The sequence below is a fragment of the Phacochoerus africanus genome, chromosome 1 (assembly GCF_016906955.1).
Source record: "Phacochoerus africanus isolate WHEZ1 chromosome 1, ROS_Pafr_v1, whole genome shotgun sequence".
NCBI lineage: Eukaryota > Metazoa > Chordata > Mammalia > Artiodactyla > Suidae > Phacochoerus > Phacochoerus africanus.
In genome coordinates, this window is record NC_062544.1 from 71,401,695 (window position 1) to 72,555,127 (window position 1,153,433).

The 1,153,433-nt window shown below is 34.5% G+C and overlaps 1 protein-coding gene and 1 pseudogene across 4 annotated transcripts; one reads left to right on the plus strand and one right to left on the minus strand.

The window, feature by feature from the left end:
* Positions 1–68,553: 68,553 nt before the first annotated feature.
* Positions 68,554–790,228, plus strand: CDH18 (cadherin 18). 4 transcript variants are annotated; one of them, XM_047767725.1, is made up of 12 exons: positions 68,554–68,595; positions 447,297–447,780; positions 541,928–542,222; positions 570,943–571,062; positions 655,607–655,774; positions 680,262–680,449; positions 694,805–695,058; positions 711,842–711,978; positions 743,869–743,990; positions 757,775–757,892; positions 780,183–780,434; positions 789,471–790,228. In XM_047767725.1, exons 2-12 carry the CDS (start codon positions 447,553–447,555, stop codon positions 789,959–789,961), a joined length of 2,373 nt encoding a protein of 790 aa, XP_047623681.1. In that variant the 5' UTR covers positions 68,554–68,595; positions 447,297–447,552; the 3' UTR covers positions 789,962–790,228. The 4 variants fall into 4 exon arrangements, with proteins under 4 accessions (XP_047623681.1, XP_047623690.1, XP_047623699.1 ...); XM_047767734.1 differs by lacking the exon at positions 68,554–68,595 and adding an exon at positions 302,987–303,157 and having other exon boundaries at positions 780,289–780,434; positions 789,471–789,527; XM_047767743.1 differs by lacking the exon at positions 68,554–68,595 and adding an exon at positions 302,987–303,157 and having other exon boundaries at positions 780,292–780,434; positions 789,471–789,527.
* Positions 199,690–200,000, minus strand: LOC125120048 (U6 snRNA-associated Sm-like protein LSm3; annotated as a pseudogene).
* Positions 790,229–1,153,433: the final 363,205 nt, after the last annotated feature.

Below are 1,153,433 nucleotides of genomic sequence, written 5' to 3' on the forward strand. Positions count from 1 at the left end.
GCACATTCAGATCTTTATGTAAGAGCAAAGTCAACATAAAAATGCTATGGAATAGCCAAAGCAAAAAAGAAGTCAGTTTTAATAAGGCATAAATTGCAATAACAAAGAGGTACTGTCTCTGTGGTGTTCTGGTATATTTAATGCAGCGAATTACTGATAAGTGCCTTTGGCATTAGAGAGAATATAATAATCAAACAGATACATATCAAAAGTCCAGATTTTCCATGTCTTTATCAAGGTTAATTAAAATGTATAATTGAAATGTAGAATGAGATAAGTAGATCATCAAACCACGAGCATGAACAAGCCATACTTTCATGGACTGTACCTACAAACATTATTGTTCTATTTTCGCATGTAATTTTTCCCCCAGAACTATACAAAGTTTATATATTACAAAAGTGAATGTATAATTCTGTAGACCACTTTTGAGAAAGTCATGTATATAGCTAAATTTGGATGGGCATCTGAAAGATGCTAAGTGGTCACATAAACCTCAAAAAAAATTTTCCCCTACTCTTCCATGATGGCATAACAGAGTTTATCATCAAGATTAAGATATTTCTGCCATGGGTATGGCCCTAAAAGACAAAAGATAAAAAAAGAAAAAAAGACTAAAATATTTCATTTTTAGGCAAGTCCCTAAAAATGCAAATATGCCTAAAACAAACAGTATATTTATAGATAAAAATTTAACAAATGGAGATGAGTTCTGGAAGCCAGTAAAGAATACAGGGAAGCTTATGGAGGAACCAACGTTCAAAATGAGTTGTGGAATATTAGTAGGGTCCATGAAGTGATCATGGATTTGAAATTGAATCAACAAAGAATAGGAGGGGAAGAGATACAAGTGTATTGGGAAGAGTTGTACTTTGGTTTTAACTTGATTAGAGACCCCCCAAATTCAAATATTGAAACCTTGGTAAAATACAGAGAGCTTCAAGTTTCAGGTTAAGATATGTATACATCATCTATAAAAAAAGAAAAGAAAACATTTCTAGCAGAGGAATAACAGAATGTGTTTTATGGACTTCAGTAAAGAATGAAGTAAATAGGAGGTCCTGTCGTGGGCAGTGGAAACGAATCTGACTAGAAACCGTGAGGTTCAGGTTTGGTCCCTGACCTCGCTCAGTGGGTTAAGGAGCTAGAATTGCTGCGAGCTGTGGTGTAGGTTGCAGATGCGGCTTGGATCTGGTGTTGCTGTGGCTCTGGCATAGACCAGTGGCTACAGCTCCAATTAGACTCCTAGCCTGGGAACCTCTATATGCCACAGGTGTGGCCCTGAAAAGAGCAGAAAAAGAATGAAGTAACTAATAGTGCTAGAAATCAGAGAGGTGTACCAGGATCATGAGGAAGTGATAAAACAGAGCAGATGAGTTTTCATGAGATAAACACGTAGAGGGTACAACACTGTAAAGAGTTTCCCATGGGTGCCTAGGCTATGTGTGAAGAGGGAATCTTGGAGGAAATGAGGAGAAAGCCTGATGGCAGAAGGCACATTTTTACTGCTTCACATCCTTGCTTGGGACCTTTGGACCCTGGTCTTTTTAATTCAGACTTGTCTGAAGAAATGCCCATGATTGTGTGGAGAGATTTTAAAACTCTGATTTTGGTAGAGTAAAACCGAAAGAAGAACAACAAAAATAAAAAAAAGAAAGACTTGGCCACTTCTCTTTCTTATCTTGCCCTCTTTTGCGCTTTGTAAGCTGGAATTTTCCATTTGCTCACTTAAAATTAGATCAGCATTTCCCAGAGGTCTACTACTGTTCCATTAGGTGCTAATAGATGTTATAAAATAAAGCAAATCAAACAAAACAATAGCTAAAACAACGATAGCACCTTTGTGGTCAATAAAATTGTGAAAGTTATGGGTTAAAACTAAATAGTTTCTATCACTACAATACCTTCAGTGCCTTTAAATAAACCACTTTACATTTTAAGATGCAAGCAAAGAGTATACTATGCAACATTCCCCAAAATTATTTGAACATGAATGCAGTTTTCTTTTATTGTTCGGTAGAATGTTGCATCGAAGTAGACATTCTCAGAACACTTTTGAAAATTCTACATTTCCATTATTCTTATAAGAAAATGTCTACATTTGTGAGTAGGTATCTGATTATCAACTACTTAATTTAAAACATGGCATATGAGCTATCCAGCTATATAATATTTTATTGTAAGTAAAATATGTTTTCATTGAAGATATCATTTAAATATGCAGAAATGCATACATTAAACTTAATATGTCACTCCATTGTTCATTTTGCACTCATAAATAGTTGTACTAGCAAAAGTATATTAAACATTTTAATGCTAAATATATACTCTTAAATCGTTCCTTTTTAAAAGCCTAAACATAGAAGGATAACACCTGAGGCATATGGAGGTTCCAGGCTAGGGGTCGAATCAGAGCTGCAGCTTCTGGTCTACACCACAGCCACAGCAACACAGGAGCTGAGCTGCATCTGTGACTTAAACCACAACTCACTGCAATGCTGGATCCTTAACCCTCTGAGTAAGGCCAGGGATAAAACTGACATCCTCATGGATACTAGTCAGGTTCATTTCCACTGAGCCACAAGGGGAAATTCTAACATGTCTTTTTAGTATAGAGAAACAAAAGATTTATCCTCTAATATAAAAATACAGATAAAGGTGTCTTTATTTTGGAATCTTAATTGTACTTCCAAAGTCAAGGAATATAAAATTTCATTTAAATATGTGCTTCTTTACACAGCTGTCAGCAAAGATTTATCCTACACTTAGAATTTATTCTTCTCTGACTTTTGTTGAAATTTAAAGATGCGCCTGGACATTTACTGTGTGATTACCTGCATATCTGAAAAAGAGGATGAAATTCTGAAAGCAAAAAAACAAACAAACAGACAAACAAAAAACAGTTTATTTGACTTAGGATAGTATAGACCAGACAAAAATGTTAGGTTAATAACTTATAGTATTAACTATTGTTAATAGAAAAATTAATTTTGCTGCCTAAACATTGGCATCATTCTCTTTTTATTAAATGTGTGACTACATTCTGATATCTTGTAGGATATTTTTTTCTTTATAAAACTCTCAACTGTCCATAAAAGAAAGGGTTCATTAAAATCTTCAGTAGGAAAAAAAACTCAGTGTATAAACTATCCAGCAATGGAAATGTAGATCATTATAAGGCTTATTTAAATGCTTTCTTCAAGGGAAAGTACAAACACTCCTTAGGAGTTTGACTTCTATGTTGCTATTTGGAATAGAGTTATAAGACTCTATAGTATTAAGCAAAATACTAGGTAAAAAGCAAGGGATTATAATGATGTGGCTCTTTTTACTTCTAAAAGACTATATATTGATACCTGGAAAGTGCTTTGAGGTAGAATAATGCTGGGTTTGGAAAGACAATTGAGAGCTATGCATGAGTTCACTGGTAGCCTAGTAGTTAAGGATCCGGCATTGTCACTGCTGTGACACAGGTTCATTCCCTGACCCTGGAACTTTTGCATGCCATGGGTGGAGCCTAAGGAAAAAAAAAAAAAAGAGGCTCCGCAAATGATAATAGAAGTTAGAACTGGCAGCAATGAAGAAGTATAACCACACATTGGGTTAAGATAGAGCTTGGGAGTGCAGCCCACAGAAATAAACCAGGAGAGTGACAAAAAAAAAAAAGAGAAATAATGAGCTTCTCCTAGAATTTTGGCTTGAGACACTAGGTATATGGAGGTGTATTGAATAGAGCTGGGAGTGTATAATAACGTGTATTTAATAGAATATGCAAGTAAGTAAAAATAAATTTAAAAAGTAAAGTGAACCTTAAATAACGACTTTTAAATTTATTTCTTAATTTTTATTTGCTCCTGAACATATTAAAATATTTTTATATATGCATAGTGATATGTTTTTGTCAAATACTGCTTTCTTTACCTGGTCATCGTTATAAGGAAGTATCGTTCCATGACTCATGTCAGTTTGTGAAAGGAAGAGACATTATTCATGAAGAATATCATTGTGAAATACTGTAATTTTTAAATAAAATTTCTCAACATTTTTCTCTAACTTTATCAGGGAATTATTGGATTCTAATAAGTATTATTATCATTATGGTTACTGACTGCTCTATACTCTTGTGCATTCGTTTATAGAATTCAACTTAAAATATTCAGAGATATGTGTTAATAAACATGTCAATTCACAGGAAGGTAATTATATGGTTTACTAAGTTAAAAATGCGTAGTATATTATTTTTTAAACTTCCCATCTATCCTAAAACCTTAAGCTCCAAGGAAATGAACTTATATATGCTCAAAAGATAATGGGATCAATGTTGGTAGTTCCCACAAAGAAAAAATACCACAGAATATTTATCAATAAGATAGATGCACACACAGATATCCCCAAGTAGCCAGTTTTTAATTTGCTTTCATTTAAACTGATGTTAAGTGACCAAAGTGTTTTGGAATTTTCTTAATCAGTTGTTCCTCTTTCAAGTTGCATGAAGGAAAAAAAGAGAGATATAGAGGATAAGACAAATGGATACAGAGAATACAAAAATTAGCGATAATAGAGAATTCATCACTACAATAGGAACTTTTTTCTAACGTTTATATAGTGTGTCCTGTATCTTTTAGATAAGACTAATCAAAATTTAATGAATCGATTGATAGAAAAATAAATTGCTGTCTTAGTTCTGGCGTTAGTGTTTAAGAGGAAAGGTGATTAATTTAAAGGAGAGATGGGAGGATGTCCCTGATGGCCTAGAGGTTAAGGATGTGGTGTTGTCACTGCTGTGGCTCAGGTCACTGCTATGGTGCAGGTTTGATCCTTGGCCTGGGAACTTCTACATGCCATGGATGTGACAAAAATAAATAAATAAATAAATAAATAAATAAATAAATAAATAATTAATTAAATAAAAATAAATTAAGGGGAGATGACATATGAGAACCATATATGAGAACCATCTCATGTAAGAATGAAGTTTTTTTTGTTCAGTAAGGCAGCATGTCTGGGTTAAATAAGCTAAATGTGACTTAATAAATGTAATAGAAATAAATTTTTCAAACCCATTTAAAACTCTTCAGTATCTGCTAAATGTCTTAATTACATAACCTATACTCTAAACACTTAAATTATAAACTATTATCATGTTTTTCCAGTTAAGCAAGACTTTTTTATCAAAACTATTAATATTTTCTAAGAATGCAGCTGCTGCATATATAAGAATCTCCTAAACTATGGGATGGATTCATTTCGTTCATCAACAGAATTTTAAGAACCTGTGTATAAAGAATTTCTCTAGAGCTGCAGATTTTAAGTACCTTGTCTATAATTGGTAAGATCACAGTTTTTTATTTTTTATTTTTTTAATTTAACATTTAAAAATTTTTTAATGTTTTTTTATTATTCAAATGAATTTATCACATCTGTAGTTGTATAATGATCATAACAATCCGATTTCACAGGATTTCCATCCCACAACACAAGCACCTCCCCCCACACCCCAAAACTGTCTCCTCCAGAGACCATAAGTTTTTCAAAGTCTGTGAGTCAATATCTGTTCTGCAAAGAAGTTCAGTCTGTCCTGTTTTCAGATTCCACATATCAGTGAAAGCATTTGATATTGGTGTCTCATTGTATGGCTGACTTCACTTAGCATGATAATTGCTAGGTCCATTCATGTTGCTAAAAATGCTGGTATTTAGTTCCTTTTAATGGGTGAGGTAATATTCCATTGTGTATATGTACAACATCTTCTGTATCCACTCCTCTGTCGATGGACATTTAGGTTATTTCAATGTCTTGGCTATTGAAAATAGTGCTGAAATAAACATCAGAGTACATGTGTCTTTGCGAGTTGTGGTTTTTTCTGGATAGATGCCCAGGAGTGGATTGCTGGATCAAATGGTAGTTCTGTTTTTAGTTTTCTGAGGAATCTCCATACTGTTTTCCACAGTGGTTGCACCAATTTACAATCCCACCAACAGTGTACTAGGGTTCCTTTTTCTCCACACCTTCTCTAGCACGTATTGTTTGTAGACTTTTTGATGATGGCCATTCTGGCTGGGGTAAGGTGGTACCTCTTAGTGGTTTTGATTTTCATTTCTCTAATAATGAGTGATGTTGAACATCTTTTCATGTGTTTTTTGGCCATCTGTATGTCTTTGCAGAACTGTCTGTTTAGATCTGCCCATTTTTTGATGGGGCTGTTTGTTTTTTTGGTATGGAGCTGCAGAAGGTGTTTATAAATTTTGGAGATTAATCCCTTGTCAGTTGATTCATTTGCAAAGATTTTCTCCCATACTTTGGGTTGTCTTTTTATTTTGTTTAGGGTTTCCTTTGCTGTGCAGAAAATTTGAAGTTTGATTAGGTCCCATTTGTTTATTTTTGTTTTTACTGTCATGACTCTAAGAGGTGGAGCTGAGAAGATGTTGCTGTTGTTTATGTCAGAGAGTGTTTGGCCTATGGTTTCCTCTAAGAGTTTTATAGTGTCTGGTGTTATATCTAGGTCTTTATTTATTTTTGGAGTTTATTTTTGTGTATGGTGTTAGGGAGTGTTCTAATTTCATTCTTTTCCATGTGGCTGTCCAGTTTTCCCAGCACCACTTCTTGAACAAGCTGTGCTTTCTCCATTGTATATTCTTGCCTCCTTTGTCATAGATGAGTTGGCTGTAGGTGCGTGGGTTTACTTCTGGGATTTCTATCCTGTTCCACTGATCTAGATTTCTGTCTTTGTGCCAGGACCATATGGTTTTGAAGATTGTTGCTTTGTAGTATAGTCTTAGGTCAGGGAGCCTGATTCCTCCAGCTCCATTTTTCTTTTTCAGGATGTCTCTGGCTATTCTGGGTCTTTTGAGCTTCCAAACAAACTTCAAAACATTTTGTTTGAGTTCTGTGAAAAATGTCCTTGGTGATTTGATAGGGATTGCATTGAATCTATACATTGCCTTAGGCAGTATAGGCATTTTGATAATATTAACTCTTCCAATCTATGAGCATGGTATATCTTTCCATCTATTTGTGTCATCTTTGATTTCTTTCGTCAGTGTTTTATAGTTTTCAGAGTGCAGGTCTTTTGCCTTTTTAGGTAGGTTTACTCCTAGGTATTTTATTCTTTTGGATGCAATGGTAAACGGGATTGCTCCCCTAATTTCTCTTTCTGATCTTTCATAGTTAGTGAAAGAAATGCTATTGATTTCTGTGTATTAATTTTGTATCCTGTGACTTTGCCAAATTAATGGATGAGCTCTAACAGCTTTCTGGTAGAGTCTTTAGGATTCTCTAGGTATAGTATCACGTCATCTGTACATAGTGATAGTTTTACTTCTTCCTTTCCAATTTGGATTCCTTTTATTTCTTTTACTTCTCTGATTGCTGTGCCTAGGACTTCCAAAACTATCCTAGGATTCTCTAGGTATAGTATCACGTCATCTGTACATAGTGATAGTTTTACTTCTTCCTTTCCAATTTGGATTCCTTTTATTTCTTTTACTTCTCTGATTGCTGTGCCTAGGAGTGGCAAGAGTGGACATCCTTGACTTGTTCCTGATCTCAGTGGGAATTTTTTCAGCTTTTCACCATTGAGAATGATGTAGCTGTGGCTTTGTCATATTTGGCCTTTACTATATGATGAGGTAGTTTCCGTGTATGCCCACTTTCTGCAGGGTTTTTATCAGAAATGGGTGTTGGATTTTGTCAAAGGCTTTTTCTGTGTCTATTGAGAAGATCATATGGTTTTTATACTTCAGTTTGTTAATGTGGTGTATCACACCGATTGATTTGCAGATATTGAAGAACCCTTGCCTCCCGGGGATAAATCCCACTTGATCATGATGTACAATCCTTTTCATGTATTGTTGGATGTGGTTTGCTAGTATTTTGTTGATGATTTTTGCATTGATGTTCATCAGTGAAATTGGCCTGTAGTTTTCATTTTTTGTGGTATCTTTGTCTTGTTTTGGTATCACGGTGATGGTGGCCTCATAGAATGAGTTTGGGAGTATATTTTCCTCTGCAATTTTTTGAAATAGTTTCAGAAGGATAGGTGTTAACTCTTCTCTAAATGTTTGATAGAAATCACCTGTGAAGCCATCTGGTCCTGGACTTTTGTTTATTGGAAGTTTTTCAATCACAGTTTCAATTTCAGTTCTTGTGATTTGTCCATTCATCTTTTCTATTTCATCTTGGTTTAGTCTTGGAAGATTGTACTTTTCTAAGAATGTATCCATTCTTCTAGGTTTTCCATTTTATTGGCATATAGTTGCGTATAGTAGTCTCTTATGATCCTTTGTATTTCTGTGAGGTCCATTGTTAACTTCTCCTTTTACATTTCTAATTTCATTGATTTGAGTCCTCTCTCTTTTTTTCTTGATAAGTCTGGCTAGGGGTTTATCAATTTTTGTTTCATTGATCCTTTCTATGGTTTTCTTTGTTTCTGTTTCATTGATTTCTGCTCTGATCTTTATGATTTTTTTCCTTCTACTAACTTTAGGTCTTGTCTGTTCTTCTCTCTCAAGCTGCTTTAGATGTAATGTTAGCTTGTTTATTTGAGCTTTTTCTTGTTTCCTGAGGTGGGCTTGTATTGCTATAAACTTTCCTCTTAGAACAGCTTTTGCTGCATCCCATAGGTTTTGGAGTGTCCTATCTTTGTTGTCACTGGCTTCTAGGTATTTTTTAATTTCCTCTTTGATTTCTTCAGTGATCCATAGGTTTGCTAGTAGCATGTTGTTTTGTCTCCTCATGTTTATGTTTTGTACAGATTCTTTCTTGTTGTTGATTTCTAGTCATATAGCCTTGTGGTCAGAAAAGATGCTTGATATGATTTCAATTTTCTTAAAGTTACTGAGGTTGGATTTCCAGCCCAGGATGTGATCAATCTTAGTGAATGTTCCATGTGCACTTGAGAAGAATGTGTATTCTGTTGCTTTTGGATGGACTGTCTTATAAATATCTATTAAGTACATCTGGTCTAATGCTTCATTCAGGGCCTGTGTTTCCTTATTGATTTTCTATCTGGTTGATCTGTCCATTGCTGTAAGTGGGGTGTTAAAGTCCCCACTATGATTGTGTCATTGTCGATTTCTCCTTTTAAGGTTGTTAGCAGTTGCCTTATATATTGTGGTGAACCAATGTTGGGTGCATAGATATTTAAAATTGTTATATCATCTTCTTGGATTGATCCTTTGATCATTATGTAGTGTCCTTCTTTGTCCCTTAAAATATTCTTCATTTCAAAGTCTATTTTGTCTGATATGACTATTGCTACGCCAGCTTTCTTTTGATCCCTGTTTGCATGAAATATTTTCTTCCATCCTCTCACTTTCAATTTGTATGTGTCCCTAGAAGTGAAGTGGGTCTCCTGAAGACAGCATATATATGGATCTTGTTTTTGTATTCATTCAGCCAGTCTATGTCTTCTGCCTGGGGCGTTTAGTCCATTAACATTTAGGGTAATTATTGATATGTATATTCTTATTGCCATTTTATTAATGGCTTTGGATTTGTTTTTGTTGCTCTTTTTTCTTCCCTTTTCTTGTTCTCTCTTCTGTTTTATTAACTATCTTTAGAGTTGTATTTGAGTTGATTTTTCTTTGTGTATCAAGTGTAGATTTTTGGTTGGCAGTTATTCTGAAGTTTTGATATAAGAGTCTATATTATATGAGATTGTTTTAAGTTGTTGGTGTCTTAATTGCAAGATCATCTCCAGTGTCATACATTTGTACCCTTCTCTTCTCATGATTTCTGATTTTGGTGGCATAATTGTGCATGGATGATTTTGTATCTTTACTGTAAAGATACCTTTACTGGTGAGCATTGTCATTTGTGGAATTTTGGTTTCCTGTTGCTGTCTTTTCTTTTCTGCCTAGAGAAGCTCATTTAGTATTTGTTGTAAAGCTGGTTTCGTGTTGCTGAATTCTCTCAGCTTGGCTTATCTGTGAAGCTTTTGATTTCTCCTTCAAATCTGAATGAGAGCCTTGCTAGGTCAAGTAATCTTGGTTGGAGGTTTTTTCCTTTCATCACGTTAAGTATATCATGCCACTCCCTTCTGGCCTGCAGAGTTTCTGCTGAAAAATCTGCAGATAACCTTATCGGGATTCCCTTGTATGTTGTTTGTTTCTTTTCCCTGGATGCTTTCAATATTTTCTCCTTGCCTTTAATTTTGGTCAGTTTGATTAGTATGTGTCTCAGGGTGTTCCTCCTTGTGATTGTTTTATAAGGTAAGCGTTGCGCTTCCTGGATTTGAGTGAGTGGTTCCTTTCCCATGTTAGGGAAGTTTTTGGCTATTATCTCTTGGAATATTTTTTCTGTCCCCTTTCTCTCTCTCTTCTCCTTCTGGCACCCCTATAATACAGATGTTGGTGCATTTCACGTTGTCCCAGAGTTCTCTGAGACTCTCTCCATTTGTTTTCAATCATTTTTCTCTTTTCTGTTCTGCATTCCTAATTTCTACTAATCTGTCCTCCACCTCCCTTATTCATTCTTCTGCCTCCTGTATTCTGCTGTTGGCTGCTTCTAATGAATTTTTTATTTCAATTATTGTATTTTGCATCTCTTCTTGTTTAAGTTTTATGTCTTGTATCTCTTTGGTCAGTGTTTCCTGTAAGTTATCCATCTTTGCCTCCAGTTTATTTCCAATGTCTTGCATCATCTTCAGCATCAACAGTCTAAAGTCTTTTTCCCTGGAGGCTGAGAATCTCCTGATCACTTAGCTGTTTTTCTGGGGTTTTTCCTTTCTCCCTCATCTGAGTTATAGTTCTCTGTCTTTTCATTTTGATAGGTTTTTTTCTGGTGACCTTTTTACAGGTAATTGAGTTGTAGCCTCTCTTACTCCTGGTGTCTGCCCCCCTTGTGGCTGAAGTCAGTACAGGGGCTTGCTGTAGGCTTCCTGATGAGCAGAGCTGCTGCCTGCCCCCTGCTAGGTGGAGCTGATTCTAATCCCTCTGGTGGGTGGGGCTTAATCTCTGGATGGGATTAGAGGCAGCTGTGTGCCTGAGGGGTCTTTAGGTAGCCTGTTTACTGAAGGGCGGGGCTGTGATCCCACCTGGATTGTTGTTTGCCCTGGGGCTTCCAAGGGCTGACTGACTGGTGGGGCCAGATTTTCCCAAAATGGCCACCTCCAGAGAAAGGCACACTGATGAATATTCCCGAGAGCTCTGATTCCAATATCCTTCCCCCACAACAAGCCACATTCAGCCCTGTTTTCCCAGGAAGTCCTCCAAGAACTGCAGTCAGGTTTGACCCAGATTCCTATGGAGACTTTCCTTTGCCCTGGGACCCAGTGCACGTGAAATTCAGTGTGTGCTTTTTAGGAATGGGGCCTCCATTTCCCCCAGTCCCGTGGAGCTCCTGCACATAAGCCCCACTGGCCTTCAATGCCAGATGCTCCAGGCGCTCTTTCTCCCGTGCCAGATCCCCACACGGGGGAGTTTGATGTGGGGCTCAGGAATCTTACTCCTGTAGGTGAGTCTCTGTGAACCAGTTAGTTTTTTGTCTGTGGGGCTTCCCACCCAGGAGGTATGGGGTTGTTTATATCACGTAATTGCCCCTCCTACCTCTTGATGTGGCCTCCTCTTTGTCTTCTGGAGTAGGATGTCTTTTTAAAGGTTTCCAGTCCATTTGGTTGAAGATTGCTCAGCCTTTGGTTGTGAATTTTGTTTTTTTTTAGGAGAGAAGTTGAGCTCCAGTCCTTCTATTCCACCATCTTAATCCCATCTGAAGATCACAGATTTACACTGAAGAAATGAATTTATTAAAAAAAATAAAAATGGCATGAACCACATCTTCTTAATCCATTCAAATGTTGATGGACATTCAGGTTGTTTTCATGTCTTGGCTATTGTGAATATTGCTGCAATGAACATAGGGGTGCATGTGTCTTTTTGGATTGTAGTTTTGTCTGGGTATATGCCCAGGAGTGGAATTCCTGGACCATATGGTAGTTCTATATTTAGTTTTTTGAGATGCCCCCATACTGTTTTCCACAGTGGTTATACCATTTTACATTCCACCAACAGTGTAGGATGGTCCCCTTTTCTCCACACCCTCTCCAGCATTTGTTATTTGTAGACTCAGTAACGATGGCCATTCTGACTAGTGTGAGGTGGCACTTCATTGCAGTTTTTATTTGCATATCTTTGATAATGAGTGGTGCTGAGCATTTTTTCCTTTGCCTGTTGGCCATCTTATGTCTTCTTTGCAGAAATGTCTATTCAGAACTTCACTTTTCTGTGCCGCAGATATTGACAGAATGTTGTAAATAACTATAATAAAAATGTAAAAAAAGTAGCAAGAAAGATAGCTCAAATTTAGAAACATATAATATGATGGTGAGGAGTTCCTGTTGTGGCTCAGTGGGTTGAGGACACAATGTTGTCTCTGTGGGAATGTGGGTTTTATCCCTGGCCCCACTTAGTGGGTTAAGGATCCAGCATTGCTGCAGTAGGTTGCAGATGCGGCTCAGATCTGGCATTGCTCTGGCTGTGGTGTAGATCTAAGCTGCAGCTTCAATTTGACCCCTAGACTGGGAACTTCAATTTGTTGCAGGTGTGGCCATTAAAGAAGAAGAAGGAGAAGGAAAAGAAGAAGGAAGAGGGAGGGAGGGAGGGGGGAGGAGGAGGAGGAGGTGAATCACCTTCTGATTTGAAGAACAGAATGAAAAAAATTGAAAAATGAGACTGTATTTTCTCTAGTTCATCTAAGCCATCATACAAACTGAAATAGAAGTTATGAATTTGCATCATTTATTAAAGGATTAATAACCATGCAGAGCACTTTGGCTTTGACATGGCAGACTTTAGGAGGAATCTAATGAGTGGTAAAAATGTAGAGTCAAATGCCAGTCCATGTGACTTTTTTTTTTTTAATCTTTAATTTTCTGTCTTTTACTGAAACAAATTAACAAGAAAAATGAATGTGGCATCTTGCCAACTTAATTATAGAAGCTAATCAGAAAGGAATGAAGGAAGTCAAGGTAGAATCATAGGAATAAGCTAGATTATGCTGCAGAATCAAACTCAAAATCTAAGTGGTTTTTCACAATACATTTATATCTTGTTCATCACATGTCCAGTGTCTCATCTGAGAACTTTTATTCCTGTGTTCTGTTGTTATCCAAGCTAATGGAAGAACAGTCATCACCTCACAAGTTGACAGCTGCTGTAACAGAGGAAAAGAGAATACTGACAAGTACGTAAAACATGGGATATCTACTCAAAACTGAAAGGACGTAACTATTACATATCTGCACCCATACTCCAGGGATGAGGAAGTGCAGTCCTGCCATTTGGTCAGAAAACAGAGAGCTGGGATTGTTTCCTAGGTTTCTATAATGAGGTAGAATGAGATATTTTAAAAGAGGTGAACGTATTTCCTAACTTTCAAGGGACAGGGATATATAAATTATTATGTTAGATGTCTGATAAATTTAGAGACTCTTCTAAAACAACCAAGCGAGCATGGCTTGATATTGTTATTAATAGAGGAATTGGAGAGTTATAAAGTAGCTGGGATGGAAATTTGGTTGTCATGCAGTACAATTTAAAGATGAAGCTATAGAATTGGAATTTACGAGGGTCTAAGAATCCAGAGAGGGCAGCAGAAGGGTGAGGATGGATGTTAGTAATTGGTGTTGAGGGAATGAGGAAGAGGAATACTAATAACCAGCAGAGAAGAAAGAATAGGAGGGAAGAAAATGAGCAATACATATAAGTGTGCTATAAATTAAAAGGGGAGTTTCAAGAAGTAAATGACAGTGTCACATACTAAAAATGAAGTTGAATAGAGACAATGTCATTGGAATTGGCACAATTATAATAATAGCTAACATGCAGTCCATACTTACTCTATGCCAGATTCACATTTAAGAGATGTGCATGTATGAACTCATCTCATTTTAAAATTCTTGGTGATAAAGACACAATGAATGAGGTTAAACAGAAGCAAAAATAATGTGTCACATGATCAGTAAATATCAAAAACAGAGTTTGAACCAGGCATTCTGGCTGTAGAATACCGGTCTGCTCTTAATCAATGATTTATATTCTACTATGAGTTGTGAAACATTTTTCCCCAAATAAAGTGGAGGACTAAAATCTTGATAACAAACTAGTAATAACGGTAGATAGGACATAGAAACAAGAAGTATATATAGTCTCTGTGCTTGTAAATTTTAAATATGAAAAGGCATAGATTTTATATGATTGAATAGAATACATGTAAGAAAAAGGTGAGGCTTTTTGACCTGATTTATTTTCAGGAAAGAAGACACTTAAATACAATTAGCAAAAAAAGAAGGGAGAAACTGAGTTAAACTTTGTGGTACATCCACTATTTAGAAAGTACTTCATTAAGCATTTAATGCATTTCTTTATTCACTTCATTGAAACCTTAGACACCTTCCTTAGTTTACAGAGTAATTAAGAGATGACATCACAATTCACATCCTGATTCTTTGGCTTCAGATCCCATATTCTTTTTACTGTTTCATGTCAGAGGACACAGCAGGGTTGGTGGGTGGGAAAATAGAGAGAATTCATTTATGTGTATAATAGAAAGGTAAAGACAAAGTGGAAATACTAGAATTCGATGCAATGTAGGGCATAATTTTATTTTTGAAACAGGAAAGATATTAAGAATATGGGGTTTATAATGTGCTAAAATGACAATGGTTGGATTTTTAAACTTTATGTTTTTGTTATTTTTGTTAGTATGATGTATGCCAATTTAAATTTTGGATGCTTTGCAGATTTTATTTTGGTAGACAATAAATTACAGGAAGTAGGACATGGACATTTCTTGCCTATTAAACAATATTTGACGTAGGCTTGTATAAGATGGAGAGGCAGAAATGAAGGGAAGGGGGGGTATTTTATTTGCCTAAAGCAAGATCCCACAGGCTCTTTTCTTTTTTTTTTTTTTTTTTTGGTGGGTTTTTTTTTGCCATTTCTTGGGTAGCTCCCCTAGCATATGGAGGTTCCCAGACTAGGGGTCTAATCGGAGCTGTAGCTGCCCGCCTACACCAGAGCCACAGCAACGCGGGATCCGAGCCGCGTCTGCAACCTACACCACGGCAACGCCGGATCGTTAACCCACTGAGCAAGGGGCAGGGATCGAACACTCAACCTCATGGTTCCTAGTCGGATTCGTTAACCACTGCGCCACGATGGGAACTCCCTCTTTTCTTTTTTTTCCCTCTTTCGACATGTGAGCAAGACAATTTCCTTTGCAAATTAAATGAAATAGGACATCATCGTCAAGCAAGTCAACCTGTCAGTACAACCTGTCTCTACCCTAAGAAGTTTTGCCCAGAGCAATTATTTTGCATGTCTGTATGTGCGTGTGTGTGTGTGTGTGTGTGTGTGTGTGTGTGTTCACACGCACACACATGCATGATGTATGCATGCACGTGTTTGTGTGTTTAATTTTCTGGTGAGTATCCAGTATGCTATGGCATTTAACTTAGCATTTTATATTGGATTCAACTTTCTATCTAATGTCAATAAATTATATAAATACCCAATTTTATTGCTGTTGTGTGTGAAAACAGTAACGTGATTAAAGGGGTATGTGTGATCGGTGTAATCATGGAATTTCATATAGGACAAAATGCTATATTTTAGAGAGTAAGGTATGAACTTGTCCACATCTGGGCACAGTTGCTGTGAATTCACATGATGAGATAACCAGAGCTCTCACTACTCAAGGGAAAGTCATTTAGTACATCCAATTCATGGACCTTTAAGACTTTTGCATATTAGAAAAACTGTAACTTTGTCAGCAACTTCTTTGCTGCTTTCTAATGCTTGTTTACCGAAGTACTTTCTTTCATCATATTTTAGTTATTCTTGGTGTTTTAAAGTCTACTAAATCAGGGCACTACTTCCCCTCCCTGTTTGTATTTCCACCTACAAAAATACTTTAGAAACAGAACTGAAATCCTCATTTTGACTTTCCAACTACACAAATTTAGCAGATGTAAACTCTAAATAGTTTGCTGTGAAATATTGTTTGGAATTCAGTCAACAAAAGCAGCAGTCTTCAAAGGGGCAAATAAACAACTCCAGGCATTTTTAATATGTATTTCTTTGAAAAAAAAAAAGTCTTTTCATCCTAAGTTTCAGTTTTCATTAAAAAAATTCAATTTAGCTAAAGGCAATACAAATATGTATCCTTACTTCCAAATTAAATAAATCTGACTTATTGATATATATGTAAAATATGAATGTTTAAAGTTAATATAGAACAAACTGCTCATTGTGAAAAAATAAAGTTGAAATATTGTTAGATTCTGTTAGTGGAGACTGACACACTCAGAGCATTTTCTGAGTATTTGTGAACATTCTCAATGATTACACCTATAACTGTATCCTATCTCTTGGTTAATCCTTGGGATATCTGTTGCTTAATGTGAAAATAAATAAATATCAAGGGAGAGGAAATATTGTTTAGTTTCTTCTTGGCTTCTGTTTTCCCATTTTTACCCTCCAATTGGTAGGCAACACACGTAAATGAAATATAACATAAGCAGTTCTCTTGAATCTCTTAAAGTACTCCTGCTTTCTTATTTTAACATGAGTGAATTAGATAATCCCCTTTTTAGTTCTGTTCTAACTTTAATTTGTGTGGCTGGTTAGGATTTTATTTTCTTTGATGTGAAAGAAAATCTCCAAATATCATATTTTGTATTGGCTATTTCTCATTGATAAATTATTTGAGACCCAGCGATTATCAGGCTACTAACAGATCTCTCACACCCACTCTGTCCCCTGGGATCTATTTTCAAACCTAAAGTCCAAAATATCACTTAAGAACTTAAATCCACTCATGCCATAGGCCTACCAAAACCTCCTCAATGGATTTTTCATTACTCTTAGGATAAATGATTTCATGTCACGAACACTCTCCTTGAACTTGCCCTCTAGTCATATTGACTTCCTTGTCTTTGACTTCTTTAAACTGCCATGCACTTCCTGCCTCAGGGTTCATTATTATATTATATAATTTAATGTTTTTCAGTAATTTACCTATGATCTTCAATACTAGATTTGAGCTCCCAGTTCCATATTTTAAACGCATCCCATATCTTCCTCATAATGTATCAGAGTTGGTAAATATATATTTATGTGGATGATTACTTGAGTAACTCTTTTGCTACAACTAGGCTGTAAGCTCAGTAATAATAACGACCTTGTTTTTTGCTCATCCTTTTATTCCTAGAACCAAGCAAATTACTAGACCAACAATAAGGAACCTTCCATAAATTAATGAATCTTACTTATGTGCACATTGTTAAACTTAATATACTATGTTTCTATGTGATTTTTTTTTCTCTTTTTTTTTTATCTTTCTTAGGGCCGCACCTGTGGCATATGGAAGTTTCCAGGCTAGAGCTACAACTGCTGGCCTACGCCACAGCAATGCCAAAGCAGGATCTGAGCCTACAGCACAGCTCACAGCAATGCCGGATCCTTAACCCACTGAGGGAGGCCTGGGATTGGACCTGCGTCCTCATGGATACCAGTTGGATTTGTTTCCACTGAGCCATGATGGGAACTTCCATGTGTGGATTTTTAAAGAATGTATCTCTTGAAGCTTGAACTTATGTAACTTTTTTTTTCCCAAAAATATATCTTTTCTGAATGTTGCTCTCATGGATTACCACTATTTTATGTAGTATTTTTTAAAAGCTAGCTGATTCTGAGAATATCAGAATGTGCTTAGACTTTTACAAAAGATCTGTCAGCTAATATTATAAAAATTAAGACATGTTAGGAAGAGGAAGCACTAATGGGTGGTAGGCAGTGGGGTGGGATGACCACAGGAGAATGAGTTATAAACATGAAGTGATTATATATAAACTAGATAACTCAGGCTATTCAGCTATAAATTCCATTTGCAATACCATTTACTAATTGTCTTTTATAAAACCTGTAATAAGTGTATTTTTGACCCATGGAAATATGACAATCCCAGATTTCATTACTAAAATAGAATTTGTTGAGTTCCCTGGTGGCTCAGTGGGTTAAGGATCCAGCTTTGTCACTGCTGTGTCTCAGGTCACTGCCATGACATGGGTTCAATCCCTGGTGTGGAACTTCTGCATTCTATCGATATGGCCAAAAGTAAAGTTAAAAAATAATAATTAAATGTAATTGTTACTGTCACATTGCATACTCTTTTAATTAACTGTCTCCTCTGCCTGGGCTAGATTTGAACCCTTTAAAGGAGTGCATATAGTTGATGTCACTTTAGAAGATGGTGCAGTCCTTGTGTGCCTGAGCATGGTTTATCCCCATTTCTCAGATGAGGAGTCTGAAAAGAGACTAGAGTTACAGCCAAGTGGCTCCTACATTTGGAACAAATTGTCTATGTGTTTGGTGCCAGTAGCCCTGCCTGATGCCCTAAAATCTTAAACAGACTCAAATCAGCAGTAGACCTTGGCAATAAATGTGTCATAAAAAAACTGTCCATTTGGTGCTTACATAGCATCTCCCAGACTATCACACTCTAAATGCAGCAAACTCACATTTCCAGACTCCTCTAAACACTGGAACTGCATTGTTTGCAAAGATTTTTCCTCCATCCTGTGGGTTGTCTTTTCATCGTTTTATAGTTTCCTTTGCTGTGCAAAAGCTTTTGAGTTTCATTAGATCCCATTGGTTTATTTTTGTTTTTACTGTCATTCTAGGAGGTGGTTCAAACAAGGTGTTGCTGTGATTTATCTCAGAGTTCTGCCTATGTTTTCCTCTAGGAGTTTTATAGCATATGGCCTTACATTTAGTCATTAATCCATTTTGAGTTTATTTTAGGGTATGGTGTTAGTGAATGTTCTAATTTCATTATTTTACATGTAGCTGTCCAGTTTCTCCATTACTACTTATTGAAGAGACTGTCCTTCCTCCACTGTATGTTTTTGCCTCCTTTGTCATAGCTTAGTTGACCATAGGTGCTTGGGTTTATTTCTGGGCTTTCAATCCTATTCCTGTGATCTATATTTTTGCTTTTGGGCCAGTACCATACTATTTTGATTATTGTAGCTTTGAATAATAGTCTGAAGTCAGGAAGCCTGATTTCTCCATTTATGTTTTTCTTTTTTGATATTGCTTTGGCTATTTGAGGTCTTTTGTATTTCCATGAACAGATTCACAGATGTAGAGAATAGGCATGTGGTTGCCAAGGGGGAGGGAGAGAGAGTGGAATGGACTGGGAATTGGGGGTTTGTAGATGCAGACTCTTACATTTAGAATGCATAGGCAATGAGGTCCTACTATATAGCACAGGAAACTATATCCAGTCTCTTGGGATAGAATGTGATGAAAAATAATATGAGAAAAAGAATATTATATATATGTATGACTGAGTAACTTTGCTATAAAGCAGAAATTGGCACAAAATTGTAAATCAATTATACTTTAATAAAAAAATTAATTAAAATAATAATAATAAAACACTGGGGCTATTTAGACCTTGGGAAATTGATACATCTTTTGGTTCTTCTGTGAATAACAAAGGGGCACTCCAGGAATCCTGTGCCACTTCTTTCCTTATAAACTTTGCACTATTGTTTTCACAGAAAATAAAAGAGTAAAGAAAATCTTAGCTGTGAATTATGCTGATCCTTATGCAATTCTTGTATTAGAGTTTCTCAGCCACTTCAATTATACCATACCCAATTAAATGCTTTGAAATAGAGACAGAAACATGGCAAATACTGAGCTTTATGCTCTACATGAAAAAATAAACACATTAAACAAAAGAGATTTAAGTTTGTCTTCTCCCCACTGTTAAAAACACACCTCTGGGGTTCCCCCTTAGTCCTTGTAGGTATGGCTCTATAAAATCTTCCATACAAGACAGTTCAATGGGCCTGTGGTTTAATTGCCTCCCCAGTTAGATATTTCTCACTATAGACATCATATTTGATTTAGTGCAATGATGCTGCTACCTGACATTTCAAATTGGTTCAAGTCACAAACTAATTTAGTGTTGAGTAAAAGTGCATGGTTTCTAACATATACAGCAATTAGATGAGGCAAGTCATATCAACAGAGTATCAAAAGCCAAGAATGTGGGGAAGCATGGTAGATTAGGAAAGCAAAACTAAACAGATGCCTGTGTATCAAAGGTTCCTTGCCTTTGGGATTCTAGGAGCTGGATAATTTGTAAGGAACATTCTTAGCAATACTAGTACTACTACTGCCTCTAGTTCTATTACCATGTCTACTCATAATAATAATGTTCCCAACAATTATTTTTCTAGAGAAGAAATTAAATATGGAAAGAAAAATATTTGAATATGACCATGACTTCATAATTTTGAACATTTTAAAACCCAAGAGTCATAGAGCCATGATTACAGATTAGAAAAGAGGGTTTTTGTTTTTTACATTGAAGTATATTCCACACATTTTCCTTTATATATTGATCCCAACAGATCAGAGAAAATTGCAGCAAGAATTAGCATTTGTCTGGATAGACTTTCAGGAACCAAGTCTCTCTGAAACTGTCTGCAGAACTTCTTGATTGTACTTAGTCTCATGTCATCAGCAAGAGATTTCACATGTTTCCCCAATACATGTATGTTTTGTAATAATAAATTATTGCATGTGTACTACTACACTCATATATTATGCAAATTATATAGCATAGGACAAAATAGAATAGAATGTTAAAAGGATGAATTGAAATAGATATAATTGAAGTTCTAATATATTTTCCTATACACCCATGGAAAATTTTAGCATACCTGTGCTCAACCCAGTTTAGAAACTTTTCTATTCAATGACTCTTCTCTTGCCTTTGTCCCAAAGTAAGTACTTTGCTTCTCAAAAGATGCTCAAGGAAGGAGACAGGAAGTCATTCATCAGGTTTTTAAAATAACAGCAGCCTAATTGTAAATTAACTACACTTAAAATAAATAAATTTAAAAAATCAAAAATAATAAATAATCAACCTATTCCTAATAACCCATTTCTGTGTTTTCCACTTCACTTCTGATCAGACTTAAAAAAAAAAAAAATCCGGAGTTCCCACCATGGCTCAGTGGTTAACGAATCTGACTAGCATCCTTGAGCATGCAGGTTTGATCCCTAGCCTTGCTCAATGGGTTAAGGATCTGGTGTTGCCCTGAGCTGTGGTGTAGGTCATAAATGCAGCTCAGATCTGGAATTGCTGTGGCTGTGGCATAGGCCAGCAGCTGCAGCTCCAATTCGACCCCTAGGTCAAATATGGGACCCTCCATATGCTGCGGGTGCGGCCTTAAAAAGCAAAAAACAACAACAAAAATCCTTCCAATGTATCACCTCCAATTTTCTTTATTGAGGTGAATAATGTGTGCTCAGATTAATCTTGTAGAGGCTTTAATTTTATTTTTTCTACATATACCACAGAAATTAATTCCTTCTATCACTCTATGTATAAAATGGGAAAAAAAGATATGTTTTTTAAAAAAGCTCTTGTTTAAAATAATTTATTTTAATGAAGAATACTCTTGTTCAATGCTAGTATGTGACATAAATCTAGGACTCGTTAGATGTTAGGACTTGATATAGATTTGCCAAGCACCAGTTCAAAAGCACAGCCGTCTCATAGATTGCACAATCTATTTGTTAGACCTAGGTGGCTAGCCTGTTGTGAAAATTACGATGGTCGAAGGTGGTTTTATGTTCCTTTGATGACTGACCCATTTATCCCTGAAGATGTGTGAAATTGCATCTAAGGGCTACATTAAAATGCTCTTTCTCTCACTTCTTATCAATAGTGGTAACTGGAAATCAGTTCTTGTCCCATATTCCCTATAAAGGGTGTAAAAATCGTGTTACTATAACGAAGTGTGACAAGAGCTCTTAGTTGGAAAAATATATTCTGGTCCTTTTAATGTGGGGAGCGATAGCAGGAAAAGGAAGGAGAGGGTTGATGTCAAAATATTCTATATGTGTATGTAATATTACATATATGTGCACATATATGATGTGTATATAAAGTGCATACACACTTTAATCTAGGTAGAAATGTCTGAATGGCTCAGTGGTAAAACAGGTTCAGTTTTCTATTAGAAACACTTATGTAAATGAGTCTGGGGCAGTCTAGAGCTTTTGACCACAAGAGGGCTCACATTTTCCTACTGTGGAAACCAAGCTTCAATTACCCTAACAGAAAAGGATATATATAGGTGTGTAAGTGATTGACTTTAATGCACTTTGGAAACTAACACGTTTCTAAGTTAACTATACACCAATAAAATTTATTTTAATAAATAAATAAAAGAAACCCCAAAAGGACGAAGAAAAAGATCCTGGGATATTTTCAACATCATATTGCAGAGTTAATTATTTTTTTTTAAATCTCAAAATTCAGATATTCAAAAAAATTCTTTATCCTATGGAATGGTGAATTTCCATTCATGAAAATTATTTGAATATGTGAATTCACATGGAACAGTCCTGTCTGTCTAAATCCCAGTTGTAGAATAACCTATTTTAATTTACTACCCTCAGTTAAGATTCTTTAACCTCTAAGCTATTTCATCTAAAATATATTCCTTGCTGATTATTTGCAGAAATAAGATCCCCAGGGTATTGTTTAGAAAACATGTTTTATAGAAATGTTTTGTAGAAGTGGACATAAGTATTCTACTTCTCAACACTTTTGTGTTGTATACCTTCTTGAGGAGAAATCAGCTAGAAATAACCCATGGTTTGTTATCATTAATGTTTTGTTTGGATATGTACCTCGTGTTGACATTTGTGGGCCTTCAAGTATCCTCCCCTTCCCTTCAGTTGCTTAGGCTAGATGGTTTGGAATCATCCTGGTTGCCTCCATTTTGATGCCAAACCACATCCAATTTATCTAGAATCTGACAATGTCTCGAAACCAGCATTTCCAACCAGAGTTAAGCCATCCTGATCTCTCCCTTTAATACTGCACTCCCCTCCTAATGGACCTCTGTGCTTTCTCCATTGCTCCCCTAGAATGTTGATAGAAGTCATGATGTTTCATCTAAACCTCCCTCAGACTGTTCTGGAACCCTATTCAAACACAGCCAAAGTTTACTCATTTTAGAGTAAAAGTCTGTTACATGTTCCATAATGCTCTGTTTTGCCTTCTACTGTCTCTTACTCCTTATGTTTCCAGATTTATTTCCTACTACCTTCTTCGTTATACTGCTCCAGGCTTTCTAACTGCTCCAGCCACACTACTCACTGCATACTAACTTTGTTTCTGAAAATCCAAGATGTCTCTCTTCTCAGAAATCCTCTCTTCCCTTATCTAAATTGCTTTTTCCTCAGTTCCTTCAGTATTCATCATACTGAATACTGCATCTCCACTGATATTTTTTGTTCCACTTTTATAGATTTATAGTCACCACATATACCATGTTTCATAGTTAACTTTTCATTAGATATTATTGTTTGCCTTTCTCACTGGAGTATAAGGTGGGCTATCTTGGCCTATTTTAATTACTGCTGCATTTTTTTGGAACATGGCCTGGCATGGAGTATTCACTCATTTAATATATGTGGACTAAATGGCGTTGTTATTTACAGTTTTGAATTCCCAGGGTGTTAGATCTTAACACTGTTTTAAAGTCAAGTATATGGATAGATACTCCCTGTTTTGTCTTTTAAATTTGAAATTTAACCCCTTTGTGGTATTCTTGATGTGTTAATTATGTATAATAAGGCAACTCATGTCATTGAGTAGACAGCTTGCCCAAAGGAAGGATTATCAGTCAGCTCCTTTTGAACCTCAATCTTCTAGACTCCCCTAGAACCTTCGATTTTGATAGCAGTCAATACCTGGATTTCTTTTTCCATTCTTTGTAGTACTATCAGTTGCATAAGCAAATATATATCATTAGGTTATTGGATGGGATATGACTTGAGAAAAAAAACACTATATTTTCTGTATTAAATCTTCTTTAGTTTTTTTAATTTTTTAAAAAAAATAAATTTAGTTGGTTGAGAGATCTTATGGTAGAGAGAAACTATGTCTCCCCCCATCACTATGAAGTTGAATTACAGTACTTGTGAACATACCTCTTCATCTGAGAACTGAAAACTCTTTTTTTTTTTGTCTTTTTGTCTTTTTGCCATTTCTTGGGCCACTCCCGCGGCATATGGAGGTTCCCAGGCCAGGGGTCAAATCGGAGCTGTAGCTGCCAGCCCACGCCAGAGCCACAGCAACGCAGGATCCAAGCCACGTCTGCAACCTACACCACAGCTCATGGCAACGCCGGATCCTTAACACACTGAGCAAGGGCAGAGATCGAACCCGCCACCTCATTGGTTCCTAGTCGGATTCTTTAACCACTGCGGCACGACGGGAACTCCTGAAAACTTTTTAAAGGAGGCTCCTGGCCCTGCCCAGAGCACACCTTGCTGCCAGGGTAAGCAGGTTTTCTAGCCAGGTGAATACCCTTCTCTTCCATTTTCCTGAAGAACTAGAAGAATTCTACAGTTGTCTAGCTCAGATGACTGTAGAGTAATTTGGAAAGATAGATGCCTTCTAGTTACTTAAAAAGTAGTGTCAGTATTGTCAAGGAGAATGACCTCAAACTCACTGCTGCACAATTATTTTCCAATGTTTGGTTCAGAGGATAGTCCGAAGGGAACTGTGTTATTCTCTATTTCATCCCGTAAATTAATCCTGATTTCAGCAAGAGTTCGAGAGAGTTTTTTATATGAATCACACCACTTATTACCATCTCCTAACTAAAACCCCTCTCAAATGTTCCTTGTCTGAGAATTGCACTGTCATTGCTTACACTGAAAGGTGTTGTAAGGAAAAACGACCGGACATTAATTCTATTCACTGTGATGATGCTTTTGAGAATCTTACTGTATATTTTGTACAATCCAGTTTATGAAGACTCATGGGTAAAGCTTTTTATGGTCTTAGTGTTCCTCCTCTTTGATTGGCCTGGTTTTCAATGGTGGTCTCTGTGGCACCTCAAATGGAATCCATTTCTTTTGTTGCAACAAAAATTAAAGCCAAGTCGTGGAAAAAGTTTGTCTAGGAAAAAGTTTGAAGCCTTCTGTCCTGGTTGAGATCACGCTTTGGAGTCACACTTGGTGAATTGCAAAGCAGCCTCTACCACGTGCCAGCAGCAGGACCTTGCTAGTGACTCAGTCTCTCTGTGTATCAGCTGAGTCAGTGAGAATAGCTCTTTGAGGAAAGTTGTCGTGATTATTTGTGGCAATTTGTAAAAATGCTTAAAACCATAACTTATCAAAATAGAATTTGGGAGGAAACTATGGGGTCATTATCATGTATTTTTATGCTAATATTTTGAGGTTTTTTTAAATTTATTAATTTTTTTTTCTTTTAGGACCACACCTACGGAATGTGGAGGTTCCCAGGCTAGGGGTCCGATCGAAGCTGTAGCTGCCGGCCTACACCACAGCCACAGCAACACAGGATCCAAGCCGCATCTGCTACCTACACCACAGCTCATGGCAACGCTGGATCCTTACCCCCCTTAATGAAGCCAGGGATCGAACTTGCGACCTCATGAATACCAGTCATGTTCATTAACCACTGAGCCACAACGGGAACTCCCTGAATTTTTTTTTTTTAAATAGTGCTCTTGCATTTTTACTTTCCCCTGTTTTCATTTACTTCTTTTAAGACAATTATCCAAAGCATATTACATTTTTGTATATATAATGAGTCCTTTCTGTTAAAAGACTGAATTAAATTCTTTCTGATAAGAGATTGTAAATAGAATAGATGCAAATAGATGTATATATTTATCCATCTTTATAGAAATGTAAAATAAATGTAAATACAACTAATAATAAATTCTTATTTACATAGTAAAATCTGTCTTTACATAGATTTATGGGTTTATGTTAGTAATTTGAAGAGTTTCTTTATTTTACTTTAAGCAAGATGGTGAATATCTGAATACCATAATCAGTTTTTTTTTTTTAACGTTTTTATTTTCCACTGCCCCTGCAGCATATGAAAGTTTCTGGGCCAGGGATCAAATCCCAGCTGCAGCTACAACCTATGCCATGGCTGAAGCAATTCAGGATCCTTAACCCATTGTGTTTGGCCAGGGATCAAACTTGCACCTCCACAGTGACCCAAGCACCCAAGCTGTTGCAGTCATGTCCTTAACCCACTGTGCCACAGCAGGAACTCCTTTTTTTTTTTTTTTTTTTAATGGTGAGATTATTGTTTTTCCAAACCAGGAGAGAATGAGTTTGCTTTCTGGAATTGTATCCTGAGTTCAATGTATTTTAAATGTGTACAAAAGTTTAAGTAAACTTAAGAAGCCCCAATAGCTTAAAGAATAATACATTATATACATTATAAATTAGTTTACCTATAGCATGTTATACTAAAGTTGATTTGGGGACATAAAAGCAGCTTTGATTTTACAGTAATTTAGTAACATTATAATCTATTATAAAAAATTTAGTGGGAGTACTGCAAATTTAGTGACACTCTATTATAGAAATCTGTCAGCAGATTGATATACTCCTGTCAAGTGTGATTATAAATATAGATAAGATAATTCACGGTGAATCTCAATGAATATATATATCTGAGGTGGTTGTAGATTTTCCATAACTCACTGTATGCCATAATTCTTATGTAATTGTAATCTTCTGAAAAAGTGTTTCAAAATTATTTTTTTCTTTATTCACTGTGTGTTATGGGTCATCTGGCTTCCTGCCAACCAAAATCTTTTGTGTTTATTCACATCATAGTTATATTCTGATATTAAACTCCCTCACAGAGATCTAAAAGTCCATGGTACTAAAATTTGATATACGAAGTGACACAAAATAGCCTAGAATTATAAAACACCTTATTTTTTATTGATGCTATATATAATGTCCACGGTACATTTCAGAGGATGCATGTGTCATTTCTTAATCCTAATAGTGGAGAAATTTGACAATTTTAATTAGTGGACAATCTAAAATATTATAGTTTTCTTTTTTAAATTATCTTTGTCTGACAAAAAATATCAAGTAAATTGCCACACCCACATACAGGATTCAAAGTTCACTTTGAATATTTCACACATTGCTCATGTACAATAGCTAAACTGAATGACAGTTTTTGTTAGTATGCCTACTTGGTTGTTCCTGTAATTTTTTTTTTTGAAATTTATGTAATTATCTATCTATCTAAAGACAAAGGAAATGGATTAAATATATTTACACTAAAACACTTTGACTTTTTTCTTTAATTTTTAAGCCATGATCTTCAAAAGGCCATGGGTCAGCTTACTATATACATGTAGTAGACAATTTTAAAGCAAGGTAAGATAAAGAGACATGGAAAACAAGAACAGGGCACATAAGATGAAGTTAGCTACAACACAACTTGAATATTGTGACTACTTTAAATTAAGATAAATAATGTAGTATACATTTTGTTGGGATCAATAATCTACTTTTCTTTTTACTAAGATTTTGTCATCACACCTAAGTAAATATTTACCATTACATTAATCTATAAGGTTTTAAGACTATCCTTTAGCAGCCCATTTTATCATCTCTCATTTAGGGAGAAACCAAATCAAAACCTACAAACCACACTGAAAAGCAAACAGTATATATTTGTGGTATATACTGCTTGGTTGAAAGACATTATTGCTTTCCTGCCATGGGCTAACAGGATTCATTAATTCACCTTTGAGGCTTAATCATGTGCAAGGATAGTGCGACAATGTTTGATAATAACTTGTATGGGTTATTGGTTGTAAAGTTGCTTACTTATTCAACAAAATAACCACTTTGAGTAGTTAAGAAGATCAATAATGATCTTAAAGTGCTTCCTTAATTGTTCAACCAAAAAGTTATATATGCAAAATATGACAGGTGGTAAATAATAGACTCTAAAGCAATGGATAGTTACTCAAAATATGTATGAATCGATTATGTGATTATTTAACAATTAATGCACATTCACTTAAAAATGTTTATTGAGGGCCTATTAAATGCACTTTAATTAGGGGAAAGAAGACAGAAAAGATTAAAAAATGTGCATTATGTAATTATATACTTTAGTGTAGGTAAGTCTAACCTAAGTCATTGTAAGCCAAATGATAACTTCTATTTATAGTCATTTTAGGTTTTGATAAGTCTTATGATTTTTATACATCGAGCTTCAGATTTTATAATACAGTATTTCTTAACAATGCATGAAAAGAGATGGTTTATATAAATTAATTATTTGAAAACTTTAATCATGCTAAAAAGCAATATTTTACTACCATTGTCATTCATTTTTTAAAATATCTCAAATTCTTTTCTAAAATTGATTAGTAAGACAAAAGTAGAATTGCTGAGGGTCATATATAAAGTGTATTATAACTTTATATAAGATACTGCCCAAACGTTTTCCAGAATACCTATACCATTTTGCATTCATTCCTTCCAGCAATGCTTAAGAATTGTGGTTACTTTCAAACTTGCCAGCACATGCTGTTGTCATGTATTTTTATTTTAGCTGTTTTAATAGATATGTAGTATCATCCCCTTGTAGTTTCAAATTTCATTTCTATAATGATTAATGATGATGAGCATTTTTTTCATGTGTTTGCTATTCATATCTTCTTTGGTGAAGTATCTATTCATATTTGTTAACCGTTTTTAAAAATTGAGTTGTTTTCTTATTATTGCATTCTTTTTCAAAATTGGGGTTTATTTATAAGATAAAATGATTCTGTATATGTATCAATATAAAGTAAAAAACACTGATGGCCCCAGCTAATCACCAAACATGTGTGAGCTTGTCTGGACTGCTGAACCACCATGGAGCCACCAGGCAGCTGCTGCTACATGAATGACCCCATATATAATTAAAAAACAGCCCAGCTGAATTCAACTGACATTGAATAATCAGGAGCAAATAAAAAGGGCTGTTGTTTTAAGCCAACCATTTTGTAGCTCTGTGTCCCAGCAGCCTTAGGAAACTAATATAACTGCCACCAGCCTCAACATCGACAGTCATATGTAGAGCCCTTTCAAAGGCAATGGCAAATGGCATTGAAGATAACTCCACCACAGCTTTACTACAGCAGTCTGGGCATTTGGGGATCATTCTCTCCATCTTTGACTAGAGCCATTTCTCTCCTTTATTTCTTCATTTCAATATCTTTCTCTCCTCAATCCCAGTTACATTTGGCAGCAATAATATTTCCCAGTCTCAGAAAGTGACGCATCAAGTAAGAACTTATTGTCTCTCAGTTTGTCCATATTCATTCTTATCTCCTATTTTCACAACAAATTGAAATAAGACAAACAAAAATCCTCTCTTTTTCTGCCAAAAGCGGATGCCTCCATCCCTGATGTAATTCCTACCTATCAGTATCCTAATTCTGACCTTTGCAGAAGATCCAGTACGGAGCTCAGTCTGCTTCAGCTGAGCAGGGCATCCATGGACTTCAGAGAGTTACTGATTTAGAGTTCTAGAAATTGGATGTGATGACCTGACAGAGAGGAGGCTGTGAAAGAAATTACAGGAGAGTGGAGGTCAAATCACTGAGGTGAATCCGAGAAAGCAGTAGAACTAGAAAAGTCAGTATGGCCAGAGGAGATCTTCTGTATGTAAGAATCTGCCCTATGGTAAAATAAATAAAACAAAGGCAGCTTGGGATCAATAGGTGCCTTGACAAATTGCTTTAGACTGTTTTGCTTTGGGGGCCTACTTGTCATGAAAAATCAAAACTGGATGTTTTGATGGTTTGCCTTCTATCTTTAATTATTTCCTCTTTCTGGAAACTAAACCTTTTCCCTTTCTGCTAGCTCTTTTGACATGCAATAAACCTCTTTAAAATCCTCCCATCATTTAAAAACCAGGCTTTAAAAGCTATTCCCTCACCAGAAATAGAAATAAAACAAAACAAATCCATGCCCTTTCTAAATTATGCCTTTCTATTCAGTCACATGATTTCTTTTCATTCCTCAACCTTTTGGAATATTTGCTTAGCTTCTTCTGCTCTACTGAACTGATTCTGTGAGCTGATTTTTCTATGGTCCTTATATTGTCAAATGCAATGCAGTTTTGGGGGTGGAACCTTTTGAAAACTTTACATATTATGTCCATACTTACCTACCTATCAGTACTCTCAAGACCATCTCTCATTCACTTTCACTCTCTTCCTTCATGTTCTCCCTCCGCAGTCTGTTCCTCTTTGTATTTCTGGTGGCCAACCTCTTTGAGATGATAGCTATGTGATCAGCTGTCATCTATTTGCTAATGGCTCTCAAATTAATATTTCTAACCCATAATTTTCCTCTGAATTAAAAACTCTTGGATTCACTGAGACCCAAGCAATGTGAAACTTCACATGCTCCAAACTAAATGTATTTCCACTCAAGGATATACCTTCCTTGTATTACAAATTGTATTCATGGCATGGATAACTATCTCTGGAAACCTACTTTTTTCCATTCTTACCACCAATCTCATAGTTTAGGACTTTGTTTTCATTCCCCCTTATCTTTTTCAATAGCGTCTTAATTGGAGCCTTTGACATTCAAGTCTTGCCCTCAAATTCATCTTACATTCTGCTCCTAAGCCTAGAACCTTAACATATTGCCATCCTTCTTGACACTTCTCAGTGGCACTAATAAGCAATATCAAATCAAGTCCATATTCATAGGATGACGAATAATGTACAGCACCATTCTGAACAGAGTCCACATCTCCAATTCCTATCTCACAACTTTTGCATCTGCTTTTTTCATTTTGGAATCTGAAACTACTACTGGTGTTTTTCCAAATTAGCCAACCTTCCTCATGCTGTCATGGCTTTGAACATATTACCTCTGCTTGGGCTGCCTTTCTAATCAAACATTGTTCATTAGATTATCTCTAAGAGCTGACACGCTCATTAAGATGATGCTCAAAAATCACCTTCTTGGGATTTATTTGAATCCCTCCAGTTTTGATTAGGTGTCATGATTTGGGAACCAGCATTACTAGGTTAATTTCTTGAGTTATGCAAAGGCAGGGCTTATGTTTCATTTACTTTTTTGAACCCAGCCCTCAACCCAGGTCCAAGTTGAGAGCAGGCCTTTGAATATTTGTTGAACAAATGTGGCCATCTCTGCTCTCTCACACCTGGGACCTTTATATAGATACACATCCAGCTGGAGAGCTACAGACACACTATTGGCACACTTTGTACTCTACTGCAAGACGAGCATGGTTTCTTTGGTGTTGGGTTGGTGTATTGAGGAGTCATTTTCAAACATTAGTGTGTATAAGAATCACCTAGGGAACTTGTTAACGTAGTGAATTTGTACTCATCCCAGATTCAGTGGTCAAGGTGGAGTTCATGGCATCCTAACATGCCCCCAGGTGCTTCTGCTTCAACAGGATGATTCTGAGAACCACTGGTGTGGAAGGTAGTTGAGAGGAAAAAAAAAAATCATTTCCCTTGACTTTGGGGAACAGTCAGGCAAGACACCTGAAGTCTCTTTGTGCAGTTATGTTACTTTTTGTCATCTTTAAAGTTTCAGACTTAGATGTTTTTATTCCAATCGTCTTATGGGTATAGTATGATATTAGCAACAGGGTTAGGTGATGAAGATATGAAAACAGAAGCAGCTAAGTATTCCTTTCTGCAGGCTTCCCTCTGCCCATTCCTTTTATTTTTTTATTTTTTATTTTTTGCTTTTTAGGGCCACACCCACAGCATATGGAGGTTCCCAGGCTAGGGGTCTAATCAGAGCTACAGCTGCCAGCCTATGCCACAGCCACAGCAATGCCAGATCTGAGCCAAATCTGTGACCTACAACACAGGTTATGGCAATGCTGGATCCTTAACCCGCTGAGTGAGACCAGGGGTTGAACCCGCAACTTCATTGTTCCTAGTTGGATTCTTTTCCACTGTGCCACGACGGGAACTCCTGCCTTTCCCCTGTGTATTATTATATAATTATTAAATCTATAGGTTAAGGTGTATCTGGTCTATAGAATCTTCTTTGGTTGCACTACACCTACTGCTAGTACAAATTTAAATTTGAGAAAATTTTAAGGTATATTTTTAAAAATATATTTTCTTCTAGATCTCATTTGATGTCACAACAAATTAGTAGGTTTAACAATTTGGATATTTTTATGCACATTTCACAAATGAGAATTTTGAGATTCGTAGAAACAAAGATGTTGGCTGTTTTCCTATGACTAGAAAGTCCAAAATTTGATACTAAATTCATAAACTGTCACTTACCGTAGTGGGCATTTAAATGCACCACACATCAGACATAATGGGTGCTGATGTATGTTGGTCACATTTGATTTATGTAGATCAAATTGGCCACAGGACATGCTGACACTGCTACCTTCAGTGGCAATATTTGTAATTGTGAAGAACAGAGATTTTAGAGCCAGACTTCACAAACTCAGGTTTAGCTCAACAAATAACTACTCACTGTATATCACTGAGGGTGTGAGGTAACATTTCATGATGTACTTACGGTTAACTTCTCATAATTATCACTTGTAAGATGGAAACCAGGATTGCTGTGAATGTTAAATGAATTACTATACAGACATTGGAATCTGGAATATATCTTTAGTTCAGAAGAAAGATTAGACAAAAATATTTTTTATGAATAGGAAAGAGGTTGATTAATTGAGGCCATGATTTGATGCCACTGATCAGGTAGAATGTTGACAAAATATGACATGACACAGGTATCATGACAAGTCATTCAATAGAATTCGTATGACTTGCTAAAGATAACATCACAACTTTAAAACAGTCTAATTAAATTAAAAAAATTGGTTAATTTATGGAAAAGTCAAATTAAGTTCAAGAAATGTGAAGAATTATTCTTTTGAAATGTCTTACTTACAGTTATTTTAAAATACATGTTTTACAAATTTCCATTCTCCTGAAGTAAAATCCATATTTTCTCCTGAAATAAAATACATATGATTTGTTTTTCAAGTGTAAAGAGATATGTCATTTGTGTATATGTAGGTGTGTGTGTATGTATTTGTGTATATGTTACAGTCACAACAAAGTATTTATTAAGATAAAATTATGTCTTTCTTCTTTATACTCTGTGATTTTTATTTACATAGGTCTCTTTTTCTTGATAAACAAATTATTTTGATGTCACAATATACTAATTTATGTGGCATGAAATTAGAGTGGGGTTATGCTACACTTAGGGTAAGAATAACAAAAGTTCTGATCAGGAGGGGAAAAAATAGTGGCCTAATGACCATTAATTTGTGTCACTGGGTCTTTTTTTTTTTTTAATTCTGAATTTAGAAGGGAAATGCTTGGCTTTTACAGAGCAGACTAATTTCAACTAAATCGTCATATTTAAACTTGGAAATTCACTTTTACAGACATGCTTAAATCTCTCATAAATGATTTCTGTTAAAGATTTCAGTCACCTGAGACGATGCAATGAGGTGAAATTCTGCATCTGAACAGTAACAGTTCATTCCTTGTATGTTGCAAAGTACATTCTCACAGAAACAGAATTTATGCCATCATTTTCTATGTAGGTTGCATGGCATCTGATCCATAGTGACAGAAAACAAAATGATTCCAGAATATCTGCAGTATATTTTGCTGAATGTTAACAGCAGGTTCAGATGTATTTCATTTCTGACCTTGTGAGATGCTTTCTTGCTTATGCAATGCTTTATACATCAAATGCACAAACTGCTACCAGGGCTCCAGCTGCTTGCACAAGGATTCATTTCTGAAAACAAATGTTGTTCAGGTCAGTTTCACCAATGTCATTTTTCTTCTATTATTCCCTGGCATGAGAAATGCATGATATATTTTATTACATTTTAAATGTGATACAGAGAAGTCGTAATGCTGATTTGTTTCATGTGAATGCTCCTTGTTCTATAATGTTAAGGAACACTTTTTCAAGTTATCAAACCAGCTGATATTTCCAATCAGATTTAGAGAATATTGTTTCTATTATGAACTGCTGATAATAAATCAATATGTGTGTACGTACCTGTCTGCGAGTATGTGTGTGTGGGAATGGTATGTTATTTGAGTTGAAAATCCAAGTATCTAAATATTATAAATATCAGCAAAATTCTGAGGCTGTGAGTTTTTAACGTTTGTCAATGTTGAAGATAGTTGCAATACTTATATTGAAAAAAATATTTAGGACTCTAATAAAAGCAGATAAGTTTTAGACTACTTTTTAAACTTGTAATGAACAGAAAAGTAATCAAATATTAGAATCAGGGGCGCCTGTGGAGAATGAGGCACAGTTTTATCCTTCAATCACATTTGAATAATTTTTTTTATTTTTCTGTATGTCTAACATTCTAAAGTGTATAACTAAGAGACCATGATCAATTCTTTACAGATAAGGCAAGTTGAACTTCTTAAGTATTATTTCAGAGTAAAGCTAGTGAAATTTTCTACAATTGAAAAAAAATACACCTCTAGTTGCATTATTTTGCCTAATATACCAACCCACTTAGGCACAGAGTCACCATTCATATACAATAACTCTTAGGAAAATTTTCCAAAATGATACATGGGTGAAAATGTAGTCCATATTAGCAGTAAAATCTCAGGATGGCATGTTGCTTATTTAATTTTGAAAGGAAGATATTCAGTTTAAGTGGAGGAAAAAAGTCTCAAAAATAGCCGTTGTCTAGGTTGTAGAATCTATGAACAATGAATGCAGTTTGCAACTTTGTGAGAGACACTGTGATGCAAGTGAATGGTATTTATTTTATCCAATCAGCATCCTGGGTGCACAGACCCTATGGTATGTGTTTGGGGAATAACCAATATCCCCTTAACAGTTTCAATGAGCTGCATCATGAACTTGGCCACTAGAAATGATGGCAGGAAATAAAGAAATATTGTGCAAGCTGGTCTGCTGAGTCACCTCCTATTCTGGGATCCCAAGACCGTCACTGATGTTTGGGTGAAATTGCCATAGAGCTGGAGAGTCACGTTAATACAGGGTACAGTAGAAAAGGATTAATGCACACCATGATTTTCATTATTTTCTCAAGCAACTAATCAAGAAAAACTATAAATTATTCTCACATGAAATACCCCCAAAGAGTAGGGTTTATTTTTATGTATCAATTTTTCTCATTTAGTTGCATATTCGTTTTGCGCTTGAAATATACACTTTGGTAATTCAGATTACTAGTGCATTGCACTTTTTTTCTCACAACAGAAACCATTATTTTCTCTTTAGCATAAATATATAAATAGTTATTGGCATTTAGCTACTGCTATAAACGGCAACTATACTATATATAGCTTATTAAATACTGTTACTTGTATATATAAAAAAATTACCTAATATTAAACTTGTCTGTCTCCATTAATACCAAAATTTTAATTTTCAAAATACTTACTTTGGAGTTTCCACTTTGGCCTGGCAGGATAAGGAGCCAATGTAGTCTCTGTGAGGTCATGGGTTCAATCCCTGGCCTTGCTCAGTGGGATGAGTTTCCAGCATTGCCACAAGTTGCAGCATAGGTCGCAAATGTGGCTCAAATCTGGTGTTGCCTATCCCTATGGTGTAGGCCTCAGCTGCAGCTCTGATTCAATCCCTAGGCCAGGAACTTCCTTATGCCACAGGTGCAGCCATAAAAAGAAAACATAAATAAAATAAAATACTTGTTTTAATGACAGCAGTAGCAAAGTAAACAATTACTTTTTAGAGTTCTCACCTCCAATGCTATATTTGTATTTTTATTACAAGTCTATATAGTTTGCATGTAATTCCTTGCTTACATACCTGATTCTTTCATTAGACTTTGAGCTCCTCAGTACAAAGATGATATATAATTAATATCCTTATTGCTAATACTAAACACAGTATGTGGTCTATAATAGGTAATAAAAAGTAAGATATGTCAAAAATAGCAAACAAATATACAAGGGGAAATAAAATCGATATATTTATATAATTTCATATAATATTTTTTAAAAATAAATGTGATTCAGTTGGAAAATTGAATGACAAAATATATTTTCATCTTAATAACCAGGCTAAATCTTCAATTCTAAAGATAAAGTATGTAATCGAAGTTCTAGGTTATCATTGAGATCAGTACACATTAATTATGAGGGAGTCTGCAAACTGTATTTTATTTGTGCTGTACTACCACCAGAAATCCAAATGAATGCAAAAAGACCTCTCCCTTTTTGAGACAAGATAACTGCAGTATAACTAGGCAAAATGCAGAAACACTGTTGTCTTGAAAAAATAACTTCTATGATAAATTGGCTCTCAAAAACAAAATAAAATATACCAATATTTATGCTTGTTTTTGCCTTGGAAGAGTTTTTCAAATAACCCATAAAGATGAATTGTAGTACAGCATTACAAATCATATGCTATCCTTGAGAATTAACTTTGCACAATAGAGCCATGGCACAGAATAGAGTTTACTGGCCCCAAAGGCATTTTGACTTCTAATTCTTACACTGCATTATGAGTTCTAGAATAATTAGTCTCTGATAATTGAAGTAATGAAGGTGTTAGTTAAAAAAGAGAACTCCCTGTGAAATCAGAAAGGTCTCAGAAACAGTCATTAAGTCAGTGAGGTCAAGTTGGTTTGTGGTCCTGTACTGAATATTTTAGTGGCAGGACAAAATTCAGATTTTCGTACAGACCATAAGCTGTTGATTGATCTAAGGGGAGTGCCTAACTCAAATGTCAATCCTTCCAATTTTAGTTAGAAAAAATAACACGGAGTTCCCGTCGTGGCGCAGTGGTTAACGAATCCGACTAGGAACCATGAGGTTGCGGGTTTGATCCCTGCACTTGCTCAGTGGGTTAAGGATCCGGCGTTGCCACGAGCTGTGGTGTAGGTCGCAGACGCAGCTCGGATCCTGCGTTGCTATGGCTCTGGCATAGGCTGGTGGCTACAGCTCCAATTCGACCCCTAGCCTGGGAACCTCCATATGCCGCGGGAGCGGCCCAAGAAATGGCAAAAACACACACATAAAAAAAGAAAGAAAGAAAAAATAACACAAGAAGACCATAATATACATGTATGCTTTCTGTCTCATAAAATCCACTATAATAAACCCAAATTATAATCTAAAAGATTCTTAATGGACTCAGAACAAGAAAATTAATTGAATTAGTCTTAGTGGAAAATGCCTTTAAGAAGTACTTGTCTCCTACAACTGTCAAATAGAACATACATTCACATGCCCCAGCATTTTTTCTCCTTAGGAGCACTGTGGAAAAGCTGATTCCTAGAAATGTCATTAAAGTTTTCTTTTGTTTGGGCTCCATGTAGTTGACAACTTATTAGTGAACCCAGCATTCTTTAGATATGCCAGCATTGACAGCGTCCTGGTGTCTTCCAAACCAGGAAGACACCTTGGAACAGTCTTTGGGGAAATGATAATAACAGTAAAGAAAAAGGATCCATGGTCAAAAGATTAGGAAAATTATTGCAATCTTTATAGTCCTCTTAGAGAATTATGATGCAAAGGAGGCTTCTAAATGTTCAGGCCGGAATTAAAACAAACAAAAAACACATGACATTTAACATTGTTTAATGAAGTATTTCCAAACATTTTTTTTTTCTCCCATGACAAGTGGTAACATCCCAAAAATATGTTTCCTAGAATAATATTCTTGTGAGGTAGTAAAGGTTGTACTTTGCTTTTGCATCTATTAGCATATTCATATTCTTCTCTAGCAAAAGCACACACGTGTTCTTATTTATTTATATGGCTTTACTGAAGTGCAATCAACATTCTATAAACTGCAAACACTTAAAATTTACAATTTTTTTGACATTTATTCATATCCATGAAACTATTACCTCAATCAAGGTAACGAACATGAAAAAATGTCTATAAGCCTCTTTGTAATCCCTCCCTTCTGACCCAGGTAAACACTGACCAGATTTCTCTTACTTTCCACTTAATGATTTGTGAAAATTTAACATAAATTGAGTCTTAACAATAGTTTGTTTGGTGGAGGGAGGGTCTAGTTTATTACATTAAACATACTTAGTCTGGGATTCATCCATGCTGTTTATTTGTTTTTATTGCCAAATTGTATTCCATTGTATAGATAGCTAGAACACAGTCTGTGTGTTCATTTATCTGTTCAGGAACATTTGTTTGGTTGTTTTTTCTGGTTGTTGGCTATTTCAAGTAAAATTCTATTAACATTTGTTTACAAGTCCATATTTAGGCATATGCTTTCAGTTCTCTTGGATTAATGCCCAGGAGTGGAATGTCTGAATTATATTTCAGAAGTATGTTTCATTTCTTTAGGAACTATCAAAATGTTTTACAAAATGTTTTTACCATTTTACTTTCTCAACAGCAGTGTATGAGAGATCCTGCCTTTCCATCTCCTTATTAACACATGCCAGGACATGACTTTTTAATTTTAGTCATTCTGATATGTGTGGCTATAACTAATCATTTTAATTTTCATTTTATTAAAGATTATTGATGCTGCTTATCTTGGCATGTGCTCTTTGCCATTTGCATGTCTACTTTTGTGATGTGTCTCTACTATTGTGATGTGTCTATCTTGTGGCCATTTTGAGGGGGTATAAAGTGTTTTTGTTGTTGTTTGTTTTGTTTTCTTACTAACTTATGTAAATCTTTATATATTTGAGGAAAAGTCTACTTTTAGGTTTTTGCTATGCAAATATTTCCTCCAAATCCATGGTTGGTTTTTCCATTCTTTTTAGAAGGCCTTTGAAAAGAAGTTTTTAATTTTGATGAAGTCCTAGTTATCAATTTGTTATTTTATAGATTATTCTATTAGTTCTCTATTCAAGATGTACATACATACATATGTCACACAAGGTCACAAAATTTTTCTGTTATATTTTTATCTAGAAATGTTATGCTTTCAACTTTCACCTTTAAATGTGTAGTACATGCTTTATGTAGTGCATTTCGAGTTGTTTTGTTTATTGTGCAAAGTATGATGATATTCTACATTTTAGCATGAACATGCACATGTTCCAGCAGCAATTGTTGAAAAGACTACACATTTTTACCCTGAACTGCCTTTGTACCTTTGTAAAAATATCAGTTCTCCTTATACATGTGGGCCTAGTTCTGGACCCTAACCCATTTCAGAGAGCTATTTGGCTTTCCTATATAAATACCATATTCTTTTGATTACTATAGCTTTATAATAGCACTTGAAACAGATAATGTTCTTATTCCAAATGTGTTCTTTCTCAAAATTGTTTGCTATTGTTTGCACATAAATTTCCATATAAATTTTAGAATCATTTTGTCAATTTCTAAAAAGAAACCTATTGAAAATTTGATTTGAGTTAAATCTACAGGTCCATTTGAGAAAAGTGATATCTTATAAATATTGAATCTTTTACACACAAACATAATATATCTCATTTATATAGAATTTCAATTTCTTACACCAAAGTTTGTAGCTTTTATTGTAAAGTCCATTCACATCTTGATCTTTTTTTACCCTAAGTATTTTACATTTTTGATGCTAGAATTAATGGCACTGTGATTTTTTTTTTAAATATTTTCAATTGTTTATAGCTACTGAATACAAATATAGTCGGTTTTTCTATGTTGACCTTATGTCCTACAGACCTGCCAAACTTGCTTTTCAGTTTCTGTGGCATTCTATTATTTTTCATACATGGAAAATCATGTTATTTGCAGATAAAGGCAATCCCACTTCTTACTTCCCAGTATGCTTTTGTATATTTTTCTTCTTGCCTTACTGTACTAGACGGAGCCCATAGTGTGATGCTGAATAAAAGCAGTAAGTACAGACATCCATGTCTTGCCCATAATTTAAGTGAGAAGGCATTCAGTCTTTCACCATGCTGTGTTATTAATATTTATCTTTATCACTTTTGTCCCAAGTGTACGCATGAAGTTTTCTGGATCAGAGACAGAGGTACTAATGTCCTAGCTCTGCCATAATAAAATACCAGAAACTAGATGGCTTAAAGCAATAGAACTTTGTTCTCTAGAGTTTCAGAAGATAGGGGTTTGAAATAAAGATGTCAGGAGGGCTTGTCTCGCTCTGAGTACTCCAGGGAAGGATCAGTTTCATGCTTTTCCCTTAGCTTCTGGCTTGCCAGCAGTCCTTGGTGTTCCTTGGCTTATAGATAGATCACTGAAAATCTCCGACTCCTTTGTCACGTGGTGTTACCAATATACATCATGTCTGCAACCTTCTCTTCTTTAAAGACAACAGTCGTATTAGATTATAGCCCAACCTCGTAATCTCATCTTAACTTGTTTACATCTACAAAGATCCTATTTCCAAATAAATTTATATTCATAGTTACTAAGTATAACCTGCAACTTCAAACCTTTTTGTAAAACACAATTTAATCAATAGTGCTGACTTCTGCAGATGTTTAATCTATATTAATATACAGAGTATACCTTGTTTTATTGTCCTTTGCTTTACTGCACTTTGCAGATACTGTGTTTTTTAACAAATTGAAAGTTTGTGGCAACCCTATTCTGAGCAGGTCTATCAGTGACATTTTTTTCAATAACATTGGTTCACTTTGTGCTCTGTGTCACATTTTGATGATTCTCACAATATTTCAAAGATTTTTATTATAACATTTGTTATGTAACTTGTGGCCTGTGATCTTTAATATTACTACTAGGACTTGCTGAAGGCTCAGATAAGGGTCAGCAATTTTTGGCAGTAAAGAATTTCCTAATTAAGATACGAACATAGTTTTTTAAAACATAATGTTAGTTCACACTTAGTAGACTACAATATGATGTAAACATAACTTTTATATGCACTGGGAAACCAAAGATTAGTGGAACTTGCTTTACTGCAATATTTGTTTTATTGTGATGGTCTGAAAGAGGACCCATGATATCTCCAAAGTGGGTCTGCTATGTCCTAGCATAACTCTGAGGTGAACACTCTTGCCATCTTTGGGAGTCCTTTATGGTAGTCGTCTATTTACTAATAGCATAGATGATAGGCAGCTGACACCCCCAGTGGCTAAGCCAACAAATGCTAACAAGGTGCCTGTAACAAATGTAAAATATGTATTTGTTTGCTTTACACTGTAAATTTTTTGAGTTTTAATTTTTTGTCAAGGTTTGCTAATTCAGAAATTTCACATAAATGTCACATCAAACTTGAAAAATCAGTGACTGAATGATGGTGGTTCTTCATTATCACATTGCATGTGTTAATTGAAAGTTTTAATAACTAGCACATTCAGTCAGTAATCTGGTCTCCAAATTACTGTCTTTCCTATTAATTCACAGTGCTTCTTAAACCAAATCCACTTCTTTTCCTCATCTTATCTGCCTCAACCTCATAGGTAAATGTTAACGTGACAATAGACTACACTAACTCTCTGTGCTGTTGAAATAGAACAACTTCATAAAACCAGCATAATAAACTCATAAGAACACAAAGCCCTGAACCCAGAAGATCATGTTGTATTAATTGTTATAGATAACATGTTGTATATAATAGGATCTCATACTTGTTTGTTGAGTGGTGGCATCTACATGTACTCATAGATAAGACATGGAGTGGTGGTATCTATCATAATAGATTATAATTAACAAGCCCCACCTAGATGAGTACAAAACAATTACAACTTTAGCAATAGAAATGCTGAAACAGAGTAATAACAATGCTGGTTTACATTCTACTACAATGGTTGTTCTTGTAAATAAAATATACTTTTGCACAGTCCTAAATGTTTATCAAAATATAGTAAATTATTTGAATCCAAATAATTAAATATAAATTAGTTTATTCTTAGTGTTGTTTCAGGTACATTCACTTTATTTCATTTCCATAGAATATAACTATCACATTGAAAAAAATGTGACATTGGAGTTCCTGTCATGACTCAGTGGTTAACAAATCCAACTGGGAACCATGAGGTTTCATGTTCGATCCCTGCCCTTGCTCAGTGGGTTGGGAATCCAGTGTTGCTGTGAGCTGTGGTGTAGGTCGCAGACGAGGCTTGGATCCCATGTTGCTGTGGCTCTGGCGTAGGCCAGCAGCTACAACTCCTAGACCCCTAGCCTGGGAACCTCCATATGCCATGGGTGCAGCCCTGGAAAAAGACAGAGCATAATAGTGACTATTCAGAATTTCTTGGAAATCCTTGCAGTTTTTACATCAGCAAAATTATTTTATTAACCTTAATTGTTGCTGACTTCCTATACAGCCATTAGTGTTTTTAAGTGGTGTGCTGAATATGCTGAGGTAGAACGAGGCAGTGGAAAAAAAAAAAAAAAAGAGTAGGCTTTGGACTCTGACTGACCTAATGCTATTTATTACTAAGTTACCTTAAGTAAAATTATTGTTTTACATTTTAGCTTCTGCTTTATCTTCCCTGTAAAGAAATAATATTATGAGCTGTGTATTATTATTGTACTATTCCATTTGATTCCATTCCAACCAATATGACTTTGCCTCCCTAGTGATTTTCTTTCTTCTATATTTTCATCCCTTGCTCTATATTGACTCTTTACATGCCACATGTAAAATATTTTTCTCTCTTATCTAAGATAAAGAAAAGAAAAAAAAAATCATCCACAGCCTCTAGATACTATGCTAAAGCTGGTCCTTCAATCAACACCATCCTATTTGAAACAAGCAAAGAAAATTAGTCATCATCTTAGTTCTTTCAGGTTGAAATATAACAAATGCCACAGACTGGGTAGCTAATAAGCAAACAAAATTCACTTTCTCACAGTTCTAGAGGCTGGAAGTCCAAGATCAGTTTACCAGCGAGGGTGGGCCATGCACTTTCAGCTTGCAGACTTCTTATATCCTCATATGTCAGAAGGGCAAAGAATGTCTCTGGGGTGTTTTGTTTTTTTTTTTCCTTTGTCTTTTTGCCATTTCTTGGGCCGCTCCTGTGGCATACAGAGGTTCCCAGGCTAGGGGTTGAATCGGAGCTGTAGCCACCGGCCTACGCCAGAGCCACAGCAACGCGGGATCCGAGCCACGTCTGCAACCAACACCACAGCTCACGACAAGGCCGGAACATTAACCCACTGAGCAAGGCCAGGGATTGAACCCGCAACCTCATGGTTCTTAGATTCATTAACCACTGTTCCACGATGGGAACTCCTCTGGGGTCTCTTTGACAAGAACACTAATCCCATTCAGGAGAACTCTGCCCTTATGATCTAATCACGTCCCAAAGGCTCTGTCTCCTAAAACCATTACCTTGAGGATTAGGTTTTCAACTATAGATTCTAGGGAGACACAAACATTTATATCACAGCATTCTTTCCCCCCAAATCCATGTCTTCTCATATGCAAAATATATTTCTTCTAGCCCAGTAGTCCCAGGAGCCTTAACTCATTCTAGCATAAACTCAAAAATCTCATCTAAATATCACCTCAATCAGATATGGGTGAGACAGTTCATCAAAGGAAAATTGCTTTCCCGCAGCAAAACTAAGAGAGCAAACAAGTTATGTATCTACAAAAACAGTGGCCAGACAGGCACAGGATAAAACTCCCATTCCAAAAGGGAGATGGAGGAAAGAAGAAAAACAGAAACTCAAAGGCTAGATTTGCATGCTTGCAGCTTTCACAGGGCAGAATTACACACTGGTTGCTCTACTGGTCGGGAGTGGGGTCAAGGTTGTGACATTGCCCTAGCAGGGGCCCTCTGCAGTGACCTGGCCATCAAGTCAGCCCTCTTCCTGGCAGCCCACATACATGCGTTGCATGCCTGCAGCCCCCAGTCACTCTATGCTTAGAAATCTAGGTAGATGTGACCACATTCCCAAAGCTTTACTGGGCAAAGTTCAGGTCCCCAAGGCTTTGAGTAAGGAGTTAACTGGCCCATTGAAATCCAAGTGTTGTCTTCTCCCCGTCCACCTCTTTTTTCCCCCAGCTTTATTGAAATATAATTGATAAATAACATTGTTTAAATTTTAGGTGTATAACATGTTGATTGGATACTTTTATGTATGGAAAAATGATTACCACTTAGTCTTAGCTAATACCATATCAGATCACATACCATTTTTGTGTGTGCTGAGAACATTTAAGATCTATTCTCTTGGCAACTTTAAAGTGTATAATAAAGCACTATTAACTATAATCACCATGCTGTATATTAGATCCCTAGAATTTATTTATCTTGCAACTGAAATTTTTTACCTTTGACCAACATCTCCCCATTTCACCCAATCCTTAGCCCTTTGTTACCACCACTCGATTCTCTGTTTCTATGGGTTCAGCTTTTTAAAGTTCAGTATATAAGTGATATCACAAAGTATTTGTCTTTCTCTTTCTGACTTACTTCACTTAGCATAATGCCTTCTAACATCAAACTTCATCCATGTTGTCATAATGACAAGATTTCCTTCTTTCTTGAGGCTGGAAAATATTCTATTTTATATATATATATATATATATATATATATATATATATATTTTCTATTTCATATATATATATTCTATTTCATATATATATATAGAGAGAGAGAGAGATTTATATGTGTATAAAACACATCTTCTTTACCTATTCATCCCTTGATGGACACTTAGACATTTAGGTTGTTTCTACATCTTGGCTATTGTGAACAGCACTGCAATAAACATGGGATGCAGCTGTTTCTTCTAAAACCTTTTTACATTTCCTCTGGCTATATCCCCAGCAGTGGGATTGCTGGATCATATAGTAGTTGTATTTTTAATTTTTTGAAGAGCCTCCATACGGTTTTCTATAGTGACTGAACCAGTTTATTTTTTTTTTAAAAGGAGGTCACAGGGATTCTCTTTTTTCTACATCTTCCCCAATGCTTTTCTCTTCTTGCCTTTTTGATGACAGCCATTCTAACAGGTATGAGGTTAAATCTCATTGTGATTTGCATCTGATTTTCATTTCCCTGGTGACTAGTGATGTTGAGCCCTTTCCATGTACTTGGCCTTTTGTTTTGTTTTGTTTTAAAAAAAAATCTGTATACTTCCTCTAGTCATTTTCTTTTTTTGTCTTTTCTAGGGCCACACCCGCAGCATATGGAGGTTCCTTTCTGGTGATTTTCTAATAATTTTTTTTTAATAGTTAAGTTAAATGAGTTCGTTGTATATTTTGGATAATAACTGCTTTTTAGATATATGATTTGCAAATATATTCTCACATTCCATAGTTTTTTGTTTGTTTGTTTGTTTTGTTTTTTTCTGCGAGGAGTTTTGAAAGTGAGGAGGAAGCCCTGATGAACTCTGATTCATCTTTGAGTTCCTCCTTCCTTTGTCTTAAAGAATAACACACGGTCACAGCCAAATAGCTCCATGCTTTCACCCTACAAAATCTAGGATCAAAAATTTTCCCATCTATCTCTTTTCCCCTTCACTTCCAACCGGCCGTTTTACTGCTGAAGTGGTTGATTAAATCCATCTTTCGCTCCTAAACTAATCTCCTTCTCAAAGGTCATGTGGCCATACCCTTAGTGTTCTTTTCCTCATATGGTTCTCATTTTTTGCAGTACAAATAAGCTGAGAATTTTCCATATTGCTAAGTTCTGCTCACTTTTTGAAAATAATTGTCTTTAAGTGATTTCTCTTTTCTCAATTTGTACTGTAAATTTTCAAGAGAAGCCAAGCCACACCTTCAACCCTCTGATTAGATATTTACTCAGCCAAGTACCCAATTTCATCACTCACAATATCCATCTTCCATGGAACATAGGACAGGAATACAATTTAGCTAAGTTCATTCCCAGTTTGTAATAAGGATGCATCTTCCTCCATACTGCAGTAACATGGTTCTCCTTTCCATCTGAGACCTCATTACCATGGCCTCTACTGCCCATATTTCCACCACAGTCCTTCAGGTATTTTTTTCTGAAGACAGAGGCTCTCTCTACAAGTCTACTCTTTTCCTTCTGGGCTCTCACCAGAATATTTTAAAGTCTGTTCATAGCATGTAGGATTTTTCTTTCATGCACCTCTAAACTCTCCCTGCCTGTACCTCTTACCCATTTCCAAAGCTGCTTCCACATTTTTAGATATTTGTTATAGCAGCATCCCCACTTCTTGATGCCAATATTCTGTCTATCCCTTTGTGCTCCTGTAACAAAACACTATAGACCATAGACTGTAGACTGGTAGCTTATAAATGTATATATTATGATTTCCTTCCTACTCTCAATCATATGTCCCTTTTTTTTCTAAAATACTTTTTTTTTTTTTTTGGACATACTCAGGACAAGCAGATGTTCCTGGTCCAGAGATCAAACCCACACCAGAGCAGTGACAACTCTGGATCCTTAACCCACTGAGCCACACAGGAAATCCCAGTTCTTTATTAATAAACTTTTCATTGCTTATTCATAGAAAACATAAATCTATAGAATAGTGACAAAATCTTCCAGCTCATACCCTCCTATATTAATTTATTTAATTTTGTATATTATGCCTCTAAATATGTCTGACGTGTATCTTCCCCTTTTTCCACTGAGTTCACTTAAATCATATACATGTATATTTTTTCTGGACTATGCCCATAGTCTAATTTTTCTGTCTTCATTTCTCATTCCCTAAGTTCCAGATATTTACCAAAGAGAAGTTTTTAGAATTCAAACATTGTCTTGTTCTTCCTCTGTATAAAAAATTCTCTAATCTTTTATTTCTACTAATGTTCAAGGAGGGATTGATGTCTTTTGGCATTCACTAATGTTAATTGTTGTACAAAGATAAAGTAATAGACTATTTAAATATTTACTTTTCTTGTTTTGCTTTTATGAATTATAGGGGGTAAGCATATTAGAAAATAAGCTCAACTTTCTACATATGGGATATAATTTTTAAAATATTTTGACATCCCCTCTGGCCCTAGATTAATTCCAGATTCTTGCTTCCTATAATCTGTTGCATCCTTCCTCTGCCTTATTTCTCTGGGCATTCTCAAATAAGCTGGTATTTTTATTCTGAATGCTTCTGTTAAATAGAAATAGTATAGTTGGGGTTAAATAGAAAACTGCAATCTGTTTTTAAAGAGATAATTTTTTTTAGGGTGTTCAATTCTTCTTTCCACACAAGGAAAAAGCGTGATTAGTAGTCGAAGAAAAAAAAAAGTAAAAAAGAAGTTTATTTTCTTTTCCTTGGACTTTTTTTTCTTGATTTTTAGGGATATATAGTTCTAATGAAGGACATTCTTTCTATACATTGCCAAAACCCAACCCTGTGCAAAAAAATTAAATTAAGTTAAATTAAAAATTACCTTTATTCAGAAATATAAGCTCTAGTAGGGAACATGGTTAGAAAAAAAGGGCATAAACATTAAAAAGTCAATATAAAATAAATTTAATTTCCAAGTTGCCTGTTAAATACCATCCAGTGTAAATGACTGATGTTGTCTTTGCTTAGGTAAATTTCGAGCAATGATAACATTTGTCTTAGATTGAACTAGGTTTATTTAGATTCTATCTCCATGTTACATAGGCATCTCTTTTAACACTCTCTAAATATATCCTGATATCAATCTTCTTTTCTTCATATCTTTCTCTTCGTATCGCTAGCAAATCATTCTTGGGAGAACTAGACATCCCAATAGATTTGTCACTAGTGAAATGGAGAATTTAAGCTCTACCTGATGAATATCTCAGCTCACATCCCCACAGAGAATAGAAATATCTCCTTGCCTGACAAGGAAGCATTCCTTGTGTGTTACTGTTCAGTGACACATTTTTTTTAATACCAAATATTTTGAAATTTTAAGATATAGGACTTATGCTATTCTGTGTGTATTTTTTAAGAATAATTATCAAATAAAAAATTCAGTCATTCAGAAAAGTTTACATAGGTAACAAGATCTCCCTATTTTAGCATTTGTGGTTTTTATGTCTCTTTTTGATATGACATAAAATAATTAAAATAAGCATATTACCAATTGCCAGATTATGGGATCAAACGAAGAGCAAGATCTTTCTTCTAGAACTGATGCAATAAAGGTGGTGAGCATTTTTGATATTACATTGGTAGATGCACTATTAAATTGTTTCTTTGGTATTTAACTCCTATTTGCATTTTTACTTAAGGTAAATCTTTCACAACTAAAAATTATTTGTTGAAGTGATTGTGTACATTAGTATTTATAAGTTTTACACCTTGAGATCATTTTAAAGTGCTTTTTGAATAACGACTGCTGAAGGGTTCAATATGCAAACCAGCAAATAGGTCACAAATATCAGTATCATCATTGGCAACTTTCACTATTTCATTGAATATCAATGGTTTGGTTATAGCATTTAAGCTTAGTGATTATCATCTCTGTAACTGGCATTAAAAGTCTTTTAAATAGTCCAGGGAAATGATCACATTATATTATGATAACATACTACATTAAATTAAAATTATAATGACTTTATAAAGCATTATATTTTTATAGTTAGGTAAGGAAAGTTAAAAGAATCATGATATTTTTTCCTCAAGCAGTTGTAAACAATGAAAGAGCTCACTTTGATGAAAATTATAAAGCCTCCTTCTCCAGCCCATGGCAAACAGAGCAATAGTTTTCTGATCCCAGCAGAAACATGAAAAATATTCAGAAAAAATATTATTTATATTTGTAGTAAAATAGATTAAGTTTCAACTTAATGGGTAGATTTACAAAGTAACAGATGATAAGAGAAAGTGAGCGAATAAAGGACACTGGTAATTTTTTTTTTTTTTGACACTGGTAAATTTTAAAAGCATTAAATTTGTGGGAAGAATTTTCTAGATAATTACAAATTTTGATTGTAAAGGTCACATCTTTATGTTACACAACTAATAGAACAAGAAAACAAGTACATGACTTCTTCAAGGTCATTTTTCCCCCAGTATTATAGTTTTCATGTACAAAGTTCTATTGTCTTTGAATGATCCATGAAAAAAATGTGACTGTTACTTAAATGTGACATGAGAGGAAAAATTTAATATACTCATACTACTTTCCCATATCTTTCTCTTAGACTCACACAAGAATGAAAAATTGAATTAAAAAGTGACTTCTGTGAACATTACTGGTGTATTTCTCTATACAATGGCATAAAAGTTTTCCTATTTTCTCAGCTTTAAAATTCATTTTCTCAATTACCTTATCTTTCCCCTGAAAAGTGAGAGTCAGTTTGACTGAAATATTTTGGAATTATAATAAGATTTAGGAACTGGAGGAAACTTCCATGGGGAACATTGTGAACTGATCTTGTATACTTGTGCCATCTCCTTTGAATGACGCAATTTAAAAACAATTACTTCATTTCTTTTTAGTATTGGATGGAATTTTACACTTAGAAATTATGGAAACTCAGCTTTAAAAAAAAAGAGAAAAGAAAAGCTACTGGCTGTGCTTTTCTTTTGGACAGAAAATAGAGTGTTCTCTCCTAAGGAAAGAACATGAAATTCTGGAAGAAAAGTGTACCACTGCACTCCAGGATGCCTTGCTATTATGATGGCATCAGAGCTGCCAGTGTATCAATAGATATTATTCATGTAGAACCTACATATCCATAATGAAATAGATAATTCATTCACTTCCTTTTTTAAATATTTAAATAAAATATTTAATATCTCCAAATGAATACTTTAAAAAAGGATGATGAATAAAAAAAAGAGTAAAATGATAATTCCTTTATCCACTGACTAGCTGAATTTTCACAGATCTCTGATCTCATTTCCCTCCCTCTCCTCTTGAATAAACAGTAAGCTGAATTTTGTGTCATTGACTCCTTTATTTTCTCTGTAGGTTTACAAAATTGTATCTGAAATCCGTGTTGTTTTTTTGAAATTTATGTAAGTAAATTGGTGTATATTTTCTCTACTAACTTCCCCACCCGAGATACTGCAGTTGATCTATATAGCTATGTTTCAGTCATTTTCACCTCTCTGAAGAATCATATCATATGACTCTGCCATATTCTCTGTGTAATGAACACAAGAGTGATTACCACACAGATACTTCCCATTCTTTTTCTATCTTAGTGAATTTGTATACATCTCTTGGGAGTAAATGCTGAGAGTATATTTTCTAATGTCACTTTTCCCCCTTGGTATGAGAGATTTTCACATCCATCTGCCATTTTAAAAATCAGGTTGTTGGTTTTGTATGATGATATATAAACTCATTTTATAAGTGTTTTTTGGTCATATTTAATGCCTACCGATCATTTAAAAGCTGTTTCTGTTGAACATATCATCTAGAATATGTAGTTTGCTTTCACTTTCTTAATACTGAGTTTTGCTAAATTCAAATTAGAGTTTATTTTTGCATTTCTTTACATTTAGAAACATGATGTATATTAAAAAATTGCCTACTCTGAAAGTATATATGCTTTCTATGGTATAATATAAGGATGGTTTAATTTTCTTCCTTTATGTTTAGACCATTATCTAAGCAATTTTGCTAAAAAGTTTATCTTATTTTGCTAATACCACCTCAGTCATATATCAGGTGCCTGCAAATGCTTGAATTTTTTTCTGGGCTCTCTTTTCTTTTTGGCTAGTGTACATGTCTTTCCTAGTGTCAGTACTGCACTGAAATAACTACCGTTGTGTTAAAATTACCTTTTTATGTGGAAGAAGTTTGTCCTACTTATTACCCACACTTATTACACATTCTTCAAGTGTATTTTGACTGTATTTAAATATTTGCAAACCTATATGATATTTCGAAACTAGAGAATTCCTAAAATAATTTGAAATTTCATTGAAGCTATTGGTGAATTTGGAGAAATGAGATCCTTACAAAAATTCAATCTTTGTTTTTTCAACAAGATAGAAAAACTTATATGTAGCAGTATAAATGTACTTCTGACACTTTCTTTCTTTTAAGTTGAAACTTTCATCATGACTAAGTTTTTTTTTTTTAAATCTCAAAAAAGTCTTATGTTCTTTTGGTCCTAAAATCAACATTTTTGTGGTGTGTGTGTGTGTGTGTGTGTGTAGCAAGACACCAGTTTAATTTTGGTCATTTTTGTTCTATTTTTTGGAACTTTTTTCAGCCTTATGCTTTAGGTAAGTCTCCTTTAAATAATTTTCAATTACGCATAATTTAATTTAGTATGACTTTTTTAATTTAGCTGAATATTTACTTTGACGTATTTTATTATGACTAATTTTGTCACAATATATGAGGTTGGATTTAACAAAATTATCACGGCTGATACTGTGAATTTGGGCATGTTTGTTGCTATAAATTCTTGTGAGAATCTTTCTTTTTTTCCTGTATTTTCCTGTTGGTGTCCTAGGAATAGAGGGAGTTGTTATATTACAAATTCTATGGTAATCTGAAACTATGGCCCCTTCAGTCCTGGTTTTGTAGGATGTGTGTATGTGTGTTGATGTTGTTGTTTTGTTGTGATTGTTTCTTTGTTTCCTGTTTCTCACTTAGTGTATGCTCATAATAAGGCCCTGGATTTTGTTCTCAGACTTGATTCCCACAAGTACACACATATTTATGTGCTGATTCCATAGGATCAGCTAATTACCTCCTGAATTCCTACATGACTCACCCTACAGTCTGAGTATTTCGTATCTTGGTACCAACTCATGGGTATATTTATTTTATTCTAACATTCTCTCTAGCTTTTAAATTGCTTCCTGTGGGTATGTAGTCTGCCGTATTTCCGGAAAAGTAATTCTATTATTTTACATAGTAGTACATATTTATAGTACATACAGATAATAGAGTAACCATTATAATTTTTAGAGGGGAGGGTGAGGGAAAAACAGATAACTTTATTGCTTTGCCAGGTAAAGGTGGTCACAGCAGGCTATCCCCAGCTTGGGAGAGACTGGGAGGTGGTTTTATAGTTTAGGAGTGAAAAATAGGACTATTGATAAGAATCAGGGTAGATGAGGGCTTGCATTGTTTTTCAAAACTGGTGTTTAGGTGGTCCAAGAGTTGGGTCTGAAGATTTCTTTTGGAATGAATAAGGCTTCATCAACATCTTCTGTTTGTTGGGGGTTTCAGTTCTGTGGAAGAACTCAAAGATATTGTTATGTATATTCGTTGAGGAGGAACCAGAACCCTGCCCCAAGGCTTCACTGTTTTCTCTTGACTGTTCCTGCCTGGTCTCTGCATCTCCTCCCTTTCCTGATTAGCAACTGTTTGAACCTACTTTTTGGAACTCAGGAAGTTCTTGGAGGCCTGAAGTCCATCCCCCAAAAATAAGAAGTGTGAGACACAGAAAAGCTTGTGTGCTCAGAAGCCCTACAGGGCCCTGCTCAGTTTTAATTCTCCCCTCTTCTGTGATTCTCCTCAATCTTGAGAAGAACAGCTATTAGACAAGAGAAAACCATAAAAAGTATTTCTTATTTGTAAATCTGACATTAAAAATTCAAATACTTTAAGAATAATTGAAGAAAATGTCTTTTTCTCACAAATTATTCTTACTCGGTTGCATTTTTTTTGATATTAATTGTTTTTTGGGTTTTTTTTTTGACCATGTCCCCACCATTGGAAGTTCCTAGGCCAGGGATTGAGGCCAAGCTATAGCAGTGACCTGAGCCATTGCAGTGACAATTGTGGATCCTTAATCCACTGTGCCACAAGGGAACTCTGAGTAGTAAATATTTTAGTGATAAAAATTTTTGAAATTATTTTCCTGATTAAAAAACAGCTAAATATATGTTTCTAGATCTCATAAATAAAATCATTGATATTCTTGTTGTATGGCAAACAGTATCATTTTGATGAAATAACTTGTCATTAGTATCTTCATCTTATCTAATATAACCCAAATTTTTGACATTTAGTTTGAGTGTTAATTTCAAACTATTGTTTTTTCTCAACTTATTATTTTAAAATATTTCAATTGAATTAAAATATTCTAAATTGGTCTTATCCTGCTGTTGAAGCAGGTTCTTTCCCTCCAAAATTGAAGGGACATGTCAAATCACAATCTTGTTCCTAGAACTCAGGTCACATCAACTTCCAACAAAGAGACAAACACATTTTTCTTCCACATTGTTCAATATTCACTGACTTCTAATGAACTCATTTAACCAAATGTTCATGAGGTTAAAACAACATTCATAACTGTGATCTTTTGCTCTTCAATAATTTTTCCATCAAGGGGTCTACATGTCTACTGACTTTCAGTTACCAGGAGGCAGGACTCCTTAGATTCTTAGAATTGAAGTCCCAAAGATTGTTGGTTCATATGACTTGCATAAGTCAGTATTTACTATTTAGAAATAAAAAGAGGAATTTTTTAAATTAGTTTTTAAAATGAATAGTAAATTTGACTTTTTCAAATTTCTTTAGTATATGGCTTATCATTCTTACTTCTATATTCAATCTGCTACACTCTATTTAGTTGAAGTATATGAAAAATATCTGGCCTCACGCAAATCTGTAGTGGAGAAAGGTGACATTTTAATATATATATTTTTAGATAATGTTGAATTTATCTGATACTATACCAAAACTCAACAAATTGAAAAACCTCTTATCTATGCATGATTTTGTAATATTATGCATTGGTCACTTGAGAAATATTGGGTCACCAAGATATGCAGATCTTCCAAATATTGACAAATTTAATTAAAAAAATCATATTTGCTAATGTTGCCATTAATCTCATCAGAAAATTTTTAAGATATGAAATGCTGTCAAGCTTATGGGGATAAGCATAAGTTTTCCAACATTTTAATTTGTGCTTGAAATTAAAGCAAAAATTTAATTTCAAGCAAAAATTATTCAATGGCAAAAATCAATGACAAGAAATACTATCAGATATTTTTATTGAAGTGCAGGTCCCTCTGTTCATATTCAAGGAAAGGTCTACAGATAGCCAAATCCAACTATTCACAGTTTGTCTAATACTCTAGTGAGTAAAAATGGCACTCCATGAAAAAAAAAACAGCTAATTTACCTCACAACTTAAACAACCACAGGTATACCTTTATTGGAGATGACCATCACACTTCAGACCTTAGAGGAAGTCCTACAATTGCATTTCCTGTTTCTTCACACAGAAGAAAATATAAAAATGCATGTGTACCCAAGGGTACAGGTTTATTTATACATTTTTTTCCTAAGGAAAACTGAACATTTTTCCCTCCCTCACTTCCTTTCTCTCTCTCTCTCTGTTCCTGTAAGTATAGAGTGTTTAAGGTTATAATAATTCTTAGTACAGTAGGGTGTCCCTTCCTTGATTTACGCTAAGAAACCACCATTTTTAAAAATTGATTGATTAATTGATTTTTTGTCTTTTTTTTTTTTGCCGTTTCTTGGGCCGCTCAGCAGCACATGGAAGTTCCCAGGCTAGGGGTCGAATCGGAGCTGTAGCCATTGGCCTACGCCAGCAACGCGGGATCTGAGCCACGTCTGCAACCTACACCACAGCTCAGGCAACGCCGGATCCTTAACCCACTGAGCAAGGCCAGGGATCAAACCCGCAACCTCATGGTTCCTAGTCGGATTTGTTAACCACTGCGCCACGACAGGAAGTCCTATTTATTTTTTATACATCAGTAGCATTAATCAACATGGTGAAAATAGTAAATATAACTATTAAAATAGTTCCAACCTCACACATCTCCTGATAGGGTCTCAAGGGTCTCCAGGGCTCCAGGGACCACACTCTCAGAGATGAAGCCTTAGTGCAATTTCCATTTCAGATTTTCAGTACCCTAGGTTTTATGCAAATATATCATATGGAAAAAAACATGAAATCCAACATAACTTAGGTAGACATTTTTAATGACTAATATTATACATAATTATTGCTCTCAGTTAGTATGTCTCTTCCAACACTGTGAAAACACAGTGAAGGGAACATGCCTAGTTATTGCTCTGTGAGCCCTTTATGCCAAGGCCACTAAATCATTATCATTTAAGAAAATAATTAGCACATCTCATCAGCTAATGAAGATAATGACCATTAAAATTCTTCCCCAATTTATGGTTTCCCCTTTATCACAGTTTAACAACAGTGTCATTTCAGGGTAATAACAAAAATTGGCTTGCAAATGACCCATATACTAATGAACGAGCATCACCTTGTTTCAAGGAGCGAAGGATTATTTATTCATTGCACTCCTAATTATAGTATGTAGTGAGGTTGTACTGCTGATGACCTTCCAATCTGATTCGGTCAAAATGTTTATTTTTCATTATGTTAAAATTACTAAGCTAAACCTCACAGTGTATTATTATTTTCCTTTAGCAATCTTTACTTATGGAACACAGTCTATTTCTACATACTTAGTTGTAAAGTGAAGGGTGAATTATAATGATAATGCATATAGAGTATAAAAACCTTTCATTATTAAATATTCCTTTTTAAATTCAAAATTGTTCAACTCATTTTGTTTTTCTATTTTTTTCATATTTTAACATATAAGCATTACAGATATCTAAAAAAAAATTTGAATGTTCTTTTGATAATTATTCACATTCACAAAATGAACATTATAATCAGTTTTCAACACTCCTGATTTACAGTGACAGGGCAGGCACAGAATAACAGTTATGAACATTCTGCTTCAAAAAAAAAAAGAAAGAAAGGAAACATTAATAACTGGTCCATAACCATTCTGAAATAGGTTTTTCTTCATTGGATATTAAAGCTGGGAAAAAAGCTTTTGTGACTCTTGACTTCACCCCATGCACTTTTGATTGAGAAAAAACTGTAAGCACAAGCTTAATCTCTTGAAAGGCACTTAGTGTGACTAAATCTTCCAACCCTTTGATCATTCTAAGGTTTTAACTAAAGTTTGTACAGTTCTCCCCTCAGTCTTTTTTCAATGCCAGATTGCCAACCGCCATTTATGATTTTTAGCATTTTTTACCATCTGGAGAAGCCAATAACTTTAAAGCCATCCAATTCTGCTTCTTTTTGTTTAGCAATTCTTCCTTCATTTTCTCTCTCTCCTCTCACACTTTACTGTAATCAGCAAAAAAAAAATTACAGGAAGGGGGACCTTTTCCAGGACCCAAGGGTTGGGTATTATATAACACTGGGAAATGAATTAACTGAGGAGATACACGTGCTTACAATGCAAAAGACTTTACCGGGAAGGGGCACCTAGGCAGAGAGCAGCAGGGTAAGGAAACCCCAAACTGCTCTGCTATGTGATTCACAGTCTCAGATTTTATAGGAATAGAGTTAGTTTCTGAGTTGTCTCTGGCTAATTGTCTTGCTCAGTCCATACTTGGTCTGGCTCAAGGTCCTTCTTGGTGGTGTGTGCACTTCTCATCAGGATGGGTTCCAGTGTCAAGGATTCTGGGAGTTCAGTTATTCCTTCCCCCCTATTGGCCCCTCCCAAATCCTCCTGGTTAGTCTTCAGGGCAGAACCATGTTCCTTATCAGGGCCCCCTGTTGTGAGACAATTCATGCAAGCAGCTATTATCATGTCTGGCCAAGGCAAGCAGTTTTAGTCAATGGTCCCCTAACAAAACTACACAGCACTTTTGGCATTTAGCTAAAAGTCCAAGTCCACCATGCATAAGTTCTGATTCCTGCATAACTGCAAGACACAGTTTTATAGATCTTCTGTCAGAGTATAACAGAGGTTTTCCCTTGTCTAGTTTTTAGTAACATGTTCCTCCTTTCTGAAGCCTCCCTAGCTTCCAATCCAGATTTCAAACTAACAGTCTGTTCAAGAGAATTTAGGCTTGTTATAGCAGGCAGATAGCTAGGTATGAGTAGACAAAGGGGACCACAGGCCAAGTGGTCAGGAAATTACACTCTAAAAGGTAACCTGTTACTCATTATGCCCTCTACAATAAAATTTGCCTTGTAGATAAGAAGTACCCATCATGCACTGATGCCTTGACACTTCTGTGATCAGGCTAAATGAGAACAAAAATCCTTCCTCCCTTTGTGAAGCTGGAGCTGGAGTGAAAATCAGGGAATTTGACACCTAAACCCCTCATTTCCAATGAATATTCTTCCTATTCATTTGTATGCCCCTCATAACTGGCTTGTCAAAGAAACCTAGGGCAGTCGATCACCTGCCTACTTTTTCAATTTCTGTCTTATTTCTGAATTTCTTCTGCAATGAGATGAATACTTTTCTGCAGGAACACTTTCATGCTCCTTACATTTCTTTCTGGTCTCCATCAACTTCTTGGTTTCAAAACCACTCATACATTTTTTTGTATTTTTGTTGTTTTTTGTTGCCTAGACTAGCTAAAAGTCATTTTTGACTATTCAAGTATCTGAGGACATGATTTCTGATCTAACAGGTATGATCTCAAGCATTAGTATGATAACAATTGTAATCACAAACATTTACATCATAGGCACTGAACATTGTATTGAAAAATAATTAAAAGTTACTATGATTATAAATGCCATGGTGAACTTGTTCATCAATTACTTGCAAATTATTATTTGCATTATTGCAAATTCAATATACTATCTGAATTATTTTTTAGCAGTCAAACAGAGCATGAATATATCCATGCTTATGTGGGATTTTAACATTACAAATTTTTACAACTTTTCACATGGTAGACTTGCCCATTCTATGTTTAAATTCAGTCATTAGAATGTTGAGAAACCAATATGGTATAAAAGACAACAGTTAGCAAATGAAATGAGTGAATAATTGATGAGGAAGTAGTTTCATTTCTCTCTCTTTATGCTTCATTAAAAAAAAATCTGGTTGAAAATTATTTCTTTTGTGTTATGTGTTTTCTTATTTTGAAAACATCTCGCCTAGTGGCCCATCTAATAAGTTGCCATTCTAGTGGAACAAACTCCATGAAGCCTTCCTTAACATTTCATACATTTAACTTTGCTTTGCTACTTTATCACTATTATACCATGACCTCCTTGAAGACACATACTCTAGTCTCTCCCTTGTATATTCAGGTCATACCAGCTTACTTGACTTCCTACTTAATTTACAACTAATGTGCTTACTTAAATTAGCCATAAATATGAATAGATACAGGAATGAACCATATATGTATAGAATTTGGTTGTTTTTAATGGTTAGAATTGTAACATTTTGATAAAGAATGGAGTCTTATAAGCCAAAATCTATGGTACATCTGACCTGCTTGAGGTCAACAAAGGACTTTTAATTTACCCTCAGGTTTGTTTTCTTTTGTTTTTCCTGGATATAGATGTGCCTTATTTTATTCTCTGATTATCTTTTTTGGCTCCTTTTAAAATGGAATTTCACTAAAGAAAACATTGTTAACCTCTCTTCTCTCCCAGATTTTCATCCATTTCCATGGCTATATTATTATTTTGATTTTGACTTATTTTTATATTTACACCCATATCTACATCTATCAATGTTTTAGTCCTTTTTATATGTCTACATGAAGATACTTTTATCTTGAAATCCCTCTCTCTCTCCTCACTACACACACACACTCACTTACTTTGCCTTTCCAGTTCTCTTCTCTAACCACCTTTTTTATTTCATGGAATTATCACAGCTTTTCAATTTTAAGGCTCCCTTGTTTAATATAGTACCAAATTGTAGAGATTCTTTGTTAACAAAGTGTTCTTATTCATCTTTTCTTCATCATTTCCATTTCTATCACCCCAATTAACATAATTGTTTATTCTTAAATCTACAGTGATTGTGGTGCATAAAACAATGGGTCTGCATACCCCTCTCTGCTCCCTCTTTCTTCATATACATACCACCTGCTTCTCTTCCACTGCTATTACAAATCTCTAATCATTCAATAAATCAAAAACTTTTAATCCTGAAGTAAAACCTATAGGCAGAGTCAGAAATGAAATTTATAAAATTGCTATAGATTGTTCTCATATATAGTTAGGCATTAAGAATCTATAAGCATATTTTAATCTAGAAAATATGTGATGAAAATATTTTGAAAGAAAACTTTTTGATTAGTACCCTAGTGTTAGAATAAAAACAAATTACTTTGTCAGGTGTTCAAGAGTCACTTTGCCAATCTAACATTATCTTTCACTGCTTTTTTTTTTTGTGATCCTTCAACCATTTTCCTCTGACATTTTGGGAAATTTTTCCTCTTTCTATAAATATTAGATATTTGCAAAAAATAACTATGTAATTTTCATATGTACCTCCTTACTATTATGTCATAAATATTATCTCATGTCTTTTAAATCTTTGGATATTATTTTATTGGCTACAAGCTATTATACTTTAATTTTGAATATTTTATATTGGTTTAAATGTTCTCTTTACCAAAAAAGATTCTCTAAAGAATCTTTCCATTGGTAAATATCTGCCTTAATTTAAAATCTTCCTTGTGAAATCCCCCAGTTAACTGACATCAAAACATAACCTGGTGTTACACAATTCTGTGCATCTACCTGACCCCCTAGTCTCATGATATATATTGTTTCATGTTCATTTGAAGTAGCTTCTAAGTTAAAGTTTACTAAAGTTTACCAAACCAGAGTTTACCAAAACAGAAAAGGTAAGTAACTTGCTGACAGTCATCCAACTAGTATGTGCATAACTTGAGCTCTTAAGTAAATGATCAACCTCAGAACCTATTACCTTCCCACCATATGTGCAGTGAGTTGCAGAGTGTACTGGCTATATTACAAGTTGACTTACCTGTGAGGAAGTCTAGGAGATGGAGATTATTGTATAGGGGATCAATTGTCCAGTAATATTTGCATAAAATCATGTGTAAAGAAAAGGAAAAAAATGGGATTGAGCAGACGAAGTTAACTTCTAAGGTAGTGGCAAAATAGGTCTCAACAGACTATATGAGGAATTTTGATGATAGGATGATGCTTTAGTACATTCTTCACTTGGGATGAGGAGAACAAGTCTTTATATCACAAGGACATGCCTTTATTAAATACAACCTTTTCTGGAAGGAGGATATGAACTTGGAAAAGAAAATTACTTCACCAGAGACCTTTAAATATGCTATTTTCTTACTGTGATTCTTATTAAGTCTGATTCTTTAAACAAAAAATCAATGTAATGCTGGAATTTGTTTTTGGCTTGGCATGGTTCTTAAAAAGCATAATCAAATAATTATATCATCAACTTAATCATGAGAAATTTGAAGCTTTCCTACTAAGATCATGGATAAGTCAAGGATGTCAGCTCTCACCACTCCTCGTTTGAATCCACAGAAAATTCTAGGTAATGCAATAAATAAAGAAAAGGAAATAAAGAGGTATATATATTGGGAAGGGAGACGAAAACTGTCTTTGTTTGCAGTTGACATTATTATACAGAAAATCTCAAAGAAATGACCAGAAAACTTCTATTAATTGCTTTGGATGTGTTTTTGTTACTCTTTTTTCTTCCCTTCTCTTGTTCTTTCCTATTATGTTTTGAAGACTATCTTTAGTGCTGTATTTGAGTTGATTTTTTTATTTGTTTGTGTACCAATTATAGATTTTTGGTTTGCAGTTACTCTGAAGTTTTGATATAAGAATCTATATATATATGAGATTGTTTTAAGTTGTTGGTGTCTTAATTGCAAGTGCAACTCCGGTGTCCTGCATTTGTACCCATCTCTTCTCACGATTTCTGATTTTGGTGGCATAATTTTGCATGGATGATTTTGTATCTTTACTGTATATATACTTTTACTGGTTAGCCTTGTCATTTGTGGCATTTTTGTTTGCTGTTGCTGTCTTTTCTTTTCTGCCTAGAGAAATTGCTTTAGTATTTGTTGTAAAGCTGGTTTAGTGTTGCTGAACTCTCTTAGCTTTTGCTTATCTGTGAAGCTTTTGATTCCTCCTTCAAATCTGAATGAGAGCTTTGCTGGGTAAAGTAGTTTTGGTTGGAGGATTTTTCCTTTCATCACGTTAAGTATATCATGCCACTCCCTTCTGGCCTGCAGAGTTTCTGCTGAAAAATCTGCAGATAACCTTATCGGGATTCCCTTGTATGTTGTTTCTTTTCCCTGGATGCTTTCAATATTTTCTCTTTGTCTTTAATTTTGGTCAGTTTGATTAATATGTGTCTTGGTGTATTCCTCCTTGGGTTTGTTTTATATGGTACTCATTGTGCTTCCTGGATTTGAGTGAGTGGTTCCTTTCCCATGTTAGGGAGGTTTTTGGCTATTATCTCTTGGAATATTTTTTCTGTCCCCCTTCTCTCTCTCTTCTCCTTCTGGCACCCCTATAATACAGATGTTGGTGTATTTCACGTTGTCCCAGAGTTCTCTGAGACTCTCTCCATTTGTTTTCAATCATTTTTCTCTTTTCTGTTCTGCATTCCTAATTTCTACTAATCTGTCCTCCACCTCCCTTATTCATTCTTCTGCCTCCTGTATTCTGCTGTTGGCTGCTTCTAATGAATTTTTTATTTCAATTATTGTATTTTGCATCTCTTCTTGTTTAAGTTTTATATCTTGGATCTCTTTGGTGTTTCCTGTAAGTTATCCATCTTTGCCTCCAGTTTATTTCCAATGTCTTGCATCATCTTCAGCATCAACAGTCTAAAGTCTTTTTCCCTGGAGGCTGAGAATCTCCTGATCACTTAGCTGTTTTTCTGGGGTTTTTCCTTTCTCCCTCATCTGAGTTATAGTTCTCTGTCTTTTCATTTTGATAGGTGTTTGGTGTGGTGACCTTTTTACAGATAATAGAGTTGTAGCCTCTCTTACTCCTGGTGTCTGCCCCCCTAGTGGCTGAAGTCAGTACAGGGGCTTGCTGTAGGCTTCCTGATGGGAGGGGCTGGTGCCTGCCCCCTGGTGGGTGGAGCTAATTCTAATCCCTGTGGTGGGTGGGGCTTTGTGTCTGGGTGAGATTAGAGGTGGCTGTGTGCAGTGCCCTAGGGGCGGGGGGGGGCTTATTTAGGTGGACTCTTTACTGATGGGCAGGGCTGTGATCCAACTGGGATTGTTGTTTGGCCTGGGGCTTCTCAGCGCTGACTGGTGGGTGGGCCAGATTTTCCCAAAATGGCCACTTCTGGAGAAAGGCAGCTGATGAATATTCTCAAGGGCTTTGATTCCAATGCCCTTCCCCCACAACAAGCCACAGTCACCCCCTGTTTTCCCAGGAGATCCTCCAAGAACCGCAGTTAGGTTTGATCCAGATTCCTGTTGTCGGAGGCCTGCTCTGGTGGCCAGGGAGTGTACACTTTCCCAAAGAAGATGGACGGCATTGGTGAATGTACAAATATGGAGACAGCCTATTTGTCCCTTCTTTCAGGGCACTGTATGGCTCAAACTTTATTGGCAACAATGGTTGATTATATAGACAGTTTTTTACTATAGATTACATTACAGTGTTAAAGGTACTTTGGTTAACTATTACTTGGTATAGCAGCCATACATCATGTTTTAAGATCTTTGTTTTAACTAAACTTAGTGAGTACAATTTAAGGGCAATTAGGTACAATACATCATGTGGAAAGGAGGAGATAGTACAAATCATCCCATGGCCAGCCAGTCTTTACAATTTGAAGAGTTCACAAACACAAGAATTTGGCATTCACAAACCTTGTTTGTAGACTGTTGCTTATCTTCAAAGCATTATGGCAGGGAGATAGTGTAAGTAAATATAAACCAACTTAACTAAACTAGCTGTCACTTAAAAGCTTTTAAAATCGAGGACAAAACTCATAGCTAGGTTTTTTGGATAATACATATCTAACTTTTATGAACCTCATTAAAATCCTAACTCTAAAGTTTACTATATAACTAGTTAATAGATAAACACTATGTTTTAACTAAGTTGGATTAAATAGGGGAAAATCCTTCAGGATGAAATTCTTATTATATTATTGTTGTAACTTTGTTAAATCACAAATCACCACAGGAAAATAAGAGTGGGAAATAAGAATAATAAGTAGATAATCAGGAAAGACTGAGAAAAACTGAATAATAAATAAAACAGCAGGAAAAACTAGGTCACCAGAGAAACAATTCATGGTCTCCAGTGCAAACATGGGAATTGTTTTCCCAGGAAAGCCCCAATTCTTCCCCATCAACATCAAAATGAGAGCTGTGTAACCTGAGGCCTGCCCTCGGCTTGTACCATACAGGCAGGCTTTTATCCTGACCAGAAACCCACCTTCAGCTTGCACCATTCAGGTGAGCTCCCTTCCTTGGTTAGGAATCTGCCTTCAGGTTTTTCTACTATCAGGCAAAGTCCTTTTTCGAGTCCCTGCATTTTCTCAGCTCCCCACAGATCCCTATGGAGACTTTGCTTTGCCCTGGGGCCCAGTGCATGCAAAAATCTGTGCACCTTTTAAGAATGGGGTCTCCATTTTCCCCAGTCCCGTGGAGCTCCTGCACACAAGCCCCACTGGCCTTTAATGTCAGATGCTCTGGGGACTCTTTCTCCCAGTGCCAGATCCCCACATGTGGGAGTTTGATGTGGGGCTTAGAACTCTCACTCCTGTAGGTGAGTCTCTGTGATACAGTTACTTTCCAGTCTGTGGGGCTTCTCACCCGGGAGGTATGGGGTTGCTTATATCACATAATTGCCCCTCCTACCTCTTGATGTGGCCTCCTCTTTGTCTTCTTGAGTTGGATATCTTTTAGAAAGTTTCTGGTCCATTTGGTTGAAGATTGCTCAGCCTTTGGTTGTAAAATTTTGTTGTGTTTAGGAGAGAAGTTGAGCTGTAGTCCTTCCATTCCTCCATCTTAATCCCATCTCCCAAAAAACTTCTAGAACTAATGAGTTATTATAGCAAGGTTGCGTTATACATATTTAATACATAAAAGTCAATTGCTTTTATATACCAGCAATGACTGAGTGGAATTTGAAATTAAATATTGCAATAACATTTACATTTGCATTAAAAAAATGAAATACTTCAGGACAAATACAACCAAATATGTACAAGATCTAAATGAAGAAAACTACGGAAGCCTGATGATCAAAATCAAAAAATAACTGAAGTAAATGGAGAGATTCCATTCTCATTGTTAGGAAGACAATACTGTCAAGATTTTAGTTCTTCCCAAATAGTTCTATAGATTCAAAGCATTGTCATCAAAAGCCTAGAAACTATTTCTGTGGGTATCACTGAAGTGATTCTAATGTTTATGTGGAGAGGCAAAGTACCCAGAATAGCCAACAAATAATTCAAGGAGAAGAATAATGTTGGAGAACTGACACTTACTGACTTCAAGATTTGCTATACATAGTCAATAATCAAGATAGTGCAGTATTAATAAAAGAGTAGATATGTAAATCAATAGAAAAGAATACAGACAGGGTATACATCTTCCCCTATGTATATAGTCAATTAATCTTTAACAAAGGATCGAGGAGTTAGCACAGTTTCTACAACAAATAGTGCTGGAAAAACTGAATTGTCAAATGTAGAAAAAAAAATGAACCTAGACACAGACCTTACACCTTTCACAAAAATTAACAAAAAATGAATCACAAAAGTACATGTAAAATGCAAAGTTATGCAGGTCTTAGAAGATAATATAGGAGACACTAAAATTATTTTGGGTGTGGTGATTATTTCTTACATACAACATCAAAGGCACACATGTTGGAAAAAATAATTGATTTGCACTGGACTTTATTAAAATTAAAAACTGCTGCTCTACAAAAGACAATGTCAATAGAATGGGAAGACAAACCATGGACCAAAAAGAAATATTCCTAAAAGACTCATCTGATAAAAAATCCTTGTCCTAAATATACAAACAACCCTTAAAACTCAATAATAAGATGACAATCTGTTTTAAAAAATGGGCCAAAGACCTTAATAAATATATCACCAAAGAAGAGATACAGATAGCAAATAAATATATGGAAAGGTGTTCCACAGCATATGTGAGCAGGGAAATGCAAATTTTAAAAAAATGAGCTATCACTACATATCTATTAGAACTGCCAAACTCTAGACAATAGACAACAGCAAATGATAATGAGGATATAGAACAATAAGAATTCTCATTTATTGCTGGTGGGAATGCAAAATGGCATAGTCACTTTGGAAGACAATTTGGTGATTTCTTACAAAACTATGTATACTTTTAGTATATAATCCAAAATTACAGTCTTGTGTATTCACCCCAGAGAGTGGAAAACTTATATCCACACAAAAACTTACACATTGAGGAATTCCTGTCGTGGCTCAGTGGTTAATGAATCTGACTAGGAACCATGAGGTTGAGGGTTCGATCCCTGGCCTTGCTCAGTGGGTTAAGGATCTGGCATTGCTGTGAGCTGTGGTGTAGGTTGCAGGTGCAGCACGGATCCTGCGTTGCTGTGGCTGTGGCGTAGGCCAGCAGCTACAGCTCCGATTAGACCCCTAGCCTGGCCTGGGAACCTCCATATGCCATGGGTGTGGCCCTATAAAAGGCAAACACACACACACACACAAAACTTACACATTGATATTTACAACATCTTTTTTTTTCTAATTGACAAAACTTTGAATCAGACGTCATTCAGTTGATGAGTGGATAATTAAACTGTGTACATCCAGACAATGAAATATTATTCAGCACTAAAGGAAATGAGCTATCGTCATGAAAAGACATGAAGAAAACTTAAATATGTATTACCAAGTGATAGAAGCCAACACAGAAAGGCTACACTATATGATTTGAATTAATGACATTCTGAAGAAGGCAAAACTATGAAAACTATAAAAAGTTCACTGTTTGCCAGTAATTGAGAATGGGGAATGAATGATTAGAGAACAGAGGATTTTAAGGGAAATAAAAACACCCTGCATGATATATAATGATGAATAGATGTCATACATTGCTCCAAATCCATAGACTGTCCAATTCCAAGAGTGAACCATATGCAAACTATGGACTTTGGGTGATTACAATGTGTCAATGTCAGTTTATAAACTGTAATAAATATGTTGCTCTGTTTGGGGGTAGTGATTATGAGGGAGACTATGCATAAGTGGGCACAGAAGGTATACTGAAAATCTCTGTACCTTCCCTTCAATTTTGCTGTGAATTTTATACTTCTCTTAAACAATAATGTCGTAAAAAATACAATTAAGTCAAGGATTATAGTATTATTGTATTATGCTCTCATGTTTCTTTTTGGTTATTTTTGGATAACCTGGAAAGACTTTAGTTTCTGTGAATATATAATAGCCTGTAATTTGGAAAGAGATTTGAAGTCAAGTGGAATACAGTGCAATATGAATTGCTTTGAAACAGTGACCTATATAGTAAGAATACATTTTAATGTGACTACATATATTTTCTATCATAATTCTTCTCTAGTTAGAAATGTGTGGTTTTTTTTTATTCTTATAAGAACTCAGAAGTGCAAATTAGTACTTATTGAAATTGTCTCTAAAATAATTGTTGCATTTTTAAATATTAGGTAAGTAGCTGAAGCAAAGGCAAGAGAGTGTGATTTAATAGGAAAGTGAAATATATGTTTCCTAATAAGGGAACAATTTTATATATCCTTTTCAGAAAGTATTTGACTAAATTGTTCCCTTAAATTTGGATACATGTTTGCAACACAGGAATATGGAGTTATTCACTGCTGACAATTACTGGATGCTGGAGCAGTTTTCACTAAGCTAAGAATAACTATAACCTAATTTTATTTTGCCAGATTTTAAACAGTTAAATCAGAGGACTGTGTCACAGTTAAGGTTAGTGCCATGCATTAGAAGACAGTGCCATGAAGCAGAGATGAGGGGATCATCCATACACTATTGTTCTTATTTCCAACAGGCCTAGGTTAACTTTGCAGACAATGTAAGCTACACATAAGTAAGTACCTATGTACCTACATATGAATCTCCATCTGGTAGAACTTTCAAATAACCCAGTACTTCAAAATTATCCCTTGCAAACCTTTTGTGGCTCCTTAAATCATGTACACAAGATTCCATGCATTATGCATTATTAGTGAGTTATTCTAATTCCTAACAACAGGGCATCTGAACACTATCATCACTAGTTCCTAAACCCATTCTCAAAGCTTCTGAGTAGTGGGTGTTCTAAAGGAATCCCAGACTTCCTGCTTTCCATAGATAGACAGATAATAGATAATCAAGATCTCCAAATCTATTTCAAATCTCTTTCTCTTCACATTGCTTCCAAGTTATCTTCTGGTGTTCCTATCTTAATGATGGCTCCTTTTCATTCTTCTAACCTTAAAGGTATTAGTCTTAACTTTCATCTCATGGAATTTATACTCCGTCCTTATTCAAATATTTTTATTTGGTTCCAGTATTTCTCCTGGATGTCATTGTCGTCTATCTTGATGTTTTCTCCTTGGATCCATGTCAATAATTCTTAACCCCTTTCTGCCTAATTTTTATAGCACTTACAATTATCTGACATACAATGTATATTTACTTATTTCAGTATATATTTTTATCTCTCCACCCTCTCACTCCCCAAAATGTAAGCACCATGAGGGTGGGTGTATTGTCTCTTTTGTTCACTGCTGTATATCCCCAGTATGAACAATAGTGTCTGGTAGATAATATGTGCCCAGTAAATAATTGTTGAATGAATAATATATCCCTGTTAACTTATTCCTAAAGTATTTGAGCCATGTATTTAATCTTTATAGATGTCATTTATATGAATTTTTTTAAAAAAAACATCAAATTAAATCATTTAAGACTTATTAAGATGATTTTAACTAAAAATAGGAATAATTCTCATGCCTTTTACTTTTAGGTTCTGAAAGATCTTTATTACTCTCTGAGATGACACACTTACCTTTAATTTTTCTTCTTTTAATATTATCTTTTCAATGTTAACACTTCAATACAATAGAAATTATGCTATGCATATTATAAACTATGAAAAACTTATTAATTTACTCAAATAGCTATTAGTCACAGTTCTAAAACAGTATGGCTGTCATTGACTTCTTATAAAATTCCCTTGTTTTATATATTATATTTTAGTTAAATTCTACTAGATTTTGTGTACTTCTGATACATTTTTCTGATATATTTTTCATTTTCTGTTGAGTTCAAAGTATATTAATTATTGCATTTGTAATGCAAATTACTAATTACTATTATCATAAATATTTATTATTTACAATATCTATTAATACTTTATATTTTACTATTGATTATGCATTAGGCACAATAAGTGTTTCAAATAGCTTATAACATTTAAGTTAATGTATTGCCTCTACAAAGGAAATATTACATCTATCTTTAGCAACTGAGATAACAGTAGTTCATAGAATATAACTAAAATGTCCCAGTAACATAGTTAATATCTCCAAAGAGATGCTCTAGATAACAAAAATCTGGTAGTTCAAGTCCCTCAATTTTTACCTCTTCAGAAACCCAACTTAATGTTACCAAAGAGAAATGTTGGGGGGTCGGGGATAAATTAGGAGGTTGGGATTAACATATACACACTACTATATATAAAATATGTGAGTAACAAGGACCTACTGAATAGCACAGGGAACACTACTCAATATTGTGTAATAAACTGTATGGGAAAAGAATCTGAAAAGAAATGGATATATGTATATGTATAACTGATTCACTTTGCTATACACCTGAAAGTAACACAACATCCTAAGTCAACTTTATACTCCCATGAATTTAAAAGAAAAACAGTATTTGTTATCCATCCCCTGTTTTGTTTTTAATGAGTTGGATTCTTGAATGTTATGGAAAAATTTGTAATAAACTATTATCATATATAACTATGCATAGATTTATATCAGGGTTGAAAAGTTTTTCATACATTTTTTTTGCTTTTTCTTCCTCTTCAGGACACAATCACAGCAATATATAAGAAAATATATCATCAAACATTCCTAAATTGAATTTCAAGGTAAAATTTTATATGTAACATCTACTAAAAATGTTATAGAAATGTAAAAAACTGTTGTCATATAGTTTTTCTTAAAGATCTTTATAGCTATTCTGAAATATTTAGAGGTTAGGGTAGAGCAATTTTCTTTTGTGTTTTAAAATCACTCTTTAAATATAATATATTATTATTATTATATTATATTATTAATGGATACTATATTACCCACTATTTTCTCTAATAAATTTTGGGACTCTTTTTCATGGGTAACTTTTCAAATGCCATAGAACCATTAAATGTCTATTGACATTAGGCTGACTTTTGTGTTTCTAATTTTTTTTAAATGAAAGCTAAAGAAAGAAACTGGTAGGTAAAATAGATTATCCTCAATGAATGTTATATTAAGATATTTCAAACATTTAAAAACTATTCTAAAATGTAATTTTGTATATGTGTATGCTTATAATACATAGAGAAATGATTATATATATTTTGTTAATCATTTGGACTTGTTGCTAGATATAAATATCTTTCCTGATGAACACTGAATTTATGTTTTATATATCTAAACATCAGAGACTAGAGATATAACTGTTTCTAGATATTAATAATCATTTATCTGTATAAATCTGTTTTATATATAGGGTATATTAAAACAATGGCATTTATATTTGAATAATAAGTATAATAGGTATAGATATTGAAAAATTGAATAGATAGTAGAGAATAATAGTACACTGTCTACCATTTTGGTGAGTGACTAATGAGACCTGATGCAAAATTGTCTTTTTGAAGAAACTTTTTGAATACTTGAATCTTTTATGAAAAAATTGAAGGATACAAGCAATGAGATCAAAAGTACTATTTTAATTTACTTTGTATAAAGTACACTTCACCACATATACTCTGTATAATTGCCTGACTCTTTAGGGAAGTATGCAAGTATCTTATTAAATCCTGCTCATTTATAGCAACAGAAAGGATTTAAAATATCGATATGTCTAGACATTCAATATTTTCAAAGGCAAATTCTATTGCGTTATATTATATTGTGCCTGCTGTTATTTTAGACCTAAATATGGATCTCCCTTGTGATAGTATTTTAATTATAAAAAGGAACAAAATCTAAACCATTGTGTTCAAAGAAAGATACAAAGTAATTACAATTTTCAAATTGTATTTTTAATACAATTTTCAAATTGTAAAGTCCCTCTTGCCACTTCCACACCCCCCTGATCTTGACCATGTTGGAAACACTTAGCAAGGGTTTAAGTTTTCTTATCACATAGGTTCAAAACATTTGTTTTACAGACAAATTTTATTTGAAAATGCCTTTTTGGATTTAGGAACCCATGGGAGCAAAAAAAGGAATAAGTAATTGTATATGAAAGGCTTTGTGTCATACATAGCTTAATTATCTTAATAATAAATAATCATTAAAAAAATAAGACTTTACCTATCATCATGAGGATACTTTATCAATACAGAAAAAAAATTAGAGGGTTTGTGTGGGTGTGTGAAGAAATTTACATCCATTTTTATGCTGCAGGATGTGAATTAAACATAAATAACTTTGAAAATTGAAACACTAATGTACAATTTATTATTGCATTATTTATTATGTTTATATTTTACAGTGCCATTCTTAAGATTGTAGGTAATTGTAAACAGAATTATATTTACACTGAATCATTTGTCCTGTATGTGAGAGCTAAGATTCATAGCACGCCTTCAGAGAGGGTTTTATTAGAGCAAATAGGACACCACATATTTTATTGTCAGGTAAAGCTTAATTAGACTTTTAGTTTTAGTCCAAGCTTCCTGGCTTCAGGGCAGAGGTCTATATGGTATAAAGATGGAGAGTATGATACTGTTTGCCAAGTGAATTTAAGCATTTTTGTCAGATTCAAAAATAATATAACTTACTAAAAAAAAAAAGAAGAAAACTTGTAAGAGATTTTAATTGCTTGTCTTTGTCAGTTAAAACCTAATCATATATTTATATCTATTTTAAAGTTAAATTTCACTAAAACTTTTGACTATTTTAAGTTATTCTTTAAAGTTATCATAAATATAACAATTGAGGATTTAAATATCAAGGCAATATCAGTATTTAATGAATTAGGACAGATTTAAGATCAAGATCCTTGAAAAAGTAGTTTTTACGACTGCATTAGTTAGTTTATAACTTTCCTCTCAATCTATATCTTTTGTTAATTACTGGTTTACAACCATCCATGTCCTACATAAAAGGCTTATGTTTCAGAAAAATGTTCATACTTGTCTTATCTTCTATAATATCACAGGAAACATATTATCAAAATTTTCTTACACAAAATTTTCAGAAAGGCATTATGTCCACTTTAAATTTATGATTAAATTATCTTTAATATACAAGTCAATTAAATACAAAAACAACAGAGTTTAAAATATACCTGTTGGGAGTTCCCATCATGGCACAGCGGAAACGAATCTGACTAGGAAACATAAGGTTGCGGGTTTGATCCCTGGCCTCACTCAATAGGTTAAGGATCTGACATTGCCCTGAGCTGTGATGTAGGTAGCAGATGCTGCTTGGATCTGGCATTGCTGTGGCTGTGGCATAGGCCGGCAGCTGTAGCTCTGATTTGACCCCTAGCCTGGGAACCTCCATATGCCGTGGGTGTGGCCCTAAAACAAACAAACAAACAAAATAAATAAATAAATAAATAATAAAAATACCTGTTGAATATTTAATGGAACAGAACCAAAGTCTTCATTCTAAGTTATAAAATAGTTGATATCTGTACCATTGTTTTAAAAATTATCTCAACTTTGGCAGACAACCAAATATACAAGTTTTATATATTTAAATGACATTAACATGAGTACATAATTTATACATATGGATACTCAAAATTTACTTCTTACTATTTTCAGTGTATTATTATTTTTTATAATTAATAGGAAATATCATAATGTATCTTTACTTAACTTTTATTTAATATTTACCTTTCTCTTTTCTCATTTCTAAATATGAGTACTGATATATTTCTATTCTATAAATTTATCCAATCATACTATTTCATACAGTTTATATTATAAAATATAAAAGCTATCTGTTGTACTTACCCAATAGTAGTTTTAGGTTTTGTTTTGGTTTGTCTTTCATGTACCTTTCTTAGTTCAGTAAATATTCCTTATATGATCACATTATAAACCAAGTAGGAAAAAAAAAGATACAGGTTCCCATCATGGCTCAGCAATTGAAGAACCTGATGTAATCTCCGTAAGGATGCAGGTTCAATCCCTGGCCTTGCTCAGGGTTAAGGATCCCACTTACCACAAGCTGCAGTGTATGTAGGTGGCAGATATGGTTCAGATCTGGTGTTACTGTGGCTAAGGCATAGGCCTGCAGCTGCATCTCTGATTCAACTCTTAGTCTGGGAACTTCCACATGCTGCAGATACAGCCATAAAGAGAAGAGAAAAATACAAGTAGTTTGCATAACTTTCTGATGACAACAAGTAATAGACTATATAGTTCTACAGTCATCAATATGACTACATTTACAAATGACTAATAATGAAAGCTCCCACTAAGTGATTGGTGTTTATAAACTCATTTACTCCTCAAAGCTATGTATGATTATTACTTTAGAGAAGAACAGTGAATATACTAGAAATGGCATATTTTTATAGACCTTTAGATAGTTATTAAATATTGACTAAAATATGATTATATTAAGTTCAATATTTGCTCACAGGTTTATCCTTAAGTACAGGGGAGTAAATCATATCACAAATGATGCCAAACAATCAGCACAGAGACTACCTACCAAAGATCACCTGGGATTGATGCTTATCTGTATTTGGTTTGAGCTGATAAAAATTCTTATTTCTAGTTGTGATTGTTTAAATATGTGTATTCTGTAAAAAGAAATAATTCTGCAAAGGAACATCAAGGGCTATCCTGCTAAAGAGAAAATGGGCCCTTGACATTTTCATTGATTCTGCTGCCACTTGTTTGGATATTAGGGTCCATGGCAAGGATACTGTGTGTTTATTACTCTCAGTTGAATGTTTTTGTCTTCTCACATAGCCATGACAGATTTATGAGCATCTTCTATCCTCTGAAGGATGGAATTAAGTTGACACTTCTTAAGGAAGAATATGATTATGTACGTTCAAGTTTCTTTCAGCTTTGTTGATGAACGCTATCATCCAAGTTGCTTAAAGTCAAACATTTATCCCTTTCACTGACTCAACAGCATCATCTGTTTGACGTCTCACTGAAAAAATAACCTTCAACCAGGCTGCATTAAATCCATCTCTTCTATATTTCAATTCTTACCAAAATCTTCAACTTCATAAAAAAAATAAGCTCATAAGAAACATTGTTTAATTCAGTGATTATACACTTAAAAGTTTAATTTACATAAATCAATAAAAAATGTTTATTGCGTGTTGATAATCATATTTTCTTAGAAGATAAAGTGAATTATCTATTTGAAAAAAAGAATGAATCTTTTGAAATATCATGTCTTCTTTGAGTTAATTGCAGTTATTCTCAACCATTTTCCTTGTTTCTAAATATTCTATCACTTTTCTTAATTCAGTTTTCCCTTTTGCTATTATACCAATCTCTACCTATTATTGTCATAATGACTAAAAGCTGAGATTTAAACTACTAGAATTCTCCTTTTCCCAAAAAGTTGTTTCTGTCTCACCTTTTACAGACTGCTAATTCCTTCTTACAGAGTCTGTCTTCAAAATGATAGTGGTGGAGGAAAGTTTCTTTAACTTACTTGCGTTTGTATTCTATCTTTGTGCATCCCTGATTGAAACTCCCTCCTCTCTGGGTAAAGCTCATTTTTAGCATAAATAGATTAGTAAATATTAATTAAATTGAACTAAGGGATGAAAGTGATGAAGGGCTAGTTTAATAGAGTATGGCTTCAGAAATACACAAAGAAACTCCCTCCTCTCTGGGTAAAGCTCATTTTTGGCATAAATAGATTAGTAAATATTAATTAAATTGAACTAAGGGATGAAAGTGATGAAGGGCTAGTTTAATAGAGTATGGCTTCAGAAATAGAGTATGGCTTCAGAGAACAGAGGTTTGGTGAGAGATGAGGAAGGGGTATCTTGATTCAACTCATTAGCATTAGCAAATTGTTAGGCTGGTTGGTTTTGATGACAGTAACAGTGAGGAAATGATTTGTGATTGACATAGCTCCAGTGGATGAGAGGAGGGGAGAAAATGAGAAGGATGTGAGGAGGCTAAGCTGAGCTCCAGAAAGAGAGTTGAGTATACAGTAGCTGGTAACCTACCATGTGATGTTTCCTTAATTAAAGAAAACAATCAAATGCTGAATATTTTCACTTTATGCATATAAATTATCAGATGCCTAGACCAAGCCAGTTACTAAGCGATTTGAGATTCACAATTCCATTTATTATTTAGAATAATACAACTGTATTGTCTCCATCTTATTGATAAGGAAGCTAAACTTGGATTGATTACGGTCCTTCTGACACCAATCCTTTGCCCATGACCATCAAGAATAAATGGAATTTTATCCGATCAGATATGTACCATGGTTGAGGCACTCTGGTATTTAAAATTATTAGTTTCTTTATAATTGTAGATTCACATTTTCACTTTCTACTTCCCAGTAAGTAAAATTCTAGAATTCCTATTTCAGATTCCTTCAAAATTTTTGTCTCTTTATGCATTTTTTGCCTATAGTTTGCATACCTTTTAGTAAATTATCAATACATTTGTGACTATGAAGGGTTTTAAGTAAATATAAACAAAAACAAAGAGATATAAAAAATAATACTTAACTATGGATGGTTTTGAAAACACAGCTGCACTTGTAGACTGTATGCTAATTACAATACAAAATCATTGATATATGCAAATAATGAATAATCACCTAAAAACAGTTTATGAAATCCAAGAGGGGATTTTTATGAAGGAGATTTATAAAAACATTACATGGCCTCTATACACATCTTCTCACTTAACTACTATGTGTTTAATTTGATGTTTTATAGAATTAACTCAAGGGCAAATTGTGTGGTAAGCAATGGTAATTTATCTCTACCACATTTTGTGCTTAGCATCATTATTACAATCTATGGATATTTTCTATAATTCCATGTACTGCTGTTCTACCTTCCCCAAATATTAATAGTCATTCTGGCTCACCATCTTTCCTTAAAACAACAACAACCATTAAAACATCTAGATATTACTTTGTCATTTTTCTTATAGTCTTGTAATCTGGGAGTCAAAATAGAGGTGACATTAGTCATTGATGTATTAGTGGTCTATTATTCCCTTTTGAAATGAGATTCCATATCACAGTTAAGACTCAGAGCCAAGGATGACTCAAATACTGAAGGTTTCTGTTCTATAATAGCCCTTGTAGGTTTTGTTGTGCTTTATATGTAAGGCGTTTTTAATGTGTGGTGTATTGTGTTTAAATAGGGCCCATGACTCATCTCAAATCATGTTATTTAACCCTCATGAGCATTTTTGCATAATTGCAATATCAGGCGCTGTCCAGGGTGCTGCAACATGGGTTATTTTCTGGCTGAGTGTTTTTAATAATCTGAAAGTATTTATATCCCCATTTCTTCAGAATAAATCTTATTAATTCAATCTAGATCCAGTGGGCATTCATTCTTAGATTTTCTGGCTATAATTTTGGTATTTTCTCTTTTCACAACTGTCCTGTTTGGCTTCTATTCTTTTTACTTTCCCATTGCTGTGACTCCTAATTTCCCTCAGAGAAATAAATTGGTTTTGGTTACATTTGTTTTGAGATTCAAATCCAGGCATATTTATGGGGATATAAAAATGCTTTAGAACCTCTTTTGATATAATTTCATTTGTTTTAAACTAAAGTATACTACAATATAATGACATCTATTTCAACATTATTGCAAAAAATGGTGTACCCAGACTCTTTTATAAGAAGGTAAAATAAAGTTTGGGACCAATTTTAGTGTGAATGCAGGTTTTATTTATTAAGCCTGGGCTGCAAGGACAAGAAAAGCCATTGTGCAGAGCTTAAGACCTATCTACTAACAAATGGCCATTTAGTTCTGATTTAATGTAACTCCTAGGCACCGGTGAATCACCAACTGAGATACTAAGCCAAAGCATAAGATTTTTAAGTTTTGATGCTCCTTGTCAAACTGATGCTTTATACAGTTAGGCATTTCTGTTGCTTAAAGGCTGAGTAAATTATTCAAGGAAAAAAAAGTTGATGTAACTGTTTTTTGATTTTTTTTCATGTTGATTCAGGAGCTATCTAGGTTCTTCATTTATCCATTGGTATATGATTTTAAAATCTGGATGTGAAGAAAGGGACCTTATAAGTAACAACATTTATTAATATCATAGTACATTATGTAAAATCCTGACAATTTAAAGAAACTTGATGAATTTTAATAATCTCAAGTTTTGAAAATCATAGTGTCAAAAACTATAACATTTGTATCTCTTTATCATACATCAGCTTTATTACTTTCATTTTTACCCAGTTCAAAATATGCAATTCTGTAATTTCCTCAGGCATAAATCAATTTCTTGAATCCTTTTAAACCTATCAAAAATTGAGATTTTTCTGTTCATTATGAAAGTATACAATTTCTTTGAATGCCTTTTTTTTTATTGTTATTTTCCACAGTTGAAATGATGAAGCTAGTCCAATATGGACATATGGGCCCAGGGATACTCAGTAAAGATGACAAGTCTGATTGTCCTCTAGCAGGACTCATAATCACATCAGAGATACTTTTTTGAACAGAAAAATATTTGGCACATGCCTACATATCATCAATTTGATTGACAATCTCATTATGAAAACTTCTCTATTACATGAGGTTAGATCATACAAAATGAAATTTCAAAAATAAAATTCTAGTACCCTTCAACAGAGGTTGTTATTTGATAGCATGTTGTTTGTAATTTATGGTAAATTCTATTTACTTGCTTTTCTCAATTACATGTTAAAAATATCTTTATTTGAAATGTCTATACTCTGAGGAAAATACCTCAGTATTGTATAATGCTCACTATTTCAATCACTGGTCATACATTTTCAACTGAATATTATCAAAAGTTGTCAACTGAGAACCCTGAGGTCTAGCTTTATTGGCAGCTTTCTTTTTGACCCTTCTTAGCTGTGTGGTCTTGAGTAATTTTTGTACCCTTTCTAGGTCTTAGAATCATCATTTGATAAACAGAAATAGAAATGGATTTGTGGTTTCCAAGATCAAATCCTTGAACTGGGGCCTTTCTGATATAAAGTTTCACTAGTTCAGGTTACAGTGATAAACATAAACTGAGTTTATTATTTTAATATATTTATTTTATTTAAGAGTTCTGATTTATGCTGTTATTTGCTTGATGTTAATTTTTTTCTTAAAAGATTATAAGAATATCTCAATCACATTCAACTTTTAGACTCAGAATTTTGTTTAGAACAACCAAAATGTAAAAAATATAGTTGGAAACAGACCTATTTCTGTTTAGACAGCATACTGGATAATACAGAATGACTGGTCATTTTATTAATTAGAATAATGGTATCACACTTGTCATTATGTTAAGAAAATATCTTTATTTTTTAAAGCTTCATTCTAACTATAAGTTTTTTTTTCAAATATGGGGTTCGTGATAAAAAGAGTTCATTAAAATATGTAGATAAAGTATATATGCCAAAATGTTCATGATTTTTAATCAGGATTATGGATAGAATGTGATTGTCCACCAATATTCCATAGTATATTTTCAGTGCTGGAATTACATTTATTTGGTAACTTTGCAGCTAGGGATTGCATTGAGACAAAGTTCTAGTGTTTGAAATGTGTCCTATGTATATCCTTGACTGAATCTGTCACTTTCACTTCCTCAACTTCTGCCTGACTGATCTTTCAGATAACAGATTTAGATAACAAGCATTTACTGAGAGTTTAAACAGTGCCTCTCAGTATGATTTTTAAACCTATGTGAACATCTCTAGGGAGTTAATAAATTATTATTTTTTGGATATAGAACTCCTTTTTTTGTCATCAAAACATCAGTGAGTCTTTGCTTCTAAAATCTCTCAGCCAGTAAGATAAGTACATATAATACAAACTTACCTGGGGTCAGAGAGACCCGAGGCCTCCTGGGTTCAATTCGCAGTCATGGCACTTACTAGGTATTAAGATTAAGAATATTACCCTGGAGGAGTTCCCGTCGGGGCTCAGTGGTAACAAACCTGGCTAGTATCCATGAAGATACTACATTAAGGATCCGGTGTTAATATGGCTATGGCAAAGGCAGGCAGCTGCATGCCTCTCTTATAATAATTTGAATCCAAATAATTTGACCACTAGCCTGGGAACTTCTATGTGCTGCATGTGTGGCCCTAAAAAGACCAAAAAAGAAGAAGAAAGAAAGAAAGAAAATTATATCTGAATAGTATCATCTATAAAAAAACAAATTAAATAAAAAGTTCATTTTGAATAGTTGATAATGCAATACCTGACACATATAAATATCTCAGTAAAGATAATCTTAATTTAATATTTTTGTCATCATCTGTTACCTAAAGGTAAGTGGAAATGAAATAGTCTTTTTTTAGATTTTCAGAAAAATTATAAATAAAATATTAAGAAAAGTTTCTAATGTAAATAGCAAATTATTTACATAAAGGCAAAAAAAGAGAGAAAAACATAATTATTCCCAATCTCACTGTTTGATTAACTATGTAAATCTTTCTGTAATTCCTCTCTCTCAACTTTGTGTTTTTTCTATGCCATTAGATTTCTACAGAATGATTTTCCAGTTATGGTAGTATGAAATAGATCTTTATTTTGCAAATAAGCAGCAGCACAAAATAAAAGACAACATTTGGGAATAACACATTAGGTAACTGAGCTTTAATAGATTATGCATCCTCAGCCTTCACTGGGTAGAGCCTCTAGGAATGGAAGACAGCATGGATTTAATATAGCTTTACAGATGTTGTAATGGATCCAAGTAGAAAAGCATATAATTAGAGACTATTGTTAGTATGTTGCTTTAAAGCTTAACACATTTTAAATTGTATCTGAACTTATAAAATAAATTCAAAGATTGATACCTACTTAGCAAATCCTCCAGAAATCAATTTAAAATTATTGAAAGTTATCACAATTTACAGATTGATGCATAGAGTTGCTAATCTATCAGATCTAGTCAATAAACATTTTTAAACACCTATGTGTGAGGGATTCTTCCATGTAATAAGAAAATAAATTCATCCATAAGCATTATTTTCAGTACTCAAAGAACTTTCATATCTAATGACTCAATTGATTCTTACAAATAATTTGAATCCAAAATCATGTTGAAATATTTCTCTCAATGCCAACTAAATTATTTTACATTTTAAGTCAACTGCTTCATTTTTTTTCCCTTTTAGTTTTCATGGTAAAATAAAAGCGTAATGCGTTGTCTTAAAAAGCTCACAAATTAAATCCACACTTGAATACATGCTATAATTTTGTTTTTTTCCTTTGGTAATTGAAATCATGATACAGTTGTCTTTTTCCTTTTTTGTGTTCAAATTCATATTTAAAACACTCAGTTGACATTTTCTCTTCTGGTACATATATTTTGCCACTTTTATTTTGCTAATTAACATCATAAATTCTCCTTTCAGGAACTCCATATTCTCTGTATTTTTTTTCCTTAATAGAGATTTAATTACATGTGCACATAGTAGCCAGATATCAATTTCTTAAGACCCTGATCTAGGGAGGGTCTTGATAACACAAGCGAGGACGATGGGAAGATATAATTGAGGATTTTTAAACATCTTTTATCTTTTTACCTTAATGACAAATCATTTTAAATACATCATTGAGGTATAATTGACATATAAAAACTATAACAATTTAGAGTATAAAAGTTGATATTATTTGAAATAAATGCATACCATACCATCATTAGCCCAATCAAGGCACTTAACATTGCCAGAATCTGGAAGTTTCCTCTTTCACCTTTTTATAGCCATTTCTGCCTTTTCCTCTCTTTATTTGGTGGCTGGTATTATAAGATACTTGGTGTATTCTAGAATTTTTATAAATAGAATAATGACAATATGTACTGTTTTGGCTAGTTTCTTTCATTAAACATCATTATCTTTAGATTTATCCATATTGGAATATGAAATATGAAATATTCATCCATATTGAAACAGTTTAATATCTTTTTTATTGGCAAGTAGTATTCCATGGATGGATATATCTTTGTTTTATTTGTTGTGTTTTATTTTGTTTTATTGTTTTTTAAACATTCATCCATTGAGAGACATTTGGGTTGTCTCCAGATTTTAGCTATGGCAAATGAAGTGGACATGAACACCATACATATTCTCATATAGTTTTATACTCCTAGTATATGAGAATACACCATGTATGAGAGTTCCAGTTCCTCTACATCCTTGTCTACACTTGGTATGATCAAATTTTTTTTTTTTTTTTTTGGTTTCAGCTATCTTTATACAAGTTAAAGGAATATCTCCTACGGTTTTATTTTGTATTTCCCTAATTGCTAAAGTTGTTGAGTATATTTTTAAGTGCTTGTTTGCTTCCACATATCTTCTTGGTGAAATGTTTCAATGTTTTGCCAAATTTTATTAGCCTGGTCCCTCATCATGGAGTCTGAGATTTATATATGTATTCTGAATACAATTATTTGTGAGAAAAGTGATTTGTAAATAATTCATTTTTTGACACTTGCCTTTTAATTATCATAAATCTCATATAGATAGAAAAGTGTGAAAATAAGTAGAAAAAGATAGTTATAGATTATATACTTTTGATGTCACATATTGTATATCTTTGTGTTATCCAAGATCACAAACATTTTATCTTATGTTTTATTCTAGAAGATTTAGTGCAGTTTTTCTATTTATGTCTCTGATTCACTTTGAGTTGATTTGGTATATGGGGCAAAGTGTAGATCCAGTTTTTTTTTTTTTTTCTAGTATTATTTTTGCTAAGGACTAGTCTCTTTCTAGTAATTGTCCTGGCCCCTTTATCAAAACGCAGTTGCCCATATATTATTGGATCTATTTCTAGGATTTGTGTGCTGGGCCATTGATCTATTTGTTTCCTTTTATGCCAGTACTCCATTATCTTACTTACCGTAGGTTTATAGTAAGTCTTAAAATCAGGCAATTAGTTTTCTTACTTTGTTCCTATTTATTATGATTTGGCAACTCTAAGTTTTTTCATTTCCATGTAAATTTTAATTTGAGTTAGTTTCAAAGAAAAAGTTTATTGGCATTTCAATTGGAATTATATGTATTCTATGGATGAATTTGTAGAGAATAGATATTGTGAAAGTATTTCATCTTCTGAACAATGAACTGAATATTCCTTTCATTTTAATTAATACTTTAATCATCCTCATCTTTGTTTTATAGTTTTTGTTATGCACTTCATCTATTTTGTCAGATTTACCTTAACTGTTTCATATTTTTTGTTTTGTTATAATTGACAATGTGTTTTAATTTTCTAATTCTTTGTTGATAGTATACAAATTGATTTTCTTTGCACTTTATTTTATAACTTGCAATCTTACCAAACTAAGTATATTAACTTTTTATGGTTTCAATTAGACTTCCTGCATAGATGATCACTTTATCTGTGAGGAAACACCCTATATTTTTACTTCCCAATTTGCTTACCCTTTATTCCTTTTGCCTTCATTTCACTGTAAGAACCCCCAGTAAAATATTGAATGAATTGATGAGACTAGATATACTTGTGTATTTCTTTACCTTAGGGTAAAAGAAAAGCGTGTATCTTTCAGCATTGCATGATAGTGAATCATATTTTGTAGATATCCTTTGTCAGTTTGATGAAGTTTCCTTCTATTCCTATTTCCAGAGAATTATCACTAGGAATGAATGAATGTTGGATTTCACCAAAGTCTTTTAAAAAGAGAGAGAGATGAAATAATACGGTATCTGTGTATCATTTTAATTGATTCTCCATATTAAATCAAATTTAAATTCTTAGAATAAACTCCTTTGTCCACATATTATCCTTTAGTTTGTTTGACTTGTTAACATGTGGGGAATTTCCTGGGAGAGAATTTTTGTATCTATAATGTAATGTATATGTCTTTTTGTGTGTGTGTTTCAAGGTAATGCTAGACTCAGAATAAAACAAGATATAGTCCCTAGTTTTCAATATTATGGAAGAGTTTGGTGGAATTTGTTTGACTTATTTTTCAAATATTTGTAAGAGTTTACTAGAGAAACTATCTGGATCTGGACTTCCTTTTAGCACTTAAAATACTAATTCAATTTATTTAATGGATATTGGGCTATTAAGTTTCTCACTTTTCTTTCTTAGATGAGCCTTGGTATTTTGTATCATTCATGGAATTTGTTCATTTAATCCAAATTGTCAAATTCATTGGCATAAAATTATTTGTAATATATCCTTATTATCTTTTTAAAAACTTTAGCAATGTCACACTCTCATTCATGATACTGGTCATTTGTGATTTGTCTGTCTTTAAACTTATTAAATTCATAAGTTTAGGGCCAAGACAGTCTTTGGCCCTAAAGTTTGAAAAAGTAATTTTTCTGGGTGTATGCTTCTCAGTTAGGTTTTTTTGTTTGTTTCTTTGTTTGTGTTTTTGTCTTTTTGCCTTTTCTTGGGCCGCTCCCGCAGCATGTGGAGGTTCCCAGGCTAGGGGTCGAATCGGAGCTGTAGCTGCCGGCCTATGCTAGAGCCACAGAAACTCGGGATCCGAGCCGCATCTGTGACCTACACCACAGCTCACGGCAATGATGGATCCTTGTCCCACTGAGCGAGGCCAGGGATCGAAACCGCAGCCTCATGGTTCCTAGTCAGATTCGTTAGCCACTGCGCCACAATGGGAACTCCTCAGTTAGGTTTTTTAAAAATTCTTAACTTTCATTAATTTAAAGAAGTTGTTCTTCTGTCATATATTTGAAAAACTTTCTGACAAGAAATCTGTTGTCATCCTTATCATTGCTCCTCTCTTCCTAACATCTCTGTAGTATCTAACTGCTTTTATTTAATACATTCCATTTATCAAATGTTTTCTGCAATTCGATAATGTAGGCTTACCAGGCTTGCCGTATTGCTCCCTCCTGTACTTCAGTGCAGACTGGGGAAACTCTCAAGTTGTAATTTTCTTCATGATTCCTATACTTGATACAAGTTGATATTTGTCATCTGTGGTTTCAGAATGTTCATCAAATTTGAAATATTTCTGTCTTTTTTTCTTAAAATGTTTTTTTTTTCCTCAGCTCCCTGTATTATTCTATGGAAACAATAATTATCTGTAATGGCTGCTTCATTTTACGCTTACAGAATGAAATGAGATATAGTCCCTCTTTTTCAATATTATGAAAGAGTTTGGTGGAATTTGTTTGACTTCTTTTTAAAGAAGAATATGGTTTTCTTTGTGTGATTGAATGCCAGATCTGGGCCCAGCTGCGAATTATACCACAGCTCATGGCAACCCCAGATCCTTAACCCACTGAGGGAGGCTAGGGATCAAACCCAAGTCTTCATAGATACTAGTTGAGTTCGTTACTGCTGAGCCACAACGGGGAATGCCCTCATTAATTTTTTCTGTGTATTGGTTGTTTCAAGTGGAGGGAAAATCCAGTCCCTGTTTTTCCATTTTTTTCTGAATTTTAAATCCAAAAAAATAATTTTTTTTTCAAAATTAATCTTCTTAAAAATGTCAAACTTTTCTTCAGCTTAGAAGAGGTATAAAGAAAATGTCAAAATGATGTCTGACTAGAAACCATGAGGATGCAGGTTCAATCCCTGGCCTTGCTCAGTAGGTTAAGGATCCAGCATTACTGTGAGCTCTGGTGTAGGTCACAGATGTAGCTCGGATCTGGCATTGCTGCGTCTGTGGCATATGCTGGCAGGTACAGCTCTGATTCAGCCTCTAGCCTGGTAACCTCTGTAAGCCACAGGTGCAGCCCTAAAAAAAGAATAATTCAATAAATACTATAAAATACAGGTGTTGGAGGACAAAATTAATTTCTTTTCTTAATGCTAATTTAAATCAATGTCCATTTTCATCATCATACAGTATCTAGTGATTTATTTTTATAGATCATGATTTCACTCAAGCATTTGATGATTTAATAATGGTCTCTGATTTATGGTTTAGAGTCTTAGATTTTGCCAATCTTAGGTTCATTTTTTTCTTTTACTTTTTTCTGTTTTTTTTTTTTCTTTAAAATAATCTTGAGTTTAAAGAATCATTTAAAGAAATCTTGTTATTAAACACAAACTCATGTTAAAAGACATGGAAACTCATGACCAGGAATGAAGTATGAGGAAATTACCCAGAAGGTATCATTTTAGATAAAATGATGGCTAACATGAAAAATGGTTAAATGGGGAAATCAGATGAATGTAGGTATAAACCACAATGAGTAGCAGTACCAAATGAGATATTAGATAGAATGTGACAAGAAATATTCAAAAAGAAAGTAGTTGAGGATTTAGCATAGGTCTTAATGAGTACTTGGATGGTCCAGCTTACTAGATCCTGCATCACCTTATTTAAGCTGGGCTTAATCATGTGTCTGTGGTCAGCTAATGGGTTAGCTGGGGCCTGGCTGCTTCAGGATTGCCTCAGCTAAGTCTCTTTTCTGCTCCATATTTTCTCTTTTTTCCTGGTTGGATGACAGGCTTATTCTCATGGTGGATGAAAATGAGATAGAGACAGACAGATAGACACAGACAGATAGAAAGACAGACATTGAAATGTTCAAAGATTTTCAAGGCTTAGTTTTATATCTGGAATGGCATCACTTCTGCCACATTCCCTGAACCACATGAGACTCTGCACCAGATCCCATTTAAGGAATAGAGAAATGGAGTCTACATGATAAAGAACACTGCAAAATTATACTATGATGATAAAAATCCAAAAAGGAGTGGGAAATATATTGATTTTTCTAATCTATCTACCACTAATATTTTCTCAGAATAGGAAAACAAAAACAAAAACAAAAATAATTGATAATACTGAGATTGTATAACAATATCAAGCTTGACGAGAATAAAGGAAAAAAATCCATTCCTAAATATATTTTGTAAAATTGTACCAAAAACAACACAAAAATTGATTATTAAAAACAATCAGAAAAAAAGGCATTACATATGGTGAATGATTAATTTCTCATCAGAAAAAAGAGAAAACAAGACAATAGTTTATTTACAGTGCTGATGGGCAATATTTGCCAATATAGAATATCCATCTAGCTAACCTAGCTTTAAAGATAGAAAAATAAATAAAATTTCAATCAAAGACAAAGTTTTCTGTGATATACTTACTAATTTTTTTTAAGAAATAACAATTGAAAGGTTGAAATAAAGCAAAGTCAGTGGAAGATACAAGGTGAACAATCATAAATTTGTAAATGAGGATGGATTGTAAAATTGCTATATATATAAATACATTTGCATGTGTTCAGTAATATATACTGAATTTGCATTATTAATTATAAGTATATATATACATACACACACACACACGCACACACATACACACATGCAGTAACAGAATACAAACACAATCAATTGAGGAAACTGAACAGAACTAAAATATTAATAATGATATTATTAGAAAGTGTCTTAACTAGTTTGGCTATCCTAACAAAACACCCCAGACTGGATGTTCTGAACAATAGAAATTTATTTTCTTACAGTTCTGGAGGCTAGAAGTCCAAGATTGAGGTGCTAGCATAGTTTCTGATGTAGGCTCTCTTCCTGGCTTTTAGATGGGTACCTTCATGATGTATCTTCACATGCCAGAAAGAAATAGAGAGTTCAAGCTCTCTAGTGTCCTTTTCATAAGGGCACTAATTCCATTATGAGGGCTCTACCTTTATGACTTCATCTAACCCTAACAACCTCCCAAGGACCCTGTCTCAAATTATCATCACTTTGGGGGTTAGGGCTTCTACATATGAATACTGGGGAAACACAATTCAGTAAGTAACCACTAGTAAGGATTATTTTAGGTCAATGTGCTACGTTTCTTAGAGAAGGTAGAGATATTAACTTCAGAATTTGTAAAGTCAGATTGATTAATCTGATTTCACATATGCTTTATTTGTGATTGGCATTTACAGGATATATATTAATTTCTATTGAAGAATCTGGTTGGTTATTTGATTACCTTTAAAATATGGCCTTCTTAAACTAACATATAGTACTCTTATCAAACTCAGTTATTGGATTACCTTTAAAATATGGCCTTCTTAAACTAAATTATAGTACTCTTATCAAATATTATAGTCAAATATTCCCCAAAGTCTTTTGTTTTCCTCAGAGTAAATCATTTAATTAATGTAGCATGTATCGCTGAAGACTACTTTTCAACTATTTCATAAATAAAGTAAAAATATCTCAAAATATAGGTTATAGTTTTGTTATATTTTTTCTTAAAGATATTTATCTTCATATCACTGTAAATTATATCAATGTAACATTTATATTTGTCTCAGAATAGCTCTTATAATCAGGTCAAAAGCAAGTTATTTTGAACCAACATAGGTTTGAACTCCATTGGTCCACTTATATTCAGTTTTTCAATAAAAGAGTGTATACAGTGCTAAAGAAAATCCACAGGCACTTGGTCGAATCTTAAGGTGCAAAACTCTGCATTCAAAGGGCTAGAATATAAAGCTATACGTGAGTTTTCCACTGTGTGTAGGGTCAGCGCCCCTAACCCCTGCCTTGTTCCAGAGTCAACTGTGCATCCTAATTGGCATGGTGGCTATTATAAAGGGAAAAAAATGGACTCGATAAAAACAGCAACAGATCGAGAACTGTTGAAATTACTCAAAGCTTAGACAACCTCAAAATAATTTTAGGTGTGTATTCTAAACTAGCAAAAAATAACTTTAATGGCATTTCAACAAAACCAAATTACTGTAATTTAAAGTTAATGAGAGACTGATTTTGGTTATTTTTTCAATATATCATAAATACATTTGTAACATAGTTATGTTTATTTCAAATATGTAGGTTTAACTTAAACTCTCTTTAAGAACCCACTGCCTGAGGATTTAAGTTCATAAAGTAATGAAACATATAGATCATTTATGACAGTAAGAAAAATCATCAAATTTAATCCTGAAATTGCCTTCTTCTCCTAGTCCCAGCCTGCATGCAAAGGGCACCAATAGAACCTTCTTTATTAAAAAAAAATGAGAGATGAAGAACCCTTTCACATGTTTTATTACAATTTTAGAATTGCTTTCTTTGTTTTGCTATTTAGTTTTAAGGAGAGCAAAGTTTCTTTGTTTATGTTTGACAAACAAAGCTTTTGGAAAAATTTAAATGTTTTTTTTCCCCTTTACATTGTAGGACCCAATTACTTTTAAAAACAAATCTATTGATATGGCTTAAAAAGTTACTGCTATGACTGCAATTTTAATTTTTATAATATAGCCATAAATGTATTGAATTATGATATTGAAAAAATGTATTGTCTTAAGTTGAAATAAATAAGCCATGATACTTTTACTTATTCTCAAAAAGCATTATGTAGAAATCAGAAAAACTCTGCTATCATGCAGCATTTTAATCTTTACATGTATCTAGGTCTTATTTCAAACATCGTAATTGATGGGATTTTCAATTGATTTCTAAAGTAACAGGAACCTATTTTTTGCCATTTCTGAATTTCACTGAATTTTGACTTACCACTAGGGGGGACTAACCCCCTTAAAGCTCAATTTTGATGTGTATTTTGAGTTATTCAATTTTAAAATTCATCATCTGTTATATAATTTTGATTTTAAATTTTATATAGAGAAGAGATTTCATATGCAAAAGAGCTTTCAACAAATACCTACAGTGGGCATGCTTGAAAGGAATTCACTATCATGTTTCCCATGCCAGGAACCCACCTGAGCACAAAACGAGACCACCTGTGGGGGCCCTGTACTGTGGGACTCTGGCTCAGTGCATTGAACAGTCATTTTACATGAGTGATAGTATTTTAACACCCATACTTTTTCACTTCCTTTTCCTTCTCTAGGTGCAGTTTTATCACATTTGTATCATCAGGGTAATTTCTCAACAATGATATCCTCTGCTAAGACTAATTTTCCTCTATTTATTAAGAGAGATGAGACAAATTTTGAAAACCTTTGCTTTCCTAGATTTCAGGTCAACTGTGTGTAATAGAAAATAAGATAACTAATATCCAGAAGACTTGGAATGATCAAACTCACTTGAATTGAATAAACCTGAAGGATCAAATAAACCATGGTTAAAACATAATCTCACAAATAAAATAATAATAGTAGTCCATACATATATGAAATGAAAGCATATATATGACATATGGGCATATCAAGAAAGATCGAGTAATAACTAGGCATATAACTATGTTTAATAAGATGGTCATAACTTATTAATAAAAACTATTTTTGTTTGTTACCAAGCAGATGGTTTAAACAACAATAAATTCCTATGTTAGGAATTCCAGCTTCCCTCATTCCTGAAGCAGATATCAAATCATTGGGGGTTGAGTTTTAAAAGTATAGTGGACATTTGATTTTGAGAATATATTTTAAATTGTTACTAGTATTTTATAGACCCCAGAGTCATCAATTCAATTTCTCTAACCCTTTCAGCATCTTACTAGGTGATGCGGAAATGCATCTCAGATGCCCTAGTTCCCACTGTAGTGGATTTATCAGTGTCCCACACTGATCCACAAAGAACTTTCTGTTATGCACATATAATTATTAGAAAAGAAGTGACTAGAAAGTATATTTTTAATGTATGGAGCATCAGGCAATCTGAATCATAAAGAATGTTCATGCCTAACAAATTTAGCAAAACTCACCAGTTCTGTTTCATTTTCCTAAAACATATCAGGGGTATGACTGATATACTAAAGAAAAAAAATTAAATCTAATAACTGCAGTGCTTGGAAATTAACCAAACTGTGTGCTTATTCAGGGATAAGTACTGCAAATAATATACTTTAATGTGCTAGATTCTACAGAAAATAAAAAATGGAAGCAACACTGTAATCATATTATTAATTTACAATGCTTCTCTCAAAACAGAATCTGGGACACTATGTGAAGGAAAAACAAAACGTATACCAACTGGGCCCTTGCCCAGAAATACAACCACAGAAAAGTGTAAATAACTAAGAGAGAGAGAGAGAGAAAAAAAAATCTTGTCTAAAGAAAACGCAATTGGAGAAAAAATAAGAAAAGACAATTTTTTTTTTTTTTACTGAATTAAAGATGAAAATACTATAATTATAACTTTTGGTAAATTAGTTTTGTGTATTATTGATAAGAAATAAGATATTGTTACTGAAATAGAAGAAACTATTTTAATGATAAAGATTATTTCTTAAAAAGACTGTTAAGTGACCAAATGTTACCAAAAGAGTCAAAATGGAGCAAACGATATTGATTTCCTGGACTTGACTTCTAGCTGAAATAACCTCTGGTATTACATGGAATAATCTAAGAAGTAGATCTTTTCACTGTGCTAGTCATAAGCAGTATTTATCTTTAGTTGGGGTTTTGAGACTTGTGGTAATTGGGAATATTCAATGAGACGGAACAATGAATTGCCTAGATGAAGTTTACACAATGCCTACAATGTAGAAATAAGAAATTATTTTCATATTATTCTGCAAACAACATGTAATTCTAAATTCTGGCCTAACTTTTTAATCAAGAATCCAATTCCATATACTTATACATAAAATTAAAGTTTCTGGGTCTTGACAGCCTAGTTAACATGACCCAGGTTTATTCTCTACCATATTTGCATTGACATCTTCATATGGCAGAAAGAAAAAAGAAAGAGAGAAAGAAAGAGAGAAAGAAAGAGAGAAAGAAACAAAGAAAGAAAGAAAGAAAGAAAGAAAGAAAGAAAGAAAGAAAGAAAGAAAGAAAGAAAGAAAGAAAGAAAGGAAGGAAGGAAGGAAGGAAGGAAGGAAGGAAGGAAGGAAGGAAGGAAGGAAGGAAGGGAAAGAGAAAGAAAAGAAGCCTCTATATTTCAGGGAAAAAATATTGATCAACTAACAGTCAGATAATCAGTCTAGGCTTGGGACCCTACATAAATTTGAATTAGCCTAACTTAAGTTACCTTTAGGTACATGTCTTACATTAAAAGTCGTGTGTTTACAGCTGATGAGAAAGATTTCTGTTAAGGAAAGGATTTTTAAAGCAGCCAAAGCCATTAAACTCACCATCTATTTTGAAAACAAATGTTCTACCCTAAAGAAATGTTCTGGGAGAAAGAGATCGGTGGCAACATGGCAAGACCAGGTGACAGCATTAATAAAGATGTGAATTCAAGAACTCAATAAGAAATATCTAAAAGGTAGAAGGAAAATCAAGCAAAACATAAAATTTGATATTAAAACTAAGGACATATTTTTTCCAATAAGAAAATTAAATCAATACTGTAAAATATTGTCTACAGCTAAGACATGCCTTGATTCACACTTGATTTTGCATAAATTATTATTATTTTTTTTTTCTGTCTTTTATCTTTTCAGGGCTATACCTGTGGCATATGGAGATTCCCAGGGTTAGGCACTGAATTGGAGCTGCATCTGACAGCCCACACCACAGCCACAGCAATGCAAGATCACTGAGCAAGGCCAGGGATCAAACCCACGTCCGCATGGATACTAGCCGGGTTTATTAACCACTGAGCCACAACAGGAACTCCAATTTTGCGTAAATTATTTTTATGGTCTTAGAAAAGCAATGCCAACTAAATGATAAGGGTATTTAGTCAGACTGCTATAGGTTGAGGAGTAAACTGGAAATGAAATGCCAGGAATGATGCCTATGGCAAAGAAAGGAAAAATAGGAGAGGAAAATAGGATTGAGAAAACTGTGTTTGCTTGCTACATTTGATGGAAGGATCTGAATATATTTAAAGAATGAGAGGAAAAGGCAGTGAGAAGAGGAACTGAACCTATAGGAAAGGAAAAAAAAATGACATTTAGATTTCTTAGTTGTGAATGAAAATGATTTATAGTACAATAACCAGTTATAGAGTGGATATGGGGTGGATTAAATTTGTGTGTGTTGGGTGAAGATTGATTCTTGCAAGTTAATGACCTCTTTGCATGAAATAGGAGCTCAGTCATGCTCTGGTCATGTGTTAGTACATGCTAGATGAAAACACTGGTGGAAAGTAGAAGAGTGCTAAAATAAACACTGCAAAAAACTTGTCCTAATGCTGTCTAGGGACATCGAAGATTTCAGCATAGTTTTGAGAGCCACATTGATGTTAGAAACATATATTTGCAAATTGATCATTTCAGAATTTGTATGATTTTGATACGTTATCATTTAAGGCTAAGTAGGAGGCATGTAAGTAGACTATTGATGACACCAAGGGTCATGTATGGAAGAGGAAGGACAAAATAAAACCAATCTGTTGATTATATTATTAAAAATGGGCTTGGATCTCCCAGTTATGGGATTTGATATGGATGGGGTAAAAAAGGTGAAAAGGGGAGGATCTGGTATATATGTAAAAGTAACTGGGGAAAGAGATCAGAGATTAGAAAATAAATGAGTCAGAGAACACCTGTACTAGGAGAATTAGAGTAGGTGAGACTTGACATTTGCTTCTGTCTAGCCAGTGATTTGAATAGAATAAAACTCTTAAAAGAGGTTCATGAAGAGAGTCTGTGTATATGTGTATATGAAGTGCGGTGGATGTAAATCTCTTAAAATCAAGAGAATGGCTGTGAGTGGATGCATCAGAGAACATTAGAGAGAGTGGATCCAGGTGAGAAAGCATATAGAGACATCAAGTTTTAAAGTGTCAGGTTGATGAAGTAGGTAGTAAATTTATATGGAACAGTTTCAGTGGGTTCTGAGGGAAGAAGCCAGAGTAGTTAAACAGTCAATGTGGAGCTAGAGTTACATTTAGAAAAGTAAAATACTCTTTGAGAATATGAGTTAGATGGTGGTGGATAGTGAGGGTACAGAAAATAGAAAATATTTATTTTATGTGTTTATTTTTTTGACACGGAGAGTCTCAGGCTCCATGGAAACTATCAAATTGTTCCTGATGAGGAAGTTTGAATATTCAGACAAAATAGTAAATAATGAAGGCCAGAATCATCTCAGAGGGAAGTAGTGGCATTTTAAGAAAGTACATCTCCCAAGGAGGTCTCAAGAGAAACAAAACAAAGCAAAAACCAAAAACATGATTTTTACTACATTAGGTATATTTGTACTATCTCTTTATACAGTGTATTCATAAATATAATATCACTACCTTACTTTTGGGACTTCACATATTTTCATACAGCATTATTTACATTGTGTTTTCTTAATTTGGTACCTGAATACCTTTTCTCTCCACTAATACTGAAAATTTATTGGGAAACCATTCCTGAATAAATCAATAATTTTCTATTATCCTAAGCACATGTTACAGTGGCTTTACATATAAAAATAAGCATTAAACATACATATTTTCTTAGTAAATTTAAGTTTCTGTGCACTGAGTATGGACATTAAATGATTGGTTTAAAAAAATAAAAATATAGGAGTTCCCGTCATGGCTCAATGGTTAGCAAACCCCACTAGCATCCATGAGGAGGCCGGTTCAATCCCTGGCCTTGCTCAGTGAATTAAGATGCGGCATTGCTCTGAGCCATAGTGTAGGTCACAGATGCACCTCAGATCCCATGTTGCTATGGCTCTGCTGTAGGCTGGCAGCTACAGTTCCGACTGGACCCCTAGCCTAGGAACCACCATATGCCATGGGTGCAGCCCTAAAAAGACAAAAACACCAAAATAAATAAATAAAATAAATAAATAAATATATAGAGATTCACTATGTTGGTTTCTTATTGAAATAACTGCCTTGGGTAATATCTACCTTTGTATAAATTATGTAATGTTTCTAGTATCTTATTTCCATCTGTGAAAGTAGAATCTACTAACAAATCATTATAAAATAGATGAAAATATCTTAAGTATATGTCAGAATACATATTCACAAACTTACTGAATAGATTTCAATATGTATTTGTAATACATTTGAAAAGGAAAAAAAAAACTCCATATCTATAGTTCAGTAAAGCTCATACCTAAAGTCTGCCCCCTTTTCTGACACTACCATAATTATTTAGATATATTCAGTAGCTTGAATATACTTTTAGATTATGATAGTAAATAATTCTCCCACTTCATAACAACTTAGGATTTGTTATAGTTATTTGAGGAGCTATAAATAATTATATGTCTGACATTTATTTCTTAGTTTACTAGAGTCTAACTAACATAAGCAATAAGAAAATGTCTGACTTTTTAAGAAGTTATTTTAGGTCTGTTAAAACAGCTTTATTTTTTTCTATTTTTAAACTGAGACTTTTCTTTAAAATAATTTCTTCACTATTGAGAATTCTTCCATCAATTCTATCAAGAACAAAGTGTTATAATTGCAGTGTATCTATGACATGTCACATCAATATAGAATTGATTCCTTTGAACAAACATTGTATTAGTGAAGTTAACATACTGTTAATTTGCTTTTAATTATAATAATCACTCAAGATCACTATGCACCTGAAATTTTGATTGTCAAATATAAATTGGTTCTTATTCATGTCAGTGATAGCTAATTACAACTGCTGTTTTATACACTTTCACTTGAAATAGTTCATTTAGTGGTTTGAAAATACCTAACAAATATTCTTTTACAGATCAGATCTTTGCTTTCCAAAGACCTGTGTGAGAGTGTGTGTGTGTGTGTGTGTGTGTGTCTATATAGGTATCTCTTGCTCTTTTTTTTGACATTTGCTTTTACTTAACTTTTAAAAAAAATTTCAGACTCAAATGTTTGGTTTTTATTCAAGATATGTAAAATAATATAAAAAAAGATCCAGAAGATCTTTATTTTTCTCCCATAACTTCCTGCAAACATGTTCTGTCTCTGACCTGTCCCTCAGTAGGACCATGGACAGATCCCATAGCCTTCCATTCATTTACAATTAGAATATTTCTCTAAGGCAATAGCAGCTTACTTTTAGACACTCCAATGTAAAAATCTCCGTTTCACTTCTAATTTCCATTTCACAGACACTTTTGGCCTATTGAACAAATTCCTTTCAAGATGGTTTAGTCTATGCCATCTTTTGCAGGCATCCATTTTGCTCAGAAGAAATCCTCATCTATTGGGATAGCTCTTTCACTCACTTTCTTCAGGTCCTTGCTTCAATGTCATCTCATTCTTCCCACACCAAATGCATGCTGTCCTGTACCACTGCTTCACTGCCCTTGACATCACAAGCAACTCCAATGAGCCCCTATTATCTTCATTAATTCTCCATGAGAGGAGAAATCACTCAACTTCAAGTTTTTATCTGATCACCATTCTTTATGGAAAACCCATACCAAGCCCTCTACAATATCTTGTGTTCTTGACTCTTAGGTACTGTTGTGAATTTGTGAGTTTCTACAGCTCAACAAGTATTCATTGTGTGTGTGTGTGTGTGTGTGTGTGTGTGTGTGTGCGTGTGTGTTTGGAGTAGAGTGCAGTGGTGGGAGTAGTTACCGTGGTGATGTTAGACTATTGCTGAAATTGTGGAAAACATCTCTTTTCTCTACTATTTTCCTGACACAGAAAGCAGACTGGTCAACTATTTATTTACTTAACAAATTCCAAGTCTACTGTATTTCAAGCATTTTTCCTAGGCATGAGAATATGGCAATGAACAGAACCAAGTCAACATTTTTCTCCTTCATTGGAGATTATCTTCTGGTTGTAAATAACAATATTCAGAGGAGGTGATTAAAGTTGTCAAGGAAAAAATAACATAAGGTAAGAAGATAGACAGTGAATTAGTGGGCATGTACTATAGTTGTACTAATGAGATGACATTGAAGCAAGGACCTGAAGAAAGTGAGTGAAAGAGCTATCCCAATAGATGAGGATTTCTTCTGAGCATAAAGAGGGTTTCTTCTTACAAAGGCTTTACTTTTCATGTTTAAATAGCTGGGAGGACACTGTGGAGCTGAAGGCAGGGAGCAAGGAGATGAGAGGGAGTATAATCAGAGCAGGAACATACATCAACGAATGTTTATATGTTAGAGTGATTGATTGTGATACCACAGAATATTTGAAAACATTGGCATTTTCTTTGTAAATGCTGTATAATCATTTCAAAACAAACCTTTGCAAATTAGAAAAAATAAAATGACAATGGAAAAATTTTGGCAAGCTTTTATGTCATAATTTGAAGCATTCATCAAGTCAGTTAAAAGAGAAACGCTATTTGTTCTTTAATTTAAAATAATGCATTTCATTCTGTCAGCAAAGTTTTAACCAAAAGGCATGTGAATGGAATATATGTAGCAGAAAATAGCAAATCAATATTAATGATGGCTTATCCAATACAAATTGATTTTGTAGTAAATAAAAGCATGGAATAAAAAGAAAAAAGGAAATCCAGAATTCTGCTTAGCTAAAATCCAAGCTTTGTGGAACACACTCATGTAACTATTAACAATATATTCATGTTATGAATTTAGCTTAAAATCTAAAAATTTAAAACAATATGGGTGTTTAGACATAAGTGCTCCCTCCCCACAAGAACTTAAATATTCTGAACACAATAGCATTTACAATTACTTGTAGAAGTAATATAACCTGCTTAGCTACACAATAACCCCAGGGTTTTCTATTATCATGAAAAATATGAGCCTGTTAAATACCTGTGGTTGTTTGGTGATTAAATACTTGACCTATATTTCTTGAAACAAGAGTGAGGCAACTATCTGCCAAAGTAATTTTATATATTCAAAATAAGAACTAGATTTTAGAGAATCAGAAAGTCAGAAAGGGCTGTTTAAAAGACACCTCAATTTATCTCCTGTGACAGTGGAGTTTCTGCAATTTCAGAAAATCAGCAGCTACAGAAAAATGTGCATTGTTTTATAAAGACCTAACATAAAAGAAGAAAATCCTTCTCTGGAATACTGATTCTTATCTTTCACATAAAAATTTGGCTAATTCTATAACTTTCTTATCCAGAAATCCTAAGAGAAAGATTTCTAATGTTATATGTAGATAGCCTTGATTCAATGGCCATCAAAGAAGTTTGATGAAAAGTTACTGCTTTAGGTGAATTACTTAGAATAAATCTAGGGTAAATACAATTAGTATTTATTTTGTCAAACACAGAAAGCTTCTATGTGATATTTCAGTTACTTTTCTATAGTATACTTTTGTTGTGAGATTAAAAAAAACAAAAGGAAATAGGGAAAAATGGCTATAGGGAAATCTGAAAAAGGTTTCAGATAAATGCACAATTCGAGTTCCTCTGGAGTCCCTCCACTAAAGGAATAAGCATGGAAACTAAGTCATTTTTTTCTCAAACTATGCTCCTAATTATGTAGTTGGCAAGCACACTATGGAAAAAAGGGCTGCCATAATTCTTGAAAACCAAAATAGTTATGTTAAATCTCAGTTCTAGAAAATGTAATATTTTGTACTCTTTCCCTTTTTATGATCTTGTTTCTTTTCTTTATATTTATCCTGCTAATTTATGTTCCAGCTAATTGAGGAAACAGAGATCTGTATTTCTAGTTTGTTCATTCTTATTTCTGGTGACTATATTACTTGGGAGTTTTGCTAGGGAGCTACACTTCCTAGATGAAAATCCATTGATAGCTGAGGCAAGTTTTTGTAAAATATTTTGTTTCCATTTTCTTCTGCCTCATCAAACCTATAGCACAGAGATCTTGTGAAGATTAAATGAATTTGTGTGGACATTGCCATGATATTTGTTATCTAGGAATTTTCTTTTGTAAAGAGTAATTCAAATTTTTGTTTAAACCAGGAATTCAGTGATCTTCTTTTTAGCAAATCCAATTGTCCTTGAGTATATTTATCCTTTCTATTGTCCTGTTAGCATATGTATGGTATAGTTCTATGGTATAAACCCCTACTGGATACATCTCCTTGGCCTCATGGACCCTTCATCCCATGATGCGAAGTACTACCCTGGCTTAAGGCCACAGCTGGTCCCTCTAAGGTCACAGGATCCAGAGGAGAACTACTCTTGCTGAGGTGTAAGGGTGGTGATAATGAAGAGGGCTCTGACTGAGCATTGGTGAGTATGAAGGTCAGCTCAGAAACAGAGAACACTGTAAATTAAAGTGCAACTGAACAATTTGGGTTGGCATAGTTTGAGAAGGACAAGTATATCTGCTTGGTTTTAGTTTGAGCTCTGTAAATAGTTGAAGTGTGCAAAAGAGCTACTAGATATGTTGGGGCAGGACTGTTGATGTTTGTTGTTGTTTTGACTTTTTAAAATTGCTGTTGATAAGTCTGCTATTATTGTCTTCTTTGGTGGCAGGAGGGGAAGGTATCAGGGACTGTGAATATTTGTTGGGAGACACAAGAAGCTCAAAAAGGAAACTATTTTAAAATGTTTAAATGATCACTTTAAGAACCTACATTTGGATAGTTACATTACTAACAGAAAGAAAGTAAATAATAGAGGACTATTTCTATATATTATAATGAACAAGGAATTAGTTTTGAAATCTATCCTGAGTTCTGGAATAATGATTATTTAGCCTCAGTTCCCTACTTTTTTTTTTCCTTTGTCTTTTTGCATTTTCTAGGGCCACACTCACAGCATATGGAGGTTCCCAGGCTAGGGGTGTAATCGGAGCCATAGCTGCCAGCCTTCACCATGGCCACAGCAACACAGGATCTGAGCCATGTCTACGACCTACACCATAGCTCATGGCAACGCGGGATCCTTAATCCACTGAGCAAGGCCTGGGATTGAACCCGAAACCTCATGGTTCCTAGTCAGATTCGTTAACCACTGAGCCATGACAGGAACTCCCCTACTTTTATTTATGTAGACTGATTTAGATAATCTGCCATGATCTTGGGATCAACAGAAAGTTTTTAATGAACATATATATATGTGTATATATATATATATATACACATATATATTTGATCCATAAAATCTATTACAAACGTGCACTACCAGATCATAAATAAACTAATTACCATATGATCTTTCATAGGTATGTATGTTAGAGTTGACCCAGGAATCAAATGGGTGAGATAACAATATGTAATATAGTTGGTCCTCCATATCTGTGGCTTCTGCAGCCACAGAGTCAATAAACCATGGATCAAAAATGCTTTTTAATGGAAACTATATCTAGTTCACTTATGATGGAGCATGATGGAGAATAATGTGAGAAAAAGAATGTATATATGTATGTGTGACTAGGTCACTTTCGTGGATAGTAGAAAATTGACAGAACACTGTAAACTAGCTATAATGGAAAAAAAATTATTTAGGAAAAAAAATGCTTTTTAAAAATCCCAGAAAGTTTCAAAAAGCAAAATTTGAATTTGCCACATGCCAGCAACCATTTACATCATAATTACATTGTATTTACAACTATTTACATAGCATTTACATTGTACTAAATATTTTAAGTAATCTAGAGTGATTTAAAGTATACAGAGGATGTGCATAGGTTATATGCAAATACTCTGCCATTTTATATAAAGAATTTGAGCATCCTAGATATTTGATAGCTGTGGGGGCTCCAAGGCTAATGGGGAATGATTATACCACTCAAAATTTGAGAGCTAATGGGAAACATCAACATATAAAAGTAACAACAGTCATGTTAGAACTGACTTGAGCAAAATGTCAAAGAAAGGTGAAAGTAGGAGAATAAAATTTGTTAAAGGAAAAGTAGAGATTATTGCATGTGGATGCAATGTCCTTTCCCTAGTCCTCACTATCAAAAAAATCAGAAAAAAAAAGGGTGGGGTTGATTTGTTTAAATACAGAGAAACATAAAAAAGTGGGATTATAATCAAGAATAATTGAAATTAGGACTACAGGAAGATATTTAGAAGAGTATAAAATTATACAGAGCTACAGATCAGTAAGTAAAAATATATTCATTAATTTAATTAATAACCTAGAGATTTCTAAACTGTTTGGGTTCATCACTATATTCATGTTTTAGTAATTTTTTTTACAGCAGCCCTAGGCTAAAAACCTAATAGTTCATGGAAGAAATAGGTCCAAATATTCCAAGAGCAGTAGATTGCTGGATTCCTTACAGATACCCCTGTGTTTGTCTTGAAATTTAGAATATCCTAGGGTGCTCCCCTCTGTGAATTTACTGTGGCATTCCAGAAAACTTCAGCATTCAATTTGTAGGCATATGCTATCACTAGAAGCATGTGGAACCAAATTAATGCAACAGCTTCCTTGTTGCACTTTCTGTCCCTGAGTTGTTGCTTCATGCTATTATCCTCTACTAGTATCTGTAATGACTTCCAAGTGCTTGTAGGATCAATTTTTTGTTCAATTTTTCCCCCTTTTTATTATATTGCCTCTATCTTACCTGAATGTATTCCCAGTGAGTATTCTCAAATATCTTCCTGTGTCAGTCAGGTCATCACCTTCATTTTCCCAAAAACATTCTGATTATTTTATTCTCTAAACTTTTCCTCTTTCACCATGTACTTATCTGTTTGTCCTTCTTAGTCAAATTATAGCAAATCTATTATGTCAAGGTCAAGTTCTACCTGATTTGCATATCCTACTTAAGTCATTCTATTATTTCTAACAGAAGAAAAAACCCACACGCTTCATTAATATACTTTGTTTTTATGTTTTTATACAGTGCATTCATGAATGTACTTTCATGAGTGTACTATATTTTTATTTTTTATCCTACAATATATGTTTGAAAGTATTGTTATATGTAGCTATTTTACATTCGGTGCATCAAAGGAGTACTATGCATGTATGGAGTACTAAAAAAATAACGCTTATGTATTACCCCATATACATAAGCTTACCTGATCTGAATTCACTATTGTTAAAAAGATTGAATTGTGTCCAACAGAAACAAAAGATTGAATACTGAAGTCTTTACACCTGCGACTGTGAATACGATCTTACTTAGAAATAGGATCTTTGCTAATATGATCAAAATAAGATGAGGTCATTAGAGTGGACCCTAATCCAGTGTGACTGGTGTCCTTAATAAGAAAAGAAAAACACCACGTAAAGACAGAGACACACAGGGGAATGGCCAAGTGACCAGGGAGGTGGAGGAGGTAGAATCTGGGCAGATACATCCACATACAAAGGTGGACCAAGAAGGCTGGCAAAAGTCAGAAGCTAAAGGAGGGGAGGAAGGATTCTCACCTTCAGGTTTCAGAAGGAGCATGGCTCTACTGCCACCTTGACTGCAGGCTTCTAGCCTCCAGAAATGTGAGGTAATTTCTGTTTTAAACCACCCAGTTTGTGGTCTTTTGCTATAGCAGCCCTGAAAAGTTAGTACAAATTAGGATAAAGGCAAACAGTGGTAATAAATAAACTCCATATCAACTCATAAGAAAAATAATACTTTTATGGAGTATCCATAAACTGACTTGTCTCCATGAGGATGTGGGTTCAATCCCCGGCCTTACTCAGTGGTTAAGGATCCAGTGTTGCCGCAAGCTATGGCAGATGCAGCTTGGATCCAGTGTTGCTATGGCTGTGGCATAGGCCAGCAGATGCAGCTATGATTCAACCCCTAGGGTGGGAACTTCCATATGCTGTACTTGCGGCTGTGAAAAAAAGAAAGGAAAAAAAAATACTTTTAAAATGTAATAAGGCCCTTGTAAATATGTAGGGTTTCTTTTTTGATATAAAATACCACAAATGAGTAACAAAAATCACCTGTACCTTTATAGAACTTGCTGATTTACAAAGAACTTTCAATTATAAGATTTCCTGAGATATTGAATATTGCATGACATTCACATCAAGCAAGAATTATCATATCTTTTTCACATGTGAACAGAGTCCTGGGGAAATTCTAAAATTCAGTCATTGACACATATATTCAAGCCACATATTCTTTTTGAAACTCAGAGTTGGTAAGCACAAGTGCCAGCAGTTACATCTGATTGCTGATTTGAGGCTTGATGTTCAATCTGTTGTGCCTCTAAATCTGATGTTTTCAAAGAATAGACTCCCTTTCCGTGATTCTTACTATTAACTGAAGATAGGACAAAAGGTGATGCGTTTACTTAACTACAATCAAGAAAGACTGCATGTCTGTAGATATTTTCTGATTTAATGAAATGTTTGGCATCATGTCTATAAAAAGAAATTATTTGTTCCTCTAGAATTTATAAGTAAGTTAACTCGTTCTAGAATTCTGATGATGCTTTTCTATCTTGTTTTTAAACATTCCCTTTATACATTTATCCTGCATGTAATACCTTTTGCTCTCGAAACCATCATACAGTTTCTGGCTTTAGTAGTTGCCAGAATTGGGAGTTCCCATCGTGGCTCAGCAGAAATGAATCCGACTAGTATCCATGAGGATGTGGGGTTGATCCCTGGCCTCACTCAATGGGTAAGGAATCTGGAGTTGCTGTGAGCTGTGGTGTAGGTCACAGATGCGGATCCTGCGTTGCTGTGGCTGTGGTGTAGGCCAGCAGCTGTAGCTCCAATTTGCCTGGGAACTTCCATGTGCCACAGGTGTGGCTGTAAAAAGCAAAATAATAATAAGTTGCCAGAAGTAGGTGTCATGCCAAAATTTCGAAACTCAGCAATAGCATTAGCAAGATTGGCTAGGTGCCCTAAGACAAAATCATGATCCTTGCCACTGTGAGTCGTATTTGTGCTAGAAAACTTTCTACTTCCCCCAACTATAATTTCATGGGTCTATAAATTTTCATGCAATGATATTTGGAAGATTGAAAATTTATATAACACTTAAAAATCAAACCAAAGGAAAATCTTTGTCATTTTTTAGAAAGGTAATTATTTTCCTTGATACATTTTACTTATTATCTAGAAAGTTTTATTAATTTACTACAATTTTTTAAAAGGGCTCTACAGTGCAAGAGAAGTGAAGAAGCAGGGAGTGAATCTTGTGCTTTATAATTTTCACTTCCTAAGGTTAAGCCATCCTTTCCCAGACCTACACTGCCCACCAAAAAGACACAAACCATGCTGCTGCAGAGCACTTCTGTGGCTTTGTAAAGTTCACATGGCAACATTTCATAGGACTATACACGTGCTTCAATTCAGAAGAATTTGTGGACGAGGTACCTGTGAGCTGAGTAAAAAAGTAACCATGCTTCAAGAAAGAATACGGGATTCAAACACCTATATTTCCATTCTGATCAGGTGCTCAATATATAACCTAACTGAAAATTTACTTATGGAGGTATTGTCTTCTTTTGAAACTCTATTTGGTATGAGTTGAGCTATATAAGAAGCAAAACACTGAATTCCTATGTGCTGGTATATTGCTGTTATTGAGTATACAAAACTCTGATTTCAATGAAAGTTACTTTTCTCTAGGTTGAAACAATTGACTTAATTTTGCCAGGACTTAGTATTCATTGAGAGATAGAGCAGTGTACTGACTAAAGACAGACATTCCAGCATCGGATTACCTGTATTTAATTTCTGGATTCCCCCACATAGCAGCTGTGTGATCTTGTGCAATACCTTTACATCTCTGTATTTCAGTCTCTTATATGAGGGGGAAAAAAAGGAATAAGGAGAACTTCTGTGGCTAATATAAGTAAAGAATTTAGAATATTGTCTGGAAAATAAATGGGCACTGTTAACTATGACTTGTTATGGAAATTTATTCTGGGAACTATCAAAATAATACTGTTAGGCTGAATGTCAGAAAGGAAAATTATAATGAAAAACAAACAAACCCTAGAAACAACACCCTGCTTGTCAGTCTCTCACTTTGTATGCAAACAGATGTACAGTCATCTGTAACTCATTGACTTAGGAGATGAACAGATGTCCATATCTTTCAGGAAGGAAGCTAAATTTTCATGCTAGCCCACAATAGTCAAATATATTATTTACTTTTTCAGCACATTCCTAATCATCTGGTTTCACCTGCTTTTGACTTTGTTAAATTATTAGAAGTTTGCAATCTCCTATGTTGCTCAGTTTTAGGAATCTGTACATCTCCTTTGAAGTGCCTAAGTAAAAGTAAGTCAATATTTACAAAAGCCTCATGATAAATTATAAATTAACTCTCAAAAGATGTAACCTAAATTATGAACTCTTTGAGTTAAACATGTCCTAATATATCCTAAGTTGTGAAATTATTAGTTAGCATATATATGTATATATGTACATACATATGTATTTATAGTTATCATCCATTAGAATTTTAAAGTATATAATATTTTGCCATTCTTAAATTTTTGGAGGAAAAACATTCAAATTTAATATATTTATTCATTGACTAAAATGCACTAAAATATTTTAATATACTCATCCAAGGATATTCCAAGGAGTCTATCTATAAAGTCAAGGAATCTGGCTATCATTTATAATTTTATATAATTAGTTTACCTGCATTGATTCCATTTAATAAATTCTGCTAATGGGGGATATAATGTATAAACTTATGAATAATTTTCTGAGATTTTTATAGTTAATAAAATGTTAAAATATACAAAATCAATTACTCTGAAATGGAATTCATCACAGAGAAGGAAAATAGTATCCATATTAACCAGGAGAGATAGCATAGAGATATAGTGTAAATAAATATGAATAATATTAAATTCATTCAAATAAAGCATAGATTTATGTGCTTAAAATGCTAAAATTCATATTTTAGAATGAGTAAACAATAAATAATTTCAAGTAACTGAGTTTTCTGGTTCACTGAATGCCCTACTGTTCACGAAATATAGTTCTCAAGATACAATGATGATCAGATTCACGTAAAACCGGTTGCTTATCTGATGTAGGTATATGTAGGATTCAGTGTATTACCTATTTTAGACTTCTAGCATTGCAATTATAGTGTTGGATCTCTCTACTTTCCATTGCAATGCAGGAGTTTAAAAATCACAATTATTTAGTGTGCTAATCAGACCAAATACAGACTTTAAAAGCAGCCTGATGAAAATACAAAGTTGAAACTGAATCTGACAGTTTTAATTAGGGATAACAAACCTAGAGGGAAGAATTAAATTAGGCTTAGAGTTATGGTGATGAAATGCAAATCTGAAATTGGCTTTTAGTCTCAGGAGAACAAATCCAGGTAAGGGTGATGAGGGAGCGTAAAAAGTCCCTCCTGGCAACCCAGATCACCTGTATCACTTCCAGCATTCAGGGAAGTGTTGGGTGTTGCAGAAAATCTGTCTTATACCTAGGTGGCCAAGAGGCAAACCGCTCCTTTTTTGTTTATCTTTGCTTCAAAGTTGATGAATGTTATGTTATAAATGTTATAAATGTTAGAATGTTATAAATGGAAAATTTTACCAAATGTAAGAGGTAAGTAATAGTACTACTTTCTATTTCTAGTTCTTGCCCTCTTCCTTGTCCTCAGCCCATTAATAGTTGTGACTCTGTATTATGCTCATATAACTGATGTTCAGTCACTGTCTCTTTAGAAGACTGATCCAATAGAAGCTTAAGATTTCCATATCTAAATGTGAACACTGTTATGTTTTTTCATAAATTTGATTTGTCTATGATATTCCATGCTTATAGTGTCATTCTGACCATTTTAACCAATGATTAACTTAATTCACAGTTCAAGATAGAGGTATCAGTCAGAAAAGACATAAAGATAAATATAACACAACAGCTTTATTTTATTGATGCAAAGGCTCGTAGGTAGTAAAAGAACAACTAGAAGTGAAAGAGGGTTACCTAATGGAAGTTATTGAATAAGGTAACATTTTGACATTTTCCAGGCATCAATAACTACCCATTTTTGAGAAAGTGTTTAACAGAAGTAGATGAAATTCAGAATGTATAGACCAAGGCAATGTATCATATTTTTCTCATTTTTATTCATGATTAATAAAATAATCATGAAAACTCATTAACACCTGTTAGTACTTAAAATGTGCTGTATAAAAAATTTAAAAATTAAAAAAGAACTTAAATGTGCCGTGAAGTTTCAGGCTTACAAAAATGGAACATCATGTGAGCTATCCCTGCCATAAACACTGGTGAAATGTGGGCTGAAAAATGCAAAAATAATAAGTACAGAGGCAGACATATGGTGCTGTGGAAGCAGAGAGAATCCTGAAACTTATTCTTTTGGTGGAACATTTCTGCTAAATCTCAAAGGATTAGTATATATACTTGCCAAAAGTAGGAGGCAATTTTAGAGAGAATGCCAGTCTGGTTGGGGAATATAGCAGGAGGGAAAGATAACAAATAGAGCTGGTGGTGTTAAGACCTCATATTCCCTATTAAGATTTTAATTTATGTTATTGGGAGCTCAGGAGGAGTTGATGGTAATTTTGGCACTATCAAATATTTTTATTTTCATTTACCAATATGGAAACAAGTATGAATCATATTCTTGAGTGATACAAGGGTATTGTGAAAATCTCCAGATAGAGGATGGATGCAACCCCGAAGTTTGATTAAAAAATAAGAACTAGGACTTCCTGTCGTGGCACAGAGGAAACGAATCTGACTAGGAACCATGAAATTGTGGGTTCGATCCCTGGCCTTGCTCAGTGAGTTAAAGATCCAGCATTGTGGCGAGCTATGGTATGGGTTGCAAATGCGGCTCAGATTCCACATTGCTGTGGCTACGGTGTAGGCTGGCAGCTGTTGCTTCGATTGAACCCCTAGCCTGGGAACCTCCATATGCTATGGGTACAGCCATAAAAAGCAAAACAAACAAACAAACAAACAAAACAAAGAATTAACACAGCAACTGGGAAAGTTAGGGGATGGGACAGATTGAAGAGAGACCAGCCAAGTGTAGTTGGTGGGATTTGGTTGATGTAGTGAGGAGGGCATCAGGAATTAAAGTTGATCTTGAAGTTGTGCCACTGTTAGGGTATCAGTCAGGGTTTAGTCAGAAAAAGAGAAAACATACTAAATAATCCAAGCCAAGAGAAATTTAAAAGACCATTGGTTAAAAAGAGATTGGTAGGCTGTAAAAGTTTTTTTTTTAAAAAAGTACACTGAGCTAATGGAATAATTAATAACTGTGAGAAACAGCTTTAACCCCAATGGTTGAAGATTAATCAGAACCTAGGATTTTGAGAATAGGTCCTGCAACTTGCACTTGAACTTCTGAGGAGGGCAATTGCTAGTTTTGCTTGTCTGTGTAAGGGGACTCAGCAAATCTAATACATAGAGTGTTTAAAGAAGCTAGGGGCTGATTCTACACTTTGCTACTGTTGAAGTGATGCCAATAGGGAGCCTAAAAGAACATTCTTCTCCCCATCTGCCACAGTCACTCATTCTCTATGATTTACATTTGGCCAAACCTAAGAAGAAGTCAGAGGGCAAAGGAGTGTGAAAAACTCAACAGCAAAAGCCCAGCCCCAGCAACAAAGAACAGTATAGAGAGTGTGCTATATATAGGGTAGAATATAGAGAGTGCATTTACAGTACATATAAGTATATATAGAATATCTATAGACCTGAGAGACAACAGATAAATAAATGGTACATTAATAACTGAACTTGGCCCGTCAGGTAAAAGAAAAGAGCTGAGGTAATATGAGCTCAGTCTTAGAATGGCTAATTTAAGGTAAAAGGATTTGTCAGTAATTGTACTTGGAACTTCATTTATTTATTTTGCTTATAACCCTCCCTGGCTCCAATTCTTACTAGCTTTTTGTCCTTATGTCAGTAATATATCCCATCTGTGCCTTAGTTTTCTCATTTGTAAAATGTAGAAAATAATAGTATCTCTCTCCTATTAGGTTTTGCAAGAGAGTCAACTATTACTCCCATTTGAATGTCTTCTGTTACATAGGATTTTAAAAGCCATGTCAATGGATGTCCATGTAGGTCATGGAGATAATGAATAGAAGGCTACATTACCCACCAACATTTAAACTTTTGATGTAAAAGGAAAAGGTATTATTAAATATCAAAAAAATTAGAAAGTGATTATATTAATACTAAGGAAAGTAAAGAAGTCTACTGTAAGTAGAAGAGAGTGATCATTAAACTCCAGTGATCAAGGATAGTGAAGTGACAATCAAAATGGGCCATGTGACTTGAAAATTAGGAAATAAGTTTTATAATATTCTCCTAAATCTATTTAAGTGGAATAGATAGGAATTCTTTGCAACTGGCTGAATAAGAAATGCCAGCAATGAGATATTAATCAAGAGACTCGCTATACTCAATAATTAAGAAATACAGCAGTAAAAAGGAAGCAGCTGAAGACATAGCAAGAAAGTCAAGTGCAGCAATAACCCAAGGAAGTGAAAAGCAGGTGACTAAGAACTTACTTTGAGAAATTAGCTTTTCTAAGTTGTGAGTACAATCCTTCAGACACTGGGATGTGCTTAACATAGAAAAGAAAGAAATTAAGGCACCTTTTTTTTGGCAAAATAAGAAAAACAGAGAAAGAAAATGACCTCAATAACCTAGGTTGTAAGTTGGTTCTGTACTTGGGTCAGCAGTGAAATTAGTGAATGGAAGCTTCCGAAGAGAACCTTGTAATAAGTCAGTGAGAGCTGGATTTATGATGTCATTCCCACTATTTGCCATCTGGCTAATTTTAAACAAGCTATTTAAGTTCTTTCTAACAGCAAAAAGAGAACGATAATTTCCCTCTCATGGGAGTGTATGAGGTACTTAGTACAGTTCCTGACACATAATAAGTGGTTCACTTTGAAAATTATGAGGATGAGGATGATGACAATGGTAATGATGATGAGGAAATTGAAAATGTCAAGTATGGTGCCAACATGGCTAGGGAAAGTGTAGTTCTGGAGTAGGACTGATTAGCATAAAGAATTGGGAGTGATCACTGGAATAAAAAAATTTTCCAATATGTGAATAATTCTCTATCATCTATTTGGCTGGCCACTCCTGAGTCAGATATTTCAGTCTTCTGAGACACATTGACTCTCTGTGGCTTCAAACTGGGTTTTCTTAGATCATTACCAGATGAGAAATTAAGGATAGGAGTTCCCACTGTGACTCAGCAGGTTAAGAACTCAACATAGTGTCCATGAGGATGTGTGTTTGATCCCTGGCCTTTCTCAATGGGTTAAGGATCCAGTGTTGCCACAGCTGAGGTGAAAGTTTCAGATGTAGCTCAGATCTTATGTTGCTGTGGATGTGACATAGGCCTGTAGCTGCAACTCTTGACCCAAAACCTAGCCTGGGAACTTCCATATGCTGCAAGTGAAGCCATTAAAAAAAATAAATAAATAAGGATAGTATTTGGAGTTCCTGTCATGGCTAATCGGAAATGAATCTGACTAGTGTCCATGAAGATGCAGGTTCAATTCCTGACCTTGCTCAGTGGGTTAAGGATCTGGCGTTGCTGTGGCTGTGGCCTAGGCCATCAGCGGCAGCTCCAATTTGACCCCTAGCCTGGGAACCACCATATGCTGTGGGTGCAGCCTGAAAAAGACAAAAAAAAAAAAAAAAGGAAAAGGATACTACTTGGCCAAATGTAATTACATCATTTAATTAAATAATTAAATGACATTTTCATAAAATGTTATATTTTATTGGAAAAGTTATCATTGCAAAATAAAGGTATAATAGAGACAACAAATACAATATGTAAAAATAAGTGATAACTATGTAGTTACTTCAATATGTGACATTTCTCAGAAATGTATTTCTACTTTAATTGTTCCCCAAGGGTTAATTCTTGGTATATCTGCTCTCTCTATCCAGGTGACAATTTTTAAGACATAAAAATCCTGTAATCTAATTCTGGTGCATATTTATATTTTTTAATAAGCTTTGGAACATTGGTTATTTTCATTAGGCAAATTTATATACTTTTTTCATTTTTAAGAAAAATCTCTAACGTCTGGGGCCATATGCATTTTTTCATGAACAAACCACTACAAAATAATGCAATAGTTACTCTTTTGGTGTTTATATGACAAAGTTCAGTACTCCAAGTTTCAACTTCTCAGTCTTGATTATACACATTAACCACTTTATTGTAACAAATTACATAGCATTTTGGAAAACAGCTCAAAATTAAAGATAAAGATAATATTTCTTGTATTACTTTACATTCACAGAGGAGCTGGCATGCATTGGATAATAAAAACAACAAAACAAATAACTTTCTTTGATTTCTTTATTTACTTGTTCATTTCAGACAAGGAAAGTAACAATGATCATGGAATTTTTAGCCAAGGCACATGTAGGTTGGAGTAAGACCTTCATAGCTTATACGTGTAATCTTGGGAAAATTGTACTTTAGCATTATGTGTGTTATTTAGTGTTTCTTAAGTTTTCTCCATGTTATAGCATGTGTTAGAATTCCCTTCCTTTTAAATCTGAAATAGATATCATTTATGTTGGTTTTTTTAATCCATCTTTCCATTAATAGACACTTGGATTTCTTCTACCTCATGGATAGTGTCAATAATGACACTATGAACATGAGTGTACAAATATCTTTTTGAATTCCTGGATTTACTTTTGAGATACATACCTAGAAGAGGAAGTACTGGACCATTGAAAAATTCTATGCTAAATTTTCTATGTTAAATTTTCCAGGAATTGCCATATAGTTTTCCATAGTGACTGCACCATTTATACTCCTACCAGCAGTGAATAAAAGTTCCAATTGGTCCAAATCTTTACCAACAATTGTTGTTTTTTGGGGTTTGTTTCATTTTGTTTTGCTTTGTAATAAAGTCATTCTAATGGGCATGATGTGATATCTCAGTGTGATTTTCATTTGCATTTCCCTATCGCTTAGTGATATTGAGCATATTTTCATGTGTTTTTTGGCCATGTTTATACCTACTTTGGAGAACCATTCATTCAAGTTCTTTCCTCATTTTTTTTTTTAATTAGTTGGCTGGCTTTCTTCTTTGTTGTTATAAATCCTTTATCAAACGTGATTTTCAAGTATTTTTCACATCATGTGAGTTGCCTTTTTATTCTTGATAGTGCACATTTTTAAAAAAATTTTGATGCACAAAAGATTTTAATTTTCATACAATCTTAACTTTTCTTTCATTTTACTTATGTCTTTGCCAAATGAAATGTCATAAACTTTTTTATGCTCCATTTTCTTTTGAGTTTTATAGTATGAACTCTGTTTATGTTTTTGATCTATTTGTATTTAACATTTGTATATGGTATAAGATGAGGGGCCAACTTTATTTTTTGCATGAGAGTTTCCCAGCACTGTCTGTTAAAACAGGTTTTCAATAGATGTGTCATACTTGACTCTTCTGTTTTCTATTTCCATTTTTGCTTTCATTCCTATTTCCCTTTTCTTCTGTTCTTGTCATTTTATTCATTTTTTAAACTCAGCAATATATTTATCACATCAAGACCTATTTTAACCACTGGGTATAGAATAGACCAAAACAGATAAATGCACTGCTATCATGGGTCTTAAAATCTAGTGGAAGAGGGAGTTTGTGACAGAAAACAAAAACAAACATGTGTATGTACATATGTGTGTAATACCTAAGTTGGTACATGCTGTAAAAAATAGAGCAGTGCACAGTATCAAAGAGTGGTGGCCTTTGCTCTATTTTACATTAAGTGGTAAGAGGCATCTTCTAAGGTTAAATAATATTTGCACAGAGACCTTAAAGATGTGAAAAGTGTGTTATGAAGATATCAACAGAAGGTACTGCAATGGTAAAGCCCCTTATACAAGAAAGAGGTTATTCCAGGACCAGTGGGGCACTGGATGTGGCTGAAGTAAAGTGAACACCAGGGAGAGTACTATGGGATAAGGTCAAAGAGCTAGAGAATGCCAAGACACACAGGATTTAGAAGTCAGAGCTTGGACTTTGGCTTTTATTCTGAGTAACAGGGAAAAACAGTGGAGTGCATCGAAGTTCATTGAGCAGAGGAGTGACATAATATAATTTGTTTTTCAAAGGATCAGTGTAATTGCTATTTTGTGAATATACTGGGACAGGGCAAGAGTGGGAGTAGGTTGATCATTTAAAATGCTGCTGTTAATACTAGATGCCACATGCAGTGGAGTGTGGATGAGGATGTTGGCAGTGAAGGTGGTAAGAAATGATCTGATTTGGTACGTATTTGGGAGACAGGGTTGACAGATTTGCTATTGAATTGGACATGGGGTGGGAGATGAAGAGGGGATCAAGAATAACTCCAAGGCTTTGAGACTGAGAAATTGGTGAGTAGAATTGCTATTTATTGAGAATTGTTGGATATCTCTGGGGAAGTCAAGATGAGAAGGAACTATAATAAACATACCAATGATGGAATACATTATGAGCAGTTCTTATTTTAATGAACCCCATTGTATAATTCAAATTAATAGAATTTGAATCTAGAGGTGAACTTGGGGTTTTAAGGTCTTGTTCTTTGCTCTCAGGCAATGGAGGCATATCTTAATAAGGCAACTGAGAACCCAAAGCCTAATTAAGATGCACAGGGTCACACACCTAGTTGAGAAAGGGAAATGACTCCAGACCCCTCACCATGTCTCCTCCACTAGAATACACAGTTGACCTCTTTTACTAATTTAAATCACATTTATTTTCTGACTTGGTGATTTCTAAAGAGAGGTTATTTTTCTGATTGCCTTCAACAATGGGAAAGAGACAATTTAAAATGTCTTCATTAAACCAATTAATTTCAAAGGCATAAAAATCATAAAAATGTTTGCCATACGTTTAGCCTCGGTTTAATCCTGACAAAATCATTCTGAGGTGTGAGTTGCTCAGAGAATTTGAGAAAGCCAAACATATAAGCTGACATTCATTTTCATTATCACAGAAACATATTATCTCTGATATGTAGAGGCAGAATGACAGTTTTAGCTGCCTTAAGCTTATATTAGAGAGGAGATTTTATTTTTTGATCACTGAAAAGAAATACAAAAATAAAGCAAGAGAGAAGATTTACAGAGCTGTTAACTGAGGAAAATACAGTAAATAAGACATGTATTAGATTTCACCAATCACATCATGGAGGTTTATTAGATCAAGAATAGTACTACTGATGATAAATTAATAATCAAATCATGAGAATTACTTTCTTTCTTTGTTTTACCCGGTGTCTCAGTGCCTATCCATTAAAATGCCTTCGTTAAAGCTTTCACATATAATTGGGAAAATGTTACCCATTTGTTTGTTTTTTTGTTTGTTTACATATCCTAAATTTATTTTTTATTGAAGTATAGTTGATTTAAATGTATTAATTTCTGCTTTACATCAAAGTGTCTTGGTTATACACATATATGCATTCTTTTTTATATTCTTTCCATTATGGTTTATCCTAGGATACTGAATAGATTTCTCTGTGCTATACAATAGAACCTTGCTGTTTATCCATTCTGTATTTAATAATTCACATCTACTAACCCCAACCTCCCAATCCATCTCTCCCCTACAGCCCTGCCCATAGGCAACCACAAGTTTGTTCCCTATGTATGTGGGTCTGCTTCTGTTTTATAGATAGGTTCATTTGAGCCATATTTTAGATTCCACATATAAGAAATATCATATGGTATTTGTCTTTCTCTTTCTGACTTCCTTCATTTAGTATGGTAATCTCTAGCTATATCCAAATGGCATTATTTCATTCTTTTTATGGCTGAGTAGTATTCCATTGTGTATAAATACCACATCTTTTTTTTTTCATCCATTTATCTGTCATTGGACATTTAGATTGTTTCCATGTCTTGACTACTGTGAATAGTGTTGCAATGCACAAAGAGGTGTGTGTATCTTTTTGAATTACAGTTTTGCTCAGATATATGCGCAGAATTGAGATTTCTGGATCATATGATAACTCTATTTTGGTTTTATTAGGCACCTCTATACTGTTTTCCATAGTGGCAGCACCAACTTACATAAATTTGAATTTCCTCATCATTACAACTAGAGTTGAAGTAACAAAAGTATGAAAATTATTCAGATTACCAAAAGATGTAATGTTTTCTTGGTTTCACTATTAATCCTCACAATGAGAACATTTTTATATGGAAGGAATTGAGAATCATTTTCACAGGTTTATTGTCCTTCTTCCAGGATGTAAAGGATTTTCAAAGACAGATGAGCACAACCATGTGGGTTACCTTTGGCAAATTGATAGGCCTAATGACAACTTAAACTGTCATGTTTAAGGACCCTTATATGAAAGTGCAATTTGCAGCAGGGTAGGGAAAGAAATAGCCTGCATCCAGGCAAAGGTGGATTCAGATTATGACTGTGCATATCACTACGTATCCTTATGCCATTTGACCTCTCTGAGGCTCAATTTCTTCAGCTCTGGGATTAGGCATTAATACCTATCTCACAGCCTAAATTAACTGGTGATTAACCCATAAAGACACTAACAGGGTGCATTAACCAAAGTAAGATTACTGGTAGTATTGCCTATGAGAATTGGTATAATTACTATCATTTTTGGTGTTTTTCAATAGAATAATATGAACTTACTGTTCCTATAGAGAAAAAAATGTATTAATCATATTTTACTGTGTAACAAAACAGATCAACATTTGTAGCCTGAAGCAAGAATGATTTGTTATTTCTTATGATTGTTATTCACATCATTTCTCAAGTTATTCACTGAGGGCATGTGTACTACTTCATTCAGTTGAGAAATCAGCTGAGACACTGCTTCTCTTCCTTGACATCTTTTACTCTACGCAGTGTCTTAATCTACACGTCCTCTCGATATAACCCTTTCTCCCCAGTAAAATATCCTGGTATTTCTTACACCTGGCAGCTGGATATGAAAAGTGGTTCTTATAAGCAGGCAAACTCCAAATATGCAAATGCTTATCGAGTGTATGTGCATGCACTTGCTAATTCCCACTGACTAAAGCAAATTCCTTCACCAAACCCTGAGAAAGCACAGGAAGGAATAACCCAAGGTGTTCATTTGTGAGTCACCAAAGTAACACCCTAGCATGCTTGAATATTGTTGATTTCATATAGTTTGAGACATGGAGGCTGGAGAAACACTCTAGAACACCTTCATTTTCCTTAGGAGATTTGCACCCTTGTGGAATTTAAATTGTACCAAAGAGATTACCTCCTTCATCTCGGCTAACCATCCTCAGTGATCAGTGACCCATGGGCAGAGGAAAGTGCAGCAGAAATGAAGAGGCTAAGAAGGAATATAAATAAGCTCGTGTACTTCATATAAACCCATTATTGAATAATCACTTGGCTGGAGCAACAGCTGTGTCAGGGCTCTGCCCATGTCCTTATAATTAATTTCTCGATGTTTGTATCAGCTGGCTTCTGTTGGCTTTTCCATCCAATAGCCAGCATCTGCCTCTATATTTTAGAGAATTGCTATCAGGCTGCCACAACCCTCTTGGTCTTCAGTCTAAGAACTGGAACCAACTTGCCTGTACACTCTTGCCTTACACCAATGAATGAAGTGGACAGGGGGATAAATATTCCTCAAATGAAGAATGTTAAGATATGATATACATTTTTCTCCAAATTTCCTGTATCAGATTGAGCCAGACTTACTCTTGATGGGACCTTCCTTGACTTCCTTGCTTTTCTCACTCCCTAATCTCACTTTCCACCTCCCTGACCAATTTTAAGTCCCTGGCAGTTCTTCCTAATGAATAAACTTTACATGAATCATTGTCTCTGGTCTATTTCTAGGGAACAAAACTGAAGACAACTTGTGACAGTAGTATGTAATATTGTTAGTTCCTGCTTTTCTTTTAAGCTCTAAATACTATATTTGTAATGAGTGAGAAAGTACATTAAGTATTTTGTGAGTTATTTAATAATTTTGAAATTCTCAAAAAAAGGTTTGCTGATTTGTTTTCCTTTCATTTTAAAAATATTCCTCATTTTCAGCCTAACATATTCTTAATGTCATATATTTTGAAGAGGTTATTTCATCTCTCAGTCTGTTTGATCAAATATGTTGAAATGAGGTAATAATATTTCTGTTGCCAAGTCATTTTTAGAACTAGCAGAAATTCCTGGGAGATTCTTCAAATTTAACATGTGTTCAGTGAATGCAGACTTTTCCTACCACTGTAATTAATATTATTACTTTTTCATTAACATTCTTGTTGAAACTACCTTTGCTCATAGAGTACTACATTAAACACCTCTTTGAAATGACCTACAACTCACCCTGCTGTATTATTTTCTTTAAATGTAGCTATTAGTGTCTCTAAACTTAAATCATCCCTCTTGCCTTTTGGAGCAGAAATCCACTCAGTCTTATTTGTCCTTTGTCTTTTGAGTGACTGTCAAGTACCTTTTGAAAGATGTAACTAATGCAGTTCTGTCCATAAGCAGAGTCATTCAGTTATAAGAACACTTGATTTATTGTCAGAAGGCCCAGTTTGAAAATTTAGCTCTTCCACCTACTTTTCTCAGTAATGCCTTGATTTTCTCATCTGGAAAGGATGAAAATTCTCTCCCCATCCTCTAGTTATTTTATGTGACTCAAATCTATGAAAAAATGCTTTGAAGACTACAAATTACAATTCAGGAGAAGGTGCTATTATTATTGTCTGTGCACACCTACTCTTCTTACATATTTTCCACTCACTGTTTTGCCACCTGGTGTGTGATAAAAGTGAAACACTTATTTCTTTAGGGAAAAAGAAAAGAGTGTGAGAGATGGAGGGAGAGAGAAACTCTGTTTATATTAATTATTGAAGAAAGGTTTACTCTCACACCTGCTCAAGGTATTTCTTAATCTTCTTTAAAATTAGAAGTTAAAAGAATCTATTTCATTTATCTTCAATTAGCTAACAGAGAAAAGAAAAATAAAGACTGGTGTGTTCATCAGATTTATAATAAGGGGATTGCTCATATAACAATGGAAACTAAGAAGTCCCAAGATTTGACATAAGCAAGCTGGAAACCCAAGAGGAAGATGGTATAATTCAAGTGCAAGTCCACAGACTAAGAACCAGGAGAATTAGGAGAGCTGATGTTGTAGGTCCAGTCTGAAAGTCCACAGGCTTGAAAGTCAAGAGGAGCCAATTTTTCAGGTTGACTCTGAAGGCAGGAAAAAATTATCCTGGACTTCTGGTTTCCAGTTCCACACATAAGGAGCTTGGAAGTTGCCGCTTCATTTTAACAGGTAAAAAGCCAAACAGACTGAAAATCAACAACTCTTCTTGGATATGTAAGAAAGGGGAGGACATAGGGTAAACCACTGCCCAAGATTGGAGAGATAAATGAGTGAATACAAGGAGTCACACTTACTGGAGCAAGAACTCACAAATGGAATATGCCACAGGAACTAGTGTCAGAGTAGTAAAACATAAATCAGAATTGACAAATTGCTAGAGTCTCAATGTGGACAAGTCTGAGAGTTAAAAACTCCAGGAGAACCTGCTCTTAAAGGGGACCTCCCAATATTGTGAGCTTTATATAGTACCAGCTTTATATAGTAAATTTAGAGGAAAAAGGAAGGAAAGGAAGGAGTATTAGAGGCGAAGAAGAAGGAAATTTCCTTTCTCAGAAAGGAGAAGGAAATAAGCAATTTTAAAATATGCCAGAACAATCTGCACTTCTTAGCAAGGCCTTCCCTCAAAGGAAACTAATTAACCAAAGTCTAATCTAATAGGGTATTATCAGAGCCTAAGTTACACAGGGAAGGGAAATATCCAACCCCTGCTGACTCTAGTCATCCTTTCCTATCTAAGAGAGGCAAAAAATACGGAGAAACACTGGTGAAATTCACAGAACATAGGTAAACATTAATTAAAATACTTTACTGCAGCATTGTAGAACACTCTCCCCTATTTTCAAACTCTGGACCATGTTACTAAAGGCCTGTTTACAGCAGATTTTTTTTATCGGGTACATTATGTCCTGCTATCAAGAAAAAAATTGCAAGGTATTCCAAAAGGCAACCCCCCCCCCAAAAAAAAACAAACAAGCAAAAAACAACTTGATGAGTCAGAGCAAGCATAAGAACAACGTAAGGCTGGAATATTGTAATTATCAGATCAAGCATTTAAAACAGGTACTATTAACATTCTAAGGGATCTTGTGGAGGAAGTGGACAACATGCAACAAGAGATGGGCAACAAGGAGGGACATGAAAATCCTAAGAAAGAACCAAAAGGAATGCAAGAGATTAAAAACTGTGTAATATAAATGCAGAATGTCTTTTATAGGCTTATTAGTAGATTGTGTATTGCTAAGAAAAAAAAATCTCAGAGGATAAAATAAAATCTTCAAAAACCAAAAAAAAAAAAAAAACTGAGAGCAAAGACTGAAAATAGTAGCACAGAATATTCAAGGACTGTGGGACTACAAAAGATGTAGCATATGGATAACTGGAATACCAGAAGAAAAAGAAAGAGTGTACAGACCTGAAGGAACATTTGAAAAAATGACTGAGAACTTTTCCAAATTAGTGGAATCATAGATCCAAGAAGCTCATCGAACATCAACCAAGATAAATGGCAAAAGAAACTATACCTGGGCATATTGTTTTCATACCACATAATATCAAAAATTAAGAAAAAAAAATCCTAGGGCAAAACATACCTTATCTATAGAGGATCAAATATAAGAATTTGGTTACCTCTCTCTTCTGAAATCATGCAAATAATAAGAGTGAGGACTTCCCACTATGGTAGAGTGGGTTAAGAATCTGACTTCAGCTCACTGCAGAGGTATAGATTTGGTACCTGGCCCAAAGCAATGGCGTTTTGCCACAGCTGTGGTATAGGTTGCAGCTGTGGCTTGGATTCAGTTCCTGGCCTAGGAACTTCCATATGTCATGGGTGTGGCCATTTTAAAAAAAAGAGAGGAGTGAAATATTTTAAAATGCCAAGTGGGGAAGAAGAAACAGCAACAAAAATAAAAACAACATAGAATTCCATATGCTGCAAAATGAAGGAGAGAAAAAATAAGTTATCTGACAAACAAAAATTGAAGGTATTTGTTGACAAATTTCATAACCTAGGTGAAATGCACCAATTCATTGAAAGACACAACTGACAAAATTCACAAAGAACAAATATACCATTTTAACATACATATAGCTATTTTAAAAATGAAGTCAATAATTAATAACCTTCCAAAACAGAAAGCACCAGGCATGGAGGTGTTCACTGGTAAATTCTACCAAACAGTTAAGGAAGAAATTATGCCAATTATCTACAATCTCTTTCTCTCTCAGAATATAGGAAGAGAAGGGATACGTCTTAACTAATTCTAATAGGCCAATATTATCTAGTACCTTTATGAACATACATAACAATTGCTCAATAAAATATTATCAGTTCACATTTATCAATGTATACAAAAAAATAAATATATAGTATGACCACATGGAGTTTGTCCTAGGCTGGTTCAACTTTGAAAATCAATTAACTTTATTCACCACATCAACAAGCTAAAATGAAAAATCTCATGGTCCTATAAATAGATGCAAGAAAAACGTATTTGAGCAGACCCAACACTCATTCATGATGAAAGCTCTCAATAAACTAGGAAATTGGGGAACTATCTCACCATGATGAGAAATATCTACAGAAACCCTACAGCTAGCATTGCCCTTGATGAGAAACTCATTTTTACCGCTAAGATCAGGTACAAGGCAGGTATGTCCTCTCTCACCACTCTTTTTCAACATCTAAAGAAAGTTCTAATTAATTCTAGAAAAAAGAAAAAGAGGTAAAAATGTATATAGATTGAGAAAAAATAAATGGGATTCTCTTTGTTCCTAGATGACATGAACTTCTAAGTAGAAAATTCAGAACAACTGATGAAAAACTTTTTGAACTAATGTGAAATTATTGCAAGGTAGTAGTATACAGAGTTAACATACAAAATTCAATTGTTTTTCTATATACCAGCAAGGACCAAATGGAATTTGATTAAAAATACAATGTTTTACATTGGTGCCCCCCAAAATGAAATGCTTATGTGTAAATCTAAGAAAATATGTATGAAAGCTACCTGAAGAAAACTACAAAACTCTGCTGAGCAAAGTGAAATAACTAAATAAATGGAGACATATTCCATGTTCATGGATAGGAATACTGTATATTGTCAAAGCATGAGTTCTTCTCAACTTGATCAATAAATTCAGTGCCATGCTACTCAAAATTCCAGCCAGTCATTTCATGGATATCAACAAACTGATTCTAAAGTTTATTTGGAGAGGCAAAAGACCTGGAATAGCTAATATGATATTGAGGTAGAACTACAAAATGATGAAATGACATGGAGAAACCTTAAATGCAGATTTCTAAATGAAATAAGTAAAACCAAAATGATACACATTGCATATTTCCAACTATGTGACATTCTGGAAAAGGCAAAATGATGGTGGCTGGGGCAGGGGTATTGGGGGGAGGATAGATAAGGTGGAGCATATAAGATCTTTAGGACAGTGAAAATACTTTGTATGGTTTCATAATAATGTACACATATCATTGTACATTTGTCCAAATTAATTGTGTGTACAGGATTAAGAGTGAACTGTAACATAAACTATGTACTTTGAGTAAGTATGATGTATCACTGTAAGTTCAGTGGTAATACAGGTACCATTCTGATGGGAGATATTCATGATATGGGAGACTGTGCATGTGTGAGGACAATAATATATAGGAAATCTCTCTATCTTCAGTTTTTCTATAAACCTAAAAATACTCTAAAAAAAATTCTTAATTTAAATAAAACAAGAAACAAAGCAATACCTCAGCTCAGCAGTCAGGCAAGAGCTGCCAGGAGCAGGCAGGAGGGTTCCCTTCCCCTTCTACTTGGAGGAAGGTTAGATTTTTTTTTTTTTTTTTTTTAGATTTCAGTTGATTGGATGAGAGTCACCCACATTGGGGAGAATAATCCATTTTACTCACTCTACCCATTCAAATGTCAATCTCACACACACACAAAAACAGTTTCAGAGACATACCGAGAAGCATTTTTGATGAAGTATCTGGGGACCCCATAGTGCAGTCAAGTCGAAACATAAAACTAACCATCATAACTGATGAGGAGAAGCAGAAACACTAGCAATAGAAATCCACAATTGTTTACTTGGAATGCTAGGTGCTCATATTTTCAGGTTAACAATTTTTTCTAAATAGGATTTATATAGGAAAGAGTTGGCTAATAACCCTAAGGTACAAACAAAATTCTCTGGTTTTCATCTCTTTACAGTACTCGGTATCTGAGATACCGAGATAATAAGGTCATAGATAATAATACAGGTCATAGAAGATGTGTCGTATATATTTCTCTTTTGACCTATTAATATAACCACTGTATTTCTGCCAGTGATGCCCTTTGTAGGAAATTTGTCAATATTAACTGAATTCTGAAACTTATACTATTGAATTTTTAATACTTTTAAGCAAATAAATCATAAAACAGGAAAACATTATTATTGATGCATCTCTTAAGTCCAATATTATCCATCATATGGGGTTTTTTTTTTTTTAATTTTCAAAGTAAATTTACTTACCAAAATAAGATGGAGAGAAATCCAAATTTTAAAAAGTGAAATACTAAAACTTATTTTAAAAGGACTTACTTGAAAATTTTTTTATGGTAGCTGAGAAAATACAGTATTTCTGTTGGTCAATATTTTTCTGGAGCAATTTTGCAAATTAACTTACCAGCACCTTTTAGGCTGAAAAGTTAATTTGTTTCCAAAAAATGACAGGCTACTTTTTAGCAGAGATAGGATCTTTCTAAACTGAAGACTTTCAAGTTACCATTTTAATCACATAATTAAAATAATAACATGAAGCAGGATAGGCCACATCTCTCTTATAAATTTATTTATAGCATAAACTGTATTTAAATATCTTTCAAGGAGTTCCCGTCGTGCCACAGTGGTTAACGAATCCGACTAGGAACCATGAGGTTGCGGGTTCGGTCCCTGCCCTTGCTCAGTGGGTTAAGGATCTGGCGTTGCCATGAGCTGTGGTGTGGGTCGCAGACACGGCTCGGATCCCGCGTTGCTGTGGCTCTGGCGTAGGCCAGCGGCTACAGCTCCGATTCGACCCCTAGCCTGGGAACCTCCATATGCCGCGGGAGTGGCCCAAGAAATGGCAAAAAAGACAAAAAAAAATATTTCAAGTAATTTTAGCTCAGTATGTTAACCTTCTTTTTTTAAATTAAAGATGAAGAATTTGTACCAAATCTACTTAAAGACTCAAAAGGTGCAAATTCACAGTTCTTTTGTAACCAAATGGGAGAATAAGAAAAGTAGATGAGAAAATGATTTGATCTATAAAAAGATTTTGTGGAAAAATCCCTATTATTTCCATTTTCTTTAAACTATATACTCCTTAGAAGTGAGGCTAGTCAAGGAAAAATAATTAGCCTGGTCAACAAAAAGAAAGCAATAGTTGATTCATATTTTATGCTGTTAAATATTTTAAATTAAGTACAAGAAAAATTCAACCAAATGTCAGAAAATTTCTTTTATTCATTAGGGTAACATTCCTAATTGTTTAGCAGATAAAGCTCCAAAACTCAGTGGCTTAGACAGTTCTTCTATTCCAGCATAGTCCAGTGATGTTGGCAAGGAGGATTAGCTTAATGGAGTCATGCCAGAATATTATTATTCCAGTCATTCCAGTATATTAAGCTCCACCCATGCTGTCTATGGCTCTTGGATGTTCATCAGAAGACTGAGGTCATCTCTGCACTGTTCAGGTGGCTCAACAAGGAGAGAGAAAGAGAGACAGAGATAGATTCAGAGATGAGATGGAGATGAAGACATATTCTCTCTTCAACTGCCCTAGGATAGAAGTGGTATACAGTTTTACTTAGAAATCGTCACAAAGCCCTACAAGAATGCCTGGGAGAATGAGAAATAGAGTTTAGCACCAAGCCCTGGAAAAGGCTGACAGAGCCACTAGCCTATTGATAAACCAATTTGAAAAGGATGCACATGAAAGGATAGCAATAGGAACCATGGGCCCTTTGGTGATGATCGGCCTATGATACAGATTTTAACTGGAAAGAGATGTAACAACAACATAAGACAAAGTAAGAAACTGACCTTAACATTTAACATTACCAGGAATAGCAGAAGGCAGCAGGTTAGATTCAGAGGCTCATCTTTTCTAGTGTCAGATTGATGTGTTTGTTGTTACCATACTTGAGCTTAAATATGTTATGTACGTTGTTTTCTTCTCCTCTTCTCTTCCTGTCCCTCTTTATTATTCACAGTAGGATTGAAATGTATTCATAGGCAAACAATCCATTCTTGCATATCTTGGGCAGACTATGTCTAGACTATCTTGGTGACAAATTTATCTTACTTTGATACATATGCAAAAAGATTTTTCACTGCTTTTCCAGTGTTTCATGGCTTGTAAAAATAGAATGAGCCTAATTTTCATTTTAAATATTATACTTATTCATTGCAAAAAAATAGTAAACCAAGTGCAACAAAATATTACAAACACAATAAAAAAGTAAAATCCCTCTCTAATGCCATCATTTGGAGATTATTACTATTTATTATTTTGGTAAACATTCATCTATATTTGCAGCATATGTTGTCATTGTTAAAATTAGGTCAAGGGGTTCCCTTTGTGGATCCATGATGATGTGGGTTCAATCCCTGGACTAGTTCAGTGGGTTAAGGATCCAGTGTTGCCATGAGCTGTGGTGTGGGTTGCAGATGCAGCTCGCTCAGATCCCACATTGCTATATGGCTCTGGCATAGGCTAGCAGCTGAAGTCCCAATTCAACCCTTAGCCTGGGAACTTTCATATACCACAGGTGTGGCCCTAAAAAAGCAAAAAAAAAAAATTAGATCATATTTTAGAGAATAATGTGTATACAGATTTGCTTTTCCTTAGAAATATGGAACTGATATATTTACAGTTTAAAGAGTATTAATCCATATTTTTGTGCTGGTTGCATAGTGTTCCATTTTTTTTCAAGTCCTTAAATAAGCCTGTTTGACAATATTAATATTTATTCTCACCAATATGAGTGAATCACTTATCTATTTATAATTAATTTCTTATTTGAGTTAATTATATATATATTTATTTTCTCCAATGGAATTTGAAACACCCATGGGAAGTGTCTATGCTTTCTTTCATCTGCTGAAGCACATAAAATATTACCTTGCACTTAATAGTTGCTCAATAATGCATATTAGACTGAACTGAAGACATCTATGTATTTTACAAAGATCTGACCCAGCACTGAGAATAAAGACCTGTCTTTGATTTCTTATTATAGTAAGTCCATCAATATTTTCTTACTTCAATGAGCTATTTCATTGTATTTTATTAAAAATTGTAATACTCTTTTAATAAATTATTCTTGGAAAACGCCATTGACAGGGGTGCATTGTGTTAATCTGTTAGATCCCACTCTTAAAGAGGAAAAGAGCAAGTGGGACAGCAAAATCAAGTAGGACAGTAAGTAGGACAGTTCCTACAGCAAAACTAGGTAAAAAATAATTCTCACAAGCTCCAAAATATAAATAGTTTGAGATAAACACCAATAGCTACAAGACACAATTGTTATCAAAAATTGAATAAGAAGAAATAAGAAATGGTTCTGAGAGTCAGAGAACTGAAAATCATTATTGTGGCACACTGGAAATCAATGCGCACACTCAAAGGGCAATCCGAATATGTAATCTGAAAGTAGTATCTGTGGTGGCTAGTGGGATTTGAAGCTTCCCATTTTCAACAAGTGCAATGAGACAAAGAAAAGTTAACAGCGACCAAGTAGACCAGATATCTGGAAGCTGGTACCCTGAAACCAAAGTGTTCTCCCAAGTCAAAGCTGGGGAGTAGAATTCTAATAAGCTGGAAGAATAATGAGCAAAAGAATTTGAAAAGGTCAGATCAAAGGATCAATACTTCAAAAAGTTGAATTCTATTATTTTAATCTTGGTGAAAACAAAAGAAAGGGAACTGTATAACAGTGAAACTAGAAAAGTGGTATTGGTCCACTTTCTTTGAAATATATGAAAATCCATTTTGCCTAAAACCAAGCCCCTGAAAATGTGTGTGGCTTTACTCTTTAAAATTTACAGAAAAAGAAAAAAAAAAGAATAAGAAAGAGATGAAACTTTTACAAATGAAGAAAACATGTTGGAAATTCATGTTCAAAAAACAGGTGAAAAATATAACCTGGTATTTTAAAATGAACTAAAAGAAACCAAGAAAGTGATACAGTTATGGACCAGTAACATAAATCAGAACCATAAAATATCAGAAATGAGGGGATTAGAGAAAAGTAAGATGGGAAAACAGAAATGAGTAAACTCAGTTAAAAATTAGAAAGAGTATTTTGGAAACACACATCACAGTCTTCCCTGAAGGAGAAAAACACATAAATCACATAAAACAAATACTAAAAATTATAATCCAAGAAAATTCCCTGAAATAAGTAAAACATGACTTGAACCTATGTAATGAAAAAGCACTGGGAGTTCCTTGGAAAGTCAAACAGGAAGTTGTAAGTCTAAGCCATAGTCTAATAAAATAATTGGACCTCACACCATGCACGAAAATAAACTCAAAATGGCTTAAAGCCTTAAATATAAGTCAAGACACCATCAAACTCCTGGAAGAGAACATAGCAAAAACGTTCTCTGATGTCAACCTTATGCATATTTCTTCAGGTCAGTCTCCCAAAGCAATAGAAATAAAAGCAAAGATAAACCAATGGGACCTAATCAAACTGAGAAGTTTTTGCACAGCAAAGGAAACCAAAAAGAAAAGAAAAAGACCACTTACAGAATGGGAGAAAATAATTTCAAATGATGCTACTGACAAGGGCTTAATCTCTAGAACATACAAGCAAATTATACAACTCAACAGCAAAAAAGACAACAACCAAATGGAAAAATGGGCAAAAGACCTGAATAGACATTTTTCCAAGGAAGATGTACAGATGGCCAACAAACACATGAAAAAATGCTCAACATCCCTGATTATTAGAGAAATGCAAATCAAAACTACCACGAGATACCACCTCACACCCATCAGAATGGCCATCACTAAGAAGTCCACAAAAAACAAATGAGGGATGGGGTGTGGAGAAAAGGGAACAATTACATTCCCACCTCACTGTTGGTGGGAATGTAAGGAGGTACCACCACTAGGGAGAACAGTATGGCAGTTCCTTAGAAAACTACACATAGAACTACCATATGACCCCGCAGTCCCACTCTTGGGCATATATCTGGACAAAACTTTCCTTAAAAAAGACACATGCACCCACATGTTCATAGCAGCATTATTCACAATAGCCAAGACATGGAAACAACCCAAATGTCCATCAACAAATGATTGGATTAGGAAAATGTGGTTTATATACACAATGGAATACTACTCAGCCATAACAAAGAATGAAATCATGCCATTTGCAGCAACATGGATGGAACTAGACACTCTCATCCTGAGTGAAGTAAGTCAGAAAGAGAAAGACAAATACCATATGATATCACTTATATCTGGAATCTAATATATGACACAAATGAACCTTTCCACAGACAGAAAATCATGGACTTGGAGAATAGACTTGTGGTTGACAAGAGGGAGGGGGAAGGAGTGGGTTGGATTGGGAGCTGAGGGTTTTAGATGCAAACTATTGCCTTTCAAATGGATTAGCAATGAGATCCTGCTGTGTAGCACTGGGAACTATGTCTAGTCACTTATGCTGGAGCATGATAATGTGAGAAAATAGAAAGTTACATGTATGAGTAAATGGGTCACCATGCTGTACAGTAGAAAAAAATTGTATTGGGGAAATAACAATTAAAAAAATAAAGAAATTGTAAATGTAAACACACACACACAAAAAAATAAATAGACAAAGACAAAGTTCCTTGGTGGCATCCAGAATAAAATAGGAAAGTTTTTGTTAATTACAAAACAAGCTAATAGAATATTAGACTGACAAACAAAAGAAATATTTATGTGTCAATTAGAGCATGGCTAGATATGAAACATTAGATAAAGGATTTATTGTTTGTTCAGGAGTCAGAGTCTGATAATAGTTATGATTAAAAAGGAGGATTCTTGTAATTTAAAGATACACATGGGGGAATTCCCATCATGGCTCAGCAGAAATGAGCCTGGCCTCACTCACTAGGTTAAGGATCTGGCTTTGCTGTGAACTGTGGTGTAGGTTGTAGACACAGCTCAGATCCCTCATTGCTGTGGCTTTGGTGTAGGCCAGCAGGTGTAGCTCTAATTCTACCCCTAGCATGGGAACTTCCATATGCCATGGGCGAGGCCCTAAAAAGCAAAAAAATAAAAATAAAAATAAACCAAAATAAAAAAATAAAATGATATTATTCACACATAAATTAATAGAATGTTTTCATTGGTTTCAAACTGACTTGGATATGAATGAGAAGGAAAAAATGTAGATAAAATAAATTTTCACATGTTGAAAATTATTGAAGCCGAGTGATAGGTCCATAGGGGTTCATTACACTCTTTTCTATTCTAAAAATTCATGTATTTTGAAATATTCCATATAAAAACTTTTTAAAAAATTGATTGTTTTCTTTGCTACTTTAAAGCAAATGGTTTTCTTATGTTATAAATGGTTTTCTCGTATGTTATACTTTAATGAATTCTTTTTAATGCAGTAAATTTAATTTCCTCACATCATGTATTACTTTTGCAAATTTAATCGTGTTGTTAGTGATAATTCTTAATTTTAGTTTTGTTCTCAAACTTGTAGCCACCATGACCTAAATTACTATTTTCAAACTATTCAAAATGGATGAAAATATTCTTAATATATATCTGTATATATAATCCCATTCCTCTTAGTGAGAAAAATGTGAGTTTTTTATTGATTACACCCATTATACTTTCTTTTCTAGGTTCCTGTACTGTAATTACAGTTACTCATAATTATCCATTATCTTTGTTACAGCTGCAGGCAATTTTATCTTCACTAAACTAATCTACACACTCTGATCATTGATATTTCACAATGCAAATCTGACCATGTTACTTTCCTGCTGGAGCTCCTACCACGGGTTCTTAGTTTTTGTTACTATAAATACAGACAAATTATATATATGTGTTTTTAGGCCATGCCCGCAGCATATGCAAGTTCCCAGACTAGGGGTCAAATCAGAGCTGTAGCTGTAAGTGCCTAATACAAACACCACCCTAGAAAGTCTGAAAATATTGCAGTGTAAAACTCCTGTGGCTGTGGCTCCCATGGAGCTTATCTATGCCACAGCCACAGCAATGTCAAATCAGAGCAGCATCTGTGACCTACATCACAGCTTACAGAAACTCCAGATCTTTAACCCACTGAGCAAAGCCAGGGATCAAATCCAAGTCCTCATGGATACTGGTCTGGTTTGTGTTACCCGCTGAGCCACAACAGGAACTCCAAGACAGATGTGTTTAACCTACATTCTGTATCCCCTTTGGACCTCCTCAGCCTCCTCTTCCCCACCCTCCAACTTCAGCCTCCTTTGCAACTCAGGATCTTCTGCCTGAACTGCTCCCTCTGGGCCTTCATTTAGTTAATTCATACATATTGATAGGAACATGGTTCTGATATCACTCCTGAGAAAACAACTTCTGAGATCCGTTTTGTAGTTTCTTGATGTATACACTCCTACCACCCAGAGATTTGGCTTAGAGCAATTAGAAAAGCTTATTATTATGTATGTACTTGTCCAATTTCTATTTATAAATATCTCTCACTACCTTAAAATAAACACCATGGGAACCACAGCCATGGGGATTTTACACTTCAGTAGCTTCAGACTTTCTAGGACAATGTTTGTATTAGGCACTTGCAGATATATTTATTGAAGATTTTCTGAATAATCCAGTTGTTTGCGTTTAGTATTTCCATCAGCTAACTAATTTTCTTTAAGAAAAATCACTGATGTTTCTGCTCTGCATTCTCTTTTAAAAATTACTGCTTTCATGTATTCCTCCCCACCCCACCCCCACTACCACCAACATTTATCTTAGGAAACAGTGTCATGTTAAACAAAACTTACCAAATGGCTCAGTTCACAAGAAAACCATAGTGGTCTCATCCACCACACCTAAAAGGCTGTCATTTCAACTAAATGGATCCCAGGAATCTCTCAAAATAGAGTCTCAGAGCCTTTTCAAAATTGCAATTTATAGAGTCCACAACTGATTTTTTTAAAAGGAATGATGTAAAAATGCAAGAGGAAACCAACAAGAATAGCATTAACAATGTTAATGGAATAGGGGGAAGGTTAAGGAACAACATGTAATATTAATTCAGCCTTCTGTGATACAAGAGTAAAAATCTTAAAACTGCTCCAGTGTCAAGGCTCAGAGGAGAGATTTATACAATGCTATCAATATAAAAGTTCTCACATACCTTAAATGACCTTAGTTTGAAAGAGCATATGGTAAGTTTTGTGGCCATGTGGTGATAATAGGCAATTACTATTAAATATTTAAGTTCTCCATAAATAGGAAAATCTAACTAAATCAGATCAAAATTTTTGGATAAGTATGAAGGTTTCTATATTTTTCTTTTATCCAGCCAAGCCATTTTAATTGCACTCTTGATACTATTTTCCATCAAATAGTTAATGTGCTATTAAAATACAATTTTATATATTTAGATTATTTACTAAACACTTATTTTTCTTTTATAGTTTAACTTGACCAAGATAATTTGATTATAAAGAGAAATATATAAGTATATTATCAAAGTTGATTAAATATACCACTAAAATAATTTACTTTTTAAAATACTTATTCTTCAGCACTCAAATGATCAAGTAATTGGATATAAGCACCAGAGTTTAAAGAAATAGGCTCTCCAGTTTTTCTGGATATAAAAACACTTTCCATTCTTATTTCATTCATTACATATTTTTCTTCTTTAATTAAAAAATTAATGAATTTAGAATTAGATATTTTACTAAAATATTACTGAGTTTATTATCTCAATGACTTTGATAATATTTAATAACAGAAAGGATTACTTTTGAAATGGGCAAGTACAGGAGGCCAAACAAGCTTTGAAAAATCAGGAGCTAAATTAACTCAAAACATGCCAAATAACTTAGAGTTGCACTTAAAAAATCTTTCTGGGAATTCCCGTTGTGGCTCAGCATTAGCAAGCCCAAATAATGTGCATGAGTGTGTGGGTTCAATCCCTGGATTTGCTCAGTGGGTTGAGGATCTGATGTTGCTGTGGGCTGTGGTGTGGTTGCTGTGAGCTTTGGTGTAGGTTGCATGCACAGCTGGGATCCCCCAATGCTATGGCATAGGACAGTAGCTACAGTTCCTGTTCTGCCCCTGGCCTATGAACTTCCATGTGCCCCAGGAGCTGTCCTAAAAGAACAAACAAACAAACAAAAACTTTCTGCTTTTACAATTAAAAGAATTAACCCCCCAAGGAAAGATGTAAAAAACATTATTGTTACCGCTACTTGAAAAACTACCTTGACTTTGAACAAATTACACTTTATTGAAAAATTTTGATGCACACCACTGAAGATTATTCAAATTAATACTTTCTTCTTGGTTTAGGAATCTTTTTGTAGAAATTTAAAAATTTTATTTCTAGTAAAAGAAGTTGAACTTTACGATGCAACTTTCCATTTTATTTAATAGTTGTATCATTTTAAAGTCTTTAAAACAGAACACTCTTTTCCTTGAAAACAAATTGTGGAGAAACATATAGCTCCACTATATTTTGTGATATTACTCTATTTTTATATAGTCAATTGCTTCATTGGATCCTGTATCTTGGAATATCTTCTGTAGAGTTTGGATCATGCATGTTGAACTCATCCAGTTATATTTGCCTTTCATATACAGATTATGGTATTTGTCTAGAGGCATTATTATATAGATTTGAAAATTTTATATTGCTTTCAATGACAATGGTTAATTTGCCGTTTCACACTAATTAACAAGTGCATTGATTTCCTCAATTGATTCAGTTTATATCATTATTTTAATTAGCTATATATTAAAATGTGCTATACTTTGGCCATCTTGGACCAATATTGACAGACCCAACAAAAAGAAATTACTACATTTATAAACATGTGCAAAATACATCACTGCTTTTTAATTTTGTAATTCACATTGTTCATTGATCAGCATCCTTAAAAATATTATCTCTAATTAACACTGCTATGATAAATTTCCTTGCTTTGTTAACCAGTTTTAGTATTATTACCTTAAAACAGCATGTAGAGAACCTCACCAGTTAGTCAAAGAAAAGAGAAAACAAATGTATGAGATAGCTTAGAGACTTTGTGAAAATATATTTATATATATAATGTATAGATATAGTTCTAAATTTATTTTTAAATGAACCATACATTTTAGATATTTTATCTAGAACACTTAACCCTAAAATGTATAATTCTAAAAAATATAAATAACAGGTATTTATCACAATAATTTCCTCAACAGAATAAAACCATCTAATTCATTTATTTACCTTGAGAAATGAATGACTAGTTTTGCCAAAGTATTTGGTTAGAAACCCTCTATAACAAATGAGAACTTGTCATTCATTATTCATTATTCATTCATCCACTCAATCTATACTTAAATAGTCTAGGCTAGGTATTTGCTGTTGGCTTCTCCAGGTCCACACTGCACATTTTTAAACTCAGCTTCCCAAATCATAAAGCCGTCCTGTATGGACTATATCCCTTGTCTGCTTTTGTTTGTGTTAAGTGAGTTGGTGCCCTGGCAGGAGGTACCAGGGAGAAAGTTCAGGGAGGTGTCTCTACCCACCAACCCCATGACATTGCCTCTTGTAGCTGTGTCCCTTGACTGATATACCCAACTCCAGATAAGGAAAAGAATTTACTGTGGGTCTTAGAAATTGCAATATGGGAGGTGGTGTTTTGAGTAACAATTCAAATGTGTTTCAAAGGAAGTAGAAAATGGAAGAGTTTTATAAAACAAATAGTAAACAAAGACATTCCGGAGGAGAAACATAGGTTGTTTTACAGAAATAAAATTGGTGCCAGCAGGCATTAGTTACTTGTCAGCAGCATATTAGTTGCTATATTGTGGTTTCTAGGGAGTGAACAAAAAGAGTTCCAGATGGACTGTGGATGCCTAGGTCAAAAGTTTATATAGTATCCAGGTACAGACATACAGACACATGTAAGTTCTACTTTCCTATTGGCCTCCCAGTTCCATTTTCAGTCCTTTTTCTATAAATGACTCTGTTTTGTTGTTCATAGTCCACATTTTCCCCTTTTGTTCATTATCTTTCCATTGTGATCAGTTAGCTTATGATATTAGCAACTGTTCATCAATATTACTAAACAAAAGTCCTTTGGCACCAGGAAAGCTTATTCCTGGTATACCATGTCACATGGAGGAGGGAAAGGAAATAAGAATCATAGTCATAAAGGAAAAAGTCACATTTGAGCATCAAAGAGGTTTTCAGGAAGCAGGATATAGGCATCTTCCATACCTGAAATAATGGTAAATTCAACCAATTTTTAATTTGTGAAATGAATTGTAGAATGCATCTGGTTGAATAATTCAAGCCTCTGAGCAACCATACACTTTATATTCTGAGAAGCTATGCAACAGTAAGAAGTAAAGAGCATATCAACTTAGAAAATACACACAGTCATTAATATCACAAGAATCAATACCAATGTCATAAGCAAAGATTTTAGGCTCTTCTCCCTGAGAAAAATCAACATTTTAGTATTTCTCCAAGACCAGATATTGTGTCATTCATAGCAGTTACTTACTTTTTCATTTGACTTATTAAATGGGTGACATAAGATGATTCATCCAGCATTAAAAAAAAATTCAGTTTGTATTATAGAACAATTCTCCCTTTAGAGACTGTAATAATGTCAAGAGCTAGTGATTTTATAAGAATCCCTTTTTCTTTAAAGATACTTCATATTATAAAAGATTTATGGATTGTTGATTATCATTTAGGACTGCTGTGAAAATTAAAGTTTCTATATGAGTAGTGACATATTTAAGTCCCATTGAGAGAACTAATATAGATGCCAAATGATCATTCCAATAGAAAACTAACCTTGTACATCTTGTTTTTAATAGGGGGTAACTTATGGGAGTAATATTAAGGGTTGTGCAAATATATCCTAGAGTCAAAGTAAATACTAAGTCACAATGCCCTATACACCCTGGAGGGAGCTTGGAAAGAGGAGCTTTCACAAAGCCATTAGATTCCATTTGGGGCCACTCAGTAAATACTGGCCTGTCTATCTCAATTAATTCCCAACCAATCACTAGTTTTTAAAGTGATATTTGCAGTACAAGAATCACATAGTACCATTAAAGACATTGGATATTATTAGGTAAATTCATCTTTGTATGGTTAACCTGTTCCTAACATATAGGGGCTTTTGTACTTAGATATCCATAAACTGTTGTTAACACCGTATAAGTTCATTCCATAATTGGGGAATGGTACCCTCTAAGGGATAAGAAGTGACATTTTTTGTAATGCTTTTATTAAAGTATAGGCGATTTACAGTTATGTGTCAATTTCTGCTGTACAGCATAGTGACCCAGTTGTGCATGTGTATACACACACACACACACACACACACACACACACATTATTTTTCTCATAAAATCTTCCATAATGTTCTGTCCCAAGAGATTGGATTTAGTTCCCTGTGCTGTACAGTAGGACTTCATTGCTTGTCCACTCCAAATATAGTAATTTGCATCTACCAACCCCAAACTCCCTGTCCATCCCATTTCCTCCCCTCTCCTCCATAGCAACCACAAGATTGCTTTCGCTGTCTATGATCTGTTTCCATTTTGTATATAGGATCATTTGTGCCATATTTTAGACTCCACATATAAATGATATGGTATTTGTCTTTCTCTGTCTCACTTCATGTAGTATGACAATCCCAGGCCCATCCATGTTGCTGTATATGGCATTATTTCATTCTTTTTAAAGGTTGAATAGTATTCCATTGCATATATGTACCATGCCTCTGTTGATGGGCATTTATGTTGCTTCCATGTCTTGGCTATTGTAAATAGTGCCATTATGAACATTAAGGTGCTTGGATCTTTTTGAATTATAGTTTTGCCTGGCTATATGCCCAGGAGTGGGATTACTGGATTATGTGGTAGTTCTATATTTAGTTTTCTGAGGATTTTCCATAGTGGTTGTACCAATTTATATTCCCACCAACAGTGAAGGAGGGTTCTATTTGCTCCACACCCTCTCCAGGATTTGTTATTTGTAGACTTGTTAAAGATGGCCATTCTGAGCAGTGCGAAGTGGTAAACAGGTGACATTTTTTGATTCTGATCTCCTTCTTTTATGAGGTTGGGTCTTAGTACTTAATTTTTATTAAGAGAAAATAAATACCAATGCCCAGAGTCATTTAATGTTCAGTTAATGGGATATTCATGTTGGTTTCAATTAGAGATATCTGTGGTTTTAAGAGTCTATTGACATATATTTCCTCTAAATTAATCAGTTGAATCCTTGTAGTGGAGATATCCACCAAGATAAACCAGAAGTTATGGGCAAGGGCAATTTTCTACAAATCCAAAAATCAGATTTACTTTTAAAATTAGCATATGATTGCACCCATAGGAGAAAACCGTTTGAATAAAAAGTATTGATACATGAAAAAAGTCAAATAGAAAGGAATATTATATAAGCTTGGTCCCAAATTTTAGGAAATCTATCTACAACAGATCTTGTTTGCTTCGTTACTGTTGCTTTGGTCTGGTTAATTTAAGTTTCATGTCTCTAGATAGTTGTGAAGACCAGGCAGGAGATGGTGTCTTCTTTAAATGAGAAACATGAATCTATGGGTCAATTACTTTAATTTTAGTGATGGAACTGTTCATTAATAATACCTGGTAAATTCTCTTCTAATAAGCCTATAAGGTCATCTTTGTGAAGAGTTATCATTTCCAGGAGACATAGTTTCTTGTTTGGAGATCAAGATGCTATATGTTTTTGTCTCTCAAGAGCCACTGTGAAAAGATTGCTCTAAGATCTGTGAGTTAGCTTTAGGCTTTGGTAGTACCTCACAGTAGGTTAAGGATTCTCCTTTTAACAGAGCCGATTCATCCATGTTTTCATCCATTTCATGAGTCTGCCAGTAATGATTTTGGATAGTGATGACTTGCTTTTACCAGGGTGAGGAGACCTCAGGTTAAGTAAGACTAAACACAATGCTTTAGATGAAGGCATCTTAAATGACTCAACAAATTTAGCTACCTTGAATTTTATAATTTTGTAATTCCATTAATATGTTATACCAATCCCAACTCTTCCATTAGGCATAGACCAAACAGACCACATTTTATGAACAGATTGGATCACTTGTCTAGTAAAATGGGAAATTGTCACTGTGGTGTGCAGAGGGTATTCCTTCAGTGGGAATAACTTCCCAACAAAACATTACTTGCTGCTGTCACCATTGCTCTATGACAAGGAAAAGCTTTCACCCAATGAAAGACATACAAATCATTACCAGAACATATTTATAAGCCTGAGATGATGGCATTTGGATAAGATCCATTCACCGTACCTCAAAAGGTCCCAAGCATATGGGCAAATGACCCATAGGAATATAGATGGGCTTTCCCAGGCTGCGTTTGGACAAAATTACAACTTTGATATATTTTCTGAGACATTTTAGAAAATTGTTTCTCATGATACTGTTTTCCATTTTGAGTCATTTTATCAGTGTTCCAGTGAATCACATTATGTATATATTCTAGGATAAATTTTTGTAAACAGAGAGGATAGGTCTACCATTTGGTCCTAACCAAAGAATTATCTTAGGTTGTTCTGATTTTAACACTTTAGTAATTAATTCAGATTCTGAATGAAAGGGTAGGCAATGTCCTTCTTGTATAATTTTAGATTTTAAGAGAGCTACTGTCTTAGCAACGTCAGCCAAAATTTTTCCTTTGCTTTTTTTTCTGTACTAGCCTGTTAAGTATCCATGAGTTTTAATTATTGTCAAAGATTTAGGCACTTATATGGCATCTAAGAGTCCTAGCACATACGAACTGTTTTTGACTTTTTGAACTAGGAGGTCAATAACCAACTCTGTTTCCAAAACATGAAAAAATCATGACCAACAGCAAAAGCTTACTACTGTCAGTATATATCTTAGAGGTTTTATCTCTTGCTAAAAATCAGGTTTTAGTTAATGGAAAAAGTTCTGTCTGTTGAGCAGAAGTAGCTTCTGTATGGTGTTAGCCTCAATGATTTCTGTTAAAGATGCCATAGCATAGCCAACTTGGTAGTAGCTGGACTCATCTTTCAAACAGGATACATTGGTCAACCAGATCAACTCAGCATTTTCAAGAGGCATGTCCTGTAAATCAGTTTGATGGATTAGGATTTGGTCAGTTAGTATCAAACAATCATGATGGGCTTTATCAGTTGGCAAAGGGAGAGAAATAGCGGGATTCATGGTTTGCAGTGGCAAATAGTTTCATTAGAGGAAGACAGTAGAAGAACTTAATAGGCCAGTCTGCTGGTAGGAAGATGCTGAGTGTGATGAGAATTGATCAAGGCTTCATGGAATAAGGGACACCAATGGTCAATGGAGACCTAGTTACTGTTTAGTTCACATTCTCTCAGGCGGTGGCTGCAATGAATCTCATGCAAGGAGAAAGACCTTCGACTACTGAATCAGGTTCTTGACTGTAATATCCTATAGATCCTTGATGGTCCCCATGGCGCTGAATAAGTATGCCAAGGGCATTTCCTTCTCTTTAATGCGCAAAAAAAAAAAAAAAAGCACTCTATAATTAGGATAATCTAAGGCATCTGGGTCATGAAGTTTCCCTTTAATAAAGGTAAAGCCTTCTTTAGTTTTTTTTCGGTTCAAACAAATTTTGGTCTAATCAATTTTAAAAAGAGGGTATAAAGGAAGGGCCAAGACAGAAAAAAATTGGGATCTAATTTCTACAGTACCCTGCCAGTCCTAAAAACCTCTGAGTTTGTTTTTTTTTTTAATATAGTCTTTAATTATAAGCTTAACTCCTTAAATGTCCACTGCATTCAGTGGGTATTGGTGAAATATCTGAAAGAGGCCTTTTGGGTTTATCTAATTTTTTTATGGAGGTAAAGAGAAAATTCAACTGATGTCAGTAGCATTCTTAGACTAAAGTTAATCAGGAATGGTATGTAAGGGAGAATTAGAATCAGCCATAAAGACTGAGAAAACTGGAATGACAATAGATGAATCTCCTGAAGAACTGTCAGGATCAGTGTATCTCTCAAGATGTAAGATAATTCCCCCTTTGGATAGAAGGAAATATGGGCTTTATGAGCATCTAAGAAATCTATTATGAGCGTCTATTCACCAGGAGGTGAATTGGGTACAAAAAAAACTAGGAGGAACAGGGAGTCCCTTGAATAATTTCTAATTAAAAACGGGACTAAAAGAAACTTTAAAAACCTTCAAGGGTTGGTTAGATACCCCTACTATGTGTATGGTTCTGGTCCTTTGAGGAAGGGGAACAGAGAGGCTGATGGGGTAGGAAATGATAAAGTGCCTCCCTGTAGCTACTGGGGCCTTAGGAACTTTATTCCCAATAATTAAGTCAGTTTATCCAAAGTAATTAGTTAGGAGCCTGGGGCATATGCCCCTTTTATCCTTAAAGCAGCCCTATTCTTGAAACTAGCCAAGTTGGAACTCGTGAGAATGGCTATTATTTTAAGGCTTTTAATTTCCTAGTAGTTGTTCGAGTTTAAATCTGTTTTCCAGTGGACAAGATTTCAACAGCAATTGCAAACCCCTTTTATTTGTCATTTATCTTAGGTGCTACGTGGGTTCGATTTAGTAGAAAGTTGTAGTTATAAGTGCATTATTTGGGTTGCCTGAATCTGATCATTTAAAGCTTATTCAGCTTTCTTTTTTGTATCTTTTCGACTAGCTCAGGAAAGCTGTTCAGCATAGTTAACAAAATTGTGCAGTTGCATGTTGGCCCAATTAAGTTGTAATTTTCTAATATGTTGCCTAAGTTCTTCCTGTAAACCTTCAACAAGGGCAGAAATAAAAACTACTGAGGTTCATCATTAATTTTATCTACTTCAAAATATTATTTAAAGGCTTTCTCAAATCTATCATAATAATCAAAGATGGATTCATCTTGTATAAACACACTCTGGATTATTTTCTGGACAATAACTTGAGGAGAAGTCTTGGGAATTTTATCATAAGGCCATTGGCTAGTTTAGAAACTCCACACATGGCAGTGTGTCCCTTACAGGCAAAATCTTTCATTGGCACATTCCAGTCTGCTAATGTCACCCATTCTGTAGAGACATCTTCCCTGACTAACATATAAATAAGATGGTAAAGATCAGAATATCCTGGCTTGAAAGTCTGAACTGTAAGAATAAATTCCTGTGAGGTCTTCCTTGTGAGTTGGAAAATACTTAGAAACTATATAGAGTTCGGCTTTTGTTCAAGGGGGTAAGAAGAAAGTTACTGGCTCTGATTAGGGCCTTTGGCTGGCTTGACTTTAAAAAAGGGCAGGAACATCTAGAGGGGTTTTAGAATCATCGGGATAGGAGATATGAAAAGGAAGTTTGGCAAGAGGAGGGTAGGGGTGGGGAAAGGAACAGGCAAGCAAAAGAAGGGCTAAGAGGAGCAGGGCAGGTATGGCAATGGCAGAAATAGAAGGTAAAGAAGTGAACATTAGGAGAATATTTAGTAACAGTTTCACGTTACTAAATCATCTCAGTGTCTGAGATGATTCAGAGTTAGCCTTAAATAATTTGGAGTTAGTGTTCTGGAGGGAAGCAATTTTGGAATTTTGGAATTGCTACCTTGTTTGAGGGCTCAAAATGACAATTGAAATAAGCTTACTATTTGGGCTGCCTTCTATTACATTCTTTTTCTAATTGACTGTGCAGGTAGACTAATTTAGGAATTTCCAAAAGATCCTGAAGTTGTACAATTTAATCATAAATCATCCTGGATAATTCAGTCCAAAGATACAGATACTTGTACAATGGGGGCTCATAGTTCTTATACATAAAACCAGCAGGAGTTCCACAGGAGTCTCTTCTGAAGCCTTACCCATAATAGTGAACATCCCATTATTTCAAGAGTAATTATTCCCAGAAGAAAATGAGAAACAAAGACCTAAGAACAGAGACCAGCAACATAGGACACCCAAATAAATTAAAACTTCTACCAAGGTTTGAGGGTTGGGTTTAAAAAGACTTGCCACCACTTTTCAGGACCACAGAGGAGACAACAGAACCCAATGGACTCTTATAGATGCCTTGCTCAAATCTGTGGTGATGCCAGAAGAGGGGCAGGTCACTCTGTATCCCACTTCTGACACTGTGTAATAATAAAACAAAGCAAACAAACAAAAAAACCCAGCAGGCTGCAAATAAGAAAAGGTGTTTTTTTTTTTTTTTTTTGAGGGGGGGGGTGGGTCTTATGTATTTTAGTTTGGAAAGTACTGAAACAAGTAATGACTCAAGTGTGCTCTGAGAGAAATAGAAGATGATATTCCTGCTTTTCTCTTTGGGACAGTATTTCAAAGCTATCTGAAATACAGCTTCCTGGGCTGTAGTTAATTGGACAAAACAAAAGATATCATGGTCATCTGTCAGTGCAGTCACTCCCAAGGGTGGGCAGGGGAGCCCTAAAGGAACTCAGGAAAGAAACAAAGAATACTGGTCCACAGCTGAGGTGCATATCAAAGGAGTGATTCCAGTAAGCTCAGACCTTTACATCTTCCCCTAGAAACTGGTTTTCTGTAAATGTTTTTCTATAAATCTGGTTTTCTATAAATGTGTTTTTTTTTTCCTATTACTTTCCCTTTTGTGCAAAAACTCTTATATCCTAGCTCCCCCCCTCACCTCCTCAGAGTGGTTTCTCAGGGCTACCTGAGATGCTGTCTCCCAGTCTTAAGTCCTGATTTTGCCCCAAGTAAAACTTAACTCTCAACTTTCAGGTTGGACATTTTTTGAAGTCGACAATAACATTGATTCTAAATATTTTTTTTTCTTTTGATGTACAACCTGTACTAGTTTAAGCTGTACAGCAATTTTATTTGATTTACATACATTATGAAATTAATGCCACAATAAGTTTGGTGAACATTCATCGTCTCATATAGATACAAAAAAAGAAAAAATAATTTCCTTGTGATGAGAACTCTTAGAACTTACTTAACAATTTTTGTATATAACATACATCAGTGTTGATTATAAAAATCATCCTGTACATTATATCCCTATGTATTTATTTATCTTAAAACTGGAAATTTGGGAGTTCCCATCATGGCTCAGTGGAAACTAACATGAGGAAGCATGTTCAATCCCTGGCTTTGCTCAGTGGGTTATGGATCTGGTGTTGCTGTGAGCTATGGTGTAGACGCGGCTCGGATCCTGTGTTGCTGTGGCTGTGGTATAGGCTGGCAGCTGCAGCTTAGATTGGCCTAGACTAGGAGCTTCCATATGCTGTGGGTGCAGCTCTAAAATAAATAAATAAATGAATGAATAAATAAAAACTGGAAATTTGTACCTTTAGTCCACCTTCATCCAGTTTCCTTTCCCTTCACTCCCCCATCTCTAGTAGTCACAAATATGACCTCTTTAAAAATTTTTTCAATGAGTTTTTTTTTGAAGTATAATTTGCCTACAAATAGGACATAGTGCATAACATAATGATTCAATATTCCTATGCATTCTAAAATTATCACCACACATCTAATTCTTAAAATAGATTCTAGTAATTCGTACTATCTGTCATTTTGTCATAATCCTCTCAGATAAACCATAATATTTTACAAAGCATGGATTAGAATTCAGGAATATAAACAAATAACATAAACATGACATAAAAAATATGATAATTCCAGGTAGATTATGCCAACAAAAATGTTAAATATTTTTTATTGGAGTGGGTTTTTAAAATTTTTTTTTCTCCTTGCACTAATCTGAAAGAGTTTTAAGAATTTTGGATTTTAAGGTTGATTTTAAGTTCATTTATAATATATGCAATCCTATGCCTGTTTTTACAAAATGGTTGTGCCATTTAATTGAAGTTTTATCTGAAAGTAGTAAATATCTTAAATGATATTTATCTTCCCTAAAGGAATTCTTACTGGGGCTTACCTTCCTTTTAATTGTGCCATTGTTACTCAAGTGTTCTTTATAAGGTTTCTCCCTTTCTCTGAATTGTCAAAAATATAAACTACTAGTCAATCTCTCTCTCTTTCTTTCATGCACAAATACACACACATGTGTGCATACACATATAAGTCCTTTCAAATATAGGCAGGGAACACACAAGCCATTTCAGAAAGATGAGTCAAATCATAGGTAAGGAGAATGAGAATGATGAGTAACTAAACTCAAATGTAATAACAGATGTTTTACAAGAGTTATTCAAATAACTAAAATCAAGAGAGTTTCTTTTTTAGGAATATATCTGCTTTCCTGAAATTCCTTACAGAAATAAATCTTTACTGCAAGCACTAAAATATTCAACTGAATATTTATTCACTTACTCTTAAAACATTCAAGCACTTAGTAAACATTCAAGCTTTTTGCTGGGTCATCATTGTTAAGAAGTTTATTTGAATTTAAGTCTAGAGAGTGTTCTCTAGTCATTTCTCTATCCTCTGAGTGGAGTACGTTCTCAGCCATATAGTAGGTACTTATTTTAATGCCTGTAATTGAGTTAACTATACACATATATTACACAGCAAAGAAAACACTTTTTTTTCTTTTTTCTTTTTTTTTTTTTTTTTGCTGCACCCATGACATACAAAAGTTCCCAGGCTGGGTATAGAACCCATACCCCAGCACCAACAACCCTGGGTCTTTAACCACTGGGCCACCAGGGAACTCCAAAAATAACACTTTTACATAGTACTATGATATGACCCAACAATCCCACTCTTGGGCATATATCCAGACAAAACTTCCCTTAAAAAAGACACATGCATCTGCATGTTCATTGCAGCACTATTCACAATAGCCAAGACATGGAAAAAACCCAAATGTCCGCAGACAGATGATTGACTTAGGAAGATGTGGAATATAAAGCACAAGGCACTGTGACTCCCTGTGGGAAAAGGGGATACCGCATAATGTTCTGATTGCATTTGGCAATAGTCTGTGGGGTTGCCTGCAGGATGTGGTGGGACAAGGAAGTCCTCGGTGCTTCCCTTTTGCCCTTAAGAGATATGGGGGAGAAGGGAGGAAGGAGCTGCCAAAAATAACAGTCTTATTATTATTTTTTTTAACCAAGAAATGTAAGAAAAAAAAAACTATAAAAACCAGGAGAAAAATAGGCTCAGGAACTCATTTCAGCCTTAAAAACCTGTCTGAATTCCAGGTAACAACCAACACCGAGATACCTTCCCAAATTAAGGGGACATGAGGAAGGTGTTTCCACTTAACATCTTGAGAGAGTTGGGTCTATTCCAGCCCAGGAGATACCGGGCTGTAAGAAACAGGTACAGTTGGAATGTTTTCCACGAACAAGTTAGCTCTTAAAACATTAACACCTGCTTTATGTTTGTATTTGAGTATCCTTTTTTTATTTTTTTTTCCACTTTGTAAAGTTTTATTGAAGTATAGTTGATTCAGAATATTGTGATAAACAAAGAGGTGCTTTTCACAAAAATCAGTGTTCTCTTTGTAGAAATATGCATTTTGAATTTATTTCATGGAGCATTGTATATTGGCCTGTTACAGTGATATTTTTAGCAGAGAAAAATTGAGTCATCCTTTCTTATATATCTTTCTGTATTGTAACTTTCAGTCTTCATGATCACCTTGTATGTACTCTTCATTCAATGTCAGCTTACTCAACCTGAGTGATGGCTAATTAGTCTCCCAGCAAAATGCCCATTTGCTGCTGAGAGGTCAGACAAAATTGAAATCTAAAGATGGCAATGGGATTGGCAAAAATGTAGTCCATGGAGATCTCTACATAAAGAGATATGGACAAAGACAAAAGCAGAATTGAAGTTGCTTAAAACCTGCATGGACAAATATACCAAATTTTCTATAGAAAAAAATAATCTATTTTCAACATCTCAAAGAGGAAAAAAAGCAGAGAATGGAGGCAGTTCTAGATTAAAAGAGACATGAGACATAATGTATAGAAATGCGAACATTGATTCTGATTTGAATAAGCTTTAAAAAGTCATGCTTTGAGATAATGGTGGAAGTTTGAAAATGAAAACAGTATGAGATGATATAAAGAATTTAATCTGAATATTGTTAGTCATGAGATAGGCATTGTGGTGGTTCAGAGAAAGCTTCATATCTTTAAAAGATGCTGATAGAATTATATGGCATAAATGATATGAAGTCAGGGATTTTCTTAAAAATACCTCAAAAATATATGTGAATGGATGAAGTGAGGTTATATAATCTTCATAATGATTGAATCTAAGTAAAGAACCTTCAGAAAATCATTTCATCTCCTTTGATACATATTTACATTTTGTCCAATAAAATTTAGTTTGGAAATTTTTTTTAAAGAGATACTCTTGTCCTCTATCTCCAGCATAAGGTTGAACTATATGCCATGACTATCCTATTGATGGAAAATACTTAAAACACTGTACAAAATCAAAAGGTGAAAACCAATTCTGTGATCGCATCAATGAGCTGGCAAGAAAACAAGAAATCCTGAGACCAAAAACTAATTTAAAACAAGAAAGAAGAGAGCTAAATAGTATTTCATTGGAACCAGCTTTTTGCCCTGAAGGCATTATAAAACAAAACATGAGTAAATTGAGTTCCGTTTTTTGGTATGTTTGTGGGACTTGCTCAAGGTGCTAAGCCTTTTAGCAGAACTTCTTAACAGTTGTGAATTCAAATGACTATAACTTCTATGTAAGAGTACACTAACTATAAGGCTGCCTTCTCTCACCCCATGCAAGGTCAATAAATCTATCTGCCTCAAAATGAAGTCCTAGATGGTGTCCACTTAAAAAAAACTGCACAACCTGAAAGTTGAGAGTTTTATTTGAGCCAAAATTAGGACTTAAGCCCAGGAGACAGCATCTCAGGTAGCCCTGAGAAAACCATGCCAAGGAGGAGAGGGGGGAGCTAGGATATATAGGAGTTTTTGCAACAAAGTGCAGGTAGCAGGAACAAAAGAGGTCTTGGCTCACTGAAATCATTCCTTTGATGTGCACCTCAGCTATCTGGGCCAGTATCCTGGGTTATCACAACCTGAGTTTCCTCAGCACTCCCTGTTAGGAGTGGCTGTAGTCTGATTGCTGCTAGTTGGCAGGTATTCTTTGTTTCTTTCCTGAATTCCCTCAGGGCTCACCCTTGGAAGTGGCTGCATTCACAGATGACTGTGACATCCTTTGTTTTATTGACAGCTAGAGCTGTGAAATACTGCCCCAAAGAGGAAATGGAAATACCAGGATATATATATAAAGGTGAAGGGAGAAGTGCATGCAGACATGTACACATTTTACAAGTTTGTTGCTGGTCTCACAAAGGTTACTACTAGACATGATGAACAGACATCACCATGAAGGATTTTAGTGGTTTTCTAGATAGGAGGAGATACAAGGATTGGGTACATAAAATCTTCTAAAATATCTAACTATCAGAAGACCCATTATTCAGTTTTCCCAGAGCATAGAGTGCCTCACTCCTGGCCTCCACACTGAGTTCTATTCAAGGAATGCTGTGGTTTGGCAGCTGCAGTGGCTCATGATTTAATCCATGTGGAGGCAGATGGCAAGTGCCAAACTCCAGTTCCCTAAGAAATAACAATGATAAATTTTAATCACAGTGATGTGTTTCATCCTGAATTCAGTTGATACAGTTGGTTTTTTTAAAATCTAAAATAAATATAAACCACTCTGAAGACACTCTGTCTGTCCCAAAGAATTTCTATCATGGGTAAAGTTCCATGGGAAAGGAGCTCAGAGTTAAAAAAAAAAAAAAATCTCAAAATACACAAAGAAATAAGACAAGTTAGAGTCAGTAGAAACAGCAGAACATTGAATCAGACTGAAAAAAAAGTCTGAAATTGAATTTAAAAAACTGAATATATATTAAGTATTCTTGCTATTCTTATAAATAGGATAATGGAAACACAACTACATTGAAGTTAACTATTGCAGGAGACTCAGGCATTGCTTGTCCTAGTGATATGTTCTCTAGAAAGGTTCCCTTTTAGGAATCAGCCTCCATGCTGCAAAAGGCTTAGAAAATACTGGTGAATTATAAGAGAAAATATATAGAGAGAAAGCTAAAGGAGTCAGAGAGACCAGTGTGGAGGTTTTAGTACCAACAATGCATCTAGGTGATTGTAACCACGCAGATGACCTCAGCCATGTCACATAGAATTGAGCCGAGGCAACACACAGAATCACAAAAGTTAATAAATCAGTATTCTTTTAAACCAGTGTTAGGCAAACTTTCTATAAAGGATGAATAATAAATATTTTAAGGTTTGTGGATCAAACCTACTCAATTCTGTCTTTTAACATACAAGCAAACATAGACAATATGTAAACAAATGAACATGGCTATGTCCTAATGAAACTTTATTGAGACAGGAATTCTAATTCAATATATATTCACATGTCACAAAATATGTTTTATAACCATTTAAGAATACTAACAACTTTTATAGTTCACTGGTGTACCAGCACAGGTGCTGCACCTAATTTGACTTTCAGGCTAGAGTTTTCTAATGACAGTTATAAGCAACTAAATTTTGCAACAGTTTGTTACACATGGATAGGTAACAAATAAAAATTGTTACTGGAAGTTGGGTGCTGTGATAAAGAACTTTGCTTTATTATTTATCACAGGCCTTTAATTCTTTATTCTAATTTTACTTTTGTTTGCATTTTTATTCCATTTCCATCATACAGGTCATGGTTTTACCTTCTATCCTAAGTTATAAAACATTTAATTATATATTATTTGTCAAGTTGATGAGGACAAAACAAACAAGATTGTTTTACTTAGTATTTGCAGGTTATAATTCCATGTTCATGTGAAACATTTTATGTAAGAAAGGCTTATAAAGACGTAATCTTGCAGACCAGTACAAAAAAAAGCAACAGTTGAAAGCTTTATGATTAGGTCCAAACAACTCTACCAACTTCCTTTTTTCCTAAGAAACATGTCTAAATCCATATATCGCTCAGGTTGTTCCAGTGTTCAGTTTTGGTTAGAATATTTCCTGGTTTGGTCTTTGAGCTACAGACTTAGGTTCAGAAAAGATGCTGTATCATACACTTGTTACTACCCTTAGTAATAGCCAACAAAATGAAACCTTCATACTCTGATCTTGAACATATCATTTTTGTAGACATAGCCAAGTATTTGTATATAAATGAATAGTTATAAAATATTTCTGTTAGAACTATAGAGCCTTTATTTTAGTATCTAATATGAGGATTTTATTTCCATTTTAAGATAGTAATTTGACATTAAAAGATACCTGAAGTTGGTTTGTTCAGATGGATTACTTTCTATCATTGTGTCATTCAGATTTTAAATATCACAGCTAAAGTTTTTTGTTTGCTGGTGTCTCACCTGGAATGACTACACATTTTTGAATCCCTTACGTTTGTATTCTATTTTAATCCTCTTCTCTTTACATTGCATAATTCTAAAATTTTGCAAAATCCAAGTTAATCATAATTATAAATTTTTATACACTCTTACACAGCATTTAACACATATAAATGAAAAGAGCAAGGCAGCAAAATCCTGAAAGAAATCAGCACCTACTTTGGAGTTCCCCCTGTGGCATCATGGGTTAAGGATCCAGCATTGCCATAGCTGTGGCATAGATCACAACTGTGGTGTGGATTCAGTCCCTGGCCTGGAAATTTCCATATACCATGGGGGTGGCCAAAAGAAAAAAAAAAGAAATCAACTCCAACATGAACAAAGAACTTTATAATTATGTAAGACATTGATTTTATTTAACAGATTTTAACCATGTCACATATTTGGCATTGATAAGGCAAATGACCTGAGATATAAAATAGCTACACTCAACCAAAACAGACATTTAAATGATATCCATTATCACCGGATTCTCTGTAGGTCATTCATAGTCCAATGGATATTATAATAACAAGGAAAGGGTGTTTAAATTCTTGAAGGAGAAGATTCTGTTCCCCATGTGCTTTTATTCGGTAAATATCAGTATATAAGTTAGATTTACTGATACCTATATTCATATTTTTCCACATACTCCATCACAAAATTAAATTTTTTTGCTTGTTTTTTGTTAAGAAGTGGTATGTAAATTAACATTTTCTAACACCTATAATGGGAACTTTTTTAAAAAATGTAAAGTAGGCCTAATAATGTTTTTTAAAATTTTTTTATTGTAGTTGATTTACAATGTTCTTTCAATTTCTGCTGTACAGCGAACTGACCCAGTTATACATATATATACATTCTTTTTTTCACTTTATCCTCTGTCATGTTCCATCACACCTAATGGTGTTTTAAAAGAAAAAAATACAGGCTTTAACCAATAAACAAAGTTAACACATATATGTCAGCTTAACATAAACTTATCTTTTGAAGATAAGTGGAGTATAAGTACTTTGTTCTTCTCAAAATTTTTATTATAGAAACATATTTTGTACAAATTTAGAAGAAAATGAAATTAGCATTAAAATTATCATTTTAGACATTTAGAATTTTACATAGAACAAATGGTGGGCATAGATATAGTTGGACAATCTTTAGAAGTATTCAAATAATATAAATGATAAAGAGAAAGCAAGCAAATTGTCCTTACATAAATCAACTCCTACATGGACAAGGACTATTCATGAAGGTTGCTTTTGAGCAAAAGCCTGAAAAAAATGAAGTTGCTAGCCAGATATTCTTGGCATGATAGAAAGAGTATTCAACCATGTTGAGAAAATTGACTTTAAGATCAAATAGACTAACAGCAATTGGTGTCATTCATAGTGAATGTACTGGTCTATTATTGGAAGAGGGAAGAGAGGGTAAAATGGTGGTAACAATCTCTGTTCTTGTGTTATTTCAGGTTGAGAAGGGGTAGTGAGGTGTGTGTATGTGTATGTGTGCGTGTGTGTGTGTGCGTGTGTGGGTATTTAAAGCATCCTATGACATGAACTGTGGAAACAAGCCCTCTCCAAATTTGTTTGTTAAGTGCCTTAACCTCCAATGTGACTGTATTTAAAGGTAGTGCCTTTCTAGTGGTAAATACAATTAAATGATATAAGTGGGAGGTATCCAATCGGAAAGGATCAGTGTTCTTATAAGAGGAAAATCCCTCTCTCTCTGCATAAGCAAGAAGGAAAGGCCATGTTAAAACACAGAGAATAGGTAGCATTCTGCAAACCAGGAGGAGATGTCTCACCAGAAACCATGTGTAGATGCCTTGGTCTTGGACTTCTAGTCTCCAGAACTATGAGAAAATTAAAATCATGTTATTTCTGCTGTCCAATCTGCATTATTCTGTCATGGCAGTCCTAGCAGACACATTTTTACATTAAACTCACTCTAGTTTTCTTTTTATTTTTTTACATCTGGTCATGTGGAGCAGACAATGTTTGATGCACATAATAGGGGGTAAACTGGTAGATTTAGTAGATATGACACCAATGCAGGGACTTGGGTACTTACACAAATATTGGAAATGCTAAAGAACACAGACTCTAGGCTGGGCTGTATGAATACTCTGAATAGCACCTAGAGTTTTTCTGACATGGGAACTGTTACTCTTGAACCATTTAAACACCAGAGGATCTGATCACTGATTCCTGAGCGCCATCATGGCTTCTGGCTCCAAGATTACTCTCCCTGGGATGTCTATAATCTGAATTCAGGAAGCTCCCAACTTCTTGTTAATTTCTGTTAGCTTCAGAACTATGCAGAACCTCTAAGATTCTTACTAGCCATTTGGCAATCTGGAGCCGTTTTTTTTTCCCTGAACGAAGTTCTGAATTCAAATTTCATGTAAATTGTACTGATGGTCAAAAAGTACCAAGAATCTGGATTGCCAGAGGGTCATCTAAAATGAGGTACAAAAAAGTGTAACAATGCAAATTTTGGATTTCTAGCTTTGCAGTCCAGGAGGGTATACTTGGAAGCTGAAATAGGCTTTGGCTGCTGTTCCACTATACCTACCTACTAATCAGGAAAATTAAGTATAATTATGAAACAAAAAAAATACCTGAATAATAGTCATTTATCAGATAGAAATTTTTTTAGATGACCAGAAGCCAGTTGATGTTGGGATAACAGAGAACAAATTGCAGACAGGTTTGTTATTTTAATGGTCCCAATTTTTGCATTAAATATTCTCATGAGATAAGCAGCAAATAGGTCAGCATGCTGTACTTTGTGAGGATGTATGGAGAATTCATATCACTGTTTTGATTTTCTAATGTCTAACTTCAAAAGAATGCCTTCTTATTAAAATCTGTTCATATGTTAAAGCCTAAGGGAAATTGTTGAATTAAACACATCAAAATGAATAAATCACCACCTTGGGAACATTTTCCATTGATCTCCTAGAACTGTTGTAACTCTTTAGTAGCCTTTGTGGTATTTTTAAAGTAAGTGATATGTGTTAATATGCCCTTCTCTATACATGAAAATAAAACTACTCCAAACTTAATGGCGTAATAGAATAGAAGTCTTAATTTTGTCTTCATTTTTTTTTTTCCTACTGAGTGGATTTTTTCAAGGTATTTTTTTACTCTGAAATTAAATAGCAAGAAGCCTGGATGCTGGAGTTATATGAATTGTACAAAATTGTATACATTTTTTTTTTAGTGTAAATGGATATTCTAGGCAGAGGACCACACTATTTGTCAGACCATATTTTGCCACCTATAACCTCAAAGTACTTAAAAATCACTTATGTATCCAAATCCATCAAAAATATTTCACCTCTTGTTTGTAAGAAATGTCTCATATTTGTGCAACTGTTGTTTCTATTGAAGTCAGTTAAGAGGAAACGAGTTTTCTATGAGCAAAATTAATGAGTCCTTGGAGAGCCTCAACTGTGTATGATCCTGGCTTCACAAATAGCATTATCCAACTGAGTTAACTGGGGCAGTGTGGTGATTTTAGTTAACTACTATTCTTTTTAGAACCATCTTGTATTTATTAAGGCATTTTTACATTTAATTTAATTTACATGAAAATTTCATTAGAGTAAGATTTTATTTTATTTTTTAGAGACTCAGAATTAGCCCTCCGTGAGAAGATAACTTCTTATCTTCTTTTAACAAGCTTTTTATTTTTGTGGGAATTGAGATTAGGCAATAGATTCTAAGGATTAACCAGCTGAAAATGCAATACTCGCTGCGCAGCCATTAAGAGAGAAATTTAATCTTTAAGTCTACAAGGAAAGTACTCTAGAACTCAATGCAATTTACTTTATTTCTGATATTAGACTCTGTAAACAAATGCACAATATAATAAAGATAATAAAGATGTTTAAGAATGCCAATATTGAGAATAGAATGTCTTAAAGGAATTTATCTGTTTATAGTTTATAATTTGCACTTGAACCTAATGTGTAAAGTTTCTCACTTCCTCAAAAAGTCCTTAGCATTAAGGTTTGTTCTTAACCTCTTATTTTAGTTTCACAGAGTGAGTAACATTTCTTGAATGACTTTCTAAGAGTAAATGCAATTTAATTATTAAATCTATTTGAATAGATCTCCTAGATTCAATGGCAATTAGTAAACTTGCTAACTGCTGTCATTTGTTAAACAAACAAAAAACTAACCACTGATTTTCAACTCAGGTGATATCCTATATTTCCAGTGATAGTTCTCTGAGGCCATTTCCTTTGTTGGCTTATGTATGTTAATGCCTTGAAGTGGTAAATCTTATTCATAATATTCACAAATTATTGAAAATATGAAGAACCTTTCTAAATCCTTTTGAATGAGATCTGTTGACTTTGAAGACAGGATAGGGTCATCAGAAAACTAAAACCTACATGTAAGAAAATGAAATTTATGAAATCACATCTTCATTAGAACTAAGAGCATGGCCAAATTATGATTTTGGGAGAAGGCCTGTTTTTAGTCAATATGATTATTTCAAAGTCTACGACAATGTAGAAAAAGCAGTCAAGCTGCAAAATCATGCATTTAGATGATGACCAGTATTATAAGATTTGAAGTAGGTGTTTCCTTAGAGCTCCATCATGGATCTCTCCACTACAGCTCTTACCAAAGCTCAACAATTCAGTCTTTATAGAAATATCTTTAATATGCATACAACCATTATAAAACAAATAAAAAACTCAATTATTATAAGAGAAAACACGAAGATGCCTACCTTTGTAACCACCACCTAGATGAAAAAATGGAACTATGACACTCATCTCTAAATCTGTTTTCTGTGCTCCATCCCAATAACAGTCTGTTTCCTCTCTCCAAATGCAAACAGTTCCTTGACCACAATCACTTCCTTAGATTTCTTTATGTCCATCCCAATTTGCTATAAAGTTATCCCTATTAAATAAAGCTTTAATAATTTTAATATCTCTAATCTTAGAAATCTCTCATAACAGTCTAAAATGTACCTTTATTAAGATCTGCTCTAGTTTCCAGGAAATATACAGTGAGGCTGTTCTTTTTCTCATAACAGAGTTTCAAGTAATTGAAGCAGTAGCATAATGTTCTGATCATCTTCTGTTGGTTGAATTTATAGTTCCTTTAACCTGGTTCTTCTGAAACTAAATTTCTCAAACCATTGTCATGAAAATAACCCACAGAACTGGTTAAAAATATCTATTCTTTGACCTTGTTTCAAATCCACTGAATAAAACACTTCAAGATAGGATACAGTCATCAACCTTTTTTTTACCAGCTTCCCGTGTAATTACATATTCACATCTTTTAAAAAGCCATGGGTGGGCAACTCTGAATTGTAATAAAGGCAGCAGGGATGAACACAAAGTCAATTTAGGAACTTAATTTATCTTCTTTTAATCTTAATTTTCTTTTTCCTAATGATCTTCTTTTTTATTCTTCCATTCGTCAGTTTTTACAGTGGTTAAAGTTTTTCAGATGACAAGAAATTACTAAGAAAATGTAGATGGCTCTGACAGTACTACCATAGTCAAGGTTTACAGAACAGACTTTGTGAAATAGAAAGAATAATCCTTCCCATTTCCCCAACTCATTAATGAGTATCTATTAAAAATGGGTCTTCTCACCAAATATTCAAAAAAGGAAATGAAGGCTATTTTGGGGGATTCTATGTAGAATGAGGTGGCAACTAAATGTATATACAACTTTTACTCTGTCTTTTATTCTTACTTTTAGACATTATATTGCTTGGAATAGGTGTGACTAACTGATGCAGTATCAGTAATACCACTTGTCACATAACTTGGATGTGTATCCCCATGATGTCTCTCTTCTGAGATAGTCACGTGAGGAGAAATTCATAAGATCAACAGAGTAATAGTGCTAAACAGAGTATAGGGAGTGTTGCAAAAAGGAGAACTTCAGTTTCCCCACTGTTAATCAAATAATGTAGGATATAAAAGCCCACTTTATTTATTTATTTATTTTGCTTTTTTGCCTTTTCTAGGGCTGCTCCCGTGGAATATGGAGGTTCCCAGGCTAGGGGTCTAATCGGAGCTGTAGCCCCAGCCTACACCAGAGCCACAGCAACACGGGATCTGAGCCGCATCTGCAGCCTACACCACAGATCACAGCAAAGCCAGATTGTTAACTCACTGAGCAAGGTCAGGGATCGAACCCACAACCTCATAGTTCCTAGTCGGATTCGTTAACCACTGCGCCATGACAGGAACTCCCCCATTGCACTTTAAACATGGACAATGAAGATGCTCCATCAAGAGTTGCATGCATGTCTTGATGGGGCAGTAACTATCTTGGAAAGGATTCATGAGTGAGTGGGAGATGAGTGTGTACTGAGAAATTTCAGTGTAGACATATTTTTATTTTTTGTTTTATTTTATTGTCTTTTTGGAGGGGGGCACATTCACAGCATATGAAAGTTCCCAGACTAGGGGTTAAATCAGAGCTGTAGCTGCTGGCCTCCACCACAGTCAAAGCAACACAGGATCTGAGCCACAGCTCATGGCAATGCTGGAACCTTAACCCACTGATCAAGGCCAAGGATCAAACCTATGTCCTCATGGATGTTAGTCAGGTTCGTTTCTGCTGAGCCATGAAGGGAACTCCCTAGATATGTTTTTAAAAGTTTGTCTGTGAAGGTGAACAGGCATGCTATTATTGCTGGATGGAGGATAAACAAGATGACAATTGTTTATTGTTTTTGTTGTATCATTGTTTTTGAAGCATTTAAGCCTGTTCAGATTTTGATGGGCAGTATTATCTAACATGATCCTTTGAAGGTATGAGAAGAGATAAATGCTTGTGTAAGGGCCTTTGTAAGGAGTGGGGATAGGGATATTACCCTTTCTTTATTGAAACTGGAAAAAAGTAAGAGAGAATAATAAAAATTCAGATTTGTATTTGTGTTTGAAAACAACAAAAAAAGGAGTTCCCATTGTGATGCAGTGGAAACAAATCCGACTAGGAACCATGAGGTTGTGGGTTGGATCCCTGGCCTCACTCAATGGGTTAAGTATCCGTCATTGCTGTGAGCTATGGTGTAGGGCACAGACACAGCTCAGATCCTGTGTTGCTGTGTCTGTGGTGTAGGCTGGCAGCTATAACTCCAGTTCGACACCTAGCCTGGGAACCTCCATATGCCGTGGGTGTGGGCCTAAAAAAAGGAAGAAAAAAAAACAAACCAAAACAAACAAACAAAAACCCAGCAGAAAAACAACAACCCCAGCTTATGTTTTCTATGTCCTCTGTTAAGTAGGAGGTGAAATGGCTTGCCTGAAGTGAGAGGATAGTTATGGAAGGATTTAGATATTGAGGAGGTTGGAGAAGTTCTGAAATTGTTAGGGCAATGGCTAAGTTTGTCATAATTTATTTGCAACATAATTCAAATTAGTAAATTAACAGTAACACTATTCTTCCTGTTGCATGATTATTTTATGGAGGCTTTATCATAGAAAAAGGGAGTAAGTGGATTAATATGTATTTAGAGTTTGCATATATTGAATAAACTACAAAATGATGAAAAATGATAAATTACTGGGAAAGAAGATTTATGCATAAGATTATTATTATTATTATTTGCAAAAATGAACTGCAAGAGTATTTAGAAAAGCAGGCTGAAAGAATACTAGATGGTGAACAGAAAATGAAATGATTTAGTGGTTTTGTGGATGTAACAATTTCTATTCCAATATTAATTTGATGAAATGACGGAGAAGGATACTTAAACTGAGATAGTCAAGAAATCTGGCTCAAGGTATTGGTTGGTTCACCCACGTCAACAATATCAAAAAATTTGATGAGGAGCGGAGTTGAATATAAGAAGCAAATTTGCTAGAAAATGGGCATTTGGAAGAAATGTGAACAGGAATAAGATAATAAAGTCAAATGTAAGCTTCTCAAAATGGGGGGGGTCATTTTTTATTTACTAGTTTATTATTTCCTCATTTATTGCTTCATTGCTTTCACTTCATTTTTTGGTCATTTACTGATTTACAGGTATTAAAACAAGTGTAGAATAGTAATTGTCTAAGGCAACAATGAACAATGAGAATGAAGCCTTACCTCTTGATTCTGTGGTAGATAAGTCAAGAGATTAAAATCTATTCCTAAAGAGTCTCAACAAGAAACAGTAACTTCAGAGATAGAAGAATTTGGCCAAAGAAATAGAGGGCACCCTCTGAGAATGTGATCATCTATCAATATTCCCTACTGTCAATTTAATGTGGGGAATTGGCTTCCCAAAGAGGGACTAGATTTACTAGATAACTTTGCAATAAAAAATTGCATTGAGACAAAGTTCTAATATGTGGAATGTGAATGAAACTCACATTTCTTCTTCCAGGTTCAGCCCATGACACTGCCTATGCTTACTTCTCCATGCTGTTTTCACATTCTGGCTGCCTGGCTGGAGTGGGATACTACTTAGGAAGACCTTGAAATTCTTATATTAAACGTGACATTGCTTTTCTGCGACTGGGTCTTTTATTTATTGCATGAGAGGGTTACCACACTGACCTATTTATTTATCGGATACTGTTCTACAGGCAACAAGTAAACATTATTGAAATAAAAACCATTGAAAGAATCAGAGTTAATTTTGGTACCACTGCTAAATCTATCATAAGTGACATACACAGCTTTGTTGTATGTTTAATTGTTTGTTTATTTGATTGGTTGGCTGATAAGTTGATTTTAATAAAGACTTGAATTCAAATGACAAAGCAGAATGGTTTGAGTTTTAGAGAAGAGAAGATGACCAGATCAGAAAATGAAAGTACATTATCACTAAAGTAATTAGCTTATATAAAGGCTAGTTAGCTTGGGGCCAGTGTTACACTTTTGTGTTGACTGATCAAAATGGAGATAGAACAATAGAGAAATTCAGAACTCAGTTTCTGGATGTAGGACATGGTGTTTGTGACAAAGTAGAAAGGAAAAAGCAACAACAAAAACTTTTAAAAGTATTTTTGTGTGCACATGTACACCTACCAACCTACACACACACACACACACACACACATGCACGCACACACTCCCCACTCAATACTCTTACTTATTTGGCTGCTTTAGCCTGAATGATTTTAACTCTAAAGTTGAGTGTTGGTTTAGGAGACGTAAAACCCCCTTTGCAAGTCCTGTATAGGTGGTTATGCAATTCATATTGCAAAGTAGTTTTTTCTCTTATTTGTTTTCAGTTTTCAATGACAATAGCAAAAACAAATGAAGATTCTCCATTTGAATATTCTTTTAATATTGTATTTATTTATTGGAAAATGCTTCTGGACCTTGTTCCAAATGGAAAATGAAAACTCTAAAGGTAAACGACAAAAAAATAGTTTCCTCTCTGGGACTAAGTGCAGAGAAAAGGTCCATATAAAGGAAGGGGAAATGAGAATAAAATAAAAGGAAACATTTTCAAAACATATGGCCTTGAAATTTATATATTCTTAACATTTATTAAAATTTTAAATGTGTGATAAATTTATATATCATCATTAATTCTGGAATATTTTCAACATTAGGCTCTTGTGATATAGATTGAGAAGAAAACTATTTACAGAGATTAAAGGGTTTGTGATTTTTTAAAATGCTCTCTTGTTTCATGGGTTCTGTGTGTGTGTGTGTGTGTGTGTGTGTGTGTGTGTGTGTGTGTGTGTGTGTGTGTGTGAATAAATTACCTTATCTTGAAAAGTGTAATCTAGTGATACTTCTGGCTGGGCTGAAGGGTATGGAGATGAAATCAATTTATTTCTGTTTAATAAGTGTTGCAATGCCTTGGTGTAAACCCTGCTTATATTTGTTTGTATACTTATTTTAAACATTCCAAGCAGAAAAGAAGCAATTTTTATAACACCAAATCCCTAAGTACTCTTTCTTTGAATCAACCTTATTAAACATAAAATTTATGCAAATTAAACCCAGACAATAAGATTTGTAAATATAATGTAATCATTTATGTATCAAAATTAAAAATGAATTAGAAATTTTCCCTTTAGCAGTGTTTCTAGAGTCATGCTTTTCTTTAACTGGAGATATTTCAAACTTTGTTGCAAACCACATAATGAGTATTTCATAGTAGCAAGCCCTATGGAACTGTGTGCCTACTTTTAGAAATAAACATATGGATGAATAAATACATACAACCGTAGTTTTTATTTTTCAGTCTTTCCTCAAAGAGGTCAAGAACAGTGGTAATGGATTTATAAGTAGTAGTACGTAATGTCTAAGTAATAGAAATTAGTCTATTCAAAATTATGAAAAATAATTGCTCTTGAGTGTGCTACTTTCACAAGGAGCATTTAACTTGTTTGAAATAAATTATTAAATGTGATATTATTATTTAATACATATTTAATTAACTGAAGCTTCAATAACTTACCTTTTCTAGTTCTGCCATTTAATAAAACTTTTATACACAGCATTTAAGTTTTAGCCTTACTAAGTAAATAGTGGTAAATAAAACCATTTTTATTTATCTGTCAAAAGAATATATATTTTTGTTAAGGCATAATCTGTCCATTTGTTTAGCAATTTTTTTATTAAGTACTTATGATATTCTAAACATTCTTAAAGTTCTAGAGAGCAAAAAAGAAATGTATTTGAAGAAGACTTAATTTCATGGATTTATCTTCTAGTTATGTACAAACAATACATAAGTGGTTAAAGAAATACCTAATAGAAATCCCCTTGTGGCTTGGTAGGTTAAGGTTATGGCATTGTCACTGCTGTGGCTCTGGATACAGTGTGGCAAGGGTTTGATCCCTAGCCTGGGAACTTCTACGTGTCACGGGTGTGGCAAAAGAAAGAAAAAAAAAAACTAATAAAGCACAATACAATAAAGTCCAAGTATATAAATAAATGAAGTGTGACTGAATTGAGAAGAAGGGGCTACTGTTTTAAGGAGAAAGTCAAGATAAGCTCTTCATTTGTCAAAATGTAAGCAGGAAGAAAAGGAGCCAGCCATATAAAGATCTTAGGGAGGACTATTTAAGGAGGAAAAATGAGCTGACTAAATGCCCTGAAATGAGAATAATTTTGGCCTGAATGAGAAAATGCCAGAAGAAATTTTTTTTAAAACATTTTACTATTATTATTATTTATTTATTTGTCTTTTTGTCTTTTCTAGGGCCCCTTCCCGTGGCATATAGAGGTTCCCAGGCTAGGGGTCCAATCGGACTGTAGCTGCCGGCCTATGCCAGAGCCACAGCAACGCAGGATCCAAGCTGTGTCTGCAAAATACACCACAGCTCATGGCAATGCCAGATCCTTAACCCACTGAGCAAGGCCAGGGATCGAACCCACAACCTCATGGTTCCTAGTCAGATTCGTTAACCACTGTGCCACGAAGGGAACTCCGAGAAGCCCAGGTTTTAAGTGTGATGATGACATAACTGTAGATATTTCTAAAGTTGAAAAGTTCACACCAGGTGATATATGAAAAAGGTCCATGGGCAGGGTTGAGCAAAAGCGAACTCATGGAGATCAGTTAGATTACTGAATGGTCCAAATGAAAGATGGTCATCCTTTACACTAGAGTGATATCAGAAGAGTCAAGTAAATCATAGGTTGTGATGATTAATATTGTGTGTCAGCTAAGCTAGGCTATGGTGTCCAGCTGTTCAGTCCAACACCAGTATAGAAGGTATTGTAAAGGTATTTTTTAGATGTGATTAACATTTAGATTAGCAGACTCTGAATAAACCAGATTACTCTCCAGAATGTGGGTAGACATAATCCAATTACTTTGCTTTTTGTCTCTGTCATTCTCTCTCCCTCACTCCCTATTTATATGTATATATATAAACAAATACATACTTATTTATATATACTTATTTATAAAATATTATATATAAATATAGAAATATTTGTATATATGCTTATTTATAAATATATGTAAATATAAATATACTTATATATATAAAAATACATGTATATATACTTGGTCCTCCTAGAGTTCTGTTTTCCTAGAGAACCTTCATTGATACATAGGTTATTGGGTTTATATGCATATTGTTAATAGAATATACATGAGTGAAAGAGGGAAACCAGGGATTCATTTTATGTTTTTCTAAAGACCTAAAGATAACCTAGAGGGAGGCTGATGGAGGACCTGAGCCTAGGTCAGTAAGATGGAAAGAGGGCACAAAGGGACTGGGTCTAAGTGGCCAGACTGCGGGGTATAATATTAGAAGAATAGAGTGGCTAAAATGAGAATAGAAAGGGGCCATGTGATGTGGCTAGAGCGATGTCATTGATGCCCTCGAGGGGGAGGTTTCAGAGAAATAGACCAGGACAAAACTCCAAGAGGAAATAGACTATTATAAATAACTTGAAAGCAGAGAAGGTGATCAGTCATCATTTGATCATGTTGATATCAGCAGTTAAAAGTAAATTAAGGACCATAAACAATTCTGTTGGTTCTCCATCTGGCAAGTTTTGCATGATGTCTAAGATAAACATATCTTACAGTGGTTTATTTTCTTGCAATTTGCCTTTTTTTCCACATAAAATTAAGTATAGAAAGTAAATGAAAATTATAAAGTCTAGTATTTTGTAGCATGATTTACTAACAAAATTTTGTTTTGTTTTCTTTTAGAAACAGAGCCTAAGCTTGCAGAATTAATTTTCTTATGAGCCTGATAGATAAGAAGTAGCTAAAATGTTCTTTTAAGTATATAAAGTTATACAGAATGTCAGTGGGCAATAAGAACCATTCCTTAATAATGTAGAAAATCAGTACTTAAGGCTAATTAACTGTGACTGTGATTCTGGACAGCAATAAGGAATAAAATAAAACTAAAGCAATATTCAGATAACTGTATGAAATTCTAGGGTAGGGGCAGGAAAAGGGCTTCTTTATCCCCATAAAATAAAATCAGATGGTTGTTTTAAGGATTAAAGTATCTCTGCTTTGAATATGTTTTAATATTGAAAATATCACAGATTTAAAATGTAAGCAAATTCTAACATTTATTACAAAAGAAATTGGACTACTAAAATGAAATGAAATTGCATCAGATCCAATAGATAAGAGAGATGCCTTCACCTCCATGGCCCTATTGTGGATAGTATAAAGTCAGCTATGTTTTCCTGAGAAAAAAGAAATGGTGATTGTGTGAATTGATGTGAGATAATACAGTGGTGGTAATAATTTTGCAGTACATAAATGTATTAAATCAACACATTGTATACCTTAAAGTTACAATGTTTTATGTCAATTATATCTCAATAAAGGTGGGGAAGAAACTTAGTTATAATGGTCAAATGGGGAAGGTGCAGTTTTTATAGAAGCTCAAAGCTATCTTCAGTACTGAGAATTAAATAGACACAATTTAAAAATTAAATACAAAACAAAAGATCTTTAACATCAGAGCTCTTGAGGTGTAATACTCCTCTTCATATATACAAGATTATAAATATATCAAATTATAACATTTCTACAAAGATTAAAATTTAGAGTAACTCTAGCAATGTCATTAACATTTGACAGAAGGACATTTGTCAGGTGAATATACCCCAAATATTTAATACAATAATGTTAATAATTTATTTTAGCAATATTATTAACAAATGAGGGCATTTGTCAACTGAATGTACACAAAATATTTAACAAAATAATGCTAATTATCTTTCTGAAACACTCATATTTTCACACATTAAAAACACCTTTTATTAAAAAGGGACATGCTAATAAAATAGAATACTTCATGAATTTAGAATCATCTCAGATATGTCAAAATAAACTAAGAATAAGAATGAAATTCAATTAGTAAATGAAGGTCTATATATCTCAGTATTTTTTTAGATTTTAAAGATAAGACTTTTCTTATTTTATCTTTCCATTAACATTAATTTGATTGTAACAAAGTGTTGATAAACTGGGTGGTTAAAAGAAATACATTGTCTCATGGTTCTTAGGGTAGAAGTCCAAGAGCAAGGTGTTGATCCTCCTGGTTCCTTCTAAGAGCCATGGAAAGATCTGTTTGATACCTCTCCTACAGCTTCTGGTTGTTTGCAAGCAACATTTGGTGTTCCTTGGCTTGTAGACCATTGCCTTGATCTCTCTCTTCATGTTCACCTGGTGTTATCCATTTGTGCATATCTGTGTCCCAATCCCCTCCTTTTATAATAATAACCTTATTTTACCTGGACTACCTCTATAAAGAACCTGTATTTAAATAAGGTCATATTCTCAGGTTAGGACTTTAACATATGCACTTGGGGGGGCACAGTTCAACCCATAACAATCTGTCTTCTGGCTTCTCAAAATTTCTGTCCTTTTTAGATGTAAACTACATTTGTTGGATCCCAACACCCCCAAGTATCTCAACTCATTCTAGCATCGACTTTAAAATCTCTTCTAAGTATCATCTAAATTAGATATGGGTGAAACTTGGGGTATGATTCATCCTAGACCAAATTTGCTCTCCATCTGTGAACCTGTGAAACCAGATAACAAGTTATCTCTTTCCAAAATACAGTGATCGTACAGGCATAGGATACATGTTCTTATTCCAAAAGAGAGAAATCAAAAAAAAAAAAGAAGAAGAAGGGGGAAAAAAAGGATTGTAGGTCTCAAGTAAGTTCAAAACCTGGCAGGGCAAATTCCATTAGATTTAAAGTTTGAGACTAATTTTCCTTGGTTTAATGATGCTCTGCTTTCTGGGCCAACTGGGGAGCAGCTCAGCCCTATAGGACATGAGCCCTGCCCCACCCACATCCACCTTCCCCCTTGCTGATGGCCTTAATCCCTGGATGGCAGTCTGTCTTCTGAAACCCCAAGGAAGTGGTTTTGCTCAACAGATCCCTGGCAGCCAGATTCCTGGCTTCACAGAATATTTTCCTTTAATGGCTCTTTCCTCAAAGTCATTCTTTCTTCATTTCATCCCATCTCTGTCTGTCAGTTTAGGCTGGCCATGTTTCTGCTCTTAAATATTCTCCAACATCTTTTTAGCCTCTCATGTAATTCACAGAGATCCGAGACAAGTTACCAGAGGATCCTGCAGAGATCTCTCCCAAAACATTCCATCTCTGTTCTGCTGAGATGGTTGATTGGATAATGTGTTATACACCTAATCTAGCAGGTAGTTGTCTTGCTACATCCTTGAATCTTTGAAAAGCACACTATCCAAATAAATGAAACCTTTCAAGTCAAAGGCTACTTTGTTTCTGCTGAGGAGTTCCTTCTTCAATTTATTTCTCTGCTCTTACATTTCACTATTAGCAGCAGCATTTCACTATTAGCAAGCCACACCATCCCTTCAACACTTTACTCAGAAAATCTCCTAAGCTAAATGTCCAAGTTATCCCTTGGCAGTCTACTTTCCATCCAGCAAAATACAATCCAAATAAATTCTCTGTCTCTTTATATCAAAAATTATATTTCCTCCAATTTCTAGTAACATGTTTCTCATTTCTCTTTGAGGTCTATCATAATAATTTTTAACATTCATATTTCTATTCATGATGGCATATGTATTTTCTAAGCTGATAGAAGTTTTCTGAATAGCTCTCCTGTTTTCTTTTGGAGCTCTCACCAAAAACATCATTAACATCCAGTTTCTACCAACAGTCTGTTCAAGACCATCTAAACATTTTCAAATCACACACCTCAAAGCTTTTCCAACCTCTGCTTAATATCCAATCCAAAGCTACTTCCACATTTTTAAGTATTTTTTACAGCTGTAACTCACTTTTGGTATCAAAATCTTTATTCCTTTGTTAGGGTTGTCTTAACAAATTATGACAAATTGGATGGTATAAGCAATACAAATATATTGCCTCACAGTTCTAGGGGCTAGAAGTTCAAGATCAAAGAGTCAGTAAAATTGATTCCTTCTGATAACTGTGAAGAAGAATCTGTTCCATGCCTCTCACTTAGCTTCTGATGTCAATTTTTAGAATTTCTTCCTGCTTATTCTGAAAATTATTTGCTTTCTCTTACTCTATCTGAATGGAAAGTCACCTTAAAAGAGAATTATTTTTTTCACTATATAGACATACATATTCTACGTATCTATGATGATGTGATTCTTCCATATAAAATTTCTTACTGCTTATATAATATTCAAAATTTTTCCTTTTAAATTTTTGCTGAAATTAATATTTTTATTAATGATATTCTTATAATATTCCCCTTTGTTGACTTTAATAATATAGCATTATCTCTACCTCGTTTTTAAATCCTACCCCTTACATTCACTGTACAGATTTTAGATGCCTCTTTTTTATTTTTATGATTTCCTTTCCACCACGTCATCTTCATTTAATTTGTACCCAATAAAATCTTTGATGCAATTGCCTTCTAAACCTCAATATATATTCTGAACTTTAGGATCCTATAATTCAAAAAGAACTTCTGCCGGTTGTGGACATGGCACATACACACACAAAAAGTATAGTTTTTTTCTTCATATAGTATTTCAAATATCAACCCCATTTCTACTCCATGAAAAAATTGCTAGTTTATGTGCTCCTTACTTAGGATATTTTACTATTCTCCCTATTTCTTTCTTCCTCTATTATCACTACCTCACTCTCTCCTAATAGCATGATGAAGTCAATGTATTCATATTTCATGGGCTTTTATATCAAGATATCTATTAGATACCAAATCATATGTCATGTATTCAAGAAACAAATTCTAGGTGAGTGACAGATGCATAAAAATCAGTGTAATACAAATCATGAGTGCTAAAATAGAAACATGCATACTTTGTGAATATGGGATTCAAAATTACTTCTTGGGAATTCAGGGTAACTTGCACGGCAGAGCTGGAAATGGAAAATGAGTAGGAGTTCCACTGGCCCATAAACACATTCCAAACACTAGAAAAGTCAAACATAAATGATTGTGACATTTGAGTACAGATCTCCCTCAACATATGATGGAGCAATAAACCCATTGTAACTTGAAAGTATCATAAATCAAGAAAGTGTTTAATGCACTTAACATACTAAACATCATAGCGTAGCCTTGCATTCCTTAAACATGTTCAGAACACTTACTTTATAAATCCTACCATTGGAAAAAATCTAACACAAAGTTACTATCTCATGTATTGAATAATATACTTAAATAATATACTGGAAGTAAAGAACAAAATGGTTGTATGGTGACAGACAGTTGTAAGTCAGTTGTTTCCCTCAGGATCCTATGGCTGACTGGGAGCTGGGGCTCACTGCCACTTCCCAGTAGTACCAGAGAGTATAATAGCAGGTATTCCTAGCCAGGAAAGATCAAAAGTCAAACTCTACTAATGCATATGACTTTCACACCATTGTGAAGTCAAAAAAATTTAAGTCAAACTGTCATAAATAGAGACCATCTGTAGGTGGAAACTGAATGAGTGGCAGGTGGTTGACAATGAAAGAAAGAAAGGAAGCAGAGCCTGAATTGGAAAATATCCCAAGTTTATCTAAAAGTCTGATGGAAATGTATGTTATAATGCAAGGAGAAACATAGAGTGAGGTTGAAGGTACCAAATATAGTTTAAAGTATTTCAAGAGGGAATATCTGGTTTCAGCTGTACTATGACCCTTATATCTGGGGAGCCAGGTACATCCAGAGAGACAGAGCTGAGATCTATGTATTTGAAACAGAAGCTGCTAGAACTATTAAATAGTTGAAGTACTTCACTGGTAACATACCATAGCAACCTCCAACTTTGAACAGCATGGGAGTTAGGGGATGTTCACTGAGCATAGAAACTCAAGGTATAATTTATAGTTGACTCTCAATATCTATGGTTCTATATCTGCAGATTCACCCAACTATGGATTGTGCAGTAATGTAGTATTTGTATTTAAAATATATCCATGTATAAGTGGACCACACAGTTCAGACCCATGTTGTTAAGGGGTGAGCTGTGTTTTAATTGCTCGTACAGCCATAATAAGAAAAAAAAAAAAAAGCTGTAATCTCTACAGTAAAATATTTTACTAAAACTTTAGCAATGTAGAGGTAAGCATTTTTCTCTCACATCAGCCCCATCCAACAATTCTGTCCCTCCCAAGGGAGAAAAATAAACATAGTCAATGAGGATATTGATTGTAAAGAAATAGATGGAAAATGCTGTTGGTAGTGAAGTGAGTTGGAGACTGAGAAACACCTTGGGGCTCCAGATTTAGCAAAACCTACACTTTCCTGACTTACTCCAACAAACTCCAAGTTTTTACGATGAAAATGAGAGAACAAAATTTTAGTGGGCCTGATGAGGTGGAGGAAGAGTAATCATTATCAAATACACTCTGAGCTTTTAAGAAAACAGGGCATGGAATTCCCATTGCAGCACAACAGGTCTCTGTGGGGATGTGGGTTTGAAACCTGGTCTCACTCAGTGGATTAAGGATCCTGTGTTGCTGTGGCTGTGGTCCAGGCCACACCTGCAGCTCCAATTCACCCTCTGGCCCGGGAACTTCCACATGCTTCTGCTTCAGTTATAAAAAGGAAAAAAAAAAAAAAGGTGTTTCTCTAAGGTAAAATATTTTACTAAAACTTTTTTTTTGTCTTTTTTTCTGTCTTCTTGCCTTTTCTAGGGCCGCTTCCCGCTGCATATGGAGGTTCCCAGGCTGGGGGTCCAATCGGAGCTGTAGCTGCCGGCCTACACCAGAGCCACAGCAACACGGGATCCGAGCCGCGTCTGCCACCTACACCACAGCTCATGGCAACGCCGGATCCTTAACCCACTGAGCAAGGCCAGGGATCGAACTCACAACCTCAAGGTTCCTAGTTGGATTCGTTAAGCACTGAGCCACAACGGGAACTCCATATTTTACTAAAATTTTACCAGCGTAGAGGTAAGGGAATTTTCTCTCACATCAGCCCCATCCAACCATTCTGTCCCTTCTAAGGGGGAAAAATAAACATAGTAAATGAGGATCCTGACTATAAAGAAATGGAAAATGCTGCTATGGACAGTGAAGTGAGTTGGAGATAATAGGAGAAAAAGTTAAACCACTGAAGTAACCATTGTGAAGGACACAGCCTGGAGACACAGGCCAAGTAAACAACTGAGATTTAATTGGATTATTGAACTCTCTCTAGTCCCCATACCTAATCGCCACACTGATATGGCTCAGTAATAATAACCATAGATTATGATTGAAAGACCTGAAAGGCATAGAATCTCTAATGAGGGATGCTTAGAAAATCCCAAAATTAAGAGGAGACAAAATAAAGGACTGTAAAGAAATCTGAAACTTCCTGCATCTGTAGTTAAAAAGCAAGCACTTCCATGAAAATATTACAAGGCGTGACAAAAGTCAAAAGCATGGTCTGAATACAGTCATCAGAAACAGATTCAAATAGAAAACTGATTTTAGAATCATTATTTTAAAATAACAATGATTAATAACATGTTAAAGTCTATAATTGAAAAAGTAGAAAAGATGCAATAGCATATGAAATAATATAAGCAGAGAGAAGGACATTCTAAGAATGAATCGGAAGAAAATGCTAGAAATTAAAAACACTATATCAGAAATAAACACCACCTGATCAGTTGACTAGACATAGACAAGAAAATAATGAAAGAGCTTGAAGATATGTCAGTAGAAACTTTTCAAAGTGAAATGTAAAAACAAAAAAGAATGGGGGAAAAAAGGAGAGGAAGGCCAAGCAACATGAGACAGTATGAGAAGGTGCAACACAGGTGTAATTGGAAGGGCAGATGGAGAAATAAGAGAGGAAAAAAGTAAGTGTGAAGCAATAATTGCCCAAAACTTTCTAAAATTAATGGCAGATGGAAAGAGGAATGCCATATTTAAAGTGTTAGAAGAAAAAAGAAAACAAAGGCCAGGGACTTAAAATTCTATAGCTAATGAAATTACCCTTCAAAAGTGAGAAATAAAGACTCTTAGACATGTATAAAATGAAGAAATTCATTGCCAGAAAACCAACCATGTAAGAAATCTTAAAATATCTTCAAAAAATCAAAAGTGTTCTCTTGTGGTGCAACAGGTCAAGATCTGGTATTATCACTGCAGCAGATCAGGTTGCTGTTGTGGTACATGTTTGATATTGGCCAAAAAAAAAAAAAAAAAGTTCTCCAGGTAGAAGGAAAACTATATACCTAAGAACATTAGATCCATATAAAAGTGGAAGATTGATTAGAGAAGGAATAGAGGTAAAAAGATATTTAAAAGACAATGATTGGATTAAAGCAATAGTAGTAACTGAATGATTATAACATATGGATGAGTGAAATGACTGACAACAATATCATAAGAGATGGAAGGAGGAATTAGAAATACTCTGAAATAAGTTAACTGCATGACACTTGGAGATACATAGTGATATTTGAAAGCTGACATATAAATTATTGAATAACCTAAATACTTAAAAACAATCACTCATGCTAAAATAATAATATTATATTAATCTGAATAATATTACCAATAAGGGAATATTGTGGATATAGGTGTAAGAATTTGTTCTGGAAAGGCATAAAATATAATTTATACTGAGGTAAGACTGGTTAAGGAGGAAAGAATAGACTTAAAAGAAGATAACTGAGGCTCTTCACTGCAAATTTCTTGACATTCATTAACTGATGATTCTGCCTGCATTCTGATCATGGGTCTGCCCACTCAAAACTATTCAATAGCTTTCAATTATTAAGAAGAAGTCCACCACAACATATCTGTGATGGTTGATTTCATTGGTCAGCTTGGCTAGGTCACAATGGGCAGACATTTGGTCTAGGTGCCACCATGAAGCTGTATGTTAGATGGAATTAACATTTAAATCAGTAGACTTTTGAGAGAAACCAGAGCTACAGTGTTAATATTCCTCTGGGTCTGTATCTTGTCAGCCTGCCCTGCAGTTTTCAGACATGCCAGCCCCAGAATCACATGAGCCAATTCTTTAAAAGAAATTTTCTTTCTTCTCTTTCTCCCTTTTTACATACACACACACACACACACACACACACACACACACACACACACACAATATTGGTTCTGTTTCCTCGAATATCTCTGTTTCAGAGTTTATATTCAAATATTTTTACATAGATGCCTTCAATTCTCTCAAAATGTATCCTTTGCATCTTCCAAACATACCCAATAATAGGAGTGTCATTTTTACTAAATCTCTTTCTTAATACATTTACCACCAAGACTAGCTCTCTTTATTCTTGCCATTTTTCAAGATCATTCAAAAATGTCATTCCTCTCTGAGTTTTTAGTGATTCATCCAAAAAAATATATTCTTTATTTAGAATACAAATTTATGGTCCTGTATAATTCTTCAAAGTTTGATCTGTTCTGTGATGTATTATAAATATTATGATTATCTTTCTATCTTTATAGCTTTGGCTGTCTTTGTTGGTATTATGAAAGTTGGAAATAGAAAGATTCCGATCACATGTTGTTCTTCAAGATTATGCTTATCCTCTCATATTTTTTTTAACCAAAGCAATGTCCATGTCATGTCCAAGACTCTATTAAACCTCATCCAATACCTCTGGTATATGTTTAACTTCCCTGTTAATTTACCTGACTTGTTTGCATGTAGCATATTGCTCATGGGTGTCAGTTGTTAGGCATGAACACAGCTTGAGATAGAAAGTTTAATGTGTGAAATTATTGTATGTTTTCTTGGATCATGGAACCCAAGGACAGAAAATAAGACTCCAGAAAGAAAATGGAAGGGGTAAAGGCAATGGGTGTACTAGTTTACTGTGGCAACTGTAACAAATTACCATTGACTGGGTGGCTTAAAGTTACAGAAATTTGTCCTCTCATAGAAAAGTCTGGAGGTCAGAAGTCTGAACTTGTTCCTGTTGGTCTGAAACTGAGGTGTTGGCAAGCCAGGCTCCCTCTGTCCAGGACAGACGATATTCCTTATTTCTTTCAGCCTCTGGTGGCTGCTGGCATTCCTTGGCTTTTAGCTGCATCAATTCAATCTTCAAGGCCAACTTCTTCAAGTCTGTATGTCCAATCTCCATATCTCTCCATTTTATAAGAATACATATGATTGCATTTAGGACCCATCTGGATTATCCAGGATAATCCTTTTATCTCAAGATCCTTAAGTTAACCACATCTACAACAGTTACCCCCTGCTTTTTAAAAATATGAGATACCAATCACAATTTTCACTGATAAAGATGTGGATATGTTTTGGGGAGCATTTTTTCAATCTATTAAAAGATTCAGGTTCTTTTTTTTCTTATTTCTGTTTGAACCATGGTTCTATGCTTCTCTATCTCTGTCTCTGTCTCTCTCTTTCACTGTGGCTCTGGTTCTGGCTCTCAATGTGTGTGTGTGTGTGTGTGTGTGTGTGTGTGTGTGTGTGTGTTTCAACCAACCTTTTATACTTCTTTATGCGCATAATGGAGCAAAACCGAATAATAACTGTTCCATTTTCAAATCACATATACTTCAAGACACCTGCAAGGCCAGGTTCTGAATTCCAAATGCAGATATTCAGATTTTTAGGATGGAGGATCTTACTGTTTTAAAATTTCTCAAGAGTCCACTCTTGGTCTAATTAACTATGGCGAGATGATTGTTTTTAAATGTGACCTCTTCTTTCACAGAAAATCAATTCTGAAAGAAGAGTTAAAGGCCATAAGTTGGACAAGCATCCCAAAAATTGTACACTACATTTGCATTGAGTATGGTGGTCCAGGAGGCAAATACTGTGTTCAGTAAATCTTTTAAAAGAGCTTTAGCATTTCTTATCTAAGATTTCATACTTTTCTTAACTTTAAGTCAGTAGAGTAACCTAATAGCAATTACTAAGAAACTTTGGTGGTACTATTTCTGATATATCACTCCTTACAAGCCCACATTTTGTCCTTAAATTTAGTAAGAGTGATAAGCTGAGTAGAGCATTTCGACTCATATCAGAAATACAGAAGCATATGGACAGTGAATTTCCCCTTTAGGTGCTGCAAAAGGTATGATTTTTGCATATATGATGGTCAATGGATTGATTTGTATCAAGGAGACATGTTCAGAACACTGCAGCCTTGTAATAATAAGCTCAGTGGTAGCCCAAATTTGGGTGGTTTAATACATGATATTTTACATATCACAGAGAAACCCTATTTTAAACTTCCATGATGTATATCTTTTTTTCTGATAAAATTCCTTTGTAGTTCAGAGATATTTTAGCCAGTTTTTCTTAAAAATAATAGCACTGTATTTTGTCTACTCTCTTCAAAGAACTTTCCTTCCTATTATCTTTTATTTTTCATTTTAATGGTATCTTTGTGAAATGAATGGGCAAATTATTATTGTTACAGATGAAGGAAATAGAGGTTTAGAGAGATGAAAAAGTTTTGACAGTGGTAAACAGAAGTGATGCTAAAATGTCTTTCTAGGAATGCCCATTGGGGAGAATGGAGTGAGTTGATACTGAGCTAGAAACAGCCTGTTGGAGACTGGGATCACCCCCAGAAGGCAAGGACCCATTTCCTCTCCACATGAAGACTGACTATCCATACATCAGTTTTAGGACACAGTGGTAATGTCAGATCTGACCTGGGTCACAGTCATTGTGCAAGTAGAGGAAGGGAGTGATTAAGAGGGGTTACAGTTTCGAGGCTGAGAACAGAATCCTCAGGAACCAGAGAAATGAAGATGATTACCCAAAGTGATCCTTGAGAAGGGAATTCAGTGCAATCCTCAGTGAGAAATTCCTGCCCCAACAGCAGCAAAAGAAACTTTTATCTGGTAGATTTAAAAAATTCCGAACATGACGTGTGTTTGTGCTGCAATTTTTGTTACTTAAAGAAAGAACCATATTAGAAACTTTAAATGAAAATGCTTTGTAAGTAATTGCAGAATAAGACAGATGCACAGTTTGAGAACCTGTCTTTGTATTTGTTCTTCCAAATGAAATATGAGGAAGTCATCATCAAATTGTGGAAAAAACAACCAGAACCCGCTCAAACATATATTCTGCATATAACAGGAATATATTGTAGTATATGAAAATTTTCACTTGAAATAAAACATATTGTAGAAAATAGAAAATTACCTAGACAAATTCAAAAAAGTGTGCAGACACACTTTTAAGGAACAGCTATGTAGATATACACATACATCCAGGGTTGTGTAATTGGGCCAATACTTCATTTTTAGCTATATTAATTCTTTTTTTTTTTTTCTTTTTAGTCCTGCACCTATGGCCTATGGAAGTTCCCAGGCTAGAGGTCAAATTGGAGTTGCAGCTGCCAGCCACAGCCACAGCAGTGCTAGATCTGAGCCATATCTCATGGCAATGCTGGAACCTCACCCTACTGAGCAAGGCCAGGGATGGAACCCACAACTTCACGGACCCTATATTGGACTCTTAACCCATTGAGCTGCAAAAGGAATTCTAAGCTACATTTATTCTTAAGAATTGTTCCTGAACCACAGGTTTCCCTCTTCATAGCAAGCTAATTAAGGAAAAAAAAAAATATTTGGCACACTCTTCTCCTGTGTATGTATGCAGGTGTGTGGGTAAGTTTGGAGGGAGTTCTTGTTTGTTTATTGTATGTGTGTGAAAACCTTTATTTCCTTATTTTCGAACACATAATTCATACCTCCCTTAATAGAACATGGATAATATATTCCAAATGATCTTCCTCTTGTTAATCCTATCTCTAACCCCGGTTTTTGTGTTGAAAATTCCCACATGCCCATAAATATGATCATCAGGCTCCTAAAATTTATTCAGTTACCATTACAAATAGAATTCCCCCTCTAATATTTCAAATCCAGTGAAAGTAAAATCTTTCTTTAGCACTGTACCAGATATCGCTAGGAAGGAGCAAGTTAGCCACCAAACTCTTTTGCTTAAGGGTCACTGATTTGTTTTTCTATTAATTCATTGCATATTTCTTGAACACAATCTATGTGGCAGGTATGACCCTAGGTCCTTGATCTATATCAGTAAACAAAACTGACACAAATCCTTTCCTCTACAGAGACTACATTCTAGCATACTTTCACCAAAACACAACTTGAGTTCTCTCTTGTTACCAGATGGAATGCTTTAATCTTTGTAGAGATACAGTTTAGCAAAGAGTGAAAGTGTGTGGGTACATCTGAGCCCTAAAAGAGGCCAAGGATTGAGGATTTTTTTCTGAATATGATCTCTTTTAATCCTCACAGCAATTGTATTTTTTCACTGAGGAGCCTGGTGTTCAAGGTGATTTTACACAGCTTGTATCAGATATAACTGCAGTAGAGCCCCTGTTTTCTGCCTTAAATCTGGTTTCCTCAGATGGAAAGACATGCTGTGGTTGTTTTTAGCACAATTCTTTTCCTTAGATTACAAACTGGCCCCTCAAAGATACTGATCTGCTTTTCTATATCAATGTAAAATACTCTCCCTTACATATTTCCTATCAGAGAAGTAACAAAAATATAAATGCTCCCTCTCAGAAAATAAAAAAGTCTTCTTCTTTATCATGACTGGATTCTTCTGCTTGCCTCCCCTTCCTCAAATATCCTCTTTCACTTCCAAAGGTTATCTGGAGGTCTTGCCCCAACAACACTCTAATCTGTCCTCTCACAGAGGCTGCACATTCTTTATGGTTTATGTTTTGGCATAAAATAACAAACATATTTATATTGGTCTGGATGTTGTTGGATTTCTGTTCCTCTACTAGTTATCACAATGCAAGATTAAAGGCGACCTTTTATCCATTTTCACTATTGGACTGTGAACTCTCTGAGGGAATGTGTAGTCCAATCTGCTTTTAGTGCACCAACTTGCTTGGAAAGTGCCTGTGTGTGACCCCAAAATATGTCCTCAGCAATTGGAGACATCTTCCCATCCTATCTGTGTCTCTCTAGGTCCCTAAGAAGCAGACAGCAAGATGGGGTTAAGATGTAAGAGGATTTGGGGGGAAATGCTGGGGAGGGGGAGTGGAAAGCTAGAGATAACTGGGTGTCATCATCTGGGAAACAGGTTGAAACCCTGTGCAAAAGAAAGAGAAGGAAGCTCTTAAAGTCCAAGCTTCAGCAAAGTGGTCCAGAGCTAGAGTTTCCATCAGGAATAGGCATGTCTCAGTAGCCCTGCTGTCCTCAAGCATGGGCTTGATGAAGACCTTAGGAAGAACATCTTCCAGCATCACCATGGGCCAGAGTTCAGAATGTGGCAGCTGGGGCTATTGGCCAATTAAATTCCTCACAGTAGAAGATCTGGGAGATACATTGACCAGACTGATACAGGACCCTTGAAGCATCTACTTCCACTCTTAACACATCATGTGTATTCCTTATATATGTATATTTTTATATACATATATTCCATGTGCATTTTTTATACTTACCTATTTTGCGGCAGCACAATAGGTTGTTGACCCCACGTATTTTGTATTTCATTTACTTGAAATTCTATACATATATACAAATGAATATGAGTACAAAATATAATTTATATATTTAAATATGTAAGCACAGATATGTTATTTAATTTAACTATAGTTAAAACATCATTTTAAAGTACTAAAGAAGAATATAAAGCATTATACAATGATTAGAGAGTGGTATGAGTAATAATTTCCAAATATAAATACTATATGGTATATAAATAAATTTTTCAGACATATCGTAAGAAATAAGTACCTTCTATTTTTGTAGGATTAGAGAACTGTCTTGACATTCTCACAGGCATAATGTGCTTTTAAAATTGTCTAACATTTGCATTTGATATATACTTTATATGTTATGTTATTCGATATCTTAGGTAGAATCACCTAAATCAGTATTAATAGTAGTAGTAGGGAAACACACTATAAATTGAGGCATCTAAATGATAATGAATTATTAAGCAAGTAGAAATTCAATATCAAGCAGCCACATAAGGAAAGGATTGGTATCAAATAAGCACCTTTTGGGAACTCAGAAATTCCCTCAATTTTAGGAATTAATAGTTTCCTATGTTTAGGTGAAGATTTTATTTTTTATTGAATATCTGATGATGTGCAGTGAAATATAATGTTTTGTAGACCATCACTAAAGAATCTCTATTATACCATGAATAAAATTCTCATATTCTTCAAATTCTTCACCAAGAGCCCCAGAGAAACAGTAAGGCAAACTTAGAAAAGTGATTTCTCTAACTTTCAAGGGCATAACTCTAATAACTCCATTTAAACCAGCGAGTGTAGGCGTTATATTTGCTGGTGACAAAGCTGCATATTTATGGATCGTATTCCCCGAGGCTATAAAAAACCAGGGACATGTGGAAGAGAATTACTTTGAAAAGTCTTATACAATATGAAGAAGAGCACAAGAAACAATTTTAGCCTTTGCATTTTGGCTTTTTTCTAGTGAAATTCTCATCTTCTACACGCCTCATTGTGGAAGGGGTGAGGGGTAATACTTTTTCTAAGCTTTCTGCTGACAATGAAGTTTACTTCCAGTCATGATCAAGGACCCTCTTTTCAGCTCGGATTTAGGGTTTGTTAAAAGTACAGAATATACCATTACAGCACTGATCTTAACAAAACCTTTCTGAACCTTCAGTTTTGTTGTTTGATTTTGTATTTTTAAGCTAATTGCACACGCCACAACATTCTGCAGCAGCTTACTAACAGGGGAAGAGCGGAAATTCAGCCTTGCTATTCAGCATGAACTTTTCAATGATTCTGTTTTCTGTATGATCATCAGAATTTTCCTCCCATAGCTGGAGACCTGCTGAGATGTGTATTTAAGCGCAGGAGTGCAATATTAGCCTCATGTAGCAGGAAGAGAAAACTGTAGCTTTTCATGTTTTAAAGTCTTTTCTTCTTAGGATGCTGATTGCAAGCTAACGGGTAATAATTTCCATCTGGTTGTGTCTTGCACCTGCTTTACAGCCCCATTTTCATCTTTCTCTTTGAGGAGGAAAGTTTTTGCTTTTTCTTCAAGAGTGGCTAATATCTACTGTAAGAATACAAATAATAACAAACATGTGGGCTCCCCTAGCTTTCAACAAAAACAAGCTTTAATTAAAAGGCAGCAGAAGTCATGAATCTCTACTTTTTTAGCTAGAAAACAAATATGAGAACTCCTGAGAGTTAATTTTATTTTATTTAATCCTTCCTAAAGCATCAATGGCTTGGAAACTATTGAGGAGGGTTTCAAAATAACTCACAAATTAAATCAAGTTGTAGTTAACTTTCTACAAATAAATGCTTGTAGAAGAAACATGTGGGAGAAGCATATAAAATCTCACGAATAAATGATATCCCCTTCCATTGTCTACAGTGTGTTTTGCACAGATAAAATGCTGAAAATTCCCAATCGATCTTACATTTCTGATTAAATTAGGGGTGGAGACGATGAGGGAGTATTTGGATTCCATTTAAATTTCCATTCACCAAGGCACAATGTTCAGATAAGTCCTGTAATGACCTATCAACTACATATTTGCTCGATGGGCAGTAATACTTAACACTAATATAAAATATTTGTCAAATTGTATATAAAAATCCAAATTTGCTATGTGAACGGCAATTCTGGAGGATAGTCAATATAGCAAGAAAATGATGATCATTTGAATACTGGGTGGTGGCATCCAAGGAATACTGGTATTGCAGAGATGTTGAATTAAATATATTCTCTTCAGGAGTTCCCATCATGGCACAGCACAGCTCCCCCCCCCAAAAAAAAGGCCAAAAATATATATATATATATCCTTTTCAATTAAAAAGTCTATTTGCTTATAATTGGCTAAAGCTGATCTAATCATTTTCCTGAATAATTTTGATTTCATTAATATCATTCAGACTATTACTTTATGTGAAACAACCAGAAAAAAATAGGGCCCATCCAAGAAGACTTGAATGTATTACATTATTAATATTACAATTAGATGCTCTTATGCTATTGCAATGAAAGAAATGTATTAAAAATCACTAGCTACTTATCACATGTGTAATTCCATGATCAATAACTGTATTTTTTTCACATTACCTGAGGTTCTTGTCCTGCTTTATTACCATCATCTAGTTAATATATGATCTTCTACTCCTTAAAATTTCTGTACATTTTCTCTCTGATTTTGTACCCATTATTTTATTCATTTATTTACTGGTTCTTTCAAGCAAGACAAGAAGATGATAGATTGATAGACTAAAGAAAGAGAGAGAGAAGAAAATGGAGTATTTCTCTGGAGCCTTGAATGAGACCAGTTAAGTAAGACAGATAAGACACATCAACCAATACCTAAACCGTGGTTGGAGTTCAAATTATTTTGACTAAATTGATGATGGGCCCATAAATTCAGTTGTTAAGTGGAAGGACAAGGTGTAGGAACATCTATTGTAGATGTTTTAAGGTATGTTTAAGAAAGGCTTAGGTGTACATAAAGGAGATATCTAGGTGTTGAATGAACCAGTTGAACAGGATGCAAAAACTTGTCCCAAATTTTGTTTCAAAGGGAAGCAGACCAAAAATGAAGTGATTTCAGCAAAAGAAAGTACTTCCTCATAATTAAATTGGTCCAATAATACGAAGTGCTACATGTTTTTAGAGACTCTGGCAGAAAATTGACAGGATCACAAATGGGAGGCCAAGTGCAGTGATGCTTCAGAATGGAGGATGGGTTTGAACATTTCCAACCTTAAATTGAGACATTGTGATCTCAATATATGTAGTATAGCTGTGAGAAATATTCTTATGGAATATCTCAAAGCTCCCTACTGATCATGTATTAAATGATTTGTTCATTTGAAAAAAATAAATTACATATTTAGTATGTAAAAATGTAAAATTATTATTACAGCAAATTGTCTTGCATGATGGAAAGACTAATTAATTCCAACTAAGAGGGTATGGCTGTGTTTGCTTTCAGTATTGAAGGTTGGGCCTTTAGGCAGGTTGGGCCATTGACTGAATGGGAATTTCTTCCAAGGGGAAGCATGTATTTGAAAATAGAAAAGTTTTTTTTTTTTAAGCTTTCTATTTATATTTTTAAACTCTATTTTAATCAGTATGATAGTACTACTTGCAAATTTTAGAGGACAAGTCTAGAGATATAGACAGAGACCTTAAATGACATACTAAATTGTTTGGATTATATCTTAAAGTCGACATGCAGTTAGTTTAGGTTTACAAATATTGTTAAAATTATATTTTATGACAGGTTCATGTAGTAAATATTTCATCGCAGCTACTCTATTTTTTATGTTACATGTTTTATTTTTTTTATTCTTGAAATACTGCTACCTGCCAACTGTCAAACAATTTCTGTCACAGAAATTACCAATAACTGAATATTTTAAAATAAACAGTATTTAAGTTTAACAAATTCCTTAAATTCTTGAATGTCCACTTTATTTTTTATTAAAGTATAATTGATTTACAATGTCGTGCCAATTTCTGCTATTCAGCAAAGTGACTTAGTCATGCAATATATGCATTATTTTATGTGTGTTTTATATATATGTGTGTGTACACACACACACACATATAATTTTTCATCATGGTCTATCCCAGGAGATTGGATATGGTTTCTTGTGCTGTGTGGTAGGACCTTATTGTCTATCCATTCTAAATGTAATAGTTTGCATCTATTAAGCCAAGTTCCCCGTACATTCCACTCCCTTCCCCCCTCCCTCATAGTAGCTACTTTAAATAGTGAAATGGTGGTGTTTAAAAAATCAATGCTTCTTGGAATTTCCTTGTGGATCAGCAGGTTAAGCTGTCAATGCTGCAGCTTGGGTCACTGCTGTGGCTCAGGTTTGATCCCTAGCATGAACTTCTTCGTGCTGTAGGCACAGCCAAAAAAGAAAAATCATTGCTTCTTTTAACTTATAATAAATACTAATAAAGCTATTTGAAAGAGTTATTAATAGACTTCTGAATAGTATTTGAAGTGAAACCTTCCGTTCATAATTTTTATTGTATCTTAAAGAATGTAATATCACATAATCACTTTACTCTCTCAACATTATTTTTCCAAAAAATATCTTATAATAATAAAAGCAACTTGCAAAAGTTTCCTATGACTCCATTTAATGTAGTATACTTTTGCAACTTGCTGACATACCACCACCATGTACCAATGACATTCATTTTTTTTCTAATTCTTCATAATAAGTTTGATCCTTTCTGGGACTTATTTGCATAAAATAATGAAGTAGGATTACAGGGGAATTTGCAGCAGTCTTATTAACATACACCCCAACACACTTATACAAACATGCATGTGCACGTACACACACACACACACACACACACACACACACCTCCTGTGGCCTCATATTTGACATCAGAGGAGGAACACTTATTTTCTTTCACTTACAAAAGCAATTTAAGAGCCAAAAGTGGAGTTCCTGTTGTGGTACAGTGGAAACAAATCCAACTAGGAACCATGAGGTTGCAGGTTCGATCCCTGGCCTCACTCAGTAGGTTGGGGATCCAGCATTGCAGTGAGCTGTGGTGTAGGTCACAGACCAGGCTTGGATCTGGCTTGTTTATGGCTATGGCATAGGCCGGCAGCAACAGCTCCAATTCCATCCCCTAGCCTGGGATCCTCCATATGCCATGAGTGTGGCCCTAAAAAAAGGACAAAAAGACAAAAAAAAAAAAAAGCCAAAAGCAGTAGGAACAAACTGGTGATTATTCCGGTCCTTAAAGAAATCTAAATACCTGTGTCTTAAATATTGTTATCTATTAAACCAAAAATACTTTAATGAGTTTCAAGAAATGCCATAGAATTTTGGTTAGATAAGTATTCTGGAACATAATCACAAGTTAATTAAAAGAAATTAGAGATATTTTAAAATTCTTAATAGCACCACATCTTATAATTCTATTCACTACATTTCTAAAAGCCCTCCCATTTTAATTTGCATTTGCTTCTTCTAAGTCAACATGTTTTGATCTTGTGGTAAATGTTGTTTATAACCCGAAGGTGATTATAAAACTACATCCTACTTATTACTTAATAGATCTTCAATTTAAAATCAGTGCACTCAATTTACCTCCAATAGATCTAAACAAATACTGTATTATAAAGGTCAGATTTGACTGGCACAAGTAAACAAGTAATCTTAATAAAAACTCATTAAGAAGAAGCATATTTTCTACTTTCAGCTTTTGAGTGAAGTTGCTTTTTAGAAATAATTGAAGGGAAATTAGTCATATTTCTTTTTATGGTATGTATTGTTTATCAATGCAAAATAATTTTTTAAAATGAGGCCAATTCAGAGTACTGTTTTTCCCTTGATACAGAGCATAAGCACATATTTTTGTATTCTAATTTGCAAGCCTATTTGGAAGAACTATGAACTCATGGCTCTTGAGGTAGACAGGAGTATAAAAGAGCTGTTAGTTCTGCTTAAGTGTTATACATATAAATTTAAATGTAAAATATGTTTGAGTAAATGTTAAAGTTGAAAAGAAATCAAATAAAATACCCTTCAATGGTACCATACTAAGAAACCAGTCATTAAAAAAAAAGTTTTTCTCCAAATGAAATATGATTTTAGTAAAATCTAAGTATGTTTCAAAGGGTTTATTTTCAGGTCCAATTTTATATGGTTAAAATGCACTTTTTTTTCTATTTTTATAAACAGATTAACAGGTGTAACTTTCCTTCTGGGGAGGTTGCCGATTTCTGTGCCAAAATAGTTTTTCTGATCTATAGCTAAATAACTCATTCTTTCTAATAAATTCAGGTTTCCAACTGTGGCCTTCCTTGAAGTGCAGGCATCGTTTTATCTTCTTCCATTTGTCAAGTCATAATACATGTATCATTCTTTTTTTTGCCATTTTTCTACTGAGTTTTGGGCAATCATTAATTTCATGGAATATTAGAAAAGAGGTAATTTAGAAAGAAAAATTAAAATTGCTTAATTTTTCTGTCATTAACAAAATGAAGTGCTTTCTCCTTCTTTGAATTTTATTATGATAATTATCTTTATAATTAACTGTTTAACTGTGGTGCAGAAGAGGTGGGAGATGAGGACTCTTGTCTAGTCACCAGAGCAAAATGTATATCTTGACATTTCTAGAGAAATTGAGGGGGCAAATTGAAAATGCTGGATATCCCCACCCCAGCCCAAAATTTATGAAAATAAATCTGTTGTATTCTTTGAGACATAACATCATTTTCTCATGTAGGAGAGATAGAATACTACTCATTTGAGTCAGGACTAGGAGAGGATAGGAAGAATCGGAGAATTTTGCCCATAAACTTCCAAGTTGGGGGACTCCATTTCTACTTCTACTCCTACAAGGACACAAGGAAGTTTTGGCTATGATTTGAACAGGATGCAACCACTTCATTCAGCAGCATCACCTTTTTCTTCTCTGTGCCAAAATAAGCATCCATGGGTGTTTATAAGAGTACAGAGTCTCTTAAGAGTTCCCATCGTGGCTCAGTAATAATGAACCCGAATAGTATCCCTGAGGCTGTGGATTCAATCCCTGGCTTCATGTGGTGGGTTAAGGATCCAGCTTTGCTGTGAGATGTGGTATAGGTCCCAGATGTGGCCCAGATCTGGTCTTGCTGTGGCTGTGGTATAGGCTGGCAGCTACAGTTCTGATTCGACCCGTAGCCTGGGAACTTCCATGTGCCATGGGTGTGCCCCTAAAAAAAGACCAAAAAAAAAAAAAAGACAAAGTCTCAACATTTACATATTTGTACATTGTGTAAAATATGGATAACTCCTTGACTCATTGACTCTTCAATATGCTTCATTTCCTTTTGCTTCTTAGACTCTGCAACCTTCTTAATCTAAGGACTCTACTGCTCTTCCAATATTCAACATAGCCCTGAGCCTTCTCCTCTGCCACAACTCTGTCCTATGACAAACTTTCATGGATTTTTCACATGTGCAATTTTCTGCAGTTGTGAGGTGAGGTCCTGGTTCTCTGTGTATGGGGAGGGGTGGAGAGAAGGGTGCTTTGGAAGCTGCTTGGCTACCAGCTCTCCTTCCTGGTAATGGCTGCCGGCTTCCTCCCCAATCCCAAAGGGTCCACCCTCCTGCCATCAGGGATATGAATTTGCTTTTGATGACCTTGGAGTCTACTCTCATATGAGAAATTATATTTCACCTCTTAACAATAATTCTTTTCCTGTAATACTAGAAAAACAATTAATATTCTTAGGCTAAATCCATGGTATTTAAAGTTATCTTTTTTAAACAAGAAATAGTTGCTTGCTTCATCTTTCTGGACTTTCCTCTGCTTCTAGGACTCTATTCAGACTCCCCTCCTTCTCTAGTCCTTCCTTCTCACTTGTGTCAATTCTTTTCTCATTTTTTCAAATGTGAACATTAGAGGATCATAGCATTCTGGGTCCCAAATTTATCTTCATCTATCAAATGCTTATTGATCTCATACAGACATGATAGAGTTATACACCTTCTTTGTGCTAATAAATATTAAACTCTTTCTACAAAACTAGACTCATATGTAACATCCCACCCAGTGGGATTAGATCATCTGGTATGATGTCTAATAGGAATCCCAAGTGTAAATTGACAGCCCCACACACGCGTACACGTGCGCGCGTGCGCACACACACACACACACACACACACACACTCATTCTAACCTCATGGAACTTGCTTCCCTTTTAGTCTTCTCCCTTTCAGCAGGTGGCAGTGCTTCCATTCCTATTCTTGATGTTATGGTTGGGTCATGTGTACCTCTCACATTCTCTTGGCCAGTCCATCAGCAAATGCTGTGGGCCCTAAAATCAAAATATATACCATCTTGTTAACTAAAGCACCATCATATCTCAGCTTGATCCTATGGCTCCTAACTCTTCCTCTTTTTCTAACTTGTCCTCCTCCAGGCTATTATACTCAAAACCACTCTTCTAAAGCTTAACCCATTTTGCTCTTCTCTTTAAATCCCTGATTGTCACTAAGTGTGAAAGCCCTGAGACTGGCATACCAGGCCTGGTTTGGATGATCTGCCTCACTTTCCTCACCTTGCAGCAGTTTTCCTTCTGTTCTTTATATACCATCTACCCTGTATTCCTCCATCTTCTCATAACTTGCCAACCTCTGGCTGTTACTTCTGTCTGCAGTAACCATTCTCTACATGCCCAGGTTGACCTGAAATAGACTACCAGATATTTCTCTAGCAATGATGGGTTTATTTAGAATCAACAGGGAATTGCCATTCAGGGTCTACCACCATGGTGAGCCATGAAAGCTTCACAAGAGAAGGAGAGCACTTTCATAGAGGAGAAAAGGAAGTCGGGAGGGCCATAGTAAACAGAGTCCATGACTTTTCATTGTCTGAGATCTTGCCAGGAAAGAAGAATCTTCTTCCTCTTGGGCTCTACTATTGTAGCAAAGGATAAGAGCTCCCTCTTTTGGTCTCCCAACTCTATTGAACTGAGGTGTCTCTTAATTTTTTACACCATCGTGGCTTTAGTCCTCGTTTCTTTTAGCTCTCTGAATTCTACCACTAACTCCACTGTCACTCTTTACCCAGTATCTTACCACTTTATACCCATAACATCACCCAACATATATGATATGCACTCCTCTATTTGTTTATTGTTTATAATTCCTCTAATTGGAAAGAAAACTCCTTGAAAGTAGAACTCGATCTGTTTTGTTCTTTGTCATATCCTAGCCCTAAATCAGTGGCTGGTGCTCAGTAAACATCTTTGTTCTTAATGTTGCTTTCAAATAATCCCCAAATATATTTTCATTAAAAATACCTGTTTCTTTAGCGGAAGATTCCTCTGGCTTTATCTTTGTCTAAACCTCTACTTGCACAAGGATTTTGCAATGATCTTCTAGTGGTTTCCCTTTGTTCTTTAATTGTATTTTGAATGTAGATTAGGGTGACAGCAGCAGGAGAAAGAATTGATAATGTCACTACAGTACTGTTATATACTGGGCTAGATGTGCAAATCAGGATGCTATTGTTTATTTCCAAAAATACTCAAGGTTATTTGTTAGGAAGATTATTTCTTGGAATGGCTACTTCAATGTCTATCCTTCTTGATTCAAACAATAAATTAGTTGACTGTCTTGGAGCCAAGAACCCTCCACTTAGAGACATGTACAACACACAAACACCTCTAAAACAATTAAAAATAACAATAATAAGTAGCAACAAATTGAAATGAGTAACAATGCAATTCCAGTCATCAATAGTAATAATGTAGATCTTAAAGATATTTTAAGGGAAAAAAATTGAGATTATATCATAAAACACATAAGAAGATTTTTAGAAAACTCTCTTTAAAATGTCTCTTTTCTGCTGAAGTTCTTCTAATTAAGCCTGTTCTACATCACTTATCTCCCTCTTATCATGCACCTCCTGCCTAATGTATTCTCACCTTCTCTCTGTAATGGCTGTTCTAATTTCTATTCCCTTCTTAAATATTCCCCTCAGAAATTAATGTTATGATTATTGAAATTTTTAACCTAAATTCTTACTTCTGTTGCTGTTTTGACAAGAAAGCTTCATGAAAACTTTTGCATTGAGCTTATTGTTTTTTAGCCAACTCATGAGGTTGCTATTGCTAATGACATTTTTGAAATGTCTTCTATTGAAATACTTTGATCAAAAGCTACAAGAGCTACATTTCTTACAGCCATTTTCATTACTTTATTGTCATGCCTTGTGTATCACACAGCTAAATTCTGAAATCAGACACTTGGCTCAGGAATACAATCATTCTGCCAGAGACAGAAGTGTGAAGTGGTTTGTTGTTTTTGTTTGGGGGTGGGGGAGAGAAATGTTGCATGTTTTGAATACAAAATGCTTTCAATAAAGTTGCAAGCTGAAAACACAGTTTTTAACAGATAGAGAACAACAACAAAAAAGACTAAGGACTAATATGTTGGCTGAAAGTAAGAGCATCTCAGATGGGGAACAATGCATCTCATTCCTCTTTCAATAAATGGGAATACAGTGGCATTCTGTTGCTGAAAACAGATGCCAGCAGTTTATCTCCTAAATGCTTCAATATGGTGAACTTGACTCAGTATTTCCCAGCATGGAATGAAATCTTTAGAAATACTGCTATTTACTAAAATAAAGAATTTGTTAAAACATCATTAGCATATTAGAAACATCTGTACCCCCTTCACTATAAGAACAAAAGAACAAGTTCTCTAAGAATAAGCAACAAATCTCCAATGACTATATTGTGTCTTATTTTATGCCAACACAGCCTGCTTTGCATGAGAATTTTAATTAAAAAAATATCAGTAGAAGTATTCTAATCACACTAGACTCTTAGTCTTGGGGCAAATTTTCAAACTGAGCTAAAAATAATATTTTAGTACCCACATCACAATTCAGGTTGAAATTCTCCCACAAGAGTAATATGACTTCATCAAAATTTCAGCCAGCAACAAAGGATATGTACATGTGTAAGTGTGTATTGGGAGAGAGAGAGACTATGAATAATTTGCATTATGAAGAATTATATATTGTCTTCAGGTGAGCAAAATTTGCAATGCCAGACTGTCTTTTTGGCATGCAGATTATTTCCAGCTGAAAACAATCAAGGCTCAAAAGGCTCAGGAATATGCTTTGACCTTTCCCATAGCTGCCTGAAAAACAGAGTTATCTGCAAGGAATCTGGGCTAAGTGTGACAAAGAAAACTTGGCAGGGCCTAGAGATGAGTCCATTCTGTGTCCCATTGTCCCTATACCCAGCAGACAGTTGTTTACCAAACATTTGTTCATCCATCCCCATGTCAATTGGCTCTCTCCCCTTTGAAGTCTTAAACCACTCTCCCCCTACTTCCTCTTTTGCTTTCAGATGAAGGGTATATTTATGGTGAGGACCCTGGCCATTTTGGTAGGTTACTTAGTCTTTCTGGGTCTCCCTCTGTACTGAACAAACTTTGTGTGTCCAACCCAAAAAAACTGAAACATCAGAGTTTAGAGCAGAGAAAAGGTTTATTGCAGGGCCAAGCAAAGGGAACAGATGGATCATGCTCAAAAACCCTGAATTCCCTGATGGATTTGGGAAAAAAGTTTTTATAGGCAAAACTGAGAGTGAGGGCTGCTGGGAGTGTGACTTTCTCCTGATTGGTTGATGGTGAGTTAACAAGGCAGTGATCTAGGAATCTTGGGCTCAGCCAGAAATCTCCATCCTCCACCTGGGCGGGGGCCTAAGTTCCTATAGAGGAGCTCAAAGATATTGTTATGTATATTCCTTGAAGAGGAACTAGGACCCTGCCCCAAGCTGGACTCTTGTTTCTTGACAGCTCCTCCCTTGTTTCTGCATCTCCTCCCTTCCCTATCAAGCATTTGAATTTGCCTTTTGGAACTCAGGGAAGGTCAAGGAAACTGAATGAAACCTATTTCCTACAAACAAGTAACAGGGGACACAGAAAGGCTTTGTGCCTGGGAGGACCCCACATGGTCCTTCATAGTTTGATCCCAAGTATGTATGTTGTTAAACTTTTGTTTGATTTTTTTCCCATTAATCTGTCCCATGTCAATATACTTCTTAGACCATTCAAATGAACCTAGAAGACAGAGGAAAATTTCTTCCTCCCCAACAACTACTAACAATAAGAATAAATTACGTTTATGTGTTTACTAATTTACTATAGTTATAACTTGTTAGTAAAGCAGTATTGATTCTTCACACATTTGGCTAATTACATGACAGTGTTTGATGATACACCATCATGTCAATGAATAGCAAAATACCCTAAGAGAAAATTTAGGTAAAAATTATAGCAAATATAAAAGGAAGTAAAATTTTTACATCTATTAGTTTCAAGAAGAAGTTTCATGTAAAATATATTTCCTTGACTAAGGTGATTTTTGTGGCCCTAATTAGACATTTGAATTCTTTGCTTGTCAGAGCAGGAACTCAGTTTTAGTTAATAACTATCTATGCAACTCCAAGTAATCATCTTTTCCTTGAAAGTAAGAAATAATTATGATACTCTACCATCATCTTCACTGCTTTGATAGTAGAGAGAACCTGATCTCATCTTATGAATCTGCTAATTATAGTTGACCCTTGAACAACACATGTTTTAACTATGTGTGTCCACTTATACATGGATTTTTTTTTCCTATACAAAATTCTACAGTGCAAGACCCACAGTTGATTTAATCTGTGGATATGGCACTGAAACTAAGCAGGATCCTGTAGGGCCCTCTGGGGAACAAAAGCCTTTCCATATCCCCAGTTTCTTATTTGTAAGATAAAGACTTTAGCCTCCCAGAACTTCTTGAATACAAAGAGTAGATTCAAACAACTGCTAATCAAGGAAGTTAGGGGATGCAGAAACAAAAAGAGAAGCAGTCAAGAAATATTATTACAGCTCTGAAAGCAGGATCTTGATTCTTCCTCAAGGGATATACACAGTATCTCTGAAAGAGTTCCCTGGTGGTCTAGTGGCACTTTCAATGCTGCAGCCCAGGTTCAGTCCCTGGTCTGGAAATTGAGATTCCACATCAAGCCACTGTACATCATGGCCAAAAAAAAAAATAAATAAAAAAAATAAAAGCAAAATCTTTGAGTTCTTCTGGAGGAAGCAAGTGCTTTATTAGTTAGAGGAGTTCTTACTAGCAGTCAAAAAATGAATTTCCATATTTCCATGGCTTAATCTACTTAAAATGTATTTATTTCCCAACTTGATGGAGCTGAACATAAGCTTCCTAGGAGAGCTCTGCTCCAAGGGGTGACTCAGGTAACCAGGCTGTTTCTCCATCTTGGAATTCTTTGCCTTCAACATTTGGATAGACAGAGTGTGCAGAATAATGCTAAGGATCAGGATTAGAAGAATTTTATATCACTTGGGTCCATATTGCTTTAGTCATAATTGTGACATAGGCCTACCCTAACTGCAAAGGTGGCTTGCAAAGGTAATTTTCCTGTGATTTTGAGGAATGGAAACTAGACTGGTGAACATCTACCTAATTCCATCCAAATAAAAAGGAAAAAAAATGTTAATGGAAAAAAATGTTGAATCTCCCCTTTTGAGCCTGTTTCCATACAAAATGCCTGTACAATACCTAGGAGTTCTTCTGAAGCTTTGACTTGGGTAGAAAGAATACTTAGGAGATGGAGTTCCTGTCGTGGCTCAGTAGTTAATGAATCCAACTAGAAACCATGAGGTTGCGGGTTTGGTCCCTGGCCTTGCTCAGTGGGTTAAGGATCCGGCATTGCCGTGACCTGTGGTGTAGGTTGCAGACGTGGCTTGCTGTGGCTGTGGCATAGGACGGGAGCTACAGCTCCGATTAGACCCCTAGCCTGGGAACCTCCATGTGCCCCAGGTGTGGCCCTAGAAAAGACAAAAAGACAAAAAATAAATAAATAAATAAATAATTAAAAAAAAGAATACTTAGGAGAAAAAAAATCTTATGAGCAAAGGTGAAAAGTAGGTTCTCTTGCTATTCTCAAGAAAGAAAGAATTTCCCGTTGTAGCTCAGTGCATCATGATCCTGACTAGTATTCGTGAGGATGTGGGTTCAATCCCTGGCCTTGCTCAGTGGGTTAAGGATCGTCAGCTGTACCTCTGATTTGATCTGTAGCCTGGGATCTTCTATATGCTCCAGGTGTGTCCCAAAAAAGCAGGAAAAAAAAATACAACAGAGGGAATTAAGAAAACTATCACTATTGTATAAACTACGATTATATAAATGCTGTCTTACTTGAAACCATTTTGCTAGTATTTGAGCAGTTTAAAGTAATGACCAAAAGATTTAAAAAATTACTGACTTAACCCAATTGTTAACTGCCAATTAATAAAAATTATCCTTAATTTGAGACATCAAAGTACTAGAAAAAAATTAGAAGACAAATCTGCTTGTGATTTAGGCTTCTATTCCAAGGAAGATAATTTTTAAACTTTTTTTTTTTTTTTGCTTTGCTGTGAATAAATAGATTTAATTAGGAAAAAGTATAAGTATATTTTCAATATTTCAGATTCTCATATTTTTCATTGTTTTTACATTTTCTTGCATGTTAAGTTGACATGAATAGTAGCGAAAGAAATTAGTCATGTATTTCACATTCAAAATCCAAATCCCTAAGGATCATTGAAGTAATCCTTGAAAAAATATTTAGTATTTTCGAAAGTGTAACTAAAATGGTACAAACACCAAAATGTAAGCTAAATGGTTAAAAGCACACATTGCTATCATTTGGTAGATTTCGCTAAGTGAAAGCACTGCTTTTCACCTGTATCTATAGCTAATCCAAGGTTAACAAGAACAAAATAAGCAAGCATTAATTTTGTACATCATAAACTTTGGTAGATAAGTATTCAACTGTGGATTCCATGGAGGAGAAAGTCAACAATTCTCAGCTTCAGTTCTGGGAAATACATTATTATCTTGTTTTCCAAAGACATATATTTGGTAACCCCATATGGAGAAAGTCTAAAGTTTGAGAAGTGCCAACTAACAATTTTCACTTGCCATCTACCTCTACAAGAATTACATTGCTAGCAACCATGGCCACTGACCTTCAACACACCTTAAAGGGGTTCAGAATGGAGATCAGGAGTGAGGCACTCTGTGCTCTGGGAAAAGATGGCACAACAGGCCTTCAAATACTTAGATATTTTCAGAAGATTTTATGAGCCCAAAGTATTAAGCCTCTGCCAAAATGTGTGCTTGACTGCATGTATGCCTCTTCACCAAAATCCTATCTAATACTGACTTTCCCCTCACCTCTTCAGAGCAGTTGCTCAGAGCTTTCTGAGATGCTGTTTCTGGCCCATAGTCCTCATTTTGTCCCAAATAAAACTTAGCTCTTACATTGTACATATTTTTCGGTTGACAGAGTTAATATAAACACTTGTCCTGATCTCTCTCTCTCTCCCTCTTTCAGTGAATGGTGATTCCACCTAATTATCTACATTATATAATAACATTAAAAAATATAAGGAGCAAGTTTCTTGGTGGCCTAATGGTTAAGGATTGAAGCTCTGTCACTGCTGTAGCTTTGGCTAGATTTCTGGCCAAGGAACCTCCATCTGCTGTGGGCATGGCCAAAAAAATTAAAAAATAAAAATAACAAAATATAGGGGAGGAAAATAATTTTTCCTCTACTATTCTAGTTTCTTGGCTGTGACCCCTTAATAAAAGACATTTTAATAGGGGAAAAACAAACAGAAGTTTAATAACATGTATATACTTCCTGTATACATGGAAGAGACTCAGAAAAACTGAGTAACTCCCGGAAATGGCCTAAACATTTACTTAAAATTCCATCTCCAGCTAAAGACAAAAGAAGATCTTGGAGTGGGGGAAGGAAGGCAGTTATAAGGAGTTATCAAACAAAGCACAATAAAGGAAGGTACGGTTTTTATGCAGATTTAAATCTGTTGCTTTCTTCATTGATAAGAGCTGTTAGTTTTTAATCATCCTTCTCTTCCTTGTTCTAGGAAGGAGGAAAATTACAAAGGAAGATTTTCCTTATAAGTGTAAATATCTCTTATAAAAGAGTAACTTCTATTAGGTTTTGAGAGCTTCCCTGTCTGCCGTTTCTTAAAAATAATCAACCTAAAATATTCCTTGTGCCAAAAGAAATACATTTTGTTTGGGGTGGCAAATTCTGCTCCCCTTTAGAAATATACCGAAATGTTGCTTCACTTCCTAATCCAAGTGTCTAGTTTCAAATTACTTTGTCAACTTTTCATTTCTAAGTGTCTAATCCAAAGTCTTTCTTCTTTTATTCTTAAAAAATTTCTTTATCATTCAAAAACCTCTTTGAAGTGGGAAAGGAGCAAAGTAGGAGGTGAGTAATTAAGTCTTTAAGAAAACAATCTGCTGTTTCCACAAAAACAAAACCAAACCAAAATACACCCGTAACTGTCTCCTAAATTACCACACTAAGAAATAGGAAACTCAGAAGCCTATCCATCCTAGCCTTCAAAAGCAGGACACAGAGGCTTAATAGGGACTGGCTTGAGAGGGTCTGGATAAGGGCAGCCTGGTAAGCAAGTATTTGCCAAGTCGGGGAGCTAGTTCAGCATTGGCACAGGTGCCCTCCTCCACTGCTTTGGGACATATAGAGTCAACATTTAGTCTATTGTTTTACATGTAAAGCCTTTATCAATTAATCTCTTTTTTTCATATTTAAGTATTTGTTCTTAGTGTGCCTGCTGAGGCTGAGCTGCAAAAAAAAAAAAAAAAAAAAGTGCTATTTTAAATGTATTGACTGTCTCCCCCCCAGAACATTTCTCAGTAGGAACTCTTCCAGTCAAAAGATGTTTTCTTCTAACCTGCACCCCTAAACCACTTTCTTCAGTTTGCTTTTAGGATTAGTCTCAGTTACTGTTCCCATTCTAATCATAAAGACCCAGATCGTTCTATGCCTGTGTCATTATTCATGCCAACAATAGAAGGGACATGTATAGTATGGAAGACCCATACAAGGCATCAGCAAACCTGCTTTTCTTCTTCATGAAAGTAGTCTATGGAGGCAGACAAAATTTGCTGTGTCATAACAGGTAACACTTGCACCCAATTTACTAAGTGCTAGATACTCATAAGCGGTTAATGTGGCTTATGTAATTTACAGTTGTCCCTCTCTATCAGCAGGGGATTGCTGCTAGACCTGCTGGCAGATATCAAAATCTGAGGATGCCCAAGTGCCATAGTTGGCCCCTCTTGTCCTGATCTGTGCACACAGGTCAGAAGAATTTCTGGCATGGCGAGGTGAAAAAAAAAAGAAGAGTTTATTGAGATAAGAGATGTTGCTAGCTCAGTGGGACAACTTCCTGATGATCAGGGAGGGTGGACTCCAGATGCTTAGTCCCATCTGTTTATGTAGCCCAGGGAGAGGGGAAGTCTTAGGATACACCTACTTACCTGTAGATTGGTTGGAAAAGAGGTGCCTTATGATACATTTGCTGGTTAGTTGTAGGTGTATAAGGCCCCCATAGGGGTGGAGTGAGGACTGGGTCACATACCTTTCCTAGCAGAGGGGTAGGAAGGAGTAGGCCAGGTTGCTCAAGGTGGAGGAGGAGGTATTACAATGAGACAGATAGGGTGATGATAAGGGTCTAGTATCTGGTCTTGGCCAGAGGCTTTGAGTTCTGTCTCCTTGAAGAGGCCTTGAAGTCCAACACCTCTGAGGTTCCAAATTCCTGGATTCAACTATCCATTGACTGTGAGGTACTGTAGTATTTATTGAAAAAATCTGGGTGAAGATACATCTGTGGAGTTCAAACTCAGGTCGTTCAAGGGTTGACTATATTTCTCATTACATGCATTTGAGGAAATCATTGATTCCCTTTACAAATGGGAAAGCTGAGTTTCCCATCCCAGCACAGTGGAAATGAATCTGACTAGGAACCATGAGGTTGCAGGTTCAATCCCTGGCCTCGCTCAGTGGGTTAAGGATCCGGCATTGCCATCAGCTTTAGTGGAGGTCGCAGACTCGGCTTGGATCTGGTGTTGCTGTGGCTGTGGTGTAGGCTGGAAACTGTAAGTAGCCTTGATTGGACCCCTAGCCTGGGAACCTTGATATGCTGTGAGTCCGGCCCTAAAAAGCAAAAATAAACAAACAAAAAACAAATGAGGAAGCTGAAGCAAAGAGAGTTGAATAAGTTCTCTGAGGTTTGCTCTCTAAGGACTGGCTTTGAATCCTGGCAGCCTGAGACTGCCAACCCAAGAAACCACAAGAGTATCATCCAAAAATCAGGACATGTGATAAGGATGTTAATGGCAGGAGTGAGGGGGTTTATAAAAGGCAAATAACAGAAGGAACCAAAGGGAGTTCCCAGGGACTATATCCTGGAAAGCACTATTTAGAGGGTCCAGGTGTGGTTTCAGGGAAGGTGAAAAATAAAGTTAAGGATGAGTGTGGCCTGGATTGTGAGAGGGGGCCAGGGCTGCGTTCATTTATTTGAGGGAAAGGTTTTTTTTTTTTTTTTTTTAAAGTATTGGAAAGTTTAGAGTAGTTGTTTCGACATGGAGGATATTTGGGGCTAGATTGTGCCTTCCCCCTTCACTCCCCTTTCACCCCCACTTCACACTTAAACTCATGTGTTGATGGCCTATGCCTCAGTACGTCATGTTGCTGAAACTAGGCCTCTGTCCACAGATGCTGAACAGGAACACAGAGACAGAGTTTTGGATAAGGGAGAAAAAAAGTAGCTCTTATTGCTTTGCCAGGCAAAGAAGGCCACAGCAGGGTAATGCCTTAAAGACTGTGTCCTCCATTGGGAGTTTTATAGTAAAAAGGAGAAAATAAGGGTTCCAGTTAAGAATTAGTGTTGATGGCAAACACACATTGCTCTTTCATTGGGGAATCTTTGGTCATCCAGATTTGTGTCATGAGATCTCAGTGTGTCCCTGGTGGTCTCTGGGTTATGGTATCTCAGTTTTTCCTAAAATAAAAATACTTGTGAAAAGGGCCTATTGATCAGAGTTTAGGGCAATCTAGGAAAGTCTCCCCTAAAAAACGCCCATCATGTGTTTACAATCTTTGACCCACAGGCAATTGTGCTCAGGGTGCCTAATCTGTGGCTCACAGGTGATTGTGTTTAGGTGCAGTTAGGCTGGGGAGAAGCACAAGAAAGAGTTCTAAACTCTTCAGTTTTAAATTGGTCGTTTCTAAAAGAAGCATTAAGGAATATAGCTTTTCTCTTAGCTATATTAGGTGCCTGCATCAGCTAGAATATGCCTGTATTTGGAAATAAGGCCATTAAAGTACTGATTAAGGTAAAATGAGGTCACATGAGCAGGCCCTACTCCAATATGACTGGTCTCCTTATATGAAGAGGTGGTTAGAACACAGACACACAGCGAGAAGACCATGTGAGCACATAGTGAGAAGTGAGTTGTGTGCTATTAAGGAGAGAGGACTCAGCAGGAGAAAAACCTGCAGACCACTTGACCTTGGACTTCTACCTCCAGAACATTAACAAAATACATTTGTTATTTAAACCACCCAGTCTGTGATATTTTGTTATGACATCCATCATTATCAGCCTTCTGAGATATAGAACAGAGCAGAAAAAGAAGTGTGTATGTCTATATATATTCCCTTTATTTTGGACATTATTATAAGTAAAATAGATGAATATTTGCTCTCAAAATATACTTTACATCAAAGTTCATAGGAGTTCCCATCATGGCACAGTGGTAACGAATCCGACTAGGAACCATGAAGTTGCAGGTTTGATCCTTGGCCTCACTCAGTGGGTTAAGGGTACGGCATTGCTGTGAGCTGTGGTGTAGATCACAGACACAGCTCGGATCTGGTGTTGCTGTGGCTGTGGTGTAGCCCAGCAGCTATAGCTCCCATTGGACCCCTAGCCTGGGAACTTCCATATGCCGTGGGTGCGGCCCTAAAAAGCAAAAAAAAAAAAAAAGTTCATAAAAGCATTATTCATAATAACCAAAAGATGAAAAAAACACAAATGTCTATTAACAGATGAATGAATCAGCACAATGTGGCATATACATTTAATGGACTATTATTCAGCCCTAAGGAATTAAAGTTGTATACATGCTACAGCACGGATCTTGAAAACATTATTCTGAGAGAAAAAAGCCAGACATTAAGGTATGACAATGGAATAATTCCACTTAGATGAGTCATCTAAAATAAGCATATTCATAGAGACAGCGTAGAATAGAGGTTACCAGAGGTTGAGGAGAGGGGAGGATGTGGAATTATTTAATGAATATGAAATTTCTCTTTGCGATTATAAAAAGTTCTGAAGATGAATGCTGGTGATGGTTTGCACAACCTTGCAAATGTGCTTACTCTCACTGGATTGTATGCTCAAAAGTGGTTAAATGGTAACATTTATGTTGTATATATTTTATCACAATTAAAAAAAAAAATCTGTCCTTAAAGAATTTACTTAATATGGGAAAAGCAAATCACAAAACACAGAAGATGGAGATAAATCCTGAGGAAATTCAATAAAACAGTGAATAGCATGTAAAGTATATATGTGTGCATTATGTGCGAGACACATGGATGTGCAGGGATTGCCATTTTAGTAGAATACCTGGGAAAATTTGTGGAAGAAGTGGCATTAAAGAAATGATCTCCAAGAAGTGAGAGTGTTACCCATTCAGAGACCTAATGTTGGTTCACAACCTTGGGAATTTCTTGGGTGAAATTCAAAACTGGCCTTGAAGGTCAGGAGAAACTGAAGAAAGAGGCAGACCAGTCTGGGTGGTTTGCTACCTACCTGGCAGATAATAAGCAAAAAGATACCTCACCTATGAGTCTAGTCTCAGAAGCTGCAAGATGAGTAGATCTCCCCACCAGCCCACCTGAATTGTGAAACCTTACATAGAGGCCTTAATGGGGTTCGATCACTTACTAGTCTCAATGCCATTTGCTCTCTCAAGGATACATTTTTCAGTGGCTCCTAGAAAGGAACCATGGGTAGAATGTGCTTTCCAGGATGTGCTTGATTGCCTGGGTCCAGTTGAGTGTCAACATGCGGTCACTTCCTCTTGCTCACCCCCTACAACACACAGGGAGAAATTATGCCTGGCATTGGAACAGAGCTTTTAATGACTCTGGGAACAGAAGAGGACTGCGGGCTGTCGAATTGAAGGAGAGAAGTGGTGACGTTAGAAACATCTTGGGGATCTAGAACACATGGGTACTCAAGGGCATTCTATAAACATTTTGTTTTTGTTTTGTTTTGTAGTCTGAGAGAGATGGGAAGTTACTAGACTCTTCTGAGCAGACGCATATTTCACGACAAAACCGTGGGAAACACACTGATACAGTCTCATTCCCTCACTTAACACATGTGTGCATCATGGCCTAGAAAGGCTAATATGTTTCCCTACAAATTGCAGAGCAGAGATTGGTACCCATGTTTCCCGACTCCTGTTTGTACACCGTTTCTCACCATGTGATTCCAGTTCATTACATCACTCAGAGGAATTTGTGGACAGCAGCTGCTCAACATTGGTGATCTTTAATTAATTACCACTACTCCAAGCAGTTAGTATAATTTAACTTGCCTCTGATATTCATAGGAAGCATGCTTTTAAAGGTATCTATTCATCTAAATTATTTATATCTATATCCATTTCTATCTATTATCTATATATGCATATACATATGTGCATATATGTATATTATCACATAAATAATATGGGTGGACATTGCATATGCATATGATTCATATTATAATATGCAAATTATAAATGTGTATGTTTGGAGATATATTTAATATATTAATTAACATTATATCAGTATACGTGTGTGTATGTGTATTATACTTACAGAATTACCTATATGTGACTATATGAATTATAGCTCAAAACACCTAGGCTCCAGGTCTCAGCTGAGACCAATTGAGTCTTTAGGGTCTGAGAATGAGATCTGAGTGGGTGTTGTTTCAATGTTGTTGAGTTCAAAAAGGTGAGCCAGGTGATTCTAATTTGTCCCCAAGGTTATAAATACTCAAAGGGAGATAGTGTGGAGGCTGCAAGGAAGAACAGAGGAAAGAAAGGCCATGGACTGAGGTTTGGGGCAGCAAAATAGAGGTAACTTATGACATGTTTTAGTCTCTAATGTTTAATTATGCTAACTTTTTTTTTTCTAAGTTTTCTTTCTTTTGGCTGCTGTAATTGCCATGATAAATTCTATATTAAAGTATGGGAACTTTGTATTTTTCTACAAATAACTCAGTTGAAGGTATTATCATTCAGCTACCTATTTAGTTTTCTTTGTTCTCCTTTCAAAATGCAGTCACAAGTGTTGCTTTTATAAATCCTCTTGGCCAATGATATGTGAGTCTGATTTTGTTTTTAAGAGGGCTTTTGAAAGCATTTCAAGTAAATTGTCAGTTTTGAAGAGCACTGCAATCAACTACTGCAAAAACAGAAAACTAAAATGATAGACATGTTTCAGTACATTGCTTACAAGCCAACAATTTGACAAGGGCTGTTACAAAGAACCCTTGTCGGTACTGAATGGACATACGACACAGCAAAATAGGCATGGGATTTGTCAAAGGTATTTCCTAAGGCATTGAATTCCTGGAATGATCAGTCTGGGTACTAGAAATTTGCCTGAAAATATTACTTTGTAACAGTTTGGTTGAGACAGTTTTTAAGCACTGCAGGATTTTATGTTTTTGTGTTTTCTTCTAGAACATGATAATGGCAAAAAAAAGTACTAGTTAAGAACCAGTGACCTACTTACTGTTCTCTGGTGGGAAGTATCATCTTGTCCCTTATTTTTCTAGTCACAGATGGTTTACAATACACTCTCTCCTTTTAGGTAATTTGAAGAAATATTCACAAGCCCTGCCCCATTTTTATGCTTCCCTAAAGGCCTCTCCTCCTATTCCTCCTCCTTCTCCTTTGGGTTTTACTAGTTTCTGGTGCATCCACAAATTGGTGCCAGCAGAGAGTCAAAAGCCAATGGAATCAAGAGGTGGATCAAGGTGGGTGAGAGTGTCTGAACTTCATGATCCACCTGCTGACCCAAACCTCAGTCTTGTTTTTGTGAGAGTCATTCACAAGTTCTAATCCTCTGGTCCTCAGGCCCTCCACTCAACACCTCTTTATCCAACCCAAAGCAAACACCACATTTCTTGTCACTCACTCCAGTGGGTGATGACACCATAACCTCTGCTAAAAACATCAGTTGAGTTAGCTGGGAAACTTCTTAAGTTGGGGGAGAAGATAAGGCCATGGGAATCACAATCGGGGGGGCTTTAAGGAGAAAGAACACATATCAAATGTCTGTTATTGCCACAAGTTCATTTCTCATAATTAGCTCAATTATGAACACACACACACACTACAGGTAATACCTAGATACACACTCAGCAAAGTTTTTATGTTTGTCAAAAGTTCAGAAATAGCAGAAATAAAACCAATAGACTTGCTAAGGTAGTAATTAATAATGGTTTATTGTGAACATACCAAAAAATACAGATTGCAAACTGGGAGTATTCAAATCAAAAATGTGGAATAAAGCTCTGGGGTATAATGTTTTAAAGCAGCTTGTATTGTGAGGAGGTTGTGACTTTATTCTTCGGAGTGATTTTTTTTATTTATGATATTAGAATTTTCTTAAATGATAGGGAATTGGTTAGTGTTTACTTGATATTAATTTTGGTGAAGAGTTTTTCACTTTTGATTTCTAGAGGCATAAACAAGAAATGACTCAGGTCAAGTCAGTGTTGTGAAATAAATTAAGCTTTGCTTATATGACTAAACTGATATTGGTCTGCTTAGGGAATTTTTAAGGCTGGTCTCCATTTGTTTTTTATTTTAACAACTTCTAGTTCTTTCCATTAAAGAAGTGGATATAAAATTTTAGTAACACAAAATGGAGATTCAGCTGTTTTATTGGTAATCAGCTTTTTCCCACTGTATTGGTTCCTTGCCTTTCCTCCAAGGACCCTCATTTGCATTGTAAAGTGGTATACAGCTGAGTCTGTATACCAGCAGCCAGACAAACTCGGGAAACTAGTCTTATTTTAGATGGCTAAAATTCCACACTTAGAACAGTCATCATCACCTGTGTTTCCATGGTTTCAGTTAATGATGTTCCTAGTTTGATGCTTCATAGGTCCCAGCAATAGTGGAATGATAGCAGAAAGAGTGAAAATAGCAGGCTCTCATGCCCTCTTCAAGTTACCGTATTGCAGATGCTTGAATGTAGATTTATTCCTCTTAAAAAATGTTTAATCTGTTAGTGCTCTGGAAGGTTTATAAACTGCCATAAAGTTTACTAGATGAGAGTGTTTTCACATTACACAAAACCAGTGTCTGTGAATCCTTCCTGAACCTCCTATTAACAACTTCCAGCAATATCAGCAGTCTGCAATTTTAGTCTTTAATGACACCTATCCTATTACAAGCAGGAAAAAAAAAGTCTCAATTTGTATAAAGTCATAATCAGGTGATAATAATATCTACTCCCTTTAATTAGTGTTATAATTATGTAGGTAATTATTTCTAAATGTATGAAAGTATAATGTAAAATAGGAACAAGTAAATGACATATCCATGCACTTTTTTTTTCTCTGTACAAATATTAGTGTTGGTGGGGAGGTCATGAAACCCATTAGGGTATTAAGTACCTTTGAAAGCTGAAGAGTAAATGACAAATGGAAGAAAGGTTCAGAAAATGGAAGCTGAATGTACAGAAATTAGGGCTAATTTTAGATCCCATGAAATTATTTTCTGACATAAATGCCTAAGAAAAACATGTAACACATGAGAAAATAGTTTTCTACTCAAATCAGTATATGGTAACAAAGAATAAACTTCCAGAGGGAAAATCTTTTTGAAGCTCAAGATATACAGGTGTAAGAAACAGAAATTAAAAAACAGACATTTATAGAGTTCCTGTTGTGGCTTAGTGGATTAAGAAACTGACATAGTGTCCATGAGGATGTGGGTTCCATCCCTGGCCTTGCTTTGAGGGTTAAAGATTCTGTATTGCCACAAGCTGCAACGTAGGTAACAGATGGGCTCAGATCCACTGCAGCTGGGGTACAGGTCTGCAGCTGCAGCTCTGATTTCACCGCTAGCCCAAGAACTTCCATATGCTGTGGGTGTGGCCATAAAAGGAAAAAAAAATTTTTTGAGCAAAATCTTCCAAATACTATCTAGGGAAAACAATAAAAATTTAGTATACTAAACAAATGTTTACAAGAACAGACCAAAGTTTCAAAATTATGTCCCAGCAGCATACCCAAGGGAGATGTTTACAAGAACAGAGCAAAGGTTCAAAATTATGTCCCAGCAGCATACCCAAGGAGTATTCTTCCTTTGCCACATTTGTATTACATATAATTATTCTCTTTTCTTGGGAAAAGTCTTGTCTTGAGAAATACCCTAAAGAATCAATATTTCTTTTAGAAATATAAATGATGATCAAAGGAGTTCCCGTTGTGGCTCAGTGGTTAACGAATCTGACTAGGAACCATGAGGTTGCAGGTTCAATCCCTGACCTTGCTCAGTGGGTTGAAGAACTGGAGTTGCTGTGAGCTATGGTGTAGGTCGGAGCCGCGGCTTGGATTCCATGTGGCTGTGGCTGTGTCCAGTGGCTACAGCTCCGATTCCATCCTCTAGCCCAGGAACCTCCATATATGCTGTGGGAGCGATCCCAGAAAAGGCAAAAAGACAAAAAAAAAAATCAAAAATTAGAGGAGAAAAATTTAGAAAACTGAGAAAAAAATTAATACTCAAAGTAATCTATTTTAACATTTTTATGAATATGATCATTTGATATGCAATAATTGTTTTAATTAGAAATTAATGAACAAGATTAGATGTTACCCTATGGCCATGATTTTCCCTGGTGATAGAAAAATATTATTAAAATTAAAACTCCAAGTAGATAGGTATAAAATTTGTGGATAAAAAAGTATAAAAATGGGTAATAGTAATTTTTCCTGAAAATAACTTAATTTTAATTTTGAAAAGCCTACTACTTCATCAGGATTTAATAAGCCCTCAATAGACCATTGTCTTTTTATTTTGGTTCATATCAAAATCGCTATAGTGACAGGAACAAATTCTGTTTGTTAAAATGGTATAGGCGTCAACAGGCCTAATAAATGAACTACAGTGGTGTGTTCTTGGAAGCCAGGATTGTTAATCTCTACAATCACCCCAACTGTGATTATAGCCTCTCTTAAAAAGAAAATTGGAAATCAGGCAAAAAATGGCATTCTAATGCAGGCATTCTGGTGTAATTGAGATTGTTTATTCACAGAGTGTTTTGTTTATCTTATGTGCTGCCAGACATCTGGATAAAGATGGAAAACTTTAGCAAAATATTAATCATCTTTCCAAGTGCCTAAATATTGACTGCATTTGATGCTTCACTCTAAATATTTGATGAAATTTAGCATTACCTACAAAATATAAAATTGTTGTCTCCTTATCTTTAAAGTTATCTTCTCACTCTAGCACTCCACACTTAGAATACTCTGATTTGGAAAGAATATATGATGGAATTTTAGAGTTGGTAGACATTAAAATAATACTGGCCGACCTTAATATTTGTGGCTAATAATTTTAAGAATTAAAAGTTCACTTTTCTATATCATGTGTGGTATTTGTAGCCAAGTATAACAAGAACCTCTGTCTTATGCAGTAAGAACCTTTTATTTTCTTCCCAATGAAATAGCCCAAAGCGCTAAAATCATTAAAATTAAAATGAGAAACTATACAAAGTTCTACCTGTTATTCTCATTACTGTGTAACAGTCTTTGAAGTTCTACTAATTGGAATAATAAAATAAAAATTTGAAAAATAGATAAAAGGATTTATTTTTGTAGAAGATATGATTTATCATGCATCTCCAGTAAAATACTTTTGGAAGTATAGATAAACTTAATGAGTAAACTTTATTAAAAAATAAAACTTTATCTCTTCTAACTTTATTTTATGGGAAATAGTCCATTCTCTTTAATGCAGAATAAAATAGAATTACAGTTAACAAGTTGGCACAGAACCTACATAAAGAAATTTGTATAATGTAATGGAAAGATAAAAACTAGGTCAGAATATGTGAAAAGTAACTAATATCAGAGTATATAAAACTTACTATGATAAAATTCTTGTTTCCTTACAATTAATAAACAAATATGTTTTAGATAAAATTGCAACAGTAACTTTTGCCTTTAGGTATAATCTTAAATATGTATTAAAGAATAAATAATTGAAAACCATGAAAACTTAGTGTAACTATCAGGAGTATTAGTCATTGACACATACTACAAATCCATCTTTTTTTGTTTTATTTTGTTTGGCTTTATCTAGGGCCGCTCCCATGGCACGTGGAGGTGCCCAGGCTAGGGGTCGAATCGGAGCTGTAGCCACCGGCCTACTCCAGAGCCACAGCAATGTAGGATCCAAGCCGCGTCTGCAACCTACACCACAGCTCACGGCAACGCCGGATCCTTTAACCCACTGAGCAAGGCCAGGGATCTAACCTGCAACCTCATGGTTCCTAGTCAGATTCATTAACCACTGCGCCACGACGGGAACTCCTACAAATCCATCTTAATAGTGTTATGTAGACAAAAAATATACAAGTAAAGCAGTGAAACAAAATTGAACATCCCAGGAGTTCCTGTTGCAGCTGGCTCAGCATTTAATGAACCTGACTAGGATCCATGAGGACGTGGGTTAAGTCCCTAGCCTCACTTAAGGATATGGTGTTCCCATCAGCTGTGGTGTAGGTCGCAGGCGAAGCTCAGATCCTGAGTTGCCGTAGTTCTGGTGTAGGTGCGCGGCTACAGCTCTGATCGGACCCCTAGCCTAGGAACCTCCATATGCAGTGAATGTGGACCTAAAAAAAAAAAAAAATTAACATCCCAAAGTGGATTATAATATACATAACTGTATGTACACTGAAAGCCATTTTTTTTAAATCAAAAAAGAAAATAACCCAGAAATTATCTGAAAAAAATGGAGCAAATCAGCTCCCGAAAAGAGTTCTGCATCTTGGTGATCACATTTATTGGAAGAGTCGGAGAAAAATAAAAATTCCATTTAGCTTAATTTCTGAGTTATCTGCAAATCAACTTAGGAGTGGAAGAATTTGTTATTTCTTAATATCAAAATGTACCCAGGTTTCTCTTTTGATTGTCTTCTACATTTAAAGAGGCAATCACACATCTCCCATTTCCACACAGGATAAATTCTTTGTTTCAGCCAAATCTCAATGGTGGGGCAACTAGCACAACACCATCTTCCCAGGTAAAGAGCATCAGAGTATTTTTTTGCTGATTTATATATCTCCTCATATGTTTCTTCATGAAACTGTTGTCACAGTTTCTTTCACATCTCCCAATATCATATTTAAGTGCTGATCATAAGCATGTAACCTGCCTTGAAGCTCTCTGTCATTTCTCATTTTCACATGGATTCCTCATCCAGGCTGAGCCTGATGAGATCCAGGGGCTCTTCTACAGTGTTGGTAGTTTGTTGCTGGTCCACATCATCTGCCATGTTTCAAACCCTGCGCCCTTTCCCCCTTCTCCTGAAAGCCATTTTTTAAACAAAATATGTAATGTGAAATGGAATATAGAAATCGATTACTGATCTAGAGGAGATTTAAGATTTACATTCAAAAGTTAAACAAAAATGTTCAAAAAACAAAAGTGTTGCAAGAAAAAATAGAAATATCTTCTGTGCAAGCAATAGTTTTATAAATCTTGAAAAATTAGCACTGAGGAACCCCTCAATAAATGCAGATATGTATATAGGTTTTTTAAAATGTTCATGAGACCAAACATACTATTGGAATATTACATTGAGTTGGGAATGTTTGTTGTACCTGATAATAAAAATTGCCATTTATGACACACAAGAGCTTTTATGTTACTACATTTAAAGCAATTTGTGAGCAACATAATACTTAATTTTTATTTTAATCTGTACTGATAAATTTTGTATTTAACAAATATGTGCCATTCACCTGTAAAGTAAATCGCTGTTATTTGGTGATTTTTCTCTCACTTTGATCTTCTTCTGAATTATAGTACCCCTTCTTTTAGCATTTTAGTTATAGATCCTTTTTAGTAAAATGTAACTTTTTTCTAGTAATTAACCTAGAGATATGAAAATGCATAACTGATAATTCACATTAACCCAAACAAGTCATTTTTGAAAAACTGCTGACATCCTCAAATGGTGTGTTTCTTCTTAAATCTTTATGCTTTTTATTTCTATTTTAAACTCATTAATTTTATACAGTTAAAATTTATATTTTCACATCTATTTGCTTTTCTTTTTTCTTCATTTCCGTGTATCTCTTTTACTTCTAGTGTACTTTTTCTTGGGCCAAAAAAAGGGTCTCTTATAGTTTAACGTTTGACAACTGTTTCGGAAAATCTTTATTTCACGATTAAAAACATTTTTGTTGGGAATAAAAGCTTAGGTTTGCAGGTATTTTCTTTTAGAAATTTAAATATATTTTTGGTCTGTTGTTCCAGTATTTTCTTTAATAGCCCATTGTTCCTTTGAAGAAATATGTATGATGTCCTAGATATGTTTTTTTCTGAGTATTGCTTAGGGATACTTTAGCAAGCATCTGTAGCAAGGGAGTAAATTGATGACGATAACTTTGAGTAGTTTTGGGGACTTTGGGCCTTCTCTTCAGTTATTGCCTTTTTTTCCCATTCTCTGTCCTTGCTTCTTGAATTATAATGTAAATTAGATCTCCTTCTCAAATCACTCTTGTAAACATTTTTTACTCTTTTTGCTTTTGTTTTTCAGCCTATACATTTTCTATTGATCTTCCATTTCACTATTCTATCATTTTCACTGTCATTAAATTATCAATTTAGTTCTTAATTTCTATTTTTTAGTTCTATAATTTTCATGTAGTTCTTTCATAAAGGCCATAGCTCTCTTTAAATTTTGTATTCAAGTTGACTTACAATGTTTTGTCAATTTCTGCTATACAGCAAAGTGACCCAGTTATACATATATATTTATATACATTATTTTTCTCACATTATTCTCCATCATGTTCCATTCTCTTTTCAAATACATATCCTTTCAACAATTTTAACCCCATTAGTCAAAGCTGATTTAAAGGCTATTGCTGGTAACCTCGATATCAGAGTTACATGTGGATGTGTTCCTATTGCCTCTTTATTCTCTTGGTTCTGGCAATTTTGAGAAATTGGAGAGGTCATGAATACTACTCCTTTTTGCTCCTGAAGATTTACTGCCCTAATATTTAATAGGTAAAATGGAGACCTATCATTCTAATCCAGTCAGGTACTGAGCTGATTCCAGGCTGGGTTGTAGTTTTTATAATACTCAAATTACACTTCAGGGTACCTTTTTACTAAGTCTCCTCCTCCTTGAACAATTCTGAGTTTGTCTTGGCACTGGGAGTATGCCGCTAACAACTGTCTGATTTCAGTGGTTTCTTACCCTGCACAGCTGAAGACTGGTAAATGCCTATAGGGAATTTGCCTCCTTTCTCTTGAAATCACTGGTCTCTTTAATCCCAGAGATGTTGCTGCTCTGAATCGTTTCTTTACCCTAGGAAATATTTTTGTTTTGGGGAGTCTCCCCAAACTGAAAAATTTTCAAACTTCACTGGCTTCTCTTAGCTCCATCCCTACCCAAGGCTTCCTTGTCTCCTCATTCACACTGAGAATTAACAAGTGCTCTGGGGTAAAAATGTAGCTCACTCCATGCTGGTTCACATATCCGTCCCTTAAGTCCTGATTAGCCAGGTAACTCTTAGAAAAAAAGAAAAGTACATGGGAAGTTATCATTTAACAGGTACAGAGTTTTGGTTTGGGGAGAATAAAAAGTTCTGAAGATAGTAGTAATGGGTGCATAACAATGTCAAATATAGTTATGTTAATGAATTTTACACTTAGAATTTACCACTTTATTCATCTTTATGTTATGTATTTTATCACAGTAAAAAGTCCTGATTTGAATTTGTAGTCAAGAAATTAACATGATTTTTTTTATGTATTAGTAAAATTAAAGATTCTCCTACAATGAATCATATCACAACTAGGTTTATTTTATATTTTAAGTTCCAAGAACACATTACTGTCATTCTTTTCATTTCAGTGACATAAACAGTCATTTAATTTCCTATGGATTTGTATTTGTGTATATATATATATATATATATATATATACACAAATACAATATATATATATATATATTGAATGCTACTACTATGCAGCAATTACACTTTATTTGCCAAAGTATGGTAAGCAAAATGAATATAAAAATTTAGGCAATTAACAGGAAGGAGGAGATCATAAGTAAGATAGACCTTGAAAGGTAAACATAAATATTTTCATGATAATTTAAATTGTTAAAACCAATTAGAACAAGTTACCTTCAGTAATGTTGTTAAAATTGATTATTAACTGCCCAAACATTTTAAAATATGTTTAGAGATATATTAATAGACCATTTCAAGATTCAAAATATTTTTCTTTTGGGGCCATTTTTGTCCTTTCACATTTTCAGCTAAAATGTAAGACTTTCTTTTCCATTTATTCTTCAAGGATAATTCTTCTGGTCTAGTTTCCTGGTTCAGCAAAATGCAAATTCCAAAGTTTGTAAAATAATATGGGAAACAGACTTTTATGTCCGTTTAATGGGGAGGATTATCTTTTCCACTATGATGGAAAGCTTCTTTTGCATCAAAGGAGTCATGTAGAGGGACAATCTACAATCCAAGGGCAAGTGGGCCATATGTTTTTACATCTACCTGAATGTTGCCAGATACTTACTTCTGTCCCTTGGTTGAAATCATTCTGTGGTATTTTACACAGATGCAGTACCTTGCACTGGAAGAAAAATGTAATCATATTAATAATTAAATCTCTTTGTAGTATTTCAGTCAAGTAGGTTAGCAGAAAAATAATCAATACCCTCCTTAACCTAAGGTTCCAAAGTTACAGGGTGAGACAGGAAAACAAAGCCTCTTGATTTGACTAAATGTTTTCCCCTAATCATTGTAATTTCACCTCTGGCTATGCACAATGTGGGGTTGCTTGCTTAGTGCTACTAAGGTACTATGATATTTGCATGTTATTTTATCAAAAAGTTTTAAAGTCTAAACTTCATTCTAAACAAAACCAGTATTAAAGTCTTACAAAAATACAAAGTAGGGGATCATCTATTTATTTATAAAATAATCTTTAAAGGATAAATCTAACAAATACTAATAAATTGTAACAAAGGAGAAAAGAAATCATTGGTATCTGAGAGTTCAAGTGAATTAGCAATTATAAACTAAACATGGAGACCCAGAATTAGGAGAGAACTCAAATAGACTATTCTAAGATGTAATAATTTTACACAATCACATTTACATTTTTACTTTAGTGCTTTTTGCATATTATAATTTTTAAAAATTTGGCTTTCACTTTGTATTAACACTATGATTTCTGAATTGTTGAAGATCATGAATACCTTTCAATTTTCTATTTTAGAATTGGCTCCATGGCACAGACTCCCATGCGTTTGAAAGGGAAGTGCATTCATTTATGAACTACTATGATCTACATCCATCTTTTTGGAATTGCTTCCCTTAAACATTTGGAAATACAGTTATTTCAATGCACTAATATTTTCTCAAGGTATAACACTTTTACTGTTTTCAATAACTCACTAAAATTCCTTGTAACAATTATCCAAAGATAAGTCATTTGATAAATATTGTTTTCTCCAGAGGTCTAAATTGTCCACATTCATGCTTTTTAAAAAAATTGTTTTTTTAATTATACTTCTTGTTTTCATTTAGAAAATTTTACAAACCATCATGCTCACTATAAAGTACCAATGGACTGTATTTAATCTATTGAAAGTCAAGTACTTTTCTATTTTTCAGAGCATTATTAAGTAATTGTTTCAAAAAGCTTTGATGCTATCAAGTACATTTTCTGGAAATAATAGCATTGGAAAAGTTTATCTCTTAACATCTATTAACTACTTCAATGTCATGATGAAATTATTAAGAAGTAATATGGCAAAACTTAACTAATTTCTTAAAATAAAAAGTATTTATTTCACAGGCAGCAAAATTATATTAGCCAAAGTATTTAGGATCTAACTAAGATATTTGACCACTACTCTGCTCTAGGGAGGTTATATAATAAGAATAAAATTTTCGTATAACATTCTAGGCAAAGAAATACTTTGTATAGCTTATGCCCAAATGTTGATTACTTTAAAAATAAGAATCTGATTAAAATGAGAAACTCTGTGTTTTCATTTTTAACATGTTTAATGTAAATAGCACTCATTTCAAATGTTAGTATGAAATGTTCAAAATAAAATTAAACAATTGCAAATTAAGTGCATTTATTTTGGGGCATTTGATTTGCTGATCTTGCAAGACTAGAAGAACCATTTATATAGGTATATTTCAACTACAAGCATAAGAACCAAGCTGGGAAAAAATGTATGAGATAATCTTCCAAAATGTCCAATTACACTAAAGAATTTTGCCATTTACCATTATACCATGTGATAAATATATAGTTTAAAAAACATTAAAAAGATGCAGAAAAGTCTACAAAGACAACTCAGATATTTTACCATGGTACCTTGTTATATTTTACTCTAGAATGAAAAAAGTTGGATTTGTTTTACCTTACATGTTCAGAATTAAGTAATTATTCAATAATATTTTTTATTACATAAGAGGTGCAAAATTTAAAGATTTTAAAAATAAGCATAATATGCTTATTTTAAGAATGACCATAATAGTTTAGGAATTATTTAATACACCTTTATACTGTTCAAAACTATATAGTAATCTCTCTCCTATAGTCTCATCTTAATAAGGCTACCAGAAAAACTAGCAATACTAACTGGATTTTTTGTCAAGCCTTTTTTATTCAAAAGGTAAGAGGCGCACTGAATGGTTATAAATCTAAACTTCTCGTTATATTGAATCTCATTTTAACTTGATTACCTGTGTTTAAAAAAAAAACCCGATTTCGAGATAACATTCTGAGGTATTGGGGGTTTAGCCTTCAGTATATCTTTATCAATAGTTTTGTTTGTTTTTTAGAGACAGTTGAGATTCATAGCAAAATTGAGCAAAGTATGGAGATTTCCAGTCTATTTTGTCCTCACACTTGCCTCGCTTGTTCAGCATTCCCCTATGAAGCGATGCATTTAAAAAAAATTGATAGAGCTATACTGACATTATTATTACTCTCGATTCATAGTTTACATTAGGGTTCACTCTTGGTGGTGTACATTCTATGGTTTTGAACAAATTTATTTTGATGTGTATCCACCATGATTGTGTCATACAGAATACTTTCACTGTGTTTTGCCTATTTATCCTCCCTTGCTCCATGTATTTTTTTTTTTTTTTTTTAGGGCCTCACCTGCAGCAAGTGAAAGTTCCCAGGCTAGGTGTCGAATCGAATTCCATCTTCCAAATCAGAGCTGCAGCTGCTGGCCTGTGCCATAGCAATGCCAGATCTGAGTGGCATCTGTGGCTACACCACAGCTCACAGTAACACCGGATCCTTAATCTGCTGAGTGAGGCCAGGGATTAAACCTGTGCCCTAAAGCATACTAGTTGTGTTTGTAACCCACTGAGCCACAGCAGGAACTCCCCAAATATATCTTTTTTTAAGAGACAAAATCCAAATCATACCAGGGTAAAATATGCAAATTAAAGGATCAAAACATTGAACTGCTGAAATAATTTCACAGCATATTATCTCAAAGCATAAGCCTATGCAATTTACAGAAATAGGTAACCACATGGGGACAACTGGCCTTAACACTGAGGAAAAATATCATGTGTGAATCTCCTGCATGTCTTTCTCTTCTTAAAATGAAACATATCCTTGAGTAATCCCCTCTGAAAATATTTTTAATACTGATTCCAAATAATGTTTCATATAAAATGAGTATTAAGTGATTTAAAAACAGAAAATTATATCTTTATATGAAAGATTTATATCAATTTATTTTGTTTTTCTGTTGAATTCATGACTAGCCACAATCATTGTAGAGTATGTGTGTGTGCATGGAGTATAATGTGGAGTTACTCTTGTTCCTTGGTCTTGGCAAAACATGTTGTGCCTAGATGGACCTCCATTTGATTGAATCCAATAATAAATTTCCACAAATGCTTCTTAAGTCATGGAGCCATAACTAGAAGGAGGAAAGTCTGAATTAGAAGATATAAACTCTATCTTTGTAGACAAAAATCATATAAAAAATAAACCCTTAACAGTATTAAGTGGCTTAAAAACCACTAACCTTACCTTCAAATTACAAATCACAGTACAACTACTAAATATTATCAAGTGTAAGTTAAGACAGTCTTTGCTAAGAAATTAAACAGAAAGCATATATGTAATCTATTAATTATTTAGCTTATTAATGAATCATTTAATGAGTAAATATTTACCTGCCCCCTATTTTGGTAAACACAGTGCTTGGTGCCCACAATTTAAATAGGAAATTCTTCTTGAGAGATTAATGTGCTAGCATAAGGGAATGACATATGAACATACTTTAAAAATACTGGAAACAATGCAATATGAAATGATCATAGCTGAATCTAGCAAAGGAGAGGGAATTGGATTTACTTGAACTGATTCAGGGAAGGTTATTCCACCCTAAGTATTAATTATGAATAATGTTATTCTGCATATAATTTACTTTTATAGACACAGTAACTTTTCTTTATTATGTGATTCCTCTCTTCCTTTTCCTCTTCCTCTATTCTCATTTTCTTTTTTAAAACCTCCACATATCTTTTGCCCATTTTTCAATTGGGTTGTTGGCTTTTTTGCTGTTGAGTTGTATAAATTGTATATTTTAGAGATTAAGCCCTTGTTGCATCATTTGAAACTATTTTCTCCCATTCTTTAAGTCATCTTTTCATTTTCTTTTTGGTTTCCTTTGCTGTGCAAAAGCTTATCAGTTTGATTAATTCCCATTGGTTTATTTTTGCTTTTATTTCTTTTTTTTTCTTTTTTAAATTTTTTATTTTAGTTGATTTACATTGTTCTGTCAGTTTCTGCTTTACAGCAAAGTGACCCAGTCATATATTGAAACACACTCTTTCTCATATTGTCTTCCACCGTGTTCCATTGCAAGTGATTGGACACAGCTCCCTGTGCTATAGAGCAGGACCTCATTGCTTATGCATTCTAAATGTAACTAACAGCTTGCATCTATTAACCCAAACTCTCAACCCATCCCACTTTCCACCTCCACCTCCCCCTTGGCAGCCACAAGTCTACTCTCCAAGTCTGTGAGTCTGTTTCTGTTCTATAGATAGGTTCATCTGTGCCATATTTTAGATTCCACATATAAGTGATATCATATGCTATCTGTCTCATTCTGACTGACTTAGTATGAGAATCACTAGTTCCATCCATGTTGCTGCAAATGGCATTATTTTCTTCTTTATTATGGCTTAGTAGTATTCCATTGTGTACTTGTACCACATCTTTTTTTTTTAATTTTTATTTTTTTACAGAATAAAATACATATATTTAAACACAATTACATTCATACAGATTATTATATTATGGATCTTAAGAAACAGATTAAATGACTCCCTCTGGAGAAGTGAAATGGAAAATATGCTGAGACAAATAGGAAATTTATTCTATACTTTAACCCATTTTATATGGCTTTCATCTTTACTATTTAGTATTATCTATTACATTTCAATTACTCTTTAAATATTAGCACTATATTAAAATTGTGTATATTATGCAACTAAAATTTATAAAGAAAGCCTTATATACCATTAAATGTTTTATATAACATAATAAAAAGAATAACTTGTAAGAATAACAAAAATAATACACCCTCTGAAAATAAGTAAAATATCAAATGCATAAATTGGTTAAAAAACGGTGCAACTATATAAATATGTCCTCACAATTAGTTACATCTTATTGATTCTTCAATATAGGCATTACACCATTATAGGTGATGTGATAAACGACATTATAGACCTTACAACATACCATAGAGAAATGGTTATTAATACTATAATTATAGAACTGTATTATTTAATTGTACATTTGCATTATTTAATTATAATTATCATAAATTCTTTGATGGAGAGGAAATTAGAATCAGATCTAAGAAGACTTCAGCATTCCAAGAATGATGTCAAATGACCCCCTTCATGGTGGATTATGCACTTATTTACTATGATATATTTCTTCTCCAGAGATTCCTTGTTTGTGTATCAATTGTGGATTTTTGGTTTGCAGTTATTCTGAAGTTTTGATATTAGTCTATATATGAGATTGTTTTAAGTTGTTGTTCTCTTAATTGCAAGTTTATCTCCAGTGTCTTACATTTGTACCCATCTCTTCTCATGATTTCTGATTTTGGTGGTATAATTGTACATGGATGATTTTGTATCTTTACTGTATATATACTTTTACTGGTTAGCCTTGTCATTTGTGGCATTTTTGTTTGCTGTTGCTGTCTTTTCTTTTCTGCCTAGAGAAGTTCCTTTAGTATTTGTTGTAAGGCTGGTTTAGTGTTGCTGAATTCTCTTAGCTTTTGCTTATCTGAGAAGGTTTTGATTTCTCCTTCAAATCTGAATGAGAGCCTTGCTGGGTAAAGTAATCTTGGTTGGAGGCTTTTTCCTTCCATCATGTTAAGTATATCATGCCACTCCCTTCTGGCCTGCAGAGTTTCTGCTGAAAAATCTGTTGATAACCTTATTGGGGTTCCTTTGTATGTTACTTGTTTCTTTTCCCTAGCTACTTTCAACATTTTCTCTTTGTCTTTAATTTTGGTCAGTTTGATTAATAAGTGTCTTGGTGTATTCCTCCTTGGGTTTATTTTATGTGGTACTCGTTGTGCTTCTGGGATATGAGTGAGTGGTTCCTTTCCCATGTGAGGGACGTTTTTGGCTGTTATCTCTCGGAATATTTTTTCTGTCCCCTTCTCTCTCTCTTCTTGTGGCACCCCTATAATACAGATGTTGGTGCATTTCACGTTGTCCCAGAGTTCCCTGAGACTCTCTCCATTTGTTTTCAATCTTTTTTTTCTGTTCCACATCCGTAATTTCCACTAATCTGTCCTCCACCTTGCTTATTCGTTCTTCTGCTTCCTGTATTCTGCTGTTAGCTGCTTCTAGGGAATTTTTTATTTCAGTTACTATATTTTGCATCTCTTCTTGCTTAAGTTTTATATCTTGTATCTCTTTGCTCAGTGTTTCCTGTGTTATCCATCTTTGCCTCCAGTTTATTTCCAATGTCTTGCATCATCTTCAGCATCAACAGTCTAAAGTCTTTTTCCCTGGAGGCTGAGAATCTCCTCATCACTTAGCTGATTTTCTGGGGTTTTTCCTTTCTCCCTCATCTGAGCTATAGTTCTCTGTCTTTTCATTTTGATAGGTTTTTGCTGTGGTGACCCTTTTACAGATAATAGAGTTGTAGCCTCTCTTACTTCTGGTGTCTGCCCCCTTGTGGCTGAAGTTGGTATGGGAGTGTCCTGTAGGCTTCCTGATGAGTAGGGCTGGTGCCTGCCCACTGGTAGGTGGAGCTGATTCTAATCCCTCTGGTGGGTGGGGCTTAGTCTCTGGATGGGATTAGAGGCAGCTGTGTGCCTGAGGGGTCTTTAGGTAGCCTGTTTACTGAAGGGCGGGGCTGTGATGCCACCTGGATTGTTTTTTGCCCTTGGGCTTCTCAGCAGCTGACTGACTGGTGGGGCCAGATTTTCCCAAAATGGCCACCTCCAGAGAAAGGGAGCTGCTGAATATTCCTGAGAGATTTACCTTCAATGTCCTTCCCTCACAACAAGCCACATTCAGCCCTGTTTTCCCAGGAAGTCCTCCAAGAACTGCAGTCAGGTTTGACCCAGATTCCTATGGAGACTTTCCTTTGCCCTGGGACCCAGTGCACGTGAAAGTCTGTGTGCGCCTTTTAAGAATGGGGTTTCCGTTTCCCCCAGTCCTGTGGAGCACTTGCACATAAGCCCCACTGGCCTTAAATGCCAGATGCTCCAGGGGCTCTTTCTCCCAGTGCCAGATCCCCACATGCGAGGGTTTGATGTGGGGCTCAGAACTCTCACTCCTGTAGGTGAGTCTCTGTGAACCAGTTTACAGTCTGTGGAGCTTCCCACCTGGGAGGTATGGGGTTGTTTATATCGTGAAATTGCCCCTCCTACCTCTTGATGTGGCCTCCTCTTTGTCTTCTGGAGTAGGGTCTTTTTTAAGGTTTCCAGTCCATTTGGGTGGAGATTGCTCAGACTTTAGTTGTGAATTTTGTTGTTTTTTAGGAGAGAAGTTGAGCTCCAGTCCTTCTATTCCACCATCTTAATCCTCTCTCCATATTTTTGCTTTTATTTCTGTTGCTTTGGGAGACTGACCTGAGAAAATATTTGTAAGGTTGATGTCAGAGAATGTTTTGCTTATGTTCTCTTCCAGGAGTTTGATGGTGTCTTGTCTTATATTTAAGTCTTTAAGCCATTTTGGGTTTGTTTTTATGCTTAGTGTGAGGGTGTGTTCTAGTTTCACTGATTTGCATGCAGCTGCCCAGGTTTACCAGCAATACTTGCTGAAAAGACTGTCTTTTTTCCCATTTATGTTCTTCCCTCCTTTGTCCAAGATTAATTGAGTGTAGGTGTCTGGGTTTATTTCTGGGTTCTCTATTCTGTTCCATTGGTCTGTATATCTGTTTTGGTACCAGTACCACACTGTCTTGATGACTGTTGCTTTGTCATATTGCCTGAAGTCTGGGAGAGTTATGTCTCCCACTTGGTTTTTGTTCCCCAGAGTTGCTTTGGCAATTCTGGGTCCTTAGTGGCAAAAGAACTGAATAGACATTCTCCAAGGAAGATATATAGATGGCCAACAATCACATGAAAAAATGTTCAACATCATTGATTATTAGAGAAATGCAAATCAAAACTACCACGAGATACCACCTCACACCCATCAGAATGGCCATCATTAATAAGTCCACAAAGAACAAATGCTGGAATGGGTATGGAGAAAAGGGAACCCTCCTGCACTGTTGGTGGGAATATAACTGATACAACCACGATGGAGAATAGTATGGAGGTTCCTTAGAAAACTATACATAGAACTACCATATGATCCAGCAATCCCATTCTTGGACATATATCCAGACAAAACTTTCCTTTAAAAAAAAAAAAAAAAAAAAAAAACACTTGCACATGCATGTTCATTGCAGCACTCTTCACAACATCCAAGACATGGAAACAACCCAAATGCCCATCAAAAGATGATTGGATTAGAAAGATGTGATGTGTATATATAAACAATGGAATACTACTCAGCCATGAAAAAGAAAGACATAATGCCATCTGCAGCAATGTGGATGGAACTAGAGACTCTCATCCTGAGTGAAGTAAGTCAGAAAGAAAAAGACAAATACCATATGATATCACTTATATCTGGAATCTAATATAGGCCACAAATGAACCATTCCACAGAAAAGGAAATCATGGACATGGAGGACAGACTTGTGGTTGCCAAGTGGGAGGGAATGGGATGGATGGGATGCTTGCCTTTGGAATGGATTAGCAATGAGATCCTGCTGTGTAGCACTGGGACCTATGGTCACTTAGGATGGAGCATAATAATGTGAGAAAAAAGAATGTACACATGTATGTGTAACTGGGTCACCATGCTATTCAGTGGAAAATTGACAGAACACTGTAAACCAGCTATAATGGAAAAAAATTAAAATCATTATATTAAAAAAAACCCTCTACATCCTTTATTTTTATAGACACAGTAACTTTTCTTTATCTTCTGATTCTTTTTTTACTTTTTCCTCTTTCTCCATTACTTCTCATTTTCTTTCCCTTTTACAAAACCTGCCATCACAATTTTTTAGCCCTGACAAAAATATTCATATATCATATACTGAGTATTTTAATCAAAAATGGCAATACTGAGCATTTTAGTTGAAAATGCATATGTAATCACTTTAAGAAGATTTATTCCTTATCACTTTCAACATATGTTAACACTATTGATAACCTGAAATAGGTGAGCTGATGGGGGGATCACTGTATTTGTATTGCCTTTGAACAGCCCCTTCACAGCATACAAATATATGTTGGTATCCTGGTCATGTAACTCCATCAACTCTATTTGTGTAACCTCCAGAGTTATGCTAGCACTCTGCTCTTATAAGTTATCTTAATAAAATTCTCTCATTACTGCTAAATTATATTACTTCACAGTTAATCAAAGGGTGCTTTGATTACTCTGTAAAAATATTTTAAATGCACTTTTAACTTTGCTGTTTCAAGAAAGTTCAAAGTAATAAAGAGAACATAAGTGGCCTCAAGGCCAAATATTAGTAATTATCTATATAAAGGAAAGGAATAAAGGCTGTCTTGTAGGGAAGGGTTTTAAAGCTGTGTATGATTGTTTAGACTGTGCATATGTGTATTTTTACCATTTTTTGTGTGTATGTTCATTTTTACCATTTTACACAGACACGCACACACATATGTTGGACAAGAACATTACAAAACATCTGACTTAAACATGGTCTAGTGAATTGATTTCTTCCCAAACATTTCCTGGTCAGTTTGTTTCCTCTCTGACTGATAAGCTCCTTTCCCATCATGAGTGCTTCATATGTGGACATCTTGACTACATACTAGGCATCATTATAACACACTAAATTCTAAATATTGCAGTCAGTCTGGCAGCTCTAATTCTTCACTTTCTTCATTACCTGTTCCCTCACCTTCTTGGGGGGCTAGAGAAGCTGAGTGAGTAGAAGGGGTAAGTGATGAGGTCAATCTTTCCAGTGCCTCAGAAGTTTGATAAAATACAAATAAATGGAAGACATCGTTTTATGTACTGAGTTAAAAAAAAAACTATATGCAAATACATAAAATACTATATATTCTATAAGCACAGGACAACTTTTAATGATAGAATAAAATGGGCATAGAAGTTTAGACTATTAAAGCAGTGGACATCCCATCTGAAAATAATTAAAAATCCTTAATGTTATACACTAGCAAGAGAACTTTCTAAGAGGTGTTTTGGCTTGGGGATATTTTTTGGATAAAATAAATGAAGCCTATTAATTAAAAAAATAACAATTCATGAAGATAAATTTTAACATTATTGAATAAATGCCACAATTCATAATGTATTTCTACTTAAGAGCTTTTCATAAAAACAATTTTACTTTTAATATACTGAAAAGGCCTACAGGTTCCTAGTTTTTCCTATGAATTTTTAAAAACTCCTCTCCCTTCCCAACAAATAGTCACATAAACTATATTTGGAGGAAGAGGTTGATTTTTTTTTTTTTTTAAGACTCACTCTTTCCTGTTTGGAGTCAAATCTTTGGCATTTCACAGCCTGTAAATCAGAATCCTTGAGGGACTACTGCCATCCCAGCCCAGGGAAGTGATTTGGAGTGGCCCAAAACTCATAGAAGGAGTATATTCTACTAAGCTCTACATTGGCAGTTTGCTGTGTCATCAATCTCGTTCAGCTGAAAAGCTTGACAATTTGTCTGGACAACACTACATAAAGGATAGCAAAAGGTTATTGTTAGGTTATGAAGTTTTTCTGACAAGTACAACACATCAAGGTTTATATAAGCATAAAACAAACCTTAAACTCAAGACAGTGCTTTGTAAAGGAGGTTTCTACCTTTGTTCTAAACAAAGCTTTTTGAGCCTGCGTTTATCTATTCCAAGTTTCAGGCATGCAATCTGAACCATAGCGGTTATCTATCATAATCTCTTTTATAATGTCTTCTAATATTTAATGAAATAAAAATTTAATGCGAGAGAGAGTGAATGTCAACCTCGGTGTCAAGGACACAGAAACATCCTTTCATTATTTTTAGTGGTAAAGACATAGTATAATTCAGACCAATTGGCATACAATATATTTGGCATTCTTTGCTAACCATTACAAAGGGTAACCCATGTTTTTAATTGATGAAAGGAATAATGTTGAAAGTCTTTTAATCCATACTTTGTTATTTTTAATCTCCATATATTATCCATAAAATAAAAACTTGTCAATTATGACAAAATAAAATATATGGAAAGCTGATAAGGCCTAAATACCTTCACTACACTATTGATTATGTAGATATTTTTTAAGTATTCTCTTAAAATGTGTATCTCTTTCAGAAAGTATGTGGAGGACAAATATGCAAACTTGTAAGATTTAAAAAAAATGTTAGGAAGTCAAATACACATGCACGTAATAGATGATGCCCAAAACTATGCACAATGTTCATGTTAATTTAGCTTTAATCACAGTAGTTATTGCATTGCTTTATCAACTTAGTCCCATTCATTTATTTTAGAATCTATTTAAAGACACTAATTTATTTTAACGCCTACTAATGTATTTTAATTTAGAAAAGGTGATTAAAAGAATAACCAAGTTATTGCATTACGAATTTTGCATTGTTTTACACTTTATAACTATGTGAATTCATTGAAGTTGAAAACAAAGACAATCCAGTGTAGTTTTCCTTTTGTATCCTTTAATTGGAACATCTCAATAAATACAAGGTCAATTATCTGGAAAATTAACAAATTTCAAACCCTGGTATGAGTTCTGACACACACGTGCAATGTATTTTGTAATACTACATAAAATGATATGTGTTTTGTGTCCTATCATGTAAAATATGTGGTAATAACAAATGCAATATACTATATATTATACAATATTCTTACATAGTGACGTAATACAATCATAAAGTGTATTCATGTTTTAATCCTCCTTAGAACACAGATTACTTTAAATCCACAAAGATGGAACGTCTCATATTTTTAAAAATATATGTGTCTCTGAAAATGGTACCTTATATGATAGGTTAAATTTTTAATATAAAATAAGTAGATTTTTCCATCATAAACTCACCTTTATTGTCATCAACATAGGGAAAAGGTGTATTAGAAAGATCACAGAATTTGGGTGCAGAAATAGAACAGAGTTATATTTTGACTGACCCACCTTGGATTTGTTCAAACCACTTAGCCTTCTCATCATGTGAAAATGAAAATATTGAAAGCTGCATTCTAACCTTTTTATTTTTTAATTTTCAATTTTCTGTTCTCACCTGCAATACTTAAGTACTAGCTCATGGCTAGACTCTGTTGTTACAGTCCTACCACTCCCTAAGGCTCATAGTCACTTTCAGTCAATGAGGCCCTAGGAGTTAATGGAAAATTTGTTACAGGTGAGCTTTCTTGGCTTGGCCCACCAAGTCTTAGTCACAATTAAGAGAAAAGTGAAAAATCAGTGGTTATGCACTCACTGCAGGCCCCCATGAGTGATTTACTTCTTGAGTTTATTTCTCCCCATTCGATTCCCCATCCCAGTAGATATAAATCTGCATAGGTTCAGGATCTTGTATATAAACAAATGAAAAATCAAAATCACTGTCACTGCCCTAAGAAAGAAAATAATTACAGACAGTAACATAGGTATTTTTCCCCCTAAAAGTAAATTATTAATGCAGTTAATATGCATTGAAATAGTTCATTTTCTAAGGAATTTAATGTATAGCACGTTTAGCTCTGCTATTCTAATGTTGAGGTAACTATAGCCTTCAAAATATCATACTGTAGAAGTTGTACATAATGAAATTATCACAGATGTAAAGACATTGCATGAAAACCTATTTAAACATTCTCATGTGGCACTGTGCATTACCTATTCTAATTATAGGGTCATTCCTGTTTCTACATAATTTTGAAAGTGCAGATATAACCATCATGGATTATCCGAAGAGAAATGAAAGCATGAATCTTTATTTATTCTTAGTCTGCAGATCTCTCCCGTCATTTAAAGTTTATTTTAAATGCAAATGTGTTGTTTTGTATCTGTTAATTTGGAATGTTACTTCCTTACTTGACTTACTCATTGGAAAGAGTATTTAGACATTTAACTATTTTGTCCCAGAAGCCCAAAGCAATTATTTGCAAATTTATGCACATTAATTTCAAGCAGTAGTCAATAGTGGGTCAATGATCAGCTTAAAAACTATTGTGTATAAGTGCCATCCTGAGCTATTAAAAAAAAGTAAAAGCACTCTAAAATAAATGCAAGAGATAGACATATGACAATTGTGCACATAAAAGAACTTAGATATTGCAGTAGGGATGTTGCATTCAAATGTGTGTGTATGATCCATATTCCCAGCTGTATATCTGTAGATAAGTAAATAATTACTATTATTGTTATAATTCAATTGTTACTTGCAAAGAGGTCCTGATAAGGTTCCAGCCAATTAATATGATCTGAATATCTTAATATAATTTACCAAAACAAAAAAGTCTCTAATATTTGAGTCAGAATTTGTAAAAGGCCATTTCTGATTTCTAAGCCAATTCAACAATGTTCATTCTGGAAAACAGAGGTCCCAACTACAGTGGAAAAATGTTTTACATGAGATGCTACTTGCTACTTTTTCAATATAAATGGCAGGATTACCCAGGCATCCACTGAATCTCAGAATAAATACTATTTCAGTGGACATACAGAAGTACCTCAAAATAATGAGATAAGCAAGTTCATTAAAACTTATTTCTTTTTATTTTTTCCTCTTTTCTCTCCTTTTTCTTGTAGTCTTTCATTTTCTACCCCCCTTATTTTTTTGTTTACAACAAATGCTATATATCAGAAGTATGGATATTTTGATATGAGTATTACTGTTTCTAGCATAAGCTAGTTTATATTTGTGTATACTGGTTTCTCTCTCCTATTTTGGACATTTCTCAATCTTATATTCTATAAAGGAAAATTACATAAACATCCCATTACTAAGCAGCATTCCACTGGCTTGGCACCATTGTAAGCAAATTCCCTTTATACCAAAAAATAAAATTTTTGGTTCAAAACACAGTGACTTTGTATTGGAAATATTTTGAATTGTCCTCAAAGGGAAATGCAAGTAAAGTAAAATTTACTTGGGAACTTCTTGGTATGCACAGTAAGGTAGGGTATTTCATCCCTACCCTCACTGGAGGAGGAAAAAAAGGGCAATGAAAAGAGAGGAAAAAAAGAAATTGAAGTAAATGAGAAATACTAGGCAATGTCATATAATGTTTTGCAGTTAGCAACATTTAAAAATGTTACTTATGGAGTTGCCATTGTGGCTCAGTGGAAACAAATCTGACTAGTATCCATGAGGACACAGTTTCAATCCGTGGCCTCAGTGGGTTAAGGATCTGGCATTGCCATGAGCTGTGGGGTGGCTCTGATCTGGCATTGCTGTGTCTGTGGCGTAGGCCAACAGCTGTAGCTCAGATTTGATCCCTAGCCTGGGAACTTCCATATGCTGCTGGGGCGGCCCTAAAAAGACAAAAAAAAAAGTTTTCTAAACCTGAGACTGCTTCCTTCAAAATTCAGATGACTGTGAATGCAAACTTGATTTAAGAAAAGATTTAACTGACATTTTAAGAGGTGGACATAGGAAAATTGTGCTCTGGAAATGTAAATGAATCAAAATGGAAGTATATATATTCAGTAGTGTCAGAAGCCACAGCAGAATACCTATAAAAGTTAGGAATAGGTAAACATTGGCATTTGGATCGGTTTGCACCTAAAAATTCTTAAATGATTTTTGACGTAAGCTATTAGTGAGTTAAGCTAGTATTTTAACTGTTGAGAACATTCTTGAAATGGATGACTGATGATTCTAAAGTTTTTCTGCTGTACATTTTTCCTAATAGCTCTAATAATGAGAAAAACATTTAAAAAATATGCTGAAGAGCTAATGACTCAATGCCTGTCATCCTCATATTAACAAAAAAAGTAAACAGTTTCCTGATCCAAGATCTGTAAAATAAGCAGCTAGATGGTCAAATGCTCTTTCGGCCAGAAGTCTATACATGTATAAAACATGTTAAATCCTTTCTGAAAGTATTCCATGGAAATATGTAGTCTACTTAAATACTAAATTGATTTTCAATAATCATGGATTAACTTGTCAAATTTCCCATTTACTACAAGAAATGATACTGTTTGAATTTTAAAAAACATTTTTTGTTCTCTGGAGTCACAGATCTCTTCAAAACAATTGTGAACTCTTAATTATACCCTGGGCATTCTACCTGCCATGGAGAATTTGTGGGGGTTATTTCTTTGTGGTTAAAAATCATTGATTTGTAATGAAACATTACTGCTCTATGTTTATGCTGTATCTCTTCTTTCTGAACATTTCTGAGACTTCTATGCTCCTGTGATGTCCATTTTTGTGGTCACTGCAGTTAAAGTAGAATCTGGAGGAGTACTTCAAAGATGTGACTATTTAATCTTCCAGGCTATTAAAAGTTTCATGCAGTTACTTCCCACTGCACCCTCAATGTAACTAAATGTATCAAGCAATTTTAATCCCAAATACACTGTGGAGTAGAATAATCCTCTTTTAATTGGGCAAAAGAAACATAGGAATAGAAATTCATTTAATGTGGCAAAGGCTTCTTTTTCTTTCCAGATGGTTCCCTGATACCATGTTTCAACTTGGTTTTCAATTATTTTGTAGTTTTCCTCTAGGACCTTATTGTTGCTTCATTGTTCCCTAGATTCATATTACGATCTAAGATGGGATATTGTACTTGAGGAAAAGAGTGATAGAATGGCAGTCATGAGAAGTGTGAGAAATTTTGAACTTATTTCCCAAACTAAGTATGTTGTATTAGTTTTGTTTAAAAAATACCAATTCAACTAATAAGATTTATTAGCCAGCAATTTATTTTCTACACTCTTAGCTAAGGAGTAGGCCTCCAGGTTGGTAAATGACTCTTCTTTGGCTTTTAATAGGGAGAAATATATCTAAATTCTGAGATGGTGAAATTTAGACCTCAGATACTTAGAAGTATATTGCAAAGACAGCAAATGATACTTTAAAATGTTACTGTAGGAGTTCCCATGGTGGTGCAGTGGATTAAGAATCTAGTGTTGTGGAGTTCCTGTCATGGCACAGTGGTTAACGAATCTGACTAGGAACCACGAGGTTGCGGGTTTGATCCCTGGCCTTGCTCAGTAGGTTAGGGATCTGGCATTGCCGTGAGCTGTGGTGTGGGTTGCAGACATGGCTTGGATCCCCGTTGCTGTGGCTCTGGCGTAGGCTGGTGGCTACAGCTCCAATTGGACCCCTAGCCTGGGAATCTCCATATGCCACAGAAGCGGTCCTAGAAAAGGCAAAAAGACCAAAAAAAAAAAAAAAAAAGAATCTGGTGTTGTCATTGCTGTATCTCAGGTCACTGCTGTAGTGTGAGTTCCATCTCTGGCCCAGGAACTTTCACATGCTGAGGGTGACCAAAAAAATGTTACTGTGGATGAGAAAAGAAGATTTTGAAGACAAGTATGGCACATGGGTCGGCAATTTCCTAACTCAGGTTTCAACATTCACATTTTCCAAATAATTAGCCGAGATTATAGGAATCAGGCAGCAGATTTTATTCTCTTGAACTTTGCATAGTTATTAGACATCAGACTCTCTTTCTGAATTTTTTTTTTTCCTTTTAGAGCTGTACCCACAGCATATGGAAGTTACCAGACAGGGGGTCAAATTGGAGCTGCAGCTGCTGGCCTATGCCACAACCACAGCAACACAGATCTGAGCCATGTCTGTGACCTGCACCAGAGCTCATGGCAATACCAGATCCTTAACTCATTGAGTAAGGCCAAGGATCAAACCCACCACCTCATGGATGCTAGTTGGATTCTTAACCCACTCAGCCACAATGGGAATTCCTGTTTTCTAATTTAATATTGTTAGGAAAGCGTCGTGCACCTTATTTTATTGTATTTCACATGCTAACAATGGAAAAATAGCAATTCAATTATATAGTTACTGCTTCAGATTTAAATAATTCTGGATTCTAAATAAATAATCCAGGTGGCTTGCCTACATTTCTTAGTGTTGCATCAACATGCCCTAAACTTAAACTGATTTTAAAAATGTAGGGGTGGAGTTCCTGTTGTTGCTCAGCACTAATGAACCTAACTAGTATCCATGAGGACATGGGTTTGATCCCTGGCCTTGCTCAGTAAATTAAGGATCCAGTGTTGCTATGAGCTGTGGTGTAGGTCACAGATGCATCTTGGATCTCACATGGTGGTGGCTGTGGTGTAGGCCTGTGGCTGTAGCTCTGAATCAGCCCCTAGCCTGGGAACTTCCACGTGCCGTGGGTACAGCCCTAAAAAAATTAACAACAGAAAAGGGGGGGTAAAGAAGCAGGAGCAATCACTTTGGGGGTTATATCAAAATTATCAGAACTGAGTAATAGATTTTGTTTCAGTACCTTTTGTTTAGCTTATGTCCTTTTTTAATATATTTTTCTTATGAACTCAAGGAATTACAAATGTTTTCAATCACTCTACTAAGGAAGGATCAAGTCTCTTGAAAGTTATGTCTAGCTAAATCTTAACAGGATTTTTGATATTATTGTAATAGCAACAGAGAAAAAATAATACCATTGCATGAAATTTAAGTATATTTTCTAGAGCTGAAATTCTGATTTGTCTGTAGCTCCTCATTTGTTCTTAAAGGACACATTCACATGACTAAGATGAGTGATCTGCACTTTAATTTCAAATCTCAATTTCATTTTAGATGTGTTTCCATAGCCTCAAGAAATTATTACACCTTTCTTCTCTAGACAGACCAGGATGAATGAGTCCATTAAAATTGTTCATCTAAGATTTTAGGAAAATGGGGAAGCAGATCTCTTTAATAGCATTCCATGAGCTGGTCAGTGGTGTTTTTTTTATTAGAGATTAGAATTAGCTATTAGACCAAGAAATGATTAAAGAATTATTTTTTGTTGAGTTATAGTTGTTATATTTTTATATGTTCTTGCTCTATCTCTTTTAAGATGCTAAATTATGAAACTTTAGAGGTTTACCTGGAAGTAAATACAAAAAGATTAAATTATTTTTTTATTGTTCAATTTTTACATTTATTCTCTGCAAACTATTTCTACTTTTGAATGTATTGCATTGTTCATGGAACAAGGCCTCCATAACCCATCACCAAAACCTTGGTGCTATTGCTTGCCTCTCCCTTTCCCTTTACATCAAATTAATCAGACATAGCATCCTATCAATTCTTTGACCATATCCTTATCACTCATTGTTTCAGTTTTATATTCACTGACAGCACTCTGGTCAAAATTCAAAATCAATTTTTATGATCACCAGTGACCATCTAATTCCCCAAGCCAACAGCCTCTTGTTGGTTTTCCTATAAACTGACCAATGCCGCATACTTAAAATAGTCCTTCACTCTGAATGCCGTCTTACCTATCTGCTCCTCAGTTTACTTGTTGACCTCACTTTTCCCATATGCTTCAAAGCTCTGTCCTTAACCACCTTCTCTTCTTGGCTGTATTCTCCTTGAATGACCTCATTCACTCCCACAATTTGTACTACCTTCTGGGCTTGAGGACCTCTATGCTTTTATCCCTTCTCTTAATTACTCCCAGGATTACAGACCAATAGTTGTAAATATATGCTTTGTAAATATCCTGTATATATCCTTGACATCAAACCCAGATGAAAATGGCACTCAGTTATTCTCTAAAGCTGTTCTAGCTCTGGTATTTGTTATTTTGGTGAATGGTATGGAATACCTGTGCATTATCAGGAAGATACAAAGCAATCTTTATCTAACTTAACCAAGAATACCTTCTTCTATTTTTTTGCTATGTACCTTCCATTCTAAACACAGAATCTTGCTTAAGGTCAGAATTTACATCACTGAACAGATTTTTTTTTTTCCTTTTTGAGCAACTGCTATATGTCACATGTATTCTAGACCAGTAAATTACATTGGGAAACAAGATAAACTTTCTTCTCATTGATTTTTATTCTCTAATGAGGGAGGAAAAAGGGACAAGAAAATATCTGAAGTTACATGTATATTTATATAACAGATGCTGGGAAGATAATGAAACAAGTTAATAGGGTGTGAGTGGTAGAAGATAACTTTGCATAGAATGAGCAGGAGATGACACTTAAACTGCAGGTACTAGAAGGAACAATCTAATTTAAGAGTCTCAGAAAAAGGCATAGTCTTAGAAGGTATAGTGTGCAGAGGTCTTGAGGTGGGGGTGAGCTTTGCATGATTGAGTAATGGAAATTACTTTTTCATTAACTGTTTTTGAATGACAACCTGTTTAAAAATGATTGCTTTATAACCCCTTGCAACAGTAAAATTTTAAAACTGAGTGGGAGTTCCCACTTTGGTGCAAAGGGTTAAGGATCCGATGTTGTATCTGCAGTGGCTAGGGTCATGGTGGAGAAGTGGGTTTAATCTCTGGTCCAGGAATTTCCATATGCCTAGGGTGCAGCCAAAAAAAATCAAACAAATGAAAACTGAGCAACAGAAATGGAGCAAGAAAGCAAAATTCCCTTATGTCTCCTATTTAGTACTCATAAACCTCAATTGAATATCATGGTTCAGAGGCACTTCAGAGTAAAGGAGTATTGGTAAGACACTTTGACTCTAAGTTAATCAGGACAATGAAATTATTTAAGTGAACTTGGTTTTATTATCATGTTTTAGCACCAAGGTATCAATCAAATAAATGAACTACTATTTCTAATGAGTTATTAGAATGACAAAAATAATCCATTTGTGACTTACATATTTTAATTGTTTTAATGATGTACTCAATCAAAAATTTGCTGGAGATAATTTTGTAATCAACAACTTGATCAGCAAACCAAAGTGATTTCCCCAACAGTATCCTATCTTGATAATGTATGAGATATTTTAGTATTCTTTATCATGCTCAATTTCTAATTGTAACATTATAAACATATGCAGAGTTACAAAAAGACCATAACTAAAAACCAGTTATCACTTCTCAGAAAGAAGAGATATTTACAATTTTCAGGATTTTATGTTCCATTTCTGTGAAAAATGACACTGGAATTTTGATGGGTGATGGAATTGACTCTGTAGATTGCTTAGGCTGGTATGGACATTTTAACAATAATTTTACAATCTGTGATCATAGAATAGCTTTCCATTTGTTTTTGTCTTCAATTTCTTTATCGATGGCTTATAATTTTTGGTGTACAGGTCTTTTACTTCTTTGGTTAAACTTATTCATAGGAATTTACTACTTTTGATGAAACTATAAATGGGATAACATTGGATGGCTTTCTTCATTACTCTTTCTGATAGTTTATTAGTGAATAGAAACACAACAGAGTTGTATTTCCTATTGCTAGGCATATTTTAATATTTTTACCATATACATGATCTTCAAAAACTGTGTATAGTATTGTTCATGTTCATGTCTTGGTTTTTGCCTTTCTCCATATAATTTTCAAATGTCTTCCTCTTGAAAAATCCTGTACTTTGTTGTATATGACCTATATTATAGAACTAAATCTTTATAGAAAATTTGTTGCAGAAAATAATGCCCCCAAAGCAGCATCCCCTTAAGATAAAAAGAACTGCTTTAGAAGAGGACAGTAAAGTTAGGAAGCACTAAGAATCTATCTACCCACTTAGAAAACAGTTGCGTGGGCAGAGTCTGTACGATGTAACTATTTTGGAATTCTAGTGTCTACTAAAGATGTGCAACTTCCAAAGGAAGGCTTGTTCTGTGTATTTCAATAAATTTGGGCCAATTTCTGCTCTTAACACACTAGTACCAATGCACTCTCCCACCCCACCCTAGTCCATGGCAGACAGCTGTGCATATATTCCTGGAGCAGATTTTATGTTGTTTGTGGAGCCAGAGTGGGTAAAAAAGGCTGTTTTCCAAACATTTGGGATGTGTGCTCTGATAACTTATTGTTGCCTAGTATCTCAGAGGGTGCAGACAAAGAGGCAAGCAGCCATTGTTATTGTACTTTCCCCATGGTTGCAAGCTCCTGTTCCTTCGGCTGAAGAGACTTCAGGAGATTTAAAGGACCAAGGTCTTTTTCTTTTCCTTTCCTTTTCTCTTTTGCAAGCAAAACATGAAAACATTAAACACTATGAATGGTAAAGAGCCAAACCTTCAAAAACCACTGCATATACAGGGAAAACTAGAAAATCACTATGCATGCCCAAGGGCAAAAGCTAAAAGAAGACCTAAAAGTCTACCCAGTAATAGTACATACTCTCTTCTTACACATGGAACATTTTCCAGGATAGATCATATGTTCAGCCACCAATTAAGTCTCAACAGGTTTAGAAAGATATCATACAAAGAACTTCAACCATCAGGGGCTGAAATTAGAAAGCAATAACAGTAGGGAAATGGAACGCCCACTTTTAATAACACAATCCAAAAAAAACCACAAGTGAAATTCTAAAATACATAGAGATGAATAAAAATAAAAGCAATATATTGGGACATAGCTGAAAAATGCCAAGGGGGACATTTACATTTATAACCTCATCAAAAAACAGAGATTTCAAATCAAGAAACTCAAAAACTTAAGGAAGTATGAAAAACAAACTAAATCTAAAGCTAGCAAAAGACATGGAATAATAATGATTAGAAAGGAGATTAAAGAGAGAATAGAGACATAATAGAGAATATCAACGAAACCAAAAGTTGCTTTGTAAAGATTACTAGAATTGACAAGCCTTTTGCTAGATGGACTTAAGAAGACTCAAAGGACTAAAATCAGAAATGAAAGTAGGAGCATTACTATCAATTCTACATATTCTAAAGATTTAAAAGCAAGAAGTTTGAACAGTTGAATAAGTATACATTTAATGTCTTAGATGAAATAGATTCTTAGAAACTTAAAGCATATCAATACTGAATCATGAGGAAATAGAAAATATGAATAAACCTGAAACTAGTAAGGAGATTGAATCATTAATCAAAAATCTCCTGATGGTGAAAAGCCCTGGACCTGATGGTCTCTCTAGTGAATTCTATCAAACATTTAAAGAGGAACTTGGAGTTCCTGTCATGGCTCAGTGGTTAATGAACCTGACTAGTATCCATGAGGTTGTGGGTTCAATCCCTGGCCTCGGTGGGTTAAGGATCAGGCATTTCTGTGAGCTGTGGTGTAGGTTGCAGTCACGGCTTGGATCCCAATTTGTTGTCGCTGTGGTATTAGCCAGCAATTGCAGCTCCGATCCCACCCCGAGCCTGGGAACCTCCACATGCTGTGGGTGCCACCCTAAAAAGACAAAAGACAAAAAAAATAAAAAGAGGAACTAACACAGTGATCAAACATTTCCCAAAAAAAAAAAAAAAAGAAGGGAACACTTCTCCTTTTATCGTTTGAACTCAGATTTATCCTGATACCAAAGCCAGACCTGATATATCTATATAGACCAATTTCCACATTCACCACCTCTATTCAACATAATACTAGAAGTTCTAGCCAGGGCTTACATGCCAGAAAAGGAAATAAAAGCTACCCAAATTGGAAATTCAGACATAAACTTTTCTCTATGTGTGAATACGCTCTTTTAATTTTTTAACATGTTATTTGAAATAATTACATACACTGTAATGGTAAAAATGGTACTGGGAGGTACTCTGTGTACCCATTATCCAGGTTTCCCAAATGGCTCTCAAACAATTATGTATATTATCAAAGCCAGGAAATTGATGTTATGTGCCTTTTAAATGAGGGGAAAGCAAAATTTCAGGGTGTCTAGGAAGTTAGAATGAAGTAATATGAGCAACTAGTTGATAACTAGTACATAGTTGGTGCTCAGTTTTAGTTTTCTTCCAGCCTCTGTTTTTCCATTTTTTTTTCCCAGTGTTATTTAGTATAATTAAAATACTAAGTTATACAATGTAATGGCTTGATATGCATATATATTGTGAAGGTATTCCTTCCATTGAGTTAATTAACACATGCTTCACCAATTTACCTTTTTTTATTTCCTGTGAGAACTCTTAAGTTCTACTGTCTTAGCAAATTTCAATTATATAATACATGACTAACAAATATAGTCACCATGTTGTACATTAGATTCTCAGAATTTATTCATCTTACAACTGAAAGTTTGTACCCTTTCACCCATTTTCCCTTATTTCCCTCACCTCCCAGCTGCCACTTTTCTACTGTTTGAGTTTGAATTTTTTTTTTAGATTCCACATATGAGTAATAACAAGTAGTGTTTGTATTTTTCAGTCTGATCTATTTCACTTTGCCTAATACCCTCCTGATTTATCTGTTTTCTCAAGTAACAAGATTACCTTATTTTTTTCAGGCTGAGTAATATTTATATAGTATTACATATAATATATATGATGTATAATACTATTTGTATCACCTTTTTCTTTATCCATTCATCCCTGGATGAACACTTATTTTGTTTCTATACCTGACTGATGTGAATAATGCTATAATATACATGAGAATACAGATATCTCTTTGAGGTATGATTTCATTTCTTTAGTATATATACACAGAAATGGGATTACTAGATCATATGGTAGTTTTATTTTTAATTTCTTGAGAAACCACCATATGATTTTCCACAGCAGCTGTACCAACTTATATCTATACTTACAGTCAATAAGTCTTCTAATTTCTCTACATATCCACTGACACCTATTATCTTTATTATTTTTATTTAAATAATAGCCACCATATTAATAGCCAGTGGTATTCTAATAATTACCAGCAGTATCTTACTGAAGTTTTTTTTTTTTTTCCCATTTCTGTGATGATGTTGAGCACCTATCCATATACCTGAATTTGTTTTCTGTAGAAAAAAAAGTGTCTATTCAGGTTCTTTGCCTATATTTGTTGATTTATTTGATTTTTTTTTTTTTTGCTAGAATATCACTCAGCCTTGAAAAGACATTATGACAAAGGCTACAATATGGATGAACCTTAAAGACACTATGCTAAGTGAAATAAGCCAGTTGCTAAAAGATAAATACTGTATGATTCCACTTATATAAGTTACTTAAAATAGTCAGTATCATGGGGACACAAAGTATCATAGCAGTTACCACGCCCTGGAAAGAAAGAGGAAATGGAAAATTATTGTTTAATGTGTACAGTGTTTCAGTTTTACCAGATGCAAAGTATTCTGGAGATGGTGGCACACCATTATGAATGTATTTAATCACTGAACTATATACTCAAAAGTGGTTAAGATGGTAAATTTTATCAATAAAAATATTGGGAAAGGAGAGCATTATTTTTAGGTATTGGCATCTTTTTTTGTTCATTTTAATCAAAATTTTTTCCAAGTACAATACAAATAAGAACTTAGCTTGGCACTAATTTTGAAAGTGTGTGGGGGGTAGGGGTTTATACAAGGTAGTCAGATCAGGTCAGTGGGATAGGGGTAAGAACGCTGTTTTGTTAGGGTCACTATGCAGCCCTAAAAATACACCCCAAATTTATTTTCTTGAATTTCAAATTTCCCCCCCAAAAAACCCAAAAACAAAACAACCAAAAAATCAGAACAAGACATAAGATAAAAGAAAATGAAAAACCTTAACAAAGTACTGTGTAATATCTGTAGTTCATTTCTTATTTACTTAGAAACAAAATACTTGAGCTCCAAATGATGGAAAATATGGGAATATCCATCACTAGTGAGAAACCTTTAATTTATAGTTGGGTTAAAAATTAATTAGCCCTCGATCACTGGAAGATTTAATTAAAATCAACTAATGGCCTGAGTAGTTATGCTACTGTGAGTTTGAATTTGTAATTAGTTTGTTATTTAAAATAAGAGATAGTATTAATATATTAGCAAGCTTTTTTTAGGTGAGGGTTATCAGTGATTAAATGAGTCCTACAATAAAGTCTTTAGAGAAGTATGTTTTAATGTATTATACAATAGAGAAGGTGTTGGGGAATTATTTTTTTGATTTTTCCCTTTTCTTATTGTATCTATTTTTAAGATATATTCACATATAACATTACATTAGTTTTAGGTGTATATATGGTGAAATCACCACAATAACTCTAGTTAATATTCACCACCATTCATAGTTACAATTTTATTTTCTTATGATGAAGATTTAAGATTGTCTCTCTTAGTAACTTTCAAATTACTGTAGCCATCATGCTATATATTCCCCATGACTTATTTTATAACTGAAAGTTTGTAATTTTTGACCCCCTTCATCTCTTTTGCCTACCCTCTCACTCCCCACCTGTGGCAACCACCAATCTGGTCTCTGTATCTATGAACTTGTTTGTTTTTGTTTTTAAAGTTCACATTTATGGTCATACAGTATTTTTTTTTTTTTATCTGTGTGGCTTATTTAAGTTTTACTTGTTATGATTTCAAATGATTCCTCCAAAACACACCACACATGTAAAAAACAAACAAAAAAAATTATTCTCAGGAAGTCCGCAGTTCCTGAGAAGCATCTAACATTAATGCAGATCTTCGGTTATCATATTGCTGCTTTTTTCCTTAAATAATAAGAAATAATGTTAAAGATACTATTGATAGGTCACTGTAACTAGAAACACTCCTGAATTTATCAGTGGATAATGACACAAACATTTAGCCCATTTTTTAATGGCCAATATTGGTGTAATTTGTTATTAAAAAGCCAAATTTATTTTGAGAGTGTTAGGTTTTATTTACATATTTTCATATTAGGCTGTCACATTTTCTGCTTCCAGTAAAATCAGAAAACTTTCACTGAGCATCTCAAGTATAGCTTTTTTTCACATTTCCCATGTCTATTTACTTACATTTTGTTGGTGTTGCTTTAAAGGAAAGTAAGAAAAATACCATGTTTTGGTCACTGGACATATTGCTAAAAAAAAAAAAAACCAGAATTAGATCAGTTAGATAACTTCCATTCCATAAAGGAGTGTTGACTTTGTCCCCACAGTCATGGGAAATGTGTGGGGAGAAGGAGCCAGGCATCCCACAGCCCTGATTCCAAACCTCTTTGTCAGAAGCTGAGAAAGCCTGGAGCCCAAGACACTGCATTTTCAAAAATTTCTTATGTGTTTCATGGTCGAGGCAGCCAGAGAAATGTATACAGACTCAGGACTCAAGCAAAATTATAACTTGTACCCTAGTTCAGCCTTTCAAAATTAATTCTCAGTTGATGTAGTTTTTGTTATAAGATCTATCCTGGCCAGATTTATAGTACTGGTTTTTCAGCTTAATCATCATAATTTTTACATATTTTATAAAAATACATAAACCTACCTTGGAAATGCCATCAGTAAAAACAACTCCATTTTAAAGTGGGCTCCAGTGAATTCCATGTTATTTGAATATTTAGAAAAAAAAGTAAAGTCATGTTAGTCACTATGAGAATTGCCTTTATGGTATTACATAGTCTCCTTTTAAAGTCTCAATGTTGTAAATATTATAATTTCCATGTCTGTCTTTTTTATGTAAAGCAAATGTCTAAAATACTGGTTGAAGCATTGTGCTTATTATACAATTTAGGGAATTCAATTTTAAATTAGAGCTAAATTATTTATAATATTTTGTGTTGAAATTTCTATACCAGATTAATTGTATCTATTTACCACCAGTATCTGGAATAGAGACTTCACAAGTGATGTATCCTCCAAGAAAATTGCATTATATATGTTAATTTTCATTTTTCAATGATCAAAGATACTCAAGAAAAATGATTTCTTTAACTCAATGTTAAATTTGAAAAACAATTTAAATTGAAAAATTTAAAAACTAAAGAGGATAATGTCTCTCAGTATTCTGACAAAAGCGTAGAAGTTGGCATCATAGATAGAGCTAGGGCAATACATTCTGTCATTTTCTTGGTAAAATTTAGTGTGCCACAAGGCATTGTGATTTGGACAGGATCCTAATGCAGGTACACGGATTCAATAAGGAGAAACAAACTGGCTTTCATGACTAATCTAAGAAGCCCATATTTCAAAACCCTCAGGGAAAATCTAATCACAATTACTAGCAAATATATAACAATTACATACAAAAAGATTATTCCCAGTGATAAAGTTAATGTATACTAATTATACCAGTTTATAAAACTAGCTATACAGATATAAAATATCTGTGTCATATTTGTTAGGGACTCCATTATGTGTTATTTGTTATCAAATACCTGATATTTGTAGATTTCATAATTTATAGATGTTTTCCTAGAAGTTCTTCCAACTAGTTCTCATGATAGCTCAATGCATTAAGCAGAGAGCATACAATGTCTTTGTTTTATAGTTAAGCCAAAAACTGAGGGTCGTAATTTAATTGGGTATTGTAAAGCCACATGTCTTTTTCTAGTTAGCAAAAGAACCAAGGTTAAATTCTGTTTTGCCTATAGGTATCAAAAAAATCAAACAATAGGACATGATAATTAAAAAAAAAAAAAAAGCAAAAAACAAAAAAAACGGCTGGAGTTCCCTTGTGGTGCAGCTGGTTAAGGATCTGGCATTGTCGCTGCATCAGCCCATGGTCAGTTGTGGTGTGGGTTTAATCCCTGGCCTGAGAATTTCCACATGCCTTGGCCAAAAAAATAAACAAATAAAAAACTCTGCCAAATTGTGCCTCTAAACACACAGATAAAATCTCATAGAAATTAAAAAGATAAAATGTATTCATCATAATAAATGAAATTGAGGTTATTGACACATATTCTTCCCTAGAAGCAAAAGCTAGGTTGCTGAAACAGCCCCCGATTAAGAGCAAGAAACACAAGAATCAAGATAAATAGCAGGGACGAGCCATTTTATTTGCCAATTTTTCTTGATAAAATCAATTTATCTTTTGTCTGTATATAAAATGGGAAAAAATGTCATCAGGCTTTTGTGTTACATTCTAAATCAAATAGCTGACTTACAACCATGGTGTTTTCAATTCATGAAGTCCAGAGATTATTTGTCATTGCCATCTTCTGTGAAGTGTGGTTTCTGAGACTATAGTGCAAGTTCTGTTGGCAACTCATGCGTGTTTTCACAATAACACATTAAGGCATGCATAAATGGTAAATATATTATTCCAGATTATGTCATGGGGTATAAACATAACACTTTACTAAACAACATAGGAATCATCTCAAATTCACATGCATGTTTAAAATGACATGTTTTTAGTCATGTCCAGGTAACACTTATTCAGTGCTGACAGAGTCAGCTCCATACTAGTTGTGGAAGATACAGCTTGAAAGTATGTAGCACATTGAGGATTAAAGATATTTCAGAGGCAGAAAGTCTAGATCTTCAGGAGAAAGGGAGTTTTGGTGTCTTGTTAGAGGCTGGCACCAACAGAGTGTCTGGGACTCAGAATTTACCTAAGTGATTGTGTTATTTGAAAGGGATTTAACAAAATAGCCTAAGTGATTGTTCAACTAAATAAAATATTAGACTGGTTAAAATTTGAGTTTAGATTGCTCACTAGCAAAATATGATATTTCTCAGTGCCTACTATGACTTAATCTAGAATTTTACTTTTTTTGTGGTTTATATTTGAATTATGGTTCTTTGAGATTTCTATAATTGTACATAATAAGTAGGAATTCCCTTGTGTTGCAGCATGCTAAAGATTAAGCATTGTCACTGCTTTGGTATGGGTTTGATTCCTGGCCTGGGAACTTCCACATATCACAAGCATGGCCATAATAATAAGAAGAGGAGGAAATAGTAGTACTGGCAAGAGCAGTAGTAGTAGTAGTAGTAGTAGTAGTAGTAAGTGGAGTTATAGAGAACTCTTACTCCATGAAGGCCTGCTTAATAACCTCCCAACATTAGCTAATTCCTGACATGCAAAGCTTACAAAGTTTATTATGGTTAATAAAACAAAGTATTTGAGGAATAATTTAAAAAGATGAAAAATATGAAAAGGTAAAGTAATGCAGCTTCTGTCTCCATTTTTTCATGTTATGGTACTGAGAATAATATTTCCTTCTGATGTAATTGAATAAACATTTTATGAAAAATTGATCCACAATATTTATAAGCTGATTCAAAGATACCTTAGTAAAAAAAAAATTATAAATGAAAAATTATTTAAAAAGCCAATACTTGTAATAACTGTTGGTGAATGAGCCAAAATATTTGAGAGCTGAAAACTTTGATCAAATGTACAATTCTTTTTTTTTTTTTTTGTCTTTTTGCCTTTTCTAGGGCCACTCCCATGGCATATGGAGGTTCCCAGGCAGGGGTCTAATAGGAGCTGTAGCTGCCGGCCTATGCCAGGGCCACAGCAACACGAGATCCGAGCTGCATCTGCGACCTACACCACAGATCACGGCAATGCTGGATCCCTAACCCTCTGAGCAAGGCCAGGGATCAAACCTGCAACCTCATGGTTCCTAGTCGGATTCGTTAACCACTGCGCCACCACGGGAACTCCAATTTTCTTTATTTCTAAAGAAGCGTATTACACCAAATTCAGTGTGAATCATACAGCATAACTATAAATTTATAAGATTTAAATGAAGAATAACTTAATAAATAGAACATTGAACAGCTGTGCATTATCTTCTACCAAATATGTATAGCTATTATTTTATTGTTTGAAGGGTTTGACCTATCTGATTTCAATGTATTTTAAGGAATTCTGAATGTCTAGATGGGTAAAATTCTTTTGGATCTAGACATTCTTTGAATGTTTAGATGTATAAAATTCTTTTTGTAGTAAGCATTTTTAAGAAAATAGAAGAGCAATTCCTTTGACAATTGTTTCCCTGTGAGTTAAGGCTCATTTGATTAAATCTAGGAAATCAGTGCTCTTTCCATTAGCATAAAAACAGGGAAAGGATAGGCATCTTCTCAAATGTTGACTATTATATATAATAAAATACCTTTATAATTAACTTTTCATATTGTCACCAAAGGTCAATAATGGTAACCATCTCTGATGTCCTGTAAGGCAGCACCCACATTACTGCTGTATTTATGTGACAGTAATTATACAACCGATTCTAAACTTCATTCTGGGTGCAGACGCTGGCACCACCTCTTTCAAGCTATATGATGCTAGGGAATCTACTTATCCCCTCTGGGCCTTAGTATTCTCAAGTACATAGGGGAAATGACAGCACTTTCATCACTGTGTTTTATGAGGATTAAATTATGAGCATAGATAATGGATTTAGAACATTGTTTGGCATGCAATAAGTGCCATGAAAATGCTGATAATTGTTATTGTTTCTGGACCACTTCAAGATATAAATTATGAAATGACCTCTCAAATGTAGAATTTTTTGTGGTACACATCAAAATATAAAACCAGAGTAACTGGTGTGCTGGTTGTAAAGGAAGATTTTGTTTAGCCTCCAGATGAGTATTTACTAAAGCAATGTTATGGCTAATTTCCCATTTTCATAAGATGAATATAGGTAAGTCATTTCACCATTTTAAGGTTGCATGCTGATATTTTTTACTAATATTCTCATTATTTAGCTTCAAATATAACTTCACTATAAATTCTCTTTAACAAATTTTAATACAGAAGAAAGTAATTTTACCGTTCTTAGTCATCAAGTATGAAGATTGCTAATACTGGACAAATTCCAAATATTTTCCTGAATGTACATCTAATTATATGCACAAGTTAATTTAAGAAAAGACGTCTTTAAAATCATTACTCATAAATCTAAAATTAAAATAAACATGCAGTCAGCACCACTATCTATGGATGGTAGGTAGAATTGTTGCTTTGATGTTTAATTTGTTAATATCTATTTGTAAACATTTTGTAATTTTAAGTTGAAAGTAGTTACATTGTTTTTAACTTGCTTAACATTTTAATATTCATAACAGTTTTTTAATATTCATATTTACTATTGCTTATTTCCAGCTTTATTGAGATATAATTGACATAATATTGTGTAGGTTGAAGGTGTGCAAGGTGTTGAGTTGATAGACTAGTGTATGGAAAAATGATTACTGCCATAGCTTTAGTTAAGACCTGAATTGTATCACATCAATAGCATTTCTTATTTGTGGTAAGACAACTTAAACCTATGCTTTTAGCAACTTTCAAGTCTGTAACACAGTTTTAACTATAATCATCATGCTGCACATTTGATCCCCAGGACTTATTCATCATGTTGCTGGACATTTGTACTCTTTGATTAACATCTTTTCTTTTCTCCCACCATTCAGCCCCTGGTAACCACCATCAAGTCAAAAACAGCTAAGAAAAGAATATTTTCTAGCCAGAATTGCTAAGACAAATCAGGAAGAGATTTGAGTTCCATATCCTCAAAGAATAGAGTAGTAGATTTGATTGACTTCTTTGTTTCTTTATACAGACCTAAAATATAACCCATATGTAAATGAGTGTCATATTATGGAAGAGTAATGTACTAAATAAAATTTAAAACATAGAAGTTATAGATGCTAAATTTCATAAGCTCAGTCTTTGTTTAGAGCTTTGTAACCTAATTGCCTAAAACAATGTCTGACACAGTGCTTAGAAATAAAGATATTGTAATTTCACAAAGATATTTGTTAGATGAATTCATAGTGGGTGAGTAAATTAATAAGCTTATAAAGAGGATATATATTGATTCTTATTTGAATAAATACTTTTAGTGTAAGATCAATATCTAAGCTATAGGGTAAAATGTTTACATGAATTATTCCTAGTAGACAATTCAAAATGTATACAGAAGAAAAAGATTTAGGTTCTTTCCAAAGGTATAGATAAAATCCATAGTCTTTTTTGGAATTATTAAGAGTCTACATGGACCAAGTGTTCATGATAGGAATTGATAATGGACATAAGCTGTAATTCACATGCCCAACCACTATTTCTGTTGCTATTATTGTCTGATGAATACTATGCTAAACACTGGGGATACAGAAGTTAACAAGACAAACTGAGTCTTTGTCCTTAAGAAGCTGACATTTTAGTTCAGTGATTATCCTTTCCTCTTGATGACATCGTCAGCCTACACAAGGAAACAAGTCAGCTGTAGCCACTACCTTATTATTTGAGAATATGGAGCTCAACTACTCTTTATCTTCCTGATTTGTCTCAGCAGTTCTGAGTAGAAAATAACCTTTTCTTCACTTCCTTCAAAAGAGGACAAAGAACACTATGTTTACTTAGTATCTGATGCTACATTTACTTCAGATGAAATGAACTGAGACCAAAACAACAATAAAGTTGAAAACTTATACCCATTCCTATAAGTTTAAGTGCATATTTGTGAATTTAGAACATATAGAAACCTTTTGGATTCTAAATTTAATAATGAACTGAAACCTTCAATGTATAAGCCCTATTTAATGTTGGCAAAGAGCCAGTTCCTTCTTCCCCAGGCAGCAGTGGCTATTGCTCGTAATGATCTCAGAGGCAGGTGCATATACATTCCAGTCATTAGTATAAAGGACCTTCTATTTCAGGTCAGGTGATAAAAATGAAAGTCTAAATGTCAATTCTAATACTAGCAGAGGACTTCAAAAAAGAACCTGTAATGTTAACTCAGTAGGGGATGATTACACACATTCTCCAAATTTACTTCCTTCATTTCCTTCAGTCATAAGAACTACATCTCTGAAACAGCAGTAGCTCAAATAAGACAAGCTTTCCTGAAAGTCATTTCTTGGGTTAGTTTATTTACTTATTTCATAAATGTACACTTAGCCTGACTCTCTGAGCATGGGTACAGAATACAAATACTTACAGTGACTAAAATATACCATATATTCTCCTGCTGTGGAGTGTTTCCAAGCATCTTTGCAGAACTTTCTCTTGCCTATTGACAAAAACATCCTTTCCAGACACACTCTCTACTTGGCTTACACTCACAAGCTGACTCCACGATAAAAAAAATCCAACTGAAAGAATAGATGTTTTTGGAATTCAGCATTTGAGAATTTAGAATTTAGTTGGTGTGGCTGCCAAACTTGAACATGAGAATATTTTACAAGTGAAGAATGTTTTGTGCTTGAGTTTACCTGCCAATAGCCTTGAACTGATCCAGAAAGGGAATTTATTTTTTCTGTTAATAATAAGTCATTAATGGGTCATACATGTGTCTAAAATGATTATTCTCTCATGCATTGTATAGTAGTTGGCTATGTAAAATAAAACCGTGATATCATTAGGTTACAAGGGAAAATAAAAAGGAGCCAGACTGTTTGATGTGCTGGTTGTCTTTCACAGACTATAGATGAAGGTGTTGCATTTGAGGTTCTTTTGAAACAAAAGGTGTTATTACACATGTTCATTGCCAAGAATGCCATATTATCAGCTTCTTTGTAGGGATCATCACTTTTCCTAAGCTCTGACCTCAGGCACAGCCTTAGATACTTAAGTTCTTAACACCTAACTTTGTTCCATCTGGCTGCAGTTGCTTGGATTCAGCTCAGTACCTGACTCAAAACAATCAACCTATAGAATGATTGATAAATTTTGAAAAATCCAGGAATGTATTTTTTTTCTCAAAGGGTCTGAGTAATTGAGAAATTACGAGACAGTCTGTTTCTAATAAAGTCTATATCTGAGAGTATGCCTGTGTGCAGAGGTAGATCATGAAGGACCATGTGCAAGCAAAACTCTGAGCATCTGAGAAGCTTTCTGGCAGCAAGAACTGTTCCAAGAGGAGAGAGAGAAAATAGAACAAAAAAGATCTTCAAGGAGTTCTCATTGTGGCCCAGCGGAAACGAATCTGACTAGGAATTATGAGGTTGCAGGTTCGATCCCTGGCCTTGCTCAGTGGGTTAAGGATCTGGCATTGCTGTGAGCTGTGGTGTAGGTTGCAGACACGGCTTGGATCTGGTAGTGTCGTGGCTCTGACATAGACTGGCAGCTGTAGCTCCAATTAGACCCCTAGCCTGGGAACCTCAGTATGCTGTGGGGGTGGCCCTTAAAAGACAAGAGACCAAAAAAAAAAAAGAGAGATCTTCAAGTGGTAGTGTGCCTTAAGTGATCTTAAGCATGTAAATATACACAAAAGATCTTCAAATTGTAGTATGTACTAAAGGAGACCTTAAGCATATAAATATATGCACTCCTAATGCGCATGTTCCTCACAAGGACATGAATTTTCCTTGGACCCAAATAATCAACTTTTTGAGACCTGCTTGTCCATAACACTGATATATTTTGAACACAAAAGTTATGAGATTAAAAAAAAAAAAGACATTGCTATATAGTAAATGCTACATATAAATCATTCTGTGCTGAACATTTATATCCTTTAATCCTTGTGGAAAATTTGTTTATTCTTCAATTCAGCTTTTTTTTTTTTTTGTCTTTACCTGTAGTATGAGGAGGTTCCCACCCAGGCCAGGGACCAGGAATTGAACTCATGCCACAGCAGCAGTGATAACTCTGGATCCTTAACCTGCTGTGCCACTAAGGAACCCCTCAGCTTAGATTTTAAACACTTCTGTGTGATAGCTGTTTTTTGAACATTTTGTCTAATATATCTTTCTTTTAGGGAGCAGAGTTTAAGGGAAGATGCACAATAAAAAAATAAGCACATTAGACATATAAATTACATAGTGTATACCTTAGTTTCGATTCTTTGGGAATAGCCCTTATTATGGAAAATTATCTGTATAACATTTATTTAGTTCTTTTGTGATCAACACCTTTGGAGGAAGGAAGGAAGAAAGTAGTTCAGTTGTCCCTCAGTCTTAACAAAGCTTTCCTGAGGGCTTTGGGGCTGGAATACCTCTTGATCATTGCTCCACCTTGAAGCAAGTGTCAAAGTGTTTATTTCTTCCCTCTTTTGATGACCAACCTGAGAATGGGGGTTGCCTCTTGGGAGAAAAGATGATCTTGGGCAAGAACAATTTCTCAAGAGAACTTCTAGGGAAGCATTCATCAGAGGGCTATAGAACCCAAGCTCCAAGAGCTGAGGGAATGAATTCTGCAAGGGGATCTGGATGCTGGGCCATGGAATCCAATATAGTATATTGGATCAAGGTAGATGCTAAAATAATAGATTTGGGTAGAGATAATCCAGATATTGGAAAGTTATTAGGAACATAAATCTAGAAGACAAAGTGATTTTTGAGCCAAGAGTTGAAAGACTTGAGAGAGCTCCATGGATTGCTTGATGGGAAGGGTTTCATGTAGAAGGGACAGAGAGCAATTACAAACCTGGCATGTTTAAACAATGACAGGGAAGGAAGTTTGAATGGAGTACAGTTTTTGAAGTCTTGAGTATTAGGAGATGAAATTAGGAAATCAGGGACTAGTCCATCTGGGACTTTGGAAGTCATGAAAAACCTTTTGGATTTTAATTGAAATTATGATTGAAATTAGGATCTCTGTAGGGTTTTGAGTTGTGGTGAAGAGGGTTTAACCTATTTGGGGGCTGTACTCTTAAGAACTGAATGGATGGGGAGGAGAAGAAAGGGATGAAGAAAAACCAAAAGACCTGTTAGAACAGAAAGTTTATGAGAGTCAATGGTGGTGTGGCCTCTTTCTGTACCTTTGGATTTAGGAAGAAATGGTCAGATTCTGTGTATATTTTGAAGTACAGCTAATGAGATTCCTTTTAGTGTCAGAAGGAAAAATCATCAAAGATTCTGCCAAGATCTGATCAACTGGAAAGAAATAATCTTTGTCCACTGAGAAAGGGGGAGTTCCCACTGAGGCTTGGCAAGTTAAGGTCTGATGTTGTCTCTGTGAGGATGCGGTTTCGATCCCTGGCTTCGCTCAGTGGGTTAAGGATCTGGTATTGCTGCAAGCTGGGGCACATAGGTTGTAGATGTGGCCCAGGTCTGGTGTTACTGTGGCTTTGCTGTAGGCTGGCAGCTGCAGTTCTGATTCAACCCCTAGCCTGGGAACATCCATATGCCACAACCATAAAAAGAAGGCAAAGAGAGAGAGTGAGAGAGGGAAAGGGAAGCCTGGGAAAGGGAAGGATATTTTGTGGGAATATGAAGATGCTGATGGGGATGATTATCATATAGATGGTATTTCAAACACCAGACCAAATAAATTTACCAAGAAATTATGAAAAAAAAAAATATGAGAGAGGAAGGAATCTGAAATGGAGTGTGAGGAATGATCATTAAGAAAGACAAAATTTTATCCAATATAAAAAATTTTCAGAAACTAAAATAACAGTTTAAAAATAACCAAGTAGATTAAATCCTTTTCTGGCTGGCCCTGTCACCTTATGCTTTTCCTAAACTTTTTTCTTAGAAAATTAATGGGAGCCTGTAATATAGAGATTTATAAGCACTATATAATCTACTCTTCTTATGGATGGTACATCATATATTATTGTTAAACCCTTTGACTAATTATATATACTTTATCCCCTCCCCTCCTACAAATACTGTATCATAGTATAGCATCATTCCCCTTCAAAATTTTTCTCTTCTCCATACTGTTCTTCAGAGGTAGTCAAACGTAGTACTTACAGATGATGGAAAATTTTTTCCTTTTTTTTTTTTTTGTAAATGTTCTAAGTAACATGTTTAATAAAAGACACTATTTATTGTCACAGTAATCAGGCCAGAGATATTAACAACTTTATTTATGACCATCTCAATAGCTTTTTCTAGGATTTGAATATTAATAACATATTTCCTAATCAACCTGAAAAAATGAATTTGGTGAAGGCTCTGGAATTTAAAAACAAATATATACTAAGTATATGACTATAATACCCATGTTATTGCTATTATTTATGCATCTTTTATCTAACATAAATGAACTTTATCATATCTGGAACTAGAGGAAGATTCTTGGCTGTGCTAAACGGCATTGTACTAATGACATGAGTTATGATCTCCTCATTTAGAACTGGAATCTCCCTGGCATGATACCTACTGTGTAGGGCTCACTCTAAGACCTCATTGTATAAATGACATCATTTAGCCCCGACGGGTACTTCATGTCTCATTTTGCACTGCAGTCCTGAGATACCATTTCTCTAGAGGACCAGGTAAAACTATGAGGTCACGCAATTCCACCTTTACTTTTGAATCCAGAGACAATCTGTAGACTTTAGTCACTACTTCAAATGCAAACTCATTTAGGTCTTTCTAATGCTCAACTCTTCAGAGACTTGAGCATGGTCTTTTGGATGGGTTGAGATGGATTAAATTAGTATGTACGTATACAGGAGACAGAAACCTTTCTATTGCTAATGGCACCCTTGACTGAAAAATCCAGGCATAAGAGTTAATTAAGGCCATGGCATCAGAGAGCCCAAACAATGATATCTGGAATCTTTCTCCATCTCTTTTACTTGTGTTTTTTCTTTGCACTTCAGTGAAATGTAGAATGATAACTCAAGAAATTTATAATTATCTAGAAAAATCTTTGGAAAATTATAGTGGTAGAGATATTATAGGAGAAATATCAAAAACAGACTGCTGTTACCGCGATTACATTGAAGAACACCCATATACCAGTAAGTCCTTTAACATGACTATTGAAAAACTAGTAAACAGGCACGGATACTTCAGATTTGGATTTTTCCACATACCACACAACCCTTCTTGTTAAAAGACTAAGTTATGCTGTAAGCGTTCAAATATGAAAATGGTTTTGTTCCCTATTTTATGAAAAAAGAATTTTTATCTTCCTATAATGAGTTGTAAACACACTTGCCACAATTAGTTGTGGAAGACACCGAATACATTTTTATATCTTTCGTTTCTGGATAAGAAATGGTAAAGTCAAAGTACATTTTTATCACAAAACTCTGTTGCTTTTTTCTGAGGTAAGCTCTTTTAAAATTACCTAAACTTCAAGAGAGTGATTTCTAGAGAGCAAAAGTCTTTCTCGTGACACTTTCACCAAAAGAAAAATAAAGGCATGGTTTCTGAAGAGCTAAATGCCAGGCTGTGTTCTGACATTCACAGGTTAAAAATAAGACTGCCTTGGTTAGAATTAGTCATTATTTTGTGTTATTTTGGTTACTAAGGGACTGTCATTATTCTGCTTCACTGACATTTCACCCATAGTAGACTTGAGTTGATTATGGCTAAGCATTAACCCCTTCTTACTGACCTTAGGAAAAAAACATAATCTGAAGCATCTTGAATTATTTTATATCTGTGTAAAAAAGTGAATTCTGTCAGAATTAAGCAATGCTTTGGATTATAAAATATTTAGCTCATAAAGGTATATAAATGTATATTTAATGATTCATTTAAAGTACTAAAGATACCCACTTATGTTTCAAAAATAGTGAGCTAGAACATTTGTAAAGCACTGAATTCTTATCCTCTCCCGATAGAGGATGATTATAGTCATCTGTTTAGAAATCCAGAGCATGGATATATTTGGGATAAACTGCCACTAATCTGCCATTGTGTGTGTGTGTCGGGGGGGAGGGTGTCTGTGGTGTCTGTTTTCTTTAAGTTACAGTGGCCATAATTGTCAGAGTTGATTAGCTTCAGCATGATCAGACCAAAGAGAGATATGCAACCGAATAACCATTTAACATAAAACAAAATTAAAATAACAAATGTTAAAGACAAAAATGCAATAGAAACCCTTGTAAGGTAAAATCTCCAAGCCTCAATTTTCCCAGAGACAAAACTTCTAACAATAACATTATCTGTCTTGGGTGCTGTGGGTAAGTTACCTTCATGTCCCTAAAAAAGCAGCTACATGCCTATACTTGTGAATGATCAGTTTTACTCATGATTTAGTCACTCCCTGTTTTGACAGGGGAGGGTTTAGCTCTTACTCCACACTCACTTTTCCTCCATTGCCTTTTGTCTTTTTTGTTATATGTTCAACTTTAATTAATGTAATTAAATTTGCCTTTCTTATTCCTAAAATTATCCCTTGATGTCATCATCTGAGCGTTTTAGTCCTCCTGACTTCCTCTCCAGTTCTGTTCTCTTCCCTGCTTGCTTGTAGTAAGCTTACAAGCCGAAGTTTAACTATTACAATGTGAGGGCCAATAACATTTCCATTCTTTCTTGAATTGAGTTTCAGGTGTGGTTTATAGGTGTCTAGTTAAAATCCATTGGGATCTGGAGTTCTTGTTGTGGCTCAGTGGTTAACGAATACGATTAGGAACCATGCAGTTGTGGGTTCAATCCCTGGCCCTGCTCAGTGGGTTAAGGATCCGGCCTTGCCGTGAGCTGTGGTGTAGGTTGCAGATGTGGCTTGGATCCCACGTGGCTGTGGCTGTGGCATAGGCCAGTGGCTGTAGCTCCGATTAGACCTCTAGCCTGGGAACCTCCATATGCTGCCGGAGTGGCCCTAAAAAAGGCAAAAAGACCTAAAAAAAAAAAAAAAAGTCCATTGAGATCCATTAACATGACTTTAACATGTATTCCCAAAGAAGATCCTTCTTAGGTCAACATGCAACATAGTGCTACATTTTCACATTCATCACTTATTCTAAATTTTGCTATATTTCAGCATTTCTCTTGTTTAATTCATTTTTTGGTAAAGCTTTTTAGTGGTTCTAAGAGGATTTTATTTCTCTATTGTCTTGAGACTGTAGGGCAAATGTATCTTAACTGTCATTAGTTCTACAATATCCTAATTCAAGCATGCTCTTAGGAATTCTTCCCTCCTTGGTATTTCCTGACTGCCTTTTAGCTGACCTCTACCATTTTATTCAATCATTTTTTGGGGGAGCACATGCTATATTTGTCACTTAGTACCTATATATAGATGAAGATTATCAGTTTATACAATAGCTACAATGAAACTACCATTTTCAGAAGCGCTTTGAGTACTTCACACTTTATTAGCAAGTGAACTATTAGAATTGTATTTTCTTCAAAACAATATGAATACCTTACTTTAAAAAGGCAGTTATTGGAGGAAATATTTTATTTTGAAATCAACAAATCAATTTGGAGATTTTGTCCTGTTGATATCCATATTGTATTTAAAAGTATCGGATTGGATGAAAGAGAAAACTAAATATTTACAACTGTAAAAATAACCCTTCTAAGAGTATAAGCACGCCACCATTTATGTAGGGGAACATTGCTAAAATCAGAAGGTTTATTTAAGTTTTATATACTAGACAAACAGTAAGGCCTGGAAATCTGTGAGTCTAGGTGTTCCTTATCAACTAATCACCTATTAGTATCCAGGCGAATCTATAAAGAAGAGGAAACTGAAGTGTAGATTCTAGCTCAGTCATTTAATTCCTTCCTGAAAGTTCTTGCCAAGTTAAACTCCCAGACTGGGATTCCAAATCTGAAAAATGGGTAATAATACCACTGCTTTTAGCCTATATTGATATCTAAATGTGATAAGACATAATACAATGGTCTAATAAAAGGGGTAGATACCTTGTAAGAACTCCATATGTATATTGAATACTATTATTACTTAAATAGTGCCTATCTTCTGTTATCCTGACAAACATTTGTTTTTCCCCCTAAACCCAGGGATTTTATGGGGCTACATTCCTGAGACTATTTTTATGATACACTAAATTATGTATAAGTACTTTGAGTACATCAAAAAGAAAAGAATTATTTTGATTGGTTGTTTTTTTAGCAATGGATGTCCTAAAAATAAAGCACAATTCCAGATGCTAGAAAGAATATGGACTTTATTGTTCATTTTTATCACTTTCAGTTATTTCCATAATTAATTTTTAGAAAGATTAAGAAAAATTTAATAAAACTTCAGATGAGAATTTTTCAACAATGACTATGAAATGGTGAATGTATGTGGAATTTCTTTAATAACAGTAAAATCTAAATTATTAATGTGTAAGTTCTGACCACATTGTTGAAAAATGTATAAATTATGCATTGAAATCACTTACTACTAAAGGAGACTCTGAAACAAAGCCTCACTAAACATTCTTAGTTTTAGATAACTAATGCCCTAAACTGCATATAATGATTTTTAAAGCTTAAAAAAATATGGCAATGCAACTTGTTCAGGGTATCAAAGATTTAATAGAATACTTAAGAAGCTGTTTAAATCCAATTAGAACTCTATGTGGAAATGGGACTTTTCACTTCTGTAAGGTTGACAGTAAATATTTATTTATTGAGTGATACTTGCTAATACTCTACCTCCTAATTGCTTTTCTGTATCAAGTAGCAGACTCAGAATCAGTTTGAAGAGACTATGCTTTTCAAACTTTAACAATAGACTGTCTGAAAGCAAACATTTGCTCACTTGAGTGCTACAGTTCTATTTTAAATTACTTTGAATTTGGGTTAATAAGACTGCACACCTTTGTTTCCGACATGTGTTCCCGTTAACTGTGCAATTTAAAAGCATAATATTTCTCTCACCTCTTTCAAGGATTCCCTATCTTTCAATTATAGCATTTTCCATTCTTGTAGTTAGTGAAGATAGTGCTAAAATACTCTTAAGTTCAAATAACAATTTCCCATGTACTTTTAGTTATTTAGTATTTTCTATGTAAAATACATATTTCTGGTGAATTGTTTTCCCTTGAAGACTTGTAGATGTTCATCAAATCATTTTTATATGCATTTGTATATGTCTACTCTGCCATTTTTTGTTTTTTTTCACCAGTTAAACCCAATCTTTTTTTTTAATGATCATTTAATGATCTCTAACCAGAAGTCAACAACAAACATGCAGAATTAAGAGTGAGACCAACCAAAATATAGACGTATACCTACTATTATTAATAATCTTCTTCTCCCCGAGTTCCTGTCATGGTGTAGCAGTAACATATCTGACTAGTATCCATGAGGATGTAGGTTCAATCCCTGGCTCACTCAGTGGGTCAGGGATCCAGCATTGCTGTGAGCTGTGGTGTGGATGCAGAGGTGGCTGAGATTCCGTGTTGCTGTGGCTGCGGCATAGGCTGGCAGCTGAGCTCTGATTCAACCCCTAGCCTGGAAACTGTCATATGCCTCAGTTGTGGCCATAAAAAGAAAACAAACAAACAAAAAAACACTTCTGGAGTTCCTGTCATGGCGCAGTGGTTAACGAATCCAACTAGGAACCATGAGGTTGCGGGTTCCATCCCTGCCCTTGCTCAGTGGGTTAACCATCCGGCGTTGCTGTGAGCTGTGGTGTAGGTTGCAGATGCGGCTCGGATCCTGCATTGCTGTGGCTCTGGTGTAGGCTGGCAGCTACAGCTCCGATTAGACTCCTAGCCTGGGAACCTCCATATGCCACGAGAGCGGCCCAAGAAATGGCAAAAAGACAAAAAAAAAAAAAACAAAAAAAACCAAAAAAAAACAAAAAAAACTTCTCCCCAAATGTCTGTTTTATGTTAAAGTCCTGGCAATGAACAATTTCAACTATGACAGTTGCTACAATTAAAGACATAAAGGAGCTAAAGTCACTCCTAGAATTGAAGGAATTCACTCCAAATTTGGTTGAATACAGTCTTACCTGATTTCAAGCCCTTCCTGCTTTAGTCTCTTTCTTTTCAATTTTCAAATATCCTATTTGCCTTTCTAGTAGATTATACTCATTAACATATAAATGTTATAGTAGCTACCATTTTAAAACTCTTTTCTTCTTTCCATATCTTGCTCCATTTTTTCTCCTCCTCTTTCTTAGAGCAGCATTCCTTTAAAGAGTTGTTCTTCATTGTTATGTCTTTTCCTATTTTTTTGAACAAACTCTAATCAGGTTTTCCTCCCAAGAAATCTAGCAAAATTGCTCTCAAAAATCACTGCGAAATCCAACAGTCAATTCATCATGTCCTTCTTTGACAGTTAACAGACTTTGCCATACATGTTGATTCCTCATCCTGAATTTCTGTTTGTTTTTTGTCTTTTGTCTTTTTAGGGCCGCACCCTTGGCATATGGAAGATCCAAGGCTAGGAGTCTAATTGGAGCTACAGCTGCTGGCCTACACCACAGTCCCTGGCTATTTCTCAGTCTCCTTTACATATCCCCTTTGAAATCCAGCTTTCACTTTGGTCTTTATCTCTGGCCCAAACCCCACCCTCTCCCCCAACTATGAGCACATATGCCCCAATCATCTTCAGTCACTCTCCTGGGAGGTCAAACTTAATGTATAAAACTTAGGGAGTTCCCTTCATGGCTCAGCAGAAATAAATCTGACTTAGCATCCATGAGGACAAAGGTTTGATCCCTGGCCTGGCTCAGTGGGTTAAGGATCCAGCATTACCATGAGCTGTGGTGTAGGTCAGCTCAGATGTCCACTTGCTGTGACTATGGCATAGGCCAACAGCTACAGCTCCGATTTGACCCCTAGCCTGGAAACCTCCATATATCATGAGTGACACGGCCCAAAAAGACCAAAAAAAAAAAAAAATTCCACCTCCTTTTAAATATAACTAACACGGCTAAATCTTGGGCAGAGGGATTATCCCTTGCCCTACAATACAATCTTATCATAATTATTGTACATTTGACTTGGAATTCAAAAAATCATAAAGGCAAATTTTACTTACCCTGAGAATTATTCACTGTTATATTTCTTACATCTGCTCTTTTTGGTGACACCTGCATGTGACACATGGACAGACACTGATGTGGCATGACTTGAAGGGCACGGAAAAGCCCCATAACCAAAAATCATTACTCCATCAATAGCTAGGGATGGTGACTTGAATTCTGAGCAGACACATTGTAGCTCCTTTGAGCTTCAGCAAATTGTTTTGTTAAAAAGTCCTTCTTAAAAAAGTGCATAAAGTCTTATCACCTTAACATGAATTAACCAGCTGCTAAATAGAACAATGACAGAGCATAGAAGAATATTGGGGTGTTAAAAACATTTATAGTAGGAGGTGGGTGGCAATTCTTTGATAGAGAAAACCTGGACAGCTGTCCCCACTTGCCTCTAGGGTTATGACTGAACACTTTGAAAGAATGCAAACTTTCCTCCATCCTTTTCAATAAGAGTGAATGAATATTCAAAATTTTTTTAATAAAACATAATGTATGGAGCATGTTATAAAAATAGAGGAGAGAAACTCTCTAGAGTAGGGTAATCCATCAGTATCCACTCATGACCTTGGGAGGGCAGGATGAGGATTAAAAGGAGATAGGAAAAGGGAAATAATCCTGGAAAGTAGCAAGATAACATGAAGTGTGGAATCAGATGACATGACTTGAATTCTGGCTCCACATTTTACCTGCATACATATAACTAGCTCTTCTGAAACAGTTTCTTTTTCTGAACCACAAGGATCATAATACTCCCCACTCCTAAGTGATTTTGATGTGGATAAATGATACAAAATGTTAATGATATCAAGAACCCTAATGTTGGCTAGTACAGAGAAAGATATTTCAGGATTTGGTGAATTTAAGGTATTCTTATTGTCTCATTATTTAGCAGCTCATTCAAAATCTTACCATTTGCTTTATCAGTAAAATGAAGATTTATCTCTGTTAAAGGATTTCAGGATTCTAGACCAGACTTGATGGAACAAAAAGTCCACTATCAACATTTAGCATTAATAAATATTTTGGCTTTATATATCTGTTGCATTCATGGGTATTATGTCAGCATTTTCAGACCAATCCCTTGGGTCAATGAACAAGGATAATACAAGTGGCGTTAAGAATTTGCACCACACCCTGTGTGCACCCCTACTCCAGGGAAAGATTTACACCAAAGATTCCTACCATTTGAAGTGGTTATTTCTCATATCCCTGCTTCTTTGCTGACTAGCCAAACTGCCTGTATTTATGATTGCATATAACTTGAGGGTTCAAAAAATAAACCCGCAATTATCAAACAAAATCTAACAAGTAAAAATGGCACAAAGTTAATCAGCCCCAAGCTGGTGTGGTGCTACAAGGTGTCCCAGCCCAGCTTCCCATTCTCAGCCCACAGCTTTTATTCATGGGCCTACAAATTTAGAAGTTATGGGCCAGTTTGGTTGATTGTGTTCCAGCCATCTAAAAAAGGTTTAAGAAGAGATACCACATCCTCTTTTAAGGGCGCCTGCTTATACTGCAAAGTCGGCACTTTCACAGGGTTACAACTAACTTTAAGGGAATATGGAAAATATAATCCACATTCCTAGGAGCCATGTATTCAGCTAAAGCAAACAAAAGTGACAAGTAGACAATGGCTATTGGGTCCATAGGTAATCTGGCAATCTCTACCATCCCCCCTTGATTTCTCTTAAAATCTGACTAGCAGATTAATTTTTATTAATATTATATAAAGTGCCAGAAGTTATTGCCAGTCTCTAAATGTTTTGGATGAAAATAAATTTGATCCTATTTCACCTACTTTTTGCAAAATTTATAGAAGGGAGAAAAAGACATTATGTAGTATTGGTATACAGGGATAAAGACAAAACTTCAATACAAGCTTTTCTCCTAATTCAGACATGAGAATTTTCAAGACAAAGGTCCCATAACATAATGCAGAGGTGTCTTTTTTGGGAAGAGGTTAACAAGTGAATTTATTGCTTAAATGCTTAATTGTTCTTTTGTTAAATTTTCTCAATTCTGTTTTTGCATAATTAGCATAAGAGAACTAAATACATGGGTGAACAGTGCATAATTAGGCCAGTCAGTCACTTAGAATGTCTATAGGTAGTGAAAATGATGTTTATAGCTATCCATTTCTACTATAATTATTCACAGGGTATATTTTAATGACGTTCTCAAGCTAACCTATTTTATTCCAATAGTTATTCCTATCAATTCTCCTATAAATTTCAAAAATCCCTAAGGGCATGAATCATGTTTTGACCTCCTGTGTGGTCACTGTAACACCTAGTATATTGACTTGCATCTAATAGTCACTTATTGTGTTACTCTGTTTTTTTTTTTTTAAGGCAATGAGGCAGAATCCAGGGCTGCAAAAAATATCTTTTAAAATACAAGTGAATGTGAAAGTATGCAATCAACAAACATATTGTTTTTAAGCTAATAGTTATTAGTTGTAGGAATAAGTCTATAGTCACTCCTTTCACTTGTTAACTGACATTTCTCCAAATCTGGCATCAGTCAGAAAACATGTTTTCATGTTTCATGTGTGGAGAATAGGCATGGAATAATTTCAGGGAGCTTCCACAAATATAAGTTTTAGGGATTTGAATAAATAGAACAGATATCAAAGGTAAGAGATTCTGTTTTAAAATATTTTTTATCTGAGTTCCTGCTGTGGCACAGCTGGTTTGATCCCTGGCCTAGCACAGTGGATTAAAAGATCCAGCATTGCCATAGCTGCAGTGTAGGTGGTAACTGCAGTTCAGATTCAGTCCCTGGCCTGGGAACTTCCATTTGCCACAGGTGTGTCCATAAAAAATGTATACATAATTTTTCACCAACTGGATCAGGGGAAGGAAAGTCAGCCCTCTTTCTGTTTCACCTCGTCATTTAAAACTGTACTACATGGATTCCCATTACTGGGTCTCAGAATCTAAGAGATTTCCATTCAGAGATCTTAACTGATGGATGGGTAAATCGACATTTGAAGACTGGCCTGAGGAAAAAAACACCCATTATTGTGTTGTTGCTATGGAGATGATAACATTTGTGTTCTGCACAGTCCGTTCAAATGCCTGGTACAAAGAGAGTGCCAGGGAAGTTTGTGCAAGGAGCAGATTTTTTTCTTAGCCACAGCTTGTCCACTGGGGGAATGATGTGGAAATCTAGTCTCTGTTCCCTCCTCCAGCTCTGTGTCCTACCATGGGGCTGAGGTAGCAGGAAGAAAAGGGACTGATGTGTAATTGCTTTAAATAGATATTTTGTGCAATCTCCATAAAGGTTAAGAAATGAAAGTCAACACATAATGGAGACCCAAGGAACAGGGAAAATGTCATTGTGAAAAAAGACAAAAGGAAAATTTCAGCTCTTAGGAGGAAGGGCAGGTGCAGACTATGGTGGCCTTAAATCAGTGGTTCTCAGCCAGTGAGGATTTTGGTCCCCTCCTTCCCCCTGTGTTCCACACCTCAGAGACATTTGGCAAAGTTTGCAGCCATCACTGACTGTCATGACTGAGGGGCTGCTACTGGAATTTAGTGTGTAAAGGATAAAAGCCTGGGCAACTGCTAAATCTCTTGGGATGCACAGATGCAGCCTCCCACAGCAAATAAATATTCAATCCAAAATGTTAATAGTGCTGACACTGAGAAACCAGACCCTAAATGAATATTCGCCCTATTTAAAAAGGGAGTAAAATGTTAGGAAGGAATGAAGTCTTCCTTAAAAGAGATTGGCACTAAAATCACATTGTGTGGGGTGTATTATTTTGTCCCCCAAATTATTTTATGATTGTGGCCACTGCTTCATGCTATTCAATGAGCTGCCATATAATATGTGTTACGTGAAAGAAAAAAAACATGTCTCCTGGTTCCAAAAATTTCCTTTCTCAGAGTAACAGGTTTCATCTGACTTGAAGTATGCCATTTTCTAAGATTTCTGCACAAATAAAACATCTAAATCTCAGGAGAGTTTTCCCTTGATCTATTGTTCCATTCATTATTTATAAGAATTGTTACTGAAAACTCTTTCCTGAACTTATAAAGTTCAAAATATGGAAGTCGCAGAGGATACTGTACAAAGATTTTCAGTCTCAGTTATATAGACACAATAAATGCTAAAATAATTGTGGGACATAAGCTTAATCATTTCAGTTGGATTCTAAGTTTTATTCATCCATAGTAAGAGGATACTCGACATCTGTGTTATTAAGCAAAAGATGAAATCTTGGCTGGAGGGAGCATCATTTTGTGTTGGATCAGGGTAGTCTGAGGAGGGCTCATGTGTCTTGAACTCTGGCTGACCCTGCTCCCAACTTCACGCATTTATAAATGCAGGTGATACCTCCATAAATGTGTACTCCAGATATTTCTAAGTGTCTGTATTTATTTCCATAAAGCCTAGTATATTTCTTATTTTTAAATAGCAAAGGTAGATGGCATTACAGTTTTATAATCCTCAGTTCTAAGTAATTCAAATGATCTGTTCCCTGCTTACTTGGGTATGTTCAAGAGAATTATTATTCTGCCTCTTTTCATCTGCACAATGCTGTTTAATGTGCTGGCATGTAACTGCTGACTCATGAGAAAGGCTCTGACAGCATTATGCCAGCAGTTAAGAAAGATTTGCTGTTTAAAACAAAATAATGAGTTCCTCCAAATTTTTAAAAGTGTGCTTAGACAGTGCAAAAGTGCCATGATCATTGCTGGAACCATTACTCTCACATTCTTATTTTCCACCTTTTCATATGAACATGATCTAACATTATTTCATCACACTAGCTAAGCAGCATCGATACTTTTTTCTCAGAGAGGCTAAAGAAAATGATATCCCGAAGTATTTAATCATTTCAAAAAGCAAATTATATTAAGTCACTTAATTAAAGGAAAGAAATGTAGTATGAAATGTTAGCAATCTGTGAGACCCAACTGATAACATTGAAAATAAGTCTCCTAAACCCTAGGTCTGATTTGTCAGTCAAGTTTTCATGCCTGCTTTTCCTAAAGGCAAACCTGACAATGTAATACTAAGAACTAAGCTACACTGAATCAGAGATGTATATTATGTCCCAATATCACATAATATAATGATGACTCAATAATATAATGTTGTATCATTGCCTTAGGGTACTAGAAAACATGCAAGCCATCATCAGAAACATTGTAAGCTTTATATACTATTTATAATGTAAAGAAAAATAATGGGAAAACCTAAATTTTAGGATTCTAATGCTATCCAATTTATACCAGTTTTCCCCATTTAGTAGCTTGGGATCCTGCACACAGTACGTAACTTTTCTATACCTCACTTACCCTTTTTTTTTTAAGATAAAGATGCCTTTATAATAAGTTAAATGAAATAATATATAACATAAACTCCTAGGGTCTTTTTAATGATACTTGAGAAATCTGTGAGTAAAGTTAAACAGAAATACATAAAGGGAAATCATGTTATTTCATGGTTGGCAGGATTCTTGGAGATCAAACTGCCCAGTTTCCCAGTGGATATTGATCTCTTTTGTTTACAGGAGGGCAGAATAGCAACTGCAAACCCTGATTTTTGACAAGGAATTTACCCTCCATGAAACATATTTCAATCTGTTTCCTGGGATTCCACTTAGATAACTTAACATTTAAGAAATGTTCCCTTTGAATGAGGAATAAACACCATTTACTAAATGGTTTGTTCATTGGAGCTAGAAAATGGCATCTTTTCTTAAAGGATCCTTTCGTGTTTTGGAAGACAGCACACATGCCCATTTTGAAGCTTTTATCCATGTTTTTTGGAATTAAACATCGCTAGTTCCTTCATGACAAATTCTAAAACGCTCCACGCCTGCTTGCTTTTTGATTCAAAGCTCTTTTCAAACACAGCACTTTCCAGGACACAGTATTTTAGTTCTATTAGAAGCCCGCTCAATGTCAGTGCCTTTGTTTCCCTGCCTCTGGGGCTTTTCAGTGTTTTCAGCCTTGCATATGTTTAGTTTCTTGTTTTAATTTGGTTTTGCTATGTTTTGTTTTCCTGAGCTACACCCCATTTTCATCCCTGTTAAACTGAATGCCTAGCAAAACGTTTTAAAACTTTGCATGTGTGCATATTTGGGAATTATCCCCAAATAAGGTGACATACCTTAAGGGTTCTATCTAGTCATTTAAGAGCTTAAATTAGACAGCTCCAATAAGAGAGCTTTGGTTCCTCCTCCTCCTCCTTTCTTCTTCTTTCTAAACTATAATTTTAAAATGTATTAAGGGTTTAGTATCTGCCAGGTTGAATAAATTCCCTTTATTATTATATTTAATCCTTACAACCAATAGACAAGGTGCTTATAATTTTCCATTGCGCAAACAAAGAGGCTTATATATAGGGGTTGTCACTTTTCCCAATCCCAGGCTGTTTGACACCAAAGCTCTTGAACTTTGCCAGGTAGAATGTTGTAAAGCAGCAAATTTGCGGCACACCCATTGGTAAACAATTGGGCATTTAGCTTATTATATTTTTTAGCCTGCATCTTTCTACTATATTTGCAACAATTTTATGAATGATTTTGTCAAATTCCTTGTGACTTTCTAGTATACTGTTTTGAGAGTCAAGTTACTAAATACTCCTCATCTCTCAAAACTTAACAAAAGATAATTTTAACCATAACAAATAGAAGAAAATAATCACAGAATTTTATATTGTTAGAAAGTGAAACCAGGAGAAAGAACAAAAACAACAAATAATAGTTAATAGGGCAAATTAGGGCTTTAGACAGACCTGAGTTTGGTGCCTCAACCTATCAATCTCAGTAAGTTTTAATACTTCTGAGACTCATTTGCCTTAGAAAAAAACGACCATGCTCTAATATCTGCAGAGCTCTTAAAAATATGCTACCTGACTCATCATTAAAATAAACAATAATAAAATCTAGCATATAATAGTTGACCCAAGTATGCTAGTATAGCAGTCAACGCAGGATCCTCTGTGCAATGGTAAGAAATCCCCCAAATGTAATAGCTAGCACACCACAGGTTTGTGTTTCACTATAACCGTGTGTCTAATGTGAGTTGGCAAGGGGATTTGTTCATGGAAATCCCTGAAGAACCCAGGATAACAGAAGCTCTTCTTCCTAAATACTCACCCAAGGGCTGAGACAGAAAAAAAAATAAATAAAAGGAGTGATGGATTTTGGATTATCCACCTGGAAACAATTAGTGTGCTTACATTCTTTGGCCACTCAAATTAACCTCTATGGCTTACATTATTTACTTCAAAGTCCCTAGAAGGAGGAAGAATACATGAATTCTTGTTGAACCATGTATAAATTGGGTTCTCCAGAAAAAAAAGAACAAATGGGATATAATATATACATATATGTGTGTATTGTGTGTATATATATGTATGTATGTGTATATATGTATGTCTGTATATGTGTATGTCATATGTATATATAAAGAGGCTCATTATATAAGAAATTGTCTCATGATTACGGAGGTGGAGAAGTCCAGACCCAGGAGAGCTTATGGTCTAGTTCTAGTCCAAGTCTGAAGGCAGAAAAAAGCCAATGTCCCAGCTCATGGACAATTAGGAGAGTATCCACACAGGTACACCAAGTTGTTTAAATCAATTTCAGGGCATCCCAGCCTAGGTAAATTGAAACATAAAAGTAACCATGACAATTTTTTCCCAATGTTCTTTGTTTTTTTTGTTTTTTTGCCATGGGATTATATGCATCCATACATTGTATTTTACAGAGATACAATAAAAGTGTGATAGAATATCACAAAAGTCACATCTCTTTGTGGCTGCAAAATAATCTGGACAATATAATGCTTTCAAATAAATAGGATGAGGAAAGATATCACAGTGCATTTTAAAAGTTGTTATACAGGAGTAAAAGCCCCTCTTTGTTTTGTAGTTAGAAAAGTACTTGAGGAGTTCCTGTTGTGGTGCAGTGGTTAACGAATCCGACTAGGAACCATGAGGTCGCGGGTTCGGTCCCTGCCCTTGCTCAGTGGGTTAACGATCTGGCGTTGCCATGAGCTGTGGTGTAGGTTGCAGACGCGGCTCGGATCCTGCGTTGCTGTGGCTCTGGTGTAGGCCAGTGGCTACAGCTCCAATTAGACCCCTAGCCTGGGAACCTCCATATGCCGCGGGAGTGGCCCAAAGAAATAGCAAAAAGACAAAAAAAAAAAAGTACTTGAAGGTAGATTAATCTCTGGCCCTCACATTTTAATCTCATGAAATAAAATCCACAGCTCCATCAACTTCCTCTTTTCACATAGAATCACAATTCTTTCCCCCTACACACTCCACATTCCCATCCACATATGTGTCTGACACACTTCAGAAATGATACCACGCAGCTGCTTCTGTAGCCATCTGCTTTATTGTAAGTCCCTCTTTTCAATTTTATGTAATTTCTGAGAATTGTGTTATTTTTGTATGACATGGTTTCTCTTCCTTTATGTGTGCCACTCCATGATCGCAGGATTTTTTAGTGAATATACATAAAATTTTACACAGCATTTATGTTTATATTTTCCCTAGAATGGCATCTAATCACCATGAAGAGCTTAGAATTACATAGCTAAGAATAGCTGTTCATTCGTAGACAGTCATGTCTATAAACCAAGGACAACCCACACAACCACATTTCAATTGTACCAGTATTATTAACAGTAATGGAATAGATTAGTCTTTATGTGAACTAAAAATACTGACACACATAGCAAAATATAAAGCATCTGACTGCCAGTGGAAACAGTGCTATAACAAAGAAAACAATTTCCTCCCAACTAAATTTTGCTATTTAGCTCCACCATCCTAAAATAAAGGATTTAACTTTTCAAACTGGACAGGAAGAAAGGAACACTATAGCCACTTAGGCATGAACATCTCTAGAATCTAAGTGTGGAAGTCCTTTCATTCCAAAGAGTGGAACCTTGAGACTGTGGATTTCAGACAATCTGCTTTCTTCCTGGTGAGCTGTTCATTCTGTCTCATTCGATGCTCCCAGATCTGTTTTGCAGCGGTCTGGATTATTTTGGTGCAGCTAGACACAGTGGTTATGCCTCAGTCTCTTTGAGCAGAAACACACCTGTCCTTCAGATGTTTCAGTATTCTCTGAGACTTATGGTCCATGGCAAAGTTTTAGAGATCACCTGATTTAACCTCATTGCTTTGTAGACTAAGAAACACTTTTTTAAAAAAGACAGATGCAGAGTCTTGTCACTAACAGAAGTGTCATTAATCGCTTCCTCTTTCTGAACCTGTTACTGAACATGCATTGCATGTAAAATGAAAGATGCTTTGGAGCTGAGGAAAGGAGACAAGTTTGTTCTCCAGGGTCTTGTACAAGGAAAATATCATGAGAAAATGCCCAACCTGTCAACCTTGGTACTTTCTAGAGATCTAACTCTATTTAATATATCTCAGCATACCAAAAGACAACCAAAGGGTGATTTAGGGAACTTGGCTTTTAAGATTTAGCACTGATGTGTTCTATGACTCCGAGCAATTAATGTCTCTTTCTTCTCTCATAAGATAAAGAGAAAGGTGTTATGTCATTTTTTTAATCACTTGAAAAACAGAAGTCTCTTTAAGATTCTGGTGACATGAGAGAAACCACTTTTTAGAGAAAGGAACATCAGTCAAGTTTCTACAAAGTAGATTATTGAATTTAAGAGCATAATTTGGGAGTTCCTGTTGTGGCGCAGTGGTTAACGAATCTAAGAACCATGAGGTTGCGGGTTCGGTCCCTGGCCTTGCTCAGTGGGTCAAGGATCCGGCGTTGCTGTGAGCTGTGGTATAGGTTGCAGATGCGGCTTGGATCCCGAGTTGCTATGGCTCTGGCGTAGGCTGGTGGCTACGGCTCCGATTAGACCCCTAGCCTGGAAACCTCCATATACCACAGGAGTGACCCAAGAAATGGCAAAAAGACAAAATATATATGTGTGTGTATATATATATATATATATATATATATATATATATATATATATAATTTCCTCAAATGGTGCACTTAGCCTCCAACAGCAGATGCATCATAAATTGCTGGAAATTGTAGAATGCTGAATAATCCAGATCATTCAAATATCTAATGCAGGCCTGGCACATTCAATTAAAGGCAATAAGGCAGCAAAGTGATAAGATTGGTGTCATGCACACCTGGTTCAGAAATTGACCTGGAAACTTGTAGATAAGGATTCAAGGTTTGGAAAGTTTATTATCTATTATTTTCCCCTGGCTGGGCTGGCGCAGAAGTGAGCAATTACATATGTATGCAAATGTAACAATAAACATGAGATGTATTAACTGGGAGGTTAGTACATGGATATTTGGGGGAGGTCATTTTTCTGCTTCACTCACCATTCCTTTGATCTCTCCTTGTTAGAATTCTCTGACAAGGGCTAGTTTCATGGCCATCTTTTCTGTAAAATCTATCTTGTCCATTCTTGATGAAAAAAATAATAGAACCTATTGTCTAGGTCACCCATTGGGTCTTCTTTCCTCCAAATTTTGTATGTGCATATCTAAACCCATTTTGATTTATTAGGTTTTTATTGGGTACAACATTCACATTTCCTTTCCTTAAAGATCCAGAACTGACAATCTTCTTAAAAAAAAAAAAAAAAAAGGTGGGAGTTGGGGAAAGGGCTCACATTCCTACTTTAGCACTTAGGAAAATGGCTTCCGTTGTGTGGATTGATAGATTGGCCTTGCCCTGTCTTTCTTTCCAACTCTCAGTATCAGCCACCCACACTCCCTGCATGTCATCTTTCTTTATCATAGACATTGAACACTCTATTTGCTTTTCCATAGATGAGTCCTGCCTGTCTAATTTATCGGTGGAAAGTGAATTCACTCCATATCTCTACTGCAGTCTCTAAAAATATACTTCCGCAACTCATCTTTAAGTGTCAATTGTTTCTATGCAAAGATACTTGTGAACTGTGGAATTTGAAGTATTTTCTGCCTTCAATAATTATCCCAATCATATTTCTCTACATATATCAAATAAAATTTAAAAATTCTCAAGAGTTGTTGCTCTAGGTTTTTGTCATTGTTTTGTTTTGGTTTTGAAAAGCACAGAGTAGTTTATGTATGAGTACCTTGGATTCCCCCCACAACTAGTGTCACTACCTGACTTTCTAATTAAATAAAATAGAAACAAGAGCAAAAGGATCATCAGGGGTGAAGCTGATACTTCACTTTATGAAGTATGAGTGAGGTAGTTAGCCGGTTCCCTAGTGCTCTCAGAAATTGCACGAGGTTGTTGGGGAATTCTTACCTCTTTGTTACCTGCCATGTTAGATTTGCCAATCTGTTATACCTGAAACAAGTCATGAAAGAGTCCTTTCTAAATCATGATTTTTATTTTTTTCCATTATAGTATTTTAAATGATTACTTCTTCAAATCCTTCTCTTCCCATTGGTCATTATCATCATAATAATGCAACTGTAGTAAACTTTTTTTTATAAATAAAATTAACAACAGAAACTAAAATGAGTAAAGATCAAGGTAGCTTCTAGAATTATAGAATCATCTATCGTCCTTTGAACAAATTTGGGTATTTGAAATGCAGGTAGCATAATGACATAGTCAAGGTCCCTTCATGACTCTCTTGGGCTTCTGAATAATTAACCTGAGTAATTAATGATTTATCTTTAAAATGGCATCATTATCAAACTTCATTCTTGAAAATCTATAAAATTTGAGAAGCTCTTTGACTCATTCTCAGAAGTGTGATTTTAAGATGTTCTCTAAGATTTCCATCCCTTTGTTGCACTTGGTGCCATGTAATACCTAGGACTATGAAGGTGGATTTTTACTCCTGTGATCTGCTTAAGTGTTATGAGGCATAGTCAAATTTAAGATAGGAATGTAATCCAGGTGGGCCTGATCTTTACATAAGCCCTTTATGTTTGTCATTAATGGCTTTGATTATGTTGAGATATGTTCCCTCTATACCCACTTTGGTAGGAGTTTTTATCATGAATGGATGTCAGATTTTGTCAAATGGTTTCTCTGCATCTATTGAGATGATCCTGTGGTTTTGCAATTTTCTTTTGCTAATGTGGTTTATGACATTGATTGATTTGTGTATGTTGAACCATCCTTGTGAAGTTGGGATGAATCCCACTGGGTCATGGTGTATGAACTTTTTATGTGTTGTTGGATTTGGTTTGCTAAAACTTTGTTGAGAATTTTTGCATCTATATTGATCAGAGAAATTGCCTTATAGGTTTTTTTTTTTTTTTTTTTGGTAGTGTTTTTGGTTTGGTATTAGGGTGATGGTGGCTTCATAGAATGTCTTTGGGAGTGTTCCTTCCTCAGTCAGTCTTTTGGAAAAATTTAAGAAGTGTTGGTGTAAGTTCTTTTTTGTATATTTGCTAGAATTCACCTGTGAAGTAATCTGGTCCTGGACTTTGAAGGGATTTTTTTTTTTAATTCCATATTCAATTTCATTTTTAGAGGTCAGTCTGTTCAAACTATTTCTTCTTGATTCAGTGTTGGTAGGCTATATGTTTCTAGAAGTTGCCCATTTTATCTAGGTTGTCAAATTTGTGGGCATATAATTGTTCATATTTTTGTATTTTTTTTTCTATTTCTGTGGTATCAGTTGAGAGTTCTTTTTCACTTCTTATTTTGTTTATTTGGGTTCACTCTCTTTGTAAATCTGGTGGAGGTTTGTCAATTTTGTTTACTTTTTCAGAGAACCAACTCTTGGTTTTATTGATATTTTTTCTATTTTTTTAATCTCTTAGTTATTTCCTATCTGATCTTTATGATTTCCTTCCTTCTGCTGACTTTAGGTTTTATTTGTTCTTTTCTGATTTTTTGAGGTGGTAGGTTAGGTTGTTTATATTTCAGATTTTTATTGTTCTTTTGAGGAAGGCCTGCATCACTATGAACTTTCTTCTAAGAACTGCTTTTGTATCATCCCTCAAATTTTGTATAGTTGAGTTACCATTGTCATTTGTCTCAAGTTATTTTTTAATGTCTTCTTTGATTTCCTCATTGACACATTGGTTTTTCAGTAACATGTTATTAAGTCTCCATGTAATCTTTTTTTTGTTTGTTTGTTCTTTTCCTGTGGTTTATTTCTGGTTTCATGCTGTTGTGGTCAGAGAAGGTATTGAATTAATTTCTATATATAATCTTAAATCTGTTGAGGTCACTTTTATGCCCTAGAATGTGGTCAGTCTTAGGGAATGTTCCTTATGCACTAGACATGACACCATAAAACTCCTAGAAGAAAACATAAGCAAAACATTCTCAGACATAAACTGTACAAATGTTTTCTTAGATCAGTCTCCTAAGGTAATAGAAATAAAAACAAAGATAAACAAATGGGACCTAATCAAACTTGCAAGCTTTTGCACAGTGAAAGAAAACATAAAATGAAAAGACAACCTATGGAATGGGAGAAAATAGTTGCAAATGATGCAATTGACAAGGGCTTAATCACCAGAATATACAAACAGCTCATACTACTCAACAACAACAAAAAAACCCAATTGAAAAATGGGCACAGTACCAAATAGACATTTCTCCAAAGACTTACAGATGGCCAATAGGCACATAAAAAGATGTTCAACATTGCTAATTATTAGATAAATGCAAATCAAACTATAGTGAGGTACCACCTCACACTGGACACAATGGCCATCATTAATAAGTCTGTAAATAAAAAGTGTGAGGGTTTGGAGAAAAGGGACCCTTCCTACACTGTTGGTGGGAATGTACATTGGTAAACCACTATAGAAGACAGTGTAGAGGTTCCTCAGAAAACTAAAAAGAGAGTAACCATATAATCCAGCAATCCTATTCCTGGGCATATATCGGGACAAAACTATAATTCAAAAAGATATGTGCACCCCTATGTTCATAGCAGCACTACTCACAATAGCCAAGACATGGAAACAACCTAAACGGACATCAACAAATGAATGGATTAAGAAGATGTGCTACATATACACAATGGAATACTACCTAGCCATAAAAAATGAAATAATGCCTTTTGCAGCAACTTGGATGCAACTAGAGATTATCAGACCAAATGAAATGAAAAAGACAAATACCATGTTATATCATTTATATGTGGAATATAAAATATGGCACAAGTGAACCTATCTACAAAAGAGAAGTTGACTCACAGACATAGAGAACAATCTTGTGGTTTCCAAGGGGAAGGGGAAATGGGAGGCATGGACTGGGAGTTTGGGGTTGGTAGATGCAAACTATTACATTTAGAATGGATAAACAAGATCCTATTGTATAGCACAGGGAACTATATCCAATATCCTGTGATAGACCATGATGGAAAATAATATAACAATGTCTATATATGTGTGACTGGGTTACTTTACTGTACAGCAGAAATTGGCACAATATTGTAAATCAATTATACTTTAATGTTTAAATAAAAATAAAAGTAAAGATTTTTCATCAGCTGGGAACCGAAGTTAAAGAATTGAAATGAGAGAAGAATTCAGAGTGCCATTACTGTCTTGAAGATGGAAGGCCATGTGGCCAAAAATGTAAGCAGCTTCTAGAAGCATGAAGTGGCCCCAGCAGACCACTATCAAGGGGAAAGAGTCTTCAACATCATAACAACACAGAACTAAATTCTAGGAGCAGATTTTTCACTTGCGGCTCCAGAGGCAAACTTAGACCATCAGATACCTTGATTTTAGGCCTGTGATGCCTTGAGCAGAGAACTCAGTCATGTGTTGTTTTACAGCCCTAAATTTGTGGTAACTTGTTACCTAGCAATAGAAACTATTGCAGTTATGTTCTTTCATGTTTTGAAAATAATGCAATTAGAAAATGTAATTTTGAACTCTCTAGGTTAATACACTTTAAAATTCATATTGTTTCATAGAAAAGTAATTTTAAAAATTAGCCATTAATAATTTTTCAGTAAATAATTAGCCCTGATAATCTCATAAACATGTGCTTTCTTCTTTTAAATAAGCATCAAAGAAGAACTTCAATTATTTTGTTGTAATCTTTGAAATTTGAACATAACTTAACAAAAAGACCTGTATGTCTAGAAATTTTTTTGGCAGACTGGCCCAGCATTTTGCATGGTCTAATGAGACTGTTACAAAGGAAAGAGATTAATTGGTGGAATCATAAAAATGTATAGCTATCCGATTCATAATATGACACAGTGTAGTATTTCTGACCCTGTTTCTTTAAGGGTAAGGGTCTGTTGTGGGCATTTACCTGCTTATGACCGCTAAGATTTTCCTTGGGTTCTGCAGACAACACTTGCCATTAAGGATATTAATATGCACTGATACAACATGTTGTGTTTTTTGTTTTTTGTGCTTTTCTTTTTATGGTCACACATGTGACATATGGAAGTTTCTGGCTAGAGGTAGAATCAGAGCTATAGCTGAGGCCTAAGCTGTGGCTATGGCAAAACTGTATCCAAGCTACATCTGTGACTTATACAGCAATTTGTGGCAATGCCAGATCCTTAACCCACCAACTGAGGCCAAAGATTGAACCTGCATCCTCACAGACACTATGTCAGTTCTTAACCCAGAGAGCCACAATGGGAACTCCCAATATATTGTTTATACCACAGAATTTTTTCTCTTAGATAACTTTATTAATGATGGTTGAGGTGTTTAAGTGTTATTGATGAGAGGTTTAAATCATAAATTAGTGTAACGTGAAAAAAATAGATGCCCATTATTTAGGTCCAAAAGATGATTTTTTAAAAGGATGTGACAAGAAAACAGGAGCTTCTTCACTTAAATTTAAACTGATAAATTTGTTTCATTATTGAATGGTGAAGAATGTCTCTTGTTTAGAGTTGTAAGGAGGTAGACCACACTCTCAGCTATAGGAAAACTATTGTTTTGCTTTTGATTAAATGTTTACATGGCAATTCAGACTTTCTACATGTAAATATGTTGGCTAATTTAAAAGTACTCAGAAAATTATAGATAAATGTGTTGCTAAATCAATAACCAAACAGTCTTCTGAGTTATATACGTATATTTCTATTATCTCAAACAAATGATAAAATAATAGAAATGTTGCATGGACTTTCTATGTTATCTTTGTTAATTTTAATCTTTTATGGTCTCTACAGTGTTCTGGAAAAAAGCTAAATTACTGGCTTTTTAATAGAGTTGAAGGAATTATTCCCTGGAAATAAAGTACACATATATATTGTCCTTTTAATTTTTGTTATTATATTGATTATTTTATGTCAATTCAGAAAGTTTTCACCATGCTTATTAAACAGTCCACAGATGTGTGTGTGTCTGCTCTATTTATATGTGTAAAATTAAGACATTGAAGACATGAAACTGTTTATTACAGCATCTCAAAATACTTTTAGGTAGACTAGGCAATGTTAACTAATAACTATAACATTTGAGATATATGTCCATTAATTACATAAATATTTGGCAAGATTTAGTTTACAGTTTATGATAAGGCCACTAATATGAATCCAATCTTCCCCAAAAGGGGAAAGGTGGTTCGATTATATTAATTTACATATTTCCTTGGCAACTCTTAGACTGATCAACTGATGTGAATTCAAGATAACAACATGAAAATTAGAAGCAATGCTTTAAGATATAAAATTAAGTGAAACTCCCACATAAGAAGGAAATGGAGTCATGTAATGGAGTCCAGCAGCCAAGTTCAAGTATCAGCTTCAACACTCACCACACCACATTACCAGAAATAACTTTCTTTACCTCCCAGAACTTCCTTCCTTCCTGCATAAAATGGAAGAAATGGTATCTGCTTCAGCAGTGATTAAAGATCCAATTAATTCTTTTATAGGTAAAATGGCTGTGATGTGTAAAATTTGTTGATAAATGCTGAATTCCTTCCCCACATTTCCCACTGAATTTTTTTTTATTAACTTGTATTTTAAACATACAACCATTTATCAAATGGTATCAGATTACATATGTACGTGTAGTAGTTTAATCAAACTTATTCTTCATGCTATATTTTAACCTAAAAGCCTACTAAGTGAATATTATTTTCATATTTAAACACATGTGTAAACATACATAAAAAGTTTATAGATTCATTTATAAAAGCAACTTAAGATAATTTGCATTATTTTCCTAAGAGAAAACATTATTTTGTTGATTCTTATATTAAAGTTTAAATTCTATTATGTAAAACCAGAACTTTTTATTTTCAGTAGACAATATTGACATTCTCAGTGTTGACCTGGCATTCACTGTTGCAAAGAATGATTAAACATGTGCCTGATTTTGACCTAAATATAGTTGTTATAAGAGGAGTTATAAGCTAGCATTTATATTTTGCTGCGTGTGGAAACTAGAATTGCTATGCTTATAGACATGTAAATAATGTATCTCATTAAATAGGTTTTATGTTCAGTAAATATTTGCTGACTATAGTTTCTAGGCTTGGTACTTATATTAGTTATAACCTTTGGAGAAATTCCAAAAGAAAGATATTACCTATTATTTTCCATACATTTGAGAAAACTAAAGCTTAGAGATAGTGAATAAGTAATTTGTCAGTGGTCACAGAGCAAATAATATTTAAAGCCACGGTTTCATCAAATGTCAGATCTGCTGGGCCACAGACCCTCTACACACATACATGAACAACCAGCTTCAATATGTTCTGCTGTTAAAGAAAAGCAACCTGGCCTTATAATATTTTTCTAAGAATGATCCCAGGTCAGGGTACCACCATGAGCCAAAAATATTAAATTATTAAGAAGGAATGGTACACAAGTACATTTAATTTGTGTAAAAGTATAGAAGAAAATTAGAATATTTTATTCTTAGACTTCATTTTATGAAGGAAATGATTCAAAAATAGGATTTGTATTGGACTTAGTACTTGGTGGATATTTAATAGAACATATTTCCTAGCAGAAGTTATTACTTTGGAAAAGGGATCAGATGATACAATGGATAGTATTAGAAGGGGTCTGTAAAGAAAATTGTGGTAAAAAATTTGCTACTTCAGAAAACAGGCTGAAAATGTGCAATTTTGAATTGATACTAACAATGGGGAATATCTGAACCAATTAAAGGAAAATGAGGCTTAGGACAAGAAAATTGATTAAGAGGAAATTACAGTGGTTAAAAATGACCTGGGCCTTCACCAGACATTATTCTGTTGAAATGGAAAGAACATCATATTTATGAACTACAAACTGGTCAGGTTTGGCCAAAGACTAAAGTAAAATACTGATTTGCCTTTGCTAATTATCCAAATAATTAAACTGTGGTCATTTTTATACTCAGTCGTTTGAAAATATAAGAATCTATTTTATATGTTTATACGAAGAGTACCTAAATGGAAGCATGACCAATTAAGTGTAAAAAGAGAACAGAGATATTGAAAACATTCTCATATGTTAATTATCTAGGCTTCCCTGAATATTCCTAGGGGAAAAAATTGTATGCTTTACATTAATTGATATGAATTTTCTTCTTTTCTCAAATCTGTTATAGTCCACAAGTTAAGACAGAATCTTTGTCCCTTAGACATAGCGAAGTGGGAATGTTGACCACAAACAGAGTATAATATAGTTTGTCTTTTTCGTTAGGAAGTAGGCAGAATTCTTCATGCAGTAAAGAGGGAATGTCCATCATTGTCTCTAAATGTGAAGGGAGGTTTACAAAAGCAAAGCCCCTTTGAGCTGGATCTTGTTAGAAAACTGAGCAGAAAGGAGTGACAGCCTCTCCCAGGCAGAGAGAAAGAAAAATTCACAAAGGCATGAAACAAAAGGTGTGGCCTGAGAAACATGATTCACTGGAGTGAGAACGGGGAGATTATTAGTGAAACAGCCCCAGTATGGAAGAACATCCACTTGAGTCATGATGTTGAAACTTCCTCGTATGTTTACAAAGCATTGGCTTCTTCCAGTATTCACAACAACTGAGCCACTCTTAGAATAATCATTGCTTCAAGGTGTTCCATGTGGCTTGAGCTTTGCCATTTCTCAGTCTACATCCCCTCCTACCCTTTAGTAAAGCTAATGAGAATTTTTTTAATCTTAGTTATCCCTAAAAACTTACATTCTCTAGCTTGTGCACTTTCTTACATGTTCCTTATTCGCATACATTTATCCAAGTCTATAAATTCCAGTTCTTTTTGTTTCTCTATACAATGGTCATACAGCCAGCAGACCAGCACATTTTTGTGGTTCCAAAGTTTGCTGAAATACCACTTGCTCTTTAAACAGCTTCCTCAGCTCTCCCTTTTGTAAGGTCACATTATTCTTTTCAGGATTCATGGGGCATTTTACTCAACACTATTACATCATCCCAACTCATTTTTCTTATTATTTATTTTACATGGCACCCTATCTATGGTTTAAAATTTTGATAGCAGGGATCCATATCTCTTAGAATAAGAGTCTAGAAGGATACGAAGCAAAATTGAGCTCTAAAGAAAGGTTTTGAGCACATCGATGGTTATGTAAAGAAATGTTATTAAGTTTGAATTTTAGCCTTTAAACAATGGTTACTTAAAACATGTTGGCATAAAAACAGTAGTTTTATGATGAGATGAGGTTCTTGCAAATATAATTTTGTTTGTAATATGTGAGGGTATGGTAACTTCATTTAACACTCGAACTAGCACCCCTTCTTGTACTCTCTTGGTGGGAAAACTAAAACTGCATTTCTCAGATGGCATTATAAGAGTTACAGGTAGAATTTAAGATTCTCTAATCAACACACTAATGGGAGGCTATGCAGAATTGAATTGTTAGGAAGAGAGAGTGTTTTATTACCTTAGATCACAGACAATATGATCCTGGAGTGATTACTGTAATGATCAATGCGTAAGTTGTTCAACACCCAGATCTGTGGTGGGGTTTTGGGAATTCTTCATGGATGCTTGGCACCATCTGTTGTTTTAGCCCCGATTAAGATTCTGTGAGTTGTGTGGACCTAGAGATTTTCATACTAAGTGAAGTAAATCAGAGAAAGTCAAATATCATATGATATCACTTATATGTGGAATGTAATAAAAATGATACAAAGTACTTATTTGTAAAATAGAAACAAAGTCACAGATTTCAAAATCAAACTTGGGAAAAGTGGGGAATAATTTAGGGGGATGGGATTAATATAAACACACTACTGTACAGAGAACAGATAACTAACGTGGACCTAATATATAGCGCAGGGAGGTCTACTCAGTATTCTGTAATAACCTATATGAGAAAAAAAAGAATGGATATATACATGTAACTGACTCACTTTGCTGTATACCTGACATTAATACAATATTGTAAGTCAACCGTACTCCAATAAAATTTAAAAAAGAAAAAATTCTGAGTTGTACGCAGAGCTCAGTAAATCTTTTTTTTCTTTAATTTGTTAAAGTGGACCTCTTTTTCTGTAAATAAGAACTCTGGCCAAGGAACAATGTAAACAATTAAATGAAAGTGATAGACAAAGTGGACAGCGGGTGAGCCCAAAGGCAATGCTGAGGGCTGTGGGTGTTAGGCCCTGCGACTTGATTTGAGAGACATCACTTAAATAGACATGTGACTTAAAAAATAATTTAAATTAGATAAAGGATGTAAAAGAAGATGTTAGATCAAGGATAAACAATAAGATTCTTTTGCATGGCATAGAGAGTTTTATTCCTTGTACTATGGTAAACCATAAAGGAAAGAATAAAAAAAAATTGTGTGTGTGTATATAGTATATAACTGAATCACTTAACAGCAGTAATTAATACAGCATTATGTATCAATTCAATTAAAACATTCAAAAGAAAAAATGTCAGATTAGAACTATGTTGTCAAAATAGAAAGGAATTCCAAGACGGAACAGATATTTGGGCAAAAGGTATTCTCTTAGGTTTGGTGTATTTTAAAGGTTAAGAAAAAAAAAATTGTAGAGCAGGTGTTAAAAACAGATTCTGAGGAAGAAAATTTGTTATTTCTACAAAGGTTGAAACTGATTCTTCACCCAATATAAACTTTTCTGCTGTAAACATTCCTACATTGCCTACTCTATGAAAGATGTTAGAGCATAGTGATTTTATACACCTGAGTGGAAATACCATTTACAATTCAGTCAATTATACAGGCATTATTTGTTTTCCTTTCTAATCAAAATAGCCTTGCTAGAATCCTTTTTATCAATAAACTGTATAAAATGTATTAAACTTAAATTATCTCTGGTATAAACTGAAGTTCTTTGGTTTTTATTCTTAATTTTTATCTTTCAATCTTTTTCTTACAGGATCTGCTTAAATTGTTATAACTTTCCAAAATGAACAATTACTTTTAAAGTATAAAAATTAATTTAAAGGGAATATTTGGAAAGATTGAGCTAGCTAATTGGCACTTTAATGTGTGGATCTGGTTAAGATATGTAGCAAATAATGTCTTTTGGTATCCTGTTCTTATTTGCAACTCTTAGATATACCTTGATTCAATGTTGCTTAAAATATTAATTATAGAGTTCCCTCAAGAGCAGATGGTAATATCATTCATCTAAACATTGGAGTAGAAACAGAATCAGTTTTATCAAATTCTTTTAGAATTAATGTATTGCATAATCCTTATGCTGGCAAATTAGTTCCCAAGACTTAATCTACTATTTCCTTATTAGCTTTTTTTTTTTCATGGATTCATTTTATAAAAATGAGCATATGAAAAACATATAGTGTAGCAACAGAGAAACAAGTTGTCCATACATAGGTATGAACTCAAGGGAGTAGTCAATATTCATGGTGCTTTGTGATATTTAAATTATAAAAATAGAAGATTTTCAGTGAAGCACAGATTCCTGGTGAGTAGTAGAGGAAGATATAAGTAATAAAAATAGAATGACAGATGCCTGGTGAGTACTCCTTTGCAAAACAGAATTGTCCTTTATGTAAGGTGCTGAAAATCAATTGCCTTGTGATATACCTAAAGTAATTATTTTCTCCAGATAAAATCCCCTTAACTACACTATTTTCATTAGGTAAGTATTTATCAACTGTTGTGTGTATGGTTTCTGTTTATTGAAAGAAACATGAATATTTTTTCGTCAAATGCCTGTGAGTGATAGTTTATGCTGTTCTCCAAAATTCTCATACAATTCAATTATTTATAGAGACAATGTGCCATTTTGTAATGACCCTACATTATATGTCATCAGTAAAAGGTACATAAATTCCTTTCATTTAGAAATCATTCCTCTATGTCAATTTTAAGCAAAGGTGCCTTAATTTTACTCTGCTTTGTGCTTCAAATGACATTATCATTCTTATTTTATTGTCTAGATATAGTCAGTACTTACTCATTCCTTGTTTAGTGATATTTTCTTGGTGCTAAATACGATGAAATGCCAGGGCATTGTTCACCTCCTCAAGTTCATTACCAAGGCCTTTTTCTCAGATGACTCACTTAATGATCTTGTATCTAAGGTGCTGAAACTTCTGCCTGATCTGAATGTTCTGGTTACTCATTTTCATGCCCTTGGTTCCTCTCACATTCAATGTTTTATTAAGTGCATCTATAACCTTACAGTATTGCTTTAGCAAACCTATTCTAAAAAAAATATGTATTGTAAATACTTCATCCCTTTTTATTTCCTTAAGATTCCTTACACCTAAATATTAAAAATTCTTTATAATGCAAAGTGTTTTACTTTATTTTATATACACAAACTGCATCATACCTACTCACAAGCACAGCTCAATAAGCAGAAATTCTCCAAGAGGAAAATGTTTTGCATGTTTTGCTACTCTGGACAGTAGAATTTTATTTCAGAAAGCTAGGCCATGGGGTTTAAAAGCTGTCTATTTATGGGCCTAACCTCACTTATAATTAACCTTGTGTCTCTACGTGTATCATTTTAACATGGGGCCTACAGGAGACTGTTTAAGTGAATAAACTGTGAATCTACAATGCCTGCACTGGGCACCTGGGCCCACATCTGTATGACATTGGCAAGTTACTTAACCTCCCAATGCCTCAGTTTCAGCCATGAATAGAGAGTAATAATAGTACTTTCATCATCTTGTTATAAAAATAAACTATTGAATTCTTTAAAGTGTGTAGTAACAGTTTGACCCAGTAAACACGCAGATGCATTACTTGTTTGTTAAATCTCCCTCCCTTCCTCTGTCATATCTTTATCTCTCTCTCTTGACTTAGAATGAATCCTTGTGGTCAAGATCTTGTTGAGAATGTTGAACTTAAACAGTGAATACAATTTGATACATTTATTGACTATAGATATTTTATATAACGCTAGGGGATAAGACATGGAGCTCAGTGCCCATGCACTAAGAGGACTGATAATCCTTAACAGTTTACTTTAAGGTTTCTATCCACTTGCTAACATATTCTGCTTTATTTATATTACTTACCCATAAGTCCTGCTGAGAGTCACCCAGTTCTTGCTCCAGGACTCAAAAAACCAAGCTTTGGTTTTTGCTTATCCACTTTTTCCAAACTACATTTCTTAAGTACAGTGTCTTTGCCAATCTGTTTCTATAGAAAGTACTAGTTCTTCTGATAATGCTGTGTCAGTTATCAGTGATGTGACACCCCCGTTTTTTCCTCTACAGTTGTGAAGTAGTTTTTAAATAATTCAGTCACTCAAAAATGTATGTGATACAGAAACTTTAGAGAATTTTAAAATGTGAAGGACATTGTAATGTTTATGTTAAGTGGGTCTTGTCGATTAAAAGTTTTATGTGACATTTTTTTCTTTCTAATGAAATTTAGCCTTTTAATAATTTTACAAGTGGTTTATTGAGACTTTAGTCCTATATTATCCATGAAAATAGCATGCCTTCCTCAATGGCAAAAGAAAGGGAAACAATATCTAACCAAACATAGCCAATTTATTTTGTTGCTGGAAGTGAAAATGTCCTTATAAATATAATTGAGAGAACTTAAATTTTCTTCCCAGAATGTCAATAAAAAGACTTTATCTTCAGGGAAAAAAAAAAAAAGAGGCTTATGTTCACCTAGAGCTAATTTTCTAAGAGTTTTCCTAAAATATTTAAGGGTTTTTCAGTACCCTTTTAGTCCTTCAGAAATAAAGATACTGACCACACTAATTGAAAAACTATCTGATGTTTTAAATGAGACTTTATTTTTTAAAAACATCTTCAGTTACTTTCCTCAAGAAATTTTGAAATGTGTTTTGAAAATAATTGACAATGTGGAAGTCGTCTTTTGATAATGCCATTTACTTGAAAAAAAGACAGCAAGACAGGATAAAGAGAGAACCAAATGAAGGTCATTATTATTAAAATGTTTGTTAATACCTACAAACTTTTTTTATATATAATTTTTATTTTTTTCCATTATAGCTGGTTTACAGTGTTCTGTCAATTTTCTACTACAGTGTGGTGATCCAGTCACACATACATGTATACATTCTTTTTTCTCACATTATCCTGCTCCAGCACAAGTGGCTAGACATAGTTCCCAGTGCTACACAGCAGTATATCATTGCTAATCCATTCCAAAGGCAATAGTCTGCATCTATTAACCCCAAGCACCCCATGCATTCCACACCCTCCCCTTCCCCCTTGGCAACCACAAGTCTGTTCTCCAAGTCCATGATTTTCTTTTCTGTGGAAAGGTTCATTTATGCCATACATTAGATTCCAGATATAAATGATATCATATGGTGTTTGTCTTTCTCTTTCTGACTTACTTCATTCAGGATGAGAGTCTCTAGTTCCATCCATGCTGCTGCAGATGGCATATTCCTTTTTTATGCCTGAGTATTATTCCATTATGTATATATACCACATCTTCCTAATCCAATCATCTGTTGATGGACGTTTGGGTTGTTTCCACGTCTTGGCTACTGTGAATAGTGCTTCAATGAACATGAGGGTGCATGTGTCTTTTTCAAGGAAAGTTTTGTCTGGATATATGCCCACGAATGGGGTTGATGGGTCATATGGTAGTTCTATGTATAGTTTACATAGGAGGAGGTCTAAGGGACCTCCAAACTGTTCTCCATCATGGTTGTACTAGCTTACATTCCCACCAACAGTGCAGGAGGGTTCCCTTTTCTCCACACCCACTCCAATACTTGCTATTTGTGGACTTCTTAATGATGGCCATTCTGACTGGTGTGAGGTGGTATCTTGTGGTAGCTTTGATTTGCATTTCTCCAATAATCAGGGATGTTGAGCATTTTTTCATGTGCTTGTTGGCCATCTGTATATCTTTCTTGGAGAAATGTCTATTCAGGTCTTTTGCCCATTTTTCCATTGGGTTGTTGTCTTTTTTGCTGTTGAGTTCTATAAGTTGTTTGTATCTTTTAGAGAGTAAACCCTTGTCAGTTGCATCATTTGAAACTATTTGCTCCAATTCTGTAAGTTGTCTTTTTGTTTTGTTTTGGGTTTCTTTTGCTGTGCAAAAACTTGTCAGTTTGATTAGGTTTCACTGGTTTATTTTTGCTTTTATTTCTGTTGCTTTGGGAGACTGACCTGAGAAAACATTTGTAAGGTTGATGTCAGAGAGTGGTTTGCCTATGTTCTTTTCCAGGGATTTGATGGTGTCTTGTTTTGTATTTAAGTCCTTCAGCCATTTTGAGTTTATTTTGGTGCATGGTGTGAGGGTGTGTTCTGGTGTCATCAGTTTACATGCAGCTGTCCAGGTTTCCCAGCAATACTTGCTGAAAAGATTGTCTTTTTCCCATTTTATATTCTTGCCTCCTTTGTCAAAGATTAATTGACCATAGGTGTCTGGGTTTACTTCTGGGTTCTCTATGCTGTTCCATTGGTCTGTATGTCTGTTTTGGTACCAGTACCATACACATTGTCTTGATTACTGTTGCTTTGTAATATTGCCTGAAGTCTGGGAGAGTTATGCCTCTTGCTTGGCTTTTGTTCCTCAGAATTGCTTTGGCAATTCTCGGTCTTTTGTGGTTCCATTTGAATTTTTGGATTGTTTGTTCTAGTTCTGTGAAAAATGTCATGGGTAATTTGATAGTGATTGCACTGAATCTGTAGATCATTTTGGGTGGTATGGCCATTTTTGCAATATTAATTTTTCCAACCCAGGAGCATGGAATATCTTTCCATTTCTTTACATCTTCTTTAATTTCGTTGATTAATGTTTTATAGATCTCAGCATATAAGTCCTTTACCTCCTTGGTCAGGTGTATTCCCAGGTATTTCATTTTTTGGGGTGCAATTTTAAAAGGTATTGCATTTTTGTATTCCTTTTCTAATATTTCATTGTTAGTATACAGAAATGCAACTGATTTCTGAATGTTAATCTTATATCCTGCTACTTTGCTGAATTTATTGATCATTTCAAGTAGTTTTTGGGTTGAATCCTTAGGGTTTTCTATATATAGTGTTAACTCTTCTCTTCCTATTTGAATGCCTTTTATTTCTTTTGATTGATTGCGGGGGCTAGGACTTCTAGTACTATGTTAAATAACAGTGGTGAGAGTTGGCATCCTTGTCTTGTTCCAGATTTTAGTGGGCAGGCTTTCAGTTTTTCTCCATTGAGTATTATATTTGCTGTGGGTTTGTCATAAATGGCTTTGATTATGTTAAGGTATGTTCCCTCCATAGCCACCTTGGTATAGAGTTTTTATCATGAATGGTTGTTGGACTTTGACAAATGCTTTCTTTGCATCTATTGAGATGATCATATGTTTTTTGACTTTTCTGTTGTTAATGTGGTGTATGTTGTTGATTGATTTGCATATGTTGAACCATCCTTGTGAACCTGGGATGAATCCCACCTGGTCTTTTTCCAATAAACAAAAGCTAAAAGAGTACAGCAATACTAAACCCATTCTGTAGGAAATACTGAAAGGGCTTCTCTAAATTAAAAAAAAAAAAAGTAAGAGGAATTAGGATGGAGGAAACCACAATTGGAAAGCAATCACTTAAATAAGCCAGCATACAGATTTAAACATTAAGATGTTTTTAAAAAAGGCATCAAAATCATACAATGTGGGTAAGGAAGGTGAGAAAGTATAGATTCTTTTTTATTTTAATGATTTGTTGAGTCTGTATGAGTATAAGGGTAAAGCAAGCATATATAGGAAGGGGTTAACATACTTAAAAAACAGGGCAACCACAAATCAAAACTGAACATTCACATTCACAAAAACTGAAAAGTACTTAAGCATAAAACAAGTGGAAGCCATCCAACTGAAAAAAAGAGAAACAGAATTAACTGGAAAACAAGGTTTAAAATGGCATTTGATGCATATCTATCCATAATTATCTTAAATGTCAATGGACTGAATGCTCCAATCAAAAGACACAGAGTGACAGATTGGATAAAAAAGCAAAAACCTTCAATCTGCTGTCTACAAGAAACTCACCTTAGGGCGAAGGATACATATAGATTGAAAATTAGGGGTGGGAAAAGATGTTTCATGCCAATGGACAAGACAGGAAAGCAGGAGTTGCAATACTCATCTCAGACAAAATAGACTTTAAAATGAAGGTCATAAAGAAAGACAAAGAAGAACACTATTTAATGGTTAAAGGATCCATTCAAGAAGATATTACAGTCATCAATATATATGCCCGTAATATAGGAGCACCCAGATACCTACAACAAATACTAACAGACATAAAAGGAGAAATTGATGGGAATACAATCATAGTAGGAGATTTTAACACCCCACTAACATCAATGGACAGATCCTTTAGACAAAATCAATAAGGCAACAGAGATCCTAAATGGTATAATAGAAAAGTTTGACTTAGTCAACATTTTCAGGATGTTACATCCAAAAAAAAAAATCAGAATATACATTCTCAGTGCACATGGAGCATTCTCAACAATTGATCATGTACTAGGGAACAAAGCTAACCTCAACAAATTTAAGAGTATAGAAATTATTTCAAGTATCTTTGACCACAGTGGCATGAAACTAGAAATCAACCACAGGAAAAGAAATGAGAAAAAACTTACTACATGGAGACTAAGCAACATGCTACTAAAAAACCCATGGGTCAATGAAGAAATCAAGAAGGAAATTAAAAAATACCTGGAGAGAAATGATAATGAAGACACAACCACTCCAAATTTATGGGATGCCACAAAAGCAGTGCTCAGAGGGAAATTCATAGCAATACAGCACTCCTCAAAAAAGAAGTAAAATCTCAAATAGACAACCCACCACTTAAATGAGTTAGAAAAAGAAAAAACAAAACCTAAAATCAGCAGAAAGAAGGAAATCACAAAGATCAGAGAGGAAATAAATAAAATAGAGATAAAAAATAGAAAAAATCAATAAGACCAAGAGCTTGTTCTTTAAAAAGGTAAACAAAATTGGCAAACCTCTGGCTAGACTCACCAAGAAGAGGAGAGAGGAAAAAAAGAAATAGGAGAAGTCACAATGGATACTACAGAAATACAAAAAAACATGAGAGAATACTATGAACAATTGTATGCTAACAAATTGGACAATTCAGAAGTAATGGACAACTTTCTAGAGACTTACAGCCTGCCAAAACTGAATCAAGAAGAAATAGATCAACTGAACAGACCAATCACTAGAAATGAAATTGAATGTCATAAAAACACACCATACAAATAAAAGTCCAGGACCAGATGGCTTCACAGGCAAATTCTACCAAACATACAAAGAGGAATTTATACCCATCCACTTTTAACTTTTTCAAAATGTTGAAGAAGTTACACACCCAAAGACATTCTGTGATGTCACCATCACCCTGATTCCAAAACCAGACAAAGATACCACCAAAAAATAACACTATAGGCCATATCTTTGCTGAATATAGATGCAAAAATTCTCAACAAAATTTTAGCCAACCGAGTCCAACAACATATAAAAAAGATCATATACTTACAAACTTTTAATTATTTTCTGTTTGCCAGTAGGCAATTCTAATATGAATTGGAAACTACAAGCTACTGACCACTGGGTCATGGTCTATAGAAGTAAATTCAGGGAGTTCCCGTCGTGGCGCAGTGGTTAACGAATCCGACTGGGAACCATGAGGTTGTGGGTTCGGTCCCTGCCCTTGCTCAGTGGGTTAACGATCAGGCGTTGCCGTGAGCTGTGGTGTAGGTTGCAGACACGGCTCGGATCCCGCGTTGCTGTGGCTCTGGCGTAGGCCAGTGGCTACAGCTCCGATTCAACCCCTAGCCTGGGAACCTCCATATGCCGCGGGAGCGGCCCAAGAAATAGCAACAGCAACAACAAAGACAAAAGACAAAAGACAAAAAAAAAAAAGAAGTAAATTCACATTCAAGAACTAGTAGAGCTTGTGACTTGAAGAAGGCTGCAACCCATGCCCAGAGTTTTACAAAATTTCAAGATACCACTAGCATATTTTTCCCAGAACAAGGGCTGGATACAATTCACTTAAAATTGGGCAACGGAAATCTGCCTCTCTGCATCTTTTTTTTTTTTGGGGGGGGGAGGTACGCATGTGGTATATGGAGGTTCCCAGGTTAGGGGGCTGAATCACAGCAACACGGATCCTTAACCCACTGAACAAGAACATGTGTCCTCATGGATCCTAGTCAGATTAGTTTCCACTGCACCACAAAGGGAACTCCCATCTCTCTACGTCTTTTTATCCTTTCTGTTACAACCAGAATTCTGAGTGACTGCAAATATGTAGTGATGAGTTTTTGGTGATGTATAGAATTTGTTTTCAGAAATCTCAGTTGAATAGGTAGAATTAAATATCTTTTTTTACATCTACCACTGTTTGTTCCTCCACATTTCCATCTTCCCAAGAATTTCAGTCCCTTGATTTAATAGTTTCCCTTTTTACCTGCATTCCCTTTCAGTAGAGTGAAGACCTCAATCATCTGTAATTTCATTTTCTTTTACCAGGGCCAATTCCTTTCTCTCTTGTCTTTCTACCACACAAAATGGGCAAAACACCTACACGTCGATGAGTCAAACTATTAACCATTTTCTTGTAGAATACAAACTCATTATGTCCAATGACTACTGGTGATAGTCAGTGATCCCTGGCAAACTTTCAGGATTTCTCTACTTAGTTGTTTCATTATCATTTTGGTGCTCTATTCTGTTCTATAATAGAGTGGTAACTGACATGTGAATGTCCTCAGAAACAGTAAGAGTGCAAAAATGAACATGCAGATATTAGACACTACTTTAAAGCGCTATCTTCATTTAACTCTAAATCCTCATTTTTCTTTTTCATATGTGTAGACCTAGTATTCAACTTTCTATCTTTTCCTAGATCTAGCACCTTGATTAGTGGCCAGGTTCAGCTTGACTCACATATACTCCTACTGCTCTGAGATGTACTGTTGGATGTTCTAGACCCTTCATATACACTGTTTGTACCCCATCCCTCCAACAGGTGGTGTGTGCCCAATCACTCTACCAGGGAGAGATGCCAGTTCTATTTCTTTCCCATTTGTCTAGCTGAGAGCATGGAGTAAATATTGGAGCATGCTTTTTTCATTTTGGGACCTATGGGAAAAATGACCCAGGCAAGCCACCCCATTGTCTTATGGCTAAATATGGCACTATCTCCATTTTTGAACCAGAGTCTGTAATCAGCATGAAGTGCAAATCTGTCATTCACAGATTTTCTTAGAACTTCCATCAAAAGCCCTGGCTCATTGTACTACTCTCCTTTCTAAAGATTGCTTATTTATGTTGATGCTCTTGATCCAGGATATATCCTTTCCTTTCATCTTATCTCCACCTCTATAGATGTCCAGAGTTCCTCTCTCCACTTTAGAGGAATGTGTATACATCCTGGGTCATTGGGGAATAATCTCTACATGAAAGGGGGCCATAAGAACTCAGAAGAGCTTCTTTCCTAACTGAATGATCGATAATCGAATAGTTTACTCTCGCCAAATACTTGATTTCACAAGAAAACAGAGGATAGGATGCTTACATTGCATGCCTCCCCCTGGCTCAATGGCACTGTTGCTGAATGGTGCTTATTCCAAATGAGCCACCAACTTTCTGGATTCTCATCACCACTTCCACACCATTTCCTCATCAATAACAATTTTAATCTTGTCTAGTGTTAGAGAAAAATGACTTTGTAAAAGAGGGCTGAATCCTTCCTATGCTTAGCTTTTGACTTTTAAACTACATATACAAGTATTTGTATCTTTGCTTTCTTAGTACCCAAGTGAAAACTTAGATCTAGTTGTTTGCTATGGAAGTTTCTGGCTGTCTCATCCCCTTATTACATGATTATTGCTTACCCACCCTTCAGGTGTCAGCAAAGTATAGCTTCTCTGGAAAGGTATTTTCATTCCTCTCAGATTGGATTAGAAGCCTTTTCTTGGAAGCGTTCTCATCCCGACTTTATCCCATCGTAGCGATACTTATCACATTGCCAGTATTAAACTTCACCATCTGTTTCCCTCTCTTCTCCAATACATCATAGATGGCATACATGCAGAGACTATGGATTTTACTTTTTGTATCCTAAATTTTAGTCAGGACTTAGCAGATATCCTTCATTTGTAAACATTTTGAAAAGTAGTTGAATATTCACCCCTGGACTTAACTGACCTCCTTAACTTCAACGTGCACTAGTGTCACACCTCTCTGGTGTGTTTTGAGAACTTCTACTAGTATCCTCTTGAAGTACCAGAGAAATTTTGTGAATATCCCATCTTTGGCACTTTTGTATAACCATGGCAGCATACATTCCCTAAAATGGCACATGAAGCAGGAGGGTATCTATTGACTTAAATAAGTAATCTAAAAATATTTTGGATCTCACCGTAAACAACTTTCCTTACTGTTAACACCATTTGGGGAAAGCACATCAAAAATACACTTGGCTGCATAAAACAAAGTGACAGTCTAATTTTAGTCTCAAAATACAGTTATAATAAGGTAGTTACAAAGGGAATTTTTGGTTCCCTTAAGGTTTTCTACGTAAAAACAGTTTCATAGGTGTGAATTTTAAATATTTGCGTTGTGCCCTGAGGCTGTTGTAAGATCTGTGTTGGAATTTTGAAATCTAAATTGAGGAAATGATGAATTAGAAGCCTTAACTATGATTTATACTGATGGTGTCTATAAATGTATCATGATACTAGCCAATCGATAAAAATATATAAAGAGAATCAGATACTAAGAGGCATTAAAAATAGTCTTTCTCATCCTTAATGTCCTAGACAAAAAAAAAAAAAGATGTATTCTAAATTTTTTGGTCCTCAATCTAAGAAATTAAACCTTATTTTTAAGCTGCAGTAGAGAACTTACCAAGGTCATAACAGTCAACCCATTAACATAAGCTATCCTTAGAACTACAGAGAGAACCCAGAGAGAGGGACTCAACAAGAAAGAGGCCCAGTGAGAGCATTCCTCACGTTGAAGCAGGGACACAAGTGACATCAACCTACTGCATTTAAACTATCAAGCACTCCTCACCCCATGTAGATCACCTCTGTAATAGGAATGGCATTATAACTTCACAAATTACAATTAACTTCCTATGTGTATAATAAACATCCTTAAAAATTAAGATCAATATGTGAAAGTTAACAAATAATTAGTTTACATTTTCAGATTCATTGTAAAAATTTTTTAAAAGTTTTATTGAGGTAATGTTGATTTACAATGTTGTGATTATTTCTGCTATACAACAAAGTGAGTTATGCAGATACACTTATCCATTCTTTTCAAATTATTTTCCCATATAGGTTATTACAGAATATTAAGTACAGTTCCCTATGCTATATAGTAGGTCCCTGCTGACCATTCATTTCATATACCACAGTGTGCATATGCCAATCCCAAACCCTCAATCCATCCCCTGCCCCACCTTTCCCCTTTAGTAACCATAAGTTTGTTTTAAAAGTCTGTGAGTCTGTTTCTATTTTGTAATTAAATTTATTTGTTTTTTTTGTTTTTTGTTTTTTTTAGATTCTACATGTAATTGATGTTATATGTTTGTCTTTCTCTGACTTACTACACTTAGTATGGTATCATTTATAAAAAATAATGACTTCTTAGTAGTAAATAATAAGTTTTTAGTATCATTCCAAAACCTTGCCATCTATAGTCTGTCATTCCAATAAATGATATAGAAAACTCTGAATACTATGGAAACGATTTCAAATGATTATTTGCTAATTATAGAGAACATGTTTAGTTCATAAACAATCTTTATGGGAATGATAGCAGCATTGAAAATTAATGGTGATTTAGAATGAAAAACAAAACAACTAATATTATGTAGTCATTTTTTGAGATAATATGATGATCAATGATGATTTTTATGTATTACTTATTGCTCCAAAATAATACCTCAGTTCCTTATTAAATGGTTACAAATACACACACATATGTTGCTGAAGCTGCAACCAATTGATTGTATATCTTTGATGAAGGTGCTCATGGCTTGTATTTTTAAATCACAGTTCCAGTGATTTTGAGTTTTCATTAGCTTCAGACTTTGAGGTAACTCAAAATGAATTCCAATCTTCATTGTATCTATGTCTAAGAATAAAAAGAATCAGAATAACACTGAAAACCTTTTTCAAATCACTTTTCCTACAAATATGGATGGTGCTGGAAATACTGAAACATCTCAAACATTCAAATATCACAGGAATTACAGTTTTTCTCTTGAGGTATAGCTTCACTGATATAGGCAAAAAATAAAGGAAATACTTAATTAGCACATATATTTTTATACTATAGGATATTTCTTAGAACTATCAGAAATATTTGGTTATCATTTTGACATCATCTTAAATATCTTCACCTAATGAGTAATATGAGTTGTGATAGACACTCTTATGTGAGAATATACAAATTAGAAATTTAGTATTGATTTTAATCTCCCTGGGAAGTCTTTTGATTTGTCCTTCAGGTAAAAAAATGAAATATTTTTATTTTGCTCATTCTTAGGAGAACTAAATTGATGACTACGGAGGAGTTTTGTTATATCATTACAAAGCACCAAAAGAATTTGCTTCAGAGAGAGTCCTTTGGTAACAAGTGTGAAAAAATGATAAGGTTAAGAAACCTACAAATGTGATTTTTCTGGTGTCATGCCCAATTTTGATCCCTCCTAGTCCAAAAAAAAACACTTTAAAATTATGCTGTGTTTTTGGCCATGTTCTCCCTCCTTAGACTGAAATATCCTCATCAGCTGCTTCTCATAACAAAATTCTCCTTATCCTTCCTAATGACTTCAATTTTTCTTTAAAGTCATTTTGGATTACGTTATTTGGAATTAAATACTTCATCAGTGTAGCTATACATATCCTCTTTGCAGAAACTACATTACTGAGACAGATTTTAGTATTTATCAAATAATTATAAACATTTAACTTCTCTGTCTTAGGCACAGTTCAGATTCTTAACAAATAATAATGACACTTGATCTTAAATGTCAAAGCAGTGTCTTCACTCTGAAAACCCTAAAATCAATCAAGAGATGTTAATGAAGTGATCAATAAGCATCAGGATTATATTTAGAAATAACTTTGATATAGTGAGTAGAATGGTTTGAATGGAGATAAAAGTTAATATTCAGAAGCCAGTTAAGAGACTATTTCTGTAATTTAGAGGAGAGATGATGATAAATTGGACAGGAAAGATTTCTGTTGAGCTGGAAAGCAGTGAATGGAATTGACATGCTATCTGTGAGGCAATACACTAGATGTTTATGGGGGGTGAGATGAGCAATAAAAGGGGATCCCTGGATCCTTGACATATACGACTAGATCAATAATTATGTCATTCACTGAAACAGGAAAATATAGGGGGAAGAGCAATTTTGAGAGATAAGGAGATCATTATTCTAGTTCTGGAATACTATGTTTTTGGTGTTGAAGAGACATCCAAGGAGATATTTAAGTAGGCAGTTGAAAATACAGGTCAGAATAGAGGTGTTGGTTATCAATACACATGTGAGAATCATTGGCATAAAGAAATTGTGTGAAGCCCTGGTCTCTGACCAGATTGCTGAGGTCTGAGATCTGCAAAGGAATTTGAAAAGTAGCACTGGAGAAATGGAAGTAAAAAATGAAATGTACTCTTTCTTCAAATTTAAGGAAAAAGTTTTTTTTCTGTTGTTGCTTACTAAGATTTTGTTTTTGTTCTTGTTTTACATGATCAGTGCTACTGAAAATTCAAATAAGATGAAGATTAAAACATATAAGATAATGATATATAAATCTTCATTAAAGATTTGTAGCTAGAAAGAGGGTAGTGGAAGCAAAGTAAGAATGATCCAAAGATATGTTATAAAGATAGATATACACACACATAACTTTCCAACGTGTGGTTAAATAGAAGATACAATCCGTTTAATTATTTATTTATTTATTTATTTTTAAAAATTATTTATTATTTTTTTCCCACTGTACAGCAAGGGGGTCAGGTTATCCTTACATGTATACATTACAATTACATTTTTCCCCCAGCCTTTCTTCTGTTGCAACATGAGTATCTAGACAAAGTTCTCAATGCCTGAGAATTCTGTTGACAAATTGCCCAAGAATAGAATAGAGTAGCTTTCAGTTCAGCAACCATATTAAATCTATTTGTTTTTAAAAATAAAGAACATATCTTTGAGAATGGGTGATTACCAGCCATGGAAACAAAGAATAAGGAGCTAATGTTAGCATTACCCATTCATAAAGGGGTTGCCCTGGCCAGGTTTATCATTTTTGAAGAAAGATGAATTAGATTATCTAGTTAGATGCCATTAAATGTTTGAATGATATTAACTTCTGCTCTCCTTCTGTTCTCACAAAGCTATCTTTACATCATAATTTGATTTTTCCTTTCTCAACAGAGAGCGTACACCCATGTAGAAATGTGCTATTTCAGTGTTCTTAAGCAGTGATAGTTCTCTGTACAGATGAATCCATCACCATTCTGATTTCACACAGCTATCTTGTGAGCTTGGTTAATGGCTGCTTGGTCCTGAGAAATTGACTTGTGTTTAGGTGGTGACAGAATCAGATTCTTGAGTATGCAAACCTATGGAAAGATTCTGTAATCCATGTAACACACTAGGGTGTTGATGGGAAAAAACCCATCTATGACATTTACTTCTCTACACTAACATCTCTCATTGGGTGTGAGGTTTTTTCTTATTTCCAGTTACACATTTACAAGTTTTCATCTAATGTATTACTATAAGTCTTGTGGACAGATATTATTTATTTTCCATAGCACCTTACAAGTTGTTCTAGATGTATTGACTACTGAAAATAAAACAAAATTTTTAAGTGTTTGCATACTTTTATTGATATGAATCTGAGCAGAGCATTATTTGCTTGGCAGCAAACTTTATATTTGATAAGCACTGTCCATTCCCTTATTGAATTCTCTTGTGTTGGAAATTAGAGCCTTGTTGAGGGGTAGAGAATTTTCATAAATATGACACCTTCCAAGACGTTGAACTTTAACTCCTAGATAGTAGGTAAAAATGAACAAGTTCTTTACTGTAGTTGACTGCTTTGGTGGGATTAATATTCATGGGAAGCATGGCTGTTACCTACCCTCAAAGAACAGATTGCTCATAAATGCTCTGTTTGTAATGAGATATTAAAGACCAGCACTCATAATTTTTCACTCTACATTTATAGATTTGTTTCTGCTGACAGAATACTGGAAATGTAATGTTCAGTTTAATTAAAATGGAAAATAAAGCTTCTTCTCAGAAATTCAGCATAACCCCCCAAAATGGCAAGATTTTATGTATCTTAAATGCAGGTACAATGATTTCCTACATGTATATTTTTTTCCAATACATGAATATAGTTATACTTGTATATTACACAATTCTCAAAGCAAACTGTCATTATCACAAAGATGTATATCCAGAATTCATATAAAGTCATAATTATATGAGAAAATCAGTTGCATATCAAATTGATAGGATATGGTATGGATTGCAAAACTCACAAAAGATCTACATCAGAAGTCAACCAATTTTTTTTTTCTTGCAAATGTCCAGGTAGTAAATTTTTTCAGCTTTGTGGACCATATGTTCTCTGTCAAAACTGCTGTATTCTATTTGGAGCATGAAAACAGCCAGACTATAATCAAATAGGTGCTACTGTGTTCTAATAAATCTTTATTTATGGACACAGAAATTTGAATTTCATATAATCATATTTCACTAAATATTCTTTCTTTGATTTTTCTTAACCATTTAAAAATATTTCCTGTTGTGTCTCAGCAGATTAGAAACCTGACATAGAGTCTGTGAGGATGTGGGTTCAATCTCAGGCCCTGCTCAGTGGATTAAGATTCCGCCGCTTATGTAAGCTGCAGCACAGGTTGCGGAGGCAGCTCAGATCTGATGTTGCAGTGTCTGTGCATAAGCCTTAGCTGCAGCTTGGATTTGACCCCTGTCCCAGGAACTTCTATATGCTGCAGACATACACACACACACACACACACACACACACACACACACACACATATATATATATATATGTAACATATATGCATATTTAAAAAATTCTTAGCTCACATGCCATACAAAAACAGGTAGAAGGCCTAATTTGGGCCGTTAAGCCTTCGTTTGTAAACTAACTGTCTACACACACACACACCCCAAACACACCACTATTTCCACTAAGGTATTTCACTTCAAAGTATTCAGTAAACATCTTTGATCTCAGCTCCTGCTATTTTTTACCTTGCTTATTTTAATGTTTTCACTCTCAAATTTTTTTTCTTCCACCAACTCTTATTATTTCTCTATCTTGAGTCATACTTAAAAAGTCCTTGCAGGGAGTTCCCGTCATGGCTCACTGGTTAACAAATCCAAATAGGAACCATGAGGTTGCGGGTTTGATCCCTGGCCTTGCTGAGTGGGCTAAGGATCCGGCGTTGCCGTGAGCTGTGGTGTAGGTTGCAGAGGCGGCTCGGATCCCGAGTTGCTGTGGCTCTGATTGGACCCCTAACCTGGGAACCTCCATATGCCACAGGAGCAGCCCAAGAAATGGCAAAAAGACAAAAAAAAAAATCCTTCCACATTCAAAGTTTTTATGGATGTTTTATCTCATCATTTTAATGTGTTCATTTTATTAAAAAAATAAGTTGTTTATTCAACACATTTGCCAAGCACAGATCAGTTCAGTACTGTGTTTTCATGGGAAGATGTCTAAATCAACACTGTAATCTCCTAGACACTGTTTTGGTATATCTCAGATTCGAATCAGATCCTATTTTTCCGGTTAGCCAGTGGACCCTCTTCAGTTAATTCAACAATTCTTCCATTTTAATTTTAATGGCATATTTATAAATGTTAAATATTTATATTTTTTGGTATTTCTGAATTGTTTTTGGTTGCATTGAATCATTTATATATAAGCTATATTTAAAATTTTACATTCCAAATGTATTTGATGTTTATAGGTCAATTCAGTAGGATTTATTTTTTTCAAGATTGTCTTGGAACCTCCAGTGAAGCAATCTTGAAATGAAATTTGACATTATCTGCTGACTTAAAAAAAATTCTATTCAAACTTTGGTTGTGGTTGTATAAAGTTCCTATTTATCTGAGAATTAACATTTAATTTTTCATCAGAACAGGTCCTTTCAAGCAATTTATAATTTCTTCTTATGAATGCAGCACATCTTTTTAAGTTAGCTTTAAGCTAAGAAAAAATCTCTTTGCAATTTTAAAAAGAAACTGTGGAATACATTATATTTTGTACTAGAAATGTACATTATGAAATTATTCATTAATGACACAAATTTACGATGCGTATAGCAGCTAAGTACTGTGTTTTGTGTGTCTAAATCAATACTATATTTTAAAGTCATGGTAATGATTAAACAATTAAAATAATTTATTTCTCAATTATAAAATATTATGTTCCAGTTGAGGAATATATAGAAACAGTGAAGTATGAAAAAAGAAAATTAAAAATAAATTCATATGTCATCAGTCTGAGCATTAACACATTTGCTTCCAGTGTTAATTTTTGATGGATATTTCAGTTACTGTTAGTAGAGAAATTACAGATATTCTCATGGTCAAAAAATTCTAACAGCTCAAAATATTTAAAAAGTAAAGCTCTTCCTCCAAGTCCCACTTCCCAGAGGATTTCCTATTTTTAATTCTTCTTGTAGACAATATTATTGTAAATATGTATTTTATATTCGTAACTTAAAAAATTTTATTTGCCAACTCCCTCCTTTTAAAAGATAAGGAATTCAACACACTTCAACCATCTATTTTCTCCTTTAGTTCTCTTAGTTGATGCTGTAAGCTTAAAAAAAAGTATTTTTTGATTTCCCCAATCTAGTTGCTCTCTATTGAAGTCTTTCTTTCCCTTTATAAAGAATGTATGTATTTATCTACATTCAGTCTTGCCGCTCCAATTTTGCTTGTCATGTTATTACTTTGTGTGTTAAGTTACTTGGGTTTACATTGATTTCACATCTAAACTTTCCATGCTTTTTGAGTTTATTAAAAGTACAAGTCAATAGTTCCGTCCATTTGTGAAAGCCTTTGTCTTTGAAGTTGTTGCTCAAGAAACCATCTTCCAAGTGTCAAGGTCTAATAATAATTTTGAAACTTGTCCAATAATAATAAATTAATTGAAGGCTTTTAAATATCCTGATGCTTTGGAGTATACCTTGAGGTATCTGATTTAAGTGGTATAGGGAGTCCCAAGATTAGTCTTATAATCAAGAAAGAATAACTAAATGATTACTTTGTCTGGATCTCTTCTGTAACCATTATTTCTCGATATCTTATGACAGTGTCTTCCTTATATTTCATTCTTTTTCATTTGGCTATAGTATGATCTTAAAATATATAGGACTGGTTGAATTCCTCACTTTCTGATGTTCAAATAAGTGTTCTTGCCATTATCTTTGATCATATGGAATACTAGATTCAAACATCTGTTTCAAATAGGCTCTGCTCTCTCCTAATACTTATACTGCTGGTGAGAAGTCTAATGTCAATCAAGTTTTCAGTCCTTAATAGATAATCTACTTTATTGTTTTGTTTTGTTTCTATCTGAAACTCTTTAGAATTTTTTCTTTATTCTGGCGTTTTAAAATTTCACCATAAATTTTCAGGTGTATTTTTAAAAATATTTGCACTTAGAATTTTTTCTTTCAGTTTTATTAAGACATATTTGACATATGGAACTGTGTAAATTTAAGGTGTTACACTATAATGATTTGACTTACATACATCATGAAATGATCACCAAAGTAAGTTGAGTAAATATCCATCATCTCATATAGATAAAAATTAAAGGAAAAGAATATCTTGTGATGAAAACTCAGGATTTACTCTCTTAACTTCCATATATAATATACAACTGTGTTAATTATACTTAAGTTCTACACAGTATTCCTAGTACTTATTTATCTTATAACTGACAGTTTGTACCTTTTTGACTACTTTCATCCTATTCCTCTTCCCCATATGCCCACTTCTGGTTTCTGCAAATTTGTTTGATCTCTTTATTATGAGTTTGTATGTATGTGTGTGTGTTTGAAGTATAATTACCTACAACACTGTGTTAAAATTCCTGGTCCACAACAGAGTTATTTGATATTTCTATAAATTTCAAAATGATCATTATGATAAGTCTCGTTACCAACTGTCACCATATAAAGGTATTACAAAATTTTTGACTATATTCCCCACACTGTACATTTCATCCCTGTGGTTAATTATTTCATAACTAGAAATCTGTACCTCTTAATCTCTTTCACTTATTTCTCTTATCCCCTACCCACATCATCTCTGGCAACATCTTACGTATTCTCTGTATCTGCAACTGTGTTTCTATTTTGTCTCATCATTTGTTTTTGTTTTTAGTTTCCACCATATCACTGAAATTATACAGTATTTGTCTTTGTCTTTTTGACTTATTTCACTTAGCATAATACCCACAAGTCCATGCATATTGTCACAAATGGCAAGATTTCTTGCTTTTTTATGGCTGAGTAATATTCTGGCCACTTAGGTTGCCTTTATGTCTTGGGTATTGTAAATAATGTTACAATGAACATAGGGGTACATATATTTTTCCTAATTAGTGTTTGGTTTTTTTTTTGGAAAAAAATATAGGATCTTAATTGCTGGTTTGTATGGTAATCTATTTTTTAAATTTTTGAGGAACCTCCATAGTGTTTTCCACAGTGGCTGAACCATATTACATTCCTGTTAACAGTGCCAGGAGGGTTTTTTTTTTCTCCACATTATCACCAACACTTAATATTTATTTTCTTTTTGAAAATAACTATTCTGACAGGTGTGAGGTGATATCTCATTGTGGTTGATTTGCATTTCTCTGATGATTAAAGATATTGAATGTCTTTTCATGTGCCTATTGGCCATCTGAATATATTCTTTGGAAAATTGTCTTGGGTCCTCTTTGCATTTTTTAAATTGGATTTTTTTGATGTTGAATTATATGAGTTATTTGTATATTTTGGATATTAATTCCTTATCAGATGTATTATTTGTAAATATATTCTCCCATTCAGTAGGTGGCCTTTTTGTTTTGATGATAATTTCCTTCATTGTATAAAAGCTTTTTGGTTTGATATAGTCCCATTTACCTATTTTTGTTTTTGTTTTCCTTGCCTGAGGTGACATTTCCAAAAACTGCTGCTAAGACCAGTGTCAAAGATTTTACTGCCTATGTTAGAAGTATTACCATTTAAGTCTTTAATCCATTTTGAACTTACTTTTGTGCTTGGTGCAAGAGAGTAGTCCAGTGTTGTGTTGGGAAAGTTCAACAGCTATATGCAAAAGAATCATTTGCTGAAGAGGCTTTCTTTTCTCCATTGTAAATTCCTCTTTTGTTATAGATTAATTGACCATATGTGTTTGTCCATTTCTGACTTCTTTTTTCTGTTCCATTTATCTATATGTCAGTGTCTGTGCTGATACTATACTGTTTCAATTACTATAGCTGTGTAGTATAGTTTGAAACCAAGGAGTAACCTTCAGCTCTGTCTGCTTTCTTAAGATTGTTTTGGGTATTCAGGGTCTGTTGTGTTTCTGTACACATTTTAAAACTATTTGTTCTAGGTCTTCAAAAAATGTCATTGACATTTTGATAGGGATTGCATTGAATCTGTAGATTGTTTTGGGTAGTATGGTCATTTTACTATTTCTAATCCTTCCAGTCCATGAGCATGGTATACCTTTCCATCATCTGTGATGTCTTCAGTTACTTTCATCAACGTCTTAATTTTTATGAGTACAAATCATTTATCTCCTTAGATTTACTCCTAGATATTTTATTCTTTTTGAGGCAAATGTAAACCAAACTGTTTTCTTAATTTCTCTTTCTGATTTTCATTTAGAATTTAATTAACTATTTCTACCTAAACATTTGTGTTTTTCCTGAATCACAGGGCAATTTTATTTATTTACCCTTCAAATTATTTTTCTTTTGGTTTTTTGGGGGGGTGGCTTTTTTTGGTAAACTCTTTTTAGACAGTGGAATTTGATATATGATCTGTTCATTTTTATGCTGATATGGTCTAGGTAGTCACTTTTTTTTTTCTTTTTTTCAGCTGCCCCAAGGCATGTGGAGTTCTTGCTACAGGGATCAGATGTGAGCCACAGTTGCAACTTACATCATAGCTATGGCAATGCCAATCCTTTAACCCAGTGTTCTAGGCTAGGGATCAGACTGCATCCTGACCGTGCAGAGACAGCACCAATCCCATTGTGCCACAGTGGGAACTCCTGCATCATTTCTTGAATGTAACAAATTTTTCAGGCTTTTTCTTCTGGATGATCAATGTATTCTTTAATACAGCCATTCTAGTAACAAGCCCAACTATTTTTTTTTTTAAGTTTTTAAGTGTATTCTACCCCAATATGTGATCTATTTCTTTTCAATGTTACTACTCATCCCATCTTTGATTTTCTTATTTCTGATTGGTGGTTTCCCTCAAATGCTTCCTGATTCCTGATAGTCTATTCATATTTATAAAAATAAAGTTTATTAATGTAAAAACCTTTAGGCTACCATACAATTAAGTCTTTTTTTCTAATCTACATCTTTATAGGGAAGACTGACTGAAATAATTATGTAAGTTAAAGAAGATGGATATTCAGGCCTTCCTTTAGTTTACATGTATGTGAAGAAAGCAAGGAGATGGGCCAAGGACATGCCCAGTTTCATAAATAGGATTTAATTCTGATGTAATAGTTACTCTGTTTTTGTTTAGTTTTTTGTTTTTTGTTTTTGTGTGTGTAACAGGGGATACCTTAGGAGGCTGTTGTTGGAGTCCTAGTGAGAGAGGATAGTAGCTTGGACTAATGATTTACTAAAAGGCAGTTCAACCAGATTCTGAACATGTTGTGGACTTGATGGATTAGAAGATCAAAAGTGTGAAATTAAGAACAATACTGAGCATATCAGATTAAGAGCAAAAGCAAAGGGGTTGACCTTAAATAAAAGTAGACCTATAAATGTAATATGAGGAAAGATTAAGTATATGAGACAGAATATTAGATGCATATATTTTGCTGGCGTTTCAGACAAAAGGAAGTAGTTATTTTGTTTCTCTTTTTAAATGGAATTGATATGAGGTCACAGAACAGAGAAATGTAGGATAAATATGAGAAAAGATATTTAGAAATGGTTATCAGAGAATTTTTAAAAAGTTTAAAAATACAGTACAATACCTCAGAAAAATTTTGTCCACTTGAGGTCAGAGTTTTAAACTTAAAGAGAGTTCATTTTATAAGGCAGTATATTTATCCAGAATTAAAGCTATAATATAAAATTCTTATTTTCATCTTCAATCACAACCATCCAGTGCACAATTACACAAGGCCACATACTGATATTTATACATGTTGTAATTTTCATGAAAGTTTGCTAATTTTCATTATTTTTATTGTCTTGAGTTACCTTTTCAACTTATTACACATTGAAAAAAAAATGTTGAATACTTTACAGTGGTGTTAACACACATTCATCTTTCTTTCCATATCCTAATATATAGTTATTATAAATGATTTGGGACAAAAATCAAACCGGAGGAAGCAACATTGAAAGTGTCCTAAAATAATTAAGTTAATGATAATACATTTCAAAGTAAATGGTGATGACTTTGCAGGAAATGCACCCAACAAGTGAATTTCTTCTTTTTGCTTGTGTTCCTTTTCAGACTTTTTCTCTATTTCGCATGCTCACTGATGTGCTCCATGTGTTCTGTGATTGGCAAACCAATCCCCTTTATCTCTGAGCTCTGATTTTTTTCCTCTGGAACTCTGAAATAGAGAAAATCTATATCTTCCCTGAACAGATTGTGGATGACAGCAGATCCCTTCTTTAGTCCTGCCTTTCACTTTTCAGAGATGTAGGTAATCTCAATAGCACAAGATGTCAACAAATGAACCATGTTGCTATCAGCCCAAGTCATACCCTAGTTTTCTGTTGTAATGTTTCTCTTCTTTGTTAGTCACTTTTAACTTGGTGACATTTAGGAAGATGCTATTTGTATGTGTGACTTTGGTAAAATAAAATTAACTGAAGACTTGTTCAACTGAACACAACTGAAGGGTTGTGTGTACTATCATAACAAATTGCCTGACTATGAACTATGATACCAGGTACTGTAATGGGTGACATACACAAAATTATCTCCTTCAACATATGTAATCATCACTTCTCCAGAAATGTGTTCTTGGACCATCAAAAGATGAACAGACTGAAAGCCAGTGCTTATCAATGTCAACACACTAAATGGCAGTGCCAGAATTTTACCCAACTTAGTCTCTACCTAAAATCTAAGCACTTGAAAAATAAATAAATAAATAAATAAATCTAAGCATTTGTTTTCAGGTTTCCTTGAAAAAATGGCATATGGATCTTATAGTAAAGAAGTCCATTACATAATATATTCAGCAAAGTTCTAAGGGAGATTCAGAAATGGTTGATTGAATAGGGACAATGCTATTTTAATATAAAAGTTGTATCATTGGAATCCTCTTCTGTGCAGAGTAAAATTAAAAGTGTAGCCAAAATGCGCTAGAAAGACTTATTGGACTTAGGAAAGGTTCTTGCTTGAAGAATATCATAAGAAATTCTTCAATGTCAATAACAGCTAGTTAGTAACAATAAGCAGAACATATGGTTAGGGACAATATGTTTAAACTTGCCAACTGTAATACACGAATATTGGTAGCTTGAGGAATCTTTAGATAGGCAGAGAAGAGCAATGATAGTTCCTTTCTGGCAATGACTTGAGGCTTACATATACGTTTTAAGGACTACAATATTCTGGTAATAAGAGTACCTATAGTTTAATGTGTTTACTCTAGGGGCTGAATAATGAGCAAAGCAATGAACTTAAAGCCTGAATTTTCACTGCTCTCCTTAGCTTGTCATATGATTCTCACAGCCTATGGTGACCAAAAACACTGGACTTATACAACACAAGAGCCCTACAGAGAAATTACTTCAGCATACCACACACTATTGACTTGGAATACGAAAGGAAGAGAGTAATAATAACATAAGGAACCCTGAGATATGGGTAAATAAAATCCCTTTTGATCTTGCTACTCTTCCTAGAGTCCCAAATTAACTCTGGCAATATGAAATTTATTTTGGATGCACATTTCTAGAAAATACTTTGGAGACTGTTCTTTTTTTAGATTGTTCTGTTCTTTATGGGGTTGATGGCCTCCATAAATTTTTGTGTGAGTTAAAAATAATCAAGCTTTCCCGTGATAATCCAAGGTAATAACATAAATAACCTTCAATATATAGCAACTACCCTTACTGTTGTGCACTCAAACGCACCTACACCTACATTCAGGATAAGAAAAGATGATAGAGTTCACATTTCAATTGCTTTCAATACAATTTCTTACTTGATGATTAATTATACATGTGCACTATTTAGAAACCCTTTTATAAACAACTTCAGATAAACAAAGAAATAAATGGTATAAAGTGTAATCACACATTCTCAAATGAAGAACAAGTTTCTCCTGCATTAAAGTTTTAAAAATTTTATAACATTTTATTTGCCAATTTTGCATGCTGTAGACTATGCCAATCTCTACTGAGTTAATTTGATCTATTCTTAGTTTTTCCAAGGTGGCCACACTTATGAAGTTTCCAACTTTCACATCATCAGCTTTTGTACATATGAGAAAAGTTTCATTTACCAATCAGTGATATACAATTGAATTTACTTCCGCTTTGATCTTTATGATTTCTTTCTTTCCACTAACTTTGAGTTTTGTTGTTCTTTTTTTTAGAGTCTAGAAAGAAAAATAGAAAAGTTAGGTTGTTTATTCAAGAACTGATATTTTTAAATATCTATTTGAGTTTTAGCAGTTTTTTCAAAAATCTCTTCTGAATTCTTTACAGTCTTTCTCTTCTCTCCTCTCAAATCCCTTCCTTCCCCTCTCCGTCCCTCTCTCACCCTATTATTTCTGTACCATTGATTCTGTCAAAATTTCTCTTGTCCTTTAGGTGCTGTAACAGCTTTTATCACTAGTGTTATTTTCTGTATATTACTCATAAAATTTTGTCTTTCGCTCAAAACTCTTTCCCAAGCTGCTGTTTCATGTTGCCAAGTGACTCTTGTGTAACTCATGATGCCTAGCTAACACCTCAATATCAGCATATTCCAATCTGAGTCTATAATATTTCCTAACCAGATATGATTCTTTCTTCCTCCTACTAACAAAAGTGTCATTTTTTTCTCAGGACTGAGATTAAAAACTCTGATTCATTCCTAGCCACATCATGCTACAGTTAATTATTTCTATAAATATCTATATAGTATATGTGCCTTACTCTTTTATTATACCAAGTGAAAGGTGTTTATTATATCTTTCTGGATTATAACTATAAATTAGCAAAAGTTTTATCATCCTGCAATTCAACACATAGAGTGATAATCAACCATTTTGTATTCAACCAATATAGTTTGATTATTAAGTCTTAGAAAATGTGGACAAGTATCCCCAGCAGACCAATTCTTTCCTTACACAGGGCTCCTGTTCTGATCTCTCTGTTCCTACATTTAAAGAAAAAAAGCTGTCACAATGGCATAGAAGCTAAGCCCTGATGGTAACTGACAGTCATCCTACCTGCCTAATTAGCAAAAGTTTAGGCAAGAGATGATGATGGGATATGATAGACTATATAAAGAGAAAGAACTTGAGATAGAGCTCAATGGATGGCTTGAGGATTATTAATAAAACAAGATGAACTGAATTTGATTTATTGGGTTAATCGTAGTGGTGAGGAAGACTGTTTAATGAGCATGCAACCTCTGTAGTCATAGAAGCTCCCACATTCAGGAAGCCCCCAGGTTTAGTTTAATGGCTTCTTGAGGCCATTTTGAAAATCTTCATGTATAACAAATCCACATATTTTCATTTTTCACCCATCATCAAATTGTAGAGCCAGTCATGGAAGTGAGGACAAGAAAAACATCAAAACTAATTTCAGGATTCTATTCAGACTATTTTTTGTGTGTTTGTGTGTGTGTGTACATTTTATAAACTTCATTCTCTAACCCCAGCTCAAACAAATGGTATTGAAAGTAATTTATCAATTTCTTACACTATGAAAAATGCTGTCCATATATCTTTTAGAATCTATGGCACTGAATTACATTTTACTGGTTTCTTTTTCTTTTCTTTCTTTTTTTTTAGCTTAAAGCCAGGGAATCTGCCTTACATTATATTTATCAATTGAACTTTCTATATGATACTCTATATGTATTTTCTGAATAAATCTATTCGTGCACACATATATACTTATATATTTACATTCATGTAAACATATGTGTATAAGTGTATGCATATACATATATACATATAGGTTTATATATAAGAATATATAAAGTTTTAAACATAAATTTATAAGTATATTGTATACACACATTCTTGGCTAAATGTTAAGAAGTATAGAAACTTGTGTTCAACTCAGTTTTGTAAATGTCTTCTGATCATTAACACAATTTAAGTCCATTATAGTCTCAATTAGCAATAACATGCTAAGGAAAGGATACAGACAGAAGATTATGAGACGAAAACAAGGAAACAGTCAATAAACATTCTAGTAATCACATGAATAGAAACTAAAACAATGAGATAATTTTCAGCCATTGAATAAGCAAATTGGAAAAAGAAATGTTCTTGCTCAGAAATAGTGAGGAAGCAATTAATCTTTTACTCTTTTCTAATGGTGTTTGGAGCAATAACATAATCATCTGTATTTAAAAAATAGTCACAAATTTTACTTAGTAGCTGCATGGCCAGAAGTCTATTCAAGTGCAGTAGTCAGAGATCCAGGAGAAGATCTGTTGAGGTATTATTGATAATATCCAAAACTTGGAAACAACATCAATGTTCAATGGCAGGAAAGAGATTTAGGTATATCACATATATGCTTTGAATATAATGCTGTATTTTGTTGAAAATATTTAATAAGTGATTTTAATCCTATAGAAAAATCTGATACATTAAATTAAGGCTGGGAATGGAAGTTCCCAGGCTAACAGTTGATTCATAGATACAACCACCAGCCTATGCCACAGGCACAGCAATGCCAGATCCAAGCTACATCTGCAAATTACACCACAACTCATGGCAACACCAGATTCTTAACCCACTGAGTGAGGCCTGGGATCTAACTCATATCTTCGTGGATGCTAGTTGGGTTCATTTCCACTGAGCCAAAATGGGAGCTCCTGATACATTAAAATTTAAATTTAAGATCTATGCATTAGTTTTCAAGGTGTTTTATAAGAGATTCTTAGGGAAAACTTTAGTGATAGTAAGTTTAAGAGTTAATGTATACCACTGCCTCTCTGGGGTAGCCACAAATGTACATTAGCAAATTAAACCTTGTCCTACAAATATCAGAGTTTTGGTCAACCAGAAGTTCTGATTAATTGAACATTAAGAAACCCTTGTTTTTCAACTTAAACAACTTGATATCAAAAAAGCCAACAACCCAATTGAGAAAATGGGCAGAAGACCTGAATTGACATTTCTCCAAGGAAGATATATAGATGGCCAACATGCACATGAAAAAATGCTCAACATCCCTGATTTTTAGAGAAATGCAAAACTACCACAAGATAGCACCTCACACTGGTCAGAATCACCATCATTAATATGTCCACAAATAACAAATGCTGGAATGGGTGTGGAGAAAAGGGAACCCTCCTGTACTGTTGGTGGGAATGTAAGTTGGTACAACCACCATGGAAAAACAGTATGGAGGTACCTTAGAAAACTATACATAGAACTAGCATATGACCCAGCAATCCCACTCTTGGGCATATATCTGGGCAAAACTTTGCTTGAAAAAGACACATGCATGCACATGGTCATTGCAGCACTATTCACAATAGCCAAGACATGGAAACAACCCAAATGTCCATCAACAGATGATTGGATTAGGAAGATGTGTGGTATATATATATATATATATATATATATATATATATATATATACACACACACACACATATACATACAATGGAATACTACTCAGCCATTAAAAAGAACAAAATAATGCCATTTGCAGCAACACCGATGGAACTAGAGACTCTCATCCTGAGTGAAGTAAGTCAGAAAGAGACAAATACCATATGATATCACTTATATCTGGAATCTAATATATGGCACAAATGAACCATTCCACAGGAAAGAAAATCATGGACTTGGAGAATAGACTTATGGTTGCCAAGCAGGAGGGAGTGGGATGGATGGCATGCTTGCCTTTGGAATGGATTATCAATGAGATCCTGCTGTGTAGCACTAGGAACTATGTCCAGTCACTTATGCTGGAGCATGATAATGTAAGAAAAAAGACTGTATACATGTATGTGTAACTGGGTCACCATGCTGTACAGTGGAAAATTGACAGAAAACTGTAAACCAGCTATAATGGAAAAAAATAAAAATCATTATATAAGTATAAAAAAGAGACCCTTGTTTTTATAGATTGAGGTTGTAAAATGATTTTTAAATATTTGTCTCTTCTGGTATTATAAATATTATATGCTGTATACAATGTAATATTTCTTTGATAGTTAAGAATCTTACAAAACTTCAGGGTCACTGAAATGGCAGTTTTCATTATATAACACTAGGAGGTAAATACAGATATGGGAGGTTGAACTGAGTGAGTGCTGTCTCCAGGACATTGCATGGAAGCTATGTTTTCTCTTTTAATAAAAAGCTCTTGGGTAAGAGGTTTTTTTATTTCTGATTTGCCTTTTTCTGCTAAAAAATGAAGTGTAGAAATCAAATATGATTGATTTAATGAATACTTAACTGGGCACTACCAGTTGGGATTCAACTAACCTTTTTTAAGTCTTTTATATGCAAAGGACTATGCTAGACCCCTTTGTATGTATAAAACTCTTCAAAGATTGCAAAAGCTCCATGCAAAGTGAAGGCAGTTCCTCAAATTACAGGGAAGGTAGCATGTTCAGAGAGTAAAACAAGCTGGTTAACCAACTCTATATTTAATATTAGTGGTAGATGGATGGCTTAATCTTAGGTCTCCAGTCTCCAGAGTAGAGTTACAACAAGCAACATTTACATGTACCATGTACCACGTGTTCATTTGTATCTAGCAATAAATCAGGAGACAGAAAGGTAAAAGTATAATAAGGGAAGCAAGTTTATGTGGAAGGTACTATATGCCCAGTAATTTTCTAAGCATATTATGTATTATGACATATTTAATCTTCTGGAAGGTTAAGAGATAGGTAATATGAACTTTTTACTAAAGAAAATAAGTACATATAATATAATGATGTAGCTTCCTAAATGTATTTGTTTCCAGATTCTGTGTTCTTAATGACTATGCTCTGTTGCCTCCAACTATAACACAGTTTGTTAAATGAGATATTGACAGACTCATTTTTAATTAATTTATTTTGTCTTTCATCTTTTTAGGGCTGCACCTACAGCATATGGAGTTTCCCAGGCTCAGGATCTAATTGGAACTGTTGCTGCCAGCCTATGCCAGAGCCACAGCAATGCCAGATCCAAGCCATGTCTGTGACCTACACCACAGCTCATGGCAATGCCAGATCCTTAACCCACTGAGTGAGGCCAGGGATCAAACACACGTCCTCACGGTTCCTTGTCAGATGCGTTTCTGCTGCACCACGACGGGCGTTCTTTATTGACAGACTCTTAAAAGCATTTTAAAACAAAATGTAGAGACAAGCCAAACCTATTGGAGCAAAGTGTGTACTTAGAAAAGGTGATCTTTGTTCTGACCCATGGAGGATGGGTAAGGTAGAACCAAGGTACCGGGGAAGAAAAGAGTGGAGGTTGTCTAAGGACTGAGGGAGAGAGAAGAGTTAGAGGTTATTAGTTTTGTCAACTGAATGAATATATAATGTTACAGCTCACAAAAATATGAATTAACTTAAAAGGACCAGCTATAGCTAAGTCTTCTTGAATGCAATATTCCTGATATATTCTCAATATTTTAGAGTTAAGATAATCATCAAGCCCATTTTGATGCTTTGATTTTATTAAGGATACCCGTTGACCTTTACATTTTTGATGGGCATATCACACAATTGCTTTATACTAAAACTATTGTCAGTAGGAATCTCAGAGATCTCATTCATAAGTTTTCATTCAAAGACCTGTCTCTGCTGCCATATTTTTAATACAATCGTACTTTTGGACTCAGCCTTAGTATTTCTTCTTTGTTAGGTGTGAGGTAACTTTTAGGTTTTCAAGACCCCTTACTTTTTTTTCCCCAGGTCTTCATCCAAATCTGCTGACTTCTTGTGTAAAATGCATACGGGTGGCTTCAGTGTTCATAGCACTGAACATGGGTAATGTTTAATACGGGTATTAAAAAAACCCAATAATTCTACCTGAAGTTAAAATTCTGCAGCTTACTACTAGAAACTTTGCTTTAGAAAAGAACCTCCACATTTCTAAACATAAGAGAATGGGACCTTAACCTACTGCTACACTGAATAATTGTACTAGAATTCTCCATGTGGACTCCAATGAAATCATGAAAAAAGGTAATGACATATAGCAAGATCATATCATATGTTTTCCCTATTTCCTGTCTAGCATGTCTGTCAGAGAAAGAAATTGGATTATTTTGAAATGACTTTTCAAATGTGATATAGACTCAGGTGACCCCACTATTTTCTTTCCATCCTGGTCTACTCATCTCTTAAAAAATCTCCTGGAGTTCCCGTCGTGGCACAGTGGTTAACGAATCTGACTAGGAACCATGAGGTTGTGGGTTCGATCCCTGGCCTTGCTCAGTGGGTTAAGGATCCAGTGTGCTGTGAGCAGTGAGGTAGGTTGCAGATGCGGCTTGGATCCCGCGTTGCTGTGGCTCTGACATAGGCCAGTGGCTACAGCTCCGATTAGACCCCTAGCCTGGGAACCTCCATATGCCGTGGGAGTGGCACTAGAAAAGGCAAAAAGACAAAAAAAAAAAACTCCTTACTGGCCAGTTTTCACATTTAGTTCAATTATTCCTAATTTGGAAACTCCATGTTCCGTCATGTTTCAAAAGTTTGGAAAACATTTGCTTGTCACTGTTTTATTTTTACTAAATCTTCAAAGTTTACCAATTTTTTTGAGATATTTTTTAAAATTCTGGCATGTACTTTATGTAATCTTTGTCCAAGAATTAATCACTTAAAACTAGGATCTATTAGTAAATTTTCACTTATCTTGGGTCCCAGTGTCTTTATTTTATCATTTTTAGTTCAACAAGGATCTATTTTATGGAAAATAAAACATTAGGAGTTTTACTTTTCCTTTGTCAATTATCAACAGTCTCATTAGAGCCAAACAAGTTCTTTTTTTTTATATTTTACATGTGCTGAAAAATGCATTTATTAGTAGTATGAGTAATTACATAATCTGATCACTTTGTTATTAGTATGAGTAATAATTAGATTAATAAATGAGTAAGGGGGGCAATGCTTTTTAAAATTAATTACATATACATTTAACTTTGAAATATTTTTGATCTCGTCTTTTCATTTTCCTTTATCAGTATTTCCCCAGTACTCTGCAATTCCTAATCTGAGTGAGTAAAGGTTAACTTTATTAGGTTATCTTTAAGCATATTCTTAGTTGTAATCTTTTTATCACTATAAAACTTCTCTTTTGGAGTCCCATCATGCCTCAGTGGTTAACAAATCTGACTAGGAACCATGAGGTTGCAGGGTCAATCCCTGGCCTTTCTCAGTGGGTTAAGGATCCCATGTTGCTGTGAGCTATGGTGTAGGCCAGCAGCTGCAGGTCTGATTAGACCCCTAGCCTGGGAAGCTCCATATACCACAGGAGCAGCCCTAGAAAAAGGCAAAAAGAAAAAAATAAACTTCTCATTTATGTTTGTAAAAAAAAAAGCAATCTGCAATATTTATCACCCAAGCATATAAAATAAATATTTCAAAAAAAATCATTTATTGCTTCCCGTTTCATCAGCTGTTTTCCTTTACATAATAATTGGATCACTTTTTAATATTATTATTGTAATTTCAATAGTCATTTCAATTAAAATTCAATCATGGCACCATGTTTGTGTAGTTAATTGCTCTAAGTGCCAAATTATAACAAGGGATACATATACATTTAATTTACATTCCTTTATATTTGAAAACATTGCATAGCCTCCTGAATTTCCAGGGTAAAATTGAGCATGAGATGACATCTAAAGAGACAATTTCCTGAGTCTGTCTCTCAGAGAAGGATCACAGTTTAGCATTACAATTTTATCTTTCCAATTTCTGTAGTCTGACCAGCATCAATCTTGTGTTGGATGCTTCCCTGTCACCAGTGAAAATGATTCTTATAACTCTCCAGTAACAGAAGTGGGGACTCAGGAGCAGAAACGTCCATGCTTTCTGTTTCAGAGATTAGCTCTGTAATAAATTTTGCTGACTGATGCATTGTCCACTTTTTGGAAGTAATCTTTGACATAAGGAGAAAATAAGCACCTGCCTACCACCTGGCTTTCCCCAAGAAGCATGTTCCTCCTGGGTTCACTTACTTTCTCTTTTTTAACCTGAAAGTATAAGAGATGAACTAAGTGGCTGACAGGCTTGCTTTTCTAGGGCCAGGGAAAGTTGGTGCAGTTGCAGAAGATCAAAATTCAGAAGCCATTTTAATCCCTTGTACATTTCATCCTTGGGTTTGGGGAAAATCCTGAGCCCTGAAGCTGAGTGCAGTCCCATATATATAAAGCCTCCCTCGATGAGTGGGTGCTTTTCCTAGAAATGGATTGCATTATTTGGCCATACTGACAGATCCTTCTGCATGTCATCCCACTCTGGAGCAACTGCCTGTCGACTTCTATTACGACCGTCCCCTAGATGTGCTTATTACAGTCTTACTCAGGGAAAACCGCCATGGAGGGCTAGCCAGAACACACCATTGTCAAGTGTGTCTCTCGGATGCTCAGTGTTGGTGTCTCAGCAAAGGCTTTAGGATCAAAGTGCCAAACATGTTCTTTCATTCAGAGTTAAGCCAAATAAGAGGCTTCTCTAGAAACATCCATCATGTGAATTTTTAAACCACATAACCCCGATAGACCAAAAGTTCCTCTTTATAGCCCCTTTATTTTTCATAACTATTCTTCTCTTTGTGTTCCCAGGGCTTCATCAAAACAGGAAGATTTGAAATGGATTCTTTTCAGTAACCACAAAATGAATATGATTTTCTGATTTTATGTCCAGATATTTTGCAAGGGGAATCTCATTTAAATCAGAAACAGCATGAGAGAAAATATACAAAACACATAATACAACATTGGCTCATTATTTCTCATGCTATTGTTTCCATTTCACTTTTCCCTGAGAGTTTCGATTTCAGAGATTTCCAAATTCTCATTGTCTCCTAACATCTTCCTTAGGAGTAACTGCACACTTAAATGTGCAATTCCTTCTCAATTAGAAATAATCCAATTTGAGGGCTGCTTTGATTGTTTCCGTTGGTTTGTTTAATCATACCCAAACCCCAAACCAAATTAAATCCCACTGCATGTCACATCACTCAAAGATAGTCAAATAAAACTCTAGCTGATTCAAAACATCCCTTCTTTAAAATTACACAGTTTTTCATTTCATTTTCTCAGAGACCTTATGAAGTGAGATTATTCTCTAGATTTTAAAGAGAAGCCTTCCTAGCCTCAGAGAATTGAAACAGTTTAGACAGGTTCTGATACAGAAGAAAGTCTGAGACAGAATTGGAATCCATGTCTCATGGCCTTTAGAGGGCCTCTTCCCTCTATCACACTGTATCTCTTAAGCTTAAGCCTCGTTCCTTTGAATCTCTGAACCTGAGCATTTATTGTTATCAACTAACCAGAGCAAGTAAGGGTGCCCTCTTAGTGGTTGCAGTGATAGTCTTGTACAATTCTTAGTATATTTGCCAAATGATCCTTGGAGTAGCCATTCAATATAGATAAACTCCTACACTTGTTTACTACAATATTTTAAACGGGGATACTTTATGTTCTTAGTGAGTGTGGGTGACTCTGTTGGGAGAAAGGACTAAAGTCGTTTTGCATCAATTGTGCATGTAACCAATCAGGCCTGAAGTCCTTGTTATCAAAAGCTGTGTACATTACAAATCATTTAAATGTATTCTGGAGTAATAACATGTTTGAAGTTATGTGTGTGTGAAAGAGAGTTATCCTGGCACAAGCAAAGGGGCTAGGAAAGGGCATTGCGGTTCCTGTTCATCTTCGCAAATATACTGCTGACCTCCAGGGGAAAGCTCTATCTCTTCTAAACCCTCCATGCCTTGAGTACTTTGGGGTAAGGTATTAGAGGGCATCACTCGAGCTAAATCTCGCGGCTATCACCGGACTATGGATCACTGATGAATGAGGCAGCAGTTGAATGTTTAGCAGGCTGTGACGACTTTGCACGGAAACAGGAAAATTTATTACCAGCCTGCCACCTCAGCGCCTGCCCTGCCTGCTTTTTCTCCCGGTTCCCTCCCGAGGTCTACTCCCAGTCCATCTGACAGTCAAACACTTCTGGCCCCCTTCTCCCCCTCCCCTGCGGAGAACCCAGGGTCTCAACTGGTACGGAGTCCTGGTCGTCATTTTTTTCAGCTCCGATGGAAAGATGAGCCGCCGGTCCGGGCTTTTAATATTTTTAACTGTTTCCATCAATGGCATTGCATTGCACATGACCTTGCCGATGGGGGCCACAGGCTCTCCGTTCTGTGTGCTCTAGGATTTTAGCAGCCCCCAAAGTATGCACGATGGGGGTTAAAAGGGGAAAGAAAAAAAAAAAAAAAAAAAAGGAAGCAGAGGGAAAGGCGGCAGACGGGAGAGCCAGGAAGGAGAGGAAGGAGGAGAGACAGAGGAGAGGATCAGGCGGACGGGCTCTGCCAGCCAATCACAGGCGCGCTCCGGAGCTGCAGAAGCCGGAGCTGCCGAGCTCAGGGCTCGCAGGCGCGCGGAGCCGAGTCTGGGGCTCTCGGAGGACCGGAGCCGCGGGCCGGGAGCACCAAGAAAGTCCCCTCTGTGCTTCTCATAAATTAAGTTCCTTTCCACCAGTTAGGGCAAGTCAGCCAAGGTAAGGCTTCAATGAACACCACTTTACTATGGAATGACATTCATATTTTTGTGCAGTGGGGCTGCTCACCCGGTTCTGAGTCAAAACAATATTTGGCGAAATCTTCCTCTCTGGGTTGGTTTCACAGGATCTGCTGCGAAGGGGAAAGTTGGAGTTGATGCTTTGTAAGCCTCATTGCTAGTATAGCTTTTAAAAAAAATTTTTTTTCTTATCCAGGAATGTTGCCATAGAGCCTATGGAATGAGTCTTGATAATCCAGCTGGGTCTCTGTTTATGTTTATCTGTGGATGTGCTGTTATCTGCTCTCCCCCTGAAGAAGTTGGAAGGATACTCTGCAAGGCACATTGGAATCGTGGTGGCATCAAAATAAGCTGTCATTTATGTCTCTGTCAAAGTGAGGGAAAGCGTTGTCAGCATAGAAACAGGGAATTTGAAATTGAAATTTCCATAGTGCTTTTTAATTATTGCCTTTCCAGTATCCTCTGAAATTACATGATAATCTGAGCACTCAAGCTGCAGTAGGGCAAGGCTCATTTCCTTTCTTCTTTTTTCTTTTGTGAAACGTTTCTATAAATGCTTATTAAAGCTTAAGATGAAACTTTTCCTTCTTTTAAAGGGCACTATAAATGATGCATGAAAAGGAATTAGGTACCCTTCTGCCATCAGCAAAACACTTTATTTAGTATATGCCCTTATGTTTGCTAACTCTGATTCATTTCTTAACTTCCTGAACCTGATTTGAGTTTAGAACTAACAATGATTTTGTCTTAGTTTTCATACCTAAAAACAAGGTAAAATTATGCATGTTTGTGTGTGTGTGTGTGTGTGTGTGTGTTGTGCGTACAGAGGTGGAACTAGGAAAACCTGTCATATGTAACAGGTGAAAAATAAAATTTTATTAGCTAATTATTCAAGTGTCTCCTTATATCAATGCTTGTTGTATTTTAAGTACTTTCAGATTAATCGAGAGTAAATGCCTCTTGCTGTTTCTCTGCTAAAATGAAGAAATGATAAAATAAAAATCTTAGCTGAGATTATTATGGTCTTCAGTTTGCTCAGGTGATGGCATCACAGCTTTGAGCTGAGAGAAACAGATCAGAGAAAGATTTTATTATCCAACCAAAAAAAGGGGGGGAGGGGAGAAAAAAAAAAAAAAACACCCTACAGGCTCCGACTGTGTTTGGAATCTTTATTTTTCACTTTGTGATCACCCACAGATTTGTCAAAGCAGGGGGCTTTCCTTATGCAGTAATTGTTCTCCTCTGTTTCAGTGGACTTGTCTTATCAGAGAAAACATGTAATCCTAAATCAAGAGTTAGAGGTCCAGACTGGATCTCAGATGCAGCTTCCTGGATATGGGAGGAGGGAGGCAGGATGTGATACTAGTAAAGAATTAGTTCTATAGCCTAACACTCTGGTGGAAGAAACAATTATCATTTGTTACTTTCAAGCCTCCTGTTACATGTTCAATTTCAGGCTTCCTGATAATAAAATAACCAAGTATAGGTCAACCCATTTCTTCACTTAATAAGGCTTTCATTTAATGGGCCTTGTTAGAGGAGTATTTTATAAACCATAATGATGATGCTTTTTCACAGAGGTAGCTAACTTAAGGGGAGGAAAACATAAAATGATACCAATAGTCGAGTTTGATCTCCTCTCTTGACAACAGTGGGAGGTAGAAAATGAGGATTTGCTCTTTTAGATGCACCAGAATTGCCCACTTAAAGATAACCTCACAGTGAAGGGGAGTTTAGTAGTAGAATGAAGGTAAGTGACAAGGAAACTCAAGATGTAACTCTGTCCAGCAAATGTTGAAAGTAATTAGCTATAGCATGCTTGATAGCAAGCAGTGCTTGATCAAAGTCTACACATTAAGCAGAATGTAAATTATTATTCCTTCTTATGAGCCTATTTGGATGGATATAGTGGAATCATGAGTTACTTAGTCCAAGTTTATATGATGGGTGCTATATATAGTAAATATAAAAGACTTTTTTTTATTTGGCTTATATAAGCATCATTGTTATGCTTTTTGTTGACTTTTATGATCTATTTAAATACAAACCATATTTTCACAAGTTTGTGCCCCATTTGTCCTGTATTTGACTCGATAATTAGAAGACCTTATGATTAGTATACCTTATATACAGGCAGCTTGATGTAATTGTCCTTTAGACTCTAAACATGCATGCACACTTCAGATCTAGGATAGTATTGAAACCTGGAAAAATCTGCTTATTGCAAGTGCATGTATCTGATGCAATGTAGTTGGTTGAAAAGTGAGAGAAGGAGATTGAGAGATTTAAGAAGAGTGTATGTCCTTTGCTGTTTTATGTTATTTTTTTAAAAAATAAGTAGAAGACTTCAGACTCCTGAATTTGCTCAATTATATGCCTTCCTTGTAGTTGCATTGCACATGTCTATAAAACTATATTCTATATTAGAGCTCCTTAACTTTGGTGCTATTGATATTGTGTGCTATATAATTCTAATGGCGGGAGGGCTTTCATGTTTATTGTAGAATGCCTAGCAGCATCCCCGTTTTCCACCCACTAGATGCCAGTAGCAGCACCCCCAAACTGCCACAACCTCAGATATCTTGAGACATTGTTAACTAATCCCTGGGGAGTTGGGGGACAAAATGTCTCTCCTCTTCCTTTGAAAGTGTCCACGTTTAGTTCAGTTTGGGTGTTCTACAAGGATCCCTCGTCTTTTGCTTTGAACGAATAACAATGTGTAGGTGTTTCATTGGGTCCCTAACACAAAAATGTGGAAGATCTTATCCATATTATATTTTTCTGTGAACTGAGAGTCTAGGCTCTACTATCATATGCTAAAATTTGTGGGAACAAAAGGAAATAAAAAGTGCAAAGGAAAATGTAGATGTTGAGTCTGAAGACAAATTTCACTTGAATTTGTTTCTTTCAGAGGAGCCTTTAATATAGTGAATGAAAGATATGATGCTCTCTACAATTGCTTTTGATATTTTTTCTTGAGTATGTATATGTTTGGGGTGTCAGGGGGAGGGTATTCACTCTAGTAATTCCATTGTGCTTGGAGTAGTTTATAATGTTTGAAGGTTCAGAGGTAAAAGGGAAGCATTTTGGTTTGAAAAAAATAGTTCTTAACCAGCAGTGATATGTAGCACAATGAGAAAAAAAAAAAAAAAATACCAGGCATAATGGTTTGAAGCCATGACAGAACATGGGTCTTGGCTCAGATTACTTATGTCACATGTTACTTATATACATAGGTCATTTTCCCTCATCTGCAAAAGGGGATAAGAATAGGCATGAGAACCAAATAATACAAGCTGTCAAATGGGTTGTAATTGATAAAGATATATACCAATATTGGTAAATTATCATTGTTTCAATTTCTTTGGTGATGTATTTTTTGAGAACTGACTCAGCAAGCTAAATCTTAGTATTCTAGAGTAGTTCAAAATCATCTGTAAGAAACGGCAGTATTAATTTTTTTTTTTTCGGAGTTCCCATCATGGCACAGCAGAAACAAATCTGACTAGGAACCGTGGGGTTTCAGGTTCGATCCCTGGCCTTGCTCAGTGGGTTACGGATCCTGTGTTGCTGTGGCTGCGGTATAGGCCAGCAGCTATAGCTCTGATTCGACCCCTAGCCTGGGAACCTCCATATGCCCCTGGTGCAGCCCTGAAAAGAAAAAAAAAAAAAAAGGTTTTTTCTGAGTTCCCATTGTGGCTCAGTGGGTTAAGGATTTGATATTGTCTCTGTGAGGATGTGGGTTTGATCCCTCACCTCACTCAGTGGGATAAGGATCCGGCATTGCCACAGTTACAATGTAGGTCATAAATGTGGTTCAGATCCAGTTTTGCCATGGCTGTGCCATAGGCTTCATCTGCATCTATGATTCGACCTCTAGCCTGGGAATTTATGCTGCAGGTGCAACCCTAAAAAGAAAAAATTTTCATGAATGAAATAGAATATCTTCATTTTGAAATATGTGTTTTATGTTGTGGATGGACCTCAATTTTCTCTCTTATTTCCATCCTTTCCCATGTTATCCACATTTGTGATTTGTTTAAAAATGCAGAAGTAGCACATAGAATACACCTTGAAATTTACTTTTTAACAATACTGTTCTTACCCATTTGATATATATTTTAAGTGATTTTTAAATGAATAAATTAATATGTCTACATGTAATTTTGAAATTAATGATTTAAACACAGTTATATAGAGATGAATGCATTCCATAAGCAGATGTACACAAAAATATATTTAGATAAAATAAATGGAAGTTGATAAAATCCCCCGCTAATTTTATAGTCTAATCTCTTCCATGTGGGTCTCTAAGCAATTCATGAGTATTTACCAAGAACACTATTAGGCACGGTCCTGATATTTAAATCTAGCTCAGTGTGAGGCACATGCGTGTTCTTGCAATTGTATCCTTACGGTAGGATGATTTCAGATTGGTTGATGCCCCTGCCACGTTGAGTGTTATACATCATGACCACCACATATTATTGTGTAGATGTACTATCGTGCATTTAAGTAATACCCTATTAACTATTTTTAAATGAAGAGTAAAGACAAGACCAGCACAAATTAAATAATTTATCATTTCTATCGTTGCTGATAGCATTTTGACTTTTAAGTGCAGTACCCGTTCCAAGAATGGATGTCCAGGAAAGTAAGTGGGCAGTGGGGAAATGTAGGAGTGAGTAGAAGAGGAATATTTGGTCTAATGTACCCTGATGTGCCCAGGTGTTGCTTCTGTAGATACCAGAGAATATTCTGATACATAAAGTTCTGTACTGCTGGGTTAGGAACTTAGGAAACTTCTTGGCAGTCTGAGAATAAAATAAACAGAGTTTGATTCCTAAAAGCGTTTGAGTGAAATAGTTGAAAAAGAAGTATCTCACTTATCTGAGCTCCCCAGGACTGGCTTATTCAACATTTTACTCACACTGCATGGAATATGATAGATGAATTGCCAGTAAAATGAATTTGGTCTTTGCAGATGCCTCCACTGAAAAGAGGAATTTAACTATCATTTCCATTTCATTTTATGTACACGTGGTCATAAGGATCTTCAAATAGATATTTATTGTCATTATATTTAGGCCTTTAAAGTCAATATGTTTCATCTATATAGCTATGTACCACCCCATGTGCCTGGCAATTTCACTTTATCCAATTATTTTCATTCAGTCTACCTGATGCCAAAAGTATTTTAAATAAAAATACCTGTCTACGTTAAACTCACAGATATCAATGGGATTTAAAAGAAGACAGGATGCCATTTTAACCTACTGAAGCATCATATTACAAATAACTTTTGAAACCAATGCTGGTAAAGGTGTGATAAAACTCTTATTTATAGTGATTCATGGTGAAAGTGAAAATTAATACAACAGTTTTGAGAAACAATTTGCAATCCATTGCCAGAAACAGGAAAAAGCAGATCCTTTTACATGTAACTTCAAGGAGTAAATTACTAGGAAAGAAACCAAAGATCCCCAATTGAAGAAACCCCTTAAGAAATGAAAATTAATTGAGGAATTTGAATCTAAATAATCATATATTTATGGAAATTTGTGTAACAATAAATGATACAAAATTTCATGTACATTCTGATTTTAAAAAGGATTTCAAGAAAATCAATTTAGTTGGTACCGCACTGGGGCAAAACTGTGTATCCCTTGAAAATTTCTGTATTGTTTATATTATCCATATTTTAAAAATATGTGTAATTAGTACCTTTCAGCTGCAATGTGTGATATAATTTAAATTAGCCATGAAAATATAAACAGAAGCTATTTTGGTTGTATGCAGTTTTGCTGCTTTTTTAAAGAGCCCACTTATTGGCTGATTGATACAATTTAACTTCTGAAAAAGAGTACATGTATATAACTGAATCACTTTTCTGTACAGTAGAGAGTAACACCCTGTTTTAAATCAACTACAACACTTTTTAATAATTAAAAAAATAGTAAAATTAAATAACTAAGCCATAGTTGAGAAAGCCTGTGTTATTGATTGAAAAGTCAACCAGTTCTAAAAGACTATTCAGTAGGATTTTCAGTTCTGGTGATTGGAATTTGACTTTTGAAGATTTGTTATATTTTTAAAAGAAAAATGAAACCAAATGAAATATTCAATTCTGTTTTACTATATTAAATTCACTTACGGGGATTATATACTACTTGAGAAAAGAGATGGTAAACAAGGGAACTATATTATTACTTGGAGAACATGATCATTGTTAAGAGAGGAAGAGGAAAGGGGGATGGGGGATGAAATTTTGAAGAGATAGGTGGTGGTTTGATATTTTAGCTGTAATGGCTAGGAATCCCTCACTGAGAAGATGACCTTGGAAGAAGTATGAATATGAACAGTGTTTGATATTGAGAAATCAGATTCTAGGGAAGGTGAAAAGCAAGAACAAAAGTCTCAGAGCAGGGGCTTGCCTGTCTTCTTGGAATAATAGCAAGAAGGCCAGCATATCTTGAGTGAAGTAACAGAAATGGAGCCAAGGAGGAGATACTGTTAGGAGATAATGGAAACGGGATCATGTGTAGATGCTATAAATGTGTCTAAGTACTTCTGGGTTTTTTGTAGATCTGGGGTGGCATTGGATATTCCTGAGCAGAGAAATAACATGATGTATTTTTTATATCACACAGCAAAGAAGAGTTAAGTGTGAAGGTGAGATTAAGGTTACTAATCACCTGTATTTCAATCACAAACTCTGGTCACAGTGTTAGACTGAAGAGGAGCTAGGACAGATATAGGCCAGATCTGGAGCTATTGAACTAATTCAGAGAGAAGATAGTGACTTTCAGTAGAGGTTGAAGAAGAGGTTGGACTGCATATTTACCTTGAAATTAAAGCTGACAGGACACACTATTGTATGAGATGGAGGGGTGGTGGGGGACAGTGAGGGTAAAGGATGATATATGTTGTTGTATCCTGAGCAGCTAGAAAGTTGGATTTGTTGTCTTCTAAGAAGGGAAAGAATTGGACAGAACAAATTTTAGTAGGGAAAGGAGGGCCAGCAAGAGATGAGAACTGAGTTTATACGTTGTTAGATTTAAATGTTCAAGTGGTAATGGCATGGAGTCAGTTGAATGCACAAGCATGGAGTTTAGAGAAGAGCTGTCTGCTCAGGTAGGAATTTCGGAGTCTTTACTCTGTAGACTTCATGAATGAAAAGATGAAAAACACGTGGATCAGGACATGGAGCAACCTAACCCCTATAGGTTGGGAAAATGAAGAAAAACCAACACAGCTGGAGAGGAAGGAAGAGAGCCCCACGAGAAAAGTGTCCTGAAAGCCAGGGGAGTATGTGTTTTAAGGAAGACACTGTCTTGAAAAACATTTTAAATTATTGAAACATAAACTCCCAAACACATAAAATCATATCATTTTTATTTGCATATTTTCATTTTAAGTATAAAGATTTCATTTCCTTAAACTAAAAAAAAGTTCCTCTTTGAAAGACCTTACTCATTATAGCTGCTTCTTTCAAACTTATCTATATATAGTAATCCTTTTAGATTCAATGGGAGCCTGATTTTACAAACAAGTGGAAAGTGTCCTATGTCGTAAAAGCAAATAATGACACAAAATCATTGGTTTAATCATCTGTGGATTTTATCCATCAATATAGTTCTTATCTTCTAATGTTTTTATTAGCTTTACCTGAATTTTGATGTTACAATTAATGCCTTTCAGATCTGACATTTGCAACATTAAATATATCTCATTTACTGATAACTAAAAACTTTGCTTCTTGCCAACCCAAAATTATTCTAAAAATAGTGAAAGAATAGTTATGAAAACTTTCCTGTAGCCAATATTCCAATTAAGAAACTGTGTTTTTACTTTGCCATCCTACCAGTGATTTATATTCAGCCTTTGAAGTGTTGGAGAAATATATTAAGAACCAAGATATAAATCTACAGTTTCAGCTGCAAGTATAAGGTGACTATAATGTTGCAAAACTGATCTATAAGCAAAAATGCAAGATGACTATATTAGTGGATTATATCAGTGACGCTGACACTGATTAAAGCATTCTTTCATACAACTCTTCCAAGGAATACACACACACAACTTTATGACTTTCAGATCACATTCTGTTTCTTAATCTAAATGGGCAATAATCAGTTTGATTACCAGCTAACACTTTATCAACCAAGCTTCACTTAGAATGTGTATAATCTCAGATAAATTAAGTGATGCAACTTCTGAAGCAGTTTTGTAAGAGAAGTTACAACACTTTGAACAGTTTTAATAATGTATGAGTGCTGTGTGTGACTATGCTGAAGTCTAATGTGATGTGCCGAATGATTGTCCCCAAAGATGTCAGGACCTAATTCCTGGAATCTGTGGCTAGGTTCTTACCTGGCAAAGGAGGATGAACAGTGCAGATGGAATTAAGGTTGCTAACTAAGCTATCCTAAAATAAGGAGATGTTCTTTGATCATCAGGATCAGTGGGCTTATTGTAATCATAAGGGGATTTAAAAGTGGAAGAAATAGGCGCACAGGAGGTCAGAGTGATGACCTGAAAAGGACTCAATCTTATGTTGCTGGGTTGGAATGTGGAAAGTACCAAGTGCCTTGGGAAGCTTCTAGAAATTGGAAAAGACAACAGTTCTCCCTTAGAGCCTCTAGGAAGGAAGGCAACCATGTTGACGCCTTAATTTTAGCTCAGCTGTGGCTCATTTCAGACTTCTGAGCTGACCCTCATCAAAGTTCAGACCTACAGAACCATAAGATAATAACTGTGTTGTTGTTGGAAGCCACTAAGTTTGTGGTACTTTGTTATGGATGGTATCACTAAGAAACTAATACAGCTAGCATGAGGTATTAAGTTATGCCTTTCATAAATAAATCCTCATGCAAATTTTCTGAGAATGAAGATATAGAATATTAATGAATATGGAGTACTTTTACAATTAACCTGAGATTATTATATTGTTCAATATCAAATTGATGAGAGAGTCATGATATCAAACCTGAAGGATATTTCCTTAAAAGAATGTAAGCTAAAATTATTCCTAATGAAAGAAAATAGTATATCCAACCTAATAAACACTTTCTTGTTCCCAGTTAAGTACATTGTGCTTCTATTTACATGAGTTTACTGGACTTTTGTTTCCTGTCCAAACATGGCTTACAAGGCATTGTACAGTACTTAATGCAAACATTAATGCACACATAAAGTAAAATACAGAATGTACAGCAAAATAAACAAATGGCCTTCTCCCCTTTTTACTTCTGCAGTACAGGAAATATTTATTCAACTTTTTAGTAATTACAAAAGCAAAATTATGATAGAATGTTCTATAATTTACAGGGTATAAACATATAACCTGCTATAATTAACAAAGAAACATTTAAAATGAAACTATGGAAATCTGTGTTCTTCTACTGATCTACTCTTTAAATAAATATTACTTACCCTTTCTAAAGATGTTAAATAGGGGAAAAGTTATTTGTCTTCCCAGTTTGAATGGCTCTTTCTCATGTTTAGAGCACAACAGTAATGAAACTGTTCCTAGAAAAATGTGGGGCAAATTTCAAATGTATGGAAAAAAAATAGAAGAATGAAGTAAATCACCTAATAATATTTGGCGGATTACATTTTTTTTCTTTTTTTTAATGGCTGTACCATGGCACATGGAAGTTCCCAGGCTAGGGGTTGAACGGGAGCTGCAGCTGCTGGCCTATGCCATTGGGTTAAGAACCTGACTAGTATCCTTGAGGCACAGTGGGAACTCCTTTGGCTGATTATAGTTTTATTTCAATCTTTAAAATATTCCATGGATATTATTTGCTCATTCCTGGTTATAAAAGCCCTGTTGAACAAATGGTTCTCATATTGGTAATATGACCTCTGTGGGCACATGGATTAAACCCAAGATAGGAGGAAAACTCAGATGAGTTTTGCACACCCGTCTCCCCTAAACCAGCTAGTTGATGTTGGAGGCACTGGAACAAATTGTCCATCTGAGCTTCCATATTCCAGATCTGAGTGCCCTGATCTGCTTTCACAGGCCCTGGCTCTAAGTTAGTGTCTATTCCTGTCATGTAATCAAGTGAAATTTTATTTTCCTTTTATGTGTTTTGCTTTTCTGATTTATTATATTTTTTCTACTAATTCCTTAAGTGGTAGTATTCAGTCTGACCGGTCAAATGATGAGAAAGATTAATAACCTCCATTTTCCTTTCTTGAATCCCTGACTCAGCTAAAATATCCAAAAATTATATTTTTTATCTATTACCTTTCTCTATACACCCATAAAGCACATGGGTTAACATATATGTCAAACATATGTATGCATATATGTTGCAATATGCACACAGATATTTTTGAATTTTTTAAAAGAATGTTTTACTGTTTAACACATTTTTACTTAATATTAGGTCATTAAAATCTCTACAAATCCATATATCAAAATGATTCTTGTCTTTATTTTTTATCTTGTTTCAGCTCTGCTTCTGTCTTTTTGTCCCGCCACATTGCATCTCTTTTGTCAATCTTTAGTCTTATTCCTTCTAATGTGATTTGTCCATGTATTAGTTAACTGGCAGTCATACCAAAATTCATAGACTGTGTGGCTTAAAGAACAGAAATTTACTTCTCACAGTTCTAGAGGCTAGGAGGTCTAAGATTAAGGTGCTGGCCAGTTCAGTTTCCTGGTGAGTGTTTGCTTCTCTCTTCCTGGTCTATAGGGGATCACTTTTTTGCTGTGTCATCACATGACAGAGAGAGTGTGCACACTTGCATGAGCAAGCTCTCTGGTATTTCTTCCCATCCCCATCATAAGATTCCTACCTCTTAACCTCATTAAAACTGAATTACCTTCCAAGGGCCCCATCTCTAAATCCCATTACATTAGGGCTTCAACATAAGAATTTTGGAGGTACAAATTTCAATTCACAGCAGCTTCTTCTGTTTTCCTATTTCCAACTCTAATTATTAGTAGTATGAGTATTCGTATTAGTGTATTTCTAAACACCTTACCTCTTCCCTCTGCCGTTCTTGGTTCTACCAATCATTGTAATCTTCTTAGTCCCCTCCAATTCTCGTTCTCTTCTTTCTCCAATGCCACCTTATGTGACTCTTAAAGAATATACCTAAATATTACAGCATCCATTTTTCTGAAACCATTCAATACTGTGGACTAAGCCCACATTTCCTTCCCTGAAACATTTGTAACAGTCATCACTGGAGTTGGTCATTCTTCAAGATAGTTTAAAGGTCTTGGATATTGCTTGACTACTGTGTCTTCTCCGTAAAGGACTAAAACAACACATTTTAAAATATAGATATTCCAAATATATATATATATGTATATATATAGAAATATATAGTATATATAGAATATATATATATATAGAATATATAGTATATAATATATTAATTATCACAGAGAATATGTGATTTCTATATATAGAATATATAGTATATAATATATATATAGAATATATAGAATATATATATAGAATATATATATAGAATATATATATTCTATATATAGAATATATATAGAATATATATAGAATATATATAGAATATATAGTATATAATATATTAATTATCACAGAGAATATGTGATTTCTTTCTCAATTCTTTTTCCTCTAATTACCTGTAGGTTGACAAAAATCTGTGATACCTTACATTGGCTATGACATCTGGAGATAATTTTTCCTGGATTTATTGACTACATTATATAAAGTAAAATTTAAAATCATTTGTTTCAGAGTTTTTTAACAGAATTTATGGAAGTTTCACTAAGAAAATTTTACTTGGAGCCATTTAGTACTCACTTGAGTAGTGAAAGGAAAAACTTACGAAATGACAAGAATTAGTAGTACACGAATATCACTGGTTTGAAATTGCCAAGGCATGAATCACCCTTGCAGATAAAATGCTCTCACCAATTTCAAAAGCAGCTCCTGTGCGACTCTTGAGATAGGTAACAGGAATAGCTTGTTCCTCTGAGAAATGTCTCATTCCATTTTCAGACCCGTGCTAAGGAGGATTTTGTGTGTATGCAAAGGGTTTTTTTTTTTTAACATAAACTTGGTATTAGTATCCTGGAAGTGCTGACTCTTCTGAGTGTAAAATTGTGGCTTTCAGAAAGAAGTAAACTAGGACACTCTGTCAGCATCCTGGAAATGATACCCATTCTTTTACAAAGGGAATGCCAAACATTTAAAATGAAAAAGCACCACATTAACTCAATGAAAAGGCCAGATTGTTCTAATCAATAAACTCCACAAGAATAGTTTATTCTTAGTTAATTCCTGTTTATGTCTCCAATTTATTAAGAACAAAAAAGCATTCTTTGTAAAAATTTGATTTTCTGAGAGACATGAAATATTTAAAATAACAATTGCTTCAAATCAGATTGTGTTTGTTATTGATCTTTCTGCTCTATCGAAATATTCAGTTCAGAGCCTGCCCTTCAGATGTTTATCAAAGTACACATTTCTCCTGGAAACTCCAGAGTTTCCTTTTTTGCACATTAATTTTTCATCTAATACCAGTACATTTTCCAATTTATTGTGTTTCATTAGTATTTTTTAGTTAAGAAAATAATTTTATAAAATATGAAAGCACATTTTGGCAAAATAATTTTCATTGGCCCAATAAATAAATTTAATGTAATTTCTTTATATGGAGACGATATAGTGAAAACTTCAGAGAAATGATCTAATGTATACTTTGAAGTCAGATTTTAATCAAATTATTGATGTATTTCAATGTATTACATAATTTTTCATTTATAATTTATATGTGTATAGTTAGCTGAAAGTCTTTTTCTGGAAGGTCGGCAGGTTGGGCAGATAGTAACTTCATATTGTATAAGAGTAAACTGACATCATAGAAGTTCATACAATTTGTAGCAGCCAAATCAGAGTGGACCATGCCCTGTTTTCTTCCATCTGACATGCCTCTATCCCAACCAGCCTCCGTACCCCCTTGACCCTGGATCTCAGCTGATGGCCTTGCCTCGCATTATGGATATAAAATTTTTAAATCTCAATGGGATTACTATCCCAGCTACTATCCCATGTCCCCTCCACCAAATCCATATATGAACTGGTATCTATATTCCAATCCCTTTTCTCTGCTCAATTTATAATGAAAGAACATTCCTTCTATTATCCATACCCTGTTCTCAGATGTTCCTCCCTAAACCCTCTCAACTCTACCTTTTCATCGGCTACATCATCAAACTGTCCCTTTCTAACAGATCATTCCTATAAGTGTGTGCTCTGGTAACTCCCATCTTTAAAAACAAAACAAAACAATACAAAAAAAACCTCTCAGGACCCCACTAGCCATTTACTCTGCTCAGATGTAACCTATTTCAATCATCTCAGCAAGTGATAGCACCATTTACACAAATCTGAAAACTGAGAGAGCGCCATTACACCTTCCTCACCCTAATTCCATCACTCTCAAGTTCTATGCATTTTACAACTAAAATAGATTTAAAACATATTTACCGCTTTCATCTCTGCTGCCACCACACTAGTTCAAGTCACCATCCTCTCTTCTACAGGAGTCTCCTTTGGTCTGCTTGTATCAGCAAATGCCCTTCTCAGATCATTTACCATATACCAGCCATCACAAACTTCTTAGAAATGTAAATCAGTAGATGCTATTCTTCACTTTCAAAACCTTTCAGGGAATCCCAATTTTTATGTGTAGTAAAAGGTTAAGTTTTTGCTGTGGCCTCTCAAATCCTGGCATCTCACTCAGCCCCCATCTCCTGCTTGATCCCCACCTCTACCCACCAAGCTATTCTTTCATGCTTTCCCCTCGTTAGATATGCCAAACCTTTCTCACAGCTTTGAGCTTATTATTCCTGTTGTCTGAAAAGTCCTTTCTTCATATTTTTCTACCTTACCTCTCTATCCTTCAGGCTTAATCTACTGCTATTAAGAATATTGCTCTATCCTAAAGTAGCTGTCTATCCAACCCAGCCTATTTTTGCATGTCTTCAATGATAATATATATTAGTTTATTCATTCCTTTTTTTTTCACCTCCAACTAGAGTGTAAACCCTACTTCAGTCAGAATATCTTTTGCTCTTTCACCTTTAGACACAGAGTGTTTAAAATATTGCCTGGTACATGGCCCAGAATATGTTCCAGAAAATAGAAAATGAATATATTCATAGACTAATATTGAAACAAGTTAGGCTTTTAAAAAGTAAACATTTTAATATTTTTAATTGAAGTATAATATACCCAGGTAATATTACACAACCTATAAGTATATAGATAACTACCAATAATTGAACAAACCCAGGTAACCACCACCTATAGAATATTACCTACATTCCAGAAACCTTCCTTATATACCCTCATAGTCTCCTCCTCATCCTCATATGTTTTTTTTTCTGACCTCTTGCAATATAGATTTATTTTGTCTGTTGTATTTTATATGACAAGAGCATACAATACTATTACATTGTGTTTGGCTTCTTAGCTTTACCTTTGTAAAAACCATCCATTTTTTGGCATGAATCAGTATTTTACTAATTTTGTTTCTGTAGATTAACTCATTGTATGACTAGACCACAGTTATCCATTCTACTATTCATGAGCATTTGAACTGTTTCCAGTTTTTAGCTATTACAAGTGACACAGCTCTGAATATCCTTATATTTGGTTTCTGGAGAACATATGTGTGCCCTACTATTGGGTAATACTATTTTGAAGGATATGCATATATTTATCACTAAGGAATACAGCCAAATATTTTTCCAAATTGTTTGTAGTAATTCACACTCCCGCATTGTTGTATGAGAGTTACTCTTATAATTATTAATTTTGTTAATTTTAGACATCCTGGAATATAACTAGGGGTATCCCATTGTGTTCTTCCTGGAACTATATATTTTAATATTTAAAACCACAGGAAAATCAAAGGAATAATGCAATTAGCATTTGTTCCCTACAACTGGGTTCACCAATTTTTTTTGTTTGCTACATTTGCTTCATTGATAACTAGCCATCTTTATTTTTATGAATACTTGAAAATTTTTTTTAGGCATTAGATGCAGACTTAATTTTTGGACATTGAAAAGCCTTCTGAATGTATAGATTTGGAAATTCTGACATTCAATGAACATTCTCTTGATTTACATTAACAATTTTCCAAGCAGAAAGATAAGATGCAATATAAGTGTAATGCACTAGGTGTATTTGTTTCAGATGCTAGAGAAACAAATTATGCTTTGCAGCTTGTGGGGATAATATTATACAAATGAGAAGAGCAAAGGCCATGCTAAAAATAAACAACCCTATTCATTTTCTTCATTGGCTTTAAAACATGAATCATACTTGAAATGCCATTAGTAGATAATGCCACCATAGAGACCCAAGAGGAATAATACTTTTCTTTGTATCATCTCTCATTAATTAGTACAAAGATAGTTATTAGCCAACCACCAAAGAAAGGTAGTTTGGACTCCAAGAAGCAAATATTTGCATTTTTTTAAACTTCCAACACTTTTCTTTTTTTGGTAATACTGTTAGAATAGTGGGCACAGCTGCATAGTTATTCCATGCTTTCCTATGAAGAAAGCTCTGATAATATACTTAAACTCTATTTCCAAAAAACTTTTGCTAGGGACACTGGATTTTTTTTTTTTACTTTCCCTAATTAGGTTTATGGGTAATGTGTATAATTCATCCCTATACACCAGCCATGGAATAAATGAGAAATTCCAAACCATTTTTGTGAAATACTGGTTTAATGGTTATATTAGGAAAAGTTTGTTTTTAATATATTTACTTATGAACTTACTTTGGATATTTGTTTTATTATACATTCTGAATGTCAGAAATTTTGCTCTGTTTTTGTTTGATAGACTTTCATTTAATAGATAAACATGCTTTAATTTGATGTATCTTAAAATCATCATGTTAAAATAGGGGAGATTTAGGTTCTGCCAGTTAGAGATGGAATATGGGACACAAACTTTATTTTTTGGCTGCACCTGCAGCATGCAGAAGTTCCCAGGCCAGGGATCAAACCCACGCCACAACAGCGACCTGAGCCACAGCAATGACAATGCTGGGTCCTTAGCCCCACTGGAACACTAGGGAACTCCAAGAGATACAAACTTTAATAAGCATTTCATTTTCCTGTAAAAGAGAATCACTTTATTCTCAATATCCTTAACTATTCATTATGAAAAAGTTGTTTGCTTTATCTGTCTATAGCAAGTTATCTTTACCAGAAATTCTAATTGAGCTGTTTTCACTATACATTACCTATCGGTCTTGTATGGCAGAACAAATTATCTTTTTTTTACCTGCTAGTATACGTCTCAAGTGTAAACATGATTTTTAAAAGATAAATATTAAAATTATTTTCCTGGCTAAGAATTTGCAAAAAATATTATGAACTGTATTCCCAGGAGCCTAGTGAGCTTAGTATTTTAATTTTTATGCAGTTAAGTCTTTTACATTTGGCATCATTTTATCCACACAACTATATAGCATTTTAAAAGATAATATATTACTTATTCAAATGCTTGAGATAAAAAGAGGATTTCTTGTATTACATGCCAATTTACTTATTGTTTAGAATTCTGATTTTCTTCTCATTTGTGGCAGTAAATGAAAATGCTCATGCAAAAAGTGGAAACTTTAATATATGTATCTTGAAACAGAAGGACATCCTATCTTGCTGATGAATTTAATTTCAAATTTCCAAATGCATGTTTTTTATTTGTGGATCCTAAATAGAAATACTGCTGGACTCTAGCCCATGTCAGTAATTTGTAGGACAAATACTTTCTCATTTTTGTGGGGTTTTTGCTATTTATTTACAATTTATAATGTATTATTATTTGTTCATTGATTTATTTTTTTCTGTGTATCTCCTTTTGAGTCCCTTTTACTCTTCTACCTTGGTTCTGTAAGTGTCCCTCCACACTCTTTTTTTGAACATTCAATTCTCTCTTTACACCACCACTCCCTTGTTCAGTCCATCAAGTTTCATGGTTATCACTCATGTAATTTTATGTCTTCATGTATCTAGCTCTGTCCTTTAACCTCTCATCTGATCTTTTATATCCACCAATTAACATACCTTCTCCACCAGGTCATCCTGCTCTTTCTTATTAGGTCCATAACCTCTTAGATTTTTGTTTAATATTTTGATCTTTTTTAAGTTTTATTGAAGCATAATTATTTTACAAGGTTGTGATAATTTCTGCCATACAACAAAGTGACCCAGTCATACATATAACACTTTTAGATTTTGAAATACTTACCTTACTCTAACAAGGTATTAATTTATAAGTTTTAGGGTGCCTTTTGTGATCTAAGCATTTTGATTTTTCTTTATAACTTAAATAAGATGTATTATACCTTCTTTTATTTTTCTGAGACCAATAAAGTATAGAAAAAAAAAGAGCATGAGATTTAGAATTAGGCAGAAATTGTTCTGAAGCCTGATTACATTAATATCTGTATCACCACGGGAACATTATTTAATTTTCTATTTATAAAATATGCACAACACTAACTGAAAGAATTACAATTCTGTGTTTCTTGCAGAGAGAAAAGTATTAAACATAGAAAAGGCACTCAGTAAGATGTGAGTCTTCATCATTTCTATTCCAGCAGTTTAATCTTTCAATTTTTCTAGGTGTAACATTGGCGGCACCGTGGTTTCTTTCAAGTGAGAGGTCTAAAGTAAGAGTTGAATATGTTTTCTCTGATCTGTATCCAGTTGTAGCATTTTTGTCATTAATGTATCTTGAGATAACTCATTTTCTATATTTCAATGACTATCACTGGTCGATATCCTTAATCTCTATTTGCTTTACAATAGATTTTGTAGCATTTGTTCTCCTTTTCCTTTGCTATTATTGTTTTTTCTTACCACTTTTTTCTTTTACAACCTAAATGTTCCACAAACTGCTTGACGGCAAACATTACATTATTAATTTCTCTTGTATCTCTCTGGCTTTGTCTTGAGTATTTATGTGTATGCTAACATTTTTCTTGGTTGGTTTGGAATTAGTAAATCAGTTCCATTTTGATATTTAGGGCTCATGCATATTCAATATAAGTATACTTTTTTTGTTACCTGGGTATATTCTGTTATCTTTTATTTCAAAATCAACTCTCTCAAAATGTGATATTTTGAAATTACTTTAAAGTAGCTTACTGGAACTATTAATTAAATTCATTGCTTATATCTATTTATTCATTATTATTTATATGTGAATAAGTATACATACATACAACTCTTGAGATTAATAATGGAAAGGGAAGTTCATCCAAAAAAGCCAGCCCTCTTTGAACACATTCAATGACTGCAATATTCAACTGCTAGAATCTTTTTAAGAACAATGATTTTTTTTCCCATTTAACACTGTTGTGATATTGCTATTTTTTTAGATCTTTTGATTATTATAGATTTGCTAAATATATCATTTTCTGTTCTTCAGATATAATATAGAGAAAAATAATAAGTCTATAATACCCAATTAGAATATAAAATTTTATATATATGTAGCTAATATGAAAATGTGATAAACTTTTCCTTTTCTCATCCAGATTATAAACTCTTAATCTTCTCTAAAGCGTCCATATTTTTAGTGATTAAAGATTAGAAGCCGAACTAATATTTATAAAATTATGACAGTTTTTTTTCTTTGAGCAAGAGCAGTATTGGATATATTATCTATATCTCAATATAAGTGAATTAAATAATCTGAACAGAATAGCTGCCCTGAAATATACATACAGTATGTTTTAATGACCAGTCATCTCCACTTTCATACCCATTTCCAAAAGTGATGTTTCCATTCTTTCTTTTAATTTGTAAACCAAATTAAAACACACGCTAGTCAGTTCAAAGTCACAAAATAAATTATTTTTCTTCCTGAAAACATTGCTTTTTATATGAGAGCTGCATACCATCTGTTCAGTGTTTACTATAGATTGTTGTCATTGTACCAAAGGGAAACAAAATCTTGTGTTTCATAGTACTGTGTACACATCTTCTCTATTGTGTGAGCATCATAGAGATGAATTTAGCTCTTTATTGACAGAGTGGAACAATTCCCTAGAAAATTCTGTTCTCTTGTCCAGTAACATTCTCTTCCCACAGCAATGTAGTGCACGTCCCTCTCTCTAGCCCTTTTCTCTTTTCTTCCATCTCTCCTTAAACTTAATCACATGGGAGAATTACACCCTGCAGGACAGTGTGAATGGTAATGACCTGTACAGTTTTTTACTACCTCTCACTAATTAGCACAGTGAAAAAAAATCCAAAAAGTCAGTCCCATGTTTCTAGCTCATCATTCAACTTCAGTAGGCACTTGGTTAATACATAATGCTATTGATTTAGTCTACTCTCATCCTATGTATTTTCATGGAATTAGTTGTAATGTCTTATGTTTGATTTCTAATTTTATTTATTTCAACTTTCTTTTTTCTCAGTCTAGTTAGAAGTTTAACTAGTTTTATCTTTTCAGGAAAAAAAAATGCAGCTCTTAATTTTATTGATCCTTTCTATTGTTACTGTTATCTGGTCTTTACTGCATTTACTTCTGCTCTGATCTTTATTATTTCCTGCCTTTTGCTATTGTTAGGCTTAATTTGTTCCTTTTTTCTAGTTTCTTGAGGTGTAGAGTTAAGTTATTTGAGATCTAATTTCTCAATAGATTCTCTTATTTGTCAAAATTACAGAGAAAAGCTCTTGTGTTGATCCTCCTTTATATTCCCGCATAGATAGATATTGTTACACTTGATCACTATTATTAAATAAGGACTTGGTACCTATTCTAAATTTTCAGAAAATAGAAGTTTCAATTTTTATAGAATGGCTTATCATATTAAGTTATGCTTGACTTGTTCATTTTTATTTAACATTTTAAACTATTGCACATACAGATACAGATTTATTTTTCTAAATGCAGGTGGAAAAAAATGCATAATGTACAAAATGCCCTATAGAACCAACACTCAGATGATCTCTGTAAACACTGTGAATACTTTTCAAAGGACATATAATTAGAATCAATTTATTATGTTACGTATTATAAACATGTGTTTTTAACACTCTTGTTCCAAATGATGTACCATTGGATGTTTTAATACCCTTAAATATTAAAAAAAAATAATGTAAGTTAATGCCTTTACCTACTGAATGGATATGTCAAAATACATTTATTCAAGCTCTTATGTTTGATTCTTTAGTTTATTGCAACTGCCGGCATTGCTATGGTCATTTTTGTTCATGCATTTTTTCATTTCAAGTTAATTCCCTAGCTTAGTTCCATAATGGAGTTACTGAAAACACATAAAATTTTTTTAAGTTCTAAATATATAGTTCCGTATTATACTTTATCTTTTTTTTTTCCAAATTCATTTCAACTTGTTTGCATGAATAACTAATTCTGTGTACTGTCCTTAACTACTCAGCTGGCTAAATACATTTTCTGAAACAACATATGGAAATATTCTTGATATGTACTCTTTTTGATATTCTTCAGTGTTCTAACTCTGAAAAAATTTAGTCAAAGATAGAATTCATAATCACTTGGCAAATCTGGGTATTTCTTATTGTCTTCACATTTTACACCACTGTGATCACCTTTCAACAGATCTTTGTTTTATAGCCTTCAAGTGAAAAGTTAGATTGGAATGAAAGCCACTTAATAATTTTTATCCTCTTAAATTTTTTTTTGAAAAATGTGTAAAATAATGTATGGAAATATGTTGTATAAGCTTGAGAGACAAACTAGTTTTGTAAAGACTTCATATGGGAATAGTGTAAACCCATGGTTTTATGTGAGGGATTGTGTAATGAACAGGATAGATTGATCTGTGCACCTAAACTGTGCTTAGTAAGGCTCGTTATTGCTGTTTCTGTTTTTTCCCCCCTTCCATATCTTTTAATAGCAATTATCTCAGTCAATCTTAAACTTAAGATCAAAAATAAATTGTCAAAATCTAATACCCAAGGAAATACAAGATGTTCCTTTGTCATTACATAGTTATAAAAGAGAGAGGATAATAAGTTCAATAATATCTTTCCTGCTTTGGCAAATTAAATGGGAAGTCATATTACTTTGAATGGTTCATGTATAATGAACTTTAAATAGTATTCTCTAGACTTAAACATTACATGGAATCTCCCTAAGATTTTCCTAGAAAATATGCAATAATATCGCCTGACAAAGAGTTTGATACCAGACCTAAATATGTCAAATAATCTTAAAAGAAATGAGTTTTATAATTTTTTTTTGCTTTTTCTAACATATGGATTTATCTCTTTCCAGACTGACCATTTACTAATTATGGATAATTAATTTCTCCATTAAAATATTGGATAATAAAATTATCCATGGGTTCATATGATATCACTTTTTCAAATTATTAAATGTAAATAAAAAATACACCTTGAAAATATATATTTCTATCTTTAAAAACTATGATCTGATGCTGATGTGTAAGATGAGAGAGACAAATATATTAACAGACTATTCCATAAATAAATAACTTTACACAAAAGCATTTATCATACAATTAAGGAGACTTCACACACAAGGTTAAAAAGGAGGTCCTATAATAAAACATGGCAATACTGGAGAAATCAATTAAAATCTTATCTCTTCAAACAAAACAGTAATGCACTAGGAATCAATTATGAAAAGAGAGGTAATAGAAAGCCAAAAGGAATTATAACAGAAAGCCAAAAGGATTTATAATAGAGCATTTATAATGCCTATGACGGGGGGAAGGTTAATATAAACTTGAAATTTTTAGGAAAAAGTATTGCTGAGAAAAAAGTTATGTTTAAAAAACTATAAACTTAAAACTCTAAGGAATTTTTAAAAAATGAGGCTAATAAAACACTGCAGTCTTGATGAGGGGCCAGCAATTTTATTATGCTATGATTTTCAAAATTGGAAAGTGTCATTGCCTATAATCATTATTATAAAGTAACATTATGTAAATAATGTGTAGAAATATAAAGAGAATCAAAAAAGACAATAGGACAAAACAAAGAATGTAATCACAAAGAAAGTAATCACTATGGATTCTAGCCTTATGTATAATTAATGGTATTAAAATTATGCCAAGATGAGATCCTTTCTCCAAGGTTAAATGGGAAACGAATATCCAGCACTGGTGACATAGTGTTGACGGGACCATCCCCTTATGACATTCTTTACTGGTTTTAACCATTTAGAAAGCAATTTCACAGCTGACAATAAAAGTGATACAATATATATATTATTTTGTTCACTCTTTCCACTTCTGGAAATCCATCTCCAAGACTGCCCTAACTGTGGAAAATCTGTTTCAGGCACCTGTAATTGTAATAACTAAACAATGAAAGTACTCTAAATGTTTAACAAAATTTAACATTGTTTAGATAAACATTAGATAAAATGTTCTATTCACACCATGGGTTTTCTCAGATTAAGTAGTGGAAAAATCCTAGCAAGTAGGAAAATAGATATTGCAAATTTTAAATAGGATGTAATTACAATTGTGTTTATAACATCTTTCAAAATGCCTATTTTCATATTGGTGTATTTTATTAGCATTTGAAAAAGTTTCCTTTACTAATTATACAAGAAAAGTTTTAATAAAGAGAACATTTTTAAAATTACACACATTACATACACCCATATACAATTACACATACATACACACATTCTTATGCATACTGTGGAAGAGGTATGTGAATGTTAGTCCCAAGAGTGATTTCCTGCTTTCTGGTTTCTCTTTCGTCCTTTATTCACTCCATTTTTATATTCCTTTCTTTCCCTCTTCATTCACTCTTCCCTCCCTTCTCCCTGTTCTGCCTTTTCCTTTTCACTCCATTACATGTACATATCTCTTTCTTCTGAATGACAACTGTATTGTAGAAATATTGATAGTGTATTCAGAACAAACAAATACAATTGAGGCATTGCTGAGTTAATCAAATGAGGGGAAATTGTTTATTGTTATAGGAAGGGTTCACGGCAGAATGATCAGCATGATTATTAAAGGGCACCAATGTAAATGACTCCAGAAAGTGATGACACATTGTATTGTTTTGGAAGTTTAAATATTCTCCATAAAATAAAACAACAGAGAGTTCTGACTGTGGTGCAGTGGAAGTAAATCCAACTAGTATCCATGAGGGTGCAGGTTTGATCCCTGGTCTCACTCAGTGGGTCAAGGATCCAGCATTGCTGTGAGCTCTGGTGTAGGTCACAGATGGCGCTCAGAAGTGACATTGCTGTGGTCATGGCATAGGCTGGCAGCTGTAGCTCTGATTTGACCCCTAGCCTGGGAACTTCCATATGCAACACCTGCAGCCCTTAAAAAAAAAAAAAATACACACACACACATATATATATATCAATAGGATATTATATTTACGGAACATCACACATAAGTTTGTGCCTCCCTTATTACTCTCAGGTACTCTCAGCCTCTCCACACTGGGTCAAATAAACTCCATTTAGAATTGAAAGGATGATATCTATTACCTGGAGATCTCTAGGGTCATATTAACAGGCTTAGTATGTTATAGGGACTACTTTACATGTTTTCCTGTTTTACAGTCTGTCATTTTAAAATATTCATTCAGCCAGTATTCCTTGGTACCAATAGTTTCTGGCATGTACTAGGCACAAAGGATATCTAGGTAAGACTAGAAACACCTAACCCTGCACCTTGCAGTCCAGATTTGAAGCTTACCAATGACAGGTCATAAACCTTAATGGTAACTTCCTAGGGTCCTCATTGAACACCCCAACATGGTTCCAGGTCATTGGTTGAGGGTCTCTGTTCTACTCTGATCATTTAGGGACTTAGGGTACCTGAAGCTATGCCACAGTCAACATATGGCATCATTCATCTTAGATGTTACTACCAGGTCACCTGAAAAGAAATAGGATTAAAGATGCCAAATGGAAAAGTCAGTGGTCTGGCGAATCATCATATGGCCTTTCCTAAATGCAAAGGAGGCTGACAAAAGCAGTTTAGTTGTTGGTGTGGAAAATAGAGAAAAAGACATTTCAAAAGTGCTTTTTTTAAAAAAGACTAATATGTTTACTATACTTGTCTTAAAATGGATTCCTCACTGAGACTTTAAGCAACACAACAATTGATAGAGATTTTCCCACTTTCAGTTATGCACAGATCACATTTAAATATTTTTATTTTCATAAAAATAAAGAGCATATTTTCTCAGAAAAATCATCTAACTCTGAAAATACATAATCCTCTATGTACATCACCTCGCAATTAAAACATGATGGAAGAACGACAAACATATATGCAATCCATCTCAAATGTACAGTTATTCCAGTGTAACCTTTTAAATAAATTACAGGCATTATTTTTCCTAAACATTAAGATTTAAAACTATATACAGTATACTAGATTGCTGTAGTTTTATTTTTTTATGTAGCCAATCGTTGCTATCCAAGTAATAAAGGATAACTAAAACAACTTCATATATCTAAACAGAAACAGCTTGTATCTGGCTGCAATGGACATCTTAACTTAAAACTTATCAAAGAGTATGTAAATATTATGTAGAAAATTTTAAATGTACCATTTTATGTACATAACACACACATAGATAAAATATATAACCAATATATAATTCCCACTTATTAAAATGTTTGTATATACATGTTTTATATATATTATGTTTCATCTATTTCATGTTTCATACATTTTGTATGTTTCATATATATGTGTGTTTCACATATATGTATTTCCCAAGAGGTGAATTACTTGGAAAATACAAAAATAATGTTCATTTTCTCTTGTCTATCTTCATCAAATTAGATGAAAGTTCCTTAATACTGATATCTAATTAAAAGGGTCAATGAAAGAGGTCAGAGATCATCAATTTCTGTAGAGTGAGGAACATTAAAAAGAGACTTTCCAAAACTTTGCCAAACTGAGGAACAGATTTTATTTCTCCCCAGAATATTCCAGACACTTGTTAGGGCAGAAATAGAACCTAATTAAAAGGGGTAGGGTAACTAACTATACATATATATATGAAGACCTATACATTTTACCTTAAAAATAGTCATATTTATATCCGCCTTTACTCCTTCAGATTTTACTAAGGAATTCTAGTTCAGAGTTTTCTGCTCTTGAGATTCTTATGTAAATTATGTATGACAACTCAAAACAAGAAGAGTTGAAGTGTGAAAATCTCTGAGAAGGATTAACACTCAAATAGTCTCAGGATAAGGCTGTACCTTATTCTCTACTCTACATCAATATTTATCATATTTGTTAAGATTATGAAACTCTATGATATTTAATAACAAATGTGCTTCATAAGTATATGGGAAAATGCCCTGATATCTTATCAGAACCTGTCTCTGTTGCTCTGGAAATGAAATACAAGGGCTCTGCAAACTGCCGCCAGGAAGTTTCATAGACTGTAAGCTACCTCAGGCCAGGGATTAGGTCATAATCCTACCCTTGTGTCCTTAAAGCCTAGTGCCTGCCAGGAACAGAGTAGGCACCAAGCAATATAGGCTGAGTGAATACTTTAAATAAACAAAAATGTAAAAGAAAGAGGATATGAAAAAGAGCCCCTGTCACATACTGAGAGCCTCTTAGGATGGCCCTAGGGATCCCCAGGTAAAAAGACACTACTCTCAACTCCTAAATGGAGTTCTCTTGAGCCAGTTTGTATAAGATTGAGAACAACAAATAAGATATGAACTCATGTGTGATGTTTTGGTTTTCATCATATTCTGTTGCTGCATTTTATGAAACATGTTTAAATTACCAAAAGAGTATAATGTGGCATCACTCTGTCAGGTCCTTTGCAATAGTGTCCTTGAGGAATGTTGCTAACCTGACCCCCATGACCTTCTCTTTTAACTGTTAAATAATTTTCCCTTGTTTAATTCCATAATATCCTCTGATCTTTCTGTTGTTATGAAGCTACCATTGACAGTGATTTAATACATTAGTTATGCAGAAGAAAAAGAAATTTCTCTATGTATATATAGTTAATTATTTGTATATATGTTTTTTCTTTTTCTTTTTTTTCTTTTTGGGGCCACACCCACAGCATATGGAAGTTCCCAGGCTAAGGGTTGAATTGGAGCAACAGCTGCTGGCCTACACCACAGCCATAGCAACGCAGGAACTGAGCCATGTCTTCTACTTACACCACAGCTCAAGGCAATGATGGATCCTCACTGAGTGAAGCCAGGGATTGAACCCACATCCTCATGGATACTAGTCAAATTTGCTTCTGCTATGCCACAATGGGAACTCCCTATATTTTCTCATAATCATAAATATTCTACTATAAGGAAGCATAAACTATACCATATGCTAAACACTAAATATTAGATAGCAATTATTCCTTATTCCTATTATAAAATAATGGCTGGACACATTGTTAACTATTTGATAAAGAGTTTTAAGGGAGAGCAATTTGATACCAAATGATTTCTTAGTATCTGTAATTTGAAATCCAACCAGTACTGAATAAAAACCATCACTAAATATTGCAGGACACTTTTACCAGTGATACTGTGTTGAAATTTATAGGGAAGCTCACAATCATGTTAAACAAATATTAGTAAATATATTTAACTGCTACTAGTTTACTACTAGTAAATATATTTAACTGCTGCTGATTAAAACTTACACCTTGCTTTTCTAGCATAAGAAATATAATTGTTACCTTTAGAATCTCCTGCTATAAATTGTTATTCAGAGTAGACAGATTGAAAAGATTAAAATTGGGCATGTATTTGTTTCATTATCTAAATGTATTTTATCGGTAAGAGTATGGAAATGGCAAGCTAAGGTTCAACTTGATATCTAAGTTGGATAAATGATTGGCTTTCACCTGAAGAAAGAAAACCTCTGAAGTATATGGAGGTTCCCAGGATAGGGGTCTTATCAGAGCTACAGCTGCCGGCCTACACCACAGCCACAGCAACGTGGGATCTGAGCCACATCTGCGAGCTACACCACAGTTCACGGCAACACCGGATCCCCAACCCATGGTTCCTAGTCAGATTCCTTTCCACTGCACCACAATGGGAACCCCCAAACCTCCATTTCTAATAGTGTCTTTTGATTTTTTCCCCTTGATTTAAATAAAGCTTAGCATATAAAAGCTTATCTTTCCTTACAAGTATACCATAGTCCTGTAAATGATATCATATAACCAGTTTTTGACTAATTATGATGGAATACCATGCAGCTTGAGGTAGGAATTTTTTTCATTATAAAGATGTCTCTTTGTATGTTCAGAATTTTTATTTTGAGGAAAAAAAAGTAGTATATCTGCTAGGTTATATGAAATTTTGTTTCTGGGATGAAATGTTTCTACCATGGTATTTTTTGGGGGGGGAGGTGGTGAGGAGAATCATCCTGGTCAGCAGGTTTATTTACTAGAGGAACCTATCCACGAACATCTGTCTACACTATTATGCCACGCAGCTAGCTACTCAGGAGGGACCTGTAGCCATTTGTGGCTTGTTGTTTTTCCTGTACCTTCTTGAATTTTCTCTCGTTCAATTCTGATTTTTTCAGTTTCGATTCTACAATCCATATTTTCATTAAATTCTTTAGCAACTGGCAATACTCATTATATGTGATAAAATGTAAATGTTACTCCTCTTGTCTTTAGGCTGGCCTGGCCACTCCATCGTATTTAAAATTAAGAGCAAGACTTTTATCTTAACCATCCTCTTAGGATTTTAAAAAAGCAGTATAAAATCATTAAAAGCACAAGTTACAATTATTTTCAATACGGAGGTGGATAAAATTTAAGTTACCTCACCACCTTCACCAGGTGATGGAATTGTTAAAATTGTTAACATTGAAAGAGTCTTTCTTTCTGTGTTTAGTTGCAATTGGTGGTTATTTCATGATGCTATGATAAGTTATATATATATGTGTGTGTGTATACACACACACACACATACACATATACATATAAAGGTTTTTATTTTTTTTCATTGTAGCTGGTTTACAGTGTTCTATCAGTTTTCTACTGTACAGCATGGTGACCCAGTTATACACACATGTACATTCTTTTTTCTCACATTATCATGCTCCATCATAAGTGACCAGACATAATTCCCAGTGCTACACAGCAGGATCTCATTGCTAATCCATTCCAAAGGCAAGAGACTGCATCTTTTAACCCCAAGCACTGCATGCATCCCACTCCCTCCCCCTCCCCCTTAGCAATGAGACTCATACTGAGTGACTTAAGTCAGAAAGAGAAAGACAAATACCATATGATATCACTTATATCTGAAATCTAATATACGGCACAAATGAACCTTTCCACAGAAAAGAAAATCATGGACTATAATCAGTTTTGATACCTCCATTTCTTACCATCTTGACACTGTCATGACATAATGAGCCCTTTTGCTCACTATCTCCCCAAACTTCACTTGTCTGCATTTTACAGTAATTTAATTTCCAAAAACTCTTTTTCCTAAGATTACTAGTTTTCCTAACATTTCCTCTTGTTTTGGTTGATATCATTTTCAAATGTATGTGTATTAGAAAAAATATAGTATATATGTATTTAGAATATCTATACTCTCTTATTTTATAGAAATCTATTCAGACTAATCTTCTTGGTCTCTTCTTTCTGCTAAGTGTTTTCTTTAAATTGGTTGTTCCAGTATATCTATGAATTAAGGTCATGTTTAATATAAATCTCTACATAGACTTTTATCTGCAGTTATACTGGGCTGTTTCCCAAATATGACAGCCCAATTTGGAATATTTTTATTGTATCAAGTAAAAACTTCATCTCCCAAATTTGGATCGATATGTCTGGCCTCTCTCTCAATTTTCACATTAAATATACATTTATAGAACTTAAATCTTTTTTTTTGTCTTTTTTTAGGGCCGCACTCATAGCATATGGAGGTCCCTAGCCTAAGGGTTGAATCAGAGGTATAGCTGCTGGCCTACGCCACAACCATAGCAATGCAGGATCCTCATTTGGTACCTATACCATAGCTCAAGGCAATGCTGGATACTTAATCCACTGAGCAGGGCCAAGGGTTGAAATTCATGGATATTCATTGGTAGAACTTAAATCCTGATTGCTACTCCTCTTCATAGCACTAATACACCTATCTATGAAACTAAACAACAAAAAAAAATCAGTTTAAATCTGCTTCTTTCATCTTTTATTTTTCCAAAATGTATTATATTAACAAATATCAACATAGCAAGTTTATAAGTAATAGTTATTTGAAAAACAAGCAACATAATATTGTTCATATTTGTCCATTCAGAATCATAAATGATCCAAATGCTAGCTTCAGGTGGTATTTTTAGAGTATTTATTAAGTGGAGATAATGTAATAGTACCTAAAATGAATACAAGATATAGTAGAAACAAATTCCATCAATTCATTGATTATAGTCTTCTAAAAGCATACTTTAAAATAATAGCTATGATTCCAATTATGTTTTTTTTTAATCCTCTTCAACTTTTTTGTTTAAAATATTTTCCTTTTCTGAAAATCATGGACATGGAGAACAGACTTGTGGTTGCCAAGGGGGAGGGGGATGGAGTGGGATGGACTGGGAATTTGGGGTTAATAGATGCAAACTATTGCCTCTGGAATGGATAAGCAATGAGATCCTGCTGCATAGCATTGGGACTTGTATCTAGTCACTTTTGATGGATCAGGATAATGTGAGCAAAAGAATGTATATATGTATATGTGACTGGGTCACTTTGCTGTACAGTAGAAAGTTTACAGAACACTGTAAGCTAGCTATAATGGAAAAAAATAAAAACCATTAAAGAAATTTTCCCTTTTCCTAAGAACAATTAAAACTCCAATAACTATAATGATTATGTTTCCTATTTAACTCCCCACTTCACTCACTCTCCCCCACATACTCATGGCCTACTGACAAATATCAAAGCAGTCAAACATTCGCATATTTTGACTAAACTCTAATGCTCCAATTATGCTTTGGTGGCTAGACAAAAAACTATGTCAGTATGACATAAAGCAACATACTGATTTTCTGTGCTGTTTTATAGCTTGCAAAATAATCTACACCATTAAATCTACTTTAAGAAACAAGCCATATATCACTATGTCAAGGCTAAGGATGAACATCAAAGTGGATTCACTTTTCTGGCAGAGAAGAATATGTGAGGTATTCATTACTTAGAGTGTTGTCTGTAATTGTTTTATGCTTTAATCGTTTGACTTTTTTATTTAAACGGAAATTTTCTACCTGCCAACAAGGTATATCAATGAACTAAATAAAAATTTACAAGTATAATTAACAAACTAGAGAAATTCCAGGATTACTTATCGTCACTAAATAATGTAAACCAATGGCAAAACTATAAACAGCACACTAGCTATTAATTATAGGTCTTTTCTTGAGTATTAAATTCATTTATTCTTTGATCTTAGACCTCCTGATTTTTGTTATATGTAACTATACTCTCTAAATAAGTTAGAGGACATTCACTTTTTTTTTTTTTTCTTTTTAGGGCTGCACCTGTGGCATATGGAAGTTCCCAGGCTAGGGGTTGAATCAGAGCTACAACTGCTGGCCTACAACACAGCCATAGCAACGCAGGATCTGAGCTATGTCTGCGACCTACGCCATAGCTCAAGGCAATGCCAGATCCCCCACCCACTGAGGGAGGCCGGGGATTAAACCCCTGCCCTCATGGATACTAGTCGGATTCATTTTTGCAGTTCCACACCAGAACTGCAAGGAATGTTTTTAATCATAGAAATTCTAGGAGCTTGTAATACAGATGAGAATGTATGTTCTTTCAAAGTAATCTGAGAGTATTGTCCATACCTTTCTGACTTGGAAGCCAGTAGTAGATACTTTAATCAGAGCAGCTTACCTTGAAGTCTTTCCTAGAAGATGAGTCTTTAGAAATATAACCCAAGTAATTGCTTTCCTTAGTAACCTAGATAAATATGTGTTCGCCAATATTATTTCCCTGTCAGATGAGTAAAAATAAAAAAATAGATATCGGTGACTCAATTCAGACGGTGAAATTTCTGTAGATTTATTTTCTGTTTTAGAGCTTCTGGTTTCAAGCAATTGAACAACCTTATAATTAAATTTCACTGTTGTGACAGATCTTCATTTCTCTGTCAGAATCCCGCCCCCCACATTCCTCCTATATAGATTAATATACTAATGGAGTGAGAATAAATTAGAGAATTTCTAGCTCTGCTGTGTAGTGGCCGGTTCTATGAATTGCACAAGTGCTGACAGCTTAAAAATGAAATACACTACAAGCAGTGAAATATAACTTCACAAGTTACTTCAGTAAAATACTTTTTGAGTTGCATATTACCTTTGCCTATTCTATGAAATAAACCAGAGAGGTTGCATGTGCCAGTAATGAATGAATAGTGTTATGGAGAGACCAAATAATGTATTGGCATGAGGTGTGTTTGTGCTTCTTATTTGTATTTTGTCTTCAGATCCTCCGCAGGGCAATGGAGACACAAAAAAGGGATTGGTAAACCAAGAAAAGTCTTGGAAGGCTAATTTGGGAGATAGAGTTATTAGGTTACATTTCAACCTCTGTTGCAGTTTGAAATTGGAATAAACTTTTCAGGATGATAATGCACAGAATAACAATACTTTTTCATATATATTTTCATGTATATGTATTTGTCACACACACACACACACACATATTTTGCCTCTCTGGTTCTTGATTTCAAATAAGCGTGTTGAGAATTAGTGAGTTGTTTTTGTATTTAGAATGTAACAGATTTCATGACTTTGAAATGCCTCAGATTCCTAAATATTTATAACCATCTGGATACTTCATAATGGTGAGAAGTCAAAAGCAAAGTGGGAAAATAACAAACAGCTGGAACCATGCCTCCCACCCTCCCCAGCCCCAGTCCATAATTGAAAAATAGTGATCTTAAGATGCAAATATATATTCTTCTGCAACATGTAAAAATGTCCTTACAGTGCAATAATTTAAGCATGTCTAGAATATATATGCATTAATTCAGTGTTCAATATACTATAAGATGAAGTACCATAATAATGCAATCATATGGATACCCCAATTTAACTTTACAGTTGAACCATGAGCAGTGTGGAGGTTAGAAGTCCCCACTCCCTTGCAGTAGTAAATTCAAGTATAACTTTATAGTTGACCTTCCATAGGCACAGTTCTGCTTCCATGCAGTCAACCAAAAGTGGATTATGAAGTATTGTAGTATTTACTATTGAAAAAAAAAAAAAACCACATAAGTGGACCTGCACAGTTCAAACTCATGTTGTTCAAGGTTCAGCTGTATTTGAGCATATCTGTTTCTCAGGCACAACAAAACAAGCTCCAAATTAGGCTACTTCCCAATAATTTCTAGATTCGTGAGAATAATATTAAAAATTTCAAATGTTGTCAATGACTAATATATTTTTAAAGAAAAATGTGAATAAATTACTGGAGAAGATTCAAAGGCTGAAGCTTATGCAATAATAATCTTTGAAGATGTATTTGCTCCAGTTTCATGATTTCGATATTTAAGTAAAAATGAAATTTACCATGCAACAGATACATGAGCTTTCATCCTCATTTATATTTATAGCCCATACATGTCTCACTCAAAGAGAAAAATCCTTAGCTAGTGTGCCATGACACTTGGTACATACTGGGTCTCTTACACTAAAGACATCTCGAATCTTTCCCACTGAGCCTTAAATTTGTTCTCAAAATTGGACGCAAGGCAGCCACAGCCATTTGAGAGAAGGAGACACTGACTTTGAAACCTCTCCACCCTAGATCTGTTCAAGTACACTGCCTGCACAGAAGCATGAGTTAAACCAATTCGTTCTTAAAAGAGCCAATCACTGTCACTGAACCAAAGCAATAAATACCCTGTTCCAAGGGAGGGAAATGTATCCTGCTTGTTTTATTTAGTGCATGGTAATATGATTTTAGTAGAGAAGTGTTAGTATAAAAGTATTTGTGGACTAGAAAACTTTTGACAAATATTTTCAGCCTAAGAGTAAAATTTACTTTCTACTTAATATTTACATGCAGTGTAAAATAATACATACCAACTATTCGTTATTTTCACCAGCTGTTTGTGGTAGGCTTCTTAATTTTATGATGAAAAGCACTGAGATGTTTCTTGATATTACTTTGTACAGTTTATCTGATAATTTAAATTCCAGATGATAATTAACAGAGATCATTGGTAAGGAGGTCAATTTTGGTCACAAATGTAATTATGTTGCACATCATGAAACAGAATTATCTTGATAGTTACTTTTTTAAAAATAGTGTAAACCGAGGGTTTTTTCTGTTAACTGGAGGCAGTTGGTCAACCCAAACTGATTAGTATGTAACCATATTTTACCCACTAAGCAAAATTGATGTATTCTGATTTAGCCAAAAAATTATAACTTTTTCCTATTTTCCAGCAAAATTAAAGCAATTTAATTTCAAAATGAATAGTGTACTTATTTTAAATAATTTCTTTCCAACCTAATTCTAAAAAGAAAGATACTTTGCCTCACTTAAATTCTTTCTGGAATTTGGGGAGAATATACTTAACCTCAGGACTTACACATAGACAAGACTGAGCTGTGAGGGTGTAGGTCTAACTTATGTATTGTTAAGCACTTTAAAATAGGAGCGAGACATCCTACATATATGCCTCTGTGTCAAAGATTATGTCAGTAGGCATGGAAGTGGTTGTAAACTCTAATCTGTCAAATACTTAGATGGGTTTCTTTTATAGAACCTTGAAAGGAAAAATAATGAACATGACTTAAAACTTGTTTTTCTAAGTACAAGACTCAGACCTAAGTACAAACTAAGGAAGACTCATTTTGAGGCAGAGATTTGGTGACGATATTATGAATAGACTTAGTGTTTCTTTTATGCCTAGAGAAGAAACATCTTGAGAAAATATAATTTGATGATTATGGCTAATGTAGTCCTTGATTCCACATTTGTATCTAAATTAACTCTTATTTGTTTTGTTTGTTTGTTTGTTTGTTTGTTTTTATCTTTTTGCCATTTCTTGGGCCGCTCCTGCGGCATATGGAGGTTCCCAAGCTAGGGGTCTAATCGGAGCTGTAGCTGCCGGCCTACACCAGAGCCACAGCAACGCAGGATCCGAGCCGTGTCTGCACCCTACACCACAGGTCATGGCAACGCCGGCTCCTTAACCCACTGAGCAAGGCCAGGGATCATGGTTCCTAGTCAGATTCGTTAACCACTGTGCCACGACGGGAACTCCTTAACTTTTATTTGTTATATATAACTTACTTTTAGGTACAAACAGGTCAGCCATTACAATCATATGGAAAGACTGAAAGCTTAAATGGGTGCATTGCTGAGAAATTAGTGCAATGGAGAAGAGCAGTCTTGATCACTTTAATACAGATTAAACGTTCCATAGTCTATTAGCTTTCTTGAACTTACTTGAGTTCCTGAGCAGACTTTGGGAACAAGTAATACATTTTGTTTACATATTTCTTTTGAAATAATTATAGATTCACAGGAAGCTAAAAAAAAGTCAAGAGAGGTCCCCTACTTTGTCCACACTTCTCCCTAAAATTTAACAACTTGAATAAATATAGTATATCATGAAATTTGTATTTGTACCATCCACAAAGTATATTCAGATGTCAACAGTGATATATGCATTCATTTGTGTATGTGTATATGTAAAGTTCTATGTAATTTTGTCACCTATGTTGCTCTATGAAACTAAACAGCAATCAAGATGCAGAACTCTTCCATTATTCAGGCTCATGTGTTTATATGACAACCACTAATATATTGTCTATAATACTTTATTTTAAGGATATCATATAATTCCCTTTATGTCTTTCCAAGTTGTTGCCTTTATCAATATCTCATTCCATTTCATTGCTGAGTAGTATTCCATGATTTCTGTAACTCAGTTTGTTTATCCATTCATCCATCAAAGGATATTGGGGCTGTTTTGACTTTTTGATTATCATGAATCAAGTTGCTATTAATATTTTCTTTTAGATTTTTGCATAAACAAAAGTTTTCATTACTTGGGAATAAATGCTCATGAGTAAAACTGCTGTTTGTATGCTCAGTGTATTTATAGTTAAAAATAACCTTCCAGTCTGTTTTCATGAGTACCACTTTGCATACACACCAGCAGTGAATGGGTTATCAAGTTTCTCCACATCTTTGTCAGCACTTTTTTTTCTGGCCGCACCTGCAACAAGCAGAAGTTCCCTAACCAGGGATTGAACACATGCCACTGCTGTGATCTGAGTCATAGCAGTGACAACACCAGATCCTTAACCTTCTGTACCACAATGGAACTCCAAGTCAGCATATTGTTTCAACCATTCCAATTAGGTGTTTTGTGATATCATGTCACGGTTTCAATTTACATTTCCTTAATGCCTAGTGGTATTGGACATCATTTCAAGTGCTTGGGTGCTGTATGTATATCCTCAGTGTGATGTCTGTTAATTTATTTTGCCCATTTTTCTAATTGGACTTCTTTTGTTTGTTTACTCTTGAAACTTGAGAATTCTTTAAATATTTTGGACACAGACCCTTTGTAGGATGTGTGGCTTGCAAATATTTTCTCATAGTGTATAATTTGTCTTTCAGCTTATTAACAGGGACTATTGAGAGCAGTCGTTTTTTATTTCAATGAGGTCAAATTTATCCATTTTTCTCATTATTTTTGTACTTAAGTCTTAATAAATATTTGCCTGACTCGGTAAATAAATAAATCTCCTGAAAATTTTTTCCACTGTCTTTTTTTTTTTCCTGTACATGTGTAGTTATAAAATTTGGGTTATTTCCAGTATGAATGCCTTCAATGTATTTTTCATCCATTTTTCCCTTGCTAGAACAGCCAGTACTATGTTGAATTAGAGTGGTAAGGACATTCTTGTCCTGTTCCTAATATTAGTGTGAGAACATTTAGTCTTACACCATTAAATATAATGTTAGCTGTAGTTTTCTCGTAAAATGCTTTATTTAGTAGAGAAAGTATACTCTAATTCTAGTTTCCTAAGTCTTTTATAATTAATGGGTCTGGATTTGCTCGAATATGTTTTCTGCATCAATTGATAGTGTTGTCATGATTTCTTTCTATATCCTGTTAATATTGTTGGAACACTGCTTGATTTTTTAATATTTAACCAGCATTGCATATCCTGAATACATTACAATTGATTATTGTACATAATTTATTTTATAATTGCTGGGCTCAATTTTATAATATTTTGTTGAAGATTGTTGCATCTAAGTTCACAAGACATACTGATCTATAGTTTTCTTGCTTTGTACTCTCTGTCTGATTTTGGTATCAGAACCATACTGGGTTTATGGAATGAAAGTGTTCCCTCCCCTTCTAATTTCTGGAAAAAAAGTGTGTAAAATGGGTGTTATTCTTTTTTAAATGTTTTAAAGTTTTAAAAGTTCTCTAGTGAAGCCATCTTGGCTTGAAGATTTCTTTTTTTTTGGAGTCAACTTAAGTTACTAATTCAATTTCTTTACTGGTTTTAGAACTATTTATATTTTCTTTTTCATCTTGACTGATTTTAATCCTTTATTCTCCTCACTTTTAAAATGTAATGGTCTTAAGTATTTCCTTTGCATGCATTTGACACTGCATCAAATTGTATTATTTTGATTCAGAAAAAAAAATAGGCTTTTTTTTTTTTTTGCTGAATCAAAATGATAGGATATTCTCCTACATATAAAACTCAGAGTAAACCCATGTAATTGTTTTTTTTTTCCTTTTTTCCATTAATATTTTCTTTTTATGTAGAGAGCTTCTTTTAGCCATGATATAGGGGTTGGTCCACTAACAAAAAATTCTTAGTTTACTTTTCTAACAATGTATTTATTTCTCCTTTGTTCTGGAAGGATAGTTTCACTCAATATTGAATTCACAGTTGACTTTTCTTTCATTTTTGCACTTGAAATACACTGTACTACTTTCTTCAGATCACTGTGATTTCAGATGAGATATTTGATATCATTTAAATTGGTATTTTCTTTTCTTTCTTTTTTTTTTGGTCTTTCTGCCTTTTCTAGGGCTGCTCCTGCGGCATATGGAGGTTCCCAGGCTAGGGGTCAAATCGGAGCTGCCAGCCTACGCCAGAGCCACAGCAACACCGGATCCAAGCCGCATCTGCGACCTGCACCACAGCACACGGCAACGCTGGATCCTTAACCCACTGAGCAAGGCCAGGGATCGAACCCGCAACCTCATGGTTCCTAGTCAGATTCGTTAACCACTGAGCCACGATGGAACCCCTAAATTGGTATTTTCTATACGTAAAATCATTTTTCTCTGATTGCTTTAAGACTTGTATTTTTTCTTACTTTTTAGTTGTATAATTCTGATGTCTTTTTATGAATTTCTTTTGGTTTATCCTAAGTAGACTACAATAAATTTTTTATACCTGTAAGTTTATATATTTCACATTTGGAGAGTTTTCTGTTCTATACTCTTCTTCATCTCTTTTGCCATTGCAGTGACATCAATATTGGATCTTTTCATGTTGTTCCACAGACCCTGAGGGTCTATTAAATTTTTTTTTTAGATGCTTTCACTGTGTTGATTAGATTAAATTCTTTGGACCTGTCCTAAAATTTACTGATTCCATCTTCTGTCATTTTGATTCTACTATTGAGGCCATCTAGTGTGATGGTGGTAGTGTTATTGTATTTTTCAATTCTATAAATTCCACTTGGTGCTTTTTTATAGCTGTTATTTATTTGCTGAGATTTTTAATCTTTTCAGTTGCTTCAAGAGAATTCATAAATGACTGTTGAAGCATTTTTGTGACTGCTGCTTTAAAATACTTGTCACGTAATTCTAAGATCCAGGTCTCCTCAGTATTGGTATTAGTTGATTGTCTTATCAAATCATGATTTTTTTTCTTTTCCTTTGCGAGAGATGATAAGAGAGTTTGGATTTTATTCTGGATATTTGAGTATTATGTTAGGAAGCTCAGTCCTATTTAATGTAATCTTTTAGCAGTTGGCCTTTTAAGCTTAAGGAGTGTATTCTGGCCTTCTTTGTCGCCAGAACAGTGGTTCCAATTTAGCTTTCAGATTCCTCACAATATTTTCTTATCTGCTTTATTTATCTGGTGTTCTTGGGTCTTTGAATTGATTGCTGATGGTCCTGCCTGCAGGATCACATGGTATTGTCCTATCCCACCTGCTACAGGTAGGGAGATCTAGGAAGAAATCACCAGCCTCTCTTTCACTGGTAGAGTGCCGGCAGTTGCTGGGCCTAGGTCTCCTGCTGCCAGAGGTGCAGACCCTAGACTCTAGGCTCGGCTGCCCCTGAAAAGTATGATCTCTGTTGCCCTAGATGTGGAATCTGTTGTACTTTTCCTTTCCTGGTCATTTGGCCGGACAGCCAGGCTCCTCTTGGTTTGTTGTTGATAGTTCTATGTTGTAAGCCCCTCTGCTGCCCAAACTCGGATTAATGGTAAATTAAAAGAAAGCCCAGGCAATTCACTATGATGCTATTCCGTGAATCCCGAAGTCCCTAACCAGACACTTTTGTCTTTCTAGCTTTCAGAATCATTTTGTAGTTATCTTTGAGATTATTTCCTGGTTATTTAGTTGAATTTGGAAGGGAGGACTTGGGAGAAGTTAATCTACATTTTTTCGTTTGGGCATGTATCATGTGTATTGAGGAAATGGATATACCATGTGTGTATCTGGATTAGTTAAATATCAGATTAATATATAACTGTTAATTAGAGTTATCAACAAAGATATTCTTATTTTCAACAAGGATATTGAGTGAAATGGGAAGACAGAAAGATGAACTACACAAAAATTAACTACCTTCATTAAGTATAGTGCATTCTCCAGGTCTATACAATATTGAAAGATGTTGGGGTTCATATATCTCTGTTTTCTAAAACCAGTCATACTAAGCAGTCACCATGGAAAGCAAAATCTTAGTATTAGTAATGATGGCTCTAATGCCATTATTATATGCAGACTTTAGAGAGTCATTTTTTTTTTGAAATTCTGTATCTTATTAAATGTAGACTTTTGCTACTTTTTACCAAGTCTAAATTAAGATTGACCAGGCATTTTTGAATTTTTCAATGTTTAGTCAAATATCATTATATTAAAAAACATACAACAATCAGAATTTAGGTAAAAAACAAACAAAAGTTTGGTAACAAATGTGTTATCGGAAATTCCATTACTTATTAGGAGGTTTAGAGTGAGACAGAACAATCACGTGGAACATGACTTTCCTAAAGCTTCTACTCAGGTATCAGTGATTAAGACAGCAATCAAGGAGTTCCTGTCGTGGCGCAGTGGTTAACAAATCCAACTAGGAACCCATGAGGTTGCGGGTTCGATCCCTGGCCTTGCTCAGTGGGTTAAGGATCCGGCGTTGCCGTGAGCTGTGGTGTAGGTTGCAGACGCACCTCGGATCCCGCGTTGCTGTGGCTCTGGCATAGGCCGGTGGCTACAGCTCTGATTGGACTCCTAGCCTGGGAACCTCCATATGCCTCAGGAGTGGCCGAAGAAATGGCAAAAAGACAGAAACAAAAAAAAAAGAAATACATTAAAGTTGAAAAGGAAAAGATATTAAGAGGTGCTTTTATCCTCACTTCTACAACTCACTTAGACTTTATAAGTCTTATTTTATTTTATTGGTTGAATTAGTTTTTATGATATTGGTTGTTGGGATGTTTGAAATCAGAATGAATAGGAATCCGACTAGGAACTATGAGGTTGCGCATTTGATCCCTGGCCTCACTCGGTGGGTTAAGTATCCAGCATTGCCATAAGCTATGGTGTAGGTCACAGACGTGCCTCAGATCTGACATTGCTGTGGCTCTGGCGTAGGCTGGGCGGCTACAGCTCCTATCCCACCCCTAGCCTCAGAACCTCCATATGCCATGGGTGTGGCCCTAAAAGGACAAAAGACAAAAAAAAAAAAGGAAAATAAATCAGAATAAATACATGTAATTGCTGCTTCTCAGTAATACAAAATAACCATCAAAAAACCCCTATATTTCTTTTCTTGAAAAATTTATTTTCTATATGTTAACAAGTAATACGAGTCCCACAACTAGCAGAATATTATTTTTCTATAGAAAAAAGTTTAAATATTTGTTTTGCTATTAATTTCCATATTAATATTACAAATATAACTTTGTAATGCTCTAAAGTGTTAGGCATCAGGAAAAAAATGTTTTAAAAAGCATTCACTGGACACTTCAGGTCCTGATTCTTAAAAAAATCAAAGGATATTACATAGTTCTTGTATGTTGGCATGAAAAAAAAATAGTTAATCTGTTTATTTTCATTTTCTCTAAAATTGGATCTTAAAATTTATGACATGATGGATCACGGAACCGTTATTCAAATATGACATTTAAATCACATCTCAGTTTAGAGCGTGGAATGGCTTTTATATCTTGACAAGATTGGTTATTTACAATCCGAGCTCTATCCCTGGATTCATATGTTTGGATTCATTCTCTAGCTCCTTGAAATATTACATTTAGCTTCATGTTTCCTTTCAATTCACTGGGAGAACTGAATTACTTAGATTGATATGATATAGTGGAATGAAAATGTCATTTGGATTCAAGATACCACGCTTTGAATTCGAACTTCACCATTTAGCTACTGAATATGCATGTCAAAGCTTTTAACCTCTCTGATTCTTACATTCCTTAACTGAAAAATGAGGGTTACAGTCATTTCTACCCGGGCAGCCTCAAGGAATTGTTGTGAGGATCAAGATAAGGTGAGACGATGTAAACACACGTGTAAATTATTGTAGTAGTATTATTGTTTGTCAAATTGTCTCTTTACAGCAAACTAAAATATCTGAAAATAAACCGAAAGAGACCTCATGCTGTCTTGAGGCATAAATGTCAACTGGCAGAGATTATGTAAGAAGGCGCTCTCACCATCTGTGATATATGGGTCACTCAGTCCCATCTTCAAATCCTGAATTTGGTGTCTGCTTGTAATTAATCCCTATCAGTATCAAGAATTTTCAGTCCAACCTCTGCCTTGACTGCTTCTGCCTAAGTGTCAGGGTGTTTCTTGATACTGTCTGTACAATTGAGGTTTGCCTCATCTTCAGCCTTGACCTCTGCTTTCTACTCAAATTTGCCCTGGCCTTTGACCTAATATCAAACCAAAGTTTTATTCCTTTATGTGTCTCTAGCAGGCTTCAAAGAGAGGAGATCAAAGTGAGACGCAAAGGGAGACATCACTCAGCCTTGTGGAATATGTTTCGATTCAGCTTGTGTTTTGACTTGTTTCAGGGAAATAGTATTAAAATGGAAGATTGCAAGTCAGATGTCAAAGATCAAAGTTACCCTCTAGATAGTTTTAGAATGGACATATTTTCTGTGGTAAATTTAAATAATTTATGGAAAGGTACTTCATAAAATAAAGAAATATGCTTTATCCATAAATCGAGGACCCAAGAGTCACTTCTCAATGGCAGCATATTCTTTTTAAATTTAATTGAGATATAGTTGATTTACAATGTTGTACTTGGTTCAAGTTTATAGCAAAGTTAATCATTTATACAGACATATTCTATTCTTTTTTCCCATATAGATTATTATAGAATATTGAGTAGACCTCCCTGTGCTATATAGTAGGTCCTTGTGAGTTATCTATTTTATACATAATAGCATGTATGTGTTAATTCTATCCTCCCAATTTATTCCCCTCCCCATGATTTTGCCTTTGGTATTGCTAAATTCGATTTCAAAATTTGCATTTGTTTCTATTTATTTTTATTTTTTATTTTAAATGATTTTCATTTTTTCACAATAGCCAAGACATGGAAACAACTTAAAGGTCCATTGACAGATGAATGTATTAAGAAAATGTGGTATATGTACACAATGGAATACTACTCATCCATAAAAAAGAACAGAATAATGCCAATTGCAGCAACATGGATGCAACTAGAGAGTCTAATGCTAAGTGAAGTAAGTCAGAAAGAAAAAGACAAATACCATATTATATCTGGAATCTAATATACAGCACAAATGTTTCTATTTTATAAATAAGTTATTTTGTATCATTTTTATTAGTTTCCACATATAAGTGATATCACATGATATTTGTCTTTGTGTGACTTTCTTCACTTAACGTGATAATCTCTAGGTCAATCCATGTTGCTTCAATGGCAGCATTGTTTTATCTGTCTGTCAGTGATGTACTAGCTGAAGTAGATTATGCTTATTTTCAAGGGCCAATGCTTTAAGTGGTTGGAGGCTGATATAGCTTACTTCAGATATGAGAATCTGTTGAAGGGAAATCATACCTGACTCAATTTAGAGGAAAGAGCCTCACTAAATTCTATAAATTCTTCTTCCAAGAAGAGATTTGTTGGAGTTCCCATTGTGGTACAGTGGTTAACGAATCTGACTAGGAACCGTGAGGTTGCGGGTTCAATCCCTGGTCTTGCTCAGTGGGTTAAGGAGCTGGCGTTGCTGTGAGCCATGGTGTGGGTCGCAGACGCAGCTCGGATCCTGCGTTGCTGTGGCTCTGGCATAGGCCTGTGGCTCCAGCTCCGATTAGACCCCTAGCCTGGGAACCTCCATGTGCCGCTGGAGTGGGGAGCGGCTCAAGAAAAGGCAAAAAGACAAAAGAACAAAACAAAACAAAACAAGATCTCTTTCCTCCTAAAACTTCAGTATTGTTAGCCCATTGGAGATCTGACCATGGCACAGATATTAACAATCTTGATCCCTGCCTTAATATACTTCTTGATGATGAACCATTATTTAGCTGACTTTTTGTGTTATTTCCCATTCAAAATCGACTTCCCTGACTATAACCACATTCCTTGGAACTAAACAGAATTGCAGTGTATCGGCTTTCATGAAACTCCAGGAATTCAGGCTGGTCTCCATATAAATAATCTTTTAAAGTGTCAGGCTGGAGTTCCCATTGTGGCTCAGTGGTTAATGAAGACGCAGAATTTGATCCCTGGCCTTGCTCAGCGGGTTAAGGATCTGACATTGCCGTGAGCTGTGGTGTAGGCCGCAGATGTGGCTCATATCCCACGTTGTGCGGCTGCAGCTCTGATTTGACCCCTAGCCGGGGGACCTCCATATGCCGTGGGTGAGGCTTTAAAAATACAAAAATAAATAAATAAATAAATAAATAAATGTCAGTTTGATAAGTGAAGATACAAGTGTTGAAAACTTTTAGCACTTCTTGCAAGTCACTCAAAATGTGTCAAAGGTATAAGAATTATGCTTTCTGCCTATATAACTAGAGTAAATCCTGCAAATAGAAGAAAGAATTACTGAACTTAAACCAATTTACTTTTATTTAAAAGTATCTCATAAAAATGTAATGTAAGTAGTTTATGTTATTAAAAGTTCTCTTTATCTGGACAGGATTTTTTTCAGTTCACAAACAAATGGAGTTTTTATGATATTGTGAGTTTTTTTTTTTTTAACAGAGTCCTCAATTTAACCATTCAAAATGATCATTGATAATGTATCCCTGCAAAATTTGAAATGAAAACTTTGCTTTTGAATATATAAATTTTCATCCTGTCCCAAGGATGGAGTGTAAGTATATCAGGTCTAGTCACTCTTTAAAACTCAAAGCACTTTTATAGCAGCATGCTTTAATTCAGACTTAGTGCACACACAGTTGCAAATGTAATTAGAGCAGACAGTTATATCAAAATTAAATCTCCACTTTTAGTATACTTAATGATAATTAAAAAATAGGCACTTCTTCATTGATGCAGTATAAAACCAGTTTTGAAGCTAAGTAAATCTGAGTTCTAATCTAAGAAAATAGTTATATTTACACAAATTAAACACTAAAAATGTAATAAAGTGCTAGACTGGTTTTATTAGTTGCTTGTAATTTTAAGAAAGTCACATTTTTATTGATTTTCATAAATTATAGTGATGTTTATTTCATGAATCATATTTAAAAGTATACTATCTACTACTGGTAGATCTAAAGTAGGGAAGAGGAAAATTTAACTTTTGGATTGTTGTTCACAAACTTACTTCAGAAAGTTCTCATTGTGGCTCATCAGTAACGAACCTGACTAGTGTCCATGAGGTTGCAGGTTTGATCCCTGGCCTTACTCAGTAGATTAAGGATCCAGCATTGCCATGAGCATTGGTGTAGGTCACATACGCGCCTCAATTCCTGAATTGCTGTGGCTGTGGCGTAGACCAGCAGCTACAACTCTGATTTAACCCCTAGCTAGAGAACGTCCATATGCCACAGGTGGGGCCCTAAAAAGAAAAAAAAAGAAAAAAAAACTTATTTCAAATTTTACTGGCAAATGTTCTGATTTTTATTGGAAAAAAGTATTTTCAGTTATGGAAAGACATTAAGTGAATTTGCTTTTATCTGAAACTATTATTAGTGTTTTTAAAAAATTATTTCCTTGATATATAACAAGATGCCATTCCACTTTAATTCAAATTCTGACTTTTAAAAAATGTATAAAGAAAGCAAACTCAGAATGTTTTTAAGTGCATTAAAAATTAAATTCATCTTTTCTACCTACTGGTGAATTTTTTATGAGAACACATTCTTATATAGAATACCTTTTTAACTTTAAAAAGGCATATAATAGGCAAGGTTGTTTACTTTTTCTAAAAATTTTGATCAATACTATCTAAAAGCACCAAGGAAAACATTTTATGTCCTGAGAATTATTTTGGAAACAAAGTGTAACTTGAAAAATCAGTTTGTTAAGGTATTGAATATGGTAACTTAAAAATGTTATAAGAATGGCATGTTCTTAAATTTTTTTGTGACCTCTGAAATTTATTTTGATAATTTTTACTTTTCTAGTTTTAGAATGGAATTATAAACTAAATACAAAATAGTATATATGCTTTCGGCATATGGAGTACATTGTATGATAATATATATAATTATGAAAATTGTATCCTCTATTACATATTTAATCTAGGATATCTGATGTAATAATAATATTTAAACTAACCTTGGTTTCTGAGTCAGGAGAGCTACAATCCAAATGATATAAATAAAAGGAAATCATGACAGCAGAATAAGTTTTCTATAACCCAGTACTGGGACTGGGTCTCCAAGCCCTCAAACTTCTTTCGTCCTTTTATTGTGGTACTGGTATGGCCCCACATGTTTCCTCTATTTCACTGCTTTGTGGGTAGGTGCTTTATAATTGCATATGCTCTATAAGCAGTGAAAACAAAATTTGGGTCTATGTATCCATTGTTCAAATGTTAAAAACTGCTGGAATGTACTTGTTTTTCAAGACCATAATATCTTAAATAGATATAGTCTCATTCCTCCAAGCCCCTTTAAAAAATAAATAAGATGAAATAGAATAGAGTAAGCAATGTACACTGTTCATAGTGAGGATAGGTATCGTTTGGCTACTTCTTCCTTGAATTTTTATGGTGCGTGTTTCTGAATGTGTGTATGTTGGTCTGTATGCATGTATGTTTGGTTTTATGTTTATACGTATGTTCTTGATATGTAAATATACTTGCAACCAAAATAATTGAAAGATAATATTCTAATATGTATTTATGTTCTGTCTATATTATTCAGATTGTCTCTTTCTGATAGTAACATTCATTTTAATTCTGTTCAGCCACTGTGCCTTTATGTTAATCATATCTTCATTACCCCCCTTAACGCCTCCATGCTAATTTATTTTACTCAGCCAAAAAAAGAATAAAAGAATACATGTGTAGCAACATGAGTGGACTTAGAAATTATCACACTAAGTAAACTAAAACAGAGACAGACAAATATCATATGAAATTACTAATAGCTGGAATCTAATAAAAAATGATACAAAAGATCTTATTCACAAAACAGAAATAGACTCAAAGATTTCAAAACCAAACTTATGGTTACCAAAGGGGGAATGTTGGGGGAGGGGTGGGATAAACCAGGAGTTGAGATTAAAATATATACACTACTGCATATAAAATAGATAAGTAACAAAGACCTACTCTATAGCAAAGGGAAATCTAGTCAACATTCTGTTATAACCTAGATGGGAAAAGAATCTGAAAAGGAATGGATATATGTATAGGTATAACTCATTTACTTTGCTGTACACCTGAAACTAACACAACATTGTAAGTCAAATATACTCCGACGAATTTTTTTTCAAAGTGAAAAAAAGAATACCAGTTCCTATTACTTGGCAAGTATTCAAGAGAAATTATTATTTTTTTAAAGAAATTATTATAGAGAATGAAAACTACTGCCTATCCAAATGAATGTGTAATAAGTATGCACAAGTTAGTCCTTTCTGTAGCTATGCTTGTGTTGTTATACTAGACCCATCCTAACTTTTAATATGTCAAATTTCTATCCCTCAACAGTCTAAACATGGACTAGAATCCTGATAGAGATGTTTTCTAAACTTCTCTAATGCTTTAAAGTAAACTAGTAGTTAATATAAAAATAATTTTGATGCTTTAGTTTTAAAAGAATAGATCGATATATTTACTTGAAAATAGCGCACATAGTATTATTGATACTTAGAATGATATCCTCACCCTCTGAAAAGTATATTTGAAGCGGAGATCACAATAATCGCAATCTCTATATACAGTTATTACATCTGTATTCATTAGTAGCTTATTATAAAAGACATATTTGACAGCTGCTATTTTTTAAAAATCCTTAAACATAAAAGTAATTTTTGTATTCAGACGCTAAGTATTCGACATGTATTTGTGGAGATTTCAATAGGCGGTGTATTAAAGATACCTTTAGCACTATGTATAATTGCAAGGAACACATTAAGAATTCCAAAGTTTTACCAAAAATGCAAACATTTTGTTACTCCAGAGCCTCATTTTTTTCTTTAAAAAAAAAAAATCTGGTAAGCAAAATTGTGGCATAGTTGTAGTTTTAATTAACTTCATTAACTTCATTAAAGGATTAGAATAGCTAGCTATTTGACCATTCTTTTTAACAGAAGTGTAGAGAACATTATTATTATTATTTTTGTCTTTTTGTTGTTGTTGTTATTGTTGTTGTTGTTGTTGCTATTTCTAGGGCTGCTCCCGCGGCATATGGAGGTTCCCAGGCTAGGGGTTGAGTCGGAGCTGTAGCCACCGGCCCACGCCAGAGCCACAGCAACGCGGGATCCGAGCCGTGTCTGCAACCTACACCACAGCTCAAGGCAACGCCGGATCGTTAACCCACTGAGCAAGGGCAGGGACCGAACCCGCAACCTCATGGTTCCTAGTTGGATTCGTTAACCACTGCGCCATGACGGGAACTCCGGGAACATTATTTTTAACTATTTTTTTGTTATTTTTTTAATTTATTTTATTTTTTAAATTATTTCCCAATACAATTTTTTTCTACTGTGTAGCATACCCAGTTACACATACATGTACACATTCTATTTTCTCACATTATCATGCCCCATCATAAGTGATTAGACATAGTTCCCAGTGCTATACAACAGCATCTCACTGCTAATCCATTCCAAAGGTAATAGTTTGCATCCATTAACCCCAAGCTCCCAATCCACCCCACTCCCTCTCCCTCCCCCTTGGCATCCACAAGTCTATTCTCCAAGTCCTTGATTTTCTTTTCTGTGGAAAGGTTCATTTGTGCCATACATTAGATTCCAGATATAAATTGCTTTCAAACTTTCAGAGAAAGGGTACAATGTTTAAAAACAAAATTCAAAGAACAGTTCAGGCTAAAGGACTCTTTGTATGAACTTTCTCAATTGTTTTTGTCAACATTTTGTACAAATTTTTAGCTAGAGAAACAAGCCTCATATATAATTCATTCATTTAAAAATAAAAGAAATGCCCTTTAACTTTCACTTGGATGGTATTTCTTGTTGAAAAACAAAGCTAAAACAAAAAGGATCTGTTGCTCTTTTTATGCCTACGGGGACATGTTTAAAGCTAGCAAGGCAACACATGACTCAAAACACATTTAAAGCAAAATTTGAATCAATTGCCTGACATGGAAAAAAATGAATTTGGAAAATGACTTAGAATAACAGAATTAGAACTTAAAATATCCTGAGCTTGGCATACTATGTGGTATCACACTAAATATGTATGGGTTGTCTAAACACTAGTTTCTATCACTATGATTATGTAACATATGTGATCTATAGAACCTGGAAAACAATAGCTATCCCAATTATACCATTTAGAAGAGAATGCTAACAGACATGACCAAACAATCAAATGAAACCAATCAGGAGGAAAAAAAAAGGGGGGGGGGGGCATCAACAGAAATTAGCACAGAGAAGACATCCAGAAAGAAAAAGAGCTCCTCACTTTAAAAGTTAGCCCAGTGTTGATTAATAACAGGTCATTAACATTCTTTCTTTTCCTTAGTGAAAAAAACAAAAAAACCCAAAAACCACAAAGCAAAAAACCTCTCAATTCAAATAGCCTTTCCTCATTAAGAATGCCCATAAAAAACATAGGGAAAAGTACTAAAAGCAGTCAAGCCAGAATGTATTAGTACCCTTCTTTCCTGGTTGGGAAAAGTAAATGTAAACTTGCCCTCAAGATGCTGTAAGCTGTTCAGTAACATTGCTCAGCCACTGAACTGTGAGACTTCTAGTTTGTTTGAAGTTGTTCCTTCTGGAAACCCTCCTAGAAACACAGGATAGAAAAAGAACACTCCATAGAACAGTAATTTTTGTGTTTCCACTTCTAAACTCGAAGTGATGTTTGAAGATAAAGACCTGCTCAGAGGCCAAGAAAACACATTTAGCTATGTCTTCAGAAGCTCCTTATGTATGGGAAAATAATGCTAAATAAATTCATGGTAAAAATATAGAACCTGTTTTTTTCTGTCCCACTTCTTTTCTGGGATTATTTTAAGAGGACAATGTAAGTCCTAGGATAAAATATAAAAAGAAGGACTTGAACTTAGCCACTTTAAGTATCTAGAGCTTTCTGATCTTATCATTATTAGAAAATGATAATCATTATTATCATCATTTTCTTTATTAAAATTAAAAATATATTAATAAAATGAAAACCATCGTCTCCATGGTCTAAGTATTTGCAAAAAGGTAGTGCCTTGGTAAATAAGAGCATCCTATGTGTGGCCACAGAGTGTGGTTGATGGATACACCTAGGATTCTTCTGTGTCCACATCAAAGCCACATTTCTCTAATCAGAATTTCCCCAATGTATATTCTCTGTTCATGCAAAAGTTCTTTTTCAGTAATTATGAAATGGAAGTGAAAACAGTCATTTAAAACTGTTTAAACATTTCCTCTGGCACATTTTAGGCTTCATTGTTAGCAAGAATTCTTTAGAAAAATGTTCATTTTCAAATGATTTTCCAATATCTGTTAGAAAGTTATGACTAGTGCAAAAATATGTTAAACATTTAGGAAAGGTGGAACAGGAAACCACAGGGGTTACCTTCATCCTTAAAAGAGGTCTAGGAAGCTGAGTTGTTGTATATAAACTCAAACTTATCCCTCCACCCTGAAGGATGGAGAGTAGTCCAACGCATTAAACTCTTCCCCAATCTTGTCCCCAAAGTCATTTATTTTCTCTTTCTTTAATGTATTCTTTTATTCATACTTTCATCACATTCATTTAGGACCAATTTATACCAGTTATCCTATGAAATAGGGTTTAACAATGGGGGAAATAGTTCCTGCTTTCAAAGAATTTATATCTATTGGAATTAGATGTTTAAAACTCACTACTTAACTTGAAAGAAAGTAAGAGAAGCAGGCTTGGGAAGTGGGGTGAGAAAGATAAAAATTTAGGATGCTATTAGATATCCTTGTAGAATTACATGCTGTAAGTTGAACATTTAGTTAATTCAGGGACAGACCTACACTAGAGAGAAAAAATTGGTGAGGCAATAATATATGTTTGTACCTCAAAGAAAAAAGAATACATATGATTTTTTTCCTAGATGATAAAAAATTAGAGATCCAAAACCCAGCCCTCTTCCAAATGTCAAGAACCAGGAGAAGCATCAGAAATGATTTTCCTTTTTACATTTAAGACCTGTAAAACAGAGAAAAAATTTAGCTGTAGATGTGTATTAGGTTTTTAACTAAAGTTGAATTTATTTTGACAGCTGAAATCACAACTGAGATTAGATTGAGAACACATAAAATAATCACCTAAGAATCCTGTATTTGAACTAACAGGAATTATTATGTGAGGATTATGGTATTCCTAAAGAATTCTTTTTTTTTTTTTTTTCTTTTTAGGGCTGCACCTGCGGCATATGGAGGTTCCCAGCTAGGGATCTAATCGGAGGTGAAGCCCTCATCCTACGTGAGAGCCACAGCAGCGTGGGATCAGAGCCACATCTGCAACCTACACCACAGTTCATGGCAATGCTGGATCCCCAACCCACTAAGTGATGCCAGGGATCGGTCTCACATCCTCATGGATACTAGTCAGGTTCGTTAACCATTGAGCCACAATGGGAACTCCCAGAAAATTCTTAAATATGACAAATTAAGTAATTATCTAAATGCTCTACCCCATGTGAATTCATTGGCATAGCATGTCTGATACTATTTGTCCACTTGAATATTTCAATATTTGAGTGTGTAATATCTGGCAGGGTGTACTGCATAACAAAATCGTGATCACATTTTTATTTTCAGATGTTTTTCATTCTCAGTTTTTTTATTTTTCTCAGATATATTTTTTATTTATTGTGTGTTTTGAATTGTTTATATTATTAAACTACAGAACCCTCTTAAAGTCTGGATTTTTGTGTTTTTATTTTTGAGTTAACTTTTTTAAACAGTGATGGCCTTGCTCTTCAAAATATATATTGAATCTTAACCTGGTACAAGCAAGTCCTATTTTCTCAGCTTAGTGGTAGAGCTGTGATGGGCTTTTGTGAAGCTTCTTCCCTTGGCCAGCTCGCTAGGCCTCTCATTATCAAGCTGCTCCCAACTCTTTGCACTTAATACCTTACCTTTTATTTCTCTTCTCCAGTAAAGTGTCCCTGGGAGTTTTATGGAGTCTCCCAAATAGTAACCACCTGATCAATATTTCTCCCTCGATTGATAAAATTCTAGTACATGAAATGCTACTGTGCACAAAGAAGAGAGGCCTTCTCTAAGATTTTCACATTTTCATAGATTGGTGAGATTTATTATTTTTAACATTGGATACTCCCTATTCTCCAAATATTTTCATTTTCTTTTTACCTTTTCTTTTACTTCTATGTTGTAACTCTGTGTCTACACTATATATATGTGGAGATAATATGAAAATTGAATCTATGTAAACAAGTTTGGCTGATTTCAAACTTATAAGAAGAGTGCAAACCGAGAGGTAGAGTTTAGGCTACAAAACTTAGCTTAAGGTAGTCCCATTAGTACACCGAGATGTAAATTTCTGATATATCAGGGCCTTTATTTAAAGGTCCTTGTGAACTGTGCATTAAATACCATGCAGGCAATTCCCAATTTCTGGGTTTCAAGATCTGAAGAGAACAATGCTGAGAACTAGTCAAGACAGTCCCTTGTTTATTGATTGATTCATACATTTATTCCATCAGTAAGTAGCTCATACATGCCTCCTCTAGCTGAGTTAGAAAATCAGATTCCTTACAACCCAGTAGCTTATGTGTACTTATGGAGACCTAACCTGTATGTGCTGAAGTTTAAAACCGACTGACAAAGAGATTTATAAATGCCTAAAAATGCCCAAACCGTGTCTATAACAGTTCCTTTCTACTTTGGGATGCTGCCACCTACTCTCAATATCTCTTAATACAGATGGCCTAGGATCCCTTGTGTACAAATCTTCCTTCCATGGTTTGCTCCATTTCCCACAGAAAGTAATTGGATTCACAGGACTGCATTTTGAGTTATCTAGTACTGATGAGAGGAAGAATTGGTGACTTATAACTATGAGATTGTTTGCCACAAAGACGGATAGGGTCTTGTCTCTTCTCTGTAGATCATAGAAAACTTGAACATGTGTGTACTTGGTAGGCCTGGGAACTTCTACTGATTATAAAATGTTTATAGCATTCAATGACATTCAAGGAATGTTATGGGTATTCACTTCTACTATATAACTAAGAATGGAAACCGCTTGTATCTGAGGCTGAAATCTGAAAAACAATAGAAAAAAATTATTCTAGGTCTCTTTCAATCTAGTTTCTTAAATTGTCAGACACTAAATTGCTTCAGCTATGCAATGGGGTAGTAGTTCCCTCATACAAGTTATGGTGAGGATTAAAAAAGGCAACTCATGGAAAGAGCTTTGCAAAGCCTGACAACTCAGTGAACAGTCAATAAGTTTATTAACAGATCCTGAGTTTCAAAGTTTGCGTTCAGTTGACAGATAATTCATTGCAATACCAGCTTTAGGCTCTTATCTTCCCAGGCCCAGTGTTGTGTCTCTTTGCAGTCAGTATTCTGTTCTCTTTTGCTATTCTTAGCCATTATTCATTTCTTCCTTTAAAAATATTCATTCATGGGAGTTCCCACCGCGGTGCAGCGGGTTAAGAATCTGACTGCTGCCAATCAGGTGGCTGCAGAGGCTTGAGTTTGATCCCCAGACAAGCACAGTGGGTTAAAGGGTATGGCATTGCTACAGCTGTGGCTTGGATTCAATCCCTGGCCTGGGAACTTTCATATGCTGTAGATTATGGCCATTAAAAAAAACCCCGACAACTTATTTTTATATTAAAAAAAATAAAAATAGTGTTTTGTGCAAGTATCCTGTATATAGTTCATTTTTTCCATGTGAAATTTATATAATGTTGGGCAATTTCTAAATCAAGTACAAAAGTAAATAGCCTTGACCATGTCTAGGATTCCCCTTTTATTTTCTTGACAAACTCATAATTTTTACATAAAGCTTTCTGTATCAGGCCCTGTTCTAAGTACTTACTAACATGAATTCATTTATATCAATAGTTTCCATTGCTAAAACAAAACAAAACAAAACAAAAAACCCTAGGTGAGCAGCCTATTTAGTAAAATCTAGTTTCAGTAATACATGTTTTAAATATTTCAGTACAATTTAATTCAGTGTTAGCAGCCATTGAAAGCCATGGGGGTTCTTTACAAGTAATCTGAAGAAGCTTTTCTCCTCCTCACAGTGTTTGAGTTGCTTGAGCTTCTCCATGGCAATAAATCATGCAGCATAGGGCCTGGCGTGCTGGTGTGTTTAGGAGCTCTGCATGATCAAAGAGCAAGTTGTGTAAACAAATAGATTTATCTCAAATAAACACAATAAAATAGAATGGGTTTAATAGACATTAAATCGCTCTTAGGTTTAGTGGCCAAATTCTCTGTTTGAAGGCCCAGAATCACAATAAAAAAGACATGGGTCAGAGATGGAACAGAGGCTTGCAATTTCTTTACAAGCTCAGTAAAGAAATGTGTACATCATATACATTGTTCAGTATTCTGGGGATAAATTGAGACTCAAATTCTCAAGTATTTCTTCATGTCAGATTTGTAATTTTTTCCCCTAAAAATAACTTTTTCACACATAATCTTGACAAATTTGTATTCTTTCATTAGAAAGCAGCTAACCTGCCGTGATATTCATCAAAACACGATTTTACTGGAGTTCCCATAGTGGCTCAGTGGTTAATGAACCGACTAGCATCCATGAGGACACAGGTTCGATCTTTGGCCTCACTCAGTGGGTTAAGGATCCAGCATTGCCATGAGCTGTGGTGTAGGTCACAGCCATGGCTTAGGTCCCACGTTGCTGTGGCTTTGGCATAGGCCAGTGGCTACAGCTCCGATTTGACCCCTAGCCTGGGAACCTCCATAAGCCACAGGAATGGCTCTAAAAAGACAAAAAAGACCAAAAAAACCATGATTTTACTAAAATCATATATATATCAATGATTTTTCTTATATTTGTATTTTCATCCTTTGTTTCAGAATCATGTATCTTTAACATTAAAGGAAATATGTTATTATTGCTGAGATATTGACTGCATGTATATATCTAAAGAGTCAGTATAGGTTAAGAGTTTAGCCTCTGGAGTTAGAAACTTCACAGAGTGAACGCAGTACTCCACAAGGCCTGTTGACTTGGGCAAATTACTTAACCTTTTCTATAAAGTGAGGGCAAGAGTCAAAACTACCTCATAAAGTCTTGTGAGAATGAACTGAGTCATGTATGTAAACTATATAGTGTGCTACCTGGAACATATTTGGGAAAACATTCTCTATGAGAATCTCATCTCTGTGCATCTGAGCAAAAAAACATCGATATCCCTGTATAAACCACAGATCAGAGATGGAAAAGATAGGGATAGGACCATAGGTCATAGAGATCGAATCTCTCTTCAAGGAAGAGAAAAGATTTATTTCCTGAGCAGTATAATAAAGATCTCCATCCTGGGGAAAGACTAAGTGTGTCTCCTGGGAGCTTTAAAAGATTGGGGTTTTCTAAACTTGGGGTCCCTTAATATATGCAAGCAGATTAACTTAGTTTATAAGCAAGGTAAAATCCTAAACCCTTCAGTTATTGATTGCATGATTAGCACTCAATAACCATCAGTAGTTGTTATATGATTATATACTCTTGAAGAGGTTGTAACACAGGAAGTACTCAGTGTAAATTTCCCAACACTATCAAGATCAATGGTATGCCAACTGACTAAAATAATCCTGCAGCAATCTATTTAATGTTTGTTTTTCTTTTATGAATTAAGCAATTTTTAGGTTAATCAAATTATGGTCTAGCCACTTGGCTCCTTCATTTAAATATGGCCTTACTTATGCATATGTTCTCTATTTTGAAAATAAGTATGTTTATACCACTTTTTATTGTCTTTTTTTAATATTTTTTATCACTCAAATGAATTTATCATTTTTTAAAAAATTCAATTAGATTCCCAGCCATGAAATTTTGAAATCTCTAGGCACAGCTGTTCCAAAATAAAAACAAATAATAATATAAAAATAAGTGAATAAATTTTGGAAATTGAATCTAAATTCAATTTTATTTTGGTAGCCTTATGGTATACCAAATCTTTTTTTGACTCATTATATAGAAAATGAAGCAATAAAATCATACCTGAGAGTCAGTTTTATTACCTATAACTTGTATAGTCATTCAATTAGAAAAATGAGACTGCTTTTATTGATTCAAAATTTGAAAACTGGGGCTTAGGAACAAAAATTTTAGTCTTCTATTAACTTCAGTCTCCAAAATATCATTTTGCTTTTGCAAAATTGAGAAATTTGTGACTATCAAATGTAATTATCAGTATTTTAAGACAATACTAACAAATTTAATATACCCTTCAGAATGGGGATGGTTGAAGCAGCTTCATTCTTAGGTCAGCATGAAAGTGAGTTAACTTAGAACTAATTTACAGCGAATTAATGGTTACCTGTGTGTTAACTTGTTATAAAATGTTTGGCATTCTACTTTTATTATAAATTTTAAAATTATTTAAAATACTTTACAAATAAAATTAAGAGCAAAGACTTATTGAGACCCTAAAGCTTCTCCAAGTTTTTGCAGAATATATTTTAGAAAGCCAAATAGAGCATAAGGGAAATATTCAAGACATATTCTCCTTGAGAAATATTGGATCTGCACGCATTTTTCTTTTTTTTGGCTGTGCCTACACTGAAGTTTCCTTCCTGGGTATCAAACCCTCACCACAGAAATCACCAGAGCCACAGCAGTGACAATGCCAGATCCTTAGCCCACTGGGCCACCAGGGAACTCCTACATGCTTTTAGATTAGTAGATTCTTCTTGGGCTCCCCAGTTTTTTCATTCACCTCCTTTGTTTTCTTATGCTCACCCAGCTGCTTTTGTCTACATTGCTTCTTTGCTTCCTATATTGAGCTGGATTTTTACCTTTCATTAGATGATTCCTAACAGCCAGTCAAAATTTAAGGTGCTATAACTTTAAGAAAAAGAGGAAAACAATAGAAACCATTGTCAGGGAATATTTTTAAAATAGAGAGTAAAGCCTCTAGGGGAAGAGAGAATATATATGCTGGATTGTTGATTTTAGGAAAAAAAAATACAGTATGACAAGAGCATACTTCTGGAAGCTTACCTCTTCCATACTTGTTTCTCTTATCAACTAAGGATATTATTTTTTACCTGTTAATAAGTGTTATAAAGTCATGATTGAAAAACCATTGCATTTATAGCTTTACTCTGTTAAGAAAGTAATATTCTGTGGGATAAAATGTAAACCAACTATAGCAATGTCCCCATGAAAATAATTATTTTATAGTTTCATTCTAAAATGCACTCTTCTTACCTGTTCAGCATATAACACAACTCATAACTCCTGTGTCTCACTAGGGGCTGGTGCAGCACTTGCTCTGAGGCCCCTTTTCCGTAAGAGGTGAACAACAGCCTTAGGCACTTCTCAGATTTTCTGCAGTCTAAATATGAAACTTTCTCAAGCTATCCTTTTGCGAAGAGAACATTATGATAGACTAGAAAATCCTTTGCGGTTTCAGATTTTTTTTTTTTTGTCTTTTTAGGGCCACACCCATGGCATATGGAGGTTCCCAGGCAAAGGGTCGAATTGGAGCTATAGCTGCCAGCTTACACCACAGCCACAGCAACCCAGGATCCATGTGGCATCAGTGACCTACACCACAGCTCTCGGCAACGCCAGACCCTTAACCCACTGAGCAAGGCCGGGGATTGAACCCGCATCCTCATGGATACTTGTCAGGTTCATTAACCATTGAACCATGATGGGAACTCTAGTTTCAGGTTTGTAAAGAGGTTTAAGCATGATATTTAGGGCTTTAAAAATACCTGCATTATCAGTTCATATACTACCCAGTTCATTTCTCTTGCCTGAGTTAGAGTTATGTGATAAAGAAATATAGGGTGCAGACTACCCATCTTTTTCATAACTGCTCTATGAGGATGTATTCTTGTGTTTTCATTAGAGTCCAGGATTTGGAATCATAGGCTAGGTTCATCTGGGCCTGTCAATTGGAATGCCTGTACATGACCTTGTCATGTAACTTGGGCTTCCTTACATCATGGCAATCCCAAGGATTTACATCAAAGGGCTCAAAGAGCAGAGAGGAAGTTGCTTAGGCCTCTTAGAACTAGTCTTGCACATCACTTCCCAGTACCCTATTGCTCAAAGCAACCACAGTCTGCCCTGAGCAAGAGGAGGGCACTTTACTATTGAGGGACTGCTACAGAATTCATATTAAAACAGCCAACAAATCTAAATGAAAAAAAAAAAAAAAAGAGAGAGAAGGGATAGCTTACCAATGACTCAAAAATGTAGCAAATTATAATTAATTTGGGGTAAATCAATTTTCTCTTCTTCCTCTAAAAATGCCTTACAATGCATGAGGATCTTGGGCATTTTTAATGATACAAAGAAAAATATAATGCTTATTTGCTCAATTTTTTTGATTTTTTAATAATTTTCATGGCTTCCTCAGGAGAATAATAGTGAAATAAATGTTTCAAAGGTTAGTAAAATTGAACACAGAGAGTTTAAAGAGTTTAAACAAATTTTCCAGGATTAAAGAACTATTCCCAGGTAGGTTAGTAAGATTAAAAGTGAATTCACCAAAGGAGTACATAGCATCTCCATAATTTTACATTTTTCCATCACAAGTCAACAAGAACCTTGTTAATCACAGACAAAGGGAGGAGGTTTGAGTTGATTTTTATGTCAAAAACTTGGATCTATTAGGATCAAAGATATGATATTAAGCAGCATGATAGCATTTGATGCTTATGACAGGCTTGATCTCCTGTAACAGCGACAAAATTCTTGAACTGAAAACAGTTTGATGCTTTATATTTAGCATTTGTGAACATTTAGATCATTTTTTAAAAGCACCATTTTGTCATAATTTCAAGCTTATTTAACCATATCACAAGCTGATGGAGAGAAGTATTAATACTGCTTTGGTTGACTGAACTAAAGCAGAATACATGTGAACAATGAAGAGAACAAGAAATGTTTGTGTTTATACTCCCCAACTACACTGCTTCAGTTGGCAGTTTTATATCAGATAAATGAGATTAATTACTCTGAATGAAAAAAACACTCTTTCCTTGCCAAGTGAGATTAGTTGTGACAATTCACTGAGAGAAAAATAGTTCATCTATGAACCTGTGTTAGTTCAGCAATACTCACCATCTTCCACACTCCTAGAAATGACTCCTTATTGGTATTATCTTCCTTCTTAAAAAGAGCCAGAAATAAATATGATAGACCTTTACTCTAGCAGTGGTTTTCAAATTTTTTTTTTTCAGGACACTGTGTACTTCTAAAAATTATTGAAGGCTCTAAAGAATCTTTCTTTGTATGGGTCTTATCTATTGATGTTTATTGCATTAAAAACTAAAACAGAAATTTTATGAGAATTTTTCTCTTCATACTTTATTATCAACATAGTTTTTGAAATTTATCTTTGCCAATTTAATAGGTGAAAAAAATTTGAGGTTTAATTTTGAATTTTTCTAATAATAACTGAGGTGCCGGGCCTCTTAAGATTTTGCATTTCTTTATTCTTTGAACAATTTTATAATTGTTTTGAATTTTTCCTTACTTTTTTCAGCAATTTTATATATTTTAAGATTTTAACAGTTTGTCCATGAGATGAGCTGTAAACGTTTCTCTGGTTTATGTTTTTTACTTTGATTTATATTGTTATTATAATTTATGCATATTTACTTATTACATACTTGAATTTATCAATATTTTCATTTGTGTTTTCCAGTTTATAATTATTATATCCTTTCTGACTTCAGGCCACAAAAGTTTCTCCTTTTGTTTGGTTTTTCAAATGCATTTTGAGTATGTCTAAATTTTTAGTCTCTCCAGAATTTGTTTTTGTTTGCGATAGCAACCTGACTTTTTCCTAAATGACTAACCAGTTGTCACACAATCATTTTGAAGTCATTTATCTTTTTCCCATTGCTTTGAAATGATATTTTTGTCCTGCACTAAATCCCCCTATGGTTGTATGTGTATGTGTTTTTCTGCCCCTTAATTTCAGAAATGAGAAAAGTAGGGTTATATATCTTGACTAATATGTATTATTTGATAAAAAACAATTTTTGTGACTATTCTCTGGATAGATGGTGATTTTTAGAGGAGACAGAGGTAGTGACAGCAAAAATATTAACTGCACAACTGAGACCAAAACTGGTGCCTCTTAATATCCAGTCTATAAGCTATATTTGTTCACTACGTAGTACTCAATGAATTGTTATCTCTTTCTATTTGTTTATTCAAAATGCTTAATTTAAATGACTGCTTATAATTTCTTTATATCTTGATATCTAAATTATTTAATGAAAATCAAAGGCAAAATAGGATTTTTGTAGGATATTATGAGCTAAATAGCAAGATTTTAACCAGAGAGTTTTATATGGTATTATAAATATCATGGTATAGAAAATATTTTCAGATGTTGCATCTGTAGTTACTTTAAAATGATTTTTGGAGTTCCCACTCCAAAAGTGGTGCAGTGGGTTAAGAATCCAACTGCACTGGCTTGGGTTGCTATGGAAGCACAGGTTTGATCCCTGGCCCATTGCAGTGGGTTAAAGGATCAGGTGTTGCCACTGGTGTGGTGTAGGTTGAAACTGCAGGTCAGATTCAATCCCTGAGCCAGACTTCCATATGCCACGGGTGTGGCCTTAAAAAAAAATGAGTTTTGAGAGAGAAACTAGAATCCTAAAGTGATCCACCAATGCAGAATTTGCCACTTATTAGGGCTTATTTTTCCCTTATAACATAATAACCATTTTCTGACTGTAATAGAAAGGGAAGGTAATAAATATAAAGGTACTTTAAGAGGCTTGGTCTTTTGTAGGCCTATTGCTTCTCTCACTCTTTTGTTTATTCATTTCCATTTATATATTGGAAAACATAAGCCAGAAGACCAATTATAAGTACATACTTTGTAATAATCTTTTGACCTTTATATTCAAACCATTTTTTTTTTTGCTCACATTGAATCACAACTTCAATCATAGATTCAAAGTAGAAATGAGCATTTTGTTATCCAAGCCATTTAATATCAGCAAAACTTTAAATAGGATAATTGGTCTACCACCACAGACAGAAATATAACAGCTATTTACCTAAATAGTGCTTTTAAGATCTTTTTAAAACTTTTTCAAGGAATGCTCTAATTTTGCTAAAGTAGTTGTAAAAATAATTAATACTTCTCCCCTCATTTATTTAATCATAAGTTTTGTTTATTCATCATAATTTTTTGTAATTGATTTTTTTGGTATACATAATGCAGCTATTAATGGGCTTCATTATGAACAAATAAATGTGATCTCTGTGTTAATCTGTGACTATGTGTTTTGATACATTTGGGTAAGACTTAAGCACAAGTCATAGTAGAGTTTATTTGCTAATTTACAGGGAAATTTTTGGGCATATTATACATTGCCTGAATTCTTCCCAAGGTTTTATATAAGGTAACAGAGTTTTAAAACCTTATTTCTTATATATAGAATGATTAACTCTGATGACAGTATAATTAAGTGCTCAATCATTTTATAAGGGTGAATGTGGATTCACATTATCTTGGGGTGTATCAACTTGCTATAGTCAAATTGTCATGTCAGAAGTTATTTATTTTCTGAAGTCCCATTTAAAATCATAGAGTCAGGCCAACACCAACATATTTTGACAGCATATATCAGTACCCTTATACATGTACATGTATTTATCAGCACATAAAATTCTCCTTATTTGAAAGATGACACACATCATTTTAGAGAATTATGATACCACTTACTTTCTTACACAGTCATGAGATCCCAAAGATTTTCTCTTGTCTCTTTCTTTCACATCTTACTACTCTCTTTCAACTACCCAACTCATTCAAATTTGTTGAGTTGCATCAAAGAGCTAAATAGCAAAAATGGAATTTTGACCATTTTATGTAATGCATTATAGCTCAGGGCAAAGTTTTAGATTATCAACTTGTACACACTTTCAGTTAACTTGGAAATGTGACAAAAAGTAATGTAGGCTCCTTCCTTCAATCAACTTATAATACCAATTATTGCCTTAATATGATGTGTATTAATGTGCATCTGTACGCATTAGCTCTTGTTGACTCATGAGCAATAAATTGAATGAATATCAATTGCTGCCTTTATTTAAAAGCTACACCTTAGAGACATTTTCCAAGTCTCAGGGCCATTAAGTGGGGACACAAAAATGCAAAACCAGACTTTTAAAATCTTAACCTAAAGTCTTTTCTATCTTAGATTAGTTCAGAATTAGGAAGCTGAGCCCTCCATTTGCTTGACATAGTTTAAATCTTCAGGATTGTGACTTCAAAAGAACATGTAAATATGATCTTCGAGTTCTCACTACGAGAAAAACGAGTACATGAGAATGAGAAAATATGAAGATGAAAAAAAACCCAGAATTTGAGATAATACTCTCTGTTTTTTAAAGCACACATAGAAGTGGATTCTAGTCACTGTACATCAATTATTTTCTTTAAATCCACAGTGTGTTTGTGACCCTTAAAAAAGCAATGATGTTTGTTAGATATCACCCTGAATCAGTTGTATCAAACTGAAAAAGAAACATTATCACAGGCCTAATAAAATGAAGTTAAAATGCAAGACATAATATACGTTGAGTTCAGTCATGCAACTGGTGGATTTTCTAAAAGTAATTCTGGGATATTTTAAAGAAATGTGCATTGCAATTGCACTGATGATTAAATGTGCTGTTTTAATAGAATATTCATTGCTTTTAGGAACAGTGCCATCTTGATTAGCATGTGCATGGTACACAGCTCTATACTTGTCCTTGACTGTGACAAACAGAATTCTTAGCAGCAAATTCTGTTGAATATATATATATATAGATAGATAAAATATCCAAGTTAAAGTTGCTAGGTTTATCTTATTGGATGAAAAAAATCAAGAAGTCAAATGCCTTCATAGACTGGAATCATTGCAAGAACTTAACAAAAATAAAATTATATAAGAATAAATGTGTAATCTGGATAAACAAAAAAAAAAGCTGTGTATGTACTCAGTTTCAGACACGATTTCAGGGACTTAAAGTACGTCAGTGACATATGGGCACAGCTATCCCTGCATTCAGGAACCATGGATCTTCTCTTCTACATGGGAGACACAGAAAATAAACCATAAGCATATCATACACGATTTTAAACGTGATAGTGCGGGGGAAATGTGGAGAACAATAAGAGGGATGAAGTCTGAGGGTGACTATGGAGCTACAGGCTGTAGTATTAAATACCAGGGTCAAGAGGTACCTCACTGAGAAGGTAAGGATTGTGCAAGAACTTGGTCAAGAAGAAGGAATAATCCATGTGACTTTCTCCAAGAAATGTTTTCCAATAGAGGAATAGCTAGAGCAGGGCTTGGAGGGAGGAACCTAGACCTGATGAGTCCCAGGACTTGCGAGGAGGCATGTGGGGGTCTAGAGTATGTGGTAGGGATTGTAGTGAGACAGTAGTTCAGAGAAGTCAGGAACTCAGATCCTGGAGTGTACTGTGGGCTGGCATAAAGGAATTTTGGCTCCTGGATGGTTTTCAGCTAAAGAGTGATCTGATTTGACTAATGATTTAAAGGTGATAGAATTTGTTCCAGAAGGATGGAATTGCAGTTTTCTTGGTCCCCACCGTGCCATAGCAAAACATTGAAAGGGCAGCCTTTTTACAAATTTATTAAGGTGAAAGTACATTTTCAGAGAGAGTGCGTGGGTAAAAAAGAGTCTGCCTCACTTTACAATTGTTTTTATATCCCCCTGCCCCAGACCCCTACACCATACATAAGGACTGAGTGTTCTTTGATCTTGTATGGGGCACATTTGATCTTCTGATTGGTTTGGGGCAGGATACCTTATTTGAATAGGGAACAGGTTATAAAGAGGCAAGGGAGGAATGGGTGACCTTCCTTCCCTAGTAGGGAGTGAGCAGCCCAGGTTTTTCAAGGTGAGGGAAGGCGCATCACAATGAGACATGGCCAAAGGCTTTTGGGTGTAATCTCTTTGAAGGAGACTTGGAGCCTATAACAAAGGGATCCTTCTAGCCATTGTATTACCATTAGACAGAATTGGACACAGTGGCAGCAGGGAAAATTGGGAAGCTACTGGGTGGTGTGAGAGAAACGAGATTAGTCAAAGCTTCCTCCCCTCAATATGGTGGCCTGAGCCAACCTGAAGGCTTTAACATGGAAATGTCCATCCATAAGTCATTCACAAGTTTAACATAAAGAAAGGAGTAACTTGTGGAGTAAAATCAAGTCTTTTTATAACTTTTAAGTTTAATGAAAGTCAAAAACAAAGGTTTAGTTAATAGATGAAATGGAGAATAGATGCTTATTGAGGCCTGACTACAATCCAGGCATTGGACCAGATAGTTAATCTCCTTTGATTAAAAATATATTCAATGAGAAAAGGAAAAACATAAAAGAAAATTAAAAGAAGAAAACATGGGAGTCCTGTTGTGCCTCAGTGGTAATAAACCCACCTAGTATCCATGAGGATTTGGGTTCAATCCCTGTCCTTGTTTGGTGGGTTAAGATCCAGAGTTATGGCTGTGGGGGTAGGCCAAGGGCTACAGCTTTGATTTGATCCCTGGCCTGGGAACTTAATTGTGAGTTGTTGTGAGTGTGGCCCTAAAAAAAACAAACAAAAAACAAGAAAACATATATAAAACCATATATATGAATGTGTGTTCATATCTGTGTGTGTGTTTATGTATGCACACATACATGTAAATGAAATAGATCATATAGTCATGTTAATTGTCTTAAAACAACTGAAATGTTATTTCAATTTTTGGGGGGTATTATTTTTCTCTGAAGGGTGGATGTTTATAAAAAGCAGAGGTGGAATATCTATAAATACTACTATCCCAATGGAAATGGCCCAGGCTGCATGGGGAAATAGTGACAATTTATACTACTCTATCACATATTAAATACCACTCTCAGGGATGTTAAATAAAGGATAATTTGTCAAAAGAGTTTGTACTACACACTTAAGGTTGTTTCCGTCACTGGTATTCAATGATTTGTGTATTCTATGACTCTAAGTATTTGGAAAATAATCTGGGAACTTGTTGTCAGTCTGTCAAATTAAAGTTTAACTCTGTGCAGCCCAGACAGATCAACCTTGATCCTTTTTACTTTACCATCAACAACCACCTTCAGGCCTGTGAAGTGTTCTCTTTGCCAGTGTTTCCAGGAAACCAACCCATGAATAAGAAAGATGAAAACTTCCAATTCTAATTCTGACCAATGGTGTCACGTTATAAAAAGACTGCAGTATTTACATTTGAGAGTTGTAGGAATAATGCTTGGTGGGCAAACAGGGCAGGGTATACCCACTGTCCAATATAGCAGGACAGTATTTGGGGAAATCTGAGCCAAATTGAAAAGGTAAGTTTTAATCGCTAAAAAGGAAAGAGGGCAACTGATGAGTAGAAACAATGCATCCTGGGGTCTCAGACTTTGATGTTAAAGAAAGAATTCAAAATTCAGGAAGGTAAAGAAGAGAGAGACAATTGAGAAATGATTGAAAAGACCTGGAGGAGATAAAGTAGTTTTCAAAATAAAAGAAAGGAGTCTCTAAAGGGTCTTAGGAAATCAAAGGCAGACTTGGGCAAAATTGCCAGTTTAATATTTTCCTTAAAAGAAAGCAGTCTGGAGTTCCCGTCGTGGCGCAGTGGTTAACGAATCCGACTAGGAACCATGAGGTTGCGGGTTGGGTCCCTGCCCTTGCTCAGTGGGTTAACGATCCGGCGTTGCTGTGAGCTGTGGTGTAGGTTGCAGACGCCGCTCGGATCCCGCGTTGCTGTGGCTCTGGCGTAGGCCGGTGGCTACAGCTCCGATTCAACCCCTAGCCTGGGAATCTCCATATGCCGCGGGAGCGGCCCAAGAAATAACAACAACAACAACAGACAAAAGACAAAAGACAAAAAAAAAAAAAAAAAGACAGCAGTCTGTTGTAGATCAACATCAAAGCTCTCCTCTACCACTGATTTTCTAAGAGGATGTTTACGTCCTTCTAATAGTTATGTTTCTTTCCTTATGAGACTCTATTACATAGGTCATAAAAGTGATTTTTATTAGTTCTTTCAGAAAGGGGAAAAAAAAAACAATTAAGACTGTACTAAGGAAACACTAATCTCAACAATATTACCATGAAAAGAAATTACGTGATGGTCTTCAGCTACTGCAGTAGTCATTTTTGGTAGAAAATGTGATTGTGTTTGTATATGTGAGTGTTTCTTTCAAGATATGTTGACTCCAGCTGTTCAGAAATATTGACTTGCCATTTATTTATTTTTTCTTGTGACAAAAAAGTGCTTCTTGAACCTTGAAGAATCCTGTACTGCTATATGTTCAAGTAAGCATAACATTCAAATTGCTTTTATCATTTTTGACATTCTCCATTATCTTACAAGCTAGCCATTTACATTTTTAACTGCTTTTGCCAACAACAGTTGCACAAAAAATGCCAAAAGATTTAGTAGTGTGTGCGTCTATGTATTTAGATAGACGGCTATATCTAAATTAAAAAATAGGCACACATTTGACTACTTGACCTGTTAGTGTTATTCTAATTGCATTTTCTTACAGGAAACATGGAGAGAGGTGGGGATCACATGACCAGGCAGAGTATGTAACTTTATACAATAGATTTGGGCTTAGACATTTTACATTACTCTAAAATTGTAAATGTGTATCATAGCATCCTTTCTTCTCCATTGACTATGCAATTCCATGTTATTTTGCATATGTTTTGAACCAGTTTAGTCGTCTCTTTGTTTCCCTCATTCCTGAGTTAAGTACATTTTGACCCATTCACAGCCTGTTATCTGATAGAGGTGTTCTCAATGTTTTGGCAATTACACTTTGACAGGAGCAATTCAGAATTCAGTTATCCCCCTTCATTTCTTACCCTGGTTCTTTCAGTACATGGGACTTTGGGATTTTTCCTATCCCTTCATCACCTCCAGTTCCTTCTCCAGTATCTAAATCTGCACACTCCTTGTCTCCTTCAGGAGCAAGAGAAAGAGCCACAAATGATGACATCATTTTCTTGGGTTGGGATTGAAAAAATTGAGTATGTCAGATTCTTCTCTAGAGTTTCCAGTTTACCGCCCATGCTGGTCTCCTCTTTGTCTCAGCTCAGCATCTCTTTTGTTTTTCTTTTCTTTTTTAGCTGGACAGCATAAATATCTCTGAAGAATTACTTTCTAATTTTAAAGGCACATGATAACTCTCATATCTTCTTGCACTGCCATTGACATTAGTTCTCTATTTTTAGACCTAGGTTGCCAACATAAAAAATATGTATATATATATATATTTTTTTTTTGGTCATTGTTTTGTTTCATTGTGTTGTGTTGTATTGTGTTTTAATAACCAGAGTCTGGACAAAGTTAAGGTTGCTGAAAATCCAGAACCCTGGGAACTCGTTAATATTTTGAGTAAAAATCTCTTAATTTTTTTCTGTTGCAAGCTTAATCTCTCTTTTCCTTTCTCTCCCTCCTTTTCTCCTTGTTCCCTCCTTTTCTTAATTTCTTTTCAAAAACATAGGAAGAATGATGATTTCAATGGATACATTTTAATTTTTTCTTTCTAAAATCAGAAATTTTGCAAGGAATTTGACAAACAACATTTCCTTTAATCTTATCATTTTACTTCAATTATTCATATTTTTACACATCTTTATAATGGTGACTAATATAATGACAGACTGATTTTCTTCCAGTATAAAATATGAAGGGTCTTGTGTACTCTCTCAGTATATCAATTTCTGCTTTTAAAAAAGCACCTCAGTACCTATTTTCTGTCATTTTTCTCAATTCCTTCTTTCTTTCCACTGAGATGAGCAAAAGAGGTTGATTTTCTTTAAAATAGCCATCTTATTCCTGCCACTGGCCTGACCAAATGCTTCAAAGCCTCCTCACTCACTCTAAGAAATGTCTGAAGTTCAGGGCTAGCATTTCCTTCCTCGGCTCAGACTTCAGTCTTCCCTTTGAGGAATCCTCAGTGTCTCTTCACTGTCAGAAGTCCACGCTCCCAGCCCTGTGATGCTGAACACTGTTACCTGCCTCTTACCTGCTGCATTGCCCAGTGCCACCAGGTCTTCAGGCTAAGTGCACAAATCTGCCTTCATGCTTATTTTCCAGTCTTTTTCTATGCACACGTGATCTTTACCATAACATCTGCTGCCTGTGAATTCATAACACAGGCTGGTTATTAGCAACACTCAAAGATTTTGAAACCAAATTTTGGGAAACACTGGGGGAGAGTTAAAATGACTAGTTGGTTTTGATGTGACTGTATATGGAATGGATGAGTAACAAGGACCTACTGCCTAGCACAGGAAGTCTACCAGATACTCTGTAGCAACCTATATGGGAAAAGAATCTGAAAAGGAATGGATATACGTATATGTATAACTCATTCCTGTTGCTGTACACCTGAAACTTAGACAATGTGGTAGGTCAACTCTACTCCAAGAAAATTTAAAAACCAAAAAAACCCAAAAAACAAAAAAAACAAAACAAAACAAAACAAAAAACCGGGAGTGATGCAACTCTTCTTTCCTCAATTGTAAGTAGATAACATTTCTGTAATGCAGGGGAGCGTTGGCAGAGAAAAAGCATCAGATGGTCTTTAAATTGGTTGCACTCAGAAAATCACTTGATTTTCCTCTGTAGGGTTTGCTGCTATCCCCTCCTCACTTCAGTCTCTATCTGGTCTGGTGCTGCACTACAATAATTCCATGCACAATGACCATGGTCTCTAGTAACTAAATCCATGCACACTTTTCAGTTTTATTCTCTCTTAATCTCTGAGGCTCAGACACTGATGTATTTATCTCCTCCTTCAAGAATACTTCCTGTGAAGTCGATGCAAGGCAGCTCCTCCCTTGCCCCTTGCTCTGCAGCTGCTCCTCTGAGTCAGCCTTGCATTTACAAAGCTCTGAAAAGTTGGAGGTCCTTAAGAGCTAGACAGTCTGTGGTCTCTTTTTTCTTACTCTGTGCTCCCTTCCTGAGGATGCTCACACATGCCTTTAATTATCCAGTCAATGACTCCCAAAGAGTCATGTGCCTGCTCTGATTTCCAGAACTGTAAATCTGGCTGCTTTGCTGACACCACCAGCTTAGGTCTCAAAGACAGCTCAAGCTCCACTCCATGTGAATGTGTGGTCACCTCTTGGCACCCACCAACCTAAATATAGGCTTTTCCTTGGCTCCCTTCTTCTGTGGTATTTGTTGCTCAAGCAAGTTATCTAAAATTAACCTTGGCAACTCATTCCTATATTCAGTTCATCTCTTCTGTGACTATTGTCCTTGTTCAGGTTCCTAGAACAAAATGCTCTAGACTAGGTGGTTTAAACAGCAGACATTTATTCCTCCCTGTTCTGGTGATAGGGAAGTCTGCAATCAATAGCCAGCAGACTCAGTTGCTAGTGAGAGTCCACTTTCTGGTATAAAGAGAGCTGCCTTCTCACTGTATCCTCACATGTCAGAAAGCAAGTAATCTCTGTTGTCTGTCTCTTCCTCTTCCAGACACTAATCACATCAGGAGGGTCCCATCCTCATGACCTTGTCTAAACCAAATTCCCTCCCCTAAGTCTCACTTCCCAATATTATCATATTGGGAGTTAGGGCTCTAATAAATGAGTTTTGAAGGCACACATTTAGTCCATAACAGATGTTATCTTCTAATACCCTCTGGAATCTGTTCCTTCTCTCCCTCTTCACTATCACCACCCTTGTTCAAGTCACCATCCTGCTTTATCTGGACTCAGAATTACCTATCTCTCACTACAAGAGAAGAGTTCTTTTTTTTTTTTTTTTTGATAAGAATATGAATCTAGTGTTGATACTCAGTGACCAAATCCCTTTCCATACCTTCTCACTTTTTTGGGATAAAAATTCAAAATTTTGCCTGGAGCTGATAGGCACTTAGATCTGCAGCTCCAGATCCTAGCTGACTCACCCCTCTTCCCACAGTTGCTTTTTAAGAGGCAGCCATAATAGTCTGTCAGTTTCTTAATGCTTGCACACACTTGAAGACGCCCCCTCTTTCTGTCTTCTGCCTGGAATGTCCCCCCTGCTTCCAGTCTATTTACTTAGTGGGTACCACTTTAGATGTCACTTATGCTTTTGGATGGATATCTTCCTCAGGCCTTCTTTCTAGAATTTAGACTATTTGAGGATGATAACTGGTTACATGGTTATTGAATGAATATCTATCTTCCTACCCTCCACACTACAAGATCCAAAAAAGCACAGGGTCTTTCTCTAGTTGATGCATTTTCTACCTCCAAATTTTAGGACACATAGTGGACCTTCCTTAAATACTTTTGAATGAATGATTATGTCATATATCACCTTAGAACATGTTTGTACTTTGACTTGACTTTGGTAGTAAAATGCATTCCTAGAGTACTTATTCTGTCTCTTAGTTTCTTTCCCATAATGCTGATAATGTTTATTCATTATTAATATAAGTAAAGGACTATCGATTGATTGCCTAGAAATATTTCTGACCATATCCATTTGTGAGTCCACAGTAAGGGAACATACCTACAAGAACGCCACTGTGAGAGGCAAATTCTAAAGATAGGAGAAGCAAATAAGTCCTCACCATGTCAGTTCATAATACTAAGCTTAATGGAGCAGAGGCAATGGATGCCATGTCCTTAAGGAAAATGTGTTTGTTTGCACTCTGGCGTAATCGAAACCTGTACAGAGTTGCTTTTATTTAGGTAGCTGGAACACTTTAAAAGAATGATTGTGGTGTTGCTGACTAATTTGGGTTCCAGTTCACTGGGATATATTTCATAGTGTATTATATTTCCTCAATAAATGTAAATAATGCCAATTTGCAAGAACCACTTTTTATATTTCCCCCTTATTGTAGCCCATTCCAGCCATGGTTATTGAGCAGCATTGGGACTGATTTATTTCCTGAGAAAATAAACCATCCACATTTTGAAGGTTAACTGATACATTAACAGAGGAGAAAATCTATTTAGTGGACCCCTGAAGGATATTTGCCACAGCAAGAATGAACTCACAGACAGAACCCAAGTCCATGTTCATGTATAAAAGAGAAGAGGAAAAGGGCATGCAATTCAAACACATTATTTTCAGTTTTAAATTGTAGTAATTATCCGTGAAAGGAAAACAAAAGGAGGCACTAGGCCTCCTCACACTGTACTTATTTTGAGTTACTGAATACCTTGTATAGTTACTGTCATATATAGGGAGGGAGGGCTATCTCCTAGGAGTTGTATAGATTGATGATAGTTGGAGATGACATCTCTCTGTCTTCTGTTACAGTGACTGTTTAAATGAAGACAGATTCAAAACAGGTGCCAAACAGGTTTACACTTCTATTTTATTAGAATCATTTCCTGTCAACCTGAAGTATATAATCAAGACTTCCTGTGGATATTAACACACGTGACTTTTCTTGTTTTTCGTGTTTCACGTCCTGCTCACCTTTGGCATCATATTTCTAATATGATCATAATTAAATTAAAAATGACATTCACCGAAGAGTTGCAATATAACAGAAATGTGGGAAACCACTTCACTTGCTTGTTTCATTTAAGTGGCTGAGCTACATTTTTTTTTTTTTTTAGGATTGTAGAGTTTCTGCTTAATGGGCTTCAGTTCACTAGGATAGATATCATCAGAGTATGTTGTATTTTCTCAATATGTAGGAAATACTGGTTTCTCTTTTCCGCACTATTACTATTCTCATTTGGTGATTGCTCAAGCCAAAGCTTCTGAGGTGAGGAGATGTGCCCAAAATAACAACACAGGGCTAGTACACAGCTCAGCCGGTCTGTGAACCCAAGTTGATCAACTAACATCAAAGATTGCACTTATTCACTGCGCTGTTCTGCCTCTTAGCATAAATGTCCAACATAATAACCAGACACTAACATTTTTATTATAAACTAGGGAAACATGCTCTCAAGGAGGCATATTTCAATATTGGGTTTTGTGTTAGCTTTCAGAGCTGATAAAATATAATTACATTTACCACTGCAAAGACTGTCCTTATACCACTGCTTACTTGGAAGAAATGGAAATCTCAGTTCAGATGAAACTAGGTCATACAGCTGGCCACTGGTTGCCAAAGTCTTTGGCTTGCATGGACACTGCACTCTATCAGGAAGCTGTCAACAATCTGGAAAGGCATGAATAAATCCTAGAATTAAAAAAAAAATTTTTTTTCAATATCCTTCACCTGCCAGACAGCAAAGTTTTACAAATTTATTTTAGAAGAATACATTTTTACTGTAGAAGATTTTAATGTTCCTTATAGCTATTTTATATTCAGGTTTGTCTACATCTTTCTTAATATATAATTGTAACTTTTTCTCCTGACTTCAAATACTTCTGCACATAACTTTAAGTTACGATTATGGGAGTTGTTTATATCATAGGAATACATATATGTGTATATATATTGGCCATGCCTGTGACATGTGGAAGTTCCCAGGTCAAGGACCAAATCCACACCACAGCAGTGACAATACCACATCTTTAACCACTAGGCCACCAGAGACTCCTAAGAAAACATTTTTAATTAAAATTTTCATGTATGTTTCTCAGAAGCATTGTCATTGTTTTGATGAAATGTAATGTTGACAGTCTTACTTCAAAATGTATGAGAACTTGAATTTCACGTTCCATTGAACATGTAATCTTATTAGCTCTGTTGGCTTTTATTTCGATCAAAATAATTTAAATGAGAGATCAAGTATTTCTGACAATTTGTATAGTAATAGTAAATAAGCTTTCTGAATCAAGAGTTTTTTATTTCCTTACCAAGAAGGGCAGAATTCAAAGAAAAGACTAGCCTATCATTGTTGCTAGGATACATCATTGAGAAATAATGAAGGCAAATTATATATTAGTAAGCCATTTTTGATTAATGCTTATCTACATTCAAAGGCTTTTAAGCATATATATCAGATTGATGGGTATTTTATTTTGAGTCAAAATGTAAAATAACACTTTCAATGTTGAATGAGTAATTGGCTGAAAGATTATGAAATTCAAGAAAGGAATCTTCAAATTTAGCAAATTCACTAATTTAGCAAATTGTGTAGAAATTTTGGGAATATACTTCTATTTTTTTTTTTTTGGCTGTACTTTAAGAAACAAAATTATTAGAAGTCATAGTAGAGCAAACATCAGTGAAAATATATTTATCATCATTATTTCTTAAACTTCATAAAGTAATTTAATTATAACACTATGATTTCTAACCCAAATGCAAAGTATGCTGTTTGTAGGTCTACAGAAGTGGGCTTAGTGGACAGCGTTTCTCAATATGCATAATCATGTTTTTTTTATTCCTTTTCTTTCTTTTTATTTTTTTATTTTATTTTTTTTAATTTTATGGCTGCACCTGCAGCATGTGGAAGTTCCTGGACTAGGGATCAAATACGATCTGCAGCTACAACTTCTACTGCTGCTGCAGCAATGTATGTTTTTATTTATTTTTTTGGGTGGAAACATCTTTTTGTTTTGGTATTCTTACAAGTTGAGGGAAAGGTTATCACAAAACAAATGAGAATTTCTTTTTGAATTAGTGGAAAATTTTTGAGCAGTTATCAAGTTCTATTTAAATTTCAGGCATACAGTGGTAGACAACCCACTGTTTATCATTAATCACTAAACATTTTCTTTTTCATTGATCTTTATCTGTCTATAAAGTAATGTATCACTAACTATATTTTACCTACCAACTTCTGACAGCTAATATATATGATAGCCTAGCAAGATAAAGAGACAGACTTGGGCAGATGACTATTGGTTATTTTTTAGTTTATTTGGTTGGCATTTTTGTTGTTGGTTTGGTTCGATTTGGTGGTTTTGCAGTATAAATATTTTCTTTCTCTGGAAGACCTGAAGAGAAGGATAGAGAGAACAGGCTCCCAGAGAACCTTTTTTTTTAATATTTTTATTATTATTATATTATCTTCTCTTATATTGCATTACATTCCTTTTAAATTATTTTCCATCGTGGTCTATCCCAGGAGATTGGATATAGCTCCCTGTGTGATTATTGATTTTGGAGAAATCATTGGTTTAATATATTTGTCATTTCATTGGCCCAATCATGAATATATTTAAGGTCCCAAATATTCTGCTTTTAATAACTGATCCTACAATGATGCATTATTAACCATATTTTTGTTTATATGATACCCATACCATTTTGAATAGGTGAATGAGCTGGGATACTTTTTAGGAAAGTTCTCAGCATAGCACTTCAGAACTATCTTGTACAAAGTCTTGGGATTTGGATACTGTGGTGGTTCATTTTGATGCTAATATTTGCAATAAAAATAAAAAGAGATGCAAATGAGTATGTTGTCAAGGTATAGAACTTCTTACTAATATTCTGTTTATGTTTATGAAAATTATGCTTAATATGATAAACAATTTTTAATCTATATTTCCATATAGAGTTATAAATGTAGATATAGATAAATTCCATTTAATACATTAAAAATTTATCTTTAGATTATTTTACATGAAACTAAACTTTTAACATATATTAAACATTTAAATTTAGTGGGTAGGATAAAGGAGTAGATGGTGTTTATTTGAAGGTTTTTTTTAAATTATGAGACTAATATATTTAATGTCTGTATATTAGATTATTAGTCCCATGAAATCCCTGCTGTTATAAAATTTGTACCAAGTTTCATTAATTATTTTTACATTTCATGTCACTAGATATAAGAACTATTGACATCTGGTTTTCATTTTTCAGATCATTAGCTGTTCATTAATTAATTCTTTCTTCCACCAGCTTTAGGGACTATTAAATTGAAGTTTAATTTCTGAAAACACACATTATTGAGGAGTATATTAATGACTAGAGGAAAGAAATACGTAGTTTACTAATTCTTGTAGATAAGTATATTAGCTTCAGAATATAATTGTTGAAAACTATGTGGTATTATTAAGAATGACTAGTTTTAGCGCTTACTCTTGAATTTCTCCTTATCTGCAAAAAAGTTTCAAAGAGTACCTATTGCAGTAAAGACTATATAAATCTAACTGCTACTTGTCAGTTTTTTCTGAGTTCTCTGCTAGTCTTCATTTTTGATAATTCACGTCATATTAATTTTAATATAGTTGTTTCATGACCTGAGACCTAATTGATCTGAACTAACCAACACTTCCCATTGCCTAACTTTTTAAAAAACTTAATAGAAAATATGAAGAAATTATCAGATTTTTAGCATACCTGCTGCTGGTGTTGACCAATCCTTTTTGGCAAAAGATAATCAGAAAATGTTCTAAAAACTGATATTATGCTAGGCAGCAAATAATAAATATACATAGAAATCCTATAAATTTACTGTAAATATGTTATAATTGTTTTATTGTTGCATTTAAAAAATTTTAATAAACTATTAATAAAATGAAGAATTACAATCATTCCTGAATTGCAAACAGCTTGTGCTCTACAAGTTCATTTTATGAGCCACTATTAGGATTTGGAACAAGTTTCCCGGTAAAATCTCTGTGATGAATGTGTTTAGGACACAAAGTCAACCTACAAAATTCCACCTAAATCAAAATATAATTAAAATGTAGCACCAGTATTATGATAGAACCTGGCCATTATTCATCCAGCTGCTTCTTTGGGAAACAGTTTCCAATTTCTAACTTGGAAATTGAAACACTTGAACTTCATCTTTCTTCTTCATATCTCCAATTGTTTGCACAATTCTCCTTGCCTTTCTCCAACCCCACCTTTCAGAAGCTCCCACTTCAGTAATATAAATTGAGGTCTTTTATCAGTATGGAGAAACATCTCTCAGCGAGAAACCATTTGCAGTACAAGACCTTCATAAATCCTATAGTTATCTCTTAGACTTGCCTTTAGAACTGTATTCTGTTTATGATCCTTTTTGTATAGCTGCATTTTTCAAGAAAGTGGTTCCTCAATTGTCATCTTATTCTCAAAGGAATTAAAGACCACTTCCCTCCACAGTACAAAAATATGTTTTTTTAGACTCAGGAAAGTAATACAATATACCTAGATCATAATCAAGCTAATTCTGCTTCAAAATGCAATAAAATTGATCATAGGAAGATATTTCAAGACCATCAAGACCATAAATTCAACAATTGCTTTTCAAATCAGAAAAACAAAAACCAAAAGCAGTACTCATGTAGCCAATTAACTAATGTACACACAGCTGGGCTGAAGCACAGCAGTAATGTTGTATCACATTATCTGAAAATTTATGTGTAAAGAGACTTGTGAATGTTTTTCCTCTGATAATATTTTCCTTAGATGCATACGCTTCCATTCTATACTCTCAAGTACCTGCCCAGATTCTCAGTCCTAACAGGTTTTGACAACTTGAGATGCCACATATAAATCATTCTACTTTCCTGTATGCTGTTAGTTTGAGCCTCTCATAAAAATGGGACCATTAAATTAACGAGTACAAAAAACAATGCAAGTATTAGATATTTCATTGTCTTATTCAGCAAGTAACAAGAAGATACTTAGGAAATTGTTGACTTTCTTCAGAGCACTGGCACATTTTGTCAGTGTGCAGTTTGAAAGGAACCCGCTATATTTTCTGAAGTAAAGGAAGGAATGATGACATTCTTCTTTTCTTTCTCTGAGATGAGCAGAATCTTCTTCAGATGCTTGACTGAATTCTGTCCATGTATTGCAAAACTCTCTTCAGAAGATTTAAATGCACAGTCCTTCAAAACAAAAACAACACACACAGATACACAAACACAAACAAAAAAAAAACTTTGTATTATTGAAAAAACTTACAATAATAAAGATTGAAAAGTCATAAAGTTTATTGATTACTTTCTGTATACTTGATAAATAAAGGATTTTTGATAAGAGTTAAATATCAGGAGTTCCCTTTGTGTCTCAGTGTTAAACGAACCGCCCAGTATCCATGAGGATGCAGGTTTAATCCCTGGCCTCTTCAGTGGGTTGGCCATCCGATGTTGCCATGAGCTCTGGTGTAGGTTACAGATATGGTTCCGATCTCATGTTGCTGTGGCTGTAGTGTAGGCTGGCAGCTGTAGCTCCAATTTGATTTGACCTCTAGCCTGGGAAACTCCATATGCTATATACTACTGGTGCAGCCCTAAAGAGCAAAAAAAAAAAAGGTGTTAAACATCAGAACTATTCTTTCTACATGAATTGGTTTTCCTCACATTTGGCAGCTAAGACCATGAGTATCTCATACAATTTCTAAGGGCCAGGAATCTGGGAGTAGCTTAGCGAGGTGGTTCATGCTCAGGGTCTCTTTCAAGATGGCAGTTGGGTGGCAGTTGGTGCTCATCTCAAGGCTTCATTGGAACTGGAGAATCCACCTCCATAGTCACTCACATGGCTGTTTGCAGGCTTCACTTCCTCCCTGGTTGGTGGGCTGAGGTCCCCAGCACTTTGACACATGGGCTTCTCTGTAAGGCAGCTTAAACCATGACAGCTGACTGTCTCAAGAATGAGTGAGCCAAGAGAGAGGGATGGGGGAGGGGAGGAAGACCCAAAATGAAAGTCACAATCTCAGAAGTACTTCTATTATTAGAAATCAACTACTGAGTCTAGCTTACACCCAAGGGGTGGGAAATAAATCACAACTATGTTGAGAAGGTTAGGAAATGTGTAGTTATATTTTTAAGAATACCACTCAGCTCTTATAGACTGTTGCCATATGTGTTTTATCACATGTAAAGTACTACATTTTTTCCATGGGGGATTATGAGCATGGTAAAATTGAAGTCAGGAATCCTCTAATGTTTTTATAAAGATTAAAAATGAATTAAGGAGTTCTCATCATGGCTCAGTGGTAACGAACCCAACTAGTATCCATGAGGAGGTGGGTTCAATCCCTGACCTCTCTCAGTGGGTTAAAGTATCTGGAGTTGCTGTGAGCTGCAGTGTAGGTCACAGACACAGCTAGGATCCTAAGTTTCTGTGGCTGTGGTGTAGGCTGGCAGCTGTAGCTCCGATTCCACCCTTAGCCTGGGAACTTCCACATGCTGCAGGTGTGGCCCTAAAAAATAAAAAATTAAAAAAAGAAAAAGGAATTAATACCATGATGCACTACTGTACATGTTTTTGTTGAATTGGCGAATTAGTTATAAGGCAATGACAGATGTAGTAAAAAAAAAAAAAAAGTCATTTAGAGTGTCATGATGTTACTGAGAAAGAGGCTAATTATTCTTTTAGATTAAAATAATTCACATGTTATTTGGCTTTTTATTGAGATATTGGGGCCTATACCTCTATCAGTTTATGATGTAAACACTGTAATACGTGGAACACTACTTATTCAGTGAATGAGTGGCCAGTTACTGTTTATTTTACAAAATGCCATGATATCAAATTCAGAATATGTCAATATCAGGTTTGTCTAACACTTTATTTGTAAATTTCCAGAATGTGCTATTTCAGATTATATCAGGCAATATATTCTGAGTTTAGGTTTCATAGGTATTTTAATGCTTTTTATATTAATTTTGCTTAATATTGAATATGTTTCAAACACATAGTGCTTCATACATGATACTTATCTGTTCCAAATTTAGTGACAAATCCAGACCTTCTGAAACTTGAAGCTATCCACAGCAGATTTAAGACTTATTCTCCAAAGCTCACTTTGCTTCTGATGCAATAATGTAGGGGATTCAAATATAAGTAGGTAAATTGAAGGATAATTAGTTTGGCTCATGTTAAGGTGAAGAAATATTCCTTGAAATGAGTGAACCAAAAGGATAAAGTCATAAAAATGAAAATGCACAATCATATATTTTCTTGTTATAAATTTAAATTTCTAACATTTTGGAAACTATCTTCAAGTGATAAAAAGTAATTATAAAACAGTGAAGTAAAATTTCTACCTTAGAAATATAATATGCTAATTTGTAATTAGATAAGGTGATCAACAGTGTATCAAAATATAATGCCCAAGGATTTCTCCAGTATATTAATAATAATGACAAAAATAATCCTGTAGCTTTAATTTATCTAAACCAGACAATAATATACTCACCAGATCTTCTGAGATTATCTTATTTTATAAACTTTACAGAGGAAATTGTCTCATAGAAGTTAAATAAATTTCCCAAGGCACAAGTTCATAAGTATCAAGCCAGGATATTTAACCTGCTCTGCTTGACCCTAAGGTCTGTTTTGATCCTCCACTATTATGAAATTTTTGGAAGGCCTCTCTTATAAAAAAGCCTTTTTTGATGTTTTTAAAATGCATGTATTATTCTCAAAGAGAAGGAAAAGGCAAATCTGCAATGAAAACATAATAGCCTGTAAAATCTTAGTACAGTTAGTGCTCTGAATCCTCAAGTTCTGCATCCTCAGATTCAACCAACTATAGCTGGAAAAACAATTTTCCAGAAAGTTCCAAAAAGCAAAACTTGAATTAGTTATCCATTGGTGACTCTTTGCATAGGATTTACATTGTATTACATATTATAAGTGATCTGGAGATAATTTAAAGTCTACAGGAAGACCCATCAAAAATGGGCAGAAGATCTAAACAGACAATTCTCCAAAGAAAACATACAGATTGCCAAAAAACACATGAAAAGATGTTCAACATCACTTATTATTAGAGAAATGCAAATCAAAACCACTAAGAGGTACCAACTTACACCAGCCAGAATGGTCATTATCAAAAAAATCTACAAACAATAAATGCTGGAGAGGGTGTGGAGAAAAGGGAAGCTTATTACACTGTTGGTGGGAATGAAAATTGGTGCAACCACTGTGCAAAACAGTATGGAGATTCCTCAGAAAACTAAAAAATAGAACTACCATTTGATCCAACAACCCCACTCCTGGGCATCTATCCAGAGAAAACTATGACTCAAAAACATTCATGTACCCCAATGTTCACTGCAGCACTATATACAATAGCCAAGACATGGAAACAACCCAAATGTCCATAGACAGAGGAGTGGATAAAGAAGATGTGGTACATTTACACAATGGGCTATTACTCAGACATTAAAAGGAAAGAAATAATGGCATTCGCAGCAACATGGACGGACCTAGACATTGTCATGCTAAGTGAAGTCAGTCAGACAGTGAGACACCAACATCCTTTGCTATCACTTAACATGTGGAATCTAAAAAAAGGAGATAATGAACCTCTTTGCAGAACAGATACTGACTCACAGACTTTGAAAAACTTATGTTTTCCAAATAAGACAGGTTATGGGTAGAGGGATGTGCTGGGGGTTTGGGATGGAAATGCTATAAAATATGGTTGTGATGATCATTGTACAACTGGAAATGTAATAAAATGCATTGAGTAATTAAATATATATTTACAAAAAAATAAAGTATATAGGAAGATGTGCATCAGTTATACACAAACTACACCATTTTATATAAGGGATTTGAGCATCCAGTGATTTTGGTGTCTGAGGAGCACCAATCTCTCATGGATACCAAGGGGAAATTGTACTAAAATGTATATTTTTTAAACTGAGAACAGGTGAAATGAATTAAAAGTGATGCAAAGCACAGTACTAATATAATACTATTGTCAATAATTATTATCTTTCCATTCAGACATTTTTTCAACTATGTATATTTAACTCACCCCACATATACTATTTACAACATGGTATTTCACTTAGCAATGATTTCTCCCCATTTTCCTCATAATTAAATGTTCACACACCACATCATTTTTACTGGCACATTAACTAAAATCGTTGTACCCATTAAGCAACATTGTATTAACAATCATTTTCCCAAAATTTTCAATAAGCAGCACTGGAATGAATCTCCATAATGCTCTGCATTTACACACTCCTTGATTGATTTTATAGAATATTTTCTGAAATTTGGAATATATTTCCTACATATCATTATTAACCAATTAGAAAAATGTAATAAATTGAAAGATTTTCTCTTACAATAAAAACAGTGATTAATATACATGCAAAATTAAGAAAATCATCTCACCAAAAATTTGAAAAAGCCTGAAAAACTTTTAGAAGGGAATAAATACTAAATATGTATAAAGATATAGCATGCTCTTGAATATTATTATGCAAAATCACAAGGATAAAACAATTCCCCAGTCCATAAATTTAGTGGTCTTCTTTTTTAATTTCTGGAATTAAAATGCATCCAGAAGAGAAATCACAGAAAAATTACATATTCTTTTTAAATTGTATTGTGGTATGAATACAGAAAAAGCAAAAATCCTAAGTACCTAGCTCAGTGAACTTTAATAGGGTGTGAACTGACCCCTGTTGCCTTCACTCAGATTTTTTTTTTTAGCAGAATTAGGAGTTCCCTTTGTGTCTCAGAGAGTTAAGAATCCAACATAGTGTCCATGAGGATGCAGGTTCGATCCGTGGCCTTTCTCTGTGGGTTAAGGATCTGGCACTGCTGCAAGCTGCAGCTTAGGTTGCAGATGTTGCTCAGATCCTGTACTGCTGTGGCTATGGCATAGGCTGGCAGCTTGCAGCTTTGATTTGACCCTACCCCAGAAACTAAAATATGCTGTAGGTGTGGCCCTAAGAAGAAAAGAAAAAAAAATTTAAAAGGCAGAATTACATCAAAATACCAAAATAATTGTGTACCCCTACTAAGCACTGTCCACACTCTTCAAGGTAACAAGTTTCTAACCTCTAGTTTCATGACTTAATTTACTATATTTTGAATTCTTTGGAAATAGAAGTGTTCATTATGTACTCCATGTACTTTTCTTTCCCCTTTAGCAGTACTGTTGAGTGATTTATCCATGACAGTGTATGTATTGTAATTATTTTGTTGCTTTTATTTATTTATTTATTTATTTTTGGCTTTTTAGGACCACACCCGTGGCATATGGAGGTTCCCAGGTTAGGGGTCAAATCGGAGCTACAGCTGCTGGCCTACAACATAGCCACAGCAACACAGGATCCAAGCCATATTTGCAACCTACACCACATCTCACAGCAACGCTTGATCCTTAACCCACTGAGCGAGGCCAGGTATTGAACCCGCAACCTCATGGTTCCTAGTTGGATTGGTTTCTGCTTCACCATGATGGGAACTCCTGTTGCTCTATAATATTATTGTGTGGGAATACAAGAGTACTAAATCATTAAAACATAGAAGAACATTTGGGTTGTTTCAAATTTAGTATTCTATGAGTCGTGTTGTTGTTTCATCATGTTATGTGTCACTGGGTGAATATATGTATTCATTTTTGTCAGATGTATAAATATGAGTGGAATTACTGAATCATAGTGTGTGTAATTTAATCATGGTTTTATGTTTATTGGTCATTTGGATATGCTCACTTGTGAAGGCATTCTGTTTAGATTTTTTTGCCCATTTCTTTTTTCATAGTGGTTTTTGATTGTTTTATAGGAGTTTGTTATATAGGAGTAATTTTTCACATACCTAAATAGCAAGAATTTTTCCATGATGGACTGAGTTTTCATTCCCCTAGTGGTGTTTTTAAATTATACCTTACATTTCCTAATTTTTATATAGTTTAATTTAATATGTTTATTTTAATTTAACATGTTTTGTGTGTTTGTGTCTGTGTGTGTTGTATTTAAAATATCTTTGCATGCCCTAAGGTCATGAAAAACATTCACTTATTTTTCTTTTAATAGTTCTTGGTGAATAACTGTCACCTTTTTTTTTTTTTTTTTTTTTGCTTTTTAGGGCCGCACCTGCGGCATGTGGAAGTTCCCAGGCTAGGGGTCGAATTGGAGATACAGCTGCTGGCCTACGCCATAGCCACAGCAACATGGGGTCCTAGCCGTGCCATGACATACACCACGGCAACACCAGATCTTAACCCGCTGAGCGAGGCCAGGGATCGAACCCGTAACCTTATGGTTCCTAGTCCGATACATTTCCACTGCGTCATGATGGGAACTCCCCCTTGGCCTTTGGTTTAACTATAACAATCTCTGCTTTGTCACATTGTTGCCTCTTATTATGTGTGTGTTAGTGCCCCCTGCTTCTTTTATTATAAGGACCCTTGTGATGGTATTTAGGACCCAAGTGAATAATCCAGCATAATTACTTAATTTAGTGATATCTGCAAAGACCTTTTTTCCAAATAAGTCAAATATTTCCGAATATTTATGGGTTCAGGCATTGGACCATGGACATCTTTGGGGGGACATTTTTCAGTTTACCACATGTATATTCATTATCTACCACCAATGTCAGGATATAAAACAAGTCCTCTTGTTATCTTTTTATAACAACACCTGCCTCTGTCTCCACCCATTTCCATCCCTCTTCCTAATCTATGGCACCTATTAGTCTGCTCTTCGTCTATTTTTCTCAATCTGATAATAGTATATAAGTGAAGTCATGCACTATATAACTTTGGAGGATTGGCTTTTTCATTCAGCATAGCTTTCTAGAGATTTATCCAAGTGTTGTGTTTATCAATGGTCTATCCTTGCTGTGAGTAGTTTTCCATGGATGTTACCGAAGTTGGCATAACTATTCACTTGTTGAAGGTACTCTATGCGGTTTCCAAATCTAGGCTGTAACAAACAATCCTTCTAACAACATGTGTTTACAGGTATCTCTGTGAAAGTTTTTATTTCTCTGGGATCAATGCCCAGGAATGTAATTACTGAGTCATTTGGAACTGCTAAAGGTTTAAAACTGAATCATTAAATCTTGGACCCCTTGACAATTGAGATTTTAGAGCAGAAAGATATCCAATATAGCTAATGCTTTCCTTGGAAAACCTTCTTTATAAAAAAAATTATAGACTTACTAAGATCACGTTCAGTGTTTATGGCTTCTTTTTTTCAAGAAGTTTCCTTAGGCTCCCTTTAAACAGATTTTTATTGTGGGTTATATGAGTCTGAATGATATTCTATGAAAAATCTGTCCATTGCAACTCAGATTTCTTCTCAAGGAGAATCTTTGTTCTCTTCTTCATTGCCACTTCTGCTGTATTTTTCCCACAAGTTCAGCTGATGTACCTCTACTCTGACAGTGAACATAGTTTAGACCGAGGCTGAAATATCTATTGCCAAGAGTAATGTGTAAGTAAGTATATTGACCTAAGGTTCCATTAAAAATGGATATTAAAGAGTCTATCTAAATCCTATTACCAATGAGAACAAAGATCCATAAGCAAATCTTCAGCAAATACATAATTATCTGCATACAACAAAGAGAAAAATTCACCTTCAGGAATTTTTCAGGCCTTAAAGACCAATCTCATCGTTCTTCTTGAACCCCTAAGAAATTCTTCAGGCAGTGTGACATAGTGATAAATTACTTTTTGGTGTTCACTGGTATTGGACAAGTCTGAGAGAAGACAGAAATACTCAGAGGTCAAATGTTACTGACTTTCTGGCCCCTGAATATTTGTATGAACAGTTGTGAAGATAAATGGGAATTCATTTGGAAAATGTTATATAATAACACAAAAAAATCCAATTTTTCTTCAGCTGACAATGTATATATTGTTTCTTAATTTTCTCTAATAATGGAAAATACTTCCATAGTAAACATGAAGAGTAAGTTACAGCATGGGAATTTAAACATGTGTTTTAATAATGAAAAAACTCATGTTATATATGTTGAATTCCTCTCCCCCTCCCATTTTTTGGGATGTTGTCATCATGTTTATTAATCCTAAAGATGTAATATTTTGCTATTTTCTTAATATGTCACTTATTTAATACGTCTATTTCTCATATAGGTAATTAAAATACCAAACAGGCATGGAATATGTTTACTTACCTTATTAAAGTGTCTTGAATTTTTCAGAACCTGTAAGACATCAGTTTCATATAGTTGTCTAGATATTAAATACTTCCTAATTTATATTTTTGACATGCATACATTGAGATCTATCACACTTTTGCTTAAAAAAGAAGTTAGTAAAAATAAAACCAATCCAATTTTAAAATATCAGTGAATTTCCTTCTAGTGTTTCTGATTCTTATACTAATATGATTTAGGATGATTAGAAATTAGAAAATCTTTGTGTCTCTCCTTTTATAAAAATAAATATAAAATATCTTAAGCCATAATAGGCACAATTAGTCTACTTTAAAAATCATTGTTAAAAATATAATAAATTCAAATTGATCATAGTTATGCAACACAAAACTACAAAGGTACATGATACAGTTTCTGCTGTAAAATAAGAGAACATTTTTCTTACCTCTGACCCTTATTATAGACATTTTCAATGAATTAAAAATACAAAGAAGATAAATATGTGCTTTTAACTAGAAGTCATTCCTTACTAAATTTCAACATTTAAAACTCGCTAAAAGAACTCGGCCAAGCAAAACAACAATCAACATGTGTTGAAAGATTGTAACTTCAGCAAAACTTCCATGAATAGTTTCTCTAACCAGAAAAGACTGAAATTCTTTAACAGTTGTCCCCTTGCTCATTTTAAGTTGGACTTACTTTAATGTGAATCTTGAATAATTGTGTGTGTACCATCTCTGCTTATAAACTGGGATACTTTTAAAAATCATTATTAAATTATGTCTGTGTGGCCCAAAATATATAGTTTGGCTCTGTTTAAAGTACTCCATGGGATTCAGTAATTTGCTGTGTCTAGGAGTAGTGTTCATACTTGTGAGGGCTATTCAGGGAAGGATTTTCTCACTGTGGTACTGATTCAGTGAACTGGTTAACACAATTTACATAGATATTTGCCTATTTGCAAAAATATATTTTATATTGTATAGGTTATCTATTTCTGTATAACAAATTACTACCAAACTCAACATTTTAAATAGCAACAAATACTTAATACCTCACATAATTTTTGTGTGTTAAGAAAGCCGGAGCGACTAAACTGAGTGGTTTGGGCTTAGCCTTCAAGGTCACCTTCAAGAAGTGTTGGCAGGGGCTTCCATCTTCTGAGATCTCAACTGGATCTGAAAGACACACTCATCCACATGCTGCTGATGGTTGGCAGGAGGCCTCCTTTTCTTCCTATCTGGGCTTCTGCTTGAGTGCCCACATGATAGAATAGCTGGCTTTCCCTCAGAGTAGATAATCCAAAGGAGCACAAGGAAGAAGCTTTCTTGGCAGTCCCACCCCATATTTTCTATAATAGCCTTATAGTTTACACAGCTTGACCCCACTCAGTTTCAGAGGGGAACACACAGATACGTAAACGCCAGAGGGAAACTCATGGAGTTCATAGATCATTGCTGACAATATCTTTTTTTTTTTTCTGTCTTTTTGTCCTTTTAAGGCGGCACCCACTGCATATGGAGGTTCCCAGGCTGGGGGTCTAATCAGAGCTGTAGCTGCCAGCCTACGCCAGAGCCACAGCAACTACCAGATCTGAGCAGCGTCTGCCACCTACACCACAGCTCACGACAATGCCAGATCGTCAACCCACTGAAAGGCTAGGGATTGAATCTGTAACCTCGTGGTTCCTAGTTGGATTCGTTTTCTCTGCGCCTTGACGGGAACTCCTGCCGACAATATCTTAACTCAAATGCCCAACTCTGTTAAGAATGTTAGACACTCTAATAGTTATAAGAGTACAGTATCACAAAGACTGCCCTACGCAAATGTTTGTTCCCAACCACTTTACATCCTGAAAAAGTAAATTTATTATTTATTATTTTAGCATGTCAGAAAGTAGTGGTACTGTATATTGCAGCATTAATTTTCCTTACTAAGGGTATATTAATATTGATTATAAGACTTTGAAGATACTCTTGCATTCTGTATACCTAAGCAAGTACAATTCTAGTTCTACGGTTGTTTTAGTTGAGTCACACTGTCTACTAACGTTTGTTTCATAGAGGGTTAATCCTTTATATTTCCTAGTATCGACTATTGTATCAAATGTGAAATTAATTTTTTATTTTGCGGATCGTGTTCTTTGATATCTACCCAACTGTGCATTCTCTACTCATCCTCATTTCCAAAAAGTTCTGGAACTAGAACAGAGAAGTGTGTTAGAAACACAGTACTATAAAGTGTTGGCAGGACAATCAATGCCCTTTAAGGCATTTCACTGTGGTATCTCTTCATTTTATCTTTCCTTCCTCTTACTAGGAGTCCCTCTCTCCTACTTTGTACCTAGGAAATGCTTTTAAATAAGAAATGTGTAATTACATTCCATTCTCTTAGTGAATGCATGAGTCAGAAACCAAGTTTAAATACAACAGGGAGATCAGATCTGGCCAGGCTAGAGTTTGTATCTTTTCCAAAGCTGCTATTTCTATTCTGAAAGCAAAGCATCTCAGCTTTGGGAGAAATTCAAAGGTTGTATGAACTTCACACCAGTCTGATGCTAGAACCTTTTCCATTGTTCCTCTGCCAAATATAAACCCGTTAATGTTGAAGGGCATTTAATCACAGGGAACTCTATTATTTCCAAAGGGAAGATTGATCAAGTTCTGTGAGCTCTTCGCTATACTGAGTTTCACAATTATAATATTTTTTCAATGTAATCATTTTTCATTTATAACATATTGAATATCTCTAGTTCCTATAACTGTTTTTCATAAGAAGTCAGGATTATTCTCCTTATCATTTACCTTTGATTCAGGGAAGATTCCTACCTGCACTTAAGACCTACCCCTGGAGTTCCCGTCGTGGCGCAGCAGAAACAAATCCTACTAGGAACCATATGGTTGCGGGTTCAATCCCTGGCTTTGCTCAGTGGGTTAAGGATCCGGCATTGCCGTGAGCTGTGGTGTAGGTTGCAGATGTGGCTCAGATTTGGCATTGTTGTAGCTGTGGCACAGGCCTGTAGCAACAGCCCCGATTAGACCCCTAGCCTGGGAACCTCCATATACAGTGGTGCGGCCCTAAAAAGAAAAAAGACAAAAAAAAAAAAAAAAGACTTACCCCTGTTTTTCTTCTACCCTAATCAAGAATTCTGAAACAAATGAAATTACACTGCGATTAGAAAATGGAACTATAAAATCATCTCCCATTTCATAATGGAGATGTACAGTCACTTGAACGAGATGGAAGTGTTTATGGGCTGGTAGATACAACCATATTAAAGACTGTCATTAAGAGAGGAATTAGTAAAATGGAATGATACAGAGAGCAGACACTAAAGCCAAAGGTTGCCAGTGGTCACACTAGAAATTCAGAAGGAAGAAAAAATCTTCTGTAATTAACCCTGGGTATTATGATCTTATTAGGAACGCTGTCACTTTTGTGGACTTGTGTGGCTCACTATATTTTTCCATCAATAGTAAAGCTTTATATTATGCACATAATCTTTTTTTCCTATTCCATTCTCAGAAACTATGATTTTTAAATTAGTTTCCTGTGTAGATCTGTCTATAAGAAATAACTCTAGTAGTTATTCTGGAAAAAAGTATTGCAATCTATATGATAATTTAAGTGCATAAATTGGTGTTCTGGACCAACCCTATCCTGAGTTCGATTAATGGGAGATGGCCACATTTTCTGTATAAAAATCAAAATTGTCATTTCTCAACAAGCCAACCCCCCTTGGACTGAGCTTAGCCATTTAACATTCATATAGTTACAAGTCCATTATGGTAGACTGAATGATGTTTCCCCAAAGATGTCCACACGCTGATCTCCAAGGAGGAAAACATTACATTTACAGCATGTAGACCTTTATAGATGTGTTTAAGGATCTTAAATGGGCAAGGTTTGGCCTGCATTATCCAGGTGGACCTAATATAATCATACAGACCCGTGTAAGAAGGAAGTAGGAAGATCAGAATCAGAACAGATGTGAGAGTAGAAGCAAAGATTGGAGCAATACATTTTCAGGATGGAGCCATAAGCCAAGGAATGCAGGCAGCTTCTAGAAGCTAGGAAAAGCAAGGAAGCAATCCTCCCCAGTCTCCAGAAGGAATACAGCTCTGCCAAGAAAGTGGTTTTAACCTGTATGGCTCATTTTGGATTTCTGACCTCCAGGACTGGAAAATAATAAATGTGTATGGTTTTAGGTCACCAATTGTTAACAGCAACACATGGAAACTAATGTTATGATTCATCTTTGAAGATTTTTAGATGTACCTAATTGACCTTTATTTTAACATCTCCATCTTGCATTGAAAATCTTTTTCTTCTTCAAAATGTGTCTATGCGTATACACATAGACACATATATATGTATATGTATACACATATACATATGTATACACATACACACAGTTACGCATATACATGTATACATATATATACACATATGTGCATACACACATGTATGATATCACGAGAAATTTTCTTCTGTGAAAAAAACAGTTTTTTTGTACATAGTCTGATGTCTATATTCCTTTCTATTAGATTCTATGTTGTATTTGTGAATTTTTAAATCACAGTAAATTTTCAGTTGTGGGCACATGATTTGTTAAGGCCTTGTGAAAATCCGTATAAAAAGCTAATAATTTTTTGAACTAAAAAGTCAGATACCATTAAATCTTTCCCTAAAGAAACTTCTAGGCCTGTTGGCATAAGCTGTGAATCTTTCCAATATTTAAATTTCAAATAATAGTATTTTTTAGATAAATTTTCCTAGAGATTAGGAAGATAGGAATAGTTTATTGAGGCCCAGTATCAATGACATTACAATAAAAGGAAGACAGAAGCCACTTTCTTCTTTAAACATAAATGCCAAAATCTTAAATTTAGTAGCAAATTGAATCAAGCAAAACATAATAAAAGTAAGATGGAGTTTGTTTCAGACACATGTGGTTAGTTTAAGTTTGAAACCCAATCAATGTCAAAATTTGTATAGAATGTAGGAGAAAAACATCTTTTTTTAATAGAAAATAAAATTTAATATCAATTTATAATAAATTTCTTAGAAAACTAGATAGATGACAATATTTCCTTTATCAGATAAAGAGTATTGAAACATATATTCATAAATTAATAAAAACATTTATGTGTTAGTCATGTTTCTCCAGAGAGAGAATGAATAGGATACATATATATATATATATATATAAAGATGAGTACATGTATGTTTGTAATGACATTATTCACTACAGCATGTGTAGAAGTGAGATGATTTACTGATGCAATGCAATGTGCATCAGTAGCATTATGAATAAACAAATATTGGTATTTATATCCCAGGCAATACTATATACCTTCAAAAAATCAAACTATGGCTGTACATTAGGAAATGAATAAATATATGCACACACACATGTAAAATATTAAGTAAAAGAAACCACACACAAAAGATAACATCTCATATCATTTAATTACTTCAAGTTCATTTACTGCAGAGTAAATCTATGGAGATAAAATCTCGGTAGGGAATCAGTGACCTGAAGAGGGTAAACTAGCAATGTTTTAATTTTTGAGCTGGGTGGTGACTACAAAAATGCTTTTACTTTTTTTTTTTTTGTCTTTTTGCCTTTTCTAGGGCCACTCCTGCAGCATATGGAGGTTCCCAGGCTAGGGGTCGAATCGGAGCTGTAGCCGCCGGCCTACGCCTGAGCTACAGAAACGTGGGATCTGAGCCGCGTCTACACCCTACACCACAGGTCACGGCAATGCCGGATCCTTAACCCACTAAGAAAGGCCAGGGATCGAACCCGCAACCTCATGGTTCCTAGTCAGATTCGCAACCACTGAGCCACAACAGGAACTCCAAAAATGCTTTTACTTTATAAACATCATTAACATGTATGTTTAAAATGTGTATGTCCATCCACATCTATGAAAATGTACTCCAGGAACAGATACATTTTCAAAGTAATGCAAATATCCAGAAGAGAAATTGCTTGGGAGGAATTCCAGCCTCTCTGAAGAACATCCTAAAGCAGGAAATAAAATTTAACTGGTCCGTGGAGACTGGGACTGGATGTTTATAAACAAGTTTGCTTCTAGGAGTTCCCGTCGTGGCACAGTGGTTAACGAATCCGACTAGGAACCATGAGGTTGCGGGTTGGGTCCCTGCCCTTGCTCAGTGGATTAACGATCCAGCGTTGCCGTGAGCTGTGGTGTAGGTTGCAGACGCGGCTCGGATCCCGCGTTGCTGTGGTTCCGGCGTAGGCCGGTGGCTACAGCTCCGATTCGACCCCTAGCCTGGGAACCTCCATACGCCGCGGGAGCGGCCCAAGAAATAGCAAAAAGACAAAAACAAACAAACAAAAAAAACAAAAAACAAGTTTGCTTCTTCCTACACTTGGTAGCTGAGACAACTGCCTCTTGTCTCTGTTTTTCTCTCCATGCCCTCTCTGATAATTTTGCTTCTTTTTTTGCTAATTATCTTTCTTTGCTTATTCATGTGACTTCTACTTCTGCTTAATTTTGGTCCTTGCAAGTGGCTTTGGTTCACTGTGTCACTGATGTTAGATCATTTGCTAAGTCCATTTTTACTTTAGATACCTATAGTCATTTCTGATATCCTTTATCAATGAGAATCTAAATTCTAGATTCCCAGGAGACAATGATTAGCCAATTTAATTCAGGTACCTATCTTGGGCCCAATCTTAGGTAATGAAGATATAATAGTGTGGTAATTAGGGATGCTTCAACCAAGGTATATAAATTAAGAAGTTTTGACTTTTTTTTTCTTTTAAGAAGAAACTATATGATTGGGAAGAATTAATTGAAGTATCTATTGCACTTGTTCCCTCTGTGGGTGATTGAAATAAAACAGCAGAGTACAGTGGTTTTCCAACCTTTGTTCTCATACAGTCTTGATTGATACTGCAAGAGCTTTTATTTACCGGCAGTATATCTATCAATATTTTCACATAAGAAATTAATAGTAGGAAATTATTAAAATATTTAATTCTATAAAATAATGACAGCATTGCATATTAGCATATCACCTGTTTTATGAAAAATAACTACTTTCAAAAAACAAAAACCTAGTGAGGAGAGTGTCGTTATTTTACATTTTTGCAGATCCCTTTCGTGTCTGACTTAATAGAGGACAATTCATTTCACATATCTCTATGCTTTCAATCTGTTCCAATATTATGTCTCTTTTAGTCTGTGGAAAACTCCACTGTACAGTCAAGAGGGAACAGAGATGAAAAAGGAATAGAGCATCTTGGTAGTTAATGGATTCCTAGTCAGATTTGTTAACCACTGAGCCACAGCAGGAACTCCTTTTTTTTTGTCTTTTTCTTGTCTTTTCTAGGGCTGCACCTGCATCATATAGAGGTTCCCAGGCTAGGGGTCTAATTGGAGCTGTGGCTGCGGCCTATACCACAGCCACAGCAACGAGGGATCTGAGCCACGTCTGCAACCTCTATCCACCACAGCTCACAGCAACGCTAGATCCATAAACCTCTGAGCGAGGCCAGGGGTCAAACCCGCAACCTCATGAAATATTTCTGATCTCCCAGGTGCCTTGAAAGAATCTCCAGCAGCCCTACAACCCCTGAACAACCCTGAAATTTGCTGATGGGCTGGAGGTAGGATATTTCTGGGCCAAGTAGACTCAAGTTCAAATTTCAGTTGAATCAGTTTTTTTTTTTTTCCTCTTGAAAGTATATTTTCCTTTGCTGCCAAATGGTTCTGTTAAGATCTCACAAAATTATTGGGAGATTATTTTAAAGATGACATGAGACTTACATAAAGTTATTTACTACTGCTACTAAGAATAACACTATGTATAGAATTTTTATTTCATTGAAACTTCACTGCACCTCCAGCTTTGCTGTATGTATTTGACACAGATTGACTTACAAGAGGTCTAAGAGTTAAGTTCCATTTTGAGTTCTATTTTATAGATACAGAAACTGAGAGAAAAACATTGCTTGTCTAAAATAACACAGCCAGTCAGTAAAGGAACAGGATATGAAGTAAGGCATTATTCTAAGGCCAGAGCGCCTGTTCTTAGCTTTGATGTGCTCTCTTTGGCAACTAAGATCCAACAAGGAATATTAGTGAGTTTTCTTAACTGACATATTCTACTCTAATATAGAACCTAACATGTTATTCTTATTTACTCTGGTTGAAGTCGATAGTGATTTAATTCTATTTCTTCTTGGACTATAAAAGCATATTAAGGATCCACTATCCTTTCTTTGGCATCATGTCATATGCAATTCTGATTTGTTTGATGATAACTACTACTTCAGCAGCATTTGAAATGAGCTGGATGGCATTCAGATTTAACTCTCAAAACAATCTTCCAAAGTACATACTGTTCATATATACATTTTAGAAGTGAACAGGAAGTAATTGGAACCTAAGACCCTGTCCTCCAGAAGAGAGGTCGGTGACGATAAAGCTAAAATTGGAACTGACATATGCTAATACTGGAGTTCATTCACTTCACCTCTGAGTTATAACTTCTCTGATCACCTATTATATTGTAGAGAGTGGGCAGAGGCAGAAATATGGTATCAATTTATAGCTCTTTAGTGTTGCTTCATTATTTTATTTGAACTATCACGTCTCAAAACATGTAGCAAAAATACCCAATCCCTTGATATTGTGGAATATCTTATTAGTGCAAATCAGCCCTTTCCTTGGTTTGCTTTTAGTAGTCAGTTGTCTATAAGTGGTGATAATCAATGGCAGTGTGGTGCTATGTTTAGTTATATTGAGCTGTGTTAGTGGTAAAAACCTGTTGAGAGAGTGGGGGTTGGGGAACAAGGGGAGGGAGATGTTACAATTTGAAACATCTTTGAAATTTCTTACTGAAAGTTGCTGGGAATAATTTCCCTCCCTCCTTCCCTCCCTTCCTTCCTTCCTTCCCCCCTTTATTTTCTTCCTTTCATGGTGAGCTACCCTGGACCCTTTTTTGGGAGGGGTTAGTATTCTGGACTGACCTCTGCTAGATTTTTCCTTACAGGAATCTTTATTTAATTTTTCAAATGTGAGTTTGGGCATGTTGTTGCTGTTATATCTGTGTGTTAATTTTGTCTAATATGGGAAATGAGGGTATATTAATTTCTAAAAATAGTATCTAGAAGTTTTAAATTTTTAAAATTGAGATATAGGTGACATACAACATTAATTTGAGGCATACAACACAATGATTCACTATTTGGATAAATTGCAAAATGATCACCACATTGATCACCACTATGTCTAGTCAACATTCATCACTACGCATGGTGACAGTTCTTTTTCTTGTGATGAGAACATTTAAGATCTACTTTGTCAGCAACTTTCCAATATTCAATACAGGATTATAAACTATAGTCACTATGCTGTACATTACATTTCCCAGGGCTTATTTTATAACTAGAAATTTGTTCCTTTGACTTTCACTGTTTTTATGCACCCCAACCCTCTCTCCTTTCAATTGGCAGTTACATGGCAAAAGAACATAGAAAGATATTCACACAGATACTATTTTATTAAACAAAAAGAAGTTATAGGTGTTTTTCAAAATTGTGTGACTAGCTTATTTATATTACTCCTTTACCTTATATCTTTTTTGATCTTATGTATCTATTGGTATTCATATAAAAGAGTAATGATATGCAATATACTTATTTCTCTTTGGATGGTTTTATTTATATTGTTATGATTTTAATATTTTTGTATAAGAACTCCCAGTAGTGGAAAACAAAATGAGATTTCAAGTTAAAATAAGAACTAACTTTAAAGGGGAACATTGTGCTATATTAGGCACTATTTAATAACTTCTCCAATTTTCTAATTTTTTTTTTCAGGACTGTTTAGTTTTCCTTTCACTGGTTGAATTCTGTTCAATTAATAGGCCTTAAGTTTACCTTTGGGGCTCAACTGCCAAAAACATCCAAGGGTTAGTGAAAACAACTTTGTTATCATCAGTCTTTTTATAGCAATGGATAATCTGAAGCAGGCAACCTTGTGACATAATTTATTTTCAGACTTTTTAGAAGAACATGGCCTCCAACTGTAGCTATAATTTTACTGACTGTCAGTTGAAAATATATAGAAAAAGATGTGCTATTCACAGAATTCTCTATAAAAGCTTTAAAGATTATACATTTCAGCATATTCACCTGACAACCCATGCTTTAGTGCACATAAAAATAATCATACATTGAAAAGAAATAAACTTTTTATGGACTATAAAATGCATGGAACAAATTGTATTCTTTAAATTATGTCTGAGAAAGTCAAATGAAATTAAACAAAGGTGACATAAGTAATAGCTTAATATTATATATTATAATGGCATAGCATAATGCTAAGAAGTAGAATTTTTAATATTTTAAAAAGTAAGCATATTCCTTCAGTAAACTCACTAATCTATTCTTGTATAACTACAAGTTGAGATTTATTTTTGCATTTAGAAGTAAAAACTCAACTACAATACATTTTTGATCTTAAAAGCTAAACATTAAAACCCTTTATTTTTCAGATCCCAGTTCATATGGTATTTTCAAACTCTAGTTAATGTTCAAAATATAATCTTTAAATACAAGATATGACATTGAACATGTAAAAGGGAATTACTTTTTAAAAGCTATATAAAATTGTGAAACAAACAAGAATGATTTGTTCCAAAATAATAATTTGAGTAAAACGGTAACCTGACTATTTTACAGTCTATACAAACAGTGTCTCTCATTAGACATACTAAAATTCCTATAAATTCTGAAAGACAAATAACTTTAAAAACATAATACTGGACAAAACAGTTATGACTCTTTCTCGAAGTCATTAGAAATATAAATGCAAAAGTTAGGCTTAGAAGTCAAATAAATCACAAATACCTGCGGGGGGAAAAAATGAGGCATTTGTTAGAGTAGTAAATGGCCAATTGACAGTATGTGGGGCCTTCAGTGACCAAAACTTGGTTTTAGAGTAAAAACTGTTCATTATTATTTTTCAAAATTTCTTTGAACACTTTAATGACATAGTAGAATTTGCCACAATTTGATCACAATACTAATTTTTAAGTAATTGTTTATTCCATTGCTCAAGACCAATGACTGAAAACATTAGTTTTCAAATCTTACATTCCAAACATTCATAAGAATCAGCTGAAGAGCTTGTTTAAAATGTATTTTCCGGACAATGCCCAAAGATTGTGATTCTGTAAGTTTAGGTTGGGGCTCTAGAATCTGTACTTTAGGCCATCTGAAGCATTAAGTAAGCAGGACATGTTCATAGATTTTTTTTTGGGGGGGTAGGGTACTTAAATGTTAAACTACCCTGAAAAGGCCAAGCACTTATGCACAGATTTTCTATTTTTAGGATTAAATACATTCAGTAGCATGCTATTACTATTATTAATTTTAAGATGCTAGGCATATAAATGTAGTTATACAGATAATAAAATACTTTGATGATATTTTAATAACTGATAAATTTCCATTCCTCCCATCTTTCCTCTATTAAAGAGGGCTTATTTATCATTAAATCTCTTCCATAATTACATATATGTATATTCTGCTCTGGAATTGTCACAGGGCATTAGGTCTAAGACGGCAAGCCCACATACTAATGAAAACATTTTGTTACTTCTTTCCAAGTTTTGTTATCTTCACTTGTATCAAAATGGGTATATATTGACTCTGTGCTGTCAAAACATTGATTCTTAAGGGCATGAAGATATAAACAGTTTTTGAAACTAAAGTGAAAGTATGAAATGAAATTTTGTATTATTATTATTATTTTTTTGTCTTTTTGCCTTTTCTTGAACTGCTCCGGCAGCATATGGAGGTTCCCAGGCTAGGGATCTAATCAGAGCTGTAGCCACTGGCCTATGTCAGAGCCACAGCAACGTGGGATCTGAGCCGTGTCTGAGACCCACACCACAGCTCACAGCAACACCTGATCCTTAATCCACTGAGCAAGGCCAGGGATTGAACCCGCATCCTCATGGATTCTAGTCGGATTCGTTAACCACTGCACCACGATGGGAACTCCGAAACTTTGTATTTTGCATTTTTAGTGTATGATTCTATTTATGGCCATTTATATCAGTAATGCAATTTATTTTCTAGTTCACAAGTACCCAAAATACATACAACTTTTTAAATGTGTATGAATTTATCTTATACCGTTCACTTTATTTAATTACCCTAAGAAAATTACATTTTTATGTTTATTTTCTTAAATTTTTATTTATTTTTGTATTATAGTTGATTTACAGTATTCTGTCAATTTTCAGCCATATGGCAAAGTGACCCAGCCATACACACACACACACACACACACATTCTTTTTCACGTTATCTTCCATTATATTCTATCACAAGTGATTGGTTATAGTTCCCTGTTTTATACAGTGACTTCATTGCTTATCGATTCTATATGTAATAGTTTACATCTACTAACCCAGACTCCCAGTCCATTCCACTCCTTCCCCCTTCCCTTGGCAACCACAAGTCTGCTCTGCTCTCCATGTCTGTGAGTCTCTTTCTGCTTTGTACATAGGTTCATTTGTGCAACATTTTAGATTCCACATATAAGGGATATCACAAGGTATTTGTCCTTCTCTTTCTGATGTCCTTCACTTAATAGGAGGATCTCTTGTTGCATCCATGTTGCTGCAAATGGCATTATTTCATTCTTTTTATGACTGAGTAGTATTCCATTGTGTATATATACCATATCTTAATCCATTCATCTGTTGATGAACATTTTGTTTGTTTCAGGGTCTTGGCGATTGTAAATAGTGTTGCTATGAACATACGGGTGCATGTATCTTTTTGAATTATAGTTTTTCCTAGGTATTTGCCAAGGAGTGTGATTGCTGGATATGGTAGTTCTATATTTAATTTTTTGAGGAACTTCCATACTGTTTTCCACAGCAGTTGTACCAATTTACATTCCCACCAATAGTTTTGAAAGGTTCCCTTTTCTCCATACCCTCTCCAGCATTTGTTATTTGTAGACTTATTAATGATAGCCATTCTGACTGGTGTTAGGTGGTAAGTCATTATAGTTTTGAGGAAAATTACATTTTTGATGTAACTTTTGAAGTAATACATCCACAAGAGAAGCTGGATTTTACTTTTTGCATATATTTTGTAGTAAACATGTATTTATAACCAAATGTACATTTTTCCTAATGTTACATACAATGGAGGATGGAAAATAATGATGTACTTCTTAGAATATTTTAAAAGTGAACAAATGAAACATCCAAAAGAACAGTAAAAAAAAAAATTGTGAGCATTACTTTTGATCGTACAATTATTTTCTCACAGGAGTAAAATAATATTGTAAGACTTATGCTGGGTGAGCTGCACTAGTGACTTTTAATCATATATATCAATAGAAGGGGATTAAACATGGCTAATCACAATGATGATGTATTAGTAAGAATTTTAATATTCACCTTAGTATATATGGCAACCTCTAAATTCAGATATTTGAAATGTGTTACAAAAGAGTAAAAGTGCACCTTGAAGGTGAGTTTAAAAAATACTGAAAATCTGCTCACTTTCATTTTCTAGTCAGGGAACAGTCCACTTGACTATCATATAATAAAAAGTGAACATGTATAAAATTTGATTAAGCTCATCAGTGAGGGATATAACAGAAGAATAAAGGCGAATCAAAGAGTGCTTGAAGATGTTGGTATTTATCAGCATTTAAAAACTGAAAAATATTGGACTAAAATAAGATTACTTGGTTAGACAAAAAACTGATTGATGTGCTTCAGGTCGATAATGCTATTAGCTTTGATAGTATCTCCTATGATGGACAAAACCATTTGCATTTGAGCTGACCTAAAATCTATGCGTTATCATGTAATTTACAGAGTATTGACCTCTAATCAATAGTGAAGACCTATATAAGACAAAGATATTCTTCTAGATATTTAAGTAATCTTTGAGAACTCTATTAAGATAAGGCTTTGAAAGGGTGTGGCATCTTCTGACTTTTAGATAATTTTTCCTGATATTTTTTCTGGCTTCTCCTTTTCTCCACATCTCTTCTGTAATATTATACTGTCTAGTTTATGGTTACCATTTAATAAACTTCCTCTCTCCTTTTGCTAGAATAACACTTCCCTGGAGAGAAGGAAGTAATTAAGTGTGTGAATTCAAAGGGGCTCCCTACAGGGCTATAGGCATCATGCTAAGTAAGAGTAAATAGAAATTGTTTGCAATGTCAACAATTAGAGCAGACAAAGTCAATAAGAATTTAGAGGTAAGATTAGCAATAGATAAGCCACTAAATAGGAAATATTTCTTTTGAGAGTTAATGGAATCTTTATTTGGAAAGTTCTGAGATTCTTAGTGTCTCTGTGAGCATACAAATGTTGCAAACAGATTTTTCATTCTAATTTTAGATATTTTGGATGTTGCATTAAAAATGCCTTCATGTTTTGAACAGATGTAATTAAATGTTATTTAATGTGCCCTTCAAAATGAGACACTTCAATAATTTACTGTACTTCATTCCGCAGTGCTTAAGTCCAGAGCAGTGATTACACCAAATTGATCTCTTGACATTTTTCACAGCACTTCATTTTTAAAATAGTTGGTCTTGTACACATGCATATCAACCAAAAATATTGTAATTCAGAGGAGCTCTTCAACAAACTGTCAAATAAATCTATCCACCTTCAATGCTTAATTCACTTGAAAGCTAAATCCTATAGATTTGATGGTTACCTAAATGAGTGTAATTACTCTTCATTTTAGGGCTTCTAAAAATGCTGCTTCTTGTTTAAAATTACTCAATTTGCATTCACCTCGGTGTATGTGGATGTTATTTGTTGTTTGAAAGCCTAATTTAAATAAAATTTAATTTAATATATTTAAGTGCCTAATATACCTAAATCTCTTCTTGTGATCACATGCATCTCTTCTTTTCTTTTCTCTTCCAAATTATTTAATCTCCTTAGTTTATGGCATTCCCCTAAATTCAGATATTTAAAATATGTTACAAAAGCGTAAAAGTGCCCCATGAAGTTTAGTTTCAAAAATACTGAAAATCTATTCACCTTCATTTGAATGAATGAATGGTTCATTGGGCAGTTAAAGGGTAGAAAAGAAAAGAGATATATAGAGAGATTAATCTGAATGTGATAGTTTGGTCATTTTTCCCAAAATAGGAGCTTTGTTCCTGCTGTTTAACACTCCTAAAGGCAATGTATTAGGATCTGGTTCTGTCTGGATTGTTTTCATTAACTGACCTGGTAGAACATAATGGGGTTCCAGGCAAACAATTTAAGATGTTGCATTTAAAAAACATATGAATAAAACTTTATTTAAGATATAAATCGGCATGAGCTCAAATGAAACACTGAAGAGAAACCATTATGGAATAATTCGGACTCAAACAAGGAGAGCCAACTAGGTTTTTGAAAGAAACATCTAATCAATCAAACAAAGCAAATACATTACTTAAGTATGTGATCTTTACCTGATACACACATACTCCATTTCGTTATAAAAAGTTTAATATTCTGGTATTTCTGAACACTTCAACTAACATTTACTGAATGTTTGCTATAGCCTTAGCCTTGCGCCTACAATTAGAGCAGACACTTTATGTCTGCTGTTTTAGTTATACTCACAATTCCATGTTTTAGATTTATATTTTTATCACAGTTTAAAAAGTAACAAAGCAGATATTTCAAGAAAATCACCCAACCTCACACAGGTAATGAATGGCAGAACTGAGTTTTAAATAGTAACCTAGAACTTTTAGGCCCATCTTTTTTTTTGTTTCATCAAACTTTCTTTATAAAACTATGGCAATTGTTGTAAGGTCAGTTTTTGATGACTTTACACTTGGGTTAAGAAAAATAAGTTGGCACAGATGTTTTTAAACAGTTACAAGTCTTCTTACTCTCTTTAAGAATTTACACAATTTTTCAATTCACTGAGGGCATTCTTATCACCCTATAAAAACCTCTCATTACATTACACTTGTGTTGTTTTATTTTGTTTTTTTCCCAGTTGACTCTGCTTAGATTAAAGCACTAATGTATTGAGCCAGTTAAATTAATTTTAGTTAAAAAGATTAAATTGGAGTATCATTTATTGGGCCCTAAAGGAACATTAATATGATATCTGTTTATATTTCTTTATCAAAATGGGGATACATATAATTGTGATTATTTGAATGCATGTATAAATGAATTCATAGTAATAAGCTAGACACACATTTTTTTTTCTTTCTACCAGATCTTCTTTGATAGTACTTATTGTTTAAAAATTTAGATAATTTGAAAGTTAATTCTAAGAAAGAATTAGTTGGGGGGATTAAAATTTAAATCCTTACATTGTGCTACAAGAAAAGGTTTTCATAATTTTTTGGGGGGTATGAGACATTTATCATAGATCCTTTAAAAAATCAGCTGTTATTTATTACATATACTGTGCTACTTGTAAGAGATATATTTGCAGTTAATTATAGTTAAGTTTCTTAATGTTTTTGAGCCCTTGATTTCTTCGTCTTCTTTTTTTAATGAATGAAATGACTGTGTGTTATACCTTTCTCTTTGAATAAGTGCAAAGCTGAATAAGAGAATGACTAAATTTTCTAACACAATGCTAAGCACCTGGTAGCAACTCAGTACTTGTTGGGTCTGTTGTTCCTTTCCATCATCTACAGAAATAATTTAGGTAGCATGACAATATTCAAAGCTCTTTCTTCCATTTTTGGAACCATTGTTTGGCAGCATGGAAAGTTATGTTGCCTGAGTTCCTTCTAATAGTTTTACATGCCCCACTTTTATTCTGTGACATGTTAACAAAATGTAAGTTCATCATATGAATACTTCTAATTAGTATATTGTAGAATTATGACTGAAGCATTGCCATTCCGTGTGTTTAAGCATGAGTTTTATAAAAAAAAATCAGCGGTCTAATTGAAATATCATAACATTTGGTTTTCTGTTTCTATTTCAAAGATGAATTAAACAATTAAAATTGTAAAACACAAAGACATAAAGTTGAGCTCTTTCCAAATTTCCATACCAAAACGGAAGAATATTTTGGAAAACATTCTGGTATCTAGTCTATCCACTTAAGATTTCAAAATTGGGAACATACTTCATACAGTGCTCTATAACCACCTTTATATACCTAATAAATTGGTATATAGTATTTCTATGTCAGTAGGGATAGGGCTAATTACTCATCATAGTAAAAACTTTAATAATAGTCATTCTAACATCTAATATATGTCAGATATTATATGAAAGACTTTCCATGTATTATGACATTATATTCAAAATGATTTTGAGACTAGCTATTAATTTCCAGTGCAGCATCTCATCGTAGATCCTCCAACACTTGCCTCTTAGAACCAAAGAACATGCTCCTAACTCCCTACTGTGGTGACTTCATATGACACTGAAATTCCCTCTTGGGATGATCTGCATGAGTCTACTTACTTGTTCCACCTCTTACATCCAAGCTCTAGTGTCCAAAAGGAGAAGTGGCAACATATACTCTTTCAACCTCTGTTATTACAAACACATGTGCCTTGCATGTAGACAGTTGTGGACATGTCAGTTTTTCTTAATAAATACAAAAATTATAGTAGCTCCATTGTATTCCTTTGTGTGCACATGCTGTGAAGTATTTCAGTAGCCCCTTTTGATTTACTCTTTTGGGTCCTTGTAAACTCCACTACTGGGAACATCCTTCTGTTTTCATTATTGCAAAGTTGTTCAAATTTTTCTTCTTTGGAAGAAATCTCACAATTATAATTGTTTAATGAAAGCCTGCACCCACTTAAATTTCTGAGGCAACTATGTTACTGTTCCTTTGAAAGACGGTCACAGTATTGCTTTCTGAGCAGTGAATGAGCATGAGTATTTCCCCCACTTTTAATCATATAATGTTGGGGAGGGGGTTGCATGTAAATTAGAGATATTAGCCAAATTCAGTCTTACCAAAATTGTAGCACACTTGCTTTGTAGTAGGAAACTCCCAATGGCAAGGGACTTCACACAGGTGATTTTATTCCTCTCTTATCCAAAGTCTTTGGAGCAGTGAGGGCTCCTGCTCCCGTAGCCATTCAGGAATTAATTCCTTCTATCTTGTGGCTCAAGCTTTCTCTTAGGCCTAATGTTTTCTCTGTTTATCTGGGAGATAGTTTGAAAAAGTGGAGGAGTAATCACAAGGGAGGATATCATTGCTCATGTCTGGAAAGGAGTCAGTCATTTCCACCAGGATTTCATTGGCTAAAATTGAGTCAGAACCTTTCATTTTAAGGGGGACTAGGAGGTTGGTCCAACCGTGTGCCATGAAAACTAGATCATAAGTTCACTAAACAGTGAGCCAGTTCCTACCACAGTTTTCCCTTCATGTCACCATGTAGGTTTTAATCTTCAGCCTCCACATAATGATTGAAGACATAGCCATCTTATCCCAAAGGAGACAGGGGTACAATGCCAGCTGCACAATGTCCAAGATGTCTGGGTGACCGTCTTCTCCAAATGATCAAGGTCCGAAAGACAATCCAACACAACCACCCAATACACATACCCAAAGTCAAGGGCAGAAACTTGGATAAGCTCACCACAGAAAGAGCATAGGAGGCAAGCAGAAGTTCCCAGTCCATATTAATCTGGAGATACTACTGGGGATGAGAGTCAAAATCTAAATGAGAGGAACTCTTTGGTCCATTGTTCTATATGAGGCACCTCTCTTTACTTTATAAGTAATATTTCCTTCTATTTTTCTCTTTGATGGCTGTATCTAAATTAGGTGAGCACTTCTTATCACCCCTCTCACAATCTACTACCTGTAATGTTCCAGCCTCAGGATGCACTAGTTGATTTGAGTCTCAAAGCACCAAAACATTTTGGTCTGTACTTCTTGGCTCTTTAACAATAAGCTTTCCTCAAAAACTGGCCGACTTCTGATCCATTTGTTTTTAATCATTTCCTCATGTCAGTAAAGGTAAAGTTATTGACTAGACAGGCTTTAAGCTCACCTGTATTTCCTTAATATCTCCTCACTATGCCCCTTCCTTTCTCAAACCCGTTCTGGCTCTCTTGAGGTGATCTAGAACAAAAAAAAATGAGTGTGGAGGTGAAATTCTTAATCCAATCGTTTGTGCAAACCATATCATTTTGTTCAACTGACACATCTTAACAAGTGCTATTTCCTTTTTTTTTTTCTTGTATCCTTTCTTTATTTTAATTTTTTGTCTTTTTTGGGGCCACACCTGCGGCATATGGAGGTTCCCAGGCTAGGGTGAATCAGAACTGTAGCTGCTGGCCTATGCCACACCCATAACAACACGGATCCAAGCCGGATTTGCAGCCTGCACCATAGCTCATGGCAATGCTGGATGCTTAACCCACTGAGTGAGGCCAGGGATCAAACCAGCATCCTCATGGACACTAGTAACATTCATTTCTACTGAGCCACGATGCAAACGCCATCTTTTTTTTTTAATGAAAGATATTTTCAAAACTCCCTTTCAGTTGGTGGGGGTCCAAATTGTGGTCAGCTTTTACAAACTTTTAAAGGTCTGGATTGCCTCTTTTCCCTTTGTCTCTCTACTTAAATACAAAGAAGTACTCACTGAGCTAATCTCATTCTCAGAATACGTCTTGCTTGTTTTGATCACTTTATTTATTTATTTATTGCTCAGTGAATTTTATTGCATTTATAGTTGTACAATGATCATCACAACCTGACTTTATAGCATTTTCATTCCTAACCCCTAGCCCATCCCCCACCCCCAACCTGTCTCCTTTGGAAACCATACGTTTTTCAAAGTCTGTGAGTCAGTTTGTGTTCTGCAAAGAAGTTCATTATCTCTTTTTCTTCAGATTCCACATGTAAGAGATAGCATTTGACGTTGGTGTCTCACCATCCAGCTGATTTCACTTAGCATGATAATTTCTAGGTCCATCCATGTTGCTGCAAATGCCATTATTTCATTCCTTTTAATGGCTGAGTAATATTCCATTGTGTAATATGTACCACAGCTTCCTTATCCACTCTCCTGTTCACGGACATTTAGGTTGTTTCCATGTCTTGGCTATTGTATATCGTGCTGCAGTGAACATTGGGGTACCTGTATGTTTTTGAGTCATGGTTTTCTCTAGATAGATGCCCAGGAGTGGGGTTGTTGGATCAAATGGTAGTTCTATTTTTTGTTTCCTGAGGAATCTCCATACTGTTTTGCACAGTGGTTGCACCGATTTACATTCCCCTCAACAGTGTAATAGGGTTCCCTTTTCTCCACACCCTCTCGAGCACTTATTGTTTGTAGACTTATGGATGATGGCCATTCTGGCTGGTGTAAGTTGGTACCTCTTAGTGGTTTTGATTTGCATTTCTCTAATAATGAGTGATGTTGAACATCTTTTCATGTGTTTTTTGACCATCCGTATGTCTTCTTTGGAGAATTGTCTGCTTTGATCTTCTGCCCATTTTTTACCTTTTGTTTTTGTTTTTTGTTTTTTTTTTCAGTATTGAGCTGCAGAAGGTGTCTCAGAATACTTTTGTGAAGGCAGGCATTAATAGCCATCATAGTCCAATTGACTTGTCACTTAGCATGCTGCCAGCCTTATAATTTACTGCCAGTGATAATTTTACCAAAATTTGCTGCTTGATAACATGATAACTGTACCCAACTTCAAGATATTAATTTTGATATTGGAGGAACACTAGTAGCTCTAACAGAAAAACCCAATAGTATTAATTTACTACAATAGGCATTTGTGTACAGCTCAAATAAATGTTAGTTGGGACTAAGGGTAATTCTGTTTCACATTGTCATTCAGAGACCAGGGTTCTTCCATCTTGACTATCATACCCTACTTGAAGTGTGTAGAGTCTTGTGTGAATCTTTCATGGCCCAGGCCTAGGTGGTGTTTTTACCACTTTCAGCCATACTGCTTTGGCAAAAACTTAGGAAATACAGCCAAACTTTTAGGAAAAGGAAGAATGTGTAACCCAGCTGAATGTTGAGGGGGAAAGGGATAAAATGTATCATATTTAATGAGCTAGTTGATTTAACTACTGGGGGAAGAAAAGCACTTTAAGAAGTAACTCTATGTTAATTTTAACTGTCTTGTTGAAGTTGGGATATAGTCTGAATAAAAAGAAAGCTAAAGGTACAATATGGTTTTCTCCGAAAATTTATTTCACTAGGAATAAAGTGAAAATTTGATAGAAAAAAATGTATCTTCATGAATACTTTTTTTCAATGAAAGTGATTAAACTATCATTTGTAAAATTCTAAAAATATAAGGAGTTGAAATATATTTACATACTGATATAAATTAAAAGTTAAACATATTCTTCTTCCTAGATTTAACAATTTGATGAATCCAAATCTATTTTGGTTACTTGCATTTAAAAAGAGAGAAAATTATGGTTTTATATATATATACATACATCTTTCATGGAAGAAAAACCAAAATATATTTTGAAGTACAAAGCTGGGATTCTCCAGTTACATTAGAAAAAGGCACAATTGCCAGACAAAATAATGTAGTTCTCTTTCAATACCTGAACTTCCTGTTAATTGAGGTTCCATCAAATCCTATTAGCCAAATATTATTACGACACAATGGCAAAACTTTAATTCCTTCAATAGTTATGCATTAAGCATCTCTCATATTTGAGAGACTGTGGTTTAATGGGTATTCACTAATAAACGACACATAACTACCCTTAAGAGGATCATAGTTAGGTTCAGTGGTTATCAGGTGGTATTTCCGTGTGGGCAGAGTCGAAATCACCTGTGAAACAGTTTCAGGCTCTTCCAGAAACCTGTTTTTTAATAAGCCTTCTGGATAATTTTGGTGGAAGCTAAAATTATCACTGATCTCATGGGATTCTTTAGGGGCAGTTATGATATGTCAGGGAATATACTTGACCTTCACTCTATCTTGTCCTGAGCATCTTTCTAAATGACAACAGTGAACAGTCTAACATTTAAGAACTGAGCTTTAGCACTTTTTATTTACCTGAATTATATACTATGCATATTATTAAGGTAAATACCCCTATAAATCAGTTACAGCAGAGAAGGTCTTGTGGGTATTTGGTAAGCAGGTACATAAAATAAAAATATATATATATGTATAATAAGATTCAATTCAACAAGCATGATTTTACTTCTCTTTGTATCATATCTGCCTTTTTTTTTCCTGGAAAGTCTATAAATATATAATTAATAAGAAATAAAAGAAAAGATCAAGGTACTACAAGAAAGAAAACTAATCTGTTAACTCTGATGGTCAATACAGATTATCTAATTGAGAATTAGATTTCATTCTTACCTTTATTTAAGTTAAGATTAAAAGGAAAGCATGATTGGGAGTTCCCTTCATGGCTCAGCAGTTAAACCCAGCTAGGATCCATGAGGATGCAGGTTCAATTCCTGGCCTCTCTCAGTGGGTTAAGGATCCTGTGTGGCCGTGAGCTGTGGTGTAGGTCAGCAGCTACATCTCCATTTGACCCCTAGCCTGGGAACTTCCATATGCCACGTGTGTGGCCCTAAAAAGAAAAAAAAAAAAAAAAAAAAAAAGTAAAGCATGATTGGTTGCATTAGGATTGTTACTACAGAAACATAAAATGCTTTTGTAGTATTTTCATACAAATGTTGTGGAAGGTATTATTGAAGATGTTAAGAGAGCTCCAATTTAGTAGCCTAGAGGAAGCAGGCAGATAACTGAAATGAGCCATTAGGGCTGGATGGGATGAGTAGAGAAGACCCTGGTAACCTGGAGATGATGGGTCACTCTAAAGTGAGCATGTGCCTGCCTCTCAGCTCATAGAGACTGTTGCCAAACTGAGCCAACATCCAATTTCAACAAATCTCTAGATTTTTCAAAAATCTAGAAATTTACATGTTTAAGTAAAATCTTTAAATTCTTTAAAATGTTTTTTTGCTCATGCCAATCTCATATGAAAGTTCCTGGGCCAGGGATCAAACCTGTGCCACAATAAGAGCAACCCAAGCTGCTGCCGTGACAACAACTGGATCCTTAACCCACTGCACCACAAGAACTCCAAATATTTTTAAATAAATTACATTTCATACCATGGTGTTGGAGAAATGATAAGCTTCTGAGTGAGAGTATGCCCTAGACCATTCACTAGTTTAAATATGCTCTATTGGAGTTCCTGTTGTGGCTCAGTGGTTAACGAATCCAACTAGGAACCATGAGGTTGAGGTTGCTGGCTTTGCTCATTGGGTTAAGGATCTGGTGTTGCCGTGAGCTGTGGTGTAGGTCACAGACGCAGTTCAGATCCCTCGTTGCTGTTTCTCTGGCATAGGCCGGCATCTATAGCTCCGATTAGACCCCTAGCCTGGGAACTTCCATATGCCGTGGGAGTGGCCATAGAAAAGGCAAAAAGACACACACACACACAAAATGCTCTATTGCATCAGATTCTTCATACACTTTGAAAAGAATGATTTCTGAATTCTGTAACAAGGAAAAATAATCTGTTCCTAGTTTGACACTATGAAATATAGAAAGTGAAAATGCAACCTTTTGAACTTGGGTGCCCAAAGACTTCAAGTCTTTGTCTACAAATTTTGGCCAATTACCAGGAAATATGTAGGTCATTTAGGATTGCATTTTATGCAAGTTTTGTTTTCAGCTTCTTGATTTTCCCATGCCTCCTTTCCTTAGGTTAGTTTAGTTTAGTTATATTGTATCTTATGGTATGTTTAACTCAAATATTCCTCTGGCCTCTCAAATTGGTAAATACGCATGCACTTAAATTTATGCACAAGCCCCAATTACAGAGGCTTCATCTGCATTTTTTATAATGATTTTTATTTTTTCCATTGTAGCTGATTTACGGTGTTCTCTCAGTATTTAGAACAGGAATGTCAGATTCTGGAAAGATGGCACCCATAAAATCTTTCTGAAATTTCTCATTGCCCATGAGTAGATCTGCATCCTCAGGCCATATTCCACAAAGGCAGTTGCCAGAGAGCTGTATTGGTAAGACGCTCCTACCTAGAGCACAAGAATCTTACTGGTGAGTCTGAAGTCAAGTGGCAACATGGTACAGTCATGCCAAGGTGTCATGTGACCCTGAGAGCTCTATAGAAATTCTCAGCATTCCAGAAGGAATTTGTCTTTCAGTGACTATGTCTGCAAACTATAGTGCTTCAGTGCCATTTGCTGCCTCCACCTGATGAACTATCACTTAATACAGCTGCAGTGTAGTCTTTCAATAAGATATGTATATGGTGGTACCTTAAGTTAAGGGGAAAGGTTTTCCTTTCCTCTGAGCCATGCTTAGCCTTCTTTTTTTCCAAAGTTAAAATCCACTAATATATATACACACAGGGTTCTCCCCCAAATTCCTAGAGTGCCGTGGTGCCTGGATTGATAATCAAAATCAGTTTTGATCCATAAGCAGAATGACCACTTCTCTCCAGAAACGTAAAAGTTGTCACCTTAAGTCCCCAAGGTGCATGCCCCCCTCACATTTTATATATAAATATATATATATTTCTTTTTCTGAAAACTTTGTTCTTTTATGAAATTTTCCTTTATTCACAGCCATCCAGTTATTTCAGATATGTTCTTAATTTTTGGAAACCAACAGGTCAATGGCAGAGGGAGGCTATAGTATAGAAATTTGGATTATCTCTAGAAAATTATTCTGGGTCTGTGTACTTGTGGGATGGGGCATGTCTTAGTTTTCTATTTCTGTATAATTAATTATTATACTTTCAGGCACTTAAACCAAACCCATGTATTATCTCTTAGTTTTTGTGCTCTAGAAGTCAGGCACCACTTAACTGGATCACTGTTTTGGGTCTCACAACACTTGAATTAAGTTGCCAGCCTTGACTGTGGTCTTATTGGAAAGTTTGACTGGGGAAGGATCTGATTTTAAGCTCATTGAGGTGATCAGAAGAGTTCATTTTCTTCTGGCTGTAGAACTCACAATGGCTTGTTTCTTCAAAGCCAGTGGGGGGACTTTTCTGACCTCCCTGAGGGGTCCCGTCCCTCCTTTAACTTGAATAAATTAGGCCCCTTCTGGTTAATCTCTCTTTTGATTACCTCAAGTTAACCCTGATTTGGGAACTCAAATTTGAAAACTCTTTTAATTTTTACCAATGAAAATTTGCCATCATTCATTGACTAGAAGCAAGTCACAGGTTGTGCCTATATTCAAGGGAAGAGGATGATAAAGTGCATGACCCATAGGGGCCACCTTAGTGTCTGTCTGCTGCAGGAGCTTCTGAGCAGGACTATGCTTTAATACAGGTAAAGACTGAGTTCACCTGCTAATAGAACCTCAGTAGTAGGCTCTTAACCAGATGTACCATAGTGTTTTAGTGGGATGGACTGGGAGTCTGGTGTTAATGGATGCAAACTATTGCATTTGGAGTGGATAAGCAAAGACATCCTACTGTATAGTACAGGGAACTATATCTAGTCACTTGTGATGGAACACGATGGAGGATAATATGAGAAAAAGAATATATAAAAATATATGTGTGACTGAGTCACTTTGCTGTACAGTATAAATTGACAGAACACTGTAAAGCAACTATAATGGAAAAAATAAAAATCATTTTTAAAAAAGAAGTGTTTTATATGTATTTAAATAAGACCATCCACCTGGCCATCCATATAGAGATCCCTGGAGATCCATATGCAGTGGGGTGGCCAAAAATGTAAAATAAATAAATAAATAAATAAATAAATAAATAAGACATTTAAACACATTATGGTATAGGGTTGGAATTAAGTAATAAATTACTCAAATATACTATAAGAAAATTTGTATAAAATAGTTTCCATTAACTGGAAGGATTTTTATCATCAGTTTCTTTTGTTTTTGCCTTTTTTTCAATTTTACTTTTTAACATAAAATATGCCAGGCAGTGCATAAAACTATATATAGTTCTGAAAGTATAGCAACATAATAAAAACACATATATCTACACAGGGGTTAAAAATAGAGCAATGCCATTACCATAGAATACACCTAACATATCTCCCACTCATATAACTGTCTCCTCCAGTGAGAAACACTTTCCTCAATTGTGTAAGTATCATTTTCTTTGAAGTTCTTCTTTTCCTTTACCCTTGAAATTTCCAGTATTTGATCATATCTGTCCTATAAAAGAGGCAATAAGATTAAATGCTGTTGACTTATCACCCTTGCATATTTTCCTGGTTTTTACATTTGCCTCATTCTTAATTTGTTAGAAGATTAATCTTTTTTTATTACTCAGTGAATTTTATTACATTTATAGTTGTACAATGATCATCAAAACTCAATTTTATAGAATTTCCACCCCATATCCCCAGTGCGTTCCCCACCCCCAACCTGTCTCCTTTGGAAACCATACGTTTTTCAAAGTCTGTGAGTCAGTTTGTGTTCTGCAAAGAAGTTCATTATCTCTTTTTCTTCAGATTCCACATGTAAGAGATAGCATTTGACGTTGGTGTCTCACCATCCAGCTGATTTCACTTAGCATGATAATTTCTAGGTCCATCCATGTTGCTGCAAATGCCATTATTTCATTCCTTTTAATGGCTGAGTAATATTCCATTGTGTAATATGTACCACAGCTTCCTTATCCACTCTCCTGTTCACGGACATTTGGGTTGTTTCCATGTCTTGGCTATTGTATATCGTGCTGCAGTGAACATTGGGGTACCTGTATGTTTTTGAGTCATGGTTTTCTCTAGATAGATGCCCAGGAGTGGGGTTGTTGGATCAAATGGTAGTTCTATTTTTTGTTTCCTGAGGAATCTCCATACTGTTTTGCACAGTGGTTGCACCGATTTACATTCCCCTCAACAGTGTAATAGGCTTCCCTTTTCTCCACACCCTCTCGAGCACTTATTGTTTGTAGACTTATGGATGATGGCCATTCTGGCTGGTGTAAGTTGGTACCTCATAGTGGTTTTGATTTGCATTTCTCTAATAATGAGTGATGTTGAACATCTTTTCATGTGTTTTTTGACCATCCGTATGTCTTCTTTGGAGAATTGTCTGCTTTGATCTTCTGCCCATTTTTTACGTTTTTTTTTGTTTTTTGTTTGTTTTTTTCAGTATTGAGCTGCAGAAGGTTTTTATACATTTTGGAGATTAATCCCTTGTCAGTCGCTTCATTTGCAAAGATTTTCTCCCATTCTATGGGTTGTCTTTTCATTTTGTTTAGGGTTTCCTTTGCTGTACAGAAACTTTTAAGTTAAGGTAAACTTTTAAGTTAATGGGACTTAAGTCCCATTTTTTTAATTTTTGTTTTTATTGTCATTACTTTAGGAGGTGGATCTGAGAAGATATTGCTGTGGTTTATGTTGGAGAGTGTTTGGGCTTTGTTTTCCTCTATGAGTTTTATAGTATCTGGTCTTATACTTGGCTCTTTCATCCATTTGGAGTTTATTTTTGTGTGTGGTATTAGGAAGTGTTCTAATTTCATTCTTTTCCATGTGGCTGTCCCGTTTTCCCAGGACCACTTATTGAAGGGGCTGTCTTTTCTCTATTGTATATTCTTGCCTCCTTTGTCATAGATTAGTTGACTATAGGTGTGTGGGTTTAATTCTGGACTTTCTATCCTGTTCCACTGATCTGTATGTCTGTCTTGGTGCCAATACCATATGGTTTTGCTGACTGTGGCTTTGTAGCATAGTCTGAAGTCTGGGAACCTGATTCCTCCAGCTCCATTTTTCTTTTTCAGGATGTCTTTGGCTATTCTGGGTTTTTGTGCTTTCAAACAAACTTTAAAATATTTTGTTCTAGTTCTGTGGAAAATGTCCTTGGTAATTTGATAGGGATTGCACTGAATCTGTAGATTGCCTTAGGTAGTAGAGTCATTTATATAATATTAACTCTTCCAATCCATGAGCATGGTATATCTTTCCATCTATTTGTGTCATCTTTGATTTCTTTCATCAGTGTCTTATAATTTTCAGATCATAGGTGTTTTGTCTCCTTAGGTAGGTTTATTCCTAAGTATTTTATTATTTTCGATGCAGTGGTAAATGGGATCATTTCCCTAATTTATCTGTCTGCTCTCTTGTTGTTAGTATATAGAAATGCAGTCGATTTCTGTCTATTAATTTTGTATCCTGTGGCTTTTCCAAATTCATTGATGAGCTCTAACAATTTTCTGGTAGTATCTTTAGGATTCTCCAGGCATAGTATCATGTCATCTGCAAATAGTGATAGTTTTACTTCTTCCTTTCCAATTTGGATTCCTTTTATTTCTTTTTCTTCTCTGATTGCCGTGGCTAGCCTTCCAAAACTATGTTGAATAATAGTGGATAGGGTGGCATCATCAATTTTTAGTGGGAGCCACACTTTCTGTAATGCATGTCCCACCTCCTTTTACTTTTATAAAAACCCAATATAGTAGCATCTCATATTGTCCATGTAAATGGGTAATAAAACATGTTCATGTTTAGGAATGTATTATGTGCTAGAAATGAGTTTATAACCCAAGTTTCTCTTCTCTGGAGTTAATCTTCAGTTGTTAGGCTCTATTTACATTCCTTTCCTTGTGTTATATGGTCTTGAAACTGAAGAGTTCGGGAATAGTTTACAGACAAAAAATAATGATATGATAACTTTATGAACAGACAGAAAACAAACTGTAGAGTATGATATGACTTGAATGACAGAGTTGTTAAGCTAAAATAGGCATGGAGCCAGATCTTGATTTTTTATTTTAATATTTACTGGGTGCCATTTCTATAGCAGGCAGTGCTTAAGGTTCTGAGAACACATACATGATATCTTCCTCACCAATTTTAAATTTAAGCAAACAAAAAACAGTTTAGGAGATTCTGTTTGACTTTTGAAACCATGTGATCCTGAGACAGAATGACACCTCTTCCACCCATAAATTACAGAGCTAAGTTATTTAACCTTGTCAAGTCTGTGGATGACATATTAGTACTCATCTTACAAGATTCTTTTAAAGATAAGAAAGAATTTATGCCAAGTATTTAGTAACCTGCATATTATATATGATCAATAAATGTCAGCTAAAGAAAATGATGATGATGAGGAGGAGCATAATTATAAGAATAATAGTAATAATGAGCCCCAAATTTGAAATTTAATGCTCTTGCAAGGAGCATACAAAGGAAAGCTGACTAAAATATATATAGTTGATAACAAATTTGTGGTAGTAGGAGTAAGTCTGGCCCACAGATGTGTATTTTGGGGCTAACATATTTCCATATTTATGAAGAGTATAATGGGCTGAACCCTTGAACTATGCAACATCTGGTGTTTCGTAGCCCATACTTAACATTTCATACTTGTTCTTCTTTATTTTCTTGGGCATTTAAGCATATTTAGTCGTAAGCCTTGATGTAGAAGTGATTAGTGGTTTTTACTAGTGCCAAGAGTTTGGCACAATGCAAACATAAACATGACCAGAGGAAGATATGGCTGTCATTGAAGAAATGCTATACTATACCAACCTTTGAAGAAGTCTCAGAATCTTGTAACACAGGAACACTCCAAAGCTGAGCTAACAGAGTATCATGTAATAAAATCAAAATTTATCTTGGCTAAAAATCTTATCAGAAGGAGATTGCAAAGGCCCTCATGAAAAATATATTACAGATAAAAAGAATTAACCTCTGATTCTGAAACATCCAGAAAAAAAATTCTCAAATTATATCAGAATAGCACAAAATAGACCACATTTAAGGCAATGAAGTGTCCCCTATCTATAACTAATAACATTTATTTGGACAGTGAAAATCCACTGGCTTTTTTGATGAGAGCTACGTGATCTCTAAGGGGCTAAAATGATGTTTACATCCCTTATACTTATGAAACTAACTCAAATTTAGGACATGATGTGTATTGGTTATCAAAAAGAGCCATAGGTCAACTCATGACTCTTATCTACTAACAATTTTGCATGCTTGCACAGGAAAGACAAATTTTTGAGTTACTAGTATTGATATCTCATTTCAAAGGCTTATATGAACCTATAAACTTTTATTGAGAATAATGGAATTTAATGTTAAAATATGTTGTGTGCTGTTTAAAATCTGAAGGCCCTTACCACATGAAAACAGTTAAATAACATTACAATGATCATAACTCTGAAATTGCAATATTGATATGTTCCTTGCTTCAGCACGTCTTAGAGGGACAACATCAACCACTGTGAAAAGTGGCTAGAGACTTGCTTGTTAAAAGTTGGAGAGGCGGAATCACAAAATTATCTAGAAATGCAAATTTAAATGGAAGGTCCCATAAACCACTCCAAACCCCTTAGTCTGGATAATGTAAGTATAGTTTTGACTAATAGCAGATTGAGGGAAACTACTAATGTTATGTATTTATGTAAACTACGTTTGTAGTTTCTGCAATGACTTATTTCATGTAATCCTCATAGCCTCCTCTAAGGACAGAAAGTCAAAATGTGAGATTGAAAGTTCTGGATAGAGTTATTAAAATCAGAGCAAAGATATATATATATATATATAGATATCTGTATACATATATGTGTGTGTGTGTGTGTGTATATATATATATATGAAACAGGAAGATTGTTAGTTTTTTTGGTAGAGAAAATTAAAAAAATAACTCATTTTTTATAATCAAATTATAATCAAAAGGTGACTACAATATTCATTCGTGTGGGTCATCCCAACAGGTGAAATTGTAAGATGCTCATAATTAGTCATTGATCCTCCAAGGTGTAAAATGAAATTTACACTTATTAGTCTGGGATGTATCCTATCACAACCATATTAGGTAAAGTATTAATAAAAGAGAAAGATGGAGTTCCCGTCGTGGCGCAGTGGTTAAGGAATCCGACTAGAAACCATGAGGTTGCGGGTTCGGTCCCTGCGCTTGCTCAGTGGGTTAACGATCCGGCGTTGCTGTGAGCTGTGGTGTAGGTTGCAGACGCGGCTCGGATCCCGCGTTGCTGTGGCTCTGGCGTGGGCCGGTGGCTACAGCTCCGATTCAACCCCTAGCCTGGGAACCTCCATATGCCGCGGGAGCGGCCCAAGAAATAGCAACAACAACAACAACAACAAAAAAAGACAAAAGACAAAAAAAAAAAAAGAGAAAGAGATCCAAGGCAAATCTTGTTATTCCCAGAACTTGAACTGTTTTTTTAAAACTGCCATGATGCTTAATGTGTTTATTACTCCTTACAAACAGGGTGATGCAACTAAGTTTTATTGCCTGTGCTTAGTTAATAAATTAATAGTCCCTGCTTATTTTCAAAACGTACTTGAGAATGCATACCCATGTGTAAACAGCATAGTACAATAAACGAAAAAAATATTTTTTAAAAACATTTGTTTTACTCTTTCTGTATACTGCCCCCACAAATGCTTTATTATTAACTTTCTTGTCTCTTAATGACGTTTTGATCATATATCAGGATTTTTCTGACCACTTAGAAAATCTTTTTTGTTTTTTTACGTCTAATAGAAACACTCAACTCAAAATCAAATTTAATCTCTTTCTACCTTTACTTCCTACCTTTATCTCAACTGTGCTGCTCATTTCTTCCTTTTCTTCGTCCACATTACCCAAGCCCCAGAGCCTACAGGAGACAGAACTCTCATTCTTTGACTGAAAGTGACGAGGTGCCATCGTTGATCACCTTTTCTAAACTCTGGCCCTCAGCATTGGTTACTGGGGAGGAATGGCGATGGCAATAACGTTCATTTTATGGAAATGGGCACACATTTGTGTTGGAGGAAATTCCTCACTTTATTCTGAGATGGTCTGTTTCTATCAGAGGACTCTTAAGAATGTGGTGGGCTCTAATGTGATATGCATAGTTTTCACAAGGTGATGGGTTCCTGCCTGACATCACACTACAATCTGGTTTTAAATCAATCTACTGTAGGCAAGTGGTATTACCCCAGAATAAAATACAGTGAAGTCAGTTTTGTGTGTATGTGTGTGATCTACTCTGAGTGTCTTAGGGCCTGAATTATGACATATTTTTATAATATATCTCTGAATGATGATTCTCTGATTTTTAAAATATTAATCATCCTGGCTTCTCTAGTTCTCTCCATTTGGGTCAGTTTCCAGAAAATCATAAATAAAGCCCAGGAGCTAGATCTACAAAGAGTTAGGAGATGGTGGTAAATTTAAGGAAAAGGATAGAGGAAAATTTGTGGAAAGTCACACATCATTTTTTTTTTTCCTATGGTACATACTTGAAATATAATGATTTATCTATAAAATAATTAAAATAATATGGTTCAGCTCTAAATATGTATTAAGATATACTGATTATTTGCAATCAGTAAATATGTGTTAGCTACATTTGATACATAAAACCCATTCGAAATAAATCACATTGATAAAGCAATATTCTATTGATAAAATCAGAAAGTAAGTCCTTGTGGAATAGCCTGTATCCCAAGCTTTTAATTTACACAAAATCTTTGAGGTACATAGCAAATACCACTTATTTCGTAAAGCTGTTAAAAGATGTAAAAAGACGGATGGATAAATAGAAATTCAGTCTTTTTTTTTTCTCCCTTCGTTGTATGTTACTTTACTTTCTAATTACTTTCTTGTATGTATAGTACATTCATTCAGTTCAGTAAAACTTTGTGTTAGATGTATTCCTGGCAGGGTCAGATTATGAAGGGGAGATTATTTAGTTCCTCTTAATCCCACCTGTTACTATTAAAAATAAAACAGAACTGTCAAGTGATAGGAGGTAATCCAAGAATCTTATTTTTTCTATGATATAAATTTTAATACACTTTTAGAATTATTAACTATCAAATTATATCAGGGAAATGTTTTCTTTGAGGAGATGGATGGGTGTTGGCTAAGAGTATAGTTTGCATGTGCTAATTACTTGCTTGCACTGAGCAGAAAGACTTTGTAATTCATTCCCCAAACCCAGACACTTTTAAGTATGAAAAGGGTCAAGATTAATAATTACGTCAGGATGACAGTGGTAAAATGAGTCCAGGTCCAACTGGGACGTGTTAACTTATTGAGAAATCTTGCACCAAAAATAATAGGTTTTTTTCCTGCGCCTTTCCCCTAACATCATAAATGCTGCCCTGCTTGCTCTTTACCAGATAGATTCTCCACACTATTTTTGTTTTATTGATCTTAGCCTTGTACCTGGCCCACTCTCCTCTCTTCCTTCATTGTTGGACAAAACTTATTTGAGTGCCCTGCTACTTCTGTGACCCTTCCCCTTTCTGGTGTCCTCAAGCTCTGCCTTTCTTACGCATCCAGGCTGAAATGAGCAGTTGATGAGTGCCTGCTGGGTTTTCCTAGATGCTGGGTTTTGTAAGGACACATTTCCTTCTTGACAGGATAATAATTTGATTATACTGATTATGCGTTCTTTCATGCACAATCCCCATTCCAGGCTGATTGCTCTCAGAGTTTTATTATAGAAACGCCTTGAGGCATAGTTAGTTCTGTGGAGAGAAAATGCTTTATGTCCTTTAAGAAACTTGGCTTCTGTTTTCAAGAGCAGTACTGGAGAATGCTAATCCACAAGTTTATGCCTTAAACAGGGAAAAGGGTTTGGGTTTGGTGTTGTTTTCCCTACATACCCAGATTTGACAAAGATGCCTCTGGCTGTGGAGGGGGAGAAGAAGGCATGAGGAAGCAGATTATTAGAAACTTGTGGGGACTCAAAAAATTGTGATCCCTGTGATCCCTGAACATGTTCTAAGAAATACAGCTGAAAGAGGTAGACACATTTGGTGATTCAAAGGTAGAGGGGACCTAACCTGTTTCCCAGTTGGATCCTGGGGGACTAAGTTCTGACCATTAAATACCAACATGCCTTTAGTGACAGTAGACTATAAATGGCAGCATTGCATAAACAGCAGAGGAATCAAGCCCTCTCTCCTTAGTCTCTGGCAGCCCTTCAGAGATGTCATCAATGAGTCAAATTTCGCATATCCTTGAAAGGAGCAAAGTGGCAACCCAGAGATACTGAGAACCCCTGAGAGATGTGGAGAACATGGGAAATTCATTGCAGAGAGAGAAAGAGAGCCAGGCGCACACTGGGAACATGGGATTCTCCTGTGGAACAAATCAAGATGGTTGCCTCCAGTTGACACTAGGTCCTCCTCCACTATCCGCATCTATCACTGTGAGAAGGGCAGAAACCAGAAATCCAGAAATCCAGAAATGGCTGTTTAATTTGCCTAGACCAAATTTCCCAGGATTTGACTCCATTCAATATTGAAAGAGATCGATTTTTTTTTTGCTTTTTTTAAGTAATAAAAGCTACATTTTAAACATCTGGTTGTAGATTATACATCAAGCAGCTTTTCAAATTGAGAGAGAAAGTCTCAAGAACTCAAAGACACTAAGTAGCTCTAACTTGCTAGGTCCGGTATTTATTATTTTACATAGACTATCTCATTTATCCTGCAAAATAACTCATATACTTAGTGTCTTATTCAGAGTTCTTGCAAAAAGTGTCTTCATTTCAAGGGCTTGTAAGCAGATGGTTTTGTAATGCAGTGCTAAGGAATGTATGTGAGCAGTGGGATCTAGGACATAAGGCAAGAAGGAAAGCCAGTCAAAGCTCGTCATCTAGAGTTGGTCATCGTGGGCAGCTGTGGTTTGATCCAGGTGGGTTCTGAGGGATTGTGGAGAAAGCATTTCAGACTTCTCTGCCATCATTTAGCATTTCCTCATTGCTCACGCAGTACTGTGCATTTCAAAATTTGTTTGTGCCAGAATGGCTGAGTTGGTTCCCATAGTATCTGGATGCAAGAGTAGCAAGAAATCCTGGGAGAGAAAATAGAATACATGCTAAGCATTCAAGAATGGCACTGCTCAGATTAAATTTGAGCACAGCTGGTTGCCACAGGAGAACCAGAATAGTTAGGTCTAGAGGATGTGAAATATGACATAGAAGTTGTCCAATGCATCCAGAGCTAATTTCATGAATGTGCCACCAGGGCAATCATGCATTTCCCTGTGCTCAGAAGGGCCCTGAACTGGGGGATTAGATGCAGATTAAGGATCTGTGAAATTCTTAGGAATGGAAGTCAGATGGGGCAATGGAGCACCCACTGGGACTTAGAGTATCACTTCACACCAGACCCTGCCTCCCAAAATGTCCCTATATTTTTGGCCACTTGGTTGGTGACTACCCACTCCCTTCCCTCTGGTGCCCTGAACCCCACCTGACTCACGCCCCACTTTCCCATCCTGAGTTCCTGCCGCATCTGCCTGGGACAATGACCCAGTTGTGTGGGTAGATGGAGGAGGGAGGACCCTGTTCTATCATTGCCTCTGTGCCAATGGAGCCTGCACACAGGGAGTTCCAGATAACACCATTCCATGTGCCAAGGCAGTGGGCATCTTTTCCAGGTGCAGTGCCATGGAAGGAATGTTTGACAGGAGACTCAGTGAAACTCCAATCCAAACGAGCATGTCTCAGCTTGGAAGGGAATGTAACCATTTGGGGTTTACCCATCTGCCATGGGTTGGGACTATGGGAAGAGAGATTGGCTTCCCCACTCTATTAACCATATTTTCTAATTTCTGTATCTGATGTGGCATCTGGGACCTGCCCCTCCCAAGGTTAGTGCATTTCTGGATACAGCAAAGGACTCTCTGCTTTTCATAGGCAGAGTAACCAATAAGAGGCCCGTGCCCCTCCCCCACCTACCTTATCTAGCTCTTCTGCTGCAGGACAGGGTTGCTTCTACAGCCCAAATCACCCCAGGGCTAATCCTTCCATGACTCAGAGCCCACCAAATTCTTCTAAGTTACACCTATTTAGCTTGCTCACCCTGCCTCGCCCATTATTTCCTAGAAAACTATAATAAAGCCCTTCTAAGCAGTTCCTTTGCCCTCTTGTTCACCAGCCTCAGTGTTCTTTCCTGTGTGGTTGGCACATTTGCCCACTCTTCAAAACTGTGGGTAATGAACTGTGTCGACTTAAAAAAAAAAATGCACAACCCGAAAGTTGAAAGTTAAGTTTTATTGGGGGCAAAATTAGAACTTAAGCCCAGGAGGCAGCATCTCAAGTTGCCCTGAGAAACCACTCTGAGGTGGTGAAGGGATAGCTAGGATATATGAGTTTTTGCAACAAAGAGAAGGTAGTAGGAAAAAAAGATTTACAGATAATCAGTTACAGAAAAAGATTTATAGAAAACCATTTCTATGGGAAGAGGTAAAGGTCTGGGTATACTGGAGTCACTCCTTTGATATGAACCTCAGCTGTGGGCCAGTCTTCTTTGTTTCTTTCCTGAGTTCCCTCAGGGCTCAGTGGCCCATCTTTCTCATTTTGAACATAACATCTTTTGTTTTGTCTACTTAACTACAGCCCAGCAGGTAGGGGGACTATCAAGATATAAGTCATAAAGATGAAGGGGGAGGTGCATGAAGCCATGCACACATTTTACAGAAGTTTGCTTCTGGTCTCCTGAAGTTCCTGATAGTCACGAGGAGCACACATAACTATGAAGGGTTTTGGTGTCTTTCTAGATGCAAGAAGTGGGCTCGTAAAATTTTCTCTTAATCTATCTGAAGACTTGTTCTTCCAGCTTTTCCAGAGCACAGAGTGCCTCACTCCTGGTCTCTATCCTGAGCTCTGTTCAGGGGTTACTGCAGGTTGGCAGCTACAGTGCTTAGGGGGACAGCCATAAAAAGACAAGACAAAACAAAACAAACAACAAACAAACAAAAAACCCTCTGCATCTGTAGAAATTTTCTAGTAAATAGGTCCATTCAGTCAATGAGAAAACAATTTTTCCAGTTGTTCAGCTCAAAAGAATTGGAGTCATCTTAGAGTTACCTCCTTGGGTTTTGTTTGTTTGTTTGAACTCTCCATATTCAACTTATCAACAAATTATCTTGGCTTCACTTTCAAAATATATCCTAAATATATCATCTTCTCACTTTCTCAAGTCCAAGATAACCTAATCCCTCTCCTGGCCACTGCACTTCTGCCTTTATCTCCCTCTTTAGTCTCTTCTCAACAGAGCAGCAGCAGGTTTCCTGAGAAAAAGAAATCTTGTGATTCCCCTGTATTAAATCCACCCTATTCAAATTCAAAATAAAGTCCTTACAGGATCTGCCTCCCTCACCTCCCTAACATTATTTCTTTTCTTATGTTTTTCTTTTCTTTCTTTCTTTTTTTTTTTTTTCTTTTCCACCCCAGTCTTCCTTACTGCTCCTGGGATCAAGGCTTAGGGCCATGAGTCTATGCTGGTCCATACCTCATTCTCTTCCCTCAGGTATCTCTGCAATAAGCATGCAACTAAATTGATTTCAAAAAGAAAATTTAAACTCAATAATTAATTTATGCCCATAATCTCTCTGTCCAATGGGAGGCAATTATTATCTACTTGAAAGTTTTTTCAATAGTTACTTCTACCCACACATTGATGAAATACAGAGTAAAGTCTTAGTCCTGATTTCAGGTGGAACAAGCATTTGATTTTCATCCAGACTTACTGACAAATAATTAAAAAAAAATTATGAGCTAAGAATAGAGAAGTGGATAATTTAGGAAATAATTTTTTTCAATCATAGTAAGATTATTAAAAATGTTTAGAATATATTATGAATTATTCATGTGTAGGCTCGCTTTTTCTCAGCACTGTGAAAGGGAAATGAGAATAGCATCAGTATTGCTAATAGAGGTCTCTAAAATGGAGCCAGCAGGTCATCAAGGTAGGAGGACTTAGGCATTTTGCAGCCAGAATGGAATCTGCACCTTTGTCTGCTTGTTATCCTTAATATAGGCATCCAGAAAGTCTGCACAATGTTCCAGAAACTAGAAACTTGTGATACTTTTTGGATGCTTACCTTAATTAGTTTCTGACAGTCCATCCTTTAGAGACAAATATTTCATTTTTAGCATCAGAAACAATCAAAATTCTTGCCAGACAACGTTAACAACATTTTTGATTTTAGCCGTCAAAGCCTCTGACTCTCTTTCCCAGAACACTTCTTTCTACTTAAATCTGTGTCTCCTAAATTACAGTCCCTAAGACCCTAAATCTCTTTTTTCTTTGCAGCCTCGATGTTAATTATTCAATAGTACTATGTTCACATGAATCATGTTTGGTGGCCATCAGTTTTATCAATAAGCATATTTCTTCCTAAATTACAATGAGCTTTTTTTGATAACTTAAGCTCAAATATCATTAATACTCAAATATTTGTCTATGTCTTTGAAAACATTTCCTGCTTGGAAAATGAGGAACAGAGCCTTGAAGAATAAAATATACTACATAGGTACTTTTTTTTTTTTTTGGCTTTTTGTCTTTTCTAGGGCCACACCCATGGCATGTGGAGGTTCCTAGGCTAGGGGTCTAATTGGAGCTGTGGCCGCCAGCCTAGGCCAGAGCCACAGCAACGCAGGATCTGAACCGCGTCTGCAACCTACACCACAGCTCACGGCAACACCGTCTCCTTAACCCACTGAGCAAGGCCAGGGATCGAACCTGCAACCTCATGGTTCCTAGTCAGATTTGTTAACCACTGAGCCACAGGAATTCCAAATGTACTATATACTTTAAAGCATGCTATGTAGTTGGAGGGACATGTTAGACTAGTACAAAAATGATATTTTTTTTGAAAAGCAAATGATACAAGGTGGAACAAAATTTTCTGCAAATATGTTAAAATTACCCAAAGTGTTTTAGAAGCTAGGAAAAGAGGCCAAAGAGAAATAATGAGGGAAGGCGATTTGAGGGGATGGGATTTTGGGTAATCTCTGAAGGTCTTGGATGTGTAGAAGGAACAGAAGATGACAGTACCACATGAGCAAATATGCGACATTTTGAAGTTGTCAAAACTCACTTCAGCAATGTTGAGTGAAATGGGCCAAGCAAAGCAAAGGGTCTGGTTGAGAATTATTAGAAAATAAAGCTATTCTTTCATGGGTCATAATGTAGAGACTCTTGAATTCAGGCACAATTGCTGGACTTTTAATTGCTAATGGTTAGAGTAATTTAAAATTATTGCATCAATTCTGACAAACAGAATAGAGTTTAACAGAATATAACTCTGTTATAGAGTTCTAGTAAGGAGTGTGAAATGTGAGAGCATTCTTATCTATAAAAATGCCTAACAAAAAATAATTTTTTTCCTCATTCCATGATATTGCAACAATCTTTTGCTCATTGCCAATTTAGAGTCCAAAGTTGGAGTGTGGTTTGAGGTAGAATTTCTAAATGACAGTTTGTTCATTTCTAATTTTTATATAATTTATTGCATATGAGATGAAATTACTATAAACTTGTTTTAATATTTGCATAGTTTGTCCTTGGTAATTTAATTTAATTTATTTATTTATTTATTTTTGTCTTTTTGCCTTTTCTAGAGCTGTTCCTGTGGCATATAGAGGTTCCCGGTCTATGCCAGAGCCACAGCAATGCTGGATCCAGGCCGCGTCTGCGAACTATACCACAGCTCAGACAATGCAGGATCCTTAACCCATTGAGCAAGGCCAGGGATCAAACTGGCAACCTCATGGTTCTTTGTTGGATTCGTTAACCACTGAGCCACAACAGGAACTTCAGTAATTTCATTTTAGATTCAAGCAAAATGAGAGGTCTGTTGCTAGGCTTTTTTTTTTTCTTCCTTCCAGTTTGGTAACCATAATGGTTACATTTAATGTAATTGAAAGCAAGATCAGTTATTTTTGATAAGTTCATCAAACTATTTTCTCAAAGCATAGACTTTATAATTTGTATAAATCTACTTATTTCTGACTACCTGCTTGTTGAATATAACTATGAGAAAAAAAAATAAACAATCTATGAGTTTGTTACAGGCTCTGATCTGTAAGTGGTATCAACTGTCTAGCCATCACTTGATTTATTATTTCATTTATAAAAAAGGTCACTAGAAGAGTTTGAGAGATCCATATGTCCTACTTATGCCCAGTGAGTACTATGCACTTGAGTGAAGTAATTATGCATTGGAAATATAAGACTAAGAATTATGCAAAGAACTGTTAACTTTCTGTGGATTTTGAATTCCCATCAACAAGGAAATCACATGATGTTCATACTAACAAAAATATTATAACTTTGAATATCATAGATTTTGAGTGTATATTTCTACTGTTTAAATAAATTACTCTAAATTTTAAAAAAATGATTTCAGACTTGAAATTAGAACCAATGGGGGTTCCCGTCGTGGCGCAGTGGTTAACGAATCCCGCTAGGAACCATGAGGTTGCGGGTTCGGTCCCTGCCCTCGCTCAGTGGGTTAATGACCCAGCGTTGCCGTGAGCTGTGGTGTAGGTTGCAGACGCAGCTCAGATGCCGCTCTGGCGTAGGCCAGTGGCTACAGCTCCAATTAGACCCCTAGCCTGGGAACCTCCATATGCGCGGGAGCGGCCCAAAGAAATAGCAAAAAGACAAAAAAAAAAAAAAAGAAATTAGAACCAATGATCTGAAAAAATAAAAATCTTTTACAGAATTTCTATTTCTCTAATCTAATTAAGTTATATGAGTTGTCACTAAATCTGAATTCTTTACATTTGCTCAAGAGATGTTACAAGTATTTTTGGAAATTACCTTATTAGTGAAGGTACTATTCTTGTTCAGATGCTTCAGTTAAGCTGAATGCTCAGATATTCAGTTTATTCCTGATGTTTATTGTTAAGAAAATCATTATCTGAAGTGTGGTGTTATTTAAAAATTTCGATCCTGAATGTTCCTTCTGTAGTACCTTGATTTATATTTGTTATAATGCTCTACCAGGCAAACAAGTGTATGAGTGTTTTTGAGCATTTTTATGTCCCAAACATTATGCCATGTATTTTAAAGCCATTATTTGTTTAATGTTCATGGCATCTAGCTTATATTGGCTACAAATCATCATTTTATGCTGAAGAAAGTAAGAAAAGTTAATTTACTAGCCTAAATTCCCATCAGTTAGAAGGGACAGATTGGCCTCACAATGATCTTAAACCACATAGTTTAAATTCTAAATTTTACTTAACACTTCCAGCTGTGAACTGTGACACAGCTAATTGCTTCAACTTTCTAAGCCAGGGCTAATCATTTGCTAATTTTAGAAGAAAAAACATTTTTTTTTGAGTTGGTAGTTGTATTAATTTGCCAGGACTGCCGTAACAGAATACCATGAAGTGAGAGGGTTAAACAGAAATTTATTTTCTCACATTTCTGGAAGCTGGCTGTCCAAATTGGGGTTCTGTTAGGAACATTTGGCCACCCTCTCACTACCTCTTCACAAGAAAAACAAAGTTCCTCTTCTTAAAAGGACACCAGTCATATTACGTCCCACTCTAACCTTCTTTTAACTTAATCACCTAAAGAGCTGTCACCTTGTTACTTTCTGAGGAATTGAGAGTTGTGACTTTAATATATGAATAGGGGGAATGGGATAAAATTTAGCATGTAACAATTGTTCTTTAACAGCCTTTGTGTCCATCGCTCCGATTTTGAATCCATTGTAATTCACAGGTGTCTAGGAGGATGTGCAATCTACCATCATGAGAAATGACAGTGTGTATCTGAATTTACATGTGCACCCAGTCTTACATTTCTTACAGGGCAGTTTCCCATGACTTTTCAAACATCAGAGATAGGACATTGTCATTTCAGATGTATAATATTTGGGGGCAGCGCTGCTTAAATATTAGGATCAGAATCGCTTGTTAAAATACAGACACCTGGCCCCATCTCCAGTAATTTACTAAATGTGGAGGGGGGCCTGGGATTTTGCACATGTCTAATCATCTTCCTAGTTGAGGCTGTTGCTGCTTGTGTGTAGAACACAATTTCAGTTCCCAAATTCTAAGACATGCACACTGAGTCAAGTAAATGTCATTAATTTGTTTAGCATGTTTATTGAAACTAGGCGAAAGCTTCAGAAAGTCTTTTGCTGTATTCCTTTGGCTTTACCTAAGCAAATGCAATTCCTCTTAATAAAATAATTACTTTGCATCCTCCATCACTATGCCTAAATCCTTCTCTTTGTCCAAAAATCACCCTGAAAATATGATTTGAAAGATTTATATATATTTGTATAAATTTTTCCTTTTTAAAAAAATCTAGGTTCCCAAAGGTGGCAACTTCTTAATCTGCATACTAGTTGATGAGCTTTTATTTGTTTTAGTGGCATTAAATCAACATGTAATTTTATCTGTTGTAGCTAAAAATGATAGTAATTATTAAAACATTACTACTAGAAAACATATTATGTTTTGAGGATCAAGCACAGCTGGGAGCTGCATACTACCTCAAGCACCAGATGCTCTATTTACTGTCATTCGTTTAGAATTATTTACACACATGGGTGGGTGAGCAGAAGGGTAGGGAGGTATCAAGCACTCTTATTGCTTCAAAATTTGTTAACTTTTTCTAGATAATACATTTACGTGGCTAAACATAAAAAGGAAAAATAAAATATAGACACGAAAATGCCTCCTTTTTTATCCAATTCTCTCTACCAAAGAGGAGATATTGAAAATTTATCATATATTTTTTTGAAGATGTTTTTGCATGAGGAAGTAAATATAAATGCATGTTTTGTCCCATTTTAAAAGAAACAGTAGCACACTATATACATTATTCTGTAACTTTTCTTCTTTTAACAATATATTTTGAACATCTCTCCATATCCATACATAAGGGGCTACATAGGGTTCCATCACATGGACCTGTCATAATTCCTTTAACTAGTCATCTGTAGGTAGATATTAACATGTAAATGTGGACAGGTAAACTTTTGCTTAACAAAACACTTCCACTTAAAATGGGGTTATTCACTGTATAAATTTTACATAGATAATTTCCTGGGCACATGATTAAATTTTATATAAAATGTCCCTCATATGGCATGAAAAGAATGTGCTGACTACCTTTTATTCTTCTTTTCAATTTTAAATGACATGTTTTAATAATCTATAGACGGATTACTAGAGTGCATTTATTAGTGAAGAATTGTAAGCTTTATAACTTTTGTGGAAATGGGTTTATTGTCCTTAAAGAGATTAGCCTATTTAATATAACCATGAGCAATGTGTCAGAGTGCATACCTCCTTCCACAGTCTTGCTGAAAGAGTTGGCAAAACTTTGGACTTTTTTTTTTTAACAGTCTATTGAGTGAGAAATTAGATGACAGTGTAGTTGTATACTTTTAATTCCCATATCTATTACTATGAGTGAGGTTGATGGTTTTCTTAACACATTAAAAGCTTTTTTATGTTTTCTTCCTGGGAATTATCCCTTATGTCCTTTGCCTAATTTGAGGGGTGGGGGCTGGTATTAGGTATTATTGAGCACTTTGCCTCCTTTGCTTATTTTATTCATGCCATGTAGATATCTTCAGTTTTTATAAATTGGTTTTTGTCTTTTTTTATGATTTCACAGGTTAAACAAAAAAAGTTTTCCCATATTACATTCTCATAGTACATTCATGGGACTAACACTATAGTTATCAAGATGGGTTGGCTTATGCAATTCAAGATTTCATTTTTCACAAGAGACAGACTGCTCTCAGGAAATCTATTTGTATGATTCTGGATGCAGTCTTGTCTTCTCTGTTTGAGTGAACCGTATTGGGGACTGGAAGGTTTTTCTACCAACCTCACATCGTCCTCCTCATTGCAGATGAGGTTTGACCCCAGGTGTTTATTTTGGCTGAATTTGACCACTAATTCAGACTCCACTTGCTTCTATGATCTTGTTCAAAGTCTCCTTGCCTCTGTTTGTTTCCATGTAGCCCATGTAATGTACTTTGGTTTATTCCTATAGTTTTCAGAAGCCCTTATTTCGATTCTAGGGATTAAATGCTTTAAAGGAGTGAAGGTTAGTGTTTCCTAAAATTTATATGTTGAAGCCCTAGGCCTCAGTGTGGCTGTATGAGGAGCTGGGTGCTCTGCAGAAGTAATTAAAGTTAAATGAGGTCATGAGGTAGTGATCTGATATGATTACCATCTTTATATAAGTAAACACTAGTGAGTTCTTCTCTCTCACTCTCTCCTCCCAAGCATGAACTCAGTAATACCAAAAGGTTGAATTCTCATATAGATAAATAGAGAAATAGAAATACATGTTTCAGTAGAGCTATTAGAGCAGATGTGAAACAGAACTTTAGGAACACGTGTGCTCACATGTGAATCCACATGGTCCAGCCCTGCAGGCAGATGTTTTACAACTGGTCACCCTCCCCAAAGGAAGTCAATAGAATGGTAATTGTTTTCCTGGCAATAATGATAATGATGTTATTACCAATTACACTTGAGAGATTGATTCATGCTTGCTTCTTGGAGATATGATCTCATGTAATAATTTTATTATTCATATTGTATATTTTTTTGCTCATTTCAAGCATGTGAATCAGAACCTAGTGAAAATTTAGTTGGCTTAGGTGACCCAGTTTACTAATAATGAGTGGCAGAGACAGGACTCAAATTCAGAACAGCCTGACTCTAAAGCCCTTGCTTTCCAAGTTGGCCAACTGGCTAATCCAGATAGTTTCTCTAAGGACAAGTTGTGTCCTGAAGATTTGCTCTCTATTCTGATGATTTACAGAGCTAATATTAATGTGGGTGAAAAAGTATGAACAATCTTACTTTTCCTATTTAACCATATCTTAAATGAGCTTAGTTATCTACATGTACAAAACCACACTAATAAAGACACATTGCATAAACTGACGGCTTTAAAAAAAATCATGTAACATAGAATATTCTATCAACTGATGAACTAAATATCTGGCTTTCACTTGAAGGTTTTAACTGTTTTGAAACAAACAGGATTGTTATCTAGTGAATTGTAAGAGTGTATATTTTTCAAGGGTACAATGTATGTTCATTATAAGATAATATTTAAATTAACATACATTCTTCAAATTGTGATATGTGGTAGTTAAAAATAATGGTACGTCTATAGTAAACATCAGATGCAATTACAAAATATTAATATAACATCATGCAGCATAAAAATATCACTTGCGTTTTCTTTCACTTATCCTCTATTGTGATAGCTATTAGTTATTATGATTTATCTTCAGGATTATGTATGGATGTTAATTTTTGTATATGGAAAGTAGAATGTAGACAAGTGAAGAAAAAGATTTTTTTTTGCTTGTTTTTCTTTTTCTTTTTCTTTTCTTTTTATACCCCATTCTTTTTTTTTTAAATGTTCTTACCATGAAAAGGTAACACTTTTATAGTAAGTACAAATAATAAAGTCATCATCATAATAAATGTCTCCAGCATAAAAATCTAGACCTAGAGATTATGCTTTTAATTATTTGGAACATGGATGTAAGTGGGCTTTCTCAATATTCCCAATAAAGATATATCATCTTAAAAACCCTTTATTTTTGTAGGGCCACAAAACTGTGATTATACTAACAATGTGGAAATTCCCCATGTAAAAATATCAACAAGTTATCTAATAATACTCTGGAGGACATTATACAGTTTTGCAGTTTTGTTTTCATCTTGGTTCAACAAAGTCATATTTTAGTAGCCAAAAAGAATTAACTGGAGTGTCCACACGGACTTTATTACAATCAGGAGACCCTTCCTTATATTTAGTCTCTTGAATGATTTTATTATGCACACATATTACCTACTTAATTCTCTAATTGCTAAAAGCTATAAAATAACATGTATAGGAAAATGCAGTACCTGGAGATATGAGTACCAAATGACAAATAAAAACTCTGAGATTTTAGATGGTAAAAGTAAAACCCTTTACTTTCTAAGCTCACTTTAAAAATATATTTAATGTGTCTCATTCTATTAAAATCTCACAATTTAATAAAGCCTGGAAAATATTAGGTTTAATTTACTCATAAAGGTCTGAGAGAATGATAACAAATTAGACAATGAAAGTCTTCTACAATTTCCCTGTGTCCTTTTTATTTACCATAAACTAATATCTCAAAAGAAAAAATTCCTACCGTTTTAAGCAGCACACCTTTACAGAAGTTCTTCCTAGTGTCTATCCTCATTTGCAAGAGTAGGAAAATCAGATTCATTTAAATCACAAGCTCCTTATGTTAGCGAAGTTATTAGAATACATTTAAATGTGTATTTCATTTTTCTAAGTTGGTAGAAATACCCATAGTGGTGTTGTGTGAGAAAACTCACATTTATCCCAAACATTATGTGTAATTGATTATCATAGTGCATACATTTACTTTTTAATTTTAGGGCAGTATACTCAATATAAAATTGACTCACTTTATATTTAAATTTTGTGGATAGAAAAAGTAACATGTGATAAAAATAAATATAAGTCAAATGCTTAAGTGAATTATCTATATAACAAAAAAGAACATCGTTACTGGCTAACACATTTCAAGCGCTTATTATGAATTAAGAGTTCTCAATACTTTATCTTCTTTTGGCTTGTAAAGTACTAACTACAGTTTATGGGATAGGAACTACTATCTTACTCATTCAACAGCCAGGGAACTGAAGCTTTGAAATTTTCTCATCTCAAGGACCAATGGCAAAAAGACAGAAGCATAATGATTCAATCTATTTCTATTAAAATCCAGTGTTAGAGAAAGACATTGGACTCAAATAGAACTGGCTTCAAATCTCATCTCTGAAGCAGTGCTGTGAGTCTTAGTATCTTCAAGTAGAAAATGATTAGCAAACAGTTTAATTAAATGGAGTAATGGTTTTAATATATAGTCTGTTATATAGCATGCAGTATATATGTTTGAGATGCTAATGCCTGCACTTCATTCTATAAATGTTAACATAAATTCAGTGTTAAGTTAGGTTGATGTTTCTGGGTCTTATATAAATAAAAATAGTGTTTTATTCAGTTCCGTAATTATTCCCTGCCTAAAATCCTTTGTTCTCTAGGCTTCCATGGCATCCTGCCTGCCCCCTACCACCACTACCATCACGCTGCATATTTCTTCTTTTTCTTACACAGGCTTCTGATCATCTGCTTTTAACTCTAAATACTGAATGCCCAGTACTGAGCCCTATGTCCTATACCTTTACCTACTTAAATTTCTTCCAACATGGCTTTAACTTACTTTAGTATCCTGCTACCTCTCATGTTAATACCTTTATCTCTTCACTGAGCTGCATATTAGTTTTAGTCGGCTGCCCCTCAACATCTTTCAGATGCTTCATAGGTAGCACACTTTTCAGGTTTAAAGACAAAACACTTCATTCCTCCTTTGTTATGCTCTGTTTTAATTCTTTTTGAACTTTGTCTTCTAATCCAGCCATCATAAAGTCTAATACATAGTCTTAGCTTTGTCTATCTATCTGCCTGTCTGCATATCTATCTAGCTAACTATCTGCCCTCCCATGCTAGTCCTTAATTTTTAACTACCATCATCTTTAACCTGAACCTCTAAAGTAGGCTTCAAATCTGTTTTTTATTTAATCCTCTTGGTCTCCCATATTCCATTCTCCCCACAAATACTTAAATGTTCTTTTAAATCATTTTATGTTATACACTCCTCAAAAATTTCCATTATTTATTTATTTCAATTAGCAAAAAATCAAATGTCCTGAGGGACATCAGCAAGATGGCAAAATAGGAAGCCCCAGATCTTCCTCCTTCTTATGAAGACATTGGTTCAACAATAGACAGAAAACTTCTATTATGAGAAGTTTAGAACTGTTAACGAGGCTCAGACACCCCAAGAAGGTATAAAACAAGATATATCAAGGTCAGTAGGAAAATCTGTGGTACCCTTTCACCATAATCCCTCCTCCTAGAATAGCACCATGCACTTGGGAGGAAACTCTAAGCTCCCAGGTTCTCCCTAGAGAAGGATGGAAAACACTGGACCAGATGTTTATAGTTCTAAATTTCTTAGTGTACTACTCAAGAGCCTGGCATCTGTCTTCTGCCTTAGAAAGCTGACTGGACCCACAATAATCTCCACTCTCACAGTGGCTATTCAACTTAGTACTGAAAGTCCTAGACAGAGCAACTAAGCAAGAAAAAGAATAAGGCACCCAAATTGTAAAGGAAAAAATAAAATTATCTCTAATCACAGGTGACATGATCTCACATATAGAAAAACCTAAAGATTCCACCACCACCACCAACAAAATAACAACTTGTTAGAATTAATAAACAAATTCAACAGTAGAAAAATACAAAGTCAACCTACAAATATTAGTTATAGTGCTGTATACTAACAAGGAGCAATCTGGAAAGGGAATTAAGAAAAAAGTCTCATTTACAACAGCATCAAAAGAAATAAAATACTTAGGAATGAGTTTAACCAAAGAGATGAACTATTTCTACCTTAAAATCTATAAAACGCTACTGAAATAAAATAGACACAAATTGGAAAAACATGCCACGTTCACACACTGGAAGACTTAATATTGTTAAAATGTCCATACTAACAAAGGGATCTATGAAAACAATTCTGGGAAACTGTACAACACTGTACTTAAATGGAATGACACTGTATGGCTTACATTTATTAAGAGGGAGAGCTCATCTATGTATGTTTTACAATAATAGTATAATAAGCCACATGTTCTTAACCACAGGGCTATTTTGCCTCAGGAAAAGAAAAAAAATTCAATATCTCAAAGGCTCCTGGTGTTCGTTCTTCTGTTAGTCTCTGATGCTGTGGCTCACCCCTTCCCAGTCTCAGATCCACTACCTTTGAGTACAGCTGGGTTTCATTTTTTTGTGCATTATAAGCTCACATTGAACAAAGGACCTTAATGGCCACTGTTTTCTCTGTCTGGGATGATTTTTCCCCACATCTCCACATTTGTTTCTTTTTGTTTCAGGCCTCTTCTCAAATATCAGTCCCACAGAAGAGGACTGACCACTCATTTTGAATTTCCCTAACTTCACTCGCCTTTATTTATTTTTTTCATTTTTTAGTCATATTGAAATATAGTTTATTTACAAGGCTGTGATAATTTCTGCTGTACAACAGTGATTCAGCTATACATGTACACATCCATTCTCTTTCAGATTCTTTCCCCACATAGATTATCTCAGAATATTGGGTAGAGTTCTCTGTGCTATACAGCAGGTCCCCATTGGCCGGTCATTCCATATACCTCAGTGTGTGTATGCCAGTCCCAAACCCCAAGTCACTTCCCTCCACCAACCTGTTCCCTTTGAACCCATAAGTTTTCAAAGTCCGTGTGTCTATTTCTGTTCTACAAATAAGTTCATTTTTGTCTTTTTTTTAGATTCCACATGTAAGTGAAAACACTCTGTTGTTTTTCATTTGGTTTTCCTGCCAGAGTATATATTTATACCTAAAAACTATTTGTATATTTTGTTTATTCTTTACACGTAATACAGTAATTAACATAATAATAAAGACATTCATTTTTTAGTTAATCTGTTGCCTCCAGCATTAGAGCAGTAGCTGGCTCATAATAGATGCTCAATAAATCTTTGCTAAATGTTAAATAAATAACTGATTAATTTAGCATTTGAAATTAAAATCCTTCAGTGAAACCCTTGAAAACAACATGAAATGGCATCCTCTTCTAAAATTTAACTCTTTGAAGTATGAAGGATGCTGTTTCTCATCTCAACTTTTTGTGTACATTATTCAAACATTTAAAAATATGTTATCACTTCTCTGTTACCTCACAGGATTTCTGTGAAAATCAAATAATAAAGAATAAGAATGCACTTATACACTATAACTTAGTATGCAGGTCTTTTACAGCAATGTGGAATTTGAGTTATATATGTTCTAATTCTCTTATCAACTATGGTTTCTTTATGGGCTGCCTTCACTTCCATTTTTTTAAATCTTGATATCCTGTAAAGCCACAGTGCAGTAATTTCCATGTAGTGGAATTTTTAAAAAAATTTTATCGAATACAAAACAGAGGCAGCATTTGCCTGCAACATTGGATCTGTAATAATTTGGCTCATATTGGCATTATTGAATATATTATAAATTATCAGACCGTATAAAAATACAGTTTTCCTTGAAAATCTCAATTGCAGTTTAGAGCACTTAGGCTATTATTTTCAACTATGTGGTAGATTAAGTTTAGGTTTGTTATTAGATGGTTCAGAAATTCCTTAAAATGTATTTCTCTATTCCTACTCTGGTCCAAGTATTTGAGAAATGAAGTGGATATCCATCTTGTTTTTAAAATCTTATTATAAAATGTGTTCTAGATCTGTTAAGCAGTTTGTGTAGGTTGTGAAAATTGACAAAAGGGGTGTAATTAAAAAATTGTATGCATAAAATGGTTCATGGTATGCAATAGGTAAAGGAAACATTGCAAATCATTTAAGGTTAGAGATTGGAGTTTTATATTTTCTCAGCAAAGTATCTGTAACAGTTTCAATTCAAAGTTGGTGTGACAACATGAAATTTTGGCATATATATGGCATGCTAAAAAATTTAACAATTTATTTTCTAACCAAAAGGAATCAAGATGTAGCATATTATATTTTCATTAAGCCAACAAGCTTCCAATATAAGTTAAAGAAACTAAAATATTCCAAATGAGGGAGAATCAGATTCCTTCTTTTTATGGGAAAAGATAAGCCAGTTTACTATGAAAATGTTGAAAAAATATATTAGATAAAAGCTAAATTCTTTCCATTGTAGGTTTATTAAACCCACCACTAAGTATCTTTTTTGGGTAGGCATCAATTTGAAGCATTTATGTAGTTATTTTCTAAAATGTGTGTTTTCAAAAACTTTTTCAGAACATATAGGAAACTTTTAAAATTACACATATACTGTACATTCTATGGATAGAAAACCAGAGCCTTAAGAAAAGGTATACAAGTATTAAATATTCATTACCAAGACATCCATGCAAGTATGTTGTCTTTTATTTTTCTTTTCAAAAAATATAAAATCCAAATTATAATTAGGGATCATGGAAAATAATTCCAATAATGCATGCAGATTGCATATATAATTTCATGTAAGGATTATGCTACTCTTATTTTAAAGGACAATTTATTTTCCAGCAGTGCTGGTATATTTTGAATGAATCATCCAGGTACACTTGACTATACATAAATCTGATTAATTCTTAGAGAGCTTTCATGAGATGATCAGACCTATTTTACATATGAGAAAAATTGGCTAGGTCACATGACTAAAAAATGGGATACTCAAAACTGACACAGGCACAAACCTAGTTTTGTTTGCTCACTACTTTGAGCCTTGACTACATACCCCAGATTATGCTAATCATTAAGAATACACAGATTACAGTTAAATTCTGGCAGGAAGTTGTAGTCTAATTTGGAAGACAGACAAGGAAATGCACAAGTCATGTGATAGACCTGACTGTAGGGGAATAAAAGCAATATTTTACTGTTTAGATACCTGACTGGGGCTCTTATAATAAAACCAATTAACAAGAGAAAAGAATACATATTTATTTAATTAAAGTTTTATGTAACATGGGGATCCATGTCGTATATTGTACACAACCCAAAGAATAAACCAAAGAAGCATTTTGAGCCAGGTGTTTCTGTACCGAGTTGGACAATGTGTAGCAGGTTGTAAAAAAGCGACACGGCCAGGGAGCTTGGGCTACTTAGTTAATTAGGTAGAGAAGTGACTAGAAAGATAAGAGTTGATTTTGCAAGATTTCTTTGTACAGATTTCTCTTTGTCTCCACTTCCAATCTTTGGTGCGAATGTTTCTTTCCTTCTAGAATAAGGCAATTTCTGATATGGGAGTTTGATCTGCTTTTAAGAAAGTCGTCTGATGTTTTTCAAGTGCCTTTAACTTAAAATAATGTGTACACCAGAGTGGCATAGTTGGGGTAGTGGTTTCTGAAATCCTTCAGGACAGTTGAGAGACTAGAGGACCTTGGGAATAGAATGACAATCTCAGAAAACTCACATGGGGAACTGGTGATTTGCTCGTTATTAAAACAGAATAATGGGATTTTCATTTAAAAGAAACAGCGTGTAGAGAGGCATAAAGGCTCGCCAGAGTGCAGCATAGTCAGGAAACAATGAGTGTGAAAAAATATGAATGGGTAGTGCAGTCTCCTGGGCAGACACTACAGATGACAGGGGAAGTGGAAAGGCACCAAATACGGAAGTCATAACTTCCCTGTGAGAGTTTTTTAAATTCTAGCCACAGGTGATAAAAAAAAAAGAAGGAATTTTAAATGAGGGTTTGGGGGGGGGGTGGTGTTGAGGAGATGATATATACAGCCAAATGGCAGATTTCAAAGAGAGAGGTATTGAGGGAGATCTTTCAGATAAATGTCACCTCTTCTCTTTGGGGCGGGAGCAAGCCAGAGTGAGTGAGAGTGCATGGAAAACCAATGCTGCTTGGGGGATGGACCCCCTTGGTTGGCCTTCTGGGTAGAAGAAGCTGGCTTATCCTGTTGGGGTGAACAGTGACAAATGCAGTAGAGAACTTCACTGAGGCTGGCTTCTCTGAGCAGGCCATAGCTTCCCAAGAGCAGGATCTCGATGTCAAGTCTTTGCTGCCCATGCAGAGCGTAGCTACGTTAAGCAGCCTGTTATCCACCTTGGACCAGCCCTGAAAATTTGCAGGTGCCACAGCAAGGTGCTGTGGGCAAGGCCACTTAGAGGATGAGGATCCCAGTGGCTTTCTAGCCTCATCTCTGCCCCAACCCATTCCAGTCCCCATTTTTTGCAAGATCCCCAGCATCCAGGAGCTGGACTGGGGACTGATTCCAGTGAGGGAACATCCCTTGCTGTTCATTTCTTCTCGCCCCCAGTGCATCATGTACTCCACAATAGAGGAGTGTCTGGTGGGCCAGGTCCTGCTCAGTTCACCTCAGGAGGCCAATGCCCCCTGAATTGAGGAAATTTTTAGAAAAGAAAAATGTGGGCTTCACATTTCCCCTAGATCCTTTTCAGTTCAGCCAGATGCTTCCTATAAATGTTTTATTCTGCCTGTTTATTTTGGTGGGTGGCCTTTCCTTCCTTCCCCTACACCCAGGCCCCTCCCAAGTCTGTCCCTGGCCTCTGGCCCCTGGGAGCAGCTGGGATGGGGTCCCTGAGTCATCCCTCCGCCTACCCTTTCTTTCAGTTCATTGTCACTCCAGCTGGCTGTATTGCTTTAAGACATGGCTTCTGACTGCAGAGGAAAAAGAGATAGAAAAGCTTGACCTGCACACTTTCCTATTGGTTATAAAAAGCTGCAGTGAAGATGGTCACCAAAACTAAGTCTTCTGGAATTTAGACTGACTCTCATCCATCACCTCCCCATGTTTTTATTCTGATTTTCCTCTCCTTTCTTTCCTTCTTCTGTATTTTATTTCACCAACTCTCCCTCGCATCCAAAGCCATGAAGAAGATACTGTTTCAGCTCAAGTCTTGATAAATAAAGGTTAAGTTCAGTCCCCAGTTACAGAAAAATGAAATAGCTATGGCTTTACAGAAACTGAAATACTTTCTTTCTTAACCAACTCTGAAAGGCAGCCCCAGGCTCCTATGGCACCTCTTCTCTACAGTGTTTCCTGGGAGAAAGTGACTCAGTTCCTCTGTCTCCAGGATGTGACTCTCATTCTCAGAGTCCAAAAGGCAGCTCTAGCCATCACATTTAGGTTCTAGTGGCAGGATGGAGGAAGGAGAAAAATAAGACCAGACAAATGCCAACAGTCTTCTATGGAAACTTTCCAGAAAGTTTACAAACAGTATTTCTGCTTATAGTCCATTGGCTAGAATTTAGGAATTGGACCATACTCAGCTACAAGTGAGGTTAGGAAGTGTAAAGTGTCATTTTTATTCTGGGGAAGTAAGGGACAGAGACTTATGTTTGGCATAAGATGGCGAGATCACTAAGAGTGTCTACGTCAGTAGGACTCCTTTAGTATTTTCTCATACTTTAACAAACCAAATAATCATTTTAAAGTTAATTTTATGAAATCCTACCAAGTGAAACACACACACACACACACACACACACACACACACACACACACACCCCAGTAACATAATACACAAAAATACTCTGATAGGTAGAAATTCTTTTGGAAGACATTGAAGAAATTCAAAATATTCATCACTCTGACAAATGTAAATAAGGAAGAAAACATTGCACCTGATATCATCATTTTCTTTTACCATTTTAATTTTCTAATTTTTTGAATAATGTTCACTGGGCACTATGAAGAGTAGAATGAACAACGTAGAAATTGAGAGTAATTCTATGATATTAGCTGTTGCAGCCAAATAGAACCATATGATGAATATAATCTTTCATATGTCTATACTTCAGGACATTGCTCCTCCAATTTCTATGTGTAATTTCAGGAATATATGTACCATTAAAATAAAAATTTGCATAAGCATGCCTGCATTAATCTAAAAATAGTGGAATATATCTTGAGATAGAAGAATAGTGACAATGTGAATATTCTGTTTTATTCCATATATATATATATATATATTCACATATATAATTATAGATATATAGAATTCCGTATATACTAGCCAATGTAGTAGGAATATTCATGTACATATTTTGGTCTATGTATAATGAATAAAATATTATTCATAATAGCATATAGCAAATGCCTTTGCAAAGTTTGCTTATGCACATTTGGCTCAGTATTTGAATGGCTTCCCTAATTCCCTCTGTGTTAAAATGAACTCAGTGAGAAAGCAGGATTTTATTGACAAAATGTAATTTTGTTATCCAGTAATTATACTTCTTTGATTGTGACAGGCTTTTAAGTAAAAAACAAAGTATAATGTTAACCACATCAAAGCATGCTTTTAAAATGGCTTTTTTTTGTAATATATTCTTACAATTAAATGCTCTAAGTTGAAACTTGATATTTTAATACCTCTTTTGCTGCACAAACCCTGAATTAATTTGTCTGTTTCTCATGCATGCATCCCTTCATTCAACAAATAATTACTTATTGCCTGCAATATGAAAGGTACCTCACTAGCTAATAAAGGAGATGGAAAATACATCAGACATGGTGTGAGAACTCTGAAAAATCTGACACAAAGGAAAAATTAAATAGCACCTAGGTAAAAAATTAGAATGCTTGTCTGCAAAAGTAACAAAAAACTAGATACATTTTACAGTAATTCAGGGGAGGAAGCCATTACACTCCAATATGATATCCAGACTTCAAGTGAAGAATTTGAGATTTTACTTTACTTTCAAGTCAATAAGTTAGATTGCTCAGTTTCATAGATGCTGGCAGAAGATAGGAAACTCTGGATCAGGGGTTTGATGATCCATAGCACAGCAGGCAACTCAACTGTCCCTTGCTCCTCGTGTGCCGGGGGTCGGGGGGAAGCAGGAAGAAACCCATGAATATACCACGCACATAGTATATTTGGGTCACAGCTAAGGAATCATGAATTTTGGAATCCCCTGTCTTATATGAGGTCTGCTGACACTGCTCTTCACCCCCAAAGGTGGTTGTATCTCTTTTCAAGGGTGCTTATACAACCACCTTTGGGGGAAGAGGGTAGGTTTGTTTCCTGACAGGATTATAGACATAATGTCTTTTTCTAGGAAAAGGGTTGAAGAGTGCTGTCAGCAGACCTCATATAAGACAGGGGATTCCAAAATTCATGATTCCTTAGCTGTAACCCAAATATAGTATTCAATTGGCACTGATAGAGAAGAGCAAAATTAATTATTAATCAGATAAATTATAAATTAAGGAAGAATAAAATACTAACATCAAAAAATAGTAAAATTGGAGAATAAAGGACAGGAAGGTAAAGCCAGAATTCAGAAGCCAGTATCATTGGAAATTGAATGAGGACTAGACTTAGAATAAGAAAATGATACTGATATTATTTATCACTGAATCTGAAAATGATGGACACTATAATTCCAGGGTTCACATCTTGTTAGCAATAGGTGTTTATGCCCATAAACACATCCCAAATGATAACTTTGTTTTAGAACACAGCATCCTGAAAATAGGTAAATATATGCATACATACACATATAGATATACACATACATATATACATTCAGTAATAATTTTTTTATTAAACTGAAAAATGTCTTTGTCCAGTAGTTGTGACTTTTACTTTATATAAGTACCTCAGAATTCAAATATAAATATAAATTTCTTTATATTTAAATCTGCCTGACAGTATGATGGATTTTAATAATTTATCATGGAAAAGTTAAGTTAAATCATTTTCAAAGTACATCATGCTCTCTTGAAGAACAGCCTCTCATCTTAAACATTTACAGGTTCAATAGTTGGGAAGAACCCCTTCTGTATACTGGGCATCCCCCTACCACCAATGTGTATTTCTCCACTCAAGACATCCATATGTAGCTAAAATGAACTTAATTTCCAAAAATATAACTTTGCATCATACTTTATCTTCTTTGGACATTTTTCCATTTAACCTAACCTTGTTCTATGCAAAGTCAGATAAATCCCTACCAGTAATACATAATGCTAAAGTTTTGGTAGCAATTTTAATTCTAGGCTTTTTTTTTAAGGTTGCACCTGTGGCTTATTGAAGTGCTCAGGTTAGGGGTCAAATCAGAACTGCAGCCAAGACCTATGCCACAGCCACAGCAACACTCACTGGATCTGAGCTGCATCTGTGACCTAGGCCACAGCTTGCAGCAATGCTGGAGCTTTAACCCACTGAGTGAGGCTAGGAAACAAACCAGTATCCTCACAGATACTACGTTGTGTTCTTAAGTCACTGAGCCACAGTGGGAACTCCAATTCTAAGCATGCAAAATACTATCTTGCAGAACCCCATGCATAAAGAATGGGAAGATACATTCATAAAGTTGATAGAGTATTTTTTCCAAAGGCATTTCACAATAAGAAAAAGATCAAAGAAATATTCTTTTTAAAAAAGCAAACAGAAGGCATTCTCTAGACTTTTTTGTATTCCCAGGTTTATAAATTAAGAATGAGTTGGAAAGAAAATCCAGTCAAAGGCCCAAGTTACAAGCAATACATTTGGAGTAAGTGAGACAATATTTTTCTTTGATGATGGTGTTTGCTCAGAGCTCTTTGAAGGAGTGACTATACTTCAATGTATAAATGGCTAATTATTGAATCTTGAGTGATGTTCACCTAAGTCAGCATAAGAAAAATTGTTTATAATTGATACACAGCTATTAAATCATAAATTCAGGCGATCAACTGAATGTACAGGTTATTCAATGAAAAATTTCTCAGATAATACAATCTTCATAAAATGTGATAGTTTTCTAAAAAATGAACATTTGAGGTCAAGTCTCTTGACTCATACCATGTTTTTAACTCTTTTACAGAAGAGGGGTATTTATAGAAGCAAGGGAACTAGTCTTTCAAAGAAACATTGAATCATTTTAATTAAGTACTAAGGTGGGGAGAGTGGTTTGTGTTGCACATTAGTGTATGCAATGCATTATTTGGAAACTACTTATTTTTTTAGAGTATTATGATAATGCTTAATTTTTAATCACAAGGTTTTTTTTTTTTTTTAAACAGCAGAAGACTAGCTTAGCTATGGAATGCAACAAGTAAACTTAATGGATGGATATTATACAGCCATCAGAATTGGTCAGGGACCTTAAAAATCAGGTTTGGCAAGAAGTAGGAGCAGATAGAAGTTAGGCAGTAAGAAACAATGTTAATTAACTTTGAAACAATGGCTAAAGTCACCCTCAATTCACTCAGCTGTCACTGAATTCTGTCCTGGATGTTAAGACCCTTACCACTGCTGTGCAAAATGTCTCATCTTTCCCCCCAACCATCCATCATCTACTCTAGGGTATCAGAATGTATAATTAATATGTATATGTCATTGGTGCAAGTTCTAATTAATGGTTTGAGGAAGAAAGTATCTGGTCCCTAGGTGGTCCAAGTGAAACTTAGGCCTCTGTTTATTATAATTCATATACAGAATATTCCAGGAAAGCAGGAAAGTTCTTGAATATTGCTTAGTAAAAAAAAATAGCAAATGCCAACAACATATTTCTATTGTGTTATTCTCAACCAGTGATTAATTTTATTTTTAAAATTCTAAGCTATACAGGGATGGATTTCTTGAAATAGGGCAGATAATTTTCACATTTGGATTTGTTTTCTCATTATGTAGTAAATGAAATTACTTTCAAAAGTACAGTAGTGATGTGTATATTTTCTCTTTTATTTCACTGAGCCTTAACACGTTTCATAATTGTCATAATAGAGATTCATAAACGTATAGTGCTTAGGTAGAATAAAATGTATTTATGTATTTTGGAGATGCCATGCAAGATCATTATTTAAAGGAAACACTCATTCTACATTATCAGTAATGCATTACAAAAGCCACTTTCTTCACCTTCCACTCATGAATTATGCTTTGTTAAACAACTTGGCATAAAGGGCAAAAATGTTAATTTCATTTAAAAATCACACCAAATGGTGTGAAAGTATTAAGATAACAACACCTTCTATATATTCATCAGCTTGACTTCTAAGAAGAAAAAGCCTCGTTTTTGAAATCTGTGACTTGAAAATAAAGAAACTTTTAATAAATTAAAAATAAAAGTTTTAAAAGATCTGAGTAATTTTTAAATTGTAAAGAATATTAGAAGCAATTATTCAAGTCACAAATTTTAGTAAATGAGAAAAGACTTAAAAGTAGATGTTTCACATAAATGCATAGTCTAAATAAATTGCTCAAAAAATAGAAAATCTGTTTTCTTTCTTTCCTTTGCTCTTATCATGTTGGATCTAGAACGGTATTGCTCTTTTTTATATGTTAGAAGAGTCTTTGATTCATTTGAATTTCATTAAATCAAAACTGTATCGTCACATTCAAAAATATTGTTTCAATTTATATTTGTCAAATGATTAAAATAAAATCCCAATTGAAATCCAATATAATTCTTGCATTCCTGATAAAGTAATAATTATTATTAACCCTAATTTATGGAGAGAAATACTGATAGAGAAAAGCACCTTGCCCTGGATTTGCAATTTTCTTTTCATCCCTTACTTAGAATAAACTTTTTTCTCACATGCATGAAAGAATTATTTTATCACTAATTATTTATATTCAGTTTTTAAGATCATTTATATTTTCATGTCAACCACTTTGCAATTCATTTAGATCTACATTTTGGTTTGTGCTGAGTGGAAGGGGTGAATATTTTGGAATGAGAAGATGACGAATCTAATGTTTTTTGCTAGGTGGAATAGCTGTAATCTCAAATCTATATCTCTATATATATAGATATATATTTTCCAAATGCATACTGAAACACACAAATAAAAACACAGCAAAATTTACTATGTAGTTTTATGTGTTTTCAATAATATCACTCAACTTTTTATCTTCCAAATTCTATTTTGTCTCGCAGAAATGTTTCTCAAGTTTTGCTTTTATTTTCCAGTTCTACTAAAACCAAAATCCAAGTGCTCAGTGTTTCTTATTTGAAAATCAAAATAATTCTCATCTCCCCCATTCTTTTTGCCATCATCCTTTCCTTCTTTATACCTTTCTTTTCATAGCTGTAGATCTATGTGTAGTGTCATTCCCAAGCCTGAATCTCTGTCTTGCCTGTAGGTGAAGAGCACATCCTAGACCATTATTTGAAGGCCTACTAAAACCCACACAAGCTATGATTCAGTCCACTAATATCATATTCGTGATATGTTCATTTATGCCTATCTGATCCCCAAGAGTGAAGTAACTTTCAATTGCATATATGTATTTTTTTCAGCCATCTTATTTTGTTTGTTTGTTTGTTTGTTTCTTTTTTTGGCCACAGCCAGGGATCAAATCCACATCACATCACTGACCCAAGCTGCTGTACTGACAATGCTGGATCCTTAACCCACTGTGCCACAAGGGCACTGCTTTTTTTATTCTTTTTACTCACTAAAGAAATTAAATACCTACTTGATTGCTATAACAGTTTGTGAAAATTTTGAACCCCAAGGAGTATTTTGTTGAAGTTCTGTGAATCATATGTAGTAGGTAATTTATGTGCAACATGCATAGTAAATTGTAAACTGCACCACATCTAACAGAAACAAGATAAACTTACCCTTAGCATAGAGTCTCTAATAGATCATATTAACTCAGGAATAGGCATGTACTCATGGTCAATTTTTGAGCATTTCAACACTCCCTAGGGTTATATTTCTGTTGTTTCAAAGAGTATATGTATATACATATATGTATATATATTTCCTCAATCATGCATATAATTGAAAACTAAAATTACAGATAGGTATGTTCATGTAAAAATGCAGTGTCGCAGCCTATACATGATTATGTTTATGTTTGTGTTTATTTCCAAAAGAACTTGCATGCATTGTTTGCCTATCAGCATCACACTGCAAAAAGTATAATTTCCATTCAGAGCAAATACATAAAACTCCCATGTCTATAATGTATATAATTTTCTCTCTTTCCATTAGGTAGAAAATGGTTGTTCCTATTCACCAACTGTGAAGACTTAGAATCAAACAACTTCAGCTTTGATTCTTCAAGTGTTTCAGGATGTAAATGTAGTCTAACCTTTCCCTGATGGGCAGTTAAATCATGGACACGCTAAACAATTTACTTTGGACTGTCCTTCCAAAAGATGCTTTGGCTTCTCTCTTGAATGCTCACTAAGCATTTGTAGCCAACAAGGAAAAGAAGGAGAACTGTGACCTGGAAAGTTATCTTACAATGAAAATTACGAGCACATCTTGCATCTGTCCAGTCCTAGTGTGTCTCTGTTTTGTGCAGAGGTGTTATGGAACTGCTCACCACAGCTCCATCAAGGGGACGAGAAACCAAACCAAACACATTGAAGGTGAAACCGAAGTCCACCACCGTCCCAAAAGGGGATGGGTTTGGAATCAGTTCTTTGTTTTAGAAGAACATATGGGACCAGATCCACAATATGTTGGAAAAGTAAGTTTTTATTATTTTATTTTTTCCTCTCCTGGGAAATTATGGGGTGAGTTGAGGGTGGAGTTGGAATTGGATTTGCAGGGACATGGAACTTAAAGTGAATTATGTTATAGAATGCTATTTCTTCTATTAAACATTTAAAAATAGCAATTCTGAAAAATGAACTTCATCAGTTGTGTCAGATCTCTGTCAGTTAATAATACTAAGCTACAATGTTCTTTGTTTATTTGTTTGTTTGGTTTTTTACAGCCATATCCGTGGTATACAGAATTTCCCAGGCTAGGGGTCAAATTGGAGCTGCAGCTGCAGCCAATGCCACAGCTGCAGCAAAACCAGATCTGAGTCAGATCTGTGATCCATGCTACAGCTTGCTGCAGTGCCAGATCCTTAACCCACTGAGTGAGGCCAGGGATCAAACCTGCATTCTCACAGACACTGTGTGGGGTTCTTAACTCACTGAGCCACAATGGGAACTCCCCTAGACTAGAATGTTCTTTACCATCATATTACCCTTGCTGTTCGCTCATGTAAAATGGAAACACTTAATTAAACACACAATTAGGTAATTTTGTCTTTATTACCATGAAGGTATATTGGAATCCATGATGCCATTTACTAGTAAATTGATACTTACAATTTTTTTCCATCTATTGCTATAGCACATGAGGCTAAAAATAAAACATTTGACATTAATATTTTTCTGTTAATTGTTACAGAGATAGTATCTGATTTTAAGTCAGCCTTTAAAAGCATATGAATGTTTTTCCAATCTCCCAAATCAATTTCTATAAAGATGTTGATATAGTTTAAATATAGGTTAAATATACACTGGATGTACAGGTTTTGTTAAAATCCCAAAAGAATGATGTTGATAAAATGATCATAACTTCAGACCAACTTCCCTTTCTCTCACAAATGTAGAGAAGACAATCTAATGGCTCATCAAACCCTTTCGGAAAGTGTTTGCTCAGTGATTAGGGGGGTTTTAAACATGTGTCATCGAATCTCTAGGGTTAAGAATAGAGGGGGAAGTAGGGAAGCCTTCTTCTCATAAATTACTCTTGGAAGCAGCCATGCTTAGGTTTGTTCAGGACCTTTGGGAGAAGCAGCTAGCACAGCAGCAGAATCTTCCTAATGGCAGGCTCAGTGACTTCTCTCTCCCTGCCTATTTATTTTTGCTTTAGCATTGTTAGTACTAAAAAAAAAAAAATTAGATCTCCATCCAAGCTGTGGAGCTTCCCTAACGTGTGGGCAGTACAGGAGCACAAACCATCTGTTCACCCTTCATCCAACAGGGACTGGGTGATAGCTGTATTTTCTACACAAAGCAGCAGCTATAGAGTCAGAATATGAGACACAAAAAAGATCTGGAACAATTCTATTATTTTCATATATACATATTAAAACAAGACCAAAACCTCTCATCTTCATCCTAGACTTTCCCCCCTGCAGAGTATTCCATGAAATACATGGAAATAAATATACTAAAGTAAAAACATAATGTATTGAATTATTCCGAAGTTATTTTTATTATGAACTTCAAAATCATGTTTCAGTAATCCTTTCAATTTGTGAAAAGGTGAAAAAAAGGAACCTTTTCCCCCTTTTGGGGAATACACAAAAAGGAAAAAAAATACGTATACTATTAAATATTTTGTTATGTGTGTTTCCTGTCAGTTTTAATTTAACTAAAAAACAAAACAAAGTTTGCTAGAAAGGGAAGGCAAAGATCAGACAACTTCTCATTTTGGGGGTAGGTCACATAGTTTTAGTGAAATATGAAACCTCAAAACATTGACTAGTTGTTAAGCAATATTTTTGGGTTTTGGTGCCAATGAACATATGGTTGAGAGCTTGTTAGCCATCAGGAGGTGGTGGGGGCTGTGAACCTGTTTATTTGTGGAGGTTCTTTGGAAATTGGTATTCATTCTACTGTTTGTAGTCTTAACAGGCAAATTTAAAGGGTCACAGCCAAAGATGTGGTCCTCTTATCTTTATCTGGACTGGGTGCCTCACTCAGTCATAGTCTTTCTACTCAGTACTCGTCTGCCTTTATAAACAAGTCTAACTTAATTATACAGGTTTGTTCCCCTCATCCCTCACCCCCTGCATGCATACATGCATAAATACATTCATATATGTAAAAAAATTTAAAAACAGCCCTGCAAAGCTCAACAATACACATGGACTTAAAGTAATGCCATTTTGTCCCATTATTTTTTTTTGTCTTTTTGTCTTTTTTGTTGTTGTTGTTGTTGTTGTTTTTGTTGTTGTTGCTATTTCTTGGGCCGCTCCCGCGGCATATGGAGGTTCCCAGGCTAGGGGTTGAATCGGAGCTGTAGCCACCGGCCTACGCCAGAGCCACAGCAACGCAGGATCCGCCGCGTCTGCAACCTACACCACAGCTCAGGGCAACGCCGGATCGTTAACCCGCTGAGCAAGGGCAGGGACGGAACCCGCAACATCATGGTTCCTAGTCGGATTCGTTAACCACTGCGCCACGACGGGAACTCCTGTACCATTATTTTTAATTAAGAAGGGAATTTATATTTCACTCTCTAAAAACATTTATAATGAACCAGCCCTATATATTCAAAGTGTTCCTGAATGAAAGATAGAATCATTACAGTCATTATGAGCACGAAGAGGGAATGCCTCCAAAGTGCTGAAAATGACCCCCCTGATCCCTTTGTACACAGAAATGCCAGCAGGAATTTTGTCAGCAGAAAATAAAAATCATATAAAGCAGCTCTGTTATTAAAATAATATTTTTCTTGGATTTATTATGTAAGTTCATTTCAAATTATCCTTGAGCTCTTGATTGTAATTTTCTATATCTGTAATTGAATTTCATATTATAAATCAATATCATCTGCAATTTTGATAAGAGCTGGAGCCTATTTTGATGTGTTTTAACTCATATTTTTATGATAATTCTCTAGACATTTTTAAATCAATGACTGCATTTATTATGAGAATATTTATTTTTTTGACATTGGTCAATACATATTATTCACTACTAAGAGATTTTTGAAGGCTAAGGCCATGATCATAAGGCAATTTCTCATGGTAAATAGTAGAAATATACATATATATGTCAGGTATATCCCATGTATACATTATCATAATTATATATAGTATAACATGCAATTACATATTTATTATATATACACATGATATAATTATATACATTAAGTATATGTACTTATACATACATACAGATATGTATGATTGATAATCCATAAAGTTTCTTCAGAATGTAATGCCATGAAAGATCAAATATCAAAACTAGTGTATGAATTGATCTCATTTATTTATCTCATAGATTTGTTAATAATCTTTTTAAAAACTTGAAAGATTAGAGTAAAGAAGATATAATAACATATTTGTTAGCAGCTAAGCCCTTTCTTCCTGGAACAAATTATATTGCAATACCATTGTAGTTAAAAAAAAGCCTTCTCTCCTTTCCAAAAATCATGTAAAAACCAATATAAACCATCTAGTCTATTTTTTTTAAATTTTTTGAAAGTTGAACTGTGTTAATGAATCCCATTATAACCAAGAATATGATTTTATATAAGATAATGCATATATCCTAAAATGCTGGCCATATAGCATATCTAGCACTGGATTAGATTTATTACCTCTATGAGATAATAATGACTAGGCAGGGCTGGATTTAAGGCTTCTCTGCTAATTATCCATATTACAAGTGTCAAGTTTCTTTAATTCCCTGCATTTCTGTATCCTGACATATGACACTGAGAAAAACTGTTTGACCTTTCTTTTAGTAGTTATAAGTGATTTATAAAGTTTGGTTTATAGTTTGGATTATGGGTTAAACAAAGGCCTGTGAGCCAAATTCATCCAGTTACATATTTTGGTATTGCCTTCATACTAAAATTTTTTTTTTTTTAATTTAACTATTATTTTTTTCAATATTTATTTACTTATTTATTGGGCCACACCTACACCATGTGGAAGTTCCTGGACCAAGGACCAAACCTGTGCCACAGAAGTGACCCAAGCCACTGCAGTGACAACCCCAGATTATTAACCCACTGTGCCATAAGAGAACTCCCTAAAATTTTTATTATTTATTTTTAATTTTTTCAATTAAATTGTAGTTGATTCACAATGTTATATATCAATTTCTATTCTAGAGCAAAGTGGCCCAGTCATATATATATATATATATATATATATATATATATATATATATATATATTATTTTTCTCATATTATCTTCTATCATGTTTTATCACTAGAGATTGGATATAGCTCCCTGTGCTGTACAGCAGGACCTCATTACTTATCCATTCTAAATGTAAGAGTTTTCCTCTGCTAACCCCAAACTCCAATCCATCCCATTCCCTCCCCCTCCCCCTTGGCAATCACAAGTCTGTTTTCCATTTCTGTGTGTATTTTTGTTCTGTAGATAGGTCCATTTGTGCCACATTTTAGATTCCACATATAACTTATATAATGATATTTGTCTTTCTCTTCCTGACATACTTCACTTAGTATGAGAATCTCTAGCTGCCTCCATATTGCTGCAAATGGCATTATTTCATTCTTTTTTGTGGCCCAGTAGTGTTCTGTTATGTATATGTACCACATCTTCTTAATCTGCTCATCTGTAGATGGACGTTTAAGTTATTTCCATGTCTTGGCTATTGCAAACAGTGCTGCTTTGAACATAGGAGTGCATGTATCTTTTTGAATGAAAGTTTTGTTTGGATGCATGCCTGGTGAGTTAGTTCTATATATAATTTTCTGAGGAACCTCCATACTGTTTTTCATAGTGGTTGTACCAATTTACATTCTCACCAACAGTGTAGGATAGTACCTTTTGACACTACCCTCTCCAGCATTTGTTATTTGTAGACTTATTAATGATGGCCATTTTGACCAGAGTGAGGTGGTACCTCATTGTAGCTTTGATTTGTAGTTCTCTGATAATTCACAATGTTGAAAATTTTTTCATATGCCTGCTGGCCATTCATGTCTTCTTTGAAGAAATATCTGTTTGAGTCCTCTGCCCATTTTTTGATTGGGTTGTTTGTTTGCTTTTGTGTGTTGAATTGTGTGAGTTGTTTGTATATTTTGGAGAATAAGCCCTTGTCAGTTGCATCATTTGCAAGCATTTTCTCCCATTATGTAGGTTATCTTTGGGGGTTTTGTTTGTTTGTGGTTTCCTTTGTCATGGAACAGCTTCTAAGTTTCTGGAGTTCCCATCATGGTGCAGCGGTTAATGAACCTGACTAGTGTCTATGAGGATGTGGGTTCAATCCCTGGCCTTTCTCAGTGGGTTAAGGATCTGGTGTTGCCATGAACTGTGATGTAGGTCACAGACGTGGCTCGGATCCCACTTTGCTGTGGGTGTGGCTGTGGCTGGCAACTGTAGCTCCAATTTGACCCCTAGCCTGGGAACCTCCATATGCTGTGGGTGCAGCCCTAAAAGAACAAAAAGACAGAAAAAAAAAAAGGTTTCTAAGTTTGATTAGATCCCATTTGTTTATATTTGTTTCATTTCTGTTGCCTTGGGAGACTGACCTAAGAAAACATTTGTATGGTTGATGTCAGAGAATGTTTTGCCTATGTTCTCTTCCAGGAGTTTTACGGTGTCTTATCATATGTTTAAGCCTTTAAACCATTTTGTGTTTATTTTTGTGCATTGTGTGAGGATGTGTTCTAGTTACATTGATTTACATGTAGCTCTCCAGTTTTCCCATCACCACTTGCTGAAAATACTGTCCTTTTCCCCTTTTATATTCCTGACTCCTTTGTTGAAGATTAATTGACTGAGGGTGTCTGGTCTCTCAATTCTGTTCCACTTGTCCATATGTCTGTTTTTGTACCAATACCAAACTGTCTTGATTAATGTACCTTTGTAACATTGTCTGCGAGAGTCATACTTCCTGCTTTTTTTCCCCCCTGAGGATTGCTTTTATGGTTCCATATAAAATTTTAGATTATTTGTTCTAGTTCTGTAAAAAATGTCATGGGTAATTTGATATGGTTGACATTAATTCTGTAGATTGCTTTGGGTAATATAGCCATCTTAACAATATTAATTCTTCTAAACTGGGAGCAGGGATATCTTTCCATTTATTTGAATCTTTAATTTCCTCGATTAATGTTTTATTGTTTTCAGCATCCCATGCTGCTGCAGTGAAAATGCCAGATCCTTAACCTGCTGTGCCACAAGAGAACTCCCTAAAAATTTTTAAAAGTAATGCTTTAGATAATACTCTATGACACATGTAAATGAAATGAAACCCAAATTCAGTTTCCACAAGCAATGCTTTATTGGAATATAGCCATACTTGCATTTATGTATAATATTTGGCTTTTTTCCAGCTACAAAGGCAGAATTGAATGAGGGAGAGTAAGGTCCACATAGTTTAAAAAAATTTACTAATGACCATTTACAGAAAATATTTAAAGCCCCTGGTTAAAATATCATCCTCACCTGGCAGCCTGTGAATGCTTTGTAAGCAGCTTCTAGGACTATTTTATCTTTATTTACACAGATTCTTTCTCAGTGCCTATTGTAATGATCAAATGTAGTAATTCACTGGAAAGGGCTCCATGAACTCTAACCTATTATAGTCATGTTAATGGTTGTGGTAATTATTTAAAATTATTCACACGAGAATATTTCACTGACCATTGCTTTCATGGAGGAGAGAATTTTTTGAGGTCTTTACTTCCCTATCTTCATTGGCAAACCCTCTTCCATGGTTATTTTAATGAAGGTTTGTTAATGCTTGGTGTTTTAATTTTTATTATTTTTGTTTCATTACATGCAGTAATGTAATGAGTGCCCATGCACCCACATCCTTTAGTATACATGTACATACATATCTTTGGGAGAGATTTTTCAGAAGTGGGATTCTGATTAAAAAATAAATTATAATTTTGTTAAAATTGTACTACTGTTTACCTCTCTCAGTGATGTATGGGAGTAACTTTTTTCTACAGCAATGCCAAAATATTATTGTAAAACTTGGAATTTTGCAAATAGGTGAAAAATTGCATCTCTGTGTACTTTCAATTTACATTTCTCTTATTATGAATAAAATTGATAATTTTTTCATAGTTGAGGGGATATGAATATTTCTTTTATCCTGACTCTTCAGGGTCCTTGATTGTGTATTCTTTTGTTATTCTTTTAAACTTATCAACACTAGCAGTTCTTTCCCTGATAGGTGCAATAATTCTTTCCAGTGATGTTACCAAGAAGTTTTTTATAGTAGTTACCATCATGGCTCAGTGGAAATGAATCTGACTAGTATCCATGAGGACACAGGTTCGACCCCTGGCATTGCTCAGTGGTTTAAAGATCTGGCTTTGCCATAAGCTGTGGTGTAGGTTGCACATGTGGCTCAGATCTGGCATTACTGTGGCTGTCTCATAGGCTGGCTTCATAGCTCCAATTCGACCCCTAGCTTGGGAACCTCCATATGTTGTGGGTGTGGCCCTAAAAAAATAAAGAAAAAAATGTGTTTCACAGTTACTATTTGTTTCTAATTTTTGCTTTGTGAAATGTATCATCTTATTACAGTAATTCTTAGCATTCCTTTGACTAAAACTATATTTTCATTTGATTGGATCCTAAAATTTGAGGATACTGGTATTTAGAATTAATGGCACTAGACAAAAAATGCATTATTTACGTCTTAAGTTCTTTAAAAAAATTTTTTTATTTTAGTTGATTTACAATGTTCTGTCAGTTTCTGCTATACAGTAAAGTGACCCAGTTACACACAAACACACACACACACACACACACACACACACACACACATTTCTTTTTCTCACATTATCCTCCATCGTGTTCCATCACAAGTGATTAGATATAGTTGCCTGTGCTATACAGCAGGTTCTCATTGCTTATTCACTCCAGATGCAATAGTTTGCATCTACCAACCCAGTTTGGGTTTGGTAGATGCAATCTTCAGGTCTTGATTTCTATAGTTTATCACATATATTAGAAAATATTACTTATTGAATAAAAAGTATGGTGCAAAAATAGAATTGCTTATTTTAGAGATCAGAAATTATAATCTAGAATACATATGAATTCTTATTTTGGGCTACTAGCTATTGACTGTATTGCATACATATCTCATCCTTACCAGTAGAGTATATGCAATGTGCTGGTTGTAGTTGCAAAGTGTATTGGCATGTACTGGTATATACTAGGAATATTTAAATATATGTTACTATTAGAATTTAACTAAGGACATACATAAGCAATAATGTCTGTTAATACACAACAACTGGCAACTCATAAATTTCAAATGATAACTGCACATGATTAGCTAGATGTTTTGCTCCATCTCCATAAATACATTATTTTCATTTTAAAAACATTATAGGAATTCCCATTGTGTCACAGCAGAAACAAATCCTATTAATATCCATGAAGATTTGAGTTTGATCCCTCGCCTTGCTCAGTGGATCGGCAATCCAGCATTGCCCTGAACTGTGGTGTAGGTTGTGATTGTGACTTTGATCCTGTGGCTGTGATGTAGGTGGGCAGCTGTGGCTCCCATTCATCCCCTGGCCTGGGAACTTCCATGTGCCATGGGTGCAGCCCTAAAAAGCTAAAAAGTAAAATAAAATAAAATTAAAAATAATAATAATTAAAATAAAAACATTATAGATGACTTCTTTAACTGGCCGATCGTTCTTGTATAAGAAATAAAGGAAAGTCTATGTTTACTTCAGTATATCTGTGAATGGATATTACCCACATTGCATTATTTTGTAATTAAAGAGATTATAATAAAAAATTCTAAGCAGGAAGTAAGACACCAAAAAGTGTGTTTCTACTTAGCACCATGTTTTAGGCTAAGATATCTAAATCTACTCACAATGTTACATTAGGTTTTGGTCTGTATTGACATGAAATATATATTTGATAGCAAACATCAATGACTTAGATTTTTTTTAGGATAAACAATGAATTATATCCTCCATCTTCACTCCCCTTCATTGATGGTATATGTTCTTATAACTGCCAGCATTTTTTTCTAGATATAAACTGTAACATGTGGAAGATATTGCTTATAAGATGTTAAGAATATAGTTACTAAAAGTTACCTCTCACTCCCCTCTTTACCCATGTCCTACATGTGTGAGTAGCTAAGTGTAAACTCTAGGCAATTATTCCCAACCTGCTTCATTACAAAACAACAACAAACATATAGAGGGTAAGCAAGGAATTCTAGTGGTATAAAGGAACTAAGAAATCATCTTGCTGAATTCCTCAAGTAATAGAAAGCAATGGTGCTTGAAAGATTTAGGTGACCTCTTCATGGGAAGAGGGATTAGTTATGGCAGCGCCAGAGAAGAGATTGGAAGATATCTGATTTTATAATGAAAATCGCTTTCTTGTATATAGTGCATGAAATTCCCCTCTCATCATCATTGCTATTGCCATTATTCCATATTTTTTCTTTCTTTAAAAAAGAACCTTCAAATCTCTTTTAATATAAAGTACTGTGACTTCAAGTTAAATAAATGATTTTGGGGTTAGAGAGGGAATAAATCATGTAAAAAGGAATGGGAATTCAGGCTTTTCGGAAAAAAAAAATAGCTTGAATGTTATCATGACCTCTGAATTAAGAATTAAATGCACAGCAAGAAAAGGTCCTAATTGTCATTTAATATTGTCAAGATGATAATTTTATGAACATTTTTATCATAACTTCTTTGAAATGGAAGACTTCTGGTATCAAAACATGGCATTTGAGTTTTTTACAAGTGACAATGTGATGATGTGATGTCATGTGAAATTAATTTATAGCACCCAGTTCCATATGGATATAGAACTTTCTCAATACTCATCATGGAAATTTAACTATTTAGATCCAGTTCTATAAGAAATTGGGTGCGTAAAGGAACTTAACTTAGTACATAGTTCATTTAAGTAGTCATATAGAACCCTTTTTAATAAAATAAATCAGATTTTAATAATTTTTAACTTACTTCTAGAGAAAGTGATATTCCATTTAAATTATTTAGAAATGTTTGAATTGGAGTTTCCATTATGGCTCAGCAGGTTAAGAGACTCACATAGTGTCCCTGAGTATGCAGGTTTGACTCCTGGCCTTGCTCAGTGGGTTCAGGATCAGGTGTTGGTGCAAGTTGTGATGTTCACAGATGTCATTCAGATCTGGTCTGTCTGTGGCGTGGCGCAGGTCTCAGCGCAGCTCCAGTTTTATCCCTAGCCTGAGAACTTCCATATGCTGCATGTGCAGCTGTAAAAAAAAGAGTTTAAATTAATAGCATTCACATTCATTGTTTATAGTGTTTCTTAATACTACACTGGAAAAATTTTAAAACATTTTCAATACAAAGCCATACATACATTATAGGCACAGTATCTGTATTTATATGTATTTATGTTTGTTCACATTGTGAACTTTATATTACTGTATAAACGCATCCACTCATGTGTGTGTGTATGTGTGTTTGTATGTATCAGTGGTGCTAAACCAGAGGTGACTTTGACACCTGCAGGCATTAGACTATGTCTGGACACATTTTTCACCCCTGTAACATTGCCTATTAATTTCACTTGGCATAATCACTATAGTTGAAGATATTTAAAGAGTCCAGGGCAATGTTTAAGTACGTTTTCAAATTGTAATAAAAAGTATGAAAATAAGTATAATCCGGTGGACATTTGGGTTGACTCCATGTCTTGGCTATTGTGAATAGTGCTGCAATGAACATGCAGGTGCATGTGTCTTTTTTAAGTAGAGTTTTGTCCGGATATATGCCCAAGAGTGGGGTTGCTGGGTCATATGGTAGTTCTATGTATAAATTTCTAAGGTATCTCCATACTGTTCTCCATAGTGGTTGTACCAGCTTACATTCCTAACAGTGCAGGAGGGTTCCGTTTTCTCCACACCCCCTCCAGTGCTTGTTATTTGTGGACTTCTTAATGATGGCCATTCTGACTGGTGTGAAGTGGTATCTCATGGTAGTTTTGATTTGCATTTCTCTAATAATCAGTGATGTTGAGCATTGTTTCAAGTGCTTGTGGGTCACCATGTTGTGCAGTAGAAAGAATACATATATAAAGAAATAAAAAATACTTAAAAAATGAAATATTAAACAAACAAACAAAAACAAAATAACAAACCATAATTCAGTCTGTATTATATTAGCCTAAATACAATTTCAAATAGAATTTATAATTTTAATTGAAAGAAACTCCCCCAAGTCAAAAGGCCTTAGGTCTTTGAATGTGAACCTAATTCATAATGTGGACCTTTAATGTGGACCTAATTTATGGTTGTAACTTGTAGGGAATTGGTGCTACTGGCATTTAGTTCGTGGAGGCCAGGGATGCTATGACACATTCTAAAACACAAAGGACAAACTCTCCCCAAAAACAAAGCAAACAAAACAAAAACAAAGAGTTACTCAGACTAAAATGGTAATAGTGCCAGCCTTAATCTATATTGACATCCTTATATCATATTTGTCTTGATCAAAATGTTTTTGAATATTTTGTCCATACTATCACATCACTATAATGATATTTTGCATCTGACATTTGTAATACACATACAGATGAATTTTAACTTTTAGTTTTTTTTGTGCAATCTGACATTTTATTTTTCCAAACAATCATTTCATTCTATTGTTTATTATGATTATTGTGTTTTCTACTTTTTACATGCCTACTGGACAAATTGTTTTAAGCCAACCAGTTGTTCATTATTCTTCTTGTCATATGCTTCTTATTGTTATTATTAGTCATATTAATGTACAAAGTATGTACTTATTTATAGGTTTAACATATTCAAGGACTGTTTTTTTATCCCTCTCCTTTGCTTCTATATCCAAACTTCTTGAGTTCAGATTACTTGCTTGATTTCTTTTCGACTATTACTTATAAAACGTAACATTGATATCTTTGCAGTTGTCCCAGACAGTGCAAATATCTTAGGGTGTTTAAACATTAAACAGTGATTACTCTTTTTTTTGGGGGGGGCATCCTCTTGACATGTGAAAGTTCTCAAGCCAGGGATACAACCCACGGTACAGACATGACAACCCTGGGTTCTTAATCCGCTGAGCCACCAGGAAATACTGATCACTCCTTTTTGATGTTATCTTTGTCTGGTATCTTGTTTCTTCATTCTTTAAAAGTACTTTCCAGACCTTATATTACTATTGAAATCATGCAAATATCCTATCTTGCTTAGATTAACCCATGTTTACTGGTATCTTTGTTCTTGATTGCTTCTACCCCTATTTTTATTACTGGTTTGATTTCCTTATCACCTAAATACAGCCTTTACCTTTTTTTTCTTTTCCTTCTTTTTCTATTTAGTCTGGGAGCAGTAAAAGTTCTCTTACCTTTTAAATTGAATCATTCATGTGTGTGTGTGCATGTATAGGATTCTAGGATGAATTTTTACATTATTGTTCAATGAAAAATATATACTGGATTCTATGTTGGATTATTAGAAATCTGTTGAAATTCTATTTTAAATTTCCTGTTTCTTAAGTTGATTTCAAGATTATTTCAGTGTCTTTTGTCATCTATAGATTTGCTAATGTGTTTAGGCTCTGAAGGGTTTTGATTTTATTTTTGCTTTCTATTTTTCTTTGTCTATGTATTAACTAGTTAGAGCCTCCATAACAAAGTACTATAAAGTGAGTGGTTAAACAATAGAAGTTTATTGGCACAGTTCTGGTGCTTGTGTATTAAACCAAGATGTCAGGTTAGTTGCTTCTGTAGTTTCTGAAGGAAGGATCTTTTCCAAGCCTCTCTTCTTGGTTCATATATTGCTGTCTTCATGTTTGTATGCTATTCTCCCTGCATGAACATCTGTGTCAAGATTTCCTGTTTCCATAAGGATATCCATTATTTTGTATTAGGGTCCACCTTAATGGCCTAATTTTAACATGACTACCTTTATAAGGAACCTATCTCCAAATAATGTGCTGGGGATTAAAACTTCTACATGTGGAGTTCCCATCGTGGCGCAGTGGTTCACGAATCCGAATAGGAACCACGAGGTTGCGGGTTCGGTCCCTACCCTTGCTCAGCGGGTTAACGATCCGGCGTTGCCGTGAGCTGTGGTATAGGTTGCAGACACGGCTCGGATCCCGCGTTGCTGTGGCTCTGGCGTAGGCCGGTGGCTACAGCTCCGATTCGACCCCTAGCCTGGGAACCTCCATATGCTTCGGGAGTGGCCCAAAGAAATAGCAAAAAAGACAAAAGAAAAAAAAAAAACAAAAAAACTTCTACATGTGAAATTTGTTGGTACAAAATTTAACTCATAAAAGACTGAAATCAGTCTCTTTTTTGTATAATTAGGATTATTATACTTTGTAGAAATATAACATCCATTGTTTTCTTGAGTTTTCTTCTTCCTCATTTATTGTTTCATCTTAAAACTTCTATTTGATATAATTTCTTTCAGATGTATTTCTAGCATTCTAATCCTCTCTTCAATTTAGTTGAAGAGTTAAGTATATTCTTTGACTTAAACATGAATATTAGCTTGAATATATTTTTAAATTTTTGGTTCTTTTTGTTCCTTTTCTCCTATGTAGGTATAACCTGTTCTTTCATTTTGGCCTCTATTTCTTCCCTTATGACTTTAAGCATTACAAACCACCTATAAACAATTGTTAGCAAATTTCATTGTTATTTTTATGCCTTATTAATTTGCATTTTTTTATTCACTATCTGTCATAGAGACTTTATACTGGTATGCTTTTTAAAATTTTGTGTCACTTGTCTTCAGTAGTGTGTGGTAAGTGGGAATAAGGACTTTGGTGGCATTCCTTTGAAATGAAGCTTGAGAAATATCCATAGAGAGCTACTTATCTTTTGCTGAAAACTAGTTGGTTTCATATATCTGACTAAATATTATTTTTTAACTTTTGACTATCATTTCACGTTCATACTTTTAATACAAAGATCAACAAAGGCCACCAGCAACACAAAAATACACTGTGTATAGCTTTCTTATAGACTGCAAGTTAGAGTTTCAGTTTATCACAGGAAACTTTTTTAATACCAAGAGCTCTTAATGGACCACAAACTTCCTTACTACTTCTTAAGGCTGGTGGGTAGATAATCTCTTTTTCATTTCATGGAGTTTTTTTTTTTTTTTTTATGTAGTCTTTCATTGTTCAGATATATCTATTCTAATTCTATATCTTGAGTAAACTAAAAGTCATAGGTTTTGTTTGTTTGTTTGTTTGTTTTTGTCTTTTTGCCGTTTTCTTCGGCCGCTCCCACAGCATATTGAGGTTCCAAGGTTAGGGGTCCAATCACGGTTGTAGCCACCAGCCTATGCCAGAGCCACAGCAACATAGCACCCGAGCTGCGTCTGTGGCCTACACTACAGCTCACGGCAACGGCAGATCTTTAACCCACTGAGCAAGGCCAGGGATCAAACCCACAACCTCATGGTTCCTAGTTAACCACTGAGCTACGACAGGAACTCCTAAAAGTCATAGTTTTTAATCTTTAGGATATGTAAAACTGAGTCCTGGTGCCTGTGGCCTGTATCCAGTTTAATTTCCCCCAAAGACATCTGACTGTCCGCCAGTTGGAAGTGACCTTCCTGTTTTAAATCCTCTCTTTCTTCCTTTCCCTAGTGAATTCCCTTTCACTGTTTCTATCTCAATTATATTATAATTTTAATTTTATACTCTTTTATTTTTTATTGTAAGAGATGCTTTTATTAGCTTTGCATTTGTATTTATTTTTTAATGTAAGTTTTTATTTTTATTCTTTTTTCTTTTTAGGGCCGCACCTGTGGCATATGGAAGTTCACAGGCTAGGGATCAAATCAGAGCTGCAGCTGCCGGCCTACACCACAGCCACAGCAACATGGAGTCTGAGCCACCTATGCGACCCATGCCAAAAGTCATAGCAACACCAGGTTTTTAACCCACTGAGTGAGGCCAGCGATCCAACTCACATCCTTGTGCATACTAGTTCGTTTTTTAACCTGCTGAGCCACAACAGGATTCCCAGCTTTGCCATTTTTATAGTTGTATCTTTCTGAAAGATTTTCTTTACACGAAATCAAAATTTGGGTTACATAATCTTCGTATTATCTTTCCTGGATATAAATAATTGTATTCTTTTTCCGTACTTTAATATTCTCATGCAGAAGTAGAAATAAAAATCTAAATGTTCCCAAAATAGGAAAGAATAGAAATATGTTACACTTTGGGAGTTCCCATCATGGCTCAGGTAATGAACCATCCATGAGGACGCAGAGTCATTCCCTGGCTTCACTTAGTGGGTTAAGAATTCAGTGTTGCCATGAGCTATAGTTCCCAGACACAGTTTGGATCTTGCATTGTTGTGCCTGTGGCATAGCCGGCAGCTGTAGCTCTGATTTGACCCCATAGCCTGGGAACTTCTGTATGCCTAAAGAAAACAAAATAAATAAATAAATAAATACATACATACATAAATACCCCCAGAAAAATCCTGTTACACTTTATACTAATTATGGACTAATTTATTTCAACATGTATCTGCCCTGAGGAAAGAAATAGTTTTCAACACAGATATTAGATTATTCTCAGGAAGTCTATTTCATTATTTTATTGATTTTTATCCAATGAACATTTGAACATTTAATTATACTAGATCTTGCATAACAAAAGCATTTAGTTTGAAAATTGAGCCTAGAGGGTCTTCAACTACATATAAGTTTACTTTTTAAATTTTTTTCTTAAAGAAAAGTTACAAGAATCACAGAGAAATACAATCAATTTCTTCTAGGATTATTTATGTTTCCTATATATGATTTATTTGTCACTATATTCATAGATACTAGAAAAAATATGTGGTGTGAAATGCTAAAAAATACACTAAAAATAAAATAATTTAAAATATAAAAAATAAAAATACACTAACTTAATCATAGTCTTTTCTTTCATTTCACATTATTCAGAACTGTAGCTTGATTACAGTTGAGTTTACTTTGACAAGATTTGAAGACTAGAATTTTTTTTTTTTTGATCTATTTAGGGCTGCACCCATGGCATATGGAGGCTCCCAGGATCATGAAAGAATGTAGTATTTGTATGTAGTGCTAAATCTAGATCAGGGTGAGGGAAGAACTCTCTGAGGAAGGAACAGGCCAGTATCTAAAAATCAATAAAAGTTAATCTCATAAAGTTGATGCTGTGCTTGTATATGATTTTTAAGACTGGGGAAGTATCTATGGTGAAGGAGCAACACCATGTAAAGATCCTAAGATGGGAAGGAGTTTACATATTTTAGATTCAAAAAGAAACTGGGAACCTATAATTTAGTGAATGAGCAGTAGGGAAGAGAGAGATGAGGCTGGACACAAGAGGGGATCTAGACTAAATCACTGTGGGTTTCATATTTAGAGAAATGTGAAGACATTGTTGACTCAAAAGGATATGGCATTAGTGTATTTGATTTATTTATTGCTAAGCAATCACTCTTCTATGTGAGCAATAGGATCACAGGAAGAACAATTTCAGAAAAATAAAAAGTAGGTTAGTTTCTGTAAAGGAGCTAATTGATCAAAAAAGAGAATAGTAGACATAGTTTCTTTATTTACTTTTCTATAATGATTTAAGCAATAATGTATTTATGGATTAAGTAGTGCATTAGTCAATCAGTGCAACACCTTGAGGACCTTGTGTACTTATATAAGTAACAAGAAATAGGGGAGGCAACGTTGGACAGGTAGCCTTGATTTTTCTACTCTATCATTTTTTTGAGCCGGGTAAATCCAAACTTTCAGAACAAAGTTTTATTACACACATTAATGAAGTGAATGGATGAGATGATTGCAAAGATCCTATTTCATTTCAAAAGTTATGGCTTCAACATACACTCAGTTATTAAAAAAATAACTAGCTAACAGCATGCCATGAACCCTGCTAAATATGAAGATTATGCTAATAAAATATACAATCTCAATAATTAATGAGATGAAAGCAAGAAGAGGAGGTGATTTAGAGAACAAGTTATGACATTGTAGTGGTATTGGTGCAGTAACAGTGCTAAGTTAGGGGTGGATGGGCAAGGGGAGAAGTAATATATTTAGATCAATTTACCTTTAGCCTTAGGTTAAAGGATCCTCAGAACAGGAAGAGTTTGAACTAATATTTTGCTATCAATAGAAAATGAGATAGGTAAATATATTGGTTAAGAGAGACCTGAGATGGAATTTTAGGAATGACATATTGAAAGTATGTAAGTAGTAATTAAGGATACGCAAGTACAGTTGAGGCACAGATCACATGATGGGAAATGGGATTGGAAATGAAGCTCGACAGCATGATAGGCACCAAGGACCAACCCTGGTAGGAGACTCAAATGAGAGTATGACTTATCCCTCAGTGTGTTGGAATGGATTGAAGGATTTTCAAGTGCAAAGTGACATGAGACACATAGAACAAATTTGAAGGCCGAGAAGATGTTTTACCATTGTATGGATCTAGACTTGAATTAAGTAGTTGCATAAGAATTGGAGAGAATACACAAATTAATATTTTTAAATATAGGGATGTAGAATTGACAAGACTTTGTCTTTATTGAGAGTGATACATGGAGGATGCAGGGTTTTTGAAGCTGGTGGGCTGACTCTTTATTAAATTGAGGGGCTAAATAGTAAAGGAGGAGGATCCCATCTGGAAGTGAGGGTGATGGAGTTGAGTTCAGACAGTCTATATCCCAGGTGCTTTGTGGGTTTGCACGTGGCAGGAAGGAGAGAAGCAGAACACTAGAGGTAGAATGTAGGCTAAAGGGTAGAGGTGGGAGGCACTGGGGTTTAAGTGGTAACTGAGGCCCTGCATAAAACATATATGGACCCCTGCCTCAGAATGGAATTCTGCAGAACAAAAAGTTATAAGGGAAAAGAGAGAACTGGGTCTGCATAAAGAGTATGAAAATAAAATTCAACAGAGAAGTTAGAAACAACAGAACAGAAATGGAATCACAGATGTTAAATAAGGAGAAAATCTCAAAGAGGAGGAGGTAGTGAAATCTGAAGCATGAGTGAGAATAAAATAACATTGTATTGTATATATAAACAATTGCTAAGAAGGTAGAATTTATGCTGTGTTCTTATTGTAAATAATACAAAAAAGTGCAGAAGGAAACTGCCTGATGATGATGGGTGTTTATGTCATGAATATATACTAAACTCATCAAGGTATATAGTGTTTTATGTTTAATCCTACCTCAATAAAATGACTTAAAAATGGTAACTATTAAATATTTAAGAATTGGGGATTTATTTTCTACAGCTATTTTTTTTTTACCCAGGAAGGTATTGTCTCTGAAGGATCTTACTATTTACAGGAAGCTGACCTGACCTATTTTCAAGAACATTGTGTAGTGATAGAGAAGAAGGCTATAAATCAGCATGCATCCAAGAAGTCTTTAATTATTTGTAATAGAACTGTTCATCTTCTTCAGCCCTTTTAATTGTTGCCCTGTAGCCATTAATAATCCATAGCACATAAAAAATTACATGTTCCTCAATATGCTGCTCATCCTGAACTGTTCTCATCTGCCTTAGTGATTGACGCAAGGTTTGTATTGGTTAGTAATATCTTTTCGGCAATTGAAAGAAACTGTCTGAAACTAGCTTAATAAAGGAGAGTGATTTACTAACTTGCATACCTGAAGAGCAGAACAGGCTCCAGGCAAAGGGAGAATCAGAGATACAGATGCTGTGATTAAGTATTCTAGCCAGGTCCCTACAGTTGGAAACTCAAAATCTGTGAATCCCAAGCCCCCAGCTTTTCAGGCAACAGTTCAAGCAGTTTCTATGTCCTGTTACAAAAAAGATTTCTTAATTGAAGCTGTATAGAGATTGATTTTAAGTGCCCCGATATTTTTCAAATCCATATTTTGGGTGTCTGTTTTTTAAAACTTCCCTTTTCTAGATACTAGCCTCTCCAGCAATCAGAATCCCATTGTTGAAAAAAACCTACATTGTTTAACAAACAAAATATATAAATATAAGATAAATTCATTTTACAGAAAAGCCATAATTTCTTTGAGCTTTTCTTTTATTACTCAATGAATTTATTACATCTATCATTGTACAATGATCATAACAATCCAATTTTATAGGATTTCCATTCCACACCCCCAGTCTTTGACCTTTTTTGGACCATTCTTCAAGCACCGGCTGACAGTCAACCTGTGTTGAATAACTTACATCTGGATATCTGATTTAATCACTGGGAAACTTGAATTATTATAATGTGTTTAGAACAGAGCTGTCCAACAAAACTTTCTGCAATTACAGCCACGTTTTATATCCGCACTGTCAACTATGGTAGCTCCTTGCCACCTGTGGCTATTGACTATAAGATGTGGTTATTGAAATTAAGGTCCTGAATGTTTGTTTTATTAATTTAAATTTAAATAGCTACTTGTAGTTTTGGGGTGCAATATTGGATGGTGCAGCTTAATACTAATTAGAAAAGGAAACCAGCCCCATATGCATAATATATACAAAAGTAGGAGTCTATGAAAGTCACATAAAATTACAGGCAGACAAAATAAGGTTAAACACCATGGATCTAAAAGCTTGATTTTAATATGTAAAGAAAGTTATGGAGACTGGAGGGATGGAGTCTAGTTTTCTTTCCCTGGGTTTCAAGCATCACATTGTTACTATTCAAATTATTTATATGTGTTGATGTGTACATGGTTGTTGCACTCAAAGTGAAAGAGTAAATCACCTCTTGACTGCCACAGAATGTGATTAATTTAAGTATAAAAGTAATTTTCCAGATGGGTATTGGATAGATCACAGAATTAGCAGAAAAGCCAGTGAGTCAGTGGTGAAATAAAACAAGAACCATGGGAGGCTGAGTGGCTGTCAGTGAAGCCAAGTTGATACCCCAGGAACAACTGAGTCAAAAGATGGCCATTGACACTTCTGTGCTCAACATGCACTGCTACTGTTCTTGAGAAGACAATCACAAATAATATCAAATTTATCTTTGGATCTTTGTGTCACTTGGTCAAGTTCCAAAGCTCCAGAGGAAAGTGTATGTTGCCTCAGCTTAAGTCAAGTGTCAGTGGTCTGGCTGCCCAAGTAGGGAAAACTGCAGAGTCTTCATCCTGAGATTTACATCACTGAGCAGAGTTCTCTTCTACCCAAGTCTCACATGGGGTATGGATTCCTCCAAAATAAAATGCAGATGCACAAAAGACACACACCCCTCCAGCATATAGTTGAATTACCAACTGTATGGGAAAGCTTAATATATTTGACTTTTGTTTCACTTCATTGTTTATCTATTGTGTCTCTAAGATATATTATCATTTATCTTATTTTAAAATGAACAGAAACTCAGAATAATTATAGATTGGTGACTTTCTTTTTGAATTCACTTCAATGTCCACCAACTTTACATACGTGTGTACATGTTTGTGCATATGTAAGTGTGTGTATATATGTACACATATAAGTGTATATATATATATATATATGCTAAAAGTAATGATTCATAAATTTGTTCTGGAACAACTTGTATGCTCAGTAACTGCTTGTTCAGTTCATTAGCTGCTTCGCATGCATGGGTTCTATTATATAAAAATTATGAAAGCATTAAATACATCTGTAGTATTCAAGGCAATATAAAGTACTTTTAATTAAAATAAGAGGACACTAAGCAGAACAGAAATGATATGAGAGACATATATGTTTTACTTGAAATTATATTTCCCTCTTAAATATGACTTATGGGTTTATGCTGTTTCTTTTTTTTCCCTTCTTCTGGCATCTCCATTGCTATTCTTGTACTTTGAACCCTGTTATTATTGTTCCATTGAATTAAATTGACCATGAGGAGTTTTCAGTTTTATTACTATTTTTATAAACATTGAGATGAGGTAGGATAAAATAATATCTAATTACACATCAATTATAGGCACAAATAACACTAAATATTTATGCTTTGTGGGGTGGAGCGTCAGTGTATAGTGCAGCTGTGGCAGAGTAAAGACTCTGGAGAGCTGATAATTTGCAAGTAAGTTATTTCTGTTCTGCACTTTGCAGCTGCGCTTTCCTTGGAGTCTGGAAGAAATGTTAAAACAAAAATAAAGATACAAAGGACTCAACATTTGGGTTAATGTATTAAAAACAAAGCCTTGATCTGGTATATATTATTAGGAGGCAAATATTCATAAGATACATCTCTGTCGTGTTCAACCTTTTTTTGAGTATAGAATCGCTTGGCAAGTTTTTAAAAATCGTCAATGCCAGGCTGCATATCCAATCAAGTCATGAAATTTAATTTAAATTAGAATCTTTCTAATTAGTATCTTTCAGAACCACTGGCCTTTAGATTTACTTTGCTAATGATGTATAAAGATACCTTGAATAAAGTGACAAGAATCTTTAATATTGGAAAATACTACTTTGTTTTAATCAGTGACATTTGTAAAATTGATTATCTAAATGTAACATACGTGTTTACTCATGGTCTTGAATAATTCCTCTTTAAAAATTATTGTAAAATGAGACAGTATTTTTTCTCTACATACATGTCTTCATAACATTTTTATTTTATTTTATTTTTTTTTGTCTTTTTGTCTTTTGTTGTTGTTGTTGCTATTTCTTGGGCCGCTCCCGTGGCATATGGAGGTTCCCAGGCTAGGGGTTGAATCGGAGCTGTAGCCACCGGCCTACGCCAGAGCCACAGCAACGCAGGATCCGAGCCGCGTCTGCAACCTACACCACAGCTCACGGCAACGCCGGATCGTTAACCCACTGAGCAAGGGCAGGGACCGAACCCGAAACCTCATGGTTCCTAGTCGGATTCGTTAACCACTGCACCACGACGGGAACTCCACATTTTTATTATTTTAACATGCTTACTTTCATTTTTATTGATATATAATACATGCACTTAGGGGAAAAAGGCAAATGATACAAAAATGGTTATCACAAAACTGATATTTCTCTTCTTACCTTCCATTCCCTTTTCACAGCTTTTCTTACAGATAAAAGAAAATCTGTAAGATCTTAGTTATTTTGTTTTAAGATGCCTAGCAGTTATCTTGATTTGCTACTATAGTATAGGAAGATCTGCTAGTTTAATATTCCTACTTCTTTTTCCCCTTTTCCTGTATCGTCTTATCTTTAATTATATAGTTCTTCACTTGGTTGTCTTTTTAAAAAATGTAAAATACTGACATGTTTACTCCTACTCTTAACTATAGATAGGCTATAATTACTTCCCACTTTTTAGAATGAAGATACAGAAAACCTTACCATTTTCTTCAGAAGACATTAAGAAGATGATAAGAGTTTCAGCTTATTTCATCACTATCTCCCTTTGTTAGTTGTCTTAGACAACTTAAGTTTTTCTTAAAATATTTTGCACATTCTAAAAATGTGCACTTTTGTTCAAAGAGGTAACCTCTCCAGCTGGCTAGTTGAGTGTTCTGCTTGGAGACATCAAGTACTTGTTATACAATTTTTCCATTTACCTTTGTGTTTTAGAACTCTATCTCACCCCCATAGTCCCATTGTTTTTGACATTTTTGACTCTTAAGCTTTTCAGGAAATATTCAAGACAGGACAAAATCCTGCATGGTGGAGCTGTTCCACACATGTTTAAGGATGTAGCTTCCTTTGTCCTATGTTAGTTATTATTTCATTTATAATTTGTCTTTAAGGAACTTATTCAAATGTCTTTTGGGTTGAGAGCAAAACTCACTGTCTTTAATTTGCAAAGGAGCTAAATCTTTTAAATACTTCTTACAGTTCAGTGAGGCTTCAAGGAAAAATAAATTTTTTTTTCTCTCTCAATACCCATCTTGAGCAGAAAGACTTCAGAAAACCTCACATAGAGAAAAACATGTATTGTTGTGTTGTGCTGTTCCTTAAAAATGATAGGTGGTCTGCAAACTACATGTGCTAAATATCAAGGCTATACAGACATGAAAGATATATGTGGTATTAACACTGTTCTCAAAGCCAACAAAATAGTGACCAATTTAACATATTGACTTCATTGTTTTCTATTGTGTTAGATCTTGGACAGGAAGGAAAAAATATCCCTGGGGGTAGGAATGCTGCAAGGAAGGTATTGTCATACATTTTTACATTAGCAAAGAGTTGTGTTTACATATGCTATGAAATAATTCTATCGTCTACTCCCCTTTTCCCATAACTTTTAAAAATATTTTATCATTTCATGTATGCTTTGTATTTACCTGAACATCCAAATTATAGAATTAATATCTATTTAAATAGCTAGCAGAAATAGAGCTTTAAAAGACTCTAAGATTTGTCTGTTAGCTATGGAATGAGTGGAAATTGATCCTCAATGCCTGATACAGTTTCCACTTAATTCTGATAAATGCATGGAAAGAAATTTGATGACCTTTAGAGATTTCTTCTAAACTTGCTCTAAGATATGACTTATGATGAAGAATTAAACTTGATTTATTCATTCTAGTAAGTGGTGATTCCTTTTCTTTATGGTGCTTTCTCCATCCCAGTTATATAGCAAACATGCTTATCTGTTAAGAGTTTTTCCAAAGTTCTGGTTACTCATCATGATTATTTGTGGGGTTTTTTTTTCACCTAAGAAATTTTTTTTTTTTTCTTTTTAGGTCCACACCTGCAGCATATGGAAATTCCCAGGCTAGGAGTTGAATTGGAGCAGTAGCTGCCACCCTACACCAGAGCCTCAGCAATGCACCATCCAAGATGCATCTGCGACCTACACCAAAGCTCACCCCAATGCCAGATCCCCAACCCACTGAGCTAGGCCAGGGATTGAACCCGCATCCTCATGGATCCTAGTCAGGTTCATTAACCACTGAGCCACAAACAGAACTCCATATTTTTAAATTAATTTAGATAATTATAGATCCACATGCATTTGTAAGAAATAACTCAGAGAAATATCTTGCAAATTCCATCTACCCATTTCTTCCCAATGATAGTATTTTGCAAAAATAGAGTATATTACCACAGCTAGGATATTGACATTGATCCAATCCATCAATTTCATTCATATTTCCCAAATTCTCCTTATGCTGGTATGTGGGGGGGTGTGTGTGTGCATGTGTGCGTGTTAAGTTTTACAAAAATGTTATCTGGGCAGGTCCTTGTTTCCCCAGCAGCACAGCTACCATACCGAAGAATCCCAATGAGATACAGTTCTTCATGTTGCATTTTATAACAACACCAAATTTTTTTCCTGTCACTCCCTCATCCCCCTCATTCTCCAACTATCTCTAATCCCCGGCTGACATTAAGCATTAACCTTCTTGTTTTCTACAATTTTGCCATTTAGAACATGTTATATAAATGGAAATATATAATATGTAATGTTTTGGGACTGGCTGTTGTTCACTGGATGTAAGTCTGGAGATTCACTTAAATTGGCATCTGTATCAATAATTCCTTTTTACTGCTGAATAGGACTCTGTGATATATGTGTGTCACAGGTTGGTTATCTGGTTATCAGTAGGAGGACATCTGGGTTGTTTCCAGTTTGGGCTATACTGAAAGCTGCTATGAAAATTCATTTACAGATGCCTGTGTGAACATAAGTTTTCATTTCTTTGGGATTAAAGCCAGCGTGTGCCATCGCTGAATTACATAGTAGTAGTATGCATACTTTTTAAAGGAACTGCCAGACTGTTTTCTAGAGTGGTTATGGTATTTTACATCCTCACCAGCAATATATGTGCGACCCAGTTCTTCACATCTTCCCCCTCATTTAGTGTTGTTGCCATTTTTTATTTTAACCATTCTGATAAGTGAGTGGTGATATCTCATGTGGTTTTAGTTTTCTTTTTCCTAGTGGCTAATGTTATTTAGCCATGTGCTTTTCCACATGCTTATTTTCAATCTTTGTACATTTTTTTAACTGTTAAGTTGGAAAGTTCTTTATAAATGTTAGACAATATGTGTTGACTATGTAGTTTACAAATACTTCCTTTCTGTCCTCTAGGGAGCAATTAACTTGTAATTCTCTTCACATAGATTTTCCTGGAGAAAAAAGTTTTTAATTTCAGTAACATCCAACTTATTATTATTTTTTTTTCTCTTAGGGGTTTGGATTTGGTGCCAAATCTAAGAACTCTTTTCCTCGTGCCATGTACCAAAATGCTCTCCTCTTTTCCCCCAAAGAATGTATAACTTTAGGTTTTAAATGTTGTCTACAATAAAATATGAGATGGCTTTTGTGTACAATGTGAAGGCTAGGGCAAGGTTGTTTATGTTTTTTTTTTTGTTTGCTTATTGGCCTATATATATCCAATTGATCCAGCGTAAATTATTTTGTTTTTTATTTTTATTTATTTTTTGTTTTTTATTTTTATTTATTTTTTGTTTTTTATTTTTATTTTTGTTTTTTATTTTTATTTATTTTTTTGTCTTTTATTTTAGGGCCACACCCATGGCATATGGAGGTTCCCAGGCTAGGGGTTGAACCGGAGCTGTAGTTGCCGGCCTATGCCACAGTCACAGCAACGCCAGATCCAAGCCGCATGTCCAACCTACACTTCAGCTCATGGCAACGCTGGATCTTTGACCCACTGAGTGAGGCCAGGGATCAAACCTGCATCCTCATGGATACTAATTAGATTCATTTCCACTGAGTCGTGATGGGAACTCCTAGCATAATTTATTGAAAAAACTCTCCTTCTTTCTTTGAGCTGGTTTTATACCTGTGGTAAAATTCAGTTGAGCTTACTTGTGTGGGTCAATTTCTGGCTTACCTTTTCTGAAGAGATCTAGATGTCTCTTTCTTAACTAATATCATATCTTCTTGGTTACTGTAGGTAAGTGGCCAGTATTAATATCAAAGATAGCAATTTTTCTTCTTTGTCAAGACTGTTTTAGCTAATTAAGGACCTATATCTCCCCATAGATATTTTATACTATGCTATAAAATATCTTGCTGGAATTTTATAGGTATTACTTCAAACCTATAGATCAATTTGGGAAGAATTGACATTTTACTATGTTAAGCCTTCTGATTCATGAACATGATATCTTTACTTATTAAGTCTTTGATTTCTTTCATTAGCATTTCACAATTTTCAGCATAAAGCACATGAAACATCTGTGTATGTTTTATTATTGTGCCACTTACTGTTTGTGATTTTCTTTGGAGTGATTGTGAATGGTATCATGCTTTAATTTTAATTCTTACATGTTAATTGTTACTATTGCTTTGTGTTTGTTCATCTTCTGTCTTGCAAACTTGCTGAACTCTCTTATCCTAGTGATTATAATTCTTCCATTTATTTGTTTTGTAGATTTTCTGCATAAATAATGATGTCCTCTACAAATAGGAAAGATTTTAATTTTACTCTTTGATCTGTATGCATTCTTATTTCCTTTTCTTGCCTTAGTGCTACACTGGTTGGAACTTATAATACTATGATAAGAGTGGTGAGATGACATTTTTGTCATGTTCCTAATCTTAGTGGAAAATTATATACTATTAGGTATGATGTTAATTGTTGGTTTATTATATTAATATTCTTTATCAAGTTTAGTTAATTCTTCTCTGTTTCTAATTTGATGAGAGGTTTTTTGTTTTATGTTTTTTGTTTTTTGTTTTTTTACCATAAATAGATGTTGGGAGTTTGCCAGATGTTTTCTGTATCAGTTAATGGCTATGCTTCTTCCTTCCTTATCTTATTGACATGGTGGATTACATTTATTGGTTTTCAAATTTGAACCAGCCTTGCATACCTGGTGTAAATTCTACTTCATCTTTTTATACATTGATGATTAAGTTTACTAAATTTTGTTGGGGATTATTGCATTCAATTTCATGAGAGGTAGGTTTTTTTGTTTATCTAGGTACTGGCTTTTGTTTTGGTATTAGAATAATACTGGCATATTAAATTACTAGAAAATGTTCCCTCATGTTTTCTGAAAGATATTTTGTAACATTGATATTAGTATTTCTTTAAATTTGGTCAAATTATCTAGTGAAACTAAACTTCGAAAGTAATGCTACCATCTGGAGCTTTTAATTCTGAATACAATTTCTTGATGGTTATAGGCAATTCAGATTATCTTTTTCACTGTGGTAGTTTGTGGTTTTTAAGGAATTTATCCATTTATTTTAATTTTTCAAATATATGCACATAAATTTTTTAGTAGTATTCCCTTATTATCTTTTTAAAAGTATCTTCAGTGTTATCACATCTTTGATACCAAATTAGATAACTGTTGTCTTCCTTATTTTTTAAAAAATATATTTCTCAGTTTTCCTAGAGGTTTATCAATTTAATTGATTTTCTGAAAAAAAAAATCAGAATTTTGTTTCACTGTTTTTTCTTGTTTTCAGTTTTATTGACTTCTGCTCTTATCTTTGTTGTTTCCTTCTTTCTGGTTACTTAAATTTGTGTTTCATTCCTTTACTAGGTCTTAAAGTAGGAACTTAAGTTAGCGATATCATACCTTATTTAATTTCTAATGTAAGCATGTAGTTATAAATTTTTCTTCTTAGCACCACCTTAGTTGCATTCCACATATTTTGATATAACGTATTTTGTCTTCATTTACTTATAAATATTTATTTCCTTTTAAACCTCCTCTGTGACCCTTGACTAATTGATAAACACCTCTTAAATTTGCCTGTATTTAGATTTTTCTCTTTTTCTGTTGTTCATTTTTAGATTGATTCCATTAAAATCAGATAACACATTCTGTGTAATTTCAATATTTTAAGAATTTTTTGAGTTTTGTTTTATGGCCCATGATGGGCCATAGATCTATCTTGATGAATGTTCCATGGGTCTTTGAAAAAAAGTGTATTTTATGTTGTTATTAAATAGAATGTTCTCTACATGCCAAATAAATCATTTTGGTTTTTCCTGAAGTTTACATATGTATCCTTGTTCATTTTCTGTCTGTAGTTCTATCAGTTGATGAGGGGAGTGGTATTGAAGTTCCCAAATATATTTGTAGATTTGTATGTTTCTCCTTTCAATTCTATCAGCTTTTGTTTCATGTATTTTGAAGCATTCATATTTAGAATGTAATGTCTTCATGATTAATTGGTCTTTTTATCATTATTTTTGTCTCTAATACTTTGCTACAAAGTCTGTTTTGTCACATATTAATATAGCCACTCATGTTTTTTGAATTAAACCATGTTTACATGGTACATTTTTTCCACTCTTTTACGTTCACAATCCAGCTATATAATTGAATTTGAAGTGAGTTTGTTTGTAAAAATCGTGTAGTTGGATTGTGTTTTGTTGTTTAGTCTACTTTCTCTATATTATCATTATTGTATTTGAGGCATCTTCATTTAAGATAATTATTGATATGTTAATGAATAAGAGTGCAGTTTTTTAATACATTTTCTATTTGTCTTCTCTGGTTCTCATTTGTTTCTTTTTTCATGCCACAATGTGTATTACATGAACATTATTTAGGAGTCTAGAAATTTATATGTAGTATTTTTGTGTGTACCTCTTTGTATAGTTTTCATTGTGGTTGATCGAGTCGTTACTATATGTCAACATTTTATCACTTTGAGTGAATGCAGAAAGCTTATTTTTGTTTTGGTTCCTTTATCTTTCTTACTTTAAAATATTATATTCTTGGATATCAGATGACATTATAATTTTTGTTTCAATATTTATATATGACATACAATTTATAAGAAAAGGATAATCTGTTTTATTTATTCATATTTTTCTCATATTCCTCTGCCTTCCTGATGCTTCAAGATTATTTAATTTGTCATTTCATTTCCATTTGAAAAACTTCCTTTAGCCAATCTTTAAGATTATTTTTGGTTTTTATTTTTATTTTTTAATTAATTAATTAATTTTATTTATTTATTTTTAATTGTTATTTCCCCAATACAATTTTTTTCTATTGTACAGCGTGGTGACAGTTACACATACATGTATACATTCTTTTTCCTCACATTATCATGCTCCAGCATAAGTGACTAGACATAGTTCCCAGTGCTACATGGCAGGATCTCATTGCTAAGCCATTCCAAAGGCAATAGTTTGCATCTATTAACCCCAAGCTCCCACTCCATCCCACTCCCTCCCCCTCCCCCCTGGACAACCACAAGTCTATTCTCCAAGTCCATGATTTTCTTTTCTTTGGAAAGGTCCATTTGTGCTGTATATTAGCTTCCAGATATAAATGATATCATATGGTATTTGTCTTTCTTTTTCTGACTTACTTCACTCAGGATGAGAGTCTCTAGTTCCATCCATGTTGCTGCAAATGTCATGATTTCATTCTTTGTTATGGCTGAGTAGTATTCCATTGTGTATATATACCACATCTTTCTAATCTAATCATCTGTCAATGGACATTTGGGTTGTAAGATTGTATCTAATATCAACAGATTTTTTAGTTGTTTCTTTATGCAAGAGTGCTTTCATTTCTCTTTCTTCCTGAAGGATATTTCTGCAATATAGAATTCATAGTTGACTGCTTTTCTTTCAAACTTGCAAAACACTGTACCACTTCCTTCTCTTCTCCCTGGTTTCATAGGAGAGACCTACTCTCATCTGAACTTTTTTTCTCTGTAGGTAATGTATCATGTCTCTCTGGCTGCTTTCAATACATTTTCTTTAATTTTTAGAAGATTAATTTTAATAAGAGTGTGGATTTCTCTAACTTGTTTGGAGTTTTCTCAGCTTCTTGTATTTACTGGTTGTGATTTTAGTCAAATATGGAAAGTTTTTAGTCATTATTTCTGCATAATTCCTCCAGCTTCAGTCCTTTCTCCTCTCCTCTTAGAATTCTAGTAATATGTCTATTGCATCTTATTATTGACCCTGAAGCCCCATGTATTTTTTTTTTTCCAGAGTATTTTCTTTCTGTTTTTCAGATGAAGTTAGACTCATTTAACTTCCGGGCAAAATAAAACTATCTGCTGTCTCCACTCTACTCTTATCTTTTATCACAATATCCTTTTTTTTTTTTTTTTGGTCTTTTTGCCATTTCTTGAACCGCTCCTGGGGCATATGGAGGTTCCCGGGCTAGGGGTTGAATCGGAGCTGTAGCCACCGGCCTACGCCAGAGCCACAGCAACGCAGGATCTGAGCCGCGTCTGCGAACTACACCACAGCTCACGGCAACGCCGGAACCTTGACCCACTGAGCAAGGGCAGGGACCGAACCCGCAACCTCATGGTTCCTAGTCGGATTCGTTAACCACTGCGCCACAACGGGAACTCCACACAATATCCTTTTAATTTTTTTCTATTCTCTAGTTTCTATTTGGCCAATTCTGTAGTTTCTATTTGGCTATTTTTAATAACTTCAATTTTTTGCTTTTTTAATCTGTTTTTCTTTTTTTTGTTTCCAAACAACTTATAATTTACTGTTGAAGCATTTTTGTAATAACTACTTTAACATCCTTGTCGGATAATTCCAGCAATTGATTCATCTTGGAGTTGGCATCAGTTGATTGCCTTTCATCATTCAAGTAGTGATTTTCTTGATTCTTGGCATTACAAGTGAGTTTTCATTAATTGCTAGACATTTTTATCTATTATTATGTAAGAAGACTCTGATCTATTTAAATGTTCTATTTTAACAGGTGGTCACCCAAGTTTATGTTTAGCCTGTGGGTCTTGGATTAATTTTATGGACTGTGGTTCAAATAGCAGAAAATGTTCAGTGCCTTTGTGGTATTACTTTTGTCTGCTTAGTTTATCTGAAGTCACTGGAGTCCTCAGTCATCCCAAATGTTTCTCTTGCAAGGGCTGGAATGAGTTTCCCTAGGCCATTCTGTGAAGCATCTATTGGTAGTAGAGTAGGGTGGTAGAACTCTCTTACCTGTGACCTCTGGCTTCCTCTGTGTCCTTGGACAGGATGGAGAATCTCATGACCAAGAAGTCAAAGAGGCTTCCTGGGCCAAAGCAGCTAGAGTCTCATCGGCGACTCTGCTCCCTGTCTCAAGAGCTCTTAGTGGAAAAGGGGAGTCTCACATTTTATGAGGGAGCGACATGCTTCCACAGGATGTTTATTCTTGCTGGGGCTCCTGAGCAGTCCCCCATATCAGCGTGGTCTGCTTACCTGATATTGTTAGAGAGAATTCTGTTTGATCCAGGGGACAAATGAGCCTACTCTGGGTTGGGAGTCAGGGAACACCAGCTCTGAATGGCTGGCTTTCTCCTCTTAGGCTGAAGAATACGACACCCTGCTTCTGTCCTTTTCCTCCAGACCTAGGGTTATAGACAAACACTCCTATCTATTTTTCAGATTCATTGATGGTTGTCCCCAGTGCTATCTTCAGGGTGTGTAACCGGGCTTTTGAGGAAGGAATGGGGAAATTATATCTACACCACCTTTTCTGAACTAGAAGTCTAACAAACATTTTATTTATTGAATTGCCTTATTTAAACACCATATTGATCAACTTATCCTGTTCTACCAGTACGTTTCATGCATGCCTTTCAAAAATAGATGTCATGAACATATGCCATTAAGTACAGTTTAATTATAGTCACTACTATTTAATGATGTAATACTATTTATACTACTATTTCAAGCAAAACAGAGCCCATTGGGTTGTAGCTGAATCATGATAATTTCATTTTGGATTTTAAGAGAGAATGTTTTGTTCTTTTATGTATTGCCCGCCCTCTCCACAGCAACGCCATATCTGAGCCGTGTCTGAGACCTACACCTCAGCTCACGGCAATGGCTGATCCTTAACCCACTGAGCCAGGCCAGGGATCGAACCCGCAGCCTCATGGTTCCTGGTCAGATTCATTTCCACTGTGCCACAATGGGAACTCCCAGGTATCATGCTTATAATCTGATATATTCAAAGTTTCCTCTTTGCAGAGATGTCTAAATGACTTGTCTTTCTGTACAGCACAGGGAACTGTGTGCGACTGGGTCACTTTGCTGTAAAACAGAAATTAAGGAAACTTTGTAAATCGGTTATACTTTAATAAAAAAAAAAATTCTACCATAACTGGTTCTTCTCTGTGAAAGCGGGTAAAAATTATTTGTTCCCATAAAGTATAGCTTTTGCATTTTACATATAAATGTATTTTGCTGAAGTCTTGTCATACTTTTTTGTAGATATTTAACCAGTAAAGTTGTATTTTATTGTGTACTTGTGATCCAGCTTGCCTTGGTTCAGTGAAAATACTTTAAAAACCTGTGACAGAAAACTAACTTTAGTTTCCATTAACTAAACTTTAGAAATCAGATGATGCCTGACATTACTGTTTACCTGTCATATGTGGGTAAAAAGAAATATATTCATGTAAATTCCTTAATGTTCCTGCAAAAGTAGCCTGATATAGAACACTACAAAACAAAGTGAAGTTGGAACAAAAGCTGTGGAAAAGTGTGGAACATCTTGCTAAATTTTTCAGGGTATTGACTCTGCTTCAACTAGTGTAAATGAATAAGTAAATCTATTTCTTTTCCTCCTGTTTCTGTCACATTTCTGGTGAGAATCTGATTCATATTTGGAGTCTGAAGTGGAAAATAAAAATAGAGCACTGTTTGGCTTCTGCTGTGTCAGATAATTACTTTCAAAATTCTGTAACTGGAAGCCAATGGGGATTGGAACTGTGTTTTTGTTCCTGTGAACCAGAAATTCTGTCATGTGCAGCTATAGGATTTGACTGATGCAGACTGAAGTTACCTCTCTATGGAGTGAGCCTGAGTGACTAGATTGTCCAGTTACAAGTGATGGGAAAGCTGTTAAAGGAAAGATAATTCCAGAAAGTTAACACATTTTCACATAATGTGAACATGATTTCTACAGTGCATTTCTTATTTTGTATATAAAGAACAAGGCATACAGCTTTTATTAAGAGAAATGTTTTTCTTTCTGCCTCTACTAAACATGTTGAACATTACATATGTATGCATGCATGCATATATATATGTGCATGTGTGTATATATATATTTTTTTTTCTTAAGGTACAGGAATATCATTAAGCTTACACATCTGCTATCTGTGCCCAGTGTTATGTCCCTGGCATTTTATGCAATATTAATGTTTACTGCTACACACAGTGTCACCCTCATTTTCAGATGAGGAAACTGGTGATGATTAGAGACTGATATTTCTAACTGAAACCTCTCTTCTGAGCATCAGACTCCTAGAGGTGATATACAGGTAATGTATACATTTGGAGGTTTTGCTGGCATCTAAAAAATTAACCTGTACGAAACTAAACTCTAAGCTTCTCTCCTTATCCTTGGCTCATCCCTGGTTTCCTTGCAGAATCCTCTTTTCAGTAATTACACCTCTATCCACTTGCGTGTTGAAGCAAGACACCTGAGAATCAGTTTTGACACCCCTTTCACACTCAACTCTCCCTCAACCTGGCCTGTTAGTGAGTCCTGTCAGCTCCTCATCTGAGATGTAGCTCACATCTGTCTTGTTCTCTTCATTCCACCCCTCTCCTCTCTAATTTATTTTGCCATCATCTTTCACCTTAAACACTGCAGTGGCTTCCTGATTGGTACCCACTTCTCTTCCAGTGCCTTCTAAACCCTTCCCTATCCAGCCGCCAGGTTGATTCTTTATAAACAGAAATCTGGTCCCATCATTCTATGGTGTAAAATCCTTCTGTGGCTTCTAGGTGCATTTAGATTAAATTCCAAATCTGTAACACAGGCTGAATGGCACAGTCTGCCCTTGCTGCATTCCTAGCCTCATCTGTGGCTACTCTTCTAGTTCCCTCAGCTACACTTGCTTTTTATCTCTTCTCATAGCAACATATATTGTGCCTCTGTATAACTTACCAAATTGGAATGCTTTCATTTTAATCATCTGTGTATTCACAGCTGGCTTCATCACTAAATTCTAAACTCCATAAGTGCAGGTATGATATGCCTCTTGTTCACCGCGTACCTCTGGATAATCAGCAGAGAGCCAGATATTGGTTACAGTAAAGAGTCTATAATCATTGAATAAAAGAAAGCTGAAGGAAATAAAATTTTATAATTTATACCAGAGTAAAAGGAAGAGCCAAAATTGAAACACGGGCATCTTGGTTTCCATTGTTTTTTTTTTCCTCTTACAATCTAATGACTAGAAAAGTTGAATGACTAGAAAAGTTAGAGATTTGAAAAATTAGGGGTGTTTAGGGAGAAGAGTGGTTCAAGGCATAACAAGGATATTCTGATCCAGCCTATGACAAACGTGGGAAATAGTTGAAACCCAAAAGAGTGCAATGTGCCTGGTGATCTTGACATTTATGGCATAGTGCATGTGTTACATGTTGAGAAGGGTCATAATTAATAAGGGTAGTTGTATGTAATTCTGTCAGGTGCTTTTATCTGCATCTGTTGAGATGATCATGTGATTCTTATCCTTTGTTCTGTTTACTTGTTGCATCACATTGATTGATTGGTATATGCTGATCCATCCTTGCATCCCAAACTTTTTATGAAGCCAGCATCAATCTGATACCAACACTAGAGACACACCACAAGCAAAGGAAATTACAGTCCAGTATTCCTGATGAACATGATTGCAAAATTCCTCAACAAAATATTAGCAACCAAATTTAATAGTACATTTAAAAAGAATCAGAACATGAGTACCTTGTTATGATTATAGTAAAAATATGAGAGGTATTCTTAAGATATTATTAAGAATCTGAAAATTGATAAATAGATAAGAGAACAATATGAACTCCTTCCAAATGAACACTATGGGAAAATTTCAGAAAAAGTATATGCTGGCTGGCCTTTTCTTCTTCCTTCAACTGCTGAACTTATCGCCTTAGAATTCATGTTTTCTTGTAGTACTGGTTTCATAGAACTTTTTGTAAAGTAGCAGTATTGGTAAAAATAGTAAGTGGAAATAGCAATTATAAACATATTTATGTATGTATCTATATACAAATGTATTATACAATTATAGATGCATACACACATCATGTAATGTACATTTGTATATGTAATATATCTATTATACAGTATATTAATAACATGCATGTATATTCAATATACACATATTACACATGATTATATATTTATACCAGATAAATATTTCTTATATGTACAAGATTTCTTTAAAGATTTTCAACACTTCTCACCAATTTAAAAAGACACTGTAGGAGTTCCCATTGTGGCTCAGTGGGTTAAGAATCCAACATAGTGTCCATGAGGATGCAGGTTCAATCCCTGGCCTTGCTCACTAGGTTAAAGATCTAGGGTTCTGCAAGCTGTGGCATAGGTCTCAGATGCGACTCCCACCTGGTGTTGCTGTGACTGTAGCGTAAGCCTCAGCTGCAGCTTTGATTCAGCCCCTGGCCTAGTATCTTCCATATGCTGTGGGTTCAGACAGGAAAAACAAAGCAAAAACACAATGTAAACCAAGTTTTTACTCTCTCCCTCTTCTTCTATTAGCCTTTTTTTTTTTTTTTGGTACTTGTACTCTTTTAAAATGTATATTTTTTTACAAAAAGATTTAAAATTATATACTATGAACTATTTTTGTTTATTGTGTTTTGCATATAATAAGTAGCAAATTTTTTTTTTAATTGCCCTTGGACCTTTGCTTTCTAATGATTACTGAGTTGACAACTTTTTTTTAAATTTCGTTTTAAAAAATTTGTTAAAATATAGGAGTTCCTGTCGTGGCGAAGTGGTTAACGAATCCGACTAGGAACCATGAGGTTGCGGGTTCGATCCCTGCCCTTGCTCAGTGGGTTAACGATCCAGCGTTGCCATGAGCATTGCTGTGGCTCTGGCGTAGGCTTGCAGCTACAGTTCCGATTCAACCCCTAGCCTGGGAACCTCCATATGCTGCGGGAGCGGCCCAAGAAATGGCAAAAAGACAAAAAAAAAAATTTGTTAAAATATAGTTGATTTAATTGGCATTTTGACTACTGAGCAACGTAAGTGAAAAGGAATTATAAATGTATTATTATTAATAATCACTACAATTATAGTGTCTAATACTTATTAAGTACTTATTAATGGTAGGCATTATTCTAAATACTTTATATCATCAACTCATATTTACCTCATTGCAATAGCCTAGGAAGGCTGTACAATTATTTTCACTTTTTAGATAAAATAAATGAAACAGTGAGTTAAGTAACTTGGCCAAGATCATACCATCAGTGATTGGAATAATCAGCATTTATAGGTGTGGTCTGGCTTCAGTGTCCTGAGAGATTAACACTCGAAAAGGCATTTGCCTTATGATGATGGGGGAGGGGGACAAACTATCCTTTAAATGTTAAAGCAATCCAGACTTCTCCATTAATGCCTGAACTCACTTGGAACACAGGGGAGTGGAGAAGATGACAGACATGGTTCAGATCTCAGTGGCCCTTACCCCTGAATGCAAATTTATTGACACTGTCACAGCTGGTCCCTATCATTAGCCAAGCAGGCAAAAAGCAGCTAAAACTGGAGATAAAAGCCATGGTGAATGCTGAAATATAAATATATTTTAAAAATAGATCCCAGGGAGTTTAAACTTTGGTATTAACAGCAAGTCACAATTTCACATCATGACTAAAATATATTGGAGGTTAGAGTCTTAATTATTATTAATGAAGGAGGAACATGATCCTCTCCTTTTTTCCACTGAGTGGTATTGATATTTTTATTGTACAAAATTATATGTCTTATGTCTCTTACGTACTGGGCGGTAGCCTTGTCGATGGCAAAGTACTAATATATAATCTGGTAAGAAGCTCATTTTCCTAAAGCTGATGCAACAAGTGAGGTGAGATGCTAAGTGCAAGTTTGAATGGATATAAATTCCAATAAATCAACAATATCCATTTCTCAGCCAAGTGAAATTGTGGAACTGTCCCCAGAATATGTTTTTAGGTAAAAAGTTGTGAAGAACAACATATTCCATCACTTACATATATTGATTTAGGTTTCTTTCTCATTAAGCACTTGAAGCTTTTATTTTTATCATGGAGAATCTAATGATATAAATGAAATAGTTGTCACAAGTTTCCACAAATCTTTTGCAAGAATGGAGTCTCCCCTTCAATCCCAGGTCATCTCACTTATGGTCTGTGATTGTCAAGGACAAGGGGGAGGGAGTGGGATGGACTGGGAGCTTGGGGTTAACAGATGCAGACTATTGCCTTCAGAAGGGATTAGCAATGAGATCCTGCTGTGTAGCACTGGGAACTATGTATAGTCACTTATGATGGAATATGATAATGTGAGAAAAAAGAATGTATACATGTATGTGTAACTGGGTCACCATGCTGTACAGTAGAAAAAAAAAATAAAGGGTTAAAAAATAAAATAAAATGGGAGGAAAAAAAAGAAAGAAAAGTCTGTGTCTCAAAAGTAGACAAATTCCAGCCTCTGCTGCAGTTGCTTGGTTACCAGTTCTCAGCATCAGAGAGTAACATAGGATATTTGAGGATTTGAAAATCACAAAAGGTTCAGTTTTTCTGCTGCTTTTTCCACACCCAATTATATAAGAAAATTGGTAAGCAGTATGTAACAGATTTTTCCACTGGCATTAGTTAATTACAGGCAGCAAAAATGAGGAAGAGCAAGAGAAAGAGATTCCACAAAATATTAATAGGTACTTTATCCAATAAAATAAATATAATTTATCTGACATAATTGTGGAAATATATATTGCTTTATATTGGTTTTAAAAATAATTTTAATGGAAGGGAAGTTACTGATATTCCTTGGCTCTTTTTGGAGGTCTCTTTTCTTAAAATTTTATTGGCGTATAATTGACTTACAATGTTGTGTTATTTTCAGGTGTATAGCAAAGTGAATCAGTTAACATATATGTATATATCCATTCTTTTTCAGATTCTTTTCCCCTACAGCTTGTTACAGAGTACTGAGTAGATTTCTCTGTTCTATACAGTAGATTCTTATTATCTATTTTTTATATACTAGTGTGTATATGTTAACCAACCCCACAATTTATCCCCCTCCCCACGGGCTTCCCTTTTGATAACCATAAATTTGATTTTGAAATTGTTGAGTCTGTTTCTGTTTTGTAAATAAGTAATTTTGTATCATTTTCAATTAGATTCCACATATAAGTGAAGCAAATAAGGAAAAGAAAAATATCATATGCTATCACTTATATGAAGGTGTTTTAAAATTCATTTATTTTCTCACTCTATCTTGAACTTCTGTCTGATTTACTTGTTCTTTCCTCTCTTGCTAGATTTATTTTTTTAAGGTCTTAATAATTTCTGCATTGTCATGTGGTCTTCAAGCCCTTCACTTTGCTTTGTCTCACTTCTTTTAGCTTTAACTTTTAGAGGCATTGTCATGCAGTAGTGGCATCATTCAGGGATTGGGAAAACTGTTTTAAATAGCAATCACAAGAAGATCAGGAAGTTTACTGTTAATAAAAAATACCAATGAAGTATAAATTAGTGTAGTACTGTAAAGTGTCACAGAATGGATATATTTTTACTTTTAAATATTAATGATGTAACATATGGAAATTATTGTGACCAATATTTTTGTAATTAATACATCTTTTTGATTTTCAACTATACTAAGATTACTGTTGATATTTTTTAATTTAATTTTTTTTTTAAATTTTCGTTTTACAGCCTCACCTGCAGCATATGGAAGTTCTCAGGCTAGGGATTGAATTGGAGCTGCAGCTGCCGGCCTATGCCATAGCCACAGCAGTGCCGGATTAGAGATGCATCTGTGACCTATGCTGAAGCTTGTGGCAATGCGAAATCCTTTCCCTTCCTTAACCCAGTGAGCAAGGCCAGGGATCGAACGTGCATCCTCATGGACACTATATCGGGTTCTTCACCCACTGAGCCACAATGGGAACTCCAATAATATCTTTTTAGAAGACATGCAAGTTTTTTTTTTTTTTTTCTTTTAAGGACTGCACCTGCAGCATATGGAAGTTCCCAGGCTAGGGGTCAAATCAAAGCTGGAGCTGCTGGCCTACTCCACAGCCACAGCAACGTGGGATCCAAGCTGCCTCTGTGACCTATACCACAGCTCCCGGGGACGCCAGATCCTTAATCCACTGAGCAAGGCCAGGGATCAAATCCTCATCCTCATAGATACTAGTTATATTCTTTTTTTTTTTGTCTTTTTGTCTTTTTTGTTGTTGTTGTTGCTATTTCTTGGGCCGCTCCCGCGGCATATGGAGGTTCCCAGGCTAGGGGTTGAATCGGAGCTGTAGCCACCGGCCTACGCCAGAGCCACAGCAACGCAGGATCCCAGCCGCGTCTGCAACCTACACCACAGCTCACGGCAACGCCGGATCGTTAACCCACTGAGCAAGGGCAGGGACCGAACCCGCGACCTCATGGTTTCCAGTCGGATTCGTTAACCACTGCGCCACGACGGGAACTCCCTAGTTATATTCTTAACCTGCTGAGCCCAATGAGAACTCCCAAATATATAAAATAATTTATACTCTTAATGTTCAAAAAACGCTATATTTACTGCATCACTGAATTTGAAATAATTTAAAAATACGGTTTATATTTTTATATGTATATATGTATTAGAATATGCATATATGGCAAAATATGTATTAGAATTTTGTTCTTTTTTGTGTCAATATTTGAAGAAGGATTTTGGAATTTTTGGGTCTTGGTCAGCAAAAATGATACATTTGGAGTTCCCGTCGTGGTGCAGTGGTTAACGAATCCGACTAGGAACCATGAGGTTTCGGGTTCGGTCCCTGCCCTTGCTCAGTGGGTTAACGATCCGGCGTTGCCGTGAGCTGTGGTGTAGGTTGCAGACGCGGCTGGGATCCTGCGTTGCTGTGGCTCTGGCGTAGGCCGGTGGCTACAGCTCCGATTCAACCCCTAGCCTGGGAACCTCCATATGCCGCGGGAGCGGCCCAAGAAATAGCAACAACAACAATAACAACAACAACAACAACAAAAAAGACAAAAAAAAAAATTCTGGCCTAAATTTTCTGGCCTAAAAAGATTAGTGAAATTTACAAACAAATAAAAATAGCAGAGACCAAACATATGGGGAGGAGTAGAGATTAATGTCTTTTGTGTTGCATGATTCTTTAAAATGTACTTTAAAAAATGCTATCATTGACTTGCTATTTCTGATTTTATAACTAATGTTTCCTTCAGGATTTCACAGATTTTTCCTTTTTTGTTTTAGTGTGTTAATATTGGTGCTTTTAATTATTCTCAGATATTATGCATTCAAAGATACAGTTATAAAATATAACTGAGAAAAAAAAATTAGCATTGCTGGTTCTATTTACACAATTTACCTTAGTCCCCCAATTTTTTCCCATTATTTATTCCTTAACTTAAAAAAAACCTATTTTCATATAAATTTTGATTTTATTGCTAAATTTTATTAGTGACAATTCTACATACTATTACATAGCATACTTATTTTTTTAAAAAGTCCTATATATAATTATGTCTCTGTATGAGATGATAACATGCACAAAAATAATTAAAATTCCACTATTAAATAAATGTGATTTTTGAGAACCTACAGCAAGTTAACTTAAGCTATATTCTGATATTTTCCAATGATCTTAATTGGTATTTACCCAAATCACATAAGTAGTAGTAGATAGGTATCTATAATTTTGACAACTAATAAGAATAATGCTCTTTTCCATTTCAAGATTCACTTATTGATTAAATAAAAACATTTTGCAAGCTTTGTCACAATCGATCCTATTTGATGTGTGCAAAATAGACCATCTCTTCTTTCCAGGAGATTAACCCAAAAGATGTTAGATTGGTGAAAAGGTGTCTGCTGGGGTCAGCTGCCCACAAAGATTGAAGATATGCTGCCTCAGTGCCTCTATTTCCCAGTCCTCGCCCCATTTTTAACTATTTCACTCCAGTGCAGTATGAATGCAAGGAATCCATTTATGACCCATCCACAGAATATCTGTATCTATTTTCCTTCTCTTGCCTGTGGGATGCAGAGGGTCCAGCAGAGGCTCCGGGTCCTGTCAGAGCTGCAAGGTGGAAGGAGCTGGAATAAAATTTGCCTCCACCTACCCCCAAACACTACTGCACAGAGGCTGGACTTTATGTGAGCTTTATGTGGACTTGATCTCTCTCACAGTCACCTGCAGAGGTCGTAAAGTTAGCTATAGCTGTACTTGAATATCCAGTGTGCCATGTATAGTTAAGTGGCATGCTAAATGTCTATACAGAATGCAGTAAGGGCAGGGAGGGTTAGAGCTCAAGTGTGTAATATCAGGAGTTTTGATGGGTAGTTCTTTAGAAGTGATAGGAGCCTATAGTGTGCTGTACTCTTCCCCTCACTTGAATTTCATTTGTGTTTATTTTCTTTTTCCTCTTTAAAATTAGAGTCTCTGAGACTCTACGGACACTGATTGGAAGTTCAGGTCAATATCTTGTAGAACTGATTGACCCACACTGGTACAGCAACTCTAAACATCATTAACAACCCAGAAAGTATTACTTTCACATTCATAGATCTGCTTTAAAATATGTAAGTGAGGCAATTACTTTATATCTCTAAAATCAAATACAAAGTAAACTAATGTATGGTAAAACAATATGGGGCCTGAGAAAAGCACTTAGTGCGTACTAAGAAGTCTGTCATTTTGACATTTTTACATCAATGTCGAAACAGCAGGATCATCTTAATTTAGAAATAATTGAAGGCCTGTTACATTACTTTTGCCATGCTTTATTGATTTTTCTTTTCTGCTTTCCTTAATTGATTATTCTGGACTAAGGTATTTTTAAAACTGTACAATAAAAAGCTGAGACCTAAAGCTTTCTTCTCATTATTTTTGTTGTTGTGGTGGTGTTATATAAAAATACTATTTGACAATTATGAATACTGTACATTTTTCTGTTCTGACTTAATTTCAGTTCCTAATGTTTTAGAGAGAGCAGTGTTCTACTTATAAAGACTCCGAGTGTCCAGCCCATGTTTCAAAGCATTTTACACTGCCTTATGATATAAAAAACAGAATTGAATATTTGTTGTTGCTGAATTCCCAAATTTTACTGAAGAAAATCACAGTGTACATGCATGTAAGTTTATGTTACAGATGGCATGTTAAGATAAAATGATTATAGATATTTGTTATTCATTTTAAATTTCACAACCAATAAATGTATTCGTTGTAGCAGCATTGGAAATGCAGGAAAAAGGAAAAAACGTTTTAAAATCACATTTTGTACTATATTTCAAAAATATTTCCCATTAACGTTTTTCTCTGCTACTATATATATCTGTATACACATATAATACATTATATATTTATGAATAAGGTCATTCCTGCCCTAATTATTCCTATTTATTTTTTAAAAAACTCATACAATAAATTTCTATCAACAATACATTGATGCGGTAGCACTCTTAATTGCTTGATAATATCCACTTTCAAATATACCATAAGTTATCTAACAAGTTACCTATTATTCAGCCTTTTACCTTTTTTCAGTTATTCTTTATAATACAGATACTGCAATGGACTTGCCTGAAACCCAATATTATAACTCAACTTTGATTTAATTTTATTTTCATCTGATACTTCCTAAATGGCAAGTATTTATGACCTGAGACAAATGTCAATGATTTCAAGAGTACAGATTTAGGAGTCATGTCTCCTACACATGAACGATTTATTAATTGTATGACCTTGGGCAAGTTATTTAACATTTTGTCCAAGTTAATTTATCTTCATAATGTGTAGTGGTAGTGATCTTTTAGGGTTGTTTTAAAGATTAAATGGGTTAGTAAAGATAAAGAGCTTATAAGTTTTAGGTTTAAAGAATGTATCATTATTACTTTTTTAATTAATGAAGTAAAAGAAAGAGTGATAAGAACTAATATGTCTCACTGAAAGGACAGTGACTCTAGGCAGTTGAAACTGCTAACAAGAGACAAGGTAGAGGAGTTCCCGTCGTGGTGCAGTGGTTATCGAATCCGACTAGAAACCATGAGGTTGCGGGTTTGATCCCTGCCCTTGCTCAGTGGGTTAACTATCCGGTGTTGCCCTGAGCTGTGGTAGAGGTCGCAGATGTGGCTTGGATCCTGCGTTGCTGTGGCTCTGGCTTAGGCTGGCAGCTACAGCTCCGATTAGACCTCTAGCCTGGGAAACTCTATATGCCGCAGGAGCAGCCCAAGAAAAGGCAAAAAGACAAAAAAAAAAGAAAGAAAGAAAGAGACAAGGTAGAAAGTGAAGTCACAAACTATAAAAGAGCCTGGGCCTTCTAGTTACATCAGGAACCAATATTACTGTTTGAAGTGAATGAGGCAGGTGGATATATATATATATATATATATATATATATAGTTATATCTAATTACAAAAAGACAAGGATGTGATATCCTAGAATGGAAGTAAGCATTTTTTTTTATATTTCAATAATTCTGTAAGTGATTTTGTAAAAGTAAAATTTCTGGATCAATAATTGTACATGATTTGATGGCTTTTGGTACCTATTACCAAATGTATAAACTTTGAAGGATGATTCAAGCATGAGCACTGTGACCAAATACAAGTTGTTTATTTTTGTTTTTCTTTATATCCTGACTATATATAAATAACATATATTAGTTTTAAGTATGTAACATAACAATTCAATAATTATATACATTGTGAAATGATCATAATGTCTAGTTAGTGTCTGTCACCCTACATAGTAGAAAATTTTTCTTATGATGAGAACTTTTAAGATTTACTTAACTAAGTAATTTTCAAATATGTAATACAATATTAAGTAGGGTCACCTGATGTACATGACATACACATACTTTATTTATGTTTATTCCTCCCAAATTATCTACCACTTTTTATTTATTTATATTTTATTTTTTAGGTCCTCATCCATGGCACACGGAAGTTCCCAGGCCAGGGGTTGAAGTGGAACTGCAGCTGCCAGCATATGCTGATCCAAGCAGTGCCTGAGACCTACACCACAGCCCTTGGCAACGCTGGATCCTTAACTCAGTGAGTGGGGCCAGGGATCAAACTCATGTCCTCATGGATACTAAATGGGTTCATTACTGCTGAGCCACAATGGAAACTCCTATCTAACACTTTTTATAACTTGTCTATTTTTTTCTTTTAGAATTATAATAATACCTATTCTAATTTTATACATATATATACAATCTACTGGTTAGTGATAAAACTTATGGCTTTTAGCCTCATTTGATTATTTTACACTTTTTTAGTGGTATTGGTTTTTATTGATTTAAAGATATGTTGGCAGGGGAGTTCCCGTCGTGGCGCAGTGGTTAACGAATCCGACTAGGAACCATGAGGTTGCGGGTTCGGTCCCTGCCCTTGCTCAGTGGGTTAACGATCCGGCGTTGCCATGAGCTGTGGTGTAGGTCGCAGACGCGGCTCGGATCCCGCTTTGCTATGGCTCTGGCCTAGGCTGGCAGCTACAGCTCCGATTCGACCCCTAGCCTGGGATCCTCCATATGCCGCGGGAACAGCCCAAGAAATAGCAAAAAAAAGACAAAAATAAAAAAATAAAAAAAATAAAGATATGTTGGCAATTTGAGTTCATCATCAATCTTTTCCTTGTTTTCTTTAGTAAACACAAAGTATGGGGTGAAGAGTCTTATCTTTATTATTTGTGAGGAAGGAACACTTTGTTATTTGGGCACTAATTTTAACTGATTATGTCATCTTTTTTTTTCTCCACCGATTTGAGATTTTATCTTTAAGTTATCTCTCTCATGTATATGTATATCTTTATTCCCCAACCTTCCTTCTAGTGTTTCAACAGTATCAAACATCACAGTGTTTTATCCATTGCTACACGGTTTATATATAATAATGGTCACACATTTAAGAGTAAAGGTCAATGGATTTTGATAGATATTTATACCTAGTAACCACTCTCTTGATCTAAGTACAGAGCTGCATTGTTCAATACTGTAGCCACACGTTTCTACTGAACAGCTTAAGTGTTGCTAGTTCAAAATTAAATATTCCAGGAGTTCCTATTATGGCTTAGTGAGTTAAGGATGTCACTAGGATCCATGAGGATATGGGTGTGATCCTTGGCCTTGCTCAGTGAGCTGTGGTGTAGACTGCAGACACAGCGCTAATCTGCGTTACTGTGGCTGTAGTGTAGGCCCTGGCAGTTGCAGCTCCAATTCGACCTCTAGCCTGGGAACTTCCATATTCCATAACTGTGCCTCCCCACCCCTCAAAAAGAAATGTTCTGTAGTATAAAATGTCTATTGGATTTTGAAGACTTGTTGTGAAAAAAAAATATTATGAAAAAAAAATATTATAACATATCTATTTGAAAATTTTTTAAAAATTTTGATTACAGAAAGAAATAATAATTTAGGAATAATATAATGAATGTATTGTTAAAATGAAGTTCATTTGTTTCTTACAAGTATTAAATATGACTAATAGAAAAAAAGAAATTACATATGTGGCTTACATTATATTTTATTTGACTGAAACTAATAGATCATTTCTACCTCCCTAGGTATTGTCTTGCTCCTTTTTCCCTGAAAGGGAAAACTGGCCTAATGTCTGTCACTATAGATTTTTTTCCTATTGTAGAATTTCATATAAAGGAAATCATTATATATATATATATATGTATATATGAACACACACATATTCTATTGTGTTGAGGTTTTGCTCAGTGTATCCTCAGCTTTTATCCCTATTGTTTTTTGTGTCCATTTATCAATATATCATCTCTGGTTATCTGTTCACCTGCTAATGTGCATTTGGGTTGATTCTAGTTTTGAGCTCATATGAATAAATCAACTATGACCATACAAATACAAGTTTTTATGGATATATGTCTTCCTTTGCTTTGAGTAAGTGAAATTTCTAGCTAAGTCCATGTCTAACTCTATAGCAAACTGGCAAACTATTTTCTAAAAGATTGTACATTTCACATTCTCACAGTAATATGTGACAATTCTTTGTTTTGAATCCTGGAATTGCCAATCTGTTATGTTAGCTATTTAAACATGAGTGAAGAGGTATAGCATAGGTTTTTTATTTCTCTGCTGACATGTTTTTCAGGTACATACTGTATATATATATATCTTCCTTTATGAAGTGTCCACATATTTTTACATATTTTTTATGATGAGGTTTGTCTTTTAGTTGAATTACAAGAAAACTTTATATGCTCTGGATATAAGACATTTGTAAGATGCATATGTTAAAAATATTTTCTCTTAGGATGAGGCTTATATTTTCATTTTAATAATGGCACCTGAAGAGAAAGTTTTAAGTTTGATAAAATCTAATATATAAGTTTTTCTTTATGTGACTCATACTTTATCCTTTTCTTTTTTAAATTTTTGGTCCTTTATCAGAATTTTTTGACTTAAAAGATCTTCAAAATTTGCCTGTGTATTTTATTTTATACAGTTGATGTTTTTACCTTTTATAAGTTTATGATCTATTTTGAATTGTTTTTATTAGTGCTGTTCATTTTTTTCTAGACAGATACCTAGTTGAAAGAATGTCTTCTTTATGAACTTTGTCTAAATTAAGTGACTGTCTGTGTATCTCTGAACTCTTATTCTATCTCATGGATATATATTTGACTGCTGTAATTTAAAACTAATTCTTGAAGTCAGGTGGTCCTGATTTCCAAGTGTCCCAATTTTTCTCTTTTCTTTCCCCCAAATGTTTTGGCTTATCTAGGTCTTCACATTTTCAGGTAAAAATAAGATATTTTTATTTGGATTTATAAATATATAAATTTATATCATATAATGATATATTTATATATACATATAAATTGTAGAGAAAAATATTTATCAATTGTAAGTCCTCAAATATGTTAACTTGGCATAATGTTTAATTTATTTGGATTATCCATAATTAATTTCTCTTGGTAATATTTTTTAGTTTTCAGTTTAGAGATCCTAAACATTTTTTATTAAATTTATTTCTAATTATGTTGCTTCATTTTTTTTTTTTTTGTCTCTTTGCCTTTTCTAGGGCCACTCCCGGGGCACATGGAGGTTCCCAGGCTAAGGGTCTAATTGAAACTATAGCCACCGGCCTACGCCAGAGCCATAGGAATGCGGGATCCGAGCCGCATGTGCCACCTACACCACAGCTCACGGCAATGCCAGATCCTTAACCCACTGAGCAAGGGCAGGGACCGAACCCGCAACCTCATGGTTCCTAGTCGGATTCGTTAACCACTCAGCCATGACAGGAACTCTGACTAATTATGTTGCTTCTTGATACTATTGTAAATAGCATTGTTTTGTGTAATATAGTTTTATAAATTTTGCAGGAAAATGGGAATGCATATTTTAAATATTGATTATTAGTCTATTACTTTACTAAACACATTTAATTTTGGTGATTTTATTTTTTTGTAGATCTCTTATGATTTTCTATATAGACTCTAGTGTTCTCTCTGAAGACTGGCTGTGCAATTTTGACTAGAAAGTTTAGACTGAATATTCTTCCTTTTTTCTTAAGGAGAAAGCATTCAGTTTTTTTAATAATTTTTGTATTCTCTTTGCTGTGTTTTTCACTGCTAACTCATTGTCAAGATGAGATAGTTTTGTTTCTTTTGAATTTTTGACAATTTTATTATGTGCGTTGAATTTTTCACCCAATACTTGTTCTGCATCTGTTGAGTGTTCATAAGATATTTATTCTTTATTTACTTAATGGAATGATTTATGTTGATTGACTTTCAAATATTGCACTAATATTCCATTCCTGAAATAAACCTACTTAGTCATTATGTGTTAACATTTTCATTTAGTGCTGAATTTTTAGATGAGTATTCATGGAAAATATTTGTCTATAGTTTTCTCTTATTTAATACCTTTGTCAGATTTTGAAATCCAAGTAATAATTGTACTTAGAAGTCATATACAGTAATATTAATTCTTCTTTGAATGTATGAAAAAAACCATTGAGAACCTTTGGGTCTAGCATTTATATTGTATTAAGGGTTTTGAATTCAAATCAATTTCTTTTTAAAATATCTTTCTTCTTGAAGCAAGTTTGATATGTTGTTTTCATATTTAATTTACCTTAAGTATCTTTTTAAACCACTTTATTGATTCATAACTGACATACAAAAAGCTGTACATATTTAATGTATACAGTTTTCAGTTTGGAAATAAATATGCATCTGTGAAATCATTACCATAATCAGTGCCATAAACATATCCATTAGCTCCAGAAGTTTCCTCCAGACAACTTTATTTATATATTTTCATGTGTATGATAAGAGTACTTAACATAAAAGCTACCCTACTAGCAACTTTTTTAGTATACAATTCAGGATTGTTAACTATAGCATGGTGTAGCACATCAGATCTCTAGGACCTAATCACCTTGCGTAATGAATTTTGTATCGTTTGACTAATACCTCCCTGGGCCCTCTCCCCTACCCTGCCTCTGGAGAAACCACCCTTCTCCTCTCTACTTCTATTAATTTGACAGTTTCACATTTCTCATGTAAAGGGATCATTTAGTATTTGTTCTTCCACATCTGGCTTATCTTACTTTGCTGCAATGACTTATCAAAAAAATAATAAAAGATGTGACTCAGATCAAAAAGAGATGGCATGTGTGTAAAGAGAAGGATATTTCTCACTTTTGACTTTACAAATTATTTTCCATCACATCAAACATTTTAATAATTGTACTGGGGATGTCCAGGTAAGAATTTATTTCTCACTACTCCCTCTGTAAATCTCCATTTCAGACACAGTGGCTGCTTCTTTATATTTCCAAAGGAGGATTCCTATTTCTGCTTCAGAGTTCAATATTTGGCCTAATTTCCAAAAGTCCAATGGTCTTTAATTAGCCCCTGAATAAAAAAAATTTTATTGAATACTTACTTATTAAAACAGTTTTTCAGTTCCAAGATTTGGAAAATTACCATCATTTAGTAAATGCCTACTATGACCTAGGTTAGGTACATACATAGCTGGTTACATACATTACCTCATTTAAACTTCATGAAAACACTATAATCTGAGTCTACATCTTACAGATAAAGTCAGGTTGCAATATCTGTATTTCAGTTAATCACAAAATCTCTATGGGATGGTTACAATTTTGAGTTTCATTTTTATATTCTAATAGAAGCTGGAGATGCAACAGTGAGAAAAATAAATATTCTTTCTCTGCTAATAGAGTAGTGAGTCAGACAATAAGCAAAGAGGCAAAACAACAATAATAACAATTACATACACACACAAATTGTGACGATGACTTTTTAAAATAAGTCTGAAAATGCTTTGATATTCTTCTCTTTAAGAGATGATTCTAAGCTGGTTTTGGTGACTCACTCAGTCTTGATGTTATGCTGGCCTCAGTGACTCACTCTTAATTCTAAGGTGGCCTCAGTGACTCACTTATGACTCATGGAAAGCAGTGAGGGTGATGCTGTGTGATTTCTGATACCAGGTTAGCAGAAGCCACATGGTTTCCTCTCAGATCTCTTGAGACACTCACTCTGAAAAAAGCCAAGGACCATATAAGAAGACTGGGTAACTGAACCCACTAAGTTAGAAGGCTTTTTGTAGGCTTTAGTTAGATAGTCACGCGTCCAGCTAAAACCCAGGATATATACATTAATGGGCAGAAGTAAGAAGGCATACTAAGAAATTTACCTGTCATTTCCTCAAATATAAAAACTTACATCCCAAGGCAATTTCTTAACAGCAATCTAAGATTCTCTTAGTTCCTTAATTATACTTATTTGTCTCCTGGATATCTTTGCTTGGCTTTTTAAAAAGGTTTTTGGGTTCCACATGTTTTGATATAAAATCTTTCATGGTTATTTATTAAACATATGTATATTAAGCAGCTACTACATGCCAGGAACTATACGTAACATTCAATAAACCTTATGTTCCCCACCTTGAAAAATACCATACATGATCATTCAGTCATGAAAGTTGGTCATTTGACAGATTTTATCACATACTATATGATAGGGCACTATTTTTGCTATAGTGATTACAGCAGTAAAAAAAATGCATTTAAGTCAATGGTAAGTTTCATAAAGGCATCCTGTATTTTGTTTACTGCTGAAACTACTATAGTAAGAATAGAGTGACATATAATGATAATTGAAATAAAAAAAAAAGAAAGCAAAGTAGAGTGATACAGAGTTAATGGGTTAGGGATGCTATTTTAATTATGATAGGAATTCACTAATACATGACCTTTGCACAGGGACCTGAAGGTAGGGAGGGAGCCATGCATATATATGGTGTGAGACAATTGCAAGTGTACCAGGAGGATATGCAAAAGTCGTGCGGCAGCCAGGATCCCTGCTAGGAAAGTGGGGACTAACAGAAAATTAGGTTAGCCAGCCTGTGCAGAATTAGATCATATAAGTGTTTGAAGTTATGAGAAGAAACTACACCCACCTAAGCTCTGTAATTTGGCTGAGAGCTTTCATTTTTTCAACCTGTTAATTTCATAGCGTAATGTTCACCTTTATATAATACATATATAGCCATTCTCACATCTCCAATGGCTGGTAAGAAAAAAAATGATATTTGAAGAGAGAAAAAGTACTGCAGTGGAACAGTAGTTGTCACGTTTAAAATACAAACTGAAAAGGAGAAGCTACTTTTATCACATGGATAATGACCATAGATGGGGGAAGATACATGTTAACTCAGAATGTCTCTAAAGCTCTTGATATTGTGTTTCATAGTGAATGTGGAATTGTGCAATAAATAGTCAATGTTTGTTAACGGTCTGAAAACATGGAGTTACCATACTTTGCTGGGTTATAAATAGTAATATAGATTGAGAAATCACTTTGGTGATCATTTTTGGCAAATTTCATAAAGTTAAAGGTTCTCCTGTCCTATAACCCATGTGGAAGGAAAATTCACATGTGCACAGATTACATGTACAAATATATCTGAGCATTTCTTTGTGATCAGGTCCTCTTTTCATCCAGCTTTATTGAGATGTAATTGACATATAACAATGGGTACACTTAAGGCATACACAGGGTAGATTTGATACCTTAATATATTGCAATATGATTCTCACCATAGTGTTAGCTAAAACCTCTATTACTTCACACAATTAACCTTTTTTTTTTTTTTGGTGATGAAAACATTTAAGATCTACTCTGTTAACAAATTTCAAGTATGTAAAACAATATTATTAACTATAGTAACCATGCAGTGCTTTAGAACTCCAGAACTTATTTATCCTGCAAGAATGAAACTTTACGGTCTTTGAACAATCCGGTTTTTGAACAATCACCCCTCCCCCAGAAGCCACTGGTAACCATCATGCTACCACTCTGTTTCTAGGAGTTCAGCTGTTTTAGATTTCACATGTATGTGATATCATAAATATTTGCTTCCTCTCTTATTTTTTCCTCTCTGTGATTTAGCTATTTTCTTAGTATAATGTCCTCACGATCTGTCCATATTACCATATTATTGCAAATGGCAGGATTTTATTCTTTCCACTGGTGAAAAAAATATATGTAATATCTTTATTCATTCATCCATTGATGAACACTTGGATTGTCTCCACTACTTGGCTACTGTGAATATATGACCTATCCCTCTTTTGAGTCTTGATGATGCCCCATGTCTCTCTCTCTTTTATTTTTTTTTCCCTAGGGCTGCACCCGTGGTATATGGAGGTTCCCAGGCTAAGGGTCTAACCGAAGCTATAGCCACCGGCCTACGCTAGAGCCACAGCAACGCGGGATCCGAGCTACATCTGCAACCTACACCACAGCTTATGGCAATGCCAGATCCTTAACCCACTGAGTGAGGCCAGGGATCAAACCCGCAACCTCACGGCTCCTAGTCAGATTCCTTAACCACTGATCCATGAAGGGACCTCCTGTTCCATGTCGCTTACTGCTCTCTCTCACTCATATTACCCCATATTTTCTAAGAAGAGTCCATGTGATCCTCACAGTTCAGTGTCTGACCCAAGGAAAGAGTTCAGTAGATGAGCCAGGATTTCAACTGGGAAAGTACCCAGAAATGGATTTAGCTATTCCTATAAACTTCTCTGGTGTGGGCATCAAATACAGGGCTAGCCAAGGGTAGAAGCTGCTCTTGCTGCAAGTGCAGCTGGGTGCCATTTGAGCATGGTTTTAATAGCTAAAAAATTTAAACAATCTAAAGCAGAAGAGCCAGTTAAATAAAATGTGCCAATCTTGCATGATGGAATGCTATATAACAGTCCTGTCATACCAAAGTTAATATCAAATAATCTGATTTACATGTACCAATCAGATCAATCATCAGAAAATAATATTAACTGAAAATTTCTAGTTGTGGAAAGGTACACAGAGAATGATGTCTTTTTAATAAAAAATGAGCACAAGAAAAAAGTGCTATATTTTGTTTATGGATACATGTGTATAGAGAAAAAACATTAAAATATTAATAAGAACACTGAATTTATTTAGATTTAGCAATTATAAATCTTTAAAAAGCTTGCAAATATATATGGTAAAATATTTGTTAAAATTGGGCATAAAAGTGATCATTATATTATTTTTTATACCTTTCTATTTATCTATGGTATTTCACAATATAAAATTAAGTAAACATAAGAACATAGTTTTACCTAAGCACATTATGTAGGTATATAATATATAAAATGTATACAAACATTTTATATACATGGAATGTTTTAATATATTCTCATTATATTTTATACATGAGTATAATATATAATATGCTTTATATGTTATATGTAAATTATATGTAAACAAATACATAGTTGCAATAGTTTCTCTTTGAATTACAGAAAGAAATAAGTTGAAGACAGATATTTGGTCATTAAAGATGTGTACAGAATATTTCCTATGGAGTGGATAAGCAATGAGATCCTGCTGTATAGCACAGGGGACTCTATCTAGTCACTTGTGATGGAACATGATGGGGGATAATGTGAGAAAAGGAATATATATATATATTTATATGTATATACATGTATGTATGTATGACTGGGTCACTTTGCTCTACAGTAGAAATTGACAAAACATTGTAAATCAACTCTAATAAAAAAATTAAAATCTAACAAAAAAGAATATTTTCTAGATAATCTGTAATAGTTCAGAATATCACACAATGTATTTTGAAAAGCCCCAATTATGACATGCTTGCACATACATACATGTGATATATGGTGATGTCTGCAAAAAGTGGGTGAAATATTAATTTAAATTTTATTTTCTTGATTCTCAAAAAACATACAAAATTATTTCATGTCTTATTTCTGGTTGAATAGCATATGAACTCACTCCATCACTGAAGATCAAAACATTCATTGATTCACAAACATTTCATCGTCATATACATACACCATACTTTTAGCTCAGAGACTAAATGATTACTCTTTATATAATCAATGTTCCCAAAATCTATTGGTCAGAGGACATTTTTCTTCAACTCTTACCTAAAGACAATTTAACCCTAATTTAATAATTTTAAACCTCGACTTAAAAAATGCACCTATCGAATGCTGAAAAAGAACATATTTTAAATTGGCACTATATATTTAGTGATTAATGCTGAAGAATTATAAAATTTCACTAAATCTACAATGTCTACCAATTACAGCCCACATGACTCCCTAAATATTTCAATTTATGTTGTACATCTACACATGAGTTCTTTTGTCGGAATATTGTTAAGATGAATCCATGATTTTAGAGAATGACAATCAGTTACTTTTCTGGACAGTTCCTTATTTTGTCTGTACTATTAATTTTGGAAATATTCTAATACTTCTCAAAATTTTACAATCTTTTAAGTATAGTTTTATGCATATTTTTGTCCATTTAAATATATTATAATCTTTAGAAAACACAGGCCATGAATTAAAACGTAAATCTGTTAAAATTTGCACCATGTTATACACATAACATATAATTTAAATTAATATTGAATGAATAAACTTTTTGTGTACAACCCTAGAAATATAATACTTTTTCTGCTTCTGTATAAAATGAAGAAAATAATAGTATGGTTTCTGTATATAAAGGACACCATATTATATCTGATAAAGAATAGGCACTCAAATAAGTAGATAGTACAGAACGTTTTAGTGTTGGTAATGTATAAGTGATTTAAAATGGAGGAAAGGCATGTTACTCACCAAGAACTCATATCATTCTCAAATCCTCTAGTAAATGTCTTCTTGTCATAAAATTCAAGTAGGTTTTAATTATTTGTACTCAATGTCATAACATTTTACAGTGTGCCAAGGTGATAATGATACATGAAGACTCGTCTCTCATAGGCTTCAACAAATGAAACAGAACAGTTCCCAAAAGCATGTGGAGAGGGGCAGAGGGAAGGGAGCAGAAATGATAGAACTGATAATGATACATGAAGACTCGTCTCTCATAGGCTTCAACAAATGAAACAGAACAGTTCCCAAAAGCATGTGGAGAGGGGCAGAGGGAAGGGAGCAGAAATGATAGAACTGCCTGTAGCTCCATCTGGTGAATAAGCTTCTGTTGGAAAAAGAGTTGTTTGCCTTTATCATACATAATTTCCTAATTGAGAGGGTATTTAGTTTAGAATGTAGAGCAATAGGAGTTCCCGTCATGGCACAGTGGTTAACAAATCCGACTAGGAACCATGAGGTTGCCTGTTCGATCCCTGGCCTTGCTCAGTGGGTTAAGGATCTGGCGTTGCCGTGAGCTGTGGTGTAGGTTGCAGACACGGCTGGGATCCTGCGTTGCTGTGGCTCTGGCGTAGGCTGGTGGCTACAGCTCCAGTTAGACCCCTAGCCTGGGAACTTCCATATGCCGTAGGAGTGGCCCTTAGAAAAGGCAAAAAGCTAAAAAAAAAAAAAAAAAAAAAAAAAAAAAAAGAAAAAAGATAATCCACGTGGGTTACAGTGAGATATGGTTATTGAAAATCTACTCATTTTTTTTTCTGCCTTCACTCTTGCTGCCTTGAATGTTGAAAATACCTAATCTAATAAATAATACGTAGATATGAGTTTTTTGAATGTAAACTTATACTTTCATGATTTGATTTCATCTGGTCCATTTTTTCCACGCCCAGAGCTCTCTATAGAACCCATTTCTGAAAGGTTAAGACACTGCTTATCTGAGTGTGCCTTAATAAATGGGACAATCAGAATGTGAACAGAAGCCTATCGGAGTCTCAATGTCATGTTCTTTCCACTGCTGACTCCTGCCTCTGTGCTCTGTGTAGGAGTGAGCAGATTAATTTATAATTCTGATGCATAAACCAGCAAAACCTTCAAAAATGTTTTATCAGGCTTTGTCCCTATTAATTAGGCAGAGACAAAGCTAAGGCAGCTTAGAGTGGCAAAGAATTTGTATTCAAATAATTTGACATTTGTGAATCAGATATCATCCTCTCAAGTCTTAGACTACACAAAATAATGAAACTACTCCCAAGAGTAGAGGCATTTAGTGAAATTAAATATATTAAACATATATGGGTGTCTTATTGCTGTATGTGGGCATCACAGACTAAAAGTCTATTCCTCATGAAGTATCCTAATAAATTGAGTAACATTTGAAGTTAGAGGAGGCTTTATTGTGTCTTCTCCATAAGTTTTATCAGAACTAGGAGAAAAACCATTTATGCCATTAGGAATGGAGTTCTATCCAGCACACCTAGCAAATGGTGAGAATTATTTTCATCCTCATTTTACAGTGGAGGAAACCAAGTCACAGAGAGGTTAAGTAACTTATTACAGATCACAAGGTGAATAAGGATAAGTATTTTCATGAAAATTCAGAAATTTTGCCACCAGAACTAGGCCCTTGACTGTCATTCTGCTGTGTTGCCTCTGCAGTAGGTAATGTAGCCTTAAAAGCATGGCATTTTATTACATAAATTTGGATTTGCTTCTTTCTATATCAAACCCACTAACCTAGACTATATCACACAGAAGGTCTATTTTGTCCTCACTCATCCCTGGGGTGGGGAGGGTGTGTGGTTCTTTTATTTTTGCATTTAGATGTCCCTTGCTCATCTAATACTTGAAATCAGATTTTAGGCTAGAAAATACATTTCTTTTTGGAAAATAGTTTAGCTGATCATGATACAGAGAAATACGGTTAATGGTTAGTAGAGGTCTGACATCTGTGTGCATTAATTAATGAACTATGCCTTGGATGTAGTGAAAAAATGCAGAAAATACACACAAAAAATTACTGATGTGAAAAACTTAATGCTGTCTCTCGCTTTTCATTTAAATGAAAGATTGACACCATTCTTTCTCCCTCTGCTCCCATTGTTTTTCATTTTCACCTACAGTGCTCTCTGGACCCAATATATTACTAGGTTTTTAATTTATATGCTAGAAACTGTAATGTTGAAAAAATGTGAGGATATCAAATAATTTAGTAAGCTTTCTTCATTCTGTAAGGCAAATTATCTTAAAGCAGTTTCAGCAAAGCCTAATTTTACATGAGTAAAAGATAAATAATCCAACAATTAGTTAAAATGTGCTCATCAATCCCTTTGACAATTAAATAGAGCCTTATTTTGGAGAATGTTAGTACTGCTTACATTATCTTTTTGTTATTTTGTCTTTCATAATGATAATACGTAATTATTCAAGAAAATTCTAGATCATAGATACATTTCTATATTCCAGCATCTTCTATAGGGTTGGTGATATCTATTTTTCCTCTTATATGTAAGTTTTGAAGACTTTTCTGATCTGTTCCTTGGAATAACACATTTACTTATAAGCTTTTCCTTTCAAAAGGCATTATAAGTCTCTGATTAGCTTGATTTAATTCTGTATCATTCAATAAGAAAAACACTCAACAGGCCTGATCTGATCACTGAAAGTTCTCTCTTATAAGAAGTATAAGTTCTCTTTGTAAGAACTATAAACTCTTTATACGAAGCATATGTTTTATTTATTTATACTCTTAAATTTCTTCTATTATAAGAAGTATAAATTCTTTCACTTGTGTCATTACAGTTCCCCTGACCAAACCTTTCTCCAAAGCAAGTATAAAATGTAACTTTCAAGTAACTATAATCCATATGTTAATTTAGGAGGCATTATGTATAATCTTAAAACTTTTGGCCATATAGAAATAAACTTCAAAGAAATAAATAATTTATAATAAAGATAGAAAAAATATAGGTAAATTTGCCTCTAGTGAATTTGTTGCTGATGATGGAAAATCACTTCACTCTTCAGGGAAGCTATTGAAGCCAAAATGAAAAGAAAAACAGTTGACATGAACCAGGCTGTGATGTTTTGCTCTTTGGTTTATTAGATATCCAAGAAAAAAAATGGATCTGAAAGTAGGATAAAGGGTTTTCAAGATAAAGGTTGTTTCTTTTTTTTAAAAAAATTTGTAAACCAGATATATTTAAATATGTTGTAAAAATCAATGTAAAAGATAGAGCAATAGCAGAATTTAATGTATTGATAAAATCAGAACAAAATAACTCATGAAAATGAGACACTACCGAATTACAAAGAATGGAGAAATTGCATAATGAAAAATACATATACAAATATAAATACAAATCCTTGGCATAACAAGGATTCATTTTTATATTTTTATTGACAAGAAAACACAGATATTAATCATATATAATTAGGCTTAATACAGTAGGTGAGTTTGAAATCTGTAAGTATATTCAGTTAAATGATGAAAATCTGCATTTGTGAATATACATGTGATACGTGAAGACATGGATAAATTTTATAGTTAAAAATAAAACACAGTTATGTATTGACAGGGGGCAGATGATGATAATGATGATGATGATATTTACTATACAGTAGAGAGATGATATCTGGGTACATGAATAAAGGATGCCTTAGATGTAGCAAAGAAATGCAGCTCATTTACCTTTCTAGCTTGATGATTATGCGGCAGCAACATTAAGCTTATTTCCACTGATTCACATTTCCACTATAAAGACTGAAGGTGCTCAGTTGCTGAAAACAGGAGTTCAAAGAAATCTTAGGAATGCTGGTTAAGGCAGAGTGGGAGACATGAAACCTGTCCAAAAGTTCCTCTTTGGAGGGGAGCTTTTATAGAGGACTAAATAGATACTGTCCACTTCCCATCTCTGAAACTGGTAAGTTGCCAAGAAGGTTACATTTAAAGGTACATTAAGAAAGTGATATAAGAAGACACATGAACAGTCCCCTCTTATATGTTTTCCAAGAATGCCAGATTCTTTTTATATATATATATAGCCACTCTTATGTAGAGACATCTATATATTGATATGCTGTACACAGAACTAAACTTTGTAGTCTATGTCATACTGTGAGACCAAAAAAACTTTGATTTTAAAAGCAGGCAAAATGTTCAATTCAATGAGCCACACATTTATGGCTACATCATGATGACAATAGACTGCAAGTTCTACCCTAATATCCGATCATCTGCTGTACTTTGGTGATTAAAAAAAAAAATCCTTTATACATGGCCACCAGCTATGGACTACTTTCTTCAGCATTCTTTGTATGGCTATGATTAAGTTTTAGCAAATTGGATCTTAGTGCAAGTGGTTTGTGCAGCTTTGCCATAGTTTAGACAGAAACTGTGTGCATACTTCTTAATTCTTTTTTATCCCCCTTGGCTTGGATGTGAAAAAGCAGGAATAAGTATATTTTTTATTAAAGTATAATTGATTTACAATGTTCCAATTTTTGCTATACAGCTAAACTACTTTATAATACATATACATTCTTTATATATATGTGTGTGTGTATGTATATATATGTGTGTGTGCATATATATATATATATATATATATATAAAATCATCAATCGTGGTCTGCTCTAGGAGAATGAATATAGTTCCCTGTGCTATACAGTAGGACCTTGTTGTCTATCCATTCTAAATGTAATAGTTTGTATCTATTAACCCCAAACTCCAAGTGCATCCCACTCCCTCCCCACTCCACCTTGGCAACCACAAGTTTGTTCTCCATGTCTGTGAGTCCATTTCAGTTTTTAGATTGGTTCATTTGTGCCATATTTTAGATTCCACACATAAGTGATAATCATATGGCATTTGTTTTTCTCTGACTTCACTTAGTATGAGAATCTCTAGTTGCATCCATGTTGCTGCAAATGACATTATTTTATTCTTTCTTATGGCTGAGTAATATTCCATTGTATATATAACCACATCCTCTTAATCCATTCATCAGTCAATGGACATTTATGTTGTTTCCATGTCTTGGCTATTGTGAATAGTGCTGCAATGAACATAGGGGATGCATGTATCTTTTTGAGTTATAGTTTTGTCTGTGTGTATGCCTAGGAATGGAATTGCTAGGTCATGTGGTTATTCTATATTTAATTTTCTGAGGAAACTCCATACTGTTTTTCATTGTGGTTGTACCAATATACAAGGAATGAGTATTTTATTTTTTAAAATTTTTTTGTCTTTTTTCCTTTTCTAGGGGCACACCCATGGCATATGGATGTTCCCAGGCTAGGGGTCTAATCGGAGCTGTAGCCACCCGCTTTCGCCAGAGCCACAGCAATGTGGGATCTGAGCTGCATTTGCGACCTACACCACAGCTCACAGCAACGCTGGATCCTTAACCCACTGAGCAAGGTCAGGGATCAAACCCGCAACCTCATGGTTCCTGGTTGGATTCGTTAGCCACTGAGCCACGACGGGAACTCCAAGGAATGAGTATTTTAGACCCAGACATGGAAACCAAGAATTGAGGATGGGCAGAGTTGCCATGCTAGAAATAGACTGCTTACCTCTGGACTCAGAGAAAGAATTACTCTTATACTTTATTTCACCCCATTTGTTAAAGCTGTGTATTTGGTACTTAAAACAATGACTTTAAGCAAATTTCTTAATCTCTCTCATATTAGATTCCCTCATTAGTAAAAAAAAAAAAATGTTAACAAGAAATTTGTAGTTGGCATTGTGTTAATTAAAATAACCACAGATATTATTTAATTTCTTTTAGTGATATTATTCTATGAGAGTTAATATCATGGATTTTGCTCTTGTACAATCCTTTGCCTAAGTCCGTCTTAGCTATTTATTTGCTGTCCTACTGGGTCAAATTAACTTTCCATAGGCTCAATTTCTCCTCTATGGTATAAAGCCTACCTCAAAAATTAGTTGTTAAAGTATGACCTTATATATTATTAAACTTACTGTAAAATATGAACATGTTCTATTTTTTCTGAATCCAAAAGTGAGAACATCTTTGTTTATACAGAGACAAAATTTTTGAAAAAGACTCTTGAATATGCTTTCTGACCAGTAGAAAGATCCTTGAGTACAGTGCATGGAGGGATCTTTGCATAGTGCAAGTAGAAAAAAAAGAGCAGCACAGCTATTCCCTAAAATCCACTGGCCAGAGATGAGATAGATGGTGCCCTATTGGCTAAAAAGTTCATGAGAGACTTATGGATAATTATTGTTCCTGTGTTTTGTGGTGTTTGCACTATATTTTGTGTTTCTATTCAAAAGTGCTTAGAAGTTTGACGGTACACGATGGCAAGTGATTTTTGTAAAGGAATTTCATTGCACTCTATTTTAAGACAGGCACACAGTAGAATCAGAGGTTATCCATGCAAAGACAGGCTCATATAGATTAACTCTCAATAATAATACCTTAATACTATTTATTGAAGAATCTGATATAGCACTTACTAACAAATATCTATTAGTTATGTACTCTTATGTTTATTTTTGTGTAAAAAGTATATGGGAACCTAGATTTTGTCTCCATGTTCAATACCCTATGCTCAGAGCATAGATGGCAGAGAGCACATTTGTTTCTCAATAAATAAATAATGGGTGAATTATTAGATGTATGATTAATAGAACAAAAGAATGGGCAAATGATGACTCACCAGATGATTGAATGATTGTTTATCAAGAAGTAGTTGATATAGTTTCTTGAATATGAGGAGTTATGGCCTCATGGATATTTTTGTTGCTCATTTGCATTTTGTCAAGGTGTAAGTGACATATAACAAGCTCAATCAAGTATGTGAATTTGTAAGATTTGTCATACATATACACAATCAAAAAGATCAGGATTTCCACCACTCCACAAGTTTCCTCATATCCCTTGGGAATCCTTCCCATTTGTTCCATCTGTTACTATAGATTAAGTTGCATCTGCCAGTGTTTAGTAAAAATGGCATCACAAAGGATGTGCTCTGTTTTGTTTGGCCTCCTTAATCAGAATAATTATTTTGAGACTTATCCATGTTGTAGCATATATACATTTTTGTGGGATTTGTTTTTTTATTATTATTCTTTCAATTATTCTGTAGTATGTATATAATATGGTATGTATATCCATTCACCGGTTAATGAGGAAAATGAGTTATTTCACATTTCAGCTTAAAGAAATAAACTGCTAAGAACATTCATGGACAATGCTTTATATGGACACATGCTTTCCTTTCTCTTGAAATAAATACTTTGGAGTGTCAAGGCTGCCGCATACAGTAGCTATATGTTAATTTTACATTCCTACTAGTAGTATAGTTGAATCCCAGTGTTCTTTCACATTTCTGCCAACATTTGGAAAGGTCAATCTTCATTATTATTTGGAAAGTTTGTTGTGGAATCTCATGGTGTTTGTAGTTGAATTTCTCTAATGATTAATAACCTTGTGTGTCTCCCCTTGTGCTTATATTCTATCTTCTCTGGTGAGTGGTTTTGTCAACTATTTTCTTATATATTTTATTAGGTTGTTTTCTTATTATTGATTTAGTTTCTTAAGTATTCTGGAGAAAAGTCCTTTATGACATATATGACTTATATATAATTTCAGCCAGTATACAACTTGTCTTTTCATTCCCTTAACAGTATTATCCAAAGAGCAATTTCTATGATTCTGATGAACTTCAATGTCTCAATATACCCCTGAATGGATCATACGTTTCATGTTATATCAAAAAGATATTTTTTTGCCTAACTCAAGGTCACAAAGTCTTCTATATTTTTCCAAAGTCTTACAGTTTTAGTTTCACTTTTAGTACTATAGTCTATTTTTAGTTAATTTGTTTCTATACATATATGTGAGTTATGGAAAGAAGTTAACTTAATTATGCTTCAAATAAAATGTCAAATATAGGTGATGGTAGCATATCTTTTTTTATTACTCAATGAATTTATTACATTTGTAGTTGTGCAATGCTCATCACAATCCAATTTTATAAGATTTCCATCCAACTACCCCAGTGCATACCCCGACCCCCCAAACTGTCTCCTCCAGAGACAGTTAAGTTTTTCAATATCTGTGAGTCAGCATCTGTTCTGAAAAGAAGTTCAGTCTGTCCTTTTTTCAGACTCCACATGTCAGTGAAAGCATTTGAGGTTGGTGTCTCATTGTATGGCTGCTTTCACTTGGCATGATAATTTCTAGGTTCATCCATGTTGCTAAAAATGCTGGTATTTTGTTCCTTTTAATGGCTGAGTAATATTCCATTGTGTATATGTACCACCTCTTCTTGATCCACTCCTCTGTCGATGGGCATTTAGGTTGTTTCCATGTTTTGGCTATTGAAAAGAGTGCTGCAATGAACATTGGAGTACATGTGTTTTTGTGAGTTGTAGCTTTCTCTGGATAGATGCCCAGGAGTGGGATTGCTGGATCAAATGGTAGTTCTAGGTTTAGTTTTCTGAGGAATCTCCATGCTGTTTTCCACAGTGATTGCACCAATTTACAATCCCCCCAACAGTGTAATAGGGTTCCTTTTTCTCCACACCCTCTCCAGCATTGATTGTTTATAGACATTTTGATTATGACCATTCTGTCTGGTGTAAGGTTTTGATAGTGGTTTTGATTTGCATTTCTGCAATAATGAGTGATGTTGAACATCTTCTCATGTGTTTTTTGGCCATCTGTATGTCTTCTTTGGAGAACTGTCTGTTTAGATCTTCTACCCATTTTTTGATGGGGTCGTTTGTTTTTTTGGTATTGATCTGCAGAAGTTGTTTATAAATTGTGGAGATTAATCCCTTGTCAGTAGCTTCATTTACAAAGATTTTCACCCATTCTATGGGTTGTCTTTTCATTTTGTTTAGGGTTTCCTTTGCTGTGCAGAAACTTTTAAGTTTAATTAGGTCCCATTTGTTTATTTTTGTTTTTATTGTCAATACTCCAAGAGGTGGATCTGAGAAGATGTTGCTGTCATTTATGTCAGAGAGTGTTTGGCCTATGGTTTCCTCTAAGAGTTTTACAGTGTCTGGTCTTATATCTAGGTCTTTAATCCATTTGGAGTTTATTTTGGGGTATGGTGTTAGGGAGTGTTCTAATTTCATTCTTTTCCATGTGGCTGTCCAGTTTTCCCAGGACCACTTATTGAAGGGGCTGTCTTTTCTCCATTGTATATTCTTGCCTCCTTTGTCATAGATTAGTTGACTGTAGGTGTGTGGGTTTAATTCTGGGCTTTCTATCCTGTTCCACTGATCTGTATGTCTGTCTTGGTGCCAATACCATATGGTTTTGCTGACTGTGGCTTTGTAGCATAGTCTGAAGTCTGGGAACCTGATTCCTCCAGCTCCATTTTTCTTTTTTCAGGATGTCTTTGGCTATTCTGGGTCTTTTGTGTGGTAGCATGTACTTTTGTTATGTTTCCTGGTAGAAACGCATTTTTTCTTAGAGGAAAAGCATTCCATCTTTTATATTTAATCATGAGATGTTAGAGTCAGTTTTTCATAGTTGACCTTTACAAAGTTAGTGTGCTTCCTTCTGTTTCTAGCAGTTTTGTTTTTTTTTTCAACTAGTAATGGATGTTGGATTTTTCAATGTTTTATGTATGTGTATTGAAATGTTTGTAATTTTGTTGTTTTTAGTTTAATATGGTTAAATTAAATTCATTGCTTAAAAATTTAAACCTAATTTGTATTGATTATCATCTCAATTTGGTCATGATGTTTTGGCTTTTTCATATATTGATGGATTTGATTTGTTAATATCTCTTTAGAGTTTATCTATGTTCATAAGTGATCTTTACCTGTACTTCCATAGTAGTATTTTTGTCTTTTTTAGAATCAAGTAGAATCACAAAATTAGTTGGAATGTATTTTAGTCTATCTGCTTCAATTTTCTGAAAGAGTTTAGGTAGAATTTTTGTTTTAATGTTTGATTGAATTTACCAGTTAAGCCATCTGTGCCCAAAGATGTTTTGTTTTCAAAAAAGTTTAAACTACAGATTTAATTTTTAAAATAGAGACATGGCTATTTGTATTATCAATCTTTTGAAGTATTTGTATTGTCATGGAATTTGTTCATTTCATTTATGTTATTGAATTTAAAGTCTTCATATTATCTTTTTACTATTTGTAGAATTTAAATAATCTCATTATTAACTTTGATATGTGTAGTCCTCTTTTTCCTTAGTCTAGATAAAGTTCTATTAATTTTAACCGTTTTCTTAAAAAAAAGTTTATGAAGGCCCAAGTGGTTTTTTGTTTTGTTTTTGTTTTGTTTTTGGTTGCTTCTTTGGCATGGGTAAGTTCCTGGGCCAGGGATCAAATCTGAGCCACAGCAGCAACAAGGCTGAATCCTTAACCTCTAGACCATTAGGGAAGTGTTTTGAAAAACTTCAAATATAAACCTACTTTACTTTTGAAATATAAGGGAGACTAAAGATCAGTCTTCATGACAACTGAGACATTTGGAGAGTCTCCATCCATTTATTTGAGCAAGGAGGAATGTAACCTTTATCTCAGTACTATTTCATTCTAATTGACCAATAATGTCAACAATTTAAGCCCTAACCTACCTTTTAAAGACAATGCTTCATCCTGTGTTTTTTACGTGTTCTGGATAAGCATACTGAGGTCCAAGCCAATACATGCAACTCTTCTATACGTTGCCTCACATTATTTACATATCATCTATATCAGCATAGCAGCACATTTGAGTTTTACTTATATTGGCTAATCTACCCAAAGCTCACTGCCTCTAACCTTTGAACCTATACTATTTTTGTTGACTTTAACAAAAGAACATTTCTTTTACCACCAAAGTAAGTTTATTCAGGAATAGCAGAGTATTGCAATTTGGGGCAGGCAAACTGTTGCTAACTATAGGCAAGTCTAGACAACATAGAAGAGGGACTTGTTTTATAGAGGAAAAGAGGAGATTGGAGAGGAGCTATGGTGGGTTTTCAATGGCTGTGGGTGGTAGGAATCTTGTTACTGGGTCAGGAGGAAATCTTTCTTCCTGCTGTGGTCTTTAGGCAACAGTGATACATGTCTTATAGCTCCAGCTTCAGGCCTCCATTTTATATGAGATTTCTTTATTTATTTTTGTATTTCACCCTTTTGATTAAATCTTTCCTCAAAAACATTACTGATCAAGAGTCAGATTTTTTTGTATTTAGTGGTTTCATCCACTAAAGTGGTTCTTCCCTCTGTACTAGGAATGATCTTTCCTTGTCTTGCCCTATTTTTGAGGGAAAGAATACAGCTTTGAAATAGTTGAGGCCACATTTGATAATAGGAAAGGATAAGAGGGAGAGCTCTTAGGCATTTCCCATCTGGTGTCTGTATCTTATCAAAGTTATAAGCATTGGAGATCATCTCAAAGTGCCAAGGTAGCATCACTTTGTTAGGCATGTTGTTTCTATAAAGTTTTGAGAGTTAACATTTATAAACCTAAAAATGTTTATATAGAATAAGATAAGGAGCAGACATTCTTCAAGGAACCGTCCCAACCTAAAATAAATATTTTATTTTGTAAAAATCTTGAAAAGGGAAAAATTGAGTACGGTTAAAATCAAGGGATCTCCAGTTCATGAAGAGATTAGAGTTTCTGGTAACAGATCCAACAATCCCCCTTTTGCAATAGATTGGGCCAAGAAATAGAGGAGAAATAAGAAGCAACAATGAGCCAAAGGTATACTTGTCCTGTCATATGGGAAAGCTGTTTGTTTCAGCTATCATTTGCTCAGTTCTTAAAAATCTTTATTTTTAGGTCATCAGTCAGTGGGCATGTCCAGTCAGGGTTTGGCACTTTCTTTAAAGTAACACATAGATTCAAAAGTCTCTTTCTTAGAGCTTGACAGCACAAGGGTTGCTTAATAGTACCTGATAAGGGCCTTTCCAATGAGGTTGAAGAGTGACTTTCTAGAGTTATCTTTTCCAATAGATGAAATCTCTAGGCTGCAAAATATGATGTTTAAAGTCTATGGTTCCTGGGAACATGCTGCAAAAAGGTTGTACTACTAAAGCATGGTTATTTTTTCAATTGAAATATAGTTGATTTGCAGTATTATGTTAGTCTCAGGTGTACAGCACAGTGATTCAGTTATATACATATGCACACACATGTTTTCAGATTATTTTCCATTAGAGGTTATTACAAGATATTTAATATAGTTCCCTGTGTTATATGGTAAATCCTTGGTGCTTACCTATTTTATGTAAACTAGTGTGTATCTGTTAATCCCATACTCCTATTTATCCCTACCCCCTCCCTTTTCCCTTTGGTAACAATATGGTTATTCTAACAGAAGCAATATTGAAGTAGTCCCTCCTTTTCCAGCTGTGGGTCAAAAGAACAGGAATCAAATGTATTAAATATCCTATGTCTATCTCAAACAGTGAGTTTATAGGTTCCAAGTCTTGAGATTTAGAAGGAACAATGGCAGTGCCTTTGGTGAGGGTATTTGAAAGCTCTCCACAAATTTACCTTGGTTCAACCAGCCCCAGTGACTGAGGTTTAGTAAGCAAATGAAAGTGTTACAAAACTGGCTAAATAGTAAAAAAAAAAAAAAAAAATCCCTGTCGATGCACATGATTGGTAAAATGAGTTCCCTGATCACTATGAAGTTTGAGGGAGTGGTTCCCCAAGTAGAAATGATCCACAGAAATAGCAGTGGCTTGTCTATCAGACAAGACGTCAGGCTAGTGAGAAAACATCCACGCTGTTAGCAAGACATATTTACATCCTTTGTTGGGGAATAGCAAATGAAATCCATTCACCAAAACTTGAGCATTTCTTTGGGCAGTTTAAAGTGTCTGAGAATAGCACAGACAGGGTTTCCTGAATTATATTTTGCAAAGGTAGTACAAACAAAGTATGCATTGTGTACCTGTTAATATTCCTCCACCAGTATTGGTTCTCAGTAGGCCAATGATGCAGTGCATGTACAATAGTCGATAATGAGAATTTTTGCATCTATGGCAGATCTTGATTATTATTTGACCCATTTTAAGAGTTTTCTCTTTATTGAACCAACAGTTTTTAGACTTTCAATATTGTTTTTCTTTTTCTGGAGCTGATTGTGGCATCTCTAGTTATTTTCTCTAGATTATCATTTAGGGAAATATCTCTATGAAGTATTGTTTGGTTGTAGCTTCCTTTGAGGAAACAAAATATAAGCTACTCCAAAGACATACCCACTATCAGTACAGGTATTTGCAGTTTTGCCTTTGGCTAAAATTCTGGCCTAAGTAAGTGTACAACTCAGGCTGTTGGGCCAAGGTAGTAAAGGGTGCTGCCTCAATAACTTCAAAAAGCATTTCAATGGCCTAGCAGCAATGTTATTTACCATTTTCACCCTTTAACTAAGAACAATTAGTAAACCATAAAAAGTCACAATTATCCAAAGTGTTATCCCATAGGTCATCATGGTGGGTCAGGAGGTGATTTGTCAGTCAGTCATGAGGAGTATAATCCATAGAGGAGAGAAGAAGGGTGGCAGGGTTAAGATTATTACAGCAATAAAGTTATATAAGGAGCAGTTAGCAAGAGGATTTCATAAAAGTTGAGATGACTGGCTGAAAGCTGTTGAATGTGATGAGAACTCAGGAAGGCTTCTACTGCATGAGGTACAAAGATGTTTAGATGAGATCCCACAACTATATTTTTGGTGGCTTTGACTAAGAGGGCAGTGATAGAAATGGCTCTAAGGCAAGGAGGTATCCTTGAGCCATAGTGTCTAGCTTTTGGCTATAATACCCTATGGGTTCAGTTGTCCCCATGTTTTTGGATGAGTACTCCAAGGGAATTCCTTTCTTTTTTGAATACAAAAAGTAGCAAGGGAAGTTGATATTTGAGATGCCTAAGGACAAGGGTATTCCTCAGACTTTTCTTTAGACAGTTTTACTGATCTTCTCAATTACTAGGGTCGGGTTAGTTATATTTTAGTAAAACACATAAAGATTGGGTCACAAGAGAGGTTAGAATTCAGTTTTGACAGTAGCCAGCTAGTAACCCCAAACCTCATAATTGGCACTTAGTTTTGGGTTTGGGGATTATCAAGATGCTATGAAGCCTATTTGTATCTTAATATAGCTCTTGTTCTGAGATCAGGCACCCCAAATATTGAATCTGAGTTTGAACAAATGCATTTTTGGAGTTCCCATTGAAGCTCCACAGGTTACGAACCCCAAATAGCGTCCATGAGGATGTGGGTTTGATCTCTGGCCTTGCTCAGTGGTTAAAGTGTCCCACATTGCTGCAAGATGCAGCTTAGGTCACAGATGCGACTTAGATCTCTCGTTGCTGTGGTTGTGGCATAGGCCAGCAGCTACAACTCCAATTCCACCTGGAAATTTTCATATACCACAGGTGTGGCCCTAAAAAGAAAAAAAAAATGGTTTTTTTTCTTAGATGCAATTTTTCCTTGCATATTTTGTGTTTCTTTAGGGCTAAGAATTTTAACTGGTGGATAGCAATCTGTGGCTTGAAAATTTTGTAAAAGTCTCTACCTGTGACCATCCTCACAAGAAAAATGGGAGTATTGCAGGAATTGTCACAGGAACTAGTGCAGGGGATGATCAGACTCTGAGCCTTATCATCTACCATTATGGGCTTGATGCCTTGCAGCTGATTAAGTAAAGACAAAAGAGTCATATCCTTAAAATTAACTCTAATGTCAAATGGCACAAATAAAATATGTTGAAGGTTATTTGCTTCACCTGGTTGCCTGTTTTGATTGCTGCTATCAAATTATAGAATCCCCTCTCCCTTTGTGAGGGAGAAATTGTGGCATGATAGATCTCACCAATGAACCTGTAAACTAGGTAGAATAAGTCTCAGAAACCTGATTGGTAAGTCTGATTGACTACATTCAAATTCTTGGCAAATCTATGAGGATCTTCAGTTACTACAACAAAAACCAGTCTCTAATTATGGCTTGTAGTTTGTCTTAGTTCTGGGGACACAGGAAATTAAGAGGTTAGAATTAGGAGTCTCACAGGGTCTTGCTTTATTTTTTAATTTTTTTTTTGTGTGTGCTTTTTTAGGGCCACATATGAGGCATATGAAAGTTACCAGGCTAAGTAAGGGTTGAATCAGAGCTGTAGCTGCTGACCTGTGCCACAGCCACAGCAACACCAGGTCTAAGCTGTGCCTGCAATCTAAACAACAGCTCACAGCAACACTGGATCCACCACCCACTTAGGGAGGCCAGGGATCTAACCGCATCCTCATGAATACTAGTTGCATATGTTTCCCCTGCTGCACTGCAATGGACCCTCCCAGGGTCTTACTTTAAAGTGTCAGGTTCTAGTGGGTTCAAAGAAGAAGGGAGCAGGAAGAGGTTTGGAGAGAAGCAGAAACTATAAAGGAGATGATGTTGATTCACTTCCAAAGATTTTCACCCATTCTATGGGTTGTCTTTTCATTTTGTTTAGGGTTTCCTTTGCTGTGCAGAAACTTTTAAGTTTAATTAGGTCCCATTTGTTTATTTTTGTTTTTATTGTCAATACTCCAAGAGGTGGATCTGAGAAGATGTTGCTGTCATTTATGTCAGAGAGTGTTTGGCCTATGGTTTCCTCTAAGAGTTTTACAGTGTCTGGTCTTATATCTAGGTCTTTAATCCATTTGGAGTTTATTTTGGGGTATGGTGTTAGGGAGTGTTCTAATTTCATTCTTTTCCATGTGGCTGTCCAGTTTTCCCAGGACCACTTATTGAAGGGGCTGTCTTTTCTCCATTGTATATTCTTGCCTCCTTTGTCATAGATTAGTTGACTGTAGGTGTGTGGGTTTAATTCTGGGCTTTCTATCCTGTTCCACTGATCTGTATGTCTGTCTTGGTGCCAATACCATATGGTTTTGCTGACTGTGGCTTTGTAGCATAGTCTGAAGTCTGGGAACCTGATTCCTCCAGCTCCATTTTTCTTTTTTCAGGATGTCTTTGGCTATTCTGGGTCTTTTGTGTTTCAAAACAAACTTTGAAATATTTTGTTCTAGTTCTGTGAAAAATGTCCTTGGTAATTTGATAGGGATTGCACTGAATCTGTAGATTGCCTTAGTAGTAGAGTCATTTATATAATATTAACTCTTCCAATCCACGAGCATGGCATATTTTCCATCTATTTGTGTCATCTGATTTCTTTCATCAGTGTCTTATAGTTTTCAGAGTATAGGTCTTTAATCTCCACAATTTATAAACAACTTCTGCAGATCAATACCAAAAAAACAAACGACCCCATCAAAAAATGGGTAGAAGATCTAAACAGACAGTTCTCCAAAGAAGACATACAGATGGCCAAAAAACACATGAGAAGATGTTCAACATCACTCATTATTGCAGAAATGCAAATCAAAACCACTATCAAAACCTTACACCAGACAGAATGGTCATAATCAAAATGTCTATAAACAATCAATGCTGGAGAGGGTGTGGAGAAAAAGGAACCCTATTACACTGTTGGGGGGATTGTAAATTGGTGCAATCACTGTGGAAAACAGCATGGAGATTCCTCAGAAAACTAAACCTAGAACTACCATTTGATCCAGCAATCCCACTCCTGGGCATCTATCCAGAGAAAGCTACAACTCACAAAAACACATGTACTCCAATGTTCATTGCAGCACTCTTTTCAATAGCCAAAACATGGAAACAACCTAAATGCCCATCGACAGAGGAGTGGATCAAGAAGAGGTGGTACATATACACAATGGAATATTACTCAGCCATTAAAAGGAACAAAATACCAGCATTTTTAGCAACATGGATGAACCTAGAAATTATCATGCCAAGTGAAAGCAGCCATACAATGAGACACCAACCTCAAATGCTTTCACTGACATGTGGAGTCTGAAAAAAGGACAGACTGAACTTCTTTTCAGAACAGATGCTGACTCACAGATATTGAAAAACTTAACTGTCTCTGGAGGAGACAGTTTGGGGGGTGGGGGGATGGTCCTGGATTATGGGATGTAAATCCTGTGAATGATCATTGCACAACTACAAATGTAATAAATTCATTGAGTAATAAGAAAGAAATTAAGAAAATAAAAAAATTAAAAAATAAAGGAGATGAGGAAGGAGGTAAGGAAAGTGAGGATGAGGGAGGAGAGAATGGGGCCTCAGATTTTTTTTTTTACTTATTTCCTTTTGTTTGTTCTCCTAAGTTACCTGAGAAATGGATTTTGTAAAGAGGCCATTCTAGAGCCCTGAATAAGCTCAGAAGCCTCAAGATACCAACTGAAAGAGGTGTCCCATTCAGCTTACTCTATTTTAGAGCCATGGTCTTCTAATCTGGTTTTAAGAAAAGTTTGGGAAGATCAAGATCCCTCTAATGGCCATTAAAATCCTAAATTATTTGGGGAGAAGTTTGCCCAGTTAATTAAAATGGTGCATGAGGAAGGACATGCATTAATGATTTTAGTTTTTAAAAATAAAACTGGTCAGGTTCCCAGAAGGAGAATTCTCCTGGGAGAACTTAGCAGGTTGGGATCCCATGACTCAAAAACCACAGCAAAAAAGCATATAAGTAGTCATGGGAATGGACCGAGCCTTTCAACTGATTCTGAATGAAATGAGAGCTCAGTCAAAAGGCCAGATCTGAGGGGACATTAAGCAAAAAGGAAAAAGACCACCCACAGAAGCAGAGAGCACAAGCGCTCAAGTGGGAACCTCACATTGTTTAGAGGATCATTAATTCCTCAGGGATTCATATCCTTCAAATCCTGCTTTTGATCACCAAGTATCTTCACCTGAACAAAACCAAAAGGGCCAGTTATTTTACCAGCAGCTGTAGTCTACTTGGGAAAGCAAACAAATGTGATTTGGGACAAGCAGAATGGGTTGAACCATATTCCAGTTTCTCCCATGAACAGAGGAGGGGGCTACTTTCATAGAGGAAAGGAAGAGCCTGGGGAGGGCTGTGGTGGTCCTTCAGTGGCCACAGGCAGTGGGTGGCTGGTTGCTTCTGGGTCAGGGGGAAATCTTTCTTCCTGGTGGGGTCTGCAGAGCTGTGTTGAGTGGGCTGTATGCAACAGCTCCCCTGGAGGCCCTCAGGTCTCTATTTTAAATGAGGTTTCCTTCATTCATTTTCACACCTTCAGCATGCACTGTGCAGAAAGTGAGGGGAGGGGAACCAAAACCCCCCAAAGATATCGATATAAACCTGTTTGTGATTTATATTTGCATTTTTTTGACACTTGTATAGGAACATGTGAATATTAAGTGCAATTGACCATTGAATGGTGCGTATTTGAGCTGCTCGGTCCACTTATACACGGATTTTTTTTCAATAAATCTACACCATATCCTCCGGTGAAGATCCAGCCAATTGTGGAGGGTGTACTGTGATGACGGTCCATGGTTGGTTGAACTTGGGCCTGCAAAATCCACAAATAGGAGGCCCTGACTCTGGTTCTTGTGATCTGTGGATTTTGTTATCCTAGGTGGGTCCTAGAATCAATTCCTTATGGATTCCAAAGAATGACTATTTTGTGCTTTATTTATTTATTTACTTATTTATTTTGTCTTTTCTGGGGCCACACCTGCGGCATATGGAGGTTCCTATGCTTGGGATCTAATCAGAGCTAGAGCCGCCAGCAATGCGAGATCCGAGCTGCGTCTGTGACTTACACCACAGCTCACGGCAATGCTAGATCCTTAACCCTCTAAGCAGGGCCAAGGATCGAACAAGCAACCTCATTGTTCCTTGTCGGATTCGTTAACCACTGAGCCACAGTGGGAACTCCCTGTTTTATGCTTTATAATATTTTATTAATACCACCTATATTTTAAGGACTTGTTTTTGTTACTAGGCATTATGATAAGTGACTTGCTGGCATCTCATGAGTGTATCTCAATGTTTATCTTGATTGTTAGTTATTATTACTTATACTTTTTCAATGAGAAAAATGAAACTATAGAATATTTCTATTGTTTAATACATCAAAGATATCAGACTCCAAAGCACCCACTTACACAGTTACATTTTAACATGCGGTCACTCATTCATGAAAAGGAATAACAGCTTGTCATTACTACCTAAAAGCCTATGGGCTTTCTTACTGTAAATATAGCCCTACTTCCTTCATTTCTTTCTGTCTCTTTCTTCTACAATGTTGAGTACCTGTGAACAGATTATTTAAATAAATAAGAAATAAGCCATTAATTACCAGTGCTTTGCATCTCTCTGAATCCCTGCACTAGTCAGCGGTCCCTCTTTCTCCTTCATAAGCAGTGAGTCTGTGAAAATCTGATGCGTGCTGCTGGAATGAATGCTAGGAGTAAGAATGCATCTAGGAAGTTCCTGTCGTGGCACAGTGGTTAACGAATCCGACTAGGAATCATGAGGTTGCGGGTTCGATCCCTGGCCTTGCTCAGTGGCTTAAGGATCCGGCATTGCCGTGGGCTGTGGTGTAGGTTGCAGATGCAGCTGGGATCCTGCATTGCTCTGGCTCTGGCATAGGCTTGCAGTTACAGCTCCGATTAGACCCCTAGCCTGGGAACCTCCATATGCTGCAGGAAATGGCAAAAAGACAAAAAAAAATGCATTTAGGAGGTAAAGAAAACTCACTTTTGTTCTCCTTTGATTCTACTCATACTCTTACCTTTCAATTCACTGGAATTTACTTTGTGGTGTCTAATCCACTGTGGATTAGTTCACTAAAACATTGATTTCTATACTATTTTTTTAAACTTTTACATGGTAGTTATTAATGTCTGTTCATTCTTAATGGTTTCTTTTTATTCAAGCATTTTTATAGTCACATCCTTTATTCCTATAATCATTTTTCTGTTGTCTGATTGAACATCTGCAGTTTTTTGATCATTAAAAATCAATTTCCCAATTTCAGTTCTCATCTGTGCTTATCCAGATGCCCCTTCAGGTATTTCTTATGTAATGCTGTTGTGAATATGTACTTTGTTTTCATGGGTAGTATTCCTCTGGGTCCCACTTGGAGAATTTTCTTCTATAGAGCAGGTGCATCTTACATGATAATAGGGCTTAACTCTACCTTTTCTTTCTTATGTTATTAAAAACAATCCATTTCTAGGTTTCGAATATAGTGCCTATTTGCCATCTCTCTTCTCTGTGCCAGTATTGCATCTCAAATCTGTGTGTATGTGTGTAGCCTCTTATCAGATTTTTCCACATTCTTTCCCTTCTAAATCAAATTCTACATTGCTTTATCTCTCCAAAATTCAATTTTGCCTCTGTTATTCTCTCTCTCTCTCTATATATATATATATCTATATATATCTATATATATCTATATATATCCCTTTCAAGATCAACATAATTTCTCAGAATTTTTTTTCTTTTTTAAATAAAAACCTTTAAACACTTTGACATATCATTCAAGAACCTGAGCCCTACCAACATCTTTAGGCTTTTCCTTAGCTGATCTTGTTTTGTAGGCTCTAGAGTTTAAGCATGAATTCCATTTTATTTGTCCTTGAATTTGTACTTACTTTTATATTGCCTGGTCCTTAATAATTGTCCAAGTTAGTGGTACTTAATAAGTGTTCAATATGTGGCTGCTAAAATATAAAATAACCACACAATCACTTTTATTTACTCTCTGATCATGTGTGTCAATGTGGTCTATGTAAATTATGCAGGATACGTGATGAATATCAGAAGAAAATTGTAATAGAAATATTATAAAACAATTCACCATTGTTGTTCACCTTTATTTAAGAGGAGGCATATAATTAATATTTAAACTTAAACAAAAGTTTTTTGGCTGCATCTGTGGTGTGGCAAAGTTCCTTGGCCAGGGATTGAATCTGCGCCATAGCAGTGACAATGACAAATCCTTAACCTGCTGAGCCACAAGGGAACTCCTACTAAACTTAAACAAGATTGACATTTAATGTATGACTATTAAATATCAAGTGAAAATGTGTCCACACTTTAGAGTATTTAGACTTTTCATTAACTATATATGTGTGCATTCAATAATGTCATTTGTCTAAAGGGTAAGATTCCACATTCTGAAGTTTCCAAATCATCTTACTTAATAGCTTTGTAACCCTGGGCAAATTAATTAACAACATAATTTTGTTTGTTAATTTAAAAAATATGAAGGTGATAATAATATTTACCTCATCATGTTACTGTAAGAAAATACATGGTAATCTTTTAACAGGGTATATAATACATGCATACATGCAACTGCATCATTTTTCTACTGCTGCTGTAACAAATTATCATAAGCTTGGTGGCTTAACTCAAATTTATTATCTCACAGTTCTGGAGGTCACAAGTGTTAAAATCAACTTACCAATATGGCTGCATTCCTTTTGGAGGCTCTAGGGTAAAATGTGTTTCTTTTCAAGCTTCTAGAAGCTGCCTACAATCCCTTGGCTTGCAGTCCATTCTTTTTTTTTTCTTTTTTTTTAATATAATGATTTTTATTTTTTTCCATTATGGCTGGTTTACAGTGTTCTGTAAATTTTCTACTGTACAGCATAGTGACCCAATTACACATACATGCTTAAAACTTTAAGCCAAGCAGCATAGTGTCTTCAAAAATTTCTCTCTGTGTATCTCTATTTCTCTTTCTCACTGACTTCTGCTTCTGTCATCATATCTTTTCCCTGAGTCTTCTGCCTCTTTTTTTCTTTTATAAGAATACTTGTTAAATGGGGCACATAAGAATAATCTAGGACTATCTCCCCCTAATTTTTTCACATCAGCAAAGTCTATTTTTTTCATGTAAAACAACATTAATAGAACATGGGTATTTGGAGGGCATAGTAGGGGCAAAATAAATGTAATTTCTAAAATGAGTGAAAAAGTTCTATCACTCCAGAGTTGCCTCCAGATAATAATTAATCCATTGTAGGACCATAGCTTTATAAGAGCTCAGAAGCAACATTTTAAAGAAAGATTATCTAAATAGATCCCACTAAGAGAATACTGATTTGCAAAGTATCTGGACATTTCTTTATCTAGTAAGCTATAAAAAATTAGAAAACTTTACTTTCAAAGGTAGACTTTATTTTCAAGCTTTAAGTTTTAAGACCTACAAGGCAATTTGAAATAGTTCATTCTTCTTATAGAATTTCTAAGCATAATTTTTCTTACCAAGTGTAATATAATTGAGTAAAATGTCTAGGTACAATGAAATGGATCTTGTCCAAAGCCTTACTAACATTGCACCTGAAATCAGAAGTCATTTTACCTCACTCATTTGTCAAAATAACCATCACTAAGTTAAGGAAACTTTGAGCTAGGCTCACAGCATTCTTGTGTTTCATTTTAAATTGTTAAGTTCAACATCTGGAATACTGTATCACTGCTTATGCTTTTATGTAGTAACCATTGCAGTGTATGTTTGATGCTTAATAAGTTCTTATAATTGTTAATAGTAAAATATAAGGTGAAATATAATGGATATATAATAATTGCATACTTCGAAGACATTTGAAAACTCTAAAACCATGTCAATCAAGGCAATGAAAATGTTGCTGTCAATCCCTTGTCAATCCCTCATCCTGACAACCACTGATTTGATTTAACTAGTCTCTATTTCCATACAAATAAAACAAATATATGTCCTTTTTGGTGCCGGGCTTATTTTACTCATCTGTTTTGAGCAACATTTTTATGACTCTCTAGTGGATTAATTATTTCCCAAGCACTCAATAGCTTAAAACAAAAAATATTTATCATCTTACAGTTTCTATAGGAATTCAGGCATGGCTTCAAATTGTCCCCTGGGGCAGCATTCATCATAAGGAAAATTTTTGCAGACAATCTACATCCTAGTTCACTTCCATGTTTGTTAGCAGGCCTCAGGTTCATGCTGTCTATTGGCTGGAGACATCAGTTTTTAGCCATATAAGCTTCTGTATAGGGATTCTCATGCATGATGGCTTTGTTCCCCTCAAGGCTCCAGAACAAAAGAGAGAGCAGTAAAGGGTTAGACATGACCAGAATGAATAGGCATGACAGAAGCCAATATCTTTTTATAAATATTTTTCAAAATGACATCCCATCACTTTTATCTAATTAGAAGGAGTTACTATGCCCCACTCACGATTAAGGATGGGAGTCATGTAAGTATATAAGCAGTGAGAGATGGTAATGGGGTAATAGGTAATTCCAGTAGCTTTGGAATTACCACAGTCTGCCCTCTGACACTCCAATGATTCATGTTTTCCTGCAAAATAAACTCACTTCCACCCAAGGTCCCCATAAGTATCATCCCATTACAGGATTAGTTTCAGGTCCAGAATTTTATCCTCTAATTCAAGTCCAGCTATAGATGAGGATCTTTGGTATAGTCCTTAAGCACACATTTCCCCAAAGAGTTCTTGATCTGCCATTCTGTGAAAATCTAAAGATGTTATTTGCCCACCATGCGCACAAAGATGGGATAGGCAGAAGAAACTAATACATATTCAAAAAGGAGAACATTAGAGATACAAAGGGGTCACTGGTCTGTAGCAAATTTGAAATTCGGTCAGGCAAATTCCAAATTCAGTCAGGAAGTTCCTTAATTAGGTCTCAAGGTGCAGGAATCATTTTCATGGCACCACCCTCTGGATTCTCTTTTCTGCAGACAATGTCATCCTTCCTCTTTTTGTATAAAAGTTAGAATATGTTTGCAGCTGAGTCATTTTCTAGATGGCAGCTTGCTATTAGAATTTTGGCTATCCATCAACTTCTTTTCCTTGAATTTTTAAAGAAATACCCCTATTAAATTATACTGTTCCATTATATTGAATTATGAAACTTAGATTGAAAATCAGATTATCACAAATATGTGTGGGGTCTATATTTTGACTCTATTCTATCTCTTTAATCTGAATGTCTATATTTATAACAATACGGTCTTCTTATGAGGCCTAAAATCAAATAGTGGAAATCCATCAATTATGTTTCTCTTTTCCAAATTACTTTGACTATTATAAGCATTGGCAATTTCCTTATAATTTTTGGAAATAGCTTGTAAGTTTCTACAAAAAAAGCCCATGATGGTAGTGATTAAAATTTCCTATACCCCATGGATCAATTAAAAAAAATTTGTGGACCGTTATGATCTATAAATATACTAGAGCTTTCTTTTTGTTTTGCTTAAGAAATATTTAGCAATAATTTGTAGTTTTCAGTAAAGAGATCTTTCCTTATATATCTTTCTTTAAATTTATTCCTATAAGCATTTAAGCTTTTTAATACCATCATAAATGGTATAGATGAATGTCTTAATTTTGTTTGTTGCTAACATGTAGAGATGCATTCAGTTTTTAAATATTGTCCTTGAATTCTCTGACTTTTCTAAATTCACCAAAAGTGTAGTTACTCTGTGTGTGTGTGTGTGTGTTTGTGTGTGTGTGTGTGTGTGTGTGTGTTTATGAGCCTAAGTACATGGATTTCTTAAATTTTACAGATAGATGAACATATTGTTTGTGAATACAGGCAGGTTTACTTCTTCCTTTCTAATCTGCATAACTTTCCCCTTTTTTTCGTTTTTATTTTATTTTGTTGTAACATCTAAGACATTTAATACAATGCTGAATGTAATTAGTAAAAATGCATATACGTACCCTTTTCTCAATCTTGGGAGGAAACACGTTTGGCTATTTGTCTTTCATGACAAAGTCTTGTACGTAGCTTTACCTCTTTAAAGTACTGATTTTAAGTATCTCTTTTAAGTGCTGATTGTGAGATTGAGAATTTCCTCTGCTTCTAATGTGTTGAGTGAACATGAGTGCACATTGTCTTCGGCTATATGCCTTTTATGCACTTACTAAGATAACCATATAATAATTCTCCATAATCATGTTAAAGTGATTACTTCATTGTTTGGTTTTTGAGTGTAAAACCAACTTTTCATGAATGTGATAGACTTCACTTGCTCACGGTATGCTGTTTATTTCATGTGATGCTGGATTTGATTTGCTACTGAATATATTATGAAAAACATTCCATGTGTTTTTATAAGGAGTTTTGGACTTTAATAGTTGCCTGGTTTAACATCAGAATGACATTATTTTCACAAAATATATTTTGCAGTGGTCTCTGTTTTGTGGAAGGGGCTATGTCATGTTGGTGTTTTATCTTGCCTAAATATTTAAAACATTCACTGGAAATTGTGCCTCAAGCAGATGTTCTCAACTGGTGGTACTCACAGATGACATTTGGGAATGTCTAAGGACTGGGAGAAACTGCTGCTGGCAGGAAGTGGCTAAAGGCTAAGAATTCTAGGAAACATCCAACCATGTTCAGGAAGGCCTTCCTCAGTAAAGAACTATGTGGTCTACACTCTCAATAGTGTTGAGTTTGTGAAATACTGGCTTAGAGTTTTTTTATGGCAAGGATTTAGATTATAAAAGCAATTACTTTCTAATTAGATAAAATAAATAAATAATAAAATGTAATTAGCTATTTACCTTTTTCTATTTTTTAGTCAGTTTTGATCAATTATGTTTTTAAGGAATTTGTTTTAAATTAATTAACACTTTCGGCAGAAACTTATTTTTTTTTTCCTTATTGTCATTTTAATGCTTGTGTTATCTGTCATTATATTCTTTATATAGCCCTGATATTGGTAAATTCTTTACTTAAAAATTTGGTTTTTGTCTTCTGAGGATTATATAAATTTAAGAAATTTTTGTAATAAATATATTTTTATGGTAGAAATATTCTTTGTCTCTTTTTTTACCTTTTAAATTTCTAATCTTTACTATATGTATTATATATACATATGACTAGTATATATACTAGTTATATACTAGTTATATAAGTATTACATATATTATACTAGTATATATACTAGTCTATATTCTTAAAGCTTAATTTTTTCTTTTTCTATCTTTTTAGTGTAGAAATTTAAATCACTGCTACTGGACATTTTCTATAATACAGCTGACCCTTTGACAACATGAGTTTGAATTGCCTGAGTCTGCTTACACACAGGTTTTTTTCAATAAATCCATACTACAGTACTACACAATCTTTGGGTGGTTGAATCTATGAATGGGGAACCATGGATATGGAGGGCAAACTGTAAAGTTACCTGTGAGTATTCAACTACATGGAGGGTCAGCACCTCTGGTCCTCAGGTCGTTAAAGGGTCAGTTTTATGTACATTTAAACCACACATTTCTCTCTAAACATAGCTCTAGCTATATCCCATACCTTTTGATATATGGTGTTTTCCTTATATTTCAATTCAATATATTGTTAATTCTTTTTTCTTCCAGTTTTATTGAGATATAATTGACATACAACAGTGTATAAGTACAGCATAATGATTTGACTTATATTCATTCATGAAATGATTATCACAGTAAATTCAGCAAATATCCCTCATCTCATATAGATTCAAAATTAAAGAAAAATTAATAATATATATTTACTTTGTGGTGAGAACTCTTAGAATTTACTCTTTTAATAACTTTCATATATAACATATAACACTTAATTATATTTATCATGTTGTACATTATATCCCTAATAATTATTTACCTTATGACTGGATGTTTGTATCTTTTGACTGCCTTCATCCAATTTCCACTCTTCCAAACCCCATCTCTGGTAATCACAAATCTGATTCCTATTACTATGAGTTTGTTTATTTATTTTCTTTGAAGTGTAATTGGCATTCAACACTGTTATATTATGGTATGTAACAGTGATTCAACATTTTTATACATTTCGAAATGATCTAAGTCTAGTTATATGTCACCATACAAATATATTACCTGTTATTGACTATATTCCCCTCACTGTATATTTTATATCAGTGACATTTATTTTGCAACTGGAAATTTGTGCTTATTAATCACCCTCATCTATTTCCTTTCCTCCCTCCACTACCTCCCCTCTAGCAACTATCTGATTTTTCCCTGTATGTGTAACTCTACTTCTGTTTTGTTACTTTTGTTCATTTGTATTTTTAGATTCTGTGTACAAGTAAAATCATGTAGTATTTATCTTTCTCTGTCTAATTTATTTCACTGAGCATAACACCCTCAAGTCTGTCCATGTTGCTGCAAATGGCAAGATTTCATTCTTTTATAATGGCCAGTATTCCATTGTTTGTGTGTGTACACATCTCCTTTATCCATTCATCTATTGATGGGCAGTTAGTGTTTTTCCATATCTTGGCTATTGTAAATAATGCCATAATGAACATAAGAGTGCATTTATCTTTTATAATTAGTGTTTCCATTTTCTTCAGGTAAATGCTTAGAAGTGGAATGGCTGGATTATGTGGTAGTTCTATTTTTTGAGGAAACCTCCATACTCTTTTCCTAGTGGCTGCACCAATTTACCTTCCAATCAGCATACATGAGGGTTCCCATTTCTTTTCATCCTTGTGAACACTTGTTATTTGTTGTCTTTTTTATGATAGCCATTCAGACAGGTGTGAGTTGATATCCCATTGTGATCTTTGATTTATATTTCCCTGATGATTAGTGATGTTGTGCATCTCTCTTTTTGTGTACTTGTTGGCTATCTGCATCTGTTTATCTTCTTTGGAAAAAAGTGTCTTCAGAGCCTCCTCTCATTTTTAAATAAGAGTGTTTTTTGTTTGTTTGTTTTTGTTTTTTGATGTTGAGTAGAATGAGTTATTTGTTTATTTTGGATAATAATCCCTTATTGGATTTATAGTTTGCAAATATCTTCTTCCATTCCATAGGTGGCCTTTTCATTTTGTTGATGGTTTCCTTCATTGTGAAAGAGATTTTTGTATTTATATTTCATTTCATTTCATTTTTCGCTTTTTAGGGCCACACCTGCAGCATATGGAATTTCCCAGGCTCGCGGTCACATTGGAGCTGCAGCTGCCAACCTGTGCCACAACCACAGCAATGTGGATCTGAGCTGTGTCAGTGACCTACACTGCAGCTCACAGCAATGCTGGATCCTTAACCCACTGACCTAGGCAAGGGATCAAACCTGCATCCTCAAGGATACTAGTCAGGTTTGTAACCTTCTGAGCCACAATGGGAACTTCCCCCATAAGAGCTTTTTACTTTGAATTGGCCCATTTTTTTTATTTTTGTTAAATCTTCTTTTGACTTTTTCATAGCCTATAGCTTATTTAGAGTGTGCTGTTTAAGTCCAAGTATTTGTTCTTTTCTATATGTCTTTCATTTTTTTTCTGTTTTCATCAGATAGTGTACTCTGTACAATTAAATCCTTTTGAAATTTATTGTTGCTTGTATAATCAAGCATATGGTCTCTCTTGGTGAACATTCCTTATGAGCTTGACAAGAATATGTTTTATGCAGTTGTTGAGCAGTGTTTTATAAAATCAGTTTTGTTAAATTGATAGATAGCATAATCAAGGTTTTCTTTCTCCTTTATAATTTTGTGCATTCGATTAATTATTGAGAGGGAGCTGTTAAATATATCACCTTTAATTGTATGATCCTTATTCCTCCTGTTAATCACATCAGTTTGCTTCATAAATTTTGTGTTCTGTAATTAGGCTGATGTATATTTGGGGTTTTTATTTCCTCGATAAATCATGAAATTTTCTCCTTTATCTCCTGTAATATACTTTGTGTTGAAGTATAATTTGCCTGATAATCATAAGCTTTGGTTTTTTATACTTATAATTAGCCTGTATACCACCATTCATCCTTTACTTTAGCCTTCATGTGTGTTTTCATTTGAAGTACTTTAGTGTAGACAGAATGTAGTTGGGTCTTATTTTTTAATTCACTGTAACAATTGCTGCCTCTTAACTGGTATATTTAGTACATTTATGTAGTTTAGTAGTTTTTTATTGAGATGTAATTCACAAAATATATTAAAGTGTAGAGTTCATTGGCTTTTAACATATATGTGAAGGGCAACAACCATTCCAACTCTCTAGAATATTTGCATCACCCCAAGGCAGAACCTCCTCCTCCTTAGAGTTCATTCTCCTTTTCTCTTTCAGTGCCAGCCCCTGGCAACCACATTTGTTTATAGGTTGTGTGAACTTTGTTTTCATTTCTCTTGGGAACATTCCTAAAATTAGAATTATGGTATCATATTATAACTGTAATTATAACATTTTGAAGAGTTGTTAAATGTTTTCCAAAATAACTATACCATTTTAGAATCCCATCACCAACATATGAGCATTCCAGTTTCTCCATATCCTTTCAAATATTTGTATTTTTATCTCCTTAAAATTTAAGCCATCTTAGGAGGTGTGAGATTTCAGCTCATTGCAGTCTTAATTTGCATTCCCTAATTACTAATAATGTCTATTACCATTTCATGTACTTATTGGTTATTCATGTAGCTTCTTTTGAGAAATATGTATTCAGGTTTTTTTGCACTTTTTTCAACTGGACTATTTGTCTTTTTAATCATTAAATTTTAAGTGATCCATTAATAGATATATTGTTTTTAAATATTTCTCCCACTCTTTTAGTTGTCTTCTCTTTCTTGAGAGTGTGCTTTGGAGTACCAGAGTTTTTAATATTGATAACTTTCAATAGGAGTTCCCACCGTGCTGCAGCTGAAGCAAATCTGACTAGGAACCATGAGGTTGAGGGTTCAATCCCTGGCCTCACTCAGTGGATTAAGGATCTGGCATTGCCGTGAGCTGTGGTGTAGGTCGCAGATGTGGCTCAGATCTGGTGTTGCTGTGGCTCTGGCGTAGGCTAGCAGCTGTAGTTCCAAATTTACCCCTAGCCTGGGAATCTCCATATGCTGTGCGTGTGGCCCTAAAAAGCAAAAATAAGTAAATAAATAAATAAATAATAAGATAACTTTCAATCCATTTTGTTTTTTGTGTGGTTGCTTGTGCTTTTGGTGTTGTAGCTAGAAAACATTGCTTATCCCAATGTTACAAACATTTACACTTCAGTTTTATGTTAAGATTTTTCCAATTTTATCTCTCACATTTCAGTGTTTTTTAAATCTACTTTGAGTTAGTTGTTATATGTGATGTGAGACTGGGATGCAGTTTTGTTTTATTATATATGTCCAATTGTCCTTCCAATTTTGCTAAAAAGAGTATTCTTTCCTCCATTAAATTGTATTGGCATACTTATTGAACATCAGTTGACCTTAAAGGTATGGGTTTATTCCTCAACTTTCATTTCTATTCCACTGATCTATATGTTTATCCTTATCCAGTCCTACACATATTCTTGAGTACTATAGCTTCATAGTAAGTTTTGAAGTATAGAATATCCAGTTTTCCAACTTTGTTCTTTTCAGTATTGTTTTGGATATTTAGGTCACCCTGTGTGTCCAAAGCACAGATGTCTTATTTTGTTTTTCATTCAGAGTTCCTCCCTGGATGCACTGTTGGTCAGTGCATTAACCACTGAACTGTTGACCGCAGTGGTTAACGACTTAATCCTGGTAGAACTGGGTTGTGACAATAGTCATTGCTTTACAACAGTATTATTATATTTATCTGCCCATTCCACTTTTTCCTACTTCTGTCATAACTTTTAGTCAAATAACCTTATGAAACCCATCTTACGATGCTATTAATTTTGCTTTAAGTTGTCAGTAGTATGACTTTGATTTTTTAAATTCTATTTAAATTGATTTTTTTTAAGTAGTTTAGGTCTCTTCATTCCTTCCTGTCAAGCCAAATTTCCTCTTGGAATTATCTTGACTCTGTTTTGTAGCTTGGTAGTTTCTTTGTTTATTTCTGATTTGATATGCTGTAATGTACCATGAAATTATGAAAAAGTCAAAAATCGTATTTCATTCTTTATTATTACTCATTGAAAATCAGATTGTGTTGGGTACTGGAAACATGAAAATAATGAAGTGTGGCTCCTGCCCTCAATGAAAGTCAAGTAAAGTGGGAGAGATGGGACATTTCATTGAAAATATGGCAATATATGAGAAATGATGAATGACAGGTAGGCAAAGGGTCATCATAAAGGAATGGCAGCTTGTTTGAAAGAAAAGTTCAAAGTAAACATCACAAAAGATTGGAAACTACTTACTTCTGGGCATATTAATAGAAAATATTGAGTTTGAAGAGGATCAGGTATGCATAGTCTGGCTCTTTTGGCACCAGATTATCCAGTTTAGTTTGGCTGAAATTTAGTGTTTGGTGAAGTGTGAAAAGATCAAGTTCGACACACAGACAGGAGCTGGATGGAGAGGTACTTCACCTGAAGGCTATGGGAAGCTCTCAAATGGCTTATTCAGGAAATGTACAAAATGTATAAATAACACTCTAAGGTATAGTATACATAGAATGTGTATGGTACCAAAACAGAAAGATAATGGGATAATGGCCATATTCCAATTTAGAAAGTATGAGAGCATAAATTAAGTCAATGATAATGGTAATGGAGAGATGGGGGTAGGAGGGTTAGGGGATATTAAGGAGATAGATTTGAGAGAATTTAGAAAGTTTTAGTGAGGATAAATTAAGAAAGAAATCAGGAGTTCCCGTCGGGGCGCAGTGGTTAACGAATCCGACTAGGAACCATGAGGTTGCGGGTTCGGTGCCTGCCCTTGCTCAGTGGGTTAAGGATCTGGCGTTGCCCTGAGCTGTGGTGTAGGTTGCAGACGCGGCTCGGATCCCGCGTTGCTGTGGCTCTGGCGTAGGCCGGGGGCTATAGCTCCGATTCGACCCCTAGCCTGGGAACCTCCATATGCCGCGGGAGTGGCCCAAAGAAACAGCAAAAAGACAAAAAAAAAAAAAAAAAGAAAAAGAAAAAAGAAAGAAAGAAAGAAAGAAATCAGCATTCATGCCTACAATTTCCTCTTGTGTGACACAGAGGGGAGTAGGGGGCTCTGGTTGGTCAACCTGATGAAAGATGCAGAATGAGTTCAGGCATATAGCTGAGTAGCTTAGATTTTACGATTCAAAAATTTCTGAATAACATTTCTATCCTTAGCAAGCCTAACAGAGGAAAACGTGTGCACAATTGTGGGCTGCAGCATTTTTACTCCAATGTGCAGAGTTACGTGGGCTCAATCCTGTGTGGAGTAACTTCATATTCCAGCATGGAAAAACTTAGCAAGGCAGCTCATACTGTCTTCCTCATTGATCCTCAGTCCAGTTTATTCCATAAAAAGCTTTGCTATTCCTATTTCCTACATTTCCAGAGTGAGATCTCAGTATTTGAGAGGTTTATTCTCTCTCATCTTGAGTTAGCCTCATCATGTTCATAAATTGGCCCTCTTCTTTAAAGATGTTATTCAATAACATATTTTTTAATAAATTTATTGGAGTGTAGGTGATGTACCACTCTGTTTTAGTTTCAAGTGTACAGCAGTGTGAATCAGCTCATACATATACATATATATATACATTATTCTTCAGATTTTTTTCCCATATAGGCTATCACAGGGTATGGAATAGGTTTCCCTGATATACATAGTAGATCTTTGTTTCCCATCAATTTTGCATATAGCAGTGCATATATTGCCAATCCCAACCTCCCAATCCATCTCTCTCCACGTTTTCTCTTTGGTGACCCTAAGTTTGGTTTCAAAATCTTTGAATCTGCTACTGTTTTGTGAATAAGTTATTTTGTATCATTTTTATGGGATTCCACGTATTAGCAATCCATATGATATTTGTCTTTCTCTGTCTGACTTACTTAATATGATAATCTCTATTTTCCTCAGTGTTGCTGCAAATGGCATTATTTTGTTCTTTTCTATGGCTGACATTCCATTGTATATATGTACCATATCTTCTTTATCCATTCCTCTGTTGATGGATATTTAGATTACTTCCATGTCTTGGCTATTGTAAGTAGTGCTGCAATGAACACTGGAGTCATGTATCCTTTTGAATTATAGTTTTTCCTGGGTATATGCCCAGGAGTGAGATTGGTAGTTATGGGTCATATGGTAATTATATATTTGATTTTTAAAGGAACCTCCACACTGCTGTCCATAGTGGTTGTATCAACTTACATTCTCATGAACAATGTAGGAGGGTTCCCTTTTCTCCCAACCCTTTCCTGCATTTATTATTCATAGACTTTTTGATGTTGCCCACTCTAACTGATATAAGGTGATCCTGCATTATAGTTTTGATATGCATTTCTCTAATAATTTGTGACATTGAACATCTTTTCATGTGCTTTTTGGCTGTCTGTCTGTCTTCTTTGATGAAAGGTCTCTTTAGATCTTCTGACCATTTTTTGATTGCATTGTTTGTTTTTTTGACATAAAGTTGTATGAGATATTTGTATATTTTGCAGATTAATTCCCTGTCAGTCATATCATTTGCAAAGATTTTCTCCATCCTGTATTTTTTTATGGTTTCCTTTGCTTTGCAAAAGCTTTTAAGTTTAATAAGGTCCCAATTGTTCATTTATTTATTTATTTTTATTTTCATTACTCTGGGAGGTGGATCCAGGAAGATATTGCTGCAATTTATCAATAACATGTTTAATAACCAGGATATGTTTGTTGACCTTAGAACAATTTCTGTTCAAGGATAGGGTTAAATCCAGAGCAAGTTTGATTATGGAAAACATTTGAGAATGAAAAAAAAAATCTTGAATAACTTTCATCCTTTTATAGGAATGGAGAAATAGGACTGTAAATTGACTCAGGGTCCTTTCCTTTGGGAAAATTCCAAGCAAAAGAAAGTTTAGCTTTACCACATATGTTTGTCAGAACATTGACTACTCTGTGGGTCTGGTGATATTTCTTGTTCACTGCACTAAAACCTTTGGGACATATGAGCTCCCTTCTACTTACTTATCTGATGTCCTCTCTACTAGCCTCCTCTTTGCTCAGGCTGTACTGGTCACACTGGCCTTCTCATTGTTTCTGGAACCTTCTAGTAAACTTACTAACTTGATGCTTTGCTCTTGTTTTTTACCTCTGCCTGGAATGCTCTTCTCTAAAGGATGCATTTGGCTATCTCCCTAACCTTTTTCAAGAATTTGCTAAAATGTCATCTTTTATTATGCCCTGATCCCTTTATTAGTTTCTAATCGCTGCTATAACAAATTACCACAAAATTTGTGGCTTAAAATAACACTTTTTTTTTTTCTAACAGTTCTCTAGGTCAGAAGTCCAATTTGGTTGCACTGGGCTAAGATCAGGGTATAGGCAGTGAGAGCTTCCTTCCCTCTGTAGCGTGTAGGGAACTATCCATTTTCTTGGCTTTTTCCATTTCTAGGAATCACTCTTGAGACTTGTACAAAGTCTTTTTTACTTCAGAACCAGCAATGAGGCGCTGAATCCTTCTCACATGTCCATTTCTCTCTCTATCACTCAGCTGTGATACTCTTCCTTTTTGTGGACCCACATGATCAGATTTGTCCTATCTAAAGAAACCAAGGTATTTTCCTCCTCTCGAAAGACCTCAGTTTCAATCATACCTGTGAAATTCTTTTCTTCATGTAAAGCACCATATCCTAAGTCTCCTTGGTTAAAGATATAGACATCTCTGGGTGATAAATATTCTACCTACCATATTCTTTATCACAACTTCTGTGTACCACCCCAACCACTTCTGATATTACTTTTTCTCTACTTTTTTCTCTCTTTCCATTTTAAGTATGGGTTTTGTATGTTATATATAACATGCAGACATGCAGACTGTAAGGAGAAAACATTATATATATATATATATATATATAACACATTGTTTTTTGCTTACTGTCTGCTTTTTCCAACCGGAATGAATGTAGACTCTGCCAGAGCAGGGATCTCTTCATGCCTGTTTGGTGATGTATTTAATTACTGAGTACTATGATTGGTACATGATGGATATGCCAAAAAAAAATTGTTAGATGAATAGACTCCTAAAAGTGATAAATGGATCAAACAATAATCTTACATTTTATTGTCAGATGAATTTTCCAAAGGACTAAAGCCACTCCCGTTTCTATTATCTTTCTTCCCCCTCCCTTTTATATGAAATTAGTGCTTTCTTACTTGATAAAAAGAGGCTAACATGAAGAATAATGGCCATGTTTAGAGAGGGATAAAATCATACTTGAGTGTTGTAGGCAGTAGTTTGGACCAGTATTTTTTATGGCATTTTAATAATGTTTAGTATATTCTGAGACTTTTTTCTTTAAAACCAGAGCCACCCCTTTCTTGATTGGGAGATAAAAGAAGACATTAACTCTGATAGAAAATAGGTAATCCTGTTCCTGATACATCTCATTTCAATTCTAATCACTTGGTCACTTTTTTAGACTTCCCAGCAATTAGTAGTGAAATTTTTAATCACCGAGTGCCCCACGCAGTGCCCAAATATTTGCCACACCCAGATGGGGCTCTCTAAGGTAGAGCTGATGGTTATGGAATTATGACAACTGCAAACCTTATAGCTATTTTGTAGTTTTCCATCTTGTGTGTTAGTATGCTTACTCTGGGATTCAGGGGGATAAAATAGTTACACATGTGTTGCTTCCCGCTCCTTTTCCATTCCTCATTTTCACTTACTGGTTTCATCTTCTAAGAATAATAAAGCAGCTGAAAACTAGAAACTGAAATTCAACATTCACATTTATAAAGCCTTGGATGTTTCTGGTTAAGCAAATGCAAACCTTATTTTGTTACCCTCATCTAATTTCTTAACCTTTTAATTGATTAACATTAGCATTGTGGTTGAACAAAATGCTTTATTGATACTGTTTTTAATATGTTTTTATATATTAATTGATACATAATTAAAACTGATGGTTATGTATTCCTTTTTCTGCAGGAAGGGACTGATCTGTTAATTGCCAATAGGCTATTATTATTTGATAGTTTTTTTTCTTTACATAAATTACTTATTAATAGCTCAATTGAATTTTGTTTTTTCTGCTTATAGTTTAAAACATAACATATCCTGGAGTGAAGGATGCATGATAAATTTCAATGACATACCTTTCCTATGATCCTTACACATCTCTCATTACATCAGTTATATTTTATGTTTTGGAGAAAATTATAATAGTGGAATTACTATATAATATTTCTAACTCTATTTCTGGTTTCTATCAGAATATTGTAAACACAAGTTTCCTCATAAAAAATTCATAAATTATGTAGTCCAAAATGTTACACTTTTAAGTCATTGACCTATCTTTATAACAACTTGAAGTCCTAACTAAAAGCAACTTTCAAAATTAATTGCTCTGACACCGTCTTCTTAACCTTTTAATGTTATTCTTCCCCAAAGGATAGAATATTATCTCAGTGAGGAATTCTGTATCAGAAAGAAAGCTATAAATTTTCAGTTCCTGATCCTAATGTGGTCTTGGGTGAATAAATAGTGTTCTGGGGGGAACTCATGTGAATCACATTAGCTTTCCAAGTGCTGTAGGTTACTTCTTAAAACTGAGACAATTTATTATAGTAATGTTAGAGAAGTGTCCATTTTGCTTCACTTGGGTGACTGTGTTTCCTGTTCTTTCTTTCTTCATTCTCCTCCCTCTTTGTGTTCTTTAAAGAACAGTTAATTAACCCTATGTTATTTTGTGATCAAATACACAGGAACTTTTTTTTTTTGTCTTTTTGCCATTTCTTGGGCCGTTCCTGCAGCATATGGAGGTTCCCAGGCTAGGGGTCTAATCGGAGCTGTAGCCACTGGCCTACGCCAGAGCCACAGCAACACTGGATCTGAGCCACGTCTGCAACCTAACACCACAGGCCACGGCAATGCCGGATCCTTAACCCACTGAGCAAGGCCAGGGAATCGAACCTGCAACCTCATGGTTCCTAGTCGGATTCGTTAACCACTGTGCCACGACGGGAACTCCACACAGGAACTTTTCATTCTTGCTTTGGGAAAATATAATATCTCTCCTTTAGCATAAAAATATCACTCACTTAGCAAAATCTCACTATACTAAAAGTATATTTCCACCACTCTGTGCTATGATAAGACCCTGCTACTGTTCTCTTTGTAGTATTTCTGAACTATATATGGTTAAAATTAAATTTATTTTCCAAAGGTTTTTACATGTTTTAATGTAAACAATGATGGAACTCTCTCAAATAATATAGGAGCTAGCTAAACTTACAATGTAGTATTTTACTGTTATTGAATCGGTATCACGTTTCTACCCAGAGCATCCCTACTTACATGCTCTACACTCACCCCCTTTCTTTGATGTCTCATTGCTTCCCACTCAGTGATTGCTTCCCATCACTATTCTGTATCTTAGAGATTTCTCTCTCTGTTTTAAGATCTCTACTACACCCAATATCACTCATTTCATTAAGTGACTCATTCACTCACTCACTCATCATTTTTGCCTTAAAAACCTAATACAAAACCTATGCGATTCCAGAATTTTAACACCCACTTATTAAGTGAAACAAGACAATATAGCCACTGTGTTTTCCAGGCTCCACCTCTGTTGAAGGGGGTAGGTTATAAACAGAACTGAATATTTGAGAATAGGTCCAATAAACAAGAGGTAATCCTAAGAGTGGATCACTTTGTGGCTTCACAAATGGTTCTCATTATAATTGTGTAAACTATTAATCAATTGACTAACTGCTACTGTGATGGGTTTCCATTAAGGTTACATGGAAACCATCATTTTAAGAAACCACAGGACAGATGAGAGATGAAGAAAATCCATTAATGAAATGATCATCTACATTAATAAAATACTCAAGCTAAATATTATCAATAATTTATGTAGTCCAAATACATTTTTATAATATTTTGATGTAACTTTGTCTTGTATAGCAATATTAATACTGTTAAATTACAATTCACCGGTTATATTTTACATTTATTTTCTAATTAGAAAGTAAAATAAAATAAAACTTCATTTATGCTAGGGATATGTTAATTATAAAATGTTTATAAATGTGAAGCTAGATTCCAAGTTTTAAAATCTAAAGCTGTAAAGTTACTGACATTTATCTTTTATCTGAATTATTTATCATAATCTATGTAAAGCATAGAGCATATAATTTTTTAAACAGATGCCTTTAGATTGACAACTTTTCTACTTCTTTTACAAACTTCTGTTCCTGGTCTACATCCATATGCCTATTTTTAACATACAGATAGTTTACTCTTTGTAATGTGAACCTTTAATTAAAAACTAAATGATTTCAAATTAACTGCACTGAAAATATAAAAGAGTAAGTGAATATACCCTGAAGAGTCAATTGTCACCATTCTTAATTTTCAAAAACTAGCTTAACCATTTTCCCCAAGTGTTTGTAATTAATTATAGTTATAATACGTTGATGTATAATTTATATATGGTAGCACAATAGCTATTAAAACTAGCTCACCTTTTCTTAATTTAATAGTACAACTCTTCCAGGAAAAGCTTTAGAAACATTTGTTCAATGAATTCATTGCCTTACTTTGCTGTACTTTGGTCATAGATTGATGCAAAGTTGGAGAATATGAAACAGACTGCTCTATCGATATTTTGTAGGCATCTGCTTCATAAATGCTAAATCTTTTCTTGTAGGTGCTAAAACGATATGTCAAGAGACATAAAGAAATGAATAAATTCATTTTCATACATGCATACAACTGTTTCCATCCAACTCATTCAGCTGCTTCTTTCAGTAGTTAATTTACTAATGAAGTGTGAAACTTTGAAAGCTGTGTTTTTCATATGTTGCTAATGTATTTTATTCCTTTTTAGAAAAACTCCAAAAAAGCAGTTTGGAAATAATTTAATTTGTTGAATCTAGCTGAGTGATTCCCATCAGAATTTTGTCCCTGAGTATGTCTTATACGTTTTTAAGAAATAAGTAAAAATTTTCCTGATGTACTTTTATGTTTCAGATACCTTCATTTTATTAATCCTTTCCTTATATTATCTTTTTTCTATATTTTATCTTTTAAAAAAAGTCTTCTAAATGTTCAAAGACTTTAAAATAAACCTCAAAAATTCTCACTTTACTATGGAAAAAAAATTCAAAATATTTTCAATGTTTCCAAGTGTCAGAAATGTGCAAAACGTGAGTAGTTAAGGTTATGTGATTAAAATGGTCACAAAGTTTCATAAATTTTCAAGAAAGAAAATACTCTACTACTAGTTTATTTATTTATTTATTTATTTAGGGCTCCTTCTGTGGCATATGGAAGTTCTCAGGCAAGGAGTCGATTGGAGCTGCAGCTGCCAGCCTAGGCTACAAGCCACAGCAATGTGGGGTCCGAGCCACACCTGTGACCTATACCTGCAGCCTGCAGCAATGCCAGATCCTTAACCCACAGAGTGAGGCCAGGGATCAAACCTGCATCCTCATGGATACTAGTCAGGCTCATTACCCACTGAGCCACAAAGGGAACTCCATACTCCCATTTTTTTAAATTCTAAATGTAAACATTAATCTAGAAAAATATATATATATATATATTTTGTCTTTTGTTTTTTTAGGGCCACACCTGCAGCATAGGGAGGTTCCCAGGCTAGGGGTCTAATCAGAGCTATTGCTGCCAGCCTACACCACAGCCATAGCAACACCAGATCTGAGCCACATCTGCGACCTATACTACAACTCACGGCAACGCTGGATCATTAACCCACTGAGCGAGGCAAGGGATTGAACCCGCAACCTCATGGTTCCTATTTGGATTAGTTTCTGCTGAGCCACGATGGGAAATCCAAATCTAGAAAATATTTATTTTTTCAAATTATAAAATTAATGCTTCTGTGACAAGTGACTTTTTTGTGAACATTTTAATAAGTAATTTGAATCTCAAGTTGTCTTGCAATGTTTTAAACTTTGATGTTGAAATAGAATGACATGCAATTAATTAAAAACTAAAAATCCCAACAAGTATGAAAGGCAACAGTGATGTACTGGTAATTTCTTTTCCAATTTTATTCTATGTCGATAATGAAATGTTTATTTAGTAGAATGACAGCAAGGGTTATTACTTTCCTTTTAATAAGTATTGCTTATTATTTTTTTCTTAAATCAAAAATTAGCTTGATTAGATATATCATAATAAAAATATCCATATCGAGATGAAGTAGAAACAAACTACAGATTAGTGGATGATTGTAACAACACATAGGATACTGGAGAGAAGGAAAGTCATAATCTAAGTATTAAATTACAATTTAATAGGAAGTTTTCAGAGAACACCATGCTGAGTTTGGAATATAATTCCATGTTAAATTATCCCATTTGTATTTACAGCTGCACTCCAATTCTGACAAAGGTGATGGGTCTGTCAAATACATCCTTACTGGAGAAGGTGCTGGGACTATATTTATCATTGATGATACCACAGGTGACATCCACTCAACAAAAAGCCTGGACAGAGAGCAGAAGACTCACTATGTGCTTCATGCCCAAGCTATTGACAGACGAACAAACAAGCCCCTTGAACCTGAATCTGAGTTCATCATCAAAGTGCAAGACATCAATGACAATGCTCCCAAGTTCACAGATGGACCATATATTGTTACTGTGCCTGAAATGTCTGACATGGGTAAGACAAATTTTATGTTTAATCTGGCAATTAATATAGTTTTGAAAATCCAAAAATGAGCTTTTGAAGAAAGGTCTTCAACTCTTTTTTTTTTTTTTTTTTTGCTTTTAGGGCCACACTTGTGGCACGTGGAGTTTCCCAGGCTAGGGGTCTAATCGGAGCTACAGCTGCCAGCCTACGCCACAGCCACAGCAACACCAGATCCAAGCTGTGTCTGTGACCTAACCAAAGCTCATGGCAACGCCAGATCATTAACCACTGAGTGAGGCCAGGGATCGAACCTGCAACCTCATGGTTTCTAGTCAGATTCATTTCTGCTGCACCATGACGGGAACTCCACGGTTTTCAACTTTTGTGTGTGTGAAGACAAAGTTTTTGATAAAGTTCCAAAAATATTTTAATAATTTCTTATAGCCTAAAGTGTTAAAGAATATTTGATCTAACTATTCTGCTAATTGTTAAAATGAATTTCTGAACTGGTAAGTGTCAGTAACAGTTTGATCTAAAGTAAAAACAATCATAAGTGAGAAAACACTTGCAATTCTTGCTTAATTGGTATGGCGCTGTTTTCATGGATAGGATGATATAATGTAAATCTCTTGCTATCTCTTTTTAAGATTTCTGGTTATGATCAAACTATAGCAGTATTAATAGTATAAATAGTAGTTATATTAATCAATAAATGTTGCACATACACCTAATTATTTACATATTTATTTAAAAATATACAACAACCCTATGAAGTATTTGGAATACCACTATAAATATATGCGAAGTGGCATACAGTATGTAAGTAACTTTCCTAAATTATTTCCAAAATTGCCAGGAAGAAATTGATGGCAGGCTCTCCTGAATGCAGAACCTACATTGCATTTGATAAATCATGATCAAGGTCTCCAGTTCTTTGATGATTTGGGGCTTTCCCACTATTCACAGGTTTCCATGATCTAGCTATTTTATTTTTATCTCATATGGTGAGTTTTTCTAAATATAATTAAAATAAATTTCAGCTGTGAAATATATTGTTTTTTAATTTGGAAAGTTTTTTTTTTCCCAGTTTTTATTGAGATACAGTTGCATACAGCACTGCATAAGATATACAGCCTGATGGATACAGCCTTATACACAGCCTTCTTCTCCCCGTCCTCCTCCTAACTTGTGTATATTGTGAAATGATTACAATATATTTAATTAACATCTTTCGTCTCATATACATAAGAGGTTTTTTTAAGTGGAAGACTACATTTTATTTTCTTCCCAAATCCAGTCCATTTTAGTTCTCCCGAGACAGGCAATTACCTCCTGAAGCTGTTAAGGAGGCAGATTAGAAAGAGACTAAATTCTCCTTAACCAGAATCTCAGGGGAGAAAGCAAGAGCCACACTGGCTCCCCAGGGACCAGAGTAGAACACAGGGTCCAGCCACAGAGTCTGTGGAAAGGCCCAGAAGTCACTCAGGTTCATTGGTCTCCTAGGAAAACTGAGAGGCACAACACTGTTATTCCTGGCAAGTGACAATTTGTGTGAAAACTCTAGAATAGACCTTCTCCTAGTGCCTTGTCAAGGGGCTGACAGCCCATCTGCCAATTCTCTTGAAAGCAAAGGGCTCTATGACTCCATCGCTTGTGAGAAGGTCACTGGTGAGGTACTGCCAGGTGCCACATGTGAACCCCAGGGAGCCCAAAGGAAACAAACAGTAACCATAGGGGGGTAAAGCACCAGAAAGAGAAAAACAAGCATAGCAGTCATTACCAAGAAGGTGTATTGAACAGTCAGTAATAAGAGCAGTGGTGTTTTAAAGACACTGCAGAGGGATTTCTCTAACTCAAAGCCATGTTTTCTACAAATAAGTAAAGAACAAAAAATCAATATATGGACTAAGACATGAATGGTCACTGATAAGGCCAGAATTATTATCCTGGAATTTAAGAATTTACCAGACTATATGAAGTAAGTAAAATGATAGATCAGAAATACAAATAGATGGAAATTGTGAGAAAAGATGAGACATAGAAGATATATCTGTTCATTAGATGTATTGTATGAGTAATGTATGTTCCCTGAGAGCAAAAAATACCACACAGCACACAAAGGAAAGGAAAAATATTTTTTTTCCCCAGAGGTGAAGAATACACAGAATTTACAAGTTTAGTAGATTTGCTGAGTTCTAGGAAGAGTTACTATAATAAGAAGCAAACTTAGGTGAATCCTGGCAACATTCCTAAAGCCAAAGGATAAAGAGAACATTTTTATAAACCTAGATTTTTAAAAATTACCAACTAAGAAAAAATATTTTCCCATCATATTTATCACTTGAAATACTAGAATGTGGTTAACAATCAAATACCAATGTCAGCCTATAGAGGAAAGACTGAAACCCCAAATCCTTCTTTCAGTCAAAACCTGATTCTTCTGTCAGCATGAAAGACATATATGGAGAAGGATCCAAAAAATATATTATTCTTCTACCTTGTATAGAAACATGTTTAGGAAAGCAATTGACATTGCAAATAGTTGAAATGAACCAAACCAAAGATAAAAGAGCCAAAGAAGGAATTCCCTGGTGGCCTAGTGCTTAAGGGTCCCACATTGTCACTGCTATGGCTCAGGTTGCTGCTGTAGTGTGGGTTTGATCCCTGGCCCTAGGTGGGATCTTCTGTGTGCCATAGGTGCCCCCCCCCAAAAGCCAAGGGAAATGACAAGAGGAAAGAAAAGGTTATCACAAATGTGCACTGAAATGTATACCTTTGTGTGAACACAATTAAAGCTAAAGGGGTGCGTGTGAGCATGTTAAAGGATGCTGGAAATTTAGGAATCATGAAGCCTAGAGGAATAATTGCAGCAAAGGCGGGAGTTCTTAGGAACAAGCTCAGATGTTTCAGTTTGTATTTAGGTCTTGGAGCGGAAGATAGGAATGGGGAATACATGGAGCAGTTGACCCTTGAACAACAGAGGTGTGAACTGTGCAGGTCCACTTATAGGAACCTTCTATGTAAAGGGCCAGTTGTAAGTAATGCATGGATTTTTAACTGCAGGGAGGGTTGGCACCCCAACCCCCTGAGCTGTTCAAGGGTCAACTTATTCTTCAGTTAGGGAGAAATAATTCCTGAAAATAGTAGAGAAAAAGAACAAAGCAGAGTCAGAGTAGGATTTCAATCTGTCTTCTTCCATGATTCTAGGCATGATTCTGTTGAAAGAGTATGGAAAGCTTTTGGCAGACCATTAGAGATGACATTGTGTGTAGGTGAACTCATTGTGGAAAAACAAATACATAAAAATCAACAAATATCATCTAATGCAGATTGTAATATGAAGGTATAGAAGGAGTGAGAAACTCCCTTTACATTGTGTGCTTAAGAATGAGTGATATTTGCACTGCCTCTAAATTTAGAAATAAAAAGCTAGTAACATGGTAGAGGAGAGACCAGCAAACCATGGCAGTGGAGATAAATCCAGCCTGCTGCCACTTTTTGTAAATAAAGTTTTACCAGAACAAAGCCACACCCATTTATTTAAATATTGCCAAATACGGTGGTTTGGGCACTGCAGTGGCAAAGCTGAAGGCTTGCAGCCAAGTCTGTATCACTCACAAAGCCTAAAATATTTATTAGCCTTTTGCATACAAAGTTCAGCATCAACATCTATTGTGAGGGATTTTAGGGAATGAGATCTTGAGGCAAGGGGAGCAATTAGGGGATGTGTTATCCTCCTGACAGAAAGTCTTATGCTGATCCAAGGCAGTTAGTGTTCTGACAGCCCATACACATATACATAAAATACGTCATTTGTTACAAACAATAGAATTGTGCTTCTTCTCTTTAGGTAAACCCTGTTGGTCTATTGTTTAGCCTCCCTTTCCATTTTATTAAGAGAACTCAGTTTTGTTCAGGGTGATACTAAGTAGAATTAATTATTCACTTACTATCATTCTATTTCTTCTAAGAATGGCCGTGTAATGTAATTCTAGATGGTTGGCTGTTAAGCTGAGGCCAATTAGTGAGAATTCCAGGAAAGATAGAGGTTTCCTGCAAAAAAAAAAAAAAAAAAAAAAAACACCTGGCACACATACGGAAATGCAGCCACTTAGGATGGTAAAGATAAAAGCCTCTTACTAAGTGAGATGGATCAGAAGGATAAAAGGGCTCAGACTGAACTAATGCTCTGGCCCTGGCCTATGAATCTCAAGAGCTTTCTTAAGAAAGTGAATCACATCTTCTTAAGCTTTTGAGTTATATTTCAGACATATGCAGCTGCATCGAATCTGAATTGATACTTGGACAAATTCTAGATTTTAATATGAACCCAATAACCAAAGAATTGCACCTAATACTGAATCCAGTGAATAGGGAGAAAGGTTTCAGCATCAGATGAGAAAGAATGATGACATTTTCTATTAAATGGCTTGGTTTGGGAAGGATACGTAAAATAGTTCCTTCTTCTATCCCCATTCTACAATTGTGATTCTAGATGATTTTACTATGGCAGCGATTTTTCTTTCTAGCTGTGGTGAAGGTTAGAGTTGATTTCAGATATCTAAATCTTGCTTCTTATCAGCTGTTGAATCGATTGGATCAAAAGAAGTTCTGATCAGTGGATAGAAGGAGATTGAAAATTTTGTAGACTATGCGTTTTATAGGAAATCTCAAGTTGATCACCACAAAATAACAGTTAGTTTTTGCCAAGTTCCGAGACTATAGGAAGCCACAGTGTTAGTGATAACAATCACTGAGACAACTACAAAGAATATTTATTGAGCCCTTACTGTGTCCAGCATTGTGTACCATTTATACTAATTCCATACTTGTATTATCATTTAGGCAGCAATTATTATTGTCCTTGCTTTACAGAGGATAAAGCTGATATATAGAATTAAGTAATTTGTCCAAGATCACATGGTAAGAAGTACAACTGAAGATTTCTAAGTTAGAACTTCAGATTTGAGTTTAGTATAGATAAAAACATAAAATCTGAATCAAGCTATTTGTGTAAATATTATAACAAAGAAAAGTAAGTGTTCCAGGATCCACACAGTTTACAGGGCCAGAGGTAAGTGTCTTCTTCTTAATTCACTGGAATATTTGATATTATTACAATGTTGCTCTTGTTTAAGAGATAGTATTTTGGGATAGCTACCTACCATAAAAAGAAAAATCCACTCTAAATTTCCTAGAAGTAAAGGAATATCCATTTGTTTATACTAGGGACAAGCTTTTTAACAAAAATTCCTCTGACAACCCTAAAACACATACATGCATACATACAGCATGGAGAAAGACAACAGTTTCTACATAATCTGGAAAAAAAAAAAACATCATGACACAGATGGTGCGGACAGTGAGGCAAATGGACTAGTCCGGGGCCACTTTCTGAAGTGGAAATAGCTGCATTAAGCAAGCTAAGGAGTGGAGTTCAAATGCAGAACCAGGTGAAGTCATGATGTTGGACAATGTGAAAAAGTTTTTTTTCCCAATACTTAAGGACAAACTAAATGGTCAATACATCTAAGATTTAAATATATAAACTGAAATGCTCAATATGCTAATGAAAATGCAACACCTAAAAACAAAACAAACAAATGTGATAAAGGACTTTTTAATGAAAGATATGAATCCAATAACCAACAAGAAAAGATGTGAATTTAAATCAAAATCTGAAAATATAGATGTCAGATAATTATGCTAACTCTAATAAGATGAAAAATAATAAACTAAATACAAACACACAGGTCAAAGGTACTGTGTGTAATTTTCACCACATGAGGAACTTTTTTAATAATAATAATAATAAAAAATACACTACACAAGTTCCTGTCGTGGCTCAGCAGAAATGAATCTGACTAGTATCCAAAAGGACTCAAGTTTGATCCCTGATCTTACTCAGTAGGTTAAGGATCCAGTGTTGCCGTGAGCTGTGGTATAGGTTGCAGACACGGCCTGATCTGGCATTGCTGTGGCTGTGGTATAGGTTGGCAGCTACAACTCTGATTCGACACCTAACCTGGGAACCTCTGTCCACTGTAAGTGTGTCCCTGAAAAGATTAAAATAAAATACATTACAATCAAACACGGGGAAATTACATTAGCAGGAGATTCATAGGAAAAATAAATACATGTTAATTATACAAAAATGTCTCAAATTTCATTACTAATTTAAGAAACTGCAAAGGAGAAGGAGATAGCAATGTCCACCTACCAAGTATGAAAATTTGATAATTCATAGAGTTGTTAATGTGCAGAACTGTTAGCAGAAAGGTAAATTTCCATAGTTTTTTTGAGGATAATTTGGCAATATCTAACAAAAATTTTAAAAGAATATATGTTTATTGTGGAAAACTATTCTATAGATATATTGACATGGTTATGCAAAGATATATATAAAAAGATGCCTGTTGCAGTGTTGTTCACAATAGTGAAAAGTAGAAAACCCACTTCAAGTACACTGATAAAGAAATTATCAAATAAATGATTATTCATATACTGATACTATAGGCAGTGTTAACATAAATGAATTCAAACTGTATATGCCGACATGCCAAGATACACATTCTTTTAGTGAGAAAAAAGTTTTCAGAAGTCTATGTAAATAGCATCTTATTTATTTTTAAAAATAAATATGTGTTGCTGAGTAGACATAACCATACATAGGAAATATCTGGAGACACATGCACATGGGTGAAAGTGATTACTTCTAAAAAAAAGGGGGTTGCAGCTTTATTTGGTATGAGAAACATATATTCTTCTTTATTAATATATACACATTATTTATAATTATAATAAGTGAAATCTAGATTTATGACAATAAAGAAATGGATAGCATTTATACTAACCTAATGTTATATCAGTTTCCAATACTAATAACAACTAACAACAGTGTGACAGGTGACAACACAATTTTCTAGGCATATAGGATCCAATAGGATCATTGTTTTTAACCATATACACATAAATTAAGTTTTGAATTATCCAGTCATTAAAAACAAATCTCTACCCTTTTATCTCTCTGCTTCTTTTTGGAAAGAAGGGGAGAGAATGAAGGCATTTAATGTGCTGGGAACTGTGATGGTGGCTTAATAAAATGGTAAATAAAACAAGGCCCCTAAATTTGAGCAGGCTGAAGACTGGTAAACACAAAATTTCAATGTGGCATTTGATAATAAAAAAAAAAGTAGAGGAACCACAGAGTTAGATAGGAAGCCCTGCCTTCTGATTAGAGAAGACATCCTCTGAATGTTACATAATGTATGGCGCTTTGTCAGTTAGACAAGGAGAAAAATAAGTGCATTTTACATAGAGGTCACATGATGAGAAATGCTTCTCTATATATTTGTGTGTGTGTGTGTGTGTGCATGTCTTCGTGTGCACACGTGCACGCGCATGTGTATTAAGGAGGAATAAGTAGGATCATGATGCAAATGATGGATTCCCTATAGACCTTTGCAAAATGAACTGTGAGAATATAGAGAAGGCAAGAGAAGGCAGCACTAGGGACTTTTGGCGTGTGTGCGTTTTTATCAGATTAGTGTCTTTTGTATGTTTACAATGCAGAGAAATGGTCATGGAGCCCTCTAAGTAATTGCTGTGTGTTATTTGCCAGCAAGGAAAGCAAAATGTGGTTGTATATTTTTTGTCAGTGAGGAGTAATCAGCAAAGTCTGTGGCATTCGGCATGTTTTCATAAAGATGCAAGATAATCTGAAGTAGGTTTTGATGCTTGCTTTAATATAAGGTTATTATTTATCTCTTTGATTTACATATGCCATGTTATTTCAGCTACTATCTAGGGAATCATATCCCCCTAATTAAGGGTTTTTCAAATATGCCACAACTAACATTTTGGACTGGATAGTTCTTTGTGGTGGGGGCCATCCTATGCATTCAATTATGTTTAGCAGCATCCATGGCTTTTCTACCCATTAGATTCCAATAGCATCCCTCCCACTGCTGCCATATTGTGATGTCTGAAGACTTTGCCAGAAGAGCTCTAGAGACCAGAATGGCTTTCAATTGATAATCACTGTCCTAATAAACATGTAAGATAAAAGAATGAAAAGATTTCAATGTAGAAACATGAATGGGAAAAATGATGTGTGTGAAATTAGAGTCACTTCCAAAGAAAATCCCTTAGTGTTAAAATACTTACACCTATATTTTATGACCAAAATTCTATCTGCCCAGGTAAGCAGTTTTCATGTTCAGATAATAGTTACCATATTTAATTACATAACATTTCATAATTTTATCTTGATGGAAAACCATTGAATAACGTCAGGTTATTTGTGCTCACAGAAAGAAGAGTAACAGTGTAGCTACATGAGAGTCATGTTGGCTCTTACACACACACATGCACACACACAAAAAACTGTTTTTTATAGCATTGATTTAGAATAGGACCATTTGAATTACAACTGGTATCTAATAAGCTATTAGCTCTCATATTGCTTTAAAAAAAAAAACTTATCTAAAGTGCGATTGCATTCAACAAATTGAACCTATGTGGACAGATTAACATAATATTATGGATGGTCATTGTAACCTGATAGGACTATGAAGAGACTTGTACACATTTTATCAATGCACATTTAATATTTTTTTAATTTTCTTTTCTCTGTGATATGTGGTTCATTACCATTCCAGCTTTAATGATTTTCTCCTGCTTCTACCAATTATTTTATAGAAGTGCTTTTGTTTTCTTCATTTACTAAATGTCTAAGTTTTTCAGAACTGAGTCCTAAAAATATGAAATGCAAGGGATAGAGCTTCCAGTGTGGCTCAGCGAGTTAAGAACCTGGCTGGTATCCATGAGGATGTGGGTTCAATCCATGGCCTTGCTCAGTTGGCTAAGAATCCAGCTGCAGCGTAGGTTACAGATGTAGCTCAGATCTGGTGTTACCATGGCTGTGCTGCAGGCAGGCCACTGCAGCTCCGATTTGACCCTGGCCCAGGAACTTCCATATGCCACAGGTGCAGCCCCAAAAAGGGGGAAAAAGAAAAAGAAAGAAAGAAAGAAAGAAAGAAAGAAAGAAAGAAAGAAAGAAAGAAAGGAAGGAAGGAAGGAAGGAAGGAAGGAAGGAAGGAAGGAAGGAAGGAAGGAAGGAAGGAAGGAAGGAAGGAAGGAAAGAAAGACTAATATTATTGACTGTCATCACACAAAAAAGGAAAATAACCATGAGATGAAATTATTCCTGTTTTTGGAGTTAGTATTCAGCTACATGTGCAGCTTTTTGGGAGTGAAGATAAAATGAATAATATCATATTTGTAAACAGCATTGCCATTTTCAGATGGAAAGGACATTTTAAATATCTTAAGACATTTAGCAATATGACATTGACATATTTATCATAGAAGAGCTAGTTTTTTTTTTTCTAATTGTGCATATTGGTAAATCTCTTTTTCAAAAAAAAGTGAGTGATTTTTGTCTCTTTGTGTGTAAGTATATCCAAATTTCTGCCCTTCTAGTCTTGCTTTTACCTGGAATCAGGAGATTTTCGTACAAATTTAAATTTGATTGTTTTTCAACCTCTTTAAATTTTCAAAAATTATTTTATATATATATAAATTATTTCAAAACAAATCATACCAGATCACAATCCAATTTGCTTGAAAATAAATTTCACATTTTGTTTTTCACAGAAACATAAAAGGAAATATAAAAGCCTTTACCTGTGCTTTTCTGTATGGTAATAAAATCTATCTATAATTAAACATTATTTAAAGCTATTTTTTAAATTATAACAGATTATAGGGATAATGTTTTTTAATTCATTGGAGAGAGAATAAAATATACTTTATGAAAATATAATGTAGGAACTCTAATTTCAATGGAGTACTAAAACTTAATTTGGCATATAAGGAGAAGATAAGAAGTTTTACTGCATGGCCCTTAAATTCTTCAAGGTTTCTTATCTTTGGAAATGTATTAAAATATCCCCAATCTTTTTCATGTTTTCTTTATTCCCTTCCAATCTCTAAACCCCAGACCTGTTTCCCTTTGCAGCTGTGTTCTTTGTTGCAAAGCAACAAGAAGAGACACCAGCTGTGCTTATTTCATTGTGCTGCTTGTTGGGGAACTGATTTAATTCTGCCCAAACATCTTGGGAGCTTCACCTGGATATCTTCCAGGATTCTAGCAACCATTTAAAAATTATTACCCTTGGGCATAACTTCAGAATGCAATAATTTGAGTAGAGTGAGTTTGACACTACAGTTCTACGTAGTAAATCAGAGTGCATATGAAGAATCACATAGGGCAACTGATGAATTATAAATTGAATAAAAATTTCTAAGTTTAATTTTGTTCTTCTTATTTTTGTAACTTTTCTTCTGTAGCAGTTAGTTTTTGTTTTGAGACAGCCCAAGCCACAATTTACTGGGCCACAATATCATCCCTTTACAATGAATCATCAGAAAGAGAAATTAAGAAAACAATTCCATTGACAATAGCATTAAAAAAATAACTTAGAAATAAATTTAACCAGGGTGGTGAAAGAGCTGTAATTAAAAGAAAACTGAGAGCTGTAAGACATTGAAGAAAGAACTTGAAGGAGATCAAATAAATGCAAAGATATTCCATGTTCATGGATTGGAAGAATCAATATTTCTAAAATGTCCATACTACCAGAGTTCCTGTCATGGCTCGGTGGTTAATGAATCCGACTATGAACCATGAGGTTGTGGGTTCGATTCCTGGCCTTTCTCAGTGGGTTAAGGATCCGGCGTTGCTGTGAGCTGTGGTGTAGGTTGCAGATGCGGCTTGGATCCCATGTGGCTGTGGCTGTGGCATAGGCCAGTGGCTACAGCTCCAATTCAACCCCTAGCCTGGGAACCTCCATGTGCCATGGGAGTGGCCCAAGAAATGGCAAAAAGACAAAAAAAATAAAATTAAATAAAAAAATTAAATGTCCATACTACCTAGTCTACAGATTTTGTATTACCCCATGAAAATTTCAAAGATGTTCTCCACAGAAATATAACAATCACAAAATGTGTATGAATCTTTTAAAGACTCCAGATAGCCAAAGTAGTCTAAATAATAAAACACTAAAGTTGGAGACATCATAGTTCCTGATTTCAAACTATACTGTAAAGCTGATATGATCAAAACAGTACAATATTAGCATAAAACCTGATACACAGATCAATGGAACAGAATAAAGAGCCCAGAAGTACCCATGCATACATGATTAATTGATTATTAACTAAAAAACTAAGGATATATAGTGGGGAAAGTATAGTCTTTCCAAAAAATGGTGTTGGGTAAACTGAACAGCTACATGCTGAATTAATCAGGACCCCTATCTTGCACCTTATACAAAAATCAGCTCAAAATGGATTAAAGACTTTAATGTAAGGCTTGCAACCATAAAACTCCTAGAAGAAAACACCAGAGGTAAACTTGACATTAATCATGGCAATGGATTTTACACTGACACCAAATCAAAAATAAACAAGTGAGACTACATGGAACTCTAAAAGTTTATGTGCAGCAAATGAAAACATCAACAAAGTAAAACAGCATATGAAATGGGAGAACTATTTCATATTTGCACTTATGGCAACATTTCAAGGGAGTGAGAGAAGAAGCTTCAGGGTTTTTGTAAAGAGAAGGCTCTTAAGTTCTATTAGTTTACTTCTGCTGTATTTTTTAATTAAAAATACATAACTTGGAAAAATGTTTGGTAAATATTGAATGATTACATGTCAGTCCTCCACCTACACTAATTTCTAGAGGAAAGAATTTGTAGAAATACAGCCTGTTAATTTTTGAACATCACTTTTCTGATATTTGGTAAAATGCTTTTACTGTTTTGTGGAGTGATTATTCATTTTATTTACCATTAATAATAACATTTTTTCAAGAAGGACCACAAAACCAATTTACTTTTTCACTTTTATTCAATGATTGATATGATCTACCAGATTTTATGCTACTTCAGATCTCTTAGTTTCTCCATGTACTTTTTATAAAAATAAACTAAGATTTCCCAAAGAAAACTGATCAATTCATAATATAGTACTGAGATGGGATTAAGATGGTGGAATAGAAGGACTTAAGCTCAACTTCTCTTCTAAAAACAACAAAATTTACAACAAAATGCTGAGCAATCTTCAACCAAATGGACCAGAAACTTTCTAAAAGATATCCTACTCCGGAAGACAAAGATGAGGCCACATCAAGAGGTAGGAGGGGTGATTATGTGATATAAGTAACCCCATACCTCCCAGGTAGGAAGCCCCACAGACTGGAAAGTAACTGGTTCACAGAGACTCACCTACAGGAGTGAGAGTTCTGAGCCCCACATCAAACCCCCATGCATAGGGATCTGGCACTGGGAGAAAGAGTCCCCAGAGCATCTAGCATTGAAGGCCAGTAGGGCTGGTGCACAGGAATTCCTCAGGTCTGGGGGAACTGGAGACCCCATTCTTGGAAGGTGCATGCAGACTTTCACCTGCACTGGGTCCCAGAGCAAAGCAGGGTCTCCGTGGGAAACTGGGTCAGGCCTGGCTACACTTCTTGGATGCCCTCCTGGGAAAGCAGGGGTGAACGTGGTTTGTTGTGGGGAAAGGCCTTTGAAAGCAAAGCTCTTGGGAATTTTCATAAGCATGTGTTTCTCTGGAGGTGTCCATTTTGGGAAAATCTGGCCCCACCCATCAGCACTGAGAAGCCCCAGGCCAAACAACAATCCAAGTGGGATCACAGCCCTGCCCATCAGTAAACAAGCTGCCTAAAAAACCCCATGCACACAGCCACCTCTAATCTCACACAGAGATAAAGCCCCACCCACCAGAGGGATAGGAATCAGCTCCACCTGCCAGTGGGCAGGCGTCAGTGCCTCCCATCAGGAAGCCTACAGCAAGCCCACATACCAGCTTAGGCCACAAGGGGGGCAGATACCACAAGTAAGAGAGGCTACAATTCTATTATCCGTAAAAAAGTCACCACACCAAAAACCTATAAAAATGAAAAGACAGAGAACTATAAGGGAGAAAGAAAAAACCCCAGAAAAACAGCTAGGTGATCTGGAGATTCTCAGCCTCCAGGAAAAAGACTTTAGACTGTTGATGCTGAAGATGATCCAAGACATTGGAAATAAACTGGAGGCAAAGATGGATAATTTACAGGAAACACTGAGCAAAGAGATACAAGATATAACACTTAAGAAGAAATGCAAAATACAATAACTGAAATAAAAAGTTCATTACAAGCAGCCAACAGCAGAATATAGGAGGCAGAAGAACGAATAAGACCTGTGGAGGACAGATCAGTGGAAATCATGGATGCAGAATAGAAAAGAGGAAAAAGATTGAAAACAAATGAAGAGAATCTCAGAGAACTCTGGGACAATGTTAAATGCACCACCACTCATATTATAGGGGTGCCAGAAGGAGACAAGAGAGAGAAATTGACAGAGAAATATTCCAAGAGATAATAGCCAAAAACTTCCCCAACATGGGAAAAGAATCACTCACTCAAATCCAGGAAGTGCAATGAGTACCATATAAAATAAACCCAAGGAGGAACACCCCAAGACACATATTAATCAAACTGACCAAAATTAAAGACAAAGAGAAAATATTGAACACAAAAAGGGAAAAGAAACAAATAACATACAAGGGAACCCCAATAAGGTTATTGGCAGATTTTTCAGTAGAAACTCTGCAGGCCAGAAGGGAGTGGCACTATATACTTAAAGAGATGAAAGAAAAAACCTTCATCCAAGATTACTTTTAAGGTTGTTAGCAGTTGCCTTATATATTGCCAGCAAGGCTCTCATTCAGATTTGACGGGGAAATCAAAAGCTTCACAGATAAGCAAAAGCTGAAAGAATTCAGCAACACTAAACCAGCCTTACAACAAATACTAAAAGAACTTCTCTAGGCAGGAAAGAAAAGGCCACAACCAGAAACAAAAATACCACAAATGACAAGGCTCACCAGTAAAGGTATATATGTACAGTAAAGATATGAAATGGTCCATGCAAAATTATGCCACCCAAATCAGAAATCGTGAGAAGAAGATGGTACAAATTCAGGATACTGGAGATGCACTTGCAATTAAGAGACCAACAACCTAAAACAATCTCTTATATGTATAGACACTTACATCAAAACTTCAGAGTAAGTGCAAACCAAAAATCTACAATTGATAGCACAAACAAACAAGAAAAATCAACTCAAATACAACACTAAAGATAGTCACCAAAGCACAAGAGGAGAGAACAAGAGAAGAAGAGAAGAAAAAAGAGCGACACAAATAAATCCAAAGCAAGTAATAAAATGGCAATAAGAACATACATATCAATAATTACCATAAATGTTAATGGACTAAACACCCCAGCCAAAAGACATAGACTGGCTGAATGGATACAAAAACAAGACTCATATGTATGCTGTCTTCAAGAGACCCACTTCACTTCTAGGGAACCATACAAATTGAAAGTGAGAGGATGGAAGAAAATATTCCATGCAAAAAGGAAACAAAAGAAAGCTGGAGTAGCAATACTCATATTAGACAAAATATACTTTAAAATGAATATTTTAAGGGACAATGAAGGTCACTACCTAATGATCAAAGGATCAATCCAAGAAGAAGATATAACAATTTTAAATATCTACACACCCAACATAGGTTCACCACAAGATATAAGGCAACTGCTAACAACCTTAAAAGGACAAATCGACAATAACACAGTAAGAGTGGGGGACTTTAACACCCCACTTACAGCAATGGACAGATCATCTAGACAGAAAATCAATAAGGAAACACAGGCCCTGAATGAAGCATTAGACCAGATGGACTTAATAGATATTTATAAGACAGTCCATCCAATATCAACAGAACACATTCTTCTCAAGTGCACATGGAACTTTCTTTAAGATTGATCACATCCTAGGCTACAAATCAAACCTCAGTAACTTTAAGAAAATTGAAATCATATCAAACATCTTTTCTGACCACAACGCTATATGACTGGAAATCAACAACAAGAAAAAATCCGCAAAAAATACAAACACATGAGGCTGAACAACATGCTACTAAACAACCAATGGATCACTGAAGAAATCAAAGAGGAAATTAAAAAATACCTAGAAGCAAATAACAACTAAGATGCAACACTCCAAAACCAATGGGATGCAGCAAGAGCCATTTTAAGTGAAAAGTTTATAGCAATACAAGCCCACCACAGGAAATAAGAAAAAGCAAAAAAAAAAAAAAACCAAGCTAACTTTATATCTAAAGCAACTAGAGAGAGAACAGACAAAACCTAAAGTTAGTAGAAGGAAAGAAATCATAAAGATCAGAGCATAAATTACTGAAATAGAAATGAAGAAAACCATAGAAATATCAATGAAACCAAAACTGGTTCTTTGAAAAGATCAACAAAATTGATAAACCCTTAGCCAGACTTATCAAGAAAAAAAGAGAGAGGACTCAAATCAATAAAATTACAAATGAAAAAGGAGAAGTAACAATGAACATCACAGAAATACAAAGGATCATAAAAGACTACTATATGCAACTATATGCCAATGGAATGGAAAACCCAGAAGAAATGGACAAATTCCTAGAAAAGTACAAGCTTCCAAGACTAAACCAAGATGAAATAGAAAAGATGAATGGGCCAATCACAAGTACTGAAATTGAAACTGTGATTAAAAAACTTGCAACAAACAAAAGTCCAGGACCAGATGGCTTCACAGGTGAATGCTATCAAACATTTAGAGAAGAGCTAACACCTATCCTTCTGAACCTATTCCAAAAAAATCACAGAGGAAGGGACACTCCCAAACTCATTCTATGAGGCCACCAAAACCAGACAAAGATACCACAAAAAAAAAGAAAACTACGGGCCAATTTCACTGATGAACATTGATGCAAAAATCCTCAACAAAATACTAGCAAACCAAATTCAACAATACATTAAAAGGATTGTACATTATAATCGAGTGGGATTTATCCCCGGGATGCAAGTATTCTTCAATATAAACAAATCAATCAGTGTGATACCCCACATTAACAAACTGAAGAATAAAAACCATGAGATCCTCTCAAAAGATGTAGAAAAAGCCTTTGACAAAATCCAACACACATTTCTGATAAAAACCCTTCAGAAAGTGGGCATAGCAGGAACCTACCTCAACGTCATAAAGGCCATATATGACAAACCCACAGCTAATATCATTCTCAATGGTGAAAAGCTGAAAGAATTCCCACTGAGATTAGGAACAAGACAAAGATGTCCAGTCTCACCACTCCTATTCAACATAGTTTTGGAAGTCCTAGCTACAGCAATCAGAGAATAAAAAGAAATAAAAGAAATCCAAATTGTAAAGGAAGAAGTAAAACTATCACTATTTGCAGATGACATGATACTATACCTGGGGAATCCTAAAGATACTGCCAGAAAACTGTTAGAGCTCATCAATAAATTTGGCAAAGTCACAGGATACAAAATTAATACACAGAAATCAATGGCATTTCTATATACTAACAATGAAAGATCAGAAAGAGAAATTACAGAAGCAATCCCGTTTACCATCACATCCAAAAGAATAAAATACCTAGGACTAAACTTACCTAAAGAGACAAAAGATATGTACTCTGAAAACTATAAGACTGATGAAAGAAATTAAAGATGACACAACAGATGGACATACCATGCTCTTGGATTGGAAGAGTCAATATTATCAAAATGACTATACTACCCAAGGCAATCTACAGATTCAATGAAATCCTTATCAAATTGCCAAGGACATTTTTCATAGAACTAGAACAAAGCATTTTAAAGTTTGGTTGGAAGCACAAAAGCCCCAGAATAGCCAAAGATATCTTGAAAAAGAAAAATGGAGCTGGAGGAATCAGGCTCCCTGACTTCAGAATATACTACAAAGCAACAATCATCAAAACAGAAATATAGATCAGTGGAACAGGATAGAAGGCCCAGAATTAAACCCAAGCACCTACATCTAACTAATGTATGACAAAGAGGCAAGAATATACAATGGAGAAAAGAAAGCCTGTTCAATAAATGGTGCTGGGAAAACTGGACAGCCACATGGAAAAGAATGAAATTAGAACACTCCCTAACACCATACACAAAAATAAACTCCAAATAGATTAAAGACCTAGATATAAGACCAGATACTATAAAACTCTCAGAGGAAACCATAGGCCAAACACTCTCTGACATAAACGACAGCATCATCTTCTCAGATCCACCTCTTAAAGATGGTAAAAAGAAAAATAAATGAATGGGACTTAATTAAACTTAATTAAACTTCTTTGCAGAACAGATGCTGACTCACAGACTTTGAAAAACTTACGGTTTTCAAAGGAAACAGTTTGTGGGGTGGCAGATGCGCTGGGGGTGTGGGATGCAAATCCTATAAAATTGGACTGTGATGATCTTTGTACAACTATAAATATAATAAATTAATTGAGTAATAGTTAAAAAAGACATAAAGTATTTCACCAGAATAGATTAATTAAATCACCATGAGATGGACCTAATTTACATAAAAAATGTGTTGATTTTTTTCTGGGTTCTTTATTCTGTTACATTGGTCCATATATCTGTTTTTATGCCAGTACCACACACTTTTAATTACTTTAGTTTTATATTTTGAAATCAGAAATTGTGATTCCTCTAGTTTTGTTCTTATTATTCAAGTTTGCTTCTACTATCATAGTCTTTTGTATTTTCTATTAACTTTGGGATTTTGATAGAGACTGCATTGAATCTGTAGATCAGAATGGACATATAGTGCATTTATGTGCTAGAAGTAGTTATTAACTTTAAAAAGTATTAAACTATACTAGAAAGAATTTATTAAAGTATCAAAGTATACTAGAAAGTATTAAAGTAAGTATTAAACTACTAGAAAGAAAGAATATATTGGATATAGAAAATAATGAGTAGAAAATATTCCACACATTAAAAAATTCTGAAGTCATTTGATCTTGAAACTTTAAACATTCTCATTTTGTTGACAGAAGCATAGAAATAAGGCATTTGCATCTTTTTGAATTATTTAAGTTGCGTTCATTGGATCTGGAGAGAATACATTTCTTGTAGTTAAAGCATGCTTCTTCTTTATTTTTTATAGATAACTTATAGAAACAAATGAAGACCAATCAAATGAAAAATAAGCAAAATCTATATAGAGTTTGCTATAGTTAACCACTATCACTTGTATTTTGTCAAGGGCTCGAAGGAAGGCAGGAGAATGAGAAAGCTTTATAGTGGACAAAAGGAAATGCTTCAAGGATACCATAGTTGAAGGCTGTGGGGAAACTGTAGGTGGGCTAACTAGAAGCAGATCATACTATGTGATTGGTTAAAGATGTGTATTTTGCTTTATCTAATTGGTCAAGTTGTAAATGGGGAAAAATTAGTGAAGCTGGATGTTATCAATAAAATTCTGGCCATTTGAGACTGTTACTATTTGGCTTCCTGAATTGTTGCTAGGGAGATGATTTGACTTCTTATAGCCTGGTTTATGGGTGGTGGCCTGTATCCTGTGCTGATTATTGTAGATAATGGGTTGGTTTTTAAAAGTGTCTGCTGCAGATTTTGATTCAGAGTTCTGTTTTTACATGTGGTCTGGTCATTGTCCATTGTATGTATATTCCGTCTCTCAAAACATAGAAAATACATAAAAGTCATTTCTTTTTTTAGAGGAAGAGCATAGTATAACGTTGTATGCTACATACAATGACCTCAAATATATAACTGACAAAAATCAAGGATGAAAAGCTAGTAAATTATATATGTTTCCTCTGAAATCATGAGGGACACAGTATCTGCTATCTAAAATCAATGTAGCAAGATATAGGGACTTAAACATTTAATCTTTAATATTAACATAATTAAAATTAATAGTGTAAGTAAAATTTTGTGGTTGGAGAGAAGTATTGGGAGTTCATGTAGATGCAGTGAATTCTTTACATTTAATCATGGAATATCTATTAATATTTTCTTTTTTTTGCTTTTATTTATTTTTTTTTTTGAGGCCACACGTGCAGCATATGGAAATTCCCAGGCTAGTGGTCCAATCAGAACTGCAGCTGCTGGCCTGTGCCACAGCCATAGCAATGCAAAATCCAAGCCATATCTGTGACCTACACCACAGCTCACAGCTATGTGGGATCCTTCATCCTGAGCAAGGCCAGGGATTGGATCCATATTCTCATGGAGACTAGTTGGGCTCGTTACCACTGAGCCACAATGGGAACTCCTCAATGAATATTTTCAATTGTGATAAAAAAATTTAAAAAATTGTAATGAAATAACATATGCTAGGACAAATGTTGCTGCTTTTGAATAGTGGATCTGGTAGGAATAGGCATGGAACAAAGGCATAAAGAGTATTTTAATTTTATGCCTATTAATTTGTTTTATTTTTGGTTACTGTAAAATATGTATACGCTGTGTTATTATAATATTTAAAAATCAATTTTTCAGATAACTGGTAAAAAATAAATTGAAGTTATTTTCCCAATTGATTGAGGTCAGTGGTTGAATGTCAGTTGTTACACATATTTGTGTAAATATATGTAAATATATATATATTTACACAAATATGTATATATATAATATATACATAAATATTTATGACCTTTTATTAAACTCTTCTGAAATATCATTGACAACTTTTATGAGCAAGGAAGAACAAAATACTTTTGTCTTTGGTATTCTATTTGGTAGTAGTTTCATTGTTTATTGGTTTTGGACTTATTTCTGCTTTTGTTATTACTGAATGAAAATTCAGATGAAATAATAGTGTATTATTGAGAAAAAATGCTGAACTTCCTAATAACACTTATTCTTAGTACAGTATTTTCCAAAGTGTACATATTAAAGCAACTTGTAGAAACAAATTCTAATTTTTGATAATAAAAATTGATATAAAATCAGCCATTATACAGTGGACTTAATTATGACCTATGCTAAACTAGAGAATACTTTAAAAAGTATTGAAGTATTTAATGCTATTCATCTATATCTAAAAATAATAGAACTCAAACAAAATATTTTAAAGTTTGTTTGGAAGCACAAAAGACCCAGAATAGCCAAAGATATCTTGAAAAAGAAAAATGGAGCTGGAGGAATCAGGCTCCCTGACCTAAGACTATACTACAAAGCAGCAATCATCAAAACTGCACAGTACTGGCACAAAGACAGAAATATACATCAGTGGAACAGGATAGAAAGCCCAGAATTCAAGCCATGCACCTACAGCCAACTAATCTATGACAAAGGAGGCAAGAATATACAATGGAGAAAGGACAGCTTGTGCAATAAGTGGTCCTGGGAAAACTGGATAGCCACATGGAAAAGAATGAAATTAGAACACTCTCTAGCATCATACACAAAAAGAAACTCCAAATGGATTAAAGACCTAGATATAAGACCCAACACTGTAAAACTCTTAGAGGAAACCGTAGGCCAAACACTCTCTGACATAAACAACAGCAACATCCTCTCAGATCCACCTCTTGGAGTATTGACAATAAAAACAAAAATAAACAAATGGGACCTAAACAAAGTTAAAAGTTTCTGCACAGCAAAGGAAACCCTAAACAAAATGAAAAGACAACCCACAGAATGGGAGAAAATCTTTGCAAGTGAATTGACGGACAAGGGATTAATCTCCAAAATTTATAAACACCTTCTGCAGCTCCATACCAAAAAAACAAAAACCCCACCAAAAAATGGGTGGAAGATCTAAACAGACAGTTCTCCAAAGAAGACATACAGAGGGCCAAAAAACACATGAGAGTATGTTCAACATCACTCATTATTAGAAAGATGAAAATCAAAACCACTCTGAGGTACCCACTTACCCCAGCCAGAATGACCATCATTAAAAAGTCTACAAACAATAAGTGCTCGAGAGGATGTGGAGAAAAAGTAACATTAGTACACTGTTGGTGGGATTGTAAATTGGTGGAACCACTGTAGAAAGCAGTATGGAGATTCCTCAGAAACCTAAAAATAGAACTACCATTTGATCCAACAATCCCACTCCTGGGCATCTCTCCAGCGAAAACCATGACTCGCAAAGACATGTGCTCCAATGTTTATTGCAGCATTCTTTACAATAGCCGAAACATGGAAACAACCTAAATGTCCATTGGCAGAGGAGTGAATCAAGAGGAGGTGCTACATATACACAATGGAATATTACTCAGCCATTAAAAAGAATGAAATACCAGCATTTTTTTTGTGACATGGATGGACCTAGAAACTATCATGCTAAGCGAAGTCAGCCATTCAATGAAACACCAACATCATATGCTTCCACTGATATGTAGAATCTGAAAAAAGGACAGACTGAACTTCTTTGCAGAACAGGTGCTGACTCACAGACATTGAAATGCTTATGGTCTCTGGAGGAGACAGGTTGGGGGGTGGGGGTATGTGCTTGGGCTGTGGGATGGAAATCCTGTGAAATCAGATTGTTATGATCATTATAAATAAATAATTAAATTAAATTAAATTAAATTAAAATAATAGATGGATAGAATATATGTATAATGAATTTTCCATATTAAAAGCATTCTCCCCAAAAGTCTCATTTCTTTAAATTTTACATAAAATTCACAGATCTCCAAATTATGTTTTGTCAGACTCCAATATGTTAAATGATTTCAAGTTATTCAATGTAACACCCAGATTCTCATTGGCAAGTAGTAACTATATTTGAAGCAAGTGCAAAAACTAATCTTTATATTTGGTAAAATTCAGTCATTATTCAAAAAGTATGAAGGATAGTTGGGGAGAAACCCATTAATACCTTCGGTATGCATCAGCATTCAATCAGGAAAATAAAATCTACCATCATTTAATTCAGTAGAAGGGACTGAGTCTGTGGTACAAGTTACAGAAATGGTAGGAGAAATGAAAAGCCAAAATAGTGGGCTGTGAGGCAACCACTCAAGGACTTTAGAATACCTAAGGCTTGGAGGATAGTGTTACCTTTCCCCGGTAGCTGGGCATTCATGAAAGGACATGGGAAACACTAATCAATGTCAATGACAATTTCCTGCAAACAGAGAAGAACAGGATAGAGACTAATGTGAGAGCAATGTACAAATGCATTTAGAAAATATGTAAGACTGGTGGGGTATGAGTCAAGTACCTTTTTACTGCACCCATTTACTCCATATAGAAATCAAGAGAATTATGAGCATTCTATAAGGCTACAGAAGAACACAATATCATTGTAGGTAACTGGAGTTTGCTTCTCCCTAAGTATTTTATACATACCTTCGTCTGACAAAATATATTTATCGATTTGGCCTTGGGCTATGGTGTGTGTGTGGGGGGGGGTGGTGAAATATAATGCAGCCTCTCTTTAAGTAGATGCATCTGGGCTGTCATTACACACCACCATGGAACCACAGAGATGAGCAAGAAAAAGGCAAATGATATTGTAACTATTAAACTCAACAGATATAGCAATGGTGTATACAGGAAAGAATGTTACATATCAAAACAGATAGGGCCAGGCTTGAATTCTGCCTTCTCAATTTGACAACTATATAATGTTTATGAACCTCAATGCTCCCATCTGTAAAAGGACATTGAATGTAATTTTATCAATAGATATCATATTATTAAATTAATTGACATATAGCTAAGGGATCCCCATATCACTGGCACTCTAAATATATATTATTGCCTTAATAATTATTTTTTTCATGTAAGGGACATGATAAAAAGTTTACTTGAGTAATATCAAGTCTCACATTAGGTCTTCCATAAAAAGGATCTACTTGGAAGCACATGGGAAGTAGCAATAGCTGTGATTTAAAGTATAAAATTAGACTAGTGAATTTTGCTTTGTTACTCAGATGTTTCATAAGTGTTCTTTCAGAGGATTATTTTTTAATCCAATAATTTTTGGGTGACTACTCAAAGCTTTATAAAATCACGCAATGACTGGAATATGGTGTTACTGCTCTGTTGGTGGAATCACAGTCCTTCTGTGTAGAATGAAAGTTGTGTCTTGATGACTCTTGCTTTTCCACAGTCCCTGGAAAAATCATCTGAGAATTAAGCCCTAAGAGATTCCTTCAGAGAGGTACTCTCAGCCTTCATAAATCTCCAGCTTATTTTTACTCAAAGTTCTTGCTCAACGGTAATTCACTTGAGATTTTAACAGAGCTGTGAACCCTGACAAGTCATGCATGATGATTTGCAATCTCAGAGAATGTTTGCTTGGTATTAAAATGCCTTATTAAATATTTCAAATTGGTCTTTAGAGACTTCCAAGAAAGTCCACTCTGTTTCTCATTGATATGTAACATTATGGAATGTGTGCTGTTTATAAAGCAGTAGTACAAAAAGAAGCCAAGCGAAAAGAATGACACAGGGCAGTCCCCAAAGGAAACAAGACTTAAGTTTTATTGCATAAAGGATATCTTGAGAGCTCTTTTATGTACTCGAATCTTTTTCAGATTCGTTTCAAACATCAGCTGAGAGGCTCTAATCCCTAGCATGGGATTAGCTAACTGTGCGCCATAGGACATATTTAACACTAAATAGTCGATGAAACTTTAAAATACAATGTTTCTGTGGTTATTGTTTTTAATGGAGAGACTTGTAAAAACTAAAAAAAAAATGTTTAAATAGCACTTTTTAAAGATTTCTTTGATTGGAAGCCAGTTATATAGAGAAGGGACTATTGGTTTAAATTCTATTTAAATTCAAATTTTCCTTGGAAAAATAGATACTTTAATATTCTGGTGGAATCATGGACTTTCAGGCATCTCTTTATATATTTTTCCTTGAAATCTAGCTCTGTAGAGGATTATAATTTTCACTTTTTTATATGCAATTAGGGCCCATAGCTTGAAGAAAATAATTGAGTTTTTCCATATGGGATACTTTTCTCAACCGTACATATACCTATGCTTATATTTTTTTTTTATTTGCACTTTTACAGGAATAAAAAATTATTCATTAAAATGACCAGTATAACTAATTAACTTCAAAGTGCCAATAGATAGCTTGCTAGGAATGCCTAATATTAAAAAAAAATCAAATATCTTTCATTTCTACCTAACTTAGTGTTACCTACTTGTGAGGTTAACTTTTGATTTTATGTCATTTATGAAGTATCTGGCATCAAATACCTTAGGATATGATCTAACCTTTTATTCTTGGCTTGTAACTTCGAACTCTTGTCCAGAGTCAGTTTAAGAACAACTGTAAATTCTGAGAATAAATGTCACTTCTTCCCACTGTAACTGTAACATAATATATTAGTTTGTGAGGGCTACTGTACCAAAGGACCAAAGACTGGGCAGCTTAAACAATAAAAATATGTTGTATCGCTGTTCCCTAAAGCAGATGTCTGAGGTTAAGTTATCAATGAATCCATGTTCATCTTAAAGCACTTGGGAAGGATCTGTTCCAAGACTCCTCCAGCTTCTAGTGATCTGCTGAAAATCTTTGACTTATCTTGGCTTGTGGAAGAAAATCCAAATCCTTTTTTCTGTGCCTTCATCTTCACATAATGTGAGTATGTCTATTTGTCTCCCTCCAAATTTCCTGTTTTTTATAAGGACACCAGTCATAATAGGGTGAAGGCCCAAACTATTGCAGCATAACTTCATCTTAATTAATTGCATCTATAATGGCCCTATTTCCAAATAAGTTCCCTTGTTGAAGTCTGGAGTTTAGAAATTCAACATATGAACTTTAAGGGGAAACAATTCAGCTCACAACATACACACTAAGGAGTTCTATGCTTTTATTATTTATACATCTTAATGAAAAAAAAAAAGCCTTTTTTCCCCTAATGTAAAGGAAAACCCCAAAACACCAATGGTTTTTAAAATGTTCCTGTCAAATCTTCAAATAAATAAGAAAGTAAGAAAAGCATATATATTCCTTTTGGTCTAAAACTTTCTTACCAATTCTCCTTGATAAAGAATCTGTGGACATTTTGTTAAGAGATTTATTCTCCATTCCTGCTGTTTAACTCTAATCTTGCTTTATTGGGGACAAGTTGACCTTTGGTTGAGCTGTGGTGTGTGTATGCCTGTGTTCTCTTCAACTAGCAATATGTGTACTCAAAGTGGCAGACTGATACCTTCAGATGCCACCACAGTACAGTGACAGAGGTAATTTGCTGTTCTTTGCTATACACACAAATAGAATTGCTCAGTACCCATGAGGGCCATTGTACAGAGGTGTGTGTAGTTGATAACAATGGTACCTGTTAACCAGGGTAGAGAGTTAGTATGTTTTTTCCCTCCCCTGGAATTCTCTTTTGCTCTGCTCACTCCCCTTTGCTACTTTAAACCATGACTTAGTGAACACCACCATTCTACCTTTATTTCTCCTTTTCTCCTTGTTCTTTATTTCACTTGCCACTCCATTACTGTGTGTTAGCTTTCATTAAACAAGCCTGGACTTTTAAAGAGAGCTCAAGCCAAGCAAAACACTTTTTTCCTTCATGTAGTGGTCCAGCCCATCACTAGAAATGAGATGTGATTTTCCCAGTTTACCCCTTGGAATGGCTGCTATGGACCATTTTTATAAGACATTAAAAATATTTAGACCTGAATAACTATTGTAAGGCCAGAGCAAGTTTTAAAACCTAAGGATTTTAGCAGTGCAGTTTCTTAAAAGATGGCCATTATTTTACTGCTTTCTAGCTCTCCTGGTTTTTGTTTGTTTATTTTTTTGTTTGTTTTTAGGAGTTGAATTGATCTTATAGGAAAAACAATCAGTGTTTTTTCCTTTAAGATTCAAGATGTAACTGATATAATTTTATAACATTTTAGCCATAGTATGGGCTTTCTATACTTTTAGAGACTGGCCTGGGTACCTACCACAGATTTTAATTTTTCAATGATGTACCAAATGAAAATGCCTTCTAAACCACCTTTTTTGATTTATATTTCCTGAACAAGTTGGAGAGATGAATATGGGTTGGAGCAAGTGTTGAGACATCACCAAAAAATGTTCTTGTAATAATAATAATTTTACTTAGTAGTAGAAGAACTAGTCTACATGTAACATGTAATCAAGCCAGGAACTAGTGCTATAATGAGAAGAATCATGGTACCACACAAGCCCAAATAAGTCTTCTAAAACAATGACATAATCAGGTTATTGAAATGATTTCCCAAACTTATTTAGATTTCCCAAGTTTACCTGTGTGTGCACAGGAATGTGTTTCGTTCTAGGTAATGTATTGCATGTGTATGTTCATGTATCTACCTCCACAATCAAAATACCACACAGTTCCAGCATCACCAGGATCCCTCATGTTGCCCTTTTATGACCAAACCCATCCCTTTCCACTTATTCTTCCCCAAACTCTGGCAAATACTAATCTGCCATTTGTTTCTAAAATTTCATTATTTCAAGGAGGTTAAATAAATAGAATCATACAGTATATAAGCTTTCAGGATTTTTTTTTCTTCCTTCTCTGTGTACAATTCCTTGAAGAGTCATCCAAGTTGATGTGTATCTATCAATAGTCTGTTCATTGTTATTGCTGTGTAGTATTCCATAGTAATAACTTACCATGCCTTGTTTAACCATCTTCCCACTGAAGGACATCTGGGCTTCTTCCAGTTTGGGGCTGATAAGAATAATGTTGCTGTGAATATTTTTAAAGAGGTTCTTATTTGAACATATGTTTTCATTACTTCAGCATAAATACCCCAAGAGTACAATTTGCTGGGTTTCATGGTATATGGAGATTTTGTTTTTTTTTTTAAGAATCTGCCAAACTTATATTTCCACCAGCAGTGTATTAGTGGCTTAATTTTTGCCAGCAAAGGGTGTCACCATTGTGTTTTGATATTCACGATTAGAAATTAATTTTTAGGTATGACATAGCCCTTTATCTCTGAGTATGCATAATTACTAATTATATTTTTGCTTACCGTTTCAATGTAAAAATACTACTTGGAGGCCAAAATTGTGGTACTTTATTAAAAGTCTAAATACAGTTGTCTCTTAGTATCTGCAAGGAAATTGTTCTGGGCTCCCCATGGATACCAGAACCTACAGAGGCTTAAGTCCCTTAGTTGGCACTCCATAACTCCATATCTGTGGATTTCATATCCAGAAATTCAACCACTGAGCATCATGAACAGAGTACATGATCAGTGGTTGGTTGAATTCCTGGGTGCAACCATATAAGGACCAACTATGCATTTATTCTCTGCTAATAAGGATTGTCAAGTGAATTTGGCATACTAACTCTATTAAGTTTTCTAGGATCCTTTGATGGTACAGAAAAGGTTTTACTCTAAGTTGTGTCTAAATTTCAACACTGAAGTTAAAGCTTTGAATTTAAGGAGATATCAGATCCTTAATAGTTGTGTCAGATCTAAATCATTGAATTAATTACTAAAATTAAAAAATTGTCAAGACCTCCATAATTCAGTACCAAAATGAAAGTAGAATTTCATATAGGGTTTGCTTGATTGTGGAAATATTTTAATTTGAAAACCCAAATTAGTAGGTAGAAGTTTTCTAATTAATGCAGAATTATCCATTGGGTATCATTAAATGATTCATCAAGTATATTTCATGAATACATGGGAACTCTTAACCACTAATTCTACAATGAAGGTGTATAGTCCTTAATAGATGGTTGTCAAGTTACATTTAAATCAGTTTCCATTTAGGAGTAACTGAAATATTACATAGATGTATCTAATTATGCAAATGGTGTTCAAAATGTATAAACATAAAGACACCAGAATAATAGACCCACTAATTTTAGTACTTCAAAATATAGCATTTGAAGGTTTTTTGAATTACTTTAAAATAATTTTAAACTTTCAGAATCACTGTGATAGGCATATTCTTATACCCACTGTAGGAAATAATTATATTAGTACTGTGTAGAATAGCCTAAAGAAATGAACTATGAACTTTGGAGGCAAGTTAGGGAACTCATTAATAGGAATATGAAGAAATTTGTAAGAAACTATGCAAGAAAATAAAAATTTCCATGGATGATGGGAAATGACTTTGCTGTTTTGATGTCATTGATAATTGAATGTCAACTCATCTACCTTCCCACCTAATTACAAACAATCACAACTCCAGTTTTCTGAGTAGTCACATGGCATGCAATAAAGAGTTGGCCCTTGAACAACATGGATTTGAATTCTATAGGTCCACTTATATACTGATTTTTTTTCAGTAGTAATTGTTCCAGTGTTATAAACAGTTATGCTTGGTTAAATCCAAGGATGCGGATATGTAGGAACTGGTGGTACATGGCATATAGGGAGGGCTGAGTATAAGTTATACACAGATTTTCTATTACCTGGGGGATTGGTGCCCCTAACCCCAGCATTGTTCAAGAGTCAACCATATGCCCTCAAAATAGTTTTGATTTTACCCCCTCCCCCACCAGTTAATACCAGTTTGATTCTTGAGCATTGACCCAACCCAACTCTGATTGTGTAGGAATTAAAAGAGACCCTTCACAATGGTATTAGCACATAAAGAACCATATTAAAGTATTTGAAAACAAATATTCCATTTTAGGCTCTCATTTAGGACAGTAGAAAACTGAAAAAAAAAAAAAGCAAGGAAGATGCTTGACAGACAAATATAAGGAATGTAAGGTATTATTGCTCTCAATGGATTTTTGACATAATCTTTTTCTGTGTACAAATGAATCCTCCGCTTAAGGCCATCACACACTAAAATTTGTTTTCCTGAATGCACAGGTACCTCTGTTCTACAGGTGACAGCCACTGATGCAGATGACCCTACCTATGGAAACAGTGCTCGGGTGGTTTACAGTATTCTCCAGGGACAGCCCTACTTCTCTGTAGACCCTAAAACAGGTTAGTGCTTTTATGGCTAATTTGTGTACAGATGCATGCTGCAATCAAATAAACCAATGTTTTTATTTCTGTGTACTCTCCTACCTTAGGCATTGTTATTTTAGCACATTAAAAAATGACCTCACTTTTTCTAAAACAATGTGATTGAATAAATTAAAGATAAACGAACTGTTCTCCTAGATATTTGATTATCCATCATACCAGTAAAAAGCTTCTTATCTTTGCATATTTCTGTGGCATTTAAAGAAATGCTGTCTATTTAAAACAGAGATTACATAATGCTTCAGCCCTCAAGTTTTACATTACATGAAAGAAGTTAACTGAGCATAAAACCAAGGATATATAAGTGTTTGTTAAGGAAAATTATGAATTCTATTCTATTTCATCTCTTCTCTGTGATCAAAATCATCATATCATAGTATGTGATGCCAAAATAATAATGAAGTGTACGCAATAATTCATTATAAGATTATGTATGCTATAGCAGCATAATCTGAAAACCACAAAAATCTCATGACTTCTCGACAATTTGTTAATAAAAACTTTGCTAAGGCTAAACATAAACCCATTTTTAATGTATCCAAATAGTAAATAATGTCTTAAGTTTTATAAATCATTTCTAGGATACTCATAATCAGGAGACACAGATGAAGCAGTGATAGGTCCAGGATGCTCTTGCAGTTTCCTATATCCTTTCTGGTCATGTTAGAAGTATTCTGAATCAGATCTTTAAGTAAAGGGCACGATCTTTACAAGATCTTCAAGTAAATGGCACAGCCACATAACTAACACAGGAGAGTCATATTTGGTCATAAATATCCCCTTATATAGTTATGCAGCATATAACACATTTTTTTCAGAGAACCCGCATCAATAAGTCTGCAGACTATACACTCACAAACACATTGTATGCATGTATGTACATGCACATGTACATGAATTAGTCAATTAACTGTCCTTTTAGAGAGCCCAACATTTATTTATGAATAAATACTATGGTTACTTAATAGAACATTCCTAGGATAGAGACTTCTTATTTGGATTTTAAAACTTTCCACATATTTCTTGAATTTATGAAAAACTTATTAAAAATATGAATTCTTTGTGTTTCTGTATGTCTGAGTATCCACCTGAATGTTCGCACCTCTTGGTGTGAGTACATGCAGGTGTGCGTGTGTGTATGTGTGCATGCACACATGCTTATTTACTCTGGATAAAGAAAGCTGGTCACTGAGGGCAAGATTTGACTAGTATTAAACTCTGCTGTAGTTTGTATTTTAGTGAAGCAAGTACATCAACAACACAATATTCAAATAAAGTTTCATTTGGTTGTATATATTTATTATAAGTTACTTAAGTACTTCAGGTAACAAAAAATTATCTGAAACATATATAGGCTGCTATTCAAATACTACTCTATGAAATTATCTTTGCTCCTACAATTTTTTTGGTCTTTCCCTTAAGAAAAATGATTTTGTGAATGAAATGTATGCCTTGATGTTTATATGTTTTTTTAATTTCAATATTATATTGTCTGAATCATCATGGGATGCTGTGGATGTATGTCCTACTACAAAGATTATTAAATATGCAAATCTCTTAGACTGTTGTCTGTAGAAAGTGCTAAGAGGGATTATAAAAAAACATGCTGAGTATTCTCTTTGAGGCTGATTTTTTTTTTGTAATGTAAGCTTAAAAGACCTATTATTATGTAATTTAACATCCTGAGAACTAACGAGTTTTAGTGGAAATTGTGTTTTAAATAACTAGAATAAAATACATACAAATATATTTAAAATTAAGGAATCAGTTACTAGAAATGGAATGTTATATAAGAAATATTGGGATAGAAGTTACTTATAAATGTACCTTTTAACAGTAATACTTTCATTCTATCCTCTCATTTGGCATGACTATATCACAACATTTCCAATTAGTGCTTTTAACGAAGAGTAGTTAAAATAAAGCAAAACTTTTGTGTCCAAATAGAATCATTAGTGTTTATCTTTAAGATCAGGACTTTGGGGTTGTCTTGTTTCCATTATGTTAAGAAGTACATTTTGGTACTTATCCTGATTTTCCAATGACAAACTGCCAATGAGGACTTGTTTCCTATTATATTAACTATGTATGGATTGCTATATCCAGAGAAAAGAATTGTGTGTCTTGAGTTACTAGACTATGCACAATTTGCTTAGTAAGGTATGTACTGTTTTATACTTAAATCCTATTAATCAATATGATGAAACAAATATTGTGAATAATTTATCACTTCATATAAGTTTGTTGAGGTAACTACTTCATGCCATTTGCTTAATACCCTTTAAAGAGTGATAGTTTAACCTTACCACTTGAAATATGCAGAAGACTATGAAACAGTAAAGGAGATGACAGCAAAATATAAAAGATATATAATATTTCTGGCCAGATATATAAAAATCTTGTTAATGTAGGCTTAATGAGGATAATTCTACTTAAATATATTGTTTTTAATTCAGCAAGAAAACACTTTTAGTTATTAAGTGGTGGACCAGTTTCATGTTCATGAAAACTACTCACCCTAAGAAATGCATTTTGAGGAAGGCAGCTAAGTGGGTAAGTCACATAGAATGGTCAGAGAACCAGAGTCAAAAGAAATCTGGGCTAATGGTTGTTTATTAACACAGCTCAAATCTCAACTACTCCAGTTAATATATTGTCAATTGCTTTTAAAATAAATCTGTATGTTCAAGATTTCTTTGCTTTAGAAACTATGGAATTTATGCCAGGTGGTGATAGAAAAAGCTTAAAGATTGAGTTGCTACAAAAGGGTTACTTCCCTTGACTTAGGTGGAAGATAAAACCTGAAATCTACCATGTCTCTTTCCAGGGTCTTGGAAATAGAATGGTGAATTCACAAAGGCTGGATGTACATTTTTAAATTCAGACTGCAAATATCTTAGTGGTCCTGGTGTTTATAGCCACTTGATTTTCTCTGCTAGCTCTTTCGCAGTCAAAAACTTATGAATTACTTGTTATTTTAGCTGGTACATATATGGTAAGTTATGCCTGTGCCTATTTCACATGGAAACATGTTGAATCTTTCTGATGTTCAATTAAGGAACCTGAAAACCTAGATTAAAACCTAATATCAGGGAAACAGAGGGATATACTGTTTTACAAAAATCTTATTTAAGCTTTATTTACAATTGTTTAAAGTGCTAGCTATGGTGAGCACCAGCTCTTTTGACCGTAATTAACATGAAACATGTAAATCACCAATAGTCAATAATGATGTTTATGTATCTGTGTAAATGGTACTCAGTGATTTTCAACCACACACCTAAAAAAGACTATTGAGACATTTATGTGGTTTAATAAAGATTCACTTGTATCTTAAATTGTGAATCATTTAAATGGAAAACATAGCAGCTAAAAAACTTTCTGTTGATAAATTCTACATTTAATTTTCAGTTTTGTACAAGTAATAAGACTAGAAAGGCTACCTTTTAATTATATACAAAGAGCACACCAGTTACTCTTTTTATCAACACTGCAAGTGTATGTTAGCCCTTGAGTGATTTTTGCAATATGGTGTTAAAAAAGGGTGATCATCAGATTTTAAATATTTTGTCAGTCAGATCTTTCTACATTAATGACATATGTTCCACAGGACACAGGATAAGTTGACATCAAATAAAATGCATTACACCTAGTGATGCCTATTGGTTCTAAAGACACAAATAATATTATAACTTCTTTTTAAAAGCCATTATTGTACATATAATAAATAAAGATCTAGCTGGTCTGAAAAAAAATTTACTCATGTTATAGTTTAGTTAATATAGTAAAGTAATCCATATTTATTATTTTTCCAAGATCCCAAGGTTGATTCCAAAATGACTTGGGGATATTTCATGGTCAGATCCTAGAATGCACTTAGTAAACTGACCAAGCTACTTAAATTTCAGGCACCTGTTTCCTTGTATGTGTGTGTGTGTGTGTAAAATATTTATATATATATATTTATATACATATAATTATATATAATATTTATATACATATTTATAATTATATATAAATCATATATTTATAATGATAATCTCCATTCCAGTGAGGAAAGTTATATAATGCCTTTATTTCGTCCAGTTATTGGGAAAATAAAGGCATTCCTAAAGTTCCCCCATTTTGCCACTTTTCCTTTATGATTGAGAATTTCCAAAATTACTACATAGTGCACTATATGAGTTTGAGATAGTCTTGAGATAGTCCTATCTAAAGTAGAAAAAAGGATTTTGTATGAAAGAAATTTTAGTCCTAATCACTATCAAAATTTTCAAAAGTGAGAGTTCCAGTTCCACTATTAAATTTTATGTAGTTAAATTTCTTTTCAAAATTTAAAATGAAGTTTTTTTATAAATATTAATAAGAGAAATATAATTTTAGAAAACATGGAATGGTGACTTAAAGAGAAATAAAGTTAAGCAAAATAACTAGCCTTTTATCTATAGAAGTTAATGCCCCAACTCAGAATAATGTTTCTAGATGAGGCAAAGTGGCATTCATGATGTTAAATAATTAATGCATAGATTTCATTCTCAAAAATAACCTTTTCTTAACGTTTTGTAGCAGAAATCAATAAACTAGAAAAACACACTTAGTGGAAGTCTTCAATGAGTTTCCTAAGATGTAATTGAAAACAAGGATTGTGACATTCTTCAGTTTTTATGATGTAATTAAATACATCAACAATTTTGGTTCTATTTAACCTCTTCGATTTTTTTATGATTTTTATTTTTTTCCATTATAGCTGGTTTACAATGTTCTCTCAATTTTCTACTGTACAGTATGGTGACCCAGTTACACATACATGTACACATTCTATTTTCTCACATTATCATGCTCCATCATAAGTGACTAGACATAGTTTCCAGTGCTACACAGCAGGATCTCATTGCTAAGCCATTCCAAAGGCAATAGTCTGCATCTATTAACCCCAAGCACCCCATCCATCCTACTCCTCCACCTCCCCCTTGGCAACCATAAGTCTGTTCTCCAAGTCCATGATTTTCTTTTCTGTGAAAAAGTTCATTTGTGCCATATATTAGACTCTAGGCATAAGTGATATCATATGGTATTTGTCTTTGTCTTTCTGACTTACTTCATTCAGTATGAGGGTCTCTAGTTCCATCCATGTTGCTGCAAATGGCATGATTTTGTTCTTTTTTATGGTATAACCACTTCACATTTATTCCAAAAATGAACACAAATTTGTTTGTGGAAAGTCAGTATATGTTCAGATAAAAGATGTAAAGTACCTTTAAATGCTTTATGGATTTCAATATTAATTTTTTCATAATTCTATATGAAATTTTACTTGAATATAGTTTTCTTTTCCTCAAAGCTATATTTTGTATTTATTAGTAACTAGGAAATTGAATGAAATATTTAAATCATAGTCCTCAGTATCTGTAGGAGGTAGAGTTTGCCAGAGTAGAATTTTTTTTTGTCAATTTTTCTTCCTCATAGCCTTTCCCTAACTCATATAACAATAATAATAACTGCATTCATAAATACTTGAGACACATTTTCAAATAATTTGCCTATGATTGCATACATAATTCAGAAAAATATTAATTGGTAATCCCAGTGCTAAAATATTTGCTTCTCTTAGAGAAAAATGGAATGCACTAACCCAATACTGTGTCATATCATCAATTTACTGAAACATAGTCATACTTTGTCTTCTGTAGGGAAGAATTTTAGATAATTCCTGAACTGCAGCAGAGTATATGGGATTAACAACACAGGAAGTCTGTTTTACACAGCATTTGAAAAATAGTGAACTATGGCTGACACAAGTAATTGTCTACTTAATATCTCTACCTCTCTTTGCTGATCCTATCAGAACTCTGATTTTGCTCAATTATAGCAGCACGATATAACTCAGTTAAAAAGCTAGATTTCCCAGCCTCCCTACTGTTTCAGTGACTCAGTTCTGGCCAGTGAGATATAAAGGAAAGAACACTGGAGGTTTCTAGGAAAGTTTTGAAATCTCTATATCAGTGCCAATGCTTCTTCTTTTGTTCTTCCGATCTTCTACATTTAAACACATATGTAATCCCTGGAAGTACAGTAGCTATCCTTTCACAACAAGCACACAAGATTAAAGTCATGTGCAAAAAATTGCTGAGCAAAAGGCTGGCAGGGTAGTCACTCTGGTTATGTTATTCTTACGTATAGGCACATATAGTGCTGAGAGCTGGATTTTTGTGAATTGTGCTTTGCAGGATGGTAAATCACCTTGACAGCATAATGCACTGGTTGGGCAGGTAGAGATCAGGCTCCCCAAGATGACTTTCATTCCTTTCAATTCAAAATCCATGATCCGCTGAGAGCACACTACTCGCTGGATATGAGGAGCCATTTTATTGTTCTAGTGCCAATACTAAAGTGGAAAAGGAGATTTGTCATACAGACTTACACTAAATATCAAAAGTCATACTAATTGTTGGTATTTGCGGGATCAGAGAATGGAACCAAAGGCAATTTGATACTCCATTGAGAATGAATTATTAAAAAAAATTTACTGTTTTCAAGAAGCAGTAAAGTATTTTAAAGGCACTATATCTGTCAGATAACTCTCCCCTTGGGTAGCAAGGATATCATCATGTCCTGTTGACATGAACAGAATTAGTAATATATATTGAATTTAATTGCTTTAGGTATAGTTCTCATGAAACAAAATTATAGATTGGTGTTCTGTGTTAGTCATTTAAACTGTTTGTTGCAGCCTCAAGTGGATCCATATAATTGAATCAGCTTGAAACGGATACTTAAGTGAATTTCATGGTACATACATTAAACGTAAACAAAGCTATTAAACATGAAATGAAACCAATAGAATCTGCTTTTTCACAAGTGTCAACTTCTTTTAACAAAGTTGTCCAGCTATTACCAGGAAGGGAAAAAAAATCTCATTATAAATCATAGTGAAAAGAAATGATAGAAATTGTTGTTGGTTAAAAATAACGTGATTTATACCATATCCTCCTGGTAAAAAATAGATTTATCTTCTTTTGTATTGTCACTTCATCTATACTGTTCCTCAATAGTAACTGTCAAGGAAAAGTGCCAGAAATTAATATATCGGTATCTTTCGTCTTTAGCCAATAGCCTGGTAGTTTCTGAATCTTAAATAGATGGGAAATTTTCCAATTGTCTTGTTTAGTCCTCAAACCTAATTAAACATCATCTCTGCAATGCAACTATCAGGCAGTTCAGTATTTCCCTCATCCCTTTATATTTATTCTAAGAGGCTACTTCTTTCCCTGCCCCTGAATGAAATATACTGCAGTCCTATTGACTTCCTTAGGCTTCTCCCTAATCAAATATCTTAGACATTTAAAATGAAATCTAGACTGCCTTAAGATAATATTATTTATATCAATTCTCTATCTCCCAATCAAACTATGCATTTCAGCCAAGCATGATTTGTGCATTATCTTTCCCCTTAGACTGTTACTGTATTCTTTAGTCAGAACTAATCTCTTTGATCTTCTACCTATTTCATAGACCTCATAAAACATAGTAAATATTCCTTTAGCTCACGTTATTTCTTTCCTACTCTGAGATGATCTTTTTTTCTTTGTTAATTGAATATATTTGACATGTAACATTAACGTAAGTTTAAGGTGTACATTATGATCATACATTTACTTGTAATTGCTGATGTAGTGATTTTTATCACATATAATTATAGCACAGTAGTATTACCGTATTCTCTACACTGTGCATTAGATCTCTATGGCTTATTTACTATTCCTTACAAGTTTGTACCCTTAAACACTGTAACTCTAATCCTTCCATCCGAACCATTCTATGGTAACCACGATTTTACTCTCTACTTTTTGCATATTTAACTTTTTCAAATTTCACAGAGAAGTGATATCATGACAGCCCTGCTAGGGTGTGAACATGGTCATATTTTCGTTGCCTTCCAGACTGGGTCCCACATTGTGCCTTACAGGTGGAAATATGTTTCTAATTATTGAGCAGATATATTATCTAACTTTAACTACACAAGTTTATAACCTTTCTGCAGAAAAAAATGATTTATTCTCATTGCAACCTTTGATTTTTTATTATTATTATTTTTTCTTATATTTTCTAGAACGTGCCTCATCTTTAGTCTTCTATAGATATCTTTTAAATTTATCAGTCATGTAACCTTCTAGTTTAGGAGCTGTCTCAAATGAATGCCAGAAAATTAGTATGTAAATGCTGTTAGAAAACTAAGTATTTTGGGACATTGCCATTAAAAAAAATCATTTGTAAGTTGCAAGATCATACAGAAAGCTATTATTCCTTAGAAACAAAAGCATGCTTTTTTCTGTATATAATTGAAAAATGAATTCCCAGAATGAAACTCCTTGAGATTTTCCATTACTCATCTTTGTATTATGTGATATATAGCAGACAGCACTATTTATATTTATAGTAATCAAATATGATTTGGGAAGGGAGGATTTCCAAAATAACACTAGTTTCTAATATCAACTCTTGCTTCAGGTTATTACAATAAATTACTGTAATTATTTCATGTTTCAAAAATCTTCTTTTCTTCTATGTATTGACTTTATTCAGGTTGAACATGTGAATCAGAGAAGAATAATGAAATTTTGGTTTTAAGAATATTTATTTTTTTCTACTCCCTCTCATTTTCCTTTTTCTTTGGTCTTATGTCCCTAACTCTTCCAACTTTTTGCAGTAAGCCTATCTTAAAATTTAACTAAATGGTGCCAGCTCTCCCATCCTTGCAGTTGTGGGAAGAAAACTGCTGTGACAGGATTGTTAAGGGTCCTGGTTTGGGAAGTACAAGCAGGGAAGAAGCTTCTCCTCTGCTTGCCAGGTCCTAACTCCAGTTTTAACTCTTAAGGCAACTGCCTTCAATCTGCTTCTGCTGGAGAAGTGTTGCCAGTCTTTCATCGCCCAGAACACTACTCACAACGGATCCTGGGGGAACTAGAAGTTTTTGAAGGTTGATGAAGTCAACTTGAAAAGGAAAGTTAAATGTTCCAGATTCTTCATTAATCTCTATCATAAGAGATTTAAACTGCTATTGTATTTCAGAGGGGTCCCCTCTCCCTTACTCTTTAGGCCATTTTTTCTTATTTCCATCTTCTCAACACCTTCTAGAGTGTTTGATTATTATTATTACACAGAGAACCACAGACCTTCTTTTGCTTCACTTCTCTTCACCTGACACCCACAAGAGGGCTTTCGCCTTCTTCAAGCAATAATACAGAAGGGGTTGTTTTCTTCTAAGAGTAATTGTCCTCAGAGGCATGTCACCTTCTTTTAAAACACATGCATATCCTTTTTTTTTTTTTTAAGCCACACCCCCAGACAGCATGTGGAAGTTCCCAGACTGGGGGTCAAATTGGAGCTACAGCTGCTGGCCTACACCACAGCCACAGCAACATGAGATCGAGACACATCTGTGACCTACACTATGGCTCTCAGCAATGCTGGATCCCTGACCCACTGAACGAGGCATGGGATCAAACCTACATCCAAATGGACACTAATTGGACTGGTCTCTGCTGCACCACAATGGAAACTCCTGCATTTCCTATCTTGTTAATTAAATATTTCCCCACATATGCATGGCTTAAACATTTGAATTTTTCAGTCATATTTCTCACTCTTTTCTACATCTCTATTACCAGTTAGTTTTATTGACAGTAATTGACTCACTGCAGTCATTCTTTTTTCTCTTTGTATTTCTTGACCTTTGCTCATTTTCCTTCTTCAACTTTTGTTTTCTCACTATATTACCCCATGTTAGTCACTCTAATTCTCATGCTTAAAAAAAAAAAAAAAAAGGTTTTCTAATTTTTCCTCTGACTCTGATAACAAAAGAGTTACACAAAATGAGAACTATTTTTGTTTGTTTGTTTGTTTTTGTTTTTGTCTTTTTTCTGTTGAGAGCTGTACCCGCAGCCTATGGAGGTTCCCAGGCTAGCAGCTGAATTGAAGCTGTAGATGCTGGCTTACGCTACACCTACAGCAAGGAGGGAGCCAAGCCTCATCTGTGATTTATACCACAGCTCATGGCAACGCTGGATCCTTAACCCACTGAGCAAGGCCAGGGATTGAACCTATGTCCCCATGGATACTAGTTAGGTTTGTTAACCACTGAGCCACCACAGGAACTCCAAGAATGAGAATTGTAAAGAAACTGTTAGGATAGTAACAGCTCTATGCAATAACCATGGGCTATTCTTGTGAGGAAAAAAAAAATAAAAGCCCTTCCTACTGGGAATGTTCAGGTACAGGAATACACGCACAGCTGCGCAGCCCTGGGAGTCCTCCAGAATGTGCTGACAGGCAAGCTTTGCCCTAGGCACACCCGTGCTGGCAAAAGACCCACAGGAGACCGTCATTCTTAGTTTGTGAAGCATTCATCCAAAACAGGAGTAAGTTAGGTATTAAGAGATGAGAGCTTTAAGGTCCTGATCCTTCCCTGTGCAGACCTCTGAGAAATAAAATAAATGCAACTATGTCATAAATAGCTTTGAAACCTCTGCTATTTATCTGCCTATAATATAATATTACACATTATAATTATTATAAATTATATAGAGGTATGTATCAGTGTCATACACAGTTATGGCCCACAGTTGATATTTGTTCCACATTCTTGAAGCATTTATTCATGTATTCATTGTGTGAATAAATATTTATGATGCCTTAGATGCAGTGTTTTCCTCTGCTGGATGAGCATTTATGGTTTTACTTATGGTTTTACTGACACAACCTCTACACACTCAAAATGCTCAGTTCCCTCTGATATCATAACTTGAAAACAAATCCAGCAACAGAAGTTTGCCTGTCAAAATGGTTCATTTTCCACATCCACTCAGTCCTGCCAAACACTGGGGCGCTGTGCCCTCTAGCTGACTGCTTGATTGACACCAGATGTACCTGATGAATAAAAGCTTCCGCCAGAAGGGGCTGTCTTTTGTTTTAGGCACTTGAAAACTATATGTAAATACAGTCAATAATATTAACACTTCAGTCTTCTCTGAGTTTAATTAAGAGCCAGGTAAGTTGAAAACATGGAAACAGTTTTAGTTTTTAGAAGTAATTGTTCTCACATCTGTAGTTGTATAATGATCATAACAGTCCAATTTCACAGGATTTCCATCCCACAGCCCAAGCACATCCCCCCACCCCCAAACTGTCTCCTCCGGAGACCATAAGTTTTTCAATGTCTGTGAGTCAGCATCTGTTCTGCAAAGAAGTTCATTCTGTCCTTTTTTTAGATTCCACATTTGCACACCCTCTGGAATTCTTCTGGACTATGAATTATTTTTAGTATTTACTCAACTTTTTCCTCCCTCCATCCTCAAAACCATTAACCGCTTCCCTTGAGCCCACCCCCTGGACTTTGTAATACAATATTTATTCACCACCCCAATAAATTGATAGTTTAGTTGATAATTTATGTAAAAATAGTAACACAGCACAGCACTAACAGATAATAAGAATACATTCCAAAACCTTCAAATACGTCATCTTTTCCTTGGAACTCTCTGCCACCAAGAAGCTTTTTTTCTTTTTTAGTGTGACTCAAACCTCTCATTTGATTTTTATTTTTTTAAGATTTTTATTTTTTCATTTATACTTGATTTACAATGTTCTGTCAATTTCTGTTGTACAGCAAAGTGACCCAGTCATATATATATATATATATATATATATATATATATATATATATAAAGTATTAATTGTTCTCTGTTCAATACTTCTTAAGTATACAGCTTTTTATCTGTAGTTGTGGTTCTAAATCTTTATGTTGCCTCAACATCTTTCAGTATTCACATTCATCACACATTCTATTGAGGGATATGAAAAATGATGCTTCTCCATGGACCAAAGCAAGAAAATGTTGGAAAGTATGAGAAGAAAGTAGAATACTCAACAATCAACTTATTGAAACTGGAGGCTAAAGCTTTTGATTTTTTTTTTCCAATTTCTTTATCATCTCTTTCACAATGAACCATTATGATACACCATTTGTGGGCTATCTCAATCAAATCATGACTCCCAATAACTACATTTATGTGAGAAAATGAGCATGACACAGTGGTAAGAGTTAATGGTTATGACTTCAGAAAAGTAATTTGTTCTGAGTCTCTACTTTGTCATCTGACTATTTTACATCTCACTGTAAAATGAGAAAACCACTGAGTACTTTACATGGTTATTTTGGAGATTAGAGACAATATATCTAAGATACCCTAGATAGCTCCTAACATTTGCTGGGCAGTTGTGAAATACATATCAATTTTGACTAGTATAATCTTGGTTTACATTTATATGCATATAAATAGATTATTCTTTTTTTTGTTTTTGTTTTTTGCCTTTTTTAGGGCCACTCCCGTGGCATTTGGAGGTTTCCAGGCTAGGAGTCTAATCGGAACTGTAGCAGCCGGCCTACACCACAGCCACAGCAATGCCAGATCCGAGCTGTGTGTATGACCTACACGGCAACACTGGATCCTTAACCCACTGAGCAAGGCAGGGATCGAACCTGCAACCTCATGGTTCCTAGTCAGAATTATTAACCACTGCTCCATGACGGGAACTCCAACATTAGATTATTCTTGATATGAAACATGCCTACTTTATTTTTGTTTATCCTCATCTCCTAGTATACAACATTATATTAGGATAAGTAATGAAAACATGTCTGTTGCCATTTTGTGTTACATGTTTTTTACCAAAATTTAAAGAAAAGAGACAAATGTCTGTTGCCTTAAATTTAATTTTCTCATCTTCTTAAAACTTTTCTTGCCATTTCAATGATTTTCCATTTGTTTATATATGCACCATTGAACAGTAGGGGGTTGTTTGTTCCATGCAAGTGCAAAACTATATTCTAAGCAACCATTGGAATTAAATTTACAACTGCTATTCACAGAATAATTTGTATGGAGTCTCATACATTCAGAAGCTAGGTAATTTTGATGGGGCATAGGATAATGATTAGTTTAGGCAAATAATTGATTTTTTTTTTTCAAAAGGTGAACTAGGACAGGGATATCTCCAGGAGAAATGTTGTGTGAGTACATCAAGTAATGTCTAGAACAGATTGATCCTATAAGACTCTTTTAGTCTAAGGATGTATCTTCAGAATATGGACTGTACTCCTTAGTGGAAAGACTTGGAATCTGCAAACAATGGTCTCACTTCTCTTTTTGAAGTATAATTTGGAAACATTATTTAGCCTTTCAAAAACCTATTTTCAGGGTAGTTGGGAGCATTGAGTAAGGCAATATAAATGAGCACATATGACCTGATTCAAAATAACATGTGATAAGAGATTAAATGTGTGTATACAATCAGTGAGTATGCCTGTGCATGTGTCTGTATTGAATAAATATGGAATGAGCCTATTAATAAAATCCCCCAAATATCACTGAAATATTTCTATATTAGAAAAACAGAGTTATCAGCTAGAATACAACATGAATTATTTCAAGACAGAGGGAATGCTAATTAGGTATAGCTCATGCTATATTCATTCTTGTTGGGAAGGAGGGAGCCTCAGTTATTTTTAGGGTCCCTTAGAGAAGAAGATTCAGTTATGTTTGGGACCCTTTGGAGAAGAGATATAGAATGACTTGACTATCCTAAGGCATATATATGATGGAAATTAACATTCTATCCTGTGCTGAGAGCATCCAGTTACCACTAACATCCTGCTATTTCACCTTCAGGTCAGGCCTTATTTGATAAATATTACTCTGAGGTCCCAAGGGTGTGATCAACTATTTATTATCTCTGAAGGAACATCAACATTGAAACCTGTACATTTAGACCTCTCTCTTTCTGTCCTTCTTCTTTCTTTTTCCACACTTGTCATTTTTATAGAAATATGGCTTTATTTTAATTTCATACACACAGTTATCTAAACGTATTCAATGTTTGTTTTTAATGGATAAGAATTATGACAATTTTCATTTTTTTACTATATTGTTTCCTATCTACAACATTCTACTCATGCAATGACTTTGGATTTATGGTAATTTTTAACACATAGTTTTAAACATATAGCTATTTTAAAGATAACTTTTGGAAGCATTGTTTATTGAATCAAATTAGACATATGCAATATGGAAAACCATATTCTTGACCTTTGGTTTCCAAGGATTACTATCACAGATTTTATTTTTCTGTGTATCGACGAAGTTGTAATACAATTAGCTCTAAACAAAAAAATAACAAGTCTTTCAATTTCAAAGTCCCAAATTATAAAATAGTGGTGATGTTCTTAGGAAAAAGCAGATGAAAGTAATACTTTTCAGAAGATTTTCATATTTGAAAATATGAACTCACCAATTATTTCACCCAAATCGTCTCATTATCAAGAATGTGGCTGATTCTGGAATACAGGCTAGAGTTTCTGGTTCTCAAATGAATATAGCTTGTCACACTAAGATGGCCCGAGTTTGATAAAACAGCACATATGACAAACAGAGAGTTTATCTGTGACTGAGAAACTGCAGCATTTACAATATTTAAAGATGTTCCCATTGGCCAGGGACAGAAAGTAGATTTCATGTGGATTTTCCATAATGCATCCCCAACTAAGAGACAGGCAAGACTAGAAATTACTTCCCTAGATGAGGCCCATGTTCATCTGGGGAAGATAGAAGCAGATCACCAAATAAGCATCACAAAGGCCTAAATGGATTGACCCTACTCTCTCTCTCTGTGGGAACTCATGGAATACATCCAAGGCTGTCCTCATTACTTTTTTGTTTTGTAATCTAAAGCCATTTTTATTACCATGCCCACCCTGTGGGTCACTGGAGTGAAATGTTTTTAATCTTTCCTCTTGTGACCTGAAAAAAAGTGTATTATCTTTTTGCAGAAATACTGAATTTTCCTTTGTCCTTCCTTCCTTCATTCAAAAGCTTGGGTGTTTTTTTCAGGAGTATTGTCATACCACTATGCCAATTTTCTTCTGATGATTCTTTAGTGTCATGAGAAGACATTGACAGATTTATGAATAAATCTTAAATACAATGATCCATGCTTTATAGTGTGTTAGTACCCTGACTAATAAAATGGAATTTTTAAAATCACACACTAAAGATTCAAATATAAACTGCTTATGGAAACCAGTATGCCTACAGTCAAAATGAATACACATTTAATATTCAATTTTGCATTTAGGATACAGTTTAACTAATGTATGTGTTTTATGTTCTATTAACATGAATTATGTTAAATATGTCACTGAGATTGATTTATAGATAATTATTCTCATTCCAATAAGCCATGAGATTTAATTTCCTTTTGTATTTGAAAAGTCAGAAAATCACTTGCAGCATTTGCCATATACTGGGATATATGTGGAAGGGGAATCATATTTTTAGAACATAAAACAAGTGTTATTTTCTACTTCTTTGGATATTTTCTTTTTTAAAAGAATTATGTTTCAACTGAACCTTCTGGTTATTTCTGTAACTCATTTAAAGGCAAAATTACTCATTGTAAAATTCATTTCAATTGAAGGAATGAATTATTCATTCATTCAGTCAGTATTTCTTGCCTGCCTGTATGTGTAAGATGCTGAAAAGTTAACTTTCATTCAGTTAATGGAATAAAATCAAGGCCTAAATTGCTGACAATATCTTCCTTTTCAATTAAAAAAAAATTACAAGGAAACAAAAAGAAAACTTCCAAACTGGCACTCACAGTTATTTAAATTAACAATGTCCACCATATTTTTCCCGTAGAATGAGATGAATATGTCCAATGTTATTTGAAGACACTTTTATAAATAGTAAATGCATTCAGTCTTATTGAGAACAAATGGGTGGCTCCTGTGATTTGCCCATAGATGATAAATCATGTTCAAAACAGGATCCAACTGAGAAAATGTGGTCAATGGTGACAGCATTGAGACAAATTTAGCTCTCTCTGTCACTAAATGTTATGTTGATTATGCAGTATCACTATTCCCTCTGTAGCTTATCTTTGCCCATAAAGTACACTGACACTTACAAATCCTTCTAAGTTTATTATCATAAATGTATTTTTGACCTCTAAATCAAGATGCAAGTTTTTACAAAAGTGTTCATAAAATATGTACATGAAAGCTTTATAGAGATGAAAAAATTATACTTAAGCTAATGGTCTTTATTAAAAATTAATTAAATTCCATGGAATTATGGCTACTACAGCCTATTAAACCATTTTTAGATCATAACAAAATAGAATAATGGGGCTTATTTGTCCCATAAGATGTTTATGTGGCACTAGGAATGTGGTTACCCTAAGGATGAATAATCCACTACAGTTAATTGAAACACAAATGGTCTACAGTTACCTAATATTTGAAATCTCTGAAAGAAAGCACTGGATTTGCTTTTAGTAATTAGTCTTTTCTGTGGGGACTAGTAAAACTATGTGGTTTAACAAAACTCCCTCAAATTCCAATAAAAATTCTAGGTTTTCACTTGCTTCCGAAGCTCAGGTTTAAAGAGACAGTTATTTGAATGAGAGGTAATATTGCATTTTCTTTGAAGTCCAGACATGATCTGAAAGAAGAATAAAAAATTACTAGTGAGCTCTGAGAAACAAATTTTATCAGGGAGTTAACAGTACACCCAGATTCAGATGATAGGGTTGCATTTCTGTGTTGACACATACTCCCCCTGTGGCCCAATTAAGCCAGTTCTTGCCCCTGAGCTTCAGTTTTCTTCCCTATAACATGGGAATTAAAAGGCCTCCCTTAATTTCCTGTCAATTAGATAGATGTGAATATTAAAAATCTTACATACATAGACACACATATGCAGATTCATACACATATAAAGCTTCATGTGTACTAAGGAATTATCATTACAGTATAATTTAATTGTAAGAAAGTGGTGCTACGATGTATATTCTAAGTAAAAAAATGAGGAAAATATATATCTTATTTGACAATAAGTTAACAGCAGTGCAATCAACCCTATTTTGACTTCTATGTTTGAGACTGTGCTCTAGCTTTTGATTGATGATGTTAAATATGAACCCACGACTGGTTCACATTTGTTTCTCCTCCTCACCCACAGAAGGAAATTTCATTTCGGTTGTAGTGGAAGTTAAAGTTTGCTAAACTTGGTGCTTGCAATAAATTCTGACATTGACCTTTAGAGGTGAAGTTGTCCAAAGTGTCAGCTCAGATAGCACTAACCTCTTCCTGATTGCAACCCCCAGGATGTTGATTGCCATGTGGAAACCCGTGTAAAGGACAAGCCCATGAACCATTGTCAGTGAAGGAACAATAATTGCAATTGTATGACTATTTTTACAACTGATTGTATGTCAGGCAAAAAAAACTCTATTACACTTTTAGTCTTTGAATATGTTCTAAATTTTACCTGAAATATACAAACTCTTTCTATTGTGCGAGCAAATAGCGATCATTCATTTGGTCTCTTTCTAGGTAGCAGATAATATTTAACATTCAAGAACCACGCAGCCTTAGATCTAACACTGCTGTGATATTTTTGAACACTATCCTTTGCAGCAAAGATAAAACATAACCACAATTTATGTCACTAATGTGTACTTGTTCAATAAAAAAAATCATTATTTTGGAGACACAAGGTCAATGCAGAAGAAAAAATAATTATGAGTGTATCCTTCCAGCAAATTGCTGCATTGTTCTGTATGCACACATGTCGTCCTGGAGCTATAATTTTATCCCCATCTATTTTACACATGCACGCATGGATGTGTGCACACAATCATACAACCACGAAAGAGGTATTCTGTTGTGCTACAGGAAATCAAGTGGGTAAAAGACAAAGCTGTATGTTTAATCAACACTAGCTCCCTGAGCCCCACTCTGCTTCAGGCACTGTCATGTGTGCTCTTATGTACTTTCCCAAAGTGTAAGGAGAACTTCTCTTCTCTTGACATAACTGCACTTCTAGATATCCTTCTTGAAGTGTCACCTAAGCCTTCTGACCTTATTACATTATGTAAACCATCACACATAATTGACCTTGTCATTTATTCAGTAAATATCCATTAACATTCAATAAGCACTCATTAACATTCATCTCCCACAAAGTGCCAGAGACTAGTAGACAATAGGAATAAAGATAAAGATTTGCCCCCTGCACCCCCCCACCCCGCCCCTCACACACACATACAGAGATTAATTAGAAATTAACCTGAGAGTCTATGTACTGGGCATAGCAGTAATAGGATTGTTAAGCTAATGAAATACAGACCCAGGAATATTTAATACCTATTAATATCTACTGAAGTTTATATTTTGATTTCTTTAAGACTTGTTTTTGTGTGCTTTAACATATATCCAAGTTATTTTTCTTATTTTCTTGCTGTCAGAGAAGTTACAATATCAAAATACATGGCCGTATGGAGAAAATATTCTGGTTATCACTTATTATCATTCATTTTCATTAAAAATATTTTATTCAGCTTCCTAAATAGAATTTTGCTTAATCCCGCTATACTTTTCAGTCACTATTGCTCTGAACAGACTTTGAAACAATGGACTTGTGGGGAGAATGTGCAGCTTGAGAAAATAGCCTGAAGAAATTAAGTTTACCCTTACATATTGAAGAGATTGGATCTCTTGATGTGTTACATATTCCTTCTCATCCCCATAGGCTGGGTTGTGTTTGTGTGTCTGTTTTTGTAAATGTGTGTACATTACATACATATTATGGATGTAAAGTGTGCAAAAGAGGAAAATGGACAACTGTCTTAAATCTGAAATGGATCAGAAAAAAATTTGAAACAGAATTTGACCCAGATTTTTCAGCTTCAATTTTTGTGGTAATAGTTCCTGGAGGGATCATCTGATTATATTTTTAATTAGTTAAGATCCATATTTTGTAACCAAATTATAAGTAAAGTTTGAGAGAGATTAAAATAAACTGCCAAAGTGAGATGCCAAGAACTTTGAGGAATGGATATGAAGGGAGGTATAGATATCTAATCCTATAGAATTAATAAAATCCTTCACAATTACACATTCCCTAGAAAGATGTGCTTTAATTATTTTAGATGATTTTAATAGCTTTAACTTATTTTTTAATTTTTCAAAACAAATTTTTTTCAATTATTTTACATAATTTCTAAGAATATTTATTGTTTATTGTTTAAAATTGAAAACAATGTTTTATCTCTTGCTAATTCTGAAAGTGGATATTTAGAGGGGGTATGAATTTAAAATAGTGAGAAGACTGTTGTTGAAATAATTGTATGCTTTGAAATTTTATTTTATTTATTTGCTTTTGGGACCACATCCTGTGGCATATGGAAGTTCCCAGGCTAGGGGTCATATCAGAGCTGTAGCTGACAGCCTGCACCACAGCCACAGCGCCATCAGATCCAAGCCACATCTGTGACCTACACCACAGCTCATGGCAAAGCTGGATCCTTAATCCAGTGAGCTGGGCCAGGGATTGAACCTGCATCCTCATGGATACTAGTCGGGTTTGTTACCACTGAGCCACAATGGGAACACAATGCCTGAAACTTAATTTTAAAAAGTGTTGCTTGTAAACACTGTGTAAACATCAAAGATGGTTCAGAAGTTTATAAAATTAAAAGTAGAAATATCTTTTCTTTCTCATGCCCTCTTTTCTTTCTGAATGTTCTCTGTATTTTCAGAGAATTGTATATAAACACTTAATAAAGTTCTCTGTAGTTCAGAAACCTAGATCAAAATTTAGAATCTATAATGCTTAAGATCGTAAATCAACTCCTCACTTGATATTACAGGTGTAATCTTTTCCCTTAACCAAATTTCCTTAGAGAATCACTTTTCATCTTAGGTGACTATCTTTGATAAGTTGAAAGAGGTAAGGCTTTCCATTTATTTCAAATAAATTTAAATTAATTCAGAGTTATTACTATTTCAATATTTCTATAATAATGGCTTAATTAAAATCACATCATTTTCTAGAAGGTCAAACTACCCAATTTATTTTCCTTCATTCTTTGTTGTATTTTAAATCCCCCAACAATTTTCTCCACATTTTTTTTTTTGTCTTTTTAAGGCCACACCCACGGCATATGGTGGAAGTTCTCAGGCTAGGGGTCAAATTGGAGCTGTAGCTGCCAGCCTATGCCACAACCACAGAAATGCCAGATCTGAGCTCTGTCTGTGATCTATACCACAGCTCACAGTAATGCCAGATTCTTAACCCACTGAGCAAGGCCAGAGTTCAAACTTGTCTCCTCATGGATACCAATCATATTCATTACTGCTGAGCCACAACGAGAACTCCTCCACAAATTCTTATCCCTAGATTGAGATGATCCTTGACTGGGTGTTCATGGTAGGGAAAACATTTGTGATATTTCTACTTTTAATTTTCATTCCTCTGTTTCTTTGTGAATATACAAACTGAGTGAGTGAGTGAATTTGAAATACAGTGAGTTCTGCTATAAAGCTTGTTTCGTAAATGCAAATATACTCCAGTGTGATCTTTTTTTCATAATGCAAATTTTGCATTTGTTTATGCACTATTTTATCCATAAGAAAAACTAGGTGAACACAGAAGACTGCATCCAATTGAATACACAAAATGTGCACATACACACATTTCAAAATCTACCAGCTACCTCACTGCATGTATAATGAGCCCCACACCTACCCACATCAGGTGTCGAAACTTTCCCATCAGATTTCAGAGAACCCCCCTTCCATCACTTAACTGAAATTTAATTTGCAACTCTTCCAACACACACTTCAGTTTTTCTCACAGTAAAGTGCTGCATTTATGGTAGGATTAATATATTTCTTGGAGTTCCCGTCATGGCTCAGCGGTTAAACACAACTAGCATCCATGAGGATGAGGGTTTGATCCCTGGCCTCACTCAGTGGATTAAGGATCCGGAGTTTCCATGAGCTGTGGTGCAGGCTGTGGATGTGGCTCAGATCCCACATTGCTGTGGCTGTGGTATAGGCTGGTGGCTGCAGTTCCCATTGGACCCCTAGCCTGGAAACGTCCATATGCCATGAGTGCAGCCCTAAAAAGACAAAAAGACCAAAAAATATACATATTTCTTCATCATTTAGGAGGTCTAAATGGTTTTCATTAACTTCCTACCTTGTAATTTATTATGTTACTAACAAAGTTTTTGAGTATTATTTCCTCATCTAAACAAAGCTGTAATTTATAATTTCTAGCCTATATTTCCCATGCATATATTAAACATATAGCATATATAACAAAATATATAATTATATATATATTAGTACTATGGCTGAACATAATTTTATTATTTTTAAAATATTGTTCTATTAATTGCTTTCTTTTGTATCAATGCTTTTATTTTTTAAATGACACCTTGATCAGTAGACTTTTATTCATATACATTAATATATTGAGATAGGTGAGGGAGATTATGAGGTACAAATTTCCATTTAAAAAATAAATGATTCGTGGGTGATTTTATATAAAAAATAAGATACATGTTTAAATAATATTTTCATCTGTCTCTATTTCCTTGGTAGAAATATTGGTTTGCAGATTGTTGTTATTTTTAAGAAAACTATATCTTTTACAGTATTTCAAAAATACAAACTGACATCTGTGTGAAATGTAGGCTAATTTCTCCTGATAAATCAAAACAGTAGAACAATGGGTTTATGATCTTATAGGGATTATTGGAAATTTCTCAACTGGAAGAGAAAATGACCTGAAGAAGAAACAATTAAAAATTACAGAAAGGAAAGCCAAATAAAATTGTGGCACAAAGTTGTTAGAAAAGTAAGTGATGAAAAACTATAAAGTTAGCTTTCTGGATCCCAGCAACTCCTTTCTTCTTCCTCTCACTCACTATGTGCCATTCTTAGCTCTCTGGGAACTCAAGGCTATCCAGGCAGGAAGACCTTGTGCAAATTAAATGCATAGTGGTTTGGGCTATGTTAAAACAATAAATAAAGTATAGGCAATGCCCAGAGGCAGGAACTTTGAACTCTCTTGTAGGAAGACTAGAAAAGGTTCTCAAATAAAGTTTTAGTATGTATATTAGGAAGCTCTTCTTACAGCTGACACTTTGAATAGAGTGTGAAGGTGAAGCTGAATGAGTTCCGAAAATGACAAATAGTTTTCATAGCTACCACCTGTTTTGTTCCTAAAATATGCCCACTTCACTACTAAACACTAATTTCACTTAATAGAAACCCTATGAAATAATGATAATGATCAGGTTATTGTTAAATTAACCAAGAGCTAAAATGACTCCTTCAAGATTACAGTTGAATAAGGTCAAAAGTTGACATTCTAAAGCAGACACTACCATTCGAAAGCCAAAGCTATTAATTAGTATGAATTACTACTCTCTTTTTCCCACCACTGCTCTTGCCACACAATAATCAGAAATATGTAATAAAAGAAAAGGAAAAGCAAAGCTACATTATAAGGGTTAAACCTATGTGGATATCTATGAAGATGCAGAAGTGGCCACATGGATGAAAATGGTAATCACATATCTAAAGTGTGTATAATCCAACATATTCTAGGAAAATAATATTTAAGAAAATTAGCAATCTACCATAGCACAATTTTTGATTATATAGAGTATATGGCATTGACAATTGCAAAGAAAAAATAAGAGATATCTATAAGCAGCAGTGTCAGCTTAGGCTCTTTTTTTTACATAAAGGGATTTATGATCAACAGCACAACACAAATCCCAGAAGGATTAAAGAGTCAATGTATATGAAAAAGAACCTTATAAAATGTAAGAAAATATGTGACATTGTTCAAATACCTAACAGGGAAAGAGAAATGTTATCAGAAAAAAATTATTCTGCTAGTGATTTTAACAGAGAGTAAATGAGATTAGTGATCTGGTAAAGATGTGAGAGAACAGTAAACCAAAAACAAACAAAAAGGACATGGAATAACCCTGAGGAAGTAACTGCAAGAGGCAACTACCCCTCTGTACCTCCCTGTCCAGGGCTGGGCAGCAAAGGAGAGAACCTGGGGTTAATGGAACATAAAAGTTTAGAGAAGAGGACCCATCTAACTGTTGTACCTTGAAATGGGGCAGCAGATATCTGAAGAAGAGGCATTGTCCAGCAGTTATTGGCTTTTCAAAAGCTCGGAAGAGGGACCCTATGGAGTTATGAGGGGCCTCTAGGGAGTGATGCTGAACTTTAAGGGATACACAAGTTGGTCCGAGATGTTTCAAACAGCAAAAACAGTATCAGGAAGGTAGACAAAAACAAAGTGGTGGAGCAAGAGTGATAGATAAAAACAAGAAGGAGCATGCCCTTCTCCGTTCTTCTGCCTTCCTTTCTCCCTCTAGCATCATTATTGGCCGAATCGAAGAGGGAGCAGCTGTTAAAGCTGATATATCCTTTGCAGAGTCTGAGCCTCAGCATCAGGAATCAAAATGCAAATGTAGAGAAAGATAGGAAGTTGAGAAATAAGAGCTTTAAAATTGTCCCTTGTATCCAGTATCTTAATTCTTTTACATCTTCCTCTAGGACTCAATCTTAAGGGAATAATCAGAAACTTGAAGAAAAATTTGTGAACAAAGATATTTTCTATGGTATTGTGCCTATGATCAAATATTTTAAAGACAATCTAAATCTTTAAGACTAAGGGAGTGGAAATACTTTATCAGAATTTTATAGGATAGAATACTACATGGGCATTAAAAACAATAATAGCAAAGAATTTTTAAGACGTATGTCATAAGGAAATATGAACATTCTGGATGAGGGTAATGTTAATGGTCTATAGCATAGAGCGTGAAAAGATAGTAGGTTAAATAAAGCACAGAGTTATTTCTCTTTCAGAAAAATAGTCCAGTTTGGGTTGGTAAGGCAACTCAAGTTCATGTGGGCATGTAGGGTCTCATATTCCTTTCATCTTATTACTCAGCTACTTATGAAGATATTTTTTTTTTCTGGTCCATAGTTTAACTACTGGTAAGGCAAAATATACCAAAGCCCTGGAAATGCAACTGATCATTAAATTATTTTTGAGCCATTGCCACAATATAAGGAAGTAGTTTCAAATGATGATAATAAATACCAACTTGAGAGGACTACATTGGTGGCATAACTACTCAAGTACTTAGTGACATCCAAAAGTATTTTGCATGTGAGAAAAGTAAAAAGGTAAAAGACTGTCAAATATCTTTTTAAGGTTCTGCTATCCATAAATTGTAAAATATTATTTTGGAGGTTTTTTAAACTTTTCAAATTAATGATGGAATTTTATTTGCATGGAAATTTACAAACTGACTAATCAAGGCCTTTGGCTATATTTAATTCAGGTTTATATTTAATACACTGAATATCCTTATTACCCCTATGTAGTATATATAAAGTTTAAGGTGATAATTGGTGACCAATATAGTTAATGGAGTTAACAATCAACTATGAACTCATATAGTTAATGTAGTTAAAGTTATGACGTGAGTACAAATGATAAAAACCTCTATCTCAAGAAAAAAAAATTGGAGGAAAAAATCCTAAACACTATTGAAAAAAAATTAAAGATAGGTAAGATAGTTCATTATAGGGAGTTACCTTTGTGGCTCAGTGGTAATTAACCCAATTAGAATCCATGAGAATGTGGATTCTATCCCTGCCCTTTCTCAGAGGGTTAAGGATCCACTCAGTGTGTTAATGATCTGGTGTTGCCCTGAGTTGTGGTCTAGGTCACAGATGCAGCTCGGGTCCCACATTGCTGTGGCTATGGCATAGGACAGGCTGGCAGCTATAGCTCTGATTCAACACCTAGCCTGGTTGTGGCCCTAAAATACAAAACACAAAAAGATAGTATGCTATGGTTATAGAAATTAAACTTTTAACAAATTATGGGTGAGCACCTCTTATTTTCATCCTCTTTGGATTTTATATTTTTCAACAATGTTTGGAGTTTTTATAAATTAAATACTTAAGTGAAAAATCAGTTTTTATATAGGTTTTTGATTTTACAAAGTCAACATTTAAATGTGCTGGACTCCTGCATTTGCAAGTTCTTCTGAAGAACATTTCTTATTTTCTGCCTATGAAGTTGAACCCTCTGCTCCTCACCAAATTCACTGTGATGAAAAATTATGAGTTTAATATTATCTCTTTTACTGACATATCATAAAAATAGAGGCAGTAATCCAGAAAATTGTTCCTTTTCCTCTTCACTTCCTATTCAGTTTGTGAGGATCTTCTGAAATTTGATTTGCGCAAGTGAGTTTCTTTGTTAAAGACGTGGTTTGTATAATGGTTGAGAGGTCTGATTGCCTGGACTCTGTGTGACTTCACACTTTTTTGCCTGTGTGAACTTGGTCAGGTCATCGAAATGGAGACTGTAATAGCAGCTCTTTCAAAGCTTTATTGTAACAATTACATGTGTTGACAATTGTGGAGTCTATGGAAGAGAAAACTGCCATCGTATTTTAAGTATGATTATTCTGATTACAGGAGTAAGACAGGCTTGAGAAATTGAAACAATGAAAATTTAGGACACACAGAAAGCTGATTGAAGTTATTTGAGTTAATTAAACATTTTGGTAACATTTTATAGAGATATTTGGATTCAGTATCCAAAGAAACAGCCACAAGAAATATCTGGGAATGTATATTTCTTCTAAAATGTCTGGTTTACATTAGTTTATATGTGCATTAATAAGAAAGGTTTAACTTTTCTGATATTCTTTATATAAACCAGAACTAAAACATTTCTGCATTATAACCATTTGGTTTGTCTAAAATATAGTTTAATTGCTAAAAGAATTAGCTAGAAATACAAATATTTTGAAGGTCTATTGTCGCTTTTTAAATATTTCAGAAGCTATACTACTCCTTTTTAAATCTGGTTTTGATGTTGCTTAATCTAATGATATTTAACCTGACAGTTTCTAGTAATTCCTAGCAGCCAAAGAAGAAGCAAAGCAATGAGAAAATAGTAGAGCATAGTGAAAAGCCAACTATGTATGGATTAGCTGTCCTTTCCTCAGAGTCTCATTGGGAAAAAAAAATCATGTGGCAAAATATTATTTACTATCAAATAAAATAAGCCATCATTGTTCTTGGTGGGCTGTGGATGGGTATCATCTAAAGATATTTCTCATTTAATTATATTCCATCCAATATGTGTCTTAAGAAAATTCATTTCTGAAAATAACAATGTTCATTGCTCTTTATTTTACATTGTCTATAATAATAGAGTTTGAATCTAAAAATCTTGGCTTTTAAAATACCCTGATCTGCAGATTAAAAACAAACACTGCCATCAGGTATTATCATTGACAATGTCCCCATTCCTAGTAAAGTTATACTTTTGCTTTTTAATACAGGTATTGATAAAATATTTTTCACAGCTTCTTATCTTTCTGTTAGTTAATACCTATATTACCATCACGTTGCTTTTTTTTCACTCATATCACTCTTCCTATGGGGCTGGTATTTCAAAGTAAGCTCTCCTGAATTTTAAAGTGATTGACACCACCAACCAGTAAAGAAAATTATGCTAAATGACTTGGTCCTTTGTTAAGATTTCTGAGGATTAACATGGTGATGGGAATCACATAGAGTAAAAAAATGTGAGCACAGATTAGTTTATTTCAGAGAAAATGAAGAGTTATGATTTGGTTTTATCAAGTGAACCTTTTCAATACAAAAGGCATCTGCAGGATAACTTGAGAAGAATTGTCTAATTTTCTCAATAAATCCTTAGTATTTATTTATTAAACACCCTTCCAAGTGCATTACTTTAATTCCAACAGCAACTCCATAAATGCCACAGTATTATTATCTGGATTTTATTGGGTAAAACAAACACAGGTAAGTGAAAATAGTCCCCCAAAGTCATACAGGTAGTCAGTAGTGTATATACAGTTCCAGCTCTGCAGGATGGCCCTTTACCATGAGCTAATGTTGTTATTCTATCAGCCTAAGTGTTGTTCATGTATCTGATTGCAACTGTGGAATCAGAATCTACAGTGGCTTTGTTGCACACAGCTTCCACCACTGAGATCTTAACAAGTATTTTACGCTTCTCAATCTTTCCCAAGACAACATATTGTTTAGCTTTATGGGGGAGGAAAACTAGGTGTGGACTATACAATAAAAATTGTCTGCATGTGTTTATTGTAATATATGCAAGAATTGTTCTTATATGCAAGCATTCTCTTCTCCATCACTGATAGTGAATATATTGTGATAGAAAGAAATCATTATGCTTTGTGTATTAGGGTCTACCTTCTGAATTGAGCTAGATGAATAACTCATTCCATTTATATGCATTTAGGTTTCAAAATTAGGTTTCTCGGGAGCTCCCCATTGTGACTCAGCAGTAATGAATGCAACTAGTATCCATGAGGATGCGGGTTTGATCCCTGGCCTTGCTCATTGGGTTAAGGATCTGGTGTTGCCATGAGCTGTGGTGAAGGTCACAGACTTGGCTCAGATCTGGCATGGCTGTGGCGTAGGCCAGCAGCTGTAGCTCTGATTTGACCCCATGGTATATAGATACCTCCATATGCCATGGGTGCAGCCCTAAAAAGACAAAAAGAAAAAAATTAAGTTTCTCCATTGCACACGATTCCTCTGCCTTTACTCCTTTCCACATTTTATGTTTGTTCTCTTGTTTTCATAATCTAGTTTACCCATTGCACGATTTTCTGTTGTAAACTATGACAAACCTAGAAATTGTCACTTAAATTTCAATTGATTTATTTACTAAAGTTCTATTTGAAAGTTCCTATGACAAAATTATGTAACCTAACACAATGAATATAAGAGAACAATTTTCATCAGGCAAACTTAGCCCACTTTCACAACTGTGAATGGGACAACAGGGGAGAAAGATGTGAAAAGTACAGCTAACCTCTTGTCGACGTTACAGTATTCTAATTCTAATTCTAATAGAATATTACTATATTAAGGGATCTGCTAAGTAAATAAACAAGGTTACTGTCAATGATATATTTACCTGAAATATTTTCAAAGCAGTTCTTTTACCCATTACAACTTCTTTTGGTGATTTTTCTTAATTATTTTCCACTTTAATTGGAAGAGCTGGTTCTATTCTTCTAATTTTTTTTTAAACTCAATGATTTTTATTATATTTATAGTTGTACAACCATCATCACAACCCAATTTTACATCATTCTATCCCAAGCCCCCAGTCCATCCTCCCCAACAACCTTTGGTTACCATAAGTTCTTCAGTCTGTGCGTCAGTTTCTATTGTGCAAAGAAGTTCATTTTATCCTTTTTTTAGATTCCACATATCAGTGATAGCATATGATATTTGTGTCTCACTTTCTAACAAACTTTACTTATCTTGATAATTTCCAAGTACATCCATGTTGCTGCAAATGCCATTATTTCAATTCTTTTTATGGCTCAGTAATATTCCATTGCGTAGTATCTCATAGTAGTTGTGATTTGCATTTCTCTAATAATTAGTGATATTGATTTCATGTGTTTCTTGGCCATCTGTACGTCTTCTTTGGAGAAATGTCTGTTTCTATCTTCTGCCCTCTTTTTGAATTTTTTATTTTTTATTTTTTTGGTATTAAGCTGTTGAGGTGTTTATATATTTTGGAGATTAATCCCTTGTCAGTCATATCACTTGCAAATATTTTCTCCCCTTCTGTGGGTTGTCACTTCATTTTTTTTAGGGTTTCCTTTGCTGTGCAAAAGCTTTTAAGTTTGATTAGATTCCATTTGTTTATTTCTATTTTTATTGTCATTACTCTAGGAGGTAGATCTGAGAAGATATTGCTATGGTTTATGTTTATGTTTTCCTCTAAGAGTTATATAGTATCTGGTCTTATATTTAGGTCTTTAATCCATTTGAATATATTAATCTAATTTTAGATTTGATGAAACAAGCACAGAAATTTGTGACATGAGAGCATGTTAATTCTCATCAGTTTTCTCTTTGACTAAGTACCCAGTCCCTGAACTTCACCTGCTTTATATATTGATAAATTGATTTAATAACACTATTTCTCCTTCTTTTTTTTTTAAGCAAAACATTACACCTTGCCCATAAACCTCCAATGAATTTTGAGCTGGTGTATCTAGGTGATTTTCAAGTATTTTTACTTAGATAAATACCAGTACTGCAAACTATGATGTGCACTCGTAGTGTTCTATTTCTTTTCTTTTCTCATCACTTATTTATTTGGCTTAGCCAGAGAGTAAACTAGATGTTCTTATAGAATTTTCCTTTTATTTCTCTTTTAATTAATCTCTCTTGCATGGAATTTTGATGTATTCTCTGCAATATATTTTGATTCTTTCAACTCTTCTTTATTCCCATTAATGATACATTCATTATCACTTGTCATTTTTCTTAAAAGTGCTATTGAGTCCCCCCAATCGGTCTGCTGTTTCCCAGGCTGGGTTTCTGGATTCTCTCATATCTGTTGAGCAGAAATCTTGGAATGGGCTTCACAAGCTATTTGAATATCTTGAAACTTTTTGTGTACATTGCTATTTACATCCCTAATCATAGGCTTTTTCATATTCTTACAAAGCTTTTTAGTGTATATCTTACTAAATTATGGACCTATTCACAATTCTTCAATATTTCTTAATCCTTAGAAATAGAAGTTGAAATTGTCTTAGATGTCACAGAAGCCCCTTTATATCCAGATATTTGATTCAGCCTTGAGTCAAACATCTAACCATCTTTCAGTGCAATAACAAAAACTTTTGGCTTTCATTCTTTCATCTCCCTCTTAAAAAGTTTTTATGTTCCTTAAAATCTATACATAGTTGCTATTTAACATACTTTCCTCTTTTCACTAACAGAATTTGCTATTACTTAAACCTTCTAAACTGAAAGCATAACTACTTAGTAAGGTAATTTCTTTAATTATCTTAAATCATTAAATAATTTTCATATTTTATATGAAAAAATTAGCAATTTTTAACAAAAGACATTATATTTATGGAGTTTTCCCACATAGCTTCTCTCTGCCTTCCCTGCTAATCTTTTGCACAGAATTCTCTCTCTGAGTATCACTCCCTGGACCTATTGGGGAATCTGCCTCTCCCCCCTTTCCCTAGTTTATTTGCACTCATTTTTCAGATCTCATTTCAAAGGTGACTTCCAGTTGTGCTCAGGTCCCCACTTCAGAATTTCACAAAATAACTGGACCAGAGGAGTCAGCTTTACCTGAAAACTTATTAGACATTAAAATTCTCAAGCCCCACTCAGATCCCTGCATAGGAAACACTAAGATTAAGAAAATAGAAATTGATTTTTGTTTTGTTTTGTTTTGGGTTGTTGTTATTTACCATTGCATCTGTTGAATTGTACAAGGTCTGGCATAGAGTAGGCACTTAGTAAACATCTGCTGAATAATGACATAATTTCTGTTTTTTATCCCTTGTCCTTCTTATTTTATAACCTCATTGATCTCTCTCTCCCTCAATAAATACATAGATATGTAGACAGATAGATCAACATTTACATACATACTTGTATGTTTATATCTGTATATTGATCTCATACAGAGATCTATTGAAGTTTTCCAATAAGACATATTTTCCTCTCCTTTTCTCAGGCAAAGTGACCATTATAAATACTGCACAAGCCATGATTGATGTAATGTTCTACTCTGAAAATTTATTTTACTTCATAACTGTCTCTATAAACACATGTGTTACACTTAGGGCATTATGAAAAGTTGACTAGGCATGTAATCATATTTATTATTTCAGCTTTTAGTATATTATTTTATTCCTTATTTAAATGTAACCTCACAAGCAATTATGGTTTAATACTACAAAATAGACTGGTTTAAAAACAAGTTGAGATTGCTGAAATATTAACTTATATAGATGTCATTGCTAACATGAAAAAATGTATGTTTGTCCTGGTATGAATGTTTCTGGGCTGAGATGTCTTCCAGTAAGGGAACATAATGATAGTGCACCTTATAATGACCTTCACTGCTTATTTTTAACAATTAAGAGACAGCATTCAAGACTATGTTCAATTATTTAAAAAAATTTTTTCATTTGTGCATCTTTTAAGCCACACTGAGCTGTTTGACTTTATTTTATTCAAAACTGAGCTGATATCTTTTATTTCATATAATAGTGACTAGTTTTTTGCAATCATTCTTGATAGAGAGTTATCTTGTTAATTAAATGGATAGCATTTACATTTTAAATTACAATAACGTCTTTTATGATAGTGTTCTAATGTGCAAGAAGAATAGAGAAAGATTTAAAATAAGTGGAAGGTCATTATCACCTTATTTGTTTTTTCAAAGCTAATGAGAACCACATAAACTAATAGAATATTAATGAGGGCTTTATGTCAAATTAAAAGTCTGGGTGAAGATATTATAATAATATACATTCAAATGCTTTCATAAGTACATGCAAAGACTGCACACTCAGACTCACAGAGAATATCCTAGTATTGTCCTATGCAAAATGCATATAAAGATTTTTGATTTGTAACTACTCAGGCAGTCATTTCAGATAATTTATTCCATTTTAAATATTCAAATTTGTATTTTTACATTGAGAAAGTCCTTTTCCTTTTTTTTTGTCTTTTTTGTCCTTTTGTCTCTTCTAGGGCTGCGCTTGCAGCATATGGAAGTTCCCAGGCTAGGGGTCTAATCAAAGCTACAGCTGTTGGCCTACACCACAGCCATGGCAACACAGGATATGAGCCACGTCTGCAACCTATACCACAGCTCATGGCAACGTCGGATCATTAACCCACTGAGCGAGGCCAGGGGTCGAACCCACAACCTCATGGTTCCTAGTTGAATTTGTTAACAAAACCACAATGGGAACTCCTTTTTCATTTTATCAAAGAAATCAATAAACCACAATTTTTAGAGAAAATGCAAGTATACTTTGTAATTTTTGATTAACTTTATTATTAATAGTGAAAGTATCCAAATATATGTTTACACACTTTTTATTATTGTGCATGTCACGTGGATAATTACGAAGCAAAAATACAACTAAAATGGTACTGTAACAATGTAAGTTCCTAATGTAAATGGCATTTGTTTCATATATCAGCCACATTGATCTGAGAACAATTACCAATTGGATTTTTACATAAGTTTGAAATAATTAACCTATGTGAGTACATTCAAATGTATAAAACTTTGTAAAACAGGATATTTGAATAAAAATATATTTATATTCTTTGATAAAATAGTATAAATACATATATAAATTTATCTGTTCAAAATGGTAAATATTACTATGTACAATACCTGCAATTAATAATATCCAAGTAGTCTATTACTTCAATATTACTACTTTGTGTCACTCAGGTTTAGCAAAGTAGTTTATATTCACATGTATGTATGTATATATATGTATATATATATATGTATGTATGTGTATGTATATATATATATAATATTGCCTAACCAACAATGTTATGGTTATGTCTCAGGAAGAAATGTTAGATTTTGAAATCCTGAAAGATGCTCTTATGGTTTTAGAAAAAGAATGATATATAATCTATTATAATAATTAACTGAGTAAATATAAAATATTTTCATTTATAAATACAAATAATATTGATTTAGCAACTTAATTTTATAGTAAAAAGTAGTTTGATCTATACAGATAAAATAATGAAATATTTGAATCATTATAAATATATATTCTTGTTAATTCTACACTTATAATTTGACCTGTATAACATAGTATTTATTTCTGTCATTATCAATTAATTTTGGGAGGCAAAATTATTTTCTTAGCAAAATTTTAATTGTTAACTTAAAAATGAAGACTTTTTTATCCAACCAATTAAGGAATTGGTATTGATTTCAAAACGTTGTTAAAACAGATGATTTCAATATTAAAAAAATGAGTGTCAGTTTGTTTTCTTCAGCCCAAATTCTCTCTTTTTTTTTTTTTGTCTTTTTGCCATTTCTTGGGCCGCTGCCACGGCATGTGGAGGTTCCCAGGCTAGGGGTTGAATCGGAGCTGTAGCCACCGGCCTACGCCAGAGCCACAGCAACGCGGGATCCGAGCCGCGTCTGCAACCTACACCACAGCTCACAGCAAGCCAGATCTTCAACCCACTGAGCAAGGGCAGGGACCGAACCCGCAACCTCATGGTTCCTAGTCGGATTCGTTAACCACTGCGCCACGACGGGAACTCCCCAAGTTCATTTTTATTTGATACGTTTCTTCCTCTTTTTGCATACCTTCCCCTGTCCTCAAACACAAACTTAGACAAGGGCACAGATAACCCTTTTGCTAAATGTGATGGCCTGTATATAATCTCTGAATCTTCTCTCTCTTTCCCAGCCTTGCTTATTGTCTGTCTTCCCCTATCCCTATTACAGGTTTTGTGACATTGAAATATCCTAGTTCTCTTTGGATGCAGAAGATTTTGCTAAAAAACAATTTGCTTTGGGGAGATTGATTTGAACTAAATGATTTTGGAAAATTGACCTATAACTATTTCTACCTGTTTAAAAAAACAAACATTTTTTTATTGATTCCACAAATTCAACACCTTTAAAAATAACAAAATTTTTTCAGTCACATATTCATTGGTTGGTATCATAGTATTTTTTAAAATCTATTTTCCCAGAGCAGACATTAGATAATATTTGATTATCCCTTTCCTTTTGTCATTTAGGGTGGGTTATCGAAACATCATTTTTCCTATAAGTTCTGTGATGAATAATCTATGTTTCAGTTCTGTTAAAGGACATTATTACATTTTCCTTAGCTTTTCTTACTGGTCTAAATATGTTCAGCCTAAATTTAAATACGTTTTTCTCAATCCATTCTGCAGAATACAATGTTTTTTATACTGAGTCATTGCTCTTTGTATCACACATTCTGTCACAATACCTTATTGCGAGTTATTTAAAATCTAAAGTCCTATTTTATCAAGATATTTCTAAGACTCTCACCACCATGATAATAATTCTTTCCATTGTATAATCACGTCTTTCTTAAGTTAATTTTTTTTTCACAATTCCCTAATCCAATGCCACATTTTCATGTGTAAATGAGTTCTATTTTCAGAACAATATGATCCTGATACATTTTCCCTTTCCATTCACAACATACATTTTCTGAACTTCAAAAATATGAAGATCAAAACAATTTGTCATTTTTAATGAAAACTTATAATGACTTAATCAGTAGTAGAGAATTTCTATTCATGTGAGCTACTATTGCCTAACCAACATAATTGAAAGTTGCTGATAAGAAGTAGTTATTAAATTACCAGGTATTGTTTAGTCTTCCATCCTACAAAGAATAACATTATGCAACTATATTAAAATTAATAATTTTAAAGTTCAGTCTTTTTGGGCAATAAAATATAAACATATTTTGGCTATTTTGTGATTCAGATCCATTCCCCATTTTATTAATTACGTAGAACCTAATTTTTATTCAGAAAACAAAAAAAATCTCTAACAATTAAAGAAGTCTAGAATTATTTCACTCATTTTGAGATGATTTATCTAATATAATGTTACTTCATACTTTAAAATGACATGAATAGTACCTACCATAATAAAATAATCTTACACAAATTATTTCTACATTTTTGATAATGATAATATAGTTCTAAGGTTTTTTTATTTTTAAATATTTGTCTCTATAAATATGTCGAGACTTCTTTATGGAAACATTCTACCAATTATTTATTATCCTGATTATTGTCTCTCCTGTGGAAGTCTTCAGGCTCTTGCCTAGGTTTCCTCAAGCCTTTCATTCTTTCAGACATATTTATGAATATCCAACTCAGTGCCATTCATTCATTCTTCTACATATGGATATACGGACAAACAAAACAAAACAAAACAAAAAAAACTGACATTAATCTTGCCCTCAAGGAAAATTGCAGAAATACTTCATGCATCAGTTTTAAGAGCTGTAAAATGGAGGTAATGGCATCAACCTCAGTTCTGTTTTGAGAATTCACTGGTTCAATGCAGTGAAGAGTGTCTCAAAGGATATGTTCAACAAATGCTAGCTTATTTCAGTGAAGCCTATGATGGCATCACTATTTTGTATGGACACATCATAGAAGATACTCACTTTGAACATACATTTAAATAGCATTCTAAATATCTTTGCACATATAGTGGGGCTATTTTTTAAAATAGGCAGTTGATTTATTTCTACTTAGCTTCTTGAATTTCACATTACTTTTTATCCTTTCAGATACAGTCAGTTTTTCTTCCTAGATTGGATTTTGATTTAATAAACCTGGAGTTTTTCTCAATTTTGCATAGTATATACATTTGATCAGCTTTCCACTTTCTAAATACTGCTACAGATTTACCTTGAGTTTCACACTAATTTTCCCCAAAGAAAATTTGATCATGGGAGATAAATTTAAGATACTTTGAGTGTACCTAAATATTATTTTCTCTGGAACAAATTTATTTGTTTAAAAGGCTAATAGAGTGATCATGTAAAAACAGTATTATAATCAAAGTCACTACATTTTTTTTTAAGATTCCAGAATATATTGTAACTAGATTAACATGTAATGACTTGTTGCTGAGTGCAAATTACTTCACAGAAATTAATGTACTTCCTCAAAATTCCTGCACACTGTTACTTCAGTAATTTATTCCACTGTGTTGTATAGGTACCTGCCATGTTTGGCATTCACTTTATAGAATTGATTTCAGGAAATACATTTTCTGATATCCTAATTATTAATACTTATAAATTCTATATGTCTTTTTTTCCCTTGATGTATCCAGGAACTATGTGAAAACTTAAGAACTGGAGTGTCTAACTTTTTGTCTTCAGTTTTTAAAGTTTATTTTAACCAAGACTAAAGAAAAAGTTCCTGAAAAAGAATTCCATTCTGTGGCATAGAATTTCAATTCTCAAAATATGTTATGTGAGAAATAGTAATATATTTGTTGAAAAGGAATACAATGAAGAAAATATTCACTGGTCAAGTTACCTGAAAACTGGAGTTAAACAAACTTAAATAGGTTTATTCAGTGGAAAACTTATTTATGCCTTTAGTATGTAATGTAGAGTGAAATAGTCCAGAAGTAGATGTGGCGCTTCCATCTACTTACTCACCCAAGATTACTCATGAAACAATCACCTCATCTTCTTTCCTTAAATATTATCTCGCAAGCTTGGTTTTCTCCCAAATTCACCAAAACGATTTTGTCTTAGGAGAGTCTTAGCTTAAAATTGCTCTCAATCTCTTTCTAGCAGGCTAAGAATTTAGGATTTAGGTGTATAAGCTCTCAAAATCAATTGGATCCCTCAATCTATGTCTATGTTCTTAAAAGTATTTTATCATTATTATAAAGCTTAAAAGTATAGGGGATACTCAAGTTCACATTCATTTGCAAATGTCAGATATAGCCAACACATATTTTCTCTATTGCAAACTATTACACAAATAAAATTGTAAATTATAATTTACAGGAAGATAGAACTGTTTCATTTCCTTGCTACAGCATTCTCCTCCAGTAAAATTCTGTCATGATTTAAAAAGTTCCAAAAATGTCCAAATGGCCATTAGCAATATAAAAGGAAATGTTTTCGAAAGCATTAATTTTGTTAGTTTTAATGCACAGTTGCATTATTGCAACATTTAAATATCTGCCAAAAACCCTTTAAAAACTGTTAAATGAGTACTTTAGTGTAATTTCCAGAGTTTTAGGTGACATTTTCTCATCAATTTTACAACAAAATAGGGAATTAGAGTAGATATATTCATTCTCCTAATTTTTTATACCAATTTCCCCAAGTTCTCTTGGCTTGTTTTGCATTGTTTCTAAAATTATACTAGCTAGATAAGCCTACAATCTTATCATTCTCACATGCATAGTATTTTGTTATGGAAATGAAAGCATAGGTGCAGTATGCTATAATTTTAAATATAGCTATACATCGTTCTACATATTTTGTATTAATTTCACACACTACGTGGTATGAGTAAAACAGAAGCTCATAATAAATGCATGGATAGAGAAAAATAGGACAGATACAATAGAATGTCATTTACAGCTCATCACATTGTTATGAATTGTATAGGAAAGGTGGAATTCATAGTTAAGACATTTTAAGTATTTTATTCAAGAGTGTGGGCAACCCCAAGCTTCTAGAACTAAAGCATAGCGACTATACAAGCTGTCAAATTATGTATTTTCAGGTGATAAAGTACATATCTATGTCATTGAAGCACCAAGTTACAGAAAGTATTCTTGTATGGTGATATTTACCTCTATTACTCACAGGAAGAAACAGCATAATGAGAGACTAGATGGCCCATTTGTTCTTTTTTTTTTTTTTTTTTCCATCAGAATATCTGTGTGGCATTTCATCAGCACCACTGTTCAAATGGGTAGCATATGCTAGCTTGAAATCAATGCCAGCATATCAAAATAAATTCTAAAGACTTAGTAGTATCTTGAACATTCTGGGTAGGTATTTAGATATATTTTCTTTTCTTTTCTTTTCTTTTGGCCTCATCTGGGGCATATGGATGTTCCCGGGCTAGGGGTTGAATTGGAGATACAGCCATTGCAATGCCATACCCAAGCCTCCTCTGTGACCTATGCCTTAGCTTGTAACAATGGTGGATCCTTAACACACTGAGCAAGGCCAGGGGTTGAAACTGCATTCTCACGGACACTATGTCATGTTCCTAACCCACTGAGCCACAATAGGAACTCCTAGATATATTTTCATGGGTAAAAGAATGATTAATTTTTAGAAGAACACACTCCCTTGTATGAGATTTAAACATCTGTAAATAAGTGGTTTGTAAAAAAAAAATGTTAATATATTGAAAATGTATAAAAAAAAATGAAAAAATTAAGCCAAAATGGTGACTGCATTATATTAAATTCCATATATTTTCAGTTATCCCATGGGCATGGGAATGTCAATACACATGGATTTGAATTTGAAGTGAGACATGCTTATTATGAATTACATTTTTTTTTCTCCAAGGTTAAGTAAATGAAAAAGCTGACTTGTATCATTCCCTTTGTGTTTTGGCTTCACATGCACCTGCAGTTTTAGTCCCAGTGTCTAAAAAGGTGGGTAGAGTTGGAAGTGTCAAGCATTAGGTGACCTCTAAAGTCAAGAACTGATAGTAGAGGGTCATTTCATTACTGTCCACATGAACTTAAGTATAAGAGAGTCTGGCTCTTAGAAAGGTCTTATTTCTCCTTATAGACTCCTTCTCATCTCCAAAATATGGCATTGCCTTTGATAAAAATCATCTGGTATATCAACTACATTTTATAAATGCAACACATTATCTTTCTTTTTGGCTACCAAGTAGTTCTATGGGATGGTATAAGTAAGGTATCATTTATATATATATATATATATATATATATATATAGACTAGGTAGCATGTCCTAGGTAGCATATGTATATATATATGGACATGCTACCTAGTCTACCTTGTTGAATGTTCCATGTGCACCTGACAAGAATGTATATTATCTCTTACTAAGTGGAGTGTTCTGTAAGTAAAGAGTAGCTCAAGCTGCTTGGTAGAATTGTTTAGATCTTATAAATCCTCACTGATGTTCAACTCCAATTTTCAGTTTGACCCTTATAGTTACCCTTGAAACTTCAGCTCTCTGAAGTGATCAAAAAAGTTATGATTTCATTAATTAGCCAGTTTTTATTGCCATTTGGTGACAGCAACAGTGTTTTTTTGCTTTAAATATCCTATGCGGAAGCCGGAAAACTCAATTAGATTTTTAGAGGAAAGTGAAAAACAGTTATCAGTTTTGCCTTCTGCACTTGGGCAGGTTTTTACATGTGGCTTTTTTGAGATTCCTTACTAATTCACTGTCAATGTATCACTGTGGTAGATGAGCCATGCTTATAATGGGGTAAAATTGTATTTTATTCTATTTATGTTTTAAAAACAACACGTAAGAACTGAAAGATAGATTAATAAACATGCTACTAAAATTCTTGTGAAAGTGTGACGTGAAACCACTTAGAAATTGAAAACATGTTTATCCATGAGTTTTCAGATGTACAACATAATGATTATATATTTGTATATATTGCATATTATAACAATAACTCTAGTTAATGTTTTGATTTATTTTCTAGTAATTAAACAGTATTTTCAATATAAAAGTAAAAATTAGAATAGTGGGAAGTTAAAACTGCCAATGTTAAGAAATTAAATTCTCCCATGTTTTTTACAAAATAAAGTAAGAGTTTAGCTGTCGATTTTTTCATAAGATTCTCAAACTCTTCTAACAGGAGAGTAACATCAGCAGCAGCTTAGGAAGTGAAAATTTGATAGGAAATAAATTTCTGTATAGTACTGGATTATCCTAATTTTCAACAATGTTTAAAATATTTGGAATTGGTTTTCCAGTCCCCAGTTCATCTCATCATGCTAAATATTTTCGATGTTTTGCATTCATTATTTATTTAATAGAAGATCCACACATAACAATTTAATTATCTACATAGTTATTTGTTTCAAAGAATTTTTGATCCAAAAGTATACCATAAAACATCAGAAAGAATTTACCATAAGGTAATTTAACAATAAGGCACTGAGATAGGGAATCTTGTTTTTTTTCCCTCCAAGTATTTCTGATGGTGTTAATAGTCACTCTTACTGTTTTAACTATAAAATTTAGAATGATAATTTGATTTAACTTGAAATATTAATTGTCTAAAATATAGGTGCTAAAATATTTTAGAGGCTTATAATTATGAAATAAATGTGCAAGACAAATCGTTTAGCATGAGTACTGTTTATTTATAGCAACTGCATAATTAAAAGTACTAATTATTATCTCCCATGAATGCTTCCTATATTAAGTTTCACAGACAATTTTACTTTATATAAGTAAATATCACTAAAGGCTTGGAAAGTAAATATTTTATTCTTCTTTTGGAATTTGGAAAACTAGTTCCTATTAAGAAATGTTCCCAGAAACACAGTTTTTAACCTGTTTTACTGAAAAGCCAGTTTGCAGTAAGTTACCTCTTTGACAAAGCATGAGGTATGGTACAAAAATGTCATATGTTTTGACATGACATGCATGTGCTATCATGTTTGATGGAACGAACATAATCTTTTAAGCTCCTAATTCATATAAAATGATCACATCTATGAACAAATGCAAATATAGGTGCCACATTTCAGTACAGAAAAATGAATAAAGCAACATCAAAGAAATAACTATGATGCAGGAGAATAATCATATGTGTGTTTGTAAATACTGCAATATTAGCTTCAATTTGAATGAAAAAAATATTCTAGTGATGAGATTGACAAAATCTCGACACAAAGCATCTTTAGTTCCCTCCAGGGTCACTATCCCTGGGCAAGGCTTTTAAACCAGGGATAAGATTTGTATATTGAAGGAGGCCCTCCTGCTCAAAATCTCAGCTGGATGGCACACAATTCCATAGGGCAAATGGCAAACTTTCTGTTAAGAATGAGAAAAGACCAACTACTGAAGGGGAAATTGCTATCCTTCACCTAGTCCAAGAAATGTTGAGCTTCCCAGAGTGAGAATAGTTAATGATTTTCAGGTTGTTTCAAAACACAATTCTCCTGAAAAGAGAGATTTATTTTTGAAATGAAAGATACTATGTTTTTTTTCAGCTGGAAATGCATTTAAAGCTGGTTCAAGAAAACTAAAACTATCTTTCAGATCAATTATTTTAAGTGTCACCATATTTAAAAGAAATGGAAACCTTTGCATTTCTTTAGAGGCCATGGATTGCAATTAGTATTAAAAGTCTAAATATATTTATTGAAACAAGTTGATAAATAGTTTTATAAATTTCAAACTATTTAAAATAGTATCTTAAAAACAATGTTATTTCTAAGAGTGTATGAGTAACTTATGAGGCTTTTATATGAAGGCATTTGATGAGACAAAGTCTTTGTCTTTTTAGGACTGCACCCACAGCATATGGAGGTTCCCAGGCTAGGGGTCGAATAGGAGCTGTGGCCACTGGCCTATGCCACAGCAACGCCAGATCTGAGCAGCACCTGCAACCTACATCGCAACTTGTGGCAACAGCGATACTGGATCCTTAACCCAATGAGTAAGGCCAGGGATTAAACCTGTATCCTCATGGGTACTAGGCAGATTCTTTTCTGTTGAGCCACGAAGGGAACTCCTGATGATACCAAGTCTGACTGTAGGATTTATTTATTTATTTAAGTTTTAATGTTAATGTTAATGCTATTGAAAAATTATTTCTCTTTTTTATACCTAATACAGATTAATTTATTTTAAAATATATGATTTTAAATGATTATTTCTAATTAAAAGTTATCATTTTCCTTGTTTGATATAGATTCCTTCCCAACTAAAAAGTCCATAGATGTGCACATAGAATTGATCTCTCTGTTATAGAGCAACCTGAATATTGATGGCAAGAGAGTACAAGCTCAATTATCTAAACTCTGATCAAGCTTATATGTGTTTCACAAGAAGGATTATTGCTGTCACATCCTTGGCACATCCTATGTTACATGCCCTCAAGACCTAAGACCAATGTTCATTTATCCAAAATATATTTGTCTTGCTGTGCATCCCCATACCATTGTTATTTTATTTCTATTATTTTAATCATCTTAGCCATACTTGCTATGAGGTAGTTGTATGAATAACTAGACAGACACAGGCTAAATTGGTATCCATCTTTCTTTTAGCTTTACTGAGACAATTGATACATAACACAGTGTAGAGTTTAAGGTGTGCCATGTGATGATACACACATGCATTTACTGATTAATGATCACGACGGTAGGGTTAATTAATATTGCCATCATCTCACATAATTGCCATCTCTTTTTGTGGTTAGATCATTCAAGATCTGCTCTCTTAGCAACAGTTAAGTATATAATACTGCATGGTTAACTGTACCACCTAGTCACCACACTGTACATTATTCACCAGGTATATTATTACTCTTACTAGATTGAAGTTTATACCTTTTGACTGGCATCTCCCTACTCCCCCTTCCATATATCTTCCGGCAACCACCCATTTACTCTCTGTTTCTATGAGTTTGGCTTTTTTTAGATTTCACATATATGTGATATCACAGATAATTTGCCTGCTCTATCTGACTTATTTCATTTAGCATAACATAATGACTCCAAGTTTCATCTATATTGTTGCAAATGTCAGGATTTCCTTCTTTCTTATGGTGGAGTAACAACCCATTGTATGTGTGCGTGTATGTATGTGTGTGTGCAGGCATACATGTGTGTACATACCACATCCTCTTTAACCACTAATCTATAGACACTAAGATTTTTTTCCATGTCTTGGCAATTGTGAATAATATTAGCCCAAATATGGGAGTAAAGATAGGGATCTGGATTTAATTTCATTTGGATATATACCCAGAAGTGAAATTGCTGGATTATGTGGCAGAATTATTTTTAATTTTTTGAATCATATTGATCCATAATGGCTGTATATTTCCAACAACAGTGCATAAGATTTCCCTTTTTTTTCAAACCTTCACTAGTACTTGTTACTCTTGTCTTTTAGAAGATAGCCATTCTAGCAGATGTGAAGAGATACATCATGCATGGTGATTTTAATTTGTATTTTTTGATGATTAGTGATGTTGAGCATATTTTAATGTATCTCCTGGCCACTTGTATGTCTTCTTCAGAAAAATGTCTTTTCAGTTCCTCTAGCCACTCTTGTTTAGAATTTTTTCTTTTGTTTGTTTTGCTATTGAGTATTATTAATTCCTTAATATTTTAAATATTAACCCCATATTAGATATTTGATTGTCGAATATTTTCTCCCATTATCTAGGTTACCTTTTCATTGTGTTGACTATTTCTTTTGCTGTACAAAAGCTTTTTTTTTAAATTTATGTAATCCCTCTTATTAATTTTTGCTTGCATTTCTGGGTGCTGTTGATATCTTATGCAAAATATCTTTGCCAAGTTAAAAGTCAAGGAGATTTTCCCCTATGGTTTCTTCTAGGAGTCTTATAGTTTTAGGACTTATACTTAAGTCTTTAATCTATTTTGAGTAATTTGTGTGAGTGGTATATGGTAAGAGTATTATTTCATTATTCTATATGTAATTATATAGTTTCCCTAGTGTCATTTATTGAAGAGACTATCCTTTCCCACTGAGTAATCTTGTCTCTTTTGTCTTCTCTGACTTATTTCACTTAGCATAACGTAATGATTCCAAGTTTTTTTTAGTTTACCTTTTATGCAAGGGTTTATTTTAGGGACCTATATTCTGTTCCTTTGGACTCTACATCTATTTTTATGCCAGTACTATACTGTATTGATTAATATGGCTTTGTAATGTAGTTTTCTAAAGAAGTATGATCCCTCATCTTTGTTCAGGATTACTTCAGCTATTAGGTATCTTGTGGTTACATGTGAATGTTAGGAATGTTTTCCCTATTTCTGTGAAAAATTACATTGAAAATTTGATAGAGTTTGCATTGAATTTATAAATCTCTTTGGGTAATACAGATATTTTAACAATATTAATTATTTCAATATATGAACATCAAATAACATTCCATTTATTTATATATTCTTTGATTTCTTTCATCAGTATTTTACAGTTTTCCATTTACAGATTTTTCACATCCTTGGTTAAATTTATTTCTAAGTGTTTTATTGTTTTTGATGATATTGTGAAGGGAATTTCTTCTTTATTTCTTTTTTAGATATTTCCCTGTTACTGTATAGAACCACAACTGATTTCTGTACATTGACTTTGTATTTTACGACTTTGTATTTTATTGAATTTGTTGATTACATCTAATAGTTTTTTTAGTGAAGTCTTTAGTATGTTCCATATATAAGTTAATAGCATCTGCAGGCAAATATAATTTTGCTTCATTCTTAACAAATATTTCTTTTTCTTTCCCATTTGCTTAGAGTACTTTTAGTACTGCATACAATAAAAGTGATGAGAAAAGGGTATTTCTATCTTGTTCCTGGTCTTAGAGGGAAAGCATTTAACCTTTCATCACTGAGTATAATGTTAGCTATGGGCTTGTCATACATACCCTTTATTGTGATGAGGTGAATTCCTTCTGTATTCTGTTGAGAATTTTTTTTTTGTCTTTTTGCCATTTCTAGGGCCACTTCTGCGGCATGTGGAGATTCCCAGGCTAGGGGTCCAATCGGAGCTGTAGCTGCCGGCCTAGGCCAGAGCCACAGCAACAAGGGATCTGAGCCGTGTCTGCAACCTACACCACAGCTCACGGCAACACCGGATCCTTAACCCACTGAGCGAGACTTGGGATCGAACCCACAACCTCATGGTTCCTAGTCAGATTCGTTAACCACTGAGCCATGATGGGAACTCTGAGAATTATTTTTATCATGAAAGGATGCTGTATTTTTATTTTTAACCTTTGCAAATTTACTAGGATTTGTTTGGGGACCTATCATATGATTTATCCTGAAGGATATTGCATATGTGCTTGAAAAGAATCTGCATTCTGCAGTTGTTGGATAGAATATATAGCTGTTAGTTTCATTTGTTCTGTATGGATGATCTATCCATTATTGAAAGTGGTATATCGATGTCCCTTACTAACATTATATTGCTGTCTATTTCTCCCAAATATTTGTATTTGCTAAGTATATTTAGGACCAAAATGCTGGGTGCATATTTATTTACGATTGATATATTCATTTAGTGAATTGACACCTTTATGGTTACATAATTGTTATATAATGGCATTCTTTGTCTTGTTATCATTTTTGGCTTAAAATCTATGATTTTATTTATAAATATAGCTACCCCTATTCTCCTTTGATTTCCATTTGCTTAGAATATCTTTTTCCATCCCTTTACTTGAGCCTATGTCCATAAAGCTGAAGTGAGTCTCTTAACAGAGAGCATATATGTGCTTCTTTGTTTTCGTTTGGTTTTTCCATCCAACCATTATGGATTTTAATTGGATAATTTAATCCATGTATATTCAAGTGAGTATTAATAGGTAAGAACTTCACACATGTCATCTTCATGTTTTTGGCTGTTTTGTAGTTTTCTTGTTTCTCTCTTTCTTCCTGCCTTTCTTTATGAATTGATGATTTTCTGTGGTAATACACTTTGATTCCCTTCTCTTTATCTTTTGTGTATATACTAGAGGTTTCTGATTTGTAGTGACCATGAGGTTTATACAAACTATCTATTGATATAATGCTTAGCTTATATCATACACAAAAATCACCACCCTTTTACTCCCTCCTTTATGCTTTTGATGTCACAATTTACTTCTTTTTATATTGTGCATTCATTGACAAATTATCAAGTTACTATGGCTGTAGTTATTTTTGAAATAGTAGCCCCTTAACCTCTATACTAGAGTTAAGTGTTTAGCACCTTACCTTATTATAGTATTAGAGTATTCTGAATTTGACCATACACTTACTTTTCCCAGTATATTTTTCATATGTTTTCATGTTACTAATTAATGTCTTTTTATTTCTGTTTGGAGAACTTCTTTCATAATTTCTTACAAGGCAGCTCTAATGGTGACGAACTCCTTCAGCTTTTTCTTTTCTAAGAAAGTCTTTGTCTCTTTATTTTTTCAGGGCAGCTTTGTCAGGTAGTGTGTTCTTTCTTGGGAGTTTTTTCTTTCAGCACTTTGGATACCTCATTTTACTCTCTCATGGGTTGTAAGAATTGCCTGAGAAACCTGTTGATACCATGATAGTGTTTTTAATTTACAACCTTTTTCTTATCTTAAAATTCTCTCTGTTTTTGATTTTCGACAGTTTTATTATAAAGCATCTTGAAGAAAATCTCTTTAACTTATATTTTTTTGGGTGGCCTGTGACCTTCATGAACTTGGATATGGAAATCTCTCCATATATTTGAGAAGATCTCACTCATTATTTCTTTAAGTAAATTTCCTTCCCCTTCCTCCCTCTCTTCTTCTAATATTACAATATTTCAATGCTTGTTTCTTTTTATGTTATTCAGTACATCACATTTACTTTATTTGCTTTTCCACTATTTTTTGTTTTTTCTTTTCTTACTGAATAACTTCAGAATTCTTGTCTTCTAATTCACAGATTTTTAAATTCTTCTTGATTCATTTTGCTATCAATTTTCTCTATTGCATCTTTATTATTTATGTTACTTTCTATTTCCAGACTTTTCTTTTTTATGATTTCTGTTTCTTTATTACACTTCCCATTTGGTCCATGTACTGTGTTTCTGATTTCATTGAATTATCCTTGTGTATTTTTTTGTAGTTAATTTAACTTCTTTAAAGTAGATGTTTTGGAAGAAAGCTATGCTCACCACTATACCACCAACGCTGACTATTGTACAACCAGAAATGTAATAAAATTCATTGAGTAATTTTTACAAAGTGGTTATTGAAATAAAAAGAAATTCTGTATCACTGAAAAAAACAATGAAGTAGCTGTTTTGAATTCATTATTGAGTAAATTATAGATATCCAAGTTGTGTAGTCACCTATTAGAAGATAATTGTGATCCATTGGTGATGTCTCATTTCCTTTATGTTTCATATTTTTTAAAAGTCTTAAGATACTGTCTTAGCATTTGCAGTAGTAATCACCCCCTCCAGTCTTTTCTGACTGACTGTGAGAGAGAAATATCTTCTGTAAGCTCTGGTAGAGATTCTGAGACTGTCTTAGACCTGCTGTAGATATACCTACTTTAGGCTTCTTGGTCCCTCTTGTGGCAAAATTCTTAAATTTTTACTCTTTCTCTTGATCATGCAACATATCAGGCCAAGTGTCAACAGCAATTTTTGTTTGTGTGTGTGTGTCTTTTTGCCTTTTTTTCTTGAGCCACTCCTGCGGCATATAGAGGTTCCCAGGCTAGGGGTCTAATCGGAGCTGTAGCCACCAGCCTACGCCAGAGCCACAGCAACTCGGGACCTGAGCCACGTCTGCGGCCCACAACACAGCTCACAGCAACACCGGATCCTTAACCCACTGAGGAAGGCCAGGGATAGAACCTGCAACCTCATAGTTCCTAGTCGGATTCGTTAACCACTGTGCCACGACGGGAACTCCAACAGCAGTTTTTTCTTTCTGAAGAGTTCCCTAAAGCTCAATTCTGTGTTCTCTCCCTGGCCCACATATTCAGACTGTCTCTCTACAGGTGGTCACCAACTCATTTGCTAAAGCTCACTCTTGACAGTTCTGTGAGTGTGCTCAGAGAGTGGGCCACAACGTGGGAGTGAGTGGGCATGAGGCATGTACAGTACTGGGGGGCACCTGTGAGCCATTTGAGGGAATTGGTAGGCAAGGAATCTCTGGTGTCTCATGGGCTGGCTTCTTGGTAGAGCCTGTGATGCATTTAGTAGAATCCATGTTGCTTCTATGCTCTCCCAACCTCTTCCTGCTCCCCATTCATACTGTTCACTTCTCTGTTCTCCGGGTAAGATGAGATATTTGGGCCTCTTTGGGAATGCCCCACACAGCTGGGGCAGGCACTCATTTAGATGCTCTTACTTACCCCAAGGGTAAATCATGGGTCAAGCAGGTTCCACCTGACACTAAGCTGCACCACCTCAGGGGAGAGATGACTCAGGTAAAGTCAAATAGTTCCTCTTACCCACTCCACGGTGTTTAAACTCATGTGTTTTTGTTCCAATGATGTACTGGATCTTCTGTGCAAGAAACCTACTCTTCCATGTAGATACTCAGCAGTGATGATTATCTAAGACCCTGTTCTCCAGGGACTGTTAGACAGCAGCTGAGCCAGTTCATTGGGCACTACATGGTCCATGTCTGTGGTTGAGATCTGTGTGCCTATGAACACAGGTAGGCAAGACTCCTCCCCCAATCCCTTAACATATTGTGCTAGATCCCATAGCTTCCACCAAGGCATTTCTGTCCAAGGATGGATGCTGAATCATTGTTTCGTCCAAGGAAGGATGATAAATCATTGTCTAATTATGAGGGATGCCTCATTCAACCATGTTGATGTCACTCCAGCATCTGTCCTCAATATAGATATTCCTCCATATAGATATTCAAGCTTTACTGGGAAATTGACCTAGCACTAGGCATTCCATAATTATTCTGTATAGAAGTTAATACCATTTGCTATTTTCTGTACAAATGTCAAGAGTATTTGGCATACATGTACATATTTGTCAGCAGAAATTTAGTGTTTTATCTAATATTTCATTAGTTTCTGTTTTTTGTTGGAATGCCTGTTCCTTTTTTCCTTGTTAGCATTTGGCCACTCCACCCTGGCACTTTATGTACTTATATATCTTTAGAAAATTCTAAATTAGTTGAATTAATTCTCAAATTCATCTACATATCTATGCTGAACCAAAGGAAGGAGAAAACGTCTTCCTACATCTGTACTTTCTGTAGAGTCAGCCTCAATAGAACGTGTTTAAATGACAGCGTAATCCACTTATAGTTTTCTTATTTGCAAATGGTCTTAGTTAAATTTTCTATTTAAAATATATATTTTAAGAAAGAGTTTATTAAAAGACTTAAAATGCTATTTCTAAATTTGTATAATTCAATTAAAGAAAAAATACCGAAATATGATTATCACTAGATTGCAGGTGATATAGTAAATTAAAGTTGAGTATGATAGCCTGGTAATAATTTCAGTTTAAATGTTAGAAAGAATTGCCTTACATTTTTAACATGCTCAGAGGTAAGTAACTCAAAAATAAATTTCCTGCCTATTTGCATGAAGGTAACTCTAGGGGAAATTGCATTCCTGTTGGTTATGCCTGAATATATTTCACAGCCAGAATTTCAATTACTAAGGACCTTACATTAGTGAGCCAGGAGAAATCTGTCAGTTAAAAAAAAAAGTGAGTAGACTAAAAGTATCTCTTCTCTTGTGCTTCTTCTGTGTATGGGAAGAATCAATTTGCTTTCATCGTAGTCCCAAATAGAAGAAGCAATTGACTTTGGGGAAATCCTGTAAAATTTATTGCTGACAGCATGTTAGAGAGTACTTTCTAAGGATGACAGAACACATGAATTGATTTTGCTTCCAGTGACACTGGGATAACTGATTCTCTCAATCACATAGTGCAGCTCTGGGGTTTGTTGTCACTTCTCCCTGCAGTTTAAAAGGTTTATATCAAATATGTGGGGGTACAATCTGAAAGAGGATATCTAATATGGTACTTAATTAACATGTCATCTGACAGCAACTGCATATAGATACTATATGATCTATAAGAAAGAAAATGTCGACTTAAATATAACAACAGGATTTAAATGTTAGCAAATGTATTAATGGATAAAATAATGTACTCAACAAATACTAATGAGAATTAACTTTAAGAAAGACATAGTTCTGGAGTTCCTGTCATGGCGCAGTGGTTAACGAATCCGACTAGGAACCATGAGGTTGCTGTTTTGGTCCCTGCCCTTGCTCAGTGGGTTGAAGATCTGGCTTGCTGTGAGCTGTGGTGTAGGTTGCAGACGCGGCTCGGATCCCGCGTTGCTGTGGCTCTGGCGTAGGCCGGTGGCTACAGCTCCGATTCAACCCCTAGCCTGGGAACCTCCACATGCCGCGGGAGCAGCCCAAGAAATAGCAAAAAGATAAAAAAAAAAGAAAAAAAAAGAAAGAAAGAAAGACATAGTTCTGAAGGAAACTCTCTTATTTAGAAATATATGTATTCCCTTATGCATCAACTTTCATATTTATATGGAATTCTTCTTGTGTAAATAATATTTATATCTTGCCATCTTTACAGAGTATTTGTGAGGTCTAGGACATGGAATGTTTGTGAGGTGTACACATATGACAACGTGGTGTACATAGACATATACATATCTGTATGTAGATCTTATTAGTACACATTGAAATCTACACACATATACCGTAACAGACATTTATCCATACACATATGCACACACAGGCATACAACCGAGATGTTTTAGGCTCAGGTTCAAACGACCTCAATAAAGTACCACAATACATTGGGTCGCAAATTATTTTTGGTTTCTTAATGCATATAGAAGTTATATTTACAGTATATTGCAGTCTGTTAAGTGTGAAATAGGATGATGTCTCAAAATTTACAAATCTTAATTTTAAAATATTTTAAATTTGATAATAAAACGCTAAATATCATCTGAGCCTTCAGTGAGTCATAGTAGTAATATTAAAGATCACAGATCAACATGAGAAATATAATAATAAAAAAAATTTTTAAATATTGTGAGTTACCAAATGTGACACTGGGACATGAAGAGAGAAAATACTGTTGGAAAAATGGCACCAAGAGACTTACTCTACCCAGGGATGCCACAAGTTTATATCTGAGAAACACAATAAAGCAAAGCATGCTAAGGTGATGTATGCCTGTAATGGATTTCATGTATGCACATGTCATTTACATATTATAAAGTATTTTCAAATACATAGGACATTATCAGTGTTTTTTTTAAGCTAGAAATACAAGGAGAAAGGAAAGCACGAGAATATTATAGATGTTTTGTAATTTCTTTTCCTTCTCCCACTTACGCCACACTACACTCCCCCAAAATAATCACAGGAATCAAAACCAAGATTAAAATATACACATTCTATTTTTAAAGGCATTTGTAACAGATTGCAAGTGAGCCAAATCCTATTGTTTCAGCAGTTCCACAGAGAGCTCCAAAGAAAGGCTGAGGAAAAGCAATAGTGCCATTTCATCTCCCTCTGAGGAGAAATAGGAAATGCCTATCATTACCTCCTGAGGGATGACTCAAGTATCCTTTGGGGTACATAAAACAGTCACACACCTGCCTCCTCTAAGTGAGGTGTGATGGAGGATTTCCTTTTGTGGCTCAGAGGTAATGAGCCCAATTAATATCCATGAAGATGCGGATTAGATCCCTGGCCTCGCTCAGTGGGTTAAGGATCTGGGGTTGACATGAGCTGCAGTGTAGGTCACAGATGTGGCTCAGATCTGGCGTTGCTGTGGCTGTGGCTGTGGTGTAGGCTGACAGCTGCAGCTCTGTTTCAGCCCTTAACTTGGGAACTTTCATATGCTGCAGGTGCAGCCCTAAAAAGACAAAAAAAAAAAAAGTCGTGGTTGAAATGAGGAAGATAGAGAAGACTGGTAACATACTACCCATCTACCCCTTCCTGTAGTCCCTCCTTGGGCAAAGGCATGGAATGCTACCCTTCATTTTAAGTACAGTAAAGGAGGTTTGGGAGTCAGAACAGCAAGAATGTGTTATATGCATGGAGAACAGACTTGTGGTTGCCAAGGGAGAGGGGGAAGGAGTGGGTGGACTAGGAATTTGGGGTTGCTAGATACAAACAATGGATAAGCAATGAGGTCCTACTGTATAGCACAGGGAACTATATCCAATATCTTGGAATAGACCATCATGGAAGAGAACATGAGGAAAAATAATGTTTTAATTATGTATGGCTGGGTCATTTTGCTGTATAGCAGAAATTTGCACAACATTGTATCTCAACTATACTTATTTTTTTAAATGATCTATTAAAAATAGAGGATGTTATAGGTTCACTAGAGCTTGAGGACCCCAGGGGCAAGCAAGAGAGAAGTACACAAACTTGGGCTAAGGTAGCTGAGATAGGAGGGCAAGCCTTTATTTTGGCAAGATGAACATGCACTACAGACAGCAAAATAAGACAGACTTATTCTGTCTTAATAATAAGGTTCTTCTCAAGAGCACCACCTGAAGGTTTAAAATAACCCTCAGTGACAGAAGTGTTATGTTCCCTTGACCCAAAGATTAAGAAGTGCTAAGGAAGGTGCTGAAGAAGTTTTGGACATTGTCTGTGTCAAGGTAATTGCCACTGCTGATCCACAAATATGGTCCTTGGAAAAGATTCCACAAGTATATACCAGTGGTGGAGAGGATACCCACCCAGGATTATAGTTACCTCTGTCTTGCATGATTTTATTACTTGTGGTGAGGCAAATCCTACGCTTCCCTTGGGTCAGATTCTGTAAGGGTTTACAATTGCAGCTAAGCAGGGAGGAGAATAAAAATATCTAAAGCAGAAACCAACTAGTTCATGTTGTGCTGGAGGCTTATAGGGCTTGAGCAGATCCAAGCTGGGGCTCTGCTGTTCTGGACCAGATGGTTGTTATGTAATGAATATCCTATCTGGATTCTTTATGCCAAAGGGAAGAAACTCTTTATATAGTATATTATATGAAGTGCCTGAAGCACTATAGGGCTTGTCTAAGGTTTTATCCAGGAGCCTAATGAAGGATTAGCCTCAGATATAAAGCTGAGAGTAAAAGTCCTTTGGTGTCTCCTTGAAAGACAAATTTGGGTCATCCAAAAATCTGGTATTCAAACGAACGAAGCCATTTTGATAGCTAGAAATGGCTTCTCAGTGTAAAGAAACACATTCTTTTATTCAAATCTAAGGAAAACATGTACTTTCAATCTTAATTATTGACATAACTTGTCCTCTCTTTGCCACTTTTGATACCCCCTGAGCTCACCTGCCATCCTGCCTCTATGGTCCCTCTAAATGGTTTTGTTACCTTCAGTCTCAGAATCCTTAATCCATATTCAGCACTTTCCCTAGGCAAGTATTTCCAAAAATCAGAATCCAGTCATTTCAATTTTTGCTTCACAAACTCCAATCTTCACCTCCCTTGACACCTTCAGAATAAAAGCCATATACTTTCTGCAACACATATCAGACCCTTTTGTGATCTGTCTCTTATTTTGCCTTTCAAGGATCATGGTTCCCATCACTACATAAACTCTTTTAACGCTGATATTTCCTTACAAATATGATGCTGGCACATGTCTTTTTAAAATAGCTTTACGACTGCCTCACTGCCTCACTCCTTCCACCTTTTTTTTTTTTTTTTTTTTTTTTTGCCTGACTAATGTCTACTTTTCCATCAAAATTGATCTCCTTGAATTCCCTTCATTTTTCTGGCTATCACTCTGTGCTAAATCTCTCTACTCTACTTTGTTTATCTCCCACAGATTTCTGTCGCAGTATCAGGTCTGTCATAAGGAAATAATGAATTAAATAGACACAGCTTATAAAGTAAAAATCACCAGTAAAATATAACTTCTAAAGAAAATCATATTCTGGGAGTTTCCATCGTGGCTCAGCGGGTTACGCACCTGACTAGTATCCATGAGTATGCACTTCAATCCATGACCTCAACTTGATGGGTTAAGGATCTTGCATTGCCATGAGCTGTGGTGTAGGTTGCAGATGGGGTTGTATCCCACATTGCTGTGGCTGTGGCATAGGCTGGCAGCTGCAGCTCCTATTCAACCCCTAGCCTGGGAACCTCCATATGCTGTGGATGTGGCCCTAATAAGCAATAATAATAATGATGATAATAATAATAATAATCCAATCATTTGTATCCACCAACATTGAATATAATAAAAATGTAAGAAGATAAAATGAAGAGCAGATATTGAAATTACTGATAAATCATACCTACGAAATAAAAGGTTAGTATCTTTTATTGTATGAAAACATACATAAAATATTAACAGTAATATGAATAGCATTGATAGCTATTAAGTACCTACTTTATGTCAGATAAATTTTACAACCTGACCATGAATATTATATAAGTTAATTAAACCTCAAAAATTGTAGCTAACTCATTTTTCCATGCTTTATATGAGGAATCTGCTATTCTGAGAGATTAAGTAAATTCACAGCTCATAAAAGAGCAAGACAGAGCCGACCCTATTCCTGTCTGATTCTGAGTTATTTCAATTAACTTCTAGTTTCCACAAAAGAATCCTTGTGACCCACGATTCTTGTTTTTCTTATGTCTGCTTATCATAGATGTCTATCCCTTTAAATGAAAATGTCAGTTGATACTTGCAGCTTGGTTCCTAAGTGGATTCAAGGGATGAGGGAAGTGGGGGAGACTTTTGTCTTACAGTTTTGATGAGACTCATAGAATTTCCATTTTAGAGAGTCCTTTAGATTAAATTCTCTTTCTGGTTAAGGTTTTCTTTTCTCTCTTAACAGTTTTTTTTTTTTAAATTTTTATTTTTCGAACAGAACTTGTTGCTGCTTCTAATGGGATATGCCGACCTCTAATTAGTTATGATGCTGATGCTGGGGGCCAGGTCTTTCTACTTTATATCTCAATACTAACAATTTTAAATATTATATATACAACTAGCTGTGGAAAAATATCTTTGACAAGCAACTTTGTTGAAATCCTTTTTTTAAAATCTAGGGATATATTATGGCGACTTCATTCTTATGATATTGTCTGGAAAATATTTTCTTCATTCATTCTTCCCACATTAATTTGGGAAGCATATACTGTAGGGATAAAATAAAAGACTGTTACGTATTTGTCCATTAGTGTTAATCTTTAGTTAATCTTAGTTGGAAGGCTTGTTTGTTTTACAGTTGCCAAGCAAAGGCTTTTCTATATGGATACCCGCATGTTTCTAAGAAAATGGTATTTATTATGTGGTTTTTAATGTATAGGTTAGAACAAGCGGTTTATAGATTTCTATGTCATGTACAGTTTCTTCCTTCCTTCATTGAACACTCTTGGAAAAATTTATAGATTAAGGAAATAGCCCAAGGTGGGTGTAACAGGTGATTTACTGTGAATTCTTTATTTAGCTTCTGCTATAAAACTATCCTTTCTGAAAGAGTAAGCAAAATATGTAAACACATCAAAAATATATAACTAGGATCACAAAATAAGGCAAATATTTGCATTAAATATAAATAAATATATATTTTCTTAATTTAAATGGAAAAATTTCCCTCCATATACAAAGTTTAATTTATCATGAAAAATAAGAAAGAAGATTTGGAGCCATAAAACTAAAAGTGTTACAATGTTAGTTCAAAACCAAGTTTTTGTTTTTATTTCATTGTTAAAATTACTAGGAAAAATTGACACCTGATTATGAAATAATTCATCACAAAGATAAAGAGATTTCATTTATAAAATGATGTGAGCATCAATTGAATAGCTAAGGGGTAAAAGACAAAAGAGAAGATTTAATTAGACAGAGACTGGTATTTGGTTCAAAAGTTGATTCTGAAAATAAACAATGAAATAAAATGGGTATTTGATTAGTAATATTTTGTTACTTGCAAGACATTCCAAAATGTCTAATCTAACTTCTTCCTTTTATATTAAGACATTAAATGTACAAGGCATTTAACTGAAATATATTGAGACCTGATGCTAGAATATAAGACTCTATCCTAATGGGTAGTTTTACAGCTGTATCCTTAAGTATCTCTAAAACACATCATATCATTTTTTATGCCTCCATAGCTCTGTTTTTGAGTATTTGGGGTTTCAGATATTTTTCATTTGCAAATATGCACCTAAGCCATCTAAATCTAATACAGATAGTCTATTGACTTTCTCACTTTTTTTATACTGGAAAGTGAAACTAGGGTTTTCAAAAATGATGACTGGACCTGTTCACTGTGTAATTATTGCTACAGAAACATTGCTGCTTCCAAGTTGTCTCTGCCTGTGTGATGTTGGCTTCTGGGACGTAGTACAAAAGCCATTCTAATACTGCATCAAAAGTCTAATTGCCTAAGGGTTTTGAAAGTTTGCATTTTTTGCCCTTAAATTAGGAATGTTAGTAAGAGACATAACTCCTCTAACTTTGCCTTCTGAGACCATACTTCTTTCCTGGGGTGGCGGGGTTAAATATGCCCAAATCTGCAATTGACCTTGAAATTAAAAAGAAAAACTTTACATCAACACCTTTCAATACTATTCCCTTTTATTATAATTCTTATTGTTAAATAAGAGCATTTTTGATGTGAAAATTCCTTACCTTCCAGTCATAAATTTTCCATCTGTCATTTCTTCCACCTCCTCCTTTCTATCTTTGAGCATTTGTATATGTTATATTTTATCATTTTTAACAACTTTGTTGCCATTTATTAGATACTGAAATATAACCCCTGTACCAGCTTTTCTCTCTTATTCTGTACTCTTTTCTTCTCTGTGAGAAAGTTTCAATGTATTTTCTATATAATTTATTTGATTTGAATTTTTCAGTACTGATGCCACAGTTTACTGCTTCTAAATATTTAATTTAACTTCAGACATGAATTTTCTGGGTTTTCAAATATATTTTTCTCATTTAGGCCATATTTTAATTTATATTCCAGTTTCTCTTTCTTGGTGAATGCCAGATTCATTTTGGGTTGCTCAGGCTAAACAAACAACATTTTCAAAACAAGCCAAAAATCATCCTAAGCTGTTCCTTTCTCCCACACCTCACAGCCAGTCAGTCCATCAGCAAATCTCAACCCTACCTTCAAAATATGTCCTCGATTCAGTCACTTCCTTTCACCTCTACTCCTAATATTTTAGGTAGAGACATTATTACTTTAGGTAGAAGACCTCAATATCATCTGCTCTCTTCTCCCCGCAGCTCTATTCTTGCTCCTGTATTTTGCCTTCTCCACAAAACAACAATAAATGATCCTTCTAAAACCCACCCAGTCATGTTAACTTTAATAGATGGTATTACCATTTTCAGTCATCTGTTTCTTCCTTTTTCTAAGGTATATATTCTTACACACCTGTTGTGTTGAGAGTCTTGGGATGAAGAGTATACATCCTGATCTCAGGGAGAGGCTTGGTGTGGTGACTTGTAGGGTAAGGCTGTGTGAATGCTGTGATTTGGGCCACTTCTCAGCAGGAGGAACTCCACCTCTCTTGCTGTTCCTTTCTGCTGTGGGGCATGGCTGCTCAGCATCGGCCCCAGAATGAAAGGAGCTACAGACAACCTATGTCATGGATATAGAACATGAGTAAGAAATAAATCTCTACTGGCTATGTCAGCACTAAGCCTATCCAGGCTAAGGTGTCCTCTACCTTCTCTACCCAAACCATTCAGTGCTTCCTACGAAATGGAAGACCCTTCCCTTTAGAGGCCCTGCAGCACCTTCCATGATTCCGCCTCTCTACCTCTCTGCTCTCATGGACTTTCCAGTATACACTCTGCTCCAGCCACACTGACTCCTGTAGTTCCTTGTGGCTTTGCATAGTTTGTACTTATTTTTACTTCTGCCTGCAAGGCTTTTCTTAAATTTTCGCATGATTCATCCTCTCCCTTTATTCTCAGGTCAGCTATCACCTTTCATAAAGGTCTTTTCTAACCACTCATTATAATATGATATCCAAACTGAGTCAACTTCTTGTTTTACACTCTTTGTCTTCACATAACCTATTGCTTACCTCTTTAAAGACAACAGTAACAATAGGTAACATTTATTGAGTAGTTACCACAGGCAGGTACTGTTCTCTTTTCTATGTTTCATCTCATTTTATCCTCTCAGTAATAATATGAAAAAGGCATTGCTTTATCTTATTTTACCAACCAGGAAACTGAAGGACAAAGGGGGTAAATAATTCAACCACACTCACAAAGGCTTAGGTGAAGAAGCCTGAGACAAGCCTAGGTACTCTCATTTTAGAGAGCAGGTTCTTCGTCAGGGTGCTCAGCCAGCCTGGAATTGTCTCAAGTGTGTGGGTGACTCCTTGGGGCTGTACACTATTCATCTAGAAGCTGTTGAGATTCCTTTCCAAGATTGGAAGTTGAAAACTGGTGTGATATAACCAGACATCATTATTTCAGAAGTCTGTATCCTAACAGAAGCAAAGATGCTATCAGGGCCATACAAACCCCAGAAAAAGAAACAGACAGACATTCTGTTCATTTTGTTCCTGATTTTTTACAAATTAAAAAAAATATTTTTTGTTTTTGTAATTTTTCTGGAGGATAAGCATTTCAGTATCTTGCTTATCCCAACTCCCATGGGATAATTATATCAAACTCTGGGAGTTTCCACTGTGGCACAGTGAATTAATGATCCAGCTTGATTCCAGGGAGGTATTGGTTCAATTTCTGGCCTGGTGCAAGGAGTTGGGGGATCCAGTGTTGCAGCAGCTATGGAGGAGATCACAACTCTGGCTCAGATTTGATCCCTGGCCTGGGAACTTCCATATGCCATGTGGGCAGCCAAGAAAGAACAACAACAGCAACAAAACTTCTTCCCAGCTATGACCCACAATGTCAGAAAAGAACCTTAAACTCCAGTGCGTAGGGAGAAGGAACAGCAGTTTTAATGAATTATCTGCTTTTTTTTTTTTTTTTTGTCTCTTTGTCTTTCCTAGGGCCACGTGCGTGGCATATGGAGTTCCCAGGCTAGGGGCCTAATTGGAGCTGTAGCTGCTGGCCTATGCCAGAGCCACAGCAATGCCAGATCCGAGCCGCGTCTGTGACCTATAGTACAGCTCAGGGCAATGCTGGATCCTTAACCCACTGAACAGGGCCAGGGATTGAACCTGCAACCTCATGGTTCCTAGTTGGATCCATTAACCACTGTGCCATGACGAAACTCCTGAATCATCTGCTTTCTGTTTTTGTTACTTTGCTAGCTCTAGGCTTCGGACATAGGTGGTTCAGAATGATTTAGATACTCAGCACAAGAAACAGATTTTGAACACATTGCTCTCATCTCTTATAGTCACTACTCATATGGCTATGTTGGCGGGGTAAAGCTTAGATGATATTTTTGTGTTTCCTGTGACACAAGCCATAGTACTAGGAAAAAAAAAAATGTACACCTCACCCATAAGAATTTTTCTATCATTTGGTTTGCAGTCCATGACTACCTGCCTTACATTCTAGTTGTTGAGGGGTGGTGAAGAGAAAACAGACAATAGCAATCAAAATATAACAAAAATTAAATTACATAGAATGGGAGTTCCCATCGTGGCTTAGGGAAAATGAGTCTGACTAGTATCCATGATGATGCAGGTTTGATCCCTGGCCTCACTCAGTGTGTTAAGGATCCAGCATTGCCATGAGCTATGGTGTAGTTCACAGACACAGCTCAGATCTGTCATTGCTATAGCTGTGGCGTAGGTCAGCAGCTGCAGCTCTGATTCTACCCCTAGCCTGGGAACCTCCATATGCTGTGGGTGTGGCCCTAAAAAAAGAGAAAAAATAAAATAAAATTACATATAATGTTGGAAGCTTGTAATTGCTGCAGAATTAAGAGAGATTTTTGTACAAAGAGATTCGGAATGTGCAGATTAAGATACAACAATGTTAGGTACTAAGTAAGGGGTAAAGCTTGGTGTGTTGGCAGTGATATTAGTGCATCCAATCTAAACAACAATGAAAATTTACCTGCAATTTGTAGATTTCAAAAGCCTCTAATTTTCCCCAGAGAGCAAAACACCATTAAGAAAAGAGGCACAGATGGTTTTGATTCAGTCTTTTCTCTCAGTTTTGCTTAAGAGATGATAGTATTTATTCTGTCATTTCTAGCTGAGTCATATTGCTTATAACAGGTAAATGCATAGTTATGCTAATAAGATACAAAAGAAAAATTATGCTTTCAAAATGCCAGTAGGAATAGAGATTTGGCTAAGAATAAACAGTGTCATGATTTTCAGCTGTTTTTTTCCTTGTTTTTTTTTTACTATCTGAATGATATATAATACTAATATGTAACTATGAACATCGCATTAGAGTATTCTAACAAAAAGATGAAAGAATGCACAGAGTACAGAGTAGTTTTTTTTCCTTTTAATAGTGACTGGTAATCCCACAATTTTATATATATAGCTTTAGCTTTATAAATGAAAATAATTTGAATTTGTATTGATAATATATCTTGTAGTTTAGGGATCACCATATATGTGAAAATTAGTATTTGAACATTTTAAAAGTAAATAATTAAATTTTAAATCATAACATTTTTATACCCTCAAGATAAATTATGTGACAAAAACCTTTACAAAACATAGAAGAATAAAGTAAAACACTTTCACGACAAAATAATTTTGAATAAAAAAATCATGCTTCCTTAGTTGGAAATATATTTGTGTGTAGCATTTAAACCATTAAAAAGGTGATTAATATTTACTAATTAAGCTCCAGAACTAGGTGCACTTATAAATCCACATCATATAATCCTTTTCTGTAGTGTTTATGCCCTAAGTGAATCATACTATATAAAAGTTGGGGGGGGGGGCTTTTTAACTTAGTAATTGAAAATCATCGATTGAGCCAAGCCTATTTCAGCAAATAGTGTTTTTATGGGTAATATTTCACAATTCATTGACACTTTACTAAGGAGAAAAATCCCACTTAACTTTTAGGAAACTTTCTCTTTCTGCTATCACTTATAATAAATATACATTTTGACTAAAAATTAATGGGGATGTCTATTTTTCTTCTGCTAAAGCACATAAAAATGTAACTCTTGAAGGCAATTACTTTGGAGAATTATATTCTGTACAACCATGTCAAGCTTGTTAAACATACCTTTGAACTTCCCTTCCAAAACTATATTCAGACACAGTTTGTAATGCAAAACTGAGAAGTAAAATAGATGGATAGAATATAAATAGATGAATAGATAGATAGATACATGCCAACATATATATATATATATATATATATATATTCTGCTTTCTAAGAATTTATGCTCTTTTTTTGACCCAAATACATCATTATCATTTACTTTAATCACTTAATTACCTTTAGTTTTAGGTTGTTGCATGTATTTCCAGTCATCAAATGCAACTTCCAAAGATGAAAGACTTTATTATCAAGGGTTTACAAAGTCATTGTTTTTCATTTCTTCTGGTTTTCCAGGAACAGTTCCAAAAAATAAATAAATAAATAAATCACAATAGCAGCATCCTTGTCTAAGAATTAAACCAAGAGAAGACAAATTTTGTATTTCCCATAGATATCTGCATATGTATATTTTGGTTTATGCAAAAAAAAATCACCTAATGATCATGGATCAATAAAGTTATCAAATATTCTTATTTCAAAAAAGTTGCCTATATATGCATATTACTCTAGTTAAAATAGATAATCAACAAGGACCTACTGTATAGACCAGGAAACTACTAAATATTCTGAATTAACCTATGTGGGAAAAGAATCTGACCAAAAAATGAATATATGTATACATATAACTGAATCATTTCCCTGTACACCTTAATATTCACAACATTGTAAATCAAATGGACTCCAATATAAAATAAAAATTAAATTAAATTGAAAAAAAAGGCATGAAGTTCCAGTTAAGTAAGGTGAATAAGTTCTAAAGATCTGCGATATAACATTGTACCCTATATTCAACAATACCATATTGTACACTTAAAAATTTAAGAAGGTAGATCTCTTATTAAGTATTCTTACCACAGCAAAATATTTTTAAATGAGTGAATTAAAAAATCATACTATACACTTTAAATGTGTGTAGTTTATTGCTTGTCAATATACTTCAACAAAGCTGTTTTTTTGTTTTTTGTCTTTTTAAGTTACCTACAGTAAAATAAAAAGTAACCCCATAGGCAACACTGCTTAGGTAGTCCTGCTAATCTATATAAGGAACATCCTACATTCATTCATTTGCTCTGGAAAAACAAACCTGGCATCAATGATCAGTAGAAAATCACTAAACATTTATTAGCTAATCCAGCTGAGTTATTTTATATTTTGTGTCTTTCTCCTTATCAATAAATAATGTATCCTGTCCTGTCACTTCATAGTGCCAAATAGAGTTGAAAATTGCATTGTTTATATTGCAAGACTCAGTAAACTTGGAAATACTTTAACGATTGTGAGAACAAATGTTCATCTAAGCTTATTCTCTGGGCAAATATTTCCCACTAAGCTGACTATATTATCTGGCCTTCCTGACATATGGTACTATATAAAAATAAGAACAATGCTAAATTTTGCTTATGGTTTTGCTTGTGGGTTTCTAGGCAGTTTTTTGTGCTATGTACGTGGTATTTTATTTAATCATTGTAGTAACCTTGTGACAAGACGAGGACTCATGACCTGCATTTTCTAAGGGAGGAAACTAAGTCACAGAGAAATAATTTTTTTAAAGCTACACTGTTAATCAGTAAGAATAGGATTTGAACTCCATCAGTCTGTCTACAGAGCCCATGTCCTTAATCCATCCACTGTTTTCAATACTATCTAGAGTTCCTAGTGTGTAAATGGAAAGAAAAGTAAATACCATCTTGCTCCATTAAATAACGGTATTGTTATATATCAAAATATAGTTATTTACAGCTTTTTTTTCACACATTATAAAAATAGTTCTGCAGAAGTAGCTTACTATGATATTAGGCAAGAGGAGAACAGGACCTTTAACTTAAATTCCCATGTGTCTTAAAATTGACTGATGGTTCCAAAGTTCAGGTAAGTTACTGGAGCAATATAATTACCCAAAATTTTCCCAGTCAATTCTAATCATGACCTACAGGTTTTGGTAACCAGAGAATAATTTAAGTATTAATTAGGAGATATCTTACCCCTCAATTCCCCATTCTTTAAATAAATTTTTATTTTATTTTATTTTTTAATTTTATTTATTTTTGGCCACCCCATGGCATATGGTGTTCCCAGGCCAGGGATTAGATCTGAGCCTTATTTGCAACTTATGCTGCAGCTGTGGCAACATTGGATCCTTTCACCCATGCACTGGGCCAGGGATAGAACCTGTTTCCTGGTGCTGCAGAGATGCAGGATCCCGTTGTTGCACTACGGTGGGAACCCCTCTAAATAATTTTTTCAAATGTTTGAAAAATTCCTGATTAAACTAACTTGATTATGTAATGATAATAAAAAGGTCATTCTGTTTAATCTTTGAGCTCATCTGTTTGGGGACTCTTTTCTGTACCCCTTTGTATTTTGAACACTTAATATGCGATAATGCGATCAACTCTCCCTAAATTAATTACTTCATTAAATGAATTAACTGAATTATTTTGGTGATTTCCAATTTGTTAGACTTTGGTTCTTTTAACATGAAAATTCAATTGGAGGGACTAGGCTGTATTGAATATCTGTTAACATATGGATATGCAGCTGATATCTTTTCTTCATTATTAATTCTGTTTATAGTAGAGCTGCAATGTAAAATCTGAAGACAATATAAAGTGAAGTTACTATAGAGAAAAGAAACATCACAGGGACCCAGATATATAGAAATTTTATGAGTGTACTTATCTACAGTGAGGAGTCATGTAAGCACACTGGAGGCCAGTTTATGCGCTGTTAATGAAGGCACTGAACTGGCCACTACTGACAACATCACTCTGCTTAGCAACTTAGCAACTGTCTCCAGCAGACAGCAAACTTTGTGGCCTGCAGTGAAGCAGAGAGAGACAGCAGGAGATTGGAGAACACAGGCAAAGGCACGGGTGTGATGCTTCAAGTGAGGGTACATACCTACCAAACGTAGGGAGGAGGGGAAACAATAAAGTTTAACTGCTTCACCTAAGTGATGGTGCCCCAATCAAAGAGAAAAGATGGAAAGGAGTGTCTATAAACCTAGGTTTATAATATGATTAAGTGAAATATCTGCAAAATCATATTTAACATATTCTTTTAATATGGGAAGTTTTCATAATTATGTTATATACACACTGAGAGATAATGCCCATCATGACAGTATGTAGTAAAACCTTGCTAATGAAATTGGGGTTGCAGGAAACTTTAGAGAAAGGGGACAGCCCTGGCTCTGAGAATGGCACAAGACTTTAAAATCAGCAGGAAGAAAATCAGAAAAAAAATGAAGGAAAAATAACTGCACATTTGGATAAGAAAAGTTGGATGTAATCAACCTGTGGAAAACAGTTAGAAGATGCATTTCTCTCCCTTTTTTCCTTCCTTCCTTCCTTCCTTCCTTCCTTCCTTCCTTCCTTCCTTCCTTCCTTCTTTCCTTCCTTTTTTTTTTAGCTGGGCCTGAGGCATATGAAATTTCCCGGGCAGGGATTGAACCTGTGCCACAACTTAACCCAAGCAGCTGCAGTGGCCACACTGGAGCCTTAAACCATTGCTCCATAGGAGAACTCCAGAAGATGAATGTCTAATTAGGACTGCAAATAAACAAACAAAAAAAGTGAAACCTCTAGAACTACAGATTGAGAAATTGCCAATGCCTAGGTAAACAAAACAAAGAGCTCACCCTTCTAAATTCACTAGGAGAAAAAAAAAAAAAAACAATCAGAGAACAGTTCAGGAATTTTGAAGTTTCTGACTTGCATATTTGGTTTGAAAAAAAAAACTATTTTGAACAAAACAGAAAAAAAATGCTTTCAAAGCAGATGATAACTATATTGACTATTTGCTATGTGATATACACTTTTCTAAATGTTTTCATGATTTAACTAATGTGATTTTACATTAATCAAATAAAACATGTAGTATTGATGTTTCCATGTTACAACTGCAGAGAGTTAAAAAAGAAAATGCTGAAACCAAGATTTGAATGTAGATAACTGGTTCTAGACCTGCTAGGCCTTCAATCATACCATGTCACTAAAGAATGTCACTTTTGCCAATAGTCTACAAATGTAGCTAAGGGAAAATGCCAATGGCTAAAATATGCAACTGATGAATGAAACGTCCAATTAAAAATAGGAAAAAATACTATGAATCCTTAAAAATATTAAATTAGAATAAGACATTTTAATTTTATTGAAGTTTAATTGAAATGAATTATATTAATGTCAGGTGTACAACATGACTTAATATTTGTATACAGTGCAAAACAATCACCTCAGTAGGTCTAGTTAACAACTGTCACCAAACGTACTTATATAACTTTTTCTTTCTTGTGATGAGAACTCCCTCTACTCGCTTGGTAACTTTAAAATATGCAGGAGAGTGTTATTAACTATAGTCACCATATTGTGCATTACATCTTCTGGATTTACCTATTTTATAGCTGGAAATTTGTACCTTTTGACACCTTTATCCATTTTGCTCACTTCCCTCCCCTCCATACCCTGCCTACTATTCTCTGTACCTAGAGTTTTAGAGGTTTGTGGTTATTTTTAGATTTCATGTATATTTGAGATCATACAGTATTTGTCTTTCTTGGACTTATGTCACTCAGCATGAGGTACACAGAAGTCCATCCATATTGTCACATGGTAAGGTTTTATTATTTTCTTTTTTTCTTTTTTTTTTAGTTTTTTATTGTTATTTCTTCGCACACACTTCCTTTTTTTCCCACTGTACAGCATGGGGACCCAGTTACACATACACGTATACATAATTTTTCCTCCCATTGTTGTCCTCCCTTGTAAGTATCTAGACATAGTTCTCAGTGCTACAAGCAGGATCTCATTGCTAATCCATTCCAAAAGCAATAGTTTGCATCCGGTTAACCACAAGCTCCCGATCCCTCCCAGCGCCTCTCCCTCCCACTGGGTAACCACAAGTCTATTCTCCAAGTCCATGATTTTCTTTTCTGTGGAAAGGATCATTTGTGCTATATATTAGAATCCAGATATGAGTGATATCATATGGTATTTGTCTTTCTCTTTCCAACTTACTTCACTCAGTATGAGATTGTCTAGTTCCATCCATGTTGCTGCAAATGGCATGATTTTGTTCTTTTTTATGGCTGAGTAGTATTCCATTGTGTATAAATATACCACATATTCCTAATCCAATCATTTGTTGATGGACATTTGGGTTGTTTCCATGTCTTGGCAATTGTGAATAGTGCTAAAATGAACATGCAGGTGCATGTGTCTTTTTCAGGGAAAATTCTGTCTGGATATATGCCCAAGAATGGGGTTGCTGGGTCATATGGTAGTTCTACATATAGTTTTCTAAGGTACCTCCATACTGTTCTCCATAGTGGTTGTACCAGCTTACACTGCTACCAACAGTGCAAGAGGGTTCCTTTTTCTCCACACCTCCTCTAGCACTTGTTATTTGTAGATTACATGATACTATATATAGAACACCCTAAGGACTCAACCCAAAAACTGCTTAAACTGATCAACAAATTCAGCAAAGTAGCAGCATATAAGATTAACATTCAGACATCAGTCGCATTTCTGTATACCAGCAATGAAACTTTAGAAAAGGAACACAAAAACACAATACCTTTTAAAATTGAACCCCAAAAACACACCTGGAAACACACCTGAAAACACACCTGGAAACACACCTGACTAAGGAGGCAAAGGACCTACATGCTGAGAACTATAAAACATTAATCAAGGAAATTAAAGAAGATGTAAAGAAATGGAAAGATATTCCATGTTCCTAGATTGGAAAAATTAATATTGTAAAAATGGCCATACTACCCAAAACAATCTACAGATTCACTGCAATCCCTATCAAATTACCCAGGACATTTTTCACAGAGCTTGAGCAAACAATCCAAAAATTTATATGGAACCGCAAAAGACCCAGAATTGCCAAAGCAATCCTGAGAAACAAAAACCAAGCAGGAGGCATAACTCTCCTAGACTTCAGGCAATATTACAAAGCCACAGTCATCAAGACAGTGTGGTACTGGTACCAAAACAGACATATAGACCAATGGAACAGAATAGAGAACCCAGAAATAAACCCAGACACCTCTTGTCAATTAATCTTTGACAAAGGAGGCAAGAACATAAAATGGGAAAAAGACAGTCTTTTCAGCAAGTATTGCTGGGAAACCTGGACAGCTGCATGCAAATCAATGAAACTAGAACACACCCCTACATCATGCACTAAAATAAACTCAAAATGGCTTAAAAACTTAAATTTAAAACAAGACACCATCAAACTCCTGGAAGAGAACATAGGAAAAACATTCTCTAACATCAACCTTATGAATATTTTCTCAGGTCAGTCTCCCAAAGCAACAGAAATAAAAGCAAAAATAAACCAGTGAGATCTAATTGAACTGACAAGCTTTTACACAGCAAAGGAAACCAAAAAAAGAACAAAAAGACAATTTACAGAATGGGAGAAAATAGCTTCAAACGATGTAACTGACAAGGGCTTAATCTCTAGAATATTCAAGCAACTTATACAACTCAACAGCAAAAAATCCAACAACCCAATTGAAAAATGGGCAAAAGACTTTAATAGACCTTTCTCCAAGGAAGATGTATAGATGGCCAACAAGCACATGAAAAAATGCTCAACATCCCAGATTATTACAGAAATGCAAATCAAAGCTACCATGAGATACCACCTCACACCAGTCAGAATGGCCATCATTAACAAGTCCACAAATAAAGAAGTGCTGGTTTTATTATTTTCTTATGACTGAATAAAACATTTTTTAAAATAGTCCATTACAAATATAAATTTTAATAATATTAATAGCATGTAATATCTCAATAATTTTAAATGTAGCATTGGATGATAGCTGTATTTTTTTCAGCATTTCAAAAAAACAATGTTATTTTCTTAAATATTATGAATAAAATGTAAGTTTCTTAAGACAGCTCATAAGCCCTTCAGCAAAGCCCTGAATATTTTTGTGGTGGATAGTAAACCTCTTGACTCAGTCTATAACTGAAAATAGCCCAGAGTTTGAAAAATGACTGGTCCAGTGATCCTGCCAAAGTTATTACAAAGGAGAGATTAAGAAGTAAAAATAGTTTTAAACCAAAGGCTTGAATTAATGAATTTCTGTTATAAAGCAAAGCAAAAATTGACAAATTGAGAATCATTTTGGTTATCCAATGACAGAATGAAGGAGTAAAATTGAAAAGAGTTATGGTCAAATATATCACACTGCTGCTTCTGAATTAACTGGGAATATGTCAAAATTTCCACTTAATACACCTTCTCAATTGTCTTTATGCATGAAATATCTCAGGCTTATGGCTTACCTTTACTCACATTTGGTGTTCTATCTTTAGTTAATGCCTTTTCGAATTATTTCTGAAAGGGAAATACTGCAAAGCAAGATGTATAAACCCTTTCCTGGTGAGCTCATGCAGTAAGTTTGATAAATGGTGCTTGAAGCAGTGGAAAGACATTTATAGGTTCTCTGGAACCCTAAGAATGAACAGCGTTAAAATAAGCAGTGAAAAGTGCTAAATCAACAAAAGCGATGTGATTTCTGGGTTTATTTTAATAGAAAAAGTCTCTACATAACTAAATCAATGCCTCATTTAGCTTTTCTTTCTCAGCCATTATTTGCCATGTTAATTCTTTTCCTGGTTCAATCCTTGTTCCATAATCTTGTCTGATTATTTTCTTGTTCTCTAATATAACTCATTCTTCAAATTCTAAGTAACTCTATATCAAGAATTTTCAAATATTTCCAGGGAACCATATTTTTATATTCAGTCTGCAATATGTTACATTGATTAATGCAATATTTGTTCTGCTTACTTCATACTCTGCCTGAGGTTCTTTTTCTGCTTGGTTTTCTTACTAAGAAACAAAATGGAAATGTATTGAATGGCAAGTGAGTCAGTGAAAAAAGATCTTGATATGAAAATTAGAAAGCAGCCACTTCCAAACTGCTAGATCCTGGTCCCCCTCACGAAACAAAAGCATTCTTAGCCACAAAACAAAAACAAAACAACATACACATTCACAAAACAAATAACAATGAATTCATACTAAGCCTATATTTTACTTTAGGGGTGTAGAAACAACATTAAAAATATAAAGCTACAAAAGGGTAGATTTTATATATTAGTTTTAGTTGCCAGATATCTTGTAGGATATAATTTGACAAAGGAAGGGACACATTGATAACTAATAAATAATTGGCAGGAGGAGGATATGGATAGAAAGTTAAATTAGTGACTGAAAAAAAAATATACTTCCCCCTTCTTAAATTAGTTTTTTCTTGGAGTTCCCATCGTGGCGCAGTGGTTAACGAATCTGACTAGGAACCATGAGGTTGCGGGTTCGGTCCCTGCCCTTGCTCAGTGGGTTGAAGATCTGGCTTGCTGTGAGCTGTGGTGTAGGTTGCAGACGCGGCTCGGATCCCGCGTTGCTGTGGCTCTGGCGTAGGCTGGTGGCTACAGCTCCGATTCGACCCCTAGCCTGGGAACCTCCATATGCCATGGGAGTGGCCCAAAGAAATAGCAAAAAAAAAAAAAAAAGACAAATTAGTTTTTTCTATAAGTTTTTTATCTTACACTTTTGTGGTGTATTGTTTTTATAAGTATTTCTAAATGATCTTGATATTGTACCATTTTTTTTTTTCAAATTTGGTTGAGGAGAATTCAGTGTAGTCAAGTGGTTATAGTACTTTCTGATTAAACTTGAATTAGACCTTGCTAACCTAAAAGAGTAATTCCGCTAATTCTGTCCATCCTGAGGTCATATTTATAGAAGGAAAAAAAGTAATGATATTTTCAGTCAAAATAGTCATTTTTTTGTTTGATATTCACTAAGATTAGATACATTGATTTTTATTCCACTTGACTTTTAAGTTAAATTTTTCTGTCCTGACTGGTAATTTTTTTAGTATATGATGCAAGGAATAAAGATCCAAGAGAGAGCAATTTAGGCCATTAATTGTAGTAAGTGGCACCCTCTTCATTCTCTTGGACAAGCGTGAGCTTATATCCTTCCATCTATCTATAAGTATCATCATTATCCTGATTTCCCAACCCAGACCTTTCAATGAAAGCCATGTGTTCAACCACCCATCAGTCTTGTTCACGTAGATAGCACTTAAGCACATAAAAGTCAGTATAGCAGTGAATTGACACTCTCTTCATTGATCTTTATCTTATATTCCTAACCTTGTAGAGGGATTCCCCACTGACCCAAGTCCTTAAGCTGAATACCAGCATGCCATTTGAGTCACTTCCCTTACATTCTACTTCCAGTCAGTCATCTTGTCCTTGAAAATGTACTCCAAAATGCTTCACATATGCTTTTCCTCATTTCATATCTTCTTAACCTACCAGTGGCTTCTTATCTCATTATGGACAAAGTCAAAGCATTGCCATAAAGTACATATCTTTAAATGATCTGGACCATCATGTCATTCTTATTTCATCTTCACTTCTTGTTGATGTTGCTTTAGAGATGCTGGTCTCATAGATTTCCCTCACAGAAGCGAGAAAACAGCCACAGTAGAACATTTGCATTTATTACTCTTTTTGCCTAGGACATTTTTCTCTCACCTCTGTCAAGCCTATTAATAATAGCAGTCAGTGGTGTGCTAGTAAGTGTTTAACAACCAAAAATATATAAGCATGTATATAAGTGCATATGTTTATTGTAATTTTTTCTGATACAAAATGTATGTAGCACCTGATTTACAATTATAAACTATGCATTACTCTTCTGATAAATTCTACAGAGCCTATAGACTCTTACAGAATGTTTGCATTGATTTTTGCCAAACTCCTACATCCACACACAACCTATTGTTACAATCCAATGAATATTGACAAAACCCTACTGAAATAAATGCTTGATTACTACCTGATTCAGCAAAGAAGTTACTCAGGTCATTGACAAATGAGTTTAATTCTGGCTTGGGTGTTGGTTGATATTTTTGTTTATATTAACATGTAGATAAAAGGAGTTCCTAGGTGGCTCAGTGGGTTAAGGATCTGGTGTTGTCACTGCTGTAGCTCTATTTACTCTTTTGGCATAGGTTCGATCCCTGGCCCAGGAATTTTCTCATGTCACAGGTGTAGTAAAAAAAAAAAAAAGTGTTTGAACAGACTTTAGTTTTTCACCAAATATATGAGCCACTTTCTTTCCTGTTAAGTTGAGCAATAGTTTTCATTAAGTAGAATAATATTTCTTCACATTTTGTGTTATTCTCATGTAATGGCTACCTACACATTTGAATTTAATAAGCTTTATTTGTGCTTCCTCCTTCACTTTCTCAAGTCTAGAAAATCACTAACTGAATGGATTAAGCTTTGATTTAGTCAGCATCTGCTGATTTTCATAGAAAATATTTTAAGCCTTCAGGAAGAACCAATCTCACAAATACCTTGATTTCAGACTTTTAGCTTCCAGAACTGTGAGACAATACATTTTTTTTTATGCCACTCAGTCTGTGGTACTTCGTTACAGTGGTCCCAGAAGCTAACTAATACATTTAACAGCAAAAGGGAACTACTTAAACTTAGTAACTTATTTTAGATCCATTTTTAGCTTTATTTTAAAGCCCCTAATTAATGCTATGATGAATTCCTATGTGTTTTGTGGCATTTCATTCATTCAACGAATATTCACTGAGTACAACCAGGGGGTGGAGACTGTTTTAGGTAATGAGGGTATATCAATGGGAACACAAAAAATCTTTGCCCTCATGCAGCTTTTATTCTGTCAAGAAAGGACGAACAGTCATCAAAATTAATAAATAAATTATAATGACAATAAGTAAATTAGTGTGATGGCAATATGAAAGATAAGAAATTAAAATTGAGAGATGAAAGAAAATGAAGACTTTAAGGAAATGTTGGAATAGCCTGCTGTGGCTAGTTTGCTGCTGCTGAGATGAGAACCGACATTAGCCAATGGACCGGGCGATAGGAGAACTATTGACAGAAGATCACGTGATCATTTTTCGTGTCCTGTGTGGCTTCCAAGGAGGGGCCTGAAATTAGGGGAAACAAAGTAGATCACTGTGAGGTAGATCCCCCCGTTAACGATGGACTTGGGGTCCAGCACAGGGAATACATTCAATGCCCACTCCCAACCGTCACCTCCTTCAAGATCTATCTGTCTCAGGAGCTGAGGGACACCTGGCTGAAGTTATTTCCAGGAGAACCCTCATCCAGTGACTGAGTGTGGTGGACACTCAGACAGTGAAAATATTCCAACTGTATTAGCTTAAACTTCGTTTGATGAGCATCTCAGATTAACATCCTCCTCCCTTCATTCACGCTCCCTCCTCCTTCTCTTCACAGTTGCTCCCCAGCAGACATCCTGAGCTTAAATCTCCACTTCAGTAACTGTTTCAAACTCTGTATAGACAACTGTTTCTTCTTCTTCTTCTTTTTTTTTTTTTTTTGAATGGCCCATGGCATGTGGAAATCAGCCAGGGATCAAACCCGCGCCACAGCAACGTTATGAACCACTGCAGTGGCAACAGCTGAGTCCTTAACAAACTGTACCACAGGGGAACCCCTACATTTTCTTATTCTAATCTGCAGATAAAAATTAGTTTGCAGGTGTTAACAGCTTTTGCAGAAATTCAGGGACTGCACATTTTTTATTTAGTAGATAACAGGTACTATATTTCCTGTGTTATGCAAAGATTAAAGAGATGTTGACATTTGTCACAGAATGGGGAGAGATCTAAGAATTCCTATGCCTGTCAGCTTTTACTAATATACCAGTTTATGATCATTGGAGAAACAAAGTAAAAGTTGACCTTGGGTGAAACTTTCTGTTTTATCTGTCTGATTTTAATATTTGGTGGTACACATCTCAATTCAACATATGCAAGATAAAAGTTGAATTTTCTAACATGGAGTAGATTTTCAATAAATCTGTTTTTTAACACATATATCTTTTTTTGGGTAACATTTAAAATTATTCAATATTCTCAGTAATCAATGGAATGACATACTAATCAGTTTCCAATCATTCCTTCTTTTTCCATGGTTGCAATTTAACCCATCAACAATATATTAGTTTGTGAATTCAAATATTAGGAAAACAGAATAAAACTGTATAGCCAGTAAAATACAACTAGTCTTCTGTGTTTGCTCCTTAACTACTTTTTTTTTCTTTGAATCCTTTTCTACGAAAATATTCAGATACTGATTAAAAGCCCCACTCTACAAATCACATAACGATAGTCCTTTCAGATCCATCTTTCCAGTGTTGAGGGATTTCTACTCTTCTTCTTCATCAAAGGACCAAAAATCTGTTCATATATTGATGCATTTAGCTTCTGTATCTCAGGTTATCAAATAGTCATGAAGCCCATGCCATTTTTTCCATCACACAGTAAAAACACCAGCATTTTACATTTACATAACTCAACAAGCACTCAAATGTTTTGTGAACATTTAAATTAGAATATAGTACTCTTTTATATTGTACATTCTGTTATCACCACTTAGCTGCTAGTTAAACACTAGATTATTAATTTATGCAATACTTACGTCTAATAAATGTGAAGAATGTACCCAAGCTATTTTCATTGCTCACTTGAACTGTTAAAGGGTGTGAACAGATAAGGCTTTAACATGAGGAAAACTCTCTCCCAGGAATGAGACTCTTTCTAGAAAACTTGCATGTTTCTTTGAGCCACTTAACACTCCTATTTATGTGACATGTCAGTGTACCCATAAGGGATATTCATAACTAGTTTCCTTATTCATGTGATCACACCATATTTTCTCTCAGTGATACTGAGGCCACAGAAGGCACTCATTAATTAATAATACATTTATCTATAAATTAATGACTGTCAGACATCTAAAATTGATTTGTTTACTAATAAAATGTATGCAGTCAGTATACTGTCTTCCTCTAGATACCATCAAATATGTTAATCTCTTATCATTTTTGAAGTTTCCAGTAAAACATAGGAAGTGTTAGTTATATGATTGATACTGTTATGTTTTCATTTTAGACTTTAAAAGGTCAAAAGCAATAAGAATACATGAGTATTCTTAAACGGCTAAAGACTACTTTACCATATTTTTCAATTATATTTGCACTTTTCTTATGTTGCTCCTTGAATGTACTACAGTCATCCTGGCTACATTCTAATTCTTGTTCTCAGAAACTCAATAGTCACTTGAATTCTCCACAAGTGCCTTAAGAATTCAACTTTAAATTATGTGCCAAAGGAGATACAACCTATATTGTGTGCATACCCTTGAAATTGTAAGGAGGATTTTATGATTTCAACATATGAATTTGCTTCAGTACTGATGTTTATAATATATAGCATATATAATATATATAGAATATATATATGTGTGTATACACATATCCCTAGGTATGTTATATATATTGGGATAAACAGCTAATTGCATTTGGCAATGTCTCCTTTGAGTGCAAAGTAAAATCATATTCTAAAAGAAAAATAAAACCATCTTTTAAAAATCAGGAAAGTAGGAGTTCCCATTGTGGCTCAGCAGGTTACGAGCCTGACTAGTATCCATAAGGATGCAGGTTTGATTCCTGGGCTCCGCCCTGTGGGTTAAGGGTCTGGAATTGCTGTGAGCTGTGGTGTAGGTCACAAACATGACTTAGATCCCATGTTGCTGCGGCTGTGGCCTAGGCCAGCAGCTGCATCTCCAATTTGACTCCTAGCCCAGGAACTTCCATACGCCGCAGGTGCAGCCCTAAGGGGCAAAAATTAAAATTTTAAAAATTAAATTAAAAAAATAAAAATCAAGGAAGCAGGTGACACAAAAAGTAAATCAGTATTACAGGAGGAATTGTTAATACTGAATTGTCAACTATACCATTACTAACAGAACTGAATGGTCATTAGTATACATATTTTATGAAGCAATATTTTAGTATTTTTCTTAATTAAATAGCTTTAAATATTATGGTCTCAACAACAAATATTTCAAGGTTTTTGATATAATCATATTAAGTACCCTTTCTTAAATAGCAACTATGACAAAAAATCCTGTAAAAACACTTTATCTTTTTAAATTCATTTTAACCCTCATAAGAAAAAAAAATAAATTGAAAAAATAAATTATAGATAAAATAAGAGGCAGAAATAACAGAAACATATATCAATATTTAAATAAAGCATAATGTTTATATGATAAACTTAATATTTCCATTTTGTTTGTATTTTGAGTTCATCAAATTTTTACAAACCACATAAATGAGCTATTTTGGAAAAATTATACCTACTTCTAGATTTCTACATTTCTTTTTATTATTTCATTATTATTTTAAGAGAAAATTTTTTCATATTTGTTGGAATATTTCTGCATTTGATATCTTGTCGTAAACTTTTTATCTGGTATTATAAAAATTTTAAATTACATTTCTAATTCTCTTGATTAAAAACGATCTCATAAATATCATATATAATTTCATTACTCCCGATAGAGTGCGAGTTTCCAGATGATAAGTATCTTAATAATTTCAGTGTTAATGGAAAGTTTTATTCCCTCTATTCATTACACATCAATTATATGAAGCCCAGTTTTATCTTCCCTCTTCTCTTTATCTTATAAATACTGTCTTCTTTGATTCGTGAAATTCTGAACTGGTGAAATATATTTACCTATACTCTAGCTGTAGTACTTGAAATATATATGTGTTTCTCTATATCCATGAGCTGTTTTCATATAGAAAAACACATATATATTCTCAGCTCTAGAGAGAAGGGTGGGGTGGGGGCAGAGAGGTTGGGGGAAGGGAGATAGGAAAGACAGGGGAGGTAGAGAGAAGAGAGATAGATAGTATTTAGGAAATATGTGGTCTTGATTTAATAGTTTGGCATAGCTCTAGAAAGCAAACAATCATTTATTTCCCTAAGAGGAATAAATGTGTGTGTGTGTGTGTGTGTGTAATATATATGTACGTATGTGTATGAATGTGTGTATGGATATATATGTGTGTGCATATTTGTCTGTATGTGTGTGCATTTGTATTTCAAAGATGAATACCATTGCAGACTATCTTAACTCAGACCTTTCAAAACAGGGGTGACTTTGGAAGTCAATAAGTTGAGCAGGGGTTATCTGGGCAATTTCTTGATCCATGTGACATTGGCTTGATTGCTTATAGCATTCAGGTGACACCCAGACTAATTCCAAGATGAGTCCAGTCATATGCCTAGTGCTTCAGTGAGAATAACTGGGGGAACTGAGCTCAGACGGATCCCTTGCCCTTTCCATCCAGGGCATCTCTAAGTGGTCTCTTTGGCTGGGTAGCTGAACTACTTCCCTGAAGGTGCAGAGTTTATGCATACCAAGGTGGAAGGTTCCAATCCTCTTAAGGCTAGGACAGAAATTGCCATAATGTCACTTCCACTGTACTATATTGGTCAAATCAGTCATAGGCCAACACAATTAATGGTGTTGGTATTTGGGTGCCCTGCAGAAAGATTGTAAACAGCTCATTGATACTTAGAGCAAGATGAATCTTACGTTTCTAAGTTTCTCACTCTTTCTCCTGTTTGACAAAAGACTGAACCCTCAGCTTTTGGAGTCAGATCATTTGGTTACCCATGGTTATCCATCATCTTCCTGACATGTCCTTGATTATAATCATAACTTTGATCTCAGTGCTATGACAATGCACAGTGGCCAAGAAAAACAGAGATTCCTTCTAAAATCACATTGCCAAAATGCACCCATTCTCCCCAAATATATTTCAGGTTCTTCTGCAGTATCCTTTTTTTTTTTATTCACAAGGAACCACAAGCTCAGAAGGTAGAGAGTGTGACAGCAGACTCTGAATTCTAATTGCATGGACTGAGTATCATGCTCATCTGTCCATGGGCAATTTTCTTAATCTTTCTGTTCTTACAATCCCTCTTTAATAAAAAAGAGATAATATAAATAACTTCCACTGACAGTTGATGTGAGAATTTAGTGCAATGATTAACATAAAGCACTACTCATAATGCTTACCAAATACTTATAAATGTCAGCCATTCTATCATTATCATATCATCATCATCATCACCATCATCACCATTGGAATTTCATCACCAACTAAGCCTTTTTTTGAAGTTTATAGTTTATTTTTCTCCATACTTGGCAGCCCTATGATTTTATCACTGTGGTTATTAAATATATTGATTAGAAAGACTGATCTGGAGTTCCCATCGTGGCTCAGAGGAAACAAATCCAACTAGTATCCATGAGCATGTGAGTTCAAATCCTGGCCTTGCTTAGTGGGTCAGGGATCTGGCATTGCCATGAGATGTGGTGTAGGTCACAGATGCAGCTCAGATCTTGAGTCGCTATGGCTGTGGCATAGGCTGGCAGCTGTAGCTCTACTTCAACCCCTAGCTTGTAACTTCCATATGCCATGGATGAGGTCATAAAAAAATTAAAAAAAGAAGGGAAAAAAAGAGAAAGACTGATCTTTTGTAATTATAGATCACATTGAAATACTTCATGAATTTATGATTGTTAATTCCATGAGTCATGGCTTGAAGCAAATATGTTTTTTCCTTAAATTTTGAGATGCCAGTGTTTCTTATAACACCTGATGTGTTTTCTTTAAAAATAAAATATATTGTATAGCAAAAATATAAATAAAATCTGAAGTTTAATCTCTTGTCCACCCAAAACTTTAAAGTCTCAGCTGGGCTATATGTAACTGTAGCTATAACTATGCCTCTGCCTAACCACAACCATGAGTAGTGAAGTTAGTCAGTCTTGACTTTCTACAGGGGCAGCAACAGAGCTATTCAAACTTTCAGTCACTTGAGGATGGCACAGAGAAATATTCAGAAAGTATTACTGAGTACCTAATACCTAACCTTCTACAATCATTTTCCAATAGAGCTAATTTTGTTCATACAGCAAGCATATTCTATATCCACGCCTTCGTTCATGTCACATCCCCTTCCCATGGGTTCCCCACTTCTCCATTAATTTTTCCATATCCTACAAACACATCATTCTCCCGTAAGATTCTCCTTGGCCTTGCTCATCCATTTTGATAACTACGACCTTCCAAGTATAGGTGTTGTCTGCCATTTAATAAAATGTATTTCATATATTACCTAACTTTCCACAGTTGCATATTTATCTCCTTGTCAATAAATACTCTAATCATGACATTCTAATGCTATAAGCTCTATCCTATATGTCTTTGAATTCCACATTTTAAGCAGAGCAGAAACAAATTCATTATACATAGGATTGGTGATAAATGAATAAAACAGGTTTCTGAGACTGTGGTGATGATGGAAACATGTAGATTCAATGTCTGAAGGTTTTTGCTTTCAATGTAGATAGGAATTTATGGAAGCAACATTATCATTACAAAATCAGTAGGGAAAAATCATAAAGTGTAGCTGAATAGAAATAGTGTATAATACTAAATGCTGAATCAAATAGCAATTTCATAACTAACATAAAGAATCTCCCAGGTACCTAGATCATCAAAATCAAGCAGTTGGAAAGATGAATTATTATTGCCAAGTTGTTAGGTGTCATTGTGCAGAAAATAGTTAGAAAAAAAAATTTGCAAACATTTCTAAACCTCTTAGCATTCATATTAGTTATTTTAAATAAACAGACCCCCCAATGAAAGATGAGCACTTTGAACCCATATTTCCTGATGCTGGCTCACTTCCCCAGATTCTGATTCAGTAGGTCTCAGATGGCCATGCCCTTGAACTTGCATGATGATTCTCACTCCACATGATTTTGTTATGAAGTGTTTCTTGTGACCCATTAGAGAAACATTAGGAATCCAATACATTTTAATAGATATTACATAATTGAATAACAGATTTTAAATGAATGAATGAGCAGTTGAGCAAATTATGAAGCAAAATAAGCAACTGAGCCAAAATGAGTATGTGTACTTAAGACATGGAAGAAAACTTATCAGTTCCCCCTGTAAATGCATGTATATACCTTGAAGCTGTTTGTAGGAATTTGAATGTCATGCTTGTCTATTTGTTCCAGCCTTTCAAGGATTTTATTTTGCAATTTTCCCTGGTATTATCTAATAACTAGATTTGTACATTTCCATCTTAAATTCCTTATACTGGGTAAAATACAAGAAAACATTTTAGATGATCTATTGCTATATATGAATATCATCAGTCAGGGAATGAAAACATATGGTAGGCTAGAGAGTCAGGTTCAACGAGTAATGTTTATAACCACAGATGAATTTTCAACGTTATGAACTTGTATTCAGCAGAGAGTAATTCCAGTTACAAGCCCCTACATATCAAGGTGATTGGGAAGCAGCAGTCAGAAGGTAATTTGCAGGCAGTGGGGCACCAACAATAGGTACCAGGAAAGTAATAAGAAACAAAATAAAATGATACAAAGGTAATCACATTCTGTTGGTTTAACCCAGCATCATGGGAGAATAAGAGGCAACAACTCCTGTTAAAAATTTTTGAAATAAGCAATGCTAGTGAAGCATATCAGACAAAAAATTCAGACTATGCCATTACTAGCTACCTAGCATATATTAGAAAAAGGAGAGTTTTCTTTATGTTTAAACAAATAAAGCTATGATATATGGTGATTAAATCAGTTGCTCTGCACTGTTTTCTCTACAAATTTCCTTAATAAAATTGGTAAAAAAATCATTATGTTTGTTTGGAAGAAAAAAATATGTTTTATTGTAATCACTTTGTACATGGATATATGGCAGAAAAAGCCAAACAAACAAAGGAAAAACATCAATTATTATTTGTACCATGTGCGTATAGTTTATCCTAGTCTTGAGTTTAGGCTTCACACTTTTAAAAAATGTATATTATTTTTGGATATTATTTGTTTTCTGAGTGCATGTGTGTCTCTTCATACATGCTTTTGTTGAAGTGACAAGACGGAGATAAAAAGTGAAGAAATGTGTGAATTCACAATGGGAGAAACTTATCTTTCAGATTGTGGCTTTTCAAAGTATGGTCTTAACCCACATGCACTGGAATCTCCTGCCATAATTGTTACAATGTTGGGAGAGGTCATCCAGAGGATTGAATGCCAGTTGAATGGCAAGCTGGACCCAGGCAATCAGAGGCTCTTCACCCCGTTCTCTGTCCTTTGAATGTATGTTCTGCTCACCTTTCCCACAGTGGGTGTTATTTTCAAGGATATAGTTTTGAGAGATCAAGGTTTCAGGATAGAAGATTAATATATAAAAGTCAATCTCCCTTCCAAATGCCAGCAATCAACAAGTAGACTTTGATTTAAAAACATAGTGCCAGAGTTCCTGTCATGGCTCAGTGGAAACGAATCTGATTAGGATTCATGAGGACCTAGGTTCAATCCCTGGCCTCACTCAGTGGGTTAAGGATCCAGTGTAGCCACGAGCTGTAATATAGGTCGCAGATGTGGCTTGGACCTGGCGTTGCTGTGGCTGTGGTATAGGCCAGCGGCTACAGCTCTGATTCAGCCCCTAGCCTGGGAACCTCCATATGCGGCAGGTGCAGTCCTTTAAAAACAAACAAACAAACAACAACAAAAAAAAAAACCCACAATGCCATTTAGGTTAGCTTCTGCTAAAAAGAAATACTTGAGTATAAACCTAACAAAAAGATACAAAATCTATATGAGAAAAACTACAACTCTCATGAAAGAAACAAATACTAACTAAATAAGTGAAGATGTATTTCATGTACATGAATAAGAAGACTCAATATTGTCAAGATGTAAATTCTTCCCAACCTTATCTATAGATTCAATGGAATACCAGTCAAAATCCTAGAACATTATTTTGTGGGTGTTGACAAACCAATTTCAAAATTTATATGTTAGCAGCAAAGACCCAGAATAGCCAAAAATATTAGAGGAGAAGAATGAATTAGAAAGACTGACAGTACCCTAATTCAAGATTTACTATAAAGCTATATTAATCAAAACAATGTGGTATCAATGAAATAACACAAAATATATTAGTGGGAAAGATTACAGAACCAGAAATAGTTCCTCATGCATTCTGTCAGCTTATTTTTGACAAATGAGCAAATATAATACAATGGAGAAAAAATTATTTAAACAAATGTAGTAGAACAAATTGACACCTACATGCAAAAAAAAATGACACAGATATTACATTATACCCTTAATAAAAAGTAACTTAAAATGGATCACAGACCCAATCTATAAAACTATAAAATTCCTAGAATAAAACATAGGAGAAAATCTAGATGGCCTTAGGTATGACTATGACATTTTAGACAAAATACCAAACACAGAATTAACAATCTGGATTTCAAAATAATTAACAATCTCTATACTGTGAAAGACATTGTCAAGAGAGTGAGAAGATAGGCCATAGCCTGAGATATATTGTTAAAGGACTATTATCTAAAATATACAAATAACTCTTAAAACTCAACAATACAACTTTGATTTTATTTTTTTCCTTTCTTTTAAATAAAAAAAATTATTATAGTTGAAGTAACCTGATTTTAAAGATGGACAAAAGGCACTTCACCAGAGAAAAGATACATATAAAAATATGCATATGAAAAATTTTTCATCATCTTGTGCCATTAAGGAAATGCAAATTAAAACAATGAAGTACCATTACACTCCTAGTACAATGGCCAAAGTCTGAACACTGACACCACCAAAAACTGACAAAAATGTGGTGTGGCAGAAGTTTATTCAGTGTTGGTGGGAATGCCAACATGTCTTCCACTTTAGAAGACAGTTTGGCAGTTTCTTACAAAACTAAACAAGCTACAACCTCTTAACATAAGATCCAGCAATCACGGTACTTGATATTTACTTTTTTTCCCCACACCCACAGCATATGGAAGTTCCTGGCACAAGGATTTCACATGCTGTAGCTGTGGCAACATTGGATCCTTCAAACCACTGTGCTGGGCCAAGGGTTGAGCCTGAAAATCCACAGTGACCCAAGGCAATGCAGTTGGATTCTTAAGCCTTTGTGCCACAATGGGAACTCCATCTGAAAGGAGTTAATAGCTTATATCCACACAAAAACCTGTGGATATTTACACAGATGTTTACAGTGATTTTCATTATCATCGCCAAATCTTGGACTCAACCAGGATGCCTTTCAATAGGTGAATGTATAGACAGCGGCACATCCAAATAAAGGAATATTATTCAGCACTAAAAATAAATGAGCTATCAAGCCATGGAAAGACATGGGAGATCCTTAAATGCTTATTACTAACTAAAGAAACCAATCTTAAAACATTGCACACCATATTATTCCAATTATATGACGATTTAGAAAAAGCAATATTATGGAGACAGTAAAAAGGTCAGCAGTTGCCAAAGGTTGAAGGGAGGAAGGGGTGAATAGGTAGAGCAGAGAGGATTTTTAGGGCAATTTAATTTTTCTATGTGACACTATCATGATAGATACATGCTATTATACAGGTGTCCAAACCCATAGGATGTCCAACACCAAGAGTGATCCCAAAGTAAATTACATACTTTGGATGATAAAGATTCATCAATATAGGGTCATCAGTCGTAATAAAAGCATCATTCTAATACAGAATATTGCCACTGGGGTGGGGGGGTGCTGAGTATGTCAGGGGAAAGAGGGTACATGGTAACTATCTGTACTTTCTTAATTTTACTGTAGAACTAAAACCACTTTAAAAATAGTCTACTTAAAAGGAAAACTTACTATGCTTCAATTGTGTTCTAGACTACCCTAATTATAAGCATCTGGGAAAATGTTAGACTGGGATTATAAACTATATATGGGATCATGTTGCTATAGCAATTTGAACCTTCCCCAGTTACCTACGTGACCTCAGGGGAGGTCAAGCAAAACAGAGGCAACTGAGCCATTCTCAAGAGAATTGAGAGTTTAAATGAATCCTTAGACAATCCTTTCTGAGAAATATGTGTCAATTCTGGATATGCTCTTTTCATAAGCAAATTTAGCCAACAAGTGTCTTCCCATTTTGTGTCAGAGCAGCAGTCTTAAAAGAAGGGAGATAATGGCAAAGCAATGAAATTATTGAAGTCTATGCTGTCAAATAGGGATGGTGCTGATTCTTCTTCTCTGACCCTCTTAAATGAATAACTTTCAAATTGTATAAAAGAAATGTCAATAATTCACTTTTAATGGTAGATTTTATTTTTATATATGCATATTCTGCAAATATCACATAATGATTTCATTGTTAAACATCTTGGACCATAATCTCATACTTGTACACAACAGAGGCAACTCCCATTTCTAGTGTATTCCTTTTAGAATGGCATATTTTTCTCAAACATCAGAAAGTATATATTTCTCTTCTAAAATATGTTCATAAATTCTCAGTTTGTTCTTTTCTAAATCAATTTATTTTTTCTTATATAATTATAAAATGTGGTAAAACATTGTTCTTTTTAATAGATGCTTGAGGCTTTTTCATATGCATGAATTAGATGAATCATTTATTATCATACTATTATAAATTTCTTTTGATAAGAATAATTTTCATTCCCATTTACCTTCAGGCAAGTTCTCCTAAACTCCCTTAATTATATGTTCATAAGTTTGGAAAGTTGAGGGATCTGTTTTCTTGGTGCCTGTGGCTCTTCTCTCAAAGTGATTATGTGTGCAATCAATTCAGTAAAAAAATTAAGGGAGTTCCCATTGTGGCTCAGCAGTTTAAGAACTCAACTAGTCTCAGTGAGGATTCAGGATTGATCCCTGGCCTCTCACAGAGGGTTAAGGATCCAGTGTTTCTGCAAGCTGTGGCATAGTTCACATAGTTTCTGTGGCTATGGTGTAGGCTGGCAGTTGCAACTCTGATTTGACCCCTGGCCTGAGAATTTCCATATGCCACAAGGGCAACCCTATAAAAGAAAAAAACAACAACTATATATATATGTGTGTATATATATATATATGTGTGTGTGTGTGTGTGTGTGTGTGTGTGTATGTATATGTATATACAGTAGTTAAGAGTTCTATATTCAAAACAACTGATTAACTAATTCTACTTTTAAAAGACTATTTTTTTAACTTAGATATACAACTCCATTTTCTCCCCTTATATTAATGTATTGTCTGCAAAAGTGTTTGTTAAACTCTATAGTTGGCGGTTATTATAACTTGAATCATACTATGAATTATTATGCTAACTAGTCGAGGGTGTGTTTGATTGAAGCCTTTGGTGTCTTTCTCAAAAATGACATCATTCAGCTATTTTCAATAAAAGTGAAAAGGTGGTTGTTAAATGGTGACCATGTTTGGAATAGCAAATATATTTGTATTATATTTTTAAATGCACAGTTCATATAAATATAGATACATATATTCTTATTTATTTATATGCTTAATTATAATATGGCTCATCTACATATGGACATTTTTTTTTATTTTAAGACATATGCAATAGTCCTTGGATAAACTGGACCTTTTTGAAAATGTGTTTTGGTTTTAAATGTAAGGTTCTATTGAAAAAGCTATAAAATTTATGTGTGTATGTTGTGTGTTTTGTGTGTGTTTACCTATACACAATCACATGTGGATATACAACATTTGTATCTCTTTATTGAATCCAGTATTAATTAATATGAAAATGCATTAAATGTCTCTTTTGGCACTGTAAGTCAAAGAATGTGATTTTTACACATAGTTTTTGGAATCAATTTCATCACTTTCTTTATTTCCCTTATGTACTTAGATCTAATTCTTATTGTAGTTGTTATTTCCTGACAAAAACAGTCAATATCTTATAATCTTTTTCAAATGTCTATATTTCACCAATGTTTTGGTCATCAAATTTTGACAACCCTATCAGAAAACTATGTAATTTTTTCTGTAAGGAGGAAAATTAACCTCTGCTCAAATTATATTAGCTGACACTTGTGAGAAGCAGAAGTTGTGAAACACTCAGACAACTGGCAGGAGGAAAGAGCAAGGGCTGCAGGGCTGCCCTCTAGCTGCCAGTCCCCCAAGGAGGGCAAAGAGATAGGTATCTTATTTTGCTACTAATAGATTGGCTTGGGACATGTGGTTGTAAACGAATGGTTCAATGAAACAGTTTTAATCATTTGTCAAGGGACTGTTGGTCTCAGAAGCCTAACTTTCCCTTAAAAGCATTTCAGTTAAAGCTACTTTTCCTAAAATGAAACCAAAAAACATTGATATCTAAGTTGTTTCTCATTTAATGTGTAATCCATTATGGCTTTGTTTAAAATATGTTTTACAGGAGTTATTAGAACTGCCTTACATAATATGGACAGAGAAGCCAGAGAACACTACTCAGTGGTCATTCAAGCCAAAGACATGGCTGGGCAAGTTGGAGGGCTTTCAGGATCCACCACAGTCAACATCACCCTGACAGATGTCAATGACAACCCACCACGGTTTCCTCAGAGTATGTACCTGTTTCTTCTAAGTTACGCATATCACTATTGGTTTATACAAAACAAAATGAAATCCTGATCTTTGAACGACATGGGTTTGAGCTGCAAGGTTCCACTGGATTTTTTCTCAGTGGTAAGTGCTGCAGTACTGCACAGTAAGATTGGCAGTTGATTGCGTCTATAGATACAGAGGAACCCAGATACAGAGGGCTCTCTGTAAGTTAGATGCATTTTTGGACTGGGCAGAGGGTGGACATCCTAACCCCAACATTGTTCAAGGGTCAACTGTACTTGAACATATAATGTCACTGTTATCTTAAATGGGAATATTTTGTATGGTCTCCCTTCAGAAATCTGTTGTCTCCAGCACCTAATAGATAATGGTCAACATGTAAAGATATCCATTTCATTTGGCATCAAAATGAAGTATTGAAAATGTGTACTGTGATATATGGAATGGCTGGCCAGTGGGGATCTGCTATGTAGCACAGGGAACTCTATCCAATATTCTGTGATAATCTATATGGGAAAAGAATCTGATAAAGAATGGATGTATGCATATGTATAATTGAATCATGTTGTTGTACAGCAGAAATTATCACAACATTGTAAATCAACTAAACTTCAATAAAACTTAAAAAAACGAAAAAAAAAAGTCAGACACCTGCCACTCAAAAAAAAAAAAAAAAGAGTAGAGAACGATCAAAGCAAGATAGAAAAGAGTGGCACCATGTGTCCTCTAATAATGTAAATGAATGTTCCTGCTTTAGTGAGATCCCTTCAGGAGAGTGAGCCAAGGAACGGAGAAAAGAAATAGAAATTGGAAAGACAATAGTATATCATTTTAGACCTTGAAAACTTATAATGCTTTCCAAGTCTGGTATGTGAAATGTGCACTTATCTTTTGGCTATTCTAGCCACAAATGAGTGTTTTCTTGACAATTAGAATATTCTCAAGAAGTTCCCGTTGTGGCTCAGTGGTTAATGAATCCGACTAGGAACCCTGAGGTTGCAGGTTTGATCCCTGACCTTTCTTGGTGGGTTAGGGATCCAGCGTTGCCGTGAGCTGTGGCGTAGGCCAGCGGCTACAGCTCCTATTAGACCCCTAACCTGGGAACCTCCATATGCCAAGAGAGCAGCCCTAGAAAAAGCAAAAAGACCAGAAGAAAAAAAAAAAAGAAAAAAAAAGAAGAACATTCTTGAGGTGTTATCCTTTTCTTCACATGATGTTGGTTGCAATCCCACACTTGCCATTATTTCAAAATTAATTTCTAGCATTGTAGGAAATTCCAGGAAAATCAATAAAATCACAAGTGTGCAGTTAAAAATTGAGATAGTGGAGTTCCTGTTGTGGTGCAGTGGACACGAATCTGACTAGTAACCATGAGGTTTCGGGTTCAATCCCTGACCTGCTCAGTGGGTTAAGGATATGGTGGTGCTGTGAGCTCTGGTATAGGTCACAGACGTGGCTTGGATCCTGTGTTGCTGTGGCCATAGTGTAGGTCGGCAGCTACAGCTCAGATTCAACCCCTCTCCTGGGAACCTCCATATGCTCTGGGTGCAGCCCTAAAAAGCTAAAAAAAATAAAAATTAAAAAAATCAATAATGAGATAGTGGTACTAAGTAATGATATCTTGCATTTTCTGAAGTAGTGGTGTATTACTGAAGAATTAGTGGAGATATTCGAAATATATTTTGATGTGGATATTCTAATCTTGCAAAATAATGGAATATGTACTTTTTGTGACTGAAAAAAAAAAAAAACTCCTCAATCGCATACACACACACACGACACACAAAAACAAACACGGCATGCAACAGCAGGGTACAACTCATATAATAATGTGTGATGTCTAAGTAGAATGTGGACCTTGTGAGGGAGAGCACAAACTATCAGCTAAATCAAGGGGAGAATGTGTCAGTTCTGTGAGTACAGAAGAAAATAGTATTTGTGACATTCTAAGAAAGGGAAAGAAACATATTTGCGTATTTCTAATGTGGCAGAAACTATAGGTGATATTTGATTGGATAAACATTTATTATCATAAAAACCCTATAGGGGAGCTCTCCTTTATATCCTTCTTATGCATAATGTTTAAATACTGTAATAAAGTTGACAGAGTGGCTTGTCAATAAAAGTTGCCTAAGTTCAGTGTGAAAGGTCTTCCCCAGCCTTATCTCTTAGTAGAACTCCCAGAACACTCCAGGCCAACCCACAATGGAATGCTGCCTTTTCTGAAAACATGATGTTTTGCATATTCTAAAATCAACCTAGAATTTTCCACACTCACATTCCTTTGTTTATAAGCCCTCTTGTAAATTTCTCCGAACACCTGTTGCAGATTTAGCAGAGAGTTAGTTAACCCCATCCTTGTTTCCTGTTACATAGCACTTTCCCTGAGCACTTTTTATGCTCTATTTATTTCCATATGTACAGATCTCCCCTAATCTATGAGTCCCTCTAAATAAGCATGATGCTTGATTTGTCTCTGTAACCTTAAGTGTTCAGATCAGTGTCCAGCCCTGGATAAATGGTTATTAAATGAATGAAGAAATGAGTTGAATTTAAATATTCTGAGGAGTTCCCATTGGGGCACAGCGGAAATGAATCTGACTAGTACCCATGAGGATGTAGGTTTGATCCCAGGCCTTGCTTAGTGGGTTAAGGATTTGCTGTTGCTGTGCCCTTTGGCATAGGTGGCAAACATGGGTCAGATCTGGCATTGCTGTGGCTGTGGTGTAGGCTGGCAGCTGTAGCTCTGATTAGACCCCTAGCCTGGGAATCTCCACATGTGGATGGTGCAGCCCTTAAAAGAAAATAAATAAGTAAATAAAAAAATAAATAAATAAATATTCTGTCAAACTACCCTTGTTAAAAGACCATTGCTATAGACATGCAACACAAATTCATAGTTAGGTAAATTCACTTTAAAATATTGATTCTAAAGATGAAATTGCGTGACCTGGTTCTTTCATGCGTCTTTTGCTCTATGAGAAAAATATATTTGAAAGAAAATTACAAATCATAGATAAGTCCACATTATTAAACCATAAAGTATAATTCAATTTTAAGTCTATTTACAAAATTCCAGTGTGCTTCTGTATTAATTTTATCCTATATTCCACACAATATGAATATACACATATTTTATTATGAGACAAATATAATTGTTTTATAGGATGAGAAGATTGAAGTCAAAGGATTTTTTTAAAAGATAAGTGATAATGCTGAACATAAACTTCATTATGATTTACATCAACTTTATTTTAATTTTTTAATTAAAGTATAGTTGATTTACGATGTTGTGCCAATTTCACACCAACCTTATTTTCAGTTTACCTTATTTTCAAGTAGAAGCTACCGCCACTATTTTTAAGATTTATATTAACATTATAACTTTTACTCTAATAGAGTGAAAAACTCAAGGTGTATACAGTAGGGGCCCAATAAATGCTTTATCATGGTACAAATAGTATCACCCATTCCTTTTCTCATTCTTTCTCCCCCTAATTAAATTTAAAATTAAATCCATTATTATTGATTTTAGACATCAACAGTATATTGTAAGAGTGATGAATATAGAAAAATGTTTCACTAATTTTATTTTGATTGATGATAATGTTGAAGCATCATTTCAGAGTGAAAGAGTTGTTTCACCTGACAGAGACACAGAATAAGTGTTCTGGGTGAACTCATTATAGCAATGGGATCTACCTTTCTTCAGTCAGTTGCAGTCTATGTGGAACAACTGACAGCTCTCAATCCTGCCACACTGTGAGATGCTCATAGTGTTTTGAAATGGAAGCAGTACACACCTAGAAACTCACACTCTGATTGGTTTTAAAGATATTTAATTTGTGCTCATATTGCTCTAAACACACTGTTATCCTCAGAATGATTTGATGTCACCATGATAAGAGTAGTTTGCAGTAAAGTATTCTTCAATTTTCCACCAGCACTATAACTCATCAAATGGCTAGATACATAGTAGGAAACTTTGAAAACTACATGGAGAAAAAAAAAAAAAGCCTTGTGAAGACTTGCATTCATGAAGTACCATGGAATTCACAACTCTATATCCAGTTCAAATTATATCTTATCCAGTCATCAGATGGATCCAGTAGTCTAGTTGTTTCTCTTAAGGTGTTATTTGTTGGTTTGTTTGTTTACACTTCTCCTGACTTCTTTCTCTCTTCACTTGAGAGGGCCATGATACACCATTACTATGACTGACTCTGGTGTAAACATCTGGCAGACAAAACTTTATAAAACATTCCCTCATAGCATTTTCTACATTGTCTTTTTCTTTCTTCTGTTCATCTACCATGGTCTGAGAAAATGAGTCAGTTTGCTACATCTTGTATCCTAGATTAAAGCTATCATCATATTTTAATGTGAGGTAAACAGGTTTTGAGTAAGGGTTTGAGAGTTAGAGTGAACTAAACTAATAATCTGCTTTACAAAGTCTCTCAGGAGACCGCAAACTCAGTGGAATGGAATACAATGTGAAGAATTGTCCAGGTTGAAGCAGGCTGCCTGGTGGTGTCAGGGAGACCCTGGGGAAATGGAGGCTGGCTGGCACATGTGCAACTAAGAGCAGCTTCTCAAGTCCTGGTAATGTCTACATGTTGGCAAGAAAGAATTAGGATAGGGAGCATCTCTTGAGACTCACAGTGAAAGAGGACTAATCAGTCTATATATGGCTTGAATCCTTACTCCAAGGATGTAAGTAGGATGCCCAGGTCTTCTCTAGAGAAAAAACATCTCAAGGTGTAAATAAACCCCTCAATAATATTCCTTCTTTGAAAGGAATCTATTCTACATTTTAAAATTCTTGCTATTTCCTTCTCTGGTTTTACATCCGTTATAGTTATAATTATTACTTAATTAATTCTCAGGTAGGTAAAAAGTAAAAAGTGACTGAGGTTACTATTCTGTATAACGAATATACATATAAAAATCAATATCTTGGAGCTCCCATCATGGCTCAACAGTAATAAATCAACTGGTATCCATAAGGAATGGGGTTCCATCCCTGGCCTTACTCAGTGGGTTAAGGATCTGGCATTTCCATGAGCTGTGGTGTAGGTTGAAGTGGTGGCTCAGATCCCGTGTTGCTGTGGGTGTGGTGTAGGCCAGCAGCCACAGATCTTATTTGACCCCTAGCCTGTAACTTCCACATGAAGGAATATGCCATGGGTGCAGCACTAAAAAGACAAAAAGACAAAAAATAAAAAATAAAAAATCAGTATCTTACATAAAAGTTCATAAAGCAAACCTCTGTACCTTAAATGAAGGGAGTTGTATTCTGAGAATTGCCCTTGTAAATAACCTATTCGCAAAAAGAAAAACAACACATCAAACACAATAAAACATAAGACACTTGCTTGTTTAACAAAACCTCCCCCTAGAACTTGAAATGATCGCAGAATTTTAAGTCTCCAACAACTTTAGCTCACTTGTGTTTATATTTTTTATTATTTTATATTTATTTTTGTGTTTTAGGGCTGCACCCATGGTATATGGAGGTTCCCAGGCTAGGGGTCAAATCAGAGCTGTAGCTGCTGGCCTACACCACAGCCATAGCAATGCTGGATCTGAGCTGCATCTGCAACCTACACCACAGCTCACAGCAACGGTGGATTCTTAACTCACTGAGCAAGGCCAAGGATCGAACCTGCGTCCTCATGGATGCTAGTCAGATTTGTTTCTGCTGAGCCACAACTGAAACTCCTCACTTGTGTTTAACTGACATAGTAAAATTGAATATTAGGAGGATCAAGTCCTAAAAATTCAATAAATGGCAGTATTTCCCAGAATAATAAGAATTAGAAAACTTTATTTGGATACATTTTGATGTTAGTGAAAAAGAAAATATCACTAATGAAGATAGTAACTTTTTTGGCATGTTTTTTTAGAGACACACCTGTGGTACATGTAAGTTCCCAGGCTAGGAGTCAGATCAGAGCTGAAGCTGCTGGCCTACACTGCAGCCACAGCAACACAAGATCTGAACCTTGCCCGAGACCTACACCACAGCTCATGGCAATGCCTGATCCTTAACCCACTGAGCAAGGCCATGGATCAAACACGCATCCCCATTAATATTAGTCAGGTTTATTACTGCTAAGCAACAACTAGAACACAGATATTAACACTGATATGATTTTGTTGATAGCAAAATATTTTAGAGGAAGAGCCATTGTTTTTAACTTATTTACATTCTCATGAAAACAAATGTAAATGACATTATATATTTGACATTAATATTTTATTTGAAACAGGTATTAAACAAAGAAGTAAGCCTCTCCTTTGATCCATCGAAATGTGAAGTGTATGTTTTAATTACTAGCAAATTGGAGTTTTTCTAGTATATTTTTAAAAATGATACCTAGTTTATTTTGTTTTGGTTACAGGCATATATTTTAAACTTTTTGAGAGGTATTTTAATGTTAGCATGTTTGATTTAGATGTGACCCTATGAATTTTAAAAGAAGGTAAATTTTGTAAATCCATAGTTAGTTTTTTACATATATAAATTAGATCAAATTCATTCATTATGCCATTCAAATTTCCTACATCCATGCAGAAGTTTTGTCATCTGTTGAGAGATGTATATTAATATACATCCCACTATGATGCTGGGATTTTACATTTATTCTTTCATTTTTCTATTAGCTTTTTTAATTTTGTTTTATTTTGTTTAGATATAGTTTGAAACCATGTTACCAAATGCACAGAGATTTAAGTTAGGCTGTTTTTCTCATGGATTGAAAAATATTTCATAGTGAAATATCTCTCTTTACTAATGGCTCATATTTAAAGTTCAGGTTGTCTAATATTAATGTAACTATACCACAATTTTCTTTTTCCTTATTTTAGTTAACAGTTAGATGGTATAATGCTTTCCATAATTTTACTTTCAAATTATATTTTTTTATTTTTTTAAAGTTTTATGTAAGCCACTAACTTTTTGTTGCTGATTTGTTTTAATCTGGTTTCACATGTTTTTGTTTATTTTTATTTACTATAATTACAGCTGAGTTAATTACTGATACATACTCATTTAAGTCTACTGCCTTACTACTTTTGTTGTTGTTTTTTCTCTCCTTTTTTCTCCTTTCTTACTTTCCTTAAATTATTCATGTATTTAATCTCATTCATTTTATCCTCTATAAACATTTTTCATTTTACCCTCTTCTACTTTCCTTTAACATTTGCTCTAAATACTACAATTTATTTCATTTTAATTTAAATATAATTATTTAACTTGAAAAATGGAACAAATTTAAACTACTTCACACCATTATAACATCTTTGTTTTTTGCTATTTTTGTATCTTATATATTAAACCCTATATGAAATTGTAATTATTTTTGTTTTACTAAAGAATCATGTTTTAAGTCAATTATAACTTATCATTTCCTGGGCTATTTATTCTTTCTTGATTTTCTGTTTTTCCTCTATAATCATTTTAAAATAAGAAATTCTAAATTTTCTTTAAAAATCCCTTTCTTCCCCTTTAGTGCTAGTTTATTATCAATGATTGTTTTATATATGTATTTTTTTTTTTGGCTTCATACACATTATTTTCCTCCTTTTTTAGAGGGTATTTCTACTGGGAATAGTATTCTAGTTTAAAGGATTTTGTTTTTCTATTTCCATAATTAATGATGTAATGTAATTTTCTGCTGACCACCGTCTTGTCTGTTAACATCAGCTCTCAGGCTTATTATCATTTTACTGTACAATGGTTTATTCTACTTTAAGGGATCTTTCTTAAGATATTATTTGTATTTACTTTCTTGGAGTTTAACTATGATGTACCCAGGAGGTATTTTTTTAAATCTACTTTTCAATAGTAAGAAATTGTTAAGCTATCTTGTATTAGATCTGAGTAACTTCACTCAATATTTATTCAAATATTTCTTCTATTTTATTTTCTTCTTTCCTACTGGTTCTCCAAAAGTAGGCATGTTCTGCCTTTGAACTCTGCACCATCAGTATGTTATTGTTTTCACTGTACATATATATTTTTGTTTCTTATTCAACCTGGATAATTTATAGTGACCTATATTCTAGTACACTAATCTTTTCCACTGTGTTTATTTCCCAATTAACCTCATGTATTAAATTTATTAAGTGTACACTTCAACCTTGACATATTTTAGTTCAATAATTTTCAATTGCCTTATTAAATATGCATTATTTGTATCTGCTAAAATTCTTTGCCTTTTTCCATATGTTGTTAAACATTAATCTTAGCTATTTCAAAATCCTTTCCTAATAACTCCAATAATCAACCTCAAATCTGGGTCATTTTATTAATTGTTTCCTTTTTGTTTTGGGTCATTTTCCATTTTTAAGAACATCTCAGAATTATTGACTGAACATTTTATATAAATAATTTAGAAGTTCCTGATTATATCACTTCCTCCATAGAAAGTTATTTTCTGGTAGATATATAGAGTATGGATTTTGTAATTTAGCTAGATTTTTTATAACTGGCCTATTTCATTCTTTTCCTTCTTCCTGGGAAATAGCACTCTTAAAACCTAATTTTTTTCTTTTACTTTTTTTTTTCTTTTTAGGGCTGAATTTGCAGCATATGGAGGTTCCCAGGATAGGGGTCGAATCAGAGCTACAGCTGCTGGCCTATACCATAGCCATAGCAATGCTAGATCCAAGCTGCTTCTGTGACCTACACCATAGCTTATGGCAATGCCGGATCCTTAACCCAATGAACAAGGCTAGGGATCAAACCTGCAACCTCATAGACACTAGTCAGATTCATTTCCACTGAGCCACAATGGGAACTCCTCTAATTTTTTTCTAACATCAACTGGAGCCACAAACATTTATTAATTCTGTTTGCTAGAGCCTCATAACTGCTGAAATGTCCACTTAGTGCTTTTGCCTTCCATCTTTGCTTTCTTTTGAGTCTCCACATGTGCAAATGTACTGCATGTATGTATAATTACCACAAGGAGTTCTTTTGTGGTGCAGTGGGTTAAGGATGCAACATTGTCATTGCAGCAGCTTGGGTGGCTGCTATGGCAAAGATTTGATCCCTGGCCTGAGAATTTCCCCATAGGACTTCCATATGCAGCAGGCTTGACTAAAAAAAAAAAAAAATACCACACAGAAAATTGTGTTCATATTTTTGAGTTCATTTCTATGAGGTTTCCATTATGTGTCTTTGTTCTCATTTCAGACACTGTGCAGCCCTTAACCTCAACTTCTTTCTCCACAAATTACATAATTTCTCTTTGGTCTCTTTGTCCCTACCATGGCATATTAAAAAATGCCCTGAGTCACTGAGATTTAGAATATAAAATTCATCTTGTTATATATCCTTTCTCTCAAGGACCATACTCATCCAGGCCTTCCTGCACTGAATGCTCTCCAGTGACAATCATTTTATGTAGATTGTGCAGCTTGTATAGTGTATTCAGTGACAGTGTATGTCAGATACAGAACACTTCATCATGTCCAGATTGGAAAGACTATTCCACTTGTTTAAGTTGAAAGCTCATGGAAAATACTTAGACAAATAGTGTATGATTTTGATATTTAACCTGGCTAAACTGAAAGTGTAAATTTTGAAAGAAAGCTGATATTCTCTAACTAATTGTAAAACAGGCAAGTTATTAGTCTGTTATCGTTTTTTATGTAGCTTTGTTAAAGACAAAATATACCTATATTATAAGATTTAACATACAAAATAAGTGCAATTGAAATGATTTTATTATATATCCATTCTATTAGCAAGATAAATATACCTGAAGAGCATGTTCTTTCAGACAAGATAATAGCTATAAATAAATAAGGCTGAGGAATTATTTTAATTTTAAAGTTGAATATTTTGAAATAATTTGAAATTGCCTGTTTAGAAACCAACCAGGCAAAACTATTGTTTCACCATGACTGGATTATTCAACAATTGTCATCAATCAAGATAAAATTAGGGATACCTTTTTTTCTGTATTATCAGTCTCTTTGGCTATATGCTATGACAAAGTTGTAGACTGATTCTTTTTTATTTACTGTTTTGTATGGATATGTCTGTTTATGGTCATGGGCCTATATTTCTTAGAAATGATTTGATTGTTTTAATTAGTCTTTATAAATCAATTTTTATTCTTTGTAGAATGCTGAAAAAGCAGGGCTGATTTTCAAATGGAATTCATAAGTTTACATTCTTTCAGTTTTTTATGAAACATGTTTAGAATTAAAAGTAAGAGAATGTTAAAAAGTGACCCATTATATCATTACTCTGAAGAAAAAAACAATTGTACAGGGGAACCACTCTGCAATAGTGCATATTGATTCATGGTAACACAGAATGTAGGTTAAACAATTTTAAGGACATTATTCCAGATTACATTGAATATTTTGATATCATACAATTGTCCTTTTAATGTGTGACATTCAAAGATCTGAAGAATTAGTCATTTATTTTATTCATGCATTAACAACATTGTAGGCAGAGCTTGACGTAATGCCCAATGAGCAATATTCAATACAAGTGCCTTAGAAGCTGGAAAACCCCATGTTCTTTGTATGTCTTTTTTTTCTAATTTGAAAGGAGCATTTCCAATATAAACTGTATTAGACAATTTAATGTAGAGATTTTGCAAATCTAGGTCATGTTATCAATAATGTCAGACATCCTGGATAAATCCAATACCATAGCGTCTTAACCGACTACATGTTAATCAACTTTCTCCCAGAATCATTTGTTAAATAAATATATATCTTATAAAGGTAGTCACTTTCCCAAGTAAAGATTATTTATTTAAAAAATATTAATTAGTCAGAATAAATGTAACGATCAATTGACTACAATTTTTGCAGGCTAGGCCATGAGGTTAATCTTAGGGAATGACTTATTTGTTCACCTGGAAAAGTTACTGAAGCAAAGACACAGGGTCTTTTAAAAACTAATTAGAATAAAACTATCCTGGGAAAACAAGTGTATTAAAGAGACAGGCTTCAATGAACAAAATCTTCTTTTATTATTCCCATCAAGCCTTCCTTTTAAAAATGGACTTCAGCTAAACATTAACATTTTATGATGGAGTCTATGAAATAAGACTTTTCAAATAAAGGATGACATATGAAATTATGGTATATTCAGAAACAAAAATGACATATCAATATCTCTATGTCATGTAAAACTATGTAGTCTTAACACTAAAATAGATAATATTAGCACTTTTTAAAAATATCTTTAAAACTTTATAATGAGATAGAACATCACTTTGAAATTATTCACATATATTCAACCTAAGGAAAAAAAAGACATTATTAACACACTATAAATAATTTGGTACCTTAAAATTCAACAGTGCACTTGGCACCACCTTATATCTCAGCAAATCTAAGCTTCACATTCAGACATTTAAACTATAAGTGCTCCAATATGTTAGAGAAAGAAATACTGTGTTAAAATAATTTGTCATCAACAAGGCTATAGATTCTATAGTATACATTTGGCATAGCAGAGTTTCATTCAGGAAAAAATTCTCTCAACATGTGTTCTAATCTTTTGATGGGAAATATATTACAAAGAGTAAACCATCCTTCATGGTAATTACAGGAAAAGGAATATAAGTGTACACATTGCTGATATTTTTCTTTGACAATAATTAGGTCACTAATAACAAAAAGGAGCTTAAGTTTAGAGGAATGAGGAAAAACAAGTTCCAGGCAATTTATTTCATAGTTTATAACACAGATGGCTCAGTAGATAGGAGTCAGCTCTGGGGTCTAGGATCTGGCATCAGCTACAGAACTCAGAGGCTCCTTTTCCTAACACAGCTAGGGAGCTTTCACTGTTGCTATTTGTGCTATTGTGCACTCTGTCTCCCAGACTTGAAAATACCGAGAACATTATGGTAGTGGGCGTTTCTTTCTATTGGAGTTCTGTTACAGGGTTCTGAAAAGCCTAAGTGTCATACTCTGAAATAAAAAGAGCTTAGGGAATTATGTGTGTTCAGCTACTGATATAATTAAGTTTCCCCTCAATAGATATTAATTTATATTTCCATATGTTTGCAGTGGTGTGAGTGCACCTGCATAACAATGGAAAATTGGCAAACTGATGTCGTGAAAGCCCAGAGAGAGTATAAGGAAGAATGTGGGAACTAGAAGCTGGTGTCTTAGCTTGTTAGCCATGGAAAAGGGAACAAGTTTATATTTAGAGGAATTTATTAGGGATGTGACTAGAGTTAGGTGTCTGGCGTGAACCCAGTGCTCACTCTGAAATGGAGAATGGAAAAAACATATTTATTGATCAACAGAAAACACAGCATAGACTTTGATATTAATGACCTAAGTAAGCTGAGGAAATAGAGTAGGTACAGTTGAATACAGAGTAAGTAAACTGGAAGAAATGTCTGAAGGAAATGAGAATACACGTAAGAGGCTGAAAATTAAAAAGAAAAGAAGACAGAGAAAAAGATAAAAATATATACCAAAGGAAAACAAAGTTTCAATGTACAGTAATAGGACTTTCAGATGAAGACACCAAAGAGAATGGAAAGGAAATATTCAAAAAACAAAGAAATAAAAAACTAGACTAAGAGTTTTACAGAATAAGGACAGACATCAATCCTTAGATAAATGATCAAAAGAAGCTCAAAGCAGAGTGGAAAAATATTTTCACCTAGATGCATTATAGTGACATTAAGAATGCCAAAGCCAAGGAGAAAACCATTTAACATTCCATGAACTTCTCATCAACAATAACATAGTACAGATGAAACATAAAGGGTTCAACAAATAAGTTAGCCTCGGAGCCTCATGGTTGGAAACACTTTTAATGATTTGCACAAAATGATTTCTGAGAAATTCCCATCATGGCTCAGCAGTAATGAGCCCAACTAGTATTCATGAGGAGGTAGGTTTGATCCCTGTCCACACTCAGTAGGTTAAGGATCCAGCATTGCTGTGAGTTATGGTCTAGATCACAGACATGGCTCAGCTGCAGCTCCAATTTGACCCCAACTTGGGGAACTTCCATATACTGCAGGTTCAGACATAAAAAGCAAAATAAATAAATGAATAAAATAAATAAATAAATAAAATATTTCTGAATTATGATGAGTCACTGACATTTTTTCCCTTTTAAAAAGGATATTTAGGAGTTCCCATCATGGCTTAGTGGAAACAAATCCGACTAGTAACTAAGAAGATGTGGGTTCCATCCATGGCCTCACTCAGTGGGTTAAGCATCCGGCGTTGCTGCGAGCTGTGGTTTAGGTCGCAGGCATGGCTTAGTATTAATTTCTATAACTTTGTCCTTATTCATACCTAATTATGTGTTGAATATGTGGTGTGAAAATATTTTGATTTTGCAATTCAGTGGTCTCTGTATCAAAAGAGCCACATTGCATATGATTATATCAAAAATTCTTAAAATCAAGCCTGGTGTCATGACATAAAGAGAATTGGGTGATATCAGGGAGCAGGCAAGTGGATTTTACCCCTAAGTGGCACACAGTTATCTGAGACTAGAGAGTGGACTATGAATAGGTTGCATTATTTGGTCACAGTTGTGTATTCTTTCACCCTCCCCCCCCATCATGCTTTCTTATAGGTGGCATATAAGTCCCTGCTACTTGAACTTTGTCCTTTGCCAATGACTTTGTTTTGCCAACAGAATATGAGCAGACTTGGTTTGAGTAAACACTTTAAATGCCTTTCAGTGGTTTCATTCTGTATTCCTGATCTCACCTGGCCTTTTCAGCTCATGTACTGGAATGAAAATTCACTTGGAACTGAGCCTTACCTAGTGGTTGTAGCTTAGTCATAGTTTCTCATATAATCCAAGATAGAATTAAATATTTGTTGTTCTAAGCTACTGAAATATTTTGATGATTAATCATTATATAAACAGCTGATTAATAAGTAAACTATCTGTTACCCTTTGAATTATTACTGCATAGTAACTATAAAATTTTATTATCTATATTGACCATTTTATTTTTTTTTCCGTAAGAATGTACACTCCTTAAGGATGAGGATTTTTGTCTGTTTTGTTTACTGTATCCTTAGTACCTGAAATTATGCTGGCACAAGTATGTGACATTTACAGAATAAGTCAACAATCTAGACTGATCCAAACATTTATAGAGAGGAGTGGATCTTCATAAGCAATTGAGAACTTTTAAGGAAAAATAATTGAGAGTGGGGTGATAAAACAGATATCAACATCCATTTGGTTTGGAAAATAGATCAAGTAGACTTGGTAGAGCCCTGGGGAAGCAGAGTCATGTATACCTCAGGGCTTTATATATATATGTCCAAGTAAGTTGCAGATTAAAACACATTAGAACATGAAAGGCACTGGAGCCATTTGCCATCCATGTGAAAATAGATAAGTTAATATCCTAAAGGTTTACTAAATTGATTAAAGACATAAGTATTTACACTTTAAAAGAAAATATGAGATTTTTATAGCATTAGAAGAGGGGAGATTAAAAAAGAAAAGACATCAAACATAAAATGATTGATTGAAATTGCTATCTAAACACTAAATTTCTTCAAGCAAAAGATAGAAACATAGTGAAAAGGCCAATTAGCTGTTATTTAAAAAGCATAATAGTTATAGCAATAATTACATAAAAGTAACAAGATTAGAAAGTTAAAAAAAAAACTTTTGGTATTACAAAATCAGCAAAGTTAAGAACATATAACATTATTGCAATAAAAGAGAAAATCTTAAACATATCCAGAAATTTAAGGATAAAGAAACTAATGGCAACACATTTTCTTTTTAGAAATCTAATTATCATTTTTAACATAATAGAAACAAAAATAGCCTTGATATAGGTAAAGCGGGCTTGAAGTTTCTGATATATAAATATACTTTTGTTCAAATAATTAAGAAAAAAAACAAGCACCCTGATCATATGTAGAAGATGTAGGAAATAAATTAGGTGTTCTAGAAAATCGAAAATGCTTAATTAAGATGAGTCTTGAAAGCAATAAAAATCAAATGAACCCATTATGTATATGTATGTGTATATATGTATATATACATATAAACAATGACGTAAAATGAGGAAAAAGATAAAAATCTCTATACAATAAACATGAAAGTATTTTATAAGTAGAAGAGGACAGAGAGAAAAATTATAAATGTAAATATCCCTTCAAAAACAACAAGCATGTTCCCCTTGTGGCTCAGCAGGTTAAGAATCCAACTAGTATCTATGAGGTTCAATCCCTGGCCTTAGTCAGTAGGATCTGGTGTTGCTGCAAGCTGCAGCATAGGTCATAGGTGCCAGTGGTGCCATATGGCTTGGATACTGCATTGCTGTGGTGTAGGCTGGCAGCTGCAGCTCTGACCCCTAGCCCAGGAACTTCCACATGCTGTGGGTGCAGCCCTGAAAAGCAAAACAACAACAACAACAACAAACCACACACACACACACACACACACACAAAAGAGAGATTGAGATTCATAATAAAATATCTCAATATTGAAACACTGTCCAGAACTAATGCATCCTGGTGGTGTTTGTCATTAACCAAAATACACCCTAGAGTTATGGATACAGGAAAAGTGCTCACCTAATAGCATTAAGTCATCTGGCTGATTGTAGTTTTCTCCTCTGCATTCCCTTCTCCTCACAATACAAATATATGGACACTTTGGTTGGTGATGCAGTTTTTGCATCACAATCTTTTTTTTCCCCAGTAATTCTTTGCCGCTATACAGTTCAGATATAATATCCTTCCAAAAAATAAAAATAAAAAAAACCTGGGCTGTTCTGTTGCAACTTGTGTATATGACAATCAAGTTATGTACTATGAGTATACTGGAGCAGTGTAATTATTAGATATGATCATTTTCTAAAAAGCAGAGCTACAAGTAAAGCAATATAATGTCTGTTTTACTTACTAAAGAATGTGAAAAATAAATTTATGCATTTTAAAAACACATTAAATGATTGGTTTTTCAATGTATAATCTATAATATTTATGAAATCAATTCATTTGTTTTATCAACTAGATTTATGATCATATCTATGACATTGTGTTTTTAAAATATATATGTTTTAGCTATTAAATACATATATATTTTATATATATAGTCATATACATGACAAATCTTCTTTGGTAAATATTCCAAAAAAGGGAGGGAACTAGGAAAAATCACTCCCCTTAATTTTACAATGGGGAATTAAGAATTAAGTCTCTTGTTTTTAATGTATATTTGTCCTTATGAACCCAATTATAAAATTTATTTCTAGAAGTGAATGCATGATCTCCATCTCTCTCTCTTTCCTAAGCTACTACATAAATGGTCAAACTATGAGTTCCATTCATGGCTTAGTGGTAACCAACCCAACTAGTATCCATGAGGATGCGGGTTCGATCCCTGGCCTCACTCAGTGGGTTAAGGATCTGGTGTTGCTATGCGCTTTGGCATAGGTGGCAAACATGGGTCAGATCTGGCATTGCTGTGGCTGTGGCATAGGCTGGCAGCTGCAGTTCGGTTTCAGCCCTAGCCTGGGAACTTCCATATGCTGCAGGTATGGCCCTAGAAAGCAAAACAAAACAAAATAAACAAAGAACAAAAACAAAAAAAGGTTAAAGTGTATAACACACATCCATATAATACAGTATGTATAGGTACAGTATGTTTATGTGTGTGTTATGAAATAAAATCTCAATATATTTTTTTAGACCTCCCTAATCCTCTTGAAAATTGCATAACACTCCTACAATGTATAACCTTTTTGTGACCTCAAGCAGAATGCTCTGAGGTATTTTTTGGCAACTATAAAAATGCTGATTAGACTGTACTGTAAAATTATCCAAGATGAGTGAGTCTTTTTTTTTTTCCCAGAGAAAGCAATTACCAAGTAAAAATAATACAGACAGACACAAGATCATTTACTGTGGATACCAAGATTCTGCAAGCTATGACCTTTGTTAATCTTATTTACAAAAGAATGCTTTGTTTTCTAAATAATAAATTGACTCTATGTGATTGTTGTATTTTGAACAGCAATGGCAAAAATTTAGACTATTAGTCAAAGATTTCTAAATACTTTTCAAACCATATCATTTAAAACTTTGCTCAAGTGTTTTTCACTCCTATAGAGAATACCAATTTTCATAAAATAATAGGTAAAAGAAGGTTCATGTATTATTGTTATTCAAAATGATAATATATATTTATGGACTGTTGGTTCTCAGCTGTCAGAGTTCTTAAAGACAGTTGTGCATGTTATATGACTTCAGGATTGTTAGTTGCATGTGTTTTTGTTGTTGTGGTTGTTAGAATTAATGTTTAGTAAGTTTTGTCTGATATCATTTGTTGTTTTAGATTTTTTATTTCCTCCTATTGTAATCATTTTATACTAAAAATACTGTTTTAAATTGTTGCTGTGCTATTTTTACATTTCCACCAACATTGTACAATCTTCCAGTTTCTCCACAATGTTGCCAACACTTTTTCTCTTTTGCTCTTTTTTAAATAATATCCAGCCTAACAGGTGTGAGGTGGTCATTCCCTGTAGTGTCCGTTTGGGTTTCCCTGATAATTATGTTTGGAATCTTTTCATATATATGTTGGCTATTCATATGTTTTTATGGAGAAATATCTGCTCAATTATTTACCCTTTTTTCTGGCTTTTTTTTTAGGGCCTCACCTGTGGCATATGGAAGTTCCTGGGCTAGGTAGGGGTCAAATTGGAGCTGTAGCTGCAGGCCTACACCACAGCCACAACAATGCGGGATCCAAGCTATGTCTGCACCTACATCGCAGCTCATAGCAATGCTGCATCCTTAACCCACTGAGCCAGGCCAGGGATCAAACCTATGTCCTCATGGAAACTCGTTGGATTCATTTCCACTGAGCCATCACAGGAACTTCCTATTTGCCCATTTTTAAAACTAGATTATTCATTGTGGGTTTTTTTGGTTGTTTGTTTTTGCTATTGATTCAAAGGAGTTGTTTATATATTTTGACAGTTAATCCCTAATCTGATATATGGTTTGCAAATATTTTCATGCATCCTGTATGTTGCCTTTACATTTTGTTGATTGTCTCCTTACTTTGCAGACATTTTTTTTTTAGTTTGATGTAGTCTCATTAATCTACTTTTTGTTTTGTTTGCTTATACTTTGTGTAATATTCAAGAAATTTTTCCTAAGGTCAATGTCAAGAAGCCCTTTTCTTATGTTTTCTTCTATAAATTTTACATTTTTATTTCTTACATGTAAGTTGTTAATTCATTTTTATTGATTTTTGTGAATAGCGTAATGTAGGGGTCCAGTTTCACTTTTTGCGTGTGCATATCTAGTTTTCCGAATACTATTTGAGGTAGAAACTGTCCTTTCCCCATATTTTTACACTTGGCACTCTCATCAAAGATCAGTTCAACTTATAATCATGGGTTTAATTCTGCACTCTATCTTATTTTATTGGTCTATGTCTATGCCAGTACCATACAATTTAATTACTATAGCTTTGTAATATATATTTTGAACTCAGGAAGTGTAAAGCCTACAGCTTTGTACTTTTTATTCCATATTGCTTTATCAATTCTAGATATTTTGTAGTTCCATACTTGAGATGATTTTTCTTTTTCTATGAAAGAGTGCCATTGGAATTGTTATTAGACTAGGATAACAATAAATCTATAGATTTATTTGATGAATATGGATATTTTAATAATATTAAGCCTTCAAATTCTTGGGTACAGGATATATTTCCATTTATTTATGTCTTTTTTAATTCATTTCATTAGTTTCAACTACACAGTGATTTTTACCTTCTTGCTTAAATTAATTCCTAAGTATTTTATTCTTATTGATGCTCTTCTAAATAAGATTTTCTTTTCTTTTTTTAATATATAATGATTTTTATTTTTTACATTATAGTTGGTGTACAGTGTTTTGTCAATTTTCTGCTGTACAATATGGTGACCCAGTTACACATACATATGTACATTCTTTTTTCTCACATTATCATGCTCCATCATTTAAGTGATGAGACATGGTTCCCAGTGCTACACAGCAGGATCTCATTGCTTATCCATTCCAAAGGCAATAGTTTGCATCTATCAACACTAAGCATCCTATCCATCCCACTTCTCCCCCTCCCCCTTGGCAACCACAAGTCTATTCTCCATGTCCATGATTTTCTGCCTGTGGAAAGGTTCATTTGTGCCTTATATTAGATTCCAGATATAAATGATATCATATGGTTTGTCTTTCACTTTCCGACTTACTTCACTCAGTATGAGAGTGTCTAGTTCCATCCATGTTGCTGCAAATGGTATTATGCCATTCTTTTTTATGGCTGAGTAGTATTCCGTTGTGTATATATAACACATCTGCCTAATCTAATCATCTGTCAAGGGACATTTGGGTTGTTTCCACGTCTTGGCTATTGTGAATAGTGCCACAATAAACATGCAGGTGCATGTGTCTTTTTCAGGGAAAGTATTGTCTGAATATATGCCCAAGAGTGGGGTTGCTGGGTCATATGGTAGTATATATATAGTTTTCTAAGGTGCCTCCATACTGTTCTCCATAGTGGCTGTACCAGCTTACATTCCTACCAACAGTGCAGGAAGGTTCCCTTTTCTCCATACCCTCTCAGCACTTGTTATTTGTGGATTTATTAATGATGGCCATTCTGACTGGTGTGAGGTGGTATCTCATGGTAGTTTTGATTTGCATTTCTCTAACAATCAGGGATGTTGAGCATTTTTTCATGTGCTTGTTGGCCATCTGTGTATCTTCCTTGGAGAAATGTCTATTCAGATCTTTTGCCCATTTTTCCATTGGGTTGTTGGCTTTTTTGCTGTTGAGTTGTATAAGTTGCTTGTATATTCTAGAGATGAAGCCCTTGTCAGTTGCATCATTTGACACTATTTTCTCCCTTTCTGCAAGCTGTCTTATCATTTTCTTTTTGGTTTCCTTTGCTGTGCAAAATCTTGTCAGTTCAATTAGGTCCCATTGGTTTATCTTTGCTTTTATTTCTGTTGCTTTGTGAATCTGACATGAGAAAATGTTTGTAAGGTTGATGTCAGAGAATGTTTTGCCTATGTTCTCTTCTAGGAGTTTGGTGGTGTCTTGTTTTATATTCACAAGGATGGTTCAACATACGCAAATCAATCAATGTCATACACCACATTAACAAAAGAAAAGTAAAAAATCTCGTGATCCTCTCAATAGTTGCAAAGAAAGCATTTGACAAAGTTAAAAGCCCATTCATGTAAAAACTCTTACCAAAGCAGGTATAGAAGGAATATACCTTAACATAATAAAAGCCATTTATGACAAACCCACAGCAAATATAATACTCAATGGAGAAAAGCTGAAAGCCTTCCCACTAAAATCTGGAACAAGACAAGGATGCCCACTCTCACCACTGTAATTCAACATAGTATTGGAAGTCCTGACCACAGCCATAAGACTAACAAAAAAAAAGCTACCCAAATTGGAGGAGAAGAGGTCAAATTATCACTGTATAGAGATGACATGATACTATATATAGAAAACCCCAAAGACTCAACCCAAAAACTACTTGAACTGATCAACAAATTCAGCAAAGTAGCAGGATATAAGATTAACATTCAGAAATCAGTCGCATTTTTGTATACTAACAATGAAATATTAGAAAAGAAATATAAGAATACAATCAATACCTTTTAAAATTGCACCCCCCAAAAATCAAATACCTGGGAATACACCTGACCAAGGAGATAAAAGACTTATATGCTGAGAACTATAAAACATTAATCAAGGAAATTAAAGAAGATGTAAAGAAATGGAAAGATATTCCATGCTCCTAGATTGGAAAAATTAATATTGTAAAAATAGCCATACTACCCAAAACAATCTACAGATTCACTGCAATCCCTATCAAATCACCCAGGACATTTTTCACAGAACTAGAACAAACCATCCAAAAATTTATATGGAACCGCAAAAGACCCAGAATTGCCCAAGCAATTCTGAGAAAGAAAAACCAAGCAGGAGGCATAACTCTCCTAGACTTCAGGCAATATTACAAAGACACAGTCATCAAGACAGTGTGGTGCTGGTATCAAAACAGACATACAGACCAATGGAACAGAATAGAGAACCCAGAAATAAACCCTGACACCTATGGTCAATTAATCTTTGACAAAGGAGGCAAGAACATAAAATGGGAAAAAGACAGTCTTTTCAGCAATTGTTGCTGGGTAACCTGGATAGCCGCATGCAAATCAATGAAACTAGAACACACCCTCACACCATGTACAAAAATAAACTCAAAATGGCTTAAAGATTGCTTTCTAAATCTCCTTTTTGGATTGTTCATCATTAATGAATTGAAAGACAACTGATTTTTGGCCATTGGTTTGTTAAACTGCCAATTTTATGGAATTTTCTTATTCTAACAAGGTTTTTGTTTTTTTACTCATTGTTGGTTTTGTTTTATGGGAGTTTTTCAGGTTTTCTACCTATAAGATTATGTCATCTGCAAACAGAGGTAGTTTTACTTTTTCCTTTCTAATTGCATACTTTTTACATTTTCTTCCTAATTTATTTATCTGGCTAGAACTCATACTACCATGTTGATAGAAGTGGTGAGAATGAGCTCTTTGTCTTCCCGATCTTTGAAGAAAACGTCACAGTTTTTTAACATTGAGTATGATATTAACATTTATCTTATTATATATGCCTTTTTTATTTGGCGGTACCTTTCTTCTATACCTAGTTTGTTTGGGTATATTCATGCAATGGAATAGTATTCATCCTTAAAATGAAAAGAATTCTGCCATATGTGACACAGATGAACCTGGAGAACCTTATGCTAAGTAAAATAAATCAGTCACAAAAGGACAAATACCATGTGATTCCAATTATATGAGGTTTCTAAAACTGCCAAATTCATAGAAGTATATAATTTGATAGTGGTTGTAAAGGGCAAAGAGGATGGAGGAAATTGGGAATTGTTCAATGGGTGTAAAAGTTCAGTTATATGAGATGACTGAATTCTAGAAAACTGCTATACCCCATTGTGCCTATAATTAACAATACCCTGTTGTGCACTTTAAAATATGTTAATAAAGTGGATCTCATCTTAAGTGTTCTTACTACAGAAACAACATCAATTACCAGAATTGTACTTTTTTTTTTATACCAAGGGTGAACTTGCATTGACACATAATAATCATCCAAAGTCTATAGATAGCTTAGAGTTAACTCTTGATATTATATACTCTATGGGTTTGGACAAATGCACAATGTATGATGACCACCATTATATTGTCATACAGGTATGTTCACTGTCCTAAACATCCTCTTTGTTCTGCCTGTTCACTTCTTCCCACCCCCTCCATGAAAACTAATGATCTTTTTATTGTCTCCATTGTTTTGCCTTTTCCAGAATGTCATATAACTAGAATCATCCATTGTGTAGCCTCTTCAGATTGGCCTCTTTCATTTAGGCATATGTGTTTGTTGTTTCTTCATGTCTTTATATGACTTGATAGCTCCTTCTTTTTTAACACTCAATAATATTTCACTGTGTAGATATGTCACAGTTTATCCACTCATCTACTGAAGGACATCTTGTTAGATCCCAAGTTTTGGCAATGATGATAAAGCTGCTACAAACATCCATGTATAGGTTTTTATGTGGACAGAAGTTTTCAGTTCCTTTGGGTAAAATTAAAGAGTATGATTCCTGGATGGTATCCTATGGGAGGATGAGCTAATAATTTAAATATGACAAGTGATTCACCTTGGGCATTGACCGTGACAGCAATAATTATTTCTTTATAAAGACCTGGAGATTAAGAGACATTTGGATACTTTATTCCAAGAATAAATGTGCTTATCATGTTTTTTTCTTTACATATTTGAAGTTTTGTTTTATTTCAGTTTTGGTTTTAGTTTTCCTAAACATTAAACAAAGCACTGCAGAATGACAGGAACTACAAAAGTCCTTCGGATTTGGCAAATAACTGACAACTATATGCATTATTTATTGCTGTGTTACAAATCAGTACAAATTTTGCAGCTCCAAACAATGAACCTTTATTATCTCACAATTTCTGGAGATCAGGCCTCTAGGTTTGACTTAGCTGAGTACCTCAGGTTTAGGTTCATGAGATCCTAATACAGCTGGCTGCAGAGGTTGTGATCTTATCCTAAGGCTTGCCTCAAGGGTGGCAGGGATGGTTTTTGCTTCCAGCTTACTAACATGATCATTGTCAATTTTCAGTCACTTGTCATATGGTCCATTCAGTAGGGTTTCAATACAACATGGTAGCAGGATTCCCCCAAGGGAGCAATCTAAGGAAAAGTGAGAAAGAGTATCCTTGAGAGAAGCACAGTCCTTTCATTAGCTAGTCTTGAAAGTGACATCCCATTAATTTTGTTATGTTCCATTTATTAGAAGTGGAACACTCTACCTAGCTAACATTGAGGAAAGGGAATTACCTAAGGGTATGAATATCAAAAGGTGGGAATCATCAGGGGCCACTTCAGAGAGGGTACACTGAAAGTTGATTCATAATTTACAATTTGTAAATTCTCTACTATAGGGACAGTGTATAAGATGTTAAAACACTCATCTTAATATATTCTCTTTTGTCTAATTGGGCATGGGAAAGAGTTACTGTACTTGCAATTCTTAGACTGTATTCAACAGGTTCAATTCTTCCTTTGAATATGATCTTCTTCCAGGGATATGGTTCCTCTTATAGGACTCTGCCTAAATGTTTTCTGGGTCATGAATCCTTTATGACTCACTGTTACAGTTTTTGGCAACTTTCTTTGTGAAAACAACCCACTTTGTAAGACTACCATCATCATAATTCTATGATTCATTTATTTATCTCTAGGTACTAAGCTTTCTTTTGTTTGCATCATTATTCTAGGTTTAGCTAGCCGAAAGTCCTTTGAGAGGCCTCTTGAATCATAGGAAGTCATAATTTAGCTGGAACCTACAGACCTTAGCAGTCAGGAACTCTACTTCCTAAAACATTTCATGAGATAACATTCTAATTTATTGTGCAACTTTTCTCTATGTATATATTTTCATCATAATAAGTTCTATTTTATGTATAACTGCCTAAGGGCATCTTGATTTTTCAAAGAATCTGAAAATTATCATGGCTTCTTTCTGATGCAGAGTCATACCCTTAGATTAAGTATTTCAATTAAAATTATCTTTAAATAAAATTACATTTTAATTCAAGGTTTCTGTTATTTATATAGCTATTCAAAATTTGTTGTAGTAAATAAAGTGCTATAATAGATATTTTCCTTACTTGATGATAAATCAATTGGGAACAAATCCATTATACTTAATATTAATTACATAAATACTACAGTGAAATGTAGACATTTATGAAATATACATAAACCTAAGTATATGGTTTAAACATTTTAATGCTTTACTTAGATTATTTTATGAATATTATCATTGAACAAGTTTAATACATTTAATATAAAATTTTTTTCAGAGCACTATCAGCTATATGTTCCTGAGTCAGCTCAAGTTGGTTCAGCTGTTGGGAAAATCAAGGCAAATGATGCAGACACTGGTTCAAATGCTGACATGACATACTCCATCATTAATGGTGATGGTATTGGCATATTCTCCATCTCCACTGACAAAGAGACCAGAGAAGGGATCCTTTCCTTAAAGAAGGTAAAAATAATACTATTATTGATTTAGGCAATTCACTTATTTTTTCATGAATGGAAGACTAGCAGAGTTATAAATAATCTTTATTGTCAGGTCATTAAAATGATAAAATATTTCCTTTTTGAAGTTTAATTATATTTTAATTATGATTATCCTCTCTTAAGAAATATAGTTCAGGGAGTTCCCGTTGTGGCTCAGTGGTTAACAAATCCAACAAGGAACCATGAGGTTGAGGGTTCGATCCCTGCCCTTGCTCAGTGGGTTAAGGATCCGGCGTTGCTGTGAGCTGTGGTGTAGGTTGCAGACGCGGCTCGGATCCAGGGTTGCTGTGGCTCTGGTGTAGGCTGGAGGCTACAGCTCTGATTCCACCCCTAGCCTGGGAACCTCCATATGCCGCAGGAGTGGCCCAAGAAATGGCAAAAAAAAAAAGGAAAGAAAGAAAGAAAGAAATATAGTTCAGTATGGTGGGAAGAGCACATATAGAATACACTATGAATGGGTCCTCCATCTTTGCAGAAAACAGATTTATCATGAACGCCAGTTCTATTAATGCCATTATTCTATGTTGTACTGATCAAAGTATCATTAAGAGCCTTTCTAACTAATGTAAAAATCTTCACCATGTTGGCTAACAATCTTTAGAGGACCAGATTTTGTTGATGGTCATGGATCCTTTAGTGAAACCACCAAATTTCTCCCCCATTCTTTTTTATTTCTAAGATTTGTCACTGGATTTAATCTATTGCTTTTTGCTTTAAAAATAATGTATTGCTCATGCTCTTGTAAAAATGAAGTGGAACACAAGCAATTAGCGAAGAAGGATTTAAATGTAACTCCTAATGCAATATGTCTCAGTCTTTAAATGTTTAACAATTTCAGCTTGGAAATCTAGTAACATTCAAATCCCAAGGCCTTACCTTCATTATGTTTTGATTCAGAAAGGCTGGAGTGAAGGTAAGGAATTGGATTTTTTAACAAGTACTGCAGATGATTCTACTGTACGATATGTTCAGAACACAGGCTTAGAAATTTTATTCTGATGTTCTACTGTGAATCCGTCTATCTATCTATCTATCTATCTATCTATCTATCTATCTATCTATCTATCTATTTACCTATCTATCTGTTTACCTATTTGTCTGTAGCTATCTATAATCTAGTTATCTATTTTCATGTATTATATATAATTTTCTATTTGCACTAAATAAAATGCCATTAATGAATACATCTTTTGGATGCTACAAAAGGGACCTGAAATGTAGAACTTAACATATGTAACACTTAAGAAAGAGGAGTTCCCACTGTGACACAGTGAGTTAAGAATCTGGCATTGTGGTAGCTGTGGCATAGGTCACAGATACAGTTTGGATTTGTTCCCTGGCCTGGGAACTTCCATATGCCATCGCTGTGGCAAACAAACAAACAAAAAAAAAAGAAAAAAAAGAATGTGTCAACACAAGTCTGTATAAAATAGTGATATCTTCACCTAAAATATTTTCTTATTTTAATTTCTCAGATTGTCAAACTCAAATCAAAACATGTGTTAAGAGAGTCACATTCTGTATCTTTATTTTGAGTGCCTCTTATGTGCCAGTTACTGTGCTCTACATGAACCATGCCAGCATGAGCACAGCCAAAGTCAGTCTCTGCCTGCATAAACCTTCCAGTCTGTAGAGTAGAGAGACACCAATCAAATATCACATGCATCCCTTTTTGGTTGGTTTTGTTTTTGTTTTTGTTTTTGGTTGCACTTGTGGCATGCAGAAGTTACTGGGCCAGGAATCAAGCCCACACAACAGCAGTGACCCGAGCCACAGCAGTGACAAAGCCAGATCCTTAACCAGCTGAACTACCATAGAATTCCCTCATATACATTCTCCGATAATAAAAACTGTTATATGAAGGGCAGTTGTACAGTACTATTGGGAAAGCAGAATCTAGAGTATTTGGTACTGTCTGAAATACAGCAGTGGTTGAACACAGAACAGAAGGAAGCTTAGGAGGTAACTGGGTAGGTAAAGGATATAAGGACGAGATTTCTAGGAAGAGGAAAGAGTACACAACAAGAATCTGAGGGGAGTGGAATATGGCACATTAAGAACCCAAATAACATTGTTGATTCTGGAGCAAAGACAGTGCGGGAGTTAGTGCGTAGGAAAGCACACAACACCTTGTTAAATTTTACCCAGTGGGAGCCAGTGAAGCAATCTAAGCAGGAAATGACCAGGTTTCATTTGATGTTAATAATTTCTCTTTAATTGTTGATATGAACTACATGAGGATAAGACTATTTTTTAACTCACCGCTGCATTCCCAATGTCTAGCATGCTTTCTGACACAGAGTAGGCATGCGATGAGCATTAGAGTAATGGATGTAATGTGGATTAAAAGATGAAGTGAGGATTGCCTGTTTTTCATTCCTTGGATGGCTCCTTAATTCTTGTAAATCCCCGGTAAGCGTTTGAAAATTACTTCCTGAAAGATGGATCCCAATCCCTAGGGAACACCAATATTTAAGAAGCAAAGAGAGGAGAAGAAAGAAATAGAGTTTGGGAAGAAAATTTGAAAGAATAGAAAATAATTTTATCATTGAAAATTCCCAAGGAATGATAAACAGAAGGAAGGCAGTCACTAAACAATATGAAGCATTCTAGAAATTTAAAACAACTTAGGACTATAAATACTCATTTGATTTGGCAAAAGGGAAGACAGGGTGATTGTCACTAGCAGTTTTCAGCTTGCCATCCGCATCAGCATCTGGATCATCATTATCATCACAATAATAGTAACAGCAGATAACCTTTGTTAAGGGTTTCCTCTGTGTCAGGATGGGTTTTAAGCAAGTTTTGCAAGCCTTTATTGAGCTGTTACATCTATTAGCATTCCTTTAAATCTAACTAGGATATTATGATATAGGGACTATTATTTTTCTCACTAATAAAACAGAAACTGAATCACAGAGAGGTAAAGAATTTTACCCAGGTAAAAATTTATTTACAGAAAATTGAACTCAGGAGTCCATCTCTTCAGAGTCTGAACAGTTACTCATTTTACACACTTGGATGGAAAAATATATTTGTTTAATTTGCTACAATGGAGAGAATGAGAGAACACATTTAGGGTGGGGAAGATAAAAATGGTAAGCTGAGAAGTGGGAGAAATAAATGAAAAAGAAACACACCATCTTCTTTGGAAAACTTTGTGGTAAAGTGAGGGAAGAAGCTTCACAAAGCAAATAAATGAGAATATCACAAAATGAAGATTTTAATTGTAAGTTGGGAGGCTGAACGTGTGCTTCTCTGCAGATGGATAAAAAGTCAGCAGAGACAAGAAACTGAGGATACTAAAGAGAGGGTAATTGAATTAGAAAGATGCCTTGAGGTAGAGATGCACTATATTAGGAACCTGATCACAGATGGAAAGAAAGAACCTATGATAGCTATTCCTCCCAAGTTGTCAAAATCAAACAGGAGGGAGAAATCAATGTTTGCAGATGAGTTTACAATGATCCACTTGGAGTATATGGTGGGGGAGGGGACAAGGGGATCTTTGCCTATTGAGAATTACTGTCATTATAAAGTAGGAAATTATATTTATAAAAAGTGAGGATAGTGTTGGATGATGTGATTATACACATAATTCAAAGTACAAGTGTATATTTTGGCATTAGGTACATTTGCAATCTTACCACCCTGCATGTCCTCAATTGATTTGATGTGGTTTGTGAAAAATTAAGGCAAAATAGTATATGGTCTTATGTGTGCACATGTATGCAATTGACATTCTCTATTCTATACTGCATACACACATACACATATGCAATAGACAAATTCAAGTGCTTTAATTGTGGAGATAGTAGTGATGATATACTAAAAATAACCTTGACACTTAAGGAGTCCAAATTATCTTGTACTTTTTCCCTTGAATTTATTTTCTATAGTAATCTATATTTCCTCTATAATGCATTAATATTTGCATTTACCTAATTTCTTAGTCCTTCAGATTAGGATTATCAGTCTCAGAGTTACTCCATTGCTATGTATTTTATGTTATAAATAAGTACAGTTTGAAAACTGAGTTATATAACTCTGTAGATTTTACTTTTTAGGAGGAACTCATTCAGATGGCAGGAAATAGATAAAACAGTCCTTTCAAACCTGTTCCTTATTTAATCTCAAAGGTGACTCACTTTAGCCAGCAAGGCAGAACAGCTAATCTTCCCAAACATCAAAATCAGCACTGCTTGCAGGAGCATCTGCACATTCCTGTCTCATCACGCCTCCATCAGAAAATAGCCCCGTTGAATTCACTGGTCCATGGTGTGGTACATTGTAAATATACTTTGATAACTTTCATTCATTGTTTAATGGAGCCTGACTGGGTGGAAAGGGGAAGAAAGATAAGGATGAATGCAATTTGATGCACTCTTGCCTCTGACATAAACCTCTGTAGCTAGGGGTATGATTCTTAGCAAGCTTTCTTAAATTCTCTTCTTTTGGTCTTTAAATCAATTTGCATTCTTTCTAACAGTTGTTCCAACTTCTTTTTTTTTTTTTTTTAATTCAAAACTCCCACTCTTTTTGCTGTCCTAACTTTTGGCAAATACTCTCTGTAGCATTACTTTTCTTCTCCAAGTATATTTAATTGCAAATATAATGCCTATTATTTGAAGCCAAAAATCTTAAACTTGGTCTTCAAATTAATGAAGGGTGATGGAAAATGCAATCTTTACTGTCAGATGAAATATAAATTTTACTCTTGCCTTTTAAGAGATATGACATTATCTAAAGTCTTTTAATCTTCAGTTTTCTTTGTTACAAAGAGATTATTACACATAGATAAATAAGGTAAAAGTAATGCTCTAGGTTGTGTATGGTTAATAATTACAATAATACCCCAATATCTACTTTTCTTCCTCAATTTTCCCCAAATTTTAATTATACCTTCCAGATCATTCCATGTGGTGTCTTTACTACCCTCCATTGTTTCATGTTATGCACTTCACCTGTAAGCACACAAAGAATGGCATATCTTGTGTATATTATATCACATACTGATGCTGCCATTCATGTGTCCTGTGACCTACTTACCCTTCAGTCGTCTGTAAAAGAGGATTTTTTTCCCTAAAGTTCAAGTTTAATATTGTCTTTGTAGTATAAGTTTTCCAGGTATGTTTCATTCACAAATCTCTTTTAAATTATCTTTTCAAGGTAGGCATTTAACTAATTTCTCACTGTAGAAAAGAGCACTTCCATTATCCTTCTTAAATCTTCTAGGGGTGTTAGGTTAGAAAGAAATTATTCCAATTATTCACCATGAATGTGCTGCTAATTTTCATGAATGTGTATCTTATGTTACAAGTGTTTCCCTGTCCATAGCATTTATTAAGCACTTTTGCAACTAAATACTTTGTATTTTTTAAAATTTTTTAAACTGAACAGTGTGGATCATTAAGCCATTTTATTTAACAAAGCACCAGAGATGGATCATGAGGGTAAATGTAAAAATTACAAAAAAGTATATCTTAAAGTTTAAATTAATTCTGAGAAAAATATATGAAATATTTTCAACTATAACATAGTAGATCTATTCCAAATAACCACATTTTAAAATTTTTCATGGATTGTGTTTATTGAATTTTTCTTTATCATTTCTTTGATTTGTGTTGAGTGACAGAATAAGAATCAGGATATTCTTTGCCACTCGATTGTAACATTTTGTGGCTCTGAACCAGAAAATGCAATAAAAAATAAGGCATCCTGACCCATTACAAATGCATGCATGGGCAAATACAGGAGCACACTTTGTGCCTAAGAAGAAATAGGTTCCTAGTGCTAACAAACTAGTTCCAAAAAACTGAACATTCATTAAGGATTTTATTATTAAAAAACTCAGCCAAGGTACTGTTTTTATTCTTAAAAGGTTTTAATGTCTGGAAAATGGTCTTACTGCTCAGGTAAAAGGTGATGAAAGTCCAAGTTTTAAGTCAGTGAAATCTATCACCGTATTTATAATACCCAATGACAGAGGACTGCTTTGGGACAACTTTTGTTCTTACTCTTCATCTATAGGCATGGCCATGGAGTGATAGATCTGTTGAAACTACTTTAAACATTAGTTAATTTGTAACACATATTCCTACAAATAATTTAGTGTATTAGTTAGAAATAAATGATCTGTTGAAACATCTTGATGAGTTAGGCTATCCATATACATGAGTTATTGGTAACTTTTCATGTATGGGTATATTGAAATACCCACACACATAATGCACTATATAAGTGATAGTACATAAGTATATATAAATAATGTAATATGAAATATGTAAATATACTTCATATGTATTATAAAATATATGTGTATTTTTTATTTAGAATAAAATACTTCCATTTATTTTCCCAGTCTTCAGATGACAGTACACAAATATATAATATTTATTTGTATTGATAAGCTTGGAATTATACACTTTAAATGAGCATGACACTCTTTTGCACAGAGAAATTTACAATAGGAAAGCTTTTGAGTGTGTTCCAGTCTTTACAGGATGTCCACCATCCAGGAAAGGCCTGTGACAAGGACCACAAATGATGGCATAAGAAGAAAAGCTAGCTGACGAAACATTATTCAAATTCATGTAGTTTTTGGCAAAATACTATCATTTAAAGTACATATTTTTCTCAGAAAACAAAAATTAGTAATAATTTCTGTTACTATTCCAGGATTTGGCCTTTTTTTTTTTATATATTTGATGTGACATTTTTCATGCATAAAAATGCTGCTATGAGTCCCATTATTATCCTCCCATTCCCACAAAGGATGATAAGGCAACATAGAGAAATTGGACCAAGAAAAAGGTCCTATGGAATCTCTTATTATTTAGGAAATATTATATAGGAAAATAGTTTTTAGGACCTTTTTGAATTCCAAGAAGAATTGAAACAGAACAACTTGGTTAAATATTGTTTTCAGTATACATCTATTTGTGATGGCTATATAGTTTCAGAGGAGGAATGTGTTAATGTGATTTAATGAATGGTAGAAGTGATTAACGAGAAACAATTAAAAAGTTCCAAATATGTAGAGCTGGCTAGAAAAATGATTGATGGGAAGGATGATAACTTGTCTACAGTAATGTGAAATGTGTTCCTATTAAAGAGGGAGAAGTATGATTTTACAAGTTAGAAAGAGCAATGATATGTAAAAGTAATTGCTAGGAGTAATAGGCCAAAATTAAGAAACTAAAACTTAAGAGAAAAATTGGAGTCAAGTCATTGACAGTGAACTGAATTGGGACATTGGGCAGTAACTAAAGAAAAGAAAGAAAAGCCTCACTTTTGGGGAAGTTAAAAGTATACCAGAATAAACACTTCTAACAGAAATAGGGCTGATAGAGGATTTTACATGAAAAGCATTTCAGTTTTTTAGCTTTGTGAGTCTGTGAATTAAGGAAATCATATATAAAGATATTATGAGTTTCGGTAGCCAGAATTAATGAAGGTATAGTTAATGAAGTTAATAATTAATTTTCCATGTTATAACAAATACCCGAAAGAGGAGTTCCTGCTGTGATTCCATGGATAAAAGACCCCATGTTGTCTCTATGAGGATGTGGGTTTGATCCCTTGCCTCACTCAGTAGGTTAAGAATACTGAATTGCCATGGCTGTGGTGTTGCTGCAGCTGCAGCTCTAATTTGACTCCTGGCCTGGGAACTTCCACATGCTGCAGGTACAGCTATAAAGTGAATAAATAAATAAATAAATAATGAATAATAATCTTAAAAGTATCATGGATACGTACTTTAATAATGAGGATATTTTATTCCACTAATAGTCCGTTCATTTTTAGGTGTCAAATTGGAATGTTATATTACATTATTTATATACTAATTAAATTTCAGGCAGAATATCATAGTGCTTAAAGGCGCAACTTGTAGAGTCCCCATGACCAAGTTCAAACTCGAGTATATGACTTATGGGCTGTTGCTTCTGAATGAATCTCTTAACTTTTCTGTGCCTTGGTTTCCTCATTTGTAAATGGAAAGAGTTATAACTCACAGGAATTGTGGTCATTACATGAGTTAATATATGTTAATTGTTTCATTTGCACTAGGTGTTAACTAGAGATGACATAGAATTTTCCATCCTTCAGATGTAAACCATGTAATTGCATTTTTCTGTACTCTAAACAAAGCTATATTTGAAATTGAGCAAGTGCTATTAATCACCTACCACGTACAAGGAATTATACCAAATAACTGAAATATGAAGATGAATTAGATCATATCCTTTCTCTGAGGGGAAACTGAGTAGGCATGATACATTGTTATAATACAAGATGTCAGGGGCTAATGGTATAGGTTTACTTAAGTTGTTAATGAGCTCACTGATAAAAGAGGGGTGATTTTTCAAAGGTGGGGGAGGGTTAGGTAGCACTTTTCTTGGGAGATAATTTTAACATGCATGGAGGAGTACGTACAATATGCTTAGGAAGATGGTTGAGAGTCAAAGTGTTCATATCCAATTGCATTGTCATTCAAGCATGAAGATCATAGACAAACACCTTAGAACACTGACAGTGAGGGAACATTATACTGGTAAATACATAATTTAACCAAAATAGTTGTAGTATGAATTACCTGAAGTTTTTGTCTCCCCTGAAAGACACCTTTATGACCCATAGTGCAGAGCTGAAATTTTGGAAGACCAAATCTAGAGTCTCATCCCACAAGAGTTGAATTAGCATGTAAACTAGATTCCCAACCATGGCAGGGCATCTTCTTCCCAGGAAAGCCAGGGCAGTCACAGAAATTGGTAGAGGTGAGGAACAGATTATATGCCCTCTATGCCCTAGCTCTGTCAAATTTTATACTTCTTGTCTCCAGAACTGCAAGAGAATACATCACATCTCTGTTTTTCTCAACTACCCAGTGTTTGGTAATTTGTTATAACAGCCCACAGAAATTAGTGCAATGTTGTTAATACAAAAACCTAATAAACTAATACAAATATTAAACAACCTCATGTATGAGTACCTTTAGAACCTAACCATTTCAAGCACCATTCCATTAAAACAAAGTACATCACAAGGTGAATTATTCTAGAAATGCTTAGATGGTTCAGTGTCAGAAAAATAAATATCTTAGACTGAGTCATGAAATGACCTATAGTATATAACATATATTACTGATATCAGTAATTTCATATGATTTAAGGCTGATCTATTTCTTTAAAGTTGGAAGTTACCAATACATATCCCTGTTATATTTGTTGGTAACTATATGTTGCTGGTATATTTGTTTTCAATTTTATCGGAGTAGAGCTGACTTACTACTGTGTTAGTCCTGTGTTAGTTTCAAACATGCAGCAAAGTGAGTCAGTTGGATATATACATATATCCATTCTTCTTCAGATTCTTTTCCCATTTAGATTTCTGTGGCGTATTGAGTAGATTTTCCTGTGCTATACAGTAGGTCCTTGTTACTTATCAATTTTGTGTACAGTAGTGTTTATATACCAATCCCAACCTCACAATTTATCCCTCCCCACCAACATTACCCCTTTGGTAACTGTAAGTTTAGTTTTGCTAATATATTTGGTTACCAGCTATGATTTCATGATTGTATCGTAATTACCATTGCTAGATAAAATATTAAAATTAAAAAATTAAAAATTAAAATATGCTAATTTCTCATTCCAGATGAATGATAGTTTCTTAGTAAAAACATATCCCATGTGATAATTGACACATATGCTATTTAAAATAAATTTAATTTACTAAAGTTGACCACAATAATCATAGAGATTATTAACTATGAGCATCAGTGATGAGGTAGTTTCAGTTTCTGACTCTCAGAACTTGGACCACAATTCAGACTTGTCCAGAGAATTAAATATAAGGCAAATTCTATATAAATGATAAAAGAAACTGTAGTGTTCCTGGAATATTTATCCCCAGATATTAATATTATGTTATTGAGTTCCAGGAGAACACCTTTGCCTTAGGCTCACCTACTTCTCATATTAAATGAACTGATGGAGTCCCAGGTGGCTCAGTGGGTTAAGGATCCAGTGTTGTCACTGCTGTGCCTTTGGGCGCTGCTATGGCTAAGGTTCAGTCCTTGGTCTAGGCCCTTCTGCATGCTGTGGGCATAGTAAAAAAGAAAAAATAAATAATAAATGAACTCATAAGTTAGACCTGCAGTTAAAAAGAAAGAGAGAAAGCAAGCAAGCAAGAAAGAAATTTGGCATGGTTTTGGAATTTTGATAAATGGGATAAACTATATTCAAATTATAAACCCCCATTCCCACACCAAATATCTTGGTGAGGCAAAATCTATGGATTAAATATGGCGGACGTTATCAAAGACTGGAGCCTACTCTTTCCAAGAGATTTCAGGTGACTCAAAAGGAAAGAATGCTTTCCCCAGTTCTTGTTTTCAGCTTGATTGTTTTAATCATCTGTTCAATCCAAATGATTGTGTCAGAACCCAGCTTGAAAATAGCTACAAGCATGGACAGTTGAAATTTGAATGTGATATAGCTGGAAAAAACTATTTCTTATACTCATAAGCAATCTCTGGCTCTGTAATCACCTTTGTCAAGTTCCTACTATGCCTCACTGTATGGAGTTATTCTGTATCCATTTTTGTTCTGTTTAAAGGCAGAAAAAGAACTTTTGTGTTTTATAAACTCTCAGTCAGACATTTTATGATTTTGCTTTCTGTGGTACTTAGCCCGAGTAAATTTTTCTTTATTTTTTTTCTTTTAAATGTTTTCCTCTACTATCTCTACATCAAAACCAAATATTAAAAGAATAAGTGTCACTGTTCTTGGTAAACTGTGATTGATAGACTGTGTTTTAGGTAATAAAAAGTCTACTGGGAGTTCCCACTGTGGCCCAATGAGTTAAGAATCTAAATGAAGTGGTGCAGGGTAGAGCCCCAGCCCAGCACATTAGGTTAAAAGATCCTGCATTGTCGCAGCTGTGACATAGGCCACAGGTGAAATTTAGAATCAATCCCTGGTCTTGGATCTTCCATATGCTGCAGGTGTGGTCACAAAATTTATATATTTAGATATCTATCTATATCTATGTATCTATCTATAAGTTGAAATTGAAACCCAATGGCAGAATCCTAATTAGTTTCCTGGGAGCAAAAGATTACTAGGAAATTACTGAAAGATCTATTAGCAAGGTACAAATAACTATTTATACAGCTTTACCAGCATTTATAGTAAAAGGAAAAATAATAATTATAACCTTAATCCAATTTCTATATATTTTTGTAGTTTTAGCACAAAACATTGAATTAATATACTTTGTATTATGTATATAACCCTGAAATCTCCAAGAATAAATATTGTGATTTCTTCCCAGTTTTTCTATACTTGCCATTTAGCACTGCCACATTTTCTTTGCACGTAAGATCGTTAAAAATATTTCCATCTGCATTAATTCTTCTGATTCTCAATTCCCACCCATACTGAAATAATATTCTCACTCCTTAGTGACTCTAGATGAGTCCTTATCTGTCCATCTGCCAGGCCTGACAAACCAGTCCTTCAAAATGATTATCTCTGTCTTGGGGTAGTTAAATATATAAGAGATAATCATCAACATTAAACCATGTGTTCACATAAACAGCCTGTACCTTAGCAGTACATAAGTTATTGTTAAGATAAATTACATACACCTTGCCAGGGGACCTGCTAAAAATGGAAGAGATATGTCTGTCATACTGTATGCACAGCTTGATAATACTATCTGATAGGGTAGAGATGGCCAAAATGATCTCCATGAATTTCATTGAGAGTCAGAAAGGCTCTCATTGAAACTTAGTTATTGTGACATCTGCCAGATGCAGCAAGTTGAGTTTGAAAAATGACATTGATCTTAAGCAGCAAACCTACCAAGGGTGTTGCTTTCCATGAGCAAAATACCTGGATTCTGATAGCCCATGCTCTTCTATACCAAGGGGACCAAATCAGTGCATCTTATTCTTGATAGACAGCAAGTATGTACCATTTCTGGGACAGGTGATTTAAATTTGGATGAGACTTATTTAATTAGTCTAAGACATTCTTATTTGCTAATGTTAAGGAGAGAGGAATCAAGGAAAGAAAAAGGTGCAATAAATCTGTGGGTCCAAATAAAAGTCATGCAATTTCTCAACAAGATGGACATTGGTTTCTTTGGCAACTCATTTCTAGTTTTAATTTTCCTGAGAAGGAAATGACTTCCAATTGGTGGATCATAAACTACAGATCAATTAGCCCTTATTTAGAATATATAAATCTAGAATACATAATATGTTTATTTTATATAAATATATGTGTATGGCACGTATGGTTCACATTTAAGAATTTGAGTTTTTAATATTTTAAAATTTTTGTTTCTGACCTTACAAACACTTAAAAATGTTGTAGTGACCCTGTCTTATTACTGTCCCTGAGAAGTATTGTAGGTTCCAGGCTCTTTTCTCTAGTTTGGAAATTAAATGGTTGTTTTTCCTTCTATACAATCTCTAATCTCTGGGAAGGACAATTTTCCAGGGCAAGTCAGAATAGATAAGGAAAATAATCAACAGTAAGACTGATCTTCTGCTTATAAAATCCCATTAAAGATACCCTACAGCTTCTCTGGCTTTTGGGGTAAAGGAATATGTCTGCATTCTCCTTAGGGAATGGTCATTCTCTGATCCTGCCAAGAAAGAAGGCTGCATGATTGAAGCAAACTAGCACAAAATCAGTGGTAGAAATAGAAATGAAAAAAAAATCTATTGTTTCTTCTCATAGGTGTTAATCTATACACTTATAGGTACTTCATAGGCTCAAAATAAGAGGCTAATCTCTGTATAACCTGCATTAATATCGCATGGAGACTTTTGACATGGTTAGTCCTGAATCTAAGCTTATTTTGCCTCACAGAGCCTATTATGTGCCTCATGTTTAACAATTTTGAAACCTTTTTTTCTTATCTAAAAACGTATTTCCTTTTGGAAATATTACTCACCTGCTCACACATTCTTGTATCTGAATTTACATCATTATTTTCATGATACCTACAATGCCTTATAGCACCAAATATATAGTGCTATAAATGTCTATTCACTATTTTATATCCTATCATAGACCATCTATTCCCTGGGACAAAACACCAGACTGACCTTCTTTTTATGTTACAGTATGCTAAGCCAAATTCATAAATCTTTTTTTTTTTTTTTTTCCTTTCCTAGGGCCGCTCCCGTGGCATATGGAGATTCCCAGGCTAGGGGTCCAACCAGAGCTGTAGCCGCTGGCCTACACCACAGCCTCAGCAACTCGGGATACAAGCCGTGTCTGAGACCTACACCACAGCTCACAGCAATTTCAGATCCTTAACCCACTGAGCAAGGGCAGGGATCGAACAAGCAAACCTCATGGTTCCTAGTCAGATTCATTAACCACTGTGCCATGACGGGAACTCCCATAAATCTTTTTTATGTTATTACAGAATAAAAATAAATATTAGCTAGATGGTTTTAGAAAGAAAAAAGACTAAAAAGATTATGAGAAACTATTAATTTAGACTCAAAGCAAAAAATTAAATAGTATAAACAAACAGAAGCTATAATTAAAAGACAAGGTTGATCAAAAATCATAGTAAAGGAACTTAACAAAAAATAAATATATGAAAGACAGTAAAAAAGTAAATAAAATTAAAACAACAAAAATGAAATTCAAAAGTCTGTATAAAATCTTTTGCTAAAATTTCAAGAAAATATCATTGAATTGAAATCTTAAAAGTTTATCAGATTTTAAAATAAGATATCAAGTTTAAAACCAGTAGATGATGGTAAATAAAAATAAATGATGCAAAATAAATTGTTTAGAGGTTTTTATTTTTTTGGCTGTGCCCATTGACATGTAACAATTCCCAGGTCAAGGATCGAACCCACACCATGCCACAGCAGCCACCCAAGCCACAGTAGTGACAGCACCAGGTCCTCAACCTGCTGAGCCACCAGGGAACTCTAGTAGCAAATATTTTAAAAATTAATAATTTAAGATGAAGAGGATATAGAAATTTCTAGAAGAGACTGAGCCTACAAAAAGCCATATTGGCTTCACTATGGGAAAGATCTTTTTGTCTCTAGTTACCACATTTATGGCTGTGAAAAATCACAACTGATTTAGACTTGAGTTTCCATGATTTCTGCTTTAGGAGTTATTGTTAAGACAAATTTCATAGTTTGTTTATAAATGGAAATAATTTGATCTAAACTTACCCATGTTTATTTATTTAAAAATGTAAAAGAAAATGTTTATTTGAAAAGTAATCATAATATTGGAAATCTTTTTTTTTTTTTTTCCCACAGCCACTGAACTATGAGAAAAAGAAGTCATATACCCTCAACATAGAAGGAGCAAATACACATCTTGACTTTCGCTTTTCTCACTTGGGTCCTTTTAAAGATGCTACCATGTTGAAGATTATTGTTGGGGATGTGGATGAACCGCCACTATTTTCCATGCCTTCCTATGTCATGGAAGTGTATGAAAACGCTAAGATTGGGACTGTAGTCGGCACAGTTTTGGCACAAGATCCCGACAGTGCCAATAGCTTAGTAAGGTATGGTACGCTTTCACCTTTTATATATATAAAGATTTTATTGCTGCTCACATTAATTTGAAATGAAGAAAATAATATTTAACATATTTCATTTCCATGTTATTTTCTATTAATACAATTCAATCATAATACTAATTGATTCTTTAACTGAGTAAATAACAGATGGGTTTCTGTTGAAATTAGTATACATGTAGCTATCTCCATGAATGTACTTTTGAGCACACAGATGAATTATTCTATTTGACTTAATATATGGGAGCATAATTGACTAGAATATTTAATTGATTAATTAATTAATTAATTAATTGTCTTTTCAGTGCTGCACCCATGGCATATATAAGTTCCCAGGCTAGGGGTCAAATCAGAGCTGTAGCCACTGACCTATGCCACAACAACACCAGATCCAAGCCACGTCTGTGACCTACACCACAGCTCATGGCAACCCTGGATCCTTCGCCCACTGAGCAAGGCCAGGGATCAAACCTGCATCCCCATGGATGGTAATCAGATTTGTTTCCACTGAGCCACAATGGGAACTTGATTGGAAAATTTTATAGAAAATTATTTAATCGCAGAGAATCTTGTTACCTTAGTAATAGAAGTATAAATACAGTAAAAATAATGAGGGTTCGGGAATAATATTCAGTTCTGACTTCTTGTGCTGTCACAATGGCTCTAAGTCTTTAGGACATTATTTAACCTTATTTGTAAAAGAATATATAATATCTATCTCTTGGATTTATTGTGAGAATGCATCAGGTGATGTGCTTAAAATACTAAGTAGTGTGGCCTACACTAGCAGTCACTCAATAAATGCTGACTTGTCCAAGGCAAGTTAGGGAATCACCTCTGAAGATAGGAGAATTGATATGGGAATTCTGGTGACTTGATTTCCTAGCCGTGTGATCTTACACAGTCATTCAACCTCACTCATCTTAATATCGCATATAGGAACAAGAATAATAACATTACATACATATGTGGAGAGAATTACATTAGATTGACAGAAAGTACTTAGCATAGCTGGTGAGTGCTCAGTAACTAATATTTTGTTATTGCAGTATATCCTGCCTAGCAATAATTACAGCTTTCCTTGCATAATCACAGGGTGTTTTTTTGGTCTCAATTATGACAAAAGTCAAATAACTGCATAAACATGTAATACTTTTTAGTCACCCTATATTTATATCCTTGGATAATCCTAAGGCCCTAGAAAGGCTGAAATCCTTAACAAGTCTGTCTGCATTTTCCCGTCAAGTTTGTATTCTCATTTTCTTTAGTTTTAATCCATTTTAACAAAAGCTAATATGATAAATATTCTCCTTGGTATGTATGTAATATTTGTAAAGGGTTTCCATTTCCTTTTATATAAGCATGATTGTTTCTAAGGTTTGTAAAAATGGCCTCAGCACTCATGCATGGAGAGAAACCATTTTCTGAGCACAGATATATGTATTAAACAATTCTGCTTCACCTCTGCATGCAGAAACATTGCCCTGTCAGTTGATAACCCCTCTGTCACCCTGAAAGCAAGAACTGGACATTACTTGAAGCAGGATAGGCAAGATATGCAAAATAACATGCATAAACCCAGTTATGGAAATTGATCTTAAATTAAGGGATGCAAGCAGAAGTTGATATGCTTATTAGTCCAACCAGAGGAAGGCCGCTATGCTTCATCAGTCCACAGAATGCCATAGTTTAATAGGATGTTTGACACTTAATAAGGAAAATTTGTTGAACTATATTAAAATCTAGCATTACAAAGCCTATTTACAAATGTGGCCATTTGCCAAAATGAGCCAACACTTTTTAGGAATAAAACTATTTCATGTTGTGAGTTTGATGTGAAAATATTGGATAAACATTGATAGACTTTCTTTTTAAAACTAAATTTTTATGTTAATGATTCATTCTGTATTCTTGATTAAAAGAGGTGGGGGTACATTTATTTTTAAAAGTGATATTTAGGAGTTTGTCAGTGCTGTGCCTCAGGTCACTGCTGTGGTGCAGGTTTGATCCTTGGCCTGGGAAGATCTACCAGTTGTGGGTGAGGCCAAAAAAAATTAAAGTAGCATTTAAAGCACCTCGTTATATGCAGATAGTACAGTAGTCCCCATGACAAAGAAATTAAACACATGCCTGCACACACACACACACATAGAGCAGCTTGAAGTCCAGTATAGAGAGGAAAAAAAAAAAATTACATCCTTCGATAGGGTGATAAAGGTCTGATAAATTTGTGGGGAACAAATGTCCCTGACATTTTCTAGAGGGAATGAGTTGAGGAAGATTGAATTGAGGCTCAAAACGTAAATGAAGGATTAGACAGGTGAAGAATAAAGAAAATAACTGCAGTTTGTTGTGTACGCAAGGAGCTTAGATTACCTGTGTGGGAATGGCAAAATAACGAGGTTGTAAAAAAAGCTAGAGAGAGATCATGAAAAGCATTTGAGGTAGGCTGACATGGTGGAAATTTATCCTGACAAAAGTGTCAGTGGGGGGAAAAAGAAATTAGAGATGCATAAGTCACTTTAATAAAAACAATGATGGGGAGATTTTTGTATTTCAAAATAATGAAATTTCAAAATGCTGTGAAGGTGGAATATGTGTTCCAGAAAGGCAGGCCAATGGAGCAAAAATTGTGGCTGGGGCAAACTTCTTTCAATATTGCTCTATATATCCCCATATACACAAAAGCACCCATTTACATGAAAATGTACTTAGCTAAGTGCAAACCCCTTGTTGCACCATGAGGGGACATTTGGCAATGTCTAAAGATAAGATGTGTTTGATTGACACAATTAGGTAGAGTGATATTACTACCATCTCTAGGTAGATGTCAAGGATGGTCCTAAACACCTAAAGTTGTTATGGTCTGTGTGTGGGTTGGAAAAAGAATTTACAGACTCACAGCAGGGTGAAAAGAAAGATAAGTTTATTGCAATAAGAGATGCTGCTAGCACATTGGGATGACTTCCTGATGATCAGGGAGAGCCAGCCAGGCCTGAGTGTGTGATCCTGTCTGTTTTTATAGCCCAGGGAAAGAGAAGAAGTCTTAAGATATATCTGCTGACCTGCTAATTGGTTGGGAAAGAAGGGTGTTTTGATACACTTACCAGCTGTTGGAGCATATCATGCCCCTATAACGGTAGGGTGAGGAGTAGGCCACATACCTTTTGTAGTAGGGGGAAGGAAGGAGTAAGACAGGTTGCTCAAGTTGGGGGAGGTGGGGCAATAAGGGTCTGGTAATACTTGTCTTGGCCAGAGGCTTTGAGTTCTATCTCCTTGGAAAGGCATTGAATTCCCACACAACTCACGAGTCCCCACCACAAACAACTATCTGGTCCAGAATATCAATGATGCTGTAGCTGAATATTCCTGACACAGAATAAACTGAACTGGTGGTGCACTGATAAAATGGGAGTGATAATTACATTCATGGAAAGAAATTCTGAGGAGTTCCCATCTTGGCTCAGTGGTTAACAAATCTGACTAAGAACCATGAGGTTGCGGGTTTGATCCCTGGCCTTGCTCAGTGGGTTAAGGATCCTGCATTGCCATGAGCTGTAGTGTAGGTCACAAATGCAGCTCAGATCCAGCATTGCTGTGGCTCTGGTGTGGGTTGGTGGCTACAGATCCGATTAGACCTCTAGTCTGGCAACCTCCATATGCCGTGGGTGAAGCCCTAGGAAAGACCAAAAAAAAAAAATGTTCTGAAAAACAAATTTTTAGGAAATAACATCAATATGGATGTTTCATGTACGTGCATACTCATGTGAATGTTTCAACACATATCCTGTAATTAATTTAAAAATATTTGCATGTAATGGTTCCGTTATATTGTCGATCACCTCAGTAAATTGCTCTATGTTATTGGGAATATTTAATTGAACATCAGCTACATTATACACTTTCTCCCAGTTGTTGCTATGCAAAAGTGATTGGTATATTGTCTCCAAATGCAAATATTGAGAAGCACAAATCCATTAGCATGTGCATTTTTCTTTATGCTTTGTTTTGGTTAGGCAACTAAAATGAATCCTTCCAAAGCTGCCTTAAAATAATCAGACGCCATAGCTGGTGTTTGGGGGCATAATTTACATAATATTGTTCTTGATTTTAATAAAAATATGTCATTCACATGGGCCTCTAGGTGCAAACAGTGAATAAAAAACAGAAACCATTAACAAATACAAAAGCAATCCTTATCCTTCCACCTTTCCCAGGGACCAAATGTTTGTACTAATTAAGGAAGCTCACATTGAAAAGATGTACCTTGCAATGTGCCCTGAAATGCAATTAGCTCCTAGTCTGTAGAATTGGTAATGAAAGGGAGTTTGAGTCTTACAGGCATTTGAGAAAAACTTCCTGACTTGTCTTTTGTATTTTAATTTTCTAAACTATTGGTGAGATTCTTCAGATTTCTAAAAGCATGCTATGTCTACCTTTTGTCTCTTTTAACTCAAAACAAGGATATGCAATTTGCAACAATATCATCATTAGCTTTCTTAAAAATAAAATCAGAATGAGGCTATTTACCAGCAGTGAAGAAACCTTGATTTAAATAGGCTGTGCTCACTTGCTGGCATACTGCAAATAAAATTCAGGAATTTCCTGAGTAGCTACTGATAGATGAGCAATCCTATGATGGACAGGAGAAGTTAGAGAGCTTTCTGGAAATGTGACCTTATATCATGTGACTATTAAAAAGAGTGGCCATTTATTATTTGATATCTGTGGGCCAGAGGTTTATAATGCATGCCCCAAACCCTTGTAAGAACCCTAATAAGATCATAGTATTAGTATTAGATGAACAAACTAAGGCTCAGACAGGTAATTTGGCCACATTTACATAGTGATAAAGTGGCAGATCCAGAATTTAAATCCAGTTTCACTTTACTCTCAAAACCCTGATTTTTTTGTTTGTTTTAAAGCCACAATATGTTGTCTCTCCTATATTTTAACTAGTAATAATAATAATAAACTGCATTTACAGAAATCAAATATCACAAAGTAGGAAACAGATTAATGTTTTTCATGTTTGGATGTGTTTCATACTCTGGGAAAAAGAGAGGCGGAAGAATGCCAATTTCAATTTTTAACCCTAGCACTTCATTAAAAAAAATTTACAAAAACGAACTGTTCTTGATTTTAGAGTTTCTCCATATTGTAAAGTCAAAGACATATATCTCTTGATTTAATACAACAAAAAGAAAATTATTGAAGTTCTCACTTAACATTTCTCATAGGATGAAGAGCTTTATTATGAGTTTATGTGAGGTAGTATATGCACTCATCTTTACTTCTTTTCCACTCTTATTTATAATCTGACTTTATCTCTACATTTATTAATTCATAAAATTTTGGATAATTTCTTTGTGCAATAACTTTAAAGCTATTAGAAGGAAATTTTAAATATTGCACATAATTGTTTCAAGTGTTTACCATGGCATTATATAAGAAACAATAACCAAATTTATAGGCTAACATAAAAAATAAAATTGTGACCAGGTTTGGAAATATTTGCCATATTAAAACAAAAATCTAAGTTATTTTCTAAAAAAAGAATAGTTGCAAAGAAATGTTTACTCACCCTATTCTGAGTTTAGTTGCAGCCTCAGTGAACAAGTACTTCCAGTATATTCACTGTATTCTTATTAGTGTATTCATTTTTTTTACACATTTCTGAAATTTTCACATAGTTAATGATGAGATAGCAGTTTGAAATACCTCATTAATTTAGAATGTTACAACAGCAAAAATAATTGGAATTTCAAAATAATAATGAAGTCATATGAAACTTGAAAAATAAAGTAAAAATTTGATTAATAAAGGTTGAATATGGGATTCAGTATTCTGAAAAGAAAGGTGAGAATACCCAGAAAATACCCAGTCTCAAAGTATATCTATATTAAAAATATCTCATAGAGAGTGAGGTTTTCTTCTATAGACCAAATTTACTTATACAAGTGTAGCTTAATGAAAGTCAAAAATATCTGAATTAGACCTTTAATAGAAAGCCTAAATAGACCCTCATCAAAACTGGAATAGTCTTCTGATACAAAGGAGATAACTCATTAAAGACATTTAATGCACTTCATAAAAATTGAGTACAGCTCAAGAGAAAGTAGGCTCCCATTAAAAAATGGAAGTCCTCGTCTTTGGCTTGTGTTTTGGTGATTTATAGTCAAGGTAGCACATTTGGATTAATCAATACTTTTACTGTTAAATGTCATGTGACTGTAGCATTTGAAAATGTAAAGGGACCCAAAGATGACCAAGACAGTCCTATTCTTACAGAGATGACAATTCTGTGAACAAAGCTGGCTGGTAATTACACAGCTTACTAATCATAGAAACTAAACAGGAATGTGGTCATTTTTACCATGCTTCAACAAAGGTACAGAAGATCCCTGAATATTTTTCCATTGAGTGCTCAAATTTACCTAACAGCTTAGAATGTGGTGGTAACCACCCCAAACCAGAGTCTCAATGCCAGAAGGAGAACCTATTGCCTGGGTGAGCATGTGTAATTCATTTCGTCCTGGAATGAACACTGAGGTCCTGGCTTATTGATGTCTGTTAGTCTACTGACTGGAGACTAAAATATTCAAATAGTGTTCATGTGAAATTTTCAAAGAAATTTTTTAAAAATGCTTAAAATGACTCCATAGTGTTTCTAAAACTCAAGATTATTGGAATTTCTATGATCTTAGTTATGTAGAGGAAATAACAGGCAGAAACATGTTTTTTTGTGTGTGCAGAGATTTTACTTCTTTAGGTGCTTTACTTTCATTGGATAGAGGTTTTGGTTCAGGAAGTTAAAAAGCTTTCCAAAATATCTATTTGCTATATATGCTGCACATTTTATTAAGCACCTTATATTGTCAAGTGACAAATGATCCTTATGTTCTATTTTTTAGATTATTTTCTCGATGCATGACTTGTGGAATAAATTGTGTTCCCAAAGTGAGCTAAGGGAATCTTAAATTTTTTAATGAATCTGAGCTATACTGCAGGTGTGTGACATTTTGTTAAATTAAAGATGAGGCCAAGCTGCTGTAATATCCCACAGCATGTATATTGATTAAACTTTATCCCGTCTATTGATCAGAGCCAGTAAAACTTATGAAAACAGCTGTTTGGGAGGGAAAATCTCAAAAACATTTGCTTTACCACTCACATTCTGTATCTACAAGCATCAAAAGTATGACAACTGAAAAAAGTCTTCTATACCTTAAGCCAACTGATGTTTCTCAAGTAAATCACTGTAAAAGATAGATTTCCATTACATAAGTGTCTTGTAAATTAATTTTTATGGTGAAAGGGACTTATGATAAAAATAATAAATACCTCTGGGGACTAAAATTTTATTATTGCAATGAGAAATAACTTTTCTAATGTACTTTAACATGACAAAAAGTTATCTTGGATCTATGCCTACATAATCAAAGGGAAATCGAGTACCAAATAATAAACTGAGTAATTTATTTAAAGAAAATATTTGAATAAAGGAAATCATTGCTAAGATTGACTTCTGTGGTCACAACTCATCTGCCGATTTGTTTGCCCGTAAATTCTAATTTTAATAATAAATTTTCATCTTATTTAGCAAAGCATTTTCTTTTCATTTTTTTCATTGCACTAAAACATATTTACTAGAAATATGAAATGGCACATGGCACATATAATGAATGACAGAACAAAGTGTTATAGGAATAAAAATTGTAACCCAGGTTTATAAACTACAATGGCAACTTTACAAGATCTCCTGTGTTCAATGGGCCCACTTATCTGCTAGCATGAAATTAGTCAGGGTTTGCATAGGGAATTGTCCAATGAGAGGGTTCTTAAGGACCACTGGATAAATCTGAGCTGACACAAGCTTAATTACACTTCCTCTGGTCTATTGCCAGGAGATTACCAATCCCTCACAGGCAATATTTTATTGATCATTGATCATACAACTTCCTAAGTAGCACTTAGTACAGATGTTATCCTGACACCTAGTTCATGCAGGATGTGGTGAGCTTATAATGATGGTCAGGACATAATGTTGTGCTGTAATCATCATATTAAACTAGCCCTTGAATCTGCCTCAACATTTCCTCCCTCAGACTAACCCTTTTGGCCACATCTTCCTGTAGATTTGTTCAGAGCATCAACAAAATGTACTGTGAGGTGTGTTTTTCTCTTAGAAAAAGTCTAAAAATATGGGCTTTAAAAATGATAATTGTATTATAACCTAAAATTATTTCCAGAACTGCAAGGTAAATGAAATACTGTGAAAAGTATTAATGTTTGTCCTTTTTGCAATGTTTTGCTATCTCCTCATGCAACAGAAATACATGCTAAGTAAAGGCTATAAAATATTTTATTTCCTCTATCAATCTAACAAATTTTAAATACAATGATAGGAATAGATATAAAGGATAATATTAAGGATACATAAAAAGTTTATCTCTGTATGAAAACACACTGTTCTTGATGAGTAAAGCACAATGACTTACTGGCCTGTTTATTTCCACCAAAATATTTACCAAAATATTTACAAAAAAGTAAAAGCTACAATGAAATGCCTTAATTTTACATTAGGTATTAATAGGTTTCTGTTTATATTTGTTGAATGTTTTGTTGGTTGATTCATTCACTTATGAGGCAAAGTCATACACCAATGCTATTATAAATGGAAGAAAAATAGCTTTATTCTCATAAACTTTCTTAATGAAAATTGACTCATGCATTGGGTGGGGAATTGAGGATAATTTAATTTACAGAAATTTCTTTTTTTAAGAAACAGGCAGCAGTTCATGCTATTTGTATGGAGACCCTTGTTCATTTGTTAGTAACCCTCATTCAGATTCCACTGTACTTACAGTACTTTGCAAGAAGAAAAACACAAAAAAACAAAAACAAAACAGTATTTACTATTTGTGAACTTTCCCAGCAATATAGACCCCAATTTATAAGAAGTGAAAAAGAAAACCTTCCTAAGAGACATTAAAACAAATGATAGTTATCCACCAAAGCCTATTACTTGATACTCAGCATAAAATACTTTCATATATTACCTCACTTAATTATCACAATAAAATCATGATGTAAATAATATCTCCATTTTGCCAAGAAAGAAAGCTCCCTGAGATAATACATTGCTTAAAGTCATAGAGCTAGTAAGTGGTTTAACTGTGATGAGTATCACATTTACTTGGTTTCAAAACCTGTGTTCATTCTCTCACCACTTCTCAATAACATTATCACACATATGCTGGGTCTATTTTAGAAAAAAATTTCCTTAGATTCATGAAGGAATTGAGGCCAGGATCTATAGTTTACTGTACACAGAGGGAAAGAATGTAGATATTTTCAGTGATTGAAGAAGTCATTACTTCATGGTATCTGAAAATTGGGAAATTTGTTTTAGGTAACCCTCTCCCACCTTGGCATTCTATTCTCTATGTATCTTCAAGAGCCAGCTTATGCATTTCAGTCCTCAGAAATGCATTGAGTTGAATATTTCCCACCAACTGCCTCTAGTTTCTCAAGCATTCTCTCCTTGGCTTAGTCCATGATATGGTTGAATCTTCATTCCTTACTAAAGACTGTTTTATTTATTGATTTATTTATTCTTTTTGCTATTCCTTGGGCCTCTCCCGCGGCATATGGAGGTTCCCAGGCTAGGAGTCGAATCGGAGCTGTAGCCACCGGCCTATGCCAGAGCCACAGCAACACGGGATCCGAGCAGCATCTGCAACCTACACCACAGCCACGGCAACGCCAGATCATTAACCCACTGAGCAAGGGCAGGGACAGAACCGGCAACCTCATGGTTTCTAGTTGGATTCGTTAACCACTCTGCCACAACGGGAACTCCCATACTGTTTTATTTTAATGTTCTTATTATTTTAGTGTAACACTGTGTAGGGGTGATAATATTGACTGAAATATTAATGTGTGGGTGAAGGCAGAAACTTCTGTCTGCAGTCCTATCTACAACCTACATCATGAAGTCTCTCTCTTTCTCTCTTACTAGCCCAGCAGCCAATACCAAAATGACAGTGGTCTCAAAAATGCCACCCCATTTTGGAAACCAGATCAGAAATATCCCTGTCTCTTTCTCTTATGGAATTGTTAAATTGTATACTCTCTAAATAATCTCTAATGCACATTTATTTCATTACTCAGCCTTCAAGACTGATGAAAACTATGTTTTCCCTGAAGTCTTCTATTGCTTAGACCTCTTCTATTTGCTCTGATCTCTTGATTTGAAACTCTGGACATTGATCCATATTTGCTTACAAATACTTTCTGTCCTTTTTCTTTTTTAATTACTTGTTTCCCTAACTAAATCACATGTTAAATAATTCTCAGGTCTTGCTGTATACTCTCTTTGAAATATCTCTTGTTCTTTTCTTGTACTCCTTCAAATAAATATTCTTTGAATGAATGGGTAAAACCTCAAATATAGTCTACTTTAAATAAGTGTAAATATTACTTAATGATTATATCAATTTTTAATCTCTCAACTAACTAGTTATTTGACACCGGATATAATTCTCCATCATTTTCTGCATCAGTTTTCTCTGTAAAAAAGGTCTATTAATAGAACCTATCTCATCCAGTTGTTCTGAGTATGTAATAAACTGATATTTAGAAAACACTTAAAACACAAGATAGTATACCGTGCTAAATGTTGGGTTTTATTTTCTCTTGTTAGATTGCTTTTGTAAGTGACATATATGTATATAAATATTTCCCCTCAGTCTCACATATCATCTCTATATAGTCTTATATTAAGGGGAAAGTGGAATTAAAAAAAATATTTAAATGTCTTTTCCAGTTATATATATTCTAGCCTCATTTTACATAGGTTCATTTTTTGATAGCTATGAATTAGAATATTAAAAAAAATTCTAAAAGCTCTAATTCCTCAGGTTTCATAATTAATCCCAATTTAGAATCTATGTCACCTACAAAAATGGTTGATTTTATACTTGCTGGATATATCTAAAAATGCCTTATTAATATTAACATTTGCTAAAACCACACATATATATGTGTGTGTGTGTCTACGTGTGTGTGTATATATGTTTTTTATGATTTATTTATTTGTTTTACAGTTGGATTGTTAGCAGTCTGATGTTTTTAAGTTATTTTTATTGTTGATTTATATATATGTTAATGAAGTATTAAGATGTGTTTACTTTTTGAAAGTTTGTGGCAGCCATGTATTTTATTATGAAATATTTTGAAAAATTACCAATTGAGAATATTTTTGTCTTTTTATTGTTTGATAAACAGTTTTGAGGACACATGCCACTTCTTAGTTTTAAATAATTAGCATTAAATGATTCTGCATATAATCCCTCAAAACATTTCTGAATAGTTTCTTTTCTCTGACACTTCTGTTTTCCCTTTTTCTGAGCTTTTATTAGTATGGCTAGGCGGAAATCCAAGGGTGTTTAAGCAGAGCTATTTAGTTCTACTTGAGTTGAAATTCAATTGCAATGCCATGAACAAGACCAAAGATCCAAGCATTGCCCTTATGTCTGGCCCTTATGTTGCAGATTTCCCACGAGAATTAGGTCATGTAGAAAACTAACAAGTAAATAATATGAGTCTGAGGACACATGCCTCACATTATATCTATTGTTTAAATATACGTTATATATTTTTAAAATTCAAATATAAAACATTTAATCCTAAAGTAATTAACCACTAATACTAACACTCAATGTTAAAAAGCTCTGCCTAAAAGAGAGGGGGATTGTTCTGATAAAGAGACTACAGGTTTTCAGAGTCTTAGTTTAGCTTATAAACAGAAGAAAACCCATTTTCTTCCAGACAGACTATTCTAAGGTGATCAGATTTCTAAAATGGAGTGTGTTCTGCCATATTTCATAAGAGTATAAGGATAACAATGTAATCTGAGCTTTGCTGATAGTTTGATGCAGGAAACTTGGAGATTGAATAATATTTTTCAATTTTAGGTTCAACTTTCAAATACAGGATCTATTGTTCTTAAACTACCAAAAAATGGAAAGTGTCTTAAAGACAAGTTACTTTAGATGATATAATAACCAGATCACCAACTGATCACATCAACGAATATTATTATTCAACAAATAATATTATTCTTCTCATGTGACAGGATTTCTCACACCTCTTAAGCAATTCAGCCCTCATCCTCCCTCATCCTTGGCATCAGGCCTCTGGGGAAGGAATATTATGAGAAGGTTTTTTTGTGACATGAACTCAAGGCAAATGAAGTAAGTGGCTTTCAGTGGACCATGGCCTAATGCTTTGGGAAAGCCCAATGACATATCTCTTTACCACTATTCTGTAGTGTCTAGATCTAATATCTCTTTGAATCCAATTTACTTTATATCTCTATCTTTTCTCATAAATTGATTTGCATATCAGATTTTCTTCAAGCAACATATAATTATTAGAAAATATTCAAAGCAAGAAATGGCTTTTTAATTTTGCTTTTTAGGGCTGTACCCATAGCATATGGAAGAGTTCCCAGTCTAGAGGTCAAATTGGAGTTATAGCTGCTAGCCTACACCACAGCCACAGCAACATGGGATCCAAGCCACATCTGCAACCAACACCATAGCTGAGGGCAATGCTGGATCCTCGACCCACTGAGCAAGTGTTACCAGAATCCAGGTTCTTGTTTACTAAGCTGAAGAATGAACTTTGAAAACACACAGGCAGCAAGCAAGCAAAGTCTTTATTACAGGAAAGCAAACAGCTCCCAGGACAGCTGGGAGGGGGAAGAAGAGCCCCCTCTCTCTATTGTCCTATAGGGATTTTTAACCCTTAAATATGGGGGTTACCAACGTGGGGTCCAGAAAGATGTGGTTTTCTTTGATTGGCCTTGCCCAGTTACCTGTGTCAGTCCTCAGAGGTCTTAGAGGTGGAAATGTCCCATAAGTCTTACGGTTTCTTTGCCCTTCTCTTCCCCTAGACTGAGTCATAGGGGGTTAAGGAGTAATGTCCATCTGGGTGTAGGTCCACTCCCTATGGTAAACAAGGCCTATAGGGATGTTACTCCATGGACCCCTAAGCCACAAATATTAATCTATAGCCATATCAAAGAATGCATCAAACCACATACTCCTACACTGACTACCTGAATTATTATTCTGCCTCACAAGGACAGGAATACCCCCATCCTCATTGATACTAGTCAGATATATTTCCACTGCACCACAGTAGGAACTCTTAATTTTTTTTTTTTGATCACGCAGTTAATAATGACAGATTCTGTTTTTGTCAGGTGTTATTTTTAATAAATAAGCTCCTAAGATTTCTTGGGATGCTCTATAGCCAGGATCTATGTAGTATTATTAGCATCTTCTGCCATATTTGTGCATGTGTGTCCACAGGTTATTATGAGGTTTCATACCTGGGCAATATGTTGTATGTACCCTGTTAACACAGAATGCCCATGTGAAGCAGGGGTTGTACTTCAATTACACTTATGCTCTGTTCTAGAAAGTATGATGAATTTTGTAATATTTCCATCACCACCATTGGTATCTTCTGAGATTTTCATCACGTTAAAATTTTCAATGCTAATCCCTATATTTGTGCTTTGGAACCCAGCCTGATCACCTTCTCATGAATTTTATCTTTTTAGTTATTCCTCTTTTTCAAAATGATCATTCCTTTCAGCAAAGATCGTGCCTGATATTTCCCATATCAGAAAAAATTAATTTTTGAACTTACTTCCCTGATAACCTAAGGCACCATTTTTTCTGATCATCATTTCAGGTAATGATATCTAATAAAGTATCACAAGTCATGGACTCTGTATGTTCGCATTCAATATTCAATATACTTTTGAGTCCACTGCAATAGAAATTGCATCCTTTCATATTTTATTGAAATCACTCTTTTCAAATTAACCAATTAGGTCCATCCTGTCACATACAATCCAGTCTTGACTAATAACACTCAACTTCTCAATAGAATTCACTTTAACTTTGCACTTAAAACACTCCTTTCTTGACTTCTAGGCCACCTCACCCACCCATTTTTCTTCTCTCCAGGCTGTTCCTCTCTTTTAGTGGACAACTTCTCCTATTCAGATGCAGAACTGCTTTAGACTCAAAAGATTGGGCACTGTGGGACTCAATCTTACTTTTCCTTTCCTCTTACAATTCTCTCCCAGATGAGACTGTTCCCATTACCTTATATTGAAGCTGATATATCACAAATTTATATTTCCTGTTCATTCAGAAAGCACATTTGAACTCCACACCTGTATCTAATTTTCTGCTTTTATTCTGCATGTTTATTTAACTGGCATCTGAGGAATAACCTATCATCATCACTGATTTCTCCCAAACTCTTATTCTCCCAATGGGAATTTTTTCCTAACTCTTTATCTAGTTCCATGAATGAGCTTATCAATTACATGCTAGATCAAACACACAGCTGCAACACAAAAATTGAGTCTTTGGTAATTTCTTTTTTTTTTTCTTATTAATGCCACTCCAACAAAAATCTTTATAGGTTGTAATCAATATATAACAGTATTTTATACACTTTTTCCATTTCCTTACTTTTCCAATTTTGTCCATGATGACATAATTTCTTACTTGAATTGTTTTTAATGTTTTCCAATCTGAGATTTAAAGTAGCCACTGTGCTTTTTCCAGAACACAAACATATCTGTTATTTTCTTTGTTTAAAATGTTCCCCCTCTTCCATGCCGAAAAAAGGAGTTACCTGGAGGCTCAGTGGGTTAAGTATCTGGTGGTAACTCTTATGGAACTGGCTTAATCCCTGGCCCAGGAACTACCACATGCCATGAGCTCAGCAAAAAAAAAAAAAAAAGTTTCCCATTGCATTTATAAAGAATTTCAAACTCTTTACCATGTGCTACAGGGCTTGCATGTCCTATGCTGTAGCCATCCACTTAATTCATCTGCCAGCTACATTGAAGCATCCATTTGTTTTCATTTATATACTTTTAAATTCTTTTTTTAAAAGTATAGTTGATTTACAATGTTGTGCCAATTTGCGCTGTACAGCATAGTGACCCAGGCACACATTTTTTTTCCACATACTATCTTCCATCATGTTCTATCCCAAGAGATTGGATATAGTCTCCTGTGTTATAGAGTAGGGTCTCATTGTTTATCCATTCTAAATGTAATAATCATATCTACTAACCCCAAACTCCCAGTCCATCCCACTCCATCCCAACCCCCTTCCATTTTTTTTAAACAAAGTTGAGCTTTTTTTTTAATTTGTATCTCTGCACTTTCATCCCCTATATTCAAATATTCTTCCCTTTAAACTCTTTACATAATTTCTGGATGAAATGTCACTTAAGCTAAGATTAATGAATAGGTATTAGACGTTTAAGGAGAGAAGAAAAGAGTCTACACTTAAATCATTTTAGGAATAGTTTAAAACATTTATAGAACATAGGATGATTGTTAGCTATATTATTTATTCATATTTATGTTTATTAACTATTGTCAAATAATGTGAAACTCACGGGAATAGAAAAGAGTAATGTATACCCATGGTGTATGTGTCTGTGAGTTCACTGAGGATCAGCTGAACTAGGCTGGCTTTTGTTTGCTAACTGCTCATCTCCAGTGCATTCAGTCTTACATCTGTTCTTTAACTAAGTAGCTCTGCTTTTAAGTTGGGAACCTGACAACTTTGCCCTTGTGTTTCATCTTTCTCTGGGAATCAGCGGACTAGTCCTGGACTGTTATTCTTATGGCAGGGCAGAGCATAAGAGGAAACATGCAAAGTCTCATGAAACCTAGACCCAACTATGGAACAGGACACCATCACTTTTTAACTCATTCTATTCCCAGAGTATGCTGGAGGCCACACCTACTATAAAAAAGCCCCGCACAATTACATGAACTGGTGAGGGAAGATTTGTGGCTGATCATGCAACCTACTTCCCATGTATTTATTTTCTCATTCCTTGACTAAACAAGATGCTGGGTGATGGAAACTCAATGGTCATTAATAAAAATGCTTTGTTTTTCATTTTGTATTTATCTTCAAACCTCAGCTATAATGAAATTCCAAGACAGATTAATTTCTGACATCTGTTATCCCCTGAAAATAGTACATATAGCAATGAAAAGTTTCATTAAAGGTTTATTTTTTTCCCAATGTACTATAGACTTCACAGATGCAGTTTTTAAATTTCTCTCCTATAAATTACTGTGTATTTATTATCTACTTACTACTATTCTATTAATGGAGTACAGTGGGGTTTTTAAAAATTTTTGAATTAGTAATTGAACTAAACTTGAATTAAGAACTGAAAGAAAAATAATTGATATAAGTTCTATGCAATATAAAATAGCCAGGCAAATCTTTGTTTTTTGTTTTTTTGTTTGTTTGTTTGTTTGTTTGTTTATTTAGAGCTATACCTATGGCATATGGAAGTTTCCCGGCTAGGGATTGAATCGGAACTCCAGCTGCAGCAATCCCAGATCTGAGCTGCATCTGTAACCTATGCCATAGCTTTCAGCAACACTGGATCCTTAACCGACTGATCGAGGCCAGGGATTGAACCCACATACTCATGGATTCTACTTGGGTTCTTAACCTGCTAAGCCCAATAGGAACTCTCTGGCCAGGCAAATCTTAAGAGCCAAAAACAGAAAGTAAAAAATACATTTCACTATTTGAATATATAACATTTAATACTTTTCTTGGTTCTTTTTTTTTTTTGCTTTATTATAGCATCAAGTTAAAAAAGATTTATCAATTTTTTTTCCTCTAGATATTTTATCGACTATAATGCTGAAGATGACAGATTTTTCAACATTGATGCCAATACTGGAACTATTAAGACTACCAAGGTTCTCGATAGAGAAGAAACTCCATGGTACAACATCACAGTTGCTGCTTCAGAAAATGGTAAACTTTACTTTATGTCCCATAGGAAAGATATCATTTATACATTGGGCTTTATACTGAGATATCTCTGGAGCAGGGCTTTCACCATTTTTATTTTTTATGCCAGCATCTAGAAGAGTGTACAGAGTGTAGTAGATACAATTACTCATTGTCAGATTTAGTGAATAAATCTCATACCTTTTACTTTACTTTAATCCCCTCATAGAGGTGGAAAATTGGCATCACAGAACAGAGTCTGCATTACTGGGTCATAATATTTGGTCCTCTTCTTAACTGTTAGACTTGCTTTGTCATGTGCTTATGCCTTACTTAAACAGAATACTTCATATGTGGTGGAACAGTTTAGGAAAATAATAAGAAGAAAAGAAAAGAAAAGAAAACCTAACATTTTAATTGGGTAATCTTATCAATATAACACCCCTCTTTAAGCTTCAATTAACACTTAGAAATTTTAGTATACAAATAATTCTTGAAATGTTACCAGGCAGGTCTGAGTCCTTTTCAAGAGTAGTATATGATAGACAGCTGAGGAAAGCTCTTGCCCCATCCTCATCCAGAAGATGGCATTGTGTGCTAACCACCTTAGTTTTTTCTTTTTTCTTTTTCCTTTTTTTTTTTTTTTTTTTCTTTTTAGACCACACCTGCTGCATATGGAAGTTCCCAGGCTAGGGGTTGAAACTGAGCTGCAGATTCAAGGCTATATCACAGTCACAGCAGCACCAGATCTGAGCCATGTCTGCAGTCTACACCACAGCTCATGGCAATGCTGGATTCTTAACCCACCGAGCAGGGGGAGGGATCAAACACGAATCCTCATGGATACTAGCCAAGTTTGTTACTGCTGAGCCACAACTGGAACTCCTAAGTTTTTTCTTAAAAACACAAATAGCATTTATTATCTCTGGGTGCGAAAAGATGTGCATGCCTGTGTTCAAATGAAATTAGGTTAAAACTCTAGGAAAATGTATCTACTGCCATGAAAATGAAGTCTTTCTTTACATGTTGAGAAATAAACCAAAGGTACAAATTGCCCCATTTTTAGCATTGTATGCAGAAATTATGTATGCATTTAAAAATATTTCAATATATTCATGAGAGTAATATAAATATATCGAAATTTAGGATTATTTCACATTAGAAAATAGCATTTTGTAAAGTGAAATTACATTCTTTTAAACTCAGAAGACATAAGAAACTTTTAAAAAATTAAAGCTTCATTAGAAATAATTTATGTACCATAATTCACCTTTTTAAAATGTATAATTTAAAGGCTGTTAGTATATTCAGAGTTGTGTATGCGTCAGGACAATTGATTTATTTTTTCATTTTTTTATTGAGGTATAGTTGCTTTAAAATTATGTGCCAATTTCTGCTGTATAGCAAAGTGAACCAGACATAGAGTATATTATGAATATAAATATGTATAGAATATACTACTTCAAAAAGAAATCCTGTATACCTTAGTCATCACCCTCTAACCCTGCCTCCCATGTCTCAACCTTAGAAGCCTCTAATCCAGTTTCTGATTCTATAGATGTATTTATCCGTTTAGGCTTCTATAACAAAATACCATAAACTGAGTGCTTTAAAAAAAAAATTGTGTTTGTCTCTAGCATTTCTGGAGGCTGGAAGTTCAAGATCAAGGGGCCAGAAGATTTAGTGTCTGATAAAGACCCAATTCTTAGTTCATAGATGGTTGTCTTCTAATGGTGTCTTCTGTGAGTTCAAAGGCAAGGAATCTCTCTAGATTCTTTTTCACAAGGGCACAAATTTTTCTTTCTTTCTTTCTTTCTTTTTTTTTTTTTGTCTTTTTGCCTTTTCTAGGGCCGCTCCCGTAGCATATGGAGGTTTCCAGGCTCGGAGTCTAATCAGAGCCACAGCCACCGGCCTACTCCAGAGACACAGCAACACCAGATCCAAGCCGTATCTGCAACCTACACCACAGCTCAGGGCAACCCCAGATCCTTAACCCAATGAGCAAGGCCAGGGATCAAATCCGCAACCTCATGGTTCCTAGTCGGATTGGTTAACCACTGAGCCATGACGACAACTCCCATAAGGGCACAAATTTCACTCATGAATGTTTCACTCGGAATTTTGGGGAGACATAAACATTCAGTCTATAGCAATAGATTTGTCTTTTACTGGCATTTCATTTAAAAGAATCATATAACACATCATTCTTTGTGACTGGCTTATTTCATTTAGCATGATATTTTCAAAGTTCATTCACATTATAGCAAGTATCAGTATTTCATTCTTTCCTATTGATAAAAAATATTCCATTATATGGATATACTATGTTGTATTTATCCATTCATCACTCAATAGACATTTGGTTGTTTTCACTTTTTTGCCTAATTTGAATAGTGCCATTATGTACATTAATATGAATGTTTCTCTGTGGATGAGTTTTCATTTTTCTTGGGTATGTACCTAGGAGTGGGATGGTGGGGTCACATATAAGCTCTATATTTAAACATTTGATGAACTGCCAGACTGATTTCCAAAGCAGCTACAATTTACATTCACAACAGCACTACACAAGGGTTCCAATTTCTCCATGTTGTTACCAATGTTTATTATTACCATACCATTTTATTTATTTATTTTTGGCATGTGGAAGTTCCTGAGCCAGGGATCAAACTTGCACCAGAGCTGTAACCAGGTCCCTCTGAGTCATTAGGGAACTCCTATAATATACTTTTTTGATTGTAACCATACTAGTGGGTTTGGGTGATCATTTATTATGGTTTATGCATTTTTATAATGTCTTTTATTATAAATCAGTAATTAAACTATTCTAGTCTTTTCTATTCTACCTGAATTTTTCATGTTTGTAATCTGAAAAATCAACTCAAGTGGTTTCCATGTAGATCATTTTTTCAATGTAATATTATCTTTGAAAACATTCACTAAATATTTTTAAATGACTGTCATAAAAAATACAGGAGTGGATTTGTTTGTTATGATTCTGTTTAATTTGCATTTTCAAAAGAACCATACTAGGTCTAGAATAACATGTTCTTGGTCACCCAAAAACAGTGAAATGACTGCCAAATGATAAAGGCTCACTGAAAGCTAAAAAAAATAAAGAAATAAGTGGATTGATATACCCGAGAAGAAGTGATGGGCACTTTGAAAAAATTGTAAAAATATTGTATAGTTCTTCTTAAGAACAGGATCCATGTACAGAAGACAGAAAGGAAAAGTTTCTGGAGAGAATGATATTTTATTGTCAGAAACAACAGGAACTTATTTTAAAATAACATCAAATTCAACTCCAGAGGTATTTTGATCAGAAGCCAAACTTTAGATCACTTGCAAATCTCACCTCAGGTCCAAAAATATTTGCATCAAGTAGAAGCTAATTTATAAACATACAAGAATTTAAGTATATCAAGAAAGTTATATTATTTGCAATCATTAGTGAAAGTAAAGTTAATTTTTACTGAAGAAATATTTGAACATGTAATGAATTTTTTTTTTTTTTACTATTTGCTAGTACTTTATATGGGAAAAGAGTTAATACATATCTCCTAAGTAAAACAGTGTAGTAAATCGTAATATCCTGAATTTTATAGGTGGTAATAAAATATCCTTAGAGACACCTCAATGAACATTACTAAAATATAATTTATTCCTTATCATAAACAGGTATGTAGAAAGAATGAGCACTAGTTAAGATTTTATAGCCATATTGGGAGACTGTGTTTACAAAAGTGCCCATTAATTTACTGATTGCTTGGCTGAAGTGCTATTAAGTAGAGTTGGGAGTTCTTCCACGCACAATTGTTTGTAAGCATTAACGTCAACACAAACCATATCATCAAAGTATTTTCTAGTATATTTTGTTTTGGATGCTTCTTCAGACTTAAGGCTTTATTTTTTTTTAGTGCAGTTTTACATTTTGCAAAATGGAGATGAATGGACAGCCATTTCCCATACACCGTCTTCACCTACACCTGCTTATCTTCCTCCACGATCAGCATCTACCACTAGAGTGAGACATTTGTTACAACTGATGAACCTACATTTACATCATAATCAACCAAAGTCTAGAGTTTAATTTAGGGCTAAGTCTTGATATTCTGTGGGTTTGGACAAATGCATAATGAAGTGTATCAATCATTGTAGTATCATACAGAGTATTTTGATGCACTAAAAAAATCTGTGCTCTGCTTGTTCATCTCTTCCCATCCCTGTTAACTACTAATCTTGTAATAGCACCATAATTTTGCCTTTCTAGAATGTCATATAATTGGGATCATGCTGTATAATATTTTTCAGGTTGGCTTCTTTCACTTAGTAAGAAGGATTGAGGACCCATCTATGTCTTTTCATGTCCTTTAGGTCATTTCTTTTTGGTATTCAATAATATTCCATTATAAGGATGAACCACAGTTTTCTTTGCATTCATCTATTAAAGGACATCTTGGTTGTTTCCAAGTTTTGGCAATGATGAAATAAAGCTGCTATAAACATTCAGGTTAAGGTTTTTATGTAGACAGTTTTCAACTCCTTTGGGTAAACATCAAAATCTGCAATCCCTGGATGATGTGGTAAGAGTATGTTTGGTTTTGTAAGAAACTGCCAAAATATCTAACAAAGTGGCTGTGCCATTTTGTATGCCACCAGATATGAATAAGAGTTCCCATTGTTTCACATTCTTGCCAGCATTTGGTGTTGTCAGTGTTCCCTGGATTTGGGACACTCTAATAGTGGTATGTTGTTGCTTTAATTTGCATTTTCCTGATAACTTGTATGTGGAGCATCTTTTCATATGCTTACTGTGATCTGTATATTTTCTTTGGTGAGGTATCGATTAAGGTCTTTGGCCCATATTTTAATGAGGTTGTTTGTTTTCCGTTTAATTTTAAGAGTTCTTTGCATGTTTTGGATGCCTAATTTGGATAACTAAAAGACACTAGTTGTATCTTTTACAAATATTATTCCCCATTCTGTCTTATTTCATTCTCTTGATGTCTTTCAATGAGAAGAACATAGATTTTTTTTGGTTTTTAATCTGAAGAGATTTGTTCTATGGGATTACACTTAGGAGTTAATGTTTTAAAATGCTTGTTTAGCCTAGCTAAGAGTCTGTGAAAGAAAGAAAAATATACCTCCTCTGGGCAGATGAAGCAAGGCACCAGGTTTTAAGAGAGAGTAAGAGCAAAGCACATCTGTGCAAAAGATAAAACAAACAAACAAACAAAAAACAAAAACCAAGCAATGTTGCCCCTTCCTTCAGGGGAACAGGCCTCCTGCTAGAAGAGTGATGAGAAAGTGGGAGTGGGCATCCTTTGACCATGCAGGTATGGCTCAGATGCAATGTTAATTACATGGTGTTTGCCTTTGCCTTCTTTCATCCTGTGGTTCCAGGTCAGAGTGATTATTCAGCCACCCAGTCATGCAGTAAAGACAGGAAATGTGGGTCTGGTGTAGGATATCTTTTACTGCTATGGCTAAACATAACTAGCAGCTTTTGGCCCAGTGTGGTATACTTTAAAGACATACCATCCTAACAAAAATCTCTGTGAAATAGAGAGAACAAATATTTTTCTCATTTTGTAGAGAAAAGGAAGTGAGCCTCATACAAAATGTTTAATATTGGTTCCTGGATCTATGCTAATTCCTATATGGCCCTCTATGGAAGCTGATGAACATTGAACTTCTGTGTTGATCAGGGATTTTAACTGACTGAAGTTATACTATTACTTATTTTTAAAATGCACTCTGACATAACATTATTTTCACAAGCGTAAAGAGATACCCTAAGAATCATATAAATTCAATATATTTTCTTTGGTCAGGGGAATAGAAAGTGTTGTCTTATCACATCTCACAGTCCTTGGGGAAGGGTACTTTTAAATACATACTGGTGGAATACTTATTTTTTAATTTTTAAAAATATTTAATTAATTAATTAATCAATTAATTTATTTTCTTTTTAGGGCCACACTTGCAGCATATGGAAGTTCCCAGGCAAGGGGTCAAATGGGAGTAGCAGTTGCAGGCCTTCATCACACCACAGCAAAACCAGATCTGAGCCACATCTGTGACCTACACTGCAGCTTATGGAAATGCTGGATCCTTAACCCACTGAGTGAGGCCAAGGATTGAACCTGCATCCTCATGGACACTCTGTTGGGTCTTTAACCTGCTGAGCCACAATGGGAACTGTGTGGAATATTTCTGTTACAGGTAACAACGCAATCCACAACAGAGCTAGTTGGTAACTTCTATTAATTTTCTGTTAATGTGTAATAAGTCATCATATGATTTCTGTAGGTCAGAAATCTAGGAGCTCACAGCTGAGTTCCCAGCTTTAGATATGGAAATGCAGAAGTCCTTTGTCAGCTGGGCCTGGCTCTTATCTAAAGGCTCCAGGGAAGAATCTGATTTCATGCTCATTCTTCTTGGTGGCAAGATCTACTTTCTTGAGGATGTAGGTATGAAGGCTCCATTTTTTTTCCTGATTGTCAGCTTGGGGAGCTCTCCTCTCTTAGAAGCTGCCTGTATCGCTTCACCTTACTCAAACAAGCAACAGTATGTGAAGTTCATCTTATTGCTTGAATCTCTTTAACTTTGTCTTCTGCTACCATCTGCAGAAAGTCTCTGTTTCAGTGATGTTCACGTGATTAGGTCAGGCCCACCCAGATAATCTCTGTATTTTAAGGTCACTTGATGGGACTTTACATCTGCAAAATTCCTTCAAGACAGTTCCCAGATTACTGTTTAAATAATCAAGATACAGGAATCTCGTGCTGGCATCTTTAGAATTCTGCCTGCTATGAGCCTAAAGTATCTCTAAAAACTTAGGGGGCTTGTAATTTTTTTTCAGGGTAATAAATACTTTTCCAAATTTGTATATTGTGGCTTACTTTTCCTCTTCTATGATTCCTTAGAAAAATAACGGCACTAGTAGGCACTCAATAAGTAGTTTTTAATGTATTTTTTTCAAGTGACTAGCTCTCATCTCCCTCCATTTCCCTAATACCTAACCTCAGGATAATGTATATTTTTATTCTAACTGCTTTTCAGGTTTCACAATTTGCCATTGTGTTCATCACTTCCTAATAGCTAAATCCAGTGAATACTTTTTGTTTCTTAGCTCATCTTGATTTCTTTTTGATATTTGACCATATTGGTTGTTCTGTTCGCTCTTGGAATGTTCTACTTCCTTAGCTACCATTCCAGTATTTCAGTGTGGTGTACTTCATCGTCTTGATCCTAGATTAATTATACATTAACTGATGTCCTCAGAATGTATTAATGTGATGGTATTTTAGGCAATCATGATATTGAGGACATTATTTTGTTTTTGAGGAATTTAAGAGTCTAATGCAAAAGACAAGGTAAGCATATGATTGCATTATGGAGAATTATCATGGTGATATGTTGTTTTAAGATAAGACAGACATGAAGATGGTAGCTTCATCTCTCTAAGAGGATCAGTAAAGATTTTATAGGGTGGATAATGCATTGATTCAGTCTAAAGAAGAAAGATAACTAAAGGTTAGACTGCATTCTTCTGTCAGCATACCTGTATTAGTCAGGGTCTTACAGAGAAACAGAACCAATCAGATTCAGAACCAATAAGGAGATTTATTATGAGGAACTGGCTTATATTGGCTCTCACAGTTATGGAACCTGACTAGTCCAAAATCCTTGGATCTCATATCCTAGGTCAAGTCTTAAGGACAGAACCAGAAGGAACCAATACCTCATAGGCTGTCAAGTGAGTGACTTCTCTCTTATTTGAAGGAGAATCATCCTTTTATTTTATTCAGTTATTCAGCTGACTGGATAAAGCCCACTCACAGAATAGACAACAATCTGTTTTACAGAATAGAGAAAAATCAGTCTCCCATGTTAAATGTTGATCCAGTCCAAAGACAAGCTTATAAAAACACACAGCATAATGTTTGACCAAATATCTGTGCACCTCATGAATTAGAAACTGGCTGTGGCCCAATATCCTGGGTTTTATCAGGCTCTCTAGATGATTCTCAGGCATACTCAAGTTTGAGAACCACTGACCCACATGATTCCAATGTAAATTAGGTTTAAGGAACATTGATTTTAATAATTTAATTTATGTCATAATTCTACTTAGTACCAATCTCATGTGCATGAGCACATGCACACATAATACATGTCCTGATTGCCTGAGAAATAAACTCCACATAGGATCTGGACCTGTGTGGCTTTTCATTATAATATTTTGCCCTCTGCTCTCAGCTTAATCCTCTGAAAAATGTGTAGCATGCTTCAAGTCACAGGCCTTCAAATAAGCCATGTTCTTTCAATAATTTTCTAATCTTTTCATCTCCCAAAGCCCTCTTATTCTCTTGTGCTTTACAAACAGCTATTTTCTTTTAAGAACTGTTTCAAATGTCACAACATCTGTGAATTTTTTTTCTCAACTTAGCCAGATGTTACAGCACCTTCCCTTCTAAACTCTAACTTTGTGTAATTCTTAAAATAATGCCGATCACTTATTAGTCTTCAATATTTCACTTATCACATTTTATTGTAATGCTTTTCACTTCTGCTAGATTATGAAGCTTTCCAAGTCCAGGAATCATGTCTGTTTTACCTTTGTTTTTCATAGTATTACCAAACCCTTAATAAATTTCCTGCCACATAGAACTAGGTTAATAAATTTTTGTTAAAATTCATGAATATTCTTTGTGCTCATTTCTCCATTTACTTTAACTACCCAAAAACTGTCACAGCACGGGGCAATGATCACTAAACTCTCTATTTCCCATTTTACCTAAAATATTCTGTTTCTCCTTGTTATCTACCTGATCAGCCCACCAATGTGTGACTGTCTCATTAATCGCTGCATGACAATTGTACTTGCAAAGGAACCAAAGTCAGGGAGATGCTGCTTTATCCATACTTCTAATGAGTCCAAAAGATTCTGCTGTCACCAGAGTTCACAGTGTGAGCAACAACAACTGTGTGCTTTGTGCATTGATATGATTTGCCTCAGCTCCCTGTTTTGCATTTTCTCTCAGATTAGCTTTGTAACTCAAGTTCAGAAACCAATATTTATGCAGATCTTGATTCATTGAATCTTTTTCACTTTTTTCGTCAATTCTCATGCAAACATATTCAAAGAAGATCCACAAATGTCAAATTTAGTCCAGTTGTTACCGTCAGGTGATAGAAATTCAGGTTTAGATTTTAGCAACTCATTCCTTGTTGCTTTTTAATCTGAAATTAATTTTTGTTAGCAGCTGCCTCTAACAATATGAAATCTTGTTACTGAAGAATGGGTGGTTTTAAGTCCTTTTGGCTTCTATGAATTATTTAGCTATTGTCAGTGTGCTTATTTTGATACATAAAATTTATCTTCCACAAATGTGTTCATATTAGCGATTTGCCCTATCACACATAGGGCTCTAAAGGGCACTTTTTCCTTAGCACACAAAGGGAATAACACACAAAGAAATTGATATTATTTTAACCAATAATCAAAAGTAATATAGTAAAATAATTTTCTGAAATTTTTGTTTCTAAATGTATGTATTAGTTACCTATTACCATTTATCAGATTACTTCAAAATTTCCAAAAAATAATTTGACTTATTCTAAGATTTTAAGTAAATTTATTGATTCCCTAAACTGCCAATTTCGTAGGTGAGTTTAGGCTTTAGGCTTACTTTGAATGGGTATCTGTCTGCACTTCTCTGATTTTCTTCCTTTTCTGCATTCCTATTTCTTTCATATTTTGCTTTAGTGTTGCTATATTATAGTAATAAGCAATAATTACTTATTAGCAGGATGAGTGATTGCCACCTTAAGTTGGGATACACATCCTCATTCACAAGCAGAGTGAGATAAATTGTCACTTGGGATAACATTAAAAATGATGCACTAAGTCATTTATGAACTAATCTCCATTTACTGTCTTTAAATATCATCTCTAATACATGAAATGTGCCCATAATTTAATTAGCTAGTGTAGCAAAGGATATGGGGTTGTCTACATTGGCTCAGGACCTTCAAGGTCCATTTTTTTGTTTTCACTTTCAGTCAATTCCGTTCAAACCTTTTGGATTCTCCACACAGGGAGGAGTTTGATCAGATAATTATAATGTCTAATACATTCTATTTTTTGTCATTGTTTAGCCAATATGTCAATACAGTGAGGGATTACTAATTGCACTATCCCAATCTCAGTATCAAATTTTAGAAGAATTAGAACACATTTATTCAAAAGAAACAAAAATAACTCTGGCAATTATATACACTACTGCTAAAGATGTATTTTATTTTTTCCTCTCTCCGCAATTGTTCAATACTTCTTCCAATTTCCTTTCATGCATTAGATAATCTTGCTTCTCGAATGAAATAAGACTGATAAAATAAGACTGATCAGAAAAGAGATTCCACATTTTCCTTCTGTCATATCCACCAACCTTACTACTAAGTACTATAGGCAATAATACCCCAAAACTGACTTCTATCAGATTATAGTGAATAAACTCAGGTTATTGTGAATGAACTCTTCTCTCCATGTTTAATTACCATTCCTCTATACAAGCCCTGAATTCTGTCCTTTCTTGCTCACTCTGAGACAGTGCACTGATAATAATTTCTTCTCTTTCCTGTATTTTTTTTCCTTCCTATGTGATGCATAATCCCCTGTCCTCAAAAACAGGCTTTATTTTCTATCTGAAAATAAAATCAACTCTAGCAAACAAAACCTGAAACCCTACCTTGTTCTGTTTCCCTCCAGATACAACTCCATTATTTCATTCACTTTACTGGAAAATTGCCTAAAAGAATTGCCTGTATTCACAGGCTGCCTTTTCTCCTCTCATGCTCTTTAAACCCACTCTACAAAGAGTCATATCTTCATGATTTCACCAAAATTCTTCATGTCCTTCATACTGCAAATAAAAATATAATTCTCATTCTTCCATTAGCTCAAAAAATTTGCAACATTTGGGACAACTGACAACTCCTTCAAGAAACAAGTTCTTGCTTTAGCTAAAGGACTCAATATTCTGTGATTCCTTCACCAGTTCTTCTAACCTAGTGTGCAGCTTAGTTCCTCCATCTCTCCATGCACTGAATTGTGGAGAATCTTGGTTTTCACATCTAAGACATATCTGAATTCATTGCCCAAGTAATCTCATTCAATCTCATGGGCTTCAGTAACATCTATACCTCAATCACTCAAATTTCAATCTGAAGCAGTTTTTTCCATGCGTACCACATTAGCCACCCCAATGTCTCCTTTCAGAGATCTCAAATTCAACATGACCCAAATAAATCTTTACTCAAGATCTAATTTTTCTGTAAATCTGCTCCTACAGAGACCTTGTCCATCTCAACAGCAATGGTCATAGTCTTTTGATTACTATGTAAACTACCCAGAGTCATATTTGGCTCTTCATTTTCTGTCACAATGTTTATCCAATTCATCAGACACTTCTTTCAGCTATACTTTAAGAAAAATCCATGAGTCAACCACTTCTTCCCATTTCCATCACTCCCACTCCTGTCCAAACATCCATCACTCCCATCTGGATTATTGCAATAGCTTTCTAAATAGCCTTTAGGACTTAACACTAGCCTATTTAATCTCCAAAATATTCTTTTTAAATCACAGATAATACCTGTAGTTCTTTCTTTAGTATCATAATATACTCCCAAAGACATTAAGGTTACAAAACATGACACTAATATAGGGCAAATCAAGGTACACACACACACACACACACACACACACACATTCACTCACACTCACATCCTGCCAAACAAAAGGTAAATAAATGTAGAGCATATTTTTTTTTGTCTTTTTGCTATTTCTTTGGGCCACTCCCGAGGCATATGGAGGTTCCCAGGCTAGGGGTCGAATCGGAGCTGTAGCCACTGGCCTACGCCAGAGCCACAGCAACGCGGGATCCAAGCCGCATCTGCAACCTACGCTACAGCTCACGGCAACGCCGGATCGTTAACCCACTGAGCAAGGGCAGGGACTGAACCCGCAACCTTATGGTTCCTAGTCGGATTCGTTAACCACTGTGCCACGACGGGAGCCCCTAGAGCATATTTTTGTTTTCACTTAGTTATAGGTAAAGAGAATGAAATGTGAAAATGTTATCTGTCATAAATTGTGTATGTGACACTTACTACATGTCATTTCAGATTACCTTGGCTTCAGTGACTCTTACAAGTGTGAAAAAGAAATATTTTCAAACGACTAAAGTTGAGGAGGTTAACATTGTTACTTTAAAATTTCTTAAAAAGAAAGAAAATTATCTGAAAAAGAAAGTCTAAGATTCAATAAAGAATGATGCCAGAGGAAATGGTACACATGAGGACACTGAATCTGTAATACCATAAAATGTAAAGTTTGACAGATTAATGAAACCACAAGCATCATCATAATCACTGCAATTTATAGGCTTAAAAATGTTAGACTTGATTGGAATTAAAGCATTTAACAATTATTATAATGCTCAGCAAAAGAGTAAAGATGCTGATTGTTTTTAGATTCTCCAGAGTTACACATGCATGTTTTGATATTAAAAATAATAAAAGAAATTTAGGATACAAATGTAAAATTGAAGGGGAATGTATTATGAATAAAGCCTTAAGAAGTCTACTGGAAAATAACATTATAAGGGATGAAAAACAGAAAAATTAGGACCAATTTGAAGCACAGAATAAAGTGGCTAAACATACACTAATAATCAAAGCAATATAAATGATATAAACATTACCATAGTTGAATTAAAATAAGAAAATCTTTATGCTACTCATAATAGACACGATAGATGTAGAAAATTTTAAAATAATAGAATACAATAAAAATAGATGATTCTAACCAAAAGAAATCTGGGAGAACTGTTAATATCAGACAAAATATACATAAAAGAAATTATCATGATTGAAAACTATTACATTTAGAATGGACAAACAATAAAGTCCTACTGTATAGTTTAAGAAACTCTCCAATCTCCTAGGATAGACCATGATGGGAAATAATATAAAATAAGAATCTATATCCAGAGTTCCCTTCATGGCTCAGCAATTAATGAACCTGACTAGAATCCATGAGGGCACAGGTTTGATCCCTGGCCTTGCTCAGTGGGTTAATGTTCTAGCATTGCCATGAGCTGTGGTGTAGGTTGCAGATGTGGCTCGGATCCCGTGTTGCTGTGGCTGTGGCATAGGCCAGCAGCTGCAGATCTGATTTGACCCCTGGCCTGGGAATTTTTTATGCCCTAAAAAGCAAAAAAAAAAAAAAAAAAGAATCTATATCTCTATCTACCTATCTACATATCTACCTACCTATCTACCTATAAATGACTGAGTCACACTTGCTATAAGCAGAAATTGGCACAACATTGTAAATCAACTATAGCTTAATAAAAAATTAAAAATAAAAGCTGAAAAAAAAAGCTATCTTGATAATAAGAAAGTCAACTTATATTAACATGTATCACCATATGTCACCAGGATGATGTAACCACTGAAACTTGTATGTACCTAATAAGCATAGTCAAAATAAACAAAAGACATATATTTTTTTAATTTTAATTTTATTGAAGTATAGTTGACTTACAATGTTACATTAATTTCTGCTATACAGTAAAGTGACTCAGTTATACACATATATTCTTTTTCGTTATAGTTTATCCAAGGCTACTGAATATGATTCCCTGTGCTATACCATAGGACCTTGTTGTTTATCCATCCTATATATACTAGTTTACCTCTTCTAATGCCAAACTCCCAATCCTTCCTTCTCCCAACTGCACTTTGACAACCACAGGTCTGTTCTCTGTATCTGTGAGTCTGTTTTTGTTTTTTAGATATGTCGATCTGTGTTATATTTTAGATTCCGCATCTAAGTGATATCATAGTATTTGTCTTTCTCTTTCTGACTTACTTCACTTGGTATGATACTCTCTAGGTCCACCTATGTTGCTGCAAACAGCATCGTAACATTCTTTTTAACAGCTGTGTAATATTCTCTTGTATATATGTACCACATCTTCTTTATCAACTCATCTGTCAATGAATACTTAGGTTGTTTCTATGTCTTGACTATTTTAAATAGTGCTGCTATGAACATAAGGTTACATATATCTCAAATTATTATTTCAAATTATAATTTGATTTGTAATTTTGAATTATAATTTCCATTTTATGGAAAACAAACAAACAAAAATGTTAGGAGTTCCCATTGTGGCTCAGTGGGTAAAAACACAACATAGTGTCTGTGAGGATGTGAGTTCAATCCATGGCCTCAGTGGGTTAAGTATCCAGTATCATCACAAGCTGTGGCATAAGTCACAGATTCAGTTTAGGTCCAGTATTGCTGTGCCTGATGTAGGACAGCAGCTGCAGCTATGATTTAACCTCTAGCCCAGGAACTTCCATGTTCCACAAGTGTGGCCCTAAAAAGAAGAAAGAAAAATTAAGTGTTAAATGAAATACAAGATAACATAATTATGACTCAGGAATACAGAAAGTTTTATAAAAATACAAATTGTACAACCCTTAAATGAAGACATAGAAGAGTAAAACTAGACAAACGACTCTACTGAATGGTACAAGGATCCATTCAAGAAGAGGATATATGTAATATATGCCCTTAAAATAGGAGCACCTAGATACCTACAACAAATACTAGCAGACATAAAAGGAGAAATTGATGGGAATACAATAATAATTCAGTTTTGGTGACCCTGTATGTTTCTAGAGACAGCCTGCCAAAAGTAAATCAAGAAGAAATAGATCAGTTGAACAGATTGACCACTAGAAATGAAATTGTATATGTAGGAGTTCCCGTCGTGGTGCAGTGGTTAATGAATCCGACTAGGAACCATGAGGTTGCGGGTTCGGTCCCTGCCCTTGCTCAGTGGGTTAACGATCCGGCGTTGCCGTGAGCTGTGGTGTAGGTTGCAGACGCGGCTTGGATCCCGCCTTGCTGTGGCTCTGGCGTAGGCCGGTGGCTACAGCTCCGATTCGACCCCTAGCCTGGGAACCTCCATATGCCTCGGGAGTGGCCCAAAGAAATAGCAAAAAGACAAAAAAAAATTGTATATGTAATAAAAACACTCCCTACAACAAAAAGTCCAGGACCAGATGGCTTCACAAGTGAATTCTATCAAACATACAAGGAGGAACTTATATCCACCCTCTTTAAACTTTCCCAAAAGGTTGAAAAAGAAAGAACAGTCCCAGAGACATTCTATGATGCCACCAATTACCCTAATCCAAAACCAGACAAAGATACTACCAAAAAAGATAACTATAGGTCAATATCTTTGGTGGATATAGATGCAAAAATTCTCAAAAAAATTTTAGCCAACTGAATCCAATAGCATATAAAAAAGATTATACACTACGACCAAATGGGATGGTTGTCCCAGGTTCACAAGGATGATTCAATGTACACAAATCAATCAATATCATAATGTAACTCTGTGTACTCCTAAATGAATAGCTAAAATTTAAAGAAGTTATCAACTCCAAATAATGAGGTACTGAAACCAGAATTCAACATTTTATAAAATGTTACGATGATATTGGAAAAATAGTTTCTTTCTCATAAAGTCAAAAGTGTATATTGTGTGATGGAAACATTCTACTTATAGGCATTTATCCAGACAAATGAAAACATATATCCACACAAATACCGCAGAAAAGAAAAGAAAATCATGGACATGGAGAATAGATTTGTGGTTGCCAAGGGGGAGGGGAAGGAGTGGGATAGACTGGGAATTTGAGGATAACAGATGCAAACTATTGCCTTTTTAATGAGGATATCCTGCTGTATAGCCTTTGTAATGGGGATATCCTGCTGTATAGTCACTTATGATGGAGCATGATAATGTGAGCAAAAGGAATGTATATGTGTATGTGTGACTGGGTCACCTTGCTGTATAGTAGAAAATTGACGGAACACTGTAAACCAGCTATGATGGAAAAAATAAAAGTCATTATAAATGAAAAAAAATAAAAAAGAAAAAATGTATAACATTTTAGGATTAAGAAATAAAATAGAGGGAAAGTAAAAAGAAAAAAAGAAAAGTAAAACTATGAAAATTATACTTGGTAACTAGAACATAATTCAAAATAATGAATGATGTGTATATATATATATATCTCAAATAGTATATAGATAATTGGACCAACTATTTTTCAATTGCTATTGCAGTATTTTTTATTTACAATATAAATGTATTGATAACTTAAGTGTATACTCAGTTTAAGTAATAAAATGAACATTAATTTAAGAGTTACCACCTCAAAGAAATAAGTTTACCTGTGCCTCACTGTGACATCTTTGTCCTTTCCCTCCAGAGCTCATCAATGTTGAATTTTGTATTATTTGTTCCTTTTTTCTTTATAGTTTTACCAAACACAGTTTGACAACTTATCCATACTTATGTATATAATGACATATTTATAGTTAAAATAAATTTATTGACTCATGAGCATTGTAAATATAAATGAGCTAATATTATATGCACTGTCTATGATTTTTTTCCATGCTATATTTTTAACATTCATTCATGTGGAGAAGTACACAAAAGTTTATTCATTTTCACACTGATGAAAAAATAAATCTGTGTCCATTAATGCATGCAACCTCCAATGGCTTTCAGTTGTCTTCTAGTTTTTATAGCTTCAGGTATTGTTAATATTGCTGCTATAACATGTCTTACACATTTATTTCATTGCAAATGTGAAAAACTTCTCTATGTATATTCCTTGAGTGCACATACCAAGAGCATATCATATATTTCTAAAAGTATTTGCAAATGTTTTTCAAAAAGAGAATATTGAATGTATGTTTTAATAAATATATCACTTTATTCAGTGATTTACTCAAGTACTAGTGCATATGTTTTATATGTGAATTAAAGATCATTTCACCAATAGTTTTCATTTTATGCAGCAAAATTCCACTCTAAAATATATTTGTATTCAGTTCCAAAATCACATTAATTGTCCTAAATCTCACCTTTCATGTTACATGATTTGAAATTGTAAGAATTTAAAGATAATAGAAAAAATGTTCTAATATCTTATATATGGATCTGAATACACTTTAGGGATTTTTTTTTAATAAATGTAGACTCCTGACATTTTATTATTTTCATGTTATATGTTTCTCCATTTTTCACTTCTGTGTTTATGAAGAATATTTATTTATATCAAATTAATTATCATTCTATTATCAATAAAGTCCTTGCATTATCTTAGTAGGCAGTAATGTGTAACATTTAAAAATATTAAATCTGGGAGTTCCCATCGTGGCGCAGTGGTTAGCGAATCTGACTAGGAACCATGAGGTTGCGGGTTCGGTCCCTGCCCTTGCTCAGTGGGTTAAGGATCTGGGGTTGCCATGAGCTGTGGTGTAGGTTGCAGACGCGGCTCAGATCCCGCATTGCTGTGGCTCTGGCGTAGGCCAGTGCCTACAGCTCCGATTCGACCCCTAGCCTGGGAACCTCCATATGCCATGGGAGCGGCCCAAAGAAATAGCAAAAGGACCAAAAAAAAAAAAAATTAAATCTGAAGTGAGACAGGCTTTAGTTAAATAATACTGTTTCTGTTCATTAAAAGTAGTTGTAACTTGGGGGAATTTTTTTTTTCTTTTTATGACAATTCAGGGTCCTTAACCCACTGAGTGAGAACAGGGTTCAAACCTGCATCCTCAGGGACACTGTGGTGGGTTTGTAACCTGCTGATTCAAAATGGGAATTCTGGAATGTAGGGAGGTTATTTAACAAAAGCAGTACATATTTTCTTATCTGTAACAAAGGATTATAGAAAGGATTAAATTAAATATCTTCACCGAGTATCTGGTACATGGTGGCATAATAAATGTCAGCTCTTATTATTATCTTAAATATGACTGAAATATAAGCTAAATTAATATCAGTCATTACTTGATACATTTTCATGGGGCTTAGAGATAAAATTACATTTTGAAAACCACCAAAATTACATTTTGTGTTTTTAGTTTTTTTTATTCTTTTTTAAATTATTATTTCCCCAATACAATTTTTTTTCTACTGTACAGCATGGTGACGCAGTTACACATACATGTACACATTCTATTTTCTCACATTATCATGCTCCATCATAAGTGACTAGACATAGTTCCCAGTGGATCCCAGTGGATAGCAGGATCTCATTGCTTATCCATTCCAAAGGCAATAGTTTGCATCTATTAACCCCAAGCTCCCAATCCACCCCACTCCCTCCCCCTCCTCCTTGCAACCACAAGTCTATTCTCCAAGTCCGTGATTTCCTTTTCTGTGGAAAGTTTCATTTGTTCTGTATATTAGATTCCAGGTATAAGTGATATCATATGGTATTTGTCTTTCTCTTTCTGACTTCACTCTGATTTTTTTAATTGGACAATATTGGCATGTACTAAAACATAAAAATCGTGTTATATTTCAGTGGGTTTTCAAATACACACTTCCATGTATTTGAATCATTCCACTTTCAAGGTACAGGACATTTATGAACCTCAGAGGGGTTCTCCTTTACAGTCAATACCATTACCCTCACTCCTCAGAGGTAACAATATGGTGATTTATTTCTGCCATTTCTAAAATTTCATATAAATAAAATCACAATGTATACAAGATTTGAGGCATATAGAATATATACTTTGGGCTGCTTTTGAACAGCAAAATATTTTGAAATTAATCTATATTAGCAGCAGTATTTTATTTCCTGTTATTTATAAATAATATTCCTTTATGAATATAATATATCTATTTTCCTACTGACTAGCATTTAATGTTTTTCCTGTTTGGGGCTATCATTTGTAAAAATGCTATATAAATTTTTACACCAGTATTTGTGTGGATATATGTTTTCATTTGTCTGGATAAATGCCTATAGGTAGAATGTTTCCATCACACAATATACACTTTTGACTTTATGAGAAAGAAACTATTTTTCCAATATCATCGTAACATTTTATAAAATGTTGAATTCTGGTTTCAGTACCTCATTATTTGGAGTTAATAACTTCTTTAAATTTTAGCCATTCATTTAGGAGTATAGTAGAGTTACATTATGATATTAATTTATGTAACTTTAATGATAAAAGATGCTAAACACTTTTTCATATCTGTATTGATCATACATATGTATTATGCCCACTTTGTTTTGAGTTGATTTCCTACAATTAAATATTGTAAGAATTATTTTTCCATTCTGAACATAAATTCTTAGAGATAGAATAGAATAGGATTAAAAAAAAACATAACTATATCCATTTTGAGGCTTACTGCTTTATTAACTATACTTTTCGAAGAACGGAAAAATTTAATTATCGTGAGTTAACATGGTCCATTTTTATTTTATAATGAGTCATCTCTGTCTTATTTATAAAATTTTTGCCTGCCCAGAGTTCTGAAAGTTTTTTTTTTCCCTAATGGATTTATAGTTTTAGTTAAGTTTGCGTTCAACTCTCATCTAGAATTATTTTTTGTGCCCGAATTATGTAGGGATGGAAGTAGATTTTTTTCTGGTATAGCTGTCAATTTGTTGGAAAGCTTTCCTGTTCTTGATTGAATCATCTCAGCAAATTTGTCAAAAATCAATTGACTATATATGTATGATACTATTTTTGGGTAATCTTTTCTGTTTTGTTGATTTATTTGTCTATAGTATTGTATTTGTCCACATGCCAATGGCATATCATTTTGATTACTGTAATTTTATAGAGAATTATGAAATCAGGAAGCAAAACATGTCAAGCTATGATTATATTTTTCACAATTGATTTAGAATTCTGGATTTTTACAAGTCCTTATAAGTTTTCGAAACAGCTTGCCAATTTCTGTCAAAAAAATAAAACTGCTGAGTTTTAGTTTGGTATTAGATTAAATTATATAGATCATTTGTGGAGGATTGACATTTTAATAGTGTCAAATTTTCCAATCCATGTATCTGCAATATCTCTCCATTTATTTAATTATTCCTAGACTTCTGTCAGCAATGTATCATAGTTTTCTTGTGAATGTATTATACATATTTTGTCAAATTTTTCTCTATGTATTTTGTGATTTTTTAGGCCATTATACATATTTAAAAAATTTAAACAAATATTTGTAAAAGATTTATCAAATGTTTTAAAATTTTCAAAAATCTAATATTATTTATATTGCAATTAATATGTAAATTAAGTGAAGTTCCCATTGTGACTAAGGGTAAGGATCCCAACTAGTATCCATGAGGATGAGGGTTGGATCCCTGGCCTCCCTCAGTGGATTAAGGATCCCACGTTACCATTAGCTGTGTGTAGGTCAGATGCGGCTCAGATCCTGCATTGCTGTGGCTGTGGAGTAGGCAGGCAGCTGCAGCTCTGATTCAACCCCTACCTGGAAATTTCCATGTACTGCAGGAGTGGCCCTAAAAGGGCAAAAAAAAGGGGGGGTAAAATAAGTGATACTATTTCTTGGTTCCAAAGTAAAAAAAAATCTCAAAATATATGTGTTTTATTTAAAATACAAATTTATTAAGGAATCATTTAAATAGTAAAATCACTATTTTTTAAATGTAAAATGGGCTCAGTTCACGCTTCTCTCAAGGAACATAATTTTTCACTGTTTTCCAATATCTGAGAACATTAACTTCATATATTTTGCTCAGTTTTATTGTCATTTATGATATCAAGTTAATCTGGTATCAGTTGGTACTTCCTGGCCAAAATATAAAGTTTCCTTTTGTGAATGCTATTACAAAATCTGTTAAACTTGTAATTATAATTCTGTAATTAATTTAAATGTATTAAGTAATGTGATATTCACACACAGTAGAATCAGGATTTGTGTACCTTAAGCTTTAAGTTTTTCTGTCTTGATAAAAATGATTTACTAAAAAATTCTATGATTTAGAAGAAAAAGACAACAATTATAAAATTTCAGGGAATTTCATAAAAATATTTCTATACTTAAATTATTTTCATTATTAGTTTTTATTTTTTGTCTTTGTCTTTTCTAGGGCTGCACCCACGGCATGTGGAGGTTCCCAGGCTAGGGGTCTAATTGGAGCTATAGCCACCAGCCTACACCAGAGCCACAGCAATGTCAGATTAGAGGTGCATCTGTGACGTACACCACAGCTCATGGCAATGCTGGATCCTTAACCCACTGAGCAAGGCCAAGGATCGAACCCACAACCTCATGGTTCCTAGTCAGATTTGTTAACCACTGAGCCATGACGGGAACTCCCTTAAATTATCTTTAATTTATCTTCACATTTTCCTTCACTTGGCTTAAACCTATTTTGGATTTGTGGTTTTTACAGGACAGTGACGATAAACCCAAGCATCAGCACATCTGTTCTCAGAGATAAGTCTTTGACTATACAAACAGAGATTCTTCTGAGATGAATGATTATGTATTCAAATATTTTATACTAATGTTCATAATGTATATATTATTTTTATTAATGATTTCTTATGTTAGCTATTTTTCTATAAATAACAAAGCCACTTTCAGGTGCAGATTATATCTGATGAAAAATTTTTATTGTCCTTATACTGCTAACTCAAAAAATGACAAAGAATGCAAAACAATGTTTTATTTAACAGTGAACTTTTAAACAGCATAAAAACATGACTGCAAATATAAATTCAAAAGACACCACAGTAGTTGACCTCCAGCTGAATTTTGGGAAGTCTAATAAAGAAGAAATCTAGAAGAGTTCACAGGCATTATGGAGGAATAAACCAAGAAGGAAAATAAATGTTGAAATGGTGAATTAATATTAAAAATTAGAAATTAAGGTTACATTTTTGGATTCTTTACTATAATGGAAGGGACCAATTATGACATTTTAATAGAGATTATAAAAACTATTTTAAGTAAATTTTATAATCAATAGCATATACTTAGATCACCCCAAAATAATTAATTTCACATAGAGGTGAATTATTTTTACTTTCCAATTCTGAATTGCAGAACAAAGACAGTATTCATTCCTAAAATCAAAGATAGGAGTTAAATTTTTGAGGCTTCCAACTTCTATTAGTCTCAGGCAATAATACTAAAGACATATCTTTGCTGTTGGAGAATTTATGGGTAACATGAAAAAAATCATGTCCTTAAGGAAATTGAAATTCACTTTAAGTAATTCACTTCAGTCTGGATTTTTATGATGGTCAGGGTCTTAGTAAGATTTTATACTGTAAACTAGCAAAAAATTAAATTAGTACATGGAGTAAGCTTTGAATGATACAATACTAATTGCCTTGTAATTTTTGAATGTGTTCTAGGCAAGTATTAGTTTTCTTTACCTATTGCAACAGCAACCTAAATAATAAATCTAAAATATGTAGGGTTGCTTTAATTTTCTATCATATAATATTTGCCTAATGTTTTATTTTAAACCATTTCATTTGAGTACAAGAATGTTTGAAATTAATCTACTAGATATCATATATATTTTTTATCCATTATGACAAATAACTTTGATTACATTTGTTTTCTCAATTAATATTTAAATAAGATGTAAGGAAAGGAAGGAAAAAGAGAAAGGAGGGCATACTAGGGGCACCAGGCATATGCCAGACATTGAGATAACTTTATGAATAGAGTAATTCTCACTTATATTAATGACTCATATTAGTAAGGAATTTCTATTTCCTATTAATTATTTTATCTTTTGGGGGTCCTAAATATTAAGTGGCTTTCATAGACAATTTTTTTTTCCTTTTAGTTCCACACCTGAAGCATTATGGAAGTTCCTGTTCCAGGGGTCAAATCAGAGCTGCAGCTATTGGCCTACACCACAGCCATAGTAACACCAAATACAAGCAACTTCTGTGACCTATGCTGCCACTTGGGGCAATGCAGAATCCTTAATCCACTGAGGGAAGCCAGGGATCAAACCTGCATCCTCATGGATATACTAATGTTCAAGTTCTTAACTGACTGAGCTACAACTGGAATGCCACAAGAGTTTTTAAATAACAAGTATAAATAGCAAAACTATTTTTGTTTCAAAGCAAATATATTATGTGGTATATTTAAGATTCTTTGAGCACTTGTTTGAAAAACTCAATTTTTATATATCTGGTTATGGAAATGGTGGAAACATATCTGTTCAAATTAAATTATTAGGCAAGCAATATAAAATGTTCTACTATTAATCCATATTAACTATTAAGAGTGTAGACTGTTTTGGTTTGCAGGTATTTGCCTATAGTGAAATATTTTCATAGAGCTCAAAGTATCAGACCAAAATACAACTTCGTATTGCATCCTTATAAGCATGGGCATTTATGAAATTTAGACAACTATAGATGTAATCATTTAATTAGATTTGTAATCACGGAAATTTATTATTTTAGAAGCATTTGAGTTTTTCATTTTTTGAGTGAATTTTCATAGAGAAGAAATAAAAAGGATTTTGAGGAAATTAATCTACATGATATAAACAAGAACATTTACACTAATCTCTTTATACATATTTCTGACTATTTAATACTAACTTCAGAATATGAATAATTAGATTAGAAATCTACTGAATTTCCTAACAAACCTTGTTACATATACTAATGAAAAGGATTTAGACTTTTAGGAGGGCATATTTAAGTAATGATGGCTTTGGAGTAAACACATACTAAATACTTAAGTCTCAATTTAAAAGACAAGTTGAGAAAAAAATATCATCATTGATTTATCCAGTCTGTGTTGATGGTAGGGAATACAGAAAGGGGTCCTGTTTCACTGGTCTTTGTTCTCTAGAGCCCATTATAATCCCACACACATATCAGATTCTCAAAGGGACTCACTAGATAAAATAGATTGTTCTTCAAGTTATATGGTGAATCTTCTAAATATTTTAATATGCAGTTAGCATTTGCACTGGAATTCTATATTCACCGCATCCTTATCTCCATAGGAGACACTCTGCTATGTGAGCTCCTGTCACTGGTTGCATAAACACAGATGAGCATTCCATAGTATAGTTTGTGCTGAAAATCACATGCACATGATTGTCAATGTGCATACATTTTGTTCTTGTTTCTGTTTTGTTTTTTCATTTTCAGAAAGGATTAAAATTGGTATTCTGCTATCAGGTTCAGTATTTTAAAGTTTACATAGCTTTTTTAATTGTTTCTCAAAAACATAGTTTTCCAAGTCCAATCATTCTTATTCCAGTTCATAAATGAAATAATTACAGCATGGAAATAACTTTCCAAAGTTTGTGTTTCTTAAGAGTTCGGCTCATACTGAAGTTTATCTGATTTGTGTTTTATTTACTCTGCTGTCCAAAGAACATGAAGCATGAACCTGAAAATAATAGTAGCAATAACAGAAATGTTGCATTAAGAACTCCAGGGATATTATCCAGTTTTTCCATAGGAAAATGCTTCTAACACACTTGAATATGTTCATATTTATAGGTAAAGTGATTGACATTCAGAGGGTAGAAAACTAACCCAAGGACTGAGGGAGATAAGAAATATAAACCCAAAGGAACTTGACAATTTACTAATATAGATTTAGTTAATTTCATTATTGAGCAGAAAATACTAGAATGAGTGTAGTTAGGCCACAAGTGGTTACAAAGCTACAGGAGGATTTCAGCTTAATTATCTGGAATTAAAGCTTTAGTTTTTTGTTTGTTTGTTTGCTTGCCTTTTTGCCTTTTCTAGGGCCGCTCCCGCGGCATATGGAGGTTCCCAGGCTAGGGGTCGAATTGGAGCTGTAGCCACCAGCCTATGCCACAGCTGCAGCAATGCAGTATCCAAGCCACATCTGGGACCTACACCACAGCTCACGGCAACACTGGATCCTTAACCCAATGAGCAAGGCCAGAGATCGAACCGGCAACCTCATGGTTCCTAGTCAGATTCGTTAACCATTGAGCCATGACGGGAACTCCTAAAGCTTCAGATTTTATAAATACTTCTACTTTTAGGAAATAGCAATTATTCAATTTGCATCTGTAATGACGTTAAGCTTACTCTGACGTTCTTTCTCATAACTCTTTTATCAGTACCTCCTGTGGTTACCCAGACAGTGTATGCCATACAGATCATTAGTTGCATCCACAATAAGGGTAGATTCAATTCAGCTTCCCCACAAAATTGTAGTAAGTCTACAGACAAATCAGTATCTGATCCCAGTGCTGTGCTTTTCATCCCTAAGGGATGGAATAGTTATTGTATATTGGTGATATTAAAGCATTGGGGCAGCATGGAGAGGGTCTATTTCCATCCAGAAGGATTTAATTTCCTGTACACAAGTACAGAATGTGTGTGAGGCTATTGCCATTCCAGAGGACATTGTGAACAATGAAGAAGTGGAGCAGGGAGAAGGGGACAGTTGAAAGTAGTCAAATGCTTGGTTGTTCCTTTAGTCTAGTCCTTCCTCAAGATGTAGTTTTTCCAGAATCCTCTCCTACAGAACATATTTCTGATATACTAATGTTGCTTCTAACTCTGTTCAGAAGAGGAGCTGAGAACTATTTACTCATTTTGAGGGTTTTGATACCAATAATTACAACTAATAATGTTATTCTTGCCTCAGATTTCTGGAACAAACTGCTTTGTCTGATCTTTAAAATGAGAAAATACCTGGCTGAGAAATATAAGAATCAGTAAACAGATATACAATGGTTACAATAGAAAAGATACATTCATATAGTGGCAATAGTAAGGCCTAAGAAGTGAACCATAACCCTGGCTTTGGCAGAGATGCCATTTAGATTGTGTCAGTTTTAATTTTGTAATTTACAACATGAGAATTCAGACTGAATATTCTCTTTTAGTTTTAAAATTATAAAAAGATAGAATATGATCAGTACTAGCTTCTTGAAAAGCTGTAGCAATGGCTTTTTTCGTAAGTTATTCTAAATGAGCAAATATTTAACTCAGCATTTAAATAAATTTAATTTACTGGATCTTTTTGTCTTTATAATACAAAATATTTTAACATAATAAGTATCTCATTATCTTTCATTATATATTGACAAAATTAATTAATGCCAATTATATTAATTATCATGTATTAAGCCATTTACAGATTATTATTTTTTTAAAAAAATTTATTGTTATTTCCCCAATACAATTTTTTTTCTACTGTATAGCATGGTGACCCAGGTACACATACATGTACACATTCTATTTTCTCACATTATCATGCTCCATCATAAGTGACTAGACATAGTTCCCAGTGCTACACAGCAGGGTCTCATTGCTAATCCATTCCAAAGGCAATAGGTTGCATCTATTAAACCCAAGATGTCAATCCACTCCACTGCCTGCCCCTCCCCCTTAGCAACCACAAGTCTGTTCTCCAAGTCCGTGGTCTTCTTTTCTGTGGAAAGGTTCATTTGTGCTATATTATTATATACCAGATATGAGTGATATCATATGGTATGTGTCTTTCTCTTTCTGACTTACTTCACTCAGTATGAGAGTCTCTAGTTCTATCCATGTTGCTGCAAATAGCATTATTTTGTTCTTTTTTATGACTGAGTACTATTCCATTATGTATATATACCACATCTTCCTAATCCAATCATCTGTTGATGGACATTTGGCTTGTTTCCATGTCTTGGCTATTGTGAGTAGTGCCACAATGAACATGCAGGTTCATGTGTCTTTTTTAAGGAAAGTTTTGTCCAGATATATGCCCAATAGTGGGATCGCTGGGTCATATGATAGTTCTACATATAGTTTTCTAAGGTACTGTTCTCCATAGTGGTTTTACCAGCTTACATTCCCACCAACAGGGCAGAGGGTTCCCTTTTCTCCACACCCTCTCAGCATTTGTTATTTGTGGACTTATTAATGATGGCCATTCTGATCGGTGTGAGGTGGTATCTTGTGGTAGTTTTGATTTGCAATTCTATAATAATCAGGGTTGTGGATGTTGAGCATTGTTTCAAGTGCTTGCTGGCCATCTGTGTATCTTCCTTGGAGAATTGTCTATTCAGGTCTCTTGCCCATTTTTCCATTGTGTTGTTGGCTTTTTTGCTGTTGAGTTGTATAAACTGTTTGTATATTCTAGGGATGAAGCCCTTGTCAGTTGCATCATTTGACATTGTTTCCTCCCATTCTGTAAGTTGCCTTATTGTTTTCTTCTTGGTTTCCTTTGCTGTGCAAAACCTTGTCAGTTTGATTAGGTCCCATTGTTTATCTTTGCTTTTATTTCTGGTGCTTTGGGAGATTGACCTGAGAAAACATTTGTAAGATTGATGTCAGAGAATGTTTTGCCTATGATCTCTTCCAGGCATTTTATAGTGTCTTCAGAAATCAGTCACATTTCTGTATACTCACAATGAAATATTAGAAAAGAAATACAAAAATACAATACTTTTTAAAATTGTACCCAAAAAATTAAATACCAGGGAATACACCTGACCAAAGAGGTAAAAGACTTATATGCTGAGAACTATAAAACATTAATCAAGGAAATTAAAGAAGATGTAAAGAAATGGAAAGATATTCCATGCTCCTGGGTTGGAAAAATTAATATTGTAAAAATGGCCATATTACCCAAAGCAATCTACAGATTCAATGCAATACCTATCAAATTACCCAGGACATTTTTCACAGAACTAGAGCAAACAATCCAAAAATGTATATGGAACCACAAAAGACCCAGAATTGCCAAAGCAATTCTGAGGAACAAAAACCAAGCAGGAGGCATAACTCTCCCAGATGTCAGGCAATATTACAAACCCACAGTCATCCAAACAGTGTGGTACTAGTACCAAAACAGACAGACAGACCAAGGGAATGGAATAGAGAACCCAGAAATAAACCCAGACACCTGTGGTCAATTAATCTTTGACCAAGGAGGCAAGAACATAAAATGGGAAAAAGACAGTTTTTTCAGCAAGCATTGCTAGGAAACCTGGACAGCTTCATGCACATCATTGAAACTAGAACACACCCTCACACCATGCATGAAAATAAACTCAAAATGGCTGAAAGACTTAAATATAGATTATATTCATTTCAAAATTTTTTATAACTTTTTTTCTGTATATTTAATGTGGTATTCAAAATCTACAAAGAATATATTGCAAAGCATACTTATATATCACAGTACTTAAATACTAGTGTTATTAAGAACATTATCCTCAACAATACACTATTTCATTTTGCAGTCAATTATTTAGTTTTGCATGCATTTTTTTTTAGTTTTACGATGTTTTCCCATATCTGAATGCAATTTTCTGAGACATTTATAAAAATGATACTTCAATTAACATTTTTTTTTGTCTTTTTAGAGCTGCACCCATGGATGGCATATGGAGGCTCCAAGGCTAGGGGCCCAATAAGATATGTAGCCACCGCCCTACACTATAGCCATAGCAACTCTGGATCTGTGCCACATCTGTGACCTGCACCACAGCTCTCAGCAACGCCAAATCCTTAACCCACTTAGCAAGGCCACGGATTGAACCTACGTCCTCATGGATGCTAGTCAGGTTTCTTAACCACTGAGACATGATGGGAACTCTCAATCAACATTTTGTTTCATAGTTTGTCATAAGTATGCTATTTTTTATCTCTATGACATAAATACATCACAATTACTGCATCTCTTCAGCTATTATTAAACCTTTGCATTTTCCTGTTGTTATTCCTGTTAATTATACTGGTGGTGTATGTGTTAAAGAGATTTTCCAACAGATATGAGCCAGGGAAATGACTAGATGTTGGGCGTGAGGATATACAACTGTATTATATGTAGCGTACTTTTATTTATAGGTATTCCCATTGGTCTATGTCCAATCCAACTCTTGGAAAATCTTGTCAAGCTTCTTAATATTGTATCAATATTATTAGGACTAAATGGTACTTTATTTTGATTATCCTAACTTTCTTTATTTTATTTTATTTTTGGGCCATGCTCATGGCATGCAGAAGTTCCCAGGCCAGGAATCAAACCCAAGCCATAGCAGTGACAATGTCAGATCCTTAACCCAGTGAGTCATCAGAGAACTCTATAATCTACATTTATTTAAATACTATTGATGTTGAAAACTTTTCCATATGTCTACTTGCCATTCATATTACTTCTGTTAAATGTTTTTATATTGTTTTTATATTCCTTTTTATATTGAGCTGTCTCTTTTTATTGGTTTAATACCTTTTATTACATATTGTAGATATAGGTGTATGTGCTGCAAACATATTCACTCATTTTGTGGCATTTGTTTCCTCTAGTGGCATATTTGGAGGAACTGAAAAAAGTCACATCAGAATGCAATCAAATTTATCAATGCTTCTTTTATGATTAGTGCATTTTCTCTTTTGAAATCTTTAATGAACCTTAATATATTATATGATAATATTTTCTTCTAAACTATATATAGTTTTGCCTTATACATTTAAGTCCTTAATTATTTAAGGTGTATTTGTGCATGGTGAAATGTATGGCCCATTTTATAATGATGATGATATCGATAACAAGCTTTACAAACACCACTTCTTGCTAAATCTGTACTTTGCCCACTGATCTGTAATAGCATCATTACCATATATTAAATTTCTCTACATACTGAATCTGTGGCTGGGTTCTGTTTCCTGTTTCTGTTTGTCTATCACTTTGTCATAGTGACTTAAGTTCTAATAACATATAATAAGGCTTGATAATTGGTAAAGCATGAATTCTTTATTGCACTTTATCATACAAATATTGACAATTTTAATATTTAGAATTCTTAGAATCAGCTTTCAATTTCCATGAACATTTCTCATTGGATTATATAAAAAATACACATCAATTTTGAGGGCTGGATTTATGCATAATATTTTATCTTCCAATCATATAAGTGATATAGCTCTTAATTACTTTAGATCTTCTCTAGTGAAGTGTATTGCATTCTTTCCTATACTTTTTTTAGATTTATTTCTAGAAACTTCATAGCTTTTTTTATAAACTCTTGTTAGCTTTTCATCATTAAGAATAATTTTTCTTGTAGTTTTTGTTGTTGTTTGTTTAATGTGTCCTTAATCATCTTGAGAGAGTACAGTATTTTCCTAGTTCAAGAGTTTGTTTGTTTTTGCTTTTGATTTTCCTCTGTTTTGTTTTGTTTGAATGTATGATATTAAATTTATTGTTTTTATGTGTATTATGTTGAGCATCTATATGTTTTTTTTTTATTTTTTGTCTTTTTGCCTTTTCTAGAGCCACTCCCACGGCATATGGAGGTTCCCAGGCTAGGGGTCGAATCAGAACTGTAGCCACTGGCCTACACCAGAGCCACAGCAATGCCAGATCCAAGCCGCGTGTGAGACCTACACCACAGCTCACGGCAATGCCGAATCTTTAACCCACTGAGCAAGGCCGGGGACCAAACACACAACCTCATGGTTCCTAGTTAACCACTGCGCCACGAAGGCAGCTCCTATATGGGGGTTTTTTGTTCCTTATTTCATTAACTTTGTGGATAAATTATGCTTTTTAAAGATTTTCTTTCTTCATTTCTTTCCTCCTTCCCTCTTATCTTCCTTCCTCTCTTCCTTCTAACCTTCCTTTAATGCTGACCTAAGCAAGAATTCCTAGAACTAAATTAAGGATAGATTTTTCTTTTATGTAACAGTGGAGTGAGTTTGGTATTATTTTGATTAGTCCATTGACAGCTAATATCTCTCATGAGGGGGATCATGCAGCATTGATATTAAAACTTTGCCAGCCATAGAAAACAAGTTGTAAATATTTCCTCCTTACTCTGCTTTCTGAGGAAACCATGTATAAGAATGAAGCTACTTATTTATTTAATTTAGTAAAAGTATCTAGGCCTGATTTTTGTCTCTTTGAAATCGTTATTTTTTATCTAAAAATTGATTTTCTTTAGTTATGGTAGTATTATCTTGTTGTTTTTTCTATCTCTTTTAAAGAATACATATGACATGTTTTAATCCATCCATTTTCCTAATGGATAATTAAATAATGGAAAATTTAAAAATAAATTTTTTAATTTATTCTGTTATGTAATTATACTCCCTTTTTTGTAATGTGGTTACTTTTTGCCTTCTCATACTCTACGTTGATAAATTGACAAATTTGTGTATTTTTTTTACTAGTTTTTAAAAATATATATTAGTGTGTTGTTACAAGTTTAATTTTGGATTTTTTATTTTTTAATTTATGGTAGACAATGACAGAAACATCAGTAATAAAAAATAATTTTAATTTTTCCATTATGAATTCTACATTTTTAGCTTTGACATATAAAATAAACCAAACATTTATATTTTCCTTATATCTCAGAATTTATAAACTTACTGAAAAGTGGGAAGGCATATTTTAAAGTATTGACAGTATTATTTTGATATTTACCAGAGTTACATGTGAGTTCCATGCTCAGTTCTAATTTAAATTATTCTTTATTTTTCCCCAACTATGACTTGATACCACAAACTGTGTATATTCTATTAGAAGAAAATTATCCCTGTGTAAAGATTTTTACTTTATATTTCATCCCAGTTTATTTATACTTGAAGTTTTGAACTTTTAAAAGTTTATGTGATTTTTTTTTACCAACCACTGTGCTTTTCTTAGATTAATGATGAAACCAATTGTTCATTCCTTAGACTCTGACAGCGTACAATGAATTCTGACAACTTTCTCCCACTCCAGTTCCTGAATAACATGTAATTTCCTTGATATGACAAAATATCATTTTAGCATTTCTGTCATGCCTTGGTGTTCATTTTTCATTTTTCTGTAAGTTAATGAGTTCTAACAAAGAGTGCCTTCATAAAGTTGTCTTTTGCCAAGAGTCCTGCTGTAGCATATGGGGCTAGTGACAAGCTACAGTATTAAGAAGATTGCTTTAAACCAAGCCTCTAAAGTGTGCATGGAAATACTAAATACATCCTTGTCTGTTTTGCAGACAATCCTGGTTTGCTGAGCCATGTCACAGTGGGTATTAGAGTTTTGGATGTCAATGACAATCCACCCGAACTTGCCAGAGAATATGATATTGTCGTCTGTGAAAACTCTAAGCCTGGCCAGGTAAGTTAATTGTTTTCTTCCTATCATTTGAATGGAAGAAAAACAAGCAGCTCTGTATCTATTATTCTTAGGCATAATCCTCAAAAATCCCCAGTGTTATTTTTGTGCTCAGTAAAAATAATTTTATAAAGCTTTAAGTACAATAAAATGTTTGGAGAATCATAGAAAATAAATTTTCTCTGGATCCCAAATGTAATTCAAAAAATGAACTCATTCATACATGCATATATTATACCAATAAAATCATATTGAATCCTTTGAGTACAGCCCAGTACCTGTATATTAAATGAGGAGGAAACAGTGAACATTCCTGTCCTAATGAACCTTAGAGACTACCGTAGGGAGGAGATACTGCCTGGTCTGTTTTGGAAGGAATTAAAGAGTGACATACTGGCCATTAAGTGATATGAATACTAGTAGATATTAGATTTAACAACATGAAGAGTGTGTACGTTTTAAGGCACTGGGGAGAGTGAAGAATGGAGAGAAGAGATTGAACAAAGGATGTAAATCTGGATGAGGCACAGAAGCCAGTTAAAGAAGCATGACAATTCTGAAGAGAGGCCAGTGTTGCTCATGCTCATAAACCAAGTGGTATATATATATACACACACACACATATACATACATATATATATATTTTACATAGGAAGACTCCTATGTAAAATATAAATTTTTTTATGTTTCTTTCTCATAGCAAAATTAGAAAATACGAATGAAAACAAAATGACCAAAATTTATATTTGAAAGTACTTATAGATTATATGTTTTATGCTAACAATATATTAATATTATCACTTTAGGTACTTAAACACATATCACCATTTCAAAGACAATAAATTATTTTATGGTACAAATATATAATGATTTTCTTACCAAATCCCACCTACATTGTGTTAGATATGGATTCACACATCCTAGACTTATTTTCATAATATATTATACAAGTAAAATTGATGAGGAAAATGTAATACTTTGAAATGGAAAATTTATATTTAAAAAATATAGCCGCTTAATAATTGATCTCACTTTTTGGTAATAACCACATATTTGATACACTGAAAAATAGATTAAATTAAAATATCCATCTCAAGGCATGGAAGGACAAAAACATAGGAAGCATCAATAACACTATGAAAGACATATGAAACATGCAGGTCTAACACACAAGTTATTCAATTTGGCCAGAAATAATATTTGAGATCATGACTTAAAAAAATTTCTATACTTTTAGTAATCATTAAGTCAAAAATTCAAGAAGTATAAAAACAAACAAAAAAACCCTAAATAACTGGAAATAAAATCACAAGATTACATCAAGAGAAATAAGACATAATACTGTCAGAGTTCCCATTGTGGCTCAGCAGTTAATGAACCTGAACCCGACTAGGATCCATGAGGATGTGGGTTTGCTACTGGCCTCGTTCAGTGGGTTATGGATCCAGGGTTGCAGTGAGCTGTGGTGTAGGTTGCAGATATGGCTTAGATCTAGAGTTGCTCCGGCTGTGGTTTAAGTTGACAGCTACAACTCCGATTTGACCTCTAGCCTGGGAACATCCATATGCCACAGGTGTGGCCCTAAGAAGCAAAAAAAAAAAGACATAATATTGTCAGGAGAAAAAAAAAATTAATGGATGCAGTACCAGCCAATGAGATCTTAGATGACATTAAAAACATAATCTATAAGAGAAAAAAATTATAAATTGACCTTGATAAAAAATATACATTTTTGATTTCTGAAAGAACCCACTAAAAAAATAAGACGAAAACCATAGAGCTGGAAAAGTTATTTACAAATCATCTATCCAATAAAGGATTAGTGTGTAGAATATTTAAGGAATACACAAAAATCCAACAGTGGAAAAAATCTAGTTTTAAAATGGGCAAAAGGAGTTCCCATTGTGGCTCAGTGGTTAACAAACCCAACTATTATACAGGAGGAGGATGCAGATTCGATCCCTGGCTTCGCTCAATGGGTTAAGGATCCAGTGTTACCATGAGCTGTGGTGCAGTTTGCAGGTGTGGCTCGGATCTCACATTGTTGTGGCTGTGGCCTAGGCCGGCAGCTACAGATCCAATTGACCCCTTAGTCTGAAAACCTCCATATGTAGGGGTGCAGTCCTAAAAAAAATAAAATTATTTAAATGAATAAATAAATAAAATGGGCAAAAGACTTGAGCAGACATTTCATGGAAGATTATTTACAGATAGACAACAAACACATTAAAAGATGTTCGACATCTTTTAGGCAAAAGATGTGATTAGGCAAATGAAAATTAAAACTACAGTGAGATATTGATACAAAATCTATCATATAGGGAAAAATTTTAAAAGTGTCATAGACTTGGGAAGATGAATAGGAATTAGATCATTGATACGTTTTTGGTGGAATGGTACAACTACTTTGAAATACAATTTAGCAATTTCTTAAAAAATGAAATATAAAATTACCATAGAGTGCAGAGGTAACGCTTTGACACATTTCCCTGAGAGATGAAGATTTATATTCATACGAAACACTTTCCACAAATGCTTGTATCAGCTTCATTCATAATTGACCCAAACTGGGAAAAAAAAAAACAAAAACAGATGTCTTTCAATGAGTGTGTGGTTAAATAAACTGTAGTGAATTCATATCAAGGAGTAATACTCAGCCATGAAAAGCAGTAAACTATTGATACATGCAAAAATCTGGATATAACTCCAGAGAACTACAGTTCTTTTGTGATTCAGCAAGTTAACCATACTGTGTTGTTAATGGCAGTGGCTTAGGTCCCTGCTGTAGTGCAAGTCCAGTCCCTGGCCTGGGAATCTCCACATGATATGGGTGCAGCCAAACAAACAAAAGAAAGAAAAAACTGCAGAGAATTTTGCTAGTAAAATAATAATAATGATAATAATATCAAAGGTTTCATAATATTTGGTATCAGAAATTAAGGGAAAATGGTAGCAGAAAAGTAAAGATGGATATAAAAAGCAACATGAAGGACTCTTATGGTGATGAAAATGATCTGTATCTTGACTACATCAATGTCAGCATCCTGGGTAGGACATTGTACTTTAGCTTTGCAAGATGCCATCAGTGGGGGGAGTGGATAAAGGTACACAGTAACCTTCTTTATTTCTTGCAACTGCATATGAATCTATAATTACAAAAAAGTAGAAAATTTATTTAAAAATAAAAGCAAATGAACATTTTAAAAAAGATATAATGCCTTTAAAGGAATCATTTCAAAAGATGATTTTTTTTAACCAGGAAGAATAAAAGCTAAGAAATGGAAAGACTAATCCCAGGAGTCAGAAGGTAACAACTGACAAATCTGAATTATTTTCCTACCAAAATGTTCCTCAAAAATAAAGACAAAAAAATTCACAGTTAGACAAACAAAAGTGTGAAAAATTTCTTACCATAATACTCACACTAAAACATTTTGGTTGGGGGGGAAGAAAATAACCAAATTGGCAGCTCGGGTGGTAAGAATCCTTAAAGACCAAAGCAATAAGTGAATATATTCTACTCACTAATAAGTGAGTAGAAGTCAAAGGAACATTTTCTAGGGTTTATAACTTACATAATATACATGATAACAAGATGTCATAATTAAGGAAGACTAAGTTAAAATATTCTTAACTCCTTAAATTGGAGGATAATTGAAAAATTATCAATTTATAATGTATAGTATATATTATGAATGCATGCTCTATAAGTTCCATCACAGCAAAGTAGGTTAAGGATCCATCATTGTCATTTTAGCAGCTTGGATTGCTGCTGTTGCTTGGGTTCAGTCCTTGGCCCAGGAGCATCCACATGCTGTGGTCACAACCAAAAAAAAAAAAAAAACCTGTAATTTTTGGTTTAATAGAAAGTTGAGTTAAAAATACTCCTAAAGAGAATGATGTTAAAAGTTCTATTTCTTTTTTCTTTTTGTCTTTTTAGGGCCACACCCATGGCATATGGAAGTTCCCAGATAGGGGTTGAATCAGAGCTTAGCCACAGGCCTACACCACAGCCACAAAAATTTGGGATCTTAACTGCATCAGCAGATCACAGCAATGCCAGATCCTTAATCGACTGAGTGGGGCCAGGGATCGAACCCATGTCTTCATGGATTCTAGTCAGGTTGGTTACCACTAAGCCACAACAGGTACTCCAAAAAGTTCTATTTCTTGACCTTAGTTGTGAACATTAAAATGTTCATTCATTTTAAAATAATTCACGTACTTACAAATTACTGCATGTGATTTTATCTTACTGTATCATATTTCACAATACGAAGATAAAGGGAAAAACATTTTATTTAGAATCTATCTTCAAGGATTCTAGAAGGACATATTTCAAAACTAAAATGTAATCCTAATAAAATAATGTTTAGAACCAATTCAATAGTTACAAAATAACCCCAAAATTTCTGTGAAGTTCGGAAAGCTCAAAGTTAAAATGACAAATGTTCATATTTGCTATTGAGATATAATTTTATCTTTTAATGCAAGGTAGGGAAAATTCTAATAATTAGGTAGAAGTCATGGTGATCTTTTTAAACCAAGAAATAAGATAATACATATAGAACAAATGGACAAAAAAAATAAAAATGATATAAACAAAAAATAAAATTGGAGGAGTTCCCATCGTGGCACAGTGGTTAACAAATCTGACTACGAACCATGAGGTTGGTTGCAGGTTTGATCCCTGGCCTTGCTCAGTGGGTTAAGGAACCTGCATTGCCGTGAGCTGTGGTGTAGGTTGCAGATGCGGCTGGGATCCTGCGTTGCTGTGGCCCTGGTGTCGGCCAGCGGCTACAGCTCCGATTAGACCCCTAGCCTGGGAACCTCCATATGCCACAGGAAGCAGCCCTAAAAAAGGCAAAAAAAAAGTGGTGTAAACATAAGTACTTAACAGTATTTATGTTAGAATAAAATCACCAAAATGCTTAAATTAAAATTTTATATTATCAAAATAGATAAGAAAAAAGCCAATTCAATGTTATTTATGAGATGTGTTATAAATTCAATAAAAGAAAACAGCATGAAAGAATAAGTATACCAGTTACTTGAATAACTCCTACATACATACTCAGCCCACTACAAACACACACACACACACACACACACACGCGCATAAAAAGAAGAAAACTTTATCAAAGGAATCTGTATACAAAAAGGCACATTCATTGTGATAAAAAGTAACTGCAGCAAGTAAAAATCACAATTTAAAATTTTTATATACGTATTAACATTTCCTCAAATTGATAAAGCAAAAATTGATAGAACTATAATAAAAATAGATAAGCCAATTATTGTACTGAGAGTTTAGAATGGTTTTGCAAGAAACTCACAAAATAACATATAATTTTAGTAAAGATTGTGAACTGGAGATTGGCACTTGCCATTTGCCTCTACAAGGAGTGTCAATCATGAACCACTGTAGCCTCTGACCTCAACACCCCCTTGAAAGGAGCTCAGGGTGGAGATCATGAGCAAGACACTCTATGTTCTGGGAAAACTGGCAGAACAAGTCTTCGGATAGTGAGGTATTTTCAGGAGAAGATTTTATGAGGCCAATTCTTGCATCTCCTCATATCTAGAAAAGCACTAAAATCCTTCATGGTGACTTCTATTCCTCTTCACGACTAGCAATGACCTTCATGAAACTAGCAGCAAGATTCTATAAAAATGCGTGCATGGCTGCTGCATGTACCTCCCCCTTCACCAAAATCACATATATACTGACATTACCCCCTACCTCTTTGGAGCAGCTTTTCAGAGCTATCTGAAATGCTGCCACCCAGGCTATAGTACTCATTTTACCCCAAATAAAACTCAACTCAACTTTTAAGTTGTGCACATTTTTTAAGTCAACAGGATACTGAAAATGTAATACCACAATTAACAAACTTTGCTGTTTAACAACTGTAGAACACTATATTGATCAACTTTAGATTATGCATTCTTTCAAAATTTACATAAAACATTGACCAAAATTTACCATATCTAGGACAAAGCAAGTTTTAATAATTTGCAAATTATTGGCCTCATTTTTTTAATTTACAACAAAATAGAACTAAATACTAATTGAAGAATATTGCTAGAAAAATTTCCATCAGAAATGAAGGCATTTTTAAATAAGCCATGAGTCAAAAAAATAATAAAAATGAAAATATTTCAATACAATGATAATAAAGATATACTATAGAAAAAAGAGTAAAGGCGGAGTTCCCGTCGTGGCGCAGTGGTTAACAAATCCAACTAGGAACCAGGAGGTTGCGGGTTTAATCTCTGGCCTTGCTCAGTGGGTTAAGGATCTGGCGTTGCCGTGAGCTGTGGTGTAGGTCGCAGACTCGGCTTGGATCCCTCATTGCTGTGGCTCTGGCGTAGGCCAGCGGCTACAGCTCTGATTCGATCCCTAGCCTGGGAACCCCAATATGCTGCGGGAGCGGCCCCAGAAAAGGCGTAAAGACAGACAAAAAAAAAAAAAAGATAAAGAGGAAATCAGGTTTTTTTTTTTTCATTTACACTAACAACCAAACTTTGAAATCAAAATCTGAGGATACAATTTTAATTATAGATATTCTTCTTTTTGAACATAGAAATACCCTAAATAAAATATTGCCAAAAAGAATCCAGAAAAAAATAATACTTTAAAAAAAGGAGAAAAATTAAAATTCATTTTGTTAGGTGAAGCCAAAGATTTTGATGAAGCTAAGCACTCATTAATAACAATACTATTAATAGTAATAGTGGTAATACTGTTTCCAGTGAAAGGTTCTTGTCTTGTTGCAGAAGGTATTCAGAAATGAGACAGGGAGATCAAGAAAGTAAAATGAGTATTTATTTAAGTGAGAATAAGCCCCAAGAGGGGGAAAGGACAGACAGGTGAGCAGCTACCCTGAGTTTCTTTGACAAGACAGTTATGAGGAGCATATAAATGAAGGGGAGGAATATTCATTGGGGAACAAAGGGTTTAGGGGTCATACTTCATAATTTTCATCTCAGCTTCACCTTGATGAATGGAGGAGGGATTTTTGTCCTTGATAAGGTGTGTCATGGTGTGGTATTGCTGCATGATGGGTACTTCTTATCTGCAAGGCTAATTTTATTGTAATGAGTGCATAATGAAACAAAGGTTACATTTGGATGCTAGAAATTTCTGCCTTTTCCCACCTTTCTTTGTCTGCCTCCAGGACACATATCACCCAAAATGTGTAGTTTCAATTAGTCTGGAGGTTCCTACTTTTCTTTGTCTGCCCATGGACCCTGGCTGTTTATAAGATGTATAGTTTTCCTGCCACTTGGCCCAATGCCCCCCCTTTCTCTGCTTATACTTAGTCATCTTCCTGCTGTAACAATGCTATACACTAGGGGAATGTGTGAATGAAATTGATACTTGTGCTAAATATAAGTCCAACATAAATGTATTACTGCTTTTTCTTTATATCACAATTAGAAAATAAAACAAATACTATACCATTTCATATCACATTAAGAAAATAAAATATCTAGAAATATATTTTACTTTTCTAAGGTATCAATTACCTGATCTATACATAAAAACCTTTAGCATACTTAGGTTCTTTCTCTCACTAAATCTTTGTTTCTTTGGTTCCTAGGTTATCTGGAGAATTAAAACTTGGATTATTTGAAATATGATATAAAAAATAAAAAATCATCAGCTATTTTTAGATGTTTTCTCTTAGTTTCTTTTTCAAATTGTTAAAATTCATTCATTCATTCATTCATTCATTGCATACTTCAAGGCAATTTGAAAACTTCAAGGATAAAGTGTGATCTTGTATTAGAAGCAACTCACATTTGCTAGTTCACAGCCATTCTTGTAAGTTTAGGTGAAATCATCAAATTTCTGGGCAACTGATACTCAGCCCTTGCCCTAGGATCAGTTGAGACTTCTGTGGGTATGAACATATGCTCTAAAATAAAAAAAATGGTAGTCTCAATTTTCTGGCTGGAACTCTCTTCATATTGGCCTATGACCTTGACTGTTTCCATTGATCTCTCATTTTGTCTATTTTTTGCTCATTCAAAAGTTCATTCAGGCATTCTCACTGTTGCTGAGATTTGACCTCTGTCCACTTGTGCTGAGTAGAAACATGAAGACAGAGTTTTGGGTGAAGGATTGAAAAAAAATAATAATAAATAAAGCTTTTATGGCTTTGACAGGCAAATAAAGCCACAGCAGGCTACTGCCTTAAAGCCTGTGCCCCACTTTGGGGAAGAATTGCAGGAAATTTTATAATCTAAAAGGAGAAAACAGGGTTTCAGATGAGAAGCAGGATCAGGGCAAGCATGCATTCTCTTTGGGGGAATCTTAGTCATTGAAGATTGTGTCAGGAGATCTCATAACCATGGTCTTCTGTGGTATTCTACTGCCTAGAATAACAGTACTTGTGAAAAAGGCATATTGATCAGAACAAACTAGGAAAGTTCCTGAAACATCATATGCTAATATCTTTAACACAAAGGCAATTGTGGGTTCTCATCTTTAGTTTGTGGGAGTGCTTGTGTTTAATCTGCAATCCAATGATGGAGAAGCAAAAGGAAGGGATCCAAGCTGTTCAATTTTAAGTATTCATTTCTAACAGAAGTATAAAGAATATAACTTTTCTCTTAGGTGTATAAGATGGCTAGTCATTATGTGTATCCCTTGAGGGGGATCTAGGATCCTGCCCCAAGGCCATACTCTTGTTGCTTGTCTGTTCATTGCTTGTCTCTAATCCCCTCCCTTCCTATTCCATTTTTAAGAGAGGGCTAAATTTGTGAAAAACTTTCTTTCTTTTGTGAGTCCCATTAACCATTTATAAACTAATTTTTTCTTTGTATAACTTACTGCTTTCAAGAAGTAATTGCTAGACTTAGCACTTGAAATTCTAATATATTTTGATTAAGTTATAGGATTACTTCTTCTTATTTAAAAACTATATTCAAGGAGTTCCCAATTGTGGTGCAGTGGAAACAAATCTGACTAGAAACCATGACATTGTAGGTTTGATCCCTGGCCTTGCTCAGTGGGTTAAGGATCTGGCCTTGCCATGAGCTGTGGTGTAGGTCACAGATGTGGCACAGATCTGTTATTGCTGTGGCTGTGGTGTAGGCCAGCAGGTGTAGCTCTGGTTAGGCCCTTAGCCTGGAAACATCCATATGCTGTGGTGCAGCCCTAAAAAGCAAAATAAATAAATAAATAAATAAATAAAAACTATATTCCCATTTAGCCTCATTGTTGTCTTTCATATTGCATGATTTTAGATAACTGGATTCTTTATGTTGTTTGAGGCTTTGTTCCCAACTATTTCACCAAAATGAATTTAGATTTTTTCTTGAGGGAATAAAAATATCACTTTTAAGATATTGATCATTAAACCTGTATTTAAACAAATCATGACCCATATATGTGGTCAATAGTATGATTAACCCATTGAGGGGAAAATGTGCTATTGTTTAATTTTGCAGTCTTTGGCTCATTTACAATTATGAGTTGTAGCATTTTGGGGAAACTTTGTGTATTTTGAAGCAGAGTTGGGATAGGAAACTCTATTTAAATAATCATTTGTGAAATAGGTTTTCTCAAGTGTATTTGTATTGCGACAGTTCCTCTTTCTGTGACAATTGCTTTTAGAATTACAGACGCCTCTATTATGTATGTTGTGCATTTATATATAACAGCATGGGACTATGGCAAAGAGACTGATCTTTTCTGAAAGCAGAATTTCAAACCATATATAACATCAGAGTTCAGGTCGATTCAGATATCAATATAAACTTCAATAATATATTTCTCTGAGTTAATATATATTCCTGTTCTGAAAAAAAAAAAAAAACTTTTAAGTAGCTTACATGAAAAAAAAATATTAAAAAGAAAACCATGCATACATGAAATTTGAAATAAGTTCCCATAGTAGAGTGAATTCAAAATAGTTGAGACATACCTATACCTAGAAAGCTTGAAAAATAAATGAAGGGAAAGCTTTCTATCATATTCATATTGAATTTTCCCTCTATTTTTTTCTTGCTAGAGATAACCTTAAAAAACATAACATATAAAAGGAAAACATTTTCTTACATAAAACCAGCCTCTGACCCATCACATCCAATTATTAACAATACAACTTGGTATGAAAAAAAAGTTAACTAGATCAGCAGAGGTTTTACATCTTGCCAAAGATAGACTCAGCTAACAAAAGTTGATATTATTTGATAATAAATAAATGATCATATGACCATATTATAAACTTAATTAATTTAAAGCAGATATAATGTATTCCATAGAATTTCCTTTTTAGTTTAAATTTTCATTTTTTAGAGTTAGCTCATGTACTAGATAGAACACTGTGATATTTGTATAAATTTCTGACATTAACTGTTGTTACATAAAGCACTCTAGAAGTAATGGATTTTAAATGTGTTTTTAAACACATTTGTTTAATAGATTAAATGTGTTTTTAAACAAAGAGATACATTTATTTAATAAAAGAAATAACAAAATTGGTTTTAATTACTTTCTACCAAAAGTGAATCCTTATTCATGATTGCTATCAAAAAACTGCTAGTAATTATTATAAATACCACCCATCAATTTGAATTTTTTCTCCTTTTGTTAGACTAAATCTGACTATATTTTTTTCCTATCCCTAAAAATAGTTAAAAGTTTTACTCACTTATTACGTAATGTACAAATGATAGAAAACATGAAAGCTGAGATAGAAAGAAAGAAGATCAGAAAATAAATTTTTATGAATTGTAACCAGTTGCACAGATAGCACTGATAAAACAGTGTAGATAAATCAATAACTCCAAGAAAAGGGTAGTAAATATTGATGAGGGAGACGTGGCAATTATCTAGATATCTACCAGAAGTTTAAGCCTTCTAAAAATCATAAACACATTAGCTTCTTAGGTATGTTTTCTTAGGTATCTCTAATAGAAATTTCATTTCCTAATGAAAGAGAAAAGATGATCAGTAAAACAAACAAAAAAGAAATTTAATATATCTTATCAAGAGAATACCTAAGAGTTCTATATTAAAAAAAAAAATACTAGGCTTTGGAAGCACCCCTTGGAAATATTATGGTAACATATAAGTAAGATATATGTTCAACAGTTCTACAAAAGTTCAAGATGAATGATTCATGCTTAAACAACTGTGATAATAAACTTATCATTTACTCTGTAGAGGAAACTGAGACCCCTTTCTGGGGAAGGCAACTTTGCCATCAGCAAGCTTCCTGGTAAATTCAGATTTGAAATTACCTGTATAAAAATGGAAAGCCTATTTATATCTTTAGAGATAACAGAAAAATTGTAAATGAAATATAATATCAGTGTTGAGCAAATGGAATGAACTCATGCTTGTAAAATTATTAAGAATGTCTAAAATAACTTATAAATTAACTATGAAATGAGAAGGAAAAAAATTGTTCCAAAGATGTAATAACAGAAAACATAAAATCACTTTGTTTAAGTTCATTGTTCTTTACCAATCACCTTCAAAATTACACTCTAGGATATGAAGTGAACTTGCAAATGTGCCAGTATGTTATAAGGCACCCTAGAGAAAATAGGACTGCAAATTGGAGAGTCATGATGAATTAAGGAAAAATAGGGGTGAGTGAGAGGACATTTATTTTCCAGAAGAAAAACTTACACAGATGTCCCTTGATATCTATGGGAAACAGATTCTAGGACACCTCCTCTCCCCATTTCACCTTGGGGATACCAAAATCCACAAATGCTCAAATCCCTTATATAAAATTGTATAAAATAGTATTTGCATATAACTTACTGGCATCCTCCCATATATTTTAAATCCTCTCTAGAATATGTATAATACTTACTACGATGTAAATGCTATGTAAATAGTTGTAAATACAATTAAAAAATGCATGTTGTCAATGCATGGCAAATTCAAGCTTTGCTTTTTAGAACTTTCTAGAATTAAAAAAAAAAAAAACATTTTTGTTCACAATGGTTGAATTCCTGGAGAGTTCAGAACCCATGGATACAGAGGGCTGACTGTATTTGTTTTATCTGACCCTGAAAACAACCTTGAAAATTGATGTTTTAATTTAAATTTAATATTGAGAGACTAAAGTGTAGAAAATTTAGTTCTTCAGATTTTGCACACTTTGAACTCTGGAGCTTTTCCTGCTTATTCATGAAATTATTCTATTTATAGTCAAAAGGCAATAACAGCAACAAAAATTTGTCTGGAGACTAGTTATAATTTAAAAGAAAAAGAAACCAATCGGTCAGCAAATGTGTAGATTTTCAGTTCATAAATAAATAATAGGGAGGGAACTAATGAGCAGAATGATAGAAGCTTCTTGGATTATATGGGGGGGAGAGGATTTTACCCAGGATGTCTTACTGAGAAAATAAATTCTGAGCCTTGATGGGAAAGCTATAAGGAGTGAGCCATGGGGACATATGTAGGAACTTGATCATTGCTATATCCTGAAGCACTTTCTTCACGTTTACTTCATGAAAACATGGTTTCCTAGTCCTCCTACCCTGACCACACATTCTCCTTCATTCCTCCTCATCTCCTTCACAAAATAATGGGCTCAGTAGTTGGAGAGGAATTTAGATTTTAACTATGATACACCTGGGTATATTATTTCATCTCTATTTGGAAATGGGTTGAGATTGAGTAAAATGTTTTTAGAAATTATATTCATTTTTTTAAATGGATGTGCTATATTTCATATGCATGAAATATTATTTTAGCATTCTACTTTCCCTCTCTTTGTTTTCAATTTCTCTAAAGAAAGGCTGGACAGACGACATCTAAGCATTAGGATACTAATGTTTTTCAAAAGGAAAATATTATCTTGCTTATTTTTTCAATATTTTTAAGATTTGTAATGGCTCTGTCTATTGGAATGTGTGTACTGTTCTTAGGCTACTGGGAATTTTGTATTTATATATTCTAACTTTCTTTTCTCATTAATGTGTATACAGTCCAAATTTGGAAACTGCTTTCTCTCAGCTGCTAGAGATGAAAAATATTCCATAAAGCTCTGAGTGGTCTGGTTTTGCCTCTGCCATTGTTTTACAGATCTGAGGTACTTCATACTCCTTTGGGGACTTAGGGTCCTCATCTCTTAAATACAGGGGCTGGGAGTTCCTGTCGTGGCTCAGTGGTTAACGAACCAGACTAGTATCCATGAGGACACGGGTTTGATCCCTGACCTTGCTCAGTGGGTTAAGGATCCGTTGTTGCTGTGAGCTGTGGTGTAGCCTGGCAGCTACAGCTCTGATTTGACCCTTAGACTGGGAACCTCCATATGCCATGGGTGAGGTCCTAAAGAGACAAAAGACAGGAAAAAAAAAATACAAGGGCTGGGTTATGATCTCAAAAGTCTCCTAGAAAGAAAAATTATGACTCTACTGCGTTTGCATTTACTAACTGAGAACAACATGTACTGAAAAGCTGTTCTACATTAACACTGGGATCTTTATATCCGTACAAACAATATTTCATGTCTCCCCAAACAGGTGTTCGTACAAAATCTTACAACAAATTGGCCCCAAGTTACTGTGGGTGGTAAAGGAAAAAATTAAATGTTTGTGTCTTGCTAAAAAATAAAATGTGAATGATTATAAGGTATACTAATACGTTTCCTAAAAACTAATACAAGGGAGGGCTCACTAACTGATACTTTTACTAGATTAAGAATTTGAAAATGTGCAAGGTAGATACTGAAAATGTTAAAATATAATAGAAATCAAAGGAATAAGCCAAATTAAATTTACTATTTAATTTCGTTTTTCCTTAGGTCATTCATACCATCAGTGCCACCGATAAGGATGATTTTGCCAATGGACCAAGGTTTAACTTCTTTCTTGATGAACACCTGTCTGTAAACCCAAACTTCACTCTGAAGGACAATGAAGGTGAACATGAATACATATATATTTTTAATCTATGTGGTGTCTGCTTTGACTTGATATGGAGTAGGCCTGAGCAGCTTTGCTTTATTCATATATACCCATGAACAGAGTGCAAATCAACATTCAAAGTCAGTTTGATGTTATTGTGTTATTATCTGTGAATAGCTTGTATTTAAAACTGAGCCATATATACAAATAACTTTCATTGAGATTATTCAGAAGCATCCCTTTAAACAAGACGTGTACATGCAATATGCTCTTGGCCAAATTTTAAGAGAAATCTTAGCTGACAAACATGTTTATGAGAGCTATTGCAACTGCTAGGAGGTAGAAAAAATTTAAATTAGGAAAAATGAAAAATATGTCCTAGGGACAGTTAGGAAAGGAAATGCAATGTTTGAATCATCTTGCATTAGCAGGGCTATCAAGACATACTGTACACATTATCTTTCCTCTTGTTATTATGAATAGTTTCTGAAGTATGTGTAGATACATATGCATAATTACAGAGCATTGTGGAAATGTTTTGTTTGTTTTTTGGCCACACCCCTGGCATGTGGAAGTTCCCAGGCCAGGGATGGAACCCATGCTGTATTTGCAACCTGCACTACAGCTGCAACAATGCTAGCTAGATCTTAATGTGCTGAACCACTTTGTAATTTCCAGGATTGTGGAAATTTTAAAATTAATTTTTTTAACTTTCTCTATAACATGGGGAAAAAAGAACACCATCATAACTAGGGAAGATTCAGAGTTCCTGTTGTGGCTCAGGGGGTTGAAGACCCAACATTAACTCTGTGAGGATGCAGGTTTGATTCTTGGCCTCTCTCAGTGGGTTAGGGATCCAGTGTTGCTGTAAGCGTCCATGTAGGTTGCAGATGCATCTCTGATGCAGTGTTGCTGTGATTGTGGCATAGGCTGCTAGCTGTAGCTCCTATTTGACCCTGGCCTGAGAATGTCCATATGTTGCAGGTTCGGCTGTAAAAGAAAAAAAAAAAAAAAAACTAGAGAAAATTCACCGTAACTTAGATGCTTTATTTGGTAGATTCCTCAGATTGTGTAAAAGTCATTCCTACGTATGTAAAGGAAACATTGTCACTCAATATGTACACTGTTCTGATTAGCATCACCTTTATTCTGCTCAAGACTATTTTTTGATCCCATTTATCTGAATAAGCTCTTATTTGGGATTTAACACTTGGCACCAATTCGCATCAAAGAAACCGATGCAGGTACATTTTGGGGTAAACATTTAATTCCTTCCCTGTACCCTTCATGGAGAAGCATTGTCAAACACAAGAAAAAATAAAATCACGAAGTGAGAATGCACTAAAATATGCTTCCCATTATCCCTAAGTTTCTTTAAATGATCACAACAAGGATACTAAATTGTGCATGTAGCCATAACAAGGTTTATATGAAAATACCAAACTTATTTGTCTTTCTCATTTTAACTATCCCTGTAGTCAGCTCTACTTATGATACTACGTATTTGTGCATATTTGTGTATGAAAAATTGTATTTAATTGATTATTGCACATTTATTTACATTTGAACATCCTAGTCTACATCCCAAATATATTTATTATAGTTTACTATGCTAAATATGTAAAAAAACAATTCATATTTTTCCATATTTAAATAATTACATAAATTAGGGAGTACTCAACTTTCTGCCTTGTAGATTGAAATGTACTATATTTATAAATTATATTTAGAAATCATATTTTGGTTGATTTTTTTCATTCCAATGAATAATTTAGTTTACATTGTAAGGTAATTTCAATTTGATGATATTATAAGATAAATTGACTTAGATTTTAAGATGTATTATAGTCAAGCTATTTAATCCCAAAATATTTTAGAGAAACAAGAGAATTTTACTGTTGTTGAAATCCACATTAGTGATTAAAATCCTTCATTCAAGATTATTAGGCCTGGAATTTTTTCACTTAACTAATGAATTTATTCAAAAGGTCTCAATTCAGTGATTTTAACATGACCAGTGCTAGGAACTCACATTTAAGAAATTCTCCTCAAACATATATACACTCTTCTGAAAGTGTTCATAATACCAATGGAAAATTTTTAACATTTATTTTAACCATATATATGAATGCTTTAAATTACCCTGATGATAGCTGTGTAAGAATAAAGACATTTTAATTTATTATAAGATTTATTCAAAACAGTGTGGTACTGGTATCAAAACAGACAGACAGACCAATGGAACAGAAGAGAGAACCCGGAAAGAAACCCTGACACCTAGGGTCAATTAATCTTTGACAAGGGAGGCAAGAACATCAAATGGGAAAAAGAAAGTCTATTCAGCAAGCATTGCTGGGAAACCTGGACAGCTGCAGGCAAAGCCGTGAAACTAGAACACACCCTCACACCATGCACCAAAATAAACTCCAAATGGCTGAAAGACTTAAATATACGACAGGACACCATCCAACTCCTAGAAGAAAACATAGGCAAAACACTCTCTGACATCAACATCATGAATATTTTCTCAGGTCAGTCTCCCAAAGCAATCGAAATTAGAGCAAAAATAAACCCATGGGACCTCATCAAACTGAAAAGCTTTTGCACAGCAAAGGAAACCCAAAAGAAAACAAAAAGACAGCTTACAGAATGGGAGAAAATAGTTTCAAATGATGCAACCGACAAGGGCTTAATCTCTAGAATATATACACAACTTATGCAACCCAACAGCAAAAAAGCCAATCAATCAATGGAAAAATGGGCAAAAGACCTGAATAGACATTTCTCCAAAGAAGATAGACAGATGGCCAACAAACACATGAACAAATGCTCAACATCGCTGACTATAAGAGAAATGCAAATCAAAACTACCATGAGATACCACCTCACACCAGTCAGAATGGCCATCATTCATAAATCCACAAATAACAAGTGCTGGAGGGGCTGTGGAGAAAAGGGAACCCTCCTGCACTGTTGGTGGGAATGTAAACTGGTACAGCCACTATGGAGAACAGTCTGGAGGTACCTTAGAAATCTATACATAGAACTTCCATATGACCCCGCAATCCCACTCTTGGGCATCTATCCGGACAAAACTCTACTTAAAAGAGACACGTGCACCCGCATGTTCATTGCAGCACTATTCACAACAGCCAGGACATGGAAACAACCCAAATGTCCATCGACAGATGATTGGATTTGGAAGATGTGGTATATATACACAATGGAATACTGCTCAGCCATAAAAAAGAATGACATGATGCCATTTGCAGCAACATGGATGGAACTAGAGAATCTCATACTGAGTGAAATGAGCCAGAAAGACAAAGACAAATACCATATGATATCACTTATAACTGGAATCTAATATCCAGCACAAATGGGACATCCCCTGCCTGATGGGAGGGGGAGGGAGTGGGAGGGATCAGGAGCTTGGGCTTCTCAGACACAACTTAGAATAGATATACAAGGAGATCCTGCTGAATAGCATTGAGAACTTTGTGTAGATACTCATGTTGCAACAGAAGAAAGGCTGGGGGAAAAATGTAATTGTAATGTATACATGTAAGGATAACCTGACCCCCTTGCTGTACAGTGGGAAAGAAAAAAAAAGATTTATTTAAAATAAATTAATTCATTATTTTATTTTATTTTTATTATTTTATTTTATTTTATTTTAATTTTCTAAAATAGTTATTTCCCCAATACAATTTTTTTTCCTGCTGTATAGCATGGTGACCCAGTTACACATACGTGCACACAATGTATTTTCATACATTATGATACTCACCCCAGTCAGAATGGCCATCATTAATAAGTCCACAAATAACAAATGAGGGAAGGGGTGTGGAGAAAAGGGAACCCTCCTGCACTGTTGGTGGTAATGTAAGCTAGTACAACCACTATGGAGATTAGTATGGAGATACCTTAGAAGTCTATACATAGAACTACCATATGACCCAGCAATCCCACTCCTGGACATATATCCAGATAAAACTTTCCTTAAAAGAGACACATGCTTCCACATGTTCATTGCAGCACTATTCACAATAGCCAAGACATGGAAGCAACCCAAATGTCCCTTGACAGAAGATTGGATTCGGAAGAGGTGGTATATATACACAATGGAATACTACTCAGCCATAAAAAGAACAAAACAATGCCATTTGCAGCAACATGGATGGAACTAGAGAATCTCATACTGAGTGAAATGAGCCAGAAAGACAAAGACACATACCATATGATATCGCTTATATCTGGACTCTAATATATGGCACAAACGAATCTTTCCACAGAAAATCATGGATTTGGAGAATAGACTTGTGGTTGCCAATGGGGAGTGGGAGGGAGTGGGGTGGTTGAGGAGCTTGGGCTTAATAGGTACAAACTATTGCCTTTGGAATGGATTAGCAATGACATCCTGCTGTGTAGCACTGGGAACTGTGTCTAATCACTTATGATGGAGCATTAATTTATTTTAAAGATTTTGGAGAATTAATGGAATTATAAATAACACAAATAATTTCTTTTGGATAGAAAAAGCAGTGATTTGCTTAAGAAAAGATACTAGTGCACAAGTGAAAACACATGCTTGAGCAAACAGCCTTGTATATCCCAGATAAGACAAGCCACTCAACTTCTCTGAGCCTCAGTTTTTACCTCCTTAAGCTGAGGTTTGAAATACCAACTCTGTAGTATTGGAAGAATTAATGATATTATGTGTAAAAGCATTAGGGTCAAAATGGCTTGTTCTCCAAACACAAGATAGTTATGAATAATAATATACGAAGAGTAAGTTTAAAATGGGATAGCCATAGCAAAGTGAATACATACATTAATGAGTACATAAACACCTCTCTGAACAACAACCAGAACAAAAACGCAGAGTAAAAGTCAGCAAACCCAGACCTGCTGGGTTCTGTAGTTTGGGATTGAATTTTGGGGCTGAGTTGACATTTACATGCCCCTAGAACATAAATAAATATAAAAGGAAAAATTAAAACTTGTATTTCTTCTGTGCCCACTGCTTACATGAAAGTGCATATTCAGAGAATAGAAAGCAACTCCAAGCCAGAGTGAATGATCAGGAAATCATTGGTTTAACGGCATCTCCCAAACTTCTTTATAACAAAGGGTGAGTGGAGAGAAGAAGCTATTTCCAAAACAAGACAGAGAAATGCATTTTGTTGTATATGATAAGCCTGAAAATCAAAAAATTAAAAGACAATAAATAATAAGAAATAAGTCAGAAAATGAATTTGCTCTGAGAAATACAAAATACATAAATGAAGAGAAAAGGACCCTGATATAAGTATGTTTAACATTAAAAAAAAAAAGAAAATAGCAGGAGTTCCCATCATGGCGCAGTAGAAACTTATCCACTAGTATCCATGAGGATGTGGGTTGAATCCCTGGACTTGCTCAGTGGGTCACCAATCTGGCATTTGCTGTGAGCTACGGTGTACACCGCAGAAGCTCCTTGGATCCTTAGTTGCTGTGGCTGTGGTGTAAGCTGGCAGCTGTAGCGATTCTACCCTAGACTGGAAACTTCCATATGCCTCAGGTGCAGCCCTAAAAAGCAAAAAAAAACAAAAAAAAACTGTCTTGTGAAAAGATCAAGAAGTGATTACATGAAGTAAGACAATAATGTAAGAAAATGTTGGTATAAAAATGATTTTAAAATCTTTATCCAAAATAGAACTATAGTTTTGGATAGATAGAAAAGTATATAATGTGATATGAAAATATATAGAAGTTTAGTATTACACATATAATTATATGTAAATATAGAGTTTAAAATTTTTAATTTTGTTTTATACATATATATGTATGTATACAGATCATATGCATACATAAAAGTATATATAACTATTAAATATATAGAAATCTCCATAGAATTATATTCAGAAACATATAGATTTAGTTATATCTATATAGAGATGTAAATTAACCATATATTTAAAATTTAATTAGGTATAAATATATATTTATAAATACACATATGATGTATAAAGGTATATATGTATATAGGTAAAGGTATATATACACACATACATACACAGAGATACAGAAAGAAAACAATAAAAAAAATAATATACAGTATTACCTCTAGCCTGGACACAAAGCGGGACTTAAGTCAAATGTAAAATTCAAGCAAAGTTAAGGTAGATTCAAATTTTTAAAAATCATTAGAACACTTAACAGATATGGAATATAAAATATCCAGAAAAATGAGGAAGAAGTTATAACTACAAGCAATATATGTAGATAAAATTGCATGGCAATTTTTTAAATTTGAAAATATGTGGACCTTCACAATAAACATGAATACCAAAAGGCAAGTACAAAATCAAAGTTATACTTGGATATGCCAGTTGAAAAGTTCCAAACCTCAAATAAAGAGAAAAAATAAACTAATCAAAAAGAAAAGGCAGAATATTCAAAAAGCAACAATAATTAGATCTAAAGTAGATTCCTGTTTTAAAAGCAAAATAGATGACAGTAGTTGATAAAAATTACATGCTCAAACTGCTAAAGGAAAATAATTTTCTATTGTCAAACTTCTCTATATTTAGTTAGCTTGGTAAGCTATCAGGAATTAAGGGAGGACATTTATTAGAGATTGCTTCTGTTGTATAATAAAGAAACTTTCATTTTTGTCTACTGACATTTTGGCAAATATTGTATTAATCTTTGACTTCAGGATCACTGCAAGGAATAACAGAAAAAATTCTTGCAATTAATATTTTATTTCAAATGTTAAAAATTGAAGAGTTAACACTAACTTAATAGAATGAGAATCTGTAATTTCCAAAGCAAGGAAAGATTTTTTAAAAGTTAAAAAATCAAGCTTATTTTATCAATAGAACAAAGGCCAGAAAGTAGAATAAAAGATGCAAAGTAGATGCAATAAAAACATTTTTATAAAGGGTAGAAACTAGTTCAAATATACCATAGTCACAGATTAAATATCATTCTTAAAAATATTTTGGGGAGTTTCTGTCATGGCTCAACAGGTTAAGGACCCAACTAGTATCCATGAGGATGCCAGTATCCATGAGTATGTGGGTTTGATCCCTGGCCTCCTCAGTGGATTAAAGGATCTGGCTCTGCTGTGCTGCGATGTAGTCAGGTAGCTGCAGCCCTGATTCGACCCCTGTAGCCTGGGAACTACCATATGCCTCAGATGTGGCCATAAAAAAAGAAAGAAAAAGAAAAAAGATATTTTATTATGTTTTTAAACTATATTGTTACATGCTACTTGCAAGAGATATACCAAATTTAAAATGTAACAGGAAGTTTTACATAAAAAGTTAGAAATGTTTAGCTATCGCTTTAAGAAAGAAGCCATTGCTAAAAAAGAAAACAAATTCAAAACTTGTTTTCTTAGAATAATACACATTTATTAATTGTTTTAGCTTACATTTCTAAGAATTAGCAATTTCTGATGGGTTCAACTGGCCAATTCTTCTAGTCTCAGGATACTCCCAATCACTACAATTAATCATCATTGTACTGAATGTTCTCCTCAATCACAAAAGATAAAACAAAAACAAAAAAAAGGAACAATAATAAAAAGAAACAAAACACAAGATTATCATTGTTAACAAATGATGCTATTGTCTTTGCGAAAATTTAAGAGAATCCATAGAAACATCTCAGGAAACAAAGGGATAGATTGCCAGATTTTTGGAATACAAATAAACGCCTCAAATGGCTAGATTTCCTATATGTAAAAAACATGAATAAATAGCAAATCAAATACAATTTAAGATGGTAGAAACCAATTAAATTAACAAAAAGTCTTTTTTAAGCTCATCAGAGGAAAAATATCCAATAAAGTTCAAATTTACCATTATAAAAGGAAATGTTAATGAAAATATTAAAAAAGATAAACAATGTATTTACCACATTGGTAAACCAAAATGCTCGAATTTCCATATTACTCTATAAATTAAATATAACTTTAATCATAACTAAATTTAATAGTCTATTAATAAAATGCAAATGATAAAGGATTGAGAAAAGCAAGAATGTAGGAAAAGAAGCTGAAAGAAGTCATAGTTAGTGGAAAGAGAGTAAAAGAGGGCATATCCTAATAGATAAAAGACATTATAAAGACTTACATCTCTATAAAAGGAAGAAACGGCTATCAACTAAAGCAGTGGGTGTTTGGACTACCTGTGATGGGATGTATTTACTATATGGGACTCTTACTTCCATCAATATTGAGAAGAATATTAACTCAAGGAATAATTTATTGTTTCCTCTATTATAGAAATGATATTATAAAGATAGAAATGTAGTGTAAGTCCTGACAGCTGACTTTTCTTTTTTCTTTTTTTTAATGCAACTACCTGATTAAAATTTGATTAATCAACAGAGAGATCCACTTCAAAGAGGCATCCCTTTTGTTTCAAAGATGACTGTCTTGAATAAACCCATTGCCAGATACTAGTAGATAACACGCCAGCTCCCCCACTGTCCTTTGTTTTAGAGATTTGGGGTGATTTCAGTAATTGATCATTTGGGCTGTATTGTCTTTTTTCACCTCTTCCTAAAATTTAAATTCCTGCTCTTATGTTAAATTCATCTATAAGGAGTGAGCTAGAGAAATCCTAGGTCCGCACCCTTGACCCTAAAAAAAGCTGAACCCCAGAGACAGACACCTTAAAAGTGTTTAGCTCTAGAATTATAGCTAATGTCCTCATAGGAACTAAAAAGATCTTCCTCCATCTATAGCTTTGGTGGGATTCTCCTGTTTACCAACTAGATCTGCTTGATAAATACTTAAATTTAAGACAGTGCTTCCATGTTACTCCAGATCTTTACCATTTGTTAGATCTTTTCTGCATCAGGTTTCATCCCTCATCAATTAATTAATTATTCTGAACATTGGAGAACAAATATTTTCTTAAATGTTCCATCCTATTTATATAAAAGTTTCTTTCTTTGCAGTCTATTTTATTTTATTATTCACTATGGCATATGCTGGGAATATACTGGTAGGAAATACCAGCATGCAGCTAATACTTTTCTCAAGGAAGTAAGTGCCCTATCAAATCAAATATATTCACTCAAAAAAAAAAAAAATGGTCCAAACGGTCACTGCTTTTGATAGTCATTTTTTATTGATAGCCTTTTTTTTAAATAGAGATATAGATCTCTGGTAAAATTCTCTATCCTTTCTTTTATGTTTTCTATCTTTCTTTTCTCTATTTTCTTAAATATATTAATCTTGGTGATTTCACAGTCATTATAAGCTACTGTATTTTTTTCTATAAAGTGATAGGTTTTGTTTTGGTTTTTCATCAAGGGTACTGGAGAGACAGGATTGGGATATAAGACTTGTTTCCTAATATGTCTAGTAATTTTTAGTTGAGTGTCACACAGTGTCTAAATCTAGAAGAGACTCAAAAGGTAACATAGATTGTTCATTTTCTTGGATGAGCAGCTAGAGAAGGGCATTATTACAAAGGTACCTTAGAGATATTGTGCGTTCAATTCTAACCTACCACAATGAAACAATTATCATAATAAAGTGAGTCACATGATTTTTTGCAGTGCATATAAAATTGTTTATACTATATTGTAGTCCAGTAAGTGTGAAATAGCATTATGCCTAAAAAAGCACACACTTTATAAAAACTACTTTATTGTTAAAAAATGCTAACCACCATCTGAACATTCAGTGAATCATGTTTTTGCAATATACTATCAAAAGTCACTGATCATAGATCACCATAACAAATAAACTAATAGTGAAACAGTTTGAAATATTAGTAGAATTATCAAAAGGTGACACAGAAACAAACACAAGTGAGCAAATGCTGTTGGAAAAATGGCACCAGGAGACTTTCTGGATACAGGATTATCCCAAACCTTCAATTTGTAAAAAACATAATATCTGCACAGCACAATTAAGCAAAGCCAAGATAAAAGGAGGTATGGCTTACTTCAATCCAATTGGGTTAGAGCTAAATCAATGCTAACTTGCAGTTTTTGTTTAGATTCAGTCTATCTCTGATTTATCTGTCTCTAGGGCATGGCCCTCAAGGGCTTTAAATTGAGAGCCTATTTGTGCAGGAGGGCCATCATTGTCTGTTCAAAAAGAAGAGATGGAAGAAAAAAATCTCTTCTTTGTCTTCCAGGGCTTTTCCTATTTAGTGTCTTAGATCTCTATGAAACTTTCAATTTAACTTTAAGCTTTCACTTTAACAAATACCTGTAAGGAGAATCATCCCTGTGTTTAAGGTCCTTCAATTTCCAATATGATTGCAGGCCAAAGGAGCCTTCTAAAACTTCTCCTATTTTCACTGTCCCCACTTGGAATTCCAGCTTCTTTTGAGTTCCTAGCATAAACAAGGAACACTGTAATCAACAGTTCACCTCTACACAGTTTTTTTGCCCTCTCTGGAATGTTACCCCTCAACTTCTTTTACTTCAGCATTTCTTTAATGGCATTAAACAGAAATTTCTTTGAAGATTTTGGTCTTTTCTCTTAGTTACTGACAAGGGAGTGGGAGTGTTGGCTAGTCAAAAACTACAGTTTTATATAGACCACGTTTTATACTGCCAGAACCATTTGGCAAGTTTCATTAAATAGTTGAGATATAAACTGGACTTGGAAGAAAGTACACAGTTCATTAACAATCTAATTGCCATTGAGATGCTGGCTGCCTGGTTGTTTGCTGATAAGCTACAGACATTTGTTCTTAAAAATTTAATTAAAATGGGTTCAGAATCCCATCCTGGCAAGACCAAGATTCGCTCCAAAACTTCTCAGGATTTTGAGAGTAGGTATACAACATTGTCACTCTTTGTGCCATTTACCAATTCAATCAAATTTTCCCTATTTCTCTGGCTTTTGTTTTCTCGGTTACTCTTCCATGCCTGCTATGTGCTCAAAGCACAAACTATTAGCGAGAATAGGGGTGAACAGAGGGCATGGAAAGAGCAGCCCAACTTGACAAATATCTGATAGATAGGGATAACAGAATTAAGGAAAACATAGCCTAAAAAGTGATGTCAAACTCATTATTTTACAAAAATATTTACTGAGATAACATGTACAGCTAAATAAATATAACCTATGGATGGATCCTAAAAAATTACCTCCAAAGCAGGGTAGCTTTGAGAATCATAAGAGGAAATTTCAGTACTAACCCAACTGAATTTTACTATATTGAAGAAATCTCTGGGAATCAGAACTCAAAGAACTTCCCTAAGTGGAAAATCACAGAACACTGCAGAGTCATGCAGGTTGAAGAAGAGAGGCAGTTAACATATACTGAGGTGTACTTAAAAGTAGAAAGAGAAAACCATACTTAAAAAAAAGATTTTTTGAGTTGATACATGAAAGTATTACCAATTTAAAAATTCTGGAAAGATGATACATTTCAAATGGACACTGCTGAATTCTGAATTAGTAACCAGGAAGAGCATAAAGGAGGCTACACTGCCCAAGAGAACAGTGCTTTCTCCATCATTCCTTCTCTTGGTGACCTGGGAGTTAGAGTCAGTGTCCTTGGGCACCTCTCTGCTCATTTGAGTCTTGTGGCATTTTGCTACCTCTCCTGGCTCCTATCACGTACCACTTACTTCCCTTTTTCACCAATGTATTGGGAGCACTTTCTCCATCTATACTTGGAATCATAACTCTGGGACAATTCAGTGCCCCAAAGAACAAACTGACCAGCACTTCAGTCACCTAACACCCAATACCCCCACAGTCATCAACCAGAGCAGATGTATGATTTAAAATGAGAGAAGTAGTTATATGACACCCTGTACTTCCCTCATCATAGCTCATATCACACTGTGGGCTCTCTCCTCTTTTAGACCGTAAGCTCTATGAGGACAGGGATTTGTGCCTGACTTATTTACTGCTATATTCCTAACTGCTACCATACTGCCAGACACAGAGAATATTTTCAATAAATATTCATTAAATTAAAAAAATGAAAGAAAAGGTAGCTACATAAGCAACATAGAAGAATGTTTTAGAGTTAGACTTTGGAAACAGGTTGCTTCAATTTGAAACCTGGTTCCTTTGCTGATTATGTGTGAGGCCAGGCCAAGTTCTGGCTCCCAGTGTGTCTCAGTTTCCTCTTTTGTCAAATGCAGATAGGGAGGCAATTATTACTGCTTCATTCTTATAAGGAGAGAACAAAATATAAAGAATTTGAAATCACACACAAAGTGCTACAAATTATAAAGAGTGCACTGATGATAACTGAAAATTAAATAAATAGATGGAAAAAATAATAATGAAATATCTGAAGGAATTACTTTGAGTAAAGAAATATACAGGTTTAAGATTCTAAAATATGTATGTAATCCCAGAGAAATTCCCTAACTTGTGAAGTACATTTACAAGATTCTAGACAATGAATTAAAATTATAAAGAGAGTAAATGGCACTGAAGTACTCATTTGCAAAATTACAAACTAATAGTCAATGACATGTTAGCAGTTCTTGAAAAAACAAAATACAATAAAATAGATCTATTTACAATAACATTCATGTGACAATAAGGAAAGTATATTTTAAAATACTAAATGCTTCAGAGAATATAAAAATTGTATCAATTATTGCAAAATTCCTCTTTTTTTGGATTTTTAGGGCCACACCTCTGGAGGTTCCCAGGCTAGGGGTTCAATCAGAGCTACAACTGCCAGCCTATACCATAGCCACAGCAACGAAAGATGCGAGCTATGTCTGCAACCTATACCACAGCTCACTGCAACGCCAGATCCTGAACCCACTGAGCAAAGCCAGCGATCCAACCTGCAACAGCATGATTCATAGTCGGATTTGTTTCTGCTGTGCCATGATGGGAACTCCAATTATAGGAAAATTCCACTGACAAAATATTTAAAGCTAGCAGCCAAATGAAAATAAAACAAAAATAAATTTCAGAAAAGTAAAGATAATTAAAATAAATATACTTAAGTATTATAAGGAAATGATTTGTGTTGTTATATTTCACATAAAAGCAGTGAAAATATTGTTATAGAATTGTATTTTAGGAAATACAATAGTTCTTAAAGAATGTCTATGTAATGTACTTTGAATATTTTTAATAAGAATATACTCACGTATCAAAATTAAAATGAATAAAAACATCACACACACACACACACACACACACACAGCCTTATCCTCTTCTCTGACATTTTACATTGGCTGCCCAGAATGTTCTACTCCAGCCTCACACTATATTACTATTCACCACCATTCTCTTCATTCTTAAAATGTTTTTCCTCTGAAAGAAATTCTATAGTCAGCTCTTAAGTTAACATTGTTTTTCTCCTGCCATTCAATCTTCAAGGCTCTATGCACTGTCTGTGTAGGAGGCAGTGATCTAAGCTGTCCAGAATGCAAGAATTAAAACACACAACTCCTGCTGTCAAGGGACTTCCCATCTATTTGGGAAAATAAAGATATGAAGTGTAACTTGCAACTGAAGGCTGTGACATGTGTTACTTTAGAGAAGTCACTAAAAGTCATATCTTTAAAAGAATTGGAACATGATTTGACTTGGGGCAGGGCAAATCAGAGAAGACTTTTTAATTAGGTGGAGAATGAAGACAGCATGGAGATGACAGAATGCAACATTAGTCCTAAGAATTTAGCCAGGGAGATGTAGCAAAACCAAGATACAGGCGTTTTAATTCACTGTTAAAAACACTAAGTATTAAATACTATGATACATTTGGTGCTCCCCCAAAATAAATAAGATACTCTGCCATTAATCCTTTTGTTGCTCTACTACTAAATTGTATTGAAAGGAAAAAATTGTACTAAACAATGATCTTCAATATGTATCTGGCAAGTTATGACCCCTTACTTATTAAATAGGAAACACAGCAATTAAAAATTGTATTACCTTAAACCAACAATGAAAACATGATATGTTTTCTGATTAAAGTGTAGTATTTCCTACAACTATATTCCCTTCAATTTGTGATAGCTAAACTTTTCATTCTGACATCAAAAAGTTAATTGTATAATTTCAACTTTTAACCAAATATCTATAGCAAATGAACTATAGTCGCGATGTGAGGCTAGGGTTACTCCTGAGGTCTGTGCATACAATACCTTTTTTCATTATTTTTGTAGTAGAAAAGTATAGCCTAATCCACCAATATCAAATCATCATTAGTCTACAAGTCTGTTCTGCTTCATGATCTTTAGGCTGCCTCTTTAGGGACTAGGTCTTATTTGATGCAAGGAGAATTACCATACTAATTCCTAGGCTTAATTACAGTTGTCAAGTGCATTTGTAAATCTTACAGATTTTAGTAGGGGAAGAGGTCTTTTTTTACTATGCATATATTTGTATCTCTGTTTGCAGGGTTCTAAATCACATCTAATGTGCTTTTCTGACTGAAAATTCTCATCATAATTATGTGGGTAATTTGCTATCAAGAACACTTGCTACCTATGTCTCTAGGTTTTCTTCTTTAGATATGTGTTTTCCATTTCTGTAGACATTTTCAATCTTTAAAAATGAAAAACAAAAGAGAGAATGGAGTCAAATAGCACATTCTTTTTAAAATAATGAACAAACTGTTGAAAATGACCATTTTCAATTACATTAAACAGAAGATAATATAGACTGTCACTTTCACCTCATTACAGTATTTAAAATGTTTCCCCCTTGGTTTTATTACTTTTTATTATTTCTTTGTAACATACTTCTAAAAATGAAGGTCACATTATTTATAAGTTTCACAATTTTTAGCAAAATACTTAATAGCCATTGTCATAAAATATTGTCTTTGTGGTGTTTGGATTTGGTGAACAAATATCTAACAAATATCTAAATTCACATTGCACTGATCTTAAAGGAAGATTTTCACATTTGAATATGAGCTGTTAAGAAGATGTATTTGAGGTCTTTTCTTTCACATTTCACACTCCACTGGTAGTGAAATGCAGTTATTTAGTTTGATACGTTTTGGTAACCACAAGAGATTTTATGTTTATTTTGTACTTCCTTGGCATCGTTGCATCCCTAGTTGTCAATATTCCCAACATTTATTTTTGTCCTTCAAATGAGAGCTCACAGCTGGTGGTGTAATGTGCTTAATTTCTCTATAGATTATAACCATTTAAAATTCTCTTTTTATCCACAGGGGTTCAAGAGACCTTGTAGTGTTTCTCCCATTCCTAAATAAAATAGCACACACAGTCTGTCCTGAGAGTATAGTTGCAAGTGATGCCTCAAATATCCTCTCGTGGGTGTAGGAGCAGCTCTGCCCAGAGTCCCCACAGTCAGTGATAAGGCTGAGATGTGCTGTTTTTGTTCAGCTATGCATCTCCTTTCTCATTCGGGTCAAATCTCGGTATTCACTCACAAGCATCTATCCAATCATATTTGATAGAACCACACTATCCTTTATGGGAGGGGGGAGATTCAAAGCTTGACTAGTGACTAGTGAGAAGGCAAAGAGTGCATAAGCCATCATGACCCTAAAATGTGAAAGTGTGACCTCCAAATGTAATGGTTTGTTTTAGTGAGTCTTTTGTTCTACATAGAAAAATATTAGAATTCCCACTGTGGCTCAGTAGGTTAGGAAACTGACTAGAATCTATGGGGATGTGGGTTCAATCCCTGGCCTCACCCAGCGGGTTAAGGATCTGGCATTGCTGCAAGCAGTGGTGTAGGGTGCAGATGCATCTCAGATCCAGGATTGCCATAGCTATAGTGTAGGCTTGCAGCTGCAGCTCCGATTTGACTTCTAGCCTGGGAATTTTCATATGCTGCAGCTGCAGCCTTAAAAAGAAAAAAGAAAAAGGAAAAAAAAAAGTATGCTTTTATTTTCTCCTTAGTGACTTAACCTCTGTTGATTTTTAAAAAATTCTACGTATTTTTTCCTAATGAGTTTGTCACGCTGCATCTCTCATCACCTTCTTATACTCCTACTCACACTGACAGCAAAAGAAAAAAAAAACGCAAAATGAAACAAAAAAGCTGATACATATTCTAAGCAATAAAAATGACTAATTTTACCATTCCATGCCACTTTGTTTTTCTTCCCCATTGTGAAAATGTAGGTTACATACTTTTGGCTTAATTCCGTCCTTGCTCAGAATCACATAATGCTGCAGGAGTCATCAACTCTACCTCTGCTTTAAGGCAGAGGGAACTTTAAAACAGGATTTTAAATAATTGTAAAAACAGGATTATGTGTTCACTTTTTAAAACTCTCTAAGGATTTATCTTTACAGTTTCCTTCAGTGTTTATAAATATCATGACTCCAAACATAATTTATTGTACTTTGACTCATCCATTTCCCACTTAAAAATATGGTATTTGTTAAAGGTACGTGATAAATAATGACTAGAGGGTTTCTCCTGAGGTTCATATTCCTTTTTTTTTTGTAAACTACTGCTCTTATCTGTACTTTAGAGTTTCTTCAAATATTATATTACTGACATGCTTATGAATTATTTGAATTTGGGGTTGGATTTCTATTTTAAAAACTCTTTTTTTCTTATCACTGTATTCACCTAAGTTAATACCTTATGAAAAATTATATGTTTTCTCATGAGCAGATTTCCTGACATTCTTCAAGGTTCATATTTTTGTTTTATATGTATTCATGTTCTCATTTTAAGTCACTAGTCTACAGAGTCTTATATATCATAAATAGGCATAATTAATAGCAAAGAGAAGGAATGAGCAGTATTCAAAGTTTTTTTTTTCTTTTTTTTTGGCCACCCTGTGGCATATGGAAGTTCCTGGGCCAGAGGTGAGATCCTAGCCACTATTGTGACCTATGAAGCACCTGCAGCAACATGGGATCCTTTAACCCACTATGCTGCACTGGCAATTGAACTTGCACTCCTTGGAGCTTCAGAGATGCTGCTGATCCAGTTGCAACACAGAGGGAACTTTTCAAATGTGGTTTTAATAAGTTTATAATAGATGGTAGCTTCTTCTCAGAAAGAGATATTTTCCTCCTTTGAGGGGGAGAATAAAGCTCAAAAGAAAGTAGCAAAATTGGAGTTCCCATCATGACGCAGCGCAAATGAATCTGATTAGGAACCACGAGTTTGCTGGTTTGATCCCTGGCCTTGCTCAGTGGGTTCAGGATCTGGGATTGCTGTGAGCTGTGGCGTAGGTCACAGACTTGGCTTGGAACTGGCGTTGCTGTGGCTGTGGCATAGGCCTGCAGCTGTATCTCTGACTAGACCGCTAGCCTGGGAACCTTCATATGCCATGGGTGCTGCCCTAAAATGACAAAAATAAAAGAAAAAAGAAAATGGCAAAATAAACTTAGAATAGCTACTCTATAGCATCTAATAAAATATGGATTTTAATAAATTTATTACTAGTCTCCTATGATAACAAAGTCAAAGTTACATTACCTATGGTTATAACTATTTACCAACCCGCATTACTTATGAATCTGATATCAAGATCTTTAGACAATGGATGTTTGTGTTTATTTAGGATTTTAAAATTATCAAAAAGGAGTGTGGCATATTGTCAAAGGGGTGACCTTCAAGGGTGCAAATAGGAACATAATGATATTGGATCATTCATTTGCGGTTTGGCAGAAACACACCTGAGGCCAGGAGGAGGTTTATAAACTTAAATGAACAGGCAGAATCCAGGGTCTTAAAAGTGAGATTAGGGCAGTTCTAAGATTAAAAGAAGTGGATGTTGGTAACAGGAGAAAATAATAGACCTTCAGCAGAAATCATGAGGAGATCAAGATAGATTAGTTCATTTCAGTTTTAATTTCTTAATACATGACAGAATAACAAGGAAACTGTAACAGAAGTCAAGTTCCTGCTGAGCATAGTTCAAATCGCTACTTATCAAGTACCTATTATGTGAAAAGAATTTTGCAGGAAAGCAAAAGATCATTGTTTCCTGCATAGGCTCTAATAATAGTTAAATTACAAATGGATCATGTTGCTGCTGGAAGACCAGATAAAAATGAAAACAATATGAACTATGCATATTTATTTGCCTGGTGGAAATTAAGGTTATGTCTCCTAGTTTAATCTTCAGACAGATTTAAAAAAAATAGTTCAATTTGAAAACCATATCTGAAGATCTAAAATGCTTCTGCTGTTAAGATAGATTTGGAAATATTATTTTAATCATTTACTAGGCTATACTTATGATAAAGTTTTTCTTTATGACTGCATTATCGAATAAGGAAACCACTGAAATGGCAGGAAGTATATGGGCATCTAATAATTTAAGGGTTTTGAAGAACATGGTTTTAATACTTTCTAAAATATAAGGTAATTTTGGAGTTTAATATAGGATTTGGTTTTTGCTCCAGGGAATATTTTTAAATCATGCCTTATTTTAACTTAAACAGTGCTATAGTTTATGAAAATAGCATGGAGATTAGAACCCTTCAATTTCTTTCAAATTATTGAACAAAGAAATAATACAGCAGGTACTATTAGTTCAAGAAAATTATATCTGGAAGAACAATAAAGAAAATCGTATCTAAGGTTTAGAAGCACTTTATTACTTGTATTTTACTATTGTATTCTGTAGCCTTCAGTCCTTGTAGAAATATAGAGGCTGAAAGTATACCTACTTATATGACCTTATATTTTACCATGAATATTTTTTTGTGAAAGACCCCCCCCCCATTACTGATTATGAAATCCCTGGACTTCTTATAGCTACAAAAATAAATTGTTGATACTCTTTTTCAAAGTTCTTCAAATTTCGATTCTTTCAGTCGTGACAATGATATTTTTAAATATCTACATGAGTCAACTATTATATATCTGTATGGTGGTCTCCCTACTTGCTATTATATATGCCCATATCTTTTTATAAACCAGAAATGGGATATACAACAAAATAAATAATGCACTATCATCTATTTTGAAAGATTAAAACACTTTCAAGGCTATTTCCACATTACATCAGGAATATAGCTGCTGGGAATGTCAGGAATATATTGATCATATTCGGAAACGGGTTTATTACTAAGAGAAGTTCCCATTTTTTTCTGGAGAATTTCTAAGATACTTTGGATACTTAAATTCATACAAGACATGAAGAATTCTCACACTCTTTGTTTCAGAATTTCTTCATATGATGTATTTTTCTAACTCATCACTGTCAAGGTCTTCTAAATTGGGTTAATACATCACTTCTAAGAAAGTAGACCCAAACTTATGTATAGTATTCCAGTGAAGTCTTCTCAATAAAGAGATGCATAGAGCTTCCATGTCTTCATTGAATGCTTCTTAGATTGCTTTAGGTCTATTGCCTCATTGCTTCATTCAGATAGTATATATATTTGAAAATGTTAGCTGTTACTCAAGATTTCTCTTGTATGATACTTTCCAAAGTTTATTATGTAACATACATCTTTATTGCCTGTCTTTTTGTTTAAGGTTTTCATGCTAGCTGTTCAAAAATCTGCTAGAATCCTAATCCAATACTTTAGCCATATTGGTTTGGCTTCCAAGTGTTCTAAATCTTTTGTCTTCATCCACACTCCTCTTGAGAGTTAGCATTAAGGACGAAGTGTGAGTACACATTACTAGACTGTCCTTTATTTGACATCGATATTTAGCACTTCTTATTCAAATATTTTTATATCCTACTATGGTTTCTGTTTATTCAGTTCATATTGGCTTTTTATTCACTTTATACAAGACTTTTTATAATACTTGGTTTATTTTTTAAAACATTATATTTCAAGTTTAGAGATTTGGCATTGCTCTTATCACCTAATATTTCAGTTTCAGCATGACAAATTTTATTCACAAGAAGTATACATTGTATATGTATATGTATGTGTGTGTATATACATACATATACATATATATACACACACATATATATATATTCTTATCCATTTCATTTTACTTCAGTTTTCTTGTTCAAGTTCCGTGAGCCTACTACCAAGTACATTTTCTGCTGTTCCAGTAAAGTACACAGTATCCCCTGTCAAGAGCTCAAGAGCTCATTATTCTGCTGTACTAAGCCTTTCTAGGTGGGAAGCTCTTTGCTTCCTGAATCCTCTTTTCTTTGAGAAAGTCAACCTTCAGCTGGAAAAACGAAAGAGTATTTTCATGTCTCCATGTCTGAGAGCTTTCTTGTTGAAAACTTAAAGTACCGTAGAAACATACCCTGTCTTTCCTTTTTTTTTCTGATCATGTTTTGGATTGCATTTCCAATAAATAACTTGAAAAAGAGCATGCTTCCAGGGGGTGCAAAGTGGACACTGGACTAGAGCCATAAAAGGGAGTGCTCACTACCCCTGCATGCTACCTGGTCATTTCATGCACTGTGATTGTAACTGAGAGCAGGGACCATGTCTTGTATCTCATCTTCAGAGGACCAGCAGTTGAAATGCTCAAACACGTCTGTGCTTTTGAATACTGGTACATAACTTTTCCTTAAATTAAGAAATTGTGCAAGTTTGTATTAATCTTGATGGAACATCCTACAAGGGATGGATGTGCTGATTCAAAGGTTTCAAAGATTTGGGGGAAAGTACCTGTAACTGTTATACTCTTAAAACACATGTGATGCAGTTTCTCCTCTTTTTCTTTGATCATTCTGAAACCTGCTTCAGAGTAGGCAATTAATATACCTTTAAAAAATTTTCTCTTCTACCAGGTAAGAGGATATTTTTAGTAACTTGTTAGGTTATTTATTTTTATGTTATTACAAACCTTCAACACAATACATTTGTGGGTGTTTTATGTGTATATGTAATTTTTATTTACATCTGTAATATAAATTATTCATGTTTTATTATCTGTATTACATTGGGTCTTTGAAAAATGTATTATCTTTCTACTGCATTAGTTGCAATGTATAATCAAGAAAATATAGCTGTAAGGTATTGTATCATAATACATAGGTATTGACTATCATAAACATCTCATAAGTAATAGGATTCCAATTTTCAGAAAAAAAGAAACTGATACAAGGAAAAGAATCCCTAAAAGTGATTGTCCAATGATTTATTAATTTTTTAGATAAAATAATTAAGTCATAGGTGTGGTCATAGGTTGGATCCCCTGGGAAGCAGGCTCTGAATTGGAGTTTTGAGAAAAGGATGGTTACTGGAGTGTGCCCTTTTGTGATGGAAACATGTGGACCACACTGGGAATGGAAGAAAGAAGGACAGAGTGAGAAATTGAACTGACATACAATTTTAAAGTGTCCATAGCTGATCTCAAGGGAAAGCTCAAGAACTAAATTTACCCTTCAGGATTTTCTGCATGCAGCAGAAATGGGTCATTGGTTATGTGTTGATTCAGAAGGTGTGACCTTGGGGCAAATGGCCGTCTACAGCTAGGGCAACAAGTCATTCTACACAGGGATTTTGAGCAGCACATTCAAGTGTGAACCAAAAGGGTCTTCTAGCAAATAGACACAGAATGAGGAATCGCAATGTTAAGGTAAAAACAAACTATGTGTACCTGAGGCCACTGGGAGCAAATAGAAGTGAACTAACAGAGGAGAAGCAGCATGACATTGTGGTTTTGGAATTTCTTGGGTTGTAGCTTGATTATTCACTAGCTTTGTGATTTGGTGACATGTACCCTCTGGGATTCAGATTATTTATTTTAAAATTATTATTCCTGGTAAAAATGATTTTCTGCAAAATGTAAGGAATTTAACATCCTCCCCCTTAGAGGGTTGTATGGATTGATTAAAACACATCATGTGATCATTTACTATAGTATGTAGCATTTTAAAAGTACGTGAAAATGGAATTAACTCTTTTCTTCATCATTACCTTTTCCATGGTGTGCCCACTGTAACAAGAGTACTTCAGATTACAAGTCTAAAGCACAATTGATGGGATGTCTTCATAAACACATGATCAGTATCAATGTTTCTTACACATTTTTGTATATTAGCCTCACCTGAATAATTTGCTAAAATGTATAATTCTATCTAATATAAGTCTATGCTTTATATTCGGAGTCACTAGGTTTGGGGTAGAGGCCACTGGTTCATCCAATGATTTGGTATCTATGTATCCTTTTCCATCCTTTGGCTATTATGTCCATGCCCAAAAGGCTTATTGCTTCCTACCACCCCTGTCACCCACTATCTCCCCTCCAATTTAGTCCAGGCCCAATTAATTTTTCACTAAGTTTCCTCAAATTGAGAACCAGTATTAATTAGTCATTAATAATGTTCCCTTCATGATCCCTTGTCCATTTCAGAAATGGAAAAATAAAATCACACATGCCCATTTTATCCATTAAAGGAAATGTGAATCTTTAATGGCGGCTTTACTAAGTACATTTTGTTCTGCTTATGTCTGTCATAGATAACACAGCCAGCATTCTGACAAGGCGGAGGAGATTTAGTCGAACTATTCAGGATGTGTATTATCTCCCCATTATGATCTCTGATGGTGGAATCCCCTCTCTCAGCAGCAGCAGCACCCTCACCATCAGGGTTTGTGCATGCGAGAGAGATGGGCGCGTGCGGACCTGCCATGCAGAAGCCTTCCTGTCCTCGGCTGGTTTGAGTACAGGAGCCTTAATCGCTATCCTTCTGTGTGTTGTTATTCTCCTAGGTAAGTCATTTTAAGTCCTAACATAAGATGGAAATTCTAAGTGTACCCTTCACTGGTGTGTTAGAAAAGAGAAAGAGACAGAGACACAGCAAGAGTCATTTTGACAAAACCTTAGAATCAGGAATGCATTATGTGATAACAAAATATGGCTGCACTGATTTTCTCTTAATTAACTTTCTCAATATCATAGTTAATCTATAAATAATTTGGTTTAAATGTGAAGAAAGACAATAGTTTGCATTTATTAGCCCCAAATTCCCAATCCATCCCACTCCACAATGAGATCCTGCTGTATAGCATTGGGAAGTATACACAGTCACTTATGATGGAGCATTATAATTTGAGAAAAAAGAATGTATACGTGTATGTGTGACTGGGTCATGTTGCTGTACAGTAGAAAATTGACAGAACACGGTAAACCAGCCATAATGGAAAAAAGAAAAATCATTATAAAATTTAAAAAAATGTGAGGAAAGAGTTGAAACATCAGAAGAGGGATGGGATAAGAGAAATATTTTTGGAAAGGATCTATTTTAGAAATAATTGATATTAAATATTCTAAATCCCATATTGAAAGAGCTTTTACAATTTATTTCAGAGAACATAAGTGGCATCATTCTACAATGAATCTGAATACCAATTAAAAAGAACACATTTCTTATAGAAATTTCTATCAGTCTAAAATGTTAGTTGGTCATCAAACTTAGCTGAATTTTAAAGGAGTGAGTCTAAATAATTTTGGCTTCAGAGATATCAAATTTTAAATTAAAACTAATAGAATTTTTTAGTTTATCTTTGCATAATATTGCATTTTAATAGAAAATAAAATATTTACTGTAATTTTTATATTATCTTTTTAATAACTGAACTCATCACAATTGCATTTGGAATAATATTACTAGAAACTTTTTAGAATCACTATACAAAACAGGACAGTGGATCCATATTTTTTTTATAAGAAAGGCAGATATAATATTTTGCTTTACTTTTTAAATTTTATTTTTATTTATATAAATTTTATATATATTTTTTTGCTTTTTTTTAAGGGCCGCAACCACAGCATATGAAGTTCCCAGGTTAGGGGTGGAATTGGAGCTACAGCTGCTGGCCTACACCACAGCTGCAGCAACTCAGGATTTGAGCTGTGTCTGCAACCTACACCACAGCTCACGGCAACACCGGATCCTTAACCCACTGAGGGAGGCCAGGGATCAAACCCACATCCTCATGGATCCTAGTCGGGTTGTTATGCTGAGCCACAAAGGGAACTCCAAAGGATCTTTTCCTTTATAATTTAAAATGGGTGCATGTGTATTTTCCCAGTATGTTCTTACCCTCTAGCTTTGTTCTAGCAGTGTAAAGAGAAGTTTAAAGCAAGAGTGTCCCACCATAAAATTTGCATTTTGAAAAAAGAAATGAATGAAGCAGAGAACAGCCCTCATGATGGCAAGAATGCATGCAGGCAAACCAATTAGGAATATGACATGCGTCTCACTCAGACATAGCTTAATTTGGACCAGCATACTCAGAAGTGGGGCTAAATAACTGGTGATAATATCAAGACATCTTAGGTAAAATAAAAAATGATCTTGGGCAATAGGATGCAAATCACATGATGAAAATATTTACCAAAATCTTCATTAAGTGGGCTAAACACCTTAGCACAGGTCCTTGTGCTCAGCACATAGTGAGGCCAAACAAACTGAAACATCAGTTTGGAGTAGAGAAAGGGTTATTGCGGGGCCATGAAAGGAAATGGGTGGCTTATGCCCAAAATATATCCCAAACTCCCCAAACTCAAAATTGTAAAGCCTTTTAAAAGCCAAGCAGGGGTTGCACAGTAAGTGATACATTAATGCACAACTCTGATTAGCTGATGGTTGGTTAACAGAGTGATGTCATGGGGTCACATTATCAATCCTTAGGCACCAGTAGTTCTGAGAATTCATGAACATCTAGTAGTTAATTTCTTCCACTTGGTGATGGTTTTAGTATCTGTAAAACAACTCAGGAAATATTCATCAGATACTATTATCTAGGTACCTCAGAGAGGAGCTAAAGCACAGGATATCGGGAAGGGCCTGCCCCAGGAAGGACCCTGAGCATAGAGTCCTGCTCAGTTACACACATAAAATAGCTAAACTTTCTTTTTTAAGTGACCCAGTATAAACTACATAGGTTGACTGAATTAAAACAGTATCAAAGAAGACTTTCCATCTCTTGCTGAATGTGGGCCCTGATCTTCCCTGACCTGGAGGCCACCAGAATTGCATTTTGTTGAAGTCAAAACAGAGACAGAATATAAAGAGAAAGAGGATAACCTTTGATTGAGTGTGACAAACTCCACTGGGATTGCTAAATCAAGCAGGATGAAATAGCAGAGAAAGCAAAGGAGAAATAATAGAAGCAACAAAATTAGTAAAGCATAATTTCCTAAAAGTCAAAGAAAATAAGTGTATCAAAGAGGATGGAGCATTCAACAATGTTAAAACCTGCTCAAAAGTTAAGTAAATTGTGGAGTAAAAAAGCTTCAGTTGAACTTCATGGAGCATGGTGGAACAATTTCATTGGAGTATGGCCGTTTGTGGTAGAAGCCTGGCAGAGATAGCAGCCAGGAAAACCAGGCTTTCTGGATTTTATTCATTTACATATTGACTATTTAAATATTTTTGCTATTTTATTTAGAAATGAACAACTTACCTTTTTGTCTTTGAAAATTAAAACTCCCAAACCACAAACCAAAAAAAAGGACAAAATGAAAACTCAGAGGAATAAAAACAATTACAAACATTAAATCCTCTGGGATTCCTAACTGAAAATGCAAAGAATAAAACTCAGTGACATTTTATGAGTCAACTATACTTCAATTAAAAAAATTCTAACATTAATATAAGTTCTTCCAGAGTCTTTATTCTGAAAGATATTTCATTTCAGTTGGTGGAAGTAACTCCTTTTGGATTTTGTTTTTATTTATCATCATAAAATTATTTTTGCATACTAAGATGAAAACCTTTAAAAACTGAAAAGCATCAGTATAAGGTACATTTAGGTGCATTAGGTAAAATAACATTATTTCATGAAATGATACATCCCTTTAATTGACTTTATGAAAATGTTGTTTCCCCTCTGGGATAAATAAGAGAACATTTCTAAATTTTATGTTCTCCCTCAGGGCTAATGAAACAAGGGTGCTATTTGGTCTTTTGGCTACTCTAATTTTTAGTAAAATTCAAATGTGTATTTATAGTTTTATCCAAAGGTTGCAGAATTTCTTAAGCTTAGGTTTAAACAATCAATATTTATAGTGTCAGTGTCATTGATATTTGTCATGGCATTGTCAAGGTTCTTATAGTTATTCAGGAAATATCTAGCCCACAGACTCAAAATATCATTTGTAATTTTGAAATAATATTGGTTAATATGTGAGCTCATTGTTTTCAAGAAAAATATCAATGACACCAGAGGTAGCAATATTTTATCTTAAAACTTGTTATTCTAAAATAGCATTCAACCTTAACGGCTAAATAAATTATGAAATTAATATTTTCATACTGAAAAATATTTTAATTAGTAGCTGTTTGTTTATAAAAATGACTGTGATCATGGAAATTTAGCCCTTGTTTTTCCACTAATTAATTGGGTGATCTCAGAGATCCATTCAGTCTCTCACTTATTCTGAATCTGTGACAATGAAGTTTTAACTAGAATGACCTTTGGGTCATCTGTAAAATTGTGTGGTGCTTAGTTATGTTTTATTATAGGTTAAATATGATTCAATATTCTACAGTGTTGTCAGACTCCATCTATGTATAGAATTGATTATCAGAAAATGATGCTTGAAAACCAAAGGGCCTGACTTTAAATGCTACATGTATACATTGTGAGTTATATTTTGTGAGGATTACATTTTTCAGATCCATTTTATGGAGTGGATAGGAGAGAATTTAGAGTGAGCCTTCACAGTGCAATCAGTATGGTACTGGGGGGAGAGGTGGTTGTTGGATCCTCTTGCCCTCCTAGAGATCTGACATTTCTTTCCCCACCCCGTTACTCTTCAGAGGAACCAGAACTGTTGGCAGAGCAAACCTAAATCCCACTTGGTGCAAGAGATCATTGAATCAGGATCGGCATCAGACCTCTTCCAGCTACCCTTGAGGTCCTGTGTAGGCAGCTGACATAGATAAGTCCACCACATAGTTTGCTCCTGCTCTTGGATGTAAATTTCCTTCTAAATGGGGATCCAGGTGGATGTGATGAGAGGAGGATGAGGGACTAGGGGAGGAAGTGGAATTGATGAGAAGATAACTGCCAACTTGTTTGCCATCAGAGGTATTTTACAATGACCTTCTGGGCTCCCCTGGGCTTGAAAAAATAAGTTGTAGTGAGAAATGTCATTATCAGTTATGACTCAGAAGTGAATAAAAATAACCTCCCTGATTTGGGCCACCTCATTCTACCAAATTTAGTGCTAACATATGATGGCATAAAAAAGAATCAAGTGATATTTAGGGGTAAAAAAATCTGCTATGTGAAGTATTTGGGGGAAGTATGTTAGGAGTCAGTACATAATGTATTAAAATTAAGTTATGAAAACTCAAAGCCCCTTAGTACTCCAAGCACTGGAATGATAATATAAATAAGTAAATAAGATATAGGAGAAAACAAATAGAAAACTGTTTCCACAAATTTGAATTCCTTTGTGAATAAAATAACTTAATGACACCATAAATTCATTTAAATTTTTTTAATATAAAAAGAATCACATGGCTTTAAAATCCTGGCCAATCTTAAAGAGGAGAAAAAAGAAATATACCAACAAAAATTAAAATATTCATGAAAATAAAGATATGTCAAAAATACTACAGTTTATTGAGTTTCATTCCAGATTATATACCAGAAGTCATTTATAATATAATTTTGAACAAAGGACAGCCCTTTATCTCTTTTTTTAAATATAATACCATGGCTCTGTCACATTATATTTTCTCATATGAACCAGTGAGAGAAGCTCTACCTTGTTATATGTGAATGGTTTGATAGATTATTGGGGACTTATTTCCATTTACTTATTTCCTGCCAGTTTTTAAATAAGGACTTAACTCTCAAATATATATTTATAATTATTTTCTTCACTCATTCTCTTTTAGTAAAGGTGGTCTTGGAATTTTTGGGAAAAAAGTTTAGCTTTTAAATATTAAAAGATGGTTTTGGAGTTCCTGTCATGGCTCAGTGGTTAATGAACCCAACTAGTATCCATGAGGATGCGGGTTCAATTCCTGGCCTTGCTCAGTGGGGTGAGGATTTGCCATTGCCATGAGCTGTGGTGTATTAAAAAGACAAAAAAAAAAAAAGAGAGAGAGAGAGAGATGGTTTCAAGAAAAATTAGGTGTTTGCTATTACTAATAGCCATTAGCTTATTTGAAAAAAGTAAAATTATTTTCCCAGTGAGGCTATTACTATTCCTGAAGATTCACTTAACACAATGCCATATTATCAATCTCATGGAGATTATTCCTTTGTTCATCCACACACAAATTGTTAACGCAAAGTCTGCTGTGTACCATCTGCCCCAGAAACATCTACTAACAAACAGGAATGTAAAGCAGTTCAATAGAAGCACACCTTCTCATTCCATGCTTCCACATTTTTCTCTGATTTGATCTGAATTTGCCTTTGACTAAAGGGACCATATGTCCATATTTGTCCTGATATCCTGATGTAATTATAAGGGAAATCCCCTTCTACCCTTAAAAAATGTCCCAGATTGTAAGATTAATTAAATATTGATCTTTATATTAAATAGGTATGTAACAAACCTAGGAATCATTTGTCACTGGCCAGCAACTCTCTTTGCCCAGAAAAGAAATAGATGTAAAATTCTAAATTTGATCTTGAATAAAAGCATATATATATCAAGAATATTTTTGTAATTCTGGGGGAATAAGCAAACATGAGCTATCATAATAATAAACCCAGCATTATCCACTATGTTTCTTTAGGCAAATACAATACTGGTATTGGTGAAGGATGAAAATTACCTCCAAACTTATATTGATCACATTCTCCCTTTATACGTGCACATACATTTCCTTGACATAAATTGACAAACATTTTGACACAAAAGAAAATCACTTGACTTACTGATAAAAGTAAGACATTTTACTATAATAAATTAGGCCTTCTGTAGAAATAGATATTTTAATCCAGAACAGCCTCCTCACTTAATTACACAGATGAGCGGAAATATATAGTGGATGTTAATATAGAATGAAGGGCATATACTTGAGGATACTGCTTAGGCCACTGATTTAGAAAGATATATGCTGGATTACACTAAAATAAACAGTGAGGTATTAAATGCATATTGACTGTACTCAGTGAAAGATTTTCTCCCCCCCCCCCAAAATAAAGTGCTATTCTAGAGAATGTCTTTGAAGAATAAGTAACATGAATGGGAAACTATTGTTTTCTGTAGCAGAACATTTATGAAGCAACATCGCATGTAGCATCTGCATTTCATTTTCTGCTTTTACTGGAATCACTCCTTTCCAAACCCAACAACTCAATGATTCCCCATGTCTGCTATAATCTCCTCATTACACTTTCCCATTTCCTAGTAAAAATCCTTCTATTCCACACATTTCCAGATGATTACCTGATTGTCCCTAAAAAGGCCTTTTTTTTGCCTTTTTTTTGTCTTTTTAGAGCCACACTTGTGCATCTGGAGGTTGCCAGGCTAGGGGTAGAATCAGAGCTGTAGCCACTGGCCTACACCATAGCCACAGCAACACCAGATCTGAGCTGTATTTGTGACCCACACCACAGCTGATGGCAACACTGGATCCTTAACCCACTGAGTGAGGACAGGGATTGAACCTGTGTCCTCATGGATACTAGTCAGAGTCATTTCCACTGAGCCATGATGGGAACTCCCTGTCATTTTTTCCTCCCTTTTTTCCTGCCAGACTCTCACTTGCCTCTTCTCTGAAAAATTAGATCCCTCCCAGTACTCTCTTTCCACATACAGTAGACTTCCGGCTTGAATATCTGGTCCTCTTTCTCTCCATAGTTGCAAGACTTAAAGGCAAATATATGTTATGATATCCAGTTCAAATACAGGCTAAACTTATGTGTTGTTTAGAGGCATACATAAAAAGAGTTTAAACTACAAAGAGAAGCAAGGAAACAATAATAAAATTAAAAGTTACTTTTTAGAGGTGAGGAGTAAAATGGTGGTTTCAAGGGTGTCAAGTATGTTCTTTATTAGAGGACAGCTAACCTGGTATCTGTTGCTTTATGATCATTTGTTAAAAATTACATATAATCAAGATTGCCAGATAAAATATAGTTTACGGACATAAATGAATAGACAAAATATGATATACAAATCTGAACTTAGATAAAAAGTATACACGTGTGTATATGAAAACATATATCTACAGATATATTACATAGGACACACATATGTTATATGTATATATTATGCTATAACATACTTATTATATATATATTTATGCTATAGTATACATATATATTCCCCATGCATAACATTGGGACATATATATATTTAATGCATTCATAAGATATTTGCATATTGCATGGGACATACCCAATTTTAGATATACATACACACATACTGTATATATGCATGTGTGTATGTACACAAATATATAGTGTTTATATATACATATAGTATACATGTTTGTTGTTTCATCTCATATTATACATATATAATATGTATGTATATATTTGTGTTGTTATTCATCTTAAATCCACATTTAATTGGTTGTCACACATTATTTGTTACATCTCACAACCCTACATTCCATCTGAATATTCTTCTCTGGTTATTATGTTGTGAGGAATGTTTAAATACTAATGAACCTAATAATTATCATAAAGCCTAGAATGTCAGCTAACCAAGAAGAAAACCCTCTATAGAGATGAAGTAAAAGATATTGGGCATAATGACACAAAGTAGAAATAATTCTTTCTATTTAGTAATGGTTTAATACCATCAAATTACATAATTTGAAACTTCTGAAAAACAGCCAAAGTGAAATATCCAAGACCTATTTCTATTGATTTATCCAATGGTTACATTATTGGTCATCTATTCACTTTATACGGCAAAGTTAACTGTAATGCACAGGTCTGACAGGTCGCACAGTTCCTTGTTCTATATTTTTAAACTAATGAAGTGGAATACGGTAATGGAAACATCATCATCTTTGATGTGAGAAGCCCTAAACTACAGCCCAAGCTTTGCCACCCACCATTTGTATGATCTTCCAGTTCCATGATATTTATTCATGTCATCTCACTGTCTTAGTTTCCTCATTTAAAACACTAGGAATCTCCAGCTCTGCTTAGAGAATTGAGTAAAAAAATTATGTAAGGAGAATTGTATAACAGAAAAATTCCTATGAAACATAAATTGTGAACAAATAAAATAATATCTTTTGAAGCCTGATAAACACAACTATTGATCCATGATAATATTATTCTGAAGAATAACGGACAAAAGAGATCAACCATGGTTTCTGACAAAGCAACAAAAGGAAAGGGTTAAATGTGTTGGGACTCCTTCTTTTTATTTTACAGAAACTGAAAATATCCTTCCTATAATAGTCTATCTCCCTAGAAGGATTAAGGATCTAAAGACAGACCCCCACACACCATTATTTTTCCAGTCAAAATTTCATATTGCTTCTCCATCTATTTCCCTCAGTGTAGACACTGAATTGTTAGACTACACCATGAGTCATGAATCCTGAGAGCATAGCTGAAAATGTATCATGACATTCTGCAGAAGAACAGCGATTTCCAGTGTTTTATAGGGACCATCATTTTCTACATTCTTTGAAACATTAAAAAATCTTGCAGTGGAATTCAGAGGGTGCAGAGATTAGGGCTGCATTACCCTGAAAGCCTAAATGGAATGTAGTAACAGTGGTTGGGAATTGCTTATACCCAATCTCCAAGAATCCCCTTCTTCTTTTTCTAACTCTCCACCCTCTTTCCTTTTTTCCTTAGCAATTGTAGTTCTTTTTATCACCCTGAGACGCAGCAAAAAAGAACCCCTGATCATTTCAGAGGAGGATGTGCGGGAGAATGTGGTCACTTACGATGATGAGGGCGGCGGCGAGGAAGACACGGAGGCTTTTGACATCACTGCCTTGAGGAACCCATCTGCTGCTGAAGAGCTCAAGTATCGGAGAGACATCAGACCAGAAGTGAAACTCACTCCCAGGCACCAGACGTTGGCCACCCTGGAAAGTATAGATGTTCAGGAATTTATTAAGCAAAGATTGGCGGAAGCCGACCTAGACCCTAGCGTTCCCCCTTATGACTCTCTTCAGACTTATGCCTATGAGGGTCAGAGGTCGGAAGCTGGGTCCATCAGTTCGCTGGATTCAGCCACCACGCAATCAGACCAGGATTATCAGTACCTTGGAGACTGGGGACCCGAGTTTAAAAAGTTAGCTGAACTCTATGGAGAAATCGAATCTGAAAGAACAACTTAGGGGGGGGTCAGTTCTTGGAACCTTCTAGAATTTGCTTCCTGAGCAAGTGGAGATATAACCTCAGCAATGGCAAAGAAGAAGCTTGGAAACAGTACTTGGAACTGAGCAAGCTGAGTACAGCTGTGAGAAACAAGTGCCCTTTTCATGATGGAAACTGGGTTATTTAATCAGAAGAAAATCAAATTAAAAAAATACGGAGAAAAAGCTATTGTTTCTTGTGTATATTTTCAATTGCTCAATAAAGTCTGTGTACTGTTTAATGAAGAATACCTGAATTATGCCAAACAATGATATTTGTTTCCATATTTTGTGGTTTCCTTTCAAAAGCAAAACTAAACGAAATGGTTCACAATCACGTATGACTCTGATTTCTAGGGGTGGTGCACTGCAAAATGAAACTGGTGAAGGTAATCACGACCTCTTTTTTCCACTTTTCTGGGTGGTTTCTTGAGACCCACACCCTGTTATTGTGTGACACATATAATTAGCTTTGTCTTGTGTTGAAATGACATGAGATATTTCCAAAATACCATGCCATCATGGACTTGTATGTACCGTTTTTCTTTGCCCTCCCCAATTTTTTTCTCCATACAAAACTGATGGAGCATGGGGATTTGCTGCTTGCACTATGATGTATGCAACTTCTGTGCACCCGTTTGCACAACTGCTCTGAACTATGGAGACTTGTGGTCTCTGTCCTGCCTGCCCGCCTTTACTTTAACAGAAGAACCCCCTTCTTAAAGAAATGGATAGACTGAATGTCTTAAGATATGCTCAGATCATCTATATGTCAGGGAAAGACTTAGTTTTTAATAGTGACTACAAACTTTATCCTATACAAAGCGTTGAGGAACTCTACTCTTTCTTTGTCTCTCATTTTTTTAGTTCTTTTTTATCAGCCATTCTGATTATTCCAGTACCTAAAATTGGCTGTCCATAATTTTGCTGATTGATTTATGCTTCAGTATAATTTGTATATTTTTAACATGGAAGTCACCAAATCATGTGCGTCACTGAAAACAATGTGTTCTGAAAAGATTATCCTCCAATTTTCATAAGCTTCAGAGACTTATGATTGACTTGTCTTTATTTCTTACAGAGGCTCATACTTTCTCCATCTCACTGATTAGCCCTTTATGTTTGGAACCTAGAAAAATGTGTAGGATTAGGAGCACAAAATTAGGGGTTCACACTTATTATTCTCAGACACGTCCCCTAAAGTTACTGCGCTTCAGTGTCTCAAACTACAAAGTAGAGATGGCAGAGATTTCCCTGCCTACCTTGTTGGTTTATGTGAGGATCAATAAGCACCTGTAAAAATGTTTTCCTAACTGAAAAGTGTTCTGTTATGTAAAAGCTCACAGACACTATCTAATTTTCTAATTTCATTAGCTTATATAGTAACATACATTTTGAATAAAATACTATATTATCATGGGAGAATTTCATGAAACTTTCAACAGTGAGGCAACTGCTAACTGAACATATAAAAGCTTAATTATTTTGATTTTTTTACAAATAAGCTGTTTCTCAAAATTAATATTTTTCCCCTAAATTGTTTAGATAATAGTTCGCTGTTGCTGATATTAGCCTTGAAATAAAAATTCATAGCATTAGCAAAAATGAACACATTTATGTATTTCAGATTAATTGGAATTTTGAAACACTCAAATTAAGGTTTACTTCAAGGGAAAGGTTTTCCTTTGCTCTTTAAATGTATTATAATCTAGAGTCCTCAAAAGTTATATGACATTTTCTGTCTAATTCTGATGTGCAAATTTTGGGATTTTGACTCTGTTTGCAACTGCCCTGTGATCTTCAGTTCTTAGGTATGGGAAGTAGTAAATTTAATTTGAATATTTCTCAATTTGTGTTTTAAGCCTGAGGAATAAAATGTAATTTAAGTTTTTTACAACATTTTAGCTTTCCAGATGCTGCTTTATCATTTTTTTAATATTATAAATGGTATGCATTCCGGTATAAAGATAAATCAAAAGAGACACTCTGGGCTTTGGCGAATAACCTCTGGAGACACGTATTCTGGTTATGCTAATGCTGGACTAACATTCACCCTGAAAGAAGGGTACATGTTTGTGGATACTGGTGTTTTGAATTTTCTATGCAAAGAGGACCAGGAAAACCAGGTTTTGGAAGTCACTTAGGCTTTTGGATTTAGATTTTTGATAAACTATTCATGGCTTTTGTTTTATTTTTTTTTAATATTCATATGGCAAACTTACAGGTAAAGTCTTGAAAGATGAGAATGTGTGAATATGTTAAACCACTTACTTAAAGGTCAAGGTCCTCTGCATGGTTTTGAGTATGAAAATATATCCCTGATTTTGTAGGAAGTGCACTCCAGATCCATCTGATTTTAATAACATACTATAATAATAATGGATCACTTCTAAGCCCCTGATTTAAATCTTATATAGAGGCAAAATGGAGCTTCTGTAGTATTGAAATGATATGTTCCTATGTTGATTTATTTCAGAATTTTGTTAAGGAAAGCATTTCAAATATGATTTTTAAATAGAAATGCTGAAACTAGGCAATAATATCATTATTATAAGTATAAATGATAAATGATATAGTTATTGTTATTATAAATATTAAAAAATGAGTCTCATTTTTTACTGGGCTACTTTGGATCAAAAAGAAAATAGTGATGTATAAATGTTTTGCAAAAGGGCCAAAGTCATTTAACATTCAATATCTTGCTTTAAAAACTTCAGTTTCTCAGTGTTAAAAGATAATTCTCAGAGAGTTTAGTGGGCAACAATTTGCACATAATCTGAGCTCTCTCTAGCCACAGATAGTCAGATTACCACAGATAATCATAATTCCATATGGATTTCATGGAATCAGCTATGGAATCACTAGTGTACCTCAGCACGTTGTTAACCTTGGTTGATATTTACAGCTCTAAATAAAATATAACTTTGAAATCAATTTACTTATTTCCAATAAAAGAATTTTCTACAGACAGACCCTATTCAATGTTGTGGCTGCTAAAATAGAGGAAACACCAATAGCTATAATTTTTATCCAATATGTTTCTTAATTAGAATTTATAAATTCCAAATATACTTTGTAAAAACACAGGTCTTGCAGAAATGACTAAAGACATCATCATAGATTCTTTCTATGACACATTTGTATACACACAGATTTCAGGAGAAATTTGAAGTGGAAATTATCCTTAAGACAATGCTGTATACAAAGTTAAGTTGTGACTTTCCCATAACCAGGTATAAGAAGTAAAACATTCTGAGAAATATGGCATTCATATAACCTCACACACATACACACGCATACACACAGATATAATGTCTTCTTGAAGAATATTTAGAGAGTAAAAGAATATTCAAAATAGTGACTTAGATATTGTTATGATCCAAATATGTAATGCATACAAAATTTTAGTACTTAGCATATGCAAGATTCAGCTAGAAGTTAAGGAACTTTTTTGTGGCTTTTATTTTGTGCCTAACCTTCAGTGCTGTCCATGGTTAAGTGTATTCACAGATATGGCTTCACAGAGTAGACAAAATTATTAAATAAGTCAAAATTTTAGAAGTGATGATTTAATGGACATGATGTGGCTATTAAATGACTACCAAATGTTTGACTTAGACTCTTAGTGTCCTACAGTGTAGTTAGAATATGGATAGAAAAAGGGTCCACTCTTTAAAGCAATGCTGAAAGCTTAAATAAATGATTAATCACTGTTTTCTTTGTTTATGTATACCTGCACCCATAATTTTGATTTGCTGTCCTTTGGATTTAGTTGAATAAATAGGGAGAATACACAAAAAAATCAGGTAGTCATTCTTAGGAACAGCCATTCAACTGAGTGTGGTCATAGGAAACATGCATAGATTCAATACTTTTGAATTAGATCTTCATCTGCCTTTTAATGTAGACAGTTCTTCAGCTATCCAACAAAGCAGAACTCTGAAGGTGATTATTTTGGAAAGAGGCAAGAGTCCCATTTTGCAAACTCACATTTTACTTAGCTTCAAGGTATGGTAACATTCAATTAATTTACTTGGTTTCGATTTCAAGAACAGAATTAATCTCAGAACGTACTTGGGAGATATGTGATTCAAATTTAAATTCTCTTTTTTTTTTATCCTTTAGGATTAAAGGCAAATTAAATATTATCTGAAGGAAAAACTACTTCAACTTTTATTTTCTACCTCACCTACAGAAGGTAAATCTTTTTATAATATAGGATTAGAAATCTCATGAACCCTACTGCCAAAAGTAGTTTACAATATTTTAAAGATAAAACTAGCCCGGACCCCATACATTTTTTTCAGATTCTAAATACATCTTTTTAAAATGATAATATTAATTGAAACGGTTTTTAGCATGTCAAAAGATATGTACTGTTTTTTCTTATAACAATGAAAGAGGTAGTAAATGATTTTTGTTTTTGTTTTTAATAAGAGATCCAAGAAAAACAGAACATATTCTTATTTGAAGCATTGATGCAAAAAAAAACCAAAAAACAAAAAACAAAAACAAAAAAAAAACCTTTTAGGCTAGTGAGGAATGATTACATTTATCTACTGGGTCTATGAAAATGAAGGATTTTGCCCTTCAACATTACAGAGATATCAAATCTATTTTAGCAAGGATTTGTTCTTAAAGTCTTAGGTGAAAGTGGATGGAGAAAATAGGAATTCAAAGACTCTTGAAATTACATTCCTTGAGGAAGGAATGCACCATTTATAGATTAAAGTGAACTCATCAGATGGTTTCTTCTTATTACCCAGCAATATTAGCTTTGGAAATAAAGAAATGGGCTGTAATAGTTAGTGTCACCCTAATGGTTATATCAAGTCAATATTTCTTCTGTCAAAATTCATCAAATTCTTACTCCAAAGCATTCACAGCTATTTTCAAAGTGCCATCTCAACCACCTGTTTCAAATAAATCTAACATTTACTTATTGAGGAAGTTCTTCTAAACCTTCGTTGTATGTAAGATGCTATTCCAGGCACTGTGAAGGATATGAAAAAGGAAGTGTCTGGGTGGTAGGTTCAGAGGGAGTTAGAAGCAGAGGGAGCTGATCAAACATTTGTCCAAATGTATATTATTCCTTATGGAATAGAGGACTTATACAGGGAAATGACGTAATGTAAAATGTTCAGAGAAGTTAGATTTAGATTTAAGACAATTCACTGGAACTTATTCTTCAACCAATGTCATTGAGTTCATTTTTCGCCTAAATAGAAAAGTGACTATGGCCAGATATCTCTTTAAAGAAACTTAATCTTTCATTAATATCTATCATTTAGGAAAGAGATATTAAAGAATTGTTATAGAGTCATGTGTACCTACAGAAGTACTATTGGACTATTTTAATTATTTCCAAAAGGCAACTACCCCATTTTAAGAATATATATTGAGAAAAGGAAAAAGAGTCGTAGGTCATTTATGTTTTAGGGCTTAATTTTTGGAGACATTTAATTTGATCAATTTATTCATCCTAATGTAAATAAATTAAAACGAGGGCAAAGGAGGTACTTTTTTTTGGGGGGGGATACTTTTAAGAATAGTATTTATTCATATAAATTTATTCCTAAATGGATAAATGTGTCTATCCTCTACATTTATCATTTTAGGTATAAAAACGTTTTTAGACTAAGAAGAAATAATATCCGAATACCAAAGACCAAATTGATGCCTTATTAAAACTGCATGTCATTTTTAATTAAGTATTTTAAGACAAAATAAAAGATGTCACGGACTCTAGTGTTTCCTTATATAAAATTTGCATTTGGATATATTTTCGAAAAGAGACTATATCATAAACATGAAGATTCAATGTTGCTTTTTTAATATCACAGGTAGAGGTAGATTTCTTGGATTTAGCAATCCCTACTTTTATATTTCATGTTTCTCACTTTTTCTTCTTTCACATTTACTTGCTTTTTTTTTTAAACAACCTATGAAAAGCTGTTTGAGCAATTTCTATATTTCATGTATTTTTCAGAACATATTCACGAAAATGTTTTTCAGAAATAGAAAGTAGTTAGGTTTTTCAAGGTTTAGATTTTCGTCACATTTTCTCTCCCTCTATCACCAGTCATGCTCTTCCTCACCAAAAAGTAATAAAAGAAAATTATATTCAAGAAAATACTCTTGTGATAGTCACTTTCTGTGAGCTTGAAATTTCCTTCTATGATGTAGTTTGATTTTTTGTTTTAGCTTTTGCAGCACTCTGCATTTCCAATCGCCTCAAAGTCATCCTGTCTTTATTCTTCCAAAGATAGATGGGGAAGAAAGTCTTTTTTGTTCATGTGAAATTTGTTTCAAACATGTCAAATGGCTTGGATGATCCATTTCATTAGCCAATGAAATTAAAAATGAAATTAAGCTAGTGTTTCACTCTTTTCAAAGCATTTTTAATTTTATGTTTTAAAAGTTTAAAGTAAAATTATAATTTTTAAAAGAGTTGGTATTATTATATGGCTACCCTTTACTTCAAAGGAAAATTAGAAAGTTGTGTTTTTTTTCCAGAAAAACGAACATTGTATAAGCCTCTCAAGTTTCATCACCTAAGTGATATTTTTCTCTTTTCAATTGCAAGGAATTTCTCATTGATTCCACAATGATAACAAATTGGAAGTTAGCTTATCAGTAAAAGTACATCATTAAAATTTAATTATATCCAGTTTAGGTTAAAATACAATGCTTAAGCTTCTTTTAATTTGCATTTTGATAAATTCTCCTCAGAATGTGTTTTCCAAGGCATGGAAAGATAAACACTCCTTTCCTGCCTGGTATTAATATTTGTAATTTCCTTTCACTGTCTATTATTAAATTTGATGTCCTGCCCATCAATTGCTATCTCAGTTTCAGTTTGAGTGTGAGTAATCTAGGAAAATGAAAGGCATTATTAGGGCAGATAGTCTTAAAAAAAACAAACAAACAAAACAACAGCAACAAAAAAACAGGTCACAGCTCGGCTTTCTTGATTCCTAATCAATGCCTTGAATTAAAATATAGAAATGGAAAATATTAACAGAAAATATTTATACTTAGATTAACAAGGGGGAAAAATATACCTTTAGGGTTTTGTGTCCAGGATTGAGAACATGTCAGGAATCTGTGACTATACCATCTTGTATAAGTTTAAATGCCTATTCATTTAAAGTAGTTATAACATCTTTATATTTACCTCACAGAATTGTTGTGAATACCAGATGTAATCTTGTGTGTGAAACACAGACATGAGTAAAAGTTCTTGGCAAATTGCATAGTTTTATTATTATGGTTTCTTTTTTCTCCCTCAACATCCCCCAACCTTTGGCCTCAGAAAATTGGGACTTGGATTATATATTACAAATATGAAGACTTTGCAAATTTTAACACAGACTAAGCATGGTGCTATATTCCCCATCCAAGCAGACAAAGAAAAGAGCCATTTAGTATTAGCATATCCAATCCTTTCCACCATGCAGAGAAAAAAAGGGAAAGACAATCTGTTTCACTATATGTCTTGGATTTCCATGAATACCTTTAGTACATAAACATCTAAATATAAGATTAAACTTAGAAATTAGAATAGTGTTACAAATTATATTTACTCGTCTGTGTTTTGATTCTTTTTTAAAAAAATAAAAATCAGTTTCCTTTGTTGATATAATTGTTTTAGGAAGAAGAAAAAAGAAGTTTCATAATTTTTTTGGAAGAAATATTGAAATATTTATAGCAGGGTTATTTGGAGATTCATTAAAACTCTTTAAAATTCAAGAGAAACAAATCTTATTAGCATAACCATGAAGTATATTTTTCACAATTAAGGAAACACATTTCCATGATGTCTGAGAGCTCATTGGAGGGAATTAAAGCCACTCTCTTATGGATAATAACAGCATGTTATTATATAATAATTAATAAATACCCAATATAATAAACGCTCAAATATCTGTGCTTGGAAATTCTTACATAGAATAGATATGATTCAGGATCTAGGAGAAAACCTAGCATTTCATGCAAATTCTGTTTTCTTCCACAGCCCTGAAAGCATCAGGTGTTAATTTTTATTGAGACATTATTGTGATAGAGTTATATTTCCAACAAAGAATAGAATCTATTCTCCAATTTTAATCAAAGCAGAATTTTCCCATTTCAGGAAGCATTGAACAAAATAAAAATGATTTCTTTAGAGACTAATCCATACCCAGCCAGACAATAAAACTTCATATTCCACATATAGGAAAAAAAAAAAACACTTGTTTTCTCAAAATATAGCTTCCCTTTGACATCAGTAACTTTTATTAGCACACAGTAATTTAAGAATGTTAAGACAAATCTTTCTGGAGACAAGATACATTTTGAGAGAATTGCTGCTTTCCTCTATATCCTGATCACACACCAGCTCTTTTCTGCTAAATGTCAGTGTCATTCCTTGTTGGCCGACATGATAGAAGTCACTGAGTAAATAAAGTAACAGAATTCCACAACTTTCCCTTTTTCTCTCCCACACCTTATTTTGTTTCAACAAACAAATTTTACAGCTAGGACTTTTCTCAAATCCCTCTGAAGTCCTTCTCAGTAGCCACTTATTTTTCTGTCAGTTAGTTAAAGGATTGTTCTCTCAAGTTTTCATTCAGCCTTTCCAGCAAAAAAAAGAGTATTGAAGAAGTTAAAAAAAAAAAAGTACAAAAAAAAAGTCAGTGTTGGTGAAATTTTACGGTTCCCAAGAGTGTTACTCCCTGGCACATTTAATCACTATTTTTTGCCTGTTATTTCTTACAGAGGACCAACCAACAACCTAGCCAGTTTGCATTTAATTGCTTGAAAAATAAATAAATAAATAAGAGAGGAACTGAATTTTAAAATCTCCAAAATGAAGCTTTAGACAACATTATCTAGAAAAGAACAGATCCTGACTGTAGGTAAAGGGAAGTAAACAAAGGAATGTTCTATAAAATGCTAGTGACCATGCCAAGAAGATTAAAGCCAGGGATAGATAGAAAGAGGAAAGAATATTTGGAGCTGGGGATTTTTTTCACATGGGCAATAACAGAGATTAGACCCTCACGCAGAGCATGCAAAGCAGAATTTCATTCAACTTGGTTATATTTTTAAATAAAATCATATGCCCATCACTATGCATAGGGACTGACAGAGGTCAGCTTAGCGAATCAAATGAAAAAAAGAGGCACCAAACCCCCAAATCTTTGAGGGGTGAAAATGCTCAATCATGTAAATTATTATAACAAAAGACTTTAGTAAATCAGGACAGAAAGCAAATGGCAATTGCTTTCCATACAACCTTTGGAAATGAAATTATTGGTACTAGGAGAAATACTTAGTATGGGTCTCTCCTTAGGAAAACCTGCACTGGTTGCCTTCTCAGATAAAAACTGGAAAGAAAAATAAACCTACCCTGATATAAGATAGCTGGGAGAAATTTCAGGGGTCAAAATAAAATTATTTAAGGAAGACTAAACCATTAGTTTGAGTACATACAGTTTTTTCATCCATATCACAGCTCACAATAGACAAGATCTTACAAGCACAGAGATAACATCAGTTCCTTATGAGATCAGCTTCATCTTGCAGGCAGTTACTGTGTAACATTTTTTTCCCCCACATCCCACAAAACATACAGATTTTCCAGGAAAAGGTGGTTGAACATTTCAACGCTGAGTTATAAATAATCTGAGGTAATTCTAAATATTTTGAACTAGAATAACAGCAGTAGAGAAAACTTAACACCGTGAGTAATGTATGAATAACAATTAACAACCAGGTGTCCCTGGGTTGTGAGTAGAACTGGGTGGAAAATAGGATATGGAGGAGATTCCAAGTTTCTTCTGCTGCATCATATCTACTTTCTTTAAGATTTTCCAAACACTGGATGATAGTTGAGTGTTTATGACATTTGTGTGTTTATTAATTATTGTGAATTAACATAGTGTTATGCTATTGATAGAGTTCCTATAATTCCCCCAAAGAGCTCTTGGACTTGACAGGGTCTCCCTGAGTTTACCAGATGTATTTATTTTTACCTTATGAAATAGCCCAATACCCAACCGCATGAGTGCTACTGACTATATTGTCAACGCAGTCATTATAGAACAAGGAAGAGACTTCCTTCAAGTGAAAAACATCATTGATGAGAGTCAGATTTAATAGTTCATGACTTAAATTTTAGTCATGAGATATATGTGGATTTTATAATTATTTATACATGTATGAATCAGGCAAAGACGTAATGTAGTATATTTAATGCTCTCCATGAGCATATGTCCAGTCACATTATCTTTTACCCTCCAAGAGGTAGCCACTGTCCTGATTTTTGCTTTTCCTTAAAATTGCAGAATATGTATTTTTGTACCTCATTTGACTAGAATAATAATTTCTTCTGTGATTTTCCCTTCCTAATATTCTTTTTGAAAGCTCATATTTTGTCATTGGCCAAAATGACTTTCAGTAATTATGTGGGGAAGGCTTCTGGAACATAAATCTTGCCAAAGAATTATCCCCAGTTGGAGTTTACACTGGGGCACAGTGGAAACATATCCGACTAGTATCCATGAGGACGCAGATTTGATCCCCGGCTTCTCTCAGTTGGTTAAGAACCTGGCATTTCTGTGAGTTACGGTGTAGGCTGCAGATGCAGCTTGGATCCTGTGTTGCTGTGGCTGTGGTGTAGGCTGGCAGCTACAGCTCTGATTCAACCCCTGGCTTGGGAACTTCCATATGCTACGTGGGTGAGGCCCTAAAAAGCAAAAAAAAAAAAAAAAAAAAAAAAAAAGAAAAGAAAAGAAAACCCAAGAAAAGAAAAAAATGTATTATCCCCAGTTGAAGCAAGTGTTCCTGGCTTTCCTACTCTGATAATTATGACTTTCTGCTCAAGGGAAGTTCTCAACCTCCCAGGAAGGTGGTTCTTGTCAACCAAGGGAGATTTTGCATAAAAGGCACTCAGAGCAGCTTGTTGGAATGAGTTCACCCACCAGTAAAGAGGATCCAGGTAGAAGCAGCAGCACTGCCTACTGGAATCCTCTGCCCTCTAGTCTGTTCATTGGTAGTTTCTTTTCTTTCTTTTCTTTTCTTTTTTGTCTTTTTTTTTTTTTTTTTTTTTTTTTTGTCTTTTTAGTGCCTCACTCACAGCCTATGGAAGTTACCAGGCTGGATCCTTAACACACACAGCAAGGCCAGGGATCAAACCTGCATCCTCATGGATAATAGTCAGATTCATTACCACTGAGACACAATAGGAATTCCCCATTAACAGTTTCTTTCTTTCTTTCTTTCTTTTTTTTCTTTCTTTTTTCTGCTGTACAGCATGGGGACAAAGTTACACATACATATATACTTTTTTATTCCTCCCTTTGTTCTGTTGCGATGTAAGTATCTAGACATAGTTCTCAATGCTACACAGCAGGATCTCATTGTAAATCCATTCCAAAAGCAATAGTTTGCATCCGATAACCCCATGCTCCTGATCCCTCTCACTCCTTCCTTCTCCCATCAGGCATCCACAAGTCTATTCTCCAAGTCCATGATTTTCTTTTCTGTGGAAATGTTCATTTGTACTGTATATTAGATTCTAGTTATAAGTGATATGGTATTTTTCTCTGTATTTCTGACTTATTTCACTCAGTATGAGAGTCTCTAGTTCCATCCATGTTTCTGTAAATGTCACTATGTCATTCTTTTTTATGGCTGAGTAGTATTCCATTATGTATATATACCACATCTTCCTAATCCAATCATCTGGCATTGGACATTTGGGTTGTTTCCATGTCTTGGCTATTGTGAATAGTGCTGCAATGAACATGCAGTGCATGTGTCTTTTTTAAAGAAACTTTTGTCCAGATATATGCCCAAGAGTGGGATTGTGGGGTCATAAGGTAGTTTTATGCATAGATTTCTAAGATATCTATTACTGCTTTCCATAGTGGCTGTACCAGCTTACATTCCCACCAACAGTGCAGGAGGGTTCCCTTTTCTCCACAACCCCTCCAGCACCTGTTATTTGGGGACTTATTAATGATGGCCATTCTGACTGGTGTGAGGTGGTATCTCATGGTAGTTTTGATTTGCATTTCTCTAATAATCAGTGATGTTGAGGATTTTTGCATGTGCTTGTTGGCCATCTGTACATCTTCTTTGGAAAAATGTCTATTCGGGTCTTTTGCCAATTTTTCCATTGGGTGGTTGGCTTTTTCCCTGTTGAGTTGTGTAAGTTACTTATATATTCTAGAAATTAAGCCCTGTCCATTGCATCATTTGAAACTATTTTCTCCAGTTCTGTAAGTTGTCTTTTTGTTTTCTTTTTGGTTTTAAATATTTAAGAAGGCATTCATACTATCTTACTGTCTTTTTAATATTTCCTACCTCTGCATTTATCTTTTTTATCCTAAATATTTTTCTCCATCTCTCATTTTATTTTTGTCAAACTTGAAAGAATTTTGTCAATTTCGTAACTTTTTAATGCATAATTTTGAATCTCATGTTTCTTTCTATAACACTTCCTTTTTTTATTCCCTAATTTCTGCTCTCAGCTTCATGCTCTTTAAAATTCCTTCTGGTTCATTTGGCTTTATTAATTGATCTTTGTTGAACCCTTTTACGTTTGAAACTCAACTAATTTAAATAAATAAATTAAGATTTCTCCTTTTCCTTTTTTTCTTTTTTGGCAACCGCATGGCATATGGAGTTCCCAGGCCAGAGATCAGATATAAGCCACAGTTGTGACCTATGCCACAGGTGTGGCAATGCCATATCCTTAACACACTGTGCCAGGGCAAGGATCAAACCTGAGTCCCAGTGCTCTAGACATAGAGCAGATCCCATTGCACCAGAGCAGAACTTTGAGAGTTTCTTATTTTCATATGTTAGCCTTTCAAGATACAAAGTGCTCTTTCACCCTCTTATGATTGTTCTGTCTTATTTATTAAGGCAATACTATCTACTATGACATACAGAAGTCCAAATCTCAGTGGTTGATCAGAATAGAAGTTTATGTCTTCTTTGGTAAACTGTAAATAAATATTTCTGATTTGCAACTGGATCTCCACCAAGCAATGATGCATGAATCCAGTCATCTTCTATTTTATATCTCTGATATACCCTAGGTCATGGAGTCAAATGCTGGACCCTCTGCATCCAGTTGCCTCATGGAAAAGATGGACCAATTCAGTCATGTACTGTTTGATGAGATCTGGTACCATGGCTCACCTAGATTCAAGGAAAGGTATGAAACATTACTGGCTATTGTTGTTCATTAGAGTTCAATGCCCAAGGTAGTCATTGGGAACTTGTCATTCTCTGCCTATACATGTCAAAATTTCAGGCACTTAGAAGTAAAGGAGATAATCAGAATAAACCATGTTTTTTGCACAATTTAAGTATCATAAACCAGGCTTATCAGGAAACAATGGGAGATCTAAAATCTAATTTGTAAAATGCCAGCTAAGGGCCATGTTGTAAACAGGGCTGTGTAACAAAAGCAGTCTTGAGTTTACTATGCTAATTATTTTCTGCAAACTTGCCTTGTTGTTTTTTAGGAAAAGTGTCCAACTTCTCATCATGAACTCTGTTAGATTTAGACTGTTATAGATATTCTTTATCAAACTGAGGCAGTTCATAACTCTAACTATTACTAGTTTTCTGAGTTTCTTTGTTTAATCATAAATGGGTGTATTAGTCATGATCCTTTAGAGAAACAGAACCAATAGGATATGTATATGTACATAAATAGAAGGATAAATATTATAAGGAATTTACTCAAACAATTTTGGAAGCTGGCTAGTCCAACATCTTTTGCATCTTTTCTCCTGGAGACTGGGGAGAGCTTATGGCAAAGGTGAATTATAAAGGCATCCTGCTGAAGAACTATCTCTTGCTCTAGAATGCTAGTCCTTTTGTTCTACTCAGGCCTTTCACCGATTGGATGAGGCCATTAAGGAGGAAAATCTGCTTACTCAAAGTTCACCCACTTAGGAGTTCCCATTGTGGCTCAGTAGAAACAAGTCCGACTAATATCCATGAGCACACAGGTTCGATCCCTGGCCTTGCTCAGTGTGTTAAGGATCTGGCGTTGCCATGAGCTGTGGTGGAGGTCTCAGATGTGGCTTAGATCTGGTGTTGCTGTGGCTGTGGTGTAGGCTGTCAGGCTACAGCTCTGATTCGACCCCTAGCCTGTGAACCCCCATATGCCTCAGGTGCAGCCCTAAAAAAAAAAAAAGTTCACCCATTTAAATGTCAACCTCATCTAAAAAACACTCTTCAGGGTGATACATACAATTAACCATCACAAGGATCATCAGATTTTTGTCAAAGGCTTTTCCAGTTAGTTGATGGGTATGTGGCATCTCTTCTTTAGCCTGTTTATATAGAGGATTCGACCATTGATCTTTGAATGTTGAAGCAATTTTGGAAACACAAAATAAATTACACTTGGTCATGGTGTATAAATTTTTTGTACTGTTGTATAATAAAGACTTTGTCTAATCTTTATCTTGTATTCCTGATATGGAGCTTCAAAACCTTCAGAATGTCCTGAGTGATAGGAGTGTCTTTGTTATTCATGGTGGGTTCCTAGGATCATCCCTTAGTTTATGCTAATGATGTAACTTATGATGGGCCCTCAGATGGTTTCAGGATGAGTAAAGGACCGTGCCAGAGAGACCAGCCATATGATTTGAGGATTAAATCTTTGAGCCAGGTGATATCAGCCTAATTCAGAGGTATAGAGGAGGGCCAGAGATGAAATACAGTCATTTAGACAATAATTCAATCAATCATGCATACATAATAAGGCTCAATAAAAACTCTAGACATAAAACTCAGTTGAATTTTATGGTTGGTAAATATCTGGATGAGTCAGGAAGGTAAAATATTCTGACTCAACAGGGGAGGATGTGATGGCTCTGCATTTGAGATCCTTTTAGGCTTCTCCCTATAGGTATCTTCATTTGGCTGATTCCATTTATTTATTTATTTATTTATTTATTTATTTAGTCTTTTTGCCATTTTCTTGGGCCACTCCCATGGCATATGGAGGTTCCCAGGCTAGGGGTCGAATGGGAGCTGTAGTCACAGGCCTATGCCAGAGCCACAGCAGTGTGGGATCAGAGCCACATCTGCAACCTACACCACAGCTAACGGCAAAGCCAGATCCTTAACCCACTGAGCGAGGCCAGGCATCGAACCCACAACCTCATGGCTCCTAGTTGGATTTGTTAACCACTGAGCAACAATGGGAACTCCTCATTTGGCTGATTCCAATGCTATATTATAAAATCTATTGGCTTTATGGGAATCCTAGAATTTGTAGTCATGTGGTTAGAAGAGCAGATATTATGGGGACCTTTGAAACTTGTGGTTGGTGTCCGAATTGAGAGCAGTCTTGTTGGGGACTGTGCCCATTACCTGTGAATCTGTGCTGACTCTGAGTAGTTAATGCCAGAATCGTATTACAATATTACATATAACACTTTCAATTTAATTTGCTAATTTTTGCTGAAGATTTTTGCATCTATGTTCATGAGGAATGAGGTAGTTTTCCTTTCTTGCAATATCTGGTTTTAATTTTGGGTAAGGCAGGTCTCATAAAATGTGTTCTGAAGTGTTCCTTCTGCTTCTGTTTTCTGAAACAAATTGTCAAGAAGTGTTATCATTTATTCTCAATGTGTTCGGTAAAATTCACCCATGAAACCATCTGGTTCTGATTCTTTCTTTTTTGTAAGATTATTATGTATTGATTAGTTTTCTTAATAGATGGGACTATTGAAATTATTTCTTTCTCTTTACATCAGTTGCAGTCATTTAAATCTTTCAAGGAGTTGTTTCATTTCATTTAATTTGTTAAGTTGTCTACAATAATCTGTTATCATCTGTATAATATCCACAGGAGCTCTTTCAGCTTATACCACTTTTTGTCTTGTATGTTGTCTACTTTTTCCATTAGTGCCCTTAATGTATTAATTATAATTATTTTATATTCTTAAACTGTCATCTTTAAGTCTAAATCTGATGCTTTTTTTTAGGTTTTTTTAATTTTTCTTCTTATTTTTCAGCATGTCTAGTAACTGTTGGTTGAACCAGGTATGATTAATTGGGTAATATAAACTCAGATATGTGGGGCTTATGTTATTTTATGGGGTTTTATGATCATTTGGCCAGAATTTGGACATTATTTAACATTTCTTTCACCTGCACATGCCAGAGAATTCAAAAGCACCTATTATCCTTTTTTTTATCTTTTTTTTTTATAATTTTTTTTTTCCGCTGTACAGCATGGGGACCCAGTTACACTTACATGTATACATTTTTTTTTCCCACCCTTCATTCTGTGGCAATATAAGTATCTAGACATAGTTATCAATGCTACTCAGCTGTATCTCCTTGTAAATCCGTTCCAAGTTGTATCAGATAACCCCAAGCTCCCGAGCCCTCCCACTCCCTCCCTCTCCCCCAGGCAGCCACAAGTCTATTCTCCAAGTCCATGATTTGTCTTTCCTGTTGTCCTCAACTCCTGTTTCAAAATGGTCTGTATCCAGCAGTTCTTTTGATTATACTCCACTATTTGGGTTGTCATATACTGTACCTCTGTTGACATGGTGGTAAGGGGTAGGGAAAGGAAAGTGTCCTATAAGCTCATGAGTAAATCTATGCATTTTAGTTTTCCTGTGTCCTTAGACTGTGAATTTTTTTTTTTTTCCTACAAATGCCTCTCAGCTTACACCCTCCCTAAGCCTTAGCCTAGAAGTGAATGCTCTTCCCTTAGGTGGAATAAAACTCTGATAAAGCCTTTTTTCCTTTTCCCTTGTTACAAAGAATGATTTGTATTTATTTCTGAGTAGTTGATTTCCCCTCATTTTGCCAGAGTCATGAGGAAAACTTTCCTGGCTCTTCGGATGTAAGAACCTGAAAGAGTTCCCATAAGTTAATCGTAACATTGCGGACCCCATTAAGAATGAGGTCCCAAAATTTTCTGATGTTCACACTAGCCCACAGTGAGCACCTAGCGATTTGTCAAAACTGCCATTTAACTGTCCCTATCAATCTTAATTCCAATGGCCTCTGATCCAAGCAAGAAAATCTTGGCTGTTACTCTGTATATTTGAATGTCTTTCTGGATTTCTGTGTGGCAGTTTGTTCTATGGCCTCATTTCTCTTAAAAGTCCAGGGAAATTCATTGATTTTTAATTGCATTTCAATCATTTGAGTTTGAGGAGTTTTTTCTCAAAAGGATGGGAGTGAGGACTTCCATTGTTTTTTTTTGTTTGTTTTTTTGTTTTTTTGTTTGTTTGTTTGTTTTCATCCACCCCCAGGGCATATGGAAGTTCCTGGGCCAGGGATTGATCCTAGCCAGAGTTTAGATTACACTGCAGCTATAGGGCTGGGATTGAAACTGCCTCCACAGAGACAGACCAGATCATTAACCTACTGCCTCACAGAAGGAATTCTGACTTCCAAAATTTTTGCATGTGGAAGTTGAAACCAAGAATGACTGGTCAATTTTAATATACTCATCTTTTATCAAACATTTAACAAACCCTTTTGTATAGTTAGATATGTTGTCTGCATCTGTTTTCATTTGTACTTTTTTATTTCCAGAATCTTTAGTCTTACAGTCTTTGAAGTGGTCCTGGTAATGTCTAAGAGCTGGAACAAACTGTCATGGCAAATTCTGCCCAAACCGTAGATTTGTGAGCAAAATAAATGATTGTTGCTATTGTAAAGCACTGAAATTAAAGTGATTCATTATAAATTAATAAAAAAAAACTAGACTATGTAGATTAAGGGAAGATGTTTGTTGTTGATGTCTTATCCAATACTAGAGTTACTAGCAACTAGAAATTATCTCAAACTACATAATCTGTTTGACGATACATGCATTGACATTCTTTTTCTAGCTTTGTGTTAAGGCTAGAATGCGTTTACCAATTCTTAGAGGAAGTTTGTTATTGCTTTTACTTAGTCTTCTTAGATCCAGACCCCAAAATGTGATGGGCTACTCTCTTTTCTTTCACCATTTATAGTGTGATTTTCTTCATTCTCACTTTCATTGATGTTTCACTTTTCTTGCTCCTAGACTCATGAGGACATTTCAAATCATAATTCCCAACTTTCATGAACCCATAAGTTTTTTTCTCCTGTCTCCTGTAGTCTTTTCCAGGTCAGAAAGCCCACAGAACTACTGCTGGCTAAACACCTTTTTTTTTTTCTTCCTGAATTCATGCCTTTTCATTGTTAAGAGCCCGAGAAGTTTCCCTTTATATAATTGTCTGCTCAGCAGTGTCTTTTAAAAGTTTGTCTTTGTACGTTATCAAATATTTGTAGTGTTTTTTTTTTAAAGAAGCTTTTTTTTTTTTATCTTTTAAATTCTCATAGCCCTTTGTTGCTGGAAGAATTAGCTTGCATTTATACACTTCTTGTTTTAAAACTTATTTTGGAACAGTTCCATAAAGGCTAGTAAGCAATCACCAGATATAGGTCAAAAAATAAAACAACATCAATAGCAAAAAATCAAGTAGTTATTGTATTAACCTCAAATTAAAAGAAAATAAGTGGGAGTTCACATTGTGGCCCAACAGAAATGAATCTGACTAGGAACCATGAGGTTGCAGGTTCAACCCCTGGCCTTGCTCAGTGGGTTATGGATCTGGCGTTGCCGTGAGCTGTGGTGTAGATGCTGCTTGGATCTGTCATTGCTGTGGCTGTGGTGTTGGCCGGAAGCTGTAGCTCTGATTAGGCCCCTAGCCTGGGAACCTCCATATGCCGTGGGTGCAGCCCTGAAAAGCCAAAAAAAGCCAAAAAAAAAAAAAAAAACAAGAAAGAAAAGAACGAAGGAGTTCCCATCAAGGCTCAGTGGAAATTAACCCAACTAGTATCCATGAGAATGTGGGTTAAGAATTTGGCATTGCTGTCACTATGGTGTAGTTTGGAGACACAGCTCCAATTCTACCCCTAACCTGGGAAGTTCCAATTGCTGCAGGTGTGGCCCTATGAAGCAAAAAAAAAATAAAGGAAAGAAAAAAAAAGAAAGAAAAGAAGTGAAAAAGAAATGGTGAATCATGTTCAATTATTTTTAGCCTGAGAATATATTCATTTCCATCACTTGCTTGCATTTTTTTTTTTTTTGGACCATTCCTTTAATGAGGATCTTCAAGGGTCACACAGCAATTTGCACTGCAGAGGCTGATTACTATCACTTCACAGGAAAAATTCTTATCATAGCTCACACTTCTCTTGGGAGTATTCTCTTTACTTAAAAGTCCATGTCAAATTTTGCTTTCACAAAATGAGTGTGAAGGCTCAGCTTTGAGCCCTTTACTGTCTCCTCAAACTTGTTTCTTCATATGCTGAATATATGTGTGTATACAACCACGTGCACACACATACACACACATACACATAAAATTAGAACTCCCAACAATTTTTAACCACAAATCCCTGCCAAACCACAGAAATAAATGCATTAGTATATTCATTCATTAGAACAATGTGCAGAATTACCTAGTCATGTATTTTTAAATTCTAAATATTTAATGTATTGTCACATTCTTATTGTTATATTTATAGTGGGAATATGACTTTAACTTTTTGAATATTTAAAATATTGTAAACAAATGGCCTGATAAATATTATTTCAAATATTCCATGGGTATGAACATTTATTCTGATTTCAAGGGATGTCATGCTTTATATACTGAAAAGAATTCTGATACTAAATGATTTATTATTTTCTTTGTGTTTTCATAATCTTTTCTTTCTGACGACTAATCAGATTTGCTTGAATTCAAGATGTTTATAGGTGATGTCTAAATTTGCAGGTTCATCACTCTTTGAGTATTTCAAACTGATATCTTAGGTATTTCTCCATCTTGTCAGTATTGCCTTCCATTGCTTCACTATTTTTCTCTCCCATCTGCTCCTTTTCTTATTAGAACAATATTTTTATTAACATTTAAGTTAATGAAACTCTTATTCCTTCATATTTCTCTCTCTTTGTATTTTTGCTTTGAATTTTTGATGTTTCTTTGATTCAGTATCAGAGGTCACTGGTTTAGGGATTGGTCATGACTATACATCCTCCAATCCATCTACTTCTGTTGTGGTTATGTTGTTGAACTTAAGGTCTAGGGTTTGGGTTTTTTTTGTTTGTTTGTTTTTTTGTCTTTTTAAGGCCTCACCCGTGGCATATGGAGATTCCCAGGCTAGGTGTCTAATCAGAGTTATGGCTGCTGGCCTACACCACAGCCACAGCAATGCCAGATCTGAGCCGAGTCTTCAGTCTACACCCCAGCTCATGGTAACGCTGAATCCTCAACCCACTGAGCGAGGCCAGAGATCAAACCTGCATCCTCATGGGTCCTAGTCAGCTTTGTTAACCACTGAGCCAGGAAGGGAACTCCAAGGTCTAGATCTTTGCGTGATTCTGGTTGAATTTCCTTAAATAACATCAAAATTATGCATATGCGGCCTCTCTCTTTAAGTGACTATGTTCATTTGGCATCACATTTAGTTCTTCCTGTTTATTCTAGAGTAATCCAATAGAAATATAATGTGCAAGAAAATGTTAGAATAATATATAAATATGAGCATATCATACATTTATATAAATATAAAATACATAATTATAAGAATTTTTAGTCTCCACATTGAAAACAAGTAATAAAAACATATAAAATTAATTTTTATAACATTTATTTAACTCAACATATAAAAATATCAGATCAAAAGTGTCACTTCAATATGCAATCAAAATAGACATTAATAAGGTACTTTACTTTTTTATTATTTTTTAGTGCTAGCTGTATGTTTTAAAATGAAATCACATCTTAATTCAGTCACCAGATTGTCATTAGTTGAAATGTATTCTCAATTTGTATTCACCATTTCAGGTACTTAATAGCCGTTTGTATCTACTGGCCACTGTATAGGACAATTCAGTTATAATACTTGGCCACCTTAATTAATGTGTTGTTATTTGACGATTTTTCTTATATTCAGTTCTGGCCTTTAGAAAACAGAAAAATACAAAACAAAGGGTATAATACAAAAATTCTCATATTATGTGAGTATTAGGACAAAGGACACATTAGCTGACCTATTTAATTTCTTTCTCAGCTTCTTTGAGACAGAGGTAATAAAGATTATGACACAAGGGACAGTATCTTGGGCCAAGCCATGAAAAGATACACCTGCCTGCAAAGCCATGATAATTTAAAAGAGGGTATAAGGATAATTTGATGAACTTAACTGTCTTTCATGATAAAAACTTTTAGGAAACCAATAACACAAAACATGAAAATTAATAAAAACTCTTTATTGAAAATTAAAGTAGAAAGATTTATTCTCACTTAGAAATCTATTAGGAACAAGAGTAGAATACTTATTATTTAATCTATTATTCAATATAGGGAAGGCCTGAAAAAGAGAAAAGACAAACATTTTAATGACAAGAATTGCGGGGGGAAAAAAAAAAAGCCTTTTTTTTGAGATCATTTGATTGTCCAAGTAGAAAATCTGAAACTGCAACTGAAAAAGATACATGCATCCATATGTTCATAGTAGCACTGTGCACAATAGCCAAGACTTACAAACAACCTAAATGTCCAACAACAGATGAATGGATTAAGAAGAAGTAGTACATATATGCAATGGAATACTACTTATCCATAAAAAAGAATGAAATAATGTCATTTGCAGTAACATGAATGCAACTAGAGATTCTCATACTAAGTGAAGTGAGTCAGAAAGAGAAAGACTAATACCATATGATATCATTTATATGTGGAGTCTAAAACATGGCACAAACCTATCTTCAGAATATAAACAGACTTGCAGACATGAGAACAGACTTGTGTTTGCCAAATTGGAGGAGGGAGAGCATGGAATGAACTGAGAGTTTTGGGTTGGTAGATGCAAACTCTTACATTTAGAATGGATAAGCAATGAGGTTCTACTACATAGCACATGGAACTATATACAATCTCTCAGGATAGACTGTGATGGAAGATAATATAAGAAAGGGAATGAATATATACATATGACAGAGTCACTGTTGTACAGCAGAAATTGGCACATTGTAAATCAACTATACTTTAATTTAAAAAAATTAAAAAAGGAAAATATAGAAACAATTCCTCAGTGGTACAAAGAAACGGGTAATATTGCCAGACCCAAGTGTATTGGGCATAAATGAGTACCTTTCTTTATAAAAATAAAAAATTTTGATTGCAATACAAGTGAGATAAGCTATTATTCTAGATAAAAAAACAAGAATTATAAACCTTTTTAAATCACCTGAAATATGGACTAATTGCAATCTATTTATACTCTAAACAGATGTGACCTTCAACAACTAATTATAACCATCAATATTTATGGCCAGATGATTTCTTACTAACTATGTAGAGGGATGATTTCTGGGACGTTGTAAGCATGAAGTCATCAGATCATCCACTGTCAAATTTCTGGTGTGTTTTCCAAACAGTTTTTTACAAAATGTATTTAGTGCTTTATGTCTTAGCAATATTCTTATTCTCATTGTGTTTTTGGACATTGCCTTGGTGGGAAGACAGCTGCTCTGCCTTGAGATTCTTTACTTGGTGGATGAATTAATATGTTGTTCTTTCTAATCAAGAGTTTCAGATGTTCTCCTGACAGTGCATCACCATAACTGAAAACCTATGATAATTTGTTTCTAGATACTGTGTTGTAGTACTATTCAATATAATACTCATCAAAAATGGATATTTTTATAATCTGTACTTTCCAATATTATAGCCACAGTCATATATGATGTATAAAATTGGATTTTTAATTTTTAATTTTGTTTAAATTTAATTGATATAAATTTATAATTTTCATGGCTAGTGGATAAATATATCAAATAACAGAACAATAGGTCAGCATAATCATTAGAAAAATGTGTAATCTCTAAGGTATCTTGTGTTTAAACATCAATGTACCTTTTAAAATGTGTTATGTTTTGAACTTTATGGAGATAATCCCACCTCAAAAGAAGGAAGTATTTTCTTTCCAACTCAACATATATTGAGCTTGACTATCGTGTTCTCAAAGTATTCATACACAGGATCACTAAACGCATGAGCCAATAAACTCATTAAGGACCAAAATAATTGTATTTATTGGAAAAGAAAAACAGCTTTGGCCTCATTTATCACATACACAGATTGTATCTTGCTACTGTTTTGCTCCCTACTTAATAAGCAATAATGTGGATCTGGATGATCTTCCAAACCAAAAATTTAGGAAAAGTGTATACGTACACACCCATGACTTCCTCTTCTTTATAATAGGCATAATTAATGTGATACCATGTGTGACTCATTTTTAGACCTTTTTTAGACATTTTAATCTAATGTATTTTTATAGCATCTCCAAATAGTCTATGAATTAAAGAAATCACTTAGGTTAAAGCAAATATAAATGACTATGTTCTATTTTTTGTTTATTTGCTTTTTTGTTTGCTTTTCCCCAGCAATATATATTCTCTATATTGAGAATTTTAAATACACATGATTCTAAATGGCTATAGATTTTCTAAGTATATCAATTTATCAAAGCATAATTAACATAAAATGGAGTTCACATCTTTAAAATATTCATTCTGATAAATTTTGACATATACATCTCTCCTTTAAGCCATCATTTTCTATTAGAGTTAACAGAAAAATGAACTTAACTAAGAGGTCAGATATTTTATAGTTTTATTTTCTATATGGAAAAAGTAATTAGTATCTCTATTACCAATGGACAATAATGTCAATAAATATATTTCCATTGTCATCTTTAAGATCTAACCTTTAAAAAAATGCTAAATCATCACAGCACATGAAGAAGATCGAAGGTAATCCCTTGTCAACCAATACTAAGTTAATTTAAAAATAATCACCCACCATGATTAGCTTATGCTACATAAGCATTTGGAGAATGAATTCAAGGCACTTAAATTCTGACAGAATAAGAAACTTGGCTTCCTGCCCAAAGATGTTAAACTTATATGAGATGTCATTTTATGTATCCCCAAGGAGATGGTGAAAATATTAACCCAGAAGTGTTGGAAAATGGCCATTCTGAAGGAAAATGAGATTTTATTTTATGAAATTAGAGTGGAAGTATGCAACGAGAAATGTTGTATCTGTTGGAATTTTGCATAGATTAAAATATAATTCAATTTATTAAAGTTTGCATAGGCAGGTGTGTGTGTGCACACATATGTGTTTGTGTGGAGTGCATGTTAGAGACTTCTATCAATATTCCGTAATTCATTTGCCTTTCCAGAACTCCAGCTACTTCTTCCATTATTTTATAATGAGTTGGCACATCCAGTCCTATGAAATGTAACATAACTATTATAGCAAAAGTCATCATTGTCTAGCCCCTTACAACTTGTAAAATTATGTTTGATTAATTTTCCAATCTGCTTTTGAGGTAAGAAAAAACTTTTTTTTTTGTTTTCTTTTTCCTCAATTTTTTAAGAGAGGAAATGAAGGAATAAAAAATATCACAAGCTATATAACAGTGATTGGGCTACAGAAAAACTCTTTCATTGTCAGCGCATAGACTCTCTTTGCAGCATCATTAATTCAATTTAAACTTAACTTTGCTTCCCAGTATAAGTAGCAGCCATCTAATGTTAACTGGCTGAATGCCTGATGACTCTTAGTGTCTTGCCAAATAATCAAACAGTGATGTGAAAGTGGAAGGATGTGATAAAAATGGTATCAACCTGAACACAAGAAACAAGCCTGTAGCTCTCTCTACCAGATGACAAGCTGAATGCTGTAATATGACTCTTTAATGTTACTGGTTATATGTCTACTCATCAGGAAAGAGAAGTTAAGGCCTGGAATCTCTAAGATAGTTCACAGCTTGAAAATTAGAAAATTCTACATGAAAAAAAAAATTCTACATGATGTTCACCTTCTTATCTGATTTCACTTGATTTATGGTGTTTTAATTTTAACATTTAATTATCATCACGGGAGTTCCCCTTGTGGCACAGTGGAAACAAATCAGACTAGAAACCATGAGGTTGTGGATTCGATCCCTGGCCTCGCCTAGTGGGTTAAGGATCTGGTGTTGCTGTGAGCTGTGGTATAGGTTGCAGACACACCTCAGATCTGGCATTGCTGTGGCTGTGGTGTAGGCCGGCAGCTACAGTTCCAATTAGACTCCTAGCCTGGGAACCTCCATATAACATGGGTGTCGCCCTAAAAACAGAAAAAAACAAAATAAATAGATAAATAGTAATTATCATCATGAAAGAGAATGGATATTCCTAAGGATGCATGCCTAGAAACTTTAGTTCTTTCACTAACATGCTCAATTCTAGATTTCCTGATATTTAATTTGCCTGACAAAAGTCTTGAAAATTCAGTGTGCACTGGCTAGACAGATGTAGGTATTTGATCTATGATTTCCATATGCTAAAACCTGTGCCTCTATTCTGAAATTTTGACTTTATTTTCCCACAAATTATTTGTGATTCTTTGTATCTATGACTATTTTTTTTTAGACTGGGCCAAAAAAATGATTAATTTCTCTTGCCATCCATTCCACCCAGTTTCAAGTACAATTCTTTGAAGTAATAAATGATGCTTACCAATATTTGAAATTCAACATCTTGACTTTATTACAAGAGCATTAAACTAAAACTTATATGCCAGTGAGACTTTTCTTTTTACAACTGCACCCACGGCATGTGGAGGTTCCCAGGCTAGGGGTTGAATCAGAGCTGTAGCTGCTGGCCTACGCCACAGCCACAGCAAGGGAGGATCCGAGCAGTGTCTGTGAACTTCATAGCAGCTCACTGCAATGCCAGCTCCTTAACCCAATGATCCGGGCCAGGGATCAAATCCCCGTCCTCATGGATACTAGGCAGGTTTGTCACTGCTGAGCCACAATATGAACTCCTATTTAAGTTTTTTTAGAACTCCTTAATTCCAGAGTCTTTTCCAAACTTTCCATAATAGAGTCATATGACCACATTAGAAAAATGAAAGTGTATAAAAATATGAGTGTGTGAACAAACAGGAAAATTAACAATATTGACAAGTTTTTCCATGATATCATCAAATAAAACTATTATTAAAATGCAATATACACATTTTAATGAGGAAAAAGCAAAGAAAACTGCATACAACCTTCCCTTGAATTGACCTTGATTGCACTAATCAAGGCTTTACTCTTTCTCAGTTTGGAGTATGTTGCTCTTGTTTTCAGCACAGATGTTCCTTTCTGCAGGAAGTTTTTCACATATTTACCAAAATATGTGCAGTTTTTAGGTAGTATTAATTACTTGTTAGATAATTGCACATTCTTTGTTCACAACCGGATTTTATTTTCAAGTCTGGGAAAATATTAATTTAATAACTCAGTCTGTATCTTAGGTATATTAGATTTAGTCCCAGGCAATTATCCCTAATATATGTGGCAGTGCCAGTTTTACAAGTTCTATAGCTAAACATGATGTTTTATGCCTTGGGCATTTTGATACTAATTTCATTTATTTTTCTTTACTGATTAATTTAAAATGCTTTTTATTTGGTGACATTGTGATGCTAAAAATCTAGCTTCACAGTCTGTTGACCCCAGTCGAAGAATACTAAACTCCACGCCATTGTAATTGTGATGTTTTAGACATGGCAGAGCTCAGTACTGTCTATCTGTGCTTGAAGGCAGCCACATTCTTCAACGGTTTTAAATAGGGCAGAATGCACATTCTGAGACAGTAAATACTCTGGATGCTCTTATTTCAAAATTTAATTGCAAATGTTATCAGTTAGAGGGGAGATTTGATGAATTCTGCATTCAGGAAAACTAAGTAGTAGATGACATCATTTGATCCTCATTATGATATGATGGGTTCTGTATTAATATTTAGACATGTAAAAATGTCACCCAAATCCTGCAATTTTTCTTGACCAAGTTGAGATTTAAGACTTGGGTTTCTGACTCAGTGGAAGGCTATGATTACATGTGCTCAGCGTTTCTCTTAGAAAGCAAAGCGACATATGTTTACTAACTTGAGATTAAAACATGAACTCTAAATCAGTTCTTAGTGCATAATTTAGGCATACTTGTTTTCAAAGAAGACTTAGTGTAAGTGTCTTAGTGTGTCAAGGATAGTAGCATGGGTTTCAGGATCATATTAAAATATAAAATTGTAACCTATTAAGATCATATCTTTTACCATTAGTCTGTATTCCCTTTGTCTATACGTAGCAAAATAGTGACTATATTTCATCAAATACTTTTTACTGTGTTCTCTTATTTGACAGAAATTATTCCCAGACCCTAACATTTAAAAAAATGCAGATAATTATGTTCTGTAATGAGGAAATTTTAAAATTCTCTAATGGACCTAAAAATGGAAGTTACCAAACACATCAAATTGACTTAAATTAGCATCTTGCCTTTAGAACAAGGATAATTTTAAATGTTCCTTCCTCATTAAATTTAACCCTAAAAAAATACACATATTTATTCCTTGATGTTTTCAGAAATATGGCTAAATATAGGTACTATCATTATCAAATAAAATCCAGCTGAAAAAAACTTCTGAAACTAGAGTACTGGTACTAAAAGTTAAATGCAAGAGAGTCACAAAAATATCTTCACCGTATGCGGTGATGAAGTATTTGGTCACATGGTTCTCTCAGTTGATGCAAATACTAGTCCTTACCATGATCATATTTTCCTTTCAAAGGCAGCAATATATAGCTATGGTTAAAGATCTGCTATAAGAAGACATATACAAGTAAATATTTATGTACAAATATAAACTGTATGTATATCCATGGATGTACGCTAAAGAACATTATCAGGAAAGAAAATCAAAAAGCATTTGTGAATTAACCTCTGATTATTCAGGAAAGAACTTGCTATTTTCTCTAATAATTAAAGAAAAGAACTTGTACATAAAGAGACATGTTTTGGAAAGATCATCTTTCATTCATTCATTCATTCAATTTTATTTTCCACAGAATATGCCAAAATGACTGGCCTTTTAAAACCGCAATGTTCTATTTCTACTGCTAATTTGAGCACCTTTGATCTTTTCACAAAATGCCCCATCGGCTTTCTTGTGACAAGAAATATGCAGTGTGATTCTCGTACCAAGTCTTAGTTTGTGCTCCTATGTGAAATGCTCCCATTCCTAATATCACTTTAAGGATTTTTATTTCAACCATCTTGGAAGTCATTCTTATCCAGTGCCTTATGCTCTGCTCCTCCATGTGTTCTAGAGCAATTCAAGACGAAATGATCATTTCCTTGAATCATACTCATATTATTTTTTTAAAATTATATTCTCTTGAAATTCCTCAGTTGCTATTGCAAATTGGTCATTACTTTTAAATGTTTTTACGAGCAAACCTATCTTGTGAATTTCATGTCTCCCCATAATGAGAGATTATGGTCTCTCACTAGCTCTCTCCGAATATAGGCTCAGGGTTCATACTTGTTCTGTCAGAATTACCTAGGGACCTTTAGGATTTAAAAAAGCTGCAAGGCCTTTTTTTTTTTTTTTTTTTTCCTTCCAATGAGAAACCAAATTTAAACCAAGTAAAACCTGAAATAAAGTTATCTCTGTGTATTCCTTGCAAATATCCTCCTGGTTCTAGAAACTGGGGAACTATTGGTTAACAATTTTTTTAACCCACCACATGTGGGCAACAGCAGTTCCATAATGATAAAGAGTTTCAAATTATCTTTTTATTGACTGCAATTACCTCAATTATAGTAATGCCTATGGACAACTACAGATACTTAATTACAGCACATTTGTACTTAAAAATGGAGTTCCAATACTTAAAGATTAGTATTTAATGGGAACTACTTTGAAATAGACTGCCACAAGTGTATTTATGCTAAATTATCCACAAAACTACCAGATGGTTAAAGATGTTTCAATTTTATTTTACAGAATATCAAGTGTAAAACTCCAAATGGCACAGCCAAATTTAGGAAAGAAAATACATGGTCAAGACTTTCAGAGTGATGTTCTGTTTTACAGTTCTAGAAATTGATCTTATTCACCTGGATGAACTTTATGTGAAAAAGTTCTAATCAGAATCATAAATAGGTCAAATACATAATGTTGAATTTCAGACCAGTTGTTTCGCCAACAACTTATTGAATTCAACTAAATTTTCCAATAGACCTATTTGGAATTCCATAGATGCAGTCTGCAGGGTGCATTTTCTCCAGAATTACTTCCATTCTATTGATCTAGTAAGCAAAAGCAATTATAATTTAAAAGCAAAAGATACAGTATATTTTTGTCATTCTAAAATAAGCAAATCAATTAGGGTTTGTAGTTCCTAGATGACAGAGTTATTTCTATGAGAATCAAGTAGTGTATTTCAAATGTGTCAACTACTGCAACTTTCACTTAGGACTATATCAAATTTCTGTGTATTAGGCAGAAACGATTATGGCTAGTCCACGGTGAATTAATTTTTCTAGATGTTTTAGTTGGAGGCTATTTTGGGATAAAATGTCCTCTGATCTAGCAGACACATTTGATAAAATATCCAGTAATGGTCAATCATTTTCATAACTTGACCATTACAGCTAATATGCAGAAAGCCACAGCGAAAAGAATAAGGTCAATGAAAGTTCAGGATCCAGGAGTTTGCCGTGTTGTACCTAAGTTTCTAATAAAATTTATCTACTCATCATCTCTTCCCCACTCCTATACCACCCTACTACCCATGGCATGATCGCAATCAGCTTACCTTCTGTTTCCACTATCCATGCCCATGTGTCTTTTCTAACACTCAAATTCCTCAGTTTTCTCTCTCTTGAGTTTACTGTCTTTGTTTAACCTGCTTAAGTGATGGTGGCTTAGACAGCAATGTTAATTTCTCCTCCATTTCAAACAAGCAATATTTTGTCTGAACATATCTGCATAGTACAGTCAAAACCAACCATGTAAGTTTAGACTTAGTACTTGCCAGTGCTGCACAAGGTGGAAAAAGTGTCAAATTACATGTTAGAATACAGTTTTACCTTAGTTTAGTACCACAGAGCAGTTAAGAAGGAAGTGTTTTTCTCCCATTATGCTGTGGCAATGTTTAGCTTCTATTTAGGGTTTTACCACTGAGAAAAAAGCTGGAGGTGTTAAAATCATCTTCTTAAAATGACTACACAGCATCCTTTGCCAAGCATTCATTTAGGAGTTTAAAACGTTTTAAGAGGTCACTCATGGGTTCTACTATGTGCACGCATCTTAAATTTAGTCAAGATCTTCAGTATTTAAATTGAGAGAAAATCTTCCCACTACCTTTTTAAGTGGGATTTTTCTAATACTGTAAATATATTGTCCACTCTGACAGAAATAAGATATTTTGAAACAACATGTCCTCAATGACACTGCTCAGGTTTTCTCACCCTGGCATTAGCATCTTAATAAAAATAATAAATTAAGGTCTGTTTTCCATCAAACTTACCATAGTCCTGGATTCCAAATGGATAATAGATGCTCAATAAATATTTGTAAACTGGATAAATCAAGGAGCTTTGCCAGGAAATCATCAGAGTTTTTTTAACACACAACAAAGTAGTAATTCTATATCAATTATATCTAAAATGTCTTGAATTTTAAGTGTATTGAATCCCTATACATAGATTTAGCAAAAATTATTATTTAAGTGATGTGTACTGATTATGTATGTGTTTTTTCTCTTTTTTAGTCATTTCATGCTGTATCAATCAACTTCAGTTCTACTGTCTAATACTATTTCCAGCAGCAATCTCCATCAGAATGGCTACTTTAATTTAATGTCAGGGTTTTAGACCTCAGTCACTGAAATTTTTCAGTCCCTACTTGCTCAAGCAGTGAATTTTTATTAACACTTTCTACAGGGCAAGTCATACTGGCATTTAAGAAACTACATTATGTAAAAACGTGTGGTTTCTCTTTTTTGGTGGAAATTACTTTTTCTATGGTTCTTCTCCTGAACTACTTTTCTTTTTAATTTTCTTCAGTATTCTTGAACTCTCATGAATTTTGAAATAATTTAATTCCTTCTTTGGCAGGAAAGATGCTTTTCTTGGATAAGCATGACTTGGCTTAGAACTTTTTAAAAAAATAATAAAAATACCTTCTTCATCACTCCCTCCACCAAAATCCCAACTATTGACCTGCACCCTACAATTTCACAAATTTAATCTTTAACTACATCAAACAGTCATTTGTTAAACAGCAATATGCAGAGCCTTTTTGTGTATAAGTGTGTTTACTCAGTTTCCTAAATAGTTATATGTCCATCCGAATGGTTTTATATGAATAGTTATGGGTAAATAGGAATAGCAGCATGCCTACATGAAAATGACTGTTTATTCATTCTTGATCATGTATTTTATTATAGTCTACTGAGTTTGTACCTGTAGCTGGAAAGATTTAGAGATTTAATCACAAGTGATTTCCATTTGAAGCCTTTTTCCACAGTGTTCCCTAGTCTCCTCACCTCAAATCTGTATCATCTGTAAATGATTTTTATTGAAGAAAGGATGCTCTGGGAACAGAGACTACATCCAAGTGCCTATGACATGCTCTCTGATTGAAACTACTGGTGAGAATGGCTTTGCTTTGGTTTTGAAATTGTTGAGCCTTCCTTAAGAAAGAACTGAAGGAGCAGAGAACACAGTTTTTCATCACCACACATTTCCTCAAGCAATTCTTCAAGCCAGAGGCATAGTTTCACATACCTCTTTTATTTTGAAATGGATCGTTTCAAGCAGGCTTTTACATTTTATTTGATGTTGTATCACACACTGCTACTTTCCTTTCATTGCAGTATTTTCCCCAACTTCCAACTCGACAGAAAGTTACTGATCTCTCTGGGTGACATGAGAGATTTCCCATCAAATGTTGTCTTTTCTGCAGAAAGTATGGAAAGTTAACAATGGTCTGAAACTAGTACCTGACTTTGTGGAAGGTAGTATTTATCTTTATATCAAACGCTGCCTTTCCAAAGAGTGAGTGTTGCTTTGGATAGCTGGTATTCTGTTCACCTGTGTGACTTAGAGATTGTTGTTAAATAATTCTGAATTTCAGTTTTCTTACCTGGAAGTGGAGTGACAGATAATTAGCAATTGCTGTTAAATATATGCAAATTACATTTGAGGGTTTTGGGTGGCGGTGATGATTTTCTTTGTTGCTTTCTTTCTTTTTTTGGTTTGCTTTGTCTTTTATGGACCCATCAAGTTTAGGGAATACATGTACAGTTCTACCTGAAAAATTTCTGCTGAGTTCCTGGCTTAGCTATCAAATTCAAAGTGGAGCTGGGGTGGAGGGATGGGAAACATAGACCATGCAGTGGTTCTGTCTTTTCCCCTTCTACTTCTCTTTGTGTTTTTGTGGTTTTGTTTTATTGGTTTATATTTGTAATTTTTCTGGGTAAGGATTTGTGGACTTTTCCAGTTTTCTTGAATCCACCATCTTACTCTATTTTATTTCTATTATCTCACCTTGATAACCTCTTTTCTCTTGCACAATATATTTTCCTCTCAAGACTGTCCCTCCAGGTACTTTTTCCCACTCAGCAAAAAATCTCTCCCATAAAAATGTCATTTGCTGTATTTTATTTTATGTGAGAAGGGGAAGGAAAACTATTTCAGATATGGAAGGATTAAGAAAACATAACCTACTGAGTGAGGAAAATAATTGAGAGGGAGGAAAAACTAGTCAGTATAAGAGTAAATCAGAACAGATCCTAAAATAAAAGGGGAAAAATGAAAAAAAAAGGTGAAAAAACAAGTATTTTCAGTTAAAGAAACTATACAATGTAAGTTTAAGCTGAAATCTAAGAATTACAAATAGGACAAATTAAAAACATAACTTTAGGTTACAAATATAATAACTAATTGTTTTGACTTGAATGAGTGTGCTTAGAGAAGTAGAAGTTACTAAAGGTCTTTTTTTTTTTCCTTGCTGTGCCCACTGCATGCATAAGTTCCCAGGCCAGGGAATTTGAACAATAGCAAAGACCCCAGCCACAGCAGTGACAATGCCAGATCCTTAACCTCTAGACCACCAAGGAACACTCTAAAGTTGTTTTTGGTTGGTTGGTTGGTTGGTTGGTTGGTTTTTCGTCTTGGCAGGCATGGTCATTATTTGATTTGGAATTTTGATAAAAAATGTACAAAATCTATCACATATTAGAAATGGAGGAGATAGAGAAATTTAAAAGTTACTTGCTGGATCAAGAATAAAATTGGGAAAAGAAGATAGTAAAAACAAGGTAAAATAAATTATAAACATTAAATAAATATTGAATAGGAAATGGTTGGGATGAAAACATTGAGATAATCATAAAAAGTTTTGGCTATTATTAGGTTACAATCTCAAACCTCAAAACACATAATCAAGACAGATGCTGTTTTTTGTTTTTGTTTTTGTTTTTTGCCGTTTTAGGGCTGCATCCATGGCATGTGGAGGTTCCCAGGCTAGGGGTCCAATCAGAGCTGTAGCCGTCGGGCCTATGCAAGTGCATCAGCATGTGGGATGCTAGCTGCATCTGCAATCTACACCATAGCTCATAACAATGTTAGATTCTTAATCCACTGAATGAGGCCAGGGATTGAATCCCCATCCTCATGGATGCTAGTTGGGTTCGCTAATTGCTGAGCCATAATGGCAACTCCAAGACAGATGCTGTTTAAAACAACCCTGTCTTAAACAAAGAGAGAGTGAAACTATGCAACTAATGAAAAAAAATAAAGTGGTAGCTTTATTTGGATATTTTGAAATGGAATAATCACCAAGAACCACATTGATACTTGAAAAGGCAGCTGATGGTCTTACAACGTTAGCATTACAAAAAGAAACAGAGTCACATATAGACATTACGTAGACATTAAACTAACAATGCATATAAATAAATAAATGCAAGAAATGAAAAGCTTAATATTGATATACCCCTAACTGCTTCCAGAAAGACAAGAAGGATGAAAAGGAGTACCATTTTTGCTCTAGACACAGATTTGTTATTTACAATGAGCATTCAAATGTATGTTACTCTCATATTTGAAAAAAAAGAGAGATTTAGGGCATTTGGAATTATTGGAATTTATTGTTTAAGTTATAGTCTTATCTAATATGACTCATATATGAGACTGTATATCATTTGAGTTTGGGTTTATAGAATTTTAAATGTTAGGCAGAACACAAGTGGAAGCTCACTCTTGTATCTATGTCTTTCATGTCTTTCTTAGTACTTGATAGTTAGAAAAATAATCTGTCATGATGTATTTAAACACTTTGTCACACATGTAGAGAATTATAAAGACTTTGAATGATACAGGAATTCATCTCACTAGCCCCAAAAGATATAAAGGAAAGTGGAAAATATTGAACAAATGGCTACTTGAATGTGATGGAGGTATTTTTCTAGCATTTCTCTCATATCCTCCATTGAGAAGGGCAGAAATAAATAGTTTTACCACAGTCTCCAAAAAAAAAAAAAAAACCCCGCACATTTGAATTAAAAGGAAACTATAGTAAACAAAACCAGAAAAAAATTGGAACATAAGTGGCATATTTTAGCAATGAGTGAAAAACATATTTAAAATAGAAAAAGAATTGCAAAATTAAAAAAAGTTTATCTGAGTTTTCATAATACACCTAATTTATAAATAGAAAATATATTTCTGCTTATATGCTAATAAATTAAAACATATCACTGCTGTAATTCAGGTTAAATTATGATTTGATATAGAATAATATTCATTACTTTTAAACTCTCTTATTTCACATAGAGTTAAAGCATCATGAAAAATGCATACACTACATCAAGGTAAAGATAGTTCAACAAATAAGGATCAATGAAAGAAAATATCAATGGAACAAAGACAGAAATAGTAGTACATGGCTAATATATTACCATAAAAAAGTCCAATGTCAATTCAAACTATATAATTACCGTTTCCAAAACCCAAAATATGGCAAAAATCACCCTCAGTTATGTGAATTACATTTTTTATGAGCAAAAATATCAATCAAATGTTTAAGACCACAAATATTCTTAATACTGAGATCTCTAAAAAATATCTTAGATGTATCCTCATGGCTCCATCATAAGACACCATTGTATAATTAGTAAGTAGTTCCTAAACTCCTTGTAATAGAAATGATAAGGTTTGCATGTTTTTTTCCTAAAATCCCAGAGTGTAGCATAATATCAAAAAGTCAAAGATACAAACTATTGCCTTTGTAATGGGTTAGCAATGAGATCCTGCTGTGTAGCACTGGGAACTATGTCTAGTCACTTATGATGGAGCATGATAATGTGTGAAAATAGAATGTGTACATGTATGTGTAACTCCTGTGGAGTAGAAAAAAGAATTGCATTGGGGAAATAACTTAAAAAAATAGTAACAAAAAAAGTCAAAGAATATTCTTAAAGTTGTTTTTTATGGTTAGAGCAAAAGTTTGATGGTTTGACTTAATCTCTAATTTAGGTGTTCTTATGTAAACACTAATGTGTTGAATGTATCCATGACAATTCTCGTATTGAAGTTCTAAACCTCAGTAACTCAGAATGTAAACTGATTGTGAAAGAGTCTTTGCAGGTATAATTAGTCAAATTAAAATAATGTAATTTGGTTGGGCTCTAGTCTAATGTGACGGACATCCTAAAAAGGGTAAATGATGACACAGAGACTGATACATGTAGATAGAAGACAATGTGAGGAGACACTGGGTAAGTACCTTGGGACACTGAAGGCAGATAGGGTGATATTTCTACAAACCAAGAAATCAGTCCTGCTAACACCTTGATCTAGTACTTCTAGACTTCGGAATTGTGAGGCAATACATTTCTGATGTGTAAACCACCCAGGTGGTGGTGATTTTTATGGCACTCCTAGCAAACTAAATCAAACATTATCATTACCATGCTTTCGAAAAATTTTGTTGCTCTTTTTTTGAGGGTATAAGCTTTGAGAAATACCTGGAGATGAGTATTTTGTACTTCAAGATCCAGTGTTTTTGTTTGTTTGTTTGTTTGTTTTTGTTCATTTTTAAACCCAATGTTTTGTTATTGTTGTTCACTTTCTGCAAAACTACTTACATGCTTCACAAGGGCAAAATATTTTTGTCTTTTTGCTCATTGATATAATCCAAGCAATCTGAATGGTATATTTGACATATGGTTGGTATTCAGTAAATATTTATTGCATGACTGATTGAATCTTCTTATGAGTATTGAAGGGTCTATTACTTCTCACTCTGTAGACTGCTATTCAAACATATTACAGAAGTGGACCAAAGGAGTGCTTATCAACAGATCCAAAAGATTTCCTCAGCAAATAATTATGGATTAGCTCCATAAGGAAAAATATTAAATTAGGCCTCTAAATTTCCATATTAAAGAGAATACAGGAATGCTATTTTCAAGCTTCTATTTCCAAATATCCATCATTGAATTCTGATGTAAGAAGGAAACTTGAGAAATAAAAGCCATGTTGGAAGGTAAGCCTGGAAAATCTCTATATAAGTGCCTTTTCCTAATCTTTTAAAAGATGACTTTAGACAGACTTATTACTCATCTGCTTCTCTGGAAGGTACAAAAAAGATTGCACTTACACAGTCTGACAAATTATAAGGGGTACATGTAAAAATCAACTGCTTTTATCTCATTCCATAAGAAAATTATAAATGCACCACACTTTGGCACAATTGCTAAACTTAAAACCGAAAACCAATTCACATGTTTGGTTTCCATAGTTGCACTATTGTAATAGAATGAGGGCAATAAGAGTAGTTAATTTGATCTGCCATTGTTGTCTAGAAAAGAATCTTGGAATCATCAGGGCAAGTTCTGATAACTCAGAGTTTTAACTGTGACTTCCCCACTTAAGGACATGCCTATTGGAAAGGAAACCCATCCCTTATTTTACTTGTTATCACCTAATTTTCTGATTTCTTAAGGACTATACCTGACAATCCTGATTCATAATTTTTTTGAGCAACATCTATAAGGAATCTATGCTGAATTTGTACAACTTAATGCCAGTCTTACAGACAAAGATCAAAGAAAGATCAATACATACTAAAAGTAATATTATATTTTTAATGTGATTCTTAGGTCATAACAAAAATTGAAATGATCTGAAATGGATTAGACATTCTTTAATCTGTTTTTCAATTAAAATAACATAGTAATAATGATCTTAGAGATGTATTTTATTTGCTTCTGAATAAAAATTGTCAAAGCTTTCAAAAACTGCTCAGAGAAAGAAGTAGTTTACTGAGAGAGGAAATCATCAAACTATCTAGTTACTATATTAATTTGAAAAGTATTTTAAACTTGTGTAAGACAATAGTCTGTAGATATATATTTTAATAGGAAAACATAATGATAAATGCCCAAACATATTTGAAAAATAATTGTCGAGTAGAATCTTTAAATATACAAAAAAATAAACATGTGTAATTGCTTACTGTTTATGAATGAAATTAAGAATAAGGATATTAGTGAGATTGTTATAAGTAAGCTTAAGTTTTGTTTTTTTTTTGTCTTTTTAGAGCCACACCCATGGCATATAAAGGTTCCAGGCTGGAGGTCGAATCAGAACTGTAGCCACTGGCCTAGTCACAGCCATAGCAATGCGGGATCTAAGCCACGTCTGCAATCTACACCACAGCTCATGGCAATGCTGGATCCTTAACCAACTGAGTGAGGCCAGGGATGGAACCCAAGTTCTCATGGATACTAGTCAGGTTCATTAGTGCTGAGCCACAAGGGGAACTCCAGTAAGCCTAAGATTTAAAATTAGGCAGATCTAAGTTCAAATACTGGCTCTCCTTATGAGTACCTTAATTTGGTCATATTATTTTACTTCTTGGAGCCTCATTTTTCTTATAAGGAAAATGGAGGCAAATAATGCTTTATTTATAGGCTTTTTTTTAATATAGGGACTTTATGCAATGCTTAAGGTCTTTAATGCATAGGGCTTCTCAGATTAGTATTAATATTAATAGAGTCCCCAGGAAGTTGGAGTTACTAATCTAAGTGAGTATATAGCTTGGAGTAAGGACTTTATAACTTGATATAGGAGTAAGCCAGATTAGCTATTCCACAGAAAAATTTAAAACTGTTATCAATATAGAAGTCAATCATGTACAACGTTAGTTTTTAGAGAAAATACATCTTTATTTTTATTTCTTTTTTATTAAAATACATGCCAAAATGTTCACCACTATAAGTCTAATAACTTTCTATGGAGACAATGGTTTTTAGACTATAATGGACCACCTTTCTTCTTATGTTATATATTACATCCCATGACTTTATGACTGGAAGTTCGTGCCTCTTAATTCCCTCCACCTAACTTGCTCATTCTCAGCCCCCTTTCCTCTGATAACCACCCATTTGCTTTCTGTATCTATGAGTATGGCATTCATTTTGTTTTGTTTGTTCATTTTTATTTTTTTTAAGATTCCACACAAAAGTGAGGTCAAGCAATTAGTGCCTTTCTCTGACTTATTTCATTGACACAATACCCTCTAGAGTCATCCACACTGTCACAAATGGCAAGACACCATTCCTTTTTTGTGGCTAAGTAATAGTCATTTATATATCTCTTATCTCCTTTGGACCGCTATACTGTTAATGTCAGTATGTTCGATGTTGTCCCAGAAGTCCCCTCAAACTATCCCAATTTTTAAAATTATTTTTTTTCTTTTTCCTACTCAGCTTGTGTGGTTTGGACTTCTCTTTCTTCCAGATTGCTAGTCTATTATTCTGTAGCATGTAATCTACTGCTGATTTCCTGTAATGTATTTTTCATTTCAGTTATTATATACTCCAGCTGATTTTTTTTTTTTTAACTTTTGATGATGTTCTCACTGTGTTTCTCATTCTTCTCCTAAGATCAGTGAGCATGTTTATGGTCATTACCTTGAACTCTTTCATCAGGTATTTCACTGATTTCCATTTCATGCAGTTCTTTTTATGAGGTTCTGTCTTATTCCTTTATTTAGAACATATTTCTCTGGGTGCCATTTTGCTTAATTCTTTGTGTTTACTACCAATTTTTTTTTAAGAGAGTTATCTTATGACTCAGTCTTGAAGAAGTGGCCTTACCATAGGAGATATACCAGGGGGCCTAGAAGCATGCTCCACTCTTACCACCAAAGCTATATTTTCCAAGGTGTTCCCTACCAAGGCTGCTTATGCCTTTCTATTTTGGCTGGGCTGACCTCCTTGAACATGCTGGTAGGTAGAGCTAGCCCTCACCTGGCTGGATGAAGGGCTCCACATGGAAACATTCAATGCGAATGGATAATTCAGATTGGAAGCCTTTGAGCAGGTTTTGGAGAAAAATAATAAGAAAGCTATGGCTTAAAAATGAAAATACAGCCACCATAACCTATATTGATAAATCAGCAAATGGGAAATATCCCCAAGCATAATCTCAGAAATCATCAGTTAATGCAGCAAACACTGAATAAATGACATGTAGGTAGATAGGAAAGGGAAATTCATTTTTTGAGTTCTATTAGACTTATGGAAGTCCACAGCCACAGGGGAATTATGATGCTGAAAAACACTGCAACCATTAGTAAGTGTGAATTCTACTGCCAGCATACATTGTGGTTTGGGTCCAAAGTTTTAGATATGAGGCAATGAGCTTTAATTTGAATATATATTTAAAGACCAAACCCCAATTTCCACTACACTTCTGTCCCTGGAATTTTCAATATGCTCCTTCTACTAAGATACAGAAAGAGAAGAAATTAAAACATTCAATCTGTGGCAACATTTTGTGAGTCCAGACTCCTTGCAAAGTCATTTTCCATCCAGAAGGATAGAAGAGAGGATCTTTTAACATATATTCCCAAATTGAATTGGGTGCACTCTCTGAAATTATTTTTATGTTCTTCTGGCCACTGAGTACTTGGGTGAAATGTGCTATAGAACACGTGGTAAAACTTATAATTTCTAATCAAAGGGGATAGATATAATTTGCAGCATCCCTTCAATTTTCCCCTCTTCTTTTTTGTTTGACCTTGAATGTAATTACTTGTCATTAGCAATCATCTAGAGAACAAGAGGTAAAAAGAATACTAGAATCATAAAGTTAACTGGCAATCTTTTCTCTTTTATGCATAATGGAATAATTTTACAGCATAAAATTATCTTTCTCTTGATTATATTATAAAATTGACTTGTGTATATGGATTTTTCAATGACTGCTATTTAAACTGTTGATTCAGTTTTGTAAGTATTAATAAGGAAATCAGGTTTTATATGTTCACTGAGAAAGTGTCAGAAATTATACATACCTGAAAATTACCCATTAATCTTTTTCAATTTTCTTTCCAGAGTTATAGCTACTTAACATCTATTTAATTTGTAGACCTATTTTATGTTTCCAAAATTATTTATTCAGTACTACTTTATTTTTTAATTTGTCTCTTAGTTTTAAAATCTTATTAATCCTTTCAAAGAAACAAAGTTTGTTTCTTCTTCCTCTTTCTTCTCCTCCTCCTCTACTCCCTTTCATTTTATCTCCATATTCTATTTTTAAATTTTTGTATTTCTTCTCTGAAAACTGATTTTTCTATATTTTCAAAGGGTCAGTTTGTTGCTTTTATAAACTTCTGGGCTTTTTACTTTCAATATTATCTTATTTTCTAAAATTTACACTTAAGTATAAAAAAAAATCTCCAAGGGCTCTTTTATTATCTCACAGTGGTTTTAATTTGAAGTGTTATCATTATCATTCATCTTAAAATATTTTAATATTATTATATTATTCATCTATTTTAAAGGACATTATTTTCTTTATTGTTTAACAATAAATTTCGCTATCGTAAATACCATGTATTTTAAGAAATAGCATGCTTTTGATAATAGCGCTAAATAATTCCAAAATATCCTGCAGGTTCCAGAAGTTTTCATGAATCCCTTTATGGTGGCATATACTAGACAATTTTTCCATATATTTTACCAGAATTTATAGAGTTATTTTTACAAAGCAGGGTGATATGAAGAAAAGACCAGCCATTTGGGTTTCAAAAAATACTAGTTATTAATGTTATGTCTCTGGCAATGTTGTTGCTACATTTTTAGTCCCATTGTTTTCCTATCAGACACATGCTTGTGATAATATTCCTCGGGTTGTAGGAGAAGATTAGATTATTTGTTGTATACTTCTTCAGCAGTATGAGCACTATACAACTTTTTATATAATAAAGTGACATGTTTCAGAAAGATGAAAGGCTTGAGGTCTCAGTAAGCAGAATAGTTTAGTGAATACTGAACTTTTGGTATCATTATTAAAAATAGAAAACTGAACCCTCAACCTTCTTGTTATATAATGTGGTTCAGAAATTACAGCTTGGGACAAATATGATATGGTATGGAGCTCCTGTCTTCACAAAAGGCAGTTGTCAAAAACTCTGAAGAGTTTGAAGCTCTAACTTAGGTTAGCCTCTCAGTTTCAAAGGTGCTAAGGAGAGTGCAAGACATCTGGGCTAGAGACAAAAAAACATTATTTCTACCCTGAGCAGCATGAATTTCATGTTCACATTACTTTCCCTTGCCTCTGCCCCTGTTTTCCTTGGGCGACATAGACTAACTTAGTTGAAAGTCATACACACATTGGGTGGGATTGGGTCATAGCTAAGGATCCTAAATTTAGGAAAACCACAATTTTTAAAGGGGCTGTGAGCAAACCTGCCCAGCATTTCCCTAGAGATAAGCATTATTTTTATTATCCTGATCAGGAAAAAAATTATGCCCCCTGCTCCAGAAGGAGATACTCTATGTTTCCAGGCTATTTGCTATGTAAACATCTTTGAAATAAATAATCTGAAAATCCAAGGTATCAATGCTTCTTCATAGGCTTCTCAGAAATGCAAGTGATCCATTAAGAATTGTCTCTTCTGTCTTTTTTTTGGGGGGGGGGGGAGATGCACCCCTGTCATGTGGACATTCCCAGTCGAGGGGTTGAATTGGAGCTGCAGCTGCTGGTCTACACTATAGCAAATTGGGGATTTGAGCCGTGTCTGCAATGTACACCACAGCTCTTGGCAACGCTGGATCTTTAACCTACTGAGAGAGATCAAGGATCGAGCCCACATCCTCATGGATGCTAGTCAGATTCATTTCTGTTGAGCTATGGTTGGGGTTGGGAACTCCCAAGAAGTGTTTCTTGGCAGGAGAATTCAACACACATTTTTGCCCATCAATAACACTGACGATGTTTATCACAAATCTTATAAATAATTTACCTAGCAATCATAAAAATTAATACAAATTCTATAAGAAATATTTTGGGAACTAAGATTTTGACATTTATTTCTGTTCACTAAAAAAAAAATGACAGTTTTGTGTATGAATTAAATGACTGAAGAGTCAAGAAATAATCACATGATTATGACAAAGAATGGCATTTGTTTATAATTTCTAAATGAAATTACATTCACCGTTTCCCCTATACTAAGTTTTCATATTGAAATAGGATCACGTCATCTATGAAATTTCACCTCCCAGAAATAGAATAAAAATAATTTAAATGAATGTCTTCTATGTTAAAATCTGATAACAAGTGCAAGATAATATGAGTAACACATTTTCAAAAAAGGATTGGGATGCCTTAATGAGAACATTTTGGACATTCTTAGTACATAAATGATTAATCCATAGTGAAATACAGATTACTGAAAAAAGCATGTCACCAGTCAGTATAATACTGCTAGCTGTCCATTTCAAGGAATAATCCATGTGTAAGAATTTCCCTGACATTTTCCTCAGGCAAGGCAATTGAGGGAAATCTATTTAGTCTTTTACCGTTTCCCCTCTTTACTTAGTAATCCCATTATTCTCAAACTGGGTTCCTTCTTTTAATATGCAATTAGAACTTCAGATAGGAGTTCCTGTGGTGGCTCACAGGTAATGAACAGGACTAGTATCCATAGGACATTTGTTTGATCCCTGGCCTTGCTCAGTGGGTTAAGGATCTGGTGTTGCTGTGAGCTGTGGTATAGGTTGCAGCCATGGCTCAGATCTGGCATCGCTGTGGCTGTGGTTTAGGCTGGCAGGTGTAGCTCTGATTCAACCCCTTGCCTGGGAACTTCCATATGCTGTAGGCGTGGCCCTAAAGGGCATTAAAAAAAAAAAGATGGAAAGAAAGAAAAAGAAAAGAAATCTGATAGACTTGTAGAGTGCAGTTTTGGCTGTGCATCTCAGCTTGCCCTTATATGGTTTCAGGGTCTTAAACTGAAAAGTAAATGAGATTGGTAGCATATTCAAATTTGAATGAGTTATAACTTAAATTATTAGAAAAAGACATTCATTGTGAATAAACTGTCTCTGAAATGTGCCATGGCATGTATGTCACCCAAGATTTTAAACTATAATTTGAATGACAGTATTGATGGCTGAAAGCTTTCAGAGATATATCATGAGCATAATCTGAATATGAATTTATATAATCTCAGATTTCAACTTTAATGTGAATCTATAACAATAATATCTATTAGGGATAGGCTTTAAATTTGTAAAACAAACTTCCCATGTTCATGAATACCATAAATTATCTCAACAGTGATTCTTGTAAAACGACTTGGAGCATTTAATTGACAGGACTAATAGGTGCCAACCATGTGTTAAGAAGCAGTTTATCTAATTGAAACTGACATATATAGTTATGAAAGCATAATATAATGATAAAATAAAATATAATAATAATCTTTGATAAATCTCTAGTAGTTACCAACTCTTAGAAGCAATTTTGTTCTCAGTTTCTAGTATTACAATTTTACTTGAAGAAAAAGTAAGCAAGACAAGTCTTACCTTAAAGCATCTGAAGCTTTAACTAAGGAAAAGAGACTAGACTTTTTACAAATTACCTTCTTGAGAAAAATAAGGAAGTTATACAAGTGCAGTTTCCAACTAAATATTACCAAGGCTATTGCAATGGTCAGATGTCGTGTAACAATGGAATAGATTACTTACTTAAAAGTGACATTCACCTGAGTTATTCAATATATAATGAATCGTTGCTCACCAACAACTCATGAGTCTTTCTTGCCAGAAATAGCCCATGGAAATTTCTATCTAACACTAATATTCTGTAATTTTCTGACAGCTATTATGTAGATTTTAAAAAGCCCCTTCTTTTTTTTCTTTATAGGGTCATACTTGCAGCATATGGCAGTTTCAGGCTAGGGGTCAAATCAGAGCTGCAGCTACTGGCCTACAGCAGTTATAGCAACTCAGGATCTGAGCACACCTGCAACCTACAGTGCAGCTCATGGCAATACTCTATCCTTAACCCACTGAGAGAGACCAGGGGTCAAACCTGCATCCTGATGGATACTAGTCCATCAGGTTTGTTACAGCTGAGCCACAATGGGAACTCCTCCTTCTTACTTTTTTTAAAAATTTTGATAGGAAAAATATAAAGCAATATTTTTCAAAATAAAGCTAAAAAAGCAGTAATTTTGTAAGAGTAGGATATTAACATAAGTATGGGTCAAGGAGAGATTATGAAATTAATTTAATTTTTGAATTCAAATCAGTAATTTTTTTTTTCTTTTTAGGGCCACACCTGTGGCATATGGAAGTTCCCAGGCTAGGGGTCAAATCGGAGCTGCAGCTGCCAGCCACAGCCCTATGGCAATGAAGGATCCTAGGCACATCTGCAACCTACCCTGCAGCTCATGACAACACCAGATCCTTAACCCACTGGCAAGGCCAGAGATGGAAACTGCATCCTCATGGACGCTATGTCAGGTTCTTAATCCACTGAACCACACCAAGAACTCCTAAATCAGTAGTACTCTTGAAACTCACTATAGCTGCATATAAAATAGTTAAATTTCAGTTAATTTTTGTAACAAAGTCCAAAGAAAATTAAACTTTTGGAGGATAAAATTTTTAAGAATGAGTTTTTCATTTTGGTGGGCAACATTATTTTAAGTTAATGATTTTAAAAGAAGCCTGGATTTTTAAGGATAAGCCAAGAGATGTGTAATGCTTCTTGCATATCAAGGTGTATTCCCAGACAGTAATATCTACCATCTAGCCTCTGGCATTGTATAAGTTTTTTTACCTCTTTTATAAAAGATGATTTCATGTTTGTCTCTGCAAACACTGATTTTCCTAATGCACAGCTCCTGGAGCTATATTTATGTTAGATCTATACTATTTTGTCCAAGTTTTCATAGTCATTACTTTCTATTTACCTGAGAGCTAATGAGTGAATTCTGGGAAAGATAGCAAGAAGCAAAATCACTATAGTTTCTCCTTGAATTGACACATCAAAAATATCTTAGTTTTAAGTGATGGTTTTATTATTTGTCTATTGCTACCTTAATCATTATCTCAAAATTTAACAGCATAAGACAGCAAACATGTACTATTTCCAGTTTCTGAGGTGTGAATCCAGGTGTTCCTTGGTTGATTCCCTCTGGGTCAAGGTCCCTTATGTTTTTATAGTTATACTATTGGCAGGGGCTGTGGGCAAATATGAAAGATTAACTTCAGGGAAATATACTTCTAAGATCACTCTCATGATTGTTGGCTGGCTTCAGTCTCTTGTCACCTCGGTACCTGCACAAGGCTGTTTCAAGTCATAGCAGCAAGCTGTCCCACAACCTGGTTATTGGCTTCGACCAGGCAAACAATCCAAGAGAGGAGAGAAACCGACAGATACGAGAATGACAGATTTTTTTTTTTTTTTGGTAGCTTAATCACAGAAGGTACAATGTCACTCCAGCTATATTTTATTAGTTATAAGTGAGTTAGTTTAGGCCACACTCAATGGTAGGGTAGTAGACAAGACTACAGATATCAGGAGGTGGGAACTATGGCAAGGTAGTGGTCCTCCAATTATTTTTTCTTTTTTTTTTTTTACTGCCACAACTACATCATATGGAAGTTCTTGGGCTAGGGATCCAATCAGAGTTGTAGCTGCCAGCCTATGCCACAGCAGCTTGGGATCCAAGCCACATCTTTGACTCATGTCGCAGCTTATAGAAACACTGGATCCTTAACCCACTGAGTGAGACCAGGGGTCAAACCCGCATCCTAATGGATACCATGTGGGGTTCTTAACCCACTGAACCACAATGGGGGGAAGTCCACAGAAACACTCCCCCTCGCCTTTAAGTATAAAAGAAGCCTGAATTTGAACATGGGTAAGATGGTTCTTTGGGCCAGTAGTCCGTTTACCATCTTCTCGCTATTCTGGCTTTCCAAGTCAAGTCACTATTTCTTAACTTATTGGCCTGTCCTGTGATAAGTAGTATAAGCTTGGACTCTTAACATATATATTGCTACATGTGTTTTATTCTTATACAATCAAAATGCATCTTGTCCTGCTTTTATTACTAAAAAGAAATGGACAAGTTTAAAATTTTTCAGAGGAGGACATCTCTTCACATTCTCTATTTTTCTCTTCATCTCACTCTCACTTTTGATCCTGATTCTGACAATATGTACCCTCATACCAAGTACTTCTTTGCATTCTCATCCATATACTACCTTGGTTTGATATTTGAGTTCCAAATCATTTGCTTGATTTATTACTTGTTGTTAATTGTTCAGCTATGTCCCTTTACCTGACTGGTTGATTCCTATATTTTGCATTAGAAACTGACATACTTTATTTATTTCACATGCATCTTAGGAAGTAGAATATTGCTGCATATTTAATGATATTACTATAAACAATGTGCAACTATTCTTATAGATTGCAAAGTTTTAACAATTTCTATATTTAATATTATTTAAATATTATTTTATATTATCATTGATAATTACATAGTACCATTTTTATGACTGAGTTAATTGAAATAAGGTGAAGTGATGCCTGTGTTGTACAGTTATTTAAATGGTAGAACCAATACTTAAATACAGATTTTATCTACTGCACACTTTAAAGTCTATATTAGTAAATGATGACATTGCATAAGATTAGAAGTAAACTTATAAAACAGTTCTATAATTAAAGGAGACATTTTTTTTTCTTTTAATAAACTAGGAATACCTAGGAGGAAACTTGTTTCAGGGAAAAAATGTTTTACATATGGTGCTCAAAATGATATAGCTTTGTAACAGTTTTGATAAGTCTAGGTCTTACATTCTATACTGCCAAATGCAAGGAACATGTTACTTTTGGATATTTTGCTGATTTTTGAAATGCTGAATCCCTTTAAGTGTTCATAGCACTGCTTCTTGTCACACTCTGTTCCAGAAACCTTAGCGTGATATCCACTAGTGATATTGCCAGAAAAAGCAAAAGCTGAGGTCAGAGTCCCAGGATAAAGATTAAATAAATGCACTGATCCGGGGAGCAGTAAACAATTTAAATTGCCCTAATCAATTCAATAACGTGGATATTGAGATGTGGTACTTAAACAGTAAATGATTTTTTTTTTTTTAATGGTGTACATACATTTCTTCAGTGGAACTTCTGGGATGCAGAGAGATGATTTTGATTTATTTTATTTAAAAAAGAAAAAATCTGCACCACTCTTCATTTAATGATTTTGCTCTGAAGTTTCTCATGTACAAAATAACACTGCAAAATCTTAAATCATTAATTTTATTTTTTTAATTACATTATATTGGAGAAATTATAATCATGGAACACTACAAGGGGAAATAAAATTGACCTATTATTAAATATCTTTTCTCTCTTCTCTGTTACTATTTTCAATAATGAAATATTAGAACTAGACAAGGGTTTCTAAGAAAAAGAAACAATTTAATCCAAGTTACTTTTATAAAGGAATGAGAAGAAAATTAATCTTTATTAAGGATCCATTTTTTGCCCAGAGACCTACAGGACTTACTCTATTTATTTCTTGACAGTAGCTTTGCCACATAGATACTATTTTACAGTTTAGAAACATAGAGAGGGTTTGTATAATTTATTTATAACAAAGGTAACAATTGGCTAAGATAGGAATTCAGTAGCTTCCCTTAACTCTCCCTTACAGTTAATAGGAAAATACCATAAAGAGGTAGTGGTTAGAGACTTTTAGAATGGCCATTGCTTCAGTTCTATGGGATCTAGCTAGTTTGCTTTTTTTCCTAGTGAAAGAGTCATGTTGAAATGATGGATTCATTCATAAACTATGTCATGCTAAAGTTACATTAATTATTACAAATTAAGCAAAATGTTTAGACAGAGAAGTGTTAAATTAAGTTAATGTTATATAGGTCTTAAAATCAACATATGCTGTTGCTTATGATTGGTTATGACTAATGAGATACTATAACTTGCATAGAGAATAAAAGTTACATATGATTTATATTTTAATGATAATTCAAATTCATAAAAATCTACATATACATATATATGTATATACATATATATATTATATATTTGCCTTTTTAGGGCCGCACCCATGGCATATGAAGGCTCCCAGGCTAGGGGTCAAATCAGAGCTGTAGCTACCAGCTTAGGCCACAGCCACAGTAATGCCAGATCCGAGCCACATCTGTAACCTATACCACAGCTCACAGAAACGCCAGATCCTTTACCCATTGAGTGAGGTCAGGGATCAAACCGCATCCTCATGGATGCTGGTTGGGTTTGTTAACCACTGAGCCCTGATGGGAACTCCCAAATTCATGCATTGATTCATTACAGAGAAGCTATTTTATTTAGTCTACCTTAGTGTCAAATGACTTTCTTTTCTTCTATACATCTACCTCCTCTACTTTTCCTTATTATCTCTTGATAATCTATCAAGTTCCAGCATTATCAACTCTGAAACTGTTCATTCCTTTTTTTTGGGGGGGGGGGCATACCTGCAGCATATGGATGTTTCTGGGCTGGGGGTCGAATCAGAGCTGCCGGCCTACATATGCCACAGCTACAGTAACATCGGATCTGAGCCATGTCTGTGACCTATGCTGCAGCTCATGGCGACATAGACTCCTTAACCCACTGAGCGAGGCCAGGGATCAAACCCAAATCCTCATGGATACTAGTTGTGTTCTTAACCTGCTGAGTCATGATGGGGACTCCTGAAACTGTTCATTCTCTGTTGAAGGTGGATTCTGCTCTTCTCCATTTCTTAACATTCTGTTCACATGTATACTTCTACCCAGCACCTCACTAGTAAAACTATTTCATTAACCCTGTCAAAAAAAAAAAAAAAAAAAAAAAGGAAAAACAAACAAAAATTCCACATCAACCTCCAGCCTCACCAACTTCTCTTTCAACAGAATTAGCCCTATCTTGGTATCAGGTTAATTAGTTTCTGCTGTGTATACCACATTTTCTGCTTCTTTGAGTTAGTCCCTTATTTCCTTGAACCTCATCATCATTCTTGCTCTCTTCCATCTTATCAAAAGTAATTAAACTTTACTTGATTCCAATGCATCTCTCTCTATAATCCTGAGTCCCTCTTCTCGCCTTTAAAGCCAAGTTTCTTGAAAGGGTGGTATGTACTCACCCCACATTCATTCTTTAGAGCATGCCAATCTGAAAATTTTCTCTGCTAGGGCATGATATAATTCTAACCTAGGTCACCAGTAACTTCCTCATTGCTAAATTTTAACACCAATTTATATTCCTCATATTAACTAGTTTTTGTAGCATTTGAAATGCTCGTTCATTTACCATTATTTCTCCTTGTTTGTGTGTGTGTGATTTCATACTCCTTGACTTTTTTTTTCTTATACTCAATTATTTTTTTCCTCAACATTCTTGATTTTTGTGGATTATGATCTCCCTTGCTTGTGACTGTGTGACTTAATAAGATGTTTCTTAATTGGTTTATGGAGCTTAGAGTTATTATTTAATTTCATTTTCATATCATTAAAGGTGATATTATCTGTAGTTTTTTTCATAGATAGCTTTTATCAGGCTAGGGAAATTTCCTTCTGTTCCTCATTCCCTACAATTGTTTTATTTGTTTTTTAATCAGGAATGAAGGTTGGATTTTGCCAAATGACTTTTGTGTATATATATATATATATATATATCTATCTATATATATATATATATATATTTTCAACTACTCAGATGGTTTTTAATAAATTGTTTAAAATGATGAATTGCACTGATTAATTTGAAGTATTATATAAAACATATATTTGTGATTGGTCAAAATATATTATGCTCTTTATATGTTATTGGATATAGTTAATTTTTTTCTTTTTTTTTTTAAGTGCCTCACCCAAAGCATATGGAAATTCCTAGGCTAAGGGTTGAATTGGATCTGCAGCTGACAGTCTATATACCACAGCCACAGCAATGTGGGATCCAAGCCGCATCTGCCACCTACACCACAGCTCATGGCAGCAACACTGGATTCTTAACCCATTGAGTGAGGCCAGGTATCAAACCCAAGTCCTCATGGATACAAGTTGGGTTTGTTACCATTGAGCCACCATGGAAACTCCTGAATTTTAAAAAAAAGGGAGGAATAACAATTTTCATATCAGCCAAGTGAATGCAAACCTCAAAGCATTAATTAAAATAAAGGAGACTTGCAGCATTCACATTTTGCAGCATATGTGAAACACTACCAAACTACCGTGCACTTCTGAAGGAGCAAAAGAAAGCACTCTATGCAATTTTTTTAAATAGCTCCAAGAAGTCATTTTAAATGAAAAGCATCTTGAATCACAGTATGAACAGGAGACTATCTTTTGTAACAGTTGGTAAGTGCACCACCATACTTTTATTCTGTAATGAATATAAGATTTGTTTAAAAAATGGCATATCAAATTTTAGGTTTACACATGATTATTTTTTAAGAATATAATTTTTTAAAATGCATATTATTTCATTTGGAGGGAGGCATGGCTTGAAATAACTTAGAGATATATAACATATGATATACATTTAATGTATCAAAATTTGAAATAAGCTTCAATTTGTGAGAATCAGAAATTCTCTCTACAGGTTAATACAATATTATGTTTTGATATTTCATAAAAGAACATCTTTCATGTTTCTTTTAAATGTTTATTGTGTTGTTATAAAAACTAATAGTCTTTTGTATTCAGCTCTTTTTATGACCAAGGCAATTGCTATCGCTCAGTGGTTCTAGACTGGAAATTTAGTACTTAATGTTATATTAAATCTTTTCCACATTATTATTAAGTTTTAGGTTAAAAATACCATATAGTCTGAAGAATTATGAACCTTCTTGAATTTAAACAAAAAGTATTATTTTTCAATGTTTTAAAATAACACCAAAGTAAAAATATATTTGGTGTCTTTAAATTGTTAGATGCTTAACATAAGACATATTTCTTCAAATAACTATTTATTTAATACATGTTATTTATGCTACCACTTTATCAACCAATGCATATTATTTTGCTAGTACAGTTAAAAGCAGAAGATGTAATTATATTTTTGTGTAAATTTTAAAAAATTGAGGTCAAAATGATTGTAGAATCCAGAAATTGCACAGAATTTTTCAGATATGGCCTACATCCTTGTAGGCCAAATTTAGTTACCTTTCCTTTCAAGACTTGAATTTATGTAAGGGTGAAAGTCTATAGGATGACTTTTCTCTAATTTACTTCATTCAAAACTTACATGAATGTGACTAAATCAAAAAGGATTAAATTGTTTGTAAAATCCAATTTACCACCTTAGCAGATTCCAGGAAACACCAGTCCTGAGCCTTTAAAGTTACACAAGAGTCTATGTAATTTGGATGTAACTACAGTTGAAAAACTTAAAGAAAATAGTAAAATATTTAGAAAAAAATATGCATGTGTCAAATGAAATTTTCCTGAGCTCACACAATGCATTTTCTTTCCACCCTATTTTTTCCCCTAATTCCACTTGGTGGAATTCAAACTAGGTCTTCCTGCCTCCCAATATCTCTCCCTTTTCCCCCTCCCCCTTTCTCTCCTCCCTCCTTCTTTCCTTCCCTCATGGTCCAGGCTATGAGAAATACATCGGTATCAAACAGTGAATGAGTGGGAGATGGTCATCATCCTTATGATTCCTTTTTATTTTGATCAGATATAGGAACCAGTCTATAATGATATATGTATGAGTGTGTATGACTTTGGATGTGTGTGTGTGTGTGTGTGTGTGTGTGTGTGTAGTGTTGTGTGTGTATAAAGAGAGAAAGAGGGACAGAGGAGAAAGATTTGAAAATCAGAGATTATTTATTTTGGTAATATTTTTGTATGATATGATGTAAAATAAACATTTTACAAAACCATTTTCTCTAGCTAAAAACAAGCTACTTGGAGCAAAGTTAATATTTTTTTTCATTAAAGGAAGTGAATAGATATGAATCATTTAAAAAGGTGTGGTGCTACTGATTTCAATAAAATATTCCCCCCTTTCCCCCAAAAAAAGGAGTTCCTGTCATGGCCCAGTGGTTAACACATCCAACTAGGAACCATGAGGTTGTAGGTTCAATCCCTGACCTTGCTTGGGAGTTAAGGATCTGGCATTGCCCTGAGCTGTGGTGTAGGTTGCAGACGCGGCTTGGATCCTGTGTTTCTGTGGCTCTGACGTCGGCCAGTGGGTACAGCTCCAATTAGACCCCTAGCCTAGGAACCTCCATATACTGCAGGTGCAGCCCTGGAAAAGACACCAAAAAAAAAAAAAGAAAAGAAAATATTCCCAATGTGCTAATTTTTGAGGACCATGTAAAAATATAAAGATATAATTATATTCAGTAGATATTTTCCAAAATAAATTATGATGTCATTAAATAGAATGTGATTGAAAAATAGAATATGCCTATGAAGTATGATATTTTCTATGAGTTATGAAATAATTACAAGATTAAAAGTAAAAGAATTTTATTAATCTAGATTTGTAGCCTAAAACCAAAAATTAAATTTGTTATTGTTTTGTTTGTTTTGTCCATGCCCAGGGCATGTGGAAGTTCTTGGGCCAGGGATTGAACCCATGCCACAGCAGCAACCAGACTTGCAGCAGTGACAAAACCCTATCCTTAACCCTCTGAGTCACCTAGAAACTCCAAAAATTAAAATTTTTAACAGCTTGAATTATTCAGCATAGGTTATTTTAATATAATGAACAAACTCAGCATCTTAGTAGATTAAAAAATACCCTATGTTTTTTTTTTCTTTCTCACATATTTCCATCAAGGTTATTTTGGATGGTTTCTGCTTTACCTGTTCATTTCTGAAGGATAGAGTTTGAGGGTGCCTAACACTTCATGCATCCATGATTTCCCAGAACATGGAATCATGGCAACTCAACAGTGACTCCTGAAAGTGCATCATTTCTACTGACCTTTCATTTGTCAGAGCAAATCGCCTAGTGACACCAAACTTCAAAAGTGAAGGGAAATATATTCTGACTATAAACAGGAAAAATGGAGAGCCAGAATAGATTTCATATGGCTATCATAGCAGTCATATAAATGCAAGCCTCTGAGTATGAAAAATTCAACCCATAGGTGAGGCACACATTGACAGTAGCTGATGTGAGTGATTCAGCTGAAGGCAGTTTGACAAGTTGAGACATGGGTTGAACAATCCCTATGTATTCTGGTTGAATTAACAGTTTTGTCAAAATGGAAAGTCATGGTCTTGTAGTCTTATAGCCCTTTCCAGATCTATCAACTGTCAGCCAGGGTCCTTCAGTATGGATAGAAATTGATAACCTCAGACTCAGGAGCCAGTGACATTCTTTGTCAGGGTTTAATCTTGCATCTTAAAACACACATTTGTGTTGTCCATCTACACTAAGTTTGTCTTTATCAAAAAGCCTCAGCTGTGATTTTGTTTTGCATGACAAAATTTAGGAGGCAGAGTCATTCCTAAATTCATCTGGACTAATGGGTTTCTGATATCACATAAGCACTTGATAAGTCTCTTTCCCCAAAGCATTGCCCTTGAGCCTAAACCTTAGCAACAGGCACAGATATTACTTCATATGGCACCCACCCATGAAAATGTTCCTATCTTTCTCAATATTCGAGCATCAACTCTATCAAGGAAATATCTTCTCATTGCTAAAAAATAGGATTCATCTGATTTGTATACTGATAATGTTCAGATTGTACTTGAACTTGGTATTATGTTAGTTAATGAATATTGTTTTGATGACCCTCCAGGAGAACCTATCCTTTCAGGCCTCTTTGTATGTCTGAGTCAAAGCAATCTATTTCAAATTTATCACCTGTATTTATTTTTGGTGTTTTCTGTAACTAATTACCACACATTTACTGGTTTAAAAGAGCATAAATTTATTCACTCACAGTTTTGGAGTTGAAGATAACTCCTGAATACAATATAAATATGAATTCTTTAATCCCACTCCTCTGACTATTTCTATTGAAAAGACATTTGAAAAAGTACTATGAGCATTAAAAATTGAGCAAAGGAAACCTATCTACTTCCACAAACAGAAATGTGTTCTTGAAGGCCAAAATGAAGAAGACAAAAAGATTTCATTGCTGGTGAGGACAAAGATCTTGATGGGAATTAAAAGAATGTCCCACAAAACGGAAACTCCCAAACTTTGCTAACTTCTGAGTCAAAGCATTTGGGTAGGAGGGCTGGCCAAGGAAGATGGGAAGAGGGTGGCAATGTGGGAAAAGCCACGGGCAGAGTCCTGTGTACAGCTTGTTTCTGTGCCCACTCCCTTTACATTCTGTTCCCAGCTGACATAGGAGATGTGCTCTGACGTGGGTCATTTTGGAGGCACTGCCAAAACAAAGACAGGGGAAGTATGATTTGGGAAAAGGTGCCCTCCAGAGACTGATCTGATCTTGACAGATCTGTAATACAAATCTTCATTCTGAGCAAATCCACTCCTCTGGAGCCACAGCCTCCAGCAAAACTCCCTCTGTCTTTCCATATAGTATTTGTCCAATGTTCTAAACCTTTAATGTCACTTTCTAGCATTAGCCTAATTCAAAACTTCCCTATGAAAATTTCGTTCATGCATTTCTGTAGTTTATTATAGTAATGGGTTAATTGGTTCATCAAAGTTTTAGCTACCTGTTCAAGCTTTGGGTAATTAATATATGTGATTTCAGTTGTGCTCATGACACTGAGAAAATGTTGGGAGGCAGTGGGTTGCTACAATGGAACTTTTCCATCTGTCCTGAAGACATCAACAGATCACACATTATTTGTTTTCAGTTACTACCTAGCTTTGATACCATGCTGCAAAACTTCTTTGAAATAGCAGAAATACATTTGGAAAATGATGTAGAGTTTCATTTTATGTAGTCAACCATTTCATTTGTCAAACCTAATTTTTAGTCTTTATCATGTACACATTTATTCTAGATATGTATAGTATTTTTTATAAAATTATGACATATGTAATATTATCAGAATTTCCTAATTATATGAAAATCTATTATTTTATGGTCTATTTTTTTTCTCTCTCTTTTTAATTTTTTTTAATTTTAATGGCCATACCTATGCCATTTGGAAGTTCCAGTTCCAGGGATAGGGTTCAAGCCATAGCTGTGACCTACACTATTGTCATGGCAATGCTGGACCCTTTAGCCCAATGCAACCAGACTGGGGATCAAGCCAGCACCTCCACAGCAACCCAAGCCACTTTGATCAGATTCTTAACCACTGTTCCATGGTAGGAACTCTTCTTTTTCCCTTTTTTTAATCTCTGATACTCTACATTCTGCTCCATTTCTAAAGCCATTGCCCTTTTGGTAAACAAAGTCAACACTTCTCTCCCTCTCTCTTTCTCTCTCTCTATATACATGGGGATTCGGAAGTAAACAAGGTATCATTCCATATTATCTCATATTATTTCTTACTAATAAAATACCATGAAAATTCCTCCAAGCTTGCTGAATATATGTATTATATATTTTTACACACATATATAATAGCTATATTTTCTCCGTTAAAAATTACCATTGCTTACTTAACCACTTCCTGTTGATGGATATTCTTTAAGTTCCCAGTTTTATGCTCTTAAAAAAGATGCCAATATAACCACTGTTATGCCTTTACCTCTGTAGATTCTTACATAAAATGTGATTTTTGACAAAATGATTTACATTTTAATTTTAATCTCTATTATCAGATTGCTTTTAAAGATTACTTTACCAGAGTTCCCTTTGTGGCTCAGCAGATTAAAACCCAACATAGTGTCCCGAGGATGTGGGTCTGCTCCCTGGCCTCACTCAGTGGGTTAAGGACCCCATGTAGCCACAAGCTATGGTGTGGTCACAGATGTAGCTCAGATCTGTCGTTGCTGTGGCTGTGGTGTGGGCCAGCAGTCGCAGCTCATGTTAGACCCCCAAGCCCAGGAAGTTCCATATGCCACAGCTGTGGCCCTGAATAAATAAATAAATAAATAAATAAATAAATAAATAAATATTTTTCAAAAAAGGAAAAACTACTTTACCACTGCACATTTCTAATAGCAAAGTATGAGAACACCACTTTCCTTATATCCCTGCAAAACTAGTGGTATTATATATTCATGCATTCAGTATTAAGTCTATTTCACTGTTTCTTTATTAAATTTCTTTGACAACTTCTAAAATGGAGCATTTTTTTCTTGTCTATTGGATGCTTGGGGATTCTTTTTGGGTATCACATTTCATGAATTCAATTCCAAAACCCCAAATTCAATTCCAAATCCATTTTTTTAAATCATACTGTATCTTGTTCTTAATTGGTAGCAGGTGTTTGGACAATATAACTATCAACATTTTATCTCAATTAAACTTTTGCTAATCACCTTGCTTCAAAGCTATGTCATGGTATAATTTTAAGTTAAAAAGTCTAAAATTTTGTATAGTCAAATATTTTATATTTTATTGCCTCTGAGTTTCTTCTCATTTCTAAATTTCTCTTTCCCTAATGCATGCATTTATTCCACTAACATTTATTATTTACCTTCGATTTTTAAGGGTCTTGCCCTCCATTCAATTTATGATGATTTCTCTATGATTTGAAGCAAAATTTAAAATATATATTTCCAAATGTATATCCCAATTTTTCATCAAAAGTACTAATCACATAGAAATGGAATACCATCCTGTTACATATTAAATTCCAATGCATCCTAGAAACTAATTTTGGACTCTTCATTTACTTTGTTACTACTCTTAGAACATTTTTTAGGTTTTTCAAAGATATAATTGAACATTTAATGACAAGTACTTTTTCTAACTATTGTGCCTTTCTAGTAGTTTTAATAGTCTTCATTATTTTTCCTTTATCACAAGACTGTAAAATTATCTCACCTATTTTTTTCAATGCATTTCCATGGAGGTATACTAAAAACCTAAGTGTTTATTTTAGCTTTAGAGTCCATCAACAAATATTTCTCCATTTTCTCTATAAAGAAAAAGATTTTTCAAGAGGCTACTAAAATCAATATATCCTAGATCCCTTGTCTTTCTTTTAAAATATTTGGCTGATTATGCATGAATTCTTAGAGTGGACCAGCATAATTTTTAACCATTATCTATCTATCTAAGGACCTGGAAACAATTTATAAAACAATTCTTTTGCCACTCTCATCAATCTGACATCCACTTAATCAAAGATTGGGGCTTTATTTTGATATTCTTTATTTTTGCTCCTTTTTACATTTTCAGTGTTTATTCAGAAATCATTAATTAGTTCATGTAGCTTATACTTCTATTATAATATCTCCCAGACATTGTCTATATTTTTCTGGAACAAAACATACTGAATTAATTTTGATTTTATTGGGATTGAAATCAGGACACTATTAGATAGAGACCAATCAATGGATATCACAAACCTAATATTCTCTTAACAATATTGAGATATTTTCTGCATTACTTCAGTCTTTCACCTGAAAATGAAAAATGTGTTTATTTATTTTTTAAATTTTCTGAAAATTCTTGGAGCTCAGAGCTGCCATTTAACAATGACAAAAATGGTACTGGGAAGGAGATATTAAAAAGTTGACTTTCAAATCTACAACCAAGTTCCTTTAAGAAACACTGGGTAGCAATTCTCAAAATTTAAGAGAATTTCAGACTATGTTATTACCCTACTGAGACATCAGTTTGAAGTTCATAAGACAAATATTTACACATTTCCTTTGAGAAGCAAATATGTGTATATTTCCAAATCTACAAGTAAGGAAAGGATCAAGCACAGCTGATTCCTAAACAACAAACTTTAGAAAAACAGATCTCTAAATGTTATTCCTCAGGACAGATACAGAAAGGACAGGGTGCTTAGTATATCTTGTTTGAAAACAGCCGTCATTGTGGTAAAGGAAAACTGACAATAAAATTAAGAATTGCATTTGAGGTGTTCCTGCTGTGGTTGGATGGGTTAAGAATCCAACTACAGAATCTGAATCTCTTCAGAGGTGCAGGTTTGATCCCTGGCCCAGGTCACAGATGTGACTCAGACTTAATTCCTGGCCTGGGAACTTCCATATAATGGGTGTGGCCATTATAAGAAGAAGAACTGCATTTGACTTCAGAAATTATTTCAGTATAGTAAAAGAGCTGACTTTATGGCCTAGGAGAAACTGTTCATCTTCAAAAATTAGAAATATTCACTAACATATAGGGCAGCTTGCTTTGAGCAGACTTTGGCACCAGCATCATGTATGTTTAATAGTTTCAACTGCGAAAATAAAATATGGTTCTCTTTTTTAGAAGGAAAATGTGCTAGCATTAACAAGTTAACAATGCCTTACCAGGCTGCTTTGTAAACCCAACCACTCATACATATAGTGACAAGGATGTATCATAAATTAACAATAATTACTAAAATGGCCCCTTGAAATAAAAACTGGAAAGGAACCCCTATGGACCTCTGACAGATGGTACTTATGAGTTAAATGGTTACTTTAGAAGCTCACTGTTTAATCATTTCACCTTTACTGAGGCCAGGGAGAAGTGAGATGGCCAAAAACAAAGGACCAGAGGATAACTGTCAATAATCATGACTCTCTAGTCACATTTGTTCTGGTGAAAAGAAAAAATCAGTACATAGTGTCAGTATGGGTCTCAGGTCTCATGGATTTTCCATAATAATAACCTTAAGGTTAGAAGGATAATGTCTTATGAATGAAAGATTTATAATCTTCTGATTTTCCTCAAAGTCTGAGCAAGACTCTGTGGGACACTCCTGGGTATAAAAGTCTTTCTATAACCCTCTTTTCTTGTTTGTAGGAAAAAGGCTTTGGCCTCCTACACCTTACCTGAGTTCCAAAGGGCAGATGCAAACAGTTACTAGTACGGGAAGGGAGGGATGTAGAAACAAAGGCAGTCAAAATACAACAGTGCAGCTGCTATGGGGCAGGGGCCCTGGTCCTCCTGGGGGATGTGCATGGTAATAGGACACCTATCCCTGGGTTCTTCTGCAGGGGATGGGGTCCCAGGTGGAAGACGGTAGCTTCAGGCCGGGCACAAGCACTGGACCCCAGGCTGGTTGGAACCAGAAGGCTGATGATTAAGATTCCTGCAACATTATCCTGTTACCTCACCACCAACCAATCAGAGGAAGGTCACAGGCCCTGCAGACCTCCCCCTAAGTTTGACTTTTAAAATCCTTCCCAGAGTTCCCATGATGGCTCAGCGGTAATAAACCTGACTAACATCCATGAGGATGCGGGTACGAACCCTGGCCTCACTCAGTGGGTTAAGGATCCAATGTTGCCGTGAGCTGTGGTGTAATTTGCAGATGCAGCTCAGATCCCGTGTTGCTATGGCTGTGGCTGTGGCTGTGGCTGGCAGCTACAGCTCCAATTCAACTTCCTGGGAACTTCCATAGGCTGTGCGAGTGTCCCTTAAAAAAAGACACCTCCCCCCAACAAAAATAAACCCTTCCCTAAAACCCAATGTGGGGTTCAAGGTTTTTCAGCATGAGCTACATCTTCTCCCTGCCTGACCCTTGCAATAAAACTTTCTCTGCTCCAAACTCCATGTTTTATTTTGTTTGGCCTCATTGTGTGTCAGGCACATGAACTTGGGTTACACAGCATTACACTTGTGACCAAAGACTAAGTTTAATGGCTTTATGAAGTAAAAAACTTACTCACAGATACTCCCCTGTTCACTACACACCCACTCCTATACCATCCCTCTAGGAGAAGCAGACCACACCCAGAAGCACATATACACAAATAGACCAGAGGATGCCATAAGCTCTGGTCCCGTGACCTATATTACATTTATTTCTTTATACATGGAACATCATTTTTCTTACTTATTGGCTTAAAATGGAGTTGTAAATTATTCTTGTCAGCTCTTTATATTTCTCAAACCACATATTTTATCAGATATTTTATGACCTTCATAATACCAATCATAGGCTTAGTTTTACTTATGCTCTGCAATTTAGAGGTAGTACTATTATTTTCAGTTTTTCTGGGTGGAGTAAATATACAGAACATGTTTCTGAAGGACAGGTTTTCAAATTTCTCTTCACCACTTTAAGAAATGGATATATATATTTTAAACAATATTCATAGTGAAATACTTTGGTGCCCATGACAAACTCACTTGCTTGGTCACAAGAAAAAAATGAGCAAACATTATCTCAGGTAAAGTTCAATGTAAGAAATTGCCCATCTTCCATTTCAGTTCTAACCCTTCTCCCTGTAGTTCTTTAAAAGGCTGTTTCTACATTCAGCATTCTTGGGATATTTTTTTCTCTCACTCTTCCCAGTAACAATTGCTGTAAAGAAAGTGAAATGAAAAAGAGGAGCAGATTCCAATTCAGAGGAGGTATTTGCAGATGAGCAGCATTTCATAGAACTCAGAGTCCAGATATGTAGATGAGAACACACTTTCAAAGTTAAACAGAATCTGAGGAGATAAATTATTTAAAACCTTTCTTCCTCTTACTCAATATTTTCCTTCTCAATTACAGAAAAATATAAGAATGGAGAATTTTGACAATTTTCTCTTTATTTTTTGCCCTCATTCTTTGCATGCAGAAATTTCCAGGTCAGGGATTGAATCTGAGTTACAGAGTGACCTGTGCCACAGCTGTAACAATGTCAGATATTTAACCACTAGGCCACCAGGAAACTCCAGGGCTTGCATCTTAAAATGCAACAATGAAATGGGTCAATTTTCAGGCACCCTTTCAATTAGTATTTTTTTTTTTAATTTGCCAAATGTAAAATGTCTTACTTATCTTCATAACAACCTCACAATATGTAATTTTAGAGCCAATAAATAAAGTGGAAAGTAATGACAAATATGTGCTGACTTTGAATTGATTCCAAGCAGAATCTTCTACTGAGTCACAGACCTTCCTTGCCTGCACATTTCCAACAGCAATAGTCTATGGGCATTTAAAAAATTAAATTTCTAATACTTTAAAAAACACTGGTGGCAATCAAAATGTCCATTGATAAGAGAATTGTTGAATAAATTGAGCTTTTGTGCATTTATGCACTATAGAATTTTATATGGCTATTAAGTGAAATTAACCTATGTATTTTGAATTGAAGATAAAAATGAAAAGAAAATTACAGAATTAAATAAATAATAAAGATTCTAATATGATTTCCACTGGCCATTTTTCTTCCACCATTTTACATTCTTCCCTTTGCTTTCGAAGCCTATTCAGAGATTAGCATTGTCTGACTGGTTTTATTTTCTTTCTTTGTCAAAAGCTGTTAAGGGTATTTCATAAAGGATCGGTTCCTTTCTCTTTTTTCTTTCTTTTTTTTTTCCTTTTTGCTTTTTAAGGTGACACTCGATGATGGAAGTTCCAAGGTCAGGGAGTTACAGCTGCTGGCCTACGGCATAGCCACAGCAACACCAGATCAAGCTGTGTCTGTGACCTACACCACAGCTCATGGCAACACAGATTCTTAACTCACTGAGAGAGTCCAGGGATCAAACCCACAACCTCATGGACACTAGCTGGATACGTTTCCACTGTGCCAAATGGGCACTCCCAAGGATCAATTTCTTATGAAGGCAGTTGATCAACTCATTAGGATTCATGCAACCACGTTAAAGAACATGCAGCATAGACACCACAAATAGATATGAAAGAAGAGTGGTGATGGAGAGATAAGGCAATAGCTTCCTCCAGGACTTTCTCATTTAGATGTTATTCTTGGACACTAAGCCAGTTGAATGTTTTGAAATATAATAGTTGATAATATTTCTCCTACCAAATTTAACAGCGAATAGTTTTGTCCAATAATGTTAGATTTGAATTTTTGTTTAGAATTATTCCGTGACGTTTACAAGTAGGTTTATTAATATGTATATCAATGAGAGATCATTTTATGAGAAGTTACAGAGAAGATACATGCCCTTTCCTTCACAACATTGAAGTACCTATAGATATTCCTGTAAATGTCCCTTTTAAAATTCATCTTGTTTGGGTAGTAGGAACTTGTTTATAAAAGTTTTGCACACAACTCGATAAACAAATCCTGTAGGTGAATCAAATGGGGAATCAAGTTCTCCTAGAAAATATTAAATTACAGCAAATAGTATAGTGCATCTAACCTCTATTTGAAGACTGTCATTTCTCGAAAGTATAGCCATAAACAAAAGTAACTCAAACTGATGCTTCAAATGAGAAGCTGTGTGTGTGTGTGTGTGTGTGTGTGTGTTTATGCCTAATAATCTATTCAGCTCTGTGTGAAAATGCCCTTGTGGACAAATTCATTTTCATCTCTGCCTCCTCGTGTAAGTTAATTATGTAACAAGGGTGAAAACTTGCAAGCCCTTTTGAGAATGTTTCTCTAAGTCAACACTACACAGTCTCGATTCCTGCAATCTTTTACTTCCTTATCTTTTATGTGCTGGAAAAATCACACTACTCAGTTTGTTCCATTTTTTTTTAATATTTTTTATCAGTGGTCTTTGATGAATTTGACAAAATTTGCAACTTCTCTTGTTTTATGGTTTAAAACATGCCTTTTATTCAATTGTAAGAATGGAATCATACTAATTGCAAAATTTGCAATGTTCAGAATCTTAGAATAAAATGTAAAACTGTTCTCCCAGAAACTGAAAACATCTCTTATTATCATGATCTATCCAGTCATAATAGATCACTAAAAAGAAAATGGCAGAACTTTTCCTGCCATTTTCTCTTTAATACTGCCTACTCCTCTTCTCCCCTTCCCTCCCTCTTTTTTTTTCATGTTTTCTTTCTCTCTTTCTTCTCTCTCAATATTTTTAAAAATCCTTTTCTTTCTTGGACATTCTTCGATGGTCCTTCTCAGTCTCATCCGTTGGTATTCTCTCTCTCTCTTTACACACACACGAATGTGCATACACAAACACGCGCAATTAATTCTTCAACTGAAGAACTATGATTGACTTCATAACACGTCCTTGCCATATCTTTTTGGGGTTATAATTTTTAGTTGCAACTTTTAAAGGAATATTTGCAGCCAGTATGTCTTCTAACTGTATTTTCTGATATATATGAAAATTGATGTTTCTTAAACACTGCTGCTCATAGTTCACTTTTATGCAGTGCTCTTTACATGGGGTAAACTTAACAGAAAAGTGACTGATGATAGTAAACAAGTTTGTATGTTCTCACATTAAAAGATAGCATTTTACATAATAAGGATCATTTTTTGTTAATTTAAGGCAATTATATTTTCTCATATTAAGGAAGTAGCTTCTGTTATTAGTCTTGATTTTTCACTTTGTTGTTTATAGCTATGAATTTTGGACTTTATTCAATATGTTTTAGCATTAAATAATATTTTGGAAATTTTTATTAGCTGTATGATAAATATATTCTCTTAATACAGGTGAAATATTTCAATAAGAGTTTTAATTTTTCTAAAAGATTTTATAAAACCAATTATTATTCTATACAGGATTTTGTATAATTTACAAAGTTATATTTTTATTTATCTTTTTTATTTTCCTAAATTTGTTTCTGTATGTATGTTTATTGTTATTATCATTAGCATTTCATTTACATTTCTCTTGATATTTCTTCACTCTATTTTTCCTTTTTAAAAATTTTGTATAGTTTATTTACAATGTTCTGTCAATTTCTACTGTATAGCAAAGTGACCAGTTATAAATAAATATACATTCTTTTTCTCACATTATCCTCTGTCATGTTCCATCACAAGTGATTGGATATAGTTCCCTATGCTATACACCAGGATCTCCTTGCTTATCCACTCCAAATGCAGGAGTTTGCATCTACTAATCCCAAATTCCCAGTCCATACCACTCCCTCCCACTCCCACTTGGCAACCACAAGTAGATGGGTTCATTTGTGCCATGTATTAGTTTCCAGATATAAGTGATATCCTACAGTATTTGTCTTTATCTCTCTGACTTATTTCACTTTGTATGAGAATCTCTAGTTGCATCCATGTTGCTTCAAATGGCATTATTTTGTTATTTTTTATGGCCGAGTAGTATTCTATTGTGTATATGGTATATATGTGTATATGGTATATCTCCTTGATCCACTTATCTGTCAACAGACATTTAGGTTGTTTCCATGTGTTGGCTATTGTGAATATAGCTGAAATGAACACAGGGGCATATGTATTTTTTGATGAAATTTTTGTACAGATATATACCCAGGAGTGAGACTGCTGGATCATACAGTAGTTCTATATTTAGTTTTTTGAGGTACCTCCATACTGTTTTCCATAGTGGTTGTACCAATTTACATTCCCACCAAGAGTGTAGGAGGATTCCTTTTCTTCACACCCTCTTCAGCATTTGCTATTTGTAGACATTAATTATAGCCATTCTGACTAGTATGAGATGGTACCTCATTGTAGTTTTGATTTTCATTAATTAACTGTAGGTGTCTAGGTTTATTTTTGGGTTCTCTATTCTGTTCCATTGGTCTGTATGTCTGTTTTTGTACAAGTACCAATTGTCTTGATTACTGTATCTTTTCAATATTGTCTCAAGTCTGGAGGCATATATATATGCCTCCACTCTTCATGCTGAGGGAGCTGGGCATGCCCTACAATTCCTAAATTATTAATAAATTCCCAGGGACACTATTAATCAATGTCATTTTGATTCAACTTCCTAATATCTAGTCAATGAACTCCTGTTTACTATTTTCACCCTGAATTTGTCGAGATTGAGCATTTTCTACTATAAAACCTTCTAGAGGTCACCCAAGTCAGTTCTAATTCCTTGTGTTAAGCTTGTATTTTATATAACAGTTACCACATTTATAACTATATTTTAAATTTATTTTTATTAGTATATTCCTTCCTCCTGAGACTGGGCTCATAAAAAGAACATACCTATTTTGTTTAACCTTGTCCTCTGGCTTTTAGCCTCCTGGCTGGAATATAGAAAAGTTAAGAGCATTTTGAAGATTGAAAAAATTATGCAAGATGAGTCCTATTTCCCTTTGGATTCTTAACCAGGTTTGACGTAGGTATCATGAGAGTAGAAATGAATTAACTCCTCATTGTTATTGTGTATTTTCTAGACTCTGCTAACCAGTAATCCCCAAGAATATATGGAGAGAATGTACATATAAGCTCTAGTCCTACAAATTCAATTTAATTGTATGCCACTGGAAGTTAATGGAGCTTTGAAAATGCCATGGGTTTTGGGCTCTATGTCACCTGAATTAGCATCCTATCTTTGCCCCTTCTATTTATAGGATGTTGAATATGGCACTTTAATGGCTCAGTATCAGCATCTGATGAATAAGAGAATTGCAGATAATATAGCCCGTATTTTGAATTTTTATTTCAATAACCATATTCCATTCACTATTTGACTTTTTAAATATTTACTTCACCTTGATCCATATCTGTCTAATTGTGTTGCTTAACTTATTATTCACATCTATGGAAAAAATTATTCTATAATCTCTTTTTGTATCCCATAAAAATGTTTGTCTTTATCAACATGCACTAGACTTTTTAAAATTAAATGATTTATTAATTTGGGGGGATATTTCTCTTCTTCTTTTGTTTTGAGAAAAAGTCCTTGCAAGCTTTTTTGAGTGAAAAGTTCTTTGTTCTTTATTCTTTCCTCATTATTCAATAATTTTATTCTATTTAATCTCTGTAAAGATATTCAATTATTAAATATATTTTTCACCTCTTCTTCTATGTTTGTAGTGGTGAAAGCTATCTGGGAGTGATGATAAGACAGAGCACAATGACATGAGCAAAGAAGTCAATTAATCTCATGTATTATTAAAAGGCGGAAGATTTATGCCATCTGAAGAGAAACCAGTGATCACTGTAAAAACTATAAATGTAATAAAATTAAATGAGTAACTAAGAAAAAATAAATAAAGGCGAAAAATGTCTCTTGTATTAGTATTACCTTTTTCATCCTGCCATCACACAGAAAGTTTTAAGTTGCATAAATGTAAAAGCAATATATTTCCTCCTAAATGATACACTATTGAAATTCATGTGCTAGTATGAATATGTACTGAGCTATAAAGCTTAAAATTTATGGACTTCTTTTCCTTCTACAATGGAGTGAAACTGTGAACAAGTACAGAAGACCATAATTCTATAACTTGTCTTATACCAAAATCTCTCTTCATTCTCCTTGCTGCTACCCAGTTTGGATTCCCTCCATGGCTAATTTCATCTTAAGGTTTTATTTACAAAGGAAAGACAATATATATACTTCATGTCTGAATTTCAAAGTAAACAATGGGAATCCACTAAATTGTTCTGAACAAGAAAATGTTATCTAAACCTTATAGTCTTAGCAAAGTATAATGCCTCCAATGCCTACCTACTTTCATGGACCTATATGTTGTTTACCTGCATTAGCAAGGTATGCTTGTCACAGTCCCTCTAAATGTTCAGAATGGAGTGGTCAGTAAGTCATAACACTACTTATCATTGTAAAGATGGAAAATACAGTTATTCTTGTGGAAAAAATGGGATTAATTTTATAAATATTACTAACTCTAAGAGTGGGAAAAGACTGAATTTTTTTTCAACTATTTTGAGCTGAGTTCACCCCAGGAAGCAGTAAATTTGTCACAGTTTTTTTTAAACTATATACTAAAGATATAGAAATACCAATTTAGAGATCATTACAATATTTGCCATAATAAATTGATATACATGATTTCAACTATGTCTTCTATAGTATTTAATTCTAATATGTTTGTTCTTCAAAAATGCCACAATCCACATCAATATGTTTTATAATATGTTTATATATATCTATATATTTATATCTGTATTTATGCCTGTGTGTCACATATGTGTGTTTGTGACCTGAATTTTCATGACATTTGATAAGGACAAAAACAAATAAATGAAGTAGCTTTTTCGATAAGAAATCTGAAGTAGAGAATTTCCACAGAAAGCTGTGCAAAAATGTACTGTTTTTTCCTATAACTGCAAAAGGATTTAAATGTTGACATAAAAATACACTTGTGCTCACACACTTGAGGGCACACACACACATAAACAAAACCACTGTTAATCCAATTTGGTTGGAAGTAAACTAGGTCTAGATTTTTAATGGATTAAGAAACTGACCTTCAGGAAATATGAGTAAGTGATTTATTACACACTGTTTGTGATGCAACCCAAAAGTATGCTTTAAAAATTTCATCGTGTCTTAAGCAACTCTCCATAATGAAAAATTGTCCTCCCCAAAATTTCCCAAATTCTATAAAGTCCCTTAGGATATATGCAACAAACATGTATTGAGAGGAGTAAATCCTGGAATTTCTACTTCTACTTAATTTTTTTTTAAGTTGGGGAGTACAGCAGGGCATAAATAAAATTTAATAAATAATAATTAAATGGTTGTGGTCATTGTCAATATTTATCCTTTTAAGGCTGTCGTATCCAAGAACATGGAGTCCACTTATCTTCATAATTGACCATAATTTATGCGACATTTACCATATAATGCCTTGTAATGTATTCCTGAGGGGGATTATATTATACCATTCTAAATTTAGGATAATCCAAATAAGTTTATAATATCTTCCTCCAAAATGGATCATAAGATTATTAAACCCGTGGTGAAGCATACAAGATGGAATAATGTATATACATGCGTGTGTGTACCTGCATGTGATATACTGAATTTTGTGTGTGTGTGTATATACATATGTATAGTTTCTATGCATACTATCTATACAGGCATACGCAGATGCAATACATATTAATTTTTGTATATTTTTATTACTCAATGAATTTATTACATTTATAGTTGTACAATGATCATGACAATCCAGTTTTATAGGATTTCCATCCCACAACCCAAGCGCATTCCCCCACCCCGTGAACTATCTCCTTTGGAAACCATAAGTTTTTCAAAGTCTGTGAGTCAATATCTGTTGTGCAAAGAAGTTCATTGTGTCCTTTGTTCAGATTCCACATTTCAGTGAAAGCATTTGATGTTGGTGTCTCATTGTATGGCTGACTTCACTTAGCATGATAATTTCTAGGTCCATCCATGTTGCTAAAAATGCTGTTATTTAGTTCCTTTTAATGGCAGAGGTAATATTCCATTGTGTAATATGTACCACAGTTTCTGTATCCATTCCTCTGTCGATGGACATTTAGGTTGTTTCCATGTCTTGGCTATTGAAAATAGTGCTGCAATGAACATCAGAGTACATATGTCTTGGGAGTCGTGGTTTTCTCTGGATAGATGCCCACAAGTGGGATTGCTGAATCAAATGGTAGTTCTGTTTTTAGTTTTCTGAGGAATCTCCATATTGTTTTCCACAGTGGTCGCACGAATTTACAATCCAATCAACAGTGTAATAGGGTTCCTTTTTCTCCACACCCTCTCCAGCACTTATTGTTTCTAGACTTTTGGATTATGGCCATTCTGGCTGGTGGAAGGTGGTACCTCGTAGTGGTTTTGTTTTGCATTTATCTAATAATGAGTGATGATGAACATCTTCTCATGTGTTTTTTGGCCATCTGTATGTCTTCTTTGGAGAATTGTCTGTTTAGATCTTCTACCCATTTTTTGATGGGGTTGTTTGTTTTTTGGTATTGAGTAGTAGGAGGTATTTATAAATTTTGGAGATTAATCCCTTTGCAGTCAATTCATTAGCAAAGATTTTCTCCCATTCTGTAGGTTGTCTTTTCATTTTGTTTAGGGTTTCCTTTGCTATTCAGAAACTTTTAAGTTTAATTAAGTCCCATTCATTTATTTTCTTTTTACTGTCTTTACTCTAGGAGGTGGATCTGAGAAGATGATGCTGTTGTTTACGTCCAAGAGTGTTTGGCCTGTTTTCCTCTAAGAGTTTTATAGTATCTGGCCTTATATCTAGGTCATTAATTCATTTTGAGTTTATTTTTGTGTATGGTGTTAGGGAGTGTTCTAATTTCATTCTTTTCCATGCGGCTGTCCAATTTTCCCAGCACCACTTACTGAACAGTCTGTCTTTTCTCCATTGTACACTCTTACCTTCATTGTCATAGATTAGTGGACCATAGGTAGGTGGGTTTAATTCTGGGCTTTCTATCCTGTTCCACTGATCTATATTTCTGTCTTTGTGACTGTTTCGATGACCGTTTTGATGATTGTTGCTTTGTAGTATATTCTGAAGTCAGGGAGCCTGATTCCTCCAGCTCCATTTTTCTTTTTCAGGATATCTTTTAATATTCTGGGGCTTTTGTGCTTCCAAACAAACTTTAAAATATTTTGTTCAAATTCTGTGAAAAATGGCCTTGGTAATTTGATAGGGATTGCATTGAATCTGTAGATTGCCTTGGGTAGTATAGTCATTTGGATAATATTAACTCTTCCAATCCACGAGCATGGTATGTCTTTCCATTTATTTGTGTCATCTTTGATTTCTTTCATCAGTGTCTTATAGTTTTCAGAGTACAGGTGTTTTGTCTCTTTAGGTAGGTTTATTCCCAGGTATTTTATTCTTTTGGATGTGATGGTAAACAGAATTGCTTCCCTAATTTCTATTTCTGCTCTTTCACTGTTAGTGTGTAGAAATGCCATCGATTTCTGTGTATTAATTTTGTATTCTGTGACTTTACCAGATTCATTGATGAGCTCTAACAGTTTTCTGGTAGAGTCTTTAGGATTCTCTAAGTATAGTATCATGTCATCTGCAAATAGTGATAGTTTTACTTCTTCCATTCCAATTTGGATTCCTTTTATCTCCTTTACTTCTCTGATAGACTTCCAAAACTATATTGAAGAGTAGTGGCGAGAGCAGGACATCCTTGTCTAGTTCCTGATCTCACTGGGAATTCTTTCAGCTTTTCGCCATTGAGAATGGTGTTAGCTCTGGGTTTGTATATAAGGCCTTTATGATGTTGAGGTAGGTTCCCTCTATGCCCACTTTCTGAAGGGTTTCTATCAGAAATGGGTGTTGGATTTTGTCAAAGCCTTTTTCCGCATCTGCTGAGAGGATCATATGGTTTTTATTCTTCAGTTTGTTAATGTGGTGTATCACACTGATTGATTTGTGCATATTGAAGAATCCTTGCATCCCTGAGATAAATCCTACTCGATCATGATGCACAATCCTTTTACTGTATTGTTGGATTCATTTTGATAGTATTTTGTTGAGGATTTTTGCATCAATGTTCATCAGTGAAATTGGCCTGTAGTTTTCTTTTTTTGTGGTGTCTTTGTCTGGTTTTGGTATCAGGGGCTCATGGAATGAGTTTGGGAGTTTCCCTTCCTCTGTGATATTTTGGAATAGTTTCAAAAGGATAGGTGTTAGCTCTTCTCTAAATGTTTGATAGAATCCATCTGTGAAGCCATCTGGTCCTGGACTTTTGTTTGTTGGAAGTTTTTAATCACAGTTTCAATTTCAGTTCTTGTGATGGGTCCATTCATATTTTCTATATCATCTTGGTTTAGTCTTGGAAGATTGTACTTTTCTAAGAATTTATTCATTTCTTCTAGGTTTTCCATTTTATTGGTGTATAGTTGCATATAGTAGTCTCTTATGATCCTTTGTATTTCTGTGATGTCCATTGTGACCTCTCCTTTTTCATTTCTAATTTTATTGATTTGAGTCCTCTCTCTTTTTTTCTTGATAAGTCTGGCTAAGGGTTTATCAATTTTGTTGATATTTTCAAAGAACCAGCTTTTGGTTTCATTGATCTTTCCTATGGTTTTCTTCATTTCTATTTCAGTGATTTCTGCTCTGATCTTTATGATTTCTTTCCTTCTGCTAACCCTAGGTCTTCTCTGTTCTTCTCTCTTTAGCTGCTTTAGATGTGAAGTTAGCTCATTTGAGCTTTTTCTTATTTCCTGTGGTGGGCTTGTATTGCTATAAACTTTTCACTTAAAATGGCTCTTTCCACATCCCATTGGTTTTGGAGTGTCGTATCTTTGTTGTCATTGGCTTCTAGATATATATATATTTTTAATTTCCTCTTTGATTTCTTCAGTGATCCACTGGTTGTTTAGTAGCATGTTTTTAGTCTCATGTGTTTGTGTTTTTTGCAGTTTTTTCTTGTTGTTGATTTCCAGTCATATAGCTTTGTGGTCGGAAAAGATGCTTGATATGATTTCAATTGTCTTAATGTTACTGAGGCTTGATTTGTAGCCCAGGTTATGATCAATCTTAGATAATGTTCCATGTGCACTTGTGAAGAATGTGTATTCTGTTGCTTTTGGATGGAATGTCCTATAAATGTGTATTAAGTTCATCTGGTCTAATGCTTCATTCAGGGGCTATGTTTCCTTATTGATTTTCTGTCTAGATGATCATCCATTGCTGTAAGTGGGGTGTTAAAGTCCCACACTATTATTTTGTTGTTGCCTACTTCTCCTTTTAAGGTTGTTAGCAGTTGCCTTATATCTTGTGGTGAACCTATGTTGGGTGTATAGATATCTAAAATTGTTATATCTTCTTCTTGGATTGATCATTTGGTCATTAGGTAGTGACATTCCTTGTCCCTTAAAATATTCTTCATTTTAAAGTCTATTTTGTCTTATATGAGTACTGCTACTCCAGCTTTATTTTGTTTCCTGTTTGCATGGAATATTTTCTTCCATCCTCTCACTTCTGTGTCCCTAGAAGTGAAGTGGGTCTCTTGAAGGCAGAATATATATGGGTATTGTTTCTGTATCCAAAAATTGCAGAAGGGAAGGGAAACTCCCAGACTCATTCTATGATGCTACCATCACCCTGATACCAAAACCAGACAAATATACCACAAAGAATTAAAACTACAGGCCAATTTCACTGATGAACATAGATGCAAAAATCCTCAACAAAATACTAGCAAACCAAATCCAACAGTACATTAAAAGGATTGTATATCATTATCAAGTGTGATTTATTCCAGGGATGCAAGGATTCTTCAGAACTAATGCTCATGACTCTGTCTATACACATAAATGATTTTATTTTGTGCTAAAAGAAGCAGTGTATTTTGTAAATTGCATATTCATAATGTTATTTATCTAAGCAGCTAATGTTCATATACTGGAAATCTAATGATTTATATGTACTTTTTATCTATTCATCTTAAGGCACTGTTATTAAGCTGTGATATCACATAACCATTCTGAAGCTTCAGTTTTTATTCTAGGAAGTCCTCTAGAAGTCCAGAAACTCAACTTGTTTGAGGGGAGATGTTTGAAACACCCTGAGATATTTTGTTGGGGAGGTTTTGACAGAAGGTCATTTAGTCATAGATGGAAAAGATTGCTTTTTCTTTAAAGGTACATAGGAATTAAGCAGGTAACAACCAAATGTCCAGATCAAGAAGAACTTCTAATCAGTGTGAGCTCTGTGTGTTTCACAGAAGTGAAAATGAATGAATTTCTAGCACTGCTTTTATTTCCCACTGGATATATCCCAGGTGATGTTTGATAGATTGCAGATTCTGTTTCTTTTCAACATAATCCTCTAGTTCTGACTATCTTACTCAAATCATATTCTTCTCCAGTGTCACCTAACACTCATTTCCCTTTCACTTTTCTTTCAGCCTTAATGAATGTGGGGATACAGAAGATTATTTTTCTCTTATTCTTCACTCTGTTTAGTGCTATTGCTAAGATTTAATCTCTTTTCCCAGCATCCCTCAGGCTTTCACTAGACTCAATCAATCTTGTCAGCTGTTGATGCTTTTTATATCCCCCAAATTAATATTTTAATTATTCTAGACTTGTGCACCTCAATGTTTAGAATAAAATTATCTCTAAGAGATGAGAAAAGGGAAACCCCAGATTTGATATTTCTAGCTAGCTTCTAATAAACTATATGTAAATTGGATATCTAATTTAAAAATCATACTACATGCAAATGATAAAGTTATTCCATAAAATATTTGAAAGAAAATATCTTACATAAGTTAAATTTTTAACTTTGAGATGACCTATTTAAGTGCTTTCTGGCTTATCTATGTATTATTTTATATATATAATATTTATTAAATACTTGTTATATACTGTCTTATTAATACAGTAATAAGACAATGAAAGGGCCTCTTCCCTTGAAGCTTATTTCTGTATAAGAGATTTAAAAATAGGTAAACAAAGACTATAAGTAACTTCATGTAGAGTTAGGTATAATAAATAAAATTAAAATAAGTAATAGGTAGTGTCTAGAAGAAGGATAATTTGTATTATGTAATCAAAGAATTTCTGCTAAGGCAACACTAAAGCTAGAAATTGAATGCAAGAGAAAGTGACAAAATTCGTCTCCATGAAGAGGAAATTATAACTAAAAATAAATTTAGCATATGTTAATACTTGCCAGTCTGTCATAATAAAGCACCACTAACTTAGTGGCTTAAATACTAGAATTTTATTATTTAATAATTCTGGAGGCTGGAAGTCTGAAAACAAAGGTTTGCTTCCTCCTGGGAGCTGTGAAGAAGAATTAATACCATAACTCTACCCTAGCTTCTGGTGGTTCTCTAGTAGACTTTTGTGTTCCTAGGTTGGAAGAGGTAACATCCTGATCTCAGCCTTCCTTTTCACATGTTCTTCTCCCTTTGTATATGTCTAGGTCCCATCTTCCCCTTTTTTATAAGGACACCAGTTATCTTGTTTGGGAACCCATCTTATTTCACTAAGACGTCACGTTAACTTAAGTACTTATATCTGCAACAATACTATTTCCAAATAAGCTCATATTCTGAGGTTCTAGGTATTGGGACTTCAATGTATGAATGTGGGGGTACATAATTCAACTCATAATAGATTTATAAACTCAACTTTTGCTATAAAACAAACTATCCCAACACTTATTGGTTTTAAATAATAAATACTTGTTTCATAAAGATTTGCTGTGTTGGCAGTTAGGAATAGGATCAGTTGGTAGCTTAGTTAGTTTTAATCATGCATTTATGTGTAGCTGATGGTTAATGAAGAAGCTGTTTCCAGAGGTTGGCCAATTGTTGGTTGAGATGGCAGGTTCATCTAGGCTGTGTATCTTTTATCATCCACTGGGGTAGCCCAGAGTTGTTCATATTTTGGCAATAGGCTCCAAGAGCAAATAAAGAGAATACCCTATATGAAAGAGTTTTCCAAACCTCTGCATGCTTCAGGTCCACTAATATCTCATTGGCCAAAGCAAATTCTACCCAAATCCAATGGGTATAGGAACAAATTCTAAATTGTGAGAACATCCACAACTTCACATAACAAATGCCTGGATGCAAAAATATGACAAATATGTGACCATTTTTATAATTTACCATAGGTCATCTGAGGACAAGAAATAAGATTTGTCTCAATATTCACAGGTTTTAACTAAATGATTTAATTTGGGTAATTTTAAAAGAAGTTTAATATTTTTATTTGTGTACAACAATAAAAAGAAAAACAAAAATGGTAAAAGGACAGAATTAATTCTCCTACCTTTGTTCCCATAACCCCTTCTCCCTATTCCCATTGTAGATGAATTTCTTGGTCTGGATATTTTTCTCCATGTAATGCACATGATTCATAATGTATGTTGTGTCAACCATTTTTTTTCAGGCCAACAGAAAGCCAAAGGTTTAGAATTCTAACTCTCAGTGCCATAAGAGAATTATAGATGCAATCAATAGAGTGGCTCTCAGTCCTACCAGCACATGTCTTGAAGAGGTTTTCAATATTTATCACACTCCTCTTCCAGCCTCAATTCTTTACCACAAAAGAACCTGTTTCTAACTTTATCCCATATCTCCAAAGCCATTATTAAGTTGAGGTTGAGTTGAGGTTTAGATACTTAATTGGCTTAGTTTTTCTGTTGAACTAAGAGCTATTCTTAGTTCTTCTATTTCATACTTAATTGGCTAGTTCTTGGCTGGAAGAAGATTCAAGTTCTTCATCCATGCAGTAAAGCTTTTCTGTTTGTTGATGCCCCAGTATCCATTGCTTCATATTTTGAAAAGAGTAGTATGATTTTCTTCTAAAGAATCATACCTTTCCCTTTTAGTAGACTACCAGTGTCTTAACATAGACAAGGAGTGAGAACTTAGAGAAATCTGACTTATTCTCCTGGGATTTTTCAACCTTGAGGTATATGATTCAGTGAAGAAACACACAAAACAGAAGTTCACTACTTGTAGTTAAGGTTCCCTAGTGGGATTGTTGAGTAATTTTTTATGCATAGCCCTTAGAATGACCTGATGTTGGTTTTTGCTAATCCTGGCTCTCCAGTCTTTCAGTTATGTAAGATACCTGCCATTTTTCTCTCCAATTGTTTTTCTATACAAACCTGAGTAAATTTCCAATATTTGCAACTAAAAACTTGAACTCATACACTTTTTTTTTGTCTTTTTGCCTTTTCTAGGGCTGCTCCCGTGGCATATGGAGGTTCCCAGGCTAGGGGTCGAAAGGAGCTATAGCCGCCAGCCTATGCCAGAGGCACAGGAATGCAGGATCCGAGCCGCATCTGCAACCTACACCACAGTTCACGGCAACACGGGTCCTTAACCCATTGTGCAAGGCCAAGGATCGAACCGCAACCTCATGGTTCCTAGTCGGATTCGTTAACCACTGCGCCACGATGGGAACTCCTTGAACTCATACACTTTTATAAACTAAGTGATTAGAGTTTATTAGTAACTTTTGATACATATGAAAGTTCTATTTCCTGTGTTATCTTGAAAAATACACTATCTTATTAAAATAATGATTAATTTTGAGTGAAAACATACTAATTATATGAAATGTAAACATCATCTGTCCTTGTTTCTACTTCCAGTCAGATGTAAATCATATTGATTTCCCTTAAAATTTTAATTATCATGAGTAGAAATTACCATAAAGATGTAAAAATATAGTTCACAACTCATTTTTCCTATTTTCTGGATGGGCATATTGTCTATATTGCAAAATTTTTATATTGAATAATTTAATTATTTTGAATGTTTGACAACTAACATGAGTGATTTGAAAATAAGTATGCTAGAGACAGAGGGAATAAACATAAATAAAAAGTTATATATTAGATGAAAAAAAGGACATCTAAAAAAGTTAGGAAACTGGCAGAAAATGTTTTACTATAAAGAAATATAGCAGTGAAATAATCTTGATTAAAAGGAAAAAAATGACTAGACTATGTTATATACCATAAAAATATCTCTAAGACATATTGAAGACTTCAAATCAATTTTTTGCCATTTAACTTACAATGACGAGGAAAAGAAATACATATGTTAATAGTTAACAAAGTCTACCAAGATGTCTTCAAACACATATGGTTAAAAAAAAAAAGAATAGCAATAAAAATAAACAAAAAAAACTCACCAAATAAAATCCTCGACCTAAAGTTAATTTTATGAAAGCAATATAAGAAAAATCTGCAGATATATTTGTTTTGCTATGTTATTTTTGCTTGCACTTAATTTCTCTCTTTCTAAAATAATATATGTATAGAGAATACTTATATATTTATACAGTAAAAGGTATAGGAAACCAGAACTGATGAGGCATTTGTCATATGCTGGGCCTTAGTATTTCATTGCACTGATTTTCAAATGCTAACATTTGCATTTCTTTGCCTGAAGGCTTCATTTGGTAGCATATCTCTGCTTTATCAATGACATACAAAAGGTCAGAAATGTTAGAAAATAAAATTTTTCTTGAGCAGCTTTTAACCAAATATTGATAGAAACATATGCCTATTTTCCTTATCCATTGGTTGGGAAAACTCCAATGCATATATATTCCAAATTTTCTTTTATTGTTTTCTGGCAGGATTAAGCCAGAGGAAGTTTGCAGTAGTAATTTCCCTAATCACACATTATTGAATGCCTGTACCTTCTTTTTTTGCTGTTGTTTTGGCTGCACCCAAAGCACATGGAAATTTCCCAGACATGGATCAATGCAGCGACAATGCCAGATCCTTAACTCACTACACCACAAGGGAAGTCCTTGTACCTCCCCTTCTAATTCACCAGCCTTCTGCTTTTGCTTTGAGGTTTCTTGGGATGACTACCAAAATAAACTAATTATATTTGAATCTTTGATTCAAGATCTTTTTCTAGGCAAACCCAAACTAAGATCAAAAGATATCAACTAAAAGTTAAACAATTGATCTAAGAAAGAATTGGAAATTGTTATTCAAGTCAAATTGAAGATTGCAACCCGGGAAGAGAAACTCAGAAAGCCCTGAGAACTGTCCCAACCATTAAAACTATATACTTTTTTTGAGGCAGATGGCTGTATAATAAACGACATATTGACAACTTACACAATCCAGATCTGCAAGTAAAAAGTGGTAGGTCATTGTGATTCCTTAGAACATTAAGAAGGATTGTTATCTTTTAATGGGTTGTCTTGTTAATGCTACAAGAATGTTGCTCTATAGATTGAACAGGAATTTCTGCTAATAGGGTGGTTTAGTGGATGCATAATGCAGATATACAGTGCAAGGTGAGGAAAAAGAGGAGGTCATAGGGCAAAAAAAATACTTTTTCATGTGTAAGTTTTTCTCATCTAGCCATAACATATGAATTTTATTTCACAAGGAAATGTTTAATACTATACAATTTAATCTTTACAGTAATCTTTTGGTATAGTCAAAATACTGCATATTTTTAGTGTACTGTAATTTACACAGAGCATTCCTTATATTGTGGGATTTGATACCAACCTCCCCCTTGCTGCTCCCTTTGCAATGCACACATTGGTAAAATTTATTTTACTTGAAGTTTTCCAGAAACAGTGTGCCAATCCATCCTCTTATACTCTTGCTCATGTGCTTTACCATGACAAGAATATTAAACAGTGTTCTGTTTTGTTCCCAAATTCCAGCTAATCCTTTAAAATTTTATTCAGGCAGAAATGGAATACCTTGCTCTTTTTCCAATACTTGTTGGGTATACAAATCTGGTGAAATGCCTCTTAGTTAATTTAGGTTAAAGTCAAGGCATCGTGGCCATTTTGTGTTTCTTCTGGTGGAGTATAAGTCATTAGGTAATAATTTCAAGTAAGCCAAACTTCAGTTCCTGAGTTCACTTTTGGAGCTTTGTTCTGCAAATTTTATTTTTAATACTATTATTTAATACCTACTTATTATGTGTTCCCATAGGATTTTCACCTCTATTTTAGCACAGGTTGGATATTGTTGTAAACATTTATTTACACACATCTCATACCCAGCAGACTAAGTCTTCTAAAGAACAAATATCTCAAAAAGTATAAAAACTAGAAAGTGCAAATCTTGCTGTTTGCATACTTGACTTTATAAATGATGTACAGTATATATTTATAAAGAAGTGAAGGGTGTCAGGAAATATATTTGAAAAGTGTAGTTTGGGAACTTGGAGTAAAATTCAGTGTTGACTGTCATTTTCATAGAACTTAAAAAGAGTACCTACCAAATATCCATGCTATAAAATGTATGAAATAATAAAATTTATATTTTATGAAATATAAAATCCATGTATAAAATGCATGTAAAATATAGACATGGACAATACATTTGAAAGTAAGTTGAAATCATTTATGATACATAAGAACCTTTTTTTTTTTTTTTGCTTCACCTGCAGCATGCAAATTTTCCCGGGCCAGGGATCAAACCTGTGCCACAGCTGTGACCCAGGCCGCTGCAGTGGCAACACTGGATCCTAAGCCACAAGAGAACTTCGCATAAGAACCTTATATTAATGCACAATTCAGGCAGCTCTAAGTTACTAAAATAATTTTCAATAAATTAAATAAAAATATATTTTAAGGTTACTATTTATCTAAAAGAAACAATGGTTCTTGAAAGTTCCTCAATAGTCATATGACCAATGTCAAATATATTAACAATATACATAATCTCATACCTCACAATCTCAAAATACCTTTTAATTAGGGTAGAAAATAGTTTATCATCATTCAAATATCAAATGATTTTCATGTCTATTGAAATTAAAATATCGCTTGTCTATCAACACTATTAAAGAGGAAGGAATCATAAAAACTAGAGACTCAAAAGTGAATTTCTTTTTGCTTTAAAAAAATTGTCCTTTTTACTTCAATGTTCATTTCTCATCTGTTTAGTCATGAAAAAAATCTACATATTTTATATTGCTTATCTCAATACTTAAATGTATATTATTTTGATTATAATATTATATTATGAGGTTATATTATGGAATTTCCAAGAATGTTCCAGAGTCTTAGTTATTTATGTGTACATGATACCCCAAATAATTACTGAATGATATTACAAATCAGACGCCATTTGTAGGATTGTAGGTATAAGATCTTCTGGTACAGAAGGGAAGGGACTGTTACATGGGAGAGATATTTGTTAGAGTCAATTTGATCTTTGTTGAGCCTCAGCCAGCTGGAGGCACAGGCTGGGAATAAGCCACTTGGCTTCATTTCCTCCTTTGGCTACCAGAAACTGGAGGGAGGCAAAGTTCAAAATACAATGCACACAGGTCAGGATCTCAGGACAGAGAGTAGGCTGGGGAAGGGGGAAAGGGTGTGGTAAAGTAGATCTAGAGGGGAAAATTTAAGGTGTCCTATGCTATGGTCACTAGGTATGTGGCAAAGTAATAATGAAAAGAGAAATATATTTGCAGTAGTACACCTGTCTGCTAAGCAGTGGTAGAAGCAATACAATTTACTATTCCTAAATCAAAAGCCATAGTTGTCCCCAAATCAATGTTGGATTCAAAGTGTCTTTTTTTCTTTATTCCTTCCTTGTATCTTTCTTCCTTCCCTCCCTCCTTCCTTCTTTTCTTTCTTCTTTAAATTTATTAAAAATTTTAAAAAAAGCAATTTTATCAAGCATGTGATTGGGAAAGTCACCACTCATGGCTCTAAAATCTTCAAGGTGCTTGTCACTGTCTTATTGACAATATTCACACACTCCCTAGCCATATAGTAGCCAGTTTAAAATCTACCTAAAAACTAGTTTTTCTCCAAGCCAAAATATAGTATAAGTTAAATTAATACTTAGAAGACAGGGCCACTTGTCTATGTGGTTCAATGCACCTTGTCTGGTCAAGGTGGTTAATTAGTTATGGCTGAATTTTAGCTCAAGTATGGTTTGGTAAGCCCTGTTAGGGCCATGCCAATAGGGAGCACCCTTTTAAATTTGTCCAGAGATGCATTACCTTCTTCCCATAATAATAAAGATAATAAATTTAAAAAAAAAATCAAGAAAGGAAGTTCCCCTTGTGGCAGAGCGTAAATGAAGCCGACTAGCATCCATGAGGATGTGGGTTTGATCCCTGAACTCTTTCAGTGGGTTGGAGATCTGGTGTTGCTGTGAACTGTGGGGCAGTTCGCAGATGTGGCTCAGATCTGGCATTGCTGTGGCTGTGGCATAGGTGGCAGCCTAGGCTCTGATTCGACCCCTCGCCTGGAAATTTCCATATGCTGTGAGTACAGCTCTTAAGAAAAAAAAAAATGCAAGAAGGGATAAATAACATGGACGAGTGGAGGTCTTTCCAAGAGATATTCAGGAATGTCATTCAGTAAGGAAAAAGATATGTCTGGAGAGAATCCTGCCAGTTTTAATGATGGAGAAATATGTGAATTTACAATGTCTGAAAGCTACAAGGAAAAACTAGGTTCTCACTTGTGTATGGAGCACTTGTGTTATCTACCATCTCCAGCAGACAAATATGATACACCTTACTAAAAAACAAAAAAAACAAAAAAAAAACATTATATCAGTTCCTGAAATGAAAGATAAGAGAAACCGTAATATAAGAAAATGAAAATATTTCCTCCCCAAGTCTAAGCTCATCTCAAGGCCAAACAATAGGAAATGAGTGCAATGAAGTGAGAGTCTGATGGACTCAGGTTATTACTTTTTCCAAAGCTTCAGGTTGTTTATAATAAAAAAATCACGTCTACACAGAGATTTTAAAAATGTCAGTCAACCATATACTGTGGAAGATAGAGCACATCTCTTCTATTTGAGATAATCTTAATGATGTGGGAAACTATGAGGTAAACTTTTCTTTTTTTTTTTTGTCTTTTGTTGTTGTAGTTGTTGTTGTTGCTGTTGCTATTTCTTGGGCCGCTCCCGCGGCATATGGAGGTTCCCAGGCTAGGGGTCTAATCGGAGCTGTAGCCACCAGCCTACGCCAGAGCCACAGCAACTCGGGATCCAAGCCGCGTCTGCAACCTACACCACAGCTCAAGGCAACGCCGGATCGTTAACCCACTGAGAGCAAGGGCAGGGACCGAACCCGCAACCTCATGGTTCCTAGTCGGATTCGTTAACCACTGCGCCACGATGGGAACTCCAACTTTTCTAATATTTGTTTATTATTAATTTGTTCTAACATATTCCTTTTAGGTAATATGTAGATGAGTTTATTTTATGCTTGGATCTCTGGCAATATAAAGTTCACATGTTTATTAGGAAACCATACTTTATTTTTCACTTATTCAAAAGTAGATTAGAGGACATATTATACAAGATAATGAAAATATTAAACTCACATTCCTGCTTTCTAAGCCTGACTTTCAGGACACTAACTTGGAAAAAATAATCTTTCTCAAGAACTAGAAGTCATTTTGCAATCACTTCTCATTTAGATTTTTCTTTAATCATATGTTGACATTTAAGGAATTTTATATTGAGTTAAAATTGATTTAGTAAATGGTAAATTAGATTAAATCATTTTGCTTGATTAAAAAAACAAATTTGTCACAATGAAAGTTATTTTAAGAAAATATAGCTTTCTAACTGTATGAAAAAACTCTACAAATTGAAAAGGGACAAAAAAATGAAGTGCATTTTCAACCAGCAATTTCTGAGTTACATTTAATTTTTAGGTGCATTTTATCTTTTATAATAACTCTTCCCAAATTTTCCTACATTGAAAATTAGAACTCATTATGATTTTATCTTGGTAATTGATCTTAACTAGTAGAAAGAAACATAGTATTTAATAAAATAAAGGTAGGAAGGGGATGGAAAGTGCTTGCAGCAACTCTTCTCCAAAAATGTAACTTTTCTGCTGTTAAAAACAAAACAAAAATGGTGTTGCTTAGCCAGTCCTCCCATCACCAAATTAATGCTTAATTATAGTTTCAGCTTTCCTAAGAATGGAATCTTAAAGCTATCAATCAGGAATTGCCTGATCTGTATTAGTTAGGCAATCTGCCTGGTAGACCCATGTCATCCTCAGGAAAGTAAACTTGAAGTTTCCCTGGTGGCTCGGTGGGTTAAAGATCCAGCATTGTCACAGCTGTGGCTGGGTTCACTGTTACGGTGTGGATTTGATCCCTGGTCTGTGACTTCAGATGTCTTTTGTGTGCCTATGGAGGTGATGCAAAATCTTACCCAGAGAAACATGAAGAAAGGCTTTATCAAATTCCAATTCATGTTTTACTGATTTGGTATGTTTCTCCTAATAGATAATGAAAAATTGTGTACAATTTAGGTCAAGACCATTGAATCAATGTTAAAAGAGTGAAACATATTAAAAATTTTAAGGGAGTTCCCTTTGTGGTGCAACAGAAATGAATTGGACTAGTATCCATGAGGATGCAGGTCCGATCCCTAGCCTGCCTCATTGGCTCAGGGATCCTGCATTGCCATGAGCTGTGGTGTAGGTCACAGATGCCAGCTCAGATCCCATGTTGCTGTAGGCTGGCAGCTGCAGCTCTGATTGGACCCCTACCCTGGAATCTTCCATATGCTGTGGATGCAGCCCTAAAAAAAAAAAAAAAAAAAAGAGAGAGTATATTTGGCAAAAATCCACCAGTATTAACTCTAGCAGATGGGAAGGTACTTGGTGAGTCTGTTATAAAATGAGACATTTATAAGCAAAAGGAAACAGGAATAAGGAAGTTAAATGAAGTCAAAAAGGGAAATTGTTATTGCAAGCTTACTTTATTTTTATTTACTTTTTGGCTGTGCCTACAGCATGCATAAGTTTCTGGGCCAGGAGTTCCCATTGTGGCTCAGTGGTTAACGAATCCCACTAGGAACCATGAGGTTGCGGGTTCAATCCCTGGCCTCGCTCAGTGGGTTAAGGATCCGGCATTGCTGTGTGCTGTGGTGTAGGTCGCAGACGCGGCTTCGATCCCGCGTTGCTGTGGCTCTGGCGTAGGCTGGTGGCTACAACTCTGATTCGACCCCTAGCCTGGGAACCTCCATATGCCGTGGAAAGAGGCCCTAAAAAAGGCAAAAAGACAAAAAAAAAAAAAAAAGGAAGTTTCTGGGCCAGGGATCAAATCCACACCGTAACAGTGAACCCAGCCACAGCTGTGACAATGCTGGATCTTTAACCCACCGAGCCACCAGGGAAACTTCAAGTTTACTTTCCTGAGGATGACATGGGTCTACCAGGCAGATTGCCTAACTAATACAGATCAGGCAATTCCTGATTGATAGCTTTAAGATTCCATTCTTAGGAAAGCTGAAACTATAATTAAGCATTAATTTGGTGATGGGAGGACTGGCTAAGCAACACCATTTTTGTTTTGTTTTTAACACCAGACGTTTCTCTGATCCTGTGTTGCTGTGGTTGTGGGCTAGGCCAGCAGCTCTAGCTCTGATTTGATCCTTAGCCTAGAAAATTCCATATGCTGTGGGTTGGGCCCTAAGGAAGCTATATATATATATGGACACATTGGTTTAAAACATACATGGATCTAAAGAGTAAATTTGTGAACTTGAAAAAGATATGGACAGGATTGCCCAGGAGGAGAAATGCAATAATTTAGACAACTGTGGCCTTACCTAAAAAAACTGAAGATGCAATGTGCACACAGATGTTAGAATATACATAGCAACTTTGTTTTTAAGAGCAAAATGCTTGAACCAAGAACAGCATGCCTTGTCATTTAAATAGATCAATATTTTTTGGATACTCACAAAGTACTGAATGTTAATAGCACACATAAAATTTAATTGGAAAGTACTAGTTAACCACGGAAACACATAAACTTATCAATATGAATTTTTATAACATTTAAAATTTAACAACAGAAAACTTAAAGATCAATACATATTTGGTAAAAATAAAGAGAAAAACAAAAGCCTGATTGATAGATAATCCAAACAAGAGCTTATTACTGAAGGTGAGTGAATGCAATCAGATAGCTTCGAAACTATTTGTAATATTCCTTTCTATATTCTGAGTTGTGGACATGATGTGTTTAATTAATAAAGCAATTCTAGAGCTGTAAAAGTTGATATAAACTTTTGATTACATATTTAATGTACATCAAGAGATATCTAAAGCTAATAAAAAGAAAATGATGTATTGCAAAACATAATTATGAGGTGTATGAAGATGAATTTTAATAAGACATGCAAACTGAATAAAAATGGGTGAATGACCAAACAGGAAAATCAGAAAAACATCAAGAGAATATCTAATGATGTTGAGAAAGTTGCCCATATTCCTAAATATGAGGAAAACAAATTAATAAAACAAGGAGATATACTTTTATAGTTACTAGAATGGCAAAAAATGAAAAAAAAAATCTCAAAACTTCCTTCTTGAAGTAGCATGGGAAAAGGAGATGTATAAAATAAATTAATTTTGGAAATCCAAACATCAGTATTTCATTAAATTATGAATCCACCAAATATTGGACTCAGGAATCTCACTCCTAGGAATCAAATCTAAATAAATAAGCATCCTGGGTTATATAAAATGAGATAAAATACAATTTATTGTGCTTTCTTTAAAAATGCAGATTCTAGAACCAAATACTTGCTATTTGTCCTTGGAAAATTTACTTTACTTCTCTGTTTCTGTCTCCTTATCTGTTAAAAGCAGTACTTTGTGAAGTAAATATATCATGTCATTTTAGTGTTGTTGAGAATAGCTATAAAGTACGGATATATACAAGGTTGTTTGCATTGATCATACATATGGGGAGTTAATATATAAAAAATAGATAATAATGATTTTTTTAAAAATCACAATGTGTGTGATATTTGAAGGTATAACATTCATGAATGTTTTATATTCAAATCTTATATGTGCTTATGTATATTCATGAAGTGATATAAAAAGGATTGTCACTAAGAAGAAAGAAAAAGTAAAAGCAATTGAAAATTCTGAAACTAAGTAAATAAAAGTTTAAAATAAAAGATGGGGAAGAAGAGCCAAGAGTAAAACAATAAACACAAATCTACTTGTTGTATGATGTGCTTATGATCTGTTAACTTTTTGAAATATATCCTTAGATTGCAACTTATTTAATTTAGAGTTTACTAACATATATATTTTTTTCCTGAATCTATTCTTCCACATCTCAGTCTATCCAAATAAACACATTAAATTCACTTATATAACTTTTTAAAGAAAGGCTTCTCTGGTTTTTCATCCAATGCCTTTTCTTTTTTTTAACTTTAACAAATTATTTTTAATAAATTGCTTGACACCCCTCTATTTCTTTTTTGCTGCCTACTCTTTTTTTTCCATTAAATATTTTATATAACATAATAAAAAGAATAACTTAACTGGTAACAATAACAAAAATAATACACCCTCTGAAAAAAAGTAAAATATAAAATGCGTAAATTGTTTAAAAAATAGTGTAACTGTATAAATATGTCCTCACAATTTGTTACATCTTGCTGATTCTTCAATATTGGCATTACACCATTCTAGGTGATGTGATAAACAAGACATTATAGACCTTACATTGTACCATGGATAGAAATGGTTATTGATAATACAATTGTAGAACTGTATTATTTAATTGTACAGTTGCATTATTTAATTATAATTATCATAAATTTTTGATGGAAAGGAAATCAGAATCAGATCTAAGAAGACCAGCATTCTAAGAATAATGTCAAATGACCCCCTTCATGGTGGATTATGTGCTTATTTACTATGAGATATATTTCTTCTCCAGAGATTCCTTGTTTATCAATTGTAGATTTTTGGTTTGCAGTTATTCTGAAGTTTTTATATAAGAGGCTATATGTATGTGAGATTGTTTTAAGTTGTTGGTCTCTTAATTGCAAGTGCATCTCCAGTGTCCTGCATTTGTACCCACCTCTTCTCATGATTTCTGATTTTGGTGGTATAATTGTGCATGGATGATTTTGTATCATTACTGTATATATATACATTTACTGGTGAGCCTTGTCATTTGTGGTATTTTGGTTTCCTGTTGCTGATCTTTTCTTTTCTGCCTAGAGAAGTTCCTCTAGTATATGTTGTAAGGCCGGTTTAGTGTTGCTGAATTCTCTTAGCTTTTGCTTATCTGTGAAGGTTTTGATTTCTCCTCAAATCTGAATGAGAGCCTTGCTGGGTAAAGTAATCTTGGTTGGAGGATTTTTCCTTTCATCACGTTAAGTATATCATACCACTCCCTTCTGGCCTGCAGAATTTCTGCTGAAAAATCTGCAGAGAACCTTATCGGGGTTCCCTTGTATGTTATTTGTTTCTTTTCCCTTGCTGCTTTCAAGATTTTCTCTTTGTCTTTAATTTTGGTCAGTTTGATTAATATGTGTCTTGGTGTATTCCTTCTTGGGTTTATTTTGCATGTTACTCATTGTGCTTCCTGGATTTGAGTGAATGGTTCCTTTCCCATGTGAGGAAAGTTTTCGGCTATTATCTCTTGGAATATTTTTTCTGTCCCCTTCTCTCTCTCTTCTCCTTCTGGCACCCCTATAATACGGATGTTGTTGCATTTCACGTTGTCCCAGAGTTCTCTGAGACTCTCTTCATTTGTTTTCAATCTTTTTTCTCTTTTCTGTTCTGCATCCGTAATTTCCACTGATCTGTTCTCCACCTCTCTTATTCATTCTTCTGCCTCCTCTTTTCTACTGTTAGCTGCTTCTAGTGAATTTTTTATTTCAGTTATTGTATTTTGCATCTCTTCTTGTTTAAGTTTTATATCTTGTATCTCTTGTATCTTGCTCAGTGTTTCCTGTAAGTTATCCATCTTTGCCTCCAGTTTATTTCCAATGTCTTGCATCATCTTTATCATCAACAATCTGAAGTCTTTTTCCTGGATGCTGAGAATCTCATCACTTAGCTGATTTTCTGGGGTTTTTCCTTTCTCCTTTATCTGAGCTATAGTTCTCTGTCTTTTCATTTTTATAGGTTTTTTGCTGTGGTGACCTTTTTACAGATAATAGGGTTGTAGCCTCTCTTACTTCTGGCGTCTGCCCCCCTTGTGGCTGAAGTCAGTATGGGGGCTTGCTGTAGCCTTCCTGATGAGTGAGCTGATGCCTACCCACTGGTAGGTGGAGCTGATTCTAATGCCTCTGGTGGGTGGGGCTTAGTCTCTGGATGGGATTAGAGGCAGCTGTGTGCCTGAGGGGTCTTTGGGTAGCCTGTTTACTGAGGGGTGGGTCTGTGATGCCACCTGGATTGTTGTTTGCCCTGGAGCTTCTCAGCACTGACTGATGGGTGGGGCCAGATTTTCCCAAAATGGCCACCTCCAGAGACAGGCAAGCTGCTGGATATTCCTGAGAGCTTTGCTTTCAATGTCCGTCCCTCACAACAAGCCATATTCACCTCTGTTTTCCCAGGAGGTCCTCCAAGAACTGCAGTTAAGTTTGACCCAGATTCCTATGGTGATCTTGCTCTGCCCTGGGACCCAGTGCATGTGAAAGTCCGTGTGCACCTTTTAAGAATGGGTCTCCATTTCCCCTAGTCCTGTGGAGCTCCTGTGCACAGGCCCCACTGGCCTTCAATGCCAGATTCTCCAGGGGCTCTTTCTCCCAGTGCCAGGTCCCTGCACATGAGGATTTGATGTGGGGCTCAGAACTCTCACTCCTGTAGGTGAGTCTCTGTGAAACAGTTAGTTTCCAGTCTGTGGAGCTTCCCACCTGGGAGTTATGAGGTTTTTTATATCATGCAATCTCCCCTCCTACCTCTTGATGTGGACTTCTCTTTTTCTTCTGGAGTAGGGTATCTTTTTTAAGGTTTCCAGTCCATTTGGGTGGAGATTGCTCAGCCTTTAGTTGTGAATTTTGTTGTTTTTAGGGGAGAAGTTGAGCTTCAGTCCTTCTATTCCACCATCTTTATCCTCTCTCTCTGCTGCCTACTCTTTGATCGCCTTTTCTTTCTTTCTATGACATTATTTTCAAAAGAAAAATTTAAAAGAATGTTTAAGAAATGGGTAGAATGAATAAAAATTGCTATTAACAAACAAATAGTAATGTTATGACAGTGCACAGAAACTGGCTCATAATAGTTTGTGAAAGTGAATTCTTAAATTTTCAGGATTCCTTGTTGGTAATTTGAAATCAGGCATAATGATCATATTCATTTCTAAGGCTGCAGCAATGCGGTACCACAAACTGACAGGCTTAAACAGCAGAAATGTGTGCTCTCACAGTTCTGGAGGCTAGAAGTGTGAGAATTAAGTTGGCAGAGCCATCTTCTTCTGACTGTGCTGGGGAAGGATTCCTTCTTGTTATCAAATGAAAGTTCACATAGCTGGCACACAGTGAGGTCAAACAATACCAAAATGTCAGAATTGGAGCAGAGAAAATTTTATTGTAGAGCCATGAAAGGAGATATGTTGCTCATGCACTCCACATGCAAATTCCCCAGAGGTTTTCAGCAAAGTATTTTTAAAGACATGGTGAGGGAAGAGCATGGTTATTTGTTGCACATTTCTTGGTGTCAGAATTTTTTGTTTTTGCAGCTGTCCACATAGGTCATGATGTTCCTATAAATCTCCAACAAGACAAATGTAATTCTCTGTTCTGCAAATTTTTATCTCTATATGAATGGAAAAGTATTATACCCTTAAAAGTCAGAGCCTTGAGAATGATCTATCCTGTATGTTTCAGGCTATAGGCAATATATTTGTAACTTCAAGAGAAAGCAATAGGAAACAAATATTAAAGAATCAGGTCTAATATGGAATTGGATTTGTTCTTCCTTATTGTAATCTCCCAGAGAGCTACTGGCTTGTGGTCACATAATTTCAATCATGACATGATAGTATCCCTGAGTATGTATCTGTCTCTGAGTCCAAATTTTAAAGTAATTTTGGGAAGCCATCTAGCAGTCTTTCAATAAACTATATATATCCACTAAGCATTAGGCTCAGTAAACTCACTCTTAAGAATCCAAGTTGTTATTAGAACACTATTGTTTTTGAATTAGGGTTCACACTAATGATTCATTTTTACTTGATTACTTCTGAAAACACTTTACCTCCAACAAAAGTCACTTTCTGAAGTACTGGAGATGAGGACTGCAACACATCTTTGGAGGGGATGCGATTAATCTTTAACAGGGAGGGTATGAATAAGGATGAGATATAATGAATATAATGAAGTGAATGTAACATAAATGAATATAATGAAGTAAATATAATGAATATGACAAACACTACTTACAATGGCTTTTCCTTTCCCAGAGCCAGTAAAATTTATCAACACACTACTCATGTGTGTCTTATATCTAGTAAACAGACATTATTAAGCATTGGCTTTCCTCTTGGGAAGAAAATATGAGAAACAAAGAAAGCATAAGTATTAAAAATTCGAAACTACTGGATTCACCCTCAAATTACTTAGGAGTATATTTTTTGATAGTAATTGAGGAATCAAATCTCCATAGCTTAAATAATCATCATACAATTTTTGTGTACCTACTGACTTTCTATTCTAACTTTAAGACAATAATATTTTAAGTATTATTAATTGGTCCTGAATTTAAACAATTTCATTATCTATTGTTCCTATTTTGTTGGTTTTGTTTTGTTCTTCCAAACATCATGGATTTTGAGACATAGTACTACTAACTTTATTAAGCTTGGAAATAATAATAATAGAATAGTGAAATAGAATAGAACAGAATTAGTATTATATAAGTTGGCATTATCAATAAAGCAGAAACTTGGTGATTAAAGTTACATTTATATTGTGACCCATTTTGACTAGTCAAACACTTTTTAACTGAGCATTTTCAAAATAAGTTGCTGATATGTAAGAATCAACACAATCCTTCTCTCCACAAAAAAAGCACGGTTTCTGGGTCATCACTTAAAAATACCTCATTTTTCTTCATTTCCTTCAACTTTCGTAGTGGTGGAAGGTTAAATCTATCAACACTGATCACAGCAAAAAAAAAAGATGCGTTTTCTATATTAATTCTTGAGATATAAATATAAGGAAGTTAAATTGGAAGATTTTTTTATTTATGAAAATATTGCTCATACACATTCAAAAGGGTCTCCAACTAAGAAGTGATTGACACAAATTCTATTGTTTGTTGAAGTAAGAGGAGAAAGACAAGGAATAAAATATATATTATCCCGTGGAGAATGAAATGTGAGTATAAGTGCCAAAGTTTCCTCGTGGGTGGAAAAGAAAAATAAATTCCTGGTATGTGTTTCTTTTCCCATTTCATTTTTTCTTACCTAGGTTTCTAAAGGATAGTAACCAAATTTTTTTTCCATTTGTGTGAAAAATGTTATAATCTGAAATAAATCCTCTAGATATGAGAGTATATAAAATGTTAGTAAATTCACAAATAGAACAAATTATTTATTCAGTAAATATCAAATAAGCATCTTCCATTTCCAGGTTCTGTGCAGGTTCTACACATAGCAAAATAAAGGAGATCATCCTTCCTGCAAGAAACACCATCAAAATTTTTTTTTAATTTATTTTTTATGGCAGCATCTGTGGCATATGGAAGTTCACCAGTCAGAGATTGAATCCAAGCTTCAGCTGAGACCTATGCTCCTGTTGCAGCAATGTCCATCCTTTAACCCACTGTGCTACACCAGGGATCAAACCTGTACTTCCACAGTGACCCAAGCCACTGCAGTCAGATTCTTAGCCCATGATGCCATACTGGGAACTCTCATACCATTAATTTTTAAAGATAGAAATTAAATGATAACAATATCATAAATTAAAAAAATAGGTACAACTAAGTACAATCACTTCTATTGTTTGTCTATGTTGAAACCAAGGATTCAATAGGAAGCAAAGACATTAAAAAAGAGATGTATCTTTACTAGGTCAAAAATAAAGGTTGCCTAGTAACATAGTGTTGCTTATGGTGGTATGTATTCTTTTGAAAAACATTTTAATAAGCTATGCCCTATTAAAATGATTTCCCTTGGAAACCATTTTCATTCATTTGGGTTTCTCAGTTTTGAACTCTAAAAATCCAGCATAAAACATGTCCCTCCTCCCAATCACAAGAAGCAGAGATAGACTCAAGTAGTGTTAAGCAAAAGATGATTTATGATCAAAGTATCCACAAATGGAAAACCATAGGGAAAGGAGGCATCTCTAGGAAAAAGCTGAGCCCTTGTTCTTATTCTCTTAATCTCTCCCCTTCATTCTCCCCATTTACATGAGATTCTCAACATTCCCTTGTTGAAATGGTAATTTCTCCCTTTACTCCCATGTAATTGTCCTCTGTTTACTTACTGTCCCCTGACATTCATGAGTTGTACTTTTTCCAAAGGGTGTTTTGCCCAAACCTGTAATGGCTACTTTGTTATCAATATATCATGACCATTCCATTCCATCTCTCACTGCCAGGACATGCCTTATTTATGTTGTAGATCAGATTTCAGGAAAAGAGAACCAGATTTATCCAGGCTTTAACCAACCCTGCTACTTTTCAGTATTTCTGCAATATTTCCGGACTGAACAATTTCATTATAGTGGAATGTGAATCTGGAATCTAATAGATAAAAGCTCCATGCAATACTGCAGTGTAATTTTACTCATTTTAGAAATATAAGAAAGTACCTATAATATTATTAGCATGGACTCTAACAAATTTAAAATTACAAGTCAAGTCTAGGGAACTTCAAATGAGACATATTTGAGAGATCATACATTGTTACATTTAAAAGTTTCTCTAGGATCCATCAGCTCTACATCAGTTGGACCTAGATTTAGACTGACCAAAAAATTCAATGAGAATTTTCGTTACACCAGCTTAGTTAACTTTAGGTAATATAAAGAGGCAAAACAACTTAAAGAAAAAGAGTTTGTATTAGGATGTCCCACAACATGTCAAGCATAGTTTCCTAGGCACTTCACTCTATTGATATCCTGGGGGAGGGGGAGGGATCAGGATAGATTGGGAACTTGGGGTTAATAGATGCAGACTATTGCCTTTGCAATGAATAAGCAATACGATCCTACTGTGTAGCACTGGGAATTATATCTAGTCACTTATGATGGAGCATGATAATGTGAGAAAAAAGAATGTATACATGTATGTCTAACTGGGTCACCATGCTATACAGTAGAAAATTGACAGAACACTGTAAACCAGCTCTATTAATATATATATATATATATATGAGAAACTTTTTTTTTTTTTTGCTTTTTAGGGCTGTACCCATGGCATATGGAGGTTCCCAGTCTAGGCAGAACTACAGCTGCCAGCTTACACCACAGCTATAGTAATGCAGGATCTGAGCTGCATCTGTGACCTATACCACAGCTCATGGCAATGCTGGATCCTTAATCCACTGAGCAAGGCCAGGGATCAAACCTGCAACCTCATTGTTACTAGTCAGATTCATTTCTGCTGCACCACAAGGGGAACTCCAAAAAGAGACAAAATTTTTTAATTATTATTTTCTCTAGATATATACTGTTCTCCATAGTAGTTTCACCAATTTACATTTGCACCAAGAGTATAGGAGGGTTTCCTTTTCTCCATACCCTCTATAGCACTTGTTATTTCTTGATTTCTTAATGATGGCTATTCTGACAAGTGTGAGGTGGTACCTCATTGCAGTTTTTTTTTTAATTTTTTTTAATTTTTTATTGTAGTTGATTAACAAAGTTCTGTCAATTTCTGCTATAGAGCAAAGTGACCCAATTGTATGTATATACACATTCTTTTTCTCAAATTATCCTCCATCATGTTCCATCACAAGTGATTGGATATAGTTCCTTGTGCTATGCAACAGGTCCTCATTGCTTTGCATTTCTCTAATTGTTAGTGACGTTGAGCCTCTTCTCATGTGCTCTTTGGGCATCTTCCTTGGAGAAGTGTCTACATAGATCTTCTACTCATTTTTCGATTGGGTTGTTTGTTTTCTTTTTCTTTTTGGAATTAAAGCTTCTTGAGATGTTGATTTTGGAGATCAATCCTTTGTGTGTCATTTAGTCTGCAAAGATTTTCTACCCTTCTGTATGTAGGTTGTCTTTTCATTGCGTGTGTGTGTGTGTGTGTGTGTGTGTTTTACATTTTCCTTTGCTGTGCAAAAACTTGTAAGTTTAATTAGGCTGGATTTATTTATTTGTTTTTATTTTTATTACTCTAGGAGGTAGATACAAAAAGGTATTGCTGAGATTCATGTCAAAGAGTATTCTGCCTATGTTTTCCTCTAGGAGTTTTATAATATCTGCCCTTATGTTTAGGTCTTTATTCCATTTTGAATTTATGTTTGTGTATGATGTTAGAGAATGTTTTAATTTCATTATTTTACATGTACCTGTCCAGTTTTCCCAGCACCACTTATTGAAGAGACTCTCTTTTTTCCATTGTATATTCTTGCCTCCTTTATCAAAGATTAATTAACATAGGTGTGTGGGTTTATCTTTGGGCTTTCTATTCTGATCCATTGATCTATATGTCTGTTTTTGCACCAGTACCATTTTGCAGCTTTGTAGTATAGTCTGAGGTCATTGCAGGACTATGTATAATACCCAAAACATGGAAGCAACCTAAATATCCATCAACAGAGGACTGGATAAAGAAGATGTGGCCCATATATACAATGGAATATACTTGACTCTGAAAAAATACAATAATGCTATTTGCAGAAACATGGATATAGAAATTATCATACTATGTGAAGTATGTCAGAGAGAAAGACAAATATCATATGGTACCACTTCTATGTGGAATTTTTTAAAAAATGGAATTTTAAAAAATTGTATTTATTTTAAAAATAAGTTCAAGTGAACTTATTTACAAAACAGAAACAGACTGGGAAGGGTGTGGGGGTGGGGGAATGGACTAGGGATTTGGGAATGTCAAAGGCACACTTTTGTAAATGGAATGGATGATCATTGGGGACCTGCTCTATGGCACATGAAAATCTACTCAAGTTTCTATGATAACCTATATGAGAATGGATAGTATATGTATGTATGGCTGAATCACTTTGTCTATAGTGGAAATTAACCAACACTGTAACTCAACTATACTTCAATAATATTAAATTAAAAATTTAAAATTACAATACTTCTCCCCCCCCTCAAAAAAAAAAAAGACACAAACTTGAAGCAGGCACAGACCACTTCAGCTCAGGGAAGTCACTTCTTCTATCTGTACTTCTTTATACATATATCATCTTTTCATGTGGTCCCTCTGAGCACATGTGTCAAGACTATACCTTTGGGAGTTTCTATCATGGCTCAGCAGAAACGAATCTGACTAGGAACCATGAGGTTGACGGTTTGATCCCTGGCCTTGCTCAGTGGGTTAAGGATCCATTGTTGCTCTTAGCTGTGGTGTAGGTTGCAGACATAGGTCGGATCTGGCGTTGCTGTGGCTGTGGTGTAGACCAGCAGCTATAGATCTGATTAGTCCACATGCTGCAGGTGTGGCCCTAAAAAAAGACAAAAAAAAAAGGAAAAAAAAAGAAGAGACTACACCTTCCAGTGAAGCTACAGTGTTCCAGTGAACAATTCTGAAAATGAGGTAAAATCTGACAATTATTACTTCATACTTTTTCAACTTGTATAATCTGTACATTGGTGCTACGTGAATGGAAATCCAGAGTCTTCCCAAGCATTGAGTCTAGGGGAAAACATCAGGCCAACAGTTAACAATTTGCCTAAGCAGGTTTAGAAACTAGTTGAAACTCTACCAGGATTTCCCTAATAATGTGTGAATGGACTTCATAGGTTTTCCTGAACCTCCTGAAAATACTTGTACAAGGATCTATAGGTATGTCCATATCTGGGAAAGGATAAAATGTTTCATCAAACTTTCAAGCTTTGTGATGAAAGGAAAAAGCATAGCAAAAAACAAACAAACAAAAAAACAAAAACAAAAAAACAAAAAAAACCAGAATTCTGTATCACATGCCGCAGGATATGACAAAATGTCTTGTATTAAACAGTCTCAAAGAAGCAAAAGAGCTAACTAAAATGCCCACAGCACTTATTAGAGACATTGCTTTCTAAGAGAACTACAGGCCAACATAGTAATTAGCAAACATTTCTCACTTCATAAATACTAATGCAATGGCTCAAAATCTCTCTGGAGTTAACACTGCTGTGTTCAATATTAATGTAATTTAATTGTACTTCAGAAGTGTTTTTCTATGGTATAGGCTTTTTAATTTCTACAAATCTGCCTTTTTACTATGAAGGAAATGCCTGTTTGAGGGTAAATTAATCTTTTATTCGCAAAAGGCTCATTAATATTTACCTCTCCTATGCTCATATTGAAACATGATTTAATAGTAATGTTTGCATTTCTAAAATTATCTAACCCCCTGTCAAAAAGACCACATCTGTTATATTGATTTGTTTAAAACATCCAGAGGGTAATGATCAGAGGCACCATAGGTGATACAACTTCTAGAGTCTTTTGTTGTAACTATTTTTATTGAGGACTATTAAGCAACAGAGCTTCTGTTAATTCGAGTTGCCTGTAAATACATAACTCATTATTCTTCAATGGACTAAACCCATTTGGGAAAACTTACAAAGGTAATGCCTGGTAAAAATGATTAATTACCTTTTATCATGGAGCAGACACATTGATGTATTTCATGAACAGAAATTATGTATGTCTTATAGTGCACATTTGTAATTTAGGAAAAGCTTTTTGATTTTTTGAGTGGTACTAATCTATTTTTAATTTTAAACAAATTATTAATAGCTATCTAAGCCTTGAAAACTAATTTATGTACATAAAGTTTATAACACTTCCATTTAAATAGATATGTTGAGAATCTCATTTAGAACTTTTTTTTTTATTTTTGGATGCATTTTATTTCAAATAGGTTTATATGTATACATGATTGTTTTAGCAAAGTATAATTCATTGAGTAATTTTTACAAAGAAATTTCTTCCATTTATTTGACCAAAATTAGGATATAGCCATTTTATAAATTTATAAATGACAAATTAGAAAATATTCATGAAAATGCACTTAACATGAAAGAGGAATTGTCTTAGGATGTGATTTGTTATTTCATAAATCAATGTATTTTTAAATCTATTTTGACCATTCTTGAGCTCAATACCCCTTTCCTAAAATTTGATGCTTATAATGTATGTAATACTAGATATTATAGCTGCATATTTAATTAAATTTAAATCAATAGGAGTCCCCTTCTTGTCTAGTGGCTAAGGATCTGTCATTGTCACTGCTGTGGCTTGGGTTCAAAAGTTTGTCTGGGAACTTCCATATGCCATGGGTGCCACCAAAAAAAAAAATTAAACAAATAAAAATGTAAGTTATTTTTTAAAATATTTTATGTGCCAAGCATTGTGTCATATAGTACCAAGCTTAAGAAGGAACTGTGTAATATAAGTCCTGTCACAATTTAACACATCTATCTCAGCAATGATGTATTCATTCACATTTAGGGAATTCATTATGCTGATCATAAATTTTATATACATTTATCTCAACTTTAAAAAAATGTTCTTTGCCAACCTGTATTGTCTGCATTATGCCACAATATATAAAGAAATCTTTTTAGGAGCTTAAAAAATAGTTTACATAGCACTGTATTCTACAGGCCCATGACAAGTCAGCTAGGGGCTCCAGTTTATTGAAATAAGTAAGGGCCAAGGCTGATGGGACTCAGTATACGTACAAGCTTCTATGATCACAGAGGTAGAAAGAACAGACTACCATGACCCACATGCTGCCTCATAAGGCTTCTTCCTAGAAGTGGTATCATATCTTACCTCCATATATATTTCATTGACTAAAACAAGCACATGGTCACCTGAACAGAGATGAATGCATTTCTCTAAGAGAGGAACATCTGGCAGTTTGTTTAATAGACAAGAAAGATAACCTATCTCAGATAAATTACTTCACAAAATGTTCAAAATCTTTCTACTTAGTTAAAATATAATCTTTTTCCCTGCTACTAAGAAAATATTATCACGATGATTTCCATGAATATTTATCAATAGTAAAAAGTATGAATAGTGCCACATGGTAGACATAAAAAGATAATTGATTTTCATATGCAATTGTCTGGTTTGTGTCACAGCTTGTATATACTAACTATATATCTTGCATGATTTTATTTTTTATTTTCTATTTTATTTTATTCTATTTTTGCTTTTCAGGGCTGTACCAGCAGCATATAGAGGTTCCCAGGCTAGGGGTCAATTTGGAGTTACAGCTTCCAGCCTATGCCACAGCCACAGCAACGCCAAATCTGAGCTACATCTGTGACCTGCGCCACAGATCACAGCAATGCCAGATCTTTGACCCACTGAGTCAGGTGAGAGATTGAACCCGCCTCCTCATGGATCCTAGTTAGGTTCATTAACCACTGATCCATAATAGGAACTCCTCTTGCATGACATTAAAAAAACTGACAAATTCTATAACCCTTCATTTTCTTATCTCTGAACTGGTGCCACCTGTATCTATCTCCTAGAAGTTTTGGGATGAAGACATGAACTAAGGTGTATGAAACTAGAAACTCTAAAGACCTATACTAATTTTAAGGAAGGTGGTATATTTTACACTTCAGATTATGTATATCTATTATTACATGCATGTGTAAGAATAAGACCAGTTTAACTTGAAAACTTGAGAATATTTAACTGAATACTATCAGAGAAAAATCATATTTCCAGCTCAAGGAAATACATAAAAGGGAAATAATTTTATTTGATCTGTAAAATGGACATGGTGTGGTTCATAAGTAATTGCTTTATATCATAGGACAGCATAACTGGTCCTTATTCTACCAGCTTGTTTCTCTACAGGGGCTAAAATCCTAGTGAAAAAAATTATTCAGAATTCCATAATGGAGGGATTGGAAGCCCAAATGACTCAGAATGGCACTGAATGATAAAGAAGAAACAATTGAAGCAATGAAGAAAATGCTTCAGAGGCTTGATGTAATATTTCTACATGTCAGCTTATAATCACTTTGGTGAGATGCATTACTTTCATACCAGTGGAAGTGCTAGAGAGGATGACCAGACAAAAAGGAATCCTGTAAAAACATTTGTAGGCATACAGTATCAGAGAGGCTAGCCAACTTTATTTTCAAAGGAAAAAAAAATGTTTTAATTAAAGTGTTAATCTGGGTGTGGGAATACAAATGATACTAGATATGCGATTCATGACCACTGCCATTAAAAATCTTGAACTCTACAAATGGAAATAAGATTTAAACACATCTAAATGGAAAGAAAAATGTAAGATTAACCTTTAAGGGTTGTTTTAATACACCATAGTTTGTACTTAAGTTTTGCATATTAATCACATATATTTGTATATGAGAAACAACACCGTTAAAGAGGAGACTCTTTCAATCATATGTTACTTCAGCAATATTTTTTCACATCTGTTACATAACTGTTCTAGGCTGTAGGGATCACAGTGGGAAGAGTAGTCAGTGTTTTCACTGAACATGTGAGCTAGTTGGTGATTCAGTTAAAATAAAAAATATACAAATGAATGAAGTAACTATAAAATCTGGGTGAGAACTATAACTAAAACAAACAAAAAGTTACAAGCTAATATGAGAGGGAAAAAAATCATCAAACAGGGTAGTCTATAAGATAGCTGTTTTTCATTGTTACAATCACATTTATCTTTCACTCATGAGTTTGCAAATTGGCAGTGCAAATTTTGTCCTGCTTCTTATGTCTTCATATTTTGAATTTCAGGTGAAAGAAGCAAACAGTTTACGATGGCTGAAGTTGAGATTAAAAGGTTGGATCAATCTACAGAAGCACAGTGAAAACTTAAGATATGACACACGCATAATCCTCCAAGAAAAGAAAAATATATACCCTAGCCCAACAATTGAACATGGCAAAGATAGGTTATAAAATAATCTTACTGAGGGAAGGAGATGATGTCTGGAGAAAAATAAACAATTTGGCACAGTCTGCTTTCTAGGTCTTAAAATAATCATTTCTCTCACTAATGAAATTACCACTCTAGGAGTTCTCATTGTGGCTCAGCAGTAACAAACTCTACTAGTCCATGAGGATGTGGGTTCAATCACTGAACCCACTTAAGGATCTGGTGTCGCCATGAGCTGCAGTGTAGTTTATGGATGTGGCTAGGGTCTAGCATTGTTCTGTCTGTGACATAGGCAGGCAGCTACAGCTCCGATTCAACCCCTAGTCCTGAACTTCCATATGCCTCAGGTGCAGCCCACCCCCCCCGCCAAAAAAACAAAACAAAATTGCTCTTCCTCTTTTCAGGGAATCAACCCCCAAAATCTCATCCACTCATAATGAGGCCTTTTTTTTTTTTTTTTTTGCAGCAGGTGCAGCATATGGAGATTGAATCTGAGTTGCAGCTCCCAGTCTATGCCACAGCTACAGCAATGCGAGATCTGAGCTGCATCTGCAAAGCCTGATTCTCAACCCACTGAGAAAAGCCAGGGATCAAACCCATATCCTCATGGATACTAGTAGGGTTCTTAAATCACTGTGCCACAATTGGAACTCCAAGTCCAAGGATTTTTAATAATGAAGTCCCTCATGATTTAAGTGACTAACAACTGAAAATGGAAACCCTCCTCAAACACAACACACAGTAATCCAGAATAGCCAAATTGAACCCATTCAAGTAAGAGGATATAATACATTGGATTAGAATTTAGTGGTAACCTCCAAATCTATTTAACCTGAAAATGAGTAAAATGTTAGTAGTGTTGGTTGATTAGTTTTCTGTAATGAAATGCTGCAAAAAAAAATAGCTAAAAAAAAAAATCTAATCCTGGCAAACATTTCTGATAAGTTGCAATTGAGAAAAACATATAAGATTGTTTTGGTTTAAAAAATAAAATTAGTTCCTCTCTCAGCTGTGCTAGTGACTTTGTTCAGTTTTGCATGGCTCTTTTAAGCTTTCTTACACCCTGACTGCCTGCACATGCCTTTTTATTCTGGGACCAGGCTGAAGGATTAGACATTTTCTCATGGCAGAAGACAGGAACAAAATGCTGAACTAAGTCATTCAAGCTCAGTTGAAGCTTTTTCTCAGAAAAGGAATAAGTCCAGCCAATTCACATTTCCTCAGATAAGACAAATCCCATGGCCAGTGTTAATGATGGGAATAGAAATATACTCTGCCTGTAGGTAGAAATGGCAAGGAATGGGAATGAATAATATCCTTACAAGGAGAAAAAAGATAATTGAACATGATAATACAATTTACCCTAAAAGTACTTAAGATGAGATGTTTCATGCTGTGTGGAATAAAGAGGCAGAATAAAACAATATATTTGCAAGATTTAAATTATGAAAAAACTTTATGTGTCTAAATATCCCACAAATCATTGGTATTGCTGAAATGCAGTAAGAGAGAGTGAAAAGGGCTACAGATGAGAGAGGCTACACAAGCTACAGCCAGATAATCTAGGTTCCACAAGCAAGAGTGAGAAATTTAAGTCTTTATTCTAAGTGCAATGAGAAGCCATAAAGTTTATTTAGTAAGAGAAGGGAAGTAAATTAATATATATTTCACTTTAATATGCATTTGTAATGTCTTTGGATTTAGCAGAAACATCATCTAGGATGATAATATGTATGGAAATTCTGTATTAAAAAAGTGCTTCCAGGAAAAACTGGAACAGTTTAGGGGGAAAAGGAGAAAAGCCAGATCCATCTGAAGTCTAAATTAAGACTCAGAGCTGTCTCTCCTCAAGACATAGGTGCTGAGTATCACACAGTGGTGCCCATCAATGATAGATAAAGGCCACATTTCTGGGATGTAATTTCCTAGCATTTCTGCTGTCTTTGAATGTGGGTTTTGTAGTTCTTGGAAAAAGGAGCTTTGAAAAAATAGTCCTTTGAAAAAGAGCTACAAGTACTGCTTGCTGAAAGGAGGAGCACTAATGCCAGGAGACCCAGGCTAAGATAGGGGCTCATATGGTCCCCACAGAACCCAGGTGACATTTTTGTAGCACTGTCATACTTAGTAAGTATAGCACTTGCTTCCTTGATATTGCTAATCTGTTGGTGCTGAGTGTTGTGATAAATTTCTCTAGTCTGATTCTATGATGCCACCATCACCCTCATTCCAAAACCAGACAGAGATACCACCAAAAAAGAAAACGATCGCCCAGTATCATTGATGAATATAGATGCAAAAATTCTCAACAAAATCTTAGCCAACCGAATCCAACAACATACCAAAAAAATTATACACCATGACCAGGTAGGGTTCATCCCAGGTTCCCAAGGATGGTTCAACATACGCAAATCAATCAGCATCATACCCCACATTAACCAAAAACAAGTCAAAAATCACATGATCATCTCAATAGACGCAGAAAAAGCATTTGACAAAGTCCAACATCCATTCATGATCAAGCCCCTCGCCAAAGTGGGTACAGAGGGAACATTCCTGAACATAATCAAAGCCATTTATGATAAACCCACAGCAAATATAATCCTCAATGGGGAAAAACTGAAAGCCTTCTCACTCAAAGGGGGAACAAGACAGGGATGCCCACTCTCACCACTGCTCTTCAACATAGTTTTGGAAGTCCTAGCCACAGCAATTAGACAAACAAAAGAAATAAAAGGCATCCATATAGGAAGAGAAGACATCAACCTGTCACTGTATGCAGATGACATGATACTATACATAGAAAGCCCTAAGGACTCAACCCCCAAACTCCTTGAACTGATTCATAAATTCAGCAAAGTAGCAGGATATAAGATTAACATTCAGAAGTCACTGGCATTTCTGTATACCAGCAATGAACTATTAGAAAAGGAATACAAAAATATGATACCTTTTAAAATTGCACCTCTCAAAATCAAATACCTCGGAATACACCTGACCAAGGAGGTAAAGGACCTATATGCCGAGAACTATAAAACTTTAATCAAAGAAATCAAAGAAGATGTAAAGAAATGGAAAGAATTCCATGTTCCTGGACTGGGAAAATCAATAGTGTAAAAATGGCCATCCTACCCAAAGCAATCTACACATTCAATGCAATCCCTATCAAATTACCCATGACATTTTTCACAGAACTAGAACAAACAATCCAAACATTTATACGGAACCACAAAAGACCCAGAATCGCCAAAGCAATCCTGAGAAACAAAAACCAAGCAGGAGGCAGAACTCTCCCAGACTTCAAGAAATACTACAAAGCCACAGTCATCAAAACAGTGTGGTACTGGTAGCAAAACAGACAGACAGACCAATGGAACAGAAGAGAGAACCTGGAAATAAACCCTGACACCTAGGGTCAATTAATCTTTGACAAGGGAGGCAAGAACATCAAATGGGAAAAAGAAAGTCTATTCAGCAAGCATTGCTGGGAAACCTGGACAGCTGCAGGCAAAGCCGTGAAACTAGAACACACCCTCACACCATGCACCAAAATAAACTCCAAATGGCTGAAAGACTTAAATATACGACAGGACACCATCCAACTCCTAGAAGAAAACATAGGCAAAACACTCTCTGACATCAACATCATGAATATTTTCTCAGGTCAGTCTCCCAAAGCAATCGAAATTAGAGCAAAAATAAACCCATGGGACCTCATCAAACTGAAAAGCTTTTGCACAGCAAAGGAAACCCAAAAGAAAACAAAAAGACAACTTACACAATGGGAGAAAATAGTTTCAAATGATGCAACTGACAAGGGCTTAATCTCTAGAATATATAAGCAACTTACACAACCCAACAGCAAAAAAGCCAATCAATCAATGGAAAAATGGGCAAAAGACCTGAATAGACATTTCTCCAAAGAAGATAGACAGATGGCCAACAAACACATGAAAAAATGCTCAACATCGCTGACTATAAGAGAAATGCAAATCAAAACTACCATGAGATATCACCTCACACCAGTCAGAATGGCCATCATGAATAAATCCACAAATAACAAGTGCTGGAGGGGCTGTGGAGAAAAGGGAACCCTCCTGCACTGTTGGTGGGAATGTAAACTGGTACAGCCACTATGGAGAACAGTCTGGAGATACCTTAGAAATCTATACATAGAACTTTCATGTGACCCCGCAATCCCACTCTTGGGCATCTATCCGGACAAAACTCTACTTAAAAGAGACACGTGCACCCGCATGTTCATTGCAGCACTATTCACAAAAGCCAGGACATGGAAACAACCCAAATGTCCATCGACAGATGATTGGATTCGGAAGAGGTGGTATATATACACAATGGAATACTACTCAGCCATAAAAAAGAATGACATGATGCCATTTGCAGCAACATGGATGGAACTAGAGAATCTCATCCTGAGGGAAATGAGCCAGAAAGACAAAGACAAATACCATATGATATCACTTATAACTGGAATCTAATATCCAGCACAAATGAACATCTCCTCAGAAAAGAAACTCATGGACTTGGAGAAGAGACTTGTGGCTGCCTGATGGGAGAGGGAGGGAGTGGGAGGGATCGGGAGCTTGGGCTTCTCAGACACAACTTAGAATAGATTTACAAGGAGATCCTGCTGAGTGGCATTGAGAACTTTGTCTAGATACTCATGTTGCAACAGAAGAAAGGGTGGGGGAAAAAATGTAATTGTAATGTATACGTGTAAGGATAACCTGACCCCCTTGCTGTACAGTGGGAAAATAAAAAAATTATTTAAAAAAAATAGTATACTGTAGAAAAACTTTAAGTCAAAATTTGAATCTTTGCAGTAGCACAGCTAATAGGAGGTATAAGTTCTTATTTGGTGGCTATATTATGAGAAATTGTTTCATCCTTTCTCTCTATAGAATTAGAAGAGTGGTAACCTAGGTCAGACAAATTATATTCCAAATCTCTATTCCAGCCAATCAGCTTAATTTACATTAAAACAATGATTAAGACAATCTAAATAGGAATTCTGTAGCTTAGCTTTTGACTAAGGAAATTAGTCAAAAGGAAATTAGACTTTCTATTGATAAAACTAGCAAAATAAAAGTAACCCTAGAATGTCAATTCATTGTCTTCTGTATAGTTAGGGCCTCCATTTAACAGTTTCTTCTGTTTTAATTTACTCAAATAGTATTCTTCAAATGCATTTTCTTTTAAATAAGAAGCCTAAAGCCACAAAACATATTTTTTAGAATGCATTGGATTCCTACTATGATTTTCCAATTAATAGAAACTAAAAAATATAAAGAACAAATAATTTTTATGTAGTTTTCCTACTAGATAAAGCACAATGTATTTCTACACATATTTTTGGAAATAGCATTTCTTAAATGCATTTGCTAAGCTGTTTCCCCTCCTTGGGGGCATTATATTTTTTCCTTCCTAATACATTTTTTTTGGTTAGAGATGAACACATATTTCATACCATGCTTCCATAGTTGAGTGATTTTTCTGCTCTCTGGAGTCTTTCCAGTTCTCTCTGTACCCCACCTCAAACAGTCTTCTCCAAGACAGAAATTTGGCAGTACTTGAGCATGGAATTTCAGTTTCTTGATTTTTTCTGTTGTCTTTACCTTCTAGTCCACTCAGTACATAAATGTTGTTTCATGTGCAGAACTACTTATGATTTGATAGATTTTTAAAATTATTTATTATTATTATTTTTTCCCACTGTACAGCAAGGGGGTCAGGTTATCCTTACATGTATACATTACAATTACATTTTTCCCCCAGCCTTTCTTCTGTTGCAACATGAGTATCTAGACAAAGTTCTCAATGCCACTCAGCAGGATCTCCTTGTAAATCTATTCTAAGTTGTGTCTGATAAATCCAAACTCCCGATCCCTCCCACTCCCTCCCCCTCCCATCAGGCAGCCACAAGTCTCTTCTCCAAGTCCATGATTTTCTTTTCTGAGCACAAATGATAGATTTTTAATACCCACTTTCTGAGGATCTAGAGATGTATTCTTCCACTAGTTTTCGTCAATATATACTATTTTGTTTTCATTGACCTGCCTGTCTCTTCTGTATTATTGCTTATCATTTTAGTTTATTGCTTCTGTAATTTAAAAATTGCCTTGGAGTTCTTATTGTGGTGCAGCAGAAACTAATCTGACTAGTATCCATGAAGATGCAGGTTTGATCCCTGGCCTCACTCAGTGGGTTAAGGAGCCAGTGTTGCCATGAGCTGTGGTATAGGTCACAGGTGTGGCTCAGATCCCACATTGCTAAGGCTGTGGCATAGGCCAGCAGCTGCACGTTTGATTCAGCTTGAGCCACAGCAATGCCAGATCCCCAATGCACTACATGAGGCCTGGGATGGAACCTGCATCCTCATGGATAATAGTTGCATTCATTTCCACTGTGCCATGAAGGGAGTTCTCTCAAGTGTTAAAATATTCTAATTTAGTTTTCTGTATAAACCTTAAAATGGTCAATAGAATTCAATAATATATTTAATTTTCTTCCTAAATTTTTCCGTTTTTACTTTCCTTCCTGCCATCTTTCATTTTTTAAAATACAGGTTGACTGCTTTATTATCCCATGTCATGGTGTAAGCAACTGAGATACAATAATAAAAAGATAAAAAGCCCCTGTCTTCTAGGAGCTATATTTCTCATAGAAAAGGAAAGTCAGTTGCTGTAGATTATGAAGGTTCTGAAATGCCTGAAGCTCAGTTGCAGTGGTGGTCATGGAATCATTTATGGAGTATATCAAAAACAAGCCTACAGTTTTCAAGTCTTTAGGTACCATTAGCCCTACTTCACCTGCGAAGAAGAGCTTAAGGGTCCGTCTGGAAGATTCTTCTCTGCACTTGTGCAACTCACTCTCAATGCCATTCCAGCCACCCTGTTAAATATCATGAGCAAAATCATCCTTAACCAGGGCATGAGCATGTATAACCATATTAGGTTTGAGATCAGTGAATTGGAGCATATTGGAAAGGTATTCCAGCTGTGGTTGGCCACATTAAAGGGCAATTTTTCTTTACCAGGGCATCCAGCAAAAGATCACACTGACAGTTACTTAAGAGAAAGAGAATGAGCTCCATTAGAAAGACATTCCTGAGCTGATGGCCCTGGCACACAGGATTAGGAATAAGGCTGAGGTGGATGAAACTTCAGGTGGTGCCATCCATTCCCTAAATGCTACTTCTTCCATGTTTCTGAAGTCTTCCCACAACTCCAGCAGGTGAGGGACTCTAAAAAGTGGGTTGAGTCAGCCCTGTGAGTGTTGTTACACTATTAGATTCCTTAATCAGTCTGACTCCTGTTCAGATGAAGAAATGAATTCCTTTCTCACTTCAAATAATTGCCCCTTATCATCCTGTTCTCCATAAATAAACACAGAAGTAATTGGGGAAGGAAAAATAGAAGAAATCATAAAAGTTCTGAGAACTGTACTCCTCAACCCTATGAGGTGGGAATTAATAGTCAAGAAGACTGATGCTCAGAGATGCAGAAGCTAAGAATATCTGGCCTGAGGCCAGCAGCTAGTGAGGCACACAGCTGGGAAGTGAAAACCCAATATTTTGCTCAAAACCATGGCACTGAGCTGCTCCCCCACTGAGCTTAACTCATAGAAAGAGAAAGACTATAGTGAAAGGGCCATGACAAGGAGCAGTGAGAAGTATTGCTAAAGACATAAGGGTCAGACAGCACCTCTGTAGTTGGCTTTTGTACAAGTGCCCTGGGAATTTCCAACATAAATCTGCTAAGAAGAGGGAAAAGGGTTTTTAAGTAGGTCAAGACATTCAGAAGCACATGGCTGTGCTAGCTCCCTCCCCCAAAAATTTCTTTATTGCCCAACCAATCAGCAAATATTTAAGCAGGCATAGCATTGTACCAGGTATATTTTACCTACCATAAATACAACCATAAGAGGCACAGTCTCTGCCAGTTTGAGGTGTACAATCTGAAACTTTCTCAGGATTTACTCCACAGATAAAAATCAAATCTGGACTTAGTTGCTGATATCATAATCAACATTCTTTGAATTAATTGATTAATGTCCTAAAGCAAAACATTACTCCTCATATTTATAAAGGTCTAAACTTTCTTTTCAGTAATATTATCTTGGTTGTTATCCATAAAAAATGTATTCTTTTAAAATCCCTCTTCTCTTCCTCTCCTTTACTTTGAATAAAAATGTTTTGAAAAAGGAAATCTGAAAAATTAGGAAGAAGAAGCTCTTAGGTACAAACTTGGCCAGCAGATGTCTGGGTAAAAGAACTGTAGCCTCTTGAGTGAACTTAGTTCATCTTCAGGCTATTTTGACTAATATTTTAAGGACAACATAAAGCACATTTCCCAATAAGATATTATGGCCATCCAGAAGCAGGGGGCGGGGGTGGAGGCGGAGAAAGAGGTTCAGTACCTTGGAGAGAGGTCCAGACTAGAGAAATTTATTTATTTATTTATTTTTTATAATTTTTTTAATTTTCCCACTGTACAGCAAGGGGGTCAGGTTATCCTTACACGTATACATTACAATTACATTTTTTCCCCCACCCTTTCTTCTGTTGCAACATGAGTATCTAGACAAAGTTCTCAATGCCACTCAGCAGGATCTCCTTGTAAATCTATTCTAAGTTGTGTCTGAGAAGCCCAAGCTCCCGATCCCTCCCACTCCCTCCCTCTCCCATCAGGCAGCCACAAGTCTCTTCTCCAAGTCCATGAGTTTCTTTTCTGAGGAGATGTTCATTTGTGCTGGATATTAGATTCCAGTTATAAGTGATATCATATGGTATTTGTCTTTGTCTTTCTGGCTCATTTCCCTCAGGATGAGATTCTCTAGTTCCATCCATGTTGCTGCAAATGGCATCATGTCATTCTTTTTTATGGCTGAGTAGTATTCCATTGTGTATATATACCACCTCTTCCGAATCCAATCATCTGTCGATGGACATTTGGGTTGTTTCCATGTCCTGGCTTTTGTGAATAGTGCTGCAATGAACATGCGGGTGCACGTGTCTCTTTTAAGTAGAGTTTTGTCCGGATAGATGCCCAAGAGTGGGATTGCGGGGTCACATGAAAGTTCTATGTATAGATTTCTAAGGTATCTCCAGACTGTTCTCCATAGTGGCTGTACCAGTTTACATTCCCACCAACAGTGCAGGAGGGTTCCCTTTTCTCCACAGCCCCTCCAGCACTTGTTATTTGTGGATTTATTCATGATGGCCATTCTGACTGGTGTGAGGTGATATCTCATGGTAGTTTTGATTTGCATTTCTCTTATAGTCAGCGATGTTGAGCATTTTTTCATGTGTTTGTTGGCCATCTGTCTATCTTCTTTGGAGAAATGTCTATTCAGGTCTTTTGCCCATTTTTCCATTGATTGATTGGCTTTTTTGCTGTTGGGTTGTGTAAGTTGCTTATATATTCTAGAGATTAAGCCCTTGTCAGTTGCATCATTTGAAACTATTTTCTCCCATTGTGTAAGTTGTCTTTTTGTTTTCTTTTGGGTTTCCTTTGCTGTGCAAAAGCTTTTCAGTTTGATGAGGTCCCATGGGTTTATTTTTGCTCTAATTTCGATTGCTTTGGGAGACTGACCTGAGAAAATATTCATGATGTTGATGTCAGAGAGTGTTTTGCCTATGTTTTCTTCTAGGAGTTGGATGGTGTCCTGTCGTATATTTAAGTCTTTCAGCCATTTGGAGTTTATTTTGGTGCATGGTGTGAGGGTGTGTTCTAGTTTCACGGCTTTGCCTGCAGCTGTCCAGGTTTCCCAGCAATGCTTGCTGAATAGACTTTCTTTTTCCCATTTGATGTTCTTGCCTCCCTTGTCAAAGATTAATTGACCCTAGGTGTCAGGGTTTATTTCCAGGTTCTCTCTTCTGTTCCATTGGTCTGTCTGTCTGTTTTGCTACCAGTACCACACTGTTTTGATGACTGTGGCTTTGTAGTATTTCTTGAAGTCTGGGAGAGTTCTGCCTCCTGCTTGGTTTTGTTTCTCAGGATTGCTTTGGCGATTCTGGGTCTTTTGTGGTTCCGTATAAATGTTTGGATTGTTTGTTCTAGTTCTGTGAAAAATGTCATGGGTAATTGATAGGGATTGCATTGAATGTGTAGATTGCTTTGGGTAGGATGGCCATTTTTACACTATGATTTTCCCAGTCCAGGAACATGGAATTCTTTCCATTTCTTTACATCTTCTTTGATTTCTTTGATTAAAGTTTTATAGTTCTCGGCATATAGGTCCTTTACCTCCTTGGTCAGGTGTATTCCGAGGTATTTGATTTTGAGAGGTGCAATTTTAAAAGGTATCATATTTTTGTATTCCTTTTCTAATAGTTCATTGCTGGTATACAGAAATGCCAGTGACTTCTGAATGTTAATCTTATATCCTGCTACTTTGCTGAATTTATGAATCAGTTCAAGGAGTTTGGGGGTTGAGTCCTTAGGGCTTTCTATGTATAGTATCATGTCATCTGCATACAGTGACAGGTTGATGTCTTCTCTTCCTATATGGATGCCTTTTATTTCTTTTGTTTGTCTAATTGCTGTGGCTAGGACTTCCAAAACTATGTTGAAGAGCAGTGGTGAGAGTGGGCATCCCTGTCTTGTTCCCCCTTTGAGTGAGAAGGCTTTCAGTTTTTCCCCATTGAGGATTATATTTGCTGTGGGTTTATCATAAATGGCTTTGATTATGTTCAGGAATGTTCCCTCTGTACCCACTTTGGCGAGGGGCTTGATCATGAATGGATGTTGGACTTTGTCAAATGCTTTTTCTGCGTCTATTGAGATGATCATGTGATTTTTGACTTGTTTTTGGTTAATGTGGGGTATGATGCTGATTGATTTGCGTATGTTGAACCATCCTTGGGAACCTGGGATGAACCCTACCTGGTCATGGTGTATAATTTTTTTGGTATGTTGTTGGATTCGGTTGGCTAAGATTTTGTTGAGAATTTTTGCATCTATATTCATCAATGATACTGGGTGATCGTTTTCTTTTTTGGTGGTATCTCTGTCTGGTTTTGGAATGAGGGTGATGGTGGCATCATAGAATGTCTTTGGGAGTATTCCTTCTTTTTCAACCTTTTGAAAGAGTTTAAGGAGGATGGGCACCAATTCCTCTTTATATGTTTGATAGAATTCACCTGTGAAGCCGTCTGGTCCTGGACTTTTATTTGTAGGGAGAGATTTTTTGACGTCTTCAATTTCATTTCTAGTGATCGGTCTGTTCATCTACTGTATACTATTAATTACCACTTAATGTACAAATTCAATGAGGATTTGCAACTGCTAGATTTATTTTGGCTTTTATTTTACCTGCTATAACTATAATATCAAAATCTATTATTCTGCATGTTTTAATTACAACATACTCTAACATAGTTTGTATTTTAAAACCATCAGGATTGCATGTAGTTTTCTTATTTGTCATGACTGTTTATGCAAATCCATTTTTATCTCAATTATTCTTTTTCTTTCTTTCTTTCTTTTTTTTTTTCCGCCTTTCAGAGCCACACCTTGGCATATGGAAGTTCCCCGGCCAGGGATTGAATCAGAGCTGAATCTGCCAGCCTACACCAGAGCCACAGCAATGCAGGATCCAAGCTGCATCTGTGACCTATACCACAGCTCACAGCAATGCCAGATCCTTAACCCACTGAACATGGCCAGGGATTGAACCTTCATCCTCGTGGGTAATAGGTTCATTTCTGCTGTACCACAATGGGAACTCCCATATCAAATATTTGTAAAGGTATGTTCATATTTTAGATCTCATTTAATTATAAGTAGAAAGGCACAAAACTATCAACCAAGAGTAATGATTCTCTTATTCTTTAGTTTCATCTCAATTATAGATACATTTTGTTCATTTTCTGTTTTAAATTACAGTGTGTTGAATGTGATAATAGGCTCCATTTAATTTCATGTATTATCAGAGGTAACTTTAGGTATTTTCCTTAATACCCGTTTTATTTTTTTTTAATTTTGTATAGGGAAACTCTTATTTTTAGATCAGTGCACCATTTCCTTCAGTGCTGGTGCAGAGCTCATAAAAATGGAAATTACAAAAAAAAAAAAATTCTCATTGGAATTCAGGCAAAACCATCCCACCACGATTCAAATAGCATATAAACAGGCAAAGTTATAAATGCAATATAATTGCTGCAAAGTGGGATAAGTATATCAATAAAGACTCTTCTATTGTATTGATTCCCATCAAATTTGATACTAGATATTAAGCTTTAAGTAAAGGGTGATCACTGTCACTCACTTTATTTTCTAGTTTTAAGTAAGTGACTGCAATATCATTTTCAATGAAGTTGACATGATTCATTTTCAGGAGCAGAACTGGAGGACAATAAAACCTGCAGAGCTAATATTCTCTAACTGGAGTCAGGAGGTGGAGTCAGGAGATGGGTGATAGTCTATCAACATCATTTTGAATAGGGCAGAAACCTGGGGATTACTGAACATCTGAAGAACTTTTAAGAACTCCTTTGCATTGAAAACATTGAATTCTTTTGCCATTTCATCAGTTGCATTAACTCAAAATCAGGGTGAAAAAGCAAAGCAGTAATGAAAGACAATTCAAGTAAGAACTGTTCTCGACTACTAGGATTAGATGCAGGGAAAGTTTTGATATATATTAACATTTGAAAATTAATGTATGGCCAAAACATTGATTATTTTAAATGAAGTTTAATGGAAACAAAAGATAATTTAAAAAGCAAGTATTTTTAAGGTGCTTTCAAGCTTTCAAAGAAAATCCAACTGTCCCATTTTCCAAATAAGAGAGCTAACACTCAGAATTTCAAGTGTATATGACAATGCTCTTTCTACTGTATCATATAATACCTACATATGAGAGAGAATGCTAGTCTACAGTATAATAATGCTGTTTCACCTTGGTCAAATATATTTTTGTTGATAAATGATATTTGCTTACAATGTTTTCTTTGAAAGTCTATTGAGATTATGTAAACAATTTGGGGCTGATTAAGTAAGCCATAATGGAGCCTTCAGATATTGTACAAAATTCAATTTACTATTTAAATACAAAAAGCCTCTTCTAGTCCCTGAATTTGGAGGAATGGAAACTACTTTTAACTGGGTGTTGGGTAGAATTTTTAGATAGGTTGACTTGGACATGATTAGACCATTCTCATAGCTAAAATGTAAAAAAAAAAAAAAAAACAAAAAAAAAACCAAATTTGAAGCCTAGCCTAGGTATATGCAAGGGCTGAGGGAAAGAGTAAAACACCTTACATATTAGAAGGCAGTGATTAGAGAAAACTAAATCTGTATTATATTCTGTGCTGTACTTAGTCTATTCTCTACATTATTTACATTTCCAAAGACAGCCATAGATGACTAGAAATGGGATTTTTTGTTTTAGGAGTTATATAATGCTCTTCAGTATCGAATATTTCCAAAAAAGAAATATATTGTCTCTCTGTTCTCATTTTACAGGGAAGTATTTTCACTTATGGCATTGCTAAGTTAGTATCTATTCCAATTATCTGTGTTCCTTGGATTCTAAGGATTAATAAGCAATCCTCTAAGAGAGAAAAAGGAAAAAAAAATCAGGATGCCAAAAATTCAACTTCATTTTCAGTTGCCTTCTTGTGGGTTGGTATTGAATCCTTCTGTTTTTGGACAAAATGTTGCTTCCCTGGGGAATTAATTCTGAAGTAGTTTCCCAATGAGGAAACAACTGTTCTGATGGCACATTCAAATGTCCTTTATTTTGGCCAACTTCAGCTTATCTAGATAAAGTGTCACTCTTTTGTATCAATCATTCTGATTCCAATAAATATGGTCCTGTCTTGATTTGCATACATCTTTCTGGAAGCTATAGCCAAAGAATCACATAATTTGGATTATTTGTTTTTTCAGCTAGTTGTTCCAGTCAAGCATTTGGAGAACAATAGCTTAAAAATCCGGAAACTGATAATCTTAGTAATCTCCTTTGTGTAAGATTTTTGCATCATTTTCTCTTAATACAACTCTACTTTTGATTGGATAAAATAAACAAGCAGATAATTACATTAAAAGTACTTATGTATTAAAAGTGTCAAATTTAAAACTTTTATAATTATATATATATATATTCCATATTGATTTTTTCACTATCATATAACTAAATTGTGTATTGAGTTTAGCTTTTTTTTTTTTGTCTTTTTGCCATTTCTTGGGCCGTTCCCGCGGCATATGGAGGTTCCCAGGCTAGAGGTCTAATCAGAGCTGTAGCCAACGGCCTACACCAGAGCCACAACAACGCAGGAACCGAGCCACGTCTGCGACCTACACCACAGCTCATGGCAACGCCGGATCCTCAACCTACTGAGCAAGGGCAGGGATCGAACCCACAACCTCATGGTTTCTAGTTGGATTCGTTAACCACTGCACCACGATGGGAACTCCAGAGTTTAGATTATTTTAAGTTAATATACTTCTTTACAGGTTTCAAAATGAGATTAATTTTTAATTCCTATGCAACACCACAAAAACTTTTTCACATGATCACCTCAATCATAAAATTGAAAATGTGTTATGATGACTAAAATATGCTTATGTTTGACTGCTCTACGCATTAAATATTGAAGTGTTGTTCCTGATCACCTATACTTGCTTATACTTTGATTTATGTCAAAATATTTCCATAAAGAGTATGAGCTTTGTAGTCTATTATAATCTTTATTAGACTATCTTAAAATATAGACCTGACCAAAAACTATTCTATAAGCAAAATTGGTCATCTACAATGCTGTCTCTTTTCTGTTTTGGATTTTTAATTTTCATTTGTAGTTTATCTTAACCAAGTCTGTACAATTTTCCTTTATAATCAGTGTCCTCTGCTATGGGGAATTTCTTATCTCCTCTACATAGTTCCACTCATTATTAAACATAATTTAATCAGATATCTTAAAATCCTGTATTAACATCTAACAAAGTATTCTTCCATACTTTATAATGCATTGCTTCATTCCAATTATAATAGACAACCTATTACTGCAGGCAGTTTGGCAGACAAGGCATCAGATGGAATCTGACATAGTACACTGTTCCAGATTAAACCTCTCCACTTTGGGCTGAAGGACTGTTTTACATATATAGTGATTTTACTTAAAGACCAGTCCTGTGTATTATGTAATACAACTCCACAAACATTGGAATCCGGCCAGTATAACCTGTTTCCTTGGTGTTTTAACACCATCTGTGCTACAAATACCCTATCCTATACTTACAACTATGACAAATTTAACAAAATGCTACATTTATACTTAGAGATTAATATATATTTATATATATACATTAATATATATGTATGCTGCGGTTGTTCATAACTTATACTCCTAGATACACAAAGAAGCATAGGTGGCAATTTGGACCACAAAATTATAGTCAAATCTGAAAAATGTAAAGGCATGAACTTTTAAGTGTTAAAGCAAATGTAAGAATTTTCTTGAGTTTTTGTTTGTTTGTTTTTGCAAAAAAAAATAGTGGCTTTTAGAGTATTGTAACATTCACAATTAACTTTGGAAGCTAAATTCACATTTTAAATTATTTAGAGCATCTTTTCATTTCCTTTACATAACATATATATCAGTGTGTGTATCTGTGTTTAGTGTATCTATGTAGGTCTGTATATTTGTTGACTGTTTGTGCGTTTGTCTATGTATGTATTAGAATTATTTTAAAGATACTAGAGAAAGATATGCATATTCTATTACTAAAAGAAAAAACAACTTTAATGATAAAAAGAGTTAGTATTAAAATGCTCAAAAAATAAAAAAAAAAACATATTCTCAGATCTCTTTTAAAGTAAATTCCCAAATTAGCTATTTTTTCTTATTTTGTTGGAATAGTATATTTATTAGAAGCATTGACAAAATAACACCTGTGTTCAATATTGAAAATCTCTTTAACTTCCATGGAATGTCAAATGATAAAAATTTCCTTAGAATTATTTGGGATGTGATGTCAAATATAGATCCTTTATGAATACTGGCATCCCATCATATAGTCACACATTTCGTTTTCCTTCAACTTGAACTTTGGCAAATAAAAGCCTGAAAAGTAATGGGATTTGATCTATGGTTGATACCTCAGAGCACTGCTTTTTAGTATTGACATTTGGTGGAAAATGAAGCAAGAACTCTTTATGAAACAAATTACACAATTAAATAAAAAAAGTAGCAGCTGGGCACTTTAAGAATTTTATATGAAAATCATAGCGAACATTGCTTAACTTTATGGAATCAGATTTCCAATGGATTTCTTATCTGCGGTGGAATATTCACAGCTGCAACTCAATTACTACTATTCACAGGGCACTTGTGTTTCTGCAAAACTTTCTCCTTTGTTCACCTCAATTATCATGAAAAAGTAGAACAAATTTATTAATTTAGGAGAAAAACTGGTACAACCTGATAATGTACAATTGAAAATCTCCTAATAGTTATCTGTTGGAATTTAGTTAGCATATTACATATGAATTTAAAATTCAATACACCTGAACTGTTCATTGTCAAAGTGTCATTGGAAAGTGAACCTATGTTTTAGTTGAAGTATGCAATATATATTTCATATATTTGCATATGTATAAATGATTACAAAGACAGTACATCACTATCTTTGATATACTTCTGATTTGAAATATTTCATATCAATTTTGCTATAAGTACTTATATTTTCTAATAACATAAACTGCTATTTTTAATTTGAGATAGCATTAAAATCAAATTCTGGAGTTCCTGTTGTGGCTCAGAGGGTTAAGAATCTGGCTAGTGTCCATGAGGATGCAAGTTCAATCCCAGGCCTTGCTAAGTGGGTTAAGGATCCGGCATTGCCACAAGCTGCAGCATAGGTTGCAGATGTGGCTCAGATCTGGTATTGCCATGGCTGTGGCATAGGCTGGCAGATGCAGTTCCAATTCAACCCCTAGCAAGGAACTTCCATATGCCACAGGTGTGGCTCTAAAAAGGAAAAAAAAAATAGATTGTGTTGAATAAAGTGAATTCCTTACTATTTCTTTTCCTTTTTTGGAGGGCAAGGACAATCTTCGTCATTGATAATAGTAGCTTTATTCTAAAACAACATTTTTATTTTTTTTAACATTTATGACATCTGAATCTGCTAGCAATCAATTGCTTATGACAATTATAATTGTCAATGTTTCTTTTTTCCTTTCATGTTATAAAATAATGGCAGAACATAATCAATATTGGCATTTGTTTCTTATTCTAAAATAATGGGGAAATAATAACACACACTTGAAAACACTTTCATATATATTATCTTTATTTAATTCAGCAGCTATTTACTGAATATATAGTGTGTTTGCTGCACTATGGCTAACAATAAATTTGGCACAAACACAGCCTTTATGGAACCCTGAAATTAGTGGGGAAAACACTCAAAACAACTATTCAATGTATAATAATGTTGCAAGGTTCTCTAAGTCGTTCAGAGATAGTCAGAAAAATAGGAGTTCCCTTCATGGCACAGCGAAAACAAATCCAACTAGGAACCATGAGGTTGCACGTTCAATCCCTGGCCTCACTCAGTGGGTTAAGGATATGCCATTACCGTGAGCTGTGGGCACAGACGCGGCTCGGATCTGACGTTGTTGTGGCTGTGGTGTAGGCCTATAGCAATAGCTCCAATTAGACCCCTAGCCTGGTAAACTCCGTATGCCACTGCTGTGGCCCTAAAAAGACAAAAGACAAAATAAATAAAGTAAAATAAAATAGAAAAATAATTTGGGGGAAGCAAAATAATATAGTTCTTGAAATAACTATGCTTTAGCAGTTTAGAGAATGAAAAGGTGACATTACAAAGAGGAGGATTATTAGTCCAAAACCTGGAAGTAATAAATGATCACTTTACTCAAATCAGTCTGGAATAACTGAAGTTAAAGTAAAGGGAAAATAATAATGCCAGACAAAAGTAAAAAGAAGGAAATGTAACGAGGAGAATTAATGACAAAGTGCTTGGACGTGAGTCTTAGGGCAACTGGGAGCTGCAAACTAAGTAACTTCTTTTGATTGAGAAGTTTTGCTGGATCTTTGTCCCAAAAAGAATTTTTCAATTTTATCTCACACTGTTTAATGGATCAAGACAGGCAATGATTCCAGTCTCCTAAGGCCTTCTATCTCTGGAAGCTATTTTCTTCAATTATTGCTCAAAAACTAGCCAATTCTTGCCTGTGCTCATCTCTATCTTGTAATAACCAATAACAGTCACTGCACACTATTATTTTCAGGTTTGAAATATCTTCACCAGTATCTTGATGCTTCAGAAGCTTCAGTTTTGCCATTTTTTCAACTTCTCAATATGAATCTCTAACTTTCTAACTTTAATTTCATTTTTTTTTCCTTTGGTCTCTCATCTCCCAAATATTATATCATATATTTTAGCTTTTTGGTAATGGATGAACACAATAGTATACTGGTCAATATTTGGGAACAATATAGTAAACAAACAAACAAATAAATAAATAACAAGGTCTCAATTTGTATCATTTGATTATTTCTTTTATGCGACTACTTCCACCATGGGTAATTTGGGGCTCTTAACTTTTTGTCTGAGCTTTCTTGAACTATTAATAGGAAGTTTTTATCCAAGACATCATTTTCTATTATCAGTTAAGGTAATAACAACAACGGACACAAATCTTAATCCAGGTTGTATTAGTTGATTTTGGGGAAATAAAAATAAAAAATAAAAAAAAGAGAATAGTCTTATTATTTCCATATTCTTTAAAATATAACTTTTCATTTTCTTTCTTGAAGAGGAGAATCTACATCTCAACAGTTTGAATTCACTTGCTTTGACCAAGAGGATGTGGCAGAGGTTACTCTGTGACACTTCTGATCCTAGTTCTCAAGAGTCTTTGCATACGTCCCTTCTCTCTTTTACCTCCCTGCCTTCACTTTAAGAACAAGCCCTGACAAAGAACAGAAGGATCTTAGAAACACAAGGAGGAGCGTTGAGTCATAAGTAGATAAGAAGCACAAATTGCCAGCTCCCACCAAAGAAATTCTGTAAGTTGTAAATAACCAATGAGCAATTCTATAAGTGGGAGATAATTGATGAGCTTGCAAATAAAGGTTTATAGACTTGCAAGTCATTTCTACTCAGTGTAGAAATTATACTTTTTCTTCATTCTCTGTTCTACCTCCTCACCTTGGTGGAAAAAAATCAGTTTTGATGCCTTCTATTTATAAACTTACTTCAGTAAGTTTTGAATATGAACCCCTTGAAGTGTCTTTTCATGATTTACCAGGACCCTTGGAAAATACTGATAAATATAAAAAGGGAGCAATTTCAGAGGTGTTAGAGGTGGCTGGTGAGCTTAACATCGATTATTTTGTTGGAAGTTGTAAATTGAATCCAGATCATACTGAGCAGAGAAATTAATGGCAAGTGATAACATGGCTGCCAGAATAAATTTGAACAATTTTGTCTTGAATGGACAGGAGATAATTGTGATAGCTACAGGGGGATATATAGTCAAGAGTTAGTGGATTGGTGATTGTTTTGCCATTTTAATAATAAATATTTGAGGTTATTTAGAGACAATAAGAAGGATCTGGTCTGGAGAAAAAGTCTGAGTATAAAATAAAATAAATGTGGAAGATATACAGATGGCCAACAAGCACATTAAAAAAGGCTCAACATCTCTGATTATTAGAGAAATGCAAATCAAAACTACCATGAGATACCACCCCACACCAGTCAGAATGGCCATCATTAAGAAGTCCACAAATAACAAGTGCTGGAGGGGGTGTGGAGAAAAGGGAACTCTCCTGCACTGTTTGAATATAAGCTGGTACAACCACTATGGAAAACAGTATGGAGAGAACTACCATGTGACCCCATAGCCCCACTCTTGGGCATATATCTGGACAAAACTTTCCCTGAAAAAGACACATGCACCTGCATGTTCATTGCAGCACCTTTCACAATAGCCAAGACAAGGAAACAACCCAAATGTCCATTGACAGATGATTGGATTAGGAATATGTGGTTTATATACACAATGGAATACTACTCAGCCATAAAAAGAATGACATAATGCCATTTGCAGCAACATGGATGGAACTAGAGACTCTCATACTGAGTGAAGTAAGTCAGAAAGAAAAAGACAAATACTATATGATATCACTTATATCTGGAATCTAATATATAGCACAAGTGAACCTTTCCAGAGAAAAGAAAATCATGGACTTAGAGAATAGACTTATGGTTGCCAAGGTGGAGGGCGAGGGAATGGGATGGATGGGGTGCTTGGGGTTAATAGATGCAGACTATTGCCTTTGGAATGGATTAGCAATGAGATCCTGCTGTCTAGCACTGAGAACCATGTCTAGCCAGTTATGATGGAGCATGATAATGTGAGAAAAAAGAATGTATACATGTATGTGTAACTGGGTCACCATGCTGTACAGTAGGAAAAAAAAATTGTATTTGGGAAATAACAATTTAAAAAATTAAAAAAATAAAATAAATGTATTATAAATTCAAAAAGTTCTTAAGATTGAAGAAGATTAACTACAAAGCAAATTTTTAAAGTTCAAAATTAAATGAGAATCATTGGTTGCTTTAGGGAGATTAGACAGAATTTTTCTATAAAGTGTCTTTTAAGAACAAATAGTCTTTTCTAAAACTACTTTGCCATTTTAACGGGAAAGCAGGTATCAGTCAACAATAGGTAAAAGAGTAGTTCCCGTCATGGCTCAGTGGTAAACAAATCCAAGTTGGAACCATGAGGTTGTGGTTCGATCCCTGGTCTTGCTGCTCAGTGTTTTAAGGATCCAGCATTGCCATTAGCTGTGGTGTAGGTCGCAGACGCAGCTTGGATCCCACATTGCTGTGGCTCTGGCATAGGCCGATGGCTACAGCTCCGATTAGACCCCTAGCCTGGGAACCTCCATATTCTTTGGGGGTGGCCATAGAAAAGGCAAAAAGACAACAAAAACAAAAAAATAGGTAAAAGAACCAGCATTCTGTGCTCCAGTAAAAGAATATTGTCAAAATTGACAGTAGGCCATATTTGACTGATGGACTCCAGTTTGCCAACCATTGTTTTACTGAAAAAAGAACAAAGGAGAGAGGACATTGAAGATGTAGGAATGCTTTTGTGTGGGTAGTTTTGTGAAATGAAGATAGTAGGGTGTTGACCTGAAACAAAGAGTCTACCAGATATTTCTCAACCAAAGATAGGCTTATTCAGGATCTCTAACTACAATGAACCACATGCAAGTCCCCACAAGGCAAAGCAAAGAGAATGATTTTATAGAGAATTAAAAAAAGTTGGAGGGCCATAGTAAACAAAGAGTCCATGGATTTTCAATGACTAAGTCCTTGCCTGAAAAGAAGAGGGGTTTTCTTCCTGTTGGGCTCTGCTATCATCACCAGAAGTGAGAGCTCCCCTCTGCTGGTCTCCCAACTCTATTTATTGAGGTTTCTGTTAGTGGATTTTCTACAAATTGGCTTTATCTTATATTACTAGAATATCTGTAATTTAGGTGACAAAATCTATTGATCTTTTGTGTTTGTGAAGAGTCATTACAGAATAATAGGACATTTTTAAAACGTAATTTCAAAGCGTGAGTTGATATGGAAAAATTAATACAGTTTCTTGGTGTTTGGGGGGACATCTGAGATTTATCATTAGAACTTTGCCTGTTCTGTTGAAATTTTCTGCAATAACTCTCACCTGGAGAATATAGAAATTTGAGTTCAGCCAGAGTCAGGACATTACCAGTCAAGTGAAAAACAAACAAACAAAAAAGATAAAAATAGGCAAGAGGGGAGTAAAAATACTTTCAGTATTGTTCTAGGGCTTGTGATTTGTGAAGTCTGAGTGAACAACAAAGAGAAAACACTACCCAATTAGGAAGTATAAAATTTCACTGGATTTAATATATGCATAAATTAAAAAAGTAGTGCTCATGGTAAAAACTGGTAGAAAATAAGAAGCATGTGGCTGACAGACAAATTCTTGGGGGCCTGCAAGCTATCTACATATGTTTTAATTTTATTTATTTGGAGGATAATTTAAAAATTAGAGTGCATTTTACTTGATTTAAGTAACCATCTTTTAATGAAATACATCCAACTATCGTTGTTACATGATTAAATTATGTCTACCTTTCAATAGCAGTGCTAAAGGGGAAAAAAAAAAGTCAGACTTAATTCACCAATTAACATTTTGCTGTGAATGAAACACTAGTGGTACAAGGTATGCTGCACTAATAATAGGTTAACAAATGATACGTTAGAGAAAAGAAGTAGAAATTGAGAATTCATAAATTAGTCTAGGCTTCATTAACTCAAAAATATCTAAAACTAAATATGATTTATTTTTAATTAAGCAACATAAGCTATTATATTAAATTATAATTAAATTAAAAATCTATTATTTTATAATTTTGTTTATATCAATATTATTATTCATATGACAATGTTCTGATGGTGATAGGGGTAAAATTGTTGCTATTGTTTGGCTGACACATATCTCACTGATGAAATTAAAATAATTTAAAAAAGAAGAGTCAAGTTTGAACAGTGTTATCATAGGTGATATAAACATTTTAGCTAATTTAAATATATTAAATGTTAGTTTAGATGATAATTATGGTTCATGTGATAAAGACACACAAGCTTATGTGAACTGAAATATAAACCTGGCAGTTCCCATTGTGGCTCAGCAGATATGAATCCGACTACAAACCAGGAGGTTGCGGGTTCAATCCCTGGCCTCACTTAATGGGTTAAGGATCAGGCATTGCTGTGAGCTGTGATGTAGTTTGCAGATGTGGCTCGGATCTGGTGTTGCTGTGGCTGTGACCTAGGCCGGCGGCTACATGGGAACTTCCATTTGCCATGGGTGAGGCCCTAAAAAGACAACAACAAAAAAAAAAGCCCAAAACAAAACAAAAAAATGAAATATAAACCCCAAAATAATTTAAGCTGGCTCTGCTTGGTGCATTCCACCATTTTGGCTACATTCAAATCCCTTTGGAATGCTAAAAGCCCTAATGAAAGCTATGATTAACTAGTTACATTTTCATAACTGGGGTATAATTAGAAGTTTAGACATACCCTTGCCTAACAAAGAAAAAGCCATTGCTTCTGACAGCTGAACAAGCTGTAAAAGCTGGGACCTGACTAAGTAAGGGAATTTGAAACAGCTGTGCCACTGTCAGGGTAAAACCCTGCAGTTCTCTTCTGTGAGGTGAGAGAAGATGTATCATTAAGCACACGACAAAACACATCTTTATGTGAGTTTAGTGGTCCTCACAGGTTTTTAAATGATAAATGCCAATTTTTTAAACAAAGCCCACAACTATTAGAGTTTTAAATAGAAAGCAGTGTACTGCAATCACAAAATATTCACAAAACTTTCCTTTGGGGGAAAATTGTCTTTATCTCATTTTTGATTCCTTCATACGATAGGACTAGATTCTTCCAGTTTGAGAAGACAGTTATAGTGAAGAGCAGAACTTGGAGGTGTTTCTGTGGCAGTTTGATAAGGTAAAAATATTTTATAACATTAAGCATAAGCCATTAAATTTCCAATTTCTGATTGAAATATATACGATTAAGAGTTTTTATTTTTTTTGTTTTTTGGGGAGTTTTTGTTGTTGTTGATGTTGCTATTGTTGTTGCCCCTGCGTATGCGGAAGTTCTGAAGCCACTGAACACATGCCATAGCAGTAACCTGAGCCTCAGCAGTGAAAATGCCAGATCCTTAACCCACTATGACACCTGGGAACCCCTATATCATGAAGTTTAATAGAATTATATATCTATTTTTCTTTGTATCTTTTAATCTGCATGTCTAATTAGACATGTGTATGTATGTCTGTGTCTGTGTTTGAGAGACACTTTATTGTATATAGTACTTGACAATTTGGCAATATTTGACTAAAAATATAATTATTATGTACACATAAGTATGTATGTGTATATGTGTATATATTTGTATACACACACACATAAAGAGAGAGACAGAGATGGAGGAAGACACATAGAGAAAGAGGGACAGAGACAAAGAATGAAAATGAATGACTATTTGATTTGCATCTAAAACACCTATCACTAAATAAATAAATGTTATATAAGAAGACCAGAAGTCCTAAGATTGAAATGGTTTCACTCTAACAATACTTTTGCTAATCTCACGATGTAAAATAAAAGTGATTTTTAGAGGTTTTCCATTATGTGGCCTCTTTTATGCCACTCAACAAATGCTTGTGGAACAGTTAACATTCAGTGGGCACTACCTTAGGCCTGTGGTTCAAGATGTTGCTGCTTATCAGAGTCCTAGGACTCTTTAATCAATAGAAATTGATAGCAGGCCAGAAGAGAAATGCAGGCAAGCTTTACTGGGTCTCATGATGTAGCAAGTGGGAGCAAAAGCAAGTAACAGGTGCCCTTGCTCACTCTCTGAAGTTTAAATGGGGCAAACATAGGGATAGATACTTGGGTTGGGCCAGAGGGGTGGCTTAGGTGGTCTGCCTACCTCCTTGGTGGTGCTGTATGCAGGGGACATGCCCAATTTCCTGCTTTTGCTCCTAGTACCTCAGAAGTGGCAGTTGCTTTGGCCTTTTTTTTGCATCTCATTTATTTCTCATAATTTCTGGAGTGAGAACATGCATGCATTTATTTTAACCCCTTATTGTTTCTTTATATTCTGTTGCTGGAGGAGACAACTGACCAGGTGAAAGTGCAAGCATTTCAGTAAGAGGTACCAGGTCTCATCCTATCAAAGGTAGTGAGCAAAATAGACACAGCTTCAAATAGCTTTCAGTCTAGAGTTGGCCAACAAAAAGTGTCATCAAGATATCCTTTATTTTATTAATCCTACAATGCACTTTTTTGTGTGTGTATTTAACACCCCTGAACTGATAATGTAACAGAGAAGAACTTAACTAACTCCATATTGGATCTATTCCTTTAGCTACAAACCTTTTGCTCTGTCACCTGTGGCTTAGTCATACTGGTTCTGTCTTTTTGTAAAATAATGTCACCTAGAGCATGTAATAGACATTATGGCCCTTTCTCAGTGCTCTGCCTCCAAGATCTTACCTTTAAAGTCATAACACTTTTAGATTCATACAGAGATGAAAAGTTGCAGAATAGAAAATAATACATGTCTCCTTGGAGGTTTACAGGAACACCATGATCAAACCTACATGAACAGCTGCAAGAACAAAGAATTATTACATCTCCTCCAGTGGCTAGCTGGCAACAAAAAGTCTGCAACAACCAGCCACACCCCCTCACATTTCAGTATCAAAAAACACCTGAATTCTAACTCAGTTAAGATGGTTCTTTGGAACACCAGTCTTCCATCTTCTCCATCTGCTGGCTTTCTGAATAAATTCACTATTCTTTGTCCCAACACTTTGTCTCAATTTAATGGCTTGTCTTGCAGCAATATTATGATCTTGGACTAGGTAATAATAACTGTTTAATTAATAGTGTCTTACTGTTGTTATGGTTCAGGCAATAGTCTTCAAGAAGTCTACATAGAAGTAATAGTTTTGTGTCTGTGGGCATATTTAGCCTGGCTGTTCACAGGTCTTTGTATCAGTGGAGTCAGGTATTTTGTTTGACAAAATGACTCAGCCCTTAGGGGAAAGGAAGTCATAGGCATAGAAATGCCTCTCTAATTAATTAAGTAATTAACATAAAAGAAAAACGATTTCCCTTCAAATTACAAATGATGAGATGAGATATTTGCAGGGCTCAGGGGAAGAGAGAAAGATTAGATATGCCAATAGTTTATAAGAAGTGAAAGTAATGGGGCAGCTCAGGTTGATTTTGACACAGATATATACAATTATAGAATATGTAGAAGCATGTCGAGTTGTTATTGCTGGTGGTGGATCTGGAAAGCTACCCTCACTGACATTTCACTAAACAAGACATTTCAAGACTTTTTGAAGAAGTTATAGGAGTCCTGGTTATTGATATCTTCTGCTGAAATTAAGCATCAACATCAAAACTTACAAAATGTGTACCAGAAGTTTAGTTTAAAATCTAGAAAACAATGGTAATCTTTGTTTACTTTAGAAATATCTTTCTCTGCCTTTGTTTATTTTCCTAATAGCATGTAGGACACTATTGCATGACAAATAAATATGAACAGCAATAACTGAATCAAAATAAACATTGGAACATTTATTTATTTATTTATTTATTTATTTATTTATTTTTCTTTTCTTTTTTTTTGTCTTTTTGGGGCTGCACCAGTGGCATATGGAGGTTCCCAAGCTAGGGGTCTAATCAGAGCTCTTGCTGCTGGCCTATGACAGAGCCACAGCAACACCAGATCCGAGCCATGTCTGTGACCTATACCACAGCTCACAGCAACTCCAGATTCTTGACCCAATGATTAAGGCCAGGGATCCAACCCACAAGCTCATGGTTCCTAGTCGGATTCATTTCTGCTGCGCCACGACAGGAACTCCCAAATATTGGAAAATTTAAACTGTAAATTTAAGCAAGGTTTAGGGATAACTTTTTCAATTTATTTCAAAAATAATTACATTTTTAATATGTAACAAAGTGATACATGTTGAATAAGATTCAAAGTGTAATTTTTGATAGCTTAAAATTAAAATTATGACTAATAGAAAATCAATGTTGTAGTTTAACAAAGTTGCTGCTTTCCTAACAGTATATAAAATAATTGTGTCTTCCATTCAGATATGATTTTAATCAAATTAATGATAATAAAAAATCTACTTAAGAAAATTGGATGAAGGCTGACTATATATTACAGAATGCAAGACATTACAAGAAATATTTTAAAAATAAATATAATATTTAAAGAACAGATGTGAAAAATATAAAAACTGACATTAATTTTTGTTGTAACATTTCGTAGGTGAGATGAGAAGAATTGCCAAATGTTTTGGCAATAGGGCTCTGAAAAAAAAAAATGGTAACTGTTGAATCTAGCCTGTAGGGGACAGATAAGTAAAAAGAAAATTCAGAATTTGAGAAGATATGGGTGGTAATACCCCCAAGAGATATGCCAATGAAGGATCTAGAGAAATGAGGTTTAAGATAGAAATAAATTCAGTGTCAAAAGGGAGAATTTTATTCATTATTGTTATTTGATTTGAATGATAACATCCTAAGAAGAGTATATATTCTTGGGTGAGAGGTCAGCAACATTATTAAGAAGAGAGGACTTGACTTAATGTATGATAGCAAGAGGGAAATCCTTGTGAAAGAAAGAAAACCAAGTATAAAAGCAAGAATTGCTTTCAGATTGCAGACTCTTATGGTCTGAGAATGAGAATCCCTTCACAAACCTCCAACTACAGAGAGAGAACAAAACTGAAATATTGGATGATAAGAGCAAATTTAGAAAAAAAAAAGCAGGGGTGGAAATTAGGACATAATTGTAAAATTTCAAAGAACATATTTATCATCAGTATCTATAACAAATGAATCTAGGAACTTGAGATTGCTAACACCTGAAGATGATATAAACACTATGTTGGCTTTTTTTTTTTTGAGACTTTAATCTGTGAGAGAAATTAATGTTATCATTGAAAACTAAAAGATTTTGAGTGTCCCCGAACAGTGGAAGACTGATTCTTAAAAAATGAGTACATATGTGATAGTGATAATGATGGGGGTGGTGGTAGAAGAGTAGCATTGGTGAAAATTCGTCACTTATTGGTGAAAATAAGTACAGATTATTGCCATTTCTTAGCTATTCCAGGAACTCGATTGAAGAATATTTTACATGTACTTACTAATCTACCCACCAATTCCCTCTCACCCCTTAGTGAGTTGGAAGCCAGGAATTACCCATGCATCATATCTTCACAAATTCAAGGAGAGAATCTCTCCTCTAAATTATCACAGTAATATTAGGAAAGAAGGAGAAATTCGGGCATATAAATGCCAATTCATATCTAGAACAAGTAATGTCCAGTGTTACAGTAAGCCTGGAAGAACCAATACTTGTGGGAAGGAGAGAGGTGAAAGAAAGGGTAAGTATTTCAGAATTCTTTGCAAGCAATTCTGTTACAGCCTAACCCCTCATCCTAGACAGCTTACCTCATTTAGAGTAGTTTAGGGCAACAATGCTTTCTTAAAAATGTCCCTTATTGTTACTGTCAAAATGAACAATATCCAAATGCTGCACTTGAATGTGCTAATAGCGTATTTGACCCTGTTTTATCTTCTTTCTTCGTCACATCTTTAAATTTTATATTTCTATCATATAAACAATAGATATATCATATATCATATATGTAATAGATATTGATATAGTGCTACAAAGCTAAAACTCATAGAATGATGAAAGTAATTCTTCCTTAAAAGACACAGAACTGTTCCTTCAGCTCCAGTAATAAGCCACTTGTCACACACTGATTGAGTCAATAGAGATTGGATCTGATTCAGTGGCTAAGACTGAAATAACCAGAAAATTGCAAAGTCAATTCAATTATTTTAACAATCCTAATCACTAAATTGGATTACACTAACTTATTTAGGTTAGGAATGATCTATTTCAAAGCAGTTGCTATTATTTTATTTGAGATGGAAATTAATCATTTGTGGAAACTCATCATACAAACAGCCTATTTGAACTAAAACTGGTATTGTCCAAAATTAGTTACTGACTTTTTTCTAATTTAGAGAGTTGAATAACAAACATGATAGGTTTTTAGAAATGTTAATTATTTTTTGTGGTTAACAGGAAATATTCAAATTATATGGTTATGTTGAAAGGTTCTCAAAGTGTCCATTGTCTGGAAATAAGACAGCAATGCAGAAATATATCTTTCCTGCTGTTTTCAATCAACCGTTCTCAGTATTGCAATAAAATCAAACAGTAATGATTGTTATGTATACAAATAAAACTCTTCAGATTGTAATTGTGGGAATGAATATTGACTTGTCAAACTATCACCCACGCTACCATATGTGACAGAGGAAGATTGTAGAGTTTACAATGTGCTATGACTCAGTGAAGCTCAATTTAATTGGAAATATGTGTAAGTTTTATTATATTTTATGAGTATTTTGAACAGATAACGATGAAGCTTTTTGACCTCACCAGAATTAAATTACAGCAGCTGTGATATCTCAATACTAACCCATGTTGAATGAACCCCACACTTAGAGCATCTGTTCTGCAATAAAAGAAGGCTAATTGCTGTGATCTCAATGACATTCGAGTAGAATTGCCAGATTCCAACAGAGAGAAAAGAAAGAAAAAGTAAGTTGGAAGAATTTAGTATTCACCTTTAGTATAACAGCTTTGATTTTTTTTCTAAAAGAAATATATTGAGGAATTTTGCCGTGAAGTACTTTATAAGTTTAAAATGTTTAAATATAGCTGGAGTATTTATTCTTTAATTGAATAATATATAAATGATTGAATAAATAAATAAAGCAATGCAGTTTCTGGAATTCCTCAAAAGAGAATCAAAGGGCTGGGTTACAGACCCTTTTGGAAATCTTACAAAAGCTATGAATCTTTTTCGAAGGAAATAAAATATATATTCAGAAAATCATATCAAGGCATCTATTTATTCTCGCATTCCCACCTCAAGTTCTAAGGTTATAGGATCTGTCTGTTTCAGAGTTTTTTTTTTTTTGCATGTGTTTTGTATTCATGTTAAGAAATATGACCAAAAAAGGTAAAAATATCATAATATTTGGAGCTCCCCAGTGGCTCAGTGGGTTAAGGATCTGGTGTTGTCACTGCTGTGGCTTGGGTTCAAATCCTGGCCCAGGAACTTCCCCATGCCAAAAGAACCCCAATATCTATAATTACCATTAATGCATTTAATGTGACTATCTCTGTTTGGAATTGAGTGTCAAAAGTAGAAAAAAGCTTATTAACAAAAAAACCTTGAGACAAATGGAAATTGTTCATGAGCAGCATAAAACCCATATGTTCATAAAAGCCATTATAAAGCATGTATATGTCATATATAATATATGACATCATATTACAACTATCTCTGTAAAAATTTCTATTTAAAGTCATTGAAATTTTGGCACTTTATTATTTTTTCTTTTTATAGCCATACTTGTGGCATATGGAAATTCCTGGGCAAGGGGTTGAATCAAGCTGCAGCTGAGGCCTAAGTCATAGCCACAGCCACAGCAAATCGGATCCAACTTTCATCTGTGACCTACCCACATCCTCATGGAGATAGCATCTAAGTTCTTAACCTGTTGACTGAGAACTCTGAAATTTTGATGCTTTGGATTCAAGGATAAACCAGAAATGTTGGAAGACATGTTGGAATATAACACTGGATCTTAAATAAAGAATTTTGAAGTAAGTAAATGTCAAGAAGAGAGAGAACCCAGGAACAAGATGGGAATAAATTATGAGTTAAAGGAAGAAAGTAAGAAACATTTAAGAAAGTCTTTAGTGATCAGTAGGCACTGATTTCTTCAAGGAAATCAATGACTATAAAGAATTAGTATCAGAAAAATTGGGGTTCAGTCTTAATAATGTTAACTCAATATGTTGAGATATAATTGATATACAAAAAGCTGTAGATATTTCATGTATATAACTGAATGAGTTTGAAGATACATAAGCATTGTTTTTATATTACAACTCTTGAAGATTTAATGAGGAATAGGATCCAGTTCTTCCTCTCATCAGTATGGTGCCTCCATGATACTGGTCTGAGTCCACATTGCATTCGAAGGGTTTGTCATCAACACTCTGATCAACAACATCATCACTTTTGAGATGCCTGTCCCTGGCTACATCCTAAATGCTTCTCAGCCACTTTGCCTTGTTCTTTAATTTGAAAGGATATTGTTTTCTTCTCAATCTTGATCATGTCTCTCTTCTATTTGAAAAACATAATCCTCAGATCAGTTTTCATCACTTTGGAAATTCAAACTAAATCATATATCTCATCTAAATACAAACATAAATATCAGACGGGAACTCTGGAACAAATTTAACTTTATGTTCAGACTCTTGCAACAACTTCCATCTTTGATATTCAGACTTTCACAAGATTACATTTCTCCCTTGCAGCTAAGAACTCACCTGTCTTCAGGAAAAGTAAGAAATGTTGTGATCTAGCTAGGCTAGTCATTCCAGCTTGTTTGTATCAGATCATATTACAATGCATGGCTCCTTGATTCTGAGGTTCCTATCACTAATCTGTATATAGCATATTGTTTCTTTGTCCCATACTTTAAGTTCCTTTGCATATCTTCCACCCACAATTCCCAGAACATGTAATACTTTCTGCTAAAAGAACTCTCTTCAAACTTCTTTCCCCATGGCCTAAGTATGGTGATTCACATATTTCTTCCAATGTATATATGCCTAAATTTTGGAACTTGCCACTTTGTATTGGAATTACACTCAACAATGAATTTCATCTCTCCCAGTTGGCTGTAGTCTCCTCTTGAGCAGAAAGTGTGGTATTCCACTTTGTTCCCTTAACACGTAGCATAAAATCATGCACTCCATGGACGAAGCATTTGTTTTTAACACAACTGAATTCAAATGAGAAGGCTCTTGGTGTTGTAAAAGCATGCATGCTTTGATATCAGATCATTCTGGATTAATGTTTTAACTCTATCAGTTACCTGTTCCATTACATTAGGTAAGAAAGATTATATTCTGGTTCACACATATGCCTCAAAATTAGGTTAACAGTAAATGGAATTTTGTAGTTTATTGAAAAGTAGGATAATATATTTTATTTATTTATTATTTATTTATTTATTTTGCTTTTTATGGCCACACCCATGGCACATGGAAGTTGTCAGGCTAGGGATCAAATCAGAGCTACAGCTGCTGGGCTACACCACACCACAGCAACTCAGGATCTGAGATGCCTCAGTGACCCACACTACAGCTCACAGCAGCGACAGATCCCCAACCCACTGAGAAAGGCCAGAGATAGAATCTGCATCCTCATGGATACTAGTTGGATTTGTTTCCGCTGAGCCAGTACAGGAACTCCCAGGATAATGTATTTTAAGATAACAAATTATGACTGAAGCATGGAGAAAATAAGAAAACATTTTTTTCTTTCTATTCATATTGCTAATGTAAATAGATTTACTAAAATTAAAAAAAAAAACTCTAAAGGGAGATATGACTCCTCTTAACTGAACATATAGAATTAAGTAACCAGAATCTCTCTCTAGTGGCCTTAATTCGTGGTTATTCAGTCATTTCTGTGGAATCTATTAAGAGGACAATAATAATTCTTCATTTAATAAAACTGTATATATATATTTATAAAGTAAAACATTTTTAAGCTTCCAACCTAAAGAGATTTACTTTGAAATGCCTTTAAATGTATGGATATAAAAAAATCATTTGGCCCTTTTGTTTTATATACCCCTTCAAGAGGCTTTTTTAAGAAATCAATAATAATATACAAAAGTAATAGTAGCAACATAATGACATTAATTTTATTTTTAAAAAGTTAACTTTTAAATTGAGTTTGGTAAAAACTGATCAAAAATAGAAAATCTTTGTCACACTAACACTTTTGCAACACTTTTAAAGTTTGAGGCAATGCAAGAACTTTGGCCTGGCATATGATGTGGCTGTTTATAAATCATTTTCCTCACTGCTGGGTGCCAATAGACTCAGGGCAACTCAGCCAAAAAATTACAAAATTACTACCTTACATGATCATTTTTGTCATTTAGGTTTTCAGAGAACCGCAGTAAGTACAAATGCTATTTCGACAAAAAAAAAAAAAGTGTTTGGCAGAAGCTACCGTCTTAAATGTGAAACTCAGTGTTTCTTCATCGATTCTTTAGTTTTCTTTTTTTTTGTAATTTCAAAAGTAGATGAAGATTTCTATTGATAATTGAAAATGTTCTCTAAAATTTCTTGGAAAAATTTTCTGGAGATTTTGGGGGAGAGTGATTTCCTTTTTCTGTAATTTTACAGAAAGAAAATTTGGTCAAAAAAATGATCTCTATGTTAAATATATAGTTACCATATAAGTCAACAATTCCACTCCTAGATACCTATTCAAGAGAAATAAAAAACATCGACACAAAACTTTTACAAGAATGTACATAGCAACACTATTCATAATAATTAAGAAATAGAAATCAATTGATGAATGTATGAATAAAATGTGGTTATATGCATACAAGAGAATAATATTTGCAAATAAAAAGAATGGAGTACTGTTATAATGCTAAAGATTATGCCATGTGGGGAGTTTCAGAAACGAATCCGACCGGGAACCATGAGGATGCGTGTTCGATCCCTGGCCTCACTCAGTGGGTTAAAGATCCGGTGTTGCCAGGAGCTGTGGTGTAGGCTGCACACACAGCTTGGATATGGCATTTCTGTGGCTGTGGTGTAAGCTGGAAGCTGTAGCTCCAATTCGACCCCTAGGCTGGGAATTTCCATATGCCATGGGTGCAGCTCTAAAAAGAAAAAAAAAATTATGCCATATGAAAGGGACCAGTTATAGAGTATTGCCTACTATATGATTCTATACATTTAACATTTCTAGATTTTATTTATATAAAATAGATAAATCTATAGAGATAGAATGCAAAGCCATGGTTGCCAAGGATTGAGGATTAGTAAGGGGAGAAGAGAAAGACTGATAATGGACATGAGGTTTATTTTTGGGGTGATAGAAATGTTCTAAGTGAGCTTGTGTTTATGATGGTACAACTCTATAAACATAATAAAAATATTGCATTATATACTTAAAACAGGTATGTTTTATGCAAATTATATTTCAATAAAGCTGTTTAAATACATATATTTTTCAAAGATAAAAGGGGTTTAATATACTTAGTAGTAAAATGTTTTTATTTTAACAAAAAATCATGAAAAATTAATATCAGTTTCAAAAGATAACAGTAAGTCATCTGCTTAAACATATTTATTCTAAAATACTCAAGATTTAATATCTTTCATGGGCCTACCCTTATGAATATTAAAACATAACCACTACAAATAAACACTTGTGACTGGTTTGAAAGATATAGAAATTTAAAAGCTTAACATTTTACTTAAATCTTCCTATTAATATACTTTAATTCACTTTTTTTATTTTAATATATAACAGTAGTTTCTAAGTAGGCTTTTGCTTCATTGGAGTAATTGTTAAACTAATAAAATGTAAATAAATATAATTGACTATTAAAGAGAAAAAAAAATTGTGTCTATATCCAACCATATTTCTTTAAAGATTTTTATTTACTGGCATTGCTATTTTACACTTTTTTTTTTTTTGACGGCAAGCTGGCTTTGTTCCAATCATATCATGAAAGTCTATGGTATGTAATCACAGATAGCTTACTAGGTCCAAAGAAGGCTTGATCTTTTCAGTTTTAGCCACACAGCCTCATCTCTGGCAGAGACTGTGAAGTACTTTTATTTCTTGTGAGGTCATTGTTTGTGGCTAGAGCTAGTTCCAATTGTCAGTTATCAAAGGAAAACTCAATTTCATCATCAGTTCAGCTTGTCAGCTATATTCACTCTGGATGCTGAGTGCACTGCATCCTACTGGTCTTGTTAAGATTCTAACCCCACAGGAGAGCTGTCCCTCCAACACAATGGTATCAACTCAGTAAAGTCAATATCTCTCTTTCCTAAACCTACCCCCATGCACCTGAGTTTTCCTTACTTTTGTTTCCATACAACCAAATCATTTGTCCCCATGGACAATTCCTACCACTGCTCACTTCCTACCCAACCACTTTACTCTGTTTATAACTTCTTATCTACTTTCACCTTTTTTTAATTTAAAATATATTTTATAGGTAGTTATTATCACACCTGAATTGTGAATTTTATGGAGGCCTCCCAGGTAATCATAACCGAAGAACTTCATAAGAAAGTGTGCTTCCAACAGGATTTATGTGTAAAACTTGAGCCAATAAAACTTCCCTGAGCTTTCAAGAGAAAGGACTCTGGGGAAAGTTGAGTCTCCTTATGCTTACTTTTTGGCTCAATTGTCTGCAGGCTTTTGCACAAAACAAATTATCAAATTAAAAAAAATTTTTAAATATTGGAACTATTTTTTTAAAAAAAAACCTCCTCTGAAACTGGAAGCACAATCATTTGAAAACAGTGAAACACCAAAAATGGAGAGTGCCTTCCTCTCTTTTCAGACTAAGTTTATTGTTGCACTTTAATGAGGCTAATATCTATCACCAGGGAAAAAAGTGCTGGTCACTTAGAGTTTACACTGTTGAGCAGTGGGAGCTTGGTACGTAATTACCATATTTAAACAGGAGCCAGATTAGAACTAGCTGGAGGTAATATAAGATCATAGAGTTAAGCAAAAATGACTTTCTGAATTCATAAAATAGTTGGGCAGTAAATTTTTAAGACCTCTAGACCCAGAGTCAGAAGCCAGCTCTTTGAAGTGTGATTGCTACTCATTTTTAAGCCTAAAGGCTGATATGAATAGGGATCCATAAAGAACCCACAGAAAAATACTTTCTCTCTCAAGAAAGCTACATTATATATATTATAATAGCAAATTGGGAGGCAATCCATTTGCCCACACCCTACACAAATCACAGTGAGTTTTAATAGTATGCTTTTAGCTCTTTCAAAATGTAAAGCTCTCTTTCTTTTTTTTTTTTCTTTCCCCTTTGTTTATGGATCTAGATGTAAAACAAAAGTCAAGTACTCTTCTTTGACAAGACTTTATGATCTCTTCATATCACTACTATTCATTTTCTTTAGGTTTTAAAAACTTTCTCCTCGTTAAATACTACATGTCATGTTTTATTTGTGTTTGAATAGTAATTTGGATGATATATCTGCTTTAAACAATTTTGTTAAAATAACAACCTCAATCACAATTAACAACACAGTTTATTTTTTTTTCTTTGAGATTGCAGATTAGTTATCATTTTTTTTTCTGGACATTGCCCTTCTCTAATGAGTTCTTATTCTTGAACCCAGGCCAAAAGACCTGCCCACATGTGGGATGTGCTGTTCTCATGGGTGAGTGCAGGAACAAAATGAAACAGAGCCAAGGCACACAAGGGCACGGAATGCTTCTGCACAGTGGTGGAGAAAATTATGTCTGCTTACACACCCCTGCGTGAAACAATATAAGTTTAAGGATCTGTCAGCAATGCATTGTCAATCCGCAGGGAAGCATAGCAAGGGTGAAGAGAGAAGAAAAACTGTGAACAATTGATTCATTCTACCACAGCAGACCCTCTTGGTTTTGAAAAACAATTTGCTTTCCCTTAATGCAATTAAACCCACACCCTCCAAGAGCATCCAAATGCCTCATCCAATTATTCTATCAGGTTTAAAATTTGGAACCTCATGATCTGCATCAGGTCAGAATAAGGCAGGAGATATATGAGCTCCAGGGTATACATTTATAACCAGCCACCTATCTATACTTCAAGATAGAAATAAAAACAGACACAAGGCAAAAAACAAATTTGTTTTCTGTGGACATGTTAAATAATGGCAATGGCAGGGGCAGAGAATGGCTAAGCCCTACTTGGGTGAAAGATCAAGAGATTAAGTACTTTCTATCCTTGGGATCAGGGGAGACTCCTAAATCCACATGTGCAGAAAAACTCCTAGGGGTCAGAAAAGAAGGCAGTGCCAGGACATAAGGAATCCTGATAACCATCCCATAACACTTTTCTCTGGAATCCTTTTTGGACAAAATATGTTCATGCATTTTGGGCATTTTGGGGAGGGCCCAGAGTCCAGCCAGGTGTGAGAGGTAAAACAAGATAATTGGCTAAAGGAAAAAAAAAAAATACCTGGAAGAACTGCCCCATATAAGTGGTTTAGATCACCTCTCCACCACGCTCCTCAATGAGGGGGATGTCCACACTCACATTCCTCCTTTGGGTGTGTATTACTGTTTTGCTTCTGCCTTAGACAACTAGACTGCTCCTCTGTCTGCTCTCCCACATGTTGTACTGTGTTTCTAATAATAAACTTTGTACTTGTCTTTACAGTCTGTTCCTCCTTGAAACATTTTTGTTTCAACAGTGGGCAAGAATTGGAGCAATTCTGCTTTTAGCCTCTACCTGATCTAGTGGCCAGGATCCCTGGTTTTCATCCAGGCTGCCCAGGTTCAATTCTTGAGCAAGGAATTAAGATCTCACTTCAAATCATCACTCACTGCTGACTCTCCAACATCAAGAACACAGTTTTGCTTGCACCAACATCTGTAACTGAAATGACAAGCTATTGCTTCTTCACATCACCCGCACACCCATACACAGAGCACTGAAGGATGAAACAGTAATAAGACAAATATAGTAAATTGTCACGTCTGGAAAGGAGGAGAGAGTACACACACATAAAAGTTTCAGGTAAATAGCATTTCTGAAGAGAAGGTGAAAATTGTGAAATCCCCCAATTCTTGACACATGAAATATTCCTTGATAAGTTATTGATCATCCTTTCTGAAAGCACTGTTCTCCATGGGTCTTGATTCTATCCTGTGGAAAGTTATTTCATGAACTTTACTGGATGACTTGCAGAGAAATGAATACACAGTTTGAGGGGATTAAGAAGTTTTCCCATACCTAGTAACTTGAGATCCCAAGAGCCATATTTTCATCTTGAACAGTCACCATATTCTTTCATCTAGACTGGTAGGCTGTTAGGCAACTCAACATACTCAATTTTTAAAAGCTTTTTACCCACTGGTTTCAGTCAGTTCCAAATGCCAGTCAATACTCATATGTGTCTGAGTTCCTCAGGCTTCCATGGAATAATACCCTTGTTCTCTTTCCTAGAACCATTCAATCAAATTGAATGCATGTCTAAGTGCCCTATTAGCCAAAACATATATTTTGAAAAAGAATGTTATGACCATATCCTTGAATTTTTTTTGTATTATTTTACTGGCTAGAATTAAAAAATTGTTTGTTCAAATACTCATGGCCTTGATTTTCTGGATTCTAATTTTTTTGACTCTGACTGTAAACTGGCCTTTTTTTTTTTCCTGATCAATCTAATTTTTGCAGTATTTTCCAGTGTAGCCAATATAAACAATTTCATGATACTGATATTCTTTCTTGGGTAAACCCAATTTCAAGATGCCACAGATTTATTTGACAAATTTTGTGCCTCCCAAGTTATTTCAGGTGACAGTTCTACCCAATGTTTTTCTGCTACAAACTTCAATAGAATTTCCTTCTTTACTAATTGGCATTCAAAAGCAAAGCTATGCTATATATTTTAAGTGTGTGCTGTGGCAGCTTGCCATTTTTGGTACACATTTTTTTTTTAGTCAGTTATTTCTGTGGAAACAACACTAATATCCTAGAACTTACACAAACATGTTTCATTGCTCATATGAAATGATGGCAGTAGATCTGATGTAGACTGGCGATGCTTGGCTTTACCTGCCTTCGTATTTCAGAATGTATGCTGAGGGAAAAACAATTCTTTAGGACATGTTGTAGATATGACAGAGGGCAGAATTTCAAGAGGCAAAGGCAGAAACCACATGAGTGCATTGAGAGGTTCTGTTTAGGCATCCATGTATATTTCCTCTGTTTGCCTTCCATCCACCAGGGGAATCTCATGACTAAGGTCAATTGGCAACACTCGCTCATAGGGAAACATGTCAGGATGGAGAGGGGAACATGGCAGGGTGGGCTGAATCATGTCCTCTCCAAAATTTTTTTGGAAATTGGAATATCCAGTACCTCAGAATGTAATGATAACTAAAGATATGTTATTTGAAAAGGTAATTAAGTTAAAAGAAGGTCATCAGTGTGGACTCTCATTCAATATAACCAGTCTCATGAGAAGAGAAAATTTTAGACACAGATATGCATACAGGGTGAATGCCATGTTTTAGTTTGCTTGGGTTGCCATGACGAAGCACAGCCGACCAGATGGCTCAAACAACAGAAATTTATTTTCTCACAGTTCTGGAGGTTAGAATTCCCCTTTCAAGGCACCAGTCTCTTTCAGGTTTTTGGCCTCCCGCTGGCTGTCAGTCAGTTGCCTTCTGGCTGAGTCCTCTCAGGGCCTATCCTCTGAGAGAGCTTCTGTCCCTTTCTCTTTTCACCAGTTCTGTTGGGTAATAGCCCCAATTTTATGACATCCTTTTACCCTTAAATTATGTCTTTAAAACCTTAATCTCCAACCAGAGTCACATGGGGATTTAGGGCCTTAAATACAAATGCCGTGGAGGGGCACAATCCATTTCATATTGTGCCATGTGAAGAAAGCCAGCCATCTGCAAGCCAAGGAGAGAGGCCTGGAACAAATTCCTGCTGTCACTTGATCTTGGACTTCTGGCTTCCAGAACCATAAGAAAGTCAGTTTCCGTTGTTTAAGCCACCCGTTCTGTGTTGCTTTGTTATGGCAGCCCTAGCCCATGGATATTCCACCCAGAGCCTCCCCACCCTCTCTACCTGCCTTGGTCACAGCTCTGCAGTTCTGATTCCTCCATGCACAGCCATAGTACTTTCACTGCAGGACCCAGCTCACACTTGAAATAATACATTTTGATATAGAGCTTCTAACAATAGACTTATGTACCTCCAGCTCTGTTTCTCTGTTACTTTCATCATCTTGTACCCACTTTATAATCATGCAAGACTTCTAAAAACTTAATTTCTAATGCAGGTAAAACATCAAATGCTCTTGACTAATTAAACAAATTCCTTTAAAGCAACATCAACATCGGTGAGAGGAAACAGCTGTTGTTTTTGTCCTCCTTTGCCCTTCCATTTAATTTGTTCTTAATATGACCAATGTGACTTAATTCTTAGTGACTGAATATTTTAAAGACTATGATTCTGCTTAAATTTATTTAAATAAAACTGGCTGATTAAAATAAACCTCATGGAATATAAGAAGTAGAGTACTAACTTCCTCAGAGTGAAGGTGAGATCCATCCAACTAGAATTGTCAAATACTCCCCACTAACCCATATTTCTCTCCTCTTATTATTATTATTATTTTCCTCTTAGCCTGCTTAAAACAATTAAGACCATTATAGGTGACTCTAATGCTGTGGTGGCTTACATAAGCAAATCAAAACCAATGTCTATAAAATGCTTCAAGGTTACAAAATTGAACCCTAAGGATAGACAATCACAAACAAGCAAACAACTAGGCTTTAAGCTACAAACAATCAATAATTTCCTTGCTTTGCCTCTGCTTTCTCTCTATAAAAAGTTCTCCACAGGTACTGTTGGTAGAGTATGTCTAACCACTTTCAGTTTGATGCTGTACAATTCCAATCGATTCTTGGTCAACTAAACCCATAACATTTTAGTATGCTTCTGCTAATCTTTAAAAAAACCCATATTAGTGTCAAAAATTTGAATATTAGTTTCCTCAAGGCATGTTTTGTCTGTTTCCTTCACTGTTTTATGCCCTGTGTCTAGAACTCCATGAGGAATATGGTAGGTGCTAAATATAAATGAAGACCAGGACTGAAGACCACATGGCTAGCCAGAGACCAGAGATATGGCCCATGACAAATATAATTAAAAGTTTCCAGTTAAGAGGAAAAGTCAGCATTGTCCATTGGCTGAGACTAGAGAGCTTACAACCATCTTGCTGGCAGACCCAGTAAGTTTTTATTCAGTGTATAATTCCTCTTACTCTTGCTTGCAGGTAATAGATGAATGAGGAATAGAAACACTAGATTATGGAGAAAAGGACCTGTCCACACTTCCCCTCAGTGAAAGGGACCAGTGTATATTGTTGGGAAAACATTTAAAACAAATCTTCTCCTGCCTGCAGAGCTTCCCCTCAAAGATAGAAAATAAATAAAACAATTTTATCATTGAATGAAGCTTGAACCAGAATGTGATACATATCACTTGCAATCTTCTAAAGGATTGCAAAGATCAAATAAAATCATTCCAATTTATATAGGCAAGCAGATACAATACTTTGCATACATGTTATAAGGACTTGTTGGCTTTATTTGGCACACAGAAATCATCTTAAATTCACAGGATAATTGGGTTGATCACCTGTTAGCTAATTGGCTTTATCCAAAGGAACGGTAAACGTCTTATATCATTATGATGGGAAATACATTTGCAATATGGAGCGAGGTTCCTGCAGAAGTTAGAGTTCTCTCCTCCCACAGGAACTGGGTCTCCAACTTCCTTGATGAGGACACTTCAGAGATGGTTACCAGGTTATTGAGAAAGGCCTTCCGGGGTTAAGGTGATAAGAGAAAAGCTTATTTATCTTAAAAAAGGTTTACATACATTTAGAACAGACAAAGAAAAATCTTAACCATTACAAGTTTCCTAAAGTAAATGTCCTAAAGACAAAGGAAAATAGAAGTCACACTTTTTTTTTTTCCTTAAAGAGGGGGAAATTTGATTTATATTTACCATTAAGGATAAAGGAAAAGGATTGAGCATTTATGTGAAAGCAGGTTCCAAATGTCATAATTTTGAACTGATGACTTCAGGCTGGTCAGTTTATGCTACGGTGTCCATGACCTAAAGTTATGATATAACATTTTATTTTCTAAGAATAATTCAAGAAATGAAAGAGCTTGTTGGTGACTTTATGTGGAAAAGAAGAGCATTGCCCTAGGACAGAGTTGAAGGGAAAATAAGTGGGAAAAAAATAATATGCTTTAAAAGCATATGTCCTTATTAAATACAGTCCACACACAGATATATACTCCATTCCACGATAAATTCTCAGGAGCTGATGAAGAGTATTTGTCACCTACAGAAAACTGATTTCTGTATTTTTAATTCCTTAATATTTCACCAGATTCAGCTGTCACTTTTTATTTTTTACATTACTGAAAAACAAGTTGAAAGTGTAAAACAAAAACTAAATAATGCTCATCATTAGTAAACCACACGTGGGCTATTTCTCTCCGATGCTAGGGAGACTGAATCTTCCAGAAAAGCTAAACATCTTTGCTTCTTTTCCATTCTCCTTGCAGATGCCACCCACAGAACAAGACTCAAAGAGAGAAAGCAAAGCTCAAAAATGTGAAGTATTTGTCAGATTTTTGTATTGTGGACTTTAATATTATAAATTAATGTCTCATCCTATATTTATGTGTAACCACAGTAAAGTGAATAAACACACACACACACACACACACACACATTGAGTTGTACTATGCAGATGCTCAGCGATACTAAGATTGGTAGGTACCTAGTCATCTTGTCTCTATGAGACAAAGCACAATCGAATGTTAAGTGTACTTGCTTGGGAGTTACTATCCAGCTGACAATTCATGGACTTGGACAAGTAGAAACTGGCCTTTGGGATCCCAATAAAAATTTCCAAACCCAGGATACTAATTGGCGGCTGTGATGGGAAATCAGATGACTTTATGTTTCCTTGCAGTAGAAGACCTCAGTGATAAATAAGTAAGCTACAGTTAAGGAAAATGAGGAAAAAGAGTCTTGATCCCTAGCTTGGTTTTATTATAAAATGCTCATTTACCACAGAAGAAAATGTACATTCACTTGGTTTATACATGGTTCATGCTTAGCATTTTCATCACAATTCAGTTCCCAACTTCACTCTCAAAAACACGGTTTTCATATCTTATTCCTACTTGTAGTTTCCTGATTATGTTAGTGCTCCAACTCTTCCTTGTTTTGTGCTCCAACTGCATCTGTAACAATGAGAGTTCTACACTTAAACAGGTGCCTCGAGAAGAGAACTACACTTTCGAACACAATCTACTTTAATTACTAGGATATTATCTCTTCTACCAAGAATGGTTTTATTTGCATGAGAATGTCTTGGAAATGCAAAGGCTGATAGCAATCACCTAACTCCCATCTCCTCTGCAACGTGGTTCCTCTCTAATTTCTAACTGTTCACAATGCAAGAATAATCTCCAAACCTCCCAGGCCCCTTTACATAGAGATCGCCTTAGGTTATAGTATGGAAGTAATTTGCTTTGGGACGTTTCCCCTGACTCTTTAAGGCTAATCTATAAACCCTTTGTAAATGCTATCTGAGATGAAGGCAGAGATGGGTGCATTGCATCTACTGGTCAAGGAGTGCCAGAGATTGCCAGAAACTAAGGAGAGACAGCCATTCCTCAGAAGGAATGAGCTCTGCTGACACTTTGATCTTGGATTTGCAAACTTCAAAATTATGAGTTCATTAGTTTTTGTTTGTTTAAGCTATCCAGTTTACTTCTGATGACAGTCAGAAAATAGTACAACCTGTGATTCATTTTCCAATTGTCCTATATAGTACGCAACTCATTGCCAAAAGACAAAACACCCTATACACTGATTATGTTCTTTCCATTATATGTCTATTGTGATGGACTGATGTCAAATAGAATGTATTTGGACACTTACTACCCTATTTTCTTTCATGTGCATTGGGTGGCTTTTTAGCACCCTAAGTCATGACTGATATATCTGAACTGATCCAAAAGTATTTTGAAGTAGATGTACATTTTAAATTTTGCTATTCCTGAAGCAAAACATTCTCATTTATCTGCATATTGTGTTTAACCTGAGATGTTTCACATGTTTTAATGCATTGAGGGATACCTCTAGTACAGCTTTGTCCCCTTTTTACTCTAAGTACTATGTCTGATCCAGGGCAGAGTAGTTCTTGGAGATGTCAAGTCCACCTTCCTCTTGCAGAACATCCTGCATTATTAGCCAAAAACAAACAAATACTGGTAACAATAAACAAGTATTTTTTTACTGTTTATGGTATAACAAGGGATGGATTTATTACTCTATAGTATCTTTGGGTGAAATTTAAAATTTAAAGTGATAAATAAAATGCATGTGAAGAAAATACACATTTTTTTCAATAATCCTGCAAGTTGTTGAAGGATTTTATGTCTAACTAATCATGATGAGCTTAAGTACCACTGTTTGTAAATCTCCATTTTGTTTTGTTTGTCTCTACATTAGGTCTTCTTAGTCCTGGATTTAAGAAGATAAACCATAACCTGCCAAAGTACTCACTTCCACACACAGGGACCTGCATAATCTCTTAGATGACCCAGATTTCCGTATGGAAAATATAGTCCTTCATTGCTTTCCATATTTTGTGGAAATGTTCAATAGCTATCATTCTGTGTTATATGTGTGTGTGTGTGTGTGTATAAAATTCTGTGTACACTGGGGATGATAAAGAGAACGATTCACAGGCTGGAAGGGTCTCATTCTATAAAACAACAAATAGAAGGTCAAGGAATGACCTCTCATTCACTGACTATTTAAAATGGAAAGCAAAATATTAAAAATAAGTTATATTACACAATATCACCTAGCATGCATTTATAACAGCACTGTTATATAATATTATCTATCTGACTATATTAGACTAAAACATCACAAAGTTCATTTTATTTTTTTAATAATATAATGAGATCTTTTTTTTTTTAGAAATAAATGATTCCCCAGTGGCAACAAGCACATCTCATGCCTAAAAATTGGTTTGTAATATCATTCTCCAATAAAAGGAACTAGTTAGTACTCCTTGGAGAAAGTGGTGATTCTAGGATTGGGGCAGGATGTTTACAAGATGAACCTAGAATATTTTATAATGACAATAAGGAAGGAAATGCCTAAACATACACATACACACACATATGAATAGGGATATGTCAGAAAGACACAGGTATAAACTGGAAGAGTTCCCAATAGCTAAAGATGGAATGATTTCAGTATCAGAACTGATAAAGTTGAATAAAATAAATATCCACAAGTCCATATTGTTATAAATGGTTGGATAATAAAACAAACAGGGGAGAATGATCTCCTTTCTACAGAATATCCCAATTGATATGGACACATTGTCCTCAGGAAAGTGAAGTATAACCCCCGACTCTTGGAAATATGGGCTATATGTAGTGGTTTCCTTACAAAAAGTACAGTATAGAAATGGAGAAAAAAGACGTACATTCACAGTGGAGAAAACTGACAAACATGACCTCAACAAGATGACAATGGTGACAACAAGCAGTGATAATTCCTCTTGGTAGTGTATTATATCCACCTATACCCAATGATATAATGTGATGAGAATGGCATTTCCAATTGTGGTCTTCCCCTAAACTCCATAACCACAGTTGAATCATGGAAAAAAAAAAAAATAGACAAATCCCATTTGAGGGATAGTGTAAAAACTAACTGACTAGAACTCCTCAAAACTCTACAAGTCATCAAAAATAAGCAAAGTCTGAGAAAGTATCCCAACTAAGATGAGCTTAAGGAGACACTATAATTCTAGATATTGTGGGATCCTGGGAGAAAAAGAGAACATTAGCTTAGATTTCAGGAAACATGAATAAAATATGGACTTTAGTTAATACAAATTAATTCATATTGGATCATTAATGATATTAATCATTAATTGTAACATGTGTGCCATACGAGTGTAAGATGTTAATAATATTGGAAACTGAGTATGTGGTATCTGGAAAATTTCTGTACTATCTTTGAAATTTTCCTGTGAATCTAAAACTACTCAAAAATTTAAAGTTTGCAAAAATATAAGTAATGAGACGGCATTTAGAATTAAACATTGTGTGCTGGGGTCATAAGATTGCTTGCTTTGGAACAAGAAAAAACTGAAGCATTTTCAATATGACATGAATTTTGTTTTATTTAGAGTTAAAACTAGTAAGAGAATAAGACAAAATGATCAAAATTATTCATTATCCACACTAGAGAGACAACTTGTAGTAAGAACATTATCAAATTATAAGATAAAGGAAAGGTGTTTTGTTTTGTTTTGTTTTTTGGGTTTTTGTTTTGTTTTTGTTTTTGTTTTCTTTTTAGGGCCACACTCACAGCATATGGAGGTTCCCAGGCTAGGGGTTGATTCAGACCTGTAGCTGCCGGCCTACCGTACAGCCACAGCAATGCCAGATCTGAGCCATGTCTGCAACCTACACCACAGATCATAGCAATGCCGGATCCTTAACTCACTGAGCAAGGCCAGGGATCAAACCAACAACCTCATGGTTCCTAGTTGGATTCGTTTCTACTGTGCCATTATAGGAACTCTGGAAAGGAATTTTTTAATTAAAGTATAGTTAATTTACGTTATGTCAGTTTCTGCTGCACAGCAAAAAGGAAAGGAATTTTTGATAGTTATTTTCACAATTAGGATTATAGAGAAATAGACATAAAATAACCAGGCAAAGAAATACAGAACATAGATTAAATAACCATCCCCAAACTGGATTTGATAATACTGGTTTATAAAAAAATGGCAATATTTTATCCACCCTTGAATGTAGAAAAAGCAAAGCCATATAAACCTAGTACATTTGTTTGGTTTTATAAATAAGCATTTTGTGGAGTTGGAAAACAGAAGCACCTTTCAGCATGGAAGCTATGGAATATCAGTTTACTTCTTTTATTTTCAAATTTTTAAACTGTTAACTTATATCACCCTGACAAAACAAATTCACTTAAAATCAAGCTGGGTTCTTTTTGACAATCAACTCTAATCTCAGAATCAATGCTTTGTCTTAAAATGAAAATTCAAAAAATAATGATTCATAGGATTTGAAGTTCATTCCAAAGCAGAATACCATGATCCTTCTGAATATGGCACAATTGTTGGGTTAACATATGCTCCTTTATGGAGAATTTTATGAAGGCAATCTATGTATTTGGAAAGAAATATTGTATCATGAGTTTAAAAATAAAAACTTACTGCATATTTATACTTTGTGCTTCTGTTGTGAAAATAAATAGCATATATTAAAATTTTAAATTAAGGTCGTGTCCCTTTCCTGCATAAAGTGAAAAGAAAATACACACTCCAGTAACTCAGCTAGTTGTAATGCCTTGCTATTACAAATATACTTTTATCTACCTTATTCAGAAAGTGTGGGCAACTACCTTACACAGATAGAAAAATCACAGAACTATTTTCTGAAAATTATTTTCCTCTTAATATTCCATGATAGAGGTTCTTTTATGCACAAAGGATGTGTGGGCTGGATTATTTTGTGACATAGTGGGAAACAGCACAAGGACATGAGAAAACTATTAAGGGCTCTTTCTATGAACTACTTTTATTGTTTGCAAAAGTATTCTCTATTATAGGTAGATACAGTTAAATGTATGGACACTGATAAAAATGGGTGCTGAAATGGAGTTCAAGTAACAGATCTTTATCACTCTCCACTTTGTGACTCTTTTGTGAGTATCATAATTTATGGAACAATTTGTAACATTTGGTATGGCTCCTACTATTCAGAAATTAGCAGTGGGTTTGAAAAAAAGGTAACTGATTTTTGGGTGTGCTAGGTATCAGAACATAGCAGCCATCCACCACCATATTGAAGGAGGAGTCACTTGGGGTGGAAGGGGTTCTCCTGGGGAGTGGGGAAGAATATTCTTCCTGCAAAGCAGTATTGAATCAGGACAATTACAAAATTAAAGCTGCTAAACATCCCATAATAAGGTCCCACCCACCCATCTGAAAGTAGTCCTGTTCCTATCAAAACCAAAATGTAAGCCAAAATGGCATAAAAGAAAGTAGCAATCACCTTAGGACACATCTTGCTAATGGATGCAAAAAATAAAATAAATCGAGATGAAACAGATGCTCGCATAGTTTGAAGCTATAGCGGTTTGATGCTAAGATGCTGAGTGGTTTCAGGGTAGGAGCTTGGGGATGGTGGGGGGAGGTACCTTCCCCGCTAGGGGTGCAGTATTGCCTCTATAACCACTTGCTGCAAAGCAAATGGTGAATGCTATTTTAGCTTTTTTTTTTTTTTTTTTTTTTTTTGTAAAAGCAAAAATCCTCTTTGGAATCTTTTGTTAAGTAAAAACAGCGTACTAATGTAGGTCTTTCAAAAAAGCAAAGTGGTGTAAAGTGAAGTATTAAAAAGCAGGGGATGCCTCTATCAGAAGCCCTGAGATTATGTTTGCGTGTCTGTCTTCTAGTAGGTTTTATAGATGCTCATGTGGTTTTCTCTTAGTCTGATTCAGATTCATAGAATAATCCTATCTTCCTCTTGACTAAAACTGTTACAGGGAAATGAAAAATAATGCATCCCTTCTAGGCTTTTGAACTAAGCTTTCTTGAAAGCTTTCTTTTTCATACTTTAGAATTATAGAAATTTAAACGTGATTTTTAAGTGAATTTTGAATAATTGCTTTTTATATCTAATACATTCCTGACTAGATTAGAATTCTAAACACAAATGATTTCTCAACTTTCAATTTTTTTAAAGAATGTTTTCATTTTTTATCTATTAATTTAAATTATATGAAACTGTTATTATCTGGCTACTATGAACTATACATTAGCAATTTCATATGGCCAAGCTAATATTTCCAATTACTCAAGTGTTTCATATCTAATAAACAATTAAATACTACTCCGTACCTGCCGAATTTGCGATTCTGGGTCTTCACTGAGAGTATCAAGAGTGTAAGCTTGGAATCACCTTGTGAGGAGTTTCTCCTTCACAGTGCTTCGGGGTACGGAGTGATTTTAAAAAGTGGACAGAAAGGTCAGAGGAGCCATGGACACCTCACTTACCTGCCCTTAATTTTGACTAGAGGTAAATATACATGCTTGAGTACCCAACCGATTTCAGGCTATCTCTTGTATACAAGTACCATTTGTAAAAACCTATTTTGCAGAGCAGGACCATAACAACAATCACAAATCTCTATTTTGGGAAAGAAAAGTGCCTATATTAATTTGATCTATCCTGGAATAAAAAATAAAAAACAAAAGCAGAACACCCCTTCTCCTTGCAGAATTATAAAGAGAATAATTAATACAAAAGAGGGGTAGTAGAGAAGCCAGACAGACCAGATCAGTTTATGACCCCAATAGAAGACAGCAGAGCCTTCTCTCTATTTTCTGCTCACTGGCATGAGATAATTTACAGAGTATTTTAAATAGAGTATTTTAAATTTAATCTGAAGTTTTTATTATCACAACATAATGCAGCACCAGACTCTAATTCTGGCAGAGGAAGGAGAGAGTGGGTAGGAATGGTTGAATATTTGGGGAAGCAAAAGTCCAAATAGAGATCAGTTCAATTCTAGGCCAGTTGTTAAAAAAAGAAAAAAAGATGGTGAAATTTTGAGGAGAAACGCAAAGTGGGGCACGACTGCATTAATTTCAATATAAACACTAGAAAGTGTAGAAGTTTTAAATAGATTAAAGTTACTCTATAAAAAGTGTTTGAAACCAACAAGTTTTTAAAAATTAACTTAGAAAGAAAGAAAAGTTTAGATATTTCTTAAAGTTTCTCATTAGTCTAGATATTTCTTAGTTCTTATTAAAATGACAAAGAGAAGGAAGAATTAAAAACATGTCAGAATATAAACAGAATTTCACCCATGGTGAGGAAGAAGCTGCACTGAATATATTAAAATAGTTTGTTCTTTGGATGGAAACTTCTAGAATGTTAGAATTTTCCTCTTGGTACCCTCTGAATTAGATAATATATTGCACTACAACTACATAATTCTCCAGATTGTTATAAAAGAGTTAACATTTCTTTATGCTCATCTGTTTTTTTTTCAATATTGTCTTATTGACTTAACACACATTTTATTTTCTATGAAACAAATCTTATCTTATTGACTACATGAACATTTTTTAAGAGAAACAATTGAGCTTTATATTTCTCCACAGTTTACTGAACATAACAGAACCTTGTTAAACTTTTCTGAAAAGCAATTTATTTTTATCTCTATAATGCTTTCTATAAATAACAAGTAGATTACTGCTATTTAATACAATGTTGACATCAATTATACCAAGAAGTTTATCTTATTGATAAATAGTTACAATGTTCTTAAAAATGAAGTAACAGATTGGAGTGCTCTTCAAGGGACTTGAACATAGGTATGAACATTTAGCAAGATTTTTGGAATTCTAATGCTTTTCCAGTTCATTTATCTTCATCCTATTCCATGCAAATTATGCATCAAGATGATTATAGGTACTAGAGGCAATTACATGTGTCTAACCTATTAAGAACACTCTAAATTCCTCATAAATTAAAACTATTTCCAAGTGTTAATTAACTAAATGTATGAAAACGATTATAATTTGGCCTCTGGCATTTTGAAAATTATTAACCCCCTTAAATCGTCTTCTCTTATTGCTACCCTTTTACTAAAATTCTCTAAATATAGTAAAGTTATAAATCATATAAAAAAAAAAGACAGTTTGTGTCTCCTGGATTTAGAAATTACACTTACTTTTAACTAATGGCACTTATCATCCAAGAAAATGAATTAATATCCAAAAGCCAAAATTTCGGAAAATTGTATATGAGACTTGAAAAATGGTACTTGTTTTCACAAGAAGGAAAGCTGTGCTTGTTTCCAGTTTTATAATTTTAAATTTTGATCACACAATATGGTTTGAAAAAATGCCTAAGGCAGGAATATAGGGAGCCTTAGAAAATGGCAGCTTGTAAGAACATCTTTTATATTTCTTAAAGGGAGATTCTGCAAAAATAGACCCTAAATTCTCTCCATTGCAACTCATCAATGTATGAGCAAGGTCATATAATTATCTCTTATGAAAACGAGGGCACGTTAAGTTTGGGCATTGTAATTTCTTTTTTAATTTTGTAGAAGACTTCAATGATTTGCACTCAATTGCTAATGAAGATTTGCGTGTTTAACGTGTTTCTATCACATCTATTCAAAATGAAAGATCAGTAAAACTTTGACAAGTTACTTATATATGATTAAAGAATCTTCTTCAAATAAGTGACCTTTTAAAATTTGTTTTCAAGCAGTCATTTTTAATTCTCATATTAATTTATATTTTTTGGTGGAAAAAATAATCATGATTCATTCTAAATAAACCATGTAAAACACCTATAATCTCCAGCATCCCGAAATTAGACCTATGTGAGGTAGTAATAGATTATGATTAGCTCACACAGAGAACATTTTATGATTATGGAGGCAGAAATTGGAGTGATCCATCTACAAGTCAGTGAATGCCAAGAATTCTTGATATCACCAGAAGCTTAGAAGGGGCAAGAAAAGTTTCTTTCCTAGAACTCAGAAGGACAGTGTGTCTGATGCCAGTTTGATTTCAGACTTCTAGCCTCCAGAACTATCAGAGAACAAAATTCTTTTTTTTTTAAGCCACCTAGTCTATGGTACTTTGTTTTGGTAGCTCTAGGAAAAGAATACTTAATGTCTCTCTGACTATTTATGGGTATGACTATTAATAGTATTTCACACCTTGACTTTTTATGCACAAATTTTTGTGCCTCCAAATCGTATGTTACGATTTATACATTTAGCATCTATGTAATTTCCAATGTGATGGTATTTGGAGGTAGGTCCTTTGAAAATTGATTAGATCCTCATGAATGAGATTAGTGTCCTTCTAAAAGAGATCCCAAAGAGTTCCTTTGCCCCTTCTGTCTTATGAAGACATCTTACCAGACACCAAATCTAAGATGCTTTATCTTGGACTTTTCAGCTTCTAGAACTGTAAAAATTAAATGTCTGATGTTTATACATTGCCTAGTCTATGGTATTTTGTTACAGCAGACTGAAAGAACTGAGGCATACTATAAATCATAAATGCTACTTGAGGTCATCAAATATTATTTACAGAAATGTTGTTCATGATGATTAGTTTAGAATAAAGAGGTTAGTCTATGGTTTTATTACCACTATTCATTCATAGATTTTCTTTCTTCTGTATGATAATTTATTAAGTACATGCTGATATTTAAAGATGAGTCTTAATATGTGGGGAAATACTTCCTTTTAGAAAGAAATTATACTGAATTAAATTGAAAGATACTGATCATTTGATTATTGATAAATACATTTGGCTTTAAAATTTAATTTAGTTATAGTAGCATGTTGAATTTTATTGGAATGATTAGTTATACATTTACCTTTTGATTATTTTATTTTTTTAAGGAATTGACCTAATCAATTATAAAAGAATTTTTTTGAAATATCTGATTATTATTATAATTTATTAACATCTTACATATTTATTATTTCTCTTTATACATTTAGCATCTATGTAGTTTTATGCATATACAATGTGATGTATATATTAAAGTTTCTCGTAACAACATAGAAATGAGTTTTTAAAAACAATTTTGATGTATATTTTAGTTGTTAGGGAAATTTAGTAATCACTTCAATCATATGTAACATGACCTTGTATTTACCTTATTTTATGTTTATTATTTATTTACATTGTTGTTTTCTGCTATTATATTCTGTTATTGTTGATTTGATCAACTTGCTATTTATCTCACTTTATTTCTACCAATACTTCCTCTTGTACCTTTCTTTCTGATTTGTATACTGCTCTCCTTTTCCAGTGGTCATAATGAAACATATATTTCTATATATTACAGGCAAACATATCCAATCCCTTACCTTTACTTCTGTCACAACCCAAAACACATAAGATGAACAATTTAATTTTTTCTCTTCAACACTTAATGCTGAAGATAATTTTAGGTTAATTATTCTTTCTCTCTCTCTCTGCTTTTTTTTTTTTTCCCCATTCACAAAGCCCCTAACTCTAAGGCTTTGCTTAAATATTATATGTATTTAGCAAGCCTTGACTAGGAGGTATTTTAGGGTGGGTTTTCTCTTTTTCAAATGTTATTATTAGCACTAATTACACAATTCTATTCTTTCTAGCACTGCCCACTTACAATATCTCTATTGTTATGTATTGAATGCCTGTGTTCTCTCCAAATTCATGTGCTTGAAGCCCTAATGCCCAGAATGGCTGTTTTGGAAGATGGGGCCACTAAGGAAGTAATTAAAGTGAAATGGGGTTCATAAGAGTGGGACCCTGATCTGATGGGTTTAGTGTCCTTATAAGATGACACACCAGAAGGCTCTTTCTCCAACACATGATTCAAGAAAAGGCCATATGAACACAGGCAAGAAGGTGTCTGTCTCCAAGCCAGAAAAAGAACCCTTACCAGACACCAACCCTGCTGGAAATTGATCTGGAGTTCCTAGCCTCCAGAGCTAAAAAAATAAATTTCTCATCTTTAAGTCACCAGTCGGTGGTATTTTGTTATGGCAGCACAAGGAAACTAATACATATGCCCCAGACTTTGTTTAAAACAAAACAAAACAAAAGCAATCAAATGATTGCTAGCCAGCCATACTATTTATCTTGGCATTTAGTTCTTTATCCTTCTTATCAATTAGTTTAAGATGTTCTACTCCTTTCAACTTTCCACTGTTACTAACACAGTCAATCTGCATAGATAGGCCTATTTTCAAGACAAAAATATTATACTCTAATACTAGAGCTAGCTTTTACTCCCCATTCTGGAATGCTTTTTGTTAAGGTTTACTAATTCTGTTCTCTAAATAGCTAATAGTTTGTTTTGCTTCAGGATTTTCATGGCTTTGGTACATTTATTCCTTGTTAATATAGTATAGGTGTTGATAATGTAAAGCTCATGGGTCAAATCTGCTTCCCTGCCTGTTTGTGTAAAGTGTTATTAGGACACAGTGATGCCTATTCATTTCTGCAAAATTGTCTACTCTTCTCCTTACAGATGAATAGTCATGACAGGGATCATATGACAAGCAAAGGCTGAATTACTTACTACCTGGCTCTTTACTGAAATATTTCCAACCCGTGATCTAAATTACTAATTACATTTTGTACTCATACCTTCTTCCCCTTCGATTACCACAGAATAATCCTTAGGAAATGGGTTTCTAAAACTCTCAGAAAACTCTTGTTATTTTAAGTTTTTTTATGGCCACACCTGCAACATATGGAAATTCCACTGGCCAGGGACTGAATCTGAGCAACAGCTGTGACCTACACCACAGCTGGGGCAGTGCAGAATCCTTTAACCCACTGTGTTGGGCTGGGGATCAAGCCTGTGCTGCCACAGTGACTTGAGCCACTCCAGTTGAATTCTTAACCCACTGGGGACAAAGAGGGAACTATGTATTATTACTATTTTTTAATTTTTTCCAATTTGGCTCTATTTCACCAGGAGCTAATATTACCCACTGAGAGAGAGATCTATTTATAATCTCTCTCTCACTTGGCCCTCTTGAATGTCTTAATTTTTCTTATGCCTACCCTGAGGCTTAGATGAAGCTGGCCAGGTAGCTTAACTAGCAGTAGGCATTCAAGCAGAGGAGAACTTTATGTGTAGTAGCTGCTGGTAATGTGTTGATGAAGTCCATGGCAAAAAGTAGCATATATTTTAAACCAAGATGTGTTTGATTAGATTTGATAAATTGCAAAAAAAAAAAATGGATGGAAGCAGATGCAAGCTATAATTTTCAAAAATTAGAAAGAAAAAAACAAACCAAAACAAAACCAAATTAGAAAGAGCCAACACATTGAAGAGAGAGAGGTGGTTCAATCCTAGAAAGATGGCTGCCCCACTCTCATGCATGTCTTTCTAACTCCCCATTTGTAAGTCAACTACAGAATACCTGAACTGGTAGAGCAGCTGTGGGAGCAGGTAGAACCAGAGGGGTAGTCCAAGTTCTTGGTTTTGGACAGAAAGAATGAATGCCGGAATTTATTTTCATCATTGGAGCAATTTTGTTCCCACAGGGCACTTGATCTAAAGATCCATGAATTCCACACAATGAAGGTACACTATTCTCTGTGATTGTGTGATAACTTGCTCACAATTTCCAGACTCATAAATCATCTCCAGACTCCTGTTAAACCTGTGGTACAAATTGAACCTTAACTCTTAACCTAGGTTAGTATAAGGCTTTGTAAAAATATATATTGAGGATACAAGGTGAGGCTAGCTTCATGCTAGATACCAGGAATCTAAAGGGAAAAAAGTGAGTTCACTTCATGGCTCAGTGATTAACGAACCTGACTAGGATCCATGAGGATGTGAGTTCAATCCCTGGCCTCACTAAGTGGGTTAAGGATCCAGCATTGCTGTGGGCTATGGTGTAGGTCACAGATGCAGCTCAGATCATGCATTGCTGTGGCTGTGGCATAGACCAGCAGCTGTAGCTCCAATTTGGACCCTAGCATGGGAACTTCCATATGCTTCAGATGCAGCCCTAAAAATCTAAATAAATAAATGAAAAAAAAAAATACAAATGTGACCTAGAGAATTTACATGAGAGAGACAGGCTTAGGACCTTCAGTGTCCTATGATAAATGATGCAATAATGGATTGCTTGTATGTTATCAGAGCATTAACTCAGGGTTAGTTTGAGCCAATCATTTTGCTTATGAGGATCCAGTGGTTTTCTTCATTTGATTTATAACACAAATTTTACTTGGGTTTAAAAAACTAATCAATGCTCAGCTACATAAGGTCAATCTTTCGAACAAAATAGAACTTAAAAATCTGTGGCTATATATCTTCCAAGATTACAAATGTACTTCACATGTCTCTCTTTGAATTTGATCTTGATGGCAAAATCTTTGAGAATATCCTACAATCTTTATTATGACCTCAGAAAACATAACAAATTAATATGCCATTATTTAACTTTGTAAGACATCATATTTACCCTTTTAAATAAACTTGTCATGTTTTGGTGTGTCAAACTAATAGAGAAAAAAGTAGGATGGGACATAGGGAGTTAAGGATGCAGCATTGCTGCAGCTGCATCACAGGCTGCACCTCTGGTACAGGTTCAATCCCTGGCACAGGAACTCCCACATGCCAAGGGTGTAGGGGAAAAAAAAACACATTATTTTGATAGCTTTCTTTCTGCCTAGAAGTAATGAATCATTGAAAGTGCAGAATCAAAAAGAGATATACTGAAAATAGAATTTGTAAAAAATAGAAATAATAGGGCAATTGTCTCCACAAACTAGTGAAAAATATTTTTTAAATGTTGTGAAGTTCTTAGTGGTTCTAAAAATAAAGTGAAAACTAAATCGTGTTGACTTCATAGCCTTCGGTGGAAACACACTGAGCCTTAAATATTAACATTTGGCGCCATTTCCCGTCCTATTAATGTCACAGTGAAGGCCAACTTCAACTAATCTCTCTTCACATAGTTCAATTTCACACTATAATTCCAGACAAATCGACTAAAATGAGCTAAATAGCTGTACACCAACTTCTTCTCAGCAATGATTTATTTCCCTAATAAAAAATAACCAGTATTCTCTATTTTGAACAAGTTATGATATAAATAATATAAAGTATAGAAAAATGAAAAAAAAAGAAAAAGAAAAAAGGCCAGCATGTTACACACAGGAAATGATTTTGGTATCACAGGTCTAAGAATCTGAAGAGCAGCAGTTCATTTCAATCTATACTTGGGTGAATTGGCCCAAGAACCCTGGGGGTAAAACGGAAAATTATTACTGCTAGAAAATAGAATTGGCTGGACAATTTCATTTTAGGGAGAATTTGTAGGACATGATAAATTATACATCATAAACTACTGTGCTATTCTAATTATCAAGACTCCAATTTTGGTTGTTTTTTAGAACCAACAGGATGACATATTCATTTTATTCAATAACATTTCTGGTATAAAATAATAATAAACATGGATTATACTCAGAAGATTGTGTATTATGCATTTTCACCATTACATGTAGTATAAGCAAAATAGATGTTGGGCGATTGCCAAAAAGGGGTCAGCATTTGTATTTTAATTAATATTTTCAGATCTCTATCATTTAATATATCATATGCATAATATATTATTTATAAAAATAAACTAAATATAAATGTATTAGTGTTCTGTTGCTGCCGTAACAAATTACCACTTAGCATCTTAAAACGATGCACATTTATTATCTGGTGGTTCTGACACAGTATCACCCAGCCAAAATCTAGATGACTGCATGTCTACATTCCTTCTTTCTTTGCTGGCTTTCCAGTGAGAGTCCTTCATAGCTTTAGGAGTTACCTGCATTCCTCAGTTTGTGGCCCCTTTTTTTCATCTTCCAGTGCACACTGGTGAGTCGAGTCCTTCTCATGCTTCAAGTCCCTCTTGTCTCTTCCATTCTTCTGTTTCTCTTCTTGATTCATATGCAGTCTTCTTTCATGCTTCAGAGCCCATGAGATTACTTATATTGGACTCATCCAAATAATCCAAGATAGTCTTCTCTTTTAAGGTAAACATAATCTCATAGACAAAGTTAACTTTATTTAAAATAATATTTTCACACGTTTGGGGGATGACAGTGTGGACACCTGAGGCAGAGGTATTATTTTGCCTACCACACTATAACCAGTTGCCTGAACTTGCTGAGTTCTTTGGAATCAAGCAATTAGAGCAAGGAAAATTTGTTTTTTAATCTGTTAATAAGCAATTTGAGCAAATTGCTTACTCTTTCTGAGGCCCAATTTATAGATGGATATAGATATATATCTATCCCTGCAATGTGGATTTGAATATATCAAGTTCCTATAAAGCCCCAGTACAGTATGGCAACACAGAGAAAGAAAAGAAAAAAAAAGGGGGGGATTTTTGCTTTCTTATCGCCATTTTCCTCCATTCTTTTCTTCATCCATTTAATGTTTGTTGTCCCCAGAAAATAGTTTTGTTATTTTCCCTTTTTTTACTCTAACAGATCTGCCAGAGCTCATTAGTTCTAAAAGCTGGCTGGTCTCTACTATATTTCCTGCAGGTAGGTATAATTTGATGTATTTCAAACAGAACACGTAATTAAACTCCCATCTTCCCATATCTATCTACCACTTGCAATTGATGCTTAGTGAATGACATTCACCCCCATCATCAAGGCTAATTCCAGAGACTATCCTTGATGTTTTCTTATCTATCACCAGCCTCAATTAATCTTTAAAGTCACATAGATGCTACCAAATAAGTATTCTCAATTCTGTCCATTTCCATGGCTGGTATCTTAAATCTGACTTTTGATCTTGGTTTTCCAAGCTAAAGTATGTCTTTTAGTACTTGAATTAATTGACCTCTCAGGATTATTTTACACTTTTGACCGCTCTCCCCCCGCAAAAAAATACACACTCTTGCCTCTGTAGACCAAGATAACCTGCTTCTCTATTCTAATATAACATGTCCTTGTAATGGATAATTTTATGTGTAAACTTGGCTAGATTATGGTGCCCAATGTTTTTGTCAAACACCAGTCCAGCTGTTGCTGAAAAGGTACTGTGTAGACATAGATAATATTGGCAATTGGTTGACTTTGAATAAAGCTTATTACTTTCCATAATATAAATGACAATTATCCAAACCGCAGGAGGTTTCCCAAAGGAAAAAAAAAATGTGTATAAACCGCAACATAGAAATTCTGTATGAGTTTTTTAGCCTTCAAACTTAAGGCTACAGCAACTCCTACCAAGTCTCTAACCTGTTGGGTATAAGGCAGATGTCAACTGGCTTGAATTAATTTCATAAAATTTCTCTCCTTGTCTCTGTCTCTATGTCTCTCTTTCTCTCTGTCTCTGTTTCTCTCTCTCTCACTCTCTCTCTCTCTCTATATATATATACACACACACACACATACATATATACACATACACAAAATAACCTAAATATGATGTATTTAATATATTAATATTCCCTTATTTCTGTTATATATATATACACACATATATATATATATATAACTATTATATGTTCTTATAGAATAGGCTCTATAATATCCCCAAGTATGAAAAGTTAAAAGGCCAGCTACTTTCTATATCCAAACAAATGCGGGCTTAAAAGTTAAAATTAAAACAAAAAATCTCTCATTTTAATCACAAATTCCCATTCTGTTGATTCTAACACCAAAATATCAAAAATTCCATCCCACGATCTTCTTTTCCATCACTTCTGACACAATGGCTATATAACCTAGTCCAAGTTTTTAGTAACTTGTTCTACATTCATTCATTTTCCCTCAAGTTTATATTTCCTTTCAGAGTATTTCTTTGACTTCAGAAAAAAAATTCTGCATTCTTCCCAGCCTATTTCTCCAGTCTCATTCCTCACTATTCCCCTCTCTTAGACTTGAATTCAGTCATTACTGTTCATGTTTATTCTTACGGTATTCTCTTGTGCTGTACCCTTTGCCTGGGATGCTTATCTTCTCTATGTATCTGTCTTCTACTGAAATCTACATCTTACTGTACACTTATATCTTCAGAAAGATCTTTAGGTTATTCTGTCACACTCTCATTTTATACTTTGTTTTAGCATCAGACTTAATCTCACTAATTCAGTATTTCTCTGTTCTAGAATATAAGACCTCACAAGGACAGAGCTTGAGTTTGCCTTGTTCTCACCTGTAGCCTTGTGTCTAGCACAGCTATCACAAACATTTAGTGTTCAATACATCTGTGTTCAAGAATAAGCATTAATAATTTTCCCTCTATTTCTTCGGTGTAGATTTCCCTCAAATTCATCTTTGCTCCATACTTAGATTCACTGTCAAATGTAAAGTTAAATATTCCAATACTCTGCCTAAAATTATTCTACAGCCCAATATCAATTTAAGAAAATAATTAGCATAGCTTGCTGTGGCACAACTGACCCTTCATTGTTTAAATTAGAGAAAAAATACATATTTAAGTAATGAAGAGCCCTACAACTTCATTTCTTCCTAGTAATCCCAGTAAAGAAAAGGTAGAAAAAATAACAGATTTAAAATTATGGAAGTATAATAGTTTCCTAAAGATTCTTCCACACTTGAACAATTTTCTTAGGCACTGAAGAGCCAGAGAAGCTCCCAAATCTGAGGAATCATAGAGCAAAGGAAGTTTTTTGTCTTAATCCTTTTGTTTTAATCGTTTTGTCTTTAATGTCTCACCTTTACTCTGTACAGTCAAGATTATTTGCCAGCTTAGAGAGAGAGAACCAGTAATGAAACACAGCCCCGGATATTTACCTGGGCCTTTCTACACATCATCATCCTCTGCATTCTATATTGTACTATTACCTAAACACAATAGGGTGAGCTCTTATCTCAAATTGCTTTTCTTCAGCAAGTATCAAACTAATTTCAATTGTTCAAATTCACCATATTCTGCCATTCGCTTAACAAATATTAATCAAATGTTTACTTCATGTGAGGCAATTTTCTATGCTTGAGTAAATAAAAAAACATCCCAACTATATTAAAAAACTTGCGTTCCAGAAGCTCACGTCATGGCTCAGTGGAAACGAATCTGACTAGTATTCATGAGGATGTGTCTTCTATCCCCGGCCTTGCTTGGTGGGTCGGGGATCTGGCATTGAAAATGATCTGTGGTGTAGACTGCAGATGCAGCTCAGATTTGGCATTGTTGTGGCTGTGGCATAAGGCAGCAGCTATAGCTCTGATTTGACCCCTAGCCTGGGAACTTCCATATGCTGCAGGTGAGGTCCTAAAAAGACAAAATGGAAAAAGAAAACTTGCATTCCAGAGTCATGCCTTCATATTTTACATATACTAATGCCTTTTAAGAAAATAAGTTTCCCCAAATTTATATGGATAACCCTAAACCACCTTCCAAATCAAGCTTAAATATTATCCCTCATGGGACATGTGCCACATCTGTTCCCTCAGTCCTTTGCAGAGCATTACTCTAGCACTTAACTAGGCAACACTGTAATTGCTGAATAATTTTCCATCCAAGGGTCTGATCCCCTTCAGTGTGCAGATTCTGTCATCATTCCCTTTATATATGCAAGTTTCATCTTTGCTTAACATGAACCTTTTTATTGAAATTATAGATACTGAATCACCTGTAAATGTTAGATTTATACCTGATAAAAGTCATGGGGAAAAAAGGGTAGTACAGGTTGTTTTGGGTTTAATCTACTGAGTGAAATGTTAAAAGGTGTGTCTGATTAGAGGGATAATGGTTATAGAAGGGTCTTTGATAAAACCGAGTAAAAGCTGTGCTAAGACCATGTTTGCCCCTCTTCTGGCTACAGATGTGTTTGTGGCAATAGGGAGAAAGTCTCTGAGTAAGTGAGGGCAGTCCCAGTGGGTCTACCTGCTTTTTGGTTAGACTTAGTGGCTTCAAGTCTCTCCTATGTCAGAATCACAGTGCTTTAATTGTTTCCAATGTAGATTTCCACATAGACATCAAGGTGAGGAGCTCAGAGGAACATGTAACTTTTTCAGAATGAGAAGCAGCTCACACCTTTTCCTTCATTGCTTTCTAAGCTTGATGTAATTGGGCATTCTGAATGCTCAAATTACTTGGCCAGATCCTAGTTTGACCCAATTAAACAGCAGACTTTTTTTGTTTGTTTGTTTGTTTGTTTGTTTGTTTGTTTGTTTGTTTTTGCTTTTTAGGGCCGTACCTGTGGGCATATGGTTGGAAGTTCCCAGGCTGGGGGTCGAATCGAAGCTGCAGCTGCCAGCTGCCATATAGCCTCAGCAATGCAGGATCTGATCCATGTCTGTGAACTCTATCACAGTTTCACCGGCAACACCAGATATTTAATCTACTAAAAGAGGCCAGGGATTGAAATTGCATCCTCATGGATACTACTTAGGTTTGTTACTGCTGAGCCACAATGGTAACTCCAGCCTGCATTCATAATGGGCCTAATTTGAACAAACTTTAATTTAAGACTCTAACTAGGCTTTTCTTTTTACCTCTCATTCCCAGCTCCCCCTCATGTAGGATGTCCTTGAGATCAGTGCTTGTTTTGTTTTTTTTCCATTGATGTCTATGTTGGCACTTTTATAGATTATTAGCCCATCTGGACTGGGCTCTGTTGTGATGACTTTTCAACTGTATAAAGGCTGAATGAAAGACTAGCTCTCTAGACATGTCCTTAGTGAGCAAGGAGATATATACATAAAATTCTCCATTAGATGACTCAGTTTGTAAGTTCGTATCTTCATTTTATGGTCTCATCTAGTTGATTATGGTATAAATTAGCAGGATAGAGTAGGCAGGGAGCTTTGGGTGATTTCAAGAGAATTTCACTTTTATCTTCCCCATGGGTAGGATTTATCTATTCATCACTGGCTGAATTTTCTACATTCACTATCAAAATACGGTTTAGCTGGTAAACAATGAGATCTGTATTTTAGAATCTGAGGAAAACTAGGTGTAAGCAAAAGTAGGTAAGCAGAAGAATCCAACAACCTAATCATCCCAACTCATTTTAGCTCATCAATATCCATGATTGAGGCCACCTTGTTTCACTACCTGTTTTCTGCAAAATGTACAAATTTAAATGGCCAACTATTTACCCACCATCTAATAATTGTATTCTAAATTTGTTAGTGCTTCTCTTTGGTGATTTTACATCTCAAATCAAATACATGGCTGAGTAAAAAGTTAACCTGCTGATACGAAGATCATATATATTCACAAATGGTATAAATTGTAGAGTCAGATTGGCTGATTTCAAAACCTGACTCCACCTCTTAAAGACCATGGGAATTTGCATGTATCACAATTTCCATAGGCTTAGTTTCTTCACTTATAAAGTGGTGAGAACATTGGAACTTCTACGATAGAATGGAGTGAGGATTAAATAAGGTATTTAGTGGAAAATTCACAGCACAGTGCTTGGCACTGAAAAATGCAAAAGAAATATGAAACACCATGTTGTAGGCTATGAATATTTAAAAAGAATTGAGGTGAACTTGATTACAGAAAAATAAAAAATGTTGAATCTGCCTAGTCCTCCAATGTATATGGAAGATGTGATATCTCCTTTAAAATGTTTGTCATTTCCAGGCTTCTCAAATAAGAACCAAACATCCATTGATATAAAATATCTGTGTTAGATCCTTTAAAGCCAAATGCCAATTCTTATTGATGGTGATAAATTTTGTGGATTATGATTTTGTGGATTATACATCCTGGTCTATCCAGATTTGTATTTGTTGTCATGATGTAAAAATTAATAGCATCTTCTTACAGTCTCAAAATGATTTGGTTTGGATATCAAATTATACAGTCACACTATTTTTTTTTTCTTTTCTTCTTCTTTTTTTTTTTTTTTTTTATGGCCTCACCTATGCCATGTGGAAGTTCCCATACTAAGGGTCAAATATGAGTTACAGCTGCCCAGCCTATGCCACAGCCACAGCAATGCAGGATCCAAGCCATGTCTGTGGCCTAAACCACAGCTTACAGCCATGCTTGATGCCATCCCCCCCGACCCACTGATCAAGGCTAGGTATTGAACCCGCATCCTAATGGATACCACTCAGATTCATTCACACTGCGCCACAATGGGGACACCCATGGTCACACTACTTTGAAAAGATGTAGAACCATGTACATATTCTTCAAGCTCTCAGTTAACTTTCTTTTTTCTCAAGCACATATTCCACAGATAGACTGAAAGAAACTACAAGAAAATCATGTATTTATTCACTAATCAGTGATTGAATTGGTCTGTGTGACTATTAGGTTTAATTGCCTGCAAATCATGATCCAATATATTATTATTGGAAAACTAATTTCCATTAGGAACTTCCAAATAATATATCCAGAGTCAACATACTTCCAGCCATCCATAACAAAAATTCAATTGAGTTTTAAGGTATTCCACTAATAAGGAAAGCTCTTTTTTTTAATACTACTAACCTAGGATAGAGAGAGATATTTCAAAATTACATTCCTATGATAATGAAGCTAACATAAACATTTAATGTGAAAAGTTCAATATTGCGGGTTGTTTTTGAAATAATAACTTATACTCCTATTGTTTTTCATCAAATCCTCTTGCTTTTTAGAAAATTACATGATTGTATTATGTGTTTATATGCTTAAACACAAGCTTCTCAGGTTTTAAACTGAAGAGTAAGAGGAATCTGTGTTGGAAGACAGTTCTCCATAAACCTTCGGTATTTCTGCATATCAGGTGGCCAGAGATACTGACTGCCTTTTTCTAGACTCCATTTTGAAGGATTTTTGCATAATGAATAGCCTTATAAGACAGAAAGAGTGTCTCCCTCCAGAGCAGAAGGCAGGTGTGTTAAAGTTTAATAAAGACAATATCATCCAACTAGGCAAAACTTGAGCAGATTTGCTGGCATCTCATTATCAAAGTTTGGTGTTTGCTAACTCAGGTTTCCTCAGCTGTAATTTGCAGCCACCATCTAGGCCCACCAGCACGGCCTCCATGAGATTTCTGGTGCATGAAGAACCATGTAAATATAAAGCTGATAATGCCTGCTCTACTATAATAATACAGTCCTTTGTCTGTGATCCAGGAATCCTGAATCTTCTGCCAGCACTTATGAGGCTGTGGCAGGCTAACTGATTACAATGCAAATCAGTGAATTTCTCTCCATTGAATCATGATAAGCAATCTTCATTAATGCTGTGTAAGAGACTTTTTGTGTGTGTATGTGCATAGGCATATTTACATCTTCTAGGAATGCGTATGTGTATTTGCAATATATTATTTCAAGTAAATTACATTATTAAAATGAGTTCTACTCCACAAGTATAGAAAATAGGAATTATGGCCTCATACAAATGTAAAACTGATCATGTTGTCAGAAAAAAATTTTGATTATATAACAGAATATTTTTTCTTATTTTAAAGTCCAGCACAAACGTAATTTACTGAGAATTTCTTAATGAAAATATACACATATCCTTTCCACAAATTTATTACCACTCCCATTAATGGATAGAGAAACTACATATTTTAAAGAAAAGCAGAAAAGTCTATAATGTAAAAATATATATTTATATATATAAATATATATTTACTATATATACTATATATTGACAAATTAATTAGTTAATTTAATTTTAAAACATTAATTTATACAAGGATATTTAATTGTCCTTATTAATTTTCTCTCACATGATAACCTCTGTAAATTGTACTACAAAGTACACGTTTTTTTTTTTTTGAACTTCTATAATTATTAGTACCAATTCCTGAGCTAATATGCATCTTTAATACAATTTTAACTCCCAAATGTCAAATCAAATCTTGACAGAAATACTTTTCTGGTACTTTATTATAAAATTATAATTCCAAGTATTGAAATTCAACATTTGCTTTAGGCTTCTTAATAAGAAAAAATAATACATGGAGTTTTTGAAACAAATTATTTTGCAAATTCAAAGTACTGTGTTAGTCTTTACTCTTCGTTTAGAACCACAAAAATGGTGAAAGCTTGAGAACCTAGAAATATTTATATAAGCATAAAATTCAAATTAGCCTTGCATGTTTTGAATTTTCTCATTAAACTAAATTGCATCTTTATTAAATTTTATGAAGTTCTACTTTACTCAGAGTTTGCAAAAGCAGCTACTTGGTATTTTAAAGAGGGAAATCCTTGGCCAAATCTTTCATCAAAATGTGGGTCCTATTTCCCTTTCCCCTGAAGATGACTAGTAATGTGATGCCCTTCGAGTAATGGAAAGGACCCAAAAGGATGCTCTGTAAACTTCTGAACTGGGTGTTTAGAGATCTGCATCTTCTGCTGTTGAATGTTCCTTTTTAAACTCAAACCTCATGCTGTAAGGAAGCTCAAGTAGCAACATGAAGAGGCTCCAGATGAGCTCCTAGCCAAGATCACCTAGGAACGGCTGGTCACATGATTGAGCCCATCCAGCCCATTTTAGCCACTCCAGTCAAAGCCTTGCAAGGAGTGAGGAGCCGACTGTAAGCCCTGCCTACACTGTAAAACCATGACAAAGGCTTTTGATTATTTTAGGGCAGTTGTCAGCAAATATTTATGCACCAGCATATATTTGAGCCACATATAATATTTACAAATGTATTTTTTAAATCTTATTATCTTTTAAAATATAAAAGTTGCTCTTCACCCATGGGCTAAACACAAAGAAAACCAAAGCAGAGTTTGGCCATGTGCATAGATTGACATCCCTTGCTTTAAGCAAGTCGTGTTTTTTTTGTTTGTTTGTTTTTGTCTTTTTTTTGCCTTTTCTAGGGCCGCTCCTTTGGCATATGGAGGTTCCCAGGCTAGGGGTCGAAGAGGAGCTGTAGCCGTCGGTCTACACCACAGCCACAGCAATGCGGGATCTGAGCCTCGTCTGTGACCTACACCACAGCTCATGGCAACACTGGATCCTTAACCCACTGAGCAAAGCCAGGGATCAAACCCACAACCTAATGGTTCCTAGGCAGATTCATTAAACACTGCGCCATGAGGTTAACTCCAGCAAGTTGTATTTTAGAGTTCCCGTATGGTGCATGGTACAGCAGAGATGACTATGAATAAGAAAGATGAGGCTGCAGGTTTCATCCCTGGGGCCTCCCTCAATGGGTTAAGGATCCAACATTGCCATGAGCTGCAGTGTAGGTTGCAGATACATCTTGGATCTGGTGTTGCTATGGCTCTGGGATTGTCTGGAAGCTGTAGCTTCCATTAGACCCGTTGCCTAGAAATCTCCATATGCTGTGGGTGCAGCCCAAAAAGCAAAAATAAATAAATAAGTAAATAAATAAATAAATAAATAAATAAATAAATAAAATAAAAATTTTGGGGTGTTTTGCCCTACAGCAATAGATAGCCAAAACAGACTATATCATGGAATCTCCAAATTATTTATGTGCTAAAAATTCACATGTTAAAATGTCTATTGTAGAGAAGTACATATATTCACTTGAAAACCTAAATTGAGTTTTAATAGAAGTTTTGCTATTCTCATTCACTTTTATGTAATCAGTCCAATTTTTTCTCACTTAACTCAATAAGGATATAAAATAATACAGTTTTTTTTCCAAATAAAAGATAGTTTCATCCTTGCAAAGTTAATTTTTGAAAGTTGAATAAATAAAATAGAAAAATAACTTGTTATTTTAATAGATTCATTTTAGATAACTCTTTCTTCCGCCAACCTTCAGCTGAAGTTTTCTCTTTTGATTTCAATCTTTTAGATATTTTTTTTAATATCAGTAGTAGAAGCATGCCAACTTTGCTTGTCCTCTTTTGTATGCTAAGACTGTTAATGACATAGCCTAAGCTGATTTTCTCAAGATAGAATCAGAAATGTATCCTCAATGTTTTCCTCTTACTTATTCCCTGATAGTCAAGTAATTATTTTCAGCTAACTATTATCCATAGTATTCTTCCTCTTTATCCCAACTGTCACTGATTTTTAAAAGCCCTTCATTATCTGTGAACTGAATTCCTGACAGATGTTATTCCTGGTAGATGCAATACAGAAATTCAAGAATTCAAAATTCTTTTTTTTTTTTTTTTGTCTTTTTGCCATTTCTCAGGCCGCTCTCGTGGCATATGGAGGTTCCCAGGCTAGGGGTTGAATCGGAGCTGTAGCCTCCAGCCTACACCAGAGCCACAGCAACCCTGGATCCGAGCCGCGTCTGCAACCTACACCACAGCTCACTGCAACGCCATATCATTAACCCACTGAGCAAGGGCAGGGACCGAACCTGCAACCTCGTGGTTCCTAGTCAGATTCGTTAACCACTGCGCCACGGCAGGAACTCCAAGAATTCAAAATTCTTAATGTTAATGAATGGAAATTCCAGTACTCCCTTGTTAGGCATATCAAAAACATGCATTGATTACATTCAAGCATCTCTTACATGCAGGAAACTGTTTTACCTTTCACTTTCTATCTTCCCGATACAACTTTTGAGTGTGCCTTTCCAGCTATTCAATTTCATCCGTAAGTTCTCTAATATCATTAAGGAATTCTTCAGATATCAGGCAATGATGACCTCTTTATTTTTTATTTTATTTTTTTTAGTCTTTTAGTAATCAAGTTTCTTAAAACAAAAGTTTAAATGCCTATTTTATTTTTTCCCTTTTTGCAAACCCATCTCTTCTAAGATATTCTTCCCAGGCTAATTAACAGTCTTTCTAGTATATAGATATTATTACCCAGTCACCACTTAAAACAAATCCCATTGCCTAAATATAAAATACTATTGTTTTGCTGAAAATGCTGGTTTTTTTCTTGATCTTCCCCCCCCCCCTTGTTTAACAATGAAATCTCTTCCTCGTCTATTCTGATCCCTAAACACAAACAATGATTAACTTCTCAATACCTCAAGTAAGCCAACTTCTTTCACTCTACTAGAATTTACACATGCTGTTTCTTTTTTCTGTGGTACACCCCCATCTCTTTCCCTTCATGTATCCAATCCTAACAATTCAGTATAAATTTCACTAATTTTGAAAACTGCCAGCACACATGAGCAGAATTCATTGTTTCATTAGCTTTGTTTCCATAATACTTACATAAACTCTGTATTCTGATTGACTTTTATTTCTTCGAGGAAAGCAACAGTGTAGTAGTTACAGATTCTTGCACTTAGTATTATTCACATGTTCTGTATCTTAATGGAAGAACCAAGTCTGTTTTTTTTCAAATATCAGCTTACATTCGTCAAGTTATTAAAGAAGAACTTACCTTCTTACTGATGTTCTATAAAAGTGGAATTAATAAATTAAAAATAAACTCTATGAGATCCTGCTAAATAGCACTGGGAATGATATCTAGTCACTTATGATGGAGCATGATGGAGGATGATGTGAAAAAAAGAATGTGTATATGTATGTGTGACTGGGCCACTTTACTGTACTGTAGAAAATTGTCAGGACACTGTAAACCAGCTGTGATAGAAAAAATAAAAATAATTTAAATAGGAAAAATAAAAAAAATTAAGCTTTTGTTTTAATAAAATCGAAAGTAAAATAAGAATATATCTGGTGATCCTAGGCATCTATCTAGAGAAAACCATGACTCAAAAACATGCATGTACTCCAATATCCATTGCAGCACTATATACAATAGCCAAGACATGGAAACAACCTAAATGTCCATTGACAGAAGAGTGGATTAAGAAAAAAAAAGAACACAATAAACTTTACAGAACAGACACTGACCCACAGAATTTGAAAAACTTATGGTTTCCACATTTGGTTGTGATGATCATTGTACAATTATAAATGTAATTGAGTAATAAAAAATGCTATTAAAATAAATTAAAAAAATAAAAAAATAAAATGAGGGTTAACAGGTTAAAAAAAAAAAGAATATATGGGGTGAAATACTCAGGTACTCACTCCTCATAAAGATTTTCTGTGCTCATAGGATTAAGAACCTGTGAGGATGTGGGTTTGATCCCTGGCCTCACTAAGTTTGATCCTTGGCCTTGCTCAGTGGGTTAAAGATCTGGCATTGACCATGACACAAGCTGCCATGAAAGCCAAAGCTGCAGTGCAGGCCACAGATGCACTTAAGATCTGGCATTTCTGTGGCTGTGATGTAGGCCTTCAGCCGAAGCTCTGATTCAACCCCTAGTCAGGGGAACTCCATATGTCATTGGTGTGGCTATAAAGAGAAAAAAAAAAAAAGAAAAGAAAAGAAAAGAAAAAGATTTTCTCTTTTTATGAATGGATGTCAATGATGTTTCCCAAAACTGATTTTTTTCACTCAAACTTAATCACATTTTATTTGACATTACTTGCTAGCTGTAAAGTACCTGCCACTATCAGTTAATTTTTTAAAAAACACAAAATCACTGTAAATCAATAGTCTCCATATTGTGCTAGGGAGAATACTAAGATTCCCTGGTATCTTTTTCCCCTAGTGGTACACACTATAAAATCCTCTCCTCTTGAGTGTCGGGGGGAAATGGGGCTCAGCTTATAATCATACAATACGGCAAAGGGGATGGGACATCACACAATGATCAAGCCTTATACCATACAAAACTCTGTTATTAGCACAATAGTGTCTCCTGCTGATCTGGAAGAAATAATTTTATACACCGTGAATTGCCAAGGAGAGGGCCACTTGGCCAGGGACTGCATTTGATCTTTGGATGCTGGAGGCCACAGCCACATGACCATAAGAAAATGAATTTTGACAACAATATGAGTGAATCTGGAAACAGATTATTTTCCATTTGAACCTCCAGAGAAGACTAAAGCTCCATTGACAACTTTATTGCAACCACATGTGAGCCTAAGCAAAGGAACAACTAGGCTGTGCCTGGATTCTTTACCTATATAAACTGTGAGGTCAAAAACTTATACTGTTTTAGGACACCAAATGTTTACTAATTTGTTACATAGCCTTAGGAAACTAATATAGAGCAGCAATAGATTTATAATACACATAATATTGGCTGCCAAGTCAAGTGCAATCCCCTTCTCTAGATTCTACCTCATATAGAATTTTCTAAATGTGGAACAAAAATGTCCAGGGTACAAGAAATCCTAGAGGCTATTCAAGGGTTACTCCAATAATCTCTAATCCTTACTCAAAATATAAGTTGAATATATTTATTTTTGATCACATTCATTCCAGTCTCCTTTTTATGAGTTTTTTTTCTGTCTTATTATTTTTGTCTTTTCACCGCCTGAAGCTTATTCACATTGAGGCTAAGTGATCCCAGTAATGGGTTTACACAAACACATTTTTATTTTTTGTCTTTTTGGGGCCACACCCACGGCATATGGAGGTTCCCAGGCTAGGGTCAAATCTGAGCTACAGCCAGCATCCTCCCACAGCCACAGGAACGAGGGATCCAAGCCCATCTGATAATTACACAATAGCTCACAGTAACACCAGATCCTTAACCAATGAGCAGGGCCAGGGATTGAACCCATGTCCTTATAGATATTAGTTGGGTTTGTTAACCGCTGGGCCACAATAGGAACTCCACATAAGCACATTTAAAAAATATATATTTTATTGAAGTATGGTTGATTCACAATATTTTGTTAATTTCTGCTGTACAGCAAAGTGATTCAGTTATACACACACATATATAATACATACATATTCTTTTTATATTATTGTCCATTATAATAACTTACCATAGAGTATTGAATACAGTTCCCTGAGGCACATTATTATAAAATATGCAAAAGTAAAGATTTTTAGCCACAAATATTTGAGGGCTGCCTTTTTCAACTTTGGCCTCCTGTTTGTATACTCCCCCTCTTGTAGGTGATTTTGAAGTGACTGTATTTATTTGGGGGATCCAGCTATGGGAAAATGATTTGGGTGACTGTTACTTAGGAGTTAGCTTCATTCATTTATGTTCATAGTAACTTCAATACATTTTTTAAGTTATTGCCAGATTTCTTAATGTTGGAATATCTTCCAGAAACACTACTATGGCCTGGACTTCTGACTCATACAAAATTATGAAACTAGAGTTTTATATAATATGTGCTTATACTACTCATTGTATTAATCTAATCAGAGAGGAAAAAGCTTCCTTCATAACATCTACATTTATTGGTTCTCGTTACCTTGCAATTTTTTAATGCATTCTTATTTCAAGTTCATCTAGCTGCTATTATGTAATTTTTAAGTTTAATAAAATTATCTGCCCACTGTAAATCTGTTCAGGTTTTGCAATATTTTAAAACTTATTTTCAAAATCTGATATGTGAAACCCAAACACAAATAAAATGCTAATGTTTATTTTTAAAGTTGATATGGCTCAAATCTGTCATTCAATTGCAATTCTAAAAGACATTTCAGAATGTTTTAATAACACACAGGAGAAATAACATGCTTAATTTCGAACAGTTATGAAAAGTATGCTTTTTGTTGGATTAATAGTAATTTATTGAAGAACTGAAAAAAATTTAGATTCTTAAATGAAATTTGAAACCACAATGACAAACATAATCAATGTAATTAACAGAGAATATTTTGATGTTAAGAAGTAAATTGTAACAAAAATTTAGATAATATAAAATGTAATAATTCATTAAGAAAAAGATACAAATTCCAAAATTAATTAATGAATAGTCTGAGTTTTGTTAATCCATTTATATAAAGAAATTAATCATAAGAATGTATATCAAAACTGTAAATCAATTGTTCACTTGACATATAAGACTGACACCAATGGGGATAATATAAAAGCAATAAAGTGTCATTTCCATAAGGATATTAAAGAAAAGCAGTTAATGAGTGAATACTGAAGATTATTAACTGAAAAAAAAATTTAAGACACTTTGAAATCTTATGATTTATGGATTTAAAATGTTTAATAGGAATTTCCTCAACTTTACCAATTCTAAAAAATTGTACGACATTATAAAATATTTACTATGAGGCCCAAAGCTACTTTTCTAAATAATCAGTAATACTAATAATAATGTATCAAGTATACTAAAGAAAATATTGAAATATTTTCTTTAAAAACATTGTAAAACATTTTCATGTTAGAGGATGATCAGAGTATGTTGCCAAAAATATTACAGCAGGAGTTCCCGCCTGGCTCAGGAGTTAACGAATCCAACTAGGAACCATGAGGTTGCAGGTTCGCTCTCTGGCCTTGCTCAGTGGGTTAAGGATCTGGTGTTGCCATGAGCTGTGGTGTAGGTCAAAGACATGGCTTGGATCCCGTGTTGTTCTGGCTGTGGTGTAGGCCAGCGGCTACCGGTCTGATTAGACCCCAGCCTGGGAACCTCCATATGCTGCGGGAGCAGCCCTAGAAAAGGCAAAAAGACAAAAAAAAAATATTACAGCAAAAGCAATATAGAAGCATGTCAGGCAGTTGATTAATACGAATATGCTGTTTTTCCTAGCTTTATAATTTGTGAACCTTTTAAAATTTTATTATATCTTTATTTATTTTCTAATTTTAAATACAGTTGCTTACATACTTATTTTTCTATTTTTTTTTCTTAAAAGTGCATCTTTATGTCCCATACTCTTGAATTTATCCCAACTTTGGAATAAGGAGTGTGTAAGTACATATCTTTGCTAGTGGAAAACAGTGGATATTTTTTATCTAAGCTTTGAGCAGATAGAGTTAACAGTAAGGACTCCAGTCAGGAATCCACTTCCTCCTTCTACACTGGTCAATTGTTCTGCAGCCACCATATTACATAACATTTCTGCATACAAGATTCTCAAGGGAACTTAGCAAGTTTTCAGTGTTCCATATTTGCTATAATGATAAGAAGATAGATGGCAGGGTGTAGCTTAATTATTTACTTGAGTATAATACTTAAGATTATATCTCTGAAGTCTTGCAGAAACTCTATTGAACCATTGATATTCTTGATAGTGTTAATAGGAATCCTTTTAGATACACTGAGAGAGGATTCTGGGCAACACATACGATCAGAAGAGTCAGGGATAATGTCTGCAAAAGCTTTGGCCTCATGAACTTGTGGGGAAATACAGAAGGGGACAGTTTGCTGCATGTATGATTTCATGGCATTCAATAGTCCAGCCAGATTTAAATTCAAAAGGAAACATTTACTATTACTTTTCTTGTGACATCTTCATTGAGATATACCTTACATGGGATAAGTTCACCTATTGAAGAGTATAGTTCAATGATTTTGAGTGCATTTACAGAATATGAAAACATCAGCATAATTTAGCAGTACTTCCCTATCACACACTTTCACCTTCATCAGCCACTAATTTTTTTCTTGATGGGTTTTCTCTTTGTCTTTCTTTAGGGCCGCACCCATGGTATACAGAGGTTCCCAGGCTAGGGATAGAATCAGGGCTGTAGCTGCCAGCCTATGCCACAGCAAAGCCAGATCTGAGCCACATCTATGACCTACACCACAGCTCATAGCAATGCCGGATCCTTAATCCAGTGAGTGAGGCCAGGGCTCTGACCTTCATCTTCATGGATACTAGTCAGTTTCATTTCTTCTGAGACATGATGGGAACTCCCTGATGGGTTTTCTTATTTTGGATGTTTATATAAAGAGAAAATCATACAATGCCATCTTTTGTGACTAGCTTCTTTCCCTTAGCACAGTGTTTATCTTTACTGCAGCATGTATCAACACCACAATCTTTCTATTGCCTAATAATATTCCAGTGTAAGGATGTATATCCCTATGTTTATCAATTTATCTTAAATGGACATTTGTGTTATTTCCATTTTAAGCTATTAGGTTTAATGCTGCTGTGAACATTTATAGACATTTTTGTGTATATATATTCTCTTGCCTCTTGGCTAGAAGTTTAGGATTGGAATTGCTAGATTAAACAGCAACTCTGTTTTTAAACTGCTAAACAATTTTCCAAAGTAGCTTCACTGATTTACTTTTCCACCTACTATGTATGTGAGTTCCAGTTTCTCTACATCCATGTCAACACTTGTTACTGTCTGTACTATGGTTCTCTAGAGAAATGGAACCAATGGATCTTAAAGGAGTTTTATTATGAAGAATTGACTTCAGAAATTAGGGGTGCCAAAAAATCCCGTGTAAGATGGGGTCCTAGGAAAGCCATAAATTAGTCTAATTCTGAAGACCTGAGACCAAGGGGAGCTCATGATATAAATCCCTGTCCAAAGGCAGGAGAGGATGAAATGTGATATCCCACCTCAGCAGCGAGACAGCAAAAGAGGAGTCACATTCCAACTTCCTCTGCTTTTAGATCTATTCATGACCTCAGTGGATTGGATTGTGGCCACTCACATGGGAGAGCATGATTACTTCAATAAATCCATTGATTTAAATACTACTCTTATCCCAACATTCTCATAGACATACCCATAAATAATGGTTAAGTAATATCTTGGCATCCCTGACCCAGACAAGTAGACATGTACAAGTAATTATCACATGATCTCATTTATGATAGCCCTTCTGGTGAATGTGAAGTGATATATCATTATAATTTTGATCTGTGTCACCCTAACTAATGTTGGGTGACTTTTCATGTGCTTACTAGCCTTTTGTACATTTTTAGGGAACTATCTATTCAAATACTTTGATTTTTAATTTTAATTATCTTTTTATTTTGAGTACAATAACTATAATATTTGCATTAGTAGACTGTATTTTTGAAACAATTGTTGATTTACAGAAAAACTGAGCAGACAGTACAGAGTTCTCATATATTTTTACATCTCCCTGAAAAGTTCCCCTGTTATTAACATCTTACCAGAGTATGATAATTTATGATAATTTTCTTACCATTAATAAAATAATATTGACATATTACTATTCGCTATAAAGCCCATAGTTTATTTAGGTTGTTATTTTTTTTGGTCTTTGTAGGGCTGCACCCATGGCATATAGCAGTTCCCAGGCTAGGGGTTGAATGGGAGCTGTAACCATTGCCCTACACCACAGCCACAGCAAGGTGGGATCTGAGCTGCGTCTGCAACCTACACCACAGCTCGTGGCAATGCTGCATCCTTAACCCACTGAGCGAAGCCAGGGATTGAACTTGGATGTTATTCAGATTCCTTTCCACTGAGCCACGATGGGAACTCCATGGGTTTTTCTTCTTTTTTTTAGTATTTGCCTAATGTCTGCAGCTTTTAACACCAATATTAAAATAACTAAATGACTTTTTCAATTATTTCTTGCTCCTTTGATTCTGCGCAACTTCATCACAAAGAAGGCAACAGAGCGTTTCTGAAGATAAAATATCAAAGAACTTTAAATATCCTTGGGCCAGATATATAGCCAACAAAATTAGAGCTTCACCCTCACTCTCATGAGCCCCTTCCAATATCCTGTGTGGGACTCTAGCAATGTGTTCACATGATCACAATTTTTTAACTTAGAAAAATGATATGTTTGTAAATATAAGTACAAAAGCTTAAAATCCCAAATACTTTTCATTATTCTAGAATATAAGACAGAGTTCTCATCCAATTTTATATTCTGTATTAAAGATTTAGAATTACCTATATTTTAACTGGTAGTTAAGGTAAAGGGTGCCCATCCAAGAAAACCTATTATTGGGAGTCAAAAAAATATGATAGGAAAATATGTCATCTTTTCCCCATTAATCATCCCTAAGGAGAAATGCCATATCCTTAGGAGAAAATGGAAGGCAGGACAGTGGTAAATGTACTCTGCTTTTTTGGGTCCCACCAATTCTGTTTGAATAGTATCACTTCTATGATTAATGTTAGTCCTCTGTAAAATAAAGGCATTTTATATTTAAAAATCAATCAACACATTTCTTATCATGTCTATTGAGAATATTGTTTCTTACATTATTCATATCTACTTGAAGACTCTTGTGAGAAATTCCTTCTGAGTCTTAGTTTACACATAATGCTACAGGGCAAATAATTTTACTTTTATCTTATGAATATGGTAAAGTGTATGAATTATAAAGTATCTGAGATATTCGCTAGAAAGCCTAGAGCTAAAATATAGGATATTCATCTAGTGAAGTGTCTGGATCGATTTATCTATCTATCTATCTATCTATCTATCTATCTATCTATCTATCTACCTAAAATCTATAAAATACCTTTTTAGCTCAAAGTCTTCTAAGTCTTGTTTGGTCATATTTTCCTGCTGATACTTAGGATGTTTCATTTTATTTTATATGATATCTTTTTACAGGTCACTTTAAAATCTATTTTTAAGTGAGGCATATTATAAATAAAAAATATATGTAATAATCAAATAATAAATACAAGTAACTTTGAGTAATAAACCTAGCTTTATGAGTATTTTCATTAGTTTACTGACAGAGTTTTAAAGTTGAGAAAATGTAATTTAATCTCATTTTGCTATTTTAAAAAATAGCTTTTCTAGTATATTTTAGTTCGAAATTCCATGCTAATGCATGCTCATTGATTTCTGTTACCTAAATAGTATCTGCATTTCACCCATCAGTTTCCACAATCTAGATTTTGAAGTTTGATTGATTGATTTTTTTTTGGCAGTATTAAGATCCTTTTAGTACCCACTCAAGACTTACCTATTTGGCACTAATCTTGAATCAATTCTAACAATTACTTTAAGAAATTTGCCTACAATTGTGGGATGTCTGGATTTAAATTTATAATTTCAAAGATCTATGAATATATCTAACCTTGTCATGCTAACACTTTATATCTGTTTTCTTATCAAAATTTTGTTTGATTTCCTTACTCATTCAATATATGTGGAAATTGAATCTATATCTTCAATTCAATTATTCTTGGAACCCTAAACTATATCTCCCATTTCCCTAGCCAGGCTCGTCACTCTAAACTATATTATATCTCCCATTTCCCTAGAGAGAAATTGGATGCTTAGCCAAAACAAAAGAACCACATCCTACCATAAGCCTGATTCCAAAGGGTCCCCAATTTAAAATATCTTGTCTGCCCTGTCCCAAAATGATTGTTTATCTTGTGATCATTCGATGCCTAAGATTAAGACTTGCCTAAAAACTGATTAATGCTATTGCCCTATATCTGGCCTGTTTCAATAGCCTTACATCTCCATTGAGCCATGCTGCTGCAGTAGAACAAGGCTGCAGAATTATGACAAGGTCACCTTCTTCTTGTTCTCCTTCCTATGGGGAAAATGAGCAAACATGGAACTTATTCCAATCATACCCATTTCTGCTTTGAAACAAGTTACAGTATTTCCATGCAAGATGTGCAAGGAACATTCAATAGTTTAGGCAAAACCAGTGCTTCACCTCAAACTCTAGTTAAGGGGATATGGAGTTCATTAAGGTACAGGGCTCATCTTGATCATCTTTTTGCCAATATTTTTGTTTTTCTTATAGCTCAGGGCCAGAATATGATTAAAAAAATTTTATGAAAATTTTTCTTTCTCTCTCTCATTTTTGCACACACACTCACTCTTCACAAATATAAAACTTTAGCAGTAATGTTCTGGTTCAAGTTCTTCTAGGCTTTCCTGAAAAAGAGGCACACTTGCACAGTGAAAACCCTGCCTCTGTAGAATCTCTGTATCTATCACAAAGGAAATTTGGAAACACTCTCACCACCAAAATTTTCCACCATTTAGTGACTTTTTAAATTCTATGCCCAACCTATTGATTTTTTAGAGAGAAAAATAGACTACCAGAGGCATACTTGTTACTGTCAAGTCAAACGTGTGTTTTTTTTTTTACACTAATGGCTAAAAATCAGGGATTCTGTGCTTAAGAGACTAAGCAAGGAGTCCTAGGAGTAGAAATGCTTCTGCCTGTGAAGGCAGATGTGCTTACGAGTAATGAATGACAGGATTTCAAAGCTGAGCAAATAACATGGAGAGAAGATTGATAGATGCAAAAGCTGTAACAGGCAGATCCTTTAGATAGTTTATCTATTGAACATTCCATGGCATTTGTGTACTATGGATCACTAAATTCATCATATTAGCCTGCCACTACCATAGAAACCCTTTATGATTAATGATCAGAAACCATCCTAGTAATATAAGAATAGAGAAGGATATTCTGTTCAAGGTTGTGGAATATATTATCTCAGTAAGTACTGATGGTCACAGACCTGAAAACAATTTAGTGTCATGACCTGATTTGTTCTGGATGTTCCATCATAAACACTGTCCTTTATAAAGAGTGGCTTTTGTGATGGTTGTGTTTTGCAGAATATACTTTCAGTAGCAACATTAATTCTTGTTGCCATATATTAAATCTCAACAAATTGGGGACCCAAGAGAGTGCAAAACAAATTGTGAGACTAAAATAAATCTTTTGGAGTTGACCCATTTGAATAGTGAGGATAGACTGGGTTCTATTGTTCTATTGCAAAAACAAATATCAGGGGCTGAATCCAGCAGAGGTATGTATATTCCTTGATTGTGTCAAATACAGCCTGAATTTCCTAAGTTTTTGGATAGCTGTTTTCTGTGTGATACCTCAGTAATACTGTTACTTCCATCGTGCTGTTTCTCCATCTCCAAGCACAGACTCTTGGGTACCCCAAAGCCTAAGAGAGAACATAGAGAGCTTATACTTCTTAAATGCTTCCTCATAAAAATGAGACAGGTCACTATTGCTTGCACCCCATTGATGAGTGCAAGAAAGTGCCCCATTAACTACAAGGCCTGAAAACTGTGGCCAGACAGCTGCACAGAAAATTGAGGACTAGAAATATCTACATTACTGGGCAAGAATATGAGGTGGTTTTCTTTTTTTTTTCCTTTTTTTTTTCTTTCTTCTTCTTTTTTTTTTTTTTTTTTTTTGTCTTTTTGACATTTCTTGGGCTGCTCCCACAGCATATAGAGGTTCCCAGGCTAGGGGTCGAATCGGAGCTGTAGCCCCCAGCCTATGCCAGAGCCACAGCAACGTGTGATCCGAGCTGAGTCTGCAACCTACACCACAGCTCACGGCAACCCCAGATCCCCAACCCACTGTGCAAGGCCAGGGATCGAACCTGCAACCTCATGGTTCCTAGTCGGATTCGTTTACCACTGAGCCATGATGGAAACTCCAACATGGTTTTCGAAATGAGGTGATATGGTGATATGATACAGATTCTGTCTAAATTGTCATGCTTTTTGTTACCCTGTTTCTACTATTTATTTTTTATTATAATACATTTTGAGTCGACCCTACGAGGGACTGGATTATTCCTTGTTTGAAATATATTTTGAATTCTGAGTCACTAAATTTAGAGAGATTAACTTATTTATATAAGAAAATCATAAGTTTACACATAGTGATTGTATTAAACACCATCTAGATGTCAAGGCATCTTTTGTTTCATCTCTACAGAACCTGTATTTCTAGACTGCATTTCTCACTTATTTATTACACAGAGATGGGACAGAACTGGGCATATAGTGAAGAGGCAATGATGAACAAGATTAGGAACCAGTCTGAGGCAACTGTCACTTCTCTCTGCAGTATGTTTCCTCTCCTCACCCCTACTACCAAAACAAAGGCTACGGAAAATCAGCAGTTCTATAGTTCTCAGTTTCAGACATTAACGATGGACGCCTTGAGGACATACATACACATTTCCTAGCCAAGTTTATGTTTTCATTGAAGTATAATTGACTTACAACATTTTATCGGTTAGTGCTGCCCAATGTAGTGACTCAACATTAAATATATGTTCCAGAATGGTTACCACAATCAGCCGTTGCCATCTGTCACCATACAAAGTTATTACAATGTTTTTGAGTATATCCCTATGCACTAGATTGCCTCTCTATGACTTAGAATTGGAAGTTAGTTCCCCTTAGTGCCCTTCTATTTTGTCAATTCTTCCACCTCCTACCACTCTGGTAATCACCAATTGGTTTTCTGTATCTATAAGTCCATTCCTGTTTTGTTAAATTTGTTCCTTTGCTTTATATTTTAGATTCCTCATGTAAGTGAAATTATAAGTCTCTGTATGACTTATTTCATTTAGCATAATACCCTGTAGGTTAATCTATGCTGTCATAGTGGCAAAATTTTATTCTTCTTTATGGCTGGGTAGTATTCCCTTACAGTTATAAACAGGAGCATAATATTAGTATTTGTAAACCTGATAACCTCCCTACAACAAAATCTAAATAGGATTAAAAATCGTGTTTTGCTGTGGACTTTGGAAATATTGATTTCAAATTTGAATAAGGCCTTTTCCTTAAAAAAATGAGATTTTTTTTTTTTTTGTCTTTTTAGGGCTGCACCTGTGGCATATGGAGGTTCCCAGGCTAGGGATCTAATTAGAGCTGTAGCCACCAGCCTACACTATAGCCACTGCAATGCAGGATCAGAGCCATGTCTGCAACCTACACCACAGCTCACGGCAACGCTGGATCCTTAACCCACTTAGTGAGGCCAGGGATAGAACCTACAACCTCATGGTTCCTAGCCGGATTCATTAACCACTGAGCCATGATGGGAACTCCCAAAAAATGAGATTTATGCTAGAGTTTTAGACTCCTATTTAATTGCTCTTTCTTACATGCCAATATTAGTGGTTAATTTTAGGAATACCATTTTAGGAAATGTATGTGTGTGTGTGTGTATATATATATATATACACACACTTTATTTTATTTTTTTATTTATTTACTTATTTTGCTTTTTAGGGCCACACCTGTGGCATATGGAAATTCCCAACCTAGGTGTCAATTGGAGATACAGCTATTGGACCATACTACAGCCACAGTAACACATGATCCAAGCCACATCTGCAACCCACACCACACTTCACAGTAACATTGGATTCTTAACCCACTGAGCAAGGCCAGGGATCCAACCTACATCCTCATGGGTCCTAGCTGGGTTTGCTACTGCTGAGCCACAATAGGAACTCCAGGAAAAGTTATTTCAATTGTATTTTTTTTTTTGTCTTTTGTCTTTTTTGTTGTTGTTGTTGTTGCTATTTCTTGGGCCGCTCCCGCAGCATATGGAGGTTCCCAGGCTAGGGGTTGAATCAGAGCTGTAGCCACTGGCCTACGCCAGAGCCACAGCAACGCGGGATCCGAGCCGCGTCTGCAACCTACACCACAGCTCAGGGCAACGCCGGATCGTTAACCCACTGAGCAAGGGCAGGGACCGAACCCACAACCTCATGGTTCCTAGTCGGATTTGTTAACCACTGCGCCACGACGGGAACTCCTGAATTGTATTTTTGACTGATAATGATTATAGGGTATTTTTTTTCCCCAATGACAGATTTTAGGCTTTAAATAAACTCCTTACACAGATCTCAGATTTTATAGAAAGATTTTACAGTTTCTGAGGTTCATTTTATATTGCATATGTTATGTTTGCTGAAACATCTAAGTGCAGAAATTATTAAATATTATGAAATTCTATAAAATTATTGAGGATTTAATGCATATATTTTCTTACACAAATAGTTTGATACCATCCATCAAATTTATTTCTATGATATCTCATTATATGGGTTTAAATATTTTAAGAAAGTGAATATTTACCACAAATATTAATGAGCAAATATTTAAATAACTTTCCCACAGATAAAAAAATGGAATGTAGTTTACACATTTTCCAACAAGTTTTATTAATTATATCAGTAGGTTTTTGTTGTTGTTAAAACAACTATTATGGGCATTTAACCAAACTGGGTCATAAGGTAATATACTTAGATTTCTTTATTGGATTTGGCTTGCTTTTAACAGTTTGTTTTCATGTTTGCTCTTGAGTTTTATTATATTACCTTTATTTCAAACTCTCTTTTTAGTTTCTGGTAAAAAAGTTTATGCTAGTTTTATAAAATGAAAAGGAGCATGATTTATCTTTTTCATCTATCAATATTAGAATTACTTGAATCTTAAGTAGTTGGTAAAACTTAGTAATGAGATAATCTAAGCTGTATGTATGTGTGTGTACGTTTGATTATTTTATTACTAATATAATCACTTTAACTGTAATAGGCCTATCATATTCAAGTTTTCAATTTCTCCTTTAATATGTTTCTGAAGGTTAATTTTTATAGATACTTTATTATATATAGATTTTTATTTATTTTTTTTTGTCTTTTTGCCATTTCTTGGGCCGCTTCAGCGGCATATGGAGGTTCCCAAGCTAGGAGTCGAATGGGAGCTGTAGCCACCAGCCTACACCAGAGCCACAGCAAAGCGGGATCTGAGCCCGTCTGCAACCTACACCACAGCTCACGGCAATGCTGGATCCTTAACCCACTGAGCAAGGCCAGGGATGGAACCCCAAACCTCATGGTTCCTAGTCGGATTCGTTAACCACTGAGCCACGATGGGAACTCCAATATATATAGATTTTTAAATGCTGGCATGAGTTGTTTGTATTTTCTTTTTTATTCCCGAGTTATTCTTTGTACCTTTGTTCTTTTTCTTTCTCTACCTCTAATCTCGTAAGAAGGATGTTTATCTTACAAAATTTACCTCAATTTCTCAAATTAAAAAGATATATGAGGATAATATTGGCTAACATATTTTTATTTTGTGGAAAAATTTGAGATAATAGGGTTAAAGTGAAGCAAAATTTGATAATCAAAGGCATATGCAAATCTCATAAATTTTTAATCCTATAAATAGATAGATGATTAGAAGACAGATAAATATCATTGTCCCTTGGTATCCACAGGGGAATTTTTTCAGCCCATAAACAAACACACAGATACCAAAGTCCATAAATGCTCAAGTTACTTACATAAAATGACATAGAATTTGCATATAAACTATATACATCCTCCATTTACTTTGAATTATCTCTAGATTACTTAGAATACTTACTACAAGGTAAATGTTCTGTAAATGTTTTGTGTGCCATAAATTCAAATTTTTTCTTTTTGGAAATTTTTGGAATTTTTTTCCAGATATTTTTAATAGACTAGTGGTTGAATCCATAGATGTGAAATCCATGTACACAGAGGGCCCACTCCAGTGTATTTATAGATAACATATTTTAAAATTCAATCAATTTGAGTTGATCACTAGAGTAATATAGTTTCAGGATTTTTTCAATCAGAATTTTATAATAATTACCTTAGTAATATACCTTTACTGACCAAGAAAATTATGCAGCTCTTTCCTGAAACTCACTCCTGTGTAATAAAAAAAATAGCAAGAGTAAATAGATTTTTAAAAAATAAATTTTATTATTAATCTATAAATGGATGAGCATTAATCAATGGATGGCCATTCTTCCTTAATTAAATTGGAGATAGTTTCATTTTGATAAACAGCTTCTCAGGAGAAATGGAGCTAGAACTAGAATAAGGAGTGTTTTGCCTTTTGAGCAAGAATGTGCTAGAAGTCAGCTGGGTCATAAAGATCATCTGGCTCTTAGTGGATGGGCTTTGTTTTCTTTTAAATTCTCTTTATTCATGTCTAGCATTAATGAGCAGGAGTGAAGCTGGGTGAAAAATATGACTTTCTGTTTAATTTCTGTTAACCATTTCAAATAATTTTTCTCAATTTTCTTAAGAAAATGATATACCTGAAACAAATACTGGACTTTCCCCCAACCTACCTTAATTGAGATATATATATATCAAAAAAATTGACAAAACAAAATGCTTGTTAAAATATAATAGTTCACAGCAGAATATCTTCCAAATAGACCATCTGCAGTCAGCAACATAAGTCACCCCAAACTGGAAAATATGGCTTAAGGTAAGGTGAGTAAACTAGAGCAATCAGGGAACTCTATCTCATATTTTAGTGTGGGAGTTCCCATCATGGCGAGTGGAAACAAATCCAACTAAGAAACATGAGGTTGCAAGTTCAATCCCTGGCCTCGCTCAGTGGGTTGGGGATCTGGAGTTGCTGTGAGCTTTGGTGTAGATCACAGATGTGGCTCGGATCTGGCATTGCTGTGGCTGTGGCGGAGGCCGGCAGCTGTAGCTCCAATTAGATTCCTAGCCTAGGAACCTCCATATGCCACATGGGAGTGGCCCTAAAAAGCAAAAAATAAGAAAAAATTTTTAAAAAAATCAAATATTAGTGAGGGAGAAATAAGTGTTCGGATTTTCTTGAGAGGCACCACAAATTTTAAAATTTTATGAAAAGGAAATTCAGAGATTGTTCTGATTATATTTAAAATACATTTTATCTTATATGTATATATGTTAAATATTTCAAAATAAATAAATAATGAAGAAAGTTCCCATTTGTCCAAAGACTTTATTTGTCCCAATCTTTTTTTTTTTTTTTGTCTTTTGTTTTTTGTCTTTTTAGGGCTCCACCTGCAACATATGGAGGTTCCCAGGCTAGGGGTCCAACCAGAGCTGAAGCTGCCGGCCTACACCACAGCACAGCAACATGGGATCTGAGCTTCTTCTGAGACCTACACCACACCTCACCACAATGCCAGATCCTTAACCCACTGAGCGAGGCCAGGGATCGAACCCAAGTCCTCATGTTTACTAGTCGGGAACCATGTCAGGAACTCCTGTCCCAATCTTTTTAGCTTGCCTTAGTCTCACCTTTCTTTTCTTTGGGATTTTCTAAGATTCTGTTATCCTGAAGGGACTGTTTTACTAAGATGTTATTAACAATTTGTATTTTTAATATACTTTCACATAGACAAAACTCTTGTTTCCATGTGGACCTTACAATTATTAGGATTTAAGAAAAAAACTGTTTTTCTCATTAAAAAAAGCTTTCTCTTTCTATTAGGGTGACATATTACTGAAATGAAGACTTGCACTTTCAAAATACAACTTAAGCTGCTGTTTTACTTACAAAATTTTTTAAAATGATGCATGGTGTTACATATTGGGGTTTCCTGTGAAAATTAATTGCATGCTTCTAAATGGGTGGTTGCTTTCTGGTTTTCACTCCAGTAAAAATGACATGTTGATTTTTACTGAATATCCCTTGACATTAAATCTTTAGCTTAAATGAATAAAATTTCTTGTTGTCTAATAGAGCTTGCGTGATAATTCATAGACACTTTTTGGTGCTAAAATAATGTGATATAGTGAACTCAGTACAGACATCATTTTTCTTTAGTTAAACTATGACAAATTTGGGTTTTAGTATAAGTAGACTGTTTCAATTTATTTTTCTTCTTTCAGTATTTTGCTGTAGTTGCTGAATAGTTTCTTAGCAAGGGAAGAAAAAGGATTAACTTGACTAAAACCCAGTTAAAATGCAAATGAAATGAATTTCTGGGCAATAAAGCATGCATTAAGCTGGAACTTTAATGAACATAATAGTAAAAAGTCCCTGGAATATTTTATGCACCTCTATCTATTTCATCTTTATGCTCATTTAGATGTAAGTCTTCTGATTATTTTAGAGGCTTTGCATTCCTGCTTGCCACAAACATGATTAACAGCTGTATTACTCCATTTTCTCCAGAGAGGGCTTTGTACCTATTTCATTTCACTTTCTCGAAACCCAACCATGAAGCCCAAAAGAACTCATCTGACTTCTAAGTTTTACACTCATTTCAAAGAGATTACTGAAATTCAGTGTTAGAAGTCGTCTATATTATAAAAAAAGGCAGAATATGGTTATGAGGCTTTGGTACTTCTTTGGAAATGAATTTTATATTTAAAACAAAAGAAAATGTAATGTTTGTATTATATGTGGTGCTAATCATTAGAAATAGAGATAAGAAAGAATATTTCTGTATTTGTAGAAACAGAGATGCTAATCTTATCAACTTGAAGACAGAGGATTGACATTTGCTGGGTAGGGAGAAGAAGGATTTTTTTGGGGGGAATGATGGATTTTGCTGAGTCAGGGATCTCTTTTGTTGAGACAAGTCAGAGTTTAAGCAAATGTAACTAGGTCATTTCTTTTACCTTGTTAGACCTATTCACATTTTGCTCAAAAGCTTTTTAAAAATTCAGAGGATTTGAATATATTATCCTATAAAATAATTGTATAATCTATTATTGTAATAGATCATAAAAGAGTACGGTCATTATGGAGTAAGCACTATTCTAGAATCATAAAATGTTAATAAGTGTTCAAGGTCAAGAAAATATAGGATATGTTGACAGTTAAATCTACAGAAGCTGGTTCATTGTGAATCGAAATAGCTGCAAAAGATTCATGAAGTCTATTTGGTGCCAAGAACAGTATCCCTGAAACTCATTTAAATGATTAGTTTTACTTTTTTCCATGCTCATCCTTTAGAAAGCATATGGTCCAGCCTCAGTGATTATAGCAGTAAAAAAGGACAATTTGCTAGTCATGGCAATATTGTGACAATGAGATGTAAGGTCAAATAGAGCAAAAGAACAGTAGTCTTAAAACTAAGAGCCATAGAATGTGTCATTTAGTGTGCATTATCCACTTTATACACAGTAAGCTTTTGATATTAAAAAGAAGGTGTTTTGGTCTCAACTCTGTATTTCCATCTAAATATGACAGAGGAAAAAAAATCATGGAATTGGGTGGGGCAAATTAATTACTCCGTGAATGACTCCTTCGACTCATCCAATTTGATAGACTATCTTGGTACTCTCTTTCTGAAGCCAGAATTAACTTTGCCAACTGCTTCGTGACCAAAAGATCCTCTATCAAGTATATGCACTGTCCTTTAGGAGATACAAAGTATGGTTCTGCCTGGTGACTCAGAAACTACTTTAAGTAGCTGAGGAAATGTAACTCTTTTACTGTCCTATTTAAATTACCTTTCTACAGTTAAAATTGCACCGTTATTTTATCATAAAATATGTATCTACATACTCATTTACACTGATTTACATGTGGTGGTGGAGTTCTTCATCCTAGTTTCTTGGGAACAATTAATTCTATTTCAGTCATGCTCTAGGTATTGCTCTTCCCTGCCATTCCTATCTGTTTCCACCTCAACATTCAATTGGAGTTCTAACCTATTATTAAAGAGAATAGTCTTAAGGTGCATATGCATTACCTGTGCTTTTCTGAGGTAGCAGTGCTTTGTCTCTATGAAATGTTTCTTTCTCTAATGCATAATATAGTATTTATACTTTAAGACAATCCACTAGTTCAGTCATTAATAGTGGTGGTTGATAGTCTACATTATTGGCGAACTGTGTGCAGATTGGTTATTGGCTTAAAGATGAGAAAAGTAATTCACCTGATTAAATACCACTGCCATTGTGTGGCTGTCCAACACTTTTCCCTCTAATATCCCTACAGGTATAATGTCACCATCTATTTATAGGAGACTTTCATTCAGTAGGACATTCTTCTAGTAAACGCTCAAAGAGCCAATGCCATTGCCCCATCCATCACCTCTGTGATCAATTCAGGGATAATCGGTCAGCCTGATAAAACTCATCCCAGTAGCTGCTCTACTATAAAGGGAGGGGATACTTTTCTCTTTGTTTTGATGGAATCTATTTGTATAATCCAATATCAGAATAAGAGGTTGTTGTTCTAATGTGGTTATTTTGACAGGCTGGGACCTGGGACCTGGGACCTTTTGCTGCAGTGGCTGCAATGCTTGTAGGTAGACACACATCTCCTTGAGCAACAAAACACCAAGAAACTATAAAGGACAGAAAATAACTGCAGATATGCTGCAGTTGGGGAAAATTATAGACAATAAGATTCAAATACTCTAAAAACCCAGCTGACACTTCTGAAAAGCCAAGAGCAAGATAGCAAAACAGGGTACTTGGCCCCTGTATACAACTCCACCAAAGGAGTGGGCAGACCAACTAAACCATCCCTCTGGCAGGACCCCTGGACTTGCTCTTACCCTTAGCCATAAAATGAACCAGCTCACTCCTCCCAGGGGAGCTGGCAAGCAAGGGAACCTGTTGTTTGTTATCTCCCCCCACCACCCCTGCCCCTGCTGCAGCAGGGGCTGAATTCAAAGCCTTGCCTGAATTTTCCTTTTTGGCCTCTAGTCAATTTTTATTGATTAAGGAAGGCCAAGAACCCAGATCAGTGACAATTTCTATCAAGAAAGACAACAAAACATACATTTTTTTTCATATACTTGATTTAAAAATGGATTTATTTTGACATGCATACTTTAATGTTTCTAAGAAGGAGTACATGCTATAATAATTGTATGATAAAAATTGATGCATGCAGTTTGAATCAAAATATAGCTTCAGGAGAGTATAGGAATGCATGGTATTCAACTAGAGACATTTCTCATAAAAATATGAAACATTATTTAAAAATAAGATACGGATAATTCTGTTAATGAAAATTGAGTAATACTTGTAACAAGTTGATAAATTCTGGAAAGGAGTAAAGCACTGGTTTACTAATAATGTTTTCCTTGCAGCACCATGTTATCTAGGTGTTTGAGATTTTGAATGAACACTAAGATATATTTAAGTCAATTATTTAGGACTTTATTTACTAAAATATATATTAACAGGAATAGATTCAAAAATGTTATAATAATAGCAGCAAGTAACTTATAAATTCATTCTGGTGATTTTTAAAAATTGATAATCAATCCAATTTCTCCATAACCAGTGGAAGTAAGTTAAATTTCACTCAGTCATCCTATTGTAAGTATCTAATATAATGCATTAGGCTATGCTTATCCATGGGGTATAAAAGCCTAAGAAATACACTCAACCCAGGATCCCTTTTGCAGCAAGTGTGTAATTATCATGGAATCACTACCATTAAAAACAGAAAGTTTTCATGTAGCCTAATGTGAGAAGAGTTTTTCTGAGAGGCCCCAAGCTATTTATAGTTTTCTTGTGCCCCTGAACTCTGGTTTTCTCATTCTTGTACTTTCTTCCTAAAGCTGTCTGTGGATGATGCCTTATTCAGATCCTCCTGCACACATTTATCTAAACCACACTGATGCCTGTAATAGGGGACGTCCCCATAGTCTTCATAAGGCTAGTGCCTCCAGGTTCAAAATCACAGATGGGTAGCAAGGACCTATTTTATAGCACAGGGAAATTTACTCAACACTGTGTAATAATCTATGTGGGAAAAGAATCTGAAAAAGGAATGGATATGTATATATGTATAACTGATTTACTTTGCTGTATGCCTGAAATTAACACAACTTTGTAAGTCGACTATGCTCCAATAAACTAAAAAAAAAAAAAAAAAAAAACCACAAAACAACAACAGCAAAAAACCCCACAGCTCTTCCAACCATCTTCATTGCAGTAGTTTACCTTTTCTTTTTCGCAACTTCCCTTCCCTTAAACACCAGCCCTCTCTGTAGAGAAAGATCATATATCATTTCCAAGCATCTCAAGCATGAAAGCTTCTAGCTGGTGCCAACTCTGACTTGGATTAGAGTAGGAAATGGAATTTTTTCTCCCTGAAACCACAGCAACGGGTGGGTGACCATCCCTGACAGATGCTCATCTCTATCCCTATGTGCCTGGGCTGTGTGCAGGGTCGTTCCAATAATGGAGTGACAAGGAGGTGTGGATTATCAGAAGCCACTTGTGCTAGCCCAGGTGATACAAGTTCTTAGTCCTCCACAGTCAAGGGTCTTGGAGGGCAGCGACGTACAAACTGCACCAAACTGGACAAATGTAGGCTTTTTTGTGTGTATGTGCCTTCACTACCACTGCTAAGAGAGAGAATTAGGCTGAGGAAACCTAGTTGAGAAGGTTCAAAGGTATAATGTGAGAAGAATTGGGATTTATAATAGTGGATGATTAGAAATCTATTACTCTTAATACTTTTAAAGAGAGAAGAAACAGAACCCCAGATGATTGGAATCACATGATAACTGTTAAAAGAAATGTGTTTGTTCAAAAATTATATGAATAAATGATGATAACACTCAGAGGAGAGAATCCAGGTGTTTCTGTCCCATTTGAATTGGTTGCTCTCTTGATTCCTTCTCAGACTCACTATTGTCTTGCTTTTTTTTCCTTCCTTCTCTGTCTCCCATGGGACTCAGCTTCACTAGTGCTTTCTCTCTATGCAATATTTCTTCTCCTAATGTTAATGTGTTATGCTCTTTATGTTAGTTAATACGTCACCCAAGTCATTAATGTTGGTCATTTCTACTCTACATTCTAGATGGAACCCATATAGGTTATAGGCTAGAAGGCTGACAGGTTAAGTTGTTTGACTTCTTGACTAACCACAGCTATGAGCCAGGAGAGCCTGAAAATAGAAAGATTTTACAGCAAGGAGTCATACTATTTAAAGGGAATAAAAGATTAAAAATAATATTCAGATACCACCACAGGAATTTACATTTGATTAGGAAAATCTTATATTAAATAATATTCAAATTCCAATTGGTGTGTTTGTTTGAAGTTCAGGGAACAATACATAATGTCTCCACTCCACTGTCATTACAAACCAGTTGAGGGAGATTTTTCTCACGGTTGTGATGGAGATGGAGACATTCTCTTCTTGGTTTGAACTACACTGAAAATACACGGAAGGATTAAATGAGGTCTGTCCTCATCTTCTAAATGATAAACCATTTTTGAAAATTTAATGGTAAGATACAAATCATTATATCACAGGATTTTTAAGGGAACAGATTACTTTTAACATTTCATCACATAATGTTTTGCTTCAAAAGTAGATTATTTTATATTAATAGCAAATGTATCAAGGGTAGTTTGCAAACGAGACCCAAAGTGCCTTTTTTAGGCATTCTCTTCTTCTCATGATTTTGTACTGATTAAATTAAAACACAACCTGTCCTACCAGTTGTAAGCTATAATTTTGTCCTTTAGTACTTTGAATATAAAGAGATTCAACTGTTTTATCTAACATTATTCACTTAAAAATAAAAAAAAAAAACCTGGTAGTTTGTCTGGACTGTTCTGTTTTAGCATAACACTGTGTAAGACCATACCTTAGTCTTAAACACTTTTTAACATTTTCCACATTTTACTGCTAATGCTCTTATTTTGTTCCCATTTTACCTCCCATCTTTTAAAAGTAGATCTCATCTTCATGTTTGTAGAAGCCATATTTTTTAAACAAAATTTTCACTGCAGCTATCCTTCTCTATTTTTATCTACAAACATTTTGAATATAACTTCAGGAGTGTTCTTTAATGATGAATTATATCATGGTTCATTCCAAGGCATTCTCCATATCCCAAGTGGAAAATGCCTTGGGATGAAATTTATGGATTTTAAAAAGTGGTACTTACTGATGACATGCAGCTTCATACAGCCCAAACTCTGTTCTGGGTTCTGCAATATAGCACTCAACAACTTAAAGTCACTTGTATGAGACACCTCTTGCACAATTTCTGATCTGCCCTTCCTCACCCATCTCTTTTGTTCAGCTTGGTGGTAAGCATCTCTCCAGTTACCACCTGCCCGCCTGTGTGGCAGTCCAGTATCATGTGCTTCTTGTTTCAGAGTTGCTTTTGACATCACTATAAGAATCTACATCCTGTCCATGCATCTACAACCTGAGATCTTAATGCCATGTGGGATGAAACTTGGATGGATGGGAAAGGGGAGCCAAAAGACAAATTCCTCCCTTTTCTCCATCAACTGAGAGTTCCAGAATGCACTTTATGGAGTTTCTTTGGGACTTAGCAACACTGTAAACTACTCCAAATTGTATAAATGTACCTTTGACCCTTACACCTCCTTATAATTATGCATCCTAGTAAATGAATAGCACATGTGCCCTTAATTTTATATTCTACTTTATGATAACCTATACAAAAACAGTTGGTATCAGAAATGTCTCTAGATAAGTATTTATTGCTGAATTACTAAGAACCAGAAGACCAACAATGATCTATGTGAAAGAAAGAACTGTGTGGTGATACCCCTGGCACTTAATGGCATCAGAACAATCCTGGTTTTCACTTGTGCCCAAGTAGGATGACCTCAGGAGTAAAGTGAACTGGTGTGATGCCCATTTGCAGCAGACTTAACCCATATGGGAGAAATAAATATAAAGATGTCAGGTTTGTTTGGTTAACTAATATAAAGTCTCAAATATCAAAATGCTAGGCTAGGAGAAACACAGTTCAACTAAATGATAAAGATGTTTTATCTAAGGTGACTTTTAAACAGATCCTCATCTTCTAGAGCTACAGAGAGGTCTGTGCTAAAAATCAGATCCAGGATCAAAATATGAGGATGGCTGACCTACAAAGGTTAGATGGATTTCTTATGTCAGAGTCAAGATGCTCTGGAAAAGAAATTAGTGGAAATCAAACCTGGAATGAGATATATGGATAAGAAACCCAAGAATCTTAAACTCCAACTATCCCTTGAACACTCAAGAGGGGGTTCTAAATATGCACATTTAAGTTTAAGGTAAAGAATAATTTTGTCCTTTTTGAGGATTGAGGTCTAAATATACATAATGGGAAGTAATGCATCTCGGGAGAATTACTAAGGGTGAGGGTAATCTAGAATATGTGATGGAGAGGGAAGATGATGAATATCAATTATAGCCTGTAATCAGCTGTAATGATAGGGTACATAGCTTGCTTAGTGTCTTTCATTTATGGTATGCTCTGGTTCATTGAACTTTGACTTTAACTCTTGAAAAATAAGCAAGGACTTCTTATGCTCATAAAAAATGGTATCCATGTGTTATATTATGGGAATTTTCTGTAATAAAGGAAATGAGGGGGTCCTAGTCATACAGGGAGTAAACTGCATCAGACTCATCAAATATGGCATTTCATATCTACTTTGCCTCACCTGTATCTTTTTCCAGTTGCCCCAATTAGCTCTGAACACAGGTGTACTTGACTTCACCTGACTTCATGCCAGCTTAGCATGTCTCTCAACTAATTTTCTGAATTATACTCCTGATTCCATTATGGGAATCCTTAGGTACCCATTCATATGCTACCTCGGAGGGTGGAGGAATTGAGAAGAAAAAGATGTCTTTTTAACAATGGAACAACAGAATTAGTGGGTAAATCCCCATGATTGGTGTTCTGAGATGTACTTTAAATGGCAAACATAATATGTGCCTGCAGTTCAGATAATTGCTTATTTACAGTGGTGTCTTGGAACCTTGATAAAGCATATTTTGTTCTTGTACTGGGCCAACCTCCTTTCATCCTCTGGTTCCCTCTTCATGTTCTCTGTATTACATGATAATGAGGTAATAGCAACAGAGATCTCTGCCCCAGATTTCATTTCATTTTCTGGGAAACTCTGATTAAGAGATCATTCAATAAACACAATTAAATTATTTTAAATTAACAAATAAACCTATTTAGTGTATAGGTAATATGCTAAAACTAAATTTGGCAAATTTCTTTCTTTTCCGTTTTAAAATTTAGTTTTTGTAAGAAATCTACTATACTGTACTACTGTTTCTCAGAGTTTCTTATATGCTGCTGCTCCCTTCTCTGAGAGAAAATATGGAGACAGTTGCAATAATTTGTCCAAATGATCTAATATAAAAAGTATGCAAGATATTTCATAATTATGGCTATCCTATGGTTTATGCAATATGAGGAAAACATCATAAACATATGTATAGTCAAGATACATAATTTAAATAAAATGTGATACATATAAAGGATGAAATATTATGCAATGGTTAAAATTCACATTCTAGAAGCATATGTAAATGTCTATAATATGATCCTAGGGAAAAGTCTGTTAAAACCTAAATATAGTATGTGAATTTCATCTTAGATGCCAAAGTATCAACATAATATTAATAAGTATTATAGATACCTATACTTTTAGTAGAACATTTTGGATATGTTTTTTAGGTTTTAAAATTTTATGTAATAAAATTATTTCTAATTTAGATAAATGACATTTATTATCATAAATAATTTTATTTTTGTATGGTAATATTTTATCTTTAAATACTTCACATCTATTTTCATGATAAATGATCACTCCTTTAAATATTTCACAGTAAATAAATGTTCATGTCTTTCTCCTACCAAGTGCTCTCCAAATACTTTTCTCTTCTCAAGTAATGTTCACGATAGAATGTATCATAGAGATTCAAACACTTGTTAGCTAGTCTCTTACCAACATTTCCAGAATCTGTAATGGAAATTAAGCAGTATATTTTAAGACTATAACAACTAGTTGGCCTATTCTAGAAATATTATCAATGCTAACATTATTAAAATATAAGAAACAATATCAAGACGTTAATATTATATTTACTTTTCCTAGATAAATTTATTTTCATGTAAAAATCTAAAATTATATTCAAGTGTTATGAGCAAGAATCCTAATGACACCTAATTAATATTCCTAAGTTTTCTACTGATAGCTCTTATCAGATATCAGATAATTTCTTTCTCCAAATTACTCCTTCAACATCCAGTATTTCCCATCTCATTGGTAGCAAGATTATACATTCAGCTGCTTTCTACCTAAAACCTGAAATTCATTTTATTTCTTCCCTCTCCTCAATCATTTTAAGGCCTATATCCAATACATTAAAAAAAAAAAATCTTTGGCTTAATACTCCAAATATATTTAGAACCAACCAAGCAGAATGCTTATAATATATAGTTTTCTTATGGTCAGTTCCAGTTTTGCCAACCAAGAGCACAGCTCCAGTTCTTACTTTGCTAAAGCACAGCTAAAAGAGTCCCACAATATCATTCTCCTTCTTAAGAGGAGCAGTATTAGTGTCTTTGAAAAATAAATAGTATGTTATTAGCTCTTTGCTAAAACAAGAAAACAAAACCATGATCAAATGTGCCTCTGTTGCATGTAGGATAACTCAGGTGTCTCAAATGCCTTACTCTTCTCAGATTTTCTGGGTCTCAATGAACTCATCCCTTCCTACCTCTTGCATCCCTTCAACTTACACCTCCTCTCTGGAAGGATGTTCTGTCCTACTTTTCCCATCTTCTACCACATGATGCTCCATTCTTGATGAACATAAAATGAGAGTGCTTAAAACTCTCTTCCCCAAAACTTCATGTGGCTGGCTCCTTCTCATTAATTGGGTCATTGCTTAGAGGTCATCTTAAATAGGTGTTCTCTACTCTGACCACCTACTTAAAGAGGATTTCCTTTAGAAGTCACTCTCCATAATGTTTTCGTTGTATATTCTTTGTAGCACTTAACACAAACTAATAATAACCTATTTTTGAATTTAAATTATTAATTTCTGTCCACTAGAAATAGGCTCCAGCAGAGCATGGATTCCTGTCTTTCATCCCTTTTGTATTCACCTAGTATAGTTTCTGTCAGAGAAGAAAAAGAACGAACCTAAAATAAAGCAGCAACTTCCTTTTCTCATCCTCCTCCATCCCACCTCCTCCCCCTCATCCACATCATCTTCCTACAATCTGTCACAGGTGCAATATAAAGATCATGATGTAAATTTAGACAAATTAAGAGAGTCACTTGATACCTGAACAACTTAACAAATTACAAATTGGAGCATCACTCATGATTTAAATCTTAAGTTTTTCTTTTATTCTATCATGGTTTTAATTATGATAAAGAATAAAGAAAACCAGGAAAATCTTCAAAGCCAAGGTCATTCTTATAACATTTCATGAAGGTGATGGAAAAACTAGAGATTGGTATATTGGAAACAGATTGTTGGAAACATTGTAGAATGGCCTCAGAATTTCTAAAGAACCTCTACTCTATATCCACATGAACATTGCTCAAAGCTTCCAACTCATTTGCTGTCATGAGACATGTTTCTACAATATTTTCTTAGCCTCTTTGCTGAAAACTCCATCTTGTCCTGCTTTACTTTACCCCATCTTCCTGCTTGGAAAACAGGCGCAGTGCCGGTAAATGACTTAAGCTTAAGAACAAGACCTAGGAGTACCCGTCATGGCTCAGTGGTTAACGAATCCAACTAGGAATCATGTGGTTGCGGGTTCGATCCCTGGCCTTGCTCAGTGGGTTAAGGATCTGGCGTTGCCCTGAGCTGTGGTGTAGGTTGCAGACACAGCTGGGATCCCGTGTTGCTGTGGCTCTGGCGTAGGCCAGTGGCTACAGCTCTGATTCGACCCCTAGCCTGGGAACCTCCATATGCCGAGGGAGGGCCTCAAGAAAAGGCAAAAAGACAAAAAAAAATAAATAAAACAAAAAAACAAAAACCTAAAGGCTTAAGTTATACATAGGGTCAGCTGAATGAGGACTTAATACGTTGGTCTAGGTGCATTGGACCTGTGCAGATTGCACAGCATGATACCACCTCTTAAGAATAAAAGAAAGAGGAGCCTCATGGCCCCAAGGGATTTATGAGGGGTCGTTAGCAGGATATGCGTTAGCAAGGAGAACCTAGGTGCAAACCTAGGAACTCCAGGTTGCTGCAGATAGGCAATAGGCAGGCCATCTGCAGAAGCACAATGGTGATTCTCTGGATGCTATGCATAGATAGCTGACACCAAGCTTCCTCAAATGCTAATGATTGTTAAATGCCTAAAGTTCAGAATAAAAGCTTAATCAGCAACCGACTATGTGACTTTTAAAATAACTTAAAAAAAAACCTATATCCTGCTTCTACAACCCCCCTTCTCTCTTGACGTAATCCTAAAGAACAAAATAAAACCAGTGTGGTTTCTTGAGGTGGTGCTCTTGGTTCCTGAGACCTTGAGTGCCCCAGTTCCCACCTTTACTTAAGAAAAATGTCTCTGTGTCTTCTTTTATGTTAACTTTTTTCCTTAAGTTTCACAGCACCCGTTCTTCAGCCCCATCCTTCTGAGATAGTCTCGGCAATTTGTCACCTAAATCTGGTGAAGGGGACTGGAGAGAGCTACCCTGTCTTCCACTCCCTTCCTGAATCTAGCAAGCATTTGGCCCAGTTGGTTCTTCATCTTGGTGCATATGAGAAAGAGTGTCATACAGCCATTCAATGTGGGATTGAATATCATGAGATGCTAGGAGACAACTTTCCATTAAATCCGATAAATTATTGTTCAGTGGCAAGGAGAAAAAAATGAGGCACTTTTTGATTTGCTGAAACCACCTGTCTAACCTGTGTTAAATAGGTTAAAGATCATACAATTGCCATACCTTCTGTGTGGCCATGACTGTGTAGAAAGGCTGCTTCAGCACAGCCTGGAGGTTCTGCTCTCAGAGAAAATATCTATGTGCCTTCAGCCACTAAAGATAAAGTCCAGTGGTAGAGACAAAGTCACTTTGCAGAAATTATGATGATTGCATTCAATTTTGCTTGCTAACATCTAATTCTTTCTTGGTTAGTAAGAAAACCATAGTTAATAGCTTTGGAAAACTTTTTGACACATTATTTCTGGAAATGCCATGGTCAAACAACTAAAGTCAGAGAGAACATTTATTGTTTCTTCCTGAAGCTCAGGCAGTAAGAGAGTCAATTATTGACAACTGATTTGAAAACATATATTATCATGTGCTCCAATAGCTAATGATATGGAAATATTTACCTTTTATTTACCTTAAATATCTCAAAGAGACAAATCAGCTGAAGAAATTATAAGATTGGGTACTGGCCTATATTTCTTTTTTTTGTTTGTTTTGTTTTGTTTTGTTTTTTTGCCTTTTCTAGGGCTGCTTCCCAAGGCATATGGAGGTTCCCAGGTTAGGGGTCTAATCAGAGCTGTAGCCACAGGCCTACACCACAGCCATAGTAACGGCAACTTGGAATCCGAGCCACATCTGCCACCTACACCACAGCTCACGGCAGTGCCGGATCCCCAACCCGCTGAGCAAGGTCAAGCTCATAGTTCCTAGTTGGATTCATTAACCACTGTGCCATGACGGGAACTCTCTGGCCTCTGTTTCAATATGCCTACTTGGTTGGCAAAACCTTAACTACTGCTATCTTTTTCTTTTTGACTTTTGAAGGTCAACTCCCTGACCAAGGATGACTGTTAAGACTACTGCCATTAAGGAGTTCCCGTTGTGGCACAGTGGTTAACAAATCCGATTAGGAACCATGAGGTTGCGGGTTCCATCCCTGGCCTTGCTCAGTGGGTTGAGGATCCAGCGTTGCCGCAAGCTGTGGTGTAGGTCGCAGACGCGGCTCGGATCCCGCATTGCTATGGCTGTGGCGTAGGCCGGTGGCTAAAGCTCCGATTCTACCCCTAGCCTGGAAATCTCCATATGCTACGGAAGCGGCCCTAGAAAAGGCAAAAAGACAAAAAAAAAAAGACAAAAAAAAGACCACTACCATTAAAAAATATGTTCCAGGGGAATACATAGCCAGAAGACCAGAGAATGAATGTTCTAACCTTTGTTTTCTATGTAAGCTCACACGTTATAATATAAATATTCTAACAATCTGACTGTTTTTCTAGTTTAGTTGTGTAGAGATTTGATATTTTATTAACCTAATGAAAAGGAAAAAAAGCCTACGTACTTCCATAATGGGGCTATGAGCAGGTACAACACTTTATTTGGGATTCTAATGATTAAAGTATTCACATTTCCTCAGGAATTGTGAGTAAAAGTAATAGTAGTAATAACAGAATACTACTACTAATGTATGTCCAGTACAATTATATATATATACACACACACATATATATATAAAATGCCTATCTAAAATCTCATTTAAATGGCAATTATATATATGTATATATGTACATACATATATATGATGTATAAATGTAAAGAAAGATAGATTATAGGTGCTGAATAAACCTATAAAACATCAATTTATCAGCACTGTTTTGGAATTCCTCCAACACAAAAGGAAGTAAGTTCTTTCATTTGCTGAAGAATGCCCAACAAATAATTCTAGCAATTTAGTACTAGCCACAACTCCCTCGGTCTTCTCATTTTCTTCCTTACCAGCTTACATTCTACAGCTGATTCTTCCGAAGCCTTACAATTACCCCAGCTTCTTCTTTCCTTTTTTTCACAATAATATGCTGTTGATAAAATCACACTCCTGCTCAAACCTAACTATCCAGAACTCCTGCTCAGCTGCTCCACTTGAATGCACTTCAGGGCACTGCTGACAGAATTACACAGGTCTGACAAGCTGCACTTTAAATAAACAATTCAGTCACATTGTTCTGCAAAACAGTGAACCTAGACTTTACAAAAATGTCAGTGTCATGAAAAAAAAAAAAAAAAAGAGGCTAAGGACCTGATCTCTGTTCAAAGAGAGTAAAGAGACATGACAAATAAAAATAATGTGCAACCCTTGCTTGGATCCTGAATCAAACAGAAAGCCATGCCTACGAAGTTCATCATTGAGATAGTTGGATAAATCTGAGTACTGACTGCTTATTAGGATGTGGCATGTATAAATAAAACCATAGTATATTCATATGTATTATATTATTTATTAGGTAATATTGCATTATACTCCTGAGGGTGATAACTATACTTAGGTTATGCAGAAGAATGTTCCTTTAAAAATGTCAATAGATTGTCAAAAGGAGCAGAGTTGAGAGAAGTTAATCCACAACCCCAGTAGAAGAGCATTGCTGAAGGACTGAGCAGTGGTGTCCACGCAGAGCAAGACAGAAAAGGGGGTGGTGAAATGAACACAAGAGTCTCTAAGAGAAGGTTAAACCCTAAAACTCCTGGACCACAGAGGCTTGTCTTTTCCTATTTGGAAGGAGTAGCAGGTCTGGCTTATGCCTTGACAAGCATTGCAAAGGGAAGGAACTTCCTGAAGAGCCAGTTTATGTGTTGAAGACATCAAACATGAGAGAGTCTGAGTGAATCCTCAGAGATCATTGGTAGATCTGTTTTCCAAAACAAGAGCTCCTAGACCTATTGTTAAGAAGCTCCAAGCATTTAGTTAGCTAAATTGTTCTTAATACTGAAGGCTATGAATAATCTTGTTAGAAATGTTGACTTCTAAATCTAGAGTTAAGTTTAGGAATCTACATTTTAACAAAGAATACTGGTAACTTTATGCAGTTACTTTAAAGATCTCATAAAGAAACAGATCTAAATTATTTTTTTTTCTATGTGTTTTTGTTATAGTTCTCAACTTACTATGGTTATTTTTTTCCTGATAAGATTGAAAATATTCATCTCTATTTTGCATTTCCAGATGACTTTTTTCACAATGCTGGAGAGGTCTGCCACGCTGTATGGCTATCAATGATCATAACTCATCACCTTTATATTTTAATTACCCAAGTGTGTTTATATAGAATGATGTTTTTCTGAAGTGAACCTGAGAGCTGCTGCTCTGCCAGGTTGGTAGGGCAGGGGCCAACCTCATTTTCCACATGAGAAAATAAATTATAGACACCTTAAATAACATTTGTGTAACTTCATTAACAATTTTTATGAAAATGTATATTGTCAAGAAAGCAGCAATTTATGTTACTCTGGTTTTATGTCTTAAATTACTGCATTCACACAACTCTTGGTCATTGGTTGGCAGAATAAATACCTTCTGAGGGTAGGTGCTGCTATATCTTTAGCACCTAGAAGTATGCCTGGTGAAAACAAAAACTAAAAAGAGAGAGAGAAAGGATAAAAGTAAGAAGAAGAAAGAAAAAAAAAAGAATGGGAGGAAAGGAAATGGATCTAAATGTGTAATGATGAAACTAAAATATCCCTAGAAATTTTATTTTATTCCCCCCCACCACCAAGGGAGGAAAAATATGTATTGTGCCTCTTGTGCTTAAGTGTAGCTTTATCTTCTTATCCAAAAATCTCTTCTTATGCTTCAAGCCCCCAGGTATCTCTTTATTTTCCATTATATTCCATTCTGAAACACTTTTCTTACCCCGTAGTAAATTTGAATTAAAGAACCATATGCTCTTCTAAAGAGCTTGTTTCTATTATGTGTTCATTACAATTATGGGCACCATTTTCAATTTTTTGCTGCTGGGTAGAAGAACAGGAAGCAAATCAAATAAATATGATATGTGCATGCATGTGAATACTCTTTTTGACCTATATCCTTACCTTTGCATATGATTAATATTTTACCTCTGTCAAAATTGTAGTCAAATATGTCGATTTATTTTATTCAAATGATTGATCAAAGTAAAATGCAATAGAAATATAGAACTATTTTTAAGAATCATATTTGCAGCTTTAGGTCATAAACTGCAACCATTTCATGTGTAAAAGAAGAGTGTAAAGATATATGCTTGAAACATATAAAATCTGCTTTGACTATCAGGCGATAATAATTTGGATTATATAAGAATTTTTAAAACATTCTTTGGCATGTGTGTGTGTATGAATCAATTTTCCATTTGATTTTAAACAGGCAATGTTTTACTGGCATTCATTTCCTACTACACGATCTCAAATTACCCAGAGTTCTTCCTTCCTGGAAAAATTTAGCAAGTTTTTCTCCATAGTAAAAGGATGTATACTAACATCACCATTTTTAAAAATATTTATGAATCTTGGAAAAATTACATATTCTAGGGAGAATGGCTTTGGGGATTTTATTTTATTAAATTTATAATTGTTTTCAATCCCCATAAACCCAATATTTTGAAACTTCATGATTCAAAGCCTTTTAAATAAATCCTATGAGTATTTTTCTCAGGCAGAGTATAAATACTGGGATAGCAGATATTAAATATGCATTACAGTTGAATAAATCTGTTTTATCTATAGAGTGTGTATCTGTAAATACATTTCTAGTCCTACAATGACTGGTGCTATAGGTTGGAGTGGATAGGGAAAAAGAAAATAATAATGTAGACTTTTACAATGAAAGAGTGGTCCATTGTATTTCATTCTACACCTTCTTCAAAAACACAGGCTTCCCTCCCTCACTTATTCTTTGCCTCCATATTTGAATTATTCCCTCCACTGCAAATAACACAGGGAGACTTTTCCTCTTTAAGAGCAAACATAGTCATTAGCCCCAAGGACCTTTCTCTTAAGATGATCTTTGATCTTTGTTACTTTTAAATTATAAGCTATTTCTCACATGCAGTTCTGAAAGACAGTTCCCAGCTTTTCAACACTACCGTTAACTTCGTGCAATTTTCATTTTTTCTAAGAAAGTAGAAATTTGCTTGTACAAAGGAACCATGGTCTATACTCAATAGATGAGTTAACAATTAAGGAGCCTGTGGTAAAATGAGATTTGTAAAACATTAAATATAAGGTAAATTTCTGTATTAGCTGTTGTCTCTACAATGTATGACTGCTTAATACTGAAGCACTGATTTAAAACATGGAGAAGTGAAAGGGTGATTTTTCTTCCCCTGCATCTCTCTCTGATGCCTAGTAAAGTGAAATGAATATAAAGCAGTTAAAATAAAGTTCACAATTTGAGTAACTAATGTGAAATATGGAGGGAGGATGCCATTATTTAGCATTTTCCTATACCACTGTGCACAGAGTATACCATATACAAGAAAAGAAAAAGGAGAAGTGATAATAACCGAGAAGAAAATATAAGAAAAGTGTTTAGAAGAACTATTGTTTCAGGAAGCAGAAAATATTAAGGCAAGTACTTAACTCTTTTGCAAAACTTTTTGAAAGTTTGTGAAAAACTTTAAGCAAAACTTTATGAAATGTTCTATTTTTATCACTGTGAATTATCTTTGATTTTTACTGTCTTTGAGCCATTTTGGAAATCAGTATAGATAACTGATAGTAATGCAAATGATTCTAGTCTACACAAGTGTAAATCATAGCATGTGGTATAAAACTGATTTTTACCCTGTGGATTCTGATGAATTTTTGCAAATTTGTGAATTTATTTTTTTACCACAAATGGCATATATGTGTGAGTGTGTATATGTGTTTTGAAACTGTCTTTGAATCAATTTTAGCATCTTACTGCTTTCCTCATTATTAATAAGTTAAATAAATCTTTTCATTATTTAACCTTTTTTGTATTAAATTGTAATTTTATTTTAAAAAATAGATCCCTTTTCAAATATCTGTTAACCCAGACCACACAAACACTGTAAAATAATCATAATTTTTATAATATCACAGAAGGATATGGCAAATGAGCGGGAGAATATAGGAAATTAATAGTAATAAAAAACAGTAATGATTCAACTTCATTAGAAGTAGACAGAATTAAGTCAACAACACTGAAGCCATAGTCAGTAACATGAAGAATAGCTTAAGAAAATAACAATCCAGAAAAATAGTAAAGTATTGAATAGAGTGAATAAATAAGATTTTTGTGGAAAAATTTATATGAAATAGAGACACCATTAAATTTTAGGAAAAAATTAAAGCAATAGGCTAAAGAATTCAATTTTTTTTTTTTTTTTAAGGCTGCAACCATGGCATATGGAAGTTCCCAGACTAGGGGTCTAATCCGAGCTATAGCTGCTGGCCTATGCCACAGCCACAGAAACACAGGATCTGAGCTGTGTTTGTGACGATGTATATACCACAGCTCAAGGCAACACCAGATCCTTAACCCACTGAGCAAGGCCAGGGATTGAAACTGTTTCCTCATGGATGCTAATCAGATTCATTAACCACTGAGCCACAACAGGAACTCCATAATTAAAATAATATCAATAATAAAAAAGTGTTCTGGTTTTCAGCTACAAAAATGACGTATCTTAGAATGGAAAAAAAATAAGGGTGGCCTGATCTTTCATCAAAAATAAAGAAAAAAAATCACTGTCAGAAAACAATAAAGAAAAGTTAGGAGAGAGATATAAAATAATAAGAAATTAGGAGTTCCTGCTATGTTGCAACAGAATCAGCGGTATCTTGAGAATTCTGGGTCATAGATTTGATTCCTGGCCCAGCACAGTTGGGTTAAGGATCCAGTGTTGCAGCAGCTGTGACTTAGGTTGCAACTGTGGCTTAGATCCGATGCCCAGTCTGGGAACTCCATATGGTTTGGGGTGGCTGAAAATGAAAAAAATAAAAGTAATTATTAAATGTCAAAAGAAAATGAAACCAGTTTCTTCCATAAAACTAAGGACTTGAGGACACAGGAAAGATTATGGCAGAGTCAGCCTAGAATTTTAATCTTTTGATTGTCCTAATTTCTCCCCCCCAAAATGAGTAAATCAGATCATTATACAAACAAACATCACTGACAGATGACTGCATATGACCACCAAGCATCTGTGTGAATTAAAGCGGACCCAAGCAAATTATCCACTTATCCATCTGAGGATGGGAAAACCTACAAAGGGTGAAGAGGTACTCATGGGCAAGTGGGAGTGGCCAATTTAAAATCAGCCTCTGATAGGGTGAGTGAAGAGGAAACTTGGAGAGCTAGTAAATCTGGAAGCCAAGTAAACTGTTTAAGACAATGCCATACCCATGATAAAGACCAATAAAAAAGTTCCACAGGAGCAGGGACCCTAAGGACAAAGGAAGTAGAACTTTCAAATGAAAATGAGGGTGAGAAAGAGAAGAACTCCCTTAAGCTATACTTTGGAATACTGATGAAACCAGTAGAAGATGCTCGAGCATTGTGAAATTGAAAGTCTATTCCCACCTACTTCACCTCCCCCACTAGAACATACCTCCTTAGAAAATTTGGGAACATGAATTTCACATAAAATAAACAACTAAAAAGGATTGCAGTTAGATCATATAAAGATTGTCTTTTATTAGAGAAATGTAATTAAAGCAATATCTCCCCAAAGGTAGAAGAGAAAGAAAATAATTTCATATTAAATATGCAGTAAAATAGAATGTGATGCACCTCACAGTCAATCCACTAAACAACAGCCAAGGCAAAAGGAAACCTCACCCTTTAATGTAGCTGAGCAGTTACAACTCATTATATAATGTCCTCAAGACAAGCAATAACTAGTCATAAAGAAAGAGGATTTGACAGTACATTTTGTCACTCACAGGTCAGCTTAAGTGCACCTGGTCATCTGGAGTGGCCATCTGCATTAACTCCATGTAATAGAAAAAATGTGATAACACATAGTATTGCAACTTGGAATGAGGCTCCCACAGAAGCTCCTCGCCTCCTGCAGGAGCCAAGAGAAACTGAGGCTCTGCTTCCCTTAAGGATTACATTTCAAAGAGATGGTTCCCAGTTTCCTTAAAAAGAATTTTCTGGGTTCTTAAGCTGGGCAAAATGTGCATTTAGGTTTTTATTTTTTTTATTTCCCCAATACATTAGCATTTTTTAAAGTTTCATGTATATTTAAAGAGAGAGAGAAAGAACTTCGTTGATTAAATAAGAAAAGGAGTCTTGTTTTCAGAGGGAGAACTAAGCCTTTTTGGTTTCTTATAGTTGCAGACCTCCTATTCAGTGTAGCAATTACCTACTTAGAATCAATGATTAACGATTGTCATCTTGGATTGTGTGTGTGTGTGTGTGTGTGTGTGAAAAAGTAACTCTGTTTTCCAAAACAAAACAAAAAATAGTGAATTGAAGGTCACTATTTTACATTTTTGCATTTCTTTTAAACTCCTGGCTTAAAAGTATACTGCTGCATTGTCATTCCTTCTTCCGCATTCAGTGTGTCACCAAATGCTATGGTTGAAGTATATGATGAAAAATATATGTGCTATATATGCTCTATATTAGAATGGAACAGCAGATGTTGCTATAGCCTTGGACTTTGGCAGATGCCACATTGTGGCCCCAGGGTTCAGCACCAAAAGCTCTGTTCAGGCTCCCTGGCCATTCTGTCTCCAGAAAGAATAGAGAACTTAAACTCATTCATGTTACAGTTTACTCCTGTCATCTGGCTTCAGGTGGTCCCTTTCCAGCACAGTCTTTAAGCCAGGGTCTGTCCTTCTGCACCTAATCCAGCCTCTAGGGTGAGGTTTCAACACACTTTGATGCCAGGAGCTCTGTTAGGGAGGGGTAGCGCTTCAAAGTATTGCAGTTGTGTGTTAAGTGTTGTGAACCATACTTTTTACCGGCTATAGTCTGGTATAAGGGACTTCAAGTCCAGGGACACCCAGGTGTTTCTCATCCCAGGACTCCCCTTCCAGCCCCAGTAGAACTTCGGAGATCTCACGAGATCAGGCTTCCTCTAGAAAGAGTGGGAAAAAAGGTTATGCGTTATAGTATAGTGAAGGTGGTCCTCCCGATTACTGAAGAAGAAAATATGTTATTTAATACAGAATAGATGTTGGATCCAGGATAGGACTATAAAAAGGGGAGTAGGTACATAGGTTTGCGAGTAGGAGAAGTCAAAGGAAGAAACTTATCTTGGTCTAGAAATTTGCCTGAGTGTCTGAAGTGCTCCTCTAATTTTGTTAGAATTCAAAAAAATAAATTTAAATGAATTGAAATATTGTTGTACTACACCATGCTGGATAGTTTTCCCCAGGCTACCTGGACAGAGTTTCTGTTGGGAGGTGTGTAGTTATGTGCAAACAAATGTAATTTTATGCTTTAATATAAAAACACAGCATTTTGCACTATTTGAACACCTTTGCAAAAGAAATTATGGAGGCACATGTCCTAAAAATTTCAGTATGGTGCATGAAATTACCATTGAAATTTACACTAGAAGGATTATTCACAGGTATAACTTATTTACATTGGAGATTGAGCAGTGTTTGTGGAATTTGATGTAGGGAACATATTTTGAGATAGACAAGAGGTATTAAGAAACAATGTTTAACTGTAAAGTACTCAACATCCTAAATATATAGTGATGAACATTTCTAAAATTCATCGAGTGACTTATCTTTCATTATACGATGGCTCCTGTGTGTGTACCTGTGTTTGCATTTCAGATTATAACATATTGATTTATACAATCCTAGTTAGGCTACTCCCAAATGCCATTAATTTTATCTTTCTATTTAGCCAACATTTAATAAACTATCATAATTTTCATAGTTAATTTGAAAATATCAACCGCCTCTAAGAGAAAAGAGCTATATTAAAAAAAAAAAAAAAGAAGAGGGCATGTTTAATCCTATTTTCCAGATACAACCATTGTTAATATATTTGCTGTTTTCCATTTTTGGCAAGTTCATATGCAGTGCCAGGTGCATTTTATGAGAAATTGGCTTATGCCAATTTTCATCAGTATATTATAAAATATCAATCACATCTCTAGGCATAAATCTGCAAATAATGTGAATCTCCACAGATTAAAATTTTGTCAAAAATTAATTAATTTTGAAGTTCTCGGGCCCAACAAATTCCAAAATGTTTTTATACTGATGCCACATGATACCACTACCTAAGCTAAAATAGAGAAAGCTCTCCCAGATTTTATTAAGACAAGCCTTGAATTATGAACTATTCGAATTGAGCCAAGTATTCAGTCTTGCATCTCTCACAAAAATGCCACATTCCTGAGTATATTTCTGTCTCTCTTTTTTTGTTTGTTTGTTTTTCACATGTGTAGACTATGCTGTTTCCAGTGCAACCAGGTTAAATCTCCCTGAAGTTTCTGTGAGACTAACGGGGGATTTAATTTTGATGTAAAAAGATGCTTTCTAAAACTGTGACTATTATCCAGATATTACATGAAGAACTGTTACATATATTTAACAAGGGTAGATATCATGAAGTGTTTATACAATATCTGTGAAATTCCACTTTTTCCCAGAATTTCTTCTTCCTTTTTATTTACCATTTATCCTGAGAATATGGGGTGACCTGTCTATTGAACTTGTCTCAAAGGTGTAATAGAGTTATGATTTTGGATGGCTCTATGGTCTACTGTTTATACTCTACTGGAGATAATAAATGATCTCAAAATACCATTTCCCAAAACCACCTGTTAGAAAAAAATTGCCTATAGGTCTGCAGTAAACCCTTTAGGAAAAATAAAAAGAGCTAGACTTAATCACACTGTATTGCTTTGACATATGATGAAATCCTATCATTAATTGATGGCTGAAAAAAGTGTGATGTCTTCATGTCTGGTAACACACACACAAACCCTTCAAGTGGGCTTGGTTTCTGTGTTCTGAATGATGTTCCCATCATTATGTTAAAATTTATGTATATACTTACATTTTATATAATGCATGTATATATGTGAGCACATACATGCATATATAGGTATACATACATATAGCTACATATAAATATACATATACATGCATACGTACATATGTATATATAATGTTTTAAAGAGGCATATTCAAAGAAGTATCTTCTGGCTTAAAGAAGTAAGTCTTACTGAATTTTGACAAGATCCTGATCTGTTCCATCATCTGTTTTTTTCATTTAACATTATGTCATGAGTGTTTTCCTTTTGTCATTAAGTAATCTGTAACAACCTGATTTTTTATGACTTATACTTCTACTATTAACTACCACCACCACTACTAGTACAACTACTACTACAGACTACCATCATCACTACTGGTAGTACAACTACTGCTACTATACTATCACTACTGCTAGTATTATTACTGCTCTTCTCTCTACCACCATCTATGTCAGTAACTCCTCATTTTAGGACAAAGCTATTGAAGCATAAAAGGGATATGCAGATTGTCAAGGTCACACATCTATTAAGTAGCAAAACCCAGATTTCAATCCATGTTACTTTCACTCCAGAACTCTCACTCATAATCACTCTGACAGTGTCTCACAAATGACTTCATATAATTCTACCTCAAAACTATAGCACAAGTCATTTCTATGACTATTTAGAGTTGTCCAAAATGAAATTTTATAAATATCAATGCAGTAAATATATTGTATAGAGGCTTCTTTTTGGTTTGAAATTACACTAAGTTAATGCAGATTTATATTCCCACATGTTAAGCCTCACCACTGTTATAATTTATATATATATATATATATATATATATATATATATATATATATATATATAAAACTTTAGATATGGTTTCTTTTAAAGCAGTACATGTTTACCTCATGCTGAATTTTTTTGATGAAAAATATGCAAGTGGTTTATTTTATATAATTGTTGATATAACATTGATTTCAGACTAAGCACTTTAAATGAAATAAACATCTAACTGGAAAACAGAAAATTTGGAGGCAAAATATTTTATAATGAAAATGCAAGAGAAGAGCTGAAAATGAAATAGGTAGAAAATTCACATCCCTTTTACACACATTAGATTTTTGAGCCCACATAGGTCTTGAATAATTTTGTATCTTAACGTAACACACCTTCTGACATTGTTTCTTGATATGTTAAAGGAGAATTTATTATTAGAAGCAAGTTTTAAACAGTGATTTGATTATGTCTGAACCCTCATTATTCAAGAGATAAAAGAGTATAAAATGCTAAAATAAGTAGACACCTTTGTTAAGACTAAAAAAAGTATAAATGTAACTTCCCAGATTTTAATATTAATTTAACATTTCCTTTCTTCACACATATACATGCAAATAGCCAGGGATAATTTGTAAAAGTTAGCTTTACCTCAGCTCATATGTTCTTTTGAATATATTTCATTATTCATATATTCATTTTGTGCATGTTTGTCTTTCTTGACTCCATCTTAATTTCTTTTCAGCCCTAATCCTTACCTCTCCAATTTCTGCACATAATTATTGGTTAATTTTATTATACTAAGTTTTATTGATTTTTGAGGTTTCTTTGAACTCTTTCAGGACAGATGGAGTATAAATCAATATTTAGCCCTAATGGGGGTGTCATCAACCACTGCCTCAGTTTGGAAAGTCTCAAGAATCTTTAATTCTGCTTTCTTCAATTACCAGCACAAGTGGAGATATGAATTACCCATCATCATTTTGTTTGTTTTTTGGGATACAAATCTCTTTTACCTGAAAATAAAGTAACCCTGGGTTATTATGTGAAGAAATGCCTATTCCAATGGTGTGAAAAATAGTAGGATAGGTATTGTTAATTTTACTATACAGTTAGTGTGTTGGAGATGCTAGAAAAGAGGCAGTAATGGAAGGAGCAGCCAGCTGAGTCCTTGAATGCTGGCGGCAGTTCTTTCTTGTTGGAATAAGACTTGGGGGATTTATATGTGCTGCCTCACCCACCACTTTGCTCCCAGACCATTGTAGACTCTACCTTTATTATTTGCAATTCGTTCTTCTCTTGATAATGCCTTTTGTTTGCCCTCAGCCTCATACGCTCACTATTATCTTGGTAGTAAACTTTCTACTTCTCTCCACTGCTTTCCCTTTTTAAAATATCCCTAATGATAATCATGTCATTATCATATTAGAAGGATAGAAAGTTGGCAAAATCAACATGATACAACTGGTTTTGAAATATATTACTTATTCTTTTCCATTTTTTTCTTACTAAGATGTAACTGGCATACAGCATTTACATTGTATATAATGTAGATTCCAGCATGTTGATTTGATACACTTCTGAATTGCAAAATGATTATAACCATAACATTAATGGTTATAAAGCATTATACAGTGATATATATGATTTGATATAACCTCCATCATATCACAAAATTATCATTTTTTGTGATGAGAATATTTAAAGATCTAGTCTCTTAGTAACTTCCAATTATATAATACAGAATCTACCATAATCACAATACTGTGCCTCAGATCCTCAGAATTTATTCATCTTCTAATTGCAAGTTTGCACCTTTTGACTAACGTCTTTCCAATTCCCCCACCTCTGAGCACCCAATCACCACCATTCCACTCTACTATTTATAAGAGTTTGGACTTTTTTGATTCTACATATAAATGATGTCACCCAGTATTTATCCTTCTCTGTATGATTTATTTCACTTAGCATAATGCCCTGAAGTTACATCCATGTTATTACAAATGGTAAAATTTCCTTCTCATGGCTCTGTATGTGACATCTTCTTTATCCATTCGTTCTTTGATGGACATTTAGGTTGTTTTCATACCTTGGATATTATGAATAATGCTGCAATAAACATGGGAGTGCAGATACCTTTTAAAATCATCTTTCCATTTCCTTTGGATATATAATCAGAGGTGGAATCACTGGATCATATGGTAGTTCCATTTTAACTTTTTGTGGAACCTCCCTACTGTTTTCCATAGTGTCTGAATCAATTTACATTCCCACCAAAAATGCACAAGGACATGGATAGCCTTTTATGCACATCCTCACTAATAACTGGAATCCCTTATCTTTTTGATAATAACCATTCTAACAGGTGTCAAGTGATCTCTCTTTGTGTTTTGACTCATTTTTACCTACTTACTAGTGATGTTAAAGAAGCTTTTCATGTATCATTGACCATTTGGATGTCTTCTTTGGACAAATGTATATTCAGTTACTCTGCCCATTTTCAATTAGACTTTTTTTGTTCATTTTTTGGGGGGTATGTTTTGCTATTGAGCTGTATGACTTCCTTAATCTTCTGGATATAAACTCCTTACCAGATTTATTATTTGCAAATATTTTCTCCATTTGTGTATGTTGCCTTTCATTTTGTTGACTCTCATGTTGTGAGGAAGTATTTTATTTTATTTTTAATTTTAATTGATATTCTTTTTATGGCTGGGCTAGGGTCAAATTGGAGCTGCATCTTCAACCCAAGTCACTGACATAGCAACACAGGATTCAAGTTGTAGCTGAAACCTATGCCACAGCTCGTAGCAACAGCAGATCCTTAATCCACTGAGTGAGGCCAACGTTTGAACCCACATCCTCACAGAGATTACATTGTATTCTTAACCCTCTGAGCCACAATGGGAACTCTCTGGAGAAGACTTTTAGATTTATGAAGTCCCAGTTATTTCTTTTGGCTTTTATTGCTTTGCTTTTGGTGTCATATCAAAAAAAAATATTACCAAGATAGATGCCAGTGTGCTTTTTAGCTATGTTCTTTTTTAAAAGTTTTACAGTTTCAGATTTTATGTTTAAGTCTTCAATCAATTTTGAGTTAATTTCTGTGAGTGGTATAAGAAAGGGCTTTGATTTCATTATTCTATGTGTCATTATCCAGTTTCCTTCACACACTTTATTAAAGAGACTTTATTTTACATTTGAGTAACCTTGGTGTCGCTTGTCAAATATTAATTGACTATTATGCAAGGGTTGATTTCTGGGCTATTGATTCTGTTCCATTGGTCTATGTATCTCTTCTTATGCCAGTACTATACTCATTTAGCTACTGAAGTGTAATATAGTTGTCAATCAGGCAATGTGATGCCTTCAGCTTTGTTCTTTCTCAGTATTGCCTGGGCTATTTGGTGTCTTTTGCAGTTCCAGGCAAATTTATGGTTTTTATTTTATTTATGTAAAAAAGGTCATGAGAATATGAATAGGAATTGTATCAAATCCATAGCTGGATTTGGATATTATGAACATTTTGCAATATTAACTCCTCTATAGAATAGACTAATAAATTCCTAGAGATATATATGCAACATACCAAGACTGAATCATGAAGAAATAGAAAATATGAATAGATCAATAATGAGTAAAGATAGTGTATTGATAGATAAAAACCTCCCAATTAAAAAAAGCTCAAAGACCACATAGTATTACTGGTGAATTCTACCACATATTTAAAAAAAAAATGAATTCCAATCCTTCTCAAAGTCTTCAAAAAACTGAAGGAGAGAAAACACACCCAAACTCATTTATGAAGCCAGCCAGAAATCAAAGTCACCCATACACTAAAATAAAACTACAAATATACCTCATAATATAGATGCAAAATTCTAAAAAAAAAAAAAATCAGCAAACCAAAATCAACAGCACAGTAAAAGAATTATATGTCATGACCAAGTGAAATTTCATCCTGGGATGCAAGGACAATTCATTACTTAAAGCAATAAATGAAAAACACCACATTAATAGAATGAAAGAAGAAAATTATATGGCCCTCACAATAAATTAAGAAAAAGAATTTGACAAAATACAACATCTTTTCTTTATGAAAACCCTTAACAAACTGGGTGTATGGGAACATACACAATGCAATAAAAGTCATATGTGACAGGCCCAAGCTAACATCATCCTCAGTGGTGAAAAGTTGAAAGCTTTTCCTTTAAGATCAGGAACAAGATAAAGGTGTTCACACTTCCAGCTCTTATTCAACATATTCCTGGAAATCCTACCCAGAATAATCAAGCAATATAAAAAAGAAAAAAAAAAGGCATCTAAGTTGGAAAGGAAGAAGTAAAAATGTCTATATTTGGAGATGATGTGATCTCATATATAGAAAATCTTTAAAACTCACCCCTAAAACTGTTGGACCTAGTCAACAAGTTTAGCAGTGTTGTAAGATACAAAACCAACATACAGAAATCATTTGCATTTCTATAAACTAATAATGAAATAATTGGAAAAATAAAGAAAGCAATCCATTAAAATTAAAACAAAATACTCAGAAATAAATTTTTAAAAAGACATGAAATATCTCTGATTTAAAAAAAAAAGCTATAAAGTGTTGATGAAAGAAATTGAAGAAGACACAAATTATTGAATGATAACCTGTGCTCATGGACCAGAAGAATTTATACTTTTGAAATGTCTCCTCTGTTCTCTTATCTCCTTTAAAATATCTCTCCTGGCTCTCAAGTTGTTTTCCCCAAAAGAATTTTTGTCATTCCATGTTTTCTGTGATCAGACTTTTAGTTCTTTGCCTAATTTCTGAACCCATTTTTTTTTGTACATTTGACCCTTGAATAATATGTCAGTTAGGGGTGCCCTATATTGTCAACAGTTGAAAATCCACATACAACTTTCCAGTCAGCTCTCTGTATCACATCCAGAATTCTGCATCCAAATAGCCAACCAATCATGGATCATGCAGTTTTGTAGTACATATTTATTGAAAAAAATACACCTATAAATGGGTCTGTGCACTTCAAGCACTATTATTTAACTATCAACTATAAATAGGGCTCAAGTGAAGAGACACGATAGTAGTATCTAGCTCATAAAAGACCAATTGGTCCAAGATAGTTTTTTTTTTTCAATTTATCTGAAGAGATTTAAAAAATAAATCTAATTCCCAGCTCCAACTCCAAATTAAACATTTAAGGACACAGGCCCTGTGTCCTTTCACTGTTTATAATACCTCCTCAAGTGATTGTGATTCACAGTGAAGATCAAGAGGCACTAGTTTTAAAAAACCAATGGGTCAATGAGGAAATCAAGAAGGAAATAAAAAAAATACCTTGAAACAAATGATAATGAAGACACAACCTCTCAAAATCTATGGGATGCTGTGAAAGCAGTGCTCAGAGGGAAATTTATAGCAATACAGGCCTTTCTCAAAAAAGAAGAAAGATCTCAAATTGACAACTTAACCCTCCACCTAAACGAACTAGAAAAAGAAGAACAAAAAAGACCTGAAGTCCGCAGAAGGAAGGAAATTATAAAGATCAAAGAAGAAATCAATAAAATAGAGACTCAAAAAACAATAGAGAGAATTAATAAAACCAAGAGCTGGTTCTTTGAAAAGGTAAACAAAATTGATAAACCCCTGGCCAGACTCACTAAAAAGAGGAGAGAAAGGACCCAAATAAACAAAATTATAAATGAAAAAGGAGAAATCACAACAGATTTAGCAGAAATACAAAAAACCATAAGAGAATACTATGAACAACTATATGGCAACAAGTTTGACAATCTGGAAGAAATGGACAATTTTCTAGAATCTTACAGCCTACCAAAACTGAATCAAGAAGAAACAGACCAACTGAACAGACCGATCACTAGAAATGAAATTGAAGAGGTCACCAAATCACTCCCTACAAATACAAGTCCAGGACCACATGGCTTCACAGGTGAATTCTATCAAACAAATAAAGAGGAATTGGTGCCCATCCTCCTTAAACTCTTTCAAAAGGTTGAAGAAGAAGGAATACTCCCAAAGACATTCTATGATGCCACCATCACCCTCATTCCAAAACCAGACAGAGATACCACCAAAAAAGAAAACTATCGCCCAGTATCATTGATGAATATAGATGCAAAAATTCTCAACAAAATCTTAGCCAACCGAATCCAACAACATACCAAAAAAATTATACACCATGACCAGGTAGGGTTCATCCCAGGTTCCCAAGGATGGTTCAACATACGCAAATCAATCAGCATCATACCCCACATTAACCAAAAACAAGTCAAAAATCACATGATCATCTCAATAGACGCAGAAAAAGCATTTGACAAAGTCCAACATCCATTCATGATCAAGCCCCTCGCCAAAGTGGGTACAGAAGGAACATTCCTGAACATAATTAAAGCCATTTATGATAAACCCACAGCAAATATAATCCTCAATGGGGAAAAACTGAAAGCCTTCTCACTCAAATGGGGAACAAGACAGGGATGCCCACTCTCACCACTGCTCTTCAACATAGTTTTGGAAGTCCTAGCCACAGCAATTAGACAAACAAAAGAAATAAAAGGCATCCATATAGGAAGAGAAGAGATCAACCTGTCACTGTATGCAGATGACATGATACTATACATAGAAAGCCCTAAGGACTCAACCCCAAAACTCCTTGAACTGATTCATAAATTCAGCAAAGTAGCAGGATATAAGATGAACATTCAGAAGTCACTGGCATTTCTGTATACCAGCAATGAACTATTAGAAAAGGAATACAAAAATATGATACCTTTTAAAATTGCACCTCTCAAAATCAAATACCTCGGAATACACCTGACCAAGGAGGTAAAGGACCTATATGCCGAGAACTATAAAACTTTAATCAAAGAAATCAAAGAAGATGTAAAGAAATGGAAAGAATTCCATGTTCCTGGACTGGGAAAATCAATAGTGTAAAAATGGCCATCCTACCCAAAGCAATCTACACATTCAATGCAATCCCTATCAAATTACCCAGGACATTTTTCACAGAACTAGAACAAACAATCCAAACATTTAAATGGAACAACAAAAGACCCAGAATCGCCAAAGCAATCCTGAGAAACAAAAACCAAGCAGGAGGCAGAACTCTCCCAGACTTCAAGAAATACTACAAAGCCACAGTCATCAAAACAGTGTGGTACTGGTAGCAAAACAGACAGACAGACCAATGGAACAGAAGAGAGAACCTGGAAATAAACCCTGACACCTAGGGTCAATTAATCTTTGACAAGGGAGGCAAGAACATCAAATGGGAAAAAGAAAGTCTATTCAGCAAGCATTGCTGGGAAACCTGGACAGCTGCAGGCAAAGCCGTGAAACTAGAACACACCCTCACACCATGCACCAAAATAAACTCCAAATGGCTGAAAGACTTAAATATACGACAGGACACCATCCAACTCCTAGAAGAAAACATAGGCAAAACACTCTCTGACATCAACATCATGAATATTTTCTCAGGTCAGTCTCCCAAAGCAATCGAAATTAGAGCAAAAATAAACCCATGGGACCTCATCAAACTGAAAAGCTTTTGCACAGCAAAGGAAACCCAAAAGAAAACAAAAAGACAACTTACAGAATGGGAGAAAATAGTTTCAAATGATGCAACTGACAAGGGCTTAATCTCTAGAATATATAAACAACTTATGCAACCCAACAGCAAAAAAGCCAATCAATCAATGGAAAAATGGGCAAAAGACCTGAATAGACCTTTCTCCAAAGAAGATATACAGATGGCCAACAAACACATGAAAAAATGCTCAACATCGCTGACTATAAGAGAAATGCAAATCAAAACTACCATGAGATATCACCTCACACCAGTCAGAATGGCCATCATTCATAAATCCACAAATAACAAGTGCTGGAGGGGCTGTGGAGAAAAGGGAACCCTCCTGCACTGTTGGTGGGAATGTCAACTGGTACAGCCACTATGGAGAACAGTCTGGAGATACCTTAGAAATCTATACATAGAACTTCCATATGACCCCGCAATCCCACTCTTGGGCATCTATCCGGACAAAACTCTACTTAAAAGAGACACGAGCACCCGCATGTGCATTGCAGCACTATTCACAATAGCCAGGACATGGAAACAACCCAAATGTCCATCGACAGATGATTGGATTCGGAAGAGGTGGTATATATACACAATGGAATACTCCTCAGCCATAAAAAAGAATGACATGATGCCATTTGCAGCAACATGGATGGAACTAGAGAATCTCATACTGAGGGAAATGAGCCAGAAAGACAAAGACAAATACCATATGATATCACTTATAACTGGAATCTAATATCCAGCACAAATGAACATCTCCTCAGAAAAGAAACTCATGGACTTGGAGAAGAGACTTGTGGCTGCCTGACGGGAGGGAGAGGGAGTGGGAGGGATCAGGAGCTTGGGCTTATCAGGCACAACTTAGAATAGATTTACAAGGAGATCCTGCTGAATAGCATTGAGAACTTTGTCTAGATACTCATGTTGCAACAGAACAAAGGGTGGGAGAAAAATAATGTAATTGTAATGTATACATCTAAGGATAACCTCTCCCCCTTGCTGTACAGTGGGAAAATAAGAAAATTAAAAAAAAATCAAAATCCAGTCCAAAAAAAAAAGGGGGCACTAGTTTAATTTACTCATCTTTGTTCTATTCCTCTTGCCAATAAATACCCCAATCCCCTTGCTAGGAATTGATCTGGTCAGGGATAGAGTTGCATTTTTACAATCTTGACCAACGAGACATTAGAAGTTTTCTAGGGGACCTCTGAGAAATGTTTACTCACTCTCCAAAGTTAAATAAGGATGAAGCATACTTAATTTTATTCGACTGTTCCCTTGTCAGGTTCTGAGTCCTGCAGTTCTGCATCTAGTGATCCTGAAGTAATAACAGGATAAATCCAAGTAACTGAGGAGTGCTAAGCATTAGACAGGGGGAAAAATGTGGTTTTTAAACATATTTTAATGAAATTTACTAAAAAAATGTTTACAACATTTAAGTATTGATTGATCAATCCAGGTACAAGAACTTCTCATAATTAATACTTAATGGTTTAAGATATGTTATATTAGATTTTTGGCTCCATGCAACTCAGAATTTTTATTGTGTTTAACAATTCCTAAATTGTGTTATTACTGGCCAGAAAACTTGCTTCTCTTACTATTTAATCCCTAGAAGTTAGCAAGAACAAATAAGTACATTCATAATTTTAGAGAAAAAAAATAATGGGGAAAAAAAGAACATATGAATCGCTATATTAATACAGTCTAAATGGATCATATCTCACAAAGCTTTCATTAGTCACTATAAAACAACAATCATTTTCTAATGCCATCTCACATTTATTTACCATTCAAACTTGAATATTGCATATTTTAAGCAATATGTGGATATGTTCCTTTGGAAACTTGAAAAATAAGACACCATTGTCTGAATAATAATGATTTTTTTTTTCCTGCTCATGTATGGTATGGGCTCTGTGAACCTTAGAAAGTTAAAATTTCCCTGTACCTTGCTCAAACATAATTCTCATTTACTTTTGATAAACCAAGACTAATTTTAACATCTCATAGATCTTTTAATTATAATTTCTTTTGGGACTTAACTAAAGGGTTCTTGCTGGGTACTTGTGTTTCAACACACGTCGACCCTATAGGAACCCATATGCTCAGTGGAATTGAGTGATGATAGAAAATAAGGAACTTGAAACATAATAAAAAATACCTTTGTTAAGTAAATTAAGCTGATTGTTCTCATGGCTGCATAACTGATCACATATTACCACCCTCTCATCCACCTAACGACAAAGGCAGTCACTAACTACAAAGTCACCAATAAAAAAATTTTCCCTCTTATGTAAACATTACATGATCTATTACGTGAAAAGACTGGATTACAATAGTATTCTCACAGAACTGCCCTATGGCAATCATGGGTCAAACACAAGCCCAGAACATAGAACATTCACTATTTATCATAACATGATGACATGGCTCTTATAGTTGAATGTCACTTTCCTCCTGCCCCCACTTCCCATATAGATGCTTTTGGGCACAAAAGTATGAACTATAGTCATGTACTGGAGAAATCAGAGAGGTGACAGACACTGGATTGATTCCCTTGCATCTCTACATCACACTTGAAAAAGCAGAATCTATCATTAAACAGAGAAAATACAAAATAGCAATAAAATCAATGAAAAAAATCAGCATATAGTTTTGTATTGGGTAATACAAAATATATTAAATAGGCATTGCTCTTGTTTTTAAAGTGTTTAATTTAAAATACTAAAATGTAACTGAATTGTAGTTCTTTTTCCTTATAGTTTTATTGATATATAATTGACATATAGCACTGCAATTTTTTTTTCTTTTTTATGATAACCTGCAGAATATGGAATATGGTTCTCAGGCTAGGTGTTGAATTGGAACTAAAGCTGCAGGCCCAGGCCACAGACACAACAACAGTGGATCCTTAATCCACTGATCAAGGCCAGGGATTGAACTCATATTCTCACAGACACTACACTCTTAATCCACTGACCCTCAATGGGTACTCTGAGCACAGTAGGTTTAAGATGTAGAGCATAATGATTTACATACATACATCATCATGAATGATTACACCTTACATACATCATGAAATGATTACCATAATATATTTAGTGAACAGCTATCATCTCATACAGATACTAAATTTTTAAAAAAGATATTTTTCTATGAGGAGAACTCTTAGGATTTACTCTCATAACATATTTTGTATATAACCTAATCACAGTGTTAATTATATTAACTATGTTGTACATTACATCCTAATACTTATCACTGGAAGTTTGTACCTTTTAATCATCTTCATCCAATCCCTCCACCCGCTGCCACATCTTTCACCTCTGGTAACCACAAATCTGACCTTTTTTTCTATGAGTTTGTGTATCTATTTATTTTAAAGTATAATTGCCCTACAACACTGTATTAGTCCCTGGAGCATACCACAGTGATTCAATATTTTTATATACAAATTGACTACTGAGGTAAGTCTAGTTACCATACAAAGATATTACATTATTACTGATGATATTCCCCATACTATACATTTCATTCCTATGACTCATTTATTTTGTAACTGAAAGTTTGCACCATCCAATTTCCCTCACCTATTTCACTCATTCCCCCACCCCTCTCCCCTCTGGCAAGTCATAGATACAGAGAACAAACAGTTTTAGTTCTTTGTATGCATAATATTGAAATCTTTATACCCTAGACCATGTATGGGATGTAGAATTTGACAGAATTTAATATTCACTAGAATGCTACATAATGACAACACTCTAGTTTCCTATTATAACCCAGAGAACTGGGTTTTAGTATTAGGGTCTTTGCTGTTGAGAAATAGCTTTGTGACTATTGTCTCTAAACACTAAACACATCTTGACATGGTACCTATGAAGACACTATCAATTTTGCTGTTTCAGGTCCCCATATAAAAATTTCACTAATATTTTATTGCTCTATGAAAAATGCTATCTTTTCTAATGGTTTGGTGAGCATACTTTCGAAGGATAATTAAACTCACAAAACTCATCCTGTTTATGTACTTGCCTTAGCCATCAAGAAACCTAGCGTTAAAATCTCTTCTCATTCCCAGTTATTCCTCTCAGGCTAGATTCTTTGGAAAATGATTCTCCCTTTACTCCATTCCTTTTCCATAATCATTTGATTTTTGCTTTCATTGCCTTATTATTTTATCGTAATTTAGCTTATTACAAGCATCCTCCAACAATGTGACCACATGTTCACTCTTTGATGGTGTCTAATATCCAAGAAATATTGCTTTGCTACAATTAGTATTATTTATGTACTTATATTGTTTATGTTTTAGAGATGAGAAAATTGGGTGAAGCAAAGTTAAATAATTTGTCCAGGATTGCATGGTAAATATATTCCCTAGGTCTCTAGCTGGAGTTTCAGGTAAGTCAAAAAATTGTTTATGTTCTGTTCTAAACAAAAAAACCTGTTCATTTTCTGTTTCTTTCTCTTCTCCCTCTCTCCCCTCCTTCCTTCCTTTTTTCTTTCCTTCATTCCCTTATATATTTTCTTCTACTTTTCTTTTTAAATGTTTATCTTTTTTCCTTTCTTTTTGTCAAGAGTTCTTACTAATTGAATATTAATATCTGTCATCGCTGTTCCAGGTGCTGAAAAAAGTAGTGGAAAACAGAAAACAAACTCAGAGACTCTGTTTCCATCAGAGAAGAAGGAAAATTTCATAGTTTTCATCCTCATCTTCAAATAGGAAAATTAGAAATTAATAACATCCTATCATGATTCCTTTAATTTTATATGTCTAACATATTACAAACAGCTTTTCTGTTTTACTATTGAGTGCATTTTGGTATTTATTCTATGATTTTAGAAGACCCAGGTAAAGAAATCAAAGATCTAATCTTGCAATGAAAACATTTTCCATATGGGCCTATAAAACTTAAAACATAACAGCCAACAAGTTTTATGATTGCTACAATTATTTGTTGTCACATGAACTTTCCCATTCTTATCTTTCTTCCCCAAGCCTAGACTGTAAAATGTTCAAGCATCATGAAAACTCATTAAGTAAAGGGATAACTGTATGTTTAATGTTTAATTTGTAGCCTATTACTTTAGAAAATTTCTGAAAATATGGATAAAGCACACTGCCCCACATTAATAGCTCTAGTTGAAGATTCACTATCATTTTGTAGTTATTTATAAGCTTTTGGCAGATTTTTCTCCATCCCATTTTCTTTATGTTAACTTACTTCTATTGGAATGCATTATTTTAAAAATTGTTCCCTCAGAATTTCATTCAGCCTTTGGCAGCTCATCTCTAATTTTTAGATTCCTTCTTAATGGTAATGATGTGTCTCTCAGTGTATTACCAAGAATATTCAATTTACTGTCATTTGACAATTTAAAAATAAGTAGCTTGCTACACACTCCTTATTTCCTTATTCAGAATAGGATTTAATGCCATGTATTGTTTGGTTTGCTTCAGCCTTTGATACACTATTCTATATTCTTAAGATATGGTTTTATCCCACTGTAATTGTAAAAAACTACTAAAAATATTCAAATATATATACATTTTTATCCTGTATATATATTGGATAAAAATCTATCATATGTATGTATGTATGTATGTATGTATGTATGTATTTATGTATGTATGCATGTATGTATCATCTATTATTACAGTTGTATTTTGTACGGAACTCTAAGGGTCATAATAGCTGCAGTAATAGAAAATATTCTTAACATTATAATAAAGTTTTAAGTGATTTATGTTTTTTAAATCTCACAGCAAGCCTATGGTGTAGGTATTGCTGCTATAATCATTTTACTAAAGAAGGAGTTGAGGCAGGAAGATATTAAGTAAATGGAAAGACCACCACAGTTGGCAGGTCAGAGAGATCTGGTACCAGCAGGTTCTGTTTCTACAGTTAATCTGTTCTGGCTGGATCCCAAAGTGCTGCCTTAACTGATTTCAGGATATATGCTTTTTTAGTGTGTATTATACACAGCACAATCAGCCACTAGACTAAACTAACTTTTGAAAGTCTCATGCTGCAAATGATTTAGAGAAAGGAAAAAAACCGCTATTCTAATTTAGTACAGAAATATTGAGTGCAAGGTTTGCTTCCACATACCAGATGCACAGGATAAAATGTAAATGTGACCATAGATAGGATACCTGCTTTATTAGATCTCCCTTTGTAATTCTGCAAATTTTTTTTCACTGAATCTCTTAAAAAATTGTTGGTCAATTTTACCTCAGGAAAGGCTTGACAAGATTAAAATAGATATATGTCTCCACAAAGAAAGTTTCTATAGTAACAGAAAATATATAAAAGAGGGAAGTACAAAAATGTAAAGTTCAATTCACACTGAGCGATTGTATTTATTCTATTTATAAATCCAATACCATGTTGGAGTCAATGTTAATTTCCATCCTCAAAATTTTCTAGTTAATTTGTCTTAAAAGCCCATAGAGTGTTGGTTCTTGAAAGATAATTGAAGAAAAGATATTTCCATTTTCTACCATGAAAGGGAACAAGGAACAACTGAAAGAAACAATGATTAGACATGCATTTTAAGTCTTTGTATGTGTGTGTATCCCTCCCTCCTCCAACCCATGTAGCCACTTCCTAAGAAGATTACATTCTGCAACATGTCCTTGAGAACTCAGCCCATAAGGACATTTATGCTCATTTATCCCAGTTCTGATCAGATATCCAAGACTCTCCTCCCAGTAGAGCCATTATGTATCTTAGTTTGATCCAGTCTAACACCATTCTCCCTGTTACCACTACTTAAAAAAAAAAAAAAGAAAGAAACTGAAAATAACAACTCGGCCCCTTCCTCTAGATTCTTGGACTTAAATTCTGCTGTAATTAAATTTTATTATAACACTCTCCATTTCTTTTATCAATCTCCCTTTAACTTTTGGCTTTAAATGAAACCTAGTTATTCCTTAAAAACAATGCTTCCCTTCTTTGAAATCTTAATGTCTGAGTGTATATGTTTTTATTCTCCATGTGCCTGAAGATGGTATAAATTTCTTGCAATATGTTGCTTCTTCTTACACATTATTTACCTTCAATAATCTCACTCTCTTTAAGACTGTAGGCATAGTCTCTCACTGCTTCTCTAATCTACAATATTTCCAGAATTCTTCTATTACATAAAGTATTCACTCTCTTGATGAACTGTATTCCTTAGGACTCCAGTACAACTGGATTACAATTAGGCATACCTACAAAAGAGGTCCAGCTATTATGTGTCCAACACTCTTCTACATTGTTTGTCTTGATCTTCTGCATTTCAGTTAATCACCTCATCATTTACTTAGAATAAAATATGGGAGCCTTTTCTGACTTATCTTTTACTTGCACTTCATTACATACTCATCAGCAAATCCCATAACATGTAAACACATAGGGACTTCTAGACTACTTTGAGCAGTCTGTATTGTATTGTGTTCAGATTCTGATTGTAACTCACTGGAAGTTTTTAAGTACTGAAATGTATTTGACTGTTGAACATACCCCTGTGGCTAATCCATAGGGAAATGGCTGAAGTGGAACACTAGTGGAAGCTGGAAGACCAGGGAGAGGCTGCTTCAAAATTAGAGAAATAAAACATTGATACAGACATGGGAGATTTCAGTAGAATAGATGAAAAGTGGGTACTCTTCCAGATGTTCATTCCAATCTGGCCAGGTTTTCTTGCAGATTCTAAAACACAGGGAGATCATTCTTGCCTTAGGGCTTCTCCCTTTGTTGTTCCCTTAACTTTGAAACATTATCCAGTTACTTTGCAAGGTATTACCTTATTTCTTAACAGTCTGTTCAAATATCACCTTAGAGAAGCCATCTTAGTACATCTTTAAATACTCTCAATCAATCACAATCTATTTCACAATCTCATTTAGTTTTATCTTGCATATTATTGTATGTGATATCAATCATACAGGCCCATATATATGCATATAAGTAATATAAAGATATTATATACCATATATGTTTATTTTATACCATTTATAAATGAATGATTTATAAACTTTGGGCTTTTAATTATCTTTTTAAACATAAATCTTTAGTACCTACAACAATGAAAAACTATATGATGTTTCAAGCAATGGTTGACTGAAAGAATGGAAGTTTATTAAATTTAGAGCTTAGAAAATTTCCTGCTGTGGTGCAGTGGGTCAAGAATCCTACTGCAGCAGATTGGCCTGCTGGTTCAATCCCTGGCTTGGGATCCCTGGCTTCATGGGATCCAGCTTTGTCATGGCTACAGCATAGGTCACAGCTGAGATTTGTATTCAGTCCCTGGCCTGGAAATTTCATATACCATGAGTATAGACATGAAAAAAAAATAGAGCTTAAGGTAGAATGTAGTCAAATGAAGACAATTTATACTAACATCTTTATTTTTTAGGTGAAAAAACTAAGGTCTGGAGAAAATAGGGCAAATATTTAAAGCGATAACCAGATTATTGCAAAGCTGGTGTAACACAAATTTTCAGTTCCAAGACTGTACTATTTTACAAAATGCATTAAACAGATAGAAAATTATATATATATATATATAGTATATATATTTAAGTGGAAAGATAATGGGATTCTGGAATGAGATTATCTGTCCTAAAACTCTATACCCACTTTTTTTCAAACTATGAGAAATTGGAAAGATTACTTAAACATTTTGAGTCTCACTTCTTCAGTCTTGTTCAATGACAGTAACTGCACTTCCCTTGCAAATTTGTATCAGGATTTATCGACTCTATGGGAAGTAACTAATAGTGGACACATGTCACTACAATCTTAAATAAATGATAGTTCTGTGATGTTGCTCTTGGTTATCTCTGCTACTCTGAGCCAAAGAAGCTACAATTTGAAGTGGTCAAATATTTTCTCTGTAATTAGCTAATAGTGGACTATATTTTTCAGCATGGCTATCTTGTAAAATTGTGTCAGGAATGAATTACATAAGATTTATAGGAAAAGCAATATGCACTTTATTACCAATAATGTGTGTTTCTGTACATCAAAATTAAATATACATTTGATTCTAAATCAAATAATCCTTCTGTCAAGAAATTAATCAAATCATCCATTTTTCATTTGATTTGTTTGCTATGGATTTATTCAAGCGTATTAGTTTCTGCTGTATAGCTGTTATCTAATCTTGACTTAGATACTTTTTCATTCATTAACAAATATATTGCTTAAGGGTAGACTATATTCCTTTTTTTTTTCACAACAATTTCATATGTGGAGTTTATTTACATTACTCCAATATTATTTGTCCTAACTGAAAGTACCCTTGTGCAATATATTTAGGGCATTTATTTTAGCTTATGCAGTACAAAGATCTTCCCACACAACTCTATCGAAAAGCAGACATTTCATTGTGTGTGGGAGTGTTGTCTGACAGCCTAATGGATAAATGACATTTAAACAATTTTACTATATTAAAGATTTTTGTCTAAAGCATTTTGGGGTTACTTTATTTCCAGTAGTAAATGACATATTTTAGAAACTTGAAGTTGATGTTCCTTGTTTAACCTGCCAATTTTAGTTTGAGAAAACATGGTGTTCAGAAGTCAGGCTATAAGCATAGCTTTTTACATATTTTCTACATTGGTTCTGTTTTCTTGCATTAATAACTTCTATGATTCTATCACATATTTGTACCTCACTTAAAAATTAAAAAAAAAATTATCATGGATATTGGATTACCCATTAAAAGGTTATTAAGAATAAGTCAAGTTAAATATAGCCTATGGTTGACATTGCTCATTGGAAAATCCTATTTCTTTTTGTTTCTCTTGTATTACAAAGCTTTCTTCTTTGAATGCTGTAACTACCTCTTCTGATTGGCTGGTTTTCTCTTCCTTCTCCTTAAAGATTTAGTTCTTTGTTATGTTCTTCATTATATGTATCCTTACCCCCCACATTCAGAAATTATGTCTGTGCTCAAAGAGTTAAACATCATCTCTCTGTGGATGAAACACTTCACAGTAATAGGAAGACCAGATTTTCCTTCCATCTAAGAATATTATCCAATGATCCATACATGAACAACTCTTGCTCAGAAAGGAGAAATTCAATTACGGCTAGAGAGAGCAAAAAAAACTACTACCACAACACCAAAACCTTGGCCCTGATGGTTGCAGCCTATTTACAAAGTTATACTGTAGTAAAACTGTAAGCAGGTGCTTCTGTTATGTCATCAACCTGTGCAAATGTCTTTAGTAAAATTTCTCTCATAAGGACACTCATGCTTGTTTATGTGTATGTGCCCATATATTTCCATGTGTTATTCACTATCAAAACATATTCGTGCACAAACAACATTGCATGGAATCTAGAAGGTTGTTGATTTTAGGTTATGCCACTGTTTTAATTACCCTTAAGAAAGAAATTAAAGTAAGCCTATGAATTAAATTGTGACAATCAATTCTAGGACATTTTTTAATTTTAAAGATTATGAAATGTGAAAAACTATGACCTAGAGTTCATCCATCCTATATATTCTATTTCCACAAGAAGTTGGGAATTCTTCAAAGGTTGGCCAATTTTCCAATTGGAATTTTTTTCCATTTCTTTTTTTTTAAATGATATTTTCTATTTCCATTATAGTTGGTTTACATTGTTCTGTCAATTTTCTACCACACAGCAAAGTGACCCAGTCACACATACTTATATACATTATTTTTATCACATTATCCTCCAACATGCTCCATCATAAGTGACTATATATCGTTCCCAGTGCTATTCAGCAGGATGTCATTGCTTATCCATTCCAAAGGCAATAGTTTGCATCTATTAACCCCAGACTCCCAGTCCATCCCACTCCCTCCCTCTCCCCCATGGCAACCACAACTCTGTTCTCCAAGTCCATGATTTCTTTTCTGTGGAAAGCTTCATTTATGTCATATATTAGATTCCAGATATAAGTAATATCATATGGTATTTGTCTTTCTCTTTCTGACTGACTTCACTCAGTATGAGAGTCTCTCGTTCCATCCATGTTGCTGAAAACGGTGTTATTTTGTTCTTTTTCTTATGGCAAGACATGAAAACAACCTAAATGCCCAGAGACAGAATACTACTCAGCCAATTTAATTTTTTTTTTTATTTATACAGGAGCATTGGAAGATGGGAGGATAGAGCTAGGTAATAGATAAGAGTTATGTAGCAAGTCAAAGTACATGCTATATTCTAGAAAGATGAGAGTCTATGCAGTGCATGGTCAGAGGTAGATGGGAAGAGAAACTGATGTCTTTCAACAAGATAGTGGAAAATTTCAAAGGGTAATATAAAAGTGTCCTACTGGGTTCCCAAAGCCAATCAATGTGCCTCAGTAAGGAATGGTTGGATAGCATCATTATTAAAGCCCAACCTAGGTAATATAGTTTGAGGTGGCAGAGAAATAAGCACAAGAAGCACAGTATACCTTTCCATTTTTACTCATATGGATTTGTCCAGTAAATGGATCTCTTACTCTGTAGGACATATTAGAACTACAGAAATTAGAGAGCATTCCACTCATGGATTTTACAATCAGGGGGACTATAGGTGAAGTAAATTAAAGTCAAAGAAAGAGAGAGAGAAATATGTAGAGATAGAGAGATCTTTTACCTTAAAACAGTTACTGAGATAATGATGAAAGGACTTTGGACAATGTTGTACTCATTTTCCATTACTGATATATGCAATTTTCTCCTATTTAGAGGCTTAAAACCACACGAATGAATTCTTTCATGGTTCTGAAGGCCAGAAAGCTAAGTGGGCTCAACTGGTTTCTATGTTTAGGGTCAGTTCAGGGTCTGCCAAGATTGAAATTAAGGAATTGTCTGGCCTAGGATTTATTCAATAGAATAAAAAGAAAGAAGAATCTGCTTGCAACAAAAGTAAGAGTGTGAGCAGAATTCAGTTCCAAGTGGTTGTAGGACTGACATCCCTGTTTCCTTGCTGGCTACCCACCGGAAGTCATTTTCAGCTTTTAGATGCCATCTGAAGTCCCTGGTTCATGGCCTCCTTCATCTTTTAAGTCAGCAAGTCACTCCCACCCTCATCACTCTTGCTTCCAATAGGAGAAAGTTCTCTGCTTTTAAATGATCATGTAATTGGACTGGATAATCCAGGGTAATGATCCCTATCTTTTAAATCCATGCAAATGGATTTTGCCACATGAGGCCACCTAGTCATATGTTCCAGAGACATTTGGGAGGACCATTCTGCCTACCATGTATATATACATTATGCACAACTTTTTAAAGTCAGGACATGCTTAAACATAATGGCTTATCTGAAGTTAACACACTGAATTTGAGTGCTTCATTTCTCTTCCTAACTCTAGTTCTTGTCCCCTCCTCATCACCTACCTGCTGATATCATTGAAATTATAATTTTACATCTTATACATTTCACTCTCCACTCTAGGAGTTAGCATCCCAAAGAGTATGAAATCATGTTTGAATATGCCTCAAGGCAAATCATTCACTCAACCTATACTTTATCACATAAACATAAGAGTTATGTACTTTGGAAACATCTATAATTAAATAGCACTATGGCATATATAAAATAAATTAGTACTTTTGCTTTTCATTTTCATTTGGTGAGTTCTTAATACACTTAAGCAGTTAAATGAAAAAGTATATTCCTAAAAATTTGGTATATGTTTATCCATATTTTGAAACAAATATAAAGTATCTATTATATTTTCTACTCTAGCTACAGGAAGTAGAGCAGTGAAGTAGACAATGCATCTACTCTTGTGGAATTTACATTTTAAATATCAAATTCCAGAAGGTTAAAGTGATAGAAGAAAACAATATTAAAAGTTTTCTTTGACTTTTCAAGGCTTAAATTTCAGATGTATCAAGTGATAAAGAAAATTAATTTTAGTAATGCAGTTTTTAAAAGTGTAATTAAAGGGAAAGATGTTTATTTTGTCCTCAGCTCGTGCTTCAAAGATTATAGACTTATTGCTGGAAGCTGCAGGTAGGAATTTAATGATGCTGAAGTTCTTTGCATCTGTTAATTAAATTAAATCAGTCTAATCAGTATCCACTTCATATTTTTACCAGGGTTTCATATGAAGGGAGAATTGTCTTGGTCATGAGCCACAGGATATCATAGGGAAGTCTTTCAGGAAGAACAATGCTGGTAATATACACTACCACATATCAAGACATTATATATAAATCAGCAGTAATTAAGAGAGTATATATTGGCATAAAGATAGATAAAAATATTTTAAAATGTCAGACTAATTAGTCCATAAGTAAATCTGTGCTTATATAAGTCTTTGATTTATCTAAAAAAATGGTAGTATACAACAGTGGGAAAAAATAGTCTCATCAATAAGTGAATCTTGATTAATCATAGGCCCATATGAATGGGAAAACATTTGGCTCCACAGCACACATATAAAGAAGGAACATTAAACACAGTCCACTATGGGACAAAATATAAAATGTAAAAAAATGAATTATAGGTATTTTAAGATTTCCATTTTAAAATAAGATTTTAACCTGACCATAGAAAGGGCAAAGATTTCTTAAACAGGACACCAAAAAGAAAAAATTCATAAACATTGAATAAAATTAAGAACTTCTGTTCATGAAATTGTACTGTTATGATTAAAAAAAACACACAAAGTGAAAGAAAGTATTTCAAATGCATATTGCTGACAAAATACTAATATCCAGGTCATATTTAGAGTTATGCAAAATGTCTTCAAATAAATTAACAAAATGATGAAAATAGAGATATACGTAGTCAAGAGTTTTGAACTGGGGAGTTTTTGTTGTGGCTCAGTGGTAATGAACCCAACTAGTATCCATAAGGATGCGGATTTGACCCCTGGCCTTGCCCAGACTGTTAACGATCTGGTATTGCCATGAGCTGTGGTAGAGGTCACAGACACAGTTTGGATCCAGTGTTGCTGTGGCTGTGGTATAGGTTGGCAGCTGAGCTCTGATTCAACCCCTAGCCTGGAAACTTCCATATGTCACAGATGTAGCCCTAAAAAGCAAAAGAAAAAAAAGAAAGAAAAGAGTTTTGAAATGGTAGTTCACAAAACAAGGGTAGCTAAAATGTCAGTGAACATATGAGAAGAAAAATAAAACTTTACATAAATAAACACTGGAACATGAACATGTGGTATGTATGGTGGGGTGGGGTTGCGGCTGAAAATAAAAAGTGGTGGGATGGAATTTAAGCACTTGGAATTAAGATAGATTATTGTTGGAGAAAGTTAAGAGTTTGACAGTTCCAACACAATGAACACGTGCATATCCCATGACTCATCAATTCCACTCTGAAAGTAATAGTAACACAGAGAATTGCAGACCAAGAGGCCTGTACAGGGATACTCAAAAAAGCACAATTTGTATGATCTCCAAGATGGAAAAGCATCCTTATCACAAATAGGAATAAAAATTCATTTTGGAATATTCATTTAACACAATACTGAATAGCACTTTAAATGAACAAACCTAATCCAATGTACGACATGGAAAAATCTTGTAAAATCTGATGCATAATAATAAACATTGCATGATTTCATTTATATAAAGTTGAACAACAGCCAAACCTTAGCTATAGTGTTTACCTCAAGGGAGGATTTGTGATAGGTTGCAAGAGGGCTACTTTTGGAATTCTGGAAATGTTCTACTTCTTTATATACACAGCAGTTACATGGGTATGTTCATTCTACATTTAGATGTTACTGTATACTTATTTGTGTAAACAATGGTACATAATGATTTGCTACTTTATATGTGTTTACGTCTGTTTGTCTACATTCATGCTTCAGTTCAAACTATAAACAAACAAAAAGTATAGACTTTGGACTTGTACTAACCAAGTTTTAATTCCTAAACACTGTACATTATTATAACCTTGCACAATTTACTTTAACCTCTCTGAACCTGTTCTCTCATGTGTGAGGCCAGATCTATATTACAGAACCAAAAGATCTTTGAATAATAAAATGACTAACTTTTTGTGTCTTTTTATGTGCTTGTACATTGTGTGCAGAATTCCATCAAACTCATAATAATACCATGAGGAATGTGTCAATATATAGCCCCTATTTTAGAGATGAGGTCATACAGGCTTAGAAGTAATTAAGTATCTTGCTTAAAAGCCTTACAGCTAGCAATTGGAAATGCCATGATCCTTTTTCTTACTCTCTTTATCATAGATGTAAATACGTAATATTAAATGGCACCATGCTTTTACTGCAGTGATTCTAGGCTTTTGGTTACAAGTTGTAGAATCACAGCTCACACGGATGCAGGAGATTTTGTATATACTAAATAAACCTGGAAAAAAGACAAGAGGCAATGCTTTCAATAAAGTAATAGCCTGCCTACATATGCCTGACTGCTTGTTAATCCACAGATTTCTAAACACATTGGTTTGGGTCCTAGACCCTTCCCTGCGACCAAAGTACTGTACTAGTATGACTGGTTAGTTCCTGATGGGGAAAAAAAAAAAAAAAAAAAACTTGGCTGGACAGAAGAGAGAAACAGCTCCTTCAACATACAATTCTCTGAATTGTATTTGTATATAAAAAGTGGGTTATGTGGAAACAAACTGTACACATCCATTGCAACATGAGCATGGCACTATTTGAGAAACGTCAACCTTTAAAGTAGTTTCATCATGTTTAGAGAAAGACATTGTCATCTTTGATGTCTAAGCCTTCCTCATATTTTAAAAGTGAATACATCTTCTCACTCGTCTCTTAGTCGTTTGTCAGCACATGCCGTCGATAGCATTTCTAGCTCTGGGGTTCTCTGAATTTGAGGTTGTTTTAAACATTTTCTTTATAGCTAGCAGACTTTGAAGAATATAGCAAAGATGGGGGAAATTGTATTTCTGCATAGGGGGTAGAATGGTGATTCTTCTCCCACTGGCTCCATTTTACCCAGAGTAAGAGCGGAAAGCGGTACTCCTCAGTTAGCAAGCTTGCTAAATAGGGCTCATCCGTGAAAACATTCTTCTAGATGATCTATGACTTTCTCGCTCTCCTCATCACAGTGTGTTTGAAACTGCTGACAGTAGGGATAAAATAAGAACTAGAAGTTAGATCGATCAAATTGCTCTTATAAAGGGCGCCTTATCCTGTATGTTTGAATATGAATCTCAAATTCTAAATTCAAAGACAAATAATCTTTTACTTATTCATTATCAGAGATTAGGCATGTGGGTTTAGATAATCTACATCTGACTCTAATACCCCGGTGGCCTCAGGAAATTAATGACTTCCAAAATTAAGTTAGAACGATGAGGGAATATGTTAAAAGAGTGGTTCTCATCCTTGACTATGCAGTAGAAATGCATAGGCAGCTCTTAGAAATACAATGCTAGACTCCATAACAGACCAATTAAAACAACATCTCTAAGGGCATGTCCTAGGGATAGTATTATCTAAAATGTTCTCTAGGTGAATCAAACATTCCCAGAATATTATGTAGATCTTAAGAGAAATGGGATATCTTATTATAAGCCACTGAATTAATTTCAGAAAGAATTGAGCTTAATGAATACTATTTTTTTTCCTGGTGTACTTTAACATATTTTGGAAATATTTCTATATTATATCATTTGCATTTTTAAGTAGAGCAGAGGAGAAAAGATTTGAAATTTCCCCTTTTCACTTCATAACACTAATGAATCTGAGCACAAATGCTGAGTCAAATCTCTGTCTTTTTTTCATTTGTCTCAGCTGAGTTGAGATAAAATGTACATCAGTTAGAGAAAGGGGAAAAAAAAGGAAACTTCAAAATGCTGAACTTGCTTTTGCTATAAGTAGAACCAATTACTTCCCTGGCTCTTCTACACACATAAAAGGTATCTGATGCTCAAGCAAGTTTCAAATTATAGGCATGAGCTGATCTTACTTGTAAGTCTTAATCACCTGTGGCAGTGTCATTTTGAGGTCATAAACATGCTTTGTCAGCTCCTATTTTTCTCTTTCAAAGAGCCTCGAGCTTATCATTCACAATATGTCTATGTATTTGTTCATCGAACTCATAAGTTTTTTTCAATGATGCAAAAATAAATACATACCTATGCATCCTCAGATGTATCTCATTTTTTCTTAAAGTAACATTTTTCCAAATAGCTAGCTTTTTCCTTGCTTTCTAGCAATGAATTGAAAATAGACTTTTATTTTCTCAATACTTTTTCCTTACAATAACTTTGCTTTGTTCCTTATTATTTTCATATATGTATTTGTATATCTAAATCGATACACACACATATATAATGTCCTTCAAGAAATAGAGATGACAAATATTTTACCAGTAAAATTTACTTTTGCACTTCAAATGGGCTTACACTGAGTTAATTTTTTAAACTAGTTGATGGCAGAAGAAGTATATACTTTAAGACCAAGAAATTTAAATACGTTTCCAGTATTATAGTAAGTAGGTCTCATTGTTATTTATTACACATATTTATGATGATGTTAAATATATAGAATTTTTTAGCAAGCTACTATTTAGTAAATGAATGATTAAATGAAAGTAAAAGCAAATTAATTAGTTAATAATCAGTATTTCTGGAATTTTCTGAGCACAGAGAACTAGGTACAAGAGAAAATGGATAAGTTCTATTTATGCAAATACTTTTTTAAAAATTTACCAGTGAAAATAAAACTTTAAGTTGTCTACTTATGATTACCTCTGACACGTAAGCATTCAAAGATTTCCATGAATTCAGTATAACAAATGTTTAATCAAAATATAATAAAATCACTGCTTCTGAGGTCTATGTTTCTTATTATTTCATTTTACTTGCTAAACTGTAAGGCAATTTATAAAATGTCTATCAGATAAAATTATAGAACTTTATTGGAAGACAGTATAATATACATAACTTAAGAGAGACATATACCATTTTATAAATAGGAAGAATAAATAATCTGAAGCTGTGGATTTTCTCTTAATATAAACATAGTCAATAAGTGTATAGGTTCCACAACAGAGTAATTCATAGAGCTTAAAAAGAACATTCTCCAATATATAAATTATTGATATAGTAAGGTCATTTTTTTGAAAGGACCAAAGGCAACAACTGGTCATTCATGATACCAGGACTTATTAAGCAATGTTAACATTGATGCTGTGGCATTAACTAGAGATTAATCAATGGAGTAGGATAGGAATCCTGTAAACAGACAATTTTGGTAGGTGACACAGTTGCTTGTCAGATCATTGAGGAAAAAAATGAAGCTGGAAACAAATGATATGAAAAGAAGATGGATTTGGTTCCAAAATGTAATCTATATTCAAAGATTAACTTTAGACAAGACACTCTTAAAGGTGAAAGTCATCACCAATACAAAACTGCAACTGAAAAAAACCTTAGAAATAATGATAAGTATATATAATTGAATTGTTTATACTTTAAAGGTCTTGAAGGATTTCTTTAACAAGACATAAAAATGTTGGTCATAAGAAAATAGTGTGTAGTTAACTGAAAAACCGGTAGAAGGGAATAGAAAAAAAAGACACATATGGTTTATTCTTGGATTATAAGTCTTCATTTTTAAAAAATGCTGATTTTCCCTATTTAACCTTAATGACATCTATTGCTTCCTTACATTTTCTCTTTAGAATGCAAGCTTCATGAGAATGAGATTTTCATCTATTTTTCATGCTTGCATCTTCAATGTTCAAAATAGCATTCAACGCAACCTTGGTGCTTAATACTTGCTGATATTGAATGACACTTTCAGATGGGGTGATTTTGTCATATGAATATCTAAAATTCCCTTAGGAACTAAAAATATGTGTGAAATAATTCATAAGTTTATTTGTTAGACTAATTCACCCTCAAATGAATGATAAATATTCCTATAAAAAATCAATAAACTATTGGGCTAGATGCTAGGAGAAAAGTGATATTTTTAGGAGATAAAGAAAAAATATAAATGGTGGAAATTAATTTAGGGAATGTACATAAATGCATTTTTAAAGTATAAAATAATAGAGATGTACAAATAGAAGAAAAGGATAATATTTTTGACTAAAATATCTCAAAGTTTTCAAAACATTTCAAACCTATCACATACAATTTCAAATCCAGCCATTCACAATACCAGCAATACACACATATTTATATTTATATTTTACTTAGAGTTTAAACTGTTATTTTGTCTTGAGTTCTATAATGGGAGAGCATGAATAAGAAGACTATTTGTTTTTTTTAATTTGACTAGCAGAGTAACAATTTTAAATGTTTTTTTTAAAATATACTCATATAATTTTAAAAATGAAAATTAAAATATAACACTACATGTAAGTAAAGTGCATGCTTTTGAAAACATCCAATTCAATAAAAAATATTAGATATACTGTAGCAGTGTTTTTAATCATAATAAATATGCAAAATAACATGATTTTTTTCACTTAAACTTTAATGCCTCTTCATAGGAATTTAATTAAAAGAAACTAGGTACTCTTTCTAATTAACAAGGCAAATTTAAATTGATTTTTAAAAAGTGAATGATATTATGCTCATAGAGTCTGTGCTTATACCTTGACTTCAGATGCAGACTAACATATAAGACATCTTTCTGGGTAGCAGTTAGGGCCTTGTGAGCTTTTAACTGGCCTTGAAATATTTTTCACAGATGGTCAAGTTGTTAAGCAGATGGCTGTTTCCTTGACCTTTAAAATCTTTGCTTTTCTTTTCATAATTACCTGTGCGTCATAATGGATCAAATGCTTCATTTTGTGTAATTAGTTTTTATATTTCTCTTATGTGTCTGCTCTAAAATATTACTTGAAGTAGAAAGCGCACACATACTCATAAGTAGAGACCTTCACTAAAACCCATTTTTATTGGATGAGGAATTTTAGAGTAGAATAATTTTCTAAATTAAAAGACACTTAGCACAGTGTGTACATGGAACATATATCTTACCTTTTTCCATTTCCTTAAACTAAAAGCTACATCTCACACAGATATAGTAGAGGAGGGAGAACAAGGGACGCTATAGCGGGAATAATTATTCCATTTCCCTTAATGAAGACAGAGGCGTTTTTATAAAGGATGTATTAAGTTTGATGTGGTTATAAACAATGATTCTGAGCATTTATTCAGGCAATGAGTCCTAAAGAGCTAATACTTGATAGAATGCCTTGATTTCTAGCAGACACTGTGTTTGCTCAGAGATTTGGGCACTGTGGGATGTTTAATGACCATGTCTACCAAAGTTCAAGAAATATATCTTGGTATATCCTGTCAATTAGGTATTCTTTGACCACATGCTGATGAAAGTGAATTTTTTCTCTAGTAAGTTAACATTTCCAGAATCTCGGTGGCGTCTAAGATAAACCAAATATAACAGCAACTCGGTCAACTGAGGAATTTTGGAAAAATGTTCTATTAGTATGGATCAAAATAAGTAAAAACCCTAATAAATGTCTTTCACTCCCAGCTTCACCATTTCATATGGAGGGATGAGCCTGGTGATGTTTATGGCCATCCACTTCATAATTTGTGGCGACAAAGACTGTCACTCCCTGTGAGTACCCCCAGAAGCTTGGAAGGCCATCGGGGACAGGATCTACTGCACTAAAGACTGTGGGGAGTGCAGCAGAGCAGGGTGATACCAACCCCTAGAGCATTAAAAATACTGCAGAGTACAAGTTCTAGTTTTTCACCCCTTTTACTCAAATCTGTGCAATCCCAGCCCAGAGTTTTTCTTTTTCTTTTTTCTTTTTGTCTTTTTAGGGCTGCACCCGCAGCATATGGAGGTTCCCAGGCTAGAGGTCAGATCAGAGCTGTAGCTGCTGGACTATATCTCTACCACAGCAATTCTGGATCTGAGCCATGTCTACGACCTACACTACAGCTCAGGACAATGCCAGATCCTAAACCCACCGAGCAAGGCCAGGGATCTAACCTACATCCTCCTGGATACTAGGCAGATTCCTTTCTGCTGGGCCATGACGAGAACTCTAGAGATTTATTCTTTACTCATCTTTACAGTCTGCACAGTTGCCACCTCCTCACCCTCACTTAACATGACCTTTTCCAGGGCTGTTCTGTTGTGAAGGTTAGTCCCTGCTTCCACTTCCCAACCCCTATACATTTCTTCATCTGAATCCCAACTTAGAACCCAATACCTGTGCTCTTTCCTTTCAGAGAACATCCAAAAATGGGCAGGCTAACTATTTTTCAACTAATATGAAATCATATTAAAATTGAGAAGCTAAAACTCTCAAAATTAAGATTATAAGTAATACTCTTACATCTGTAAGATCTTATTATTCCTTTCACCCTCCATGGTCTTCTATTTAAAAAAATTCATATAAATGCATATCCCCATAAGTTTAACTGGATGTTTTCATATGACTTTATTTTTTTTTATTTTCTTAAGATTTTTATTTTTTCTGTTATAGTTGATTTACAACATTCTGTTAATTTCTTCTGTATAGCAGAATGACCCAGTCACATACACACACACAAACACATACATATATACATATATATATATATATATATATATATATTCTTTTTCTCACATTATCCTCCATCATGTTCCATCACAAGTGGCTAGATACAGTTCCCTGTGCTATACAGCAGGATCTCATTGCTTATCCACTCTAAATGCAATAGTTTGTATCTACTAACCCCAAACTCCCGTCCATCCCACTCCCTCCTCCTTCCTCTTGGCAACTACAAATCTGTTCTCCAAGTCCAAGAGTTTTTTTGTTTGTTTGTTTGTTTTGTTTTTTGTTTTTTTTCTGTAGATAGGTTGATTTCCGTATAAACACCAGATCTGAGTCACATCTGTGACCTGCACCACAGCTTGTCGCACCGTATCCTTAACCCAACCAGCCAGGGCAGGGATCAAACCCGCATCCTCATTGACACTAGTCAGGCTTGTTTCTTCTGAGCCACAATGGGAACTCCCCTAGATCTTTTCTAAGCCTAATTATTTGTGCTAATAGAACTTAAATTTGTATGTGTTCTCCCAGTTTTATTTGGTCAAGCTTCACAGGCATAGTTTGGGTGGACTCATGTCCTATTACTAATCATATTAGGGATTGTGGCATCTCAGTATGTAATAATTAATGAAACATTTCCTCTGGGTGATTATAGACACTGATATTTCTCTTGATCTAAATAGCTTTTTAATCATTTGATCTTCATATATACTTATATTTGCACATAAATATATAATTCATATATATACAAGATGAGTTTTAAAGCTATTACATTAAATATACAATCTTAGAATTTACAGAGGAAAAAGAGAATAATTTTGTAGTTATATTTATTCTCAATATATGCTTTTTAAACTCATTAAAATTTGTTTATTCATCATTGAATTATAATTACTTTGTCCAAAATAGTTCACTGTACTATAGTAATTATTTGGGGAAAAAAAAAGATTTTTAACTCAGCTATTCATACATTTATGTGATCTCTCTCTCATCTAGTTTTATGACTTTAACTACATATATAAGGTAGTAATTCCTAAACCAAGAATAGTATATATGAATGTATATTTTGGCTGTCACGTACTCTTCTCTGGCTCATATGTCCAAAGGCCTGAACATATTATGTGCACTTGGATGTCTCAGAGACTACAACTATTACAGCCAAAAATCTTGATTTCTCCCCAAAACCTGTTCTACATTATTTCTCATGTAAAATAACAGCACCATATTTTCAGCTCAGCTCAAAATCATAGGTGTTTGTTTCATTCTCCCTTTTCATATATAAATGATCAGAAATCTCTTTTCTCAAAGTCTGACAACATTTGACTCTATTCCACTACCTCTACTACAGCTGGCTCAAGACACTATCTCACACAGAGACCATGATAATAGTCCTCTCTGCAGCCTTTCTGCTTCCTCTTCTGCCCATCTTGAGTGCCAAGTTCTCCATAGAGCAGCCAACGTGATTTATTCAAACTGCGAGGTCCCTGTACCCAGCTGGCCAAAGTTTTCCTTTTAAAATTAGAATGAATTTGAAATGTGTTGCCATAGCCTGCCTACCTCATCACATGGGATGTGATCTCTCCTTCCTCAATGACATTGTCTCCACCACTTACCCTCAGTCATGACACCCACTCAGACCGGTCGCCTTTTTTTTTTTTTGCTTTTTAGGGCTGCTCAGGTCTAAACGGAGCTGCAGCTGCTGGCCTATGCCATGGCCACAGTAATGCAGGATCTGAGTCACATCTGCAACCTACACCACAGCTTAATGCAACTCCAGATGCTTAAGCCACTGAGCGAGGCAAGGGATCGAACCTTCAACCTCATGGTTCCTAGCTGGATTCGTTTCCACTGCGCCACAATGGGAACTCCACCAGTCACCTTCTTTGGATGTCCAGAGCATGCATCATCACTCTGGTGAGGGCATGACCACCACTTCCCTAGCACGAAGCTCATTGCCTCTAAGTATCTTCATGACAGGCTACTTCTTATTAAAAATTCTCTTAAGTACCTCCCCTTCCTATATCCAGTTTTATTTATATCCCAATTTTTTCATAATGTGAAATTAATATCTTTATTTACTTGGGTGTTTTAGTTCTTCTTCTAGAGAATGTGAGCTCACTGACATTGGCAACTGTTTTTGTCTGAACTCTAGCACCATATCTTTGGTATCCCGAGTAGTGCCTCACACAAAATAAGCACTCAAGAAATATTTATTTTAATTAATGAACAACTATTTATTCATTTCCGCATACCTTCAAGCCATTGTTCCTTTTCCTTTCTAAAAAAGGAAAAAAAGATACACATACATTTTTTTTTCCTAAAAAAAAAGGAAAAAGACACACATCCATTAATTACGGCAATGTTTTGCCCTAATTTGAATTTCTAGTTTCTTTTGGCTACCTAAGTTATTGTGTTTGTTAAATCAAAATTCTATTCTTCTAATGTGATGGTTTTACTAATATTATGACTTCTTTATAAGAATATATTTGATTTTTATCTCATCACTCAAATATTTTTAAAAATGCAACTATTAAAGTTTATCATTTAAATGATAATTCTCCCTGTCTATCATGTGGTATTCGGAAAAGAATACTCTGAATACCTGCATACACCTAGTTGTTATGTTGTGTAAAATTCTTCTGTTTCAGATAAATTTTATTGTATGTAGTAAAATCAGAGAAGGTAGAGGCAAAGCTGATAGGATTTTTCTTTGATTGAATACACAAATCTTATCACAACAGTGACGAGATAAAGTCCTTTCCTTTGTATTTGTACTAAAAGACTTCTCATTACCTTATTTTTTGTTTTTTAGACATAATAATACACTAAAATCATAATTTTATAATATTTCATAAAAAGTAAAAATTGCTATTAACTGTATTCAAAAAGAGCATATCATTTCATTAGTTTTGTTTTCACTTTCATTGGAGTCTCCCACAAAAGGAGGATTATTAAAATATGGCAGTTGTGGCATTATTTTTCCTATGTTTCATGAAACCTGTCAGTAAACACTGGGAATTAAATAGGTTAGACAAATGCTATCATCAAATATGCACATACATTAATTAGGGCAATGTTTTATTTCAATCTGAAAGACTGGGCTCAGTTTCTATAACTGCCCTATACATGCGAGCTTCTAGCTGTGTGATTTACTTACCTTTCCATTTGTTAAATCGTAACGAGACATCTTGTCAAGTTCTAGATAGGACCATAGACATGGTGCATGTGATCCTCTGCCTGTACCAAGCACATACTTATAAATCACTCACTTTATTATTATTCAATAATTTTTGTTGTTGGCACTGTTATCAGATATATACTGTTGGTTGCCTAAAGGCCTAATTAGATTCTCTATGATACATAGATTCTATATCTAGGTTTTCTTCTACTTGTTTATTACTTGATTATTTACCAAAATTCATGAAGCATATAACTTCCATTAATATCTTTTAAGTATATATACCACATGCCATTAAAAGAAATAAACTTGAATGACTATCAATTAAAACGAAAGAAAATTAATTTATAAAACACACTAAAATGATGACATGAACTCACTGAAGATTTGAATTATTGTTAATTTTCTGTGTTACCTCCATTTTTTATCTCATAAATTTTTCACATTTTATTTAATAGGTTCATTGAACATTTTTTTCCTGTTTTGGCTACTTTTTTTTCTGGGGGACATCTCAAGATAGGTGGAAGCCAACCAATCCACCTGCTACAGAAGCTGAAGTCCAGTAGATAATCCCTTCCCCTCCCTTTTGGCAGCCTGTAATCTAAGCTCACTAGTCACATTCCCCCCCGCAACTGAAGACGTTGAATCTTGAAATGAAACAAAAGCACAATGATATTTAGATGCTGTTGAAAGCAGAATCAGCACAGAGGGAAAGCCTAATGACCTAGGACAATGGCCAGTAAAACTAAACCCAGCAAAAGAGCAGCATGTGCCCAGATGCAGGTGTCCCAGAGGAAGAGGAAGTGAGGCATGATTTGACAGCAACAGTGTTCTGAGGTGGCTAATCTAGGTAGTTTTTAATTTTTATGTAATGTTTAATGAGCTTGATTTTCAGCAACATTTTCCATTTTAGGATCCATCAAATTCTCTGTCAATAAATTTCATTTGTGATTAAGTTAACTGAGTTAAGTATAATTACATGGAAGCAAGAATTGCAACCACTTTAGAATTTATCCTGGAAGAGTTGGGATTGGTACAAAAGGAGAATACTGAAAATCCAGCTAATTCGGAATGGTAAAATCCTGGCAGGCAGTTTTCAAGCATTTAAGAAATGTCACCTAAAGTTCTGATTAAAGGCAAGTCTTGTGGAACCAATGGTTCTCATCACTGTGCAGAACATGTTTTATGTCATATGAAAACATGGACATGAAAATTTTAGAAGATGTGTAGAAATGAACAGCTAAAGAAACAAAATGACAATCTAAAGTCTATTGATTCTCAACTGACATCAGGACTGAGAACCTTCCAACAATCTTGCTTTAAAGAATTTTTGATTATCTCTTACCTGAAGCAAATTAATCTAGTTTCTGGCCCTTGATGTGCAGCTTGATTTGACAAATATGTTTTCTATATAGCGATAAACAGAACACAGGAAACAATTAAATACAAGTCACAGTATTCCTTTGCTCTGTGAGTTAGGTTTATATCACTCTCCATCATTTAGTGAGGAGAGATATAGATTGACTTACCAAGACATTTCTGAATCCACTTTATAGAAGACAACCTGCTAATGGAACCTAATAGACAAAAATTATGAAGTTTTCCAGCTACTTTGGTTGGGAATGTGCATGACAGATAATGGAGATATGCCCCAAGAAAGTTACTGAGCCTGCTACCAAGTTGAAGACTGCATGATCAAACCAAACTTAAAGGCATAGTGTTACACTTTCTACTCTGACTTTCCCGCCACAAAGAAAGAGGAATAATTCTTTGAGGGCTTTACTAATTTTAAAGGGAATGTTTGCATTATTTGTGCAACTCTAAACTAGGGTTTGAATGGTTCCCAGAGTAAGAAAAAACGTATTTCAATGGTCTAAGATATAATTGAAAGAACTTCGTCACCAACTGAACCTTATGAATAATTGGATCCAGTTCTATGCAAATCCTATATGGCAAAACACTATTGTATAAAATGTAGTGTCTGTGGTAAAGTTGAAACAGAATAGTCACAGCTCAGGTGTCTATGCTTTTGGAGAAAAGCTCTGGTAGAACACTCTGTTTTCTTGAGAAACTGCTTCTAGTTTGCTCTTGGAGCTCTGATAGATAATAAGGAATTGATCATCAGAAAAAAAAAAATCCTACAAATTTGATGAATACATCAAGAACTGAGGTTCAGCTGACATACTAAGCTATAAAAGTATATTTAACAAATCCCCATTATTTTGTTGCTGTCAGTCAGCTTGTGTCTCCAGTCATCTCAGTACTTAATCAAGAGACCGAAGACAAAGTGGCCAATGTGTCAGGGTAGAGGAGTGAGGTTTATCTGGATGCTCCCTGAGGTACTGCTTGATCTACAGTATGCCTGGAACACACGATCTACTCCAGGTTTTTAAGCAGGCATTGATTAAATGCAGATACCATGAGCCAAAATACTCAGTTAACTTCTCTGGTTTGCAAACAAGAAACTCGAGTGGTAAAAATGTATATTAGGTATATGAAATGTATATTAAGTACCAACATTATTGGAACACATTCTGTTTCACCTTTTATACATTCTTTTATTTGCAATTCAGTAAATATTTTTTTTCAATCTATACAGAATGTATTTCAGGATCTATGCTGAATTGCATAAATCCAGAGATGAGCTTGAAAGACACAAAACCCGACTTAATGGGGTTTTACTGTATGCATTTTTGGTTATTCGTATAGACGAGTAATAGTAGCAGCAGCTGTTGTTGTTGTGTATTAGGGAGCAGGTTTGAGGAAATAGCTGGTATTTCAGTTCCAGACATGCTGAAAATGCAGAACTATTGAGACATCAGAATGTGAAGCGCACCAGTTAAGTCTGGGCTGAAAATGCAGATTTGAGGATATTGATTTCTACTTCATTTGTGATGACCTTGTTTGGGATCAGAGCAACCAGAAAAAGTATGGAACGACCTCCTTTCACCAAACAAAAGCAGTGGGAGGACTGAGTCTTACAGAATGCTGACTTAGTAAGAGAAAGAATGGTAGAAGCATCAGGATGAAACCAGGCAGTGTCTAACTCACATTTCAAAAGTCACATTAGAATTCTAATCTTATGGAAAGTATTTCTAGACAAAAAATATCAAAATCTGATTTCATTTCATTTTTTCCAGCATATAAATAGCTCTGATGGGGAGACATTGCACCATAATGGCTAGAGCATGGGTTCTGGGATCAGATTGCTGGCCTTACCACTAGGTAAGATCGTGAGACACTTTATTTCTGAGCCAGTTTCCCCTTCTGTGACATAGGAATGCTAGGCTACCTAGCATTAGATCCATTATAACAATTACATAATATGAAAAATGTGCCAAAGATAGTTCTGATTCAGAGTAGACTCTCAGCATATGGTAGTCATTAATTTTGCACTTTTACCTACAGGCATTGGCTATAAATATCTACCTTTATATTCATTCTCTCTAAGACAGTGAATTATTTATGGTACTTGTTCCATAAATCCTTGTGGAATCATATGATTTATAATTTTAAAGTTTATTTCACCATGTAGTTTAAGACTTACGGAATTAACATTTGCAAAAAGTCATCATGTAAAGCTACCAGTAGCTAAATGACCTGAATTACCAGTGGATGTTCAGTACATCACTATGAATCTAAAATAGAGAGGAACACAATATCCCAAGGCATTGCCTCTAACTCTGGGTTTGATTTCCATATCAAACAGCCACAGACTTCCATTGACTCCCTAGTTGCTGACTGACCACAGGCAGAACTTCCTGAAAATGTTTTACTTCCATAGAATGAGTTCCATACTGTGCTTTGAGCTTGTAGATTTTTCAATCTAACTACTAGCATTTACATCTGTTACATCTTAGCTCTTTTTTTTTCACCAATTATATATTATACTTTTTTATTATTTATTTCTTTATTTCTGCTGTACAGCATGGGGACCAAGTTACACATACATGTATACATACTTTTTCCTCCCATTGTTGTGTTGCGATGTATCTAGACATAGTTCTCAATGCTACACAGAAGGATAGCGTTGTAAATCCATTCCAAGAGCAATAGTTTGCATCCATTAACCCCAAGCTCCCAATCCCTCCCACTCCCTCCCTTTCCCCCGCTGGGGCAGCCACAAGTCTATTCTCCAAGTCTATGACTTTATTTTCTGTGGAAACATTCATTTGTGCTGTATAAGTTTTTTAAATTCAGCTTGTTGATTATGGCTGTGAAGATTCTGGGGTATCCTGATTCTGTCAAAATATCTTTGATAGAAAATAATCTCATAAGAATTAACTGTTTAATAGGTTCACTTTTTTTTTTTTTTTTTTTTTTTTGCTCCATATGGAAATTCCTGTACCAGGAGTTGAATCTGAGCCACAGTTGGGACATATGCCACAACTGCAGGAAAGTGGATGCTTAACCCAGTGCACCAAAGATCAAACCCCCACCTCAGCAGTGACCTGAGCCACTGCAGAGAAAACACTGGATCCTTAACCTGCTGTGCCACAGCAAAAACTCTTAGGTTTACTCTCTTGATTGACATATAAAGAAACATTTCAAAAATTGTTCATTTTCAATCTCCCAACATATATGGTAATACAACAGTTATGATAGGAGATCTGATGTCATAATCTCTTTAAAAAGAAGCCAATCTTGGAGTTTCAGTCATGGCTCAGTGGTTAATGAACCCAACGAGCATCGATGAGGATGAGGGTTCGATCCCTGGCCTTGCTCAGTGGGTTGGGGATCTGGCCTTACTGTGAGATGTGGCATAGGTCACAAACATGGCTTGGATCCTGCATTGCTGAGGCTGTGGTGTAGGCCAGCAGCTACAGCTCTGATTCGACCCCTAGCCTGTAAATCTCCATATGTCACTGGTGCAGCCCTAAAAAGGCAAAAGCTAAAATAGAAAGAAAGAAGGAAGCCAATCTTCTCCATGCTGTTTTTTAAAACGATCTTGTTTAAAATAACTTCTAGTTTACTCTTCCAGATCCTCTCTCTCTCTATTCATTCTGAACAATGCCCAGTATCCTGTGGACTGACTTCTAGAGTATATCACCCAAACATAGATATGTAACTTTCAGTTGGATTAGGTCAATGGGAAACACTAGTAAGAGACTGGAAGATGTGTGTGTGTGTGTGTGTGTGTGTGTGTGTGTGTGTGTGTGTGTGTGTGTGTGTGTGTTTGAGAGAGAGAGAGAAGGAAAGGTCTTAGTTATCCATAATTCTTCCTATCAGACTGCTGGCCATTATAGTCATAGTGACTGTTCCTTATTCTACGGCCAGAGGCTCCAGAGCTGCAGGTCCTTCCAGGTACTGGTAACCCTCTTTCATCCCTTGTTCCTTCAGACCTGGTTACACTAATGACTTCCTGCTATCACTATCCACAGGATGCATTATCTTTGTTGGTTCATAATTCTATAAATTGTCTCAAAAAAAATCTTAAATTACAATTTTCGGATGCTGCCTTTTTTTTCTGTCAGGAATCAGACTGCTATGTACAATTTAGGTATGTATATATAAAGATATTTTTACTGGGTTTTTTTCCTTTGGTGCCCTGAATTTAAGCAATGCATTATTTGTCTCATGAAAAGGTACTTATACAATGTTATATTAGTGGTAAGAAAAAAGAACTACAAGTTTACATAATATCACATTTTTAGAGTGTTTAATAGAAACAAGTTTTTTATTTGCATTATATATAAGGTCTCATATGGTGTTGTTACATACTTTGATTATCAAGTTACTTTTTTGGAATCTCTAATCTGCATATTTTAGAGTCTATGCTAAAGAAATTTCCTACCAAAATATAGCTTATATAGATGTAGTAAGTTTGGATAAGAGTATTAATATTTTCATAAATATCATGGGGAAAAGGAAAAATGGAAATGGATAAAGATAATAAATGTACAAAATATTTAACCTACACCAAGAAAAAGAGCTATTGAGTTAGTTTAAAATTACATGAAATTCACAGCTGCAACATTAGCAAGGGAATATGGGATTGGTCTGTAACTACTCTTCATTACCCATTCAAATTCATATGACTCAAAACTAGACTCAAGCTTCTAATTGGTATGGGATCAAGTTCTCTGCAGCAACTGCTAATTTATTTCTATTTTCTATTCTAAGATTCACTCTGGGGCTTTTATAGTCATAAATCTAGTAAAAATACAGAAAAATGAAATTCATAGAATTCATTTTATTCACCAAATGTGGCATATTTCATTTCCTGGGAACTGAAATTATCTTTACAGTTTCATACACAATTTTTTTCTTCTCAATTCCACAGTAATTACTTGTATATAATTCAAGAATATGAGGTAATGACTAGGCATCATAGATTGTAAAAATATGCATTTATTAATATAATATATTAACATTTCTTTCAATATTACTTTTTCACTTTGAAAATGTGAGTAACTGGGGAAGGGAAGAAGGAAAGCATAGAGGAAGAGTAGAGAGAGAATGAACTTAAAGCATATTTTAACTTTAACCTCTAAAAAGGACTAGATTGACTAAATCCTTGTTAAGATCAGTGGTATAATATTGTATTATAAACTGTGAATCCTTTCTAGTATCCCTAAAATAATAGATGGGTTCTCTTATTTCAAATGGAATTTTCTCAAAAGTTTTAAAAGTTGAGTGATACATAAGTTTCATATTCACTTTCTTGAAAGTTTAGGCATAGATGCATTATTTTCTAGTGGTTATCTTTGAAATAGATGGGAATAACCTTTTTCACACGACATGGAATAAAGGAGATAACTGGGAACACAACAAGCTTATGTGAAGATATTTATCTTATAATTAGAATGTGAGACAACTGCATGAGAAAAAAACATGCCTAATTCCCCTGTGTCGAAGATATAATTATGATATCCAACAAACATATGTAAAATTTTAAATTAAGTTTAAACGTATGTAGAATTGCTATGGAATAGCATATTTTACTTTGTAGAGATATTTGCAATTAAAAAAATTGACTCACCTCATTTCCAACTATATATCATGCAATGATTGACTGATAATTATTATTTTTCTACTAAGAGGGTGAAAATTAATCTTATAGGGTAACTAATGTTATAATGCAAGAAAATTATAACTTTCTACTGGATATCCCTAATGAAATATTTGTTAAAATCATTTAATTTTAGGGGATTAAAAAATAGATTAAGAATAAAAAATCAGATTTAAAAAAAATAGATTAAGAAAATTTTCACAGCAAAATTAGTTAATATTTATTTGCATCAGAATTGATTTCATTTATTATGAAAATTATATTAAAAATAGATGAAGAAACAATATGTGTCAACATTTTTGAGCCTCATGACATATAATTACATTTATTGAAGTCACTGTGTATTCTACAATTTATAATTGTGCAAGATTTTGGTATGAGGAAACTCACTTCCTAGAAAATTATCTTAGTATATAAAAAAACCATCAGTTGTGTTCTTTTTAGGATTTTTGAAGTTTGCAAATGGGTTTAAAATAGAAGGATTCCTAGCAATTAACTTTCTTGCACTCCAGAAATAAAAAATCTAGGAGTTAATTTATTCTAAATGGCATGCTGAGCTTGTTCAGTGGAAATTACTACTGATACAATTTGCCATGTGTGATTATTTTATTAACATGGCATAGTGAGGAAAGGCAGTGGCAAGCATTTAAAAAAAATTAAACAGCACAAGCTTCTGCATTTATTCTTGGTTTCAAAAGAGCTAACTTTTTTAAAATCGAACAACAGTTGACTTAAAATGTTATGTTAGTTTCAGCTGTACAACAGTGATTCGGTTACTTACACACACATATATGTGTAAATAGATATATTCTTATTCAGATTCGTTTCCATTATAGGTCATTATAAAATATTGAGTATAGTTTCCTGTGATATACAATAAGTCCTTGTTAGTTATCTATTCTATGTACAGTAGTGTGTATATGTTAATCTTAGCCTCTTAATTCTTCCCTCACCTTCCTTTCCCTTTTGATAATCGTGTTTATTTTCTATGCCTGTGGGTCTATTTCTGTTTTGTATATAAGTTCATTTGTATCATTTATTTTTTTAGATTCCACATATAAGTGATATCATATATGTATCTTTGTCTGGTTTATTTCACTTAGTATAATAATCTTTTCTACAAATCAGTTTCTACTTCTATAAAATGGTAAAACTATAGTTCAAAGTGAATTTTCTTTATATATTAGATATAGCTTTTAAACTACAATTAAAATAATTAAGAAGGCATGTATTTGCTACAGTGTTTGAAACTTGTTAGGCAATGATAAGTTTACATGTAAGAGTTATGGGAAGTTCCTGTTGTGGCTCAGCAGTAGTGAACCTGGCTAGTATACATGAGGATGTGTGTTTGATCCCTGGCCTCACCTAGTGGGTTGGGGATCTAGCCTTCCTGTGAGATGTGGCGTAGGTCACAGACATGGCGCAGATCCCACATTGCTGTGTCTCTGGTGTGAGCCAGGCCAGCAGCTGCAGCTCCATCATGACCCCTAGCCTGGGAACTTCCATATGTCACAGGTGTGGCACTAAAAAGCAAAAAAAAAGTGACTACTAGATCCTCTAAGTCCTAGAGTATGAATTTTTTTTATTTCCAATAGTTCAGACATGTAGCACTTTTTATGTGGAAATTAAAAGTGAAGAAAGATGAAATCTCTATTAATCTGGAATAAATTAAAGGTAAATAAGTTAAAGCATATGGACTCTGAACACCCCAACTGCCTTGACTCAATTTTGCGTTCAGACCTTTGCTGACTTTTGCCAGAGTGCACCTAGTTGGTTTTCTTTCTCTTTAATCAAGCCACTGTATTATAAAATTCAAAAAATGCTTTTATGCCCCTGATTATTAGTATTAATTGTGTTAAAAATGTTTTTTTCCATTAGTCTCCATGGGATATGTGGTTAAGTATATTGCACTCATTTGGTAAAAATGATGATTTATTAATAAAATTTTCCAAAATAAAATTAAAGATTTCAATTTCCAAAGCATTTTGAAAAACCTGTGTTTTTATATTAGTAAGCTTGTATTTTATATTAGTTGATTAATAATCAGCTGATGATTGGCTGGTGAAGTGAAAAACAGTTTACTCAAACTACATTTGGATGTGGAAGGACATGCAGTTTGATTAAGTCCCATTTATTTATTTTTGTTTTCATTGTCATTGCTCTAGGATGATCATTGATCATTGATCTTAGATGTTGCTGTCATTTATGTCAGAAAGTGTTTGGCCTATGTTTTCCTACAAGAGTTTTATAGTATCTGGTGTTATATCTAGATCTTTAACCCATTTTGAGTTTATTTTTGTGTTTAGAGTTAGAAGTGATCTAATTTCATTCTTTAACATGAGACTGTCCAGTTTTCCCAGCACCACTTATTGAACAAGCTGTCTTTTCTCCTTGTATATTTTTTGCCTCCTTTGTCATAGATTAGTTGACTGTAGGTGCATGGGTTTAATTCTAGGATTTCTATACTATTCCACTGATCTATATTTCTGTCTTCATGACCATTTTGATGACTGTTTTGATGACTATTGCTTTGTAGTATATTCTGAAGTCAGGGAGCCTGATTCCTCCAGCTCCATTTTTCTTTTTCAGGATGTCTTTGTTATTCTTGGTCTTTTGTGCTTCCAAACAACTTTAAAATATTTCATTTGAGTTCTGTGAAAAATGGCTTTGGTAATTTAATAGGGGTTGCATTAAATATGCAGACTGCCTTGGGTAGCACAGTCATTTTGATAACATTGACTGTTCCAATCCAAGAGCGTGGCATGTCTTTCCATCTAATTGTGTCATCTTTGATTTCTTTCATCAGTGTCATAGTTTTCAGAGTACAGGTCTTTCATTTCTTTAGATAAGTTTATTCCTAGGTATTTTATTCTTTTTGATGTGATGGTAAATGAGATTGCTTCTCTAATTTCTCTTTCTGATCTTTCATTGTTAGTATAGAAATGCAGTCAATTTCTGTGTATTAATTTTGTATCCTGTGGCTTTGCCAAATTTATTGATGAGCTCTAACAGTTTTCTGGTAGAGTCTTTAGGATTCTCTAGGAATAGCATCATGTCATCTGCAAATAGTGATAGTTTTACTTCTTCCTTTCCCATTTGAATTCCTTTTGTTTCTTCTTCTTCTGTGAATGCTGTGGCTAGGACTTCCAAAACTATTTTGAATAGGAGTGGCAAGAGCAGATATCCTTCTCTTGTTTCTGACCTCAGTGGGAATTCTTTCAGCTTTTCACCATTGAGAATGATGTTCACTGGGGTTTGTCATATATGGTCTTTATTATGTTGAGGTAGGTTCCCTCCATGCCCACCTTCTGAAGGGTTTTTATCAGAAATGGTTGTTGGTTTTTGTCATAAGGCTTTTTCCATGTCTATTGAGAGGATAATATGGTTTTTATTCTTCAGTTTGTTAATGTAGTGTATCACACTGATTGATTTGCAGATATTGAAGAATCCTTGCATCCCTGGGATACATCCCACTTGATCATGATGTACAATCCTTTTAATGTATTGTTGAATTCGGTTTGCTAGTTATTTAATTGAGGATTTTTGCATCTATGTTCATCAGTGAAATTGGCCTGTAGTTTTCTTTTTTGTGGTATCTTTGGTTTTGGCATCACGGTGATGGTGGCCTCACAGAATGAGTTTGGGAGTGTCTCTTCCTCTGCAATTTTTTGGAATAGTTTCAGAAGGATAGGTATTAGCTCTTCACTAAATGTTTGATAGAATCCACCTGTGAAGCCATCTGGTCCTGGACTTTTGTTTGTTAGAATTTTTTTAATCACAGTTTCAATTTAATTACTTGTGATTGGTCCTTTCATCTTTTCTATTTCATCTTGGTTTAGTCTTGGTAGAATGTACTTTTCTAAGAATTTGTCCATTTTTTCTAGGTTTTCTGTTTTATTGGCATATAGTTGCATATAGTAGTCTCTTAGATCCTTTGTATTTCTGTGATGTCCGTTGTAACTTCTCCTTTTTCATTTCTAATTTTATTGATTTGAGTCCTCTCTCTTTTTTGCTTGATAAATCTGTCTAATGGCTTATCAATTTTGTTGATCTTTTCAAAGAACAAGCTTTTCGTTTCAATTGAAATTTTCTATGCTTCTCTTTGTTTCTATTTCATTAATTTCTGCTACTAAGCAACTAATGGATCACTGAAGAAATCAAGGGAAATTAAAAATTACCTAGAAGCAAATGACAACATAAATATGACACTCCAAAATCTATGTGATGCAGCAATAGAAGTTCTAAGAGGAAAGTTTATAGCAATACAAGCCTACCTCAGGAAACAAGAAAAAGCTCAAATAAACAACCTAAATTTTCATCTAAAGCATATAGGAAAAGAAGAACAGACAAGACCTAAAGTTAGTAAAAGGAAAGAAATCATGCAGTTTATTCTTTATAATTGGCCTAATATCCTGCATAGCCCCCATTACTACGACAACAAGAGGGGAAACATACTCAATGTAATACAAATCGCTAATAATAATCATAGGCAGTACATTCTTTGATATCAATCCTAGGTATAGATATAGATATAGATATGATCTCCCATATCAGGCCAAGGCAATAAAAGCAAAAATAAACAAATGAGACTACATCAAACTAAAAAGCTTTTCTACATTAAAGGAAACCATTACCACAATTAAAAAGGCTACCTACTGAATTGGAGAAATATTTGCAAATCGTATATCCAATAAGGGGTTAATATGCAGATAAAAAATCTGATTAAAAAATAAGCAATAGTTCCCATGACTCAGTGAAAATGAATCTGACTAGCACCCATAAGGATGCAGGTTCAATCCCTGGCCTTGTACAGAATGAGTTAAGGATCTGGCATTGCCATGAGCCATAGTGTAAGTCACAGATGTGGCTTGGATCCTGCATGCCTGTGGCTGGGGCAGAGGCCTGCATCTACAGCTCCGATTTGACCCCTAGACTGGAATCTGCATATGCTATGGTTATGGTGCTAAAAAGACCAAAAAAAAAACCCCAAAAACACACATTTATCTGAGGAAATCATTCAGATAGTTATGGACACATAAAAAGGTGCTCAATACCATTAAGCATTAAGAAAATGGAAATCAGAACACAATGAGCTATCACTCATATCTTTCAGATATCAATAAATATTTTCTGTGAGCATGAGGGAAGATATTTAAACAGAGAGTCTAGCAACTTCTCTACTATGGATAGAGGTTTCTGCCTCTTATATGAATTTAGTAAAGAGCTAGCTTATTTTAGACTGAGTTGGGCAAGGTAGACTCTTGAAGAGGGGTGAGTGGCATGCACACTTTACAAAGGATAGCCTTTCTATTATCATACACAACTAAATGGGTTAGAGAAAAAAATAAAGACTATTTGGCTTAGCAGTAGACAAGTGAATAGGAGAAATCTTCAAAGTAAATCTGCATACGGATATTCTGAGTTTATGACAACTTGCCCCCTTCTGGTTTCAAGAAGTAATGTACATTTGTATAAATGTGTTGCAAAAGTGTTGCAAAAACAAAGTGATCTGAGCCACATCTATGACCTACACCACAGCTCACGGCTACACCAGATCCTTAACCCACTGAGCAAGACCCGGGATTGAACCTGCACCTTCATGAATCCTAGTTGTTACCTGCTGAGCCATAAAGGGAATTGTCTGTTTTTGTTTTATTTTTCTTAACTACTTTATTAGAGGTACGATTGCCTCTGAAGAGGGGAACTAAATATCTGGATTAAGAGATCACGATTTTTATTGTAAACTTTTTCTGTAATTTTAATTTTTGTTTATTTATTTATTTATTTATTTATTTAATTTGCCTTTTTGTCCTTTTAATGCCATGCCAGTGGCATATGGAGGTTCCCAGGCTAGGGGTCTAATCAGAGCCGTTGCTGCCAGCCTATGACAGAACCACAGCAATGCCAGATCTGAGACAAGTCTGAAAACTACACCAGAGCTCATGGCAATGCCAGATCCTCAACCCACTGAGCGAGGCCAAGGATCCAACCGAAACCGCATGGTTACTAGTTCGATTCGTTTTCGTTGTGCCAAGATGGGAACTCATTTTTTCTGTAATTTTTAAAATTGGGTAATGTTCAAGTATTACTTTTTTAAAAATTAACATTTTTATATTGAAAGCATGTTTAACAACAGGAAAATGAAGTTTCACACTGGAGAGCATGCAGGCTATATTCTCACAAAAGAAATCCCAAGTGTTTACGGTGAACTCTATAAAACATCTTAATAAAAAATAATACCAACTCTCTACAAACACTTCATAAAATGAGGAAGGAACACTTTCCAAGTCATTCTATGAGGCCGCTATTACCAAGGTATCAAAACAAAAGCTCAACCTTGTAAATATACTAAAATAACTGAATTTTACACTTTAAAGGAGTGAATTTTATCATGTGCAAGTTATAATATCAATTACCAAATAAGATGTGTTAAACAAATCATAATATGGGAAATAAAGAAAAAATATCTGTGCTCAAGTACAGCCTTTAAATCACCTTTAGAAAACAGAGAAAATAAAGACAAGTAATAGGTAAAAAATCCAAATATTGATAAATAAGTTTCTTTTAATTAAAAGGGAACTGGTAGGGCATGCTTATAAAACATTCATGGAGAGACACATAAGGAAATAATTGAAAATTACATCCATAAAGATTAATTGTAGTTTAAGCAATAACATTAGGTGGTTATGAATCAGTGAGTACTAGAGGGGGAAAAAAAATTATAATCCAAACATTTACAATAAAGGAAAATCCAGGCCCTGATGGCTTTACTGGTGAATTCTGCATCTATTTCAATAATTAATTCTAATTCTTTACAAACTCTTTCAAAATTCAAATGAAGAGGGACGATTTCCCAATTCATTCTATGTAGACAGCATTACCCTGATACTAAAACCAGAATAGAGTAAATGACCAAAGAAAACTAGAGCTTAATATACTTATGAATGTAGTTGTAAAAATCCTCCCAAAACTAACTGAATTTAGCCACATATAAGAAGGCTTGCATACCATGACAGGGTAGGATTTATTCCTTGGATGCAAGGCTGGTTCAACATTTGAAAAATGGAATTCACCACATGGGAAGAAAAACAAAAATCTCACAATTGTATCAATTGTCTCAAAAAAAATTATTGGATAAAATCCAACACCTGTTGATCATTAAAAAAAAAATCAGTTAGTTAAGAGCAGAGGGGAATTCAACTAGTAAAGATTATCTACCAAAAAAAGTGCACTAACATCACACTTAAAATTGAAAGAATTAATTATCCCTTAGTGATTTCATTTAGTATCCTAGAATTAAATGTTACCTATATATTGGACACTGTCTTTATTATCATGTATTGGTTCCCCAAGAAAGAGACCTTGACCTTAGGATTCAAGTGAACATAATTTATTTGGGAAAAGACCTTAGAAAACATGAGCAGGCAAATAGGGTAGTTAGTTGGTCAGGAAATTAATGGAGGCAAATAAATGTGTTATCAAACAAGTTATCAGGAGAAATCAGAGCTTAAAATCCTACTGGGGAAACATGAGAATCAGAAAGTAAACATGTGCCTCGGTTGTCCCACCCAATAGGTGAGAAACATAGGCACATTTACCCACCTTGATCTTTCAGTTACTGGTAGAGGGCTCATCCAAAAGGGTATCATTGCATGGCAATTCCAACCAGCCCAGACTTCTCCCTCCATCCACCAAAGAACATTAGGCAAAAAAGTCAAAGCTGCCTGCAGCCTTAAATTGACTAAGTTTTGCAATCATACAGTACATATAAAACAATATGGCAGGGGCATCAATAGCATTTGTTACTACTCCAATATTTTCACCAGTCTGGTCACCTCCTCTAAACTCTTGGCTCATATGGGCATATCCCCTCCTGACATCACCACTAAGGATTCTAAGGCATCAGAAGCTCTATTTTACTAGAGATTTATTAACCCATATGTCCACCCCACCTTTATTTCTCCTGCAATTTCCCCATTTCATGGAACAGTAATTCCAACCTTGCAATGGCTCAGGACAAAAGGATTGGAGTCACTCCTGAGTCTTCTCATTCTCTCACACTACTCTCTCTGCCCATCCAATCTGTCAACACAATCTGCAGACTTTTCTGTGTATACATGTCTCTACTCAGTGCCCGCCCTTTCCTTGGCTACCACCCTCTCTGAGCTGGAATATGACAATGAGCTTCTAACTTGTCTGTCTTGTTCTGTTGTGATTCCCTTTACAGCATCCAAAAGGATTCTGATTAGAAACTAAAAGCCATAATATTTTTCCTCTGATCAAACAGTCTAGTAGTATTCTATATCACTCGGAATAAAAATCAACATCTTGAAATGCCTACAAGAACCTTCAAAGACATGCACTGAGGATTACCTCTCTAAGCTCATCTATTACTTTCTTATTGGTTCCTACCAGCCAGGCTGAACTCCTGCTGTGCCTTCATATAAAAGCATGATCTCTTTTTGGTGCCCTTGTGCTTGGTCTCTGGCCCCACCTCCTAGAATAGTCTCATCCTATAGCTACTGAGGGGCTCCCTCACCTCCTATCTCTTTGCTTATGATACTTTCCCTGAAAATTCTATATAAAATTTGCAAATCTTCCTCTAGTTCCCAACTTGTTTTCTTATATTTTGTTCTCATAGCAATGACCACTGAATGGAATAATATATAATATTTAAAAGCAATATTTTATATCCTTCTTCAGTCCTAGAAATACATGTTGCAGGTGAGTAGGTTTTTTTTTTCTCTTTTATTCATGCATTTATTCCCCCAAACCTAGAATAGATTTTAGTGCTACTGTGTGTGCACTAAAATATTCATTGTAGGAATGAACTTATTGAATTGTATATTTACTTGAGGATTAACTGGAAGACTCTTGAAAAACAAAGCTTTTATTTCATCCACCACCAGAAAATGCTGGATTTTCAAACGTGTTTGTAGAACACAATGATCATAAAACCAAAAAAGTACATGAAACCAAAAACACCTTGGAAATTTCATTTCTCAAATTTACATTTTTGCATCTTCTTATTACTCTTTTATATTAGTATGTCAGGTTTCATTACACTTTCAGTTACTATTACTGTCGTGGTTTTATAAGAAAAAGTATACCTGGAATGAACCCAAAGGCAAATAAAAAGTAGTATGTGATAAAGGAAACCAAGTGAGGGAAATTTCACTCAATGTCATCATTGTTGCATCTTGACTAGAAAACAATTGTAAGTTATATTTATGTAGCAGTGGACATAATGTTTAGTGCATTTGTTAATAGAGATATTAATAACTATATTAGCATTTTTTCTCTCATATATAAATGTATTTTTTTTCCTTTTGTATGGATTGTGTTGGGTTTATCTGGATAGCTGTAGTGGAGGGGAAAAACAACAAGATTTTGGGAGGTCTACATCAAAATACATATATAGAAAGATTGTCTCTGGATGAATGCCTTTTTTAAAGTAACATGACTATAGAAGAATAGAAGTTACTCACAATATCAGTACTTTTCTTCTGAAATAAAAACAAGTTTATTTCCTACTAAGTGTTGATAGCCAAGGATGATGGTTCCTGACCCATGGTAAACTTGACAAATATGTAAATGGATAACTGAACAAGAATTGTTAGATGTTAAAGATGCTGGCTAGAAAGAAGGAAACTGATGCTGACTATTCCATCAAACAATTATTTTAACAAAATTTGATTAGGACAAAGTAACTTAATCAAATATTTAATCAAATCATTTATTTATTGATAGGACACTGATTTCAGCATTATAAACAGTAAAATATCAAATAAGCAAGGACATGTGTTCAATTATTTGTTATATTATATTTCTTAGTCTCTAGACTAGATGATTTGTCAGTATGTTTGTTTGCTTCTACCTTGGTATACTTTAGGCAGAACATTTAGCTCCTGGGAGTAGATACCAAACAGAGTTTTAACTGAACACACAAGTTTGTAGAAATATATGTTTTTATAAAAGGAATGATGTGAATATAAATAAATTTGCGGTGGCACTAGTTTAAAATTTTCAGTTTACATAGAGTATCATGTGGGAAAACACACTGGGAATGAGGACATGAAAAACTTGGGCATAAAGGGATTAATTCCCAAATATATATAAACAGCTCATACAGATCAATATCAACAAGTCAAACGACTTAATCAACAAATGAGCAGAACAGCTAAAAAGACAGTTTTCCAAAGAAGACATACAGATAGCCAACAGACACATGAAAAGATGCTCAACTTCACTAATTATTAGAGGAACACTAATCAAAATAACAATGAAATATCACCTCACGTCAATCAGAAGAGCAATCATCAAAAGTATACAACCAAGAAACACTAGGGAGGTATGGGAAAAAGAAAACCCTTCCATATTGGTGGAAATGTAAATCGGGAAGCCACTATGGAAAACAGTATTGAGGTTCCTTAAAAAAATGAAAATAGAGTTATCACATAATCCATCAATCCCAGTACTGGGCATACATCCAGAAAACATAAAAAACTAACTTGAAAATATACATACATGCCAGTGTTCATAGCAGCACTATTTACAACAGCCAAGACATGGAAGGAACCGAAACGTCCATCAACAGAGGACTGGATAAAGATATGATACATACATACAATGGAATATTATGCAGCCATAAAAAGAATGAAATAATGCCATTTCCAGCAATGTTAATGGAGCTAGAGATTATGACACTAAAAGAAGAAAGTCAGACAAAGACATTATGACACTAAAAGAAGAAAGTCAAAGACAAGTAACATATGATATCACTTATCTATGCACTTGAAACAGCAATTAGACAAATGAACTTATTTACAACACAGAAATAGGAAAGCAAATTTATGGTTACCAAAGAGGAAAAGAGCAGAAAGGATAAATTAAGAATTTGGGATTAACAGGTACACATTGATACATATAAAATAAACAACAAGGACATACTCTAGAGCACAGGGAAGTATCTTAAAAGATACTGAAGGGAGTTCCCGTCATGGTGCAGTGGTTAACGAATCTGACTAGGAACCTTGAGGTTGCGGGTTTGATCTCTGGCCTTGCTCAGTATGTTAAGGATCCGGTGTTGCAGTGAGCTGTGGTGTAGGTTGCAGATGCTGCTCGGATCCCGTGTTGCTGTGGCACTGGCATAGGCCGGCATCTTCAGCTCTGATTAGACTCCTAGCCTGGGAACCTCCATATGCCACGGGAGCGGCCCTAGAAAAGTCAAAAAGACAAAAAAAAATATATTGAATATCTTTTAATAACCTATGATGGAAAAGAATCTGAAAAAAATATATATATATAACTGAATCACTTTGTTGTGCACCTGAAACACTGTAAATCAATAACCTTCAATTAAAAAAAAATCCAGAGTGTACTTGTGGCTCTGGTCACTTCTGTAGTGTGGGTTCAATCCCTGACCCAGGAACGTCCATATGCCACAGGCATGGCCAAAAATTAAAAAATAAAGAAATAAATGAATTTCAAGAAAAAAAAGAAATTGGGGGTAACAAAGGAAGCTCAGGTCATAAGGAATAAGGGATGAAAATATAGAGGAAAATTTTAACTAGAATGTTGCATGTTTGCCTGTGGCTCTATTGTCACCAATCTTTATGTATACCACTGAAGACTCTTTACAATGTTACTCAGAAAATCCTTGAGCACAGTAATGTGCCTACTCCATCTTTCACAGCATGGTTTGGAAGCTTCCTGTACTAATGGGTGGAATAGATACTTAGAAATTATGATACTATTTTGTTATATGTTTTAATTACTTCTGGAAGAACATAAAGTCTTTGAATTATTAGTGAGGATGCTTTTACTTATCCTCCAATCATATCATAGCTCTTGTTTTAACCCAGGACATTAATATAAACCAAATGTAATGTGTATTTACTAGCCTTGGTCATAATAAGTTAAAAGGATTTTACCACAAATTAACTCCATAAAACTGAGAATTTCTTAAAATGAAAAGCTTCTTGTTGTCTATTCTCTGGATTAATGCTAGAAACAATTTCTGAAATCAATCACTAGTCTCTTGAAAACAGAACAATAAATTCCTTCCCAGAACATATTTGCTTTTTCTTTCAGACAGTCTCATTATCTTAAAAAAAAAAATGTGTCGTGGGAGGTGGGATGGTTTTGAGTTTATACACAACATCATCCCACAGGGCACCAAGCTGGTTAATAGAAACACTGCTAAAATTTACAGCAGTACAGGATTTTCCCTTAGGCTATAAATAATACATTACTTTGGTGTTTAATTCAATGCTGACAAGAAGAAGAATGAGTTGGCATCCATATGGCAAATATTAACTACATTTCTAGCTATTGTTGCACTTAAATATTTAAGGCCTTATTTATAGATTGCAATAAAATGAAGAAATTAATATATTGAATATGAAATTGTAAACAAGATCATGTGCAGTAAAGTCATTATAAAATATTTCCTCTCTAACAAATCTGTCTTGTCTGATTAACAGAGAAACTGCAAAAGCATAGCATAGCATAATTATCAAGAGGCAGAATTTATCTCCTTGCAAATAATTGGCATCTTGATGTAGGTATTGTTCAGGTGAGACTGCATGGTGTGGTGTTACAGTGTTAAAAATTGCTTGGGTATTCTCAGTGCTGCCAATTCATTGCACATACAACAGGGAGAATAATAACTATCCTATATTGATAGTACCTTTATAATAATTGAGATATATTTATAAAAGAATGTGTAAATTATAAAATACTTTTTTTCTTTTTGGAAGTTCCAGAGCTGAGAGTCAAATCGGAGCTGCACCTGCAGGCCTATGCCACAGCCACAGCAAAGTTGGATCCTGGCTACATCTGCAATACATGGTATAGCTTGTGGCAACACCAGATCCTTAACCGAGTGAACAAGGCCAGAGATCGTACCTGCATCCTCACAGTGTGTTCTTAACCCACTGAGCCACAATGGGAACTCTGGTTATAAAATATTTTAATGGTAATTTTTTTATTTGCTTCTTTTATATGGGTTATGATTCTTAGAGAGAAAGATCTGTATTCTCTCCATATTTACAAACTTTCCTAGAGTCTTATATGTTAGAAATTATCATTCAATATTTATTAAATGAATAAATGCAAAAAAGAATAAGCAAGTAAAAAAAAAGTAATTCTGATCACTGTGTTATGTTTTCCAAATTATACAGTGAAAAACTTCACTATTGTTAGCAAAGCCCATGAAAACTTTTATTCTTTTTCATCTAAATCATAAAATGGATTTTTATTACCAATAGAAATAAAGTTATCCTGTGCATTCTAAAGTGCTTTTGAAATAGGTTTAATATCATTCTTCTTCTGTATTTATATTTCATGCTATTTTGGACACTGTATTGTTGTGAGAGGCTGAGGGATTGTTATGCTTTACAGAGATTCTCATAGATAGTATTTCATCTTAATTTTCTGGGTAAGGAAGCTCTTCAGTGTAATCCACTAGAAAGTGGATTCACATGAACTTGTTATTACAGCTGGACTTGCCAGGTATTAGCTGTGAATTCTGAGCAAGTTATTCTTCATTAATCATTTTAGAATACTTGTATTTCTTACCTTATTCACCTAGAAGGTTTTAAGTATCAATTGGGCCAATATGAATAAAGGGACATGACAAAATACACACCTAAATAGAGATAAAAGCAATTATTAATATTAGACATCACAGGGTCTCTGGTTTTAGATTCTATTTTTAGCATCATTTACATTTTTAGTTTATCTTAAATATTGTAGATTTAGGAGTTCTCACTGTGGCTCAGTGGTTAACAAATCTGACTAGGAACCATGAGGTTGTAGGTTTGATCCCCAGGCTTGCTCAGTGGGTTAAGGATTTGTTGTTGTGATGACCTGTGGTGTAGGTCGCAGACACAGCTCAGATCTTGCATTGCTGTGGCTGTGGTGTAAGCTGAAGACTACAGCTCCGATTGGACTCCTAGCCTGGGAACCTCCATATACCGCCAGTGCAGCCCTAGAAAAGACAAAAAGACCAAAAAAAAATATTGTAGATTTATTTAACATCCAACTTGAAGCTATACATGAGTTTGTGGTCAAGATTAATTATTAGTTTAATATAGCTAAAGGTAATGCATGATTAAAAACATATTCTTGAGAGTTCCCACTGGGCTCAGTGGTAATGAACCTGAGTAGTACCAATGAGGGTAAGGGTAGGATCTCTGGCCTCACTCAGTGGGTTACAGATCCAGCATTGCCAAGAGCTGTGGTGTAGGTCACAGACACGGCTTGGATCTGGCCTTGTTGTGGCTGTGGCATAGGCTAGCAGTTGTGCCTCTGATTCTGACCCCTAAGCCTGGGAACTTCCATATGCCACCAGTGCAGCACAAAATTAAAAAATAAATAAATAAATAAATAAATAAATAAATAAAATTCCTGATTTCGAAAAGGATTAAACAAAAAAATTATCATGGGAAGAGCAAGCCATTTTATTTATTTTTATTTATTTATTTAGTTAGTTAGTTAGTTACTTTTTCTTCTTAGGGCCACACCTACAGCATATGTAAGTTCCCTGGCCGGGGATCAAATCAGAACTACAGATTCTGCCTATGTCATAGCCACAGTAACTCTGGATCTGAGCAGTGTTTGTAACCTACACCGTAGCTCATGGCAAGAATAGATCTTTAACCTACTGATCAAGGCCAGGGATTGAACCCATATCTTCAGGGATACTAGTAGGGTTTGTTACTGCTAGCCAGAATGGGAACTCCAAGCAAGCCATTTTAAATGTGATTTTTTACCAAGGATAAAAATGTAACAGATATAAATTTAAAAATAATATAATGTTATGCCACTTCTGCTGTCAAAATACCTTGTCTGTGACCTAAAATAAAATATATGATAAATAGATTATTTATATTTAATAGATTGTTTAGATTATAATTATTTTAATAAATAGATTATTTATGTTAACAAAATAACATTATTTTCACTATATGTTCTATTCATGTCCCCAATCCTTTGAGTAGTTTCTCAATTAATGTTCTGTTAAAACTGAACTAAATTACATTAAAATCACGAAGTTCATAGTAGCTCTATCACTTTCCAAATACAAGAATATGTTGGAAATTTTACATATTTACATATAATCACTTTTATAAATACCAAATGGCTACTTAATATTGCTTTTAATATTTTTCTTCAAATAAAATATTTTATTAATTCCCATTACTTATTCTTCTTGAAAAACAAATAATTTCACATATAAAAAACATAATCCAAAATAATTCCCCAGTTTGAATTATTGTAGCATTATATTCCCAAATGATGCATTAATAGGGTATAAAAAGGTTTATTACTCACATAATATGACTTTTTGGGAGAGCAGCCTGGGTCCCAAGTAGTCTGAAAATAGCTGTAGAGAACAGTCAGGAGTGATAGCTTAGGGTTTTATGTTATCTAGGGGGTGGAGCTAGAGTAAGTTTCCTTTACATGGATCATGGCTTCCATGGTGTGAACTTCCCATCAGTACTAAAAAATCGCCCCTCAAAAAGCATCTATCAGCTAATTCGGATGTGGGACATTAGGGGGAAGAGGAGTCATGGGGCTTGGAAAGTGTAAACAGTCAAACATTAATGATAGAATAAGATAATTTATTAAAGTTAACCTGTGATGCTTGACCAAAGATTGAAATATGTCATGCTTCATTTAATTGAATTTGAACTTGTTTAAGTAAGCCATTATGGTGTTCAAGAGGCCGATAGCTTGAGGCTGGAACAGAAGGTGACAGTTCCACTGAACCCTTTATTTAAGAGCCCAACATGGTATATTTTGGAAAGTTAAATGAGTGGCTGGGTAGCTATCAATAACTCCTAGAACTTCAAAGGAGATAATTCATATCCTGATCAGTTCTAGAACTATAGTAGAATGTATAAGGACTTGTGTGACCTAGATTTATATTTTGTGTATCTGAAAGGCAAGAGATTCCTAGAATTTTCTACCCCAGAGGTAGAAAGCTTGGATAAGGAATTAATGTAGTTTCCACTGAACAGACTCACATAGCCAAACCATTGGCAATAGCTTAAGAGTCTATAAAAATGTGCAAATGGATCTTTATATAGAGAGAGCATCAATTGCTAAGATGACAGCCTGAAGTTTGAGGAACTGTGCTCATAAATGTGTTCCTATCATTTATCAGGGACATCTCAAATGGTTAAGAAATAAGACAGCTCTTCAGCAGGCCCCATGACATGTGACTATGTCACTGTCATCCATTAAGTACACAAATTCCTTCTGTTGCTCATGTAGTTCATCCCAAACGACCAGCAAGAGGTCTGGGGGAGGACTCCTCTCCAGCAGCGCTATGGCATCTCACAAAGAACTGAAGGTCAGGTGAGATCACAACTTCTTGGAGGTGTGATCAGCAGAGGAGCTAGCTAGTTACCTCTTACATTTTAGCCAGGAGGACCTGATGTGCAGAGTCCTGATATCATGTCCTGAAGTATAAAGGGAAATTGAATATATAGCCTATAAGATTTATAGGTTAGCCTATAACTTCAGGTCAGCCTGGGAAATCTGTTTCAGGAGAATAAAGTGTGAGTCCATAAGACAAGGGACCATGGTGGGCAGTGCTTTCAACTAAAAGTTTTTGACTTCTTATAGCCAGATGGTCAGGAGACACCTGAAGGCATGAGAGGAGACTGCTAAACCTTGTATAATGGAGGAGTCTCTGGAGATATGAATGGGAATAACTATATATTATGGCAATTGGGGCAGATTCTAGATCCTTTTGAAGTGGTGTGATTTGCAAATGAAAGTATAAATGGGCTTAAGCAAAATTTGTGAAGAGTAATATGTTACCTCTGAAACCAAAGGCCTAAAAGATGTTGAGGTAGTTTTAATGTTAATAATCCTAAATGAGTTGCTAGTTCTTTCTTAAAAATGTCAGGGATTGAGCTGCCTACAAGCTGCCGAAGAGCTTTTTTTGCCTTTCTTATTTTATATCTTGAATAAGACATATGTAATACGTATTACACTCTTTCACCAGTTAAAAAATTTGAAAAAATTTGAGTTATGCTTCCCTTCTCCTCCTCCTTCTTTCTTCTTCTTCTTCTTTTTTTTTTTGGCCTCACCAGTGGCAGTTGGAAGTTCCCAGGCAAGGGATAGAATCCATGCCACAGCAGTGACCAGAGCCCAGAGCCCAGAGCCACTGCCATGACAATGCAACATCCTTACCTTGCTATGCCACAAGAAAATTCCATTCTTCCCTTCTTTTGATTTTTCAGTTCCAACACTGATTCATTCTATCATAGCAATAAGGCTCTTCCTGAGCCTATGATTTCAGTCCCTAAATTATACCATGTTGAAAATCTTCTGATGGATGTGTAGGAAGTGTTAAATTCATGAACAAGGGGAACACAATGTTGTTTTCATTAATATCAGTGGGCTTAATTAATAAAAATTTATATTCACTTTTCTGAACCCTACTTGTTCTGTTAGAGTTATATCTGATTTTGAGTAACATATATTCCTAAATTTTATGGGTTATTTGCCCTCTTGGAATATAAATATTTAAGCAATTATGATAATATGCTTTTGTTACAAGCATCTTGGGCTAAACTTATAAATCTTATATCCTGCTGTTTTCCCCACTCCACATCGATTTGCATCTGGAAATCCTATTATACTACCTTAAATATGCTCATATGGCTTTAAATAAATAACCATAAAAGCTAAAGTTGAATAAGTTATTATATAAAATTATGAAAAAATTAAGAGTTAAAACTGATTTTACTTAAGTAACATGCAAGGAAACACACAATAAAAAGAGTTCACTGAGTATATCACTAAGGGATAAAGCCAAAGATTTTATGAACAGGAAGATGAAGGGTCATGATATATTAATTGGAGTTGAAAAGTCTGCAGTTTGGATGAGGTGGAAAAGATACCAGTTTTACATCCTTTATTCAAACAAGTCCCATTGTTCATCAGCCAGAGAAGACTATTCCTTTAGGTCTGCTGAGGATCTGGTATGTGAACTCACTAAAAGTGTCTAGTCATGGCTCACTCTCATCTGGAAGTTGCCTAAAGTTCATCCCTATTTAAGAGCTTGAGCAGATTAAAACAACATTCTTTTTGTTTGTTGGTTCAATCTCCTAGACAAGTGCTTCTGTACATGAACATCATTCTTATTATAAATTCTGACATTTTCTCATTAACCACACTGCTTTTAAGTTCACCCAATGTAAGAGATCCTCAGTTCTCACCTAGATAGATTTCTAACTGGTTTCCCAGTTTATATCCTTGTTCCCTTACAAAAATGATCATTTTGGAAACCTAAGATAAATCACGTCACTTCCCTCTTCAAAAATCCAGCTCTGACTCCTCATTTAACTCAGAGTAAAAACAAAATTTATTGAAATAGCTTGAAATACTAAAAATTCTCTATACTACCACCCCATTATAACTGAATTTATCCTACTGTCCTCTATCACTTACTTGTCCCCCCAAATCTTATTTTTCCCAATACTACTACTTACTAAGGGCTTTGATTTAGCTGTTCCCACTGACTGGAACCATCCCCATAATATCTCCTAGGATTTCTCCTTCACCTTGTTCCAGACCTCTCTCAGGTATCATCTTCTCTAAAGAGGTTAATTTGATGATCCTACATAAATTTGCAAATCACTCATTGTGTACCCAATTTTCTCCTAGAAAAATTCATCATAATTACATTTTCAAATATACTGTATAATTTACTTATCCATACATCTATTTATTATGTATTATGCATTTCTTACCTCTCTGTAAAAGAATTTTAACTAAGCAGAAAGTATAGGTGTATGCTTTCTGTTATGTTCACAAATATATCTCAAGCATAAAGTAAGCAATCAATAGATATTTAAATAATCATTGATATTTAACGCAGTAGCATATATTACATCATAGCATAAATCTCAAAATTTAAATAACTGAAATTTTATTCTTTGGCAATAAGACAATACAATGGAAAAGAAATAAAAAAATACCAAGAAAAACTACCCCAGTTTCAAATTTATTAAATAAACAAGTCTTGTTAAATGAATAAAAAATAAATTAACAATAACATAAACCTAACTTAATCTTTTTTTTCCCTTAGAAGCACTTTTTTATGGTTTTATATTGAAAACTTGTGGTTGAAATTTGACATTTGCAGTTAGTCTTTGGTGAGCAAATTTATATCCAGTGTCACAGTTGATTTTTTCCCAAATTTTATGCTTTTATTTCCTTTTAACTTTACCCAAGTATTTCTGAATTGTTTTTTGTCTTTTATTATCATTTTTCATAGTTTTTTCCCCAGAATGATTTTTTTCTACTGTACAGCATGGTGACCCAGTTACACATTACATGTACACATATTATTTTTGCACATTATCATCCTCCATCATAAGTGACTAGACATAGTTCTCGGTGCTACACAGCAGGATCTTATTGCTAATCCATTCCAAAGGCAATAGTTTGTATCTATTAACCCCAAGCTCCCCAGTCACCCCACTCCCTTCCCCTCCCCCTTGGCAACCACAAGGCTATTCTGCAAGTCCATGATTTTCTTTTCTGTGGAAAGGTTCATTTGTGCTATATATTAGATTCTAGATATAAGTGATATCATTTGGTATGTATCTTTATCTTTCTGACTTACTTGACTCAGTACGACATTCTCTAGTTCCATCCATGTTGCTGCAGATGGCACTATGTCATTCTTTTTGTGGCTGAGTAGTATTCCATTGTGTATATATACCACATCTTCCTAATCCAATCATCTGGCAATGGACATTTGGGTTGCTTCCATGTCTTGGCTTTTGTGAATAGTGCTGCAGTGAACATGCTGGTGTATGTGTCTTTTTTAAGGAATGTTTTGTCTGGATATATGCCCAAGAGTGGGGTTTCTGGGTCATATGGTAGTTCTATGCATAGATTTCTAAGGCACCTCTGTACTGATCTCCATAGGGGCTGTACCAGCTTACATTCCCACCAACAGGGCAGGAGGGTTCCCTTTTCTCCACAACTCCTCCAGCACTTGATATTTGGGGACTTATTAATAGATGGCCTTTCTGACTGGTGTGAGGTGGTATCTCATGGTAGTTTTGATTTGCATTTCTCTAGTAATCAGGGATGTTAAGCATTTTTCCATGTGCTTGTTGGCCATCTGTATATCTTTGGAGAACAGTCTACTCAGATCTTTTGCCCATTTTTCCATTGGGTGGTCGGCTTTTTTTGCTGTTGAGTTGTATAAGTTGCTTAAATATTCTAGAGATTAAACCCTTGTCCGTTGCATCATTTGAAACTATTTTCTCCCATTCTGTAAGTTGTCCTTTTGTTTTCTTTTGGGTTTCCTTTGCTGTGCAAAAGCTTGTCAGTTTGATTAGGTCCCATTGGTTCATTTTTGCTCTTATTTCTGTTGCTTTGGGAGACTGACCTGAGAAAACATTCATGAGGTTTATGTCAGAGAGTGTTTTGCCTATGTTCTTTTCCAGGAGTTTGATGGTGTCTTGCCTTATATTTAAGTCTTTCAGCCATTTTGAGTTTATTTTGGTGCGTAGTGTGAGGGTGTGTTCTAGCTTCATTGATTTGCATGTACCTGTCCAGGTTTCCCAACAATGCTTGCTGAAAAGACTGTCTTTTTCCCATTTTATGTTCTTGCCTCCCTTGTCAAAGATTAATTGACCATAGGTGTCTGGGTTTATGTCTGGGTTCTCTATTCTGTCTCATTGGTCTGTATGTCTGTCTTGGTACCAGTACCTCACTGTCTTGATGACTGTGGCTTTGTAATATTGCCTGAAGTCTGGGAGAGTTATGCCTCCTGCTTGGTTTTTGTTCCTCAGGATTTCTTTGTCAATTCTGGGTCTTTTGTGGTTCCTGAGGATTGCTTTGGAAATTCTGGGTCTTTTTGCTTCCATATAAATGTTTGGATTGTTTGTTCTAGTTCTGTGAAAAATGTCCTGGGTAATTTGGTAGGGATAGCATTGAATCTGTAGATTGCTTTGGGTAGTATGGCCATTTTTACAATATTGATTTTTCCAGCCCAGGAGCATGGAATATCTTTCCATTTCTTTACATCCTCTTTAATTTCCTTGATGAATGTTTTATAGTTCTTGGCATATAAGTCCTTTACCTCCTTGGTCAGGTGTATTCCCAGGTATTCGATTTTTTGGGGTGCAATTTTACAACGTATTGCATTTTTGTATTCCTTTTCTAATATTTCATTGTTAGTATACAGAAATGTGACTGATTCCTGAATGTTAATCTTATATCCTGCTACTTGGTTATCATTTCAAGTAGTTTTGGGGTTGAGTCCTTCAGGTTTTCTATAGATAGTATCATGTCATCTGCGTGCAGTGACAGTTTTACCTCTTCTCTTCCTATCTGGATGCCTTTTATTTCTCTTGTTTGTCTGATTGCTGTGGCTGGGACTTCCAGTACTATGTTGAATAACAGTGGTGAAAGTGGGCGTTCTTGTCTTGTTCCAGATTTTAGTGGGAAGGCTTTCAGCTGTTCTCCGTTGAGTATTATATTTGCTGTGGGTTTGACATAAATGCCTTTGATTATGTTGAGGTATGTTCCCTCTATACCCACTTTGGTAAGAATTTTGATCATGAATGGATGTTGGGCTTTGTCAAGTGCTTTTTCTGCATCTATTGAGATGATCATGTTGTTTTAGACTTTTCTTTTGTTAATGTGGTGTATGACATTTATTGATTTGCATATGTTGAACCATCCTTGTGCACTGGGATGAATCCCATCTGGTCTTGCTGTATTATCTTTTTTCTATGTTGTTTGATTCAGATGGCTAGATTTTGTTGAGAAGTTTTGCATCTATATTCATCAAAGATATTGGCCTATAATTTTCTTTTTTGTTGGTATCTTTGTCTGGTTTTGGAATTAGGGTGATGGTAGTATCATAGAATGTGTTTGGAAGTGTTCCTTCTTTTTCAACCTTTTGAAAAAGTTTAAGGAGGATGGGTATAAATTCCTCTTTGTATGTTTGTACCTGTGAAGCCATCTGGTCCTGGGCTTTTATTTGTAGGGAGTGTTTTTATGAGATATTTAATTTCATTTCTAGTGATCAGTCTGTTCAGTTGATCTATTTCTTCTTGATTCAGTTTTGGCAGGCTATAAGTCTCTAGAAAGTTGTCCATTTCTTCCAGGTTGTCAAATTTGTTGGCATACAATTGTTCATAGTATCATCTCATGGTTTTTTGTATTTCTGTAGTATTCGTTGTGACTTTTCCTTTTTCATTTCTTATTTTGTTTAATTGGGTTTTTTCCTCTCCTCTTCTTGGCAAGTCTACTCAGAGGTTTGTCAATTTATTTACCTTTTCAAAGAACCAGCTCTAGGTTTTATTGATTTTTCTATTGTTTTTTTTAATCTTTATTTTATTGATTTCCTCTTTGATCTTTATGATTTCCTTCCTTCTGCTGACTTTAGGTTTTGTTTGCTCTTTTTCTAATTCATTTAGCTGTTGGGTTAAGTTGTCAATTTGAGATTTTTCTTCTTTTTTGAGGAAATCAGGTATTGCTATGAACTTTCCTCTGAGCACTGCTTTTGTGGCATCCCATAGATTTTGAGTTGATATGGTTTTTTGATGTGTATTTTTTTAATATTTGCGCAATTAATTTCTAGAAATAATGCACTGTGATTAAATAATGTAGTCTCAACTACTTCTGTTTTCTATAAACACTGTTTATTGCTTGATAATTACTTTTTGGAAGTAAATATTCTAATGGCCACTTGAGAAGACATAGTGACTTCTGCATAGTTGAATTGGGCAATAGATTTGAAAGGGTGATAACATATGCTTAATTGTATTTAATACATTTTTTTTTCTTTTTAGCGTTGTACCCAAAACATATGGAAGTTTTCAGGAGAGGAGTCTAATTGGAGCTACAGCTTCCAGCCCACACCACAGCCACAGCAATGCAGGATCCAAGCCACTTCTGCAACCTAGATCACAGCTCATAGCAATGCTAGATCCCTGATCCACTGACTGAGGCCAAGGATTGAACCCACATCCTCGTGAATACTAGTCAGATTTGTTTCTGCTGTGTCACAATGGGAACTCATTATTTGGTGTTTTGAAAAAAAACATGTGAATCCAAATTACAATTTTGTATTAAAAATATTAAATTAAAAATTAAATTAGATTAAATTTTCAAAAAGTGTCAGTATTATTTGTAAGAACCAAATTGTTAATAGGAACAAAAGTCAAGTTTGTTAAACATTTTAAAAACAAACATCCCTGATTTATGCAAATATGAATGAGAGATATTGTTTCTCCTTTGAAACCTGGTATCTTAATGCACTTATAAAATAAATATAATGTCTTCACACTCATTTTTATTTGTACAAATATATTTAATAGCTAAAATTAAGCTTTTGAGTTTTGGACTAATATGAGGAAAGACTTTGTTAATTAACTCATATCTCTGCTTTCCTCAAAAGCTGTAAAAAATTTTAAAAAAATCATGGCATGCAAGTAACATATATAATTAATAAGGGAGAGTATAAGCAACAGAACAGAGTCTCTAGAAGTAAAATTCAAGGAATAAGTCTTCAATTCTAATTGAACTATAGATATAAAATTAGGCTTTAAATGGTGTGTGTGTGTGTGTGTGGTTTTATATTACATTGTATACATTATCTGCAACATGACCCATATATTCTTGGAATTAAACAATCACCATATATTACATAGCTTTGCAATGGCACAAATGAAAATCATTTTTTTTTCAGTATTAAATGAATTTTATTTTTTCCATTATAGTTGGTTTACAGTGCTCTATCAATTTCTACTCTATGGCATAGTGCCCAGTCACACACACATGCACACACACACACACACTCATATATATATTCTTTTCTCACATTATCCTCCATAATATTCCATCATAAGTGACTAAATAGAGTTTCTTGTGCTATACAGCAGGATCTCATTGCTTATCCACTCCAAATGCAATAGTTTGCTTCTACTCACTGCAAACTCCCAGTCTATACCACCCTCTCCCCCTCCCTTTGGCAACAATAAGTCTCTTTTCTGTCAAAACATTCACTTGTGCCACATATTAGATTCCAGATATAAGTGATATCATATGGTATTTTTCTTTCTTTCTGAATTACTTCACTTAGTATGAAAGTCTCTATTTCCATACACCATTTTCTTAGTACATTTATTTTTCCTCAAAATTAGCCCATGGCTTATTCAGTTCCATATTACATTGTATCTTTTTAGGCCCTATTTCTCACAGATGTACAATGGAATATATTTCTGCTTTGCTACTTCTTTTACCTTCATTGAAATTCACAGGAGATAATTATTATCCACTCAGTAGATGAACAAATATTTCCTTGAAAACACTGACTGACTTAACTGAATGGGAAAATTTATGTAAAATCTAGACCTGAGCACTAAGAGGTTGGCATTGGAAAGATGGATTAAATGATTATATATAAATTAAGAGAAAGTATATAGTAATTATTATTATCATTGTTATAAAAGAATTAGCATTTAGTGAGCACTTGCTGGATGTTTTGATAAACAGCTTTATGTGAAATATTTCATATTTGATGGGCGGGATTTAAAATATATTCTGTTTGAATCTTAACCTATTTTACTCTAAACTAAAATATCACCTTCCATTTCTACAGAAGACCAATTGCTAAGAAGCTCACTTTTTAACTAAAGATTGCACTGAATTTCAGTTCTCATTTATAATTTGAGTGTGCATTACACGTAACCAGATTAAGTTAATGGGAGAATTGATAAAAAGGAGATTATATTTTACATGAGTTTTTCTTTCAAAATTCAACTCATGAAGCAATATTCACCTGTAATAAAACTTGTCATGGAATACGAACATGCCAGATTAAAATAATTTGAAAAGTTCAACCCATCCAGTTTTTCTGTAGTGTTAAAATAGGATGCTCTGTGTGTGTGTCTGTGTGTGTGTGTATGTTTGAGAAATAGATGAAGTTATTCTTTTGTGTTGGGTAGCCATAATGAATGAAAAAAAAAAACCCTAAAAAACAATAAAATTAACAATCAAATTCAGAATGTTTTTTCCAGCTATTATATATCCCCAGGGATAAGATCAGTTGTGGAAACTACTGACTCATGTGTTTGATCTTATTTATTCTCATACAACTCATTACAATCTCATACAACCCCTCATTAAAAGGAGAAATTATTTGCATATTCTTTTATTTCATCGTGTATTTGGCCATTTTTTCCTCCATCCTCTCCATAATTTCAGGATGCCTTTTTCATCAGTTAAAACATATGTTGAGAAATACTATATCAGGTTTATAAAACAATGTAATCTCTTAACTCTTGGCCTTTAAGCATATGTGATACCACTATTACTGTAATATTCAAACTCCTAAGTGTATAGAGACAATTTATTTAGTAGAAACCAATCTATGATTTGGGAAAGTGGGAAAATAAAGGAGAGGATTAGTTCATCAATGACAGAATCTGAAGGGAAATTACACCAAGGGACAAGGTAATTAGTGCTATTATTTTGTTAGAGCATCTTAGTACTGGAACTCCACAAATGGGAAAGGATTTTTAATTTAGTACGTTCTCATAGGAGAATATTTGAAGGGACAGATAGATCAGAATATTTCATTTTTAACGATATTATTAGAAAAGATGGAAGGGGGAGAAAATTAGAATAAAATCCTAGTTGATTAGTTTCAAGATTTCTAAAAACTTCCCAGATTAGAGTCATCTATTTTGTTATGGAAAAATGTGCAAACAAATATCCCTTGAGACACTACACAGGGGTCATGCCATATTAATTCAAGGTGAATTCAGCCAAGATTCAAAAGGATGCAAATTACTCTCAATTTGTCATTAAGGGTGATTAGCAAAGAGTTTGTGGAGAATGGCATGCTGTAAATTTAGGTGCTTTAGTCCATAGATCCAGAACTCTGTATTATGCACATTCTAATGGGCCAGACATTGTGATAAGATCATGTTATGAACTAAAAGGAAATTTTAATAAGCCTAGAGACTACAATTAAAATGGCAGTCTCCTCTTTTTTTTTTTTTTTTTCCCTAATTGTCCTTGAAAATGTGCTGTTTGAATGTGTATTTTGCTCTGGATAGGATCTAAACTCATCTCTTTTCACTAGAAATCAAGTGCTTAAAAGAGATACTGTCATCTGGATAAGCCACCTTTCCAACAGCTTTTTTTAAATGAAAATATGGACCAAAATTGCTAAAAGATAGAGACCATTCTAGTGCACTCTACCTGCATAAACTGTCACACACTGTTAATAGCCATTCTCCCTGGGTCATCCCTATGTTTATCTATCAGGCCACACATTCCTTTGCAAAGGAATATTTTCTATGCAAAATGTGAATCATATCTCACAAGAAGTTTTACATAGTTCCTTACCAAAATATGATCACAGTACTTATACTGATTGGCACTTTGCCTTATCTCCTCCCAGATTTATCATAATTTTTTTAGGTTAATAAACATAGCTGCCTTGTTTTATTCCAATCGTCACCCAAAACTCAATTGTGTAGATAGGATATGATGTATGTAATCATTCCTCTTGTGAATAATATATGTTTTTTGCATGGATTAGCTTTTATAGAAATGCTGTATTGACTATATTCATACGTATAACCTATGCTCTATTATATATCAAATAAATATTTCTAATGGAAATTGCTGAATACTAAAATATATGCAATTACCATGTGGGGATACAAATAAATTAATTTTAAAAATTGGGACTAATTTATATTCTTATCATCAACAAGGGATACTTCTAATCCTGCCTCTAATATCTTCCCCACAGTGCATTCTAACTGCTTTTTAAAATAATTTTGCCAGTATTTTCACTTTAAAAGATTTCTCTATGTATTAATTTACATTTTTAGTATTTTAGATGGTTGAGAATAATTTCAAGTATTTATTAACCATATATATATCTTTGACAAATTATCTTCTGCTTTATTTTCACTGATATTTCAGGCCTATGGTGCAAAGAATTTTAATTAAACATTACTTTGCTTCTGAATAAATGGCAAGAATTCAGAAACACATGTATTTGGACACTTAAGGGAGATTGTGACTATAACTCAAGGTCAACAATGTACATTAATATTTTGCTGTCTCATGTTCTGGTGGTACACTTAACTTTCAACCAAATGTTGGGAATTTTGCAAAAAGAAACAGAGGTCAGGGAGTTCCCATCGTGGCACAGTGGTTAACGAATCTGACTAGGAACCATTAGGCTGCGGGTTCAATCCCTGGCCTTGCTCAGTGGGTTGGGGATCTGGCATTGCCATGAGCTGTGGTGTGTGTTGCAGATGCAGCTTGGATCCCACGTTGCTGTGGCTCTGGTGTAGGCCAGTGGCTACAGCTCCAATTCCTCCACATGCCATGAGAGCAGCCCAAAAAATGGCAAAAAAAAAGAAAAGAAAAGAAACAGAGGCCAGGCTGGAGAATTAAGCAGGGGCCAGTCCAAGTAGTAGCTGGTAAAGCATATTAAATAGTATTGGCTTCAGTTAATTCAGTTATATTAGGTGGACAACCAAAATATATTCAGAAGAAGTATATATATCATGATTAGATGATTAATTTTAGAAGTTCATATATGCTAAAAATAGAGAGTGGGTTGTATATGATTAGGATGGGAAATGGACTGGAAAAAAAAGTTTGACCTGTCAGATAAATTAAGTGGGTGACTTGAAGTATACTAGAGACAATGGAGACTGAGAGAGTGGGGTTGGGTTTGGACAGATTTTGAAAAAATTGATCAGCAGATTTTGATTGAATGTGGACTGAGAAGGAGAGTAAGAATTAAAAGTGACATCTTACTTTATGATTGCTTAAGTGTATTATTTATTGAAATGAAAAAATTTAGAGTAGTATACAGAACAAGTTAAATGTGTAGACACTTGGATATATCTATATGAGGGATGTCTGAATCTTATTTTATTATTCTGTAGGAAATATGCATAACTACATCAAAGTAGATTATTTCTTATCTTTACAGAGTTCATTTTTAATCATAAGTTGTTATATAATTGTATTCAATGAATTAGGTGTATTGTTAGATTGAATTATATGGTTTAAGCTTCATTTTAAAATAAGTATTTTCCATTAAACCAATGATATTATTGTCTATTTTATAAAGTCATTATCCAATTTACTTTCTTAGATATCTGAATATGGAGGACACAAAAGTGAAAGTCTACAGAATTCTAAATAATAACCTTTACAGAATCAAAGTTTTATATTTTTTCTAGTCTTTTTTTGTTTTTACAATTCACATGACTATACCTACTTTGTTAAATCAATTATCTTTCAATTCAAAGGTGTTAGAGTGAAATCAAAGTAATTCTCTTCCATAATTTTATTGAATATAAAAAACTTACATTATCATTTAGCCACTGATGAAATGTTGTTACAGAAAAGGGAACACATAACATGTCTCAATAACTGGAAAAGTAATGGCAAGTCTTATTAAGATATTTCAAAGATAAAGAAGGAAAACACAAGAAGAAGAAAGAAAAGGAAGGAGGGAATAAAAGGGATAGAATGAGCAAACACCATTGTCCTTTGATTTTTCCTTAACAGAACTGTGCTTCTTTCTGACTCCTCTGGAACATCAGGGTGCAGTTAAATATTTCACAAAGAGAAATATAAAAAAGATCAAAAAGTTTCTTTTTGAAATTAAAATGAAATAGATCAATGTAAAGGACTCCTTCTTGTAAATCCCTTGCTTTATAGTTCATCATTTCATTTTGCTATAAAATTAGAGTAGCCTATAAGAATTTGATGCCATTTTTGCCCAGTCTTTCATTTAGCTTTGATTTTTAAATATCATTAATCCTATTTTCCACTGCATTCTACTTTGTACATTTTAATATTTTCCAACCTAGTAAATTTTCTTCGTGCAAAATAATATTATACATACCCACACACACATTTTGTTTCCCAGTATCATTCAGTTTTCTTTTCTTTCATGTGTGCCAAAAAGATTTTGTTCATATTTGTTTAAACATTGAATAACATTAGTGCTTAAATAATTTATTGAGGCATTAAAGAATCAGTTTACTTATTATTATTATTATTATTATTATTATTATTATTATTATTTTACTGAATCATTTTTGGAACACTCCTGGACTGAAGTGATTAAATTAGTTCACAGTATTTTATCCCCAATGTATTGCACTGACATTTTAGTTCATGTCTTTTTAATACATTATGGTCTCACTTCACTCTTTAGTGTGATGTGACAAGCAGGGCTGCCCAAATATGACCATGGAAATTTATCAAGTTTTTCCTGGATAATGAGCTACCTGGGAGCACTTCAGTTTTCCCTGAAAAGCCTGTTTCCCGCAGGACTAGTGACTTCTTCCCACTGTCTGCACCTAAATCCACCTCCAGATAAGTCCTAAGTCCACAGAAGCAGGGCAGCTGCCACCTATATCAAGATTTATGCTACCTCATTAGTATACTTGTCCATACTGACGGTCACTGTCTTTTTGAACTATGAGAAGGGAAAGGAATCAGAAGCAGGGTTCCTTTTTTCTGGAATGCAAAAGTGTGCTGTTTGTCCTTCAGCACACTCTAGCCTTTGCTTATGTCTTTTCTGATTATAACAAGTCTGAGAACTAAATCTTCTCTTTTTGGTTGACCCAGACTTGTAAGTCCTCAATGAAAAGCTTTTTTTTTTCTTTTTTTTTTAATGGGTACTATGCAAAATTGTGGAATTGGTCAAGAATCCTCCATTTCCTATCAGATGACAATTGCTAAAATGCCTATTTTTCAGGATTCTTACCTGGACTAATTCCAATGTCACTTTTTAAATTAAAAGAAGGCATAAAGTTCCACCTCATTTCTTGTTCATTTCATTATACTCCTATGGTAAAATTTCAATCCTAGATACATCCATCTCTCAGAGTTTTCCTTGAGGATAGTGGACTCTGACTGGTGAAGAACATAAAACCATAGTAGCTGGTGTCCCTGAATGACAATTTATCTCAAATGACTCATTACTCATACTGTTAGTCTATTACCTTCCCTTCAAATAACAAAAATTTCTCTCCATACCCAGGCCCAGGTAATTTCCTCTCCTGTTTTTTGTTTTTGTTTTTGTTTTTTTAACTGAGTAAACTGAAACATCAGAAAAGAACTCCCAGGATCTCTCATTGCCCCATCCATTCAGTGAGGTACAAACACCTGTGTCCAGAAACTGCCATTCTTCCTGTTACCATGGATACCACATACAGTGCATTTGTCAGGGGTCAAGTCTTCAATATATACCTCCTCTATAGCTGATGTCATCCATTCTTTTGAATTTAAATGACATCTAGACTGACCACTCCCTTATGTATATTTCTATCTGAAAAATTTCCACTGAATTCCTTCTTAGTGTTCTCTTGAGAATATATAACCATTATTTCAAACTTAATGCCCCAAACTATATTTTTTAATCTCTCCAGCCACAAAATTATGGTTTTCACACATTGTTAGAAAAACAGCACACGGATTCTTTTCAGTAGTTTAAGTCAAATATAGTCACTTCTAATCTATTATTTTTCTTCCATCCTGTATTCAATGTACCAACAAAGCTGTTGATTCTGCATTAAAGTGATCAGAATTCAATAGATTTTACTACAAATGTCCTGGTTCAAAAGCCATCCTGTCTTTCTTTCCTGGGTAGTTACATTAGGTTTCCAAGGGCACCCTAACCCATTGCAGTATTTCTCCAGATAGTAATCAGCATTTACTTTAAAATTTAGTCAAATCATTTATTTCTATCATGAAAAACATTCAGTACTCCCATATCTGCTTAGTAAAATGCTTATGGGTTTTCAATAACCTACAAAATTCTATGATATTTTGTTCCTACTACATTTGAGATTTCCTTTTCCATGGTCTTCATCTGGTTCGTTAGTCATCTGGTCCACTCTTACAACCTTTTCTGAATGTCCTTCATCAAACCATCTACATGGTGTTACCCCAATTCTTCAAAGCCTTATTCAAATATCCCCTTCTCAATGAAGTGTGTGACCTTGCTATGGAAAAATTATACCCCCCAAGATTTCTCTCTCCTTATTTCCACATTTGCTTTTTTTTTATTTCATCATAATGCTCACCGCCATTCACAATGATATAAAATTCCCTCTTTCTCATTTTCAAAGAGATCTGTAATTATCTACTTATCTCTGATCCTTTACATAGAACTTGACCTGTTTATTCAGAAAAAGAGGGTTCTCAATGAATATTTTTAATCTAAATGTCACTGTTATTGCTACAAAATGATTTAGCATTATTTTAGTAGCTGATATAAAATAACAGCAAGTGGGGGGGTTTCTAAATGTTATAATTGGTTTAAGGTAATATGATAAGTCCACATATTCTCAATATTTTAAAATCAGGGATAAATAGTTAAATACCTAGAAATAAACCTGACCAAGGAGGTGAAAAACTTACACACTGAGAACTATAAACCATTAATCAAGGAAATTAAAGGGGATTCAAAGAAATGGAAAGGTATTCCATGCTTCTGGTTTGGAAGAATTAATATTGTAAAAATGGCCATACTGACCAAAGTAATCTACAGATTCAATGCAGTTGCTATCAAATTACCAAGGACATTTTTTCACAGAAATACAAAGTATGATCCAAAAATTTATATGGAACCATAAAAGACCCAGAATTGTCAAAGAAATCTCAGGGGGAAAAAAAACAAGCAATAGGCATAACGCTCCCAGATTTCAGGCAATATTACAGAGACACTCCTACACTGTTTGTAGGAATGTAAATTGGTACAATCACTATGGAAAATTGTATGGAGACAGCTTAGAAAACTAAATATCAAAGTACCATTTGACCCAGCAATCCCTCTCTTGGGCATATATCCAAACAAAGCTTTCCCTGAAAAAGACACATGCACCCATATGTTCATCAAAGCACTATTAACAATAACCAAGATGTGGAAACAATTTAATGCCCATCAACAGATGAATGGATTAAGACGATGTGATATATATACACAATGGAATACTACTCAGCCATCAAAAGAACAAAATAATGCCATTTGCAGCAACATGGATGGAACTAGAGACTCTCATATTAACTGAAGTAAGTCAGAAAGAGAAAGACAAATACCATATGATATCACTTATATATGGAATCTAGTATATGGCACAAATATACTTTTCCACAGAAAAGAAACTCATGGACTTAGAGAAAAGACTTGTTGCCACAGGGGATGGGGAGGGAATGGGAAAGACTGGGAGTCTGGGGTTAATAGATGAAAACTACTGCATTTGGAATAGATAATGAATGATATCCTTCTGTATAGCACAGGGAACTATTTCTAGTCACTTGTGATGGAACATGATGAAGAATAATGTGAGAAAAATAAAGTATATATATATAAAAATAAAGTATATATATATATATATATATATATATATATGAGTGAGTCACTTTGCTGTAGAGTAGAAATTGACAGAACATGGTAAATCAACTATAATGGAGTAAGTAAAAATCATAAAATATTTTAAAATATCAGGATTAGAATAAACAAAAGTATTTTTGGAAAATAAATTCTACAAATAAATACAAATAAAATGTATTTAAGGATAATAATTTTGTACCCAAATAAAATAAAATCCTCAGACACATGTAGAACTTTATGATTCTCCAGATACTTAAACTAATAGGAACTAAGATTCTATCAAAATGTTAAGATATGGTTATTGAGTAAAATACATATATTTACTAATACAAATCTTTTGGGACTTTTCTGTTTAGTGCAAAGTTTAAATGTAATTCTTAAGAAAAATTTTAACTATTTAAACTGATGGATCAGTTCACTCATTTATTCAGATTTTGCTGTATGCAGCCATATTTTTCTCTGCTATGGGGAATGGTGATATAAAACTGAATGAGAAATATACACTCAGAAATGTTAAAGTAATCAGCTCTCTGAAAGACACATATTTTTCATGAAGGAGTTATCACCTGACATAAGTGGCCAGGAAGAAGCCTTGTAAGACAGCATTAAATTTGGTCAATTTGACACAGTATGGGATTAAACTTTCTGCCTTGAAAATTGAGTAAATGTTTATTCAGTGCCCTGAGTTGATTGAATATGAGAATCTGACTTACTAAACATATGCAAGAGATGGCAATGTAGTTCAGACCTCACACTTATTATCTGAAGTATGTCAGTCTGAGAGTTGGAAATTTGCAGTGGCTTCAACAGTTTAATGTCTTCCTGAAAGCACGTTATCTGGTATAGCAAAATGTTTTTAACATGCTATCTGGAAAATCCTATTAACACACAAAAAAAGAAATAGTTGTCCACCTGTCAAATTCACTCTATCTTATAAGAAAGTAGGATGGAAATAAAAATAAATATTTACACTTCTCTTCAATGCAAAGACTTCAGTGTAAAAACAAGGATTTAGCTTTACTGAATTCTGTAACAACTAGTTAAATTATTTCACATAAAATGTTGGAAGAAGATTAAATATGAGCACTTTGTGTTTGTAATGGATTCTTTTTGCTGCACATTTCCAACAATTTAGTGGCTTCAAAAACACCCATTTATTAACTCCCAATTTTTGTAGTTCAGAAGTCTGGTCACAGCATCTGTAGGTTCTCAACTTAGATCTTATAAGACTACAATATAGATATCAGCTCAGTAGTTAATTCCTATCTGAGGTTTGAGGTCTTCTTCCAAAATCATTCAAGTCATGGACAGAATTCAGTTACTGCTTTTATAAGTTAAGGTCCTTGATTTCTTAATATCTTTAAGAGAGCCAGGGATGCTAACAGCACCTATAGGTTTCCTGGAGTGTTTTGGTCCTCCATAGTTTGTAACACTGAAGTCAGTTAACTTCTCCAGGTCTGGCCAAAAAGAATCTATTTGATTTCCTCTTGTCAGAGTCTTACATAATAGCCTTGAATAAGGTCTTCGTTACTGTTTTCACAAGCGTCAGAAAAATAATTGTTCTTTATAAGATGAAATGTCTCATTACCAAATAAAATAACCACTAATTGCAGCATTTGTAATAGGAAATGAACATTAAATGTAATGTGGAGTAATGGGGTGAGGGGACAAAAATCGGATACAGGAGTATAGGAGGGTATAGTCTTACATAATAGCATCTCTGTAAGTCAGCATCTCCAGTAAGACTTGAGAGATGAATAGGAGCTAGATATTTGAACACTTCCAAGGAAAATATTCTAGGTAGCAGAAATGTAACTTAAGAATATAAGGAAGAGAAAAGTGTTTGAGATCTTATAGAGAGAGAGAGAGACAGAGAGAGCCATATATCTAGTCAAGTGAGTGACTGAGAAACATGACAGGCTGAAGAAGAAATGAGATTGAAATGAGAAATTATAACACTAACCTTAATTGAAGGACATTTTCAAAAGAATTTGTCAGTACTTCTCAAAAGTATCAGTGTCCTCAAAGTCAAGGAAAGAGTGAGGAGCCATTACACATACGAGGAAACTAAGGTGAAAGGACGTCTAAATGCAATGTGGGAGCCCAGTTTGAATTCTTGAATAGAAAAAAAAAATGACACTGTGAAAAAGTAGTGACATTTGAATAATTTCTGTAACTCACTTACTAGTATTTTACCAATATTAATTTCCTAGTTTTGATCACTTTAATATGGTTATATAAGATGTTAACATTAGGGGAAGCTGGGTGAAGGGTATACAGTAACTCTCTATATTTTTACAACTGTTCTGAATATCTAAAAATCATTTGTAAATAAAAAGTAAAATGCAAACAAACAAAAAATATAAATAAGATTGATATTATCATATTATCATTTCAGTAAGAGAATTAACTTTTTTCCCTTTAATGTGAGAAAGTAACTTTCAGGGAGATTTGGGCATCATGTATGTATCAGGATCCAATCAAGGAAACAGTTTAAAGGATAAGCAATTTGACATAGGAATCAGACATTGCATATTTTGAGAAGGAACTGGGAAAATAAGGGTCCAGGAAAGGAAGTTGGAGGATAAGGAAAAAGTCACAAATCAGCCCACTAGAATTCCTGATATACGTGATTAAGTTAGGTTTGATCTCCTATTACCAGTGCTTAAAACATAATCAGCATTTGCTTCAAAGGACATAGAATTTGTCATTTAAAATATCTTCATATGAGGAGTTCCTGTTGTGGCTCAGCGGGTTAAGAATTGAACATGTCTCCATGAGGATGTGGGTTTGATCCCTGGCCTCATTCACTGGGTTAAGGATCCAGTATTGCCACAAGCTGCAGCAGAGGTCACAGATGCAGCTCATATTCAATGTTTTTGTGGCTGTGGTGTAGGCCTGCAGCTGCGGCTCAGATTCAATCCCTTGTTCAGGAACTTCCATATTTCCCAGGTATGTCCATAAAAAGAAAAAAAAAGACATGTATGACATGTATCTCTCTCTCTCTCTCTCTCTCTCTCTATATATATATATATATATAGTCATATATATATATATATATATATATGACTTTAAAAATAATGTCCTACTTTATTTGACTTCAGGATTTGTATGCAGAAGACAGACTATTTCCCCAAATATATCTCTGGATCTTAGAACAATATCTAGAACTTACATTTTGTACTGAGTAAATTAAAATACTTTACATTTTCAAAATTTTTTTCTTGCAAAGGTAAAACAAGAAATAAAGTCTAACTTTTAAGTGTTTATGTAAGAAATAAATATAATAAGGATTAAATAGCAGCAGTACCTGGCTCATAAGTACTGAATATCATGAAATCACTTAAGATCTCATAATAATTGCTTTTTTAGGCAGGCAATCAATCAATGTGCATTTAATGAAACTGTGTCACGGCATTGTGCTAAACATTAAAAAATGAAATCTTTTGAGATATTCAAAGTACATACTGTTATTATCCTGTGGAGCTGTGAAAGCAGCATGGGATTGGATTTAGAAAGACAATATTTTAAATTTTCCCTCCTTGGATTACTTAGTAATTGAATTTGCTAAGTTACTTATCCTGTCTGAATGTCAGTGTTCTTTTCTTTTTTAATGTTGGCAATGATACACATTGTCAAGGGTTTAATGAAGATTAAATGACAATATTTATAAAGCTTTTGTTTAAGGAAGATACTCAAACATATTATTTTTATATCCTATTGAGGGAAAGATGAATCTTCAGTGAAAACAGACAATGAGATTCAATACATTTCGTATTTTATAATTTCTAATAAAAAATCAGTTATAAAAGAATTCAAAATTAATGCCTATTCTACCAAGAAATAATTTTCTAAAGTATCCCCCAAAAGCCCATCTCTCAAATACTATGCCAATAGACTGCAACTAACTTAATAGTTTGAAACTAAAATAAACATAAGTTGAAGAGCAGTTTTTATTAATGAAGAAGTGAGTGAAAACACTACAACAAGCTAAATCTGCCACACGAGGAAGTAGAGTCTGGATATTCCAATTAATTTAATGGAAAAGTTGAATACTTGAAAGATTGCACAGAACTTTGCAAATGATGGCATTTCACAATTCATTCATAAATATCTCTTGAAGAAGAGTCCATGTATCATTTGAAAGTATATGTCAGTGCAATTTCATCTAAACCAAATGGCATTTTCAAAAACTTTTATATCTTTATTTAATGGTTTCTTCCAGCACTGTAAGTATTAATAGATTATCAAATTGAAAGATGTTTGTTCTGACCTTCACATAGCTCCATTTCTGTGGTGGCTTAATGTCTCTTTCAAAGTACCAGAAGTGCATTAAGTAATTTCTCACTTCTCTATGATTCCATGATGCCATTGTCACAGACAAATGATGAATCAATCAGTGAGTGAAAATCCAAATAAGGGCACACAATAAAATACTTTCTATTTTCTTCTGACACCATAATTCATAATGCTTCAACAGAAAAACACCTAGATATTTCAATTCTACACTGTTTTCCTAGACAGTTTTGTTTAGTTAATTGTTAGATATTTGGAGGCAAGTAATAATAATAATAATATATATACATAAAATTCATGCTTATTTTTAGAAACTAAAAAAGGAAATTAAAAATGATAAGGGAACAGAGGTTTATTACACATATCATACATAAAATACACATAAGGGATCTTTAAAACGCACTTCACAAAATCATCTTTATAAAGCAAACCAATATCTCATAATCTCAGATGGCATTTTTAATTAGGGAGAGCATGGAGGATGTGCTTCCACAAAATGATGAAAGTACAAAAGAAAAAGTGCAGAATAGTCATGGAAAATACTATGAAGTTAAATTTCCACTCAACCATTGAGTCAAGAGTTTAGATAAATCAGAAAGTGGTAGGGATGTGAGAAGGAAGTCTACAAGGAAAATGATATTATCCTCAGTAAATTTTCAAGAAGTCTATTAGAGCAAAATAAGAAATTCATATAGGAATAGGTATACAGAAAACAAAATGGATACTTCAAGGGAAGTGTTAAGTAAAATAAAATCTAAGAGGAAGAAAATTTGATGCCTGAACAATATTTAGCTCAGCAGTGAGCAATATTTATGTAGAGATAGTATATCACAGTGTATTTGAATATAAGTAATGGAACAAAAGGACTTAGGATTTCATCTGCTCTGAAATTTATAAGTTTTGTGTCTTGGATTCCTTATATGTACATTAACAATACCTTTATCATTAAGTGAATTCATAGATAACATGCTTAGAACAGTGACCTGTACTATTGCTTTTTATTTTCTTGAGTTATGATACCTACTGTCCTAACTAAATTTATGAAATAGCTCAAATAGAGAAGATGAGATAAAAAGAATATGTTTATTGAAGATGCTTTAGTCATACAATAGAGAAGATTATTCCTTTCAATTCTTGAATTATTAAGTATATAAATTACTAATATTAAAATATATATTGATATTGAAAACTTTACTAAAATAATTTTTGGAGTTTTTATAAGAAGCAATATGGAAGATTTAAAATATTGCTTTTTCTTAGACATAATTTATTGATTCTTAATCTCTGTTCATGTGTTATGTTTATAAAGAATTAGGGAATACTTTTATAAATATAGTTTGGGGTTGTTTGTTGTAAATAATTTTACGTCAGATTAATTCCTAAATGTGTAATGAGTCTAAAGAGAAAAAAAGATGAGGAGGAATAATGTGTATTTATGTTGGAGGGTAATTCTCCATGGGATCTCTACTTTTTCTCTGTGTAAGAGCCTCTGTGCCGGATTATCTTTTCAAGGCTATTTGGATTGCAAACACCTCTGGAAAATAGAGGTAGAGTTCTCTTCTGGTGTAGAGGACTGATTTATTTTCTCACAAGAATAATAAAGATAACACATTGCTTCAATGTGTTCAGAAGGTTTGCTAATTGCCCTCTTACAAAGATTTTTTTTTTTCTTCTTGAACTTGCGATCCCTCAGATGTGATTCAAACCAACTCTGTGTGCAAAATTCACCTAGGATGCTCTGCGAGAAATGTTCCTATGGGAATTTGGGAATGAGGCAAAGGGATGCAAACATGATGGCATGCTGCCATCTGTGCTCTGAGTAATAAACTCTATTGTTTCTGAATGAGAGTCTCCTATCTTCTGTCAGTATTTATGAAACTGCTGCAAGCTGACCTTTTGGCTGGTTAGTGGGGTAAAATCTCACTCTCTTCACAGACCTTGACACTTTTTAAAATATTTGTAGAAAAGGAAAGAATGATGGAAGAATTAGTGGTGTCTGGCTGAAGCAATGCATCAGTGACTTTGCTTAAGTGACAGTAAATTTATTTCATTGGACTTGGTTGTTTAAGTGGTCCGAAGCCATCCTGAGTTATGCATAAACACTTATTTAAATTTTGATATAGTCCATCCTGTTTGTGGTAGAGTTCATAAGCTTTAGAGGACTCTCTGGAGAGCACAGGGAAACGTGGATTGTGCTATCAAAAGAAAGAGGAAAGAGGAAAATAAAATGTATTAAAGACTAGTTTAATTTTATAACTGAATCATCACACATATGGGAACTAGTTTGCTAAATAGTGATATTAGTAACAAAACACATCAAGTAGACCATTTCTAACATTCCTGAAGCCCTTAGTTGCCCTCTGATTTACTCCCTGGCACTTTCAAAGCCAAAGATGTACATTATCATGATTTCACACATCAAGGAGAAGTTTGAATACATAAAATTTTTGACAATTCTGGATATTTTAATGTGTCCTAAATTCTAGTACATGAAACAACTCTTTAATAGAAATAGGTTAACTAGTAAACCTATCTATTATGCTTTTATTTATTTATTTATTTATTTATTTATTTATTTATTTATTTTTGTATTTTTAGAGTCCCACCTGTGGCACGTGGAGGTTCCCAGGCTGGGGGTCGAATCAGAGCTGCTGCTGGCAGCTTACGCCACAGCCACAGCAAAGGGGGATCTGAGCTGTGTGTGTGACCTCCACACAGCTCACAGCAATGCTGGATCCTTAACCCATGAGCAAGGCCAGGGATCGAACCTTCATCCTCATGGATACTAGTCAGATTTGTTTCTGCTGAGCCATGACGGGAGGCTTTTAAATTCTAGAATTATATTTTGGTTCTTATTCTATTTGCAGATATTATTATCTTAATCTTTTTTTAAAAATTAAAGTGTAGTTGATTTACAATGTTGTGACAATTTCTGCAGTACTGCAGACAACCCAGTCATATATATATACACATTCTTTTTCTTATATTATCTTCCAGCTTGGCCTATCCAAAAAAATTGGACATAGTTACCTGTGTTATACAGTAGGACTTTATTCTTTATATGCATCTATTCTCACTCTTATTATTATTATTTTTGTACTGTATAAGATAGTCTCAGATGACTTTATTATCAAAATTCATTTTGAGATCAATTTTAGTCTTTACTATTTTATTCTATTATGTTTTCATATTTTTCATTATTTTTAATTATCACTGATTATATGGGAAAAAAGAAGAAACAATTATTCCAGAATCAAGTTATTTTCCTCCAGAAAACATTTATGATTGCTTCTGGCAGGAGATGAGATTTTATCCATCCCTAATCACTTCAGTCTAATTTTGGCGATTGAGATAATTTGAATCTTGGTTTTAGTGCCTGTGAAGGCTTTACTATTTCCAATTATGTTTACCCTAGAGGTTACTTGGAGTCCCAATTAAAAAATATGTGACATTTACTAGGAATTCACTTATTTGGCAATATCTGAACTCCAGTCTTTGTGTCCCTGGGTATGACGCACTCAAAATCTCTACCATTTGTGTGGCCTCTCAGGTACTTCTTTCTCTACTCCACCCATGTTCCCTGGGATATGCTACCCAAAATGTTAGGCTAATTCCTTTGTAATTCCTTCTCTGGAGAGATCTTGACCACATAATTCATCCATACTTTTCAAATTGATCTCAGAAGATTTGTTCTGCATTTGCTAATTCAGCACTACCAGAAGTAAAAATCTGAGCTCATTTTCAGTCAAGGAGCTTTGAAAGACAGAATGAACATTTTTATTTTTTCAACATTGTACTGGTTTCCTAGGGTTGCCGTAACATGCAGTGGGTTGTGGCTTATACATGTTTACTTGTCTACATGTTTTCCTCTTATACTTCTATAGGCCAATATTTTGAAATAAAGGTGTTGGCAGGACCATGTTTCTTTCAAAACCTTTTTATTTTCCAGGCATGCAGGAAGTTCCCTGGCCAGGGACTGAACCTGCACCACAGCTGTAACCAGAGCCACAACATTGAAAACGCCAGATCCTTAACCTGTTAAGCCATAAGGGAACTCCCAAAAGCTTCTTTTCTCACCGCCCCCAACACACACACACATATACACACCCAGCCTCTGGTGGTCCCAAGAGTTCCTTAGCTTGTGGCTAAATCATTCCAATCACAGTCATAACTATGGATTAGGATGTAGACATATCTTTTTGGAACCCATCATTCAACCCACTACAAATATATTAAAACTCATTCTAAAACAAACTCAGGGTGCAAAAATATTTTAAGGAAACAGAGGTCCTAAGATTTAAAGTCAAGACATGAAATTTAACCACCATATTAAACAAAGGATTTTCATTACATTAATATAAAGAGGGATTATTTTTTAAAAATAAACTGAAATGGGAGTTCCTGTCGTGGCTCAGTGGTTAACGAATCCAACTAGGAACCATGAGGTTGCGGATTCGATCCCTGGGCTTGCTCAGTGGGTTAAGGATCCGGCATTGCTGTGAGCTGTGGTGTAGGTCGCAGACGCAGCTCAGATCCCGCATTGCTGTGGTTATGGCATAAATACTGGAAGATGCTAAGTCCAGGAGAGGAGGATGAGTGAAACAGTGGCTACATCACCTAACTACCTGAAAACCGTATTGATCCAGTGGGTTAGAGGGACTATAGAACCCAGACAAGACCTGAATTAGAAAACATGATCATGAGACTTTGGAAATGGGCAAGAAATTTAAGGGGTATTAAATTAGAGAAGAGGGAAGAAAGGCAAGAAAAATGAACAAGAATCGAGCACCCAGATTACATCTGTAAAGCAAACACCGACCTTGAAATATTTTAAACATTTCTCCTGATTTGTAGAATATCAGGTTTTTAAGAAGAGAAAAATATTATTGCCCTAAATGGAGTTTTTCCTCCAAAAAAAAAAATTGATTTTACTTTCTTGAGTCTCTAAAGTTTGGCAAGGTAAGCTCTTGAAAATTTTTCTGGATTAAGCTGGCCATTCAGTATTTCCCTTCAGTTTACTGACAGGCTTTCGTGCATTTTCCGTACTAAATATTGCTTTTGAATTTCACTTTACAAAGTTATTTTTGCAGATACTTGAATGGTGCCAGTTGTATGGCTTTGTATAGGCCACATTTCTACTCACAGACACAGCCAGAACATAATTATAATGTATTGAGCTCTCATATTTAACATGCGTCAAACATTGGTAAATAGCAATCCTGTAGTGAGCCAGTGGGATGCTGTCTTCTCATTAGAGAATCTCCTTTAGAAGGAAAATATATGAGAATTATTTTTTAAGGAAGAACTGCTAATTATTCAGGGGCAATGCTAATTTCCCTTGAAATTTTAAAATAAAAGAATGGAGTAAATGTTGGGATAGGAATTTTTACCACACATCCCCTTCCAGAAACATCATTTTGAATACTTATTGTCACATGAAGATGTCTTCGCAAGATCTAAGGATTCCAGGTGAAAGATTCTGGTACTTGAGTGAAGGGTAGAAACAAGAAAAATGCATTGAGAAGGGTACGAAAGACAGATTCATATTCACCTTGTCACTCCTCTCCCAAGCCCAAGCCTTTCACCTGGAGAGAGAGACACCTGCCAGGTAAGAGAATGAGAGTGAAGTGAGCACCTGATTTCACTATAGGCCCCAACATAAGGCCTACTCCCCCAGCCTAGAGGGCTCCAGGTCCCTGTATGGCTCCCATGAACCCTGGCCCCCAGCACACGCAGGAATTTTCTGGCTTCCATAGACCCAGGTAACTCCCATGACACTAGGTCTCTGGTGGATTTCAATAGGCCCAGTTGAGTGGCACCAGACTCCTGGTTCATCCCAGAACTAGCCAGCGCTCATAGTTGACCCCAGGTGATAGCTATGGCCCCAGAATCCTAGTAAGTCCCTCACAACCAGGTCCCCAGCGAGCAAAAGGCTGACTACCCTAGAACCCGGCTTTTCACCTCTTTCAGCACCAACCTGGCTCCCATGGGCCCAGGACCTGGCACGCTCCAACACCAGGGCAGCCCCTGTGGCCCCAGCCTCCTCCCTGTATCCCATGGTTTTAGGCTCTCCGTCCACCCCACTGCCTGACTAAAACCTTCAGGCTGCAACCTCAAGCTGACTCCCATGGCCTTAGTGTCAGGCTACCACTACAGCCCCAGCCTCAAGGCCAAATCCAGAGAAGCGAGGCTACAGCCTGTCGAAGTACCAGACTGGCCCCTACAGACCAAAATACCAGGCCCACCCAAGTTATGCATTTTATAACTTTTCTCCGTGCACGTGATTTACTATGTGCTTTTGCATAAAACATTTTTATGCATGAAGAAAACTAAATACTGATTGATATACAAATAAAAGAATAAAGCTAGCTGCATTTATTCTTTGCCCATTTCAGTTTCTTTTATTTTCTTTTCTTTTTTCTTTTTTTTTTTTTGTCTTTTTTGCCATTTTTTGGGCTGCTCCCGCAGCATGGGGAGGTTCCCAGGCTAGGGGTCTAATCAGAGCTGTAGCCACCAGCCTACACCAGAGCCACAGCAACACAGGATCCGAGCCGTGTCTGCGACCTACACCACAGCTCACGGCAACGCCAGATCGTTAACCCACTGAGCAAAGGCAGGGATCGAACCCGCAACCTCATGGTTCCTAGTCGGATTCGTTAACCACTGCACCACGACGGGAACTCCCCAGTATTTATTTTTTTCAATGACACGCTCTTCCACCCAGTAGCTAAGAAGAAAGTAAAATCAAATTTAGGTTCTTTCCTTTCTTCTGTCACTGAACCTGAGTCCATTGCTAAAGACACAATGGAATCGCTGAAGAGTTTTCTCTCTCTTTCTGTCTCTGTCTCTCTCTGTGCAGTTTCCACTTCTCCTATAATCTGCCCCACAAATTCTAAGTGCATTCACCTCTCTGATCTCCAGCCTCTATCTCCTCAACTCTGCAGTACTGTCTGGTCTACTTGTGAAACTTTCTCTGTGTTTGTTGCTTCCTGGAAATTTTCTAGGCAGCAAACGACACTGTTAGAGTCTGCCCCATGTATTGTTCTCCTACCAGGAATCATTATCTTTGCTCCTTGTTATTTAAAGACAGAAAACACATGACATGCATGGATGTCTAGGCATGTGTATGTGAGTGTGTGTGTGTGTGTGTGTGTGTGTGTTTGTGTGTATGTGTGGTTTCCTATTTGTTTAAGGTTGGATGGTAAATCTAGTCCCTGATCTAGTCCCTTTTATTCCTTCATAGACAGACATGTTTGCTAAAGAGAATTTCTACTTAGATTTGAATATATATGGACTTTACAAAAGTAATACACATCATTTTTTTAAAAGCCTTTGTTCCACTATGACAACTTTTCTTGTTTTCTTCAACTAGCTGAGTGGAAACTTTCAGGAAATAAGAGGAAAGGACTATTAAAAGTAAATGGTATACATTGAGGGATCCTAGCTAGGAAATTAAGTCTTACTCCCACAAGAAACTATAATAGTCTCTATTTTCGGATGTTTTTGCTCTGATCTTCAGCAATACAGCAATCATTCTCTGGGCTCTATGCTGTACTTTTTAACAGGTGTGTTGTGCTTTGGAGAGATGGAAGGCATCAATATTCATCATAGTTGGTTGGCTAGACCTATGTGCTAATTTGGGGTCCTGGGAGCTCTTAACATGCTTTGCTTTCCTATTGATGCCTTCCATTTCTCCAAAGCACAACACACCTGTTAAAAAGTACAGCATAGAGACCAGAGGATAATTCCTGTATTGCTGAAGGATCAGAGCAAAGACATCCAAAAGTCGACACCATTATAGGTTCTTGTTGGAACAAGACTTAATTCCCTTGCTAGGATCCCTCAATATATACCATGTACTTTCCACAGTACTTTTCTCTTATTTCCTGAGAGTTGCCACTCATCATAGTTGACTGGCTAGACCTATGTGCTAATTGTGGGGCCTGGGTTCTCTTGACATTGGCTGGCAGTTGTGTCAGACGTACTTCAAATGCTCAGACCCAACATTACATACATCATTGTATTGTTGGATATATAAATTACACAATACCGTATCAATACCTTCTAGAACTTTATGGTACTTTCCAGAACTTGATAACAATTTTGGCATATATAAATGGTTTATTTCCTTGAGAGAATTAGCTATATGCTTAACTGTAATTAAGTAATATAATCACAATATTAACTAATATTTTAGAAAAAACTGTTTATAAGAAAGAAAGTGAGTAGGCATGTTTAACCTCTTTCAGTACGAGACAGCTATATAATCACTTGAATGCAAATGCAGAATGAAGCATTCTTGGCAAAATTGTATTTCACACATCACAATATGAAGCACAGTGCTAAAAATTAAAAGGGAAATTAATGAAAAATTATAGTCAGAAATTTCAAAACCTCACTCTGAGTAGTTGATTTACAGGTTACATGTAAACAGATAATGCACAAGGGTATGGAAAATTTGAACCCTATCAACTTGGTTCTAATGGGGAAAAAAAAAGAGGGACAAGTTACCAATATCTAGAATGATATAATGAACATTATATTCATGTCCTAAACATTGTAAAATGACAGTAAGTTCATTATGAACCATATTATGCCAATACATATATGCCAACAAATATGTCAATATATATTTTAACAGTGATAAATAGAAAAATGCATTGAAAGGCACAATCTACCATATTTAATTCAAGAATAAAGAAATAACATGAGTTGCCCTATAGTAATTAATTGAACTCAACTTAAATTTTCAATAACAACAACTATAACAACAAAAACTTCAGTTGCAAATGGATTCACTGAAGAATTCTGCAAAATTCTTAAGGAATAAAAAGCACTACTTTATGAAAATTGGTCAGAACATAGAACATGAAGAAGAACTGTACAAATCATTCTGATATCGAGATTACAATGACTCTAAAACTAGACTTCACAAGGAGAGGAAAATATGGGCCAACATTCCTAATCAACACATAGGCACAAAATTCCTTAAGAAAATTGTAGAATGTAAATTCATCAATACATAAAAAGGATGAATCACTGTGATCACTCTGGAGTTTATTCAAATAATGGAGCAAAGTTGATTTATCAACTGAATCTAACATTGTTGCAGCTGTTGCATAAGTTGCAGTGGAGGTTTGATTCAATTCCTAGCCCACGAACTTCCATATGCCTCGGGTGTGCCCCCCCAAAATAAATAAAATGTAAGGCACATGGTTATATTAACACATGAAAAACATGCATTTGACAATATTCAACATGTTTTCATTATGAAATCCCTTAGCAAACTACAAATATTAGGGAACATATTTTATCTCATAAATGGTATCCACAAAATGAAGCACCTAAGACTTGCCGATGATTACTGAATGCTTTCTCACTAAGACTAGGAGAAGAGCTAGGATCCAAAATATGTGGTTTCCTGTCAGTCTGGAGGTTCCTGCCTTTCTCTGTCTGCTCATGAACACTGTGTTTACATGATGTGTTGTTTCCTGCCACCTGGCCCTGTGACCTCCTTTCTCTGCTCATACCTAGATATCTGCCTGCTGTAACAAAAGTACTTTTCCCAGGGTTACTTGAGATGCTGCCTCCTGGGCTAAAGTCCTCAGTTTCGTCCACCAAATAAAATATAACTCTTGACTTTCAGGTTGTTACAAGAGTAAATTATTTTATGTGATCTAAACTGATAGACATGGCAACAAGCTAACATATTTCTAGAAGACAAACACAGCTCAAAATAAGGAAAATGGGAGTTTTCTAAAGATGACATGTCCTCAGAAGGACATGTTTTTATTTTCCTGGTAATATACTAGGGTAGCCTGAATGCCTGTTATGCAAACTATTTTAAAAGTCCTCAATCAGTTGAGTTGTTAGAGCAGAAAATCTTTAAGAACAACTTCAAGCTTAAAGATATTTTATTTTTAGTATTACAAGTATCTTCAGGCCTAAAGCACTCAGTGATTTCCTCATCTCTATACTTCTTGTAAATCATATAGTACAGGTTTCGCTTTGAGATAAAAGTTCTGACTTCTTGAACTCCTATTCAATTAAGTTATATATAGCAAAATTTTAAAACATAGAGGTTAAATGAGGATCATTAAATATTGTTTAATAAACACACTTTTAAAGTGGAAATAAAATGCAGGCATTAATTAAGCCAGCCTAGGGCAAAGTAAGCAATAATAGTTAACATATTTAGAGTTTATAAATATTTAATAACATATTAGAACTGCAAGTAAACTTGCAATTCAAGAGCAATCAACCTTGTTCTATGTGTATAGACTAAAATTGCAGCATTGAGCAAATAAAGAGAATAATTATTTGTTGAAAATTAATTCTTCCTTTTTCAATAATCATTAGTAAATGCAATTATTTCATGCACATTCATGAATATATTTCTTGAGACAGAAAAGGTGTGTAAACTCGAGGTTATGGTGATGGCAGTCCGCTAATAATTGATGTTTCTTAAGTCCTAAACTCCTAAAGGAGGTTATCAGACATGAAATAATCATTATTTTTTAACATCTAACTATTGGTTGGGAAAAATGAACTTCCTCTTCTCAAATTATTTATCAAGTTACTATTCTAGCATGAATAATTTTAATAAAAATTTTGATTTAAATGACGATATATGTTTTGAGGTGAAGTTCAGTGTCTTCTTTGCACTTCTAAAACTGCCCTGCATAATTATAATAGTTCCCAGTGGTTTTAATTATTTAGCATTAACCAGCTACAGGGGAGTCAGATAATCTGATTCCAAATATAGAACAATTATTTATTGCCGTGTGACCTTGAGAAAATTTCTACCCAATCTGGACCTTTATATGTAAAGTGAAAATAAAATGAAGTGTAATGTTTTCCATTTTATAATATACATCTTGAAATGTTTTTGAGAGTTAAAGTACAGATTAAGAAACTAATGTCTTTGAAATTTCTGATCAATGTTATAAATTTATGAATTCTAGTTGTTTGTTTACCAGCACTTTTTTGCTTCTACAACATCATAGAAATGATCTAGACCAGAATTCAGAAAAGTCCGCATAGGAAACTCTCTTATATCTTCACTGCTTTTGTAAATAAAGTTCATGGGAACATGGCCATGCTCATTTGTTTGTTGCTAATTTTCTATGGCTACTTCCATGCAAAATTAAATAGTTGCAACAGACCATCTGGCCCACAAAGTTGAAACTATTTACTATCTAGTTCTTTAAGCTGTTTCTGATCCCTGATCTAGAGAACTAGAGAATATGCTTTAATTTACCCAAATTTATGGAAAATTCATGCACAGCTACTTTTATCTTTACTCTTGTTCTCATCTGAAAGGATTTTGAAAATCGCTGTATTTATACTTTTTGATTGATAATGTATGTCATTTCTATTATTAATACTTCAACAAGTCAGCCATCTAAAATTTAAACTGTCTGATATTGTGATATATTAATGTTTCTAAGTTTTAAAATCTCTTTGAATTTTGGCTGTTATTCAGCTGTCAACTGTTATCCTAACAACTCTTCTTTCAATTTCAACTTTGTACTTATTCTATGATGATCGACGTTTCAATTTTATAGGTCCTCCAGAGTTAAAATCAGTGAAACTAGATTGTGCTTCATTCTTACACAAATACAGAAAGTAACCCTCCTTCCTGTGAGGTGTGGGAATGGGAACCCTCTGCTACAGAGGGTTGTGACCATTGTGCAAGATTTGATTTGGCTCTAAAAACATGGTAATCCTGAATTAGAGTTATTATTACTTCCATAACCTTTAAAAAAAAATTAGTCTACTTGTCCTGGTGGTTAAAATTATTTACATGTGATTGAGAAAAGTACTGCTTTACAATTATTTTGCTTTGTTTTGTATCTATAATTAGAGTTCCATTCATTATTTTGAATAATTTAAAATGTATGCTACTAGTTTTTGGGTTTTTTTTTAAATTTTGCTGATTTCTCTTTTTTTTCAAAAATCAAGATTGTGTTTTGGTTAGTTCTACATTTTAGCATATTTTCTAATCAATTTAGAGAAGTTATTTTTACTCTGCTGTCCTACTTAGGTTTATTTTTTGGTTCTATTCATATATTTTTAAAATATTGAAGTAAAGTTAATTTACCATATTGTGTTAATTTCAGGTGTACAGCATAGTAATTCAGTTACTGTTTTTCAGATTATATTCCATTATATGTTGTTGAAGATGTTGCTGTTGTTTATGTCAGAGAGTATTTGGCCTATGTTTTCCTCTAAGGGTTTTATAGTATCTGGTCTTATACTTAGGTGTTTAATCCATTTTGAGTATTTTTCTGTATGGTGTTAAGAAGTGTTCTAATTTCATTCTTTTACATGTGGCTGTCCAGTTTTCTTAGCACCACTTATTGAATGGGCTGTCTTTTCTCCATTGCATGTTCTTGCCTCCTTTGTCATAGATTAGCTGATTGTAGGTGCTTGGGTTTAATTCTGGGCTTTCTCTCCTGTTCCACTGATCTATATTTCTGTCTTTGTGCCAGTACCATACAGTTTTGATGACTGTTGCTTTGTAATATAGTCTGAAGTCCGGGAGCCTGATTCTTCCAGCTCCATTTTTCTTTTTCAGGATGTCTTTGGCTATTCTGGATCTTTTGTGCTTCCAAACAAACTTTAAAATATTTTGTTCTGTGAAAAATGTCCTTGGTAATTTGATAGGGATTGCATTGAATCGTAGATTGCCTTGGGTAGTATAGTCATTTTGATAATATTAATTCTTCCAATCCAAGAGCATGATATGTCTTTCAATATGTTTATGTCTCATATACATATGAGAAATCTTTGATTTCTTTCCTCAGTTCTCATAGTTCATAGATAACAGGTTTTTGGTTTTTTTTTTTCTCTTTACATAGGTTTATTCCCAAGTATATTATTCTTTTTGATGTGAAGGTAAATGGGATTGTTTCCCTAATTTCTCTTTCTGCTCTTTCATTGTTAGTGATTAGAAATGCCATCGATTTCTGTGTATTAATTTTGTATCCTGCAACTTTGCCAAATTCATTGATGAGCTCTAACAGTTTTCTGGTAGAGTCTTTAGGATTCTCTAGGTATAGTGTTATGTCATCTGCAAATAGTGATAATTTTACTTCTTCCTTTCCAATCTGGATTCCTTTTCTTCCTTTTTATTCTCTGATTTCTGTGGCTAGGACTTCCAAAACTACGTTGAACAGTAGTGTTGAGAGCAGATATCCTTGTCTTATTTCTGATCTCACCAGGAATTTTTTCAGCTTTTCACCATTGAGAATGATGTTAGTTCTGTGTTGTCATATATGGCCTTTATTATGTTGAGGTAGATTCCCACTATACACACTTTTTGAATGGTTTTTAATCAGAAATGGTTGTTGGTTTTTGTCATAAGGCTTTTTCTGCATATATTGAGAGGATCATGTGGTTTTTATTCTTCATTTTGTTAATGGGGTGCATCACACTGATTAATTTGTGGATATTGAAGAATCCTTGCATCCCTGGGATAAATACCACTTGGTCATGATGGAAAATCCTTTTAATATATTGTTGGATTCAGTTTGCTAGTATCTTATTGAGGATTTTTACATCTATGTTCATCAGTGAAATTGGCCTGTAATTTTCTTCTTTTGTGGTATCTTTGTCTGGTTTTGACATCAGGGTGATGGTGGCCTCCAGAGATTAAGTCTGGAAATGTTCCTTCCTCTGTGATTTTTTGGAATAGTTTCAGAAGGATAGGTGTTAGCCCTTCTCTAAATGTTTGATAGAACTTGCCTGTGAAGCCATCTGGTCCTGGACTTTTGTTTGTTGGAAATTTTTAAAGCATAGTTTCAATTTCAGTATTTGTGGTTGGTCTGTTCATCTTTTCTATTTAATCTTGTTTTAGACTTGGAAGATTGTAGTTTTCTAAGAATTTGTCCATTTCTTCTGGGTTTTCTATTTTATTGGCATATAGTTTCATGTAATAGTCTCTTATGATCCTTCATATTTCTGCAATGTCTTTTATAACTTCTATTTTTTCATTTCTAATTTTATTGATTTGAGTCCTCTCTCTTTTTTTCTTGATAAGTCTGGCTAAGGGTTTATCAATTTTGTTGATCTTTTCAAAGAACAAGCTTTTGGTTTCATTGATCTTTCCTATGGTTTTCTTCATTTCTATTTCAGTGATTTCTGCTCTGATCTTTATGATTTCTTTCCTTCTACTAACTTTAGGTCTTGTCTGTTCTTGTCTCTCTAGCTGCCTTAGATGTAAAGTTAGCTTCTCTATTTTAGCTTTTTCTTGTTTCCTGAGGTAGGCTTGTATTGATATAAACTTCCCTCTGAGAACTGCTTTTGCTACATCCCATAGCTTTTGGAGTGTTGCATCTTTGTTGTCATTTGATTCTAGGTGTTTCTTAATTTCCTCTTTGTTTTCTTCAGTGATCCATTGGTCTTTTAACTAAGCATGTTGTTTAGTCTTCATGTGTTTTTGTTTTTTGCAGTTTTTTCTTGTTGTTGATTTCCAGTCATAGAGGATTGTGATCAAAAAAGATGCTTGATATGATTTCAATTTTCTTAAAATTACTGAGGCTTGATTTGTGGCCCAGAATGTGATCAATCTCAGAGAATGTTCCCTGTGCACTTGGAAGAATGTATATTTTGCTCCTTCTGGCTGGAATGTCCTATAAATATCTATTAAATCCATCTGGTCTAATGTTTCATTTAGGGCCTGTGTTTCCATGTTGATTTTCTTTCTGGATGATCTGTCTATTGCTGTAAGTGGGGAGTTAAAGTCCACTGCTATTATTTTGTTATTGTCAATTTCTCCTTTTAAGGTTGTTAGCAATTGCCTTATATATTGAGGTGACCCTATGTTATATATTTTTAATTGTTATATCTTCTTGGATGGATCCTTTGATCATTATGTAACGTTCTTCTTTGCCTCATAATATTCTTTACTTTAAGGTATATTTTGTCTGATATTTGTATTGCTACTCCAGCTTTCTTTTGATTCCCATTTACATGGAATATCTTCTTCCATCCTCTCACTTTCAATTTGTGTGTGTCCCTAGAAGTGAAGTGGGTCCTTGAAGATAGCATGTATATGAATTTTTTTTTTGTACCCATTCAGCCAGTCTGTTTTTGGTTGGGCATTCAGTCCATTTACATTTAAGATAATTATTGATATATATGTTCTTATGTGGATTTGTTTTGGTTGCTCTTTTTTTTTCTTCCCTTCTTCTCTTGTTGTCTCTTCTTGTGGTTTGATAAGTATATTTAGTTTTGTATTAGAGTTTATTTTTCTTATTTGTCTGTGTATATATTGCAGATTTTTGGTTTGCAGTTACCTTAAAGTTTTGATACAGGAGTCTATATATAGATATATAGACTCTATAGATATCTAGGTATGAGCAGAGAAAGGAGGTCACAGGGCCAGGTGGCAGGAAACAACACATCATGTAAACACAGTGTTCATGAGCAGACAGAGAAAGGCAGGAACCTCCAGACTGACAGGAAACCACATATTTTGGATCCTAGCTCTTCTCCTAGTCTTAGTGAGAAAGCATTCAGTAATCATCGGCAAGTCTTAGGTGCTTCATTTTGTGGATACCATTTATGAGACAAAATATGTTCCCTAATATTTGTAGTTTGCTAAGGGATTTCATAATGAAAACATGTTGAATATTGTCAAATGCATGTTTTTCATGTGTTAATATAACCATGTGCCTTACATTTTATTTATTTTGGGGGGGCACACCCGAGGCATATGGAAGTTCGTGGGCTAGGAATTGAATCAAACCTCCACTGCAACTTATGCAACAGCTGCAACAATGTTAGATTCAGTTGATAAATCAACTTTGCTCCATTATTTGAATAAACTCCAGAGTGATCACAGTGATTCATCCTTTTTATGTATTGATGAATTTACATTCTACAATTTTCTTAAGGAATTTTGTGCCTATGTGTTGATTAGGAATGTTGGCCCATATTTTCCTCTCCTTGTGAAGTCTAGTTTTAGAGTCATTGTAATCTCGATATCAGAATGATTTGTACAGTTCTTCTTCATGTTCTATGTTCTGACCAATTTTCATAAAGTAGTGCTTTTTATTCCTTAAGAATTTTGCAGAATTCTTCAGTGAATCCATTTGCAACTGAAGTTTTTGTTGTTATAGTTGTTGTTATTGAAAATTTAAGTTGAGTTCAATTAATTACTATAGGGCAACTCATGTTATTTCTTTATTCTTGAATTAAATATGGTAGATTGTGCCTTTCAATGCATTTTTCTATTTATCACTGTTAAAATATATATTGACATATTTGTTGGCATATATGTATTGGCATAATATGGTTCATAATGAACTTACTGTCATTTTACAATGTTTAGGACATGAATATAATGTTCATTATATCATTCTAGATATTGGTAACTTGTCCCTCTTTTTTTTTTCCCCATTAGAACCAAGTTGATAGGGTTCAAATTTTCCATACCCTTGTGCATTATCTGTTTACATGTAACCTGTAAATCAACTACTCAGAGTGAGGTTTTGAAATTTCTGACTATAATTTTTCATTAATTTCCCTTTTAATTTTTAGCACTGTGCTTCATATTGTGATGTGTGAAATACAATTTTGCCAAGAATGCTTCATTCTGCATTTGCATTCAAGTGATTATATAGCTGTCTCGTACTGAAAGAGGTTAAACATGCCTACTCACTTTCTTTTCTTATAAACAGTTTTTTCTAAAATATTAGTTAATATTGTGATTATATTACTTAATTACAGTTAAGCATATAGCTAATTCTCTCAAGGAAATAAACCATTTATATATGCCAAAATTGTTATCAAGTTCTGGAAAGTACCATAAAGTTCTAGAAGGTATTGATACGGTATTGTGTAATTTATATATCCAACAATACAATGATGTATGTAATGTTGGGTCTGAGCATTTGAAGTACGTCTGACACAACTGCCAGCCAATGTCAAGAGAACCCAGGCCCCACAATTAGCACATAGGTCTAGCCAGTCAACTATGATGAGTGGCAACTCTCAGGAAATAAGAGAAAAGTACTGTGGAAAGTACATGGTATATATTGAGGGATCCTAGCAAGGGAATTAAGTCTTGTTCCAACAAGAACCTATAATGGTGTCGACTTTTGGATGTCTTTGCTCTGATCCTTCAGCAATACAGGAATTATCCTCTGGTCTCTATGCTGTACTTTTTAACAGGTGTGTTGTGCTTTGGAGAAATGGAAGGCATCAATAGGAAAGCAAAGCATGTTAAGAGCTCCCAGGACCCCAAATTAGCACATAGGTCTAGCCAACCAACTATGATGAATATTGATGCCTTCCATCTCTCCAAAGCACAACACACCTGTTAAAAAGTACAGCATAGAGCCCAGAGAATGATTGCTGTATTGCTGAAGATCAGAGCAAAAACATCCGAAAATAGAGACTATTATAGTTTCTTGTGGGAGTAAGACTTAATTTCCTAGCTAGGATCCCTCAATGTATACCATTTACTTTTAATAGTCCTTTCCTCTTATTTCCTGAAAGTTTCCACTCAGCTAGTTGAAGAAAACAAGAAAAGTTGTCATAGTGGAACAAAGGCTTTTAAAAAAATGATGTGTATTACTTTTGTAAAGTCCATATATATTCAAATCTAAGTAGAAATTCTAATTTGTTGGTCTCTGAATTGTGAATCTCCAGTGTCCTGCATTTGTACTCTCCTCTTCTCAAGATTTCTGATTTTGGGAGCATATTTGTTCATGGGTGATTTACTGCCTTTACTGTATATATGCCTTTACTGGTGAGCCTTGTCATTTTTGGTATTTTTGTTTCCTGTTGCTGCTTTTTTTTTTTTCCTGCCTAGAGAAGTTCCTTTAGTATTTGTTGTAAAGGTGGTTTAGTGTTGCTGAATTCTCTTAGCTTTTCCTTGTCTGTAAATCTTTGGATTTCTCCTTCAGATATGAATGAGAGCCTTGCCAGGTAAAGTAATCTTGGCTGGAGGTTTTTACTATCATCACATTAAGTATATTGTGCCACTCCCTTTTGGCCTGCAGAGTTTCTGCTGAAAAATCTGCCAACAACCTCATCGGGGTTCCTTTATATGTTATTTGTTTCTTTTCTCTAGCTGCTTTCAATATTTTCTCTTTATCTTAATTTTAGTCAGTTTGATTAATATGTATCTCAGGGTGTTCCTACCTGGGTTTATTTTATATGGTAGTAGTTGTATGTTCTCGATTTGAGTAACTGGTTCCTTTCTCATGTTAGGGAAGTTTTTAGGTATTATCTCTTCAAACATTTTTTCTGTCCCTTTCTCTCTCTCTTCTCCTTATGGCATCCCTATAATATGGACGTTGGTGCATTTAACATTGTCCCAGACTTCTCTGAGACTCTCTTCATTTTAAATCTTTTTTTTCTCTTTTCTGTCCTGAATCAATGATTTCCCCTAGTCTGTCCTCCACCTCACCTCACTTATTAGTTCTTCTGCCTCCAGTGTTCTGCTGTTGGTTGCTTTTATTTTTTTTTTAATTTCAGTTATTGTATTTTGCATCTCTGCTTGCTTAAGCTTTTAATCTTGTATTTCTCTGTTCAGTGTCTCCTGTAAATTATCAGTCTTTGCCTCAAGTTTATTTCCAGTGTCATGCATCATCTTCAGAAGCATCAGTCTTAAGTCTTTTTCCTGAAGGCTGATAATCTTCAGATCACTTGGCTGTTTTTCTGTTTTTTATTTTCTCCCTTATCCAAGTTATAGTTCTATGTTTTTTCTTTTTTATAGGTTTTTGGTGTGGTGTCCTTTTTGCAGACAATAGAGTTTTAGCCTCTTTTTTTTTTGGCTTTTTGCCATTTCTTGGGCCACTCCAATGGCATATGGAGGTCCCCAGGCTAGGGGTCGAATTGGAGCTGCTGTAGCCACTGGCCTATGCCAGAGCCACAGCAATGTGGGATCTGAGCCATGTCTGCAACCTACACCACAGCTCATGGCAACGCTGGATCCTTAACCCACTGAGCAAGGCCAGGGATTGAACCTGCAACCTCATGGTTCCCAGTCATATTCGCTAACCACTGAGCCAAGATGGGAACTCCTAGCCTCTCTTACTTCTGATGTCTGCCCTCCTTGTGACTTTGCATATTAAGTAGCAAATTTCCCTACGGTGTTCCCTTTTAGTTGACTTATGTCTTTCTTTAGTAAGTTGTCTTATAATTTATCTTGGTCTATATTTTGTTTCATTTTTTTCTACTCTGTCTTACAGAAATACAAAATATATTCATGTTAAATATGTTTTGTCTACTATCTTTAATTTTCTATTTTTCTTGTAGTTTTTTCTCTTTGCATTGGGTTTTCCCTGATTTTTTCCTTAAATATATCCTTAAAAATGTCTGAATATTTTCATCTATATCTGCTTTTTTTTTCTTTTTCTAACATAAATGAATTTAATTTTTTTATATTTACCACCATTTCTTTTATGTTTTCTATATCTTATCATCTAACCTCTTACATGTTTTGTATCTGTTTTATCTCTTGCTCTAGATAATTTATATATTGTTTATTTTACTTAGCTTCCTTCTTTGTTGTATATCTTCCATATTGTTTATCTTCCATATTGGTTTTCTTTTTTGTCTCTTTGCTTTTCTTTCTTTCCTTCCATATTGGTTTATCTTCCATATACCATTGTTTATCTTCCATATTGGTTTATCTTCCATATTGGTTTATCTTCCATATTGGTTTATCTTCCATGTTGGTTTTCTTTTTTGTCTCTTTGCTTTTCTTTCTTTCCTTCCTTCCTTTTTCTTTCTTTCGTTCTTTCGTCCTTTTCTTCTTTCTCTTTCTTTTCTTTCCTTTGGTATATGGCATAAGCTTCACACAGGTTGTATTTATTCATTATAAACATTGTAATTCAGAACAACCATTCAGTCCAGCTATTTGTTGAAAAAGATGGTAGTGATGGTGAACAGGAAAACCTAGATATCACAAATTAAAAAAATTTTTCTTGCTGATCTCAGATCTCCAACCTCACATGGTACGTTTTAGGGTATGTACACACATTGATGATATTTTTATTTCTTAATGCTATAACATAGTTTCTCATTAACTCCTTGATCAATGCTTTCCTCTAGATAGGAAGAACTCCCAGGGTTGAAATTAGCACTTACTCCTGTTGCCATCTTGACAGCATCCAGAAGCCAGTCTTCTTTGTTTTTCCTCCATTGATTCTACTCAGCCTTCAGTAAGCATTTCAGTTATAAAACATGTTTTGTTCTTTTTTGAGTAATGCCTTTTTAAAATTGTACTTTCTTATCTGTTACTCTGTCTCTTTAAGATTCCATTTATTTCAATATTAAAATTCCTGACTCTATATCCAATGTTTCTTTTTTTTATTTGTCTTGAGATCTAAGATAATCCCCAGAATTTAGTGTATAGATTACTAATATATTCTTAGCAATTATCTATTCTATTTTTCACTACTTGCTATAAAACATCATTAATAAAACTTATCTTTATTTCAATTACATGATCCTTTCTTTATTCACATATTTTCTACTCTTTAAATAATTCAAATGTATTAAGTTTTTTTGTTTGTTTTTGTTTGTTGTTGTTGATTTTTTGCTTTTTATGACTGCATCAGGCCAGGGGTCAAATCAGAGCACAGCTACCAGCCTATGCCACAGCCACAGCAATGCAGGATCCATGCTACATCTATGAAGTACACCACATCACACAACAATGACGGATCCATGATCCACTGAGCAAGGCCAGGGATTGAATTCTCAATCTCATGGACACTAGTCAGATTCATTCTGCTGTGCCACAATGGGAATTCCAATTTAGCCTTATATTATATACTTTTTATTCTCTTCTGTTTTGTTTCTATTATTAGGTCCACCCAAGAGGTAGAATATTATTCTGACCTTTTTGTTTTTTGCTCTATTTCCTTTAAGTTCTTGAATAATATTCATTGTCTGAGACTAATTGACTCTCTACAGGCGTGACTCTGAATATACTCATATTGAACTGCTCCATATAAAGCAATAATATTCCTGGGCAGCTGTGTGGGGACAACTGCTGTGTGTTCCAGATGGTGGTGGGCTGTCAATACCTCCTGAGGGGGTATGAGGTAGGATCACTGTCTCTGGTCAGTAAGTGTTCAGATATTCTGGCTGCTTCTTCCTCCAGAGAAGAGCATAGTGCCTCAATCTCCAAAAGACTATATCTTAAGAATCATATCTATTAGAAACTTAAATTATGAGTACATGAGAGGGCTGTGGCTATAGATGAAGTGTTACACTCATAAACTGGCAATTACTAAAGTAGATGAATCACACAACCAGAAATATAGAAAATATAAAAAGAATTCTATTAGGGAACCTAAGCTAAAATAGGTTTCATAGAAATATGATTTGGGGTTTTGATTAGTTGAATATTTAATGGAAGAATATCAACGCAGCAATAACAGGAGAAGAGATTACACTTTTAAATCAGCAGAAAGACATATTAGAATATGAACTAGTGTCAATCTATATATTACTCTATCACTTTCTGTAATTTTTATTACAATATTAAAAATTTCTGACTTTGTAAAAAATAGGTCTATTTGGTAGAAATAGTTCTACTGTAGGATATAAATAAGATGTGAATAAATGATGGGACACAATATTTTCCTAAGTAGGAAGATTCATTAGTATTAAGATAATATGCTTCCTTCCATATTAAATATATACTTTAGGAAACACAAAAATGAATTAAATTTTACCTTTGTTAATTTGACTATAGCAATCTGAATCTAAAATTCACAGGAAATGATAAAAAGGTGAAAAATTAATCATTTTTATTTTTTATTTTATTTATTAAAATAAATTTTGTCTGTACTGTATAGCATAGGGACCAAGTTACACATACATGTACACATTGTTTTTCCTTCCATTGTTGTGATACAATGTAAGTATTTAACCATTGTTCTCAGTGCTACACAGCAGGTTCTCATTGCTAATCCATTCCAAAGGCAATAGTCTGCATCTGTTAACCCCAAGCTCCCAATCCTTCCCACTCCCTCCCTCTCCCCCCAGGCAGCCACAAGTCTATTCTCCAAGTCCATGAGTTTCTTTTCCATGGGAAGGTTCATTTGTGCTATATATTAGATTCCAGTTATAAGTGATAACATATGGCATGTGTCCTCCTCTTTCTGACTTATTTCACTCAGGACGAGAGTCTCTAGTTCCATCCATGTTGCTGCAAATGGCATGATTTTGTTCTTTTTGATGGCTGAGTAGTACTCCATTGTGTATATATACCACATCTTCCTAATCCAATCATCTGGCAATGGACATTTGGGTTGCTTCCATGTCTTGGCTTTTGTGAATAGTGCTGCAGTGAACATGCTGGTGCCTGTGTCTTTTTTAAGGAAAGTTTTGTCTGGATATATGCCCAAGAGTGGGGTTTCTGGGTCATATGGTAGTTCTATGCATAGATTTCTAAGGCACCTCTGTACTGATCTCCATAGGGGCTGTACCAGCTTACATTCCCACCAACAGGGCAGGAGGGTTCCCTTTTCTCCACACCTCCTCCAGCACTTGTTGTTTGGGGACTTATGAATGATGGCCATGCTGACTGGTGTGAGGTGGTATCTCATGGTAGTTTTGATTTGCATTTCTCTAATAATCAGGGATGTTGAGCATTGTTTCAAGTGCCTGTTGGCCATCTGTATGTCTTCCTTGGAGAAATGTCTATTCCGGTCTTTTGCCCATTTTTCCACTGGGTTGTTGGCCTTTTTGCTGTTGAGTTGTATAAGTTGTTTGTATATTCTAGAGATTAAGTCCTTGTCCGTTGCATCATTTGAAACTATTTTCTCCCATTCTGTAAGTTGTCTTTTTGTTTTCTTTTGGGTTTCCTTTGCTGTGCAAAAGCTTGTCAGTTCGATGAGGTCCCATTGGTTCATTTTTGCTCTTATTTCTGTTGCCTTGGGAGAATGACCTGAGAAAATATTCATGAGGTTTATGTCAGAGAGTGTTTTGCCTATGTTCTTTTCCAGGAGTTTGATGGTGTCTTGCCTTATATTTAAGTCTTTCAGCCATTTTGAGTTTATTTTTGTGCATGGTGTGAGGGTGTGTTCTAGCTTCATTGATTTGCATGTACCTGTCCAGATTTCCCAGCAATGCTTGCTGAATAGACCGTCTTTTCCCCATTTTATGCTCTTGCCTCCTTTGTCAAAGATTAATGACCATAGGTGTCAGGGTTTATTTCTGGGTTCTCTACTCTGTTCCATTGGTCTGTCTGTCTGTTTTGATACCAGTAGCACACTGTCTTGATGACTGTGGCTTTGTAATATTGCTTGACGTCTGGGAGGGTTATGCCTCCTGCTTGGTTTTTGTTCTTCAGAATTTCTTTGGTGATTCTGGGTCTTTTGTGGTTCCATATAAGTTTTTGGATTTTTTGTTCTAGTTCTGTGAAAAATGTCCTGGGTAATATGATAGGGGTTGCATTGAATATGTAGATTGCTTTGGGTAGTATGGCCCTTTTTACAATATTAATTTTTCCAACCCAGGAGCATGGAATATCTTTCCAGTTCTTTACATCTTCTTTAATTTCCTTGATGAATGTTCTATAGTTCTCGGCATATAAGTCCTTTATCTCCTTCATTTTATGCCTCAAAAATTTCCAAATAGCGAAAGTGACAGGAAATTTATTTCTATATTAACCAAGCAAATGGTCATCTGGGAAAATAAAATTGAATATAAATATGTATGTATGTGTATTTTTACATGCTAAATATGTGTACATGTGTATACATTTATGCTTATATGGATATATATGGGTATCCACACTTATGTATGTGCAATGCATGACTATATATGACTATATATATAATGTATATATGTATTGTATATTTTAAATACATATATACAATGTGTGAATATGTGTATGCAATTCGTATTAAATTTAAAATATCTAATTATAAGTGTTCACTGAGCTGTTAGGAGAGTCATCCAGGAGAATGTTGAAGCTACTTAGAATTTTTCCTCTTGTCTTTATTTTCTGGTTTTTACACAGAATGACATGTATTTCAGAATATGACATCATTATAAATTGACCACTTTTTCAACTCTAATGAAGAAAACATATTTACAATTAAATTATGACACAATTTTTAAAATTATCTTCTCAGCCCATTTTTTGTGTGAATTGCATTGATATGAAAGATCTTGCAATTTCCTATGCCCTCAGTTTCATTTCACATCATGTGATAAGCAATCATTTTGCAACCCAGCTTCATCGTTATGTTTATATTTCCCATTCTTAAATTCAAAACATTCAAAGCAAGTAAGAAATTACAGTCTTTCCTCCAACCATATTTGTTTCAATAATGTCAATTTTGTTTCACTATCTTTGTTTCCAATGTAATGAAACTCTCCTTTAGTTTCCTGCTAGAAATATATGAAAGTTACATTTATTTTTGTTTTCACAATCTACTGTAATCTTTTTGAAGTCTTTTAGAGGTAATTAATTCCAATATGTAGTGACAATAATGTGAATGTCTTAACTCTAAAGACAGCTACTTGAACAGCTATGTGTATATGGTCAGGAAATGGTATCTGTCACAATTGACTCATGGCTGATATATGATATGATGAAATAAATTCTAAGACACTTCCCATTTCAAAAGGGTTCAAATGGGAAAGAAATACTTATGCACTGATCAAATACAGTGTGTTGATAAAACAGAATGATTACAGGGATTTTTTTTTTTTCCTATATGTCTCTTGAAATGACTTTACTAAAAAAAAAACAAAAAATCTATCTAGTTCCACAATTTAATGTCTCCATTATTTATAAATTATATGATCTTAATTTATTGAGAACACAAATTGCATGCAAATTCAAGTTTCCAAAGAATGTGAGAGCCTACTTTTAAAATAGAAACAAAACATCCTTCTGAGACTGACAGAGAGCTAGGGTAATTACTGGTTTTAAAGTTTCCTTAGTTAGATGCTAAGTTGAAACACAAGTACTCAAAGGGAAATTGGTATATCTGTTTTTAGTACATACCTATTATCCTTTCAAGTAACATATTTTGGAACAGGGAATTTAAAAATCTGTAGACAAAGGCTAAAATGGTCCCTTTGGTCATCCACACAGCATTCAAAAATGTTGCATGTCGAATCAACTACAGTTGCTATAGTTTGTACTGATTATTTAATTTCTTAAAGGAGGAAAGTCTGAACCAATATCCTCAAGTGCAGCAAGAACATTAGCTTTTATAATTGCTTTTTTAAAGACTAACAAGAAAATAAATACATTTTAGAGTTTAAAATAGCATATGTGTGTTCTATAATCTAATTAAGCAGCAATTCTCCACCTTTACTCCTTTGGAATTTGTAAGCTGTTTACATTCCCAAAATGCACCAGAAACAGGAGGTTTAGCGCTCAAATGGATCCCCAGAGTAAAGGATTTCTACCAGAAGGGGGAAATGGGGCTATTAAGGCAGAAATAGTAGCTCTCTACTAGGCCTTAACAAATATGGCAAAATGTTTACTCAATTATCTGAAGATAAAAAACTGATATATATATATATTTCCTATTATGCAAAAATCTCATCTTTAGGTACTTGTAGGTTTTTGTCTGTTTGTATATGCTTTATTTTCTGTACCTTTCCAAAAGCAAAATTGCCATGTTAATGAGAGTTAGGCATTTTTATGGGTTTTTAAGGGTTTTTTTTTATGACTATTATCAAATTTATTTTCGCAATTGATAAAACATTTTCTGATTATTTCCAAAGAATGTTCCATGGTTTCTGTTACTTTTATTTGTTAGGGTTCAGGGTAAAAGATATAGTAAAAAAATTTTCAAAATGCCATAACTTAAATGAGGATAAGTTCATCTTTTTCTCTTATTAGAGATGAATAGGCAGTCCAAGGTTAATGGGATGGTGCTCCTTTTCCACAAATATGACCTCCCCTTGGAGTTTAAGACACTGTTACATTTCCTCCCATTTCTGTGTCATCAGGAAGAAAAAAAGAGGAAGTGAACACTAATGACTTTAAGCTGTGATATGCTATAAAATTTGGTTGTGATGATGGTTGTACACCTATAAATGTAATAAAATTCATTAAATAATTTTTTTAAAAAGCTGTGAAATTGTGATCTGTAGGAGGTTAAGACACTGTTCCATTTCCTTCCATTTCTGAGTTATCAGGAAGAAAAAAAGAGGAAGTGAACAGGAAAGACATTAAGCTATGAAATCATGACCTGTAGACATCATTTTTGCTTCCTTTTAATTGTCCAGGTTTATTCTTCCTTTTAATTGTCCAGTTATTTTCTCACACAGAGTAGGAAGGGATGCAAAAAATATAGACTCCAGTTTTGTTTTTGTGCTGAGCTAAAGTGTATGGGGCATAGTATTAAACATGTTTTAATTCAGTGTTTATTTTTTTCTCATACAGGTTTTAAATAGCTCTTGATTTATAAAATAGTTTATCACATATCTTTGGATTAATTATTTTATATTATGCCTTTTCATGTTTTTGTTCTTATATTATTATTTTTTGCTGTTTATACTATAATGTAGTTGAATGATATATGTATATTAGTCTTTGGTCATGTCTTTAGAATTCATGCTTAGAAATTACATACTTCTTCTTTAATGTTCTAAAAATGTTCAATTACTTTCCTTTTAGAATTTCTGTGAAATGAAAATTTCACACTTAAATTTTTGATCATGGGGTTAGTATTAAATAATTACAGTTACTGATATAGTTTTTTCTTTTAATGAATTATTCCATTCCGCCTAACAGAATGCAAAAACTGGCCTTGATGGTAAAAAGTGGCTGGGTAGATAGGTAGATAGGTAGATATATAGATGGATAAATAGATAATAAGAAAAGAGAGATTAATTTTTAAATCTATTGTTACAAAAAAAGTAACACAAATTACTCTTTTAAAAATTATTTTTTTGAGGAAGGGAAGATGGTGGAAGAGTAGGGGTACAAGCTCACCCTCTCCCAGAAACACAACAAAAAACCCCCACATTTACAGGTTAATCAACACACACAGAACATCAATTAAATGCTGGCAGAAGAAGTTAAACCTCCAATAATGGCAAGAATCTGATGACATAATTGGGTAAAACAAGAGAAAAGAGAGAGTGAGAGAAGGGGAATTGGGACTGGACCGGCACTCCTGAAAAGGAACTGTGGAGGAGAAAGGGACCCAACACCCTGGAAAGTCACCTAATCAATGGAAAGATCAACCAAATTGGAGGGATTTCCAGATGCTGAGAAGAGCACAGCAGTAGGTCTGAGATCTGAAAAGCAGAGTGAGAGCCGAACAGATCATTTCAACTACTGACACACTCACCAAAAAACAAGACACTCGGGTGGGGGCTGGGCACCAAGACTTCAACTCCTGAGGTTAGTCCCCAGGAGTGGGCTAGGGTTGGCAGTGCAGAGACTGCCTAAGGGACTAAGAAGCACTTGGTCGGGTTGGCAGTGTGGAGACAGCCTGAGGGATTAGGGAGCAGTGCATTGCGGGTGGAGGGAGCAACGTGCTAAGGGCTGGGGAGTGGAAAGCTACAGCAAAGGGAACCTGGAGGAAGAGCTGGACCCATAGGAGAGACAAGGCTGCAGTGTTGGGGAGGGGAGAGGAGGAGGGGCGGGCCACCATAGAACACTCCTTGAGCCACAGCGAGTGTTCTGGCCCACCAGCTAGTAGAGAGCAGTGCTTCCCAGTGCATCTCCTCTCCCCCTACTCCACATGTGCACCTGACTTGAGGCCACCTGCCATCCCAGAGGGCTGGCCTCACCACTTGCGGGAAGCCGACTACCTCAGGGCCTTTCCCCACCCTGGCCTGCCTGCCCTCTGGAGGGGCTACACACCCATGGAGCAGTGCCCAGCACTGTCAGCCCCATGGAAGAGCTCCGCAGCCCAGAAACGCCTGAGCAAGCTCTGCCAGGCTGCTTGAAATCTGCTTCCATTGTGGGTTGGTCCTGCCAGCCCCAGCTGCCCTGGGGAAGTGTCCCTTTGTCTGCCAGTGGCCTGGCTAGCCACTCCCACCCTCGGGAGGTGCTGCACTCCTTAGGAGCAGCATCCCAGCACTGCCTGCCCCCCAGAACAGCTCCGTGGCACAGAAACACCAGAGCAAGCTCTGCCTGGCCACAGGAAGTCTGTCTCCATTGCAGGGTGGTCCTGCCAGATCTCGATGTCCTGGGGAAGTGTTCCTTGTCTCCCAGGAGCCCAGCTAGCTTCTCCCACCCTCAGGAGGTGCGGCACTTGCATGGAGCAGCTGCTCAGAACTGCCCATCCCCTGGAAGACCTCCACAGCCCAAAAACACCAGAGCAGGCTCTGCCCGGCCAAGGGAAGTCTAAGTCCATCTAAGCACAGATCTTCCAGTCCTGCCTGCCCTCAGAAAGTCCTCCTGTGCTTCAGAGTGACCCTGCTAGCCACACCCACCCTCAGGAAACACCACGCTGCTTCAAAGAATACCAGCCAACACCACCAGCCCTTGGGAAACACTCCACAGCAGTGCCAGGGAAAACCCTGCCTGGCCACAGAGAGTACACCTCTACCAAGAAAAAGAAAATAACAAGCAAGATGAAGAAGCTGAGAAACCAGTCCCAGTCAAACCAACAGGAGAACTCACCTAAAGCAGTCAACAATGAAACAGACCTCTGCAGTCTGACAGACTTTGAGTTCAAGAGGGAAATAGTGAAACTACTGAAGGAATTCAAAGAAGATATGAACAGTAATGCACACTCCCTCAGAAAGAAACTAGAAAATATAAGGAGGAGTCAAGAAAAACTAGAAAATTCATTTGCAGAGATACAAACTGAGCTAAGGGCAATAAAAACCAGAATGAATAATACAGAATAATGAATTAGTGATGTGGAAGATAGAATAATGGAAATCACCCAAACAGGACAGCAAACAGAAAACCAAATGAAAAAACATGAAAGCAATATAAGAGACTTATGGGATAATATAAAGCGGCCAATCTACACATAATAGAAATTCCAGAAGGAACAGAAAAAGATAAGGGGATGGAAAATATATTTGAAGAAATTATCACTGGAAACTTCCCAAATCTAAAGGTACTGATTTCAAGGTACAGGAAACACAGAGGGCCCCAAACAAGTTGAACTCAAATAGACCTACACCAAGAAACATTTTAATAAAAATGGCAAAAGTTAATGATAAAGAGAGGATCATAAGGGCAGCAAGAGAAAAGCAAAATGTTGCTTATAAGGGAACCCCATAAGACTATCAGCTGATTTCTCTACAGAAACTCTACAGGGCAGGAGGGAATGGCAAGAGATATTTATAGCCCTGAAAGGAAAAAATCTGCAACTAGAATACTCTATCCAGCAAGAATATCATTTCAAATAGAAGGGGAAATAAATTTTTTTTCCAACAAACAAAAGCTAAAAGAATACAGCAATGCAAAACCCATTCTAAAAGAAATATTGAAAGGGCTTCTCTGAATCAAAAAAAAAAAAAAAGAGAGAGAGAGGAAAGACTAGGATTGAGGAAACCACAATCAGAGAGCAGTCACTCAAATAAGCCAGCATACAGATCTAAATAAAATTAAAATGAAAAAAAGAGACACCAAAATAATAAAATGTGGGCAAGGGAAATAAGGAAATAAATAGATTCTTTTTTTAATTATCTATTTTTTTCTTTTTCTTCTTAATTTTAATATAGTAATGAAGTGTTTGAACCTACAGGACTATCAGGCTAAAACACACAATGATAGGAAGGGTTTAACATACTTAAAAAACAGGGCAACCATAAATCAAAACCAAACATTACATTTGCAAAAAATGAAAAGAAAAACACTCAAGCAGAAAATAATTGGAGACCATCCAACCAAAAAAAAGAAAGGAAGAATGGAGAATTATGGAATCAACTAGAAAACGAGGTTTAAAATGGCAATAAATAATCATCTATCAATTATCACTTTAAATGTCAATGGACTGAATGCTCCAATCAAAAGACACAGAGTGGCTGATTGGATAAAAAAAAAACAAAAACCCTTCAATCTGCTGCCTACAAGAAACTCACCTTAGGACAATAGACACATATAGATTGAAAGTGAGAGGGTGGGAAAAAATATTTTATGCCAATGGACATGACAGGAAAGCAGGAGTTGCAATACTCATATCAGATGAAATAGACTTTAAAATAAAAGACATAAAGAAAGACAAAGAAGGACACTATTTAATGATTAAGGGATCCATCCAAGGGGAGGATGTTACTATCGTCAACATATATGGCCCAGATATGGGAGCACCCAGATACATACAACAAATATTAACAGACATAAAGGGAGATATTGATGAGAATGCAATCATAGTAGGAGACCTTAATACCCCCCTCACATCAATGGGCAGATCCTCTAGACAGAAAACCAATAAAGCAACAGAGATCCTAAAGGAAACAACAGAAAAGTTAGACTTAATTGACATCTCCAGGACATTAAATCCAAAAAAAGCAGAATACACATTCTTCTCAAGTGCACATGGAACATTTTCAAGAATCGATCATATATTGGGGCACAAAGCTAACTGCAACAAATTTAGGAGAATAGAAATTATTTCAAGTATCTTCTCTGACCACAATGGCATGAAACTTGAAATCAACCACAGGAGAAGAAATGAGAAAAAACCTACTACATGGAGACTAAACAACATGCTACTAAAAACCAATGGGTCAATGAGGAAATCAAGAAGGAAAGTAAATACCTTGAGATAAATGATAATGAAGGTACAACTGCTCTAAATCTAGGGGATGCTGCAAAAGCAGTGCTCAGAGAGAAATTCATAGCAATACAGGCCTTCCTCAAAATGAAGAAAGATCTCAAATTGACAACTTAACCCACTACCTAAATGAATTAGTAAAAAAAGAACAAAAAAGACCTAAAGTCAGCAGGAGGAAGGAAATTATAAAGATCGAAGAGGAAATCAATAAAATAGAGACATAAAAAGCAATAGAAAAAATTAATAAAACCAAGAGCTCGTTCTTTGAAAAGGTAAACAAAATTGACAAACCCCTGGCTAGACTCACTAAGAAGAGGAGAGAAAGAACCCAAATTAACAAAATTAGAAATGAAAAAGTAGAAATCACAATGGATACTGAAGAAATAAAAAACACCATAAGAGAATACTATCAACAACTATATGCCAACAAATTTGACAATCTGCAAGAAATGGACTACTTTCTAGAATCTTATAGCCTGCCAAAACTGAATCAAAAAGAAACAGACCAAATGAACATATGCAAATCAATCAACCTCATACACCACATTAACAAAAGAAATGTCAAAAACAATATGATCATCTCAACAGATGCAGAAAAAGCACTTGACAAAGTTCAACATCCATTCATGATAAAAACTCTCACCAAAGTGGGTATAGAGGGAACATACCGCAACATAATCAAAGCCATTTACGACAAATCCACAGCAAATATAATACTCAATGGAGAAATATTGAAAGCCTTCTCACTCAAATCTGAAACAAGACAGGGATGTCCACTCTCAACCACTGCTATTCAACATAGTACTGGAAGTCCTAGCCACAGCAATTAGACAAACAAAAGAAATAAAAGGCATCCAAATAGGAAGAGAAGAGGTAAAACTGTCACTGCATGTGGATGACATGATACTATCTATAAAAAACCCTAAGGACTCAAAACAAAAACTACTTGAACTGATTAACAAATTCAGCAATATAGCAGGATAAAAGATTAACGTTCAGAAATCAGTCGCATTTCTGTATACCAGCAATGAAATATTAGAAAAGGAATACAAAAATACAATGCCTTTTAAAATTCAACCCCCAAAAAATCAAATACATGGGAAAACACCTGACTAAGGAGGTAAAGGACTTATATGCCGAGAACTATAGAACATTCATCAAGGAAGTTAAAGAAGATGTAAAGAACTGGAAAGATATTCCATGCTCCTGGGTTGGAAAAATTAATATTGTAAAAAGGGCCATACTACCCAAAGCAATCTACATATTCAATGCAACCCCTATCATATTACCCAGGACATTTTTCACAGAGCTAGAACAAAAAATCCAAAAACTTATATGGAACCACAAAAGACCCAGAATCACCAAAGAAATTCTGAAGAACAAAAACCAAGCAGGAGGCATAACCCTCCCAGACATCAAGCAATATTACAAAGCCACAGTCATCAAGACAGTGTGCTACTGGTATCAAAACAGACAGACAGACCAATGGAATAGAGTAGAGAACCCAGAAATAAACCCTGACACCTATGGTCATTAATCTTTGACAAAGGAGGCAAGAGCATAAAATGGGGAAAAGACGGTCTATTCAGCAAGCATTGCTGGGAAATCTGGACAGGTACATGCAAATCAATGAAGCTAGAACACACCCTCACACCATGCACAAAAATAAACTCAAAATGGCTGAAAGACTTAAATATAAGGCAAGACACCATCAAACTCCTGGAAAAGAACATAGGCAAAACACTCTCTGACATAAACCTCATGAATATTTTCTCAGGTCATTCTCCCAAGGCAACAGAAATAAGAGCAAAAATGAACCAATGGGACCTCATCGAACTGACAAGCTTTTGCACAGCAAAGGAAACCCAAAAGAAAACAAAAAGACAACTTACAGAATGGGAGAAAATAGTTTCAAATGATGCAACGGACAAGGACTTAATCTCTAGAATATACAAACAACTTATACAACTCAACAGCAAAAAGGCCAACAACCCAGTGGAAAAATGGGCAAAAGACCGGAATAGACATTTCTCCAAGGAAGACATACAGATGGCCAACAGGCACTTGAAACAATGCTCAACATCCCTGATTATTAGAGAAATGCAAATCAAAACTACCATGAGATACCACCTCACACCAGTCAGCATGGCCATCATTCATAAGTCCCCAAACAACAAGTGCTGGAGGAGGTGTGGAGAAAAGGGAACCCTCCTGCCCTGTTGGTGGGAATGTAAGCTGGTACAGCCCCTATGGAGATCAGTACAGAGGTGCCTTAGAAATCTATGCATAGAACTACCATATGACCCAGAAACCCCACTCTTGGGCATATATCCAGACAAAACTTTCCTTAAAAAAGACACAGGCACCAGCATGTTCACTGCAGCACTATTCACAAAAGCCAAGACATGGAAGCAACCCAAATGTCCATTGCCAGATGATTGGATTAGGAAGATGTGGTATATATACACAATGGAGTACTACTCAGCCATCAAAAAGAACAAAATCATGCCATTTGCAGCAACATGGATGGAACTAGAGACTCTCGTCCTGAGTGAAATAAGTCAGAAAGAGGAGGACACATGCCATATGTTATCACTTATAACTGGAATCTAATATATAGCACAAATGAACCTTCCCATGGAAAAGAAACTCATGGACTTGGAGAATAGACTTGTGGCTGCCTGGGGGGAGAGGGAGGGAGTGGGAAGGATTGGGAGCTTGGGGTTAACAGATGCAGACTATTGCCTTTGGAATGGATTAGCAATGAGAACCTGCTGTGTAGCACTGAGAACAATGTCTAGTCATTTATGATGGAGTCTGATAATGAGAGAAAAAACAATGTGTACATGTATGTATAACTGGGTCACCATGCTGTACAGTTAAAAAAAATTGTATTGGGGAAATAATGAAAAATTTAAAAAATTAAAAAGGCATGAAATTTAAAACATTTAAAAATCTAATTCCATTTGAGTATCTCAGAAATAGCAAGATGGGCTTATTTTCAATACACATATTTTGTAGTTTTCAAGCTTATTCTCATGTTGGAATCTTCTCATTAATTTTTACACTCTTTAGAAAATTAAACATTACCATTGAAATACTACTCAGGTATAAAAAAGAACAAAGTAATGCCATTTGGACCAACATGAGTGGAACTAGAGACTCTCATACCAAGTTTAGAAAGTCGGAAAGAGAAAGCCAAATACCATATGATATCACTTATATCTGGAATCTAATATATGGCACAAATGAATCTTCCCACAGAAAAGAAAATCATGGACTTGGAGAACAGATTTGTGGTCCCCAAGGGGGAGGGGGAGGGAGTGGAATGGACTGGACTGGGAATTTGGGTTTAAGAGATGCCAACTATTGCCTTTGGAATGGATAAGCAATGTAATCCTGGTGTATAGCACTGGAAATTATGTATAGTAACTTATGATGGAACATGATAATGTGAGAAAAAAAATGTACACATATATGTGCTATTATTTTGAACATTATTTTAATGGTTTTACATAATGAGCATTTTCTATTTTACACAGAATTATAAAGAAAAGTAAATCACAACCCATCTTTAGGGATATTTGTACTGTGAAAAACTTTGGAGTTGTGATCATAGCCGATACATTGCGTTTTCCTTGATAGTGTAGTTTTCATTATACCAGGAGTTTTCTTTGTAAGTTGACAGATCAAATTGGGTGTTATAAATAGAACTCAAAGTCTCTTCAAACTTGGGTGAGAAAAATGTTTTTCCTTGGTTTTACTGAACTTTAACCCAGAAGTAGCATTTTCTTGTCAGTAAGAAAATAGGTAAATATTCTTGGTAATATTCTGTATAGAATATAATTTGATGTCAGTTCTGATAACTACTATAAATTTCATGTAATGATATCTACAAGTAAAATGAGAATTATCATTTTTGTTAGTGATAACATCACACCAAAGAATTATGTGTGTATATAATATGTATGAAATGTATAAATATATAAAATAAATATTTTTGTATTTTAATAATTGCACATCAATATCATTAGTTACATTTCATCCTATATATCTTATTTCATATTATTACAAAACAAACTTCTGATATGAATGTTTACAATAAAAGTTTTACAAAAAAGTTTACAATAAAAGGCATTTAACTTTATGTGTGTATGCATGCATTTATTTGTAGAGAGTTAAAGAGAAAGAGATTAAACTAGAGTAGGAATAGAATAGGATCAAAGTGAAAAGAAATAGTTAACATATTAGCCAGTGTCTATCAGCTCAGACTAGCCATGGTAAGGCTACAAACCATCCACAAATTCCACTGGCTTATGACAACTTATTTCTCTCATGCTTCATTTTCATCATCGATTTGTCCCAATTTTTTTCCACTTCCAAATTGATAAAGCAGCTTCTATCTGGAACACATCCAATATCTAAATGAACAGAAAAGAGCATAGCTCTGTACACAACTCTGCCACATACTGCTCTTATGGCTTCTGTTAGAGTAGACCATGGCACTCATGTTCAATTTCACTGACAAACTGCATTGCCAATCTGACTTTCCAAGGAAGTGTTAATGGACACCATTGTATAGCCTAGTATACTCTGTCAAAACAGAGATAGCCCTTAGAAGAGCATTAGTGAAAAATGTACTTATTAATTTAGCAAATGGTTACTGGTCTACTGTATTTGAGACAATATTATAAATTCTGATCATAGAATGGTTTCAATAATAATTGTGGCCTCTATCCAAAAAGAACTTACAAAGTCACAAAGAATACAAACATTAAATAAACATTACTATACTGTATGATGAATTTAGTGATAGACTGCATTCCACAGATGGAGATGGAGTCAAGTGGATAGATTCAAAAGACATTTAAAAAATAGAATGTCAAGGCCCAATAATTGGCTAGATTTTTCACATTAATGAGAGGAAAATGATTATGGTGACTCAAAGGTTTCCAGCTTAGAAACTGTTCTACAACATTATTCATATTAATAAAACACAGAGGAGAACAATGAAAATGGATAAAAAGTGAACTCATTTTTATATGTTGAATTTGAAATTTGTTTGAAATACTAAAGTAATAATGTATATTAAATCTTGGATTGAAATCATAGTATTATGATGGGATTAATATTTTGATATTGAGTATTTTTAAATGATACATTTAGATTGCAAGCCTGAGTTAGTTATGGCATTCCTGAGAGAACAGGGAATTTCTAAGGCAAAGTGGTGATAGGTAAATCACCAATGTTGATGTTAGGATAGTTTTCCAATTGTGTAAATTTTTAGCATTCAAACTGGAATATTTAGTTGAAAATAGGAGATAGAAATTTAAATTTCAAATAATGAGTTTAGAATCAATATCTCCAATGGTAATTACTCTCATGACAGGAGAACCAGAATGATATAAGAGCCAAGGCCTGACTCTCAAGTCACACTTTTATGTAGGAAGAAGATAAGTCAATGGAAAAAAAAACTAACATTAACAAAAATACAAGAAAATAAGAATCAGAATAATAGAACTAGAGGATTAATACAGATAATTAGTGACAGGAAATACATAAATTCCTGTTTCTTCTCCAAAATCCCATTAGACCTTAAAGAATTGCAAGTGTCATCACTGGCTCAAATAATTGGAAATATTTAGTGTTGTGCAGAAAAAACAAAAACAAAAAAAAAACCCTGTTATATAAGCTTTGGAATATATAATAAAATATATTTCTCTCACACAGATTTATACAGGAGATTCTAACCCAAAATATTCCATGTGGATACTTAGGAACAAGGTTCTTCTGTGTTATGAGTCTACTTTTATCTGGATCATAACAAATCGCTATATCCAGTGAGCAGATAAGGAAAGAGATAAATGGAGGAGTCTTAAGAATATTTTATTTAGCCAATCAAGAAAAAAATGAATTATTTTTGTCACATTTTATTGTTCTATAATCTACTCCATGGCCTCACTTAGATGTTATGATGTTTTAGAAGTGTAGTCATTGCCTATACAGCCAATTCACAGCAGAAACTCAACAATATGGAAAAATGGCCAAAATCTTTGGTGAGAAATGGCCCTCTATTTCACAAGAAATATTATTAATATAAACACAAGTATAATATAAACTAAAGTGTGTATTAGAGGAAGGGAAATATATGACCTTCAAAATGAATTAGTGGTAAACACAAAGTCAGTGCACAAAGGGATCTGGGAGTTAGGTAAAATATTTAAGTAAAAGTAAGCACAGGAGTTCCTGTCGTGGCGCAGTGGTTAACGCATCTGACTAGAAACCATGAGGTTGTGGGTTCGGTCCCTGCCCTTGCTCAGTGGGTTGACGATCCGGCGTTGCCGTGAGATGTGGTATAGGTTGCAGATGCGGCTCGGATCCTGCATTGCTGTGGCTGTGGCGTAGGCCGGTGGCTTCAGCTCTGATTCGACCCCTAGCCTGGGAACCTCCATATGCCGTGGGAGCGGCCCAAGAAATAGCAAAAAAGACAAAAAAAAAGTAAGCACAGATTGATGTGGGCTTATCTGGAGTGGTAAATGAGTTAATCACAAACATATACAGGTGCCTGTAAAATGTAAGTATAAATAAACTAAACATGAAGAAAAACAAACAATAGCTGATAAAATTGGGGAAAAATATACAGGAAGAAACTGTGGTTCCGCCTAACACATATCCAGTTATCAAGGTAACTAGAAGATATCATAGCCAAATATGGTCCCTGAAAGGCTGTAGAAATGGATTTCACAGCTACACAGGAAAGAAGACATGGTCTTCTACCAACCAAGGAGGGTATTGGAATTGAGAGCCTATTTTTAAGTTGGATTGTTTAGAAAGGCCTGACATTCCATATAAGCCTGTTTTAAGTTAGGTTGTCTAGAAACATCATAAACCAGACTATGCCATGAAAAATAAATTTGATTTATAGGAAATATTGTCTTACCACTGGATATGAGATGAAATTAACAGAAAATAGAAATTAAAATATAACTAATCATTATTCACTGAAGCATTTGGAGTAGAAATAAATTGCAGAAATTAGTCAACAGGAATACATTCACATCTCAGAGAGCAAAAGAATGCCACCAGGAACCAAACAGAATCCATTTTAGCTAATGAGGAGATTATAATAAAATTGTGAAATCTTAAAAGAAATAATCTACCAGGGAAATATAACAGATTTCAAAAGAAGAGAATAACTTACCTAAGAATTTGCATATTAGAACAAGTTGATATAAACTATAACCTGGTTTAAAATGTGTGAAATGACAAAGTAAAGACTAAAATTAAGGGGAAAGGATTACACCATGAAAAGTGAAAACTGAAATGAGAAAACTTATCAAATATAAATTTTACACCTATAAAAAAGTATAGTGGTGACATTAACATCCAATGGACATATTAAGCAGCAAGTTAGATACAGCTAGAGAGAAAACTAGTGAACCATAAAAAGGAACTTAGAAATACAAAGAATGACACTTAAAAAAAAAAGGAAAAAGATGATTAAATATAATAGAGAGCTGAAGGGACATGGAAAAACATTTTTGAATTAACAAAATAAATTTAATAAATATCAATCAGCCTTAAATGCTCAAGATTTAGGACCAACCAGAGAGCCAAATGCGTACCCACAACAGATCACATAAGTTGCCCCACTTCTAGGTAACAAGTCTCACCTTCCCCATGCTAACACCTCTCATCAGGGCACACCTGAAGTCTTCCCTGTTTTCCACTGTAAAATTTTTTCCTTCTTCTTGCTTTGTGTCTCTGCCAAATGCAAATGATAGTGGCTAACTCCCTTGCTTTAGGAAATTCTGAAAAAAACAGATTTGCTCATTCTCATTTGGGTGGTCTTCATCTATTTCCATAATACACAGCCCAGATACACTGTAGTGATTCTTAATACTACAGACAAGCAGACTTCAATCATCAAGGCTGATATACAAAAGAGGGAATGCAACCGATGTACCATAATGAATTTATATTTATACACCAGATTATATGAAGAATATTTGAATTTCTAAAGAAAACACATAACATACAAACATAATTTTAAACATGAATTTGCTTTTCAAAATATTACCATGTCTAATTAATCATTTAAATGTGTTGATGGGATGGAAAAGGTTCGATTCCTCTAATCAGTTCTCCAGATTCAGAAGCTCATTCTGAAAACACTTGCATAGAATAATAATAACAATAACAACAACACAACAATGATAATTTAATGTGCTTTAGGCAGGCAGACTTGGGTACGAATTTTACCTTTACACTTTACCAGCTATAGAGTATAGAGAGAATTACTTTTAGTTTATTCTTATTTGAAATAGTTTTAATAGCAAATATCATGTAGGATAGATGTGAGGCCTAAGATGCAGATAACTTGCTTAATAAACAATAGATCACATGATAAAAAGAAATTCATAGAATTTTCTCTTTGGACATATTTGTAAAACAATAACACAATTTCTTAGTATGCTTGTAACATGGAACAATGATTACTCTCTTTGGTGTTAAAATTGTAGTGTGTTTGGTCTACTGAAAACTTAGGTATTTACAACTTTTCTGTATAATGGTTTGTGCGAGGACAATTTATACATCATTGGCATCATTTATTACTATATTCTACAGGATAGAAGGGCAAAAATGCCTGATTGTCTGTTTGTTCACATCTAACAGAACAACATGTATGTTCTTAAAGGTAAAAAAAAAATTGAATTCCATCTTAGGCTGTGAAGTGGGAAAAAGCCTGAGGCAGCAGCATTAGGATCTGCTATATATATTACTATGGCTGTGTGATTTTTGAGCAAATCCACATTATAATCTTTCTGCAGGTTTTTTTTTTAAACCTATAAAATAAGATCTTGTGCTTCTAATTATAATATTTTGAGAAAAAAAGTATCATGTTGATTTTTATTGTTGAACAGTCCTGCACCTACCTTGACAAAAAGGTTGGCATGAAATCCATTAGGAAATAGAATATTCGTATTATGTACAACAGGGTAAAAGAAACTAAACTAGTATACTCACAGATGATTGTCTTATAAAATGTTCATGAGAATAAAGGCTATTTATTAATCTTTAAGAATAAAGCAGGATGTGTAAAGAATGAGCAGCAGCTCCCCAAATGCATGCAAAATACATGACTAACTTACTAAGAATATATTGCTATGTACTCATAAGGTGAGAGAAACTTAGCCTCATTTAGCTAATGAGAGCTGTGTCTGCATATTTCATATGAAATAAGGGAGTTCCTATTGTGGCTCAGTGGTTAACGAATCCGACTAGGAACCATGAGGTTGAGGGTTCGATCCCTGGTCTTGCCCAGTGGGTTAAGGATCCAGCTTTGCTGTGTGGTATAGGTTGCAGACATAGCTCGGATCCTGAGTTGCTGTGTCTCTGGCGTAGGCTGGTGGCTACAGCTCCGATTAGACCCCTAGCCTGGGAACCTCCATGTGCCACGGAAGCGGCCCTAGAAAAGACAAAAAGATAAAAAATAAAAAAATAAAAATAAAAACCATCTTTATCACCCTTTAATAAAATAGGTAAATTCTAGTAATTAATATCTATCCATATATGTTTTTTCACTCACCTTTAGAGACACAGATCACTTGTAAATAAATGTTAATCTTTCAACTACTGCCCAGATGCAGATAGGATCATAATACAAATTTTCCATTCAATTAAGCTTCCTAAAGAAGAGCATAGATGTACAGAGTTAAGTATAAGTCCTAGAGATCTAAGGTACAACATAATGCCTATATTGAAAATTTATTATATTGTATACTTAAAATGTGTCATGAGGATATATCTTATATTCAGTGCAATGACAATAATAGTAATAACAATATGAGGAGAAGGAAGATGGAGAAAAAGAAGGAAGAAGAAATAAAGAGGGTGGGAAGAAACTTTTGGGGGTGATCAATGATTATGGCATAGGCTGTGATAATGGCTTCTCAGGTATATACTTATCTCAAAATTATCAAGATGAATACATTTCATACAATATAATGTGTACAGTCATTTGTATGTCAGTCATACCTCTAATAAAGTAGTTAAGAAAAATAAAACAAAAACAGACAATTCCCTTCATGGCTCAGCAGGTAACAACTAGGATTCATGAAGATGCAGGTTCAATCCCAGGTCTTGCTCAGTGGGTTAAGGATCTGGTGTAGCCGTGAGCTGTGGTGTAGGTCATAGATGTGGCTCAGATCACGTGTTACCGTGGCTCTGGTATAGGCCAGTGGCTGTAGCTCTGGTTCAAACCCTAGGCTGGGAACTTCTATATACCATGGGTGTGGCCTAAAAAGCAAAAAAACAAACAAACAGAAAGAACACAAAACAAAAAAACAAAGAAATATATTCTAAAATTCCTGTAGTTTAGTTCAGCATTCCTTTGGAGTAAAATCTAGTTTAGGGAGTGGTTCTGAGTGTGTTCCCTGAAACATCAGCACCAGCATTACCTGGGAACTTGTTATAAATGTAAATTCTCAAGTTCAACCTCAGAAATACTGAATGAAAAGCTCTGGGGATATTAGAACACCCTCCAGCTAATTTAGATCCATGCTAAAATTTGACAACAACTATTTGAGAGAAGGATAGAGAAGCATCTCTATATATATGAAGGAAGTCTCTAGTCTAAGAGTTTCAATCTATTAAGATCTAAAGTAATAGATTCTTGGTACCTCAGAAAATTAAATGTAAAACTACCATATGATCCGGCAATCCCACTGCTAGGCATATATTCAGACAAAACTTTCATTGAAAAAGATACGTGCCCCCCTATGTTCCTTGTAGTGATATTCACAATAGCCAAGACATGGAAACAACCTAAATGTCGATCAAAAGATGAATGGATTAAGAAATGTGGTACATATATACAATGGAATATTACTCAGCCATAAAAAGACAAACTATTGCCGTTTGCAGTAACACAGATGGAACTAGGGACTCTCACATTAAGTGAAATAAGCCAGGAAGAAAAAGACCAATACCATATGATATTGCTTATTTGTGGAATCTCAAATATGGAAAAGATGATCCTATCTAAAAAAAACACAAAAAACAAACAAACAAACAAAAAAAACAGAAACAGATCATGGCCAAAGAGAAAAGACTTGGGGTTCCCAGGGGGGAAGGGGAAAGGAGTGGGATGCATGGGCATTTTGGGTTTTTTTTGGATACAAACAGTTACATTTGGAATGGATGGGCAATGGGGCCCTAGTGTACAGAACAGCAAAATGTGTGTGATTGGGTCACTTTGCTGTACAAGAGAACTTGAAGAAACACTGTAAATCAATTATACTTTCACAAAATAAAATAAAGTAATGGAGAGATTCATTTTTCCTCACTGTGTTTTTCAGAAATATGTGATTGGCCTACCATATAGAAAGGGTGTGATGGCTCTCTCTGATATTTGAGTTTCTCAAGCCCTGTTAACCCAGAAAAATTACAGCCAGATAATCAGAAGAATGCTGTTTTGGTAAATGTGACACAAGAGTACACGTGAATATGCATGGAACTCATTCATTGAAGCCTTTATTAAAAATACTATAGCATGAGAAGAGCTCAAAACAATAGTTCATAAAGTCCAAAGCATGTATATAGCAGACAAAGAAAGCTCTGTGAAGTCAGTTTTAACTGTTCAGATTTTAAAAGGAGCAGAGAACTTGCATGTTCCTTGTACAGAGTACTAGACCAGGCTACTGTTTTAGCATTGGTTGGTCAAACTGGATTTAGCAAGATTGATAAGGAGGAAAAGTTAAAGGCCCAGAATCCTGCTATAGTCAGAGGAAGCATTTCAGGCCTACAGCATCTTTAGCCCTTGTGTAAAATCAAATGCAAAAGAGCTGTAAGAACAAGCCCACATTTACTTCAATCACTTATGAGTTAATGTTTCATGTAATAATTATTCAATTACTGGAAGTTAACATGAGGTTTGCTTCCATACCCATATGTAAATAATCTCATTTAAAGTCCTTGTGATATGATTTCTTCTTCATATTTTACAAATATGGAATAGTTGGCAGGGCAACTTTTTGAACTAAAGTCTTAGGTCAGAGAATTTCCTCTTCACAGTTCATCTAAGACAAACTGAAATAAATACATTTTTATACAGACTTAGAAATACTTTATCTCCAAAGGCAGGACTTACATAAAATTTATTGATTTAATTATTTTATATGTCTCCGCTTCTACTAATGAGCCATTATAATTTTAAATAAAAATCAGTAAAATCAGGCTAATTGACTACAATCCATTAAAAACACCATTGATTATTATGTGAGGGAAGAAAAATACTTTGGTTTTCTAGAATTGCAAGTTTTTCTAAAAATCACCATGGGTCCAAGCCTTTCTAGTCATACAGAATATATAATATTGATAATGAGCTATTCCTTTAGTTTTATTTTTACAAACACATGCAGGCACATGGATTTGCACACACACGCACAAACACATGTACTTATATACTTAAGACTAATCAAAATGTTTTTCTTACATTTCAATATGATATCAAACTGGGTTACAGATGACAAGGAGCTAGAATCCAATCTTATTCTATAAAATGCTAAAATTAGTAAACCTGCTAAGGAAAAGTGTTTTGCATAGAATTAATTAACTCAAAGAATGTGAATTGATAAGTGAAAACAGCAAGGTTTATATAAATAATAATAACAATGATAATATCTTTGATAGGATAAAATTGATAACCTATCGCTTCTCTACGAGGTCAGCATAGATTAAGGTAATCTATAGAAGATTGCTAATTCAGGAAAGACTTGCAAAGAGTAGTTTAGAGTATGACTCTCTTCATCATATTTATTCTGGGGCAACTAGGCAAAACTCATTGAAGTGATTTAGCAGTAAAGCTCTCTCCGTTCTCCCAGCCTGTCATTAGACCATATACTAAAGTAGCAAAATGCAAACCACTCCACTTGGACAGCTGAAGTGAAACTATTTTTTTTCATCACTCTTTCAAGTCCATGGAAGAGAGTATGAGTTAACCTAGAGTTATATCAGAGTGTTACTGGCTGGCCATGAGAGGCGAAGTTTATATACTTTTAAAAAATTCATTACAATGTTCTCACATGCATCAACCTGTGCTAGGAAACATTTTCAGATTTCTTGACTATTTAATGTCCTCAGTGCTGCTCAAGTTCACATCCTAAGACTGTTTCCAGAGTTGAAGTATCTAATGTATGAATATGCCATCAGATCCTTCTGCTTCTTGTTCTTCTTTCTTTCCTCCTTTAATTAATACAGTAATTATCAATAATATCTGCTTCATTTTGTGGACTCATGAGATTCTAGAACATTTTCTGGTGCCAACTGGAGAAGTGACCAATTCTCTCTCATTGGAATGAGCCTTTAGTTGTTGTAATCTCAATATCTAATTAGGTGAAATGAACAAAATGCTAAAAGAACTACAAAGAAAAAAATTGTATAATGCAATTAGATATAAAAATATAAATCAATAATTCAAATTTTTCAGTAAACTTCCAAGCATACAATTTTATTTGAAAGGCATTGCCACTTTGTGGGAGAGGTAGGACATTATTAAATTACAAGGTTTATTTTATTAATTAAAAAAAAGGACTTGACCGGATATATGCCCAAGAGTGGGGTTTCTGGGTCATATGGTAGTTCTATGCATAGATTTCTAAGGCACCTCTGTACTGATCTCCATAGGGGCTGTACCAGCTTACATTCCCACCAACAGGGCAGGAGGGTTCCCTTTTCTCCACACCTCCTCCAGCACTTGTTGTTTGGGGACTTATGAATGATGGCCATGCTGACTGGTGTGAGGTGGTATCTCATGGTAGTTTTGATTTGCATTTCTCTAATAATCAGGGATGTTGAGCATTGTTTCAAGTGCCTGTTGGCCATCTGTATGTCTTCCTTGGAGAAATGTCTATTCCGGTCTTTTGCCCATTTTTCCACTGGGTTGTTGGCCTTTTTGCTGTTGAGTTGTATAAGTTGTTTGTATATTCTAGAGATTAAGTCCTTGTCCGTTGCATCATTTGAAACTATTTTCTCCCATTCTGTAAGTTGTCTTTTTGTTTTCTTTTGGGTTTCCTTTGCTGTGCAAAAGCTTGTCAGTTCGATGAGGTCCCATTGGTTCATTTTTGCTCTTATTTCTGTTGCCTTGGGAGAATGACCTGAGAAAATATTCATGAGGTTTATGTCAGAGAGTGTTTTGCCTATGTTCTTTTCCAGGAGTTTGATGGTGTCTTGCCTTATATTTAAGTCTTTCAGCCATTTTGAGTTTATTTTTGTGCATGGTGTGAGGGTGTGTTCTAGCTTCATTGATTTGCATGTACCTGTCCAGATTTCCCAGCAATGCTTGCTGAAAAGACTGTCTTTTTCCCATTTTATATTCTTGTCTCCTTTGTCAACCATAGGTGTCAGGGTTTATTTCTGGGTTCTCTACTCTGTTCCATTGGTCTGTCTGTCTGTTTTGATACCAGTAGCACACTGTCTTGATGACTGTGGCTTTGTAATATTGCTTGACGTCTGGGAGGGTTATGCCTCCTGCTTGGTTTTTGTTCTTCAGAATTGCTTTGGCAATTTTAGGTCTTTTGTGGTTCCATATAAATTTTTAGATTGGTTGTTGTAGTTCTTGAAAAATGGCATGGTAATTGGATAGGGATTGCATTGAATCTGTAAAACTCTACTCAAAAAAAACACATGCACCCACATGTTCATTGCAGCATTATTCACAATAGCCAAGACGTGGAATCAACCCAAATGTCCACTGATAGATGATTGGATCAGGAAGATGTGGTATATATACACAATGGAATACTACTCAGCCATAAAAAAGAACAAAATAATGCCATTTGCAGCAACATGTATGGAACTAGAGACTCTCATCCTGAGTGAAGTAAGTCAAAACGAGAAAGACAAAACCATATAATATCACATATCTGGAAACTAACATATGGCAAAAAGGAACCTTTCCACAGAAAAGAAACCCATGGACTTGGAGAATAGACTTGTGTTTGCCAAGGGGGACGGGGAGGGAGTGGGAGGGACTGGGAGTTTGGGTTAAATACATGCGGAATGTTGACTTTGGGATGGATTAGCAATGGGATCCTGCTCTGTAGCACTTGGAACTCTGTCTAGTCAGTTATGATGGAACATGTAATATGAGAAAAGAGAATGTATACATGTATGTGTAACTGGGTCACCATGCTGTACAGTAAATATATATATATATATATATATATATATATATATATATATATATATATATATAAATGATTTAAAAAATTTAAAAAAAAAAAGGACTTGAGAATTGAAGTTATCTGTATTTTGACTCAGGGACCAATATGCTCTGTCAAGGAGATCCCTGGGCAACTGTAATATATTTTCTCAAGTTCAGGTGAATTTAATTACTGAGCACAAACTTGAACTCACACCTCTGCTCAAATAGACTTTATCCCTAAAGGGCTTTACAAAATCTTTTTTTTTAATATATAATTTTTTTTTTAGTCTTTATTTTGGCATTTCTTGGGCTGCTCCCCAGCATATGGAGGTTCCCAGGCTAGGGGTAGAATTGGAGCTGTAGCTGCCAGCCTATACCAGAGCCATAGCAACACAGGATCTGAGCCGCGTCTGCAACCTACACCACAGCTCATGACAACACCAGATCCTTAACCCACTGAGAAAGTCCAGGGATTGAACCCACAACCTCATGGTTCCTAGTCGGATTCATTAACCACTGCACCACCCATGGTGATGGGAACTCCCCAAAGGGCTTTATAAAATCTTAAACCCTTTCTATTTTACTGATAACATTAGAATAATTATAGAAAGGATGTACAAAGTTCTAATCCCTTCCTTAATTCTGTAAATTCATATTCTTTATAACTGAGGAAGCAACTGAACTTTCCTGAAAACCTTAGTTTTCCCATCTCTGTAATACAATAACAGTTTCTGTTTCTCAAGAAAAAACATATTTAATACTCCACCAGGATAAATGGATATAGTTTCATGGGCTGGTAGATGGCAAAAGAAATTTCGAATCAGAAAATTCTGGCTTTATGTGATTTGCTTACAGTCGGAAATTCACAACAAAGTTGATAAAGCTAAAGTTGCTCTTCTTACATGTGAAAAATACTAGGGCTGTCCTGAGAGACTTGTAAGCTTATGCCTGTCCTTTATAAGTTTGTTCTCAGTTTTTCACAATGGGAATTAAAAATCACACTGCTGAATAATAATAATTAAAATTAGCATACAATTACAAGGCACTTCAAAGCAATGTATAAAATCAATTGAAAAACGAATTAAGCTCAGAGTTACTAAGAATCGTGTTTTCTAATCACTTTGATGTTTTCTTAAGTCTCAAATTTTCCCTATTGCAAAAGGTAGTATGTTGTTTAAAAGAATGCAAATTCCCTACAGAGACCTGCTGAAAAAATGGATAAAAATTATTTTAAATGATTTATTTTCTACAAATATTTCTTTTTAATTTTAACATCAGATAGATGGTAAGGATACATCCTTCTTTAACAATTTTGAATTTTGAAAGAATTCAAGTATATTCAATAAATATAAAGTTATGTTTGTTTACTTTCACTTTTCTTGAAATATTATAAATAACTGCCGCAGTCATATTTAAATTAATCGTAATTTAGTTATAATTTCTGTAATAAATTATAGAAACATTTAAAAATATTCTACCTGTAATCTGATTTACATACTTCTGTAATAAGCAAGCCTGTTACATAGAGCTCCCTTGATAACGATAATTTCAATGAAGCACATCTGTGGAAGAATTTGGCACTAAAGATTTAATTATTTTCTAAAATAATTTCCAAGCCAAAAAAGCATATCACATTTCCTAGAATGCCTGTTAGAATTTATTAAATGTAAGAGGCATATGAAACATCTTCTATTTTCTTTGGTCTTAGGAAGAAAAGTGTCAGAAAAGCAGATGAGCACAAACTACGAAAAAAATATTTTGATATCTATATGAATGTAAATCAATATTCATAAGAATGAAAATGTCATAGTAAAGAATCAGCTTCAAACAGAAGTGTCCAAATACAATAATGCAGTGTCAGTAGGTTTTGTTGTAACTGATGATTTTATGTTCATAGGGCTATTAGCCACAATTGATAAAATTAAATATTGTAATCAACTCACCATACACATTACACTAACATATATACATATATATGAATACAAATATACATATAAATAACTTTTAACCTTAAAGCCAAGGTGTAAAAAAAAAAAAGGAAAAATAATGACATGCTTGAGGAATAATCAGAATAGAAAGTACAATCAGGAGTTCCCATCGTGGCTCAGTGGTTAACAAATCTGACTAGGAACCATGAGGTTGCAGGTTTGATCCCTGGCCTCACTCAATTGGTTAAGGACCTGATGTTGCAGTGAACTGTGGTGTAGGTTTCAGATGCGGCTCGGATCTGGTTTTGCGTAGGCTGGCAGCTACAGTTCCAATTAGACCTCTAGCCTGGGAACCTCCATATGCTGCGGTTAGGGCCCTAGAAAAGTCAAAAAAAAAAAAGTACAATCAAATAGATGATAATTTTTCCTAAGATTTGATTTCTGATTAACCTAAAATTCTCAGCACATAAATTGCCCATTCTGAAAGGGGGGATAGTTAATTACTTTCTTTTCTCTGTCACTTAAACTCATGCAGCTGTCATTTACAAAATGTTGAGAATAAAGCCACTTTAACCAAAATAGTAACAAGGAAATTGTAAGCATGAGTATGCTATAAATTTTATAGACAAGGAAATGTAGTGCTAAGAAGTTTAGACATTTACATAAGGTTGCACAGCAAGTATCAGAGTCAAAGCTAGAATCTTGTTTGAGACCAGTGCTTTCCCACTATGTTTGGTTAATTTACGCAAACTAATTAATAGAAATGTAAATAGAGTTTATTTCATCCTAACTTGGCAACAAGTCTTAGAGCAGTGGCTCTAAATCCTGATGCTGGGCTAACATGTAAAAGTCATTTGGAGAAAGGAGTGATCATATGCATACATGTTTCTGAGTTCCACCTACAGTGGTTCTAATTCAGGACATTTATCACAAGAACAGGAATCTTCACCTTTAACAAGTTTTCCAGGGCACTAGATTTTAGGGAAGATGGGAACAATTATTCTAGAAGACTGCTCAGTAGAGAAGTTCAAAATTAACCATAGGGATTTTTTTTAAATTATAATTTGGTCTAGGTTTTCACATACAAACAAAAAATCTTGAACTAGGGATTTGAGAAACTTGGAGTGAGATTATTCATTCTTGAAATTTCAGAGAACTATACTTCATTAGGGAAGAAAGAGATAAGTAAAAGAAGGGGAGAAGAATACAATAGTGGGTGCAGTGGCCATGAGAGACAATTCAAGCAAGGAGGCTGGATTATTGATCTACCAACTCTCTGTCCATCATTGATCAAGGACTTTCCCCAGGGCCATTACTAACATGCTCATAAACAGACTCTCTCTCTCATGTACACTTACACACACATACATCTCTAGTTTACCCTGCAATAAAGTTCAATGTACCATGTGATATATAAAAGCCCTTAAAAAGACAATCATACATGTTTGAAGGAAAAGCTTTTGTCATGCAGAGGGTTATGTTGAGGGTACTTAAGTGACATATTAACAGTGCTTGCTACATCAAACCCACAGTGAATAAACTGATGATTCATATTTTTAAAAAGTTGCAATTCACATGCATGTGTGCATGCTTATCTACTGAAATCCAATTATAACCAATCTATTGTATAATGAGTATGACTTAGGAAAGTGTTCACAAATTTACCAAAGCAAAAATACAGGATGCTCAGTTAAATGTGCATTTTAGATAAAAATGTATTTGTTTTTTAGTATAACTATGGTCCAAATACTGTATGAGGCATATTCATATAATAAAATTCATTCATTATTGGAAATGCACATTTAACTGTGAATCCTCTTTTTTATCTGGCAAAACTACTTTGGTAGCATCTTTATCAAGAAACCAACTTTACATGATTATTGAGGCCAATTGTTACCCTCAAGAAATTTCTGAAAGTTCTTTGACCCCAAACCCATTTACACCAAAATAGCTTAAGTGAAGACTATTTGAAGCTATTTGATACATTTTAAAGATTAATGGAAGTTTTCTTTCAGCTGAATACCTTTATGGTGGATATGAATGCATAAATACCCTTATAAACCTTAAAAATTTCAAAGATATTTAAATTATAGTTATTTCTTCAAATGTTTTCTGGCCTTGCTCAGATAGATTTTTCACAATTTGGAGGTGGCTGATTCCTTTTATGCATCAAGAGTAAAGGAAACAGGGCTGTGAGGTTAATTTCAAACCCACAAAATTTTAAATTTATATCTACCCCCATGAATATTCATGCTCATCCAGGAAATGGAAATTTTCCTGGTCAATATTCAAAAGTGTGGGAGAATTCCATGAATAACTCACTTCCCATCAATTTCTAAGTATATATGAAGTTATTTTTTTTCACAGAACAAATCTTAGGAGTTCCTGTCATGGCTCAGTGGTAGCAAACCCAACTGGTATCCATGAGGACATGGGTTTGACCCCTGGTCTTGCTCAGTGGGTTAAAGATCCATTATTGCCATGCACTATGGTGTTAGTCGCAGATACATTTCAGATCCCATGCTGCTGTGGCTGTGGAGTAGGCCAGCAGCTGCACCTGGGATTCAAGCCTAGCATGGGAACTTCCATATGCTGCAGGTGAGGCCCTAAAAAAAAAAGTTCAGCATTCTATAAGTAAACTAGGAGCAGAAACCAGGTGCATTATTATAGCACATAAGACTACATTTTTCAAAGTCATAGAGGCATATGCTTGCCTCAAAATTTCTAAGAGCATCATCAAGAAAATAAAGAGACTGATGTATTTGATTATTTCTCATGTGAAACTTTGTTTGGGCTGCCATTTCTGCTGTACAGGCTCACTCTCCTCCAGACAACATACTTCTTTGTTATATACAAGAATGCTTTAAAGTCTATTAGTCTCTTCAGAACCCCACCATGCTCCACCTTCTCTAATCCCCTTAATAAGGTAGGATCATTTAACTCCTTACAGAGAAAATGAAAGCTCAAGTAAAATTTTCTTCAGGTTCCCCCCACCAGATTTATCAATGAATCTGTATTCTCTATTTTGTTCTTCCTTCTCAGCACCTCCACCTGTATTCTAAATCTGATCACCCCCTTCCTTACCAAAAACATGGCCTAAGATTTGTCCTTTCTTCAGTGTCTTCAATGCTACTCTATGAGTACTTAATCCATCACATGCAGCTTGATAAAAAAGCTCATTACTACATATACACATGTACATATATATGTGTGTGTGTGTGTGTGTGTATATATATATATATATTTACTATTGCACTGTTAGTCCTAGGACACTTTCATGTGAAAATAGATCACATTAAGCTTTAGCTAAAATAAGGATCTGTATATTTTTGCTGTCTTCCTTCTCTTCTATTAGCATACACTTCTTTTCTTGGTGTCTTAATCAAACATACACATACATTAACTCATAGCACATATATCTAAATGTATATATGTATACATACTTGTATATGTACAGTTTATACATTATATATATATATTTATTAATGATTAATTTAATGTATATGTTTCTATTTATTATAATGTAACAACATATCCCAAGTGTGGGAAAACTTTAGAGGACTAAGTTATCTGTATTTTTTTTTTTAATGGCTGCACCCACCGCATATGGAAGTTCCCACACTATGGGTCAAATAGGAGTTGCAGCTGCAGGTCTGTGCCACAGCCACAGCAACACCATATCTGAGTCACATACGTGACCTATGCCAAAGCTTGCAGCAATGCCAGAACCTTAACCCACTGAGTGAGGCCAGGGATTGAACTGCATTCTCAGAGAGACAACGTTGGGTCTTTAAACTTCTGAGCCACAGCGGATATTCAAGTCATCTGTTTTTTGCAAATAAATTAAAACACTGGATGAAATAAGATTTTGTATATATACATATATATACACACATATATATGTATATATATATGACAAAGGTTCTCATTGTCTTAATGTAAAAAGCGTGTTCTGAATCTCCAAGGAAGAAATAAATGTTTCTCTAACTTACACAGAGAAAACATGGAATCTCTAATACTAAGTTCTTGCTTTGTAGTAACTTATAATGGAACATAGACTGGCTAATGAATGGACATAGACTGCCAAAACAACCTGTTAATTTATTTCAATTGATGAATTAAAAACAATGGGTAGATATATTCTATCACAAATGCTCTTTTAATGACATGTAAACACATGTTCATGCAGACTAGAAGGAAACAATGGAGAATTATAATTGAGATGTAGTAGCTAGGAGATAAATTCTCCAGCAATAACGAAGTCTCATTTGCATTATAGTATGAATAGTTCAATATGAAATTTCTTAGCAACCTGTAATTTTGATTCATGATGGTTTTATCTGATTTTTAATGTTATATTCCTTTATAGTAATTTCAACTAGAAAGGACTGGAGGATTATTTCAGATCTTGCAGATGACTTTAAAAAGAAGGTAATTTCAAGGGACATATATTCTTTGATTACAAGATGAATTAAAAAAAAAAAGGCCCTGGGAATATGGCTGCAAATCAATCCATTAAATTGTATATGCATTTATTTTCTCACAATGTGCTTTAAAATACATTTGTCATTCTACAGGATAATTTATATATGTTATACAGGGGGAGGAGGGAGAAAAGAAAAATTCAGTATGGATCTGGTGCTTGAAGAATGCATTTTATATAAATATTTTTATAAATCAATAAAAATAAGTACTTTGAGATGTTAAAAAAGCAAAAGCATTGTGCATTTACAGCATTTACCATACTATACTCAACATCTTCTAAGACATCGGAAAAATTCAACTTACATTTTGACAGATGTTTTAAAATACTGTATGAACCATCTTTTAAATTTATTTTGAAGTGAATTGATCCTAAGGAACTAAGACCAGGACCTTGAAAGAGAGTCAACATGTACTACATAAATATACATAGACAAGGTTGAGTCTGAATTTTTTTTTCTTTTCTTTTTAGGGCCACACCTGCAGCATATAGAAGTTTCCAGGTTAGGGGTCGAATTGGAGCAGCAGATGCCAGCCTTCCCCAGCCACAGCAACACCAGATTTGAGCCACATCTGTGACTTACACCACAGCTGCGGCAATGTTGGATCCTAAACTCACTAAGCAAGGCCAGGGATTGAACCCACATCCTCATGGATACTATGCTGGGTTCTTAACCCACTGAGCCACTACGGGAACTCCTCAACATTTTTTTTTTAAGTCACAGAAATCTCTACCTTTTAAAATATTTTCCTTGTTTTTTTCTTCATTTTCCCCCCCCCTTTACCTGCAGGATTAATTTAGCCTTATGAATGTTTAGATGAATATGGTACACATAGTTTAAATGACATAGCTTTTTTTTTATTATTCTCTTTTCTCCTAAGAAACATGTGTGCATGTATTATTTTGTGTTTTTATGCTTTTCTTAAGATTATTCTAGAAATCAGCTTGTTCTGTGCCCTAAAGTGACACTTAGGATCAGTCCCAAGTCTCTTAGTAACAATTCTCTATCTCTGTCTGCAGGAATTTCCCATGGAGAACATTCATTTTCAAGTTGTTCAACAATTTCATCACTCTATCTGAGCCTTGGTTTGCTTATCTTAGCAAAATATATGACTCATATGTTCTTCTTAATTGAGTTTTTCTTAACAGCCTGTCTTTTGTAAGATCTATTTTAAAGTGCTTTTAAAATGTTTAAAAAACATGATTATAACTTTTTACAGTATTCTTTGAGTTGACAATTTTATGATTGTCCCTGATCCCCAAGAAAGATTTGGTGACAAGTTCAAAACCATACCTCATAATTTTTGTGATTTGTTGTTCCATATAATCATATATTTATATGACTTGTTTTGCAAGAATAGGATTATGGGCATGAAAGTAGACTTCAATTTTGAAGGAATTTCATATATACAAAAACTGACAATAAGAGGCTCAATGGTACTGCTTAATGGGATGAAGATGAAATTTTTAATATCTGGAAAATATTTGAAACATTAATATTCTGCCATGGAAAAGGAAATCTCTCATGGTATCTAAACAGATGACAGATAATTATCTGGCAGAGGCATTGCAGGATAAACTCTGGGACTAAAAAATTATTCCAATTAATTATTGAAGACATTTTGATTCCATGAGAAGGGATAACTGAGGAATTTTGGATTAGCAGATATAAAATACTATATATAAAATAGATAAAAAAGAATTTCCTACTGTATAGCACAGGGAACTATATTTAATATCCCATAAAAAATCATAATGGAAAAGAATATGTATAACTGAAGCACCTTGCAGTACACCCAGTACACCAGAAACTAACACAACATTGTAAACCAACTATCCTTCAATAAGAAAAAAAAAATAAGCTGCAAAAACAAGGGTGACAATAAAGAAACAAGTCCTCAAGACCTGTTAAAAACAAAATGGCATCCTGGAAAAAACTTTTTTGCCCTGCCTGAGGCATGTGGAAGTGTCCAGGCCAGGGATTAAAGCTGCACCACAGCAGTGACAGTCATTGAATCTTTAACTGTTAGGATGAATTTCCCAGGGAATTCCAGCCTGGGAAATTTTAATCACAGACCTGCCCTCTAATATATCTAACTTTTGTCTTGTCAATAACTGTTACCCTGAACTCAGAAAAGCATAGTTAACTAAAAGTAGTCCTGAGTGTGTGGCACCCATACCATAGTATATGCCAAAAAAATTATAATAATTACTGAGGAATAAACTGTCAACTCAAATTTAACAGGTGCCACTAAGATCACCATATAAAACTGAAAAACATGGAGAAGAATCAGCAGAAATGTCACCAGTAAAATTAAGTTCTGCAGTTTCAGATAGTGAAATTATAGAAAGTCAAATAGATGATAAGATGTATGTTTGAAAAGTAAAAGATTTTAAATAAGAACAAGAAAATGATAATAAACACAAGAAGTTTCTTTAAAGTGACAAATTGTACTTCTACATATAAAAAATAGTATCATTACAAATAAAAATTCAATGCATATGTTAAATAAGATGCAACTAAGAGCAAAGCTAGCATATAGATTAAGGTGATAAGAATGCCAGCAGTCCACACTGAATGTACAAAAAAATAAAAATCAATATTTAATTTATATAAATCAAAATAAAGTTGACAGATAAGAAAATGTATATTTTGTGGCAAATTTATTATCTAGGATGTTGTTTATAACTATAATTTAATGATTATAGTTATACTATTATACTATAATTCACCAAGAGGTTTCATTCTAATACTGCATCAACTAAAGTCAATAAAAATTTAGGGAGCAAAATTAAAAATGGAGAAATTGCCAAATCCATCACATGATGAGAGAGCAAAAATTAGGTAAATAGAAAAGGAAGACATATTTTTAAAAATAAAATAGTAAAAGCCATGCTCTGGAAAGAAAGTTATATACACAAACTTTGTTATGGTAAGAAAATTGCATTTAAAAAAATTGTGTTTTTTCTTACAGAGTCCATCCCAATCTAGACCCATTAAAATAAATAATGTTTATTCTTTTAAGTGTCATTTTTTTTCACTAAAGTAAAAGAGATTGGCAATTATATGTGCAGATAGACTACAACAAACATTAATTAATATGACATTAATTCCAGGGCTGGGAAGTGGAAGTTGAAAAGATGATTACATATGTTAGAGAAAATTTTCACAAAATATTGCTGCCACAATGTGAAAAGTGTATAGTAAACCACATGAATCCTGTCTTTAGGCAACTCGCATAGGTAACTGAATATGACAAATGTGCCTTGATTGTTATTGATTGTCATTGGGTCAAGGATGAGCGTGTGCGCATGCACACACATAAACACACACACACGAGTTAATATACGTAAGTGAGAATGAAAGGACAAGAGGAGCCTGAAATGTCTACAATTATAACTCTTTGTCATTTCCAGAGTTCCTGTTGTGGCTCAGTGGTTAACAAATCTGACTAGGAACCATGAGGTTGCGGGTTCCATTCCTGGCCTTGCTCAGTGGGTTAAGGATCCAGTATTGCTGTGAGCTGTGGTTGCAGACGTGCCTGGGATCTGACGTTGCTGTAGCTCTGGTGTAGCTCCACTTCGACCCCTCGCCTGGGAACCTCCATATGCCGCAGGACAAAAAAATAAAAAAGACAAAAAAATAAAAAAATAAAATAACTCTTTGTCATTTCCAACTGGTGAAAAATTAAATTGACAGCGATTTGTTTGGTTGGACACTATATGACATGTAGCAAAATATTTTTTAAATATAGAAAAGAAAATAATTAATATTCACTGCTGCCTTAAGAGATGCAAACCTAGTACAGTGTAGATCAGGTGTAAACTGTAATGTATTGTTTTATTTCTTCAGATTTGGTAGATACTTATGTTGATTTCAATATTCATTATATATTTTATATGCATAGAATAGTTTATAATACTTTTCACATAAATAATTTAAAATGTTTTTAGAGCAGAGACTGATAAGAGCAAGCAGGTGCTTTATTGTGTCAAAATGATAATACATGTATTCTGCAAGGAACTACAGTGTGGTTTCTAAAATTCCCTAAGTGGGACATGAAACTAACCTCTACGTCTTTGACTAAAGTAAATTACATGTGGAGTATGAGAAAATAAGAACTAGAGAAACTGAGGTGAAATGATCAAAAATACTGTTGAGGAATCTCATTAGAAATATTTCTTTTTTCTCATTAGAAATATTTCTTTTTAGGTAAATCTAAGAAGGAAACTGATATACAGGTAGAATAAAGTCATGAGGTCACTTGGAAAATCATTGATTTTAAGAGAGGTGATAGGTTAAAATAGAAATACTATTACTCAGGCATTTAGGAATTTAGGGTAGAATCCTTGTCCTGTTGTTTATTACCTTCATAAACTGGTATTATTAATTTGTTATATTTATATTCATAGAAATCATTAATATTACTAGTATTCTTATAGATACAATTAACATTTATCAAAAAAAACTACTTAGTGACAAATATTACACAAAGTACTGTATTCACAGTAGTTAGTAAAATGGCATGACCCTGCTTTTTTATCTTAAAATTTAGGGATTATAACCTTCCCTTGCCACCCCCCACTCAATTTACAAATACAAACATATAAGCATTTGCAATTTGAATACATGTGTAAGACTTACCAGGAGAGCTTGACTCATGAAAAAAAAAGTGTTCATGGAAGTTCTTTCTGAGAAAGTATCTTTGAGTAGAAATATGAAAAGGCAAAGAGATCAACTATTAGAAAGTACAAGGAGGGTTTCTACAGCAGATCAAGCTGGAGAATGACATAGAAACATAGAAAAATGTAGTCACTCCTTAAAAGTTTAGTATGTTCAAACAATTGAAAGAAGAACCAGAGGGTAAAAGCATGCAGGTGAACATGGAGAGTGTCTAAGGTGAGATTGTACAGGGAGGTGAACTGCAGGCAATCAGAGCCTCGTGATCTAGTGAAGAAGTATTGGCTTTCTCTTCAGTAAAATGAAAGCATTGAATAAACTGAGCATGAAAGTGGCTTGTTTGTCTTTCTGGTTTAATCTGCCTCTGTTCTGCATAGAGATGAAAAACAGAGCCTGGGAATAGAGTAGGGGCAATGGCAATTTGAAAGGTGGAACGTCTGAGATAGGTTTTGGAGTTAGAATAGAAGAATTGTTCATAAAATGGCCATGAGAATGAAGAAAATAAAACATCAAAATGCCAGAAAATGTTTCTAATAGTTCAGTGGAAAGTAGTGTCATTTACTGAGAAGGGAACAAGTAGGAACATCAAATATTTAGAGAATGATTCTATGTTTATTGTGTTTGTTATATTTTGGAAAAGTATTTAAATGTGAAGTATCTTGGTGAAATGAAATATAAAGTAATACACTAAAAATTGGTCCCACTGAAAGTGGATAATGGGGGGGGGGGACTGAAATTAAAACAGAAGTCAAACTTGCAAAATGTTTTCCTGTATGTGATAGATGAATTCTTCCAGACATGGAAGATGGGCATCACAAAATATTTAAAGCCAAACACTTTTAATACCAATTTTTTATTTGTTTTTTTTTCTTAGATCTGTCCCTTCGAAGCTAAGACCTTTGATAAACTGATTAAAGAGTAGCACTTCATGGACTCAAAAATTAAAATTACCAAATGTTCTAGCTATTCCACTTTACAAACTCCGTTCATTCTCTGCTAGCATGGTGCTGTGGGTAACTCCAGCAATTCTGTTGCTGTGAGTATTCTTTCTTACCTCTCCCTTTTGGAGAGGCTTCATGGTTCACCAGGCCATGTGCCTTCCTTTGCTGCAGCAAGATGGTACACTTCACACTCTATCATTACAGATGTGTTTCTCTAAGTCTTTGAGCAATGGACTTTTTCAGTGATCAGTTTTGTGAACCATCAAAAAGTTTTATGGACATAGAGCAAGCAATTACCATGGCTAGAAAGAAGTAGAGTCATTCCTTTCATTTTAACAGAAGCGATGATGATCATACACAAGCAGATATAGGCAGATATGCCTATAAGGTCTGGTGGAAAGAGAATGAGGGAGTTAATAGCCAATGGCTTTAGAAGTTTTAAGAAATGATAGGGCAAATTAATATTCCGAGGGCAAGTAAAAGGTGTGGATTTTGGAATTTGGGAAAAAAGGAGATATTAATTATTTGGAAAACAGGATCATGCATAGAATAGAGATATGATAACACAATCATATTCAGGAGAAATTAGCCACTGACTTATGGCTATAAAAATCTGGCTGTGTGATTTCTTCATTTGAAGTATTTTTAAGATAGTGGTGGAAATGGTTAACTATTAGCACCTATGCAGATGAAAGTGGAATATGAGGAATGGAGAATGGAGTATATAGGGTGCCAATTAATTCTTATTTTAAAATGCAAAGACCCTAATTTAAACAAAAAAAGAAGAAATGAAATCCCTTTATTCCTTTGTTCTAGGACATATTACATATACCTGTACTAGTCAGCACAGGATAGGTTCTGCTTTAATTATAAAAGCAAGCAAACAAACAAAAAACCTCTAAAAATTTAGCAGCTTAGAGAATTAATCTTTAGTTCTTGCTTCTACCATAGCCTGATTGGTGTTTTATGAGTAGCCATCCATGTGGCTATTAAGGAAGAAGGGGTTTTCCAACTGGCTCTACCTCCCTCAACGGTCTACTCAGTGTCCTCTACCAGATTCTGGATTCAGCTGACCATTTTTAAAAGAAAGAGTGAGCCCAGGGTTTTATGGGAGAATCAAACATGGAAAATTGCATATAGCACTTATGATCATATTGCAACAGCCAGAACAAGTTCCATAGCATTGACCCAAATATAGTCCTCCTGTAAACCCAGGAAGAGGAAATGGAAAGATAAGCACCTAGCCTGGCCCCACTATGGGAGAACAAATTTAAATCATACATGTCTATCTTCATCTTGATATTAAAATTCATCAGGTTAGTAAGCATATCTGCTTGAAGGTGATCATTACATCAGAAGTGAGTAGGGAGAAATGACTTTTCAACTGTAATAAATAGTGATGTGTAGTAAACAAAGTAACAATTTGTAGTGCAAATTGCTAAAGTAGCTAAAAGGAAAAACAAAGAAGTAAGCCAACATCTTCTACTTTCAATACATCTCAAATTAAAGGGGAATTTTGATGGAATGTGACCTCCCAGAATAGAATCTATTAAGGAAAGACAGATCCATCAATAAAATGAAGACCAGTGGTTTAAAATAGATTAACTTAAATCACAGTTCATGTATAATAAAAATGCCCCAAATTTGACTTAGAGGATAAAGATTAGGTAAAGAAAATTTTGATTTTATATTTTTTTAATCAATCATAAGAACTGTTAAAAGAACATGTAATTCTGTACAAAATTCACAAATAAAATTAATACTATTCATTACAACATAATTTAATGTGGAAGAAATCATGTTGCAGAAGAAAATAAGAGCTTTCATCAGCCATTTATCCTACACTAGATCCCTTTGGTATAAAATCTGTGTCATTCTAACTTTGAAGACTTAAACTATATTAACAGTGATACACAGAAAATATATGTGTACTAAAAATATATGTGTGTGTATAAAAAAATATATATATGGACACACACATATATATATACGTCCATGGCTCTGGGCTTTTAAAAGGATAGTGTTAGTTAGTTATTCTCCATTTGCTTTGGGCAGGCTAACTTTATGTGCTATGATGACAAATGCTCAATAATGTATGGAACAGAGTCAGCATGTACCACTTCATCCTTAATTTTCAAAGGATTGCTCTGAGTTATGCAGCTTATTAGGGTATCAAGGGAGGTCAATTTTCAAAAGTGCCCACATAAATGTGTACACAAATCCTAAACTGGTGTGTGTAATGGGTCCTTAGGAGCCAAAAATGGATAACAGAACCACAAATACCTATATACATGAGTGAATGTTTGATTTAAAAACAACACTTGGTTACTTTTTCTAAAATCTACTTGTATAGTCTTTTTGGCTCAATGTCCTTATAATTGATTCAATGTACAATTAGACTAAATGAATGCTAAAAAAATCCTCACTTACTATTATCTTAAATCTTATATTGATATTTTATATTAAAAAACATTAATATTTATGCTGCAAACTTGCATATTGCTTATGGATTATTTTTTACTGTAGTGACATTGAGTCATTAGATATTAGTTTGACTAAATAGGCCATGTTAGACTGTTATTTTGCAGAAGAGGAGAGCAAGAATGTGACAAGATTTTCCTTTGGGATTTTTCTTTTATTTTGCTTTGTTTTTAAAGCCTTCTATCATAACATAATGTATTTTTAGCCATCATCAACTTCAAAACTGACATACCATTTCGTGTATCATCAAATGTTATGATTTCCAGCAAATTTTAAAACAATGCATTTTATAATCTCTGAATAGGAGAAAACTCCATCTAATATTTCTATGAAATCTATCAGAATTGTAGCTACATAATAATAATTTTAAGATGTGCAATTTTTCTTGCATATTCAAAGGATTAAAAATATCTTTGATGAAACTAAAATGCATTTCTTTTCATGAAACATTTATTTTACTGTTCATATGCCATAATATTCTCTCACGCGGAAAACAACAAATATATTTATGAAGAGCAAGACAATGCAGTTCTGTGATATAGTGGTTTCCTCAAAAAGTTTGAGTAGAATATATATCTATATGCCTTATAACTACAGTTTAACCACATTTGAAAGTCTATTAATTGACCATAGAATAATAACAAACATATCATTGATATAAATAAATACATGGAGTTTCACATCATGGATCATTAGGAATGGCCTTAATTTAAAGATGGGCTTAATTAAGCTCTTTGATATTTGAAAAAAATATTTCCATCTTACTTCCCAGTGCTTCTCTTAAGTTATATTGAATTGATAGAAGCAAATCGTTTAGAGATTTTTCAAAGGAAACAGAAACATTTTAACTATTTCTCTTCCACCATCTAAAACATACATACAATCCATGAGTCTATCGGCTTAGTACTTGTCTAAGCATTATCATATTTAAGTTTTTAAAACTACTGTCAATCTTTATCCCAAGTTTACGGGTGCAACTCTGGGGCTCAAGTTCAGATAAGCACATAATGTATTCAATACTGAAAGGCAAGCAATAAGGCCCCATTGTGGATTTTTTTTTTTTTTGTCTTTTTATATTTTTCTTGGGCGGCTCCCGCGGCACATAGAGGTTCCCAGGCTAGGGGTCGAATCGGAGCTGTAGCCACAGGCCTACGCCAGAGCCACAGCAACGCGGGATCCGAGCCGCGTCTGCAACCTACACCACAGCTCACGGCAACGCCTGATCGTTAACCCACTGACCAAGGGCAGGGACCGAACCGCAACCTCATGGTTCCTAGTCGGATTCATTAACCACTGCGCCACGAGGGAACTCCCCCCGCTGTGGATTTGAATCAAAGCTCTCTATTTCCAAGCCCAACCCATCTTTTCTTTCCCCATGTTTCGCTTGGGTTGTTTTCCCCAGTTCTGCACCCTCATACCTCAAGTTCTGGGTGCTTTACTTCCAGCCACTTCATCCTGCATCCTTCCTTAGGGGGCAGGTCCTGAGCTGAGGAGCTGCTTCAGCAAGAGTTCCTAGAGCAGAGGTGTCTGGGCAGAGGTGGAGGGTGGTGCCTTGTAGGGCAGCCCAGAGGAACTGACATTGAAGTCAAATTCCTATTTGAGGTCTGCCCATGACCAGTTTGAGGCCAAGACTTCATCTGAAACTGCCCCCTCGCCTTGTGCCTTCTCCTCCCCTACTCTGTCTTTCACTCTCTCTTGCTGATTTCTCCCAGCAGAGCATATTTAAAAAGAAATCCTTTGCACCTGAGCCCTTATCCCAGGCTCTACTTGTAGAGAGTTAAAATCACCTGGAGAGAGAGTGAAACTCAAGCTCCTGGCCCCACTGCCAGAGGTTCTGATTCAACATGTATGGAAGAAGCCTGAGAATTTCTACATTTTCAGACTCAGTGTGAGGCTGATCCTGGTGGTCCACGGCCCACACTATGAGAGCTATTTTGTAGACAACCCAACCAACCCAGATAATGTAATGGATCCCAACCCAACCCAGATAATATAATGGAAAATGGGATTTCTACCTTTACTGAGAATCCTAATCCCCTGGTGGGCCTATTTAGAAAGTAAGGTGAATATGCACAAGACTATATTTGGAATGGATGGTAACAAAGATCTGCTATATAGCATAGGAAAATCTACTCAGTACTCTGGAGTGACCTATACGGGAAAGGAATCTGAAAAGGAATGGATATGTGTGTGTGTATAACTGATTCACATTGCTGTACACCTGAAACTAACACAATACTGTAAATCAACTATACTCCAATAAAATTTAATTTAAAAAAGTTAATGTCAGGCCCCTCTTTCACAATATATATGTATGTTTCTGTATTTGGATTTCCAAGAATGCTATGCTGTTAATTTTAAAGAAATTTAATTCTAACCATTGAGGTGAAAAGAATACCTTTTTCATTCTGACAGTAGAAAAATAAAAAAATGGTTCAACAAAATTTAAAATATTTTCCTAACAAACTTTCTTCAGGTTAATTGTTTTTTATTCCAATTTTTATTATTCAATGATTTCAAAGACAGATATCTTCTCATTAGAAGGATTATTATATTACTATATTATCTTGGTGTTGGGCAGACAGGGTATATTTCATGAAAAGGAGTAAAGAGAAAAGGGAACTTCTAAATTGGAACCATTTATAGCTCAAATAAATGTCAGCATTTGACAGTAAATATGCAACCATCAACAGAATGATATCATTCTTTTTTAAATTTTATTTTATTCAAGTATAGTTGATTTACATCTTATGTTAATTTCTGTTTATATGTATGTATATAACTTTGCTATAAACAGTTTTATATAAAACAATTTTATATATATATGGAATCTAAAATATAACACAAATGAACTTACCTAGAGATAGAAACAGACTCACAGACATAGAGAACAGACTTGTGATTGCTAAGGGGGAGGTGAGGTAGAGGAGGGATGAATTGGGAGTTTGGGGTTAGCAGATGCAAACTATTATATATAGAATGTATTGTATACATATGTATATACATACATACATGCATATACATATATATGTATTATACATACATACACATACTGTGAGGGAGGGGCCTGACATTAACTTTTTTAAATTAAATTTTATTGGAGTATAGTTGATTTACAATATTTTGTTAGTTTCAGGTGTACAGCAATGTGAATCAGTTATACGTACATATATATCCATTCTTTTTCAGATTCCTTTGCATATTCTTTTCCATTATGGTTTATCACAGGGTATTGAATATAATTCCTTGTGCTATACAGTCGTTAATCCATTCTATATATAATGGTTGCATCTGCTCACCCCAAACCCCCAGTTCGTCCCTCCCCTACCTCTCCTCCCCCTTGGCAATCACAAGTCTGTTCTCCATGTCTCTGAGTCTGTTTCTATTTCAAGATAAGTTCATTTGTGTCATATTTTAGATCCTACATATAAGTGATAGCTTATGGTATTTGTCTTTTTCTGACTTTGCTTAGTATGATAATCTCCAGGTCCATCCGCATTGCTGCAAATGACATTATTTCAGAGAACAGTATCATTCATGATCACAAAATATATCTTGTTATTTTCATTCGTACAGCTGTGGAAACAAATAGTGCACATTTTATGTTACTCATTTTATAATATTATTTTTCCCTATTACTAAAATAATTGTCCTTTAGAATGGCATGAGGAAAGACTAAATATACACATACACAACAACACACACAAAAAATAATAAAAATCTTTGACTTTAAGAAAACAATTTTACACACTCATAATTTCAGTGCACAATTGAATTTATTGAAATAAAGATGTTCACAAAAATGCCTAAGAAAAATAATTATTCACAATTTTAATGGGTTAACACCATCTTTAAGTGTATTTGCATAAAAAGCTGTCAAATTCTCATTGTTATTTCTCCTTAAAGGCATTTTTAATACACAAAACATTTCTTTGTAGTTTACTTTTGACCTCTTTTTTTCTGTATAAAAGCTCTAGTATGAAAAATGTTATGACAGCATTATAGCTTTGTTAAAATAAATAGCCAGTGAACATGAAAATTCCACCAAGAAACTTATCAACCGATAGCCTAGTATAGCAAATGAGTATTATTTGAATAAATACAGACATTTATGACCTAAGAATTATAAATTTAACACCAAATGTATTAATACTTAAAACTGTCAATGCCAAATATCATTCAAATGCTATCATTAGGATAAGTAGAGTCAGTTAATTTATCAATATTTTATTTTATCCATCTATTATAGCAACATATGACATATTGGTATAAAATTCATTGCAGGGTTTCTTACATTCACAAATAACTCACAAGAAATAAAGTAGATTTAAAAACAATGGTAAAAACTTTACCCTGGAATTTCAATTTTTATAAAAGTTGTGCCATACAACTCCTTTTCCGCTTCATTTAGACATTCAAATGTGACATTGACACTTTATATCATAAAAAGTAATATTTCATTTTTAGGACAGGTCAAGGGACAGAAATGAGAGATTTACAGCTGTGCCAAGATCATTATATGGATAAAAATACAGCAGAATCTCCAAGAAATGCTTAGTCAGCTCTTTGCATATCCTGAGCCTTATATCTTTGGAGGTGACTTTGATCTTAATTCCTGTCCACAGCATCTCAAATCATAGGTACATTTGTCTTATTTCTTATAGAATCTTTCAGGATTGGGAAATTTTGCAAAATCTTTTTTGAAAAAAGTTGTCTTGAACTATTACACCGGGGACAGACCAATGAACAGTTTGTTTCCTTGTCCCATTTAAAGGCAAAGGCCATGCCACGAGCACCAGAGGAGAAATAAGCAGAAAGAATAGTCCAGTCTGGAAAGTACTACGATCTGAAGCAGTGGCTGAAACACATTTTCCCCCAAAACAATTTAATATTAATTGTCTTGTAATTATAAGCCAGTTTTGAGAAGTATATTTTTTATTTTATCTGAAATTTCTACATGATTGATAGACATTAAATAACACATTCACATTTTCTAAATGTGTGTTTTATGAGTGAGTATATTTTTCTGGAAAATAATATATAAATATATTGATATGTAAGCATAAAGTATAGTGATCAATAAATTGTATTCAATAGTCACACAGTCACACAAGTTCACAGAGGAAAGCATTTCTGCTTACTTATAGGCTGCTTGTTATTATTCTTGTGTCACTATAAATAATCAAAATTTGTGAATGCGTACATCATTAAAGAAATGTTTATCTAATATATATATATGTGTGTGTGTGCGTTTATCCACACAGTACAATACTAATAGTCATATGAGTCAAATAAAAACAGAGTGAATATGGTTTTTGTATTTAAGGAGATATCAGCATGATATTGACATGACAATAATAAAGACATAATTCAGTAGAAGAGTGATAACTGTCCACATATGTGTGATCTTATTCTGTTATTATCTACACATAATAACAACTTATACCAGTGGCAATAAAATCATTTGCATAATCAATACATAGTAGTTGGGATGCATTTGTTGTTTGTAAGTAAGAAAAATAATATGGAGCTAAATTTTTTTAAAGGAGGAGATTATTTGTCATCAGAAAAGAAGTGGTCTGGACACTAAAGACTTGGGGCGGTTCTTGCTCTGTGAACTGACTGGAGGCTGAGGCTGAACTGCAGCCTGCAGTGCTATCAGGATTCACCATTCTCTGCTCTCTTGCCCCCTGAATCTGAGTTGTGTTTCCTTTTTTCTCCATTTGCCCTCCTTTCTCTGAGCACTGTAGTTTTTTGTTTTTGTTTTTTTGAATAAATATTGGAAAATATACCTACTGAAACATTTTGAAAGAATATCATGTCTGTGTCCTAATTATCCAGCTGAGACCAGGTGCTTATATCAAGAATGAACACTTAGACCTGGGGTTCAAGGAATTAAGGCCCCAGGAATTGAGTGATAATTTATAAAAATTTTCCATTTATGAATATCTAGAAGTTTGTCTTCTTTTAACCTTGCTTTTAGTTTAGGTCATTTTGAACTTCATCTATATTTCATGTAGCAAAGTCAATGCATTACACACAATTCCAACTATAGAGAAGAATATATAATGAATCCCATATTCCCCTCCTATGACCACTGCCAACCACAAATTCACTTGGCTGCAAGCAAATACTATTATATATTTTGAGTATTTTTCAAGTATATTATGGGTTATGATGAACTGAATGTGTCCACCCAAAACTCATGTGTTTGAGGCCCTTATTTTCACTGTGATGGTATTTGCAGATGGGGCCTATGGGAGCAACCTAGGTTTCGATGACATCTTGGAGGTGGGAACCCCAGGAAGCGAATAGTGTTCTTAGGGAGAAAAGGAAGAGACCGGAGATCTCTTTTTGATTTTTGCATAAAGAACAGTACGCCATATATATTATTCTATTCCTTGCTTATTGTTATCATTTCCAATTAAGGTCAGAAAATGTGTCATTTTGTAAGATCTTGCCTTATTCTTTTTTAAAGACTTCTGTGTTTCATTACACAGATAAAAGGTAATTTAGAAAAATCACCCATCAACTCACTTTTCCATTTTAACCAACAATGTTACCACCATTAAAATTAACGCTGTGTACTTATGTATTTCTTCATTTATCTGATTATATCTCTGGGATAATTTATATAAATTGAAGTGTTATGATTAAAAGTAGTCAATTTAAATAGATGCATATTGTCAAATTGCTTTTGATTATTTTATACTCTCATGAGAAAACATATTTCTTCAAAACCTCACTAGGACAGTGTGCTATCTTTTTGATCTTTACCAATAATTTAAAAATATTCATTACATTTATTTTACTTTGATATTTGGAATCCTTCCACATGCTTGAAGTGATATTTTATTTCCTTTTTCAATTAATGTATGCTCATATTGTCTCCTTTTCTATCATATGTTGCTTTTTAAATTGTACTATTTTTAATAATAAAGAAATTATTTTTTCCTGTGATATATAGTGCACACATTTTCTTCCTAGCTTGACATGTTTCTTCTGAATTAGTGGTGAGTATGAATTTTGCCATGCAGAATGTTTTGTATGTACATAGCAGGTATATACATTCTCATTGTTTAGGAATTCTAATTATTTTATATACAATGTTCTTACCCACTCTAAAAATATTTTTAAATACAGTCACATATTTCTTCCACTATTTCTAATTTTAATATTCAATAGCATTCATTTAGCTATTAATACAAATGAAACAATGTTTTCATATTAATCCAAATGAAACTTATTTGGGTGCAAGATATGAGAAAGGGTTCCAATGTTTAATTTTAGTTTGGATTAGTTAGGTTTGCTACAAAATTATTTATTATATAAACCATCTTATCTCTATTGATTTGTAATCACATATTTCCACGTGAATCTGTTTCTATTTTTAGAGCATTTACATTCTTGTGATTTTTGTCAAGGTTCTTATATTGCATATTTAAATATATGATTTATAGTAGGTTACCATGTCTTTTGGGTCTAGTGCCTGTCATCAGTTTCTCTTTCTTCCCCTTTGCCTGATTATTATTGTAACTATTTTCTTCATTATGTTTATTTGTATTTTTACAAGATCTTTAGAATCACCTTGTCATTTCTGCAGCCCCAGGAACAAGTTAAATTCAGGTGTTAAAACTGAATGCTTTTTTTTTTTTTTAGTGAGGAAAACTTTATTTCTTGTTAACAGCAATATTTTATTTTCTTTGTGCTTTTGCTGCAAAATCATTGTTTAGTTTATCCTTCAACATTTTAAAATGTATCTTCAATTATACTGTCAGTATATTTTTGTTTCTACCTTATATATTAAATATTTGGTAGCCCATCTTTCTGGTCTGAGGTGCCAAAACATTTATGAACATAAAACAAACTATAAGAGTAATAAATTTATTGAATCCATATTTTGTATGCCTTTTGTTTTACCCTCACAAGAGTCAGTGATGTATAATTCTACTTGGCTTTGAATTCTATACATCTTTCTTGGGGTATTAGTTAGAGTTAATTTGTTATTGCTAGAGGAGTAGTGCTTGGAATAGTCTTAGGCTTTTGTCCTATGTCTTTGCGACCCTCTATATTCTATGTCTCTGATCCTCATTCCTAAAGTTCTTTATTTTCTGGCACTTATTTATCCTTATAACATGTCTACATAATTATTTTAAAAAATCCAAGGACTCTACCTACTGCTATTCATTTGTACCCCTTGTTCCATCAGTGTCTTTTATACAGAAAAACCCAAATACAATGAAGGTAGGAAAAGAAAATATTACCTTACAGATCAGTAATGGGGAAAATTATATACTTGCTGTCAATGAGTACAATCAAATAAAAGATTTACTCACCATAAATGTTAGTTTCTGTTGAAACATTAAAATTCTATCATGATTACCATACAAATGTATTCAGCAAAAACATCTTTTATTAATGAATTTGTACTTTTAAAATGTCCTTATGTAGAATGCCTCTTTTCTTTGTATAATGGTTTGGGTTTTGATTTAATTGACCATTAAATAAATTATGCTAGTATCCAGACAATCCAGCTTAAGTTTATTTTATTAATGGATTAAAGAAGCTAACTAGTAAAACAGTAAATTTCCAAAATGACAATGATTGTTCCTCCTTCCCAAGATAACATGCTAAGAGTCTATATATTTGCTGATAGGAACTACGACTGGAGAAATTTTTAGGAAAAGGAATAACAACAAACCTAGTTTTATTTGAGACATTTCTGATTTATACTTAAGGATTGGCATGAAATGTTAATATCTGGAAACTGACAACTGAAAATAATCAAACATAGCTGTGGTCTTATAATCTATTCATATCTCTTCACTAATGAAGTCAAATCATGGTCAAATAATAGACACTAGTGAATCAAAACGAAGATCATTCTTTCACTTAGAGAATATATTTATATGATTCTCTCTCTGGTAGATGAAAACCTGCCATTTATAAATAGAAACAATGGCAATACACATATATATTCATCTATGTATTGGAAACATCCTTATTTTACTTATTTTTTTTCTAATTATAGCAACAAGAGAAACCTAAACAATTATATTTAGTAAGAACATTTGGAAACAATTTAAAATGGAACTTTTAATAAATTCATTTAAATTTGAAGCTTTTAACTATTTTTCATAGCATCAATTTATTTCACAAAATATGGATTGACAAGTTGATGTGTGACAGGATAAGTGACACATCAAATTTAACTTGATGGCCAAATATAACAGTGAGAGCCTATCAGCAGGGGGTAGAATATGTGAATAAACAACATTTTGACAAGCTTTCACAAGAATGAAAATACATGAAGTATATCCAAGAGAATACTTAAACAGCTACATTTAAAAAATAAATGCAGGTTTCCTATCATAGTCTAGTATATTTATTTTATTAAGATTAGCATTGATTCAAAAATATAAAATATAAACCACAACAAGTTTTCAGAAAGATATATCTGTATCACTGTAAAATTTGCTCTGAAACTCATTTTTCTGGAACAAGAAGACAAAAGCTGTACAGAATCTACTGTTCCCCCCACTATTTAAGAAATGAAGATAAGAAATAAATATATACTAAATCTAAAAAGAAAAAAAAAAAACTCACTCTGAAACCTAACAAGAAAAATGGAAGAATTCCACTTTCTCAACATGGGAAGAAAAATAAAATTGTGTAAACTTGAAAGAATTAGCATAGATTTTTGAGGCACCTAACTCTACCACCTTTTATCAAAATTGAAATTAATAATTTGGAAAGTTTTGAGAATTCTCACTAATATTCCCAAAAATCAGTGGGAAGGAGTAAGGTGAAAAGAATAATTATGATTACCTTTTCCTCTTCTGATAGTAAAATAGTAGTAATATTTTGCTCAGAATAGTTGAGTGAAACAAAATATGCACACACACAAGACAATGAGCTTAGGAATTTTACGTCCATTGCTATGGTGGATTATATACTATGGATGTCCCTCTTAGTGAAAACAACTAAAGGGGCTGAATAAGATATCTTTTAAAGATATTATAGCCTAATTGTGAAGACAATGGGCTAAGTCATATTGCTTATTTGAAATTCAACTCTGGAGTTCCCGTCGTGGCGCAGTGGTTAATGAATCCGACTAGGAACCATGAGGTTGCGGGTTCGGTCCCTGCCCTTGGTCACTGGGTTGACGATCCGGCGTTGCCGTGAGCTGTGGTGTAGGTTGCAGACGCGGCTCAGATCCCGCGTTGCTGTGGCTCTGGCATAGGCCGGTGGCTACAGCTCCAATTCAACCCCTAGCCTGGGAACCTCCATATGCTGCGGGAGCGGCCCAAGAAATAGCAACAACAAAAGACAAAAAAAAAAGAAATTCAACTCTACTATTTAATAGCTTTTTTATCTTAAAAAACTTTTTCCTCTATAAAATGAATACATATGATATTAAGGTTAAATATGGAGTTTAATGATAATATAAGCAGAGTTTTAAGACACTCTCTTCCTTTTCTTCTTATTCTGCCTCCCCTTTCTCCTATTCCTCCTCCTTCTTCAAATTATACTTACTGTATTAATACTATTTTAACTGTGATTACTTTCATAATAAAATAGAGCAAAACAAATCATACTGTGTAGTGTTACCAGTAATTATACCCAGAATCAAATCTTATGTAATTTCACCACTTGGTGCTGTTCTCTGCTAGTAAAAGTAGCAACAACAAATGGCAAGCATTTTTATGGAATTTCTGTTTTCAGGGATACAGGAGGAATTTTAAGATATATTCAAACCAGAGCAATACTTCATAGGAATTTTTCACAAATTCTAACAAGCAGAGGTGAACACACACACAAAAAACCGAAGTGAAGTCAGAGTCTTGGGTTTATAATGAAAATGAGTTACAATTCCAGTGAAATTCCTCATCCTTCCACTACAAATCACATGAAGCTAAAAAAACAAAACTGAGTATCACATCAGGATGTCAGGGAAATATATTAATTACAGTACCTTATTAGTGAAATAAGAAGATCTCTAGTATAGTCATCAGCACAATATCAAAGAGAATGGCATGCCTCCAAAAACAGTGAATGAATGAGAGTAAATATAAAGGGGGGTAATATACAAACAAAATCAGCAAAACATTAAACAAAACAAACTGTATATATGCACACACACACACATATATGTATAGCATGCCTTTTGCATGTTTAATATATAATATACAAAAGACAGACAAAATCTCATTCTAGAAGAAAATATAACAGAAGAACAGGAGGAAGTTTCCCACAGAAGCCTCAAGATATGGAGCAAGTTAATAAGAAAAAGTAATAAATGAGACAATAAATGAAAGATAACAATACATAGAATGGTATAAATGGTACATAACAGATTTCAGAAAACAAGTTCAGTGACCAAAAATGTTAATTTCATATATCATAAAAAAATTAGAAACCTTAAGGAGCAGAATAGATACAGTAGAAAATCAAATTTCAGACTCAGAGCTAAAGCTTGATATAAATGGAATAAATTCTGATGAGAAATAAAACATGACAATGCAAAAATACATATATGTGTGTGTATATGTACACATATTGGTATACATATGCATATAATTGTGAATAAAAAATGATTGATTAAAAGGAAGTAGTGTCCCTAGATAGGAAAATAAAAACTTTAACAAAATTGTATGAAAAGAAGAATATCCTGCTTTTTAGAACATTTGCTTAGAAATGCCCTTCTTCACTAACATATACTGGTAAAACATGGAACCCAAAGGTAATTTTTAAAAAGTCAGATAAATTGGAGTTTCCATTGTGGCTCAGTTGTTAACGAATCTGACTAGGAACCATGAAGTCAGGTTTGATCCCTGGCCTTGCTCAGTGGGTTAAGGATCCGGTATTGGCGTGAGCTGTGGTGCAGGTTACAGACGAGGCTTGGATCCCCTGTTGCTTGGCTCTGATGTAGGCTGGCAGCAACAGCTATGATTGGACCCCTAGCCTGGGAACCTCCATATTGCCGCGGGTGTGGCCCTAGAAAAGACAAAAAAAAATGGTAAACTTTTAAAATTAGATATTAAGATTAGATTAGATTTAGCCAAAAATTTTTAACATGTCACATGTGAGGAAAAATCAGTCACATATCAGAATTTCCTCTACAACAGAAATATGGAGAACATAGTGCAACAATGAAAAAGTTTTAATGAAAAAATATTATAAATATAACTTATACATATAACTAAGGTTATAAGTAATCAGACAAGAATATATATATTTGAAGATGGACTAGGACCATAAAGAAACAAGATGTAAGACCCAGAGTTAATACAGAATATTTTTCTGATACCCAGAGCTCTTCCTTTTAAGTCCTAGTGGCAAAATGAAATGTCATAACCAAAAATAATATATTGACTCAGTCGTGACAACTGTCTATGTGTTATCCTCTATTGATTATAAAATTGCACATAAAAATAACAATTCTTAGGACCCTGCTCTACTGATAGGAAGACTACTGTCAGACTTTCAATTCAGAAAGGGAATTACTACATTTGATGGGATACGTACAGGAAGAATATTTTTCTGCAGAGGTTAGGTCAAGAATAAAAGATGTGTTAAAAATGACCATGTCCTCTGACTTGAACGTTTTCTTCCCTTGGCTGACACTGTACTACAATATTTTCTTCACTTTTCTGAAAGTTTTCTTTTTCTTTATTTCCAGCTGCTAAAACCAGATTTCTGACATTTTAGATCTACATTATTTCTGCTTCAGCCTCTTTGTGAAGGAAATAGATCCAAAGAGTGATTCTCTAAAATTTTAAAAATCTTTTATATCATGGTAGATTATTAGACAGATGTTTCTACATTTGAATTCTATTGATTACAATGAGAAAATTGTTTTATAATAAGAGATAGACTAGAATAGTGGACAAAAAACATTGTATAAGCAAGGCTTCCAAAATTTGTCACAAGGGTGCCGTATTGATCATTATTTCCATACCTACACATGTGAAGTATATTAAATGAATTTGCAAAGAAAACATTATTCTAAATGACTGGTAAAACCAGTATTAGGTCATAAACAAAAATTAGCCCTATAATTAAGTTATACTTAGTTCCAAGTCCATGAAACATCCAAAATAATAAACACCTAATCATCCCATAATGTGGAAATTTTAGTTTAAGAAATTGAGGTGGAAGCTCTCTTCAGTGAACTGAAGAGGAATTTATTTGTGTAATTTTCCATTCTATATTCCCTTGAAGGAGAAAAGTAAAATGACTAGAGAAAGCTAATAGGATGAGATTTTACTCTATAATAAAAACCCCTGGTAATATAAAGGGTAAATAATATCCTACTTTATAGGTGAAGAAATTAAAGCTAGAAATTATTATCTGTCTAGTGTTGCAAAGCTTATTGATAAAGCATATATACAGAACCTAGATTGGACTAATAGAAAATCCTAGGCTTTTGTTTATTTTTAATTTCCTTCCTCCCCAAGAGTTGGCCCGTAATGTCTAAGCACTTGAAAGGGATGGATGGACACCAGTATGTAAGAAACTGGATCAAATAATCTTTCCAGATCACTTCCTAACTAAAAATTGTTTAGAGGAGTTACAAATCAGAACCAACTCTCTACGGACTTGTCAAAGACAGCCAAAATAATGAAAACTAAAAGGAAAAAATATTCAAGGAAGGTGGAAATGTTGTTGTTGTTGTTTTTAACAAAAATAAGATATGCAAATAAAGCCAATTTATAGAATTTCTCTGCTTCACAATCACCTGTCTGATGCCCTGCTGTGTAATTCTTCCCATGATGACGTTGTGATCACGAGAGAAATTGTGAGCAACGAGAGCAGTACATTTTTTTTGCATGCGACCAGTATTTCCATCACCATTCATGCTCCATACCATAAAATTCCAAAAGATACTGTGCAGCATTTAGTGTATTTTCTGATTACTCTCATAATTAATGTTGGTTATCAATATTTCGCCCTTGCCTCTGTGTCTATCATGAGTACTTCTACTTCTCTGCCAATGTACTTATTTTTGACATATTTGATCTGATTGGTATTGGATTAAATGATTGGGTCTCCTTTTGATGACCTTAAAATTCATGAATGGTCTGTTGGTCCTCATGATGCCATTTCTTTTCACAGTGCCACTAAGCATGTTTCAATGAAATTGATTTTTAAGAAGTCTCCTTAGATTGCAGGCAGTTACTATAAGTCTGAAATTTAATTTACAATATATGCCGACCTTTTCACATTTCTAATTTGCGGAGGTTTTTTGGTGTGTATTTTTTTTTTCGGCCACACCCACAACGTGTGGAAGTTCCTGCACCAGGTATCTAATCCACAACACAGCAGCCACTGGAGGCACTGCAGTGACAATGCTGTATCTTTGACCCACCGGACCCCCAGGGAACTCCTGTTTTGGTTTGTTTCAAATGCTACTTTATACATGAATCTAGAGTGATGACATCAGGAAGGAGAGTAAACTATAAAGCAATGTCACTAGACATGGTCTTGGATATATACAGAAAGAAATGGATTTGTTGAGTGACTTGATTTAGAAGTCACCTGTAAAACTAAAACAAAACAAAACAAAATAGTACGTTTTAGTCAGACTAGAAAGTGAATTAAAATAATGAATTCCAGCACTGCTTTAATGTTCCAGGTGCTCAATCTAATGGCATTCTGTTAGTCAGTGAACTAGGATGCATTCGTTACCTTCTGTGATAGGTTGAACTCACCACTACTCTGACACCAAAAAAGTAAAAAAATTATTAAAAAAATCATTTTACTTGGGATCAGTTATTAACAAAGAATATGGACATAACCTTAATTCTTCATTTCTGTATTGCTGAACTTGATAATATCATACAATAAATAAAATATATGATAAAAAAAAAGTAAATGCTGAGTGAAAATACTTGAGTAACTTAAAATAACCAGACCAGGTTCATTTAGCCAAAAATTTATCATGTTTAAGCCTGTAATTTTAACTTTAAAAAATCAAATCAGTATTTTGAAATATGTTATGATGATGGTACAATTTTGGGGAAAAAAGCAAGTATAAAGGTAATTGAATTTGTCCAGCCCTTTCGTATTACATCTTCTATGTTAATTTTTAAACATTTTATGATTTTACAACTAGAAGTCTATGAAGCTACTTGGTATAAACATTTCTCTTGATACAAGTTACTAATACTTATATCTCTGTGTTTAAACTTTTATTAAGTTTATTAAAAAGGAAATAAAACTAATGTCTTTATGTTTCATGGAAGCTGACTGGGCTATTAGATAAAAGATTTGTCTATACACATCTTTGATTAATGCGGATTCTAGCTATTCTTCACTTTTGTTCTTTTGAGACCTCATACACTTGGAAAAGGTTCATCATTATGCTTTCCTGACATTTGAGAGAAGAATGGGTGACATCAAATTTTGAGCAAGAGTAGAGATCCTCTCCTCTATCATCCTCAGATAGAAATTCTATGTCATTAGAGAATTATGAAAAACGATTTGAGTTTTCCTATCCACGAACACTGAATGCCTTTCCAATCACTTGTCTTTCTTCTTGTTTTTTACTAAAGTTCTATAATTTTATGACATAAGAGGTCGAACGATTTTGTTAGATGTATTCCTAGATACTGCGTGTTTTCTTTCTGTAGGTGGTGTTGAAAAATGCAATGAACTTTTGTATATTTATATTAGCTACCTCTGATGAATGTAATGTTAATGATGATGAATGTTAATTTTTAAATATGTATTTTGCTAACTTTAAGATCTTCCTCATTATGTTTGCATGTAGACAATCGATCTAATAATTGTCAAGTAATAACATTAATTTCTTCCTTTCCAATAGTTGTTCTTTGGTTTATTTATGTTCTAGTTTACACAATAGCATGTATTTCCATTAGAATATTGTATAAATAATGGCAGACTGCCTTGAGACATTCTGCAGTGTAAAGACTATGCATTTAACATTTCACTTTAATTATTTTTGACATAGGTTCTGATTAATATAATTTTTTATCTTATTCATTCTAAGATTGTTAAGGGTTATTATCATGAAGAATTTTGAATATCATTTATTTTTGAATTTGTGAAAATTATACTATTTTATCTCATATGAAACTGCAGTGAAGGATTTCCAACTGGTTAAAAAAAGGCATTCCTGAAATCTCTAGCATTAGGATTTGTTAATGTCTTTATCTGCTTAAGATTAGTGCATCAATGTTTATGAGCTAGGATTTGAATAATTTTGTCTGGGATCAGGAGCCCATGTTCCTAATCACTGCATCATGGTGCATCTCCACGTGTCAGGGAATACACTAGTATGTGTGTGCCAGGAAATATTTATCTGACATATAGATTACTGAAATTAATGCAACTTTAAATCAAGAGGTTAATGAATATCCTGAAAAGTTATCTTAAATGCACATTATAATATTGGGCCTATTAAAGAAAACACCTCTGCATCTACGTCTATGTCTTCCTTGAACTCTACATCTACACCTGTATTTTTCTGTATATATGCATATACCTATGTATGGCTCGATCTACCTATATCATCTTAGTGGGGGCATACTTCAAGCACATAAGGGTAAATGCTACAGAAAAAATAAATACATGGAAAATAACATGCATAGGAATTGAATCGCTGAAGTATAAACACTACATGTTTCATAAATATACCTCTATGACTGCACATTTAAAATTTGCCCCTGGAGAACAGAGTAGTGGAGTGAAACAGGGAAAGCTGAAAAACGAGGCTATAATTTTATGTCTTTTTCTTTTATATACGTATGTACACATTAAGATGATTAAGATCAAGAATGAGTAAATGGTGGATATAAAATTATATTCACTTGAGTTAAGAGATTTGCATTTTAAATAAAGATATAAAATAAGAATGTTATGAAACATGGGCTTTTGAGACAGTTGTAGTTTCATTTATCTGCCAGTCTTTAATAACCTCTTAATTAGGATTTCATCCTCAATGTCAGGAGAGGAAAGATTAATAGTTAATACATCTTAAAAATTAGTGACACCAATTATTTAATCATCTCAAGCAATATGTGTGTAAATCATCAAAATGATTCCTTTTTTTTTTTTTTTTTTTGTCTTTCTAGGGCCACACCTGAGGCATATGGAAGTACCTAGCTGCCAGCCTACACCAGAGCCACAGCAACACAGGATCTGAGTTACCTCTGTGACCTACACCACAGCTCACTGCAACGCCAGATCCTTAATCCACTGAGTGAGGCCAGGGATTGAACCCACATCCTCATGGATGCTAGTCAGGTTCATTAACTGCTGTACCATGACGGAATGCCCCAAAATGATTCTATTTAATGTCTTTTATATTTTATGGGTTCCTATACAACACTTCAAACACTGAAAAGACATTTTAATTTAATCATTGTTTCTTCCCTAACTCAACATATTCTCTGTTCTCATGAATCTAATTCAAGTTTATGTCAGACTTAATTTGGACAGTTTAATTTAAGCTTTCTGACTTTGTTTTTAACACTGATGAAAAGAAAAAAAATCAGAGATGTTTTCTTACATGTTCAGTAGTCCTTATTTTTTACATTTGTATCCCATTCCTTGAGGAAAAGCTATAACAACATCCTGGAAGTCAGCTGGACTGGTTTAGTCCATTTCTCATGGTACCACACAGGAAAATTGTGAGGATGCTATAGAAGAAAAAGGAATGTAAGGAGGGGGCACTGCAGGTGACTTTCAGAATAAATGGCTGAGTCACTGAAACTGAAAGAAATGATGAATTCTTCACCTCACATCATTTCCATTTTCATCTGACTGAATACAAATAAAACACTGAAATAGAATATGTTCTGGAAAATGTACTTTTGGATATTTTACTTCTAGTCAGTTGAATTTAATTCTATTTATGGTTTAAAAATTCCAGCTGAAAGAGGAAGTGTAGCAATAATAGCCAAGTGGTCGCTAACTTGCTGATGAAGTACATTCTCACATTCTCTGCTTCATTTGCAAACTCCATAAAATGAGTTCTATTCTCTGACAAGTCACTTGTCATTCTTTCTCATTTTATTAGAATGCAGAGCAGACCGACTTAGCACCCGGAAATAAGGCAGCTCTCCTCATTTATGGTCCTTCTTTGGATTGGTTATTTTATATGACAAGGATCTAATCTACAATACATTTGACTATGTCACAATTTTAATGAAAAAAGGGCTACCTCAAGAACATTAATATAGTTACAGCTAGTAATCGTGGGGCACTGAGCTTAAATGGGGAGCCAAGAGATGTAAAATGAAATCAGATCACTACATGTTGGTAGCCATACGTGGTGTATGCTATTCATCTTCAGATTTAATTTAAATCTGCAAGAGTGGAGCTTCGTGGAAGCACACTTCAGAGACAGATGAGCTCTTATAACAGCATCATATAATGTTTTCCTTTAATAAACAGGCATAGTAAGATTTCTGTAAAAGGTTATTAACCTTCTCAAAGCCAGTCACATAGCTATCCATGGTACTATATTTTAATGAATAATATGTATTTTATTTTATAATATCCATATTTATATAGCAATATACTAACAATAAAGTAATTTTAATGGTTAATGCATCAGTTTCCTTAGGCATTGAAAAGAGAGAGACTCCCTTCAGGGTTGACTATGTTATTCTCAACACAAATTTGAAAAGAAAAATTTCCAGTTAAATCATAGGAAACCCAGTTAAATTCAAATTTTAGATAAACAATGACATTTTAAAGAGTAAGTATGTCCCATATAGTATTAGTGAGATAGTTATGTATCTCAACTATTTACCTGACATTCAAATTTAAATGAGTATTTCTATTTTCTAAATCTGGCAATACTACCTTCGGAGTACAGAATGGAACAAGTAGAAAGGAAAATCTTCTAACTCAGAGAATGGTTTTTGGCTTTATTAATTTCTAGTTATTTATGTATCATAACTGCTAATCCTTTGCTAGTTTTTTATCATGGATATATCCTCCCATATTGTAATTTTTCTTCCATTTACATTAAGTTATGGTTTGATGAACAAAGCTTCAAATTTGAATATAGTTGAATTTAGTCATTCCTTTTATACTTAATAATGCTTGTGACTCATCCTTCCTTTTATTAAAATCTAAAGAATTTGTACCTATTTTCTACTAAAATTTTGAATGTTTAGTTTTTAAGATTTAAGTCATAATCCAGATGGCACTGATTTCTGTGTAGAGTGAAGTAGAAATCTAATTTTTTTACTTTACATAAAATAATCATTTTTCCTAGCTCATCTCTACCCTGGAGTGATAGGCCATACATGTGCACACATGTTTCTAGGGTCCTTTGCATGCAAGTTTAATTCTCCCATAGAGAACTGTCATACTCTCAGATTTATGCGGAACTGAGATTTAAGCACTCTGTAAATAAATGCTTCCCTTAGAAACCTCCACATGAACTAAAACATTTAACCAAGACACATGTTATAGCTGGA

Coding starts and splice junctions, on each gene's coding strand:
- CDH18 (XM_047767725.1), top strand. CDS start 447,553: ATGAAAATTACGAGCACATCTTGCATCTGTCCAGTCCTAGTGTGTCTC. Junction 655,775..680,261: donor CCCACCACGGTTTCCTCAGA/GTATGTACCTGT, acceptor AATTTTTTTCAG/AGCACTATCAGCTATATGTT. Junction 695,059..711,841: donor AGTGCCAATAGCTTAGTAAG/GTATGGTACGCT, acceptor TTTTTCCTCTAG/ATATTTTATCGACTATAATG.